At 44.0% G+C, this 1,096,633-nt stretch overlaps 2 protein-coding genes across 3 annotated transcripts; both read right to left on the bottom strand.

The window, feature by feature from the left end:
* Window positions 1-104,607: 104,607 nt before the first annotated feature.
* UCN3 (urocortin 3) lies at window positions 104,608-136,815 on the bottom strand. Of its 2 annotated transcripts, XM_073650748.1 has the most exons (3): window positions 136,675-136,815; window positions 135,999-136,211; window positions 104,608-105,515 (listed from the first exon to the last, which is right to left on the bottom strand). In XM_073650748.1, the coding sequence occupies exon 3, from the start codon at window positions 105,498-105,500 to the stop codon at window positions 105,036-105,038; it is 465 nt and encodes a 154-aa protein (XP_073506849.1). In that variant the 5' UTR covers window positions 105,501-105,515; window positions 135,999-136,211; window positions 136,675-136,815; the 3' UTR covers window positions 104,608-105,035. The 2 variants fall into 2 exon arrangements, with proteins under 2 accessions (XP_073506849.1, XP_073506850.1); XM_073650749.1 differs by lacking the exon at window positions 136,675-136,815 and having other exon boundaries at window positions 135,999-136,231.
* Window positions 136,816-347,087: 210,272 nt separating this feature from the next.
* On the bottom strand, window positions 347,088-1,052,134 carry LOC141167259 (uncharacterized). Its single transcript, XM_073654695.1, has 99 exons — window positions 1,052,056-1,052,134; window positions 1,043,722-1,043,905; window positions 1,041,952-1,042,111; window positions 1,040,296-1,040,389; window positions 1,039,692-1,039,865; window positions 1,031,703-1,031,863; window positions 1,021,074-1,021,203; window positions 1,018,426-1,018,542; window positions 1,014,077-1,014,232; window positions 1,013,784-1,013,900; window positions 1,010,834-1,010,980; window positions 1,010,596-1,010,715; window positions 1,006,662-1,006,820; window positions 985,830-985,952; window positions 984,289-984,432; window positions 982,948-983,079; window positions 981,771-981,917; window positions 981,294-981,413; window positions 978,714-978,860; window positions 977,116-977,289; window positions 964,625-964,764; window positions 948,929-949,052; window positions 945,140-945,283; window positions 806,203-806,390; window positions 803,751-803,828; window positions 794,829-794,846; window positions 794,640-794,666; window positions 792,039-792,110; window positions 782,639-782,719; window positions 781,888-781,914; window positions 780,274-780,318; window positions 779,689-779,757; window positions 779,460-779,555; window positions 776,436-776,462; window positions 775,760-775,813; window positions 773,608-773,679; window positions 773,063-773,122; window positions 769,196-769,231; window positions 765,861-765,905; window positions 765,730-765,765; window positions 765,553-765,597; window positions 764,677-764,712; window positions 760,073-760,108; window positions 757,945-757,977; window positions 756,816-756,887; window positions 748,907-748,966; window positions 747,387-747,422; window positions 741,381-741,455; window positions 717,229-717,264; window positions 716,934-716,978; window positions 716,334-716,405; window positions 716,167-716,202; window positions 716,019-716,045; window positions 715,879-715,920; window positions 715,691-715,771; window positions 714,947-714,985; window positions 712,968-713,006; window positions 696,979-697,050; window positions 696,346-696,378; window positions 692,113-692,196; window positions 691,673-691,702; window positions 687,493-687,528; window positions 683,644-683,778; window positions 682,675-682,788; window positions 675,756-676,001; window positions 673,666-673,923; window positions 670,841-671,047; window positions 669,335-669,376; window positions 648,832-648,867; window positions 648,699-648,752; window positions 648,133-648,177; window positions 647,291-647,335; window positions 643,482-643,517; window positions 642,512-642,571; window positions 633,657-633,782; window positions 633,026-633,097; window positions 630,701-630,736; window positions 620,205-620,264; window positions 576,680-576,724; window positions 555,150-555,185; window positions 537,731-537,766; window positions 537,401-537,457; window positions 534,476-534,547; window positions 517,267-517,338; window positions 516,399-516,434; window positions 497,361-497,441; window positions 491,085-491,138; window positions 483,532-483,585; window positions 480,219-480,281; window positions 477,336-477,398; window positions 458,266-458,382; window positions 419,749-419,826; window positions 416,252-416,305; window positions 403,478-403,526; window positions 387,555-387,644; window positions 370,047-370,082; window positions 360,279-360,470; window positions 359,072-359,143; window positions 347,088-347,263 (listed from the first exon to the last, which is right to left on the bottom strand). The coding sequence occupies exons 1-99, from the start codon at window positions 1,052,132-1,052,134 to the stop codon at window positions 347,088-347,090; spliced, it is 8,394 nt and encodes a 2,797-aa protein (XP_073510796.1).
* Between the last annotated feature and the right edge of the window lie 44,499 nt (window positions 1,052,135-1,096,633).

Genomic DNA, 1,096,633 nt, shown 5'->3' with positions numbered 1-1,096,633 from the left:
TTCAGTTCTTCAATACAAAAAGTGAAACTCATATATAGAGTCATTACAAACAGAATGATTTATTTCAAGTGATTATTTCTGTTAATGTTGACGATTATGGCTTACAGCCAATGAAAACACAAAAGTCATTATCTCAGTAAATTAGAATACTTTATAACACCAGCTTGAAAAATGTTTTTTAACCCCTTTAAAGCCCAAGACGTACTAATACGTATCTGCGCCCTGGGCTTTAAGAGCCTGATACGTATTAGTACGCCCTGTTGATTTTGCTCGCACACAGGCTGTGCAGGCGTGAACGCCGCCGGGTGTCAGCTGATTGTCACAGTTGACACCCGGTGCTATGTGCAGGGAGTGGTCTCGCACCGCTCCCGGCACATTAATCCCCGCAATGCTGCGATCAAAGTCGATCGCAGCATTGTGGTGGCAAGGGGAGGTGATCGGGATACTCACCTCTCCTGCCGACGTCCAGCGATGTCTGCTGCGGCTTCCCGGATGTTGTCATGACAACATGCGGGTCACCAGACAGCAGGAAGATATTTTGGTCATGTGCAGTGCATGACCAGAGTATCTTCTGCATCTGCAGCACTGACAGCCTGTAGTACAGGGATGGTGCTGCATTCCTGTGCTATACAGGCGATCAGAATGAAAAAAGTGAAAGTCCCATAGTGGGACAAGGAATAAAAGTAAAAAAAAGTGTTTAAAAATGAAAAAAAAAAAAAAAAAAAATTATAAAAATATAAAAAAAAAAAAGATCCACCAAAAATAAAATATAATGTACCCATCAATAAATATTATTATGAAAAAAACAAAACAATAAAAGTACACATATTTGGTATCGCCGCGTCCAGAACTACCTGACCTATAAAACTTCCCACTAGTTAACCCCGTTAGTGAACACGGTAAAAAAAATAAGCAAAAAACAATGCTTTATCATCATACCGCCAAACAAAAAATGGAATAACACGTGATCAAAAAGACGAATAAAAATAAAAATGGTACTGATGAAAACGTCATCTTGTCCCGCAAAAAAACAAGCCGCCATACAGCTCCATCAGCTGAAAAATAAAAAAGTTATAGCTCTCAGAATAAAGCGATGCAAAAAAATATTTTTTTCTATAAAATAGTTTTTATTGTGTAAAAGCGCCAAAACATAGAAAAACGATATAAATGTGGTATCACTGTAAACGTACTGACCCGAAGAATAAAGCTACTTTATCAATTTTACCACACGTGGAGCAGCATAAAAAATGAAAAAAAAAAACAACAATTCATGAATTGTTGTTTTTTGTTTATTCTGCCTCCCAAAAATCGGAATAGAAAGCGATTAAAAAATGTCACATGCCTGAAAATGGCACCAATAAAAACGTCAACTCATCCCACAAAAAACAAGCCGTCACATGACTCTGTCGGCCAAAATATGGAGAAATTATAGCTATCAAAATATGGTGATGCAAAAACTAGATTTTACAAAAAAATGCGTCTTTTAGTGTGTGACAGCTGTCAATCATAAAAACCCGATATGATTCTTCTATCGCTGTAATCGCACCGACCCGAAGAATAAAGTCGTCTAATCACTTATACCGCACGAGGAACGGCGTAAAAAATAAACTCTAGGGTTAGGGTTGTGCTAGGGTTATGGTTGGGGTTAGGGTTAGGGTTGGGCTAGGGTTAGGGTTGGGTTAGGGTTAGGGTTTGGTTAGGGTTGGGCTAGGGTTAGGTTTGGGCTAGGGTTGGGGTTAGGGTTAGGGTTGGGATTTTTTTCAAAAGTAAAAAAAAAAAGATGATATGGTGACTAATGTTGAGAGCAAGTGCTCACTACTTGAGTTTGCATCAGGTGCTCGGGTATGCACTGAGTATCGCGGGTGCTCAAGTGACATGCTCGAGTCTCCGCCCCATATGCTTCGCAGCCCAAAAAACTTTGCGGGGATTGCCTGCCATGCATGAGCGATCCCCGCATGTTTTTTTAGGGGTATGTAATAACCGTGTAACATGGGGTGCGGGAACTCGCATGTCACTCGAGCACCCTTGATACATGGTGCATACCTGAGTACCCGATGCAAACTCAAGTAGCGAGCACTTGTGCTCAAGACTAATAACTTATTCAATATGATGACCTAATGTTATCAAATTCTGTGTCGTACCTCTGGGTTCAAAATGTTCACTATACCTCTTGATAAAATCCTTGAGGGGTGTAGTTTCCAAAATGGGGTCACTTGTGGGGGGTTTCCACTATTTAGGCACATCAGGGGCTCTCCAAATGCAACATGGCGTCCGCTCTCGAATCCAGCCAATTTTGCGTTCAAAAAGTCACACAGTGCTCCTTCCCTTCTGAACTTTGCTGTGCGCCTAAACACTGTATTTTCCCCATATATGGGGTATTGGTGTACTCAGGAGAAATTGCACAAAAGTTTTTGGGGTCCACTTTCTCCTCTTACCCTTGTGAAAATAAAAAAAATGGGGCTAAAACATAATTTTTGTGGAAAAAGTATGATTTTTTTATTTTCACGGCTCCATATTATAAACTTCTGTAAAGCACTTGGGGGTTCAGGGTGCTCACCACACATCTAGATAAGTTTCCTGAGGGGTCTAGTTTCCAAAATGGTGTCACTTGTGGGGGGTTTCCACTGTTTAGGCACATCAGGGGCACATCCGCTAATTATTCAAGCAAATTTTACATTAAAAAAGTCAAATAGTGCTCCTTCCCTTCCGACCCTGCCATGTGCCCAAGCAGTGGTTTTCCCCCACATGTGGGGTATCTGCTTACTCAGGAGAAATTGCACAACAAACTGCATGGTGCAATTTCTCCTGTTACCCTTATGAAAATGCAAAATTAGGGGCTGAAAAACATTTTTGTGGGAAAAATGTGAAAATTTTATTTTTACGGCTCAATGTTATAAACTTCTGTGAAGCCCCTGGGGGTTCAAGTTGCTCACCACACATCTAGATAAGTTCCCTGAGGGGTCTAGTTTCCAAAATGGTGTCACTTGTGGGGGTTTCCTCTGTTTAGGCACACCAGGGGCTCTCCAAATGCAACATGGCGCCGCTAAATATTCAAGCAAATTTTACGATCAAAAAGTCAAATGGCGCTCCTTCCCTTCGGAACCCTGCCGTGCGCCCAAACAGTGGTTTTCCCCCACATATGGGGTATCTGCTTACTCAGGAGAAATTGCACAACAAACTGCATGGTGCAATTTCTCCTGTTACCCTTATGAAAATGCAAAATTAGGGGCTGAAAAACATTTTTGTGGGAAAAATGTGAAAATTTTATTTTTACGGCTCAATGTAATAGACTTCTGTGAAGCACCTGGGGGTTCAAGGTGCTCACACACATCTAGGTAAGTTCCCTGGGGGGCCTAGTTTCCAAAATGGTGTCACTTGTGGGGGTTTCCACTGTTTAGGCACATCAGGGGCTCTCCAAATGCAACATGGCGCCGCTAATTATTCGAGCAAATTTTACAATCAAAAAGTCAAATGGCGCTCCTTCCCTTCAGAACCCTGCCGTGTGCCCAAACAGTGGTTTTCCCCCACATATGGGGTATCTGCTTACTCAGGAGAAATTGCACAACAAACTGAATGGTGCAATTTCTCCTGTTACCCTTATATAAATGCAAAATTTGGGGCTGAAAAACATTTTTGTGGGAAAAATGTGAAAATTTTATTTTTACGGCGCAATGTCATATACTTCTGTGAAGCACCTGGGGGTTCAAGGTGCTTACCACACATCTAGATAAGTTCCCTGAGGGGTATAGTTTCCAAGATGGTGTCACTTGTGGGGGGTTTCCACTGTTTAGGCACATCAGGGGTTCCCCAAACGCAACATGGCGTCCGCTAATTATTCAAGCAAATTTTATATTCAAAAAGTCAAATGGCGCTCCTTCCCTTCCGAACCCTGCCGTGCGCAGTGGAAATTACAAAAACAAATTGTGGGGTCTATTTTTTCCTGTTACCCCTATGAAAATAAAAAAAATTGGGTCTAAAGTAACATTTTTGTGAAAAAAGCTAAATGTTAATTTTTTTCTTCCACATTCCAAAAATTCCTGTGAAGCACCTGAAGGGTTAATAAAGTTCTTAAATGTGGTTTTGAGCACCTTGAGGGGTCAGTTTTTAGAATGGTGTCACTCTGGGGTATTTTCTGTCATAAAGACCCCTCAAAGTGACTTCAAATGTGATGTGGTCCCTAAAAAAATGGTTTTGTAAATTTTGTTAGAAAAATGAGAAATCGCTGGTCAACTTTTAACCCTTATAGCTCCCTAATAAAAAAAAAATTGGTTCCAAAATTGTGCTGATGTAAAGTAGTCATGTGGGAAATGTTATTTATTAACTATTTTGTGTGACATGTCTCTGATTTAAGGGCATAAAGATTCAAATTTTGAAAATTGCAACATTTTCAACATTTTCGCCAAATTTCCATTTTTTTCACAAATAAACGCAAGTGATATCGAAGAAATTTTACCACAATCATAAAGAAAAATATGTCATGAAAAAACTATCTCAGAATCAGGGGGATCTGTTGAAGCATTCCAGAGTAATTACTTCATAAAGTGACAGTGGTCAGAATTGTAAAAATTGGCCTGGTCATTAACGTGCAAACCACCTTGGGTTGTAAAGGGGTTAAAATCCAAAATTTTGGCCTACTGAAATGTATGTTCAGTAAGTGCACTCAATACTTGGTCGGGGCTCCTTTTGCATCAATTACTGCATCAATGTGGCTTGGCATGGAGGCGATCAGCCTGTGGCACTGCTGAGGTGTTATGGAAGCCCAGGTTGCTTTGATAGCAGCCTTCAGCTCGTCTGCATTGTTTGGTCTGGTGTCTCTCATCTTCCTCTTGACAATACCCCATAGATTCTCTATGGGGTTAAGGTCAGACGAGTTTGCTGGCCAATCAGTGACACTGTTGTTTTTAAACCAGGTATTGGTACTTTTGGCAGTGTGGACAGGTGCCAAGTGCTGCTGGAGAGTGAAATTTCCATCTCCAAAAAGCTTGTCGGCAGAGGGAAGCATGAAGTGCTCTAAAATTTCCTGGTAAACAGCTGCACTGACTTTGGTTTTGATAAAACACAGTGGACCTACACCAGCAGATGACATGGCTCCCCAAACCATTACCGATTGTGGAAACTTCACACTAGACCTCAAGCAGCTTGGATTGTGTACCTCTCCACTCTTCCTCCAGACTCTGGGACCTTGATTTCCAAATGAAAATTGGAACTCTGGGACCTTGTGAAGTGTGTCAATGACTGCCTTCTGGACATCTGTCAAGTCAGCAGTCTTCCCCATGATAGTGGAGCCTACTGAAACAGACTAAGAGACCTTTTTAAATGCTTAGGAAGCTTTTCCATGTGTTTTTTGTTAATTATTTTCACTTTTTGTATTGAAGAACTGAAATAAATTATCTTTTTGATAATATTCTAATTTAGTGAGATGCACCTGTAACATAGTGCTTAGAAGTAGACCAGAAAGAATGGACCGGTCACTTCTTTTAGCCGCTTCACAGCTTTCAAAGCTGTGAAAGGAAAAATAAAGGAGCTTATTCACAGTAAGTTGCTTTGGTATTGTAGTACATATGTTCATTCTTTTTGGTGATTTTTTTGTGGTTTTTCAGGCTGATTCCAGGCAGCATTTGTCTGAAAAAGATGCCGTGTGCGCATGTGCTTTTGCTGAAAACACTCAGATTTACCTCTGACCCGGTTGCTGGTGGGAGTCCTGGAGTACCATAGCTATATCATCTCTCCCAACCATTCCGAATCCAGCATATGACAGTCCCGAGTTTGGGAAGCTGTCACGGGAGGTCTGGGATTTGTCCCGACTTTATTTATATTTCTGTACTCAGGACAGAGATACAGCTGAATATAAGGGTGGGGCAGACAGCTCCTTAGGAAAAATTTGAAGATCCTGCAAGGACCTTTGGATCTGGTGCCTAGCAGTGGAGGAGAGTAAAGAGGAGCAAGACACAGGCAAGGTGTGAGTGTGCATGGGAGGGGTGGACATTCCATTGGTGCACCCTGTGCAGCCACACAGGGGCCCAAGACATAATGGGGCCCACTTTTATCTTCAAAATAGCAAGTATTTTCTGTCACAGATACATAAAAGGGTGTTTTAAGATGAGCTATTGGACTGCAAAAGGCCAATTTACTGTTCTTGCACAGAGACCCTCTTCTGTCTGTGTTAGCCGCTCTGCTGCTTTCCTATTGTCAGAGGTGAGTGTGTGTAGTAGAGCCCAGCGTGAGTATAGTAGAGCCCGGTGTGAGTATAGTAGAGCATAGTGTGTATACAGTAGAGCCCAGTGTGTGTATAGTAGAGCCCGGTCTGAATAGTGGAGCCCAGTGTGTGTATAGTAGAGCCCAATGAGAATAGTGGAGCCTAGTGTGTGTATAGTAGAGCCCTGTGTGTGTATAGTAAAGCCCAGTGTGAGTATAATAGTTCCCAGTGTAAGTATTGTAGAGCCCAGTGTGTGTATAGTAGAGTCCAGTATGTGTATAATAGAGCCTGGTGTGTGTACAGTAGAGCCCAGTGTGAGTATAGTAGAGCCCAGTGTGTGTATAGTAGGGCCCAGTGTGAGTATAGTAGAGCCCAGTGTGTGTATAGTAGAGCCCAGTGTGTGTATAGTAGAGCCCCGTGTGTCTATAGTAGAGCCCAGTGTGTGCACAGTAGAGCCCAGTGTGTCTGTAGTAGAGCCCAGCGTGAGTATAGTAGAGCCCAGTGTTGTATAGTAGAGCCCAATGTGTGTACAGTAGAGCTAGCGTGTGTACAGTAGAGCCCAGTGTGTACAGTAGAGCCCAGTTTGTGTACAGTAGTGCTCAGTGTGAGTATAGTAGAGCCCAGTGTGTACAGTAGAGCCTAGTGTGTGAATAGTAGAGCCCAATGTGTGAATAGTAGAGCCCAGTGTGTGTATAGTAGAGCCCAGTGTGTGTATAGTAGAGCCCAGTGTGAGTATAGTAGAGCCCAGTGTGTGTATAGTAGAGCCCAGTGTGTGTATAGTAGAGCCCAGTTTGAGTATAGTAGAGCCCAGTGTGAGTATAGTAGAGCCCAGTGTGTGAATATTAGAGCCCAGTGTGTGAATAGTAGAACCAGTGTGTGTATAGTAGAGCCCAGTGTGTGTATAGTAGAGCCCAGTGTGTATAGCAGAGCCCAGTGTGTGTATAGTAGAGCCCAGTGTGAGTACAGTAGAGCCCAGTGTGTGTACAATAGAGCCCAGTGTGTGTACAATAGAGCCCAGTATGAGTATAGTAGAGCCCAGTGTGAGTATAGTGGAGGCAATTGTGTGTACAGTAGAGCCCAGTGTGTGTACAGTAGAGCCCAGTGTGAGTATAGTAGAGCCCAGTGTGAGTATAGTAGAGCCCAGTGTGTCTATAGTAGAGCCCAGTGTGTCTATAGTAGACCCCAGTGTGTGTATAGTAGAGTCCAGTGTGTGTATAGTAGAGCCCAGTGTTGTATAGTAGAGCCCAGTGTGCGTATAGTAGAGCCCAGTGTGTGTATAGTAGAGCCCAGTGTGAGTATAGTAGAGCCCATTATGTGTACAGTAGAGCCCAGTGTGAGTATAGTAGAGCCCAGTGTAAGTATAGTAGAGCCCAGTGTGAGTATAGTAGAGTCCAATGTGTCTATAGTAGAGTCCAGTGTGTCTATAGTAGAGCCCAGTGTGAGTATAGTAGAGCCCAGTGTGTGGATAGTAGAGTCCAGTGTGTGGATAGTAGAGCCCAGTGTGTGTATAGTAGAGCTCAGTGTGTGTATAGTGGAGTCCAGTGTGTGTATATTAGAACCCAGTGTGTGGATAGTAGAGCCCAGTGTGAGTATAGTAGAGCCCAGTGTGTGGATAGTAGAGCCCAGTGTAAGTATAGTAGAGCCCAGTGTGAGTATAGTAGAGCCCAGTGTGTCTATAGTAGAGCCCAGTGTGTCTATAGTAGAGCCCAGTGTGAGTATAGTAGAGCCCAGTGTGTGGATAGTAGAGCCCAGTGTGTGGATAGTAGAGCCCAGTGTGAGTATAGTAGAGTCCAGTGTGTGGATAGTAGAGCCCAGTGTGAGTATAGTAGAGCCCAGTGTGTGTATAGTAGAGCTCAGTGTGTGAATAGCAGAGCCCAGTGTGTGTATAGTTGAGCCCAGTGTGAGTACAGTAGAGCCCAGTGTGTGTATAGTAGAGTCCAGTGTGTGTACAGTAGAACCCAGTGTGTGTATAGTAGAGTCCAGTGTGTGAATAGTAGAGCCCAGTTTGAGTATAGTAGAGCCCAGTGTGAGTATAGTAGAGCCCAGTGTGAGTATAGTAGAGCCCAGTGTGTGAATATTAGAGCCCAGTGTGTGAATAGTAGAACCCAGTGTGAGTATAGTAGAGTCCAGTGTGAGTACAGTAGAGCCCAGTGTGAGTACAATAGAGCCCAGTGTGTGTATAGTAGAGCCCAGTGTGTGTACAGTAGAACCCAGTGTGTGTATAGTAGAGTCCAGTGTGTGAATAGTAGAGCCCAGTTTGAGTATATTAGAGCCCAGTGTGAGTATAGTAGAGCCCAGTGTGTGTACAATAGAGCCCAGTATGAGTATAGTAGAGCCCAGTGTGAGTATAGTAGAGCCCAGTGTGAGTATAGGAGAGTCCAGTGTGTCTGTAGTAGAGCCCAGTGTGTCTATAGTAGAGCCCAGTGTGAGTATAGTAGAGCCCAGTGTGTGTATAGTAGAGCCCAGTGTGTGTATAGTAGAGCCCAGTGTGTATAGCAGAGCCCAGTTTGTGTATAGTAGAGCCCAGTGTGAGTATAGTAGAGCCCAGTGTGTGTACAATAGAGCCCAGTGTGTGTACAATAGAGCCCAGTATGAGTATAGTAGAGCCCAGTGTGAGTATAGTAGAGCCCAGTGTGAGTATAGTGGAGCCAATTGTGTGTACAGTAGAGCCCAGTGTGTGTACAGTAGAGCCCAGTGTGAGTATAGTAGAGCCCAGTGTGTCTATAGTAGAGCCCAGTGTGTCTATAGTAGACCCCAGTGTGTGTATAGTAGAGTTCAGTGTGTGTATAGTAAAGCCCAGTGTTGTATAGTAGAGCCTAGTGTTGTATAGTAGAGCCCTGTGTGCGTATAGTAGAGCCCAGTGTGTGTATAGTAGAGCCCAGTGTGAGTATAGTAGAGCCCATTATGTGTACAGTAGAGCCCAGTGTGAGTATAGTAGAGCCCAGTGTAAGTATAGTAGAGCCCAGTGTGAGTATAGTAGAGTCCAGTGTGTTTGTAGTAGAGCCCAGTGTGTCTATAGTAGAGCCCAGTGTGAGTATAGTAGAGCCCATTGTGTGGATAGTAGAGCCCAGTGTGTGGATAGTAGAGCCCAGTGTGTGGATAGTAGAGCCCAGTGTGTGTATAGTAGAGTCCAGTGTGTGTATAGTAGAGCCCGGTGTGTGGATAGTAGAGCCTAGTGTGAGTATAGTAGAGCCCAGTGTGTGGATAGTAGAGCCCAGTGTAAGTATAGTAGAGCCCAGTGTGAGTATAGTAGAGCCCAGTGTGTCTATAGTAGAGCCCAGTGTGAGTATAGTAGAGCCCAGTGTGTGGATAGTAGAGCCCAGTGTGTGGATAGTAGAGCCCAGTGTGAGTATAGTAGAGCCCAGTGTGTGGATAGTAGAGCCCAGTGTAAGTATAGTAGAGCCCAGTGTGTGGATAGTAGAGCCCAGTGTGAGTATAGTAGAGCCCAGTGTGTGGATAGTAGAGCCCAGTGTGTGGATAGTAGAGCCCAGTGTGTGGATAGTAGAGCCCAGTGTGTTTGTGTGTATATACCAGAAATAAACAGCTGAATAGAGGGAAAGACTGGACGAGATAAGGGTACGGGTTTAGGCCTCATTCAGATGTCAGTGATTTTTCTCGTACTTAAAAACACGGACCGTTATTCATCAGTGTTTTGGATCCAAGCTTCAGCATTGTTCGTCAGTGTAAGTTTTACCATCAGGGTTTCATCAGTGATTTTCACTAATGAAAAAAATAGATAAACTGCAAAGCTATCCATTGCAATGTTAGTCAAAGACAAAGTATGGAATGTACACCGATGCCATCTGGGTGTTCGCTTTGATTTTCTCAGACCCATAGACTTTTAGATCAAAAATTAACATGTTTCCGTGATATTTTGTGAACCACTCAGTCCGCAAAAAAAAATGGACATGTGAACAGCCCAATTGACTACAATGGGTACGAGTTCTAGCCGTGAAAGAACAATATGTGACTCACAGAAGTTTGAATGAGGCCTTAAAGTAAAAAAATGCAGTATTTGTCCCTCTTTCTTACTTTTCACAGTTGGGAGCAATGGCTGTATCTTCCTATTTCTCTTGCTTTATAAAACTCAACACGAAGAAAACTAATTTTCACCATCTGACTCGTCCTTAAACCAGGACTATCACCATTAATAGCTCCACACTTTCCTCAAAATCACAATTCTAGTCTTAGGGTAACTTTTCACTCCCTCATGTCTTCCAAATGTCACATTTAAACCCTTAGCACCTACTATTTCCTCTACACCAAAAATAATTCTCTAGTCTCCTCAATCCAACAAAACTGCTATAGCTTGTCCTCATCATCTCCAACATAGTCTACTGCAACATCATTCTCTGGCCTTTTATGGAATACGCTTATTCCCTTTCAATTTACCCTCAAATTTGCTGCCTGGTTATTTCACCACTCCTCTCATTACTCTTCTGCCATCGCCTCTTCCATTTACTTTTTAGATTGGTTACCACTGCTCAGATAAGTTCTAAAGATTGACAGTGACTTATAAGTAGTGATGAGTGAGCATGCTCGTTACTTGAGTTTTACGAGCATGCTTGGGTGTTTTTCCTAGTTTCTTTGGTGTGCTCGAATGTTATGTTTGAGCCACTGTGTGTGTACGATTTGCGACTGTTTGACAGCTTTAATACATGTGAGGAATGCCTAACAAACAGGCATTCCTCACATATATTAAAGCTGTCAAACAGTCGCAAATCATGCACACACAGTGGCTCAAACATAACATTCGAGCATGCTGAAGAAACTCGGAAACCACCCGAGCATGCTCGGAAATCTCGAGTAATGTGCATGATCGCTCATCACTACTTATAACCCATCTACTCTATACATCCCTGACCTAATCTCCCAATTACTTGTCTGCTCCTCATACAACTGTCTCAAAGATTTCAACTGTGCATCCCACACAGTCTTGAATTTGCTTCCCCTACATCAGATTGTACCTTGAAAAGTAGACTTATAACTATGGCTGCCACTAGGAATTTCGGGGCCCCATAATGGTAAAATTTTGGGGCCCCCTTGAGACTCCACCCAGGCTCCACCCCAACTCCGCAGCCAGACATAGCCCCCTCACAGGGCCAGACATAGCCCCCTCACAGGGCCAGACCTAGCCCCCTCATAGGGCTAGGGCCAGAAATAGCCCCCTCACAGGGCCACACCCCCACCAACAGCCTCCCCCAGTTCTCATACACCACCTGCTGCTGCTGCCGTGGCCTCCTCACTGACACAGGTACTGACACACACAGACATTGACACACAGTCTACCTACCTGCCGCTGCTGAAGTCTACCTGCCCGTCCCGGGTCCCAATGCACATGTGGCATGCTGGTGCTGTGCTCCAAAATGAAAGTAAACGCGCAGCTTGTCACATGACCGGCATCAGGACCATGATGCACCCATCGTCGATTTAAAGGTATAGCGCTCATTTCCGGCCGCCGGGTGCATTAAGGTCTCAACTGTTGCCGCTGACTCCCTGAGGCCCGGTGTGTAAAGGCAAAGAGAGAGGGGGCCGGGCTTGCCAGCGCGGGCCCCCCCTTTTTCCTTCTTTTCACTGGGCCCCATACAGTAGTAAGGGCAGTAATGCACTGATGGCAGCCCTGCTTATAACCCACCTCTTTAGATAAGCCTAAAACCTGCAATTAACCCACTGCCAATACGCTACGTCTTCTATTCTTACCTACTGTATCTTTCCTCCTTCCTTTGTAGAACTTGTGGCCGGCTCCTCTTTCTTTCTGTGCCACTTTGTCACTCATTTAGTCTTGTCTATTGAGCTTGTTCTTCATGTTTGTTTTGTACTAATGTTATTTGGCTATAATTATGTACTGAAACCTTGTTTATATCTTTCATACGTATAGCGTCCTGGAATTAAGGGCATAATTAAAATAATACAATATAATGGTACTTGTTAAATGGAAGAAAAACTATTGAAAATCTCATGGTACAATCATTAAATAAATGACATTATAGCTTAAGGTGACAGATGCCACTGTTAGGCATTCCTTACGGCCTCCATGGAATGTATCCAGTCATGGCCAAAAGTGTTGGCAACCTTGAAATTATTCCAAACAATGAAGTATTTCTCCTAGAAATTATTGCAATTACACATGTGTTGATATACACATGTTTATTTCCTTTGTGTTTCCTCAAAAAAAACTGAGGAAAAAAAGGAAAATTTAACATAATTTCACACAACATCCCAAAAATTGGCCAGACAAAATTGTTTGCCCTCTCAACCTAATATTTTGTTGCACATCCTTTGGAATAAATAACTGCAATCAATCACTTCCTATAACCATCAACCAGCTTCTTACACCTCTCAACTGGAATTTTGGACCACTTTTCTTTTGCAAGCTGCTCCCAGCTGCAATTTTAAGTTCAATGGGATTTAGATCCGGACTCATGCTGGTCACTTCAGAACTCTCTAACGGTTTGTTTCCATCCATTTCTGGGTGCTTCTTGAAGTATATTTGGGGTCATTGTCCTGCTGGAAGACTCGTGACCTAGGATGCAAACCCAGCTTTCAGACACTGTGCACTTCATTGCGACCCAAAATTCTTTGGTAATCTTCAGATTTCATGATGCTTTGCACACAGTCAAGGCACCCAGTGCCAGAGGCAGCAGAACAACCCCAAAACATCTTTGAACCTCCACCATATTGACTGTAGGTACAGTGTTCTTTTCTTTGTAGGCCTCATTCCATTTTCAGTAAATGCTGGAAAGGTGTCAACAATTTTATCTGGCCCATTTTTGGTGTTTTGTGTTAAATTTTGTCCAATTTACCTTTTTTTCTCTGCTTTTTTTGTGTTACTCCAATGCACACAAAGGAAGTAAACATGTGTATAACAAAACATGTATAATTGCAATAATTTTCTGGGAAAAAGACTTCATTTTCTGGAACAGTTTCAAAGGTGCCAGCACTTTCCGCCATGACTGTATGTCTTGAGCTTTTCCTGGCATCTATTTTAAATGACAAAAAAAAACAATGTGAACAAGGCGTAAAGTATAAGATGTTTAGTTTCTTTAAAAAAAATAATAAAAAGAGAGTAGGTCGGCACTACTAATATTTGCAATTAACTGAATGGAGTAGTATATTGAGATGGTATCATTATTTTAGTTCCGAGTCAGTTATGTCAAAGCCACATGTGGTGCTCAGCAGAAAACATGCAATAGAAATAGGAGCGGGATGAAGAGCTTGGTGTGGCGCCCCTGAGGGTTCAGTCGCCACAGAGATACTGCACCTCACCCCGAGGTGTGGTGTCTCCCTTCTCTCAGGTAGGATGGGAGTGCTGCACGGAACCCCAACCACCTACATCCAACACAACACTGCTCCAGGCCAGCAGGAGGGGCAAGACGCAATGTAGTTTTCTGCTGAGCCCTGTCCCTGGCTGGAGCAGGGGGGGAACCCAAAGGTAGGGGGAACCAATAGTGGGTGTGGGTGGAGGAAACAGATACACGGAGCACATATGTAGTAAGTATATAATAGGAAGCCATATTAGGTCTAGGGGGAGTTCTAGTGAGGGCTGTTCAGAGGAACAGTCCGGGAGCAGAGGCTCAGTCAGAGCTCTGCTTCACAAGTTAGGGCCCAGGATAGAGGCCCCGGAGGAGAGCAGGGAGCAGGCTCCATTCTACATAAAGGATCCCAGGGGGTACAGCGCGTGCAGGACGGCACCTGTACGCCCCGCTCCTGCCAGGTGTCAGGAAGGATCGGTTGCTACACTCAAAACCCCAGGGGGTCAGGTTGGTCCCGGATCCGACGTACAGGAAGGACTTCAGCATACCCGAGCGGGAATGAGAGTGGGCAGCGTAGGACAACGGTGAGAAGGACCAAATGTGAAAAAGGTCAAGATAGGGAAAGTGGGGTTCCGCCAGGCATTCCTAACTTTGCTTGAGAAAGGATTGAACCCCTGTCCGGTGAACGCAGCGCTACGAGGGAGGCCTTCACCTGCAAAGTGCATTTGTGAATTGCCTAAGAACTGTAAGTAAAACCTTGGACAACTGCATCGAACAGCCATTTGTCTTTTTCTTCACCGACATCACTGATCCTCACCGCACTACACCGCCCAGCACACCATCCCACCATCTGTCTATCTACACTGCCCTGAGGCCCGCTCCACCTGTGGGGAGCTGTACCATCTTTAGCTGCCTTGTCACCTGCCTCAGAGGACTGCTGCAGCGCTGGTGACCTTCACCAGACACCACAGGTGGTGTCATGAATTTCTCTGAACTTTATTAGTAATCGCTACCCCTTTTGTGCACTGTCCGCCCTTGGCCCGCCACCGTGATATATATACTGTCCCCAAACAGTAAGGCCCCCGGGGGCGTGACATTGGCAGCCGTCACTCTTTTTGTGATATAATATAGGAATAACTTTTTAGCCATGGGTGAGTTCCACAGTTTTTCTTTGCTCCTATTTAAAAGCAAAACAATGGAAATAAAGGTAAATCCTCCAATACTATTTCACACCATTCACTTGTCAACATCATTGTGTGAGTTGTTATGACTACGGAGATACCACATGTATGTTTTTTTACAACATTTATTTAATAAATCTATACATGTACATTTTTTTAATTCCTATAATTATAGCAATATTTGTTGCCTTTATTTTCCATTCCTAAGTTCCCCTTTTAGTTTGCAGACTTTACAAACACCTAGTGCCTACTCATTGAGTAACCTATTGTACATACAGTTGTGCTCAAAAGTTTACATACCCCGCAGAATTTTTCCTTTCTTGGCCTTGTTTCAGAGAATATGAATGATAAAAAAAACAACTTTTTCTCCACTCATGGTTATTGGTTGGGTTATTGGTTCACTTTGTTCTGCTGTAGCCGATGACAGGTCAACTTGGCCTTGTGTTTTGGATCATTGTCATGTTAGAACGTCCAAGTACGTCCCATGCGCAGCTTCCGGCTGATGAGTGCAAATTTGCCTGCAGTATTTGCTGATAACGTCCTGCATTCATCTTTCCTTCAACTTTTACCAAGTTTCCTTTGCTTTGTAGCTCACACATCCCCAAAACATCAGCGATCCACCTCCGTGCTTTACTGTAGGAATGGTGATTCTTTCATCATAGGCCTTGCTGACCTCTCTCCAAATGTAACGTTTATGGTTGTGGCCAAAAAGTTACATTTTAGTCTCATCACTCCACATTACCTTGTTCCAGAAGTTTTGTTCTGTGCTGTTTGCGTATTGTAGGCAAGATACTTTGTGGCATTCGCGCAGTAATGGCTTTTTCTGGCGACTCGACCATGTAGCCCATTTTTCTTCAAGTACCTCCTTATTGTGCATCTTGAAACAGCCACACCGCTAGTTTTCAGAGAATTCTGAATTTCAGCTGATGTTATTTGTGGATTTTTCTTTGCATCCCGAACAATTTTCCTGGCAGTTGTGGTCGAAACTTTCGTTGGTCTATCTGACCGTGGTTTGGTTTTTACAGAGCCCCTGATTTTCCATTTGTTAATCACAGTTTGAATGCTGCTGACTGGCATTATCAATTCCTTGTATATTGTGTTGTATCCCTTTCCTGAGTAATACAGTTCAACTACCTTTTCTAGTAGATCCGTTGACAATTCTTTTGCTTTCCCCATGACTCACAATCCAGAAACATCAGTGGCTGGATGAAAGGTGCAAGAGTCTGTTTGGATCCCAGAAACTCACTTAGCTTTTATGCACACACACTGATTACAAGCAAGCAGGATGTTACCTTTAGTAGCCATTCAAACCCATTTGTATCAAATTCTGTTCATGTTATCAGGCCAAAATCACCAGGGTATGTGAATTTTTGATCAGGGTCATTTGGATGTTTTTGGTTATCATTTAGATTTAAAAATAGAAAACATAGTAGTCTGACAATAAATGGCTTGACCCAACCAATAACCATGAGTGGAGAAAAAGTATTTTTGTCAGCATTCATATTCTCCGAAACAAGGCCAAGAAAGGAAAAATTCTGCCAGGGTATGTAAACTTTTGAGCACAACTGTATTAAAGGGGATGTCCAGGTTTGAGAGCAAAGTGTGCAGATGTGCTGTATGTAGAATTCATAATTGACACAACTGAATGAAGCAGACCACCAGATGGTGCTCTGATTCCTTAATGTATTATCTTTCTGTTTCCCTTTCTATTGAAATCTTTGAACACTTAAAACCATAAAGTGTTAGATGTACTGTATTTTCAGAGCAAAGTTAAATAAAAAACTCTTATAAATTAGTAATAAAAGAATGTATTTATGTAAAGCAATTACAGCTAATGATTGTCTTCATTATTGCACATTGACTAGGTAAAGCTGTAAGTCATCTGCACGTACAATGAACAACTAAATAACTTTACATTATGGCAAATTTTTCAAATACAAGGTTGTGATGGATGGTCTTAAAATATCATTCACTGTCATCATTACTTGGATTTGTTGTAATATTTTGTCTCTTTGTCCTTAAATTTAATGTATAGCATTGGTATTCACTTTATTTATATTTTTTGCTGATTGGGGTTCCTATCTTTTGTTTTCAATTTTCTATGAATATATAGTGAAAAGTGTTTTTGTCCTTTAAGAGCACATATGTCACCTATCTGTATCTACTAATAGCACTTTTTTTTTTCCTCTGAATTATATATTATGTTTAAAGAAACACTCCTCCCATCAAAATTTTTATACTCTTAATATATTGCAGTCATCATACTATATAGCACTGTGCACTTACAATTGCTCATTTTACCTTTCTACCTAGCTAATTCTTCTCTTTTCCATTAGGTCTATGACATCACATGTCCAAAATCAGACTGATTGAATCCTTCTAAGCTCTATGTAGACACAGGAGGTCAGTTTTCCCTGTATGACTCATAAGTCACTGCAAAAGTCCCTGGCAGTGGGGGAGGAGCGGAGCAGCTGGGTCATGAGTTGAAGAGGGGAATGATAAATTCGGGACAAGAGACATCCTGTTTCTACATAGAGCAGAGAAAAGAGAATTTGCTGGGTAGAAGGGCGAAATGAGCAATTGTAAAGGTACAGTGCCATATAATATAAAGGGGGTTTTCAGAATATCAAAGTTATGTTTAAATGAACATTGACTAGTTACTTATTAATGTATTCCTATTTGCTCACCTGTCCTGATCCTTTGGTCAGCACCCCTCTTGTTCCATGTCAGACTTAGGGCAGTGTTTTCTATGTCTGCACTTCCTCATAGGAGTGAGTGAAGGGGGCTGGCTAACAGCATACTTTAGAAGCTAAGTTGGTGCCGTTCTCTGTTTATGGATGAGAGATAAGGGCCGGCTTGGCTTTTGAAAATTACCACTCAGCAGCCACATTCTCTCCATGCTTTCATCAACTACAGACACAAGAAATGCTGCCGTTTGTTCAATATAAAACTGAAAGCATAGCATCAGGGGCACTGCACAGTGGACCAGGGCATTAAAGCTAATAGAAAGGTATTTAATGTACTATTTAATGTTCATTTAATGTTCATTTAGACTTAACTGGAGCCTTTCACCCAAACATGCCAATTAAATATTTATATAGGGGAAATAGGACCTATAAAATGATACCATAAATATACAGTTTAAATTAATATTTGTTGAAAAAGTTACTTTTATTTGAAAAAGCATTTCCATCTATATATTTTTTAATTATATGTTTGTACAGTTTATATGCATGTAATGTAGTGTGAGTGTGTTAATATACTCACATACTGCCGCTCTCTCCAGGAAAGAGGAAGACGATCATCACATCAAACACCCATCTTATGCACACCAGTTCCTTCAGTTAGGTGTAGCCAGCAGGAGGCCCTAGTAGACCGTGAACATGCTACTATGGCCCTATTTCCCCATAGATCCCTCCCTGAGAAGGGCAGTCCACATCTGACTCTGAAAGTGAATAGCCCTGGAATAATATTGGGAGGCACACTATATTATTCCAGGGCTATTCACTTTCAGGGTCAGATGTGGACTGCCCTTCTCAGGGAGGGATCTATGGGGAAATAGGGCCATAGTAGCATGTTCACGGTCTACTAGGGCCTCCTGCTGGCTACACCTAACTGAAAGAACTGGTATGCATAAGTTGGGTGTTTGATGTGATGATCGTCTTCCTCTTTCCTTGGATGCAGGCATCTGGGTGAGATCATTCCAAAGCTTTTTCTCGTATATACTGTAAAATGGCTGCCGGACTGGTACTTGAGGTGAGTTATGTATCATCGAGGTTGGTAGCTTCGGTGATGTAAACCCAGGAAAGCATGCTCCAGCACGTATATTGCTGAGAGGGTTAATAGGGCGTATCAGGGCCGGTTTTACGCTCACATATCCCCACCCCGGGGTGTGGTTTTGTAAATAAAATGGAGACCAAGTGTCTCATTCAGTGTCTGTGAGTGGAGGTGTGGAGACCTCCTGTGTGTTTTTCTGAAGGACACTGACCTGAACCCGCCATATTGTATGGACTGTTTATTTTCTGTTTTCGCGCTGTGCTAGAAAAGGCTTTCTTTTTGGTTGCTTATGCTGAGCTGTTTATGAAGTCTGAATAAACCTGCCTGAACATTTTTATTAAACGGCTACCTGTGCCTACTTTAACCGCAGCTGAATGAGTACCAAACCCTACAATACTTTAATGTGTTGTGTCTCTTGTATTCGGCAGCTCTGTGTCCCGATCTTCAGTCTTCTATCAGGTAGTTTATTGTGTAGGACATATACTATTTTAGTGCCCTGCCCCCATCACAGAGATTGGCCCCCATAACACTTGCAATGTAACTTGGGACAGGAGCTGACATTATTATACCACAATAGGTGGAGATATATGTGGTCTGCCATCTGTAAATGGCACCCCCCACAATTCCTGGTTCCACTTGTGGAACATTGAGGGTAGTAATGATCACTCCCATCATTGTAACTGTGTAAAAAAAGGTCAAGACAAAAAAACCTCACATGACACTTTTATCCTCTTTCTTTTTATGCTTTATTGGAATAGCAATAAGCAACATTGTAATAAAAACATTACTGGCCCCTTAAGAAATTAAACTATGATCGCAATGACTCTCTGGTCAGGCCTCATAGAGACCACTGAACTGGCTGTGGTCATTGAGGACCGGCTGAGAGCCACTGAACCCAAAGATCCAGAGGAAGGCGAAGAAACCCCCCGGAGAGTTCTGCCTCAGGGGGGGGAAAAATTCCTTCCTGACCCCAGTTGTGGCGATCGGATATTTCCCTGGATCTCGTGTGTCCTGCTGCATATTGCTGTATATCTGCATTAATTATAAGCTCGAGAGAGCCGACCCTGGGAAGGAAAAGACAAATACACCCTGCTCAAGAGCAGCTTACAATCTAATATACAATATACAGGCTGCTCCTGAGGGCATGCAGAATAATGTACACCCTGTCCTATGAGCTTACAATCTAATATACAGTATACAGACTGCTCCTGAGGGCATGCAGAATAATGCACACCCTGTCCTAGGAGCTTACAATCTAATATACAGTATACAGACTACTTCTGAGGGCATGCAGAATAATGCACACCCTGTCCTAGGAGCTTACAATCTAATATACAGTATACAGACTGCTCCTGAGGTCATGCAGAATAATGCACACCCTGTCCTAGGAGCTTACAATCTAATATACAGTATACAGACTGCTCCTGAGGGCATGCAGAATAATGTACACCCTGTCCTGGGAGCTTAAAATCTAATATACAGTATACAGACTACTCCTGAGGGCATGCAGAATAATGCACACCCTGTCCTAGGAGCTTACAATCTAATATACAGTATACAGACTGCTACTGAGGGCATGCAGAATAGTGTACACCCTGTCCTAGGAGCTTACAATCTAATATACAATATACAGGCTGCTCCTGAGGGCATGCAGAATATTGCACACCCTGTCCTAGGAGCTTACAATCTAATATACAATATATAGGCTGCTCCTGAGGGCATGCATAATAATGTACACCCTGTCCTAGGAGCTTACAATCTAATATACAGTATACAGACTGCTCCTGAGGGCATGCAGAATAATGTACACCCGGTCCTGGGAGCTTAAAATCTAATATACAGTATACAGACTACTCCTGAGGGCATGCTGTTTAATGCACACCCTGTCCTAGGAGTTTACAATCTAAAATACAATATATAGGCTGCTCCTGAGAGCATACATAATAATGTACACCCTGTCCTAGGAGCTTACTATCTAATATATAAAATACAGGCTGCTCCTGAGGGCATGCAGAATAATGCACACCCTGTCCTAGGAGCTTACAATCTAATATACAATATACAGACTGCTCCTGAGGGCATGCAGAATAATGCACACCCTGTCCTAGGAGCTTACAATCTAATATAAAGTATACAGGCTGCTCCTGAGGGCATGCAGAATAATGCACACTCTGCTTCTAGGAGCTTACAATCTAATATACAGTATACAGACTGCTCCTGAGGGCCTGCAGAATAATGTACACCCTGTCCTAGGAGCTTACAATCTAATATAAAGTATACAGGCTGCTCCTGAGGGCATGCAGAATAATGCACACTCTGCTTCTAGGAGCTTACAATCTAATATACAATATACAGACTGCTCCTGAGGGCCTGCAGAATAATGTACACCCTGTCCTAGGAGCTTACAATCTAATATAAAGTATACAGGCTGCTCCTGAGGGCATGCAGAATAATGCACACTCTGCTTCTAGGAGCTTACAATCTAATATACAATATACAGGCTGCTCCTGAGGGCATGCGGAATAATGTACATGCTGCTTCTAGGAGCTTACAGTCTAATATACAATATAGAGGCTGCTCCTGAGGGATTGCAGAATAATGCACATCCTGTCCTAGGATTTTGCAATCTAATCTAATATATATAATCGTCTTATCCCGTCTGTCTGTCTGTCCAGGAAATCCCGCGTCGCTGATTGGTCCGGCCGCGGCCAATCAGCGATGCGGGATTTCAGAAAAAGATGGCGGCCGTTAGCGGCTCATCTGCCGGACGGAGGTCAGCGGCGATGCAGCATAAGTACCCCGACCTGCGGCGCCGCTGACCCCCATGCGGCTACCGTCGGGAGATCAGCGGCTTGGGACGCTGATCTCCCGACGGCAAGTGTGAAGGGAGGGACGGCGCCGCTGCCCGGTCCTCAGCAATACGGTTCGCTGATTGGCCGCGACCAATCAGCGAGATCGGCCCCAAGTTTAAACACTGCTCTGCACAGAGGTCATCTCCCGACTCCTAGCAGCATAAGTACCCCGACCTGCGGTGCCGCTGACCCCCATGCGGGTACCGTCGGGAGATCAGCGGCTTGGGACGCTGATCTCCCGACGGCAAGTGTGAAGGGAGGGACGGCGCCGCTGCCCGGTCCTCAGCAATACGGTTCGCTGATTGGCCGCGACCAATCAGCGAGATCGGCCCCAAGTTTAAACACTGCTCTGCACAGAGGTCATCTCCCGACTCCTAGCAGCATAAGTACCCCGACCTGCGGCGCCGCTGACTCCCATGTGGCTACCGTCGGGAGATCAGCGGCTTGGCCCGCTGATCTCCCGACGGCTAGTGTGAAAGGAGGACCGGAGAGCGGCGCCGCCGGTCGGGATACTTCTGCTGCGAGCAGCCGGTCATCTCCAGCAGCGCCGCTCTCCGGTCCTCACTAATACAATTCGCTGATTGGTCGCGGCCGCGACCAATCAGCGATATTGGCGCCAAATTGAAACACCGCTGTGCTGATTGGTCGCTGCCGCCGGCCACGACCAATCAGCGATATTGGCGCCAAATTTAAAAACTGCTGTGCTGATTGGTCGCGCTCACCGGCCGCGACCAATCAGCGATATTGGCGCTAAATTTAAACACCGCTGTGTTGATTGGCGCCAAATTTAAACAGGCTCTCCGTCCCTCACTAACACCGTTCGCTGATTGGTCGCGGCCACTGGCGCCAAATTGAAACACCGCTGTGCTGATTGGTCGCTGCCGCCGGCCACGACCAATCAGCGATATTGGCGCCAAATTTAAACACCGCTCTGCGATTACGCCCGGTGTACCTCATACATATTCTAGAAAACCCGATGCGTTTGAATCGGGCCACCATTTAGTATACAATATACAGGCTGCTCCTGAGGGCATGTAGAATAATGCACACCCTTCTTTTAGGAGCTTACAATCTAATATACAATATACAGACTGCTCTTGAGGCAATGCAGAATAATGCACACCCTGTCTTAGGAGCTTACAATCTAATATACAATATACAGGCTGCTCCTGAGAGCATGCAGAATAATGTACACCCTGTCCTAGGAGCTTACAATCTAATATACAATATACATGCTGCTCCTCAGGGCATACAGAATAATGTACACCCTGTCCTAGGAGCTTGCAATCTAATATACAATATACAGGCTGCTCCTGAGGGCATGCAGAATAATGTACACCCTGTCCTGGGAGCTTACAAAATATACAGTATACAGGCTACTCCTGAGGGCATGCAGAATAATGTACACCCTGTCATAGGAGCTTACAATCTAATATATAATATACAGGCTGCTCCTGAGAGCATACATAATAATGTACACCCTGTCCTAGGAGCTTACTATCTAATATATAATATACAGGCTGCTCCTGAGGGCATGCAGAATAATGCACACCCTGTCCTAGGAGCTTACAATCTAATATACAGTATACAGGCTGCTCCTGAGGGCATGCAGAATAATGTACACCCTGCTTCTAGGAGCTTACAGTCTAATATACAATATACAGACTGCTCCTGAGGGCATGCAGAATAATGTACACCCTGTCCTAGGAGCTTACAATCTAATATACAATATAGAGACTACTCCTGAGGGCATGCAGAATAATGTACACCCTGTCCTAGGAGCTTACAATCTAATATACAGTATACCTGAGAGCATGCAGAATAGTGCACACCCTGTCCTAGGAGCTTACAATCTAATATACAATATACAGACTTCTCCTGAGGGCATGCAGAATAATGCACACCCTGCTTCTAGGAGCTTACAATCTAATATACAATATACATGCTGCTCCTTAGGGCATACAGAATAATGTACACCCTGCGCTAGGAGCTTGTGTCACCCTGGCCTGGATGCCACAAATATAATAAAGCTGTGTCTAAGAGCAAGGGGGAGGTTCTCTGGTCAGGGGAACATTAGCATGCAATACCTCCTGTCTCAGGCCAGTAGGGGGAGCAGGCTGCCCCTATAAAAGCTGGAACTGGGGGCAGGGTTAGAGAGAACTGGACGACCTGTCTCTGGATTGAGAGGTGTCCCAGAGCAGTGAGGGACAGTTGTATTGCACCCTAAGAGGACATGTGGTAGTAGGAGAGCCACAAGCCAGGGACAAGAGGTGAAGTGCGCCTGTCCTGGCAGACAAAGAACCCAATTTACCAGACTTTGGCGTCTGAGGCTGTGAGGACTCCACGTCCTACAGCAGATAACCAGTCCGCAGGGGACTGTATGTTCCTTGGCCTACGAAGCCACACCAGAAGGGACCAGCAAAGCCGTACCAGGCCGGGAATAGAAAGGGACCCAAGTTGGAGGCCATACGGGCGAGAAGACACGGTGAGCTCGGGAACATGGGCTGTTACCCTATAAGGAGGAAATAGCTAGAAGGAGCGCAGAGAGCACGGTAGGCCTACACCCTCACCCTGACCAGGGCCAATTTCCCGTTTGCTCTCAGACGTCCAGGGCCCCCTCCTAGCCGGGCCTGTTTGTGGGTCAGTTCACCTGTTCTAGTAAAGGCCCTGGACTTCAACCTGTTGTCTGTGTGCTCCTTGCTCCTCCAGCACTAAAGGCGCTGGGACGCCCTACACCATTACCCCCATCTTCTACTATACTGCCCTGGGGCCGCACTCCTCCCGTGGGGAGTTATACAGTCTCAGCTGCACACACTATCAGCCCCAGCGGTCTGCACTGCAGCAGCGGTTAACCCTGACCGCAATCCATGGGTGGCGTAGTCGGACATCACTTAAAACTTATAAAGGGACTACCACTGGTCTGACCACCCTGAGCCACGGACCGGGTCGCCACTACTACCCCCGTCGTCTCCCTATTGCCCGGTTCCGGGTGCCCCACGGCCCAGGGGGCGAGTCAGTTTTGGCGTAGTCGGCAGGATAGTAACCAACCCGCCACAAATGGGTATTGCGTGCCTGAAAAAGACTGTACACGTACCTGAGGAGGAGGTTTCCCGCCGTCCGGAGCCGTTTCCCACCATTTTCAGCCGTCTCCCGCCATCTTCTGTCGGTTCCCGCCATCTTCAGCCGTTTTCTCGCCATCGGACGCCATCTTCAGGACGCCGCGCAGGAAGAAGAGGGGCGTGGACGTCCAAACCGCGCGAGACCCGAAGCTCCGCCCCACGCACCGACGCTGCGCAAGGTCCTGGAAGGGAGAGAGAGCGACGCTGACGTCACCAGGACGCGACGCAAGGTCCTCGTCCGGAGCAGCACCAGCAGAGCCGCGGCCTACAGAAGAGGATCGTCGGAAGGTAGGCCACTCTTAACTAGGGGGGAGAAAGATGTCAGACACGGAGGCGCCCACTACCACCAGCGCAGCTGCAGCAGCGGTGATGCCATTTTCCCTGCCTTACATCCCTGGAGCGGCCTGGCTGCCTAAGTATTCAGGGGAGTCCCATGCCCTAACTGACTTTAAGGAAAGGCTGTACAGTTTATTCCAAGTTTACCCCCTGACAGAGGAACAGAAGATTAGCATACTGACAGGGCAGTTAACTGGCGCAGCCCAGCGGGAGGCAAAGTCATGGCCCGCTGAGGAGAAAAGAACTGTGAAGGGTATTCTGGCCCGGCTGCGGGGTACCTTTGACACACGTACCTCCGCTGAAATTAAAATGAGGTTCTATGGATGTAAGCAGCGGACACAGGACAGCATCAGAGACTATGCCCTAAATTTGCAGGAAGCCTTGAGGGCCATCCAACAAACTGACCCTGGCAGTGTGCAAGATACGGATAAGCTACTAACGGAACAGTTTATAGAAGGCCTGTTGTCTAGCGCCCACAGGACCCAGCTGCGCCTCATGTCCTTTCAGAACCCTGGTCTGACCTTTGCCCAATTCAAGGACAGGGCCATAAGGGTGCTCCGTGAACCCGCAACCAGTGGCGCTATAAACCCCCGGCGCCCTGCTCTCACCTACCACCAGGAGGCAGGGTCCTCCCCTATGGACTCTGTGGGGGCTGACGCACAGGCCCTGAACCAAGCCCTGTCGAAAGATCTGCACCACTAAGTCCAGGAGCTGACCAGGAGCGTCGCGGCATTGACCAGGACCGTCCAGGCGTTACAAGTGGACCCGTCAAGACCCATCGAGCTGGCTTCAAGTCCGGAGGATGTCCCGTGGCGTCGACAGAGGAGGATCCCATCGTTCCGAGGGAGGCCCACAGACCGCTACGCAGAGGATGGACAGCCCATTTGCCGTCGATGCAACCAGCCTGGACACATTTCCAGGTACTGTAATTTAAAAGGGTCCAACCTGGGGCAGAGGGCCAACCCCCAGGCATAAGGTCACCAGGCCCTTATAATTGGCGTGATAAGTACGTTGGGGGGCGCCCGGTTTTACCCGTGGTGCTGGACGGTATCCCCATGAGCACCTTGCTGGATACTGGTTCGCAAGTGACCACTATCCCTTATGTACTTTTTAAGCAGTATTGGACTGATGCTGATATAACGCGGTATCCAGACAGTAACTTGAGCATCATCGCCAGTAATGGCTTGCCCGTGCCGCAGATGGGGTTCAAGGAGATGACCATTAAAATTGGTAAAGTTGAACTACCGGCACAGGGAGTGATTATTGTGGACATTGACCGTCGTGAAAGTCACCCTAAAATAACTGTGGGTACTAACGTGATTGAAAATTGTCTTTCAGAGGTAATTGTAATTCTACAACAGGTGGCGGTGAATGCTAGTTCCAGCCAACAGAGAGTCCTCAACAAAGAGATAAAAGCCCTGATGAGACGGCAGCAGGTAGAACTGTCTGGTGGTGAGATCGGTAGCGTAAGACTGAGTGACCCATTCCCCATTTCCATGCCTCCCAAAAGTGAAATGATGATCTGGTGTCGGACTGTAATCGGGTTGAGAGGTAGAGACTACCAAGCCATGGTAGAACCCGTGTACTCGGACAGCAGGCCCACCATTTTGACAGCCCGGGTGGTGGTTGATATCCGTCATGGGAGGGTGCCCGTTCGCATTCTCAACATTGGGGAGAGAGAGGTACACTTACCCAGGCACGCTACACTTGCCAAACTGTTTGTTGTCGAACACAAAGCTATCAGGGCCGTGGAGCCTTTGCCTCCATCTCCACAGGCGGAGGGTAATGGCTCCCAGAAACAAAAGGAGGACTGGTGCCAGAAACTCCATGTGGGTGCTGACTCCACTCCACTGCACCAAAAACAAGGAGTCTACCGGGTGGTACAGGAGTACGAGAGAGTCTTTAGTAAGCACCCGCTGGACTTCGGCAGAGTAAAAGGGATAGAACACCACATCCCCACAGGGAGCCACCCACCAATAAAAGAGAGACACAGGCCTGTACCCCCTGCACATTATCAGAACGCCAAGGGTATGCTGCGGGAAATGAAAGAAGCTGGGGTCATTAGAGATAGCTGTAGCCCCTGGGCAGCCCCTCTGGTTCTGGTAAAAAGTAAGACGGCACCATGAGAATGTGCGTGGACTATAGACAAATCAACCGTATCACCCACAAAGACGCATATCCGCTGCCTAGAATAGAGGAGTCTTTAGCCGCACTAAAATCAGCTAACTTCTTTTCTACTTTGGACCTTACTAGCGGGTACTGGCAGGTTCCTGTGGCCGAGGCTGACAAGGAGAAGACCGCCTTCACCACCCCGATGGGACTGAGCGAGTTCAACTGTATGCCCTTCGGGCTCTGCAACGCACCAGGGACCTTCCAGAGGCTGATGGAATGCTGTCTAGGGCACCGAAACTTCGAGACGGTCCTCCTTTACCTGGACGACGTGATCGTTTATTCGAAGACTTACGAGGACCATCTAAAGCACCTGTCCGAGGTGTTCGAAGCCCTGGCAGGCTATGGCCTGAAGGTGAAACCATCAAAGTGTCACCTGTTGAAACCGAAGGTCCAGTACCTAGGGTTCGTGGTAAGTGCGGAAGGAGTAGCCCCCGACCCTGACAAGGTCACGGCAATCAAGAGCTGGCCAAGCCCTTCGAACATCAAGGAAGTGAGGCAATTCCTCGGGTTGGTAGGCTGCTACCGAAGGTTCATCCCCGGGTTCACTAAGATGGCAGCTCCTATGCAGGACCTCCTGATAGGAAAGTCTACGTCCAGAAGCCAAAAGCCACCCTTCAAGTGGGATAAACCGGAAGAGGAGTCCTTCCGCCAGTTGAAGATGGCCCTCTCAGGGGATGAGATCCTGGCCTACCCTGATTATGGCCAGCCTTTTATTCTCCACACAGACGGCAGTAATGTGGGACTGGGAGCCGTACTGTCACAAAACCAACAGGGCAGAGAAAGGGTGATCGCGTACGCCAGCCAGAAGCTGAGGCCCACCGAGAGGAACCCGGAGAACTACAGCTCCTTCAAGCTAGAATTCTTGGCGGTGGTGTGGGCCATAACGGAACGCTTCAAGCATTACCTGGCCTCCGCAAAGTTCACTGTGTATACGGATAACAACCCGTTAACACACCTAGACAGTGCAAGACTTGGTGCCCTGGAACAGCGGTGGATGGCCCGTCTCTCCAATTATGACTTCGTGATCAAGTACCGGGCAGGCAAAACCAATGCCAACGCTGATGCCCTATCGAGAATGCCTCACTTACCTGAAGGGGACGAAGACCCAGAAGAGCTTGAGGAGGTAGAACTCCCCGCGTTTCACCGGTACGGAGCCGCTCAATACTCCCACCGCGTGAAGGAGGAAGATTTAACAACCGTTATGATCAATCCCCTACCTCACCACAGCTGGGCCGAGACCCAAGATAGTGACCCTGCCATCCGCCTGGTGAAAGATCTGCTGACCCGGGAAGACGCCCGCTTAGATCCGGATGCCCCAGAGGAAGCCAAGCCGCTATGGAAAGAGAAGAGCAAGCTGTTCCTCTATGAAGGCAAGCTGTGCAGATGACTTGTCAACCACCGGACACACGAGCTGACCTGGCAAGTCGTGGTCCCAAGGCGGGATGCAGCTATGGTCCTGGGGGCTTACCATGACAGAGCGGGGCACTTCGGTTGGAAGAAACTGGAGTTCCTGCTAAGAGGACGGTTCTTTTAGGTCGGCATGAGAGGGGCTGCAGAGAAGTGGTGCCAGGACTGTGGCCCTTGTAACTTAAGGAGAAAAGACTGCACCAGCCAGAAGACACCCTTGAAGCCCATCGTCACCCAGCAGCCTCTTGAGCTGGTAGCTCTGGACCACGTCAAATTGGCTCCAAGCCGGTCAGGGTACATCTACGCCCTGACAATCGTGGACCACTATTCCCATTTTCTAGTGGTGGTCCCGGTAAAAGACTTGACAGCCCAAACGGCGGCCAGAGCCTTCCAGCAATACTTCTGCCGTCCACACGGGTATCCGGAACAGATCCTGACGGACCAGGGTCCAGCGTTCGAAGCTGAAATCTTCCAAGAATTCTGCAACCTCTATGCCTGTAAGAAGATTCGGACAATGCCTTACCACCCACAAACCAACGGGATGTGTGAGAAAATGAACAATATAGTCATTGATCTCCTGAAGAGGTTGCCCCTGGAGGAACGCAGCCTGTGGCCAGAAAAACTGCCGGATCTAATAGACTTATACAACCATATCCCGGTGAATGCTACAAACTGCACCCCGGCTTACCTGATGCGAGCTAGACCAGGTAAGGTGCCCGTAGACCTGGAGATGGGAGTCCTAACACCTGAGGACACCTCCCCGGATGCGGACTGGGATACGGAAAGGCAACTGCAGTACAAGAAGGTACAGGAGAGTGTAGAGAAGAGCCTGGCCCAGGTGAGAGAGAGGCAAGAAAAACTCTTCAACTAACACGCCCCTGCTGGTCCCCTAGAACCTGGTGAGCAGGTCCTGAAGCGAAAGAGAAGGCTTCACAAGTTGGACGACCAGTGGGAAAGGGAACCCTACACCGTACTGCAGTCTGATCACGACAACCCGAAGGTGTGCGTGATCACCAAGGATGGAGGAGAAACCACTAGTACCATCTCCAGAGACCACCTAAAAAGGTGCCCCGAGCAACTCCGTAGTGCAGAAGAGGATCAAAGTGACCTTGAACCCGCAGAGGACAAGGAAGAAATGATCAGCACCGTTCTCGGAGAGTTCCCTCAGTCCTGGACTCGAATAAACAATGCCATAGTGGTACCCGTCCTGCATTTCCTGCAACCGGCTCAGCAACAACCTACACCAGAGCCGGAAGGTGAAGAAGAGCAAGCAGTTCCAGAGGCAGAAGAGCCTGTACCAGCAGCCCAGGAGAATCAACCCTCTGTTGACAGTGAGCCTGCCATGCCTGCGGTAAGCCAAAAGACCCAAAGACAGCTGCCTGCCCTGCCTGTAAGTCCAGCTGGTAGCTGTACCCCTAACGCTAGTAGAGAAAGCCAGGTCGGTCCACCACCAGACAGTGGATTAAGGAGGTCAACCAGGAGCACAAAGGGGCAGATACCCGCTCGCTGGAGAATATAGGGTGCACTAAAATTGTAAATAACCCTGTTGCCAAGTGTTGAAATGTTTGCAAAGTTACATGCAAGATTGGTAATTCTGTGTATCAGTTTCTTACAATTACCGTACGGACTCAAAGGTTATGGACTTTTAATAACTGGGACTTTGTATGGACTGCGTTCGGAGCCTAACCAAGGAATGAACTAAGACTGTGAAGGACTTGGGGTAGGACAGACCCCCACCTGGTTAAGGCTCCCCGTTGTGTTGGTGATATGGACACCCGGTCACAGACCACACTGTGACCTTAAGAACTCAATCTGTGCGTCACTTTCCTGATAATGTTTTATGGTCATGCATATTGTCTTTGTTTATTGTTTAGTCCCGGAGTACAAAATTTTACTAGGGGGGAATGTGTCACCCTGGCCTGGATGCCACAAATATAATAAAGCTGTGTCTGAGAGCAAGGGGGAGGTTCTCTGGTCAGGGTAACATTAGCATGCAATACCTCCTGTCTCAGGCCAGTAGGGGGAGCAGGCTGCCCCTATAAAAGCTGGAACTGGGGGCAGGGTTAGAGAGAACTGGACGACCTGTCTCTGGATTGAGAGGTGTCCCAGAGCAGTGAGGGACAGTTGTATTGCACCCTAAGAGGACGTGTGGCAGTGGGAGAGCCACAAGCGAGGGACAAGAGGTGAAGTGCGCCTGTCCTGGCAGACAAAGAACCTAATTTATCAGACTTTGGCGTCTGAGGCTGTGAGGACTCAACGTCCTACAGCAGATAACCAGTCCGCAGGGGACTGTATGTTCCTTGGCCTAAGAAGCCCGGAGGTTCCGCCAAACCAGAAGGGACCAGCAAAGCCGTACCAGGCCGGGAATAGAAAGGGACCCAAGTTGCAGGCCATACGGGCGAGAAGACACGGTGAGCTCGGGAACGTGGGCTGTTACCCTATAAGGAGGAAATAGCCAGAAGGAGCGCAGAGAGCACGGTAGGCCTACACCCTCACCCTGACCAGGGCCAATTTCCCGTTTGCTCTCAGACGTCCAGGCCCCCCTCCTAGCCGGGCCTGTTTGTGGGTCAGTTCACCTGTTCTAGTAAAGACCCTGAACTTCAACCTGTTGTCTGTGTGCTCCTTGCTCCTCCAGCACTAACGGCGCTGGGACGCCCTACACCATCACCCCCATCTTCTACTATACTGCCCTGGGGCCGCACTCCTCCCGTGGGGAGTTATACAGTCTCAGCTGCACACACTATCAGCCCCAGCGGTCTGCACAGCAGCGGCGGTTAACCCTGACCGCAATCCACGGGTGGCGTAGTCGGACATCACTTAAAGCTTATAAAGGGACTACCACTGGTCTGACCACCCTGAGCCACGGACCGGGTCGCCACTACTACTCCCGTCGTCTCCCTATTGCCCGGTTCCGGGTGCCCCACGGCCCAGGGGGCGAGTCAAGCTTACAATCTAATATACAATATACAGGCTGCTCCTGAGGGGATGCAGAATAATGTACACCCTGTCCTAGGAGCTTACAATCTAATATACAGTATACAGGCTGCTCCTGAGGGCATGCAGAATAATGTACACCCTGTCCTAGAAGCTTACAATCTAATATATAATATACAGGCTGCTCCTGAGACCATACATAATAATGTACACCCTGTCCTAGGAGCTTACTAACTAATATATTGTTATGCACACGCCCGGACTGACTGGCGTGTGCGGGTGTTGTGGTTCCACTGGACCATGGACCGGAGAGTGCCTGGAGGGGCGTGACTAAGTATCTGGCCGATCCGACCAAGGTGGCACGACGGCATACGACGCCAGTGCACCAGGGAGAAACCGGGCAGAGGGACCAGGTGCTACTCCAGGTCAAACTCCGGACACGGGGGTTGACCCACACTGGGATTACTGGAACAGGCAGGTTAGGCTGGCACAGACTGGTGGATGTAAGCAAACACGGCAGGTATGCAGATGGGTGGATACAGGCGAGTATGCAGGCAGGGAGGTACTGGCCGAAAGGACGGGCTGGAGCACAGAAAGGTTAAGACCCAGTACAGACTGGGTCACAGAACCGCAGATGCGGTAGACAACCACAGCAGAGAGGGAATGCCCGAAGCGGTGGGCAAGAACAGAGCAGGACGGGGCTGCAGGAGCAGCGAGCACAAGCAGGGCAGGACAGGACTGCCGGAGCAGCGGGCAGAAGCAGGGCAGGACAGGACTGCCGGAGCAGCGGGCAGAAGCAGGGCAGGACAGGACTGCCGGAGCAGTGAGCAAAAGGGTCAGAGCGGAGCAAGGCTGCGGAGCAGTGAGCAAGGAGTCAGAGCAGGCTAGAACCGCCGGAGCGGTAAGCAAAGGAGTCAGAGCAGACTAGAACCGCCGGAGCGGTAAGCAAAGGAGTCAGAGCAGACTAGAACCGCCGGAGCGGTGAGCAAAGTAGTCAGAGCAGGCTAGAACCGCCGGAGCGGTAAGCAAAGGAGTCAGAGCAGGCTAGAACCGCCGGAGCGGTAAGCAAAGGAGTCAGAGCAGACTAGAACCGCCGGAGCGGTGAGCAAAGGAGTCAGAGCAGACTAGAACCGCCGGAGCGGTGAGCAAAGGAGTCAGAGCAGACTAGAACCGCCGGAGCGGTGAGCAAAGGAGTCAGAGCAGACTAGAACCGCCGGAGCGGTGAGCAAAGGAGTCAGAGCAGACTAGAACCGCCGGAGCGGTGAGCAAAGGAGTCAGAGCAGACTAGAACCGCCGGAGCGGTGAGCAAAGGAGTCAGAGCAGACTAGAACCGCCGGAGCGGTGAGCAAAGGAGTCAGAGCAGACTAGAACCGCCGGAGCGGTGAGCAAAGGAGTCAGAGCAGACTAGAACCGCCGGAGCGGTGAGCAAAGGAGTCAGAGCAGACTAGAACCGCCGGAGCGGTGAGCAAAGGAGTCAGAGCAGGCTAGAACCGCCGGAGCAGTGAGCAAAGGAGTCAGAGCAGGCAAGGCTGAGTAGGGGGGACAGGGCTCTGTTCACACGGAACAGACAGGAAGGGAAAGGCAGAGCCAGACACCCACAGGGTACTTGCAGAGAAGTAGCGAGTGGACCACAAACTCACAAACGGGAGTACAGAGACAACAAGCAGGAGTTAGGTACGAGTTCAGACTCTGCAGAAAAAGGAAGGGAACGGACATAGAGGCAAAACAGGTAAAGGATAAGAGAGAGTTCAGACTGGAACTGAGTGTACGGAGGAGACCGACACTGCAGCGGAATACAGGAGCGGGTCTGGGAATACGGCCCCCAGAGAGGCAGGACGAACAGGCAAGGAGCGTGTTCAGACAGGACAGACAAGATACAGGAGCGGGTCTAGGTAATCGGCCCCTAGAAGGCAGGAGGAACAGGCTAGGAGCGTGTTCAGACAGGTCAGACAAGATACAGGAACGGGTCTAGGTAATCGGCCCCTAGAAGGCGGGAGGAACAGGCTAGGAGCGTGTTCAGACAGGCCTGGAAATACAGCCTCCAGGATAGGCAGACAAGAGAACACAGAACGGGACCTGGCACCTTCAGAGTGCAAGCACACACTGAATGAAACACTATGCTCAGGCAGGGATAGATGGGAGCAGCTGAGCTATATACCAGGTGACAGACAGCAATAGGCTGCGGACGCACAAGGGGTGTGACCCACAGCAGGTACAAAAAGCAGGAAGTGATCGGGCGCCGCCCTTAAGCAGCAGAAACAGACACAAACAGACAGCATGGAGGGAAGCCAGAGAGACATTCTGGACTGGAGATCAGGTGCGCGCTCTTGCACAGTGGGAGATGGACCACCATGCAAGGACGCCGCCAGGTATGTTACATATATAATATACAGGCTGCTCCTGAGGGCATGCAGAATAATGCACACCCTGTCCTAGGAGCTTACAATCTAATATACAGTATACAGGCTGCTCCTGAGGGCATGCAGAATAATGTACACCTTGTCCTAGGAGCTTACAATCTAATGTACAGTATACCTGAGAGCATGCAGAATAATGCACACCCTGTCCTAGGAGCTTACAATCTAATATACAATATACAGTCTGCTCCTGAGGGCATGCAGAATAATGTACACCGTGTCCTAGGAGCTACAATCTAATATACAATATACAGGCTGCTCCTGAGGGCATGCAGAATAATGTACACCCTGTCCTGGGAGCTTACAATCTAATATATAATATACAAACTGCTCCTGAGGGCATGCAGAATAATGTACACCCTGTCCTGGGAGCTTACAATCTAATATATAATATACAGACTGCTCCTGAGGGCATGCAAAATAATGTACACCCTGTCCTGGGAGCTTACAATCTAATATATAATATACAGACTGCTCCTGAGGGCATGCAGAATAATGTACACCCTGTCCTGGGAGCTTACAATCTAATATGTAATATACAGGCTGCTCCTGAGGGCATGCAGAATAATGCACACCCTGTCCTAGGAGCTTACAATCTAATATATAATATACATGCTGCTCCTGAGGGCATACGGAATAATGTACACCCTGCTTCTAGGAACTTATAATCTATTATATAATATACAGGCTGCTCCTGAGGGCATGCATAATAATACACACCCTGTTTATAGGAGCTTACAATCTAATATACAGCATACAGACTGCTCCTGAGGGTATGCAGAATAATGCACACCCTTCTCCTAGGAGCTTACAATCTAATATACAGTATACTGGCTGCTCCTGAGGGCATGCAGAATAATGCACACCCTGTCCTAGGAGCTTACAATCTAATATAGAATATACAGGCTGCTCCTGAGGGTATGCAAAATAATGCACACCGTTCTCCTAGGAGCTTACAATCTAATATACAGTATACCTGAGAGCATGCAGAATAATTCACACCGTTTCTAGGAGCTTACAGTCTAATGTACAATATACACATTGCTGAGAGTTTACAGACAAATATACACCCTGGGAGCTTACAATCTAATATGTAATATACAGGCTGCTCCTGAGGGCATGCAGAATAATGCACACCGTGTCCTAGGAGCTTACAATCTAATATATAATATACATGCTGCTCCTGAGGGCATACGGAATAATGTACACCCTGCTTCTAGGAGCTTACAATCTATTATATAATATTCAGGCTGCTCCTGAGGGCATGCAGAATAATACACACCCTGTTTATAGGAGCTTACAATCTAATATACAGCATACAGACTGCTCCTGAGGGTATGCAGAATAATGCACACACTTCTCATAGGAGCTTACAATCTAATATGTAATATACAGGCTGCTCCTGAGGGCATGCAGAATAATGCACACCCTTCTCCTAGGAGCTTACAATCTAATATACAGTTTACTGGCTGCTCCTGAGGGCATGCGGAATAATGCACACCCTGTCCTAGGAGTTTACAATCTAATATAGAATATACAGGCTGCTCCTGAGGGTATGCAGAATAATGCACACCCTGTCCTAGGAACTTACACTCTAATATACAATATACAGGCTGCTCCTGAGGGCATGCAGAATAATGCACACCCTGTCCTAGGAGCTTACAATCTAATATAGAATATACAGGCTGCTCCTGAGGGCATGCAGAATAATGTACACCCTGTCCTAGGAGTTTACAATCTAATATAGAATATACAGGCTGCTCCTTAGGGTATGCAGAATAATGCACACCCTGTCCTTGGAGCTTACAATCTAATATACAGTATACCTGAGAGCATGCAGAATAATTCACACCGTTTCTAGGAGCTTACAGTCTAATGTACAATATACACATTGCTGAGAGTTTACAGACAAATATACACCCTGCTAGGAGCTTACAATCTAATATGCGATATCCGAATGTAGCTTACCGGGGGGTGGCTGCGGTGGAGCGCGATCACAGGAGGCAGTGTCTCTGCTTCAGGAGGCCGGTGTTGGCGGGCCCTGGGGTCTCATAAGATGTCGGCGCCGGTGAGTGGAGTCCCTTTTCCCATTGATTACCCTGCAGTGGGCTTTGGGAAAATGGACGCTGGAGGTGGCGCATGCATCTCCTGAAATCTCAATCTGCTCATGCGCCACCTCCAGCAGCCATTTTCCCAAAGCCCACTGCAGGGCAATCAATAGGAAACGGAACTCTGCTCACCGACGGCAACATCTTATGAGAGCCGAGGACCCGTAGCATCGCGCCACTCCTGCCGCCGCCGGGCCCCCTGAAGCAGCGGTCCTGCCTCCTGTGACTCCGCTCCACCGCCGCTGACCCCTGGTAACCTACCGTTAAACGGACTATAAGAGGCACCACCATTTTATTTAAAAAAAAATATTTTCCACCCCAAAATTTGGGGTGCGTCTTATGGTCCAGTGCGTCTTATAGTCCGTAAAATATGGTAATGGCAATGCAAGTCTATGGGTCTGTGAAATAATTGGACCACACTTTGATTACATCTGAGTGTGGTACGATTTTCACCGACCAACAGAAGGGAGAAGGTGAGAAACCTTTTGTTTCTCCTCTCCAAGAAAAACTGATGCCACTCTGATCAAAGTCTGATCAGAGTCTGTAACTCTATTACGCTAGTTGCCGTTGCTTCAGTTCTGATCATGATTTCCTGTGGTTCCAGTTCTGGTCCTCCTGCATGATATCTTGTGGTTCCAGTTCTGGTCCTCCTGCTGCCATCAAGCTACTACGTTCTCTGTTGTTTCTGCTCTGCCATCCTGCTGCGCCACCGTCATCTGTCCGTGCTTCATTACAGCTGCTCATCTGAACTAGATGAGACATAACACCTATCATTACAAAAAAGAGGATTAAATGACAGGTCCTATTTAAGGAATCATTCTGATACACAAGAGAGAACAAGTCTCTCAGAGATGTTTGCCGAGATTTTTTTTGGGTAAATGGTGCAGTTTTAAACTTCACCACAAACACCCACAGCTACACAATGTGTGAATAGGGCCCTAGTGTTAAGTGAACACTTAACACTAGGGCCTTAGTGTTAAGTGACCCTTAGGAAAAAGCCGGTATACCGGCGAAACGCGCGTCAGGGAATTTATCTGAGCTGCATGATAGTGTAGGGGGGAATGAGAATCTACCCTAGGAATATGCATAATATGGCAGCATTATAATAAGGGAGAACTGTGTCAGCACCCTTAGCTGTAGCGGATCATATAGAGTATAGCCGCAGTGTTCGGCTGTTTGAGTCGGACACATCAAACACGTGTGCAGCTACGAGACAGCGGACTGCTCAACACTGCAGCGATCAGCTGTTTGTGCTGGGCATGCCGGCACGTGCGTGCAGGGAATGAGACAGGGGACAATATATTATTCCTCACTCTGGCGATCAATTGTACAGCTGGACAGGCTGAATCACAGTGTGATCGTTAACCTCTGACATGTGAGGAGCCGCTCGGTGCAGCGGACGGCCCCTCAGTGTAACAGAGGAGACAATCGCTTGTCAGTGTGATCTCCTCCTGCTAATGATTTTGAACAGTGCCGGCTCATTAATAGCAGCCTAAATACACGTACTGTGCAATTGTGTGATTGAACAGAAGGCGAGTGCTGATTTCTGACATCTCCCACTGTTAATATTTAAAACAATTGGATTCAAGCGAGCCTATACATATATACATATATATGTCTGTCAGGTGGTGAATAGTAATGCCCTATGGCAGATTGATACATGTACATTTTGCTATCATAGCAACTATATGTGTCTTTAGTTGTTCCACCTGACATTCATATTCAGGCTATTCCAATATATGGGGTTAACATATATATATAACCTCGGTCCTACATTAGAGGGACTTGACTGAAGTGTCCCATAATTTGCCCTACACTACATCCAGCCAGATCTATTAGTGGGTACCACTTTTTCAACTAGTAAGTGGTTACCTTATATGCATCTATAGATGCATGAGTAATTTCACATTTATAGGATTTTAACTAATTAATAAAGTTTATGTATTTTAATTTTCTTATATCCACACTTTTCCAACTTTCCCCTTTCCCTATCTCATATTAAGTGAACAGCTGCCTACCTGGACTTGTCTTCCTCAAGCTGCTGCCTCTGGGACACAAGGTGGTTCAGGATTAGATCTTTATACATTCTGTACCAATTGTGATGTCATGTGATATCTATGATGTCATGTACCCTGTGATGTTATGTGCCCTATGATGTCATAATAACTGCCACTGCTGTGTTATGTATCAAGTTTCCAACATCAAGGAAGAATTGAATTAATAAAACAAAATCACAGGCTGCAAATAACCACCAGCTTCATTTTTAATTGAGTCATGACGCACGTTATAACCTAAACATTTCCACCCTTTTATTCTAATCCGCATCAGCTACTGCTCTGCGAATAAAAAGAAAACCCAGGACGCCATACTGCAATTCCTCAGCTTGATAAACCGTCAGTTCCAGGTCACCCTTGGGCCAACAGGACCAAGAGAGCGAACAATAGAGAACTGGAGCAGGCTGCAATTACATTTATGTTATGAAAACGCTGTGCATTGACAACATTAATGGCAAAGATACCCAAAATGCAACCAAATGGAGTTGTCTCAATTGACCCACCCCTTTCTATATGCTTTTATTAGAGCACATGGGTGTCAAAGAGGGCAAAACCAGCCGATGAGTGTCAAAGAGGGCAAAACCAGCCGATTGCTGAGGGTCTTCAAGACCTCTGACAGATGATCAGTTGATTGACCAGCAAGTCCTCATTTAGGGAAGGGTTTGCCCTGATTGGTAACCCCTCTTAGGCCGGGCTCACACTGCCTTACTAAAGCACGCAAATGTGCAGATTTTCCTTAGAATCTGGTCAATAACATTTTTTGTAAATCACAGAATCATTATAACAATCACAGCACAGGACACATGATCCAGTGCTTTTTGCTGAGATTTTCAGGTTAATGATGCAGTTCTGAATCCCACTACTAACCCCCATCTATACAATGTATGAGTGACGTCATAAGTGAACAGTTCCCTACCGGGACTTGTTCCCTTCAAGCTGTCAGGCTCTAATGAAACAAGATGGCTCAGGTGTTACACTTTATACATTCTATACCAATTGTGATGTCACATGATGTCAGTGATGTTTATGTGCTTTGTGATGTCATCAAAACTGCCTGTTTAACCCCTTCCAACCCAATGACATACTTTGATTTTGTGAACAGGTTATTTGGATGCAACGGCGCAGACAAATAAAGAACAATGGTAATCATCCAAAACTATTTATTTTTCTACCACTGAAAGGAAATCTAACTATAGGGACATATATATATATATATATATATATATATATATATATATATACAGTACAGACCGAAAGTTTGGACACACCTTCTCATTTAAAGATTTTTCTGTATTTTCATGACTATGAAAATTGTACATTCACACTGAAGGCATCAAAACTATGAATCAACACATGTGGAATTATATACTTAACAAAAAAGTGTGAAACAACTGAAAATATGTCTTATATTCTAGGTTCTTCAAAGTAGCCACCTTTTGCTTTGATGACTGCTTTGCACACTCTTGGCATTCTCTTGATGAGCTTCAAGAGGTAGTCACCGGAAATGGTTTTCATATCACAGGTGTCCCCTGTGAGGTTTAATAAGTGGGATTTCTTGCCTTATAAATGGGGTTGGAACCATCAGTTGTTTTGTGCAGAAGTCAGGAGGATACACAGCTGATAGTCCTACTGAATAAACTGTTAGAATTTGTATTATGGCAAGAAAAAAGCAGCTAAGTAAAGAAAAACGAGTGGCCATCACTACTTTAAGAAATGAAGGTCAGTCAGTCCGAAAAATTGGGCAAACTTTGAAAGTGTCCCCAAGTGCAGTTGTAAAAACCATCAAGCGCTACAAAGAAACTGGCTCACATGAGGACCGCCCCAGGAAAGGAAGACCAAGAGTCACCTCTGCTTCTGAGGATAAGTTTAGGACAGGCAACAAGCAGAAGAGACTTGTTTAGGCTAAAGAACACAAGGAATGGACATTAGACCAGTGGAAATCTGTGCTTTGGTCTGATGAGTCCAAATTTGAGATATTTGGTTCCAATCACCGTGTCTTTGTGCAACGCAGAAAAGGTGAACCGATGGACTCTACATGCCTGGATCCCACCGTGAAGCATGGAGGAGGAGGTGTGATAGTATGGGGGTGCTTTGCTGGTGACACTGTTGGGGATTTATTCAAAATTGAAGGCATACTGAACCAGCATGGCTACCACAGCATCTTGCAGCGGCATGCTATTCCATCCGGTTTGCGTTGGACCATTATTTATTTTTCCACAGGACAATGACCCCAAACACACCTCCAGACTGTGTAAGGGCTATTTGACCAAGAAGGAGAGTGATGGGGTGCTACGCCAGATGACCTGGCCTCCACAGTCACCAGGCCTGAACCCAATCAAGATGGTTTGGGGTGAGCTGGACCGCAGAGTGAAGGCAAAAGGGCCAACAAGTGCTAATCATCTCTGGGAACTCCTTCAAAATTGTTGGAAGACCATTTCCGGTGACTACCTCTTGAAGCTCATCAAGAAAATGCCAAGAGTGCGCAAAGCAGTCAGCAAAGCAAAAGGTGGCTACTTTGAAGAACCTAGAATATAAGACATATTTTCAGTTGTTTCACACTTTTTCGTTAAGTATATAATTCCACATGTGTTAATTCATAGTTTTGATGCCTTCAGTGTAAATGTACAATTTTTATGGTCATGAAAATACAGAAAAATCTTTAAATGAGAAGGTGTGTCCAAACTTTTGGTCTGTACTGTATATATATATATATTTATATGTATGTATATATATATATATATATAATGTAGATAGGGTCAGACTGGCCCACCGGGGGACCGGAGGATGCTCCAGTAGGCCCACTGTCAGCTTTCTATAGACTACAGCTACAGGCACAGCGGTGATAAAATGCTGGCTAATCGGAGCAGTGCTACGTTCAGTACACTTGAACTGCAGAAGATAGAGATTCACCGATGGCAGCACCACTCTCCCTGATTGTTCCAGGTGCGGTATCGCAGTGATCAGGATCAAGCAGGATTGATAAGTGTTCTGTCAGTACGCGAAATACTGACAGAACACTTACCTGTCGAACAGGCAATCCCTGCATGTGTCAAAGTTGTCTAATAGCTGTGAAACTTGCAGCTACGGCGACAGTATAAGAAATGCTGAGCACGCCAAAATACTCGGCGAGCACCCAAGCGTGATCGCCCGAAAGGTTTAAGAATTTATACTCGTTCATCACTACACAGTGGCACTAGCACTTGACATGCTGCAAGCACAGTAGCTCACACGTGTTAGTGCTATTGATTACTATTCACTGCTCCTCCTGGCATTAGACATCTCGGCAGATTGCGTGGGTCACTGAATCTGTTCTGCTGAAGTGCAGACAGCAGCTCGTACTTACCAGAACGCTGATCAATAATGCTGGATCCTTGTCACTGTGATACCGCATCTGGAACAACCAGGGAGAGCCAAGCCTCCCCTATATTACCCCTGACTGAGCCTCCCCTATACCACCCCTGACTTATCCTCCCCTGTATCTTCCCTGAGTGAGCCTCCCCTGTATCACCCCTGACTGACTGAGCCTCCACTGTTTCACCCCGAACTGAGCCTCCCCTGTATCACCCCTGACTGAGCCTCCCCTGTATCACCCCTGACTGAGCCTCCTCTGTACCACTTCTGAATGAGACCCCTGTATCACCGCTGACTGAGCACCCCCTGTATCACCCCTGACTGAGCCTCCTCTCTATCACCCCTGACTGAGCCTCCCCTGTATCACCCCTGACTAAGCCTCCCCTGTATCACCCCTGACTGAGCCTCCCCTATATCACCCCTGACCAAGCCTCCCCTGTATCACCCCTGACTGAGCCTTCCCTGTATCACCCCTGACTGAGCACCCCCTGTATCACCCCTCACTGAGCCTCCTCTGTATCAACCCTGACTGAGCCTCCCCTGTATCTCCGCTGACTGAGCCTCCCCTGTATCACCCCTGACTGAACTTCCTCTGTATCACCCCTGACTGAACCCCCCCCCATATCATCCCTGACTGAAATCCCCCTGTATCACCTCTGACGGAGCCTCCCCTGTATCACACTAGACTGATATAATATCCCCATTTTGGTATAATGTAACCCATCCTGGTATATTATCCCCAATTCTGGTATATTGTTCCCATCCTAATATAGTGTCCCCAGCCTGGTATATTATCCCCCATCCTAGTATAATGTCCGCCATCCTGATATAATGTCACCCATCCTGATATAATGTCACCCATCCTGATATAATGTCACCCATCCTGATATAATGTCCCCATCCCGATATAATGTCCACCATCCTGATATAATGTCCCCATCTTGATATAATGTCCGCCTTCCTGGTATAATGTCTGCCTTCCTGGTATAATGTCTGCCATTCTGATATAATGTCCCCCATCCTGATAAAATGTCCGCCATCCTGATATAATGTCCCCCATCCTGGTATAATGTCAGTCATCCTGGTATAATGTCCCCCATCCTGGTATAATGTCCGTCATCCTGATATAATGTCCGCCATCCTGGTATAATGTTCCCTCAGCCAGGAGTTGACTTCTGCGGGCCGCCAAGAACAGCGCATGACATCACTGCTATGTGCAACCCGTCATTGGCAAGCCGACATCTGTTGCCAGCCTCTTATTGGCCAGCAGCGTGTATTGCAGTGCAGGGAGCCGGCGGGTCTCTGCATCACAATACATTTCAGTAAAATGTGCGTCAGAGGATGCACATCCAGGAGAAATTGGTGTCAGCGTGGTTCTGGTCCCGGTTGCACCCTCTATGACCGCGATCATTACGCCCCTGCTTATTTTGTATGTTTTAACATAGCAGTAACATTATTGCAGTATATAGTGTAAATAATGATCTCATATGAATCCAGCCTAATGCTGGACTCCATAGGAGTATGAAGATGGGGGCACACGGCTGTATGGTAACCATACAGGCACATGCCCGCTGTTTGTTGTGTGTGCCGTGGGCTCCATTCCTGAGCCAACTCCACACATGCAGATCTTGCTGTGGACGTACTGGTACTGTATGTTTAGCTGTGCCAAGGGATTAATATTTTGAATTGATTTTATGTACTGTATGTGCATGGGAAGAGGAGCGCCCTTATCCCGGCACTGGCTGTCTTAAAAAAGGCATGGAACAAATGCATTTATTTCAGAACCTTTCTTTACATGCATAAAAAGTTACAATTTGTACAAATTTATATAACTATGCAACATTTGACACACTGGACCGTCAATTCTTTTTTTTAACATTGAGAAGTGTGCTACCATGCTTAAAATGTTGTGCTTAAATAATTTGCACCAAATTTATCATTAGGGACGAAATTTCATAAATATGGAATATTGGAGTTGAAGCGAGTACACAAGATTTGGCTCAAATTACGTCATTTTTGATAAATGTGAATCATTGTGTTTTTATGTTAAACCACAATATTAGCACGTTTTACCTCACAATTGGTGGGCTTGTATTATTTCTATGTAGCTACATAGTGGGCCCCAGGAATGATTTTCTCTGGTGGGCCCAAGCACACTAGTCCGACGCTGAATGTAATTGTATATTACAGTATGTACATGTGACTACTGTCACTATATGTAGGACACCAACACCATTACATTTATTTATGTGAACTGCACCACTGTCAGTCTCACTACTTTTTATTTATATATGTGTTGACCATGTACAAAGGTTAAGTTGTTTGTCTTTTTGTCTATAGGTATTGGTAATATTGATTGATTTTACTACATATTTATTAAAAGTTATATTTTAATATTCTCACTATTGTGCAAGGTTGGTATATATTGTGAGTTGGGAGTTATCTGCGATATTTGGGCACTTCCCTTCCAAATCCGATTTTTTGCTTGCTCTCAGATTAGGTGGTGAAAAAAAATCTTGTGATAAATTCCCTTTAAAGCCAGTCAGAAACCTCAACGGTGAAATGGCTGATGGATGGATCGTCTTCACTTGTTGCCCGGGAGTAGAGGGATTTGAATGGTAGGTAATGCTTCATTCTTTATTTTTCAACTATCTCCTCTTCATTATTTTGAAGAGTCTTGGGAAACCCCTTTAACTTGTTCTTTATTTTTGCAGTACATTAGTTCTGTGCATTCTTCAGTGTTTCACTTGTATTATTTGTAACACTTGTCAGGCAACTGTAAGAAAATATTGTAGCTCTTCTGGCATTGTAGTATTATATAGTAATTCAGCAATCACTTCTTAGATTCATGATTGTGAACATATTGGTGTCATGGAAACGTGGCAAAAATAGGTAAGTTATCTCCCTTTTTCACCTGTGGAATCTGTCTTCCCACTCATAAGTCACGTAACACATATTCATTTTAATTTCTGTAATGTACATGTAGTCACAGTATGGTATATACATGTATTTATTACTTAGCCCCCCTTAGTTTAATCATCAATGGATGAATCAACAAGCATACCTTATTAATGGTCAGTAGTATGGCGGAAACTTGAGTTATATTTATATATAACATTAAAAGTAAAGCTGCTGAATGAGGTGAACATTGATTTTTTTTCCAATTGTAGAAATGACAACTATTACTATATGATGGGTATCACATATTTATAGAACAATCAGTCTCATATCTAAAGTATATGAATTAACGATGGTTTACACATAAAGTAAAAACCCCTAGGAAGATGGAGTTTTGGATCATATTCTCGAGTTTAATAGTTTTCATCTTTCCAATGTATAGGGGATAATTTCCTGATCGTTGGGGCTCCGACCACTGGGACCACCAATCCTGAGAAATGGGGATATGAAAATCCCGGTGTGAATGGAGAGGTGCTCTGTTCATTCTATTCTATTCAGCGCTGCCCTCAGCTGGTTTTCGTCTCTGTAATCAAAATGAGTGGAGCGGCAGTGTGTGTGATTGATCTCTACGCCATTCACACTGGGATCTTCAGAGCCCTAATGCTCGGGATCGGTTGGAGTCCCAGTGATCAAATCCCCAGTGAAGAGAAATTATCCCATAAACTGTGGACTGGGGATGACTTTCAAACTTGAGAATACCCCTTTAACTTAACGGAACAGGATCCAATGCTACTGATCCCACAGGGCAACAGCATAATCATGACTGCTGCCAACTTTCTAACATGCGAGCAATTTCACGTCACCGTGATCAGACTGATCTATTTAATTTTTAGACAGTTGCTGCAGTAACACTTATAGGACTTACTAGAGATCTTATATGTATGTTCTACCAATATATGCTGGCAATATACAAAGGTACCAATTCATGGAAGGAGTGGCTGTGTAGTATTATAATGCACACCGATAGAGTTTGCTTAGGGCGCCAGTCACACAGATATGTGTGATGCACAGTGTCTGGCTTGCAGCCTATTGATGACGCCCATACTATTAGATCAGGCGGGCTGCCCAGCACTATAATACGTGCACCCACACAGGACAGACGCCCCAATTCACCCAGCCAACACTAAAGAGACCTGGGTGCATCCTGCATAACGATGTGCAAAAAAGATGAAAAATGATGTATAAGATAAATACACCACATGAGGTATTAGTCGATATTTTGGCCAAAATAGGTAAGCTCGCAATCCAACGTCAAGGGTCCTCATACTTGCGAGTCCTAACACTAAACAATTAAAACGGTTAACATTAGACATCATTTCAAAAAGCATCAGAGTAAAAGATAATACCTTACCAACACACCAGGCCAGATTAACAATGCACTGCAGGATGCAGCAAGCCTCCGTGATAAAGGCGGGGGCAGCACATGTGCACAATACTGATGCAAACAGCATCTGTCCTGTGTGGGTGCACGTATTATAGTGCTGGGCAGCCCGCCTGATCTAATAGTATGGGCGTCATCAATAGGCTGCAAGCCAGACACTGTGCATCCCACATATCTGTGTGACTGGCGCCCTAAGCAAACTCTATCGGTGTGCAGTATACAAAGGTAGTGCTATAGGAAGAGGAGGATAAGCTACTGACAGTTACATCTTAAATTAATCATACCTGTTGTTTTTCTTTTCCTCAACAGTAGATGTCAGGGCATTATTTGGCTGTCACCTTATGCACTAGATTCTGTCAACATATTTTTTCTTTATATGGTTATGGGTAAAGTTGGGGGTCTTCTGTCTGGTAATCAAATGCCGTCACAACACTGCCTTTTCACTGCCTAAAAGAACGTGCCACTTTCCATTATAACGTCAAAAGATGGTGATTCTTCATTCGGGGATCGTGATCCTAGGGCTGCCTCTGCTTAAAGAGATGTTCTCAAGTTTAAAAGTTATCCCTTATTCAAGAGAGAGGGGATAACTATCAGATCGCTGGAGGTTTGACTACCGTGGCCCCCATCGAACCTGAGAACTGGAGCTCTGAAGAGCCTTGGCTAAATGGAGCAGAGGTTGATCATGAGCACTACCGCTCCATTCATTCTTAATGGAAGTGCTCTTCTGATCTTTGGTGCTCCTTTGGATAGGAGCTGGATGGTTTAGATTCTGCCGTTTGTACTTGCACTTTACCCCTTTTGTGTGCTTGTCACTATTTATAAATAAACTTTGATATATCTTCTTAAACTCAGAGGCTTCTTTATCATTGTTTGTTTTGTGTTTTACCAGTCAGATTAAAGAAGATTTTCGAGGACGGATCAGACTTATGCTGGAGGAACTGTGCTCAAAAAGCACAATAAATATTGCATACTGTAACGGGTCTGGGAGGCGGAACCTCTGAGCAACTATACAAGGGGGCGGTCCTTGAAGGAAGCGGGTGGCTCCCAGGGAAGATGGGCAGGTAGTCACGGCAAGTGACAGGGACAGTCTCTGGGTAGAAGGGCAGGTAGTCTCGGCAAGTGACAGGGACAGTCTCTGGGTAGAAGGGCAGGTAGTCACGGCAAGGGACAGGGACAGTCTCTGAGTAGAAGGACGGGTACTCACGGCAAGTGACAGGGACAGTCTCTGGGTAGAAGGACAGCAGGCAGGTGGCTGGTGAGCGCTCCCAGGTGAGCGGGCGAGAGTCTTTGGACAGGCAGGTGGTCACGGCAAGTGACGGCAGAGCCTCCAGGTAGGCTAGCAGGCAGGTAGCAGGTGAGCGCTCCCAGGTGAGCGGGCAAGAGTCTCTGGACGGGCAGGTGGTCACGGTAATGGACGGCAGAGTCTCCAGGTAGGCTAGCAGACAGGTAGCAGGTGAGCGCTCCCAGGTGAGCAGGCAAGAGTCTCTGGACAGGCAGGTGGTCACGGCAAGTGACGGCAGAGCCTCCAGATAGGCTAGCAGACAGGTAGCAGGTGAGCGCTCCCAGGTGAGCAGGCAAGAGTCTCTGGACAGGCAGGTGGTCACGGCAAGTGACGGCGGAGCCTCCAGGTAGGCTAGCAGACAGGTAGCAGGTGAGCGCTCCCAGGTGAGCAGGCAAGAGTCTCTGGACAGGCAGGTGGTCTCGGCAAGTGACGGCGGAGCCTCCAGGTAGGCTAGCAGACAGGTAGCAGGTGAGCGCTCCCAGGTGAGCGGGCAAGCTGGTCCATAGACAGACTGACAGGTGTCGGAAGGCAGACCGTCGGACCGCAGGCTTGCAAGCAGGTAAACGGATATCAGGCAGGTATCAAGCAGGAATCTGGCAGGTGACTGGCAGGTAACTGGCAGGAATCTGGCAGGTGACTGGCAGGTAACTGGTAACGGGACCTGAGGGCTGAAGCAGAGTGAAGGCTTTGCAACAACATTGCCCGGGCACCTCCATTTTGGAGGAGGTGCCTTATATATGGCGAGGTCCTCCGGTCATTGGCCGGGGACTCCTTAGGACGGCGCGCGCGGCCCCTTTAAGAGAGGGGGAGCGAGCGCGCGCGCGCCCTAAGCACAGTGGCCGGGAAGCAGCGTGCGCTGCCAGCAGAGCGGGAGGAGGACGCCGGGCACGGAGTGGAGAGGTGAGGGGAACAGCGTCCCTGCCTAGCAGGAGGCAGGGACGCCGACGCTACAGTACCCCCCCTTTAGGCCCCCCTTTTTTAGGCCAGACAGAAATTTATCAAGGATGAGAGGGGCATGGATGTTTTCCCGGGGCTCCCATGTTCTCTCCTCAGGACCAAACCCCTTCCAATCTACCAGAAAAAAGGTTTTTCCTCTTACCCTTTTGGTGGCCAGAATGTTCTCTACCTCAAACTTGTTTTCAGCGGAAACCGGAGCAGGAGGCGTACCTGTAGACTTGGAAAAAGAGTTAAGTACCACGGGTTTGAGGAGAGATACATGGAAGGAGTTAGGGATCCGCAAGTTGGCCGGAAGTTTCAATTTATAGGCCACTGGGTTGATTTGTTTGATAGCTTCTAGTGGGCCGATGAACCGAGGCCCTAACTTGTAGGAAGGAATCTTGAGCCGGACATACTTGGACGAGAGCCAGACTTTATCTCCAGGACGGAATTGTGGAGGATCCAGGCGTTTTTTGTCAGCGTGTTTTTTCATCCGCTCGGACGACTGAAGGAGTGCGGATCGGGTACTCTCCCAAATGGAGGAAAATTTGCTAACGAGAGATTCCGCAGCCGGATTGTCCACCGAGGTGGAGATGGGAAATGGGATCCGAGGATGCTGACCGAAGACTACAAAAAACGGGGATCTGGAGGAAGATTCGCTCTCGTGATTATTGTAAGAGAATTCGGCCCATGGCAGGAGATCCACCCAGTCTGAATGGTGGGCATTAACAAAGTGCCGGAGGTAACTGGTCAGGATCTGATTGATCCGCTCCACTTGACCATTGGACTGTGGGTGGTATGCGGAGGAGAAGTTCAGGGTGACGTCTAGCAGCTTACATGTGGCTCTCCAGAAGCGTGAGGTGAACTGAACCCCACGATCCGACACGATGTGGAGGGGCAGGCTATAGAGACGGAAGATGTGGCGGATAAAGTCTTTAGCCAGCTCGGGTGCAGACGGGAGGCCTGGCAGGGGAAAGAAATGAGCCATTTTGGAAAAGCGGTCAGCGACCACCCAAATGACCGTACAACCGGCAGAGACAGGGAGATCTGTTATGAAGTCCATAGCTATATGCTGCCAGGGGGCAGCAGGTACTGGAAGAGGAAGGAGGCGACCGGCTGGCAGGTGTCTCGGAACCTTGTTGCGGGCGCAGGACACACAGGCAGAAACAAAGTCTATTACGTCCTTGTGCAGGGTAGGCCACCAGTAGTGCCGGGTGATAAGCTGGAGGGTCTTTTTCTGACCGGCATGGCCAGCAAGCTTAGACGAGTGACCCCAGTGTAGGATCTTCTCCCGATCAGGTACCGTTACGAACGTCTTACCGGGAGGGAGACTATTTAGACTCACGGGGGCCACCTGCATTACTCTGGCGGGATCGATGATGTGTTTAGGTTCCTCCTCAAGATCAGACACCAGGAAGGATCGGGACAAGGCGTCATCTTTGATGTTTTTGTCAGCCGGGCGAAAATGAAGAACAAAATCAAAGCGAGCAAAAAACAAGGACCACCGGGCTTGGCGCGGGTTAAGTCTCTGGGCACTCTGGAGGTAAGCCAAGTTCTTGTGGTCCGTGTAAATTATTACCGGGTGAAGAGCCCCCTCGAGCAGGTAACGCCACTCCTCCAATGCCAGCTTAATGGCCAATAATTCTCGGTCTCCTATAGAATAGTTGCGCTCGGAAGAGGAGAAGAGTTTGGAGAAGAAGCCGCAAGTTACCATTCTCCCGGAAGACGATTTTTGGGTAAGTACCGCTCCGGCTCCAGAGGAGGAGGCGTCAACTTCCAGGAAGAATTGCTTGTTGCCGTCCGGGCGATGCAGCACCGGGGCGGAAGAGAAAGCCTGTTTTAAGGAAAGAAAGGCTTCCTCAGCGTCGGGCTGCCATTCTCTGGGATTAGTGCCCTTACGGGTGAGCGCAGAGATTGGGGCAGTCCGGGAAGAGAAGTGCGGTATGAAGAGGCGGTAGTAGTTGGCGAAGCCCAGGAACCGCTGAATAGCCTTCAACCCCTCTGGTCGAGGCCACTTCTCGATGGCAGACAGTTTCTCAGGATCCATTCGTAGGCCGGTCTGAGAAATTATGTAGCCCAAAAACGGAAGCGAGGTCTGCTCAAAGAGGCACTTCTCATATTTAGCGTAGAGGTGGTTCTGCCTGAGCCTGAGCAGAACCTGACGAACATCCCTCCGGTGTGTGGGGAGATCCGGAGGGAAGACCAAGATGTCGTCCAGGTACACCACTACGCAGGAGTAGAGAAGGTCCCGGAAGATGTCATTGACCAACTCTTGAAAGACGGCGGGAGCGTTACAGAGACCGAAGGGCATTACCAGGTATTCATAGTGGCTGTCCCGGGTGTTGAATGCCGTCTTCCATTCATCCCCCTGACGGATACGGACCAGGTTATACGCCCCACGGAGGTCCAGCTTGGTGAAGATTCTAGCCCCCCTCAGATGGTCAAATAATTCCGGAATGAGCGGAAGGGGGTATTTATTCTTCACCGTGATCTGGTTAAGGCCTCTATAGTCTATACAGGGACGGAGTGAGCAATCCTTCTTTTTGACGAAGAAGAAGCCTGCTCCCGCCGGGGAAGTAGATTTCCGGATGAATCCCCGGGCCAGATTCTCCACAATATATTCTGACATGGATCGGGTCTCAGCAGCGGACAAAGGGTAAATGCGCCCACGGGGAGGAGTAGCGCCGGGCATCAGGTCGATTGGGCAGTCGTATGGTCTATGAGGGGGTAATGTCTCTGCCTCCTTTTTATTAAAGACGTCCGCATACGACCAATAAGGAGCCGGAAGACCAGGTAGATTGGCTGGAGTAGGAGAAGGACGGACAGGATGGACGGGAACTAAACAAGTCTTATGGCAGTCCTGTCCCCAGCGAAGGACTTCTCCGGTCTGCCAATCAAGCACGGGTGCATGTTTCTGAAGCCAAGGTAGGCCTAGCAATAGGGCGTGAGAGAGTCCAGGCAGAACATGAAAGAAGATGCTCTCAGAGTGCAGCATTCCCACCTGCAGGGTTATGGATTCGGTGATGAGTTGGATGGGATGTGGTAAGAGGCCCCCATCCACGGCAGCGACAGATAAGGGTACAGCTAGAGGTTTGGTGGGAATGCGGTATTTCTCTACCAGAGACTGAGAAATGAGATTTCCGGCAGCTCCAGAGTCAAGTTGGGCTAGTTCAAAATAACGGTTCTCCCCGCAGATGATAGAGACCGACAGCAAAAGAGATGGAGAGGGTTTACTCTTGTCTAGGACGACCTCTCTGAGCGATCCTAGACACAGGTGTTTCCCGACCTCTCCGGGCAGGAACGGATCCGGTGCTCCTTACTGCCACAGTAGAAGCAGCTCCCCTCGGCACGGCGTAACTCTTGACGGGTTTTGACCATCTTGGTCTGGTCGACCTGCATAGGCTCGGGTGAGTGCGCCTGGGTAGTAGCGGGAGAAGTGACAGGTTTCTGAAAGGTAGAGGCTAGACGTGGAAACCTCCTCTCACGGGTGACCTCTTTGGCGCGTTCCTGGAACCGGATGTCAATCCGGGTGGCAAGAGTTATTAAGTCGTCGAGAGTGGTAGGTATGTCCCGACCGGCGAGTTCATCTTTAATACGGCCGGACAGACCCTCCCAAAAGACAGACACCAGGGCGTCGTTATCCCAGGCCAGCTCCGAAGCAAGGGTACGGAACCGTATGGCATATTGGCCCACGGTGAGATTTCCTTGATGGAGGCGTAGCAGAGATGATGTGGATGAGGTCTTCCGTCCGGGTTCGTCGAAGACTTTCCGGAAAGCCGTGAGAAAGGCTGGCAGGTTGGACACCAGGGGGTCTCCTCTCTCCCATAGAGGATTTAGCCAAGCCAGTGCCTCCCCCGTGAGATGGGACATGATGAAGGCTACTTTGGCCCGGTCGGAGAAAAACTGGTGGGACAGGAGTTCAAAGTGCAGGGTGCACTGGTTTATGAAGCCCCGAGCTTGAGCGAGGTCGCCTCTGAAGCGTGGAGGTGCAGAAAGCCGGGGTCCGGGGCAGGATGCCATGGTATTGGTGGGCAGCGGCGCTGCCGGGCTGCGAGTCATGACACTAGCGGTGGTTGCTGGTGGAGCAGTCAGAGTGTCCAGGCGAGAGTTGACATTCCGCAGATGACTCAGGATGGACTCCTGTTGGGACCTCTGACGGGACAGTTCATGACATAGGTCCGAGAGCGAGGGAGCTTGGGTGCCACCGGGTTCCATGGCCCGAGCAAACTGTAACGGGTCTGGGAGGCGGAACCTCTGAGCAACTATACAAGGGGGCGGTCCTTGTAAGGAAGCGGGTGGCTCCCAGGGAAGACGGGCAGGTAGTCACGGCAAGTGACAGGGATAGTCTCTGGGTAGAAGGGCAGGTAGTCACGGCAAGGGACAGGGACAGTCTCTGAGTAGAAGGACGGGTACTCACGGCAAGTGACAGGGACAGTCTCTGGGTAGAAGGACAGCAGGCAGGTGGCTGGTGAGCGCTCCCAGGTGAGTGGGCGAGAGTCTTTGGACAGGCAGGTGGTCACGGCAAGTGACGGCAGAGCCTCCAGGTAGGCTAGCAGGCAGGTAGCAGGTGAGCGCTCCCAGGTGAGCGGGCAAGAGTCTCTGGACGGGCAGGTGGTCACGGTAAGGGACGGCAGAGCCTCCAGGTAGGCTAGCAGACAGGTAGCAGGTGAGCGCTCCCAGGTGAGCAGGCAAGAGTCTCTGGACAGGCAGGTGGTCACGGCAAATGACGGCAGAGCCTCCAGGTAGGCTAGCAGACAGGTAGCAGGTGAGCGCTCCCAGGTGAGCAGGCAAGAGTCTCTGGACAGGCAGGTGGTCACGGCAAGTGACGGCAGAGCCTCCAGGTAGGCTAGCAGACAGGTAGCAGGTGAGCGCTCCCAGGTGAGCAGGCAAGAGTCTCTGGACAGGCAGGTGGTCACGGCAAGTGACGGCAGAGCCTCCAGGTAGGCTAGCAGACAGGTAGCAGGTGAGCGCTCCCAGGTGAGCGGGCAGGCTGGTCCATAGACAGACTGACAGGTGTCGGAAGGCAGACCGTCGGACCGCAGGCTTGCAAGCAGATAAACGGATATCAGGCAGGTATCAAGCAGGAATCTGGCAGGTGACTGGCAGGTAACTGGCAGGAATCTGGCAGGTGACTGGCAGGTAACTGGTAACGGGACCTGAGGGCTGAAGCAGAGTGAAGGGTTTGCAACAACATTGCTCGGGCACCTCCATTTTGGAGGAGGTGCCTTATATATGGTGAGGTCCTCCGGCCATTGGGACTCCTTAGGACGGCGCGCGCGGCCCCTTTAAGAGAGGGGGAGCGCGCGCGCCCTAAGCACAGTGGCCGGGAAGCAGCGTGCGCTGCCAGCAGAGCGGGAGGAGGACGCCGGGCACGGAGTGGAGAGGTGAGGGGAACAGCGTCCCTGCCTAGCAGGAGGCAGGGACGCCGACGCTACACATATTTTATGGCCCTGTCCTAAAATAATTGACCTGTGGAAAGAAGTAGCTAATATATTGAGCTATATCAACAACTCTGTAGTTGAAATCTCTCCTCAACTAGTTTTGTTCTCGCTTGATTCAAATCAACTCCCCCCCAAAATTAAACATCTTGCAATTCACCTATTTGCTGTAACAAAAATACTTATAGCATCTAAGTGGAAATCAATAGATGTTCCTTCCATTCCAGAAATAATGAAAAGAATGTCTACCCATAATTCTTTTGAACATTCTTACGCTCTAAGAAATAATTCTTTAAAAAAATACTTTTCCTCATGGTCACCTTGGAACCTATTTCTTTCCTCAAGTCGGAATGCCCCCTTTTAGAGAAAAAGATTTATTATATACCAAAAAGTACGAGTACAATCACATATTTAACTAAGCAAATTGAAAAGTGTTTTGTTATAAATATTGTTTCAGTAAGGATGATCTTTTCCCCTGTCCCGACTCTCCATGTTTATCTGATCCAACCTTCCCCTTGGCCCTTTTCTTTCCTTACCCTTCCCCTCTACCTTTCCTAACTTTTCTTCCACATCCTTTTCCTCTTGCACCTACCCTTTTTTCTCTCTTGATTCTTCTTTGGATAGAACTTCTTACTTGTTTAGTTGAACTAGTTTTAGATCATTCTGTTATGTTTTATCACTTACTTTATTGACTATAATCCCCTCCCTAAAAATTGTTAAAAAATCCCCCAAATAAAAAGAATATTATTGAAAATATAACATATAGACCAACAAAGGAAAAAGGGGGATGGAAGGTATCTCAAAAAGTATATATACAGTATTTTATTGAAATATATTAAAATACAAAGGTTAGCATATATTGCAAGGTCTCTATGAAAAAGAGACGGGGACAGGCAAACATCAAGAGTAAAAAATTCTACCATGAGATTAAACTATATAGACTGATGACAATATGTGCTCAAAAGTTTACATACCCCGGCAGAATTTTTCTTTCCTTGGCCTTGTTTCGGACAATATGAATGATAGCAAAAAAACTTTTTCTCCACTCATGATTATTGGTTGGGTGAAGCCATTTATTGTCAAACTATTGTATTTTCTCTTTTTAAATCTTAATGACAACCAAAAAAGTCAAAATGACCCTGATCAAAATTTCACATACCCTGGTGATTTTGGCCTGAAAACATGCACAGAATTTGACGCAAATGGGTTTGAATGGCTACTAAAGGTAACATCCTCACCTGTGACCTGTTTGCTTGTAATCAGTGTGTGTGCATAAAAGCTGAGTGAGTTTATGGGATCCAGACAGACTCTTGCATCTTTCATCCAGCCACTGATGTTTCTGGATTGTGAGTCATGGGGAAAACAAAAGAATTGTCAACGGATCTACTGGAAAAGGTAGTTGAACTGTATAACACAGGAAAGGGATACAAAAAAATATCCAAGGAATTGATAATGCCAGTCAGCAGCGTGCAAGCTGCTGTCATTAACAACTGGAAAATCAGGGTCTCTGTAAAAACCAAACTACGGTCAGGTAGACCAACAAAGATTTCGGCCACAACTGCCAGGAAAATTGTTTGGGATGCAAAGAAAAACCCACAAATAACATCAGCTGAAATTCAGGACTCTCTGAAAACTAGCGGTGTGGCTGTTTCAAGAAGCACAATAAGGAGGCATTTAAAGAAAAATGGGCTCCATGGTCGAGTCGCCAGAAGAAAGCCATACTTGCTCAAATGCCACAAAGTATCTTGCCTACAATACGCCAAACAACACAGAGACAAGCCTTAAAACTTCTGGTACAAGGTAATTTGGAGTGATGAGACCAAAATGTAACTTTTTGGCCACAACCATAAACGTTACATTTGGAGAGAGGTCAGCAAAGCCTATGATGAAAGAAACACCATTCCTACAGTAAAGCACGGTAGTGGATCGCTGATGTTTTGGGAATGTGTGAGCTACAAAGGCACAGGAAACTTGGTAAAAGTTAAAGAAAAGATGAATGCAGCACGTTATCAGCAAATACTGCAAGCAAATTTGCACTCATCTGCCCAGAAGCTGCACATGGGACGTACTTGGGCATTCAAACATGTGTAAGGCAGCACTAGTCATCATAATGGGGGATACTCGCTGCACCGGGTAAATTAGGCACACGTGCAATGTCCTTCCGGTATTTTCTCAATACAGCAGTTTATTATCTTATCATAAACCGCATATCACACAGTCCTTCTTAGTATATCACCGGCATGTTTACACACTTCACATCCGGCAGTCTCTCAAGTAGCAGACAGGCCCAATTGGTCCAAGTTACAGCCTTCAGCAAGGTAACACTATAGCAATGTCTATATAAGTGTCCATATAACAAGGTGTATTACCTTTGCCGGGTTTAGTTGCTGCAGTCCATTTAATCCGCCACCACTGTGGCTTTAAGGCTTTCCCAGGTGGGGGTCTCTAGCCGTCGTTCCCTCAAAGGCCACTGACATCCACACAGGATCCAGGCTCTGCCTTTCAGGACTCTTACTCAAGCCTCTGCCTTCCAAGGCCACTAGCATCCACACAGGATCCAGGCTCTGCCTTTCAGGCTCCAGGCTTCACGGTATCACGGTGTCCCACACACACTGGGAACAGGCCTCACGCCCAACACACCGAACGCACCTATCTCCCATCAAGCAGGGTTTATATATGCATCCCGTGCACACACACACATACTGACAGGACCTTGCTGATGTCACAGTCATGTGATCAGACAGACATTCTGTGCGTGCAGGACCTTTGCTATGTCACAGTCATGTGACCAGTCACCTGAGGGGGAAGGTACATGGTCAGGTAAAACACATCCTGGACCATTACCGTAATGCCAGCAAGTTGCTGCATTACACATGACAACGATCCAAAACACAAGGCCAAATCGACCTGTCATTGGCTACAGCAGAAAAAAGTGAAGGTTCCATCCACAACTATCACAAAAGATTTCAAGCTGTCATTGATGTTAGAGGAGGCAATACACGGTATTAAGAACTGAGGTATGTGAACTTTTGATCAGGGTCATTTGGATGTTTTTGGTTGTCATTAAGATTTAAAAAGAGAAAACACAGTAGTTTGACAATAAAAGGCTTCACCCAACCAATAACCATGAGTAGTGAAAAAGTATTTTGTTATCATTCATATTCTCTGAAACATGGCTAAGAAAGGAAAAATTCTGCCGGGGTAAGTAAACTTTTGAGCACAACTGTATATGACCACAATAAATTAAGCGAAGGTAAAAAGTCATAATAGAAGAATAGTTGAATATATAAAACAGTAATAAGATAAAATTTATGGAAACATAGAGTAGGTGAAATAACTATTGAGCATGTCACCAATATTCTAAGTAAATATACTTCTAAAGGTGCTATTGACATGAAATTTTCACAAGATGTCGGTAACAACTCATCCAATCCACACAGGCAAAGAAATCAAACCATAGATGTCCATAGATTAAGTTGTGTGTAATAATGAGAAATGAAGCTGGGAAAAAGTATTGAACACATGAAGAGAGTTACAAAAAGCCATGGAAAGTCATGACACCAGCTGAAATCTATCAGTAATTAGAAAGCAATCCTGCCACTTAGTGAAAAATAACATCAGCTGGTTCAACTGATGGCCTATAAAAAGGTGTCTCATTACCAAGGTGCCACACAAGAAACATCTCATGATGGGTAAAACCAGTGAGTTACTTCAATACCTTCACAGCCGTATTGTTGTAAAACATACTAATGACATTGAGAGAACAATTTCTAAACTACTGAAGATACCAGTGAGCACTGTTGGGGCCATAATCCGAAAGTGGAAAGAGCATCATTGCAAAATAAACCGGCCACGATCAGGTGCTCCCCGCAAGATTTCATACAGAGGCTTGAAAAGAATTATCAGGAGAGTTGTCCAAGGACCACCTGTGGAGAGCTACAGAAACACTTGAAATCAGCAGGTACAATTGTTTCAAAGAAATAATTAATAAGTAATGCACTCAGCCTCCATGGCCTGTATGCACGCTCACCAACAGGGCCGCCATCAGGACATTACTGCCCTTACTGTTGTATGGGGAATGGTGAACAGCAGTAAAGAGCGGGGGCCCGGATCTTGTGCTTCTGCTCACTGGGCCCCGGGGTACATCTCAGCGCAGCGAGCTTTAGCCTTGGACCTCTCATGGTCGAACGACCGTGCAGCTCCAAGGTAGTCCCTACGCCTCTTTTAGCCCATTCTTCCACACAAACTGTCTTCAAATCCTGAAGTTTCCATGGGCTCCTTCTATGAACTATTAGCTTTAATACCTTCCATAAATTCTCTATTGGATTCATGTCAGGTGATTGGCTGGGCCATTCTGGCAGCTTTATTTTCTTTCTATAAAACCAATTGAGAGGGGTGAGAAAAATGACACCCAGGAATTTCTGGTAGCCTATGTGAATATGGCATCTATTAGATGTTGGCGCATCCGGTAGGTTTTTACCAGGTGAAGCCGCTTTAGAAAAAAAGTTGGCAGTCGTTTTCCTGAAGTCGTTTTGCCGGTGGCTTTCATACTATGCTATTAAACATAGAGTGCGGGCTGCTTCTTAGCGGAAGCCACCGAGGAATAAGCTTTTCATGTTTCCGTATCCTGAAGCAGTTAAAATAAGTGATATAAGACGGAAGATGTGCATAGCAAGGCCGGTATGACATTGCTGGGCACTATGTTCATTTTATGGAGCACTTTTTCAGGCTAATTTTGTGCATAATCCACCTGAAAAAGACACCTTGCATATATGACTTTAGGTGGGAACATAAAGAGGAGAAGTGTAGAAGATGGAAGAGAGCTGTCTGAGAACTGCAACCTTACCCAAAAATGAGATTTATGACATTACTTCATGGTGCTTCTCGAGAGAGTTCTCTTGGGTAGTGCTAGCCACTAGTTATCGCTTTTACTAAGAAAAATGTTGTTGTATTTAGCAAGCAACCGTACAATGCAATGCAGCAGAAAAAATAAACGTACAAACAGGCCTTGGAAGTATTCAACTGTTTTTTATTTTATTACAATGGATGAAATAACTTCAGGCAAACAAGTGGCAGTGCTATATCACAGCAGATATGACAGCTATATTGCGGCTGTCAAAATTACTCAGCTGCCATTTGCAATGCTAAGGCTTCTCATAAAAGACAACAGGTGTTTACACAATTAAGCACCGATGTTTCGCCTCCAGCTCAGTTCCTTCATTAAAATTCAGGCCCTCGATTAAGCCCACTGCTAAAGTTTAATTCACAAATCTGTCACCTTTGACAGCGGGTGGGAAAGAGGGAACGTGGGGTTATTTCTGCTAGACAGGTGGTTAGGATAATTACACCGTCTTCCCTTGTGGAGTTTCAGCCCAAGTGACGACATCAATACATTCAGCATTTAGTCTGCTCCAAGTCATTCATCTTCTTTTATTTGTATCACTGACATTTTACTCCATTTCTATAGTACATTTACAAATAGATTCTCATTTTATTTTGCTTATTGTTTGACTCGCAATATGTATCCGTTACTTTTTCATTTACTATTTTTTAGGCATTTATTGCTAAGATGCAATACACATTTTATGCATTAGTGCTAGTCCATACTGTGAGATGACATATCCTTGTTTTATCATTATTATTTTATTTTTTTTTAGTAATTTGTGCTGTTTGGTATTAACTCCTTCACCCCAGGCCATTCTCCTTTTTTGTTTTTTCCTCCCCTTCTTCTAAGAGCCATAACTTTTTTATTTTTCTGTAAATATAGCCGTATGAGGGCTTGTTTTTTTGCAGGACGAGTTGAACTTTTGAATGACACAATACATTTTATGATTTGATGCACTGTAAAGTGGGGAAAAAAAACCAACTGTGTTGAAATTGCAAAAAAAGTGCAATTCCACAATTATTTTTTTATTTTTTTTACTTACCATGCTCACTATATGGTAAAACTGACCTGGCAATATGATTCTCCAGGTCAGTACGAGTACGCAGATACCAAACAGGCATATATTTTTTTTTATTTAAGTGGTGAAAAAAAATTGGAAATTTGTATAAAAATGTTTTTTTGCTTTTGTTGCCATCTTTTGAGACCAGTAGTGTTTTCATTTTTCGGGATCTGGTGCTGGGTGAGGGCTTATTTTTTGCGCCCTGAGCTGATGTTTTTACCGATACCATTTTGGGGTAGATGTGATGTTTTGATCACCTGTCATTGCATTTTATTGCAATATTGCAGTGGCAAAAAGACCCTTAATTCTAGTGTTTCGATTTTTTTTCATTACGTCAGTTATCAATCGGATTAATTTATTTTATATTTTGATAGATCGGACATTTCTGAATGCAGCAATGTTTTTAATTGTTTTATTTTCAATGGGGCAAAGGGGGTGTGATTTGAACGTTTGTGTTTTTTTTTTTCACATTTCTGAGGCTAAGTGCCCACGATGCAGAAATGCTGCAGATTTTTTCCGCAATTCCCTGGCAGGAAAAACGCATGCGGATTTTACATGCATTTTTCCTGCCAGGTAGAAGCGTTTGTCAAGCGTTTTCACATGCATTTCTGCATGCGGGTTATCAAGCGCTTTTCCAAGCGATTTTAGCATCACTTGGAAAGTGCTTGACAACTTGGTCACACTATATAAATCCATGCAACCGGCATGGATTTATATTGTGTGACCAAGTTAACAGTTAAAAAAAGAATAAAAATGGTAAAGAATAAACATTATACTTACCTTCAGATGGCCCCCGGTCTCCTGTACGATGCGTCCGGTCTCTTGTATGACTCGCGGTGGTCTAAAAGGACCTTCCATGACGTCACTTAGTCATGTGACAGGTCACGCGACCGCCGATGTCAGCGGTCGCGTGACCTGTCACATGACTAAATGACATCATGGAAGGTCCTTTTAGACCATCGCGAGCCGCCGGGCAGTCAGGACGCACCACAGAGGAGACCGGGGGCCATCGGAAGGTAAGTATAATGTTTATTTATTTTTTTTATTTATTTATTTTTTTACAGGTACTATGGTACCCGGGTCTGGATGAGAGTCTCCTCTTCTCCAGACCCGGGTACCATCCGCACATTGAATCGCTTAATATCCGCATGTGCAGATGTAGTCATGTGGATATTAAGCGATTCAATGCAAGTCAATGGCGGCAATTACGCTGCGTGTCCACAAAAATAATGGACATGCTGCGTATTTTTCCGCAATGATAATCCGCAGCGGAAATTTCTGGAGCATGTGCACAGCACATGTGGATTATCATTGGGGACCATGGGGCACGTATTGCCAAGCGTTTTTTAAGCGTTTTCACTGTGGAAATTCCGCTTCAAAAAACGCTTGAAAAACGCATAGTGGGCACGCAGCCTAAAACCTTTTTTTAACAACTTTACAGCCTGTGGCGTATTAGTACGCACCAGGCTGTAACCCCCTGTTCAGCGCGGGCTCCGGCTCTAAGCCCACGCTGAACCGGGCACATGTCAGCTGATTATTACAGCTGACATGTGCCCGCAACAGCTGCCGGTGGAATCGTGATCCACCCGCGGCTGTTAACATGTTAAATGCCGCTGTCAATCTCTGACAGCGGCATTTAACATCGCCGCGCCGGAAGCGCGTCACTTACCCCGCCCATCGGCGCCATTTTTTTTTTTTTAGCAAACTTTGGAATTTTTTTTCACTACTTAAATAAAAAAGAACCTATACATGTTTGGTGTCTACAAACTCGTAATGACCTGGAGAATAAGAATGGCAGGTCAGTTTTAGCATTAAGTGAATGTGGGAAAAAAAAATAAAAAAAAACATCTGTGATATTGCACAATTTTTGCAATTTAACCGCACTTGGATTTTTTTTCCCGTTTTCTCGTACACGATATGGTAAAACCAGTAATGTAACGCTATGGCTCTGGGAACAAGGGGAGCAACCAATGAAAATGCAAAAACGGAAAATCCCAGGGTTGCGAAGGGGTTAAACTTTTTACTGAATTTAATTGTCCCCTTGGGGGACTTGAAGCTGTGATTGTCTGATTCCTTGTGTTATACAGAGCAGGGCTTCAGCACTGCTATGCATAGCAGAAATTCACGATCTCCTATGAACAGTAGGATCGTTATGACAGGCATGCGGGTCATCAGCAGACCCCCAGCTGTTATGACAACCCATCGGCACTCCGCGATCATAGCAAGGAGGCGCCGATGGGAGCATAGAATGACAAGCGCCGCTATCGGTGCGTGTTACATGCCGCTGTCAGAGATTGACAGCGGGATTTAACAGGTTAACAGCCGCAGGCAGAGCACCGCTCCACCCATGGCTATTAAAGGCAAATGATGGCTGATTAAGGGCGCAGAGAGACGGACGTATTTCTCATGCGAGGATCGCATCACAGTCTGTCTGCAGCCTAAATCAGCAGTCATGTGTGGGGAAAGATGCGGGCTCAGCGTCTGAGCCCACATCAAAGGCAGGGACCCGACATGACGTAAATATTCGTCATATGTTGTGAAGGGGTTAAAAAGTTGCACATTCCACAAAACACTATATGAACACATAAACTTCAATGGCAGCTAAATAATTGGATTAGTTTAAAAAAAATAGTGTACTCTACAAGTTTTTAGTGAGTTTTTGACCCTGGGTATTTTCGCTGCGTCAAAATGCAGTGTCTCATGGTTCCAGCAAAGTGTATTGAATTTATAGAAATCTCATACCCGCTGTGCTTTTTTTCTACTAAGCGTATACTGACCTGCAGTGCGTGGTTGAAATCTGCCACATGCCAGTTTCCCTTGCGGGTACGCTGAGATTTTTTTAAATTCCTATAGAATTGCATTAGATGCGGAAAATCCACAGGTGCGGAAACGCACTAAAAACGCATGTAATTCGAACATGAAGTTTTGTAAAAGCCAAGTACCAGGAAGTATCAAAAATAAATCAGGTTTATTTTAAACATGTCAACAAGAGACAAAACCGCAGCATCAAAAACATGATAAAAATGAATTAAAAAATGTAAGTAATCTAATTTACTAAGTGGATGCAGGAATGCTGCAAAAAGGCTACATTCCCACAATGAGCTTTTGGTGAGATTTTGAAGTTGCAGATTTTCTGCAGCATTTCTGCACCTATTAAGTAAATTAGGTTACTTGTGTTTTTTCATTGAGTTTTTATTGGGTTTTTATCGCGTTATCACTTTTGTTAGACAGAACAATTTAATCATTTTAAAATGACTTGTTTTCTAGGCTAGTCTTTATTGTTTGAGTTGACCAATAAAGAGAAGTTATAGTTTGGTGCTTTACTGTAATATTCACAATGCTCATTTAAAAAGATACATTTTTGCTTGAAAGTTTGTGAACCCTTCAGAATTTTCCATATTTCTGCATAAATGGGCAGCACGGTGGTGCAGTGATTAGCACTGTAGTCTTGCACTGCTGGGGTCCTGGGTTCAAATCCCACCAAGGACAACATCTGCAAGGAGTTTGTATGTTCTCCCCATCTTTGCGTGGGTTTCCTCCCACACTCCAAAGACATACTGATAGGGAATGTAGATTTTGAGCCCCAATGGGGACAGTGCCAATAATGTCTGTGAAGCGCTGTGGAATTAATGGTGCTATATAGGTGAGTAAAATTAATTAATAAATAAATTTAAACTAAAATTATATCATATTTTCACATACCGTAGCTGCTAAAAGTGGATAAAGTGAACCAAATCTAACAAATAAGGCAAAAACATTATCACTTTTTTATCCCCTTGACTACTGCCGATACATCTTTATATGGCTCTCATTAAAAGGGTTATCCAGGACTTGGGGTCTTTTTTCCTATGGGAATAAGATCTTACAAGCAGGTAGTTGCTATCTATCTGCTTGTTCTACCCAGCTGCTGGCTCAAAAGTGGTCACGGACCGTTTCTGCTGGCTATTCTCCTGTTCCTGCTATGTCATGTCGACAGTGTAGCTTCTTCTCTTCCACTCTGCTCTGTCGATGAGATTTCACTGACAATGTGATGTGATGCTTTTTGACAGCTGGCTCTCCGCTGCCTAATTGCAAAGAGCCAATTGTCAATTAGCATGACGTTGGCAGTAACGCCCCATTGGCAGAGTAGAGAGGAGAAAGAGCTGTTCTGTTGATGTGAGATGAAAAGGAGCAAGAGAGTCATTGCTCTGAGCCGGTAGAGATTATCCCCAGACAGAACAGGCAAATAGTTAATAACTACCTGCCTGTAAAATTCTTGGCCCCATAGGGTAAAAATAGCTAAAGGCCCTTTAAGGGAGTCTTAATCTTCAGAGCCTTTTTTTTGGTGCTGAGGTTTAAGTGAATATTGTTTCCCAACCGGCCAAAATGCAGTGGGTCTGAGATGTGTATGATATCTGACTCCCTGCTTCATTGGCCATGATTGATTTTATCCCCTTTACCAGCCTTTTAATTCACTAGATGCCGCTGAAAAAAATAACAGTAGCATCTAGGTGGTTAACAGAGGGAGAGAGCTCTCTCTTTAGCCCTATTGGGACCCATTATTGCAAACGCTTGCAAATCCCAAAGGTTGATGTGGCACCCAAGGCCAAGTACTGGCCTGATTGTATGGTGTCCCTTTAGGCCAACCATAACCGGTGTCTAAGAGGCTGTGTCAGTGTAAGGCCCCTGCAAACGAGCATATAAGAGATCATCTGAGTTTTCTCAAATTTTTATCCAATTTTTATCCGTGTGTCCCTTCTTTACATCCATGTAAAAAAAAGCATGGAAAAATAGCAAAATATTTTAGCAACTTGCAAACAAAAGTAAACAAAAGACATGCAAATTATTGGTATTATTGCACATGGAAGAACCTGAACTTTAAAACTATCACATTATTTATCCTACTGTGAACACCGACAAAAAAACACCCAAAATGTAGCTTTATCATCCAACTGACATACAAAAAATGTAATAAAAACAATTACGAAGTCATATGTAAAAAAAAAATTGGTATCACTGAAAATATCAACTTGTCCTGCAAAAACAAGCTGTAATATGTAGACAGAAACAAGATACAGCTGTTAGGTATGGAAATGCAGAAACAGAATACATGTATTTTGCACAAGAAGGTTTATATTTCGCACTATTGGGCACTAAGCTGGCATACTTGCGATTTGCACTCTGCAACATCCACTCTGCAACATCCACTGCATACTTATTTTTGGAAACCACCTATGTGGCCCAAATTATTACTGCACATGTAGGTCAATTCATCGAGGGGGTCTGCTTTCCAAAATGTAGTCACTTTTGGTGACCTTCTGGCACCTTAGGGGCTCTGGAAATAGCATCCACAAACTATTCCAGTTCGGGAGAAATTGTGTAACAAATCGTGGTGTAAATTTTCTCTTATTACCCCTCGTGAAAATGAAAAATTTGCAGCTAATATAACATTTTAGTGGTAAAAATGGGCTCTGAAAATAAAAAATACCTATACATTTTTCATTTTCACAAAGAGAAATAGTAGAAAATGGACCTCACCATTTGCAGTTTACATTCACATAGCCCATATGTGATTGTACACTACTGCTTGAGCACAAGACAGCGCTCGGAAGGAATGGGTGTTATAGACTGCAGATTTTGATTCAATAGATTGTGGGTGCCATGTGCAAAGCCTCAGAGGTGTCAGAATAGCATAAAAAATATAAAAACAAGTGACTCCATTTTGGAAACTTTTCAAGGGATTCATCTAGGGTTGTAGTGAGTATTTTGCACCCACAGGTGCCTCACAGAATTTTATAAGATTTGGCCATTAAAATAAAAAAATACAATCCAAGGGTGCAGTTGAAACCAGAAGTTTACATACACTATATAAAAAAACACATATGCATGTTTTTCCTCAATATCTGAAATCAGAATAAACCTTTCCTGTTTTAGGTCAATTAGGATTACCATCATTTTTAATATTTGCCAAATGCCAGAATAATGAGAGAGAGAGATTGTTTTAAGGCATTTTCATTACTTACTGCAAAGTCAAAAGTTTACATAAACTAAGATTACTATGCCTTTAAACAATTCTGGACGCCCATATGATGATGTCATGTGTTTGGAAGCTTCTAGTTTTTTTGGCAAAATCTGAGTTTGGCACAACTGATACACACTGCTTCTTTGTGTAGCTTCATGGGAAAGTCTAAAGATATCAGCCAAGATATCAGGAAGAGAATTGTGGACTTGCAGAAGTCTGGCTCATGCTTGGGTACAATTTCAAGATACGTGGAGGTGCCTTGTTCATCTGTACAAATAATTATATGCAAGTACAAACAAGATGGGAATGTCTAGCCATAATACCACTCAGGAAGGAGACAGGTTCTGTGTCCCACAGATGAACGTGCTTTGGTCCGACATGTGCATATCAACCCAAGGACAAAAGCAAAAGACCTTATGAGGATGATGGCGGAAGCTGGTAAGATTGTGTCAATATCCACAGTGAAACGAGTACTGTATCAACATGGGCTGAAAGGCCACTCTGCCAGGAAGAAGCTATTACTCCAAAAGAAACATAAAGTAGTGAGATTAATGTTTGCAAATGCACACAGGAACAAAGACTTTAACCCTTCGTCAGGAGCCCCACCCCCCAATACATTCCTGGAGAGCAGATATAACTGTGCTGGCTTCTCAGATACATTGTTTCCGAACACATCACACTATATAAGGTTGGTATTTTATGTTTTTAGTCATCACAATTGTTAATTTAGCTTGTTTTATGAATGGATAGTGCAAAGTTTGTGGATATTTCATAGAAATAAGTAAGGTTTTATTACAAATGAAAGTGTGCTTCTCAGGCACATTGTTCCCTAACACATATTCTCTCTCTTGCTTCAGATTATCTGCTGAAATAGAGAGGAAAATGTATGATTTGTCAAAATCCCTTCATGTTGATGAAGTGAAGATGCTGATAGATGATGATACAGACCTCACACTGCATGCGGATTTAGGAGAAGAAAGTGAGATTGATTCTCATGATGAGGGTATGTGAAATTGATTCTGAAACAGAGCAAGATGGTGAGAGTGATGAGGATGAAGAAGATACAGAAGCATATTATATGGGAATAGATAAAAAAAACTAAATGGAGCAATAAGCCACCCATGCAAACTAAACGTAGGGAACCTCAAAACATTCTCACTCACCTTCCTACAGTTCATTTTTGGAGACATGTCCTGTGGTCTCATGAAACTAAAATTGAACTTTTTGGGCATAATGACCATCGTTTTGTTTGGAGGAAAAAGGTATAAGTTTGGAAGCCTAAGAACACCATCCCAACAGTGAAACATTGAGGTGGCAGCATCATGTTGTGGGGTTGTTTTGCTGCAGGAGGGACTGGTGCACTTCACAAAATAGATTGCATCATGAGAAAAGAAGATTATGTTACAATACTGACGCAACATCTCAAGACATCAGCCAGGAAGTTAAAGCTTGGGTGGAAATGGGTCTTCCAAATGGACAGTGACCCGAAGCATACTGCCAAAATGGCAACAAAGTGGCTTAAGGATAAGAAAGTCAATAATAATCTTTATTTTTATATAGCGCTAGCATATTCCACAGCGCTTTACAGACATAATCAGCACTGTCCCCATTGGGGCTCACAATCTAAATTCCCTATCAGTATGTCTTTGGAATGTGGGAGTAGACCAGAGGAAACCCACTCAAACACAGGGAGAACATACAAACTCCTTGCAGATATTGTCCTTGGGGGGTTTTGAACCCAGGACCCCAGTGCTGCAAAGCAAAAGTGCTAATCACTGAACCACCGTTGCTGCCCATGAGTCAATGTTTTGGAGTAGCCATCACAAAGCCCTGATCTCAATCCTATTGAAAATTTATGGGCAAAGCTGAAAAGGTGTGCATACATGTATGTGTGTGTGATGGATGTATACGCATGTATGGGCATATACACACGTGTGCTGTGTGTATATAAATGTGTATACATATGTTTATATGACTTCAATATAGGCCATTGTGTTCATTTAAACAGTCTGAAATCATCTTGTGTGAATGCAACCTAAATGTTTTAGTGTGATAGTGCAGTATGTTAGCATTTGGGACCGCACTTTTATCTTTTGCCCAGGACCCCACTTTGTCTAAAACCGGTCCTGGGGTTGTGGGCGGGGTTATTCAGAGCTCAGCATTCTGTCTACTCCTACATACTGTCACGCAAGGTGTGGGAAAGACTGGGGAAGAGGGAAAGGAAGCCCAGACTCTAGGGAAAGGGGGGAGTGGAGACCTCCTAGGTTGATCTAGTGTCACCCTGCTCCACTAACGTCCCTATATTGGTTCTTCACCAATCTGCACACGCATACCTCGTCCTGTCTTTCCCTGGCGTTTGACCCTGGCTGGGAAGGAAGGGGATGAGTTTTAGACGACTCCAGAGAACTGCGCACACCAGAGAGGAAGAAGTACTGCTCTTGCTCAAGCCTTCACAAGGAGTAATGAATATCTCCGGCACCTCCCTCTGGCACACAGCAGGTATTGATACACCCAGGCCAGGGTGTTAATTAGCCAGAGGAAGGTAGCCGCTGGGTCCTAGAGACAGCCTCTAAGAAGGTGTCTGTAATGCCAAACATAGAGATCTCCTGCAACCAACTGCAGGATGGCTGTCTGTCACTTCTGATACACCCATGACACATACTCAACAGAAAAAACAGGGATTCTATCCAAATTACACCAAGCAGTCCAGTAAGTGATACATCGCTCAAAAGGGGCTATTTGCCTCCACATCTTGCTGTTTGCAGATTACACAGCAAAAACCTGCTGACAATTTCTCTTTAAAAGACCATTGGAATCCTTCAGAAATGATGCTTCCCACTTCTCATCTGATGTTTTAGTGCTTCCTGTTTTCACCTTTGGAACATACTTGAGCATCAATTTCTAAATAAGTGCATGGGCTATTTTTTTTAGATGCCGAATTTGCAGAGTTTTTTCTTTACTGGCTTCACATTCATTGGAGTCATAGGTAATTTTCTCAAAATAACTGATTTTGCAGGAATAATCTTCTAAATATAATTCATTGACTACACCTAAACAGTATTGATAGAGGAAACAGCATAGTCCTTGTATGATACAAAATCATATTCTATATTTAACATTATTATATTCTATAGTAAGTCAGTAAATGGTTATGGGCATAGAATCCATTCTTGATTATACTTTAATTCAGTAAGGCAACAAGTGTAATTTATTTTCTGTAGCAGTGTCAATGTCATTAACCCAAAGGTCCTTTGGGTTTACAGCATCATTGTGCAGCCATGGGATAACTGTGGATATTAATTATGTATAATAGCACGTAGTAATGTTACGTATATATTTCTCTGGTCAATAGAGAGGTCGTTGATGTCCGCCACCTCACCCATCACTTAATAGTTATTAACACAAAAATGTAATAATCGCTTAATCTCTTCTAGATGATAAAGTCATCAAAGTAAGTAAATGTTTCCAAATAAAAAGACATTCCGAAGCCATGTTGCTTATATAACCTATATATACATTTTGTATATATTTATTTAATATTTTAATTGTTTTAAAGGTATCATCTTGGAAGCTTTATGTACTAAGCTTCCATACATCATGATCATCCAGATCTATTTGGAGAACAGTTCTGTCCTAGACCCCTATTGATTATACTTTTATGATACGTCTAGTTCCATAGGAGTTCATAGTGTGAATCCTTTTTAATTCTCTGGAAATGAAAAGGAAAACAAGACTTTACCCAAATACTTTTGTATTTAGCAGTTTAAATTGTACTGTTGTAGCTCACTGTAAGGGCTCATACCCCACTGCGATAAAAATGGACAAGTGCAATCTGATAAAAAATCGGTTTGTACTCTGACTAATGTTGTTCTGAGTCCATGCTCATCTGCGATTTTTTTTTTCAGCTCAGATCGGACTGAGAAAAAAATCGCAGTGCACAGAACTCTGGGATCCATGGACTCCAACTATCAAAATAGAAATGACGCATCCTGGACATATATATGTAGGCTATTATTCCCTCACTATGTCGACAGTGCCCCGGATGTCCAAATGGGGATGAGTAAGTAATTGTTTTTTTATCGGCCGACCATGACAGCACCACGAGAGAGGGGATCCGCCCACCAAGGACAGGAAACCTACAGGCTTAAAAGGGGCGGCCCTCTCTCTCACCTCAGTTTGAATTACAGAGCATTGAGAGGACCACCAGGTTAGTAGACTAAATCAAAAGACAGAGCTCTTTTGTTCAATAAATCCCAGAGAAAATTCCCTGGCATTGGACGCCCTCCAAGTAACTTGGGATTTCAACCTGACCTATGCCTTTTTCCCATTGAATCTTCTTCCCATGGTCCTAAGAAAGATCAGAGAGGATAAGGTGAGGGTTCTTCTGGTCACACCCTTTTGGCCCAGGGGGCCCTGGTTCTCATGCCTGAGGAACATGTCCATCTCCGATTCTTGGGTCCTGCCCGAGATTCCGGATTTCCTCGTCCAGGGTCCAGTAGTCCATCCTCAAGATCCTGGCCTCCACTTGATGGTGTGGAACTTGAGAGGTCACTGTTAGAACGTAAAGGGTTCTCTTGGGACCTAGTAGCTACACTAATGCATAGTAGAAAACCTATCACTACTAGAATTTACGCTAGAACTTGGAAGAAATTTTTGTCTTATTCCAGTTCTACAGTTGGTGAGGGGGTACCAATTGGTAAAATTTTAGAGTTTTTACAGGGCCTTGAGTTGGGGTTGGCGACAAGTACCCTAAAAGTCCAAGTCTCTGCCTTGGGTGCCCTATATAACTGTGACTTAGCGGGCAATTACTGGGTTTCTCGCTTTATCAAAGCCGTGTTTAGATCCAGGCCTGTCATCAAAAGCAAATTAGTACCCTGGGATCTATATTTAGTTCTAAAGGCACTAACTGCCTTGCCCTTTGAACCAATAGATTTAGCAACCCTAAAGTCCATCTCCCTTAAAACAGCTCTTCTAATAGCTCTAGCATCAGTTAGGAGGGTCAGTGATATCCAGGCTCTGTCTCCGGCTTCACCTTTCACTCAGATCCTGGACGATAGAATAATTCTTAGACCTGACCCAGTGTGTCTCCCTAAAGTAGCTTCCGTTTTCCATAGACTCCAAGAAATAATCCTACCCTCTTTCTGTCCTAATCCGAGTAACCAAAAAGAGGCAGAATTTCATACGATAGATGTCAGGAGATGTGTGATTAGGTACCTCTCGGTCACCCAGGCTTTCAGGAAAGATAGTTCTTTGTTATCTCCTACCAAGGGGTTAGAAAGGGGCTTAAGGTTGCTAAGTCCACCATAGCTAGGTGGATCAGGGAGGCTATTACTCTAGCTTATGCTTCCAGCGGTGAGGAAGCGCCACAGGGGTTGAAGGCTCACTCTACCCGGGCAGTGGCGACCTCGTGGGCGGAGAAGATGGGTGTCTCGATGGAAGACATATGTAAGGCTGCTACCTGGTCTTCTCCGTCTACTTTCTATAGGCACTATAGACTGGATTTGGGTGTTTCATCTGACCTCACATTTGGGAGAAGGGTACTCCAGACTGTGGTCCCTCCCTAGACTTCTTCATCTTTGCAATTCTCTCGTGGTGCTGTAATGGTCGACCGATAAAGTCATAAGTTACTTACCGGTAATGGGATTTTTCGGAGACAATGACAGCACCCTTATATTCCCTTCCTTCCCATTGTGGGAGCACCCCTTATTTATTAATTAGAGATTTCACACTTAGTTGGTGTTGTATAAAATATTGTTTTTATGGTTGTGTTAGAACCCTCCTGTTAGTTTTTTTCTATTTTGTGGTCACGTGACCTGTTGCCTATTTATTCCAGCTCCACCCTTCTGTCTTTGCTGGACTTCAGTGTTACTTTGACTCTTAATCTAGCCAGGTGCTTTGTACCTATCTCTATAGTTTGCTTGGTCCTTGGACCTCTAAGTATTTTTGTCTGTTTGTCTTTTTGCTCCGCTACAACTTCTGCTAGGAGGTGTCCAATTTTGTCCCAGTCCTTAGTACTTTTAGGGACCCCTCCCTTATATCTATAGGTCTGCGTTCAGACTAGCTGAGGACGAAGGCGGGTCTGTTCACAAGGAACAGGTTGCCCGCTGCATCGTAGGGAATCAGCTTAGTCCTATTGTAGGGACAGTTTTCCTATCTTTCCTTAGTTCTTGTAGCAGATCATAACAGGTTGTTTGCTATGTCTACTTACCTGGTGGTCCTCTCAATGCTCTGTAATCCAAACTGAAGCGAGAGAGAGGGCCGCCCCTTTAAAGCCTGTAGGTTTCCTGTCCTTGGTGTGCGGATCCCCTCTCTCGTGGTGCTGTCATGGTCTCTGAAAAATCCCGTTACCGGTAAGTAACTTATGACTTTTTTTTTAATATGAAAGTACTGTTTCATTATTGACATGTGATGTTATGCAGTGCTCTTGTAAAAAAAATACATTTTTTGTTAACTATTAAGTTGCCTCATTTACATTTTAAATTGTGGCCTTCTGTATAAGTTATAAACATTGAAAAATGTAAATGTAAACTTTTGCAGTGAATGATGTAACCCGAAGATGGAGAAGCTGTCGAGATCAATACAGGAGGGAGCGGCAACAGCAAGAGAAAAGTGGTGCTGGAGCCACCAAAAAAAGGCCCTATCTGTATGACCAGATTACATTTTTTGGCACCTGTCATAAATGTAAGACCGTACGTTTTTATTTTGCAAAATCTTTTATTTACATAGTCCAAAATGTAAAACAATTAGTAATAATTTCTTACCATTTTTAAAATTTACATGTACAACTGAAACCAACTTACGGGAGCGGGAGACAACATCTGAGGCTGAGGCTGGCCCATTTCAAGTGGTGGTACCTGGGCCATCTGCGGAGGAGGTTCCTGCACCGACGCCACAACAACAGGTTTACACGGAACAAGAAGGGCAGCCCAATATTGGCCTTAGATATTTCCCCACAGGCATCAGCAATACCACAGCGACTCAGAAGAAGCAGGGAGGCCCAAAATCTACCAACCAGAAGATAGATTGATAGTCACGTAATGGACTATATTTCCCAAACAATCTGTGATGATAGTGCGGAGGCATTTTGCCGTAGTTTAGCACAACATCTTCGTCAAATCCCCTCTGAATATAGGCATCCAGCAACATGTCTGCTCAGGGGCAATCCACTTCTGCAACAGGCTATCCTCCTTCCACCCTCCATCATACAGACTCAGGTCATCCTCCCTCCACCCTCCATTATATAAACTCAGGCCATCATCATATCAGTGGCCCAGCACCACACTTATGCCAGCATCTTACCATTACCCATCCACCATCAACAGGACCTCTTGTAGTAGGTAATCAACAAACTTCCTCCAGACAAACTACACACACAGGAACTCCTGCAGCATGTGGAACAGCAGGAACACATTTTGCCCAGCATTACTATTATGGGCCTCACTCAAACTAACCACAGTTTTCTCGCCAAGGTGGCATCATGGCCCTCCCCAGCAACCGTACAATATTGGTCATCTCAGCCAAAGATCCTCCTGGACAACTCACAGGCAAACATTTTGCCATATCAACCAACCCCTCAGTCAGGGCTGGCGTTAGGGCCAGGCAGTCTAGGCATCTGCCTAGGGACCCCACTCCTCCAGGGGCCCCCAGCCAGTGGCACACCACGCAGCCGCTATGGGGCCCGTGAGTCTCCCCCCCAGTATCGTGCATTCAACTGTATCTGCATCATAAATGTCGATACAGTTGAAAGCAATGATGGAGAAGAGAGCGTCACATGACACTCCCTCTCCCATCATTCCCCCTCTGCCTCTGACACAGCTGGCGCCATGACGTCACGTCATCGCGCCACGCTGTGCCGGCAGTAAAGCTGCTGAGACGCACTGCAGAGCACAGAGCAGTAGGGGAATGAAAAGAGGTAAGTATTGTATTTATTTGTTTTTTATATGTGGTGGCCATAAAACTACTGGACTGTGGGGGCTGCATTATACTCTGGGGTGGGCTGCATTTTACTGTATGGGGTGGCTGCATTATACTCTGAGGGGGGCTGCATTATACTCGGAGGGGGGCTGCATTACACTCTGAGGGGGAGCTGAATTATACTGTATAGGGGGGCAGCATTTTACTGTATGGGGGGCTGCATTATACTCTATGGGGAGCTGCATTATACTCTATGAGGGGGGCTGCATTATATTTTATAGGGTGGTTGCATTATATTTTATGGGGTGCCTGCATTATACTCTATGGGGGGCTGCATTATACTCTCTTGGGGGGCTGCCTTATACTCTATGAGGGGAGCTGCATTATACTCTATGAGATCGGCTGCATTATACTCTATGGGAGGTGTAAGGCGGCGGGGTTCACACCGTGCAGTAACTGAGGCAGTGACCCAAGCAAGTCCAACATATGCTGCTTTTATTCAGCAACTCACGGTTAAACAGAAAGTCCTCCATTTCGCAGCCGGGTTAACATAAGTCTATAATAACGGTTGCCGTGGGCAACGGCCGCGCCGGGCCGCTCAGAGCCTGACGGGTGCAGAGCCTTCCCAAGCATAGGTTCAACTACACACAGGCCCACCAGGCTTTACTGCTATGTTCCTAGCAGGTCCCAACACTGAACAACACATCCTTAATGCGGGGTTTTTAAAGGACCTGTGGCAAGAGCCACTGGAAAACCCGGGTTGTAGGGAGTAGGGCGCTCCACTGCCTTCCTGTAGCCTCCAACAAAAAATGAAGGCCCTGCTGGGTTTTACTTAATCTGCCTTAACCAGATAGCCTGACCAGTTCAATGCTTACCTTCATCCCTGCATTGCAGCCTCAGGAGTGTCTGTGACTGCAATGCACTCCAATGGATTTAATAGGTCTCTGTACACATTCTGGGAATATATAGCGTACCTCGTATACAATCCCAGTCACTGCCTCACAGGGGCTGCATTATACTCTTTGGGGGGCTGCATTATACTCTATGGGAGGCTTCATTATATTCTATGGGAGGTTGCATTATACTCTATTGAGGACTATGGGGTCCATTATACTATATGGGGGCTGCACTATACTCTATCAAGGACTATGGGGAGTGCATTATGCTATATGTACTACACCGCGTGCAGAATTATTAGGCAAATGCGTATTTTGATCACTTTGATAATTTTTATACATGTTGTCCTACTCCAAGCTGCATAGGCTTGAGAGCCAACTACCAATTAAGTAAATCTGGTGATGTGCATCTCTGTAATGAAGAGGGGTGTTGACTAATGACATAAACACCTTATATAAGGTGTGCTTAATTATTAGGAAACTTCCTTTCCTTTGGCAAAATGGGTCAGAAGAGAGATTTGACGGGCTCTGAAAAGTCCAAAATTGTGAGATGTCTTGCAGAGGGATGCAGCAGTCTTGACATTTCCAAACTTTTGAAGCGTGATCACCGAACAATCAAGCGTTTCATGGCAAATAGCCAACAGGGTCACAAGAAGCCTGTTGGCCAAAAAAGGCGCAAAATAACTGTCCATGAATTGAGGAAAATCAAACGTGAAGCTGCCAAGATGCCATTCGCCACCAGTTTTGCCATATTTCAGAGCTGCAACATTTCTGGAGTATCAAAAAGCACAAGGTGTACGATACTCAGGGACATGGCCAAGGTAAGGAAGGCTGAAAAATGACCACCTTTGAACAAGAAACATAAGATAAAACGTCAAGAATGAGTCAAGAAATATCTTAAGACTGATTTTTCAAAGGTTTTATGGACTGGTGAAATGAGAGTGACTCTTGATGGGCCAGAGGCTGGATCAGTAAAGGGCAGAGAGCTCCACTCAGACTCAGACGCCAGCAAGGTGGAGGTGGGGTACTGGTATGGGCTGGTATCATCAAAGATGAACTTGTGGGACCTTTTTGGGTTGAGGATGGAGTGAAGATCAACTCCCCGACCTACTGCCATTTTCTGGAAGACAACTTCTTCAAGCAGTGGTACAGGAAGAAGTTGGTACCGTTCAAGAAAAACATGATTTTCATGAAGGACAATGCTCCATCACATGCATCCAACTACTCCACAGCGTGGCTGGTCAGTAAAGATCTAAAAGAAGAAAAAATAATGACATGGCCCCCTTGTTCACCTGATCTGAACCCCATAGAGAACCTGTGGTCCATCATAAAATGTGAGATCTACAGGGAGGGAAAACAGTACACCTCTCGGAACAGTGTCTGGGAGGCTGTGGTGGCTGCTGCACGCAATGTTGATCGAAAACAGATCAAGCAACTGACAGAATCTATGGATGGAGGCTGTTTAGTGTCATCATAAAGAAAGGTGGCTATATTGATCACTAATTTTTTTGTTTTTTGTTTTTGCATGTCAGAAATGTTTATTTCTAAATTTTGTGCACTGATATTGGTTTACCTGGTGAAAATAAACAAGTGAGATGGGATTATATTTGGTTTTTATTAAGCTGCCTAATAATTCTGCACAGTAATAGTTACCTGCACAAACAGATATCCTCCTAAGATAGCCAAATCTAAAAAAAAAACACTCCAACTTCCAAAAATATTAAGCTTGGATATTTATGCGTCTTTTCAGTTGATTGAGAACATTGTTGGTGATCAATAATAAAAATAATCCTCTAAAATACAACTTGCCTAATAATTCTGCACACAGTATATATGAGACCTGCATCATACTGTATTGAGGACTATGGGGAATGCATTATACTATATTGAGGACTATGGGGAGTGCATTATACTATAGGGAGGATATGGACTGTGCATTATTGTTACACGCACGCGGCTAGGTTCAGATATGGCGAGACGGGTTTCATGAATTCTTTGGAATCCTGGGGGAACCGTTACTCAGGGCAACCATAGGCTGCAGCTTCTCTCAGGCCAACAGTGGAATTTAATCTGAAGCACGGCCAGTGCAATTCAGGGATATTACAACAACAATTTTCATCACAGTACAGTCTGAGTTTCTTGAGCAACCGGCTCCAGTAACAATACAGTAGTTTCTTCAATGCAAAAAAAGGAGCATGGACCGCACCTCCAAAAATCATACATTTGATCTAATGCCTCTCAGCAAAAATATATATAACTGAACATGAGGTTCTTAGTTTAACAATCTGATCAGATTGTATGAAGCCCACTGCCACGTCACGGCAAACCTCGTAGTGGGTCCTAACATTTCCTACCTGAACGGGAGCGGAGCTGTGCGCCAACCACTACCACAGCGACAATGCACCAGCAGAGCGGGCGGCCTGGTGCCTCACAGCACCCATGCTGCAAGACCGAGTCCCCATGACTCCAGGCCACGCTGCCCCACAAGCACAAAACCACAGCAGCAATGGCCGACTGGCTTGTCAACTGGTTAGGTCCTGAATCAGCGGAGCGCATCAAGACAATAAGGGCAGTTCATGTGGACTATTCAGATGCAGGTCTTATTGCAGCATGGAAGAGACTGGAGCAAACCTACGGCAGCTCAGAAGCCATAGAGTCTGCCTTTTTTAAGAAACTGCAAGCCTTCCCAAAAATAACTAACAAGGACAATCGAAAACTACAAGACCTGAGTGACCTGTTAAAGGAAATAGAATTGGCAAAATTAGACCCACGTCTTTCAGGACTGAGCTACCTTGATACTGCTCATGGCGTGACTCCAGTAGTTCTCAAGTTGCCAAAGGGCATGCAGGATAAATGGGCAGACCACGGCTCACGGTATAAAGGACAGCATAATGTGTCTTTTCCTCCCTTTTCCTATTTTTCCAGGTTCGTCAGTGATCATGCTCGGAAGAAGAATGATCCCAGCTTTGACTTCACTGAACCTACTCCACCAGCTTTATCATCATCATCATCTACAAGGTATGATAACAATATCACCAAACGTAGAGAGTTAAGAAGCACAGTATCCGTGAGAAAGACTGACGTTCCACTTACTGCACCCTCTTTTACCAAAACAAACGCTGTTGCTCCTAAAGCTATGGACAGTAACCGTATGTGCCCTATTCACAAAAGACCTCACCCACTTAAGGAATGCCGTGGATTCAGGGCAAAGACTTTGCAGGAACGCAGAGATACTCTCAAGGAGCTAGGGATATGTTACAAGTGTTGTGCCTCCTCAGACCACCTTGCTAAGGACTGTAAGGCTGTCATTAAGTGCACCGAATGCAGTAGTGACAAACACATTACATCTATGCATTCCACACCAGCTCCACACAATTCACAACCTTCTGCAGCAACCAATCCTGCTCAAAAGCATGTCGGGGAGCCACAAGTTCCTGACCCAGCTGCAACTGCTGTTTCCTCCTCATGTATGGAAGTATGTGGAGAAGGGACTGCTCCTAAATGCTGTGCTAAAGTATGTCTGGTCAAGGTCTATACAGAAGGACAACCCGACAAGGCCTCCAAAATGTATGCCATAATAGATGAGCAAAGTAACAGGTCTCTAGCAAAGCCAAAACTCTTTGAGATCTTCAATATAAAAGGACAAACGGCTCCATACACCCTCAACACCTGTTCTGGTCGTATTGAGACTTCTGGCAGGAGAGCCTCTGGGTACATTATCTCTTCAATCAAGGGGAACGTGCACATACCCTTGCCAACCTTAATTGAATGTGACCAGATACCTGATAACAAGGAAGAAATTCCCACTCCGGAAGCCACGCTTCATCATCCCCACTTGAGGCACCTAACTAACGAAATTCCTCCTCTGGACATGAATGCTGATATTCTAATCCTACTGGGGAGAGACATTCTAAGGGTCCACAAGGTGCGCCAACAATGCAATGGCCCAGATGATGCTCCATACACCCAAAGACTTGATCTAGGCTGGGTAATCGTGGGCAATGTATGTCTGGATAAGAGTCACAAGACATCCGAAGTCAACTCCTTTAAAACGTATGTACTTCTAAATGGTCGCACAACTCACTTCAAACCATGCTCTCATCACTACGAAGTGAAAGAAAGGTTCTCTGACTTCATCCAAGAGCCTGACATCATTCCCACTCCCTATGGTGACGACTTAGGGAGAACAGTGTTTCGCACAACACAAGATGACCACAAGGTCGCCTAATCCATAGAAGACAAGGAATTTATTAAAATAATGGACAGTGGATTCTTCAAGAACGAATATGACCGTTGGGTCGCTCCCTTACCTTTCAAGGGTACAAGGGCCATGCTTCCTAACAACCGAGAACAGGCCTTATCAAGGTTCACCTCACTGCAGAGAACATTGAGAAATAAGCCTGAAATGAAGGACCATTTTGTAGCCTTTATGGAGAAGATATTTCGCAATGACCATGCTGAGCCAGCTCCACCCCTGCAAGCCAATGAAAAATGCTGGTATCTACCTTCCTTTGGAGTATACCATCCAAGAAAGCCTAAACAAATCAGAGTGGTGTTCGATTCAAGCGCCAAACATGATGGTGTATCTCTGAACGATGTTCTCCTCACTGGTCCCAACCTGTCTAATAACTTGGTGGGAGTGCTCATGAGATTCAGAAAAGAGCCAGTCGCCATTACTGCTGACATTGAACAAATGTTCCATTGTTTCATTGTGCGACAAGATCACAGAAATTATCTCCGCTTTCTATGGCACCGAGACAACGACACCAGCAAGGAAATGGTTGAATACCGCATGAAGGTGCACGTGTTCGGAAACAGCCCTTCTGCAGTTGCTACATACGGCCTAAGTAGGACTGCCTCTGATGGTGAAGCAGAATTCGGGAAGGATGCCCAACAGTTCGTTGAAAAGGACTTCTACGTGGACGACGGTCTCAAATCCCTGCCCACAGCGGAAGAAGCCATAGATCTGCTCAAACGGACACAAGGTATGCTTTCTAAAGCTCATTTAAGATTGCATAAAATTGCCTCCAACAGTGCTGTTGTCATGAAGGCTTTTCACTCTGATGATTATACTTCAGAATTCAGAGACTTGAATCTAGGTTCAGACAACCCACCAGTACAGAGAAGTCTGGGCTTGAGATGGAACTTGCTAAAGGACTCCTTCAGCTTTCAGGTTAGTGGTACAGAAAAACCATTTACTAAGCGTGGGGTTCTGTCAGTGGTAAACAGTCTATACGATCCACTCGGGTTTGTTGCACCCCTGACTATACAACGCAAGCTTCTGTTAAGGCAACTCTCAGAGTCTATTAAGGACTGGGATGCACCACTCCCTGCTGACAAACAACTAAAGTGGAAGTCATGGAGGGAATCTCTTTGTGCCTTAGATAAAATCCACATACCACGTTGTTATACTCCAGCATCTCTTGCTACGAGTCAAAGGAAAGAGATCCATATATTCTCCGACGCCTCTACTGAAGCTATTGCAGCTGTTGCTTATTTGAAGGTTATAGACTCTAACAATGAAGCCCACGTTGGATTTCTATTTGGAAAGGCTAAATTGGCTCCTAAACCTGAACACACCATACCCAGACTTGAGCTCTGTGGAGCTGTACTAGCCATCGAGATTGCAGACTTCATACAGAGTGAACTAGCTATTCACGTGGATGACACAAGATTCTACACAGACAGCAAGGTTGTTCTGGGCTACATATACAACCAGACAAAACGCTTCTATGTCTATGTCAGTAACCGCGTTGAAAGGATCAGGAAATCCTCTAAACCTGAGCAATGGGAGTATGTTCCATCCCATCTTAACCCTGCTGACCTTGCTACTAGGCCAGTGTCTGTTGGTGCCTTCGCAAACTCTTCTTGGTTAACAGGACCGGAGTTCCTTTGCGGCCAGTGTGAAGAGACTGCTGTTGAAGACAGCTTCAGTCTTCAGGATCCAGACGTTGACCCAGAGATCCGTCCTGATGTCAGCACCCCCATTGCCAAAGAGAAGGTTGGCTTGGGCTGACTGCAATTTGAACACTTCTCCAGATGAACAAGGCTTGTTTGCGCTAGCACATCTGGAACTTGAACTTGGAACTTTCAAGAAACTTTTGGACTACTAAAGACACTCATCTGATTGCAACCAGGAACTGTAACCACTGGATTGCAATTGGGTTGGAGACAGTTTGGCCTAGTGCGGCTTCTCCAATCCAAAGATGGTCATCCTTTGGATTGCTTCAGGAACTGTTATAGACATTCGTCTACTTCGTTTGTTATATGTTATTGTTGCATTGCATGCATTGTTTGTCTTTCAAGTTGAGGTATCCCTCAGTACTTCAGGAAAACACCTCCACCTCAAGACTGTTAATATAGTGAAATCCAGGGATTTCAGACGGGGAGTGTGCTGTCCAGCTCTTTGTTTGAAAAGACTTTCAGCCATTTTGGGCATTACCTAATGTTATATGATTATTGTATTGTTGTACTTTGCTGCCATCTACTGGCCGTTGTTATAATACTGTATGTTATAACATGTATTATTTCTGTGTTTACCCACGAAACCTTTCGGTCTGTAACTCCTCCTATCTCCTTCTCCTCACTTCCTTCTTCTTCATTGCATACATCTTGACTACACATGCTGCAGGACTGGAGAAAGGATTCTATTGTTACCACTTTACCTGGCGCTTCTAATACCTACAATTCCTACCCTTTCCTCTTCCTTCACCTTCCCTCATCTCACCTCATCAAGAACTGTAAATAAATCTGTTGAATTCATCACTGCATCATCATTCCGGATTACTACGTGCAGTTTATGAGGAACAGGAGCGCAGGTCAGTGAGTTGACGTTATATGCCATTGCTTATACAGAGATCCGTGTCACATCCCTCAGACACATCTCGCCACATCGGTGGCAGAATAAAATGACTGAAAGTCTTATTAACTGTGGTTATGTCAGAGTGTTTCAGTAGTAATGGCAGAGTTTGGAGTTGATACATAATTTTAGAAGTACTTATCATCTTAACGAGATGCGCCCTACCCAAAAAAGACAAGGGCAAATCTCGCCACTACTTCAACTGATCAGTAATTTTTTTGATGAGGGGGGGATAATTTAATGTATATAAAGAAGATGGCAACCTGCCTATTTTTATGCCCAAATAGGTGATATGGGATGTAGTTATATTAATGTCATAGAAAGATTTTCTTGGGTAGAGTTTCATACCCCTTTCAGTTAATGGTAGCAATTCACATTTTTTAGTGTTTATTTTGAATCCAGAATATGAGCCAAACTTTTTAAGTAGATCCAGCACCAGAGGTAAATGTAAGAAGGGACAGGAACAAAATGATGTCGTCTGCAAAAAAAGCCACCTGAACTGATTTTTTGTTAAATTGGATGCCTGAAAAAGTTTTAGGGTCTGACAAAATACGGACCAAGGGTTCTAGAGCCAGATTAAAAAGTAAGGGGGATAGAGGACATCCTTGTCTCGTTCCCTTTTCAAGAGGGAAGGGAGAGGATAAAAAACCCGGGGTATACACCTGGGCTTTAGGAGACATGTATAAATTACGAATATCATTAAAAAAGGGTAATTAGGAAAATAGCCCAAATGTCAGAAAATGGGTGTAGGTGGGGGAACAAAATCCCCCGAAACACCCTCCTATACCGACTCAAAAAAAAACATTTTAACAGGAGAAAAACATAGTCATCATGGTTTAGAAAAGAATACATATTTTATTGAAACATTCATTTAAAAATAAAACCCAAAACAAAGTGAAAAGCAAGGTAGACAATGAAATATCCGATCTGGCCGAGCGAGGCCTGCTTGAGTGCTAGATACTTAGTCAAGTTCATATAAATTTGCAAATAAAGAAAAACAAAAAAACAAAATACCATAAAGATGAGAAACACTGCACCCATAATTCCTGACAAATGAGGGAAAAGTTATAAAAATATAGGTAATAAGCCTATAATTTAAGAAAATACATGATAATGTCAGGATTAACAGGCTATTATTAAACTGGCCATGTGGTGGTGCACTATGTAGTGCACTGATAAAAAGCAGTCAGACAGAGCTTGTTAAATAAGGTGCAGCGTGCATGTTTTCAATTAGTATAAAGTTTTGCAAATGGCAGAACATTTAGACAGAACATTTAAACAGATTCCCACAAAAAGAGAGAGGAAAATACCCTCTATTTCCTTATTAGCTTAGTAGCAGGGGAGATGTGTCATTAGGAATTAACATGAATGAAATGGTACTCTTACCAGGGGCTGCAGGCTGTGGGTCGGCTAGTCGGATAAGGGTCTCAAATACGTCCCCCAATATGCGTTTCGCGGCAGCTGGGGCCGCTTCCTCAAGGGGCAGTGATATTAATGGGGATAGAGGACCTTTTAACTTGTTTGCGCCTGTCACGTGAGCGCTCATCTTTATGGTATTTTGTTTTTCTTTATTTGCAAATTTATATGAACTTGACTAAGTATCTAGCAGTCAAGCAGGCCTCGCTCGGCCAGATCGGATATTTAATTGTCTACCTTGCTTTTCACTTTGTTTTGGGTTTTATTTTTAAATGAATGTTTCAATAAAATATGTATTCTTTTCTAAACCATGATGACTCTGTTTTTCTCCTGTTAAAAAAAATAATTAAAAAAGGGGCCTGACAATGACATTTTAGTCAAAACCATGTATGACCAATCCCAATTTATATTATCAAAGGCTTTTTCGGCGTCAAGGGAGATAATTGCTGTGGATCCCTTTAGATCAGGAGTAGAGTGGATTTTATCGAGCGCCAATAATACTTTCCTAATATTTAGCGTGGCTGAGCGACCTTTAACAAAGCCTGCTTGTGCATGGGATATAAGGTGGGGTAAAATGGAGGCCAGTCTATCAGCCATTATTTTGGATAAAAGCTTAATATCGATATTACAACGCGATATTAAATATTAAATCGGTCTGTATGAATTGAGGGATAATGGACCTTTGTCTGGCTTTAGTAACAATTTGACATAAGCCATATTTGCGGAAGGGAAAATGGGATTGCCACTAATTATTTTGTTGAAGATCGGTACTAATAACGGGGACACCTCTTCCGTTAGGGATTTAAAGAAGTCAGAAGTGTATCCATCAGATCCAGGGGCTTTGTTTGGTTTCAAATTTTTAATTGTAGTGGTAATCTCCTCCAATGAAATAGGTTTATTTAATATAGATTTATGTTCCTCCGAAAAAAAAGGTAATTTGACCCTATCCAAGAGTGTATTAGAGAGGGGCATGGTTTGTTTTGTTTTTTTATATAGGTCCTTATAAAATGAGCCTAAAATCTCATTAATTGATTTAGGGTCCGTGTGAATAACCCCATTATTATTTCTTAATTGAAAAATTCCCTGTGGCTTTCTCAAACCTTTAGCTAAATTGGCCATCATCCTCCCTGATTTGTTACCAAACCTATAAAAGAATGCTTCTGTTTGAGATAAATGGAATTTTTCTCTCATATCTGCATATTGATTGAATTCAGATTGTTTTTGGGACCAATGTGTTTTATTATGAGGGGAAGGATCAAGAAGAAACGTAGTGTAGGCTTGTTTCAGTTCAGAGGACAGTTCACTATATTTTTTCATAACCCTTTTCCTGTGAGAAAAAGTATATGCCAAAATCTTTCCTCTAAGTACCGCCTTGGCCGATTCCCATAATAATGTGGGGTTATCTTGGTGTGCCGAATTGTCAGATAAGAATTCGTTCCACCATAACTTGAGAGAGGAAATAAATGAGTCGTCTTTGTAAAAGTAATCTGGAAATCTCCACAAGAAGTCTGGGCCCCGAGGGAAATCCTTTGATAGTTCCAACCTCACTGGAGCATGATCAGAAATAACAATATCATCAATTTGCACCGTTACCAATTTAGCCAACAGAGGAGAGGATACAAAAAAGTAGTCAATACGAGACCAAGAGTCTTTGGCGTGTGAGAAGTGCGTATATTCTCTATTACTGGGGTTCAAAAACCTCCATGAATCAATTAATTGGCAATTAGACAAAAAAGGTGCTAGTGCTTTGTCATGCGAGGTAACCGATTGCGGAGTACCAGTAGTGTTTTTCCTATCCTCATGAACTGAAACCACCGAGTTAAAGTCTCCACCTATTATTTTGTTAGGGTTGGAGTCAAAAAGGAGTTTAGTCTCCAATTGTTTAAAGAAAGGTTTGTTGCCTATATTAGGCGCATATACATTGTAGATAGAGAAGGTTCCACAAGACGTAGATAATATTAATTGAATCAACCTCCCCTCTCCATCCTGCTGCTGACTTATGACCTGGTGTATAAACTGCTTATTAATAAGGATTAAGACTCCAGCCTTTCTATCTACGGACGGTGAACCATAGATACCCCCAACCCATAATTTTTTCATCCGGGGGAAATCTGCTTCAGGCAAATGCGTTTCTTGTGGCAGGGCTATGTCAGGTTTTAAGCTTTTTAAATGTCTAAGGACTTTCATCCGTTTTTGGGGAGAGCGTAAACCCTTAACATTGCAAGATACAATATACATATTCAAAGACTGTAAAGATAGACATGTTTGGTGAACAACTTATAAAATAATGATGACATGTAGTTAGATTACATACTAACAAGCAAAGCTCGAGCATGTGAAACAAAATCAAAAAACAATATACAAAAATTTTAAAGAACTGACCTAGCAAGAGCGTAACCATTTTTAACTGCTCGCTAGGGAAAAGACTATCTCCTTGGCTTCACTTCTGCCCGACCATGTGTGTAATATAACAGATTACGTTTAAATTTAAATTTAGATTCAAATTCAAACCTAACTCCCCCCTTAATTGAGGTAATTTATCAAAATTTTTTCAAAACAATTGCCTCCATAAAAGACTTTCACTCCAGGGCTATCAGGCGTATAAAAAGAGAAACTCCTTAAGTCAGCGATTGTTATAGTTCTGGTCTCTTTTGTCTCCTTGTTTTGTGGGTCTCCTAGGGGACCGTGAACTAGAGGGAGTTTTCGCCTGGAGGGTCTGTTCAGGACTAGCCCCAGGATCTAGGAGACTGTTGACAAAAGAGTCTGCCTTATCAGGTGAGATAAATTCCCGGAACGAGCCATCAGTGTCTTTCAGGTGTAGAGTAGCCGGGTAGCGCAGTTGAAAGCGGATTTTTTCTTTGTGCAGTCTGGTGCATAAAGCGCTGAAGGACTTCCTCTTCCTGGTTACTTCAATTGAGTAGTCTTCGAAAAGCAAGATTTTATGGCCTTGAATGATCAATGGGTGGTTTAATTGTTTGTAAGCTCGGATAATGTCAGCTTTATCATTGAAATCCAAAAATTTCATAATGACTTGTCTTGGCCTGGTAGTATTGTGGGCTCCAGAAACAGAGGGTGGAGGACCAATCCTGTGGACCCTTTCTACCTTTTTACCTTCAGATAATTTTAGGGCTTTTGGAACTTCGTTCTCACATAAGGGCTTCAGAGTGTTCTGATGATATGATTCAGGTAGACCCACCAAACGCAGGTTGCTTCTGCGAGAGCGGTTCTCAAGGTCATCTATACGGTCTCTTAGAATTGAGTTTTCATGAACCATAGCCATTATTTTGGAGTGGTCCTCATTTGAATCATCTTCAATGTTTGATACTCGTGATTCTAGCTCAGTGAGCTGTTCGGCTTGTTCTTCCTGTCTGGCCTGAAGATCCATCAGGGCAGTATTTAGTGTGGATTGGATTATGATTTTGATTTCAGGAAGTAGCCTAGCAGTGACCTCAGCCGCTAGTTCCGAAGGGTCCATTGTGATTCCCCTTTTCTTAAAGTAGAATTGCGGGGTGTTTTTTGGGGGTTGACGTAGATCCCCTCCGTCTTCAAGATGGACGTGCTGTTCCTCTTGGTCCGGGGTAGGAGTCATATTATGAAGATTGGAGAAGTCAGAATGATTGGAAGAGGAAGATTGTTTTTGACCGCTACGGAGAAGGTAGCGGTCCATATAGGCCAAAGAAATTTTTCGAAGACGACCTTCAGCTGTGTGAAAATTGCAAAAAATTTCTGAGCTGCGGGGTCAAAAATTAGGAGTTTGGAGGTGATGTACAGGGTGGGAGAACATAAGCAGGTAAACAGAGATCACATGGTCGGCGCCTGAACCGGAAGACTCACAGAATCATGGCCTGTAGATAGTGGTTACTTCATGATAACGAATGGAGTGAACAACAGAGCCGGTTGTCTAATGTCCAGTAATAATAAACTGCGTATATGAGGTCAAGTCAGATTGTTAGATGACCAAGGAGAGTTGGGCGGTATAATAGGAATAGTGAGTGAACTGAGACTGCAGAATTTCTGTGGGCCTCAAGATGGCGTTTGAAGCAAATGATAAAGAAAATGGTTGTTTTAATACAAATGTCCACTGGATGGAGTTTTGAAATAATTAGCAATGGAGGACGGACACTTGGGGGGTAACCAGCTTCTATAGAATAAAGATACTCTGTTTGGGCCAAATTCAAAATGCCAGAGAAGCCTCAAGAGTTCCGTTTCACTGACACCCTGATACTGCTGACCTCCAAAAAGATGGAAGGTGGGGGGGGGCCAGGATGCCTCTCAGTCCCAGCCCCAGCCTTTCTCCACTTCACCTTCACCCACGTCGGGCATACAAAGATCCCAGGACCAGCGGCCACCACACACGGCACCATATACCAGCTAAGGGAAAGTCCCGACGTCCCGCTCCGCAGTACTTCACGGAGGACACGGCGCACTCCACACAGGCCGCCCCGATGTCTCCGGACCCCCAAGGAGGACGAGGGCTGGGTAAGTTTTCCCTCCGCAGGTGACTTGGGGGTGCCGCTTCGAAGCACTTACCCCTGGCTAGCGGAGAGTCCTGTCAGGGGAGTGCAGTAGGAGTGGAGGCAGGCTCCAGCGGTGGGTCTCCATGAGTCCAAGATGGCGGGCGCACAGAGGCCAGGACTCTGTCTTCTGCCCGAAGCTCCGGTATCCCACGCCGGAGAGCGCCGGTGGGACCCGGGCGAACTCTCCCGCAGGCTCCGAAAGACCGGCAGACCGAAAGAAAGACCAAAAGGAGCCTGAAATTCACTTTAGGATAAGGCTCAGCGGGAGCTCCTCCAAGACACTTCCTGCTCCCTTGTTGCTGTGGTTTTGTGCTTGTGGGGCAGCGTGGCCTGGAGTCATGGGGACTCGGTCTTGCAGCATGGGTGCTGTGAGGCACCAGGCCGCCCGCCCTGCTGGTGCATTGTCGCAGTGGCGATGGTTGGTGCACGGCTCTGCTCCCGTTCAGGTAGGAAATGTTAGGACACACTACGAGGTTTGCCATGACGTGGCAGTGGGCTTCATACAGTCTGATCAGAATGTTAAACTAAGAACCTCATGTTCAGTTATAAATATTTTTGCCGAGAGGCATTAGATCAAATGTATGATTTTTGGAGGTGCGGTCCATGCTCCTTTTTTACAGTAGTTTCTTCACATGCACAGTATTACAGTCTCTTCACTAGCATAATTCAGCATAGATTAGACCTCTTAGCGGCACACTTCTATGCATACAGAACCACAAGCTTTTCCTTCACAAGGACTCAATAGTACACAGCATTCTTTATCCTGCATGGAGATGGAGGGGGGGGAGAGTTTGATGAGGGAGATGATCCCTGTGACACAATTCCTTCCAGTCCTTATCTTCCTGCCCGATACTACTCTGCACTGTTAGTTCAGGGAGTTTATCTGACCTGTGTTTAGTTTCTCTCCTGATCTGAATCCTGTTCAGTTGCCTTCTGTCAGATCCAGAAAACACAACACCTTTCTCTTTGGCTTCAGCCAGACTACAATAATTAGTTCCCCACAATCCCCCTGGGGCTCTGCTAAAACACTCCCTGTCTCCTGTGACTGTGTTAACCGCTCTAATTGCTGGATTCTTCTGAAGCACAACACTTCCTGTCTCCTGTGCTTGTGTTACTTGGAACTGTTGCTGGATGCTTTGAAGCAACAGCACTACTTCGGCATCTCACATTATACTATATGGATGTCTATAGGGTGTGCATTATACTGTAGAGGACTATGGGATGTGCATTATACTATATGGAGGTCTATGGGGAGTGGATTATACTATATGGAGGAGTATAAGGATTGTATTATACTATATGCAGGGCTTTGGAAGTGTATTATATTATATGGAGGGATAGGGGCACATTATACTATATGGAGGGCTATGGGGCACATTATTCTCTATGGAGGACTATGGGGTTTGCATTATACAATATGGAGGACTATGGGGCATATTATACAATATGGAGGACTATGGGGTGCGTCATACTATGTGGAGGACTATGAGGTGTATTTTATTAAACAAGCAAAATTCTGCCTATTCATCGAGTGATTGGATTGTTTATGCCTGGAACAAAAATCATTTTTCTCAGCAACACATTACTGGTGAAAACTGCAGATATGCTGATAACATGATATATATGGGGACATATTGATCTCCTAGTGATCGTTCTGTCCCCATCATTCTTCCTCAGCCGGTGTAAAGAGGCCGTGAAACAAGAGCCGAACAACTTCAATATTGTCGATCACGCTCATTTAGCGGCCTGAACTCAGCGCATGTAAATGCAACCAAAATGTTTCTATGTGGTGCAATATGTTAGCATTTGGGGCCCCACTTTAAACTTTTGTCCAGGGCCCCACTTTGTCTAAAACCGTCCCTGCCCTCGGCAAACCAGCCAACCGCAGTCCTTCTCCAGTCCACCCTCCTCCTCCACATCACCTCATTCAGTGTTCCAGTTGTAAATGTTTTATGGTTATTTGTAAATCATTTGTCAAATTTGGACATTTAAAAATGTGCAGAAATTACAGCTTCATTTCAGTTCTTATTTTGTGAGGAATAAAAAATTTTTTTTTGGTTTGAAACAAAAAGAGCGTCACATTTATTAATGAATGATGTCTGCATTGTGCACACAAAAGTAAGATTAAAGGTTACACATATTTTGATTATTAGAAGAGCCATAACCAACAAAAATCATAGTGTAAACATCATAACAAAACATTTTCTTGCCAGGGTGTGGATCCCTCAGGTGTCAAAAGAGTAATCCCTGCGTCTGGGCAAAGCCTGTGCAATTGGACCAGATTTGTTATTATTAGGCAATCCTCCTTCAGCATCCACAGACACAGGTGAATCAAAGATATCCTCTCTTGCTGACAACTTTATCTTCCAAAAGGTAGGGGAGAAAACAAGGGGATCTGCTACTTTGGATCTAATCCTTATAAACAGGGAGGAAATGGTTGAGGAGGTAAAGGTGGCTGGGACCCTAGGAGGCAGCGATCATGCTATTATAGAATTTTGGATAACTAGAGGAGGAAGACATGTGAAGACTCAAACTTCAAGGTTAGATTTTAGAAAGGCAGATTTTAAGACACTCAGAAAGAGAATAGGAGGGATCCAATGGCTGGATGTCCTTAAGGACAAAAATGTCCAGGAAGGATGGGAAATTTTTAAAAATGAGATTCTCAAAGCACAATCGTTAACAATCCCGAAAAGTAGGAAGAATGGGAAGCATTTAAGGAAACCAGGATGGATGAACACAGAACTTAAGCACATGCTAAAAAGAAAGAAAGAAATGTTTATTAAATGGAAAGAGGGAGGCATATCTAAAGAAGATTATAATGCAGTCTGCAGATCCTGTAGGGCACGTATCAGGTTAGCTAAAGCTGACAATGAATTAAGGCTTGCAAGAGATGTCAAAAGCAATAAAAAAGGAATAGGGGGTATGTCAGAAGTAAAAGAAAAGTCAAAGATGCTATAGGATTTTTACAGGATGAAAATGGAGAAATGGTAAGAGAGGATGTTGAGAAGGCCGAACTTTTTAATTCCTATTTTGCATCTGTTTTCTCTCAGAAAGAAAATGTAACATCAACTGATCTTCACTGTCCTTTTAAAGGAATAGAGGAATCCAAGTTATCTGTAAACAGAAAGATTGTGAGGGAATATTTAGCTAACATAAATGAGTTCAAGTCTCCAGGTCCAGATGAATTACACCCCAGAGTACTGAAGGAGATCGTAGAAGAAATTTTAGAACCACTCTCCATAATCTTTGAAAATTCTTGGAGAACAGGAGAAGTCCCAGAAGACTGGAGAAGAGCAAATGTTGTTCCTATCTTCAAAAAGGGGAAGAAGGTGGACCCAGGGAACTATAGGCCGGTGAGTCTGACTTCTATACCAGGAAAGATCTTTGAACAAATTATTAAACAACATGTATGTAAGTACATGGATAAGAATGAAGTGATTAACCAGAGTCAGCATGGGTTTGTAACTAACAAGTCATGTCAGACTAACTTAATTTCCTTCTATGACAGAATCACTGACTGGGTGGATCAGGGAAATGCTGTAGATATAGTATATCTTGACTTCAGCAAAGCATTTGACAAAGTATCTCACACCATCCTTATTGAAAAAATGACCAAGTATGCAATGGACCAGGCAACTGTTAGGTGGATTCATAACTGGCTTAGTGATCGGACTCAAAGGGTGGTTGTAAATGGCTTCACATCCAGCTGGATGAATGTCTCAAGTGGGGTACCACAGGGCTCCGTCCTGGGACCTGTATTGTTCAACATCTTTATCAATGATTTAGATGAAGGAATTGAGGGTAAACTGATTAAATTTGCTGATGACACAAAGCTAGGAGGGATAGCTAATACTAGAGAAGAGAGAGAGAGGATTCAAAAAGACCTAAATAAACTGGAGCAGTGGGCAGCAACCAACAGAATGGTTTTTAACAGGGAAAAATGCAAAGTACTACATCTGGGCAATAAAAATGAAAAAAGCATATACAGAATGGGAGGAATAGAGCTAAGCAACAGTACATGTGAAAAAGACTTAGGTATACTAATAGATCATAGACTGAACATGAGTCAACAGTGTGATGCAGCAGCAAAAAAGGCAAATACAATTCTGGGATGTATTAACAGAAGCATACAGTCTAGATCACGTGAAGTCATTATCGGTCTTTACTCCTCTTTGGTCAGACCTCATCTGGAATACTGTGTACAGTTTTGGGCACCACATTTTAAAAAAGACATAGACAAACTGGAGCAAGTTCAGAGAAGAGCGACCAGAATGGTGACTGGTCTGCAAACCATGTCCTATGAGGAACGGTTGCAGGATTTGGGAATGTTTAGCTTGCAAAAAAGAAGACTGAGAGGAGACTTAATAGCTGTCTACAAGTATGTCAAGGGCTGTCACATTGTAGAAGGATCATCTTTATTCTCATTTGCACAAGGAAAGACTAGAAGCAATGGGATGAAACTAAATGGGAGGAGACACAGATTAGATATTAGAAAAAACTTTTTGACAGTTAGGGTGATTAATGAGTGGAACAGGCTGCCACGAGAGGTGGTGAGTTCCCCTTCAATGGACGTCTTCAAACAGAGGCTGGACAGACATCTGTCTGAGATGATCTAGTGAATCCTGCTTTGAGCAGGGGGTTGGACCAGATGACCCAGGAGGTCCCTTCCAACTCTACAATTCTATGATTCTATGATTCTATGATTCTATATGGGTAAAATTGTACAGTATTACACAGGCCTTAAAGGGGTTTTCCCACGAACAAAAATTCATTTTATTCACTAGATCTTAGAATCTAAGTAAGGTCCATAATAGGAAACTATTACAAAATATTCCTGTGCTAAGATAATCTCATAAATGTGCCCCTGCTGTGTACTGTGTAATGGCTGTGTCTGACCGAGCAGGAACATACAGTGTCCATTTTAGGACATGATCAGATATCAAAATCAAACATCAGAATGATGTCAGTTTGAGGCTAAATACCCTATCTGAGAGCTGATTCTGACAAGTGATTTTGACGAGTGATTTTGACGAGTGATTCTGACGAGTGATTCTGACGAGTGATTTTGACGAGTGATTCTGACGAGTGATTCTGACGAGTGATTCTGACGAATGATTCTGGCGAATGATTTTGACAAATGATTTTGACGAGTGATTCTGATGAATGATTCTGACGAATGATTCTGACGAGTGATTCCGACGAGTGATTTTGACGAGTGATTCTGATGAGTGATTCTGACGAGTGATTTTGATAAGTGATTCCGATGAGTGATTCCGACGAGTGATTTTGATGAGTGATTCTGACGAGTGATTTTGACAAGTGATTTTGACAAGAGATTCTGACGAATGATTCTGACAAATGATTTTGAGGAGTGATTCTGATGAGTGATTCTGATGAGTGATTTTGACGAGTGATTTTGACAAGTGATTTTGACGAGTGATTTTGACGAGTGATTTTGACAAGTGATTCTGACAAGTGATTCTGACGAGTGATTCTGATGAATGATTTTGACGAGTGATTCTGACGAATGATTCTGACGAGTGATTCTGACGAGTGATTTTGACATGTGATTCTGACGAGTGATTCTAACGAGTGATTTTGACAAGTGATTCTGACGAGTGATTCTGACGAATGATTCTGACTAATGATTCTGACGAATGATTTTGACAAATGATTTTGACGAGTGATTCTGATGAATGATTCTGACGAATGATTCTGATGAGTGATTTTGACAAGTGATTCCGACGAGTGATTTTAACGAGTGATTCTGACGAGTGATTTTGACAAGTGATTCCGATGAGTGATTTTGACGAGTGATTTTGACGAGTGATTCTGATGAATGATTCTGACAAATGATTTTGAGGAGTGATTCTGACGAGTGATTCTGACGAGTGATTTTGACGAGTGATTCTGACTAGTGATTCTGACGAGTGATTTTGACGAGTGATTTTGACGAGTGATTCCGACGAGTGATTTTGACGAGTGATTCCGACGAGTGATTCCGACGAGTGATTCTGACGAGTGATTTTGACGAGTGATTCTGACGAGTGATTTTGACGAGTGATTCTGACGAATGATTCTGATGAGTGATTTTGACAAGTGATTCCGACGAGTGATTTTGACGAGTGATTCTGATGAGTGATTTTGACAAGTGATTCCGACGAGTGATTTTGACGAGTGATTCTGACGAATGATTCTGACGAATGATTCTGACAAATGATTTTGAGGAGTGATTCTGACGAGTGATTCTGACGAGTGATTTTGACGAGTGATTTTGACGAGTGATTCTGACAAGTGATTCTGACGAGTGATTCTGACGAGTGACTTTTACAACTGTAATAATAATAATAAAAAAAAAAGTAACTGTTTGCTGATGGGACTTGAACCCAAAATTATGTGTCCCAAAGCCAGTGCACTAACCACTAAACTATTAACTTAGTTGTAAAACCCTTGGAGTTCTATTTGGTTATATGATTTTCAGTGCAAACTTGTCTACAACTCATTGGGACATATGCACAGACTGCAAGCAAGCCAAATTCAAATGATGTTTGATTCTGATGTGTGAGTCTGATGTGTGACTTTCTTCAAACATCTGAATCATAATGACTTTTAGTCACCCTGAGTATTTTCATGGTTGATCTCATAAGACAAGAAAAGCTACTAGTTGCTATTACTTCATTAGATAGCGCAATGGTAAGGTATCAGTCTCTCAAACAATATCAGAGCTCAAATCCCAATAGGAAGAAGAATGTTTTTTTTTTAATTCTAATTATGACTGTTTAGCACACAAACTACAGGGGTGTTTTACTTTTAATATCTGACACTCTGATTGTCATACTGATGTGTTAAGAGTTTCAGACACACTGTATATTTGCATGGTAAATTACATAGCCAAAGTAAATTGGGAGTTTGCAGCCAGTACTTGGGTGGATGGAAATAAAAATTTACAATAAAGACATTTTATCATTAGACCCCTTTAAGAAATTATGCAAATATAAAGTCACTTGGAAATAGATATGTAGTAAATTATTGCCTCCCAATTTACTTTGGCTATGTAATTTACTGTGCAAATAGACAGCGTGTCTGAAACTCATAACACATCAGGAAGACAATCAGAGTGTCAGATATTAAAAGTAAAACACCCCTGTAGTTTTTGTGCTAAACAGTCATAATTAAAAAAAAAATCTTATTCCTATCAGGTTTTGAACTCTGACACTAGTTTTAGAGACTAATACCTTACCATTGCACTATCCAGTCAAATGATAGTAGATGGCAGCTTTTCTTGTCTTATGAAATCAACCATGAATCTACTCAGGGTGACTAAAAGTTATTATGATTCTGATGTTTGAAGAAAGTCACACATCAGACTCACACATCAAAATCACACATCTTTTGAATTTGACTTTCTTGCAGTCTGTGCATAAGTCCCAATGAGTTTTAGACAAGTTTGCACTGAAAATCATATAACCAAATAGAACGCCAAGGCTTTTACAACTAAGTTAATAGCTTAGTGGTTAGTGCACTGGCTTTAGGACACAGAATTTTGGATTCAAGTCCCATCAGCGAACATTTACTCTTTTTTTTTAATTATTATTATTACAGTTGTAAAAGTCACTCGTCAAAATCACTCGTCAGAATCACTCGTCAAACTCACTCGTCAGAATCACTCGTCAAAATCACTCGTCAAAATCACTCATGAGAATCACTTGTCAGAATCACTCATCAAAATCACTCGTCAGAATCACTCGTCAAAATCATTCATCAGAATCATTCGTCAGAATCACTCGTCAGAATCATTAGTCAAAATCATTCGTCAGAATCACTCGTCAGAATCACTCGTCAAAATCATTCGTCAGAATCACTCATCAGAATCACTCGTCAGAATCATTCGTCAAAATCACTCGTCAGAATCACTCGTCAGAATCACTTGTCAAAATCAATTGTCAGAATCAGTTCTCAGACAGGGTATTTAGCCTCAATCTGACATCATTCTGATATTTTATTTTGATATCTGATCATGTCCTAAAATGGACACTGTAGGAACATGGTCTGATCATACCATACAGGGGAGGAGGAAAAAAAGTATTCAGACATTACTGCAAGGGATCGCAGCTGATTCTTTCTTCTTCTGATTCTTCTTCTGATCATACCACATCTCCTGGGCTGAGGAGGAAGCAAAAGACTACTATTACAAATTGGTAGTTGCTGTCAACTAACGCTAACAGCACTACAGAAAAGAATTGTTTATAATTGTAGTATTGGTACCCTGAGTTCGGTGGCTTCTTGATCCCGGATGTGTTTGCCATCCAATGCACCCAAACAATTAGGAAACTGACACCTAATATACATCCCCCTTGAGATGCACCCCCAGTCTTCAGGGGTAGGCTCCGGCATCACTTTCTCATGTAGATGAGTCCATATTTGTGAACAGGTATGCTTGACTACATTAGAAATTTTTGTTCTTCCGAGGAGTTAAAGTAAATGGAGGGCAGCATTCGACTCACCCGTGGAAAGGAACCTAATAAACAATGTAGAAAAAGTACACATTAAGGCAAAGTTTACAATGTTCAAAATCATTAACATTACAAAAAGCCAGTAGAATGTTTTTTTCTTGGAGAAATTAGGGATAGCAAGCAAACATCTGCTATTTCAAACATTTGAGCAAAGATATGTTAACTATAAAAATAAAAAAAACAACAACACTATTTTTACAGGTTCAGAGACAATGTAAAAGCATAATGAAGGAGGCTGTTTTTTTAGTATTGTGTAAGGGAACTATATGGTTAGGCCTTCTGAAATAAACACTTTAGAGTCCACAACTGACTGCCTACAATTGTGATTTAACATTATAAATTTTAGAAAAAAATATAATTTAAAAACACAAAGATAAAAACAAAAAAAAATGTTACCTCAGTGTAAGCAGCAGGCGTTCTTCGGAAGAAATACATCGGCAGAAGCAGGTATTTTGAAAAGTCAATCCTGGCTGAAGCTTCTCCAGTAGAAGATCAAACGTACGCAACAACATTTGTGAGTATGCCATGAAATTTGTCCAGACACCTCCGTAGATGGCCATAAAACCGTGCAAAATGACTTCTTGCAGGGCGTTGGGTGAGGAGTGGATGCACCCATATCTTTGACATCTCCTCTGAGCTACAGCGATGGAATAGCCAATCCCATACTCATGGGTTAACATTCAGTGAAAAAGGAGCTACTCTATAGTATCCAAAGACAAGTTTCTAGACGCCATTGGTCCAGGTTGTTGTTGGCAACACAAGCAAAAAAAATATATTCTGTGAGGTATATACTATAGAATATATGGATGTGCTCAGCATCGCACATGTTGAAAAAGGGGTTTATATAGGGCTAGCAACCTAACATGCCCTACAATAACATGCTGATTTGTAATTCAAAAATTATGTGAAAAATGCATTGCATACAGATTACATACGCATGTAATGCCGATGTCATACAAATGCTCTGTTGAAAAAATTGTGTTATGAGTATGAGCCCTAATACCTATTATCACCTTTAACCCCTTTACCTCCCAAGGCTGTTTTTTCACCTTCATGACCAGGTCAAAATTTACAATTCTGAACAGTGTCACTTTATGTGGTAATAACTCTGAAACGCTTCAATGGATTCTACTGATTCTGAAATTGTTTTTTCGTGACATATTGTACTTCATAATATTTTATTTTTATTTGTGAAACAAAACCATTTTTTTAGGGATCACATCACATTTGAAGTGACTTCAAGGGGTCTATATGAGTAAAAATACCCAAAAGTGACATCATTCTAAAAATTGCACCTCAAGGTGTTCAAAACCACATTCAAGAAGTTTATTAACCCTTCAGGTGCTTCACTGGAATTAATGGAATGTGGAAGAAAAATATAAACATTTACTTTTTTTTCACAAAAATTTTACTTTTGACCCAATTTTTTTTTAGTTTTGCAAGGGTAATACAAGGGTAATAGGAAAAAATGGACTCCAAAGTTTGTTGTGCAATTTCTCCTGAGCATGCCAATACCCCATATGTGGAGGAAAACCACTGTTTAAGCACATGGCATAGCTCAGAAGGGAAGGAGCTCCATTTGACTTTTTGAATGTAAAATTTGCTGGAATAATTAGAGGACGCCATGTTACGTTTGGAGAGCCCCTGATGTGCCTAAACAGTAGAAATTGCCCACAAGTGACCGCATTTTAGAAACTAGACTCCTCAGGCAACTTATCTAGATATGTGGTGAGCACCTTGAACCCCCAGGTGCTTTACAGAAGTTTATAACGTTAAGCCATGAAAATAAAGAAATCACATTTTTCCACAAAAATGTTTTTTAGCCCCCAAATTTTGCATTTTTGCAAGGGTAACAGGAGAAATTGCACCATACAATTTGTTGTGCATTTTCTCCTGAGTATTCAGATACCCCATATGTGGGCGAAAACTACTGTTTGGGCGCACGGCATTGCTCAGAAATAAAGGAGCGCCATTTGACTTTTTGAATGCAAAATTTGCTGGAACAATTAGCGGACGCCATGTTACGTTTGAAGAGCCCCTGATGTGCCTTAACAGTGGAAATCCCGCACAAATGACACCATTTTGGAAACTAGACCCCTCAGGGAACTTATCTAAATGTGTGGTAAGCACCTTGAACCCCCAGCTGCTTCACAGAAGTTTATAATATTGAGCTGTGAAAATAAAAAAAATCACATTTTTCCCACAAAAATGTATTTTAGCCCCAAATTTTGCATTTTAATAAGGGTTATATACATTTTTGTGTGCTTCTTGAAGTATATTTGGGATAATTGTCCTGCTGGAAGACCCATGACCTAGGATGCAAACCCAGCTTTCTGACACTCAGCACTACATTGTTACCCAAAATCCTTTAGTAATCTTCAGATTTCATGATACCTTGCACACAGTCAAGGCACCCAGTGCCTGAGGCAGAAAAACATCCCCAAAACATATTTGAACCTCCACCATATTAGACTGCAGGTACTGTGTTTTTTCTTTGTAGGCCTCATTCCATTTTCAGTAAACAGTAGAATGATGTGCTTTACCAAAAAGCTTTATCTTGGTCTCAACTCTCCACAAGATGCTTTCCCAGAAGGAGTTTGGCTTACGTGCATTTTGGCTAACTACAGTCTAGCTTTTTTATGTCTCTGTGTCAGTAGTGCGGTCCTGCTGGGTCTCCTGCCATAGCGTTTCATCTCATGCAAATGTTGACGGATAGTTCGCGCTGACAATAATGCACCCTGAGCCTGTAGGACAGCTTAAATTTCTTTGGAGCTTGATTGGGGCTGTTTATGCACCATCCCCACTATCCTGCGTTGCAACCTTTCATCAGTTTTACTTTGCCATGTAAGTGTAGGTAGATTAGCTACAGTGCCATGGGTTGTAAACTTCTTGATTATGTCGCGCAGAGTGGACAAAGGAACATCATCTCTGCAGATTGACTTGTAACCTTAAGATTGTTGATATTGTTCAACAATTTTGGTTCTCAAGTCCTCACACAGTTCTCTTCTCCTCGTTCTGTTCTCCTTGCTTAGTGTGGCACACGCAGACAAACAATGCAAGATTGAGTCAACTTTTCCCCTTTGTATCTGGTTTCAGGTGAGAATTTCATATTGCTCACACCTGTTACTTGCCACAGGTGAGTTTGAACGAGCATCATATGCTTGAAATAAAGTTGTTTACCGACAATTTTGCAAATGTGCCAACAATTTTGTCTGGCCCATTTTTGGGGTTTTGTGTAAAATTATGTCTAATTTGTCTTTTTCTCTGTTTTTGTGTTGTTCCAATACAAACAAAGGAAATAAACATGTGCATAACAAAACATGTGTAATTGCAATCATTTTCGGGAACAATTTCAAGGGTACCAACACTTTCGGCCATGACTGTATATACACAATTAGGTTTTTTTCTTTTAAGAAGTACTATTCAACGTTTCTGTTAATAGTTAACATGGCAGTATAGACATATCTTTCTCTTGAGGACTAGGATTTATTTTATTACTTGCAAAAACTAAAAAAAATACAAAAACATAAAAATGTTCTTGTTTTGAAATGATTTAATAGCCAGAAAGTGCAATACTGTTCTAAAGAAAAAATGACCTCCAAAACTACATAAACCACACATCAAATTTTCAGTCTGAAAATAATGCTGTAGATTTCAGAAAGTAGAAGAAAAAAAGGATTTTATTTAAATGCCTACAACAAAGGAAAGGCTTTGGATTGTTAACAAGGAAGGTTGACTACAACATGATCTAATTGAGGGCAGACTTATAGAAAGAAGAACATGTAATTTGCAAAAATGTATCTGTAGCTAAAAATAATGTAGAGACTAGCAAAATGTTTCATATTTCGTAAACGGAATTCCCAAATCTTTTGGAGCTGCCAAAGAAAATAAAATATATATATAGAAGTACATATCTAAATCTATAAATCTATAAATGCATCTTCTACTTTAAATTAAAGGGATAGTAAATGTTACCAAAGAGCTCTATGACAATATTAATACCTTTCTGAATCACATAATTACTGCACATAAGGTATGAAAGTATAGCGACCACTTGAGCTGTACCCGTGCCACTAGTAGCAGGTATCAGTGTAAAACAGTGTTGTTACATGTAAGACTACTATTTTCCTAACTATTTAAAGAGAATAATTAACCATGTTATTTATGTGGATATAAAAAGGTGCTCCCTTATTTAACTCCTTCAGCCCTGAGACTCGTTCACTTTCCTGACCAAGCCAAATTTTGCAATTCTGACTAGTGTCAATTTATGAGATAATAACTCTGGAACGCGTCCCAGTGACTCTGAGAATGTTTTTTCATGACACATTGTTCTTCATGATAGTGGTAAATTTTGGTCGATATGATTTGTGTTTATTTATGAAAATATTGAAAATTTGACAAAAACTGTGAAAATTTCGCAATTTTCAATCTTTGAATCTTTATGCCCTTAAACCAAATAGTTATACCTCACAAAATAAATAAATAACATTTACCACATGTCTACTTTACATCAGCATCACTTTTGAAACATAATTTTTTTCTTTGTTAGGAAGTTAGAAGGGTTAAAAAATAATCAGCAATTTTTCATTTTTCCAACAAAATTTATAAAAATATTTTTTTTTTAGGAACCACATCACATTTGAAGTGACTTTTAGAGGTCCATGTGACAGAAAATACCCTAAAGTGACACCATTCTAAAAACTGCACCCTTCAATGTGCTCAAAACCACATTCAAGAAGTTTCTTTACTCTTTACGAGCTTCACAGGAATTAAAGCAATGTGGAAGGAAAAAAATTAAAATTGTACTTTTTCCCCCAAAAATGTTGTTGTTGCACAAAAGTTTTCATTTTCATAAAGGTAACATGAGAAAGGAGACCAAACAATTTGTTGCGCAATTTATCCTGAGTACGCCAATACCTCATACAGTATATGGTTTGTTTGCGCGCACGGCGGGGCTTGGAAGAGAAGGAGAACCATTTGACTTTTGGAGTGCAAAAGTCACTGGAATAGATAACAGACGCCATGTCACATTTAAAGAATGCCTTACGTGCCTAAACAGTGGAAAGCACCCACAAGTGACCCATTTTGGAAACTACACACCTGAAGGAACTTATCTACAGTTATGATGAGCACCTTGAACCCAGAGGTGCTTCACAGAATTTTATAACATTGAGCCGTGCAAATTAAAAAATAAATTTTTTTCCACAAAAAGGTGTATTTAGCACCAAATTTTTAATTTTCACAAAGGTAACAGGAGAAAATGGACCATACAATATGTTGTGCAACTTCTCCTGAGTACACAGATATCCCATAGGTTGGGGAAAACTACTGTCTGGGTGCACGGTAGGGCTCAAAAGGGAATGAGCCCCATTTGACTTTTGGAGCACAAAATTGACTAGAATAGATAGTGGATACCATGTCATGTTTGCTGAGCCACTGATGTATCTAAGTAGTGGAAACCCCCCACAAGGGTCCTTATTTTGGAAACAATACCCCTCAGGCAATTCACAGATTTGTATAACATTGGTCTGAGTAAATGGAAAGTTTTTTTCACTAAAATGTTGCTTTGGCCCCAAGTTTTTAATTTTCAAAACGGATAATATGAGAAAACAAACAGTACAATTTGTTACTCTATTGCTCCCGATTACACCAATACCCCATATGTGGTTGAAAACTACTTTTGAGGCACAGTGTAAAGCCCAGAAGGGAAGAATTCAGGTTTTGCTGGAATGGCTTGAGGGTGCCATGTCACATTGGCAGAGCCCCTGAGATGCCAGAACAGTGAAACTCCCCCCATAAGTGACCCCGTTTTACAAACTACACCTCTCAATGAATTAATCTAAGGGTGCAGTAATCATATTGACACTACAGGTGGGTCACAAAATTTTATACCATTGGGCGATGAAGAAAGAATAATTACATTTTTACCACAAAAATGTTGTTTTAGCCACAGGTTTTACATTTTCACACAGGCAAATGGGTAAAAATGGCTGTACAGTACTGCCTAGCCATACGATGAGATTCGGGAGGGAAGGAGCGCTATTTGACTTTTGGAGAAGAAATGATTGTAGAATAGTTTGCAGACTCCATTTACAAAGAGCCCCTTCCCCAAGAAACTTAATTTCAGAAAGTACACCCCTCTAGGAATTTATCTACAGGTGTAGTGACGATTTTCACTCCACAGGTGTTTTCCATAAACAGCAGCAGTGATGTCGCCGAGTGAAAATTGCAAATTTTGGAACTCTTTTTATTTTAATTCTTCCCAAATGTAATCCCCATTGTTCTCCACCAGTAAATGGAAAATATAGGCCCCGTTGACAACATGTTTAGGGTCCCTGTCTGAAGAGTCTAGAAAAAGGATCCAAATATGTCCTATTTATTACTATACATTTTTATTGGCCAAACATACAGTACAGACCAAAAGTTTGTACACACTTTCTCATTTAAAGATTTTTCTGTATTTTCATGACTATGAAAATTGCACTTTCACACTGAAGGCATCAAAACTATGAATTAACACATGTGGAATTATATACTTAACAAAAAAGTGTGAAACAACTGAAAATATGTCTTATATTCTAGGTTCTTCAAAGTAGCCACCTTTTGCTTTGATGACTGCTTTGCACACTCTTGGTATTCTCTTGATGAGCTTCAAGAGGTAGTCACCGGAAATGGTCTTCCAACAATCTTGAAGGAGTTCCCAGAGATGCTTAGCACTTGTTGGCCCTTTTGCCTTCACTCTGCAGTCCAGCTCACCCCAAACCATCTCGATTGGGTTCAGGTCTGGTGACTGTGGAGGCCAGGTCATCTGGCGTAGCACCCCATCACTCTCCTTCTTGGTCAAATAGCCCTTACAGTCTAGAGGTGTGTTTGGGGTCATTGTCCTGTTGAAAAATAAATGATGGTCCAACTAAACGCAAACCGGATGGAATAGCATGCCACTGCAAGATGCTGTGGTAGCCATGCTGGTTCAGTATGCCTTCAATTTTGAATAAATCCCCAACAGTGTCACCAGCAAAGCACCATCACACCTCCTCCTCCATGCTTCACGGTGGGAACCAGGCATGTAGAGTCCATCCGTTCACCTTTTCTGCGTCGCACAAAGACACGGTGGTTGCAACTAAAGATCTCAAATTTGTATTCATCAGACCAAAGCACAGATTTCCACTGGTCTAATGTCCATTCCTTGTGTTCTTTAGCCCAAACAAGTCTCTTCTGCTTGTTGCCTGTCCTTAGCAGTGGTTTCCTAGCAGCTATTTTACCATGAAGATTATTACCAAACATATAGAAGGATTGCAAACCCAAATCATGATCTCATATTTTGTGTACTGCCATCTAGGGCAAAAATCCAAGCAAAGAAGCAACGAATTCTAAATCTAAAAATTGCTCAGACAAGATAAGTTTATATTGTGCAATGAAGTCATTAAATTTTATTGAATAATCAAAACACCCAAAACAAAAACCCACAAATCATAATACACGACATATACATATGTATACGTAAACACAGAACAGTTTAAAAAGCAACAAGGTGTATGCAGCATAAGATATAAATAGTATGCAGGACACAGGTGAGGAACATCAAGTCAGTGATCTTAATCAAAAGTACATAGCACTGAGCCACTTCAATAGATTCAAAAAGCACAGCAGTAAAATTATGTCACTATAAAGTGCAGATGCAAATTTAGAAGAAAAAAAAAAAAATAGTTAGAAGTGACTCAATGCCTTAAATGTCACTATAAAGTGCAAATGCAAATTCAGGATATAAATAATTTAAAGTGACTCAGTGCTTAAAGTGACCTGATGTTCCTCACCTGTGTCCTGCATACTATTTATATCTTATGCTGCATACACCTTGTTGCTTTTTAAACTGTTCTGTGTTTATGTATACATATGTATATGTCGTGTATTATGATTTGTGTTTTTTTTTTTTGGGTGTTTTGATTACTCAATAAAATGTAATGACTTCATCAATATAAACTTATCTTGTCTGAGCAATTTTTAGATTTAGAATTTTACCATGAAGGCCTGCTGCACAAAGTCTCCTCTTAACAGTTGTTGTAGAGATGTGTCTGCTGCTAGACCTCTGTGTGGCATTGACCTGGTCTCTAATCTGAGCTGCTGTTAACCTGCGATTTCTGAGGCTGGTGACTCGAATAAACTTATCCTCAGAAGCAGAGGTGACTTTTGGTCTTCCTTTCCTGGGGCGATCCTCATGTGAGCCAGTTTCTTTGTTGCGCTTGATGGTTTTTGCAACTGCACTTGGGGACACTTTCAAAGTTTGCCCAATTTTTCACACTGACTGACCTTCATTTCTTAAAGTAATGATGGCCATTCAGTTTTCTTTACTTAGCTGCTTTTTTCTTGCCATAATACAAATTCTAATAGTCTATTCAGTAGGACTATCAGCTGTGTATCCACCTGACTTCTGCACAACACAAATGATGGTCCCAACCCCATTTATAAGGCAAGAAATCCCACTTATTAAACCTGACATGGCACACCTGTGAAGTGAAGACCATTTCCGGTGACTACCTCTTGAAGCTCATCAAGAGAATGCCAAGAGTGTGCAAAGCAGTCATCAAAGCAAAAGGTGGCTACTTTGAAGAACCTAGAATATAAGACATATCTTCAGTTGTTTCACACTTTTTTGTTAAGTATATAATTCCACATGTGTTAATTCATAGTTTTGATGCCTTCAGTGTGAATGTACAATTTTCATAGTCATGAAAATACAGAAAAATCTTTAAATGAGAAGGTGTGTCCAAACTTTTGGTCTGTACTGTATACTATGCCAAAATAGTGTCCTTTGGACGTACATTTAACAAGTGAAAGGGATTGTCCAATAGGAAAAGTATCTATTTATTGTACAATGTATTTCAAATGTGAAATACTGAGTTAACTTATATACTTTATCAAATCTGTACACTAGTTACCATCACATAAGGAGAGGGAAGAAGTTCTGGTCACCTAGGGGAGGGGGGCAAAAGGTCCCTCTGGCCTATAAGAGATCAATACTATTAAAGACTCATGATAGTGGGGTGCCTGTTGAAAATTTTGTATTGGGCCCCACAAGCTTCAAGTTCCACCTCTGTCGGCAGTGAAGACTCCATCACAATGGCATGAAATAGGACAATCTGCACATATTAAACTCATTGGACAATCCCTTTAACAATTGGACACTGTTCCTTGATACTTTTCTTCCTAGACAGTATGAAAAGTATAGTATACTACACTGTTCAGAACAGCAAAAGTACATATGTGAAACATGTACAGCAGCAGTTTTTTCTAAATATATTTATTTTATATCAATGGCTTGAGTTGATCAGACACATAAAAAGAAAAACATAACATTTTCTGAAACTTGTTTTAATAAAAAAAAACTTCACAGTGGGAGATGCAAACATATTTTTTTTAATAATTTTCAATTTGTGCATTAAAATCTCAATGTAAAGGAACAGAAACGACAAAGTAAATAGCAAACAAAAGGAAAAAAAAAGATATAACAAAATCTATAGGACACCAATAAAGCCAAAATACAGAACTTTCAGAGAGTTGGGAAAAGATAGAGAAAATATAACAAAATAGAACAAAAGTTTTTTATTAATGAATTATAAAAGAGGGCAAGGAGGGTGACATATCACCCCTTGGGCATAGACATGTAGGAATTAAATGCAGCTTTTGAGGACTCATAATATAGCAATGTACTGTACAAAGAGAAGTTCCAAGGTTCGGCCATGTGTGGGACAGGAGATTTCATGACACAAGTTCTGTGCTAGTTTATCTACCTCCATTTGTGAGCCACGCACGGCCTAGCCATCCTTACTTTCGCCTACCAATTTGAGCCATCAGTTGGGCATTTGCTGCAGCCTTTGCCCTCATGTTTTTAGCCTTTGCAATGTCGAATAGGATGTTCATTAGATTAGTAGGTACATCCAATGAAAGAGTGAATTTGGTCCGACGGTCACTTTTTGCCTTGTTTTGATACACTTTGCCCTTCACCTGGGCCTGTGACAGATATCTATACCGTGCAGCTGGAAATGTCCTCTTTTCTTTCTCATCCTCTTCTTCCTCCTCTTCTTCCTGGGATAATAGGTTATCACTTGGTCCAAAGTCATAGCCCCTTTTGCTAAGAACTGAATTGTCTTCTAAACTTCTTCTTTTGGCCTCCTCAAGGGCTTCTTTGAGACAGCTGAAAATTGACTCTGTTTTGTAAAAGTTGTAGTGAAGACTTGACCGGGCCATGCACAGTATGAGCAGTAGCAGGAGTAGCCTTGTGTGTGGCATACTTCCACCATGCACCTAGGAAAGAAAAAACATATTTTTTATTGCATGACTCATGCAAAAGCAGAAGTATATATTTATCTCTAAATACAATATATCAGTATAACTGTATGTTACGTAGTATGCCATTCAAAAGCAAAACGAGAAACCTGCATTGAATTCTTTGATTCATGAGAAAATAAGAAAATTGGGTGCAATATTGGTTTATTGACCAATTTGAGGATACACCACACATACTTTTAAAGTGTACACATCATTACAAAGAAAATAAAACTTGTAATTCTGCCTTGTTATCAGACATAAGAATTTTTTTTTTTTTGCTATGCCTGAGGAGCAGAAAAAAGGAATTCAGTACTCTAATTAGCCACAGGTTGATGGGAATCTTATAGTCCTGCTGCGCATTGCGAATCTGTATCCGCTGTGAGAGACCGGTTACAGATCCGCATTGCACAGCGGAACAAAGATTCCTGGCATTCACATGTTCCTCTTCCAATGTGGTTAATTCTGTGCACTATATGTCCTATTTGGGGTCTCTGTGTTGGACAGGACAGAAACTGAGAGCAAGGATGAGATCTTATTGCCACATGGTTACAGACAAAAAAAAAAACCCATCAACCTTTGACTAAACATTCCTGTGGTCCAGGCACAACATAAACAATAAGAAAGTTGTTATATTAATAGGCAATTTCAAATCACAAAAACATTGAAGGGTCTGTGAACAAAAATTAATGGCAATCTTTGATACCCTCCATACAGGACTAAATCTATCACATGGATTTATGACTTACTACAAAATCTGAGAAATCTGCTCCAGAGACAGTGAGGGCATCCGGTCTGGGACAATAAAACTTTCACACCACTTATCTAAGCTAATGAAGGATTCATTCTCTGAGCTCAGTTTGTTTTTTTAAATGTCCATTTATTATATCACGTCTCTGCTCTTTTTGTGTATATATTCGTGTTTCTTCAGATACTTTTTTATACCATACCTGATGAAGAGACCTAAATAGCCTTGAAAGCTTGCTTTGGAACGTCACTTATTTTAGTTAGCCATTAAAATGTATCATAACTATAAGATTATTATTTTGATTCTCCCACTGAGAACAATCAATCTTTTTTCAACTGGCTAACCCAGTACCAAAACCATTTTTTTCTTTTAACCTTCATGTAATCCCACACACAGTGGGGTAGCTACTGGGGAAGAAAAGTTGGCAGTTGTTCCAGTTGTCGGATGGGTCCACCAGGAGAGACCACTACTCTTAATTGTATCGGAGTTAAACTCTACAGTAGTCCAAGGAACCATGGCCTTTCTTCACTACCGTTTTTTTGTTCTGTAAGCCTGTGGTCTACAGAATTGCAGGGCAATGCACTGGATGTGTCCAGGAGTGGAGCGACGTGATTACACGATTGTGCGAGAACTCTGATGTCTTCTGCATACCCCAGTATGATGATGTCACTGCGTTTGTCCATCCACATATTGCAGCTGACTTTTATTTTAATAGTACTTACAGTATAAGGGGACTGTGCTAGCTTCTTACAGTGTGAGGACTACTGGGGGACATCATACAGTGTTCAGTGGGTCTTTAGGACATTACACTGTGTATAGGGGCTTTTGGACATTATACTGTATACAGGGCAGTATTTGCGGGCATTATACTATGTATAGAGGGCTTTATACTGTATATAGGTGGGCTTTTGGGGCCATCATACAGTGTGGGGGGCATTTTACTGTTTATAGGGGATCTTTGGGTGCATTATACTGTGCATAGTGGATTTGGGAGCTATCATACTGTGTATGGGGAGCTGTAGGGACATCATACTGTGTATTGGGATTTGTGGGGATCATCATATTGTGTATAGGGTAGCTGTGGGGTTATCATACTGTGTATAGGGGAGCAATGGGATCATCATTGTATATAAGTGAGAAGTGGGTTCCATTGTAATGTATGTAGGGAGCAGTAGGGACATCATACTGTATATAGTGAGCTGTGAGTATATCATACTGTATATAGTGGAGCTGTGGGGGCCATCACACTGTGTATCGGGGAGCAGTGTGGACATAATTCTGTATATAGGGAGCTGTTAGGACATCATACTGTCATGGAGATAACGCGACATAGAGGGGATAGAAGATCGCGGTGTCTGGTTTCACAAAGTCCTGCAGATAAGGGTTGATTTAGGAGCTTAGTAAGGCACGAGGCCCCGGCGTCTCCACCTTCAGGAGTAATTTGGGGGACAGAGATAGACTAGGGCGCCCCTAGTTCTAGGGACCTGGTTAGCACTCAACACCATCGTGACACATACTGTATAAGATCTAAGACTTGCCTAGGGACAGGTGCAGAGCTCCGGCACCGGAACTGCCAGGGTCCTGCCCAGTGTTGCCAGTGGACGAGATTAAGAGTGCACGGGGGACTTCCTGGACAGTGCTGGGAGACAGAGGAGAGGGACGGAAGAGAGGAAGTCAGGTGTCTGGGCTCGCTCAAAAGTGACAGTTGGTTGTGGAGACCAGACCGACAGTTGGGGAGAAACGGTCTGTCCTGCCGACAACGAGAGAGAGATGTGCTGCCCTGTCCTCGGTGAAATACAGACGTGCTGACGGACGAACGGGTGACACAGCTTGCCGCAAAACAAGGGGCGTGCGGTCTGTATCGGGCCTACAGAAAGTGATCGTTCAGTTACCTGCATCACCACAGTTTTCCAGACATCTGACGGTGACCTACGGGTGAGGACGCACCCGGGATTAGTGATCCTAACGCAGTTTGTTGTACGCCGGAGGAGCTTGCTACGGCTCTTAAAGGAGTCGTGACCGCTGTCATGTGGTCAAAAGGACTGGGGACCCAGTGGGTGAGACCCGAGACCGCCCACTGCCGCCAGAAGCCGGACACCCTCCGGAGTGAGTGTCTGAAGACGGACGTACAGTACAGACCAAAAGTTTGGACACACCTTCTCACTTAAAGATTTTTCTGTATTTTCTTGACTATGAAAATTGTACATTCACACTTAAGGCATTAAAACTATGAATTAACACATGTGGAATTATATACTTAACAAAAAGTGTGAAACAACTGAAAATATGTCTTATATTCTAGGTTCTTCAAAGTAGCCACCTTTTGCTTTGATGACTGCTTTGCACACTCTTGGCATTCTCTTGATGAGCTTCAAGAGGTAGTCACCGGAAATGGTCTTCCAATAATCTTGAAGGAGTTCCCAGAGATGCTTAGCACTTGTTGGCCCTTTTGCCTTCACTCTGCGGTCCAGCTCACCCCAAACCATCTCAATTGGGTTCAGGTCTGGTGACTGTGGAGGCCAGGTCATTTGGGGTAGCACCCCATCACTCTCCTTCTTGGTCAAATAGCCCTTACACAGCATGGAGGTGTGCTTGGGGTCATTGTCCTGTTGAAAAATAAATGATGGTCCAACTAAACACAAACCGGATGGAATAGCATGCCGCTGCAAGATGCTGTGGTAGCCATGCTGGTTCAGTATGCCTTCAATTTTAAATAAATCCCCAACAGTGTTACCAGCAAAGCACCCCCACACCAGCACACCTCCTCCTCCATGCTTCAGGGTGGGAACCAGGCATGTAGATTCCATCCGTTCACCTTTTCTGCGTCACACAAAGACACGGTGGTTGGAACCAAAGATCTCAAATTTGGACTCATCAGACCAAAGCACAGATTTCCACTGGTCTAATGTCCATTCCTTGTGTTCTTTAGCCCAAACAAGTCTCTTCTGCTCGTTGCCTGTCCTTAGCAGTGGGTTCCTAGCAGCTATTTTACCATGAAGGCCTGCTGCACAAAGTCTCCTCTTAACAGTTGTTGAAGAGATGTGTCTGCTGCTAGAACTCTGTGTGGCATTGACCTGGTCTCTAATCTGAGCTGCTGTTAACCTGCGATTTCTGAGGCTGGTAACTCAGATAAACTTATCCTCAGAAGCAGAGGTGACTCTTGGTCTTCCTTTCCTGGGGCGGTCCTCATGTGAGCCAGTTTCTTTGAAGCACTTGATGTTTTTTACAACTGCATTTGGGGACACTTTCAAAGTTTGCCCAATTTTTCGGACTGACTGACCTTCATTTCTTAAAGTAATGATGGCCACTCGTTTTTCTTTACTTAGCTGCTTTTTTCTTGCCATAATACAAATTCTAACAGTCTATTCAGTAGGACTATCAGCTGTGTATCCACCAGACTTCTGCAAAACACAACTGATGGTCCCAACCCCATTTATAAGGCAAGAAATCCCACTTATTAAACCTGACAGGGCACACCTGTGAAGTGAAAACTATTTCCGGTGACTACCTCTTGAAGCTCATCAAGAGAATGCCAAGAGTGTGCAAAGCAGTCATCCAAGCAAAAGGTGGCTACTTTGAAGAACCTAGAGTATAAGACATATTTTCAGTTGTTTCACACTTTTTTGTTAAGTATATAATTCCACATGTGTTAATTCATAGTTTTGATGCCTTCAGTGTGAAAGTACAATTTTCATAGTCATGAAAATACAGAGAAATCTTTAAATGAGAAGGTGTGTCCAAACTTTTGGTCTGTACTGTAGTTATCGCTAAGGGACAGATAAGTGCAAGCCTTCAGTAATCTACCGTCTCTTATTCAGCCTGAACTTTTGGGACTGCGCCATATTGTTCATCCTTTCCGTGTTATACTTAAACCACAATCGTTTATTGTCTGATTTTACTGTTTTATTGTTGTGTTACTTAAATTTACACTCCCTGCGTGGAGAAACCAAATCTTGAATTAAACCTCTGCCATACTCTCTGCGTGCTGTGTGCGGCATCCTAGCCTTTTAACATTTGGCGTAGTCGTCAGGATGTCGACCCCAGACGCAGTTGCAGGCATGGCAGACCAGGCCAGCGTGAGAGCCCCTACAGCTGGCCTACCCCTGGGCGCCATGTTGAATAATCTCCCAAAGTTTACCGGAGACAACATGATGCTCTGGGATTGGGTAGAATGAGTTAAGAGCATGTTACGGATGTACCCAATGACCCCAGATATGCCAGCAGAGATAGTTTTGCTGGCTTTAGAAGGAGAAGCTTGACAGTCAGTAATGTTTCATTCCCCCACTGACCGAAATACGGTGGAAAAGGTGGTACGGATCCTAGAAGAAATGCATGGGGACCCTACTAATGTGGCAGAGTTAAGGATGCGACTGTTCCAACAGGTACAGAGGGAGGGAGAGACTGTGACCCAATATGTCAACGCCCTACAGAGTGTGTACACTTACATTACTAGGAAAATGAACCTAGAAGACGTGGGAGTGGGGCCCCTGGACCTAGTACTTAGGGACCAGTTCGTAGCCAGCCTCTGAGATGCGCAGCTGAGACAGGCCTTGCGAGAGCGCTTGCGCACTAACCCGCGTATGACATTTCTGGAGGCAGGGGCAGAGGCCCGCGTGAGGGAACAGGAGATGGGGGTAGTGACCCTGGCAGGGATGGTCCGGGGCAATGCAGTGCCCCCGTCGCCCACGGCCGAACCAGAATGGGCCCGAGAGATGCGGCGGGAGATCCAAGAAATGCGATAAGAGTGGTACAATATTTGAGTGGCTCAATCAGTGAGAGCCGGAACAGTTGACCCGAGACCCCCGGGCGAAGTAAAGGACGAGCCCAGACCCCGGGTTGGAACAGAGCCCAATCGGGTGGCCCGATGACCCCCTGCAGACAGGGGACCAACGTGTTGGAATTGTGGGGGCATGGGGCATTATGCCAGGAGTAGTGCCAGTCGAGGAAGGCCTCTGTCCCGACAGCCGTTAAACTGACAGGCTCCGGGTGTGAGGGACGAAACCCGGAGCGGAAGAAGTCAGTGAGTCCCAAAGACTTAATATCCATGAGCCCGACAGTGTGGGCCGAGCTTGGCGGACAGGCGGTTCACTGCTTGATCGACACGGGATCTCAAGTGACCAACACCATGGGAGAAACTTATTTCCGTCAGCGGTACCCAGAGATGGCACGAAATGAAGGGGGTCACTTGATAAAGCTGACAGCCACTAACCAACTGCCCATTCCGGTCACAGGAGTAGTGTGGTTACGCATCCGGGTGTGCGGACAAGATGTGGGAAGAAAAGGAGTCGTCCTGACAGGCGGAGATGCCGGCCCAGGACCACCAGTGACCCTCGGTATGAACGTGCTGAAGGAAATCGGGCAGATCCTGATTAGGGAACCACGAGAGCTCACGCTAGGGCGCTGGAACTCTAGAGCCCCTCAAAGGAAGGCCCTCCAGCAGCTGATCAGGGTTGCCCAGGCGCAAGAGACCTCGAGTGGGGAAAAAGTTCTGGGAAAGGTGATAATACCCGCCTCCAACACCCTCATCTTACCACCAGGACAGACAGTCCTCACTTTGCCTGTCCGAGCCTGCTCCCCACTAGAAGGGGTAGAGATTCAGATTGAGTCAACCACCGTGGACAAGGTGCCTCCGGGTCTATTGGTAGCGCGGACCTTGGCTACCATCCATAAGGGAAACGTGGTGGTACGATACGCGAACCTGAATCCGAGTGAGCTCATTCTTCCCGCCAGGACTGAAATGGCCCAGATCCTGGGGATGCCAGAACAGCTGGAACCGCCAGATGCGATACAATTGGCAGCTGTAAAGGGGGATCCCTGGACCCTGGCGATCACCGTATGATCGGGGTCTCCTCGACCTCAGACTAAGGACGGTCGAAGGATCCTAGAACAGAAGCATGCTGATTTGACAAGGCTCACGACGGAACAGGTGTACAAGGTAGAAGAGATGCTGGGACGGTACCAGCACGTCTTTGCCCGACATGAGGACGACTTTGGATGTACTGATGCCTTCACCCATGAGATCCCTACGGGAAATGCTGCTCCGGTACGGGAACGGTATATACAGATACCCCCGCAAATGTACCAGGAGGTAAAGGAAATGCTGGCCCATATGATACAGAACGGGGTGATTCGGGAAAGCCAGATCCCGTGGGCGGCTCCAATCGTCCTGGTCAGGAAGAAGGATGGAGCCCTACGATTCTGTGTGGACTACAGGCGGCTAAATGCTTGCACCGTAAGAGACTCGTACCCTTTACCCAGGATCGAGGAGTCTCTATCTGCCCTAGGCAAGGCAAAATACTTCTCCTCCCTGGATCTGGCCAGCGGATACTGGCAAGTGCCAGTGGCTGAACACGACCACGCCAAGACAGCATTCGTGCTGCCCATGGGACTCTTCGAGTTTAATCGGATGCCTTTTGGCCTAACCAACGCTCCCGGGACCTTTCAACGCTTGATGGAGAGATGTTTAGGCGATCTGAACTTTGAGGCCACACTGATCTAACTCGATGACATCATCGTCTATGCGTCTACCTTCCAGGAACATCTACGACGACTGAAGCAAGTCTTGAGTCGCCTTCAAAATCACGGCCTGAAGGTGAAGCCACAGAAATGTCATATATTCCGCGAGCAGGTTGAGTACCTCGGGCACACGGTGTCCGGTGAACGAGTCAGGCCCACTCGGGAGAAAGTGGCCGCCGTGCAAGAGTGGCCCACCCTGAAGACTGTAAAGGATGTGCGGGCCTTCCTAGGACTCGCAGGGTATTACCGCAGATTCGTGAAAAATTTCACACGCATCACTAATCCGCTACTGGAGCTCCTTCAAGGGATACCTGCGGGCTCGAAAAATCGAACAGTGAAATGGGGAAGAGAACAGGAGGAGGCCTTCAGGGCCTTGAAGATGGCCCTGACGGAAGCTCCCATACTGGCCTACGCGAACTTTTCTCAGCCCTTCGTTCTTCACACCGATGGAAGTCTCCTTGGTCTAGGGGCCGTGCTGTCGCAGGAGCAGGAGGGGAGAGCGCGAGTGATAGCATATGCGAGTCGCTCCCTCCGAGACTCGGAGAAGAACCCAGACAATTACAGCTCCTTTAAACTGGAATTGTTGGCCCTAGTGTGGGCAATGACAGAAAAGTTCATGGAGTACTTGTCGGGGTCTGAAATGTTGGTGAAGACAGACAACAACCCGTTCGCTCATCTGGAGAACGCGAAGTTGGGAGCCCTGGAACAACGATTGGTGGCTCGCATGACTCGGTACCGGTATAAGATCACCTACCAGCCTAGGGCTGAAAACACGCATGCTGATGCCCTCTCCAGGGTGACCCATGAGCACCCCGACCATGACCAAGACGAAGAACTGGAGGCCGAAGAGGCACCCAGCTTCCGGAGGGTTGGCAGCCCGTTGTCCGCTACGCAGAAACAGATCGGGGAAGTGAAAGAAGGACACGTGTTGGGGCGGCCCAGGGACGAGTGGGTACGGATAATGCAAATGGATGGAGAGATTGCGTGGTTGCGACAATGGGTGGTTTTGAAATAAGTCCCTAACCACGAAGAAAGGGGGACCTTGATGCCAGAGGGGCTGAAGATGCTGCTGCAGTGGGAGAGACTGAGCCTGCAGGACAGCATGTTGTACAGACGGGTCCAGTTGGTACGGGAGTTCGGCCTCACTTGGCCAGTAGTGGTTCCAGAGAGTGTGATCGGGACACTGGCCAAGGAAGCACACGAGCGGGGCACACACTTTGGACCCGAAAAGACCTTCCAGTGGCTGCAGAGACTGGTGTACCAATCCCAGCTAAGAGTTGCAGTGGAGAACGTCTGCCAGAAGTGCTGGAGTTGTGAGTTGGTGAAAACACCAGAGCAGCGGGGCCCCGTCCAGACCATTGTGACGGCTGCGCCCTTAGAGGTGTTGATGAGCACCATCGGGCCGGCGCATCTCGGGTATGGACATTGCCTGACCAACGGGCCGGCGCATCTCGGGTATGGACATTGCCTGGTCATGACCGACCACTTCACGAAATTCGTGGTGGTAACTCCGACCAGGGATCAGACAGCTGAATCTGCTGCCCAGGCTTTCTGTCGGGACTTCATCAGGGTCTATGGCTGTCCGAAGAGAATTCACTCCGATCAAGGAGCTTGTTTCCAAGGATGGGTGATGGAGGAGCTGCACCGGCTATACAAGATTGAGAAGTCTAGGACCACCCTTTACCATCCGCAAGGGAATGGGTCCTGTGAACGCTTCAACAGAACTTTGATCCAGATGCTTCGAACCTTGGAAGAAGATCGGAAGGTACACTGGCCAGAGTTTTTTGTGGCCGAGCTGGTGTGGGTCTATAATAACCGGGTACATAGTGCCACAGGGTTCACCCCCTACACCCTACTGTTCGGACAAAAGGGTAGGGAGATCACCAAGCTCGAACTAGATCCCGTGGAGGACTGGCCCCGGACGGGCCCATCTATCTAGGTCCGGGAGCATCGGCACCGGTTGCAGACTCTTCGGAGGTTGGTGCAGCAGAAGTTTAAGGAACATAGGCACCATGAAACGCCACCTCTTCGGGGGACAGCCCTTAAGTCGGGAGAATGGGTGTTGGTTCGGGACAAGAGACCCCGAGGCAAGCTGAGTAGACGGTGGGAGTTGACCCCATATCAAGTGAAACGGAGAGTTAGTCCTGAGGTGTATGAGGTTCAGCCTGAGGGGGAAGAAGCGGCTCCAACTAGAATCGTTCATCGAAGCATGTTACGGCGCTGTTTGTCTAGCGATGAGGAAAAGAAGGAGGAACTCAGCACAAGGACGAGAGATCCCACATCCAGTGCGCCCATCTACGATGATGAGGGGGAAGGGACGATAGTGGCTGTGATCCCCAGTCTTACATCGCCCACAGATTCCCACATGAGAGAGGAGGGCCCACCGCTCCGTCAGGCTGGGCCGGGAGAAGTTGGGAACCCCAGCGACTCTCAAGTACCCTGCGCTCTAAAAAAACAATCTCAGAATCACCGAGATCTGTAAAAACATCCGAACGATCCACGGCTGGTGTGCCGCCTATTTGCTACAATCAGGATCAGTTCATCTGGCAACGTATCATCCAAGAGGTCAGAGAGTGTGAGCGCCTGGTGAAAAAACTGTCGCCCGTGGAATGGCGAGCTCAAAGGGAGCAGGAGTGTAAGAAGGAAGACTTGCCTAGGGACAGGTGCGGAGCTCCAGCGCCGGAACTGCCAGGGACATGATTAAGAGTGCACGGGGGACTTCCTGGACAGTGCTGGGGGACAGAGGAGAGGGACGGAAGAGAGGAAGTCAGGTGTCTGGGCTCGCACGAAAGTGACAGTTGGTTGTGGAGAGCAGACCGGCAGTTGGGGAGAAACGGTCTGTCCTGCCGACAATGAGAGAGAGACGTGCTGCCCTGTCCTCGGTGAAATAGAGACGTGCTGACCTGTCTGCGGTGACGGACGAACGGGTGATACAGCTTGCTGCAAAACAAGGGGCGTGCAGTCTGTACCGGGCCTACAGAAAGTGATCATTCAGTTACCTGCATCAGAAGTTTTCCAGACATCTGACGGTAACCTACACGTGAGGACGCACCCGGGATTAGTGATCCTAACGCAGTTTGCTGTATGCCGGAATAGCTTGCTACGGCTCTTAAAGGAGTCGTGACCGCTGTCATGTGGTCAAAAGGACTGGGGCCCAGTGGGTGAGACCCAAGACGGCCCACTGCCGCCAGAAGATGGACACCCTCCGGAGTGAGTGTCTGAAGATGGACGTAGTTATCGCTAAAGGACTGATAAGTGCAAGCCTTCAGTAATCTACCTTCTCTTATTCAGTCTGAACTTTTGGGACTGTTCCGTATTGTTCATCCTTTCCGTGTTATAGTTAAATCACAATCGTTTATTGTCCGATTTTACTGTTTTATTGTTGTGTTACTTAAATTTACACTCCCTGCGTGGAGAAACCAAATCTGGAATTAAACCTCTGCCATACTCTCTGCGTGCTGTGTGCGACATCCGAGCCTTTTAATATCCCCACTGCGCACATTAATCTCCCAGCAGTGGGGTTCAGGAAAATGGCCACCGATGTTGGTGCTTGAACAGATTTAGACCTTGGCTCAATGACAAGCCGAGATCTCAATCTTCGCATGCGCTGCCTCCAGCAGCCATTTTCCTGAAGCCCACTGCCGGGAGGTAAATGTGCAGAGCGGGGACTTTGCTTTTGCCTCTCACAGCCGACATTTTCCTTAAGCCCACCGCCGGGAGATCAATGGCTCCTGCCTTGCACCACCTGGACACTCCCTCCTCCCAGCCCAGGACCCGCAGCATTGCCCCACTCCTGCCGCTGCCAGCTTCCTGCAGCGGTGATCCTGACTCCTGTGACCCCGCTCCACCGCCGCCGCAGCCCCTTCCCGGTAAGCTAAATACAGACTATAAGAAGAACCCCCATTTTCTCATTAAATTTTTTTCCCTATTTTCCTCCTCTAAATTTGGGGTGCGTCTTATGGCCCGCTGCATCCTATAGTCTGAAAAATACGGTAATATAAAGCATGCTTATTTGGTTTTATTGAATCATATAATACTGGGGAAGGCAAATTTGCCAGTCTTTTATTATCACAACTATTATTACAACATTTAAACCATTTTATATTTAGCCATTTCTAATTAGCAAAGTTACCCAGCAGTCCTCTAACAAGAGTTTAGACAGTCAAACCTTTAACAGATGTCGGTGTCTGGTAATGAACAAGTATTCAATCGTAATATTTAATCTTCACTCGTAAAAGGGAATCTAAATTACCATTCATGCAATAAATAAATGTTACAGATTTAGAATAATTACAGTTATGTAACAGCTTACATTTTTGGAATTCATTGTTTTTCTATAACAATAAGGATCTTAATAAAGCAGGATTCTTCTATGTAATGATAATACAGGGTGGGTCATGAAACAATGGACCCATTTCTCTTGTGTGGTTTGGTCAGAATGAAGCTTTCCAGGCTTCATATATAGGAGCCATATTACAGTAAAACTGTCTTTGTTGCCTATAGAAACTAATTAGAGCTCAACTTTAATTTAACCAAAGCAGTATAAGACATGAATGAGGCACATTGCATCCTTCTATGCAAGTCAAGTGTTATCTTTGTGGAGGGCAGTAGTGGGAGTGGGAGCCAAAACCAGATGAGGAACAATCAGAGAAAAGGTATAATAGAAACAAGTCACCAATTCTGCATTTATCACCCACTCTTGGTTTTGGCTCCCACTCCTGAGAAAAAATACTGACCGAATACTGATAGTGGGGCTGTGGCCTTAGATTCAATAAGGAGTTGCAATAATGAAGCACTATATACCACATTCATAGAAACACAGGACTGTTTTGATGGTCAATTTCCAGACTTTCCTATTCCAGCAAGCAGCAATATACATACAGTAGTTTGGTGTGGAAATACTGTAAAACAGGATCCACAGGCAATGTAAAAATACAGTAAAAAATAAAAATACATCTATGTGTTACAACATCCACCTTTGTTACATACATTTGGGAAAATAAATATTTGATACACTGCCGATTTTGCAAGTTTTCCCACTTACAAGGTCTGTAATTTTTATCGTAGGTATACTTCAACTGTGAGAGACATAATCTAAAAATAAAAATCAGAATATCACATTGTATGATTTTTACATAATTCATTTGCATTTTTTTGCATGAAATAAGTATTTGATTCAATAGTAAGACAGAACTTAATATTTGGTACAGAAACCTTTGTTTGCAGTTACAGAGGTCAGACGTTTCATGTAGTTCTTGACCAAGTTTGCACACACAGGGATTTTGGTCCACTTCTCCATACAGATCTTCTCCAGATCTTTCAGGTTTCAGGGCTGTTGCTGGACAGCATTGAGTTTCAGCTCCTTCCAAATATTTTCTATTGGGTTCAGGTCTGGAGACTGGCTAGGCCACTCCAGGACCTTGAAATGCTTCTTACTGAGCCACTCCTTAGTTGCCCTGGCTGCATGTTTCGGGTCCTTGTCATGCTGGAAGACCCAGCCACGGCCCATCTTCAATGCTCTTACTGAGGGAAGGAGATTGTTGGCCAAAATCTTGAGATACATGACCCCATCCATCTACCCTTTAATACGGTGCAGTCGTTCTGTCCCCTTTGCAGAAAAGCACCCCCAAAGTATGATGTTTCCCCCATCATGCTTCACAGTTGGGACAATGTTCTTGGGGTTGTACTCATCCTTCTTCCTACAAACATGGCAAGTGGAGTTGATACCAACTATCTAATCTGACCACATGACCTTTTCCAAAGCCTCCTCTGGATCATTCAGATGGTCAATGGTGAACTTCAAACGGGCCTTGACATGTGCTGGGGTGAACAGGGGGACCTTGCATGCCCTGCAGGATTTTAATCCATGACGGTGTAGTGTGTTACTAATAGTAATGTTTGAGACTGTAGTCCCAGCTCTTTTCAGGTCATTGACCAGGTCCTCCCATGTAGTTCTGGGCTGATTCCTGACCTTTCTCAGAATCATGCTTACCCCACGAGGCGAGATCTCGCATGGAGTCCCAGACCGAGGAAGATTGACAGTCATCTTGTGTTTCTTACATTTTCTAATAATTGTGCCAACAGTTTTTGCCAAGCTGCTTGTCTATTGTCCTGTAGCCCATCCCAGCTTTGTGCAGATCTACAATTTTGTCCCTGGTGTCCTTAGACAGCTCTTTGGTATTGGCCATGGTGGAGAGGTTGGAGTGTGCTTGAGTGTGTGGATAGGTGTCTTTTATACAGGTAACGAGTTCAAACAAGTGCAGGGCAGGAGGGCTTCTTAAAGAAAAACTAACAGGTCTGTGAGAGCCAGAATTTTTGCTGGTTGGTAGGTGATCAAATATTTATTTTATGCAATAAAATGCAATTGAATTATTTAAAAATTATAAAATGTGACTTTCTGGATCGTTTTTAAGATTCTGTCTCACAGTTGAAGTGTACCTACGATAAAAATTACAGACCTCTCCATTTTATGTAGGTGGGGAAACTTGCAAAATCAGCAGTGTATCAAATACTTATTTTCCCCATTGCACATCCAGAAGAGGATTAGGAGAGGCCCCGATGATATCTAAATGAAAATTGCCTCAGCAGGAAAAGTTAGTAGAACAGAATGTTAACATATACTGAAATCACTTCACCTGGCCTAATACTGAATGGATGTTGTGTAAAGTTAAAGGAGTGGGATAAACAGAAGTGTGTGGGATAATGAAACTAGCTACTAGATAAGAATGTAGACCACCATTTGGACCTGTTGCAAACCATCCATCATGTATGATGAAGAATGGTTCCCTATTAACCGTGTGTGGTAATTCATAAAATAATTGTTACTGAAGCACAGAATATTTTCACGAGCTGCACCAGCAGCCACTGCATGGTCCAAAAAGTGTCGGCACCAAACTCTGCACTAAAAATCTTCACTGGTTATTGCATCTCTGCTGCATTTTTTCAGGCCTTTTCCCCCTTATTTGATACATTTTTGGTGCAGATGCGAAGCCGAGTTTTTAATGTGTTGTGTTCTAGTACAGAAAAGCTTTGATTCTTCACTTTGTTAAGCAACTGCAGTTTTTTACATACCTTTTTTTAGGCTCCACATAAAATCCTCCAGAGAAAAAAGCACCAAAACAAAAACTTCTTTAGATGTACAGATGCATAGTTTTCATGACATCACATCCACTTTGCTTGGAAGGGTAAATAATCCAAGAATCCAAGGCACCGGGTAGTATCCTTCAAAAAAGTTTAACTGGCACTAGTATACACAGAAAAAAGGGCCATGCAACTTTCGGCCACACAGGGGCTTTTTCAAACCAAAAACAAGGAGTACATGTGCTTGGAAGGGTAAACACAGCGGAATTTCTGTGCAAAAAAAGCAGCAGAAAATATGCAGCATTTATACTACATGTGAACACGGTCTACGTTTTCCAAGCAAAGTGGATGTGATTTTATGATGTCTCCGCATTTAAAGTCGCTGCTGAACTGTGCGGTTTTGGTGCTGTTTTTCTCTATAGGCTTCTATGTGGAGCTTGAAAACAACGCAAGGAAGAAAAACACTTGCATTTTTAAGCGCAGAATCAAAGCTTTTCTGTATTATTAAAAAAAAGCTTTAACAACGTGGCTTCACATCTTCACCAAAAAATGCATCAAATAAGGGGGAAAACGCATAATAGATTTGCAGAAAACATGCAATAATCAGAGAAGATTGTTATTGCGTCTGGTGGTGAAGACACCAGCAGAAAACGTGCAGAAAAAAAAGCAGTAGAAAAAACACAGCATTTACGCTTAGTGTGAACATTGCCTCAGCGTTACATTTTTATTGCATTTTTATGGGTTTAATAGAGAAAAAAATATCTATTTTTTTATGCCATTTACCGATCACCGTAAATAATCTGATTGCTGTGTTGTGCAGGGCATTACGATTACAGGGACACCAAACATGTCCATGTTAATTGCTGATTTGTGATGTTTACTATTTTTTTTTAAAGTGCATTAAAAATTACATTATTGTAATTGACGCGCCCCCTGGGCCGTGGCGTACTCGGTGCTGGGCCGGTCGGTGCAGGGGATGTCACAGTGGCAGTGACCCGGTTCGTGACCCAGGGCGGTCAATAAAAAGGGGAATTCTAGTTTTTATAGTTTAATGTTCGTGACGCCACCTGTGGTATGCGGCTAGATGGAGCCGCCGCTGCGGTGCAGATCCTCTGGAGCTGATGGTGATGCAGCAGAGTTGGTTCAGCTCTCCACAGGTAGACAAACCTATGAGTATGACACATAGTCCAATATACATATCAAATATTTATTTTATTAAAATAGAAATACATCACAATACAATATCAAATAGAGGAAAAAAATGCCCAGATATAATGGACATCCGGGGGTGGGCAGGCAAAATTACAGAGGACACTAGTAACAAGTGGACAACCACAGAATCCACCAGTCATACATATTCAAATTAAAGTGCATGCAATAAAGTGCATAGTGCGATAAATATGAACCCAAGTGGGTGTAAATATGCACTATGCACTTTATTGCATGCACTTTAATTTGAATATGTATGACTGGTGGATTCTGTGGTTATCCACTTGTTACTAGTGTCCTCTGTAATTTTGCCTGCCCACCCCTGGATGTCCATTATATCTGGGCATTTTTTTCCCTCTATTTGATATTGTATTGTGATGTATTTCTATTTTAATAAAATAAATATTTGATATGTATATTGGACTATGTGTCATATTCATAGGTTTGCATAGATTGGAGGACACCTAGTCAGTCTTGATTTTTTCAATTTTTGGATTAATCTCCACAGGTAGAGCTAAGCTCCAGGGCGGTGCAGTGATGTTATAGATGAGATAGATGTTGCTGTACAGTGTAGTGCAGGTGATGGCGCAGATAATAATTCTAGGACACAGTAGGGTGCAGTCTTCAGATTTACTCACAGTTGTTGAATTCCAGGCTACCAGTACCAGAGTAACCTCCCACATCGTCCTGTGTTCACCAAGGAAAGGGTTCAGCAATCTCTCAAGTATCTCAGGAGTACTTAAACATGACCCCGTTCTATGTGCCTTCCTCGGTCGTCTTCCTGCGCTGGCTCTCACCCTCCTGCCCTGCGCATCACAATCAGGGTCCCAAGCCGGTAGCCTCGGATCTTGTCGGGCGACCTGCAGTCCCCTGGACCCTCTGTGGCCACCTTTTCGGCGATGTAATTGTGGTGGTTAGCAGCTTCACCTTGCAAGTACAGTAGCCTCCGGTTGTCTAGCTGAGCCTGGTTGTTCTCCACTAGTTTAGGGGCCGGTCCCATCTGCGGCCTGATCCCTCCACATCCGTGTAGATTCGGGTGCACTGGTGGCTTCCTGCACTCCCCGTGCCCCTGGGATCCCCTCTGTCTCTGGAGCCTTCCCTCTGCTCCCGTCCTCTCTCACTCTCTCTCCTGGGCCTCTCAGACTAGGCCCCACTCCTCTCTCTCTCCTCTCAACTCCTGCTCCAAGCACTGGAGCCTGGAGCCTGGACCTCCTCCACTGCTCTCCTGAGCAGGACTGGCTGCTTCTAGATGGTTCCCTGCTTTCTTATACTACTTCTGCCTGTGCTCCCCTGATCTTCTTCCTCTACCCACACTCACTACATGGTTCCACCCTCCAGCTAGGGACCAGGGACTGTGCTCTCCCTTAGGAGAAATCTCGCCCTTCCCTCTGAAGTGGAGTGTAATGGATGCAAGTGTGTGGCTCCCGGGCAGTACTCCATCCTTACCTGAGAGTGGGATACCACACCTCTGGATGAGATGCAGTACCTCTGTGGCGACTGAACCCGCAGGGGCGCTACATAATTGTTTTTCATTGTTTTTAGTAATGTTATAGTAAGAAAAAATGTCTCACTCTAGAATGCAGGGACATAATAATACACTGCTGTGTACAATGTATTAGTATAATCTGCCTGTGGAGTCAGAGCATACAATATAGATAAAGTACACAAAATTCTCCCAGTGACATCCCCACTGATACTATATTGCCTGGTACATTGGATTCCACATTCTAGGACTCTACATATCAATGGTATACCCTATTGTTTATCTTTGTGTGCTTCAAGGATGGGGCATTTATTGGCATTATATGTGCCTTGCTTGAACTAGCACCTTTGTTTGTAGGACTATAAGTTTGTTCTTTGCACTTTATAGATAGGGCGGTTATTGGCACTATTATATGCCTTGCTTGGAAATATTTCTTATAGCACTCTGCGGTCAGGGACTATGTGCCTGTCTTGATTTAATAATCCTTATATTTATGTTTCCTGCACACTATGGTTATCTATGTTTATACATATCTCTACTAATTTTTATTATTTGAGCAATAACATTGTCTGGGATTATTTAGCTACTATACTGCACCTTTATATCCTAGTGGTTTTTCTTACAGGCTTCAATACATTGTGGGGATATTTTGCTTTTTTAATTGTTTTTCTTGAAATATAGTGTTTTGTAAAATTATATACATTTTATAATACAGGTATGCTTGTCAATAGGAAATCTCTTTTTGTCTTTGATAAATCACCAGAACCTGTGGCTCAATTGTTTTAGCTCTTACCTGTAATGTTGAAAGTTGTGAGTTTGAATACCGGGGAGACTCACAAAAAAGAAAAAATTACATTTTTGTAATTGCTTAGCATTATTTTTAGTAGTTTTATAGAAACATAAATTCTGACTTTTTCTTCACCTCTAGTATGCAGGGTACATTGAAATGCACTGTTATATACATTGTATCTCTATGTACATGTATAATCTGCTTCTTGATTCACTTCCTGCAATGTAGGTCAAGATTACCAAATTCTCCTATTATGAGCATTGGCTCATAACTAGAGCTCCTGTCTCCGAACATGGAATCACAAGTGAAAACGTAAATTTTATAATTGAATTTATGTCAGTGCAGAGAGATGCAGCCCTCCCCCAGAGGAGGAGCAACAGAGTGATGACAACGTCGGAGAGAGGTGAGTACTAGAAGTCGGGACAAAGCCCTGGCATGACGGGACAGTCCTGCTGAATCCGGGACGGTTGGGAGCTATGGTTAAAGGGAATCTGTCAGCAGTTTTTTGCTATGTAATCTGACAGCAGCATAGTGTAGGGCAAGAGAGCCTGATAACATTGATGTATCACTTAGTTTACTGGGTGCAGCAGTTGTTACAGAATCATTTTTTTCTGCTGCAGATTTAGCAGAGCTTGGAATGTTGAACTGTGTATAACTCTGCCCCACCACAGCTTTCTCTGTGAAATGTATATCGACAGAGAGCTGCTAATCCAAGTAATAGGGGCATGGTTGGACAGCAATCATGAGGCAGCTAGTCAGATAGTGATAATCTCCTGCTGATTAAGCACTGAATTTATTGAAACAGCCCAGTAAGTGACACATCTCTGGAATCAGGGCCTCAGCTCCTATATCAGACTGCTCTCAGAACACATAGCAAAAACCTCTTGACAGATTCCCTTTAAGAAAAATGAAAGATTAACATTTTGCAAGTGTTTTTTTTACAGTTCTGAAGCCTCACTTGCAATCTTTCTTCCCTTCGGCACCTAATATGTCTTCCCTCAGCATAATTCTCAATACCATCCTTATCATTTAGATTGAAGAAATAAAGAATATTCTTCACATAGGATTTTTTGTATTTATTTGCAAAATTTCTTATAGGATCAACAAAACAAACATCTCCAATGCTACACAACCAAAATATAATATTATATGAGATGATGAAACAAGTAACATTGGCAAAGCTAAAAAGGGAAATAGTGAAAATGAATGACTTGTACACAGGCCTGTATTTGCCACTAGGCACCGGAGGTGATTTTAGAGTGATGATGACGTTGGCCGCATCATCCATTTGAAGCAGTAAAGGAGGATGATGATAGTAAGAAGAGAGGAGGCGCTGGATTAAGAAGACCAGAGATGCCCAGCGGACCAGACTGTGCTGTCTGTAGGTATAATAAAAGTATTAGTCCAATGTTTGAGCAATATTTATAATATATATTCAGTGTGTGAGTGTCAGATGTGATCTATGTCTAGTTTGCGAGTTCCCTGTGTGGTATACATCCAGTTTGTGAGTGCCATGTGCAATATATTGTATGTTGAGTATATCTATATACAGTTGAAACCAGAAGTTTACATAAACTATATAAAAAGACACATATGCATGTTTTTCTCAATATCTGACATGAAATCAGGATAAACTTCTCCCGTTTTAGGTCAATTAGGATTACCATAATTTTTAATATTTGAGAAAATGGCAGAATAATGAGAGAGAAAAAGTGTTTAAGGCATTTTTATTACTTACTGCAGAGTCAAAAGTTTACATACACTAAGATTACTATGCCTTTAAACAATTCTGGACTGCCCATATAATGATGTCATGTGTTTGTAAGCTTGTTATAGGTTTTTTGGAAACATCTGAGTTAATTAGAGACACACCTGTGGATGTATTTTAATGCACACCTGAAACACACTGCTTCTTTGTGTAGCATCATGGGAAAATCTAAAGAAATCAACCAAGATATCAGAAAGAGAATTGTGGACTTGCACAAGTCTGGCTCATCCTTGTGTACAATTTCAAGATTCCTGAAGGTGCCTCGTTCATCTGTACAAACAATTATATGCAAGTACAAACAAGATGGGAATATCCAGCCATCATACCGCTCAGGAAGGATACGGGTTCTGTGTCCCACAGATGAACGTGCTTTGGTCCGACATGTGCATATCAACCGAGGGACAAAAGCAAAAGACATTGTGAAGATGATGGCGGAAGCTGGTAAGATTGTGTCAATTTCCACCGTGAAACGAGTACCGTATCAACATGGTCTGAAAGGGCACTCTGCCAGGAAGCCATTACTCCAAAAGAAACATAAAAAAGCCAGATTAATGTTTGCACACAGGAACAGGACCTTAATTTTTGAAGACATGTCCTGTGGTCTGATGAAACTAAAATTTAACTTTTTGGGCATAATGACCATAGTTACGTTTGGAGGAAAAAGGGAGAAGCTTGGAAGCCGAAGAACACCATCCCAACTGTGAAACACGGGGGTGGCAGCATCATGTTGTGGAGTTGTTTTGCTGTAGGAGGGACTGGTGCACTTCACAAAATAGATGGCACCATGAGAAAAGAAGATTATGTGGCAATACTGAAGCAACATCTCAAGACATCAGCCAGAAAGTTAAAGCTTGGGTGGAAATGGGTCTTCCAAATGGAGAGTGACCCAAAGCATGCTGCCAAAATGGTAACAAAGTGACTTAAGGATAACAAAGTCAATGTTTTGGAGTGGCCATCACAAAGCCCTGATCTCAGTCCTATTGAAAATTTATGGGCAAAGCTGAAAAGGCAGGTGTGAGCAAGGCGACCTACAAACCTGGCTGAGTTGCATCAGTTTTGTCAGGAGGAATAGGCCCAAATTCCAACCAACTATTCTGAGAAGCTTGTGGAAGGATATCCCAAACATTTGACTGAAGTTATTCAGTTTAAGGGCAATGGTACCAAATACTAATGAAATGTATGTAAACTTTTGACTTTGCAGTAAGTAATAAAAATTCCTTAAAACTTTCTCTCTCTCTCATTATTCTGGCATTTGGCAAATATTAAAAATTATGGTACTCCTAATTGACCTTAAATGGGAAAAGTTTATTCTGATTTCATGTCAGATATTAAGAAAAACATGCTTATGTGTCTTTTTATATAGTGTATGTAAACGTCTGGTTTCAACTGTATATGTATACAGTATATACAACCCCTGGCAAAAATTATGGAATCACCGGGCTCGGAGGATGCTCATTCAGTTGTTTAATGTTGTTGATCACAGACATGGCACAAAACTAAAGTCATTTCAAATGGCAACTTTAGGGCTTTAAGAAACACTAAAAGAAATCAAGATTAAAAATGTGGTACTCAGTAAGGGTAATTTTTTTCAGACCAAGCAGAGGGAAAAAATTATGTAATCATTCAATTCTGAGGAAAAAATTAGGGAATCACCCTGTAAATTTTCATTTCCAAAACTAACACCTGCAACAAATTAGATCTGCTCGTTAGTCTGCATTCTAAAAAGGAGTGATCACACCTTGGAGAGCTGTTGCACCAAGTGGACTGACATGAATCATGGCTCCAACACGAGAGATGTCAATTGAAACAAAGGAGAAGATTATCAAACTCTTAATGTTGCAAAAGATGTTGGTTGTTCACAGTCAGCTGTGTCTAAAATCTGGACCAAATGCAAACAACATGAGAAGGTTGTTAAAGGCAAACATACTGGTAGACCAAGGAAGACACCAGAGTGTCAAGACCGGAAACTTAAAGCAATATGTCTCCAAAACAGGAAATGCACAACAAAACAAATAAGGAACGAATGGGAGGAAACTGGAGTCAATGTCTGTGACCGAACTGTAAGAAACCGCCTAAAGGAAATGGGATTTACATACAGAAAAGCTAAACATAAGCCACAATTAACACCTAAACAGAAAAAAACAAGGTTACAATGGGCTAAGGAAAAGCAATCATTGACTGTAGATGACTGGATGAAAGTCATATTCAGTGATGAATCGCGAATCTGCATTGGGCAAGGTGATGATGCTGGAACTTTTGTTTGGTGCCGTTCCAATGAGATTTATAAAGATGACTGCATGAAGAGAACATGCAAATTTCCACAGTCATTGATTATATGGGGCAGCATGTCAGGTAAAGGCACTGGGGAGATGGCTGTCATTACATCTTCAATAAATGCCCAAGTTTACATTGATATTTTGGACAGTTTTCTTATCCCATCAATTGAAAGGATGTTTAGGGATGATGACATCATTTTTCAAGATGATAATGCATCCTGCCATAGAGCAAAAACTGTGAAAACATTCCTTGAAAGAAGACACATAAGGGCAATGTCATGGCCTGCAAATAGTCCGGATCTCAATCCAATTGAAAATCTTTGGTGGAAGTTGAAGAAAATGGTCCATGACAAAGCTCCAACCTGCAAATCTGATCTGGCAACAGCAATCAGAGAAAGTTGGAGCCAGATTGATCAAGAGTACTGTTTGTCACTCATTAAGTCCATGCCTCAGAGACTGCAAGCTGTTATTAAAGCCAGAAGTGGTGCAACAAAATACTAGTGATGTATTGGAGTGTTCTTTTGTGTGTTTGTTTTTCATGATTCCATAATTTTTTCCTCAGAATTGAGTGATTCCATAATTTTTTCTCTCTGCTTGGTCTGAAAAAAATTACCCTTACTGAGTACCACATTTTTAATCTTGATTTCTTTTAGTGTTTCTTAAAGCCCTAAAGTTGCCATTTGAATGAACATCCTCCGAGCCCGGTTATTCCATAATTTTTGCCAGGGGTTGTATATACACTGACAAGCAAAAGGGCAACAATATTTTAAACTTTTTTGACTTTCAGGCTCCATATCTCACCATCCACTACTGCTTCAAACGTGAGACTACCATCATATTATAGACAATCATCTTGGCTATCTCATACATAAATTTGACCTGCAACTATTTAGCAATTGATTAGTTATGCAGATTCTTGTCATGTCACTGCATGTTACTGTTGACTTTCAACACTACCTGAATCCATCTGTGTCTTCTGTAGTTAAGATTCAAGCATGTCTCTGCCGAGGTCTCTTCTACGTGTTCCCAAATATGGTGCATACTGGTCGACTCACTTGGGTATGTATACAGCTTATTCTTCAACTCTACCCACAAGTGTGCGATTGGGTTGAGGTCTGGTGACTGTGGGGGTCAATCCAGCACCTCTACATCTTTGTCATTAAACCATTTCTTTCCCAATCTCATCGTATGCGTTATGTTGTTGCCCTGATGGAACAGTATGTCGTCCTTTTCATACCCATAGTACTCGAGTGTACAATGTAACTCGTATTGTAGGCTACTCACATATAGCTCAGTATTGAGACCACCTTTTGATTTTGTCCCTGGGTTGATATGTACATGTCGAAGTGTGCGATTGGGTTGAGGTCTGGTGACTGTGGGGGTCAATCCAGCACCTCTACATCTTGTCATTAAACCATTTCTTTACCAATATCATCGTATGCTTTGTGTTGTTGCCCTGATGGAATAGTTGAGCCGACGATTCTTATGACGATATTAAAGTCGAGGCTTCTTCACATTTTTTTGAGCCACCATTCCAGACTTGTGTATTGTGCGTAGCACGGTGCTTGCATGGACGTCTCACTATTATGAAGTATACGAGCCACCTCCACTGCCGTGTTTGTCGCACCAGAACTGATAGACCTTGTGATGAGCTGACATGTTGACTCCGATATTTTGCCTGGACGCCAACCTTTTGTCTTTTGAATGGATGGAAGGACTTCTTTTCATATTCTTCCTACTGTCATGGTACTCACATGATGCAGTTTGGCAATTTTCTTGGCATAGAGACCGCTATTGATGAGCTGGATGGTGCTAGTTCTCTTTTCTTGGAAAATCTTCTTCATGGCTATGCCTCGATTTGAACCAATAATGTTTTGCTTGGGTATCAACCTAATAACTCACTGAGCTATTAGGGAATGTGAGCCTAGGTTGTAATTTGTAGTATACAGGAAGAAAAAGATTTTTCCATCTCCAGGAGCAAAACAGTAACAGTGCAGTAACCTGACAAGAATCTGCATAACTAATCATATGCTAAATAGTTGCAGGTCAAATTTATGCATGAGATAGCCAAGATGATTGTGCCTAAAATGATGGTAGGTCGAAAGCAGTAGTGGATGGTGAGATATGGAGCCTGAAAGTCAAAAGTTCATAACATTGTTACCATTTTATTCGTCAGTGTGTATATAACATATAAACAATGCGTATATTCTATGTGATAACTCGGTATAATATTGTAATATTACTGTACTATTAAAGTATTGCTGTGTAATTATTCCCTGCACTCTATGGGGGCTTATGTCTAATGGATCAATCCTTAGTGGTCTCCCAGCATGTGAGTTTATTTTGAAAATGGTCCTTATCATTTTTTAGAATGTGCGCTTGGAAGCCAACCATAGCATCCATAATGGGTTGATGTAGAGCACAATTGTTGCTGTAACTTTAAAACTTATTTTTCCTATGGGTGTTAGATGTTTTCTAGTATGAAGTGTGCCGGTCTCCGCCAAGAGTTGATTAGAATACCCATTCACTTGTACAGGAATTCTGACCACCTCTCCATGAAAGCAGCGCCTACCAGGGCCACGTACTGAATATAGATGCTGGTCCCATTGGTAACATCTATTATAAATTTATGGTGTATTCTGTTCATATGCCATAAGTTTACAAGATTGGAATACCTCTTATTTGTGTAGCATCATGGGAAAGTCTAAAGAAATCAGCCAAAATATCAGGAAAAGAATTGTGGACTTGCACAAGTTTGGCTCATCCTTGGGTACAATTTCAGGATACCTGAAGGTGCCTCGTTCATCTGTACAAACAGGCAAGTTCAAGTAAATGTACAAGACAGGAATATCTTTTTACAGGCAAGTTAAGATATGGTGGGTTTGATGTGAATTTAAAGTGTAGATTCCACATCCACACTACATATTCACATGAGTTTATACATGTGAGTGGGATCAATTCAATACACAAAAAAAAATGTGTGTAGAGTGGTATACAGTCATGAACAAAAGTGTTGGCACCCTTGAAATTGTTCCAGAAAATGAAGTATTTCTCCCAGATAATTATTGCAATTACACATGTTTTTCTATACACATGTTTATTTCCTTTGTGTGTGTTGGAACAACAAAAAAAAAACAGAGAAAAAAGGCAAATTGAACATAATTTCATACAAAACCCCAAAAATGGGACAGACAAAATTGTTGCCACCCTCAACTAAATATTTGATTGAACACCCTTTGGAATAAATAACTGCAATCAATCGCTTCCTATAACCATCAACAACCTTCCTACACCTCTCAACTGGAATTTTGGACCACTCTTCTTTTGCAAACTGCTTCAGGTCTCTCTTATTTGAAGGGTGCCTTCTCCCAACAACAATTTTAAGATCTGTCCACAGGTGTTTAATGTGATTTAGATCTGGACCCATTGCTGGCCACTTCAGAACTCTTCAGCACTTTGCTTCCATCCATTTCTGGCAGCTTCTTGAAGTATGTTTGGGATCATTGTCCTGCTAGAAGACCTAGGATGCAAACCCTGCTTTTTGACACTGGGCACTACATTGTGACCCAAAATCCTTTGGTAATCTTCAGATTTCATGATGCCTTGCACACAGTCTAGGCATCCAGTGCCAGAGGCAGCAAAATATTCCCCAAACATCTTTGAACCTCCACCATATTTGACTGTATGTATTATGTTCTTTTCTTTGTAGGCCTCATTCTGTTTTTGGCAAACAGGAGAATTATGTGCTTTACTAAAAAGCTCTATCTTGGTCTCATCTGTCCAGCAGATGCTTTCCCAGAAGGATTTTGACTTACTCACGTACCTTTTGGGAAACCGCAGTCTAGCTGTTTTATGTCTTTGTGTCAGCAGTGGGGTCCTCCTGGGTCTCCTGCCATATCGTTTCATTTCATTCAAATGTCGATGGACTGTTCGCACTGACACTGATGCACCCTGAGCCTGCAGAACAGCTTGAATTCCTTTGGCACTTTATTGGGGCTGCTTATCCACCATCTGGACTATTCTGAGTTGCAGCCTTTCATTAATTTTTCTCTGCCATCCACGTTCAGGGAGATTAACTACAGTGCCATGGGTTGTAAACTTCTTGTTTATGTTGAGCACCGTGGACAAAGGAACATCAAGATCTTTGGAGATGGATTTGTAACCTTGAGATTGTTAAAATTATTCAACAATTTTGGTTCTCGAGTCCACAGTCAGTTCTCTTCTCTTCTTTCTGTTCTCCTTGCTTAGTGTGGCACACATAGACAAACAATGCAAAGATTGAGTCAACTTCTCCCCTTTTTAACTGGTTTCAGGTGTGATTTTCATATTGCCCACATTGCATCACATGCTTGAAACAAAGTTGTTTACCCACAATTTTGGAAAGGTGCCAACAATTTTGTCTGGCCCATTTTTGGAGTTTTGTGTGAAATTATGTCCAATTAGCCTTTTTTTCTGTTTTTTTTGTGTTGTTCCAATACACACAAAGGAAATAAACATGTGCATAACAAAACATGTGCAATTGCAATAATTTCTGGGAGAAATACTTCATTTTCTGGAACAATTTCAAGGGTGCCAACACTTTTGGCCATGACTGTATATACACAGTCATGTTTTTTTTTAGTTTTTTTTCTTTTAAGAAGTAAATTTACTTCTCAATGTTTCTGTTAATAGTTAGTTAACATGGCAGCATAGACATATATTTCTCTTGAGGACTAGGATTTATGACTGTATGTATATAATGGGCGGGGGGGGGCACCAAAAGCAATTTTGCACAGCATACCATTCAGCCTAAGGTCGACTTTGTATGAGGCTGGTGTGACTGCAGACTTGTCACATTGTGCGCTGTGTATAGTTCCCAGTATGACCTCAAGCCACCAGAAAATCAAAGGGTACAAATAAGCAATATGTTTATGGAAATTCATAAATTCCCATTCAGTGTCATTGCATAGTTGACAAAACCATTTGCTGGAGTAGTTAATATCTAATGGAACATATGTAGGACATTATCATTTCTTATTTAAAATTACAGTAACTTACAAGTGCAATATTACACCATGTCATATGATTGACTTCTTTTGTTTTAAACAGGTAATGTTTGAGCATTAATACTTCTACTGATACGTGTCATGTCCTTATAGAAAAAGATCTTGACCATTCTTCTTACACAAATGACTTAACCCTAGATTCTTTATTTGTGACTAGGGTTCCTAAACAAGTCAGATATTTATTACAATTATTTTTATGTTTTAATGAGCAATTCCATGATTTTTCACCTTTTTGACCTTTTCTCACCGTTCTTCACTACTGAGCAATCTGTGGATTTATTTACAAATTACAAAGATTGGTTTTTATTAGTTGTGCAAAATCCAAGTCACAAGGAAAAACTACATTAGATTGTGATATTTATTAAGATGTTTTAATAACATGGTGGAGATTTATTAATACTGTATTTTGGCTAAAAACAATGCTAGATCAGACAGCGCTGTTTGCCACCATTTTTTTTAAATAAGAAAAGTGATGGAGATTCTTAGTAAATGAGTCACGCTACAAGTAAAAGTGAAATCCCACCTACTTTTTCCCGCACAATCATGTGCGTCAGCATGAACGTCATGCTTATCAATTTATTTATTCTTGACCTCATTGTATCTATTGAATGATTCCCTGAGGGGGGATAGAAAGAAACGCACACATTTTTGTTTCTTGCAAGTCCTATCACACTTATGATGAGCAGTTAGGGTTCACTATGGGGCGGGAAGTCACCGAGTAAACCTACCTGGCCACTAATTCACCTAAAAAGAATCATATTAATGTTCTGCTTCACCTTGTATGTATACATTGAAATCCCAATAACTCTGGGCTTATGAGTCCAGTGGCCAGTCTTACACAATGATTGACACTCATCCCTTTGTGTGCATTAAAGGTAACTGTCATTTACTGTAGGGCCACCCTAATTAAAGAGATACATATATTTATATATATAGATATATATTCATACATACATATATCACACTGTTTAGCTCCTCCAGCTTTATAGCATTCTGCTGGCACGTTGGGCATCTCCTGTCTGTAGGGGAATTTTTGCAAAATGCAAATATTCAATAACTACTGTACTTTAGCATTTCAGTTTGTAGTCATTTAAAACTCCTTTTATCAACACATCATTTCTAGACACTTTTCAAAACTATCTACTTACACCTAAAAGTGTCTAAAACACATATAAATCTGTGCATGGCATGTCCACCGGTGTTTTGCCACATTCTGAGCCACAGTTCTGGCGCGTTTTTCTTACTTAATCTCTCCTAATGTGTTTAGGCAGTAATTATTTTAACTTTGTGTAAGAAAATCTCGCTTATATAATTCACCAGGCTTTGAAGACAACATTCCACAAAAAATGAACGAGTTTCATAACATGACGTTATATCCTTTTCTATGCATAACCTAATTGCACGGCTTAGTCTTACCCAACTTTAGTGACGATTTTATAAATCACACTTTGATATCAGTTTTCCTTGAATTTAGCACTTTTCTCTGACAAGACAGAAAACATTTTACACATTTCTGTGATAATGATGCCATCCCCTCAGCAGACATAAAAGGGTTTACTGCAAGTGATGAAAACCCTAAGCAGCTATCTGTTATTATAATTTGTAGAAATATTTGTGGTGGTTCTCTACAAGGCGGTAATAGATACACTGTATCACTTACACATGAGGATGGGCAGAAAGGATGCAAGTGAATGCTACAGTAAGAGCTTACACTTTATAGGGAGGGAGGAACGTTACCTCATTAGCACATTTACATAGTCATAAGGATGGCTTCCAATAGCCGGGATTACAATTAGCCTTAATTTAGGGAATGTAAATTACATGTACACAAATGCTGTGACATAATTGCAAAATATAGAACTATAAAGCACTGGATCTCAACATGAATAGGAAGGGACATTGACAGCCTTTAGTGTGAAATGTCAGCTTGTTAGTCAGGAACTGGCTTCATATTATATAGTTTTACTTTTCCTGCACAACTACAATGTCTATTGGATGCAGGCACTTATGACTCACATGGTGCGATAGATATTACATTACTGGTGCCGCACATGTTCCCTGAAATAACTGTATAACTCTGTCTATCTATCATCTATCTATCTGTCTATCTTATCTATCATATATCTATCTATTATCTGTCTATCTATCTACCTACAGTGTCTATCTATTATCTATCTATTTATCTATCAATCATATATCTATCTATTATCTATCTATCATCTATCTATATATTATCTATCTTTCTATATGTCTATCATATATCTATCTATTATCTATCTATCTATCTATCAATCTATCATCTATATATATATCTATCTTATCTATCATCAAACTATCTATTTATCTATCTATCTATCTATCTATCTATCTATCATATATCTATCTATCTGTCTATCTACCTTATCTATCATCTATCATATGTCTATCTATCTTATCTATCATATGTCTATCTATTTATCAATTATCTGTCTATCTATCTATCTATCAACTATCTATCATATATCTAGCTATCTATCTAACTATCTATCATCTATCTTATCTATCATATATCTATCTATAATCTGTCTATCATCTATCTATCATCTATCTATCTATTTATATCTATCTTATTCATCATTTATCTATCTGTATCTGTTTGTTTAGCTACCTATTATCTATCTATCATCTATCTATCAATCACATTTATCCTATCTGTACTTTTGTGTTTTACGCATATTTTTAATAGATTTGTTGATGGTTTAGATAAGATATTCTACATGTTAGATAACTGCTACAAACATTGTTGGAACATATGTAGAAACCAGGAAGAATATTCATTTGTAGTATGCAACATAATTTTCATAATATTACATGTAAATTTATGATGCTCCAATAGGATGTCAGCTATTTTTGATGAAAAATGTATTTAATAATATTTCCTCTAATGTAGGAGTCTGTAAATCTGCAGATGAATACATATGATTGGGATAACAGATAAAGAGCATGAGTACCTGAGTCTCAAGTTGCTTTAATTTTCTATAAATCATTGCTCCTAGGAATAGAAAAACACTGTTGTGTCTTTTGGAACACATCTCTCCTCGGTTTCTAACAATGTCTTATCAGCAATAACTAATAAATTAGCAGATATTGTATTTAACAGATTTCTCTTTACTGTGAATAGATGATAGATCAATCGATAAATATTGTTTACGCAATTAAATTCTAACTTTGGCCGATTGACTTCCTGAAACGTAACAAGCCTCTTTTTTAACATTTCTATTATTTCCTAACTTTTTCATTCAAAAAGAGAAAAAGAATAAATAACCCAAGTACAAATCTAAGAGGATAGCGTCATTCTTAGAGATGCTGGACACATCAACACCCCTATTCTTAAATGTCCAACATTACAAAGAAGTTATTAGCAACATTATTCCACTTTTGATAAAGAGGATCAAGTCATGTGAAAAGCCACAGTAGGTCTGTGAGAGATGGATGTAGTCTGTGGAGAATAGCATTATCCCCCCATGCTTGACTTTTAGGTAAGGTGTCAGTAGCAGTGTGTGCTTACCTGAATGTGGCAGTGCTGATGAGTGACGCTCTCTTCTCTCTGCCTCTCAGGATAAAGAAATCATCAGGAAGCTTGCCTCTGACTTGAAAGTCTGCTCCCCCTCTCTCTCTCTCTCGTCCCCCTCCTCACTCTTATGGAAGGGGCTCTGATATTTTCTCTATGGAAACGCTCCCCTCTCCTGTGTGGAAAACGATCGCAGTGTCTTGCGATAATCTGCAGACAAAGACAAGTTGTTAGACATTGAGATAGCCTTCAGATAGTTGTAAGGTTTGTCAGAGTGGACATGACGCATGTGACGTCCGTTACAACAAAATCTCAAATCTATAGCTAATGAAAATATTATGTATAATAGAAAAAGTCCAAACATAAATTACAAATTTGCGGTGCTATTTTGGAGAAGAATACTAGAGATAAAGTTTAAAAAGTCACTATATATTTGCCAGATAATATATCATTTCTCAAATTAGTTGTGAAAATAAAAAGACATTCTGAATATAATAATACATTCTTGCATTCACTTTTATAATTTTATTAATCCAGTTTCTAGCCTTACATATAACTGATAGTTTAGCACGGCTCGCCTTTAGATTTAAAGGGGATTTTCTCATTCAGAAATCTGTCTTTCATATTCATAGGCTTGTGGCAGCTATAAAAATACAAACCGAGTATTACTTACCCTTCCTTGGGAATAGCACCGGCTCTTTGCTACCCCAGTCTTTGTTGTTTGGCTGCAGCGCTTATATCACATAAACACCGCTGCAGCCAAGCAGTGAAGTCTGTGCCTCTGTACATGGCATGAACCACTGAGCTCACTGTTTGGCTGCAGCGCTACTGACATATGCAGGAAGTGCACGGATGAAAAAGCAAGTTGATGGTGTGTTCCATTAATTCTAATACAACTTTTTAGTAACTTGTCCTAACGTAGTTCTGATACTCAATACATATGTTTCTTAGATGTTATCAGTCTAGATATTAATCTGTGAACTAAGCACAGCAGCACCAACCAATGTATTAATAGTTCTATATATTTATTGTGGCCTGACGCAGTGGTATATCATTTAGCCATTCTCACACAACCTCTAGCCTGTACCTTGAGGTTATTTAAAGAGGTGGTCCGACATGCAAAGTAATTTTCATCCTAAATCCATATCTATTTAATTCCGTAATTTAAACTAATTTTTAATATACTTGAATTTAAAATTCCCTATCCTTCCCTAACAACACTAACTTCATTTATTTTATTTTTTCTACTACTTCAGTTTTTGATGACACTTCGTTTCAGAATCCCAGTGCATGGTGGGATACTTAAACGAACGATCATCAAAGGTACCACAGCCCGTGCCCCCTCCCTGAAGTGACGTGTCATCAGTGACGCTCATTTCAGGGGCTGGGCTAGTCCCTGCACAGTGTGCAATGTGTGATGTGCACAATGGCAGTGAGCTCCCTGTTGCTGGCTCAGATCAGCAGTAATGAGCCGGCACCAGAGCTCACTGTTAATGTGTGTTCTAAGACTACCCGGTGTGCTGAGACCAGCGCCGCCCTGGCGATTCACCGGTCATCAATATCCATGTTAATTTAGGGATGTATGGAATGTCATCAGTGCTCGCCACAGTTCCCCTAGCTTCAGTTACAGTAACTAGTATCTATCACAGTGCCTTTAGTATCAGCTACAGAGTTTCCAGTAAGAGCCACAGGGCTCCGACTACTCATCACTGTGCTCCAGTCACAGTCATTTTGTTTTTCCACCCCAGTAAAGGAAACAATTCAAGAAAATATAGCTTGTACCTTATGATAATCTGTACTGAAGTATGTTTTTCTGGATAACGTGCCCTGTTGTAAATCCTTTCTCCTGAAAATGGAGTCTTGTGCCCATGAGAATGAGAGGCAAGGTAGGGAGTCTCACTTGCTTAGGTTGACATAGCCTTTTGGCAATAACCTATCAATAAACCAATAGTCCAATGTGTTAGTCAGCCTGGTACATTGTGGTTGTGCGAATGCGAAAATTGCTGAGCAAAGTATAACAGCAATGGTTTGAGGTTGTTGTATGGCAGGGTAATAACAAAAACAGGTGAAATAGCCATAAGGCAGAGAGAGTGCTGAATGAATTGAATCTCCGGTGCTGCCCATCTGCACTGACACTGCAGGAGCCTAGCCCACACACAGTGTCAGTGCAGGTGTGCTCTCACCCCTCCCTTGTCTGCATCAGTCACTCACTACTGTGTGTTCCTGTATGCAGTGATCATGCAATACAGTAGGAGAGGGGGATGAAAGCATACGTGTACTGACCCTGTGTGTGCACGCCCAGGGGTGGATTAAGAGCAGCAAGGGCTCCAGGCAAAGTTTAGAGGGCGTGGATCCCCCTGGAACCCGATGTATCACCTGACATGTCACATGATCCCATTTGATAGGTCATGTGAGTAACACACAGGTGCTCTGGTGAATATACAGTACAGACCAAAAGTTTGGACGCACCTTCTCATTTAAAGATTTTTCTGTATTTTCATGACTATGAAAATTGTACATTCACACTGAAGGCATCAAAACTATGAATTAACACATGTGGAATTATATACTTAACAAAAAAGTGTGAAACAACTAAAAATATGTCTTATATTCTAGGTTCTTCAAAGTAGCCACCTTTTGCTTTGATGACTGCTTTGCACACTCTTGGCATTCTCTTGATGAGCTTCAAGAGGTAGTCACCGGAAATAGTCTTCCAACAATCTTGAAGGAGTTCCCAGAGATGCTTAGCACTTGTTGGCCCTTTTGCCTTCACTCTGCGATCCAGCTCACCCCAAACCATCTCGATTGGGTTCAGGTCTGGTGACTGTGGAGGCCAGGTCATCTGGCGTAGCACCCCATCACTCTCCTTCTTGGCCAAATAGCCCTTACACAGGGCTGATGCCTTCAGTGTGAATGTACAATTTTCATAGTCACGAAAATACAGAAAAATCTTTAAATGAGAAGGTGTGTCCAAACTTTTGGTCTGTACTGTATGTAGATGGAAAACGTCAGAGATAGCGGCGCGCTATACATAATAGAGCAAGGGTGGGGGATTCATTTTCCCAAGGGGCTACATGAGAGACCGTGACCATTGTAGAGGCCGGACCAATAGGCTGATATTAATTTTGCTCAATATTAATATTAACATATTATATTAACAATGATTTTTTTTTAAAAAAGAGCAGAAATGAGGGGAGACAGGGACTAGTTTTTCCCTTCACAATTCCCTTCCTGACAGCGGAGGTTGGCACCCTGAGCTGAAACCGTATGGCGCCCCCACTCCTCGTCGACTGCCGCTATGTAGCCCTACCACTACTCTAACTGACCAGGCCTCCTCAATAGCTAATCAGATAATGTGTAATGAACATACATAAATATATAGAATATAGATGCTAGTGGGCTGAGGGAAATAGCATCAATATTTTTCAACAATCTGACCAGAAAAAAACCCTGACAAAGTCCAAGAAGAAACTTATATGATGTCCTTGCCAAACAAAGAATAACCCTTCAGATCATAAATGACAGGTCAACTGGCAGAGCAATTAACACTGCAAAACATCCATATACCTCATAGTCATGTTTGTATACACATGGACTACCCTATACATAGACCCTATATGGCCTGTACAGTTGTGTACTGAATGGCATCTTCTTCCGTTGTGTTTTCCCCCTCTTTTAGACAAGCACGGTTTCATTAGGGAATTCATTCAGGGCAAGAAAAGGAGACCGTAAGCCATGAGGATGCAATGAGGATAACAACTCACAGGCCCAGGCAATATGAGCCCCCACACAGCCGCCGTACATACAGCATGAATCCACACACAGCCCCTAATATACAGTATGAGCCACCACATAGCTTACAGCCTGTAAGCACGCCCTGGAACATTGACTGACAGCTCCCAGTGCCGGTAATCATTGCACAGCCAGCTGTATGACTGAAAACCAGTGGTTCTTGGGATGAATAAAATCCATTTTTTTCATGAGCTGCACTTTCAGTACAGCTATCAGGCACCTTTCTAACACGATTAGCCTGCAGATTATCCCTGCATCTGCAGGTTAGTAGCGTTATCCGACATGGCAGGTTCCATTTAAAGGGGTTTTCCTCTACTCAGACAACCCCATCTCAATCCGTATGTTTTGATCTTGTAAAATAACAACACTTATACTCACTGCCGGTGCCATACTAGCGGCACCGTTGGTAAAGCACCAGCGGTGAGTATAAATGTTGTTATTTTACAACGGGGAAACATATGGATTAAGATGGGGTTGTCCGAGTAGTGGAAAACCCCCGTTAACAACAGCCGGAGGAGCTCAGTTCCACCCACGGCTGCGAGAGACAGATCCTGGCTGTAACCGCGCCCCGGCACTGACAGCCCGCTCAGCAGTGGCGTACCGCCAATGGCGGCAGACCACGCCACTGCTATGGGGCCCGTGGCCGGAGGGGGCCCGTGAGGGCCCCAAGCAGCCTGGGAACGAGAAGGATAGGTGAGTAAGAGGTTGCGGCGGCAGAGGAGCGGGTTGCGGCAGTGCAGGAGCGGGGCACACGCTGTAGCCGCTGCTGCAGCTATCACGTGTCCCCGCTGCTAAAGGGACATGAATATTCCTTCTTCTCCACTCCCATGGGCGTGGAGAAGACGGAATATTCATTCTCTTTAGTAGCGGCACGGAGGAGCACTGAGCCCCGGCTCCTGCTGTCAGTGCAGAGGAGTGAATGTGCCGGCAGCGCTCACCTCGGCTTCTGAGAGCGCGCGCTGCTCAGATGCCGACATGAGGTGCTGCAGACAGGACGCAGCGCTGGAGCAGAGGTGAGGAAGGAAGGTGAGTATAAGTGTTTCTTGTTTTATGTGTGCAGTGATTGGGGGGGGATGTGGAAGCCACACATACCAGGAATGGGGGATTGAGGAGGCCACACATACCAGGAATGGGGGATTGAGGAGGCCACACATACCAGGATTTGGGGATTGAGGAGGCCACACATACCAGGAATGGGGGATTGAGGAGGCCACACATACCAGGATTTGGGGATTGAGGAAGTCACACATACCAGGATTTGGGGATTGAGGAGGCCACACATACCAGGATTTGGGGATTGAGGAGGCCACACATACCAGGATTTGGAGATTGAGGAGGCCACACATACCAGGATTGGGGGATTGAGGAGGCCACACATGCCAGGATTTGGGGATTGAGGAGGCCACACATACCAGGATTGGGGGATTGAGGAGGCCACACATACCAGGATTGGGGGATTGAGGAGGCCACACATACCAGGATTGGGGGATTGAGGAGGCCACACATGCCAGGGATTGTGGGATTGAGGAGGCCACACGTACCAGGATTGGAGGATTGAGGAGGCCACACGTACCAGGATTGGGGGATCGAGGAGGCCACACATACCAGGGATTGAGGGATTGAGGGGGCCACACATACCAGGGATTGTGAGGGCCACACATACTAGGGATTGTGGGATTGTGGGGGCCACACATACCAGGGATTGGGGGATTGAAGAGGCTACACATACCAGGGATTGTGGGATTGAGGGGGCCACACATACGAGGATGGGGAAATTTGCCAGTAGCTGCTGCATTTCCCACCCTAGGCTTATACTCAAGTCAATAGGTCTTCCCATTTTTATGTGGTAAAATTAGGGGCCTCGGCTTATATTCGGGTCGGCTTATTTAAAATATACGGTATTTTAAAATCAGTGAGTACGTGGTGCCCATAATACTGCAGGACTGTGACGTGCATTATACTATATGGGGGCTGCATTTTACCCTATGGGGTGTGTAATATACTGTATGGAGGACTATGGGGAGTGCATTATATTCTATGGAGTACCATGGAAAATTCATTATACTATATGGAGGATTATGGGGAGCGCATTATACTATATGGAGGTTTATGGGGGGAGCATTATACTATATGGAGGATTATGGGGGCGCATTATACTATATGGAAGATTATTGGTGGTGCATTATACTATATGGAAGGCTATGTGGGCCATTATAATATTTTGAGGGCTATGTGGGGGGCCATTATACTGTATGAAAGCAATTATACAGTGTGAAGGTTTGTGTGGGGTCATTATACTGTTTGGAGGGCTGTGTGGGGGCCATTATACTGTTTGGAGGGCTGTGTGGGGGCCATGAGAGTGTATGGAGGGCTCTGTGGGGTTCACAGTTGGGGGATTATACTGTGTTAGGGTCACCATACTTTGCCGTGGGAGTTGAAGTGGGGTACAATAGGGTCATTATACTGTGCATGTGGAGGAATGCACCATAGGGGTATCATACTGTTTGGGGGGCACTTTTGTTGGCATCATACTTTATGGGGGCAATGAAGGAGGAATCTATGACTTCAGAAGGAGGTAAATTACCATGTAAAGGCTGGAAAGTTATGAGGTCTACTCTTCTGTGACACAGACAAATATTTATTTTTTGTAGGGGGGGGGGGCCCAATTAGAGCTTCTGCTATGGGGCCCCATGACTTCTATGTACGCCCCTGCCGCTCAGCATTAGAACCGGCTTTAAGTCAGTGCAGGAGCATAGTTACAGCTGCCGTTCACTATGCACTGAGCGGTTACTGAAGCCGCCCAGCAGCACCTCTATGACTGAAAGCCCCTGAGGCTGCCGCGAGGATGAAAGTTCATTTCCTGCTTGCAGCGGGGCTCTAAGTGCGATGGCAGCACGACTTCAGGATGCTATTAATCTGCAGATTAATCCTAAATATGTGTATATTTTACTCAGGTTCCCTTTAAAGGGCTTGTCTGGTTTCTTAACATTAGTCTGCAGTCACTATGTGACTGCAGACCGGGAAATAGTGACAGTAGTTTAAATGCGTAGAAGCAGAATTTGCAGTGGCGCTCTGTATCTAAGGGCAAGGGGCCTTTTATTGTTGGGTAAAAATGTGGAGGATGGGAGAAGTTTGAAACTACATGGGGCAAATGAATGCCCCTGCACGCTATGTGCCTTGGAAATTTTGCTTGCATAATGTTAAATGCCACTGCCCACTATATGCCCCTCAACCGTGGTAATTTTGCTTGCATAATGTCAAATGCCACTGCCCACTATATGCCCCTTCACCTTGGTAATTTTGCTTGCATGATGTCAAATGCCCCTGCATACTTTGTACCCCTCCACCTTGGAAATTTTGCTTGTATCATGTATTTATATCATACATATAAATACATGATGCAAGCAAAATTACCAAGGTGGAAGGGTACACAGTGTGCATGGGCATTTGATATTATGCAAGTAAAATTTGCAAGGCATATAGTGTGCAGGGGCATTTGCCCCATGTAGTTTCAGTATACTCCCATCCCCCACATTATATACACATTTTAAAAATAAAAATAATGGCCCCCCTGCACTTTCATACAGAAAGTGCTGCCTACTACCACTGCCTGTCTGCCACCTTCTACATACTTTAAATAGTGGCAGACCCAGTGGAGGCAGCAGCTACTAATGTGCAAAGCGAGGACTTGAGGAGGGAGACCAGGCAGGCAGGAGTGGCAGCTTGTGCCCTCAGTCTTCAAGCGCAGGAGCCGGCAAAGCCACCATTACAAACTGAAGCTCCTCTTCGGTTGGCATGGCTTCAAAAGATGCACCCGCGCTCTGTATGCTGGGTATGTCCTGCCAGACGTCATGCGGCAGGGCGGGCCCAGCATCATTTCAATGACCTGCGGCCGCGGCGGTTACACGCAGATTAGAATGGAGGCAATTTGTTTTCAGACCATGGCCCCTCCGGAGCCCCTGGCCCCGTACTGCAGCCCAGATTGCCCTCTTTATAATCCACCTATGTGCATGCCCAACTCCTGTCGGTGTTAATGTGCATGCACAGGGCTGGAGATTCAATTCAGGCAGTGTTCACTCTAGGTAACTGAGCGCTGTCAATCAAGCTAAGGGGAGGTATGCGGCATGTTAATTGAGGTGATGGAACAGTGCACTGAGCCCATGGCCATACCTATGATGATGCACCCAATTTATATATGAAGTAAAATTGTTTTTCTGTCCAACTAAAGAAGTAAAATCTATACTGCAGGTATGAGTTTTATAACGTCTATGTCCCCTACTATACACTGTAAGTCGTTTAAATGGCGTTATTGGGGTGACAGACTCCCTTTAATTAGAAAAAAAGCAATCGTGTTGCACATCTAACTCGCCATGTACATACTGTATCTTGAAAAATGTTCCTGCCAGTATTCACTTTTCTGACACGCTCTGCTTATTTATTTCCAAGGGCTGCATTAGTGAGGTGTATGAGTCATTTTAGCATCATGCTGAAAGTTCATTTTCCAGCACTATTGTTGACAACCCGTCGACAGGGAAGGACGTAGGGGGCTCTGAACCCTGTAACATGTTTACAATATGTCAATACACCAGGATCACAACATTGCTGCTGCATTCATGTGATCAATGATAAAAGAACAGAACAGAGAAACATTTTTATGAAATTCAATTACATAATTACAATTATTCTACATGGGAGATAGTGGGCTGTTTAAGCAGTAAAGGCTGATCCCAGAATGCCCCTTTGAGGTCAAACCAGGTCAGAAATGGAACTTCAATCAAAGTGTCTTGGGGCACATTACCCCAAACTATGTAAGGAGCAATCACCGACTGTTGCCTAACCTAGTATCTAAATATCCCCATCATTTCATGTGCTGACATCACTAGTGACAATTCTGTCAATTCTAGTGACAATTCTTGGAATTATGGGATTCGCTGGATTGGAGGAATCACGGACAGTCAATTTTGTTTCAAGGAGAAGTTGAAAAATTAAAATGAATGTTAAAGATGGTAAGTGAAATAAGAGATGCTGTTGCAAATTCCATTTTATTCTTTACCAGGTACAACACCGGTGTATGAGTTCCTTTCCTTTTGAGAACCAGAATAATGATTTGCTGCCAGTCAACAGTATTCATTCGTAGAAGAATACCTAAAATTATTTATTACATATATTTTCCACCCTTACCTTTCCCTTTATTACCTTAGCCTCACCAACAAAATTTACTCTAATTATAATCTCAGGACTATCTAATGCCCCAAAGTAGAGGTACAAATGATGAGCCTAAAATGTTCTAAGTACTACTGCTCACAATACAGCACTGTCAGCAGACTATGATACGCATATTATGGTAGCATTATTCCCATGAACAATTGTAATAATAATAATAATTTTTATTTTTATAGTGCCAACATATTCCGCAGCACTTTACAAATTTTAGGGGGGACTTATACAGACAATACAGAATAAGCATATCTCATATTGAAAGGAGTGAGGGCCCTGCTCGCAAGCTTACAGTCGATGAGGAAATGGGGGAGACACAAAAGGTAAAATGTACATATATTGTATAATGCAGCCTTGATATACTAAATAGGATAAATAATAATACATGGACTGGTCGCCATATGAATGGATTAAATTAATGACGTAGTGACACTTGAGTCAGCTTTTTAGACTTTGTGTTGTCACTGATGGACATAATAAGGTGATTTGGAATCACAAGTGTGTTAGCATGCTCCAAGTAGATGACCACTTGTTTTGCACTAGCTCAAAGCTGTCATCTGATTGTATGTAAGCGGTGCCTATAATGTGCCTACTACAAAGAATTATCCATAATATAAGCTTGTCACATATCCGTTTCCATAAAAGTGCCCACATAGTAATAACTGATACCACAATACTTGTAATAATTCCTCAGCCATTGTGCATAGATTGCCCCTATAATGCAACACATTTCTCTTCCCCGGAAGTGCACTGCTTTGTACTTGAGATCAGCATTGGAGAAGATAAGTCAGCCAGAAGGATAACTGCAGCTTTGCAGTTTTTTTTAACTTAAACCTTAGAACAGGAAAAAGAAGTGATAAGCTCCAAGGGTTGCGTCTGATGCTGATCTGAATTTCTGGTGCTGATGGTCCTAGAATGGCTGCACCATACTCCACATATCTATATAAGTTGTTGTGTCCTCCACACAACTAGACCAAGTGAGCATTTTTTGGGGTGAGGGGGATTCTCCAGATACTGAAATATTACTAAACCTTGGTTTTAATATTTTTTTTTACTCCTTACTGAGCCATATTGTGGCCATCTTGAGTAGATGATACGCAAAGAACATAAGCAGGTTATCTCAACAGTATGGTGAGCAGTTGATTTAATTGTCATTTGTTTTTTTTTGTCAACTTTAACCCCATAACGGCCAGTAATGGGGATAACCAGTCATGGCCGGGTGCTAGTTCGCGCATCATGACGGGTTATCCTCGTCATGACTTTGAACTGTCACTGCATGTAAATACGCAGTGACAATTCAGTACAGCTGAGCGGCAGGGGAAGCGGTGCAGGGACCCATGCCGGTGGTCCCTGCACCCAGATCGCTGTGGTTGGTCAATCTGACTGACCGATCTCAGCATGATCGCGCAGGAGAAGCTGAAATATCAGCGTCTCCTGCCTGATCAGTTTCGGAGCCAGGAGCGGAGGCAGTGCCGCCCCTGGCTGTTAACCCCCTGAATGCTGCAATTGAGTGCGATCGCAGAGTACAGGAGGCAGATCGGCGCCCCCGCGACATCATCGCGGGGGCCCGATTGTTGCCATGGTGGCCTGGGGTCGTCATGACGACCCCTAGGTCACCAATCTATGGAAAGCTTCTGAGATCATGCTCACAGCATGGTCTCAGGAGCTTTCACTATAGGTATAATGTACTGCAATGCTAGTGCATTGCAATACATTATACCTGTGGAAAGAGGGAAAAAAGTGAAAGTCCCATAGAAGGACTAAGTAAAAAAGTTTAAAAAAAATTGTAAAAATCTAAAAAAAAAGTTTAAAAATAATAAAATATATTACAGTAATAAATACACATTTTTATGTAAAAAAAAAAAAAAGTACACATATTTTAGTATCGCTGCATCCGGAACGACACGATCTATAAATATGTCACACTAGTTAACCCCTTCAGTGAAAAAAAACCCAAAACAAACAAACTTGGGAAACTATGCCTTTTCAACATACCGCTAGAAAAAAGTGAAATAAAACATGATAAAAAAGACAAATATAAATAAAAATGGTACAGCTGAAAATGTCATCTTGTCCCGCAAAAAACAAGCTGCCTTACAGCTCCGTCAGCGGGAAAATGAAAAGTTATAGCTCTCAGAATAAAGCGATGCAAAGATAATTATTTTTGCTATAAAAGTTTTTATTATGTAAAAGTGGAAAAACATAAAAAAATTACATAAATAAGGTATCGCTATAATCATACTGACCCGAAGAATAATGCTGCCTTATCAATTTTACCACACGCAGAACGGCATAAAAAGAATTTAAAAAAAACAATTCTTGAATTGTTGTTTTTTGTTTATTCTGCTTCCCAAAAATCGGAATAGAAAGCGATCAAAAAATGTCACGTGCCCGAAAATGTATCATTAAAAACGTCAATTTGTCCAGCAAAAATCAAGCCCTTACATGACTCTGTCGGCCGAAATATGGAAAAATTATAGCTCTCAAAATATGACGATGCAAAAATTTGTTTTAGCAAAGAAAAACTTTTTTTTAGTGTGTAACAGCTGTCAATCATAAAAACCCACTATAAATCTGGTATCGCTGTAATCGCACCGACCCGAAGAATAAAGTAGCCTAATCACTTATTCAGCACGAGGAACAGCATAAAAGATAAATAAAACCAATTCTTCATCTGCTGTTGATTTGTTCATTCTGCCTCCCTAAGATCACAGTATGGCTGTGCTCAGCGCTGAGGGTTTCGTGTAAGTCTCTGAAATACGTGATTCAGATGGAACCCCCGGCGGAAGATTCCCTGTAATGAAGCAGATGGAGACACTGTGGACGCCGTCTGACCTATGATCTGGCGGTGTCCTTCTTTTTAGGTGTAGATAAAAGCGCGGTCAGCCACAGTTTTGTGAACCTATGAAAAGGACAACGCTGAACAAAGGCCAGACGAAGTACAGAGTAACTCTGCTGCCTGATCTGATTATAGTGAATGGATCCCTTGGGAGTTTCATCTGAATCACGTCATTTGGAGATTTAGATGCCATCCGAGCCCTGCCATGCGCCCAAACAATGATTTTCCCTTACAAATGGGGTATTGGCGTACTCAGGAGAAATTGCACAACAAATTTTGAGGTCCATTTTCTCCTGTTACCCTTGTGAAAATAAAAAATTTGGAACTGAGAGATAAATTTTGTGGAAAAAAATTGATTCTTTATTTTCACAGCTCTACGTTATAAACTTCTGTGAAGCATCTGGGGGTTCAAGGTGTTCACCACACATCTAGATATGTTCCTTGAGGGGTCTAGTTTCCAAAATGGGATCACTTGTGGTATATTTCCACTGTTCAGGCACATCAGGGGCACTCCAAACGCAACATGGCGTCCACTCTCGATTCCAGCCAATTTTGCGTTCAAAAAGTCAAACAGTGCTCCTTCCCTTCCGAGCCCTGCTGTGCGCCCAAACAATGGTATTCCTCAGGAGAAATTGCACAACAAATTTGGCTGTCCATTTTCTCCTGATACCCTCATTAAAATATAAAAAAAAATGGGTCTAAAGTTAAATTTTTGTGAAAAAAAGTTAAATTGTGAAATTTTCAAAATTTTTGCCAAATTTCCAATTTTTTTTCACAAATAAAGGCAAGTCTCATCGAAAAACTTTTACCACTATCATGAATTACAATATGTCATGAAAAAAACAATCTCAGAATCAGCGGGATCTGTTGAAGCGTTCCAGAGTTATTACCTCATAAAGTGACAGTGGTCAAATTTAAAAAATGAGGCCTGGCCATTAACCTACAAAGTGGTTCAGTCCTTAAGGGGTTAACTGTGCAGTATTAAGGACAGGATCTACAATCAGTATGGTTTTATTTATTTTTCTTTTTAACTTTTCAGAACTATGGTGTGTTTTACAGAAAAATACTGATTTATACAACCGAATATATTACCTTGTAGTGAAAAGATCTAGACTTAATCACAGGAAAACAGTTTTCAGTCATTCAAAAGGGTTCCAGTTGCTTCCAGTCAGCTGAGCAAAAGATGAATAACTCCATGGCTGAATGGCTATTTAAACATATGAGCGTCATAAAATAAATATTTCAATCAATAACTAACCTTTAAGAGTTGGCAGCAGAAAAGGACTGGGTTCTGCCCAGATTTACCCGAGCCTGTATAATCAGAGCAGATGTTAATTTGTGTATATAGTATAAAGCTGCTGACCCACAAAGAGCGGGTTTGCAAATTATAGTTAAGCATATTAGGGGAAATAGATAAGTGTTGGAGCCCCCTGCTCTAGTATCCAGAGTGGAGGGCAAAGAGTGGTGGCTCTCACGCTGGAGAACCTGTCTATACACACATTATATGACTTGAAGAGAACTATCTGGCCACTTTCCGTAATGATAATATCTGATTTCAGATCCCATAGAATCAGTTCATTGTTGGCGGGTTGCTTAAGCCCTTAACTGACATCTGCAGTACATTTACGATGCAAGCTGAGCGGAGTGGGCTCACGGGCTGAGCTCGCCCTGTACCTGGCAGATAATGGCTATGTGTCACAGCCAGAATCTGCCTCTAACAGTCGCTGTCAATCTCAATATCTAACTGTTAAAGTGTTAAATGCCGCTGTCATGGGGGCCGTTCTATATGTCCAATGGCATCACCATGATGCGATCTCGGTGCGCTGATGGGTTGCTATGGCAGTTGGTGGTCTCCTGAAGACCTCCCTGTCTGCCATCACAAAAGTTCCATTGAAATTCAGCGAGTGTGATTTTTACTATATTCAGCAATACTGTGGTATTGCTGTATATAGTAGAAACAATTGGATGATCGCAAGTTCAATTCCCCTTAATAAATTCAGTAAAAAGTAAAAAAAGTTTGAAAAAATATGAAAAAAATAAAAAAAAACATAAAAGTTTAACCCTAGAACGCATGACCATAAAAATCTACATTTTCACATACCTGGGGCCTTTTAGGCCCGTGTGCAAATAACATGGAATAACTCAAACAAAAATGACAAACAACTATATACCTGAGGAATACCTAGAGTTTCAAAATTCTAACTAAAGTAATCTTGCAGAAAATAGAAAACCATTAACAGGGCGGGCCTGCGAGGCCCCAGGTATGCATTCTAGGGTTAAATCACCTCATTCTTTACTATTAAAAATTAAGATATTAAAAAAATAAACCAAATACACATATATGGTATCACCTCATCCAGAAAAGTCAGATCTATCAAAATATAAAATTAATTAGGCCAAAAATTCAAAACACCAAAATTCCATTTTTATTTGTTTCCGCAATGCCACAAAAATGTAGTAAGAAGAGATGAAAGCATCATACTTACCTCAAAATAGTATCAATAAAAATGTTGTTTCGCCCTTCAAAAAACAGGACCTCACTCAACTCCATAAACGAAAAAATTAAAAAGTTACGAGTCTTGGAAAATGGCGTTTGTTTTATGTTTGCTGCAGTTCCACCACTATATGGATTTTGAAACTGCATGGAGTTTCCCCAAGTCCTTATTGCACTGGACACAGAGGTCCATGGGGACCCAGTGTTCAAAATACACATACTTTTCATTTTTAATCCATGGACAACAGGTGAATGCAGCAGTTATCTGGTGTTGTGCCGCCAGCACAAGATTGTAAGATGAAAGTCAACGACTCATTTGTTTTGTCATCTTATATTCTTTAGAAGGTATCACACCAGGAGGCACGTCTTTTACTTTTTTTCCCATCCAGCAATCTGGATGGATACTGTTGTTTCTTAAAGCGAATCTGTCAGCAGGTTTTTGCTATGTAATCTGAGGACAGCATGAGGTAGGGGTTAAAACACAGATTTCAGGGATGTGTCACATGTCAAGCTGTGTGCTGTTGTTTACTTAGACTGAAGGTTTAATCATCTGATGATTAACATTGCTGTGACTAGTTGGCACGTGCTTACAAGTCCAACTCCACCCCTTTATGTGATAAGCAGCTCAATGTCTATAACTATGTACATAGAGAGCATGGTGTGGGCAGAGTTAGCTTCCTCAGCTCTGCTATATTGCTAAATATAAAAACTCTGAGTCAGAACGGCTGCACCTAGTAAACTATGTGATACATCACTGGATTCAGGGTCTCTTCGCCTACATCATGCTGCTTTCAGATGAGGTAGCAAAAACCTTCTGACAGATTCACTTTGAGGTACCATCACATACCAAGGATATTTAAAATCAAAGCTAAGGATGTGATGTATATTTCCATCAGTACAATCCTGGAAGCCAGGAGATTCATGAACTTTTTTTATTGCAGCAATGTTTTATGTAGATGTCTCTAGTCAAGCCAATGCTACTTTTTTTTTATATAGTGATACAATTGATGGATATCATTGCGTAACTTTCATTTTTTTGTTTATTTTATTATGAATGTTCTCCTTTAATCATGATGGCCAATTATTGTCCTTATGGCTTAGGAATAAGTGAATCATAATGATAACTAACTGGTGTAAACTGGGCTTTAGCCTTTTTAAAAGACCATTCCAGCTTATCACAGTGGTAACTTGCATGCCTCCTCAACTCTGCCCTACTCACCGTGGTCAACGTGCGACTTCTCCTCCTGTCAGTCTGTCTTGTTGAGTTTGCCTTTTGTAGCACTTAGTTTCCACTTGGCTTTAGAGTGGGTGTGGCCGTTCTCTGCAGGAATTTGACCCTGTTGTGTCCCGCAGAGATTAGGTTCCCTTGCCTATCCCGTGCCAGCAGGGTCTATTTTAGGCAGCTCCTCCCACCACTCTTTGCCCTAATGTTGGTCCCTAGCCTGCTAGCATCCTGTTTATGCATAGCTCCTTATTCCGTCTCCCATTATCGACCAGGCCTGTTTACCTGTTTTATTTGACTTCTCCATCCCTGACCCCGACTTTGTACTGTGAGCCCATGCTGCCTGGCCCGACCTCGGACCATCTGACTATGCTTCTGTCTCACCCTCCTGTACCTCGTACTAGTGCTACTGACCCTTCGGTCGGCTGCTGCAGTCCCAGGGACTGCCCTGGAGTGGTACCTGGTGTCTACCGGCAGCCCAGCCTATCAGAGGCCCTAGTGAAGACCCGGTAGATACTTAGTCCCGCCCCACCTGGGTAAGCCCGGCCCGTGGTGCAGTGGGTTCACACTCACCAGCGTTACACAGTTACTCTTGATTTTGCCAACTGATGATAGTGGATATATATACGTGTTTCATTGCTAGTCATTGAACTTTCTCTATCATTTTGCTTTGAGAGGATTTATTTACGGAAAGTCCATCAGAAAATCTCTACTTTTCTAAAAACTGGAGAGATCTTAGTAGGATTAGGCATGGCCAAGTGCCACCCAATGAATCCGCTATAAATTACACCAGAACGTGGTAAAAATTATAGCATAAATTCTATTAAAATTCAGATTCTTGCACACGGCAGCTGGAAAGATGCGTCATGTTTATTAAAGGGTATGCGCCTTTTATTCAATTTGGTGCATATTACACAAGATGAATTTTCTTGTATGACTGAAGACTGAAATGGCGGTTTAAGTGTTACATAAGAATTTCTCTACAAATATATGAGCTAAAAGTCTGCTGATTCTATCAGTTTTAGACCTCATTCACACGTCCTTGTCTCCAGTACAGTTTTCACACATACTGGAGACACTTACACACTTAGACCCCATGGGTCAGTGCACACATCAGTGTTTTTCCAAGGACCGTGTGTCCATGGGCAAAACACGATGACATGTCCGATTTTTACATGCAGCACGGGCTGCAAAACATCCCACACATGTGCACAGTGATGACACAGGGATGGCATCCATGTGTGATCAGTATCATATGTACTGGCGCCTGGAAATCAGCCGTAGCTGCAGGCAGCTCTCATCATTGTCCCCTGCTTGCGCTGTTCCATCTGACCCACATTTCTTCATCAGTGTGATCAGGGGCTTGAGGCGACTGCACACACTGAGGAGCAGGGGAGAATGACTCGCGGGCCCTTGAACTGCACTGAGCTCACTGAGCGGTGTAATGTCACTCAGTGAGATCAGCGCAGTTCAGGGCCCTGCTCACTGCAGTGAGTCATTCTGCCTTGTTCCTCAGCGTGTGCAGTCGCCTCAATCCACTGCACACGCTGATGAAGAAATGCCGGTTAGATGGATTACAGCATGGGACACTTATTTAATCTTAGGACAGGTGAGTTTAAGGATTTTTTATTTTATTTTTACACTTGGACACAGCGGGAGCAGAATAGTACTTTCAGCATTGTCCCTTTCTCGCGCTGAATGCCGCGCAAGCAGGGGACAATGATGAGACCTGCCTGCAGCACCCGGCACTTGGGAACAGTGCCAACTGTATCACTGATTCCCAGGTGCTGGTACATGTGATTCTGATGCGGCACACGGGCGGCACACGGTTGCTGCATGTATTCCACACAGAGACACATGGACACAGATATATCCAGTACTGTTTTGTCCAGGACCTGTGAAAGAGTAAATGATAAGTTTAGCAGTCTTGGAAGAAAAAAAGTGTGTTGAAATGGCAATGTATATTTGTAATATTGTTATATTAGATTGGTTTCCATTTTTAGATTGCAAAGCTCTAGAAGGAAAGTTACAGAAACAAGCCATCACATCCATCCGTCTGTTAGATGCATTTCTGGCGATTTCTAATGTTTTTTTTCCCCATTATGAAAATCATAATGGTTTACTTATGATGACAATGTCACATGGTCATTCACAGCATTACAGCATCTTGTCCAAACATCACATAAGTACTGGAGAAGTTTACTAGCAAATCTTGTAATATTCCATATGTAAAACTGACTTCATTCCTACATGATCAGTCATGTTACCTAAAGCTGCCCTTTTATCCACCCACTCACTGCTTGTTAGTTTTATAGTTACAGAGTTATTTGTATCACTGGTGAAAAACAAAGCTTTCTTAAACTCTGTGTAGTTTTGAGAAAAAGGAATTGATTAAATAAATTAAAAATTGCACCATACTCTGAATTTAATTCCTGATGTTACAAACCATTAACTGGAGCAAAGTTTCAATCCACTGCCCTAGTTCTGTATCTCGATAAGTCAAAGTGGTTAGTGTGTAACGTGATGGAACCATTTGCACATTTCAAAGGGGTCAAGTGGTAACTTCTAACTAGAGAAAAATGGCAGCAGCAGGGTTGCCACTTGACTTTTTAGTTTTTCTGGACAGCTTATCAAAAAATAACGGACAGGCAATATTTTTTACGGACACATTTAAAAATCATAATAAATGATTATGAAGATAAATGATACATACCTACAGCCCATAATTCTAATATGAATACATTAGCTGAATTCACTGTGAAATGTAAAATGATGATTACAGTCATAAAAGTCTGTATAAGTTTCTTCGGCTTCAAAAAAAATTACGTACAGAGCAAAAAAGTGCCCTATTTTTAGACTTTCCTGAAATTTCTGACCGGTTGGCAACCCTGGCCCGCAGTAAATAGAGGCAACGGGAAGACTTTACTTACAAGTGACACTGAAGCCGAATAGTTATCAAGCACAATGCTTGACCACACAAACAGGTTCCATTAACAAAACATACCCAATGTGGATGATGGACAGGGTTGCTAACAAGATTATTATTTTTTTTTTGGATGGCTTATCAAAAAATCACAGACAGACAATATTTTTTATAGACACATTGGAAAACCATAATAAATCATTATGATTAAAAGTGATCCATGTCTACAGCCCATAATTCTGATAAGAAGAAATCAGCTTCATTCACTGTAAACTGTAAAATGATGATAATTACAGTCAAAATCTATATATATAATCGTCTTATCCCGTCTGTCTGTCTGTCTGTCTGTCCAGGAAATCCCGCGTTGCTCATTGGTCCGGCAGCGGCCAATCAGCGCCGCGGGATTTCTGAAAAAAGAAGGCGGCCGTTAGCGGCTCATCTGCGGGACGGAGCTCAGCGGCGTTGCAGCCGGGAGATGAGCGCCGCGAGGCGCTCATCTCCCGGCCGGCAACAGCAGAAGGAACCCGACCACCGGACCCATCTGCGGGATGGAGATGCTGCCGGGAGATGAGCGGCGCGAGGCGCTCATCTCCCGGCCGGTAGCAGCGGATGGACCGCCGGCGCCGCTGACCTCCATGCGGAAGGGAGGACCGGGGAGCGGCGCTGCGGGTCGGGATACTTCTGCTGCGAGCGCCCGCTCATGTCCCGGTTTCTCGCAGCGGAAGTACCCGCACAGGCAGCGCCGCTCCCCGGTCCTCACAAAGACGATTCGATGATTGGTCGCGGTCTTCGGACCCGACCAATCACTGATCTTAGCGCAAAAGTTAAACACCGCTGTGCTGATTGGTCGCCGACGCTGCCCGTGACCAATCACCGATTTGGGCGCCACATTTAAATATCGGCCGCGACCACTCAGCACAGCGGTGTTTAAATCTGGAGCCAAGATCGGTGATTGGTCGCGGCCGATATTTAAATTTGCCGCCCAAATCGGTGATCAAACAATCAGCACAGTAGTGGTTAACTTTAGCCGCAAGATCAGTGATTGGTCGCGGGCCAAGACCGCGACCAATCACCGATTTGTGCAGCACATTTAAATAGCGGCCGCGACCAATTGGATGTCAGCGCCGCTCCCCGGTCCTCCCTTCACGCCCTTCCCGCATGGATGTCAGCGGCGCTCCCCGGTCCTCCCTTCACGCCCTAGCCGCATGGATGTCAGCGCCGCTGCCTGTGCGGATACTTCCGCTGCGAGAACCCGGGACATGAGCGGGCGCTCGCAGCAGAAGTATCCCGACCCGCAGCGCTGCTCCCCGGTCCTCCCTTCACACCCTAGCCGCTGATGTCCCCATAGTATCCGCATGGTGTTACAATGATCCGGACATTTGTGTTAAAAATCGCTGATTGGTCGCTGGCGGTGCCCACGACCTATCGGCCGCGACCAATCAGCACAGCGGTGTTTAAATGTGGAGCCAAGATCGGTGATTGGTCGTGGCCGATATTTAAATTTGGCACCCAAATCAGTGATTGGTCGCGGGCACCGCCAGCGACCAATCAGCGATTTTTAACACAAATGTCCGGATCTTTGTAACACCATGCGGATACTATGGGGACATCAGCGGCTAGGGTGTGAAGGGAGGACCGGGGAGCGGCGCTGCGGGTCGGGATACTTCTGCTCCGAGCGCTCGCTCATGTCCCGGGTTCTCGCAGCGGAAGTATCCGCACAGGCAGCGCCGCTGACATCCATGCGGCTAGGGCGTGAAGGGAGGACCGGGGAGCGGCGCTGACATCCAATTGGTCGCGGCCGTAATTTAAATGTGCCGCACAAATCGGTGATTGGTTGCGGTCTTGGCCCGCGACCAATCACTGATATTGCGGCTAAAGTTAACCACTACTGTGCTGATTGTTCGCGGACGCTGCCCGCGACCAATCACCGATTTGGGCGGCAAATTTAAATATCGGCCGCGACCAATCACCGATCTTGGCTCCAGATTTAAACACCGCTGTGCTGATTGGTCGCGGCCGATATTTAAATTTGGCGCCCAAATCGGTGATTGGTCGCGGGCAGCGCCAGCGACCAATCAGCGATTTTTAACACAAATGTCCGGATCTTTGTAACAGCATGCGGATACTGTGGGGACATCAGCGGCCATGGTGTGAAGGGAGGACCGGGGAGCGGCGCTGCGGGTCGGGATACTTCTGCTGCGAGCAGTCGCTCATCTCCCGGCTTCTCTGAGTGGAAGTATCCGCACAGGCAGCGGCGCTCCCCGGTCCTCACTAATACGATTCCGCTCCCCGCTCCTCACCAATACGATTCGCTGATTGGTCGCGTGCGGAGAGCGCGACCAATCACCGATCTTGGCTCCACATTTAAACACCGCTGTACTGATTGGTCGCGCCCGGTATTTAAATGTGGCGCCAAAATCGGTGATTGGTCGCGGGCAGCGGCCGCGACCAATCTGCAGAGCGGTGTTTAACTTTAGCGCCAAGATCACTGAGTGGTCGCGCTCTCCGCACGCGACCAATCAGCGAATCGTATTGGTGAGGAGCGGGGAGCGGAAGTATCCCGACCCGCAGCGCCGCTCCCCGGTCCTCCCTTCACACCCTGGCCGCTGATGTCTCCACAGTATCCGCATGGTGTTACAAAGATCCGGACATTTGTGTTAAAAATCGCTGATTGGTCGCTGGCGCTGCCCGCGACCAATCACCGATTTGGGCGCCAAATTTAAATATCGGCCGCGACCAATCAGCACAGCGGTGTTTAAATCTGGAGCCAAGATCGGTGATTGGTCGCGGCAGATATTTAAATTTGGCGCCCAAATCGGTGATTGGTCGCTGGCAGCGCCAGCGACCAATCAGCGATTTTTAACACAAATGTCCGGACCTTTGTAACACAATGCGGATACTGTGGGGACATCAGCGGCTAGGGTGTGAAGGGAGGACCGGGGAGCGGCGCTGCCTGTGCGGATACTTCTGCTGCGAGAACCAGGGACATGAGCAGGCGCTCACAGCAGAAGTATCCCGACACGCAACGCGGCTCCCCGGTCCTCCCTTCACACCCTAGCCGCTGATGTCCCCATAGTATCCGCATGGTGTTACAAAGGTCCGGACATTTGTGTTAAAAATCGCTAATTGGTCGCGGGCGCTGCCCGCGACCAATCAACGATTTGGGCGCCAAATTTAAATATCGGCCGCGACCAATCACTGATCTTGGCTCCACATTTCAACACCGCTGTACTGATTGGTCGCGGACGCTATTTAAATGTGGCGCCAAAATCGGTGATTGGTGGCGCCCAGCGTCGGCGACCAATCAGCACAGCGGTGTTTAAATGTGGAGCCAAGATCCGTGATTGGTCGCCGCCGATATTTAAATGTGGCGCCCAAATCGGTGATTGGTCGTGGGCAACGCCAGCGACCAATCAGCGATTTTTAACACAAATGTCCGGATCTTTGTAACACCATGCCGATACTGTGGGGACATCAGCGGCTAGGGTGTGAAGGAAGGACTGGGGAGCGGGGCTGCGGGTCCGGATACTTCTGCTGCGAGCGCCCGGTCATGTCCCGGCTTCTCGGAGCGGAAGTATCCGCACAGGCAGCACCGCTGACATCCATGCGGAAGGGAGGACTGGGGAGCGGCGCTGTCATCCATGCGGCTAGCGTGTGTAGGGAGGACCGGGGAGCGGCGCTGTGGGTCCGGATGCTTCTGCTGCAAGCGCCCACTCATGTCCCGGCTTCTCAGAGCGGAAGTAGCCGCACAGGCAGCCGCTCCCCGGTCCTCACCAATACGATACGCTGATTGGTCGCGCCCTCCTGACGCGACCAATCAGAGATTTGAACGCTGAATTCAAACACACTGTCCGCTGCTTAGGAACACGGCGCGCGACATTTAAAACCTGCTTCCATGATTGGTCGCGGACGCCGCCCCCGACCAATCACAGATTTCCGCGCCAAATTTAAACACGCTCTCCGGCCAATTACCGCAACATTTCAAATATCTACGCCACGTTCGGGAGATAGCACGGCTAACTCCGCCCATGTGGTCATGTGACTCACAAAATGCTCATAACGTACTGAGCTGGTTTTCTCTGTCACACTGTGCGAGGGACTTCAGTCAGACTGTGCGAAGGACTTCTGTCACACTGTGCGAGGGACTTCTGTCACACTGTGCGAGGGACTTCAGTCACACTGTGCGAGGGACTTCTGTCACACTGTGCGAGGGACTTCAGTCACACTGTGCGAGGGACTTCTGTCACACTGTGCGAGGGACTTCTGTCACACTGTGCGAGGGACTTCAGTCACACTGTGCGAGGGACTTCACTCACACTGTGCGAGGGACTTCAGTCACACTGTGCGAGGGACTTCAGTCACACTGTGCGAGGGACTTCTGTCACACTGTGCGAGGGACTTCTGTCACACTGTGCGAGGGACTACTGTCACACTGTGCGAGGGACTTCTGTCAGGTTTACTGAACACGTTCTGCCAGTGACAGCACGCTGAAGAGATACTTCTTTACGCTTCCTGTTTTATAATGGGTCGTAAGCGAAAATACGCCACGGAGGAAGACAGAAAAGCAGCAGAAGCAGCAAGAAAACGACAATGTCGAGAGCAACAGACACCACAACATACTGCCGCCAGACAAGCCCAGGATGCGGAAGCTCACAAAAAACCCCGGGAACAGGAGACACCGCAACACACTGCCGCCAAACAAGCCCAGGATGCGGAAACTCACCAAAAACGCCGGGAACAGGAGACACCGCAACACACTGCCGCCAGACAAGCCCAGGATGCGGAAGCTCAACAAAAACGCCGGGAACAGGAGACACCGCAACAAACTGCCGCAAGACAAGCCCAGGATGCAGAAGCTCAACAAAAACGCCGGGAACAGGAGACACCGCAACACACTGCCGCCAGACAAGCCCAGGATGCCGAATCTCACAAAAAATGCCGGGAACAGGAGACACCGCAACACACTGCCGCCAGACAAGCCCAGGATGCCGAATCTCAACAAAAACGCCGGGAACAGGAGACACCGCAACACACTGCCGCAAGACAAGCCCAGGATGCGGAAGCTCAAAAAAAACGCCGGGAACAGGAGACACCGCAACACACTGCCAGCAGACAAGCCCAGGATGCGGAATCTCACAGACAACGTCGGAAACAGGAGACAACACAACACAGTGTCGCCAGACAAGCCCAGAATGCGGAATCTCACAGACAACGTCGGAAACAGGAGACACCACAAGACACTGCCGCCAGACAAGCACAGGATGCGGAATCTCACAGACAACGTCGGGAACGGGAAACACCGCAACACACTGCGGCTAGACACGAACACGATGCAGAATCCCATAGACAATGTCGTCTGAATGAATCTCCAGAATCCAGGACAAACCGAGAACAACACGATCAACAAATTTATCAAAAAAGAATGCTCTACCAACTAAGGCAAACCCAGCAGAACATTCAACAACTTGCACGTTACGTAACAGACAATGAAACTATCATTATTCAACACTACTGTGGGAAGATGAATGTAGTTTGTTCAAAATGCGAATCTATGAATTTTATCGAGGAAAAACCATCTGACAATCAGTTTACTCAATGCTGCCAAAAAGGAAAAGTGATGCTACCTAGATGTCACTACTCAGATCTGTTTGAGCAGTTGATGAAAGGAACGCATGAACACAGTAGAAATTTTATGGAAAATATCAGAAGTATCAACAGTTCTCATGCGTTTGCTTCATTTGGTGCCAACATTGCACCGCCCCCTGCATTCGGACCGTATTGTTTTAAAATTCATGGCCAGATCTACCACCGTACTGGAACACTTCACCCAGAACTAGGACAACCACCAACATTTGCACAATTATACATCTTTGATCCAAATGAGGCTACAGAACAAAGGATGAACCGAAAAGAAAATGAAAAGTGTAATGCAGAACTGATGAACCTAATTGCCGTACATTTACAAACAATCAGCCCATTTGCTGCCGCATATCGCATGCTAAAAGATGTTGAAGCTGAGGAGGAACAGAGAGCTATACAAAATGGGACGGAAATGCCTTCTATTATCATGGCCATTAAACAAGAACGTCAACAAGATCCCCGATGTTACAACAAACCACGTGTAAGTGAGGTCGCAGATGTTTTTCAAAACGATGATGGAGAGCCTCCTTTTCAAAGAGATATATTTGTCCATCTTAAGCCAGACAAAAACAACCCTTTCGTTCCTAAAACACAACGGATTAGCATTTTGCACAGCAACCTTGATGCTCTTCTGTATCCGCTATTCTTTCCAAGCGGTGATCAAGGGTGGCATGAAAACCTACACCAGCAAAGAACTTCAAGAAGAATTACACAACTACAGTACTACAGTTTTCTTCTGTCTGTGCGAAAATACTTCAATCCTATTTTAAACGGTGAGAAACTGACACAATAGTACCTAGTAGACGCATACGTTAAAATTGAAGCAAATCGGCTCAATTTCATACGAAGAAATCAAAAACAACTTAAAGTTGAAGACTACTGCGTTCTTCAAGAACATTTGCAAAAACAATCCATTCAAAAAGGAATTCCAATTGGAAAAACAGTAATTCTTCCGTCGTCCTTTGAAGGTAGCCCTATCAAGATGCAATGGCAATAGTAACAAAGTATGGAAGACCTGACATTTTTTTAACAATGACCTGTAATCCTAAATGGCCGGAAATTACAGAAAATCTACAACCCTGGCAGCAAGTTGAACACAGGCCAGACTTAGTTGCACGCGTATTTCGACTAAAACTCAGCAGCCTTTTTGAAGACATCAAAAAAGGCCTTTTTGGAACAGTCGTAGCAATGGTACACGTCATAGAGTTTCAGAAACGAGGTCTCCCACATGCGCATATACTAATTATTTTAGATGCGGATTCCAAGTTTCGCACGGAGGATGAAATTGACAACATAGTGTGGGCTGAAATTCCTAACCAAGAAAAGTATCCTGAATTGTATAATATTGTAATCTGTAATATGGTTCATGGCCCATGCGGTGTAGCAAATCCAAAAAGTCCATGCATGGAAAACGGAAAGTGTACAAAAGGGTTTCCAAAGCAGTTGAAACAGCACACTGTTAAAGATTTGGACGGCTACCCATCCTACCGGAGACAACTGATTGATAACATTGTACACAACAAAAAGATTATAAATAACTCATGGATAGTTCCATACAACCCGTACTTATTAAAACGCTACAACTGTCACATCAACGTTGAAATCTGCGCTTCAATAAAAAGTGTTAAATATCTTTTCAAGTACATCTACAAGGGGCATGACAAAGCTAACGTCGAAATCCAACAAAAAACAGTCAATCACGATGAATCATCACGGTTTGTTGACTCAAGATATGTCAGTGCTCCAGAAGCTGCTTGGAGAATATTTGCATTTCCAATGCATTCACAGTCCCATGCCATTATACGTTTAGCTATTCATTTACCAAATCAACAGCAGCTTTATTTCTTTGAAAATGCTCAAGTCGAAGATGTCTCCAAAAATTTAAGCACAACGTCAACATTAATGGAATGGTTTTTGCTGAACCAACGTGACGAAAACGCAAGGCAGTATTTGTATCGAGAGATTCCAGAGCATTACGTTTGGAATAAAACTTGGAAGCCAAGACAAGGAGGATTTAGCAGAATCAAGAAAGATATTGCCTTTGGCTGTTACTACTGCATGTCAAAGGAGCTAGAAGTTACGAAGATTTGAAAACAGTTAATGGAGTATTGCACGATACATTTAAAGCTGCAGCTTTGGCTTTAGGACTTCTATTGGATGATACTATGTGGACACTTACTTTAGAAGACGCAGTTACTCTACATATGCCTAAGAAACTTCGTGAATTGTTTGCCTACATTTGTGTCTTTGGACCGCCTACAAATCCGGCTCAACTTTGGACAAATTTCAAAGAACATATAATTGAAGATTACTGCTTACGTCTTCACAACAAAAGTGGAAATTGTCACAATTGCGAATCTTATGCCATGCAAGATGTCCAAAATATCCTACTACTGCATGGAAAAACGTTTTCAGACTTTAATTTGCCACAGCCTGCAAGTCAAGTTGCACAAATTCAAGAGTATGACGAAGCTTATGAATTATTGTTGGCAACAGAGAAGAAAAACTCCTTAAATCAAGAACAACGGATTGCATATGACACTATTGTGAGTGCTGTAGAAAACCAAGCCGATCCAACGCCAAAATGTTTCTTTATTGATGGTCCTGGAGGCAGCGATAAAACATACCTCTATGAAGTTTTAATGCATCACGTTAGAGGGTTAGGAAAAGTCGTATTGCCATCGGCTACAACAGGTATTGCAGCAAACCTTTTACGAGGAGGTCGCACTATGCATTCACTCTTTGGGATACCAGTTCCGGTCAATGAAATCTCCGTTTCCAGAATCAAACAAGACACATTTGCAGGAAAACAGTTGAACAGTGCAAATCTTTTGATACTTGATGAGTGCACCATGGCGCCCAAATATGCTTTGAGCTTAATTGACAGACTTCTGCGTGAAGTTATGACTACAAATATTGCTGAAAAAAATGAAATTCCTTTTGGAGGTAAAGTTTTTGTCCTTGGCGGAGATTTTAGGCAATGCCTTCCAGTTGTACCGAATGGAACAAGAACAAATATTATCGAGTCAACCTTAAAAATGTCAGACCTTTGGAAAGAGTTTAATAAACTACAACTAATTAACAACATGCGATCTTCTGACCCAGGGTACAGCAACTGGCTTCTTAAACTTGGTAATGGTGAACTGAGCAATGAATATAACCTTGGAGAAGACATTATTGAAATACCAGAAGACATGGTGTGCACTGACTGCATCGTAAGTGATGTTTTTGGACACCGCGTTGAAATAGATGTAAACGACCAAAGCAGTGTTGTGAGGGCCTCTTCCTATGCAATTCTCTGTCCCAAGAACGATGACGTAGCTCTGCTAAATTCCCGTGTGATGGATAGAATGCCTGGAGAGTATAAATTATACAAAAGTGATGATTCGGTGGATGTCGACAATGAAGATGAACGAGAGCATTATCCAGTTGAATTTTTAAATAGTGTTATGCCATCAGGAATGCCATCCCACAGACTACAACTTAAAGTTGGAGCAATCGTAATGTTGCTTCGGAATCTAAATACAAGAAATGGTCTATGTAATGGAACTCGCCTTATTGTTACTGGACTCCATTCCCACATAATTCAAGCAACAGTGATCACTGGATCTGCAAAAGGAGAGGAAGTGTTCATTCCACACATTGATTTATGTCCTTCAGACACCGGTCTTCCATTTAGGCTTCGACGTCGACAGTTTCCAGTAAAACCAGCATTTGCCATGACAATAAACAAGTCACAAGGTCAAACTCTACAACGTGTTGGCATATATCTACCGGAGCCCGTTTTTGGACATGGACAACTCTATGTTGCATTTTCAAGAGTTAAAATGAGATCCAATGTCAAGGTGCAATTTTGGATACCCATTTACAAGGAAAGTTGCTTCCAAATAGTCCAAAAGTATTCACCAAAAATGTCGTGTACAAAAATATTTTAGGTTGATATTGTTAATAAATAAATTCTAGGGTCGTACTTCTTTTGTCCGATGATTTATTGTAAAATATTGTTACATATTCATGGAATTGTTTATATATTTTGATCATCTGTTTAATAATTTTGTTCAGTTGTATTAAGTTTTATAACCAATAATAGTTAATAAAGTATTATTCTGTGTATTCATTGTATTATTGTTAAATCTTCATAGCGGCATCTGCAGCATGTTCTACTAAAGTGAATGCAGATTTGTGCCTCTCCACGCACTTAGTCCCGGCGTGGAAAGCAGCGAATCTACAGACAGCAGCTAATCACAGCAGTATCTGAGAGCGCGTGCTGTGCCTCACATCCTGCGAGGAGCTGCTGAAAACAGGACAGACAGCGCTAGAGCAGAGAAAGGAAACAAGGGGAGGATTAGGGTTTAGTTTTTGAACTGTGCTGTAGAGATAGGGGAATGAGTAGGTCATACAAAACCAGGATAAGGGGGCCATACAAGCTAAAATGAGGAAGGCGTACAATCCAAAATAAGTCAGCCATACAAACCAGGATTAGAGGAATGAGGCAGCCATACAAACCACATTGACAGACCGCGCTGTGGATGCTGGATGTGACACGATGACGGATAACCCCGGCCACAGCCCGTCATTCACTGTTGTGCGCGGAACAGCAGACCACTGGCTGCAGCCGCAAATAGTTGTGATGTAAACGGAAGCAAGATCCGGCTGCAGGCGGGAGAATTACGTGCTGGTTGTGCGTCGTCAGCGATGTTGTCACAAGCAGGATTGACAACATGACGTAATGACAAAATTCATTAGGGGCACTGAGGGGATACATTGTGAAGTTAATTAAAAGTAGGGCACAGCCCATTTAAACACTGCTTCACTGCTTAGTGGCGCCCAGTCAGCCGCATGCATATTCTAGATTACCCGATGCATTAGAATCGGGCCACCATCTAGTAATCTAAATAAGTTTCTTTAGCTTAAAAAACAATCATAGACCTAATCTGGGTGCCCTTTGAGTCGGTGGGAGCGACTAAGGATAAAGTAATCAAGTGCATTAACATGAGAGGCAATATGCCTATCCCCGGTGCCCTTGAGTCGGTGGGAGCGGCTAAGGGTAAATGTCATCAAACAATTGACAATGTAGTGGCGGGATTATTAATAATGCCTTAGTGTAGTTTTTCTGCTATAGGTTTATTTCAATTACTATGTCCAAATATTCTGAAAGTTATTTAATAGTCAGTTATTAATGTTGATGTTATATGTATATAGCTTTTAAGTGCTCTCTTTTTATAATATTTTTCTCTTTATACTCATCACTTTTCGGTTAGTAGTAAGTGGGTTTAAGAAATTATTGCGGCAAAGCTACTGTACATAATATTGCTTTCTAGAACCAAACACTGTGAATTGGTGAATTATTAGAACTGGCTACAATTCATGCAGTATTATAGTTTTTTTAGGCTTGACAGATGTCATTATACAGGTATTCACACTGTGGCTACCTCCTTTATTATGGTTTACTTTCCACATTCCCCATTACAGGATTTTTAGCGACTGTTATTTCGCTTTAGTTACCGTACTACCTATCCATAGCATGTAGGGCTGGCTGATGGCTTTATTAGGCATGTGTGTGCTGCCCCTTTATGTCTGTCTGTCCTGGTGCTGTATGTCAGACAGCTGGGGATATCACAATACTGGTGAATCACAATGTACTAGCACTCCACCTGACTCCTTCTGTGATTGTTTTAATCCTGTGATTTAAATAAAGCTGTGGCAACCAAAACAATGTGTTTAGTATATTTATTCCAGTGTCTAGGTTTACTGTAGTTATGGCTGTTTTAAGATGGAGTGGGGGTTCGTCCCATATCCAAAAGTCATGTCACCCTGTGCAACAATCACAATCTCTCAAATACAGGCGTCATAAGATGTTAGGCAGCGAGACATCTCGTTTGGCACCTACAGAGAGCATTTATTCTCAATTTTCCAAGCTTAATTCAATCTACTGGACACCCTTCCTATCTCACGTCTCTAAAAAAAAACAAAAAAAAAACACAAAACCCCACAACTAAATTGCTTAAAAAATGTATGGAATTTCTGTAACAGTTTTCTGGCTATGACCTACGTTTTGAATTTATAAGAAAATTGTCTCTTCACAGAGGAAGTGGACTAGAACTCTAGTGCCATCTACAGGAAGTAGCAATCCTAAAAGTCAATAGTGACCCTTAACGAGCCTTATCACATGACTTAGGATAAATGCCAATACCAGACACTCAATTTGCAGACACTGTGCTTTGGGGTACTGCCCCTCGTCAGTGCAAAGTGTGAGTTCTGGTTTGGCTGGATGAGAGGCGTCAGACCGGTCTGAAGAGACAATTTGCATATTTCCCAGAGGAGCATTAAAAGTCTCCTCACCTGACATACTTGACATACTTAACATGTCACTCTCTGCAAGGAGAAATATTACCCCTAGATACCGGTCTGACGCCTCTCATCCAGATTTATTTCTTCTCTCACAGTCGTTCTCCAGCAGCTCCAGTACATGAGCTTGCAGTACAGAGCCTCTTACAGTTGAGACAAAGTTCTTGGGACTCTGTTTCTTCAATCTGCAGCCTGTCCTGACTTGTGACTAGGATGGGCTGACGTTTCAATTGCGTAACTGGCACTATTTTACCACATTCTGAGAGAACCCCTTTGAGACGTAAAACAAACAAAAAAAGTGTCATATATTTTCATGAAATGGCTTAGAATACAGTGGCCAAGAAAGCAAGAAAGGCCTCTGCCAATTTCCTCTAGATATTAATGGGGTTGTTCAGGATCAGAAATAAGCTTGTAAATGTTTCACCATTGTTGGAATTTACGTGTAGTGAATATTCTTGAAGTGTTTCCTCTTGGTGCCCTGGAACCTGCTGTAATGTGAATTCATGGGTCCAACCTTGGGATTTGAAGGTCTGAGCCTCTGTCCTAAAGAGTTTTCTGTATAAAGAGATACTGGCTTCCTGCATTCCAAAAATTATTTTCTTGCCCTGTAGCTATCCTTCACCTCTATATAAACTTTGGGCCAAAATGTTTTAATGAACTTGGTAATTTTTTTTTTAGCAAACTGACATTCTTGTGAATTTAGTCCTTACGATGTTAGTCATGAGACTGAAAGTTTGCCCTATGAATATGACAGCTCTACTTGCTGCTTTAAGCAATTCTACTACTGAGGAGAGAAGTTTTTATGTTAATTTCATTACTTACGTCTTGCTCTGCTTACTTTATTTTTGATATTTTACTCACTTATATAGTGTCGTTAATTTCCACAGCACTTTGCAGACATCATCATTACTGTCCCCTCTTGGGGCTCACAATTTAAATTCCCTATACTATAATCTCATTTTTATACAGAGTTTTTCTTAATGTTTGTTAGGTGCTTTTGTTAGACATTGAGCAACCAATAACTGACAGTAGTTCTGGTTCAATAAGTCTGTGGATATTTCGAATCTCTACGTAACATGATATGATCAGATTGTCCTCCTAAATTAAAGTACTACAAAACCCAAGCTATGCAAAATCCTTAAAAGAGTTATCCGGGACGATTTGATTTTTTAACTACGGGTCTAAAAACTAACAGGCATGTAGTTGCTAAATAATTGCCCATTCTGATCGCCACCGATCTCTGCAGACTGTTCCTGACAGTGATTCTTTGGCTTTCGTTGATGTCATGTCAACAGAGCAATGACTTCTCTTCCGCTCTGCTTTGTTGACAGGGCGTGACTGCTGATGTCTTGCTGATTGACAGTTGGCTCACTCTACCTAACTGTGGTAGCCCACTGTCAATCAGCATGATGTTGGCAGTCACGCCCCTTCGACAGAGTAACCAGGAAGAGCTGCTCTTTTGACGTGAAACAGCAGAATCTCCATCAGGAGTGTTACGTGACTGCTTTTAGCCAGTACCAGGCAGAACAGGCAGGTAGTTAACAGTTACCTACTTGTTAGTTATTTGGCCCATAGTAAAAAAATAAACTAGTCCTTGATAACCCCTTTAAAGGGATTGTCCCTTACTTTAGTAGTTAAATTTAATGACCCAGGGGGTTTAAGAAATTAAAAATCTATACTCACCTCCCAGCCCGATTCTGCTAGTTTGTACTCTGAACTCTGTCTCCCACTGATCTCCTGGCATAAGGCTATGTGCCCACGATGCAGAAATGCTCCAGATTTTTCCTGAGCATTTCTGAATCTCCCTGGCAGAAAAAGTGCATGCGGATTTTACATGCGTTTTTGCTGCCAGGGACAAGCGGAAGTGAAGCATTTTTGCATGCATTTCCGCATGTGGGTTGTCAAGCGCTTTCCAAGCGATTTTAGCATCACTTGGAAAGTGCTTGACAACTTGGTCACACTATATAAATCCATGCTACCGGCATGGATTTATATAGTGTGACCGTAAAAGATTGGTAAAAAATAAAAATTATACTTACCTTCTGATGGCCCCCGGTGCCCTTAGCGATCCGTCTTGGCTTGCCGGCAGCTCGCGGTGGACTAAAAGGACCTGCCATGACATCCTTTAGTTCATGTGACGGGGTCATGGCATGGCAGGTCCTTTTTAGACCATCGCGAGCTGCCGGAAAGCCAGGACACATCGCTATGGAGACCGGGGGCCATCAGAAGGTAAGTATAATGTATATTTTTTATTTTATTCTTTTTTTTACAGGTACTATGGTACCTGGGTCCGGAGGAGAGTCTCCTCTTCTCCAAACCCAGGTACCATCCGCACATTGAACTGCATGGTATCCGCATCTGCAGATGCAGTGATGCGGATTGCAGGGGCGGACACAGACTGTAGTGGGCCCCTGTGCAAGAAATTTTTTGGGCCCCCCCCCCCCTGCGCTTCATAAGGCAACAAAGTTATCTAAACATAACCCCCCCCATGTGCATCTCTCGCCCCCCCATGTGCAGCTCTCATCCCCCCCATGTGCAGCTCTCATCCCCCCCATGTGCAGCTCTCATCCCCCCCCATGTGCAGCTCTCATCCCCCCCGTGCATCTCCCATCCCCCCCATGTGCATCTCTCATCCCCCCCATGTGCAGCTCTCATCCCCCCCCCATGTGCAGCTCTCATCCCCCCCGTGCATCTCCCATCCCCCCCATGTGCATCTCTCATCCCCCCCATGTGCATCTCTCAACCCCCCCATGTGCATCTCTCATCCCCCCCCATGTGCATCTCTCATCCCCCCCACTCCTAGTTAACTACTTGTATTTAAAACAAATAAAACTTGTTATACTTACCCCCATGCGATCCCTGCAGAATCCTGGCGCTCGTCCACGTCGCGGCCACCAGACGGTGCCACATGCATAGCCATCAGCTTTTGTTTTGGCCAAAAGATTTTTAAAGCCGCCACCACGATAAGGTAGACTCTTCTGGCAGGGCCCTACTCTAACCTATTAAAATTTTCTTAAAATATCCAATACTCTTTTTAGATATATTTTTATTTAGTTTTCTTTAAGGGAATGTGTCATATACATTTTTTTTTAAAAATGACCAATAATACCACATACAGGGAATACTGCCACACCATGACCAGACCACATATTACCACAACATAGTGACCGAATAATACCACACAGAAGGGGGAAAAACTGCCACACCATGACCAGACCACATATTACCACCACATTACTAATATTACCACCACATTACTAATATTACCATAAGTGTCATTATGCACGGGAGCTCTATACATGGTATGTATAATGTAAGTGTCCAGGTAATCTAGTGATCACCAGTGACATTATACACAGGAGCTCTGTATATAGTGTCAGTGTACAGGTAATACAGTGATCACCAGTGACATTATACACAGGAGCCCGGTACATAGTATATAGTGTAAGTGTACATGTAATACACTGACTCACTGGTGACGTCTCTAGGTGAAGTCCTTCAGCTACGCTTTTCTCCTTCATCCAGCACAGACCGCCATTACGTCTTCCAGCCAGGACTCGTCTCTGCATAAAATAACACAGTTATCTAGAGCACATTCCCCAACTTCTACATTACGCAGCTGAATACAGACGTGTATCCACCATCAATATATGGTTAGTTATTATACAACCTACCATTCCAAATATAAATTGTAATCCACCACGGTGCCCCCATTAACTGTAAATAGGCACTTAATATATAATTTAATTAGAACCTCTACTCTTTCCGCCAATTTGTTACCAGTTACACTCCTGCATCCGCAACGCCCCCTACTCTATACTTCCTGCTCCCCGCATTCATTATTTACATGCACCCCCTGCCCCAATTCATTATATCATGTCCTGCTCTCCCCACCCCATCATCATTTATCATTTACTGTCCCCCACCCCACATTCATTATGTGCAGCTCATTATCCCCCTACTCCCAATTCCCCCATGTGCAGCTCATTTTCTCCCAATTCCCCCATGTGCAGCTCTCACCCCCCCATGTGCACATCTCTCACCCCCCTCCCCCACATGTGCCCCTCTCTCATCCCCCTCCCCCACATGTGCACCTCTCTCATCCCCCTCCCCCACATGTGCACCTCTCTCATCCCCCTCCCCCACATGTGCACCTCTCTCATCCCCCTCCCCCACATGTGCACCTCTCTCATCCCCCTCCCCCACATGTGCACCTCTCATCCCCCCTCCCCCACATGTGCACCTCTCTCATTCCCCCTCCCCCACATGTGCACCTCTCTCATCCCCCTCCCCCACATGTGCACCTCTCTCATCCCCCTCCCCCACATGTGCACCTCTCTCATCCCCCTCCCCCACATGTGCACCTCTCTCATCCCCCTCCCCCACATGTGCACCTCTCTCATCCCCCTCCCCCACATGTGCACCTCTCTCATCCCCCTCCCCCACATGTGCACCTCTCTCATCCCCCTCCCCCACATGTGCACCTCTCTCATCCCCCTCCCCCACATGTGCACCTCTCTCATCCCCCTCCCCCACATGTGCACCTCTCTCATTCCCCTCCCTCACATGTGCCCCTCTCTCATCCCCCCCCATGTGCACATCTCTCATCCCCCTCCCCCACATGTGCACATCTCTCATCCCCCTCCCCCACATGTGCACCTCTCTCATTCCCCTCCCCCACATGTGCACACCTCTCATCCCCCTCCCCCACATGTGCACCTCTCATCCCCCTCCCCCACATGTGCACCTCTCTCATTCCCCTCCCCCACATGTGCACCTCCCATTCCCCCCACTCCTAGTAAATTGTATTTAAAAAAAAAAAAAAAACTTGTTATACTTACCCCCATGCGATCCCTGCAGAATCCTGGCGCTCGTCCAAATCGATGACACCAGGTTCTCCTGACTTCCGGTCATGTGACGGTGCCGTCACATGACCGGAAGTCAGGGGAATCATGAAAGCGCTGCCGCAGCAGCGCAGCGCTGAGATGTTCCGGCCCCGGCGCTTAGCATGGGGCCGGGGGCCCCATGAGGAGAGAGACGCACAAGAGGGGGGCCCCCAAGGGGGCCCCTACCGGCTGGGCCCCATACTGGAGTCAGGGCAGTCATGCCCTGATGGCGGCCCTGCTGGAGGCTGAAGGGGCCCCCTCTCCCTCGGGGCCCCCGTTCAATGAACCGGCTGCACGGGCGGTAGTTCCGCCCCTGGCGGATTGCATGCGGTCCAATGCAAGTCAATAATGGCGAAAACGCAGCGATTAAGCAAAGTAATTGATAGTGCTGCGGATTTTTCCGTAATGATAATCCGCAGCGGAAATTTCCGCAGCATGTGCACAGCACATGCAGATTATCATTGGGGAACATGGCTGACCTTCAACCAAGCGTTTTTTAAGCGTTTCTGCAGCGGAATTGCCACTGCAGAAACGCTTAAAAAATGCATAGTGGGCATACAGCCTAATAGTCCAGCAGGGGGCATCATGTGACTGTGTAAAGTGCCCCAGTGAGGTAGTCGTGGGCGAGCTGTAGCCCATGCTCTCTTTGGCACCCTACAGACAAAGTGTGTCCTCCCTCTGGTGTGCTGAGGTGTATGTGGTGTTTTCCACTTACTTCTGACCAGCCAGTCTCTTCTGACTTCAGGAATTCCTCTTCTGGAACCAGGGCAGCAATGACTTCAGAGGACACAAAGTTCATAACAATAACCGGAACTTTACTTAGTAACTGGCAGTATTTCCAATATTTACAGGCAGGTATAAAGGATAAGGCCCAACGGGTTGTCTTCTTTCCTACAGGTATATTTAGGTGAAGCATCTCTGTTGCTTTGTTCTCTAGCCCTAGAGGAATCTTCCTCACCAAGACAGTATATCCGGATCCTAGTTCTCCCCACGTCCTAGACTTGAGTCCTTACTTCTTCTGCAAGTCTGCAGACAGAATGATCTAGGGAGATCCTCGACGACCCTCTCGAGGTAGCAATAAAAAGAGGGTGGTGGCACTGGTAGGTCTGCCTAAAACACCTGCTGCAAGCAATACAACCAACCACAGATTGTCAAATTATAAAATAGGAGGTAAAATCATGGTACTTGCGCTGGATGTATAAGGCGTAGGATAAAAGGCGTAAAATATATATATAAGTGACAACAATAGTTTAAAACAGATTCGTAATTTTATTAAAGGGATGTTCACAATATTAGGTAAGGGAGGGGGATTTTAATCATAAAACACAATTTGTTAAAATTGAATATAAATCCGCAGTGGGAAGGATAAGCGTGGAGATGACTGCGGAATGGCAGTAGTAGAATGGCATGTACTAGAAAGGTGTGTATGATCCCAGGTGTATCCTGCGGAAAGAGGAGAGGATGAAAGTTAGATGATGGGTGATTGTCCCTAATTGAATGAATAGAAATGTGTTTACCTGGTGTGAAAGGAGTAGAATTTTCAAAGATGACTGGGGTGGAAGGAGGAATGGCGTGAGCCTGGGGTCAGAAACGGATATATATAGTTGAGGGATAATAGATGAAGAAAATATATCAGAATACAACAGTGAATGCTGTGATTACCTGGAAGAAGAGGCTTTATTCTGAATGGTGTTGATAACCATACGGTAATAATAGGGTGATCGTAACGGCAAGTCCTGGTTTAGTTCAAAGTTACTCTAAGAGGAGAGATAAGGCTACAGTTATAGAACCATCAGAGGAGGGGGAAAAAAAGGACGGTAATAGGTACTAAGATTCTACCTGTGTTTTTGTATCCTGTTATTTTCACAGCATGGAAAAAAATGTGTTACTGATAACACTAAGAGAACATAGAGGCTTGACCTGAATGGGTTTTAGATGAACCCAGTGCCTTTTGTAGAAATGCTTGATCCTCTCTGTTTGTGTGAGACGATAAGTCGGTGTCCTCAAAGGGAGTTAGGGATCAAATAGGCTGTCGGTGAGTAGATAACACAGAATGAAAATGATAAGTCTTTTCCCAGCGATTTTGGCTGCGTGAGGTAGGCTTGTCAGAATATTGTACAGTCTATAAAGCGCAGCAGGAGTAAGGCAGGGAGCAGTTCCCAGTTGACTTACGTGTCCGGCGTGCGCGTCTTTATGTGGCTGTTGATTGCCGATCCTCACATCCTGTAGATCGCCGTGTAATGCGGTCTATTGTTGCAGCACTCCAAAGGTTGGTGAGCGATGGCGTGGCGGGTAAGGAGAGGGAGGGAAGCAGGGTCCCGGCTGGTGACTAGCTGCTCCCTCTGTAGCTCTCCGGACGTTAGTGTGCACATTACACTGCGGTTTACAGGATGTGAGGATCGCTGATCAACAGCCACATAAAGACGCGCACGCCGGACATGTAAGTCAACTGGAAACTGCTCCCTGCCTTACACCAGCTGCGCCTCATAGACTGCCCACCTCACGCAGCCAAAATCGCTGGGAAAAGACTTATCATTTTCATTCTGTGTTATCTACTCACCGACAGCCTAATTATTTGATCCCTAACTCCCTTTGGGGACACCAACTTATCGTCTCACACAAAGAGAGAGGATCAAGCATTTCTACAAAAGGCACTGGGTTCATCTAAAACCCATTCAGGTCAAGCCTCTATGTTCTCTTAGTGTTATCAGTAACACATTTTTTTCCATGCTATGAAAATAACAGGATACAAAAACACAGGTAGAATCTTAGTACCTATTACCGTCCTTTTTTTCCCCCTCCTCTGATGGTTCTATAACTGTAGCCTTATCTCTCCTCTTAGAGTAACTTCGAACTAAACCAGGACTTGCCGTTACGATCACCCTATTATTACCCTATGGTTATCAACACCATTCAGAATAAAGCCTCTTCTTCCAGGTAATCACAGCATTCACTGTTGTATTCTGATATATTTTCTTCATCTATTATCCCTCAACTATATATATCCGTTTCTGTCCTCAGGCTCGTGCCATTCCTCCTTCCACCCCAGTCATCTTTGAAAATTCTACTCCTTTCACACCAGGTAAACACATTTCTGTTCATTCAATTAGGGACAATCACCCATCATCTAACTTTCATCCTCTCCTCTTCCCTCAGGATACACCTGGGATCATACACACCTTTCTAGTACATGCCATTCTACTACTGCCACTCCGCAGTCATCTCCACGCTTGTCCTTCCCACTGCGGATTTATATTCAATTGTAACAAATTGTGTTTTATGATTAAAATCCCCCTCCCTTACCTAATATTGTGAACATCCCTTTAATAAAATTACGAATCTGTTTTAAATTATTGTTGACTCTCTCGAGGTACCTAGGCCAGCTAAAGGGACTCTTGTGGAGGGATTATTGTGTCTGATGATCCACTGTCCGGGATACTAGGCCCACGTCTACCCTAGCAGACAGAATAGAGCTGTCAGCTTTCTGAAGTACTGCACACTACTGACTGAGCTCACTTCCTGCACTAGACGCTAGCACTGAGTTTCCCCTCCCTCTACTGGGCCGCCTGTCACAGTTAACCCCACCTGGTCTAAACTGCAGCCCCAGAGGGTTCTAACTTTGGGAACATGCTTTTAACCCCTTTTCAGTGTCAGCGAACTATCTACTTCACCACTACTATAACTGCTACATTATTTACATTTTGTCCAAACATAAAGGGAAATGTTTCTGTTTGGATGAATTGTAAAGGCTATAGCTTATGAAATATAAAGACTACAGGGTATGTAGGGTCTGTGCATAACCAGGCAAGTTTAACTTTTAAAGTAGGGGACAAACCTTTTAATGTCAGAGGAATTTGACTCTTACCATCTGGGAAAAAAAGATTTAGGAGGAGCCAGTGGGAAGATATAATTAATATTGTGAGTGAGCCCCTTTTGAGGCAGGTTCTTACTCTAATGCTGATTGTGGAGAGACAATTCTTTCTCCACTGGTCTACTACTGCTACTTTTTAAGAAGATTTTGCACAGAAGAGGAGGAAGATTCATCCTTGGTGCATTTGTAGTCGATAGGTGGTAAATTGATCAGCAAGACTGACTCCACAAGAGAGCAACCATCCTCATCAATAACAGAAAACTTCTAAAGCAATTCCAGCCCTTGGTGCTAGATTAACCTACTTGAAGGGGTTTTTCCCAAGAACAAAATTCATTTTAATAAATAGATCTTGGAATAATAATAATTTCCACAATTGGATGTGTTTAAAAAAATGTCCCTGTGCTGAGATAATCTTATAAAAGTGCCCCTGCTATGTACTGTGTAATGGCTGTGTCTGACCATGCAGGAACATGGCACATCTCCTGGGCAGGGGAGGACGCAAAAAAGTGTACAGACATTACATCATGGGATCGCAAATAATTCTTTCTTTGAGGTAAAACATTTTTTAAGAACAGGCAGGGAAATGTTTTTCCTTACAGAAAGCAGCAGCTGTGATCCCCTGCTGTAATGTCTGTATACTCTTTTACTTCCTCCCCTGCCCAGGAGCTGTGGTATGATCAGACCATGTTCCTGTACGGTCAGACACGGCCATTACACAGTACACAGCAGGGGCACATTTATAAGATTATCTCAGCACAGGAACATTTTATTTAACACATCCAATTGTGGAAATTATTATTCCAAGATCTATTGATTAAAATAAACTTTAAAATGAACTTTGTTCGTGGGAAAATCCCATTAACTGCTGGTGATACAGAATAGCAGTCGCGTGATGTCTTTGGAAGGCAGCTCATGATAGGTGGCTGCCACTGAAAGACAAATATGATTTTTAATACATTAAATGTATTATACTTTTAGATAGCTGTCGGCCTATGTACAGGTTATCGAATTTCTATGGCCACCTTTGTCTACTATCATATCAATTTGTGATCTACCCACATTTTTAGATACTATATTATTTTTTTTCTGAAATTCTCCTTTAAAGTCCAATAATTTAGGCTAGCAACATGAATAATGGTGATACCAGGAAACTGCGCTGTCATAGTCACTAGAAGGTTTTATGATATGAATTAAGCTCCACTGAACTAACAATTACCTTTTATTGTACTTATATTAGCTATCTTATCTCACTTGATGTGATGTTGGTGAAGTTTTCCGGTCTGAAGCAAGTGGATAGCTGCCAAAATAATTAAGAGCTCGGATTTGACGACAAATCTAACTGATATGCTTCTCTTACTGACATCTGAGCATAGATTTCATATCAATGTATATTCTGTAAATTTTAAACATGTTTCACATCATCTATAATTTCACATTACTTTTAGGATAGTGGTGTATCAGATTTCTCAGAATACACACTAGTAAATATTCCATATACAGAAAAATAATCAAAAAAATATTTGTGCGGTTTTGATATAAGAAGACCATTAAGGCTGTGTGCCCACGATCAGTAATACTAGCATTCTGGACGCAGCATATTTGTTGCGTCCAAAACGCTGTGTTGTACAGTACAAGCACAGTGAATGGGATTCCTAGAAATCCCATGCCCATTGTGCTTCTTTTTTACGCTGCGTAAACTCCGCACCACAGCATGTCAGTTCCTCTTGTGGAACGCACAGGCTTCTGTATGGAATTTCCCCATAGATTTGCATTAGATGCGGAAAATCTGCAGTTAAAAAAAGCACATGCGTTGTAATTGCATTTACTCAGTTGTTTTTAGCCTGGTATAACCTAATTAATAAATAAACAATTTAAAAAAATGACGTGGGGTCACCTACATTTTTGATAACCAGCCAAGGTAAAGCAGACAGCTGCGGGATTATATTATCAGGCTGGGAAGGTCCCTGGTTATTGGGCCCTTCCCAGCCTAAAAATACAAGCCCGCAGCTGCCCCAGAATTGGTGCATTACATGAGATGTGCGAATTCTGGTGCTTTGCCTGGCTCTTCCCCATTGCCCTGGTGCGGTGGCAATCGGGGTAATGGTAGTTGGGGTTGATGACAGCTGTGATTTGTCAAAAATAACAGTTGCCATCAAGCCCTGGGGTTAGAAGAAGTGGCGAGGTATCTATCAGACACCCCATTACTAACCCGGTAATAAAAAATAAAAACACACACAAAATAAAATACTTTATTTGAATAAAGACTCCCCCACACTAACCCTCGTTCACCAATTTATTGAAAAAATAAAAAAATCCCATGTAGGTCCATTGTAATCCACTGAATCTTGTTTAGTCCAGAAATGGATACTTGAAAAACATAAAAAGAGAGAAATAAAAACAAGAGACAGTCCCTCGTTCACAAATTTATTACCAAAAATGTACCCACGAAGCTCTGACATAGTCCACGTTTCCCGAATCTTGCTCTGGCGACTGTGAATAGCATTAAAGTGACCTTCCCAGCCTGGCAATATAAGCCCAGAGCTGTCTGCTTTACCTTGGCTGGTTATCAAAAATAGGGAGGATCCCACTTCATTTTTTCCATTTATTTATTAGGTTAATACATTGCAAGATGGCCGCCGGACATGTTCTTGAGGGGAGATATGTATTGTTGAGGTTGCTAGTTTCAGTGATGTAAAACCAGGAAAGCATACTCCAGCACACATAGTGCTGAGAAGGTTAATCAGGGCCGTTTTTTACAAGCAATCATAAGAGACAGGAGGGATTGGCTGCTCACATATCCCCACCACAGGGCGTGTGTATAAAATGGAGACCGAGGGTCTCATTCAGTGTCTGTGGCTGGAGGTGTGGAGACCTCCAGCGTGTCTGTGCTACAGGACACGGACTGTGATTGGGCGAGCCCGCAGTATTGTATGGACTGGTTATTTTCCTGTTTTGTTACTTTGTGCTGGACAAGGCTGTCTTTTGTTTACCTTGCAAGTGCGGCTTATGAGGCCTGAATAAACCTGCCTTGGACTTTTTTAAGAAACTGACTCCCGTGCCTACCTCAAAAGCAGCTGAGTGAGTACCAAACCCTACAACATTATTGAGTTACTGCCCACAGCCAGGGTCGGGTCGAGGGGTAGGCTGGGTAGGCACATGCTTAGGGTGCTGCCTCCTGCCTCCCCGAGGGTGGTGCACTGTGCAGAATGCCTGCGTCTGCACAGCGCTTTCACCCAGCCGCAGACATTCAGCACAGTGATGACCAGGGCGCGAGCACACACAGCAGCAGTGTCAGTCACTGATACCGCTCACCACTCATTGTCCTGCGCCCTGACCGTCACCCTTTCACTGTACTCAATTGTATTTGCGTATGTCAGTTGTGAATACAATTGCTGTGAGCGCCGCAAGGGACAGGAGCAGAGAAGCTGTAATCAGCTTCCTGCCCTGCCGGGAACTCCAGCAAAATGCAAGCCATTTCCGGCCTGTACCCTGTTGGAGAGGGTGCATACAGGGGACGTTGGATGAAGCGATACAGTGACATCATCGTACCATCCAGAGTCCACTGCTCCACTTCATAGAAGAGGTGACGGTGGCTGTGCTGGATGGGAGCCAGTTTTAGGTGAGTATAAGCCTTTACAAGAGGGGTTGTGGGGATATTATACTGGGGGATGCTGGCTGTGGGGATATTATACTGGGGGGATGCTGGCTGTGGGGATATTATACTGGGGGATGCTGGCTGTGGGGATATTATACTGGAGGATAATGGCTGTGGGGATATTATACTGGGGGGCTGCTGGCTATGGGGATATTATATGGAGGGATGATGACTGTGGGGATATTATACTGGGGGATGCTGGCTGTGGGGATATTATACTGGGGGATGCTAGCTGTGGGGATATTATACTGGGGGATGCTGGCTGTGGGGATATTATACTGGAGGATGCTGGCTGTGGGGATATTATACGGGGGGCTGCTGGCTGTGGGGATATTATACTGGGGGGCTGCTGACTGTGGGGATATTATACTGGGGGGCTGCTGACTGTGGGAAATATTATACTGGGGGGCTGATGGCTGTGGGGATATTATACTGGGGGATGCTGGCGCTGGGGATATTATACTGGAGGATGCTGGCTGTGGAAATATTATACTGAAGGATGCTGGCTGTGGAAATATTATACTGAAGGATGCTGGCTGTGGGGATATTATACCAGGGGGATGATGGCTGTGGGGTACATATTTTACTTGGGTCTGGCTGTGGGTACATACTGGGGACATATCACACTATGGGGTACATATTATATTAGTGGGCTGACTGTGGGGTACATTATACTTGGGGCATATCACACTATTGGGTAAATATTATACTGGGGGGCTGACTGTGGGGTACATTATACGGTTGGCCTATCACACTATGGGGTACATATTATACTGGGGGGCTGGCTGTCGGGTACAAACTGGGGACCTATCACACTATGGGGTACATATACTGGGGGACTGACGGGGGCCTATCACACCTTGGTGTACATATTATACTGGGGTCTGGCTGTCGGGTACATAATTGGAGACTATCAAACTATGGGGTACACATTATACTGGGGGCTGGTTGTGGATTACATTATATGGGGGGCCTATCACACTATGGGGTACATATACTGGGGGGCTGGCTGTAGGGTACATTATATGGTGGGCCTATCACACTATGGGTTACATATTATACTGAGGGGCTGGTTGTGGAGTACATTATACGGGGGCCTATCACACTATAGGGTACATATTATACTGGGGGCAGGGTGTGAGGTATATTATATAGGGGCCTATCACACAGTGGGGTACATATATTGGGGCTGACTGTGGGGTGCATTATATGGGGGGTCTATCACACTATGTGATAAATATTATACTGGTGGGCTGGCTGTGGGGTACATTATACTGGGGGCATATCACAATATTGGGTAAATATTGTACTGGGGGACTGACTGTGGGGTACATTATATGGGGGGCCTATCACACTATGGGGTACATATACTGGCGGGCTGGCTGTCGGGTACATATTGGGGGCCTATCACTAGAGATGAGTGAACATGTTTGGCAAACGTTCGTTTTTTTTCAAATTCGGCACGAACATTGCACATTCGGATTCGTGTTTGGGTTCCTGAGCCTTTTGCGCAAAAATCGGCCCGAACATAAACATCCCTGCTTTCCCACGCTATTATCTGCGTGACAACACAGGAAACAGGGGCTGTGAACAGTGGTAACATCTCTATCCCCGTTCACAGCGCTGTGGGACCATGCTGTCATGCTGTCAGCTGTGACAGTGACCTGCGGTTAAAATCTTACAGCGGGTCATAGTTGCCGGCTGATGGGACTACTACCCCCATCATCCGAAGCCTGCTGTCACTGTGCCAAGCAGCGCAAGCGCCAATGATGGGAGGAGTAATCGCTCATCAGCCGGTGCTTGTGCAGTCAAAGTGAAAGTTAAAAAAAAGGTTAAAATGAATAAACAATTATTTAAATAAAAATTCTAGACACATTATACTCACACCTAATCCCCGATGCCCTCATCTCCTGTAATAAAGAAAAAATAATAAACTACCATAATCCCCACCTGTCCGCTGTAGTGCATATAATAGCAAGTGTCCCACACAGATCTGACTGATAGCACAGCCACATCCGGAGATGTGACTGTGCTATCTGGTAGCCGGCGATACAATGACATGAGCGCGATTGCTCCTGCAGTGTATCGCGCTGAGCTACGTGAGAGAGGTCACACAAATTCATCAGCTGATCAGCTCATGTGACCTCACTTACTGCACTATGGCTGCGTGAGAAAATTCCCATGCAGCAGTGCTGCTGTGAGGTCACGGGAGCTCTCAGCTGATTGAACTTCAGTAACCTCACTCACTGCAGCTCAGCGCTATACACTGACACAGGAGTGATGACACATATGTGACTGTCCTACAAATGATCGCCGTCGGACACTCAGGATTATGTCATCATGGTGGACAGGTGAGAGATATGATTGTTTTTTATTTTTGGTTTCTTACAGGAGACGAGGGCTTTGGGGATTAGGCGTCAGGTGAGTATACAGTGTTTTTTATTTTTAAATAAATTATTAAAACTGTGTAGACTTTTATTTAAAATAAAAGACTTTATTCTGGCCGTGTGTTTATTTCAAAACCTTGACTATGGGGTTAGTAATGGGGGCGTCTTATAGACGCCTCTCCATTAATAACCTGGGCTTCATGTCAGCCGCCAATACAAAGAAAGACAAAAAGAGATAGGAGCGCAATATGAGGACACCTGAGATTAAATGAAAAGTAATTGGGGGCCAAAAGGCCACTCACCCCGAAGGTTGCGCACTCTTGCACAACTGCGGTGAAAGCCTGAATGCCGTGTTGTCTGGCTGGAGATGCAAAGGAGCCAAGCCGGTTGATGTGCCTCTCTCCAAACACTTCCTGGTTTTTCACGTGAGTTGTCATGTGATGCACGTCCTAGACGACGTGCAGGCAGGTCTTTGCAACAGCGGTGAATGGAAATATCACTTAGCTCATCCAAAATAGCAAGTGATATTAAACAAAACCCAAAGCAGCTCCATCAGTGGTCCCAAAGGGACAAACAGTAGAAAGAGATGCGAATATGCCAGTGATCTTAAGCGCTAGGGTGATGGATGGGGATAAAAAAATGCTGAATAAGAAAGGGGTAAATCGTCAATTGAGACCTTTAATTAGAAATCCTTGTATAATCCACAACGCGTTTCGACAGCACGCAGGCCGTCTTCATCAGGTGATGAAGACGGCCTGCGTGCTGTCGAAACGTGTTGTGGATTATACAAGGATTTCTAATAAAAGGTCTCAATTGACGATTTACCCCTGTCTTATTCAGCGTTTTTTTATCCCCATCCATCACCCTAGCGCTTAAGATCACTGGCATATTCGCATCTCTTTCTAGCCGCCAATACAAGGCTGACATGAACTCCAACCCTATTACCCCACTTGCCACCGCACCAGGGAAAGTGGAAAGAGCGGAGGCTAAGCGCCGGATTTGGCGCATCTTACGGATACGCCATTTCTGGGGCCACTGAGGGCTGATATTATTAGCCTTGGAGGAGGCCAAGATCCATGGCCCCTTCCCTGGCTATTAATATCAGCTTACAGCTGTCTGTTTAGCCTTTGCTGGTTAGATTTTATAGGGGGACCCTACGTTAATATTTTTCTCGGGTCCCTCTGTAATGTAGCCAGTAAAGGCTAAGCAAAGAGCTGTGGGCTGTTATTAATAGCCAGGGAACATTTTTGGCTAATAGCCCCTTCCCCGGCTAGTAATATCAGCCCCCAGCAGTCGGCTTTTCCTCTGCTGGTTATGAATATAACGAGGGAGTCTGTAGCGTCGGCGTCCCTGCCTCCTGCTAGGCAGGGACGCTGTTCCCCTCACCTCTCCGCTCCGTGCCCGGCGTCCTCCTCCCGCTCTGCTGGCAGCGCGCGCTGCTTCCCGGCCACTGTGCTTAGGGTGCGCGCACGCTCCCCCTCTCTTAAAGGGGCTGCGCGCGCCGTCCTAAGGAGTCCCCGGCCAATGGCCGGAGGACCTCACCATATATAAGGCACCTCCTCCAAAATGGAGGTGCCCGAGCAATGTTGTTGCATAGCCTATCACTCTGCTTCAGCCCTCAGGTCCCGTTACCAGATACCTGCCAGTTACCTGCCAGTTACCTGCCAGATTCCTGCTAGATACCTGCCTGATACTTGTCTATCTACTTGCATTCCTGCGGTCCGACAGTCTGCCTACCAGCCCTGCCAGTCTGTCTATGGATCTGATTGCCCGCTCACCTGGGAGCGCTCATCTACTACCTGCCTGCTAGCCTACCTGGAGGCTCTGCCGTCACGTGCTGTGACCACCTGCCTGTCCAGAAACTCTTACCCGCTCACCTGGGAGCGCTCATCTGCTACCTGCCTGCTAGCCTACCTGGAGGCTCTGCCGTCACGTGCTGTGACCACCTGCCTGTCCAGAGCCTCTTACCTGCTCACCTGGGAGCGTCCGCCTGCTACCTGCCTGCTAGCCTACCTGGAGGCTCTGCCGTCACGTGCTGTGACCACCTGCCTGTCCAGAGACTCTTACCCGCTCACCTGGGAGCGTCCGCCTGCTACCTGCCTGCTAGCCTACCTGGAGGCTCTGCCGTCACCTGCTGTGACCACCTGCCTGTCCAGAGACTCTTGCCCGCTCACCTGGGAGCGTCTACCTGCTACCTGCCTGCTAGCCTACCTGGAGGCTTAGCCATCACTTGCTGTGACCACCTGCCCTTCTACCCAGAGACTGTCCCCGTCACTTGCCGTGACCTCTTGCCCTTCTACCCAGAGACTGTCCCCGTCACTTGCCGTGACCTCCTGCCCTTCTACCCAGAGACTGTCCCCGTCACTTGCCGTGACCTCCTGCCCTTCTACCCAGAGACTGTCCCAGTCACTTGCCGTGACCTCCTGCCCTTCTACCCAGAGACTGTCTCCGTCACTTACCGTGACTACCTGCCCGCCTACCCTGGGAGCCACCCGCTTCCTTACAAGGACTGCCCCTTTGTATCGTTGCTCAGAGGTTCCACCTCCCAGACCCGTTACAGTTTGCTCGGGCCATGGAACCCGGTGGCACCCAAGCTCCCTCGCTCTCGGACCTATGTCATGAACTGTCCCGTCAGAAGTCCCAACAGGAGTCCATCCTGAGTCATCTGCGGAATGTCAACTCTCGCCTGGACACTATGACTGCTCCACCAGCAACCACCGCTAGTGTCATGACTCACAGCCCAGCAGCGCCGCTGCCCACCAATACCATGGCATCCTGCCCCGGACCCCGGCTTTCTGCACCTCCTCGCTTCGGAGGGGACCCCGCTCAAGCTCGGGGCTTCATAAACCAGTGCACCCTGCACTTTGAACTCCTGTCCCACCAGTTTATCTCCGACCTGGCCAAAGTAGCCTTCATCATGTCCCATCTCACGGGGGAGGCACTGGCTTGGCTAAATCCTCTATGGGAGAGAGGAGACCCCCTGGTGTCCAACCTGCCAGCCTTTCTCACGGCTTTCCGGAAAGTCTTCGATGAACCCGGACGGAAGACCTCATCCGCATCATCTCTGCTACGCCTCCATCAAGGAAATCTCACCGTGGGCCAATACGCCATACGGTTCCGTACCCTTGCTTCGGAGCTGGCCTGGGATAACGACGCCCTGGTGTCTGTCTTTTGGGAGGGTCTGTCCGGCCGTATTAAAGATGAACTCGCCGGTCGGGACATTCCTACCACTCTCGACGACTTAATAACTCTTGCCACCCGGATTGACATCCGGTTCCAGGAACATGCCAAAGAGGTCACCCGTGAGAGGAGGTTTCCACGTTTAGCCCCTACCTTTCAGAAATCCGTCACTTCTCCCGCTACTCCCCAGGCGCACTCACCCGAGCCTATGCAGGTTGACCAGACCAAGATGGTCAAGACCCGTCAAGAGTTACGCCGAGCCGAGGGGAGCTGCTTCTACTGTGGCAGTAAGGAGCACCGGATCCGTTCCTGCCCGGAGAGGTCGGGAAACGCCTGTGTCTAGGATCGCTCAGAGAGGTCGTCCTAGACAAGAGTAAAACCTCTCCATCTCTGTTGCTGTCGGTCTCTATCATCTGCGGGGAGAACCGTTATTTTGAACTAGCCCAACTTGACTCTGGAGCTGCCGGAAATCTCATTTCTCAGTCCCTGGTAGAGAAATACCGCATTCCCACCAAACCTCTGGCTGTACCCTTATCTGTTGCTGCCGTGGATGGGGGCCTCTTACCACATCCCATCCAACTCATCACCGAATCCATAACCCTGCAGGTGGGAATGTTGCACTCTGAGAGCATCTTCTTTCATGTTTTGCCTGGACTCTCTCACGCCCTATTGCTAGGCCTACCTTGGCTTCAGAAACATGCACCCGTGCTTGATTGGCAGACCGGAGAAGTCCTTCGCTGGGGACAGGACTGCCATAAGACTTGTTTAGTTCCCGTCCATCCTGTCCGTCCTTCTCCTACCCCAGCCAATCTACCTGGTCTTCCGGTTCCCTATTGGTCTTATGCGGACGTCTTTAATAAAAAGGAGGCAGAGACATTACCCCCTCATAGACCATACGACTGCCCAATCGACCTGATGCCCGGCGCTACTCCTCCCCGTGGGCGTATTTACCCTTTGTCCGCTGCTGAGACCCGGTCCATGTCTGAATATATTGAGGAGAATCTGGCCCGGGGATTTATCCGGAAATCGACCTCCCCGGCGGGAGCAGGCTTCTTCTTCGTCAAAAAGAAGGACGGCTCACTCCGTCCCTGTATAGACTATAGAGGCCTTAACCAGATCACGGTGAAGAATAAATACCCCCTTCCGCTCATTCCGGAATTATTTGACCGTCTGAGGGGGGCTAGAATCTTCACCAAGCTGGACCTCCGTGGGGCGTATAACCTGGTCCGTATCCGTCAGGGGGATGAATGGAAGACGGCATTCAACACCCGGGACGGCCACTATGAATATCTGGTAATGCCCTTCAGTCTCTGTAACGCTCCTGCCGTCTTTCAAGAGTTGGTCAATGACATCTTCCGGGACCTTCTCTACTCCTGCGTAGTGGTGTACCTGGACGACATCTTGGTCTTCTCTCCGGATCTTCTCACTCACCGGAGGGATGTTCATCAGGTCCTGCTCAGGCTCAGGCAGAACCACCTCTACGCTAAATATGAGAAGTGCCTCTTTGAGCAGACCTTGCTTCCGTTCTTGGGCTACATAATCTCTCAGACCGGCCTACGAATGGATCTTGAGAAACTGTCTGCCATCCAGAAGTGGCCCCGACCAGAGGGGTTGAAGGCTATTCAGCGGTTCCTGGGCTTCGCCAACTACTACCGCCTCTTCATACCGCACTTCTCTTCCCGGACTGCTCCAATCTCTGCGCTCACCCGTAAGGGCACTAATCCCAGAGAATGGCCGCCCGAAGCAGAGGAAGCCTTTCTTTCCTTAAAACAGGCTTTCTCTTCCGCCCCGGTGCTGCATCGTCCGGACAGCAACAAACAATTCTTCCTGGAAGTGGACGCCTCCTCCTCTGGAGCCGGAGCGGTACTTACCCAAAAGTCGTCTTCCGGAAGAATGGTAACTTGCGGCTTCTTCTCCAAACTCTTCTCCCCTTCTGAGCGCAATTATTCTATAGGAGACCGAGAGTTATTGGCCATTAAGCTGGCACTGGAGGAGTGGCGTTACCTGCTCGAGGGGGCTCTTCACCCGGTAATTATTTACACGGACCACAAGAACTTGGCTTACCTCCAGAGCGCCCAGAGACTTAACCCGCGCCAAGCCCGGTGGTCCTTGTTTTTTGCCCGCTTTGATTTCGTTCTTCATTTTCGCCCGGCAGACAAAAACATCAAAGCTGACGCCTTGTCCCGATCCTTCCTGGTGTCTGATCTAGAGGAGGAGCCTAAGCACATCATTGATCCCGCCAGAGTAATGCAGGTGGCCCCCGTGAATCTAAATCGTCTCCCTCCCAGTAAGACGTTCGTAACAGTACCTGATCGGAAGAAGATCCTACACTGGGGTCACTCGTCTAAGCTAGCTGGCCACGCCGGTCAGAAAAAGACCCTCCAGCTTATTACCCGGCATTACTGGTGGCCTACTCTGCACAAGGACGTAATAGACTTTGTTTCAGCCTGTGTGTCCTGCGCCCGTAACAAGGTTCCGAGACATCTGCCAGCCGGTCGCCTCCTTCCTCTTCCAGTACCTGCTGCCCTGTGGCAGCATATAGCTATGGACTTTATAACGGAACTCCCTGTCTCTGCCGGTTGTACGGTCATTTGGGTGGTCGCTGACCGCTTTTCCAAGATGGCTCACTTCATTCCCCTGCCGGGCCTCCCGTCTGCACCCGAGCTGGCTAAAGACTTTATCCGCCACATCTTCCGTCTCCATGGCCTGCCCCTCCACATCGTGTCGGATCGTGGGGTTCAGTTCACCTCACGCTTCTGGAGAGCCACATGTAAGCTGCTGGACGTCACCCTGGACTTCTCCTCCGCTTACCACCCACAGTCCAATGGTCAAGTGGAGCGAATCAATCAGATCCTGACCAGTTACCTCCGGCACTTCGTTAATGCCCACCATTCGGACTGGGTGGATCTCCTACCATGGGCCGAGTTCTCTTACAATAATCACGAGAGCGAATCTTCCTCCAAATCCCCGTTTTTTGTAGTCTTCGGTCAGCATCCTCGGATCCCATTTCCCGTCTCCACCTCGGTGGACAATCCGGCTGCGGAATCTCTCGTTAGCGAATTCTCCTCCATTTGGGAGAGTACCCGATCCGCACTCCTTCAGTCGTCCGAGCGGATGAAAAGACACGCTGACAAAAAACGCCTGGATCCTCCACAATTCCGTCCTGGAGATAAAGTCTGGCTCTCGTCCAAGTATATCCGGCTCAAGATTCCTTCCTACAAGTTAGGGCCTCGGTTCATCGGCCCACTGGAAGTTATCAAACAAATCAACCCAGTGGCCTATAAATTGAAACTCCCGGCCAACTTGCGAATCCCTAACTCCTTCCATGTATCTCTCCTCAAACCCGTGGTACTTAACTCTTTTTCCAAGTCTACAGGTACGCCTCCTGCTCCGGTTTCCGCTGAAAACGAGTTTGAGGTAGAGAACATTCTGGCCACCAAAAGGGTAAGAGGAAAGACCTTTTTTCTAGTGGATTGGAAGGGGTTTGGTCCTGAGGAGAGAACGTGGGAGCCCCGGGAGAACATCCATGCCCCTCTCATCCTTGATAAATTTCTGTCTGGCCTAAAAAAGGGGGGGCCTAAAGGGGGGGGTACTGTAGCGTCGGCGTCCCTGCCTCCTGCTAGGCAGGGACGCTATTCCCCTCACCTCTCCGCTCCGTGCCCGGCGTCCTCCTCCCGCTCTGCTGGCAGCGCGCGCTGCTTCCCGGCCACTGTGCTTAGGGCGCGCGCGCTCCCCCTCTCTTAAAGGGGCCGCGCGCGCCGTCCTAAGGAGTCCCCGGCCAATGGCCGGAGGACCTCACCATATATAAGGCACCTCCTCCAAAATGGAGGTGCCCGAGCAATGTTGTTGCAAAGCCTTCACTCTGCTTCAGCCCTCAGGTCCCGTTACCAGTTACCTGCCAGTCACCTGCCAGATTCCTGCCAGTTACCTGCCAGTCACCTGCCAGATTCCTGCTTGATACCTGCCTGATATCCGTTTATCTGCTTGCAAGCCTGCGGTCCGACGGTCTGCCTTCCGACACCTGTCTGTCTGTCACTCTGCTTCAGCCCTCAGGTCCCGTTACCAGATACCTGCCAGTTACCTGCCAGTTACCTGCCAGATTCCTGCTAGATACCTGCCTGATACTTGTCTATCTACTTGCATTCCTGCGGTCCCACAGTCTGCCTACCTGCCCTGCCAGTCTGTCTATGGATCTGATTGCCCGCTCACCTGGGAACGCTCATCTGCTACCTGCCTGCTAGCCTACCTGGAGGCTCTGCCGTCACGTGCTGTGACCACCTGCCTGTCCAGAGACTCTTACCCGCTCACCTTGGAGCGCTCATCTGCTACCTGCCTGCTAGCCTACCTGGAGGCTCTGCCGTCACGTGCTGTGACCACCTGCCTGTCCAGAGACTCTTACCCGCTCACCTGGGAGCGTCCGCCTGCTACCTGCCTGCTAGCCTACCTGGAGGCTCTGCCGTCACGTGCTGTGACCACCTGCCTGTCCAGAGACTCTTACCCGCTCACCTGGGAGCGTCCACCTGCTACCTGCCTGCTAGCCTACCTGGAGGCTCTGCCGTCACCTGCTGTGACCACCTGCCTGTCCAGAGACTCTTGCCCGCTCACCTGGGAGCGTCCACCTGCTACCTGCCTGCTAGCCTACCTGGAGGCTTAGCCATCACTTGCTGTGACCACCTGCCCTTCTACCCAGAGACTGTCCCCGTCACTTGCCGTGACCTCCTGCCCTTCTACCCAGAGACTGTCCCCGTCACTTGCCGTGACCTCCTGCCCTTCTACCCAGAGACTGTCCCCGTCACTTGCCGTGACCTCCTGCCCTTCTACCCAGAGACTGTCCCCGTCACTTGCCGTGACCTCCTGCCCTTCTACCCAGAGACTGTCCCCGTCACTTGCCGTGACTACCTGCCCGCCTACCCTGGGAGCCACCCGCTTCCTTACAAGGACTGCCCCTTTGTATCGTTGCTCAGAGGTTCCACCTCCCAGATCCGTTACAGAGTCCTTGGCATTTTTTAAATTTAATTCTTCATTTTATTTCATTTCTAAGAAATCCCATGCCCATTGTGCTTGTTTTTGACGCTGTGTAAACTCAACCCGCAGCATGTCTATTTCTGCAGATTTTTACCGATTGAAATATAAACTCACCCGCAGCATGTAAATTTCTGCAGAATTTGACCAATTGAAATGTCATTACATGCGGTGGATCTGCATATACTGACAAAACAGGTGCGGCATTAGAATGCAGCGTTTTGGACGCAGTGAAAATACACACCCCGGGTCCGATGGTAATCCAAGGGTTAAAGCGATGTCCCATGTTTCTTTTTTCAAATATCTTTATTTAGCTCCAAAACGCATTCATTGTTGTAAAAAAATGCCACAAAAAACGTATGCAAAAATGCACCAATAATGCATTTTTTCTGAAGCAAAGTGAATGAGAAACGTGAAGTGTCGCGCACATGTTGAGTATTTTTTGACTTGCAGATTTGGTGCAGAATATAATCATCAGCATGTCAATTCTCTGTGCGTTTTTGCCTGCATTTTTTCAGTGCATTCAGTGGGGGTAAAAGATAGGCAAAATGCACCAAAAAATGAAAATAGAAAATAATCTTCAGCATGTCAATTCTCTGTGATTTTGCCTGCGTTTTTCACCCATTGAATGCACTGAAAAAAAAAGTAAATAAATAAAATGCAGCAAAATCACGCCAAAAACTGCAGGCAATAAAATGCAGCAAAATCACGACAAAAACCGCAGGCAATAAAGCACAGCAAAATTGCTTCAAAATTGTGGCAAAAACGCATCAATATCGTGACAAAATCGCAGCAAAAACGCAGGCAATAAAATGCAGCAAAATCACTGCAACAAAACCGCAGCGAAAACGCAGACAAAAAATGCAGCAAAATCACAGAAAAACGCATGCAATAAAATGCAGCAAAATCACGGCAAAAATGCAGGCAATAAAATGCAGTAAAATCGTGATTTTGCCTCGACTTTAATGATTTTTATTGCCTGTGTTTTTGCCTTGATTTTGCCTGCGTTTTTGCTGTGATTTTGATGCGTTTTATTGTCTGTGTTTTTTGCACAGAGAATCACGGTAAAAATGCAGGCAATAAAGCGCAGCAAAATCGCGACTAAAAACTGCAGGCAATAAAATGCAGCAAAATCACGGCAAAAGCGTAGGGAATAAAACGCATCAAAATCATGGCAAAATCGCTGCAAAAACACATGCAATAAAAAGCAGCAAAATTGCAGGCAATAAAACGCAGTAAAATCACGACAAAAAACACAGGCATCAAAATCGCGGCAAAAACACAGGCAATAAAATGCATCAAATTTATAGCAAAATTGAGGCAAAAATGCAGGCAATAAAACGCAGCAAAATTGAGGCAAAAAACGCAGCAAAATCATGATTTTGCCACGATTTTGCTGCGTTTTAGCCTTGATTTTGCCTGCAATTTTGCTGCAATTTATTGCCGCGTTTTAATGTATGTACTTTGGCCACGATTTTGCAGCGTTTTTTGTTGAGATTTTGCATGCTTTTTTTCAGTACATTCAATGGGTGAAACACGCAGGCAAAAACGCATAGAGAACTGACATGCTGAAGATTATTTTCAAATTTACGTTTTTGGTGCGGTTTTCACCCATTGAATGCACTGCAAAAATGCAGACAAAAACGTGTCAAAAACGCACAGAGAATTGACATGATGATGATTATATTCTGCACCAAATCTGCAAGTCAAAAAAGACTTAACGTGTGCATGACACTTCATGATTCTCATTCACTTTACTGCAGAAAAAATGCATTTTTTGCATGTGTTTTTTACATGTTCTTTTTTTACAGCAATGAATGCTTTTTGGAGCTAAATAAAGATATTTGAAAAAAGAAGCGTGGGACATCGCTTTAACCCTTGGATTACCGTCGGATCCGGGGTGAGTATTTTCGCTGCATCCAAAACGCTGCGTTCTAATGCCGCACTTGTTTTGTCAGTATATGCGGATCCACCGAATGTAATGACATTTTCGGTCAAAATCTGCAGCGGAGACTTTGGTCTCCGGTAGAGAAATAGACATGCTGCGGGTGAGTTTACACAACATCAAAAACAAGCACAGTGGGCATGGGATTTCTTATAAATGAAATAAAATCTAACCAGCAAAGGCTAAACAGACAGCTGTGAGCTGATATTAATAGCCAGGGAAGGGGCCATGGATCCTGGGATCCTCCAAGGCTAATAATATGAGCCCTCAGCGGTCCCAGAAATGGCGCTTCTGACGCGCCCCCTGGGCCATATTCTTTTGGGGGGGGAATATCCGGAGCCGGATCAGATGGGAGTTGTAGTCTTCCGAGTGGCTGTGACCCGGTCCGTGCCCAGGGTGTCAAACTCAGTTGTATGTGGCAGTCATACAGATGTTATAAGTTCTTTATTGTCGACTACGCCACCCGTTGTGTTGCGGTCACTGTGGCCGCCGCTGCAGCAGGGTCCGCTGAGGCTGGTGGTGTAGGTGCAGCTTTGGTGATATAACCCCCAACGGGTGGGGTATAGCCTCAGGGGGATCAGGTGCAGAGGATGGGAGTTGTGGTGATGCAGTGTAGACGGCAATCAGAGACAGAGTCGGGTTATGCAGTTTAGGATGTTTTACTCACTGCTGATGTTCTGGTCACTCCAGCTTCGAGTGACCTCCCGAGCCGTGCTGCGTCCACCAGGTTCTGGATCCAGCCAACTCCCAAATAAGTCCGGAGCGTGACCCTGAGCTCTCCTTCAGTCCTTTCTCTGGCCGTCCCCACTATTGATCCACCCAGGTCCAGCTCCCTCGGGCCTTCTGTTGGGACACCCTTGGCCTTGGGTTCCCTGACCCTCCTCGTGGTATGCCTTCGTGGTGGATGTGGTGGGTGACCGTGGCAAACGCTGCCCACGGTCTCCGGTCTCTGGCTGGGGAGTGTTTTTACCCCCACCAGCTTGGGTTCCGGTACCCTGTGCCGACTCTTCACCCGGGGATTTAAGTTGGGTTCTTGGAGTCCTTTTCTTCTGGTTCCCCCTCTGGGTCTCTCTCTCTCCTCTCTCACTCTGGGTCTCTCTTCTCCTCTGCTCCTGACTTTCTCTCTGCAACTGACCCTGTTCTTAGTTGGTGCCCACCTTATATACACCCTCTATGTGTGAGCTCAGGTGACCAGCACCCAATGAGCTCCTATCTTTACCCAGGCTGCTCCCTCTATCTGCCCCTACACTACTTGGGATGTACCACCCCCCTCCCACTCCAGCCAGGAACAGACTCGGTCGTACCTGCACATTTCTAAGTGGGAGTACCGTCGGTCTGCTCCTCGGAAATGGGATGTGTGTAGTGCATGCAGCCTACTGAGCTCAGGTCCACACTCCATCCTTACCTGGGAGTGGAATATCACACCTCTGGGTTGAGGTGCAATACCCCTGTAGCAGCCGAATCCTCAGGGTGCTACATTCCCCCCTGGTAAATCACAGCACGTCCTCGGGCTGTAAGACAAAACACCAAAACATACAAATTTTTTTTTTTTTCATAAACATATAAAACATATAAAACATTATATAAGTTAGCAGCATCAATAAAACTTTTTATAATAAACATTCTCGTCGTCTCTTGTTCCTCCTCCGGTCACTGTGCAACTGTTGACCGGGCAAAGTGCGACAGTCTTTCTAGAAAAATGGTTTTCCTATAAAACCGGTAGGAGGCGCTTTAGGACGCGCAACTATTTACAGGGATATGGCCGCTCTCAGTCCTCGGCCAGTTAAGGAGGGAAAGGGAATGGCTGCTCACAGTCCTCAGCCTGTGGGATTAAGGGTAAACGGGTAAACAGTTCACTCAGCTGGTCCCAACGGGGACTATATTTGCAGTAACAGTTTCTTTATACCCCGATCGGGTAACTATTTACAGCACCTTCTCCGCTGTACTCAACAACGTCTTCCTCCTGCTCTTTCTTTGGGGATCTCAGCTTCAGACCCGTCCGGATCCTCTTGTTCTTCCTCCTCACACCGCAGCTCTTCCTCCGTCAGGCGATGCACATGGAGGGCGTAGGGACCTTTGGCACACTTGTGCCGGGTGAAGGTGACCTCGTCCCCGATATAAAGGTCACGACCTCTGTGCCCCTCCGGCAGATGGGACTCCACATCTCTGCGCGTGACAAAGACGTCGCCGGGGGTGTTGTGGTCTCTGATGAAGCCCCACCCATGCTGCATGTTGAACTTAATTACAGTCCCGGTGGTGCGGGGACTGTGCGCTGCACGGGGGTCCCTCCTGGTTCGGCTCTTCTGCTCGGCGCTCCTTACTTGAGCCTGTTGTTCCCGGACCCGCCTCTCTCTCCGCTCCCTCGCAAACTCCTCGAGCTGCTGTCGGCAGCACTCAGCACGCTCCGCTGCAGCTGCCCTGGTTTCTTGAGTGAACCCCATTAGGTCTTCTCCGGTGGGGTCCCACTCAAATTGGGTCTCTTCAAGCGGGGGCGAGATCCTTATCACGGGCTTCGGAGCCGGAATCAGGGGTGCACACATGGCCCCAACTCTCCTCTGGTGCTCCAGTTCATAATATCTCTGGGGCCAGATGAAAGGCTGCCCGTCCGGCCACGTGTGCTGGGCAAACAAGTCCTCTCCCAGACGCGGCACCCTTGGTTTTACGGGTGCGGGCGCGGTGGTGGTGGCGCCCGGGTTGCCCAGGCCTTGCGGCCAGGCCTGGGGCACCTGGAAGGTGAAGGGCACCGTTAGGACGGCGGCGCCCTGGGCTACCTGGCCTTGCGGCCAGGCCGGAGGCTCCGCGGAGGTAGGGGGCGCTGTTGGTGATGCGACGCCCGGGAATTCTAGGCCCTGCGACCAGGCTGGTGTTACTTCCTGTTTTGCCACGCTCGGGGTCGGTGCGCATGGCGTCACAGGGGTCGCGGCGGCGGCTTCCGGTTGGGGCCTAGTCTGCGTCGGTGACATGGCGTTTTCGGGCACAGCAGGGGGACTTTCGGGCTCTGCGACGGGGAGCTGGGGCAGGTAAGCGGTGTCCTGGTTTGGGGTATAGACGTCCCCTTTACCTGCCTCCATGCGTTCGGCTCCCTCCTCGGCGCCGTCTCCGGCCTTGGGTCCTCCCGCGCCATCCTCAGAGGCGGTCTGTCTCCTCATCTTGGCTGGCGTGCTCCGGGTCTTGGTTTGCTGGGCCATCTCTCGGCTCCACTCCGCCAATGTCTCTCGCTGTACCCGGGCCATCCTCCGTGCGAGGCCCTCCAGGGCAGTCTGTGCACACTCCCGGTCTCGGGGGAGCTGTGCGAGGACCTCCACTAAGCCTAGTGGGGTCGTGGTTTCCAGCAGGCTCCTGACCAACGGGTCGGTGCTGCTCTGCTCTTCTTCCAGCAGGCTCCTGGCCAGCGGGCCGGTGCTGCTCTGCTCTCTGGACATCTCCGGGTGAGCTTCTCTGCTCCTCCTCTCCAGGCTTCTTGCCTCCGGGTGCGCTCGCTCCAGACTGCTCCAAGCGACACCCATCTTTGCTCTCTCCTTTCGTCTCCTCCCACTTCGAGGGCGGTCCCGGGGCCACTTGGTGATTGTCAGCTCCAGGGGCTGTTCTTTCGCGCTGACAGACACCTCTAACATCACAGTCTCTGTTGGTGGGGGCGGTTTCCATTTTTGGCGCCATTTTCGGTCCTGGCCCACGATGGGAGGTGGCCTCTCGCCACCCTCTGGCACGCCCATAATGGCGTCCGCTCTTCCAAGGCGGGAAACCTTTGGAAATGGCGGGAATCGTCTCCCAGTGGCGGGAAACTCTGCAGATGGCGGGAAAACGCTGTTAATGGCGGACAACCGGCGGGAATCGACTGGTGATGGGGTCCGATGGCGGGGACCCTCCGGAACCGGCAGGAGACTTCTTTTTGAGGTAAACTCGCACTTTTCTTCAGGCACGCAGTACCCGGTTGTTGTGGGCACGTAATCCTGCCGACTACGCCAAAGTTGACGCGCCCCCTGGGCCATATTCTTTTGGGGGGGGAATATCCGGAGCCGGATCAGATGGGAGTTGTAGTCTTCCGAGTGGCTGTGACCCGGTCCGTGCCCAGGGTGTCAAACTCAGTTGTATGTGGCAGTCATACAGATGTTATAAGTTCTTTATTGTCGACTACGCCACCCGTTGTGTTGCGGTCACTGTGGCCGCCGCTGCAGCAGGGTCCGCTGAGGCTGGTGGTGTAGGTGCAGCTTTGGTGATATAACCCCCAACGGGTGGGGTATAGCCTCAGGGGGATCAGGTGCAGAGGATGGGAGTTGTGGTGATGCAGTGTAGACGGCAATCAGAGACAGAGTCGGGTTATGCAGTTTAGGATGTTTTACTCACTGCTGATGTTCTGGTCACTCCAGCTTCGAGTGACCTCCCGAGCCGTGCTGCGTCCACCAGGTTCTGGATCCAGCCAACTCCCAAATAAGTCCGGAGCGTGACCCTGAGCTCTCCTTCAGTCCTTTCTCTGGCCGTCCCCACTATTGATCCACCCAGGTCCAGCTCCCTCGGGCCTTCTGTTGGGACACCCTTGGCCTTGGGTTCCCTGACCCTCCTCGTGGTATGCCTTCGTGGTGGATGTGGTGGGTGACCGTGGCAAACGCTGCCCACGGTCTCCGGTCTCTGGCTGGGGAGTGTTTTTACCCCCACCAGCTTGGGTTCCGGTACCCTGTGCCGACTCTTCACCCGGGGATTTAAGTTGGGTTCTTGGAGTCCTTTTCTTCTGGTTCCCCCTCTGGGTCTCTCTCTCTCCTCTCTCACTCTGGGTCTCTCTTCTCCTCTGCTCCTGACTTTCTCTCTGCAACTGACCCTGTTCTTAGTTGGTGCCCACCTTATATACACCCTCTATGTGTGAGCTCAGGTGACCAGCACCCAATGAGCTCCTATCTTTACCCAGGCTGCTCCCCCTATCTGCCCCTACACTACTTGGGATGTACCACCCCCCTCCCACTCCAGCCAGGAACAGACTCGGTCGTACCTGCACATTTCTAAGTGGGAGTACCGTCGGTCTGCTCCTCGGAAATGGGATGCGTGTAGTGCATGCAGCCTACCGAGCTCAGGTCCACACTCCATCCTTACCCGGGAGTGGAATATCACACCTCTGGGTTGAGGTGCAATACCCCTGTAGCAGCCGAATCCTCAGGGTGCTACACTTCCATAAGATGCGCCATATATGGTGCTTAGTCTCCGCTCTTTCCACTTTCCCTGTTGCGGTGGAAAGTGGGGTAATAGGGTTGGGGTTCATGTCAATCTTGTATTGGTGGCTGACATGAAGCACAGTTTTTAATGGATAGGCATCGATAAGACGCTTCTATTACTAACTCCATAGTCAAGGTTTTGAAATAAACACACGGCCAGAATAAAGTCTTTTATTTTAAATCCACACAGTTTTAATACTTTATATAAAAATAAAAAACACTGTATATTCACCTAACGCCTAATTCCCAAAGCCCTCATTTCCTGTAAGAAACCATTTATAAAAAACAATCATATCCCTCACCTGTCCGCCGTGATGACATAATCCCGAGTGTGAATGTGCACATTCATTCTACTTAAGTGCTGAAGGTTTTACTTATTTTAGATATACTATTTTTCCTTCTGGTCACTGGAATTTAATCAGAGTGCGGACTCCTTGTTCTAATTCTACATGATCCCGAGTGTCCCACGGCGATCATTTGTAGGACAGTCACATCAGCAGTCACTGATGTGACTGCTTTACAAGACAGTCGGCTATACACTGACAGGAGTGTAATCACTCCTGTGTCAGTGTACAGTATTGAGCTGCAGTGAGTGAGGTCACTGGAGTCCAATCAGCTGAGAGTTCCGGTGACCTCACTAACGGGAGCACTGCTGCATAGAAGTTTTTACTTTCACTTTGACTGCGCAAGTGCCGGCTGACGAGAGATTACTCCTCCCATGATTGATGCTTGCGCTACTTGTTTACAGTGACAGTAGGCACCAGATAATAGGGGTAGTAGTCCCATCAACCGGTGCCTATGACCCACGGTAAGCTTTTTATCGCGGGTCACTGTCACAGCTGCAGGATCACACCGACAGCATGATCCTCCAGTGCTGTGACCGGCGATAGCAATGTTACCGCCGAACACAGCCCCTGTTTCCCGTGCTGTCATGCAGATGACAGCGCGGGAAACCACTGATGTTCGGGGCCCCGTTCGGGTTTGTGTTCAGGATCAGGTGTCCGAACACAAACTTTTGTTGATGTTCAGGTTTAGTCGACGAACCCGAACATCAAAAGCTTTGCTCATCTGTACCTATCACACTATGGGGTACATATCTTCGGTGGAGCTGACTGTGGGGTACATTATACAGGGGGGCTATCACAATATTGGGTGCATATTATACTGGGGCGCTGGCTGTCGGGTACATACTGGGGGCCTATCACACTATGGGGTACATATTATACTGGGGGCTGGTTGTGGAGTGCATTATATGGGGGGTCTATCACACTATGGGGTACATACACTGGGGGGCTGCCTGTGGGGTACATTATACGGGGGCCTATCACACTATGGGTTACATAATATACTAGGGGGCTGGTTGTGGAGCACGTTATACGGGTGGGCCTATCACACTATGGGTTACATATTATACTGGGGGATGGCTCTGGGGGATATTATACCTGGGCTGTGGGGGCAGCATACCGTATATTGGGGGCCTGTTGTAGATATCATACTGTATGGGCGGCTGTGGTGGCCATCATACCATGTAGGGGGACAGTGTGAGGAAGGGGTACAGTTTGGAGAGGACAATGTTGTAAGCAGTATGAGGTCATAGTGTGAAGAGTGGGCACAGAATGAATATGGAGGGGGACAGTGTTATGGGTCCGGGTGGTGGAACCTCTGTGCTTCAGTGCAAGGAGGGACCAGAGGGGTGTGACTAAGTGCCTACTCGGCTCGACCAGGGTCACATGGCGGCTTAGTCGACTCCGTGAACCAGGGAGGGACCAGGCAGGTAGACCAGGTGCCACTCTGGGACCGACCTTGTGTGAGAGCAGGTGACTCCCATGGGTCAGATGGCAGGAACTGACAGGTACAGCGGAAGAGCACGGCAGGAAGGCTGACGGGTGGTCCGGGTGGATAAGCAGGCTGGTTCGACAGATAGCCAGACGGGTGCTCCGGATAGACAAGCAGACGGGCACGACAGGTAACAGGCAGGTGCTCCAGGTAGGCAAACTGGCGGGCACAGCAGGTTACAGGCCGGGGACTCTATAGGGAGGCCCTTTAAGAGGGAGGGAGCGCGTGTGCGCGCGCCCCAAGCACAGTGCCCGGGAATCTGCGCGCGGTGCACGTCACAGCAGCACGGGAGCGAGAGGACGCCGGACCTGGATCGCGGTAGTGAGGGGAACGGCGTCTCTGCCTGGCAGGAGGCAGAGACGCCGATGCTACAGACAGCATGAAATGGGGGCACAGTATGGATAGAGGTTAGCATGATGGGGGACAGTGTGGTGATATAGAGAGTGTAAGGGATATAGAGAGTGTAAAGAAAACAGTGGAGTGGGGACAGCAATTGTATAGGCTGTGGGTCATAGGGGCAAATGTGTGCCAGTTCCTGTATATCTGATAATGGCAGACAGTGGGGTGGGTAAAGATCATTAAGGTGGACAGTGTGGAGAGCATAGCTCAAAAGGGAAGAGAGAGTGGAGGCCATACACCATTGAAGGTTTATTTAGGGCAGAGGGCATTTTAATAACACTCCTATTTTTAAGGGCACCCTGTGGGGATGTACAGCAGAAGACCGGAGAAGAGAGAAGTCTGCAGAAACAAGATGTGGATGTGAAAAGTCACCATGAAGTCTTGACAAGATGGAGACCAAAAGAAAGAACAACTCCAGTGAGAGAATAAGTCACCTATAAGGTACCTGGATGTAAATATTTGTGAGTCATCCTGTCTGCGTCTCGTCAGTACTGTGGTTCCATTATTTTCCGCAGTCTGATAATGATTGATAACAGCAACTCCACCTGGCTTCCCAAGTTATGTCTTTACTAAAGAGATGTCAATTTTGTGCTATTGTATGACATACTATTTGATATATATTATGAATGCTGTTGTGTACCTTAGCAATGTACTATTCCTAGGTAGTATTTTGTCTCATGAGCTAGATAAGGTGAAGGAGACCAGCGCACCTTCATAGTTACATACATTGTGTTCACAATTATTAGTCAGTTTGTATTTTTGATGATTCATTTTATTATTGAACAACTACAGTGCTGTCGATCAAACCTAAATGTTAATAAATCTGAATATTTAAGAAAGTTAAAGTGAGGTTTCCTCTTTCTTAGGAGAATATCTACGTATGTGTGCATAATTATTGCGCAATCTCTCTCCTGGAACTCCGAACGCTAGCACGGACTTCCAGAAGGTGTCCGGTACAGTTCGGGTTCGCTCATCTCTAGTCATAAGCTCTCCATCCATGGAGTCTGTCAATTTCTTCACCTGTTGAAGATCAACTTTTTGGGCAGCACCAACCGCAGCCTCCCAGACACTGTTAAAAGCGGTGTACTGTTTTCCTTCACCGTAAATCTCCCTGATAAGAAGGGCCCACAAGTGCTTTTTTCTTTGTATATTTTGCATTCTGTGCAAACCTGTGTGTGGCCTCCCTTCCTAGAGCTGGATAACACATTTAAAAAGCTTCCCTTGTCTGGTGTTCCTAGTTTGGGACCGGGGCCTCAGTCTGCCCTTATTCACACAGAGGTCAACTTTGACATACGGTAAGGTTTTTAATATTAGACAGAGAAGGTTCTATCCTGAACGGATTCGCCTTGTCGCTGGTGCGATAGCTTTCATACTATTTTTGATCAATACTGAGCTATCTCTCCCTCCCACCATCCCCAGTCTGCACTCCTATTATCACAGTTCCAAATGCCAGAAACTGGGTAAAATCTAAGTGACTAGAAAACTGCGTATTATATATGGATATACAACCATGTGTCCAGTTTTTTTAGAACTTGTTTTGATAACAACACAAATAGTTCTAATTAATAAAAAAAACAACTAGAGTGTAAAGAAAGCTGTCTGGCCAGTGTGTAGAGATGTCCTCTGAGGAGTAAGTGGAGGTCTTTCGAGAACTCTTTGCTCTCTAAATACCATCATGTCTTTGACAGCGTCATGCATTTCAGATGGTGTTTTAATTGCTTCTTTTCTTCATATCTAGTAATTAATGCTTTCACAATAAGCATTATTTTTAACCCACACAACAGCTAAGTGTTTGTAGTACTGAATTTATAGACAGATTATAGAAAGTAGTATACTACTTAAGGAATACCTGCGCTTTCAGGTGACTTTTTAGAATAAGCTTTCTTGGGCCATGTTCACATGTTCAGTATTTGGTCAGTATTTTACATCAGTATTTGTAAGCCAAAACCAGGAGTAAGTGAAAAATTCAGAAGTGTTGACGTGTTTCTATTATACTTTTCCTCTGATTGTCCCACTCCTGATTTTGGCATACAAATACTGATGTAAAATACTGACCGAATACTGAATGTGCGAATGTGGCCTTATATTTACATGAGGAATGATTCTATTTCTGGCCATTATATGCCTTGTATCTTGCACTTTTATCAGTTCTTCCTATGTGTATTAGAAGCCTCCACATTCTCTCTTTGTGAAACCTATCCATTTCTCCCTCCCCTCTCGATAGACCTTTATAGGGACTGCAGACTGATTTCCTGACTGATTTAGGCTATGTTCACACATAGCATTTTTGCTGCGTTTTTTTTCTGCAGCCAAAACCTGTGCTCCTCTCAGGAAAAATGCTGCGTTCAAAATGGCCGTTTTTGTCACCTTTTTCTACAACGTTTTTTGTGTGCGGATTACAGTGGGGAAAAAAGTATTTAGTCAGCCACCAATTGTGCAAGTTCTCCAACTTAAAAAGATGAGAGTGGCCTGTAATTGACATCATAGGTAGACCTCAACTATGAGATACAAAATAAGGAAACAAATCCTGAAAATCACATTGTCTGATTTGGAAAGAATTTTTTTTCAAATTTTGGTGGAAAATAAGTATTTGGTCAATTACAAACAAGCAAGATTTCTGGCTCTCAAAGACCTGTAAGTTCTTCTTTAAGAGGCTCCTCTGTCCCCCACTCATTACCTGTAGTACTGGCATCTGTTTGAACTTGTTATCAGTATAAAAGACACCTGTCCGCCACCTCAAACAGTCACACTCCAAACTCCACTATGGTGAAGACCAAAGAGCTGTCGAAAGAAACCAGAAACAAAACTGCATCCCTGCACCAGGCTGGGAAGACTGAATCTGCAATAGGCAAGCAGCTAGGTGTGAAGAAGTCAACTGTGGGAGCAATAATTAGAAAATGGAAGACATACAAGACCACTAATAATCTCCCTCGATCTGGGGCTCCACACAAGATCTCACCCCGTGGGGTCAAAATGATCTCAAGAGCGGTGAGCAAAAATCCCAGAACCACAAGGGGGGACCTAGTGAAGGACCTGCAGAGAGCTGGGACCAACGTTACACAGGCTACCATCAGTAACACACTACGCCGCCAGGGACTAAGATCCTGCAGTGCCAGATGTGTCCCCTTGCTTAAGCCATTACATGTCCGGGCCCATCTGAAGTTTGCTAGAGAGCATTTGGATGATCCAGAAGAGTATTGGGAGCATGGCATGGTCAGATAAAACCAAAGTAGAACTGTTTGGTAGAAACACAACTCGGCGTGTTTGGAGGAGAAAGAATGCTGAGTTGCATTCAAAGAACTTGGTTGCAACTGAGTTGCCTCAGCTTTGGGGCTGTTTCTCTGCCAAGGGACCAGGACGACTGATCCGTGTACATGAAAGAATGAATGGGGCCATGTATCATGAGATTTTGAGTGCAAACCTCCTTCCATCAGCCCATCAGCAAGGGCATTGAAGATGAAATGTGGCTGGGTCTTTCAGCATGAAAATGATCCCAAGCACCCCGCCAGGGCAACGAAGGAGTGGCTTCATAAGAAGCATTTCAAGGTCCTGGAGTGGCCTGTTCAGATCTAAACCCTATAGAAAACCTTTGGAGGGAGTTGAAAGTCCGTGTTGCCCAGCGACAGCCCCAAAACATCACTGCTCTAGAGGAGATCTGCATGGAGGAATGGGCCAACATACCAGCAACAGTGTGTGCCAACCTTGTGAAGACTAATAGAAAACGTTTGACCTCTGTCATTGCCCACAAGGATATATAACAAAGTATTGAGATGAACTTTTGTAATTGACCAAATACTTATTTTCCACCAAAATTAGAATTCTTTTTTTCCCAAATCAGACAATGTGATTTTCAGGATTTGTTTTCTCATTTTGTATCTCATAGTTGAGGTCTATATGATGTCAATTAAAGGCCTCTCTCATCTTTTTTAAGTGGGAGAACTTGCACAATTGGTGGCTGACTAAACACTTTGTTCCCCACTGTACATGTGTAGTTTGTCTACAGTACATGTGCAATAAAGTTACTTTTCCTCACCAAAAACATTTAAAAAATGTTGTGAAAATTTTATTGTGTTTTTTGCAGCATTTTTCACTTTCTGTGCTGCAAAAATCCTTAAAAAATTGACATGCTGCAAATTTCAAAAGTGATGCAGTTCTCAAATTCAGTGAGGGAAACAAAACAAGCGTGTGTGTAAGAGTGGTGGACTGTACTGCTGTGTTCCTACCCCTGAAGACACTAATTGCGTCATGTATATACTGTCATGCGTTTTATAAGTATAATGTGTTATGTGAAATGTGAACTGTGTACTGCGATTTTAGTGTATATTGTGAAAAGACTGTGATATGGTAGTGTACAGCATAGGGTAAGATATAGATGAGGACTAGGACATAAGATAAGGACAATAGGCTTAATACATAGTGTTATAGGATGGTAACTGTAGTTAGTTGAAGGTATAAGATAAGGTACAGTTAATGTTTGGGACTAGCGCACAATTGGATGGGTAAATGCTAGAATAAGGCAGACTACCTCCTGATAGTTGATCAAATAGGGAAGCATAGTAACAAGGTCAAGTTCAAGGGCAGTTGGTTGCTAGGGTCAGCACGTACTAATCGTTCAAGGCAGTGGGAGGCCATACTAGAATCCTGTGCGGACATTCTGGTAATGTCTGAAGCTCAAGGCCCGGCATAGGGGCCAAAGGGTGCATTGTGTCTTCTGGCGCACAGGGAAAGATAGACACGGAACCATGTGAAAGGAAGGTATCAAATCCCTGGGTGCACTGCGGAACTGGACACAAAATCCCTGGGGCTGACAAAGACAGTGGGCATAGGGATAGTCCAGGAGGAATGGATTGTAGGGCTGAAGGTGTGTTGTGCTAAGGAAGTAAGGAACAAGAAGTGTTATGCCATATCCTACATGTTACAATCTGATGAACTTGAACTGTCCAGTAAACTTCTGTTTGTTAAAATGAACTTGGTGTCCCCTGAGTTGTGTGTAGTGACTCCTGAAGATGAAGGCCTGGAGATAGTGGAGGCCTGCTGCCTACAAGTGAGTGTGATGCACCCCACACATGATGTCAGAAAGGACAGGAAAGGTGTCAATTAAATCCGCGCTCCTCCACACATGGATAAGGAATCAAAAGTTCAATTAAAGTTCATCTTTTATTTAAGGCTAAAAAACTAAGCGTTTTGTGTCACCCCAGGCCTGGATGCTACAAACTTGTAAGGCTGTGTCTGAGAGCAGGAGGGAGGTTCTCTGGTCATGGACCATTTGCATGCAGCACCTCCTGTCCCAGGCCTGTAGGGGGAGCAGGCTGCCCCTATAAAAACTGGTACTGAGGGCAGGGTTAGAGAGACCAGGACCCACTTCTGAAGTATCCAGAAGGGTTCCCAGAAGCAGAGGGACAGGTCAGCCGCAGCTGAGGAGTCCAGGAGGCATAGGAGGAACACCAAGCCAGGGACAGAGGCGACGAGAGCCGGTCCTGGCAGAGAGGAAACTGCATACCGGACACTGGGGTCCGAGGCTGTCAGGATTGCAAGTCCTGCAGCAGATCATCAACCCGCAAGGGATTTCAGGTCCCTTGGCCAAGAAGCCTGGAGGTTCCGCCACACAGAGGGACCGGTACTGCACGGAGAAGCTACAGGTACCTAAGGCCCGAGTCGCAAGCCATACAGGCGTAGTACACGGCAAGCTCAGGGACGTGGGCTATCATACCACTAAAGGGGGAGATAGTCAGCAAGGGCAGAGAGAGAACGGTAGGCCTACCCACTCACCCTGACCAGCGGAGCTCGCCTGAATGCCCTCAGACACCCAGGTCCATTCCTACCCTGTACTCCTGTTGGGTCTATGATAAGATCAGTAAAAGACCCTGGACTGCATTATTGGACTCTGTGTGGTTACTGCTGTGCCTGCACCATCACCCCCAGCATCCTATTACACTGCCCTGAGGCTACACTCCTCCCGTGGGGAGTTGTACTATTCCCTGCTGCATCACCAACACCAGCCTCAGCGGTCTGCCTTGCAGCGGCGGTCCTCCCTGACCGCAATCCACGGGTGGCGTAGTCGGACATTACCTACAGCACATCATAGACTACCATTGGTCTGACCACCCTGAGCCACGGGACCGGGTCGCCACTACTACTCCCAGCATTGCCCTGAAGTCCGGTCTCGAGTGCCCCACAGCCCAGGGGGCGAGTCAGCTTCGTGGACATCCACTGATTGACTATATACCTGAGGAAGTGGACAGGACGTCCACGAAACGCTTAGTTTTTTAGCCTTCAATAAAAGATGAACTTTAATTGAACTTTTGATTCCTTATCCATGTGTGGAGGAGTGTGGATTTAATTGGCACCATTCCTATCCTTTCTGGCTTTCTGTTGTTTATCTCTCTGTGGATTGAGTGTTGCATACATCCCTCCATTATACCTACCAGATGTGTTGTGCATTTCATAACTCAAAAAGGTGAGCAATCCTCTTTCTGTTTTCGTACTACTTAATCTGGTAACAGTGCTATTTGAGCTCCTTTTTTTATTTATTTTTTTATTTATTTTTACCCCACACATGATAGCACATTGGGAGTGGGACACGATTTTCCTGTAAAGTGCCGGGGCGATGTGAAGCAACAGCTCTGTCATGGCTACCGCTTTGATCACTTTACATGTGCATGAGATTTCAGAAATGTCATAGCTTTTGCTGGTACTGTAAAAAGCAGCTTTTAATTTGCATGAAATAATGCTGCAAAAACACTGCATGTGAGATTTTCAGAGTGATTGATCAGTGCAGGAGACAAAAAATGGCTGATAAGTGGCGAAAGAAGCATATTAGCATATTTCTCAGATGTGATGTATTACAAAGTTTGTTATCTTCACTTGTACTATTGTATTGATTTTTTATATAAAAAAAAAAAACGGTGTAGTTGCTATTTAAAGGGGTTTTCCAATGAACAAAAGTTGATTTTAATCAATAAATCTTGGAATAATAATAATTTCCATAATTGGATGTATTTAAATAAAATGTTCCTGTTCTGACATATTCTTATAAATGTGCCCCTGCTGTGTCCTGTGTAATGGCTGTGTCTGTCCTGGGCAGGGGAAGAAGCAAAAGATATTACAGACATTACTGCAGGGGATCATCTTTTTGTGAGGTAAAACATTTCCCTGCCTGGTTTTAAACAGTGTTTTACTTCAAAGAAAGAATCAACTGTGATCCCGTGTTGTAATGTCTGTATACTCTTTTGCTTCCTCCCCTACCCAGGAGATGTGGTATGATCAGACCATGTTCCTGTAGGGTCAGACACAGCCATTACACAGTACACAGCAGGGGCACATTTATAAGATTATCTCAGCACAGGAACATTTTACTTAAACACATCCAATTGTGGAAGTTATTATTATTCCAAAATCGATTGATTAAAATGAACTTGTTTTTCATGGGAAAACCCCTTTAAGTGTTATAGTTTGTGGTAGGTTTCTCTAATAATAATACAATTTGTCCTTATTTTGCTTAGAATAGGTATACAAAGAGAATGGCATAAATATAGAATTTATACCATAGCTTTTGGATGAAAGTATAATCTTCAGACTAAAAAAATATATTTATTAACATTCTTGAACTGATCTTTGAAATTTGATTAACCCCTTAACCCGTTGCTGCACCATGACGATATATCCGTCATATACTGCAACTGTCCCCATGTGCAAGTGGCTTGGGGATCAATCAGAACGATCCCCATGTGGCGATTGCTGTGATTGGTTTGTCAATTTTGTCAGTATTGTGTAAGTAGGGCTTCAGCTGTACATTTTCCCAGCGCAGCTGCGATCTCCTCACTCCTGTTAGGCCACGTGCACACATTGAGTATTTGGTGAGTTTTTACCTCAGTATTTGTAAGCCAAAATCAGGAGTTGAACAATGAGAGGAAACGTATAATGGAAGCACGTCACCACTTCTGTATTTATCACCCACTCCTGGTTTTGGCTTACAAATACTGAAGTAAAAAACTCACCAAATACTCAATGTGTGCACATGACCTAAGGCCATGGCCCCACTATCGGTAATTGGTCAGTATTTGGTCAGTATTCGGTCAGTATTTTTTCTCAGGAGTGGGAGCCAAGACCAGGTGAGGAACAATCAGAGAAAAGGTAGAATAGAAACAAGTCACCAATTCTGCATTTATCACCCACTTCTGGTTTTGTCTCCCGTTCCTGAGAAAAAATACTGACCGAATACTGACCAAACACTGATAGTGGGGCTGTGGCCTTAGAGAGAGTACTGGAGATTGGAGCTGTGCTGGAGCAATCATCAGTCACTCTATTCAATTACCCCAGTTATCACACACCATTTCCCACCTTCATCATGCCTTCCAACTCCCTTGTGTGTAAAACTTTTTATTTTTTGTAAAAATAATAATTTATTGCTGCGAATACCACATGCTGTTATGGTAAATAAAATCTGTGGCACCCTGTGGATAAGGCAGATGTTTAAACATTTTGGGTCCTCCTTTAAATATAGGGCTGATAAAGAAAGCTGTCAGGTTCTGTGCACATTTTATACGACATCCCTATGTACAGTAGATAAGGCCAAAGAAGCATTTTAATATAACATTCCACGGCCTGTATTTTGTAACTAATTGAAATTGCCCACAATACAGTGACCCCAACCATGATCAGCTTTATAAATTAGGCCCCTTATGAACAAATTTAATGATAAATTTTAACAAGCATACACCGTGAAAAAACATCTCTGTGAATGAGTCTCTCTTTCTTGGACACACCTTCTCATTTAAAGATTTTTCTGTATTTTCATGACTTTGAAAATTGTACATTCACACTGAAGGCATCAAAACTATGAATTAACACATGTGGCATTATATACTAAACAAAAAAGTGTGAAACAACTGAAAATATGTCTTATATTCTAGGTTCTTCAAAGTAGCCACCTTTTGCTTTGATGACTGCTTTGCACACTCTTGGCATTCTCTTGATGAGCTTCAAGAGGTAGTCACCGGAAATGGCTTTCACTTCACAGGTGTGCCATGTCAGGTTTAATAAGTGGGATTTCTTGCCTTATAAATGGGGTTGGGACCATCAGTTGTGTTGTGCAGAAGTCTGGTGGATACACAGCTGATAGTCCTACTGAATAGACTGTTAGAATTTGTATTATGGCAAGAAAAAAGCAGCTAAGTAAAGAAAAACGAGTGACCATCATTACTTTAAGAAATGAAGGTCAGTCAGTCCGAAAAATTGGGCAAACTATTATTAAGTGTAATAATAATAATATTAGCAAATACCTCCAATTAGAAATGTAGTATAGTTTTTGTGATTTGCTATGTCTCTTTCCTCATGTGCAGGCATTGCAAGACCTTAGGCATCCATGGTTACAACCACTGATACAGTGACAGTTAGCTAGTTGCTAGTGGTTGTAACCATGGATACCTAAGGTCTTGCAATGCCTGCACATGAGGAAAGAGACATAGGGAATCACAAAAACTATGCTACATTTCTATTTGAAAATATTTGCTAATATTATTATTATTATTATTACACCTACTACACATTGGGATAGGATCTTGGAGATGGGAATAGCCCTTTAAGTGTCTCTTTGAGCAACAGGCTCCAGTAACAACAGTACAATCTCCTTCACAGCACAGTAGTACACAGTCTACTATCCAGTAGCACAGTACAGCACAGTTTTAATGCATACACAACCACAGGCTTTTCCCTTCCAAGGACTCAATAGTACACAGCATTCTTTATCCTGCATTGAGATGGAGGGGGGGGGGTTGATGAGGGAGATGATCCCTATGACAAGATTCCTTCCAGTCCTTATCTTTCTGCCCGATAATACTCCACACTGTTAGCTCAGGAAGTCTATGTGATCTGTGTTTAGCTTTCCTCCTGACCTGAATTCTGTTCCGTTGCCTTCTGTAAGATACAGATCCTACACAACCTTTCTCTTCGGCTCTAGCCAGACAGTAAACAAGTTCCCCACAATCCCCCTGGGGCTCTACTAAAACACTCCCTGTCTCCTGTGACTTTGTTAACCCCTCTAGTTGCTGCATGCTTCTGGAGCACAACTCTTCCTATCTCCTGTGCTAGTGTTACTTCTAATAGTTGCTGGATACTTCTGAAGCAACAGCACTACTTATGCATGTCATAATTGGTTAATTATTATACAAGCATAACCATGTTTAGGTGCCTGTCTGAGGAAAAGACAGTGGCCTGTGGCATCATTTGCCCCAAAACGGTCTGCCAAAGTCCTTGATAAAATATCAATTGAAAACTGGGAAAGTCAAGGGGCAATTGTAATGGAAACTTGCTGGTTGCAAAATTTTAGGATGTCCTTATAATAAAATGAATTTAGCTGGACAGCGGCTGCTGCCAATAGATGCAAGAATAGTTAAAAAAAAGAAAAGAAAACACCAATGTAATTTGATTTATTTAATTTTTTTTACCTCTTTCACATGCCTTTTGTTATTTACTTTCTTTATATTATCCAATATAGCTTTGTGTTCCATTGTATTATTGCTCACTTGTAAATTGGAATAAAACTAACCCAACAAAAAAAAAAGTTCTCACAATTTCCCTAGATAAGTGCTGGAAGGAAGAAAAAAAAAAAAAAGTAAATTCACCATTTTGGGGTAGATCCGATGTTTTGATCGCCCGTTATTGCATTTTATTGCAATGTTGTGGCGACCAAAAAAACGTAATTCTGGTCTTATGATTTCTTTCCTCGTTACGCCGTTTACCAATCGGATTAATTCTTTTATATTGATAGATCGGGCGATTCTGAATGCGGCGATACCAAATGTGTATTTTTGATTTTTTTTTTTTATTGTTTTATTTTGAATGGGGCAAAGGGGGGGGGGGTGATTTGAACTTTTATATATTTTTTATTTTTTTAATATTTTTTAAAACATATTTTTCACTTTTCACTTGCTTCAATGGTTTCCATGATCTCCTGTATTACACATAGCAGGGCTTCAATCCTGTTATGTGTAACAAAAGTGCTCATCTGATATGAACGCCGACTTCTGGGTGGCACTAATAGCAGATCAGCTATGACAGACCCCGGGGGTCTCCTGCAGACCCCGGGTTGTCATGCCAACCCATCGACGACTCAAGATCATGTGAGGGGCGCTCTGATGGGCGGGTCTTATGATGTGCTTCTGGGGCGGCCATGTTAAATGCTGCTGTGGGAGTTTGACAGTGGCATTTAACACGTTAAAACGTTAACGGCCGTGGATGGATCGCAATTCCACCCGTGGCTGTTAGAGGCACATGACAGCTGATCATATCAGATGAGGGCTCAGCACCTAAGAGGGGGAGGCAATCCAAGGTTGTAAAGGGGTTTAATATAGAGGTTGATGGACTGTGATAATAGATGAGTTAAAAGTGGTGGCTTTAGTTTATATTGTAAAAACCTGTTAACAGATTCCCTATAGGAGTCATTTTGTTTACATTTATTTCATCATTTGCATATCATTAACATTTCTAACAATCCTGAGATTTTTAGAATTTCACCACTTTTCCTTCTCGTTCTTGAAATTTCAGTGTTGCCTAGTGTATAATCTGAGACTTCAAATATTATTGGAGATAACAGCTCCAACCATATCGCTGATTACTTTTGTGGATGATTATTATCAGTATGATTACCTATGCTTAACCTGTAAATGACAAAAAAAAATAATCTGACATCAATTCTATTCATTGTAGGAGCTGCGTGTAGCTCTAAATGTGTATGCATGTGGCCAGGGGTGGATTAAGAGTAGCAAGGGCCCTGGGCAGTTTAGAGGGCGCCCCCCCCCCCACACACACACACCTGATGTATCACGTGACATGTCACATGATCTCCTGTGATAGATCATGTGATAGTTCACGTGAAATTAATTTGGCACAATATTAATTATAATAATTTTTTTTAGGCTGTGTGCCCACTATGCGTTTTTTAAGCGTTTCCGCAGATGCAATTCCGCTGCAGAAACGCTTACAAAATGCTTGGTAGAAGGTCTGCTGTGCACATGCTGCGGAAATTTCCACTGCGGATTATCATTGTGGAAAAATCCGCAGCACTACCAATTATTTTGCGGAAGCGCTGCGTTTTCGCGGCCATTGACTTGCATTGCAACGCATGGAATCCACATCACTGTATATGTAGATGTGGAATCCATGCGTTTCAATGTGCGGATGGTACCCAGGTTTGGAGAAGAGGAGACTCTCCACCGGACCCGGGTACCATAGAACCTGTAAAAAAAGAATAAAATAAAAAATAAATATTATACTTACCTTCTGATGGCCCCCGGTGTCTTTATCCGATGCGTCCTGGCTTGCCGGCAGCTCGCGATGGTCTGAAAAGGACCTGCCGTGACGTCATTTAGTCATGTGACGGGTCACGCGACCGCTGACGTTGGCAGGCCATCAGAAGGTAATTATATTTTTATTTTTTATTTTTTACCATTCTTTTACGGTCACACTATATAAATCCATGCTGGTTGTATGGATTTATATAGTGTGACCAAGTTGTCAAGCACTTTCCAAGTGATGCTAAAATCGCTTGGAAAGCGCTTGTCAACCCGCATGCGGAAATGCATGTGAAGAACGCTTCACTTCCGCTTGTCCCTGGCAGGAAAAACTCATGTAAAATCCGCATGTACAATCCGCATGCATTTTTTCTGCCAGGGAGATGCAGAAACGCTCAAAAAAAATCCGGAGCATTTCTGCATCGTGGGCACATAGCTTTACATTAATTGTATGACTCAATATTGAGCACACGTAGCCATCTATACACAGCAGGAGGCTGCACGGTGCCATCTATACACAGCAGGGGGCCGCACGGTGCCATCCATGCACAGCAGGGGGCCGCACGTAGCCATCTATACACAGCAGGCAGCAGGGGGCCGCAAGTAGCCATCTATACACAGCAGGAGGCCGCACGTAGCCATCTATACACAGCAGGAGGCCGCACGTAGCCATCTATACACAGCAGGAGGTTGCACGTAGCCATGTATACACAATAGGAGGCCGCACGTAGCCATCTATACACAGCAGGGGGCCGCATGGCGCCATCTACACACAGCAGGGGGCCGCATGGCGCCATCTACACACAGCAGGGGGCCGCACGGCGCCATCTATACACAGCAGGGGGCCGCACGGTGCCATCTATACACAGCGGGAGGCCGAACGTAGCCATCTATACACAGCGGGAGACCGCACGTAGCCATCTATACACAGCGGGAGGCCGCACGTAGCCATCTATACACAGCGGGAGGCCGCATGTAGCCATCTATACACAGCGGGAGGCCGCACGGCACCATCTATACACAGCGGGAGGCCGCACGGCGCCATCTATACACAGCAGGAGGCCGCACGTAGCCATCTATACACAGCGGGAGGCCGAACGTAGCTATCTATACACAGCGGGAGGCCGTACGTAGCCATCTATACACAGCGGGAGGCCACACGTAGCCATCTATACACAGCGGGAGGCCGCACGTAGCCATCTAAACACAGCGGGAGGCCGCACGTAGCCATCTATACACAGCGGGAGGCCGCACGTAGCCATCTATACACAGCGGGAGGCCGCACGGCGCCATCTATACACAGCGGGAGGCCGCACGGCGCCATCTATACACAGCGGGAGGCCGCACGGCACCATCTATACACAGCAGGAGGCCGCACGTAGCCATCTATACACAGCAGGGGGCCGCACGGCGCCATCTATACACAGCAGGAGGCCGATGCAGCATTGCAGGCCGGGCATGCACTGCGTGACATCACAGCTAGGAGACACGGCTGCGCACAGGGCCGTGTCTCCTAGCAGTGACGCGGCCGGGCCAGCACAGGGAAGTTAACTGCTGCAGTGCTGGCTCGGCCGAAGAAGAAGTAGCGGCCGGGGGCCCCCCCGCCACTGTCTGCCGGTATGTGCCGCGGCGCCGCACATATAATGAGGGCAATCTGGCCATAGACACCCCGGAGCCCCGGGCCCCCTGGAGGCTCGGGGCCCCGGTCGGTAGCCCAGATTGACCTCATTATAATTCGCCTATGCATGTGGCTTCATACTATAGAAGAGTAGAAAAAATATCTCAGAATTCTGATTCAGTAAGCTAGAATTCTCAAATACGACAGTAGGAATTCTGAGATGCCAGGTCATATTTCTGACCTAAGTCAATCAGGTAACTGTGAGAAAAAAAGACATCTCCAAAAGTTTTTGGTAATCCCTGCATGTGTCACAGCTGTCTAACAGCCACGACACATGCAGCTGCGGTGGCTGAAACAGAGATGCCGAGCAGGCTGAAACTACTTGGTGAGTACCCGAGCATGCTCGTTTAAAGGGTTAAATGAGCACGCTCGATCATCACTAGTAGCTATTCATGAACTTTGTAGTAGAAGAGCTGGATGTGTGGTTAGCGCACAGAAACTGCTGAGCTGAGTAGATAATGAAGCAGCAGGTTATAGCAGAGCCAAGGGAAAGTGTGTCTAGAGTTCTGATAGCATGTGGTAACAGCATGCACATGCTACCTCATACTCATGTGGTGCACAGCTGCCTGGGTATGCCTTAAAAGTCCTGGGATTGTGACATCAGAGGTATTCACTGGGTTAGCATAGTAAATTGATGCACACTAGCAAAGAGGGAGCCAGATGTAGGTGAAGAAAGAAGCCACGCTTGGCATTGGAGCTGGACCAGGCAAGTAACAAAGTAGTGAGTGTTTAGAAGTGGCAATATAGTAGCAATGTGCATGCTTGGCCACTAATCCTTTAATTATTTTGGGGATTACTGCAGAAAGCTGAGCACTGTAGTCTTCTATCTTCAGCAGTCCCATTCAGCAATAGAGCATGTGCACTGCCACTACATTCAGACAGGAGACAAAAGTGGCAATTGGTGCGACTCTAATCAGTTAGACATCAACCCCACCAACAACATGTCTCTGTTTATCCACTTTCATAGAAATACTGCTAATTTGCCATAATATAACATATAGTATATGATGTAATTAGTAATATTTTCTATTTAAAGGAGTTATCCCGGATTTTCAATATATCTCAAACAGAACTAAATGGTATAAAATAAAATTAAAAGCAAAAATCGAAACAAAACTCACCTGTTTATTTTCCGGCCACTTCACCTCCACTGATTCGTGGCAATGATGTGCTATGCATTCTCACTATCACTGAGCCAATAACTGGCTCAGTGGTCTCTTGCTATACATATAGAAATTCACCTTTGAAAGCAGATGTGACATGATTATGCTGTCCTACAGTATTTAATGGCCGCATAGTATGGGGACAAACTAGTACTCTCTCCAATTAGGTCAATTCACACAAAAATTTGATTTAAGAGTTCACTGTATTGATGAGGTTAGTGTCCTCTGTGCCTTTCTGCCTCCATGCTGTTCTTACAAGAAACTAGCATGCTGTTATGTATCCGCATTATCTTCTTCCTCCGGTTCTATTAGCCAAATATGCCATTTAGGCTAATATTAAACAGATCACCATATTCCGGTGATCAATCACTTTAAGGCCACGGCCCCACTATCAGTATTTGGTTAGTATTTGGTCAGTATTTTTTCTCAGGAGTGGAAGACAAAACCAGGAGTGGATGATAAATGCAGAATTGGTGACTTATTTCTTTCATACTTTTTCTCTGATTGTTCCTCACCTGGTTTTGGTTCCAACTCCTGAGAAAAATTACTGACCAAATACTGAACAAATACTGATAGTGGGGCCGTGGCCTAATGCTTAATAAAATTACTCCGCACTTGCCCATCATATGTGGGCAGAACTGTTAACAGAACAAATGTTTTCTAATGTTTTCTTTTTTTTATTCTGCTTTTATTTTCCAGTTTGCTTTTGTTCTTGATTTGCAGACAAGAAGATCCAAAGATGCTAAGCAACAATTAACAAAGCAAGTTGTTCTCAGTAACCCTGTGTTTAATTCAGCCAGGGAAAATAACAATTCTGTATATCTATTTGACCTTGATATCAAGTTTCTGTGTCTCTAAATGCAATTAATGAAATTTTAAATCTTAGTATAGATCTTTTGAATAATACTTGCCCTCACATAACTTTTTTGAGGAGCTTCAGCTGTTAAAGAGAATGAATGGTTATCCATACCCATTTAAAATAGTGTAATTTTAAAAGAGAAACTGCAGTTGCTTTTAATGGCTACATTGTGGCGTACATTCTGTACAAATGTAGTATATAAATTGTATTAATTTTTAATAGAATTGATGGAAAAATAACAGTGAAGCTCTTTTCACACTGCATTTGAGTGATTCCATCTGAATTTCCCCCGAAACAGGATTCAAGTGAACCCCAATGGGGCAATAACACAGAGTTTAAATTACTACCTGGATCTTAGGGCTCTTTAAGATGTCAGTTTTTCTTGTAAGAGTTCTATCCATGGTTCTCATGGATAGGACTTGTAACTATTATTGTCTATAGTGCTGTTCTTACACACATAGACAAAATTATTGGTACCCTTCTGTTAAAGTAAGAAAAACCCACAATGGTCACTGAAATAACTTTAAACTGACAAAACTAATTTTCAGAAAGCTCATTCACTTTTCTGGGACAGTAAAAAGCTGCATTTTTCGCGGCAAAAACACATGGAAGAAACATAGAAAAAATGCTGAAAAAAAACTAAAAATGAATGAACATAGTCTATCAACTAATGAAAACCAGACATTGTTTTTAAATTGTGGTTCAACAGGAAAAAAAAACAAAATAGTGAAATTGGCCTGGACAAAAATGACTGCAAATGATTTCTGGCAAAAAATGGAAGCTGGCACGTTTAGGCGGTCTGCGCTGCGGGAATGAAGAGCCTTGGGATTCCAAAATGGTTTTTATTAATGCCAACTAGTGTTGAGCGAGCACTAAAATGCTCGGGTGCTCAAAGCTCGGGCCGAGCTCACCGTGATACTCGGGTTCTCGACCCGAGCAACGAGCCCAATGTTAGTCTATGGGAGACCCGAGCATTTTTGCGGCGGCACCCCCGGCAGTCTGTAGAAAGCCTAAAAAGTGCCCAAAACGATAGTGACAGTGCTCAAATGACATGGAACAGCATGGGGATCGCCCCCGGAAGCATTTCTGACCCCCAGGTCACTGCTGTCAACAACGTGGTCAGAAGTATTAACCCACTTTTACGGGCTCACAATAAAACGTTCAAAAACGAAACTGAAACTGCTTTCCTGTGAAATATGTTAAGGAACATCCTTTCCAGGGTAAAGACTTGTGTATAAGGTAAAATAAATAGCCAAAAACAAAAATACTCCTCCACACCTTGGGCTATGTTCACAAGTAGCATTTTTTATGCGATTTTGCACTTTTGTATTGCTTTCAACCGTGACAAATGCATTCACCTGGAAATGTAATTTTAACATTTTACAACCTTATCTGGCCATGTGCTGTGTGACACATGCATACAGTGCTGAAAAGACATGGGAGCAGCATGAGGAAGACCCCTGGAAGCATCTCTGACACCCAGGTCACTGCCTAAAAGTGTGCCCATCATAAGTGATCCTTGCCACATCAGAAGATGCAGACTTGCAACTATCCCCGTTCAAGTCCTTGTCCCAGGGCAGTGTTCAATTGTACCTCCCCCATTCCTTGCAATGCAAGCGCAAGTATGCAGCCTGCCACCCACCCACCCCCAGGCAGCAATACCATACTGCTTGCTTGCTTGCACTTGAAATTGGGCCTTTTAGGCATGTGGAGGCGGAATCTGGCCACCACGTCATGGCTGCGTCGGCGGCCTGGTATCCATACTCAGTCCCCAGCCGCCCAGCGGCCTGGTGTCCACGCTTGGTCCCCAGCCGCCCGGGGGCGGCTGCGTGTCCATAAACGGTCCCCAGCCGCCCCTATTTGTCCCGGTGCACCTTATACACAAGCGCGCATACCAAAACATGTGCCCTCCCCAGTGCATTTAGTGGGAAGGACAGCCTAACCACAAACACGTGAACAAGTGAATGTGGCCAGGGTTGGTCCATCTCACTGACGCCTTCACACTGGGTTAATATTGTGGAAGCCGGGACACAGTTGGACACTGGGATGCAACATGTCCTCCAGACATAGAGGATTGCGGGTCCTGGATCAATCAGGCTTCAACACAAAGTTCAGAAGGTAGACAGCGGCAGTGGTCGGCCTCCTACACAACGAGTAAATTATTCATGATCATGAGGCCATCCATCTCCTTACCTTTCTGTTCTTTGGAATGCAAGCGCATGTATGTAGTATCGACTAGGCCTGAGGTGGTCAGCGTTTTGGCGCATATCCTACATCCTCCGAGGATTACTGGATGTTTTCCTGCTACTATCCCAGTTCTATGACACTCGTTAAAACAAAGCTTTAGGTGATGAATGATGGATGAGGTGGTGGCAAAGGAGAAAGAGCAGGAGGAACAGGGACCATTCACATCAATATCAGGCCAGTCAACCACACATGTCTTGTAGGATATGTTTCTGTACCAAAAGGAGCAGTTCGGCTACACAGTTATAGGGCATACTTGAGTGCAATGCCTACCAAAAATTTCGAGTCACTCCAATGCCCCTTGGAAGTGACATGGAGGTCAGAGGGCCTTAACTAAACCGTTTTTTCCATTTATAGCAACTGGGTCTCCTGTACACTGTTGGAAGGCTTTCCAAAAATTATGAGGAACTGCAATGCCCCTTGAAACAGACGTGGATTACAGCGTACTAAAAACCTTCTACCCATTATTGGGGAGTGGGTCTCCCTTAGTGTTTGCCTATGCATTGAAAAGCAAAAGCTGACTAAAATTAGGAGGAAATGCAATGCCCGTTGGAAGAGTCGTGGAGGTTAGAGGTAATTAAAAACAACATTTCAATGCCCCTTGGAAGAGCTGTGGAGTTCTGAGTGGTTTAACAAGACGGTTTTAATGCCCCTTGGAAGAGACGTGGAGTTCAGAGTGGTTTAACAAGATGGTTTTAATGCCCCTTGGAGGAGACGTGGAGTTCAGAGTGGTTTAACAAGACGGTTTTAATGCCCCTTGGAAGAGAAATGGAGCACAGAGTGGTTTAACAAGACGGTTTTAATGCCCCTTGGAGGAGAAGTGGAGTTCAGAGTGGTTTAACAAGACGGTTTTCATGCCCCTTGGAAGAGACGTGGAGGTCACAGTAGCTTAACAAGACGGTTTTAATGCCCCTTGGAAGATATGTGGAGTTCAGAGTGGTTTAACAAGACGGTTTTAATGCCCCTTGGAAGAGAAGTGGAGTTCAGAGAGGTTTAACAAGACGGTTTTAATGCCCCTTGGAAGAGACGTGGAGGTCATAGTGTTTTAACAAGATGGTTTTAATGCCTCTTGGAAGAGACGTGGAGGTCACAGTAGCTTAACAAGATGGTTTTAATGCCCCTTGGAGAGACGTGGAGGTCACAGTAGCTTAACAAGACGGTTTTAATGCCCCTTGGAAGAGACGTGGAGGTCATAGTAGCTTAACAAGATGGTTTTAATGCCCCTTGGAAGAGACGTGGAGTTCATAGTGGTTTAACAAGACGGTTTTAATGCCTATTGGAGGAGACGTGGAGTTCAGAGTGGTTTAACAAGACGGTTTTAATGCCCCTTGGAAGAGACGTGGAGGTCACAGTAGCTTAACAAGACGGTTTTAATGCCCCTTACAAGAGCCATGCAGTACAGCATATTAAAAACATTATTCCCATTATTGGGGAGTGGGTCTCCCATAGTCTTTGCCTATGCCTTCCAAGCAAAAGCTGCCAAAAATTAGGACGGAGGAACTTGCAATGCCCCTTACAAGAGCCATGCAGTACAGCATATTAAAAACATTATTCTCATTATTGAGGAGTGGGTCTCCCATAGTCTTTGCCTATGTCTTCCAAGTGAATGCTGCCAAAAATTAGGACGGAGGAACTTGCAATGCTGGCAACATGGACCACGGTCACCCTGGTGGTATAGTGGTGGTGGCGTCTGAGGATAAGGAGAAGAGCAAAAAACAGCCGAAATGAGGAAGCGTATACCCATGTTTGGGTGTGAAGCGGTGCATGGGAATACACCTCCCAAAATAACACAGTGGATTTGACTTTATGTTAATCTGCTGTCATTTGGTGGTGATGAGAAATCTGGCCCAATCCAGCCCTTGTTCATTTTGATAAGGGTCAGCTTGTCAGCATTGTCAGTTGACAGGCGAGTGCGCTTATCAGTTATAATTCCCCCAGCGGCACTAAAACCACGCTCCGATAACATGCTAGCGGCAGGGCAGGCCAGGACCTCCAAGGCGTACAGAGCGAGTTCATTCCAGGTGTCCAGCTTGGATACCCAATAATTAAAAGGTATCCAAGCTGGACGGTAAGGTACTCCCTCACCATCTTTTGAAACTTTCCACTCCTTGTGAGAGTACCCCGCGCCTCAGGGCCTGTAAGCTGGGCGGGTCTCAGAAAACTGTCCCAGAACGTTGACAGTGTTCCCCTGCCTCTACTGGATTGGAGTTGCGTCTCTCTCGCCTGTACGCCTTGGTTGGGCAACAAACTGTGACCTCTGCCGCTAGTGTGTTCAGATGGGAATTTTTTTAACAGTTCTGCAGCAAGGGCCTTCTGGTACTGCCCCATTTTTGTAGACCTCTCCCCCTCAGGAATAAGAAAGTGAAAGTTCTCCCTGTAACGGGGGACTAAAAGTGTCACCAACCAGTAATGACTGTCACCCAACATTTTGACAACGCGAGGGTCACGGTTAAGGCAGCGTAACATAAAGTCAGCCATGCGTGCCAGACTGGTAACGGGCAAGACTTCCATGTCCTCACCAAGATGACGACTGACCATGCTCTCCTCCTCCTCCTCCCCCCTGTCCTCAGGCCACCCACGCTGAACCGACGGTATGACAATTGTACAGGTACTACCGTCTACAGCGCATGATACCAGGTCCTGTTCTTCCTCCTCCTCCTCTCCCTCATTGTCCCTCAATGCACGTTGGGATGAGATGTGGCTGGGCTGTGTGTAATCGCCCGCTACGGCTTCTTGATCCATCTCATCATACTCTGGCTGCAATGCCTCCTCTTTAATTCTCTGCAGAGAGCGTTGCAAAAGACAGACAAGTGGGATGCTGACGCTAATGATGGCGTCATCGCCACTCACCATCTTGGTGGACTCCTCAAAGTTTGTCAGGATGGTACATATGTCAGACATCCAGGTCCACTCCTGAGGTCTTATGTGTGGAGTCTGACCTGAATATTGACGGCCTTGTTGCAGCTGGTACTTCACAACTGCTCTCTTCTGCTCACAAATCCTTTGCAACATGAGGAGGGTAGAGTTCCAACGTGTTGGGACATCACACACCAGTCAGTGTGCCGGAAGCTGCAAACGCTGCTGCAACACAGCAAGGGCGGCGGAAGCTGTAGTCGACTTCCGAAAATGAGCTGACAGGCGGCGTACTTTGACGAGCAGATCTGGCAACTCGGGGTACGATATAAGGAACCGCTGAACCACGAGGTTAATCACATGAGCCAGGCATGGTACGTGTGTGATCTCGTCTCGCCTCAGAGCCGCCACCATGGTACGGCCATTGTCACACACGATCATGCCTGGGTGTAGGTACAGCGGTCTCAGCCACAGATCTGCCTGCTCTTTCACAGCTGTCCACAACTCACAAGCAGTGTGAGGTTTATCACCTAAGCTTATGAGTTTCAGCACAGCCTGTTGCCGCTTGGCTGGGGCAGTACTGCAGTGCTTCCAGCTTGTAACTGATGTGGTGATATCTGAAATGGAGGCTGAACATGAGGAGGAGAAGGAGGATGATGCGCAGGAGCTGTACACTGTGGGGGCAACTCTAACTGACATAGGGCCCGCAATCCTCGGTGTGGGGAGGATGTGTTCCGTCCCAAGGTCCGACTGGGTCCCGGCTTCCACTATATTTACCCAGTGTGCCGTCAGGGAGATGTACCGTCCTGGCCACAAGCATTTGTCCACGTGTCTGTTGTCAGGTGGACTCTCCCAGTAACTGCGTTGTTGAGGGCACGGCAGATGTTTTGGGACACGTGCTTGTGTAGTGCTGGGATGGCACACCGGGCAAAATAGTGTCGGCAGGAGACCGAGTACCGAGGGACGGCCACCGCCATAAGGTTGCGGAAGGATTCCGTCTCCACCAGCCTAAAAGGCAGCATTTCCAACACAAGCAATCGTAAAATGTGCGAATTTAGGACTGTGGCCTGTGGGGCGTTGGCTGCGAATTTGCGCTTTCGTTCAAAGGTCTGGGATATGGACAATTGAACGCTGCGGTGGACGTGGACGTGGACGTTGATGCTGTTTCTTGAGAAACTGCCATAATAAGTGAAGACTGAGAGGAGTGGGCATCTTTGTATGCAGTATGGACAGGGGATTGCCTTGCACGCACAACAGGGGGTTCTCTTACATGCACAACAGCGGAAGAAGCAGTGGTGACACCCGCTGACACTGGTCGTGGACCCTGGGGTTTTCCCCACAAAGTCGGGTGCTTTGGTGCATGTGCCTGATCATGCTGGTGGTGGTCAGGCTGGTAGTTTTGTCACCCCTGCTGATGCTGGCCTGGCAAGTGGTACAAATGGCCTTTTTGGGGTTATCAGCAAAGTCTTTAAAAAAATTCCAGACTCTGGAAGACCTACCGGTTGTACTGGCAACGTCCCTCGTGTTGGTGTTACAGGGAACGGTTGCCCACCTTCTGTGTGCGGCCACCACACTGCTTCTTCCTGCCTGTTGGGGTACTCTGCCTCCCTCCCCCTGTGTGCTGCTGGCCTCGCTCTGCGTGTCCTCCTGCCACGTTGGGTCAGTTACTAGATCATCCACCACCTCCTCCTCTTCCACTTGTGCACCACGGTCCTCCTCCTCACTTCGTGGCAATTGTGTCTCGTCATCGTCCACCTCTTGTGACAAATTGCCAGCGTCACCTTCCTGTGGCCGTGGCTGTTCAAATATTTGGCCATCGCTACATGGAATCTCCTCTTCCACCACTTCAAGCGGAGCAGGCGAGGGGCCCAAATATGGAAATGGACCAGTGAACAGCTCTTCAGAGTGTCCAACTGTGGGATCAGTTGCTGTCTGACGACACTCGGCATGGTGGGAGGAAGGAGCATCAGGGTGAGGAGGAGTATGCAGTCGAGACTCACGGCTACTAACACTTGACCGTGTGGAAGACAGACCGGAGGTGGTGGTGCCCATGTGAGTGGAAGTATCATCTGCTATCCAATTAATAACCTGTTCACACTGATCAGTTCGCAATAGTGGTGCTGTTGTGTGCTTCCCTAGTAATTCGGTCAAAAACTGGGAGTGAGAAGATGTGGCTGTTGGTTGTGGCACAATATCACCTTTGCCACGGCCCGTCCTCTGCACGCACCATCACCTGAACGTCCAGTTCCACGTCCCTTGCCACGCGCCTTGCCTATTGTAAATGAAGTAAAATAGCTTACACTCGCACTATCAATGGCAAAAGGGTAATAAAAAGGAGATTAGAACTGTGGAAGAGGAAAACCACAGTTCTAGTTATTGGGCCTACACCAGAATCTTTTAAACAGATATATTTGTGTCTGAACAGTCAGCGAGACACTCAAAATATTTTTTTTTATTGAAAAAAGGCAAAAAAGTGGATAATAATTAGATTTGAACCATGGAAGAGGAAAACCACAGTTCTAGTTATCTGGCCTACACCAGACTCTTTTAAACAGATATATTTGTGTCTGAACAGTCAGCGAGACACTCAAAATGTTTTTTTTATGCAAAAAGGTGGATTACACCCACATTTGAACCGTGGAAGGGGAAAACCACAGTTCTAGTTATCTGGCCTACACCAGAATCTTTTAAACAGATATATTTGTGTCTGAACAGTCAGCAAGACACTCAAAATGTTGTTTTTTTATTGAAAAAAGGCAAAAAAGTGGATAATACAGAGATTTGAACCGTGGAACTGCAAAACCACAGTTCTAGTTATCTGGCCTAGACCAGACTCTTTTAAACAGATATATTTGTGTCTGAACAGTGAGCGAGACACTCAAAATGTTTTTTTTTTATGCAAAAAGGTGGATTACATCCTAATTTGAACCGTGGAAGAGTAAAACCACAGTTCTAGTTATCTGGCCTACACCAGAATCTTTTAAACAGATATATTTGTGTCTGAACACTCACAGACACACTCAATTTTTTTTTGGGGGGGGGGAATACCAAAAGGTTAATAAGACGGGTATTTGTACAGTCTGACTGAGGAGAAAAAAAAAAAAGAGGATTTAGATGAAAAAAAAAAGGATTTTTCCTGGCCCCTGAGACTTGGGGCTAAGTCTAGCAATTTGAAAAGCAGCACACAGGACTGTAATGCAGTGTTTGTTGGTATAACCACTGCGTCTCCTATACAGCCTGCCTACCTGCCTGATATCTGGGATGGATATTAGTCCTGAGAAGGACTGTGTGCTTGATTTTGCAGGCTTTAGAGACCCTACACTACCTATTTTGCAGTATAAAACTCTCCCTAGCTCAGCAGCACTCTCCCTACACTGTCTGATCCGGAGCGACTGTGTCCAAGATGGCGGCGCCCGGTTTTAAATACTCAAGGTGACGCTGTGCGGCCAGCCAATCACTGTAATGCCCACAACCAACATGGCTGCGGCATTACAGTGACTGGCTGGCAATTCCTGCATGTTCATTGGCTCTGTAAAGAGCGCCAAACATGCAGGGCGGAGACCCGAGCTCCCGCCCGAGTAACCGCCGAACATCCCGAGTAGTGAGATGCTCGGGCGAGTACCGAGCAGTGTCGAGCATGCTCGGTCAACACTAATGCCAACGCATTTCTGCACTGGACCGGTGCCTTCCTCAAGATACAAAAACCAAATGAGCAGGGTACAACAACTGAAGGCTTTAAATGGGAGAAAATGGCTCCAAAAAGCATAAGGAACACCCGTAAAGGGAGGGGAGGAAGCGAGGAAAAAGGAAAACAAAGGAAGAGAAAAAAAAAGGGTTCTGACAGAGACGGTAAAGTGGTTAATAAAGTAGAGAAAAAATAAAAAGGGAAGGAGAGGGATGCAGGGAATAAGGTTAAAACTTGATTGTGCAGATTGATATGTAAGATATAGAAAAAAAAGTGATAAATAGATATGAATTGTGAAAGAAGATAAATATAAAGAATTATTAAAACATGCAAGAAAGTGAGACAAGCAAGATTAGATCTTGTCTCACAGTGGGATAGATTTAACCAAAGTCAAGAGATTTAGGTGTGTGGCTACATGAAAATCCAGTGTGAAACTGAGAAGAGAAAAGGAAAAGAGAAACAAACAAAAAAAACAACCCCAAAAAAACAACTCGGCTTGTGTTCAGAGAAAGTGCTCCCGAGATTCAGAATGGGGTTATAGTGAAGACTGTATGCAAAAATAAAATTAGTGCAAATGTAGTGAAAGTAAAAGTACAGGAAGATATAATAGTGAAAATTGTTTCAAAGCAGCTCAATATCAGAAAGGCATACAGAAGTAGTGTATAAAATAACAATATAAGATATATAAAAATAAGGCCATTCTTTATTTCTGTGATAGGTTGTGTACCCTCATAAAACCAAAGAGAATCTGCACTGGTATGCATAATGAAAATAAAAATTACAATTAGAGTATAAAATATGATAATAAAATTAAAATATTATGTGTAAAAAGATATAAATACGTAAAAAAGCTCTAGTAAAAATAATCCATAGACTTGCCAACCTCATATAAAAACTTCTGTGATCTCATTAAGTCCATGAGGCTTTAAGGTATTTAACCTATAGATCCAATAAATTTCCTTCTTTTTGAGGCTTTCCATCTGGTTAGGGATTTCAGGGGGAATAAACTCAACTGGAACAATAGAAATACATGCAGTGTCTTTTTCCATGTTTATTGACACAATGTCTGGAGAGACCATGATACATAAAGCCTTTGGCTATGTTAGCTCTGTGTGGATTGAGCATTTAATGTAAAGTTTGCTTTGTCCTACCAACGTACTGCAGCCCACATTTACACTCAATAAAGTAGATAATGAATTGAGTCTGACAGGTCATATACAGTAGGTACGGAAAGTATTCAGACCCCTTTAAATTTTTCACTCTTTGATTCATTGCAGCCATTTGGTAAATTCTAAAAAGTTTTTTTTTTTCTCATTAAAGTACACTCTGCACGCCATCTTGACTGAAAAAAAAAAGAAATGTAGAAATTTTTGGAAATTTATTAAAAAAGAAAAACTGAAATATCGCATGGTCATAAGTATTCAGACCCTTTGCTTAGTATTGAGTAGAAGCACCCTTTTGAGCTAGTACAGCCATGAGTCTTCTTGGGAATAATGCAACAAGTTTTTCACACCTGGATTTGGGGATCCGCTGCCATTCTTCCCTGCAGATCCTCTCCAGTTCCGTCAGGTTGGATGGTGAATGTTGGTGGACAGCGATTTTCAGGTCTCTCCAGAGATGCTCAATTGGGTTTAGGTCAGGGCTCTGTCTGGGCCAGTCAAGAATGGTCACAGAGTTGTTCTGAAGCCACTCCTTTGTTATTTTATCTGTGTGCTTAGGGTCATTGTCTTGTTGGAAGGTGAACCTTCGGCCAAGTCTGAGGTCCAGAGCACTCTGGAAGAGGTTTTCATCCAGGATATCTCTGTACTTGGCTGCATTCATGTTTCCTTCAATTGCAACCAGTTGTCCTGTCCCTGCAGATAAAAAAACACCCCCATAGCACCTGCCACCACCATGTTTCACTGTTGGGATTGTATTGGGCAGGTGATGAGCAGTGCCTGGTTTTCTCCACACATACCGCTTACAATTATTACCAAAAAGTTCTATCTTCGTCTCATCAGACCAGAGAATCTTATTTCTCATAGTCTGGGAGTCCTTCATGGGTTTTTGAGCAAACTCTATGCGGGCTGTCATATGTCTTGCACTGAGGAGAGGCTTCCGTTGGACAACTCTGCCATAAAGTCCCGACTGGTGGAGGGCAGCAGTTATAGTTGACTTTGTGGAACTTTCTCCCATCTCCCTACTACATCTCTGGAGCTAAGCGACAGTGATCTTGGGGTTCTTCTTTATCTTTCTCAGCAAGGCTCTTCTCCCACGATTGCTCAGTTTGGCTGGATGGCCAGGTCTAGGCAGACTTCTGGTGGTCCCAAACTTCTTCCATTTAAGGATTATGGAGGCCACTGTGCTCTTAGGATCCTTGAGTAATGCAGAAATTCTTTTGTAACCTTGGCCAGATCCGTGCCTTGCCACAATTCTGTCTCTGAGCTCCCTGGACAGTTGCTTTGAGCTCATGATACTCATTTAGTCTGACATGCACTGTGAGCTGTGAGGTCTTGTATAGACAGGTGTGTGCCTTTCCAAATCAAGTCCTATCAGTTTAATTAAACACAGCTGGACTCCAATGAAGGAGTAGAACCATCTCAAGGAGGATCACAAGGAATTAGACAGCATGTGACTTAAATATGAGTGTCTGAGCAAAGGGTCTGAATACTTATGACCATGTGATATTTAAATTTTTCTTTTTTAATAGATTTGCAAAAATTTATACATTTCTGTTTTTTTTCAGTCAAGATGGGGTGCAGAGTGTACTTTAATGAGAAAAAAAATGAACTTTTTAGAATTTACCAAATGACTGCAATAAAACAAAGAGTGAAATGGGTCTGAATACTTTCCGTACCCACTGTAAGTTTTTAAAGGGAAGGTTTCTCTTGTTTTACTTGACCTGAAAAATTGTGTATTGTGCAAAATGCATTTACAACACAGACATTTTTTTGCTCTACATTTAAAGCTGCCAGGGGGCTGCATGTTCAAGGTCTGCTGTGTCAAAGTACTTCCAAAGGTCTTCAGGCGACTTGGAGCTATTAGGTTTCTCAAAGTGGGATAAGGGGGCCGAGTATAGGGTCTTTTTGTAAAATGTGCCAATGCTTTTGTAGCACTTTCCTTAGGGGGAAATGAGCTGAATTGAAAGTAGTTATTAAATTACTTGCCAACTCATTTGTTTCCCTTTTTATTGTCCTGGGATCTGGGCTACAAACATTGTTGCTATGTGAGCCCCCTTGTCCTTTGATTAAGCTTTTAGGGTAGCATTCGTTAGTAAATCGCTCCCTAAGAGTATCAGTTTGTTGATCAAAGTTACATAAATTGCTGCAATTTGCGCCTAATATGCCGATATTAGTTGTAAGGAATGTTTGTTAGCCATTTCTTGTAGTGACTATAGAGAAATGAATGTAACCATTCATATCTACTTCCTTAAAATATGTTTTGGTGATGATGGAGTTCTCCTGATGGGAGATGTTTAAATCCAAAAAAAGGAATGGAATCCTTACCAATAGTCAGGGTGAATGAAATGCCCCAATTATTTGAGTTTAATACCTCTATAAAGTGGAAAACGTCGTTGGAGTTGCCAGCTAGGGCACCCCTAGCATTAGGGACAGGTTAGGAGCCCCTTTCCCCACAATACCCGACAACAGAGTCGTGACAATGTTCCTATTCCTGAAATTCTGTGCCCTTTTTTCGTCACACATACATGATCATTGTGGACAGAGTTCTATTTTAACCTGATCAGTCCACAGGACTTATTTCCAAAATGCATCAGGCTTATTTAGATGTTCTTTTGCATACTTCTGACACTGAATTTTATGATGAGAAAGACGCAGGAGAGGTTTTCATCTGATGACTCTTTCATTAAGGCCATATTTGTGCAGGTGTTTCAGAACAGTTGAACAATGTACCTGTAACATACCTGGCGGCGTCCTTGCATGGTGGTCCATCTCCCACTGTGCAAGAGAGCGCACTTGATCTCCTGTCCAGAGTGTCTCTCTGGCTTCCCTCCATGCTGTCTGTTTGTGTCTGTCTCTGCTGCTTAAGGGCGGCGCCCGATCACTTCCTGCTTTTTGTACCTGCTGTGGGTCACACCCCTTGTGCGTCCTCAGCCTATTGCTGTCTTACACTTGGTATATAGCTCAGCAGCTCCCTTCTATCCCTGCCTGAGCATAGTGTTTTCCTTCAGTGTGTGTTTGCACTCTGAAGGTGCCAGGTCCCGTCTTTGTTTCCTTGTCTGCCTTTCCTGGAGGCTGTATTTCCAGGCCTGTCTGAACTTAGTCCTTTCTGTGTATCTTGTCTGTCCTGTCTGAACACGCTCCTTGCCTGTTCGTCCCGCCTCTCTGGGGGCAGTATTCCCAGACCCGCTCCTGTATCCCGCTGCAGTGTCGGTCTCCTCCGTACACTCAGTTCCAGTCTGAACTCTCTCCTATCCTTTACCTGTTTTTCCTCTATGTCCGTTCCCTTCCTTTTTCTGCAGAGTCTGAACTCGTACCTAACTCCTGCCTGTTGTCTCTGTACTCCCGTTTGAGAGTTTGTGGTCCACTCGCTACTTCACTGCAAGTACCCTGTTGGTGTCTGGCTCTGTCTTTCCCTTCCTGTCTGTTCCGTGTGAACAGAGTCCTGTCCTGCCCTGTTTCTGCCCGCTGCTCCGGCAGTCCTGTCCTGCCCTGCTTCTGCCCGCTGCTCCGGCAGTCCTGTCCTGCCCTGCTTCTGCCCGCTGCTCCGGCAGTCCTGTCCTGCCCTGCTTCTGCCCGCTGCTCCGGCAGTCCTGTCCTGCCCTGCTTCTGCCCGCTGCTCCGGCAGTCCTGTCCTGCCCTGCCTGTACCCTTCTGCCTGTATTGTTCCTGAGTCCCGGTGTGTACTGGGTCCTATCCCGCCTGTGTTCCTACCTGCTAGTGCCTCCCTGTCTGCACTCTTGCTGTGCTTGCCTATACCCCCCTGCCTGCTTACCCGCCTGCCTGCATACCAGTCGTGCCTGCCTATACCCACCAGTCAGTGTGCCAGCCTACCAGTCTGTTCCTGTATTCCCCTGTGTGGGTCAACAGCCGTGTCCGGGGTCTGTCCTGGAGTAGCACCTGGTCCCTCTGCTCGGTTCCTCCTTGGTGCACTGGCGTCGTATGCCGTCGTGCGACCCTGGTCGGATCGGGTGAATACCTAGTTACGCCCCTCCAGGCATTCACTCTCCGGCACGGTCCAGTGGAATCACTACCAATCACACGCACACGCCGCTTAGCCCGGGCGTGTGCATAACAGCATGCTCAGGCCATGGTTCCCGTTGAGCGCCACGGCCTTCGCTCTTTGAGAAGTTTTTCCAGCGAATACATGCATTAAAATAAATAAATAAATTTTTTTTCCCCCCTTTAGCTGAGTTCCAGGCGAATTACGCACCCGTCCAGATGGATCTATCAGCCCTCGTTCCTGCGGATCCGCCACGTTACTATGGGGATCCAAGACAGTGTCGTGCATTTGTGGAGCAATGCATGCTACACTTTAAGGCCTACCCTCTCTATTTTCCTTCCGATTGGGCTAAAGTGGCCTTTATGAAATGGGTCACCCCCCTATGGGAAGCATGGGATCCTGTCATCCTTGACCTGCAGGCCTTCCTGGTGGCCTTTCGTATGGTCTTCGAGGACCCTAACTCTGAAGCCCCTGCTGAAGCTTCACTTCCCAATATCCCGGAGCAGCCCCGACGGGTAATGTGTGTGGGTAGCGCAATAGTCCTCCAGCCCAATGAGACTACTGCCCACCCAGAATCCTCACAGGGTGACTACGCTTTCCGGAATACTTCTCTCAACCTCAAGAGGCAGTCCAGACGTGCTAGACTTAGAGGCAAGCCGTCACGCCAGGGTCTGTCCTCCCTGAGACCTCCTGACCCCAACCTTGAAGTCCCTACTGAAGCTTCACTTCCCAATATCCCGGAGAAACCCCAATGGGTAATGTGCGTGGGTAGTGCACCAGTTCTCCTGGCCGAAGAGACTTCTGCCCATCCAGACTCCACACAGGAGAACTTCCTGCACCCGGCATCAGATGCTTCTCTCTCTTTAACCGGTGTGCATGTCCAAGGATGCTCCAAAGCTGTGGTTACCTCAGAGTCTGTGCACCTCTACTACCTGGCGGAGGATCCCCTGTTGCCTCCTGAACCCTCCGGGATACCACTCGATGACAAATGGAGAGAGACTTCTCTACACCCGGTACACAATACTTTGTCCGCTTCGTCCTGTGAGCCTGACAATGGGTACCCCAAAGTGGTAGTTACCTCCGAGTCTCTACACCCCTCCGACCAGGCGGAGGATCTCCAGTTGTCTCCTGAACCCTTCGGGGTGCTACCTGGTAGCGAAAGGACAGAGACTCTCCTATACTCTGTACCTGATACCTCGCTCGCTTCGTCCAGTGAGTCCAACCTAGTGTACTCCGAAGCTGAGGTTACTCCTGAGTCTCTACACCCCTCCGACCAGGCGGAGGACCTCCAGTTGTGTTCAGAATCCTTCGGGGTGCCACCTGGTGGTGAATGGACAGAGACTTTCCTATACTCTGTACCTGATACCTCGCTCGCTTCGTCCAGTGAGTCCAACCTAGTGTACTCCGAAGCAGAGGTTACTCCTGAGTCTCTACACCCCTCCGACCAGGCGGAGGACCTCCAGTTGTGTTCAGAATCCTTCGGGGTGCCACCTGGTGGTGAATGGACAGAGACTTTCCTATATCCTGTACCTGATACCTCGCTCGCTTTGTCCAGTGAGTCCGACCTAGTGTACTCCGAAGCAGAGGTTACTCCCGAGTCTCTACACCCCTCCGACCAGGCGGAGGACCTCCAGTTGTGTTCAGAACCCTTCGGGGTGCCACCTGGTGGTGAATGGACAGAGACTTTCCTATACTCGGTACCCGATACCTCGCCTGCTTCCTCCAGTGAGTCTGACCTAGTGTACTCTGAAGCAGTTGTTTTCTCTGAGCCTCTGCACTCTTCTGACCCGGCGGAGGACCTCCAGTTGTTTCCTGAATCCTCCGGGATACCACCAGATAACAAAGAGACAGTGACTTTTCCTCATTATGTACCTGATAACCCGTCTATTTTTTCCTGTGAGCTTGACAAGATGTACCTCGAAGCAGAGATTACCCTCAAGTCTCTGTCCCCCTCCAACCCAGAGAACGACTGGTCCTCGAATTCCCTGCGGAAGATTCTGGCAGGCCTGAAGAAGAGGGGGCGTAAGGGGGGAGGTACTGTAACATACCTGGCGGCGTCCTTGCATGGTGGTCCATCTCCCACTGTGCAAGAGAGCGCACTTGATCTCCTGTCCAGAGTGTCTCTCTGGCTTCCCTCCATGCTGTCTGTTTGTGTCTGTCTCTGCTGCTTAAGGGCGGCGCCCGATCACTTCCTGCTTTTTGTACCTGCTGTGGGTCACACCCCTTGTGCGTCCTCAGCCTATTGCTGTCTTACACTTGGTATATAGCTCAGCAGCTCCCTTCTATCCCTGCCTGAGCATAGTGTTTTCCTTCAGTGTGTGTTTGCACTCTGAAGGTGCCAGGTCCCGTCTTTGTTTCCTTGTCTGCCTTTCCTGGAGGCTGTATTTCCAGGCCTGTCTGAACTTAGTCCTTTCTGTGTATCTTGTCTGTCCTGTCTGAACACGCTCCTTGCCTGTTCGTCCCGCCTCTCTGGGGGCAGTATTCCCAGACCCGCTCCTGTATCCCGCTGCAGTGTCGGTCTCCTCCGTACACTCAGTTCCAGTCTGAACTCTCTCCTATCCTTTACCTGTTTTTCCTCTATGTCCGTTCCCTTCCTTTTTCTGCAGAGTCTGAACTCGTACCTAACTCCTGCCTGTTGTCTCTGTACTCCCGTTTGAGAGTTTGTGGTCCACTCGCTACTTCACTGCAAGTACCCTGTTGGTGTCTGGCTCTGTCTTTCCCTTCCTGTCTGTTCCGTGTGAACAGAGTCCTGTCCTGCCCTGTTTCTGCCCGCTGCTCCGGCAGTCCTGTCCTGCCCTGCTTCTGCCCGCTGCTCCGGCAGTCCTGTCCTGCCCTGCTTCTGCCCGCTGCTCCGGCAGTCCTGTCCTGCCCTGCTTCTGCCCGCTGCTCCGGCAGTCCTGTCCTGCCCTGCTTCTGCCCGCTGCTCCGGCAGTCCTGTCCTGCCCTGCCTGTACCCTTCTGCCTGTATTGTTCCTGAGTCCCGGTGTGTACTGGGTCCTATCCCGCCTGTGTTCCTACCTGCTAGTGCCTCCCTGTCTGCACTCTTGCTGTGCTTGCCTATACCCCCCTGCCTGCTTACCCGCCTGCCTGCATACCAGTCGTGCCTGCCTATACCCACCAGTCAGTGTGCCAGCCTACCAGTCTGTTCCTGTATTCCCCTGTGTGGGTCAACAGCCGTGTCCGGGGTCTGTCCTGGAGTAGCACCTGGTCCCTCTGCTCGGTTCCTCCTTGGTGCACTGGCGTCGTATGCCGTCGTGCGACCCTGGTCGGATCGGGTGAATACCTAGTTACGCCCCTCCAGGCATTCACTCTCCGGCACGGTCCAGTGGAATCACTACCAATCACACGCACACGCCGCTTAGCCCGGGCGTGTGCATAACAGTACCACAACTCCAGAATCTGCTAAATATTTCTGAAGGTCTTTTGCAGTCAAGCAGGGGTTCTGATTTGCCTCTCTAGCAGTTCTTCAAGCAGCTCTCACTGAAATTTTGCTTGGTCTTCCAGACCTTATCTTGACTTCCACTGTTCCTGTTAATTGCCATTTCTTAATTACATTTTGAACTGAGGAAAGGGCAACTTGAAAACGCTTTGCTATCTTCTTATAGCCTTCTGCTGCCTTGCTAGCCTCCACCATTTTCATTTTCAGAGTGCTAAGCAGCTTTTTAGATGAACCCATGGCTGCTGTTTTTGGCACAAAGTTAGAGGAGGCTGAGTTTTTATAAAGCTGGGAAATTTGCATCAGCTGGCCTTTCCTAACGATGATAATGAAAAAGCCATAAACCTTGGTCAAAGTTCTCTGAGCACACAAATCTCCAAGGGTGCCCAAACTTTTGCATCAGCCCATTTTCCCTTTGTCATTTTTAAAACGTATAAAATGACATATACAGCATATATACACTACCGTTCAAAAGTTTGGGGTCACCCAGACAATTTTGTGTTTTCCATAAAAACTCATACTTTTATTTATCAAATGAGTTGCAAAATGATTAGAAAATATAGTCCTGACATTGACAAGGTTAGAAATAATGATTTTTATTAGAAAGAATAATTTTCTCCTTCAAACTTTACTTTCGTCAAACAATGCTCCCTTTGAAGCAATTAGAGCATTGCAGACCTTTGGCATTCTAGCTGTTAATTTGCTGAGGTAATCTTGAGAAATGTCACCCCATGCTTCCTGAAATCCCTCCCACAAGTTGGATTGGCTTGATGGGCAATTTTTGCGTACCATACGGTCAAGCTGCTCCCACAACAGCTCAATGGGGTTGAGATCTGGTGACTGAGCTGGCCACTCCATTACAGATATAATACCAGCTGCCTGCTTCTTCCCTAAATAGTTCATGCATAATTTGGAGGTGTGCTTTGGGTCATTGTCCTGTTGTTGGATGAAATTGGCTCCAATCAAGCGCTGTCCACAGGTTATGGCATGGCGTTGCAAAATGGAGTGATAGCCTTCCTTATTCAAAATCCCATTTACCTTGTACAAATCTCCCACTTTACCAGCACCAAAGCAACCCCAGACCATCACATTACCTCCACCATGCTTGACAGATGACGTCAGGCACTCTTCCAGCATCTTTTGAGTTGTTCTGCGTCTCACAAATGTTCTTCTGTGTAATCCAAACATCTCAAACTTTGATTCGTCTGTCCATAAAACTTTTTTCCAATCTTACTCTGTCCAATGTCTGTGTTCTTTTGCCCATATTAATCTTTTCCTTTTATTAGCCAGTCTCAGATATGGCTTTTTCTTTGCCACTTTGCCGTGAAGGCCAGCATCCCAGAGTCACCTCTTTACTGTAGACGTCGACACAGGCGTTTTGCGTGTACTATTTAATTTAGCTGCCAGTTGAGGAGCTGTGAGGCGTCGATTTCTCAAACTAGAGACTCTAAAGGCCCCGTCACACTAAGCGATATCGCTAGCGAGATCGCTGCTGTGTCACGGTTTTGGTGACTCACCAGCGACCTCACCAGCGATGTCGCTATGTGTGACACTTTGCAGCGATCAGGCCCCTGCTGTGAGGTCGCTGATCGTTGCAAAGTGTCCTGGACCATTTTTTGGTCGTTGGCCTCCTGCTGGCCAGCACACATCGCTGTGTGTGACCAGCGGGACCAACGATCTGGCTGGTAACCATGGTAAATATCGGGTTACTAGGGGCACGCGCGCACTTAGTAACCCGCTGTTTACCATAGATACCATTCTGCTACGGTGCGCGGAGGCTCCAGCGCACCGTAGCAGAGTGGTATCCATGGTAAACAGCGGGTTACTAGGGGCACACGCGCACTTAGTAACCCGATGTTTACCATAGTTACCAGCCTGCTCCTGCTTAAGCAGCAGGCTGGGAACGGGAGCAGGACATCGTGGAACGATTCTTTCCACGATATCGCTGCTCCCCTCATCGCTGGTGAGCCTGCCTGTTTGACAGCTCACCAGCGATGTATTAGCGATGCAGCAACGATCCCTGACAGGTCGTATCGTTGTCGGGATCGCTGCTGCATCGCTTAGTGTGACGGGGCCTTAATGTACTTGTCTTGTTGCTCAGTTGTCCAGCAAGGCCTCCCACTTCTCTTTCTACTCTGGTTAGAGTCTTTGTGCTCTCCTCTGAAGGGAGTAGTACACACCGTTGTAGGAAATCTTCAGTTTCTTCGCAATTTCTCGCATGGAATAGCCTTCATTTCTAAGAACAAGAATAGGCTGTCGAGTTTCACATGAAAGTTCTCTTTTTCTGGCCATTTTGAGAGTTTCATAGAACAAACAAATGTAATGCTCCAGATTCTCAACTAGCTCAATGGAAGGTCAACTTTATAGCTTCTCAAATCAGCCAAACCATTTTCAGCTGGGCTAACATACTTGTGCAAGGGTTTTCTAGGGTTTTCTAAACATCCATTAGCCTTCTTACACAGTTAGCAAACACAATGTACCATTAAAACACTGGAGTGGTGGTTGTTGGAAATGGGCCTCTATACACCTATGTAGATATTGCAATAAAAACAAGACTTTTGCAGCTAGAATAGTCATTTACTACATTAACAATGTATAGAGTGTATTTCTGATTCATTTAATGTTAGCTTCATTGAAAAAAAATGTGCTTTTCTTTCAAAAATAGTGAAATTTCTAAATGACCCCAAACTTTTGAACGGTAGTATATATATGTATATACACTGCTCAAAAAAATAAAGGGAACACTCAAATAACACATCCTAGATCTGAGTGAAGGAAATATTCTCATTGAATACTTTGTTCTGTACAAAGCTGAATGTGCTGACAACAAAATCACACAAAAATCATCAATGGAAATCAAATTTATTAACCAATGGAGGCCTGGATTTGGAGTCACCCCAAAATTAAATTGGAAAAACACACCACAGGCTGATCCAACTTTGATGTAATGTCTTTAAAACAAGTCAAAATGAGGCTCAGTATTGTGTGTGGCCTCCACGTGCCTGTATGACCCCCCTACAATGCCTGGGCATGCTCCTGATGAGGTTGCGGATGGTCTCCTGTGGGATCTCCTCCCAGACCTGGACTAAAGCATCCGCCAACTCCTGGACAGTCTGTGGTGCAATGTGACGTTGGTGGATGGAGCGAGACATGATGTCCCAAATGTGCTCAATTGGATTCAGGTCTGGAGAACGGGCGGGCCAGTCTGTAGCTTCAATGCCTTCATCTTGCAGGAACTGCTGACACACTCCAGCCACATGAGGTCTGGCATTGTCCTGCATTAAGAGGAACCCAGGGCCAACCGCACCAGCATATGGTGTCACAAGGGGTCTGAGGATCTCATCTCGGTACCTAATTGCAGTCAGGCTACCTCTGGCGAGCACATGGAGGGCTGTGCGGCCCTCCAAAGAAATGCCACCCCACACTATTATGGACCCACTGCCAAACGGTCATGCTGAAGGATGTTGCAGGCAGCAGATCGCTCTCCACGGCGTCTCCAGACTCTGTCACGTCTGTCACATGTGCTCAGTGCGAACCTGCTTTCATCTGTGAAGAGCACTGGACGCCAGTGGCGACTTTGCCAATCCTGGTGTTCTGTGGCAAATGCCAAGCGTCCTGCACGGTTTTGGGCTGTGAGCACAACCCCATCTGTGGACATCGGGCCCTCATACCACCCTCATGGAGTCGGTTTCTAACCATTTGTGCAGACACATGCACATTTGTGGCCTGCTTGAGGTCATTTTGCAGGGCTCTGGCAGTGCTCCTCCTGTTCCTCCTTGCACAAAGGTGGAGGTAGCAGTCCTGCTGCTGGGTTGTTGCCCTCCTACGGCCCCCTCCACGTCTCCTGGTGTACTGGCCTGTCTCCTGGTAGCGCCTCCAGCCTCTGGACACTACGCTGACAGACACAGCAAACCTTCTTGCCACAGCTCGCATTGATGTGCCATCTTGGATGAGCTGCACTACGTGAGCAACTTCTGTGGGTTGTAGAGTCCGTCTCATGCTACCACGAGTGTGAAAGCACAACCAACATTCAAAAGTGACCAAAACATCAGCCAGAAAGCATTGGTACTGAGATGTGCTCTGTGGTCCCCACCTGCAGAACCACTCCTTTATTGAGTGTGTCTTGATAATTGCCAATTAGTGTTGCTTCCTAAGTGGACAGTTTGATTTCACAGAAGTTTGATTTACTTGGAGTTATATTCTGTTGTTCAAGTGTTCCCTTTATTTTTTTGAGCAGTGTATATATATATACACAGAAACCCAGTATATACAGTTAGGTCCATATATATTTGGACAGAGACAACATTTTTCTAATTTTGGTTCTTGACATTACCTCAATGAATTTTAAACAAAACAATTCAGATGCAGTTGAAGTTCAGACTTTCAGCTTTCATTTGAGGGTATCCACATTAAAATTGGATGCAGGGTTTAGGAGTTGCAGCTCCTTAACATGTGCCACCCTGTTTTTATAGGGACCAAAAGTAATTTGACAATTGACTCCAAGGCTATTTCATGAACAGGTGTGGGCAATCCCTTCGTTATGTCATTCTCAATTAAGCAGATAAAAGGCCTGGAGTTGATTTGCGGTGTGGTGCTTGCATTTGGAAGGTTTTGCTGTGAAGTAAACATGCGGTCAAAGGAGCTCTCCATGCAGATGAAACAAGCCATTCTTAAGCTGCAAAAACAGAAAAAACCCATGCGAGAAATTGCTACAATATTAGGAGTGGCAAAATCTACAGTTTGGTACATCCTGAGAAAGAAAGAAAGCACTGGTGAACTCATCAATGCAAAAAGACCTGGGCGCCCACGGAAGACAACAGTGGTGGATGATCGCAGAATAATCTCCATGGTGAAGAGAAACTCCCTCACAACAGCCAACCAAGTGACCACCACTCTCCAGGAGGTAGGCGTATCAATATCCAAATCTACCATAAAGAGAAGACTGCATGAAAGTAACTACAGAGGGTTCACTGCACGGTGCAAGCCACTCATAAGCATCAAGAATAAAAAGGCTAGACTGGACTTTGCTAAAAAACATCTAAAAAAGCCAGCACAGTGTCTGGAAGAACATTCTTTGGACAGATGAAACCAAGATCAACCTCTACCAGAATGATGGAAAGAGAAAAGTATGGTGAAGGCGTGGTACAGCTCATGATCCAAAGCATACCACATCATCTGTAAAACACGGCGGAGGCAGTGTGATGGCTCGGTCATGCATGGCTGCCAGTGGCACTGGGTCACTAGTGTTTATTGATGATGTGACACAGGACAGAAGCAGCCGAATTAATTCTGATGTATTCAGAGCCATACTGTGTGCTCAGATCCAGCCAAATGCAGCCAAACTGATTGGTCGTCGTTTCATACTACAGATGGACAATGACACAAAACATAAAGCCAAAGCAACCCAGGAGTTTATTAAAGCAAAGAAGTGGAATATTCTTGAATGGCTAAGTCAGTCACCTGATCTCAACCCAATTGAGCATGCATTTCACCTGTTAAAGACTAAACTTCAGACAGAAAGGCCCACAAACAAACAGCAACTGAAAACCACCACAGTGAAGGCCTGGCAGAGCATCAAAAAGGAGGAAACACAGCGTCTGGTGATGTCCATGAGTTCAAGACTTCAGGCAGTCATTGCCAACAAAGGGTTTTCAACCAAGTACGAGAAATGAATATTTTATTTACAATTATTTAATCTGTCCAATTACTTCTGGTCCCTTTAAAAACAGGGTGGCACATGTTAAGGAGCTGAAACTCCTAAACCCTTCATCCAATTTTAATGTGGATACCCTCAAATGAAAGCTGAAAGTCTGAACTTCAACTGCAACTGAATTGTTTTGTTTAAAATTCATTGTGGTAATGTCGAGAACCAAAATTAGAAAAATGTTGTCTCTGTCCAAATATATATGGACCTAACTGTAAGTTTTCCCCAAGCCAGCAGTGAGGCACACAGAGTTCATCGCAGCTCTACACTTCCAACCTCCGGCACGTCAATTTGTCAACGGCAAAATATTAGCAGCAACAGTAAGTGGCGGGAAGCAATTTCTGTCAGTCCTTTCACACATTTTTTAGACCAGCTCGTTCACCTGCACAACAGAGTACAAGTCTGACACGTGGTGAATGACTAGAGATTATGGTGCACTCCTGATGAGACTCCATCTGCTGGGTTGGGTGTAGTGGAAGAGATTTTGGTCTCCATTATACTACTACTACTCTAGTGAAATTGATGCCACTTTGGTGGTTTTAGGCCCTAATTTATTAAAATGTGAACACTGCTGATTGGGTCTCCATCTACTGGGTTGGCTGTAGGGGAAGAGGTATCGTTCCTAATTCTACAATTTCTACTGCAGTGAAATTGATGCCACTTTGCTGGTGTCTGCCACTAATTTTTGGAAATGTGGGGAATCCTGATAGAGTCTCCATCTATTGGGTTGGCTGTAGTGGAAGCGGTGTTGGTCCCCACTGTACTACTTCTACTCTAGTGAAATGGATGCCACTTTGGTGGTTTTAGGCCCTAATTTATTAAAATGTGAACACTCCTAATTGGGTCTCCATTTACTGGGTTGGCTGTAGTGGAAGAGGTGTCTGTCCCCATTATACTACTTCTAATCTACTGAAATTTATGCCACTTCAGTGGTGTCAGGCCCTAATTTTTTTAATGTGAACACTCCTGATTGGGTCTCCATTTGCTGGGTTGGCTGTAGGGGAAGAGGTTTTGGTCTCCATTATAATAGTTATACTCTAGTGAAATTATTTTTTTGGTGCAGATATTGTTTTCAACACAGGGATACACAAACAAGATAAACTCAAAATTGGTTTTCAATTTACAACCATCAGCCGCCCCATCAAATGCATCTGCTGCTTCTTCCTCCTCCTCTGTTACTGTGCCAAGTACTGTCACACAGGTCTTCCACCCCAGGACATCCGGTTGTATACCTGCCCCAGTCAGGCTGAGTGAGAGCCCGTCAGCTTTAACCGAAGCAGACATGCCTGGTGTGTTTTTTTCACCGAGCATACCACACGTTTCTCAGTCCACCGTAACATCTCCGCCTGCATCTCACTCACGGTCCAGCATCTAGTCTGTTTCACCGTACTCCGTCCTCTCTCAGCACTGCAGCCAGTTCTCGGTCCCACAGTTGTGGTCACGTACAATATTGTTTCCTCCTACACATGACAAAGTTAAGAGGTTGAACTTCACCATCTCCAATCTGTTGGCCACGGAAATGGTGGTCTTAAGCCCTAATTTTTTTAAATGTGAACACTCCTGATTGGGTCTCCATCTATTGGGTTAGCTGTAGTGGAAGAGGTTTCTGTCTCCATTAAGCTACTTCTACTCTGGTGAAATTGATGCCACTTTGCTGGTGTCTGCCACAAATTTTTGGAAATGTGGGGAATCCTGATAGAGTCTCTATATATTGGGTTGGCTGTAGTGGAAGCGATGTTGGTCCCCATTATACTACTTATACTCTAGTGAAATTGATGCCACTTTGGTGATTTTAGGCCCTCATTTTTTTAAATGTGAACACTCCTGATTGGGTCTCCATCTGTTGGGTTGCCTGTAGTGGAAGAGGTTTCTGTCTCGATTAAGCTACTTCTACTCTGGTGAAATTGATGTCACTTTGTTGGTGTCTGCTACAAATTTTTGGAAATGTGGAGAATCCTGATTGGGTCTCTGTGAAGATATTCAAGGTAGTCCCCTGTCGATAACTGTGCACTGCCAGGCGGGTTTTACAGAGCTCTACATATGCAAATCCAACACCACTGCAGCTCAAGCAGAGGGGAGGGAGCTGAGCGACACAGTGAGTGACAAAAGCCCCCACCGGCAGCAGCTGTGAAGCTGCTGCAGGCAGTCCCTTGCCCCAAACCATGTGTTCTTGGTGTAAAATGCGATGATTCAACAGAGAGTTATGGGAAGACGATACGTCCCAGCGATAAATCAACCACATTCTTGGAAACCTGAGGGAATGGGGTATGTCACCCTAGCTTTAAACACAGTCCAGCATGCCCGGATGGACACCTGGGATCACCCCCCAATCCGGCGTTCAGCATATCAGGTCTCCCTGAAAGTACAGCAGCACATGTGCCAGGAGGTTGACGAGATGCTGAAGCTGGGGGTAATCCAACCCTTCAGCAGTGCTTGGCCCTCGCCTGTGGTCCTCGTGCCAAAGAAGGACTGGACAAACTGGTTCTGTGTGGACTACAGGGGGATCAACGCTGTCATGGTCACCGATGCATAGCCAATGCCGCGCATCGAAGACCTGCTCAATCAGTTGGCTGGGGCCAAGTACCTGACCATCATGGATCTGAGCCAGGGATATTGGCACATTCCCCTGACCCCCAAGGCACGGGAATGCTCTTCCTTTATCACCCCTGTGTACGAGTCCACGGTGATACCATTCGGCATGATGAATACCCCTGTCACTTTTCAGAGGATGCTCAAGGCACTCGAAGGGTACACGGCCGCATACCTGGATGACATTGCCATCTTCAGTCCCACCTGGGAGGATCACCTGGAGCATCTGGTGCAGGTGCTCAGGCGGATCCAACTGGCAGGTTTGACCATTAAGCCGGAAAAGTGCCAGCTGGGTATGAGTGAGGCCCACTACCTGGGACACCTACCCCCAGGACCAAGAAACAGGTGATGTCCATCCTGGGCACCAACGGGTACTATAGGAGGTTCGTCCCTCACTATAGTAGCTTGGCGAAGCCCCTGACAGACGTCACCAAGAAGAAGCTGCCCTCCGCGGTCGATTGGACAAACGGCTGTGAGACGGCCTTCCGGGCACTGAAGACCGCCCTTTCTAGCTTCACGGTACTACAGACAGCCGACTTCACACGACCGATGGTAGTACAGACCGAGTAAAGTGACCTTGGCCTTGGTGCTGTGCTCAGCCAGGTCGACACTACGAGCTAGGAACACCCCGTTTTATACCAGAGCCAGAAGCTCCTGCTAAGGGAGGTGGCCTATTCCACGATGGATAAGGAATGTCTGGCAATTGTGTGGGCCCTGCAGCATCTGCAGCAATACTTGCACGGGCGCCAATTCACAGTGTAAACAGACCACAACCCCCTCAGCTGGTTACACAAAGTATCCGGGTCGAATGGGAGGCTGATACGGTTGAGCCTCGCGCTCTAGCAGTATTGCTTCGCCATTCGACACAAAAAGGGCCGCGAACATTGCAATGCAGATGGCTTATCCTGACAAGGGGAAGTTGCGGATAGGTGCGCGGGGGAACACCGAGTAGTGCTGCCCCCTAGCGCCCTCTAAAGGGGGGGAGGTGTGAAGAGATTAAAGGTAATCGCCTGTTGATCACTGTGCACTGCCAGGTGGGTTTTAGAGATCTCTACATATGCAAATCTGACACCACTGCAGCTCAAGCAGAGGGGAGGGGGCTGAAAAACAAAGTGAGTGACAAAAGCACCCACCGGCAGCAGCTGTGAAGCTGCTGCAGGCAGGCCCTTCCCCCAAACCTTTGTGTAAAATACGATGATTCAACAGCGAGTTATGGGAAGACGATATGTCCCAGCGATAAATCAACCAGATTTTTGGGAACCTGAGGAAACGGGGAACGTCACCCTAAGTTTAAACATAGTCCAGTGTGCACGGATGGGGAGATACCCAGCACAGCCTTGCAGGGGCCCATAGGACCCCTCTGTTTGGTATCCTCACGTAGCAGGGGCCCGGCTGGATCAGATGACACCAGAACCAGCTCCCTAGGGTCATCCAGTAAGGAAGTATAGCACGTTTTAGTTTTTAGAGTTGTAGCTGAGAGAGACCAGGGGGAGGAGATTTGAGTCCAGCTAGGAGGCAGGAGTGGGTGGGACCCAGAGGGTTTAACATTTCCAGCAGTCCTGGCTCCATTGTCTTTTTCCTGGGGGGGTCGTGACATCAAGTCATGTGGGAAAAGTCCTGCAACAACAAAGAAAAGGCCCACATACCTCCCATGTGGCAGCCCTTCCCCCGAAAGCCAGATCGTCCATCTAACCGGTAATTGACTCGTAATAACTAGTGTTGAGCCACCCTCGTAGTGTTCGGGTTCGGTTCGGTTCGTCGAACACCGGGATGTTCGAGGAACTGTTCGTCGAACTGTTCGTCGAACACCTTAGAACACCGTCGAACACCGTTAAAACCAATGGCAGGCAAACAAAAACACATAGAAACACATAGAAAACACCTTCAAAGGTGTCCAAAAGCTGACAAACTGCTCAGAAGATGCTTTCTTTAAAAAAGCCGGCCGGCAATTCAGCAGCGGCATACACAGGTACCCGACAATTTAGACAAGAAGGAATAGAGCCTCACACATAGATTAGATAGATAGAAACATGTCAGTCACATATATATGAAGTACAGTGACAGTGTTGCTTACTGTACTTGTCATTTAGTGTAAAGGATTTATTAAAAAATATAATAGTGTTTTCATGCACTGTCTCTTTAAGAAAGCCGGCCGGCAATTCAGCATCTGTACCCGACAATTTATAACAGACAGAATAGAGCTTCACACATAGATTAGATAGATAGAAACATGTCAGTCACATATATATGAAGTACAGTGACAGTGTTGCTTACTGTACTTGTCATTTAGTGTAAAGGATTTATTAAAAAAAATAATAGTGTTTTCATGCACTGTCTCTTTAAAAAAGCCGGCCGGCAATTCAGCATCTGTACCCGACAATTTATAATAGACAGAATAGAGCTTCACACATAGATTAGATAGATAGAAACATGTCAGTCACATATATATGAAGTACAGTGATAGTGTTGGTTACTGTACTTGTCATTTAGTATTAAAATAAAGGATTTATTATTAAAAAAAATTGGCGTGGGGTTCCCCTTAATTTTAGTCTCTAGCGGAGGTTAAGCAGACAGCTGGGGCAGATGTTTGAAGCCTGGGAAGGGGGTAATACCCACGGAGCTTCCCAGGCTACTGTAACGGGTCTGGGAGGCGGAACCTCTGGGCTACAATACAAGGGGGCGGTCCTTGTAAGGGAGCGGGTGGCGACCAGGCAGGTAGTCACAGGAGGTGACCAGGACAGTCTCTGGGTGTACGGGCAGGAGGACACGGCAAGTGATCGGGGCAGTCTCTGGATAAAGGGTAGGTACGACCTGTGATGGCTGAACCTCCAGGTAGGCTAGCAAGGCAGATGAAGAATGTGTGCTCCCAGGTGAGCAAGCGAGAGTCTCTGGAATAGCAGGTGGTCACAGCACGTGACGGCGGAGCCTCCAGGTAGGCAAGCAGGCAGGTAACGGAGAAGCGCTCCCAGGTGAGCGGGCAAGAGTCTCAGGAATAGCTGGTGGTCACAGCACGTGACAGCGGAGCCTCCGGGCAGGCAAGCAGGCAGGTAGCGGAGAAGCGCTCCCAGGTGAGCGGGCAAGAGTCTGGAGTAGCTGGTGGTCACAGCACGTGACAGCGGAGCCTCCGGGCAGGCAAGCAGGCAGGTAGCGGAGAAGCGCTCCCAGGTGAGCGGGCAAGAGTCTGGAGTAGCTGGTGGTCACAGCACGTGACAGCGGAGCCTCCGGGCTGGCAAGCAGGCAGGTAACGGAGAAGTGCTCCCAGGTGAGCGGGCAAGCTGGTCCATAGACAGACTGACCGGAGTTGTAAGGCAGACCGTCGGACCTCAGGAAAGCAGGCAGGTAGCTGAGGTGCGCTCCCAGGTGAGCGGGCAGGCTGGTCCTTAGACAGACTGACAGGAGTAGTAAGGCAGACCGTCGGACCTCAGACTAGCAGACAGGTAGCAAGTAATCAGGCAGGAATCTGACAGGTAACTGGCAGGTGACTGGCAACGGGACCTGAGGGCTGAAGCACAGGTGAGACACAGGTGCAAACAACATTGCTCGGGCACCTCCATTTTGGAGGAGGTGCCTTATATATGATGAAGTCCTCCGGCCATTGGCCGGGGACTCCTTAGGACGGCGCGCGCGGCCCCTTTAAGAGGAGGGGAGCGCGCGCGCGCGCGCCCTAAGCACAGGGGCCGGGAAGGAGCGCGCGCTGAGAGCAGAGCGGGAGGAGGACGCCGGGAAGGAGCGCGCGCTGACAGCAGAGCGGGAGAGGGACGCCGGGCACGGGGCAGAGCGGTGAGGGGAGCAGCGTCCCTGCCTAGCAGAGGGCAGGGACGCCGGCACTACAGTACCCCCCCCTTTAGGCCCCCCCTTTTTTAGGCCAGACAGAAATTTAGCTAGGATGAGAGGGGCATGGATGTTCTCCCGGGGCTCCCACGTTCTCTCCTCAGGACCAAACCCCTTCCAATCTACCAGAAAAAAGGTCTTTCCTCTTACCCTTTTGGTGGCAAGAATGTTCTCTACCTCAAACTCGTCCTCAGCAGAAACCGGAGCAGGAGGCGTACCTGTAGACTTGGAAAAAGAGTTAAGTACCACAGGTTTGAGGAGAGATACATGGAAGGAGTTAGGGATCCGTAAGTTGGCCGGGAGTTTCAATTTATAGGCCACCGGGTTGATCTGACTGGTGACCTCCAGAGGTCCGATGAACCGAGGCCCTAACTTGTAAGAGGGTATCTTGAGTCGAACATATTTAGATGAGAGCCAGACCTTATCTCCTGGACGAAATTGAGGAGGATCCAGGCGTTTTTTGTCAGCGTGTCTTTTCATCCGCTCGGACGACTGAAGGAGTGCGGATCGGGTACTCTCCCAAATGGAGGAAAATTTGCTAACGAGAGATTCCGCAGCCGGGTTGTCCACCGAGGTGGAGACAGGAAAAGGAATCCGAGGATGCTGACCAAAGACTACAAAAAACGGGGATTTGGAGGAGGATTCGCTCTCGTGATTATTGTAAGAGAACTCGGCCCATGGTAGGAGATCCACCCAGTCAGAATGGTGGGCATTAACGAAGTGCCGGAGGTAACTGGTCAGGTTCTGATTGATCCGCTCCACTTGACCATTGGACTGTGGGTGGTAAGCGGAAGAGAAGTCCAGGGTGACGTCTAGTAGTTTACAAGTGGCTCTCCAGAAGCGTGAGGTGAACTGTACCCCACGATCCGACACGATGTAGAGGGGCAGGCCATGAAGACGGAAGATGTGACGAATAAAGTCTCTAGCTAGCTCGGGTGCAGACGGGAGGCCTGGCAGGGGAACGAAATGAGCCATCTTGGAGAAGCGGTCAGCGACCACCCAAATGACCGTACAACCGGCAGAGAGTGGGAGGTCAGTTATGAAGTCCATTGCAATATGCTGCCAGGGGGCAGCAGGTACTGGGAGCGGAAGGAGGCGACCGACTGGCAGATGTCTCGGAACCTTGTTGCGGGCGCAGGACACACAGGCAGAAACAAAGTCTTTTACATCCTTGTGCAGGGTAGGCCACCAGTAGTGCCGGGAAATAAGCTGGAGGGTCTTCTTCTGACCAGCGTGGCCAGCCAGTTTAGATGAGTGACCCCAGTGAAGGATCTTCTCCCGATCAGGTACTGATATGAACGTCTTTCCGGGAGGGAGACGATTTAGACTCACGGGAGCCACCTGCATTACTCTGGCGGGATCGATGATGTGTTTCGGATCTTCCTCGAGATCAGATACCAGAAAGGATCGAGACAAGGCGTCCGCCTTGACGTTTTTGTCAGCCGGGCGAAAATGAAGGGCAAAATCAAAACGAGCAAAAAACAAGGACCACCGGGCTTGGCGCGGGTTAAGTCTCTGGGCATGCTGGAGGTAAGCCAAGTTCTTGTGGTCAGTGTAAATTATTACCGGGTGAAGAGCCCCCTCAAGCAGGTAACGCCACTCCTCCAATGCCAGTTTGATGGCCAATAACTCTCGATCTCCAATGGAATAATTGCGCTCTGAGGAGGAGAAGAGTTTAGAGAAGAAGCCGCAAGTTACCATCCTCCCGGAAGAAGATTTTTGAGTAAGTACCGCTCCAGCTCCAGAGGAGGAGGCGTCCACTTCCAGGAAGAACTGCTTGTTGCCGTCCGGGCGATGCAGCACCGGGGCGGAAGAGAAGGCCTGTTTTAAGGAAAGAAAGGCTTCTTCTGCTTCGGGCGGCCATTCTTTGGGATTAGTACCCTTACGGGTGAGCGCGGAAATTGGGGCAGTCCGGGAAGAGAAGTGTGGTATGAAGAGGCGGTAGTAGTTGGCGAAGCCCAGGAACCGCTGAATGGCCTTCAACCCCTCCGGTCGGGGCCATTTCTCGATGGCAGACAGTTTCTCTGGATCCATTCGTAGGCCGGTCTGAGAAATAATGTAGCCCAAAAACGGAAGCGAGGTCTGCTCAAAGAGGCACTTCTCGTATTTAGCGAAGAGGTGATTCTGCCTGAGCCTGAGCAGGACCTGACGAACGTCCCTCCGGTGAGTCTGGAGATCCGGAGAGAAGACCAAGATGTCGTCCAGGTACACCACTACGCAGGAGTAGAGAAGGTCCCGGAAGATGTCATTGACCAACTCTTGAAAGACGGCAGGAGCGTTACAGAGACCAAAGGACATTACCAGGTATTCATAGTGGCCGTCCCGGGTGTTGAATGCCGTCTTCCATTCATCCCCTTGACGGATACGAACCAGGTTGTACGCCCCACGGAGGTCTAGTTTGGTGAAGATTCTAGCCCCCCTCAGACGATCAAATAATTCTGGAATGAGCGGAAGGGGGTACTTATTCTTCACCGTGATCTGGTTTAGGCCTCTATAGTCTATACAGGGACGGAGAGAGCCGTCCTTCTTTTTGACGAAAAAGAAGCCTACTGTTATGTTCTGCTACCAAAGCTAAGGAAAGAGAGGAGATCTGTCCCTACTATAGGACTCAGCTGAATCCCTACGATGTAACAGGGAACCTGATCCTGCGATCAGACCTGCTAAAGTCCTAATCTAGTCTGTACGGAGACCTATAGATGTGGGGAGGGAATCCCTACAAGTACTAAGGACTGGGAGGAATATGGGACACCTCCTAACAGAAATAGTAGCAGACAGACGAACAAACAAAATAGATAGAACATAGAGGTCCGTAGACCAAGCAAACTAACAGAGTTAGATACAGAGCACAGGCTAGCTAGAAAGTAGATATACAATGAAGTCCAGCAAAGCCAGAAGGGCGGAGCAGGACTAAATAGGCCAACAAGGTCATGTGACCAGCAAAGGAAAAAAAACCTAACAGCAAGGTTCTAACAGTACCCCCCCTTCTAAGAGGATCCTCCGGATCCCCTAGGACCAGGCTTATCAGGAAATCTCCTGTGAAACGCTCTGATAAGTCTGGACGCGGAAACATCATCTGACCTCACCCAAGAGTTATCCTTGGGTCCGAAACCTTTCCAAGCCACAAGATACTGCAAACTACCTCTATACCGTCTAGAGTCAAGGATGCGAGAAATTTCATATTCCCCGTCCTCCACCACCGGAGGAACAGAGGCAGAGGCGTCACCATCCGACACAACAGCTTTTTTTAACAGAGAGACATGAAAGACCGGATTAATTCTCCAGGAGGTAGGAACCTCCAACCTAACAGCAGATTGGTTGACAACCTGAAGCACCTTAAAGGGCCCTACAAACTTGGGACCCAATTTCTTAGAAGGAATCCTCAACCGCAGATTCCTAGAGGACAACCAAACCATGTCACCAACAGCGAACAAAACCTCCTGTCGTTTCCTATCAAAGTAGTCTTTAGATTTTCTGTTGGCCTCCTGAAGATTACCACGCACATCCGTCCAAACTCTTTCCAAATCACCGGAAAAATTCTCCTCCTCAGGCACGGCAGATCCCAACTTGGAGAACGACCCAAACGACGGATGTCTCCCAGAACAACAAAAAAAAGGCGAACAACCAGCAGAAGAAGATGTATGATTGTTCAGAGCAAATTCGGCAAGTGGCAGAAACTCAGACCACCCCTCTTGATTGTCTGCCACAAAACAACGCAAGAACTGCTCAACATCCTGGTTTTTCCTTTCTGTCTGGCCATTAGATTCAGGATGATATCCAGACGAAAACGACAAATGAATTCCCAACCTGTCACAAAAGGCACGCCAAAAACGAGCCACGAACTGAGGACCCCTATCAGAAACAATGTCAGTAGGAACGCCATGAAGTCTGACAATTTCCTTGACAAAGGCCTTAGCGAGAGTTTTAGCGCTGGGCAGTTTGACGAAGGGAACCAAGTGACACATCTTGCTAAAACGGTCCACGACCACCCAGATGACAGTAAAACCCTCAGAGGGGGGAAGGTCAGTTATAAAGTCCATAGCCAAATGTGTCCAAGGAGCACTGGGGACCTCCAAAGGACAAAGCAACCCCGCAGCAGGAGTATGTGAGGACTTAGATCTAGCACATATAGTACATTGGCGCACCCACTTAATGACTTCCTTCTGCCATCCAGGCCACCAAAAACTGCGACCCACCAGTCTCTTGGTCTCAGAGATTCCGGGATGACCTGCCAACCGAGATTCGTGACACTCAACAAACAAATCTCTCCTAAAGGTCCCAGGCACAAACAACCTCCCATGAGGAGTGTTAGATGGGGCATTCTCCTGAGCTTTAAGAATCTCATCTTCCAAAACGGAGTCTAAAGCAGCTATCACAACACCTTCTTGTAAAATGTTTTCCTCTTTCTCAGCACCGACTATGGGAGAAAAACTGCGAGACAAGGCATCCGCCTTAACATTCTTAGTACCAGGGATGTAAGTAACGGAGAAATTAAACCGCGAGAAAAACAGTGCCCACCTAGCCTGACGGGCATTCAGGCGCTTGGCAGCATCAAGATATATCAGATTTTTATGATCCGTAAGAACCTGAACGGGAAATTCCGCACCTTCCAAGAAGTGGCGCCAGTGTTCAAATGCGAGTTTAATAGCCAATAATTCCCGATTACCAATATCGTAATTCAATTCAGTCTCCGAAAATTTTTTTGAAAAAAAGGCACAGGGATGTAATCCATCCCTGTTATCCTGAGACAATACTGCGCCAACCCCCACAGAGGAAGCATCAACCTCAACCAAAAACGGCCTAGTAACATCAGGCTGCATAAGGATGGGAGCAGAGGTGAACCTCTCCTTGAGATACACAAAAGCTTCAATGGCCTCAGAAGACCACTGAACCGCATCAGCACCTTTCCTGGTGAGATCAGTCAGAGGTTTGACAATACTAGAAAAATTTTTTATGAACTTTCTATAGTAATTGGCGAAACCCAAAAACCTCTGTATCGATTTCAAACCAATAGGCCTAGGCCATTCCTGCACAGCCTGAACCTTAACCGGATCCATCTCAAAACCTTTGCTGGAGATAATGTAGCCCAAAAAACTAATTCTCTGTACAGCGAACTCACATTTCTCCAGCTTAGCAAAAAGCGAATTGTCCATTAATAACTGTAATACCTCACGCACGCTCCTCCAATGAGACTCCAGATCTGGCGAATAAATCAAAATGTCATCCAAATACACAACCACATTTTTACCGATCAAAGGTCTAAGGATGTCATTAATCAGATTCTGAAAAAATGCAGGAGCATTAGTAAGACCAAAAGGCATAACCAGATTCTCAAAATGACCCACAGGAGTGTTAAAAGCAGTCTTCCATTCATCACCCTCCTTCATGCGCAACAGATTGTATGCCCCCTTAAGGTCAATTTTAGAGAACCACTTGGCCCCCAATAACTGGTTAAACAGATCAGGAATCAATGGCAGTGGGTAAGGATTGCGTACCGTAATTTTGTTAATCTCACGAAAATCCAGACAAGGACGTAAACCGCCGTCCTTTTTTTTTACAAAAAAAAATCCAACCGCCACAGGAGACTTAGAGGGCCTAATGTGACCGGCGGCCAAGCTTGTCTGTATGTATTCCTCCAAAGCCTTCCTCTCAGGAATAGTAAGGTTAAATAAACGACTCTTAGGAAGAGTCGCTCCAGGGACAAATTCAATAGAACAATCATAGTCTCTATGGGGAGGCAAAACCTGCGATTCTTTCTCAGAAAAAACTCTCCAAAAATCCTGAATAGGAACAGGCAATTCTCCCCTATCCAAAGCTGCAATACGCCCGTTACAACACTTGTCATAACATTTATGGCTCCAGGATTTAATTTCACTGGTAGACCAATCCAGTACAGGATTGTGAAATTTTAACCAGGGCAAACCCAATATTACTGGAGAAGGCAAGTTATTCAACACTACCAAATCCAATTTCTCATGGTGAACACCATTAATAGTGAGAGGAAATTCACTGACCTTGAGAGTAATATTCTTCAAAGGGGAGCCATCCACAGAAACCACAGCAATGGGGGATGATAAAGGTTCAGGTTTTAAATTGAGTTTTTCCACGAATCCCCCATCAATTACATTCAGTGTAGACCCGCAATCAACAAACACCCGAAATTCCATCAATTTTTTCTGAGCAATCGTGGAAGCAGCTAAAAATACACCCTTGGAATTTAAACAGGCAATACGGGCGTGACTGACCATTTTTTTTTCTTTCTTCATACGAAGCTCACAGCCTTTAATCAAATGACCAGATTTTCCGCAATAGAAACACAAGCCTTCCGAAAAACGACGGTCTTTTTCTTGAGAGCGAGGTGCCACCGATCCAATCTCCATCGGTTCACCACTGTTAATACACACATTATCATAACCAGAAACTGACATAGCAGAGGATTTGCTCTCATTAACCCTAGCACGCAGTCTTCTATCCACCCGTATAGCTAATTGCATAGCCTGTTGCAAATCCTCAGGTGTAGGATAAGCAATTAGCAGGTCTTTAACCCTTTCACTGAGCCCAGCAAGAAATAGACTTTTCAGAGCAGAATCGTTCCACCCTGTTTGAGTGGACCAACGACGAAAATGTGTACAATATTTTTCCACAATACCCGATCCTTGTTTTAAACGTCTCAACTCAGTCTCAGCTGATGCGACACGGTCAGGATCATCATATAATAGTCCCAAAGCAGAAAAAAAACTATCCACTGATCTGAAGCATGAATCACTAGGTTGCAAAGAAAAGGCCCACTCCTGAGGCTCTTTGCGCAAAAGTGACATTATGAACCCTACGCGCTGGGATTCATCCCCAGAGGACTTAGGTCTCAAACGAAAATACAATAAGCAAGCATTTTTAAATGAAAAAAATTCTCGGTGTTCACCAAAAAATAAATTCGGCAAACATACCTTAGGCTCCAAGAAATGTGCTCCAGGACAGTTACTCACGTGCTGACGGAGCTCGGCCACCTCCAGAGAGAGTCCCTGCAGGCGATGAGCCAAATCCTGAACCGACACCATGATGGAACAGAAAAATCTTTCCTTAGAGAATTTGCTGGCTGGACTTACTGTTATGTTCTGCTACCAAAGCTAAGGAAAGAGAGGAGATCTGTCCCTACTATAGGACTCAGCTGAATCCCTACGATGTAACAGGGAACCTGATCCTGCGATCAGACCTGCTAAAGTCCTAATCTAGTCTGTACGGAGACCTATAGATGTGGGGAGGGAATCCCTACAAGTACTAAGGACTGGGAGGAATATGGGACACCTCCTAACAGAAATAGTAGCAGACAGACGAACAAACAAAATAGATAGAACATAGAGGTCCGTAGACCAAGCAAACTAACAGAGTTAGATACAGAGCACAGGCTAGCTAGAAAGTAGATATACAATGAAGTCCAGCAAAGCCAGAAGGGCGGAGCAGGACTAAATAGGCCAACAAGGTCATGTGACCAGCAAAGGAAAAAAAACCTAACAGCAAGGTTCTAACACCTGCTCCCGCCGGGGAGGTAGATTTCCGGATGAATCCCCTGGCCAGATTCTCCTCAATATATTCGGACATCGACCGGGTCTCAGCAGCGGATAAAGGATAAATACGCCCACGGGGAGGAGTAGTACCGGGTAACAGGTCGATGGGACAGTCGTATGGTCTATGAGGGGGTAATGTCTCTGCCTCCTTTTTATTAAAGACATCAGCATAAGACCAATAAGGAATTGGAAGTCCAGGTAGATTAGCTGGGGTAGGAGAGGGACGGACGGGATGGACGGGAACCAGGCAGGTCTTATGACAGTCTTGTCCCCAGCGAAGGACTTCTCCGGTTTGCCAGTCAAGCACGGGTGCATGTCTCTGGAGCCAAGGCAGACCTAGCAAGAGGGCGTGAGAGAGTCCAGGCAGAACATGAAAGGAGATACTTTCAGAATGCAGCATTCCCACCTGCAGAGTAATGGATTCGGTGATGAGTTGGATGGGGCGTGGTAAGAGCCCCCCATCCACGGCAGCCACAGACAAGGGTACAGCCAGAGGTTTGGTGGGGATGCGGTATTTCTCTACCAGGGACTGTGAAATAAGATTCCCGGCCGCTCCAGAGTCCAGTTGGGCTAGTTCGAAATAACGGTTCTCCCCGTAGACGATTGAAGCTGACAACAGCAGGGATGGAGAGGATTTATTCTTGTCTAGGTGGACCTCTCTGAGCGAACCTAGACACAGGCGTTTCCCGACCTCTCCGGGCAGGTACGGATCCGGTGCTCCTTGCTGCCACAGTAGAAGCAGGTCCCCTCGGCACGGCGTAAGTCCTGACGGGTCTTGACCATCTTGGTCTGGTCGACCTGCATAGGCTCAGGAGGGTGTACCTGGTTAGAGACAGAAGGAGTGACGGGTTTCTGAAAAGTAGGAGCTAGACGTGGTAACCTCCTCTCACGGGTGACCTCTCTGGCACGCTCCTGGAACCGTAGGTCAATCCGGGTGGCAAGAGTTATTAAGTCATCGAGAGTGGTAGGAATGTCCCGACCGGCAAGTTCATCTTTAATACGGCCGGACAGACCCTCCCAGAAGACGGAAACCAGAGCGTCGTTATCCCAGGCCAGCTCCGAGGCAAGGGTACGGAACCGTATGGCATATTGGCCCACGGTGAGACTCTCCTGACGGAGGCGTAGCAACGATGATGCAGATGAGGTCTTCCGTCCGGGTTCGTCGAAGACTTTCCGGAAAGCCGTGAGAAAAGCAGGCAAGTTGGACACCAGGGGGTCTCCTCTCTCCCATAGAGGATTTAGCCAGGCCAGGGCCTCCCCGGTGAGATGGGACATGATGAAGGCAATTTTGGCCCGGTCGGAGTTAAACTGGTGGGACAAAAGTTCAAAGTGCAGGGTGCACTGATTTAAGAAGCCCCGAGCCTGGACGGAGTCGCCTCCGAAGCGAGGAGGTGCAGAAAGCCGGGGTCCGGGGTAGGATACCATGGTATTAGTGGGCAGCGGAGCTGCCGGATTGCAAGATATGGCACTGGCGGAGGTTGTTGGTGGATCAGACAGAGTGTTCAGGCGAGTATTGACATTCCGCAGGTGACCCAGGATGGACTCCTGTTGGGACCTCTGACGGGACAGTTCAAGACAGAGGTCCGAGAGCGAGGGAGCTTGGGTGCCACCGGGTTCCATGGCCCGAGCAAACTGTAACGGGTCTGGGAGGCGGAACCTCTGGGCTACAATACAAGGGGGCGGTCCTTGTAAGGGAGCGGGTGGCGACCAGGCAGGTAGTCACAGGAGGTGACCAGGACAGTCTCTGGGTGTACGGGCAGGAGGACACGGCAAGTGATCGGGGCAGTCTCTGGATAAAGGGTAGGTACGACCTGTGATGGCTGAACCTCCAGGTAGGCTAGCAAGGCAGATGAAGAATGTGTGCTCCCAGGTGAGCAAGCGAGAGTCTCTGGAATAGCAGGTGGTCACAGCACGTGACGGCGGAGCCTCCAGGTAGGCAAGCAGGCAGGTAACGGAGAAGCGCTCCCAGGTGAGCGGGCAAGAGTCTCAGGAATAGCTGGTGGTCACAGCACGTGACAGCGGAGCCTCCGGGCAGGCAAGCAGGCAGGTAGCGGAGAAGCGCTCCCAGGTGAGCGGGCAAGAGTCTGGAGTAGCTGGTGGTCACAGCACGTGACAGCGGAGCCTCCGGGCAGGCAAGCAGGCAGGTAGCGGAGAAGCGCTCCCAGGTGAGTGGGCAAGAGTCTGGAGTAGCTGGTGGTCACAGCACGTGACAGCGGAGCCTCCGGGCTGGCAAGCAGGCAGGTAACGGAGAAGTGCTCCCAGGTGAGCGGGCAAGCTGGTCCATAGACAGACTGACCGGAGTTGTAAGGCAGACCGTCGGACCTCAGGAAAGCAGGCAGGTAGCTGAGGTGCGCTCCCAGGTGAGCGGGCAGGCTGGTCCTTAGACAGACTGACAGGAGTAGTAAGGCAGACCGTCGGACCTCAGACTAGCAGACAGGTAGCAAGTAATCAGGCAGGAATCTGACAGGTAACTGGCAGGTGACTGGCAACGGGACCTGAGGGCTGAAGCACAGGTGAGACACAGGTGCAAACAACATTGCTCGGGCACCTCCATTTTGGAGGAGGTGCCTTATATATGATGAAGTCCTCCGGCCATTGGCTGGGGACTCCTTAGGACGGCGCGCGCGGCCCCTTTAAGAGGAGGGGAGCGCGCGTGCGCGCGCCCTAAGCACGGGGGCCGGGAAGGAGCGCGCGCTGAGAGCAGAGCGGGAGAGGGACGCCGGGCACGGGGCAGAGCGGTGAGGGGAGCAGCGTCCCTGCCTAGCAGAGGGCAGGGACGCCGACACTACAGCTACTAATATCAGCCCCCAGCTGAATACATAGCCTTTACTAGCTATTAAAATGGGGGACCCCCCCAAAAAAATGACGTGGGGTCCCCCCTAATTTAATAGCTAGCAAAGGCTAGGCAGACAGCTGGGGGCTGATATTAATAGCCCAGGAAGGGAGCCATGAATATTGGCCCCCTCCCAGGCTAGAAACACCAGCCGTCAGCCACCCCAGAAATGGCGCATTCATAGGATGCGCCAATTCTGGCACTTAGCCTCGCTCTTCCACGCTGCCCTGGTGCGGTGGCAGTGGGGTAATAGGGCTGGGGTTGATGTCAGCTTATAATGCCAGCTGACATCAAGCCCAGGTTAGTAATGGAGAGGCGTCTATAAGACACCCCCATTACTAACCCCATAGTCAAAGTTAAAAGAAAACACAAACACCCAGAATAAAGTCCTTTAATTGAAATAAAGACACAATCCTTTATTGTTCTAAATTAAACCATACTTACCATCACGCCCATTCCAGCTGAAGCCAACGATCTCCTGCAATAAAAGAAAAATAATAAAGCAACATCATCCTTACCTTTCCATGGTTCCCACGACAGCTTCAGCTCTGCTACATCGAGATGACAGGCTGGACCGCAGCAGAACGCTGCCATCCAGCCTGTCATCCCGCAGACACTGAGAAGCGCAGGCATGCTTGCGCTCCTCAGTGTCTGGCTGTGACGGCATAAAGATGAGACGAGTTCATGTCCAATGAACTCGGCGCACCTCATGCACGTCACTGACAGCGTGGGAGAATTCTCCTGCACTCAGCACTTCAGCGTGAGAATTCTCCCACGCTGTCAGTGAAGTGCATGAGGTGAGCTCATTCATGTCCAATGAACTAATCTATTACGATCTCCTCCTTCTTTTGGTAATCTGACATGTTCTAGCCCTGCAAAACGTAACACGTTCAGGTCAGCGTTATGATATTCAGAAATGTGCTGTGTTAATCTGGGGGAACCCTTTTTGACATAATAGAATTATAACATTCCCTAAAACGAATAAATAATGGTCTGATAGTTTTACCAATGTAAAAAAACTGTCAGGGACATGTAATTATGTAGACAACATAATTCATTCTACAAGAAATAAAATCTTTAACTGTGTGTGTCAAAGGTCCTATTCTGAAGGATTTATCAATTCTATGAAATTTACAAAAGGAGCAATGCCCACATTTAAAATTCCCCTTAGGAGTACCACCTTCTAAATGGGGAATCCTGATTGGGTCTCCATCTATTGGGTTGGCTGTAGTGGAAGCGGTGTCAGTCCCTATTATAGTACTTAAACTCTAGTGAAATTGATGCCACTTTGGTGGTTTTAGGCCCTTATTTATTAAAATGTGAACACTCCTGATTGGGTCTCCATCTCTTGGGTTGGTTGTAGTAGAAGAGGTTTTCTCCATTAAACTACTTCTACTCTGGTGAAATTAATGCCACTTTGCTGGTGTCTGCCACAATTTTTTTGGAAATGTGGAGAATCCTGATTGGGTCTCCATCTATTGGGTTTGGCTATAGTGGAAGAGTTATCGGTCACCATTATACTAGTTCTACTCTAAATGAAATTAATTCTTTGGTGCAGATATTTTTGTCACAGGGGTACCCAAGATATAATAGAAATTGGTTTTCTTAGTACCGTGGTATATAAAGCAGGCTATATTTCATCTTTTAATTTTTCGGTGCTGATATTGTTCTCCATACAGGGGTATACATTAGTAATGAGAGAGCACTAAATGTGCTCAACTTAGTGCTTCAGCGGTTTCTCAAAATCTACCCATATCTGCCAGAGCTGCTTGTGAAAGTACAATGCGTGTGTGCCCATTTCAGAAAGTCAGCTATAACTTCCACCACCCTGGCAGTGCTTCAGCAGCATTTGCAGCTTCCAGCTTACCAACTGTTGTCCGATGTCACCACATGTTGGAAATCAACGTTGCAGATGTTGGGAAGGATTTGTGAGCAGCAGAGGGCAGTTGTTGAATACCAGCTTCAACACACCCATCGGCATTCAGGTCAGCCTCAGCACGTAAGAACTGATGAGTGGGCATGGATGTCTGACATCTGTGCAATCGTCCAAAACTTTGAGGACTCCACCAAGATGGTGAGCGGCGATGATGCCATAATTAGCGTCACCATCTCGCTTCTCTGTCTACTGAAATGCTTGGTGGTCACAGTTAAAGAGGAGGCATTGCAGGAGGAGCAAGGAACTATGCAGCCCAGCCTCATCTCAGCGTGGATTGGGTGATAATGAGGAGGATGAGGATGAGGAGGAGAACATGGACAGTTGTCCTCTAGGGGATGACAGGGAAGTCTTGGCTGTCTTGTAAGTGTTGATACCCCTCTTTCAGTCTGTGGGAAAGCTGTATGAGTTTCGCTTAATGACCTTCAGTGGCCTAAACTGTGGCTTTGCTTATGCACATTATTTCTGAAAATGCATTGCAGATCAGGCCATTGTCCAACTCTGTAGTGATTAAATTCAAGGCGTAAAGAAACATCTTTGCCTGTGACTAAGCACCCCCGTGAAGTGAGAGCTGATGTTGGACGTGCTGGCATTGCTTATGCAACAAGCTGCATTAGAGGACTTCCTGGGAGAAATGACAAACGGAGTAGATACAGTTTCCCTCTATGCCAGTCATTTTACCGAGCTAAAGAATATGGCTGTTTTGGAATACAACTCTCACCGAGAAGCAGTGTCAGACTGAAGAACATTGGGCCCACCAGAGGATTTGACTCTAAGGGACCACCTTTCTCCCCTGCTAAAGAGCCCCATAGCAGCTGCAAGGTTTGCGCTATGAACTCTCCTGAAAGAGAAGCCAGGGCCCACCGGAGGATTCTCAGATTCTCTAGTGGGTCCGTCCAACCCTGCCGAGAAACATCCCTGGCTAAGAAAAGTGTGTGGGAAGGTTCCCGGACACTCTATGGCTGCTTTTTTGCTGTGGCCTGGCTCCAGCAATCCATAAGATTGCAATCTACAAGATCCCTTCACTGGCTCCCAATTATTGCCCAGCATATCCAGTTCAAGCTACTAACACTGACGTACAAAGCCATCCATAACCTTTCTTCTTCGTACATCTCTGAACTAATCTCCCGATATATTCCCTTACGTAATCTCCGGTCCTCCCAAGACCTCCTTCTTTCCACACTTATTTGTTCCTCACCCAATCACCTTCAGTACTTCTACCAAATATCTCCCATCCTCTGGAATTCTGTGCGTCAACACGTCCGATTAGCCGCCACATTCGGATCCTTCAGACACAACCTGAAAACCCATCTCATCAAGACAGCCTACAGCCTGCCATTGCCTCGCTGCCATCTCACCTCAACACCACCGGAGCTAATGCAACTCCACAACCAACTGTCTGCTTCCCCACCATCCTGTAGAATGTAAGGCCATAAGTGCATGGTTTATAAGACTTAAGATGCAATATGGCACCTTGGCAAAGTCCAGTTATGTTCTCCCTCTGATATCTAACAATAACAAACAGGTCATGGTGGAGAAACTTGCACCTACTGCCAATCAGTGTCTTCAGCTCCTTTGTGAGAAACTAATGTTTGCTCAGCCAGTCTACCAAATAAAAATCCTCAGGCACGGAAATTGTGGATGGCTTTGCATCTGGTACTGGGTGCTAATACCAAACCATGGCGTGCCATTCACTGGAAATTCCTGGCTGATTGGAGACAAGCTCATTCCCACAGAAAAGTACCAGCAAGCTAAGGAGATGGTGGCTTCTCTCATCATGAAAGAGTTTGCTCGTTGTCTAGTAGCCTTGCTTTTATACTAAAGATCCTGCTCATTTTTATAGTTTTAAGTGAGCACGCAGAGACCATGGTTTCTGCAGTAGTGCATCCAGGCCGGTATAGTGATGGAGAAATTGCTGCACCATCAGGTTGAGGATGCAAGCCATGCAAGGCACGTGTCTGAGGTTGCCGCCACCAGGTTTGCATCATTATCGCACACGGCCTTCCCTTGCTCCAGGTTCAGTGGAGACTGCCATTGCTCAAACTCGGCCTGCAGAGCTGTCCACAACTATACAGCTGCATGACTGCGATATCCAAGGCATATTAATTTTAACACTTCTTGACTGCGGTGAGACCTGACTGCAAAATACGAAGGTGGGGGGGATTCTCTGCACTGTTGGAACATGTGTCTCAGTAAGGCAGAGGTTGAGGGTGCAGGTGGAGGCCCTAGAGGAGGTGGAAGATGCAGAAGCACTGGAAGAAGTGTTAGGTACAGAGGTTTGTCCCACAAGCCTTGAGGATTCTAACACTTGTTGTCTAGTGACACCTTGGTGTCTAGTGGTTTAGTTCTCCATCCCCTGGTGTGTAGTGGTTTAGTTCTCCAACCCTAGCTGTTTAGTGGGTTAATTTTCAAACCCCTGTTGTCTTATTAGTTTAGTTCTCCAACCCCTATTTTCTATTAGTTTAGTTCTCCATGTTCTGGTGTGTATTTGTTTCATTTTTCAACCTTAGCTGTTTAGTAGTTTAGTTCTCCAACCCTGTTGTATATTAGTTTAGTTCTCCATGTTCAGGTGTGTATTTATTTATTTCTCCAACCCATGCATGCCCACCCCCAGGGGTTAACATCTCTCGGACCCTACTTTATCCAGGCCTGGATCAACTGAAAAAAATTTTGGGCATACCTACACATGTTTTCCCCCTCTTGAGTCTGTGAAGCTATGGATCAGACCTCTGATGCCCCGGAATAGAATGTGTGAACATCTCTGCAGAACTGTGCTTCCCCCTATGTGTCGGTGTCCCCTAAGGTTTAGTTGTAGGATCTAGGCTTTTCTCCATTTACATCTTCAGCATGGGACAGCTCATGGTCTCACGGCTTTCAGTATCACCTCTATGCTGATGACACACAGATCTACCTCTCTGGACCTGATATCACTTCCTTACTAACCAGAATCCCACAATGTGTGCCCTGTATTTTATCTTTCTTCTCTGCTAGATTTGTAAAAATTAACATGGATAAAACAGAATGCATCATCTTTCTACCATCTCACTCACCCCCCCCAACTGACCTATCCATCAAAGTGAATGGCTTCCCACTATCCTCAGTCCCGCAAGCTTGACTCTGATCTGTCCTTCAAACGTCAGATCCAAGCCCTTTCCACTTGCTGCTGACTCCAACTCCAAAGTATCTTGGGGATCCGCACATTCCTCAACCATGAATCTAGAAAAACACCAGTGCACGCCCTCATCATCTCCTGCCTCGACTACTACAAGCTCCTGCTTTCCCTTCTACCATTCTCGCACCTCTCCAATCTATCCTAAACTGTGCTGGCCGATTAATCCACCTGTCACCCCGCTGTTCCCAGGCTTCTCTCCTCTGTCAATCCCTGCTCTCGCTACCTGTTGCCCAGAGACTCCAGTTGAAAAGCCTAACTTTGGCATACCAAGCCATCGAAATCCTGTCTCCTCCATACAAGATATCCTTCTCTACTTCCCTCTTATCTCTTCTTGTCACAATCGCATACAAAATTTGTCCCATGCATCTCTGCTACTGTGTAACTCTGTACCTCAAAACATCAGACTCTCACCTACCGTGCAAACCTTGAAAAGGAAGCTGAAGACCCACTTCTTGTCACAAGCATACAATCTGCGGTAAACCTCTCCCCAGCATACCGCTGCATGACTAGCTGTACCCTGACCTACTTTATCCTCACCCATCCCTTGTAGATTGTTTGTGCGCCCTCACGGACAGGGTCCTCTCTCCTCTTGTACCAGTCGGTGACCCCTTTTGACATGTAAATGCCACAGAATAAATGTGGCTGTAATAGTAATAATAATTATAGTACTTGTACTCTGTCAATTGATGGTATTTTCCAGGTGTCTACCGCTAATTTGATGTGTTTTGGCAGCTTTTGGGTCCATTTGAAGGTGTTATGTATGCGTTTTTTTTGGTCCCTCATTGAATCTTATGGCGTTCGGTAATGTTCGGCGAACATTCGACGAATAAATCGGTGAATATTGCAAATTCGGCGATCGTAATCCGAATCGAATACTGAAACATTCGCTCATTTCTAATAATGAACTAAGAGATTATATATAGTGAACTAAAAAAATTACATGGGAAACCCAAAAAGGACCTTGCTTCTAAACAGTATATACAGTAGATTGCACATGTTGCTATAATGCCAGTCCCTGTGAATATATCAAATGAGGGAGTTGCTAATAATCAATAACAAATATATTCATGGTGATGTGAACCTGAGCCATCCACAGTAAAACCACTATGGGAGGTGATTACTCGTACCTTAGTGGGCAATGATAATCCTTGCAGGTTGAAAAAATATCTGTCTCTTACCCTAAAGGTCCTGGTTAGGAGAATATGTATCCAAAGAAGTGGCACACCCTCATTGTGATAATGCGTGTCCTAGTGACCAGGGGAGAAATATAGTGTGAAGGAAGACAAGTCGCCTGTACTGCTCAAGTGAACTATCAAAGCGTTATCTTATTCTTACCCTTAAGTTCCCGGGATTCAAATAACGTGTTTTCAGTATCGACAGATGGTGACCAGCGTCGCTCTCTCAGCTGGAATCAATGTGCCCAGGCCCAGCCATGGGGAGTTAAATAGTGGCAGTCGTGTATCACTTCCTGTCTTGCTGAGACCCGGAAGTTACGTTGTATTGATCAGCCTAGGCTTGGTGGCGGAGCACCCGGAGTCACGTGATCGGAATACTCCGGTCACATGACATGAGAGCATACAGGTCAGACGTCAGTGGGGCAGATAATCCACATGAAGGGGCAAGGTAAAAAGTGTTGCGTGTGCATGTGTGCCCCATAGTGCAGTATTAATTCATTTGGAGCAAGGATGTGTCCCAAGGGGGACATAGTTAAGGAGACCCATATTTAATATGGAAAACAAGGAAAAATATCAATGAAAAATAGCAAAGGCATAAACATACAGCAGATATAAAAAACACTAAACAGGTACCACTTGGCAGACGGGAGGTTGGTCGGGGGGCAATAGGATCACACAATTGAAGCTTCACGCCTATTGGATCCATTACCTACAAACCTTAGGTGTATATTCTGAGGAATGTCGTATAGACCGAAACGTCAATTTATGCTATACACTATTCTTTATTTCAATAAAATAAGACTTGTTTGAGTGCCGGATTCCATATTATTTTGGGCATTTTCTTTGCCTGACGATTCTCCAGTGTTTTCCTCTGACATTTTTTTTCTCTGCTCTGGGGCTCATTTATGATGACCCAGATAAAGTTGTGATTGCTGAATCAATGATCCATTGGTTTGTTCAGGGAAATAATAAAGTGGAGGACTACTGCTCTCAGTTCAGACATTGGGCAGTGGAGACCTCTTGGAATGACCCCCCTCTCCTCAGTCAATTCTGTCAGGGTCTCTCCAGTAAAATACGTGATATGATGGTCTATAGTCCGTCTCCGTTGTCCCTGGATGAGGCCATGTCTATGGCGGTGTGCCTGGACCTATGTTTTAGGATTAAGGACATATTTGAGACTGTTTTTGTGATTACTCCCTTTTATCCTATTGAGGCAAGTGAACCCATGCAAATTGAGGACAACAGAGAGTCTAAGGAGGGAGTTGTACGTGAAGCACCTGCTCATTTGTTTATACTGCAGGCAAACTGTTCATGTAATGATTGTGTTTCAAATACAACAATAGATTTCTTAAAGGTAAAAAGGATATAAAAGAAAAAGCATTAAGAATTAAGGACACTGATCCTAACAGTTTGAAGTTATATCTCGTGCATACTACTGGTTGTTTTTACAAGTATCTTTGGTTACCAAATCTGGAGTTATAGTTACCTCTGCATTTGTTGACTCAGATTCCGCCTTAGGTCTCATTTATAGTGATTTTGCTATCGAGTATGGGCACACATTGCTATCCTATTCAAGTATCTGCAATTTATAATTCTCCCCTTCCCCAAAGTCATGTTGCTTCTAAGGTTGAGAATGTGTGCATGAGAGTGAGACTGTTACACACAGAATCTATGTCTTTCATGGTCTTTCATTCATTACCAGCTAAAGTAGTGTTGAGTATGCCCTGGTTAGTGAAACACAATCCTTCCATCAACTGAGAGAGTCGCGAGGTTAAGTCTTGAGGAAATTTTTGTTTTTCCAATTGTTTGTCTTAATCCCTGGTATCTATGAGATCTCTTACTCCAGATTTTATTTAGGATTTTGAAGATGTTTTTTCTGAGACTGAATGTGAAGTTCTTCTCCCCATAGGTCATATGATTGTACTATCGAATTTTTCCCAGGGGCGATATTGCCTAAATCTCATCTGCTTAATCTCTCTCCTCTGTAGAGAGATAAAGAGATGCCTTGAAAGAGTACATTCAAAAGAGTCTCTCCAAGGGTCACATAAGGCCTTCCGTCTCACCAGTCGCCATGGGATTTTTCTTTGTTAAGAAAAAAGATGGAGTTTTGCGTCCTTGTTTGGATTTTAGAGAGAGAGATTAATAAGATTACTGTATGTAACCCATACCCATTAGCTCTTATTTCTGATCTGTTTAATCAACTAGCGAGGGCCAAGTAGTTTTCTAAGCTGGATCTGAGAGGGGCATATAACTTTATATGTGTTCGCCAAGGTGATGAGGGAAGACTGCCTTCAATACTCCCGAGGGTCACTTTGAGAATTTGGTGTTGCCATTCGGTTTGACCAATGTTCCTGCTGTATTTCAGAACTTCATAAATAATATTTTCCCTTCTTTGGTGGGTAGATTTGTGGTGATATACTTGGATAATATTTTGATCTACCGAGGTTCTCGTGAGGAGCATCGGGAGCATGTTTGACTGGTACTTCAGGTTCTTTGTGACAATCATTTATTTGCCAAACTAGAGAAATGTCAGTTTGAGGTGCAGCAGATTCAGTTTTTGGGTCATTTGGTTTCTGCTGGAGGGTTTCAGATTGATCCTGTTAAGGCACAGGCCATTCTTGATTTGGTGCAACCTACTAATCTTAAAGCTTTACAGGGTTTCTTAGGTTTCACTAATTATTATCATAAGGTCATTAAAAACTTCTCAGTCATAGTCAAACCTCTTACTGATATCACTAAGAAAAGTGCTGACTTTACCTGTTGGTCTTCTGAGGCTGTTGATGGATTTTGCTGCTCTCAAAGTAGGCTTTTAGCCCTACTACCCAGGAGCAGCTCTCTTAGACCTACTGCCCTGGGACAACTCTCTTAGACCTACTGCTCAGGGACAACTCTATTAGCCCTATTACCTATTAGTTTTTTTTCTGTTGAATCACAATTCAAAAGCAATATTTGATTGACATTAGTATATATTCAATTAATTTAGGTTAGAAATTACTTTTGTCAGTTTCAAGTTATTTCAGTGACCATTGTGGGTTTTTCTTACCTTAACAGTAGGGAACCAACAATTTTGTCTATTTGTGTATGTCTGTGTATTATTATAGACTGAGTGGTTCACACAAAATCACAGAGTCATGTTTGACTTTGATCCGATTCTCAGATCAGAATTGCAAATGGAAGTCTAAGGGTACATTGAAAAATCGGTCAGCACTGGAATGCCATTCGTTTTGCTGTCTGTTTTCCATGGAATTTTTGATAGGAGAAGGTTGAGAAGTGATGGGAAAAAAATTATAAAACGCTAACGTTAAAGACAGACACACAGACCAAACCGATGAAACTCTGATAAAAAAGCACTGATGAAACTCAGATCTTTATTTGCATACTATAAAAATCACTGACTTCTGAATGAGCCCTAACTCTGCCACTGTTTATTGGATTTTGTTATTACAAAGTTCAACATCCAGTATGAATGACCCATTTAAGAATGTGATAAATAGACGCAGCTTATTTTTCTACCACCAATGCAGCTTAATGAGAAATTGTTTTTTGCTGCACAAGTTGTAATTTTCATTGTTACTATTGGTCTAACCTCAAAGATGCTGCTATTGGTATTGACCTCAGCATCTACATTATATACAGCTGACAGCTGCTGCTGATGGCATGGCACAGCTCCTGTACCTGCGCCATCCATCTCTGTGCCAAATTATGGCATTATGTGCTAACTATATAGGACTAGTGCTGCACTTGGTGTCATGTTGGTAGAGGCAAACACTTTGTAAACAGCCAACTAGATTATCTTTGTGGATTTGACTTCTCTAAGCCTTGGTCGTCATTAGTGTTGAGCGAGTATGTTCTGTTCTGAGTATGCTCGGGCGAGCTCCGAGTATTTATAGCTGCTCGGTGATAAGGTTGATTAACCCCTGTGTGCATAATTTGCAACTGTTTGACAGCTTTATTACATGTGAGGAATGTGTAAGAAATAGACATTCCTTACATGTACTAAATCTGTCAAACAGTCGCAAATCATGCACACGGGAGCAATTCAACCATATCACCGAGCAGCTGTAAATACTTGGAGCTCGGCCCGAGCATACTCGGCGAAAGGGTTAATAGAACATACTCGCTCAACACTAGTCGTCATCTTTCACCCTTATTTAACCATGTACAGAAAATGTTGTATTTACTGGCTAATTTTATGTAATAAATCGACCATGTAATAAATTGCATGAGATCTGCAAGAACTACTATTTGAGAGCAGAACCCCCTCTATATTTTCAATATGCCTTAATAGGGCATTTTAAAAGTTCCTTTAAAGGTGTATTCTCAAGCCTGAAACTTATACCCTATTCTTTATTCATAGAACTAATGCCTTATGTGTTTTATTATAGTGACATGATTTATTTAGTTAGGATGTTTAAATTGTTAGAAATCATAAAATCTTCAAAAGCATGAGAGAGTTTTTCTAATAGATCATTATAAATTAAATTATAATACTGTAAGCAAAGTATTATGGATGTTTTAAATGTAAGAATCCTATAACAGTCCAACTTAACATCTTCTTGTTCTTTACTGACATCTTGTGGCCTTTAACCTTAAATTAATATACACGACAACTATACATTTTGTAAACTATAGCAGCATTCTGATTTTCCTGTCTTCACGTTTGTGAAATTTTAAAAATGTAAAAATTGTGGAAGCTCTGTAATCAGCAACACTAATAAAATACTGGGGATCCCCAATATACACTACAATTATAATATTTGTGTGTAGATACTGAAGATGCCTTCTTCAGAGGTGGTTCTTGCTGTGGGCAAAATTCCTTCTGGCTAAAGTTTCCATAAGGGATTTTCCTTTACTTCTAAAAAGCGCAAAAATTGTCTCTTCATGTAAAAAATACATTTTTTGGGGGAATATTTATGTAAAAATTGATTCACGATCCTCTCATATATTTATCTTTGACCAAGTGGGTTCTCCTTGCCTAGAAAACTCGCCTCTGAGGGGGCCAATAACCTTTGCATCAAGCAATACATTATATAATTATAAATCCCTCCATTCTTGACAACAGAGAGGAAATTTAAGTGAATTTCCCCACAATCAAAGTACATTTTATTTATTAGAACTTTGAATAAAAAAAATGTTCCTGTGCTGAGATAATCTTATAAATGTGCCCCTGCTGTGTACTGTGTAATGCCTGTGTCTGACCGTACAGAAACATGGTTTGATCATACCACAGCTCCTGGGCAGGGGAGGAAGCAAGAGTATACAGACATTACAGCAGGGGATCACTGCTGATTCTTTTTGTGAGGTTAAACATTTCCCTGCCTGTTTTTGAGCAATGTTTTACTTCAAAGAAATAATCAGCTGTGATCCTGTGCTATAATGTCCATATACTCTTTTGCTTCCTCCCCTGCCCAGGAGATGTGGTATGATCAGACCATGTTCCTGCACGGTCAGACACAGCCATTACACAGTACACAGCAGGGGCACATTTATAAGATTATCTCAGCACAAGAACATTTTTTTAAACACATCCAATTATGGAACTTATTTTTATTCAAAGATCTATTGATTAAAATATTGATTAAAATTAACCCCTTTAATAAGAGGGAAATTGAAAGTTGCTTGTTTTCACTAGCACTTAGCACTTTGCAATGTTAACCACTAACCATGTAATAAGATGAGACAACCCCTTTAAAGGGGTTCACCACTTTGGACAGTGTCTTTTTATTAAATGAGTCCCTTCAGCAATAAATTTATCATATAGTGCCACATTTCTTGGACCACTTACCTTCAGCTATAAGCAGTGGAGGAACCTGAACACAAATGTTCAGTTTCCTATACAATCTCAAGAGGTCACAGTTATCTTAATTGGGAGAGAGGAAAAAAACTGTTATCCAGATAGCCATGTTGGGCTTATATCAGGGAGTTAATAAAACCTGATAAAATTGTATCTGGCTTTCCCATGAAATCTATACTGTAAAAATCATAATTTTTATGGGCATTTAAGACATATAAGATAGTTTTGTTGTTTAGGCCGTTAAGGCCTCCATACACTTATGACAAAGGTGAGGCAATGAAAAAGCATTGTGTGTGGAAGCAGCCCTACAATGTCAATGACGCTGCTCATTACCCCCACACACCAAAAAAAAAAAACTACAGCTCCAGGCTCCTAGCTATGCTTTATTATACATTGTCCTCTGTGACTATCATCTAGTCCATTTCCCTAAACCTAAATAGTAACAAAATAGAATAGAAAAATGGAACTGGTACATACAATAGTCTCAGTAGGCAAATTTATTTTTTCAACAGCCATACACCCAGGGCACGTGCCTTAGGTGCTGTGTGCTAATCATGCTACTGATGTATTAATTATAGTAATCAGTGCAATGCTTGTAGGAGGCAAAAAGGACTGGATAAATAATATATGGCCTATAAGGTCAAGCCTTTGATTGAACACAAATGTTTGTAAATGCAAACTAATAGGAACTAACCTTAACTTACACCCACAAGTGGTATCAAATAGACTGGGTCGTATCAGGGCTCTTGAAAAAGTGCTGCTGTGAGCTAGGATGTTGACATGAGCATTTGAAGGAAAATTGTGAATGGAGTGCTCAGCTGTCAGGCTTTTTTGTTTAGAATTTTAGGGCAATGAAGATGACAAAATCTGTTTAGTGCTTCCTTACGGTAACATCTGCCAATAATCTCCCAAATAGAGGTTATTTGTACTAAGCAGTACAATTCCAATAAACAGCCCTTACCAGACATTAGGCCAAACAAACTAACTGGAAATAAAGTAAATGGAATAAGGGTAAATGTTACTTTTGAGTTGTTTATTTTTTTTCTTTTAGAAAACCCTCTCTATTTGAAAATAGATTTATTTTTCACAATCTCTAAGTATATTTCTGGCAGTCTATTAACAAAAACAGGAAATACTGTTCTGTATCTCATAAAGGGATCAACCTCTGCATATTTTTATCCTTTTTAGAACTTTTGTTTCATCAAAGTTTTTACATATTTGGGAAGAAAAAAAAATTATATATTTGGGAAGATAAAATAAAGATAAAAATATTATATAGAGTATTGTGCCAAAGTTTTAGGCGGGTGTGGAACAAAATGCTGCAGCGTAAGAATGGTTTCAGCAATAGAAGTATTAACTTCTTTACTCTTTACCCTCCCCAGCCTGTTTTCACTTTCGTGACCAGGCCAATTTTTTCAATTCTGACCAGTGTCAATTTATGAGGTAATAACTCTGGAACACTTCAAAATATCCCAGTGATTCTGAAACTGTTGTTTTGTGACATGTTGTACTTCATATTAGTTGTGAAACATATTAGTTAGTAGGTTTACGGAAAGTATTCAGACCCCTTTAAATTTTTCACTATTTGTTTCATTGCAGCCATTTGGTAAATTCTAAAAAGTTCATTTTTTTCTCATTAAAGTACACTCTGCACCCCATCTTGACTGAAAAAAAAACAGAAATGTAGAAATTTTTGCAAATTTATTAACCCCTTTACCCACGAGGGTGGTTTGCACGTTAATGACCAGGCCAATTTTTACAATTTTGACCACTGTCACTTTATGAGGTAATTACTCTGAAACGCTTCAACGGATCCCCCTGATTCTGAGACTGTTTTTTCGTGACATATTGTACTTCATGGTAGTTGTAAAATTTCTTCGATATTACTTGTGTTTATTTGTGAAAAAATCGGAAATTTGGCGAAAATTTTGAAAATTTTGCAATTGTCAAAATTTGAATTTTTATGCCCTTAAATCAGAGAGGTATGTTACGCAAAATAGTTAATAAATAACATTTCCCACATGTCTACTTTACATCAGCACAATTTTTATTAGGGAGCTATAAGGGTTAAAACTTGATCAGCGATTTCTCATTTTTACAACAAAATTTACAAAACCATTGTTATAGAGACCACATCACATTTGCCGTGACTTTGAGGGGCCTTTATGACAGAAAATACCCAAAAGTGACACCATTCTATAAACTGCACCCTTCAAGGTGCTCAAAATCACATTCAAGAACTTTATTAACCCTTCAGGTGCTTCACAGGAATTTTTGGAATGTGGAAGAAAAAAATGAACATTTAACTTTTTTCAAAAAAAATGTTAATTTAGACCCAAATTTTTTTATTTTTGCAGAGGTAACCGGAAAAAATGGACCCCAAAATTTGTTGTGCAGTTCCTCCTGAGCATGCCGATACCCTATATGCGGGAAAAACCACTGTTTGGGTGCACTTTTTGAATGTAAAATTTGCTTGAATAATTAGCGGACGCCATGTTGCTTTTGGAGAGCCCCTTATGTGCCCAAACAGTGGAAACCCCCAACAAGTGACACCATTTTGGAAACTAGACCCCTCAGGGAACTTATCTAGATGTGTGGTGAGCACCCTGAACCCCCAGGTGCTTCACAGGAGTTTAGAACATTGAGCCGTAAAAATAAAATTTTCACATTTTTCCCACAAAAATGTTTTTCAGCCCCCAATTTTGCATTTTCATAAGGGTAACAGGAGAAATTGCACCATGCAATTTGTTGTGCAATTCCTCATGAGCACGCCGATACCCCATATGTGGGGGAAAACCACTGTTTGGGCGCACGGCAGGGTTCGGAAGGGAAGGAGCGCCATTTGACTTTTTGAATGTAAAATTTGCTTGAATAATTAGCGGACGCCATGTTGCTTTTGGAGAGCCCCTAATGTGGCTAAACAGTGGAAATCCCCCACAAGTGACCCCATTTTGGAAACTAGCCCCCTCAAGGATTTTATCAAGGGGTATAGTGAACATTTTGAACCCAGAGGTACAACACAGAATTTGAAAACATTAGGTCATCATATTGAATAAGTTGTCATTAGTCTTGAGCGCAAGTGCTCGCTACTTGAGTTTGCATCGGGTACCAGGTATGCAGCATGTATCGCGGGTGCTCAAGTGACATTCTCGAGTCCCCGCCCGCATGTTTCACGGTTATTAGACACCCAAAAAAAAACAATATGCAGGGATCGCTCGTCCATGGCAGGCAATCCCCGCAAGGTTTTTTTGGCTGTATAACAGCTGCAAAACATATGGGGAGGAGACTCGAGCATGTCATGCAGCATCCGCGATACTCGGTGCATACCCGAGCACCCGATGCAAACTCAAGTAGCGAGCACTTGCGCTCAACACTATTCACCATATCAACCCTAACCGTAACACAACCCTAACCCTAGAGTTTATTTTTTATGCTGTTCCTCGTGCGGTATAAGTGATTAGACCGCTTTATTCTTCGGGTCGGTGCGATTACAGAGATACCAGATTCATATCGGGTTTTTATGATTGACAGCTGTCACACACTAAAAGACCCTTTTTTTTGCAAAGACTAGTTTTTGCATCCCCATATTTTGAGAGCTATAATTTTTCCGTATTTCGGCCGACAGAGTCATGTTTTTTGCGGGACAAGTTGACATTTTTATTGGTACCATTTTTGGGCACGTGACATTTTTTGATCGCTTTCTATTCCGATTTTTGGGAGGGATAATAAACAAAAACAAACAATTCCGGAATTGTTTTTTTTTTTTTTTTATACTGTTCCGCGTGTGGTAAAATTGATAAGGCAGCATTATCCTTCAGGTCAGTACGTTTACAGCGGTACTACATTTATATTTTTTTTATGCTTTGGCGCTTTTACACAATAAAAACTATTTTATAGAAAAAATATTTTTTTGTATCGCTTTATTCTGAGAGCTATAACTTTTTAAATTTTTCGGCTGATGGAGCTGTATGGTAGCTTGTTTTTTGTGGGACAAGATTATGTTTTCAGCGGTACCATTTTTTTTTGCATTCATCTTTTTGATCGCGTTTTATTGCATTTTTTGTTTGGCGGTATGATAAAGCATGTTTTTTTGCTTTTTTTTTTTACCGTGTTCACTAAAGGGGTTAACTAGTGCGACAGTTTTATAGGACAGGTAGTTCCGGACGCGGCGATACCATATATGGGTACTTTTATTGTTTTTTTTCCCCACAATAATATTTAATTATGGGTACAATATATTTTTATTTTTTTGGATTATTTTTTTCATTTTTTTTTATATTTTTAATTATTTTTTTTTTTTCACATTCTGATTCTTTTTTTTACTTTTACACCTTGTCTCACTATGGGACTTTCACATTTTATTTTCAGATCGACTGTATAGCATAGAGAGCAGCAGCAGCTTCCTGTGCTATACAGGCTGTCACTGCTGCACAGGGAAAAGCATGACCAAAGCATCTTCCTGCTGTCTGGTGACCTGGATGTTGTCATGACGACATCGGGTCATCATGGCAACATCCGGGAGCAGCGGCAGACAGTGTTGGACGCCGGTAGGAGAGATGAGTATCTGCGATCACCTCCCCTTGCCAGCGCAATGCTGCAATCAACTTCGATCGCAGCATTATGGGGGTTAATGTGCAGGGAGCGGTGCAGTACCGCTCCCTGCACATAGTACCGGGTGTCAGCTGTGACAATCAGCTGACACTCGGTGGCGATCGCCCCACACTGCTTGTGTGCGGGTGCGATCGCCATATGACCTAATAGTACGTCATTGGTCCAATCGGCCCAGGTCACCATAACATACTATTAGGTCACACGTCAGAAAGGGGTTAAAAAAGAAAAACTGAAATATCACATGGTCATAAGTATTCAGACTCTTTGTTCAGTATTGAGTAGAAGCACCCTTTGAGCTAGTACAGCTATGAGTCTTCTTGGGAATGATGCAACAAGTTTTTCACACCAGGATTTGGGGATCCTCTGCCATTCTTCCTTGCAGATCCTCTCCAGTTCCGTCAGGTTGGATTGTGAACTATGTGGACAGCCATTTTCAGGTCTCTCCAGAGATGCTCAATCGGGTTTAAGTCAGGGCTTTGGCTGGGCCAGTCAAGAATGGTCACAGAGTTGTTCTGAAGCCACTCCTTTGTTATTTTAGCTGTGTTGTCTTGTTGGAAGGTGAACCTTCATCCAAGTCTGAGGTCCAGAGCACTCTGGAAGAGGTTTTCATCCAGGATATATCTGTACTTGGCCGCATTCATGTTTCCTTCAATTGCAACTGACAAGCCCAGGGGATGGGGATGACTCGGTTACCCGGGCCTTTAGCCTTAAGGAGGTCGCGGTGGTCGGCTCCCGGGCCCGTACTCTGGGGTCACTCTTTAAAAAGGCATTGATAGATGTTAAGTTTTATTAAAAAGTTTGTGACGCCACCTATGGTTTCTGATGATATTCACCAGCACTGCGCAGTCCACTGAGGCCGGTGATAAGGCAGCTAGATGGTATGGCTCCCCACAGGTGGAGCTAGGCCTCAGGGCAGGGTACGGACGGGGTATGCAGGACGGAGAGACTCAGCCGGGTCAGAGCAAGAACAGGGACGGACACAAAAGTCACTTCAGTACCTTTTACTGATGGAAATTCAGGCACTCTCCAGAGCACTGTAGGGTGAAGGGTGTATGTCCGGATCCTCCCCAATGAGCAGGTTTTGGGCCTCCTGGTTCTTGCTGCTGCGTAATAAGTTTCTGACCTGCCTGGAGCTAGGCCTAACTTTGTCTCTGTCCTGCGCTGGCTGACCTTGTGGTAGGGCTTTCTCTTGGAGTGCACGCTCCCGACCTACGGGGCCTATGTGTCTCCTGGCTCTGGTACGTATCAGCACTTTAGCGATCCTGGGACCTGTAGTTCTCCAGGGATTCCGGTTTATCTTACTGGGTCGTGGAGATCCCGGCAAGCTTCGGACCCGGTGTCCGGTAACTGCTTCTTCGGGGTGAGCTAGTTAAGCTCCTCTGCCCCCTATGAACTAACTCTCTCTACTCTTTCGCCTTCGGCCTACTCGGACCATCAATAGGCTACTCACACTAACGGCAGTTTGCCGCGCTTCACCGATCTTATGGCGCCGGCACACCTAAAGCTCACCTCTCTGAGCTACACGGAGTCTTGATCTGGAAGCTCCACTGCAGGATAGCAATTGCAGGAGCTGGAACAGACTTTTGTCCTCTGAGGTAACTCCTCTCAGACTGCACTGGACTCACTGCTAAACCAGACTGAACTCTGACTCCAACTGACTGACTGCTGCCTGGCTCCACCTTTCCTTTTATATCTCCCTAACGGGCTCCCTCTGCTGGTCTGAGGTTGAAGGTGGAGATGTGTGAATGGTTATGGGGGCCTCTTGTGGAGGAATCCTTCAATACACCCTTCTAGGATCTGTGATACCAAGCACAGCTGGGCTTCACATTTCCCCCTAGTTAAACTCAGCCCTCCGGGCTGAAGTACATTTTGTAACAACAGTAACAATACGAAATATAAGCAATACTAAAACGATAAGGACTATCTTCCCTTTATGGGAGGCACGAATCTTAAACGTTGCATAACAATAACAAATACAGAGTGTCCTCAGAATCCAAGTCTCTGGTGGTGAGGTTCCCAGAAAGGATGTTCATCTCACAAGGTAGAGTACTTTGGAGGTTTTGAGGGACCAGTCCTAAACCCTCTACGTAGGCCCTGGGGTGGCTGCAGGGCATGAAGATCCCGAATCGGACCTCCACACGTGCCACTCCAGACAGGTTTTGCTTCTGAGGTCACCTAAAGGGCACTCCAGGGAGCGCAATTATATACAATAAAGAGTTTTTGGGCTGGACACAGTCCTCAGCCACGCAGTCCTTTGATAAATAAAAAAGTAAATAGGCAAAGTGTCCATATCACTTAAACTGTTCAAAAATAAGCAAAACTCAAAATAATGTACATATGCATGGAAAATACACAATTATGCAGTACATTACAATTTAATATACAAAACCCCAGGGGTAACTATCTACACTTTCAGCAATTTTGATCATCTACTGTGTGTACCTAGCAGGAGGTTTACCTCTTGTGCTGCGTACTGATCTGCGTAGTGCTGTGGTTGGTGGAGTGTCAGTGTCTGTATCCTCAGTTACTCTACCAGTTCTACGTGTAACCATGTTGTAAAACTGCCTTTACCTCTCTCTTGGACTGGCAAGTCTACCATTGACTGGGCCTTCTTGCTCTGCTCCCGCCGGGGATCCTTCATCCGGGGATACTTCTTGAGCTGGCTCTTCTGCAGCACTTACAGATACAACTTGCTGTGGAGGGTTTTCTAGCTGTTCATAGAATTGGAGTACTGGAATGATTACTGCACCTCCTATCTGAGGCCAATCAGCTGGGAAGTCTCCAAGGTCAGTGTGTATCACTGCTTCTTTAGGTTCTTGCTGAGTTGTGAGAGACACTTCTTCCTGAGTCTTTAGTAGATGTGGACACAATTTTAGATGGTCCCTGGACACTGTAGCAGATGTTCTTCCTCCATCACGACTAATTATGCAGGTCTTTTTGTTGTTAAACCTTGATGGTAACACAGTGTAGGGGTCTTTTTCCCACTGGTCGTCGAATTTGTGGTTGCGCCTTTTCCTTTTTAGTACTGTTTCACCAGGTGTGAAAGGTTCTGCTGGTGCGTTTTTGTTGTAGTGCATTTCCTGCTTTTCCCTCACCCGAGTAAGACTGTCCTTGACACAAGCTTGTACTCTTCTGTACTGCTCTTGTCTGGTCTTGTCCCAGTCCTCAGTGGTCAAATCAGCTTCAGGTTCAACAACACCAAGCTCCAGATCCATGGGCAGCTTTCCTGGTCTTGCCCGCATGAGATATGCCGGATTGCAATTGGTGGAACTGACTGGTATATAATTGTACAGATCCACAAGGTCTGGTAGTAGGTCTGGCCACTGGTTTCTCTCCTCAAGTTGTATGGTCTTTAGCAGGTCGTTGATGATGTTGTTCATCTTTTCGCAGAGACCGTTTGTGGGTGGTAAGGTGTAGTTCTTATCTTTTTACACCCGTAGAGATGGCAGAACTCCTTGAACAATTCAGCCTCAAAGGCCGGGCCTTGGTCAGTCAATACTTGCTCAGGATATCCATGGGGTCTGCAGAAGTACGCTTGGAACATCTTTGCTGCTGTCTCTGCTGTCAGGTCTTTGACAGGGGCGACCACCAGGAAACGTGAGAAATGATCCACCATAGTCAGAGCATAGGAGTACCCTGACCTGCTGGGTGACAACTTGACATGGTCCAGGGCCACGATCTCCAGGGGTCGAGTCATCTTGATGGGTTGCAGGGGTGCCTTCTGGCTGCTGAAGTCTTTCCTTCTTAGGCCGCAGGGTCCACAGTCCCGGCACCACCTTTCAATGGAGCTGCGCATTCCTACCCAGTAGAATCGACACTTCAGCAGGGTCTCTAGCTTTTTCCAGCCAAAGTGCCCCGCCTGATCGTGGTAAGCTTCCAATACCATCTGGATGTCAGTCTTAGGGACTACTATCTGTCATACCATCTCATGGGTTTTTGGATTGATGTACCTCCGACACAGCTTCTCACGGTAAATAAACAGACGACTTCTCTCGTTCCACAGCTGCTTTGCTTGCAGAGACGCATCTTTCTCCAGGGAGGCACCTTCTTAGGTTATCAGCTGTTTGATGCGGCTGACAACCGGGTCGCTATCCTGGGTCTCTTTCCAGCTATGGTGAGGCAGGGGGTTTAACGTCTTTCCACGCTGCTTCCTGGAGGCTCGTTGCTCATGGATCATCCCACTCCGGTGAAAGGCAGGTAGCTCTATCTCTTCCAGGTCATCCACTTCTTCTTCTGTGTCTGACTGGTGAGGCATCCTAGACAGGGCATTGGCGTTGGCGTTCTTGCGGCCCGCCCGGTATTTGATTGTAAATTGGTAGTTTGACAGCCGAGCCATCCATCGTTGTTCCAGTGCCCCCAACTTAGCTGTTTCAAGATGGGTCAATGGGTTGTTATCAGTAAAGGCAGTGAACTTGCTGGAAGCCAGATAGTGCTTGAATCTTTCAGTGATGGCCCAGACTAAGGCCAGGAACTCCAACTTGAAGCTGCTATAGTTCTCTGGGTTCCTCTCAGTCGGACGGAGCTTCCTGCTTGCGTATGCGATGACTTTCTCTTGCCCATTCTGCTTCTGACTTAAGACAGCGCCCAGGCCTTCATTGCTGGCATCCGTATACAGCAAGAACGGTTGGCTGTAGTCAGGGTAGGCTAGGATCTCATCACCTGTCAGGATCTCCTTCATCTCCTGAAACGACTCTGCTTGCTCCTTACCCCAGTGGAATGGGGGGTTTTTGCCTTTGGGGGACTGCCCTACCAGGAGGTCTTGCAGAGGAGCTGCTTTCTTTGTGTAGTCCTTTACGAACCTCCGGTAGTATCCTACTAGTCCCAAGAACTGACGCACCTCCTTGAGGTTCTTCGGCTCCGGCCACTTCTGGATGGCTGTGACTTTCTCCGGGTCTGGTGCTACCCCTTCCGGACTGACAATGTGCCCCAGGTACTGTACCTTCCTCTTGAGCAGGTGGCACTTTGAGGGCTTCAGCTTAATCCCGTACCGGGACAGTGACTCAAATACCTCTGCCAGATGTTTCAGGTGGTCCTCGTACGTTCTGGAGTACACAATTACATCATCCAGGTAAAGTAACACAGTCTCGAAGTTGCGGTGTCCCAGGCAGCACTCCATCAATCTCTGGAACGTTCCGGAGGCATTGCAGAGTCCAAACGGCATGCTGTTGAACTCGCAGAGTCCCATTGGGGTGGTGAAGGCCGTCTTCTCCCGATCCTCCTCAGCCACAGCTACTTGCCAGTATCCACTAGTGAGGTCAAGGGTAGAAAAGTAATTTGCAGACTTCAAGGCAGCTAGGGACTCCTCTATGCGTGGTAAAGGGTATGCATCTTTTATGTGTAATGCGATTTACTTGACGGTAATCTACACACATTCTCATGCTCCCGTCCTTTTTCCTAACCAGCACTAGGGGAGCCGCCCAGGGACTACAACTATTCCTTATCACTCCCGCCTTCCTCATGTCATGCAGCATTTCTTTTGCCTTCTGGTAGTGAGCTGGGGGTATAGGCCTATAATGTTCTTTGATTGGGGAATGGCTGCCTGTGGGGATATGATGTTGAACCCCCTTAATCCTCCTGAAGTCTAGTGGATGTTTACTGAACACCTGCGAGTATTCTTGTACCACTCAGTGTACACCCTGTTTTTGATGGGCAGGAGTAGTGTCCGTCCCAACATGGAGCTGTTGACACCAATCCTCCACCTGGGTTGCAGGGTCATTATCCTCTACTTCATCTGGTGAGGTTAAGGACTCCGCCTCATGGATGCAGTTATTATTGACAGCATGTAATTTGGCAACAGTGGCATAACGTGGCAGTTTGACCTCATCTTCCCCTAGGTTAAGAAGACGGACAGGCACCCTCCCATTGCGTCCATCTACCACTCCCCTGGCGGTTAAGAGCGTGGGTCTATGTTCGGAGCAAAGGGGTTCTATTACCGCCTGATAGCTCTGTCCTCTAAGACCTATGGCAGCTCTACACCAGATGAACATTTCACTCATTGGGGGGATGACAATGGGTATGGGGTCTGTTACCCTCACGTTACCGATTTCACCGTCTGTTAGCCTTACTTGCTGTTGATACATCAGGACGCGGATCTCCTGTAGCGCCCTCCTCTGTCCTGGTTTGGCAGTGTCAGCTATCTGTTGGAGTAAGAACACAACCTCTCCCAAACAGTTACCAACAATGTTAGTGCCAAGTACCATATATGGGTTGCTGTCATCAGGGTTAGTCTCCACTACAATTAGTTCCTGGTCCTTCAGCTCCACTCTCCCCACCTTTACAGTCACATTCTTAACCTCGAGTAGGTTAAGGGGGAGTCCATTTGAAGCATATACAGACAAATTTGGAGCTGGCGGACGTAGATCGTCCATGGACCAGAACCTCTTGTAGAGGACTTCAGGCATGATGGTTACCTGAGATCCTGTGTCCAGCAGGGCATGCGTTGGGATCCCGTCCAGTACAATGGACAGGAAAGGTGTTCCTCCGACGAACCTGTTGTACCAGTCTGATGGGCCTGGTGAGTCTACTCCTGGGTGTCGGCCCTCGGACCCAGGGTTTTCTCGTTTAAAGGACACTTATGGGCGAGGTGTCTGGTCTTGTGGCAGCGGTAGCAGGTTGGTTCCCTCAGTGGGCGGCGCTGGTCACTGGTCCTTGGCGAGGGTGGTGTTGGCCTCCTCCTCCTCCGCATCCAGGGGACATCCTCAGGGCTAGCAGGATCTTCCCTCCTTCCTCGGGCTCCGTCCGCAGCTGCAGAGCACTCAGCACGGTGGTCAGAATTTTGCTCAACTGACGCATTTCAGAGCGCAAACTGTCCAGTTCTTTAGGGGACGTTGCTGGAACCTTAGCTTCAGCAGCCACTGGGGAAAAGGTGGGTGTAGCAGGCACTGGAGTAGCCCCACCCTGGTATCGTTGGATGGCATTTGTTTCCAGGGGCTGCAGTCCTTTTATAGCCATGTCCTTAAGATTGTCAAAGGTGGCATCCGGATGATCCAGGGACCACCAACGCACAGTCCTGCCCTCCTCTGGAGACCTCAGTCCCCGGACAAACTGTTCCTTCAGCATTTTGTTCTCATTCTCAACGCTGGTTGGACTAACCTGGTTCAGAGCCCGCAGGGCCCTTTGGAGACGCCAGGCGTAGTCCCGAACATTGTCCTCTGGTTGTTGGGAGCAGCTGTAGAACCTCATCCGGAGGTCCGCCTCAGTAAGGTCCTCAAAGACAGTCTGTAGTTTTTGGAATATTGCAGACACTGACTCCTGGTCTGCAGCTGACCATGTTTCCACTTCCCGTTCCGCAGCACCGGTCAGTTGTCCCAATACAACGGCAGCTCTTTGTTTGCCGGTCATAGAGTACATGTCCAAAATACCACATATCTTCCGCTTGAATCCAGACAGGGTATCTGGTTTGCCGTTGTACTGGGGGAGCCACTTTGCTCCAGGAATGTACGGTAAAGTCATAGGAATCACAGGTGTTACAGGCGCTGCCGGTGGAGCGGCGGCTTCGGCCTGCTCATCATTGGGTGCGGGCTGAACTTCAGGGACGTTGACCGGTAGATCGGCGTTCTGCTGTTCGACGGACATCTTAGCGCCCCCCTAGTTAACCGTGGCCTACCTTCTGTTTTTTCTTCCGGTACGCCGCAGCTCCGCAGGTGACGGTTATCTTCAGGACCTTGCGTCGCTTGCGTCCTACGTCAGAGCGTTCAGCGACGCTCCGTACAGGACCTGGCGCTTCCTGCTTTGACGTCGAGGCGTGGGGCGTGTCCGGGACTTCGCGCTCTTTTGCAGGTACGCCCCTTATTTTCCCGCGGTTACGCCCTTCTTCTCGCTCAGCGGCCCAACAATGGTGGCAACCTTCACCACAACTTTACGTACACAGTTCAGAATAAAGGCGCACAGTACCCGGTGGCAAGGGGCAAAACACGGCGTTGTTGCAGCGGGCATGCAATCCTGTTCGTGACGCCAGGAGAGAGATGACAAGCCCAGGGGATGGGAATGACTCAGTTACCCGGGCCTTTAGCCTTAAGGAGGTCGTGGTGGTCGGCTCCCGGGCCCGTACTCTGGGGTCACTCTTTAAAAAGGCGTTGATAGATGTTAAGTTTTATTAAAAAGTTTGTGACGCCACCTATGGTTTCTGATGATATTCACCAGCGCCGCGCAGTCCACTGAGGCCGGTGATAAGGCAGCTACATGGTATGGCTCCCCACAGGTGGAGCTAGGCCTCAGGGCAGGGTACGGAGAGGGTATGCAGGACGGAGAGACTCAGCCCGGTCAGAGCAAGAACAGGGATGGACACAAAAGTCACTTCAGTACCTTTTACTGATGGAAATTCAGGCACTCCCCGGAGCACTGTAGGGTGAAGGATGTATGTCCGGATCCTCCCCAATGAGCAGGTTTTGGGCCTCCTGGTTCTTGCTGCTGCATAATAAGTTTCTGACCTGCCTGGAGCTAGGCCTAACTTTGTCTCTGTCCTGCGCTGGCTGACCTTGTGGTAGGGCTTTCTCTTGGAGTGCACGCTCCCGACCTACGGGGCCTATGTGTCTCCTGGCTCTGGTACGTGTCAGCACTTTAGCGATCCTGGGACCTGTAGTTCTCCAGGGATTCCGGTTTATCTTACTGGGTCGTGGAGATTCCGGCAAGCTTCGGACCCGGTGTCCAGTAACTGCTTCTTCAGGGTGAGCTAGTTAAGCTCCTCTGCCCCCTATGAACTAACTCTCTCTACTCTTTCGCCTTCGGCCTACTCGTACCCTCAATAGGCTACTCACACTAACGGCAGCTTGCCGCGCTTCACCGATCTTATGGCGCCGACACACCTAAAGCTCACCTCTCTGAGCTACACGGAGTCTTGATCTGGAAGCTCCACTGCAGGATAGCAATTGCAGGAGCTGGAACAGACTTTTGTCCTCTGAGATAACTCCTCTCAGACTGCACTGGACTCACTGCTAAACCAGACTGAACTCTGACTCCAACTGACTGACTGCTGCCTGGCTCCACCTTTCCTTTTATATCTCCCTAACGGGCTCCCTCTGCTTGTCTGAGGTGGAAGGTGGAGATGTGTGAATGGTTATGGGGGCCTCTTGTGGAGGAATCCTTCAATACACCCTTCTAGGATCTGTGATACCAAGCACAGCTGGGCTTCACACAACCAGTCGCCCTGTCCCTGCAGCTGAAAAACACCCCCATAGCATGATTTTGCCACCACCATGTTTCACTATTGGGATTGTATTGGGCAGGTGATGAGCAGTGCCTGGTTTTCTCCACACATACAGCTTAGAACTATCACCAAAAAGTTCTATCTTCGTCTCAGACCAGAGAATCTTATTTCTCATAGTCTGGGAGTCTTTCATGTGTTTTTTTTCAGCAAACTCTATGCGGGCTTTCATATGTCTTGCATTGAGGAGAGGTTCCCATCAGGCCACTCTCCAATAAAGGCCCGACTGGTGGAGGGCTGCAGTGATAGTTGACTTTGTAGAACTCTCTCCCATCTCCCTACTGCATCTCTGTTTTGTGCCTTGCCACAATTCTGTCTCTGAGCTCCTTGGGCAGTTCCTTTGAGCTCATGATTCTCATTTGGTCTGACATGCACTATGAGCTGTGCCTTTCCAAATCAATTCCTATCAGTTTAATTAAACACAGCTGGACTCCAATGAAAGAGTAGAACCATCTCAAGGAGGATCACAAGGAAACGGACAGCATGTGACTTAAATATGAGTGTCTAAGCAAAGGGTCTGAATACTTATGACCATGTGATATTTCAGTTTTTCTTTTTTAATAAATTTGCAAAAATTTCTACACTTGTGTTTTTTTTCAGTCAAGATGGGGTGCAGAGTGTACTTTAATGAGAAAAAAAGAACTTTTTAGAATTTACCAAATGGCTGCAATGAAACAAAGAGTGAAAAATTTAAATGGGTCTGAATACTTTCCGTACCCACTGTATAATAAATAACATTTACCGCATGTCTACTTCACATCAGCATGATTTTTGAAAAAAAATTTTTTTTACTTAGGTTGTAATAAGGGTTAAAATATTAGCAGCAATATCTTATTCTTCCATTAAAATTTGCAAAGCGTTTTTTTAGGGACCACATCCCTTTTGAAGTGACTTTCAGGGCCCTATGTGACAGCAAATACCCAAAAGTGACATCATTTTAAATACTACACCCTTCTAAAAACCACATTAAGAAGTTTATTAACCCTTTAGGGGCTTCGCCAGAATTAAAGCAATATGGAAGGAAAAAATGAAAATTTTACTTTTTACCACCAAAATATTGATTTAGCCCCAAATTTAGCATTTTCAAAAGGATAACAGGAGAAAAGCATACAATTTGTTGTGCAGTGTCTCATGAGTACGTCAATACCCTATATGTGGTGGACCTTTCAACTTTTGGAGCGCAAATTTGACAAGAATTGATAGTGGATGCTATGTCATGTTTTCAGAGCTCCTGATGTGCCTAAACAGTGGAAACTCCCCACAAATGACCCCATTTTAGAAACTCCAAGCCTCAATAAACTTATCTAAAAGTGTGGTGTACACCTTGAACCTGCAGGTGTTTCACGGAATTTTATAACATTGAGCCATGAAAATGGAAAAAATATATTTTTCTCACAAAAATGTTATTTCAGCCCCAAATTTTTACATTTCACAAGGATAACAGGAGAAAATGGACCATACAATTTGTTGTGCAATTTCTCCTGAGTTTGCTGATACCCCATATATGGTGGAAAGCTACTGTTTAGGAATACAGCAGGGCTTTGAAGGGAAGGAGCACCATTTGACTTTCGGATCTCAAAATTGGCTGGAATAGAGAGCGCATGTCATTTTGTGTTTGCTGAGCGCCTGATATGCCTAAACAATTGAAATCCCCACATGTGACCCCATTTTGGACACTACACCCCTCAAGGAACTTATCTAGAGGTGTGGTGAGCACATTGAACCTGCAGGTGCTTCACAGAATTTCATAATGTTGAGCCATGAAAATAAAAAAATAAATTTTTCCCGCAAAAATGTTTCTTTAGCCCCAGTTTTTTCCTTTTTACAAAGGTAGCAGGAGAAAATTGACCCCAAAATATGTTGTGAGATTTCTCTTGAGGTAACTAATACCCTATATGTAGTGGAAAACTTCTGTTTGGGCACACGGAAGGGCTCGGAAGGGAAGGAGCGCCGTTTGAATTCTGGAGCACAATTTTGTCTGGAATAGATAGTGAATGGCATGTCACATTTTAAGAGCCGCTGATATGTCAAAACAGAACAAACCCCCACAAGTGACCCCATTTTAGAAACTACACCTCATGAGGAATTCATCTAGGGGTGTAGTGAGCATTTTTAACCCTCAGGTGATTCACAGAATTCTATAACATTGGGCTGGGTCAATGTAAAATTAAAATTTTTCCCATAAAAATGTTGCTTTAGCCTCAAGTTTTTAATTTTCTAAAGGGATAATAGGAGAAAATAGACTGTACAATTTCAATTTTTTTATGCAATTTCTCCCGAGTACACCAATACCCTATATGTGGTCAAAAACTACTTTTGAGGCACAGTGCAAAGCTCAGAATGGGAGAAGCGCAATGCTGGAGTTCAAATTTTGCTGGAATGGTTTAAGCATGTCATGTCACATTGGCAGAGACCCTGAGACGCCAAAACAGCAAAATCCCCCATAAGTGATCCCATTTTACAAACTACACCTTTCATTGAATTCATCTAGGGGTGCAGTGAGCATGTTCACACCACATGTGCCTCACAGAATTTTATATCATTGGGCAGGGAAGAAAGAATAATTACATTTTTACCACTAAAATGTTATTTTAGTCCCAAGTTTTTTAATTTTTATAAAGGCTAATACGAAAAAATGGACCTCAGAGTTTGTTGTGCATTTTCTCCTGAGAGCGCCAATACCCTAAATATAATTGGGAACTACCTTTCAAGCACACTGGAAAGCTCAGAAGGGAAGGAGCGCCATATTGTAGTCCAGATTTGGCTGCTATGATTTGCCAGTGTCATGACCCACTGGAAGAGCCCCTGATGTGCCAGAACAACAGAATCCCCTCATAAGTGACTCCATTTTACAAACTACACCTCTCAATAAATTCATCTAAGGGTGCAGTGATCATATTGACACCACAGGTGGGTCACAGAAATTTATACCATTGGGCAGTGAAGAAAAAAGTATTATATTTTTACCATAAACATTTAGTTTTAGCCCTATATTTTATATTTTCACATAGGAGAATGGTTAAAACAGGCAACAAAATGTGTCACACAATTTCTGCTAAACATGGCAATACCCCATATATGGCTGTATAGTACTGCTTAGCCACACAACGAGACTCGGGAGGGACGGAGCGCTATTTGACTCTTGGAGAACAAATTATCGTTGAATAGTTTGTGAACTCCATATACAGAGCCCCTAAGTGCCAAAAGAGCAGAATCCCCTCTCAAGTGACTTTATTTTGGAAATTATATCTATCTGGGAATTTATCTAAAGGTATAGTGATGATTTTGACTCCATGTGTGTTTTCTCCATGTGACCAGAAACAAGCAGTAGTGGATGTTGCTGAGTGAAAATTGCAAATTTGCCATTGTAGTGCCCGTACATTGCAGGGCCCAGTGTGTTGTAGTGCCCAGTATATTTTAGTGCCCAGCTCATGCTTCTGGAGACATGGACCCCGTAAATTAGGCGGGCTCTCATTGCTACAGAAATGCCCAACATGTGGAAGGGAGAGGGGCTTTGGATTTGGCAGTGCAGAATTCGCTGGATTTCTTTTGGGGGGTGAGGAGCCTTAGTGCTTTTCCAGACCCTTTATGCTACAGCAACGTGAAAGCCCTCTATATTTCCAATGATACATGACAGACTCGAGTGGGGACTTGCTTTTTTTGTGGACTGAGTTGAAGCTGTTGTTGGGAGCATTTTACATAACATTTTGGATCGCTCTACACTGAAAACTTACATTGGGGTTTCCATCTAAATCTTTGAATGACATGATTCAGATGAAAACCCTGAGGGATACATTCACTATAGTGAGGCAGCAGAGTTTTGTCTGGCCTCTGTTCAGAGGGGGCCTTCTTTTCAGAGGTGCACAAAACTGTGGTCAACCGCACTTTTATGCATGCCTAAAAAGACAGATATCGTCGAGTCATAGGACAGACAGAGTCCACAGTGTCTCCATCTGCCTCATTATACTGTATGTTTGTTTTTTTATGTTTGGCTGCTGTCACACACTTAAAAATGCTTTTTATTGCAAGAAATAGCCATATTTTGAGAGCTATAATTTTTCTATATATATGCCGACATAGACATGTGACGAGTTGACGTTTTTATTGGTACTATTTCCGGGCACATAACATTTTTTGATCGCTTTCTGTTCCGATTTTGGGAGGCAGAATGAACAAAATCCAGCAATATAGACATATATTTTTTTATGCTGTTCATCATCTGGTAAAAGTGAAAAGACAACTTTATTCTTTGGATCAGTACAATTACAGCGATTTCACATTTATATAATTTTTTTATGTTTTGCCACTTTTACACGATAAAAACTATTTTACAGAAAAAATAATTATTTTTGCATTGCTATATTCTGAGAGCTATAACTTTTTTATTTCTCTGCTGATAGAACTGGATTGCCGTTTGTTTTTTGTGGGACAAGATGGCGTTTTCAGCGATACCATTTTTATTTTCATTTGACTTTTTGATCACGTTTTATTCCACTTTTTATTCGGCAGCATGATGAAAAAGCATATTTTTTTCCCACGTTTTTTATTTCACTTTTTTTACGGTGTTCACTGAAGGGATAAACTAGTGACAGTTTTATAGGTCGGATCGTTCAGGATGCGGCGATATCAAATATGTATACTTTTTTTCTTTCCACATAAGTATATGTATCTATTGGTATAATTTTTTTGTTTTTTTTATTTTGTGATTTTAAAAAAAAATAAAAATTTTTAGAATTTTTGTTTTACATTTTTTTTTTTTTTTTACTTTTTTATCTAGTCCCTCTATAAGACTTTAACTTTTTTTTACTCTAATTGCTGGCATACCGGTGCATTGCAATGCAATATACCAGTCAGTGCTGCACTGATAGAAGCCTCTTAGACCATGCTCTGGGCATGGTCTAACAGGCTTGCCATACCTGGCTGACCTGGAGGTCAGAGATGAGCGAACATGTTCGGAAAAAGTTCGGTTTTTTCAAATTTGGCATGAATGTTGCACATTTGAATTATAAGCAAAAGTCAAGCACGAACCCAAAGATCCCTGGTTTTCCACACTGTCATCTGCGTGATAGCGTGGGAAACAGGGACTGTGATCTACGGTAACATAGTTACCGCCGGTCACAGCACTACGGGATCACGCTGTCAGATATCAGCGTGGTCCCTCCGGCTGTTACTGTGACCCGCGGTATAAAGTATACCATGAGTCACAGGCACAGGCTGATGGGACTACTCATATCAGCTGGCTCTCTCACTGTTAATAGCGAGCGCAAGCACTGCTGAAGAGAAGAGTAGTCTCTCATCAGCCGGCGCTTGTGTAGTGAAAGTAAAAAAAAGTTAAAATTAATAAATAATTATTTAAATAAAAATAAAAAACACATTATACTGACCTACACCTAATTGCCGATGTCCTTGCCCCCTGTAAAAAAGAAAAAAGAAAAAAAAACATACTCACCTTAACGCCTATTCCGCGATGCCCATGTCACCTGTAATAAATAAAAAATAATAAACCACCATAATCCTTACCTATCCGCCATAGCCCACGTAATCCAGATTTTTCCATGGTGATCGCATCATTGATAGAACAGCCATATCCGGAGATGTGACTGCTCTATCTGGCAGCCGGCGATACACTAAAAGGAGCGTTATCGCTTCTACAGTGTATCGCGATGAGCTGCCATGAGAGAGGTCACACGAGTTCATCAGCTAATGAACTCCTGTGACCTCACTTACGGCACCAGTGCTGCGTGAGAAAATTCTCACGCAGCGCTGGGGCCTTAAGTGAGGTTACAGGAGTTCATTAGCTGATGAACTCAAGTGACATCTCTCCCCGCAGCTCAGTCTATACACTGCAGGAGCGATGACGCTCCTATCAATGTATCGTGGGTTGCTGGATAGAAAGATCACTGATCAGTCCATAATGAAGGTGTATAGTACTTAATTAGACTCACAGATAATACACATAAAACTTAGAGTTTAATAGTATCAATTAAAAATATCAAAGACAAAAAATCCCTCTAAAAAAACAAACAAAAGGTGAATGGGGGGGACGGATACTCTACAGTGGCCACTGGTCTATCGCTACCTATCAGCAGAGGTTGGCACCATGTTGAACGCAAAGGGCGCCCCAGCTCCTCGATGGCTCTCCCCAAAAGGACCCTGTTTGTCCCTAATCAGATGGAAGGTGATGGGAATTTCATACAGAGGTGAGGGGGCAGATGAAAAGTGTCAAACAGTCGATTCTGGACACTGCAACCAACACACCACTGTACCTGCAGCGTACAGATATGGTGAAAAATTATATCCAGGGTATTCTGTATGATATCCTGAGAACACTCCTAGCTCTTATATAGTCTATATTAGACAATAGTCCTACAGCTTACAGCACATAGTTGTTGTGCATGTAGTTAATACCCATAAACGGACCACAAGAAAGCCAGTATGACGAAGAGGATAAGATGCGGGAAATAACAGTTCATCATATGATATCATAACGGTTTAGTCCAGACATAATCAGCGTGTAACACAATATATGAGTCTATTATGTTGTAAACATCAAGCATGACCCACAATATGACAGGTTGTCCAAAGTAATTGCATATAATAGCATTAATGCATTACACCAAGCATGTTACAGATATAAATAGAACAGAAATGTAATAGTTAATAAAACTACACACCAGAAAAAGAAAAAACGTGCTAAGCTGAAACACAGTATCGCTCGACACGTTTCTCCTGCAAATCAGCTCATCAAGAGCCACATACCATATAAATTCCAAAGATGCAAGATGAATAATCCAAAGAAAATTTAGCTTATGTTGATTATGATGACATTCTTAATAAGGTGCCTTGTGCATGCTCCTTCGCAGTATAACGGTGGCATTATTAATAAGGTGCTTTGTGCATCCCCTGGATCAATTGTCCAAATAGTAGTGTAGTTATAGACAAAGGCAATAGAAAGCACTAGCCCCCACCCAGACAGTAGAAAGCACTAGTCCCCACCCAGTAGCATGTACATACTGGATATGGCAGTCACATCAATGACTGCTGATGTGACTGTTCTATTAATGATCCGATCACCATGGGACAATCTGGATTATTTCATCACGTCGGACAGGTGAATATTGTGTTGCTTTATTATTTTATTTTTGTTACAGGAGACATGGGCTTCAGTGGATTAGCCGTTAGGTAAGTATAATTGTTTTTGGTTAATTAAGAATCTTAAATAAAGGACTGTGTCATTTCAAATAAATTACTTTACTATGGGTGTTTGGTGTTTTTTCTTACAATTTTACTACGCGGTTAGTAATGGGGTTGTGTAACATACCTGGTGGCAGGCCTGCATAGTGCACCATCTCTCACTATGCAAGATCGCAAACTTGATCATTGGTCCAGTCTGCTAGCCTGGCTTCTTTCCATGCTGTCTGTTTGTCTCTGTTCTGACTGCTTAGGGCGGCGGCCCGGTAACTTCCTGATTATTGTAGCTGCTTGGGCACACCCCTAATGCGTCCTCAGCCTATTGCTGTCAGTCACTGGATATTTAAACCAGCTTCACTTGGAAGCTGATGCCTGAGCAACTTTAACATTCAGTGTGCTTCTAGACTCTAAATGTGCCAGGTCCCGTTCTCTTTTTCCCTGCCTTCCTGGAGGCTGCATTTCCAGGCCTGTCTGAACACGCTCCTAGCCTGTTCGTTGCTGCCTCTGGGGGCCGTATACCCAGGCTCGATCCTGTATTTCGCTGCAGCAACAGTTCCTGTCTGAGCTGTCTCCTAACCTGCTACTTGTTTTGTCTCTATGTCCGTTTCCTCCCTTTTTCTGCAGTGTCAGAACCAGCGCTTGGCTATACCTAGGCTCGTTCCTGTATTCTGTTGCAGTAACAGTTCCTGTCTGAACTGTCTCCTAACCTGTTACTTGTTTTGTCTCTATGTCCGTTTCTTCCCTTTTGCTGCAGTGTCTGAACCAGCACTTGGCTTTACCTAGGCTCGTTCCTGTATTTCGTTGCAGTAACAGTTCCTGTCTGAACTGTCTCCTAACCTGTTACTTGTTTTGTCTCTATGTCCGTTTCCTCCTTTTTGCTGCAGTGTCTGAACCAGCACTTGGCTTTACCTAGGCTCGTTCCTGTATTTCATTGCAGTACAGTTCTTGTTTGAACTGTCTCCTGGCCGCTTACCTGTTTTGTCACTGTGTCCGTTTCCTCTCTTTTTCTGCAGAGTCTGAACCTGCACCTAACTCCTACTCGTTGTCGCTGTACTTCTGTTTGTGAGTTTGGAGTCCACTCGCTACTTCTTTGCAAGTACCTTGTGTGTATCTGGTTCTACTTTTCCCTTCCAGTCTGTTCTGTGTGAACAGAGCCCTGTCCCCTCTGCTCTGTCTTTGCTCACCGCTTTGGTGGTTTATCACTGTTCTGCCTTACTTACCGCTCTTGCAGTTTCTGCCCGCTCTGCTCAGCCTTGTCCACCGCACTTGCGGTTTCGCCCTGCTCAGCCTTGTCCACCGCACTTGCGGTTTCGCACTGCTCAGCCTTGTCCACCGCACTTGCGGTTTCGCTCTGCTCAGCCCTGTCCACCGCACTTGCGGTTTCGCTCTGCTCAGCCCTGTCCACCGCACTTGCGGTTTCGCTCTGCTCAGCCCTGTCCACCGCACTTGCGGTTTCGCTCTGCTCTGCCTTGTCCACCGCATCTGCTGTTTCGCTCTGCTCAGCCTTGTCCACCGCACTTGCAGTTTCGCTCTGCTCTGCCAGGTCCACCGCATCTGCGGTTTCGCTCTGCTTTGCCTTGTCCACCGCATCTGCGGTTTCGCTCTGCTCTGCCTTGTCCACCGCATCTGCGGTTTCGCTCTGCTCAGCCTTGTCCACCGCACTTGCGGTTTTGCTCTGCTCAGCCTTGTCCGCCGCACTTGCGGTTACGCTCTGCTCTGCCTTGTCCACTGCACTTGCGGTTTCGCTCAGCCCTGTCCACCGCATCTGCAGTTTCGCTCTGCTCAGCCCTGTCCACCGCACTTGCGGTTTCGCTCTGCTCAGCCCTGTCCACCGCATCTGCTGTTTCACTCTGCTCAGCCTTGTCCACCGCACTTTCGGTTTTGCTCTGCTCAGCCTTGTCCGCCGCACTTGCGGTTACGCTCTGCTCTGCCTTGTCCACCGCACTTGCGGTTTCGCTCAGCCCTGTCCACCGCATCTGCGGTTTCACTCTGCTCAGCCCTGTCCACCGCACCTGCGGTTTCGCTTTACTCTGCTTGATTACCGCATCTGCGGCTCTGAACCCGTCTCCTAGTCTGTACTGGACCCTACCCAGCCGGTGCTCTAACCTGCCTGTTCCTGTATTCCCCAGTGTGGGTCAACAGCCGTGTCCGGGGTCTGACCAGGAGTCGCACCTGGTCCCTCTGCTCGGTTCCTCCCTGGTGCACAGGCGTCGTATGCCGTCGTGCGACCTTGGTCGGATCGGGTAGATACTTAGTTACGCCCCTCCAGGCACTCTCCGGTTCACGGTCCAGTGGGATCACTAAAAACGCACACGCCAGTCAGTCTGGGCGTGTGCATAACAGTTTGCTCAGGCCATGGTTCCCGTTGAGCCCCACGGCCCTTCGCTCTTAGAGACATTTTGAATCCGTGTCCAGCAAATACGTGCATTAAAAAATAAATAAATATATATATATTTTTTTTCTCTAGCTATGGCCCAGGCGAATTACGCACCAGTCTAAATGGAGCTATCGGCACTCTATCCTGCGGATCCGCTACGGTACTATGGGGATCCAAAACAAAGCCGTGCATTTGTGGAGCAATGCATGCTGCATTTCAAGTTCTACCCTCTCTATTTTCCTACCGATTGGTCTAAAGTGGCATTTATGTTATCCTACCTAGCGGGTGATGCCTTGAAATGGGTCACCCTCCTATGGGAAGCATGGGATCCTATCGTCCTTGACCTGCAGGCCTTCCTGGTGGCTTTTCTAATGGTCTTCGACGACCCTAATCTTGGGGACTCTGCTGAAGCTGTCCTTCCCAGTGTCCCGGAGCAGCCCCGATGGGTAATGTGTGTGGGTAGCTCACCAGTTCTCCAGCCCGAAGAGACTGTTGCCCACCCAGAATCCACACAGGATGACTACGCTCCGCAGAATACTTCTCTTCCCAACCTCAAGAGGCAGTCCATACGTGCAAGGCGTAGAGGCAAACCATCACGCCAGGTTCTGTCCTCCCAAAGACCTCTTGTTCCCCAGTCTGCAGAAGCAGCTACCCGCACTGAATCCATGAAGGTTGACCATGTTTGGCAGGCAAAGCAGAGGCCGGAACTCGGTCGCAAAATTGGATTGCAGTCCCGCTGCGGTTGTTTGGGTCCCCCTGACGGTCTTTGTCCAGTGAAGGTTGGAGAATTCCAAGACATTAGGTCTGTAGGAGAGGCTGCCCTGGGCATTGGTGTTTCCTCTCCACAGATGACCATGACTGTCTCCGTGGCAAGTGAAAGCCTCGGATTAACTGGAAGTTTCGGGCTTAAAGCCTTGAAGAGTCTGTGTCTGATTCCTGTCCGAAAACTCCAGAAGCCGGTTTGGGCATTGTCTGCAGAAGGACGAACCCTACTCAGAAACAGTCAAAAGATGTCTGTACAAATTAAGCTCCAGATTGGAGCATTAAACTTGAAGAAGCTTTCCTTTCTGGTGCTGACTGGTTTACCCACAAGTAGTCCAGAGCCGAGAGATCTAGTGCCCGCTCAGGTCTGGAGACCTTGCATGGTGTATCGTGGGGGATTGTTAAGGTACAAGGGGTGTTCAGTCCCCATATCTTCAGGACAGTCAGCAACGTTTTCTTCTTCTTCACCAGATCTGCTAGTCGCTGACTCGCTGTGTGCTGAAGTCTCCGAAGGAAGAGTAGCGGAGGCAATGCCCCCACATAGTCTCGACGATTGTACCAATGATCTGGTTTCAGGTACCGTCCCGCCTCACAGACATGTCATCTCTGAAACCAGTTTGAGGATGGTCCCAAAGCATGGACCCTCCATCTTTAATAAATCTGGCCTTGTGTCCATCAAGGCGGTGGATACCCCCAAGTCTCTGCACCCCTCCAACCAGGCGGAGGACCTCCAGTTGCCTCCTGAATCCTCCGGGGTGCTACCTGATAACAAATGGAGAGAGACTTTCCTACACCCTGTACCTGATACCTCGCTCACTTCGTCTAGTGAGCGTAACCAAGTGTACCCCGAAGCAGTGGTTACCCCCGAGTCTCTGCACCCCTTCAACCAGGCGGAGGACCTCCAGTTGTCTCCTGAACCTTCCGGGGTGCTACCTGATAACAAATGGACAGAGACTTTCCTACACCCTGTATCTGATACCTTGCTCACTTCGTCCAGTGAGCTTGACCAAGTGTACCCCGAAGCAGTGGTTACCCCCGAGTCTCGGCAACCCTTCAACCAGGCGGAGGACCTCCAGTTGTCTCCTGAACCCTCCGGGGTGCTACCTGATAACAAATGGACAGAGACTTTCTTACACCCTGTACCTGGTACTTCACCCATTTCATCCGTTGCTGAGGATGGCTTGATGGGAGGAAGCATCCTAGTTACCAAAATGATGAGACCAGTTTCGTTTCCTCTAGTGTACAGAAGAGGCAATCCTCTTGAAGAGAAGGACTGGCCTCCCAAGTCTCTGCGGAACACTATTGCAGGCTTGAAAAAGAGGGGGCGTAAGGGCGGGGGGTACTGTAACATACCTGGTGGCAGGCTTGCATAGTGCACCATTTCTCACTATGCAAGATCGCAAACTTGATCATTGGTACAGTCTGCTAGCCTGGCTTCTTTCCATGCTGTCTGTTTGTCTCTGTTCTGACTGCTTAGGGCGGCGGCCCGGTTACTTCCTGATTCTTGTAGATGCTTGGGCACACCCCTAATGCGTCCTCAGCCTATTGCTGTTAGTCACTGGATATTTAAACCAGCTTCACTTGGAAGCTGAAGCCTGAGCAACTTTAACATTCAGTGTGCTTCTAGACTCTGAATGCGCCAGGTCCCGTTCTGTTTTTCCCTGCTTGTCTGCCTTCCTGGAGGCTGTATTTCCAGGCCTGTCTGAACACGCTCCTAGCCTGTTCGTTGCTGCCTCTGGGGGCCTTATACGCAGGCTCGTTCCTGTATTTTGCTGCAGTAATAGTTCCTGTCTGAACTGTCTCCTAAACTGTTACTTGTTTTGTCTCTATGTCCGTTTCCTCCCTTTTTCTGCAGTGTCTGAACCTGCACTTGGCTATACCTAGGCTCGTTCCTGTATTCTGTTGCAGTAACAGTTCCAGTCTGAACTGTCTCCTAACCTGTTACTTGTTTTGTCTCTATGTCCGTTTCTTCCCTTTTGCTGCAGTGTCTGAACCAGCACTTGGCTATACCTAGGCTCGTTCCTGTATTCTGTTGCAGTAACAGTTCCAGTCTGAACTGTCTCCTAACCTGTTACTTGTTTTGTCTCTATGTCCGTTTCTTCCCTTTTGCTGCAGTGTCTGAACCAGCACTTGGCTTTACCTAGGCTCGTTCCTGTATTTCATTGCAGTAACAGTTCCTGTCTGAACTGTCTCCTAACCTGTTACTTGTTTTGTCTCTATGTCCGTTTCCTCCTTTTTGCTGCAGTGTCTGAACCAGCACTTGACTTTACCTAGGCTTGTTCCTGTATTTCGTTGCAGTACAGTTCTTGTTTGAACTGTCTCCTGGCCTCTTACCTGTTTTGTCTCTGTGTCCCTTTCCTCTCTTTTTCTGCAGAGTCTGAACCTGCACCTAACTCCTACTCGTTGTCGCTGTACTTCTGTTTGTGAGTTTGGAGTCCACTCGCTACTTCTTTGCAAGTACCTTGTGTGTATCTGGTTCTGCTTTTCCCTTCCAGTCTGTTCCGTGTGAACAGAGCCCTGTCCCCTCTGCTCTGTCTTTGCTCACCGCTTTGGCGGTTTATCTCTGTTCTGCCTTACTTACCGCTCTTGCGGTTTCTGCCCGCCCTGCTCAGCCTTGTCCACCGCACTTGTGGTTTCTGCCCGCTCTGCTCAGCCTTGTCCACCACACTTGCGGTTTCGCCCTGCTCAGCCTTGTCCACCGCACTTGCGGTTTCACTCTGCTCAGCCCTGTCCACCGCACTTGCGGTTTCGCTCTGCTCAGCCTTGTCCACCGCACTTACGGTTTCGCTCTGCTCAGCCTTGTCCACCGCACTTGCGGTTTCGCTCTGCTCAGCCCTGTCCACTGCACTTGCGGTTTCGCTCTGCTCAGCCCTGTCCACCGCACTTGCGGTTTCGCTCTGCTCAGCCCTGTCCACTGCACTTGCGGTTTCGCTCTGCTCAGCCCTGTCCACCGCACTTGCGGTTTTGCTCTGCTCAGCCTTGTTCGCCTTGTTCACCCGCATCTGCGGTTTCGCTCTGCTCTGCCTTGTCCACCGCACTTGCGGTTTCGCACTGCTCTGTCTTATCCACCGCACTTGCGGTTTCGCACTGCTCTGTCTTATGCACCGCACTTGCGGTTTCGCACTGCTATGTCTTATCCACCGCATCTGTGGTTTCGCTCTGCTCTGCCTTGTCCACCGCATCTGCAGTTTCGCTCTGCTGTGCCTTGTCCACCGCACTTGCGGTTTCGCTCTGCTCTGCCTTGTCCACTGCACTTGCGGTTTCGCTCTGCTCAGCCCTGTCCACCGCACTTGCGGTTTTGTTCTGCTCAGCCTTGTTCACCCGCATCTGCGGTTTCTCTCTGCTCTGCCTTGTCCACCGCACTTGCGGTTTCGCTCTGCTCAGCCCTGTCCACCGCACTTGCGGTTTCGCTCTGCTCAGCCCTGTCCACTGCACTTGCGGTTTCGCTCTGCTCAGCCCTGTCCACCGCACTTGCGGTTTTGCTCTGCTCAGCCTTGTTCACCCGCATCTGCGGTTTCGCTCTGCTCTGCCTTGTCCACCGCACTTGCGGTTTCGCACTGCTCTGTCTTATCCACCGCACTTGCGGTTTCGCACTGCTCTGTCTTATGCACCGCACTTGCGGTTTCGCACTGCTATGTCTTATCCACCGCATCTGTGGTTTCGCTCTGCTCTGCCTTGTCCACCGCATCTGCAGTTTCGCTCTGCTGTGCCTTGTCCACCGCACTTGCGGTTTCGCTCTGCCTTGTCCACTGCACTTGCGGTTTCGCTCTGCTCAGCCCTGTCCACCGCACTTGCGGTTTTGTTCTGCTCAGCCTTGTTCACCCGCATCTGCGGTTTCTCTCTGCTCTGCCTTGTCCACCGCACTTGCGGTTTCGCTCTGCTCTGCCTTGTCCACCGCATCTGCGATTGCGCTCTGCTCAGCCTTGTCCACCGCACTTGCGATTTCGCTCTGCTCAGCCCTGTCTACCGCACTTGCGGTTTCGCTCTGCTCAGCCCTGTCCACCGCACTTGCGGTTTCGCTCTGCTCAGCCCTGTCCACTGCACTTGCGGTTTCGCTCTGTTCAGCCCTGTCCACCGCACTTGCGGTTTTGCTCTGCTCAGCCTTGTTCACCCGCATCTGCGGCTTCGCTCTGCTCTGCCTTGTCCACTGCTCTTGCGGTTTCGCACTGCTCTGTCTTATCCACCGCATCTGTGGTTTCGCTCTGATCTGCCTTGTCTACCGCATCTGCGGTTTCGCTCTGCTCTGCCTTGTCCACCGCATCTGCGGTTTCGCTCTGCTCAGCCTTGTCCACCGCACTTGCGGTTTCGCTCTGCTCTGCCTTGTCCACCGCACTTGCGGTTTTGCTCTGCTCAGCCTTGTCCACCCGCATCTGCGGTTTCGCTCTGCTCTGCCTTGTCCACCGCATTTGCGGTTTCGCTCTGCTCAGCCCTGTCCACCGCACTTGCGGTTTTGCTCTGCTCAGCCTTGTCCACCCGCATCTGCGGTTTCGCTCTGCTCTGCCTTGTCCACCGCATTTGCGGTTTCGCTCTGCTCAGCCTTGTCCACCGCACTTGCGGTTTCGCACTGCTATGTCTTATCCACCGCATCTGTGGTTTCGCTCTGCTCTGCCTTGTCCACCGCACTTGCAGTTTCACTCAGCCCTGTCCACTGCACTTGCGGTTTCGCTCTGCTCAGCCCTGTCCACCGCACTTGCGGTTTCACTCAGCCCTGTCCACTGCACTTGCGGTTTCGCTCTGCTCAGCCCTGTCCACCGCACTTGCGGTTTTGCTCTGCTCAGCCTTGTCCACCCACATCTGTGGTTTCGCTCTGCTCTGCCTTGTCCACCGCACTTGCGGTTTCGCACTGCTATGTCTTATCCACCGCACTTGCGGTTTCGCTCTGCTCTGCCTTGTCCACCGCACTTGCGGTTTCACTCAGCCCTGTCCACTGCACTTGCGGTTTCGCTCTGCTCAGCCCTGTCCACCGCACTTGTGGTTTTGCTCTGCTCAGCCTTGTCCACCCGCATCTGCGGTTTCGCTCTGCTCTGCCTTGTCCACCGCACTTGCGGTTTCGCACTGCTATGTCTTATCCACTGCATCTGTGGTTTTGCTCTGCTCTGCCTTGTCCACCGCACTTGCAGTTTCACTCAGCCCTGTCCACTGCACTTGCGGTTTCGCTCTGCTCAGCCCTGTCCACCGCACTTGCGGTTTTGCTCTGCTCAGCCTTGTCCACCTGCATCTGCTGTTTCGCTCTGCTTTGCCTTGTCCACCGCATCTGCGGTTTCGCTCTGCTCAGCCTTGTCCACCGCACTTGCGGTTTCGCTCTGCTCTGCCTTGTCCACCACATCTGTGGTTTCGCTCTGTTCTGCTTTGTCCACCGCATCTGCGGTTTCGCTCTGCTCTGCCTTGTCCACCGCATCTGCGATTTTGCTCTGCTCAGCCTTGTCCACCGCACTTGCGATTTCGCTCTGCTCAGCCTTGTCCACCACACTTGCGGTTTCGCTCTGCTCTGCCTTGTCCACCGCACTTGCGGTTTCGCTCAGCCCTGTCCACCGCCTCTGCGGTTTCGCTCTGCTCAGCCCTGTCCACCACACTTGCGGTTTCGCTCTGCTCAGCCCTGTCCACCGTACCTGTGGTTTCGCTTTACTCTGCTTGATTACCGCATCTGCGGCTCTGAACCCGTCTCCTAGTCTGTACTGGACCCTACCCAGCCTGTGCTCTAACCTGCCTGTTCCTGTATTCCCCGGTGTGGGTCAACAGCCGTGTCCGGGGTCTGACCTGGAGTCGCACCTGGTCCCTCTGCTCGGTTCCTCCCTGGTGCACAGGCGTCGTATGCCATCGTGCGACCTTGGTCGGATCGGGTAGATCCTTAGTTACGCCCCTCCAGGCACTCTCCGGTTCATGGTCCAGTGGGATCACTAAACACGCACACGCCAGTCAGTCCGGGCGTGTGCATAACAGGTTGTCTGATAGATACCTCTCCATTACTAAACTGGGCTTCATGTCAGCTGCCAGTACAAGGCTGACATGAACCCCAACCCTATTACCCCACTTGCCACCGCACCAGAGCAAGTGGTAAGAGTGAAGGCTAAGCGCCAGAATTTGCACATCTTATGGATGCACCATTTCTGGGGCAGCTGAGTGCTCAGAGGGGGCCAGGATCCATGGCCCCTTCCCTGGCTATTAATATCAACCTGCAGCTTTCTGCCTATCCTTTGCTAGTTAGAATTTATAGGGGGACCGTACTTAAATTTTTTTCTAGAGTCCCCCTCTAATCTAGCCAGTAAAGGCTAACCAAACAGTATGTTTCCCGAATCCAAGATGGCCACCGCTATCTTTTTTTGATCAATGCGCATGTGCAGATGTTCATGCGAACTCTGCAATATTATGATTAGCCAGACCTTTGTGACACGCATGGCCATGCGCAGTTGCGTAATTCCAGACGCTGGGTAACGGCGGTGCATGTTAAAACTTATTTGATATAACTAATATATGGGTGAGGAGATAGCAATATATGGGAGGAGTGCACGATCAGCCAAAACGCACTCCACTATGGCCAAGATACTAAAGACAATACAGTCTAGATCATATGTTTTTATTGTCTTTAGTATCTTGGCCATAGTGGAGTGCTGCTGCGTTTTCTTTATATATATATCATGCAGTTTCTGCAGCTGGCACATGTTCACACTTAGGATGTGCTGATCAGTTTTCTTCTTGCATGTTACTATAGGAGGTGGAAACTGCCTTCTGGATGAACGTGCACTCCTCCCATTTCACTAGCAAGTGACGTATATTCTATTCTACCAGCCCATTTAAATCTCAGGTCTAGCTCAAAAGAGACATGCTTTGTCCATGTAGGCTTACAGTACTAGGAGAGGCATGTAGGCAGAGTAGTACCCATCAGACGGGAGGTCACCTTGGAGCGGTTGATGGGCACACATGAATTGGCCAATTTATGCGCTAAGAACCTTCGTTTTTTAAAGTAAGTATAGCTTACTGAGTATTAATACAGTCTAGATCATATGTTTTTATTGTCTTTAGTATCTTGGCCATAGTGGAGTGCTGCTGCATTTTCTCTATCTATCTATCTATCTATCTATCTATCTATCTATCTATCTATCTATCTATCTATCTATCTATCTATCTATCCACATATACAGATATATCTGTCTATCTAGCTATCACATATCTATTAGTGATGAGCGAGCATGCTCACAACTGCCTGGTACTCGCCCAAGCACCTCACTGCTCGAGATACTCGGTGAGTACTTCCAGGATGCTCGGGCGGGAGCTCGGGTCCCCGCCCCGCATGTTTGGTGCTCTTTAGACAGCGAATAAACATGCGAGGATTGCCTGCCATTGTCACAGGTATGTAAGATGTAACCAGGACTTTCAGGGCCCCATACTGGCAAAATTTTCGAGCCCCCTTTAGACTCCGCCCAGGCTCCACCCCAGCTCTGCCTCCATACCTTGAACCTTCTATACTCCCACTGCCCGCTCTTGGAAAAACTCCACTTCGGCATCACGTCCTCACCAATCACATATTACCAGTTCCCAGTGAACACTAGATCACACACATAGCCATCAGCTTTTGCTTTGGCCAAAAGATTTTTAAAGCCGCTACCACAACAAGGTAGACTCTTCTGGCTGGGCCCTACTATACTCTAACCTATTAAAAAATTCTTAAAATATCCAATACTCTTTAGGTATATCTTTATTTATTTTTCTTTAAGGGAATATGTCATATACACTTTTTTAAATGACCAATAATACTACATACAAGGTACAAATACCACCACACCATGACCACATCACATATTACCACCACATAGTGACCGAATAATACCACATGCAAGGATCAAATACCACCACACCATGACCAGACCACATATTACCACCACATAGTGACCGAATAATACCACATACGAGGGACAAAAACTGCCACACCATGACCAGACCACATATTGCAACCACATTGTCACCGAATAATACCACATACAAGGAACAAATACTGCCACACCATGACTGGACCACATATTACCATCACATAGTGACCGACTACTGCAATACTGATCATTAATAAAAAAAAACACAATATTAATATTACCATAACTGCCATTATACATAGGAGCTCTGTACATGGTATGCAGTGTATAAAATAAGTGTACAGGTAATATAGTGATCACCAGTGACATTATACACAGGAGCTCTGTATTGTTATGATCTGCAACAAGTACTAAGGAAAGATAGGGGAAAGCTGTCCCTACAGTAAGACTAAGCTGAATCCCTATGATGTAGCGGGCTGACTATTCCTAGCGAACAGACCCGCCTTAGTCCTCGGCTAGTCTGAACGAAGACCTATAGCATAACGGGAGGGGTCCCTAAAAGATCTAAGGGCTGGGACAAAAATGGGACACCTCCTAAACAGAGAAGTTGTTGCATAACACAAAAAGACAAACTGACAAAAAGGTACTAGAGGTCCCAGAAGGACCAAGCGAATTGACAGAGAAAGGCACCGAAGCACCTGGCTAGAGAAATAGTCAAACACTTAAGTCCAGCACAGCCAAAAGGGCGGAGCTGGAATATAAAGGCAGATGGTCACGTGACCGCAAAACACAAGATGGAAAAAACAACAAGGAGGGTTCTAACAGTACCCCCTCATTTATGAGGATACTCCCGATCCTCCAGGCCCAGGCCTATCTGGAAACCTCTTGTGGAAAGCTTTAACAAGCCTAGGAGCAGAGACATCATCCGTCCTTACCCAGGAGTTGTCTTCGGGACCGAAACCCTTCCAGGAGACAAGATACTGTAATCTCCCTCTATTCCATCTAGAATTCAAGATATGAGAAATTTCATATTCGCCGTCTTCCACCACAGGAGGAACTGTGACAGTGGCGTCCCTATCAGATACATCAGCCTTTTTCAACAAGGAAACATGAAGTACAGGATTAATCTTCCAGGAAGTAGGGACATCCAACCTAACAGCACACGGGTTAACAACCTGAAGCACTTTAAATGGACCCACAAACTTAGGACCCAGTTTTTTAGAGGGAATCCTCAACCGCAGGTTCTTTGAGGACAACCAAACCATGTCACCCACAGTAAACAAAACCTCCTTACGTTTCCTGTCAAAATACTTCTGGGACTTCTTGTTAGCCTCTTGAAGGTTGCAACGTACATTAGTCCAAACTCTCTCCAAATCACCGGAAAAATTCTCCTCCTCCGGGACTGCCGACCCCAATTTGGAGAACGAACCAAAAGACGGATGTCTCCCAGTACAACAAAAAAAGGAGAACACCCAGCAGAGGAGGATGTATGATTGTTAAGAGCAAATTCTACGAGAGGCAGAAACTCAGACCACACCTCTTGATTGTCCGCCACAAAACAACGCAAAAACTGTTCAACATCTTGGTTCTTTCTTTCAGTCTGTCCATTAGACTCAGGATGATAACCAGAGAAAAATGACAAATGGACTCCCAACCTGTCACAAAAAGCACGCCAAAAGCAAGCCACAAACTGAGGTCCTCTATCAGAAACAATATCGTGGGAACACCATGGAGCTTGACAATCTTCTTAACAAACGCCTTAGCGAGTGTCTTGGCGCGGGGCAACTTAATGAATGGAACCAAATGACACATCTTACTAAAACGGTCCACGACCACCCAGATGACAGTAAAACCCTCGGACACAGGAAGATCAGTAATAAAATCCATTGTGAGATGCGTCCAAGGCGCACTAGGAACCTCCAGAGGGCAAAGTAACCACGCAGCAGGAGTATGTGAAGCCTTTGACCTGGCACACACAGTACATTGACGCACCCACTTGATGACTTCCTTCTGCCATCCAGGCCACCAAAAACTGTGACTGATAAGTCTCTTAGTCTCCGAAATTCCTGGATGACCTGCCAACCGAGACTCATGACACTCCACAAACAAATCTCTCCTAAAGGCTCTAGGCACGAACAACCTCCCATGGGGAGTATTAGATGGAGCATCATCTTGAGCTTTCAGAATCCCATTCTCCAAAATGGAGTCCAATGCCATCACCACGACTCCTTTCTGTAAAATGCTCTCCTCCTCCTTGGCACCAACCGTAGGAGAGAAGCTGCGAGATAAAACATCGGCTTTAACATTCTTATTACCAGGGATATAGGTAACAGAAAAATGAAACCGAGAAAAAAAAAGTGCCCACCTACCTTGACGGGCATTCAAGAGATTGGCAGCATCCAGATAGATCAAATTCTTATGATCTGTGAAAACCTGAATAGGAAATCTAGCACCTTCCAAAAAATGACGCCAATGTTCAAACGCTAGTTTAATAGCCAGCAACTCCCGATTATCAACATCATAATTCAGTTCGGTTTCCGAAAATTTTTTCGAAAAGAAAGCACAAGGATGCACTCCATCCTTGTTCTCCTGAGATAAAACTGCTCCAACCCCCACCGATGAAGCATCGACCTCGACCAAAAAAGGCTTGGTCTCATCAGGCTGCATAAAGATAGGGGCAGAACTGAACTTCTCTTTGAGATACTCAAACGCTTCAATGGCCTCAGTAGTCCACTGGACCGTATTTCGCACCTTTCCTGGTGAGATCGGTCAGAGGCTTAACAATTATAGAAAAATTCTTAATGAATTTCCTGTAATTGGCAAAACCCAAAAATCTCTGTATAGATTTCAAACCAATAGGCCTAGGCCATTCCTGCACAGCCTGAACCTTCACCGGGTCCATCTCAAAGCCCTCGCTGGAGACAATGTAGCCCAAAAAACTTATTTTCTGCACAGCGAACTCACATTTCTCCAGCTTAGCAAAGAGTCAATTATCACTCAATAACTGCAAAACTTCACGTACACTCTGCCAATGGGACTCTAAATCTGGTGAATAAATCAAAATGTCATCCAAATACACAACCACATTCTTACCAATCAAAGGTCTCAGGATGTCATTAATAAGGGTCTGAAAAAATGCAGGTGCATTGGTAAGTTCAAAAGGCATCACCAGATTCTCAAAATGACCTACCGGAGTGTTAAAAGCAGTTTTCTATTCATCACCCTCCTTCACTCGTAACAAATTGTATGCCTCCCGGAGATCAATTTTAGAGAACCACTTGGCCCCCACCAACTTGTTAAACAAGTCAGGAATTAACGGCAATGGGTAGGAATTGCGTACGATAATGTTATTAATTTGACGAAAATCCAGACATGGACGTAAACCCCTGTTCTTTTTTTTAACAAAGAAAAATCCAACTGCCACAGGCGACTTAGAAGGTCTAATGTGACCAGCAGCCAGGCTAGTCTGTATGTACTCCTCCAAGCCCTTTCTTTCAGGAATAGTCAGATTAAACAAGCGACTCTTGGGAAGGGTAGCTCCAGGAACAAACTCAATGCACAATCATAATCCCTATGAGGAGGTAAAACTTGCGACTCCTCCTCGGAAAAAACAATCCAAAAATCTTGAATAGGTATAGGCAATTCCCCTTTTTCACAGCCGCAATGCGACCATTACAACAATTATCATAGCACTTCGGACTCCAAGACTTAATCACATTAGAAGACCAGTCCAGCAAAGGATTGTGCAGTTTTAACCAAGGCAAACCTAAAACAACCGGAGAGGGTAAATTATCTAATATAACCAAGTCCAAAATTTCTTGGTGAACTCCATTGATAGTGAGGGGAAATGCAGCAACCTTGTGAGTAATACATTTCAAAGGAGTATTATCAATTGCAATCACAAAAATAGGTGATGACAAAGGTTTGGATTTCAATTTAAGGTTTTCCAAAAACCCTTTATCAATCACATTAAGTGTTGAACCACAATCCACAAATACCTGAAATTCAATCAAATTTTCCTGCAAAGTAGTACTCCCAGAAAGAAATACTCCTGTAGAGCATAAACAAGCTATACGGGCGTAACTGACTTTTTTTTGTTCTTTACTTAAACGAAGCTCACAATACTTAATCAAATGGTCAGCTTTACCACAATAAAGACACAATCCCTCAGCGAACCTCCGGTCTCTTTCCTGAGAGCGGAGTGACATCGCCCCAACCTCCATCAGTTCTCCGGCATCAGAGCAGATTTTCTGGGGACTAGGACCTGACATTACAGGAGTCTTTACCTCATTCACCCTGGACCCCAGTCTCCTGTCCACATGAACAGCTAAGTGCATGGCATCCTGCAGAGTCTCAGGTGCGGGGAATGCAATTAGCAGATCCTTAACCCTTTCACTCAGACCAGCAAGAAATAAACATTTCAGTGCAGGATCATTCCATTTGACTTCTGAAGCCCATCTCCTGAAGTGTGTGCAATAATTTTCAACATCACCTGACCCCTGATTCAAATGCCTGAGTTCTGCCTCAGCAGATGAGATTCTATCAGAATCGTCATATAATAGCCCCATAGCAGAAAAAAATTCTTCTACAGACCTTAAACACAGATCATTAGGTTGGAGAGAAAAGGCCCACCCCTGTGGTTCATTGCGCAAAAGTGATATAATAAAACCAATGCGCTGTGATTCATTCCCAGAGGACCTTAGTCTCAAACGAAAATATAACAAACAAGCATTTTTAAAGGAAAAAAAATCTTGCTGTTTACCATAAAAAATATCAGGCAGTCCTACCTTGGGTTCAACAAATTGCGCTCCAGAACAGCTACTCACGTGTTGCTGTAGCTTGGCCACCTCCAGAGATAATCCCTGCAAGCGTTGAGCCAAATCCTGGACGGAAACCATACTGATCCCCGAATTTCTTTCCTTTTAGTTTTTTGGGCTGGACTTACTTTTATGATCTGCAACAAGTACTAAGGAAAGATAGGGGAAAGCTGTCCCTACAGTAAGACTAAGCTGAATCCCTACGATGTAGCGGGCTGACTGGTCCTAGCGAACAGACCCGCCTTAGTCCTCGGCTAGTCTGAACGAAGACCTATAGCATAAGGGGAGGGGTCCCTAAAAGATCTAAGGACTGGGACAAAAATGGGACACCTCCTAAACAGAAAAGTTGTTGCAGAACACAAAAAGACAAACTGACAAAAAGGTACTAGAGGTCCCAGAAGGACCAAGCGAACTGACAGAGAAAGGCACCGAAGCACCTGGCTAGAGAAACAGTCAAACACTGAAGTCCAGCACAGCCAAAAGGGCGGAGCTGGAATATAAAGGCAGATGGTCACGTGACCGCAAAACACAAGATGGAAAAAACAAACAGGAGGGTTCTAACATGTATATAGTGTACAGGTAATACACTGATCACCAGTGACATTATACACAGGAGGTCTGTACATAGTATATAATGTATAGTGTCAGTGTACAGATGACACACTGACTCACCGGTGACATCTCTAGGTGAAGTCCTTCATCTTCGCTTTTCTCCTTCATCCAGCACAGACTGCCATCACTTCTTCCAGCCAGGACTCGTCTCTGCATAAAATAACAGTTATCTAGAGCACATCCCCCAACATCTACATTACACAGCTGAATACAGATGTGCACCCACCATTAATATATAATTAGTTATTATACAACCCACCATTCCAAATATAAATTGTAAACCACCCCTGCACCCCCCACTAACTGTAAATAGCCACTTCCCCACCTATTAAATATATAAATTAATTAGAACCTGTACTCTTTCCCCAATTTATTACCAGTCACACTCCTGCATCCTCAACACCCCCTACTTTTACTTCCTGCTCCCCCGATTCATTATATTTACATGTACCCTCTGCCCCAATTCAATATGTCATGTCCGTGCTCTGCACACCCCCACCCTCTATTCATCATCATTTACTCTCTCCCACTCCCAATTCATTTGTTCTCCCCCCAACTTCCGATTCATCATGTGCTCTCCCCACCCCCAGATCATCATGTGTTCTCCCCACCCCCTACTCCCAGTTCATCATTTGCTCTGTCCACCCCTCACTCCCAGATCATCATTTGCTCTCCCCACCCTCCACTCCCAATTTTCCATGTGCTCTTCCAAACCTCCACTCCTAATTCTCCATATGCTCTTCCCACCCTCCATGTGCTCATCCCTCCACTCCCAATCCTCCATGTGCTCCCACTCCCACACTCCCAATTCTCCATATGCTCTTCCAAACCTCCACTCCCAATTCTCCATGTGCTCATCCCCCCACTCTGCATCTGGCTGCAGAAGGTCACTGTGTTTAGCATTGCAGATTCATTCTTAATCCTTCTGACCTTTGGACCCAGCGGCAACCTCCCTCCTGCTCTGATTGACACATCCTGGTCTGGGTGTTTATAAACTTTCAGTCTGCTTCAGGGAATCGCCGGTGATATTCTCGTTTTCCCTTTTGAAGGCTTGGAGCTATAGCAGTTGGCTAGCTTCCTCTCTGGTGCCCTTGTAGGACGTTTGGTGTTATCTCTCTGGTGTCTGCTCAAGCTAAGTTCCCCCCCTTTGTTTGTCTTTATTGTTGTCTTTAGTTTATAGTGGAGACTGACCTGTATTCACTCCTCCATCCCTATCTGCAGCTCTAGGGATATACAAGGCTTAGGTTTCCTGCTCGGTGATTGGTGTGGAACCAATATGTGTGACATTATCACAGGCCGTGCATATATATATAAAAAAACTGACATGTGTTTTTTTTTTTTTTTGTGTGTGTGTGTGTTTTTTTTTTGTGTGTTTTTTTTTCTTGGTTCATGGATCCCATTGCTGAGCTGTCAGAGCAGCTACACAGGCTGTCTCTGGAGGTGACTGACCTCTGCTATGAGGTTCAGCAGCTGCAACAGCGGCTGCAGGTCCCTAATATTGGGGTTGCTGCAGGTAAGCCTGTCCAGCTTGAACCCAAGGTTGCCCTCCCAGACAGGTTTTCAGGAGGTAGGGACAAGATTTTTGTGTTCAAAGAAGCTTGCAAACTGTATTTAAAACTTGGTTCTTACTCCTCCAGAGATGAGGAGCAATGAGTGGGAATTGTGATCTCTCTGCTGCAAGGAGATCCTCAATCTTGGGCTTTCTCTTTGCCTCAGGGTTCGGTTTGTCTCCAGTCTGTGGAGGGGTTTTTCGGGGCTCTAGACCTTATTTATGATGACCCTGACCAAGTCTCCTTGGCTGAGTCCATGTTGCGTCACCTTCATCAGGAGAATCAGTCAGTGGAGACCTACAGCTCCGAATTCCGCAGATAGGCAACTGATACAAAATGGAATGACCCAGCTCTTAGCAGCCAATTTTGTCAGGGCCTTAGTGAAAAGTTGAAAGATGCTTTAGCAGTGTATGAAACCCCAGAGTTCTCAGAGGCTGCCATGTCGTTGGCTATACATGTTGATAGATGCCTTTGGGATAGGTGGGTGAGACCACCTTCTCCGGAGCCTTCTTTTCGGGGTAATGCTTCTTTGCTGGGGGTGGGGCAGACTGGCGGTGAACCAGTATGGGGGGAGGTGGAAGAACCATGCAGTAAGGGGGTGCCTCTGCATCGTACATTTCCCCAGAGATCCGCAAAAAGAAGGGCATGTGTTTTTTTTGTGGAAAAAGGGACATTTATTGGGGCCTGTCCTTTGATTCCTAAGCAAAAGGAAACTCGATTAACCCTTGGTAGTCTGGAGTTGGATAAGCAAGGGGTGCATTTATCGTCAACCTGCAGTTCCCGGTTTGTCCTGACAGCAAAGGTGGTACTAGAGAACAAAAACGAGAAAAAATGTCCTTGTTTGTTAACAGTGGAGCTGGAATCAGCATGGTTGATGCTGAGTTTGTGAGAACTCATGGTCTTGCTTGCTGTACTTTAGCTAAGCCCATTCGCCATCGACTCAGTGCCACTTGCACAGAGAGCTCTGACTCAGATTGTACATGGTGTAAAACTGAGGGTGGGGTCGGTCCATTGTGAGATAATTCATTGCTGTCCTGGACGGTCTTCCCACTCCAATTGTTTTGGGTCTACCCTGTTTGGTGAAACATAATCCGTTGGTGGATTGGCAATCCTGGGAGATCATTGAGTGAGGAGATTACTGCCATGACAACTGTTTAAGTATTTCCCTTTCTACAGTCATTACAGAGACCTTACCTGCATTTTTGACTGGTTTTGAGGACGTTTTTTCTGAGAGGAAGTGTTAGGATTTGCCTCCTCATCATGTATATGACTGTCCTACTAACCTGACCCCTGGAGCTAAACTACCAAAATCCAGACTGTATAATCTTTCTGGCCCTCAGTGACAAGCCATGAAGGATTTCATTGCAGAGAGTCTGTAGAAGGGACATATCAGACACTCATCTTCGCCCGTGGCAGCAGGGTTCTTCTTTGTGAAGAAAAAAGATGGCGGTCAACATCCCTGTTTAGATTTCCAAGAAATAAATCAAATTACTATCCGGGATCCATACACCCTTCCTCTGATTCTAGATTTGTTCAGCTAGGTTGTGGGAGCTAAGGTGTTCTCCAAGTTGGATTTAAGGGGAGCCTACAATCTGGTTAGAAGCAGAGAGGGGGATGAATGGAAAACAGCATTCAATAACCCTGAAGGGAATTTCGAGAGTCTGGTTATGCCTTTCGGTCTGACCAATTAACTTGTGGTGTTCCAGCATTTCATTAATTATATTTTGCATCATTTGGTGGGCAGGTTTGTGGTGGTTTATCTTTTGATATTTTGGTTTACTCACCTGATTTTGAGACACATCGGGGGCATGTTAGACAGGTGCTTCAGATATTAAGGGATAACAAACTATACCAAACTAGAAAAGTGTGTTTTTGCCATCCAGTAGGTGCAGTTTTTGGGGTACCTGTTGTCATCTTCAGGTTTTTGGATGGATCCGGAGAAGATCTGTGCTGTCCTTGATTGGGACCTGAAGGCTATACAACGTTTTCTGGACTTTACTAATATTTTCCGGAAATTCATCCAAAATTATTCAGTAATTGTGAAACCCCTCACTGACATGACAAGGGAGGGGTCTGATTTTTCCAAATGGTCAGATGCCGCCCTTCAGGCTTTTTCCTCCCTAAAGAGCTGTTTTACCACAGTACCTATACTCAGTCAACCCAATGTTTCCCAATCCTTTATTGTGGAAGATGATGCGTCGGAGGTGGGGGTTGGGGCTGTGTTGTCTCAGGGTCCATCCCCTGGTAAATGGCGTCCATGAGCTTTCTTTTCTAAGAAACTATCTTCGCCTGAGAGAAATTATGATGTGGGTAATAGGTAGCTTTTGGCAATTAAATTGGAGTTCGAAGAATGGCGACATTGGTTGGAAGGGGCTGTCCATCCTATTACTGTTATCACTGACCATAAGAACCTGTCATATCTTCAATTGGCTAAACGTCTCAACCCTAGGCAAGCTAGATGGTCCCTGTTTTTTACTAGGTTCAATTTTGTTGTCACTGTCTGTCCACGGGTCAAAAATGTCAAGGCTGATGCTTTGTCCCAGAGCTTCCCTGGTGGTGGTGACCATGAGAACCCTGCCCCGATTTTACAGAAGGGGGTAGTCTTTTCAGCATTGTACCCTGAACTGGAGGGAGAGGTGTTGGAGTCTCAGAGGGACGCCCCTGCCTCCTGCCCTTCAGGAAAGTTATTTGTACCATCAAAAGTAATTAAGGAACATCACAACTCTGTGCTTGCTGGTCATTCAGGTGGTAAGGCAACTGCAGACCTCCTTTCTCGTCGTTTTTGGTGGCTGGGGTTGCATCGGGATGTGGTTGAACACGCATCTGCTTGTAGTATTTGCACACGTTCTAAAGTATTGCATACCCATCTGACTGGTACTAATCTTCCGCTATCTATTCCTTGCCGGCCATGGACACAGTTGTCCATGGATTTTATTACTGACCTACTGGTATCTGCAAGCAAAACTGTGGTTGTAGATAGGTTCAGTAAAATGGTTCACTATGTCACATTACTGGCACTTCCGAATGCCAAGACTCTTGCTCAGGTGTTCATAAATGAGATCGTGAAGCTTCATGGGGTTCCCTCCGATGTGGTGTCAGATGGGGGGACCCAGTTTGTTTCCAAGTTTTGGAAAGCGTTCTGTTCTCAACTGGGGGTGCAGCTGTTCTTTTCCTCTGCCTTCCATTCTTAGTCGAATGGACAGATCGAGCGTGTTAATCAGAATTTGGAGGCTTACCTCAGGTGTTTTGTCTCCGAAAATCAGGAGGATTGGGCATCCTACTTACCGCTGGCAGAATTTGCTATTAATAATCATGGTCAAGAATCTACCGGCAGGTCACCATTCTTTGGTGCATACGGTTACCATCCACAGTTTGGTATTTTTAGTGAGGAAGGGGCTTTGGGAGTTCCTGAGGAGGAACGTTTTGCTTTGCCGCTCTCCTCGGTGTGGCGGGGGGTTCTGAGTAATTTGAAGATCATTGGAGACAGGTACAAATGTATGGCTGACAGGAAACACTGGCCAGGTCCGGACCTGAATGTGAATGACTTTGTGAGGTTGTCTACCAGGAATATCAAGTTTAAGGTTCCTTCTTGGAAGCTGGGACCTAGGTTTATTGGTCCCTATAAAATAACTGCCATCATTAACCCAGCAGCGTTTCGTCTTGAGCTACCTCAGACCCTTAAGACCCACAATATCTTTCACAGGTCTTTCCCCAAGAAATATGTGGAGCTTCTTGAGTCCTCACCCCTACTGCGGCCCCCAATTATGGTTGATGGTAATCTGGAGTTTCAGATTTCGAGGATTGTAGATTCTCGTTCTCTACAATACTTGGTGCACTGGAAGGGTTATGGTCCAGAGAAAAGGATGTGGGTTTCAGCATCAGAGGTGAATGCCCCCAGGCTGGTTCGTTCATTCCACACCTCTTACCCTGAGAAACCTGGTCCTGAGTGTCCGGAGGCCACTTGTAGAAGGCGGGGTACTGTCACGGGCGTTTCAGATGTAGCAGACTGTTGCTCTACATCTGGCTGCCGAAGGTCACTGCGTTTGGCATTGCAGATGCTTTCTTAATCCTTCTGACTTTTGGACCCAGCGGCAATCTCCCTCCTGCTCTGATTGACACACCCTGGTCTAGGTGTTTATAAACTCTGTCTGCTTCAGGGAGTCGCCGGTGATATTCTCATTTTCCCTTTTGAAGGCTTGGAGCTATAGCAGTCGGCTAGCTTCCTCTCTGGTGCCCTTGGAGGACGTTTGGCGTTATCTCTCTGGTTTCTGCTCAAGCTAAGTCCCCCTCCCATTTGTTTGTCTCCCTTGTTGTCTTTAGTTTATGGTGGGGACTGACCAGTGTTCACTACCCCCTCCCTATCTAGGGCCTAGCTCTAGGAATATACAGGGCTTAGGTTTCCTGCTTAGTGATTGATGTGGAACCAATATAGGGATGGTAGGGTAGGCAGGGTGTTATTAGATCTGCCTAGGGGTCTCCACTACCCTTTTCCTTAGTGTCTGGACTTCCTTCCCCTCATCCCTTCATGTTGCACTTAGTCTTTCCCACACTGTGCGTGCCAGCCACTCACTGTAATGTCGTAGCCATGTTGGTGGTGGAATTGCAGTGATTAGCTGGCCGCATAGCGTCATTGGGTCTATATAAGACCCGGGACCCTATGCTCGTCACAGTCTACCCTTCAGACAGGCAGAGTAGGGAGAGCTGCAGTTGAGTGAGGGAGAGAATTGTCGGTTTATTAGTTAGGTATAGGTATTCGACAGCAAGATATATATCCATCTGAACTAACAGTCCTTCTAATAAGGACTAATCCAGCTGCATATATTAATCCCGGTGATAGCAGGAGTTGGGCAGGCAGAGGTTGTGGACAGTGTATACAGCAAAATAGGGTCCACTGCACGTTCTGTCTGCTGCTGCTGTTACAGATATCCATAGCCCTAGATATCAGGGCTAATATTCTTTTGTTGTTAATCCTGATTATTTGCCTAAAAAGCAATATAATACACCATTTTAATTGCTCCATTTGCTTATTAGCAGAATACAGCCAGATTTGGTTGATTTTATTCGCTTGCTGTATTGTGGAAGCAGAGAAACTTGTCCATCATCAGATGTGATCCGATATTACTGCCTTAATAATCCTGACATTTTGTGGATCATGCCAAATATTATACTCTATTTAAAGTCTGCCAGCTGTGTGTTGTTCAACACTTGGTCGCTGACCAATAGCATATAACAAGGTCACTGCCTAAAATTGTGGCCATCACACGTGATCCCAAATTAATGCGGTAATAATACAGACATTTTGTGGAGCGTGCCAAATATTATACTCCATTTCAAGTCTGTCAGCTGTGTGTTGTTGAACCTATACACACTTGGTCTCTGACTAATACCACACTACAAGGCCACTACCTAAAACCGTGTGCAACACATGTGATCCCATGTTACTGCGGTATTAATACAGACATTTTGTGGAGCGTGCCAAATATTATACTCCATTTAAAATGGGCAAGGAGAGTGGCAAGAGACTTCCCCAGTGGACGTGATGGTGATGGTGCATGCAGAGGCCGAGGCCATGGGCAAGATGAAACTGTACCTGCTGAGGGAGCACAACAAACACCCACATCATGTCGAACCACCTTCCTGTCCCAATTTATAGGGGGCCGCGGCACACCACTCTTGAAGCCAGAAAGTAAAATCGTGAGAGGGAGCATGACAACAATATCTCCCACCTGGGACCCCTAGGGGCAAAGATATCCTGAAAGTTGGGGATCTCATAATCTTCTACAGACCTAGCACATCCCATGACCAGCCACCCATATGAGCTCACCAAGGGGAGGTATGTGGGCATAACTTTGATCTAATAAATATCAGAGTTTGGATTTTTGCCATTTGTCAGTTGTGGAAGACACAGTGCTCTGTGTTTCTGTCCGTTGCTCTAAGGAGTGCTTTCCTCCACTAAGCTTTGAGTCATTTCCGTGACACAGGTGTAGTACTTTTTTCTTTTGTTATCTCTTTTAATGCATGTAATTGTATATACCGTATTGTTTTTTTCCCATTTTGCAACATCTTTATTTATTTTTTTTATAAACAATGCCTACTTTTTCTGGATTAAAAATATAAAATGTAATAGCTCCGTTCCTCTTGCTCTGTAAACCGCACACCTGAAGCCAAGTAGTTTTTCGTGGGTTATTGGGAAGCTTGGCGGTGACCGTACTGGAGTATATATATTCCATGAGTTGGAATCGAAGGTGTGTATAGTTTATGTGCACTGTGAGCTCCCCAATATCCAACAGTCGTGGCCTCGTCTATCAATCGTCAGCCAATTTCATAATTAGGAGATAGTTATAAAACAGTGAACATTACAGATAGCGTGTGACAGCACAGCAGTGAAGAACGGTTACTATCTGTTTACCCATAGCCATATCGATCATTCTGACATTATTTAGGCAATATTTTTGATAAAGAGGTTGAAATTAGTTGGATCTAGTCCTAGGAGACACATCTTTTTGTCGCAATTGGAGTGCAAACAATTTGCTGGAAATCAAATTTTTGGGAAAAATTCTGTGAACCTGTTAGATTAAAATTACAAAAGATTTCCTAATCTCTAGCAATCATCAAATATATGATAATTTCAATTTGATAATTTATTGGTTAGAAAAAGATAACCAATAAATAAAAAAGGAACATCCCATACAATGGCCCATGTTCCTTTCCTTCAAGGCCCATTATGGTAAACTAGAGTTCTCTTTTAGGGCAAATACCCAAGTGACAGATTTTTTGCTCAAATTTCTATGATTGTCCATTAATCTGAATGAAATGACATAAATTCATCTGTCCCCAAAGAACCCCATTCATATAAAAAATATTTTCAGTCACAGAAATTTCTGCAACAAATCTGAAGCATGGGAATGTCCCTTCCAAATGTTTGTGCTACTAAAATCATGTTTGACTAAACTACCTTGATATTATATTGACGAATTGCGTGGGTATGATTAAAAATGAATTTGCCCACAGCTCTGAAAGGTCATAAACCCATAATATTTCCTCATTTTAATTAGAACTACATATGAGAATATTTTAAATTAAGACATTGGTTATTCATGCACTTGCAAAGGACAATAGGTCAAGGAATTCTAAAGGAAGCCCTACACAAGTTGAATGCTCTTTGCTAACCATACTCAAAAGGCCATGAACAAGTCAAGAGTGTATAAATCTTAAAGGAATTCTTTTCCTGATCTATTTCTTCAGCAATTTCTGCTGATGTAAGATCTTTGACAAATTAGGTGCTCAAGTCTAGTAGTGTGACCTTGAGGTCTACAATTAATCTGATTATTGTGAATGAATAAAAAATAATAATTGTTTAGAGAAAGACATATTAAACAAACATGATATGAAATTGCAGTGTTTATATTAGTTCTGTGAAGTTAAAGGGGTTGTCCACCTTTGGGGACAATTTATTTTTCAATTAAATTAATTTATTTGTGGCTAAAAATAATTTTTGCAATTTGGTTTCATTAACAATTTTGCACCGTTTGACTTTTACATGCTCTTTGTTTCCTGTACTTTCAACTTTCATGCAGCCTGTGATCATAAATCAACTGCGACAAGCTCAGGAAAAGACAGATAGAAGAGTTACATACTCCCGATTCTCAGTTAACTCATTTTGCAGCTAGCAATAGACAATGGTAAAAGTCAGACACTGTAAAATTTTTAATGAATCCTGATTACAAAAAATATTTCTAGCCCTAAATAAATGTTTAAAAGTAAAACCTAAAAACATGTCCTTGAAGGTGAACAACTTCTTTAACCCCTTCACAACATATAACTTATATTTATTCCACGCTCCCATCGGAGCACCCGTGACATGATGGTGGGGCGCCTATGGGTTGTCATGACAGGCAGGGGTCTGCTGATGAGCTCCATGCCTGTGATTATGATCTTCCTGTGAATGCCTGCCTGTAGCTGGTGTTCATATGTGATTTCTGCTGAAGCACTGCTATGTATAGCTCAAGTAATAGGGCGATCGCACCTATAAGAAAAAATACCCACGAAAGTTCAAATCACTCCCCCCCCCCTTTTGCCCCATAGAAAATAAAAATAAATAAAAAATACAAATATTTGCTATCGCTGGGTTCAGAAATATCCAATCTATAAAAATATAAAATAAATGAATCCGATCGGCAAACGGCGTAACGAGGAAAAAAATCAAAATGCCAGAATTAAGTTTTATTGGCCGCCGCCATATTGCAATAAAATGTAATAAGAGGTGTTAAGAACATTTTATCTACCCCAAAATAGTATCAGTAAAAAGATCAGCTAAGGTCACAAAAAAAAGCCCTCACGCAGCCACGTATCCCAAAAAATGAAACGCTACGGAACACATGAACGGCCCAAGCAGCCCAGTCTCCTAGCAGCCCAGCAGGCATCTGCCTGATTGGTCAGATTGCCAGGCCGGGCCTGGTGTCATTCAAAAGTACAACTCTTCCAGCAAAAAACAAGCCCTCATATGGCTATATTGACGGGAAAATAAAAAAGTTATGGCTCTTGGAGAAAAGGGAGGAAAAAACAAAAACGAAAAAACGGAAAATGGCCCCGCGGTGAAGGAGTTAAATTATTAACAGGCATGAAAGCATATGCCATAGACAGGTGTATATAGTGAGAATATAACATCACTTTTATATATACAGTATAATTTATATATCCTATACTGCTAGTTGTTTAACCCAGGACCACAAGGATACATGCAAGAAAGGTAATTATAATAATAGCAAAACTACTTTAGTTCTGTAGCTAGTTTACTAAATATAGCAAACCAAAATGCTATGTCTAGATAAACAAAGGAAATACACATTGAAAAGTAGAAGTGTGAAAAATAACTATGGGAGCCTAGGAGACGGAGAAGAATGCTCTTTCTCATAGGGTATAGGCCATCTTTGCTGCTATTTAGAAAAACTACCCACAAAAATAATTTTGTGTACAGTGCTACAATATAATCGTTTTTCTATATAATTGGAAGTACACTTTAATAAATTATCAAGATGCAAATTACAAATTCAGCCCTGTTCTTTCTGCACTTCTTACAAGTGATTCATTACATGCAATAAAATACAACTGTCCTCATGACTTCACCCTTTGGGGTTTCCTTCAATCCTTCAATCCTAAATAAATTGGCATCCTTTGAGAACACAATACACACCTGCTCATGTCTTTCGGTCCATCCAATCCAGTGCTATTCCTGCATCTAGCAAGGATGACCAAATCACTGACTATTGTAAGAAAGAAGTCCTCACTGAGAGCTGAAAGATCCGAGAAGATATTGTAGACAATTCTTGTTGAAGCAGAAGCTGAGGTTCATACAGAGAAGCGCAACAAAGCAGTTACAGAAGGCAGTGAGCTGAAGCACGTAGACATGCACGTACCCGACAAGTGATCCAGTGGTGGTCTGGCGCTGGTCTGGCCTCACTATGACATGAGGGCTTTTTATACATAGTTTAGACAAAGAAAGCTACATACTCCGGCAAAGGGCCTATATCTGATAACCTCATACTGTGGACAAAAACATGTATTTTAGAACAAAGTATACAATGACACAACATAAAATTACATTAATTTCCATGTATCTTTTAGCTAATGTCATTACTCACATCACTGCTTTTAGCCTACTCACATGACTCTTCACATATTGACAACTGTATTGTTCTGGTTCCTTTATCACAAATACACTACTTACCATCATATACTATCACTTGTTTACTATCACAGTGCCCAGCAGCTGTTCTAATTAGCTTTCATGGACTTAATCCATACCTACTAATGGCATTGATGTAATTTTGTACCTTCATTCTGGAGAGAGCTCCAAAACTTGCATCTCATTAGCTGCCAAGTACGTTGATTGTCCAAGATGACTGCTGGCCACAAACGGCTGTTCAGCATATTATTGTTCACCATTATCCTACCTATAGCACTGCTAGGGGGAACCCAAAGTACACGTTTGCTAGATCTTTTGAACCCATGTTCAGATATAGGTGCCATCTAGAGATAAGCGGGTCTTATGAAATTTGAATTTGCTGAATTGTTCTCCCGGAAGTAAGCTGCTAGGAGATATATCTGTTGGCGGCTTCCTCATAGAGAACACAGGCGCTTGGCTGAACGAGCGCTCCAGTGTATGCCAGAGACTGCCAAGGTGGATGTTGACCGTGACATGTACAGTGGCATGTAAAAGTATGTGCACCCCTGCTCAAAATTACTGTTATTGTGAACAGTTAAGCAAGTTGAAGAGGAAATGATCTCTAGAGGGGCTAAAGTTAAAGATGACACATTTCCTTTGTATTTTAGGCAAAAAAAAAAAAAATAGTCATTTTTTACATTTTAAAAATTACAAAAAGGAAAATGGGTCGATGCAAAAGTTTGGGCACCCTTGGAGATTTGTGTGCTTAGATAACTTTGACAAAGGTTTCAGACCCTAATTAGCTTGTTGGGGTTATGGCTTGTTCACTATCATCGTTAGGAAAGGCCAAGTGATGTAAATATCGCAGCTTTATAAAAACCCAGCCTCCTCTAACCTTGTGCCAAAAAACAGCAGCCATGGGTTCTTCTAAGCAGCTGCCTAGCACAAATAATGAAAATAGAACACCCGTATTAATTTCACTACTTTTCTTATTAGCCACATCTCTACAGTCCACCTCTTTTTTTGTCTATACTCCTCCCCCTTTTAAACTTGAGAGTATTGGATGACCCAAAGGTGACATGTCATGTTGAATGTGACAGGAGGGTACATTGAAGAGGAAAGAAAATAAGAAAAAAATTGGAGGGGAGAGAAAGGAAGAATGTGGGGGAGAACCAAATCAAAGTTAACTCTTTGCTTCTGTAACATATCTCTCTGAATTCACATTAGGAAGATTGTTGCAAAATTAAGTGTTTTGGCCAAAATATCAACTATTATCTATGTTATCATCTTTACAGGATGCAGTTTGGCCTTGTTATGATGAGAGGATGAGGTACCAGTTTTTTGTGGGACATTTAAAAGATGTTAAAGCACCACTCTAGCATTTTTTATTGCAATGCTGGAATGGTGCTAAGGTCCCTGACCAAGGTCTTATACTTGCACGCCGCCTTCACCTACTAACAGTGCCACACCGGTCGCTCTCCAGTAAGTTGTGACCTGCCGGATCACTCCAGCATTTGCTGGAGAGAGCTGGAGGTTACTTTTAAATGTACGTCTGTGACAGCCTCGTTATGACTCTCATAGACTTACGTTGAGCGCTTACAACCGTTCCTTCTGACTTCCAGTCAGTCAGAAGTTGCGGTCACAACATGGCGTCATGGGACCGACATCGGCAGGTTAATATAAGACTAGGGCCGGGGACCTTAGATTAGAAGCACCACTCCAGTGCTGAAAAAAATAAAAACATGAGTGGTGCTTTAAATAGCCCACCTGATTAAATAGCACGAGTGTCACTAATAGTGTTGAGCCACCCCCGTAGTGTTCGAGTTCGGTTCGGTTCGTCGAACACCCGTGTGTTCGCTGAACTGTTCGTCGAACTGTTCGTCGAACACCTTCGAACACCGTTAAAACCAATGGCAGGCAAACAAAAACACATAGAAACACATAGAAAACACATAGAAAACACCTTCAAAGGTGTCCAAAAGCTGACAAACTGCTCAGAAGACATAACTAACACATGGAAAAGTGACAAGTACATATAGTCATGCGAAAATAAAAGAGGTGGAGGAGTAAAAGGAGGGGGAGACACAGATATAGGCATGTCATGCCCTTCTAAAATCCAAAAAGTGAGAAGCCGACATGGCCAGTCCGCTCCTGCCCGTGCCACCTCCGTGTCGCCGGGTTTGTGCCAGAGCCGCGGTGAACCCTGATGGCCAGCCCCCCTCTCCCAATACTGGTGCCTGTCCGCTGGTGGGTCGAGCGAGCCCCCCTGTGGTGGAGGCAGCTCTAAGCTTTTTAATTTAAATTGTCTCTCTAATTTGAATGAATACACTTTAAATCCATTTACAAGGATCTATTGGAGGGCAAGTCTCATGCCAACAGCCGCGTAATTCCAGCTCCAGTAGCGTCCACTAAAGCTGCTGCAGTTAAAAAGCTTTTATAAGGATCGAGCTCGGCTGTCCACCGCAAGGCATCCTACTGCCAGTCCCAGCCCCTATGCCTTGGGGTGCCTCCTGATGCTCTTCACTGAGTATCCCATGGTCCCGAAGCATTTCCTTTGAAAAAATTAAGTGTCTAAACTACAGGTGGTGTAGCTTGCTTAACAGCCGGGATAATCCGCTGACTAGCAGACACTGCTACTAGGCACAAAGTATTTCCTGGGCTAGATGCAGTTAAAAATTTGTAATTAGATACTCTCGTTGGATGCTGAGAAAGCATTCCATAGAGTCTCCTGGCACGCCATATATGATTCTCTTAAAAAGCTTGGGGTAGGGGTCTAGGGGACCCTTTTATAGCCAAAATCACGGCCCTGTATCACAATACGTCACCTAGGCTGAAGATGAATGGAACTGTAGCACCCTGAGGGCTCGGTTGCTACAGAGGTATTGCACCTCACCCAGAGGTGTGATATCTCACTCTCAGGTAAGGATGGAGTGTGGATCAGGACCCGACACCTGCATGCATTACACCACATTGCCGTGGGGCAGGGTGACCAATATGCCTCTGAGATGGGCACGACAGTCCCTGTCCCTGGCTGGAGTGGGGGGAGGGAACACTGAGGAAGGGGAACCCTGTAGTGCAGGAGCAGGGAGGAAGCAGTTCCTGGGTGCATTGAGAAGGGAGTATAAAAGGTGGGCACCATCTTAGTTCAGTGCAGAGAAGTCTGAGCAGAAGTGGCAGGGAGCAGGGGCTCTGCATGAGCTCTGCTCCGGAGGCGGGCCTAGTAACAGAGGCCCAGGCCTGCAAGAGGGAGAAGGAAGGAAGAGGAGCGGAGAAGGCTCCAGGAACGAGGAATGAAGGGATCATAGGGGTGCGGACGGGCGAGTCGCCACCGCACGCCCGAATCCACCTGCGTGGAGGGGTCAGGCCAAAGGGGGAGACCGGTCCCCAAAACTAGTGGAGGCAGGAAACGACCCTCAGCTAGAAACCGGAAGCTGTGACATTTTATGTGGCGCAGCCCCTCGCTACACCCGCTAGGAAGGCACCACATAGGGTCAGGGAAACTGGCGCCAAGTTTACCAAGAGGAGGCCCGAGGCAGCCGGACAGAAGGGTTGGTAACAAAGGCCAGACAAAGGACACACAAAGGGGGTCCTGTGAAGCGCTCCAAAGTTATCTGGGAGTTGTCTGAGCCCCTCACCTGGTGAGCACAGTACGACGTGGGCAGCCGTTACCTGCAGACGTGGTCTGGATAATAAGAACTGTGAGTAAAGGCCCTGGACTGCATCACTGACTCCGTGTCGTTACTGCTGCTGCCCTGCACCATCACCCCCATCCTCCGCATACACTGCCCTGAGGCTATACTCCTCCCGTGGGGAGTTATGCTACGCTCTGCTGCACCCACAACACCAGCCTCAGCGGTCTGCCCTGCAGCGGCGGTTCACTCTGACCGCAATCCACGGGTGGCGTAGTCGGACATTTAAACATCAAAACCACATAAATAGTTCCGCCACTGGTTTGACCACCCTGAGCCACGGAACCGGGTCGCCGCCACGAAGACTACAACCACCAGCATCCACCAAAAAGGGTCCGGCTCCGGGTGTCCCAAGGCCCAGGGGGTGCATCAGAACATTTTCATCACCTTTCACAATCACCAATGGGACAAGGCAGGGATGTCCTCTGTCCCCTCTCTTATACATCCTAGTGACGGAGCACCTGCTCTCATCAATTTGCCATAACCCCAATATTAGGTGGATTGAGGTGGGAGGCACCGAGTACAAGTGCTCTCTATTTGCTGATGATGTCCTAGTATATATCACTCAATCACATATATCCATCCATGCTGTTATGGCTGAAATAGATCACTTTGTTACATGGTCAAATTTTAAAATCAATGCAGCGAAGTCTGAGGCCCTTGATGTCTCCCTCCCCAAATCCATATAGGATTCCATCCAGTCCAACTTTCCCTTTGCCTGGCCCTCACAGGGTATCAAATACTTAGGAATTCCTATTCATAGAGACCTCTCCCATCTATGTTATCTTAATTTTGGGCCCTTTATTGAACAACTCCATACAGACCACGGTTGGCAAGTTAGAACTGTAAGATTCACTACGTGAACCACTGGTGTTTTGTGGAAAAGCACATGTACACTGCGTTCCAAATTATTATGCAAAAAGTGTTTAGGAGTGATAAGGGAAGAATTTGTTTTTTTATCAGTTAAACTCATTGATGGTGATGTGTGTCAGGGCTCTTTATATCACTGTAAGCAATTGCAGACACCTGTGCTAATTAGTTTGGCAGGTGTGTCCAATGAAAGGCAAGACTACTTAAGAAGGTTGTCTGACATTATTAAGCAGCCTACATTTTCTGCCAAAATGGGAAAGAAAAAGGATGTGTCGGCTGCTGAGAAGCAACAAATTGTGGAGTGTTTAGGTCAAGGCATGACTACAATCAACATTGTGCGATGATCAGGATGAAGTGTCTTGGCAATCAAGAAGTATGTAGCTGATTCACAGTACACACGTGTGCGTGCTGATAAGGGCAAATTGAGGACTCTTTCCTACAGGCAATTACGTCAGGTTGAAAGAGCAGCGGCAAAAAAGCCTTGTCATAGCAGCAGACAAGTTTTTGAAGCTGCTTGTGCCTCCAACGTCCCCCGAACAACAAGATGCAGGGTCCTTCAGAGGTTTGCAGCTGTGCATACGCCATCCTGTCGACCTCCTCTATCCACTTCACACAAGCAGAAACGGCTCCAGTGGGCCAAACATTACATGAAGACTGATTTCAAAACTGTTTTGTTCACGGATGAGTGCCGTGCAGCGCTCGATGGTCCAGATGGATGGAGTGGAGGATGGCTGGTTGATGGACACCCCACGCAAACACGGCTACAGCGCAAACAAGGAGGAGGTGGAGTAATGTTTTGGGCTGGAATCATGGGGAGAGAGATTGTCGGCCCCTTTAGGATCCCTGAAGGCGCTAAAGATGAACTCCATAATGTATGTGGATTTTCTCAAACAGCACTTCCTGCCATGGTTCAAGAAGAAGAACCGTGTATTTCACAGCAAGATCATTTTTCTGCATGATAATGCACCATCTCATGCTGCACATAAAACATCTGCATCTCTGGCTGATATGGGCATAAAAGGGGACAAACTTATGGTGTGACCCCCATGCTCCCCTGACCTGTACCCCATTCAGAACCTTTGGAGCATCATTAAAAGGAGTGTCTATGATGGCGGGAGGCAGTTCACATCTAAGCAACAGCTCTGGGAGGGTATTCTGTCCTCATGCAAAACAATTGAAGCAGAAACCATCCAAAACCTGACAAATTCAATGGACGAGAGAGTTCAGAAGCTCCTTTCGAACAAGGGGTCCTATGTGAAAATGTAACATCACCTAGAATAAAGTTTTGAGTTGAAAACTGTTTGATTTCAGTTTCTAACAACCTGCTAATGCTTATAATTTCAAAAATGACCATTTTTTTGGTCTTTATTAAAATGAAAAGGTTGATCGAAAAGTTTGGGGGATCTAAGAGTGTGGCAACCCAGTAGTCATGATTACTTCGAATTCTGACAATATGAGGGTCATGCTGCAGGTAGTGCAGCAAGAAGGCACTTATGTGTCTTGCGCATCTCGGAGCCCCAAAATTATTTTCCGGGCTAGATGCAGCTAAAAATTATTATTAATTTTAAATCTGGTGAAGCTTTAGTATAGATGGCCTAATAGGATCAGTGCTGCACACTGCTACAAAGCCCAAATTATTTTCCAGTCAAGATACAGATAAACATGATTAGTAATTTTAAATCTGGTGGAGCTTATTATAGATGGCCTAATAGAATCAGTGCTGCACACTGCTACAAAGCCCAAATTATTTTCCAGCCAAGATACAGATAAACATGATTAGTAATTTGAAAGCTTAAAACGGTTGGTAGGGTGATTTTAACCAATCATCAAGCTTTTACTCTCCCCAGGATGACACAGGGGTAGAAAAGTCGTTTCGGATCCATGATTTGTTCATCTTTATGAACGTGAGTCTGTCTACATTATCAGTGGAGAGCCGCGTGCGCTTATCTGTCAGCACACCACCAGCAGCGCTGAACACACGTTCAGACAGAACGCTGGCTGCGGGGCATGACAAGATCTCCAAGGCGTAAGTGGCTAGCTCCGGCCATTTATCCAGATTGGAAGCCCAAAAAGAGCAAGGGTCCAGTGACACCATACCATCGTCTCTAGGCGTTGACTATGTGTCAGACTTCTTGTCTCCTGTGGCCTTGCAAAGGATGGGCTAAAAAAGTGGTGAAATGATTCCGCAAAATTGATGTTACCAGCAGATACTGTGGTTCTGTTACGGTTTGAGTGCTGAACACTTGACGGTCCCACGGTTGGCAAGTTGGAACTGTGAGATTCACTACGTGCACCACTGGTATTTTGTGGAAAAGCACATGTAAGATTCTGCAACAGTCTCTGCTGATACTCCTGCATGCGTGCATCCCTTTCTATGGCAGGAATAATTTCTGCAAATTTACTTTTGTACCGGGGATCTAACAGTGTGGCAACCCAGTAGTCAGGATTATTTCTAATTCTCACAATTCGAGGGTCATGTTGCAGGTAGTGCAGCAAGAAGGCACTTATGTGTGTTGCGCATCCAGGAGCACCAAGTCCCTGTTGTGTTGGTGGCGAGGTAACAATCATGCTTCCTTCCTCTGTCCTCTCCCCCCAACCTCGCACAACAGAAATGTGATCAAGGTCTCCCTCATCTGATGAGTCTTCCATCAGTTCGTCCTCCACTTCTTCCTGGGCTCCTGCACCTTCCTCACTAGTTTGGCTGCTACCATGCGCCCTGGTAAAACCATCTCCCCCACCCTCACATGCCTGCCGCCTTGGTGCTGCCGACCGTCTGGACCTTGCAGATGTTAGCCCTTCCGCATACAACTCCTCCTCCTCTACTTCCTCCACCTCCTCTTGTGCCACCACCTGACTCCGAATTCTGTTTAACATGTGCTCCAGCATGTAAATCACCGGAATAGTCATGCTGATAATGGCATCGTCAGCACTAAACATCTTCGTTGCCATTTCAAAACTGTGCAGAAGGGTGCATAGGTCCCTGATCTGAGACCACTCCTCCAGCGTGATTTGCCCCACCTCTGAATCTCGTTGGCCCAGGCTATACGTCAGAACGTATTGCACCAGGGCTTGTCGGTGCTGCCACAGTCGCTGCAACATGTGCAGAGTTGAATTCCACCGGGTAGGCACATCGCATTTTAGCCGGTGAAGTGGCAGGCCCAACGACTTCTGTAGAGATGTAAGTCGCTGAGCTGCGGGATGCGAACGGCGGAAGTGAGCACACAGCGACCGTGCCCTCTGCAGAAGGCCATCTAGTCTGGGATAGTGGGCTAAAAATTGCTGGACAACCAGGTTCAACACGTGAGCCATACAAGGCACGTGTGTGACATTGCCCCGGCGAAGGGCCGCACCCAGGTTTGCAGCATTGTCGCACACGGCCTTCCCTGGTTTCAGGTCCAGTGGAGACAACCATTCATGAAATTGGTTCTCCAGAGCTGACCACAACTCCTCAGCTGTGTGACTCACATTTCCCAGACATTTCAATGTAAAAACCGCCTGATGACGTTGAGCCCTACTGCCAGCATAGTAAGGAGGTGTGCAGGATCCCTTCTGCGCAGTTAGAAAGCTTGTGGCATGACCAGACAGGCTTTGGGTGCAGGTGGAAGACCGAGAGGAGGTTGAGGAGGCAGAAGCAGTGGAGGAACTTTGACATAAAGAGGATTGACGCACAACTCGTGGGGACGGCAAGACTTGGACAGCAGCCCCTTGTCCTGCTGTCACCATAGTTACCCAGTGCCCAGTCAGCGACATGTAACGCCCCTGTCCATGCCTACTCGTCCAAGTGTCTGTGGTGAAATGCACCCTGTCACACACAGAGTTTCTCAAAGAAGCGGTGATGTTGTGTGCGACATGCTGGTGGAGCGCAGGCACACCTTTCTTTGAGAAGTAGTGCCGACTGGGCATCTGGTACTGGGGCACTGCGACGGACATAAGGTCTCGAAAATCCTCTGTGTCCACCAGGCGGAAAGGCAGCATTTCTGTAGCCAAGAGCTTGCAGATGGTGAAATTCAACCTCTTAGCTTTCTCATGGCTAGGAGGAAATGGTCTTTTACTTGTCCACATCTGAGGGACCGAGGGCTGGCTATTGTGATTAGACGGGGTTGATAAGGGTGTCCCCGGCAAACTGCCGGTCTGTGAAGAAGATGCAGGCGGACATGTTAGGTTGCCTTGATCCAAAGGTGGTGCTATCGATGTCGGACAGCGCTCAACACCAGCTGTTGTTACCACCTCCAAAGAAAATGATGCCCTGCCAATCACGCTGGCTGTTGCGGGTAAAGAGGTGGCAGGTCTGCGCCCCAAAACAGGTGTGACTGCTGTCCCCCCAGTCACAGAGGATGAAGAGGCCGCGGATGCACAAGATATGGCAGACGGTGGTTGGCCCGGCCGGCTAGGCCGCATTGTAGCACACTGAGCTTCCCACTGCAACTTATGCTTCATGTCCATGTGCCGGTTCATGCATGAAGTACTCAAACTATGTATTTTTTGGCCTCTAGTTAGCTTTTGCTGACAAATGTTACAGATAACACGAGTTGGGTCATCTTTATCGATCTGAAAAAATGCCCAGGCTATGCAAGGCTTAGCACCCATGCGACCTGAAGAGCCACCACGACTTGTGGTGAGAGGCAGAGTTGTGTTTGAGGATGCAGTTGTTGACGTGCTTCCAGTACTACGTCTCTGTCCAGGAAGGCGCAACCTGACCTCGTCGTCACTAGCATCTTCCTCCACCTCCTCTGCTGACCTCATCTCTTGGCTGACTGTGGGTTGACAGTAAGAGGATCTCCAACCTCATCATCATCACCCTGTGCGTTATCACACCCGTCGTCCTCAGAGCCAACCTGTTCCTGCCCTGACAAAAAACTAAAGTTGTCGCTCCAATCAGGTATTTGAGTCTTATCATCGTCTTCCTCATTGTCTCCACCAACAGGAGTTACAGTTTGGGAATGAGGGTCTACATTATGGTCAGAACCTTCTGCGTCTGGTCCTGGATCCGACTCATAAAGATTCTGGGCATCAGTGCAGATCATTTCCATCGTCTGGATTCACAGAAGCGCTGGAGTCGACCTCTGATTCCCAGGCTATAGTATGAGTAAACAGCTCTGCAGACTCAACCATCTGTTCTACCTCATACTCAGACGGGCAGCTGGAGATTTGGGAGCTGTGAGGAAGCAAGTGCGATTGGGGTGACACCTTTGAGGACTGGAGTATTTGTGATGTTGAAGTTGATGTGGAGGAGAGCCCACTTAAAGGAGCACTTGATATCCGTTGAAGCACCTGCTGTTTTTGTGCCTCATCTGGAATTTGTAGCGATTGGCGTGGCCGTAAGAAAGGGATCTTATCACATTGTCCGCTAAAAGAAGTAGACATTTTAGTTTGGCTGGAAGATGGTCTTTCTTCTGCAGATGTTACTGTTGCTTTAACACCTACCCCACGGACACAACCTTTTTTCCCCTTCCCAACACGCATATTCCCCTTTCCACCAGCAGCAGGCCTTTTTCCACTCATTTTGGTGGTTAACTAATTCACAACTCTGGAGTTGTTTGCACAAAAAAACAATGGATGGGAACCGAGCAGAGCTGAGTGGCCAAACTGTGGTATTAGGCCAAAACTATTGGCTGGGTTAGATGCAGAAAAAAATTATATTCAATTTGCAACCTGATGGAGGACTGTATAGATGGATTAATAGAACAAGTCCCACACACAGCTAGAAGCCCAATATTTTTTCAGAGGTAGATGCAGAAAAAAATATATTCAGTTTGCAACCTGATGGAGGTCTGTATAGATGGATTAATAGAACAAGTCCCACACACAGCTAGAAGCCCAATATTTTTTCAGAGGTAGATGCAGAAAAAAATATATTCAGTTTGCAACCTGATGGAGGTCTGTATAGATGGATTAATAGAACCAGTCCCACACACAGCTAGAAGCCCAATATTTTTTCAGAGGTAGATGCAGAAAAAAATATATTCAGTTTGCAACCTGATGGAGGTCTGTATAGATGGATTAATAGAACAAGTCCCACACACAGCTAGAAGCCCAATATTTTTTCAGAGGTAGATGCAGAAAAAAATATATTCAGTTTGCAACCTGATGGAGGTCAGTATAGATGGACTAATACAACAAGTCCCACACACAGCTAGAAGCCCAATATTTTTTCAGAGGTAGATGCAGAAAAAAAATATATTCAGTTTTCAACCTGATGGAGGTCTGTATAGATGGATTAATAGAACAAGTCCCACACACAGCTAGAAGCCCAATATTTTTTCAGAGGTAGATGCAGAAAAAAATATATTCAGTTTGCAACCTGATGGAGGTCTGTATAGATGGATTAATAGAACAAGTCCCACACACAGCTAGAAGCCCAATATTTTTTCAGAGGTAGATGCAGAAAAAAATATATTCAGTTTGCAACCTGATGGAGGTCTGTATAGATGGATTAATACAACAAGTCCCACACACAGCTAGAAGCCCAATATTTTTTCAGAGGTAGATGCAGAAAAAAATATATTCAGTTTGCAACCTGATGGAGGTCTGTATAGATGGATTAATAGAACAAGTCCCACACACAGCTAGAAGCCCAATATTTTTTCAGAGCTAGATGCAGAAAAAAATTATATTCAATTTGCAACCTGATGGAGGTCAGTATAGATGGACTAATAGAATGATGCTATGCCCAAAAGATTTTACTTCACTAGGTACAGTAAAAAAATTGGTATTCTATACACAGGTGGTATATCTTGCAACACAGATAGGCTACTCCACTGACTAACACACTCTGCAATAGGCCAAAAAGGATTAGCTTTGCTAGATTCAGCCAAATGCTGTGAAAAAAACTTGCACAGCACTGGCACAGACCTGCCTGGCAAAAACTGATAGGAACTGATGTAACCTAGTCCTGAAAAGGACTCCAATTACAATTAGTCTTTACTCCCACAATCTATCTATTTAAGAGCACAGACCTGCCTGATAAAAGTCATAGGAAATGCTGTAACCTAGTCCTTAAAAGGACTGCAATCACAACTATTCCCTACTCCCAAGCTATCTGTAGATTTGTGCGAAAATTGGCTTGAAATTAACAAGGTATAGCGCACACAGCAACAGCGGTGCCGTCTAACACGCAGCTGCAGTAATGAGAAAATGGTGGCGACGGGGAAAATGGCTTGGTCTTATAGGGCAAGGACATGTGACATACACTGCCAATGACACATGCCCTTGCTTGTGTGAAAAAAAGCACTTCGCTCCGTGTGTGCGCTGCTGATAGGCTGACAGATTGCACCTCCCCACTGTAAATGCGGGAAAGAGAAAAAAAAATGGAGATCTTCATTGTTCCTGCAGAGATCCATCCCCTGCCCCTCCCCCCACCCCGCTGTACACTCAAACTGCGTATTAACATTAATTTTCATCATTACTGAGAAAAAATCCAGTTATGATTTTGGTGTGTAGCACCCTGAGGACTCGGCTGCTACAGGGGTATTGCACCTCAAGCCAGAGGTGTGGTATTCCACTCCTGGGTAAGGATGGAGTGTGGAACTGAGCTCAGTAGGCTGCATACACTACACACATCCCATTTCCGGGGGACAGATCGACGGTACTCCCACCAGTTTATGTGCAGGTACGATAGTGTCTGTCCCTGGCTGGAGTGGGAGGGGGGTGGAACATCCCAGTAGTGTAGGGGCAGATAGGGGGAGCAGTCTGGGTAATGCTAGGAGCTCATTGGGTGCTGGTCACCTGAGCTCACACATAGAGGGAGTATATAAGGCGGGAACCATCTTAGATCAGGGTCAGACAGGCAGACAGCTACTAGTCAGTCTGTTGTAGAGGGTCAAGCAGTCCTGAAAGAGAGAGAGAGGAGTCAGAAGGACCCAGAGGGGAAGAAGAGGGAACCCCAAGAGCCCAAATACAAGCAACAGGGTGAAGGGTTGGCACAAGGGTACCGGATCCCAAGCTGGTGGAGGGCACTAATCCTCAGCCAGAGACCGGAGGTTGTGGGCAGGATCTGCCACGACCCCCCACTAAATCCACCTGAAAGGCAGACCAAGCATAGGGTCAGGGAACCCAGAAGAGGTGTACCCACCAAGAGACCCGAGGGAGCCGGACATAGGTGGATCCCTGGTGGGGAAGGCCAGAGAAAAGGAACGTCAGAGAGGGAGCTCAGGATCACGCTCCAGAATTACCTGGGGGTTGACCGAGTCCAGGACCTGGTGGACGCAGCACGGCTCGGGCGGTCACTCAAGGCCGGAGTGACCAGAACAACAGCAGTAAGTAAACACCCTGAACTGCACAGCCCGACTCTGAGTCTTAATACCATCCTCACTGCACCACCACAACCACCACCCTCTACAACTGACCCCCTGAGGCTATACCCCTCCCGTTGGGGGTTATACCACCAGAAGCTGCACACACACCACCAGCCTCAGCGGACCCTGCTGCAGCGGCGGCCGTATTGACCGCAAATCAACGGGTGGCGTAGTCGACACTAAAGAACATCCAGCAACATCTGTAGGACTGCCACACACTGAGCTTGACACCCTGGGCACGGACCGGATCACCGCCACTCGGAGACTACAACCCCCATCTGATTCGGCTCCGGGTATCCCCCAAACAACACTGGCCCAGGGGGCGCGTCAACTTTGGCGTAGTCGGCAGGATTACGTGCCCGCAACAACCGGGTACTGCGTGCCTGAAGAAAAGTTCACCGTTACCTCAAAAAGAAGTCTCCCGCCGGTTCCGGAGGGTCCCCACCAACGGACCCCATCACAGGTCGTTTCCCGCCGGTTGTCCGCCATTTGCAGCTTTTTCCCGCCATCCATGGAGTTTCCCGCCACTGGGAGACGATTCCCGCCATTTCCAAAGATTTCCCGCCTTGGAAGAGCGGACGCCATTATGGGCGTGCCAGAGGGTGGCAAGAGGCCACCTCCCATCGTGGGCCAGGTCGAAGAATGGCGCCAAAAGCGGAAACTGCGCCCACCAACAGAGACTGTGATGCTGGAAGTGTCCATCAGCGTGAGAGAACTGCCCCTGGAACTGACAATCACAAAGTTGCCCCGGGACCACCTTCAATGTGGGCGGAGACTGAACAAAAGAACGAAGATGGGTGCAGCCTGGAGGAGTCTGGAGAGAGCGCACCCGGAGACAAGAAGTCTGGAGAGGAGTCCAGAGAAAGCGTACCCGGAGATGGAGGGAGAGACAGGCAGCACCGACCCAGTGGTCAGGAGCCTGCTGCAAGCAACAACCCCACTAGGCTTAGTGGAGATCCTAGCACAGCTCCCCCAAGACCGGGAGTGTGCACAGACCGCGCTGGAGGGCCTCGCACGGAGGATGGCCCAGGTGCAGCAAGACACGCTGGCGGAGTGGAGCCGTGAGATGGCCCAGCAGACCGGAACCCGTCAGCGGAGCACGCCACCCGAGACGAGGAGACAGACCGCCTCTGAGGATGGTGCAGGAGGAGTGAAGGCCGGAGACGGCGCCGAGAAGGGAGCTGGACAACTGGAGGCAGGTAAAGGGGACGTCCCTACCCCGAGCCGAGAAACCGTGTACCTGTCCAGGCTCCCCGTCGCAGAGCCCGAAATTCCCCCTGCCATGCCCGTCGCTGCATCGTCACCGTGCCGGACTAGGCCTCAAGCAGAAGCCGCGGCCGCGACCCCTGTGACATCATACGCCTCGACCCTGAGCGCGGCGAAACAGGAAATACCATCGGCCTGGTCGCAAGGTCTAGTACCTCCGGGCGCCGCAGTTCCAACAGCGCCCCCTACCTCCGCGGAGCCACCGGCCTGGTCGCAGGGCCGAGTACCCCCGGGCGCCGCCGTCCTTACGGTGCCCTTTACCTTTAGGGTGCCCCAAGCCTGGTCGCAAGGCCTGGTCAACCCGGGCGCCGCTACCATCAACGCGCCCTCAACATCTCGAGTGCCGCACCTGGGCGAAGATCTATTTGCCCAGCACACGTGCCCGGATGGGCAGCCCTTTGTATGGCCCCAGGAGTACTACCAACTGGAACTCCAAAGAGCAAGGCCCCTGTGCGAGCCCCTGATTCCGGCTCCGAAGCCCGTCAGGAGAACCCCGCTCCCGCTAGAAGAAGCACAATTCGAGTGGGACCCCACCGGAGGAGACCTCATGGGGTTCACTCAAGAAACGCGGGCAGCTGCAGCAGAGCGAGTGGAGTGCTGCCGCCAGCAGTTGGCAGCCTTTGAGCAAGAGCGGAAAGAGAGGCGGATCCGAGAGCAGCGGCTGCAGGAACAGAGCGCAGGGCAGAAGAGCCGGACCAGGAGGAACCCCCGTGCAGCTCATGGTCCCCGTACCACCGGGACTGTGATTAAATTCAACCTGCAGCATGGGTGGGGCTTCATAAGAGACCATCATACCCCCGGCGACGTCTTTGTAACCCGCAGAGACGTAGAAAGCCATCTGCCGGAGGGACACAGAGGTCGTGACCTGTACGTAGGGGACGAGGTCACGTTCACCCGGCACAAGTGTGCCAAAGGACCCTACGCCCTCCATGTGCATCGCCTGACGGAGGAGGAGCTGCGGTGTGAGGAGGAGCAAGAGGACCCGGACGGGTCTGAAGATAAAGAAGGAGCAGGAGGACGCCGTCGTTAAAGTACGGTAAAGAGACTGTAAATAGTTACCTGTCGGGGTACAGTGAACTGTTGCTGCTTTAAATATGTCCCCGTTGGGACAAGTGTAAACTGTTAACCTGTGTGTCCCTTAATCCCACTGACCAAGGACTGAGAGCGGTCATTCCTTCCTTATACCTGGCCGAGGACTGAGAGCGGCCATAACTTCCCTTGTATATAGTTGCGCTTTCTAAGGCGCCCCCTACCGGTTTTATAGGAAACTGTTTTTTTTTACTTGAAGAGACTGTCGCACTTTACCCGGTCACAAGTTGCACCGTGGCCGGAGGAACAAGAATGTTATTTATGAAAAAGTTTATGCTGATAATATATGATGTTTTATATGTTTATGTTTTATGAAAAAAAATTGTATGTTTTGGATGTTTATTCTCTTACAGCCCGAGGACGTGCTGTGATTTACCAGGGGGGAATGTAGCACCCTGAGGACTCGGCTGCTACAGGGGTATTGCACCTCAAGCCAGAGGTGTGGTATTCCACTCCCGGGTAAGGATGGAGTGTGGAACTGAGCTCAGTAGGCTGCATACACTACACACATCCCATTTCCGGGGGACAGATCGACGGTACTCCCACCAGTTTATGTGCAGGTACGATAGTGTCTGTCCCTGGCTGGAGTGGGAGGGGGGTGGAACATCCCAGTAGTGTAGGGGCAGATAGGGGGAGCAGTCTGGGTAATGCTAGGAGCTCATTGGGTGCTGGTCACCTGAGCTCACACATAGAGGGAGTATATAAGGCGGGAACCATCTTAGATCAGGGTCAGACAGGCAGACAGCTACTAGTCAGTCTGTTGTAGAGGGTCAAGCAGTCCTGAAAGAGAGAGAGAGGAGTCAGAAGGACCCAGAGGGGAAGAAGAGGGAACCCCAAGAGCCCAAATACAAGCAACAGGGTGAAGGGTTGGCACAAGGGTACCGGATCCCAAGCTGGTGGAGGGCACTAATCCTCAGCCAGAGACCGGAGGTTGTGGGCAGGATCTGCCACGACCCCCCACTAAATCCACCTGAAAGGCAGACCAAGCATAGGGTCAGGGAACCCAGAAGAGGTGTACCCACCAAGAGACCCGAGGGAGCCGGACATAGGTGGATCCCTGGTGGGGAAGGCCAGAGAAAAGGAACGTCAGAGAGGGAGCTCAGGATCACGCTCCAGAATTACCTGGGGGTTGACCGAGTCCAGGACCTGGTGGACGCAGCACGGCTCGGGCGGTCACTCAAGGCCGGAGTGACCAGAACAACAGCAGTAAGTAAACACCCTGAACTGCACAGCCCGACTCTGAGTCTTAATACCATCCTCACTGCACCACCACAACCACCACCCTCTACAACTGACCCCCTGAGGCTATACCCCTCCCGTTGGGGGTTATACCACCAGAAGCTGCACACACACCACCAGCCTCAGCGGACCCTGCTGCAGCGGCGGCCGTATTGACCGCAAATCAACGGGTGGCGTAGTCGACACTAAAGAACATCCAGCAACATCTGTAGGACTGCCACACACTGAGCTTGACACCCTGGGCACGGACCGGGTCACCGCCACTCGGAGACTACAACCCCCATCTGATCCGGCTCCGGGTATCCCCCAAACAACACTGGCCCAGGGGGCGCGTCAGGTGCACGAACAGTTATCGAACATAACCTCGAACAGCCGAATTTTTCTCAAATTGTTCGTGTTCGCCGAATGGCTCGAACACCGCCCAAAACAGCTCGAATTTGAGATTGGCGAACAGTTCGAGTAGAACAACGCTCATCTCTAGTCACTAACAGGCTGTAATCTTTAATGGTGCAATATAAAAGTCTGCGTGGAAGTAAATTACGAAGTTGTCACCCCCTCCTAAGTGTTTTGTAAATCAAACTTATAATAATAGTAAAATTACTATATCTGTAGCTAATTTACTAAAAATAGCATACCAAATGCCTTGTCTTGAGAGACACAGTAAATAACACAATGAAGAGTAAAAGTGTGAAAACCAGTAAAAAGGGCAATTTAAATATTTTAATAATAAAACTTGTGCCTCTTTTCTGAACTAATTTATTTTGTCATGATTTCTGCTTAAAAATCAAACCCGATTTGCAGGTATAAGAGTTCCAAGCCATAGTAATTTAATTGATTTTACAAAGGGAACCTGTCACATTAAACATACAGTCTGGTCTGCCAGCAGATTGTCAAAGAATAATTCAACTTTTATTTAATTTTTTTAACTTTTATTTTTTTACTTTTTTTAAAACTTTATTAATGAATTTGTCGTCATTTTTTTTTAAAAAAAATTACATGTAAGTAGCTTCCAAAAACCTGCTTTTCCCCAGTCTATTTACCTGCCTTTAGCTACACTGATAGTGTACTCATTTGGAGTACAGATGATGGCAGTGAACGGGTGTGTCTCACTAGCTTTGTGGATAAGCTGCTGCAGGAGATTAATTTAAGGCTTCGCTCACATCAGTGTTAAAACTTGGCAAGTGCAATGTAAGAAAACCTTGCATTGCACTCGCTACAATGTTATTCATTGAGACAGTGCTTATCTGTGAGTTTTTCCTCACCTGGAATTGCGGTGATGAAAAATACGCAGCATGCTACATATGGCCACGTAAAACGGCTGAAACTCACCAATGAAAGTCAATAGGTGCGAGAAAAAAATCGCAGGGCAGACGATCCATGCGTGTGCCGTGCGATTTTTACGCACCCATCTCATAGGAAACCCGACATTTCTTCAGATGAGTACAGTATAATCACAGCAGAACACATCAAAATAGAATAAATACAATAGACTAGCTAGAAATGACATAGAAAATTATTGTATGTAAAAGCTGATGTTAAAAACGCATTGCGTACGGCTTGCACACGCATGTCATACAGATGAAAGGTGAGAAAAAAACACTCCCTTCCATAGCACTGGCATGGCATATGGATGCTAGGTGAGACTAGGTGAGAAAAAAAAACGCATTACACTCTCCTGACACTCCAGTTTTTTTGGCTGAGAATCTCAGCTTTTTATACGCTGATATGAGTGTACCCTAATAAGCAGAATAGTCAGAGGAAAAGACAGATGCCGACTATTTCACTTCCAGCATCAGTACTCCAAATGATTACGTTCTAATCTTATTGTAGCTAAAGGCAGGTAAATATACATGGGGAAGGCCAGTGGTTTGGAAGCCACTTACGTGCATTTCTTTACAAGAATGAAGACAAATTCCCTAATAAAGTAATTTGCAAAGTTTCATAAGGTTCCATGCTGAACAAAATAAAAATAAATAAATAAAAAAAATTCAAGATTAGTTACTCTTTAAAGGGATCCTGTCATGTAAAACAATGCTATTAACCTGCAGATATGGGATTAATATGCAGGAGTTAAACTGCAGGTTAATCGATTTCTGACACTGTGCAGCACCTGCACTGAGAGACCTGCTCCGGGAGGAAATTAACTTTGTTGCACCTGGCTGGTTTGCTCTTTCAGTGATTAGGGTGCAGTCCCCACTCAGTGCATCGAGAATGGTGGCTGTAATGGTGTTCCTCACACCGACTGACAGCCAGCCCTAATGCTGAAGAGTCAACTCCCAACACACGCCCCCTGACAAAGAAGGGCGAAACGTGCGCTAGGGCGACAGGTACACGCAGAGTACCAGCCATAAATGTTAGTTAGCATGGGCTACATGGCCTTAGAACATTGCAGATTAAGCCTACATCCTTAGAAAAAGTGTGTCACCCTGGCCTGGATGCCACAAATGTATAATAAAGCTGTGTCTGAGAGCAAGGGGGAGGTTCTCTGGTCAGGGACCATTAGCATGCAGCACCTCCTGTCCCAGCCCAGTAGGGGGAGCAGGCTGCCCCTTTAAAAGCTGGAACTGGGGGTAGGGTTAGGGGAACTGGACAACCTGTCTCTGAAGAAAGAGGTGTCCCAGAGCAGGGACAGACAGTTGTGTTGCAGCCTAAGAGGCCGTGTGGCAGTAGGAGAGCCACGAGCCAGGGGCAAGAGGCGAAGCAAGCCTGTCCTGGCAGATAGAGAAACTAATCTACCAGACTTTGGTGTCTGAGGCTGTGAGGATTCCAAGTCCTACAGCAGATAACCAGTCCGCAGGGGATTGTATGTTCCTTGGCCTAAGAAGCCCGGAGGTTCCGCCACAGCAGAAGGGACCAGCAAAGCCGTACCACCCCGGGAGAAGAAAGGGACCCAAGTTGCAAGCCATACGGGCGAGAAGACACGGCGAGCTCAGGAACGTGGGCTATTACACCATGAGGAGGGAAATAGCCAGAAAGAGCGCAGAGAGCACGGTAGGCCTACACCCTCACCCTGATCAGGGCCAGCTTCCACTTGTTCTCAGACATCCAGGCCCCCTCCTAGCCGGGACTGTTTTTGGGTCGTCTCACCTGTTCTAATAAAGACCCTGAACTGTTTAAGAGGCCTCTGTTTCCTGGCTATTGCGGTCGGAATCATCCCCTCCATCATCCATTATATACTGCCCTGGGGCCATACTCCTCCCGTGGGGAGTTTTACTATTCAGTGCTGCACATTTACATCTGCCCCAGCGGTCTGCACTGCAGCGGCGGTTAGCCCTGACCGCATTCCATGGGTGGCGTAGTCGGACATTGCAAAACATATAGAAGACTGCCACTGGTCTGACCACCCTGAGCCACGGACCGGTTGCCACTACTACCCCCATTATTGCCCTGTTGCTCGGCTCCGAGTGCCCCACGGCCCAGGGGGCGAGTCAGCTTTGATGTAGTCGGCAGGATTGTGACCAACCCGCCACAAACGGGTATTGCGTGTCTGAAAAAGACTGTACACGTACCTTAAAAAGAGGTTTCCCGCCATCCGGAGCCGTTTCCCGCCATTTTCAGCCGTCTCCCGCCATCTTCAGCCGTTTTCCCGCCATCGGACGCCACGCAGGAAGAAGAGGGGCGTGGATGTCCAAACCGCGCGAGACCTGAAGCTCCGCCCTATGCACCGACGCTGCGCAAGGTCCTGGAAGGGAGAGAGAGCGACGCTGACGTCACCAGGACGCGACGCAAGGTCCTCGTCCAGAGCAGCACCAGCGGAGCCGCGGCCTACAGAAGAGGATCGTCGGAAGGTAGGCCACGCTTAGCTAGGGGGGAGGAAGATGTCGAATGCGGAGGCGCCCACTACCACCAGGGCAGCTGCAGCAGCGGTGATGCCATTCTCCCTGCCTTACCTCCCTGGAGCGGCCTGGCTGCCCAAGTATTCAGGGGAGCCCCATGCACTAACTGACTTTAAGGAAAGGCTGTACAGTTTATTCCAAGTTTACCCCCTGACAGAGGAACAGAAGATCAGCATACTGACAGGGCAGTTAACTGGCGCAGCCCAGCGGGAGGTAAAGTCATGGCCCGCTGAGGAGAAAAGGTCTGTAAAGGACATTCTGGCCCGGCTGCGGGGTACCTTTGATACACGTACCTCCGCTGAAATTAAAATGCGGTTCTACGGATGTAAGCAGCGGGCGCAGGACAGCATCAGAGACTATGCTCTAAATTTGCAGGAAGCTTTGAGAGCCATCAAACAAGCTGACCCTGGCAGCGTGCAGGATACAGATAAGCTATTAACAGAACAGTTCATAGAGGGTCTGCTGTCTAGCGCCCACAAGACCCAGCTGCGCCTCATGTTCTTTCAGAACCCTGATCTGACCTTTGCCCAATTTAAGGACAGGGCCATAAGGGTGCTCCATGAACCCGCAACCAGTGGCGCTATAAACCCCCGGCGCCCTGCTCTCACTTACCACCAGGAGGCGGCGCACTCCTCTATGGACTCTGTGGGGGCCGATGCACAGGCCCTGAACCAAGCCCCATCGAAAGATCTGCACCACCAAGTCCAGGAGCTGACCAGGAGCGTTGCGGCGTTGACCAGGACCATCCAGGCGTTACAAGTGGACCCGTCAAGACCCATCGAGTTGGCTTCAAGTCCGGAGGATGTCCCGTGGCGTCGACAGAGGAGGACCCTGTCGTTCCGAGGGAGGCCCACAGACCGCTACGCGGAGGATGGACAGCCCATTTGCCGTCGATGCAACCAGCCCGGACATGTTTCCAGGTAATGTAATTTAAATGGGTCCAACCTGGGGCAGAGGGCCAACCCCCAGGCATAAGATCACCAGGCCCTTACAATTGGCGTAATAAGTACGTTGGGGGGCGCCTGGTTTTACCCGTGGTGCTGGACGGTATCACCATGAGCGCCTTGCTGGATACCGGGTCGCAAGTAACTACTATCCCTTTTGTACTTTTTAAGCAGTATTGGACTGACGCTGATATAACACGGTATCCAGACAATGACTTGAGCATCATCGCCAGTAATGGCTTGCCCGTGCTGCAGATGGGGTTCAAGGAGATGACCATTAAGATTGGTAAAGTTGAACTGCCGGCACAGGGAGTGATTATTGTGGACATTGACCGTCGTGAAAGTCACCCTAAAATAACTGTGGGTACTAACGTGATTGAAAATTGTCTTTCAGAGGTAATTGTAATTCTACAACAGGTGGCGGTGAATCCTTGTTCCAGCCAACAGAGAGTCCTCAACAAAGAGATAAAAGCCCTGATGAGACGGCAGCAGGTAGAACTGTCTGGTGGTGAGATCGGTAGCGTAAGAATGAGTGACCCATTCCCCATTTCCATGCCTCCCTAAAGTGAAAAGATGATCTGGTGTTGGACTGCAATCGGGTTGAGAGGTAGATACTACCAAACCATGGTAGAACCCGTGTACTCAGACAGCAGGCCCACCATTTTGACAGGGGTGGTTGATGTCCGTCATGGGAGGGTGCCCGTTCGCATTCTCAACATTGGGGAGAGGGAGGTACATTTACCCAGGTACGCTACACTTGCCAAACTGTTTGCTGTCGAACATAAAGCTATCAGGGCCATGGAGCCTTTGCCTCCATCTCCACAGGTAGGGGGTAATAGCCCCCAGAAACAAAAGGAGGACTGGTGCCAGAAACTCCATGTGGGTGCTGATTCCACTCCCCTGCATCAAAAGCAAGGAGTCTACCGGGTGGTTCAGGAGTACGAGAGAATTTTTAGTAAGCACCCGCTAGACTTCGGCCGAGTAAAGGGAGTGGAACACCACATCCCCACGGGGAGCCACCCACCAATAAAAGAGAGGCACAGACCTGTACCCCCTGCACATTATCAGAACGCAAAGGGCATGCTAAGAGAAATGAAAGAAGCTGGGATCATTAGAGATAGCTGTAGCCCCTGGGCAGCTCCCTTGGTTCTGGTAAAAAACAAAGACGGTACCATTAGAATGTGCGTGGACTATAGACAAATCAACCGTATCACCCATAAAGACGCGTATCCGTTACCTAGGATAGAGGAGTCCTTGGCCGCCCTAAAATCAGCTAACTTCTTCTCTACTTTGGACCTTACTAGCGGGCACTGGCAGGTTCCTGTGGCAGGAGGCTGACAAGGAGAAGACCGCCTTCACCACCCGGATGGGACTGAGCGAGTTCAACTGTATGCTCTTCGGGCTCTGCAATGCACCAGGGACCTTCCAGAGGCTGATGGAATGCTGTCTAGGGCACCGAAACTTCGAGACGGTCCTACTTCACCTGGACGACGTGATCGTCTATTCGAAGACCTACGAGGACCATCTAAAACACCTGGCAGAGGTGTTCGAAGCCCTGGCAGGCTATGGCCTGAAGGTGAAACCATCAAAGTGTCACCTGTTGAAACCGAACGTCCAGTACCTAGGGCACATGGTGAGTGCAGAAGGAGTAGACCCCGACAAAGTGACAGCCATCAAGAGCTGGCCAAGCCCCTCTAACATCAAAGAAGTGAGGCAATTCCTTGGGTTGGTAGGCTACTACCGAAGGTTCATCCCCGGGTTCACTAAGATGGCAGCCCCTATGCAGGACCTCCTGATAGGACAGTCTAAGTCCAGAAGCGAAAAGCCACCCTTCAAGTGGGACAAGCCGGAAGAGGAGTCCTTCCGCCAGTTGAAGATAGCCCTCACAGGGGATGAGATCCTAGCCTACCCCGATTACAGCCAGCCTTTTATCCTCCACACGGATGCCAGTAATGTGGGGCTGGGAGCTGTACTATCACAAAACCAACAGGGCAGAGAAAGGGTGATCGTGTACGCCAGCCGGAAGCTGAGACCCACCGAGAGAAACCCGGAGAATTACAGCTCTTTCAAGCTAGAATTCTTGGCAGTGGTGTGGGCAGTAACAGAGCGTTTCAAGCATTACCTGGCCTCTGCGAAGTTCACTGTGTACACGGACAACAATCCGTTAACGCATCTGGACAATGCTAGACTTGGTGCCCTAGAGCAGCGGTGGATGGCCCGGCTAGAAAATTATGACTTCACCATCAAGTACCGGGCAGGCCGAGCCAATGCTAATGAAGATGCCCTATCAAGAATGCCCCACTTGCCTGATGAGGGAGAAGACCCAGAAGAGCTGGAGGAGGTAGAACTCCCTGCGTTTCACCGGTATGGAGCCACTCAATACTCCCACCGCGTGAAGGAGGAAGACTTAACAACCGTCGTGATCAATCCCCTACCTCACCACAGCTGGGCCGAGACCCAAGATAGTGACCCTGCAATCTGCATGGTGAAAGACCTGTTGACCCGAGAAGACGCCCGTCTAGATCCGGATGTTCCAGAGGAAGCCAAGCAGCTATGGAAAGAGAAGAGCAGGCTGTTCCTCTATGAAGGTAAGCTGTGCATAAGACTCGTCAACCACCGGACGCACGAGCTGACCTGGCAAGTCGTGGTCCCAAGGCGAGATGCAGCTATGGTCCTGGAGGCTTGCCATGACAGAGCGGGGCACTTCGGCTGGAAGAAACTGGAGTTCCTGATAAGAGGCCGGTTCTTCTGGATCGGCATGAGAGGGGCTGTAGAGAAGTGGTGCAGAGACTGTGGCCCTTGTAATCTAAGGAGGAAGGACCGCACCAGCCAGAAGACACCCTTGAGGCCCATCGTCACCCAGCAGCCTCTTGAGCTGGTAGCTCTGGACCACGTCAAATTGGCTCCAAGCCGGTCAGGATACGTTTATGCCCTGACAATCGTGGACCACTATTCCCGATTTGTAGTGGTGGTCCCTGTAAAAGACTTGACAGCTCAAACGGCGGCCAGAGCCTTCCAGCAATACTTCTGCCGCCCACACGGGTATCCGGAACAAGTCCTGACAGACCAGGGTCCAGCGTTCGAGGCTGAAATCTTCCAAGAGTTCTGCAACCTCTATGGCTGTAAGAAGATTCGGACAACGCCTTACCACCCACAAACCAACGGGATGTGTGAGAAAATGAACAATATAGTCATTGATCTCCTGAAGACGTTGCCCCTGGAGGAACGCAGCCTGTGGCCAGAAAAACTTCCGGACCTGATAGACTTATACAACCATATCCCGGTGAATGCTACAAACTGCACCCCGGCTTACCTGATGCGAGCCAGACCAGGTTAGCTGCCCATAGATCTGGAGATGGGAGTCCTAACACCCGAGGACACCTCCCCAGATGCGGACTGGGATACGGAAAGGCGACTGCAGTACACGAAGGTACAGGAGAGTGTGGAGAGGAGCCTGGCCCAGGTGAGAGAAAGGCAAGAGAGACTCTTCAACCAACACGCCCCTGCTGGTCCCCTAGAACCTGGTGAGCAGGTCCTGAAGCGAAACAGAAGGCTACACAAGCTGGACGACCAGTGGGAAAGGGAACCCTACGCAGTACTGCAGTCTGATCACGACAACCCGAAGGTGTGCGTGATCACCAAGGATGGAGGAGAAACCACTAGTACCGTCTCCAGAGACCACCTAAAAAGCTGCCCCGAGCAACTGCGGAATGCAGAAGAGGATCAAAGTGACCTTGAACCCGCAGAGGACAAGGAAGAAATGATCAGCACCGTTCTTGGGGAGTTCCCGCAGTCCTGGACTCGAATAAACGATGCCATAGTGGTACCCGTCCTGCTTTTCCTGCAACCAACTCAGCAGCAACCTACACCAGAGCGGGAAGGTGGAGAGGAACAAGCAGTTCCAGAGGCAGAAGAGCCTGTACCAGCAGCCCAGGAGAATCAACCCTCTGCTGACAGTGAGCCTGCCATGCCTGCGGTAAGCCAGAGGACGCGCAGACAGCTGCCTGCCCTGCCTGTCTAGCCAGTGATTGCACCCCGAGCGCTAGTGAGAAAAGACAGGTTAGACCACCACCAGACAGTGGGTTACGTAGGTCAACCCGGAGCACTAAGGGGCAAATACCAGCTCGCTGGAGAGTGTAGAGTGTAATAACAAATGTAAATAGCCTGCAAAATGTTGAATTGTTTAAAATGTAATCACATGACCAGTAACTACGCGTTTTCTCAGTTTCTTTCAGTTAATACATGGACTAACAGGTTATGAACTGTGAGTAACCGAGACTTTCCTGTAAATACGTTTGGAGCTAACCAACGGAAGGAACAAGGACTGTCAAGGACTCGGGGCAAGGACAGACCCCCACCTGGTTAAGGCTCCCGTTGTATTGGTGAAATGGACACCCGGTCACAGACCACACTGTGACCTTAAGAACTCAGCCTGTGCGTCGTTTGTCTTTACTTGCCTTGTAATGTTTTAATGGTCATGCATAAGTATTCTTCTAGTAAGCTTAGTCCCGGAGTACTAAGTTTTACTAGGGGGGAATGTGTCACCCTGGCCTGGATGCCACAAATGTATAATAAAGCTGTGTCTGAGAGCAAGGGGGAGGTTCTCTGGTCAGGGACCATTAGCATGCAGCACCTCCTGTCCCAGGCCAGTAGGGGGAGCAGGCTGCCCCTATAAAAGCTGGAACTGGGGGCAGGGTTAGGGGAACTGGACAACCTGTCTCTGAAGAAAGAGGTGTCCCAGAGCAGGGACAGACAGTTGTGTTGCAGCCTAAGAGGCCGTGTGGCAGTAGGAGAGCCACGAGCCAGGGGCAAGAGGCGAAGCAAGCCTGTCCTGGCAGATAGAGAAACTAATCTACCAGACTTTGGTGTCTGAGGCTGTGAGGATTCCAAGTCCTACAGCAGATAACCAGTCCGCAGGGGATTGTATGTTCCTTGGCCTAAGAAGCCCGGAGGTTCCGCCACAGCAGAAGGGACCAGCAAAGCCGTACCAGGCCGGGAGTAGAAAGGGACCCAAGTTGAAAGCCATACGGGCGAGAAGACACGGCGAGCTCAGGAACGTGGGCTATTACACCACGAGGAGGGAAATAGCCAGAAAGAGCGCAGAGAGCACGGTAGGCCTACACCCTCACCCTGATCAGGGCCAGCTTCCACTTGTTCTCAGACTTCCAGGCCCCCTCCTAGTCGGGACTGTTTTTGGGTCGTCTCACCTGTTCTAATAAAGACCCTGAACTGTTTAAGAGGCCTCCGTTTCCTGGCTATTGCGGTCGGAATCATCCCCTCCATCATCCATTATATACTGCCCTGGGGCCATACTCCTCCCGTGGGGAGTTGTACTATTCAGTGCTGCACATTTACATCTGCCCCAGCGGTCTGCACTGCAGCGGCGGTTAGCCCTGACCGCATTCCATGGGTGGCGTAGTCGGACATTGCAAAACATATAGAAGACTGCAACTGGTCTGACCACCCTGAGCCACGGACCGGTTGCCACTACTACCCCCATTATTGCCCTGTTGCTCGGCTCCGAGTGCCCCACGGCCCAGGGGGCGAGTCAAAAGTACACTTTAAATTTTTTTATCATAAATTAACAGTACAATAAATCAACATATTTGGTGTCACCATGTCCATAAAAGCCCAGTCTATGCAAATATAAAATTAAAATACCTGTGTCATAAACGCCATAAAGAATTGAAATATCAGATTTGCCGCTTTTCTGTCACCAGACATCCATGAATGGACAGGTAAAAGAGCTAAAGGTTTTAAAAAAATGGCAACAGAAACCAAATATTTTTTTCTGAAAAATATCCATTTTTTTTCACCACTTAATCATACTGGCCTAGAAAATCATGTTCCAGGTTATCTTTATTGCATAATGAACACTGCAAAATTGGAACCCAAAAAACAATGTCACAATTGCCTTAAATTTTTAACATATTCCACTACATTGAAAGGTAAAATAAATGGCATCGTTCAAAACTGCAACTCCTCTTGCAAAAAAAAAAAGTCCTCATAGGGCTATGTTGACAGAAAAATTGAAAAAATATGACGTATGACGTACAGTTACATCATACGCCGGCTCCCTGACAGAAACTGAGCCCACATCTTTGCTGGCAGATTATGGCTTTATTATTCAGACATTTTCGGCCTCTAACAGCCGCACATGGATGATCAGTTTCAAGTCCCCTAAGGGGACTAACAATTGTGATAAAGAAAAAAAAAAGATTTGAAAAAAATATAAAAGTTCTAATCACCTTCTTTTGCCTACATTAAAAATTAAATAAATAGCCATATGCGGTATTGCTACTTCCCTAAAAGTTAATCTATCAAAATATAAAATGAATTAACCTCATTGGTAAATGGCTTAATGAGAAAAAAAATCAAAATGCCAGAATTTTGGGGTTTTTTAGCCCGGAAATGCAAAAAAAATGCAATAAGAGATGATCAAAACATCATATCTACCCCAAAATGTTATCAGTAAAAACATACTATATAGGAAAAATACACTAAAGTGTGGTACAAGGTGAGTTTACGTTACAAACCTCCTAATCTTCTACGTATTATGCTACATGCAAAGTACCAAAACAATATAACGAATGATTATGAAATGTATGGGCGACAATGCACATCTTGAGCCATTTTGATTAAAAATTAATTTAATTTATAATCAACACAAATGTGCACATATAATATGTATGCAAGTGTAAGGAGATGGACATATTGCCCTGTTACCCCTTGAAGACATCAGTGCTGTGTATAATTTAAAGTGTAGTATGTATAATGTCATGCGTTATTGAGATGGTGATGTGGTATACATGTATTGTAATGTTTTGCACTATACTGTGAGGAAGCTGAGTTCTGCCCAGCAAGAGACAGTGAGTAGGGTAAGATACAGTTAAGTGTTGGGACTAGCCCATAGTGGGGGGGGGGGCTAAGGCCTATGGTCAGAAACAGTTTCCTTCTAGAAGCTCAGACAGGTCCTATCTTGCAGCTAAAGCAGACGTTTGGTCTGAGTGCTCAGCAAGGCCACATGCAGTTGGCGTTCTGTGGCAAGAGAGAAAAGAGACCGGACAGAGATAGCGTGATCCTGAAGAACAGACTGAGACAGAGAGAGAGTTACAGAGACACAGAGAGAAGGACAGTGCCAGCTCAGATGACTGACCAGAGAGCAGAGTGACCAAGTGAGAAGGGTCCGGAGAAGGTACACCTAGCAGCATGGCCCCCGAGTAGCTTACAGCTCTTAAAGATAATGGGCCAGGACGGAATAGAACATGAGACAAAGTGAGTACCACGGGTGGGAGTTCCCTAAGCATCAGAGAGCTTGAAACTGAATCTGGCCATATTGGTAAACAATCTCCTCTACGAGGAGAATTAGACACGGCACCATGGAAAAGGGAAATTACTTTCATGGACTGTTTTGTAGTGTCGAGCTGGGGTGTGGTGATGTTGTGAGAAACCGTGAATACAGAGGACAAATAAAAAGAATAAAGAGTAAGGAACTGAAACAGATTGGAAAATGCTCCAAATTGTGACGGAAACGTGCATAAGGTTGTGTACCCGCTATCTCCTGTATATATTCCCTACCAAGTTCCCGTTCAGTAAAAAGTTTATTTTTGACTGGTGGTCTCCCTCAGTGAACTGTCCATCACCTGGTCCTGGCAAACCAGTGTCATCGGTTAAAGTGTAGCGCCCTCACAGCAAAAGTTCACACACTCAGGCACGACACCCACATTAATGTAACGTGTCATGGCGTACGAGATGAATACCTCGCCCATGGCTACTGCCTCACACCATGTTACACAAGAACCTGGTGAGATGATGAATAGAAGCTGCCATAGTGCTCATTTTGTTTTTTTCCTTTCTTCAAACTGTGAAATGGCCACAGTGTGAATATGCTGTTACCAATTACACGTATACCAACCTGTGCTCCGGCTCGTTACTTTGGTTTTGCTGTAGTTTCTTGTACTTTGTACAAACAGGGGTGTTGCCCCCTCTTTCTGAGCTAGGCGTTTCCTCTATGTAGCTTTCCATGGGCAGGTGTCTAAACAGTCGCTCTCCTGTCCTGCTCTGCCCTTATCTACACTGAGGTCAGCTGACACAAGGTAAGCTTTAATACTAGAGACAGGATAGGTCCATCCCAATTGGGTACTCCCTGTCGTGGTGGGATGGCTTTTACCCTTTTTTTTTATCAAAATAGTGTTAACTAAGTACTCTATGTTATTTATATGTACTATTTACTTATTTACTTACTACAGGGTATATGCTCATTTTGTTTTTTTGGGGGGTTTTGTCTGTGAAATGGGAAATGACTACAGTGTGAACATGCTCTTACACATTGCACATATACCAACTTGTGCTTCGGCTCGTTTCTTTAGTTTTACATATAAGATGTATGCAAGACCCTTGTGAGATAATGGACAGAAGCTGCCATAGTGTATAGCTCTGATTAAGGTACATAAAAGGTTACGTAAAAGTGTTATGACACCTTCAGATGATCAATATCAGTTGTTTACTTAGATAACTAGTTACTTGCATTAATTGAAAGATAAGTTTATTTTAATGAATAAAGAAAGATGGCAACAGAATCACAAAATAAAATGAAAACTTTTACTGTCTTTGCTTTTTATTATAAATCCACTGTGCTATTTTTGTCTTTAATCAATGTGTTTCCTTGTCCCTTTATTTCTTTGTAAAAATATAATTTACATCATTATTACAATTTCAAAACAAAAGAAATAACGTAAATGCAAATAAAAAATGACAAAATAAAACAATTCCTAATTACTATTTGTGTGACGTACAAAGCAGTAACCTGCAATAGACATGTCTTTGATATGCTTACGCTGGACCTTATCATACTACCCAGTAATACTGTGTTACTTTGAAATTTTGGATTCTTCTGACTTCAAATCCCTTCCCACATACAGAGCCTGCACTGATCGGGTTTAGTCAGGATGAAGTCTTCAAATGCATGAAAATGCATCATCTGCTAATACGTGTGATGTATGATCAACCAGGAACATTATCACCTCCCCAGGGACAGTTCTGAAAGTCAAAAACATATACCATACATTAGATTACTGCTCAAGTTGTCAGTTTAACTCTTGACATCTAGGCAGGGAATATCCTGTTAGAAACACTTGATTTTGTCACATGTTTACCGCATCATTTAGATGTATGCTGTAGTACTGTTTAAATATTATATTCTATATGCAGGACTCGGTGTCTTAGTGCATACAGGTCTTGAAGACACATTAAACAAGAAGCTATAGGATCCATTTCATGGAGTATTCTTATCACTGTAATCTGTGGTGCAGATGGTCTGTACAGAGGATTACACGGACATGACACGTAGTGAAATCAGTGCTGACAAGGTTCATAAGATGACATCTACTGTCTTGTCGCCTTTGCTGGTGATTATAAAAGGATGTTCTGATGATTTGAAAAATTGGAACAACATTAAAGATGGTTATTCCATATTCCTGTTCCACTAAATTTACATTTTTCATTTTTTTAGTGCCGGATAAAGAAGAGCAAGAAATACAGAAAGTGGAAACAGAGTTTTAGAAGGGTTTTTAAAGAAGTGCTTTCTGCTCTGCAATAAAGCCACCATGTCTGAATGTGAGCTAATGGCTGCATCATAGTATCAATGTACACTGTTTTTAACATAGTCTAACATCATATAAATAATATACAGTATAAGGGCACAGTCAAAAGGTCGTATAACAAAGATGACAATCACATTTCAATGCTCGGACTGGCCGGCGGCTCTCCTGATTGGAGCGTGACAGCATGTATTTATATGCAGCTGTCAGGAGAGCTGCTGGCCAGTCCGAGCACTGCGATGCGATCGTCATCTGTATTATACGGACGTCTGACTGTGCCCTAAAATTATGTGCACACTTTTCGTTTTTGTCACTTTTTTGTCGCTTTCTTTTTCCCCTGCACAGTTTTGTCACAAAACCATAAAGATTTCCTAGTACCAGCAAAGTGAATGAGATTCCTGAAGTGTCATGCAGACGTTGCTTATTTTTTCCTTGCAGATTTGCAGCAGATTTAAATCTGCAGTGTGTCATTTCTTGCAGCTGTTTTTTCTGCAGGTTTCAGCCATAATAATGAGCAGGGAAAAATCTGCAACAAAAATGCTTGCAAAAAATGTGACAGAATGCAACAAAAACTCAGAAGAACTTGCGTATTTTAGGCAGCGTTTTTCTTTCCAACACATCAGAAGTTACAGCAGAATTTTAATGTTTATTGTTCTTCATTTAAAAGAGCAAAAATAATAAAAAACCAATTACATTGTATGTTACATTGACTATGACTAGTAAAGTCTAAAATATTATATCATGACAGACTACTGTCAACTTTCACACAGAATTTTTCTTATTCTTTACATTTTCTGCTGCCTTTTCTTACAGCAGTTTGAGCATATTTTATTATTTGAGAGATTACAAAAATTCTAACCTGCTTTTGCTTTACACTTCCGTTCACACTTCTCTTTACTTTTAAAACGATTATGGTTTCCTCCACAACCACCATAAACAAATGGACGGCACTCATCAACCTTCAAATGGTAGTACCAAAGCAAAATATATTGTGAACAAAATCCTTCATCCATAGGTTGCAAACAAGGACCTGCAATGAAAGACATTTTAGCTTAGAAAGTCACTGGCTTACATGAAATTTTCTTAAACCTAAAATAATTTTTATCAGAGTAATTAATTTCAAGGCAAAGCCTAATTTTGATCCAAATACACCAAAAACAAATCATTTTTCTTTACTTTGCACATTGGATGTACTCCATTCTCATTCTGTGTAATGAAAAACAACTGAAAATAGTTTATTCATTAAATTTGCCCATCTGTTTTTTTTCATATTTTGGAGATATTTTTAGCATAGTGGAATTTTGGCCTATATGGTGCGATAAGGAAAATAATCCATAATTTGCCAAAAAGTTATATTATTTATATGCCAGCTATATACAAAGCATTATAAAATCCTGTTTCGTTTCAGATAAAAGAAACCAAGGCTAAGCCTGCAGATATCCTCAGAATGTTCTGTAAGATGCTGTTCTACAGATAAGATGTACTCATAGAAACAAGTCTTTTCGGACATAATTATTATTGAAAACGAATAATTGTTCATGTTTTGCTTATGCATTGTTTAATCAACATTCTTTGGCTTCGGCATGTGCAGAAACTCAAAAGCTGTGAGTCCGAATTTGGATTTAAATACTGCACCCTTTTGCAATGGGTCTGATCCCTCTCTCATATTCATAGGGATCCCGTATACATATATCTTTTTTTCTTTATCCTTATCTATCCTTTTTAATTGTATCTTTTATTCTAAATAATTCTGCTTTTCATTCAAATCACCTGTGAAGACCGTATTTTTTTTAGGAAATACAGATTTTCCAAGTCAGGTGGCATTGTTCACACTGTGACAAAGTCACTAGCAAAGTACTGGAGGGGAGATGTGTAGCACTGAGGTTGTTAGCTCCAGTAATATAAACATAAAAAAAGTGTTCCAGCACACGAAGTATAGAAAGGGGTTAATTAGCCATCTTTAGTGCTAGCGTGATTAAACACCTGTAGAGAAGGAGGAGGTCAGAGGATGAATTCCCAGCCTTTTGGTGCATTTGGTATGGGGAGGGCCTGATGGTACAAGTTCTGGAGCTGTGGCGCTCATGTTAAGGAGAGCTAAACCTTGGGCTGTGTTTTTTTCCTGAAGCGGGCGGTTTCCCTTAGCAACAAAGGACTGTGCCATACGTTATGTTTTTTTTTTCCTGTTAGGCTGGGAAGACCGTGTTTGTTTTTGCTAACGTTGCCCTGGTTTTATGCAGTACTTTTAATAAAACCAGTGGAAGATTTAAAGAAACACTGTTCCTGTGTCTACCTCTATGTGCAGCAGAGTAGCCGTTCTATCACAAGACATATAACCCTCATTGATAGATTTAAACATATTTTTAGCTGTTACAACAGTTTTGTGCTCTTATTAACCCCTTTCCTAAAATTGATTTGTTCTTAGTGATCCAGACCCCATAAGTCTGGCCAAATGACACAATTTGTGGCAGATATAAGAATTGTCATAATTCAGGATTTGCAGCACTAAATAATTAATATTCAAAAAGTTTTATTTAATTTAGCCTTCATGTGATTCATCATGTGATTATTTTGTAAATTTGTATTTGATGACTATTTATTTTAATAGTCCTACCGGCATTCCCGCATTGTTTGTGAGTAAGTACACTTAAGTTGTCCGCTACTTTTTGATTGATGACCTATCCTTAGGAAAGGTCATCAATGTCTGTTTGGCTGGGGTCCGACACCCAGCACCCCCGTCGATCAACTGTTACTGGTGGTGGTGGCGACTGCCTGCCGAACGTATTCACTTGTGGAGCTGGCCGCCTTCTGGTAGTGGCCGAATCTTGGTATTGCACATCTGCCTCCTATTCAAAAGCTCTAAAAAACCTCTATGAAAATTGATCATAATGCACAAGAATGTAAAAACAACTTGCGGTGCATATGTTCTATCTTTTGTCACTTCATTTAACCATTTCAGGCTTCAAATGCCAGAAAGTGGTTAAAAAAGTAGCATGATCATTCGGCTTGGAAGCCACTCCCTATTTAAAAGTTTACATTACAAAAAAAGACATTGACAGCAGTGCTGTCACAAAGATATAAAAATAGAACTCCAGCAAAGACACTACAGGAATAACACCAACACCGTTTTCCTGAAATGTCTCCACCTCGGAAATCGTGGTGGGTGTGTTGTCTTCTAAAAGACGTTGTGTGCTGTGAGACAGTGAGGAGAATCATATGCGAGGGCAGTTATGCATGCCCCAGAATGTGTTTAGAAGCACACTGAACCGTTGGAGTGCATTGTAATCATAGCCATGGCTGTGGTTACCATGCAAAATTTAAGTAAGTGTGGACTGGGTCAAGTTATTTGACCAAGTCAGTTTAGGAAAACCTGTCTTGGGCTTTTATTTTTGGCAAGATCTGTAGGATGGTAGTGGGACGATTCTCTCCCTCCAATTCGGGTCTTACAAGTGGACCATGGCCACGGTTTTCATTTAAACCTGCAGTTAAGGTTTGAGTGTGTCAGTTTGTGTTTGGACTACACATTCAGCAGAGCTGAATCTAACACAGACCAGAGCCAGCGACAAGGGCAAACACGATAGCACCCGAGAACCTTACGGGGTGCAAGTGCTAGCTGCACTGACTTTATTTACATGTTCCTGGCTGCGATCTGGAGGTGAGCAATTTAATCTGTGCAGTATTTGAACAATAGATGACGTTTTACTTAACTTGCCTGGGTCATTGTCTCACTAAATTCACTGGTGGAAACGCCTCTGCCTTATATAAGGTGGAGAATCCGGGCTGCGTGAATTGAGACATACCCCGAAGAAAACTGCAGGCTGGTGATCAAAATACCACATGCAAATATAAGAATAACATTCTTTATTGAAAAATATATAGATTAAAAATTCATTTGATAATCACAAGATTTAAAAATTCAAGAGGAAAAGGACGAATCAGAAAATTATGGGCACACATGGACCAGGATAATTTCCAAAATTATCCTGGTCCATGTCTGCCCATAATTTTCTGATTCATCCTTTTCCTCTTGAATTTTTATATCTTGTGATTATCAAATTAATTTTTAATCTATATATTTTTCAATAAAGCTGTTATTCTTATATTTGCATGTGGTATTTGGATTTATTCCAAGTTTAGGTTGCATGATTGGGGATCCACTGCATATTTTTGTCCATACTTACTAAATGGGGAGATATAATGCAGTTATCTCTAGCCAATATGTACTGTATATGTCTTTGGAATAGTGTTTTGTATAGGCTGGTGATCAAGCCTGCAAAATTACAAATCAGGCACGTGGACAATATGGAGGAACTACTAAAGCAGTTGGTCCTCACCCAGCAGAAGCTGCAGTTTCGGCAGCAACATCAGGAGCAGCACCCAACAGCAGCAGCAACAGCAGTATCAGCAGCAACAGCAGATGAACGAACTGATTCTGCAACAGATTGTGGCCCTGCGATAGATGCCCCCACTGCCAACCCCGGTTCACCCTGAGACCCATGACAAAGTCAGTTCAGCACTGAGAAAGATGTATCCCGAGAATGATATGGAAGCTTTCCTCACCGTGTTTGAATGTACAGCGGAGTGGGAGAGCTTGCCAATTTTCTAATGGGCTGAAATAGTGGCCCCATTCCTGATAGGAGACACCCAGAAGGTGTACTTTGACCTAGGTGGGACAAGGGGATCTGGATAACCTAGATCAGGTGGTTAGCCTGATTGAGAACTATGTGGCGACCCAGGACTTCATATGGGACAAAATCCGCCACGAAATAATAGATGTCACAGGTGTGTCGGAGGGGACAGACAGTCGCCCTGCTGTTGCCTGTAGGAGATCTCCACGTTTGGCATACGAGATTGTCTTTAGGACCCAGCTACTACCTCCCTCTCGCTGGGTGTATATATACCTGGTCTCTCTAGGTGGGTGTCGCCGGTTATACTCATTCCTTCTTGGAGCTTGGCTGAAGTAGCATCATGTCCTCTTTGGAGTCTTGAGGCCGTGTGCCCTTTTGGAGTTTCTTCTAAAGCTAAGTTGTAATTCCCCTATGTTGTCTTCCCCTTTTGTCTTTAAAGTGCTAGCGGAGGATGACTAGTGCTCATCTCCTTCCACCCCCAGTCGTAGCCATATGCCAGGGATAGCAGAGCGAGGCACGTGATCGGCGACAGCTTTAGTAAGGGATCAGTTGCAGAGCTTGCAGAGCAGTTCCGCTGTCTGTGTCTGTGAGGTTCAGCAGCGGTTACAGGCCGCCAGTGTGGGGGTCTCTGCAGGTAGGCCTGTCCAGCCTGAACCCAAGGTTGCCATCCCGGACAGGTTTTCAGGAGGTAGGGACAAGTTTTTTGTGTTTAAGGAGGCATGCAAATTGTACTTCAAACTTCGTCCTTACTCCTCTGGTAATGAGGAGCAACGGGTTGGTATTGTGATCTCTCTACTGCAGGGCGATCCTCAGTCATGGGTGTTACCGCAGAATTTGGTTTGTCTCCAATCTTTGGAGGGGTTTTTTGGAGCTCTTGCCCTCATCTATGATAACCCTGACCGAGTCGTCTTGGCTGAGTCTAAGCTATGTCGCCTTCAGCAGGGGATTCGGTCAGTGGAAACATTCAGTTCGAAATTCTGTAGATGGGCAAAAGATTCCAAATGGAATGACTCAACCCTTAAAAGTCAATTTTGTGAGGGGCTAACAGAAAGGTTGAAAGATGCCTTGGCTGTATATGATACCCCTCAGTCCTTGGAGGCTGCCATGTCTTTGGCCATATGTCTGGATAGGCGCCCTCGGGATAGACAGGTGCGACCTCCTTCTCCGGGGCCTTCTTGTTGGGGTTGTGTACCTTTGCCAAGGAAGCGGTCTGGGGGTGAACCAGTACTGGGGGAAGTGGAGGAACCTATGCAGTTAGGGGGTGTCTCAACATCATACATCTCCCCGGAGATTCGCAAGAAAAAAGGATAAGTTTTTTTTTTGTGGGAAAAAAGGACACTTTGTTGGGACCTGTCCTTCAATTCCTATACAAAAAGAGACTCGATTAACTCTCGGTAGTCTGGAGTTGAATAAACAAGGGTGCATTTGTGGCCAAATTACAGTTCCCGCTTTGTCATGGCTGCAGAGGTGGTGCTAGAGAGTAAAATCGAAGAAATGTCTGTGTTTGTTGACAGTGGAGCCGGAGTCAGCATGGTTGATGCTGAGTTTGTGAAAACTCATGGTCTCGCTTGCTGTGCTTTAGCTGAACCTATTTCCATCTTTGCCGTTGACTCGGCGCTACTTGCACAGAAAGCATTTACTCAGATTGTACATAATGTGAAACTGAGGGTGGGCCAGTTCATTGTGAAATCATTCCTTGCTATGTTTTGGAGAATCTCCCTACTCCGATTGTTTTAGGTGTCCCCTGGCTTGTTAAACATAATGAATTGGTGGATTGGCAAGCCGAGGAGATTATTGAATGGGGAGATTACTGCTATGAGAACTGTCTGAATGTTTCCATTGCTGCTGTCTCTGCGGAGATACTGCCTGCTTTTCTGTCTGGTTTTGAGGACATTTTTTCTGAGAAGGGGTGTCAGGATTTGCCTCCTCATCGTGCTTATGACTGTCGTATTAACCTGACCCCAGGAGCTAAATTACCCAAGTCCAGACAGTATAATCTTTCTGGCCCTGAGAGACAAGCCATGAAGGATTTCATTGCGGAAAGTCTGGAGAAGGGACATATCAGACCTTCATCTTCGCCCGTGGCGGCAGGGTTCTTCTTTGTGAAGAAAAAAGATGGCGGTCTACATCCCTGTTTAGATTTCCAGGAATTAAATCAAATTACCATACGTGATCCATACCCTCTTCCTCTGATTCCTGATTTGTTCAGCCAGGTTGTGGAAGCTAAGGATTTCTCCAAGTTGGATTTAAGGGGAGCCTAAAATCTGGTTAGAATCAGAGAAGGGGATGAATGAAAGACAGCGTTCAATACCCTGGAAGGTCATTTCGAGAGTCTGGTTATGCCTTTTGGCTTGACCAATGCACCTGCAGTATTCCAGCATTTCAGAAATGATATTTTTCATCATTTGGTGGGGAGGTTTGTGGTGGTCTATCTGGATGATATTTTGGTTTATTCACCTGATTTTGAGACCAATTAGGGGCATGTTAAGCAGGTGATCCAGATATTAAGGGATAACAAACTCTATGCCAAACTAGAGAAATGTGTTTTCGCTGTTCAGGAGATGCAGTTTTTGGGGTACTTGTTGTCATCTTCAGGTTTTCGGATGGATTCAGAGAAGATCCGTGCAGTCCTTGACTGGGAACGTCCCGAGAACCTGAAAGCCCTACAACCTTTTCTGGGCTTTACTAATTTTTACAGGAAATTCATCCAAAATTACTCTGTTGTAGTGAAACCTCTTACTGACATGACTAAGAAGGGGTCTGATTTTTCAAAATGGTCGGATGCTTCCCTCCAGGCTTTTACTTCCTTAAGGAATCATTTTGCCACTGCACCTATACTCAGTCAACCCGATGTTTCTCAACCCTTTATTGTGGAGGTCGATGCTTCGGATGTCGGGGTTGGGGCTGTGTTGTCTCAGGGTTCATCCCCTGGTAAATGCGCCTTCTTTTCTAAAAAATTGTCTTCAGCTGAGAGAAATTATGACGTGGGTAATAGGGAACTTTTGGCGATCAAATTGGCGTTCAAGGAATGGCGACGCTGGTTGGAGGGGGCTGTCCATCCTATTACTGTTATTACTGACCATAAGAACCTGTAATATTTCCAGTCAGCTAAACGTCTCAACCCTAGACAAGCCAGATGGTCCCTGTTTTTTACTAGGTTCAATTTTGTTGTCACTTTTCGTCCAGGGGTCAAAAACGTCAAGGCTGATGCTTTGTCCCGGAGCTTCTCTGGTGGTGGTGACCATGAGAACCCTTACCCGATATTACAGAAAGGGGTAGTTTTTTTGGCTCTTTTTCCTGACCTGGAGGGTGAGGTGCTGGAGGCTCAGGGGGACGCTCCTGCCTCCTGCTCTTCAGGAAAATTATTGGTACCACCTGATCTGCACCGTGAAGTAATCAAGCAACATCTTAACTCTGTGCTTGCTGGACATCCAGGTGGTAAGGCAACCGCGGACCTCCTCTCTCGTCATTTTTGGTGGCCGGGGTTGCATCGGGATGTAATTGAACACGTAGCTGCTTGTAGTATTTGTGCGCGTTCAAAGGTTTCGCACACCAGTCCGCCTGGTACTCTTCTTCTGCTACCTATCCCTAGCAGGCGATGGACACACTTGTCCATAGATTTTATTACTGACCTAGCGGTTTCTGCAGGCAAAACGGTGGTTTTGGTAGTAGTAGATAGATTCAGTAAAATGGTTCACTTCGGCGCTTTACCTGCACTTCCCAATGCTAAGATACTTGCTCAGGTGTTCATAAAATGAGATTGTGAAGCTTCACGGGGTTCCCTCCGATGTGGTGTCTGATCGGGGGACCCAGTTTGTTTCCAAGTCCTGGAAGGCATTCTGTTCTCGACTGGGGGTGCAGCTGTCCTTTTCCTCTGCCTTCCACCCTCAGTCGAATGGTCAGACCGAGCGGGTCAATCGGAACTTGGAGACATACCTCAGGTGTTTTGTCTCTGAAAATCAGGAGGATTGGGCATCCTACTTACCGCTGGCAGAATTGCCATCAATAGTCATCGTCAAGAATCCACTGGCCAGTCACCGTTCTTCGGTGCATATGGTTATCATCCACAGTTTGATACCTTCAGTGGGGGTGGAGCTTAAGGAGTTCCTGAAGAGGAACGGTTTGCTTTGTCGCTCTCCTCGGTATGACAGGGTGTTCTGTGTAATTTAAAGACCATGGGTGATAGGTATAAACGTACGGATGACAAAAACGCTTGCCAGGTCCGGACCTGAATGTGAATGACTTTGTGTGGTTGTCTATCAAGAATATAAGATTGAAAGTTCCTTCTTGGAAGCTGGGACCTAGGTTTATTGGTCCCTACAAAATAACTGCCGTCATTAACCCAGAAGCATTTCGTCTTGAACTTCCTTGGGCCCTTAAGGTCCATAATGTGTTGCACAGGTCCCTACTCAAAAGGTACTCAGAACCTCTTGAGCCCTCACCTCTACCACTGCCCCCAGTAATGGTTGATGGTAACCTGGAGTTCAAGATTTCGAGGATTGTAGATTCTCGTCTCCAACATCGTTCTCTACAATACTTGGTGTACTGGAACGGCTATGGTCCAGAGGAGAGGATGTGGGTTTCAGCATCAGAGGTGAACGCTCCCAGATTGATTCACTCTTTTCACACCTCTTTTCCTGAGAAACCCGGTCCTGAGTGTCCGGAGGCCACTCATAGAGGGGGGGTACTGTGACGGGTGTGTCGGAGGTGACAGACAGTCGCCCTGCAGTGGCATGTAGGAGATCTCCACATTTGGCATTGCAGACAGCTTCCTAGATAGGAGGTTGTCTTTAGGACCCAGCAACTACCTCCCTCTGGCCTTGGTGTATATATACCTGGTCTCTCTAGGTGGGCATCGCTGGTTATACTCATTCCTTCTTGGAGCTTGGCTGAAGTAGCATCACATCCTCTTTGGAGTCTTGAGGCCGTGTGCCCTTTTGGAGTTTCTTCTAAAGCTAAGTTGTAATTCCCCTGTGTTGTCTTCCCCTTTTGTCTTTAAAGTGCTAGCGGAGGTTGACTAGTGCTCATCTACTTCCACCCACAGTTGTAGCCTTACGCCAGGGCTAGTAGGGTGAGGCTCGTGATCAGCGACAGGGACGATAGGGGAAGACAGGGTGACGCTAGTCCAGTTTAGGAGGGCACCACTTCCCCTTTCCCTAGTGTCTGGGCTCCCTTTACCTTTCCCTCCTGTATTGCATTCACACCTGGCGTGACAATAGATCAGCTAGTAGTGCCCCAAACATACAGCGGGGAGGTACTTGAGATAGTCCACAAACACGTATTGTGAGGTCATCTGGGAGTATTCTGCAGCCGTTCTTTTGGCCCGGGGTTTATACAGAGGTTCAAAGGTTTTGGGAATCGCCCCGTGGTGTCAGCTGACCGCACCCACAGCAAACTTCCGTCCACTGGTTCCTCTGCTTGTTATAAGGGTACTTTCTGAGCAGATTCCTATGGATCTGGTAGGGCCAATAGAGAAATCAGCCCACGGCCACCAACACATATTGGTCGTAGTGGATTATGACACTCGTTATCTGGAGGCGATTTCTCTTCATCATACCTCAGCGAAACTGCCCGGGAGCTGTTTGTCATGTTCTGCCGCCTTTCGGATCAGGGTACTCCTTTTATGTCCAAGATCACTAAAGAATTGTGTAAGCTGCTCCAGATCAAACAGTTGCACACATCAGTCTACCACCCACAGACAGATGGTCTAGTAGAAAAATCTAATAAGATCTTAAAATCTATGTTAAAAAAAGTGGTAGCTAAAGATGGGAAGGACTGGGATATGTTGTTGCCGTATCTAATGTTCGCAATCCAGGAGGTATCGCAGTCTCCCAAAGAATTCTCTCCATTCAAACTATTAGATGGTTGACATCCCAGGGGCCTGCTGGACATTGCCAAAGAGACATGGGAACAGGAGCCCGTCCCTCATAAGTGTTATAGAGCACGTTGCGAGTAGGCACCATAACGCCTATCGTAAAGTCATATCTCTTGAATGCCCAAGCAGCTCAGAGCTGAGGTTACAATACAAAAGCCACAGATAGGTCCTTTAAACTTTCAAGGGACAGAGTGTTGGTTTTGACACCCACCACAGAAAGTAAGTTCTTAGCCACGTGGCAAGGCCCATATGAAGTCCGGGAAAAAAATGGGGAGGTGAACTACAGGGTGTATCAGCCCGGGAAGAGGAAAACCAAGCAAATTTACTATGTCAATCTATTAAAGGCATGGAAAAACCGGGAATGTATGGTTACAGAGGTGACTCCAGTCCCTCTGACACAGGCCCATGAAGAGGCTGCGAGTGAGGTAAAGATTAGCGAAAGTCTCTCGAAACAGCAGCGAAGAGAGGCTCAGAAATTAGGGCAGTAGAATACAGACTTATTCTCAGAACTGCCCGGTCGGACATATGGGATCCGGCATAACATTGTCACCGAGCCTCAGATAAGGGTGTGTATGAAACTGTACCGCGTACCAGAGGCAAGCCATCTCGGAAGAGGTAAAGAAGATGCTCCAGTTAGGAGTCATTGAGGAGTCGAAGTGAGTGGGCTAGTCCGATTGTACTGATTTAGAAGCCGGATGGATTGTTATGGTTCTGTAACGATTTTCGGAAATTGAATAAGGTGTCAAAATTTGACCATTATGCAATGCCCCAGGTGGATGAGCTGATTGAGAGACTAGGACAGGGACAGTACTTCACGACACTTGATCTAAAAAAGAGTTAATGGCAGGTGCCTCAGAGAGTTGGCCAAAGAAAACTGCCTTTGTTACCCCAGTGGGTCTCTATCACTATGTCATCATTCCTTTTGAGTTATATGGGGCCCTGCCACATTTCAGAAGCTGATGGACATAGTGTTAGAGCCCCATCAGAAATATGCGTCTGTGTGCTTAGATGATATCATCATCTATAGTAACGACTGGCATACCCACTTGTTTCAGGTGGAAATGGTAGGGGATTCTCTCAGAGCCGCGGGCTTGACGTTGAATCCAAAAAATGTGCTATAGGTCTTAAGGAAGCCCGGTATTTTGGGTACGTGATTGGCTCTGGGATTATCAAACCCCAAATAAATAAAATTGAAGCCATTCAGAACTGGCCCCAGCCTCTTACTACCAAACCAGTGAGAGCGTTCCTCGATATCATTGGATATTATAGATGGTTTATATCTAATTTTGCTGGGAGATCGGTACCACTGACCAAGCTCTTAAAGGGACAGAAATCTGTCGTGGTCCGGTGGAATCCTCAGTTGGAGGACGTTTTTCAGTCCATGAAGTTGGCACTGTGCGGAGAGCCCATCCTTATCAATCTCAACTTTAGGAATGGGTTTATCATGCAAACAGACGCCTCTGAGGTAGGGCTAGGAGCGGTTCTGTTGCAAGAGGTGAACGGAGAAGAAAATCTGGTTACCTACTTGAGCAGGAAACTTACTCTGGCAGAGAAAAATGATAGCATGGTAGAGAAGGAGTGCTTGGCCATTAAGTGGGCCTTGGAGTCCCTATTTATTGGGGCGACAGTTCTGGCTGGTGATTTGAACCCAGGACCCCAACGCTGCACAGCAACAGTGCTAACCACTGAGCCTCCACTTAGTATGCATGTTAACTAAGAGACTTTAGAGGAGCTCTGGCTTCAAAAGCTCTTGGAAAACTCATCCAAGACCCTATGTGTTAGCCTTTTGGTATAAAAGAAATGTATTCCCACAATACATGCAAGAAGTATGTATCAATTTGAGAGTTGGTTATAAGTTGCAAATGCTTTTATGAGATCTGCATATTTGTTTATTGCTATGTGTATGATAAACTAATCATAGTGAAATCTGATTAACCCTTATGACACAGAACAATAAATAACAAGCCATATGAAATGATGCTCCAACCTTCTTTTAATGTTGTTGTTTGCTTCCTATACTATAAATTTACTGTCTTATTCTAATTTTACTTACTGTATGAACAGTATCAGTCACTTGTCATTTCCCTGCTTATTTTCTGCTGCATTATTACCTAGTATCTAAATAAGGATGCACTTCATCTGCCTACAATGATTTCATGCCCATTAGACTTATAAACACCTAGTCAACATAAAGGGAATAAATATAACTCGCAATAATGTTTGATACAGTATGCGCTACAACATAATTCATTTTATCTGCTGCAAACATCATGGAACCTATCATTCTTGGGGAATATTTTATTACTATATTATTAAAGGTCTGTCAATTACTGGTTACCTTCAGACATTATTCCAGAATGACGTTTCCTTCTTACGTCTTCTTCATTAATTCCTTCTGTGGATGTAAAAACTATAATCGGAAGAATTCAGTGAGTTAAATGCCCATTTAGCATTGATTATCACTTAAAGAGACTATGTCACCAGGATTTTGCTATGTAATCTAAAGGCAGCATGAGGTAGGAGCTTATACACTGATTTCAGCAATGTGTAACTTACTAGGCTGTGTGCTGTTTAATACAAACAGTGTTTTATCAGCAGGAGATTATCACTTCTGGACTAGCTACCTGCATGCCTCCTGGTCCAACCTCGTCACGAGCAATGATTAGCAGCTTACTGTAAATAAACAATGTTCATAGAAAGCTGCTAATCAGTGGTGTGGGTATGGTTAGCTTTGTGAGCACAGCTACATCTACAGCAGAGAAAACACTGATTGTATCACAACTGCTCCACCCAGTAAACTAAGTGACACATCTCTGGAATCCGGGTCTCTTTCCCTACATTATGCTGCTCTCACATGAGGTAGCAGAAACCTGGTGACTGATTCCCTTTAAAAGGTTCTGAAAAGGGAATTAAAATAAGCCATAGCATGAATAAGGCTACGTTCCAACAATGAGTTTTTGGTGAGTTTTTGACGTTGCAGATTTTCTGCACCATTTCTGCATCCACTAAATAAAAATAGGTAACTTGAATCTTTTTTAAAATACGCAGCGTAAAAAACTCACCAAAAACTTATCGTGGCAACGTAGCCTAAGACTTGAAAGAATCAACTATTCTGATTAATTAATGGCTTTACTTAGAGAAAACATTATTATTATAATCATTAGTTTTGGCTTGACTTGTAAGTCAGCAGTTGTTGCTGTTTTTCCACACTAAAGTATATGGGTACAAATGCTATGCAAAAGACTGAGATTATATGAGATGCATTATAAAACATGCACATTTTACTACAAATTGTAAATAGAATTTCCTACATTTTCTAAATACCAGTGTTAGGGCTTGTTCACATGTTGGTATTTGGTCAATATTTTGTATCAGTGTTTGTATGCTAAAACCAGGAGTGCAACTTACAGAAAAAAACTATAATTGAAAGATTGACACATGTTTTGGAGACACTCCTGGTTTTGGCATACAATACTGATGAAATACTGATAAAAAATACTGATGTGTAAATAAAGCCATAGTGGGATACTGTAGCTATAAAGTACCTTCTTGGATCTGCTGTGTTGTGGTGCTCGGAGAATGTGTTGTGATCAGTGTTTCATTCCAATAGGGAGCTTGTGTTTTATTTTCAGCCACAATATCTTCAGGAGACTCAGTCACTTTGTCATCTAATTTATCATGGCCTTCATATCCTTCATCTGGGTGTGAAGACTTAATGATCAGTTGGAACTCCTTGCCTGTGGAGACATTAAGCCCACAGTATTAGTTATTCATTACATGCATTTCTAGGTACAAACTTTAGAATGAAGATATACAGTAGACTAAGAAGAAATAGATTAAAATGAAAAAAATAATATATCTATATATATATATATATATATATATATATATATATATATATATATATATATATGCAAGAAGATTTACATATATATGTATAGCGGAAAATAAATAAAAGTAGTAAAATAAGAAAAGCATTATTAAATGAAGTTGTGAAATATGCACATCTCCATGTAGGGCAGCATTCCCTAAGAATAAGCATACCTATAGTTAGTTCCAAATTCCTTGAGCTACTTTTTAAGGAAACAATCTGTGATGTAATATGTAAATTAGATGTTCAGGGCACCATGAGTGATCAGAAGCACCATCCCCCAGTCAATACCGTACTAAATCTCCTCCCCTATTTAATTGATTGACAGTGCTAGCTCCAACGTCGTCAACCAGAGAAGCAGGGGAGAAGCAGTCAATGTTGTGTCATATTATAATTCCTTACCCAGGGGTCGTACACAGCCATTACATTTTAATGTAGTGATAAATGATAATTTAAATGTTATGTTTAACAAAAAAAAAAAATGGGTATCCTATGTTTTGTTGTAAATGTAAAAGTTTTTTTTAATAGTGATTCTTGGATGATTTTAAATTGTATTCATAATGTGATGGCTGCTGATACGTAGATAGCTTTAGACATCACTGTTGATACTTAAGTTAATGAACCTCATTTCCACACTGATTAAGGCAGAGAGATAAGTGTAATTTTCCCTAGGAATTGTATAAGACCACAGTTATTTCCAGAGCTTAAAATTATCATTTAAAATCTCACTGTGACAAGGTACAGAAATGTAGATATCCATAAGTAATGTCGACTATCATGTGTTCTTGAAAGTAGTGAAATTCTGCTTTTACACGCAATGGATTTATCTCTCTGTTCACACATAATGTTAAATTGCAAGTTTTTAATCTGTGTCAGTGACATCAGTTGGAATTTTACAATTCCTGCTCACAAGTCTGTGCTATCTGTGAATGGATTTTGATGCATATGAAAAGGTTAATAACTGTTTCTGTACATATACTGTACTGGGTAAGTTGGGGATGTATCTGTACATTTAGTACTTCTTGGTAATATTCACTGGTATGTTTGGAAGAATTAAGGGACAGCTGAAATTGGGAATTTATGCAGAGCTGAGCTAGAATGTTGCAATTTTTTTAACAATTCATACTTTCACCAAAATCAGTGACTGTCTGTGCTTGTAATGCCACCCCGACATGTTTTTTAAAAAATAGGTGCAGCCAAATGGACACCTGCAGCCAAATGGATTACCTATAAGTTACCGTAACCCTAAAATTGGCTTTAATAATAGTGGAAAACTATGACAGCTCATAGCTGGTGTAGATTTCACAATGTGGTGCCCAGACAGTCTAAGATGCAGCAAATTTATTAGGTGTGTGCTTTTATTAATTTGTCAAATTTAACTCCAGCACTCTTTTGCTTAGGATTGGCATAAGAAACACTGACCTTAAAGGGAATCTGTTACCAGGTTTTTGCTGCCCCATCTGAGAGCAGCATGATGTACAGTGGCATGTAAAAGTTTGGGCCCCCTGGTTAAAATTACGGCTATTGCGAACAGTTAAGCAAATTGAAGATGAAATGATATCTAAAAGGCCTAAAGTTAAAGATAACACGTTTCCTTTGTATTTTAGGCAAAAATAAAGCTATATTTTCATCTTTTACATTTTAAAAATTACAAAAAGGAAAATTGGCCGATGCAAAAGTTTGGCCACCCTTGGAGATTTGTGTAATCAGATAACTTTGACAAAGGTTTCAGACCTCTAACCTTTTGCCAAAAACAGCAGCCATGGGTTCTTCTAAGCAGCTGCTTAGCACTCTGAAAATTAAAATGGTGAAGGCCCACAAAGCAAGAGAAGGTTATAAGAAGATAGTGCTTTTCTATCAAGTTGCCCTTTCCTCAGTTCGAAATGTAATTAAGAAATGGCAGTTTACAGGAACAGTGGAGGTCAAGATAAGGTCTGGAAGACCAAGCAAAATTTCAGTAAGAGATGCTCGTAGGATTGCTAGAGAGGCAAATCAGAACCCCCGCTTGACTGCAAAAGACCTTCAGATAGCTTTAGCAGACTCTGGAGTTGTGGTACATTGTTCTACTGTTCACCTGCACAAATATGGCCTTCACAGAAGATTCATTAGAAGAAAACCTCTCATGCGTATTCACTAAAAATTTAGAGTCAGAAGTATGCAAAAGAACGTCTAAACTGTTATGCACACGCCCGGACTGACTGGCGTGTGCGGGTGTTGTGGTTCCACTGGACCATGGACCGGAGAGTGCCTGGAGGGGCGTGACTAAGTATCTGGCCGATCCGACCAAGGTGGCACGACGGCATACGACGCCAGTGCACCAGGGAGAAACCGGGCAGAGGGACCAGGTGCTACTCCAGGTCAAACTCCGGACACGGGGGTTGACCCACACTGGGATTACTGGAACAGGCAGGTTAGGCTGGCACAGACTGGTGGATGTAAGCAAACATGGCAGGTATGCAGATGGGTGGATACAGGCGAGTATGCAGGCAGGGAGGTACTGGCCGAAAGGACGGGCTGGAGCACAGAAAGGTTAAGACCCAGTACAGACTGGGTCACAGAACCGCAGATACGGTAGACAACCACAGCAGAGAGGGAACGCCCGAAGCGGTGGGCAAGAACAGAGCAGGACGGGGCTGCAGGAGCAGCGAGCACAAGCAGGGCAGGACAGGACTGCCGGAGCAGCGGGCAGAAGCAGGGCAGGACAGGACTGCCGGAGCAGTGGGCAGAAGCAGGGCAGGACAGGACTGCCGGAGCAGCGGGCAGAAGCAGGGCAGGACAGGACTGCCGGAGCAGCGGGCAGAAGCAGGGCAGGACAGGACTGCCGGAGCAGTGAGCAAAAGGGTCAGAACGGAGCAAGGCTGCCGGAGCAGTGAGCAAAAGGGTCAGAGCGGAGCAAGGCTGCCGGAGCAGTGAGCAAGGAGTCAGAGCAGGACGGACAGGGCTCTGTTCACACGGAACAGACAGGAAGGGAAAGGCAGAGCCAGATACCCACAGGGTATTTGCAGTGAAGTAGCAAGTGGACCACAAACTCACAAACGGGAGTACAGAGACAACAAGCAGGAGTTAGGTACGAGTACAGACTCTGCAGAAAAAGGAAAGGAACGGACATAGAGGCAAAACAGGTAAAGGATAGGAGAGAGTTCAGACTGGAACTGAGTGTACGGAAGAGACCGACACTGCAGCGGGATACAGGAGCGGGTCTGGGAATACGGCCCCCAGAGAGGCGGGACGAACAGGCAAGGAGCGTGTTCAGACAGGACAGACAAGATACAGGAATGGATCTAGGTAATCGGCCCCTAGAAGGCGGGAGGAACAGGCTCGGAGCGTGTTCAGACAGGCCTGGAAATACAGCCTCCAGGAAAGGCAGCAGGCAAGAGTACACAGACAGGACTCAGTTCAGACACGGGAACTGATACCGCAAGGCAGGAGACATAGACAGGACTCAGTTCAGACACGGGAACTGATACTGCAAGACAGGAGAAATAGACAGGACTCAGTTCAGACAGGAACAGATACCGCAAGGCAGGGACACAAACAGGACTCTGTTCAGACGGGAACAGATACCGCAAGGCAGAGACACAAACAGGACTCTGTTCAGACGGGAACAGATACCGCAAGGCAGAGACAGGCAGATCTAGGAATACGGCCCCTAGAAGGCGAAAGAACAGGCAAGAAGCGTGTTCACAAGAACAGACCACAGTTCAGACACAGAACTGGAAAACAGGATAGGACCTGGCATGTCAGAGACAAAAAGCCGACTGACAGGACACAATGCTCAGGCGCCATCTTGAGGAAGAAGGTGGTATAAATACCCAAAGATGGACAGCAATAGGCTGAAGGTGCAACAGGGGCGTGTCCGCAGCAGGTACAAGAAACAGGAAGTTCAGCGGGCGTCGCCCTATGCAGCCAAAACAGACAAACAGACAGCAAGGAGGGAAGCCAGAGAGACATTCTGGACTGGAGATCAAGTGCGCGCTCTTGCACAGTGGGAGATGGACCACCATGCAAGGACGCCGCCAGGTATGTTACAGTACCCCCCCCCTTACGCCCCCTCTTCTTCAGGCCTGCCAGAATCTTCCGCAGGGAATTTGAGGACCAGTCGTTCACTTCAAGGAGATCACTTCCACTGTCCACAGGAAAAATTGATTCCATCTGGTTAGCTAGGATGCTACCTCCTATCCAGCCATCCTTAGCAACAGACGAAACGGGTGGAGTACCAGGAACAGCACACAAGGAAGTCTCTCTCCACATATTTTCAGGTGGCACCCCAGAGGGTACAGGAGACAACTGGAAGTCCTTCACCGGGTTGGAGGGGGACAGAGACTTGGGGGTAATCTCTGCTTCGAGGTACATCTTGTCAAGCTCACAGGAAGAAATAGACGGGTTATCAGGTACGTAATGAGGAAAAGTCACTGTCTCTTTGTTATCTGGTGGTACCCCGGAGAATTCAGGAAACAACTGGAGGTCCTCCGCCGGGTCAGAAGAGTGCAGAGGCTCAGAGAAAACATCTGCTTCAGAGTACACTAGGTCGGACTCACTGGAGGAAGCAGGCGAGGTATCGGGTACCGAGTATAGGAAAGTCTCTGTCCATTCACCACCAGGTGGCACCCCGAAGGGTTCTGGAGACAACTGGAGGTCCTCCGCCTGGTCAGAGGGGTGTAGAGACTCAAGGGTAACCTCTGCTTCAGAGTACACAAGGTCGGACTCACTGGACGAAGCAAGCGAGGTATCAGATCCAGGATATAGGAAAGTCTCTGTCCATTCACCACCAGGTGGCACCCCGAAGGGTTCTGGAGACAACTGGAGGTCCTCCGCCTGGTCGGAGGGGTGTAGAGACTCGGGGGTAACTACCACTTTGGGGTACCGATTGTCAGGCTCACAGGATGAAGCGGACAAAGTATCGAGTACCGAGTGTAGAGAAGTCTCTCTCCATTTGTCATCGAGTGGTATCCCGGAGGATTCAGGAGGCAACAGGGGGTCCTCCGCCAGGTAGTAGAGGTGCACAGACTCAAAGGTAACCACAGCTTTGGAGCATCCTTGGACATGCACACCGGTTAAAGTGGGTGAAGCATCTGATGCCGGGTGCAGGAAGTTCTCCTGTGTGGAGTCTGGATGGGCAGAAGTCTCTTCAGGCAGGAGAACCGGAGCACTACCCACGCACATTACCCGTTGGGGCTTCTCCGGGATACAGGGAGATGAAGCTTCAGTAGGGACTTCAAGGTTGGGGTCAGGAGGTCTCAGGGAGAACAGACCCTGGCGTGACGGCTTGCCTCTACGTCTAGCACGTCTGGACTGCCTCTTGAGGTTGGGAGAAGTATTCCGGAAAGCGTAGTCACCCTGTGAGGATTCTGGGTGGGCAGTAGTCTCATTGGGCTGGAGGACTATTGCGCTACCCACACACATTACCCATCGGGGCTGCTCCGGGATATTGGGAGGTGAAGCTTCAGCAGGAGCCTCCGGGTTAGGATCATCGAAGACCATTAGAAAGGCCACCAGGAAGGCCATTAGGTCCAGGAGGATCGGATCCTGTGTTTCATATAGGGGGTTGATCCATTCCAAGGCATCACCCGTCAGGTAAGACATAATGAATGCCACCTTAACCCGATCGGTGGGAAAACATAGAGGGTAGAACTTGAAGTGTAGCATGCATTGCTCCACAAATGCACGACTTTGTCTTGGATCCCCATAGTAACGTGGCGGATCTGCAGGAACGAGAGCAGATAGATACATCTGGACGGGTGCGTAATTCGCCTGGAATTCAGCTGAGAAAAAAAAAAATTTTTTTATTTATTTATTTATTTTTAATGCATGTATTCGCTGGAAAACTTCTCAGAGAGCGAAGGCCGTGGGGCTCAACGGGAACCATGGCCTGAGCATGCTGTTATGCACACGCCCGGACTGACTGGCGTGTGCGGGTGTTGTGGTTCCACTGGACCATGGACCGGAGAGTGCCTGGAGGGGCGTGACTAAGTATCTGGCCGATCCGACCAAGGTGGCACGACGGCATACGACGCCAGTGCACCAGGGAGAAACCGGGCAGAGGGACCAGGTGCTACTCCAGGTCAAACTCCGGACACGGGGGTTGACCCACACTGGGATTACTGGAACAGGCAGGTTAGGCTGGCACAGACTGGTGGATGTAAGCAAACACGGCAGGTATGCAGATGGGTGGATACAGGCGAGTATGCAGGCAGGGAGGTACTGGCCGAAAGGACGGGCTGGAGCACAGAAAGGTTAAGACCCAGTACAGACTGGGTCACAGAACCGCAGATGCGGTAGACAACCACAGCAGAGAGTGAAGGCCCGAAGCGGTGGGCAAGAACAGAGCAGGACGGGGCTGCAGGAGCAGCGAGCACAAGCAGGGCAGGACAGGACTGCCGGAGCAGCGGGCAGAAGCAGGGCAGGACAGGACTGCCGGAGCAGCGGGCAGAAGCAGGGCAGGACAGGACTGCCGGAGCAGCGGGCAGAAGCAGGGCAGGACAGGACTGCCGGAGCAGCGGGCAGAAGCAGGGCAGGACAGGACTGCCGGAGCAGCGGGCAGAAGCAGGGCAGGACAGGACTGCCGGAGCAGCGGGCAGAAGCAGGGCAGGACAGGACTGCCGGAGCAGTGAGCAAAAGGGTCAGAGCGGAGCAAGGCTGCCGGAGCAGTGAGCAAAAGGGTCAGAGCGGAGCAAGGCTGCCGGAGCAGTGAGCAAGGAGTCAGAGCAGGACGGACAGGGCTCTGTTCACACGGAACAGACAGGAAGGGAAAGGCAGAGCCAGATACCCACAGGGTATTTGCAGTGAAGTAGCAAGTGGACCACAAACTCACAAACGGGAGTACAGAGACAACAAGCAGGAGTTAGGTATGAGTACAGACTCTGCAGAAAATGGAAAGGAACGGACATAGAGGCAAAACAGGTAAAGGATAGGAGAGAGTTCAGACTGGAACTGAGTTTACGGAAGAGACCGACACTGCAGCGGGATACAGGAGCGGGTCTGGGAATACGGCCCCCAGAGAGGCGGGACAAACAGGCAAGGAGCGTGTTCAGACAGGACAGACAAGATACAGGAACGGATCTAGGTAATCGGCCCCTAGAAGGCGGGAGGAACAGGCTCGGAGCGTGTTCAGACAGGCCTGGAAATACAGCCTCCAGGAAAGGCAGCAGGCAAGAGTACACAGACAGGACTCAGTTCAGACACAGGAACTGATACCGCAAGGCAGGAGACATAGACAGGACTCAGTTCAGACACGGGAACTGATACTGCAAGACAGGAGAAATAGACAGGACTCAGTTCAGACAGGAACAGATACCGCAAGGCAGGGACACAAACAGGACTCTGTTCAGACGGGAACAGATACCGCAAGGCACAGACAGGCAGATCTAGGAATACGGCCCCTAGAAGGCGAAAGAACAGGCAAGAAGCGTGTTTACAAGAACAGACCACAGTTCAGACACAGAACTGGAAAACAGGATAGGACCTGGCATGTCAGAGACAAAAAGCCGACTGACAGGACACAATGCTCAGGCGCCATCTTGAGGAAGAAGGTGGTATAAATACCCAAAGATGGACAGCAATAGGCTGAAGGTGCAACAGGGGCGTGTCCGCAGCAGGTACAAGAAACAGGAAGTTCAGCAGGCGTCGCCCTATGCAGCCAAAACAGACAAACAGACAGCAAGGAGGGAAGCCAGAGAGACATTCTGGATTGGAGATCAAGTGCGCGCTCTTGCACAGTGGGAGATGGACCACCATGCAAGGACGCCGCCAGGTATGTTACATAAACAAGCCTGAAGCATTTTGGAAAAAAGCCCTGTGGACAGATGAAGTTAAAATAGATCTCTTTGGCCATAATGATCAAAGGTATGTGCGCAGATAAAAGGGCACAGAATTTCAGGAAAAGAACATCTCGCCAACCATTAAGCATGGGTGTGGGTTAATCATGCTTTGGGGTTGTGTTGCAGCCAATGACACAGGGAACATTTCACGGGTAGAGGGAAGAATGGATTCAATGAAATTTCAGAAAATTCTTGATGCAGACATAACACCATTTATAAAAAAGCTGAAGTTGAAAAGAGGATGGCTTCTACAAATGGATAATGATCCTAAACACAAGATAAAGTCCACAATATACTACCTCAAAAGTCGCAAGCTGAAGGTTTTACAATGGCCCTCACAGTCCACTGATCTGAACATCGATCAAAATCTGTGGCTAGACCTCAAAATAGCAGTAATTTGTAATTTTTAAAATATAAAAGATTAAAATATATATTTTTTTTGCCTAAAATACAAAGGAAATGTGTCATCTTTAACTTTTGGCCTTTTAGAGATCATTTCATCTTCAACTTACTTAAAGAAGTTGTCCACAACTTTTTAAGATTGCCCCAATGTATTAACCCTGTGATTATAAGACTTTTTGTAATTACTTTTGGTAGTCTTTATTGCCTGTGAGCGGCCATATCCTCGGCCGCTCACAGGCATCATGTGACCCCCCTCTGATGTCTCGTCAGTGAGGCGTGACAGCAGTGATGCGGTCCCCACGGTGGATGCTGGGCTGTGGGCGGGGGGGACAGCACTGATGTCACACCCGGTTGCAGCAGAACTTGACGTGACATCAGCGGATGTCAGAGCCGGATGCAGCCGGGGGTCAAGTGATGCCTGTGAGCGGCCAAGAATAGTGCCGCTCATAGGCAATAAAGACTACCAAAGGTAATTACAAAAAGTCTTATAATCACCGGGTTAATACATTGGGGGAATCTTAAAAAGTAGTGGACAACTCCTTTAACTGTTGACAATAGCAGTAATTTTGACCAGGGGTGCCCAAACTTTTACATGCCACTGTAGGGGTAGAGACCCTGATTCCAGTGATGTGTTATTAACTGAGCTGCTTGCTGTCATTTTGATAAATCACTGTTTTTCTTCTGCAGATCTAGCAGTTCTCTGACTAAACCGTCCGCGCCACTGATTGACAGCTTTCAGCCCATGTACAGTGTACACAGAGAGCTGTCAATTAATGATTGGGGCAGGGTTATACAGAGCTCATGAATATGGAGGACTACCAAGCAGCAGGTTTACTAGTCCTATAGTGATAATCTCCTTCTGATAAATCAGTGATTTTATCAAAACTACACTAAGAAACCCAGTAAGTGACACATGGCTGGAATCAGGGTCTCTGTCTCTACATTACGCTGCCATCAGATTAGGTGGCAAAAACTTGGTGACAGATTCCCTTTAAGTAAATCTTCCCAGCTGTAAACACAAAATGGTAGAATATTTTAAAAGACTCTTTGGAAAATAACTTCATTTTTCTATTTTAGATGCATTGGACAAGTAACAAAGAAATTGAATGTAACTTTGTTATCATAAAGTGCACATTTGCATTACATCTAGGCCCTCCAGTGAGTTGAGAACTAAAACACAAGACATGCAGTTATTGGAGACTTGTGTAACTGTTAGAACTCACCACTTTGAGCTTGGTCACTTATTCTGTTTTGTGCTGCTGTGGTATGATGTGGATTGAAATGTAAAAATAAAACAAAAAGTAAAAGGGTAATGGTTCACATATTTAAATGCTGCAGTTTATCCTTTTTACCTAAAGCGTGTGTTATACAGCACTGGCAGCTTTTAAATATTAGTTATTCGGGGAGGTGAGGCTGGCATTGCTTACAGCCATGAACAACATAGAGTAGTAAAGCACAGTTGTGATGCTTAATGGCAATGTTAGTGCTAACTTTTGCCGTGGAACATTTCATCTGTCAGTCCAACACTATATAGAACTAAAATAAAGTAAACTATAAGTAGTACCTTCTATAAAAACAAATATAGCATGTCTCGTTTATAGGAGCAAATAGACGTACTATTAGTTGCGTCAAACGTTTTATTGCAGAGGAGATACATTGTCACATTCTCAAAAAGCCAATCATAGCAACTAAGTGATAGGCCGTTTTTGCGTTTTCGTTTTTTTCTCCCCTTCTTCCCAGAGCCATAACTTTTTTATTTTTCGGTCAATATGGCCGTGTGAGGGCTTATTTTTTGCGGGACAAGTTGTACTTTTGAACGACATCACTGGTTTTACCATATCTTGTACTGGAAAACGGGAAAAAAAATTTCAAGTGCGGTGAAATTGCAAACAAAGTGCAATTCCACAGTTTTTTTTTTTTTTTTTTTATCACGTTCATTGAATGCTACAACTGACCTGCCATTATTATTCTCCAGGTCATTACGAGTTCATAGACACCAAACATGTATAGGTTCTTTTTTATTTAAGTGGTGAAAAAAAATCCAAAGTTTGCTAAAAAAAAAAAAATATGGCGCCATTTTCTGAGACCCGTAGAGTCTCCATTTTTCGGGATCTGGGGCTGGGTGAGGGCTTATTTTTTGCATGCCGAGCTGACGTTTTTATTGATACCATTTTGGGGTTGATCTGATGTTTAAATCTCCCGTTATTGCACTGTATTGCAATGTTGTGGTGACCAAAAAAACATAATTCTGGAGTTTTGAATTTGTTTTCCGTTACGCCGTTTATAGATAGGATTAATTCTTTTCTATATTGATAGATCAGGCGATTCTGAAAGCGACGATACCAAATATGTGTAATCACAGGGAAAAAAAGTAGAAAAAGCCTCACCGTGTATACCAAATACAAGGCAGCTCCCACTTCGGGATGCCCGAATCCTACTCCGTTGACCTCTGAATGAATGAGGTGAATGTACAAAAAATGAACAAAGGATCCGTGTGGTTTGGAAGCAATAAAAAATTACATTTTATTCCATTCCATATGTTTATGTGTTTTTTTTTAATTGTTTTATTTTGAATGGGGCGAAAGGGGGGTGATTTAAACTTTTTTTTTTTTTATATTTTTAAAAACATTTTTTTTACTTTTTGCTTGTTTCAATAGTCTCCTTGAGAGACTAGAAGCTTCACTTGTCTGATCTTCTGTATTACACACAGGAGATGATCAGATCGCCTGTGTGTAGCATATTCGCTCACTTACTATGAGCGCCGTCCGCTGGGCGGTGCTCCTAGCAATTCGGCAGTGACAACCACAGGGGTCTCCTGCAGACCCCGGGTTGTCATGCCAACACATCGACGACCTGTGATCAAGTGACGGAATCGCCAATGGGCGGGGCCAATGACGTGCTTCCCGGAAGCGCGAGTTAAATGCTGCTGTCAGAGATTGGCAGTGGCATTTATCTGGTTAACTGCCACGGGTGGATCGCGATTCCACCCGCAGCTGTTGCGGTCACATGTCAGCTGTATAGATCAGCTGACATGTGTCCGGAAAGGTGCGGGCTACGGTGTTGAGGGGGGATATGACACACGTCATAAGGGGGCAGAAACAATTCTAAACATATATCTAAAAGGGATTAAAGGTTTAAAGTAAAATCTAAATGTGGTAGCAGATGATTGTGATAGAGGATCACCACCTATACGGGAATAGTATAATCATTCGGGATACAGAAAAGTGCACTATCACTTCCAGACCCTCAACTATGAGGAGAAAGAGGATTCAGTGATGGCTGTTCAATAATTTGTACCTAATGAAGCCATCATAGAATTTACTGGACCCAATGAAGATTGCTACCTGGGCTGCTTGTGCCATCTGCATTGATGTGCCAAACAAAACAAGCTAGCAGCCAAGATAGGAGAGATTGGTAAGGCAATAACATAGGGTAAAGCAAATGAGCAAAAAGCACAAAAAACAAGCATATATACAAATAATATTACTAAATAGTAAAGATGAATTGCATATTAATACATGAAAATGGTAAGCATGCATAGACAAGCCATTAGTCACATACAGTATAAATTGAAAAAATATGAATTATCACAGTTCCTACTAGTAATATACAAATGTATTTTAAATGAAACTAAATGCACAATAACAACATATGTAATATATAGTGAAACATTGCAGCTTTTCCTTTACTGTTAGAAAATAATATATACGTTTGACCCGTGGCAAAAATGTAACAAGTCAGAAACTGATACATTCCTATGTTTTATATTAAAAAATTCCAACAAATAAGGATTATTACAAAGAAAACATTTCATTCATTTTTCAAATCTTTAAAAAGGCACTATTCGATGCTTTACATACGGCGTGGAGAAATTATGGTTGCTATGGTAGTCAGAAACATATTGGTGTCAGAATCCTAAGTGCCTCAGTCAGGCTGGAAGAGACTGAACCAACGCGGGCTTAAAACTAAATAAAGATTAAGGCATAACTTTATCAGAATGGAGCAGGCAGCCGATGACGTCTGCCTAAGAAATCTGTCTGATCCCATGTAGTGGCTGGGCCAAAAATGAATGGAGAAATGAATGGCTGCTGCAATGGCTTCAGCTGTTCTCACACAACTGGCTGCCTGCAATATGTTTTCAGGACATAATGAACAGGCTTTTTTCATAGTCAACATCTCTATTTTTACCTGAAAACTGCATTTCCTTTACTCACCTGTGCATGCTGGAAGGAAGAAGGAAAGGGAAAGTCAGTGACATAGTGAACAGGAAAACATTTTCTAAACATGTGAAAACTTACATATTACTGCATGTAGACTGATATTGCTTTGTGACCAGATATATTAAATACAATGTTTACATACTACTGTAATTAGCATAACTGGCGCATTCAGTAAGTGAAAAAATGAAATAGAATCAGTATAGAATGTGTGTCGTGGTCTAAGATTTTTTTTTTACTTATATTAAATAGAGTTGTCTACTATGCTAATCTTTCTAACATAAAAAGATACACCAACATACATTAGGCTGGGAAAACCAACGTTTATCTCCCTTGGGTAATGAGAGTATTACAGTTACATTTGATATAAATGGCAGGAGCTTTTCCTGTTGTATCCACTAAATTCTGGCTCTAAACTTTATGTGTTACACTAGCATTGCTATGCTTTTGTAGCACCCTGAGGATTCGGCTGCTACAGGGGTATTGCACCTCACTCCAGAGGTGTGGTATTCCACTCCCGGGTAAGGATGGAGTGTGGAACTGAGCTCAGTAGGCTGCATGCACTACATACATCCCATTTCCGGGGGACAGATCGACGGTACTCCCACCAGTATATGTGCAGGTACAACAGCGTCTGTCCCTGGCTGGAGTGGGAGGGGGGTGGAACATCCCAGTAGTGTAGGGGCAGATAGGGGGAGTAGTCTGGGTAAATGTAGGAGCTCATTGGGTGCTGGTCACCTGAACTCACACATAGAGGGAGTATATAAGGTGGGCACCATCTTAGGACAGAGTCAGTCAGTCAGAGAGTCAGCAGTAACTCCAGGAGAGGAGAAGGAAGAGGGACCCAGAGGAGCAGGACGAGAGGGGACCCCAAGATCCCAGAATAAGGACAAAAGGGTGAAGGGTCGGCAAAAGGGTACCGGATCCCAAGCTGGCGGAGGCCAAAGCAAACCTTAGCAGGAACCGGAGGTCGTGGGCAAGATTTGCCACGACCCTCACCAAATCCACCAGAATGGCACACCGAGCATAGGGTCAGGGAAGCCAGAGAAGGTTCAACCACCAAGAGACCCGAGGGAGCCGGACATAGGTGGATCCCTGGTGGGAACGGCCAGAGAGAGAGAGAGAAGAAGGGAGCTCAGGACCATACTCAGGAATTGCCCGGGAGTTGACCGAGTCCCGCACTTGGTGGACGCAGCACGGCTTGGGTGGTCACTGCTGTACAGAGTGACCAGAGCAACACCAGTGAGTAAAAACCCTGAAACTGCATTTAATGCCTCTGAGTCTCCTTGCTGCACCTTCACAACCACCATCCTCCACGTCTGACCCCCTGAGGCTATACCCCTCCCGTTGGGGGTTATACTACCACAGCTGCACACACACCACCAGCCTCAGCGGACCATCCTGCAGCGGCGGCCTTTTGACCGCAAATCAACGGGTGGCGTAGTCGACACTAAGAACATCTGCAAGGACTGCCGCACACTGAGTTTGACACCCTGGGCACGGACCGGGTCACAGCCACTCGGAGACTACAACCCCCATCTGATCCGGCTCCGGGTATCCCTAACAACATGGCCCAGGGGGCGCGTCAACTTTGGCGTAGTCGGCAGGATCACGTGCCCGCAACCACCGGGTACTGCGTGCCTGAAGAAAAGTTCACATTTACCTCAAAAAGAAGTCTCCCGCCAATTCCGGAGGGTCCCCGCCATCGGACGCCATCTCGGATTGTTTCCCGCCATTTTGAGAAGATTTCCCGCCTTGGAAGAGCAGACGCCATTATGGGCGTGCCAGAGGGTGGCAAGAGGCCACCTCCCATCGTGGGCCAGGTCAAGGAATGGCGCCAAAAGTGGAAACCGCCCCCATTAACAGAGACTGTGATGATAGAAGTGTCCATCAGCGTGAGGGAACTGCCCCTGGAACTGACAATCACAAAGTTGCCCCGGGACCACCCTCAATGTGGGCGGATACAAAACAAAAGAGAGAAGATGGGAGCAGCCTGGAGGAGTCTGGAGGAGCCGTACCCGGAGATGGAGGGAGAGTCAGGCAGCACCGACCCAGTGGTCAGGAGCCTGTTGCAAGCGACAACCCCAGAAGGCCTGGTGGAGATCCTGGCGCAGCTCCCCAGAGATCGGGAGCATGCACGGACCGCACTGGAGGGCTTGGCTCAGAGGATGGCCCGAGTGCAGCGAGACGTACTGGCCGCATGGAGCAGAGAGATGGCCCAGCAGGCTGGAACCCGCCAGCGAAGCACGCCACCCGAGACGAGGAGTCAGACCGCCTCTGAGGATGGCGCAGGAGGAATCAAGGCCGGAGACGACGCCGAGGAAGGAGCTAAAGAAACGGAGGCAGGTAAAGGGGACGCTACTACCCCGAGCCGAGGAACCGCGTGCCTGCCCCAGCTTCCCGTCGCAGAGCCCGAAATTCCCTCTGCCGTGCCCGTCGTTGCACCGTCACCGCTCCCGACTAGGCCTCAAACAGAAGCCGCGGCCGCGCTCCCCGTGACGTCACGCGCCTCAAATCAGAGTGCGACCAAACAGGAAGCGCCACCGGCCTGGTCGCAAGGCCGAGTGCCCCCGGGCGCCGCAGTACCAACAGCGCCCTCTACCTCCACTGAGCCACCGGCCTGGTCGCTGGGCCAGGTAACCCCGGGCGCCGCCGTCTTCACGGTGCCCTTTACATTCAGGGTGCCCCAGGCCTGGTCGCAAGGCCTGGTGAACCCGGGCGCCGCCACCACAACAGCGCCCTCAACGTCCACAGCGCCACACCTGGGTGAAGACCTATTTGCCCAGCACACATGCCCGGATGGGCAGCCCTTTGTGTGGCCACCGGAGTATTACCATCCCCGACTCCGGAAGGAAAGACCCCTGGATGAGCCCCTGATCCCGGCTCCGGCGCCCGCCAAGATCACCCCACTCTCGTTGGAGGAAGCGCAGTTTGCGTGGGACCCCACCGGAGAAGACCTCATCGGGTTCACCGAGGAGACCCGGGCAGCCGCAGCCCAGCGTGCGGAGTGCTGCCAGCAACAATTGGAGGTTTTTGCTAGAGAGCGACGAGAGAGGTGGGTCCGCGAGGAGCGGCTCCAAGTGAAGAGCGCCGAGCAGAAGAGCCGAGCCCGCAGAAACCCCCGTGCTGCCCACGGTCCCCGTGCCAGCGGAACTGTAATAAAATTCCAGTTGGAGCACGGGTGGGGTTTCATCCGGGACCACAAGACCCCCGGCGACGTCTTTGTCACCCGCAGAGACGTTGAAAGTCATCTGCCGGAGGGACACAGAGGTCGTGACCTATACCTGGGTGATGAGGTCACCTTCACCCGGCATCAGTGCGCCAAGGGCCCGTATGCCCTGCACGTGCATAGACTTACTGAGAAGGAGCTACGGGGTGAGGAGGATCAAGAGGACCCGGACGGGTCTAAAGATTACCCTCAGCCAAGAGCACACCGCCACTGATGAACTGTAAATAGAATATGTAAATAGTTACCCGTGTGGGTACAAAAACTGTTGCTACCAAAGTGTAGTCCCCGTCGGGACCAGCAAGTGAATACCCGTGTGTCCCTATCCCTTAACAGGCTGAGGACTGTGAACAGCCATTCCTTTTCCCCACTGGCCGAGGACTGAGAGCGGCCATACCTTCCCTTGTATATAGTTGCGCTTTCTAAGGCGCCCCCTACCGGTTTTATAGGAAACTGTGTTTTTTCTACAGGAGACTGTTGCACTTTACCCGGTCACAAGTTGCACCGTGGCCGGAGGAACAAGAATGTTTAATATGAAAAGTTTTATATGAAAAGTTTTATGATATATATAGTGTTTTATATGTTTAAGATGTTTTGAAAAAAAATTGTATGTTTTTGGATGTTTGTATTCTTTTACAGCCCGAGGACGTGCTGTGATTTACCAGGGGGGAATGTAGCACCCTGAGGATTCGGCTGCTACAGGGGTATTGCACCTCACTCCAGAGGTGTGGTATTCCACTCCCGGGTAAGGATGGAGTGTGGAACTGAGCTCAGTAGGCTGCATGCACTACATACATCCCATTTCCGGGGGACAGATCGACGGTACTCCCACCAGTATATGTGCAGGTACGACAGCGTCTGTCCCTGGCTGGAGTGGGAGGGGGGTGGAACATCCCAGTAGTGTAGGGGCAGATAGGGGGAGTAGTCTGGGTAAATGTAGGAGCTCATTGGGTGCTGGTCACCTGAGCTCACACATAGAGGGAGTATATAAGGTGGGCACCATCTTAGGACAGAGTCAGTCAGTCAGAGAGTCAGCAGTAACTCCAGGAGAGGAGAAGGAAGAGGGACCCAGAGGAGCAGGACAAGAGGGGACCCCAAGATCCCAGAATAAGGACAAAAGGGTGAAGGGTCGGCAAAAGGGTACCGGATCCCAAGCTGGCGGAGGCCAAAGCAAACCTTAGCCAGGAACCGGAGGTCGTGGGCAAGATTTGCCACGACCCTCACCAAATCCACCAGAATGGCACACCGAGCATAGGGTCAGGGAAGCCAGAGAAGGTTCAACCACCAAGAGACCCGAGGGAGCCGGACATAGGTGGATCCCTGGTGGGAACGGCCAGAGAGAGAGAGAGAAGAAGGGAGCTCAGGACCATACTCAGGAATTGCCCGGGAGTTGACCGAGTCCCGCACCTGGTGGACGCAGCACGGCTTGGGTGGTCACTGCTGTACAGAGTGACCCGAGCAACACCAGTGAGTAAAAACCCTGAAACTGCATTTAATGCCTCTGAGTCTCCTTGCTGCACCTTCACAACCACCATCCTCCACGTCTGACCCCCTGAGGCTATACCCCTCCCGTTGGGGGTTATACTACCACAGCTGCACACACACCACCAGCCTCAGCGGACCATCCTGCAGCGGCGGCCTTTTGACCGCAAATCAACGGGTGGCGTAGTCGACACTAAGAACATCTGCAAGGACTGCCGCACACTGAGTTTGACACCCTGGGCACGGACCGGGTCACAGCCACTCGGAGACTACAACCCCCATCTGATCCGGCTCCGGGTATCCCTAACAACATGGCCCAGGGGGCGCGTCACTTTCCTCAATGCCCTCAATTAGATGACTACTCTTGAATGTCTGACATCTACTAGAAGATAAAACATCTTATGTTAATACAATAACATTTGACATCCCAGCACCATGTCTTAATATGGTAACAGCAGTAAGCTAGTTAGTGATGATACTAATGGGGACAGTTCATGAACAAGTGGAAACCTAACTTTTACTCAGTCTAATCAGCAGTTGCAAAATGTATCATCACTGCACTATGACCCAGATTTCCCAGTTTCAGCAGCTATTTCAGAATGTATCACTGCACTATGACCCAGAATTCCCAGTTTCAGCAGCTATTTCAGAATGTATCACTGCACTATGACTCAGATTTCCCAGCTTCAGCAGTAGTCTCAGAATGTATCATCACTAGTGTTGAGCATTCCGATACTGAAATATCGGGTATCGGCCGATATTCGCGGTATCGGAATTCCGATACTTAATTCCGATACTTTTAGAATATCGAATACCGGAATCGGAAGTTCCCATAATGCCTGCGCTCTGCAGTGTCTCTGAAGGATGACAAGCTGGATGGCAGCGCTCAGCTGCAATCCAGCCTGTCATCAGAATGCCATCCCAGCGTGAGAGAATTCTCCTGATTGTTTAAAAGCCGGCGGGCGGTAAAAAGCCGCCGGCTTTTAAACAATCACACAGCCCCATACTGCTTCCCCGCAGCCTCCCACCCCGATCCTCTGCTCCCCTCACCACCTCCCATCCCGATCGTAAGTTAGGACCGGGCGGGGAGCACAGCACCAAGGAGCGGGGAGCGAAAGACCCGGGCGGGGAAGCCGGCAGTGAAAAGACTTCACCGCCGGCTTTCCCGTTCTGTGCTGCGCTTTCCCGCCGGTTATTTCAAATGAACAGCTGAGGTATCAGGTGATGCCGATCAGCTGTTCATTTGAAGTAGCCGTGGTGCCCTCGCAGGGTTCATGGAGTTCATGCTTGACTGCATTGCATGAACTCACATGAATTTTCCCACGGTCGCACAGGTCAGCCTCACCTCCCAGACCCGTCATGATTAGTGTGTGTGGGTGTCTGTGCGATGTGTGCGGGTGTGCGCAGTGTCTGTGCGATGTCTGCGGGTGTGTGCGGGTGTGCGCTGTGTCTGTGCGATGTCTGCGTGCAGGCAAACATAGGCCGATGTGACACTACTACTCCCATCGGCCTATGTCTGTCCCCCGTCCACTCGTGCCAGCAGGATCAGCTTGATGGGAGCAGTAGTTCCCATCAGCCTGATCCCGCTATTTAAACTGCCCCATGGTCCCCAATAAATTTTAAATACATGTCATTGGTGGCCAGTGGTTACCTACAATAAATTAGTTTATACATTACCTGTCCCCGCCGATCGCCACCTAAAATAAAGTAAAAAACAAAAAACTACACCTATACTCACCTAGACATCTAATTCCCCGAAGCCATCGATCTCCTGTAATAAAATATAAAATAATAAACCACAACCTTATCCTTACCCCTCCGTAGTAGTCCACGAGTGTCCCACGAAGATCTCCAGTTTAGAGCAGCCACATAGGATGTGACCGCTCTGAACTGCTGCCGCCGCTAGAATGATGGGGCCGTAAAGCAGCCCCGTCACTGCATAAGCGGGTTCGCCGGAGTTCAGGCAGCGCTGCTCCGGTTAGCTGCTTTACGGCCCCGCTGTACCGTGAGAAGTTCCCACGGTACAGCAGTGCCGTAAAGGAGGTCTCCGGAGCTGCGCTGACTGAATGCACTCCGGTGACCTCAGTCAGGGGCTCCCGCTGCCGGGAGCGGACGAGTTCCCGGCAGTGTGAGCTTACAGCAGCCATGACAGCTGTCTCATCTGCAGATGTGACAGCTGTGCATGGGAGATCAGCGCAGGAACGTGGATAGGTAACTATTTTTTTTTTTGTAAACTAAGAATTAAATAAAATGGTGTGTTTTATTTCAAATAAATAATTTTTTTCTGGGTGTAGTGTGTGTTTTTTATTTTTAACACTTTGTAGGTTAGTAATGGGGCTGTCTTATAGACGCCCATCATTACTAACCTGGCCTTCATGGCAGCTGGCGCTGACATGAACCCCACCACTATTACCCCCTGCCACCGCACCAGGGTAGCGTGGAAGAGCGAGGCTAAGTGCCAGAATTGGCGCACCCTATGGATGCGCCATTTCTGGGGCGGCTGACCGCTGGTGTTTCTAGCCAGGGAGGGGGCCAATATTCATGGCACCCTTCCTGGGCTATTAATATCAGCCCCCAGCTGTCTGCCTAGCCTTTGCTAGCTATTAAATTAGGGGGGACCCCACGTCATTTTTTGGCGGGGTCCCCCATTTTAATAGCTAGTAAAGGCTAGGTATTCCGCTGGGGGCTGATATTAGTAGCCTGGGAAGCTCCGTGGGTATTACCCCCTTCCCAGGCTTCAAACATCTGCCCCAGCTGTCTGCTTAACCTCCGCTAGAGCCTAAAATTACGGGGAACCCTACGCCAATTTTTTTTTAAATAAATCCTTTATTTTAACACTAAATGACAAGTACAGTAATCAACACTGTCACTGTACTTCATATATATGTGACTGACATGTTTCTATCTATATAATCTTTGTGTGATTCTCTATTCCTTCTATTCTAAATTGTCGGGTACCGCTGCTGAATTGCCGGCTGGCTTTTTTAAAGAGACGGTGCATGAAAACACTATTTTTTTTTTTTTATAAATCCTTTACACTAAATGACAAGTACAGTAATCAACACTGTCACTGTACTTCATATATATGTGACTGACATGTTTCTATCTATCTAATCTATGTGTGATTCTCTATTCCTTCTATTCTAAATTGTCGGGTACAGATGCTGAATTGCCGGCCGGCTTTTTTAAAGAGACGATGCATGAAAACACTATTATTTTTTTTAATAAATCCTTTACACTAAATGACAAGTACAGTAAGCAACACTGTCACTGTACTTCATATATATGTGACTGACATGTTTCTATCTATCTAATCTATGTGTGAAGCTCTATTCTTTCTGTTGTAAATTGTCGGGTACCGGTGTATGCCGCTGATGAATTGCCGGCTTTTCGCGTAATACATTCTACATTATTCTTAGTTGTTTTACTTCATGTAGAATTAACCTACAAGGAAAGAAAGGGTTTATTTTCATTCCGATATTTGTGTCCCATTGACTTGCATTGGTTTCCGGTATCGGAATCGGCGATATCCGATACTTTTTGGGAATCGGTCCGATCCAATCCGATACGATATTTCCTGATATCGGAAGGTATCGCTCAACACTAATCATCACTGCACTATGACCCAGATTTCCCAGTTTCAGCAGCTATTTCAGAATGTATCACTGCACTATGACCCAGATTTCCCAGTTTCAGCAGCTATTTCAGAATGTATCACTGCACTATGACCCAGAATTCCCAGCTTCAGCAGCAGTCTCAGAATGTATCATCACTGCACTATGACCCAGATTTCCCAGTTTCCGCAGCAGTCTCAGAATGTATCATCACTGCACTATGACACAGATTTCCCAGTTTCAGCAGCAGTCTCAGAATGTATCATCACTGCACTATGACCCAGATTTCCCAGTTTCAGCAGCTATTTCAGAATGTATCACAGCACTATGACCCAGAATTCCCAGCTTCAGCAGCAGTCTCAGAATGTATCATCACTGCACTATGACCCAGATTTCCCAGTTTCAGCAGCTATTTCAGAATGTATCACTGCACTATGACCCAGAGTTCCCAGTTTCAGCAGGTGTCTCAGAATGTATCACCACTGCACTATGACCCAGAATTCCCAGTTTCAGCAGCTGTCTCAGAATGTACAGCAATCGGGTTTTCCCAGTGGCAGTGGCTGTGTCAGAATATATCATCTATGAGTTGTAACTCAGCTTTCCAAATGTCTGCTACAGGCTTAAAGTGTATCATCATTAAGCTGTAACCTAGCTTTCCCACTGACTGCATTGTGAAAGCTTTGATTGATCAGAGCATCCAGCTCTAGGAGTATGGCATATTCTGACAAGTGTGATTGGAAGGGAGTCAGGGAGGATTTGTTAGGGTAATTTTCTGAACAAAAACCAGGAAACAGTGATACTAAATATCTTGGGATAATGTCAATCTAAATTAAGAATCATAACAAAATCAATCACTAAGAATTCTCATTACAAAAGTAATCACAAAATATTAGTTAATACACATGTACTGACTACTCTGCCACAACCAACCATGCCAATAGTAAAAAAAAGCAAAAAGGGGTAATAAAAATAGTTAATCAAGTACCTACTGACTCAACCAGATGTCATCAAACAGTATGGTCCCCAGGTGGATTTGTAGATAAATTCAAGAGTAATGCACAGATAGCAGCAATACAGCGACAGAAACATAGATTCATAGTTTTTAAGGTTGAAGTTAGACAAGTCTATCGATTTCAATTTATAACCTAACATGTTGATACAGTGGAAGGAAAATACCCCATGAGGCAGATTCTCATTGCTCCAATTAGGGGAACAATTCCTTCCTTACTCCACATATCTCAATCAGACTAGTACTTGTTATGCCCTAGTAGGACCCTAGGTTCTGTTACATTTTTATTCATTAATCTCAGATGTGTTTCTGTTGGTGGCAATGTCACATTTACCTGTCACATACAATGTAGCCAATACTACTTGGCTATTTTAAATGGCGCATTTTGTTACACGCACACTGCTGGGTTCAGATAGGGGTGAGACAGGTTACTTGAATTCTTTGGAATCCTGGGGGAACCGTTACTCAGGGCGACCATAGACCATGTGCTGCAGCTTCTCTCAGGCACATAGGGGTATTGACCCTCAGGCACAGACACGTAGGTTGTTTCACTTGCTGACCAGACACACTTGACAAGAGTCCTCATAAACGGTAGAACAGTAGCATTTACTTAGAAGCCGCATAACCAGTGCAAGTTAAGTCTTATGAGCAACAGGCTCCAGTGACAAACAGTACAGTTTCCTTAGCAGCACAGCAGTTCACAGTCTTCCCAGTAGTACAGGACAGCACAGTTCTTATGCAAAGGCACATTAATGAACACAGCATTCTTTACAGCACAGTGAGATGGAGGGGGGAGGGTTTCCTGAGGGAGATGATCCCTGTGACACCATTTCTTCCAGTCCTTATCTTTCTGCCTGACAATACTCTGCACTGCTAGTTCAGGAACTCTACCTGACCTGTGCTTAGCTTCACTCCTGACTTGAATCCTTTTCACTTGCATGGGCGTTTCTGTGAGATACAGAACACACACACCACCTTTCTGTTCGGCTCCAGCCAGACAGTAAACAAGTTCCTCACAATCCCCTTGAGGCTCTGCTAAAACACTCCCCTTCTCCTGTGACTGTGTTAACCCCTCTAGTTGCTGGATGCTTCTGGAGCACAACACTTCCTGTCTCCTGTGCTTGTCTTAGTTCTAATAGTTGCTGAATGCTTTTAGAGCAACAGCACTACTTCTGCGTGTCACAATTTGCTGTTTGCTACCATGACTTACAATTGTTTGCTTATTTTTTTTGGACTCTAATGCTCTGTTGAAGGTGGTTTAGTCACCAATGAAAACTCATCCGGGAAGAATGAAAAAAAGATGTCACAGAATCCAAGGTCTTAGTAGGGCATAACAGGGTAAGATAATTTATGTTGCTTTGGTTGCTGCTACTATTGGCGGATACTCTTGGATTTTCCCATGACTCCACCAGTGGATCATAATCTTTGGAGACATCTGAATGAGTAAGAAGGTACTTTGATTATCTATTTTTACTCCATTGTGCTTTTGTTAGCATTGGCATTACTCAAGGTTTGTTGTGCCAGGATAATAGTAGGTACAAGCGCATTACCTAATCTTCTGTAATAATGTTTTGTAAAAAGACCTTTTTTATCCAAATTCAATAAATTAAAATTTGACTGGTGTGTCCCTTTGATCCCTTCTTGTTGCTGTCATGTTTGTTTTCATGCTTTAGTGTTTTCATACCGGCCATCCAAAACTCATAACTTTTTTAATCTATCTGTCAACATAACCATATGAGGGCTTCATTAGGCCCACAGCCCACGCTGCATATGCAGTTGCCTCAGTTCTATACTCTCCTTCCGATAGGTACGGTACATGTCTGGCTGGAGTTGTCTGGAGAAGTTGCCTCACTGCAAGAAGCCTTTTACATATGGACATTATAGAAAGGTTCTTTTGCTTTAGAACTGTCGGTATTATCCACAGTGAAAAGCCATCAAGTATCTGCAGCCGCTTTCTGGTGAGCCTGGCCTGACTATGTATTACAGGGTTGGCCATTCAATTTAATAGCTAGAATAAAGTACAAATTTTCTCTGATGTAACAGCTGCATGGAAAATGTATAAGGCTGTGTGCCCACTATGCGTTTTTCAAGCGTTTTTGATGCGGAATTTCCGCAGCGTAAACGCTTACAAAACGCTTGGTAATCCGTGCCCCATGATCCCCAATGAAAATCTGCATGTTCTGTGCCCATGCTGCGGAATTTTCCGGAGCAGATTTTCCTTGCGGAAAAATCCGCAGCATGTCCATTATTTGTGCGTTTCTGCATGCGGATTTGAGGTCCCAATGCATTTGAAAAACGCAAATCAAATCCGCATGTAAAAACGCTGCAAAAACGCGTCAAAAACTCGAGTAAAATCGGCAAGCGTTTTTTACTGCCAAGAACATGCAGAAACGCTGCAGAAATTTTCTGCTTCATTTCTGCATCGTGGGCACATAGCCTAACTGGCCACAATTTCCCCAATGAAAACAGATGTTTATGAGAGGGTTCTAAAGCTAATCGTGTGACAATAATCTGATCATAGTGTCTGCTTCAAATGATAGTCCAGGTTTGTCATGTAAGTCTGCAGTCACTCTGTTTGACTGCAGACTAGTGAAACCTCATAGCGCACGCAGTACACGCTGTGAGGATTCTTCAGTGCCGGCGGTGAGAGCAGGTCGTCATGTGTCCGCAAGTATGCAACATGCACGTCCTTGCTCAAATCACTTGTATTGAGTGAGCCCTAGTCGAAATCTGGCCGGAAGAATGCATATTGCCTACTTGCAGTCAGAGGACCGCCCGTATCGGAGAAAACTCACAGCATGCGCTGTCATGATTTACAACTAAACGTGACAGCTTCATAGAAATATATGAAGCTGTACAGATGTCTAAATGTGCCCTCTGGGAAGGCACTCGCTCTCTATACTCAACAATATAAAGCAAATGTTGCCGGCAGCAGAGCCAGCGCAAGAACGATAGCAAAGATGCCAGCAAAACCGCCTCTGGAAAACTATCACCGGTGGAATACTTGGCAGCTGCGCCAGCTTCTAAATATATGTACATGCCCAAAGGGTGTGTTCACAATGAGTCTCTTTGCTGTGTTTTTAGAGCACAAACTTAGCAGAAACTTCAAATTTTCAAGGAGAATTTTGGTGAGTTTCTGCTCAGTTTACCATCCAAAAACTCATCAAAAATCTCATAAAAATCTTCAGTATAAACATTCCCAAACTCTCCAATCAAAACTCATGGTTTTTGAATGCCTTGTGTGTCTAGAGAGCAGGAAGCTACTCAGCATAAGCCACCAGAAGAATGAGCATGTAGCTTCTTTTAACTACTTCAGGTTTTCTGCACACTATCGCGGGTAAAAAACATGACAAAAGACAGAACATGTACAAGCAATGTCATTTTGACATTGCTGTGCACTATGTCCATTTTATGAGGCACTTTTTGCGGTGCCTTTTCCCAGAATCCGCTTGAAAAAGATGTCATTCACATAGCCTTCTCTGTACCAAAAACTCCCAGGAATTCAGGCTGATGGTATGTGCATACAACGTTTTTAATATGACAGTGGGCTAGCTAGAGTTTTCTATGATAAGAAATCTTTTGTCCTGAAGAAGCTACGCTGGTGGATTTGAAGTAGTTTTCATGGCGGCTCCTCTTCTGGTGTCTTTTTCCATTATCTAAGTGCACATGGAGTTTTGCTGAGTTTTTGAGAGGAAGCTGAAAATTTTGAGGACTTTTGCATTTTTGAGAAGGATTTGAAAAGTTTCCTCTCAGTTTCTGCTCCAAGGTCCCCTCAAAAACCTTTAGTGCACATAGCAAGTCCCCAAAATCCTCCTCAAAAACTGCTTCGAAAACTGTTGGAAAACTCTTGGGCTTTGTGCACACAAACTTTTTTTGGACCAGAAATCCAACAGAAACTCAAAGATTGTGAGGAGATTTTGAGAGTTTAAACCGAGTTTCTGCTTCAAAAAACTCCTCAAAACACAAAGAGCTTTACAATCCATTTCCATGGGAAATCCAGTTTACTTTTCACATGCAGAGTTTTTGAAGTTTTTTTTTTTCCTGAAGAAAGTTTGAAATTGCCTGATGGGGAAAAAAGAAAGTACATGCCACTCCTTTGAAGCAGAACCTGAAGGAAATCAGTCTAACTTAGGCATTGACCAGTCTAAAGGCATCAAAAACTTTTTAGAAAAAAAGCTTAGCAAAACTTTTTCAAAACAGGTTAAGGAAATGGTTCAGGAAATAAAAACTCCTCCAAAACCCTGAGCAAAAAAAGGAGAGATTCCTGAAGTGGTTTCTGCTTGAAAACTTTTGAAAAAAACTCAGTGTGAACATACTCTAAGAGTTTATAGGATACCACAGCCACCTAAGAAACCAGCAAAATGCTGAGAGACAGTAACTTGAGTATATCATCACTCATATCCCTCTTTAAAGATTCATTAACAAATAGGCCCCGATTCATAAAGACTTGCATTTTTTTGTATGTCAGTCTTAATGAAGAGTGTGCTGAAGTAAGATGTTTTTAAATTCATTAAGAGGCGTGCCCTATATAAAAACTACCCTCACAATTTTAAAGGGAACTTGTCAGTCCCTTTTTGATGCACTGTCTAAGGGTCAGCATAAAGCAGAGACAGATTAAATGGAAAAAACTGATTTAAGTCCGTGTTTAGACTGTCATATTTCACAGTCTACACATGGATCGCAATGCCCGCATTGACGGCGAATCTCCTGTCCCAAACATACAGCCTCATATGTGTCAATGAGTCGGTGAGTTCTAGTCAGGTGAACTGCTTTTGAAAAAGTGGCATTTATATTGTTTATCACAACACCTTACACTTCATAGTGTAGTCTGCAGTAACTATTTGCATTTTCAATATTATACAGTGGCTATGAATATGTGGATATGGTCAATAACTCTAACAAAGGGCCAGTGGTCAAAACAAAAATAAACAACCTTTTTTCAATTGCTATTTCAGCTATTAGACTTCATTTAATAATCTGCTTTGGATAGAAGAGCAGCAAACATTGGAATCACATCCAACACATATTGTCCTTATCTGTATCAGTACCATTACTGATCAACTATAAATTGGTTTCTATGTAGCATATTAGTTAGTAGAAATCTGATTATAGTAACTCATGGTAACTGACTACTTTAAATTGGTCATATTTCAGGGTATTATAATACTTATTAAAAGCAGCACCTGAGGTATCCATGGAGATGGCTATATTAAATGCATTGTCTCGTAAAATAATCCTAAACAGTTTAATAGCTGTAGTTATAGCTATTTTAGCTATAAGCAAAGAAAAAAAGATGAACGTAGTACATGAACATAGTGCATTGGAAAAGTGCACATACAGTGCATTGTGAAAGTATTTGGCCCCCTTGAACTTTTCTACCTTTTGCCACATTTGTGGCTTCAAACATAAAGATATAAAATTCTAAATTTTTGGGGGAAGAATCAACAACAAGTGGGACACAATCGTGAAGTGGAAACAAAATTTATTGGATATTTTAAACTTTTTTAACAAATTCAAAACTGAAAAGTGGGACGTGCAATATTATTCGGCCCCTTTACTTTCAGTGCAGCAAACTCACTCCAGAAGTTCAGTGAGGATCCCTGAATGATCCCAATGTTGTCCTAAATGACTGGTAATGATAAAAATAATCGACCTGTGTGTAATCAAGTCTCTGTATAAATGCACCTGCTCTGTGATAGTCTCAGGGTTCTGTTTCAAGTGCAGAGAGCATCATGAAGACCAAGGCAGGTCCGAGATACTGTTGTGGCAAAGTTTAAAGTTGGATTTGGATACAAAAAGATTTCCCAAGTTTTAAACATCTGTACAAGCGATCATATTGAAATGGAAGGAGTATCAGACCACTGCAAATCTACCAAGACCCGGCAGTCCCTCTAAACTTTCATCTCGAACAAGGAGAAGACTGATCAGAGATGCAGCCAAAAGGCCCATGATCACTCTGCATGAACTGCAGAGATCTACAGCTGAGGTGGGAGAGTCTGTCCATAGAACAACAATCAGTCATACACTGCACAAATCTGGCCTTTATGGAAGAGTGGCAAGAAGAAAGCCATTTCTCAAAGATATCCATAAAAAGTCTCGTTTGAAGTTTGCCACAAGCCACCTGGGACACACACCAAACATGTGGAATAAGGTGCTCTGGTCAGATGAAACCAAAATCGAACTTTTTGGCCACAATTAGAGATGAGCGTTGTTCTACTCGAACTGTTCGCCAATCTCAAATTCGAGCTGTTTTGGGCGGTGTTCGAGCCGGTCGGCGAACACGAACAATTTGAGAAAAATTCGGCTGTTCGAGGTTATGTTCGATAACTGTTCGTGCACCAAAATCATAACTGGATTTTTTCTCAGTAATGATGAAAATTAATGTTAATACGCAGTTTGAGTGTACAGCGGGGCGGGGGGAGGGGCAGGGGATGGATCTCTGCAGGAACAATGAAGATCTCCATTTTTTTTTCTCTTTCCCGCATTTGCAGTGGGGAGGTGCAATCTGTCAGCCTATCAGCAGCGCACACACGGAGCGAAGTGCTTTTTTTCACACAAGCAAGGGCATGTGTGATTGGCAGTGTATGTCACATGTCCTTGCCCTATAAGACCAAGCCATTTTCCCCGTCGCCACCATTTTCTCACTGCTGCAGCTGCGTGTTAGACGGCACCGCTGTTGCTGTGTGCGCTATACCTTGTTAATTTCAAGCCAATTTTCGCACAAATATACAGATAGCTTGGGAGTAGGGAATAGTTGTGATTGCAGTCCTTTTAAGGACTAGGTTACAGCATTTCCTACGACTTTTATCAAGCAGGCCTGTGCTCTTAAATAGATAGATTGTGGGAGTAAAGACTAATTGTAATTGGAGTCCTTTTCAGGACTAGGTTACATCAGTTCCTATCAGTTTTTGCCAGGCAGGTCTGTACCAGTGCTGTGCAAGTTTTTTTCACAGCATTTGGCTGAATCTAGCAAAGCTAATCCTTTTTGGCCTATTGCAGAGTGTGTTAGTCAGTGGAGTAGCCTATCTGTGTTGCAAGATATACCACCTGTGTATAGAATACCAATTTTTTACTGCACCTAGTGAAGTAAAATCTTTTGGGCATAGCATCATTCTATTAGTCCATCTATACTGACCTCCATCAGGTTGCAAACTGAATATAATTTTTTTCTACATCTAGCTCTGAAAAAATATTTGGGCTTCTAGCAGTGTGTGGGACTTGGTCTATTAGTCCATCTATACTGACCTCCATCAGGTTGCAAATTAAAAATAATTTTTTTCTTCATTTAGCTCTGAAAAAATATTTGGGCTTCTAGCAGTGTGTGGGACTTGTTCTATTAGTCCTTCTATACTGACCTCCAGCAGGTTGCAAATTGAATATAATTTTTTTCTGCATCTAGCTCTGAAAAAATATTTGGGCTTCTAGCGGTGTGTGGGACTTGGTCTATTAGTCCATCTATACTGACCTCCATCAGGTTGCAAATTAAAAATAATTTTTTTCTGCATCTAGCTCTGAAAAAATATTTGGGCTTCTAGCAGTGTGTGGGACTTGGTCTATTAGTCCATCTATACTGACCTCCATCAGGTTGCAAATTAAAAATAATTTTTTTCTTCATTTATCTCTGAAAAAATATTTGGGCTTCTAGCAGCGTGTGGGACTTGTTCTATTAGTCCATCTATACTGACCTCCATCAGGTTGCAAATTAAAAATAATTTTTTTCTGCATCTAGCTCTGAAAAAATATTTGGGCTTCTAGCAGTGTGTGGGACTTGGTCTATTAGTCCATCTATACTGACCTCCATCAGGTTGCAAATTAAAAATAATTTTTTTCTGCATCTAGCTCTGAAAAAATATTTGGGCTTCTAGCAGTGTGTGGGACTTGGTCTATTAGTCCATCTATACTGACCTCCATCAGGTTGCAAATTGAATAAAAAAAATTTCTGCATCTAGCTCTGAAAAAATATTTGGGCTTCTAGCGGTGTGTGGGACTTGGTCTATTAGTCCATCTATACTGACCTCCATCAGGTTGCAAATTAAAAATAATTTTTTTCTGCATCTAGCTCTGAAAAAATATTTGGGCTTCTAGCAGTGTGTGGGACTTGGTCTATTAGTCCATCTATACTGACCTCCATCAGGTTGCAAATTAAAAATAATTTTTTTCTTCATTTAGCTCTGAAAAAATATTTGGGCTTCTAGCAGTGTGTGGGACTTGTTCTATTAGTCCTTCTATACTGACCTCCAGCAGGTTGCAAATTGAATATAATTTTTTTCTGCATCTAGCTCTGAAAAAATATTTGGGCTTCTAGCGGTGTGTGGGACTTGGTCTATTAGTCCATCTATACTGACCTCCATCAGGTTGCAAATTAAAAATAATTTTTTTCTGCATCTAGCTCTGAAAAAATATTTGGGCTTCTAGCAGTGTGTGGGACTTGGTCTATTAGTCCATCTATACTGACCTCCATCAGGTTGCAAATTAAAAATAATTTTTTTCTTCATTTATCTCTGAAAAAATATTTGGGCTTCTAGCAGCGTGTGGGACTTGTTCTATTAGTCCATCTATACTGACCTCCATCAGGTTGCAAATTAAAAATAATTTTTTTCTGCATCTAGCTCTGAAAAAATATTTGGGCTTCTAGCAGTGTGTGGGACTTGGTCTATTAGTCCATCTATACTGACCTCCATCAGGTTGCAAATTAAAAATAATTTTTTTCTTCATTTAGCTCTGAAAAAATATTTGGGCTTCTAGCAGTGTGTGGGACTTGTTCTATTAGTCCTTCTATACTGACCTCCAGCAGGTTGCAAATTGAATATAATTTTTTTCTGCATCTAGCTCTGAAAAAATATTTGGGCTTCTAGCGGTGTGTGGGACTTGGTCTATTAGTCCATCTATACTGACCTCCATCAGGTTGCAAATTAAAAATAATTTTTTTCTGCATCTAGCTCTGAAAAAATATTTGGGCTTCTAGCAGTGTGTGGGACTTGGTCTATTAGTCCATCTATACTGACCTCCATCAGGTTGCAAATTGAATAAAAAAAATTTCTGCATCTAGCTCTGAAAAAATATTTGGGCTTCTAGCGGTGTGTGGGACTTGGTCTATTAGTCCATCTATACTGACCTCCATCAGGTTGCAAATTAAAAATAATTTTTTTCTGCATCTAACCCAGCCAATAGTTTTGGCCTAATACCACAGTTTGGCCACTCAGCTCTGCTCGGTTACCATCCATTGTTTTTTTGTGCAAACAACTCCAGAGTTGTGAATTAGTTAACCACCAAAATGAGTGGAAAAAGGCCTGCTGCTGGTGGAAAGGGGAATAGGCGTGTTGGGAAGGGGAAAAAAGGTTGTGTCCGTGGGGTAGGTGCAGAAGAAAGACCATCTTCCAGCCAAACTAAAATGTCTACTTCTTTTAGCGGACAATGTGATAAGATCCCTTTCTTACGGCCACGCCAATCGCTACAAATTCCAGATGAGGCACAAAAACAGCAGGTGCTTCAACGGATATCAAGTGCTCCTTTAAGTGGGCTCTCCTCCACATCAACTTCAACATCACAAATACTCCAGTCCTCAAAGGTGTCACCCAAATCGCACTTGCTTCCTCACAGCTCCCAAATCTCCAGCTGCCCGTCTGAGTATGAGGTAGAACAGATGGTTGAGTCTGCAGACCTGTTTACTCATACTATAGCCTGGGAATCAGAGGTCGACTCCAGCGCTTCTGTGAATCCAGACGAGGAAATGATCTGCACTGATGCCCAGAATCTTTATGAGTCGGATCCAGGACCAGACGCAGAAGGTTCTGACCATAATGTAGACCCTCATTCCCAAACTGTAACTCCTGTTGGTGGAGACAATGAGGAAGACGATGATAAGACTCAAATACCTGATTGGAGCGACAACTTTAGTTTTTTGTCAGGGCAGGAACAGGTTGGCTCTGAGGACGACGGGTGTGATAACGCACAGGGTGATGATGATGAGGTCAGAGATCCCACTTACTGTCAACCCACAGTCAGCCAAGAGATGAGGTCAGCAGAGGAGGTGGAGGAAGATGCTAGTGACGACGAGGTCAGGTTGCGCCTTCCTGGACAGAGACGTAGTACTGGAAGCACGTCAACAACTGCATCCTCAAACACAACTCTGCCTCTCACCACAAGTCGTGGTGGCTCTTCAGGTCGCATGGGTGCTAAGCCTTGCATAGCCTGGGCATTTTTTCAGATCGATAAAGATGACCCAACTCGTGTTATCTGTAACATTTGTCAGCAAAAGCTAAGTAGAGGCCAAAAAATACATAGTTTGAGTACTTCATGCATGAACCGGCACATGGACATGAAGCATAAGTTGCAGTGGGAAGCTCAGTGTGCTACAATGCGGCCTAGCCGGCCGGGCCAACCACCGTCTGCCATATCTTGTGCATCCGCGGCCTCTTCATCCTCTGTGACTGGGGGGACAGCAGTCACACCTGTTTTGGGGCGCAGACCTGCCACCTCTTTACCCGCAACAGCCAGCGTGATTGGCAGGTCATCATTTTCTTTGGAGGTGGTAACACCAGCTGGTCTTGAGCGCTGTCCGACATCGATAGCACCACCTTTGGATCAAGGCAACCTAACATGTCCGCCTGCATCTTCCTCACAGACCGGCAGTTTGCCGGGGACACCCTTATCAACCCCGTCTAAGCACAATAGCCAGCCCTCGGTCCCTCAGATGTGGACAAGTAAAAGACCATTTCCTCCTAGCCATGAGAAAGCTAAGAGGTTGAATTTCACCATCTGCAAGCTCTTGGCTACAGAAATGCTGCCTTTCCGCCTGGTGGACACAGAGGATTTTCGAGACCTTATGTCCGTCGCAGTGCCCCAGTACCAGATGCCCAGTCGGCACTACTTCTCAAAGAAAGGTGTGCCTGCGCTCCACCAGCATGTCGCACACAACATCACCGCTTCTTTGAGAAACTCTGTGTGTGACAGGGTGCATTTCACCACAGACACTTGGACGAGTAGGCATGGACAGGGGCGTTACATGTCGCTGACTGGGCACTGGGTAACTATGGTGACAGCAGGACAAGGGGCTGCTGTCCAAGTCTTGCCGTCCCCACGAGTTGTGCGTCAATCCTCTTTATGTCAAAGTTCCTCCACTGCTTCTGCCTCCTCAACCTCCTCTCGGTCTTCCACCTGCACCCAAAGCCTGTCTGGTCATGCCACAAGCTTTCTAACTGCGCAGAAGGGATCCTGCACACCTCCTTACTATGCTGGCAGTAGGGCTCAACGTCATCAGGCGAGTTTTACATTGAAATGTCTGGGAAATGTGAGTCACACAGCTGAGGAGTTGTGGTCAGCTCTGGAGAACCAATTTCATGAATGGTTGTCTCCACTGGATCTGAAACCAGGGAAGGCCGTGTGCGACAATGCTGCAAACCTGGGTGCGGCCCTTCGCCGGGGCAATGTCACACACGTGCCTTGTATGGCTCACGTGTTGAACCTGGTTGTCCAGCAATTTTTAGCCCACTATCCCAGACTAGATGGCCTTCTGCAGAGGGCACGGTCGCTGTGTGCTCACTTCCGCCGTTCGCATCCCGCAGCTCAGCGACTTACATCTCTACAGAAGTCGTTGGGCCTGCCACTTCACCGGCTAAAATGCGATGTGCCTACCCGGTGGAATTCAACTCTGCACATGTTGCAGCGACTGTGGCAGCACCGACAAGCCCTGGTGCAATACGTTCTGACGTATAGCCTGGGCCAACGAGATTCAGAGGTGGGGCAAATCACGCTGGAGGAGTGGTCTCAGATCAGGGACCTATGCACCCTTCTGCACAGTTTTGAAATGGCGACGAAGATGTTTAGTGCTGACGATGCCATTATCAGCATGACTATTCCGGTGATTTACATGCTGGAGCACATGTTAAACAGAATTCGGAGTCAGGTGGTGGCACAAGAGGAGGTGGAGGAAGTAGAGGAGGAGGAGTTGTATGCGGAAGGGCTAACATCTGCAAGGTCCAGACGGTCGGCAGCACCAAGGCGGCAGGCATGTGAGGGTGGGGGAGATGATTTTACCAGGGCGCATGGTAGCAGCCAAACTAGTGAGGAAGGTGCAGGAGCCCAGGAAGAAGTGGAGGACGAACTGATGGAAGACTCATCAGATGAGGGAGACCTTGATCACATTTCTGTTGTGCGAGGTTGGGGGGAGAGGACAGAGGAAGGAAGCATGATTGTTACCTCGCCACCAACACAACAGGGACTTGGTGCTCCTGGATGCGCAACACACATGAGTGCCTTCTTGCTGCACTACCTGCAACATGACCCTCGAATTGTGAGAATTAGAAATAATCCTGACTACTGGGTTGCCACACTGTTAGATCCTCGGTACAAAAGTAAATTTGCAGAAATTATTCCTGCCATAGAAAGGGATGCACGCATGCAGGAGTATCAGCAGAGACTGTTGCAGAATCTTACATGTGCTTTTCCACAAAATACCAGTGGTGCACGTAGTGAATCTCACAGTTCCAACTTGCCAACCGTGGGACCGTCAAGTGTTCAGCACTCAAACCGTAACAGAACCACAGTATCTGCTGGTAACATCAATTTTGCAGAATCATTTCACCACTTTTTTAGCCCATCCTTTGCAAGGCCACAGGAGACAAGAAGTCTGACACATAGTCAACGCCTAGAGACGATGGTACAGGAGTATCTCCAAGTAAACATTGAAGCCACGACTGTGTCACTGGACCCTTGCTCTTTTTGGGCTTCCAATCTGGATAAATGGCCGGAGCTAGCCACTTACGCCTTGGAGATCTTGTCATGCCCCGCAGCCAGCGTTCTGTCTGAACGTGTGTTCAGCGCTGCTGGTGGTGTGCTGACAGATAAGCGCACGCGGCTCTCCACTGATAATGTAGACAGACTCACGTTCATAAAGATGAACAAATCATGGATCCGAAACGACTTTTCTACCCCTGTGTCATCCTGGGGAGAGTAAAAGCTTGATGATTGGTTAAAATCACCCTACCAACCGTTTTAAGCTTTCAAATTACTAATCATGTTTATCTGTATCTTGACTGGAAAATAATTTGGGCTTTGTAGCAGTGTGCAGCACTGATCCTATTAGGCCATCTATAATAAGCTTCACCAGATTTAAAATTAAAAATAATTTTTAGCTGCATCTAGCCCGGAAAATAATTTTGGGGCTCCGAGATGCGCAAGACACATAAGTGCCTTCTTGCTGCACTACCTGCAGCATGACCCTCATATTGTCAGAATTCGAAGTAATCATGACTACTGGGTTGCCACACTCTTAGATCCCCCAAACTTTTCGATCAACCTTTTCATTTTAATAAAGACCAAAAAAATGGTCATTTTTGAAATTATAAGCATTAGCAGGTTGTTAGAAACTGAAATCAAACAGTTTTCAACTCAAAACTTTATTCTAGGTGATGTTACATTTTCACATAGGACCCCTTGTTCGAAAGGAGCTTCTGAACTCCCTCGTCCATTGAATTTGTCAGGTTTTGGATGGTTTCTGCTTCAATTGTTTTGCATAAGGACAGAATACCCTCCCAGAGCTGTTGCTTAGATGTGAACTGCCTCCCACCATCATAGACACTCCTTTTAATGATGCTCCAAAGGTTCTGAATGGGGTAGAGGTCAGGGGAGCATGGGGGTCACACCATAAGTTTGTCCCCTTTTATGCCCATATCAGCCAGAGATGCAGATGTTTTATGTGCAGCATGAGATGGTGCATTATCATGCAGAAAAATGATCTTGCTGTGAAATACACGGTTCTTCTTCTTGAACCATGGCAGGAAGTGCTGTTTGAGAAAATCCACATACATTATGGAGTTCATCTTTAGCGCCTTCAGGGATCCTAAAGGGGCCGACAATCTCTCTCCCCATGATTCCAGCCCAAAACATTACTCCACCTCCTCCTTATTGGCGCTGTAGCCGTGTTTGCGTGGGGTGTCCATCAACCAGCCATCCTCCACTCCATTCATCTGGACCATCGAGCGCTGCACGGCACTCATCCGTGAACAAAACAGTTTTGAAATCAGTCTTCATGTAATGTTTGGCCCACTGGAGCCGTTTCTGCTTGTGTGAAGTGGATAGAGGAGGTCGACAGGATGGCGTATGCACAGCTGCAAACCTCTGAAGGACCCTGCATCTTGTTGGTCGGGGGACGTTGGAGGCACAAGCAGCTTCAAAAACTTGTCTGCTGCTATGACAAGGCTTTTTTGCCGCTGCTCTTTCAACCTGACGTAATTGCCTGTAGGAAAGAGTCCTCAATTTGCCCTTATCAGCACGCACACGTGTGTACTGTGAATCAGCTACATACTTCTTGATTGCCAAGACACTTCATCCTGATCATCGCACAATGTTGATTGTAGTCATGCCTTGACCTAAACACTCCACAATTTGTTGCTTCTCAGCAGCCGACACATCCTTTTTCTTTCCCATTTTGGCAGAAAATGTAGGCTGCTTAATAATGTGAGAGAGCCTTCTTAAGTAGTCTTGCCTTTCATTGGACACACCTGCCAAACTAATTAGCACAGGTGTCTGCAATTGCTTACAGTGATATAAAGAGCCCTGACACACATCACCATCAATGAGTTTAACTGACAAACAAACAAATTCTTCCCTTATCACTCCTAAACACTTTTTGCATAATAATTTGGAACGCGGTGTACATGTGCTTTTCCACAAAACACCAGTGGTTCACGTAGTGAATCTTACAGTTCTAACTTGCCAACCGTGGTCTGTATGGAATTGTTCAATAAAGGGCCCAAAATTAAGATAACATAGATGGGAGAGGTCTCTATGAATAGGAATTCCTAAGTATTTGATACCCTGTGAGGGCCAGGCAAAGGGAAAGTTGGACTGGATGGAATCCTATATGGATTTAGGGAGGGAGACATCGAGGGCCTCAGACTTCGCTGCATTGATTTTAAAATTTTACCATGTAACAAAGTGATCTATTTCAGCCATAACAGCAGGGATGGATATATGTGATTGAGTGATATATACTAGGACATCATCAGCAAATAGAGAGCACTTGTACTCGGTGCCTCCCACCTCAATCCAACTAATATTGGGGTTATGGCGAATTGATGAGAGCAGGTGCTCCGTCACTAGGATGTATAAGAGAGGGGACAGAGGACATCCCTGCCTTGTCCCATTGGTGATTGTGAAAGGTGATGAAAATGTTCTGACGCACCCCCTGGGCCTTGGGACACCCGGAGCCGGACCCTTTTTGGTGGATGCTGGTGGTTGTAGTCTTCGTGGCGGCGATCCGGTTCCGTGGCTCAGGGTGGTCAAACCAGTGGCGGAACTATTTATGTGGTTTTGATGTTTAAATGTCCGACTACGCCACCCATGGATTGCGGTCAGAGTGAACCGCCGCTACAGGGCAGACCGCTAAGGCTGGTGTTGTGGGTGCAGCAGAGCGTAGCATAACTCCCCACGGGAGGAGTATAGCCTCAGGGCAGTGTATGCGGAGGATGGGGGTGATGGTGCAGGGCAGCAGCAGTAACGACACGGAGTCAGTGATGCAGTTCAGGGCCTTTACTCACAGTTCTTATTATCCAGACCACGTCTGCAGGTAACGGCTGCCCACGTCGTACTGTGCTCACCAGGTGAGGGGCTCAGACAACTCCTAGATAACTTTGGAGCGCTTCACAGGACCCCCTTTGTGTGTCCTTTGTCTGGCCTTTCTTACCAACACTTCTGTCCGGCTGCCTCGGGCCTCCTCTTGGTAAACTTGGCGCCAGTTTCCCTGACCCTATGTGGTGCCTTCCTAGCGGGTGGAGCAAGGGGCTGCGCCACATAAAATGTCAGAGCCTCCGGTTTCTAGCTGAGGGTCGTTTCCTGCCTCCACTAGTTCGGGGACCGGTCTCCCCCTTTGGCCTGACCCCTCCACGCAGGTGGATTCGGGCGTGCGGTGGCGACTCGCCCGTCCGCACCCCTGGGATCCCTTCATTCCTCGTTCCTGGAGCCTTCTCCGCTCCTCTTCCTTCCTTCTCCCTCTTGCAGGCCTGGGCCTCTGTTACTAGGCCCGCCTCCGGAGCAGAGCTCATGCAGAGCCCCTGCTCCCTGCCACTTCTGCTCAGACTTCTCTGCACTGAACTAAGATGGTGCCCACCTTTTATACTCCCTTCTCAATGCACCCAGGAACTGCTTCCTCCCTGCTCCTGCACTGCAGGGTTCCCCTTCCTCAGTGTTCCCTCCCCCCACTCCAGCCAGGGACAGGGACTGTCGTGCCCATCTCAGGGGCATATTGGTCGCCCTGCCCCACGGCAATGTGGTGTAATGCATGCAGGTGTCGGGTCCTGATCCACACTCCATCCTTATCTGAGAGTGAGATATCACACCTCTGGGTGAGGTGCAATACGTCTGTAGCAACCGAGCCCTCGGTGCTACAGTTCCATTTATCTTCAGCCTAGGTGACGTATTGTGATACAGGGCCGTGATTTTGGCTATAAAAGGGTCCCCTAGACCCCTACCCCAAGCTTTTTAAGAGAATCATATATGGCGTGCCAGGAGACTCTATGGAATGCTTTCTCAGCATCCAACGAGAGTATCTACTTACAAATTTTTAACTGCATCTAGCCCAGGAAATACTTTGTGCCTAGTAGCAGTGTCTGCTAGTCAGCGGATTATCCCGGCTGTTAAGCAAGCTACACCACCTGTAGTTTGGACACTTAATTTTTTCAAAGGAAGTGCTTGGGGACCACGGGATACTCAGTGAAGAGCATCAGGAGGCACCCCAAGGCATAGGGGCTGGGACTGGCACTAGGATGCCTTGCGGTGGACAGCCGAGCTCGATCCTTATAAAAGCTTTTTAACTGCAGCAGCTTTAGTGGACGCTACTGGAGCTGGAATTACGCGGCTGCTGGCATGAGACTTGCCCTCCAATAGATCCTTGTAAATGGATTTAAAGTGTATTCATTCAAATTAGAGGGACAATTTAAATTAAAAAGCTTAGAGCTGCCTCCACCACAGGGGGGCTCTCTCGACCCACCAGCGGACAGGCACCAGTATTGGGAGAGGGGGGCTGGCCGTCAGGGTTCACCGCGGCTCTGGCACAAACCCGGCGACACGGAGGTGGCACGGGCAGGAGCGGACTGGCCGTCTCGGCTTCTCACTTTTTGGATTTTAGAAGGGCATGACATGCCTATATCTGTGTCTCCAACTCCTTTTACTCCTCCACCTCTTTTCTTTTCGCATGACTATATGTACTTGTCACTTTTCCATGTGTTAGTTGTGTCTTCTGAGCAGTTTGTCAGCTTTTGGACACCTTTGAAGGTGTTTTCTATGTGTTTCTATGTGTTTTTGTTTGCCTGCCATTGGTTTTAACGGTGTTCGAAGGTGTTCGACGAACAGTTCGACGAACAGTTCGGCGAACACACGGGTGTTCGACGAACCGAACCGAACTCGAACACTACGGGGGTGGCTCAACACTAGCCACAATGCAAAACGATATGTTTGGTGTAAAAGCAACACAGCTCATCACCCTCAAAACACCATCCCCACTGTCAAACATGGTGGTGGCAGCATCATGGTTTGGGCCTGCTTTTATTCAGCAGGGACAGGGAAGATGGTTAAAATTGATGGGAAGATGGACGGAGCCAAATACAGGACCATTCTGGAAGAAAACCTGTTGGAGTCTGCAAAAGACCTGAGACTGGGACGGAGATTTATCTTCCAACAAGACAATGATCCCAAACATAAAACAAAATCTACAATGGAATGGTTAAAAAATAAACGTATCCAGGTGTTAGAATGGCCAAGTCAAAGTCCAGACCTGAATCCAATCGAGAATCTGTGGAAAGAGCTGAAAACTGCTGTTCACAAATGCCCTCCATCCAACCTGAATGATCTCGAGCTGTTTTGCAAGGAAGAATGGGCAAGAATTTCCGCCTCTCGATGTGCAAAATTGATAGAGACATACCCCAAGCGACTTGCAGCTGTAATCGCAGCAAAAGGTGGCGCTACAAAGTATTAACTCAAGGGGGCCGAATAATATTGCACGCCCCACTTTTCAGTTTTTAATTTGTTAAAAAAGTTTAAAATATCCAATAAATTTCGTTCCACTTCACGATTGTGTCCCACTTGTTGATTCTTCCCCAAAAAATTAGAATTTTAAATCTTTATGTTTGAAGCCAGAAATGTGGCAAAAGGTAGAAAAGTTCAAGGGGGCCAAATACTTTCACAATGCACTGTATACCATGTATGCATGAAAAAAGATAATTTCAGTGATGACCAATTTTAAAATACACATAAACAAATTCCAATTTTAATACTTTTACACAATATTAATAAGAGCCATAACTTTTTCTATCAATGTAGCAGGCTTGTTTTTTTGTGCCCCGATCTATATTTCTAATAGCACTATTATGGGGTATATATATAATATATATTAAAGAGTTTGTCCACTTACTTTTCATAATAAAAGTGACAGTTTGGTGTAACCCCTTTTACGACCTGTGATGTACATTTTTGTCAGAGGCCAGTGAGGTTAGTTACTGAGCCTGATTCTTAAGCAGTAGATGCCACCTGTTTTACATAGCTAGCATCTGTCTCCAACAGCAGCGGCTATAAACAAGTTCTGATTGCTGCTGTTTACCATCTAGATGCTGCTGTCAATCATTGACAGCACCATTTAAATGGCTTGTTCTCTACCATTGCTTCCTCCCCATCCTGCAACGCGATCTTGGGGATTTGATGAATTACTATGGCAACAAGGGACCTACTGAGGGTCCCCATGTCTGCCATCTTAGTTCTCCTGTGAAGCACAACAATATATATTACAATACTGCATCTGGCCAGCTTCTGTTCCCCTGCACTTGGGAGAGATCACATTACGGACCAGTGGCATGACTATGCCATTAGTCTGAACTGGGAGTGGGAGCTGTTCGCTTCTGAAGATTCTTTATGAGACTACCCCTTTAAAGTGTTTAAAATATGAAATAATATGGTTTATGAACACATTGATGCAATTAGAAAAGAAAATAAATCTCTTTTATGCCATCTGGAACCATGGAATACCCATACCATCATTTAGTAAGAAAAGAACTCTCACTTGGTCTCACTGACTCTGAAGCAACTTTAAATCACCATAAACTGTATACCCCCAATTGACTGTTAAAAGTCTACATAATCAATATTATGCAATATTATGTCGTCCAATATATATATATATATATATATATATATATATATATATATATATATATATATATATATATATATATTCTTATTTTGTATTCCTTCTCTATGCACTTTTTTTTTATCTTAACTTTCGTCCCCTTGCATGGGGAATGTTGAGATTGATACACTGCAGTTTTTTCTGATGATCACTTTCTTGTTATATAATAAATAATAAGACTTTTTAAACTAAAAACAGTAAATAATAAATACTTACCTACCAACCCACTTCTATTCCTTCATAGTGCAGCTCAGGTTCACCTTCAGTCTCCTTGCTTTCTCTACTGGTGAGGAAGGGCATGTGACTGGTCCAGCCAATCAGTTGCTACATTGGTCAGCGAATTACCATTGTGGCCAATGATTGGTTTCAGCAGTTCCTAGTCAATATAACCAAAATTGGATGTATGGAGCCATCAAATTAGGCAGGACACATAGGGCACCTTTTTACAACAAAGGGCAATTACAGCAGACTTAAAGTGTATCAACTGATATCTACTACGTTCTCTTATCTGCACCAATCTATCACAGCTGATTGTGCCAGGAAAGTGACCAGTAATGACTGGTGGCTCAGAGCAAGTGTGTACAGTTATTGTGTCCAATGGACACATTGTGTAGCAGGATTATATTCACTGGACGCACACTGTGTGGCGGTTTTTCACTCAGAATCTTTGCCAAAAGTGTATAAAATCAAGAATATAACCATGCAGTCTATCTTTACAGACATTTGTCATAACGTGGAGGTTTAGAGTTATAAACTTTTTCTGTAATTAACGTTAGCAAAAACCTGTGTCCCTTGAGTTTCATGGCATGGGTTTCCATAGGCGAGTAGCTACATGCAAGCCTCACATTGTTAAGTACAATGCCAGTAGAGTGCTGTAAAGCATGCCACTACTGGACTCTAGAGCACTGGAGCCTGTTCTGTGGAGTGACAAATGTAGTCATGCGGATCTTATGCGATTTAATGCGTGGATGGTACCCGGGTCTGGAGAAGAGGAGACTCTCATCCAACCCAGGTACCATCGTACCTAAAAGAATTATAAAGTTAAATATAATCATACTCACCTCTCCGGCGCCCCCGGTCTCGTCCCGATGTTCTCCCGGCGACAATGCGCTCTCCTCGCCTCCCAGCGGTGATCTGCAAGGACCTTCGGTGACGTCATTTAGTCAGCTGATGGTCACGCGACCATCACCTGGCCACTGACGTCATGGAAGGTCCTTTTACTTTACTGGTACCCACCACGGAGCCAGCAGCGACGCCGGGAGCAGACCGAGGCCGCTGGAAAGGTGAGTATGAGGTTATTTTTTATTTTTTACGTTCTAATTCTTTTTTTTAACATTATGTTGGTCACAAAATATAAATCCATGCCGGTTGCATGGATATATATTGTGTGACCAACTTTCAAGCACAAGAATCAAAATCGACAATGTTAGTCTATGGGTCCATTAAAAGTCAGACAGCATTCGGAAGGTAGAGAAACTTTATTTTACCTCATCCAAGAAAAACTGATGACCCTTGGCACAAGACTGAGATGAAACTCGGATGACACTCTCATGAGAATCTGATCAAACTCTGAACAAAATTATTACTAGGAATGTTTTTCTCGTACGAGAAAAATATGGACGTCTGAATTAGCCTGAAGGCTGACTAAGACGTTCATGTTTCACAGTCTGTATATGGATCATAATCCTGGACTGGCCAAAAGTCTTCTAACCCAAACTAGCAGCCTTATATGCTGTCTGAATTAAGCCTGCTTCTTTCAAATAGATAGTTGTATGTTTTCAACTTCCCTTTACTGTAAAGTGCATTGAAATATGTTAGTGCTATATGAGGATTAGCAATAGTTTTGAGACATTTGTGTTTCAAATTGTTTCAATGCAGCAAACAAAAACTCTGCTGTGAAACAAATGGAAATTGATTTCTACTGCAACTCACCACACTTTCCAATCAGTTCCATTCTGACTAAGTCTTTCACATCTTCCTCCTGTAAAAACAGTGTTACATAGAGAAAAGACAACAGTTAAAAATTTTTCTCCATAGCAATACATTATGTTATAATTTTATTCTAGGGATACCACTAAACACAACCTCCTTCAGTCTCTCTTGCTTATACAGAATACTATGGGCATAGCCAAACAGTGGAAAGAAGAAAATCAGAAAAAAGCAAACTTACCTTCCATACCAGGTGAGCTCCACTGCTCCAAGAGCCATGTCCCCCAGGGATCTTGTGACATTATTTATGCCATGTGAGCACTGCAGCCCATGGGCTCACTCACACGAGCGAATAAATCGAAAGCATGCAATCCGATAAAAAATCAGATAGTGTTACTCTATGGGGTAGCTCACATCCGCGATTATTTTCTCATACCGATTCGGCATGCAAGAATCGAATCACACGCACCCATACAAGTCTGTGTGTGCATGTGAAACATCACACTGCACTTGGATGTAACCTGAGTGCAGTGCAATTTCCACGTACGCTGGCAATGGGGGAGATGGAGAAATTAATTTCTCCATCTCCTCTGCACCTGTGCTCTGATTCTCTCATATGGGAATATCAGAGCACTTACACTCGGCTCACACTCGCAGCAGAGCTGGAGCAGAGTGTCCTTAGCATATCGCATCCGATGCTCTCGCACTGCATGCTATACACTAGTGTGACTCCATCCTATCAGTGACTTCTGATGGACTGCAGCCATTACAGTTCTATCAGAAGGAACTGTTCCATCTGGTGGAAGTGGCCACTGATGGGCTGCAGCGCTCCTGTGACATATACAATCAATTGCCAGTGACAACAGCACATGGAGAGAAGGAGCAGCACTGGTCTGAGAGGTAAGATGCTATTTTGTTCTTTTATTCAGCAGAATGAGCGCATTTAAATGGGGTGCTCCAGTAGTGGACAACTGGTTCAATATTTTCAGTTATCAGGAAATAGTTCACATAAAGGACTGTCAATACTGTCTAAATGCAAACACTAAAGATACTTCAAAGACAATAAAATGCGACCAGTCAAAAGAAATTATGGCAAATAACGTAGGTTTCTGTGATGAACTATATTCTGAGGCTAAGTGCCCACGATGCAGAAATGCTGCATATTTTTTACGCTTCTCCCTGGCAGGAAAAACACATGCGTTTTTCCCGCCAGGTAGAAGTGTTTGTCAAGCGTTTTTGCATGCATTTCTGCATGCGGGCTATCAAGTGCTTTTCCAAGCGATTTTAGCATCACTTGGAAAGTGCTTGACAACTTGTTCACACTATATAAATCCATGCAACCGGCATGGATTTATAGTAGTGTGACTAAGTTAGTTAAAAAAAAAAACGAAGAATGGTAAAAAAAAAAAAAAGATTATACTTACCTTCCGATGTCCTCCCGGTGTTTTCTCTGCTGCGTCCGGTGTCTTGGGCGGCTCGCGGTGGTGTGAAGGACCTGCGGTGACGTCATTGAGTCATGTGACAGGTCACATGACTCAATGACGTCATGGCAGGTCCTTCACAACACCGCGACCCATACAGCAGACCAGACGGAGGGGAGAAAACACCGGGAGGACATCGGAAGGTAAGTATAATCTTTATTTTTTATTTTAAATTCTATTTTTTACAGTTTCTATGGTACCCAGGTCTGGATGAGAGTCTCCTCTCCTCCAGACCTGGGTACCATCCGCACATTGAACCGTGTGATATGCGCTTGTGCAGATGCAGTGATGCGGATGTCATGCGGTCCAATGCAAGTCAATGGCGGCGATTACGCTGCGTGTCCGCAAAATTAATGGACATGCTGCGGATTTTTCTGCAATGATAATCCGCAGCGGAAATCTCCGCATCATGGGCACAGCACATGCGGATTATCATTGGGGACCATGGGGCACGTATTACCATAGTGGGCACACAGCCTAAGGCCCTGCCTGATTCATCATGTTCCTTGCGCCTGTTTTTTGTCTAGTTTTGTATGTTTTGCGCCTTTTTTTGTTTGCACCCAATTCATTATTCAAATTGCACCTTTTTAAGTCAATTTTAGATGGACTTGCCTGTTTGTTTGTTTTTCTCTTTGTGGATGGAGTGTAGCAATTTCAGATGTTTTTGCCTGATTTATCAATTGCAACTTTTTAAGAAGTTACAAATTTAGTGCAACTTCACTCCAGTCCTTCACTGGTGTATTTTTTAGTCCACCTGTATTTTGATGCAATTTTTGCAACTTTTAGCTCCACTGTGCCAAAAGTCGCAAAAACTGTTCAATATAGGAAGAAAGATAAGTATTGACTTTGCACCCAATTAATGAATCGCGTGCGCCATTTTGATGAATTTGGTGCAAAAAATGGCAACTAATACCACCAAACAAAAAAGGAAAATGACTTAAAAAAACCCACAATTGATGATAGTCTTCAGTATTTTAGATCAGATCTATAATGAAAAGTGTTCCTGCAATAAATGTATGAAATCCATACTGCACAATATGAATCATAGAATGGTTCAAACTGCAGAGAGATGACAGGGTTAATAAAAGTCTGAAAGCTAACTAACTGTTATTCCACAGAAAAGAAATTTCATGACCCCAGATTCATTCCCAATAATGTATTATGCAATCAGAAACCTCAATTAGGCAGATCAAATAGTGACATCTTATCCACAAACTGTCTTTGACAAGCCAAAACATAAAAAGAAATAAAAAAACACAATGTTGTGAGTTGACAATACTGAATATTTTTTCTTATCTTCGCTGCTTGATGACAGCCATTTGTGGCCAAAACGTCACTTTTTATATGCCTGATTAATGTTTCTGATTGCAAGATAAATTATTTTGAAGCAAATCTGGTACCTTGTTATTTTCTTAATATGTATTATGCTAGTTGATTCATTGTAACATTTCTGCATCAAAAAAGTGCCTCTTTGCAGGAAAAATTGCTGCATTAAAAAACACTTGTTTTTATTGCGTTTTTTCCCCAGTCATTACAATGGATAAAAAACATTGCAAAAATACTGAATAAATTGACATGCTTCAGATTTGAAACTGAATTAAATCTGCAAGGAAAAAATAAGAAACATGTACATAAGATTTCAGAAATCTCATCCACTTTGCTGGTACGGTAAAATGCTGCATTTTTCACAGCAAGAAAATGCAGGAAAAAATGAGGGAAAATATGGCAAAAACGCGTCTGTGTACATGCCCTTAAAGATTGTCGTTTAAATCCTTATTTCAGAAATCAATGACACGTGAAAATAAGCAACTTTGTGATATATCTCATCAAAGAAATCCTCTTTTTTCTCCACCAGGACTGATGATTTAGTTTCAAAATTCTCAATTCACAGATGAAATCTTTATTTAGTGAAGGACAGATTGTAAGGCTATGTTCACATGTAGTGATGAGCGAGAACTAAAATGCCCAGGTACTCGTTGTTCGAGTAGAGCAAATTGGAATGCTCGAGTGCTTGGTCCGAGTTACAAACCCAATGTAAGTCTATGGAAAACTTGAGCATTTTTCCGGCAGTTCCCCCCGGCGGTCTGCAGAGGGCCTAAAATTTGCCCAAATCAATGGGAACAGTGCTCAAATGACATGGGAACAGCATGGGGAAGACCCCTGGAAACATTTCTGACTCCCATGTCACTGCTAGAAAAAAGAGAGGGGTCGCTCACTGGTCTATTCGGGTGCTCTGAAGAAAAGAGTAATCTCAATTGCAAAAAGAACTTCGGCACTCCATACATGAAAATATAAGAAATATTGTATCTAGACTAATGTCACTTTGAAAAATGAAGGTTTTTTGCGCATAATTTGGCCAATTTATGTGTGCCCATCAACCACGACAAGGTCACCTTCGTATGATGGGAAACTACGCTACGCTACCACTGGATATGGATATGGTACAGCCCATACATTGTAGGTTAAAAGCCCAAGCATAGACATATTGTCCATACAGGCTTACAGCCCAAGAGTGGCATATCCAGTGGTAGCGTAGCGTAGTTTCCCATCATACGAAGGTGACCTTGTCGTGGTTGATGGGCACACATAAATTGGCCAAATTATGCGCAAAAAACCTTCATTTTTCAAAGTGACATTAGTCTAGATACAATATTTCTTATATTTTCATGTATGGAGTGCCGAAGTTCTTTTTGCAATTGAGATTACTCTTTTCTTCAGAGCACCCGAATAGACCAGTGAGCGACCCCTCTCTTTTTTCTATTAATCATTTTTGGGATCCCGCTCCTGGAGCATTGCAGCAGGTACGTGTTCACACTATTAGAAGTTTGACAGCCTTTTTTCTGACCATGTGTCCCTCCCATTCAGTCACAGGTGGTTTTAACTAGCTCTACCAGCCCATACATTGTAGGTTAAAAGCCCAAGCATAGACATATTGTCCATACAGGCTTACAGTCCAAGAGTGGCATATCCAGTGGTAGCGTAGCGTAGTTTCCCATCATACGAAGGTGACCTTGTCGTGGTTGATGGGCACACATAAATTGGCCAAATTATGCGCAAAAAAACTTCATTTTTCAAAGTGACATTAGTCTAGATACAATATTTCTTATATTTTCATGTATGGAGTGCCGAAGTTCTTTTTGCAATTGAGATTACTCTTTTCTTCAGAGCACCCGAATAGACCAGTGAGCGACCCCTCTCTTTTTTCTATTAATCATTTTTGGGATCCCACTCCTGGAGCATTGCAGCAGGTACGTGTTCACACTATTAGAAGTTTGACAGCCTTTTTTCTGACCATGTGTCCCTCCTATTCAGTCACAGGTGGTTTTAACTAGCTCTACCAGCCCATACATTGTAGGTTAAAAGCCCAAGCATAGACATATTGTCCATACAGGCTTACAGCCCAAGAATGGCATATCCAGTGGTAGCGTAGCGTAGTTTCCCATCATACGAAGGTGACCTTGTCGTGGTTGATGGGCACACATAAATTGGCCAAATTATGCGCAAAAAACCTTCATTTTTCAAAGTGACATTAGTCTAGATACAATATTTCTTATATTTTCATGTATGGAGTGCCGAAGTTCTTTTTGCAATTGAGATTACTCTTTGCTTCAGAGCACCCGAATAGACCAGTGAGCGACCCCTCTCTTTTTTTCTATTAATCATTTTTGGGATCCCGCTCCTGGAGCATTGCAGCAGGTACGTGTTCACACTATTAGAAGTTTGACAGCCTTTTTTCTGACCATGTGTCCCTCCCATTCAGTCACAGGTGGTTTTAACTAGCTCTACCAGCCCATACATTGTAGGTTAAAAGCCCAAGCATAGACATATTGTCCATACAGGCTTACAGCCCAAGAGTGGCATATCCAATGGTAGGGTAGCGTAGTTTCCCATCATACGAAGGTGACCTTGTCGTGGTTGATGGGCACACATAAATTGGCCAAATTATGCGCAAAAAACCTTCATTTTTCAAAGTGACATTAGTCTAGATACAATATTTCTTATATTTTCATGTATGGAGTGCCGAAGTTCTTTTTGCAATTCCCATGTCACTGCTGTCAACAACGTTGTCAGAGGTATTATGCCACTTTTACGGACTCACAATAAAACATACAAAAGCGAAACCAAAATGGATTTTCCTGTGAAACATGTTAAGGAACATCCTTTCCAGGGTAATGACTTCTATATAAGGCAAAATAAATAACCAAAAACAAAAATGCTCCTCCACACCTTGGCCTATGGTCACACGTAGCGTTTTTGATGCGTTTTTGCACTTTTGTATTGCTTTCAACCAAGACAAATGCATTCACCGGGAAATGTCATTTTAACATTTTATAACCTTATCTGGCCATGTGGTTTGTGACACATCATCAGACACATCCTGTTTCATTTATGATGGAGGGACTCTGAAAGTCACAAAGACTATTTTTATAGGGCCATCAGGCGGCCCTTACTATTCTTAAAGGGCCAATAGTCGGCTATGCTTTGTTGTTCCCATTATTAACGAGTAGGTCTCCTATACTGTTATTGCGTATGCAGTGACTTCAAGGGCTGCCAAAAATTTGGACACAACCCAATACCCCTTTGAAGAGACTTAGAGGAGGGTCTCAGTAAAAAAAATGTTCCCATTATAAAGAAGCGGGTCTCCTATAGTGGTAATGCCCATGCTATGACTTGAAGTGCTGCCAAAATTTGGGAAAAAACCCACTAACAATTTAAAGACACATAGAGCTGGGCCACAGTAACAACATGTTCCCATTAGAAAGGAGAGGGTCTGCTATTCAGTTATAGTGTATGCAGTGAGTGCAACGGCTGCCAAAATTTAAGAAAAAACCCTACTGACAATTTAAAGACACATAGAGGTGGGCCTCAGTAATGACATATTCCCATTAGAAAGGAGAGGGTCTCCCATACTGTTTACCTATGCAGTGACTGCAATGGCTGTCAAAAATTTGGAGGCAGCCCAATGCCCCTTGCAAGAGACGTAGAGGTCAGAGGGCCTCCTGAAAACAATGTTCCCATTATTAGAAAGTGGGTCTCCCATACTGTTTGTATATGCAGTGAAGCAACAGCTGCCAAAAATATGGAGGAACTCTGATGTCCCTTGCAAGAGACGTAGATATGTTGATATGGTACATATGGTGGTGGAGAATGAGGATGCGGAGAGGAGGAGGACAAGAGCAAATAGACAAAATCAGGAAACATATACCCATGTCTGAGTGTGATTGGGAATAGAGTTAGACCTCCCCAAAAAAAAGACACTGTATTTGAGTTTGTTACACTGCTATCATTCGGTGGTGTTGAGAAGTCTGGCCCAATCCAGCCCTTGTTCATTTTTATAAGAGTCAGTCTGTCAGCATTTTCAGTTGACAGGCGGACGCACCGATCGATTATAATTCCACCGGCGGCACTAAAAACCTGACAAAACGCTAGCGGCAGGGCAGGCCAGGACCTCCAAGGCGTAGAGAGCCAGTTCATGCCATGTGTCCAGCTTGGATACCCAATATTTATAAGGCACAAAGGAATCACGGAGGATGTTGGTACGTTTGGCAAGGTACTCCCTCAGCATCTTCCGCAACTTTTCCCTCCTTGTGAGAGTACCCCGCGTGTCAGGGCTTGTGAGATGGGAGGGTCTAAGAAAACTGTCCCAGAACTTTGACGGTGTTCCTCTGCCTCTGCTGGATTGCATTTGTGTCTCTCTCGCCTGTACTCCTTGGTTGTCCAACGAACTGTGACCTCTGCCACCAGCGTTTTCAGATGGGAATTTTTTTAATAATTCCGCAACAAGGGCCTTCTCGTACTGCACCATTTTATTAGGCCTGTCCTGCAAGGGAATAAGAGACAGAAAGTTCTCCTTGGAGCATGGGTCTAGAAGTGTCACCAACCAATAATGACTGTCACCCAAAATTTGGACAACACGAGGGTCACAGGAAAGGCAGCGTAACATATAATCAGCCATGTGTGCCAGACTGCTAACAGGCAAGACTTCCATGTCCTCACCAAGAGGACGACTGACCATGCTCTCCTCCTCATCTTACTCCTCTTCATCCTCCACTCCCAGTCCTCAGACCATCCATGCTGAACAGACGATATGACAGTTGTGCAGGTAGTACTGTCTATAGCGCAGGAAACTAGCTCTTGTTCTTCCTCCTCCTCCTCTTCCTCATTGTCACCCAATCCACATCGGGATGAGATGAGGCTGGGCTGTGTGGAATCACCCTGTATGGTTCCTTGCTCCATCTCATTGTGCTCCGCCTGCAATGCATCCTCTTTAATTGTGAGCAGAGAGCGTTTCAGAAGACAGAGAAGCAGTATGGTGATGCTAATTATGGCGTCATCACCACTCACCATCTTGGTGGAGTCCTCAAAGTTTTGGAGGATGGTACATATGTCTAACATCCATGTCCACTCCTGAGGTATTATGTGTGGAGTCTGACCTGAATACCGATGGCCTTGTTGATGCTGGTAGTCAACAACTGCCCTATTCTGCTCCCAAATCCTTCCCAACATCTGCTATGTCCCCACGCATTGGAACTCTATATTGCAGATCAGTCGGTGAGCTGGAAGCTGCAAACGCAGAAAAAGGACGTCAAAGCCAGCGGAAGCTGTAGCTGACTTTCTACAATGGGCACACAGGCGGCGTACTTTGACAAGCAGATCCGACAGCTCCGGGTAGGTTTTGAGAAACCGCGGAACCACGAGGTTAAGCACATGGGCCAGGCATGATATGTGTGTGAGCTCGCCTCAGAGCCGCCACCAGGTTCCGGTCATTGTCACACACGACCATGCCTGGCTGCAGGGTCAGCGGTGTCAGCCACAGATCTGCCTGCTCTTTCAGAGCTGTCCACAACTCTTCAGCGTTATGCGGTTTGTCATGTAAGCATATTAGCTTCAGCACAGCCTGTTGCCGCTTGGTCGAGGTAGTGCTGCAGTGTTTCCAGCTTGCGACTGATGTGGTGATTTCGGAGATGGAGGCTGAAAAGGAGGAGGAGAAAGTGGAGGTGCAGGAGCTGTAGAATGTGGGGGCAACCCTGATTGACTCAGGGCCAGCAATCCTCGGCGTCGGGAGGATGTGTTCCGTCCCAAAGTCCGACTGGGTCCCGGCTTCCTCTATATTAACCCAGTGTGCCATCAGTGAGATGTACCGTCCCGGCCCACAAGCACTTGTCCATGTGTCCGTAGCTAGGTGGACTTTCCCAGTAACTGCGTTGTTGAGGGCACATCTAATGTTGTGGGACATGTGCTAGTGTAATGCGGGGACGGCACAACGGGAGAAATAGTGGCGGCTGGGGACAAAGTACCGACTGATGGCTGCTGCCATCAGGTTGCGGAAAGCTTCCGTCTCCACGAGCTTAAAAGCCAACATTTCGAGAGCAAGCATTCGCGAAATGTGTGAATTTAGTAGTGTGGCCTGTGGGGCGTTGGCTGCGTATTTGTGCTTGCATTCCAAAGACTGGGGTAGGGACAACTGAACACTGCGCTGGGACAAGGATGTGGACATGCTTTCTGATGGTGCTAGTTGAGAGTGTTCAACGGCAGGTGCAGGGCGGGAGGTATATTGGCATGCGCCGTGAACAGGGGATTGGCGTGTATGCACAACAGCGGAACAAGCAGTGGTGTCACCCGCAGATACTGTTGCTGGACCCTGGGGCTCGGCCCACTTAGTCAGGTGCTTTGCTGCCATGCGCCTGATCATGCTGGTGGTGGTCAGGCTGGTAGTTTTGCTACCCCTGCTGATGCTGGCCTGGCAGGTGGTGCAAATGGCCATTTTGGGGTTATCTGCAGAGTCTTTAAAAAAATAACCAGACTCAGGAAGACCTAACAGTTGAACTGGCAACTTCCGTCGTGTCGGCGTTACGAGGAACACTTTCCCACCTTGTGTCTGTGGCCACCACACTGCTTCTTCCTGCCTGTTGTGGTGCTACGCCTCCCCCCTCTCCTGAGTGCTGCTGTCCTCGCTCTGTATGTCCCCCTGCCAGGTTGGGTCAGTTACTATATCATCCACCACCTTGTCTTCCACCGCCGCACCCTGGTCCTCCTCCTGACTTTCTGGCAATTGTGTCTCATCATCATCATCATCATCCACCTCTTGCAACAGTAATTTCACTTTCCCACCGTCGCCTTCCTGTGACCATGGCTGCTCCAATATTTGGGCATCGCTACATGCGTTCTCCTCTTGACTTGCTTGAAGCTGGACAGTCGAGTGGCCCGAATCTACAAATGGAAAAGTGAACAGCTCTTCTGAGTGTCCAAGTGTGGGATCAGTTGACTCTGGGAACTCAGCATGGTGGGAGGAAGGAGAATCATGGTGAAGAATAGGCAGTCCAGACGCACGGCTACTGAGACTGGAAGCATTATCTGCTATCCAACCAACAACCTTTTGACATTGCTCTGTGTTCAATAGTGGTGTTCTGCGGTCCTCTAGTAATTGGGACAGGAAGGTTGAGAGACAAGATGTGGGTGTTTGTTGTAGCACAATTTCAGCTTGCCCATGGCCATGTCCTCGGCCTCTGCATGCACCATCACCATCACATCCTCTTCCCCGTCCCTTGCCACGCACCTTGGCAATTTTTAATGGAGGACAATATTTTCCATGTTTGTGGAAGAAATGGCTGATTTTGGAACACTCTTATAGGTGTTATGTCTGACAGAGAATCACGGTTTTAAATAGCAGGCCTGTAATTTGCTAATACTATCCTTCACAGACATCTAGTGTGAATAGCTTGACCGACACACTGCAACGGAAGGAAAATGGAAGAAATGGCTGATTTTGGAACACTCTCATAGGTGTTATGTCTGACAAAGAACCATGGTTTTAAATAGCAGGCCTGTAATTTGCTAATACTATCCTTCACAGACAACTAGTGTGAATAGCTTGACCGACACACTGCAACGGAATGAAAATGGAAGAAATGGCTGATTCTGGAACACTCTTATAGGTGTTATGTCTGACAAAGAACCACGGTTTTAAATAGCAGGCCTGTAATTTACTAATACTATTCTACACAGAGACCTAGTGTGAATAGCTTGATAGACGCACTGCAACAGAATGGAAAAGGAGGCCAATATTTTCCACGTTCAGTTTAAATTTATGGATTTTTATCGCTGAAATATGGAACAGATCTGGCTTTATTCTGCAGTGAGAACAAGCAAATGGAGCAGAAAAATGGTGTACTCTGGATTGCTTTTTAAGCAAATGACCAGGATTAAGATAAAAAAAAATTTCCCTGGCCCCTGATATCGGGGGCTATGTCTACAAATATATGTAATTATTACAGCAGCAGCAGACAGGATGTTCAATGGATCCTCTTGTGCTGTATCATACATTGCAGTCTGCCACATACACTGCCTGCCTAGCACTAATTATATGCAGCTGGATTAGTCCTCAGAAGGACTGTTAGTTCAGATGGATATATATATATATATACAGTACAGACCAAAAGTTTGGACACACCTTCTCATTTAAAGATTTTTCTGTATTTTCATGACTATGAAAATTGTACATTCACACTGAAGGCATCAAAACTATGAATTAACACATGTGGAATTATATACTTAACAAAAAAGTGTGAAACAACTGAAAATATGTCTTATATTCTAGGTTCTTCAAAGTAGCCACCTTTTGCTTTAATGACTGCTTTGTACACTCTTGGCATTCTCTTGATGAGCCTCAAGAGGTAGTCACCGGAAATGGTTTTCACTTCACAGGTGTGCCCTGTCAGGTTTAATAAGTGGGATTTCTTGCCTTATAAATGGGGTCTATACTGTATATATATGTTGTGGAATACCTATACTAACAGGACGTTCAATGGACCCTTTTGTGCTGTATCATGCACTGCAGGTTGCCACATACACTGCCTGCCTGCCTAACTCCTGCTGTCACCACTGAATATATGCAGCAGGATTAGTCCTCAGAAGAACTGTTAGTTCAGATGGATATATACTGTATATATGTTGAGGAATACCTATACTAACTATAAAGAAGCAAATCTCTCCCTGACACAGCGGCACCTTTCCCTACTCTGCCTGATTCCGGGGTACACTGTGACGAGCATAGCGGCGTCAGGTCTTATATAGACCTGGTGATGCTGTGCTGCCAGCCGATCACTGTAATGCCCACAACCAACATGGCTATGGCATTACAGTGTGTGGCAGGCAATCCCTGCATGTTCATTGGCTCTCTAAAGAGCGCCAAACATGTAGGGAGGGGACCTGAGTTCCCACCCGAGCAACCCGGAAATACTCGCCGAGCTCATCGAGCACAGTGATGCTTGGGTGAGTACCGAGCAGTGGCGAGAGCATTCGCTCATCACTATTCACATGTCCAGTAATGATCCATTAGAACAGATCCAGCAGAAATCCGTTAGGAAAAAATTTGTGCTGACACAACTTTTTAGTCCGTTATTCACTAACTGATCTCTGCTGGATACGCTTTTTTTTTACGGAAAATACTTTTTCTTGCCGGATCCGTGAGAAATAGACGTGAAGGAATGCCGCATCCGTTGCCCATTGGCTCGAATGTTAAAAAAAACTGATCTGGCAGAGATCTGTTAGTGAATAACGGGCTAAAAAGTACAACTATTTTCCTAACGGATTTCTGCTGGATCCGTTTTATCAGATCATTACTGGATATGTGAATATAGCCTTACATTACTGAGATGTAATATGGCAGTTACTACTGATAAGATTCTATGCAGACGGGGGGGGGGGGGGGATCAGGAGCTAGAGACAGAGCTCCTCCTTCCCCCCCCCCCTTACTCTATACAGAATCTTATCAGTAACAACTGCCATTTCCTATCTCAGTAATGTAACAATGTCTTCACTGAATACAGATTTTAACCATAAAATGAGAATTTTGAAAATGAAAGAACAGTCTTGGTGGAGAAAGAAGCAGATTTCTCTAATAAGATATATTACAAAGTTTCTTATTTTTATGTGCATTATTCATTATTGCAATAACAAAACAATGGTTACAATTTAAGTCACCTCTATTCCCAACAGGGGTGAACACAAACAAGACTAGTATATGTGCCCTTTTCTGTACAATAGTTTATCATAAAGCATCCCTTTGGGTTTCTGTGACAGAAGTCACATGCTGCTTTGGATGTGGAAATGTCTCCCCTTACCTCCTAGAAATTTGTGCGACTGCACAGGTTTCAACAATGTCCGCCCCTAATTCCCAATGATAATTTGCAAATAATCCCATTTTAGTAAATATAATGGCTGCAATCTTCATTCTTGTAGCACAGCAATGTAGCTGAATTGACTTTTACATGTTGAAAGGAATTATATCACTTACAGAAAGTCCAGGGTCTCCCTTGTCACCCTTAAAACCTTCAGATCCATCTTCTCCCTGGAAGTAAAGTTGAGCGTATATAAACAATAATACAGTAACACCAATAAATCTTTCCATACAAAAAGGCCTAAAAAGCAACATGATAGCAGTATACCTACATGAAAACATGCTAAAGTCTGTAGATACTAAAAGTATATATTTTAAGTTACCATAAAACTAGAGGTCCACGCGTAAAGAATGAAGTAAAGATGACACAGCTCAAAATATGAAGTAATGCCTTATAAATAAGGAGTAAACCCGGTTTCACACGTCTGACCATGCTCAGATCAGAAGCCCCGGTCCGAACACTGGTCTGCTGTTCTAAGCTAACTGCCTCATACAGTATATGTCTATAAGGCAGTTCGCTAAGGTCAGGAGATCAGGCAGTCGGGCTGGGTAATCCGATCTGGGCACAATCCGTGTTTCTTGGATGTATGAAACCGACCATAGGAACTCCACTTCTGTGGGTGTGGTGGGTCTCTTGGTACCTCTTTGGCACGTCTGATGTTTTTTTTACTTATATTTAATAAAATGTATACTTTTCCTTGGCATAGTCTTTTGTATGTTTTCTTCTTGCATTGTTATACTATTTAAAAGTAAAATAATAACATTGCATTGTTATAATTTTCTGGAAGGGTATGTGTACATGTTCAGTATTTGCTGCGAACATTTCTGCTGCAAATACCGAAGTGCTGGCAACAAAAATGCAGCATAGCAGACATGCCTTTTTGATCATTTTTTCTGCGATTTTTATACATTTTCTTGTATGCGTTTTTGTTGCATTTTTCTCCCTATTCATTAAAATAGGTGAAAAACGCTGAAAGAATTGACATGCTGCAGATTTGAAACTGCTTCAACCTGCAAGGAAAAAATAAGCAACATGTGCATGAGTTTTTGGGAATCTCATTGACTTTGCTGGTACTAGGTAATCCATCAGTTTTTGTGACAAAACTGCATGGAAAAAAGCGTGAAAAAAACGCAGCAAATACTTAACGTGTGCACATACCCTAACAGCTACAGTCTAGTTAGTATTTATTTAATATGCTGAATTACCTTACAGTGTCATGCAAAAGTTTGTGATCTCTAAAAGACCTAAAGTTAAATATGGCACATTTCCTTTATATTTTAGGGAAAAAAAATAGTCATTTTTTACATTTTAAAAATTCCAAAAAGGAAAATAGGCCGATGCAAAAGTTTAAAAATATCACTGCTTGAAAACGCTTTTTGTAGCCAGCCAAGAGTCTTTCAATTCTTCAACTTTCTTAACCCCTTAATGACCTTGGAATTTTCCATTTTTGCGTTTTCATTTTTTGCTCCCCTTCTTCCCAGATCCATAGCCTTTTTATTTTTCTGTCAATATGGCCGTGTGAGGGCTTATTTTTTTGTGGAACGAGTTGTACTTTTGAACGACATCACTGGTTTTACCATATCATGTACTGGAAAACAGGAAAAAAATTCCAAGTGCGGTGAAATTGCAAAAAAAATGCAATTCCACAGTTGTTTTTTTGTTTTTTACCACGTTCACTGAATGCTAAAATTAACCTGCCATTATTATTCTCCAGGTCATTACGAGTTTGTAGACACCAAACTTGTATAGTTTCTTTTTTATTTATGCGGTAAAAAAAAATTCCAAAGTTTGCTTAAAAAAAAAAATAAAGCGTCATTTTCCAAGACCCGTAGCGTCTCTATTTTTCGGGATCTGGGGCTGGGTGATGGCTTATTTTTTGTGTGTCGAGCTGACGTTTTTATTAATACTATTTTGGAGTAGATCCAATGTTTTCATCGCCTGTTATTGCATTTTATTGCAATGTTGCGATGACCAAAAAAACGGATTTCTGATATTTCAAATTTTTTTCTCGTTACGCCGTTTACCAAGCGGATTAATTATTTTTTTATATTGCTAGGTCAGGCGATTCTGAACGTGGCGATACCAAATATGTGTATGTGGTTTTTTTTTATTATTTTATTTTGAATTGGGTGAAATAAAAACTTTTATATATATATATTTTTTTATATTTTTAAAAACATTTCTTTTTACACTTTCTGCTTGCTTCAATAGTCTCCATAGGAGACTAGAAGCAGCAGTTGTCAGATTGCCTCTGCTGCATATAAGCGATGAGCAGATCGCTTGTATGCAGCAGAAATGCTCACTTGCTATGAGTGCCGACCACTGGGTGGTGCTCGTAGCAATCGAGACATGACAACCACAGGGGTCTGCTGCTTTCATGTGACGGGGTCACCGATGGGCGGGGTTAACGCCGCACTTCCGGCGCGGCGATGTTAAATGCCGCTGTCAGAGATTGACAGCAACATTTAACTGGTTAACAGGTGCGGGTGGATTGCGATTCCATCCACGGCTGTTGCAGGCACATGTCAGCTGTATAAATCAACTGACATGTGCCCGGTTCAGTGCGGGCTCAGCCTCGGAGCCCGTGCTGAACCAGGGGTGATGACCTGTGGCATATTAATACGCCGCAGGTCAGAAAGGGGTTTCTTAACTGTTGACAATAACAATTTTGACCAGGGGTGCCCAAACTTTTACATGGCACTGTATAACAATGTTAAAGGTGTTATTTCACATACTGAAAACATATAAATATTTTGAAGGAATGTACATTATTATTTTAACCATGTAATTTCTGCCAGCTTGCTGTACCAGCAATCATCCACTCTGTGGATATAACCCAGGTGACCTTGCATAAGTGGGGATCACTGTATAGGGAAAAAGGGTGAAGTCCAGGGTTCCTATGGTGACTTGCAAAATTTCCAAAGTGTTTAGGGACATACTTATTAACAGATTTATTGTTTTTTATGTAATGAAATTAATCTGCTAATATAATTTATTTTTTCCAAACTGCGTGAATCCACCTATTTAAGAACCCCTTTTGTTGTCCTTTTGCTCTCGTTCTGACACTAGCAAAGAGCCTCCTTCCTCTCTGTGTGAGTGACATGCTATAAGGGGGCTGGTTTAGTTTATTAGCTAAGCCAACTGTCCTCTATATGTTTATTCTCTCCCTGTTGAAAACACATGAACTTTCAGTTCGAATGAGTGCTCATGTGTTTTAGCAGTAAGGAGAGACAGCTGTTTAGCTGACCATTATCTCAGAATAAATGAGGGGACTACATCATAAGTATCATGGTTCTCTAGCTGTAAGGTTGAGCAAAGCATTGAATATGCTTGCAAAAACTTTGCTATTGAGGCAACATCACAGGAGGTTGTAATGGATGGTTAATTTTTTTTTACATGTGCACATCCATACAGTAAGTATTACTATGAGTATATAGCCTTTAGTGTACTGCTCCATAATAAATACCTAGCACCTGTCCTCACAGCCGTGACCCCAGGGATCGAGAATAGAACGACAGGTGTATTACAAATATTTAGATATCTGAATAGGCTTCTGTCCAGAAGTTATTGCAAACATTATCAAAAATATACAAATCATTTACACTTCCCTCACCGTTTCACCCTTTACTCCTGGTATTCCTAGATCCGCTCTTGGACAAGGCAAAGATTTTCCTCTTTTTCCTTTTTCACCCTGGTTAAAAAAAGTGCAATTTCAATTATTAGACAGTTCAAGTAAAATGTTTACTTCATTATAGAAAAGAATACTACATAGCTGCCTGTTACAGATAACTTAAAGGGAATGTGTCATCAGAAAATGACCTACTCTTTAAAACAGTTTATTATGTTAAATATACTTTTTAAAAATGTTTGGCTATATTTTATTTTCTTTTGACCTGTATTAGAAAAATGACATCTTGCCTTTTTCACACTCGTGACTTTGGGTTATTCTAGACTTCTACTTTCTGTTCTTTCAGGGAATCCAAAAGTGCATTAGCAGCAAATAGACTAACTCCCCCCTATCTTTTGAAATGAAGCATCTAATGATCATGTGCAAAAGACGTTGTGAAGGGAGAGGAGCAGGTATATTGTGACTTGAAGATTCTGTGCTATCAGCTGTGTATAGCGCTGTTACCTGTCATTGTAATGCTGCCTGTGTTGATAATGAGACCTCTTAAGTCTTCTCTAAAAAATAGGAAGTAGGAGTCTCAAATAGCTCCAGTATCCATTGTGAAAATTGTAAGATTTTTAACTTATTTTTAAAACAGATTGTGATATATATATACATTTTCCAATAGGTTTTTTTATACTCTTAACACAAAAATCTAATTTAAACAGTAAGTGACTTTCTGATGTTACATTCCCTTTAAATGGGAACAGTACTTTCAACAAATCAATAAACATAAGTCAGCATAAGTTAATAATGCAAGAAGATAAAAAGCTTTGTAATATTATTTATTTATTATTATTATTATTTATTATTATAGCGCCATTTATTCCATGGCGCTTTACATGTGATAGGGATATACATAACAAAAGCATTTACATAATCTTAACAAAACGAGTCAGCGACTGGTACAGGAGGAGCGAGGACCCTGCCCGCGAGGGCTCACAGTCTACAAGGGATGGGTCAGGATATAGTAGGTGAGGGTAGAGCTGGTCGTGCAGTGGTGTTTACTGCAGGTTGTAGGCTTGTCGGAAGAGGTGGGTCTTCAGGTTCCTTTTGAAGGTTTCCACGGTCGGCGAGAGTCTGATATGTTGGGGTAGAGAGTTCCAGAGTAGGGGGGAAGCACGGGAGAAATCTTGTATACGATTGTGGGAGGAGGAGATAAGAGGGGAGTAGAGAAGGAGATCTTGTGAGGATCGGAGGTTGCGTGCAGGTAAGTACCGGGAGACTAGGTCACAGATGTATGGGGGAGACAGGTTGTGGATGGCTTTGTATGCCATGGTTAGAGTTTTGAACTGAATTCTCTGGGTGATGGGGAGCCAGTGAAGGGATTAACAGAGAGGAGAGGCCGGGGAATAGCGGGGGGACAGGTGGATTAGTCGAGCAGCAGAGTTTAGGATAGATTGGAGAGGTGCAAGAGTATTGGAAGGGAGGCCACGGAGCAGGAGGTTGCAGTAGTCGAGGCGGGATATGATGAGGGCATGCACTAGTGTTTTTGCAGAGTCTTTGCTGAGGAATGCACGGATCCGGGAGATGTTTTTGAGTTGGAGTCGGAAGGAGGTGGAAAGGGCTTGGATATGTGGCTTGAAGGAGAGATCAGAGTCCAGGGTTACCCCAAGGCAGCGAGCTTGTGGGACTGGGGAGAGTGAACAGCCATTGACGTTGATGGATAGGTCGGATGGGGGATGTGAATGAGAGGGTGGAAAGATGATGAACTCTGTTTTATCCATGTTGAGTTTTAGAAATCTGTCGGAGAAGAAGGATGAGATGGCGGACAGACATTGTGGGATTCTGGTTAGTAGGGAGGAGATATCGGGTCCAGAGAGGTAGATCTGTGTGTCGTCAGCATAGAGGTGATACTGAAAGCCGTGAGACTCTATGAGCTGTCCCAGGCCGAAGGTGTAGATGGAGAAGAGCAGAGGTCCTAGAACTGAACCTTGGGGAACACCGACAGATAGGGGGCGAGATGAGGAGGTGGTGCGTGAGTGGGAGACGCTGAATGTCCTGTCTGTTAAGTATGAGGAGATCCAAGATAGAGCCAAGTCCGTGATGCCAAGAGATGAGAGAATCTGGAGTAAGAGGGAATGGTCCACTGTGTCAAAGGCAGATGACAGGTCCAGAAGGAGGAGGATAGAGTAGTGTTGCTTGGATTTGGCATTTAGTAGGTCGTTGGTGACTTTGGTCAGGGCAGTTTCAGTCGAGTGATGCGGTCGGAAGCCAGATTGTAGACGGTCGAAGAGGGAGCAGGAGGAGAGGTGGGAGGACAGTTCAAGGTGGACATGTTGTTCTAGAAGTTTTGAGGCAAAGGGGAGGAGTGATATGGGGCGTTAGCTGGTCAGAGAGGAAGGGTCAAGGGAGGGCTTTTTGAGGATGGGTGTGATTGCGGCATGTTTGAAATATGAGGGGAAGACTCCGGTTGTTAGTGATAGATTGAAGAGGTGGGTTAGGGTTGGGATGAGGACTGTGGTGAGGTTAGTGATGAGGTGGGATGGGATTGGGTCAAGTTCGCAGGTGGTGAGGTGTGATTTGGAGAGTAAAGAGGAGACTTGACCTTCTGTAATGGTGGAGAAGTGGGGTTTGGAGGAGGAGGGTTGAGTAGATATGAGGAGGGGTTGTGTGGACTTTAGGCCAAAGTTTTGTCTGATGGTGTCAATCTTCTGTTTGAAGAATGAGGCAAAGTCGTCGGCTGAGATGAGAGAAGAGGGAGGAGGTGCTGGGGGACGAAGGAGAGAGTTGAAAGTGTTAAATAGCTGTTTAGGGTTGTGAGATAGGGAGGATATGAGAGATGAGAAGTAGGTTTGTTTTGCTGTAGTGAGTGCGGACTTGAAATTAGTGAGGGATTGCTTGAATGCGATGAAGTGCTCGATGGAGTGAGACCTTTTCCATCTCCGCTCCGCAACCCTGGAGGCCCGGCGCAGTTCTTTGGTAAGTTTAGTGTGCCAGGGTTGCCTGTTGAATGTGCGAGGTGTGGTGTGTGTGAGAGGGGCGATCGAGTCTAGAGCTGAAGCTATTGTGGTGTTATATGAAGCAGCAGCAACGTCTGCATCGTGCAAGGAATTTATGTCTGTGAGAGGAAGGAGGGATTCAGAGAGTCAGTGTAGGTCAAGGTGTTTGAGATTTCTGCGAGGGTGTGTGAGTTTGTGGAGTGGGGATTGTGCACCCGGAGAGGAGAGGGTAGAGAATGTGAGGAGGTTATGGTCAGAGAGAGGGAGTGGTGAGTTAGAGAGGTTAGATAGGGAACAGAGGCGGGTGAAGATGAGGTCCAGTGTGTGGCCATCTTTGTGGGTGGGTGTGGAAGACCATTGAGTGAGTCCAAAGGAGGAAGTGAGGGATAGGAGCTTAGAGACAGACGAGTGGGGAGTGTCAATGGGGATGTTGAAGTCATCCATTATGATAGTGGGGATGTCAGTGGAAAGGAAGTGAAGCAGCCAGGTAGTGAAATGGTCTAAGAAGGTGGTGGCTTGCCCTGGGGGTCGGTAAACGACGGCCAGTTGGAGGTTGGAGGGGGAATAGATGCGCACACAGTGCACCTCAAAAGAGGGGAGTGTAACGGAGGGTGGCAGTGGGATTTTGGTGAAAGCGCAGAGTTCTGATAGGAGGAAACCTACGCCTCCACCATGTTTGCCATTGGGGCGGGGGGTGTGGGAAAGGTGGAATCCGCCATATGAAAGGGCAGCTGGGGAGGCTGTGTCAGAGGGGGTGAGCCAGGTTTCGGTGATGGCGAGGAAGGAGAGTTTGTTTGTAATGAAAAGATCGTGGATGAAGGAAAGTTTGTTGCAGACAGAGCGAGCGTTCCATAGAGCTCCTGTTAGTATAGCTGAGGAGGTGGGTATTAGTTGGATGGGTATGAGGTTAGAAGGGTTGCGACAGTTTGAGGAAGGTCGTGGATAGGAGGTAGAAGTGACTGTGGGGATATGGCGAGGAGGACCAGGATTTGGAGAGATATCTCCAGCAGTGAGGAGTAATATATGTTCTTTCTCCATTTATGAGCCTCTCCCCCGCTTTCTCCAGTACTCAACATCTACTCTGAAAAACAGCTATTTGCTGGCAGTCCATCTTGCTTTGACACAGTGAATTGTCAGCATACTGAAGTCTATGTAGAGGTGAAAGTGAAGGAGGGGAGAGGAGCACAGAGGGGATCAGAGTGAGGCTTATCCCACGTTCACAGCTACACTAATCACCACTGCTGTATAATTGCTTCTCTGCTACCAATTGGAAATATTGCAGGAATCCCTTTCTGTGTGTTTAGTTTAGTTAATATGAGACGTCAATGCATCTAGTCTCAACCCACTAGCTCAGAGTCAATTGCAAATTAAAGACAACCATAAGGTAAAAGCCCCCTAAAAATACCTTTCAATAGTAAATTCTAAATTCTTTTTAGAATTTACTATTAAAGGTATTTTTAGGGAGCTTTTACCTTATGGTTGTCTTTGTCTATTTGGCCCCTTTTTTGATATTTTGTCTAGGTGTCTAATCAATTGCAAATTAGATATTGAGCCTGCAGAGGGGAAAGCTGTTGAAAAAGCAGGATACAAGTCATATAATGGTCAAAACAAATTTTATTCCTCATGAACACATGACAGTTTATTCTGAAAAGTCTCTTGAATGTACAGGGTGGGCCATTTACATGGATACACTTAAATTAAATGGGAATGGTTGGTGATATCAACTTCCTGTTTGTGGCACATTAGTATATGAGAGGGGGAAAACTTTTCTAGATGGATGGTGACCATGGTGGCCATTTTGAAGTCAGCCATTTTGTATCCAACTTTATTTTTTTCAATGGGAAGAGGGTCATGTGACACATCAAACTTATTGAGAATTTCATAAGAAAAACAATGGTGTTCTTGGTTTTAACGTAACTTTATTCTTTCATGAGTTTTTTACAAGTTTATGACCACTTATAAAATGTGCTCAAAGTGCTGGCCATTGTGTTGGATTGTCAATGCAACCCTCTTCTCCCACTCTAGACACACTGATAGTTGGTTGAAGTATGCATTTTTTTTCAACAGAAAAAAATGGAATAAACAGCTCCTAGACACCCCAAAGATAACAAAACTTTGAGCAAATTAAAGTGTAACCTATCCAGACTGTTTTTCAATTGATTACAGATGCCAACGGAATCCATAAACTGTGCAACCAAGTAAAAAATATAGCTATAATTGAACAGTTTGGCGAAGCAGAAAGCATGCAAACCTGCCTTGCCAGTCACTCTAGTAAGCCACCAGATACATTAGGTGAAGGCTAATGCAGCACAGCATTATGTTGCCTGCATGGAGCTGGTTGAATTAGGGCCACAAATGTTGGCACAAAGGGAATATTGTTAATAGGGCACTATTAGAGTGGGGCACTGTACATTTGTGGAGATGTAGAGGAGACTGTTTATTTGTGGTAGTACTATTCGTGGGGCATTATAACTTTGTGGGGGAACAAACAGTCATTTTTCGTACCAAAATCTGTGCGAGAAAATTAATGTGAACATGCCCTATAGCTTTCAGAATGCATGATGTTTTGCATGTTCTTAGAAAAAACAAGGTAAGCAACTTTATGACCAATTTCCTTTATCAATAATTATATCCATTTTTCATGCTTCATATGGTAATTAGTGATTATTTACATCAATATTTAAAGGAAGAATCTAGCAATAGTTTTATTAATTTTGAATTATAATTAGTGATTTCAGAGTAACTCTCATTTTAAAGCTGCTCATCAGCCTTAAATACGGTATATTAATAGAGGTTTATAATAGATGTGCAGCTGCTTTATAGTCTCTTTTGTGATTAAAATGAAATTATACAGCCGATGATTAATTCATATTTTATTTGTGGCTCCCGTTTTTTAATTTGAAATATTAATATAACTGTAAATTGAGATTGAGTTGTTGGTTTAAAAGTTTTATTTCAAACTAATTAGGTGGGCGGCTTTTGCTATAAGTGGGTTTTACATTTTAAAAAATATTATAATAATGATGCTAAAATAACTTTTTTTAGGGTATGTGCACATGGCATCTCTTTTAGGTGGATTCAGCCTGAAAAAAGTGCTGCAAAAGCACCCCATAAAAATAAAAATTATGCACAGCAATGTCAAAACAACATTGCTGTGTACATGTTCCATCTTATATCACCTCTTTTAACCCCTTTATCCCCGAAGGCTGTTTGCACCTTAATGACCAGACCAATTTTTACAATTATGACCAGTGTCACTTTATGTGGTAATAACTCTGGAATGTTTCAACGGATCCCACTGATTCTGAAAAAGTTTTTTGTGACATATTGTACTTCATGATAGTGGTAAAATTTCTTCATATGACTAGCGTTTATTTGTGAAAAAAAAACTGAAGTTTGGTGAAAATTTAGAAAATTTTCCAATTTCAAACTTTGAATTCTTATACCCTTAAATCAGAGAGATATGTCACACAAATTAGTTGATAAATAACATTTCCCACATGTCTACTTTACATCAGCACAATTTTTGAAACAAAAATTTTTTGTTAGGAAGTTATAAGGGTTGACCGGCGATTTTTTTTCATTTTTCTAACAAAATTTACAAAACCATTTTTTTAGGGACTACATCACATCAGTGACTTTGAGGGGTCTATATGACAGAAAATACCCAAAAGTGACACCATTCGAAAAACTGCACCCCTTAAGGTGCTCAAAACCACATTCAAGAAGTTTATTAACACCCAGGTGCTTCACAAGAATTTTTGAAATGTGGAAGAAAAAAAATGAACAATTCATTTTTTTTTATTTTCGCATGGGTACAAGGAAAAAACGGACTCCAAAATTTGTAGTGCAATTTCTCCTGAGCATGTCGATTCCCCATATATGGGGGAAAACCACTGTTTGGGCTCACAGCACTGCTCAGAAGGGAAGGAGTGCCTTTTGACTTGTACTAAAGGGGTAGTTTGTGATTGGTTCATGTGACCAACTGTGTGTATACAAGGCTGTTCGTCTTAGCACAGCACAGGTGTTGCTAGAAAACTGTAACTGAAAGGACTTCAAATACAGAGCTACCTAGTGAGGCCGCTGAGCGTGCAGAGGAGGCGGATAAGTACATAGTTAAATGCAATATCATAGTTTAACACTAAAGCATAGTTTGGTGTTTTCCTTACTAGCCTTCTATTAGTTTTTCTGCTTTTACCTGCATTGTTTAAGCCCATTTAATATGTGCTCCATGGACAGTGCTACCAGGTATGCGTTTTGTGAGATGTATGCATGCCTTGAACAGCCGTTTGAAGGTGAATATGTCTGCACTCGATGTCAGGGAGTTACATGTTTGGAAGCCCAGGTACTGGATAAAAATGTGCAGCTAGCAACACTCAGGAGCATTGCAAACCTGGAGAGGAGTTTGAAACTCATTGAGCTTGCACTGGCTGGGGCCAGTGATATGGAGGAGGGTGGAGGTGGGGAAGATCAGGACAAAGAAGTATGTAGCTGGGTAAATGTTACAAGAAGGGGTAGGGAGAAAAGAGCCAGAGAGTCTAGTACTGATCTGGCACAACCTAGTAAATATGCCTGTTTGGCTGATATTAGAATTGCAAGCCCAGGATTAGGATCACTACAACAGGACGTTTCTCCTAGCAAGGAAGCCCAGAAAGACGACTGCTGTAGGAAGGAGGGAAATAGGAGTGCAGCAAAGGCAAAACATATGTTGGTGGTAGGGGACTCTATAATTAGGAGGACAGACAGGGTTATTGAGACCGTGAATGCTGAACAGTGTATTGTCTGCCAGGTGCTCGGGTTCGGCATATTGCGAATCGGACTGACAGATTGTTGGGTGGGGCTGGGGAAAACCCGGCGGTCATGGTCCACAGGGAGGTGGAAAGTCCTTAAAAATGATTACAGGGAACTAGGAGAAAAGCTGAAGGCCAGGACCTCCAAGGTGGTGTTTTCAGAAATACTGCTGGTGCCACGAGCATCACTAGAAAGACAGCGGGAGCTTAGGGAGATAGATAAGTGGCTAAGAAATTGGTGTAGGAAGGAAGGGTTTTGGTTCAGGGAGAACTGGGCCGACTTTGCTGTCGGCTACAGGCTCTACGGTAGGGACGGGCTGCATCTAAATAGGGAGGATGCAGCTATGCTGGGGGAAAAAATGGTCAGATGGATGGAGGAGCTTTTAAACTAGGATCTGGGGGGAGGGAGGGCAGTCGTGCTAATAAGGGGATAGATAGAGTAGACAGAGAGAGTGAGACAGTAGGGGTTAATGAGGATCTGGGGGGGCTTGGATATGCAAGGAAAGTAGGGAGCTGAGTAGGAGTAACAAATGAGCTAATAGTATTAAATGTCTGTTTGCAAATGCAAGCAGTCTCGCAAACAAAATGAATGAACTGAAGCCATGACTAGGTGACAAACATGGAGGGATACACTACATTTAGAAAGGACAGGAAATACAAAAAATGTGGAGGAGTGTGTATTTTTGCAAGATCCAACTTAAAACCTGTGCTTAATGATGACATTGGGGGAAGCTGCGACAATGTAGAGTCCTGAGGACTCTGAGGAAGCCACGCAGGCAAAACGCACGATGGGCGTCCTTTTCCCTCCTGGTCCCCTCACATTGCCCAGCACCATGTCGCAAGGTATATACCACTCCATCAATGCTATTTATAGCTTGTCAGCATGATCAGTTTATGGGAGGGTAATCTTTGACAGGTATGCTATATACTGTATACTCATATATCAGTCTAGCCAGCACTGCATGATTAACAATGGGATCAATGACGCTATAGGGTTTATTGTCCTAACATCTTGATCAGTATGTGTATTGATTCAGCCATTTTTAACTAATTTTCTAACATTTATTATTTAGGGTTATTAAACCAATGAATTCGGGTATATGGATTAATACACCTAGAGATTCCAGTTACATACATGGTCCATAACTTGTATTGCAGGTTTCATTATTAGTCTCTGGTTTTATTTAAAACCAGAGTCTGAGTATTCCAATATATAGGCATATACGGGCAATTTTTCTGTGAGGGTTTCCATGAGGGTTTTGGTCTTCTTTCCCAGGTACCCTTTACATCTTTTGTGGTCCCTAGTTGTATTACTCATCACTTGCCACTAAATTTGTGACACTATGCATTGTTGTATTTCTTTGTGAATTTTTTTTGCATAATAAACTTCTATTTTTCATTAATTATTCTTCTCCCCTCTTTTCTCTATGGGAGTTAGGCAATCATATCTGTGTATATAAGGTCTACATGGGCATAAGATCTCCCATTTTTTAGGTATATATAGACATTGTAGAGTCAGTCTGGGTAAATGTACATGGGATGGCAATAACAGAAAACTTTTTATTGGACTATGTTACAAGCTTCCTAATATAGCTGAACTGGTAGAGGATGAAATGCTGCAACAAATTAAAAAAGCAGGAAATAATAATAGGGTCCTTATTATGGGGGATTTTAACTATCCAGATATTCAATGGGACATAGAATCTTCCAGTTGTGCTAAAAGTTGCAAGTTCTTATCCACAATTCAGGACAATTACCTCTCTCAGCTGGTAGATGAACCAATCAGGGGAGGTAATCTGCTGGATCTGGTTCTGTCAAATAGACCAGATACAATTTCAGATCTACAGGTCCGGGATCATTTGGGAAGCAGCGACCATAATATGGTAAGTTTCAATGTAATATTCAATAAAACATTTCAAAAAGGAAATGCAAAAACCTGGAACTTTAGGAAAGCTGATTTAAAAAAATTAAGGGAAGAGCTTAATCGTTTAGACTTGGACCATGTCATGGTAACTGGGGATACCAAACGTACATGGAGCAGGTTTAAGCAAATACTAATCAGACAAAAACAAAGGGCATTCAAAATCATGAAGGCCAGGAATACATAAATAGCATTTCAGGAGTATCCACACCTAAATAAGAAATGTAAAAAAAAAATCAAGCTAGCAAAGAAATAAAGCTAGCAGAGAAACAAATTGCCAACGACATTAAAATAAATCCCCAAAATTTTTATAAATACATCAATGCCAAAAAACAAACAAACAGATGGTATTGGCCCTTAAAAGACGATAATAACAAGATACTATAGAGGACAAAAAAAGGCTGAGATATTAAACAGGCACTTTTCTTCCATGTTCACCAACAAACAGTCTGTTCCAGTGATCTTTCAACAGGGCAAAAATCAAAATTCAGTACTAATATATCTAGTTTAACATAAGAAGAAGTATGCCTGCGTCTAAGCAAATTAAGCATTGGCAAATCACCAGGCCCAGATGCTATTCATCCACGGATACTGAGGGAATTGAGCTCAGTAACTGACAGACCGCTGAATCTCATTTTCTTAGACTCTTGTAACTGGGGTAGTGCCACAGGATTGGAGGATAGCTGATGTGGTACCAATGTTTATGAAAGATAAGAAAGTGGATCCAGGTAACTACCGTCCAGTAAGTCTGACATCAGTAGTGTGCAAAGTTTTTGAGGGCATCAAAAGAGATGACCTTTAGAGTTTTATGGCAGAGAATAATATAATAAATGATAATCAGCACAGATTCATGAAAAACAAATCGTGTCTAACCCACATGTTGGGGTTCTATGAGGAGGTAAGTGCAAATCTGGATGTTGGTAATGTGGCTGATGTGATTTATCTGGACTTTGCAAAGGCATTTGATACTGTACCACATAACAGCCTTATACTGAAGCTACAGAGCGTTCTCGCCGCAAGGGTTTACAATACACTCTCGCTCAGGGTAGGACTGGGGCACCTGGTTAACATGGCCGCCGGTGCTCCACACTGTAATGGCCCGGAGGGTCAGGAGGGCCCTTGCAGTGCGGCAATCTGGCCTGCTTCTCGGACCCCCAGGTTCCGGGGGGCACATGGCCAGATTGCCCTCATCCTGTGCGGCGGGCAGGGAGCGATCCCTCCAGCTCTGCTGCCGACAGGAGGAAAATGGCAGCGGAGCTGCAGGGATCTGTCCTCACCTCTGTTTCCTGCCCGGTGCTTCCTCCCTCACACAGGCTCGTACTGCTTGATGACTTCATTATGTAGCGCGGGCCTGTGTCAGGGAGAAAGATGTCGGGCTGGAAGCAGAGGATGGTGCTGCGGGGGAGCACGCTGAGAGGTAATTATTTTTTTTTTTTGAGGGAGAGCAATGATGATTGAGAAGGTGGGGGGAGATATAACATGGTGGGGGAAGATATGGCATGGCAGTGGGGGAGGTGGGGGGAGATATGACATGGTGGGGGAAGATATGGCATGGCAATGGGGGAGGTGGGGGGAGATATGACATGGTGGGGGATATATGGCATGGCAATGGGGGAGGTGGGGGGAGATATGACATGGCATTAGTGATAGAGGAGTTGGGGGAGATATGGCAATGATGATAGAGCATGTGGGGGGAGATATGACAATGATGATGGAGCAGGTGGGGGGAGATATGGCAATAATGATGGAGCAGGTGGGGGGAGATATGGCAATGATGACGGAGCAGGTGGGGGGAGATATGGCAATGATGGAGGTGGTGGGGGGAGATATGGCAATGATGATGGAGGTGGTGGGGGGAGATATGGCAATGATGGAGAAGGTGGGGGGAGATATGACATTGTTGGAGAAGGTGGGGGAGAGCAATGATTGGGATGGGAGGGAGCAATGATGGAAGAGGTGGGGGAGAGCAATTCTGGAGGTAGGGGAGAGAAATGATGGGGAATTATTTAGACGTTATATGCTGTTAATATCTGGTCTGGTCATGACGTGGTGGTATTTCTCCCTTGTATGTAGTATTATTCGGTCACTATGGGGTAGTAATATCTGGTCTGGTCAAGGTGTGGTGGTATTTCTCCCTTGTATGTAGTATTATTCGGTCACTATGTGGTGGTAATATGTGGTCTGGTCATGGTGTAGTGGTATATCTCCCTTGTATGTGGTATTATTCGGTCACTATGTGGTGGTAATATGTGGTCTGGTCGTGGTATGGTGGTATTTCTCCCTTGTATGCAGTATTATTCGGTCACTATGTGGTGGTAGTATGTAGCGCAGTCATGGTGTGGCCGTATTTCTCCCTTGTATGTGGTACTATTTGTGTTGGTACAGTGCATTGTGTTGTGTATGGCGGTCATTTGTTCTCTCTGATATTAATTAGGAGAAGATTCTTTATTTCTATTAGTGATTAAATACTTGGAACAAGATGCACTTACAGGGGTTGTCCGATGAAAACAAGTAATCACCTCTCCACAGGATAAGTGATAAGTTATTAATTAGTGGGGGTCTGACTGCTGGGACCCGCAATGATTGGTAGAATGTGGATCTTTTATCCCCATTAGACTGGAGCTCATGTGCGACTTGACCACTGATCCATTCATTCCCTCAGTGGCTGTTCTTGTTTTTTTTCTGGAAACCCTAAAGAGAATGAATGGAGCTGCGGTCAGACGTCCCACCTGCCGCTGCATTTTAAAATGGGGATAAGTGTCCTGACAGGAATAAAACTTCCACATTCTTCTGATCGGTGAGGTTTTCAATGTTCAGACCCAAACGAACAGTAAGTTATCACCTATCCTGTGGAGCCCTTGGATCGGTGATAACGTGTTTTAACCAAAGAACCCCTTTACTGCAAACTACCGTAATTGTACATTCCAGTTATAGTGGTGCACAGCAGATGTGAAGGAGCCACCTGTGATTTACAGCAGTCGCTCCACTATAACGGGGATATCGGCTATCAGGTATTTGCATATAGCTGTAGGGTGGGCCCTGAGGATCAATTCCTCCTGTAGGCCCCAGACACCCCAGGCCGACACTGCTCTCGCTCAACACTAGTAGCAAACAAAGACTAGTCATAAATGGTATATTCTTTAAATGGGTTATAGTCAGCAGTGTGGTGCCGCAGGGATTTGTGCTAGGACCAATTCTTTTTAACCTCTTTATTGTCGACCTTGGGGATGGGAATTGAAAGTAAAGTGTCATTCTTTGCTCACGACACCAAACTATGCAGGATATTAAAATCTGATCTTGACATTACGATATTGAAGAACGATCTGGATAAGATTACTGAATGGGAAAAGACTTGGCTGATGATGTTTAATGTAGATAAATCTAGAGTAATGCACCTAGGAAGTAGTAATCCTATTGCTGCATACACATTAAATGGGAGTATACTTGGGACTACAGAAAAGGAGAAGTGCTTGGGTATTCTGATTACAAGTAAGCTGATCAGCAGTACTCAATGTCAAGCAGAAGCCCAAAAGCAAACAAGATTTTAGGGTTTATAAAAAGAGAAAAAAAATCCCGCTTTTCCAACATACTGTTGCCCCTTTATAAATCACTGGTGAGGCCACATCTGGAACATGGGATCGAGTTTTGGGCTGTACATTTTAAAAAGGATATTCAGAAGTTAGTCAGTTCAAAGGTGGGCAACTAGATTATTAGAAGGATAGAAGGCCTCTCAAATGATGAGAGGTTGAAAAAGTTGAGCTTGTTTAGCTTAGAAAAATGACACCTCAGAGGGGATCTCATTTACATGTATAAATATATGTGAGGTCAGTACAAAGGACTAGCACATGACTTATTCCTTCCAAAGACCATACTAAGGACCAGGGGGCGCTCATTACGGGTGGAAGAAAGGTGATTCCGGCATCTAATCAGGAAAGGGTTCTTTACAGTCAGATCAGTCAGACTGTGGAATGCACGACCACAAGAGGTAGTGATGGCAGATACGATAACAGCGTTCAAAAAAGGGCTTGATGATTTCCTCGATACACATAACATTGTGGGTTACAGTTAAATTAGACAAAATGTTACACCTATAGTAATACATTTAGTACAGTAAAAGTAATTACATAACTAGTATCATAATTAGGTGTGATCCAGGGTTCTAGGACTGATCGCCTTTTCTCGGAGTCAAGAAGGAATTTTTCCCCGTGACGCGAGGTGTCCTGGGGTTTTTGCCTTTTTCTGGATCAACAGTGTAGGCATAGGGTAGTATTAGTAGTGATAAGAAAGTTAAAATAATACTGTAATAAGATAGCAGGCTGTTAATAACAGTAATGATTTAAAATAGTTAAATTTCTAATAATAAAAACAACGGCAGTGGTACAATAAGTAGTGTAATATTAAATATGTATAACTAGTAATAACATAATTAGATTTGATTCAGGGTTCTTGGACTTATCGCCCGTTCTCGGGGTCAAAAAGGAAATTTTCCCCTGAATGTGTCCATGAGTTTTTGCCTTCTTCCGGATCAACAGGTTTAGGCATAGGGATTTTAGTAATATCATTATTAGAATCACAAGAGTAATACAAAATATAAAACTAATTAAAAAAAATTAATTATAAACAGGTACATTTTTAATTGTAATAGTGCAGCAATAATAAAAATGGTAATAATACATTTGTGAGGCCTAGTCCCAGTCAGTTAGTAAGTTAGTGTGGTGTTAGTGTAAGGGGTACAATTGGGAGAGGAAGGTTGAACTTGATGGACCTAGGTCTTTATTCAACCTACGTTACTATGTTACTAAGATCACTGCTATACTTCCTAACTGTCAGTTCTGCACTGACACTAGTTAGTTAGATCATACACTGCACATGATCTAACTAACTTACTAGTGCCTGGTGACACTGATGACGACATCGGGTCACCATGGCAACGATCGGGACCCCGCGATAATGTCGTGGGGTCTCCGATCCAAGAGCAGAGGTGCTTCTGTCCCTTTGCTCGCTCGATAAATGCTGAGACCGCAGCAATCGCAGCATTTATGGGGTTAAAGTGCAGGGAGCAGTACGAGCAGTATCAGCTGACACCCAGCGGCGATCGCGCGTGTACAGCCTCTGTGCACACAAAATTGCCTGGACGTATCTATACGTCCCATGTTGGTAAGTACCAAGTCACAGGGACGTATGGATACGTCCCATGTCAGAAAGCGGTTAACTGCATCAGGGTTCAGAAACCCTTAAAGTGGTTTTCCCATGAAAGTTCATTTTAATCAATAGATCTTGGAATAATAATAACTTCCACAATTGGATGTATTTAAATAAAATGTTCCTGTGCTGAGATAATCTTATAAATGTTCCCCTTTGTAATGGCCGTGTCTGACTGTGAAGGAACATGGTCTGATCATACCACAGCTCCAGGGAAGGTGAGGACGCAAAAGAATGTATATACAGATATTACTGCAGGGGATCACAGCTGATTCTTTTTGTGAGGTAAAACATTTCCCTGCCTGTTTTTAAACAATTTTTACTTGAAAGAAAGAATCAACTGCATTCCCCTGCTTGAAATGTCCATATATTCTTATGCTTCCTCCCCTCCCTAGGAGATGTGGAATGATCAGACCATGTTCCTGCACGGTCAGACACAGCCATTACACAGTACACAGCAGGGGCACAATTATAAGATTATCTCAGCACAGGAACATTTTATTTAAATACATTAAATTGTGGAACTTATTATTATTCCAAGATCTATTGATTAAAATTAACCTTTGTTTGTGGAAAAACCCCTTTAACCCCTTAACAACATCTGACATACTAATAGGCGTCTGTGCCCTGGGACTTAAGAGCCAGACCCGTATTAGTACGTCATGGCGATCGCGCGCGCATACAGGCTGTGCGGGCGCGATCGCTGCCGGGTGTCAGCTGATTGTCACAGCTGACACCCGATACTATGTGCAGGGAGCGGTCCTGCACCGCTCCCAGCACATTAACCCCCACGATGCTGCGATCGAAGTCGATCGCAGCATTGCGGGGGCAAGGGGAGGTGATCGCAGATACTCACCTCCTCTTCCGGCTTCCAGCGCTGTCTGCAAAGGCTTCCCGGGTGTTGCTATGACAACCCGATGTCGTCATGACAACATCCGGGTCACCAGACAGCAGGAAGATTGTTTGGACATGCGCAGTGCATCTCCAAACAATCTTCTCCCTGTCCAGCGCTGACAGCCTGCATGGCACAGGGATGGTGCTGCATTCCTGTGCCATGCAGGCGATCAGAGAAAAAAAAGTGAAAGTCCCAGAGTGGGACAAAGTAATAAAGTATATAAGCTTCCAGAAAGTGAAAAAAAATAAATAAATAAAAAATTGCAAAAATATTTAAAAAAAATAAAAAAAATAATCCACCAAAAATAAAAATATAATGTACCCATCAATAAATATTATTATAAAAAAAACCAAAAAAAACAATAAAAGTACACATATTTGGTATCGCCGCGTCCGGAACAACCTGACCTATAAAACTGTCCCACTAGTTAACCCCTTCAGTGAACACGGTAAAAAAAAAAAAAAAACGAAGCAAAAAACAATGCTTTATCACCATACCGCCAAACAAAAAATGGAATAACACGCGATCAAAAAGACAAATATAAATAAAAATGATACCGCTGAAAACGTCATCTCCTCCTGCAAAAAACAAGCCGCCATACAGCTCCATCATCCAAAAAATAAAAAAGTTATAGCTCTCAGAATAAAGCGATGCTAAAAAATATTTTTTTCTATAAAATTGCTTTTATTATGTAAAAGTGCAAAACATATAAAAACGATATAAATGTGGTACCGCTGTAAACGTACTGAGCCGAAGAATAAAGCTACCTTATCAATTTTACCACACGTGGAACAGAATAAAAAAAAACAAAAAAAACAATTCCTGAATTGTTGGTTTTTGTTTATTCTGCCTCCCAAAAATCAGAATAGAAAGCGATCAAAAAATGTCACGTGCCTGAAAATGGCACCAATAACAACGTCAAGTCATCCCGCAAAAAACGAGCCGTCACATGACTGTCTGCCAAAATCTGGAAAAATTATAGCTCTCAAAATATGGCGATGCAAAAACTAGATTTTACAAAAAATGCGTCTTTTAGTGTGTGACAGCTGTCAGTCATAAAAACCCCATATTATTCTGGTATTGCTGTAATCACACCGGCCCGAAGAATAAAGTCGTCTAATCACTTATACCGCACAAGGAACGGCGTAAAAAATAAACTCTTGGGTTAGGATTGGACTAGGGTTAGGGCTGGGTTTGGGGCTAGGGTTGTGCTAGGGTTAGGGTTGTGCTACGGTTAGGGTTGTGCTACGGTTAGGGTTGTGCTAGGGTTAGGGCTGGGGTTGGGGTTAGGGTTGGGGTTAGGGTTGTGATGGGGTTGGGATTTTTTTCAAAAGTAAGAAAAAAAGATGACGATATGGCGACTAGTGTTGAGCGCAAGTGCTCGCTACTTGAGTTTGCATCGGGTGCTCTAGTATGCATTGAGTATCGTGGGTATTTGAGTGACATGCTCGAGTCTCTGCCCCATATGCTTCGTGGCCAAAAAAACTTTACGGGGATTGCCTGCCATGCACGAGCGATCCCCGCATGTTTTTTTTTGGGTGTCTAATAACCGTGAAACATGCGGAGCAGGGACTCGAGCATGTCACTCGAGCACACGCTGTACATGGTGCATACCTGAGTACCCGATGCAAACTCAAGTAGCGAGCACTTGCGCTCAAGACAAATGACAACTTATTCAATATGATGACCTAATGTAAACAAATTCTGTGTCGTACCTCTGGGTTCAAAATGTTCACTATACACCTTAATAAAATCCTTGGGGGTAGAGTTTCCAAAATGGGGTCACTTGTGGGGGAGCTCCACTGTTTAGGCACATCACGGGCTCTCCAAACGCGACATGGTGTCCGCTAACAAATTGAATGGAAAATCGGCTCAAATTGTTAGCGGACACCATGTTGCGTTTGGAGAGCCCCTGTGTGCCCAAACATTGGAGCTCCCCCACAAGTGACCCCATTTTGGAAACTAGACCCCCCAAGGCACCTATCTAGATGCATAGTGAGCACTTGGAACCCCCAGGTGCTTCACAAATTGATTCATAAAAATGAAAAAGTGTTTTTTTTTCACTTTTTCATTTTTATGAATCAATTTGTGAAGCACCTGGGGGTTCCAAGTGCTCACTATGCATCTAGATAGGTGCCTTGGGGGGTCTAGTTTCCAAAATGGGGTCACTTGTGGGGGAGCTCCAATGTTTGGGCACACAGGGGCTCTCCAAACGCAACATGGTGTCCGCTATAAATTTGAGCCGACAATTTGTTAGCGGACACCATGTTGCATTTGAAGAGTCCCTGTGTGCCCAAACATTGGAGCTCCCCCACAAGTGACCCCATTTTGGAAACTAGACCCCCCAAGGCACCTATCTAGATGCATAGTGAGCACTTGGAACCCCAGGTGCTTCACAAATTGATTCATAAAAATGAAAAAGTGTTTTTTTTTTCACTTTTTCATTTTTACGAATCAATTTGTGAAGCACCTGGGGGTTCCAAGTGCTCACTATGCATCTAGATAGGTGCCTTGGGGGGTCTAGTTTCCAAAATGGGGTCACTTGTGGGGGAGCTCCAAAGTTTGGGCACACAGGGGCTCTCCAAACGCAACATGGTGTCCGCTAACAATTTGAGCCAATTTTCCATTCAATTTGTTAGCGGATACCATGTTGCATTTGGAGAGCCCCTGTGTGCCCAAACATTGGAGCTCCCCCACAAGTGACCCCATTTTGGAAACTAGACCCCCCAAGGCACCTATCTAGATGCATAGTGAGCACTTGGAACCCGAGGTGCTTCACAAATTGATTCGTAAAAATGAAAAAATGAAAAAAAAAACACTTTTTCATTTTTACGAATCAATTTGTGAAGCACCTAGGGGGTTCCAAGTGCTCACTATGCATCTAGATAGGTGCCTTGGGGGGTCTAGTTTCCAAAATGGGGTCACTTGTGGGGGAGCTCCAATGTTTGGGCACACAGGGGCTTTCCAAACGCAACATGGTGTCCGCTAACAATGTGAGCCGACAATTTGTTAGTGGATATCATGTTGCATTTGGAGAGTCCCTGTGTGCCCAAACATTGGAGCTCCCCCACAAGTGACCCCATTTTGGAAACTAGACCCCCCAAGGCACCTATCTAGATGCATAGTGAGCGCTTGGAACCCCCAGGTGCTTCGCAAATTGATTCATAAAAATGAAAAAGTGTTTTTTTTTTCACTTTTTCATTTTTACGAATCAATTTGTGAAGCACCTGGGGGTTCCAAGTGCTCACTATGCATCTAGATAGGTGCCTTGGGGGGTCTAGTTTCCAAAATGGGGTCACTTGTGGGGGAGCTCCAATGTTTGGGCACACAGGGGCTCTCCAAACGCAACATGGTGTCCGCTAACAATTTGAGCCGATTTTCCATTCAATTTGTTAGCGGATACCATGTTGCATTTGGAGAGTCCCTGTGTGCCCAAACATTGGAGCTCCCCCACAAGTGACCCCATTTTGGAAACTATACCCCCCAAGGCACCTATCTAGATGCATAGTGAGCACTTGGAACCCTCAAATTTGTTGTGCAATTTCTCACAATTTTCTTTTGAGGCAAAGTGCAAAGTTCAGAAGAGAAGAAGCGCTATATTGGAGTTCAGATTTTGCTGGACTGGTGTGAGGGTGTCATGTCACATTGGTGGAGCCCCTGGGGTGCCAGAACAGCAGAACCCTGCCAGAAATTACTTCATTTTACAAAAAACACCCTCCAATGAGTTCATCTAGGGGTGCAGTGATCATATTGACAGCATATGTGCCTCACAGAATTTTATATCATTGGGGGTGAAGAAAGAATAATTACATTTTTACCACTAAAATGTTGTTTTAGCCTCAAGTTTTTAATTTTTCTAAGGGCTAGTAGGAAAAAAGGACCTCGGTTTGTTGTAAAAATTTCTCCTGAGTGTTCCAATACCCTACATGTAATCAGGAAATACTTTTCAGGCACAATGCAAAGCTCAGAAGGGAAGGAGCGTCATATTATAGTGCAGATTTTACTGGTATAATTTGCTGGTGCCATGACCCAATGGTAGAGCCACTGAGGTGCCAGAACAGCAGAACCCACCCCATAAGTGACCCCATTTTACAAACTAAACCTCTCAATGAATTCATCTAAGGGTGCAGTGATCATACTGACACCACAGGTTTGTCATAGAACCTTATACCATTGGGCTGTGAAGAAAAAATAATTACATTATTACCATAAAAATTTTGTTTTAACCCCAGGTTTTACATTTCCACATGGGGAAATTGGTAAAAATGGCACCAAAATTTGTCACACAATTTCTGCTGAATGTAGAATTACACCATACAGTATGTGGCTGTACAGTACTGCTTTCATACGGAGAAAACTCAGGCGGGATGGAGCGCTATTTGCCTCCTGGAGTGCAAATTTTCCTAGAATAGCTTGCAGACTCTGTATATAGAGCCCCTAAGTGCTAGAAGAGCAGAATCCCTCCTCAAGTGACCCCATTTTGGAAATTATACCCCTTTGGGAATTTATCTACAGGTGTAGTGATGATTTTTGACTCCATGGGTGTTTTCCACAAACAAGTAGCAGTGGATGTTGCTGATGGAAAATTGCAAACTGCCGTTGTGGTGACCAGTACATTGTAGTGACCAGTATGTTGTAGTGCGCAGCTCATGCTTCTGGAGACAAGCACCCATAAATTAGGCAGGCTCTCATTGCTACAGAAATGCCAAACATGTGGATGCTAAATGTGGTTTAGGCACACTGGGGCTCAGAAGGGAGTGGGGCATTTGGATTTGAGAGTGAAGAATTTGCTGAATTTCTTTTTGGGGGCAAGGAGGCATTTTGCTTTTCCAGAGCCTTTGTGCTACCAGTAACGTGGAAACCCCCTACATTTCTGTTAACAGATGACGGGCCCAAGTGGGAACTTGCTTTTATGTAGATTGATTTGAAGCTTGTTTTGGGAGCATTTTACATAACATTTGGGATCACATTTATCCTGTGCACTACGCTGAGCACTTCCATCAGGGTTTCCATCTAAATCTCCGAGAGACGTGATTCAGATAAAACCCCTGAGACATCCATTCACTATAATGAGGCAGCAGAATTACTCTGGACTCCACCTGGCCTCTGTTCAGCATTGCTCTTCTTTTCAGAAGTGCACAAAACTGTGGCGGACTGTGCTTTAATGCACGCCTAAAAAGACGGACACTGCCAGATCAAAAGCCAGACTGCATCCACAGTATTTCCATTAGCCTCATTATAAAGAATCTTCCACCAGGGGTCCCATCTGAATCATGTATTTCAGAGATTTACACGGAAACCCCGATGTAAGTGCTCAGCGTAAAGCACAGGATAAATGTGAGCCGAGTCTTAGTGCGATCTTTGGGAGGCAGAATGAACAAATCAACAGCAAGGGAGAATTGGTTTTGTTTATTTTTTACGACGTTCCTCGTGTAGTATAAGTGATTAGACTGGTTTAGCTGCTGTCACACACTAAAATTTTTACATCGTCATATTTTGATAGCAATAATTTTTCCATATTTCGGCTGACAGAGTCATCTTAGGGCTTGTTTTTTGCGGGACAAGTTGTCGTTTTTATTGGTACCATTTTTGGGCACATGACATTTTTTTATCGCTTTCTATTCCGATTTTTGGGAGGCAAAAAGAACAAAAACCAGCAATTCAGGAATTGGTTTTTGGCTATTTCATGCCGTTTTGCATGTGATAAAATTAATAAGACTTTATTCTTCGGTTCAGTACAATTACAGCGATACCACATTTATATAATTTTTTTAATGGTTTGGGAGCTTTTACACAATAAAAGCTATTTTATAGAAAAAATAATTATTTTTGCATCACTTTATTCTTAGAGCTATAACTTGTTGAAATTTCTGCTGATGGAGCTATATGGCAGCTCGTTCTTTTGCGGGACAAGATGACATTTTCAGTTATACCCTTTTTATTTACAGGTGTATAAAGAAAAAAAAGGAAAATTTCAGCCTACCATACATATGCCATAAGGGTCCACTGGTGCACGGAAATCCTTGGTAGCAAATCCAGGGATGAGAAGCAGTAAGAAGTAGATTAGAAAAGATCTGGCAGTGCATGATCTAACTAACGTGTGTCTGCAGCGCTGGCAATGCTCCTGTATTACTATGCTTTATAACTGCGATCAGACTGTAAAAAGTGAAAGTCCCATATTGGTACTAAGTAAAAAAAACAAGTTAAAAAAAGTTGTAAAAATATAATTTTTTTTAAAAATCACAAAATAATAAAAAAATGTATATATATTGTACTGATTAATAAATATTTCTATGAAAAAAAAAACAGTAAAAGTATGTGTTTAGTATCGCCGCTTCCGGAACGACCCGACCTATAAAACTGTCCCACTGGTTAACCCCTTCAGTGAACACTGTAAAAAAACAAACAAAAAAAAAACGAGGCAAAGAGCGATGCTTTATCATCATACCGCCTAACAAAAAGTGGAATAAAACACGATCAAAAAGACGAATGTAAATAAAAGGGTAAGAAGTAGATTAGAAAAACTCCCGCACCTTCTCCATATCCATCACAAGAGATGTAAAGTTAAAACGTCCATTTTATTAGTTCCATTAGAAAAGCGCCATATGTAAGGCAGACCTTACGCATTTCGAACCAAACTGTGGTTCTTAATCATAGGTTACATTGCTGTAGTTAAAAGACATATACACTGCTCAAAAAAATAAAGGGAACACTCAAATAACACATCCTAGATCTGAATGAATGAAATATTCTCATTGAATACTTTGTTCTGTACAAAGTTGAATGTGCTGACAACAAAATCACACAAAAATCATCAATGGAAATCAAATTTATTAACCAATGTAGGCCTGAATTTGGAGTCACCCCAAAATTAAAGTGGAAAAACACACTACAGGCTGATCCAACTTTGATGTAATGTCCTTAAAACAAGTCAAAATGAGGCTCAGTATTGTGTGTGGCCTCCACGTGACTGTATGACCTCGCTACAATGCCTGGGCATGCTCCTGATGAGGTTGCGGATGGTCTCCTGTGGGATCTCCTCCCAGACCTGGACTAAAGCATCCGCCAACTCCTGGACAGTCTGTGGTGCAACGTGACGTTGGTGGATGGAGTGAGACATGATGTCTCAGATGTGCTCAATCGGATTCAGGTCTGGGGAACTGGCGGGCCAGTCCATAGCTTCAATGCCTTCATCTTGCAGGAACTGCTGACACACTCCAGCCACATAAGGTCTGCCATTGTCCTGCATTAGGAGGAACCCAGGTCCAACCACACCTGCATATGGTCTCAGAAGGGGGCTGAGGATCTCATCTCGGTACCTAATGGCAGGCAGGCTTCCTCTGGCGAGCACATGGAGGGCTGTGCGGCCCTCCAAAGAAATGCCACCCCACACCAATATTGACCCACTGCCAAACCGGTCATGCTGAGGGATGTTGCAGGCAGCAGATCGCTCTCCACGGTGACTCAGTCACGTCTGTCACATGTGCTCAGTGTGAACCTGCTTTCATTTGTGGCGACTTTGCCAATCCTGGTGTTCTGTGGCAAATGCCAAGCATCCTGCACGGTGTTGGGCTGTGAGTACAACCCCCATCTGTGGACGTCGGGCCCTGATACCACACTCATGGAGTCGGTTTCTAACCGTTAGTGCAGACACATGCACATTTGTGGCCTGCTGGAGGTCATTTTGCAGGGCTCTGGCAGTGTTCCTCCTGTTCCTCCTTGCACAAAAGTGGAGGTAGCGGTCCTGCTGCTGGGTTATTGCCATCCTACGGCCCCCTCCACGTCTCATGGTGTACTGGTCTGTCTCTTGGTAGCGCCTCCAGCCTCTGGACACTACGCTGACAGACACAGCAAACCTTCTTGCCACAGCTCGCATTGATGTGCCATCCTGCATGAGCTGCACTACCTGAGCAACCTCTGTGGGTTGTAGAGTCCGTCTCATGCTACCACGAGTGTGAAAGCAACTTCAAAAGTGACCAAAAAATCAGCCAGAAAGCATTGGTACTGAGATGTGGTCTGTGGTCCCCACCTGCAGAACCACTCTTTTATTGAGGGTGTCTTGATAATTGCCAATAATTTCCATCTATTGTCTATTCCATTTGCACAACAGCATGTGAAATTGATTGTCAATCAGTGTTGCTTTCTAAGTGGACAGTTTGATTTCACAGAAGTTTGATTTACTTGGAGTTATATTCTGTTGTTTAAGTGTTCCCTTTATTTTTGTGAGCAGTGTATATAGATATGGACTGAAAACAAAAGAGAAAATAGAAAATAGGGATCGTTGCTGCGTCACTATGTGATCGCTGGTGAGCTGTCAAACAGGCAGTCTCACCAGCGATCAGGGGAGCAGCGACATCGTGGAAAGAATCTTTCCACGATGTCCTGCTCCTGGTTACCAGCCTGCTGAAGCAGGAGCAGGCTGGTAACCATGATAAACAGCGCGTTACTAGGGGCACACGCGCACCTAGTAACCCGTTGTTTATCATGGTTACCACTCTGCTACGGTGAGCGGGAGGTTACCGCTCACCGTAGCAGAGTGGTAACCATGATAAACAGTGGGTTACTAGGTGCGCGTGTGCCCCTAGTAACGCGCTGTTTATCATGGTTACCAGCCTGATCGCTGGTCCCGCTGGTCACACACAGCGATGTGTGCTGACCAGCGGGAGGGCAAAGACCAAAAAATGGTCCAGGACATTTTGCAGCGATCAGCGACCTCACAGCAGGGGCCTGATCGCTGCAAAGTGTCACACATAGCGACATCGCTGGTGAGGTCGCTGTTGCGTCACCAAAACCGTGACTCAGCAGCGATCTCGCTAGCGATCTCGCTATGTGAGACGGGGGCTTAAGAGAAGCTTGCCTCTATCTCCTCCAGGTATTTGTCTTTGCACCTTATCTATACCAATAACCTTAAGGCTATGTGCCCACGATGCAGAAATGCTCCGGATTTTTTCCTGAGCGTTTCTGCATCTCCCTGGCAGAAAAAACGCATGCGGATTGTACATGCGTTTTTCCTGCCAGGGACATGCGCATGTGAAACGTTCTTCACATGCATTTCCGCATGCGGGTTGACAAGCGCTTTCAAGGCGATTTTAGCATCACTTGGAAAGTGCTTGACAACTTGGTCACACTATATAAATCCATGCAAATGGCATGGATTTATATAGTGTGTCCGAAAGAATGTTAAAAAATAAAAAATAAATATCATACTTACCTTCTGATGGCCCCCGGAGTCTTTATTCGATGAGTCTCGGCTTGCCGGCAGCTCGCGGTACACTGAAGGACCTGCCGACCTCAGCAGTCGCGTGACCCGTCACTTGACTAAATGACGTCAGCGCAGGTACTTGAGTCCACCACGATCTGCCGGCAAGCCAAGACAAGCACACCGGGGGCTATCAGAAGGTAAGTATAATATTTATTTTTTATTTTATTCTTTTTTTTACAGGTTCTATGGTACCCGGGTCCGGAGGAGAGTCTCCTCTTCTCCAGACCCATGTACCATCCGCACATTGAAATGCATGGGATGCGCATGTACAGATGCAGTGATGGGTAATCCATGCGTTCCAATGCAAGTCAATGGAGGCGAAAACGCAGCGCTTCCGCAAAATAATTGGTAGTGCTGCATTTTTTTCCGCAATGATAATCCGCAGCGGAAATTTCCGCAGCATGTGCACAGCACATGCGGATTATCATTGGGGAACATGGCAAACCTTCTATCAGGCGTTTCTTAAGCATTTCTACAGCAGAATTGCCGCTGCGGAAACGCTTAAAAAATGCATCATGGACACATAGCCTAAGTGAGGAAAGATCACTGCAGTGAAAATCAGCAAAATGTTTGCTGAGCCCTGACATGGAGTGACTCACTGCATTAGGATTCGGAGTCGCTCCAGTAACATGCTCTGCGATGCGTCTTTTGAGCATGCGGCTAGTGCAACCCACATAAAAATTTTTGCAAGATGTGCACAGTGCTTGATAAATGACATATGTACTAGAGCAGGGTTCCCCAACTCCAGTCCTCAAGGCCCACCAACAGGTCATGTTTTCAGGATTTCCTTAGTATTGCACAGGTGATAATTCCATCACCTGCACAGGCAATAATTACATCACCTGTGTAACTAAGGAAATCCTGAAAACATGACCTGTTGGTGGGCCTTGAGGACTGGAGTTGGGGAACACTGTACTAGAGCAATTAATAAAGTGCTTGATATTATATATTTTGCCTGCACTGTCAGTAAATGTCTGGGTCTTAAACATAAATTTGCAGATGTTACACTTGGTGCCTCCACATTTATAGGATCCATTAATATGAAGCCATGGGTCTGACCTTGGGCTTTGGTGGACAAAAAACTTGGAGTTAATAAATTTCCTATATTGGAGGATTTTTTAGCAACAAAATTAATGCCTTCCTTAAGGATGCTCTGAAGTGCTTTGTCCTGATGTAATATACAAGCATATTTCCGAATTAAATCTGTGATAGCCTGATAGTCTGTACTATAAGCTGTGGAGAAAGTAACTTATTGTCTATTTCTCTTACATACTGTGTTATTCTCCAGTAAAGATGTTTGTGTTTTGTGAAAGGCTATATTACGGGCTCTACAGAGATGTGTATTTGAATAACCTCTATGTTTAAACCTCCTCTTCAATATGTCACATTCATGAAAATAGCTCTCATCTGTAGAGCATAGACGTCTGGCTCTAATGTGTTCACCTAGTGGTAAATTTTTCATAGTATGTGTTGGATGACAGCTATTTGCCATCAACGTCACATTGTCACTGGTTGGTTTTCTGTACAGACATGTGTGGATGCAATTATTGCTGCTGTCTCCAGTTAAATATACATCCAAAAAGGCGGTCTCATTTTGACAGATGTTAATGGTAAATTGTAAATTAAATGTATTGTCATTTAAAAACTGTAGAAATGTGGATAGCATATAAAGTGCCTCATCATCAGGGGTACGTAAGATCATGATGACATCATCTATGTATCTGGCGTACCTCCTGATGTAAGGCAAAAAAGGATTGTCAAGAGTGTGAATATGAAATAATTCCCACCAAGCTACATATAAATTAGCTAATGATGGGGAAAAAGACGCACCCATGGGGCAACCACAGGTCTGCAGAAAAAAATCTCCATTAAAGTAAAAAAAATTGTTTTCAAGTAAGAATTGTATCAAATTTAGTATAAACTCATTTAATTCTTTTGTATAGAGATTGGTGTTGTTAAGGTGATAGGAGATAGATTGTAATGAGAGATGGTGTGGAATGCTAGTGTATAATGACACAATATCTGTGGTAACCCATCTATCATTACATTCCCACTCAAAAGATTTCACAGCAGATAATAAATGCTTGCTATCCCTGATATATCCTGTAGTGGCCAAAACTATAGGCTGTAGAAGTTGATCAATCCATGCTGCAGTTCTTTCAGTAAGTGAAACAATTCCAGCCACAATGGGACGGAATGGGGGTGGAAATATTTCTTTGTGTAGTTTAGGAAGGGCGTTCAGTATTGGGCACAGTGGTGACTCAGTTAATTCATACAATTTTTGATTAATAAGTCCCTTTTGCAAGCCTCCTCTTAGGATAAAATCCAATTTTCCTTTTACGTGATTAGTTGGATCTTCTGCTAGTTTACTAACGGTTTTTACATCCAATAGCATGGAGTTAATATCTCTGATGTATAATGCCTTATCAAGGATTACAAGAGAACCACCTTTGTCAGACGCTCTAATGATAATATTGTCATTGTTTTTTAACAATTTCAGTGCTTGTCGTTCTTTGGTGGTCAGATTATCCATTGTGACTGATTCACTATCCAGTAAATTCTCTTTCAATTATATTTTGAAAACTGTCCATCCCAGGTGTTCTAGAGGTTAATGGATAGAATAGTGGATTTGGAAACAATGTTGTGAATGAGTCATTTGGTATATCTGTTACAAAATCTGCATCCAAAGATTCCAAAGGTTTTACTGATATTTGTTCAAGTAAATTCCTAGAAAGGTCAATGGGAGGTGCTGTGGGGAAAGATTGATCCACAATGTGTTGTTCTTTATCCCTGTTCTCTGCAAAGAAATGTCTCTTGACTGTCAAAGATCTTAAAAATCTGTTGACATCCTTGATAGTTTCAAATAGATTTGCTCTAGTTGTAGGAATAAATTTACTTCCTTTGCTTAATAACCGTAATTGAGACAAAGAAATAATGTTTGCAGAGAGGTTAACTACAACAATCTCCTCATTGTTGATTTTCATTTTAATTTTCTGGCTGGATACCTCCGATTTTTTGCGGATTTGTGTTTCCTTCCCCCTCTATGAAGCCCCCATTTTTGACAGGTTTCTTTTGGAAATATCATGATTTTCAGCAGGAGACTGATCGGGTGATGATAAGGAGTAATCTGTAAATTCTGTTGTATCCAAATCAGCCTGTGGAAATCCAACCTGTTTTTTCTTATTTGGAGTTTTCAGTCTTTTTAAGGATTGACTTCGGTTTGTGCAATTTCCAGGTATAAACCTGGTTAGACTCATAATCTGCACAATCACGAGCAATTTTTTTTCTCTTCACATCAGTGATAGTTTCCTCCACAGAATCAATATGTTTGGAAAGTTTTTCATTCCATTCTTTAAAATTTGTTGAATTCACATGTTCTTAAAGTGACTCCTGTAATGTGGTGATTTGTTCTTCCAATTTACTCAGCTTTTTGTTTTCTTCCTTGATAATAAATTTCATTAGTTTAGATGAAGATTGTGACAGAATGCTGTTCCATTCAGCAGTAAATTCCTCTCCATAATTAAAATTTGCAATTTTCTTTAGGCATAACCCTCTAGGGATCATATCATTATCTAAGTACCGCTGCAAAGTTATGGAGTCCCACCATGTTTTTAATCTTTGTGTCATGACTTGTTCAAGCTCTTTAAACACAGTATTCACATTGGGATAGTAAGACTGTGGTTTGTTGCTGCTGAAAACATCATTAACCTTTCCCATTCTGACTTCATTAGCCACGAGACGAAAACATGATGGAGTGTCCATCTTAAATAGCCACAAGAGGGAGAACATCAAAAAGACTCATGATATGGCGTACCCCTGATGATGAGGCACTTTATATGCTATCCACGTTTCTACAGTTTTTAAATGACATTACATTTAATTTACAATTTACAGTGCTGGCCAAAAGTATTGGCACCCCTGCAATTCTGTCAGATAATACTCAATTTCTTCCTGAAAATGATTGCAATCGCAAATTCTTTGGTGTTATTCTCTTCATTTAATTTGTCTTCAATGAAAAAAACACAAAAAGAATTGTCCTAAAGCCAAATTGGATATAATTCCACACCAAACCTAAAAAAGGGGGTGGACAAAAGTATTGGCACCCTTTTGAAAAATCATGTGATGCTTCTCTAATTCGTGTAATTAACAGCACCTTTAACTTACCTGTGGCACCTAACAGGTGTTGGCAATAACTAAATCACACTTGGAGAAAAAAAAGAAGACCAAAGAACTGTCTGAGGACTTGAGAAACCAAATTGTGAGGAAGCATGAGCAATCTCAAGGCTACAAGTCCATCTCCAAAGACCTGAATGTTCCTGTGTCTTCCGTGCGCAGTGTCATCAAGAAGTTTAAAGCTCATGGCACTGTGGCTAACCTCCCTAGATGTGGACGGAAAAGAAAAATTGACGAGAGGTTTCAACGCAAGATTGTGCGGATGGTGGATAAAGAACCTCGACTAACATCCAAACAAGTTCAAGCTGCCCTGCAGTCCGAGGGTACAACAGTGTCAACCCGTACTATCCGTCGTCGTCTGAATGAAAAGGGACTGTATGGTAGGATACCCAGGAAGACCCCACATCTTACCCCGAGACATAAAAAAGCCAGGCTGGAGTTTGCCAAAACTTACCTGAGAAAGCCTAAAACGTTTTGGAAGAATGTTCTCTGGTCAGATGCGACAAAAGTAGAGCTTTTTGGGAAAAAGCATCAACATAGAGTGTACAGGAAAAAAAAAGAGGCATTCAAAGAAAAGAACACGGTCCTTACAGTCAAACATGGCGGAGGTTCCCTGATGTTTTGGGGTTGCTTTGCTGCCTCTGGCGCTGGACTGCTTGACCGTGTGCATGGCATTATGAAGTCTGAAGACTACCAACAAATTTTGCAGCATAATGTAGGGCCCAGTGTGAGAAAGCTGGGTCTCCCTCAGAGGTCATGGGTCTTCCAGCAGGACAATGACCCAAAACACACTTCCAAAAGCACTATAAAATGGTTTGAGAGAAAGCACTGGAGACTTCTAAGGTGGCCAGCAATGAGTCCAGACCTGAATCCCATAGAACACCTATGGAGAGATCTCAAAATGGCAGTTTGGAGAAGGCACCCTTCAAATATCAGGGACCTGGAGCAGTTTACCAAAGAAGAATGGTCTACAATTCCAGCAGAGCATTGTAAGAAACTCGTTGATGGTTACCGGAAGCGGTTGTTCAACCAAGTATTAGGCTGAGGGTGCCAATACTTTTGTCCGGCCCTTTTTTGGAGTTTTGTGTGAAATGATCAATGATTTGATTTTTGCTTCATTCTCTTTTGTGTTTTTTCTTTGCAAGCAAATTAAATGAAGAGAATAATACCAAAGAATTTGTGATTGCAATCATTTTCAGGAAGAAACTGAGTATTATCTGACAGAATTGCAGGGGTGCCAATACTTTTGGCCAGCACTGTACTATTAACATCTGTCAAAATGAGACCGCCTTTTTGGATGTATATTTAACTGGAGACAGCAGCAATAATTGCATCAATACATGTCTGTACAGAAAACCAACCAGTGGCAATGCGACGTTGATGGTAAATAGCTGTCATCCAACACATACTATGAAAAACTTACCACTAGGTGAACACATTAGAGCCAGACGTCTATGCTCTACGGATGAGAGCTATTTTCATGAATGTGACATATTGAAGCGCAGGTTTATAAGGCTACTCAAATACACATATTTGTAGAGCTCTTAATATAGCCTTTCACAAAACACAAACATCTCTACTGGAGAAAAAGGCTGAGTGCCCACTATGCGTTTTTGAAGCGTTTCCGCAGCGGCAATTCCGCTGCAGAAACGCTTAAAAAACGCTTGGTAGAAGGTCTGCCATGTTCCCCAATGATAATCCGCATGTGCTGTGCACATGCTGCAGAAATTTCCTCTGCGGATTATCCTTGCAGAAAAATACGCAGCACCACCAATTATTTTGCGGAAGCGCAGCGTTTTCGCCGCCATTGACTTGCATTGGAACGCATGTCATCCGCATCACTGAATCTGTACATGCGGAATCCATGCGTTTCAATGTGCGGATGGTACCCAGGTTTGAAGAAGAGGAGACTCTCCCCCGGACCCGGGTACCATAGTACCTGTAAAAAAAAGAATAATAAAATAAAAAATATACATTATACTTACCTTCTGATGGCCCCCGGTGTCCTTATCCGATGCGTCCTTGCTTGCCGGCAGTTCGCAGTGGACTCAAGGACCTGCGCTGACGTCATTTAGTCATGTGACGGGTCACGCAACCGCTGACGTCGGCAGGTCCTTTAGTCCAGGGTTCCCCAACTCCAGTCCTCAAGGCCCACCAACAGGTCATGTTTTCAGGATTTCCTTAGTATTGCACAGGTGATGGAATTATTGCCTGTGCAGGTGATGCAATTATCACCTGTGTAATACTAAGGAAATCCTGAAAACATGACCTGTTGGTGGGCCTTGAGGACTGGAGTTGGGGAACCCTGCTTTAGTCTACCATGAGCTGCCGGCAAGCCAGGACGCATCGGATAAAGACACCAGGGGCCATCGGAAGGTAAGTATAATATTTATATTTTATTTTTTACCATTCTTTCGGTCACACTATATAAATCCATGCCGGTTGCAAGGAAGCAAGGAAGAGATCTAAATTTATAAGGGACACTGAGGACTACCAGTCCAATAGAGTCTATCGATGGCGAGACAACTACTCTACTGGGAGAAATCCCTATTATCACAACAAATCTTCCTTAGACGCCTCTACATCTGGCTCGGAAGTAGACAGACGGGATCATCATTCTTCTTCTGTTCCTTTTTAAGGCCTACAAAGGAGACAACCAAGAAGAAAACGAGGCGGGGCGGGCAACATAAGAAATATGGACTACAACCGAATAACCGGATCTCAAGCACCCTCTTGGTGGTAAATATATAATCTAACACCCTTAGCATCCCTCAATTATCAGTATTACAATGGGGTTTGTCCTTTTGCCCAGTGAATAAATACAAAACATTCCAATTGGATATGGAATTGCAGGGATTTTATCGCTCTTTGCGTTTAAAAACACATTTCTCCAAGCCCGGGGTCATTAATGATAGACGCCAATTAGACACGAAAGCATTAATTACTGCAGAAGACTTGGGGTTACTCATGCATTAGAGACATTTATCGGTTTTATTGACAAGGCATTCCAAAAACTTCGGTCAGATAGCGAGAGAGGTAAGCTACATTATCAACAGAACCTGTCGCCACTACATTATCAACAGAACCTGAGGGAGCTAAGAGACAATAAATCGTTAATAATAAAGCCAGCCGACAAGGGGGGAGCCATTGTCGTGATGAATAAAACTGATTACACTAGGGAGATAAAACGCCAACTAGGAGATATTACTACATACCGACCATTACCTAATGACCCCACCCCTCATCTTAGTTTACTTATTCAGACCACAGTACAAAGGTACCTCATAGCGGGTGTTATAGACATTAAAACAAGTGAATTTTTAATTAAGAAACATCCAATCATCCCTGTTTTCTATGCCTTGCCTAAGATACATAAGAGCCTTGAACAACCACCTGGGAGGTCCATAGTAGCTTCAACTGATTCTCTATTGTCACCTCTTTCTATCTTCCTGGAGAAAATCCTCACACCTTTGACCCAACGTAGTCCATCCTATCTTTTAGATACAGGAGCATTTCTTACAGCTCTGAAGGATGTTGGACAAGTTCCTTCCAATGCCATCTTAGTATCATTTGATGTTAAAAACCTGTATACTTCTATACCTCATGATCGAGGTATCCACACGGTCCGACAACAACTGACACATTCACAAACAGATCCCAGAATCACGGACCTTTGCATGGATCTTTTAACATTAGTACTCACAAAAAACTTTTTCCTTTTCCAGGATACCTACTACCTTCAGGTAAAAGGGACCACCATGTGATCGAATGTAGCCCCCCTTATGCAAATTGCTACATGGCAGCCTTTGAGAATGAGATCATCTATTCCCATCCACTATTCCAGAGATATTCAATCATTTGGAAAAGATTCATCGATGACATTTTTTGCATATGGGGGGGCACAAGAGATTCTCTCATTTTCCAACCTGAATTCAGCATGGCCCTGCCTTAGTTTCACCATGACCGACGATACCCATCGAGTAAGCTTTCTTGACACAATGGTGATTAAAGATGAACATGGTGTCCTATCCACAGATTTGTTCTCGAAACCGACTGATCGCAATAGTCTGTTACATTTCACCAGTAATCACCCGAGGGCCATGAAATGCTCCATTCCCCAAGTCGCTACTCAAAAGGGTCAGTAGAATAGTTACCAGTGAGTGGTTAAGACAAATAAGAACTAGTGAAATGAAAGAGAAATTTCTAGAAAGGGGATATCCCCCGGCCATTCTTGATCAACAAGACCTATATGGGGCCCAGGGTACACTCTCTCTCCATATTTAGCCCTACTACATTATTGGAATAACCCAGAGAATCCTGACAAAAAATCAAAAGGCCCCCCCCAAAACTGCTTCATACTCTACTTTTCCTGGCAAAAAAACAGTTACTCAAACATTGGCTAGATCCTATCATTCCCCCTATAGCAGAGCTAATAATCCAAATGAAACATTTTATGGGAGTAGAACAATTAGATGCCCTTAGTAACAAAGAACAACAAGCTGGCAAATTTCTATCAAAATGGAAACAATTTATTATAACATGCTGCTCTCTGACTGAAAAGAATAAAATTGTCCAACCATTTACTTCTACAGAATGGTATATTCTGGAGGATCTAAACAACAGCCTAGGACTCTTACGCGTTAACTAAAGAAGGGGAGATAATCAACACAATTTACCGATATTTACTTAATTCCCTCAATTGAAGATGACTGTAACTTGCTAATACTTAATTTTTATATTTTTGTTTAGTTGTCTATTTGTTAGGCCAGCTAACCGGAACTTATTGATTATTCATTGTGCCTGATCTATGTACAGGCTCCTTACTATGTGCATCCTGGCTATGTTTTATATGTCTTTCTATGTTTTTGCTTTTCTGAAAAAACAAATAAACATGATGTTTGAAAAAAAAAAAACAACAATTAGAGCCCCGAGTCGAACGTATCTCTACCAAGGACTGCGTTCCATTTGTACATACGTTCCATCCCTATGCATATATACTCCATAAGGCCATTCGCAGACATTGGAACATACTGGGGACCGATTACCCCTACATTCCTGCATTTCAAGCTCCATTTTTACCCTGTTTTAAACGACCAGCGAATCTGAGAGATTCCCTCGTACGGGCCGACATTGGTAGTGCTAAACTAGGACCCCAACAGAGGTTCTTGCAGAATCCTAAAATGGGAACATTTCCATGCCTCCAGTATAGGCAATGTAATAACGTACTGAGAGGCGATCTTGTCCACCATCCACAGTCAGGCAAGAAATATCAAATTAAAAACTACTTTACTTGCGACACACCCTTCGTGGTATACTTGATTAAATGCCCATGCGGCTTAATTTATGTAGGTGAGACTACCCAGCCCATCAGGGACAGAATATCAAAACATAAGTCCACTATACGATGCAAGAATTTATTATTACCTATTCCATTACACTTCAGTACAGCAGGACACCATGTCTCCCAACTAAAGTTTCAGGTTTTAGAACAGGTACCCACACCACGGAGAGGCGGTGATCACATACGTCTCTTAAAACGGCGCGAGGCATACTGGATACACGAACTCCAGTCCCTCGCTACCAAGGGTCTGAACAGAGACTACGACTTATCTTTTATTTAGGATAAGATTTCCTCTCATCAACTTCCTCATAGGTTGGAACAATAAGGGGTCTAATTCTCCTATTTTCCCATTTTCTCATCGTGATATTGCCTTTTTATCTGATTCTGATATTGGAAGAAACGGTGTTCTGACCATTTTGAAACTTTCTTAAACCTTACTGATGTGATTGGTTTTTATCACTCGTGCAGCATGTTTTGCATTACAGATGGCGTATAATTCTGTTTCTATGAACTGTGGGACACTCACTATGGACTCATCACACTGCCACCGCATAGAAAACCCACCCCACAGCCCTTGGAATGCACATCTCTGGACACAGAGCGCGCACTTCCGGGACTATGGAACGCAAGCACGCAGTTACACCATAGGAACCCGCCCCCCACAGCATGTGGAGCGCACGCTTCGGGTATCAGAGCGCGCACTTCCTGCGAATGAAACGCACACTCACATCTCCGATGACTTTCTGGTACAGAGGTGAGCAGGCGCCGCACATCACGTCATGTGACGTTACGGCTGGAGTCCCGCCCACTCACATCGCACTGGATCCCAAGTAAGCTTGCCTCCGCCTTTTTGGTGAGGCCACCACCTCCTAAAACAAGGGCGCCACCCTCACCTACCAAGAACCACGCAGGATTGGCTCACAAATTGACCAAGTCCCGCCCCTCTAGGCATTTAAACTGTGCAGGGGGATAACGGACACTGGGACAACACTGAACCAGTGGTGGTTACAGCGTTCAAGCACCAGGACCCCTGCACACGGCATCACAGGTATATGCTTTTTGGCACAACTTTCCTGAGTCGTAGTCTCTATACCACAACCCTTATCTGATCCGGTCACTCACATATATCCATAGGTCAGTGATGTAAATTACCAGAGGCACATCACCCGTTCCCTCTCTGTACACTCAAGTCCGAGCAGTCTGGTATGCCTCTCTATGTAGCCAATATACAGGTTGTTCCTCTGAAATACATACAAGATGTTTACATGTGACATTTGTTTCCAGATGTAATAGATTTCATTTACTTTGGTGTTTGATTCTATCATGGTTTTGTTTTATTTTGTAGACTACACTGATGAAGGCCGTATGTTTAGGCCGAAACGTTTGTTTTTGTTTTGATCCATTTGGATCTTGATTTTGGACTGCATTAAACTCCACAGAAATTCATATTTTGAGTGCCGAGGTTATTTCATAAGTATTCGGTTTTGGACCCTACTCGTGCACCTATCCAGTAGTGCGTCGGTTTCCCTTTAAATATTTATCAAGCACTGTGCACATCTTGCAAAAAATTTGATGTGGGTTGCACTAGCTGCATGCTTAAAAGACGCATCGCTGAGCATGTTGCTGGAGCGACTCTGAATCCTAATGCAGTGAGTCACTCCATGTCAGGGCTCAGCAAACATTTTGCTGATTTTCACTGAGGTGATCTTTCCTCACTTAAGGTTATTGGTATAGATAAGGTGCAAATACAGATACCTGGAGGAGATAGAGGAAGCTTCTCTTAGCCAGAGAAGCTCATGGATTCTTAAACTTAAGGCTATGTGCCCACGATGCAGAAATGCTCCGGATTTTTCCTGAGCGTTTCTGCATCTCCCTTGCAGAAAAAAAACACATTGCAGATTTTACATGTGTTTTTCCTGCCAGGGACAAGTGTAAGTGAAGAGATTTTAGCATCACTTGGAAAAGTGCTTGACAACTTGGTCACACTATATAAATCCATGCAACCGGCATGGATTTATATAGTGTGACCAAATTAATAGTTAAAAAGAATGGTAAAAAAGAAAAAATAAACATTATACTCACTTTCCGATGGCCCCCGGTCTCCTCCGGTGCGTCCGGTGTGTTGGGCGGCTCGCGGTGGTCTACAGGGACCTTCCATGATGTCATTTAGTCATGTGACAAGTCACATGACTACATGATGTCATGGAAGGTCCTTTAAGACCATCGCGAGCTGCCGGGGAGCCAGGACGCATCGCTAAGGAGACCGGGGGCCATCAGAAGGTGAATATAATGTATATTTTTTTTTTACAGGTACTATGGTACCCGGGTCTGGAGGAGAGTCATGCGGATTATCATTGGGGAGCATGGCAGACCTTCTACCAAGCGTTTTTTAACCCTAGAACGCATGACCATAAAAATCTACTTTTTCACATACCTGGGGCCTTTTAGGCCCGTGTGCAAATAACATGGAATAACTCAAACAAAAATGACAAACAACTATATACCTGAGGAATACCTAGAGTTTCAAAATTCTAACTAAAGTAATCTTGCAGAAAATAGAAAACCATTAACAGGGCGGGCCTGCGAGGCCCCAGGTATGCGTTCTAGGGTTAAGCATTTCTGCTGCGAAATTGCCACTGCGGAAACGGTTAAAAAACGCATAGTGGGCACACAGCCTAACTCTCGCATTCCCAATGGTCTCAATTTTCGCAATGATCTAATGTACATTTTTTGATACTTTTTTCTAATTGTGTACATAATTTGCCAGCATACCATGCACATAAGTTTAATTTATGCATATTACTGAGCAATTATCCTCAGGAGGTTTTTCATTCACTAATGAACTTCTTGTTCTTTATTGGTCTCCACCCTATTTTCTCTTTTGTTTTCAGTCCATATGTATATATATGTCTTTTAACTACAGCAATGTAACCAATGATTAAGAACCCCTGTTTGGTTCGAAACGCGTAAGGTTTGCCTTACTTATGGCGCTTTTTTAATGGAATTAATAAAATGGACGTTTTAACTTTACATCTCTTGTGATGGATATGGAGAAGGTGCTGGAGTTTTTCTAATCTACTTCTTAGCCTTTTTATTTACATTTGTCTTTTTGATCGCATTTTATTCCATTTTTTGTTAGGCGGTATGATGATAAGGCATCGTTCTTTGCCTCGTTTTTTTTTTTTACAGTGTTCACTGAAGGGGTTAACCAGTGGAACAGTTTTATAGGTCGGGTCGTTCCGGACGCGGTGATACCAAACGCATACTTTTACTGTTTTTTTTTCATAGAAATATTTGTTAACCAGTACAATGAATATACATTTTTTTATTATTTTGTAATTTTTAGAAAAAATATATTTTTACATCTTTTTTTAACTTATTTTTTTTACTTAGTCCCAATATGGGACTTTCACTTTTTACAGTCTTATCGCAGTTATAAAGCAGGGTAACACAGGAGCATTGCTATGCTTCATAACATGTCAGCGCTGCAGACACAAGTTAGTTAGATCATGCACTGCCATGATCTAACTAACTTGCTAGTGCCTGGTGATCTGGATGTCGTCTTGATGACATCCGGTCACTATGGCAATGATCTGGCCCCTGCGATGACTTCGCGAGGTTGGTGATCGGAGGTCACCGGGGGCTCCCTCCCTCTGCCTGTGTTCTAAATGCTGCGATCGATATCATTCGCAGCATTTAGGGGGTTAAAGTGCCAGGAGTGGTGCGGGCACTGCTCCTGGCACTGAGAGCCGGGTGTCAGCTGTGAAAATCGCTGAACACCCGGTGGCGATCATGTGCACACATAATTCACCATGACGTATCCATACGTCTACGTCCATGATTGGTAAGTACTTACCGATCTGGCCACGTCCAAGGTCGTGAAGGGGTTAAAAATGTAATTCAGTGAAAATTTTTTAGACCATTAGAATTATCCTACCTTTAATCCTGCATCTCCTCTTGGTCCTGTAGGTCCTTGTGGCCCAAGAGCACCAATCTGTCCAGGGTGCCCAATGGGTCCCCTGAAGCCGCTTAGTCCAGGAGATCCTTTACTGCCCTAAAAAATCATGGTATTTGTTTTATATTTGTAAGTTAATATGTAATAAACCAACAATTATTTCCATATATATTTTCTCACAGTTCAACCCAAAGGCCTGTGCACATGTTGCGTTTTTGGTGCATTTTTTCTGCGCAGTTTTGTCACAAAACCTGAAGGATTTCCGAGTGCCAACAAAGTGAATGAGATTCCTGAAGTCTCATGCACGCGTTGCTTATTTATTTATTTGCAGATTTAAATCTTCAGCATGTAAATTCTTTCAGTGTTTTTGCTGTAGATTTCACACATATTGGGAAAAAATCTAGAACAAAAACCCATGAAAAAAAAGTGTCAAAAAGGTATCAAAAACTAGGCAAAAAACGAGCTTATTGTACTTTGCGATTTTCCTGCCAAGAGATGCAAAAATGGTGCAGAAATACTTAACGTGTGCACATACCCTTAACCCCTTAGTGACAGAGCCAGTTCTGACCTTTATGCCAAAGCCAAATTTTTGAAATCTGACCAGTATCACTTCCTGTGGTAATAATAATAATCTTTTTATTTATATAGTGCCAACATATTCTGCAGTGCTTTACAATTCAGACAATTTACAGACTTTAGTGGCACTGTCCCCATTGGGTCTCACAATCTAGATTCCCTATCAGTATGTCTTTGGAGTGTAGGAGGAAACTGGAGAACCCAGAAGAAACCCACACAAACACAGGGAGAACATACAAACTCCTTGCAGATGTTGTCCTTGGTGGGATTTGAACCCAGGACCTCAGCATTGTAAGGATGCAGAGCTATCCACTGAGCCACCGTGCTGTAATAACTCTGGAATGCTTCAACATATCCCAGTGCTTCTGAGAATGTTTTTTGTGACACATATTTTATTTAGGTCGATATGTTGCGTTTATTTGTGAAAATATCAGAATTTTGGCAAAAATGTGAAAAAAATTAGCAATCTTTATATCCTTAAACCAGTTAGTCATGCTGGATAAAATAATTAATAATTAACATTTCCCATATGTCTAATTTACATATGTCTCATTTTTCAAACGCCATTTTATTTTGTTAGGATGTTAGAAGGGTTAAAAGGTTAGCAGCAAGTTTGCATTTTTTCAAGAAATTTATAAAACCTGTTTCTTTAGGGACCTTTATAGATTTACATGGACTTTGAGGGGTCTATATATTGGAAACTCCCCAAAAGTGATACCATTTTAAAAACCCCACCCCTCCAATACATCAAAACTGGTGTCAGGAAATCTTTTAACCCTTCATGTGCTACACAGGAATTAATGCGAAGTGGAATGAAAAAAAAAATCCACTTTTACAAGGGATAGCACAAAACATGGTCACCACAATTTTTTACCTAGTTTCTTCTGAGCATGCTGATATCCTACATGTGGTCAGAAACCTCTGGTTGGACAAATGGCAGGGCTCCCAAGGGAAGGAGCACCATATGAATTTTGGAACAAAAATTTGGCTGAAAAAGATTGCCGGCATCATTTCGCATTTGAAGGACCCTTAAGGTGCCTAAACAGCAGAAAACACCCAAAGTTAACCCCGTTTTGGAAACTACACCCCTCAAGGATTTTGTCCAGTGGTATAGTGAGCATTTTAAACCCACAGGGCCTGCACAGAATTTGATAACATTAGATTGTCATATTGAATTTTTTTTTTTTTTGTACCAAAATTAGGTCCAAAATTTTTAAGTTTTGCAAGAGGCAAAATTAAAAAGTAGACCCCAGAGTTTGTTACGCACTTTCTCCTGAGCACGGCTATACCCCATATGTAGTCAAAAAGTTCTGTTTGGACACATGGCAGAACTCGGAAGGGAAGAGGCGACATTTGGTATTTGGAGTGTAAATTTGGCTGGAAAAGATTGCAGACACCATGTCTCATCGGCAGAGCCCCTAAGGTACCAAATCATCAGAAACCCCCACAAGTGACCCCATTTTGGAAACTAGACCCATCAACAAATTTATCTAGGGGTGTTTTGAGCTTGTAGAACCCATAAGTGCTTCACAGAACTTTTTAAAATGTGGATTTAAAATTATGTTTTTTTCCACTAAAATGTTGTTTTAGCCCCAAATTTGTAATTTTCATAATGGATAATAGGAAAAAACAGATCCTATAATTTGGAACAGATTGTAAATGCAATGTTGCATTTGCAGAGTCCCTGATGTGCCAAAGCAGGCAGCAGAAACACCCTCACAATTGAGCCCATTTTGGAAACTGGACCCCTCAAGGAATTCATTTAGGGGTGTACTGAGCATTTTTAACCTACAGGCGATTCACAAAACCTTATCATATTTAGATGTGAAAACAAAAAATTTTTTTTTTTCCACTGAAATTCTGTTTTAGCAGGAGAAAATGGATCCCATCATTTGTTTTGCAATTGTACTGATACCCCATATGTGGTCAAAAACTAATGTTTGGGCATATGGCAAAACTAAGAAAGCATAGAGCATTATTTATGTTTTTGGAATGCAAATTTGGACACCGGGTTGTACTTGCAGAGTCCCTGAGGTGCCAAAAAAGCAGAAACACCCACAAGTGACCCCATTTCTGCTAAAATGTTACTTTAGCTTCAACGTTTTAATTCACACAAGGGTTAATAGGATAAAATGGGCAGGACAATTTGTTATGCAATTTTTACAAACGTAGCAATATCCCATATGTGGTTGTACACTAGTGTTTGAGGACACAGCAGGGATTGGATATGAAGGAGCACTACTTGGCTTTTAGAACACAGATTCCATTGGAATAGATTGTGGGCCCCATTAGCCGAGTCCCTGAGGGGCCAGATTATCAAAAAAAAACATATTGGAAAATTCACTGCTTAACGAATTCATCTGGAGGTGTAGTGAGTATTTTGAACCCACAGGTGCCTCACAGAATTTTATACCATTGGGATGTGGAACATTTTAATGGTAAAATTTAAATTTTTTCATTTGCTACAAATTTGTCAGTTATACAACGGTTAAAAGGTGAAACTGGACCCCACAATTTATTGCGCAATTTCTCCTGAACACAGTGATGCCCCATATGTTGTCAGAAACTACTGTTTGGCCACACGTCATGGCTGAGGGGAAAGAGCATTATTTAGCTTTAAGGAGCACAAATTTTGCTTGAATATTTTGCATGTGACATTTGCGGAACCCCTAAGGTGACAGAACAGCAGAAAAACCCTAAAAGTGACCCCAATGTAGAAATTGCACCTCTCAATGAAGTAATCTACAACTGCAATGACTATTCTGTAACATCCATGCCAGGCTTTTTTTCTGGAGAATTGTAAATATGCCATTTTAGTGCTCATACATTGTGCCCAGCTTGAGCCCTAGGAGACACGCACCCCACAAATTGTTAATTGAGCTCCCCCCATTACAATAATGTCAAACATGTTGTCATTTACTGCTGTTGAGGAACAGTGAGGCTCAGAAGGAGGGGGACATTTAGATTTGGGAGTGCAGATTTGACTGGATTTTATTTGGTGGTGTGGGAGCCATGATGCTTTTCCAGAGTCTAAAAATGCTTCTTTATAAAAAATAGTTTTTTTGTCACCATATTTTGAAAGCTGTAACTTTTATATTTTTTGCCTAACAGTGCTGTGTTAGGGCTTATTTTTTGTGCAACAAATTGGAGGTTGTTTCATACCATTTTGGGGTATATGACATTTTTTGATCGCTTTTTAGTCAGAATTTTCAGACAGAATGAACAAAAACCAGCAGTTCAGTTATTGTTTTTGCATATTTTTTTTGCGCGGTTCACGTATGGTAAAAGTGATACGACCATTTTATTCTTCAGGTCAGTACTATTACAGTGATACCAGATTTACATAGTTTTTTATGCTTTGCTACTTTTACACACTAAAATCTATAGTTTACAAAAATTAGTTTGTTTTTGCATCACCATATTCTGAGAACTGTAACTTTAATATTTTTTCACAGAATGAACAAATTAGAGCTTGTTTTTTTGCAGGACAATTTTGCTTTTTCATTTACACCATTTTTTCATATGATGTTTTGATCGCTTTTCATTACATTTTTTGGGTCAGTACGATGAAAAAGCTTCATTTTTGTTGTTTCTTTTTATTATATTTTTTTTGACAGTGTTCGCTGTATGGAATACATAACGTGAATGCTTTAGATCTGATAATTTCAGATGTGACGATACCAATTATGTGTACGTTTTTTTGTTTATCTTTTCGTTTAAAACAAAAGCTGCATTTTTGTTGGTGAATCGGCTTTTTCATAATTTTTGTGCACTTTTTTGTGTATTTGTTACTATTTTACTTCACTTTTTTTTTTACTTTTTCACTTAGTCCCACTGTGAGTCTTGTGCTCATGTACCACATCAATTTTTTAACCTGTGATGTATTTTTCCATAATGGTTTGTGTGCGGGGTGTATAGAGTGAGCTCAGGAGCTGAGCCTGCTTTCTACCAGGCAGTCACAGTGTTTCATAGCTAGCATCTATCTCTAACAGCAGCAACTGGAGCTAGCTCTGACCAATACTCTTTAACGATTTAAATGCTGCTATCAATCACTGACAGCGACATATAAATTGATGGCAGCCTGTGTGCAAAAAACATGTTAAATTGGTGCCCAAAAAAACAAGCCCTAACACAGGTTCATCAATATAAAAATAAAAAATTTGGTGTCAGAAAATGGCCACACAAGCTATATTTTTTTTACAGAGTTCAGAATTTTTTATAACCACTAAAATATTAAAAAAGTTTAGTATTGCCATAAGAGTATTGGAGAATCATATTTCCATGTCAACTTTACAGCACAATGAATGTGGGAAAAGCAAAACCCAGAAAACTATAATAAAATTGTTATTTTTTTTCACTGTTTAACCCCTTTGGATTATTTTTCTATTTTTCAGAACATTATATGGGAAATGAATGGTGTTGTTTAAAACTAGTTCCTGCAAAAAACAAGCCCTTCCACAGCTATGTTGGCAGAAAATAAAAAAAGTTATGTTTCTTCAACAACAAAAAATTGAAAAATCACTACGTCTTTAAAGGGTTAAGCAAATAAAAAGATTCAAATAATAAATCAGAAAGTTCATTGTGTGGTGCAATGCATATAAAGAGAACTTAGCCCAAATACTAAATCAAAATGAGCAACTTGAAGTGAGATAGTTGAACATTTTAATTTCACACTATTTTACAATTGAATCACTCTCCAGGCATAAGCTTTTCTCGACTTTACATATAACAGTTGGCTAGATGGATAACTATAGAATGGAGTCCTCAATCTATTAGAAGCTAAATATATGCATCAAACTGTAAAGGATGTGGTATCATTAGGGAGAAAATATTAAACTCATACACATTAATGTGACACCCCAGGGGTCTGGTTGCCACAGTGATAGAGATATTACGTCTGAGAGCAGGTGGGAGGTCTCTTGGTCAGGGATCCTATGCATGCCACACCTCCTGCCCAGTCCTGGGAGGGGAAGAACTTCCCCTATATAAACCTAGGGCTGAGGCAGGGTTAGTGAGTAGAGAAGAAGTAGAGAAGAGAAGCAGCATAGGAAGAAACAACAGGAGCTCTGTGGGAGCAGTGCTACAAGGAGTCAGGGGCTGGCAGCTGCAGAGCTCGCCCTGACTGAGAAGTTATCACCGGACCCGGAGTCCGAGGCTGTGGGGACTAACTCCTATCCAGCAGCAGAAACCGACCGGCAGGGGATTGCAGGTCCTCTGGCCCAGAAACCCGAAGGCACGGTCACACGCGTGGGACCAGCACCGCCGTCGTGGAGCGAAAGCTACTAGAAGGCCCCGAGTCACCGGCCATACGGGTGAGCACCACACGGTACACTCAGGGACGTGGGCTACTTATACCCGCCTCTAGCAAGGTAGCCAGAAGAGTATCGTTAGTTTGGGAGGCCTACAACTCCGCCTGGCCAGGGGAGATCCCATCTGCTCAAGGACTGACCAGGCCCCAATCGCTAGCCAGTACTCCGGGAGGGTCTATCTTTGTCACCAGTAAAGACCCTGAACTACACCGTACCGTCTCCGAGTGGTTCCTGCTACCCCCATCATCCACGTCGGCTGCCCTGAGGCCATACCCCTCCCGTTGGGGGTTATACTATCACGCTGCACAATCCTACCACCGGCCTCAGCGGTCTGCCCTGCAGCAGCAGCTCCTCAGCTGTACTCAACGGGTGGCGTAGTCGTCCAACATCTACCGCTAATACAGCGCCACTTAGTCTGACTCCCTGGGCACGGACCGGATCACCGCCACGAGACTACAACCCTCAAGAGATCCGGCTCCGGGTAAGCTCCCGCGTGCGCAACGCAGCGCGACACAGGCCCAGGGGCGCGTCAACTTTTGGCGTAGTCGGCAGGATCTCGTGCCCGCAACCACCGGTTACTGCGTGCCTGAAAAAGACTGTTCAAACTTACCTGTGGTGAAGATTCCCGCCATCCGGCGCCATCTTCCGCTTCCTTCCCGCCATCGGTGGAGTTTTCCCGCCATCCGGCGCCATCTTCAGCCTTCTTCCCGCCACACGTGGAGTTTTCCCGCCATTGGACGCCATCTTGAGGACGCCGCGCGGGAAGAAGAGGGGCGTGGACTCCGAAAGCGCGCGAGAACTGAAGCCCCGCCTCACGTCCGGACGTTGCGTAAGGTCCTGGAAGGAGCCCAGCAGACGCCGACGTCACAAGAGCGCGACGGAAGGTCCTCAACCCTGACGATCCACTGCGGAGCCGCGGCCTACGGAAGAGGATCATCGCAAGGTAGGCCACGGTCCACTAGGGGGGAGAAGGATGTCGGATACGGAGGAGAGCTTCACCGCTTCAACCCCCGCCAGCGCCACCGCTGTTGCGGTCATGCCTTTCACCATGCCCTATATCCCGGGGGCAGCCTGGCTACCCCAGTACTCAGGGGAGTCACATACTCTGCATGACTTTAGAGAAAAGCTGGATAGCCTCTTCCAGGTGTACCCCCTCACAGAGGAGCAAAAAGTGAGCATCCTGGTGGCCCAATTAACCGGGGCAGCCCAAAGGGAGGTAAAGTCCTGGCCACCTGGGGGGAGGACTGTCGCAGGGATACTAACCCGGCTGAGGGACACCTTTGATACCCGCACCTCAGCCGAGATCAAGCTTAGATTCTACGGGTGCAAACAGCGGGCACATGAGAGTATAAGGGACTATGCCCTGAACCTACAAGAGACCCTGAGAGCCATTAAGCAGACCGACCCTGACGGCGTGGGAGACGAGGACAGGCTGTTGACTGAACAATTTATAGAGGGTTTATATTGCAATGCCCACCGAACCCAGTTGCGGGCAATGGCCTTACAGGACCCTCATCTGGGATTTGCACAGTTCAAGGACAGAGCCATCCGGGTGCTTCGAGAACCGGCACCAGGTGGCGTTGTGACCCACAGACGCCCCACTACCACTTACCACCAGGAGGCGGCGCCCTTGTCGGCAGGGCCTGTGGGAGCTGATGCGCAGGCTTTGAACAATGACCCGGCTCCAGACCTGCACCATCAGGTCCAAGAGCTAGCTAAAAGCGTTGCTGCGCTAACCCGAACTGTGCAGTCTTTACAGGTTTCCACTCCAGGGAAGATCCAGCTGGCATCCGGACCGGAGGACATCCCGTGGCGTCGACCAAGGAGGACCCCACCGGCCAGAGGAAGACCCAGCGACCGATACAACGAGGACGGACGACCCATCTGCCGCCGCTGCAATCAACCCGGACATATGGCAAGGTACTGTCCTTTAAACTGGCACAACCTGGGGTAGAGGGCCAACCCCCAGGAAAAAGATCACCAGGTCCATCGAACTGGCGCGACAAATATGTGGGAGGACGTCCAGTCTTACCCGTGGTACTGGATGGCATTCCTATGAGTGCCCTACTGGACACCGGGTCACAGGTCACCACCATCCCGTACGTGCTCTTCAAGCAGTACTGGAATGACTCGGATATCACCCGCTACCCTGACGACGACTTGAGTATCATCGCCAGCAATGGTCAGCCTGTGCCACAGATTGGATTTAAAGAGGTGACCATTAAAATCGGTAGAGTCGAACTGGCAGCACAGGGACTGATCATTGTAGACATTGACAAACACGAGAGTCACCCAAAGATAACTCTAGGAACTAATGTAATTGAAAATTGTCTTGCAGAGGTGATTTTCCTTTTACAGCAGGTTGCCAAGAACGCCAGCTCCGGCCAGCAGCGAGTGCTCCAGAAAGAGATCCGGGCACTGATGCGACGGCAACAGCTAGAACTCTCCGGTGGTGAGATTGGTAGCGTGCGAATGTGTGACCCTTTCCCTATTGCCATGCCCCCGAAAAGTGAAATGATGATTTGGTGCCGGGCAGCTAATGGTCTGAGAGGTAGAGATTACCAGGCAATGGTAGAACCAGTTTACTCAGACAGTAGGCCCACCATTTTGACAGCACGGGGGGTGGTCAATGTACGCCATGGGAGGGTGCCCGTTCGCATAATAAATATCGGGAAGAGGGAAGTGTACCTGCCCCGGTATGCCACGCTAGCCAAATTGTATACCATCAATCAAGATTCCATACAGTCCGTAGAACCCTTGCCTCCATCTTCCCCGGAGGAAGGTAACGGCTCTCAGAAAACAATGGAGGACTGGTGTCAGCAACTACATTTGGGTACTGACTCCACTCCCTCACACCAGAAACAGGGAGTCTATCGGGTGGTTCAAGAGTACGAGAGAGTGTTTAGTAAACACCCGTTAGACTTCGGGCGAGTCAAGGGGGTAGAACACCACATCCCCACGGGAGACCATCCTCCCATAAAAGAGAGGTATCGACCCGTACCCCCTGCACACTACCAACACGCCAAGGGGATGCTTAGAGACATGAAGGAGGCTGGGGTGATCAGGGATAGCTGTAGCCCCTGGGCAGCTCCACTAGTCTTAGTCAAAAAGAAAGACAACACCATGAGGATGTGTGTAGATTACCGGAAAATCAACCGTATCACACACAAGGATGCGTACCCCTTACCAAGGATAGAGGAGTCTTTGGCTGCTTTAAGATCTGCTAACTTCTTCTCTACCTTGGATCTCACTAGTGGGTACTGGCAGGTTCCTGTAGCAGAGGCGGACCGGGAGAAGACCGCATTCACCACCCCGATGGGACTTAGCGAGTTTACCTGCATGCCGTTTGGACTCTGCAACGCACCAGGAACCTTCCAACGATTAATGGAGTGCTGTCTGGGCCACAGAAACTTCGAGACGGTCTTGTTGTACCTGGACGATGTCATCGTATATTCCAAGACGTATGAGGACCACCTGAAACACCTGGCGGAAGTGTTCGAGGCTCTGGCAAGCTACGGCCTAAAGGTGAAACCCTCCAAGTGTCACCTCCTGAAACCAAAGGTGCAGTACCTGGGACACGTGGTGAGCGCTGATGGAGTGGCTCCCGACCCTGATAAGATCACCGCAATTAAGGAATGTCCAAGTCCCTCCAGTGTAAAGGAAGTGCGGCAGTTCCTCGGGTTGGTAGGCTATTACCGCAGATTCATCCCCGGTTTCACCAAAAAGGCAGCTCCTATGCAGGACCTCCTGATAGGCCAGTCCCGGAAGGCCAAGAACCAGAAGCCACCCTTCAGATGGGAGAAGTTAGAAGAAGAGTCCTTCCGCCAGCTGAAGATGGCCCTCACGGGGGATGAAATCCTGGCGTACCCTGATTACAGCCAGCCCTTTATCCTCTACACCGACGCAAGTAACATCGGGCTAGGAGCCGTGCTGTCCCAGATCCAGCAGGGGAAAGAACGAGTAATCGCTTACGCCAGCCGAAAACTGCGACCCACCGAGAGAAACCCTGAGAATTACAGCTCATTTAAGCTAGAGTTCCTGGCAGTGGTGTGGGCAGTCACCGAACGCTTTAAGCACTACCTCGCTTCTTCCCGGTTCACCGTGTACACGGATAACAACCCGTTGACACACCTGGACACGGCAAGACTCGGTGCCCTAGAGCAGAGATGGATGGCCCGTCTGTCCAACTACGAATTCACAATCAAATACCGGGCAGGACGCTCCAATACCAACGCGGACGCCCTGTCCAGGATGCCAAACCTACCGGACGTAGGAGAAGATCCAGAGGGACTGGAAGAAGTTGAACTCCCCGCGTTCCACCGTCATGGGACTATCCAGTATTCCCATCGGGTAAGGAGTAAGCAAGCCGCTACGTTTAACCCCTTGCCTCACTACAACTGGGAGGAAACGCAAGACAGTGACCCTGCCGTCCGACTGGTGAAGGAGATGCTGACTCGGCCAGAGGCTCGCCTTGACCCAGACGCTCCGGAGGAAGCCAAGCAACTGTGGGCTGAGAAAAGTCGACTGTTCCTTTACAAGAGGAAGTTGTGCCGCAGAATGGTTAACTCCCGGACGCATGAACTAATCTGGCAAGTAGTGGTGCCACGGAGAGACGCAGCCATGGTGATGGAGGCATACCACGACGGGGCTGGACACTTCGGATGGAAGAAGCTGGAGTTCCTGCTGCGCGGGCGGTTCCATGAGGGGAACCATCGAGAGGTGGTGCAGAGACTGTGGCCCGTGCAACCTAAGAAGGAAGGACCGTGCCAGCCAGAAGACTCCCCTGCAGTCCATCGTCACCCGGCAGCCGTTGGAACTGGTAGCCTTGGATCATGTAAAACTGACCCCAATCAGAAGTGGCTACGTTTACGCACTAACCATCGTGGATCACTACTCCCGGTTCTTGGTTGTCGTCCCCGTCAAGGACTTAACAGCTCGAACAGCAGCTAGAGCCTTCCAGCAGCACTTCTGCCGTCCACACGGGTACCCGGACCAAGTGCTGACGGAACAGGGACCTGCCTTTGAAGCGGAGGTCTTCCAGGAATTCTGCAATCTGTATGGCTGCCGGAAGATAAGGACGACACCCTATCATCCGCAAACTAATGGACTTTGTGAGAAAATGAACCAGGTGGTAATGGATCTTCTGAAAACGTTGCCCCTGGAAGAACGCAGTCTGTGGCCTGAGAAGCTGCCCGATCTGGTGGACCTATACAACCACATCCCGGTAGGTTCCACCAACTGTACCCCGGCTTACCTGATGAGGGCAAGGCCTGGTAAGCTACCTGTTGACCTGGAGATGGGAGTCCTGACACCCGAGGACACTTCACCAGAAGCAGACTGGGACACAGAGAGGCAGCAGCAGTACCGGAAAGTACAGGAGAGCGTGGAGCGAAGTCTCTGTCAAGCTAGGGAAAGACAAGAGAAAACTTACAACCAGTATGCTCCCGCTGTTCCCCTGGTACCCGGAGAGCAGGTCTTGAAGAGGAAAAGGTGGCTCCACAAGTTGGACGACCAGTGGGAGAAGGACCCGTACATCGTACTGCCCTCAAGCCACGACAACCCAAAGGTCTGTACCATCAGTAAAGACGGAGGGGAAACCACAACCATTGTATCCCGGGATCACCTGAAGAAGTGTCCCGAACAGCTACGGAACCCTGAAGAGGAACAAGAAGACCCTCGACCCGTAGAGGAAAGGGAAGACATGGTTAGTACTGTGCTCGGAGACTTCCCTCGGTCTTGGACTCAAGTCAATGGCGCAGTTGTGGTACCCGTACTCACCTTCCTCCAACCAGCATCCCAAGCACCTACGGAGCAACAGGTAGAGCTGGAAGAACAGCCGGTCCAGGAGGCAGAAGACTCCACACAAGCAGAACAGGAGGATCAACCCTCTGCTTATAGTGAGCCTGCCGTACCCCTAGTGAGCCAAAGAGCCGGTAGACAGCTGCCCAGTTTACCCTTGACAGCTCCTACACCCTGTAGTTCAGGGCTAGACAGTCAGCTCCGTAGGTCCACTAGGGCCACTAGAGGCCAGTCACCCGCACGTTGGAGGATTTGAAATGTATAAATTGTTTTATTTGTGGTTACCTGTTTTTCTTGTTGCTTGTAAATAATTATGTGTTTCTAGTTATTTTTAGGAGTCCTTGGTGGATTTACCGGGAATCCTTGTACAATTAGTTGGAGCGTAACCCAGGATGGACTAAAAGACTGATAAGGACTCGGGGCAGGACAGACCCCTACCTGGTTACGTCTCCCTGTTTTGGTGAAATGGACACCTTTGTTTTCTTCAAAACTGCACCCGGTTGCGGACACGCCGTAACCATCTTTATGTGTTTTTCTTATTGTATTATTATTGTTTATACCTTGTTATGTTTTTCTAAAAATATGTTTAGTCCCGGAGTACTAAATTTCACTAGGGGGGAATGTGACACCCCAGGGGTCTGGTTGCCACAGTGATAGAGATATTACGTCTGAGAGCAGGTGGGAGGTCTCTTGGTCAGGGATCCTATGCATGCCACACCTCCTGCCCAGTCCTGGGAGGGGAAGAACTTCCCCTATATAAACCTAGGGCTGAGGCAGGGTTAGTGAGTAGAGAAGAAGTAGAGAAGAGAAGCAGCATAGGAAGAAACAACAGGAGCTCTGTGGGAGCAGTGCTACAAGGAGTCAGGGGCTGGCAGCTGCAGAGCTCGCCCTGACTGAGAAGTTATCACCGGACCCGGAGTCCGAGGCTGTGGGGACTAACTCCTATCCAGCAGCAGAAACCGACCGGCAGGGGATTGCAGGTCCTCTGGCCCAGAAACCCGAAGGCACGGTCACACGCGTGGGACCAGCACCGCCGTCGTGGAGCGAAAGCTACTAGAAGGCCCCGAGTCACCGGCCATACGGGTGAGCACCACACGGTACACTCAGGGACGTGGGCTACTTATACCCGCCTCTAGCAAGGTAGCCAGAAGAGTATCGTTAGTTTGGGAGGCCTACAACTCCGCCTGGCCAGGGGAGATCCCATCTGCTCAAGGACTGACCAGGCCCCAATCGCTAGCCAGTACTCCGGGAGGGTCTATCTTTGTCACCAGTAAAGACCCTGAACTACACCGTACCGTCTCCGAGTGGTTCCTGCTACCCCCATCATCCACGTCGGCTGCCCTGAGGCCATACCCCTCCCGTTGGGGGTTATACTATCACGCTGCACAATCCTACCACCGGCCTCAGCGGTCTGCCCTGCAGCAGCAGCTCCTCAGCTGTACTCAACGGGTGGCGTAGTCGTCCAACATCTACCGCTAATACAGCGCCACTTAGTCTGACTCCCTGGGCACGGACAGGATCACCGCCACGAGACTACAACCCTCAAGAGATCCGGCTCCGGGTAAGCTCCCGCGTGCGCAACGCAGCGCGACACAGGCCCAGGGGCGCGTCATTAACACAATGGGGCAGAACAGTGGCTCAGTGGCTATCACTGCAGCCTTGCAGTGCTGGGGTCCTGGGTTCAAATCCCACCAAGGACAATATCTGCAAGGAGTTTGTATGTATCTGCAAGGAGTTTGTATGCTCTCCCCGTGTTTGCGTGGGTTTCCTCCAGGTACAATGGCTTCCTCCCACACTCCAAATATACTGCTCCAAAAAATAAAGGGAACACTCAAATAACCCATCCTAGACCTGAATGAATGAAATATTCTCATTGAATACTTTGTTCTGTACAAAGCTGAATGTGCTGACAACAAAATCACACAAAAATCATCAATGGAAATCAAATTTATTAACCAATGGAGGCCTGGATTTGGAATCACCCCCAAAATTAAAGTGGAAAAACATACTACAGGCTAATCCAACTTTGATGTAATGTCCTTAAAACAAGTCAAAAGGAGGCTCAGTATTGTGTGTGGCCTCCACGTGCCTGTATGACCTCCCTACCACACCTGGGCATGCTCCTGATGAGGTTGCAGGTGGGATCTCCTCCCAGACCTGGACTAAAGCATCCACCAACTCCTGGACAGTCTGCGGTGTAATGTGACATTGATGGATGGAGTGAGACATGATATCCCAGATGTGCTCAATCGGATTCAGGTCTGGGGAACGGGTGGGCCTGTCCATAGCTTCAATGCCTTCATCTTGCAGGAACTGCTGACACACTCCAGCCACATGAGGTCTGGCATTGTCCTGCATTAGGAGGAACCCAGGGCCAACCGCACCAGCATATGGTCTCACAAGGGATCTGAGGATCTCATCTTGGTACCTAATGGCAGTCAGGCTACCTCTGGCGAGCACATTGAGAGCTGTGCGGTCCTCCAAAGAAATTCCACCCCACACTATTACTGACCCACTACCAAACCGGTCATGCTGAAGGATGTTGCAGGCAGCAGATTACTCTCCACAGCATCTCCAGACTCTGTCACGTCAGTCACATGTGCTCACTCAGTGTGAACCTGCTTTCATCTGGGAAGAGCACTGGGCGCCAGTGGCGGCTTTGCCAATCCTGGTGTTCTGTGGCAAATGCCAAGCATCCTGCACGGCATTGGGCTGTGAGCACAACCCCCATCTGTGGACGTCAGGCCCTCATACCACCCTCATGGAGTCGGTTTCTAACTGTTTGTGCAGACACATGCACATTTGTGGCCTGCTGGAGGTCATTTTGCAGGGCTCTGGCAGTGCTCCTCCTGTTCCTCCTTGCACAAAGGCGGAGGTAGCGGTCCTGTTGCTGGGTTGTTGCCCTACTACGGCCCCTTCCACATCTCCTGATGTACTGGCCTGTCTCCTGGTAGTGGCTCCAGCCTCTGGACACTACGCTGACAGACACAGCAAACCTTATTGCCACAGCTCGCATTGATGTGCCATCCTGGAGAAGATCTCACAGGAGACCATCCACAACCTCATCAGGAGCATGCCCAGGCATTTTAGGGAGGTCATACAGGCACGTGGAGGCCACACACAATACTGAGCCTCATTTTGACTTGTTTTAAGGACATTACATCAAAGTTGGATAAGCCTGTAGTGTGTTTTTCCACTTTAATTTTGGGGGTGACTCCAAATCCAGGCCTCCATTGGCTAATAAATTTGATTTCCATTAATGATTTTTGTGTGATTTTGTTGTCAGCACATTCAACTTTGTACAGAACAAAGTATTCAATGAGAATATTTCATTCATTCAGATCTAGGATGTGTTATTTGAGTGTTCCCTTTATTTTTTTGAGCAGTGTATATACTGATAGTTAATTTAGATTGTGAGGCCCAGTGATGATGTCTGTAAAGCGCTGTGGAATTAATGGCGCTATATAACTGAGTAAAGTAAATAAATAAGATACAGAGAGAAAAGGGCCCCTGTGCATGAACAATATATGGGCCCTTTGCAGTCCAATAGTTCATCAAAATGTACAATTACACCTGCTTTGCAAGTGGAGGTGGCCTCATTACCCCTTGGGTCCCTGTGTGGCACAGGGTGCACTAATGATATGTTCATAAGAATAATTAAAACATGCTACAATGTAATTCTTTGTAAATTGTTGAATACTTTACTTACCTTAAAGGAAACCTGTCAGCAGGATTTTGCTAAGTAAATTACAGGCATTGTCATGTTGGGGCTGCTGCACTGATTAAAATGATACCTGTGGTGAAGAAATCCATCTTGTGTAATCAGTGTTTGCAGTTTTGAGTTAATGATATTCCCGTGCTTCGGGGTGGGACTGTATGCAGGGTCTTATCCTAGTGCTCTAGGTCAGATCAGCAAGAAAAGACCTGCCCACAGGCCCGCCCCGAAGCACAAGTATGTTCCTCATCATAGAGACAGCCAGTCAGAGAGAGACAGCCAGAGAGAGCCAGCTAGCCAGAGAGAGATAGACAAAGAGAGAAACAGACATAGAGATTGTTACGCTCGCGCCCGGACTGACTGGCGTGAGCGTGATTAGTGATCCCACTGTACCATGAACCGAGGAGTGCCTGGAGGGGCGTAACTAAGTATCAACCCGATCTGACCAAGGTCGCACGGCGGCTTAGTCGACTCCTTGGACCAAGGAGGAACCGAGCAGAGGGACCAGGTGCGACTCCAGGTCAGACCCCGGTCACAGTTGTTGACTCACACTGGGGAATGCAGGAACAGGCAGGTTAGACTGGCATACAGGCAGGAGAGTATTGGCAAGTACTGCTGGTATGCAGACAGGTGGGTACTGGCAAGTACGGCTATATGCAGACAGGTGGGCACTGGCAAGCACGGCTGGTATGCAAACAGGTGGGCACTGGCAAGCACGGTGTTATGTTCTGCTACCAAAGCTAAGGAAAGAGAGGAGATCTGTCCCTACTATAAGACTCAGCTGAATCCCTACGATGTAACAGGGAACCTGATCCTGCGATCAGACCTGCTAAAGTCCTAATCTAGTCTGTACGGAGACCTATAGATGTGAGGAGGGAATCCCTACAAGTACTAAGGACTGGGAGGAATATGGGACACCTCCTAACAGAAATAGTAGCAGACAAACGAACAAACAAAATAGATAGAACATAGAGGTCCGTAGACCAAGCAAACTAACAGAGTTAGATACAGAGCACAGGCTAGCTAGAAAGTAGATATACAATGAAGTCCAGCAAAGCCAGAAGGGCGGAGCAGGATTAAATAGGCCAACAAGGTCATGTGACCAGCAAAGGAAAAAAAACCTAACAGCAAGGTTCTAACACACGGCTGGTATGCAGACAGGTGGGCACTGGCAAGCACGGCTGGAGTGCAGACAGGGAGATACTGGCAAGCACAGCTGGAGTGCAGACAGGGAGGTACTAGCAGGTTGGAGCGCAGGCTGGATAGGGTCCAGTACAGACTGGGAGTCAGGTACAGAGCCGCAGATGCGGTAGACAATCAGAGTAAAGCGAAACCGCCGGAGCGGAGGACAAGGCAGAGCAGAGAGGAACTGCTGGTGCAGTGAGCAAGCAGAGCGGAGCGAAAACCGCAGGTGCGGTGGGCAAGGCAGAGCAGAGCGGAACCGCCGGAGCGGTGGACAAGGCAGAGCAGAGCGGAACCGCCGGAGCGGTGGGCAAGGCAGAGCAGAGAGAAGCCGCCAGAGCGGTGGGCAAGGCAGAGCAGAGAGAAGCCACCGGAGCGGTGGGCAAGTCAGAGCAGAGAGAAACCGCTGGTGCGGTGAGCAAGGCAGAGCAGAGAGAAGCCGCTGTAGCAGTGGGCAAGTCAGAGCAGAGAGAAGCCGCCGGAGCGGTGAGTAAGGCAGAGCAGAGGGAAGCCGCCGGAGCGGTGGGCAAATCAGAGCAGAGAGAAACCGCCGGAGCGGTGGGTAAGGCAGAGCAGAGGGAAGCCGCTGAAGCGGTGGGCAAGTCAGTGCAGAGAGAAACCGCCGGAGCGGTGGGCAAGACAGAGCGGAGCGCAAGACAGAGCGGAGCAAAACTGCAGGTGTGGTGAACAAGGCAGAGCAGAACAGGGCTGAAGGTGCAGGCAGAGAGGACAGGGCTCTGTTCACATGGAACAGACTGGAAAATACAGGAAGATGGCTAGAACACAGGAGGTAGATATGGAGGAAGGGAAAAGGGACAAGCAGAACCAGATACACACAAGGTACTTACTATGAAGTAGCGAGTGGACACAAAACTCACAAACAGAAGTACAGAGACAACGAGTTGGAGTTAGGTGCAGGTTCAGATACTGCAGGAAAAGGGAAGGTACAGACATAGAGGCAAACAGGTAACAGGCTAGGAAACAGTTCAGACAGGAACTGCTATTGCAATGAGATACAAGAACGAGCCTGGGTATACTGCCCCCAGAGTGGCGGAAACAGACTAGAAGTCACAGGTAACAGGCCTGGGTATACAGCCCCCAGAGTGGCGGAAACAGACTAGAAGTCAGAGATAACAGGTCTGGGTATGCAGCCCCCAGAGTGGTGGAAACAGACTAGAAACAGGACAGGACCTGGCAATTCAGTAGCCAAGACTAACTGAGTGAAGGTGTTGCTCAGGCACCTCCTTCTGGGTGGAGGGGGTTTAAATATCCAGTGACTCACAGCAATAGGCTGGGGACACATTAGGAGTGCGCCCACAGCAGCTATAAGAATCAGGAAGTAACCGGGCCACTGCCCTAAGCAATCAGACAAGAGACATGCACACAGCATGAACTGGAGCATGGTTTGCAGGCTGGACTGACAGGTAAGATTGCGGTCTTGCATAGTGGGAGGTGGTGCACTATGCAAGCACGCCGCCTGGGATGTTACAGAGAGAGACTCTGGCTGGCTGTCTCTCTATCTGTCTGTCTCTCTCTGGCTGTCTCTCTTCCTCTCTGGCCCTCTCTATGGCTGGCTGTCTCTCTATGGCTGGCTGTCTCTCTATGGCTGGCTGTCTCTCTGATTTGGCTGTCTCTCTCTGGCTGTCTCTATGAAGAGGAACATACTTGTGCTTGTGTGCAGGTCTTATCTTCATGTGCAGGTCTTATCTTCGTGATCTGGCCTAGAGCACCAAGGAAAGACCCTGCCAACAGTCCAGCCCTGGAGTACAGACATATCATTAACTCAAAACTGCAAACACTGATTAGACAAGAACCACAAGATGCAAGATGGATTTCTTCACCTCAGGTATCATTTCAATCAGTGCAACAGCCCCAACATGACAATGCCTGTTGTTTACTTAGCAAAATCCTGCTGACAGGTTCCTTTTAATATACTTTATATTTATTTATATTTGAATTACTTCTCTAATTTTGACAATTGCAGACTGTTTATAAATGTTCGTATTTAGTTATTTGTAATGTTAATATTTATCGTCTGTAACATCTTTTTGATGCCAGTTTGCTATTTTTGCAGCTTGTCTGTTTTTAACACTGATGTGTATAATTAAGCAGCAGGAAGTTTACTGGATAATCCAATTAGAGGCTTAGAGCATATGTGCTATGACTAAATTGTTTCCAAACTGCATAAACAGTACATTTTCTGCCTTGATATGCTGTTAAAATATTATTGACTAGTATGGGAATAGCTTATTCAATTAATAGATGTGACTTATTCATTACCAAACTTAGCCATCAATATTTCGCCACATAACAGTATGAAAAAGTTTGAGAAAGGAACAGGAACAAGGTTAGATTAGAAAGGTATAAGAGATGTGTACTGTTGTGCCTTTTTTTAGTTAACAGCAAATATTAATCTAGCATTCAATGTGTTAAAAATAATGCATATTCCTAAATGCATAAATTATTCTCACCTTATCTCCCTTATCTCCAACAATACCTGGTGGTCCATCAATTCCCTTCTCCCCGGTATCCCCCTAAAAGCAAGGAAAAAAACTTACTACCTCTATATTCCTCTGGATGAGGCCATATGTTTTAACTGGGAGACAGGCAAAAGATGATAAAAAATCTACACATAACAGAGTACCACAAAACCAACGGCTGTGATTTTTGACTGCATATTGGCAGCACATGAAGTCGCTATTTGAGGTCCCAGCATAACTCTTCACCCATGCCAGAGCACAGACAATTGATATTAGGAATTAAAAACTATTCAACATGAGAACTTTCAAAGATCAGGGTGCAAAAACACATGTTGCAGCTGAAACCTGTGCCAGCGTGGACACAGTTTACAAATGACAGCAAATAAAAGCCATTTTATTGTTGAAGGACGAGCCTTTAGGCTATGTGCCCACGTTGCATTTATGAAGCAGAAAATTTCTGCTGCATAAATGCAAGTCCTCTCCCGGAAAAACGCATGCGGAATTCCGCACGCGTTTATCGCGCATTTTTCGCGCGTTTATCACGCGTTTTCCACATGCGGAATTGCCTTGCGTTTTTTATGCATTGAACAAAGGCAATTCTGCTTGCGGAAACGCAAAATTAAATGACATGCTGCGGATTTTTGAACGCAGCATAAACGCTGCGGAAAAATCCGCAGCATGTGCATAGAACTTGCGGAATCCCATTGGGGACCATGGGGTGCGTGTTACCAAGCGTTTTACAAGCGTTTCCGCTGCGGAAATTCCGCATCAAAAACGCTTGAAAAATGCTACGTGGGCACACAGCCTTATGTGGCAAAAGTTTTGTTCACTGTGTCGCTGTTACCAAAATGCCTTTAGCTGCTGTCATTTGCAAACTGTGGAAACTGTATGTCCACAGGGTTTTCAGCCACACCATGGCCACAACTTGGAAGATGATACAACTGCAATGTGTGAACACAGCCTTTATATAGGTTGTTTATTATTATTTATTGCAGTTTTCACAGGTGAATCAAATGGACGTGAAACAAACCTGTTTGGAAACCAGATGGATCCAATGATTTACCAAAGGAGTGAAACTGGATAACCAGTACTTGGGAATTAATTTCTGAGCACAAAGTATTGCTTTTAAAAGTTATTAGAACAGGGCTGCAACCTATTATGCATAAGCGAATAGAAAGTTTAAAAACCCTTTTAATATAGGACAAAACCTTATTCCAATATGAACACAATTTTGGACATCTCCATGTAAGGTGGATCCAGTTGGCATTTGAGGCCATATATATTGTACAAACCAAATTAGCTAGTTTCATTAATTTAATTAAAAAACATGCTGAATAATATAATTTATTTTTAAACATAAAATGGGATGCTTTATTCCATGTATTTGGTAATATTGAAATTAGAAATATAATCCCAAGGTAGTGACAAATTCAATTCTGTGGTCATTTAACCCGATCTTTAATTACAAAAATCCTTACTGAATCCTAACATCAAGATCTTACAAAGCTTTATAAGATCTTGATGTTCAGGTTCAAGAAGGATTTTTTGTAATAAAAGATCACTTTGTAATCAACCCCTTGGCAACAAATTTATTTCTTATAGTTTCTAAACCACCCCCCATCCCATACACACAATTTATATAGAACCTGTAATTCAATACTGCAATTTGTAACTTTTTTTTTGCAAATACCAAAAAAAAATTGTTTTTATGCCAAACCGATTTTGTAAAACTTCAAAAGCTAGTAACTTCCAACAAACATTTGTATTGCGCTATTCTCACAGTGGACTCAAACTGCATACCCTTTTTCTGCAAATCTGTAGGAATTTTTCTTCACCTTCATCTTCCAAAAAATTCTCTCCCTTCACCTTGTCAATTTCCTGAAATTGTTTATTATCCCAAACTTGGATGATTTCCAAGAGTCTGATTTCACAAGTCCTTTGAAATTTAAACCAAATTGTGTAATTGTCTTTAGTTCTGTGAATTTCTAGTGACTAAAGCTCCTCTTTCCAAATGTTTCAACAGACAGTCGAGATTACTTTCTCTAATGTCAGGCAGGTTCAGACAGACATATTTCATGGCCCCTTATGGATCACAAAGCCTGGACTGCCAACTTCATAAACATATTTAAGGCTCTAAGTTTGAGTTGGGTGACGCAGTCAGTCTAGGCACTGCAGTCCATATATAGACCGTAAAATACGCCCATCTGAACTTGGCTTAAAGGGGTTATCCTTGACTTTTTATTTTTTTTACTGCCTGCCGTTAATATCTGCCGGCTCACACTGATCACAGACTGCTCTTATTGGTAATTCTCCGCCTTCTGGTGATGTCACTTTGACAGAGTAGTTGCTTCTTTTACAGGCTGCTCTGTTGATGGGGCGTGACTGCTGATGTCATGCTGATTGATAACAGTCTCCCCTCTGCCCAACTGCAGCAAGCCAGCTGTCAATCAGTATGACACTGGCAGGCACATCCAGTCGACAGATCAGCCCAGAAGAGGAAGAGCTCCTATTGACGTGAAGTAATAGAATTACCAGCAGAAGTGATCCATAAATGCTCCGAGCTGGAGCCGGGTAGAACAGGCAGGTAGTTAGCAACTACCTCCCTGTTAGTTCTTAAGTCCATAGTAAAAAATAAAAAAGTCCTGGAAAATCCCTTTAAGATCTTCAACGGTTTCTAAATTCCCAATTAAACTAGCCCATTCTCCAATATTCTTAAACTGGGCTGCAAAGATTTTTCTTTATTGACAATGAGCAGTGTAAAGTGTAGAGACTGATGTTCATGTTATGGTCTGTTTGTTAAATTATATTATATTATAGTTCTATTAAACTTGCTACATTTATGCTAGTAACAAACAAAATGAAAGGATTACGAACCTTTGGCCCTGAAGGACCCAGAGAGCCTGATAAACCAGGGTTTCCTTGTATTCCAGTTTCACCCTGGTATATAAATATTTTTTTGTCAGAATAAAGGGAATATAGACAAACTGGTATTTTTTTATAGCATAATTGCAGAAAAAAAAATCTAAATAAATCTAAATAATTATACAGCATCATAATTATTTGCATAGCAGAACTGACAATTAACTTTAAAATAGAAGCTATTTAGGTCATGAAATAAAATGAATTTTACTTGAAAAGTCAAATGCAAATGATTGTTTGAATTATAGAAATAAAAAACTAAAAATGATGACGTTTATTGGCTAAAAAAAACTAACTTTTAAACGTATCTTGGATGTGCTGGTGTGTGACTTTAATTGGTACTGTTACAGTCACGCACCAGTAACTCTCATTTACTGCTAAGGCCTTTTCTTAAACATTCCCTCATTTCTTCATGTATGTAGACATAAATCTGAAGTTTGGTTCATTTTTATCTTGACCTTCGCCTGGTTTCAGAAAGCTTGTCAGAATGTTCTTGCTAATCCCATTACATTTTCTTTTTTTGGAAATTTACTTTTAAATCTTGTAGACATAAGGGTATCATCAGGGTATGACATAAACTCTAATTTAACATTCGCAAAATGTTTTGAGTGTATAAGCTGAACCATCATTCAATTGCTCCATGTCCATGCTAGCACATGTAAAATAAGCATTGTGCAAAAGTTTTAGGCAAGTGTGTAAAAATGCTGCATAGTAACGTCTTTAAAAATAGAAGAGTTAATAGTTTATTTTTAATAATTAAAATGTAAAGTGAAAAGTGAAATCTTTATCAAGATGAAAAGAGAAATCTAAATCAATTCAATATTTAATGTGACCACCATTTGCCTTCAAAGCAGCATCAGTTCATGTAGGTACACTTGTACAAAGCCAGTGATTTTGTAGGATTATAATCAGGTGTATGTGTAACTAACTATGCCAAACAGGTGATAATGATCATCATTTTCATATGGAGGTTAAAATACAGTCAATAAATTAAACAGGAACAGCTGTGTAAGAGGGTGGGGAACAGTCAAACTCTACTACAAAGGTGAGGAATACAGTTTTATTTCACAGGTCATACACCATGGCAAGACTGAGCACAGCAACAAGCAAAAGGCAGTTATAATGCATCAGCAAGGTCTGCCTCAGTAAAAGACTGCAAATCAGACTGGGGTTTCAAGATGTGATGTACAATCTCTTTTGAAGAAACATCAAGAACTGAGAAACATGGAGAACCGTAAATGTAGTGGTAGGCTAAGTGGTGCAGCAGATGAAAGATATATACTTGTCATCCAATTCTGGAGATACTCAGCAGTGCCATCAGCTCAGAATTGGTAATGTTTGGAAATGTGTGGTCAGAAGTGGTCTTATTGGAAGAATTGCAGCCCAAAAACCATACTTTCAACATGAACACAAGTCCAAGCAACTCAACTATGCACAAAAACCTAGGAACTGGGGTTCAGAAAAATAGTAGCCTGTGGTCTGGACTGATGAGTCAAAATTTTAATTGGTATCCACAATACTGAGAAATTCAAGCAGATACTTGTCCATCATGTAATACTATCATGGAGATATCGGATTGGCTGCAATTTTTTTTCTCTAGCCGAATAACAACCCCAAACATACAGCCAATGTCATTTAAGTGAATCAGTAAGCAAGAAACACCCAATATGAGCGTGTAGTTCTTTCAAAGACTTGTCCAGAGATACCTTCAAAATGATAGTCCATTTCTCAATTAGAGAGAAATCAGCTGTCAATTAATATGAATTTCAGGCTGAAGAGCAATTGTAGATCTGAAGCATGTGTCATTTCAGCTCTATTACCCACCCAGTGCAGCCTCTTCCTACTTGATTGATGGCTCTTTTGCCTGAAGTCATACAGCATAGAAACTGTCAGTAAAGCAAAAGGAGGCTGCACTTGGGGGAATAGAGCTGGAGTGACAGAGGCTTCAAATCTCCAATAGCTCTTCAGCACCATTTGCATATCAATTCAAACGCAGTAATGGAGGAATAGACTGACCATGTAAAGGTATTGCTGGACTTGTCTTTGAAAAAGCTACATGCGCATATAAATAGTTTGGGGGTTGAAATCTTGTTGACAGATTCCCTTTAAGAACTATTTTCAGCGTAAAGAAGAACAAGGAATCCTGGAAGTGATTATATGGCCCCACAGAGCCCTGAACTCAACATTGAATCTGTCTGGGAATACATAAAGGCAGACACATTTCTGCAAGCCTACATCCACAGAATATCTGTGGTTACTAGTTCTCCACAATGTTTGGGACAAACTCCCTGCCAAGTTCCTGTAAAAAAATATGCGCAAGTGTGCCTGGCAAAGGGGGGTTCAAAGAAAATATTGATATGATTTAGATTTATCTTTTGTTTATTCATTTTACATTTTGTTACTTGATAAAAATAAATGATTAATATTTTCATTAATACTACATTTTGACGACACCTGCCTAAAACCTCTCTGCTGTATGTCTTTAAAAAATCATGCATAAATAATATTTGTATTATAAAAAATGATGGCATCATGCTATAATATTCCATAACTTCATGATCGGTGAGTGGCAGACTTCTAGAACTTCCAGTGTTTTTGAGAATGAAAGAGATGTTAAACTATTATATTACTGCATCCACTTTTAATGGGGTTGTCCAGCTTAAGGACAAGTCTGCATTCACTAGTGTAGGTTTTTCCCGCAGTTAAATCCATTTATTAGCAAGTTCACCATTTTGCAGAGTAAAAACAGCAAAGAAGACATGTGCTAGTCCTATGCTAGCACTGTATCCCCCTTCATTCTCAGGATGGGTTGGGGTTCCAGGGCATATTCTAGGACTTTGTAAATTGTATGTTTCACAAAAAAAGGCAACAGACTTGAAATTGTGCCCATAATGACATGCTTTGTGTGTGTACTGCATTATTGTAATTAATTATTAGGTTCATCAAAGCAGGAGATAAGCTGCCCATAGTTGAATAGCTTGTAAGCTTTTTCCTGACCTGATCAGAGCTCATGAACACTGGAGTTGTTATATTTTAGCTGTTTGAGAATATTATATGATGTGTCTACCATAAACAATTCATTCATCCAAGATTTAACTTGACATCAGTTACATTTTATTTTGCCACTGTTTGAAAATATGGTATTTTGGTGTGAATTCTGTGCAACAAAAAATGTTCTCAACCTCTGTGTTATAGGCAAGTTCATGCTGTACATAAGAAATTTACACCAGTAGACAACCTGTTTGTCTAGCACACATAACATACTTACTTTAGCACCTATTAGTCCAGGTTCTCCTGTCTTGCCTGGATAACCCAACATTCCCTAAAAAAATAGCTCAGATTAAACAAAAACATCTTCACTTAATTCCTAATTTTTAATGTGAATGTCCACCATTGAACATAATTATTACTTTTTTTAATCAAGATCACATAATATTTTTTTCAGAAACAAAGCTCCAAACCTCCAGCATAACACCTAACAAAAAATTCTGTCCAATTGAACTTGCCTCAGTGGGGAACTTTGAAGCTTATTACATACTATTTATGAATGAACCATGTGCAATCATTTATATAAAGGGCAGTAGAGTAGCTATGAGGGGGAAGGGTGTGGTCGCCCATGGCCATTCACTCAGAGGGGCCCTCTTGAGCTACCACCACTCTGAACAGTTAAACTCTACGGTGGAGCTGGGAGACATGGTCTCCCTGCACTACCGCTGTATGTTCTGTAGACCACAGGTCGATTTAAGTCTGCCGTCTACAGAAAAGCAGGGAGACGCATGGACAAGGCAGGGGGTGGGGTGGGGGAAGGACGGTGTGATGATATCATCATGCCGAGACTCTGCGGTCCACTCATGCTTTGGTCCTGTCTGCCGACAGACTCCTCAGGATCCATGGTTAGGTGAGTACAAAAAATGTTTCTTTTGATTTTATTTTAAAAGCACTCATGGGGCGCTACTGGGGGTCATCCATACAGTGTGGGGGAACTACTCAACTACTGGGGGCCATACACACAGTATGGGTGAACTACTGGACTTCTGGGGGCCATTCATACACTGTGGGAGGAATACTAGGGGCCATCAATACAGCGTGGGGGAAATACTAGGGACCATCTATACAGTATGGGGAGAATACCGGGGGCCATCATACTGTGTGGGGGGAATACTGCAGGCCATCAGACACTGTGGGGACTACTGGGGGCTAACAAACAGTGTGAGGGATTACGTGGGGGCCATACATATAATGTTGGAGGGAATACTGGGGGCCATCATACAGTGTGGGGGAAATACTGGGGACCAACCATACAGTGTGGGAGGAATACTGTCGGACATCATACAGTGTGTGGGGAAACTGAAGGCCATCATACATTGTGGGGGGACTACTAGCGGGACAACATACAGTGTGGCAGACAACTTGGGGCCATCTATATAGTGTGGGGGCATACTGGTGGCCATAATACAGTGAAAGGGGAATACTGGAGGCCATCATACAGTGTGGATGGAATACTGGGGGCCATCATACAGTGTGGGGGGTACTGAGGGCCATCATACAATAGGGGGACTACTGTGGGCCATCCATACACTGTGATGGGAATACTGGGGGCCATCATACAGTGTGGGAGAAATACTGCAGACCATCATACAGTGTGGGGGGACTACTGCGGGCCATCCATACAATGTTGGGTGACTACTCGAGGTCATCATACAGTGTGGAGGGGAAACTGGGGGCCATCATATAGTGTGGGGGGAAAACTGGGTCATCCATACAGTATGGGGGGACTACTGGGGACTATCCTACAGTGTGGGGGGAATAATGGGAGCCATCATACAGTGTGGGGGGTACTGAGGTCCATCATACAATACTGAGGGTTTTCATACAGTGAGGGTGCTACTGGGAGCTGTAATACTGTGAGAGGGTGCTACTGTTGGGCCCATCATGCTGTGTATAGGGAGCTGTGGGTCCAACATGCTGTGTATGTGGGAGCTATGGGGGGCATCATGCTGTGTAAAGGGGAACTATATATGGGGGACTGGGACATTATTAAATGTTAAGTGGACACTTAAGAAGCATAATTGTTATAGGGGTACTCAGGGTATTATGACTGTTGAATGGGCACACTGAAGGCATTATTACTTTCTAGGGGCAAAATGTAGGCACTGTTTTCTAGGGCATTTGCACAGGGCATTAATATTTTCTAGGGTACAATTTTACTATCTAAAGGGCACAAAGGAGGCATTATTACCATGTAAGGGGCACAGTGGTGGGCATTACTATGTAGGGTACCAAGAGGATCAGTAATAGGTACACATATGGCAGAAGAGACTCAGCATTGGGGTATCAGCAGGATGAGGATGGTCATCTTCTGAGGTTCCCCTATACATATGATTAGCTGTGCCACTGTAGTTGTACACACAGTTACCTGTTTAGGGGCACACTCAGTTGTTTCATTCACATCCCCCTCAGTTAATCCCATAGTTACACATCTGATACAGGGGTTTTCTATTACCATTTTTGCTGTGTAGAAAATGCTGTGATTTCTTTACTTCCATTATTATTAAGCCCTCACAAACATAATTTTTACTTTGGTGTCTTTTCATGTCATACCCAGGGTCCCCTGGCAAACACCCCTTTTCATGTCACATTTGCTGTGTGTAGGAACTATAATTCATCTAATGGCTAACGTCTTAGCATGTTCCATTAATACCCAGTATCCCTCTCTACAACTTAGCAAACTTTACTTTTCTGCCTACAAGTGCTGGAGACTTATTAGAATAAAGCAACAATTGGCATAAAAAAATGATTGAATCCAAGGGTAGCAAGTACACTCACTATAATCATGTAACCTGTTGCAGCACTAAGAAAAAGAAGGCATTTTAAAACAGTAAAAAAAATGTAAAGTTTCCACCTTTTTTAAGTACTTGAAGCGTAGATTGATCATGTGCATTACTGCTCCAGTCATTCTAAAGGATGTTTAAGACTAACTGTGAGCAGTGCTTGGCAATCTCCAGCATTCTTATTAAAAGTTGTTTAAATGGCAGTGCACGTGATCGACCACCACTCCACTCACATAGGGCTCGTCAGACCTTCGGTTCTCAAGATGGCTGGGGGTCCCAGTGGTCAGACCTCCAGCGATCGGAAAAGTTGTACCCTATCTAAGGCTGCGTTCACACATATTTCCCTGCGTTTTTTTACGCTGCGTATTTTCCTGCTTTTTTTTACCTGCGTTTTTTTAAGCAGGTACAAAAAGCACCTCCATTCACACACTGCGTAAAAAAGCGCAGCAAAAAACGCAGTGTGAAAATGAAGGGTGACATGTGTAATGTCACACTTCATTTCAGTGTGACATGTGTACTGTCTGTGTCTATGTGTCCTGTGTGTCTATGTGTCGTGTGTGTGTCCCTAGCAGTGTATGTACAGACTATGGATACTCACCTACCCGATGGATGAGAGACCCATCTGCTCCGTCCCGCGCTTGCAGCATCTGCCGTGAAGCATCTGCCGTGAAGCGATCAGCTGACTGTCAGCTGACCGGCTTGTAATCAGCTGACCGGAAGCCGGTTACAAGCCGGTTAGCTAACAGCTGATCGCTTCACCGGCAGATGCTGGAAGCGCGGGATTGGAGCGGACCGGACGCCTCTCCCCTGACATCGGGTAGGTGAGTATCCATCCTGCGCCTCCGTAAAAAAGCTGCTGTGTAATTCCATCGCTTATAATGGGCACAATAGAGAGAAAGCGCAGGACGCAGCTGCGTAAAGAATTGACATGCCAATTCTTTACGCAGCTGCGCTTTCCCGCTGCGTAAAATTACACAGTGTCTGAACGGCAAAGTGAATTTCCCATTCACTTTGCTGGCAGACACAAAGCACATTGCGTATTTTCAAAAAGCGCGCGCAAAAAAGCGTGCGAAAATACGCAATGTGTGAACGCAGCCTTATATGGCATAACTTTGAAACCTGTGAATACCCCTTTAAGCATGACACTGACATAAATACTTGCATATGGCAAAATGAAAATCCACTGTCCAAGGTCTGTGAACAAGAATTCCTTTTTTGTGGTCATAATCTCTTTGTTACATAGAGCTTCATTACTTTCTGTAAGACATATAATGATTTTATGCATTGCACCTTTTTACACAATGGCCACAATTTCATGCCATTAGTATATTCTAGCACATCTTGTAAAAAGAGTATTCAAAAAAGTAACAGAACAGTAAAACTGAACATTAGAACATCCTGTCATATTTCTTTATTACACCTCACAAATATAAATAGCTTCTTCACACAATTCATGCTTTTATTCATAAAAATCCATCACATCTCTACAAACATTTCCACTAAAACATTCACTCATCCGCTGAGTATCATCATTAGACATATTAGCATTACTCACTCATGTGTATAATTGAAATACAACTCTGTCAGGTCGAATAAGTTCAGCAGCATTTATATGAGGAGGTGGATGAAGTGTAGGAATGAAAAGATTCTGAAACTAAGCTTATCATGTCTTACTAGAGATGAGCGAATCATATCTGATTTATTTTAAGTTGTACTTCTTCAAATTCGCAGGTACCTGTGAATTTAAACACTCTACAATTGGATTTGCAGGGATTGGAACATTTTTTAAAAATTACCGGCGCCATTTCGCACATTGATAAAAATTCAGAAAGCGGGTTTTGTGACATCAAGCGCGGCTGGGCTGGCTACCCCATAATTCCCTGCAACTATCACATCACATGGTCTAGCACAGCCAAATAGATGGGCTATCACAGGGAATACAAAAGTTAAGGCTGTCCAATCAGTGACATTTTAGGCTTTTACAAAGTATGGAGAGAGATCAAGGCGCACAGCTCAGTCATTCCACACAGGGATAGGAAAAGGCCTAATCTCATTGTGGTGTACTACTGCAGTGTTAAATCACATTGAAAATGGGAATTGTAGTCTCGGTCTGTAATCCAAAGACTAAAGTGATATAAGGAGGTTCTGTACCTGTATAGTCAGTGTGACTGTGAATTGATTAATCTATGACATACTGCATTAATAGCACCTTAATAAAAGCCTTTTTATGCTTCACACACTACAACAAGGAAAGGCATTTTAATACTACTTTGTCATAATTTTGCTATTAAACCAAAATCCTGAAACCAAGGCTTGTGTGTCACAAAAAGATTTCTTCCTGCATTGTGAGATGGGCAAACCTTATTTTTTTAAAAGAAAAATCTCTATAATCCAGATTGTTGTAATAGACCAATATTAGGCCCATACATGCCACCCGAAAACTGCTGTCAGTTGTCATCCGTTTTCCCTTTGCCAGATAGGTTGAGGTCACTTGGACATTACTAATTCTGTGTTTGCATTAGAGAGATAAAACAGAGTTCAATACAATGCTGAGAAACATCAGAGTGTTATACACATACAGTACAGACCAAAAGTTTGGACACACCATCTCATTTAAAGATTCTTCTGTATTTTCATGACTATGAAAAGTGTACTTTCACGCTGAAGGCATCAAAACTATAAATTAACACATGTGGAATTATATACTTAACAAAAAAGTGTGAAACAACTTGAAAATATGTCTTATATTCTAGGTTCTTCAAAGTAGTCACCTTTTGCTTTGATGACTGCTTTAAACACTCTTAGCATTCTCTTGATGAGCTTCAAGAGGTAGTCACCGGAAATGGTCTTCCAACAATCTTGAAGGAGTTCCCAGAGATGCTTAGCACTTGTTGGCCCTTTTGCCTTCACTCTGCGGTCCAGCTCACCCCAAACCATCTCGATTGGGTTCAGGTCTGGTGACTGTGGAGGCCAGGTCATCTGGCGTAGCACCCCATCACTCTCCCTCTTGGTCAAATAGCCCTTACACAGCCTGGAGGTGTGTTTGGGGTCATTGTCCTGTTGAAATATAAATGATGGTCCAACTAAACGCAAACCGGATGGAATAGCATGCCGCTGCAAGATGCTGTGATAGCCATGCTGGTTCAGTATGCCTTCAATTTTGAATAAATCCCCAACAGTGTCACCAGCAAAGCACCCCCACACCATCACACCTCCTCCTCCATGCTTCACAGTGGGAACCAGGCATGTAGAGTCCATCCGTTCACCTTTTCTGCGTCACACAAAGACACGGTGGTTGGAACCAAAGATCTCAAATTTGGACTCATCAGACCAAAGCACAGATTTCCACTGGTCTAATGTCCATTCCTTGTGTTCTTTAGCCCAAACTTGTCTCTTCTGCTTGTTGCCTGTTTTTAGCAGTGGTTTCCTAGCAGCTATTTTACCATGAAGGCCTGCTGCACAAAGTCTCCTCTTAACAGTTGTTGTAGAGATGTGTCTGCTGCTAGAACTCTGTGTGGCATTGACCTGGTCTCTAATCTGAGCTGCTGTTAACCTGCGATTTCTGAGGCTGGTGACTTGGATAAACTTATCCTCAGAAGCAGAGGTGACTCTTGGTCTTCCTTTCCTGGGGCGGTCCTCATGTGAGCCAGTTTCTTTGTAGCATTTGATGGCTTTTGCAACTGCACTTGGGGACACTTTCAAAGTTTGCCCAATTTTTCGGACTGACTGACCTTCATTTCTTAAAGTAATGATGGCCACTCGTTTTTCTTTACTTATCTGCTTTTTCTTGCCATAATACAAATTCTAACAGTCTATTCAGTAGGACTAGCAGCTGTGTATCCACCTGACTTCTGCACAACACAACTGATGGTGCCAACCCCATTTATAAGGCAAGAAATCCCATTTATTAAACCTGACAGGGCACACCTGTGAAGTGAAAACCATTTCCGGTGACTACCTCTTGAAGCTCATCAAGAGAATGCCAAGAGTGTGCAAAGCAATCATCAAAGCAAGAGGTGGCTACTTTGAAGAACCTAAAATATAAGACATATTTTCAGTTGTTTCACACTTTTTTGTTAAGTATATAATTCCACATGTGTTAATTCATAGTTTTGATGCCTTCAGTATGAATGTACAATTTTCAAAGTCATGAAAATACAGAAAAATCTTTAAATGAGAAGGTGTGTCCAAACTTTTGGTCTGTACAGTATTTTCTAGGCATGTAGAGGCTTTTTAGTATTGTGATTCATGACAAATTTATTTGCTGTGAATCAAATTTGGTGAAGCTGGCGATTTCAAATTTCAAATGATGGGCTCATCTCTATTTCTTCCATTTGATGAACAATATATTCTTTCAATAATACATGAATAAATCATACAAATATTTACTACAATAGTAACTTCAGATAGCAAATTAAATTATAACTTCGATGGCAGTTTTGCTGGATCCATAATGCAAATAGCCCTGGAACAACATTCACAAAATGTCTAACTGTTCCTAATAACACTATAAGTCTTCTTAAAAAATTATGAAATCATTTATGCCTATTCTATTGTCTCTATCAGTCGTCATCCTATTTTAATGATTTTGGACACTTTTTATCACATTAATGCTTTCTTTCTGTTGGATGCTGCACAATATAGTAATAAATAATAATAATATATTTCATTCTTTTGAGACAATAAAGTCCATTCTCCTATGGAGCACCAGTGGTGTCTTTCACCATTCTGAAGAAAAGCTTTTGGATCACATTACTCTTCTAATTTTTTTACTAGGAGAGAACGAGAGCTAGTCCTTTGCTATGCAAGAGCAAAAATATTTGTATTTTTTAGTTTCTTGGAATTGAACCTTACCACCAGGGGTATCCTTTACTTGCCAAATACTGCATTTTATAAATTACAACACAGTTGGATTTGCTTGTGCCTTCCAAATTTTTCAAAACCATAAAATAATTTATTTTTGCATTTTTGGTGTTCTCACAGAATATACCTTGAATCCTTTTGATCCAATGTCTCCTGGTAATCCAGAATTACCTTTTTCACCCTATGTAAAACAGACAGAAATAAAACATAGCCAACATTTTAATTAATGTGATGTCTACCCAGGTAATACTGTATGTATTAGTCTTGCATGTGCATCGTGTGATGCTTGCACAACGTGATGTTCTTGGTCTTACCGATCAACAATTTTCTAGATAAAAAATGCTTTATATAAAAATATTAACATATAAAAAATTCTTAGAGATAACTGCTATGACACAGGGCACCAACTGATTGATAGCTAATCATACTGACAGAACTTTCCAGAGGCCTTACACATTGTCTTAGAACTATATAAAACCATTTATTTCTTACCATTTGAGTAACTGGTTTATTATACTATTTTTGTTCTGTTTTATTCTAAAAATAAAATTATACTAAATTTCCAAACAAACAATCCTACAGCACTTATTTGTGGTCTGGAAAAAATGTTTGCTGTAATCACAGCATATGTGTAATAAGCAAGGAAGCAAGATGCATGACAGAACATATCAGATCTGGAAGATAAACATCTAGAGAGATAATTAGCTGGAGAAGCGAACCAAAAATCTTAAAATTAGAACTCCCTGGATATTCATGTAACGTCTTTCACATTTAACCCACACATTTGGATGAATCAGATACTAACCCATCATGGTATGGAAATCAACATGCCTGATAACATTTTAACCCCATGAATTTAGGTTCTAATAAAGCACAAGAACATTCACTTTCTACTGCGAACCAAAATGCAATACAAAAACAAAAAGAAGGAACTAAGGTCTCAATTTATCATGACTGGTGTCGTATACATCACACAACCGCTGGAGTGCGTGGAGCGCTGATATCTTACTCCTCCACACTCCAGGATACAACTACAAATTTGAAAAAGACCAGGATGGGTCGAAATGTCAAGCTTCTAGAACTACCTGTCACTTTCCTGTCCCCTTACCCAGCACCATGGTGAACTATTGTGTTAAATAAACCAGCATCAAACTGAAATCCTTTGTGTGATTGTGGTTGATTTTCCACAAGTCTTAATAAATTAGGCGCATCTTACTCCAGCACAGTCCTCATTAGCAGTGTTTTCCTCCTGACAAATTTGGTGCAACTTTCAGCTGTCATGTGCCACCACAAGAAATGTACTCCAGTCGGAGTTCTAGGCGAAGTCCGAAGAGAGCGAGAGCCCCTTATCACTTACTATGACCATTTTACAACACCAAAGTTTGGTTCCCCATTGACTTCTATGAGCTTCGGGTTCTGGTTAAAGTTCGGGTAGAGTTCTGGTACGCAAACCAAACTTTGGACTAAAGTTTGATTGAACCCAACAAACCTGAACTTCCATGGGTCCGCTCATTCCTACACAGGAGCTGTGTTTGCTCATCACTTACTCGTGCTAACTGTAGTATACAGGGTGGGCCATTTATATGGATACACCTAAATTAAATGGGAATGGTTGGTGATATCAACTTCCTGTTTGTGGCACATTAGTATACGGGAGGGGGAAAACTTTTCCAGATGGGTGGTGACCATGGTGGCCATTTTGAAGTCAGCCATTTTGTATCCAACTTTATTTTTTTCAATGGGAAGAGGGTCATGTGACACATCAAACTTATTGAGAATTTCATAAGAAAAGCAATGGTGTGCTTGGTTTTAACATAACATTATTCTTTCATTATTCTTAGGTGTATCCATATAAATGGCCCACCCTGTAGAGCCAGCACACTGTTTTAACAAACAGGAATTGACACTATTCCTGGCCGTTGAATCCCTTAGATCCTGCAATCAATGGTGACAGCAGCATCTAAATCGTTAGATGAAGGAGGCTTCCTCTATCATCTCATGTTGCCCTGTGACAAGATGAATGAGTCATGATGGGTTGCAATGGCAGCCTGTTGCAAATTACTGACTGAGGTATTTTCATTTTGCAAACACTGTGCAACATAAAAAATATGTCTAAATTTGGTACTGCCAGGGTCATACATTTTTTTATTGCATTCTGAACTCCCTAAAACAAAACTGAAATTTGTTTCTGTGATTTGTCCCCTCTAATTCTCCACCCCCAATTCCAAAAAAATGGTGTCATTAAAAAACGGACTGCAAAAAAAAGTGAAAAAACATAAACAATGTGTTATTAAAGACCAAACTAGGTTGTTTCCTTCAAGGGTTATGTTTGTGTTATGAAGTTGTCATAGATATAATATGTGAAAGTAAGTAACTTTGCAATTAACATCATGTATCTAGATTGCACCGTTCAGATTGTGTACGCTTGTTGCTTAGGGGACTGACCACCAAGAGTGTTGCCAGCATGCACAGTACAAACATTATTTCATTGCAGAGAAACTTGCCAGGATCATGCAAGAGCCCGCCTGCTCTCACTAGCATCTCTATGGAATACCAAGGAGCAATACTGCTCTGCTGAATTCCCCCATGTCAGCTGCAGTGAGAGCAGTCAGTAAAAGTCTCCTTCCTCCTCACAGGTATCTGTCACCAGGATTTATGACTTACCTAAAAATCTGAGGAATCTGCTCCAGAGACAGTGAGGGCATCAGGTCTCTGATCTTACATGGCTAGGGGGACAATAAAACTTTCAAACCATTAACCCCTTTACCCCCCAGGGTGGTTTGCACGTTAATGACCAGGCCAATTTTTACTATTTTGACTACTGTCACTTTACGAGGTAAGAACTCTGGAACGCTTCAACGGATCCCCCTGATTCTGAGAACGTTTTTTTGTGACATATTGTACTTTGTGATAGTGGTAAAATATCTTCAATATCACTTGTGTTTATTTGTGAAAAAAAATGGAAATTTGGCAAAAATTTAGAAAATTTCGCTATTTTCAAACTTTGAATTTCCATGCCCTTAAATCAGAGAGATATCTCACACAAAATAGTTAATAAATAAGATTTTCTACATGTCTACTTTACATCAGAACAATTTTGGAACAAAAATTTTTTTTGTTATGAAGCTATAAGGGTTAAAAGCTGACCAGCGATTTCTCATTTTTACAACAAAATTTACAAAACAATTTTTTTAGGGACCACATCACATTTGAAGTGACTTTGAGGGGCCTTAATGGCAGAAAATATCCAAAAGTGACACCATTCTAAAAACTCCTCCCCTCAAGGTGCTCAAAACCACATTCAAGAAGTTTATTAACCCTTCAGGTGCTTCACAGGAATTTTTGGAATGTGGAAGAAAAAAATTAACATTTATTTCTTTTCACAAAAATTTTACTTTAGACCCTAATTTTTTTATTTTTTCAAGGGTATCATTAAAAAATGAACCCCCAAATTTGTTGAGCAATTCCTCCTGAGCATGTTGATACCCCATATGTGGGGGAAAACCACTGTTTGGGCACACGGCAGGGTTCGGAAGGGAAGGAGCGCCATTTGACTTTTTGAATTTAAAATTTGCTTAAATAATTAGTGGATGCCATGTTGCATTTGGGGAGCCCCTGATGTGCTTAAATAATGGAAACCCCCCACAAGTGACCCCATTTTGGAAACCAGAACCCTCAGGGAACTTATCTAGATGTGTTATGAACACCCTGAACCCTCAGGTGCTTCACAGATGTTTATAACATTGAGCGTTAAAAATAAAATTTTCACATTTTTCCAACAAAAATGTTTTTCAGCCTCCAATTTTCCATTTTCATAAGGATAACAGGAGGAATTGCACCATGCAAATTGTTGTGCAATTTCTCTTGAGTAAGCAGATACCTCATATGTGGGGGAAAACCACTGTTTGGGTGCACGGCAGGGTTCAGAAGGGAAGGAGAGCCATTTGACTTTTTGAATGTAAAATTTGCTTGAATAATTAGCGGACGCCATGTTGCATTTGGAGAGCCCCTGATGTGCCTAAACAGTGGAAACCCCCCACAAGTGACTCCATTTTGGAAACTACACCCCTCAAGGATTTTATCAGGTGGTATAGTGAACATTTTGAACCCAGAGGTACGACACAGAATTTGATATCATTAGGTTATCATATTGAATAAGTTGTCATTAGTCTTGAGTGCAAGTGCTTGCTACTTGATTTTGAATAGGGTACTCAGGTATGCACCAAGTATCGCGGGTGCTCAAGTGACATGCTCAAGTCCGCATGTTTCACGGTTATTAGACACCCAAAAAAAAACATGCGGGGATCGCTCGTGCATGGCAGGCAATCCCAGCAAGTTTTTTTGGCTGTTTAACAGCTGCAAAACATATGGGGCGGAGACTCGAGCATGTCACTTGAGCACCCGCTATACTCGGTGCATACCCGAGCACCCGATGCAAACTCAAGTAGTGAGCACTTTCGCTCAACACTAGTCGCCATATCATCGTAATTTTTTTTTTGTTTACTTCTGAAAAAATCCCAACCCCAACACAACCCTAACCCCAACCCTAATACAACCCCAACCCTAATACAACCACAACCCCAACCCTAATACAACCCCAACCCTAACCCTAGCCCAACCCTAACCCTAGCCCAACCATAACCCTAACGCTAGCACAACCCTAGCCCAACCTTAACCCTAACCCTAGCACAACCCTAACCCTAGGACAATCCTAACCCTAGCACAACCGTAACCCTAGAATTTTTTTACGCCATTATACGTGGTATAAGTGATTAGACGACTTTATTCTTCGGGTCGGTGCAATTACAGCGATAACAGATTTTTATTGGGTTTTTATGATTGACAGCTGTCACACTAAAAAACCCTTTTTTTTTGCAAAGACTAGTTTTTGCATCGCCATATTTTGAGAGCTATAATTTTTCCATATTTCGGCTGACAGTCATGTGACGGCTTGTTTTTTGCGGGACAAGTTGACATTTTTATTGGTAGCATTTTCAGGCGCGTGACATTTTTTGATCGCTTTCTATTCTGATTTTTTGGAGGCAGAATAAACAAAAACCAACAATTCAGGAATTGCTTTTTTTTTTTTTTTTTTATGTCGTTCTGCGTGTGCTAAAATTGGGTTAACTAGTGGGACAGTTTTATAGGTCAGGTCGTTCCGGACGCGGCGATACCAAATATGTGTAATTTTATTGGTTAATTTTTTGTTTTCATAAGATTATTTATTTATGAGTACAATATATATATATATATATATATATATATATATATATATATATACATATATAATCATTTCTTTCATTATTTTTTTTAATTTTTTTATAAATTTTTTTTTTTTTTTTTCACTTTCTGACATTTTTCTTACTTTTACACATTGTCCCACTATGGGACTTTCACTTTTTACATTCTGATCGGCTGTATAGCACAGGAATGCAGTAGCATCCCTGTGCTATACAACCTGTCAGAGCTGCACAGGGAGAAGCTACTTTGGTCGCGCACTACGCAGGACCAAAGTAACTTCTTGCCTCCTGGTGACCTGGATGTTGTCATGATAACATCGGGTCACCATGACAACATCCGGGACCAGCATTTCGGGGGTTAATGTGCAGGGAGCGGTGCGGGACCGCTCAATACACATAGCATCGGGTGTCAGCTGTAACAATCAGCTGACACCCGGGGGCAATCGCGCCCGCACAGCCTGTGTGCGGGCGAAATTGCTGAGGCGTACTAATATGTATCAGGCTCTTAAGTCCCAGGGCACAGATACATATTAGTACGCCTTGGTCCGGAAAGGGGTTAATCTAAGCTAATGAGGGACTCACTCTCTGATTGGCAGATTGATTATTTTTTTAAATGTCTATTTATTATGTCATGTCTCTGCTCTTTTTGTCTATATATTTGTGTTTCTTCGGATACTTTGCTATACCATGCCTGATGAAGAGACCTAAGTAGTCTCAAAAGCTTGCTTTGTAACATCACTTCATTTTATTTTTGTTAGCCATTAAAAGGTATAACTACAAGATTATTATTTTGTTTCTCCCACTGAATACGCAAATTGTCTCTTCAGAGAGGAAGAGGACTAGATCTCTAGTGTCACTTATTGGAAGTAGCAATCCTAAAAGTCAATATCAACCCTTTAACGAGTCTTGCCACATGACAGGATAAAAGCCAAACAAGAATCTCAATTTGCAGATACTGTACTCCGAGGTACTGCCCCTCATCAATGCAAAGTGTAAGATCTGGTTTGGCTGTATGCGAGAGGCGTATGACTGGGATCCAAGGGGTAGCGTGTCTCCTTGCGGAGATTGACATGTCAAGCCTGGCATGCCAAGGCCCCTTTAAGGGACGATCAATCTCTAAATATTTCTAAACATATTTTGTAAAAAAATGTAAGAAATTTTACCGGTTCTCCTTTTTGTCCCTGTAGACCTCTGTCACCTTTGGATCCTTTGTGTCCATTCCTCCCATCAAGTCCTGCTGTGCCCTGGAAATAAGAAGTTATTCAGCGTAACATAACATGTGGGTTTTTGAAATTTAATGGAGCTTCACAGTAGTGTGGGACTTTATGGAGAATAGGACTTGAAGCAGTTCTCAGAAGTCATTGCCGTTTTTGTTACACAGTGATGTTACACAGTGGTGTTAGAAGGATTGTGAACCCTCTGAAATGCCTTACAATGCTGAATACATTTAAAATTAAATTAGTCCCAAAAAATACAAGTAAGCGGTAGACACCAAACACTAACATCAGTGGGAAAATAAGATCTGCCAAGGCTAGGAGGAAAAAGCAGCGGTGATGCTCAGCAAATAGAAATATACAAAGCGTAACAATAAGAGAGAAAAACTTACAGGACTCACCAAGCGCATAACAAAAACTTCCTTTATTTCTAAAAAAAAGTGCATATCACGGGAGAGTTACATGGTGTGTGACTGGGTAACAGCCATTTCTCATTAACTTACGTTTCGTTTGACCCTTATTTTGGAAATAAAGGAGGTTTTTATGCAGCTTGGTGAGTGCCATAAGTTCTTTTCTTTTATTATTACAATTTAATTAAATCTTAAGTATGACCAATAAAACAAAAAAAAATAGATATTTGTATATATTTGTTAATAAATAATCCAACATTAATTACTGAATCTTTTGCTGAAAAGTATGTGTCCTTATGCTTTTAGTAACTGTTGTGGTCCTGTGAGTGCCAATTACTGTAGTGAAATATTTAGGTGTAATTCTGAGTTTAGCAAGATCTAGGCATTTCAGTCTGTAAACTAAGGTAAAATCCCCAATTAGAGCTTTTCAGGACAGGTTGCCTTGGTTATCGTCCTCTGTATGTGGATAATTGACAAGGGTGATTTGAAAAAGACAATGAGGGTGGGCCCTAGGGTGTCTGTATTTAACCCGTTGCAACTGTTAGGGTCCTCAGATCTATAACAAAAAAAGCCCCATATTAACATTGTGATCACGTGCAAAGAGTTTGCCTTGAGCGCTGCAGTTTGGAGCAAATCACTGGAGGTGTCCACAGGAAACTCAGAGAACACTTGTATGCATACATGCCTGCATAGTATTTAATGCTGATTTCCTGCCAGCTACTTTTATATATTTTTATGTCATTTACACAAAGTGCCTAATTCATGGCTCTTAACATATCATTCAGATATTATTTAGCTGCAATCAGTTTCCTATTGTTGATCCAAACATCTAGTTTGGTAATGAATGCGATGCTTGCAAAGAGGGAGAACAACTAAAGCGCTTTTCTTTTTAATTAAAGGATAAATTATCAATATGACATTGGTGGGATTCTGGCACCTCCACCCACCAATCAGCTGATTTCTGCTTTGGCTGGATGTGAGAGTAATGTGGCACGGGGCGGTACCAGTGGGCGAGGTATTGCTCTTTTACACCCCAGCATGTTACATGAAAGTGGGGGTCCTGGCTGGGTGTGTGAACTTGTACTATTGGGGGCGCTCTGCCCTTGCAGGCCGCATGTCACCGATATGACTTTGGTTCGCCAGGACCAGATGTTTTACAATTCAATGAGGAAGACCACCAGTCAAAAATAAACGTTTTACTGAACGATAAGTTGGCGGGGATTGTATACAGTAGATAGTGGGTACACATATTGACAAACATTTCCTTCACAACACAGAGCATTTTCCACACAGTTTCAATCTCTTCCTCTTCTCTCATTACTTATCCTCTATTTTCACTGTTTCTCACTACTTCACCACCATCCAGCTCAGTACTACAGTCCGGTTAGTAAGAGTCCTACTTTCAATCCGCAGTTTCGCATCTTCTTTCCTCTCAAGGGAACTATGTTGCCAGTACGACCGGTACTTATCTTTTCTGTCAGTGATGCCTTGGAACTCCCGCCCTGGGCACTCTCTTTGTCTTACATACTCTGTCCTGCTCTGGCCCATTAGCTGTCGGAGTTATAAACTCTAGACTATACTGCTAGGCATCCTTCCCCTGGACCCGTCTCTGAGCGAACACTCTGACTTTCAGTCACTTCTCTCTATCACTTGTTATGGTCTCCTCTCACATTGGGGACACCCAAGTCATGCGGCACTGATCATTTAAGCCCTATATCTACTTTCTACGCACACTGGGCCCTATCTGATGTTCTAACGGGAAACGGTCTCTGTCCCTTTACCTTAGTCCCTCCCAATCTGGGCCAGTCCCAATCTTTAACTCTAACTTTCCCTACCGTTGAGTAACACACATTACCAACATCATTAACGTATACCACAATTCACATTACACAATATAATATTACACTTGTTCTTCAAGGGGAAACATGGGCAATATGTTTATCTCCTTACATAAGCAATGTATGGAGTGGAACACCGCAGCTCTGCACAGTGTCCACTACTGAATTTAGTATTCTTTTCTCTACATTGCTTACATTCATCTGCTACTGGAGCAGATATTATCTGTTCCATGGGGGTGCCTGGTTTTGTAACGCCACTGCTCTCATAAAGATAATCTAGCATAAGAATAGGTCATCAAGATGTGAGTCAGGAATTCCATAAATTAATAGGGGTATCTATTCTTCCTGTGCATCTGCATATGAGAATATTGATGAAAGCTAGGTAGGTTAGTTTCTCTCTACAAAATGCTTCACTTTTAATATCTGATTTTTTGTTGCACTAAGTTATTATGCCCTTTTGCCTGATTCTAGTTTTTCCAACCTCAATCTAATTAATGGATTTTATAGAGTAACCATTGTTTTAATTTTTATTTAATAAATCAATATTACACATGGAAATAAGGAACTTTGTAATATATCTTATCAGAGTAATTGACTTATTTCACACCTGGATTGTTCCTTCATTCTTAATTTATGGGTAAAAATTCTATTAAGCGATAAGAGATGGCAGTTAGTACTTCTAAAATTCTATGGAGGAAGGAGGGAGAAGGAGGAGTTAGAGGCAGACACAGACATGCTGCAAGTTCTCATGAAATGACACTAACAGTTTGCCATAGAATCTTATGAGCACCAACTGTTATTTCCAATCTCAGCAATAGGAAAATCTGTATTTATTGAAAACTTCACCCATGAACTGAGTATTTTGAGAATGAATGACCAGTTCAGGAGGAGAAAGTAGCAGATTTCTCTTATAATATTGTTATGACTGCCAAAGCACATTCACACGGTTAACGTACAAACCAGGAAGACAAATACCTTAACCTGACAGGTCCCTGTTCAGACTAGGAAAAAACCCTTCTCTGACCCTGGTCTGTCCCTGCCGGGAATTGGATGTTTCGCCCCCAGCAGTTCGTCCCCAGCAGTTCGTCCCCAGCAGTTCGCCCCCAGGTACATTTCGCCCCCGCACATTTCGTCCCCAGCATTTGGCCCCCAGGATGTTTTACCCCCGCACATTTCATCCCCGCACGTATCACCCCCAGTTCGCCCCCGGATGTTTCGCCCCCAGCAGTTTGCCCCCGGATGTTTCGCCACCAGCAGTTAGCCCCTGGATGTTTGTACCCTGTTTTGCCCCCAGAATTTTGTGTTTGGACGTTTCGCCAGTTTGTCCTTGTGGTTCATAAATTCCCGTCCCTCATCAATCCACATTTCACCAAAGTACTGTTCAGAGTGCTGCACTTTTATGACATGTTAAATCAACTGTTTCCATCAGAGCATTTTGCTCAAAAAATGTAGTGTGAATGAGGCCTGATGTATGTGAGGAATGTAAAAAAAATAAACGGATTCAAAAAATGTAGTGTGAATGAGGCCTGATTTATGTGGGGAATGTAAACCACTCTAAAATCTAAACATTTTGTGAACTTTTACCTGACCCAGCACTGACCTGCTTTTTTGCAAGTTTTGTTGCAGATGTAACAATTTGCATGTCAGGTGTCCTGCAAGTTGCATTAGACTAGCTTTTATTCCATCTTTACATCAGAATATAGCAGTGTCTAAAATCTCTACAAAGAGAGGTTTACGAGCACAAAAAAAATCAGTCAGCTTTCACAGCAATTCACTGTCTACAAGTATGAATTCTGTTCTATCCAAACGTGGGAAGAAGAAGTTGGTCTACGAGAATCACATTTACGTATCTTCCAAACGAACGTCTGACGATGTCCATTCCATCTGGGTGTGTGAAACGGTCGACTTGCAACGGACGTGATTGGACCAATGAAGCATCTGGTGAAGTGGTGAAAGTAACCAATCCCCACAACCACGCAGCACAAGCATCAAGACCTGAAGCAATCCGACTTGTCAATGAGGCGGTCACCAGGGCAAGGACAACACAGGAGACACCACAACAGATTCTCACAGAAGTAATTTCAGGAGCCCATTCTAATGTTGTAGCACTTCTACCAAGGAAAGCATCACTGAAGAGAACAATACGATTATCAAGGCAACTGGGCAAAATATTCCAAGGTTGCCCCAAACCCTTGATCAACTATTTATTCCCCAGGAGTTCCAGGAGATCAATATTGATGGTATCCAGCAGCAGTTCCTTCTGCATGACTCTGGTAAGCATTTAACATTTCCATTATGCAGAATTATTGCAAAGTTTATGTTGCACAAATGTGAAAAATTCTATATTACAAAGTGCTGATATAGAATACTATGTGATTTTTTTGCCTTAAAGGGAAACTTTGAGGATAGTATAATGTAGGGTGAGGCCTACTGATTCCAACTATGCCTCACTTGTTTAGTTGCAGTCTGATTCTCTGCTCAGCTTCAAAGTAGAAGTCCTGCCTTTGAGATACAGTGGTCTGCCATATTCATAAGCAGAGTGGTAACCTTGTCCACCAACCATGATTTGCAGGTATCCAGCCATTGTCAATCACAGCCACAGGACAAGGTTGTCGCATCAAACTCGCATCACTAGATATCAATTTTAGTGTAGAATTTTCTGCTATAAAATAGCTGCAGATTGTCTGCTGCAACTACTTAGTGCATGTGAATGTACCTTAAGGATTCATTAACATGTCTCCTAACCTCTGTGGATTATCCACAACTGTAGATATACAGCTATTCTGGTGTAGATAATTCTACACCAAAATCTCCATTTAGCTCTATGGATTTAGGTGCAGGTTTTAGTGCCAAATTTTAGCCCCTTGTCTGAATGGCTGGAATCTTCGAAACGTCCGGGGGCGAAAAGTCCGGGGGCAAAACGTGCGGGGGCAAAACGTGCGGGGGCGAAACGTGCGGGGGCGAATCTTCCAGGGGGCGAAATGATAGGGGCGAAATGTGCAGGGGCGAAATGTACCTGGGGCGAACTGATGGGGGCGAACTGCTGGGGGCGAAACTTCCTATAACCGTCCCTGCCTGACCACAGAGGTTGGCACCCTAAGATAACATAATGGTGCCCCCACTCGACGGCGGCTTACCCTGAATGTCCTCAGCAGCTCCTAGGATCACTAGAATAGCAGTTCCCTAAGGAGAAAAGGAATCACACACAAAGCTACTGCAACCAACACAAACTGCATCAAAGTGAATGAATCCAACAAAGTTTATCGCTAGTAGGGGAAGGTATTTAAAGCGGCACCCAAAAGGTGATAGGACAGACAAACAGAGTAAATGAAAAATGCCTGTTACCCAAAACTGACAGAAACAAAGATAACAGAACTAAAACACTAAAATAAAAAGTGAATCTGTTGTGGCTCAGCGGAAAGAGATGCCGACCACAGAACACAGAATCAAGGGTTCAAATTCAGAAGCATGACAAAGATATATTACAAATATTCTTATTGTCTCCTGTGCTATTGAGTTATGAAAAATGAATTAAAACGATTGTTACTCTTTAACTGCGCAACCTATAAAATGCAAAATAACATCAATTTCAGAATATGCATTATCAAACGTACCAATAAATTACAATGCCATAAGGGATTCTTTTATATCAATATTTGTCAGTAAATCAAGGAAATTAAACTCTTAGTAATCTGAAAGTTAACTTGAGAAAACTTGTTTTTTCCTTCTACGTGGATGTTCAATGTGTAATGGAATTGCGGTAACTAAGCATATTATGACAAAATACCTATTACATAAATCTGGGGGAGACGGTTCATGATTCTGTGAGATGATGAATAAGAGGCACTTCTTGAAGCTGGTTTAAATGAATTCTCAGAGGAAAAAGAATATGTGATTATACAAAAGGGAGGAATATTGATAATCCATTACCACTTTCCCAGCAATTTATAACTGAATAGCTGCATTATTTACAAAACTCCTTAGCTAAGAAACTACTCAAATCTACAAGCATTTAGAAAATCAAGAATTTACCTAGAAATCAACAAATGGCTTAAGACACATTTAACCCTATGTCAGGCAAAGATGTGCGTACACTCAAATATGGTATATATAGTGATTAATTTAAAAAAATAGTCTTCACAAGAATGCTAATTCTTAATAACATTATGAAAATTCTGGGCGTGAAAAGATTCATAAATGATGTCACTAAAGATCAAGACCTGAAAAATCTTCATTTCTTCAATACTTCAAAATAACCTATAACATCCTGATCTTTATGTTGGGAAGCACTGCAACTTCTGATTAATAATTGTACATCATGAAGGAATGTGATCTATATTCAAAGAATAAAATCATTTACACTCATATTATTCTTTATTTTTACTGTAAGGTATAAAAATATTTACAAGCAGTGGTACGTTAGGCTACTCATTCCTGTAAGGACCTTACCTCAATATATTATTTCCTTACCGAACAAGTGCACTTAAAGAATTAAAAGGAGTCTGTTAGCACAAAATGACTGTTCAAACCAAGCACAGTACCTTGAAGGGAAGTTAGCCCTAATAAAAATCTTGCCTTTGGGGCTGAGTTATTGCATCTGCATCTTATTTTTGTCTAGTTTTTGGTGTCTTGCGCAGCTTATTCATTTGCACCTTGCTCTTCTTTTAATTTGCACCTTGTTAAAGTCTTTTTATGTGTTTGCTTGTGTTTTTTTTGGTGGGGATTTCTAATTCATCAATTGTTTTAGACTCATTCATCAATTGAGACTATTTAAAAAGTTACAAAAATTTTGAGCAAATGTACCATACTCCTTCCATTTCTGGATAATAGATTGAACAGTGCTCCGTGAGATGTTCCGATCTTGGATTGTGTTTTTATAACCTAACCCTGCTTTACTCTTCTCCAAACTTTATCCCTGACCTGTCTGGTGTGTTCCTTGGTTTTCATGATGCTGTTTGATCCCTAATGTTCTCAAACAAACCTCTGAGGCCTTCACAGAACAGCTGTAGTTATACTGTGAATATACTGTATTACACACAGGTGGACTCAATTTACTAATTATGTGACTTCTAAAGGCAATTGGTCACTCAGGATTTTATTTAGGGGTATCAGACTACATGGGGGTTGAAAACAAATACACATCACAATTTTCAGATTTATAATTTAAAAATATTTAGAAAAACATGTATCATTTCTTTTAAACTTCACAAGTACTTGCTACTTTGTGTTTGCATTTCACATAAAATCCCCATAAAATACATGTAAGTTTGTGGGTGTAATGTGAAAAAATGTGAACGTTCACAGGGTATGAATACGTTTCTAAGAGACTATATATGTATATATATATATATATATATATATATATATATATATATATATATTGTAATGCAGCGGCTTGCTGCATTGCCAAAATGTCTGAGGAGGTGTGTTCTGGCTGACCACGTACCTCCCCTTCAGGTGACTGATCACATGACTGTGACATCATCACAGTTCCTGTGCGCACGGAGGATATATATATCCTGTTGGTTTTGAAACAGGGGGAGGCAAGAGACATGATCCCTGTGTCTGGGACACCATTAGCCCTGGTAGGCACGAGGCCTGGAGGCCCCACCTGGTGAGCCTTAAACCACAGCTTTGGCAGAACAGAGCTGATGGAAGAAGGTAAAAATGGTGTTTGATATGGACATTGATGTTGTTACCTTGCTGAAGACTGTATCTGAAGCCAAGCGGGCACAGCTGCCACTGAAAAGGCTCTAGGATATTACATGTGTAACATTCTTGCGAGCCACTGAGATGGACTATGTTATAAGCAGTTTATGATGGTGGAACCTCTGTGCTGCGGTGCAAGGAGGGACCAGAGGGGCGTAACTAGGTATCAACTCGGACCGACCAAGGTCGTACGGCGGCTCAATCGACTCCGTGACCAGGGAGGGACCGAGCAGAGGGACCAGGTGCTACTCTGGGGACCGACTTTGTATGAGAGCAGGTGACTCCCACGGGTCAGAAGGCAGGGACTGACCGGTACAGCAGATGAGCACGGCAGGCAGGCTGACGGGTGATCCAGGTAGATGGACAGGCAGGCACGGCTGGTAACAAGCAGGAGCTTCCAGGTAGGCTGGCTAGTAGGCACGGCAGGTAACAGGAAGAAGCCTCCAGGTAGGCTGGCTAGTAGGTACGGCAAGTAACAGGCAGGAGCTTCCAGGTAAGCAGGCGGGTTGGACCCATAGACAGACTGGCGGAGACTGGACCGAGGCAGACTGTCGGGCCGGAGAGTAGACAAGCTGGCGGACAGGACTGGTAGTCAGGCTGGTGGGCAGGACTGGTAGTCAGGCTGGCGGGCAGGACTGGTAGTCAGGCTGGTGGGCAGGACTGGTAGTCAGGCTGGCGGACAGGACTGGTAGTCAGGCTGGCAGGCAGGCAGGACTTGTAGTCAGGCTTAGCAGCGGGACCTGAGGGCTGAAGCAGAGTTTAACACACATAGCTACAACCTTGCAAGGCACCTCCATATTGGAGGAGGTGCCTTTTATGGGGGAAGTCCTCCGGCCATTGGCCGGGGACTTTTTAGGACGGTGCACGGCCCCTTTAAGAGGGAGGGAGCACGCGTGCGCCCTAAGCACAGAGTCGGGGAAGCTGCGTGCACCAGCAGCAGCTGCAGGGAGGCCGGAAGACGCCGGAGCAGGACCGCGGTGGTAAGGGGGACGGCGTCTCTGCCGGGCAGGAGGCAGAGACGCCGATGCTACATTCCGATTACCGGAAAGCGTTGCATTAATTGACCCGGTGAACTGAGTGCCCCTCAACTTGATCAATAGCGCTACCTCACAATTGGTTAGAGAATGCGGGCAACTGCAGCCTGGTTGCAAGGGGTAACGGCACATGACGACGAACGTGGATGCAAGCATCTGGCTGTGGCTCGGCGGGGCCACGAAGATTAAAACATCTGGCTGTAACTTGGCATGGTTACGAAAATTGTTGTCGCACTCAAACCTGGTTTGCTGTGGCTCGGCGGGGCCACGAAGATTAAAGCATCTGGCGGTAACTCGGCGGGGTTACAAAAATTGTCATCGTACTCAAACCTGGTTTGCTGTGGCTTGGTGGGGCCATGAAAATTTTTTCGGGGAGAGCGGTGTGAGCAGCGTACCGTGATTGGCTATGAATGGAGCAGTATCCCCAGATGGAATGGAGAAGGTGTTAGATGACCGGCTGCAAACGCTCTTCAGCAAAATAGAGTGTCCTGAAGAAATGCAGGAGCTGATAAAGATGGCTGTGAAGGGAGCAGCAAATGAGACTGAAGCTATTGAGCGATTAAAGTGCCTGTCAAAAGCGCAGCAGCAGGTGTTTGAGAAACAACAGCAGGTATTTAAGAAATGACAACAGGACATGATACAGGAATGGCAGGAGCTGTTGGCCCCTTACAGAAAGGTGGCAGCGGTCCATTCCTTGAGTTCTCCTGTGGCACCGGTACTATTCCAGAGTGCTCAGGGAGGTAGTAAGAGATATTGTGAACTGGGTCCTAAGACTATTGCGTTTTTTTTTTTTTTTTAAAGTACCCCCTACAGGTGTGGTTGTCCAAAAGGGGGCAGAGTCTCAAAAGGGGGTGGAGCATACAAAACCAGAATAGGTTACTGGTCGTGTGTTGGTACCACCTAAAAATGACAATTCGACTGTTGATAACTGGGTAGCTCCAGTAGAAGGGGTTAACATCAAAGTGTGAGGTGACTTGTTGGTCCACAACACCATGGGGAGTGACACCGACCCCATAGCTGACGGTGACACTACGAAAGTAGAAAGAGAGTTCAGTTAGGAGGAGTTAAACGAGGTGAGAAAGTCCCCCTCTCGTTGTCGAAGGCGCAAGGGACACAAAAAAGTTGCTCCTGTAGCCTTTGCTGAAAGGGTAAATAAAGAAAATGCAATGCTGTGTGCCTTTATTCCGAGTGTGGATCCTCCTTCAGACAACAAAGAAGACCAGGAGGAAGAGTTGGATGCAGTTCTGCAGATTCGGTACAAGTAGGATGATCTACTGAGACAGAAGGATCAGGAACTGACAGCCCTAAAGGGGGCGCTGAAAGAGGAGGTGGTCAATCATGACCAAGAGCTGGAGCCTGTCAGGCAGCAGTATCAGAGTGACGTGCAGCAACTAAGGAAAAAAATGGAGAACGTGTCCCAGGACCAGCTGAATCTGGAGTCCGAACAGCAGAAAATAAACCAGGTTGTGAAGAACTTGAAGCGAGAACTGGAGGAAAGCAGTGAGGAAATCAATCAATGGAAGGAAATGTTCCTGAAAAGTAAAGAGAACATCCGCAAAACCAAGGAGGAGGTTTTGCAGTTGAAGCTTGAGAAAGAGGAGTCTGAAGATGAGCTGAATGAGATGAAAAATGATTTCTCCCTGGTGCAGTCAGAGCTGAACCAAGTGAAGAAAGGCTATGTGGATGCGGAGGAAGCAGAGGTCACAAGAAAGGAAGTGCAGAGATTTCAGAAGCAGGTGAAGCAGCTGATGCAGGAGAAGCAAAGGCTGGACGAGGGACTACACCAGCGGGATAGGGAGCTATCTGCCTTAAAAGGGGCGCTGAAGGACGAAGTTTCTGGACGCGATCAAGACCTAGAACAACTGCGTGAACAGTTCAACCGGGAGCTGCGTGAATCCAAGAACGAGTATGATGAACACAATAGGGACCTGCAACAAACCAAGAGGGACTATGAGGATCTCCTCAAGGTTAAGAAAAAAATAGAGGATGATAAGGCGGATGCAGAGCACATGCGCCAAGTAATTGAGACCACTCTGCAGGACACCCGTGATGAGAATGATGATCTCCGCAGAAAGATCCTAAGACTGGAAGCTCAGGCAAAGGAGCTGAAGACGTTCTTTGATGATCTCCAGAGGGCAGAGACGTGCCTTAAGGATAGAATCGGCAGGATGGAGGATTCTGTCGGAGAAGCCACAGACCAGGGTCAGGAGTTTGCCACTGGAGAAGGGAGGTATGAAGCAAATACCTCCTCGAATAATGCGAGCTTGGATGATTCGGTGGATGTAAGAGCAGAGATCAAGGAGCTCAAGGAGACGCTACAAGCCCATTTGAAGCAAGAGAAGCTTGAGAGACTGGCTGTCGAGAGCCGAGTGGGCGCATTGGAGTCAGAGAGGCGAGTAGCTGAGCTAGAGGAAGAAGTTTACGAGCTCAAAGGTCGCCTGGTAAAGTACCAATCAGTCAACGAGGTCACCTTGGAGAAGGAAAAGGGCAAACAAGTTGCGCTTAATCCTCTATACCATGAGAAGGTGGACCTGAAGAGAGCTGAGGAAGTGTGAAAAGAAGGTCAGTATGGGATGGAAAATGTCAAGAGGAGAATTCTTGAGTTCATAGCTGTGAGTCCGCTCAGGGGAAGCATACAGGGTGAAGAATCAGAAAGTCAGTTGTCCCTGAAACCTGAGCCAGATGATCATTTGGAGACCACTGGTGAGACAGAAACTTCTCGGTACAAGTGCTTCTTAGATGTACCCGAAGATTTGAGAGAAGAATGCACCAGAGAGTCAGTGCATGAAGAGTTTAATAAGGCCGTGGGAGCCTGTAAGGTGTACTTGACCTCAAAAGCTAAACAGCTGGTGGTCCTGTCCACAACCGAAGTCACAGTGAAGAGGGTGGCTGTCCTAAGTGACATGCACTGGCGATGTGTTCGCATGAAGCGGATTGTCCGGTTGAAGACGGAACAAGCCATTAGACAACTGGAGCTTATGAGAAAAGCTCAAAGTCTACGGGAAGAAGTCATCTGGGTGCCTCATGCTCTGGTAAGACAGCTCATTGGGAGAAATGGCCAAGCTATGCAAATGATGGTAAAGAAGTCTGGTGTGATGAAAGTAAGCAGTCCACGTGATCATCAGGACTGGATACCGGATTAAGATGGCATGGTGTCATTCTCTGCTGTAAGAACGGAGAGGTAGAACAGTTGAATCTTGCCAGACTGCGAATGGAAAGACAGCGTCGCCTGAGCAGCAGAAGATGGCAGCCATCTATAAATTGTGAGACCAGACAGAGAAAGGGCCCTCCAAATAATAGAACGGCTACAGCAGAGGTTAGAGACCTTTCAAGATGTCCTGAGGATAGTGGGCGTGGGTTTAGAGGTAGTGAGTCCTCCAGTAACTCAGGTCTGAGAGGCCCATACAAACGACCCAATAGAGTACAGGACAGTACGGAGTTGGATCTGACCTTAGATACAAGGGCAAGTGAGTCGCACTGCTGTATTGACCGCTGGGAGCGAGGGAGGTCTGACAAGGTAACGACTCGGAAATATGACTTGACGAAGTTAGTGACAATGACAGATGGTAGGTCCCTAAGGAATGGACTAATGTTGATGACTAATGTTCCAGTACATGGTCTCTATGTGAACCGTGGGTTATAATGTGATTGTGTATATCATGCGTTCAATACCATGGGCTTGAAAAAGAGGAGGAGGATATGTAATGCAGCGGCTTGCTGCATTGCCAAAATGTCTGAGGGGGTGTGTTCTGGCTGACCACGTACCTCCCCTTCAGGTGACTGATCACATAACTGTGACATCATCACAGCTCGTCTGCATTGTTGGGTCTGGTGTCTCTCATCTTCCTCTTGACAATTCCCATAGATTTTCTATGGGGTTAAGGTCAGGCGAGTTTGCTGGCCAATCAAGCACAGTGATACTGTTGTTTTTAAACCAGGTATTGGTACTTTTGGCAGTGTGGACAGATGCCAAGTCCTGCTGGAGAATGAAATTTCCATCTCCAGAAAGCTTGTCGGCAGAGGGAAGCATGAAGTGCTCTAAAATTTCCTGGTAGTTTGCTGCGCTGACTTTTGGTATTGATAAAACACAGTCAACCTACACTAGCAGATGACATGGCTCCCCAAACCATCACTGATTGTGGAAACTTCATACTAGACCTCAAGCAGCTTCACTCTTCCTCCAGACTCTGGGACCTTAATTTCCAAATGAAAATTGGAACTCTGGGACCACGTGGAGTGTGTCAATGACTGCCTTCTGGACATCTGTCAAGTCAGCAGTCTTCCACATGATTGTGGAGCCTACTGAAACAGACTAAGGGACCTTTAGGAATCCTTTGCAGGTGCTTTTTGTTAATTAATCTAATTTACTGAGATAATGACTTTTGTGTTTCCATTGGCTGTAAGACATAATCATCAATATTAGCAGAAATGAACACTTGAAATAGATCACTCTGTTTGTTGTTTGTAATGACTCTATAATATATGAGTTTCACTTTTTGTACTGAAGAACTGAAATAAATTAACTTTTTGATGATATTCTATTTTAGTCAGATGCACCTGTGTATATGTATATATATATATATATATATGTATACACACAGTACAGACCAAAAGTTTGGACACACCTTCTCATTTAAAGATTTTTCTGTATTTTCATGACTATGAAAATTGTACATTCACACTGAAGGCATCAAAACTATGAATTAACACATGTGGAATTATATACTTAACAAAAAAGTGTGAAACAACTGAAAATATGTCTTATATTGTAGGTTCTTCAAAGTAGCCACCTTTTGCTTTGATGACTGCTTTGCACACTCTTGGCATTCTCTTGATGAGCTTCAAGAGGTAGTCACCGGAAATGGTCTTCCAACAATCTTGAAGGAGTTCCCAGAGATGCTTAGCACTTGTTAGCCCTTTTGCCTTCACTCTGCGGTCCAGCTCACCCCAAACCATCTCGATTGGGTTCAGGTCTGGTGACTGTGGAGGCCAGGTCATCTGGCGTAGCACCCCATCACTCTCCTTCTTGGTCAAATAGCCCTTACACAGCCTGGAGGTGTGTTTGGGGTCATTGTCCTGTTGAAAAATAAATGATGGTCCAACTAAACGCAAACGGGATGGAATAGCAAGCCGCTGCAAGATGCTGTGGTAGCCATGCTGGTTCAGTATGCCTTCAATTTTGAATAAATCCCCAACAGTGTCACCAGCAAAGCACCCCCACACCATCACACCTCCTCCTCCATGCTTCACGGTGGGAACCTGGCATGTAGAGTCTATCCGTTCACCTTTTCTGCGTCGCACAAAGACACGGTGGTTGGAACCAAAGATCTCAAATTTGGACTCATCAGACCAAAGCACAGATTTCCACTGGTCTAATGTCCATTCCTTGTGTTCTTTAGCCCAAACAAGTCTCTTCTGCTTGTTGCCTGTCCCCAGCAGTGGTTTCCTAGCAGCTATTTTACCATGAAGGCCTGCTGCACAAAGTCTCCTCTTAACAGTTGTTGAAGAGATGTGTCTGCTGTTAGAACTCTGTGTGGCATTGACCTGGTCTCTAATCTGAGCTGCTGTTAACCTGCGATTTCTGAGGCTGGTGACTCGGATAAACTTATCCTCAGCAGCAGAGGTGACTCTTGGTCTTCCTTTCCTGGGGCGGTCCTCATGTGAGCCAGTTTCTTTGTAGCGCTTGTTGGTTTTTGCAACTGCACTTGGGGACACTTTCAAAGTTTTCCCAATTTTTCGGACTGACTGACCTTCATTTCTTAAAGTAATGATGGCCACTCGTTTTTCTTTACTTATCTGCTTTTTTCTTGCCATAATACAAATTCTAACAGTCTATTCGGTAGTACTATCAGCTGTGTATCCACCAGACTTCTGCACAACACAACTGATGGTCCCAACCCCATTTATAAGGCAAGAAATCACACTTATTAAACCTGACAGGGCACACCTGTGAAGTGAAAACCATTTCCGGTGACTACCTCTTGAAGCTCATCAAGAGAATCCCAAGAGTGTGCAAAGCAGTCATCAAAGCAAAAGGTGGCTACTTTGAAGAACCTAGAATATAAGACATATTTTCAGTTGCTTCACACTTTTTTGTTAAGTATATAATTCCACATGTGTTAATTCATAGTTTTGATGCCTTCAGTGTGACTGTACAATTTTCATAGTCATGAAAATACAGAAAAATCTTTAAATGAGAAGGTGTGTCCAAACTTTTGGTCTGTACTGTAATATATATATATATATATATATATATATTTACCTCTCTCTCTCTCTTTCTCTCTGTATATATAGTATATAAAAAGGAGTTACAGTGCTGGCACCCCTGCAATTCTGTCAGATAATACTCAGTTTCTTCCAGAAAATGATTGCAATCTCAAATTCTTTGGTATTATTATCTTCATTTAATTTGTCTTCAATGAAAAAACACAAAAAGTATTGTCCTAAAGCCAAATTGGATATAATTCCACACCAAACCTAAAAAAGGGGGTGGACAAAATTATTGGCACTGTTTGAAAAATCATGTGATGCTTCTCTAATTCGTGTAATTAACAGCACCTGTAACTTACCTGTGGCACCTAACAGGTGTTGGCAATAACTAAATCACACTTGCAGCCAGTTAACATGGATTAAAGTTGACTCAACCTCTGTCCTGTGTCCTTGTGTGTACCACATTGAGCATGGAGAAAAGAAAGAAGACCAAAGAACTGTCTGAGGACATGAGAAACCAAATTGTGAGGAAACATGAGCAATCTCAAGGCTACAGGTCCATCTCCAAAGACCTGAATGTTCCTGTGTCTTCCGTGCGCAGCATCATCAAGAAGTTTAAAGCCCATGGCACTGTGGCTAACCTCCCTAGATGTGGACGGAAAAGAAAAATTGACGAGAGATTTCAACGCAAGATTGTGCGGATGGTGGATAAAGAACCTCGACTAACATCCAAACAAGTTCAAGCTGCCCTGCAGTCCGAGGGTACAACAGTGTCAACCCGTACTATCCGTCGGCATCTGAATGAAAAGGGACTGTATGGTAGGATACCCAGGAAGACCCCACTTCTTACCCTGAGACATAAAAAAGCCAGGTTGGAGTTTGCCAAAACTTACCTGAGAAAGCCTAAAACGTTTTGGAAGAATGTTCTCTGGTCAAATGAGACAAAAGTAGAAACTGAGTATTATCTGACAGAATTGCAGGGGTGCCAATACTTTTGGCCACCACTGTATACGCAATGTTCATAGATAATATTGGCAAGTTTGCCAATAGTTTAAGCTGGTCCATATGTTGCTATGTTGCTTTTCTGACTGTAATCTACATTGTACAAAATATGAAGGAGCCTAGAATGAAAAAAGTTATAGTTGGCAAGCAAATTTCTCATGACAATTCTACTGTTATTTTCTTTACCTGCATGGAACACACACACATTTTAATACATGTCACAAGAATTCAGAAATAGCTCCAGCTATTTGTAGAATGTGGGTGCTATTGTAATGTATTTTGATTGAGTATCTCCACTGAGATTTAAGGAAGCAAAGTAAAGGACATTAAAAGCTGCTAAAAGCATTATAGAAGGGCTATTACATCAGCACTTATGTTATTTTTTTAACATAAGTGCTGATGATGTAAGAAAAAAATCATATACAGTACATGCAGGTATAAAAATCACAGTTGGAAATTCTTTATTAAGCACAAAACCAGAATTAGAAGTTTTTATTTATTTTTTTAGTCCTTGACTCAACTTGTTCTTTTAACAGAGGAGCAAGTTATTAACTTAGCCCTGAGACGCAGCTACAACAGGTGCATGGGTTGCAGTCGCATTTGGGTCCTGGAGCCTAAGAGGCCCAAACGGTCACTTTGGCCCATATTAGAAGACCAATACTATTACTATCCCATGATAGTTAGATAGTTAGGGGCCCTGTTGAAGATTTTACATTGAGGTCTACATGCTTTATTTTACGCCACTTCCTGGCCCATATTATTACAATTTTCTTTTACTTTTCCTCATGCAACCTCTAACTGGCTCTTTACAGAATATTCATTCTTCTATCTTTGCTATCAGTTGTAGAAATCATTATCTGGTCTAGGCAACTATGAGACCTACAGTATAATGTCTCACATAGGCAGGTATGCCAAATAATATCATTGAGGTCCAAAATGTAGGCAGGATGCTGGACAGTGGCAAAAAAAGGTTGGGCAATGTGAGTTTGCTCACATAAAGAGAGGGGCAGAGATGAATGGTTGGCAATATTGTGGAGTTTCATTGGACAGCCTTAGAAGATACTGGACAATGTTATAGTCTGGGCACATCCTATCCATTATTTTTATCAAAAACCTGATAGGAATAATAAAGGCACAGGACATAATGATATTTTTTATCCATTTATCCTTGTGCATAAAAAAATGTTTTCATGGAAAAAATGTTTTTGCATCTCCACATTCTTAGCACCATTAGTTTTTCACGTTTCTTTTACTGTGGGTTTATGAGGGTTTGTTTTCTGTGGGTTAAATGGGGCAATTTTTGGGGTAATAAATGTGATTAATTAGCTGTTATTCATTAATTTTAAAGTGAAAAAAACAAAAGATACACAATTTTCTTTTAGAATTGTTATTCCATTCACTGTAATGAATAGCCAACATTTAAACTTAGACACATCTCCACTGTATAGATTTTGGGATAAAATTGTTTGTTCTGTTTCACTTCAAACCTTTTATATTTTATTTATTCATTTATTTTTTTAATTTTTGTTTAAATATAATACTTCACTAATGCATCACTTCTTATCATATATATATTAGCAAACAGGCCTTTGGCAGACAAATAGCCCTTTATTAATCCTCCAGCTGGCACCGTATGCCAATTGGGAGACTCCTCACTCTGTCTAACTGCTTAGATGTTGTGGTTGCTATTAATCGAGGCATCTAAGGGGACAGTTGGGATCAGAATGACCTCAAATTTCAGACAGTGCAGTGAGCTGAGTGAGTTGTATGTTACTACTGACATGACACCAAGTGCTGATGATGCAGATTAGCTCCTAAGCCCGAGCCATCACTGTACTGAACATTTATGGTGCCTCATATTAAGTAACAGTGCCTTAAATCGTACAGGGCCATAATGGGTTAAGATCTCTGCTTGTTGTCATTCATTTTAAATTATTTATTTCCATTGGGTAAAATTTTGATCCGGTCATATGATCAAGATAGGAGATCACTACAAGCATCTTTGATAGATGTACTGTAACTAATGGGCCGTCCGCTTGTATGATCCACATGTGACTAGAACCGATTTCATCCACTGGAATTAAAGAAGGGTTCTGTTGACTTACAGAAAATGGAGATCTTGAAAAATCAATAGAATTGATACACAAAGTATATTGGAAAATATTGAGAAAAAGAGTTGGGGTTGTCCAGCTCGATCCAAATGGGTTAAAATTAACACTTTATTTCAAACATTTAAAATTCATAGAAGAGTGGGGGAATGATCACTAACACATTTCAATTGTATGTGATCTTAGTCATGATTAAATACCAATACCGTATTTCATCATGATTAAGAACGCATATAGCATTTGAAACGCATTGATGATCAGTATCAATTTACCACTCTTCTATGAATTTTAAAAGTTTGAAATAAAGTGTTAATTTGTGTTACCCATTTGGATCAAACTGGACAACCCCAACTCTTTTTTTCAATTGATCTCCACCTTACTACAGCTTCTGCTTCAGGCTCTCCAAAATCTAAAGTTGAAAATATACTGTAGGTGAGCTGGTGATTTCCTTTTTCACCTTTATATTGCAAAATATACAATGAATAACTTTTTATTTGCTAAAAATGTAATATGTATTTAATCCTTTCAATAACATATGTCCATAGAGTGAATAATTATGCCTTCGCTACATGTTATTATTAGCACTACAATACCTGCAGCCTTCAAACAGGACAAAATAAATGTTTCTGCCTGTAGCAATTGAAATATGTCTAAACAAACCAGCCTGAGCACTTACTGCATCTCCGGGAAGCCCAAGTTCGCCAGGTTCACCCTTTTATGAGAAAAAAGAAAAATAAAATAAGCTAAAAAATCTGCCTGTAAATAATATTATTTAGATTTATTCAGTCTATAGTTCATTTATTCCCAAACAGATTCCATTAGGAGAACTGTCAAATTATTATTATCTATAGAGCTGGGACCTGAAAACCACAATTTGAAAGTCTATTGAAAAACATGGGGTACACTGGAGGGTTGTATATCTAAAAGGGGTTGTCTAGGGAATTTAAAATATTGCTGAAATGACCCAGATTGCCTAAAAAAATAAATAAATCAATACTTACCCCCGCTGATCTCTCGTAGGCCCTGTTCCAGTGCTCAACATGTCTCCCTGGTCTGTGATTCCTAGTCCTGCCCTTAATAGACCAGAATTATCTGGAGATGCCCGCTCAGCCAATCAATGATTATTTTATTATGTTAGACAGTCTGGGGCATAACCACATTAAATAAAATTTCCTCAATGACCCCTTTAAACTGACAGATCATTGCATTTCTGCTTTTGTAATATGGTCTTTTTGGTGATGAAAGTATGTTAGGAAATTCATGTAAAACCAATTTTGTAACATTGGCAGTCTACAGCTCCATTTATATTGTATATTACAACACATAATATATTCTAATATTTTTGTATTTCAGGATGACTTGTAAAGGGATGCATTCATAAGAATGTTGGAACGAGGTTTGGTGTATGGAATAATATTTTACTAGAATCCAAATATGCAAACTCATACAGCGAGTTAGGTTTGAAATATGATTAAAAACTTTAAAATTGAATTTGTGCTCCTATAAGTATGCTTATATCAGTAAATGTGTAATAATTTTACTACCTTCTGTCCCACAGGCCCCCTTGCACCAAACATTCCCACAGATCCTTTAAAGCCAGCATCTCCCTTTGCACCCTGTAAAAATAATTGATACAGTTAATTAATTTAGCACAAGAATTTATACTAAAAAAAAACATTTTGGGAGTAACAAACAACTAAATATGTAAAGCTGTGCTTTTCAAAGAATGGTAAAAAATAAGTAATTGAGACTGCTATATCCATTTTCATAAAAAATGTGTAAATGCTCATTTTTAGAAATGTTTTCCACTAAAAAATGGACTTACAAATAGAGATGAGCGTTGTTCGACTCGAACTGTTCGCCAATCTCAAATTCGAGCTGTTTTGGGCGGTGTTCGAGCCGTTCGGCGAACACGAACGATTTGAGAAAAATTCGGCTGTTCGAGGTTATGTTCGATAACTGTTCGTGCACCAAAATCATAACTGGATTTTTTCTCAGTAATGATGAAAATTAATGTTAATACGCAGTTTGAGTGTACAGCGGGGTGGGGGGAGGGGCAGGGGATGGATCTCTGCAGGAATAATGAAGATCTCCATTTTTTTTTCTCTTTCCCGCATTTGCAGTGGGGAGGTGCAATCTGTCAGCCTATCAGCAGCGCACACAAGGAGCGAAGTGCTTTTTTTCACACAAGCAAGGGCATGTGTCATTGGCAGTGTATGTCACATGTCCTTGCCCTATAAGACCAAGCCATTTTCCCCGTCGCCACCATTTTCTCACTGCTGCAGCTGCGTGTTAGACGGCACCGCTGTTGCTGTGTGCGCTATACCTTGTTAATTTCAAGCCAATTTTCGCACAAATCTACAGATAGCTTGGGAGTAGGGAATAGTTATGATTGCAGTCCTTTTAAGGACTAGGTTACAGCATTTCCTATGACTCTTATCAGGCAGGTCTGTGCTCTTAAATAGATAGATTGTGGGAGTAAAGACTAATTGTAATTGCAGTCCTTTTCAGGACTAGGTTACATCAGTTCCTATCAGTTTTTGCCAGGCAGGTCTGTGCCAGTGCTGTGCAAGTTTTTTTCACAGCATTTGGCTGAATCTAGCAAAGCTAATCCTTTATGGCCTATTGCAGAGTGTGTTAGTCAGTGGAGTAGCCTATCTGTGTTGCAAGATATACCACCTGTGTATAGAATACCAATTTTTTTACTGCACCTAGTGAAGTAAAATCTTTTGGGCATAGCATCATTCTATTAGTCCATCTATACTGACCTCCATCAGGTTGCAAATTGAATATAATTTTTTTCTGCATCTAGCTCTGAAAAAATATTTGGGCTTCTAGCAGTGTGTGGGACTTGTTCTATTAGTCCATCTATACTGACCTCCATCAGGTTGCAAACTGAATATAATTTTTTTCTGCATCTAGCTCTGAAAAAATATTTGGCCTTCTAGCAGTGTGTGGGACTTTCTCTATTAGTCCATCTATACTGACCTCCATCAGGTTGCAAATTAAAAATAATTTTTATCTGCATCTACCTCTGAAAAAATATTTGGGCTTCTAGCTGTGTGTGGGACTTGTTCTATTAGTCCATCTATACTGACCTCCATCAGGTTGCAAACTGAATATAATTTTTTTCTGCATCTAGCTCTGAAAAAATATTTGGCCTTCTAGCAGTGTGTGGGACTTTCTCTATTAGTCCATCTATACTGACCTCCATCAGGTTGCAAACTGAATATATTTTTTTCTGCATCTACCTCTGAAAAAATATTTGGGCTTCTAGCTGTGTGTAGGACTTGTTCTATTAGTTCATCTATACTGACCTCCATCAGGTTGCAAACTGAATACAATTTTTTTCTGCATCTACCTCTGAAAAAATATTTGGGCTTCTAGCTGTGTGTGGGACTTGTTCTATTAGTCCATCTATACTGACCTCCATCAGGTTGCAAATTGAATATAATTTTTTTCTGCATCTAACCCAGCCAATAGTTTTGGCCTAATGTAACATACCTGGCGGCGTCCTTGCATGGTGGTCCATCTCCCACTGTGCAAGAGCGTGCACTTGATCTCCAGTCCAGAATGTCTCTCTGGCTTCCCTCCTTGCTGTCTGTTTGTCTGTTTTGGCTGCATGGGGCGACGCCCGCTGAACTTCCTGTTTCTTGTACCTTCTGCGGACACGCCCCTGTTGCACCGTCAGCCTATTGCTGTCCATCTTTGGGTATTTATACCACCTTCTTCCTCAAGATGGCGCCTGAGCATTGTGTCCTGTCAGTCGGCTTTTTGTCTCTGACATGCCAGGTCCTATCCTGTTTTCCTGCCTGTTTTCCAGTTCTGTGTCTGAACTGTGGTCTGTTCTTGTGAACACGCTTCTTGCCTGTTCTTTCGCCTTCTAGGGGCCGTATTCCTAGATCTGCCTGTCTGTGCCTTGTGGTATCTGTTCCCGTCTGAACAGAGTCCTGTTTGTGTCCCTGCCTTGCGGTATCTGTTCCTGTCTGAACTGAGTCCTGTCTATTTCTCCTGTCTTGCAGTATCTGTTCCCGTGTCTGAACTGAGTCCTGTCTATGTCTCCTGCCTTGCGGTATCAGTTCCCGTGTCTGAACTGAGTCCTGTCTGTGTACTCTTGCCTGCTGCCTTTCCTGGAGGCTGTATTTCCAGGCCTGTCTGAACACGCTCCTAGCCTGTTCCTCCCGCCTTCTAGGGGCCGATTACCTAGATCCGTTCCTGTATCTTGTCTGTCCTGTCTGAACACGCTCCTTGCCTGTTCGTCCCGCCTCTCTGGGGGCCGTATTCCCAGACCCGCTCCTGTATCCCGCTGCAGTGTCGGTCTCTTCCGTACACTCAGTTCCAGTCTGAACTCTCTCCTATCCTTTACCTGTTTTGCCTCTATGTCCGTTCCTTTCCTTTTTCTGCAGAGTCTGAACTCGTACCTAACTCCTGCTTGTTGTCTCTGTACTCCCGTTTGTGAGTTTGTGGTCCCCTCGCTACTTCACTGCAAGTACCCTGTGGGTATCTGGCTCTGCCTTTCCCTTCCTGTCTGTTCCGTGTGAACAGAGCCCTGTCCGTCCTGCTCTGACTCCTTGCTCACTGCTCCGGCAGCCTTGCTCCGCTCTTACCCTTTTGCTCACTGCTCCGGCAGTCCTGTCCTGCCCTGCTTCTGCCCGCTACTCCGGCAGTCCTGTCCTGCCCTGCTTCTGCCCGCTGCTCCGGCAGTCCTGTCCTGCCCTGCTTCTGCCCGCTGCTCCGGCAGTCCTGTCCTGCCCTGCTTCTGCCCGCTGCTCCGGCAGTCCTGTCCTGCCCTGCTTCTGCCCGCTGCTCCGGCAGTCCTGTCCTGCCCTGCTTCTGCCCGCTGCTCCGGCAGTCCTGTCCTGCCCTGCTTCTGCCCGCTGCTCCGGCAGTCCTGTCCTGCCCTGCTTCTGCCCGCTGCTCCGGCAGTCCTGTCCTGCCCTGCTTCTGCCCGCTGCTCCGGCAGTCCTGTCCTGCCCTGCTTCTGCCCGCTGCTCCGGCAGTCCTGTCCTGCCCTGCTTCTGCCCGCTGCTCCGGCAGTCCTGTCCTGCCCTGCTTCTGCCCGCTGCTCCGGCAGTCCTGTCCTGCCCTGCTTGTGCTCGCTGCTCCTGCAGTCCTGTCCTGCCCTGCTTGTGCTCGCTGCTCCTGCAGCCCCGTCCTGCTCTGTTCTTGCCCACCGCTTTGGGCGTTCCCTCTCTGCTGTGGTTGTCTACCGCATCTGCGGTTCTGTGACCCAGTCTGTACTGGGTCTTAACCTTTCTGTGCTCCAGCCCGTCCTTTCGACCAGTACCTCCCTGCCTGCATACTCGCCTGTATCCACCCCTCTGCATACCTGCCGTGTTTGCTTACATCCACCAGTCTGTGCCAGCCTAACCTGCCTGTTCCAGTAATTCCAGTGTGGGTCAACCCCCGTGTCCGGAGTTTGACCTGGAGTAGCACCTGGTCCCTCTGCCCGGTTTCTCCCTGGTGCACTGGCGTCGTATGCCGTCGTGCCACCTTGGTCGGATCGGCCAGATACTTAGTCACGCCCCTCCAGGCACTCTCCGGTCCATGGTCCAGTGGAACCACAACACCCGCACACGCCAGTCAGTCCGGGCGTGTGCATAACAGCATGCTCAGGCCATGGTTCCCGTTGAGCCCCACGGCCTTCGCTCTCTGAGAAGTTTCCCAGCGAATACATGCATTAAAAATAAATAAAATTTATTTTTTTTTTCTCAGCTGAGTTCCAGGCGAATTACGCACCCGTCCAGATGGATCTATCTGCTCTCGTTCCTGCGGATCCGCCACGTTACTATGGGGATCCAAGACAAAGTCGTGCATTTGTGGAGCAATGCATGCTACACTTCAAGTTCTACCCTCTATGTTTTCCCACCGATCGGGTTAAGGTGGCATTCATTATGTCTTACCTGGCGGGTGATGCCTTGGAATGGATCAACCCCCTATATGAAACACAGGATCCGATCCTCCTGGACCTAATGGCCTTCCTGGTGGCCTTTCTAATGGTCTTCGATGATCCTAACCCGGAGGCTCCTGCTGAAGCTTCACCTCCCAATATCCCGGAGCAGCCCCGATGGGTAATGTGTGTGGGTAGCGCAATAGTCCTCCAGCCCAATGAGACTACTGCCCACCCAGAATCCTCACAGGGTGACTACGCTTTCCGGAATACTTCTCCCAACCTCAAGAGGCAGTCCAGACGTGCTAGACGTAGAGGCAAGCCGTCACGCCAGGGTCTGTCCTCCCTGAGACCTCCTGACCCCAACCTTGAAGTCCCTACTGAAGCTTCATCTCCCTGTATCCCGGAGAAGCCCCAACAGGTAATGTGCGTGGGTAGTGCTCCGGTTCTCCTGCCCGAAGAGACTTCTGCCCATCCAGACTCCACACAGGAGAACTTCCTGCACCCGGCATCAGATGCTTCACCCACTTTAACCGGTGTGCATGTCCAAGGATGCTCCAAAGCTGTGTTTACCTCTGAGTCTGTGCACCTCTACTACCTGGTGGAGGACCCCCTGTTGCCTCCTGAATCCTCCGGGATACCACTCGATGACAAATGGAGAGAGACTTCTCTACACTCGGTACTCGATACTTTGTTCGCTTCGTCCTGTGAGCCTGACAATCGGTACCCCAAAGTGGTAGTTACCCCCGAGTCTCTACACCCCTCCGACCAGGCGGAGGACCTCCAGTTGTCTCCAGAACCCTTCGGGGTGCTACCTGGTAGCGAAAGGACAGAGACTCTCCTATACTCTGTACCTGATACCTCGCTCGCTTCGTCCAGTGAGTCCAACCTAGTGTACTCCGAAGCAGAGGTTACTCCCGAGCCTCTACACCCCTCCGACCAGGCGGAGGACCTCCAGTTGTCTCCAGAACCCTTCGGGGTGCTACCTGGTAGCGAAAGGACAGAGACTCTCCTTTACTCTGTACCTGATGCCTCGCTCGCTTCGTCCAGTGAGTCCAACCTAGTGTACTCCGAAGCAGAGGTTACTCCCGAGTCTCTACACCCCTCCGACCAGGCGGAGGACCTCCAGTTGTCTCTAGAACCCTTCGGGGTGCCACCTGGTGGTGAATGGACAGAGACTTTCCTATATCCTGGATCTGATACCTCGCTTGCTTCGTCCAGTGAGTCCGATCTTGTGTACTCTGAAGCAGAGGTTACCCTTGAGTCTCTACACCCCTCTGACCAGGCGGAGGACCTCCAGTTGTCTCCAGAACCCTTCGGGGTGCCACCTGGTGGTGAATGGACAGAGACTTTCCTATACTCGGTACCCGATACCTCGCCTGCTTCCTCCAGTGAGTCCGACCTAGTGTACTCTGAAGCAGATGTTTTCTCTGAGCCTCTGCACTCTTCTGACCCGGCGGAGGACCTCCAGTTGTTTCCTGAATTCTCCGGGGTACCACCAGATAACAAAGAGACAGTGACTTTTCCTCATTATGTACCTGATAACCCGTCTATTTCTTCCTGTGAGTTTGACAAGATGTACCTCGAAGCAGAGATTACCCCCAAGTCTCTGTCCCCCTCCAACCCGGTGAAGGACTTCCAGTTGTCTCCTGTACCCTCTGGGGTGCCACCTGAAAATATGTGGAGAGAGACTTCCTTGTGTGCTGTTCCTGGTACTCCACCCGTTTCGTCTGTTGCTGAGGATGGCTGGATAGGAGGTAGCATCCTAGCTAACCAGATGAGATCAATTTTTCCTGTGGACAGTGGAAGTGATCTCCTTGAAGTGAACGACTGGTCCTCGAATTCCCTGCGGAAGATTCTGGCAGGCCTGAAGAAGAGGGGGCGTAAGGGGGGGGGGTACTGTAAGATACCTGGCGGCGTCCTTGCATGGTGGTCCATCTCCCACTGTGCAAGAGAGTGCACTTGATCTCCAGTCCAGAATGTCTCTCTGGCTTCCCTCCTTGCTGTCTGTTTGTCTGTTTTGGCTGCATGGGGCGACGCCCGCTGAACTTCCTGTTTCTTGTACCTTCTGCGGACACGCCCCTGTTGCACCGTCAGCCTATTGCTGTCCATCTTTGGGTATTTATACCACCTTCTTCCTCAAGATGGCGCCTGAGCATTGTGTCCTGTCAGTCGGCTTTTTGTCTCTGACATGCCAGGTCCTATCCTGTTTTCCTGCCTGTTTTCCAGTTCTGTGTCTGAACTGTGGTCTGTTCTTGTGAACACGCTTCTTGCCTGTTCTTTCGCCTTCTAGGGGCCGTATTCCTAGATCTGCCTGTCTGTGCCTTGTGGTATCTGTTCCCGTCTGAACAGAGTCCTGTTTGTGTCCCTGCCTTGCGGTATCTGTTCCTGTCTGAACTGAGTCCTGTCTATTTCTCCTGTCTTGCAGTATCTGTTCCCGTGTCTGAACTGAGTCCTGTCTATGTCTCCTGCCTTGCGGTATCAGTTCCCGTGTCTGAACTGAGTCCTGTCTGTGTACTCTTGCCTGCTGCCTTTCCTGGAGGCTGTATTTCCAGGCCTGTCTGAACACGCTCCTAGCCTGTTCCTCCCGCCTTCTAGGGGCCGATTACCTAGATCCGTTCCTGTATCTTGTCTGTCCTGTCTGAACACGCTCCTTGCCTGTTCGTCCCGCCTCTCTGGGGGCCGTATTCCCAGACCCGCTCCTGTATCCCGCTGCAGTGTCGGTCTCTTCCGTACACTCAGTTCCAGTCTGAACTCTCTCCTATCCTTTACCTGTTTTGCCTCTATGTCCGTTCCTTTCCTTTTTCTGCAGAGTCTGAACTCGTACCTAACTCCTGCTTGTTGTCTCTGTACTCCCGTTTGTGAGTTTGTGGTCCCCTCGCTACTTCACTGCAAGTACCCTGTGGGTATCTGGCTCTGCCTTTCCCTTCCTGTCTGTTCCGTGTGAACAGAGCCCTGTCCGTCCTGCTCTGACTCCTTGCTCACTGCTCCGGCAGCCTTGCTCCGCTCTTACCCTTTTGCTCACTGCTCCGGCAGTCCTGTCCTGCCCTGCTTCTGCCCGCTGCTCCGGCAGTCCTGTCCTGCCCTGCTTCTGCCCGCTGCTCCGGCAGTCCTGTCCTGCCCTGCTTCTGCCCGCTGCTCCGGCAGTCCTGTCCTGCCCTGCTTCTGCCCGCTGCTCCGGCAGTCCTGTCCTGCCCTGCTTCTGCCCGCTGCTCCGGCAGTCCTGTCCTGCCCTGCTTCTGCCCGCTGCTCCGGCAGTCCTGTCCTGCCCTGCTTCTGCCCGCTGCTCCGGCAGTCCTGTCCTGCCCTGCTTCTGCCCGCTGCTCCGGCAGTCCTGTCCTGCCCTGCTTCTGCCCGCTGCTCCGGCAGTCCTGTCCTGCCCTGCTTGTGCTCGCTGCTCCTGCAGGCCTGTCCTGCCCTGCTTGTGCTCGCTGCTCCTGCAGCCCCGTCCTGCTCTGTTCTTGCCCACCGCTTTGGGCGTTCCCTCTCTGCTGTGGTTGTCTACCGCATCTGCGGTTCTGTGACCCAGTCTGTACTGGGTCTTAACCTTTCTGTGCTCCAGCCCGTCCTTTCGGCCAGTACCTCCCTGCCTGCATACTCGCCTGTATCCACCCCTCTGCATACCTGCCGTGTTTGCTTACATCCACCAGTCTGTGCCAGCCTAACCTGCCTGTTCCAGTAATTCCAGTGTGGGTCAACCCCCGTGTCCGGAGTTTGACCTGGAGTAGCACCTGGTCCCTCTGCCCGGTTTCTCCCTGGTGCACTGGCGTCGTATGCCGTCGTGCCACCTTGGTCGGATCGGCCAGATACTTAGTCACGCCCCTCCAGGCACTCTCCGGTCCATGGTCCAGTGGAACCACAACACCCGCACACGCCAGTCAGTCCGGGCGTGTGCATAACACCTAATACCACAGTTTGGCCACTTAGCTCTGCTCGGTTCCCATCCATTGTTTTTTTGTGCAAACAACTCCAGAGTTGTGAATTAGTTAACCACCAAAATGAGTGGAAAAAGGCCTGCTGCTGGTGGAAAGGGGAATAGGCGTGTTGGGAAGGGGAAAAAAGGTTGTGTCCGTAGGGTAGGTGTTAAAGCAACAGTAACATCTGCAGAAGAAAGACCATCTTCCAGCCAAACTAAAATGTCTACTTCTTTTAGCGGACAATGTGATAAGATCCCTTTCTTACGGCCACGCCAATCGCTACAAATTCCAGATGAGGCACAAAAACAGCAGGTGCTTCAACGGATATCAAGTGCTCCTTTAAGTGGGCTCTCCTCCACATCAACTTCAACATCACAAATACTCCAGTCCTCAAAGGTGTCACCCCAATCGCACTTGCTTCCTCACAGCTCCCAAATCTCCAGCTGCCCGTCTGAGTATGAGGTAGAACAGATGGTTGAGTCTGCAGAGCTGTTTACTCATACTATAGCCTGGGAATCAGAGGTCGACTCCAGTGCTTCTGTGAATCCAGACGAGGAAATGATCTGCACTGATGCCCAGAATCTTTATGAGTCGGATCCAGGACCAGACGCAGAAGGTTCTGACCATAATGTAGACCCTCATTCCCAAACTGTAACTCCTGTTGGTGGAGACAATGAGGAAGACGATGATGAGACTCAAATACCTGATTGGAGCGACAACTTTAGTTTTTTGTCAGGGCAGTAACAGGTTGGCTCTGAGGACGACGGGTGTGATAACGCACAGGGTGATGATGATGAGGTTGGAGATCCCACTTACTGTCAACCCACAGTCAGCCAAGAGATGAGGTCAGCAGAGGAGGTGGAGGAAGATGCTAGTGACGACGAGGTCAGGTTGCGCCTTCCTGGACAGAGACGTAGTACTGGAAGCACGTCAACAACTGCATCCTCAAACACAACTCTGCCTCTCACCACAAGTCGTGGTGGCTCTTCAGGTCGCATGGGTGCTAAGCCTTGCATAGCCTGGGCATTTTTTCAGATCGATAAAGATGACCCAACTCGTGTTATCTGTAACATTTGTCAGCAAAAGCTAAGTAGAGGCCAAAAAATACATAGTTTGAGTACTTCATGCATGAACCGGCTCATGGACATGAAGCATAAGTTGCAGTGGGAAGCTCAGTGTGCTACAATGTGGCCTAGCCGGCCGGGCCAACCACCGTCTGCCATATCTTGTGCATCCGCAGCCTCTTCATCCTCTGTGACTGGGGGGACAGCAGTCACACCTGTTTTGGGGCGCAGACCTGCCACCTCTTTACCGGCAACAGCCAGCGTGATTGGCAGGTCATCATTTTCTTTGGAGGTGGTAACACCAGCTGGTGTTGAGCGCTGTCCGACATCGATAGCACCACCTTTGGATCAAGGCAACCTAACATGTCCGCCTGCATCTTCCTCACAGACCGGCAGTTTGCCGGGGACACCCTTATCAACCCCGTCTAAGCACAATAGCCAGCCCTCGGTCCCTCAGATGTGGACAAGTAAAAGACCATTTCCTCCTAGCCATGAGAAAGCTAAGAGGTTGAATTTCACCATCTGCAAGCTCTTGGCTACAGAAATGCTGCCTTTCCGCCTGGTGGACACAGAGGATTTTCGAGACCTTATGTCCCTCGCAGTGCCCCAGTACCAGATGCCCAGTCGGCACTACTTCTCAAAGAAAGGTGTGCCTGCGCTCCACCAGCATGTCGCACACAACATCACCGCTTCTTTGAGAAACTCTGTGTGTGACAGGGTGCATTTCACCACAGACACTTGGACGAGTAGGCATGGACAGGGGCGTTACATGTCGCTGACTGGGCACTGGGTAACTATGGTGACAGCAGGACAAGGGGCTGCTGTCCAAGTCTTGCCGTCCCCACGAGTTGTGCGTTAATCCTCTTTATGTCAAAGTTCCTCCACTGCTTCTGCCTCCTCAACCTCCTCTCGGTCTTCCACCTGCACCCAAAGCCTGTCTGGTCATGCCACAAGCTTTCTAACTGCGCAGAAGGGATCATGCACACCTCCTTACTATGCTGGCAGTAGGGCTCAACGTCATCAGGTGGTTTTTACTTTGACATGTCTGGGAAATGTGAGTCACACAGCTGAGGAGTTGTGGTCAGCTCTGGAGAACCAATTTCATGAATGGTTGTCTCCACTGGACCTGAAACCAGGGAAGGCCATGTGCGACAATGCTGCAAACCTGGGTGCGGCCCTTCGCCGGGGCAATGTCACACACGTGCCTTGTATGGCTCACGTGTTGAACCTGGTTGTCCAGCAATTTTTAGCCCACTATCCCAGACTAGATGGCCTTCTGCAGAGGGCACGGTCGCTGTGTGCTCACTTCCGCCGTTCGCATCCCGCAGCTCAGCGACTTACATCTCTACAGAAGTCGTTGGGCCTGCCACTTCACCGGCTAAAATGCGATGTGCCCACCCGGTGGAATTCAACTCTGCACATGTTGCAGCGACTGTGGCAGCACCGACAAGCCCTGGTGCAATACGTTCTGACGTATAGCCTGGGCCAACGAGATCCAGAGGTGGGGCAAATCACGCTGGAGGAGTGGTCTCAGATCAGGGACCTATGCACCCTTCTGCACAGTTTTGAAATGGCGACGAAGATGTTTAGTGCTGACGATGCCATTATCAGCATGACTATTCTGGTGATTTACATGCTGGAGCACATGTTAAACAGAATTCGGAGTCAGGTGGTGGCACAAGAGGAGGTGGAGGAAGTAGAGGAGGAGGAGTTGTATGCGGAAGGGCTAACATCTGCAAGGTCCAGACGGTCGGCAGCACCAAGGCGGCAGGCATGTGAGGGTGGGGGAGATGGTTTTACCAGGGCGCATGGTAGCAGCCAAACTAGTGAGGAAGGTGCAGGAGCCCAGGAAGAAGTGGAGGACGAACTGATGGAAGACTCATCAGATGAGGGAGACCTTGATCACATTTCTGTTGTGCGAGGTTGGGGGGAGAGGACAGAGGAAGGAAGCATGATTGTTACCTCGCCACCAACTCAACAGGGACTTGGTGCTCCTGGATGCGCAACGCACATGAGTGCCTTCTTGCTGCACTACCTGCAACATGACCCTCGAATTGTGAGAATTAGAAATAATCCTGACTACTGGGTTGCCACACTGTTAGATCCCCCGTACAAAAGTAAATTTGCAGAAATTATTCCTGCCATAGAAAGGGATGCACGCATGCAGGAGTATCAGCAGAGACTGTTGCAGAATCTTACATGTGCTTTTCCACAAAACACCAGTGGTGCACGTAGTGAATCTCACAGTTCCAACTTGCCAACCGTGGGACCGTCAAGTGTTCAGCATTCAAACCGTAACAGAACCACAGTATCTGCTGGTAACATCAATTTTGCGGAATCATTTCACCACTTTTTTAGCCCATCCTTTGCAAGGCCACAGGAGACAAGAAGTCTGACACATAGTCAACGCCTAGAGACGATGGTACAGGAGTATCTCCAAGTAAACATTGAAGCCATGACTGTGTCACTGGACCCTTGCTCTTTTTGGGCTTCCAATCTGGATAAATGGCCGGAGCTAGCCACTTACGCCTTGGAGATCTTGTCATGCCCCGCAGCCAGCGTTCTGTCTGAACGTGTGTTCAGCGCTGCTGGTGGTGTGCTGACAAATAAGCGCACGCGGCTCTCCACTGATAATGTAGACAGACTCACGTTCATAAAGATGAACAAATCATGGATCCGAAACGACTTTTCTACCCCTGTGTCATCCTGGGGAGAGTAAAAGCTTGATGATTGGTTAAAATCACCCTACCAACCGTTTTAAGCTTTCAAATTACTAATCATGTTTATTTGTATCTTGGCTGGAAAATAATTTGGGCTTTGTAGCAGTGTGCAGCACTGATTCTATTAGGCCATCTATAATAAGCTCCACCAGATTTAAAATTACTAATCATGTTTATCTGTATCTTGACTGGAAAATAATTTGGGCTTTGTAGCAGTGTGCAGCACTGATCCTATTAGGCCATCTATACTAAGCTCCACCAGATTTAAAATTAATAATAATTTTTAGCTGCATCTAGCCCGGAAAATAATTTTGGGGCTCCGAGATGCGCAAGACACATAAGTGCCTTCTTGCTGCACTACCTGCAACATGACCCTCATATTGTCAGAATTCGAAGTAATCATGACTACTGGGTTGCCACACTCTTAGATCACCCAAACTTTTTGATCAACCTTTTCATTTTAATAAAGACCAAAAAAATGGTCATTTTTGAAATTATAAGCATTTGCAGGTTATTAGAAACTGAAATCAAACAGTTTTCAACTCAAAACTTTATTCTAGGTGATGTTACATTTTCACATAGGACCCCTTGTTCGAAAGGAGCTTCTGAACTCTCTCGTCCATTGAATTTGTCAGGTTTTGGATGGTTTCTGCTTCAATTGTTTTGCATGAGGACAGAATACCCTCCCAGAGCTGTTGCTTAGATGTGAACTGCCTCCCACCATCATAGACACTCCTTTTGATGATGCTCCAGAGGTTCTGAATGGGGTAGAGGTCAGGGGAGCATGGGGGTCACACCATAAGTTTGTCCCCTTTTATGCCCATATCAGCCAGAGATGCAGATGTTTTATGTGCAGCATGAGATGGTGCATTATCATGCAAAAAAATGATCTTGCTGTGAAATACACGGTTCTTCTTCTTGAACCATGGCAGGAAGTGCTGTTTGAGAAAATCCACATACATTATGGAGTTCATCTTTAGCGCCTTCAGGGATCCTAAAGGGGCCGACAATCTCTCTCCCCATGATTCCAGCCCAAAACATTACTCCACCTCCTCCTTGTTGGCGCTGTAGCCGTGTTTGCGTGGGGTGTCCATCAACCAGCCATCCTCCACTCCATCCATCTGGACCATCGAGCGCTGCACGGCACTCATCCGTGAACAAAACAGTTTTGAAATCAGTCTTCATGTAATGTTTGGCCCACTGGAGCCGTTTCTGCTTGTGTGAAGTGGATAGAGGAGGTCGACAGGATGGCGTATGCACAGCTGCAAACCTCTGAAGGACCCTGCATCTTGTTGTTCGGGGGACGTTGGAGGCACCAGCAGCTTCAAAAACTTGTCTGCTGCTATGACAAGGCTTTTTTGCTGCTGCTCTTTTAACCTGACGTAATTGCCTGTAGGAAAGAGTCGCCCTTATCAGCACGCACACGTGTGTACTGTGAATCAGCTACATACTTCTTGATTGCCAAGACACTTCATCCTGATCATCGCACAATGTTGATTGTAGTCATGCCTTGACCTAAACACTCCACAATTTGTTGCTTCTCAGCAGCCGACACATCCTTTTTCTTTCCCATTTTGGCAGAAAATGTAGGCTGCTTAATAATGTGAGACAGCCTTCTTAAGTAGTCTTGCCTTTCATTGGACACACCTGCCAAACTAATTAGCACAGGTGTCTGCAATTGCTTACAGTGATATAAAGAGCCCTGACACACATCACCATCAATGAGTTTAACTGACAAACAAACAAATTCTTCCCTTATCACTCCTAAACAGTTTTTGCATAATAATTTGGAACACAGTGTACATGTGCTTTTCCACAAAACACCAGTGGTTCACGTAGTGAATCTTACAGTTCTAACTTGCCAACCGTGGTCTGTATGGAGTTGTTCAATAAAGGGCCCAAAATTAAGATAACATAGATGGGAGAGGTCTCTATGAATAGGAATTCCTAAATATTTGATACCCTGTGAGGGCCAGGCAAAGGGAAAGTTGGACTGGATGGAATCCTATATGGATTTGGGGAGGGAGACATCGAGGGCCTCAGACTTCGCTGCATTGATTTTAAAATTTGACCATGTAACAAAGTGATCTATTTCAGCCATAACAGCATGGATGGATATATGTGATTGAGTGATATATACTAGGACATCATCAGCAAATAGAGAGCACTTGTACTCGGTGCTTCCCACCTCAATCCACCTAATATTGGGGTTATGGCGAATTGATGAGAGCAGGTGCTCCGTCACTAGGATGTATAAGAGAGGGGACAGAGGACATCCCTGCCTTGTCCCATTGGTGATTGTGAAAGGTGATGAAAATGTTCTGATGCACCCCCTGGGCCTTGGGACACCCGGAGCCGGACCCTTTTTGGTGGATGCTGGTGGTTGTAGTCTTCGTGGCGGCGACCCGGTTCCGTGGCTCAGGGTGGTCAAACCAGTGGCGGAACTATTTATGTGGTTTTGATGTTTAAATGTCCGACTATGCCACCCGTGGATTGCGGTCAGAGTGAACCGCCGCTGCAGGGCAGACCGCTGAGGCTAGTGTTGTGGGTGCAGCAGAGCGTAGTATAACTCCCCATGGGAGGAGTATAGCCTCAGGGCAGTGTATGCGGAGGATGGGGGTGATGGTGCAGGGCAGCAGCAGTAACGACACGGAGTCAGTGATGCAGTCCAGGGCCTTTACTCACAGTTCTTATTATCCAGACCACGTCTGCAGGTAACGGCTGCCCATGTCGTACTGTGCTCACCAGGTGAGGGGCTCAGACAACTCCCAGATAACTTTGGAGCGCTTCACAGGACCCCCTTTGTGTGTCCTTTGTCTGGCCTTTCTTACCAACCCTTCTGTCCGGCTGCCTCGGGCCTCCTCTTGGTAAACTTGGCGCCAGTTTCCCTGACCCTATGTGGTGCCTTCCTAGCGGGTGTAGCGAGGGGCTGCGCCACATAAAACGTCACAGCCTCCGGTTTCTAGCTGAGGGTCGTTTCCTGCCTCCACTAGTTACGGGGACCGGTCTCCCCCTTTGGCCTGACTCCTCCACGCAGGTGGATTCGGGCGTGCGGTGGCGACTCGCCCGTCCGCACCCCTGGGATCCCTTCATTCCTCGTTCCTGGAGCCTTCTCCGCTCCTCTTCCTTCCTTCTCCCTCTTCCAGGCCTGGGCCTCTGTTACTAGGCCCGCCTCCGGAGCAGAGCTCATGCAGAGCCCCTGCTCCCTGCCACTTCTGCTCAGACTTCTCTGCACTGAACTAAGATGGTGCCCACCTTTTATACTCCCTTCTCAATGCACCCAGGAACTGCTTCCTCCCTGCTCCTGCACTACAGGGTTCCCCTTCCTCAGTGTTCCCTCCCCCCACTCCAGCCAGGGACAGGGAATGTCGTGCCCATCTCAGAGACATATTGGTCACCCTGCCCCACGGCAATGTGGTGTAATGCATGCAGGTGTCGGGTCCTGATCCACACTCCATCCTTACCTGAGAGTGAGATATCACACCTCTGGGTGAGGTGCAATACCTCTGTAGCAACCGAGCCCTCAGGGTGCTACAGTTCCATTTATCTTCAGCCTAGGTGACGTATTGTGATACAGGGCCGTGATTTTGGCTATAAAAGGGTCCCCTAGACCCCTACCCCAAGCTTTTTAAGAGAATCATATATGGCGTGCCAGGAGACTCTGTGGAATGCTTTCTCAGCATCCAACGAGAGTATCTAATTACAAATTTTTAACTGCATCTAGCCCAGGAAATACTTTGTGCCTAGTAGCAGTGTCTGCTAGTCAGCGGATTATCCCGGCTGTTAAGCAAGCTACACCACCTGTAGTTTGGACACTTAATTTTTTCAAAGGAAATGCTTCGGGACCACGGGATACTCAGTGAAGAGCATCAGGAGGCACCCCAAGGCATAGGGGCTGGGACTGGCAGTAGGATGCCTTGCGGTGGACAGCCGAGCTCGATCCTTATAAAAGCTTTTTAACTGCAGCAGCTTTAGTGGACGCTACTGGAGCTGGAATTTCGCGGCTGCTGGCATGAGACTTGCCCTCCAATAGATCCTTGTAAATGGATTTAAAGTGTATTCATTCAAATTAGAGAGACAATTTAAATTAAAAAGCTTAGAGCTGCCTCCACCACAGGGGGGCTCGCTCGACCCACCAGCGGACAGGCACCAGTATTGGGAGAGGGGGGCTGGCCGTCAGGGTTCACCGCGGCTCTGGCACAAACCCGGCGGCACGGAGGTGGCACGGGCAGGAGCGGACTGAACGTGTCGGCTTCTCACTTTTTGGATTTTAGAAGGGCATGACATGCCTATATCTGTGTCTCCCCCTCCTTTTACTCCTCCACCTCTTTTCTTTTCGCATGACTATATGTACTTGTCACTTTTCCATGTGTTAGTTGTGTCTTCTGAGCAGTTTGTCAGCTTTTGGACACCTTTGAAGGTGTTTTCTATGTGTTTCTATGTGTTTTTGTTTGCCTGCCATTGGTTTTAACGGTGTTCGAAGGTGTTCGACGAACAGTTCGACGAACAGTTCGGCGAACACACGGGTGTTCGACGAACCGAACCGAACTCGAACACTACGGGGGTGGCTCAACACTACTTACAAATAAAACATATTGCACTTCAGCATTATGCTGGTGGCATACGATTGCATATAGTAGGTCTGTGACTTGTTATGGGTACTAGATCACTGAACATGGGTCTTCGATCAATTAACCTTGATTGACATATTTGGAGTCAGGAAACACTTTTCCCCTAATATAAAGAAATGTTATTGAGCCTCATAAAGATTTTTACCTTTCTCTACACTAGTGTTGAGCGGCGATTTTGTTTGGCATTTCAAATTCGTGTTTGTGTCGCAAATCAGGGATGTTCATGGGTGGAGCCGATTTTTTGGCGCGAACCAGTCGGAACCCCGAACACGAATTTGAAATGCCGAACAAATTCGCTCAACACTACTCTGCACTAAAGTAAGTTGAACAAAGTTGATTTATGTATTTTTCAACCTTAATTACATTATTCAAATGATGAAGATGAACATAGTGGCTGAATGAAGTGTGAATATAGCCTTACTTAGAAATCTAATATAAGAGAGTTTATACGCTAATCAGACCCTGGTCAGGAAAGTAATATCAGAATATACTGCAGAACATATAACATCTATGTAAATAGGTCAGATATACTTTTTCTCCTAGTGGTCCATCTTCTCCTTTTTCACCCTTATCTCCATCAAAACCCGGGTTTCCCCTGAGACCCTATAAAAGAGAAGTGTGTATATAGCCTTATTGCTTTTCTTATTTCATAAATATTGTAAAGACAATTAATGTTAATTTAAAGAAGTTGTCCACTACTTTATATGAACCCCCTAATGTATCCCCCTGAGGCCCAGAAGTGTTTTTGTAAATACCTTGCGGTACCTTTTCTGCCTCTGAGTGGCACTATCGCTGGCCGCTCAGAGGCATCACGTGACCCGTCACTGATGTCATGTCAAGTGAGGTTTGGCATCAGTGATGAACTCCCCGCGGTGGACGCTGGGCTGTGGGCAGGGTTACCCCAAACATCACACCCAGCATCCACCGCGCATTGTTCCAGTGAATGAGGAGAGGGAGAGGGCACGGTGGATGCCGGGTGTGACGCGTGGGGTAACCCCACCCACAACCCAGCAGCCACCGGTGGAATGCGGAAGAGGGACCCCCAGCTGCAGCCTGGACTTGACGTGACGTCAGCTGATGTCAGAGCCGGCTGCAGCCGAGGGTCACGTGATGCCTGTGAGCGGCCAGTGATAGCGCCGCTCACAGGCAGAAAAGGCACCGCAAGGTATTTAGAGAAACACTTATGGGCCCTGGTGGAATACATTGGGGGAGCATATAAAGTAGTGGGCAACCCCTTTAACATTTACAGGCTATGTCTACATTTGCATTCATTTTTTTATTTTCATAATGTATCTAGATCGAAAGAGAAAGCAACTCTGTCTGCAATATACAAAACTTTTTCTACCCTTTGGTGTCTTGCAGAGACATATGCAGCTCCGTTGTAACAAAGTACATCCAAGCTTCCATCTATTCTCTACTTCTTAGTAAGATTCGTTAAGAAGATATACATATAGTATATGAAATTAAATGGTTCAGACAACATGGTTTGATTGTAGTTTGTGTTAGGCCTCATTCAGACATCAGATTTTTCTCGTACGTGAAAAAAAGAACTGATTTTCATCAATGTTCTTGATCAGATTGTCAGTGTGTCCTTTGTTACCATCACTAATTTTTTCTTATGCCAAGAAAACAAAACAAAAATCTGCAAAGCTTCTCCTACCCATTATAATGTTAAAAAAAGATGGGTCATTTTAATCCGTTACTCAGATCAAACATGGACATGTTGCGATTATTTAGTTTTTTGTGAAAAAAAAAAAAAATGTACATATGATCAGTCCCATAGACTACAATGGGTACATGATCTGTGAAAAACACGGATCAATCTCATACGTGAAAAAGTGATGTCTGAGTGAGGTCTTAATGTGAAGACAAAAAGGACTGCAATGGAGCTGTATACAGACAACAATTCAGAACATTTTTAATCAAGAATAGCTAGACAAGTTGATCATTAACCCCTTCACCTCCGGGCCATTTTCCTTTTTTTTTTGGTTTTCATTTATTCCTCCCCTTCTTCCCAGAGCCATAACTTTTTTATTTTTTCCGTCAATATGGCCGTGTGAGGGCTTGTTTTTGGCTGGACAAGTTGGACATTTGAATGGCACAATTTATTTTACCATATCATGTACTGGTAAATAGGAAAAAAATTCCAAATGTGGTGAAATTGCAAAAAAAGTGAAATTTCACAATTGTTTTTGGGATTTTTTATTTACCATATTCACTATATGGTAAAACTGACCTGCCAATATGATTCTCATCATATGATTCAAAACATCATCATGATTCACAGAAACATGTATAGTTTATTTATCATTTCAGTGGTGAAGTTTTTTTTTGAAATATGTACGAAAAAAGTTTTTGTTTTTGTCGCCATTTTCCGAAACCCCTAAAGTTTTGATGCTGAGTGATGGCTTATTTCTTGCAAGCAGAGCTGATATTTTTACTGATATCATGTGGGTGTAGATACAATGTTTTGATCGCCTTTTATTGCATTTTATTGCAATGTTGCAGTGCTAAAAAAAATGTATTCTGCTGTTTTGATTTCTTACTCATTACGCTGTTTACCGATCAGATTAATTTATTTTATATTTTGATAGATTGGACATTTTTGAACGCGGCGATAACAAATATGTATTTTTTTTATTGTTTTATTTTCAATGGGGCAAAAGGGGGATGTTTTAAACTTTTGTACTTTTTTTATTTTTTTCATATTTTTAGAAACTTTTTTTTTCACTTTTTACTTTATTTAATAGTCCGCTTAGGAGACTTAAAACGGTGATCTTCTGACTGCCTGTGCTACCCATAGCAGTGCTGAAGCACTGATATGTATAGCAGAAATGACGATCTCCTATAAACGCTGTTTACGAGCGGATTATCATAATGACAGGCATAGGGGTCTTCAGCAGACCCTCGGCTGTCATGACAACCCATTTGCGCCCCGTGATCATGGCCATTCCGATGGGAGCATTGAATGACATGCAACCTGCAGTGCGTGTTAAATGCCACTGTCAGAGATTGGCAGCAGGATTTAACAGGTTAACAGCCTCAGGCGGAGCACGAGGATAGCAGTGACGGGGACCTTCAGAAGGACCCTGGCATAGTAGATCATTGGCAAGCCACGATGTTATCTTATCGCAAGCGCCCATCACAACCATGTAAATGCCACTGATACATTGACAGCAAGATTTAAATGGTTAAACAACAGTGATCTGAGCTAGCTTTGATCACTACTGTTAGAGATAGATGCTGGCTGTATAACATATACTGTGTATGTACCTTGTGTACAATTTCCTGAACTGACCGAATTATTATGGAAAAGGCATACAGGGTTAAAAACAATCACCAAACCCTTCTGTCAAAGGTGGAAAAATTGATCTTTGCAATGGGCTTCCTTCTCCTTACTTTGGGACTCTAATGTAAAGCATTATTAATTAAGTAAACCAGAGAAAAATGTTTTACCGCTTCTCCTTTGTTGCCTTTATGTCCAGGAGTTCCAGATAAAACCATGGGGTCACCCTGTATAAGAGAATAAAGCTAGCATATTTTAAGTAATAATAATGCAGAGGTGTAAACTCCCCATTCAATTCTTGCTTGCGGTGCCCAGCTATAAAGTAAAGCGTATAGTGTACATAATATATTGTGCTGTCCCCATTATACCACTGCTCATTTATTCACTTTCTTCATTAGTCACGACGAAGTCATCTTGGCAGATCCCTAGAAGTCACTCATGATAAGTAGCTTAGATAGTCAACTAATGAATCGATATTTCCATTCAGCTTTATACTTTACCTTATCTCCTTTAAAACCAGACAATCCTTTGTCCCCCTAAATATAGAAAAATAGTTGGTTTTTACTTTGTTATTTATTTTTTTAAAAAGCGACGCAAATCCAGCTAATTTCACATGTAACTTTGTACCATTTATATATTTACAACCAGAATAAAGTCAGCCAGACTTGACATTTGACGGCTTGCAGTCAAATTTCTCAGATGGGGTAGCTAGTTGACATACAAGATCATGATATATGGCAGTGCAGAAAAACTTTAAACTCCTTATTACCTTGGCCACAAACCCATTGTATTAAATCTTGGGGAACTCTTAAATTAGTGCACTTTACTGTATTCAGAAAAGCATTGCAGAATATACAAAACATGGTTAAATATACAGTCATGCCAGAGAGTGTTGGCAACCTTGAAATTGTTACAGAAAATGAAGTATTTCTCCCAGAAAATAATTGCAACTACACATGTTTTGTTATACACATGTTTATTTGCTTGGTGTGTATTGGAACAACACAAAAAAAAATGAGAAAAAAAGGGAAATTGGACATAATTTTACACTAAACGCCAAAAATGGGCCAACCAAAATTGTTGGCACCTTTCCAAAATTGTGGGTAAACAACTTTGTTTAAAGCATATGATGCTCATGGATAAGCAACCCCAATCAAGTTCCAAAGAAATTCAAGCTGCCGTGCAGGCTAAGAGTGCGTCAGTGTCAGCGCGTACTATCCGTCGACATTTGAAAGAAATGAAACGCTATGGCAGGAGACCCAGGAGGACCCCACTGCTGATATAGAGACATAACAAAGCTAGAATGCAGTTTGCCAAAATGTATTTGAGTAAGCCAAAATCCTTCTGGGAAAGTGTCTTGTGGACAGATGAGACCAAGATAGAGATTTTTTGTTTTTTTGTAAAGCACATCATTTTATTGTTTTCCGAAAACGGAATGAGGCCTACAAAGAAAGGAACACAGTACCTACAGTCAAATATGGTGGAGGTTCAAAGATGTTTTGGGTTGTTGTACTGCCTCTAGCACTGGGTGCCTTGACTGTGTGAAAGGCATCATCAGATTACCAAAGAATTTTGGGTGGCAATGTAGTGCCCAGTGTCAGAAAGCTGGGTTTGCATCCTAGGTTATGGGTCTTCCAGCAGGACACTGACCCCAAACATACTTCAAGAAGCACCCAGAAATGGATGGAAACAAAACACTGGAGAGTTCTGAAGAGGCCTGCAATGAGTCCAGATCTGAATCCCATTTAAAATTGCTGTTGGGAGAACGCACCCTTCAAATATGAGAGACATGGAGCAATTTGCAAAAGAAGAGTGGTCCAAAATTCCAGTTGAGAGGTGTAAGAAGCTTGTGTATGGTTTGCCTAATCATCGCCAGTAAAGATAAGAGGAAACCGCCATTAAGTTGTGGACTGATTATTGCTGCGCCATCAAACCCTGCACTACAACGCCCAGCATAACCCATAACATTTACACTGCCTTGGAGCTAAGCTATACCTGTGTAGAGCCACACCATCCCTGCTGCAGTAACATCAGCTCCAGAGGACCTGCTCCGCAGCGGCGGCTCCCCTAGCCGCATACCACAGGTGGCGTCACAAACTTTATACAATCACTATAAATCCTCTATCAATAACCCCTTTTTATTGACCGCCCTGGGTCACGGACCGGGTCACCGCCACTGTGACATCCCCCAGCGTTTACCGGCCCGGTACCGGGTACCCCACGGCCCTGGAGGCGCGTCATATGTAACCCTTTATCTTTGTGTAAGGAGATGGACAAAAGAAAGATTTCCATAGTTAATGTATAACCGGATGTCTGCAAGTCAGCAATGCCATCTACTGGCCAAAGATTGTAGGACAAGGAAAAGTGGAAAGGATTGCATCAGCAGGAACTGCATAATGAAGTGCCTGATTCCTGAGGGGAAAAGATTGGAGAAGACACCAGGTCATGTGACAGCTATGACCCAGTTATTAATTATAAAAGGCCCAGTAGGGCAGTAAAGGGGAGGAGTCAGCGCCTGAATCTGTAGCAGGACGGACGCATGGTGCCATGAGATCGGCGTATGGCCGCCATATAGAGTGACCAGACCTGAGTGAAGAATTGAGAACCAGAATCAGGGGTGAGTGATCAGAGCCTGGTAGCTAGAACCAGAGACGAGAGACCAGAGCTAAGAGATCCAAGCTGAGGGAACAGAGCTGAGAGAGATGACCAGGCCGTTGAAGAGGGATGTTCGTGTTAGCTGTGACTTCTGGTGTAGACGTATTGTGCAGAGGGGACCGGGACCGTGCATCAGGGGATGAGAGTGGCCAGCATAATGGGTGTGCAAAGTGACTTATCGATAAGGGGTTCATGGCATGGTATCGTAGGCCTCTGTTAGGGCCTGTATTACAGCTCATATTGTCTAGAGAGTGGCAGAGAGACAGCGATAACGGGCCTGATAGTCACAGTGACACACCTCAGATTAAGGTATTAGGACCAAGACATCCCTGGCGATAAAATTTGTTAATTTGTAATTATAGAACAATAGTATGTGATTAGGGTTGTGTTGATATATGTATATCTGGATTGCTGCATTCTATTATACAATAACTTACGGTCCTTACCTCAATTTGCATTATCCTTCATATTGTGCCGTAGGCAGGCCCCACTTATATTTTGTTATTCAAATAACTATTTGTTGGTTAAGGTACCACTGTGGCCCTATCCTCTGTGCTGTTGCATCCGCATACCTGCTTACATTTGATCAATGAATTATATGTTTGCTCCTATTGTATGGTATGGGTGCGTAACTCTGTGTTGTATCTGGTATACTATATGCCACATTAAATTTGGTCTATACCTAGGGCAATAAAGGGACATATAGGGATAGCCCTCGGTGAGCGGGGGCACCATTACAGTTGACCCTAGGGTGCCAACCTCCGCTGCAAAGGGATCTACCCAGGGATGTACAGGGACTGTTAGACCACTTTTTTCTGTCATAATTTTTGTGGGTCAAGGATCTGATTCTGTGGAACTGTGAATCCATCTATAAATCTGTGATATACAGTATGTTGCAATAGAGAAAAATTAAAAATCCATAAGACCTCTCTAGGGAGGGGATATGTCCCCCTCACATTGAACATATGGGAAGAAAGAACAAACACTTTAACCATCATTGAAGTAGAACTCCACATTGAACATAAGGGATTAATTACAACTGGAAAGAGATAAACTACTTATAACTAGAAAGTGAGAGAAAGCTAACATTTCAACTTCCATTGAAGTAGGGACCTCCTGCAGTGACCAGGTAATCACAGCAGAGAAATGCTTTGAGGAAAAGAAAGAAAATCTGGGATTTATTTAATCAGAGGTGAGGAAGCACGCTTCTCAGGCATAAGCTTCCTGTGATCAAAGCCAGGATCGCAGACCTTTTGGAGCCAGTAGTCAATGATGAATATTGGGGTTGTGCATCAATCCAATATTTATGAGAGATATATTTTCGGCGTCATAGTGATGGGACGGACATAACGCATTCACTCACATCACCGTAAGGCCATTCTAACCCCTCCAACTTAATATCGGTCCAATGGATGGTGCTATCCATATCATATTTAATTTCTATATATAGGTAAAATCGTGATAAGAAACATGACGACAATATTTGTCGCCTGGGGCCTCCAGGGGTGAAGATATGCTGTAAGTTGGGGGATCTCATAATATTCTAAAGGGTCTAGCACATCCCACAACCAGCCCCCACATGAGCTCATCAAGGGGAGGTATGTGGCATAGCCTTGAGCTAATAAAAATAAAAGTTTGGGTCTCTGTCTTTGTTCATTCTGGAAGACATACACTGACAAGCAAAAGGGTAACAATGTTTTGAACTTTTGACTTTCAGGCTCCATATCTCACTATCCACTACTGCTTTGAATGTGAGACTACCAACATTTTATAGACATCATCTTGGCTATCTCATACATAAATTTGACTTGCAACAATTTAGCATATGATTAGTTATGCAGATTCTTGTCATGTCAGTGCATTGTTACTGTCTTTTTCTTCCTGCATACTACAAATTACAACCTGTTTTCACATTCCCTAATAGTTCAGTGTGTTATTAGGTTGATTCCCAAGCAAAAGGTCACTGGTTCGAATCGAGGAGCAGCCATAAAGAAGATTTAGGCAAAAGTAGCTCTTGCAAAGACAAGTCCAAACATACCTTTAGCTAGACAATCCATTCCTCCGTTACTGAGAAATCTTCAATTGAATTTATATGCAAATTAGGCTGAAGTGCTTTGGACTATGGAAGCACTTCTCAAGACTCTATTACTCCAGCTCTAATCCACATCCAGCTCTACCTTCTCCCGCTTAAGTTACAACCTCTATGCTGTGAACATCAGGTAAAAGAACGGTCAGTCAAGAAGGAGTAGGCAGCATTGGGCAGAGAATAGAGCTGGAGTGACAGAGGCTTGAGAAGTGCTTCCCTGGTCCAAGGAACTTCAGCTTAATTTGCATATCGATTCAAAAGCAGATTTCTCAATAATGGAGAAACAGACTGTTTAGCTAAAGATATAGCTGGACTTGTCTTTACTAGAGCTACAGGTGCATAAAAATAGTTTTGGAGTGCTGTAATCCTTCTGATAGATTCCCTTTAAGGAAAAATGGCTTATAGAACGGCTAATAGAAATAAGAGACTCTATTTAACACAACTTCTATGAAAAAATATTGAAATTTAACAATTATCCTACCTGAATGTTAAATGATCTTTAAGTAAAGTCAAGGTCGCGGGATTTGTGGATTTATGGTAACAAAACAATGTTTGAATTTAAGTTGGCAAATGCTCTTTTAGGATTATGTAGTCGTTTTCCTTTCCATTTTTGATCAGTTAATGTGTACAGTACTTTTTTAAACCAGATACAAATTCAGTTATTTTGTGTGAAGTAATGAGACGATTCTCAATCCTTTGAAAACTTTAATCAAGCACAAGAAACTATTGAAAATCTGTGCTGAGCCTAACAAGAGCAACAAAAACGTAAAGGCTTAATGGGGATTTCCATATCAGTTTAAAATAAATAAAACAATATCTTGGCTCCAGAATTTTTATTAAAGGGACAAACTTGAATGATAAAAAAAAGCCTAACGGTCAATTTAACAGACTGCTAGTAATTGGTATTCATTTTCACACTATTCTATTGTCTTCAATTATCCACAGTTATATCTTACTCTATCTTCCCCCTGAGTTGAGATGGGGTATAGCTAGGCTACATAGCACTTGCTGTAGATACGTTGTTTTAGCTGAAGAGCAACCAGTAGTAAAGTAAAGGGCACTATTTGCAACTTTTTGGGTGACTCTTGGGAGACAGAGAAATTGGTGAAGCTTGCTGCAGATGCAGTGTGTATCCTAGTAACAAATTGTGCACAATTGAGTTTTGCTGGAAAAAAATAATGGACACCTTTAGACTTGACGACAACATATTTTATTTATTTCACTCACTTAAATAGCGCCATTAATTCCACAGCGCTTTACAGACATTATCAGCACTGTCCCCACAATCTAGATTCCCTATCAGTATGTCTTTGGAGTGTGGAGAAAACACACGGAGAACATACAGACTCCTTGCAGATGTTGTCCTTGGTGGGATTTGAACCCAGGACCCCAGCGCTGCAAGGCTGCAGTGCTAATCACTGAGGCACCGTGTCAACTTGTCCTTGTTGTCTCACTCGGTTTCCATAATATTGAGCATTTATTGTTTAAATGTTTAGGGTATAGAATAAAAGTTCTTGATTTTTAAAAGCTATTTAATATAAAGACTATTCAGTTGCAAAATAATAATGATGATGATAATAATAATAATAATAATAATAATAATAATAAATGACAGAGATATGTATGTTAGATGATTAAAGAGGTTTTCCAAGACTTTGATAATGATAGCCTATTCTAAGGATAAATCATCATACTCCGATTGGTGAGAGTCTAATTACCAGGTCCCCTGCTGGTTGAAGGAGCCATTGTGGACTGAGATATGCAAATCTGTAATACACTACCTCTACAAAATGTATGCTGCTGTTTCTGATAAACAATGAAGGTAACATGGTGCACAACGAACCCTTCAACCAGCTAATGGGTAGTTGTGCTTAAGTTTACCCCCCTCCGGGTATGTGCTGATGACATTATTTTTCGGGAGACAGAACTTGCAGAATTTTTCAAGAGGAAGACACTTCAGGAAATACCGACATTATTGTCCTTAAGTGTCTTTTTCGTTTTTTATTAAGGGGGTTTACAATTTTTGCGACCACCAACATTTTTTTTAGCATTTTTTCCACATTTTTGTGGCATCTTTTCCCTGACATTTTTTTTAACTCCATGCAAGAATAATGAAACTGGCAGCAGATTTTCAAGGAAAAATGCTCTCAAAATGTTCAAAAATATGCCCTATCGTCTTTGAGCCTCCTCATCGCTGTTATAAAAAGTTTAGAATGTCTTCAGAGAGGAAAATGCCTGAAGAATCGTCAGGTCACTTCTTTTAACTACTTGGAGTCTTTGGAAACCTTATGCAGTCACAAAACTATCAAAAGCCCGAACTTATGAACAGAAAATCTTTTTTACATAGAAATGCACATGTTCATTCTTTTGATTGTTAAGTCAGTACTTTTTCAGGCATTTTTCTGAGCAGAATCCACCTGAAAAAGTCTTCTTGTGCACATACCCTGAAAGTTCTTGAAAATCCCTTTCATAGCACCAATATACAAAAATATTTGTAGGGGGCAGGCAAATATTCTGCAGTTTATATGGTTAATATAGAAAATGATCTTTTTTTCCTCCATGTTGTGGTCAGCATAAATGCACAATTTTTTTTGCAGAAAATTGATCTAAATACTACATGGACAACAGTGTCTATATCGTGTAGGGCGGCGGTGTTCACACCGTGCAGTAACTGAGGCAGTGACCCAAACAAGTCCAACATAAACAGCTTTTATTCAGCAACTCACGGGTAAACAGAAAGTCCTCCGGTTCGCAGCCGGGTTAACATGAGTCCATAAACAACGGTTGCCGGGGGCAATGGCCGCACCAGGCCGCTCAGAGCCTGACAGGTGCAGAGTCTTCCCAGGCGTGGGTTCAGCCACACTCAATCCTGTTGAGCTTTCCTGCTATCCTCCTAGCAGGTTCCAACATAGCACACCACTAATCCTTAGTGCAGGGATTTTAAAGGACCTGTGGCAAGAGCCACTGGAAACCCGGGTTGGAGGGAGGAGGCCGCCCCACTGCCTCCTGTGACCTCCTCCAAGAAATGAAGGCCCTGCTGGGTTTTACTTAATCTGCCTTAGCCAGGTAGTCTCACCTTCATTCTTTCATTGCAGCCGCAGCTGTGTCTGTGACTGCAATGCACTGCAATGGATTTAATAGGTCTCTGTACACATTCTGGGGGATATATAACATCCCTCGTATACGATCCCGGTCACTGCCTCACATATCCCCCCCCTCTGTTCAAACTTGTGGGGTTGAACATTTGCCACCATACAGGGTGCCCGGGACAGGGCATCCGCGTTTGCTTGCAACTTCCCAGGGCGATGTTCTACAGAGAAACTGAAATTTTGCAGTGACAGGAACCACCTGGTGACTCACGCATTCCTCTCCTTGGCATTCCTCATCCATACCAAGGGTGAGTGGTCCATCACCAAACGGAGCTGACGCTCGAGTAAATAATAACGTAGTGATTCCAAGGCCCACTTAATAGCTAAACACTCCTTCTCTACCACGCTATAGTTTTTCTCTGCCGGGACAAGTTTTCTACTCAAGTAGGTGACCGGGTGCTCTTCACCATTCACTTTTTGTGACAATACCGCCCCTAGGCCTACCTCTGAGGCATCTGTCTGTACAATGAAGGTTTCCTTGAAGTTGCGGCTGATGAGGACCGGCTGTCCACACAGAGCCAACTTCATGGACTGAAAAGCTTCTTCTGCCGGAGGGCTCCACCGAACCATTACCGATTTTTTTCCTTTCAAGAGATTGGTCAGGGCCGCCGTTCGCCCAGCAAAATTAGGTATGAACCAGCGGTAATACCCAAGGATGCCAAGGAACGCCCTCACCTGTTTTGTATTTGACGATTTAGGCCAGTTTTTTTATGGCCTCAACTTTATTGATTTTGGGGCTTGATAGCTCCTCGGCCTATCACATACCCCAAATATCGGGCTTCCTCTCGCCCTATCGCACATTTTTTTGGGTTTGCCATTAACCCCGTGGCTCTGAGAGAATCCAGCACTGCTTGTACCTGTGATAGGTGCGTATGCCAGTCGGTGCTAAAGATGATAATATCATCTAGATACGCGAACACGTACTCCTGATGAGGCTTGAGCACTATGTCCATCAACCTCTGGAATGTAGCCGGGGCCCCATGTAACCCGAAAGGTAAGACCACATAGTGGTATAGACCCTCCGGAGTTACGAAGGCGGTCTTTTCCTTCGCCGAATCTGTGAGAGGTACCTGCCAGTAACCCTTGGTGAGATCGAGCGTGGTAAAGTACTGGGCCTGCCCCAGTCTCTCAATCAGCTCGTCCACCCTGGGCATTGGATAAAGGTCAAACTTTGACACTTCATTCAATTTCCGGAAATCGTTACAGAAGCGTAACGATCCATCTGGTTTCGGAATCAGTATGATGGGGCTAGCCCACTCGCTCCGTGATTCCTCTATGAAGCCTAACTGAAGCATTTGTTTTACCTCAGCCGTGATGGCTTGCCTCCGGGCTTCGGGTACCTGGTACGGTCTTATTCGCACCCTTACCCCAGGTTCGGTGACAATGTCATGTTGGATAACCATAGTCCTACCCGGTAGCTCTGAGAACACGTCGGTATTGTGCTGCACCAGCGAGCGAGCCTCCCGTCGTTGCTGTTTAATGAGGGCATCACTTATCCTGACCTCCCCCTCGGACGCTTCCCTGGCTGAAGGTAGAGAACTCTCTGGTGATATGCCCGGAGTGACGTCTGTAACTAAACACTCTCGATCTTTCCAAGGCTTTAGCAGGTTTACATGGTAAAGCTGCTCAGGTTTCCTCCTTCTGGGCTGATACACCCGGTAATTTACCTCCCCCACTTTTTTTCGAATCTCATATGGCCCTTGCCACTTGGTCATGAGCTTACTCTCGGCTGTGGGTACCAGTACTAACAACCGATTGCCCTTGTTAAAAGTCCTGACTCTGGCTCTTTTATTATATGTGCACCTCTGGGCTGCCTGGGCATCTAACAGATGCTCTTTCACGATGGGCATGAACGCCGCGATCCGGTCCTGCATACTAGCCACGTGTTCAATTATACTCCCATGTGGAGTCGGCTCTTGTTCCCATGTCTCTTTGGCTACGTCCAACAGACCCCTAGTGTGTCTGCCATACAATAACTCAAAGGGAGATAACCCTGTGGAAGTCTGGGGTACCTCACGGACGGCGAACATCAAATAGGGTAGCAACATGTCCCAATCCCTTCCGTTCCTTAGAAACCACCTTTTTTAACATGGACTTGAGGGTTTTATTGAACCGTTCTACTAGCCCGTCGGTTTGAGGGTGGTACACCGAGGTGCGCAATTGTTTAATTTTTAGCAATTTGCACAGTTCCCTTGTCACTTTGGACATAAAAGGGGTCCCCTGATCTGTCAGGATCTCCTTAGGTAGCCCAAGGCGACAGAACAGGGCAAACCGCTCCCGTGCAATCAGTTTTGCCGAGGTGTGGTAGTATAGCCTCCGGGTACCGGGTGGCATAGTCAACGACCACCAGTATATGTTGGTGGCCATGGGCAGATTTTACAATGGGCCCTACCAAATCCATGGCAATCTCTTCAAAAGGTACCTCTATCACTGGCAGGGGTACCAATGGGCTACGGAAACTTGCGGTGGGTGAGGTCAACTGACATTCGGGGCAGGATTCGCAGTACCTTTTGACCTCTGCGTAAACCCCAGGCCAAAAGAACCGCTGCAAGATATGTTCTTGCGTTTTTTTTACCGCTAAGTGTCCACCCAGCAAGTGTGTGTGTGCCAAATCCAGAACCACCCGACGGCACGACTGAGGTACTACCAACTGTTCCACGACCTCGTCCCTGATCTTATCTATCCTATAGAGCAACTCACCGTTGACTACCATGCGTGGAAATACAGTATCTGCATTGGGCTGTTGGGCTACGCCGTTTACCTCTACCACCCTTTCCCGTGCCTGAGCCACGGTGGGATCATGTAGCTGAGCCGTCCAAAACGTGTCCCGGGACACTTCCAGCTCTTGGATCGATGGGGTCTCCTCGACCTCACCTGCCAGCACCTCTAAGGGAAACCTATCAGGGTCACACTTTGTCCCTAGGTTGGACACCCCTACGGCAGGTTCGTCGGGTACAGCGTCTGTAATACATTTTACCGGGGGAGAGTGGATTTTGTTTTCCCACAGAGTCCAGAACAGGGGCAAGTCTCTTCCCAACACAGTCCCATAGGGAAGAGTTTTTACCACTCCCACCACATGTTTTATGTCTCCACATGGCGTGGACAAAACTACCTCCGCAGTTGGGTACTCTCAGAGGTCCCCATGGATACACACAACCCCGACTGGCTGTCCACTGGGGTTGTCTCCTGCCACCAGCGACCCATGATGTACCAGAGTCACGAGGCTCCCTGAGTCCAGGAGGGCCTCCGTGGGGTACCCATTAAACAGTACCTGGCATAGTTGGAGTTCACTGTCCCGGGGTCGGCGCTCGCTGTGCAGATGGTCTGGGCATACATTGAGACCCGGCGGCTATATCCGCAGTCCATGGGTTCCGTAGTCAGGGAACAATTAGCAACCACATGTCCCGGCCCCTGACACCACCAGCACCTAAGGGTGGAGGTACTGTTAGGATTTATGACAGTTTGGGAGGGAATCGGTCTCCTGCCACTCTCACTCCGAGGTTCCCCTTCAGCATGGGTACGGTGCAGACTGTCCCCAGCAGAGGGACGCGACCCCTTTCCCAACTCCTGGGTTGGCAGGGATCGGCATGACAGCCGCGAGGGGGCAGAGTCCCGGATAAAGTCCTGAGTGGCCGAGAAACGCTCGATCAGGCTGACCACCTGGTCAAGTGTGCCGGGGTCCCCTTGGTCCACCCAACGTTGGACAGCGGCTGGCAGAGTCCTCACCAGCCGGTCAACCACCACCCTCTCCACCATCTGGGCTGGAGAAAAGTCTCAGGCTGGAGCCACCTCTTTACCAGCTGCAGGAGGTCATAAACCTGAGACCGGGCAGGTCGAGTCTCCACATAGGCCCACGAAAACACCCGCTGAGCCCTCACGTATGTATTGACCCCCAGCCGGGCAAGGATCTCACCTTTGAGCCTCTGGTAGTCCTGGGGGTCCTCTCGACTTAGGTCGAAGTAGGCTTTTTGGGCATCGCTGAAAAGAAACGGAGCCACCACTTCTGCCCACTGTCCGGCTGGTAGGTTTTCCCGCTCTGCTTTGCGCTCATAGATGGTCAGGAAGGCTTCCATGTCGTCCTCCGGTCCCATCTTCCTCAACACTGAGCGAACCTTGTCCCGGGCCTCTCGACATTCCACGGCTGGTGCCGTCGGATTCTCTCGCAGGGCCGCCATCTGTTGCAGCAACAGTTCGTTTGTTTTTTGCTGCTGCTGCATGGCGAGTCGCAGATGCTTTAACAGCTCCTCCATTTTTTCCACGGGGTGGAACTGAAAGGTGGCAGGCTAGATTGTGGTCATGCAGCTGCCGGTGGGGTATGCCTCAGTCACAATGCCCGCATTCTCCACCAAGCTGTAGGGCGGCGGTGTTCACACTGTGCAGTAACTGAGGCAGTGACCCAAACAAGTCCAACATAAACAGCTTTCATTCAGCAACTCACGGGTAAACAGAAAGTCCTCCGGTTCGCAGCCGGGTTAACATGAGTCCATAAACAACGGTTGGGGGGGGCAACGGCCGCACCAGGCCGCTCAGAGCCTGACAGGTGCAGAGTCTTCCCAGGCGTGGGTTCAGCCACACTCAATCCTGTTGAGCTTTCCTGCTATCCTCCTAGCAGGTTCCAACATAGCACACCACTAATCCTTAGTGCAGGGATTTTAAAGGACCTGTGGCAAGAGCCACTGGAAACCCGGGTTGGAGGGAGGAGGCCGCCCCACTGCCTCCTGTGACCTCCTCCAAGAAATGAAGGCCCTGCCGGGTTTCACTTAATCTGCCTTAGCCAGGTAGTCTGACCAGGTCATTGCTCACCTTCATTCCTTCATTGCAGCCGCAGCTGTGTCTGTGACTGCAATGCACTCCAATGGATTTAATAGGTCTCTGTACACATTCTGGGGGATATATAACGTCCCTCGTATACGATCCCAGTCACTACCTCACAATCGGCACACCATGGAAAGTTGGGCGTCACACCTATCATACAATTGTAATGAAACTGAAAACATACTGCCCTAGTAAAGCACCAATTTTTTCTAACCATTCACCGGAACACAAAGTCACCTAAAAGTCAAGCTATGGAAGGAATTTATTATTGTATTGCATACACCAAAATATTTTCTAATCTTCTAGGGGGTAATTTTTCCATCTAGAGGGCACAAAGGAAGCATTATATTTTATAAGTGGCCCAGTAGTGGGCATTACTATGTGGGGCAGAAAAGGATGAGGAGTTTGTGCAGGTTGGGAATAGATGGAGACGGTGCTGAAAATGTGAGAGTCAAATGTGTCTCTGTTGTAATCTCTGCAGACGAGTCGTGGCTGGAGAAGTTGTCATGTTGGTCTGGGTCAGATGGAAAAGACTGGAAAAGTGAATAACTCCACCAGAAAGAATGTCAGCTGTAAGTCACTATCTGTAACTGTACTGTAATCTCTCACATCTTCTGCCGGACTGATATCTACCATTATATGGTCACCATATGGCAGTAATTTCAGTATTGGTCTTTGTACACAGATTTGTTTTCAGTAACAGCGCGGTCATCTGCTGAGGTTCCCCTGTAGCCAAAATTAGGGTACCCCATCATAGTTGTAATCACAGTGGTTACCTGGTTAGGGGCCCACTCTGATTACAGTACATTTGTAATACAGCTGTAGGCCATGCCTCTTTTTTAGAAAATTGATGTAGTCAGTGCAAAAAGCTAAAAAGTCACAAGCTTTTCTTGTAAATACCACTTGTGCCATATTGTGATTTTTTTTAATCCATAAAACTGGCACAGCGTAATGATTCGTGATGAGCGAGCATGCTCGCCACAGCTCGGGTCCCCATCCTGCATGTTTGGCGCTATTTAGAGCATCAATCATGCAGGGATTGTCTGCCACTCACTGAAATGTCACAGCCATGGTGGTTGTGGCATTACAGTGATTGCCCAAATCGATGGGAAAAGTGCTAACAGTGAAACATGAAAAGCCGGCAATTCATGAGCGGTATACACCAGTACCCGACAATTTAGAACAGAAAGAATAGAGCATCACACATAGATTAGATAGATAGAAACATGTCAGTCACATATATAATAAGTACAGTGACAGTGTTGGTTACTGTACTTGTTATTTAGTGTTAAAATAAAGGATTTATTAAAAAAAAAAATAATAGTGTTTTCATGCACCCGCCTCTTTAAAAAAGCCGGCCGGCAATTCATCAGCGGCATACATCGGTACCCGACAATTTAGAACAGAAAGAATAGAGCATCCAGCTTGTCATCCTTCAGAGACACTGCGGAGCACAGGGATTGACAGCGTTCTGCTACCATCCAGCCTGCCATCTCAATGCCATCCCAGCGTGGGAGAATTCTCCTGCTCAAGCGGTGACATCATTTGCTGGCACCGCATGCACAGGAGAATTCTTCCACGCTGTCAGTGATGTGCATGAGTTGAGCTGAGTTCATTGGCCATGAACTTGGCTCATCTGGATGCCATCATAGCCAGACACTCAGGAGCTTCATTGAGGAGCTTCTCAGTGTCTGCGGCATGGCAAGCTGGATGGCAGCGTTCTGCTGCGATCCAGCCTGTCATGTCAATGTAGCAGAGCTGAAGCCGTCCTGGGAACCATGGAAAGGTAAGGATGAGGTTGGTTTATTATTTTACTTTTATTGCAGGAGATCGTTTTCTTCATCTGGAATGGGCGTGACGGTAAGTAGAGTTTTATTTAGAACATTAAAGAATTGTGTCTTTATTTCAATTAAAAGACTTTATTCTGGGTGTTTGTGTTTTTTTAACTTTCACTATGGGGTTAGTAATGGGGGTGTCTTATAGACGCCTCTCCATTACTAACCTGGGCTTGATGTCAGCTGGCATTATAAGCTGACATCAACCCCAACCCTATTACCCCACTGCCACCGCTACAGGGCAGTGGGAAGAGCGAGGCTAAATGCCAGAATTGGCGCATCCTATGGATGCGCCACTTCTGCAGCGGCTGATGGCTGGTGTTTCTAGCCTGGGAGGGGGCCAATATTTATGGCACCCTTCCTGGGCTATTAATATCAGCCCCCAGCTGTCCGCCTAGCCTTTGCTAGCTATTAAAATAGGGGGGACCCCAGCTGGGGGCTGATATTAGTAGCCTGGGAATCTCCGTGGGTATTACCCCCTTCCCAGGCTTCAAACATCTGCCCCAGCCATCTGCTTAACCTCTGCTAGAGACTAAAATTACGGGGAACCCCACGCCAATTTTTTTTTTAATAAATCCTTTATTTTAACACTAAATGACAAGTACAGTAACGAACACTGTCACTGTACTTATTATATACAGTACAGACCAAAAGTTTGGACACACCTTCTCATTTAAAGATTTTTCTGTATTTTCATGACTATGAAAATTGTACATTCACACTGAAGGCATCAAACCTATGAATTAACACATGTGGAATTATATACTTAACAAAAAAGTGTGAAACAACTGAAAATATGTCTTATATTCTAGGTTCTTCAAAGTAGCCTCCTTTTGCTTTGATGACTGCTTTGCACACTCTTGGCATTCTCTTGATGAGCTTCAAGAGGTAGTCACCGGAAATGGTCTTCCAACAATCTTGAAGGAGTTCCCAGAGATGCTTAGCACTTGTTGGCCCTTTTGCCTTCACTCTGCGGTCCAGTTCACCCCAAACCATCTCGATTGGGTTCAGGTCTGGTGACTGTGGAGGTCAGGTCACCCCATCACTCTCCTTCTTGGTCAAATAGCCCTTACACAGCCTGGAGGTGTGTTTGGGGTCATTGTCCTGTTGAAAAATAAATGATGGTCCAACTAAACGCAAACCGAATGGAATAGCATGCCGCTGCAAGATGCTGTGGTAGCCATGCTGGTTCTGTATGCCTTCAATTTTGAATAAATCCCCAACAGTGTCACCAGCAAAGCACCCCCACACCATCACACCTCCTCCTCCATGCTTCACGGTGGGAACCAGGCATGTAGAGTCCATCCGTTCACCTTTTCTGCGTCGCACAAAGACACGGTGGTTGGAACCAAAGATCTCAAATTTGGACTCATCAGACCAAAGCACAGATTTCCACTGGTCTAATATCCATTCCTTGTGTTCTTTAGCCCAAACAAGTCTCTTCTACTTGTTGCCTGTCCTTAGCAGTGGTTTCCTAGCAGCTATTTTACCATGAAGGCCTGCTGCACAAATTCTCCTCTTAACAGTTGTTGTAGAGATGTGTCTGCTGCTAGAACTCTGTGTGGCATTGACCTGGTCTCTAATCTGAGCTGCTGTTAACCTGTGATTTCTGAGGCTGGTGACTCAGATAAACTTATCCTCAGAAGCAGAGGTGACTCTTGGTCTTCCTTTCCTGGGGCGGTCCTCATGTGTGCCAGTTTCTTTGTAGCGCTTGATGGCTTTTGCAACTGCACCTGGGGACACTTTCAAAGTTAGCCCAATTTTTCGAACTGACTGACTTTCATTTCTTAAAGTAATGATGGCCACTCGTTTTTCTTTACTTAGCTGCTTTTTTCTAGCCATAATACAAATTCTAACAGTCTATTCAGTAGGACTATCAGTTGTGTATCCACCTGACTTCTGCACAACACAACTGATGGTCCCAACCCCATTTATAAGGCAAGAAATCCCACTTATTAAACCTGACAGGGCACACCAGTGAAGTGAAGACCATTTCCGGTGACTACCTCTTGAAGCTCATCAAGAGAATGCCAAGAGTGTGCAAAGCAGTCATCAAAGCAAAAGGTGGCTACTTTGAAGAACCTAGATTATAAGACATATTTTCATTTCTTTCACACTTTTTTGTTAAGTATATAATTCCACATGTGTTAATTCATAGTTTTGATGCCTTCAGTGTGAATGTACAATTTTCAAAGTCATGAAAATACAGAAAAATCTTTAAATGAGAAGGTGTGTCCAAACTTTTGGTCTGTACTGTATGTGACTGACATGTTTCTATCTATCTAATCTATGTGTGATGCTCTATTCTTTCTGTTCTAAATTGTCGGGTACCGGTGTATGCTGCTGATGAATTGCCGGCTGGCTTTTTTAAAGAGACTGGTGCATGAAAATCGGAGAGCACTAGTGTGTTCCAAGTGCCCTGCTATGTTTTTCATGCACCCTCCTATATACCCTGCCTGCCTGTCTGCCTATATATTCTGCCTGCCTGACGTTTAATTGAGCACTGTTCCCATTGATTTGTAAATTTTTGACCTTCTGTAGACCGCCGGGGGGGGCGCCAGCAAAATGCTTGAGTTTCCCATAGACTTATATTGGGCTCGTTGCTTGGGTCGAGCACCCGAGTATTCCAATGTGCTCGACCCGAGCTTTGAGTACCCGAACATTTTAGTGCTCGCTCATCACTAGTAATGATAAATTGCCGCCATAGTGTATTAAATCAGTTTCACCAAGAAAGGATGACAATAAACTATATGCAAGACCAAGAGGTGGAAATAAGTTTATGATGTAATTGTCTTATATGAAGTTTGGTTAGCAATGTCGATATTATTGTGAATTTGCTGAAAGAGATCAATTGGATCTTTAAAAAGAAAGGAAAAAGTAATTCACCAGCTGGGTTGCTAAGGAGCGGTCATGCAAGGACATTTTCCCGCTGCTCCTATAATAAGCGTGCCAGCACTGTTATTTTGGGAACATCGGTATCTGACATGAGAATGACCACAGCCAATCACATGCAATAACAAAACAAGAAAACTTTAGGTATAAATGTCTATGCTTGGTCAAATAAATAATTTTTCTTCTATGTTAGTAAACTAGAAACCAATAAGACAAGTATTATATGCATGGTTCTTATTAGTGTAACGGACGTTAATTATAAATGCTGGAGCCCATATTTCTGTATTTCCTAAACCAAGCCATATTATTGCTCTGATTAAACAATGTGCAATTTGTAGTGTTACTATCATTTATTTTCACATAGAAAATATTTAGAACTATATTTAGCTAAATTGTGAATCTCCTCCACTGCTCTAAAATCCCAGTCCATGTGTTCTGGAACCAATGCAAACTGGTACTGATCCACTGATCATGAGCATATACTTACTCTTTCACCTTTCACTCCTGGAAGTCCCTTTGTGCCCTGTCAAAAAAACCAACAGTTTTACAATCTGCATACAATCATGCATAACCAATTTTTCGAAACTTCTCTACACCTTACCATTTGGTTTTGGAATTAAAGTATCTGGACAAAAATTAATAAACTAAGAGTTTAAGAGAAAAAAAAAGTGATCTGCTGTGCTCTATTGTTCCTCCTGGACCATTGGGCAATGGTGGATATACAGCTATGGTGCTCAGTTTTCTAAAGGAACTGAAATACATGCATTAGCAAATCCATGGCACTCACCAATCTCTTTTTAATTAATAAAAGTCCTCTTTATTTTGTGCACATACAGCGGTGGGATAACAAACATCACAGATACTCTACGATTCGCATTCCTAGAGAAGGCACCACATGGAGAGAAACTAGGCTCTCTGTGTTGTTTGCTAACCCACCGTTGTTTGTGCAAGAAATTAAGAGGACTTTATGGATTAGAAGCAGAATGGTAATGGTGAGTGCCATGGGTTATATTCTACTGCTGGAAGAGAAAAAACAAAGACTGCAGTCATAAATTCATAATGTTGAATATGAAACAGTTAAAAAGGTATTCTATGGTACATAAATGATTACCTAGTCACTGAATAAATAATCATTGCTATGGAACCCCAGCCAATTACAATTAATGTGGATCCCTTCAGTGGGGTCCACAGTGATCATACAGTACAGACCAAAAGTTTGGACACACCTTCTCATTTAAAGATTTTTCTGTATTTTCATGACTATGAAAATTGTACATTCACACTGAAGGCATCAAAACTATGAATTAACACATGTGGAATTATATACTTAACAAAAAAGTGTGAAACAACTGAAAATATGTCTTATATTCTAGGTTCTTCAAAGTAGCCACCTTTTGCTTTGATGACTGCTTTGCACACTCTTGGCATTCTCTTGATGAGCTTCAAGAGGTAGTCACCGGAAATGGTCTTCCAACAATCTTGAAGGAGTTCCCAGAGATGCTTAGCACTTGTTGGCCCTTTTGCCTTCACTCTGCGGTCCAGCTCACCCCAAACCATCTCGATTGGGTTCAGGTCTGGTGACTGTGGAGGCCAGGTCATCTGGCGTAGCGCCCCATCACTCTCCCTCTTGGTCAAATAGCCCTTACACAGCCTGGAGGTGTGTTTGGGGTCATTGTCCTGTTGAAAAATAAATGATGGTCCAAATATACGCAAACCGGATGGAATAGCATGCCGCTGCAAGATGCTGTGGTAGCCATGCTGGTTCTGTATGCCTTAAATTTTGAATAAATCCCAACAGTGTCACCAGCAAAGCACCCCCACACCATCACACCTGCTCCTCCATGCTTCACGGTGGGAACCAGGCATGTAGAGTCCATCCGTTCACCTTTTCTGCGTCGCACAAAGACACAGTGGTTGGAACCAAAGATCTCAAATTTTGACTCATCAGACCAAAGCACAGATTTCCACTGGTCTAATGTCCATTCCTTGTGTTCTTTAGCCCAAACAAGTCTCTTCTGCTTGTTGCCTGTCCTTAGCAGTGGTTTCCTAGCAGCTATTTTACCATGAAGGCCTGCTGCACAAAGTCTCCTCTTAACAGTTGTTGTAGAGATGTGTCTGCTGCTAGAACTCTGTGTGGCATTGACTTTTTCCAGTGACTACCTCTTGAAGCTCATCAAGAGAATGCCAAGAGTTTGCAAAGCAGTCATCAAAGCAAAAGGTGGCTACTTTGAAGAACCTAGTATTTAAGACATATTTTCAGTTATTTCACACTTTTTTGCTAAGTGTTTAATTCCACATGTGTTAATTCATAGTTTTGATGCCTTTAGTGTGAATGTACAATTTTCATAGTCATGAAAATACAGAAAAATCTTTAAATGAGAAGGTGTGTCCAAACTTTTGGGTCTGTACTGTACATTATGACCTATCCATTATTTTAGAAAACTGGAATACCCCTTTTAAAGGACCATCTGAGAGTGAGGGTTCCCATCATCTAAAATCCAAATCATAAATCAGCTATACAGTATACACAGTGCTGCTCACCATTATTGGCACCCCTTCATTTTTTTCATAGACTGTCCAATATCTTCAGAAATAAATGGAAATGTACCAAAGTTATATCTTCAGGATTTTTTAATTAGTTGTCCAAAGTAATAAAACAAAAAAAACATTGTTTTCCATGTTGCAATTTCAAAGAGGAAACAGAATAAACAGCATGTGCAGCAATAAAGGCACCCCTAATTAATACTTGGTTGCACACCCTTTGGCATTGCTGACAGCCTCCAAAGTTCTTGTAGCCATCTTTAAGCTTCTTGCACTTCCCAGATGGAATTTTCTCCCACTCTTCCTTTGCAGTTTGTTCAAGCTCTCGATTGTTTGCAGGGTTCTTTTTTCCAATGGCAGATTTCAGCTCACCCCAAAGATTTTCAATGGGATTGAGGCCATTTTAAAACAGTCCGCTTTTTATTTTTCAACCATTCCTGTGTACTTTTGGATGTGTGCTTTGGGTCATTGTCTTGCTGGAGGATCCATGATCTTCAGCTCAAACCAAGTTTTCTTACACTGGGTAGGACATTTCGCTCTAAAATCTCTTGATAATTCTCTGACTTCATGATTCCTGTGATACAGTAAAGGCCTCCAGTACCAGATGAAGCAAAGCAACCCCACAGCATTATGGATCCTCCACCATGCTTAACTGTTGGTAAGGTGTAACTGTTGCTTAGCATTGCCAAAAAGCTCTATTTTTGTTTCATCTGTCCACAGAAAATTTTCCCAGAAGGATTGTGGTTTGTCAAGGTACTCTTTGGCAAAGATCAGTCGTTCCTTTTTATGTCTTTTCTTCAGCAATGGCCTTCACCCATAAAGCTCTGCTTAGTTTAGTGTGCGGCATATGGTACTTGTTGAAACTATGACTCCAGACTGTTCCAGGTTGGCCTTCAGGTCTTTGGATGTTTGACGTGGTGTTTTTTCCACCATTCGCACCAACCTTCGAAGACATCCTTTGTCAATTTTCCTCTTTCCCCCACATCCAGGGAGGTTCTTGACGGTTCCATGCTTGGCAAACTTCTTAATAACCAATGCAAAAGAAAAATGAGAAGCGGCATTCACCATTCCTGTAAAATCATATATTTTTTATTTTATGGCGTGAATAAAAACGTAGAAGCAGGGAGAGCGAGGAAGGAGAGCGGACAACAGCCGTTTCGCGCTTGTGCTTGCGCTTCTGCGGCTGCTGTCCGCTCTCCCTCCCCACTCTCCCTGCTTGACACTCTTTTATTCACGTCATGAAATAAAGGATACATGATTTTACAGGAATGGTGAGTGCCGCTTCTCATTTTTCTTCTGCATTGGTTATTGGATTGTTTTTTGAAGCTGAGCACCATATGTACCTGTTTTGCTGGCAGTTTGTCAAATACAGGTGGATCTGATTACTGCTATAGGGGTGGTGCAGGCATTCTACATATTAAATTTCTTAATTACATTGTACACTGTTTAAACTGGGATACCAAGGTCTTTGGTGATGGCCTTATACCCTTTGGAAGTCTTGTGTGCTAATAATAGTAGTTCTGATGTCCTCAGACAGCTCCTTTGTATTCATGGTTGTGACAAAGGAACAGGGCCTACCATGTGGCTTTTTAAAACACTGAAGTCATCATTTATTGGCTGACTCATGTCACATGGGCACCGACAATTAATCACAGGTGAATCTCTTTTGTGATTTCCACAGGGAAGTCAAATGTGTTTCCATACTAAATTAATGTAAAGCAGGGGTCTCAAATATGTGGCCCGAGGGCAGCATGTGGCCCCTGAGGCTGCTTCATGCGGCCCACAGGCATCGGAGCTCCCATGATGATCATGCCAAAATTGGGGAATTTACTACAAGATGGGAACCAGGATGTGGACAGTTCGACAAGATGCTGACCAGGATGGGGACATTACTGCAAGATGGGAAGATGGGAACCAGGATGGGCACATTACTGTAAAAGGGAACATTAGTACAAGAAGGGGACCAGGATGGGAATATTACTACAAGATGGGCACATTACTATAAGATGTTGGTCAAAATTATTATATGGTGCTAATTTTAAGAGAAAATTACTGTTTGTTGCCAATTAGAGGGCACAGAAAAGAAATAAAAATTGTAAAAATTTAAAAAAAATGTGCATGTTTGTTATCTTCACACTCATAATGACCTAAGCTATAAAACGGTTCCATTACCCATAAGATGAATGCCATTTAAAAGAATAAAATAAAAAACAAGCCAAAAATGTTCAAAACAATTATCAATAGGTATATAGAAAAAATAATATGGCATCACTAAAGATGTCATCTTGTCCTGCAAAGAATGTGGCCCTTCACTTTTACTTTTTCTATGTGCGGCCCATATACCCAGCTGAGTTTGAGACCCCAATGTAAAGGGTGCCAATACCAGTGACACAGCAAGCTTTAGGTTTTTTTATTTTCTCTCCCATTGTTTTTTATTTTAAATTATTGTTTATCATTTGCTCTTTTGTATTTAACAGGAGTGCTCTATACAAAAAACTGTTTTACTTGATTCATTTTTTCAAGAGATATTCCACATTATGCGTTTAAACTTCATGGGTGCCAATGATGATGAGCAGACCTGAATATATATATAAAAACATATATATATATATATATATATATATATATATATATGTATATATATATATATATATATATATATATATATACAGTGCCTACAAGTAGTATTCAACCCCCTGCAGATTTAGCTGGTTTGATAAGATGCAAATAAGTTAGAGCCTTCAAACTGCAAACGAGAGTAGGTTTTATGAACAGAAGCATAAATCTTACAAACCAAAAAGTTATGTTGCTCAGTTGAATTTTATTAAATTTTAAACATAAAAGTGTGGGTCAATTATTATACAACCCCTATGTTTAATATTTTGTGGAATAACCCTTGTTTGCAATTACAGCTAATAATCGTCTTTTATAAGACCTGATCAGGCCGGCACAGGTCTGTGGAGTTATCTTGGCCCACTCCTCCATGCAGATCTTCTCCAAGTTATCTAGGTTCTTTGGGTGTCTCATGTGGACTTTATTCTTGAGCTCCTTCCACAAGTTTTCAATTGGGTTAAGGTCAGGAGACTGACTAGGCCACTCCAACACCTTGACTTTTTCCCTCTTGAACCAGGCCTTGGTTTTCTTGGCTGTGTGCTTTGGGTCGTTGTCTTGTTGGAAGATGAAATTACGACCCATCTTAAGATCCTTGATGGAGGAGCGGAGGTTCTTGGCCAAAATCTCCAGGTAGGCCGTGCTATCCATCTTCCCATGGATGCGGACCAGATGGCCAGGCCCCTTGGCAGAGAAACATCCCCACAGCATGATGCTGCCACCACCATGCTTGACTGTAGGGATGGTATTCTTGGGGTCGTATGCAGTGCCATCCAGTCTTCAAACGTCACGTGTGTGGTTGGCACCAAAGATCTCGATCTTGGTCTCATCAGACCATAGAACCTTGAACCAGTCTGTCTCAGAGTCCTCCAAGTGATCATGAGCAAACTGTAGACGAGCCTTGACATGACGCTTTGAAAGTAAAGGTACCTTACGGGCTCGTCTGGAACGGAGACCATTGCGGTGGAGTACGTTACTTATGGTATTGACTGAAACCAATGTCCCCACTGCCATGAGATCTTCCCGGAGCTCCTTCCTTGTTGTCCTTGGGTTAGCCTTGACTCTTCGGACAAGCCTGGCCTCGGCACGGGAGGACACATTCAAAGGCTGTCCTGGCCGTGGAAGGCTAACAGTAGTTCCATAAGCCTTCCACTTACGGATGATGCTCCCAACAGTGGAGACAGGTAGGCCCAACTCCTTGGAAAGGGTTTTGTACCCCTTGCCAGCCTTGTGACCCTCCACGATCTTGTCTCTGATGGCCTTGGAATTCTCCTTTGTCTTTCCCATGTTGACCATGTCTGAGTGCTGTTCACAAGTTTGGGGAGGGTCTTAAGTAGTCAGAAAAGGCTGGCAAAAGAGATCTTTAATCCACACATGTGAAGCTCATTATTCTTGGTGCCTGAACTACTTCTTAATACTTTTGGGGGACCAAACAGAATTCTTGTGGTTTGAGGGGTTGAATAATAAATGACACTCTGAATTAACTTTTAACGTTTTTAAAAAAAAAAAAAAAAAAAAAAATTTGCTGCAGTGCATTTCCCACTTCCAGGCTGATCTACAGTACAAATGTCACAATGCCAAGTTAATTCCGCATGTGTCAACCAGCTAAATCTGCAGGGGGTTGAATACTACTTGTAGGCACTGTATATATATATATATATATATATATATATATATATATATATATATATATATATATATATATATATATATATGTGTACACTGCTCAAAAAAATAAAGGGAACACTCAAATAACACATCCTAGATCTGAATGAATGAAATATTCTCATTGAATACTTTGTTCTGTACGAAGTTCAATGTGCTGACAACAAAATCACACAAAAATCATCAATGGAAATCAAATTTATTAACCAATGGAGGCCTGGATTTGGAATCACCCCCAAAATTAAAGTGGAAAAACACACTACTGGCTGATCCAACTTTGATGTAATGTCAGTAAAACAAGTCAAAATGAGGCTCAGTATTGTGTGTGGCCTCCACGTGCCTGTATGACCTCCCTACAATGCCTGGGCATGCTCCTGATGAGGTTGCGGATGGTCTCCTGTGGGATCTCCTCCCAGACCTGGACTAAAGCATCTGCCAACTCCAGGACAGTCTGTGGTGCAACGTGACGTTGGTGGATGGAGCGAGACATGATGTCCCAGATGTGCTCAATCGGATTCAGGTCTGGGGATCGGGCGGGCCAGTCCATAGCTTCAATGCCTTCATCTTGCAGGAACTGCTGGCACACTCCAGCCACATAAGGTCTGGCATTGTCCTGCATTAGGAGGAACCCAGGGCCAACCGCACCAGCATATGGTCTCACAAGGGGTCTGAGGATCTCATCTCGGTACCTAATGGCAGTCAGGCTACCTTTGGCGAGCACATGGAGGGCTGTGCGGCCCTCCAAAGAAATGCGACCCCACACTATTACTGACCCACTGCCAAACCGGTCATGCTGAAGGATGTTGCAGGCAGCAGATTGCTCTCCACGGCGTCTCCAGACTCTGTCACGTCTGTCACATGTGCTCAGTGTGAACCTGCTTTTATTTGTGAAGAGCACAGGGCGCCAGTGGCGACTTTGCCAATCCTGGAGTTCTGTGGCAAATGCCAAGCATCCTGCACGGTGTTGGGCTGTGAGCACAACCCCCATCTGTGGACGTCGGGCCCTCATACAACCCTCATGGAGTCGGTTTCTAACCGTTTGTGCAGACACATGCACATTTGTGGCCTGCTGGAGGTCATTTTGCAGGGCTCTGGCAGTGCTCCTCCTATTCCTCCTTGCACAAAGGCGGAGGTAGCGGTCCTGCTGCTGGGTTGTTTCCCTCCTACGGCCCCCTCCTCGTCTCCTGGTGTACTGGCCTGTCTCCTGGTAGCGCCTCCAGCCTCTAGACACTAAGCTGACAGACACAGCAAACCTTCTTGCCACAGCTCGCATTGATGTGCCATCCTGGATGAGCTGCACTACCTGAGCAACTTCTGTGGGTTGTAGAGTCCATTTCATGCTACCACGAGTGTGAAAGCACAACCAACATTCAAAAGTGACCAAAACATCAGCCAGAAAGCATTGGTACTGAGATGTGGTCTGTGGTCCCCATCTGCAGAACCACTCCTTTATTGAGTGTGTCTTGATAATTGCCAATAATTTCCATCTATTGTCTATTCCATTTGCACAACAGCATGTGAAATTGATTGTCAATCAGTGTTGCTTCCTAAGTGGACAGTTTGATTTCACAGAAGTTTGATTTATATATACACTGCTCAAAAAAATAAAGGGAACACTTGAACAACAGAATATAACTCCAAGTAAATCAAACTTCTGTGAAATCAAACTGTCCACTTAGGAAGCAACACTGATTGACAATCAATTTCACATGCTATTGTGCAAATGGAATAGACAATAGATGGAAATTATTGGCAATTATCAAGACACACTCAATAAAGGAGTGGTTCCGCAGGTTTGCTGTGTCTGTCAGTGTCCTGCAAGGAAGAACAGGAGGAGCACTGCCAGAGAACCGCAAAATGACCTCCAGTAGGCCACAAATGTGCATGTGTCTGCACAAACGGTTAGAAACCGACTCCATGAGGGTGGTATGGGGGCCCGACGTCCACAGATGCGGGTTGTGCTCACAGCCCAACACCGTGCAGGAAGCTTGGCATTTGCCACAGAACACCAGGATTGACAAAGTCGCCACTGGCGTCCTGTGCTCTTCACAGATGAAAGCAGGTTCACACTGAGCACATGTGACAGACGTGACAGAGTCTGGAGACCACGTGGAGAGCGATCTGCTGCCTGCAACATCCTTCAGCATGACCGGTTTGGAAGTGGGTCAGTAATGGTGTGGGGTGGAATTTCTTTGGAGGGCCGCACAGCCCTCCATGTGCTCGCCAGAGGTAGCCTGACTGCTATTAGGTACCGACATGAGATCCTCAGACCGCTTGTGAGACCATATGCTGGTGCGGTTGGCCCTGGGTTCCTCCTAATGCAGGACAATGCCAGACCTCATGTGGCTGGAGTGTGTCAGCAGTTCCTGCAAGATGAAGGCATTGAATCTATGGACTGACCGGCCTGTTCCCCAGACCTGAATCCGATTGAGCACATCTGGGACATCATGTCTCGCTCCATCCACCAACGTCACGTTGCACCACAGACTGTCCAGGAGTTGGCGGATGCTTTAGTCCAGGTCTGGGAGGAGATCCCACAGGAGACCATCCGCAACCTCATCAGGAGCATGCCCAGGCATTGTTGGGAGGTCATACAGGCACATGGAGGCCACACACAATACTGAGCCTCATTTTGACTTGTTTTAAGGACATTACATCAAAGTTGGATCAGCCTGTAGTGTGTTTTTCCACTTTAATTGTGGGGGTGACTCCAAATCCAGGCCTCCATTGGTTAATAAGTTTGATTTCCATTGATGATTTTTGTGTGATTTTGTTGTCAGCACATTGAACTTTGTACAGAACAAAGTATTCAATGAGAATATTTCATTCATTCAGATCTAGGATGGGTTATTTGAGTGTTCCCTTTATTTTTTGGAGCAGTGTATATGTGACACCCCAGGGGTCTGGTTGTCACAGTGATAGAGATATTACGTCTGAGAGCAGGTGGGAGGTCCTTTGGTCAGGGATCCTGTGCATGCCACACCTCCTGCCCAGCCTTGGGAGGGGAAGAACTTCCCCTGTATAAACCCGGGGCTGAGGCAGGGTTAGTGAGTCCAGGAAGAGTAGAGACAAGAGCAGCATAGGAAGCAGCAGAGTCACAAGGAGTCAGGGGCTGGCAGCTAAAGAGCTCGCCCTGACTAAGAAGATTCTTTACCGGACCCGGAGTCCGAGGCTGTGGGGACTAACTTCTACCCAGCAGCAGAATCCGTCAGGCAGGGGATTTCAGGTCCCCTGGCCCAGAAGCCCGAAGGCCCGGTCGCACGCGTGGGACCAGCACCGCCATCGTGGAGCGGAAGCCATTAGAAGGCCCCGAGTCACCGGCCATACGGGTGAGCACCACACGGTACACTCAGGGACGTGGGCTACTTACATCAGCTTCTAGCAAGGTAGCCAGAAGAGTACAGTCAGCTTGGGAGGCCTACAACTACGCCTGGCCAGGGGAGATCCCATCTGCTCAAGGACTGACCAGGCCCCGTTCGCTAGCAAGTACTCCGGGAGGGTCTATCGTTGTTACCAGTAAAGACCCTGAACGCTACCATACCGTCTCTGAGTGGTTCCTGCTACCCCCATCATCCACGTCGGCTGCCCTGAGGCCATACCCCTCCCGTTGGGGGTTATACTATCACGCTGCACCATCCTTCCACCGGCCTCAGCGGTCTGCCCTGCAGCAGCAGCCCCCTGGCTGCATTCAACGGGTGGCGTAGTCATCAACCATTTTCTACCGCTAACAGACTGCCGTCCAGTTTGACTCCCTGGGCACGGACCGGGTCACCGCCACGAGACTACAACCCTAAACAGATCCGGCTCCGGGTAAGCTCCCGCGTGCGCAACGCAGCGCGACACAGGCCCAGGGGCGCGTCAACTTTGGCGTAGTCGGCAGGATCACGTGCCCGCAACCACCGGGTACTGCGTGCCTGAAAAGCAAAGACTGTTCAAACTTACCAGTGGTGAAGATTCCCGCCATCGGTGAAGATTCCCGCCATCCGGCGCCATCTTCAGCCTTCTTCCCGCCATCGGTGAAGTTTCCCGCCATCCGGCGCCATCTTCAGCCTTCTTCCCGCCATCCGTGGAGTTTTCCCGCCATTGGACGCCATCTTGAGGACGCCGCGCGGGAAGAAGAGGGGCGTGGACTCCGAAAGCGCGCGAGAACTGAAGCCCCGCCTCACGTCCGGACGTTGCGTAAGGTCCTGGAAGGAGCCCAGCAGACGCCGACGTCACAGGAGCGCGACGGAAGGTCCTCAACCCTGACGATCCACTGCGGAGCCGCGGCCTACGGAACAGGATCATCGCAAGGTAGGCCACGGTCCACTAGGGGGGAGGAAGATGTCGGATACGGAGGAGAGCTCCACTGCCTCAACCCCCGCCAGCGCTACCGCTGTTGCAGTTATGCCCTTCACCATGCCCTATATCCCGGGAGCAGCTTGGCTACCCCAGTACTCAGGGGAGTCACATACCCTGCATGACTTTAGAGAAAAGCTGGATAGCCTCTTCCAGGTGTACCCCCTCACAGAAGAGCAAAAAGTGAGCATCCTGGTGGCCCAACTAACTGGGGCAGCCAAAAGGGAAGTAAAATCCTGGCCACCTGGGAGGAAGACTGTCGCAGGGATACTAACCCGGCTGAAGGACACCTTTGATACCCGCACCTCAGCCGAGATTAAACTTAGATTCTACGGGTGCAAGCAGCGAGCGCATGAGAGTATAAGGGACTATGCACTCAACCTACAAGAGGCCCTGAGGGCCATTAAGCAGACCGACCCTAATGGAGTGGGAAACGAGGACAGGCTGTTGACCGAACAATTTATAGAGGGTTTATATTGCAATGCCCACCGCACCCAGTTGCGGGCAATGGCCTTACAGGACCCTCATCTAGAATTTGCACAGTTCAAGGACAGAGCCATCCGGGTGCTCCGAGAACCGGCACCAGGTGGCGTTGTGACCCACAGACGCCCCACTACCACTTACTACCAGGAGGCGGCGCCCTTGTCAGCAGGGCCTGTGGGAGCTGATGCGCAGGCTTTGGACAATGACCCGGCTCCAGACCTACACCATCAGGTCCAAGAGCTAGCTAAAAGCGTTGCTGCGCTAACCCGAACTGTGCAGTCTTTACAGGTTTCCACTCCAGGGAAGATCCAGCTGGCATCCGGACCGGAGGACATCCCGTGGCGTCGACCAAGGAGGACCCCACCGGCCAGAGGAAGACCCAGTGACCGATACAGCGAGGACGGATGACCCATCTGCCGCCGCTGCAATCAACCCGGACATATGGAAAGGTACTGTTCTTTAAACGGGCACAACCTGGGGTAGAGGGCCAACCCCCAGGAAAAAGATCACCAGGCCCATCGAACTGGCGCGACAGATATGTGGGAGGACGTCCAGTCTTGCCTGTGGTACTGGATGGCATTCCCATGAGTGCCCTACTGGACACCGGGTCACAGGTCACCACCATCCCGTACGTGCTCTTCAAGCAGTACTGGAATGACTCGGATATTACCCGCTACCCTGACGACGACTTGAGTATCATCGCCAGCAATGGTCAGCCCGTGCCACAGATTGGATTTAAAGAGGTGACCATCAAAATTGGTAGAGTCGAACTGGCCGCACAGGGACTGATCATTGTAGATATTGACAAACATGAGAGTCACCCAAAAATAACTCTAGGAACTAATGTAATTGAAAATTGTCTTGCAGAGGTGATTTTCCTTTTACAGCAGGTTGCCAAGAATGCCAGCTCCGGCGAGCAGCGGGTGCTCCAGAAAGAGATCCGGGCACTGATGCAACGGCAACAAGTGGAACTCTCCGGCGGTGAGATTGGTAGCGTAAGAATGTGTGACCCTTTTCCTATTGCCATGCCCCCAAAAAGTGAAATGATGATTTGGTGCCGGGCAGCTATTGGTCTGAGAGGTAGAGATTACCAGGCAATGGTAGAACCAGTTTACTCAGACAGTAGGCCCACCATTTTGACAGCACGGGGGGTGGTCAATGTACGCCATGGGAGGGTGCCCGTTCGCATAATAAATATCGGGGAGAGGGAAGTGTACCTGCCCCGGTATGCCACGCTAGCCAAATTATATACCACTAATCAAAATTCTATACAATCTGTGGAACCCTTGCCTCCATCTCACCCGGAGGAAGGTAACGGCTCTAAGAAAGACATGGAGGACTGGTGTCAGCAACTACATCTGGGTACTGACTCCACTCCCTCACACCAGAAACAAGGAGTCTATCGGGTGGTTCAAGAGTATGAGAGAGTGTTTAGTAAACACCCGTTAGACTTCGGGCGAGTCAAGGGGGTAGAACACCGCATCCCCACGGGAGATCATCCTCCCATAAAAGAGAGGTATCGACCCGTACCCCCTGCACATTACCAACACGCCAAGGGGATGCTTAGAGACATGAAGGAGGCTGGGGTAATCCGGGATAGCTGTAGCCCCTGGGCAGCCCCACTAGTTTTAGTCAAAAAGAAAGACAACACCATGAGGATGTGTGTAGATTACCGGAAAATCAACCGTATCACACACAAGGATGCGTACCCCTTACCAAGGATAGAGGAGTCATTGGCTGCTTTAAGATCTGCTAACTTCTTCTCTACCTTGGATCTCACTAGCGGGTACTGGCAGGTTCCTGTAGCAGAGGCGGACCGGGAGAAGACCGCATTCACCACCCCGATGGGACTTAGCGAGTTCACCTGCATGCCGTTCGGACTCTGCAACGCCCCAGGAACCTTCCAACGATTAATGGAGTGCTGTCTGGGCCACAGAAACTTCGAGACGGTCCTGTTGTACCTGGACGATGTCATCGTATACTCCAAAACTTATGAGGACCACCTGAAACACCTGGCGGAGGTGTTCGAAGCTCTGGCGAGTTACGGCCTAAAGGTGAAACCCTCCAAGTGTCACCTCCTGAAACCAAAGGTGCAATACCTGGGACACGTGGTGAGCGCTGACGGAGTGGCTCCCGACCCCGATAAGATCACCGCAATTAAGGGATGGCCAAGCCCCTCCAGCGTAAAAGAAGTGCGGCAGTTCCTAGGGTTGGTAGGCTACTACCGAAGGTTTATTCCCGGTTTCACCAAAAAGGCAGCACCTATGCAGGACCTCCTGATAGGCCAGTCCCGGAAGGCCAAGAACCAGAAGCCGCCCTTCAAATGGGAAAAGCTAGAAGAAGAGTCCTTCCGCCAGCTGAAGATGGCCCTCACGGGGGATGAAATCTTGGCGTACCCGGACTATAGCCAGCCCTTCATCCTCTACACCGACGCCAGTAACATCGGGCTAGGAGCCGTACTGTCCCAGATTCAGCAGGGGAGAGAACGAGTAATCTCCTATGCCAGCCGAAAACTGCGACCCACCGAAAGGAACCCCGAAAATTACAGCTCATTTAAGCTAGAGTTCCTGGCCGTGGTATGGGCAGTCACCGAGCGCTTTAGGCATTACCTCGCTTCTTCCCGGTTCACCGTATACACGGATAACAACCCGCTGACACACCTGGACACGGCAAGACTCGGTGCCCTGGAGCAGAGGTGGATGGCCCGTTTGTCCAACTACGAGTTCACAATTAAATACCGGGCAGGGCGCTCCAATACCAACGCGGACGCCCTGTCCAGGATGCCCAACCTGCCGGACGGAGGAGAAGATCCGGAGGGACTGGAAGAAGTTGAACTCCCTGCGTTCCACCGTCATGGGACTATCCAGTATTCCCACCGGGTAAGGAGTAAGCAGGCTGCTACGTTGAACCCCTTACCTCACTACAACTGGGCGGAAACGCAAGACAGCGACCCTGCCGTCCGACTGGTGAAGGAGATGCTGACTCGCCCGGAGGCTAGCCTGGAATCAGACGCTCCAGAGGAAGCCAAACAACTATGGGCAGAGAAGAGTCGACTGTTCCTTTACAAGGGGAAGTTGTGCCGCAGAATGGTTAACTCCAGGACGCATGAACTACTCTGGCAAGTAGTGGTGCCACGAAGAGACGCAGCCATGGTGATGGAGGCATACCACGACGGAGCTGGACACTTCGGGTGGAAAAAGCTGGAGTTCCTGCTGCGCGAGCGGTTCCACTGGGTAGGCATGAGGGGAACCATCGAGAAGTGGTGCAGAGACTGTGGCCCGTGCAATTTGAGAAGGAAGGACCGGGCCAGCCAGAAGACTCCCCTGCAGTCCATCGTCACCCGGCAACCGTTGGAACTGGTAGCCTTGGATCATGTAAAACTGACCCCCAGCAGAAGTGGCTACGTCTACGCGTTAACCATCGTGGATCATTACTCCCGGTTTCTGGTTGTCGTCCCCGTCAAGGACTTAACGGCTCGAACAGCAGCTAGAGCCTTCCAGCAGCACTTTTGCCGTCCACACGGGTACCCGGACCAAGTGCTGACGGACCAGGGACCTGCCTTTGAAGCGGAGGTCTTCCAGGAATTCTGCAATCTGTATGGCTGCCGGAAGATAAGGACGACACCCTACCATCCGCAAACTAATGGACTTTGTGAGAAAATGAACCAGGTGGTAATGGATCTTCTAAAAACGTTGCCCCTGGAAGAACGCAGTCTGTGGCCTGAGAAGTTGCCCGATCTGGTGGACCTATACAACCACATCCCGGTAGGTTCCACCAACTGTACCCCGGCTTACCTAATGAGGGCAAGACCTGGTAAGTTACCTGTTGACCTGGAAATGGGAGTCCTGACGCCCGAGGACACTTCACCAGAAACAGACTGGGACACAGAGAGGCAGCAGCAGTACCGGAAAGTACAGGAGAGCGTGGAGCGAAGTCTCTGTCAGGCTAGGGAAAGACAAGAGAAGACTTACAACCAGTATGATCCCGCTGTTCCCCTGGTACCCGGAGAGCAGGTCTTGAAGAGGAAGAGACGGCTCCACAAGTTGGACGACCAGTGGGAGAAGGACCCGTACACCGTACTGCCCTCAAGCCACGAGAACCCGAAGGTCTGTACCATCAGTAAAGACGGAGGGGAAACCACAGCCATTGTATCCCGGGACCACCTGAAGAAGTGCCCCGAACAACTGAGGAACCCTGAGGAGGAACAGGAAGACCATCGACCCGTGGAAGAAAGGGAAGATATGGTTAGTACCGTGCTCGGGGACTTCCCTCGGTCTTGGACTCAAGTCAATGGTGCAGTTGTGGTACCCGTACTCACCTTCCTCCAACCATCATCCCAAGAACCTACGGAGCAACGGGTAGAGCTGGAAGAGCAGCCGGTCCAGGAGGCAGAAGACTCCACCCAAGCGGAACAGGAGAATCCACCCTCTGCTTATAGTGAGCCTGCCGTACCCCTAGTGAGACAAAGAGCCGGTAGACAGCTGCCCAGTTTACCCTTGACAGCTCCTACACCCTGTAGTTCAGGGCCAGACAGTCAGCTCCGTAGGTCCACTAGGGCCACTAGAGGCCAGTTACCCGCACGTTGGAGGATCTAAATGTTTAAGTTGTTTTACAATGTTTACCTGTTTATTGTTGCTTGTGTGTAATTTTGTGTTTCTAGTTGTTTTTAGGAGTCTTCGGTGGATTTACCGGGAATCCTTTGTATATAGTTGGAGCGTAACCCAGGATGGACTAGAGACTGTTAAGGACTCGGGGTAGGACAGACCCCTACCTGGTTACGTCTCCCTGTGTTGGTGAAATGGACACCTTTGCTTTTCTTCAAAGACTGCACCCGGTTGCGGACATCCGTGACCATCTTATTGTGTTTCCTTATTGTATTTTATTGTTCTTTGATATACCTTGTTATATTTTTCTAAAAAGTGTTTAGTCCCGGAGTACTAAATTTCACTAGGGGGGAGTGTGACACCCCAGGGGTCTGGTTGTCACAGTGATAGAGATATTACGTCTGAGAGCAGGTGGGAGGTCCTTTGGTCAGGGATCCTGTGCATGCCACACCTCCTGCCCAGCCTTGGGAGGGGAAGAACTTCCCCTGTATAAACCCGGGGCTGAGGCAGGGTTAGTGAGTCCAGGAAGAGTAGAGACAAGAGCAGCATAGGAAGCAGCAGAGTCACAAGGAGTCAGGGGCTGGCAGCTAAAGAGCTCGCCCTGACTAAGAAGATTCTTTACCGGACCCGGAGTCCGAGGCTGTGGGGACTAACTTCTACCCAGCAGCAGAATCCGTCAGGCAGGGGATTTCAGGTCCCCTGGCCCAGAAGCCCGAAGGCCCGGTCGCACGCGTGGGACCAGCACCGCCATCGTGGAGCGGAAGCCATTAGAAGGCCCCGAGTCACCGGCCATACGGGTGAGCACCACACGGTACACTCAGGGACGTGGGCTACTTACATCAGCTTCTAGCAAGGTAGCCAGAAGAGTACAGTCAGCTTGGGAGGCCTACAACTACGCCTGGCCAGGGGAGATCCCATCTGCTCAAGGACTGACCAGGCCCCGTTCGCTAGCAAGTACTCCGGGAGGGTCTATCGTTGTTACCAGTAAAGACCCTGAACGCTACCATACCGTCTCTGAGTGGTTCCTGCTACCCCCATCATCCACGTCGGCTGCCCTGAGGCCATACCCCTCCCGTTGGGGGTTATACTATCACGCTGCACCATCCTTCCACCGGCCTCAGCGGTCTGCCCTGCAGCAGCAGCCCCCTGGCTGCATTCAACGGGTGGCGTAGTCATCAACCATTTTCTACCGCTAACAGACTGCCGTCCAGTTTGACTCCCTGGGCACGGACCGGGTCACCGCCACGAGACTACAACCCTAAACAGATCCGGCTCCGGGTAAGCTCCCGCGTGCGCAACGCAGCGCGACACAGGCCCAGGGGCGCGTCATATATATATATCATTCCTGGCAGGGACTGAAAAATGGCAAGTGCAAGCATTTTAGTACGTGGACAACCCATTGGCGTCAATGTACAATGCTTCCAATTTACAGCTGGAGTGTCAAAGATTGCTGGTCCCTTGCATATTCTTGCAACCAAAATTTAACTGTGCAACATTTTTAGAGCATTCACAGAATATTCACTTTTGAACCAAAAAAACACCCTTGACAATGTAAGTCTGTTTTCAGGCAACCGCGATATGGGTGCCAAGATGGTATGTTACGGGGAAATATCTGGAATTCCAGTGTTTATAGGAACCAGAGCTAATAGCTAGTGCACCATATACTTGTATAGTGCTAAAACTCATGTTCTGATGAACAGCAGGAAGTATTGCTTCTCTAACATAGATGGTAAAAAAGCACCTGTATAACATTCGTCTGTAAACGGCCTAATATTCCATTTTACTTATTTACTTTAATACAATTTTTTAAAGCAAAAACCAAGTGAATATTTGTAAATGCAATATTCATGCAAAGAAAATAATGTAAGTTTGCTGGCAGATGTCTTTCAAGCTGTGTGTGATAGCAAGGGTTATACGATCATTAATTCATATTAGTGTTCAGCGTGCTTACAGCTGGAAAAACTCAAGTGTCAAAGGGTTAATTAGATGACAAATATCTAAACATGAATTGGACAAAAAGAGTTTCTGTGAAGCAAGAAATAAGTTGTTATGGAAACTGCAAACATTTAGAGCGTGAGATGGACGAGCAGGAGGAGAAGGATCTGTAATTGTTCTAACATTGTGACATGTTATTCTAATGAGACTGGGCATTAATAAAAAATATCTGCAAATGAGATTAAGGTTCACAGTCATGGATTGGAAATGTCCAATGTGCAGGTAAGGTAGCACACATTATTTGTTGCCTCATGCTGACTTGCTGTGGCTGACCATGGTATGTGCTTGTAAAGAATGACACCCTGAAAAGTACATCAAACTGCCAAAAGAAAGTGTCCTTTATCCACACACCAATCTACACTGGCTTGTCTTCCTGCATTTCCTAAAAGGAAGGAATGTTGTGAACTGCTGGAATTCTGTAGCTGTACAGTCCCATATCTGCAGTGAAGTCATAGGTGGACATATATTGATACAAATCTTGCAATCTGACATATTCAGGGTTCACATCATATTTGAATATGCCCACCATGCATTTCAATCAAAGCTTGTATACTGTTGTATTAACAGGCACCCAAGACGTTAATGCAAAGGCACTGTTCACATTCAATTATTGCCATATGTTTAGCATGTGCGGTGGGGAAAAAAAGTATTTAGTCAGCCACCAATTGTGCAAGTTCTCCCATTTAAAAAGATCAGAGAGGTCTGTAATTGACATCATAGGTAGACCTCAACTATGAGAGACAAAATGAGAAAACAAATCCTGAAAATCACATTGTCTCATTTGGAAAGAAATTTTTTTCAATTTTTTGTGGAAAATAAGTATTTGGTCAATTACAAAAGTTCATCTCAATACTTTGTTATACATGTATATCCTTTGTTGGCAATGACAGAGGTCAAACGTTTTCTGTAAGTCTTCACAAGGTTGGCACACACTGTTGCTGGTATGTTGGCCCATTCCTCCATGCAGATCTCCTCTAGAGCAGTGATGTTTTGGGGCTGTCGCTGGGCAACACAGACTTTCAACTCCTTCCAAAGGTTTTCTATAGGGTTCAGATCTGGAGATTGGCTAGGCCACTCCAGGACCTTCGTTGCCCTGGCGGTGTGCTTGGAATTATTGTCATGCTGAAAGACCCAGCCACATTTCATCTTCAATGCCCTTGCTAATGGAAGGAGGTTTGCACTCAAAATCTCACGATACATGGCCCCATTCATTCTTTCATGTACACGGATCAGTCGCCCTGGTCCCTTGGCAGAGAAACAGCACCAAAGCATGATGCTGTCACCCCCATGCTTCACAGTAGGTATGGTGTTCTTTGGATGCAACTCATCATTCTTTCTCCTCCAAACACGACGAGTTGTGTTTCTACCAAACAGTTCTACTTTGGTTTCATCTGACCATATGACATTCTCCCAATACTCTTCTGGATCATCCAAATGCTCTCTAGCGAACTTCAGATAGGCCCGGACATGTAATGGCTTAAGCAGGGTGACACGTCTGGCACTGCAGCATCTGAGTACCTTGCGGCGTAGTGTGTTACTGATGGTAACCTGTGTAACGTTGGTCACAGCTCTCTGCAGGTCATTCACTAGGTCCCCTTGTGTGGTTCTGGGATTTTTGCTCACCGTTCTTGAGATCATTTTGACCCCACGGGGTGAGATCTTGTGTGGAGCCCCAGATCGAGGGAGATTATCAGTGGTCTTGTATGTCTTCCATTTTCTAATTATTGCTCCCACAGTTGATTTCTTCACACCAATTTGCTTGCCTATTGCAGATTCAGTCTTCCCAGCCTGGTGCAGCGCTACAATTTTGTTTCTGGTGTCCTTCGACAGCTCTTTGGTCTTCACCATAGTGGAGTTTGGAGTGTGACTGATTGAGGTTGCGGACAGGTGTATTTTATACTGATAACAAGTTCAAACAGGTGCCAGTACTACAGGTAATGAGTGGAGGACAGAGGAGCCTCTTAAAGAAGAAGTTACAGGTCTGTGAGAGCCAGAAATCTTGCTTGTTTGTAATTGACCAAATACTTATTTTCCACCAAAATTTGAAAAAAAAATTATTTCCAAATCAGACAATGTGATTTTCAGGATTTGTTTTATCATTTTGTCTCTCATAGTTGAGGTCTACCTATGATGTCAATTACAGGCCTCTCTCATCTTTTTAAGTGGGAGAACTTGCACAATTGGTGGCTGACTAAACACTTTTTTTCCCCACTGTATGTCAGATAAATTTTCAATATATTCACAAATATGGTTTTCTGTAAGCAAGGATGCATTAATAGGATTAATATTTACAATGTTGACCCTTGTTTTTCAAGAGTTTGGCAATTTTCCCTGGCTTCCTGGATATCAGCTTCTGGGCCAATTCATGACTGATGTCAACACATTCTTGCCTAATCATTGACTGCAGGTTTACAATGGGATTAAGATCTAGGGAGTTTCCTGGACATGGACTTGAAATTTCAATGTTTTGTTCATGTAAGCACTCAGTTATAACTTTTGCCTTGTGACATGGAGCTCCATCATCCGGAAAAAAAATTGTCCATCACCTAATTGCTCATGGATCATTGGGAAAAGTTGCTCTTGGAGGATGTTTAGATACCATTCTTTATTCATGGTAGTGTTCATAGCTAAAATTGTGAGAGAGCCCACTCCCTTTTATGAAAAGCAATCGTACACATCAATTGTCTCAGTATGCTTTACTGTTGGCATGACACAGGACTCATGGTAGTGCTCATGTTTTCTTTTTCAGGCAGTCATTCTTCCAAATGTCCCAAATAGACTGACGGGGACGCCATCAATGAAAATAACATTACACCAATTCTCTGCAGTGTAATCCCTGTACTGCACAATATCAGTCTGCTCTTGATGTTTATCTTTGAGAAAAATGGATTCTTTGTTGTCTTTCTTGGGGCATGAAGATGCACTTCTAGCTTCTCAGCCTCACACTTTAATTCCGGTCTAGTGCCACTCTCCCCTGGTTGATTAACAGATCGTTTGCTCTGGTACATGGCCACTGACCTGTTAATCATCCAGGGAAGGATGCTGCTAGGTAGGAAATAAAGCACGAGGCTGAGAAGCTAGAAGTGCATCACCACCTCCAGTGCACTTCCAGCCACAACTTCAAAATGTGATTTCTCTCAGCTGGCGCACAGCTTTGGGGTCATAAAGGGAACATATAATTTATCTTTTAAGGGCTACACAGTCATATAAATGGTTTGGAGGGGATTAAAATTTTTGACAGCTTCAAGCAGCATGGAGAGACTCTCTTAAAACATGATTTTTAATGAATGGTATAAATTGGGGATATTCCCAGGTAGAGGAACACATACAAAAAAAAGTTATCTGTACTAATATTGTAAGAAGCTAAAGAACCTATGCCCCATGCGCATGCAAGGTGCACTGTAGCATCTTCCATATAATTTATCATAGAATTATATGTTACTCACCAATATTGGTTCTTGAGCTATTTACAATATTATTATAGGTAACCTCCTTTTTTTGTATGTGTTCCTCTCTCTTGAAATATCCCTATTTTATACTATTCATTAAAAGTTGTGTTTTAAGAGTCTCTCCATGCTGCTTAAACTATATATTATGAGATTAGATCATGACAGCACTAGTTGGAATCTATTAGCAATCTACTTTTGACAGGTTCCCTTTAAACTCTGGTGTGTTTTATAGCATTAACATAGCTTTCTGGGTTTAGGCAGTTCTTAAAATTAGTATAAAAATGTTTACTGTATTGCCACTGCTTCTAAGAAGTACACCCGAAACAAGTTACCATTATGCCTCCAGACCCCGATATTCCTGGAATTCCGTTTTCTCCCTGGCAATAAAAAAAATGATAAATTGAGAATCTGCGGTCTTTATAGTTATAGCACTTGGTCACAATTCATCTAGTAAACAGTCTGTGGCTCTGTAGCTGGGTCATTGGTTATACTGGCATACCACCTTCCAGTATACACCAGTATGTAATTATAGCAGTATGCCACTCTGCTGTCAGTAGTATTACCGCTGTATATTACACTGTAACAAATGTTTTGCCTTTTCATATATATACATATTATATATATTTAATATTAGTTTTAAGTAACAAAACTGACAATACATTTATTGAATAGTACTGGGTGGCTAGTATATTTTTATGAACTTTTGAGCATAGCTTATAAGTGCAATTATAGGGAAAATTCTATACTATTTTAAATACTGTGCTTGTAAAAGGTGCATATCTGGCTCCATCTAGTGGTATAACACATGATGCTGGCAAATGTGTGAGAAATGTTTGTTTTTACACAAATTAACCTTAAGTATAATACTTAATATCTATTCAAGCTGAGAGTGGCAGTCATTTCTACTGGATGTGAAAGAGCCATGATAAATTATAACTGTTAGATATTAACCCCTTAACCCCCGAGGGTGGTTTGCACGTTAATGACCAGGCCAATTTTTACAATTCTGACCAGTGTCACTTTATGAGGTAATTACTCTGGAACGCTTCATCGGATCCCCCTGATTCTGAGAATTTTTTTTTGTGACATATTGTACTTCATGATTGTGGTAAAATTTCTTCGATATCACTTGCGTTTATTTGTGAAAAAAACGGAAATTTGGCGAAAATTTAGAAAATTTAGCAATTTTCAAACTTTGAATTTTTATGCCCTTAAATCAGAGAGATATGTCACACAAAATAGTTAATAAATAACATTTCCCACATGTCTACTTTACATTAGCACAATTTTGGAACCAAAATTTTTTTTGTTAGGGAGCTAAAAGGGTTAAAAGTTGACCAGCGATTTCTCATTTTTCCAACAAAATTTACAAAACCATTTTTTTAGGGACCACATCACATTTGAAGTCACTTTGAGGGGTCTTTATGACAGAAAATACCCAAAAGTGACACCATTCTAAAAACTGCACCCCTCAAGGTGCTCAAAACCACATTCAAGAACTTTATTAACCCTTCAGGTGCTTCACAGGAATTTTTGGAATGTGGAAGAAAAAATTGAACATTTAACTTTTTTCACAAAAATGTTACTTTAGACCCAATTTTTTTTTATTTTCACAGGGGTAACAAGAAAAAATGGACCCCAAAATTTGTTGTGCAATTTCCCCTGGGCACGCAGATACCCCATATGTGGGGAAAAAACACTGTTTGGGCGCACAGCAGGGCTCGGAAGGGAAGGAGCGCCATTTGACTTTTTGGTTGTAAAATTTGCTTGAATAATTAGCGGACGCCATGTTGAGTTTGGAGAGCCCCTGATGTGCCTAAACTTTGGAGCTCCCCCACAAGTGTTTTTTTTTTCACTTTTTCATTTTAACGAATCAATTTGTGAAGCACCTAGGGGTTCCAAGTGCTCACTATGCATCTAGATAGGTGCCTTGGGGGGTCTAGTTTCCAAAATGGGGTCACTTGTGGGGGAGCTCCAATGTTTGGGCACACAGGGACTCTCTAAATGCAACATGGTATCCGCTAACAAACTGAATGGAAAATCGGCTCAAATTGTTAGCGGACACCATGTTGCCCAACATTGGAGCTCCCCCACAAGTGACCCCATTTTGGAAACTAGACCCCCCAAGGCACCTATCTAGATGCATAGTGAGCACTTGGAACCCCCAGGTGCTTCACAAATTGATTCGTAAAAATGAAAAAGTGAAAAAAAAAACACTTTTTCATTTTTACGAATCAATTTGTGAAGCACCTGGCAGCTTTATTCTTCGGGTCAGTACGTTTACAGCGGTACCACATTTATATAGTTTTTCTATGTTTTGCACTTTTACATAATAAAAGCAATTTTATAGAAAAAATTATTTTTTAGCATAGCTTTATTCTGAGAGCTATAACTTTTTTATTTTTCGGCTGATGGAGCTGTATGGCGGCTTGTTTTTTGCGGGACGAGATGACGTTTTCAGCGGTACCATTTTTATTTATATTCATCTTTTTGATCGCGTGTTATTCCATTTTTTGTTTGGCGGTATGATGATAAAGTATTGTTTTTTGCTTCGTTTTTTATTTTTATTTTTTACCGTGTTCACTGAAGGGGTTAACTAGTGGGACAGTTTTATAGGTCAGGTTGTTTCGGATGCGGCGATACCAAATATGTGTACTTTTATTGTTTTTTTATAATAATATTTATTGATGGGTACATTATATTTTTATTTTTGGTGGATTATTTTTTTTATTTTTTTTTAAATATTTTACAATTTTTTTAATTTTTTTTTCCACTTTCTGACAGTTTTTACACTTTTATACTCTGTCCCACTTTGGGACTTTCACTTTTTTTATTCTGATCGCCTGCATGGCACAGGCATGCAGCACCATCCCTGTGCCATGCAGGCTGTCAGCTCTGGACAGGGAGAAGATAGTTTGGAGATGCACTGCGCATGTCTAAACAATCTTCCTGTTGTCTGGTGACCCGGATGTTGTCATGACGACATCGGGTCATCATGGCAACATCCTGGAAGCCACGGCAGACAGCTCTGGAGGACGGAAGAGGAGGTGAGTATCTGCGATCACCTCCCCTTGCCACCGCAATGCTGCGATCGACTTCGATCGCAGCATTGCGGGGGTTAATGTGCTGGGAGCAGTGCGGGACCGCTCCCTGCACATAGTACCGGGTGGCAGCTGTGACAATCAGCTGACACCCGGCGGCAATCGCGCCCGCACAGCCTGTGTGCGCGCGCGATCGCGATGATGTACTAATACGGGTCTGGCTCTTAAGTCCCAGGGCACAGACGCGTATTAGTACGTCTAATGTTGTTAAGGGGTTAAAATACTGAAATGTCAGATTTGGTTATAAACTTTAACTGGAGAATATTAATTTACAACTCATTATATGTCATTACTAGTGATGAGCGAGCATGCTCGCTACTGCTCGGTGCTTGCCCGAGCATCTCACTTCTCGAGATGCCCCGTCTCATGCTGCACATAACACATCTGCATCTCTGGCTGCTATGGGCATAAAAGGGGACAAACTTATGGTGTGGCACCCATGCTCCCCTGACCTCAACCCCATTGAGAACCTCTGGAGAATCATCAAAAGGAGTGTCTATGATGGCGGGAGGCAGTTCACATCTAAGCAACAGCTCTGGGAGGGCATTCTGTCCTCATGCAAAACAATTAAAGCAGAAACCATCCAAAACCTGACAAATTCAATGGACGAGAGAGTTCAGAAGCTCCTTTCGAACAAGGGGTCCTATGTGCAAATGTTACATCACCTAGAATAAAGTTTTGAGTTGAAAACTGTTTGATTTCAGTTTGTAATAACCTGCTAATGCTTATAATTTCAAAAATGACCATTTTTTTGTTCTTTATTAAAATGAAAAGGTTGAAAACTCTGCTGTGCATAATAATTTGGAACATGCATTTTGAGTGCAGTTTGAGTTTTTTATTTTTTTTTAAATATTCTGTTATCATAGGCAGTTTGTACAAAAACCTTTCAATTGTACTCTAATAGTTATTGGACTGGAAAATTACAATGACTGCAATTCACATAGGTAATTTGGGAAAATTTGAGAAAATATTATTTGCATAATAATTTGGAACACAGTGTATATAGGCAGGCAGGCAGTGTATATAGCAGACTGCAGTGCATATAGCACAAGAGGCTCCATTCCAATTCTGCCTTCTGCTGCTGTTAGATATTTCTATACAAAGGCCCAGGTCTCAGGGGTCAGGAATACTTTTCTTTGGATCTTAATCCTCAGTATTTGCTTAAAAAGCAATCCAGAGAACACTGTTTTTCTGCGCCATTTGCTTGTTGGCACTGCAGAATACAGCCAGGTCCTTTCCATATTACAGCGCTAGAAATCCAGCTATTTAAAAGTCTGTTTTCTCTGTCACACAAATCACATATACATTGTCAGAAAATACCGCCATTTCTGGCCTCCATTAAAAATTTCTTTCAGTGTGTCAGTGAAGCAAATCACAGCAGTTTGCTGTTCAAACTACTTACCTACAGGCCAGGTATTTAAAACTCTGTTTTCTCCGTCATACGTGTTATGATCTGCAACATGTATTAAGGAAAGATAAGGGAAAACTGTCCCTACAGTAAAACTAAGCTGAATCCCTACGATGTAGCGGGCTGCCTGTTCCTAGCGAACAGACCCGCCTTAGTCCTCGGCTAGTCTGAACGAAGACCTATAGCATAAAGGGAGGGGTCCCTAAAAGAACTAAGGACTGGGACAAAAAAAGGGACACCTCCTAAACAGAGAAGTTGTTGCAGAGCACAAAAAGACAAACAGACAAAAAAGTACTAGAGGTCCCAAAAGGACCAAACGAACTGACAGAGAAAGGCACAGAAGCACCTGGCTAGAGAAACAGTCAAACACTGAAGTCCAGCACAGCCAAAAGGGCGGAGCTGGAATAGAAAGGCAGATGGTCACGTGAGCGCAAAACACAAGATGGAAAAAACTAACAGGAGGGTTCTAACAATACCCCCTCTTTTAAGAGGATCCTCTGGATCCTCCAGGCCCAGGCCTATCCGGAAACCTCTTGTGGAAAGCTTTAACAAGCCTAGGAGCAGAGAAATCATCCGTCCTTACCAAGGAGTTATCTTCGGGACCGAAATCCTTCCAGGGGACAAGATACTGTAATCTCCCTCTATGCCATCTAGAATTCAAGATACGAGAAATTTCATATTCGCCGTCTTCCACCACAGGAGGAACTGTGACAGTGGCATCCCTATCTGATACATCAGCCTTTTTCAACAAGGAAACATGAAACACAGAATTAATCTTCCAGGAAGTAGGGACATCCAACCTAACAGCAGACAGGTTAACAACCTGAAGCACTTTAAATGGACCCACAAACTTAGGACCCAGTTTTTTATAGGGAATCCTCAACCGCAGGTTCTTTGAGGACCACCAAACCATGTCACCCACAGTAAACAAAACCTCCTTACGTTTCCTGTCAAAATACTTCTTGGACTTCTTGTTAGCCTCTTGAAGGTTGCAACGTACATTAGTCCAAACTCTCTCCAAATCATCGGAAAAATTCTCCTCCTCCGGCACCGCCGACCCCAATTTGGAGAACGAACCAAATGACGGATGTCTCCCAGTACAACAAAAAAAAGGAGAACACCCAGCAGAGGAGGATATATGATTGTTAAGAGCAAATTCTGCGAGAGGCAGAAACTCAGACCACACCTCTTGATTGTCCGCCACAAAACAACGCAAAAACTGTTCAACATCCTGGTTCTTTCTTTCAGTCTGTCCATTAGACTCAGGATGATACCCAGACGAAAATGACAAATGGACTCCCAACCTCCCAAAAGCAAGCCACAAACTGAGGTCCTCTATCAGAAACAATATCCGTGGGAACGCCATGGAGCTTGACAATCTCCTTAACAAACGCCTTAGCGAGTGTCTTGGCGCAGGGCAACTTAATAAATGGAACCAAATGACACATCTTAAAAATACGGTCCACGACCACCCAGATGACATAAAACCCTCAGACACAGGAAGATCAGTAATAAAATCCATTGTGAGATGCGTCCAAGGCGCACTAGGAACCTCCAGAGGGCAAAGCAACCCCGCAGCAGGAGTATGTGAAGCCTTTGACCTAGCACACACAGTACATTGATGCACCCACTTGATGACTTCCTTCTGCCATCCAGGCCACCAAAAACTGCGACTGATAAGTCTCTTAGTCTCCGAAATTCCTGGATGACCTGCCAACCGAGACTCATGACACTCCACAAACAAATCTCTCCTAAAGGCTCTAGGCACGAACAACCTCCCATGGGGAGTGTTAGATGGAGCATCATCTTGAGCTTTCAGAATCCCATTCTCCAAAATGGAGTCCAATGCCGCCACCACAACTCCTTTCTGTAAAATGCTCTCCTCTTCCTCGGCACCGACCGTAGGAGAGAAGCTGCGAGATAAAGCATTGGCTTTAACATTCTTAGTACCAGGGATATAGATAACAGAGAAATGAAACCGAGAAAAAAAAAGTGCCCACCTAGCTTGACGGGCATTCAAGCGCTTGGCAGCATCCAGATAGATCAAATTCTTATGAGCTGTGAAAACCTGAATAGGAAATCTAGCGCCTTCCAAAAAATGACGCCAATGTTCAAACACAAGTTTAATAGCCAGCAATTCCCGATTTCCAACATCAGAATTCAGTTCGGTTTCCGAATTTTTTTTCGAAAAGAAGGCACAAGGATGTACTCCATCCTTGTTCTCCTGAGATAAAACTGCTCCGACCCCACCGATGAAGCATCGACCTCGACCAAAAAAGGCTTGGTCTCATCAGGCTGCATAAGGATAGGGGCAGAACTGTACCTCTCTTTAAGATACTCAAACGCTTCAATGGCCTCAGTAGTCCACTTGACCGTATTCGCACCTTTCCTGGTGAGATCGGTTAGAGGCTTAACAATTACAGAAACATTCTTAATCAATTTCCTGTAATAATTGGCAAAACCCCAAAATCGCTGTATAGATTTCAAACCAATAGGCCTAGGCCATTCCTGCACAGCCTGAACCTTCACTGGGTCCATCTCAAAGCCCTTGCTGGAGACAATGTAGCCCAAAAAACAAATTTTCTGCACAGCGAACTCACATTTCTCCAGCTTAGCAAAGAGTGAATTATCACTCAATAACTGCAAAACTTCACGTACACTCTGCCAATGGGACTCTAGATCTGGTGAATAAATCAAAATGTCATCCAAATACACAACCACATTCTTACCAATCAAAGGTCTCAGGATGTCATTAATAAGGTTCTGAAAAAATGCAGGTGCATTGGTAAGACCAAAAGGCATCACCAGATTCTCAAAATGACCTACCGGAGTGTTAAAAGCAGTTTTCCATTCATCACCCTCCTTCACTCGTAACAAATTGTATGCCCCCCCGGAGATCAATATTAGAGAACCACTTGGCCCCCACCAACTGGTTAAACAAGTCAGGGAAATGGGTAGGAATTGTGTACGGTAATCTTATTAATTTCACGAAAATCCAGACATGAACATAAACCCCCGTCCTTTTTTATAACAAAGAAAAATCCAACTGCCACAGGCGACTTAGAAGGTCTAATGTGACCAGCAGCCAGGCTAGTTTGTATGTACTCCTCCAAGGCCTTTCTTTCAGGGATAGTCAGATTAAACAAGCGACTCTTGAGAAGAGTAGCTCCAGGAACAAACTCAATGGCGCAATCATTATCCCTATGAGGAGGTAAAACTTGCGACTCCTCCTCTGAAAAAATCCTCCAAAAATCTTGAATAGGTACAGGTAATTCCCCTTTTTCCACAGCCGCAATGCGACCATTACAACATTTATCATAGCACTTCGGACTCCAAGACTTAATCACATTAGTAGACCAGTCCAGCAAAGGATTGTGCAGTTTTAACCAAGGCAATCCTAGAACGACCGGAGAGGGTAAATTATCTAATACAACCAAGTCCAAAATTTCTTGGTGAACTCCATTGAAAGTGAGGGGAAATGCAGCAACCTTGTGAGTAATACATTTCAAGGGAGTGTTATCAATTGCAATCACAGAAATAGGTGATGACAAAGGTTTGGATTTCAATTTAAGGTTTTCCAAAAACCCTTTATCAATCACATTAAGTGTTGAACCACAATCCACAAATACCTGAAATTCAATCAAATTTTCCTGCAAAGTAGTACTCCCAGAAAGAAATACTCCTGCAGAGCGTAAACAAGCTATACGGGCGTAACTGACCTTTTTTTTTCTATACTTAAGCAAAGTTCACAATACTTAATCAAATGGTTAGCTTTACCACAATAAAGACACAATCCCTCAGCGAACTTAACCTACAGGCCAGGTATTTAAAACTCTATTTTCTCCGTCACACGGATCACATATATGTTGTCAGAAATAGTGTTGAGCCACCCCCGTAGTGTTCGAGTTCGGTTCAGTTCGTCGAACACCCGTGTGTTCGCCGAACTGTTCGTCGAACTGTTCGTCGAACACCTTCGAACACCGTTAAAACCAATGGCAGGCAAACAAAAACACATAGAAACACATAGAAAACACCTTCAAAGGTGTCCAAAAGCTGACAAACTGCTCAGAAGACACAACTAACACATGGAAAAGTGACAAGTACATATAGTCATGCGAAAAGAAAAGAGGTGGAGGAGTAAAAGGAGGGGGAGACACAGATATAGGCATGTCATGCCCTTCTAAAATCCAAAAAGTGAGAAGCCGACACGTTCAGTCTGCTCCTGCCCGTGCCACCTCCGTGTCGCCGGGTTTGTGCCAGAGCCGCGGTGAACCCTGACGGCCAGCCCCCCTCTCCCAATACTGGTGCCTGTCCGCTGGTGGGTCGAGCGAGCCCCCCTGTGGTGGAGGCAGCTCTAAGCTTTTTAATTTAAATTGTCTCTCTAATTTGAATGAATACACTTTAAATCCATTTACAAGGATCTATTGGAGGGCAAGTCTCATGCCAGCAGCCGCGTAATTCCAGCTCCAGTAGCATCCACTAAAGCTGCTGCAGTTAAAAAGCTTTTATAAGGATCGAGCTCGGCTGTCCACCGCAAGGCATCCTACTGCCAGTCCCAGCCCCTATGCCTTGGGGTGCCTCCTGATGCTGTTCACTGAGTATCCCGTGGTCCCGAAGCATTTCCTTTGAAAAAATTAAGTGTCCAAACTACAGGTGGTGTAGCTTGCTTAACAGCCGGGATAATCCGCTGACTAGCAGACACTGCTACTAGGCACAAAGTATTTCCTGGGCTAGATGCAGTTAAAAATTTGTAATTAGATACTCTCGTTGGATGCTGAGAAAGCATTCCATAGAGTCTCCTGGCACACCATATATGATTCTCAAAAAGCTTGGGGTAGGGGTCTAGGGGACCCTTTTATAGCCAAAATCACGGCCCTGTATCACAATACGTCACCTAGGCTGAAGATAAATGGAACTGTAGCACCCTGAGGGCTCGGTTGCTACAGAGGTATTGCACCTCACCCAGAGGTGTGATATCTCACTCTCAGGTAAGGATGGAGTGTGGATCAGGACCCGACACCTGCATGCATTACACCACATTGCTGTGGGGCAGGGCGACCAATATGCCTCTGAGATGGGCACGACAGTCCCTGTCCCTGGCTGGAGTGGGGGGAGGGAACACTGAGGAAGGGGAACCCTGTAGTGCAGGAGCACGGAGGAAGCAGTTACTGGGTGCATTGAGAAGGGAGTATAAAAGGTGGGCACCATCTTAGTTCAGTGCAGAGAAGTCTGAGCAGAAGTGGCAGGGAGCAGGGGCTCTGCATGAGCTCTGCTCCGGAGGCGGGCCTAGTAACAGAGGCCCAGGCCTGGAAGAGGGAGAAGGAAGGAAGAGGAGCGGAGAAGGCTCCAGGAACGAGGAATGAAGGGATCCCAGGGGTGCGGACGGGCGAGTCGCCACCGCACGCCCGAATCCACCTGCGTGGAGGGGTCAGGCCAAAGGGGGAGACCGGTCCCCGAAACTAGTGGAGGCAGGAAACGACCCTCAGCTAGAAACCGGAGGCTGTGACATTTTATGTGGCGCAGCCCCTCGCTACACCCGCTAGGAAGGCACCACATAGGGTCAGGGAAACTGGCGCCAAGTTTACCAAGAGGAGGCCCGAGGCAGCCGGACAGAAGGGTTGGTAAGAAAGGCCAGACAAAGGACACACAAAGGGGGTCCTGTGAAGCGCTCCAAAGTTATCTGGGAGTTGTCTGAGCCCCTCACCTGGTGAGCACAGTACGACGTGGGCAGCCGTTACCTGCAGACGTGGTCTGGATAATAAGAACTGTGAGTAAAGGCCCTGGACTGCATCACTGACTCCGTGTCATTACTGCTGCTGCCCTGCACCATCACCCCCATCCTCCGCATACACTGCCCTGAGGCTATACTCCTCCCGTGGGGAGTTATGCTACGCTCTGCTGCACCCACAACACCAGCCTCAGCGGTCTGCCCTGCAGCGGCGGTTCACTCTGACTGCAATCCACGGGTGGCGTAGTCGGACATTTAAACATCAAAACCACATAAATAGTTCCGCCACTGGTTTGACCACCCTGAGCCACGGAACCGGGTCGCCGCCACGAAGACTACAACCACCAGCATCCACCAAAAAGGGTCCGGCTCCGGGTGTCCCAAGGCCCAGGGGGTGCATCAGAACATTTTCATCACCTTTCACAATCACCAATGGGACAAGGCAGGGATGTCCTCTGTCCCCTCTCTTATACATCCTAGTGACGGAGCACCTGCTCTCATCAATTCGCCATAACCCCAATATTAGGTGGATTGAGGTGGGAGGCACCGAGTACAAGTGCTCTCTATTTGCTGATGATGTCCTAGTATATATCACTCAATCACATATATCCATCCATGCTGTTATCGCTGAAATAGATCACTTTGTTACATGGTCAAATTTTAAAATCAATGCAGCGAAGTCTGAGGCCCTCGATGTCTCCCTCCCCAAATCCATATAGGATTCCATCCAGTCCAACTTTCCCTTTGCCTGGCCCTCACAGGGTATCAAATATTTAGGAATTCCTATTCATAGAGACCTCTCCCATCTATGTTATCTTAATTTTGGGCCCTTTATTGAACAACTCCATACAGACCACGGTTGGCAAGTTAGAACTGTAAGATTCACTACGTGAACCACTGGTGTTTTGTGGAAAAGCACATGTACACTGTGTTCCAAATTATTATGCAAAAAGTGTTTAGGAGTGATAAGGGAAGAATTTGTTTGTCAGTTAAACTCATTGATGGTGATGTGTGTCAGGGCTCTTTATATCACTGTAAGCAATTGAAGACACCTGTGCTAATTAGTTTGGCAGGTGTGTCCAATGAAAGGCAAGACTACTTAAGAAGGCTGTCTCACATTATTAAGCAGCCTACATTTTCTGCCAAAATGGGAAAGAAAAAGGATGTGTCGGCTGCTGAGAAGCAACAAATTGTGGAGTGTTTAGGTCAAGGCATGACTACAATCAACATTGTGCGATGATCAGGATGAAGTGTCTTGGCAATCAAGAAGTATGTAGCTGATTCACAGTACACACGTGTGCGTGCTGATAAGGGCAAATTGAGGACTCTTTCCTACAGGCAATTACGTCAGGTTAAAAGAGGAGCGGCAAAAAAGCCTTGTCATAGCAGCAGACAAGTTTTTGAAGCTGCTGGTGCCTCCAACGTCCCCCGAACAACAAGATGCAGGGTCCTTCAGAGGTTTGCAGCTGTGCATACGCCATCCTGTCGACCTCCTCTATCCACTTCACACAAGCAGAAACGGCTCCAGTGGGCCAAACATTACATGAAGACTGATTTCAAAACTGTTTTGTTCACGGATGAGTGCCGTGCAGCGCTCGATGGTCCAGATGGATGGAGTGTAGGATGGCTGGTTGATGGACACCCCACGCAAACACGGCTACAGCGCCAACAAGGAGGAGGTGGAGTAATGTTTTGGGCCGGAATCATGGGGAGAGAGATTGTCGGCCCCTTTAGGATCCCTGAAGGCGCTAAAGATGAACTCCATAATGTATGTGGATTTTCTCAAACAGCACTTCCTGCCATGGTTCAAGAAGAAGAACCGTGTATTTCACAGCAAGATCATTTTTTTGCATGATAATGCACCATCTCATGCTGCACATAAAACATCTGCATCTCTGGCTGATATGGGCATAAAAGGGGACAAACTTATGGTGTGACCCCCATGCTCCCCTGACCTCTACCCCATTCAGAACCTCTGGAGCATCATCAAAAGGAGTGTCTATGATGGCGGGAGGCAGTTCACATCTAAGCAACAGCTCTGGGAGGGTATTCTGTCCTCATGCAAAACAAATGAAGCAGAAACCATCCAAAACCTGACAAATTCAATGGACGAGAGAGTTCAGAAGCTCCTTTCGAACAAGGGGTCCTATGTGAAAATGTAACATAACCTAGAATAAAGTTTTGAGTTAAAAACTGTTTGATTTCAGTTTCTAATAACCTGCTAATGCTTATAATTTCAAAAATGACCATTTTTTTGGTCTTTATTAAAATGAAAAGGTTGATCGAAAAGTTTGGGGGATCTAAGAGTGTGGCAACCCAGTAGTCATGATTACTTCGAATTCTGACAATATGAGGGTCATGTTGCAGGTAGTGCAGCAAGAAGGCACTTATGTGTCTTGCGCATCTCGGAGCCCCAAAATTATTTTCCGGGCTAGATGCAGCTAAAAAATATTATTAATTTTAAATCTGGTGGAGCTTAGTATAGATGGCCTAATAGGATCAGTGCTGCACACTGCTACAAAGCCCAAATTATTTTCCAGTCAAGATACAGATAAACATGATTAGTAATTTTAAATCTGGTGGAGCTTATTATAGATGGCCTAATAGAATCAGTGCTGCACACTGCTACAAAGCCCAAATTATTTTCCAGCCAAGATACAGATAAACATGATTAGTAATTTGAAAGCTTAAAACGGTTGGTAGGGTGATTTTAACCAATCATCAAGCTTTTACTCTCCCCAGGATGACACAGGGGTAGAAAAGTCGTTTCGGATCCATGATTTGTTCATCTTTATGAACGTGAGTCTGTCTACATTATCAGTGGAGAGCCGCGTGCGCTTATCTGTCAGCACACCACCAGCAGCGCTGAACACACGTTCAGACAGAACGCTGGCTGCGGGGCATGACAAGATCTCCAAGGCGTAAGTGGCTAGCTCCGGCCATTTATCCAGATTGGAAGCCGAAAAAGAGCAAGGGTCCAGTGACACAGTCATGGCTTCAATGTTTACTTGGAGATACTCCTGTACCATCGTCTCTAGGCGTTGACTATGTGTCAGACTTCTTGTCTCCTGTGGCCTTGCAAAGGATGGGCTAAAAAAGTGGTGAAATGATTCCGCAAAATTGATGTTACCAGCAGATACTGTGGTTCTGTTACGGTTTGAGTGCTGAACACTTGACGGTCCCACGGTTGGCAAGTTGGAACTGTGAGATTCACTACGTGCACCACTGGTATTTTGTGGAAAAGCACATGTAAGATTCTGCAACAGTCTCTGCTGATACTCCTGCATGCGTGCATCCCTTTCTATGGCAGGAATAATTTCTGCAAATTTACTTTTGTACCGGGGATCTAACAGTGTGGCAACCCAGTAGTCAGGATTATTTCTAATTCTCACAATTCGAGGGTCATGTTGCAGGTAGTGCAGCAAGAAGGCACTCATGTGTGTTGCGCATCCAGGAGCACCAAGTCCCTGTTGTGTTGGTGGCGAGGTAACAATCATGCTTCCTTCCTCTGTCCTCTCCCCCCAACCTCGCACAACAGAAATGTGATCAAGGTCTCCCTCATCTGATGAGTCTTCCATCAGTTCGTCCTCCACTTCTTCCTGGGCTCCTGCACCTTCCTCACTAGTTTGGCTGCTACCATGCGCCCTGGTAAAACCATCTCCCCCACCCTCACATGCCTGCCGCCTTGGTGCTGCCGACCGTCTGGACCTTGCAGATGTTAGCCCTTCCGCATACAACTCCTCCTCCTCTACTTCCTCCACCTCCTCTTGTGCCACCACCTGACTCCGAATTCTGTTTAACATGTGCTCCAGCATGTAAATCACCGGAATAGTCATGCTGATAATGGCATCGTCAGCACTAAACATCTTCGTCGCCATTTCAAAACTGTGCAGAAGGGTGCATAGGTCCCTGATCTGAGACCACTCCTCCAGCATGATTTGCCCCACCTCTGGATCTCGTTGGCCCAGGCTATATGTCAGAACGTATTGCACCAGGGCTTGTCGGTGCGAACGTATTGCACCAGGGCTTGTCGGTGCTGCCACAGTCGCTGCAACATGTGCAGAGTTGAATTCCACCGGGTAGGCACATCGCATTTTAGCCGGTGAAGTGGCAGGCCCAACGACTTCTGTGAAGATGTAAGTTGCTGAGCTGCGGGATGCGAACGGCGGAAGTGAGCACACAGCGACCGTGCCCTCTGCAGAAGGCCATCTAGTCTGGGATAGTGGGCTAAAAATTGCTGGACAACCAGGTTCAACACGTGAGCCATACAAGGCACGTGTGTGACATTGCCCCGGCGAAGGGCCGCACCCAGGTTTGCAGCATTGTCGCACACGGCCTTCCCTGGTTTCAGGTCCAGTGGAGACAACCATTCATGAAATTGGTTCTCCAGAGCTGACCACAACTCCTCAGCTGTGTGACTCACATTTCCCAGACATTTCAAAGTAAAAACTGCCTGATGACGTTGAGCCCTAATGCCAGCATAGTAAGGAGGTGTGCAGGATCCCTTCTGAGCAGTTAGAAAGCTTGTGGCATGACCAGACAGGCTTTGGGTGCAGGTGGAAGACCGAGAGGAGGTTGAGGAGGCAGAAGCAGTGGAGGAACTTTGACATAAAGAGGATTGACGCACAACTCGTGGGGACGGCAAGACTTGGACAGCAGCCCCTTGTCCTGCTGTCACCATAGTTACCCAGTGCCCAGTCAGTGACATGTAACGCCCCTGTCCATGCCTACTCGTCCAAGTGTCTGTGGTGAAATGCACCCTGTCACACACAGAGTTTCTCAAAGAAGCGGTGATGTTGTGTGCGACATGCTGGTGGAGCGCAGGCACACCTTTCTTTGAGAAGTAGTGCCGACTGGGCATCTGGTACTGGGGCACTGGGACGGACATAAGGTCTCGAAAATCCTCTGTGTCCACCAGGCGGAAAGGCAGCATTTCTGCAGCCAAGAGCTTGCAGATGGTGAAATTCAACCTCTTAGCTTTCTCATGGCTAGGAGGAAATGGTCTTTTACTTGTCCACATCTGAGGGACCGAGGGCTGGCTATTGTGCTTAGACGGGGTTGATAAGGGTGTCCCCGGCAAACTGCCGGTCTGTGAGGAAGATGCAGGCGGACATGTTAGGTTGCCTTGATCCAAAGGTGGTGCTATCGATGTCGGACAGCGCTCAACACCAGCTGGTGTTACCACCTCCAAAGAAAATGATGACCTGCCAATCACGCTGGCTGTTGCGGGTAAAGAGGTGGCAGGTCTGCGCCCCAAAACAGGTGTGACTGCTGTCCCCCGAGTCACAGAGGATGAAGAGGCCGCGGATGCACAAGATATGGCAGACGGTGGTTGGCCCGGCCGGCTATGCAAGGCTTAGCACCCATGCGACCTGAAGAGCCACCACGACTTGTGGTGAGAGGCAGAGTTGTGTTTGAGGATGCAGTTGTTGACGTGCTTCCAGTACTATGTCTCTGTCCAGGAAGGCGCAACCTGACCTCGTCGTCACTAGCATCTTCCTCCACCTCCTCTGCTGACCTCATCTCTTGGCTGACTGTGGGTTGACAGTAAGTGGGATCTCCAACCTCATCATCATCACCCTGTGCGTTATCACACCCGTCGTCCTCAGAGCCAACCTGTTCCTGCCCTGACAAAAAACTAAAGTTGTCGCTCCAATCAGGTATTTGAGTCTCATCATCGTCTTCCTCATTGTCTCCACCAACAGGAGTTACAGTTTGGGAATGAGGGTCTACATTATGGTCAGAACCTTCTGCGTCTGGTCCTGGATCCGACTCATAAAGATTCTGGGCATCAGTGCAGATCATTTCCTCGTCAGGATTCACAGAAGCGCTGGAGTCGACCTCTGATTCCCAGGCTATAGTATGAGTAAACAGCTCTGCAGACTCAACCATCTGTTCTACCTCATACTCAGACGGGCAGCTGGAGATTTGGGAGCTGTGAGGAAGCAAGTGCGATTGGGTTGACACCTTTGAGGACTGGAGTATTTGTGATGTTGAAGTTGATGTGGAGGAGAGCCCACTTAAAGGAGCACTTGATATCCGTTGAAGCACCTGCTGTTTTTGTGCCTCATCTGGAATTTGTAGCGATTGGCGTGGCCGTAAGAAAGGGATCTTATCACATTGTCCGCTAAAAGAAGTAGACATTTTAGTTTGGCTGGAAGATGGTCTTTCTTCTGCAGATGTTACTGTTGCTTTAACACCTACCCCACGGACACAACCTTTTTTCCCCTTCCCAACACGCCTATTCCCCTTTCCACCAGCAGCAGGCCTTTTTCCACTCATTTTGGTGGTTAACTAATTCACAACTCTGGAGTTGTTTGCACAAAAAAACAATGGATGGGAACCGAGCAGAGCTGAGTGGCCAAACTGTGGTATTAGGCCAAAAGTATTGGCTGGGTTAGATGCAGAAAAAATGATATTCAATTTGCAACCTGATGGAGGTCAGTATAGATGAACTAATAGAACAAGTCCCACACACAGCTAGAAGCCCAAATATTTTTTCAGAGGTAGATGCAGAAAAAAATTGTATTCAGTTTGCAACCTGATGGAGGTCAGTATAGATGGACTAATAGAAGAAGTCCTACACACAGCTAGAAGCCCAAATATTTTTTCAGAGGTAGATGCAGAAAAAAAATATATTCAGTTTGCAACCTGATGGAGGTCAGTATAGATGGACTAATAGAGAAAGTCCCACACACTGCTAGAAGGCCAAATATTTTTTCAGAGCTAGATGCAGACAAAAAATTATTTTTAATTTGCAACCTGATGGAGGTCAGTATAGATGGACTAATAGAGAAAGTCCCACACACAGCTAGAAGCCCAATATTTTTTCAGAGGTAGATGCAGAAAAAATATACATTCAGTTTGCAACCTGATGGAGGTCAGTATAGATGGACTAATAGAGAAAGTCCCACACACTGCTAGAAGGCCAAATATTTTTTCAGAGCTAGATGCAGACAAAAAATTATTTTGAATTTGCAACCTGATGGAGGTCCGTATAGATGGACTAATAGAGAAAGTCCCACACACTGCTAGAAGGCCAAATATTTTTTCAGAGCTAGATGCAGACAAAAAATTATTTTTAATTTGCAACCTGATGGAGGTCAGTATAGATGGACTAATAGAGAAATTCCCACACACTGCTAGAAGGCCAAATATTTTTTCAGAGCTAGATGCAGAAAAAAATTACATTCAGTTTGCAACCTGATGGAGGTCAGTATAGATGGACTAATAGAACAAGTCCCACACACAGCTAGAAGGCCAAATATTTTTTCAGAGGTAGATGCAGATAAAAATTATTTTTAATTTGCAGCCTGATGGAGGTCAGTATAGATGGACTAATAGAGAAAGTCCCACACACTGCTAGAAGGCAAAATATTTTTTCAGAGCTAGATGCAGATAAAAAATTATTTTGAACTTGGAACCTGATGTAGGTCAGTATAGATGGACTAATAGAGAAAGTCCCACACACTGCTAGAAGGCCAAATATTTTTTCAGAGCTAGATGCAGACAAAAAATTATTTTTAATTTGCAACCTGATGGAGGTCAGTATAGATGGACTAATAGAGAATGTCCCACACACTGCTAGAAGGCCAAATATTTTTTCAGAGCTAGATGCAGAAAAAAATTATATTCAGTTTGCAACCTGATGGAGGTCAGTATTGATGGACTAATAGAACAAGTCCCACACACAGCTAGAAGCCCAAATATTTTTTCAGAGGTAGATGCAGATAAAAATTATTTTTAATTTGCAACCTGATGGAGGTCAGTATAGATGGACTAATAGAGAAAGTCCCACACACTGCTAGAAGGCCAAATATTTTTTCAGAGCTAGATGCAGACAAAAAACTATTTTGAATTTGCAGCATGATGGAGGTCAGTATAGATGGACTAATAGAACAAGTCCCACACACTGCTAGAAGGCCAAATATTTTTTCAGAGCTAGATGCAGAAAAAAATTATATTCAGTTTGCAACCTGATGGAGGTCAGTATAGATGGACTAATAGAACAAGTCCCACACACTGCTAGAAGCCCAAATATTTTTTCAGAGCTAGATGCAGAAAAAAATTATATTCAATTTGCAACCTGATGGAGGTCAGTATAGATGGACTAATAGAATGATGATAGATTTTACTTCACTAGGTGCAGTAAAAAAATTGGTATTCTATACACAGGTGGTATATCTTGCAACACAGATAGGCTACTCCACTGACTAACACACTCTGCAATAGGCCAAAAAGGATTAGCTTTGCTAGATTCAGCCAAATGCTGTGAAAAAAACTTGCACAGCACTGGCACAGACCTGCCTGGCAAAAACTGATAGGAACTGATGTAACCTAGTCCTGAAAAGGACTGCAATTACAATTAGTCTTTACTCCCACAATCTATCTATTTAAGAGCACAGACCTGCCTGATAAAAGTCGTAGGAAATGCTGTAACCTAGTCCTTAAAAGGACTGCAATCACAACTATTCCCTACTCCCAAGCTATCTGTAGATTTGTGCGAAAATTGGCTTGAAATTAGCAAGGTATAGCGCACACAGCAACAGCGGTGCCGTCTAACACGCAGCTGCAGCAGTGAGAAAATGGTGGCGACGGGGAAAATGGCTTGGTCTTATAGGGCAAGGACATGTGACATACACTGCCAATGACACATGCCCTTGCTTGTGTGAAAAAAAGCACTTCGCTCCGTGTGTGCACTGCTGATAGGCTGACAGATTGCACCTCCCCACTGTAAATGCGGGAAAGAGAAAAAAAAATGGAGATCTTCATTATTCCTGCAGAGATCCATCCCCTGCCCCTCCCCCCACCCTGCTGTACACTCAAACTGCGTATTAACATTAATTTTCATCATTACTGAGAAAAAATCCAGTTATGATTTTGGTGCACGAACAGTTATCGAACATAACCTCGAACAGCCGAATTTTTCTCAAATCGTTCGTGTTCGCCGAACGGCTCGAACACCGCCCAAAACAGCTCGAATTTGAGATTGGCGAACAGTTCGAGTCGAACAACGCTCATCTCTAGTCAGAAAATACTGCCATTTCTGGTCTCCATTAAAAATTTCCTTTAGTGTGTCAGTGAAGCAATTCAAACCAGTTTGCTGTTAAAACTACTTACCTACAGGCCAGGTATTTAAAACTCTGTTTTCTCCGTCACACGGATCACATATAAGTTCGCTCCAAACTCAGTCATTTGTAGTGAGCGTGGAAGATACTGTCCTCCATTTAAAATGGGCAAGGCACGTGGCAAGGGACGGGGAACTGGACGTGATGGTAATGATGCATGCAGAGGCCGAGGACAAGGCCGTGGGCAAGCTGAAATTGTGCCACAACTAACACTCACATCTTCTCGCCTGACCTTCCTGTCCCAATTTCTAGGGGACCGCAGCACACCACTATTGAACCCAGAGCAGTGTCAAAAGGTTGTTGGTTGGATAGCAGATAATGCTTCCAGTCACTTAGCCACTAGTGTTGAGCCACCCCCGTAGTGTTCGAGTTCGGTTCGGTTCGTCGAACACCCGTGTGTTCGCCGAACTGTTCGTCGAACTGTTCGTCGAACACCTTCGAACACCGTTAAAACCAATGGCAGGCAAACAAAAACACATAGAAACACATAGAAAACACCTTCAAAGGTGTCCAAAAGCTGACAAACTGCTCAGAAGACACAACTAACACATGGAAAAGTGACAAGTACATATAGTCATGCGAAAAGAAAAGAGGTGGAGGAGTAAAAGGAGGGGGAGACACAGATATAGGCATGTCATGCCCTTCTAAAATCCAAAAAGTGAGAAGCCGACACGGCCAGTCCGTTCCTGCCTGTGCCACCTCTGTGTCGCCGGGTTTGTGCCAGAGCCGCTGTGGACCCTGACGGCCAGCCCCCCTATCCCAATACTGGTGCCTGTCCGCCGGTGGGTCGAGGCCCCCCACGGTGGGGGGGGAGTAACATCTGCAGAAGAAAGACCATCTTCCAGCCAAACTAAGATGTCGACTTCTTTTCGTGGACAATGTGATACGATCCCATTCTTACGGACACGCCCATCGCTACAAATTCTAAATGAGGCACAAAAACAGCAGGTGCTTCAACGGATATCAAGTGCTCCTTCAAGTGGGCTCTCCATCACCTCAATTTCAACATCACAAATACTCCAGTCCTCAGAGGTGTCACCCCAATCGCACTTGCTTCCTCACAGCTCCCAAGTCTCCAGCTGCCCGTCTGAGTATGGGGTAACACAGATGGCTGAGTCTGCCCAGCTGTTTACTCATACTATAGCCTGGGAAACGGAGGTCTGCTCCAGAGCTTCTGTTAATCCAGATGAGGAAATGATCTGATCCGATGCCCAGAATCTTTATAAGTTGGATCCAGGACCAGATGAAGAAGGTTCTGAGCATAATGTAGACCCTTGTTCCCAAACTGTAACTCCTGTTGGTGGAGACAATGATGAAGACGATGATGAGACTCAAATACCTGATTGGAGCGACAACTTGACTTTTCGGTCAGGGCAGGAAGAGGTTGGCTCTGAGGGCGACGGGTGTGATAACACACAGGGTGATGATGACGAGGTTGGAGATCCCACTTACTGTCAACCCACAGTCAGACAGTCGATGAGGTCAGCAGAGGAGGTGGAGGAGAATGTGACTAGCCCTGGGGATGGGGATGACTCGGTACCCGGGCATTTGCCTGGCCTTGGGGATGTCGCGGTGGTCGGCTCCCTGGCCCGTACCCTGGGGTCTCTCTTTAAAAGGGTGGATAATTGTTAATTTTATAAGAGTTCATGACGCCACCTGTGGTATCTGGTGACAAGCACCAGCGCTGCAGCAGTCCACTGAGGCCGGTGATAAGGCAGCTCGATGGTATAGCTCCCCACAGGTGGAGCTAGGTCTCAGGGCAGCGTATGCAGGGGGAATGCAGGACAGGCGAGACCCAGCTGGGTCAGAGCAAAAACGGGAACGGACACGGTAGTCACTTCAGTAGCTTTTACTGGTGGAAATTCAGGCACATCCCGGAGCACTGTAGGGTGAAGGGTGCATATCAGGATCCTCCCCAATGAGCGGGTGTAGGGCCTCCTGTTTCTTGCCTCTGCGTAGTAAGTTTCTGATCTGCCTGGAGCTAGGCCTAACTTTGTCTCTGTCCTGCGCTGGCTGACCTTGTGGTAGGGCCTTCTCTTGGAGTTCACGCTCCCAGTATGCGGGGCCTAAGCGTCTCCTGGCTCTGTTACATATCAGCACCTTACCGATCCTGGGACTTGTAGTTCTCCAGGGATTCCGGTTATGCCTTACTGGGTCATAGAGATACCGGTAAGCTCGGATCCTGTGTCCGGTAAATGCTTCGGGGTGAGCTGGTTAAGCTCCTCTGCCCCTTATGTACTAACTCGCCACTCGCCTTCGGCCTACTCGGGCCCTCACTAGGCTATACACACTAACGGCAGCTTGCCGCACTTCACTGATCTTACGGCACCGGCACACCTTAAGCTCTATCTGGGCTCCCTGAATCTAGCAAGCAGGAGCCTCGTGCTCCACTGCTGAACTATTAACTGCGTTCTCTAGAATAGACTGAGCTCCACTGCAGACTGACCTCTCTTAGGCTTCTCTACTGCAGGAACTCTTCAGAGGAACTGAACTGCCTAGCTCCACCTTCCCTATTTATATCCCTAACGGGCTCCCTCTGCTGGTCTGAGGTGAAAGGTGGAGATGTGTGAATGTTTATGGGGGCCTCTTGTGGAGGATTCCATCAATGCACTCTTGTAGGATCTGTGATACCAAGCGCAGCGGGGCATCACAGATGCTATTGACGACGAGGTTAGGTTGCGCCTTCCTGAACAGAGACGGAGTACTGGAAGCACGTCAACAACTGCATCCTCAACCACAACTCTGCCTCTGACCACAAGTCGTAGTGGCTCTTCAGGTCACATGGGCTCTAAGCCTTGCATAGCCTGGGCATTTATTCAGATCGATAAGGATGACCCAACTCGTGTTATCTGTAATATTTGTCAGCAAAAGCTAAGTAGAGGCCAAAAAATACATAGTTTGAGTACTTCATGCATGTACCGTCACATGGATATGAAGCATAAGTTGCAGTGGGAAGCTCGCTGTGCTACAATGCGGCCTAGCCGGCTGGGCCAACCACCGTCTGCCCCATCTTGTGCATCCGCAGCCTCTTCATCCTCTGTGACTGGGGGGACAGCAGTCACACATGTTTTTGGACGCAGACCTGCCACCTCTTTACCCGCAACAGCCAGTGTGATTGGCAGGTCGTCAGTTCATTGGGAAGTGGAAACATCTGCTAGTGTTGAGCGCTCTCCGACATCGAGAGCACCACCTTTGGATCAAGGCAACCTAACATGTCCGCCTGCATCTTCCTCACAGACCGGCAGTTGCCGGGGACACCCTACTCAACACCGTCTAAGCACAACAGCCAGCCCTCGGTACCTCAGATGTGGAAAAGTAAAAGACCATTTCCTCCTAGCCATGAGAAAGCTAAGAGGTTGAATTTCACCATCTGCAAGCTGTTGGCTACAGAAATGCTGCCTTTCCACCGGGAGGACACAGAGGATTTTCAAGACCTTATGTCCGTCACAGTGCCCCAGTACCAGATGCCCAGTCTGCACTACTTCTCAAAGAAAGGTGTGCCTGCGCTCCACTAGCATGTCGCACACAACATCACCGCTTCTTTGAGAAACTCTGTGTGTGACAGGGTGCACTTCACCACAGACACTTGGACGAGAAGGCATGGACAGGGGCGTTACATGTCGCTGACTGGGCACTGGGTAACTATGGTGACAGCAGGACAAGGGGCTGCTGTCCAAGTCTTACCGTCCCCACGAGTTGTGTGTTAATCCTCTTTATCTCGAACTTCCTCCACTGCTTCTGCCTCCTCAACCTCCTCTCGGTCCTCCACCTGCACCCAAAGCCTGTCTGGTAATGCCACCTGCTTTCTAACTGCGCAGAAGGAATCCTGCACACCTCCTTACTATGCTGGCAGCAGGGCTCAACGCATCAGTGTTTACTTTGAAATGTCTGGGAAATGTGAGTCACACAGCTGAGGAGTTTTGGTCAGCTCTGGAGACCCAGTTTCATGAAAGGTTGTCTCCACTGGACCTGCAACCAGGGAAGGCCATGTGCGACAATGCTGCAAACCTGGGTGCGGCACTTCGCCGGGGCAATGTCACACACGTGCCTTGTATGGGTCACGTGTTGAACCTGGTTGTCCAGCAATTTTTAGCCCACTATCCCGGACTAGATGGCCTTCTGCAGAGTGCATGGTCGCTGTGTGCTCACTTCTGCCGTTCGCATCCCGCAGTTCAACGACTTACATCTCTACAGAAGTCGTTGGGCCTGCCAGTTCACCGGCTGAAATGCGATGTGCCGACACGGTGGAATTCAACTCTGCACATGTTGCAGCGACTGTGGCAGCACCGACAAGCCCTGGTGCAATACGTTCTGACGTATAGCCTGGGCCAATGAGATCCAGAGGTGGGGCAAATCACGCTGGAGGAGTGGTCTCAGATCAGGGACCTATGCACCCTTCTGCACAGTCTTGAAATGGCGACGAAGATGTTTAGTGCTGACGATGCCATTATCAGCATGACTATTACGGTGATTAACATGCTGGAGCACATGTTAAACAGAATTCGGAGTCAGGTGGTGGGACAAGAGGAGGTGGAGGAAGTAGAGGAGGAGTCGTATGCGGAAGGGATAACATCTCCAAGGTCCAGACGGTTGGCAGCACCAAGGCGGCAGGCATGGGAGGGTGGGGTAGAGGGATTAACCAGGGCGCATGGTAGCAGCCAAACTGTTGAGGAAGGTGCAGGAGCCGAGGAAGAAGTGGAGGAAGAACTGGCAATGGGCATGGAAGACTCATCAGATGAGGGAGACCTTGATCACATTTCTGTTGTGCGAGGTTGGAGGGAGAGGGCAGAGGAAGGAAGCATGATTCTTACCTCGCTACCAACACAACAAGGACTTGGTCCTTCTGGATGCGCAAGACACATGAGTGCCTTCTTGCTGCACTACCTGCAACATGACCCCCGGATTGTCAGAATTCGAAGTAATCCCGACTACTGGGTTGCCACACTCTTAGATCCCCGGTACATAAGTATATTTGCCGAAATAATTCCTGCCATAAAAAGGTATTGACGAATGCAGGAGTATCTGTTGCAGAATCTTACATGTGCTTTTCCACAAAACACCAGTGGTGCACGTAGTGAATCTCACAGTTCTAACTTGCCAACGGTGGGACTGTCGAGTCTTCATCACTCAAACAGTAACAGTAACACAGTATCTGCTGGTAACAGCAATTTTGCGGAATCATTTCACCACTTTTTTAGCCCATCCTTTGCAAGGCCACAGGAGACAAGAAGTCTGACACATAGTCAATGCCTAGAGAGGATGGTACAGGAGAATCTCCAAGTGAACATCGAAGCCATGACTGTGTCACTGGACCCTTGCTCATTTTGGTATTCCAATCTTGAAAAATCGCCGGAGCTCGCCACTCACGCCTTGGAGATCTTGTCATGCCATGCAGCCAGCGTTCTCTCTGAACGTGTGTTCAGCGCTGCTGGTGGTGTGCTGACAGATAAGCGCACGCGGCTGTCCACTGAGAATGTAAACAGACTCACGTTCATAAAGATGATCAAATCATGGATTCGCAAGGACATTTCTACCCCTGTGTCATCCTTGGGAGACTAAAAGCTTGGGGATTTGGTAAAATCACCTCACCAACCGTTTTAAGCAACAGTGGGGCAATTGATGCCACTTAACCCTAGAACGCATGACCATAAAAATCTACACTTTCACATACCTGGGGCCCTTTAGGCCCGTGTGCAAATAACATGGAATAACTCAAACTCAAATGACAAACAACTATATACATGAAGAATACCTAGAGTTTCAAAATTCTAACTAAAGCAATCTTGCAGAAAATAGAAAACAATTAACTGGGCGGGCCTGCAAGGCCACAGGTATGCGTTCTAGGGTTAAGTGGTGTCTGTGCCACAATTTTGGGAGTCCCCTTGCTGTGTCTTACGTGACGTTGGCATCGTCAATTCCAGGTGGGTTGGGTCGCACCCCCCCTTTTAACTGTAAGAAACTACATACACTATGGCTTGGGGTAACACAGATGGTTGAGTCTGAAGAGCTGTTTACTCAGAAGTCTGCTCCAAATCTTCAGTGTCTGCTAGTCAGCGTAGAATTTTTAACTGCATCTAGCCTAGGCAATACTTTGGGCGTAGTAGCCCAGCTGCGAAGCAAGCTGCACCGCCTGTGTATCTAATAAGAATTTTTAAATTAATCTAGCCTAGGCAGACTGTGGGGACCCCCAACCAAACCCAGATGCTCAGCCCCCCTACCGCCCCCCTTTCATGGACAACCCAATAATGTAACTCTTACAACTGGATGGGTGAGGATCGGTCACAGCTTTATTAACTCTTTATACTCATTCCATTAGAAAGGCATTTTATTTCTAAAATAATTCAGCTTGTTGCAGCATGCCCTGGGTCCCCACTCCGGCAAGTTGGCCAACAAGTGTAACTCTCCAACATGTCCTTTCTATTTCCAGGCCACGGAGGATCCAGCGTACTCGTATGCAGGACTCTGACCCCCACCCATCACTCTTAACGCTTGTTCCACTCCGTCCTGGAGTCCTGACAGGAATATGTCCAGTCCAATATCTATTAAGTGAACACCGTCGGGCCGTATGAGGCCTGCTTTATCTCCTTCCAGTTGTCGGTGTCGTATCACTACACCGCCTCTGTCTCTTCTAAATTTTGCCATCCGAATATTTATTACCCGCCTTGTCCATTCGATGGCCGTGATGTCTCGCGCACCTTGCCATACCGCTATCGGCACAATCTCTGACCATACTATAGCTAATTTTGTGAAAAATTCTCTGAAGCGCTCAGTGTCTAGTTTCATTATTGCCATTAGTTATGCGCTCTTGTGATGACCTAGGTTGTTTCCCCCGGCCTGTATAACTAAGATGACCGGACCTCTTGCCTCTCTCCCTACCTTGATTACCTCCATTAGTACCTGTGGCCATAGCAGGCCTCTAATACCTCTCCAGTTGAAATATGTGTTATGAAACTCTAATTTCCTCCCGCCTGGGCGGACTTTCGCCCTTTTTTGTGCCCAATATATATACGAGTGGCCTATCACTCACACTGTTGGCTTAGCGTCACCTGTAAAAGAAACAAACCACGTTAGGATAACAAGTCCGGTCTTATGTATCTCGCCAAACACGTGGATCGCCATCTCCCTATCCTCTGAACTTCCGTTTCTGACAGTCCTGCTCTTGCTGCTTCCGTGGCCGCACCTATGCGGAATGAGTGTGTCCCGTAATCTTTGGGGTGGTTCCCTGCCGATGTTATGCATTTATTAAATATAGCTTGGAACAGGTATCTTGATAATGGCGTTCCATCAATGTGTGATACGAAGAAATTACTTTGTGATATGATGGTTAGATATGTTTTTACTATTGTTACCCGACTCAGTGTACCGTTTGTGGGTTGTAGAAGTACCCAAGTACCCCTGCCCGCTGGAACCGTTTTCGATTGGTGTATGCGTACACGTATTGCATTATTGGCTATGACTACTTCCTGGTGTAATAAGCGTCCACTGGTGGTAATTTTAGATTGAGGGACTAATTCGCTTATACATAGCGCCCCGAAGAAGGCGATCACAAATGCAGTAGACATTAGTGTTGCTTCAAATTGTGAGTGTCATGTTAATGGTGTTAGGGATAAGATGTGAGAAATCAGTTTTAGTGACACGGGACGGGACGTTTACATTCCTGACTTGGCTGACCCCTTTTCCACCCTTTTATGGATTGTCTGATGATGAATCTTTGTCACATCTCCCCAATTCAGTAGTTGGAAGTGAAATGCTACTCCGGTCAGACACCGCTTCGCTGACGCCCCTGATATGCCCCTCATCATTAGCTGGTGGAGAAATTCTATGGTGACTTGTGATCTGGCTTGTTCACATTGGTCAACCCGTCTGCCTGCTACTAGTCGTGGACACTCTTCCCATGCCTTACCGTATGCTTGCCACGTTGACGGGGCAACTGACGCTCTGATTAATGGCATCAACTATTCGCCACTAGATCCCATAGGGAGGGTGGGCAACTGTTGCCCGATGGGTGGGCGTTGTGGAAGAGCTCTGTGAAAATCTGCCAATTGAAATGTTATAAAGCGTTAGCAGCAGCTTTATACCCCTCAGCATAGTGGCTAGCGCGGACCCATACATTGTGTTTTAGGCACAGGAATACTAGCCTGCGTAGTAGGCCTAGCACTGGGAGAGACGATGATGCCATCTTATTAATGCAGTGCGCTAGGCTGGTGTTTTGTGTTATGAAGCGTATATTTTTGTTAGCCAGGCGCGCGCCCCATATTTCTATTGCTACCACTATTGGGAAAAATTATTTTCAAGGGCTAGATGCAGCTAATAATTATTATTAATTTCAAAGCTGGTGGAGCTTGGTATAGATGGCCTAATACAATGAGTCCCACACACTGCTAGAAGCCCAAATATTTTTTCAGAGGTAGATGCAGATAAAAATTATTTTTAATTTGCAACCTGATGGAGGTCAGTATAGATGGACTAATAGAGAAAGTCCCACACACTGCTAGAAGGCCAAATATTTTTTCAGAGCTAGATGCAGATAAAAATTATATTCAATTTGCAAACTGATGGAGGTCAGTATAGATGGACTAATAGAGAAAGTCCCACACACTGCTAGAAGGCCAAATATTTTTTCAGAGCTATATGCAGATAAAAATTATATTCAATTTGCAACCTGATGGAGGTCAGTATAGATGGATTAATAGAACAAGTCCCACACACAGCTAGAAGCCCAAATATTTTTTCAGAGGTACTGTAGATGCAGATAAAAATTATTTTTAATTTGCAACCTGATGGAGGTCAGTATAGATGGACTAATACAACAAGTCCCACACACAGCTAGAAGCCCAATATTTTTTCAGAGCTAGATGCAGACAAAAAATTATTTTGAATTTGCAACCTGATGGAGGTCAGTATAGATGGACTAATAGAGAAAGTCCCACACACTGCTAGAAGGCCCAATATTTTTTCAGAGGTAGATGCAGAAAAAAATATATTCAGTTTGCAACCTGATGGAGGTCAGTATAGATGGACTAATACAACAAGTCCCACACACAGCTAGAAGCCCAATATTTTTTCAGAGGTAGATGCAGAAAAAAATATATTCAGTTTGCAACCTGATGGAGGTCTGTATAGATGGATTAATAGAAAAAGTCCCACACACAGCTAGAAGCCCAATATTTTTTCAGAGGTAGATGCAGAAAAAAATATATTCAGTTTGCAACCTGATGGAGGTCAGTATAGATGGACTAATACAACAAGTCCCACACACAGCTAGAAGCCCAATATTTTTTCAGAGCTAGATGCAGACAAAAAATTATTTTGAATTTGCAACCTGATGGAGGTCAGTATAGATGGACTAATAGAGAAAGTCCCACACACTGCTAGAAGGCCACATATTTTTTCAGAGGTAGATGCAGAAAAAAATATATTCAGTTTGCAACCTGATGGAGGTCTGTATAGATGGATTAATAGAACAAGTCCCACACACAGATAGAAGCCCAATATTTTTTCAGAGGTAGATGCAGAAAAAAATATATTCAGTTTGCAACCTGATGGAGGTCTGTATAGATGGATTAATAGAACAAGTCCCACACACAGCTAGAAGCCCAAATATTTTTTCAGAGGTAGATGCAGATAAAAATTATTTTTAATTTGCAACCTGATGGAGGTCAGTATAGATGGACTAATAGAGAAAGTCCCACACACTGCTAGAAGGCCAAATAATTTTTCAGAGCTAGATGCAGATAAAAATTATATTCAATTTGCAACCTGATGGAGGTCAGTATAGATGGACTAATAGAACAAGTCCCACACACAGCTAGAAGCCCAAATATTTTTTCAGAGGTAGATGCAGATAAAAATTATTTTTAATTTGCAACCTGATGGAGGTCAGTATAGATGGACTAATAGAGAAAGTCCCACACACTGCTAGAAGGCCAAATATTTTTTCAGAGCTAGATGCAGATAAAAATTATATTCAATTTGCAACCTGATGGAGGTCAGTATAGATGGATTAATAGAACAAGTCCCACACACAGCTAGAAGCCCAAATATTTTTTCAGAGGTACTGTAGATGCAGATAAAAATTATTTTTAATTTGCAACCTGATGGAGGTCAGTATAGATGGACTAATACAACAAGTCCCACACACAGCTAGAAGCCCAATATTTTTTCAGAGCTAGATGCAGACAAAAAATTATTTTGAATTTGCAACCTGATGGAGGTCAGTATAGATGGACTAATAGAGAAAGTCCCACACACTGCTAGAAGGCCCAATATTTTTTCAGAGGTAGATGCAGAAAAAAATATATTCAGTTTGCAACCTGATGGAGGTCAGTATAGATGGACTAATACAACAAGTCCCACACACAGCTAGAAGCCCAATATTTTTTCAGAGGTAGATGCAGAAAAAAATATATTCAGTTTGCAACCTGATGGAGGTCTGTATAGATGGATTAATAGAACAAGTCCCACACACAGCTAGAAGCCCAATATTTTTTCAGAGGTAGATGCAGAAAAAAATATATTCAGTTTGCAACCTGATGGAGGTCAGTATAGATGGACTAATACAACAAGTCCCACACACAGCTAGAAGCCCAATATTTTTTCAGAGCTAGATGCAGACAAAAAATTATTTTGAATTTGCAACCTGATGGAGGTCAGTATAGATGGACTAATAGAGAAAGTCCCACACACTGCTAGAAGGCCACATATTTTTTCAGAGGTAGATGCAGAAAAAAATATATTCAGTTTGCAACCTGATGGAGGTCTGTATAGATGGATTAATAGAACAAGTCCCACACACAGCTAGAAGCCCAATATTTTTTCAGAGGTAGATGCAGAAAAAAATATATTCAGTTTGCAACCTGATGGAGGTCTGTATAGATGGATTAATAGAACAAGTCCCACACACAGCTAGAAGCCCAAATATTTTTTCAGAGGTAGATGCAGATAAAAATTATTTTTAATTTGCAACCTGATGGAGGTCAGTATAGATGGACTAATAGAGAAAGTCCCACACACTGCTAGAAGGCCAAATATTTTTTCAGAGCTAGATGCAGATAAAAATTATATTCAATTTGCAACCTGATGGAGGTCAGTATAGATGGACTAATAGAACAAGTCCCACACACAGCTAGAAGCCCAAATATTTTTTCAGAGGTACTGTAGATGCAGATAAAAATTATTTTTAATTTGCAACCTGATGGAGGTCAGTATAGATGGACTAATACAACAAGTCCCACACACAGCTAGAAGCCCAATATTTTTTCAGAGCTAGATGCAGACAAAAAATTAATTTGAATTTGCAACCTGATGGAGGTCAGTATAGATGGACTAATAGAGAAAGTCCCACACACTGCTAGAAGGCCAAATATTTTTTCAGAGCTAGATGCAGAAAAAAATTATATTCAGTTTGCAACCTGATGGAGGTCAGTATAGATGGACTAATAGAGAAAGTCCCACACACTGCTAGAAGGCCACATATTTTTTCAGAGGTAGATGCAGAAAAAAATATATTCAGTTTGCAACCTGATGGAGGTCTGTATAGATGGATTAATAGAACAAGTCCCACACACAGCTAGAAGCCCAATATTTTTTCAGAGGTAGATGCAGAAAAAAATATATTCAGTTTGCAACCTGATGGAGGTCAGTATAGATGGACTAATAGAACAACTCCCACACACAGCTAGAAGCCCAATATTTTTTCAGAGGTAGATGCAGAAAAAAATATATTCAGTTTGCAACCTGATGGAGGTCTGTATAGATGGATTAATAGAACAAGTCCCACACACAGCTAGAAGCCCAAATATTTTTTCAGAGGTAGATGCAGATAAAAATTATTTTTAATTTGCAACCTGATGGAGGTCAGTATAGATGGACTAATAGAGAAAGTCCCACACACTGCTAGAAGGCCAAATATTTTTTCAGAGCTAGATGCAGATAAAAATTATATTCAATTTGCAACCTGATGGAGGTCAGTATAGATGGACTAATAGAACAAGTCCCACACACAGCTAGAAGCCCAAATATTTTTTCAGAGATACTGTAGATGCAGATAAAAATTATTTTTAATTTGCAACCTGATGGAGGTCAGTATAGATGGACTAATACAACAAGTCCCACACACAGCTAGAAGCCCAATATTTTTTCAGAGGTAGATGCAGAAAAAAATATATTCAGTTTGCAACCTGATGGAGGTCTGTATAGATGGATTAATAGAACAATCCCACACACAGCTAGAAGTCCAATATTTTTTCAGAGGTAGATGCAGAAAAAAATATATTCAGTTTGCAACCTGATGGAGGTCAGTATAGATGGACTAATACAACAAGTCCCACACACAGCTAGAAGCCCAATATTTTTTCAGAGCTAGATGCAGAAAAAAATTATATTCAATTTGCAACCTGATGGAGGTCAGTATAGATGGACTAATAGAATGATGCTATGCCCAAAATATTTTACTTCACTAGGTGCAGTAAAAAAATTGGTATTCTATACACAGGTGGTATATCTTGCAACACAGATAGGCTACTCCACTGACTAACACACTCTGCAATAGGTCAAAAAGGATTAGCTTTGCTAGATTCAGCCAAATGCTGTGAAAAAAACTTGCACAGCACTGGCACAGACCTGCCTGGCAAAAACTGATAGGAACTGATGTAACCTAGTCCTGAAAAGGACTCCAATTACAATTAGTCTTTACTCCCACAACCTATCTATTTAAGAGCACAGACCTGCCTGATAAAAGTCATAGGAAATGCTGTAACCTAGTCCTTAAAAGGACTGCAATCACAACTATTCCCTACTCCCAAGCTATCTGTAGATTTGTGCGAAAATTGGCTTGAAATTAACAAGGTATAGCGCACACAGCAACAGCGGTGCCGTCTAACACGCAGCTGCAGCAGTGAGAAAATGGTGGCGACGGGGAAAATGGCTTGGTCTTATAGGGCAAGGACATGTGACATACACTGCCAATGACACATGCCCTTGCTTGTGTGAAAAAAAGCACTTCGCTCCGTGTGTGCGCTGCTGATAGGCTGACAGATTGCACCTCCCCACTGTAAATGCGGGAAAGAGAAAAAAAAATGGAGATCTTCATTGTTCCTGCAGAGATCCATCCCCTGCCCCTCCCCCCACCCCGCTGTACACTCAAACTGCGTATTAACATTAATTTTCATCATTACTGAGAAAAAATCCAGTTATGATTTTGGTGCAAGAACAGTTATCGAACATAACCTCGAACAGCCGAATTTTTCTCAAATTGTTTGTGTTCGCCGAACGGCTCGAACACCGCCCAAAACAGCTCGAATTTGAGATTGGCGAACAGTTTGAGTAGAACAACGCTCATCTCTATTAGCCACCACCACCAACCTGTCTTCCACACGGTCAAGTCTCAGTAGCCGTGAGTCTGGACCGCATATTGCTCACCCTGATCCTCCTTCCTCCCACCATGCCGAGTACCCAGAGACAACTGATCCCACACTTGGACACTCTGAAGAGCTGTTCACTTTTCCATTTATAGATTCGGGCCTCTCGCCCGGTGCACTTGAAGCGGGGCAAGAGGAGATTGCGTGTAGCGATGCCCAAATATTTGAGCAGCCACGGTCACACGAAGGCGACGGTGGGAAAGTGTCACAAGAGGTGGACGATGATGTGGAAGTGTAAGACGAGGTGGTGGATGATATAGTAACTGACCCAACCTGGCAGGAGGACATGCAGAGCGAGGACAGCAGCAAACAGGGGGAGGGAGGCAGAGCACCCCAACAGGCAGGAAGATGCAGTGTGGTGGCCGCAGACAGAAGGCAGGCAACCGTTCCCCGTAACACCAACACGAAGGAAGTTTCCAGTACAACTGTTAGGTCTTCCCAAGTCTGGTTGTTTTTTAAAGACTCTGCTGATAACCCCAAAAAGGCCATTTGCACCACCTGCCAGACCAGCATCAGCAGGGGTGGCAAAACGACCAGCCTGACCACCACCAGCATGATCAGGCACATGGCAGCAAAGCACCCGACTTTGTGGGCCGAACCCCAGGGTCCAGGAACGGTGTCTGCAGGTGGCACCATTGCTTCTTCCGCTGTTGTGCATGCAAGCCAATCCCCTGTCCATGGTGCATGCGAAGATGCCTCCTGCCCTGCACCTGTCATTGCACACTCTCAAGTAGCAGCATCAGGAAGCACGTCCATGTCCTTGTCCCAGCGCAGTGTTCATTTGTCCATACCCCAGTCCTTGGAACGCAAGCACAAATATGCAGCCAACGCCCCACAGGCCACACTACTAAATTCTCACATTTCACGACTGCTTTTGCTCGAAATGTTGCCTTTTAGGCTCGTGTAGACGGAAGCATTCCGCAACCTGATGGCGGCGAGGCGAGCTCACACACGTACCATGCCTGGCCCAAGTGCTTAACCTCGTGGTTCAGCAGTATCTCAAATCCTACCCAGAGCTGCCGGATCTGCTTGTTAAAGTACGCTGCCTGTGTGCCCATTTTAGAAAGTCAGCTACAGCTTCCGCCGCCCTTGCAGTGTTTCAGCAGCATTTGCGGCTTCCGGCTCACAGACTGGTGTGTGATGTCGCCACGCGTTGGAACGCTACACTGCAGATGTTGGGAAGGATTTGTGAGCAGAAGAAGGCAGTTGTTGAGTACCAGCATCAACAAGGCCGTCGGTATTCAGTTCAGACTCTACACATAAGACCTCAGAAGTGGACATGGATGTCAGACATATGTACCATCCTCCAAAACTTTGAGGAATGCGTCACCATCGGGCTTCTCTGTCATCTGAAACGCTCTCTGCTCACAATCAAAGAGGATGCATTGCAGGCGGAGCATGATGAGATGGAGCAAGGAACCATACAGGGTGACTACACACAGCCAAGCCTCATCTCATCCCAACGTGGATTGGGTGACAATGAGGAAGAGGAGGAGGAAGGACAGGAGCTAGTTTCATGCAATATAGATGGTACTACCTGCACAGCGGTCATACCATCTGTTCAGCGTGGATGGCCAGAGGACAGAGAGAAGGAGGTGGAGGAGGAGGAGGAGAGCATGGTCAGTCATCCTCTTGGTGAGGACACGGAAGTCTTGCCTGTTAGTAGTCTGGCACGCATAGCTGAGTTTATGTTACACTGCCTTTCTCATGACCCTCACATTCTCAAAATTTTGGGTGACAGTCATTACTGGTTGGTGCCACTTCTAGACTCACGCTACAAGGAGAACTTTATATCTCTTATTCCTGAGGCGGACAGGTCTACAAAAATGGGACTGTACCAGAAGGCCCTTGTTGCGGAACTATTAAAAAAATTCCCATTTTTTTTCCCATGCCTTAGAGGTCCTGGCCTGCCCTGCCGCCAGCGTTTTATCAGAGCGGGATTTTTAGTGACGCTGGTGGAATTATAAGTGATAAGCGCATCCGCCTGTCAACTGAAAATGCTGACAGGCTGACTCTTATAAAAATGAACAAGGGCTTGGTTGGGCCAGACTTCTCAACACCACCGAATGATAGCAGCGTAACATAAACTCAAATCCAGTGTCTTTTCTTGGGAGGTGTATTCCCATGCACCTTTTCACACCCACACATGGGTATATGCTTCCTGATTTTGGCTATTTGCTCTTGTCCTCCTCCTTCTCCCCATCTTCCACCACCATATCACCAGGGTGACTGTGGTCCGTGATGCAACACCCACATAATTTTTTTAAAGGGTGTTTATGATGCCCGTAAATTTTTTTTTTTATACGGTATGTTCATGTATACCCACCAGGGGTAAATGTTTGTCAGCCCATACACTTAGTGCATGGGCATTACAAGTATAGGAGGCCCGCTCTTTTCTAATGGGAACATTTTTGAAGTGGCTCCAAATTTTTGGCAGCCCTTGCATTCACTGCATAGGCCACACTATGGGAGACTCTTTTCTAATGGGAATTTGTGGTTACTGTGGCCCTGCTCTATGTGTCTTTACATTTTTAGTGGGGTTTTTCCTAAAATTGGTCAGCCGTTGGACTCACTGCATACCCTATAACTGTATAGCAGACTCTCTCCTTTCTAATGGGAACATGTCGTACCTTGTTACCGTGGCCCTGCTCTATGTGACTTTAACCCCTTTACAGCCCATGATGTATTAATACGCGTCAGTGCCCTGGGCTTTAAGAGCCTGACCCGTATTAGTACGTCATCGCGATCGTGCGCGCACACAGGCTGTGCGGGCGCGATCGCCGCTGGGTGTCAGCTGATTGTCACAGCTGACACCCGGTACTATGTGCAGGGAGCGGTCACGCACCGCTCCCAGCACATTAACCCCCGCAATGCTGCGATCGAAGTCGATCGCAGCATTGCGGTGGCAAGGGGAGGTGATCGCAATACTCACCTCCTCTTCCGGCCTCCAGCACTGTCTGCCGCGGCTTCCCGGGTGTTGCCATGACGACCCGATGTCGTCATGACAACATCCGGGTCACCAGACAGCAGGAAGATTGTTTGGACATGCGCAGTGCATCTCCAAACTATCTTCTCCCTGTCCAGCGCTGACTGCCTGCATGGCACAGGGGTGGTGCTGCATTCCTGTGCCATGCAGGCGATCAGAATAAAAAAAGTGAAAGTCCCACAGTGGGACAAAGTAAAAAAGTAAAAAAACTCCCAGAAAGTGAAAAAAAATGTAACAAAAAATTGAAAAAATATAAAAAAAAAAAATTCAAAAAATAATTCACTAAAAATAAAAATATAATGTACCCATCAATAAAAATTATTAAGAAAAAAAACAAACAAACAATAAAAGTACACATATTTGTTATCGCTGCGTCCGTAACGACCTGGCCTATAAAACTGTTCCGCTAGTTAACCCCTTCAGTGAACACGGTAAAAAAAAACAATGCTTTATCATCATACTGCCAAACAAAAAATGGAATAACACGCGATCAAAAAGACGAATATAAATAGAAATGGTATCGCTGAAAACGTCATCTCGTCCCGCAAAAAACAGGCTGCCATACCGCTCCATCATCCGAAAAATCAAAACGTTATAGCTCTCAGAATAAAGCGATGCAAAAAAATAATTTTTTCTATAAAATAGCTTTTATTGTGTAAAAGCGCCAAAACATAAAAAACGATATAAATGTGGTACCACTGTAAACATACTGACCCGAAGAATAAAGCTACCTTATCAATTTTACTACACCCGGAGCAGAATAAAAAAATGTAAAAAAACACAATTCCTGAATTGTTGGTTTTTGTTTATTCTGCCTCCCAAAAGCTGGAATAGAAAGCGATCAAAAAATGTCACATGCCTGAAAATGGCACCAATAAAAACATCAACTCATCCCACAAAAAGCAAGCTGTTACATGACTGTCGGCCAAAATATGGCGATGCAAAAACTAGATTTTACAAAATATGTGTCTTTTAGTGTCTGACAGCTGTCAATCATAAAAACCCAATATGATTCTGGTATCGCTGTAATCGCACCGACCCGAAGAATAAAGTAATCTCATCACTTATACCGCACGAGGATACCTAAGGTCCTGTGATGCCTGCACATGAGGAAAGAGACATAGTGAATCAAACTATACTACACTTCTAATTGGAGGTATTTGCTAATATTATTATTATTACACCCACTACATATTGGGATAGGATCTTGGAGATGGGAATACCCCTTTAATGCTTAATTGACAAACCGCCCAGCGCTGCAGAGTTGTTGAAAGCTGTAACACAGTAACCTGATCTGTGGCTCTCACCACTGAACATACAGCCAGGCATGGTCGTGTGTGACAATGGGCGGAACCTGGTGACGGAGAAATGACAGCCGGAGTAGATACGGTTTCCCTCTATGCCAGTACTTTCACCGAGTTAAATACAACTCTCAGCAAAAAAAGCTGTGGACTGGCTCCATACCGTCCCTGGCCACATTCACTTGTCCACATGTTTATGGGTAGGCGGTCCTTCCCAGTAAGTGCACTGGGGAGGGCACGGGTAATGTTGTGGGACCCGTGCTTGTGGAAGGCGGAGACGACAGCGGGAGAAATAGTGGAGGCTGGGGACCGAGTATGGACAGAAGTGTGTCTCCCATACTGTTTGCCTATGCAGTGAAGCAACGGTTGCCAAAAATTTGGAGGAACTCCAATGCCCCTTGCAAGAGACAGAGGTCGGAGGGCCTCCTGAAAACAATGTTCCCATTATTAGGAAGTGTGTCTCCCATACTGTTTGCCTATGCAGTGAAGCAACGGCTGCCAAAAAATTGGAGAAAGTCCAATGTCCCTTGCAAGAGACTTAGATATGTTGATATGGTACATATGGAGGTGATATGGTGGTGGAGGATGAGGATGCGGAGAAGGAGGAGGACAAGAGCAAATAGGCAAAATCAGGAAGCGTATACCCATGTCTGGGTGTGAAGACAGAGGTGCGTGGGAAGAGAGTTAGAACTCCCAAAAAAAGACACTGTATTTGAGTTTATGATACGCTGCTAACATTCGGTGGTGTTGAGAAGTCTGGCCCAATCCAACCCTTGTTCATTTTTATAAGAGTCAGCCTGTCAGCATTTTCAGTTGACAGGCGGATGTGCCTATCGGTTATAATTCCGCCAGCGGCACTAAAAACCCGCTCTGACAAAATGCTAGCGGCAGGACAGGCGAGGACCTCTAAGGCATAGGAAGCCAGTTCATGTCACGCGTCCAATTTGGATACCCAATAATTATAAGGCACAGAGGAATCACGGAGGATGTTGGTACGGTCAGCAAGGTACTCCCTCACCATCTTCGGAAACGTTTCCTTCCTTGGGAGAATACCCCGCGCCTCAGGGCCTGTGCAATGGGAGGGTCTGAGAAAACTCTCCCAGAACTTTGACAGTGTTCCCCTGCCTCTGCTGGATTTATGTCTCTTTTGCCTGTGCTCCTTGGTTGTCCAACGAACTGTGACCTCTGCCGCCAGCGTTTTCAGATGGGAATTTTTTAAATAATTCCGCAACAAGGGCCTTCTCGTACTGCCCCATTTTATTAGGCCTCTCCTGCAAAGGAATAAGAGACAGAAAGTTCTCCTTGTAGCGTGAGTCTAGGAGTGTCACCAACCAAAATTTGGACAATGCGAGGGTCACGAGAAAGGCAGCGTAGCATAAACTCAGCCAAGTGTGCCAGACGGCAAAGAGGCAAGACTTCCGTGTCCTCACCAAGAGGACAACTGACCATGCTCTCCTCCTCATCCTCCTCCTCCCTGTCCTCAGGCCATCCACGCAGAACAGACGGTATGACAGTTGTGCAGATAGTATCTATAGCGCAGGAAACTAGCTCCTGTTCTTCTTCCTCACTATCACCCAATCCATGTTGAGATGAGATGAGGTTGGGCTGTGTGGAATCACCCTGTATGGTTCCTTGCTCCATCTTATCATACTCCGCCTGCAATGCATCCTCTTTAATTGTGAGCAGAGAGCTTTCAGAAGACAGAGAAGCGGGATGGTGACGCTAATCATGGCGTCATCGCCGCTCACCATCTTGGTGGAGTCCTCAAAGTTTTGGAGGATGGTACATACAGTACAGACCGAACGTTTGGACACACCTTCTCATTTAAAGATTGTTCTGTATTTTCATGACTATGAAAATTGTACATTCACACTGAAGGCATCAAAACTATGAATTAACACATGTGGAATTATATACTTAACAAAAAAGTGTGAAACAACTGAAAATATGTCTTATATTCTAGGTTCTTCAAAGTAGCCACCTTTCGCTTTGATGACTGCTTTGCACACTCTTGGCATTCTCTTGATGAGCTTCAAGAGTTAGTCACCGGAAATGGTCTTCCAACAATCTTGAAGGAGTTCCCAGAGATGCTTAGCACTTGTTGGCCCTTTTGCCTTCACTCCGCGGTCCAGCTCACCCCAAACCATCTCAATTGGGTTCAGGTCTGGTGACTGTGGAAGCCAGGTCATCTGGCGTAGCACCCCATCACTCTTCATCTTGGTCAAATAGCCCTTACACAGCATGGAGGTGTGTTTGGGGTCATTGTCCTGTTGAAAAATAAATGATGGTCCAACTAAACGCAAACCGGATGGAATAGCATACCGCTGCAAGATGCTGTGGTAGCCATGCTGGTTAAGTATGCCTTCAATTTTGAATAAATCCCCAACAGTGTCACCAGTAAAGCACCCCCACACCATCACACCTCCTCCTCCATGCTTTACAGTGGGAACCAGACATGTAGAGTCCATCCGTTCACCTTTTCTGCGTCGCACAAAGACACGGTGGTTAGAACCAAAGATCTCAAATTTGGACTCATCAGACCAAAGCACAGATTTCCACTGGTCTAATGTCCATTCCTTGTGTTCTTTAGCCCAAACAAGTCTCTTCTGCTTGTTGCCTGTCCTTAGCAGTGGTTTCCTAGCAGCTATTTTACCATGAAGGCCTGCTGCACAAAGTCTCCTCTTAACAGTTGTTGTAGAAATGTGTCTGCTGCTAGAACTCTGTGTGGCATTGACCTGGTCTCTAATCTGAGCTGCTGTTAACCTGCGATTTCTGAGGCTGGTGACTTGGATAAACTTATCCTCAGAAGCAGAGGTGACTCTTGGTCTTCCTTTCCTGGGGCGGTCCTCATGTGAGCCAGTTTCTTTGTAGCGCTTGATGGTTTTTGCAACTGCACTTGGGGACACTTTCAAAGTTTGCCCAATTTTTCGGACTCACTCGTTTTTCTTTACTTAGCTGCTTTTTTCTTGCCATAATACAAATTCTAACAGTCTATTCAGTAGGACTATCAGCTGTGTATCCACCTGACTTCTGCACAACACAACTGATGGTCCCAACCACATTTATAAGGCAAGTAATCCCACTTATTAAACCTGACAGGGCACACCTGTGAAGAGTGTGCAAAGCAGTCATCAAAGCAAAAGGTGGCTACTTTGAAGAACCTAGAATATAAGACATATTTTCAGTTGTTTCACACTTTTTTGTGAATATAATTCCACATGTGTTAATTCATAGTTTTGATGCCTTCAGTGTGAATGTACAATTTTCAAAGTCATGAAAATACAGAAAAATATTTAAATGAGAAGGTGTGTCCAAACTTTTGGTCTGCATTGTATGTCTGACATCCATGTCCACTCCTGAGGTCTTATATGTGGAGTCTGACCTGAATACCGGCGGCCTGGTTGATGCTGGCCCTTTTCTGCTCACAAATCCTTCCCAACATCTGCAATGTAGAGTTCCAACGTGTGGGGACATCGCAGATCAGTCGGTGAGCTGGAAGCTGCAAACGCTGCTGAAGCACGGCACAAGTGGTGGAAGCTGTAGCTGACTTTCTAAAATGGGCACACAGGCGGCAAACTTTGACAAGCAGATCCGACAGATCTAGGTAGGTTTTGAAAAACCGCTGAACCACAAGGTTACGCACATCGGCCAGGCATGGTGCGTGTGTGAGCTCACCTTGCCTCAGAGCCGCCACCAGGTTCCGGCCATTGTCACACACGACCATGCTTGGCTGTAGGTTCAGCGGTGTCAGCCACAGATCTGTCTGCTGTTTTAGAGCTGTCCATAACTCTTCAGCATTGTGCAGTTTGTCACCTAAGCATATTAGCTTCAGCACAACCTGTAGCCGCTTGGCCGAGGCAGTGCTGCAGTGCTTCCAGCTTGCGACAGATGTGGTCATTTTGGAGATGGAGGCTGAAGAGGAGGAAGAGGAGGAGGAGGAGGAGCTGTAGAATGTGGGGGTAACCCTGATTGACCCGGGGCCCGCAATCCTCGGCGTCAGGAGGATGTGCTCCGTCCCAAGGTCTGACTGGGTCCCGGCTTCCACTATATTAACCCAGTGTGCCGTCAGCGAGATGTACCGTCCCTGCCCACAAGCACTTGTCCACGTGTCTGTGGTTAGGTGGACTTTCCCAGTAACTGTGTTGTTGAGGGCACGTCTAATGTTGTGGGACACATGTTCATGTAACGAGGGGACGCACACCAGGAGAAATAGTGGCGGCTGGGGACCGAGTACCGAGGGACAGCCGCCGCCATCAGGCTGCGGAAAGCTTCCGTCTCCACTAGCCTAAAAGGCAACATTTTGAGCGCAATCATTCGCAAAATGTGTGAATTTAGTAGTGTGGCCTGTGGGGCGTTGGCTGCTTATTTGCCCTTGAGTTCCAAGGACTGGGGTAGGAACAACTGAACGCTGCGCTGGGACAGGGACAAGGACAAGGACGTGGACGTGCTTACTGATGGTGCTAGTTGAGAGTGTGCAATGACAGGTGCAGGGCGGGAGGCATCTCGGCATGCACCATGGACAGGGGATTGGCGTGCACGCAGAACAGCGGAAAAAGCAGTGGTGTCACCCGCAGACACTGCTGCTGGACCCTGGGTTCGGCCCACTTAGTCGGGTACTTTGCTGCCATGTGCCTGATCATGCTGGTGGTGGTCAGGCTGCTAGTTTTGCTACCTCTGCTGATGCTGGCCTGGCAGGTGATGCAAATGGCCTTTTTGGGGTTATCTGCAGAGTCTTTAAAAAATTACCAGTCTCGGGAAGACCTAACCGTTGTACTGGCAACGTACATCGTGTCGGAGTTACGAGGAACGCTTTCACTCTGCATCTTCCTGCCTATTGTGGTGCTACACCTCCCTCCCCCTGTGTGCTGCTGTCCTCGCTCTGTATGTCCCCCTGCCAGGTTGGGTCAGTTACTATATCATCCACCACCTCGTCTTCCACTTCCGCACCGTGGTCCTCCTCCTCATTTTCTGCCAATTGTGTCTCATCATCATCCACCTTGCGACACTAATTGCACTTTCCCACCATCGCCTTCGTGTGACCGTGGCTGCTCCAATATTTGGGCATCGTTAAACGCGTTCTCCTCTTGACTCGCTTGAAGCTGGCCGGGAGAGAGGCCCGAACCTACAAATGGAAAAGTGAACAGCTCTTCTGAGTGTCCAAGTGTGGGATCAGTTGTCTCCGGGCACTTGGCATGGTGGGAGGAAGGAGGATCAGGGTGAGGAATATGCGGTCCAGACTCATGGCTACTGAGACTTGACCGTGTGGAAGACAGGATGGTGGTGGTGGTGGCTAAGTGACTGGAAGCATTATGTGCTATCCAACCAATAACCTTTTGACACTGCTCTGTGTTCAATAGTGGTGTTCTGCGGTCCCCTGGTAATTGGGACAGAAGGGTTGAGCGACAAGATGTGGGTGTTTATTGTGGCACAATTTCAGCTTGCCCACGGCCACGTCCTCGGCCTCTGCATGCACCATTACCATCACTTCCACTTCCCCGTCCCTTGCCACGCACCTTGACCATTTTTAATGGAGGACAATATTTTCCACGTTCACGAAAAATGGCTGATTTTGGAACGCAGTTATATGTGATACGTCTGACAGAGCACCACAATTTTAAATAGCAGGCCTGTAATTTGCTAATACTATTCTTCACAGACATCTAGTGTGAATAGCTTGACCGACACACTGCAACGAAAAGAAAATGGAAGAAATGGCTGATTTTTGAACAGTCTTATAGGTGATATGTCTGACAGAGAACCATGGTTTTAAATAATAGGCCTGTAATTTACTAATATTATTCTACACAGAGACCTAGTGTGAATAGCTTCACAGACACAATGCAACAGAATGGAAAAGGAGGCCAATATTTTCCACATTCAGTTAAAGTTTCTGGATTTTATCGCTGAAATATGAAAAAGATCTGGCTTTATTCTGCAGTGAGAACAAGCAAGTGGAGCAGAAAAATGGTGTACTCTGGCTTGCTTTTTAAGCAAATAACCAGAATTAAGATAAAAAAAAAATTGCTTTCTATGTCTAGAAATATCTGTAATTATTACAGCAGCAGACAGGACGTTCAATGGACCCTCTTGTGCTGTATCATACACTGTAGTCTGCCACATACACTGCCTGCCTTCCTAGCACTGATTATATGCAGCTAGATTAGTCCTCAGAAGGACTGTTAGTTCAGATGGATATATACTGTATATATATATATATGTTGTGGAATACCTATACTAACTGGACGTTCAATGGACCCTCTTGTGCTGTATCATGCACTGCAGTCTGCCACATACACAACCTGCCTGCCTAACTCCTGCTATCACCACTGAATATATGCAGCTGGATTAGTCCTCAGAAAGACTGTTAGTTCAGATGGATATAGATATACGTTGTGGAATACCTATACTAACTATAAACAAGCAAATCTCTCCCTGACTTAGCAGCAGCTCTCCCTACTCTGCCTGATTCCGGGGTAGACTGTGACAAGCATGGCGGCGCCCGGTCTTATATACACCTGATGATGCTGTGCCGCCAGCCAATCACTGTAATGCCCACAACCAACATGGCTATGGCATTACAGTGCATGGCAGGCAATCCCTGCATGTTCATTGGCTCTTTAAAGAGCGCCAAACATGCAGGGAGGGGACCAGAGTTCCTGCCCGAGCAACCCGGAAATATTCGCCGAGCACCGAGCTTGTCGAGCATAGTGATGCTCGGACGAGTACCGAGCAGTGGCGAGCACGTTCGCTCATCACTAATTATTATGTAATGAAACCAATGACTTACTCTTATACCAGGTAAACCACGTGGACCTCTAGGACCAGGCTCACCAATAACTCCTTCACCCTGTAAAAAAATACACAAATACGATTCAATACAGACTGTACTTTGCTTTACCCAGTTGTATCTTACCTGACGTCAAACCTAATGATTCATGACTTGTGTTCATATGATATACGTAAAGGATGCAGCCATATCTCAATGGTTTTTTTTTTGCAAGACTTAATTTTAGAGCCCAGTAGGAACAAGACTTTGGTGACGTATTGGATGAAACTTGGATTAGTATTAAAGGGAATCTGTCAGCAGGTTCTTGCTATGTAATCTGAGTACAGCATGATGTAGGTGTTAAAACACTGAATTTAACGATGTGTTGCATGTCCGGCTGTGTGGTGTTGTTTACTTGGACGGACGGATTAATCATTTGGTGATTATCATTGGTCGGGCACAACAACTCATGAGCCCTAGTTAGACTCCGCCCCCTTCTGTGGTAAGCACCTCACTGTCTATGGCTATGTGCATGAGAGCCTGGTGTGGGTGGGGTTAGCTTTCTCAGCTCTGCTGCATTGGATGCACCCCCTGGGCCGTGGGGTACTCGGCAGCCAGGCCGGTCGATGCTGGGGGATGACACAGTGGCGGTGACCCGGTCCGTGACCCAGGGCGGTCAATAAAAGGGGTTTTAAAGAAAAGGGAATAGAGTTTCTATATATAATGTTCGTGACGCCACCTGTGGTAGGCGGCTATATGGAGCCGCCGCTGCGGTGAAGATCCTCTGGAGCTGATGGTGACGCAGCAGAGTTGGTTCAGCTCTCCACAGGCAGAGCTTAGCTCCAGGGCAGGAAATGGTGATGTTATAGATGTTGCTGTGCAGTGTAGTGCAGGGGATGGTGCAGATAATGACCAGTCCACAACTTAATGGCGGTTTCCTCTTATCTTTACTTGCGGTGGTTAGGCAGCCGGGGCACAGGTACTAGCTGGTAGTAGAGGTCCGGGCGGCCTGGAAGCAAGTTGGGAATCCACCTCGCCAGGTGAATTTAGAGGCCTTCCCTTTTGCGCTAATCTCTTTGGCCTGCTGCTTATAGCTGTGCTGTGGCCCTCGTCCCTGAGTAAAACGTCTTTGTGCTCACCCGTATGGCAGACAGCTCGGGCCTTCCTGGAGTGTCGTTCCCATGTGTCAGTGCTGGGCCCTATGTGCTGCTAAGCCTCCGGGGGTCTGATGGCATCACCTCTTGTGAGGGAGGCATTGCCACTGTGGCAACCGGACCCCTAGGGTGCCACATTCCCCCCTAGTTAAATTCACAAAATCTCAAAAAGCAAAAATCACAAAAAACAACAAAAATTGAAAGCAGTCATTGCGCCACAATCTGGATAATTGAAATTTGGCTGGTGGGAACCGCATCAACCCACTTTCTGTATTGTCCGTGGGCGTGGCTTCAGGGCACTCTGTCATTGGGCCTGGTCTTCGGCCACACCTGCGGTTTATTTTCAAGGCCATTTACCAACTATTTTCAATATTGTCCTGACCACACCTAGTCCTGGGGTCCGATTGTCCATAAATTTAACAACTATATATATCCAAGATTATTTAACGGTTATAACTATATATAACAAACACTTTAGTTCCTCCAGCGGGCAGGGAGCTGACCTTTAGTACTCCGGGTCGATCTACGTAGTACATTTGTTGTCACTGACCTACCCTTGTCCTTAGTGTCTACCCCTGGTGTGGTAGGCTCTGTGTGAACTACACTACGGGTAGTCTGATGTAACACTGGTAGGCTGGGTAATCTCCTAGAGAAATTCTTTGACTCATCCTGTATACGACAGGTTCACTGCTAGCAGAGGGTAGATTCTCCTGATCTGCTGCTGATGAAGCATCTGTCACTGGTGCCGACTGGTCTTCCAGATGTTCTGGAGCCTCTGCAGCTTCCAGTGAGGCCACTTGGAGAAAGGTCAGGACCGGTACCACAATTGCTCTGTTCACCTGCGTCCAAGACCGGGGAAATGCTCCAAAGACTGTCTGGACCGTTTCCTCCACTTTTTCTGTGGGCTGAGGACTGTCTTGGTCTTCTTCTTTGTGTTGCAACTGTTCAGAGCATATCTTCAGGTGGTCTCTTGAGACTGCTGCTGAAGTTTCTCCTCCATCTTTACTGATGAGGCACTCCTTGGTGTTATCGTAATTCGATGGTAGGACGGTGTATGGCTCAACCTCCTACTGGTCATCTAATTTATGGACTCATCTCTTCCTCTTAAGTACTTGTTCTCCAGGTGACAAGGAAACTGCAGGTGCGTGCTGATTGTAAGTTTTCTCCTGCCTTTGTCTCACCTGGGACAAACTTCTTTCCACACATTCTTGCACCTTGCGGTATTGTTTCTGCCACTCTGTATCTCAATCTGCATCTGGTGATGTCGTCTCTGATGTTAAGACTCCCATGTCTAAGTCAATGGGTAACTTGACAGGTCTTGCTCTCATCAGGTAAACGGGTGTACAGTTGGTGGAGTTCACCGGGATGTGGTTATATAGGTTCACCAAATCTGGTAACTTCTCTGGCCACAGGCTACGTTCTTCAAGGGGCAATGCCTTCAACAGGTCTATTACCACCTGGTTCATCTTCTCACACAACCCGTTGGTCTGGGGATGATACAGCGTCATCCTGATTTTCTTGCAGCCATACAAGTTACAGAATTCCTGGAACACCTCTGCTTTAAAGGCTGGACCTTGGTCGGTAAGCACTCGTTCAGGGTAACCGTGCGGACGACAAAAGTGTTGTTGAAACGCTTTGGCTGCCGTCTGAGCCGTCTGATCTTTCACTGGCACTACTACCAAGAACCTGGAGTAGTGGTCTACTATGATGAAAACGTAGACATAGCCTGAGCGGCTTGGGGCTAGCTTCGCATGGTCCAAGGCTACCAGTTCAAGCGGTTGTTTGGTGATTATGGGCTGCAGGGGAGCCCTCTGGCTGTCACGGTCTTTCTGTCTCAGGTTCATGGACTACATTCTCGACACCATCTCTCGATTGCTTTCCTCATGCCAACCCAGTAGAATTGCTCATGTAGCAGGACTTCCAACTTCTTCCACCCGAAGTGTCCTGCTCCATCGTGGTACGCTTCTAAGACCATTGGCGCATCCCGCCTTGGGACTACCACGTGCCAGACCAGTTCGTGTGTCCAGGAGTTGATACTTCTTCGACACAGCTTTCCCTCGTAGATGAACAGCTTGCCCTTCTCCTTCCACAACTGTTGGGTTTCCTGTGGAGCATCTGGATCAGGGTGCAAGTCAGCTTGTGTCAGTAACTCATTTACCAGGCAGACAGCCGGGTCGCTATCCTGCATCTCTGTCCATCCATGGTGGGGCAATGGGTTGAACGTGGCTTCTCTGTTGGCAGAGCGCTTGTCCCTCACACAGTGGGAGCACTGGGTCACCCCGTGAAGATGGAAAGCGGGTAGCTCTACCTCCTCCAGCTCTTCCGGGTCTTCTCCCACATCTGGCAAGTTGGGCTTCCTGGACAGCGCATCAGCATTTGTGTTTTTATGCCCCGTCCGATACTTGATGGTAAACTCGTAGTTAGACAGTCGGGCCATCCATCGTTGCTCTAGGGCACCAAGCTTCGCAGTCTCCAGGTGCGTCAGTGGATTGTTGTCCGTCAAACTGTAAATCTGGAGGAGGCGAGGTAGTGTTTGAAGCGCTCTGTTACAGTCCAGACTATGGCTAAAAACTCCAACTTGAAGGAACTATAGTTGGCGGGGTTCCTTTCCGTGGGCCAGAGCTTCCTACTGCCGTAGGCAATCACTCTCTCTCAGCCCTGCTGTACCTGGGACAGCACTGGCATCCATATGAAGTATAAAGGGTTGGCCATAGTCAGGGTAGGCCAGGACTTCGTCCCCAGTAAGAGCCATTTTCAACCGAGTGAAAACTTCATCTTCTGGTTTACCCCATTTGAACGGAGGTTTCGGGTTCTTGGCCTTCTTGGACTGGCCCACTAAGAGGTCCTGCATGGGTGCCACTATCTTGGTGAAACCCTTGATAAATCTCCTGTAGTAGCCTACCAGCCCGAGGAACTGCCGCACTTCCTTGATAGTGGAGGGTCTTGGCCAGTCTTTGATCACGGTGTTTTTTACAGGGTCTGGTGCTACACCTTCGGCGCTTACCACATGGCCTAGGTACTGCACCTTGAGCTTTAACAGGTGGCACTTGGACTGCTTTACTTTCAGGCCATAACCAGATAGGGCTTCGAACACCTCGGCCAGGTGCTTCAGGTGGTCTTCATATGTCTTTGAGTAGACGATTACGTCGTCTAGGTACAGCAGGACGGTTTCGAAGTTTTTGTGTCCTAGGCAACACTCCATTAACCACCAGGTTCCTGGGTCGTTGCAGAGCCGGAATGGCATGAAGTTGAACTCGCTGAGGCCCATTGGTGTTGTAGACGCGGTCTTTTCTCTGTCCGCCTCTGCCACAGGAACCTGCCAGTACGCACTGGTGAGATCCAAAGTGGAGAAATAGTTAGCTGATCTCAATGCTGCTAATGATTCCTCAATTCTGGGTAATGGGTAGGCGTCCTTATGTGTAATGCGGTTAATCTGCCTGTAATCAACACACATCCTCATTGTGCCATCCTTCTTTCTAACGAGAACTAATGAAGCTGCCCAGGGGCTACAACTATCTCTGATCACCCCAGCCTCCTTCATCTCCCATAACATTCCTTTGGCACATTGACAGTGAGCTGGGGGTACAGGCCGGTACCTCTCCTTAATGGGCGGATGATCTCCTGTGGGGATATGATGTTGGACCCCTTTTACCTGCCCAAAGTCTAGTGGGTGTTTGCTAAAGACTTGCGCATATTCTTGGACCACCCGGTATACTCCATGCTTTTGGTGCAAAGTCAGTACCCACTTGTAGCTTCTGACACCAATCCTCCATCTGCCCCTTGGAGCCATTATCCTCCGCTGGTTTGGACAGAGGCAAGGGTTCCACTGCCTTTATTGCGTTGTTACTGACAGTGAACAGCTTAGCAAGGGTAGCATACCGGGGTAAATGGACCTCTTTCTCTCCACAATTCAGAATGCGTATCGGTACTCTCCCCTTGCGGACATCGACTACCCCCCTGGCTGTCAAGATGGTGGGCCTACTATCAGAGTACACAGATTCTACCAGGGCCTGATAATCTTGACCCCTGAGACCTATTGCTGCCCGACACCATATTAACATTTCACTCCTAGGCGGCATTGCAATGGGGAATGGATCACTCAATCTGACACTGCAAACCTCTCCACCAGACAGCTCTACCTGTTGTCTCTCCATCAGGGCTTTGATCTCCTTCTGCAGAACTCGCTGCTGACTGGAACTGGCAGACTCTGCGACCTGTTGCAACAAAACAATCATTTCTCCAAGACAATTTTCTATCACATTGGTGCCTAAGGTTATCATAGGATGACTTTCTCGGCGATCAATATCAACAATAATCATTCCTTGTGATGGCAATTCTACTCGGCCAACTTTTATGGTCAACTTTTTATACCCCACCTGAGGCAAGGGCTGACCATTGCTGGCATAGATGTTAAGATGTTCATCTGGACTGCGGGTAATGTCTGAGTCAGTCCAGTATCGTTTCTAAAGGATGCATTGCATCGTTGTCACCTGGGAACCCGTGTCCAGCAACGCGTTCATCGGGATGCCATCAAGCACGACAGGTAGGACCGGTCGTCCTCCCACGTACTTGTCTCACCAGCTTTGTGGGCCTGGTCGTCTTACTCCTGGGAGTTGGCCCTCTGCCCCAGGGGTTGCTCGTTTTACTGACTTTTTGCTCCTCAGACAGGGGGTACACTTTAAACAAACTGCGCAGTCACTCCTCAAAGTCGCTCAGGGTGTGTGACTCCCCTGAGTACTGGGGCAGCCACGCCGCCCCTGGTATATATGGCATGGATAGCGTCATTACAGTGGCGGCGGTCTCACCCGCGGCTGAATCTTCTCCCAGGTTGGGCATCTTCCTCACCCCTAGTAAACCTAAGCCAGGTCCTGGGTGTCTGCTGACGTACCAGTATGCTGCTCTGCAGGCGGGAGGGATTGCTTACCCGGCTGTTCCGGATCAGGGCCTCTTGCTTCTCCTCGGCGGACGGCAAATGACGTGATCACACAGTTCAGTAAAGTCTATGGCACACAGGACCCGGTTATACCGGGCTTCGTGAATCCTGTTTGTGATGCCAAGTATGACGCGCCCCCTGGGCGTACTCAGTAGCAGGGACGGTCGATGCTGGGGGATGTCACAGTGGCGGTGACCCGGTCCGTGACCCAGGGCGGTCAATAAAAGGGGTTTTAAAGAAAAGGGAATAGAGTTTCTATATATAATGTTCGTGACGCCACCTGTGGTATGCGACTATATGGAGCCGCCACTGCAGTGCAGATCCTCTGGAGCTGATGGTGACACAGCAGAATTGGTTCAGCTCTCCACAGGCAGAGCTTAGCTCCAGGGCAGGAAATGGTGATGTTATAGATGTTGCTGTGCAGTGTAGTGCAGGGGATGGTGCAGCTAATGACCAGTCCACAACTTAATGGCGGTTTCCTCTTATCTTTACTTGCGGTGGTTAGGCAGCCGGGGCACAGGTACTAGCTGGTAGTAGAGGTCCGGGCGGCCTGGAAGCAAGTTGGGAATCCACCTCGCCAGGTGAAGTTGGAGGCCTTCCGTTTTGCGCTAATCTGTTTGGCCCTGCTGCTTATAGCTGTGCTGTGGCCCTCGTCCCTGAGTAAAACGTCTTTGTGCTCACCCATATGGCAGACAGCTCGGGCCTTCCTGGAGTGTCGCTCCCACGTGGCGGTGCTAGGCCCTATGTGCTGCTAAGCCTCCGGGCGTCTGATGGGGCCAGGAGACCTGCAGTCTCCTCCCCTCCGGTTTCTGCTGCTGGGCCTTCAGTGCCCCACAACCTTGGACTCCAGTGTCCGGTTCTTCTACGCTCCTCTCTGGGGTGAGCTGCCGTGCAGCTCCACTCCCCAGGTCTTTCCTCGTCGCTGTCCTGTATTCAACTCCTCTCCCTAACTCTTACTAACCCCGCCTCCAGATTCCAGTTGTCAAGGGGAGGAGCTCCCCTTGCTGGTCTGGAGCCAGGAAAGTGTTGCATGCTAATATACCTGACTAGGGGACCCCTGCTTGCTTCCAGGCATGGCATCACCTCTTGTGAGGGAGGCAATGCCACTGTGGCAACCGGACCCTTGGGGTGCCACACATTGCTAAATCTAAAAGCTCTGATTGTGTCAGAATGACTGCACCCAGTAATCTAATTGATACATTGCCGGATTCATCTTCTCTTTGCTTACATCATGGTGCTCTCAGATAAGGTAGAAAGAACTGCTGACAGATTCACTTTAAAAAAAGCTGTAAATTATTCTTTATTGAATTATATTAGAAATACAGACAGCATCGTTCACTTCTCTTTATGTTTAAGATTAGTTATTTGGGCTTATAAAAATGTCTAAAATGTGATATAGAAAATGTTGATCTTTTTCATATGCATTGGCCAAAGTTTCGTTTTCTTAGGTCTGAGACTGTATGTTATGTATGTGCAAGATATGACCAACTTTTTATACTATCTTCCTTTCTCTCTTTGGAGAATTTTGTGATAATTCATTAAAGGATTTGTCCAGAATAGGGACAAAAGTCTGCAGGTACTCTATGTGACTGCAGACTGCTGAATCGTGACAATGTGTAATGCACACACTGTTATAATTTCCCTGTATTGTATGGGAGGGTGGTTGTGTGATTGTATTTATGCAAATTGCTCAGTTGGGGTCAGTTGCAGAGTAGCTTTTGGCTTCCCTCAATTTGCTTTTTTATAAGTCACTTTTACTTTTTGTCCAGTAGTATTCAATGAGCCACATTTTTCAAAATGACATACAGTACAGACCAAAAGTTTGGAAACACCTTCTCATTTAAAGATTTTTCTGTATTTTCATGACTTTGAAAATTGTACATTCACACTGAAGGCATCAAAACTATGAATTAACACATGTGGAATTATATACTTAACAAAAAAGTGTGAAACAACTGAAAATATGTCTTATATTCTAGATTCTTCAGAGTAGCCACCTTTTGCTTTGATGACTGCTTTGCACTCTCTTGGCATTCTCTTGATGAGCTTCAAGAGGTAGTCACCGGAAATGGTCTTCCAACAATCTTGAAGGAGTTCCCAGAGAAGTTTAGCACTTGTTGGCCCTTTTACCTTCACTCTGCGGTCCAGCTCACCGCAAACCATCTCAATTGGGTTCAGGTCTGGTGACTGTGGAGGCCAGGTCATCTGGCCTGGCACCCCATCATTCTCCTCCGTGGTCAAATAGCCCTTACACAGCCTGGAGGTGTGTTTGGGGTCATTGTCCTGTTGAAAAATAAATGATGGTCCAACTAAACGCAAACCGGATGGAATAGCATGCCGGTGCAAGATGCTGTGGTAGCCATGCTTGTTCAGTATGCCTTCAATTTTGAATAAATCCCCAACAGTGTCACCAGCAAAGCACCCCCACACCATCACACCTCCTCCTCCATGCTTCACGGTGGGAACCAGGCATGTAGAGTCCACCCGTTCACCATTTCTGCGTCGCACAAAGACATGGTGGTTGGAACCAAAGATCTCAAATTTGGACTCATCAGACCAAAGGAAAGATTTCCACTGGTCTAATGTCCATTCATTGTGTTCTTTAGCCCAAACAAGTCTCTTCTGCTTGTTGCCTGTCCTTAGCAGTGGTTTCCTAGCAGCTATTTTACCATGAAGGCCTGCTGCACAAAGTCTCCTCTTAACAGTTGTTGTAGAAATGTGTCTGCTGCTAGAACTCTGTGTGGCATTGACCTGGTCTTTAATCTGAGCTGCTGTTAACCTACGATTTCTGAGGCTGGTGACTCAGATAAACTTATCCTCGGAAGCAGAGGTGACTCTTGGTCTTCCTTTCCTGGGGCGGTCCTCATGTGAGCCAGTTTCTTTGTATAGCTTGATGGTTTTTGCAACTGCACTTGGGGACACATTCAAAGTTTGCCCAATTTTTCGGACTGACTGACCTTCATTTCTTAAAGTAATGATGGCCACTCGTTTTTCTTTACTTAGCTGCTTTTTTCTAGCCATAATACAAATTTTAACAGTCTATTCAGTAAGACTATCAGCTGTGTATCCACCTGACTTCTGCACAACACAACTGATGGTCCTAACCCCATTTATAAGGCAAGACATCCCACTTATTAAACCTGACAGGGCACACCTGTGAAGTGAAAACCATTTCCGGTGACTACCTCTTGAAGCTCATCAAGAGAATGCCAATAGTGTGCAAAGCAGTCATCAAAGCGAAAGGTGGCTACTTTGAAGAACCTAGAATATAAGACATATTTTCAGTTGCTTCACACTTTTTTGTTAAGTATATAATTCCACATGTGTTAATTCATAGTTTTGATGCCTTCAGTGTGAATGTACAATTTTCAAAGTCATGAAAATACAGAAAAATCTTTAAATGAGAAGGTGTGTCCAAACTTTTGGTCTGTACTGTACATAGTTAATAAATGTTTTAAAAAATTTGAAATGGTCATGATTTTTGCCTTTAATCTTTTTTGTAACTTTTTAGTCAAAAAGTTGCATGTTTTGCAGACTAGTGCAAAAATTTACACAAACACTTCGGGAGAACATAAATTCACTGCAGGGGAAACTGGAGTACATGTGCAATAAATTTAGCCACTTTTCAAAATGTTGCAAATGATGAATCAGATGAAAGCATTTGAAATTCTTAAACTCCACCCACAATGGCGAACAAATTAACACATATATATTAGACTTTAATAAAGGTGCACATGGAACGCTGAATATGGCACAAACAAAAAATGTGCAAAATACTAAAAACTCGATGAAAAAAAATGCAGACGCAATAATAAATCTAACCCTATGTCTCCCATTATTATATAAAAGGACTTGTTAACACTTCCTGTAACATTTAAAGTTTCATGGTAAAATGTATCAATGGTTTAGTGCCCGTTAAAAAATCTCTTATTTTGCATGCGTATTTGTGAATTTTTTTTATTTAACACTGCTCTCGTCACAGATTTGTAAAACATTATGTAACACTGAACATTTTGATGAAATAATGCGGCAAAAAGCCTTCTTCTAAGAGCCAAAACTTTTTTATTTTTCCATTCCCATAGTCATATGAGGGCTTGGCGGAACGAGTTATACTTTTGAATAATATCATTCATTTTTTCATGTGATGCGTGTTAAATGCCGCTGTCAGAGATTGACAGCGGCATTTAGTAGGTTAACTGCAGCTCCACTCGCAGCTGTTAAAGGCACATGATGGCTGATTAAATCAGCCATCATCTGCCGGGAAAGATGCAGGCTCGGCGTGCGAGCTCGCATCAAAGGCAGACACATGACTTTTGATGCACATGTACCTCAAAGATCATGAAGGGGTTACAAATTCTTATCATGACAACTCTCCCAAGACTATTTTTTACCATTATATTATATTATATTATATAAATGGACATACTGACCTTTTCACCCTTTGTGCCAGGAGCTCCTTGTTTTCCCTGAAAATGAGAATTATTTGGCAGGTTTTAGGATACACAAGCCTTGCTAATGATACTGCTTGCTAGGTTATCACTACATTACTGTCATTTTAAGGCCGTTGAACACGATTTTCTTTTTTTTTCATTAAAAGGGTATGTTATTTTCAGTGTGTTGGACTCATTTTTGGTACGTGTGTCAGTTTTTATAATCACTGCTGCATCAATTTTTATATTAAAAAAAAAATCTTAACTTCTCTTCCCCATTAAACTTAAAATGCGGATAGCACATGGATGTTTTTTTCACAGAGCAATTGACTTGCATTGGCAAGTTAAAGGAGTTATCTGAGCCTTTTTTTATATGGGGCTAAGAATGAACCAGCAGGTAGTTGCTAACTACCTTCCTGTTCTTCCGTGTGACATCTGCCTGGCTCAGGCTGCGATTCTCTGGCTTCGGCCACGGCCCCACTATCAGTATTTGGTCAGTATTTGGTCAGTATTTTTTCTCAGGAGTGGGCGCCAAAACCAGGTGAGGAACAATCAGAGAAAAGGTATAATAGAAACAAGTCACCAATTCTGCATTACTCACCCACTCCTGGTTTTGTCTCCCACTCCTGAGAAAAAATACTGACCGAATACTGACCAAATACTGATAGTGGGGCTGTGGCCTTCCTTTGACATCATGTCAACAGAGCAGCTCTTTCTCTTGTGGGGAGCCAGCAATCAATTAGCATGACATCGGCAGTGACATTCTGTCGACAGAGCAGAGCAGAAGAGAAGGAACTGCTCTGCTGATGTTATGTCACCGGAACCCTCGGCAGGAGCCATCGTGACTGCTCTGAACCAGAATAGATTGTTGCAAAGAAGAATAGGCAGGTCATTACTAACTAACTACCGGTAAGTTCTTAGCCCCATCGCAAAAAAACACCCTAAGTCCCAGAAAACAATTTTAAATCCACAACAGGAATCAAAGTAGAATATGTATCTGTCTTTTTTCTTTATGCCTGTGATCTATCCACAAAAATAAAAGGCCTTAGTTTGCATTAATACTGGGCTCGTTTCCTCTGGCTCTGTGTTTAGGACTGTTGCCGGTGTTAGGTCATCTCCATAGTTCTCGCTTTGCATGAAGTTACCCCAGATTCCTCCCAAAGATATGCTGATAGAGAATCTAGATTGTGAGCCCCACTAGGTACAAAGAGGAACGTCCAAAGAAAAATCTGCTTAATGTGTCAATGCTTTTGAAATACAATAATAATCTTTCATTTATATAGCACCAACATATTCCACAGTGCTCTACAATTCAGGCAATTTACAATCATTATGGGCACAGACCCCATTGGAGCTTACAATCTACATTCCCTATCAGTATGTCTTTGGAGTGTGGGAGGAAACCCATGCAAGCACGGGGAGAACATACAAACTCTTTCCAGATGTTGTCCTTGGTGGGATTTGAACCCAGGACCCCAGCACTACAAGGCTGCAGTGCTAACCACTGAGCCACCATGCTGCCCACACAATGTGTATTTGTGAAAAAATACTTGCCCCATAATGTGGTCAACTGACCTATTTTCTAAATATAAATGGAATAACACAGTGATATGTTTTGTGCAATTTGAAGATTGCATTAGACCGTACCTAATAATTGTCCCTAAGACGGCATTGCAACCCATCGCACACCATTCTGCCATGCCTCCAAGATTGTTGTACGACAGTAAGTCACAGACAAGTCACGCAAATATTTTTGTAGATAAACTAGAGTGGTCAGCAATCCTATAGAATCAGATGCATGAGCTCCATGGGTATAATGCAAACATAGATGCAGAAATGTTTTTGGTCATGCGACTTATTTTGGGAAATACTGTCACAGAGTCACTGTGCAGCCATAAAAGTACCAGTGATTATTATTCTTGTGTTGTCATTAAATGATCGACCCTACATTAGATTAAAAATATATTTATTTACTTCTGCGTTTGGTTCAATGACAGCCAGACATACAGCTGGTGTAAAAACAGGTTAACTCACATGGCTACACAGGGCAGTTCTTTACCTATTGCTTTGGGTCTAGTGGAGGTCCAGCAACTAATGCCAATATGGCTGGAAGATGTAAGGTGCAACTGCTTCATTAGTTCTATTTTATTTCAAGCAAATGTTATGATCAGCAACAAAGAGTACCGTAATGTGAGTACTGAAAAGACGCTTACAACCTAGAGATGACAGCTGCAAACTGCATCACAGCAGACAAGTTCTAAAACCAAAGGTTGTGTCTTCAGATAATGTCAGACAGATTAAGACATGAAGTATTGAGATTTGTACCTCTTTTCCCACAGGTCCAGGGACACCTGGGGGTCCACTGTTGCCATTTTTACCCCTTTTTCCTCTTTCTCCCTGTAGAAAAACAGCTCATCCTATTATTACCATCATTTTTAATATGTTTGTCATGTATTTTGCTGCTGTACAACAGATGTGGAAAAGCTAAGAAGATAAATAATGATTCCAGTAAAAGATTGAGGAACATATTAACATTATATAAGAGCTGCCCGTTACATGGAGCCTCCATAGCAGGATTTGCTACTGAAGCTACTAACGGTTTTCGGGTTCTCCTGACAATAATATATATCTCACTATGTTGCACATGTTAAAGGGAATCTGTCACCAGGTTTTTTCTGCCCCATCTGAGAGCAGCATGATTTATGGGCAGAGATCCTAATTCCAGTGTACAGAGAAAGCTGCCAATCAATGGTGGGGTGGGGTTGTACCGAGCTTATGATTATGGAAAACTACATTGCAGCTGGTTTACTAGTCCTCTAATGATAATTCCTGCTAATAAAACTGTGGTTTTATCAAAACTACGGAAAGCAGCCCAGTAAGTGACACATCGCTGGAGTCAGGGTCTCTGTCTCTACATTATATTGCTTTCAGATTACATGCTATCATGAATACCTACTGGAGGACCGGGTGGACCACGTAATCCTGCTTCTCCTCTTTCACCCACAGATCCTGAAATACCCGGGTTTCCTTGGATGCCTTGGATTCCTTGTACTCCTGCGAGTCCTTGCTCTCCTGGCTCACCCTGTGAAAAGAATAAAGTTTATGTACTTCCTGGCACATATAAGTATAATGAGGCTGAACTCGCATGTTCTGCCATAGTGTCGCCGTGCAGTGGAGACACACATGCCCAAACTTCATACATTTTACAACAAAGTCCCACAGATTTGTTGCATTTTGCTGTATACTGCATGGAATTTTGCCATATGGCCAAAATTATTACAGTCATTGCACAGTTTCATTAAATAACACATTCATATTTTCTACATTTTTTAGCGCTTCATCAATGAATAGATTGCCACTTGCTAAAGTCATTGTCTAAAAGTGGCAAAGTATAATTTAATAGAATACAGTACAAAACTGCGAGCATGCATTAAATCACAAAAGAAAGAAGTGCACATCCAAGTAATATGCAAAGTATGAGAATCTTCATTAAATGCAGTTATAGAGACCAATTAGGAACCTATTGAAGGGAATTTGTAAGCAGGTTTTTGCTATACATTCTGAGACCCTGGTGTAGGGGCAGAGACCCTGATTCCAGCAATGTGTCACTTACTGGGCTGCTTTATGTAATTTTCACACAATCACAGTTTTCTCTGCTGCAGATGTAGCAGTGCTCTGAATTCTGAGCCCTACACTGAGCCCTCTTGATTGACTGACAGCCTCTATGATGTGTGACTTCAGGCAAAGGAGCCATCAGTTAAGCAGGAGGAGGAGGTACTTGGCGGGGAATAGAGCTGGAGTGACAGGGGTTTCAGATCTACAGCCTCTTTTGGATATCAATTCAAATGCAGATTTTTCAGTAATGAAAGAACGGACTGGCCATATAAAGGTATTATTAAACGTGTCTTTGAAAGAAGTATATGTACATATACACGTGGTCAAAATTGTTGGTAACCCTCGTTTAATGAAAGAAAAACCCACAATGGTCACAGAAATAACTTGAATCTGACAAAAGTAATAATAAATTAAAAATCTATAAAAATGAACAAATGAAAGTCAGCCATTGCTTTTCAACCCTGCTTCCACAGAATTTTAAAAATAATTAAACTCATGAAATAGGCCTGGACAGAAATGATGGTACCCCTGTGACAAAGGGGACATGTTAAGTCAAGTTGTGTCCACTAATTGGCATCACAGGTGTCTACAATCTTGTAATCAGTCAGTGGGCCTCTATATAGGGCTACAGATGCTCATTGTGCTGTTTGGTGACATGGTATGGACCAGAGGAAGCAAAGGAAAGAGTTGTCTCAGGAGATTAGAAAGAAAATTATAGACAAGCATGTTAAAGGTAAAGGTTATAAGACCATCTCCAAGCAGCTTGATGTTCCTATGACTACAGTTGCACATATTATTCAGAAATTTAAGATCCATGGGACTGTAGCCAACCTCCTTGGACGTGGCCGCAGGAGGAAAATTGATGACAAATCAAAGAGACGGATAATACAAAATCTAACAAAAGAGCCCAGGATAACTTCTAAAGAGAATAAAGGTGAACTTCAAGCTCAAGGAACATCAGTGTCAGATCGCACCAAATGTCGTTGTTTGATCCAAAGTGGACTTCATGGGAGACGAATAATGAGAACACCATTGTTGAAGAAAAATCATAAAAAAGCCAGACTGGAATGTGCCAAACTACATGTTGACAAGCCACAAAGCTTCTGGGAGAATGTCCTATGGACAAATGAGACAAAAATGGAAGTTTTTGGCAAGGCACATCAACTCTATGCTCACAGATGGAAAAATGAAGCATATGAAGAAAAGAACACTGTCCCTACTGTGAAACATGGAGGAGGCTCTGTTATGTTCTGGGGCTGCTTTGCTGCATCTGGCACAGGGTGTCTTGAATCTGTACAGGGTACAATGAAATCTCAAGACTATCAAGGGATTCTAGAGTGAAATGTGCTGCCCGGTGTCAGAAAGCTTGGTCTCAGTCACAGGTCATGGGTCTTGCAACAGGATAATGACTCAAAACACACAGCTAAAAACACCCAAGAATGGCCAAGAGGAAAACATTGGACTATTCTGAAGTGGCCTTCTATGAGCCCTGACCTAAATCCTATTGAGCATCTTTGGAAAGAGCTGAAACATGCCGTCTGGAAAAGGCAACCTTCAAATGTGGCACCCCAGGGGTCTGGTTTCCACAGTAACAGCAATGTTATGTCTGAGAGCAGGTGGGAGGTCTCTTGGTCAGGGATCCTGTGCATGCCACACCTCCTGCCCAGTCCTGGGAGGGGAAGAACTTCCCCTATATAAACCTAGGGCTGAGGCAGGGTTAGTGAGTAGAGAAGAAGTAGAGACAGAGAAGAGAAGCAGATCTAGGAAAAGAACATCAGGAGCTCTGTGGGAGCAGTGCTATAAGGAGTCAGGGCTGGCAGCTGCAGAGCTCGCCCTGACTGAGAAGCTATCACCGGACCCGGAGTCCGAGGCTGTGGGGACTAATCTTTACCCAGCAGCAGAAACCGCCCGGCAGGGGATTTCAGGTCCTCTGGCCAAGAAACCCGAAGGCACGGTCACACGCGTGGGACCAGCACCGCCGTCGTGGAGCGGATGCCACTAGAAGGCCCCGAGTCACCGGCCATACGGGTGAGCACCACACGGTACACTCAGGGACGTGGGCTACTTATACCCGCCTCTAGCAAGGTAGCCAGAAGAGTACAGTCAGTTTGGGAGGCCTACAACTCCGCCTGGCCAGGGGAGATCCCATCTGCTCAAGGACTGACCAGGCCCCGATCGCTAGCCAGTACTCCGGGAGGGTCTATCTTTATCACCAGTAAAGACCCTGAATTACACCGCATCGTCTCTGAGTGATTCCTGCTACCCCCATCATCCACGTCGGCTGCCCTGAGGCCATACCCCTCCCGTTGGGGGTGATACTATCACGCTGCACAATCCTACCACCGGCCTCAGCGGTCTGCCCTGCAGCGGCAGCTCCTTCGCTGCATTCAACGGGTGGCGTAGTCGTCCAACATCTACCGCTAATACATCGCCGCTCAGTTTGACTCCCTGGGCACGGACCGGGTCACCGCCACAAGACTACAACCCTCAACAGATCCGGCTCCGAGTAAGCTCCCGATGCGACGGCAACAGATAGAACTCTCCGGTGGTGAGATTGGTAGCGTAAGAATGTGTGACCCTTTTCCTATTGCCATGCCCCCAAAAAGTGAAATGATGATTTGGTGCCGGGCAGCTATTGGTCTGAGAGGTAGAGATTACCAGGCAATGGTAGAACCAGTTTACTCAGACAGTAGGCCCACCATTTTGACAGCACGGGGGGTGGTCAATGTACGCCATGGGAGGGTGCCCGTTCGCATAATAAATATCGGGAAGAGGGAAGTGTACCTGCCCCGGTATGCCACGCTAGCCAAATTGTATACCATCAATCAAAATTCCATACAGTCCGTAGAACCCTTGCCTCCATCTTCCCCGGAGGAAAGTAACGGCTCTAAGGAAACAATGGAGGACTGGTGTCAGCAACTACATTTGGGTACTGACTCCACTCCCTCACACCAGAGACAGGGAGTCTATCGGGTGGTTCAAGAGTACGAGAGAGTGTTTAGTAAACACCCGTTAGACTTCGGGCGAGTCAAGGGGGTAGAACACCACATCCCCACGGGAGACCATCTTCCCATAAAAGAGAGGTATCGACCCGTACCCCCTGCACACTACCAACACGCCAAGGGGATGCTTAGGGACATGAAGGAGGCTGGGGTGATCAGGGATAGCTGTAGCCCCTGGGCAGCTCCACTAGTCTTAGTCAAAAAGAAAGACAACACCATGAGGATGTGTGTAGATTACCGGAAAATCAACCGTATCACACACAAGGATGCGTACCCCTTACCAAGGATAGAGGAGTCTTTGGCTGCTTTAAGATCTGCTAACTTCTTCTCTACCTTGGATCTCACTAGCGGGTACTGGCAGGTTCCTGTAGCAGAGGCAGACCGGGAGAAGACCGCATTCACCACCCCGATGGGACTTAGCGAGTTTACCTGCATGCCGTTCGGACTCTGTAACGCACCGGGAACCTTCCAACGATTAATGGAGTGCTGTCTGGGCCACAGAAACTTCGAGACGGTCCTGTTGTACCTGGACGATGTCATCGTATATTCCAAGACTTATGAGGACCACCTGAAACACCTGGCGGAAGTGTTCGAAGCTCTGGCAAGCTACGGCTTAAAGGTAAAACCCTCCAAGTGTCACCTCTTGAAACCAAAGGTGCAGTACCTGGGACACGTGGTGAGCGCTGACGGAGTGGCTCCCGACCCTGATAATATCAATTAAGGAATGGCCAAGTCCCTCCAGTGTAAAGGAAGTGTGGCAGTTCCTCGGGTTGGTAGGTTATTACCGCAGATTCATCCCCGGTTTCACCAAAAAGGCAGCTCCTATGCAGGACCTCCTGATAGGCCAGTCCCGGAAGGCCAAGAACCAGAAGCCGCCCTTCAAATGGGAGAAGTTAGAAGAAGAGTCCTTCCGCCAGCTGAAGATGGCCCTCACGGGGGATGAAATCCTGGCGTACCCTGATTACAGCCAGCCCTTTATCCTCTACACCGACGCAAGTAACATCGGGCTAGGAGCCGTACTGTCCCAGATCCAGCAGGGGAAAGAACGAGTAATCGCTTACGCTAGCCGAAAACTGCGATCCACCGAAAGAAACCCTGAGAATTACAGCTCATTTAAGCTAGAGTTCCTGGCAGTGGTGTGGGCAGTCACCGAACGCTTTAAGCACTACCTCGCTTCTTCCCGGTTCACCGTGTACACGGATAACAACCCGTTGACACACCTGGACACGGCAAGACTCGGTGCCCTAGAGCAGAGATGGATGGCCCGTCTGTCCAACTACGAGTTCACAATCAAATACCGGGCAGGACGCTCCAATACCAACGCGGACGCCCTGTCCAGGATGCCAAACCTACCGGACGTAGGAGAAGATCCAGAGGGACTGGAAGAAGTCGAACTCCCCGCGTTCCACCGTCATGGGACTATCCAGTATTCCCATCGGGTAAGGAGTAAGCAAGCCGCTACGTTTAACCCCTTGCCTCACTACAACTGGGAGGAAACGCAAGACAGTGACCCTGCCGTCCGGCTGGTGAAGGAGATGCTGACTCGGCCAGAGGCTCGCCTTGACCCAGACGCTCCGGAGGAAGCCAAGCAACTGTGGGCTGAGAAGAGTCGACTGTTCCTTTACAAGGGGAAGTTGTGCCGCAGAATGGTTAACTCCCGGACGCATGAACTAATCTGGCAAGTAGTGGTGCCACGGAGAGACGCAGCCATGGTGATAGAAGCATACCACGACGGGGCTGGACACTTCGGATGGAAGAAGCTGGAGTTCCTGCTGCGTGGGCGGTTCCACTGGGTAGGCATGAGGGGAACCATCGAGAGGTGGTGCAGAGACTGTGGCCCGTGCAACCTAAGAAGGAAGGACCGCGCCAGCCAGAAGACTCCCCTGCAGTCCATCGTCACCCGGCAGCCGTTGGAACTGGTAGCCTTGGATCATGTAAAACTGACCCCAAGCAGAAGTGGCTACGTCTACGCGTTAACCATTGTGGATCATTACTCCCGGTTCTTGGTTGTCGTCCCCGTTAAGGACTTAACGGCTCAAACAGCAGCTAGAGCCTTCCAGCAGCACTTCTGCCGCCCACACGGGTACCCGGACCAAGTGCTGACGGACCAGGGACCTGCCTTTGAAGCGGAGGTCTTCCAGGAATTCTGCAATCTGTATGGCTGCCGGAAGATAAGGACGACACCCTATCATCCGCAAACTAATGGACTTTGTGAGAAAATGAACCAGGTGGTAATGGATCTCCTGAAAACGTTGCCCCTGGAAGAACGCAGTCTGTGGCCTGAGAAGCTGCCCGATCTGGTGGACCTATACAACCACATCCCGGTAGGTTCCACCAACTGTACCCCGGCTTACCTAATGAGGTCGAGACCTGGTAAGTTACCTGTTGACCTGGAAATGGGAGTCCTGACACCCGAGGACACTTCACCAGAGGCAGACTGGGACACAGAGAGGCAGCAGCAGTACCGGAAAGTACAGGAGAGCGTGGAGCGAAGTCTCTGTCAGGCTAGGGAGAGACAAGAGAAAACTTACAACCAGTATGCTCCCGCTGTTCCCCAGGTCTTGAAGAGGAAAAGACGGCTCCACAAGTTGGACGACCAGTGGGAGAAGGACCCGTACACCGTACTGCCCTCAAGCCACGAGAACCCGAAAGTCTGTACCATCAGTAAAGACGGAGGGGAGACCATAGCCATTGTATCCCGGGATCACCTGAAGAAGTGTCCTGAACAGCTACGGAACCCTGAAGAGGAACAAGAAGACCATCGACCCGTAGAGGAAAGGGAAGATATGGTTAGTACTGTGCTCGGAGACTTCCCTCGGTCCTGGACTCAAGTCAATGGTGCAGTTGTGGTACCCGTCCTCACGTTCCTCCAACCAGCATCCCAAGTGCCTACGGAGCAACAGGTAGAGCTGGAAGAGCAGCCGGTCCAGGAGGCAGAAGACTCCACACAAGCAGAACAGGAGGATCAACCCTCTGCTTATAGTGAGCCTGCCGTACCCCTAGTGAGCCAAAGAGCCGGTAGACAGCTGCCCAGTTTACCCTTGACAGCTCCTACACCCTGTAGTTCAGGGCTAGACAGTCAGCTCCGTAGGTCCACTAGGGCCACTAGAGGCCAGTTACCCGCACGTTGGAGGATTTGAAGTGTATAAATTGTTTTATTTGTGGTTACCTGTTTTTCTTGTTGCTTGTGTATAATTATGTGTTTCTAGTTATTTATAGGAGTCCTTGGTGGATTTACCGGGAATCCTTGTACATGGTTGGAGCGTAACCTAGGAATGGACTAAAGACTGTTAAGGACTCGGGGCAGGACAGACCCCTACCTGGTTACGTCTCCCTGTTTTGGTGAAATGGACACCTTGCTTTTCTTCAAAAACTGCACCCGGTTGCGGACACGCCGTGACCATCTTTATATGTTTTTCTTATTGTACTATTATTGTTTATACCTTGTTATGTTTAAAAATATGTTTAGTCCCGGAGTACTAAATTTCACTAGGGGGGAATGTGGCACCCCAGGGGTCTGGTTTCCACAGTAACAGCAATGTTATGTCTGAGAGCAGGTGGGAGGTCTCTTGGTCAGGGATCCTGTGCATGCCACACCTCCTGCCCAGTCCTGGGAGGGGAAGAACTTCCCCTATATAAACCTAGGGCTGAGGCAGGGTTAGTGAGTAGAGAAGAAGTAGAGACAGAGAAGAGAAGCAGATCTAGGAAAAGAACATCAGGAGCTCTGTGGGAGCAGTGCTATAAGGAGTCAGGGCTGGCAGCTGCAAAGCTCGCCCTGACTGAGAAGCTATCACCGGACCCGGAGTCCGAGGCTGTGGGGACTAATCTTTACCCAGCAGCAGAAACCGCCCGGCAGGGGATTTCAGGTCCTCTGGCCAAGAAACCCCAAGGCACGGTCACACGCGTGGGACCAGCACCGCCGTCGTGGAGCGGACGCCACTAGAAGGCCCCGAGTCACCGGCCATACGGGTGAGCACCACACGGTACACTCAGGGACGTGGGCTACTTATACCCGCCTCTAGCAAGGTAGCCAGAAGAGTACAGTCAGTTTGGGAGGCCTACAACTCCGCCTGGCCAGGGGAGATCCCATCTGCTCAAGGACTGACCAGGTCCCGATCGCTAGCCAGTACTCCGGGAGGGTCTATCTTTATCACCAGTAAAGACCCTGAATTACACCGCATCGTCTCTGAGTGATTCCTGCTACCCCCATTATCCACGTCGGCTGCCCTGAGGCCATACCCCTCCCGTTGGGGGTGATACTATCACGCTGCACAATCCTACCACCGGCCTCAGCGGTCTGCCCTGCAGCGGCAGCTCCTTCGCTGCATTCAACGGGTGGCGTAGTCGTCCAACATCTACCGCTAATACATCGCCGCTCAGTTTGACTCCCTGGGCACGGACCGGGTCACCGCCACGAGACTACAACCCTCAACAGATCCGGCTCCGAGTAAGCTCCCGTGCGCGCGATGCCGCGCGTCGAAGGCCCAGGGGTGCGTCACAAACACGAGACAACTGGAGCAGTTTGCTCATGAGGAGTTGGCCAAAATACCTGTCGAGAGGTGCAGAAGTCTCATTGACAGTTACAGGAATCGTTTGATTGCAGTGATTGCCTCAAAACGTTGTTCAACAAAATATTAAGTTAAGAGTACCATCATTTCTGTCCAGGCCTATTTCATGAGTTTAATTTTTTTTTAAATTCTGTGGAAGCAGGGTTGAAAAGCAATGGCTGACCTTCATTTGTTAATTTTCATAGATTTTTAATTTATTGTTACTTTTGTCAGATTCAAGCTATTTCTGTGACCATTGTGGGTTTTTCTTTCATTAAACGAGGGGTACCAACAATTTTGACCACGTGTGTATAAATAGTTTACGGTGTGAAATTCTGCTGACAGATTCCCTTTAAAATGACCCTCCAGTTTTACATTGAAATTAGCAGTGGCTGTGAAATTCTTAGCGTATGTATCGGTTGCCCTCCTTGTGAAGCTTTGCAGCCTGCATGACCATTGCTGGCCAATCTAAAATTAGGAAAATCATTAATAATCTTGGTATCACAAAGCTTAAAAAACAGGTTTTGATGGAAAGGATTGCTCTAAACCACCAACTTGCTATAGTATTTTGGCATTAAAATTACAGCGACTAGTCAACTTAAATTCCCACTTTTGGCTTCTCTAAGTGAATCAGTTTGCAGCTTTACCTTAGTACCAGGAGGTCCGGCCTGACCCACTGGGCCTCTATGACCAACTCCTGGTTCTCCCTAAAATAAAAAATACAGTAATATTATTAAGAAAATATGCAGTGGTGTTTGTGGCATCCTTTTTCATTGAAAAGACCCATGATAACAAACTCTGACTAATAAATGCTTTCATACATTTACTCCATTGTGAACCATGTCACACAGCGATTGGTAAGAAGCCATTTTACATATGGTAAATTGGGTGCAACTTGTTAGACATGTTAAAACCTTTTCTCTTCCTTATGCCAAAAGATGGTTGATAATCTCTATACAGTATATGTATTTTGGGAATAAATCGATAATTGATTCGAAGCAGATTAACTCCCCTAAACCAAACCCCCTCTTTCTAGACATTTATTGAAACTATTGAGGTATAAGAAGTGTTTTGAACATATAATAAAGTGGAACACGCTGTTTTCTATACTTTTTTGCACAATGGCTGCCAGAATTCTTGCACATTTTGCCTAATACTCTTCCCACATGCTGCATGCTATCTGTAATAGTTTTGAGAAACAACTAAAATCCAGATTTTTACTTACATCACATTGTCAATTCTGACCTAGTGTTCCTAAGACCACTTTATGATGGAACATACAGTGATGAAAACAAAGTAGATACAGATATAGAGATAAAACAAAGGTCGTTTCCAGCACAAAAGACTGGATAAAAAAAAAAGTTTATTGAATCAACTTAAAAGGTGTTAAGGTTTTTAACTTTTAATGGACTTTTAACTTGATTCAATAAACATATATTTTTTATCCAGTCGATTGTGCCAGAAACTACCTTTGTTTTTACCCTCGGTCAGCTGCAATCACCAGCAGGTACGGCACCCACTTGTTTCTAATCACAGCAACGGATTCTTCCATATTATCAGCGTTAACAGCTCTAAACCTCCCCCTCTCCCCAATTCCTTGATACAGATATGTTTTACCTTTTGTCCCTTTTCACCAATATCTCCTTTTTCTCCCTAAAAATGAGAGTTTGACATCTGGTCACATCTGGCTACTTTTGCATTATTAGTAAGCACTATTATAGCTATAAGACATTTTGACGTACAATTTTTCCTTAATTAAAGAAGTTGGGGAAGGGCTCCTACTGCCCCCACAAGGTTTGCTTATTCCCCCAGGACTCTGGGAGTTCGCCCCTTTTTGGAGTTCTAACTCTCTTATATTAACATTATTATTTCACAGATTAAAATTACATTTTGACATAGCACCGCAAACAGAATTACTGTACATAATAGTTAATCAAAAGCTTTCTCCAGTGAAAACAATTTTTCATTTATCCACAGATGGGCGGAAAGGTTAATTTTTATCTCTGATGACGCAGTTTTATCCCTATTAGATTGGAGTGATAGTGCGCATGTTTGATCGCTGCTTCCTGCATTGTCTATGGGGTTTCTGGAAAAAGCAGAGTGTAGCACTTGGCAGCCCAATAGGGAATTAATGGAGCGTGTGCACTGCAACTTCATGCTAACAAGGATAAAAATGCCCCTTTCTGCCGATCGGTGCATGAATAGGCAATAATTTGTTTTCTCTGGGCACCCCTTATAAGGCAAACGAATGAAAGGAAAGATTTAAATTCTTAGAAGCAATGCAGCTTAAAGAGTTTTCCTTTAATATACAGTATAACATTATTGTTGTTTCCTAAACAGCTGAGTTGGTGCAAAACGATTTTCAGGACCCAGTACAGTCTATGTGAGTAATCTGTGGCCACTGTATGAAAGACCTGAGAACCACTGGCCTGGGCCAAACTATAACTTTTATAAGTGATAAGAAACTACCGAGTTTCTTAAAGGGGGACATCCAATAATAAAAAATATAAATCGCGCCAGACCATATCTAGGGCAATAATTTACTGTTTGGATATTTCATCCATTGGGAAACATAAGGAGTTATGGTCTTATTGGTATACCTATTTTTTTTTGTCTAACTGTTAGTCCATTTTTTCACTTTGGTGTTTTTTTTGTCTTTTTTATGTGTTTTGAATTTTAATAAGTAAAAGTTATATTTTAACCCTATCGGCTACATACATCTGACAATATTATTGGGGTTCCACACTTCTTAGATAAAACAGCCTGGTCCAAACAATACCCGGGTTTAATCTGGACAGGGGTTAATTTGACCTGTTACACTGGGTCATGCAAATCGATTCACACCAACACCCGACCGCCCACTGTAGATAAACGTCCGCGCTGCCTGGGCTCTGTGCAGCGTGGACGTTTAAAAACGGTGGGTGGTCCCGCAGCGCTCAGGACCCCCAGGGTCCTGCAAGCGCTGTGGGTGCGGTGCAGAGCAATAGCTCTGACAGGGAACATCATCGGGACCTGATTGGATCAGGTCCCAGTGATGTTAACCCTTTGCTGTCTTCTATATGCCGCGATCTATAGTGATCGCGGCATATAGAAGACAGCAGGAGGAGAGGGGGTCGTCCACTTACCTCTCCGACGGCCCCCTTATACCTTCCAGGACCTGACGTTGCTATGGCAGCTGGAGGTCACATGATCGCCTCCAGATCTGCCATATATGGTGTCCTGCCTGGCTCAGCCTGCAGCTGAAGCCAGGCAGGAGACTGACTTTGAAACAGTCAGCGAAGATCTCATGTAATGTAATATATGTCTATTACATTACATGAGATCAGTGATCAGAAAAATAAAAATTAATGTCCCATACAGGGACTAAGTAAAAATGTAAAAAAAAAGTAAAAAAAATGTTTTGAAACAGTTAAAAAAAAAATTACAAAATAAATAAAAATAAATAAATAAAATATTAAACCGATAAATCCGTATATTTATGCAAAAATAAAAAAAGTACACATATTTGGTATCGCCGTGTCCGAAACAACCCTAGCTATAAAACTGTCACACTAATTAACTGTTTCTGTGCACACCGTAATAAAAATAAATAAAAAACGGAGCAAAAAACTATGCTTTTTCCTCATATCGCCAAACAAAAAGTGGAAAAAAATGCGATTAAAAAGCAAAATGGAAATAAAAATGGTACCGCTGAAAACGTCATCTTGTTCTGCAAAAAACAAGCCACCATACAGCTCCATCAGCCGAAAAATAAAAAAGTTATAGTGCTCAGAATAAAGCGATGCAAAAAAAATATTTTTTGTATAGCATTGTTTTATTGTGTAAAAGCTACAAAACATAAAAAAAATACTGTAAGTGTAGTATCGCTGTAAATGTACTGACCCAAAGAATAACGATACCTGATCACTTTTACCACAGGCAGAACGGCATAAAAAAAAAACTCAAAAAACAATTCCTGAATTGTTAGTTTTTGTTAATTTTGCCTCCCAAAAAACGGAATAGAAAGTGATCAAAAAATGTTACGTACCCAAAAATGGTACCAATAAAAATGTCAACTCGTCCCGCAAAAAACAAGCCATCACATGACTCTGTCGGCCGAAATATGGGAAAATTATAGCTCTCAAAATATGGCAATGCAAAAACTAGATTTTGCAAAAAAAAGCGTCTTTTAGTGTGTGACAGCTGTCAGTCATAAAAACCCGATATAAATCTGGTATCTCTGTAATCGCACCGACCCGAAGAATAAGGTCGTCTAATCACTCATACTGCACGAGGAACGGCGTAAAAAATAAATAAAACCAATTCTTCACCTGCTACTGATTTGTTTATTATGTCTCCCAATGTGCTCACCACACAGCTAGATAAGTTCCCTAAGGGGTCTAGTTTCCAAAATGGTGTCACTTGTGGGGGGTTTCCACTGTTTAGGCACATCAGGGGCTCCCCAAATGCAACATGGCGTCCGCTAATTATTCAAGCAAATTTTACATTCAAAAAGTCTAATGGCGCTCCTTCCTTTCCGAACCCTGCAGTGCGCCCAAACAGTGGTCTTCCCTCACATATGGGGTATCAGCGCGCTCAAGAGAAATTGCACAAAAAATTTTGGGGTCCAATTTTTCCTGTTACCCCTGCAAAAATAAAAAAAATTGGGTCTAAATTAACATTTTTGTGAAAAAAGTTAAATGTTAATTTTTTTCTTCCACATTCCAAAAATTCCTGTGAAGCATCTGAAGGGTTAATAAAGTTCTTGAATGTGGTTTTGAGCACCTTGAGGGGTGCAGTTTTTAGAATGGTGTCACTTTTGGGTATTTTCTGTCATAAAGACCCCTCAAAGTGACTTCAAATATGATGTGGTCCCTAAAAAAATGTTTTTGTAAATTTTGTTGTAAAAATGAGAAATCGCTGGTCAACTTTTAACCCTTGTAGCTCCCTAACAAAAAAAAATTTTGGTTCCAAAATTGTGCTGATGTAAAGTAGACATGTGGAAAATGTTATTTATTAACTATTTTGTGTGAAATATCTCTCTAATTTAAGGGCATGAAAATTAAAAATTTGAAAATTGCAAAATTTTCAAAATTTTCACCAAATTTCTGATTTTTTCACAAATAAACGCAAGTCATATCGAAGAAATTTTACCACTATCATGAAGTACAATATGTCACGAAAAAACAATCTCAGAATCAGCGGGATCCGTTGAAGCGTTCCAGAGTAATTACTTCATAAAGTGACAGTGGTCAGAATTGAAAAATTTGGCCCGGTCACGAAGGCAAAAACAGGTTCTGGCGCGAAGTGGTTAAACAATGAATTTGCTCATAAATATTGAGCATAAATCAATGTCTTTATTAACTTTCTTTTTTATGATTTAATAAATAGTAAATTATACTGTATCTTTTTAAACAATTAATTGAGGAGAAATTGCAAAAACGTACCTTCTGCCCAGGAATGCCAGGATCTCCAGAATCCCCTGATTCACCCTGGGTGACAAATGCAAATAATGTGAAACATTACAGCAGGAAATTTAGAATGCTTTTCTTAAATGTATTTAGTTATTTCACAGCATTTAATCCACTAATATTTATTCAGTTTATTTTTTTACATGCACAGAAAAATCAAGCATTATTAAGTCTATAGTGAGCACAGTAGCTTAGTGGTAAATATAATTTCCTTAAAGCATTGGGCATTTCCTTGTAGCATTTAAGCTGGCAACCTGTCAACACTGATACTGCCCCTAACTGGACGGTAACAAGTATATTTTAGATGTCACTCTTTGAAATGTCCCTAGCAGCGTTAAAGAAAAAAAATAGGTTCAAAATGTAGCATGTACTACCCTTAAAGAGTCATAAGTCAGGTGCTCCTAATCTTCCAAAAAAGTCATGCAGCCAGTCACAAGTTCATCTTGATTTGATTGACATCCTATAGACCAGGATATGTCTTTACATGCCAGTTCTAGTGGCATCCAGCACATGCACAGTAAAGCAAAATGTATTGATCTTGGCTTCAGCTGCATATACACTAGATGCCACTTGCGCTGACTTGTAATGTATCCTAGCCTGGGGGATTTCAATAAAGCCACAACTGCATGAATCCCATGATTCTACACATTTAACTTTATTCTTTTTTTTAATGAGATTTCAAATAGTGACATTTTTAGAAACCTATTACCATTCTGTATTACACTATGGCGGCGGTTTAGAGGTTGTATATATTTGTTGACAACTTCCCTTATAATAAGCAGAATAGGACTTCGGCAGGTTAGGGAATTAAAAATTACCTTCTGATTTCTGTCTCGATGAGGTCCTGAACGTCTCTTTCCCTCCTATTGTAGTAAATAGTTTAACAAATTAAGGTAAATACAGACTATATTCTAATGATTTAGATATTTACGCTTTTAGTTTAAAAAAGATATTATTAACATTCAAATATTCTTATTTAGGTTCTGGCAAATGATGATTAGCAAATTAGTCTATTGTACATCTTGGATACAAAAAGAAAACTTAAAGAAGCACTCCCAACAATTTTTCCCTTATCCTGTCTATCTATCTATGTAATTGCTATCTTCCCCAATTTCCAGCAGTGCTCTGGTCCTCTTGGAGCAGTTCTGAGTCTCCATATTCTTACATTGAGAAATGAGCACCGCCCTACGCAGCGGTCCCTGTGTGAGCTGGCAAAGAAGAAGAGCGCTCACGTCACGTGACTTAGAAGTGGTCCAGAGTGGCACTGGAAATCAGGGAAGATGGTTATCAGTAAGTATATTACCATACCTACACTGCATGGCATATTTAGTTACAAATTATGAGGAAAACAATGTTGGGAGGATTCTATAAGCACAAGACCAACCTTTTCTTTCTTGGAAGGAGTGATCATCTCGCCTTCTTCTTCTGAATGTTCACTCTACCAGAAATATGAAACATTAACTATTGTTTATTTCTTTGAGAACCACTGCTCCAGTTGTAGTTGGCACATTACATACCTTTTTTCTTCTCCATCCTTGGGGACCTGGGTATGACTTTTAAAACAAAAGAGTAAATGGTACCACAAGTAAAATATATTAAAGTTACCCCCAAAAAAACAGTATAAAAAAAACAGTTCCACTATAATTTGTGTCATTTTTTAATTAGTCTTAAAAAAAAGAATTATGCATTATGGCTGCAAACTTTTGCATTAACAAAAAAAAAATCGAAACATTGTATGCCTCACAATTATCTCTTGTTCTTCAGATACCATCCTTCTGGTTCGACTTTTCCCGAGGGCTTCTGTTCCACTGGCTCTATCATTCTGCTTTAAGATAATTAATTTTAGATATATATTTGATCAAAAGAAGTGTTTTATATTGGTAAATTATAATCACATGTAATATAAACAGCCTAAGAATTGCTGTCTGAATGCAAAAAATCTTTACCTTTTTTATATATTTTTTGTGGTATTGTCAGTATTCAAGTTTCATTTATGACAGCAAGCAATGATTGACTTATTTTTACTTCACTAAATAGCAGAACTCTATTCTCTAAATAATCCTATGAATGGATGCTGCTAAAGCGAGTTACCAAGACAAAAGAAAATAATGACAATACAGATGTATGGGGTAATAGAGGGCAAACTGGCACTAAGGAGACACTACTGTTTCAGTAGTATGGAAGTAAGAATATTAACAGACTTGCTGATGAAGGCATTTTAACTTAGGCACCCAGTATACACATGACACAGGACATCTCAGGAGTGATCTCTAGGAAATTTAATATAAGATTTGATTTCCTTTTTCATCTACTTCAAGTCAAGAATCACTGATATCTCAAACTTTTCACAACTGAGCAGTTGAAGTAGAAAAGCAAAATGGGAAAGACTGAGAGATTTTTTGCATTTCTTCAATTGAGAATTTTTTAGTTATATAATTAAGGATTATTTCTTTATTCTATTTTCCTCACTTATATAGCACCATTAATTTCACAACACTTTACATACATTATCATCGCTGTCCCCATTGGGGCTCACAATCTAGGTTCCCTATCAGTATGTCTTTGGAGTGTGTGAGGAAACTGGAAAACCTGGAGGAAACCCACGCAAACACGGGGAGAACATACAAACTCCTTGCATTTGTTGTCTTTGGTGGGATTTGAACCCAGGACCCCAGCGCTGCAAGGCAGCAGTGCTAACCACTGAGCAACCGTGCTACCCAACATGTGGGGATGGCCTGACTAACATGGGCAATGGGCAATCCCCACATGTTTTGTGGTTGTCTAACAAGCCGCAAATTAAAAAAGAGAATTGCGGAACACATTTATAATATCAATAATGATAATATCACATATTCAGGAGCAGTTTGACATTTTTTTAGAAAAATATGAGGGTAATTTGGATAGCTTCAGGATTTTTGGTTTGGAGAAAGTGACTAAGCCAAATCGAGGTGGTAGCTAGCAGTAAAAGCTTTTCATGAGAGAAGCTTTTTGGATTATTTCCCTGGATACAAAGTACTGTAACCAAAAGGTTTGAATTACAGAAATGAGACAATGTATATACAGTTGAAACCAGAAGTTTACATACACTATATAAAAAGACACATCTGCATGTTTTTCTCAATATCTGACATGAAATCAAAATAAACATTTCCGATTTTAGGTCAATTAGGATTACCATCATTTTTAATATTTGCCAAATGCCAGAATAATGAGAGAGAGAGAATGTTTTAAGGCATTTTTATTACTTACTGAAAAGTCAAACTTGGCCTAACTGGCAATATCCAAAAGTGTAATTCATTCATGCTAGCTAAAACTTATTAGAAAAAAGAAGGGCTGAAGTTGGGACTCAATGTCTGTTATTTGCAGAATTGTGTGGTTAACAAAAAAAGTAGAGTTTACGGCCTGTTTGATCCTCAAGGGTATGTGCATCATTAATTAAACAGTGGAGTCGCCGGCGTTTTCTTTCACAAAGCCACGTCAGGAAAAAGTTTACTTTTTTTTTTCCTGAAGCAACTGCAACAGCAGTTTAGCAGTCGTTTTCATACCATCGGCATCTTAGTTCTATATCTTCCAATATAGAAAGCGGGCAGGTTCCAAATGAAGCCGCTCAAAGAATGAACATGTTAAATCTTTTAACCACTTCATGGTTTAATTGTGATGTGGTTGAAAGAACTAACGAAAGACTGAACATGTGCCCAGCAATGTCTTTTTGAATAATGTTCATTCTTTTGTGGTGGTTTTTCGACACCTGAAAAAGACGACGTGTGCACATACCCTAAAAGTTCTAAGGCTTTCAGGTGTTTTTTTTCAATCACCCTCTCTTTGTATAGGTGGTGATCAGAACAGTAATAGTGCAAAAGTATCACTTTCTAGGTAAATGAGGGCGAAGGCAAATATATAAATCATAGTAATAAGAAAAGCAAGATGAATAACACACTGGCTCACAAACACTCTGCAGGCCTTTGGATTCACATCTCAATTGGTTGCAATGGATTCTTAAACTTAAAAATATTAGGCTATATTGTAATTTTTTTTTATTGAGGAAAATAATCTAATACCTAATTTAGTGGCTAAAACATGTGAGCCTTTTGGATTAGCAGATAATTTGAAGGTGTAATTCAGGTATTTTCTGTCTGGTGGTTTCAAGCAATGGGATAACAATCAGGTGTGAGTGGGGGACCTGTTTTATTTAAGAAACAGGGATTTAGCAAAGTCTGATTATCACAACCCATACTGAGTATGAAAGATGCATAACATAGAATTTGTCAGTGGTGAGCGCCGATTCCTGCTTTCATATCATTGAAGAAATGTTCTCTTTATCTGTTTTTATGACTTGTGTAATAATCTGATGTAGTTTTAGGTCAACTGTATGCAAAAATTTGGACAATTCAGAAGGTTTCACAAACTTTCAAGCACCACTATAGATTAAATTATATAGTGGCAGGTAAAAGTTTGGGCACCTCTGGCCAAAATTACTGTTATTGTGAACAGTTAAGCAAGTTGAAGATACATGATTGCTCATCGGTTGTTTAGGCTTTAAAATAAGGTGATACACATGAGATTTGTTCTCCTGTTTATGCCATCATGCACACGTTAATGAGCTTTTGTTAGCAATAATGAGTTCAACTGTAAAATCTTTATGAGATCTAATTTTATGAAGGTTAATCCATTACTTTATATGCTTCAGAATAATCAGGTTTATGGGGGATGACACACTTGTTAATTGATTTCCCATCTGGTCGCACACACAGAAGCCTTGTTTCTCCAGCATTGATGTCAGTGTATGTGTGCCATCTGTAATATACCATTGCTGTCTGATCTTATCGTCGAGTTAAGAAGGTAAACAACTTCAAAATACACAATAACCCCAGAAGATTGAAATCACCAACCTGCCGCTCACATAGCATTACAATCCCCAAATGTCTTAACATTTACCATTCAGCAAAGGATGCAAAGTCCTTGAGAAACAGTTTCATGCTAATACACTTGTACCTGCTCCTACTTAACATTATTGGTTGCAATAATAAAGTGTTTTCATTTCATCGTCACTGTCCTTTACGTAAAGGTAACTGCTATCTTTGCTTCCCTTAAGTACAAGTAAGCTTTAGTATTCATAGACTGTTCTGCCAATAAGTTAAATATGTAGAAAAAGGTTTATATATAATATAACAACGGTATGTGCTACACAATTTTTTATGCCAATTAAAGAAAAAAGACCAGCACATTATGTCCTATATATTTGCAGAGTGGTCAATTAAGTAAACAATGAATGCATCTGGTCATAAACTTGTATCCTTGTCATTAACTTTTAACTTGTATCTTCTATTTGTGTATTCAGCTTTACAAGAACAGTGTTCATAATGACTGTGATCTCAACAAACCCAATTACAATTCAATCTTTCAAAATAATGTAGCACCCTGAGGATTCGGCTGCTACAGGAGTATTGCACCTCAACCCAGAGGTGTGATATTCCACTCCCGGGCAAGGATGGAGAGTGGAACTGAGCTCGGTAGGCTGCATGCACTACACACATCCCATTTCCGGGGAACAGACCGACGGTACTCCCACTTAGAAATGTGCAGGTACGACCGAGTCTGTTCCTGGCTGGAGTGGGAGGGGGGTGGTACATCCCAAGTAGTGTAGGGGCAGATAGGGGGAGCAGCCTGGGTAAAGATAGGAGCTCATTGGGTGCTGGTCACCTGAGCTCACACATAGAGGGTGTATATAAGGTGGGCACCAACTAAGAACAGGGTCAGATGCAGAGAACAAGTCAGTTGGAGACAGCAAGACAGCTGCAGAGGAGCAGACAGCAAGCAGAGAGGAAGTCAGCCTGCAGCAAGAGAGAGACCCTGAGTGAGAGAGGAGCAGAGAAGGAGTACCCAGAGGGGAGAACAGAGAGGACCCAAGAACCCAAATTAAAGCACCGGGTGAGGAGTCGGCACAGGGTACCGGATCCCAAGCTGGTGGGGGCAGAAAACACACCCCAGCCAGAGACCGGAGACCGTGGGCAGCGTTTGTCACGGTCACCCATCACATCCACCCCGAAGGCACACCACATGAAGGGTCAGGGAACCCAAGGCCAAGGGTGTCCCAACAGAAGGCCCGAGGGAGCTGGACCTAGGTGGATCACTGGTGGGGACGGCCAGAGAACGGGACAGAAAGAGAGCTCAGGGCCACGCTCCGGACTTGTTTGGGGGTTGGCTGGATCCAGGACCTGGTGGACGCAGCACGGCTCGGGTGGTCACTAGCAGCTGGAGTGACCAGTACAACATCTGCAGTAAGTAAACACCCTTAACTGCACAACCCGACTCTGTCTTCATTGCCGTCTGCACTGCACCACCACAACCCCCATCCTCTGCACCTGTCCCCCCTGAGGCTATACCCCTCCCGTTGGGGGTTATTTCATCAAGCTGCGCACCCACCATCAGCCTCAGCGGACCCTGCTGCAGCGGCGGCCACAGTGACCGCAACACAACGGGTGGCGTAGTCGACATTAAGAACTTAATAACATCTGTAGGACTGCCACATACACTGAGCTTGACGCCCTGGGCACGGGGCCGGGTCACAGCCGCTCGGAGACTACAACCCCCCATCTGATCCGGTGCCGGGTATTCCCCTCAAAAAGGAATATGTCCCAGGGGGCGCGTCAATAACACCTCTTTTAGAAGACCCTTATCCCCCCTTATCTAGACCAGATTCCATGCTAAAAATATTCTTTAAGGAATACTGGCTTCGTTTTTGAGAAGACCACCAGTCTATAAGACCAATTTTAATAGAGTTTTCACTGTAAATATGTTTACACGGCATGCAACTGTTAAAGATAAGATTCTAAAATCTACTAAAAAACATTATATGAAACTGATGTATACTAAATATCTATACTTATATTCTGTTATATGTTCTGAATCTTGTTTTGCATATATCTGTTATATTGGATATCATTTGTCATATATACCCTCACTTTAATATATATTATGAAAACCTTGATATATATATCAGATATCTGTACTTGTGTGTCACTATATAAATATCCTGAAAGGATTAGTTGGAACTGGTTATAGAAGTGGACTTTCAAATTGTTTACAAGAAGGAGACAAGACAAAGGATTCAACATGACACCTCCCAAGAGAATATCCTGAGGAATGAGGAGAATATCTGGGGAGGAAACATTTAACCCCATAGGACAAGATAATGAGACTTATCTATACTATGGGCCAGAGACTACTGTGATTGCTCAATTACCTCAGGGCGACACCCTATTGGGACCTTCCTTTAAACTGAACATATATATGTTATGCTGGAATAATAAACACATCCTTCCTGCGCCATTTCTTTTCAAGAGAAGTTCAGTATCTGACTCTGTCTGTCCGATATCAAAGCTTCACGTATACACTTGAATAAGTTAATTTGCCAAGGGATAAGCAAAGGGTTGGGGTCCTTTGAGCCTCACTTCCACACAGCGTTAAAGTGGTGGCTAATCTTTGCCAAAGTCAGTAATTATATTTGGCATATGTACAGTGTAAGAAAGCAGGAAGTAAGGTCCTGGATGGCAGATATGTGTCAACAAGGTGGTTGACCTCAGTAATGTAAAGTCTGTACCAGTAACACTAGGTTATTTAGAGGGTTTTAATTCGACTGGATTTTGGGTCTGGAATTTAGGGGCGACCAAAAGAGCCCGGGCAGGAAAAGTCATTCTCATACTCCAGCCTGGTTCTTACAGGCCTAATAACAGCAGCTGGGTTAGCTCAGCAGAGTGGAGTTGTGGAGTTTGGGCTGGAGCTGAACAGAGGTGTGCTTATTTGGTGAACATTTTTGAAACCACTTGAGCTGCTGCTGCCTGGAATACCGAGATTGTGAGGCTGCTACTAGTGTTGCGCCAATGTGCTAGGATAAGGAGTTATACGAGCACGCTTGAGCTCTAACCGAGTATCTTCGGCGTGCTTGCAAAACAAGTTTGCGTTGCCGTGGCTGCATATCTTGCGGCTGTTTCACAGCCGCGAGACATTCAGGGATTGCCTGACAAACAGGCAATCCCTGCATGTGTTGCGGCTGTCAAACAGCCACGAGACATGCAGCCGCAACGACGTGAACATATTTAGCGAGCACGCCGAAGATACTCAGTTAGGACTCGAGCATGCTCAGATAACGCCTTATCCGAGCACTCTCGTGCAACACTAGCTGCTACATTTACTTTGTTTAATTGTGCCTGAAGAAAGGACTGTTTATGTTATACAATTGTACTGGAGAAAAACAGTTTTCATTCTGCAGATGTAAAGTTTATATGGATAATAAACTTTATGCTGTTTTGAGCTAAAAATCTTGTTCTGGTGCATATCCAAGAGGCTACAAGAGAGCTGAAACCCTACAATGGCTAAATTAACTTCTCTGTTTTAATATGCTCCTTAAAAAATAACGACTTTAAGTAGATTGTAAAGTTTCCTATTAAAAGATTATGGTTCATGACATTGCAAATACAAACTGTCATGTCAATTCTGACAGGACAGTGGTCAAATAAATGTCTGTTTCCAATGTTAACCTATTAAACATAATACATGCCCTCACTACACATAATACACGACACCTATTACACATAATATGTTGTAATATGTGTAAAAGTATCATATATTACTAGAAATGAGCAAATCTAACAAGATACTACTTGGGCTCAAATACAGCCAGTAGATTTGATTAATATCATCAAATACATTTTTCACCTCTCACCAAATGGAAGTAAAAGATCCTTCCCCACTAGCAGCAGCGGTTTCCCTAATCCCATCCCTCCCATACTTGGACACATGTGATAAAACAGATGGGAGGGAGAGTGTAAATGGGAATTACTAGTCTCCTTTATTACCTTCCGTGCTGTTAAGGTGTAGGTTGTATATTTTGGTTGGCAGAAGGACCTATAGATTGTGGTCATTTGATCATGATGTCATTATAGATTCTTCCGTTTTATCCACAGAGGCTGAAAATTATCAATGCATTTTGTACTTTCGGTTTGCAGGCTGCCTCGTAAACCAGGGTCGGACTGGGACACCGGGACACTGGCAAATTCTCCGGTGGGCCCGGGTCCTCAGCGGGCCCCCGAGCAGGATGCACGGGGGGCCCCTGGTTAACATGGCCACTGGTGCTCCACACTGCAAGGGCCCGGAGGGTCAGGAGGGCCCTTGCAGTGCGGCTGATAAGGGCAATCTGGCCTGCTTCTCGGACCCCAAGGCTCCAGGGGGCCCATGGCCAGATTGCCCTCATCCTGTGCGGTGGGAAGGGAGTGAACCCTCCAGCTCCGCTGCCGACAGGAGGAAAATGGCAGAGGAGTGGAGTGATCCGTCCTCTGCTTCCTGCCCGGCGCTTCCTCCCTGACACGGGCTCGCGCTGCTTGATGACATCATCATGCAGCGCGAGCCTGGGTCAGGGAGAAAGATGCCGGGCAGGAAGCAGAGGATGATGCTGCAGGGGAGCGGGTTGAGAGGTAAGTGTTTTTTTAAAAAAACTAATACACTGGACTGAAGATGGGGGAAATGGGGACAGCAATGGTGATGGAGGAGGTGGGGGGAGATGAGGGAGAGCGATGGTGATGGTGGGGGGAGATGAAGGAGAGCAATGGTGATGGTGGGGGGAGATGAGGGAGACCAATAATGATGGAGGAGGCGGGTGGAGATGAGGGAGGGCAATGGTGATGAAGGAGGCGTGGGGGAGAAGAGGGAGAGCAATGGTGATGGAAGAGGTGGGGGGAGTTGAGAGAGTGCAATGGTGATGGAGGAAGTGGAGGGAGATGAGGGAGAGAGGTAATGTTCGGGATGGGAGGGACAAATGATGGAGGAGGTGGGGGGAGAGCAATGATGGAAATGGGGGAGAGCAATGATGGAGGTGGGGGAGAGAAATGATGGGGAATTATTTGGACGTTATATGCTGTTAATATCTGGTCTGGTCACGGTGTGGTGGTATTTCTCCCTCTCTTATATGTGGTATTATTCAGTCACTATGTGTTGGTAATATGTGGTCTAGTCATGGTGTGGTGGTATTTCTCCTTTGTATGTGGTATTATTCAGTCACTATGTGGTGGTAATATGTGGTCTGGTCATGGTGTGGTGGTATGTCTCCCATGTATGTGGTATTATTCAGTCACTATGTGACTGTAATATATGGTCTGGTCATGGTGTGGTGGTATTTCTCCCTTGTATGTAGTATTATTCAGTCACTATGTGGTGATAATATGTGGTCTGGTCATAGTGTGGTGGTATTTCTCCCTTGTATGTAATGTTATTCAGTCACTATGTGGGGGTAATATGTGGTCTGGTCATGGTGTAGCAGTATTTCTTCCTTGTATGTGGTACTATTGGTGTTGATATAGTGGATTGGATTGTGTTGTGTATGGCGGTCATTTGTTCTCTATGATATTAATTAGGAGAAGATTCTTTATTTCCATTAGTGATTAAATACTTGGAACAAGATGCACTTACAGGGGTTCTCCGGAAAAAACAAGTAATCGCCTCTCCACAGGATAAGTAATAAGTTATTGATTGGTGGGGGTGTGAATGCTGGGACCTGCACCGATTGGTAGAATGTGGAGCTTTTATCCCCATTTAACTGGAGCTCATGTGCGACTTGACCACTGATCCATTCATTCCCTCAGTGGCTGTTCTTGTGTTTTTTCTGGAAGCCCCAAAGAGAATGAATAGAGATGTGGTCAAACGTCGCACCTGCTGCTGCATTTTAAAATGGGGAGGTGTCCTGTCAGGGATAAAACTTCCCCATTCTTCCGATAGGTGCGTTTTCTAATGTTCGGACCCAAACGATCAATAAGTTATCACTGATCCTGTGGATCCCATGGATCGGTGATAACTTGTTTTAACCAAAGAACCCCTTTTATGCAAACTACCGTAATTGTACATGCCAGTTATAGCGGTGCACAGTAGATGTGCAGGAGCCGCCTGTGATTTACAGTCGACGCTCCACTATAACGGCGATATCGGCTAACAGTTATTTGCATATTGCTGTAGGGTGGGCCCCGGCGATCAATTCCTCCTGTGGGCCCCAGACACCCCAGTCCGACACTGCTCATAACCTATTGGCCTCCTCAGCCAGCAGCGCTATGCAGGTGCTTCACCCCATCTTTTGATTTTGACTTCTGAGCTGACAGAAGATTGAGCAGGAGCACAAAGCGAGAGGAGAAGTCGCCCCCACCACAGTCTGCCAACTGGCGCTTTGTGCAACCGCACATAGCTATGAGCCAGCTATTCATATCATTATTGGGGCCTGTTGTTGCTGTGTTTTGAGCATGCACCAAGCATTTCATGGTCAGTTCTTTTTAGCTAGGAGGGAATAGTGTTAAAAAATACTTAAAGGGGTTGTCCAGTCAAAACCGATAAGTCTGCATTCACTCTGTGTGACTGCAGACTTATGAATCCCCCCCAGCACATGCACTGGGATTCGCCAGGTTTAGACCTGGTAACAAAGGCTATGTATGAGTTATACATACACCCCGGCTAGTGGGCACAGCCTCAATCCATACACTTGTATAGAGCCCAGGCCACTCCCTGTCTAGTGACGCGGCCGGCCAGTGGATGTGGCCGACTAGAAGACGCAGTCTCGCTCCATACCGGTGTATGGAGAGCAAGGCCATGCCCATGGGCCAGGGGTATGTATAAATCATACATACCCTCTGTTACCAGGTCTGAAACCGGCGAATTCACGCAGGGCATAGTGTGTGCGCTGGGGAGTATTCATAAGTCTGCAGTCACACAGAGTGACTGCAGACTTATCAGTTTTGACCGGGCAACCCCTATAAAAGAATGAAAAAAAAACATTTAGCAAAGGGTGTGTGCCACAAACTACAGATTTTTTGCACTCCAATATTATTAGTCAAATTGTCAAATTTGAGGTCTGTATACACCACACCAATATTGCAGCCTGTTTCCACTGCAGTTTTTTTGGCTTATTTCTGACATTTTTTGTTGAATTTTTTTTGGAAAGGGGGGAATTGTGTTAAAAAAATACAAAAGAGAATTTTAAATACAGACATTTAACAGTGTGTCTGCCTCACAATGTGTTTGTGTCACAAGTTACTGATTTTTTTGCATAACTGTTCTATTATTCAAATTTGTTTTCCATACACACCAGACTTGGATAAATTGGGAGCGGAGGAAGTGAAGAAAATGAATGAAATGCCTGCCTAGCTGTGTTGTTAATAGAAGTAGTGGAACTTTCAGCTGTAGTGGTAGAGGCACTGTCAATCAAAGGGGTAGTGGTATGCTAAGTAAGGGCAAATCTAGTGGTGGGGATCAGGAAGGGGTCCAGAAGCTCTGGACATTTATTTCACTGAGACAACTGTCAGCTGAATCAGTTATGATGATGATTATCATGATTATGTGATGGAGGATGATTGCATGGTGGACAGGACCTGGGAACCAGACTGCGGTTGACGAGGAGGTGAAGTCATCAGAGCAGAAGGGTGGTGGCACCAGTGGCAATAAAGAGCGGAGCCACCGCTCTGGCAAAATGTCTTCCAGAGGCAGATCTGCTTTTTTCTGCATTCAGCTCAGGATGCTGCAACTGCTGTTAACTAGGAACTACGACTAAGAACTACGGTTCTACATCAGCACATAAAGCGGCATCACCTGTTCACGTGGGAAAAGCAAACTGGCTAGCAATATGATAAGGCTTAAGCTGTCCCCTTCCTTTCTTCATTGTCTACTGCTTTCTGTACTCCTCCTCCTCTTCCTCCAATGAATTGTCAGTTATCCATATTTGTGGCCAAGAAACATCAATATATGTCCAATTGTCAGATTGAGTGGAAATTCAACACCCACATGTCCAATTTCACCAATGTCACTGCAGTACTTTGTGGATTCTGTTTTTTGTGAAATGATGGCATGCACTGAGCCTCAATGAAGGATACCTAGTCACCATTATTCATTAAAGAAAGTCATTCTTGCTCTGTAATGTGGCAGAGGCTATGAGACTCTCTATGGAATGGTCACTACGCTGCAAGGTGCACTCCACTGGTAACAGCAGCAATTACAACCAGGGACAGCATATGTTTTCCATGGTTCACTGAGTCAATATTTTGAATGGCGGTGATGGAATACCGTAAGCAGACCATGTGGTGACCGCTAACACCTGCACACTAGGCTTATGCACGTCCTTCACCTCCTCCATACGCTCTTCAAAGGACATTTCCCCATCCCCAACAGTAAAAAGTAGAACAATGTATCAAATGTCACATTGTATGGTTCCTCGTCAACTACAACTGGAAAACTTAGCAATTGAGAATGCCAAAAACATTGTGGCTGCAATGCATTTGAGAAAACTAAAACATGCATTGCTCACTAAAAGGTACACATCCTCAATTTGATTATGCAATATTTTTCAAACAAATATACGTGGTGTAAAGCTGGCTTCCCTGCATGGTTCTTTCCCCTCTGCCCGACAGGGATGCTGACATGCTCACCACCATGGCCGCTCTGCTGTTCCCCCTGCTTCGGATTCTGCCGCAGCTCCCAAGCCTCCCAGGCCTCTGAGCCTGTGTAGGTCTCCCGGCAACACGTAGGGTGCGGGCGCACATTTACCCCTTCTTATGGGGGCAGTGTGAGCACTCCGTAAAGTGTCCCGAGCCTATAGCTGGGAGACATCATGTATCATTAATCTTGCAGTTGCTACTTAGTTGTTAAGTCCCAGTTCCTGAATCCGTCCTATCTAAACCAGCCGTCCTGTCTGAACCAGTACCTGTGATCATGAATCCCTCCTGTCTAAACTAGCCATCCTATCTGAACCAGTGCTTGTGATCCTGAATCCGTCGTGTCTAAATAAGCCGTCCAGTTTGAACCTGCACCAGTACCCTTTCCGCCATTGTTCCTGTCCCTGTCCTGCCAGACATTCCAACTCCGTACCTTCACTCCTGACCCTTGGGCAAGCCTAACCTCACCATCAGAGACTCTAGTGAAAACCAGGCAGACGCTTAGTTACGCCCCTCCAGGATAAGCCCAGCCCATGGTGCAGCGGGTGCACACACACCAGCGTGACACCTGGTAAACAAGATGATTCTCATTGCCAGGAAAGTGTGTGGGAACTTCAGCCATTTTTACATGGTGAAGAACAGCCTCTAGGATTTACAGCAACATGGCAAAATGAGTCCCACCTGATTTGCAACATTGCAGTGCAATAGAATTCATATGTTGGAGCGTCTGTATGAGCAATGTTAGGTGGTGGTGACTGAGTATATCATGCCGAAGAGAAAGTAGAGTTTGCAATTTTGGATCTGAGAGAGTAATCAAAACCTGATTCTGGGTTATCCATAGCTATAACATGGGAGATACAGAAAGCAACATTCAAAGTTGATAGGGCAGTGACACCCTGTGTCAGATTGGGGTGCCAAGGGCCCACCAGTAACATTGACTCTGGGGACCCAATGTTCAGATACAGTCAAATATTACAATACCCTCATTCACTTATTTACCAATGCTTCTATATAATAATAATAATAATAATAATAATAAACTGTGTAGTTTGTAAAAGGGAACATATCACCTTGAAAATGCAGTCCAACTTTAAACCAAAAGCATTTATGTGAGTCCAATAGTGCATGGACATAGGATACTTATTTAACATAATTTTGATAAAAAAATGTAAAACCCATCCCACCATGTCAAGGTGACCCTATTCGGTAGGGTCCTAACCTCTAGTATTAAAACCTTAATATATGTCAAACGATGTAAATGTGAATGGCGGTCGAGCAGGATCGAAGCCCCGACTAATGGACACCTAGCCATGGGGAACTATATAAACGTAATGTCCAACTCAAAGAAAAGAACGACCACACCCTTATTTGCACAGAGTGCAAATACATGATACAAAAACCTAAAGAGATGAACTGGAATAATAAGTTGGTATGCAAGCAACGTGTAGGCGAATGTTCACACTGGCCACTCGCCCCTTATTCATATTTACGTCATTTGACATATGGTAAGGTTTTAATACTAGATGTTAGGACCATCCCAAAAAGGTTCACCTTGATGTGGTGGGATAACTTTTAGGTTTTTTTTATCAACATTATGCTACCTAAGTTAACTCATTTTGTTTTTATGGTAGGTTTTGTCGGTTTAGTGGCCAGTGTGAACATGCGCCTACACTTGCATGCACAACAACTTATATTCCAGTTCATCTCTTTAGGTTTTTTTCATGTTTTTGCACTCTGTACAAATAAGGGCATGGCCTCTCTTTTCCTTAAGCTGGGTTCATGGCCAGGAAACTTCCCAGATTTCAATCCCATTGAGAATCTGTAATAAACTGTCAAAAAGCGGGTGGACAAACAAAAATATAAAAATTGTGATAAACTCCAAGCACGGATTAAGCATGACTGGGTTGATATCAGTCCAAATTTGGTCCAGAAGCTGCTATCCAGCAAGTCAGGGCCAATTACAGAAGTTTTGAAAAATAAAGGTCAACACTGTAAATACTGAGTCTTTGCATAAACTTCAAGTATTTGTCAATAAAAGTGTAAAAACGTATGAAATACTTGTAATTGTACTTCAGTAGCCATAGAACCATCTGACGAAAAGATTAGGTTCCATAACCCATAATTTTTTTTATGTATAGGGTGGTTGACAAAGCATGGAGTTCCTTGTGGTCTTGTAATATGGAGGTTTAGGCTCTCTATGTGCTCCCCAATGGTGCCTAATACAGCATCCTATGGAGCATGTCACAACTTCTTTTTTTGTTGAAGGTATATGGTGGCTGAGTGGCACCCATGGAAGTCTATAGTAGGGTGCCCTACTATTAATCTATCTTCTTTTATTTGTCAATAAAAGTGTAAAAACCTATGAAATATTTGTAATTCTACTTCAGTAGCCATAGAACCATCTGACGAAAATATCTAAAACCACTGAAGCTCTGTCACCACTGAACCACTGTCAGACTCAAAACTTTTGACCACGACTGTACATTCGTTATATTTTTTAGTTGAATAATCTTGTTTTCTAGAAAGAATGAACTTCTAAAGTAGGTGAAAGTTACTTTTACCGGTAGTCCTAAACAGCTGTACAGTCTTATCTACCACTGACTAGATGATAATGTCTCTTTACATTTTGCATTTTCTGGGAGTAAAACGTTGACTCATTCTTACACTAGAGAAAACAATGAAGCTTGCTACAAGTAACTTTAAAATTAGTTTTATAAACAATGCATTGTGCAAAATATGGTGTTAACATGAACTTGGAGTAAGTGGAGAAATAGTTAATCCATAAGCTGCAGGTTGACGCAACCATTTATATCTTCATGAATGCAATAGGAAATGCTCGCTGCCCAAGGAGTGCACTCAGAAATGACGAGTTTAGGAGTGTAAGTAGGTATTAAATATAATTTTGTTTTCATGGTCATAGTTTACCCAGAATCCAATCATTGAAGCTTATTTACACCTTTTAAGGTAAACAACACAGATTTGGTCAATAGCTTAGATGCAACATCTTTTCTTCAGTCACTGAACTTGAAATCCAAAGAGAAATGTCATACAACAGTCCCACTGTATCAGCAGAAGCCTTCCCAAATGTGCATCAAATGATTTGCATCACGTAGATGACTGCCCGTGGTATCCTAGTTCACAGAGCTAGCATCAGTCTCAAGGCTTTATAGCTTGTAGAAAGGCTGTGGGCTGTTCATGTAAAGGGAAATAGTTCCTTCTTGTGTTTTGGATTGCTGAATAGTTTTAAGATTGATCCTGTGTGATTTAAACAAATATGTCATGTTAAAAAGCTTGAAGCATCCATGACTGATGCAATTGGTTAACAGCGATTGCTTGCAGCAAGCAGAAGCGTTTAGGCTTTGTTAGAAACGGCAATGACTGATTGCTGGCCGGCAGATCATATAAAAGTTATTTATAGATGAATGAATTAGTTAAGTTGTTTTTTTTGTAGAAAACCCAGTTTTTAATACTCTATTAGAGCATTTGAGCTAACAGTGGAAGATCTCTCATTAAAGGGAATCTGTCAGGTGATTTTTGCATGTCATGCTGATAGTATCCTGAAATAGGGCTTGGCAGCCCTTTCAGAATATGTAACTTTCATTGCTGTATGTTGCCCCATTGTCTTGGTGTAAGCCCCTGAAAATTCATAGTCGCGCTCCGGAAAGTCAAGCATGTAAATCTGATATGAATATTCACCCATAGCCCCTTCCATAATCCCGCCCACACCTCTGCGCCGACATCAGTGATTGGGTGCAGTCAGACTACCGTATTACTCGCCCAAGTCGTTGAACTGGCCATCTGCTCTCCTGACCCGCGTGGCAGCATGTAATTCTATGGAGCTGTCACTCTCAGTACAGGAGAGCAGACAGCCAGTTCGAGGTTTGGGATGCGATCAAAGGGTGAATAATATGGCAGTCTGCCTGCATCCAATCACTGATGTCAGTCAGAGGGGTGGGCAGGATTGTGGGCAGGTGTAGGGGTGAATATTAATTTTGGTTTTACATATGCTTCATTAGTTACGATCACTGACATCGGCGCAGAGGGAAGGATGGGATTATGGATGGGGAAAGGGGTAAATATTAATTTTGGATTTACATACGCTTGACTAGCCGGTGCGTGACTATGAATTTTCCAGGGTTTATAGCAAGACAATGGGGCAATGTACAGCAATAAAATTTAAAGGTTTACCTAAGATGAATTTCAGGATACTATTAGTTTGGTAAACAAAAATCACCTGACCGATTCTCGTTAAGGATCTTCATAAATTTTCCAGTGAGCAAAACAGCTAAGATGGATACTTTTCTTAAGCACCCTGCACATACATGCATTACATGAAAAACCCGTTGATTTTACTGATGTTGATGACAATTCTAAAGCAGATTCTGCTCTAAAATTCACTTAAAAAAGCTTAGGGTTGTCCACTACTAGATATCCCTATCTTAAAGGTGTTGTCCGGGACTTTAACATTGATGGTCCATCCTTAGGATAGGTCAACAATGTCTGATCTTTGGGTTTGCGACACCCGGCACCCCCGTCTATCAACTGTTCCCGGTGTTGGCAGTGGCCAGAACTGCTCAGTTACAGAACTGCAAAGCTCCATTTACTGTATAGTGGCCGCGGCTAAGTACTGTATATCTGCCCCCTAGTCAATAGGGGCTGGATGTACAGTACCCGGCCATGGTCACTATTCCAATGACGAAACTGCACTGTGCAGCTCCATAACTGAGCAGTTCCAGCTGCCATCGACACAGGGAACAGCTGATTATCGGTGTTCCAAGGTGTTGCACCCCCACTGATCAGACATTGATGACCTATCCTAAGTATAGGCCATCAAATTTAAAGTCCCAGACAACTCCTTTAATCAGCAACTCAATTAAAATAAAAACAGTGTATACTCACATTCGCTATTTTGACAATATTGTTCCCAGTGAATGACGTAACTTGATGCAAGTTGCAGCCAATGAGTGGCCCCTCTTTGACTGCAGCTCATCAATATCCCATTAGGGCAGATGTCTACTCTGATGGAATAGCAAAGGCTGTGGCTGACGAGTGGCCGCTCATAGGCTGCAGCGTGCACGTGACACAACAAGCTACAGGTGCATCTCACTAAATTAGAATATCATCAAAAAGTTAAATTATTTCAGTTCTTCAAAAGAAAAAGTGAAACTCATATATTATATAGAGTCATTACAAACAGAGTGATCTATTTCAAGTGTTTATTTCTGTTAATGTTGATGATTATGGCTTACAGCCAATGAAAACACAAAAGTCATTATCTCAGTAAATTATAATAATTAACAAAAAACACCTGCAAAGGCTTCCTAAGCGTTTAAAAAGGTCCCTTAGTCTGTTTCTGTAGGCTCCACAATCACTTTTTGTATTTATGAACTGAAATAAATTAACTTTTTGATGATATTCTAATTTAGTGAAATGCACCTGTATGTACTTATCAGGACCAGCGACGTCAACATGGCTGAAATGGCGCAGATGCAGGAGGTGAGCATGCACTGTTTTTAATTTAACTGAGGTCCTGAATGACTAAGATGGAAGTTTTAAGTAGTGGACAATCCTTTTAAAATACGCTTTCTATAAAGACTGATGTAATGCACATGGTACTGTGTTTTTCCTCATTTTTTTTAAGCAATGAAAAAAGCAAAATATCAATTGTATGAAAAAAAAGCTCCAAATTTGGCCAATTAGAAGTGGAAAAAAACATTCTCATACACAAAAATGAGTGGCAAAAATAGCATAAAAAGCTTTAAAAATCCTCATAAAAAATCCAAATGAACCCAGCCTAATGCTTCATTTTTACTGCTGTTGCTGCAGTAGAATTAAAATTAGGTTCACAATAGTGTTAAAAAAAAAAAAAAAAAAAATTCTTCTGGCAATCAGTCGCTGCTGGTGGGTTGAAGTGGTCTTGTCCCCCACTAGAAGAGGAAGCAAAAATATTGGACACAGATCCAGTATGAGGGTATCTGAACTTATTAATTTTAATTTTAAACTACCATGGGCCAGGTTTTAATATAAAAATGAGAGTAGTGGACATTCCAAAATACAGTTGATACCTTGGTGCAATGGGTGACATCGGAGCTAATCCTGATCCTGCCCACATAACACCTTAGAGGCTGCAGTCACTAGCAATTGCAGTATCTAAGCGTTACAGAAAGATGGAGTTCCCTATGTCCTCCATTCACTGCTCCCACAACATGACCATGTGTTGCTATGTATGTCAGGGGCCTCACAATGGACCCCAGATCTGCCATGTACAGATGGCAAGTTATATTAGTCCTAGTCCTGTAAGAACAGTGAGACTATGGAACTCTCTGCCGCATGATGTTGTAATTAGTGATTCACTGTTAAAATTTAAGAAGGGCCTGGATGCCTTTCTTGAAAAGTATAATATTACAGGTTATATATACTAGATTCCTTGATAGGGCGTTGATCCAGGGAACTAGTCTGATTGTCGTATGGAGTCGGGAAGGAATTTTTTTCCCCAATGTGGAGCTTAGTGTTGCCACATGGGTTTTTTTTTGCCTTCCTCTGGATCAACAAGTTAGGCTATGGGTTGAACTAGATGGACTTAGTCTTCCTTCAACCTTAAAAACTATGTTACTATGTTACTAGTCAAAGATATATTACATGGTAAAACTAAAATATTGCAGTGTATTTTATATAATCAGAGAATCACAAATTCAAGTTCCCTACTGTGACTAAAGAAAGTTAATAAAACTTTTTAAAAATCCCAAAGTTTTTTACTATTGGAAAAAATTTGGAGATGTTAAAGATATATTCTATACTACCCTACTCATTATCACCATGTTATATTAAAAAGGAAATTGTCAGGAAGGTTTTAATTGTTTTTCATTGTAATTAATAATTGTAAGTAAGATTTTGTTCAGGAGCAGAAAAACTGCAGAGATCGATGTGTGCCTTCTGTTCCAATGTTATCAAAAATTATTTACATATTATATTGGCTTTTCTTTCAATATTTCTGAGTTCACCTTAAGGCCGATCTCTTGAAGGTAGGAAAAAACACCAAGGTTTTTCAACTTGTACATGTGTAGAACATTTCCATTATGCACATATGAAGGATTAGATTAAGCAGGTTGCTTGTTAATAAGCGCAGCTAAGCTTCGAGAAGAAATAGCACAGTGAAAAGCTAGTTATGTCCATGACATATGCCACAAAGCTTACCCACATGTAAAGCTGAGTATCCCATGCATAACATAAGGTGTATAAGCAGACATTGCGTGCCAGTCAGCAGGGATAAGTAAGAGCATGTAACACAATGTGCAGCAATATTAGATGATATATTAACAACAAATAATGTAACAAACTTCATTGTCTTCCTGTTATAGAATATGTAGAAAACACCATACTTTAACATACTGCTGTGCTGCACTCCATGAAAAAATACATCTAAAACATCAGCATGGTTATACATATGGTACAATGTAGGTGATCTATGTGCTTCTATGGGACTCCTGAGGAAGAGAAAGGGCCCATTCAATGTTGGTCTCATCCCCATTTTAATAGATGATGAGAACGTGCACAGGTATGTGGTGCAATGTTAGGAAATAGAATCAAAATGTACATAAAAGAGGGATGGGGCACCAATCCCTAATGTTGCTGGTTATGAATATGGCGCTGCAGAACTTAAATCGAACCTAACTTATTCTTTGCTATGGGGCTCTGTATTCTCTATGTACACCATTGATAGTAAACCAGGGTACATAATCAATGTTTTTTTATTTTACAGGTCTGGCTTCATAATCAACAATGGCAGCCTAGGTAATTCTTCTAATGATGTCTTTTAATTGTAAAAACCATCCCCCATCTTAAAGAGAACATGTCAGGTCAGATAACACTATTAACTTGCAGATATAGGGTAAATCTGCTGAGTATTAGTCTTATGAAAGTGCCCTGCAACTTTATTGAAAGTGCGGCACCATGGAGAAAATTAACTTTATTCCTCCATGGAGCCACCGACTTTCAGTCACGCAGGCGCCGGCGCGGCTTCACTCATCACTCACTATACTGTGATCGGCAGATGTAAGCATGCTCCTGCACGTTGACTGACAGCTGGCTCTGCACTGATGCACTGCTGAGTGCGCTGTCAGTCAAAGTGCTGGGGCATGCTTATAGTCATTGATCACAGTATGATAAGCCATGACTTAATTCACGCCGGTATAACTGAAAGCTGGCAGCTCTGGGAGGAGTAATATTAATTTTCTCCCGCGTAGCACATTTTCAGTACAGAAGCCCGGTATCTTCATAATGCTATTAACCTGCATTTAACCCTATATCTACAGGTAAATAGCATTATCAGGTTGTCTTTAAAGGGGGGAAATAGTGCTGTACCATTCAGGACCTCACCACAATGTACATAGCTGTGCCAGTTCCAGTGTGGCACAACCCCTTCAATCAGCTTATTGGTTAAGGTTCTGCAAGTCAGAACCCAACTTGTCTGATATTGATGATCATTGCTAAGGATAAGCCACCCCAGCAATATTAAAGTCTAGAATAATCAAGGTTTACATTTTATTAAATATTAGGCCAGTACCTCATCTTCTGGAGATTCTGCTGATTTTTCAGTGGTTCCCTCCTGTAAATAAAAATAAAGAATAGAAAAAAATAATTTTGCGTTACCCTTTTAATTATTTATTTTCTTGCTACTTTTCATTTTTTTCTTTATTTCCTTAAAAGCTGTATTGCTGAAATATATAGTGGGTTTTCTATGCCATATACACAAACCATAAAATTATTCATGACATATTTTTTTATAAAAATTGTAAATGAATATAAAGAAAATTGAAATAAATTTCATAAAGCCAAGTAACTTATTTAAGATGAATCTGTCAGCAGGTTTTTGTTGTGTAATATGAGAGCAGTATGATGTAGGGGCTGAGAGACTAATTCTAGTGATGTATCACTTACTGGACTGCTTGGCGTAATTTGGATAGATTCTGTGTTTTCTCTGTTGGAGATGTAGCAATGGTTATAATGCTGAGCTGCACACACCATTGACTGGCAGCTTCCTGTGTACGCTGTACATTGTCAGCAAGCGGCCAATCAGTGGTGAGAGCGGGGTTACACAGATGAGCCTGAGCCTGCACGTGAGACCTAGTCAGGCAGTGATAATTTCCTGCTGATAAAACACTGATTATATTAAAACTACAGCATACAGCCTTATAAGTGACACAACGCTGGAATCAGGGTCTTCGCCCCTATATTATCCTTCTTCAGATTAAATAGCAAAACCTGCGGACAGATTCTCTTTTAATAATTTTCTCCTGTTATTAATTATTAAACAAAAAGTTCTATAAAAAATATTTCCAGAACTGTTTTAATAGAAATCTCCATTGTGCAAGACCATGTATAAAAACATTACAGGGGGATTTTATTAACAAGATGTTATAGCCTGGATAGATGATAATTTTTAGATCGGTGGGGTCCACTGATCACTAGTATGGGGTACTTTTGTCCTTATATTCTTTATAGGACTGCCAGAGATAGACGGGTGCAGTGCTTCACTTTTCTCCCATAGTGCAATAAAGAATGGATAAGTGATAACGTCTCGTTACTAGACTAGGTTTTCACAGTGCAGTTTGGCACATTTCACAAAGTCAAAACCAGGAGTAGATCCTAAAGAGAGGAAAAGTATATACTGACCCAGTTACACACACTGCGTCTTGGAAAAACACCTGTACAAGATGCTTCAAGCTGTAGGAATTTTTGCATGCATTTAAAATTGTAAAAAAGGAACAAAATGAGCCCTAAAGAAAAGACTTACCGTACTCTAAAAGCTTTTGTCCTCGCATATATACATTTGGCTGTTACAGTATTAATCTTATAAAATCACACTGAGAACACGTCTGCCGTGTGATACGGTCTTAAACTTTCTAAAATAAATGCTGTTTTCTGTATCATTAATCTACCTGTAGGTTGCAGATAAATGTGCTGTGAAACAAATTAATAATACAGAATTCCAGATAGGGAGTCGGAATACGTATTTAGGTCATTCCATTAGTTATATTTTGAAGCAAGATATTGGTTCAAGCTTTCTTACCATATTCGCAGTTGTGGATCTTTCATTGTCCTCAATAACCCAGCTTTGCTGTGTACTTGCCAGTTTACTGTCTCTATGGATATCCTCCTCTGAAAACCTCTCTAATAATGAATAATTTGCAGTTATTTCTTGCTCATCAATAAATTCTGTGGACATATTTACAACTTGGTTACTTTTCTTTTTGTCTTTCTTTCCTTGTCTTGTTGCCTAAAACGATCATCAGAGGAAAATTTGTTACTTTGTTATATGAAGTAGTATTTTTAAAAACTAAGCATACAACATACTTATGAGGAAATACATTAAACTAATATCACTTTTTGAACCACACACAGTACTAACCCATCAAGTCACCAAGATTGGAATTCAAAGAGGTTCTGTGATGAGGTTGCCCATATAAACTGCATGCATTATTAATTAGATCTCTTAGACATGATGATCTTTGTGTACTTACTTTGATATCAATGGCAGAATTGCTGTACAATCATTTTTTGAAAGTCTTCTCATATGAGCTCTTTGACTCCACTGACTGAAAGCATTCCTAAGTCTGGAGTATTCATGAGTAAAAATAACCTCCGTTCTAAAAAACCTATCCACATTGACAGCTCTTGTGCCTCTGCCCTGCTGCTACTGAACTCTTACTCTGCTCAGTACAAGCTGCGGCTTGTTTGTTAGGCTATGTAGGCAGAGTGGGTTTTGCTCATAAATACACTGACAGTCTCTAGCTGGACTTATAAAATACTGATTTTAATATTAGGTTGGAAAACTTTAAAATGTATCACACAGACTTACATGGATGTAACAATGTATCCTGTTTGTAATGTGTAATCTGGTGACAAGCAATAATGCATGTTTCGAAATATCAATGACTGGTTTTTAACATCTTTGACAAACTAAAAAGTGGTTCTGGTAACTTACTAAAAATTATCTTTAGAGAGATTTTTAATTCTATTGTGTACAGCTTGTTGCCTAGGTTACCAGCCACATTGGCCACTGCTGCAGTCTGTCAGTGGTGACTAGTCTCCGAGGCAAGGAGCGCAGAGTTTACAAGCTCTTTGCTGTAGCGCATAACTGTGGAAAAAAATAAATTGACAAAATTTTCAAAACTAACATTTTGATTAGAATGGTGCTTTATTAGGCATAGCCCTGCATCGCATCCATGACTGGCATGACACTACCCACTCAGAGGGAGAGACAAAAATGACTAAACACATCTATGCAGACACTTAAAGTCCCCTCAGCACTGGATCACACCACTGGATCACACCACCCTTCAGACACATTGATCTAAGCAAAATTTTCAAAACTGAATATGAGGTTCTTGGATAACATTTTGATTACAATGTATAAGCCGTAGGTTGCTGCTCTATTAGGCGCAGCAGTGATCAGCGGCCATCATTGCTGTGACACTAGGCAGGAAAAGGGAGAGACAAAGGTGTGCCACAGTGTAATGCTAGTGATGCACTACTCTGCCAAAGATCACACACCATGTGGTGTGCGGGTATTACCTCTTCACTACGGCAGGAATAAAATTAAAAGAAAATGTAGTTTGTGACGCCAAAGTGCACTGTATTAACTTCTGTTTCCTTGTGTGATGATATGTAGTGCTCCTGATAGTCCAGAAAAACAGAGAGGCCAATAGGCTATTGATAAACTTTACTTCTTGAATACAAATACGGGTAAATCCAGACAGACGGTTAAGCACAGTTCCAATTCCAATGCAGCAAGCACAGTTAATTTCCAATATGGTAATGCAGCTGCATAAATGGTGCAGTGATTCCGGAGTCCCAGCTTCTGCTTGTCTGCACAGTCCTTATCACACAGCTGATTGCAGCTGATGCTGTGGTCTCTGATAAACACAGGAGCTCTGGGCTTCCACCTGCTCCTTCAGCTTCCAGGCAAGGACAGCACACTTCACACTAATGTCTCTATCTCTCTCCTTCTCCCTGAGTACTAAGCTAAGGACCTTGGTCAAGTGGTATAACCATGTGATCTATTTGACATATATGGAAAGCAGGACTAATTCATTAACTCTTAATCTCCTGAGAGCAGAATATAATAAGTACATCACTTTATGCATATTTAAACCATTTCTGTGTACTAAACCATCATGTACATTATCTGCAAAGGGAATATGAACATTGTGCAAACATTATGAGGTAGCTGTTAGCTCTGCTACATCTTAAAGGTACATACACATACAACTTTGGGGCATTACAACAAAACCTATGCAGACAGATAAAGCCCCCTCAGTTCTGGATCACACCACCCAACAGACACAGCACAACGGCAGCAATGGTTGCCACACAGCACCAACACCAAGTGAACTGATCTAAAAAATTCACCTTTTATGTGGTCTCAGGCAACAAACATACAAAAATAGGTGGGATCCTCTTTGCAGTCTCGTTTTGCTATAGAGTTTGTAATCACTGCTCTGAGTCTGGATGGATGGGGCCAGCGTCAGTGTCACCGTTCTCCCCTGATGTTGCAGAAGCACAGTTGTCACTGCTTTAAGCATAGGAGAGTGCACAGTCTGGGCCAGCAGGCAGCAATGCCGCCGGTCTAACTTGTTAATCAATTGAGAGTGGACCGCCCTTCAGTAAGCAGGAAGCCAGAAGGCAGAGCAGTGATGCTCTCTTGAAACTAAATGTTGAGTTAACCCTTTTAAGTGAGTGTTACACATTACATGCTGATTTCTTATTTTATGATGCTTCTAAGACTCTTACTTTCTCAGGCATACGGACATACTAATACAACACATTTATGTTAGAATGCAGAGCTATATACTATATATTATTGTCACGGATTTTTAACTTCTTAGATTTTACCTTCAAAGGAACTTTTGTCTGAGTCTCTACCATTGTCCCATGGTCATAAGAAATCTCATGGCTGATATCGTCCTCTTTTACAATATGTAATATGTTCATCTCTGCTGCGGTTGATATTGGGGTAGTGGTAGGTTGCAGAATGCTCCTGTTTATTTCCTGGTCATTTCCTGTACTCTGCTCAGGCTGCGAGCTTCGCAGTCTTCCATCAGTGATGGTTTTTTCCAGACGGCTCTTTTTCTTATTCTCTTTTCTAGACTCCTAAAAATATAATATAATCAGATAATTTTAAGTGATTATTTATTTGCTATTTATTTTTCTTTGTTGAGACAGTGTCAACATATTCCATAGCTATGTACAGAATTTTTCAACATTAAGAGCCCTTGTTATTAATGTTGAAAAATTCTGTACATTGCTATGGGATGTGGTGACATTGTATAAGCAAAGCAAAATAAATAGCAAATAAATAATCAGTTAATGATCTAACAAGGACACAAATACGGGCTAATCTCATAGGAAGCCAACTATCCAATCAATATGTTTTTTGGATTATGGGAAGAAACTGAAGTATGCAAAAAAAACATGGAAACAGAGAGAACATACAACCTGCAGGCTGAAGTTGCTCTTGAGGGAATCCAAGAACCAGGAATGCAAAAGTGCTAACCACTAGGTCACTATTCTGTCCAATGCCTAAAGTTCCCCATTCACTTTAAACAGCTGTCGGCCGAGCCATCGTTTGACCAATTGGTAGCTATAATGCCCTACTATCTCATACACCGCAGTGCTTGTACTTCCTGATTGATTGCTCTCTATGAGAGACCCGCTATCAGACATCTCTGGCGGTGGCTTTTTTAAAGCAAACTTGTCAGCAGGATGTAGCCCAATAAACTAAAGGCATGGCTATAATGGCACTGGGCTGCTCATTAATATGATGCCTGATGTGAAGGGATCCGCTCAATGGCTGCTGAATACTCACCCTATGAAGTTTTCAGAATATGACGTCTTGTGTGCTTCGGGCAGAACGTGGGGGCAGGGTCTTCTTCTCGTTCTCTGCTCCCCCCTCCCCACCAGCCTCCAATGTTTCTTGTGCAGGTCACAGATTATTCAGTGACCTGCCTCCTTTTTAAAATTATGCACCACCGCCGCCATCATTGTGTGGGCGGTGCGTGCGCAGTGGGAGCTGGCGTCCTGTGTGCAGGACCTCAATAAAATGGCGCCTGAGCCAAGATCTTGATCTGCGCATATGCCGCCTCCAGCACCATTTTAATGAAGTCCCGCACACATGACGCCGGCTCCCACTGCGCATGCGCCACCCACACAATGGTGGCAATGGCATGGAATTTTAAAAAGGAGGCAGGTTACTGAATAATCAATGACCTGCACAAGGAACAGAGGAGGGTGGTGGTGGGGGGGGGTGGCGGAGAACGAGAAGATAACCCTGTCCCCACGTCGTGCCTTGAAGCACACAAGACGTCATTTTCTGAAAACTTCATAAGGTGAATATTCAGCAGCCACTGAGCGGATTCCTTCAGATCAGGTATCATATTAATCAGCATCACAGCGCCATTATAGCAATGCCTTTAGTTTATAGGGCTTAATCCTGCAGACAAGTTCGCTTTAAAAGAACAAAAGGATGGGCAGTCTGAAATCAGATATGCTAGATCATTATCTCCCTGACATCATCTGTCGGGACAAACTTGAGGGCCCCCATACACATTAGATTTTTGGCAAAACCCATCAATATTGGTGGTTTTAGACAATGTTAGTCTAATGTGTATAGGGGCTTAAAGCATTGAAGATAATCTGCTATCAGACACTAGTACATTTCCCATAATTTCTGATCAGGCTACCAATAAGTGATGCATGGTGTATTCAAAAGAGTATGGTTCTGTTTTGTTTGGGACCCTGTGTTAAATAGAAAAGATAAGTTCTAGTGATCATTTATTTCCATTTATCCCTTAATTCTATATCATTTCAACATCTTAATGTAGTAAATGCTTTAGCCTTGTTTATACTTCTTCTTAAATAAGGTTCAAGGCTAATTTTGTAACACAATTGTGCTTCATAATAGAAAGAAATACACAAAAGTTTACCTTGTCCTGCTTTCTACTTGGTCGTTCTGATTGCGCAGCGGCTTGGGTTATGATGAATGGACTATCTTCAGCTGCAGTAGTAGTTATCGGCGTAGGTAATGATATGTTTTCGTCTATATTTATCTGAAGTGCATGTTCTTCTGTATTTTCCTCTTGCTCCTCTGTGACCACATTTGTAATAACGCCGACAGGTTCAGAATCAGTTTTTTTCTTCTTCTTTTGCTCTTTTTTGCCATCATATGTCTCCTAAATTCAAAGGGCGTTTAATAAAGTATAATTTTAAAGGGAACCTGTCACCAGAGAAACACTATTGACCTGCAGATATGGGGTTAATCTGCAGGTTAAAATCGTTATTAACCTACCCGACGCCCAAACGTAGCCAAACGCTACAGGGAGAAAGTGAACTTTATTCCCCCGGCAGAATTTGGGTTTCAGACATGAGGGCTTAAGATTGTTTCAATAAAGATTTACACTTTTTTCCCTCTGTACCACTCCTGGTATCTTTTGTAGGTTTTTTGTTCTTTTCAGGAGTGCCTGTATATTATATGGTCAATTATAGGCATTCATGAATCATCCACTGGCTGAATGATCTTGGCCAGGTATGCATGACTCTGAAGTGCTGCGGCGTTTCTGAGCAAAACATACTTTAAAAGCCACCAGGTTCCAAGACCATGCTGTAAATTAGTCGGCTTCCCCCGCTTGCTGCCCTGGATTCACAGGTTTCTGCCTATATTTTCAGTGCCTCAGTTTTCAGTTATTTTTCTAGTATACAAAAATTGGTCTGGGCTTCGTCAGTGTTTTTTTATCAGAGTGTCATCCGAGTTTGGTCAGTGTTAGTTTTTACCATCAGAGTTTGGTTAGCATTTCATCAGTTTTTCTCTGCTGGAAAAAAATCTGATGAAGGTTTCTCAAGCTTCTCATATCAAACAGTCCATGAAAAATAAACAGAACAAGCATGACATCCAAATGCGGTCCGATTTTTTACGAACCCATAGACTTGCATTGGTAGGTTTGATCCAACAGTCAGATCAAAATCATACATGTCTCCGTGATTATATGCAGACCACACAGTCCACAAGAATACACGGACATGTGAACAGCTCCATAGTGTAGTATTAGTACAAGTTCTATCCCCGAAAGCCCACCCTTAGGCTATTTGTGCACGTTCAAGATTTGAATGCAGAAAATTCTTTAAGATTTCTGCATCTCTTGGCAGGAAAAACGCTGCAGAAAAAATGTGCGGTTTCCACGTTTTGACGCATTTTTTATGCGTTTTTTGTACATCAATGAATGATTTTTGGAGCTAAATAAAGATATTTGAAAAAAAGAAACGTGGGACATCGCTTTAACTCTTGGATTACTGTCAGACCTGGGGTGAGTATATTGGTTAATTTAAATGATTAAAGAATGTGTCTTTTGTATTTCAAATAAAGTGTTTTACTCTGTGTGTGTTTATTTAACTCTTTACTTTAATTAGGTTTAGTAATGAAAGGGTTTGATTGACACCTTGTCATCAATAAACAAAAGGGCTAGGTGTCAGCTAATCCCATACACCCAATCTCATTAGCGTTCCCATTCATGTAATTTCTGGGGCAGCTGAGAGCTGCTATTTTTAGCCTAGGAAGGTGCCATTAGGCAAACATGTTCCCGGGCTATTAATAACAGCTCACAGCTATTTCGTTAGCCTCTATGTCCCAATGATCAGTAACCAGGAGTGCTTTGGACGCAGCATATTTTCGCTGGTTCAGTGAACATATGCGTATTTACCTGCATTCAATAGAACGCAGCGTTTTGGACTCAGAAAAAATATGCTGCGTCCAAAGCGCTGCTACGTCCGGATCGTGGGCACATAGCCTAAAATTAAGAAAAATGGCGTGGGCTCCCACGTCATTTTCATAACCAGTAGAGGGAAAGCCGACCACTGGGAGTTGATATTAGTAGCCGGGGAAGGGGCCATTAGCCAAAAATGTTCCCTGGCTATTAATAACCACCCACAGCTGTTTGCTTAGCCTTTACAGGCTAGATTACAGGGGGCCCCAGAAAAAAATTGATGTAGAGTCCCCCCTATAAAATGTAACCAGAAAAGGCTAAACAGACAGCTGCAGGCTGATATTAATAGCCAAGGAAGAGGCCATGGACACTAGCCCCCTCCGTGGCTAATAATATCAGCTCTCAGCAGTCCCAGGAATGGCGCATCCATAAGATGCGCTAAATCTGGCACTTAGCCTCCGTTCTTCCCGCTGCCGTGTAGAGGTGGCGAGTGGGGAAATAAGATTGGGGTTCATGTCAGCCTTGCATTGGCGGCTGACATGAAGCCCAGGTTAGTAATGGAGGGCGTCTATAAGACGCCCCATTACTAACCCCGTAGTAAGGTTTTTGACGCTTTTTCAATAAAGACACGGCCAGAATAAAGTATTTTATTAAAATGAAATTACACACGGTTGTAATAATTTACTTAGGAATAAAAAAAACAGCATACTCACCTAACGCCTAATCCCCGAATCCCTCGTCTCCTGTAAAAATAAAAAACAACCATATCCCTCACCTGTCCACCGTCATGACGTAATCCCAGTGTCCCACGGTGATCCGGGTCACTTCTACAGCAGCCACATCAATCACTGATGTGACTGCAGTAAAAGACAGCACTATACACTAACAGGAGTGTAATCACTCCTGTCAGTGTACATCACTGCGCTGCTGGGGTTGAGTTCACCTGAGTTCATCAGCTGAAGATCAACTGATAAGCCCTGGTAGCCTCATTTACTCCATCAGTGTTGAAGTGGGAAAATTCTGATGAACTCAGGTGAACTCAGTCCCGGGCCTGGCAGCGCAGCAATATACACTGCCGGGAGCAATAGCACTCCCGTCAGTGTATTGCCTACTGCCGGGTGATCGGGTCGCTGGGGGATATAGGGAGGATGTCGGATAGGTGAGAAAAAAAGGAGTTTTTTAATTTAATAGAGGTTTTTACTTTTTTTTTTTTAAACACCGCGCACAGACGCCAGCTGGGGAGACTAGTTCTCCCCTCAGCCGTGCCTGATAACAGCGGGAGCGGCGGTTGGATAATCGGAGGAATAGTCATCTTCCCCGGCCGGGTACCATTCTTTGTGCGGTTTTGCAGCGTTTTTGCTGACTTTTTGACTCATTGGCATGAATTGAGTCAGTCAAATATGCAGCAAATATCCGCAGCAAATCCACAAATATATTTATACTTGCAATGTTGCTGCGGATTTGACTGACTCAATTCAAGTCTATGGGTGAAAACCGCTGCAGACATGCACAAAGAATGGACATGCTGCATATTTAAACGTAATGACAATCCTGTCAGGAAAATTCCTGATCATATGCACAGCACATTAGGATTGTCATTGCATTAGCTGGCACACGGATTACCTAGCGTTTTTGGTGCATTACCAAGCGGAAAAACGCAGCGAAAACGCATAAAAAACACACAGTGTGCACATAGCCTTAGTGCTCATTCAGACCCCATTCTTTCTCATACCAGTTCTATCCGTATTTTGCACAAACAGAACTTGTACCTATTATAGTCTATGGAGCATCCATGTATTTTTGTGGACTGAGTGGTCAACACAAAATCGCAAAGACATATCCAATTTTGATCTGAGTACCGGATCAAACTGTTTAATGCAAGTCCATGAGTCCGTGAAAATATCAGACAGCACTTGGATGCTACCTGTCCATTTTTCACAGGCTGTTTGATATGAGGAGCTTCAGAAACCTCCATTATTTAATTTTTTCAATTGAGAAAAACTGATGAAACTTTGATGGAAAAAACTTACACTCTGATCAAACGCTGATAAAAAGCACTAATGAAACACGTATTGTTTTTGCGTACGAGAAAAATCCCTGATGTCTGAATGAGCCCTAACAATAACAACGTGTCAAAGAGCAAATAGAGGGACCTCCTCGAAAAATATTATTGGGAGTGGTAAGACAGAAATTAAACTTGATGAACGCAGCAGTAAACACTATTTTTGGATAGAAGTCAACAAAGCTTATAAGAGAAGGACATCTTGAAAGCATGGAGAGGAATCTCTGTTGTTTTAGAGGTGTGGGAGCTAGTGCATCACAGGGAATTTGGTGAAAATTGATCGCAGGATGAATGCCGCATCGTATCAGAAAATTTGGTGAGTTTTTGATGTTTTTCTGCAGCATTTCTACACCTCTTATGTAAAATAGGCTACTTGCACTTTTGTATTGCATTTTGGAGTGCTTTTTTTACATGCATTTTTATCATGATTTTTTAATGCTGCAGTCTTTGGCTCCCTTTGGTATGTATTTTTTTTAATTAGAACAATTTTGTTTATGATACTTCCTAGATTTTTGGCTTTGACAAAACACTATTGATACAATCATGTAAAGAATACATGCATTTTTTCAGTGGAAGTGCGTATGCATTTTTTATTTTGCGGATTTTCCCCATCTAATTGATTTCTAACTCAGCAAGGTAAATTGACATGTTGCGAATTTCAAAAATGCGCAGTAGGTCAGTTTACACAGCATAAAAAAGCACAGTGGGCAGGAGATTTCAATAAAAGACATCCACTTTGCTGGAACATACAGTTGTGTTCAAAAGTTTACATACCCCGGCAGAATTTTTCCTTTCTTGGCCTTGTTTCAGAGAATATGAATAATAACAAAAAAACGTTTTCTCCACTCATGGTTATTGGTTGGGTGAAGCCATTTATTGTCAAACTACTGTGTTTTCTCTTTTTAAATCTTAATGACAACCAAAAACATCCAAATGACCATGATCAAAAGTTCACATACCCTGGTGATTTTGGCCTGATAACATGCACAGAATTTGACACAAATGGGTTTGACTGGCTAATAAAGGTAACATCCTCACCTGTGACCTGTTTGCTTGTAATCAGTGTGTGTGCATAAAAGCTGAGTGAGTTTCTGGGATCCAGACAGACTCTTGCATCTTTCATCCAGCCACTGACATTTCTGGAGTGTCAGTCATGGGGAAAGCAAAAGAATTGTCAATGGATCTATGGGAAAAGGTAGTTGAACTGTATAACACAGGAAAGGGATACAAAAAAATATCCAAGGAATTGATAATGCCAGTCAGCAGCGTTCAAACTGTGATTAACAAATGGAAAATCAGGGGCTCTGTAAAAACCAAACCAGGGCTTGGTACACCAACAAAAATTTCGGCCACAACTGCCAGGAAAATTGTTTGGGATGCAAAGAAAAACCCACAAATAACATCAGCTGAAATTCAGGACTCTCTGAAAACTAGCGGTGTGGCAGTTTCAAGATGCACAATAAGGAGGCACTTGAAGAAAAATGGGCTGCATGGTCGAGTCGCCAGAAGAAAGCCATTACTGCGCAAACGTCACAAAGTTTCTCGCCTACAATACGCCAAACAGCACAGAGACAAGCCTCAAAACCTCTGGAACAAGGTAATTTGGAGTGATGAGACCAAAATTGAACTTTTTGGCCACAACCATAAACGTTACATTTGGAGAGAGGTCAAGTAGGCCTATGATGAAAGGAACACCATTCCTACAGTGAAGCACGGAGGTGGATCGCTAATATTTTGGGGATATATGAGCTACAAAGGCACAGGAAACTTGGTAAAAGTTGAAGAAAGGATGAATGCAGCACATTATCAGCAAATACTGGAGGCAAATTTGCACTCATCAGCCCCGAAGATACGCATAGGACGTACTTGGACGTTCCAATATGACAACGATCCAAAACACAAAGCCAAGTCGACTTGTCATTGGCTACAGCAGAACAAAGTGAAGGTTCTGGAGTGACCATCTCAGTCTCTTGACCTCAATATCATTGAGCCACTCTGGGGAGATCTCAAGCGCACAGTTCATGCTAGACAGCCCAGGAATTTACAGACACTGGAAGCTTTTTGCCAAGAAGAATGGGCAGCTTTGCCATCTGAGAAAATAAATAACCTCATCCACAACTACCACAAAAGACTTAAAGCTGTCATTGATGTTAGAGGAGGCAATACACGGTATTAAGAACTGGGGTATGTGAACTTTTAATCAGGGTCATTTGGATGGTTTTGGTTGTCATTAAGATTTATAAGAGAAAACACAGTAGTTTGACAATAAATGGCTTCACCCAACCAATAGCCATGAGTGGAGAAAACGTTTTTTTGTTATCATTCATATTCTCTGAAACAAAGTCAAGAAAGGAAAAATTCTGCCGGGGTATGTAAACTTTTGAGCACAACTGTATGTGGGTGAAAAGTCACCATGAAGTATATAAGACCTGTATGGCAGCCAAAGGAGCACCCCTGATGCACGTTTCGTGTATTGCTTCCTCCGAGACTTTTCTCCATACTTTGCATTATTTGTCACTTGTTTTAGGGATGATTTGATTACCCCACTGAGTGTGCTATCACTACACCCTGGCTAATTTATTTTGCAAACAGCTGCTGCAAGGGTATTTATGTTTTATCTTGTTCTTATACCCAGAAAATGTTTTACTTTTACAGGAGTAAAACATTATCAGTGGCTAATTTCTTATTGCCCATATATATACTATTTGGCAGAGATTTGCCCTAGGGATATTGTTTTCTTTCCCTATCAGTCTCCACTGGTTCTCTTTTGGGTATTATTATATTCCACCATATATTCATTATTATAATAATTGCTCTGTGTGGAACTTGTCTTTTTTGCATATATTAAGATATTCAGTGACCAGTATTGCTGTTTTATGTGACCTATTGTTATGGTTTTGCCTATGTCTGACACTCTCCTTTTAAAAAGTTTTTTTATGTGTTTGTGATTTATTTAATAAAGATTCCTTGTGATTTTTATTTATGGCTCATATTCCCGTATGTTTATTTTTTTCAGCAGAACATCACTATTTTGTTATATTAAACATACCATTGCTACATTTCTAGCCAGACCAAGTACTTTGCTACTTCAGACTTTACCTGTTTTAGTATCTCACCGCCTTCAACCGTGAATGTGTTTTCCAGAACTGTACTTAAATTTAAATCCTCAGTTTCATTTGAAAGTTCATGTTTGGAAGTACCCTGCATGTGATACAGCAAAGTCAAGGTGTGAGATGGCAGTAGATTTTGCCATTGGTGGGCACACTTTGGATTTATACAACACACAATTATCGCATATCACATTGGTTTTTGCTAAAAAATAATAATGATTTTTGGTTTCAGATTGTACTACTTTTTTGCTAATTTGTTATATTTCTCATAGTTGTTTTCTATGTCGATATTGTTTACTATTACTTTCACTATAATTTATTATTATTTAATATTAACAGTAGTGATGAGCGAGTATGTTCTATTAACCCTTTCGCCGAGTATGCTCGGACGAGCACCGAGTATTTACAGCGTGCTCGGTGATATGTTTGAATCGCTCCTTTGTGTATGATTTGCGACTGTTTGACAGCTTTAATATATGTGAGGAATGTGTAAGAAGCAGACATTCCTCACATGTATCAATGCTGTCAAAAAGTCGCAAATCATGCACACGGGAGTGATTCAAACACATCACAGAGCACGCTGTAAATACTCGGTGCTCGCCCGAGCATACTCGGACAGAACATACTCGCTCATCACTAATTGACAGTTAATTATCATTCTTAAAAGGATAATTCAGGATTTAAATAAAAACATGGCTGCCTTAAAAAAAAATATATAAAAAAAACAGCTCCACATCTATCCATAAGTTTTACGTGGTATAGGTATAACAACATACCACTATTTTTGGAAGAAAGCAGCAATGATTTTTTGATCCTGGATAACCCATTTAATGTATATTTTTCCACAGAGGTTTGTCATAGTTTTCCATGGTAGCATTTTACATTTTTATCTTTATTATTTTTTTGCCTCAATCATATGTCTTTGGTATAAATGTATTTAACTTACAAAATTGTCTACTGTATATTTTAAATTCTGTTTCTTCTTTGCAGTCCGATCCTTCTTAGAGATTGAGAAATGCTGAAAAAAATCTGTAACTCCATTTTGTACGAGATGATCAGTTAATTCCTTCAAGAGACTTAACTAAAACAGAATAATACATTGATTTCATTTGGAATGTAGAAGGAATAATAGAAGTAAATAATCTAGCAGACAACATCTACTACTTTATCTTGGGTTTATGCACTTCAGATAGCTGTCAACCGAACAAGCTTTGGACCATAGCTATCTCTCACGACTCCCCAATACACGTAAACGCTCAGTTTGGCAATATTGTATAAAACCAATATACTATCACTGCAAAGGTTTTCTATCAACTTCTAAATGATATGTATTTGAGAAATTACTTTTAATATGATCACTTCATGAGGCTTCCTCTGAGTTAAATAGATTTTTTGTGGAATAGAAAATAATGAAATAAAATGTTGTTATAAATGATTTCCTAAATATGTTTAATTGGCAAATCATATTTGTTTTGTCTTGGGAGGTAATCACTATAGTACATTAAAATGGAAGCTATCTTATTACACTTATAGAAAACTGTGCTAGAATGTTAATAGGGCAATTGCATGTGAGCATGTCCACTATGCGTCTCGGTGCACCTGCCGCTCACCGGCGGAAACTGACAGACCCGCAGCATGTCAATTTCTCTTGCGGGTCCGCATGTGGACTTTCCCCATAGACTAACATCTATGAGGAAAGACTGCATTTAAAAAAAAAATTTCGGCCATTCATTTGCATAAATGAGGGCAGAAACCGCGTGGCCGCTCTGCAGCGTCGGGGCCGCAGGTGGCTCCGGATCGTGGGAACATACCCTAAGGCTGGGTGCCCACGTAGCGTTTTTCAAGCGTTTATGATGCGGAATTTCTGCAGCGTAAACGCTTGTTAAATGCTAGGTAATCCGCACCCCATGGTCCCCAAGGGGATTCCGCATGTTCTATGCACATGCTGCGGATTTTTCCGCAGCGTTTATGCTGCGAACAAAAATCCGCAGCATGTCATTTAATTTTGCGGAAGCGCAGCGGAACTTCCGCCATTGACTTGCATTGAAACGCATAGAAACCGCGACTGTACATTGGTACAAGCGGCTTCTATGCATCTCTATGTGCGGATGGTACCCAGTTCTGGAGGAGAGGAGACTCTCCTCCAGACCTGGGTACCATTGTACCTGTAAAAAAAGAATAAAATAACAAATAAAGTTTATATTCATCTGTCCGGCGGCTTCTCTCTGAATGCCGGCATGGCTTGAGGACCTGCGGTGACGTCACAGTCATGTGACCGCAGGCCCATCACCGCTCTGTCTCGCGATATGCCGGCAGCCGGGAACCAGACAGGAACGAGCGCTGCAGCCACGCCGGGGCCTCGGGGGTGAGTATAGCTTTATTTGTTTTCATTTTTACGGTTCACACTGCTGTTTGCATGGATTTATATAGTGTGACCTAGTTGTCAAGCACTTTCCAAGTGATGCTAATCACCTGGAAAAGCGCTTGTCAATCTGCATGCGGAAACGCATGTGGATCCGCATGTATTCTGCAGGAAAAACGCATGTACAATCTGCATGCGTTATTTCTGCCAGGGAGATGCAGAAATGCTGCAGAAATTTTCTGCTTCATTTCTGCATCGTGGGCACATAGCCTAAGTGGTACATTTTATCTTCAGGTCACAGCAGTAGAGCTTTTTGCTGCACATGCTCACAGGCACCTGTCCTATTAACCAATTACCCGTCCTAGCCCTCCCCTTCTTCCAAGAGTCATAACTTTTTTTATTTTGTTTTGTGCACATAGCATATGAGGGCTTGTGTTTGGCAGGATGAGTTGTACTTTTGTATGACACCATTCATTTTACCACATAGTGTACTAGAAAACTGGAGAAAAATTCCAAGTGCGGTATAATTGCGAGAAAAAAACCCCTACAATTCTGACAAAGTTTTGGGGAATTGATTTTACGGCATACATTGTGTAGTAAAAAAGGCCTGGCAATATGATTCTCCTCATCAGTATGATTATGACGATACCAAACTTGCAGGGTGAGACAACATTTTTACTGATACCATTTTGGGATAAATTGCTGCATACAGCAACAATCACAGTCTCCTTTTAACCCCTTCATGACGGGAGCATTTTCCGTTTTTGTGTTTTCGTTTTTTGTTTTGCTCTCCTTGTTCCCAGAGCCATAACTTTTTTATTTTTAGGTCAACATGGCCGCGTGAGGGCTTATTTTTTGCGGGACTAGTTGTACTTGTGAACGACATCACTAGTTTTACCATATCATGTACTGGAAAACGGTAAAAAAAATCCAAGTGCTGTAAAAGTGCAAAAAAAGTGCAATTCCAGTTTTTTTTTTTTTTACCACGTTCACTGAATGCTAAAACTGACCTGCCATTATTATTCTCCAGGTCATTACGAGTTCGTAGATACCAAAAATGTATAGGTTCTTTTTTACATAAGTGGTGAAAAAAAATCCAAGGTTTGCTAAAAAAAAAATGGCGCCATTTTCCGAGACCCGTAGCGTCTCCATTTTTCGGGATCTGGGGCCGAGTGAGGGCTTATTTTTTGCATGCCGAGCTGAGGTTTTTATTGATACCATTTTGGGGTAGATCCAATGTTTTGATCACCCGTTATTGCATTTTATTGCAATGTTGCGGCGACAAAAAAACGTAATTCTGGCGTTTATAATTTTTTTCTCGTAATGTCATTTACCGATTGGATTAACTATTTTTTTTATATTGATAGATCGGGTGTTTCTGAACACGGCGATACCAAATATGTGTATATGGGTTTTTTTTGTTTTATTTTAAATGGGGCGAAAGGGGGGTGATTTAAACTTTTATATTATTTTTATTTTTGCTTGCTTCAATAGTCTCCATGAGAGACTAGTAGCAGCACTTGCCTGTTCGGCTCTGCTACATACAGGCAATGAGCAGATTGCTGAGCCGGGGGTTATGACGTGGTTTGTACTATTACGTACGAAGTCATAAAGGAGTTAAGCCCAGCCACAAGCTGAGTTTCATGAGAGCTCCATAATAACAAGCACATAGGTCTTAACCAGACCCGCGGTTGTCATAGTAACCCATCAGCACTCTGTGATCATATTACAGGAACACCGATGGGCGCATAGCATGACGCAAACCAATGCTGGAGCGCTTTTAATACTTTTAATAGAAACAGCCATTATCTGCCGGATATGAGCCCTTTCCATACACCTGCTGCTGACTTGCGCCGTACATGTACGGCGGATGTCGGTAAGGGATTAATATTTTAGGAAAGATTTCTGTCAAGAAGGTGATGTCCCATTTAATGCACCATAGTAGTTCTCTCCGTACATCAAACAAATGTAATTTGCTAACTAAAAGTATTTATGAATGACATAATAAATGTAATACTCTTTGCACAATGTATCAAAAATAATTACAGCAGATCAGTGACTATTCGACAAGTTAGCAATACCACTAGTAAATTTGTAGCAATAGTAATCATTCGACTTATAGTAACACCAGGTTTTTGCTATATCATTTGAGAGCAGCATGATGTAGGGACAGAGACCCTAATTCCAGTAATGTATCACTTACTTGTCTGCTGCTGTAGTTTTGCTAAAATCTATTTTATTGCTGCTGCAGATCTAGCAGTTCTCTGAATGCTGAGCTTTGTATAACCTCGCCCACACCACTGATTGGCAGCTCTTTGTTTACACTGTGCATAGGCAGAAAGCTGCTAATCAGTTGTGGCGGCAAGGTTGCACAGAGCAGGAGGACTACATGGCACGAGACAACAAGTTCTCTTAAAAAATATCTATACTTGCCTTAATACCATATGAGTCTAACAACAATTCCAAATCCTAAGAAAAAAAGAAGGTAAAAGCTATTAAAAACTTGGGCATTTTCTAAAACAAAGGCAATACCTGTAAGTGACTTGCACATGTTCTGACTGCAAATCTATTAATACATGATTGACATGATAGAAAAACTATCTAATTTCTTCTCTTGCCATTTAGTGCTCATTCACACGAGTGTATAATTGGTCCACGGGGTATCCGTGTGGAGCTCGGACCACGCACGCACACATAGAGCCGAAAGCAACATTATAGTCAGTGTGCCAAAATAATGGCCTATTCTATCTACACAGTCCATTGGTTCACATGGAAAAAATCACAGAATGCACTGCTTTGATCTGTTTTAGGGACCAGAATAATGCATGCAATGAAAGGCAGCGCCAACACTGGATTCCAATACGGCCATCTCAACCCAACCTTATAGGGATTGAAATAATTGTGGTAATTGTAATACAGCACATCAGCAGATTTTCATAGTTAAAAGCCATAACATGTCAAATATTGAAAAATGGATATAGGAGAGAAAAACATGGATATTTCCACACTGCTGATGAGTAGATTGAAGATCCAATAGTCAGGTATTTGGTTAAATGCGTTTTTAATCTACTTGTTTCGAGGTACACACACTTCTTCAGGATATCTGGTTATATACTGAAGAAAAAGTGTGTGTGCTTCGGAACGCATAGATTAAAAACTACATTTATATAAATTCCTGACTATTGGATCTACAATCTACTCATCAGCAGCACGGAAATATCCACGTTTTTCCCTCCCAATATCCATTGCATCGGTCGGATGATCTGTGGATCTGAAGCAGCTGGAGTTTTTCATACCCATACATTGTTGTGTGAACACAACTCCATCAGGCTAGCTAACCTATCTATTAAAGGGAACCTGTCACGTCCTAGCTACCCTCTACACTGCCCCCATAGCGTTGCTAGCGATACAATGTGCATCACTAACAAGCTTTTGTCATTAAAATTGGTGCAGCTATAATGATTTTATAACCTTTAATATACTTAGATCCCACCTGCTCGTTCAGTCATAGGGGCGTGCTTGTCATATTCAGTCATGGGTGGGCGCAGCATTCACTCACTGCTGGCGCCACCCATGTATTTGAATATTGCTTCTGGCGAGCGCTATTATTGTGGGGCGTAGGCGCATTTGTCCATGTCAGGCCGCTGGTCCCGCGCCTGCGCAGTGAGGCTGCGTGATTACCAGCTTCATTGTGTACATGCTAAGTTCCCCGCGCGTATGTAGTGAAGCTGGTAACCACACAGCCTCACTGCGCACGTGCGGGAACATAGCGTCATAGCGCATGCGCAGGGAAGTTGCGAACTACACAGCTTCACTGCGCAAGCGTGCGCAGTGAAGCTGGTAGTCACACAGCCTCAATGCGCAGGTGCGGTACCAGCGGCCTGACATGGACAAATGCGCATGTGCCCCATAATAATAGCACTCGCCGGAAGCAATATTCAAATACATGGGCGGTGCCAGCAGAGGGTAGCTAGGATGTGACAGGTTCCCTTTAAATTTGTTTTATTCCAGGTAAGACCCTATTGCATTTTTTCTGCTCTCTAGTTCCTACATATACCGTATATGTATTGAAAAATATAAGTGCCCATCTTTTAACATTCTGATAAAGTCTTTGGAATACATATCATCCTTACAAAGAGCTATTCAAATATTTATTACAAGTGTTTTTACATATATATTTTTTTAAATATGTGAATGTGAATTTCACAACCCAAAAATTACATAATGTAAAACTCTAAAATTATCAGCAAAAAATAAGTCTTTAACATTGAGAGAGGTTTTTATCAACACTGCAGATACAGAGAATGAAGGGGCGCTAGAATACTGCTGCAGCTCTTACAAAGTTTTTCCCAGCACAGCAGTGCTACTGGCCAGTAGTAGTTCCTCTTTCACTACATTTTGGGGATGAATTGGGCATTCACCAATTAGAAAATGTTGGCATATCGTAGAAATCTGCCAGCACTTTTTGAAGGGAATTTATCGTAGCAAAAATGTAAAACAATTTAAAAAATATATAGTATCGATGTTTTAATTTTTTTTTTCAAAAAATGTAATATTTTTTAATGAATTAACATATGAAAAACGATTAAAAAGGTATTCATGCTTTCAACTTTTAAACACTACGGACAGCAGTTGCTCACGTTTGGCAAGAAAACCAATTGTAGTGCTAGCTCCCATTATAACTGCAGTAAATGTGGTCGGGATCTGCTGTCGTGTTTGATGTCACTCCACTTACCCTTGGATGTTTGCAAAATGATTTTAGGAAGTGTTGGCATTATTGAATCTTTCTTGTATGAAAAGAAAATACAGTGGTGTGAAAAAGTGATCGCCCCCATCCTGACTTCTTATTCTTTTGCATATTTGTCACTCTTAATGTTTCAGATAACAAAACAAATTTAAATATTAGGCAAAGATAACACAATTAAACACAAATGCAGCTTTTAAATGAAGATCTTTATTATCAAGGGAAAAAGAAATCCAAACCATAACTGGTGGGGCCACCCTTAGCATCAATAACTGCAATCAAGCGTTTGCGATAACTGGCAATGAGTCTTTTACAATGCTCTGGAGGAATTTTGGCCCACTCATCTTTGCAAAAATTGTTGTAATTCATCCATATAGGAGTGTTTCCGAGCATGAACCGCCATTTTTAGGTCATGCCACAGCATCTCAATCAGATTAAGGTTAGGACTTTGACTAGGCCACTCCAAAGTCTTAATTTTGTTTTTCTTAAGCCATTCAGAGGTGGACTTGCTGGTGTGTTTTGGATCATTGTCCTGCTGCATAACCCAAGTGCGCTTCAGCTTGAGGTCACGAACAGATGGCTGGACATTCTCCTTCAGGATTTTTGGTAGATAGCAGAGTTCATGGTTCCATTTACCACAGCAAGTCTTCCAGGTCCTGAAGCAACAAAATAGTCCCAGACCATCACACTCCCACCACCATATTTTACTGTTGGTATGATGTTCCTTTTCTGAAATGCTGTGTAACTTTTACGCCAGATGTAATGGGAAATACACCTTCCAAAGAGTTCAACTTTTGTCTCATCAATCCACAGAATATGCTCCCAAAAGTCTTGGCGATCATCATGATGATTTCTGGCAAAACTGAGACGAGCCTTAATGTTCTTTTTGCTCAGCTGTGGTTTTCATCTTGGAACTCTGCCATGCATGCCATTTTTGCCCAGTCTCTTTCTTATGGTGGAGTCATGAACACTGATCTTAACTGAGGCAAGTGAAGCTTGCAGTTCTTTGGATGTTGTTGTGAGGTCTTTTGTGACTTCTTGGATGAGTCGTTGCTGTGATCTTGGAGTCATTTTGGTTGGCTGGCAACTCCTGGGAAGGTTCACCACTGTTCCATGTTTTCGCCATTTGTGAATAATGGCTCTCACTGTGATTCGCTGGATTCGCAAAACTTTAGAAATGGCTTTATAACCTTTTCCAGTCTGACAGATCTCAATTACTTTGTTTTTCATTTGTTCCTGAATTTCTTTGGGTCGCATCATGATGTCTAGCTTTTGAGGATCTTTTGGCCTACTTCACTTTGTCTGGCAGTTCCTATTTAAGTGATTTCTGATTGAGAACAGGTGTGGCAGTGATCAGGCCTGTGTGCAACAAGGGAAATTGAACTCAGCTTCCCAAATATGTGATAAACCACATTTAATTTATGTTTTAGGGGGGGGGGGGGGGCAATCACTTTTTCACACAGGACCCTGTAGGTTTGGATTTATTTATTTTTCACTTAATAATAAAGACCTTAATCTACAATTTAAAAACTGCATTTTGTGTTTACTTGTGTTATCTTTGTCTAATATTTAAATTTGTCTTGGGATGTGAAACATTTAAGTATGACAAACATGCAAAAGAATAAGAAATCAGGAAGGGGCAAACACTTTTTTACACCATTGCAAATCTTCTTTTTACTACTTTACGGAGTAATTTAGGGTCTCATGATAGCATTTTCTGCCCATGTTTTGGCAAAGTTTTCTTTTTTCCTTTTGTATCCAATATATCAAGTATGCCCCTCTTATTTATGTATTTCAACTTCTAAATATAATATATGTTTGAAACAAACAAGTTGATGGCATGAATGCAAGGTTTATCTCATCCCTTACCTTCATTTCAATATTTTTCCCAGGAACACCCTTAATACAAAAAGAGAAACATAAATTCATGTGAATATCACAAGCTAAATTACATTTACTTATCTGAATGTTATGAATTGGGAAGATGATCATATATTTAGATTTACATTTTGCAGCTATCTTTATTTTATTGTGTTGATGAAACAACCATATCTCTTTAAATGAGATCAGACTGCATAAGCATTTTAACAAGGTAACTTATTTCTACAATGGTTTCCATAACAATATGGTTTGAAATCAACCAACCCAATTAATTTCTCTCTGATTTAGTGCGTAAAACAATGTAAAATAAAAAAAAAGCTTTGGTCCAAGCAGAGCTACATTTCTCAGCTATACAAATTCTTTTTACAACAGTATTCTTATATTACAACAGTTGAATTAACTACAAAATATAAAGTATGTGTCCATACCTGTGGTCCTGGTGGCCCAGGGGGACCCATTGGTCCCATATCGCCACGATCACCCTTTGCCCCTGTAGCAGTAGATATTACAGTCTGTAGAAATATGTGGGTTAGAATTATTCTGTTGTCAAACATAAATATACAAAACAATTTTTTTTAAAGATTATTTAAGTGATTCAATAAACACAGCAAAGTCATGAAAAATAACAAAATCTATAATATAACCGTGGATGCGTACCTCTGTCTGAAGCCTCGATAGACTGCGCATGTGACGCGCCCCTGGGCCTGTGTCGCGCTGCGTTGCGCATGCGGGAGCTTACCCGGAGCCGGATCTCTTGAGGGTTGTAGTCTCGTGGCGGTGATCCGGTCCGTGCCCAGGGAGTCAGACTAAGTGGCGCTGTATTAGCGGTAGATGTTGGACGACTACGCCACCCGTTGAGTACAGCTAAGGAGCTGCTGCTGCAGGGCAGACCGCTGAGGCCGGTGGTAGGATTGTGCAGCGTGATAGTATAACCCCCAACGGGAGGGGTATGGCCTCAGGGCAGCCGACGTGGATGATGGGGGTAGCAGGAACCACTCAGAGACGGTACGGTGTAGTTCAGGGTCTTTACTGGTGACAACGATAGACCCTCCCGGAGTACTGGCTAGCGATTGGGGCCTGGTCAGTCCTTGAGCAGATGGGATCTCCCCTGGCCAGGCGGAGTTGTAGGCCTCCCAAACTAACGATACTCTTCTGGCTACCTTGCTAGAAGCGGGTATAAGTAGCCCACGTCCCTGAGTGTACCGTGTGGTGCTCACCCGTATGGCCGGTGACTCGGGGCCTTCTAGTAGCTTCCGCTCCACGACGGCGGTGCTGGTCCCACGCGTGTGACTGTGCCTTCGGGTTTCTGGGCCAGAGGACCTGCAATCCCCTGCCGGTCGGTTTCTGCTGCTGGATAGGAGTTAGTCCCCACAGCCTCGGACTCCGGGTCCGGTGATAACTTCTCAGTCAGGGCGAGCTCTGCAGCTGCCAGCCCCTGACTCCTTGTAACACTGCTCCCACAGAGCTCCTGTTGTTTCTTCCCATAGCTGCTTCTCTTCTCTGTCTCTACTTCTGGCATGGCCCAGGAGCTGGGCCCAGCCGGAGCCACAGCTCCCTGTCAGCCCTCCTGGCTGAACTCTCCCTCTGAACTCTCTAACCCTGCCTCAGCCCCAGGTTTATATAGGGGAAGTTCTTCCCCTCCCAGGACTGGGCAGGAGGTGTGGCATGCATAGGATTCCTGACCAAGAGACCTCCCACCTGCTCTCAGACATAACATTGCTGTTACTGTGGAAACCAGACCCCTGGGGTGCCACACATGCGTGACGCGCAGTCTGGCTCCAGACAGAAGCAGGCATCCAGCCATTACAGGTAAGAGGAGGTGTATGGCGCCGGAGATCGCGGTATGCGTAGGCACTGAACGCATACCGCGATCTCCGGCGCCATACTTGCATACTTACCTGACCGGGAGGAGCATTGCCGCGGCGCTTCTCTTCGCTGGAGACCGGGGCAGGAGTGAGGCGTCGGATCGGCGCGTGCGCATAGCGCTATCTGGCTCTATTTTACTGAAGACACATTTACAGTGTGTCTTCAGCAAAATGGCGCCGGACAGCGCGGTGCTCCGGCGCTGCATTCCTCCCCTGGCCTCCGGCAGAACAGGACGCAGCAGCGCTGGAGTACAGAGAAGAAAGGTGAGTATAACTGTTTATTTTTTTAGTATGTGTGTACAGTGTGAAAGGAATGAAGGGGCCACATATACCAGGATTGTGGGGTGAGGGGTACCACACATACCAGGATTGGGGAGTGAGGGGTACCACGCGTACCAGGATTGGGGGGTGAGGGGTACCACGCATACCAGGATTGGGGGGTGAGGGGTACCACACATACCAGAATTGGGGTGTAAGAAGTACCACGCATACCAGGATTGGGGGGTGAGGGGTACCACGCATACCAGGATTGGGGGGTGAGGGGTACCACGCATACCAGGATTGGGGGGTGAGGAGTACCACGCATACCAGGATTGGGGGGTGAGGGGTACCACGCATACCAGGATTGGGGGTGAGGGGTACCACGCATACCAGGATCGGGGGGTGAGGGGTACCACACATACCAGGATTGGGGGGTGAGGGGTACCACACATACCAGGATTGGGGGGTGAGGGGTACCACACATACCAGGATTGGGAGGTGAGGGGACCATGCATATCAGGATTGGGGGGTGAGGGGTGCCACGCATACCGGGATTGGGGGTGAGGGGTGCCACGCATACCGGGATTGGGGATGAGGGGTGCCACGCATACCGGGATTAGGGATGAGGGTGCCACGCATACCGGGATTGGGGGTGAGGGGTGCCACGCATACTGGGATTGGGGATGAGGGGTGCCACGCATACCGGGATTGGGGATGAGGGGTGCCACGCATATCATGATTGGGGATAAGTGCTGACACACATACCGGGATTGGAGATGAGGAGTGCCACGCATACCGGGATTGGGAATGAGGGGTGCCACGCATACCGGGATTGGGGATGAGGGGTGCCACGCATACCGGGATTGGGGACGAGGGGTGCCACGCATACCGAGATTGGGGACAAGGTATGCCACGCATACCGGGATTGGGGACGAGGGGTGCCAAGCATATCGGGATTGGGGATGAGGGGTGCCACGCATACCGATATTGGGGATGAGGGGTGCCAGCATACCGGGATTGGGGACGAGGGGTGCCACACATACCGGGATTGGGGATGAGGGGTGCCACGCATACCGGGATTGGGGATGAGGGGTGCCACGCATACTGGGATTGGGGATGAGGGGTGCCACGCATACCGGGATTGGGGATGAGGGGTGCCACGCATACCGGGATTGGGGATGAGGGGTGCCATGCATACCGGGATTGGGGATGAGGGGTGCCACGCATACCGGGATTGAGGATGATGGGTGCCACGCCTACCGGGATTGGGGATGAGGGATGGGGTGCCATGCATACCAGGATGAGGGATACCATACATACCAGGACAGGGATGAGGGATGGGGTACCATGCATACCAGGATTGGGGATGAGGGGTGCCATGCATACAAGGATTGGGAATGAGGGGTGCCACGCATATCAGGATTGGGGATGAGGGGTGCCACGCATACCGGGAGTGGGGATGAGGGGTGCCATGCATACAGCGATTGGGGATGAGGGGTGCCATGCATACCAGGATTGGGAATGAGGGGTGCCACGCGTATCAAGATTGTGGATGATGGGTGCCACGCATACCGGTATTGGGGATGAGGGGTGCCATGCATAATGGGATTGGGGGTGAGGGGTACCATGCATACCGGGATTGGAGATGAGGGATGGGGTGCCATGCATACCAGGATGAGGGATACCATACACTCCAGGATAGGGATGAGGGGTGCCACACATACCAGGATTGGGGGTGAGGGGTGCTATGCATACCAGGATTGGGGGTGAGAGGTGCCACGCATACCAGGATTGGGGGTGAAGGGTGCCATGCATACCAGGATAGGGGGTGAGGGGTGCCATGCATACCAGGATAGGATGGTGGAGACAGGATGGGGGCAGCACAAATACAAGGAGGGGGGCAGCACATACCAGCATGGGAGACCATATACCAATAAAAATGCTCGCCACCCGGGCGTAGAACGGGTTCAATAGCTAGTAAATAATAAACTGTTATCTCTGCATAGATCATGCAAAAAGAATAGGATTTATTTCTTTATTGACTTAAATGAAGATCAAATTCCATACTTATTGATAGAAAACTATACTAGCCTGTTTTCAGAGAGAAGAGAGGAGAAACCATCTGCCGGCTGTCAGACAGCTGGGACAGCGGCTTATCTCCTGGAGAACAAAGGGGTGGAGCATTTGAATTCAAACTACCCAACCCTTATCTCCCCTAACATCATGTGTAGGAGTTAGGAGGCGCAGATACCTATTATATGGTTGTCTGATTCTTGCTGATACTGGCGGGTTTGGAGGACTTTAATTTAATCTATAGTAGGACATTTACTAATAACATATTCCACCGAAATCAATTAGGATATTGAAAAAAAAAACCATCATTGAGCAATTTTCTGTATAAAAAGAAAGATTGTCCTGCCTACAAAAAAGGATCCATTACAAACCTGACCCATCACTGATCTTATAAAAAATGGAACCAATGAGGTCAGTTGTGTTGTATTTATTTTTAGTAGCTCCTTTTCCAGAAATACTTACTTCTCCTGGCTCTCCTTTATCTCCAGGTTCTCCCTGCAATTCATAGAATCCATGTTTAAATATCTAAATAATTAACAAATCGTATACACAGACACACAATGTAAATATTAGTAATAATTTATTGTAACTGTTATGACAACAATGATTTATTATATATTCTTCATATTCCTAATGAAAGCACATTATATGAATACATGAGTGTTAATCTGGAATTAAGAAAAACAGTTTTGTGTTTGTGTCGAAAATCTAAAACTTTTTTTGAGGTCCTGTGTCTTCGAATCTAATGGTTAAGTTTGTTGCCGTAAGTTTGCAGGAATCTTTTTTTCCATTCTGTGACAGAGCGTACAGGTTTTACCATGTATGCAGCACTAGTTTACATTTCCCCTTAAAATCTACAGATACGTCAGATCTAAAGTAAGTAATAAATATAATTTGGAGGTGGTATAATTTACTGCAAGAAAACAATTAGCGTTACACCTTTCTTTTCTATAGACATTTGACTAGGTTACAAAAAATATTAACATTTTCAGATACAAATGTTGCAAAATTCTATCATTTCTATTGTCACCCCAACTGTGGATTGCAGTTCATGTGAAAAATATAATATCAAATATGAAGAAACTATTTCCTTACCGTTTGTCCAGGTGTTCCATGGATTCCATCTTTGCCATCTATGCCATTTTTTCCAGGGGAGCCTGGACTTCCCTATGACAACAACAAGCCAGCTATAAAATCCAGTTGAAAAATATATGACAAATACAATGCACAGCAAAAATAAGTACATAGATACAGAAAAAATATTTCAGTTTCTTCATGGTCTAAATTACAATTCATGGATGTATGACAAAATGATTATTCAACATAGAAGACTATCAGCCAGGGTGTGTAGAGAGGATAGCGTCTTTCAACAAGGACTTTACCACTGCTGCACTTTACACTATGGACCATGCTCTTCTCACTATGAAAATAGGTACATGGATGCAGCATCAAAGAGGACACGGACTTAATGATTATAAAAGAACAGGTTATTATTTATTAACTATTTACACAATTAGTAAGTTAAGGTAAAATACAGGAAAATTACAATTTTGCAGTGCTAACAGTTCAGACAACATAGCGCTATCCCTGCGCTCTCTCGGTCCTGTGGCTACAGTCTGGCCTTGGTCCTGGCCATGGTATTCTGGACTTTGCATAAGAAAACAACAAATCTGGCGCTACTTCATTCAGGAGTGAGACATTGATTACCTAGTTGTCGACTAACTGTCCCTGAAACACATAGACACTGACACTGAGACTCACTAAACTTTGCGCTACTCAATTAACCCTCTGCTGGGCAACTCGCTAAAGGATATGCACTAAATACAGCTTAAACATCAACATTCACATAAGGTATATACAATACAAATGTATACACAAATATCTGTATAAATGTACATTAACTGGTGGTAATAAAGATGTTCAGATGACCTGCCAGTCGACAGCTTGCAGGTTGAATCCGTATGGACTTCCATCAGCCAGCTCCCACTCCTGGTAGTGGTCGTCACCCCAGGCCCAAACAGGAATTCACCAACTATGCACTTCCGCTAGGCCTCAAGTCTAGACCCGTTCTCACACAGCAAGCCACAGACAGTTCTTTTTGCAACAGACCTTCTCTCATAATCTTCAGTCTCCAGGGAGATAAACTCATGCTCCCCGCTTCTCACGCGATCGGACCTCTGCTCATCCAATTGCGCCTCTGCTTGTCCAGTCGGGCCACTGCTTACATGAGTGAACCTCGGCTTATACAATCAAGCCTCTGCTCATGTGATCAAACCTCTGCTCACCGTATCAGGCTACTGCTCATGCGATCGAACCTCTGCTCGTCCAATTGGGCCTCTGCTCATGTGATCAAAACTTTGCCATCTTTTATCTTCACCTCAGTAAACAGTACTTCCTTTCCTCTGGAAAGACTCTTCACCCCTCAATTAATTCACATCCGTTGCTTGCATTCTTCAACACGTCCCCTTAATGCTTGGCTGTAAGCCGGTGCAGTTTTCTTCTCCACAGGTGGTGACTTGGTACAGGTTCAAGCAAAGACTGACTGTCTCTTCTGACCTCTTTGTCTTTTGTATTTTTCTCCTGCATGACAGCAGGTCACATGTCTCTTGTGCACCCAGCCTCCACCCAGCCCTCCAAACAGTATACTAGCCCCACACTGTATAATAGCCCGCACTAGCCCTGCAAACAGTATAATGGTCCCCACACAAACTTTCACACTGTGTAATTGCTTGCATACAGTATAATGAACCAACATAACCTTCCACAGAGTAAAATGCACTCCCTATGGTCCTCCACAGAGTATAACAGAGTATAATGCATTCCCCATGGTCCTCCACAGAGTATAATGCATTCCTCATAGTCTTCCACAGAGCATAGTGCACTCCCCATGGTCCTCCATAAAGTATAATGCACTCCCCATGGTCCTTCACAGAGTATAATGCACTACCTATGGTCTTCCACAGAGTATAATGCACTCTCCAAGGTCCTCCACACAGTATAATGCATTCCCCATGATCCTCCACACAGTATAATACATTTCTCATGGTTCTCCACACAGTATAATACACTCCCCATGGTCTTCACCACAGTATAATACACTCCCCATGGCCCCCACATAGTATAATACACTCCTCATGGTCCTCCACACAGTATAATGAACTCCCCGTGCTCCTCCACACAGTATAATACACCCCCATGGTCCTCCACACAGTATAATACACTCCCTCTGGTCCTCCGCACAGTATAATACACTCCCCATGGTCTGCCACACAGTATAATACACTCCCCATGGTCTTCCCTAGAGTATAATACACTCCCATGCTTGTCCACACAGTATAATACACTCCCTATAGTCCTCCACACAGTATAATACACTCCCCATGGTGCTCCATACAGCATAATACACTCCCCATAGTCCTCCACACATCATAATACAGTCCACATAGTCCTCCACACAATATAATACACTCCCCATGGTCCACTGCACAGTATAATACATCTCCATGGTCTTCCACACAGTATTATGCACTCCACATAGTCCTTCACACAGTATAATACACTCCCCATAGTCCTCCACACAGTATAATACACTCCCAATGGTCCTCCACACAGTATAATACATTCCCATAGTCCTCCACACAGTGTAATACACTCCCCATGGTCATCAACACAGTATAATACACTCCCCATAGTCCTCCACACAGTATAATACACTCCCCATAGTCCTCCACACAGTATAATACACTCCTCATAGTCCTCCACACAGTATAATACACTCCCCATGGTGCTCCACACAGTATAATACACTCCTCATAGTCCTCCACACAGTATAACACACTCCCCATAGTCATCCACACAGTATAATACACTCCCCATGGTCCTCCACACAGTATAATACACTCCCCATGGTCTTCCACACAGTATAATACACTCCCCATGTTCCTCCACACAGTATAATACACTCCCCATGGTCTTCCACACAGTATAACAAACTCCCCATAGTCCTCCACGCAGTATAATGCACTCACCATGGTCCTCCACACAGTACAACACACTCCACACAGTCCTCCACACTGTATAATACACTCCCCATAGTCCTCCAAACAGTATAATACACTCCCCATGGTCCTCCACACAGTATAATACACTCCCCATGGTCCTCTACACAGTATAATACTCTCCTCGTTGTCCTCCACACAGTATAATACACTCCCCATGGTCCTCCACACGGTATAATGCACTCCCAATTGTCATCCACACAGTATAATACACTCCCCATAGTCCTCCATACAGTATAATACACTCCCCATGGTCCTACACACAGTATAATACACTCTCCATAGTCCTCTACACAGTATAATACACTCCCCATAGTCCTCCACACAGTAAAATGAAGCCCCCATAGGGTAAAATGCAGCGCGCATAGGGTGTAATGCAGCCCCCATAGAGTATAATGCAGCCCCCATAGGGTATAATGCAGCCCCCAGTGCTCCAGTATTATGGCCACCATGTACTCACTTATTTTAAAAATAAATAAATGCAATACTCACAGCTCCTCATTCCCCCTGCTGCTTCAGTCTCTGCAGTGCATCTCCTCACCTCAGCAGCACCACTGTCTGTCACAGCATGGCGCGATGAAGTGACATCATCACTAGTGTTGAGCGAACATGCTCGACACTGCTCGGTACTCGCCCGAGCATCACGCTACTCGGGATGTTCGGCGAGCACCGAGCATTTCCGGGTTACTCGGACGGGAGCTTGCCAGCCAGTCACTGTAATGCTGCAGCCATGTTGGTTGTGGGCATTACAGTGATTGGCTGGCCGCACAGCGTCACCTCGAGTATTTAAAACAGGGCGCCACCATCTTGGACACAGTCGCTCCGGATTAGACAGTGTAGGGACAGCGCTGCTGATTTAGGGAGAGATATAAACTGCGAAATAGTTAGTGTAGGGTCTGTAAAGGCTGCCAGAACAAACAAACAGTCCTTTTCAGGACTAATATCCATCCCAGATACCAGGCAGGCAGGCGGTATAGGAGACACAGTGGTTATACCAGCAAACGCTGCATTACAGTCCTGTGTGCTCCTGTTGCTGAAATTGCTGGACTTAGCACCAGGTGTCGGGGGCCAGGAAAAATCCTTTTTTTTCATCTAAATCCTCCTTTTTTTTTCCTCCTTCACATTGTACAAATACCCGTCTTATTAACCTTTCGGTGTGTCCTCCCCCCCCCCCAAAAAAAGCGTGTCTCTGATTTTTCAGACACAAATATAACTGTTGAAAATAGTCTGGTGTAGGCTAGAGAAACAGAAGTGTTGTTTTGCACTTCCACGGTTCAAACCTCTGTATTATGCATTTTGGGCCATTTGTATCTAAAAAAAAAACAGTTTGAGTGTGTCGCTCACTGTTCAGACGCAAATATCTCTATTTAAAAAAGTGTGTATACCCCAGTAAACAATAACTGTGGTTTTGCCATCCCACGGTAAAAAATCTCTATTATTCAGGTTTTGGTAGTTTTTTCCGTAAAGAAAAACAGTAGTGTCTCCTGACTGTTGTGACACAAAAATATATCTGTTGAAAATAGTCTTGTGTAGGCCCGACATCCCAGTGTGGTTTTGCAGTTCCACGGGTCAAATCGCTGTATTATCCAGTTTTGGGCCTTTGGTATCTAAAAAAAAAAAGCAGTTTGAGTGTGTCGCTCACTGTTCAGCCGCAAATATCTCTATTTAAAAAAGTGTGGTATACCCCAGTAAACAATAACTGTGGTTTTGCCATCCCATGGTAAAAAATCTCTATTATTCAGCTTTTGGTAGTTTTTTCCGTAAAGAAAAACAGTAGTGTCTCCTGACTGTTGTGACACAAAAATATATCTGTTGAAAATAGTCTTGTGTAGGCCCCACATCCCAGTGTGGTTTCGCAGTTCCACAGGTCAAATCACTGTACTATTCTGTTTTGGGCCTTTGGTATCTAAAAAAAAAGCAGTTTGAGTGTGTCGCTCACTGTTCAGCCGCAAATATCTCTATTTAAAAAAGTGTGGTATACCCCAGTAAACAATAACTGTGGTTTTGCCATCCCACGGTAAAAAATCTCTATTATTCAGCTTTTGGTAGTTTTTTTCCGTAAAGAAAAACAGTAGTGTCTCCTGACTGTTGTGACATAAAAATATATCTGTTGAAAATAGTCTTGTGTAGGCCCGACATCCCAGTGTGGTTTCGCAGTTCCACGGGTCAAATCGCTGTACTATCCAGTTTTGGGCCTTTGGTATCTAAAAAAAAAGCAGTTTGAGTGTGTCGCTCACTGTTCAGCCGCAAATATCTCTATTTAAAAAAGTGTGGTATACCCCAGTAAACAATAACTGTGGTTTTGCCATCCCATGGTAAAAAAATCTCTATTATTCAGCTTTTGGTAGTTTTTTCCGTAAAGAAAAACAGTAGTGTCTCCAGACTGTTGTGACACAAAAATATATCTGTTGAAAATAGTCTTGTGTAGGCCCGACATCCCAGTGTGGTTTCGCAGTTCCACGGGTCAAATCGCTGTACTATCCAGTTTTGGGCCTTTGGTATCTAAAAAAAAAAGCAGTTTGAGTGCGTCGCTCACTGTTCAGCCGCAAATATCTCTATTTAAAAAAGTGTGGTATACCCCAGTAAACAATAACTGTGGTTTTGCCATCCCACGGTAAAAAATCTCAATTATTCAGCTTTTGGTAGTTTTTTCCGTAAAGAAAAACAGTAGTGTCTCCTGACTGTTGTGACACAAAAATATATCTATTGAAAATAGTCTTGTGTAGGCCCGACATCCCAGTGTGGTTTCGCAGTTCCACGGGTCAAATCGCTGTACTATCCAGTTTTGGGCCTTTGGTATCTAAAAAAAAAAGCAGTTTGAGTGTGTCGCTCACTGTTCAGCCGCAAATATCTCTATTTAAAAAAGTGTGGTATACCCCAGTAAACAATAACTGTGGCTTTCCTCTTCCACGGTAAAAAATCTCAATTATTCAGCTTTTGGTAGTTTTTTCCGTAAAGAAAAACAGTAGTGTCTCCTGACTGTTGTGACACAAAAATATATCTATTGAAAATAGTCTTGTGTAGGCCCGACATCCCAGTGTGGTTTCGCAGTTCCACGGGTCAAATCGCTGTACTATCCAGTTTTGGGCCTTTGGTATCTAAAAAAAAAAGCAGTTTGAGTGTGTCGCTCACTGTTCAGCCGCAAATATCTCTATTTAAAAAAGTGTGGTATACCCCAGTAAACAATAACTGTGGCTTTCCTCTTCCACGGTTCTAATCTACTCTTTATTACCCTTTTTCCATTGATAGTGCAAGTGTAAGCTATTTTACTTCATTTACAATGGGCAAGGCGCGTGGCAAGGGACGTGGAAGTGGTGGTTCATGCAGAGGGCGGGGCCGTGGCCAAGGTGAAAATGTGCCACAACCAACAGCCACATCTTCTCGCTCCCACTTCTTGGCTGAATTACTAGGGAAGCACAGAACAACACCAGTATTGAGAACTGATCAGTGTGAACAGGTTATTAATTGGATAGCAGATAATACTTCCAGTTACCTGGGCACCACTACCTCCGGTCTGTCTTCCACACGGTCAACTCTTAGTAGCCGTGAGTCTCGACCGCATACTCCTCCTCACCCTGATGCTCCTTCCTCCCACCATGCCGAGTGTCGTCAGACAGCAAGTGATCCCACACTTGGACACTCTGAAGAGCTGTTCACTGGTCCAATTCCATATTTGGGCCCCTCGCCTGATACGCTTAAAGTGGTGGAAGAGGAGATCCCATGTTGCGATGCCCAAATATTTGAACAGCCACGGCCACAGGAAGTCGACGTTGGCAATCTGTCACAAGAGGTGGACGATGACGAGACACAATTGCCAGGAAGTGAGGAGGAGGATCGTGGTGCGCAAGTGGAAGAGGAGGAGGTGGTGGATGATCTAGTAACTGACCCAACGTGGAAGGAGGACATGCAGAGAGAGGCCAGCAGCACACAGGGGGAGGGAGGCAGAGTACCCCAACAGGCAGGAAGAAGCAGTGTGGTGGCCGCAGACAGAAGGCAGGCAACCGTTCCCCGTAACACCAACACGAGGGATGTTGCCAGTACAAGCGGTAGGTCTTCCAGAGTCTGGAATTTTTTTAAAGACTCTGCTGATAACCCCAAAAGGCCATATGTTCCACCTGCCATGCCAGCATCAGCAGGGGTGACAAAACTACCAGCCTGACCACCACCAGCATGATCAGGCACATGGCAGCAAAGCACCCGACTTTGTGGGGCGAAACCCAGGGTCCACGACCAGTGTCAGCGGGTGTCACCACTGCTTCTTCCACTGTTGTGCGTGCAATAGAACCCCCTGTTGTGTGTGCAAGGCAATCCCCTGTCCATACTGCATGCAAAGATGCCCCCTCCTCTCAGTCTTCACTTGTTATGGCAGTTTCTCAAGAAACAGCATCAACGTCCACGTCCACGTCCCACCGCAGTGTTCAATTGTCCATATCCCAGACCTTTGAACGAAAGTGGAAATTCGCAGCTAACGCCCCACAGACCACAGTCCTAAATTCACACATTTCACGACTGCTTGCATTGGAAATCCTGCCTTTTAGGCTGGTGGAGACGGAATCCTTCCGCAATCTTATGGCGGTGGCCGTCCCTCGGTACTCGGTCCCCAGCCGACACTATTTTGCCCGGTGTGCCATCCCCGCACTACACAAGCACGAGTCCCAAAGCATCTGTCGTGCCCTCAACAACGCAGTTACTGGGAGAGTCCACCTGACAACGGACACGAGGACAAGTGCTTGTGGCCAGGGACGGTACATCTCTCTGACGGCACACTGGGTAAACATAGTGGAAGCCGCGACCCAGTCGGACCTTGGGACAGAACACATCCTCCCCACACCGAGGATTGCGGGCCCTATGTCAGTCAGAGTTGCCCCCACAGTGTACAGCTCCTGTGCATCCTCCTCCTCCTCCTCCTCCTCATGTTCAGCCTCCATCTCAGATATCACCACATCAGTTACAAGCTGGAAGCATTGCAGTACTGCCTCCGCCAAGCGGCATCAGGCTGTGCTGAAACTCATAAGCTTTGGTGATAAACCTCACACTGCTTGTGAGTTGTGGACAGCTGTGAAAGAGCAGGCAGATCTGTGGCTGAGACCGCTGAACCTACATCCCGGCACGGTCGTGTGTGACAATGGCCGTAACCTGGTGGCGGCTCTGAGGCGAGGTGAGATCACACACGTACCATGCCTGGCTCATGTGCTTAACCTCGTGGTTCAGCGGTTTCTTAAATCGTACCCCGAGTTGCCAGATCTGCTCGTGAAAGTACGCCGCCTGTCAGCTCATTTTCGCAAGTCGGTTACAGCTTCCGCCGCCCTTGCTGTGTTGCAGCAGCGTTTGCAGCTTCCGGCACACCGACTGGTGTGTGATGTCCCCACACGTTAAAACTCTACCCTCCACATGTTGCAAAGGATTTGTGAGCAGAAGAGAGCAGTTGTGGAGTACCAGCTGCAACAAGGCCGTCGATATTCAGGTCAGACTCCACACATAAGACCTCAGGAGTGGACCTGGATGTCTGACATATGTACCATCCTGACAAACTTTGAGGAGGCCACCAAGATGGTGAGTGGCGATGACGCCATCATTAGTGTCAGCATCCCACTTGTCTGTCTTTTGCAACGCTCTCTGCAGAGAATTAAAGAGGAGGCATTGCAGCCAGAGTATGATGAGATGGATCAAGAAGCCGTAGCGGGCGATTACACACAGCCCAGCCTCATCTCATCCCAACGTGCATTGGGGGACAATGAGGGAGAGGAGGAGGAGGAGGAGGAGGAGGAAGAACAGGAGCTGCTATCATGCGTTGTAGACGGTAGTACCTGTACAAGTGTCATACCGTCGGTTCAGCATGGGTGGCCTGAGGACAGGGGGGAGGAGGAAGAGGAGGAGGAGGAGAGCATGGTCAGTCGTCATATTGGTGAGGACACGGAAATCTTGCCCATTACCAGTCTGGCACGCATGGCTGACTTTATGTTACGCTGCCTTAACTGTGACCCTCGCGTTGTCAAAATGTTGGGTGACAGTCATTACAGGTTGTTGACACTTGCAGACCCCCACTACAAGGAGAACTTTCACTCTCTTATTCCTGAGGTGGAGAGATCTACAAAAATGGGGCAATACCAGAAGGCCCTTGCTGCAGAACTCTTAAAAAAATTCCCATCTGAACACGCTAGCGGCAGAGGTCACAGTTCGTTGCCCAACCAAGGCATACAGGCGAGAGAGATGCAACTCCAATCCAGCAGAGGCAGGGGAACACTCAACGTTCTGGGACAGTTTTCTGACACCCGCCCAGCTTACAGGCCCTGAGGCGCGGGGTAGTCTCACAAGGAGTGGAAAGTTTTCAAAAGATGGTGAGGGAGTACCAGCGTCCTCCGTGATTCCTCTGTGCCTTTTAATTATTGGGTATCCAAGCTGGACGATTGGAATGAACTCACTCTTTACGCCTTGGAGGTCCTGGCCTGCCCTGCCGCTAGCGTGTTATCGGAGCGTGTTGTTAGTGCCGCTGGGGGAATTATAACTGATAAGCGCACTCGCCTGTCAACTGACAATGCTGACAAGCTGACCCTTATCAAAATGAACAAGGGCTGGATTGGGCCAGTCTTCTCATCACCACCAAATGACAGCAGAGTAACATAAAGTCAAATCCACTGTGTTATTTCGGGAGGTGTATTCACATGCACCGCTTCACACCCACACATGGGTATACGCTTCCTCGTTTCGGCTGTTTAATCTTCTTCTCCTTATCCTCAGCCTCCACCACCACTATACCACCAGGGTGCCAGCATTGCAAGTTCCTCCGTCCTTATTTTTGGCAGCTTTTGCTTGCAAGGCATAAGCAAATACTATGGGACTATGGGACACCCACTCCCCAATAATGGGACTTATGTTTGTAATATGCTGTACTGCATGGCTCTTGTAAGGGGCATTGCAAGTTGCTCCGTCCTTATTTTTGGCAGCTTTTGCTGGGAAAGCATAAGCAAATACCATGGGACACCCACTCCCCAATAATGGGACTTATGTTTGTAATATGCTGTACTGCATGGCTCTTGTAAGGGGCATTGCAAGTTGCTCCGTCCTAATTTTTGGCAGCTTTTGCTGGGAAAGCATAAGCAAATACTATGGGACACCCACTCCCCAATAATGGGACTTATGTTTGTAATATGCTGTACTGCATGGCTCTTGTAAGGGGCATTGCAAGTTGCTCCGTCCTAATTTTTGGCAGCTTTTGCTTGGAAAGCATAAGCAAATACCATGGGACACCCACTCCCCAATAATGGGACTTATGTTTGTAATATGCTGTACTGCATGTAACGCGCCCCCTGGGCCTTGTGTACACGTGTGTGGGATACCCGGTGCCGGGTCTCTGGGGTCTGTAGTCTCCGTGGCGGTGACCCGGTCCCGTGGCTCAGGCTGGTCAAACCAGTGGCAGTCTTTCTTAGGTTTTGAGGTTAATTGTCCGACTGAGCCACCCGTGGATTGCGGTCAGGGAGTACCACCGCTGCGAGGCAGACCGCTGAGGCTGGTGTTGTGTGCGCAGCATAGAATGGGATAACTCCCCTCGGGAGGAGTATAGCCTCAGGGCAGTGAGTGTGGATGATGGGGGTGATGGTGCACGAGCGCAGCAGGAATGACTCAGAGTCTTTGCAGTGCAGTTCAGGGTCTTTACTGATGATTATAAGGTAGACCCTCCCGGGAGTACTGGCTAGCATAAGAGGCCTGGTCAGTCTGTGAGCAAGCAGGAGTTCCCCTGGCCAGGTGGAGTTGTAGGCCTCCCCGTCTGTCTGCACTCTTCCTGGCTACCTTGCTGTAAGCGGGAAGAAGTAGCCCACATCCCTGAGTGTACCGTGTAGTGCTCACCCGTATGGGTGGTGACTTGGGGCCTTCTGTTAGCCTCTGCTCCACGACGGCGGTGCTGGTCCCTTGCTTGTGCATGAGCCTCCGGGCTTCTATGGCCAGAGGACCTGAAATCCCCTGCCGGCTGGTTTCTGCTGCTGGATATATAAGTCCTCACAGCTTCGGACTCCTGTGTCCGGTTCCTATTGTCTTCTGCCAGGGCGAGCTCTGCTCAGCTTCCAGCCCCTGGTCTTTAGCTCCTAGCTCCTACAGAGCTCCTTGCTGTTACTTTCCCTTGCTCTCACTCTGACTCTGACTGTTCTCTGACTCACTCAACCCCGCCCCAGATCCAGTTTATAAGGGCAGAATTCTCCCCTCCCAGGATTGGGGCAGGAGGATTTTGCATGTTTAAGGGATCCTGACCAGGAAACCTCCCACTTGCTCTCCGACGTAATATCTCTATTACTGTGGTGACCAGACCCCTGGGGTGCCACACATGGCTCTTGTAAGGGGCATTGCAGTTCCTCATAATTTTTGGAAAGCCTTCCATTCACTGCTTAGGCCAACAGTGCACGGGAGACCCAGTTGCTATAAATGTAAAAAAAGGTTTAGTTAACGCCCTCTGACCTTCATGTCATTTCCAAGGGGCATTGGAGTGGCTCGAAATTTTTGGTAGGCATTGCACTCACTGTATGCCCTATAACTGTGTAGCCGAACCGCTCCTTTTGTTACAGAAACATATCCTACAAGACATATCTGGTTGACTGGCCTGATATTGATGTGAATGGTCCCTGTTCCTCCTGCTCTTTCTCCTTTGCCACTACCTCATCCATCATTTATCACCTGAAGCTTTGTTTTAACGGGAGTCATAGAACTTGGATAGTAGCAGGAAAACATCCAGCAATCCTCGGAGGAGGTAGGATATGCGCCAAAACGCTGACCACCTCAGGCCTAGCCGCTACTACATTCATGCGCTTGCATTACAACAAAACAAAGCAGATGCTAACTTCTATCATCCTCATCATGCTCCTCACCTTGGCACTCTCAACTCCCCTGATGGAGAAGCCAGGGCCCACCGGAGGAGTCTGATAGTCCGGTGGGCTCGGCCACTGCTGCCCTAAAGCAGGCCAGGCTAAGAAAAGTGTGGGAAAGGTTACCGGGACAAATAGGGGTGGCTGGGGACCGAGTATGGACACCCTGCCACCCCCTGGAGGCTGGGGAGCAAGCGGGGACACCCGGCCACCAGGCGGCTGGGGACTGAGTATGGATACCAGGCCGCCGACACAGCCATGGCGTGGTGGCCAGATTCCGCCTCCACATGCCTAAAAGGCCCAATTTAAAGTGCAAGCAAGCAAGCAGTATGGTATTGCAGCCTGGGGGTGGGTGGGTGGCAGGCTGCATACTTGCGCTTGCATTGCAAGGAATGGGAGAGGTACAATTGAACACTGCCCTGGGACAAGGACTTGAATGGGGATAGTTGCAAGTCTGCAATGACAGGTGCAAGGTGGGAGGCATCTTCGCATGTACCATGAACAGGGGTTTGGCATGCAGACACTACAGCGGAATAGGCTCTCCTTCCCACTAAATGCACTGGGGAGGGCACAGGTAATGTTTTGGTATACGCGCTTAATCTTATGTATAAGGCACACCAGGACAAATAGGGGCGGCTGGGGACTGAGTATGGATACCTCGCTGCCGAAGCAGCCATGAGGTAGTGGCCAGCTTCGGCCTCCTCCAAACTAAAAGGCCCCATTTCAAGTGCAAGCTAGCAGTATGGAATTGCAGTCTGGGGGTGGGTGGGTGGCAGGCTGCACACTTACACTTGCATTAAAAGAAAACATAGCAGATGCTAACTTCTGTCATCATCATCATGCTCCTCACCTTGGCACTCTCAACTCCACCGATGGAGAAGTCAGGGCCCACCGGAGGAGTCTGGTTCTCTGGTGGGCTCGTCCAATGCTGCCTAAAGCAGGCCGGGCTAAGAAAAGTGTGGGGGGATGTTCCAAGGAGAAATAGGGGCGGCTGGGGACCGTTTATGGACACCCGGCTTCCCCCAGGCGGCTGGGGACCGTGTGTGGACACCCGGCCGCGGGGCGGCTGGGGACCGAGTATGGACACCCGGCCGCCGGGCGGCTGGGGACTGAGTATGGATTCCAGGCCGCCAACACAGCCATGACGTGGTGGCCAGATTCCGCCTCCACATGCCTAAAAGGCCCAATTTCAAGTTCAAGCAAGCAAGCAGTATGGTATTGCAGCCTGGGGGTGGGTGGGTGGCAGGCTGCATACTTGAGCTTGTATTGCAAGGAATGGGGGAGGTACAATTGAACACTGCCCTGGGACTAGAACTTGCATGGGGATAGTTGCAAGTCTGCATCTCCTGATGCGGTAAGGATCACTTATGATGGGCACACTTTTAGACAGTGACCTGGGAGTCAGAGATGCTTCCAGGGGTCTTCCCCATGCTGTTCCCTTGTCTTTTCAGCACTTTATGCATGTGTCACACAGCACATGGCCAGATTAGGTTGTAAAATGTTAAAATGACATTTCACGGTGAATGCATTTGTCATAGTTGAAAGCAATACAAAAGTGCAAAAACGCATAAAAAATGCTACTTGTGAACATAGCCGAAGGTGTGGAGGAGTATTTTTGTTTTTGGTCATTTATTTTAACTTATACACAAGTCTTTACCCTGGAAAGGATGTTCCTTAACATATTTCACAGGAAAAAAGTTTCACTTTCGTTTTTGAACGTTTTATTGTGAGCCTGTAAAAGTGGCTTAATACCTCTGACCACGTTGTTGACAGCAGTGACCTGGGAGTCAGAAATGCTTCCTGGGGCGATCCCCATGCTGTCTCCATGTCATTTGAGCACTGTCACTATCGTTTTGGGCACTTGTTAGGCTTTTAAAAGACTGCCGGGGGTGCCACCGCAAAAATGCTCGAGTCTCCCATAGACTAACATTGGGCTCGTTGCTCGGGTCGAGCACCCGAGTATCACGGCGAGCTCGGCCCGAGCTTCAAGCACCCAAGCATTTTAGTGCTCGCTCAACACTAGTCATCACGCCCACTGAGTCAGACGCAGAAGAGGAATGATGGGAGAGGGAGTGTCACATGACGCTCCCTCCTCCATCATTGCTTTCAACGGTTTCGGCATCTGCAGATACAGTTGAATGTGGGGTGGGGGGCTGCGCTGGCTGGTTCACGGGCCCCATAGCAGTCGCGTGGCCTGCCGCTATTGGCGGTATGCCATTGCATTGAAGCACTCCATTGCTTGGCTAGCCAGTAAGGGCCTTAAAGATGAAAATATAATGATATCTCATTCTTCACCTGACCTAAACCCTATTGAGAATTTGTGGACCCTTTAGTTGCATAATAATTCTACACACATAGATACTAACTTATGAAAGACAAAATCTCAATTTTACCTTTTTAAATATTTAGATTTCAGGGCTAATTACCTTTTGGATTGACTGACAGTGATGCGCCCCCTGGGCTGTGGGGTACTCGGTGCCGGGCCGCTCGGTGCCGGGCCGCTTCTTGCAAGGGGAGATGTCACAGTGGCGGTGACCCGGTCCGTGACCCAGGGCAGTCAATGAAGGGGGATTTATAGTTTTTATGTTTAATGTTCGTGACGCCACCTGGGATATGCGGCTATATGGAGCCGCTGCTGCAGAGCAGGTCTTCTGGAGCTGTTGGTAATGCAGCAGAGTTGGTTCAGCTCTCCACAGGTAGAGCTAAGCTCCAGGGCGATGCTGTGATGGTTAATGATAAGATAGCTGTTGTTGTGCAGTGTAGTGCAGGGTTGGTGATGGCGCAGCAATAATTCACAGAGACAGTGGGGTGCAGTCTTCAAGGTTTACTCATGATTATTACGTTGCTCCTGTTACAACGGCCAATTATCACCACCCGTGGCGTTCTGCGTTCACCGAGAGAGGGGTTCAGCAATCCCTCAGGTAATTCAAGAGCACTTAACGGAACCCCGTTCTGTGTGCCTTTCTCGGTCGTCTTCCTGCGCTGGCTCTCACCCTCCTGGCCTGCGCCTCACAACCAGTGACCCAAGCCGGTAACCTCAGATCTTGGGGGGCAACCTGGATTTCCCTGGATCCTGTGCGGCTACCTTTTTGGCAATTAATTGCGGCTGTGGCAACTACACCCTGAAAATGTAGAAGCCTCCGGTTTCTAGCTGAATGTTGTAATTCCCACTAGTTAGGGGCCGGTCCCCTTTGCGGCCTGATCCCTCCATGTCCTGGTAGATTCGGGCGTACGGGTGGCCTCCAGCACTTCCCATCCCCCTAGGATCCCCTCTTTCTTTCTGGAGCCTTCCTCCCTGCTCCTCTCTTCTCTTCAGTCTGACCTCCTGGGCCTCTCTCACTCAGGCCCGCTCCTCCCGATCAGAGCTCCTGCAGAGCTCCTGCTCCTTTCACTGTCCTCCTCTGACTGAACACTTTCTAGATGGTTCCATCCCTTTTTATACTAAACCTGAAGTGCTCCCCTGTGCTTCTTCCTCCACCCACACCCACTACATGGTTCTGCCGTCCAACTAGGGACCAGGGACTGTACTCGCCCTGCCCTCTGAAGTGGAGTGTAATGTATGCAAGTGGTTGGGTCCCGGGCAGTACTCCATCCTTACCTGAGAGTGAGATACCACACCTCTGGGTGAGATGCAGTACCTCTGTGGTGACTGAACCCTCAGGGGCGCCACAACAGCACTGTAGTTGTTCAATAATAAATATAATCATCAAAAATATAAATTGCCTAATAATCGTGCACACAGTGTATTAGGGGGATTGAAATGCTCAGTTAAAAATGAGTGGTGGCGGACTTTAACTATCTCTAATCTCAATGACTGGATGGAGTATTTCAGAGCACCGTTCTCAAGTTAGGATAGCCCTTTTAACTAGCACCAGGAAAATGTGTTCTCATGCTATACTTTTTAACTTTATGAAAGGTGTCCTCATTTTTGTAATATGATATTTTATCATAATTCCTTGTTTAGCATTGGTATGCATTAGTAACTGAAAAGTAGGGTGTTAGCATAGTAAGTCAAATAGTTATCTCAAAAATGTTTTATTTAAAAAGAGAACTTGTTGATATTTTTCACCAAGGGTGTACTCATTTATGTTGTGTATGGAATAGCATACAATATTACATATTATTTATACTGTATAAAATTAAATGTTCAGTTGTATGGCTTCATCATTATTACCTTTTCCCCTTTTACTCCTTGTTCTTGAACAGATTCTAGCTGTAAATATAAACTAGTATTAGAACAAGTTGATTGTGATCCCAGCAGGAGTATTTGATTATATAATTGTATAAGTGTAAACAGTTGTTCTTGCTACATGTTGCAACTATAAAACAATGGTACAATACTTCACTAGTGTTTGGGTTCAAGATGGTGTGATACTAGATGGGCTGCACCATCATAAGATTGTAAAGGCGTGTATGATTGAGAACCATGTACATATATAATTTAGCATTTTTAAAACAAGAAACCTTTCTGCTGCTCATATTGCTTCATTCATTTAATGTGGCAGTTTTTGAAAAACTGATCAGCAGTAAACTCGTTTGAAGAATTGGTGTTGTGTGTGCCACCTGTTGACAACATGAAACATGCCTTGTGTGGCACACGGTGCAGTTACTGAAGAACATCAGGATGCCCTCGTAATTTTATATACTCATTTTCCACCATTTCAAGAGATTTTTATGAGCAAGTAGCTCTATGCTTTTTATTTATTGTTTGTTCATTTCTTTGTATTGCTGGTTTGTTACTGATTATCACTTAATTGACCATAATAATTATGGTAGCAGAGGATGTATCCAGGGTCAGGGGGCTGTACCCACATTTCTCAGGCTTCCATTGTGCAACCCTGAATTTGCAAATGGTGATGAGACTTTTCAGTTTCGTCACCATTTACTACTGGCCCAATGAAAAAAAATGTCAGCAGATGCAAGTGCTGCTAGCTGGCAATGAAGAGCAGCTCTACGTGCGGGTATACTTGCCACTCAGTGAGGATGGCTTTAAGTTGGATATAATCATGTGGCAAGAGGGAGATCTCTTAATGTAAGTATACTGCAGGGGAGGGGGAGTGAGGGAAAGCCTTTAATGTGAACATATAGCCAGTATGCAGGGAGGGATGGGGGGATTCTGTATTCAATTGATCACTGGATGTCACTATTTGGGAGGGGGCTGTGGTAGGGAATATACTGGGGAGAAGCCTCTGGATCTGATAATGCGTTGGGGCGCTGATTATATTATATTGGGTGGGTCAGTCTTGATGTTTTAAAGATAACATAGGGAGGAGAGCAGGGCTTTGAAAGATCTGTGCACATTATACGGGGGAGGAGAATCTCTGTAATGTACTGAAAAATGATGCCAGTTGGGCTTGGGCTGAGTTGTAAGTGATGGCACTGGCCTGAGCTGTGCAGGGCAGCAGAAGTAACACTCCAAATATTTTTTTTTATCATATATACAGTCCATGTATGGAAATATTTACCCATTGCTGCCTTCTTCCCTATATTAATACATGCACTGTGCACATAATAACTATGGCTCAGGAGGTAAATAAAAACAATTACTGCAGTGCTACTTTGAAGAAACATAATAAACACTTATAAAGTGCACTATTCTTATGAAGGGATCATGGTGTTTTAGGGTATATTGCAGGATGGGCTCCAGTACCAACTCATCTTCGGGGTCCTTATTATTCTACTTACACCACTAAAACCCCAATATTTTCCAGTAATGATTTTCATGCTCCATTGGAAATTCCGTGCTAACTTGGCATGACCCCCCCACAAGGTCCTAAGTAATAGAAGTTCCTAAGATTCCAAGGTACAAGAGATAGTTGTGATAAAACATAGCTTTTAATCCATCCTTAAAAACGCATGGTGAAAATAAAAAAATGAGGTAGACAATGCAACGTTTCGGCCCTAACAGACCTTTTTCAAGCCTTAAATGCAATAAATATCACAGCCATGAAGCTACATTTTATCCCAACTATCTCTGGAGCCTTGGAAGCTTAGGAACTAAAACTCCAATGTTCCTACAATGTGACCCGCAAAGTATACTTAATTACAATATATTTATTGATCTAATGAAAGTTCAAACTTGATGGACCTACGTCTTTATTCAACCTACGATACTACTGTATGTAAATGAGGGAACTCTAAATTGCAACTCACCAAAGCATTGCCTGGAGGTCCTGGGCGTCCTTCTGGACCCTTCCATGTGAAACAGTTAGTTATTCATACAATATATCTAGCTCATATAATACTAATTCAAACTCCTTAACAAAAAAATACTTAATTTACCCAAAATGATTCTTTTCACTGACAAATATGATGAATACTAAAATGCAACTGTCAGGACCACTAGTCTGTACTTATGCTAGCTCTGCTGGTCTCTATTCTTGCTATTAACTAGGAAGATAGGTGGTTTCATGTATCATCACATGAGTTCCAATGTAGAGAAACAAGATTGCTGATACTAATGACATACTAATCTATGTTCAGTACACTCTTTAAAAAAAGGGAAAAAAAATACACCAGCCTTTTGCTCCAACAGCAATAAGAACCTTTTATGTCATCATAAAACTGTTTACTATAGACATAAATTATATTTTCTTATCAGTCATATAATAAATGACAGTTGATAAAAACTGCTCATTTCACACCTAAAGTTTATGACACATTAAAATTATTTAAATCGATTTAGCCAGATACATCTATCTGCTCTATGTATCTGTCCTTCCAGGCCATAACAATGCGGCTTCTATGTAACCATTTGTTTGATTGCATATCCACCTTGTACCATTTTATTGCTATTTTTGTAAAATTAAATACATTTAAAAATATGTATATTTAAATGAAATCACCCTGCATATGCAAGGACAGCAGTAATGAAGACCATAATCATTTGATGCTTACTCTTGGGCCTGGTGATCCAGAATCTCCTTTATCACCTTTCAAGCCTGTATTCCCTAGAGAACCTACTTCTCCTCTATCTCCCTAAAACAGATAAAAGTAAATTTAAAAGAAAGTTTCAATATTTCTGCTTCTATTGACCAAAACAGGAATAAGATAAGACATAATGTGATACAACTTAGAAACCTTGCCTTCTCTCCTTTGACAGGTAATGTTTTATCCACTGTAGTGACCTGAAGATAAAAGTATTGATGTAATGTCACACAATGATTGCCATTTTAACACAACTTACATAGTATATAAACATGTATTAACAAATAAAAATTCTTACTGTACTTCCAGGTGGTCCTGGCTGCCCCTGTGGAGAATAAATTACTTATTAAAATGATTGGAGCAATATACTCCTCTGTTCCTTATGTTACCATAATTTCACTGAGAAATTTAGAAATGATTTTAAATTAATGCATTTACTAACTTACGGCATCTCCTTTGTTTCCTTTTTTGCCATCAATACCCTATTAAGAGATAATAAAAATACAATAACCTATTCATGGTTTTGACTGTAATATACTTTTTTTTCTAGAAAATATAGTCCTCATATCAGGCGTACACATATGAATGCCTGAAACAATGCAGTCATGCTTACATCTTTTCCGGGTGTTCCCAGTTCTCCTTTTAGTCCAGAATCACCTATACGGCCTGGGAGTCCTGTGGTGCCCTAAAAATATATTTCAGAATACCATATAAGAGAAACTGAGCCTGTATACCTTCCTTTATACAAACCAAATAAAGATATTTTTATGATGTTGGTATATGTAAACGGTAAAACGAATTGCAAAAGTACCTTTTAAAATCTCATACAGGAAAAATATATATCTTTGTACCGTGTTAGCCAGTACATACAAACATATTAAGATTTAAGAGTCCTCAGTGGTTGATATCTTTTAATGGCTAACTGAAAAGATGGTAACAAATTGAAAGCTTATGAGACTACGCAGGTCTCTTCATCAGGCATAGAATCATAGAATCATACAATTCTCTGCCTAATGAAGAGACCTGAGTAGTGAAAGCTTACAATTTGTTACCATCTTTTAAGTTAGCTATTAAAAGGTATCAACCTCTGAGGACTCTTAAATCTTATCTGAGAATTCTTATTTAAAAATATTAGTTCCAAACAACCTGTTGGCAAATCACATTTCAGTGTGACATTAGTCTTTTTTAATACAGAAGAGTGGAAAAGGCTTACCCTCTGTCCTTTCTCTCCTGGTTCACCTTTCATCCCAGCATCTCCCTAGAAAATATAATAAGACAACCACAAATGAATATCTAGATCTGACTTTTGGAGTTTTAATTGGTAATGTTCACACCATTATTTGTTTTTCGATTCATTTCCTAGAGTAAATATTAAAACGTAAAAGTAATACAATAATCTTGCGAAACTTACTACTGAGTAATGTACAGTCACAAGTCAACTAAAATCTACAGTTTACAATTACATGTAAAATGGTGCCTGGTGGTATTCCTTATTAAATATACATTACCTTTATACCTGGATCTCCCATTAAACCTTGTTCACCCTAAAGAAAAAAGATTGATTTTGATTAAAACTAGTTTTGTTTGTGTGATAATGATGAGACTATTTATTTAGGCAAACAATTCATTCACTGTCTTGAAATGAATCCAATAAAATAAAGAACTAATTTCTACATCTTATCACTAGAGATGAGCGGTGTTCGACTAGAACTGTTCGCCAATCTCAAATTCGAGCTGTTTTGGGCGGTGTTCGAGTTGTTCGACGAACCCGAACGATTTGCAAAAAATTCGGCTGTTCGAGGTTATGTTCGATAACTGTTCGTGCACCAAAAGCGTGTCCTGCATGTCTGGCGCTATTTAGAGCACCAATCATGCAGGGATTGTCTGCCACTCACTGTAATGCCACAGCCATGGTGGTTGTGGCATTACAGTGATTGCCCAAATCGATGGGAACAGTGCCAACAGTAAAACATGAAAAGCCGGCAATTCAGCAGCGGCATACACCTGTACCCGACAATTTAGAACCGAAAGAATAGAGCTTCACACATAGATTAGATAGATATAAACATGTCAGCCACATATATACGAAGTACAGTGAAAGTGCTGCTTACTGTACTTGTCATTTAGCGTAAAGGATTTATCAAAAAAAATAATAGTGTTTTCGTGCACCGTCTCTTTAAAAAAGCCGGCCGGCAATTCAGCAGCGGTACCCGACAATTTATAACAGACAGAATAGAGCTTCACACATAGATTAGATAGATAGAAACATGTCAGCCACATATATACGAAGTACAGTGACAGTGTTGCTTACTGTACTTGTCATTTAGCGTAAAGGATTTATCAAAAAAAATAATAGTGTTTTCATGCACCGTCTCTTTAAAAAAGCCGGCCGGCAATTCAGCAGCGGTACCCGACAATTTATAAAAGACAGAATAGAGCTTCACACATAGATTAGATAGATAGAAACATGTCAGTCACATATATATGAAGTACAGTGATAGTGTTGGTTACTGTACTTGTCATTTAGTATTAAAATAAAGGATTTATTATTAAAAAAATTGGCGTGGGGTTCCCCTTAATTTTAGGCTCTAGCGGAGGTTAAGCAGACGGCTGGGGCAGATGTTTGAAGCCTGGGAAGGGGGTAATACCCACGGAGCTTCCCAGGCTACTAATATCAGCCCCCAGCTGAATACATAGCCTTTACTAGCTATTAAAATGGGGGACCCCCCCAAAAAAATGACGTGGGGTCCCCCCTAATTTAATAGCTAGCAAAGGCTAGGCAGACAGCTGGGGGCTGATATTAATAGCCCAGGAAGGGAGCCATGAATATTGGCCCCCTCCCAGGCTAGAAACACCAGCCGTCAGCCGCCCCAGAAATGGCGCATTCATAGGATGCGCCAATTCTGGCACTTAGCCTCGCTCTTCCACGCTGCCCTGGTGCGGTGGCAGGGGGTAATAGGGTTGGGGTTGATGTCAGCTTATAATGCCAGCTGACATCAAGCCCAGGTTAGTAATGGAGAGGCGTCTATAAGACACCCCCATTACTAACCCCATAGTCAAAGTTAAAAAAAACACAAACACCCAGAATAAAGTCCTTTAATTGAAATAAAGACACAATCCTTTATTGTTCTAAATTAAACCATACTTACCGTCACGCCCATTCCAGCTGAAGCCAACGATCTCCTGCAATAAAAGAAAAATAATAAAGCAACCTCATCCTTACCTTTCCATGGTTCCCACGACAGCTTCAGCTCTGCTACATCGAGATGACAGGCTGGACCGCAGCAGAACGCTGCCATCCAGCCTCTCATCCCGCAGACACTGAGAAGCGCAGGCTTGCTTGCGCTGCTCAGCGTCTCTCTGTGACGACATCCAGATGAGCCGAGTTCATGTCCAATGAACTCGGCTCACCTCATGCACGTCACTGACAGCGTGGGAAAATTCTCACGCTGAAGCGGTGAGTGCAGGAGAATTCTCCCACGCTGTCAGTGACGTGCATAAGGTGAGCTCATGTCCAATGAACTCAGCTCACCTCCTGCACGTCACTGACAGCGTGGGAGAATTCTCCTGCACTCAGCGCTTCAGCGTGAGAATTCTCCCACGCTGAAGCGCTGAGTGCAGGAGAATTTTCCCACGCTGTCAGTGACGTGCATAAGGTGAGCTCATGTCCAATGAACTCAGCTCACCTCCTGCACGTCACTGACAGCGTGGGAGTATTCTCCTGCACTCAGCGCTTCAGTGTGAGAATTCTCCCACGCTGAAGCGCTGAGTGCAGGAGAATTTTCCCACGCTGTCAGTGACGTGCATGAGGTGAGCCGAGTTCATTGGACATTAACTCGGCTCATCTGGATGCCCTCACAGAGAGACACTGTGGAGCGCAAGCAAGCCTGTGCTTCTCAGTGTCTGCGGGATGACAGGCTGGATGGCAGCGTTCTGCTGCGGTCCAGCCTGTCATCTCGATGTAGCAGAGCTGAAGCTGTCATGGGAACCATGGAAAGGTAAGGATGATGTTCATAGAAGCGCCATCTTCTGGCGCTGTACCCAACTCATCCAGGGCCCTGGTGCGGTGGCTCACTGGGTAATAAAGGGGTTAGGGCCAGCTTGGTATTATCAGCTGGCCCCAAGCCCAAAATTCATGGGGTCACGCCAGTATTAGACATGACCGCCATGAATTTCTAGTAAAGTATTTAAAAAAAACACAACACCCAGAATAAAGTCCTTTAATTGAAATAAAGACACAATTCTTTATTGTTCTAAATTAAACCATACTTACCATCACACCCATTCCAGCTGAAGCCAACGATCTCCTGCAATAAAAGAAAAATAATAAACCAACCTCATCCTTACCTTTCCATGGTTCCCACGACAGCTTCAGCTCTGCTACATCGAGATGACTGGCTGGACCGCAGCAGAACGCTGCCATCCAGTCTGTCATCCCGCAGACACTGAGAAGCGCAGGCATGCTTGCGCTCCTCACTGTCTCGCTGTGACGGCATCCAGATGAGCCGAGGTCATGTCCAATGAACTCGGCTCACCTCATGCACGTCACTGACAGCGTGGGAAAATTCTCACGCTGAAGTGCTGAGTGCAGGAGAATTCTCCCACGCTGTCAGTGATGTGCATGAGGTGAGCTCATGTCCAATGAACTCAACTCACCTCCTGCACGTCACTGACAGCGTGGGAAAATTCTCCTGCAATCAGCGCTTCAGCGTGAGAATTTTCCCACGCTGTCAGTGACGTGCATGAGGTGAGCCGAGTTCATTGGACATGAACTCGGCTCATCTGGATGTCGTCACAGAGAGACGCTGAGCAGCGCAAGCAAGCCTGCGCTTCTCAGTGTCTGCGGGATGACAGGCTGGATGGCAGCGTTCTGCTGCGGTCCAGCCTGTCATCTCGATGTAGCAGAGCTGAAGCTGTCGTGGGAACCATGGAAAGGTAAGGATGAGGTTGCTTTATTATTTTTCTTTTATTGCAGGAGATCGTTGGCTTCAACTGGAATGGGCGTGATGGTAAGTATGGTTTAATTTAGAACAATAAAGGATTGTGTCTTTATTTCAATTAAAGGACTTTATTCTGGGTGTTTGTGTTTTTTTTAACTTTGACTATGGGGTTAGTAATGGGGGTGTCTTATAGACGCCTCTCCATTACTAACCTGGGCTTGATGTCAGCTGGCATTATAAGCTGACATCAACCCCAACCCTATTACCCCCTGCCACCGCACCAGGGCAGCGTGGAAGAGCGAGGCTAAGTGCCAGAATTGGCGCATCCTATGAATGCGCCATTTCTGGGGCGGCTGACGGCTGGTGTTTCTAGCCTGGGAGGGGGCCAATATTCATGGCTCCCTTCCTGGGCTATTAATATCAGCCCCCAGCTGTCTGCCTAGCCTTTGCTAGCTATTAAATTAGGGGGGACCCCACGTCATTTTTTTTGGGGGGTCCCCCATTTTAATAGCTAGTAAAGGCTATGTATTCAGCTGGGGGCTGATATTAGTAGCCTGGGAAGCTCCGTGGGTATTACCCCCTTCCCAGGCTTCAAACATCTGCCCCAGCCGTCTGCTTAACCTCCGCTAGAGCCTAAAATTAAGGGGAACCCCACGCCAATTTTTTTAATAATAAATCCTTTATTTTAATACTAAATGACAAGTACAGTAACCAACACTATCACTGTACTTCATATATATGTGACTGACATGTTTCTATCTATCTAATCTATGTGTGATGCTCTATCTTTCTGTTCTAAATTGTCGGGTACCGCTGCTGAATTGCCGGCCGGCTTTTTTAAAGAGACAGTGCATGAAAACACTATTATTTTTTTAAATAAATCCTTTACACTAAATGACAAGTACAGTAAGCAACACTATCACTGTACTTATTATATATGTGACTGACATGTTTCTATCTATCTAATCTATGTGTGAAGCTCTATTCTTTCTGTTCTAAATTGTCGGGTACAGATGCTGAATTGCCGGCCGGCTTTTTTAAAGAGACGGTGCATGAAAACACTAATATTTTTTTTAATAAATCCTTTACACTAAATGACAAGTGCAGTAACCAACACTGTCACTGTGCTTCTTATATGTGTGACTGACATGTTTCTATCTATCTAATCTATGTGTGATGCTCTATTCCTTCTTGTCTAAATTGTCGGGTACCGGTGTATGCCGCTGCTGAATTTGCCGGCCGGCTTTTTTAAAGAGAGTGTCTTCTGAGCAGTTTGTCAGCTTTTGGACACCTTTGCAGGTGTTTTCTATGTGTTTCTATGTGTTTTTGTTTGCCTGCCATTGGTTTTAATGGTGTTCGACGGTGTTCTAAGGTGTTCGACGAACAGTTCGACGAACAGTTCCTCGAACATCCCGGTGTTCGACGAACCGAACCGAACCCGAACACTACGGGGGTGGCTCAACACTACTTATCACTTCCAACTTTGTCAACTTCATGCTATTTTTTATATCACAGATCCTTTAAAGGTTTCTCTCAACATTTTGTTTCAGGTGTGCACCTCTCCGCAGCTTTTTGGCTTCATGCTTGGACCAGCGGCATCATTTGATCATGCTTTGCCTCTGTAGGATCAGAGGAACAAAAGCCATCTAGCCCACTTCAGAGAAGTGATTAAAACTTCATTTGAAAGAGCTTGTAGACACAGCACTCCCATGCCTGGAAAACTGGCCACCTTTGATAGTTTGCAGGGAAGTATTCTAGACAGTGAGCAGCAAACATTAAAATTAAAAAAATATCACTATATTTTTAAGGAAAGAGAAATTTAAAGTTGCAAAGTTACTTGTTTTTACCCAAAGAACTTGAGGATAACCTTTTAAAGTAAAAGGTAAGTTTTGTATAAGCTATACAGCACCTTCTTATTTAAAAGAAACTTTGTTTTGCTTAGCTCTTATTCTTAATTTTTTTGTCTTGCTCTGACATGAAGTTAAAAATACCAAAAACACTTACTACCAACCAAATCCCTCTGATCCTCATATGCACTTCTTTTTTTAACTGTTTTGAATTGATTTGCGGTAACACGTTTACTATATAACTCTGTACGTAGATTTTTACCTGTGTAGTTATTGTAAATTACATAATGGTTTAAAGAAACATCGCTGTTAAAAATATCTATATTCAGATGATATTGCAGCTGTGTGTAAATAAGAAGCTTTTCTATAGCAAAAATATGCAAGAAAAAGTGAATAATTAACATAATGAACCATAAGCGTCTCTCTCTGACCATCCAATGAATTGGAAAGTATGTCATGCATGTAGGTCCAATATAAAATGGGGCCTACAACCATCTCAAGTATGTGTTTGTAGATAGATAGATACAGTAGATAGCAATGCCAAGTAGGCTAGGGTTAAATTCTAGCTCTGCAGGCTTTGCTTAAGATATAGTAGATAGCAATGCCAAGTAGGCTAGGGCTAAATTCTAGCTCTGCAGGCTTAGCTTAAGTGCAGCTGGTTAGCTCTGCCTATAAACAGGCTATGTGTTCTTCTAAGACAATCAGCTCAGGGAAGCTGACCAGGCTGGATGTGTATTGATTCTGAAAAAGAGAGACAGGCCAGAATCCCTCTCTGAGAAGAGACTGCACAGGCCATGTGCAGAGAATCACAACCATCAGTAGTTGCTATGGACGATAGCTGTTTGGTTTGACTGAGCTGGGCCTAGCTCAGCCATGTATGAGTAGCCAGGCTCTGTTCTATTTAGTTATCACCTAGACAAGGCTACTGATTTATGTTAATGTTTTTGTTTTGGTGGTGTGCAATTTGTGGAAAGCAATAAAACTGCCCATATTTGGACCAAAACCACATTGCCTGTGTGAACGTTACCTAATGCCTACCAACCTCTGAGAGTGAAACCCTACAATAGATACATAGATAGCTAGACAGATAGATAGCCAGATACAGGGAAGACGTCAGCACCCGGCCAGGTCGGCACTGTGCCTTCAGTTTTTCTTGTGTGTTGCCCTGGCCGTGTCATTACTAACAGATCCAGATGCACAGCGCACTGCATGTGGCTATGTCTGGTAAAGTGATGCCCATCAAACAGCGCCAGCGGCCATGCACAGCTGCTGGGGGAGCGGCCCGGGCCCCGATGGCGAGTTGGCCCCCCTAATGGTCTAGGGCCATGTCTGTGAAAGTGATGGCCATCAAACACGTGCCGGCGGCCCTGCACAGCCACATACCAGAGGAGCTGGACGGGAGACTGGACAGGAGCAGGTGAGTGAAGCTTTTTTCCTGCTTCCCCATATTAAAAATATTTCTAATGTGTCTGTGTGTGTGTGCATATGTACAGTTATATGGAAAAGTTTGGGCACCCCTATTAATCTTAAGCTTAATGTTTTATAAAAATTGGTGTTTTTGCAACAGCTATTTCAGTTTGATATATGTAATAACTGTTGGACACAGTAATGTTTCTGCCTTGAAATGAGGTTTATTGTACTAACAGAAAATGTGCAATCTGCATTCAAACAAAATTTGACAGGTGCATAAGTATGGGCACCTCACCAGATAAGTGACATTAATATTTAGTAGATCCTCCTTTTGCAAAAATAACAGCCTCTAGTCGCTTCCTGTAGCTTTTAATGATTTCCTGGATCCTGGATGAAGGTATTTTTGACCATTCCTCTTTACAAAACAATTCCAGTTCAGTTAAGTTTGATGGTCGCCGAGCATGGACAGCCCTCTTCAAATGATCCCACAGATGTTCAATGATATTCAGGTCTGGGGACTGGGATGGCCATTCCAGAACATTGTAATTGTTCCTCTGCATGAATGCCTGAGTAGATTTGGAGCGGTGTTTTGGATCATTGTCTTGCTGAAAGATCCATCCCCTGTGTAACTTCAACTTTGTCACTGATTCTTGAACATTATTGTCAAGAATCTGCTGATACTGAGTGGAATCCATGCGTCCCTCAACTTTAACAAGATTCCCGGTGCCGGCATTGGCCACACAGCCCCAAAGCATGATGGAACCTCCACCAAATTTTACTGTGGGTAGCAAGTGTTTTTCTTGGAATGCTGTGTTTTTTTGCCGCCATGCATAACGCCTTTTTGTATGACCAAACAACTCAATCTTGGTTTCATCAGTCCACAGGACCTTCTTCCAAAAAGAAATTGGCTTCTCCAAATGTACTTTTGCATACCTCAGCCGACTCTGTTTGTGGCGTGCTTGCAGAAACGGCTTCTTTCGCATCACTCTCCCATACAGCTTCTCCTTGTGCAAAGTGCGTTGTATAGTTGACCGATGCACAGTGACACCATCTGCAGCAAGTTGATGCTGCAGCTCTCTGGAGGTGGTCTGAGGATTGTCCTTGACTGATCTCACCATTCTTCTTCTCTGCCTTTCTGATGTTTTTCTTGGCCTGCCACTTCTGGCCTTAACAAGAACTGTCCCTGTGTTCTTCCATTTCCTTACTATGTTCCTCACAGTGGAAACTGACAGGTTAAATCTCTGAGACAGCCTTTTTGTATCCTTCCCCTGAACAACTACAGTGGTGGCCAAAAGTATTGGCACCCCTGTAATTCTGTCAGATAATACTCAGTTTCTTCCTGAAAATGATTGCAATCACAAATTCTTTGGTATTATTATCTTCATTTAATTTGTCTTCAATGAAAAAACACAAAAAGAATTGTCCTAAAGCCAAATTGAATACAATTCCACACCAAACCTAAAAAAGGGGGTGGACAAAAATATTGGCACCCTTTGAAAAATCATGTGATGCTTCTCTAATTTGTGTAATTAACAGCACCTGTAACTTACCTGTGGCACCTAACAGGTGTTGGCAATAACTAAATCACACTTGCAGCCAGTTAACATGGATTAAAGTTGACTCAACCTCTGTCCTGTGTCCTTGTGTGTACCACATTGAGCATGGAGAAAAGAAAGAAGACCAAAGAACTGTCTGAGGACTTGATAAACCAAATTGTGAGGAAGCATGAGCAATCTCAAGGCTACAAGTCCATCTCCAAAGACCTGAATGTTCCTGTGTCTTCCATGCGCAGTGTCATCAAGAAGTTTAAAGCCCATGGCACTGTGGCTAACCTCCCTAGATGTGGACGGAAAAGAAAAATTGACTAGAGATTTCAACGCAAGATTGTGCGGATGGTGGATAAAGAACCTCAACTAACATCCAAACAAGTTCAAGCTGTCCTGCAGTCCGAGGGTACAACAGTGTCAACCCGTACTATCCGTCGGCGTCTGAATGAAAAGGGACTGTATGGTAGGATACCCAGGAAGACCCCACTTCTTACCCCGAGACATAAAAAGCCAGGCTGGAGTTTGCCAAAACTTACCTGAGAAAGCCTAAAACGTTTTGGAAGAATGTTCTCTGGTCAGATGAGACAAAAGTAGAGCTTTTTGGCAAAAAGCATCAACATAGAGTGTACAGGAAAAAAAAAGAGGCATTCAAAGAAAAGAACACGGTCCCTACAATCAAACATGGCGGAGGTTCCCTGATGTTTTGGGGTTGCTTTGCTGCCTCTGGCACTGGACTGCTTGACCGTGTGCATGGCATTATGAAGTCTGAAGACTACCAACAAATCTTGCAGCACAATGTAGGGCCCAGTGTGAGAAAGATGGGTCTCCCTCAGAGGTCATGAGTCTTCCAGCAGGACAATGACCCAAAACACACTTCAAAAAGCACTATAAAATGGTTTGAGAGAAAGCACTGGAGACTTCTAAGGTGGCCAGCAATGAGTCCAGACCTGAATCCCATAGAACACCTGTGGAGAGATCTCAAAATGGCAGTTTGGAGAAGGCACCCTTCAAATATCAGGGACCTGGAGCAGTTTGCCGAAGAAGAATGGACTACAATTCCAGCAGAGCATTGTAAGAAACTCATTGATGGTTACCGGAAGCGGTTGTTCGCAGTTATTTTGGCTAAAGGTTGTGCAACCAAGTATTAGGCTGAGGGTGCCAATACTTTTGTCTGGCCCATTTTTGGAGTTTTTGAGTGAAATGATCAATGATTTGATTTTTGCTTCATTCTCTTTTGTGTTTTTTCCTTGCAAGCAAATTAAATGAAGATAATAATACCAAAGAATTTGTGATTGCAATCATTTTCAGGAAGAAACTGAGTATTATCTGACAGAATTGCAGGGGTGCCAATACTTTTGGCCACCACTGTATGTTGAATAATCTTTGTTTTCAGATCATTTGACAGTTGTTTTGAGGAGCCCATGATGCCACTCTTCAGAGGAGATTCAAACAGGAGAACAACTTGCAAGTGGCCACTTTAAGTAGCTTTTCTCATGATTGCATACACCTGGCTATGAAGTTCAAAGCTCAATGAGTTTACAAAACCAAAAAAAGTGCTTTAGTAAGTCAGTAAAAAGTAGGTAGGAGTATTTAAAACAAGAAAATGATAAGGGTGCCCATACTTATGCACCTGTCAAATTTTGTTTGAATGCAGATTGCACATTTTCTGTTAGTACAATAAACCTCATTTCAAGGCAGAAACATTACTGTGTCCAACAGTTATTACATATATCAAACTGAAATAGCTGTTGCAAAAACACCAATTTTTATAAAACATTAAGCTTAAGATTAATAGGGGTGCCCAAACTTTTCCATATAACTGTATGATGTGAACATCTGTGTATGTTAGTGGGTATAACTGTGTATGTATATTTATGTCTGTTTTATATGTGTATTTATGAATTTTTCTTAAAATAAGTATGTATGTCTGTATGTTTCCGTATCTGTGTATATGTTTGTGTATGTGCATGTCTGTGTATTGTATGTGTGCATATCTGTTTACCGTGTGCATGTATGTGTGCATGTCTGCGTGTGTGTGCATGTCTGCGTACCGTGTATACATGTCTGCGTACTGTATGTGTGTGCATGTCTGCGTACTATGTGTGTGTACGTCTGAATACTGTGCGTGTGTGCATGTCTGCGTAATGTGCGCGTGTGCATGTCTGCATACTGTGTATGTGCATGTCTGTGTACTCTGTGTGTGCACATGTCTGCATACTGTGTGCGCATATCTGTGTACGGTGTGTGTGTACGCATCTCTGCGTAGTGTGTGTGTGCATGTCTACATATTGTGTGTGTGCATGTCTGCATACTGTATGTGTGCATGTCTACGTACTGTGTGTGTGCACATGTAGCACCCTGAGGATTCGGCTGCTACAGGGGTATTGCACCTCAACCCAGAGGTGTGATATTCCACTCCCGGGTAAGGATGGAGTGTGGATCTGAGCTCGGTAGGCTGCATGCACTACACACATCCCATTTCCGAGGAGCAGACCGACGGTACTCCCACTTAGAAATGTGCAGGTACGACCGAGTCTGTTCCTGGCTGGAGTGGGAGGGGGGTGGAACATCCCAAGTAGTGTAGGGGCAGATAGGGGGAGCAGCCTGGGTAAAGATAGGAGCTCATTGGGTGCTGGTCACCTGAGCTCACACATAGAGGGTGTATATAAGGTGGGCACCATCAGAGAACAGGGTCAGTCAGTCTTTGCAGAGCAGTCAGTCTGTCAGAGTAAGAGGAAGAGGAGCAGAGCAGCCCCAGAGAGAGAGAGGAGAAAGCAAGAAAGACCCAGAGGGGGAAACAGAAAAGGAACTCTGAGAACCCAAAGTCCATCAGCGGGTGAAGAGTTGGCATCAGGGTACCGGAACCCAAGCTGGTGGGGGCAAAAACACACCCCAGCCAGAGACCGGAGGCCGTGGGCAGCGTCTGCCACGGCCACCCACCACATCCACCACGAAGGCATACCACGTGGAGGGTCAGGGAACCCAAGGCCAAGGGTGTCCCAACAGAAGGCCCGAGGGAGCTGGACCTGGGTGGATCACTAGTGGGGACGGCCAGAGAAAGGACAGAAGGAGAGCTCAGGGTCACGCTCCGGACTTGCTTGGGGGTTGGCTGGATCCAGGACCTGGTGGATGCAGCACGGCTCGGGTGGTCACTTGAAGCTAGAGTGACCGGAACATCAGCAGTGAGTAAATACCCTAAACTGCATAACCCGACTCTGTCTTCCTTTAACACCTATGCTGCACCACCACAACCCCCATCCTCTGCACCTGACCCCCTGAGGCTATACCCCACCCGTTGGGGGTTATACCATCACAAGCTGCACCTACACCATCAGCCTCAGCGGACCCTGCTGCAGCGGCGGCCATAGTGACCGCAATACAACGGGTGGCGTAGTCGACAATAAAGAACTTAATAACATCTGTAGGACTGCCACATACAACTGAGTTTGACACCCTGGGCACGGACCGGGTCACAGCCACTCGGAAGACTACAACTCCCATCTGATCCGGCTCCGGATATTCCCCCTAAAAGAATATGGCCCAGGGGGCGCGTCACACACATGTCTGTGTACTGTGTGTGTGCGTGCATGTCTGCCTACTGTGTGTGTGTGCATGTCTGCCTACTGTGTGTGCGCACATGTCTGCGTACTGTGTGTGTGCATGTCTGCATACTGTATATGTGTGCATGTCTGCATATGTGAATGATGAGGAGGCAGGCTGGGCCCTGTTTTGTATACCTATATTTCTCCGCCGTATCTGTGCATCATGAATTGTGCTATGTGTTAAAGGGGCCACTGAGACTCTTTCACCAGGGGCCCATGAAAATCTGAGGCCGGCCCTGGCCAGACAGATAGATAGATAGATCGATAGATAGATACAGTTGAAACCAGAAGTTTACATACACTATATAAAAAGACACATATGCATGTTCTCTCAATATCTGCCATGAAATAGGATTACCATAATTTTTAATATTTGCCAAATTCCAGAATAATGAGAGAAAGAGAATGTTTTAAGGCATTTTTTTACTTACTGCAAAGTCAAAAGTTTACATACACTAAGATTACTATTCCTTTAAAATTCTTGACTGCCTATATGATGATGTTATGTGTTTGGAAGCTTCTGATAGTTTTTTAGGCAACATCTGAGTTAATTACAGAAACACCTGTGGATGTATTTTAATGCACACCTGAAACACACTGCTTCTTTGTGCATCATCATGGGAAAATCTAAAGAAATCAGCCAAGATATCAGGAAGAGAATTGTGGACTTATACAAGTCTGGCTCACCCTTGGGTACAATTTCAAGATATCTGAAGGTGCCTCGTTCATCTGTACAAACAATTATATGCAAGTACAAACAAGATGGGAATGTCCAGCCATCATACCGCTCAGGAAGGAGACAGCTTCTGTGCCCCAGAGATGAACGTGCTTTGGTCGGACATGTGTATATCAACCCACGGACAAAAGCAAAAGACTTTGTGAAGATGATGGCGGAAACTGGTAAGATTGTGCCAATATCCACAGTGAAACGAGTACTTTATCAACATGGGCTGAAAGGCAAATCTGCCAAGAAGAAGCCATTACTCAAAAATAAATATAAAAAAGCCAGATTAATGTTTGTGTAGCGGCCCTGCGGGTTCAGTCGCCACAGAGGTACTGCATCTCATCCAGAGGTCTGGTGCCCCACTCTCAGGTAAGGAGGGAGTACTGCCCGGGACCCACCCACCTGCATCTAACACTACACCATTCCAGACCAGAATGTTGGGCAAGATGCATGCGTACAGTGCTGAGCCCTGTCCCTGGTTGGAAGTGGGGGGAACCGAGTGAGGGGGAACCATGTAGTGGGTGTGGGTGGAGGAAGTAGCACAGTGGAGCACCTTTAGAAGGAGTATAAAAAGGAAACCATCTTGTAGGAGATAGTTCAGTCTGAGAGGGAGAGAAAGAGAGTTGGGAGCAGGAGCTCTGGAGGAGCTCTGCTCAGGAGGAGAGGAGGAAGGAGTGGGACTAGTCTGGGAGGCCCAGGAGAACAGACTGAGAAAGAGGACTGGAGCAGAGGGAAGGCTCCAGGAGGAACAGATGGGATCCCAGGGGCACGGTGAGTGCGGAAGCCACCTGTGTGCCCAAATCTACAAGGGCGTGGAGGGATCAGGCCGCAGAGGGGACCGGCCCCTAACTAGTGGAGAACAACAAGGCTCAGCTGGAAAACTGGAGGCTACTGTACTTTCAGGGTGCAGCTGCCCATTACCGCAATTGTATCACCGAAAAGGTGGCTGCATAGGATTCAGGGGACTGCATGTCTCCCAACAATATCCGAGGCTACTGGCTTGGGACACTGATTGTGAGGCACAGGGCAGGAGGGTGAGAGCCAGCTCAGAAAGACGACCGAGGAAGGCACACAGAACGGGGTCCCATTTAAGTACTCCTGAAATACTTGAGAGCTCCTGAACCCCTTCCTTGGTGAACGCAGGACGACGTGGGAGGTTACACACTGGCGATGGTAACCTGGAGTCTTGAACAACTGTGAGTAAACCTTGAAGACTGCACCCCACTGTGTCCTAGAATTATTGCTGCGCCATCACCAGCCCTGCACTTCACAGCACTAGCAACATCTACCTCATAACACCACTATATCCTGCCCTGGAGCTAAGCTCTGCCTGTGGAGAGCTGAACCAACTCTGCTGCGTCACCATCAGCTCCAGAGGATCTGCACCACAGCGGCAGCCCCATATAGCCGCATACCACAGGTGGCGTCACGAACATTATATATAAAAACTTTATTCCTTTTACTTTATTCCCCTTTTATTGACCACCCTGGGTCACAGACCGGGTCACTGCCACCATGACATCCCCCAGCACCGACCGGCGCGGCTACTGAGTATCCCATGGCCCAGGGGGCGTGTCATTTGCAAATGCACACATGAAAATAGACCTTAATTTTTGGAGAAGAAAAATTGTAGACAATCAGCTCACCTATTCACAGATGCAGGTGTGCACGGATCCAAGTTCCAAAGGGAATAGTCCATATAACAGAGGCGGTTGATCCAGTACTTCCAATAAAACGTATATTTTTATTCAGAAAATTTCATCCATAAAAGATATATAATTCCATAAGAAATCCACAAAAACATATGGAAAAGTGTGTCATCTGAGGAAATAGTCCCAAGGGAGATACATTCAGGGTATTGGTTGACACGTTTCGAAGTGATACTTCTTATTCATAACCTCCTATGAATTAGAAGTATCACTTCGAAACGCGTCAACCAATACCCTGAATGTATCTCCCTTGGGACTATTTCCTCAGATGACACACTTTTCCATATGTTTTTGTGGAGCTCTTATGGAATTATATATCTTGTATGGATGAAATTTTCTGAATAAAAATATACGTTTTACTGGAAGTGCTGGATCAACCGCCTCTGTTAATTTTTGGAGACGTGTTCTGTGGTCTGAGTAAACTAAAATTGAACTTTTTGGGCATAATGACCATCGTTATGTTTGGAGGAAAAATGAAGAAGCTTGTAAGCCTAAGAACACCATCCCAACTGTGAAACACTGGGGTGGCAGCATCATGTTATGGGTTTTTTTTACTGCAGGAGGGACTGGTGCACTTCACAAAATAGATGGCATCATGAGAAAAGAAGATTATGAGGCAATACTGAAGAAACATCTCAAGACATCAGCCAGGAAGTTAAAGCTTGGGCGGAAATGGGTCTTCCAAATGAACAATGACCCGAAGCATACTGTCAAAATGGTAACAAAGTGGCTTAAGGATAACAAAGTCAATGTTTGGAGTGGCCATCAAAAAGCCCTGATCTCAATCCTATTGAACATTTATGGGCAAAGCTGAAAGGCACGTGCGAGCAAGGAGACCTACAAAGCTGGATCAGTTGTACCTGTTTTGTCAGGAGGATTGGGCCCCAATTCCAACCAACTATTGTGAGAAGCTTGTGGAAGCAGTAAGTAATAAAAATGCCTTAAAACATTCTCTCTCTCTCATTATTCTGGCATTTGGCAAATTTTAAAAATTATGGTAATCCTAATTGACCTAAAACGGGAAAGGTTTATTCTGATTTCATGTCAGATATTGAGAAAAACAGGCATATGTGTCATTTTATATAGTGTATGTAAACTTCTGATTTCAACTGTAGATAGATAGATACAAACATTTTAGGCAGTTGTGGAAAAATGCTGCAAAGTGAGAATGCTATAAAAAATCGACGTGTTAATAGTTTATTTTAGGCTGCATGTTATTCACAACCTCTTTACTTCTCGTAATCTCTCCTTCCTGGACATCACTGAAACATGGCTGACACCCTCCGACCAGGGGCGTACATAGAAATCATGGGGCCCCATAGCAAAAGTCCAAATTGGGCCTCCCTTCCCCATAAAAAAAAATCTGCAAAGTAAGTGGAATCACAATGTATAGGCACAGTCACAAAAGGGCATATCTTTCTACTTTTGAAGACAGGGAAATGGACATGTCTTGTGGCATGTACATGGTAAATGTGCCCATACTAAAGCCTTTTAGTGTTCTCAACCCTTTTATTGCCCTATAGATTTAAATACCCCCAAAAATGAGTCCAACAAACTGTATGATAACCCCTACAGTAAATTCCCCTACTGTAATCCCCACATGCACAGTATGATGACTCCATAGTTCCCCCAGCAAAGTATGATGTCCCCACAACCACCCACGCAATATGATAGCTTTGACAGCACCTCAACACAGTATGATGGCCCACACACACCCACAAAGTATGAAGGCCCTCACAAACCCCCCCCCACAGGAACCCCACCCACACACAGTATGATGGTCCCCACAAAGTGTGATGATCCCCACAGACTCACATTGTATGAGGGCCCTCACACAGTTTGATGGCCCCACAGGCCCTCCACAGGACCACCAAACAATATGATGAAGGTACCCACAGTATGATGGTCAGCACATTTCCCCCACACACAGGAATAGGCAGCACAGTGGCTCAGTGGTTAGCACTTTGCAGCGCTGGGGTCCTGGGTTCAATCCCACCAAGGACAACATCTGCAAGGAGTTTGTATGTTCTCCCCGGGTTTGCGCGGTTTTCCTCCGCATTCTCCGGTTTCCTCCCACACTCCAAAGACTTACTGATAGGGAATTTAGATTGTGAACCCTGATGGGGACAGTGCCCATAATGTCTATAAATTGTCTGAATTGTAAAGCACTGTGGAATTAATGGAGCTATATAAGTGAGTAAAATAAATACAGTATATACCGTATTTTGCGGATTATAAGATGCACCCCAAATTTTGGGGTTCAAAATAGGAAAAAAATTTTTTTTTAAATAAAATGGTGTGACTTATAATCCTTTTTACCTGGGGCAGTGGTAGTGGAGCGGGGGTCACAGGAGCCAGGGTCAAACATACCGGAGATTGGCGGCTTAGGTGGCTGCGGCAGGAGACTGGCGATGCTGCGGGCCCCGTCCTCAGAAGAAATGTCAGTGATTCAAGGCAGTGGTGGTGCAGGCAGGAGCTGGGCAAGTTCAGCAGGGCAATCAGTAAAATGGCCGCCGGAGCATGCACAGATCGAGATCTCGGGAGACGAGATCTCGTCTCTAGAGATCTCAATCTGTGCATGCTCCGGCGGCCATTTTACAGAAGCACAGTGCAGGGCTATGTCAGGGCTATGTACGGAATAGGGAACCTCCCCTCCGCTCACCACCAGCTTCTGAGGACGGGGCCGCAGCATCGCCCCGCTGAACTCACCCAGCTCCCGCCGCCTCCACCACCTTGAATCACTGACATTTCATCTGAGGACGGTGCCGCAACATCGCCCCGCTACCCCCGCAGCCGCCAACCTCCTGTGTCTGGGACCCCAATCCAACGCCGCCCCCCAGGGAAAATACCATACCTTCTCATTATAAGACGCACCCCTTTTTTCCTCCCAAATTTGGGGAGAAAAAAGTGCTTCTTATAATCCGAAAAATACGACAAGTGAGTAAAATAAAATAAGCAAATATTGGCCCCCACAGTAGTCCCCACCACAATATGATTGTCGCCACAAGCTCCCAACACCACATGATGACCCCCTTTCAGTAGTCCCCATCACAGTAAAAGGTCCCACAGACTCTTAAAAGTCCTGACTAGGAGAGCATGACCTGCCGTGCAGATAAATGTGTGTAAAGCAGTAATTTATACAGTTTATTAATTTTCAGCTGTAATCCCCTCTGGTCCCAGAAGTTCCTCCTCAAGCCTTTTGGTGACTGACACAGAACAGTGTGATAGTAGCTCAGTGTGAAGGAGGCTTCCTGACTCTTTCTGCATAATCACAGCCCTCCTCCCTAGAAACCTGTAAATAGTTAGTAGATTTCTATTTACGACCCCCCACTCCTACTGCCTTAACACCCGCACATCCAACAAATAGCATGTACTTGGAAACTCATTTGACTGAGACGTTTCACACAGAGAGCACGGCGCTGCCCTGCTAACCTGCAGTGAGTGTCAGCTGAGTCTCTGCATCCAGGACGGCTCCCTCTGTCTCTTTCCAGGCTCCAATAATCACACGCTCTGGCTGCTCAGCTCCTCTCTGTTGTGCACGCAGCGCAGTGATCTGGAGGGGCGTGTCTATGAACAGAGCACTCGTCTCCGGGCCCCCTGAACGCTGGGGTCCCATAGCAGTGGCGTGGTCTGCCTCTATGGGCGGCACGCCACTGGCTCCGACACTGCCTCCCCTGCTGCGCTGTCTTACTGTGGCTTGCACTTCACCCACACTCCTCGCCCTGGAAACAGGCATGGTCGAGGAGTGGGTCTTCTCCTTTCTACCAACTGCACCTTTAACCCAATCCCACCTATACCCTCCCTTATTCTCCCTTCTTTTGAAGTCCACTCTGTCCGCATCTCCTCTCCCTCCAACCTCCAAGCGGCTGTCATATACAGACCTCCGGGCCCGGTCACTCCCTTTATTGACCAATTCTCCACCTGGCTTCTTCACTTTCTCTCTGCTGACATTCCCACCATCATTATGGGCGACTTCAACATCCCCATTGACACCCACCAGTCAGCAGCCTCCAAAGTCCTGTCACTTACTTCATCTTTTGGACTCACTCAGTGGTCCTCCCCAGCCACCCACACAGACGGACATACACTGGACCTTATCTTCACCCGACTCTGCTCCCTATCTAACCTCTCAATCTCACCCCTCCCCCTATCTGACCACCATTTACTAACTTTCTCATCCCTGTCCTCCTCACCTGTCATCCATGTCCAGTAACTAGCACACCCCCGCAGAAACATTGCACATCTACACACTCAGTCTCTGTGATTCTATTCTACCACTGATGAATCAATAGACAACCCTGGCACAATAACCTCACTAAAATGCTTCAGCAAGTGTCCAGGGTTGCAGAGCGGCGTTGGAAGAAAACACATACTCAAGGTGACTTCACTGCATTCAAACCTGCAACACTTGCATTCAAATCAGCCCTCACCTCCGTTAAGCAGGTCTACTTCACAACCCTCATATCTTCCTTATCCTACAACCCCAAACAACTATTCAACACTTTTAACTCTCTCCTCCGCCCTCCACTGCCCCCTCCGACCTCCCTCATCACTGCTGAAGACTTTGCCACACACTTCAAAAACAAGAGTGACCAAATAAGACAAGCCTTCATTGTCCGACAGCCACAACTCCTTTGTTTTCCAGACCATTGCCCTTCCTCTATAACCTCTATCTCCAACATCACTGAAGAAGAGCTTACTCGCCTCCTCTCCAAATCACACCTCACCACTTGTGCACTTAACCCCATCCCACCTCCTCCCCATCCTCATCCCCACACTCATCCCATCCCTAACCCATTTCTTCAACCTATCACTAACTTCTGGTACCTTTCCCTCAGCTTTCAAAGATGCCACAATCACGTCTATCCTCAAAAAGCCATCCCTCGACCCAACCGCTTTGTCCATCTATCGCCCCATATCACTGCTCCCATTCGCCTCCAAACTTCTTGAGCAACATGTTCAACCTGAACTCTCCTCTCATCTCTCATCTAACTATCTCTTTGACAACCAACAATCTGGCTTCTGTCCCTACCATTCCACCGAAGCTGTCTTTACCAAAATTACTAATGACTTACTTACAGCCAAAGCTAACAGACAATTCTCCATACTCTTCCTTCTAGACCTGTCCTCTGCCCTTGACACAGTTGATCACTGCCTCCTACTACAGATCCTCTCTTCTTTGGTGTCAAAGACCTTGCCCTATCCTGGATGTCCTCATACCTTTCCAACCACACATTTAGCGTCTCCCACTTCCACACTACCTCCTCATCTTGCCCTCTCTCTGTTGGAGTCCCTCAAGGCTCCATCCTAGGACCCGTACTCTTCTCCATCTATTCCCTTGGCCTAGGTCAGCTCATAAAGTCCCATAGTTTCCAGTACCAACTGTATGCCGATAACACTCAGATCTACCTCTCTGGCCCAGACGTCACCTCTCTGCTGTCCAGAATCCCAGCATGTCTATCAGACATATCCTCCTTCTTCTCCTTTTGCTTCCTCAAACTCAATGTGGACAAATCTGAATTTATCATCTTTCCTCCATCTCGTATATCTTCCCCATCTGATCTATCTATCTCAATAAATGACATCACTCTTTCCCCTGTACCACAAATCTGCTGCCTCGGCGTAACCCCTGACTCTGCACTGTCCTTCAAACCACACATCCAAGCCCTCGCCACCTCCTGTCGCCTCCAGCTCAAAAATATTTCCAGAATCCGTCCTTTTATCAACCCTCAATCTACTAAACTGCTTATGCATGCCCTCATCATCTCCCGCCCGCCTTGACTACTGTAACATCCTCCTCTGTGGCCTACCTGCTAACACTCTCGCACCTCTCCAGTCTGTCCTTAACTCTGCTGCCCTCCTAGTACATCTCTCTCCTCGCTACTCCTCTGCTACCTCCCTTTGCAAATCTCTTCACTGGCTCCCAATTGCCCAGCGTATCCAGTTCAAACTACTAACACTGACCTACAAAGCCATCCATAACCTTTCTCCTCCTTACATCTCTGAACTAATCTCACAATATATTCCCTCACGTAATCTCCTGTCCTCCCAAGACCATCTCCTCTCCTCCACATATTCGTTCTCACCCAATCACCTCCAAGACTTCTCCTGTATATCCACCATCGTCTGGAATTCTGTGCCTCAACACGTCCGATTATTTGCCACATTCAGATCCTTCAGACGGAACCTGAAAACCCATCTGTTCAAGCAAGCTTACAACCTGCAATGACCACGCTGCCGCATCACCACCACAAGAGCTGCTGCAACCCCCCAACCTACTGTCTCCCTCCCCATCCTGTAGAATGTAACCCACAAGGGCAGGGTCCTCTTCCCTCTGTACCAGTCTATCATTGTTAGTCATTTACTGTAAGTGATATCTGTATTTTGTAAGCAATCCCTTATTATGTACAGCACCATGGAATCAATGGTGCTATATAAATAAATAATAATTTTTATCAATTAACAAAATGCTAAGTGAAAGAACAAATCTAAATCAAATAAATATTTATTGTTATCAATATTTGCCTTCAAAACAATATCAAAGTCTCAATTCTTCTAGGTACACTTGCACACAGTTTTAGAAGTAACTTGGCAGGAAGATTGTTCCAAACATCTTGGAGAAATCACCACAGGTAATATTCCTCTGTCTTTTCATGTATTCACAGACAGACTTGATGGTGCTGAGTTCAGAGTGGGCCATCACATCACTTCTTTGTTCTTCTTTACTATGAAGATAGTTCTTAATGACATTGGTTGTATGTTTGGGGTCGTTGTTCAGCTACAGGATTAATCTAGAGCCTGTGGGATGCCTCCCCAATGATATTACAGGATGAATTAGTATCTGCCTGTATTTCTCTGTATTGAGAACACATAGAAATGGGTAATGCTGGGGACTTCAGATGCAGTGGTCTGCCAAGTAAACTTAGAGTAGTAGAAAAAAAGACATATCATGCTTACTTCCCTTCAAAATCTGTAGATGTCCAACAGTGCCATCAGCTCAGAAGTTGCTAGTGGGATCCAGCTACACTAATATACTGTTCAAAAAAGTCTAGCCAGAAGCGGTCTTCATGGAAAAATTGCATCTAAATATGCTTTGATATGAAAACAAGGCCCAGTGACTCAGCTATGATTGTAACAGAAGACAGTTTGTTGACCAAAGAGTTGAAGGACTGTACAATAATGAGTGTCTGCAGGCAACAGTAAACCATGGTGGAGGTTCCTTGCAAATATGAAACTGCATTTCAGCAAATTAAGTTGTGGATTTAGTCAAAAATATTCATGGTGTCCTCAATGCTGAGAAATATAGGCAGATACTTATCCAGATTGCTATATCATAAGGGAAGCATCTAATTGGTTCCAAATTAAGTCTGCAGCAGGACAGCGACCCCAAACATGCTGACAATGGTATTAAGAACTGTTTTCAACATAAAGAAGAACAAGGAGTCCAGAAGTGATGATATGGCCCCCACAGAGACCAGATCTCAACATGATCGAGTCTGTGTGAGATTACATGAAGAGAAAGAAGCCTATGCATAAGCCTACATCCACAGAAGATCTTCAGTTAGTTCAGTGGTGGACATAGACTGAAGAGGGCACATGTGCCAGAACAGCATATGAGCCATTTGCAGTCCAATAATGTGTCTGTGATAGATGGTGTTTGTTGGTTTGGGGTGAAAGTGGGCAGATGCACAGGTTGCACCAATGGTATATCCACACCTGAGTTAATTCTCCAAGATGTTTGGAACAACCAAGGTGCTTCAAACACTGTGAAAGTGTACCTAGAAGAAAATGATGTTTTAATGTTGCTTTGAGGATCAAAGGGTGGTCAGAGTAAATATTAATTTTATTTGGATTTCTCTTTTTTTCATTCTTGCTTATTAATTCATGAAAATAAACTATAAACACTGTTAGCACAGAACTGTATATATTGATAGTGCAACACTAAGAAGGAAAAGTTGTGGAATTATGGAACTCAAAAGGATCAATTAACGTGTTAAAGGGAACCTGTTATGTGAAAAAACACAATTATCCTACACATATGGGGTTATTCTGTAGGTTAATGGCATTGTGAACCTCCAACACTGACTGACAGCAGCTTAGCATTAGGGATGCCTGTCAGGCAGTGCCAGGTGCGTGGTTACAGCCTCCGCTCTCTATACATTTAGATGTTACTTAATCCACACTGGAACCACCCCCACTGAATGCCTAACGCTGCCGTGAGGAATAAAGTTCATTTTGCTAGGTAAATAGCGTTTTTTTCACGTGACCGGTCCCCATTAATGGTGAAAATTCTGAAAATAAATGGAAACAAAAGTTTTCAAAGCATCTCGATGTATTCAGTATCGTGTATAAACACAGAGTGTAAAAATACGTGCACTTACACACTTTTGTATGCTATTAATGAGGTTATCATCAAAATCAGCTGTAGCAGCTCATTTTGCAATTGCAGACCAATGATGTCCCAGATGTTGACAATGGGTGACAAGTTCGGAGATGCTGCAGGCCATAGTAGCATCTTTAGGCCACACAGGCTGCTCTCAATAGCACAAGCAACATGTGAACTCCCCTAGTGCTGAAAAAAGGCTCCTGGGACACATTGGAGAAATGGCCGTACTACAGGTTTCATGAGTAAATCAATGTAACGAGCTGTTAGTGTACCTAGAATGAAGACTAGAAGGGCCTGGCTACTGTACATTAAGTCACTCCACAGCATAATCCAAAGAGTATGAATGTTGTGACTTATCCAAATCAATCTCTGGAAAACATTACATCCAAGAAAAAAGAGGGACTCATCACTGAAGAAGCCAGATCTCCATTCCAGCCTTCATTGCAATCTTGCTCTGCACCATGATAGCCTTTGAGAATAGTGGCATGAGGTGAATGGAACACCTATAGCTGGACGTCTCATAACCCGATCTTGTGCAAACGTGTTCTGATGGTTTGTATAGAGACTTTGATGTTTTAGGCTTGGTATGTTATTTCCAATTTCACTTGCAGTACAGAATGAATCAATCACTCATGGAATGGCCATGTCTCCAAAGAGTCAGTTTTTCAATACCAGGCTGCATATTGCTCGTGCTACTATGAGCCACCCAATTTGCCTAAATGACTGCAGACTTGTGAACCATCTCATCGTACACACTACACGCTGTGAGGATTCTCCAGTGCTGGGAGTGGGCAATCAAGTAACCACAAGAATGCTATTTGCACACCATTGTAGTACACCATTGTAGTTCAGAGTCCTCCTGATGGTGAACTCATGAACATTAAAACTAGCTCATGTGAAGGGGGCCTTTAGTTGCTTAGAGGTTACCTTGGGTGTGCTCATAGACTATTATACACCTTGCTCTTGGATTGATCTTTGTTAAAGAGCACTCCTGTAGAGGGTAATGATGGCCTTGAATTTCCTTCATTTTTACACAATCTGTCTGACTGGATTAATGGAGTCAAAATTATTTAGAGATAGTTTTGTAACCTTTTCCAGCCTCAAAAGCATCAACAACTCTTCTTTCTTAGAAATCATCTTTGGTAGTGCCATAATACACATACATAAACAAAGAATTTGATAGGTCTCTGTTCTTTAATAAAAATATAGGTCGCTCACTCACACATGATTGTCATCCCATTGATTGAAAACAACAAACTCTAATTTCACCTTCAAATCATTTGCTAATTTTAAATGTTCACATACTTTCCTCATTAAAAAAAAAAATCTAATATTTAGGACTTATTTTTTTTATTTGGTTCAATTTATTTACTTTTAGAACTTGTGCATAGTTTTCAAGCATCACTGTATACTGCATGTGTAATAAAAGTATTGCGGAAATGTAGTTTTTAAACATTTAAGAATGTTCTGTAAGGTCTCTACCATTTCTACTTACATCTTTACCTCTTATTCCAGGCATAGTCCAAGAAGTTCCAGGTTCACCCTTTTGACCTTTGCCACCATCGTCTCCCTATTAAGAACAATGCTGTCATTAAAATCAAATTCATTTCACAGATTTGAGCCTTTACTAATAGAAACAATGAAAATAGTGTTTTATGAGGGAATCTTAAAAAAGAAATCCACAATATGATTGTGACAGACGATAGAGCCTATGGTGCCTTTTATCAATTTGTCCAAACTCTTCTAGGCTTCTTATATTAATGTTGCTTTTTAAGGGTGCAATTTATTTAATTTGCAACAGGAAATACCTATTTAGCCTTCATTTGTTATTTTAGGATGTCATTCTCTCATAAATTACTATGGGGAGGAAATGATTGGCAGCTCATGATGCAGCACATCTGTGCAGAGCAAGCTGACAATCCAAGTGCTGGGATGCACTAATAGCCCCCAATCACAGTATACTGAGCGGTGAATGAAGCCGCTCCAAGCACGCCTCTAAGAGTGAAAGCAGGTGGCTCCAGGGAAGAATAAAGTTCATCTCCTCCCAATAGCCGCGCTTTCAGTATTGCAGCCAGGCAGCGTTGGATTGCTATTAACCTGCAGCATAACCCTGTATCTACAGGTTAATAGCATGTGGGGACATGACAGGTTGCCTTTACAGGTTTAAACTGTGTTGATCTAAGCTATATCTGATCATTTCCAATTTTGTTGGATTACACACATTGTTCCACACTAAGGACAATTTTATAACATGCAAAATAAACTATGAATGTGGATATGAAGAGCGGGGACTAGTGCTAGTGCTTTAAGAGAACTCACTGTAATCACATTGCAAATTTGAGCACAAAGATTAGTTTTCTACTATATATCTACAATTTGTTCATCTGACAGAAAATGACTTTTCCTACTGTAATCAGTGGAAATATTGATAATTTCATTTTTCCACATAGATTGCAACTCTTAAAGGCAAGACCCTCTCTCCTCTGCTACCAGCCTGTCACTTGGTAATTCAAGTTTATTTCCTTGTCTTTATTGTTTATTCAAGTTTTTTTGTTTAAATCCCACTCTATTTCATATGTACAACCCCCTGGAAGTCAATGTTGCAATAAAAAAATTATTAATAAAGGGGAAGTGGCTTGTTAGAACTCTGTGAAGAAATGTTGTCCTGAGCTCCTCCAGCACCTCCTCCTCCTGAGATACTCAGAACATAATCTGCTGGCACCTGGGTTTACAATATGTTTAAAATTGGCAAAAAGGGAAGATGTAAGTCTGCCATCAGATGTGCTTCCCTACAAGGTGACATTAAAGCATTTTTCAACCGCCAACAACATCTCCAAGAGCAATCCATGTCATCACCGCAGGTCTAGGGGAAAATATGGTGTCTCAGTCCCTCTGTCTTTCACATCTAGGGGACATCAGCAAGCCCCGTCTATATCCACCCATAAAGATGGACATACCTTAGGCATCATCTTAACCCCTCTCTCTTCTCTATCTAACTTCATGACCTCACCTCTCCCCTTATTAGACTATCATCTACTTAACAATACCTACAAATAGCACCCCCCCCACCACAGAAACCTCTCACCTCTTCTAGACATTCACACACTCTCTGACTCTCTGCTACCACTACCCATATCTTCACTCCATGATGCAGACAGAGCCACCGTTTTCTACAATGATGCATTCATATCAGTTATTGACTGGGTTGCCCTCTTGTACATAGCAGAAGGTGACAAATCTATAGACAATTCTGGCACACCAACCTCACAAAAAAAGCTGCAGCAAGCATTCAGGGCTGCAGAGCAACGCTAAAAGAAAACGCACTGGAATACTTTACTACTGTCAAACAAGAAATTTTCAAACTTAAGTCAGCCCTCAACTGTGCTAAGTAGGACTAACTCACAAGTTTCATATCTTTTCTATCCCATATTCCCAAAAAACTTTTTCAATACTTTTAATTCCCTACTCCATTCACTGTTTCTCCCTCCAACCTACCTCATTTCTAAAGAAGGTTTTGCCTCATACTTCAAAAACAAGATCAACCACATCAGACAACGCTTTAATGTTCAACCACCGCAACCACTGTATCTATAATAGACCAATGCCTTTCTCCAATAACGTTCTTTCCCACCATCACTGAAGAAAAACTTGCTCATTCTCTCTCCAAGTCACATCTCACCACTTGTTACTGCCCAATCTATTTCTTAAATATATAAAACAATATATGACAAACTCATAATAAACAGTGTCAGGGAACAACTGGGAGATCCCACAGATATATCCCCCCTGTTGCCTGATGTTCAAGAACCAGCACTCAGCCGCCTCCAATTATCAAGACAATTACGCAATTGGCTAATGATTGATGGTTGAGGCCATGGCTGCTTTCATTACTAGGTCGGATATTAGGGAGCTCACAGTTATAATATATACACATCCAATTTCAACGCACGGAATATATAAAGATATATATACTCTGGTACAGTCACCGCCAAGCTTCCCAATAACCTACAAAAAACTAGCTGTCACATCAATCGTTTATACAGGCTGATTGGACACCCGACAAGTAGCGTATGGCTTCAGGGTTGCGGTTTACAGAGCAAGAGAAATGGAGCAATTAAATTTTAGATATCTAATCAGGAAAAGTAGGCATGTTTATAAAAAAATATACAAAGATGTTACAAAATGGGAACAAAACAATACGGTACATACAATCACATAGAATAAAAAGGATAACAAAAGAAAAAGTTCTAAACCTATGTCACAGAAATGGCTCAGAACTTACCAAAGGGAAGCACTCCTTAGACCAACTCCTTAGAGCAATGGACAGAACCACAGAGTACTGTATCTTCCAGAACTCACAAATGACAAAAACCCAAACTTTGATTATTATTGGATCAAGGATACGCCCACATACCTTCTCTTGGTGAGCAAATATGGGGGGCTGGTTGTGGCATGTGCTAGGCCTTTAGAAAATTATGAGATACCCCAACTTTCAGGATATCTTCACCCCTGGAGGACCCAGGCAGGAGCTATTGTTGTCATGTTTCCTATCACGATTTTTCCTTTCGATAGAAATGAAACATGGCGTGGATAGCATCATCCATCTGACTGATATTAAGTTGGAGGTGTTCGGCCAGCCTTACAGTGAAGTGAGTGAATGTGTTATGTTCGTTACTTTGCCATGACGCCAAAAATATATCTCCCATAAATATTGGATCTTTGCAAACCCCAATATTCATCACTGACCACTGGCTACAGAGTGTCTGAGATAATTCCTTTGAACAGAGGAAGCACCTGTATTTCTCCGCCTCTGAGTATATGAATCCTAGACTTGGTGACTGGCTCTCAGCAGATCCCTTGTTGTAATTACCTGTTCATGGTGGGAGGTCACACTTTAATGGAGGTTGAAGTATCAGCTCTTTCTCATTTCCCCATTTATAATTAATCCCATATGTTCAATGTGAGGGTGTCCCATCTCCTGAGATGTCTTTATGGATTTTACAATTTTTCTCTACTGCACCTCCCCCTTAGAAGTGTAATGAGAGACTGATTTACAGATCATCTCCAAAGCCCACAACCTCCCTAGATCTCACAATACCCTTTCCTTCTTGGACTCGGAGATGGGCTACTCTGTGAGGTCACTCAGCGCCTCAAGACTGGCATCTATGGGTAGTGCAGTCTGAAACTCCTGGCTAGAGGTAGTCGGAAACTATGTTAAGGCCCCAACTTCACAGGAACCCTCTTGGACCTGCTCTGTGTCATAAACTGGTTCAGTTATCCTGCAGAATGATGAGGGTCCAGAAGACAGCCCTGCTGGTGACAGAGGCTATGTAGGCTGTCTCCCCGGGGGATAACAAAACTTTCCCATCAGCCTGACAGGCTGTTAGTAATCCTTTCTCCTCACCTTGACAGACTGGGGATACTTCTCTGCCACCATACTGACAGGCTGTGGGTACCACCTTCTCATCACCCTGACAGGCTGTGGGTAACACTTTCCACCACGACCTATCTCCAATGCTCTTACTGAGGGAAGGAGGTTGTTGGCCAAAATCTCGCAATACATGACCCCATCCATCTACCCTTCAGTACGGTGCAGTCATCTTGTCCCCTTTGCAGAAAAGCACCCCCAAAGTATAATGTTTCCCCCACCATGCTTCACAGTTGGGACAATGTTCTTAGGGTTGTACTCATCCTTCTTCTTCCTCCAAATACGGCGAGTTGAATTAATGCCAAAGAGCTCAATTTTTGTCTCATCTGACCACAGCACCTTCTCCTAATAAGTCACAGAATCATCCAAGTGTTCATTGGCAAACTTCAGATGGGCCTGCACATGTGCCTTCTTGAGCAGGGGGACCTTGCAGGCACTGCAGGATTTTAAACCTTTAAGGTGTAATGTGTTACCAATAGTTTTCTTGGTGACTGAGGTCCCAGTTGCCTTGAGATCATTAACAAGTTCCCCCCGTGTAGTTTTAGGCTGATGTCTCACCTTCCTCATGATCAAGGATACCCCATGAGTTGAGATTTTGCATGGTGCCCCAGATCGATGTCGATTGAAAGTCATTTTGTATTTCTTCCATTTTCTCACGCTGGATGAAAGGAGACAGTTGTCTCCTTCTCACCCAGCATCTTACTTCTGGCTTTGTAGCCCATTCCAGCTTTGTGCAGATCTATGATCGTGTCCCTGACATCCTTAGAAAGCTCTTTGGTCTTGCCCATGTTGTAGAGGTTAGAGTCTGACTGATTAATTGAGTCTGTGGACAGGAGTCTTTTATACAGGTGACTATGTAAGACCGCTGTCTTTAATGCAGATAACGAGTTGATAAGGAGCGTCTAACTTGTCTGTAGGAGCCAGAACTCATAATGGTTTGTAGGGGATCAAATACTTATTTCTCACTGCAAAATGCAAAATAAATTATCTAATTTATACAATGTGATCTTCCTGATTTTTGGGGGGATATTCTATCTCTCAATGTTAAAATTAACCTACCCTTAAAATTATAGACTGTTCATGTCTTTGTCAGTGGGCAAACTTACAAAAACAGCAAGGGATCAAATACCTATTTACTTCACTGTATCTTTGGCACATTTCCAATTATTTCTGAAGATATTGTGCAGTCTATGAAAAAATGAAGGGGTGCCAATAATGGTGAGCAGCACTGTACCTGTTCTCACTCCAGAGAATCATTTCTATTAACTGGTGCCCAGAACTGAACTGCTTATTCCAGATGAGGTTTTACATTAACGCTTTGTACCTTTGAGTACCACTCCCCTTCCCAATCCAGCAGCATCTTGAGTTTCCAAGGGTTCAAAATCATCCCCCCTATGATCCTCCTGCCCTCAATGGTTTACTTAATCCCCTTACCCTCCACCCCCTTGTATTTCTCTTCCTTTTCTCTCACTATTTCTCTTTCCTTTGAACTGTCTCTCTTTCTCTCTCTCTCTCAAATCGCATTTGGACACTTCTTCTAGAATGATTTTGTACCTCTAAACATGTATTTTGAACCAGCCTCTTTTCGTTATTAGTCCTTTTGAGCTAGGTTGTTTGTATTCTTGTATTATTATTCTCATTCTGTACTATTATGCATTGCCATGTGAAGGCATTTTTGCTAAGTTTGTCTTTTTATATTTTTATGTAAAAATAAAAAAACATTGAATTTTGAGAAAAATTATTAATTTAATACTAGCCTGACACCACAAGAAACAATGTTAACTAATGGAGCAAGCCATTTTCATTTGTCAACATTTTAACTGTTTTTCTATGATCTTTTTGAGAGGTCCATCCCATAAGAAGTACATTTTTATCTGCAATTTTGGATGGTCATCTGAAAGAGGTCTCACTATATGATAAACGACCAGAAGAGACTATACTCTATGCTTATTACTCACGTTTGATTTTGACTGTAAACATGCTTTTTGTAACAACATTCATCAAAAAATTTACAATGGCTGAACACAAACCATTCCAATTACCCTAATTAATTCAATAATTCAATATACTTACTTTAGGACCAGGTTTTCCAGATAATCCAATGTTACCCTAAAATAAAAATAAAATCATAAACCAATTGTGGCTTCAAGCAATAATTATTATTACCAACACAATTCTTATTAACCTCATTGAGAATGCTCAGATACCATAAAACACAACTTATTAATGCTTCACATAATAGACATGAGTTTACCTAAATAAATAACAAATATAAATAAATAACAACATAAGTTGTCATGATGTCCAGGTGAGAAACAATATAGAAATGTCCAAATAATGACAAAATGACCAAATAATCAATTAGAATTTAGATTAATAATCAAAGTTAAAGGGGTTGTCTGGTCTAAATTGATAAGTCTCCAGTCACTCTGTGTGACTGTAGACTTCAGAATCCCACCAGTGTGCACTGTGTGCTGCCAGGATTCGCCTGTTTCAGAGTCGGGACCGGCGGGTGCATATACGTTATGCATACTCTGTCTAGTAGGGAGCGAGGCCGCACCCGTCTAGTGACGTGCCCGTCCAGTGCAGACATCTAGTGGGTGCGGCCTCACTCAATACAAGTGTATGGAGCGAGGACACGCCCACTAGACCGGCTCTGGCAAGGAATATGCATAGCGCATATGTACCCGCTCAGAAGCAGACGAATCCTCACAGAGCACAGTGCCTGCGCTGGAGGGATTCAGAAGTCTGCAGTCACACAGAGTGACTGTAGACTTATCAATTTAGATTGGACAACCCCTTTAAGTAACACAATTTTTCCCCTGCATTTTAACTCTTGCACTATACAGTTTAATATGTTAACTTTATATTAGACATCATATATCCAAATAAGCAGATTTCAATAACAGACCTGTGGCCATTTTTTAGGCCATCGGGATCCAGACCTTAATTGTATGGACACAGGAGCCAAGCCAAGGCATTTCAATAACCAAAGGATGAATGTTGTTGTTATATGCATTTTTGGTATTTTTTCTTTTGTGACAATTTGTACATGTTGTTCTTATGGCTTTTTGGTTGTACTATGGAAAAGCCTATTGAAATCGATAATTGATAACAGCTCTGTTGACTGCGTTAAGTTCTGCTGCACACACAGTATATAGAGCCTTCTACTAGATACTAAATTTAGATAGCATATTAAAACAGGTAGTGCATAAAAGCAGTTTCTTTGTGTAATTGTGTGTAATGTCTTCTGGTGTCCTTATAATGGTAATTAGAGCACAGTATGACCACAAATACACAGTGAATAGAAGCTTATTAAGTCAAATAAGAAATCATTTCTACTTTAGCATTTCCCACATGAAAGTTGATTCAGAAGAGATTTACAAGTGACTTTGGGGGTAAACGTCACTTAAGAAATTACAAAATGTTATCAGATTTTCAGACAAAAGAAGAGTCAGGATGGAAACTTACTGTAACTAGAACATTCTCACAGCTCTAGCATTTGGCGTAAGATACATTATCAAAACCAGTAGACTAATGTGCACGATTACTTGTTCAAAACATATAAGAAACAGAATGATAACTTTACTTACTCTCTCCCCTGGGTCTCCCTTTAATCCGGGCTGACCAGGAATTCCATACCCTGGTTCTCCCTAAAAAAAGACATTTAATTTTACTTTTCATGCATTTAGTGTACACTAATTGTTCTTACTTTAACCTCTTCCTGATGGGGCTATTTTCCGTTTTCATTTTATCCTTCTCTTCTTCCAAGAGCCATAACTTTTTTATTTTTCCATTCACATAACAGTTTGAGGGCTTGCTTTTTTGCAGGACGAGTAGTAATTTTGAGTGACACCATTAATTTTATCATGTGATGTACTGGAAAGTGGGAAAAAAATTCCAAGTGCGTTGAAATTGCAAAAAAAAGTTCAATTCCACAGTTGATGTTTTGTTTTTTATTTACTATGTTTACTGTACGGTAAAACTGACCTATCAATATGATTCTCCAGGTCAGTACGAGTACGCAGATACCAAACATGTATATATTTTTTCATTTAAGTGATGAAAAAAAAATTGGAAATATGTAAAAAAGAAAATGTAGCTTTTGTCGCCAATTTCCAAGACCCGTAACATTTACAGTTTTTGGAATATAGGGCTGTGTGGGGGATTATTTTTTGCACCTTGAGCTGACAATTTTAGTAATACAATTTTGGAGTACATATACAATGTTTTAATCGCCTTTTATTGCATTTTATTACAATGTTGCGGTAGCCAAAAAAACCCGCAATTCTGGTGTTTTTCGATTTTTCTTCTCATTGCACTATTCACCGATTGGATTAATTTAATTTATTTTATATTTTGATATATCAAACTTTTCTGAATGCAGCGATACCAAATTTATATATTTTAAACATTTTTTAACTGTTTTATTTTTAATGTGGCAAAAGAGGGGTGATTTGAACTTTTGTGATTTTTTTTCATATTTTTAAAAACTTTTTTCACTTTTTATTATATTTTTTAGTCCCCTTGGGGGACTTGAAGCTGCAATCCACTGATCGTTTGTGTTATACATAACAATGCATCAGCATTGCTGTGTATAGTGAAAATCACGATCTCCTATGAATGCCAGCTACAGGCTGGCTTTCACAGAAGTATTGTAATGACAGGCACAGGGGTCTTCAACAGACCCCCAGCTGTCATGAGAACCCATTGACATCACGGGCGCGCCGATGGGCACATGGAATAATAAGTCCCCTTGCCAGGACATGTTAAATGCTGTTATCAGAGATTAACAGTCGGATTTAACAGGTTAATAGCCACAAGCAAAGCTCCGCTCCACCCGCGGCTGTTAAATAAATAATTCAGCCATCATCTGCAGGGAAAGAAGCGGGAGTCGGCATATGACCGGTGCAACATATGTCGGTAAGGGGTTAACTTAAAGTTATTACTATAACAGCTTTGCTGTGTTGGAATTACACGAGTGGTTACAAATCAGGTATCTACTATATAATTGGCTTATCCCGTCTGTCTGTCCGTCCAGGAAATCCCGCGTCGGCGATTGGTCCGGCCGTGGCCAATCAGCGACGTGGGATTTCAAAACAAGATGGCGGCCGTTAGCGGCTCATCTGCTGCACGGTCATCTCCCGGCTGCTCGCAGCATAAGTTCCCCGACCGGCGGCCTAGGCGGCGCGACGCTCCCAGGTCCTCCCTTCACACTTGTCGTCGGGAGATCAGCGGCCCTAGCCGCTGACCTCCCGACGGTAGCCGCATGGAGGTCAGCAGCGATGCAGCCGGGAGATGTACCCAGGCAGCGCCGCTCCCCGGTCCTCACTAACACGATTCGCGACCAATCAGCGATATTGGCGCCAAATTTAAACACCGCTCTGCTGATTGGTCGCAGCCGCCCTGCCATGTCCAATCAGCGATATTGGTGCGAAATTTAAAACACCGCTTCTCTGATTGGTCACGGCCAGCAGGCCGCGACCAATCAGTGACTGGCGCAGCCCAGCTGCGAATTGGCGCCGGATTTGAAACACGCAGGCCACCGCTGGGAGATCAGCGGCGACGCAGCCGGGAGATGACCGGTGCTAGCTGGTCATCTCCCGGCTGCTCACAGCAGAAGTACTCCGACCGGCGGCCTCGCTCCCCGGTCCTCCCTTCACACTTGCCATTGGGTGGGGCCCCGGGGGGATACATTGGGGGGTTAATTTAAAGTAGTGCACAACCCATTTAAAAACTGCTTCGCTGATTAGTCGCGCCCGGTCGGCCGTATACATATTCTAAAATACCTGATGCATTAGAATCTGTAACATACCTGGCGGCGTCCTTGCATAGTGGTCCATTTCCCACTGTGCAGGAGCGCGCACTTGATCTCCTGTCCAGAATGTCTCTCTGGCTTCCCTCCATGCTGTCTGTTTGTGTCTGTCTCTGCTGCTTAAGGGCGGCGCCCGATCACTTCCTGCTTTTTGTACCTGCTGTGGGTCACACCCCTTGTGCGTCCTCAGCCTATTGCTGTCTGACACTTGGTATATAGCTCAGCAGCTCTCTTCTATCCCTGCCTGAGCATAGTGTTTTCCTTCAGTGTGTGCTTGCACTCTGAAGGTGCCAGGTCCCGTCTTTGTTTCCTTGTCTGCCTTTCCTGGAGGCTGTATTTCCAGGCCTGTCTGAACTGAGTCCTGTATGTCTCCTGCTTTTTGTATCAGTTCCCGTGTCTGAACTGAGTCCTGTATTTCTCCTGCTTTGCGGTATCAGCTCCCGTGTCTGAACTGTGTCCTGTATGTCTCCTGCTTTGCGGTATTAGTTCCCGTGTCTGAACTAAGTCCTGTATGTCTCCTGCTTTGCGGTATTAGTTCCCGTGTCTGAACTAAGTCCTGTATGTCTCCTGCTTTGCGGTATTAGTTCCCGTGTCTGAACTAAGTCCTGTATGTCTCCTGCTTTGCGGTATTAGTTCCCGTGTCTGAACTGAGTCCTTTCTGTGTATCTTGTCTGTCCTGTCTGAACACGCTCCTAGCCTGTTCCTCCCGCCTTCTAGGAGCCGATTACCTAGACCCGCTCCTGTATCTTGTCTGTCCTGTCTGAACACGCTCCTTGCCTGTTCGTCCCGCCTCTCTGGGGGCAGTATTCCCAGACCCGCTCCTGTATCCCGCTGCAGTGTCGGTCTCCTCCGTACACTCAGTTCCAGTCTGAACTCTCTCCTATCCTTTACCTGTTTTGCCTCTATGTCCGTTCCCTTCCTTTTTCTGCAGAGTCTGAACTCGTACCTAACTCCTGCTTGTTGTCTCTGCAAGTACTGTGTGAGTATCTGGCTCTGTCTTTCCCTTCCTGTCTGTTCCGTGTGAACAGAGTCCTGTCCTGCCCTGCTTCTGCCCGCTGCTCCGGCAGTCCTGTCCTGCCCTGCTTCTGCCCGCTGCTCCGGCAGTCCTGTCCTGCCCTGCTTCTGCCCGCTGCTCCGGCAGTCCTGTCCTGCCCTGCTTCTGCCCGCTGCTCCGGCAGTCCTGTCCTGCCCTGCTTCTGCCCGCTGCTCCGGCAGTCCTGTCCTGCCCTGCCTGTACCCCTCTGCCTGTAATGTTCCTGAGTCCCAGTGTGTACTGGGCCCTATCCCGCCTGTGTTCCTACCTGCTAGTGCCTCCCTGTCTGCACTCTAGCTGTGCTTGCCTTTACCCCCCTGCCTGCATACCCGCCTGCCTGCATACCAGTCGTGCCTGCCTATACCCACCAGTCTGTGTGCCAGCCTACCAGCCTGTTCCTGTATTCCCCTGTGTGGGTCAACAGCCGTGTCCGGGGTCTGTCCTGGAGTAGCACCTGGTCCCTCTGCTCGGTTCCTCCTTGGTGCACTGGCGTCGTATGCCGTCGTGCGACCCTGGTCGGATCGGGTGAATACTTAGTCACGCCCCTTCAGGCATTCACTCTCCGGCACGGTCCAGTGGAATCACTACCAATCACACGCACACGCCGCTTAGCCCGGGCGTGTGCATAACAGCATGCTCAGGCCATGGTTCCCGTTGAGCCCCACGGCCTTCGCCCTCTGAGAAGTTTTCCAGCGAATATATGCATTAAAATAAATAAATAAATTTTTTTTTTTCTCTTAGCTGAGTTCCAGGCGAAATTACGCACCGTCCAGATGGATCTATCAGCTCTCGTTCCTGCGGATCCGCCACGTTACTATGGGGATCCAAGACAGTGTCGTGCATTTGTGGAGCAATGCATGCTACACTTTAAGGCCTACCCTCTCTATTTTCCTTCCGATTGGGCTAAAGTGGCCTTTATTATGTCTTACCTGGCGGGTGATGCCTTGGAATGGATCAACCCCCTATATGAAACACAGGATCCGATCCTCCGGGACCTAATGGCCTTCCTGGTGGCCTTTCTAATGGTCTTCGATGATCCTAACCCGGAGGCTCCTGCTGAAGCTTCACCTCCCAATATCCCGGAGCAGCCCCGATGGGTAATGTGTGTGGGTAGCGCAATAGTCCTCCAGCCCAATGAGACTACTGCCCACCCAGAATCCTCACAGGGTGACTACGCTTTCCGGAATACTTCTCTCAACCTCAAGAGGCAGTCCAGACGTGCTAGACTTAGAGGCAAGCCGTCACGCCAGGGTCTGTCCTCCCTGAGACCTCCTGACCCCAACCTTGAAGTCCCTACTGAAGCTTCACCTCCCTGTATCCCGGAGAAACCCCAATGGGTAATGTGCGTGGGTAGTGCACCAGTTCTCCTGCCCGAAGAGACTTCTGCCCATCCAGACTCCACACAGGAGAACTTCCTGCACCCGGCATCAGATGCTTCTCTCTCTTTAACCGGTGTGCATGTCCAAGGATGCTCCAAAGCTGTGGTTACCTCTGAGTCTGTGCACCTCTACTACCTGGCGGAGGATCCCCTGTTGCCTCCTGAATCCTCCGGGATACCACTCGATGACAAATGGAGAGAGACTTCTCTACACCCGGTACTCAATACTTTGTCCGCTTCGTCCTGTGAGCCTGACAATGGGTACCCCAAAGTGGTAGTTACCTCCGAGTCTCTACACCCCTCCGACCAGGCGGAGGATCTCCAGTTGTCTCCTGAACCCTTCGGGGTGCTACCTGGTAGCGAAAGGACAGAGACTCTCCTATACTCTGTACCTGATACCTCGCTCGCTTCGTCCAGTGAGTCCAACTTAGTATACTCCGAAGCAGAGGTTACTCCTGAGTCTCTACACCCCTCCGACCAGGCGGAGGACCTCCAGTTGTGTTCAGAATCCTTCGGGGTGCCACCTGGTGGTGAATGGACAGAGACTTTCCTATATCCTGGATCTGATACCTCGCTTGCTTCGTCCAGTGAGTCCGACCTAGTGTACTCTGAAGCAGAGGTTACCCGTGAGTCTCTACACCCCTCTGACCAGGCGGAGGACCGCCAGCTGTCTCCAGAACCCTTCGGGGTGCCACCTGGTGGTGAATGGACAGAGACTTTCCTATACTCGGTACCCGATACCTCGCCTGCTTCCTCCAGTGAGTCCAACCTAGTGTACTCCGAAGCAGAGGTTACTCCCGAGTCTCTACACCCCTCCGACCAGGCGGAGGACCTCCAGTTGTGTTCAGAACCCTTCGGGGTGCCACCTGGTGGTGAATGGACAGAGACTTTCCTATACTCGGTACCCGATACCTCGCCTGCTTCCTCCAGTGAGTCCGACCTAGTGTACTCTGAAGCAGTTGTTTTCTCTGAGCCTCTGCACTCTTCTGACCCGGCGGAGGACCTCCAGTTGTTTCCTGAATCCTCCGGGGTACCACCAGATAACAAAGAGACAGTGACTTTTCCTCATTATGTACCTGATAACCCGTCTATTTTTTCCTGTGAGCTTGACAAGATGTACCTCGAAGCAGAGATTACCCTCAAGTCTCTGTCCCCCTCCAACCCAGTGAACGACTGGTCCTCGAATTCCCTGCGGAAGATTCTGGCAGGCCTGAAGAAGAGGGGGCGTAAGGGGGGAGGTACTGTAACATACCTGGCGGCGTCCTTGCATAGTGGTCCATTTCCCACTGTGCAGGAGCGCGCACTTGATCTCCTGTCCAGAATGTCTCTCTGGCTTCCCTCCATGCTGTCTGTTTGTGTCTGTCTCTGCTGCTTAAGGGCGGCGCCCGATCACTTCCTGCTTTTTGTACCTGCTGTGGGTCACACACCTTGTGCGTCCTCAGCCTATTGCTGTCTGACACTTGGTATATAGCTCAGCAGCTCTCTTCTATCCCTGCCTGAGCATAGTGTTTTCCTTCAGTGTGTGCTTGCACTCTGAAGGTGCCAGGTCCCGTCTTTGTTTCCTTGTCTGCCTTTCCTGGAGGCTGTATTTCCAGGCCTGTCTGAACTGAGTCCTGTATGTCTCCTGCTTTTTGTATCAGTTCCCGTGTCTGAACTGAGTCCTGTATTTCTCCTGCTTTGCGGTATCAGCTCCCGTGTCTGAACTGTGTCCTGTATGTCTCCTGCTTTGCGGTATTAGTTCCCGTGTCTGAACTAAGTCCTGTATGTCTCCTGCTTTGCGGTATTAGTTCCCGTGTCTGAACTAAGTCCTGTATGTCTCCTGCTTTGCGGTATTAGTTCCCGTGTCTGAACTAAGTCCTGTATGTCTCCTGCTTTGCGGTATTAGTTCCCGTGTCTGAACTGAGTCCTTTCTGTGTATCTTGTCTGTCCTGTCTGAACACGCTCCTAGCCTGTTCCTCCCGCCTTCTAGGAGCCGATTACCTAGACCCGCTCCTGTATCTTGTCTGTCCTGTCTGAACACGCTCCTTGCCTGTTCGTCCCGCCTCTCTGGGGGCAGTATTCCCAGACCCGCTCCTGTATCCCGCTGCAGTGTCGGTCTCCTCCGTACACTCAGTTCCAGTCTGAACTCTCTCCTATCCTTTACCTGTTTTGCCTCTATGTCCGTTCCCTTCCTTTTTCTGCAGAGTCTGAACTCGTACCTAACTCCTGCTTGTTGTCTCTGCAAGTACTGTGTGAGTATCTGGCTCTGTCTTTCCCTTCCTGTCTGTTCCGTGTGAACAGAGTCCTGTCCTGCCCTGCTTCTGCCCGCTGCTCCGGCAGTCCTGTCCTGCCCTGCTTCTGCCCGCTGCTCCGGCAGTCCTCTCCTGCCCTGCTTCTGCCCGCTGCTCCGGCAGTCCTGTCCTGCCCTGCTTCTGCCCGCTGCTCCGGCAGTCCTGTCCTGCCCTGCTTCTGCCCGCTGCTCCGGCAGTCCTGTCCTGCCCTGCCTGTACCCCTCTGCCTGTAATGTTCCTGAGTCCCAGTGTGTACTGGGCCCTATCCCGCCTGTGTTCCTACCTGCTAGTGCCTCCCTGTCTGCACTCTAGCTGTGCTTGCCTTTACCCCCCTGCCTGCATACCCGCCTGCCTGCATACCAGTCGTGCCTGCCTATACCCACCAGTCTGTGTGCCAGCCTACCAGCCTGTTCCTGTATTCCCCTGTGTGGGTCAACAGCCGTGTCCGGGGTCTGTCCTGGAGTAGCACCTGGTCCCTCTGCTCGGTTCCTCCTTGGTGCACTGGCGTCGTATGCCGTCGTGCGACCCTGGTCGGATCGGGTGAATACTTAGTCACGCCCCTTCAGGCATTCACTCTCCGGCACGGTCCAGTGGAATCACTACCAATCACACGCACACGCCGCTTAGCCCGGGCGTGTGCATAACAGAATCTAGTTTATTGATATTTAGCTGACTGCCATTAATGCATATAGTGGGTAAACTCCAAACTCCTGACCCAATTCTTCTGTTGGAATTGCATTTAAATAGGCTTGTGTTGCAATTTTCATTAGAAACAGCAATGATTAAAAAACAAAAGAAAATGTTTATTAAATACTTAGGGACCACCACACATTTCAATATACATCACCATGACTTCTGATGTTATTTTTTTTCTGTGCTTGAATTTTATAGCGCACGGAACCACCTTAGCATAGCATAGAATGATACAATCTGATTTACAATTTTTTTTTTCCAGACTCTTCCTATTTTCAGATAATGATTGTTTTGGATTTAATGAGGTTTATACCTTCACTCCTTTGTCTCCTTGATCTCCTTTGATTCCTTTAGGACCTGTCGGACCAATGGGTCCAATATCACCCTAATAAATATAATAATATATAATATTATTAATAATTCTAAACTCAGAATAAAAATATGTTCTTGGTTTTGCACCACAAAAATATGATATATTAATAATATATATGTAGGCATTACACAGTGTTCCAAATTATTATGCAAATGCTATTTTTCTCAGATTTTCTTAAATGGTCTATGTAAATGAGTCAGGGACGGCACTTCAAACCTTCAGCAGAGTCAGTCTGCACCACACATGACCAACTTTACATCAGAATTCACTCTCCTCCTCTGCCTGGATCCTGCTGAAGCTTTGAAGTGCCATCCTTTCACATGACAAGCACTGTGATATGCGTTCTAAATATCTGTAGAACTTGCCAGCTGAAGGCACAGCACTCTAAAGCGTCAGCAGGATCCAGGCAGGCACCAATAATATGTCTACTCTGTTCATCCGATTCCAGTTACGGATCGGAAGTAGCAGTGGCAGAATCACAACAGAGGACTACATGACCCACACAAAGCTGAACTCACAGAAGCAGCACAGGTAATACAAGTATATAAGAAAACTGATTGCTAGGAAGAGTTAGAACATATGAAAGGGGGTTAAATTAGTAATGGAAAACCACTTTAAGTAGTTTTCCTTTAATAAGGCTCAATTGGCAAACTAATTATCACATGTGTTTGAGATTGATTTCAGTGATCCAAAGAGCTTTGAGATACAATACCATCCATGAGTTTATTTGAAAAACAAAAAATTACATCTTTATGACATTTAAATCTAATTTGCATAATAATTTGGAATGTGGTGTATATTACAGAAGGATCAGGGGAAGTTTGGAACTTGGGTTGCTAAATGCAAATGAAGTTTAATATAGATAATTGTAAGGTTATGCACTTGGCAGGAAAAAACATGTCCAATTATATGTTAAATATTGGTGGTATTGGTGGACAGTAAACTTCATTTTCAAGTCCACTGTGTGGCAGCTGCTGCCAAGACAAATATCTGTGTTTTTGGAAAACCTTATCAGCTGTAAAAGTAAATGTTGTACAAGATGTTATGTCTTAAGTTTATTTATACCTACCCTGGAACCTTTCTTACCAGTTGGGCCAACTACCTGCAGAGTACAACATAAACATATTAAATGAAAAAAAACATCAAAATTGCTGATTGTCTTATTTCTGTATCTGTATCAGAGAGTCACCATTTCAAGGTCACACAAATCCAACAATTTTAAATCTTCCATAGGTTAACAATAGCCTCGATTTACAGTTCTGTGATTTCCTAAAATAAGTTGTTATTTTTTAAAAAGTAACCATATTTTCCAATAAAATTATACTGTAAGTGTAGATAAAATAAAACTTTGTAATAGATATTATTACAGAAAAATGCTTCTTTTTCCTCTTGGACCAGTTATTCACTTTCAAATCACTAGTAAAATCTGTCTTCAGTGAGACAGAAAAGAAGGATTTTCAGCTTAACAAGGAACATGATGAATGTTGCTGCTCATAAAAGTTTATGGAAAGGAGAGGAGGGATGAGCTAGATACAAACATGTTGCTGCAAATTCAGGTGAAAGATTGATTACATGTTAAAAGTAAATTCTTTTATTCATAAAATAATTAACCTTTAGTCAAGTTAAATTAAAGAGAAACTATACTTTCAAGCAACTTTTTAGAATAAATTGTCCTTTATCAGTATATAAGGAATAACATGTTTTCTGACTATTATATGCCTTGTATCCCTGCACTTTTACTAGTCTTCCCCTCTACAGGAATTCTCTCTTAATTTGCAATTCATACTGGTGTGACAATCCAGGCTGCTATGATCTCTGACCTACACAGTATTGCACACAGACATTAATTCCTGTTCTTCATTCCTTTTTTAGCACATAGAGACAAGCAGCAGCATGGAGGAAATCTTACAGTATTATTGATCCAGGACTAAAGTGAAGTAAAAAATACTTGTTAAAAAGCTTAGCACAATCTGTCTGTGTCTCTCTCTGAATATTTCCTTACTCTGCTCCTCTATCCTCTTCTCCTCTCACCATTCCATAGAGTATAATGGGCTGTGACACATGACACAAGGAGCTGGCAGTCCATATTGACTTTTTTTAAGGTGGTTTTGATCTGCTTTTTAGAGTGAATGATGAGTTTACAATGCAATGAGGAAAGAAAGAAGTGTTTGGTAAGTGGGGAAAGATACAGATTTCTCAAATCAGATACATTAAAAAGTTTCTTATATTTGTCTCTACTATTGATTAATGCAAAGTTTCTTAAAAGTCCAGTTACAATTTAATCTTTGTATGGTGTAGAAATAGGAAAGTGCTATTTGGTATACTCTCTGTATGTGGCAAATGCACCGTGATTCAACTATAACTATTATTAAATTTTTGACAGCACCTATTTTAGGAAAATGTCTTGGTGCTAAGCCAATCTTTCTGTCAATGGCTATGGACTCCTTTGATATGGGAAAATATTTTTTACATAAGTTAGTGGTTATGTTTAGTTGATAAAATTGCTTCAGGTAGCAATCTACATTCCTTCATTTATTTTCAGAACTTCTGATACACAATTTGCAGCCTGATTCAAATTTTAGATTTTTTCTCTTGTAGGAATGTCTCTCCCAGTAATATAGGTTGGATATCTAGTCTGTGTGTATCCTATGTGCTGAAGTTTCAAGTAGCTAATACATCCTGCAGGTATTTACTCCACATGTGTTTTATCTCCTTTTCTAAAGTGTGTTTTCTCTGCCCTCCCTGAGATACTTTCTTCCTACTCCATACTTTGTAGATCTGTGTATAACCCACTCCATGCTGCTATACTGCTACACTAAAAGAATGGAGGGCGATAGCAGAGAGGGCCATCAGAACTAGGAGAATGAGCTTTGATTAATTTGTAACATTTTTGCAAAACAAAGCACCTAGATAAAGCACTTACGGACACTCTATGGCAGCAAAATTGTAGAAAACCTTTAATGACAATTATTTAGATACTCGCTTAACTTTGCATTTAGGAAGTTAATAAACAAAAAGACATTGTGTGAAGCTGTACAAAGCCTTTAGCTGATGTTTCAATCTATCTAAAAAATATATATACAGTATAACCATATAATCAAATACTGTACATACTAATAAATGTACATAGTTATTGTTATTTTGTATTTTTGTGATAAACTGTAAATCAGGTGTAAACAAAATAAAAAGTATGTTACCCCCATAGCTGGAGCGCCTGGAAAACCTTGGACTCCCTATAAAATATAATGATAATTAAACAAGGTTTCTAATTTCTGATCAAATATTCCCCAGAAGTCAACCATTAAAATTCCGTTTTAACTACACAAAGATAGTTGTCATTCAAACTTCACAAGACATGAATCTTTAAGTTTACTAAATAATATAAGTAAAGTAGTTCATACACATTAGAACAAATACAGATGAAGCAACTGATTTAGGTGGAATTGGTTGACTATCTAATGTATATGAGAGACTTCGGAACAATCAAGCTTGTAGGATTTAACTTGCCTACTCATTTATATCCATTGTAGATTACCCCCACTAACTGTGCATGTTTGTTATTGAGCCAGGTGAAATAGCTGTCAGCCAACAGCCATCTCATATATCTATGTAGATAGATAGATAGATAGATAGATAGATAGATAGATAGATAGATAGATAGATAGATTTAACCCCTTAAGGACCAGCTAATTTTGGGTGGCTTTGGCACTTTTGTTTTTTCCTTCCCTTTATCCAAGAGCCATAACTTTGTTATCTTGACATTTTTATTAATATCATTTTGGGGTATAAATGAGGTAAGGATCACTTTTTATTACATTTTTTGGAGGAACTGGAGTTACCAAAAAACATCAATTCTTGAGTTTTAATTCTTTTTTCCACTTCCAGATTCAATATACGGGAAGAACATAATTATACTTTATTAGGTTAAGCAATTGAACATGCAAAAATATCAAATTTGTTCATTTCTTTTCATTTTTTACATTTTGATATTTACAGTGCCTTTTGAAAGTATTTGGCCCCCTTGAACTTTTCTACCTTTTGCCGTATTTCTGGCTTCAAACATAAAGATTTAAAATTATAATTTTTTTAGGAAGCATCAACAACAAGTGGGACACAATTGTGAAGTGGAACAAAATTTATTGGATATTTTAAACTTTTTAACAAATTAAAAACTGAAAAGTGGGGAGTGCAATATTATTCAGCCCCCTTGAGTTAATACTTTGTAGCGCCACCTTTTGCTACGATTACAGCTGCAAGTCGCTTGGGGTATGTCTCTATCAGTTTTGCACATCGAGAGGCTGAAATTCTTGCCCATTTTTCCTTGCAAAACAGCTCGAGCTCATTGAGGTTGAATGGAGGGCGTTTGTGAACAGCAGTTTTCAGCTCTTTCCACAGATTCTCGATTGGATTCAGGTCTGGACTTTAACTTTGCCATTCTAACACCTGGATACGTTTATTTTTGAACCATTCCATTGTAGATTTTGCTTTAAGTTTGGGATCATTTTCTAGTTGGAAGATAAATCTCCATCCCAGTCTCAGGTCTTTTGCAGACTCCAACAGGTTTTCTTCCAGAATGGTCCTGTATTTGGCTCCGTCCATCTTCCCATCAATTTTAACCATCTTCCCTGTCACTGCGGAAGAAAAGCAGGCCCAAACCATGATGCTGCCACCACCATGTTTGACAGTGGGGATGGTGTTTTGAGGGTGATGAGCTGTGTTGCTTTTACGCCAAACATATTGTTTTGCATTGTGGCCAAAAAGTTCGATTTTGGTTTCATCTGACCAGTCACCTTATTTCACATATTTGGTGTGTCTCCCAGGTGGCTTGTGGCAAACTTCAAACAAGACTTTTTATGGATATCTTTGAGAAATGGCTTTCTTCTTGCCACTCTTCCATAAAGGCCAGATTTGTGCAGTGTACGACTGATTGTTGTCCTATGGACAGACTCTCCCACCTCAGCTGTAGATCTCTGCAATTCATCCAGAGTGATCATGGGCCTTTTGGCTGCATCTCTGATCAGTCTTCTCCTTGTTCGAGATGAAAGTTTAGAGGGACGGCCAGGTCTTGGTAGATTTGCAGTGGTCTGATACTCCTTCCATTTCAATATGATCGCTTGCACAGTGCTCCTTGAGATGTTTAAAACTTGGGAAATCTTTTCGTATCCAAATCCAGCTTTAAACTTCGCCACAACAGTATCTCGGACCTGCCTGGTGTGTTCCTTGGTCTTCATGATGCTCTCTGCACTTGAAACAGAACCCTGAGACTATCACAGAGCGGGTGCATTTATATAGAGACTTGATTACACACAGGTGGATTCTATTTATCATTACCAGTCATTTAGGACAACATTGGATCATTCAGAGATCCTCACTGAACTTCTGGAGTGAGTTTGCTGCACTGAAAGTAAAGGGGCCGAATAATATTGCACGCCCCACTTTTCAGTTTTGAATTTGTTAAAAAAGTTTAAAATATCCAATAAATTTCATTCCAATTCACGATTGTGTCCCACTTGTTGTTGATTCTTCCCAAAAAAATTAGAATTTTATATCTTTACGTTTGAAGCCAGAAATGTGGCAAAAGGTAGAAAAGTTCAAGGGGGCCAAATACTTTCACAATGCACTGTATGTTTGGGGCTAAGGGGATTATTTACATTTTTATATTTAGGGAGATTATTCATATATTTTTTTTTTTTTTAAATCCATTTTAATTAGGCTCCTTAAGGGATTTAGACCTGAGATCTCTTGAGCGCTTATATAGTGCACTTTAATACTTCAGTAAAACAGATGATCTCCTATGAAGCCCAGCCAGGTGCTTCATAGAAAGATTTCACATGGCAGACATTGGGACCTCAGAAGTCCGCTGGCTGCCATAACAGTCAATCGGCACCCTGTGACATCGTTGCGCAGGTTGCTGGTGGCCATCAAAAGTGGTAATGTCATGCTTGACAGTGGCATTTAAGAAATTAAACTGATGCAAACAGAGCAATATAATACAGCTGGTACCCACACTGCATGAAGGAGGCCCAGCTCTTAAGACCTTTCCATATAGTGATAGAGCCCATCCAGCATACAAGTATGGCAGTCATCACTAAGGAGTTAAAGAAGCTTTAAGCAATTAGAAAATATGGCTGCTTTCTACCAGAAACAAAGCCTATAGCACACATGTCAAACTCTGGCCTACGGGCCAAATCTGGCCTGCAGGGTGAGTGTATTTGACCTGCGATGCCCCCCGTCCAGCATCGCACTTTCAACGGAATCCTGGATGCCGATACAGTTGAAAACAATGATGAAAGACAGAGCCATCAGCTGTTGCTCCCTCTGTCATCATGCTGCATCTGACATCTCAGTGCAGCGTGCGCAATGACGTCACTACAACGCGCCCGCTGTGTCAAGGAGTGCAGAGGTTGAGAGCGCTTGCTGCCGAGATCGGAGCAGCGGGGAACCAGGGAGAGGTGAGTATTTTTTTTTAATGTGGACCCATTATACTGCATGGAGGACTATGTGGGGCTATTATACTGTATGGAAGGTAATGCAGGGCCTATTACACTGAATGAAGAATGAAGGACTGTGTGGGGCCCATTATACTGTATGGGGGACTATGTGGGGCTATTATACAGTATGGAAGGCAATGCAGGGCCCATTATACTGTATAGAAGACTATGTGGGCCTATTATACTGTATGGAGTACTATGTGGAGCCATTTTGCTGTATGGAAGGCAATGCGGGGCCCATTATACTGTATGGAAGGCTATGCGGAGCCATTTTACTGTATGGAAGGCAATGCAGGGCATATTATACTGTATGGAGGACTATGTGAGGTCCATTATACTGTATGGAGGACTATGTGGGGCCATTATACTGTATGGAAGGCAATGCAGAACCCATTATACTGTATGAAGGACTATGTGCCGCTATTATACTATAAGGAGAACTACGTGAGGCCCATTATACTGTATGGAGGACTATGTGAGGCCCATTATACTGTATGGAGGGCTGTGTGGGGATCATAGTTGGGAAATTGTACTGTGATGGGGTCATCATACTTTTCTGAGGGGTGGAGTACATCATACGGTCATCATACAGTGTGTGTGGAAGGTTCTGTGGAGCAATTCACTGTGGGGGTATCTTACTGTGTTTGGCATCATACTTTATTATCTTTATTTATTAACTTTATACATATTTAAATTAGGCCATAGGGCCATATGCTTTTAGTGGTCTTACATAATATATTAATCCAGTATTCCCCATTTGTGATTAAGTGTTTATTTTATTCTAAGATCTATTAATTAAAATGTACTTTGTTTGTGGGACAGCCCCTTTTAGTTTATTTCCATATGAAAAGGTTTATCGTTATATTTGATGATAAGGAAAAGCTTCCTCAATTGTAGACATTTTTTTTAATAAATGTCAAGTTTGGTCCGCGACTTTGCCCAAGTTTTTAATTTTGCCCCTCTGTGTATAATAGTTTGATATCCCTGATCTACAGACTATGTCTGATATTCCATCTTATTCATATAACTTTGAATATGGCTGAGCTGCAATGCCACACATCCCGTGGACAAGGAATGAAAGCAGTCTTGATTTTTTTTATCTCATACATTGTTATAAATTAGAGGGGAAAAAAATACTCAAATATAGGAGAGAAATAACAAATGTGAAGAACACCTCTGTATCTTACTGAATTGTCTATGTTCCTGCATGCCTTGTTACCAGTCCTAAATTCACATTCATTAAAATTATGTACCTTTGCTATGGGAATAATTCAGTTGCACTGATCTTTAATATAAAAGTTTCTAATTACCTGGTCTCCTTTTTGACCTGTAGGCCCTGGAAGTCCCTAATAAAAAAATAATGAAAGAATAGGTTTAAATCTGAAAAAATCATAGATGGTGTTTTTGTCATGTAATCCTAAGGACTAATGCACAAAGACTTATACGGCTCAGTTTTCTATTGAGCTGTAATTAGGCTGCCATAGGGATTCATGAGGCTTCAACGGTACCGCTGTGTGTCTATGATTTTAAACATAATAAGCCAGCGAAAATATATCTGCCATGCTCCATTTCTGTACAGTGATAGAAGCATTGTTTCTATAGAGGAATTCCTTTGTATGGAGTTCTAAGGAACCTGGCAGTGAATAAAGGCCATGTCTCTGTACTATAGAACCGCACAGCTCCTTGTCTCTGTATACGAACTATTAATTAGATGTTGTATCAACATTTTTTTGCAGATTTTAGACTCACAAACCGCAGATAGACATTATCAAAAATGTGTACTAGGTTTAGAAACACTAGCAATATAATTAGTAATGAGTCTATATATTATTATTATCCTTTTAGGTCAGTATAATAAGTAGTTTTGTCCTACTAATGTGAAAATTGAGGCAGCATAATAAAATTTTTCAATTTCTCACGTTAATTGTAACCTCATATGTGTAAAGAAGTTTTGATTTTTCTTTGTACTTTTCAATACAATAAAACATAATTAAGAACCACAGTATGTAAAACGTCAAACAAAGAAGTCCAATATATCCTAAAAGCTATTATATGAAAAATATTTTCCTAAGAAAAAAACATTTTTGTGTTGTAGAAAATAACATTTGCTAATAGTAAATGCAAAAAGATATAATCAGACTTATTCATATAGACTTAATCAATTCACCCATTAATATTTAACTTACTGCTCTCCCAGCAGGTCCAATAGGTCCAATATCACCCCGCTCTCCCTGCAAATAAAAATTTCTTCCTTATTACAACTTGTCATTATTATTATTACAAGATATTAAAATTAAAATAAAGAATGTTTTAGACTTTATGAGTGACAAACTTAGCAGATCGTGAAGACATCTTGTACTTACTTTTTCCCCCTTCTCGCCATCTTGACCTTTCTTTCCCTAAAGAAAAAAAAATAATGTGATTATATATTTGTTGGCTCTTTTCCATATAGAATCCTATTAGATTGTGTCTACTTTTTATTTTAATTTCTCACCCTTAAACCAGCAACTCCATCAATTCCTTGTAAACCTTGGTCACCCTAAAAGTAAGACGAGAAGAATCAATATTTATTTTTATTGATACCATTTTCTTTTTCAGTTATGAAAACTCATGCCCCCAGAATTAAACCTCAGAATTACATGTATGGAATTAATAAGTAAAGAGTAACTGTAATTTTAATTTTTATTTCATAAATCAATAGTACACGTGAAAATAAGCAAATTTGTAATATATCTTATCAGAAAAATCTGCTTCTTTCTCCTCTTTGACTGAACAATCATTCTCAAAACTCACAATTCACGGGTAAAATCTGTATTCAGTGAAGACACACTTTCCCATTACTGAGATAAGAGATGAAAATTACTTTTGATAATAGTTTACGTGGAGGGGAGGGAGAAGGAGGCCGGAGCTAGAGACAGAGCTGCTCCATTCTTTTCCCTTGTCAGATCTACATAGAATATTATCGGTAGCATCTTTCATCTCCTCCTATCTCAGTAATGTAGCAGTCTTCACTGAATACAGATTTTTTTTTTTTACATTTTATTCAACAATTTTATAAACAAATATAAGTCATAACAGACCATCCAGATTACAGCATATAATTAGTTAACTTATAACATTCATTATTGAATAAGGCACATATTATTAATTAAAGAAAAACAAAAACAGATGACCATGTGTCCTTTTGTTATATGAACACAGTTTCTTCTAAATAGATTAGTCCAAAAGGATATAAAAGAGTAATAAAATTCAGGTTTAACCTAAACTTTAAACCTACAACATTAACATTTATTTAAACTTTAACTGCGCTTCCAGGAATACCTCCATATTAACATCATATCTTATCATGGTATACATGAGTATATATCCATATACTGTTTCCCCCTGGTTCCTAAGTAAGTAGCACCTTATCATATCTATATGTTAAATTTAGAAGTTTCCTATCACTTGTTCCCTCATCCACTGGAAGAGATTGTAAGAAATGAAGAGTTACAAAAATCCCAAATTCTGGCAACCTCTATTTTGATAGACCGATTTTTCCTATGGAATTGTTGAATTCACCAATGCAATCCAGGATCGTAAAGTTGACTGTGGGTTACCCATCCAATGCATTCCCAATAGCTTCCTGGCCAGAAACAAAGTTTGTCGTAAAAAAACTTAATATAATGATTCTATATGTCTTCTTTTAACACCCCAAATAGACAGATCAATGAATCGCATGGAATTGGAATAGATATTAGAGAGGATAATAGAGTAGTCACCTCATGCCAAAAGTATGAGACAATTGGGCAGGCCCAAATCATGTGTATGAAGAAATTTGCATCCGAAGTATGACACCGTAAACATTCCGAAGTAGGGGAATAGCTTGAGAGGAGTCAGATATGACTGATGAATAATATAGAGTTGAATCATTTTGTTATTAGTGGAGGGAGAGACGAGAGTAGAGGATTCCCGAATCCCCTCCCATTCCTCTTCCTGAATTTTTTTTATTAAAAGTCTCCATCTACCTTTCACTGTTGTGGGTTTAGATCCACACCTGTTGATAGCAAACACATATATAGATTGGATATAAGACCTTTGTGGACCCTGAGATTTAAGAATGCCTATCAGGGGAAATGATGATATGGACAGGTCAGCATGATTGGGCAGGTGGGACTGAAGAGCCACCCTAAGTTGGAGATACCTAAAAAATTGGGATCTTGGAATCTGGTACCTAAGCTGCACCTGTTCAAATGACATTAGTACCTTTCCTTCATAAATGTCTTTCAGCAAGCGAACATTGCAAGCTTTCCAGAAGAGGGTAGACGGGTGTTTCATCAGTGTCAAAAAATATCTATTCTCCCATATCTGCATTTTAGCTATTACATTAGACTGTCCCTACATTGAGCGTGCTAGTCTAAGTAAGGGTAACAATTTAGGGGTGATGGACTTATTTAGTTGCAAGAAACCCAGCAAACAATCAGTTCCAGTTATTTGAGCCAGAGGATTTTCTGAATTTGGTAAGTGCGAATCTGGCATCCAGCTACAGAGTGCCTTAAGTTGACCCGCCAAATATTACAGAAAAAAATCTGGAAGTGCCACCCCTCCCATATCTTTTGGTCTCTGAAGTGTGGTTAATTTGAGCTTAGGACTTAATACAGATTTTACTAAAGGCATTGAGAATTTTGAAACTGAATGATCATTCAATGAGGAGAAAGAAGCAGATTTCTCCAATAAGAATTATTACAAAGTTGCTAATTTTAACCTGCATTTTTGATTTATGAAATAAAGATTAAATGATGATTACTCTTTATGTTTTTCCAGAAATATTTATATAATCATTTAAAGGGAACTTGTCAGGATCCCCAAACCTGCCAAGCTGACATTATGATGTTATATTGGCTTATCTGTGCCTTTCAAAATAGTGCTTCATGCCTCAAACAAATGTTTCTATATTGTAAAAAACAACTTTTATGCACTGTTATATGCAAATAAGCCATGACTATTGAGGATGGGCTTCCACCCAGACTATTCCTGCCTCAGGCCGCCTAATCACACCCAATCTATTCTATATACCGCATTGGCATGTTAGTCTCTATAGACTCCATCTAGTATTGCATCTCAGGCATATTAATTTGAAAGTAGCTGAGATACAATACCATATACATCTTGTCGACAAAAGTGATGAAAGCAGTCATGTTTTTTAATTTTAGAAGTTGGGAGTATAGGAAAGAAATAACAAATGCCTGCCTGCATCCTGCCTGAAAATGCAAAACGAAGCCGGCATGGAGAACCTGTGGTCTGTGACCGCTAGACGGGAGCTCTGAGAACCGTCTCTTACCTGGCGGCTCTTCTTTAGATTAGCCAGCCTGGAGCAACCTCTCATGTGCATCACACCGCAATGATGACATCACGCCAGGCTGAATACCGGAATCGAAAGGAAAGTCATGGATGCTGTCAGGTAAGAGGCGGTTCTCACGGCTCCTATCCAGCAGTCACAGACCTCTGTTGAGGTCAATGGACCAGGTTGCTCGAATTAATTTGCACCAACACTAATCCCTTTAGTTCCCATGAAAAAATAATCAGTTCAGTCCTAATCTGTCAAAACACTTTTTGAGTTCTTAAAAAAAAGATCAAGAAAAAAGACTAAAAATGCGATGCAAACTCTTGACATTTTAACCTACAGTTGTAAAATCAGTTTAGGTCAGTGGCACCAAAATAAATATCTGTATATCTAAACATATTCTGAAAGTTACTAGAGCTGGCTCTAGCTGTATTAAGCGTAATGAAGAATTCAGATAAATGTTATTGATAACTGATATAATCTATTTTTCAAGCATATGAACATACCTTTTTTCCAGAAGGTCCAGCAGTGCCCATAGATCCCTGGCAATAAGAACAGAATATGTGACCATAAAATAACACTTTACAAGATGAATTGTGTTATCTGATTTTTACTGTCTATGTATCAAGCAACATTTCCAACAGAAACTGATTTTACAAGACAAAAAGTAAAAGTCGTTTACTAAAGAAGAAGTAAAGTCCCTATAGACAGCAAGCAGCACCAGTCCTCACTTTCCTACTTGAATTACATTTTCAGCAAGTTGTGCTATTACTAGTGATGAGCGAGCATGCTCACCACTGCTCGGTACTCGCCCGAGCATCTCAGTACTCGAGATGCTCGGAGCTCGCCGAGTACTTGCGCGATGATCGGGCGGGAGCTCGGGTCCCCGTCCTGCATGTTTGGCGCTGTTTAGAGCGCCAATCATGCAGGGATTGTCTGCCACTCACTGTAATGTCACAGCCATGGTGGTTGTGGCATTACAGTGATTGCCCAAATCGATGGGAACAGTGCTCACAGTGAAACATGAAAAGCCGGCAATTCATCAGCGGTATACACCGGTACCCGACAATTTAGAACATAAAGAATAGAGCATCACACATAGATTAGATAGATAGAAACATGTCAGTCACATATATAATAAGTACAGTGATGGTGTTGATTACTGTACTTGTCATTTAGTGTTAAAATAAAGGATTTATTAAAAAAAAAATTGGCGTGGGGTTCCCCGTAATTTTAGTCTCTAGCGAAGGTTAAGCAGACGGCTGGGGCAGATGTTTGAAGCCTGGGAAGGGGGTAATACCCACGGAGCTTCCCAGGCTACGAATATCAGCCCCCAGCTGAATACCTAGCCTTTACCAGCTATTAAAATGGGGGACCCCCCAAAAAAATGACGTGGGGTCCCCCCTATTTTAATAGCTAGCAAAGTCTAGGCAGACAGCTGGGGGCTGATATTAATAGACCAGGAAGGGTGCCATGAATATTGGCCCCCTCCCAGGCTAGAAACACCAGCCGTCAGCCGCCCCAGAAATGGCGCATCCATAGGATGCGCCAATTCTGGCACTTAGCCTCGCTCTTCCCACTGCCCTGTAGTGGTGGCAGTGGTGTAATAGGGTTGGGGTTGATGTCAGCTTATAATGCCAGCTGACATCAAGCCCAGGTTAGTAGTGGAGAGGCGTCTATAAGACACCCCCATTACTAACCCCATAGTCAAAGTTAAAAAAAAACACAAACACCCAGAATAAAGTCCTTTAATTGAAATAAACACACAATTCTTTAATGTTCTAAACTAAACCATACTTACCATCACGCCCATTACAGCTGAAGCCAACGATCTCCTGCAATAAAAATAAAATAATAAACCAACCTCATCCTTACCTTTCCATGGTTCCCAGGACGGCTCCAGCTCTGCTACATTCACATGACAGGCTGGATCGCAGCCGAAAGCTGCCATCCAGCTTGCCATGCCGCAGACACTGAGAAGCGCAGGCATGCTTGCGCTCATCAGTGTCTGGCTGTGACGCCATCCAGATGAGCCGAGTTCATGTCCAATGAACTCAACTCACCTCATGCACGTCACTGACAGCGTGGGAGAATTCGCCTGCGCTCAGCGCTTGAGCAGGAGACTTCTCCCACGCTGGGATGGCATTGAGATGACAGGCTGGATCGCAGCTGAGTGCTGCCATCCAGTATGCCATCCTTCATAGACACTGCAGAGCGCAGGCATGCTTGTGCTCTGCAGTGTCTCTGAAGGATGACAAGCTGGATGGCAGCGCTCAGCTGCGATCCAGCCTGTCATCTCAATGCCATCCCAGCATTGGAGAATTCTCCTGCTGAAGCGCTGAGAGCAGGCGAATGCGCATCCTATGGATGCGCCATTTCTGGGGCTGCTGACGGCTGGTGTTTCTAGCCTGAGAGGGGGCCAATATTCATGGCACCCTTCCTGGTCTATTAATATCAGCCCCCAGCTGTCTGCCTAGACTTTGCTAGCTGTTAAAATAGGGGGGACCCCATGTCATTTTTTTGGGGGTCCCCCATTTTAATAGCTAGTAAAGGCTAGGTATTCAGCTGGGGGCCGATATTAGTAGCCTGGGAAGCTCCATGGGTATTACCCCCTTCCCAGGCTTCAAACATCTGCCCCAGCCGTCTGCTTAACCTCCGCTAGAGACTAAAATTACGGGGAACCCCACACCAATTTTTTTTTTAATAAATCCTTTATTTTAACACTAAATGACAAGTACAGTAATCAACACTATCACTGTACTTATTATATATGTGACTGACATGTTTCTATCTATCTAATCTATGTGTGATGCGCTATTCTTTCTGTTCTAAATTGTCTGGTACCGGTGTATGCTGCTGATGAATTGCCGGCCGGCTTTTTTAAAGAGACAAAAACACTATTATTTTTTTTTTAATAAATCCTTTATTTTAACACTAAATAACAAGTACAGTAACCAACACTGTCACTGTACTTATTATATATGTGACTGACATGTTTCTATCTAATCTATGTGTGATGCTCTATTCTTTCCGTTCTAAATTGTCGGGTACCGGTGAATGCCGCTGATGAATTGCCGGCCGGCTTTTTTAAAGAGACGGGTGCATGAAAATCGGAGGGCACTAGTGTGTTCCAAGTGCCCTGCTATGTTTTTCATGCACCCTCCTATATACCCTGCCTGTCTGCCTATATATTCTGCCTGCCTGACGTTTAATTGAGCACCGTTCCCATCGATTTGGGCAATTTTTGACCTTCTGCAGACCGCCGGGGGGACCACCAGAAAAATGCTCGAGTTCCCCATAGACTTACATTGGGCTCGTTGCTCGGGTCGAGCACCTGAGTATTCCAATGTGCTCGACCCGAGCTTCGAGCACCCGAGCATTTTAGTGCTAGCTCATCACTAGTTATTACTATTGTATATTTAAAGGGAATCTGTCACCAGTTTTTGCCACCTAACCTAAGAGCAGAATAATGTAGAGTCAAGGACCATGATTCTAGTGGTGTCACATATTGGGCTGCTTACAATAGATTTAATTAAATCTCTGTTTTATCAACAAAAGATTATCATGAGAGGACTAGTAAATCTGCAGCCAGGTAGTCTTCCATATTCATGAACTCTGTATAACCCCTCTCTCACCACTTATTGGAAGCTTTCTGCCTATGCACAGTTTGCATCGAAAGCTGTCAATCAGTGGTGTGGGAGGGGTTATATTGGGCTCAGCATTCAGAGAACGGGTATATCGGCAGCAGGTAAAACAATGACTTCATCAAAACTGCAGCAAGCAGCCCAATTAGTGATACTTGTATGGAATCAGGGTGTCTGCCTCTACAACATGCTGCTCTGAGATGGGGTAGCAAAAAACAGTTGTCAGATTCCCTTCAATTTCTTTGTGCTTTATGACCTATATATGATCTATATATCCATCACAAGCTTTGATTAACTTGTGCTCCGTGACAATTCAATAGGTCACGTTGATCACACGGGTTCTCCCATTGTACCCGCAGGAGCCCAGTTGTTACATGAGGTCCCTGCTGAAACTGCAATGATCAGCAAGAATAACAATCTCTATGGTTTAACCCTTTAGATCCCATAGCCAAAAGTGACCAAGGCATTTAAATGGTTATTTAGAGGGAAGAGTCTCCCTTTGTCAGCTCATTGGTCTTGCATCCCAATTATGTTATTACTAACATACAAGTAATACAGTGGCAGCCAGCAGCCACATAATCACCTCTGTAGTTGCCATCTTAGTGCTCCTATTAGACTCTGCCAGAGAGTAGTCAGACATCATAGTTTTAGATATAACAAAACAATTAGCCTAGACATTTTTTTGTGAGCAGATAAGTCACAACACAAAACATTCAAAAGAATACTCACCTTTTCTCCTAGCATTCCCTTTAAACCAGGTATTCCAGGAAAGCCAATACCTGCTTCTCCCTACAGAAAAAAAACATAATGAAAACTGATGCAAGAACAGTGAAATCTAATTTCATATTTTTATTCTCATAGTTATATGTTCAAAATGAAAATTCTACACATTAAAACAAACCTGAAATAAGATAATTTTGAAGTATGGGAATCAGGGCTATACTAAATAAAAGTGGAAACGTTTCTTTCTAACTCAGAAAGATTATTTATTTTCACAGTTTTTGGGTCTGTTCACACTTGTGTTTACTTAGTCTTTTGGGTTGCCATCAAGAGTTTCACAAGAACAGTCTACAGCACTAAATTTGACAAAAAGTAACAGAAACTTGGCAATTCATAAGTTTTTGCTGGAATTTCCCAATGTCATTTTTAACAAAGATTTTGCAAAGCTCCGTTTTTAACAAATTTATGACACTAGTGTGTACAGAGTCTTAAATGTTTATAAAACTGATCTTGCTCTATTACCAACCTTCCTTTATTTCTTATGTATTCTTTACCTTTTCTCCTTTTACTCCTTGAAGTCCTGGGAGACCATCGAGTCCTATGGGACCTGGTAACCCAGCTCTGCCCTGAATTACAAATATTAAAGAGTTATTTTCTTGTTTAAAGATAGGTAGAGCAATTAAGCATGTTTGGAATGTTATTTTTCACTGACTCCATTATTCTCCTAACTCTGCTTTTTATGTTTATTGGTCATTGCCAAGGGTAAAAGTCACTTCTGCCAGCAGTGGCCAAATATGGGCAGTGCTCACAAGCTCTTTCCAATTGAGCTTCTTAGCACTGCACTGAGAACAGTCACAGGGGTGTACTGTAAGCTTTTATCCTGGCCAGCTTCAGTTCCACTCCGCTATCCCACATATAGTAACATTGACAGCATACAGTTTGAGCCAGCAGCCCAATGACACTGCTGGACAAAATTGTAGCAGCAGCGCCTGACCCCCAGAAACCAAGAAGTCAGGAGGCTGGTGAGTGGTGCGCGCCTGAAACAAAAAGACACGACCAACCTTTTAATGTAGAAACCAACATTAACATTACTGAAACAGACATAATTGCAACAGCATCTAACTTTTCTTTAGCATTTATGGCTGCGTTCTTTATCCACATAATGTGAGAATATAGGGACAAATACATTAAAATATTGCACATAGTCCATGTGAGGGCTTGTTTTTGCGGGAGGTGTTGGGCTTTTGAATGACATTGATTTTACCACATAGTGTGCTGGAAAACAGGAAAAAAATTCCAAGTGCGGTGAAATTGCAAAAAAAAAAGTGCAATTTCACAAATGTTTTTTGAGGTTTTTTTTATATCATATTCACTAAATGCTAAAACTCACCTGCCATTATAATTCTCCAGCTCATTATGAGTTCACAGATACCAAAATTGTATAGGATCTTTTTTATTTAAGTGGTGAAAAAAAATACAAAGTTTGTAAGAGAAAAAAAATCGTGCCATTTTCCGAGACCCACAGCGCCTCCATTTTTCAGGATCTGGGGCTGGGTTAGAGCTTATTTTTTGCATGACGAGCTGATGTTTTTATTGAAACCATTTTGGGTACATACGTTGTTTTGATCGCCTGTAATTGCATTTTATTGAAATGTTGAGGTGACAAAAAGATCTTAATTCTGGCATTTCAATTTTTTACCGATCGGATTAATGTAGTTTATATTTTGTTAGATCGAGCGTTTCTGATTGCAGCGGTACCAAATATGTGTATTTTTTTAACTGTTTTATTTTGAATGGGGTAAAAGGGAGCTGATTTGAACTTTTATATATTTTTTTATATATATATATATTTTTTTACTTTTTTTTCTACGTTTTACCTGCTTCAATAGTCCTATCAGAAGACTTGAAGCTGCAATCATCCGATCGCTTGTGCTACACATAGCAGGGCTGCTATCCTATGATATGATATGATAGGAGATATGCAATGACAAGCACTGGGGTCTTCTGCAAATCCCCAGCTGTCATGCCAACCCATTGCCATCCCGTGATCATGTGACAGGGTCTCCGATGGGCCGGGTTTGTGACGTGCTTCCGGTGCACTCGTGTTAAATGCCACTGTCAGTGATTGACAGCGGCATTTAACATGTTAACAGCCGCGGGTGGATCGCAATTCCATCAGCGGCAGTTAGGGGCACATGACCAAATCATGATCAGCGTCGGGCTCAGCACTGGAGCCCGCATCAGAGTGAGAGACATGACCTAAGATGTACCTGTACACCATAGGCTGTGAAGAGGTTAATAGCCACAGGGGACCATGCCGCACGGGAGACTAGTCAGACAGGTGGGTACCCAGCTTCTCTCCGCCCGCTGCTCTTGAGTGATACAGTAGGTCTCTGTACAAGTCAGTCTACTTTGAGGTCTCAACAGCACTGTCACGCAGCAGACATCCACTTTCATATGTCATATGTGTTTAAAATTACACTGTCTAAAATGTACACAGTTTGATTAAATCTGCCTCAATATGTTTTAAAGAGTTGATGGTAAAAAATTGAGCTTCAGGTAGCCCATAATAATTTGCTAATAAAAATGCAACAAATATTCTATGAAAACAATATATTGGCAAAAAGACATAATATACATACATAAAACATCACAAAAGAAAGATAAAGAATATAAATAAAGGATAATAACTCGTGGTTAACTCACAATGTCTCCTGCATCTCCTTTGTCTCCTTTTAATCCAGGTTTTCCCCGAGCACCCTATATAAATTTGGTTAACTACATTAGTGTTGCACCATAATATTTCTTTAGATAAATATGTTTTATATCAGAATAAAAGAGGTTTCTGTTCAAGTTTTGAAAAAATTAGGGCCAAAGCAGGTAAAAATTTGAAGGAAATAAGCATGACTTACAATTCCTTGCTGGAGCAGCTTCGATTCAACAGGTAAATAATGCTTATGGCATTATTTTACATCTTTGCCCAATTTTCTCTGAACTGGGCTAACCTCTTAGAGCGAAAACTACTTAAGTGTTGCAGTTGTTGTAGTTACATTGCCACAACAAAAAGGAAAGGCAAGCATAACTGATCTCTCACTGACAACTATATACATAATTAAAAGTACAGAAGAAAAACAAAACTATTATGGTAATTTTATCACTTTGTAATGTGTTTGTAAAGGTAAGAATTGACAAATATATTTTTTTAACATTGATTTCTCATTTTAGGTATGAGAAGGTTTTGTTTATATAATTTCTGGCAATAAATTATTGTTTTTATGACGTCTGCAGAACAGTTGATGGGAGAATAATAAACAGAAAATATGGAATTTAAAAAACCAAAAAGCATAACAAAAAATCTATCACTCAAAACAAATATTCTCACCTGGTTTCCTGTTTCACCAGGTTCACCCTGTAAAAAAAGATCATTTAATAATAACTAATAAAATAGCATATTTTATGTTCATACTTTTGAGAAGGGGTGTCGTGAATCTTCTTTAAATGATGAAAAGATCAGTCACAATGTGAAAACACCTGTTTCTATTATCACTGAAGCTGGATTTATGATTCTAGGTACAAGCAGAAGGGGCACATATGCAGCAGAATATGCTATGTATTATGTTAGTTGTGGCATGTATAGGTTTTAAAGAAATCTCATGCTTACAGTGGGTACGGAAAGAATTCAGACCCCTTTAAATTTTTCACTCTTTGTGTCATTGCAGCCATTTGGTAAATTCTAAAAAGTTCATTTTCATGTTTTCTTTCAGTAAAGTACACTCTGCACCCCATCTTCAGTGAAAAAAAAACAGAAATGTAGAAATGTTTGCAAATTTATTAAAAAAGAAAAACTGAAATATCACATGATCATAAGTATTCAGACCCTTTGCTCAGTATTGAGTAGAAGCACCCTTTTGAGCTAGTACAGCCATGAGTCTTCTTGGGAATGATGCAACAAGTTTTTCACACCTAGATTTGAGGATCCTCTGCCATGCTTCCTTGTAGATCCTCTCCAGTTCTGTCAGGTTGGATGGTGAACGTTGGTGGACTGACATTTTCAGGTCTCTCCAGAGATGCTCAATTGGGTTTAGGTCAGGGCTCTGGCTGGTCCCGTCAAGAATGGTCACAGAGTTGTTCTGAAGCCACTCCTTTGTTATTTTAGCTGTGTGCTTAGGGTCATTGTCTTGTTGAAATGTGAACCTTCGGCCAAGTCTGAGGTCCAGAGCACTCTGGAAGAGGTTTTCATCCAGGATATCTCTGTACTTGGCCACATTCATGTTTCCTTCAATTGCAACCAGTCGTCCTGTCCCTGTAGCTGAAAAACACCCCCATAGCATGATGCTGCCACCACCATGTTTCACTGTTGGGATTGTATTGGGTAGGTGATGAGCAGTGCCTCGTTTTGTCCACACATACTGCTTAGAATTATCACCATAAAGTTCTATCTTCGTCTCATCAGACCAGAGAATCTTATTTCTCATAGTCTGGGAGTCCTTCATGTGCTTTTGAGCAAACTCTATGCAGGCTATCATATGTCTTGCACTGAGGAGAGGCTTCCTTTGGGCCACTCTGCCATAAAGGCCCGACTGGTGGAGGGCTGCAGTGATAGTTGACTTTGTGGAACTTTCTCCCATCTCCCTACTGCATCTCTGGAGCTCAACCACAGTGATCTTGGGGTTGTTCTTTACCTCTCTACCCAAGGCTCTTCTCCCATGATTGCTCAGTTTGGCTGGACGGCCAGGTCTATGAAGACTTCTGGTGGTCCCAAACTTCTTCCATTTAAGGATTATGGAGGCCAATGTGCTCTTAGGAACCTTGAGTAATGCAGAAATTCTTTTCTAACCTTGGCCAGATCTGTGCCTTGCCACAATTCTGTCTCTGAACTCCTTGGGCAGTTCCTTTGTGCTCATGATTCTCAATTGGTCTGACATGCACTGTGACCTGTGAGGTCTTATATAGATAGGTGTGTGCCTTTCCAAATCAAGTCTTATCAGTTTAATTAAACACAGCTGGACTCCAATGAAGGAGTAGAACCAACTCAAGGAGGTTCACAAGGAAATGGACAGCATGTGACTTAAATATGAGTGTCTGAGCAAAGGGTCTGAATACTTATGACCATGTGATATTTCATTTTTTCTTTTTTAACACATTTGCAAAAATGTCTACATTTCTGTTTTTTTTTCAGTCAAGATTCAGTCAGAGTGCACTTTAATGAGAAAAAAAATTAACTTTTTAGAATTTACCAAATGGCTGCAATGAAACAAAGAGTGAAAAATGTAAAGGGGTCTGAATACTTTCCGTACCTACTGTACATTGCAGACAATTTTTGCCAAAGCAGGCACAGTTCACTATTCTTCCTGAAGTGTGAGACCTTTCAGAAATTTGTTGTTGATCATTAACACATATGTGGCACCCCAGGGGTCTGGTTTCCACAGTAACGGCAGTGTTATGTCTGAGAGCAGGTGGGAGGTCTCTTGGTCAGGGATCCTGTGCATGCCACACCTCCTGCCCAGTCCTGGGAGGGGAAGAACTTCCCCTATATAAACCTAGGGCTGAGGCAGGGTTAGTGAGTAGAGAAGAAGTAGAGACAGAGAAAAGAAGCAAATATAGGAACAGAACATCAGGAGCTCTGTGGGAGCAGTGTTACAAGGAGTCAGGGGCTGGCAGCTGCAGAGCTCGCCCTGACTGAGAAGATTTCTTACCGGACCCGGAGTCCGAGGCTGTGGGGACTAACTCCTACCCAGCAGCAGAATCCGTCAGGCAGGGGATTCCAGCTCCTCTGGCCAAGAAACCCGAAGGCACGGTCACACGCATGGGACCAGCACCGCCGTCGTGGAGCGGAAGCTACTAGAAGGCCCCGAGTCACCGGCCATACGGGTGAGCACCACACGGCACACTCAGGGACGTGGGCTACTTTTACCCGCCTCTAGCAAGGTAGCCAGAAGAGTACAGTTAGTTTGGGAGGCCTACAACTCCGCCTGGCCAGGGGAGATCCCATCTGCTCAAGGACTGACCAGGCCCCAATCGCTAGCCAGTACTCCGGGAGGGTCTATCTTTGTCACCAGTAAAGACCCTGAACTACACCGCATCGTCTCTGAGTGGTTCCTGCTACCCCCATCATCCACGTCGGCTGCCCTGAGGCCATACCCCTCCCGTTGGGGGTTATACCATCCACGCTGCACCATCCTTCCACCGGCCTCAGCGGTCTGCCCTGCAGCGGCAGCTCCATAGCTGCATTCAACGGGTGGCGTAGTTGTCCATCATCTACCGCTGATACAGCGCCACTTAGTCTGACTCCCTGGGCACGGACCGGATCACCGCCACGAGACTACAACCCTCAAGAGATCCGGCTCCGGGTAAGCTCCCGCGTGCGCAACGCAGCGCGACACAGGCCCAGGGGCGCGTCACATACCTTGATAGAAAGTCCTGGGGGTCCCTGTGGCCCAGGGAATCCTGGAACACCAGGAGGTCCTGGATGTCCAGGGGAACCCGGATGACCCTTGGAACCCTGTAAATATAATGAGTGAAAGTATAAAATCAAAGTATGTCTGCTACATAAAAAAAAGAAAAAGGACAAATTAAATATATGAATATATGAAAATATATTAGTCAAGATTAAAGTAAAGGACACATATACTTACAGGGGATCCAGGAATGCCACCATGCCCAGCCATTCCATCAAGCCCTCCCAGCACATAGCCAGGTTCCCCCTATGACAAGAGATCATATCGAGAAAAAAAATTAAGAATATTTACAATAATAACATCAAATAATATATGATCTAACACCGACTGATTTTATGATATTATAAAACATGTTAGTTTAATTACACTCAGTTTATAGAAGTATTCCAAAGGATATGCCATAAAAGCCAAAAAAGTGCTGGTCCCATCTTTAGACCCTCACCTGTCTGGAGAATAGAGGTCTATTGACACCCACAATTCCCAGTCTTTGTATTCTCTTTATCCTTCAATATATATGACATACATGCCAAATATTTGAAGGTCCCACCTTTGAGACCCTCACTTATCTGGAGGTGGAGAACAGAGCTCTAATGAGACCCACAATTACTAGTCTCAGTCTTTGCATTTCCCATAAACTTCGAGTGAGATGACCACACTTGTGCATAGCCTTGCCGCAGAAGTCTATAGGGGTTACAGAAAAAACTGAAATGGGAAAAGGTGGGAATAAATTATTTTTATTGTAGGATGTAGAGGAAAACTTACTCTGTCTCCTTTTGGTCCAGGTTGTCCTGGGTAACCTTGAGGCCCCTAAAATGAATAAAATGTAGCATAATGAATTTGCTGAAAAGGAAAATAGGAGAATATGCTTGTTACCAAATGTATTATGAGTCAAAAGCTAATTTTGCGAATTGCTTGGATATGTTTAAGTTGTTAGGGTGAAACCAGACAGTATGGCTGAACACACGCAGCACTCTCGGGCCACTCGCACACGATTTACTGCCAAAATCACACAACTGCCAGTGCAGGTTGGTATGGTTCAGCACTGCCTGTTCATTTACAATGACTTGCCTCACCCTTAGGGCTCATTCAGATGTCCTCTTTTTTGCGAATGAGAAAAAAATTAATCATTTTTCATCAGTGTGAGGGATCCAATTTTCATCTCCTTTTGGGCCATGTGTCTGTTTTTACCATTAGTATTGTATTTGTTTTTATTGTATGCAAAAAATTTCAAAGCTTTTCCTATTCAATAAACAGTAAAAAAAATAGACAGGGCTTGGACAAAACACAGACAGCATCCTACTGCTGTTAATTTTTTTCACATACATATTGACTTGGCGAATTATATCGGTGACTTGGATCCAAAACAGGTCTCCGTTGTTTTGTAAACAGTTGGTCCATAAAAAATTACACGGACATGTGACCAGCCTATAAACTATAGTGTGTATGCATTCTATCCGGGAAAATTACAGATAGAACACATACAAAAAAATTGGCAGAATGAATGAGGCCTGGGACTGGAATATTAGTTCAAGAACATCTGATCCTCACTGATGACTGACTGCACAAAAATCAAACCTGACAGGTCCATTTTTACAATACCTGTTTGTGGTGTTTGTGTTTGGATGGTTTGTGTATAGACTTCTTTACATTGCTAAAATATCATAGCAGATTGGAATCTAATGGCTATATCTAACTCAAACATATATATTCAGTATAGTTTCAAGCCAATAACCCAATAGAGGCAATATAAGTCAATAGGGTAAGTCCTCAAAACCCACTGCAAATGCAAATCTACAAAAGTCTAAATATTTACCCATATGGCTACAAAATAATATATTTTCATCATCACAGATAAGTCTTAGTTCGATTCTTCAAAATACACAAGCTCTCACCACCCCTGTACAACAGGGAAGAGGCTAAGGCAGTTACTCAGGGTCTTGACTTTATTTTCCTACTTTCTATATCTAGCTCTTTTTGCCGATCTGTCAACCATCAGATTCAAATCCGCAAATATAGCAATGCATTGGTTAGTCCACACTCCGCAAATGCATAACAGGGTTTATCAATTTGTATTCTAATTGAATATCAGTAATATTTTATTTTTTTATTTTTTAAATATTGCCACATAATTTACCTTTCTTCAAATAGTAAGAATATATGTTTTTCATATACTGTATATCATATGAGCTTCAGTGAGTCTTCTGTGTTTTATATTTATTTCAATGTGAACCTTAGTTACTGCTTGATTTTTTCCAGAAACAGCTCAGCTATCGTTCGTGGGCTGTGTCTGGTATTGCAACTCAATCCCAATCACTAGAATGGTGCTGAGTTTTTGGGGAAAGTAATCATAGCCTTTAATTCTACTTATATACTTACAGTGTCTCCCTGGAAGCCTTTGTGACCCTAAAAAAACAGACAAAGTTATATAATATTAGGTTAATGTTCAATCATATAATATTTTGTTTACATTGAACATAAATATAAATTTAAAAGGCAGATAGATTAAATCAGTATTCCAGGAAAAAATACACCAATCCTCGGGTCGGATAATAACTACTAGATTTTTGGGGGTCTGACCGCTGAAAATCTTACTGTTCACCAACAGTCAGATCCCACCCAATGTAGAAGTTATCAGTTATCATGTGGATAAGTGCAAACTTTTTACCAGAATACTTCTATAGTATAAAATTATTCTACTTAGATTTGTGATAATACCTTTTATCCTAATGGGGTTTTGATGACCGCACAATGATTAAAAATGTCATCACATTCTGATCATTGGGTCTGTCCGCCGGGACCCCCACCTATCCTGTCAAAATGCATGGGTCGTAGTGCTAGTTTACTTGTAGAGAACTGTGTTATCTCCCTACAAAGAGGGTAGTTGAAAATATCACTGTGCAGGACAAATAGACAAGGACACCTTGGTCACTTCAATCTCAAGATTGATGGGACTACCCACCAGTAAGACCTCTATTGCTTATCCTATGAATGTAGCATAACAGTACAAGATAGGGAACTATCTTTTAAAGGAGTTATCTTGTGAAACCAACCTCTTTCTTTTTGCGCTATTTGCAAAGTCATAAACACACATACTTGAATGTACAGACTTAGATTAAAATGTATTCACCATAAGACCTGGTGGACCTGGAGGGCCTGTTCGACCAGGACGTCCTGGAAGGCCGGGGACACCATCTTGGCCAGGTAGACCCTAGAAAAATTGATGATGATAATTATTATTATGATTATTTGTTAAAAAAGGACATTATTATAATAAAATGTTACATATATAACAAACATGTTCAAAAATCATTTATAAAATCTATTTAAAAAAATGAGTACATTTATAGGGAAGCAAGTTAGAAAGAAAACAAGTGCAAGTCTTAAATTATACCTCTATGAAAACTCATATGCTACTATATTTTTTATATGCATTGCACACATTTCTATTTCTATTTTATTATTTTTTGTTAGTATAATCTTTATGAGTGTGCATTTACAACACATTTGTCTCAAATAAGAGATATATAATTTTTCACACACTTTTGCACATATGAATTAATACTGTATATCTATTATTTTTCTCAATTATACACATATACCTTGCATTTGATTTCATGACACATTGTATTCCAATTTATTTTACTTATATATATTCTATTATTTATATATCATTATAAATCTCTTGTGCATAATAATATATTTCACAATTCACTCCACATTTTTATTAATATTATTTTAATTCTATTTTATTGTCACTATATTTTTCTAATGCCTATTACCTCAACATTACTATCTATTTTTCTCATATATACCCATATGTATGTATTGCCCACTTCCAGTTACAGTTTTTGAACATATATTATCATCTTTTAACCTCATTTCATCTTTTTATACTCAGCAGTAGACATGTCTAGATGTATATATATTTATATATATTCATACCTACACTTGAAACTAGAAGTTTATATACACTATATAAAAAGACACATATGCATGTTTTTCCTCAATATCTGACATGAAATCAGAATAAACCTTTCCCATTTTAGGTCAATTAGGATTACCATCACTTTTAATATTTGCCAACTGCCAGAATAATGAGAGAGAGAGAATGTTTTAAAGCATTTTACTGCAGTCAAAAGTTTACATACACTAAGGTTACTATGCTTGTAAACAATTCTGGACTGCGCATATAATGATGTCATGTGTTTGAAGCTTCTGATAGGTTTTTTAGCAACATCTGAGTTAATTAGAGACACACCTGTGGATGTATTTTAATGCACCCCTGAAACACACTGCTTCTTTGTGTAGCATCATGGGAAAGTCTAAAGAAATCAGCCAAGATATCAGGAAGAGAATTGTGGACTTGCACAAGTCTGGCTCATCCTCAGGTACAATTTCAAGATACCTGAAGGTGCCTCGTTCATCTGTACAAACAATTATATGCAAGTACAAACAAGATGGGAACATTCAGCCATCATACCGTTCAGGAAGGAGACGAGTTCTGTGTCCCAGAGATGAACGTGCTTTGGTCTGACATGTGCATATCAACTGAAGGACAAAAGCGAAAGACCTTGTGGAGATGATGGTGGAAGCTGGTAAGATTGTGTCAATAACCACAGTGAAACGAGTACTGCATCAACATGGGCTGAAAGGCCACTCTGCCAGGAAGAAGCCATTACTCCAAAAGAAACATAAACAAGCCAGATTAATGTTTGCAAATGCACTCAGGAACAAAGACCTTAATTTTTGGAATCAGGTCCTGTGGTCTGATGAAACTAAAATTGAACTTTTTGGGCATAATGACCATGGTTACATTTGGAGGAAAAAGGGAGACTCTTGGAAGCCTAAAAACACCATCCCAACTGTGAAACACGGGGGTGGCAGCATCATGTTGTGGGGTTGTTTTGTTGCAGAAGCGGCTGGTGCACTTCACAAAATAGATGGCATCATGAGAAAAGAAGATTATGTGGCAATACTGAAGCAACATCTCAAGACATCAGCCGGGAAGTTAAAGCTTGGGAGGAAATGGGTCTTCCAAATGGACAATGAACCACAGCATACTGCCAAAATGGTAACAAAGTGGCTTAAGGATAGCAATGTTTTGGAGTGGCCATCACAAAGACCTGATCTGAATCCTATTAAACATTTATGGACAAAGCTAAAAAGGCAGCTTTAGCAAGGTGACCTACAAGCCTGGATCAGTTACACCAGTTTTGTCAGGAGGAATGGGCCCATATTCCGACCAACTATTGTGAGAAGCTTGTGGAAGGATATCCCAACCGTTTGACCCAAGTCATTCAGTTTAAGGGCAATGGTACCAAATACTAAACTTTTGCCTTTGTAGTAATAAAAATGCCTTAAAACATTCCCTCTCTCATTATTTTGCCATTTTGAAAATATTAAAAATTATGGTAATCCAAATTGACCTAACACGGGAAATGTTTATTCTGATTTCATGTCAGATATTGAGAAAAACTTGCATATGTGTCTTTTTACATAGTGTATGTAAACTTCTGGCTTCAACTGTACGTTTCTATATGGTTAGATTACTATTTTCTTTGTATCGTATCCCACTTATACAGGATCTTACACACGTGACCGATGACATCACCGGTTCCAATGGCAACTGGCCGGGTGCAACACACGCACGCATTGCGTTCCGAGTGTCCCCGCCTCCGGCTCCTTACATGATCACGTTGGGTGGTGGTGTGGCAACACCTGGCAACCTCTTATGTTAGTCTGCGTCAAGCCACATCTATGCCTTTTTTCATTGGCTGACTTCCCCTTTTTAGACTTCCCTATTTGTGGATGACGCCACCCCTGACGAAGGCAGATGTCGAAACGCGTGTCGGGGTAAACACATCCTTGTGACAAGTCTCCACTGACCCTCTCACAGGGAGAGTACAAATGACTCATATTGTGCCATGTACATGAGTGACTGGTACTATTCTATTATACTCTTTGTTTCATAGGCATCCATGCACTTTTGCTCTTTATTGACTATATAGGATGCCTGCAGATACCTATATATACCTGCACTTCACTAGATCTATCTAACTCAGGTCAATTATACTTTCTGGCAACTATGTGTTTTATAGGCACCCATGGACTATTGCACATTATTGATTCTATAGGATGCCTGCAAATACATACATACACCTTAATTTCACTAGATATATTTAACTTAGGTCAATGTCAACCATAACTGGTCATCTTGACCTACAGTGGGTACGGAAAGTATTCAGACCCCTTTAAATTTTTCACTCTTTGTTTCATTGCAGCCATTTGGTAAATTCTAAAAAGTTCATTTTTTCTCATTAAAGTACACTCTGCATCCCATCTTCAGTGAAAAAAAACAGAAATGTAGAAATGTTTGAAAATTTATTAAAAAAGAAAAACTGAAATATCACATGGTCATAAGTATTCAGACCCTTTGCTCAGTATTGAGTAGAAGCACCCTTTTGAGCTAGTACAGCCATGAGTCTTCTTGGGAATGATGCAACAAGTTTTTCACACCTTGATTTGGAGATCCTCTGCCATTCTTCCTTGCAGATCCTCTCCAGTTCTGTCAGGTTGGATGGTGAACGTTGGTGGACTGCCATTTTCAGGTCTCTCCAGAGATGCTCAATTGGGTTTAGGTCAGGGCTCTGGCTGGTCCCGTCAAGAATGGTCACAGAGTTGTTCTGAAGCCACTCCTTTGTTATTTTAGCTGTGTGCTTAGGGTCATTGCCTTGTTGGAAGGTGAAGCTTTGGCCAAGTCTGAGGTCCAGAGCACTCTGGAAGAGGTTTTCATCCAGGATATCTCTGTACTTGGCCACATTCATGTTTCCTTCAATTGCAACCAGTCGTCCTGTCCCTGCACCCCCATAGCATGATGCCGCCACCACCATGTTTCGCTGTTGGGATTGTATTGGGTAGGTGATGAGCAGTGCCTGGTTTTCTACACACATGCAGCTTAGAATTATCACCAAAAAGTTCTATCTTCGTCTCATCAGACCAGAGAATCTTATTTCTCATAGTCCGGGAGTCCTTCATGTGCTTTTGAGCAAACTCTATGCGGCTTTCATATGTCTTGCACTGAGGAGAGGCTTCCGTTGGGCCACTCTGCCATAAAGGCCCAACTGGTGGAGGCCTGCAGTGATAGTTGACTTTGTGGAACTTTCTCCCATCTCCCTACTGCATATCTGGAGCTCAGCCACAGTGATCTTGGGGTTGTTCTTTACCTCTCTCACCAAGGCTCTTCTCCCACGATTGCTCAGTTTGGCTGGACAGCCAGGTCTAGAAACACTTCTGGTGGTCCCAAACGTCTTCCATTTAAGGATTATGAAGGCCACTGTGCCCTTAGGAACCTTGAGTAATGCAGAAATTCTTTTATAACCTTGGCCAGATCTGTGCCTTGCCACAATTCTGTCTCTGAGCTCCTTGGGCCTTTGAGCTCATGATTCTCATTTGGTCTGACATGCACTGTGAGCTGTGAGGTCTTATATAGACAGGTGTATGCCTTTCCAAATCAAGTCCTATCAGTTTAATTAAACACAGCTGGACTCCAATGAAGGAGTAGAACCATCTCAAGGAGGATCACAATGAAATGGACAGCATGTGTGTAACATCCCTGGCGGCGTGCTGGCATGGCTTACTATCTCCCACCATGCAAGACCGCCAACTTACCTACCAGTCCAGGCTGCACACTATGCTCCCTTTCTTGCTGTGTGCATGTCTCTTGTCTGCTGGCTTAGGGCGGCTGTGCTGTTACTTCCTGATTCTTAAAGTTACCGTGTGCCCTGTCCTAATGCGTCCCCAGCCTATTGCTGTGTCACTGGATAATTAAACCCCCTCCACCCAGTAGGAGGTGCCTGAGCAACACATTATTTCAGTGTGTTCTGTGCAACTGAGTTGCCAGGTCCTGTCCTTTATCTTGTCTGTTTCTGCCACCCAGGGGGCTGAGTACCCAGGCCCGTTACCTGTATCTGTGACTTCTAGTTTATTTCCGCCACCCTGGGGGCTGAATGCCCAGGATCGTTCCTGTATCTCATTCCCTTGTCAGTTCCTGTCTGAACAAGTACCTTGTGTTTATCTGGTCTGCTTGTCCAGTTTCCCTGCCTCTGTATCTACCTCCTGTGTTCTAGCTATCTTCCTGTGTTTCCCTGCCTGTTCCATGTGAACAGAGCCCTGTCCAGTCTGTCTGCACCTGCGTCTTTGCTCTGCTCCGCTTCGCTTGCCCTCCACACCTGCGGCTTTGCTTTGCTCTGCTCTGCCCCGCTCCGCTTGCCCTCCTCACCTGCGGCTTTGCTCTGCTCTGCCCCGCTCCGCTTACCCTCCGCACCTGCGGCTTTGCTCTGCTCTGTCCCGCTCCACTTGCTCTCCGCACCTGCGGCTCTGTTCCTTTATCCTTTACTGGTCCCTATGAAGCCTGTTTACCTACCTGCCAGTACCCACCTGTCTGCATACCAGCCGTGCCAGCCAGTACCCGCCTGTCTGCATACCAGCCATGCCTGCCAGTACCCGCCTGTCTGCATACCAGCCGTGCCTGCCAGTACCCGCCTGTCTGCATACCAGCCAAACCTGCCCGTTCCTGCATTCCCCAGTGTGGGTCAACAGCTGTGACCGGGGTCTGACCTGGAGTAGCACCCGGGCCACCTCCCAAGTCCCTCCTCAGACCACGGAGTCGATTAAGCCGCCGTGCGTCCGTGGTCGGATCTGGCGAGGCCCCTAGTCACGCCCCTCCAGGCACTCCTCGGATCATGGCCCAGTGGGACCACTAACCACACTCACGCCAGTCAGTCCGGACGTGAGCGTAACAATGTGACTTAAATATGAGTGTCTGACCAAAGGGTCTGAATACTTATGACCATGTGATATTTCAGTTTTTCTTTTTTAATAAATTTGCAAAAATTTCTACATTTCTGTTTTTTTTCAGTCAAGATGGGGTGCAGAGTGTACTTTAATGAGAGAAAAATGAACATTTTAGAATTTGCCAAACGGCTGCAATGAAACAAAGAGTGAAAAATTTAAAGGGGTCTGAATACTTTCCATACCCACTGTATTTACAGTATATATACGAATGCTTATATTTTTTAGATGTTTTGTAGCTATCTAATGATTCTTGCTATATATTTGTATAGATATATATTTACTTATATATATTGATTTATCTCTCGGAACAGCGCCTGCTTTCCATCTGGTTGTTTCTCCCACCCTGTTAATATAATTCTTGATCAATAAAGTTTGTATTTCATTTCTCACATTTACCATTGACACCTTTTGTCGGTTTCTCTTCTTGTTTGAATTTTCGTGATTTCTCCGATAGGCCATGATTTAGTCTGAAGCACACATGTACTTGTAGTAGGAAACGTTTCCTCATATTTGGTTTGGTAACAGTCACTTTATACATTACCTGTATGTGTATTATTTCTTACTTTTTGAGTTTTTTCCTTAACTTTACTATATTTACTATAGGCTCCCAAAGATGAGAACGATATAAGGATAAACTAGTTGTGCACCATTTATAATGTTGTCCTCTGTGATTTCATAATCTTTGCAAAAAGTGATATTCCTGTACTATAAAACAGAGGGGACCTCTCCCTTTTAATCAGATGATACATATGTCTTGGTGTCTGTATACCACTACTATTAGAGCTGCCTGAGGAGTGTTATGCTAGTGTAGCTACTCACTCAGGATAATTGGTAAAGCTAAATACTGCAAATGACCATGCCAGTTCCTGTACAGACTAGAGATCTGACCCCACAGTCCCTAGTGTTTCCTGCATGAGCTGAGATAGCCCTAACCACAGAATCAAAGATGGCAACTTGGACTTACGCTGCCTAAAAGGCCATCAAGCGCTTCAAGTTCCTCATTAAGAACCAGAGGGCAGGAAAGAGTGTGAATTACTTAGAAAAGGGAAAGTGTGCTAAAAAAGGAAGATCCCAGAGTGAGTAAAATAAACCACGAAATACAAAATAAAACATAAAGTACATACTGTTAGAGACTATGTCGCCTACTTCCTAAAAAGAAACAGAAGATAGGTGCAGAGCAAAGAACAGAAACAGCAAAAAGATAAACCCTAGCTGGAAATTCACTAATTGGCTTTAAACTAAAGCAGAATGGCTGAACATTCAAATGAGAATATCATGAGCAGGAAATGCCAGCAGGTAGACAGAAAATAAAGCTGCACCCGAAAGGTGATAGGGCAGAAAAATGAAAACACCTGTGTTATGCTAAACAGACTGCAGCCAGAATAGCAGAACCCAAACACCCAGAAAATGGTGTGTTTTCTGTGGTTCAGCAAACAGAGAGGCCAACCACAAATCACAGGTTCAAGGGTTTGAACCCAGGAGAATTACAAGGAGGAATAGAGGCTTTAAATGTGAACACATTTGTTTCACAAAGAGCACCAGTAATTGCAGAGGGAGCAAGGACCTGTGAGAGGGGTACTTAGTTGTAAGTTTCCAGACACAGCACAGTGTGAACTCCTATCTACATGAGCAGTGGGTGTGCGGGTCATACATCACTGAATTATTTACTTATAGGACAATTGCTTGCTACAAGATACATTTTCATCTTTTATAACTAATCTTACTATTTGTTTTTATTTGTAGCATTATAGTATTTCTCTTCTTAAAAGGGTATTCCCATCTCCAATGTAGCATCGGCGTCTCTGCCCCCTGCCAGGCAGAGACGCCGTCCTCTCACCGCCGCGCTCCTTGCCTAGCGTCCTCCAGCGCTCCTCTTCCTGCTTCTGCTGCCGGCGCGCGCAGCTTCCCGAGCACTGTGCCTCCCTCTTAAAGGGGCCACGCGCGTCGCCCTAAGGAGTCCCCGGCCAATTGCCGGAGGTCCTTCCATATATAAGGCACCTCCTCCAAAATGGAGGTGCCCGAGCAATAGTTGATGCACATTGTACTTACCTCTGCTTCAGCTCTCAGGTCCCACTGCTAGCCTGACTACTAGTCCTGCCTGCCAGCCTGACTATCAGTCCAGTCCGCCAGTCTGTCTATGGGCTTTGCCCACCTGCTTACCTGTAAGCACCTGCCTGTTACCTGTCAGCCTACCTGGAGGCTCCTGCCCGTCACTTGCCGTGACCACCTGTCTGCCTACTTGAAGGCTCCCGCCTGTCACTTGCCGAGACCACCTGACAGCCTACCTAGAGGCTCCCGCCTGTCACTTGCCGTGACCACCTGACAGCCTACCTAGAGGCTCCTGCCTGTCACTTGCCGTGACCACCTGTCAGCCTACCTGGAGGTTCCTGCCCATCACTTGCCGTGACCACCTGACAGCCTACCTAGAGGCTTCCGCCTGTCACTTGCCGTGACCACCTGACAGCCTACCTAGAGGCTCCTGCCTGTCACTTGCCGTGACCACCTGTCAACCTACCTGGAGGCTCCCACCTGTCACTTGCCGTGACCACCTGACAGCCTACCTAGAGGCTCCCGCCTGTCTCCTGGTGTCTCTGCCAGTTCATCTACCCGGATCTCTCGTCAGCCTGCCTGCTGTGCCCATCTGCAGTATCGGTCAATCTCAGCCATCTGACCCATGGGAGTCACCTGCTCCCTTATAAGGTCGTCCCCAGAGTAGCACCTGGTCCCTCTGCTCGGTCCCTCCCTGGTCACGGAGTCGTTAGCCGCCGTACGACCTAGGTCGGTCCGAGTTGATACTTAGTTACGCCCCTCTGGGTCCCTCCTTGCACCGCAGCACAGAGTTTCCACCACCCGGACCCGTAACATCCAAGATCCTATCCCAATATGTTGTAGGTGTAATAATAAATATATTAGTAAATACCTCCAATTAAAAATGCAGCATGGTTCTTATGATTAGCTATGTTGCTTATCGCATGTGCAGGGCATTGTAGTAGCTTAGCTATACATGGTTACAGCCACTAACAACTAACTAACTGTCACTATGTGAGTGGCCTTAACCATAGATACCTAAGCTACTGCAGTGCCTTGCACATGGGTTAAACAACATATGTAATCAGAAGAACTATACTACATTTCTAATTGGAGATATTTGCTAATATTATTATTACACCTACTACATATTGGGATAGGATCTTAGAGATGGATATACCCCTTTAAGTGTAGTATATTTGAAGGTCCAGTTTGCAAGACATCACTATATTATTTCCTTTTTTTAACCACAGAGTGATACTCTCTTCAGTCCAATGCCAGGTTTTGAGGCTTGAGAGGCTTGACAGGACAAGTGTTGACAAGAATAAGTGCAGCTGACTGTATCCTTTGGCGACTGACATTCGTGGGCATGTTACATCTACTCATCAGATTTTCCATGCATATACACCAAACAAAATCTACAGACGTGTTGTGAAAAATAACACTAGTTGTAGAAAATGTGGAACACCACTAAATGATTAACTAAACATCATGTTCTGAAACATTTACTCTGAACTCTTGAAAACATGAAAGAAAAATATATACTCGTCGCCATGATTCATTTTAAATGTGGATGGATATAGCACATTATTTAATAAGCATGAATATATTAGTTTGAACATATAAATTCAGGAATATCATAATACCCTTTCTCCTTTCTCTCCTTTAGAGTTCATGTTGAAGAGGTCAAATCCCCCAGGCTGTAAACCTGTGAAAGTCTGTAGACACAGAGAAAGCATGATTTCATCAAACAGGTAGAAGCACAATGTAATGTATATTTCTAATATTCAATCAGTAAAAATAAAGAACATACACACTTATTCAATATTTTATGTATGATTTTAAATCTGAAGTGATGAAAACAGTGAAGTTCTCCTTTTAAACGTCCACTACAATTTTAACAAACATTACATAAATCAATAGTAAAAGCAAATATAAGAAACTATCTCATATACAGTACAGACCAAAAGTTTGGACACACCTTCTCATTTAAAGATTTTTCTGTATTTTCAAGACTATGAAAATTGTACATTCACACTGAAGGCATCAAAGCTATGAATTAACACATGTGGAATTATATACTTAACAAAAAAGTGTGAAACAACTGAAAATATGTCTTATATTCTAGGTTCTTCAAAGTAGCCACCTTTTGCTTTGATGACTGCTTTGCACACTCTTGGCATTCTCTTGATGAGCTTCAAGAGGTAGTCACTGGAAATGGTCTTCCAACAATCTTGAAGGAGTTCCCACAGATGCTTAGCACTTGTTGGCCCTTTTGCCTTCACTCTGCGGTCCAGCTCACCCCAAACCACCTCGATTGGGTTCAGGTCTGGTGACTGTGGAGGCCAGGTCATCTGGCGTAGCACCCCATCAGTCTCCTTCTTGGTCAAATAGCCCTTACACAGCCTGGAGGTGTGTTTGGGGTCATTGTCCTGTTGAAAAATAAATGATGGTCCAACTAAACGTAAAATGGATGGAATAGCATGCCGCTGCAAGATGCTGTGGTAGCCATGCTGGTTCAGTATGCCTTCAATTTTGAATAAATCCCCAACAGTGTCACCAGCAAAGCACCCCCACACCATCACACCTCCTCCTTCATGCTTCACGGTGGGAACCAGGCATATAGAGTCCATCCGTTCACCTTTTCTGCGTCGCACAAAGACACGGTGGTTGGAACCAAAGATCTCAAATTTGGACTCATCAGACCAAAGCACAGATTTCCATGGTCTAATGTCCATTCCTTGTGTTCTTTAGCCCAAACAAGTCTCTTCTGCTTGTTGCCTGTCCTTAGCAGTGGTTTCTTAGCAGCTATTTTACCATGAAGGCCTGCTGCACAAAGTCTCCTCTTAACAGTTGTTGCAGAGATGTGTCTGCTGCTAGAGCTCTGTGTGGCATTGACCTGGTCTCTAATCTGAGCTGCTGTTAACCTGTGATTTCTGAGGCTGGTGACTTGGATAAACTTATCCTCAGAAGCAGAGGTGACTCTTGGTCTTCCTTTCCTGGGGCGGTCCTCATGTGAGCCAGTTTCTTTGTAGCGCTTGATGGTTTTTGCAACTACACTTGGGGACACTTTCAAAGTTTGCCCAATTTTTCGGACTGACTGACCTTCATTTCTTAATGTAATGATGGCCACTCGTTTTTCTTTACTTAGCTGCTTTTTCTTGCCATAATACAAATTCTAACAGTCTATTCAGTAGGACTATCAGCTGTGTATCCACCTGACTTCTGCACAACACAACTGATGGTCCCAACCCAATTTATAAGGCACGTAATCCCACTTATTAAACCTGACAGGGCACACCTGTGAAGTGAAAACCATTTCCGGTGACTACCTCTTGAAGCTCATCAAGAGAATGCCAAGAGTGTGCAAATCAGTCATCAGAGCAAAAGGTGGCTACTTTGAAGAACCTAGAATATAAGACATATTTTCAGTTGTTTCACACTTTTTTGTTAAGTATATAATTCCACATGTGTTAATTCATAGCTTTGATGCCTTCAGTGTGAATGTACAATTTTCAAAGTCATGAAAATACAGAAAAATCTTTAAATGAGAAGGTGTGTCCAAACTTTTGGTCTGTACTGTATGTGTTTTAAAAAAATATTGGCTTCTTTCTCCACTTTTGAGGCACATTTTCTCCTGCCCCATACCTCCAGAACTCAACATACACACTGTACAACTGCTCAAATCCATCTTGGTCAAAGGAAAATGTACTGCCAGCTCACGGGTATCAAATTACAGAACCTACTAAACTTTATAGAAAAAAGAGGGTGGTGAGGAATGAGCAGCATGCAGCACAGTGAGAGATCAGGCAGACAAAGGCAGAACATGCTGCAGTTTCTAGCAAATGTTTAATCTCTCTTGGGTGTTTGAGTCACAACCACACAGCTCAGTACTGCTGTAAAATGTTCTTAATGATACTGCTGCTGCTTCTGTCTATGTGCTACAGAGAAAGAACAGTGGGAATTAATCTCCATGTGTAATGTGTAAGGGAGACATCATAGCAGCTAGTTTCTACACATCAGCTCAGAAATTTAGAGAAGGAGCGTGCAGAGTAGATTACTGGTGAAAAATGCAGGATAAAATGGCCATGAACAATGCTATTCCTCATGAAATGTAAACAAAATACAGCTTTTTCTGTAAAATTACCAGAAATGAAAGATACGATTTAAGTTGAAACTGAAGTAAATTATTATAAAAGTGAGGACTTGCACATTAAATTAAATATATCATACTGTTACAAACTTACATTTTGTCCTGCAGGACCTTTTTCACCCTGTAAGAAAAAAATAAAACAATATTATCATCAAATATATCTAAGATGAAATCTATATTTGTGAATTATCTATTGGCTTTAAATGAAGAATGTGATTAGAGTAGAAATACCTAACATTTTAAGAGTAAATAGTGGAAATGCTAAAATCCAAGGACAACTTACCCTTTCTCCCTTTTGTCCCTGTAGAGTAAAATAAAATTGTATTAAATATTTATATTTAATGTTAAAACTCATTTTCTAAATTACACAAAAGGAAGTTAGAGACTTGCTTGCTTTTATGCTGCATACTCTTATGCAGGATATTAAACTAAACTAAAAGTGATTGCTAACTTTTCATCACCATTTCAAGCATATTGTTAGACTTGCTTGTAATACAGGTGCATCTCACTAAATTAGAATATCATCAAAAAGTTAATTTATTTCAGTTCTTCAATACAAAAAGTGAAACTCATATTATATAGAGTCATTACAAACAGTGATCTATCTCAAGTGTTTATTTCTGTTAATGTTGATGATTATGGCTTAGAGCCAATGAAAACACAAAAGTCATTATCTCAGTAAATTAGAATACTTTATAACACCAGCTTGAAAAATTATTTTAAAATCCAAAATGTTTTTCTACTGAAATGTATGTTCAGTAAATGCACTCAATACTTGGTCGGGTCTCCTTTTGCATCAATTACTGCATCAATGCGGCGTGGCATGAAGGCAATCAAGCATGTTTATGAATAATGTTATAGTAGCTAATGGCTGTCTAAAGCCTTTTTAACATCCCAATGTTTTTGGGCAGTGTTTGGGCAAGCCTTTGCAAACCAAAACTGGGAGCGGCACCAAAACACAGAATAGGTTTGAATTTTTCTATCATAGTTTTTCTCTCTAGATTTCACTCCTGATTATGTCTTACTAATACTGATGCAAAATAATTACAGTTTATGATGTGTGATTAAGGCTTAATATGTATAAACACTCTTTAACCCCATAAAACTACAGACATTTTTACAGTTGTATTTTTTTAATTCCAGCCTTTTCAAAAGTTATTAATGATAAGGGGATGGGTTGACAAAGGTATGAAATCTCTCTTATTGTTTAACTTTATTGTTTAACTCCTTCACCCCCAAGCCTGTTTCCACCTTCCTGACCAGGCCAAATTTTACAATTCTCACCAGTGTCACTTTATAAGGTAACAACTCTGGAATGTTTCAATGTACCCTAGTGATTCAGAAACAGTTTTTTCGTGACACATTGTACTTTATGGTAATGGCAAATTTAGGTCGATATTTTTTTGCATTTATTTGTTAAAATATCGGAATTTTGGCAAAAATGTAGAAAATTTAGCAATTTTCAAACTTAGAATTTTTATGACCCTAAACCAAATATTTATATCACACAAAATAGTTAATAAATAACATTTACTGCATGTCTACTTTACATCAACATCATTTTTGAAATTTAATATCTTTTTTGTTAGGAAGTTAGAAGGGTTAAATGTTTATCAAAAATTTCTCATTTATCCAACACAATGTACAAAACCAACTTTTGTAGGGACCATATCACATTTGAAGTGACATTGAGGGGCCTACATGACAGAAAATATTAAAAAAAAAATTAAAAACTGAGCCCAAAACCACATTCAATACGTTTATTAACCTTTCAGGTGCTTCACAGGAGTTAAATCAACGTGGAAGAAAAAAATTAAAATTTTTCTTTTTTCCACAAGAATGTTGCTTTAACCCCAAATTTACCATTTTCACAAGGGTAACAGGAGAAATTGGACCATACCATTTGTTGTGCAATTTCTCCTGAGTACATCGATACCCCATATGCAGTGGAAAACTACTGTTTGGGTGCATGGCAGGACTGGGAAGGGAATTCATCTAGGAGTGCAGTGAGCATGTTGACACCACATGTGCCTCACAGAATTTACCACTAAAATGTTGTTTTAGCCCCAAATTTGTAATTTTTATAAAGGCTAATAGGAAAAAATGAACCTCACAGTTTGTTGCGTAATTTCTCCTGAGTACGCCAATACCCTACATGTAATCTGGAAATACTTTTCAGGCACAGTGCAAAGCTCAGAAGAGAAGGAGCGCCATACTATACTGCAGATTTTATGGTTATGGTTTGTGGGTGCCATGACCCACTGGAAGAGCCCCTGAGGTGTCAGAACAGCAGAACCCCCTCATAAGTGACCCCATTTTATAAACTATACCTCTCAATGAATTTACCTAATAATGCAGTGATCATATTGACACAACAAGTGTGTTACAGAATTTTATACCATTGGGCAGTGAAGGAAAAATAAATATAAATAAATATACATTTTTACCTCAAAAATTTTGTTTTAGCCCTATGTGAAGACCTGGGGTCTTCCGTGGGCATAATACTACTCACACAACAAAGGGTGAGGGTAAAGCAGTGTGGCAATATTTTATTGAACCACTAAACAGACAATAAACACATAGAACAGTCCCAGCAAATATCCAAGATGGTGCAAAACTACACAGTCTCACCCTTCTGTTGGCCCGCCGGGGATAGAACTGCGACTTTGGGACTTTCAGGGCCAACTACCTCAACCAGTGGCCCTCTGATTTTGGCAGACCCCCACAGAGAGGAGGTAGCGATAAGCTTAGGAAGCTGACAGTCCATCGAGGTACAAGGCCAGGAGACCCAAGGGTCCCACCTTGGGCTCTCCAAACAACTCCATGGGTTCCAGATGACCTCATTGTCCCAATCTGGCTTTCTTTGAGTGTCTCCATGGGTTCCAGGTGCCCAGATGGTCCCAACCTGGCAAACCCAAACAACATATCCATGGGGCCTCATTGTCCCAACCTGGCTTCCCCAAATGTATCCATGGGTTCTCTGATGGTCAATGGAGCAGATCTGTATCCTTCCAGCCAGGGCCATATACCCTTAGGCTGGCATCCTATAGAATCCAAATCTGTGTCCCTCTGGATCGAGCCATGTTACCAAGCTACTGTCCTGAAGAGTCTTTCTGAATCTCTCATTCTCCTTGCAGCAGGATAGAAAAACCTTTTTATATTTATATATGTGGCTAGGGTCATCATTCACAGGTCTGGAGGAAAGGTGCAGGGCTCAGGTCTCATTGTTTGAGCATTTATCAATTTACATAGTTGGTATCCCCCTGCTCTGTAAATCAATAACTAGCTGGCTTAGTACAATATGTAATTAGCATATTAACAAACACTATTGTTCTACCCTGAGTCACTGTCCTTCTTGACCAGCCAAAGAAACACATACATTCAAAAGTCAACACAAACACAATAGTGTATTTCTCTTGGCCTAACAAATCTAGACATCTAGCTAATTAAGATTAGAAGCTATGTCCTCACATTGCTCCCCCATCTTAATTAGACAGACATGATAGGATCCAAATCATCCTTCTCCACTTATTGGGGATAGTCTTTAAGCACAGACACAAATGTAAGAGGTCTCACCTTCATGAGAACAAAACTTTGCATCATCCAGTTTCCTCAGAGCATATTCTATGTCTTCCTTGCTTATAAACTCCACACATAATTGACGAGAACTAACTGGTATCCATTGCGTCCACACATGCTGTCCTCAGCATCCTGTGGTTCCTGAGTTAAATCCAATGAGTGTTGGTGGCCTGGTATTCAATCTGTTGAAGCTGGCACAGCTCCTGTAGTTGTCGTTTCTTGTTGCAGCTGTATATCCCCTCCGGTCTCCTTCCCAAGGCTGGGCTGGTGGGGTTGGACATGGTAGCATCCGAAACCTGCTGTGTATGCCTCACCTATGGTCTGCTGGGTCTGTCTATATGCCTCCCTGGTTGTGGAACCCTTTGGATGGTGTGTGCTAACACCAGTCCCCTTGCAGCTCCCCCAGATCTGCTGGGCTGAGTAGCATCCCACCACTGCCACCAAAATATGAAGACCCGGGGTCTTCTGTGGGCATAATACTACTCACTAGTGTTGAGATTTCCGATACTGAAATATCGGGTATCGATCGATATTTGCGGTATCGGAGTTCCGATACTGAGTTCCGATACTTTTAGAATATCGAATACCGGAATCGGAAGTTCCCAAAATGCCTGCGCTCTGCAGTGTCTCTGAAGGATGACAAGCTGGATGGCAGCTCTCAGCTTACTGTAAACTTGTCATTTAGTGTAAAAGATTTATTAAAAAAAATAATAGTGTTTTCATGCACCGTCTCTTTAAAAAAGCCGGCCTGCAATTCAGCAGCGGCTTACACCGGTACCCGACAATTTACAACAGAAAGAATAGAGAATCACACATAGATTAGATAGATAGAAACATGTCAGTCACATATATATGAAGTACAGTGACAGTGTTGCTTACTATACTTGTCATTTAGTGTAAAGGATTTATTTAAAAATTTTTTAGTGTTTTCATGCACCGTCTCTTTAAAAAAGCCGGCCGGCAATTCAGTAGCGGTACCCGACAATTTACAACAGAAAGAATAGAGCATCACACATAGATTAGATGGATAGAAACATGTCAGTCACATATATATGAAGTACAGTGATAGTCTTGATTACTGTACTTGTCATTTAGTGTTAAAATAAAGGATTTATTTAAAAAAAAATTGGCGTGGGGTTCGCCCTAATTTTAGTCTCTAGCGGAGGTTAAGCAGATGGCTGGGGCAGATGTTTGAAGCCTGGGAAGGGGGTAATACCCACAGAGCTTCCCAGGCTACTAATATCAGCCCCCAGCTGAATACCTAGCCTTTACTAGCTATTAAAATGGGGGACCCCCCCAAAAAATGACGTGGGGTCCCCCTATTTTAATAGCTAGCAAAGGCTAGGCAGACAGCTGGGGGCTGATATTAGTAGCCTGGGAAGCTCCGTGGGTATTACCCCCTTCCCAGGCTGATATTAATAGCCCAGGAAGGGTGCCATGAATATTGGCCCCCTCCCAGGCTAGAAACACCAGCCGTCAGCCGCCCCAGAAATGGCGCATCCATAGGATGCCATCTGGATGCCATCACAGCCAGACACTGAGGAGCGCAAGCAAGCCTGCGCTTCTCAGTGTCTGCGGCATGGCAAGCTGGATGGCAGCTTTCTGCTGCGGTCCAGCCTGTCATCTCAATGTAGCAGAGCTGGAGCTGTCCTGGGAACCATCGAAAGGTAAGGATGAGGTTACTTTATTATTTTTCTTTTATTGCAGGAGATCGTTGGCTTCAGCTGGAATGGGCATGATGGTAAGTATGGTTTAATTTAATTTAGAACAATAAAGAATTGTGTGTTTATTTCAATTAAAGGACTTTATTCTGGGTGTTTGTGTTTTTTTTTTACTTTGACTATGGGGTTAGTAATGGGGGTGTCTTATAGACGCCTCTCCATTACTAACCTGGGCTTGATGTCAGCTGGCATTATAAGCTGACATCAACCCCAACCCTATTACCCCACTGCCATCGCTACAGGGCAGTGGGAAGAGCGAGGCTAAGTGCCAGAATTGGCGCATCCTATGGATGCCCCATTTCTGGGACTGCTGACGGCTGGTGTTTCTAGCCTGGGAGGGGGCCAATATTCATGGCACCCTTCCTGGGCTATTAATATCAGCCCCCAGCTGTCTGCCTAGCCTTTGCTAGCTATTAAAATAGGGGGGACCCCACGTCATTTTTTTGGGGGGTCCCCCATTTTAATAGCTAGTAAAGGCTAGGTATTCAGCTGGGGGCTGATATTAGTAGCCTGGGAAGCTCCATGGGTATTACCCCCTTCCCAGGCTTCAAACATCTGCCCCAGCCGTCTGCTTAACCTCCGCTAGAGACTAAAATTACGGGGAACCCCACGCCAATTTTTTTTTAAATAAATCCTTTATTTTAACACTAAATGAAAAGTACAGTAACCAACACTGTCACTGTACTTCTTATACATGGGACTGACATGTTTCTATCTATCTAATCTATGTGTGATGCTCTATCTTTCTGTTCTAAATTGTCGGGTACCACTGCTGAATTGCCGGCCGGCTTTTTTAAAGAGACGGTGCATGAAAACACTATTATTTTTTTAAATAAATCCTTTACACTAAATGACAAGTACAGTAACCAACACTGTCACTGTACTTCATATATATGTGACTGACATGTTTCTATCTATCTAATCTATGTGTGATGCTCTATTCTTTCTATTCTAAATTGTCGGGTACCGCTGCTGAATTGCCGGCCGCCTTTTTTAAAGAGACGGTGCATGAAAACACTGTTATTTTTTAAATAAATCCTTTACACTAAATGACAAGTACAGTAAGCAACACTGTCCCTGTACTTCTTATATATGTGGCTGACATGTTTCTATCTATCTAATCTATGTGTGAAGCTCTATTCTTTCTGTTCTAAATTGTCGGGTACCGGTGTATGCCGCTGATGAATTGCCGGCTTTTCAAGTTTCACTGTGAGCACTGTTCCCATCGATTTGGACAACCACCTCCCCCAATACATTCTACGTTATTGTTAGTTGTTTTCCTTCATGTAGAATTAACCTACAAGGAAAGAAAGGGTTTATTTTCATTCTGATATTTGTGTCCCATTGACTTGCATTGGTTTCCGGTATCGGAATCGGCGATATCCGATACTTTTTGAGTATCGGCCCGATCCAATCTGATCCGATATTTCCTGATATCGGAAGGTATCGCTCAACACTACTACTCACGCAACACAGTGTGAGGGTAAAACAGTGTGACAATACTTTACTGAACCACCAAACATACAATAAACACATAGAATAGTCCCAGCAAATACCCAAGATGGTACAAAATTACACAGTCTCACCCTTCCGCTGGCCCGCTGGGGATAGAACAACTGCGACTTTGGGACTTCCAGGGCTAACTACCTCAACCAGTGGCCCCCAGCTCTTGGCGGGCCCCCACAGAGAGGAGGTAGCGGCAAGCTTAGGAAGCTGACAGTCCATCGAGGTACAAGGCCAGGAGACCCAAGGGTCCGACCCTGGGCTCTCCAAACAACTCCATGGGTTCCAGGTGAACTTATTGTCCCAACCTGGCTTTCTCTGAGTGTCTCCATGGGTTCCATGTGGCCAGATGGACCCAACCTGGCAACCCCAAACAACATATCCATGTGGCCAGGTGACCTCATTGTCCCAACCTGGTTTCCCCAAATGTATCCATGGGTTCTCTGATGGTCAATGGAGCAGATCTGTATCCTTCCAGCCTAGGCCATATACCCATAGGCTGGCATCCTGTAGAATCCAAATCTGTGTCCCTCTGGATCGAGCCATGTTACCAAGCTACTGTCCTGAAGAGTCTTTCTGAATCTCTCATTCTCCTTGCAGCAGGATAGAAAAACCTTTTTATATTTATATATGTGGCTAGGGTCATCATTCACAGGTCTTGGGGAAAGGTGCAGGGCTCAGGTCTCATTGTTTGAGCATTTAATCAATTTACATAGTTGATATCCCCCTGCTCTGTAAATCAATAGCTAGCTGGCTTAGTACAATATGTAATTAGCATATTAACAAACACTATTGTTCTACCCTGAGTCACTGTCCTTCTTGACCAGCCAAAGAAACACATACATTCAAAAGTTAACACAAACACAATAGTGTATTTCTCTTGGCCTAAGAAATCTAGACCTCAAGCTAATTAAAATTAGAAGCCGTATCGTCACACCCCAGATTTTACTTTTCCACATGGGAAAATAGGTAAAAATGTTACCAAAATGTCACACAATTTCTGTTGAACAGTTTGCGGACTCCATATACAGAGCCTCTAAGTACTAGAAGTGCAGAATCCCCCCTCAAGTGACCCTATTTTGTAAATTATACCCTTTTGGAAATTTATCTACTGGTGTAGTGACGATTTACTCCATGGGTGTTTTCCAGAAACAAGCAGCAGTGGATGTTGCTTATTTCTTCTGGAGACATGCACCTGTAAATTAAGCGGGCTCTCATCGCTACAGAAATGCCAAATATGTGGACATCAAATGTGGTTTAAACACACTGGGGTTCATAAGGGAGAAGGCATGAGGATTTGGGAGGGCAGGATTTGCTGAATTTGTTTTGGGGGGAGCTATTTCACTCTTCCAGAGCCTTTGTGTTACCAGTAACATTGAAGCCCCTTATATTTTCATTAACAGATGACAGACGTGAGTGGGGGTTTGCTTTTTTTGTGGATTGAGTTGAAGGTTTTATTGGAAACATTTTACATTTTGGATCACATTTATCCTGTGCTCTACGCTGAGCACTTACATCAGGATTTCCATCTATATCTCCAAATGACGAATGAAACCCCCGATGAATCCTATCACTATAATGAGGCAACATAGTCACTCTGGACTCCATCTGGCCTCAGTTCAGCGGTGTCCTTTTCAGAAGTGCACAAAACTGTGGCCTGACCACGCTTTTATACCCACTTAAAAAGACAGACATCGCCGGATCACTGGCCAGACAGCATCCAGAATGTCTCCATCGGCCTCATTATAGGGAATTTTCCGTCGAGGTTCTGTCTGAATCAAGTATTTCAGAGATTTACATGGAGACACCGGTGTAAAAGCCCATCGTAAAGCACAAGATAAATGTGAGCTAAGCTTTACTTTGATTTTTTGGAGGAAGAAAGAACAAATCAACAGCAAGTCAAGAATCTGTTCTATTTGTTTTTTACTCAGTTTTTCATGCGGTATATGTGACTAGATGGTTTTTTTCTTTGGATTGGTGAGATTACAGCAATACCAGATTTATATAGCTATTTATGTTTGGCTGCTGTCACAAAAGACGCTTAGTGATTTAAGTGTGTGACCCTTAGTGACTGATATCGATCACTGTATTTAGGGGATTAAACAGCCGGGCAGGCAGGCACCGCTCCTGTCCATCACAGCCGGGGCTCGGCTATCACGTAAGCCGAGCTCCCAGGAGAGATCGTTTGGGCACAGTTCCTGCGTCATGCACGATCGCCATGACATCATCGGTTGGGAAACCGTATCCGACCATGACGCATGTTTAATGTCGTGAAAGGGTTAATCACATAAGTAATGAGGTCACAATGGTAGCACTAAGCAGTAATATAACTAATAAGGTTTAAAGAACACAATGTGAATTTACTGGAAATGTGGGTGGCAACAGTGGTGAAAAACAATTACTTTTGTACATGTTGATGTGCACGGTCCTTCTGGCTGCTCGGGAGGTTTCTCTTCATTTTCTGACTCTGTCTTTATAGACTAAAAAAACAATCAAACAGTTACAGTGTCTTGAGATAATGACTTAAATCAGCAACACAATAAGAACAACATTTCATTTAATATAACACACATACTGTTTTGATTTCAGGCAATAAAATTCAGTTAGGCGGGGACTACAAGGGGTCTTTGGCGATGACACATGTGATATGGGCAGCGATATGTAGCTCCTAGATCACAATGTAATGGTAGTGAATGTGATTATGCAAGATGCTGGAAACACAACTAGCAGGTCTAAAAAAGTCTGAATTATTTTGACTTTTTGCGACTTGCTTGTTGCAGTCACGGCAACTTGCAATCCCATTCATTAACATCACACTGCAAAGTAGCATCCATTTAGCACGTCCTTTGGCAGCATGCTGTCATTTTTTGATATAACAGTCTTAAAGCTGAAGAGTTAAAAATAAACTTACAAAGTTGAGTTACACTATTATTTTCTCATTGTAAAATAATGTTCAGTGTAATAATGTGGCTAATGCAGTATGTGAGAAAATATTGTAATATTTTATTGTAGAGATGACTGAATCTTTTGAAATTCAAATTCACTAAGTTCAACAATTTTCCCCCCAAAATTTGATTTGCCGCAAACTGCAATACTGCAAAGCCTCCATTTGCCCTGAAAAGATGTTTGTAACTCTCTGGACTCTCTCTGAACTAAATCCAACCACTTTCAAGCTCTTTAACACAAACACAGCCTTAATAATGTGAAAGTGATACTACACATTGATTTGGGTGGTAACCAAGTAGTAACCAACAGCCCATTCATTATACATTGCACTGACAGAATTTTCATGTTTTTAATTTTTTTAAAAAATGTGCATAAAGTATCCATTTTAGTTATTTGTGAGGCAGACAGGCCATTCTGTGCAGAATACTGACTCACACTATATGGAGGGGAAGTGTAGAGCCATTATACTGTGTGTGGGTGTGCTGTGGGGGTATCATACTATGTTTGGAGGAAGTGGGGGTATTATACTGCGTGGGGAGCTGTGAGGGCATCATACTATGTGTTGGGAGTTGTAGAGGCCATCACCACTGTGCATGGAGAAGTTGTGGAGGTCATTATACTGTTTAGGAAATATGTGGGGGCATCATACTCAGTATGGGAGACTGTGGGGACATCATACTGTGTGTGGGGTCTTGTGGGTGCTATCATACCATGTGGGGAGATGTGAGGGCATCGTACTGTGTACCAGCAGGCTGTGGGGGCTATCATTTTGTCTTGGGAAGCTTTTGGGGCATCCTTTTGTGTTTGGGGGGCTAGGGACATAATACTGTTGAACGCTTCCATACTCTGTGTGGGGGCAGTAGCATTATCATGAAATATGGGACACTGTTGGAGCATTGTATTGTTTGTAGAGCAATGGGAGCATAATATTGTATGTGGAGGTATTGTACTGTGTGGGGGAGGCTGTGGGGACATCATCCTGTGTGGGGGGTTGTTGATAAAGGTACATCAATACTGCTCTTAAATACTTAGGGCTGGATAACAAGAGCAGTATGATTTACTGCTTTTTACTTAAACTTAATAAAAGCAGTAAATGATATTATATTAGCTGTTACAAGTAAGAATACAGGTTACAATAAGTCCTTTTGTAGCATGTATTAACACTATCAGCTAGTCAATATACTTTATTCTGCTTACTATTAAGCAACACCAATTAATATAAAATAATAATAAAATTGTTAATAAAAATTATGTTCAGCATGTTAGATCGGCCCTCCACAACAGTCACAGTCTCTTATGTGGCCCCTTGGGAAAGTTGATTACCCAGCCTTGGTCTAAATCATGATTTTTTCTATGCAAAAACTGTTTGCAATTTTGGACTGATCAAAACTTCACCAAAACTACAATGTGTGGCCTTATGCTAAGGTATCATTAATATTGTAGCCATTATTAATCAATTATTAATAATCTGAACCTGTTCAGGTAATGCCAGAAACGCAGCTGTAATGTGATGACGCAGAGGATTAGGTCAAAAACACACGTGCAGTTCAGTGCATGCAGCTTTTGCATAAACAAACAGGAATACATAGGGCATTTATTAACTGCATGTTGCTTAGCAAGGTCATTATTACCACAGGTGTTCCACATTAATTACACTGACCTTATTCAATTTGGGTCAAGCAATCAAATAATGCTCTGTCTAAGCCATGATCAATTATGCAAAAACTGAATGCAGTCAACTGTACACTGTATCATGTCATCACAAATATGATGTTTGGCTTTACCCTACATAGCAAAACTAAGTATGTAACCAGCTAACTGATCAATACAAGTCCCAACAATGTATAAAGCATTATCAAAAACAATATAAATCAATAATGATGACAATATCTTACGAAATAATTTTACCTCCGCATGCTGCATTTTTATTGGCTTTTCACTCTCAAAGCATATTGTTTCTATCAGCTCCTGTACAATTGTTGGAAAGTCGTCAAAGGAGCTGACAAAAAAGATGTCCTCCAAGTTACGGTTCATCATAATAGACCGTAGCTCATCCATATCTGCTGCTCCTACCCCAACAGCTATCATTCGGATTCCTAGTAAAAGAAAAAAAATAGGGGTTTCCATTTTGCACAAGGCTACTGAATTACAAGGTTTCCGATGACATTTAAATAATAACAGTGTCCTTCTGTTGGGAGACTTCCCATAATAATCTCTGCCCAACATAGCGATTTTCCATTTTTTGCCTTTTTATTTTTAATTTTTTTCCTCCCTTTCTTCCAGCCATAACTTTTTTATTGTGGAGGCCGTTATACTGTACATAGGGAGCTGTGGGTACCTCATACTCTATATAGGTAACTGACATGGACATACTTTATATAGGGGGATTTGTGGGTCATCATACTGTGAACAAGGATCTCTGGTTGCCAAAGACTGTATATAGGGAACTGTGGAAAACAATTAAGTTGCACCCTGAATTGCTAAGAATTCTTAGCAATTCAGGGGTCAACTTAATTGTTTTCTATAGTTTATTTTTTTTAGTTGGCTGCTCAAAAAGTGTATAGCGGGCCATCTTACTGTATATAGGTGTTACGTCTGTCAGAGATCACAAACTTAAAAAGACTACCTCAGACAGACTTGGCACAAACCACTTCATCAGTCAGATTCCAGAGAAACCCTGACCTTCACCCTTTAACTCCTGTACAGGAATCTGGTCTTACAACAGGGTCCAGTGGATTGCTGCCACGGAAGGGTTGCTACCCGGAAGAGTGCACCACTGGCAGGAAAGGTCGCCAAGCCAAGAAGTCACGTCAAGGACAAAATCAGGAGACAAGAGGGTAGTCAAAATTCAAGCCAGAGTCAGAACACGGGAGATACAAATCAGTATGCAGGATGTACACACGTGGTCAAAATTGTTGATACCCCTCGTTTAATGAAAGAAAAACCCACAATCGTCACAGAAATAACTTAAATCAGACAAAAGTAATAATGAATTAAAAGTCTATGAAATTGAACAAATGAAAGTCAGGCATTGCTTTTCAACCCTGCTTCCACAGAATTTAAAAAAAAATTAAACTCATGAAATAGGCCTGGACAGAAATGATGGTACCCCTGAAATTAATGTGACAAAAGGGACATGTTAAATCAAGTTGTGTCCACTAATTAGCATCACAGGTGTCTACAATCTTGCAATCAGTCAGTGGGCCTGTATATAGATACTCACTGTGCTACAGATACTCACTGTGCTGTTTGGTGATATGGTGTGTACCACACTCAGCATGGACCAGAGGAATCAAAGGAAAGAGTTGTCTCAGGAGATTAGAAAGAAAATTATTGACAAGCATGTTAAAGGTAAAGGTTATAAGACCATCTCCAAGCAGCTTGATGTTCCTGTGACTACAGTTGCACATATTATTCAGAAATTTAAGATCCATGGGACTGTAGCCAACCTCCCTGGATGTGGCCGCAGGTGGAAAATTGATGACAAATCAAAGAGACGGATAATACGAATGGTAACAAAAGAGCCCAGGATAACTTCTAAAGAGATTAAAGGTGAACTTCAAGCTCAAGGAACATCAGTGTCAGATCGCACCATCCGACGTTGTTTGATCCAAAGTGGACTTCATGGGAGACGACCAAGGAGAACACCATTGTTGAAAAAAACATAAAAAAGCCAGACTGGAATTTGCCAAACCCAAACTACATGTTGACAAGCCACAAAGCTTCTGGGATAATGTCCTATGGACAGATGAGAAAAAATGGAAGTTTTTGGCAAGGCACATCAGCTCTATGTTCACAGACAGAAAAATGAAGCATATCAAGAAAAGAACACTGTCCCTACTGTGAAACATGAAGGAGGCTCTGTTATGTTCTGGGGCTGCTTTGCTGCATCTGGCACATGGTGTCTTGAATCTGTGCAGATTACAATGAAATCTCAAGACTATCAAGGGATTCTAGAGAGAAATGTGCTGCCCAGTGTCAAAAAGCATTGTCTCAGTCGTAGGTCATAGGTCTTACAACAGGATAATGACCCCATACACACAGCTAAAAACACCCAAGAATGTCTAAGAGGAAAACATTGGACTATTCTGAAGTGGCCTTCTATGAGCCCTGACCTAAATCCTATTGAGGATCTTTGGAAAGAGCTGAAACATGCCGTCTGGAAAAGGCAACCTTCAAACACGAGACAACTGGAGCAGTTTGCTCATGAGGAGTGGGCCAAAATACCTGTCGAGAGGTGCAGAAGTCTCATTGACAGTTACAGGAATCGGTTGATTGCAGTGATTGCCTCAAAAGGTTGTTCAACAAAATATTAAGTTAAGAGTACCATAATTTCTGTCCAGGCCTATTTCAGAAGTTTAATTTTTTTTACATTTCTGTGGAAGCAGGGTTGAAAAGCAATGGCTGACTTTCATTTGTTCATTTTCATAGATTTTTAATTTATTATTACTTTTGTCAGATTCAAGTTATTTCTGTGACCATTGTGGGTTTTTCTTTCATTAAACGAGGGGTACCAACAATTTTTACCATGTGTGTAAGTCAGAGAGCTTAGTACTAGTTAAACAAACTAATAGTTGGCAGCTAGAGACTATCTGCTGGAATTTATATAGAAGGGAGACACTCCAATGGCTCCCAGCAGAAAGTCAATTACCTACCAGATCACTTATGCAAAACACAAGAGAATGGGAAAGGGGCAACTATAGTAGCCTGAGCAATGTAACACCTAAACACCCACACACTGCTGGCGTCCAGGAGTAATCATGGAGTTAGTGTGGCGCTACCTAGCGAACATGGCAGGAGTTACAGCAGTGTGTTCAGACACGAATGTGACAATAGAGAGCTGTGGGGGCCATTACACTGTGTATAAGGAAATATGGGGAGCTGTAGGCACACCATACTATATATAGGAAACTGACATGGATGTCATATTTTATATAAATGCCTTTGGGGGTCATCATACTGTGCATAAGGACCTGTGGTGTCTCAAGACTGTAAATAGGGAACTGTGGCGTCCTCAAAAAGTGTATAGTGGGCCATCTAACTGTGTATAGGGAGCTGTGAGGGCGGCTATACTGTGCATAAAGAGATATGTGGGGCATCATACTGTATATTGGAGTTTGTGAGGACATAATACTGTATATAGTGAGCTGTGGGGGTCCCATACTGTATATAGGGACATGTGGGGGCCCCATACTGTATAGTGGGAGATTTGTGGACATCATAGTGTGTATGGGGCTGCTGTTAAGTAGAGATGAGCGTTGTTCGACTCGAACTGTTCGCCAATCTCAAATTCGAGATGTTTTGGGCGGAGTTCGAGCTGTTCGGCGAACACGAACGATTTGAGAAAAATTCGGCTGTTCGAGGTTATGTTCGATAACTGTTCGTGCACCAAAATCATAACTGGATTTTTTCTCAGTAATGATGAAAATTAATGTTAATATGCAGTTTGAGTGTACAGCGGGGTGGGTGGAGGGGCAGGGGATGGATCTCTGCAGGAATAATGAAGATCTCCATTTTTTTTTCTCTTTCCCGCATTTACAGTGGGGAGGTGCAATCTGTCAGCCTATCAGCAGCGCACACACGGAGCGAAGTGCTTTTTTTCACACAAGCAAGGGCATGTGTCATTGGCAGTGTATGTCACATGTCCTTGCCCTATAAGACCCAGCCATTTTCCCCGTCGCCACCATTTTCTCACTGCTGCAGCTGCGTGTTAGACGGCACCGCTGTTGCTGTGTGCGCTATACCTTGTTAATTTCAAGCCAATTTTCGCACAAATCTACAGATAGCTTGGGAGTAGGGAATAGTTGTGATTGCAGTCCTTTTAAGGACTAGGTTACAGCATTTCCTACGACTTTTATCAGGCTGGTCTGTGCTCTTAAATAGATAGGCTGGGAGTAAAGACTAATTGTAATTGCAGTCCTTTTCAGGACTAAGTTACATCAGTTCCTATCAGTTTTTGCCAGGCAGGTCTGTGTCAGTGCTGTGCAAGTTTTTTTCACAGCATTTGGCTGAATCTAGCAAAGCTAATCCTTTTTGGCCTATTGCAGAGTGTGTTAGTCAGTGGAGTAGCCTATCTGTGTTGCAAGATACACAACCTGTGTATAGAATACCAATTTTTTTACTGCACCTAGTGAAGTAAAACCTTTTGGGCATAGCATCATTCTATTAGTCCATCTATACTGACCTCCATAAGGTTGCAAATTGAATATAATTTTTTTCTGTATCTAGCTCTGAAAAAATATTTGTCCTTCTAGCAGTGTGTGGGACTTGTTCTACTAGTCCATCTATACTGACCTCCATCAGGTTGCAAATTAAAAATATTTTTTTGTCTGCATATAGCTCTGAAAAAATATTTGGCCTTCTAGCAGTGTGTGAGACTTGGTCTATTAGTCCATCTATACTGACCTCCATCAGGTTGCAAATTAAAAATATTTTTTTGTCTGCATCTAGCTCTGAAAAAATATTTGGCCTTCTAGCAGTGTGTGGGACTTGTTCTATTAGTCCATCTATACTGACCTCCATCAGGTTGCAAATGAAAAATAATTTTTATCTGCATCTAGCTCTGAAAAAATATTTGGCCTTCTAGCAGTGTGTGGACTTGTTCTATTAGTCCATCTATACTGACCTCCATCAGGTTGCAAATTAAAAATAATTTTTTGTCTGCATCTAGCTCTGAAAAAATATTTGGCCTTCTCGCAGTGTGTGGGACTTGTTCTATTAGTCCATCTATACTGACCTCCATCAGGTTGCAAATTGAATATAATTTTTTTCTGCATCTAGCTCTGAAAAAATATTTGTCCTTCTAGCAGTGTGTGGCACTTGTTCTACTAGTCCATCTATACTGACCTCCATCAGGTTGCAAATTAAAAATAATTTTTATTTGCATCTAGCTCTGAAAAAATATTTGGCCTTCTCGCAGTGTGTGGGACTTGTTCTATTAGTCCATCTATACTGACCTCCATCAGGTTGCAAATTAAAAATAATTTTTATCTGCATCTAGCTCTGAAAAAATATTTGTCCTTCTAGAAGTGTGTGGGACTTGTTCTACTAGTCCATCTATACTGACCTCCATCAGGTTGCAAATTAAAAATAATTTTTATCTGCATCTAGCTCTGAAAAAATATTTGTCCTTCTAGCAGTGTGTGGGACTTGTTCTACTAGTCCATCTATACTGACCTCCATCAGGTTGCAAATTAAAAATAATTTTTATCTGCATCTAGCTCTGAAAAAATATTTGTCCTTCTAGCAGTGTGTGGGACTTGTTCTACTAGTCCATCTATACTGACCTCCATCAGGTTGCAGATTAAAAATATTTTTTATCTGCATCTAGCTCTGAAAAAATATTTGGCCTTCTCGCAGTGTGTGGGACTTGTTCTATTAGGCCATCTATACTGACCTCCATCAGGTTGTAAATTAAAAATAATTTTTATCTGCATCTAGCTCTGAAAAAATATTTGTCCTTCTAGAAGTGTGTGGGACTTCTTCTACTAGTCCATCTATACTGTCCTCCATCAGGTTGCAAATTAAAAATAATTTTTATCTGCATCTAGCTCTGAAAAAATATTTGTCCTTCTAGCAGTGTGTGGGACTTGTTCTACTAGTCCATCTATACTGACCTCCATCAGGTTGCAAATTAAAAATAATTTTTATCTGCATCTAGCTCTGAAAAAATATTTGTCCTTCAAGCAGTGTGTGGGACTTGTTCTACTAGTCCATCTATACTGACCTCCATCAGGTTGCAAATTAAAAATAATTTTTTGTCTGCATCTAGCTCTGAAAAAATATTTGGTCTTCTAGCAGTGTGTGGGACTTGTTCTATTAGTCCATCTATACTGACCTCCATCAGGTTGCAAATTGAATATAATTTTTTTCTGCATCTAGCTCTGAAAAAATATTTGTCCTTCTAGCAGTGTGTGGGACTTGTTCTATTAGTCCATCTATACTGAACTCCATCAGGTTGCAAATTAAAAATAATTTTTATCTGCATCTAGCTCTGAAAAAATATTTGGCCTTCTAGCAGTGTGTGGGACTTGTTCTACTAGTCCATCTATACTGACCTCCATCAGGTTGCAAATTCAAAATAATTTTTATCTGCATCTAGCTCTGAAAAAATATTTTTCCTTCTAGCAGTGTGTGGGACTTGTTCTACTAGTCCATCTATACTGACCTCCATCAGGATGCAAACTGAATATAATTTTTTTCTGCATCTACCTCTGAAAAAATATTTGGGCTTCTAGCAGTGTGTGGGACTTGTTTTATTAGTCCATCTATACTGACCTCCATCAGGTTGCAAATTGAATATAATTTTTTTCTGCATCTAGCTCTGAAAAAATATTTGTCCTTCTAGCAGTGTGTGGGACTTGTTCTACTAGTCCATCTATACTGACCTCCATCAGGTTGCAAATTAAAAATAATTTTTATCTGCATCTAGCTCTGAAAAAATATTTGTCCTTCTAGCAGTGTGTGGGATTTGATCTACTAGTCCATCTATACTGACCTCCATCAGGTTGCAAATTAAAAATAATTTTTATCTGCATCTAGCTCTGAAAAAATATTTGTCCTTCTAGCAGTGTGTGGGACTTGTTCTACTAGTCCATTTATACTGACCTCCATCAGGTTGCAAATGAAAAATAATTTTTTGTCTACATCTAGCACTGAAAAAATATTTGGCCTTCTAGCAGTGTGTGGGACTTGTTCTATTAGTCCATCTATACTGACCTCCATCAGGTTGCAAATTGAATATAATTTTTTTCTGCATCTAGCTCTGAAAAAATATTTGTCCTTCTAGCAGTGTGTGGGACTTGTTCTACTAGTCCATCTATACTGACCTCCATCAGGTTGCAAATTCAAAATAATTTTTCGTCTGCATCTAGCTCTGAAAAAATATTTGGCCTTCTAGCAGTGTGTGGGACTTGTTCTATTAGTCCATCTATACTGACCTAGATCAGGTTGCAAACTGAATATAATTTTTTTCTGCATCTGCCTCTGAAAAAATATTTGGGCTTCTAGCAGTGTGTGAGACTTGTTTAATTAGTCCATCTATACTGACCTCCATCAGGTTGCAAATTAAAAATAATTTTTATCTGCATCTAGCTCTGAAAAAATATTTGGCCTTCTATCAGTGTGTCGGACTTGTTCTATTAGTCCATCTATACTAACCTCCATCAGGTTGCAAATTAAAAATAATTTTTTGTCTGCATCTAGCTCTGAAAAAATATTTGGCCTTCTAGCAGTGTGTGGGACTTGTTCTATTAGTCCATCTATACTGACCTCCATCAGGTTGCAAATTGAATATAATTTTTTTCTGCATCTAGCTCTGAAAAAATATTTGTCCTTCTAGCAGTGTGTGGGACTTGTTCTACTAGTCCATCTATACTGACCTCCATCAGGTTGCAAATTCAAAATAATTTTTTTTCTGCATCTAGCTCTGAAAAAATATTTGTCCTTCTAGCAGTGTGTGGGACTTGTTCTACTAGTCCATCTATACTGACCTCCATCAGATTGCAAATTAAAAATAATTTTTAACTGCATCTAGCTCTGAAAAAATATTTGTCCTTCTAGCAGTGTGTGGGACGTGTTCTACTAGTCCATCTATACTGACCTCCATCAAGTTGCAAACTGAATATAATTTTTTTCTGCATCTACCTCTGAAAAAATATTTTGGCTTCTAGCAGTGTGTGGGACTTGTTTTATTAGTCCATCTATACTGACCTCCATCAGGTTGCAAATTAAAAATAATTTTTTATCTGCATCTAGCTCTGAAAAAATATTTGGCCTTCTAGCAGTGTGTGGGACTTGTTCTATTAGTCCATCTATACTGACCTCCATCAGGTTGCAAACTGAATATAATTTTTTTCTGCATTTACCTCTGAAAAAATATTTGGGCTTCTAGCAGTGTGTGGGACTTGTTCTATTAGTCCATCTATACTGACCTCCATCAGGTTGCAAATTAAAAATAATTTTTTGTCTGCATCTAGCTCTGAAAAAATATTTGGCCTTCTAGGAGTGTGTGGGACTTGTTCTACTAGTCCATCTATACTGACCTCCATCAGGTTGCAAACTGAATATAATTTTTTTCTGCATCTAGCTCTGAAAAAATATTTGTCCTTCTAGCAGTGTGTGGGACTTGTTCTACTAGTCCATCTATACTGACCTCCATCAGGTTGCAAATTCAAAATAATTTTTTTTCTGCATCTAGCTCTGAAAAAATATTTGTCCTTCTAGCAGTGTGTGTGACTTGTTCTACTAGTCCATCTATACTGACCTCCATCAGGTTGCAAATTAAAATAATTTTTATCTGCATCTAGCTCTGAAAAAATATTTGTCCTTCTAGCAGTGTGTGGGACGTGTTCTACTAGTCCATCTATACTGACCTCCATCAGGTTGCAAACTGAATATAATTTTTTTCTGCATCTACGTCTGAAAAAATATTTTGCCTTCTAGCAGTGTGTGGGACTTCTTTTATTAGTCCATCTATACTGACCTCCATCAGGTTGCAAATTAAAAATAATTTTTATCTGCATCTAGCTCTGAAAAAATATTTGGCCTTCTAGCAGTGTGTGGGACTTGTTCTATTAGTCCATCTATACTGACCTCCATCAGGTTGCAAACTGAATATAATTTTTTTCTGCATCTACATCTGAAAAAATATTTGGGCTTCTAGCAGTGTGTGGGATTTGTTCTATTAGTCCATCTATACTGACCTCCATCAGGTTGCAAATTAAAAATAATTTTTTGTCTGCATCTAGCTCTGAAAAAATATTTGGCCTCTAGCAGTGTGTGGGACTTATTCTATTAGTCCATCTATACTGACCTCCATCAGGTTGCAAATTGAATATAATTTTTTTCTGCATCTAGCTCTGAAAAAATATTTGTCCTTCTAGCAGTGTGTGGGACTTGTTCTACTAGTCCATCTATACTGACCTCCATCAGGTTGCAAATTAAAAATAATTTTTATCTGCATCTAGCTCTGAAAAAATATTTGTCCTTCTAGCAGTGTGTGGGACTTGTTCTACTAGTCCATCTATACTGACCTCCATCAGGTTGGAAATTAAAAATAATTTTTATCTGCATCTAGCTCTGAAAAAATATTTGTCCTTCTAGGAGTGTGTGGGACTTGTTCTACTAGTCCATCTATACTGACCTCCATCAGGTTGCAAACTGAATATAATTTTTTTCTGCATCTACCTCTGAAAAAATATTTGGGCTTCTAGCAGTTTGTGGGACTTGTTCTACTAGTCCATCTATACTGACCTCCTTCAGGTTGCAAATTAAAAATAATTTTTATCTGCATCTAGCTCTGAAAAAATATTTGTCCTTCTAGCAGTGTGTGGGACTTGTTCTACTAGTCCATCTATACTGACCTCCATCAGGTTGCAAATTAAAAATAATTTTTATCTGCATCTAGCTCTGAAAAAATATTTGTCCTTCTAGCAGTGTGTGGGACTTGTTCTACTAGTCCATTTATACTGACCTCCATCAGGTTGCAAATGAAAAATATTTTTTTGTCTGCATCTAGCTCTGAAAAAATATTTGGCCTTCTAGCAGTGTGTGGGACTTGTTCTATTAGTCCATCTAAACTGACCTCCATCAGGTTGCAAATTGAATATAATTTTTTTCTACATCTAGCTCTGAAAAAATATTTGTCCTTCTAGCAGTGTGTGGGACTTGTTCTACTAGTCCATCTATACTGACCTCCATCAGGTTGCAAATTCAAAATAATTTTTCGTCTGCATCTAGCTCTGAAAAAATATTTTGCCTTCTAGCAGTGTGTGGGACTTGTTCTACTAGTCCATCTATACTGACCTCCATCAGGTTGCAAATTCAAAATAATTTTTCGCCTGCATCTAGCTCTGAAAAAATATTTGGCCTTCTAGCAGTGTGTGGGACTTGTTCTATTAGTCCATCTATACTGACCTCCATCAGGTTGCAAACTGAATATAATTTTTTTCTGCATCTACCTCTGAAAAAATATTTGGGCTTCTAGCAGTGTGTGGGACTTGTTTTATTAGTCCATCTATACTGACATCCATCAGGTTGCAAATTAAAAATAATTTTTATCTGCATCTAGCTCTGAAAAAATATTTGGCCTTCTAGCAGTGTGTCGGACTTGTTCTATTAGTCCATCTATACTGACCTCTATCAGGTTGCAAATTAAAAATAATTTTTTGTCTGCATCTAGCTCTGAAAAAATATTTGGCCTTCTAGCAGTGTGTGGGACTTGTTCTATTAGTCCATCTATACTGACCTCCATCAGGTTGCAAATTGAATATAATTTTTTTCTGCATCTAGCTCTGAAAAAATATTTGTCCTTCTAGCAGTGTGTGGGACTTGTTCTACTAGTCCATCTATACTGACCTCCATCAGGTTGCAAATTCAAAATAATTTTTTTTCTGCATCTAGCTCTGAAAAAATATTTGGCCTTCTAGCAGTGAGTGGGACTTGTTCTACTAGTCCATCTATACTGACCTCCATCAGGTTGCAAATTAAAAATAATTTTTATCTGCATCTAGCTCTGAAAAAATATTTGTCCTTCTAGCAGTCTGTGGGACTTGTTCTACTAGTCCATCTATACTGACCTCCATCAGGTTGCAAATTAAAAATAATTTTTATCTGCATCTAGCTCTGAAAAAATATTTGTCCTTCTAGCAGTGTGTGGAACTTGTTCTACTAGTCCATCTATACTGACCTCCATCAGGTTGCAAATTAAAAATAATTTTTATCTGCATCTAGCTCTGAAAAAATATTTGTCCTTCTAGCAGTGTGTGGGACTTGTTCTACTAGTCCATTTATACTGACCTCCATCAGGTTGCAAATGAAAAATAATTTTTTGTCTGCATCTAGCTCTGAAAAAATATTTGGCCTTCTAGCAGTGTGTGGGACTTGTTCTATTAGTCCATCTATACTGACCTCCATCAGGTTGCAAATTGAATATAATTTTTTTCTGCATCTAGCTCTGAAAAAATATTTGTCCTTCTAGCAGTGTGTGGGACTTGTTCTACTAGTCCATCTATACTGACCTCCATCAGGTTGCAAATTCAAAATAATTTTTCGTCTGCATCTAGCTCTGAAAAAATATTTGGCCTTCTAGCAGTGTGTGGGACTTGTTCTACTAGTCCATCTATACTGACCTCCATCAGGTTGCAAATTCAAAATAGTTTTTCGTCTGCATCTAGCTCTGAAAAAATATTTGGCCTTCTAGCAGTGTGTGGGACTTGTTCTATTAGTCCATCTATACTGACCTCCATCAGGTTGCAAACTGAATATAATTTTTTTCTGCATCTACCTCTGAAAAAATATTTGGGCTTCTAGCAGTGTGTGGGACTTGTTTTATTAGTCCATCTATACTGACCTCCATCAGGTTGCAAATGAAAAATAATTTTTATCTGCATCTAGCTCTGAAAAAATATTTGGCCTTCTAGTAGTGTGTCGGACTTGTTATATTAGTCCATCTATACTGACCTCCATCAGGTTGCAAATTAAAAATAATTTTTTGTCTGCATCTAGCTCTGAAAAAATATTTGGCCTTCTAGCAGTGTGTGGGACTTGTTCTACTAGTCCATCTATACTGACCTCCATCAGGTTGCAAATTCAAAATAATTTTTTTTCTGCATCTAGCTCTGAAAAAATATTTGTCCTTCTAGCAGTGTGTGGGACTTGTTCTACTAGTCCATCTATACTGACCTCCATCAGGTTGCAAATTAAAAATAATTTTTATCTGCATCTAGCTCTGAAAAAATATTTGTCCTTCTAGCAGTGTATGGGACGTGTTCTACTAGTCCATCTATACTGACCTCCATCAGGTTGCAAACTGAATATAATTTTTTTCTGCATCTACCTCTGAAAAAATATTTCGGCTTCTAGCAGTGTGTGGGACTTGTTTTATTAGTCCATCTATACTGACCTCCATCAGGTTGCAAATTCAAAATAATTTTTATCTGCATCTAGCTCTGAAAAAATATTTGGACTTCTAGCAGTGTGTGGGACTTGTTCTATTAGTCCATCTATACTGACCTCCATCAGGTTGCAAACTGAATATAATTTTTTTCTGCATCTACCTCTGAAAAAATATTTGGGCTTCTAGCAGTGTGTGGGACTTGTTCTATTAGTCCATCTATACTGACCTCCATCAGGTTGCAAATTAAAAATAATTTTTTGCCTGCGTCTAGCTCTGAAAAAATATTTGGCCTTCTAGCAGTGCGTGGGACTTGTTCTATTAGTCCATCTATACTGACCTCCATCAGGTTGCAAATTGAATATAATTTTGTTCTGCATCTAGCTCTGAAAAAATATTTGTCCTTCTAGCAGTGTGTGGGACTTGTTCTACTAGTCCATCTATACTGACCTCCATCAGGTTGCAAATTAAAAATAATTTTTATCTGCATCTAGCTCTGAAAAAATATTTGTCCTTCTAGCAGTGTGTGGGACTTGTTCTACTAGTCCATCTATACTGACCTCCATCAGGTTGCAAATTAAAAATATTTTTTATCTGCATCTAGCTCTGAAAAAGTATTTGTCCTTCTAGGAGTTTGTGGGGCTTGTTCTACTTGTCCATCTATACTGACCTCCATCAGGTTGCAAACTGAATATAATTTTTTTCTGCATCTAGCTCTGAAAAAATATTTGTCCTTCTAGCAGTGTGTGGGACTTGTTCTACTAGTCCAACTATACTGACCTCCATCAGGTTGCAAATTCAAAATAATTTTTTTTCTGCATCTAGCTCTGAAAAAATATTTGTCCTTTTAGCAGTGTGTGGGACTTGTTCTACTAGTCCATCTATACTGACCTCCATCAGGTTGCAAATTAAAAATAATTTTTATCTGCATCTAGCTCTGAAAAAATATTTGTCCTTCTAGGAATGTGTGGGACTTGTTCTACTAGTCCATCTATACTGACCTCCATCAGGTTGAAAACTGAATATAATTTTTTTCTGCATCTACCTCTGAAAAAATATTTGGGCTTCTAGCAGTGTGTGGGACTTGTTTTATTAGTCGATCTATACTGACCTCCATCAGGTTGCAAATTAAAAATAATTTTTTGTCTGCATCTAGCTCTGAAAAAATATTTGGCCTTCTAGCAGTGTGTGAGACTTGTTCTATTAGTCCATCTATACTGACCTCCATCAGGTTGCAAATTGAATATAATTTTTTTCTGCATCTAGCTCTGAAAAAATATTTGTCCTTCTAGCAGTGTGTGGGACTTGTTCTACTAGTCCATCTATACTGACCTCCATCAGGTTGCAAATTAAAAATAATTTTTATCTGCATCTAGCTCTGAAAAAATATTTGTCCTTCTAGCAGTGGGTGGGACTTGTTCTACTAGTCCATCTATACTGACCTCCATCAGGCTGCAAATTAAAAATAATTTTTATCTGCATCTAGCTCTGAAAAAATATTTGTCCTTCTAGGAGTGTGTGGGACTTGTTCTACTAGTCCATCTATACTGACCTCCATCAGGTTGCAAATTAAAAATAATTTTTATTTGCATCTAGCTCTGAAAAAATATTTGTCCTTCTAGCAGTGTGTGGGACTTGTTCTACTAGTCCATCTATACTGACCTCCATCAGGTTGCAAATTGAATATATTTTTTATCTGCATCTAGCTCTGAAAAAATATTTGGCCTTCTAGCAGTGTGTGGGACTTGTTCTATTAGTCCATCTATACTGACCTCCATCAGGTTGCAAATTGAATATAATTTTTTTCTGCATCTAGCTCTGAAAAAATATTTGTCCTTCTAGCAGTGTGTGGGACTTGTTCTACTAGTCCATCTATACTGACCTCCATCAGGTTGTAAATTCAAAATATTTTTTTTTCTGCATCTAGCTCTGAAAAAATATTTGGGCTTCTAGCAGTGTGTGGGACTTGTTCTACTAGTCCATCTATACTGACCTCCATCAGGTTGGAAATTAAAATTAATTTTTATCTGCATCTAGCTCTGAAAAAATATTTGTCCTTCTAGGAGTGTGTGGGACTTGTTCTACTAGTCCATCTATACTGACCTCCATCAGGTTGCAAACTGAATATAATTTTTTTCTGCATCTACCTCTGAAAAAATATTTGGGCTTCTAGCAGTGTGTGGGACTTGTTCTACTAGTCCATCTATACTGACCTCCTTCAGGTTGCAAATTAAAAATAATTTTTCTCTGCATCTAGCTCTGAAAAAATATTTGTCCTTCTAGCAGTGTGTGGGACTTGTTCTACTAGTCCATCTATACTGACCTCCATCAGGTTGCAAATTAAAAATAATTTTTATCTGCATCTAGCTCTGAAAAAATATTTGTCCTTCTAGCAGTGTGTGGGACTTGTTCTACTAGTCCATTTATACTGACCTCCATCAGGTTGCAAATGAAAAATAATTTTTTGTCTGCATCTAGCTCTGAAAAAATATTTGGCCTTCTAGCAGTGTGTGGGACTTGTTCTATTAGTCCATCTAAACTGACCTCCATCAGGTTGCAAATTGAATATAATTTTTTTCTACATCTAGCTCTGAAAAAATATTTGTCCTTCTAGCAGTGTGTGGGACTTGTTCTACTAGTCCATCTATACTGACCTCCATCAGGTTGCAAATTCAAAATAATTTTTCGTCTGCATCTAGCTCTGAAAAAATATTTTGCCTTCTAGCAGTGTGTGGGACTTGTTCTACTAGTCCATCTATACTGACCTCCATCAGGTTGCAAATTCAAAATAATTTTTCGCCTGCATCTAGCTCTGAAAAAATATTTGGCCTTCTAGCAGTGTGTGGGACTTGTTCTATTAGTCCATCTATACTGACCTCCATCAGGTTGCAAACTGAATATAATTTTTTTCTGCATCTACCTCTGAAAAAATATTTGGGCTTCTAGCAGTGTGTGGGACTTGTTTTATTAGTCCATCTATACTGACATCCATCAGGTTGCAAATTAAAAATAATTTTTATCTGCATCTAGCTCTGAAAAAATATTTGGCCTTCTAGCAGTGTGTCGGACTTGTTCTATTAGTCCATCTATACTGACCTCTATCAGGTTGCAAATTAAAAATAATTTTTTGTCTGCATCTAGCTCTGAAAAAATATTTGGCCTTCTAGCAGTGTGTGGGACTTGTTCTATTAGTCCATCTATACTGACCTCCATCAGGTTGCAAATTGAATATAATTTTTTTCTGCATCTAGCTCTGAAAAAATATTTGTCCTTCTAGCAGTGTGTGGGACTTGTTCTACTAGTCCATCTATACTGACCTCCATCAGGTTGCAAATTCAAAATAATTTTTTTTCTGCATCTAGCTCTGAAAAAATATTTGGCCTTCTAGCAGTGAGTGGGACTTGTTCTACTAGTCCATCTATACTGACCTCCATCAGGTTGCAAATTAAAAATAATTTTTATCTGCATCTAGCTCTGAAAAAATATTTGTCCTTCTAGCAGTCTGTGGGACTTGTTCTACTAGTCCATCTATACTGACCTCCATCAGGTTGCAAATTAAAAATAATTTTTATCTGCATCTAGCTCTGAAAAAATATTTGTCCTTCTAGCAGTGTGTGGAACTTGTTCTACTAGTCCATCTATACTGACCTCCATCAGGTTGCAAATTAAAAATAATTTTTATCTGCATCTAGCTCTGAAAAAATATTTGTCCTTCTAGCAGTGTGTGGGACTTGTTCTACTAGTCCATTTATACTGACCTCCATCAGGTTGCAAATGAAAAATAATTTTTTGTCTGCATCTAGCTCTGAAAAAATATTTGGCCTTCTAGCAGTGTGTGGGACTTGTTCTATTAGTCCATCTATACTGACCTCCATCAGGTTGCAAATTGAATATAATTTTTTTCTGCATCTAGCTCTGAAAAAATATTTGTCCTTCTAGCAGTGTGTGGGACTTGTTCTACTAGTCCATCTATACTGACCTCCATCAGGTTGCAAATTCAAAATAATTTTTCGTCTGCATCTAGCTCTGAAAAAATATTTGGCCTTCTAGCAGTGTGTGGGACTTGTTCTACTAGTCCATCTATACTGACCTCCATCAGGTTGCAAATTCAAAATAGTTTTTCGTCTGCATCTAGCTCTGAAAAAATATTTGGCCTTCTAGCAGTGTGTGGGACTTGTTCTATTAGTCCATCTATACTGACCTCCATCAGGTTGCAAACTGAATATAATTTTTTTCTGCATCTACCTCTGAAAAAATATTTCGGCTTCTAGCAGTGTGTGGGACTTGTTTTATTAGTCCATCTATACTGACCTCCATCAGGTTGCAAATTAAAAATAATTTTTATCTGCATCTAGCTCTGAAAAAATATTTGGACTTCTAGCAGTGTGTGGGACTTGTTCTATTAGTCCATCTATACTGACCTCCATCAGGTTGCAAACTGAATATAATTTTTTTCTGCATCTACCTCTGAAAAAATATTTGGGCTTCTAGCAGTGTGTGGGACTTGTTCTATTAGTCCATCTATACTGACCTCCATCAGGTTGCAAATTAAAAATAATTTTTTGCCTGCGTCTAGCTCTGAAAAAATATTTGGCCTTCTAGCAGTGCGTGGGACTTGTTCTATTAGTCCATCTATACTGACCTCCATCAGGTTGCAAATTGAATATAATTTTGTTCTGCATCTAGCTCTGAAAAAATATTTGTCCTTCTAGCAGTGTGTGGGACTTGTTCTACTAGTCCATCTATACTGACCTCCATCAGGTTGCAAATTAAAAATAATTTTTATCTGCATCTAGCTCTGAAAAAATATTTGTCCTTCTAGCAGTGTGTGGGACTTGTTCTACTAGTCCATCTATACTGACCTCCATCAGGTTGCAAATTAAAAATATTTTTCATCTGCATCTAGCTCTGAAAAAGTATTTGTCCTTCTAGGAGTTTGTGGGGCTTGTTCTACTTGTCCATCTATACTGACCTCCATCAGGTTGCAAACTGAATATAATTTTTTTCTGCATCTAGCTCTGAAAAAATATTTGTCCTTCTAGCAGTGTGTGGGACTTGTTCTACTAGTCCATCTATACTGACCTCCATCAGGTTGCAAATTCAAAATAATTTTTTTTCTGCATCTAGCTCTGAAAAAATATTTGTCCTTTTAGCAGTGTGTGGGACTTGTTCTACTAGTCCATCTATACTGACCTCCATCAGGTTGCAAATTAAAAATAATTTTTATCTGCATCTAGCTCTGAAAAAATATTTGTCCTTCTAGGAATGTGTGGGACTTGTTCTACTAGTCCATCTATACTGACCTCCATCAGGTTGAAAACTGAATATAATTTTTTTCTGCATCTACCTCTGAAAAAATATTTGGGCTTCTAGCAGTGTGTGGGACTTGTTTTATTAGTCGATCTATACTGACCTCCATCAGGTTGCAAATTAAAAATAATTTTTTGTCTGCATCTAGCTCTGAAAAAATATTTGTCCTTCTAGCAGTGTGTGGGACTTGTTCTACTAGTCCATCTATACTGACCTCCATCAGGTTGCAAATTAAAAATAATTTTTATCTGCATCTAGCTCTGAAAAAATATTTGTCCTTCTAGCAGTGGGTGGGACTTGTTCTACTAGTCTATCTATACTGACCTCCATCAGGCTGCAAATTAAAAATAATTTTTATCTGCATCTAGCTCTGAAAAAATATTTGTCCTTCTAGGAGTGTGTGGGACTTGTTCTACTAGTCCATCTATACTGACCTCCATCAGGTTGCAAATTAAAAATAATTTTTATTTGCATCTAGCTCTGAAAAAATATTTGTCCTTCTAGCAGTGTGTGGGACTTGTTCTACTAGTCCATCTATACTGACCTCCATCAGGTTGCAAATTGAATATAATTTTTATCTGCATCTAGCTCTGAAAAAATATTTGGCCTTCTAGCAGTGTGTGGGACTTGTTCTATTAGTCCATCTATACTGACCTCCATCAGGTTGCAAATTGAATATAATTTTTTTCTGCATCTAGCTCTGAAAAAATATTTGTCCTTCTAGCAGTGTGTGGGACTTGTTCTACTAGTCCATCTATACTGACCTCCATCAGGTTGTAAATTCAAAATATTTTTTTTTCTGCATCTAGCTCTGAAAAAATATTTGGGCTTCTAGCAGTGTGTGGGACTTGTTCTACTAGTCCATCTATACTGACCTCCATCAGGTTGGAAATTAAAAATAATTTTTATCTGCATCTAGCTCTGAAAAAATATTTGTCCTTCTAGGAGTGTGTGGGACTTGTTCTACTAGTCCATCTATACTGACCTCCATCAGGTTGCAAACTGAATATAATTTTTTTCTGCATCTACCTCTGAAAAAATATTTGGGCTTCTAGCAGTGTGTGGGACTTGTTCTACTAGTCCATCTATACTGACCTCCTTCAGGTTGCAAATTAAAAATAATTTTTCTCTGCATCTAGCTCTGAAAAAATATTTGTCCTTCTAGCAGTGTGTGGGACTTGTTCTACTAGTCCATCTATACTGACCTCCATCAGGTTGCAAATTAAAAATAATTTTTATCTGCATCTAGCTCTGAAAAAATATTTGTCCTTCTAGCAGTGTGTGGGACTTGTTCTACTAGTCCATTTATACTGACCTCCATCAGGTTGCAAATGAAAAATAATTTTTTGTCTGCATCTAGCTCTGAAAAAATATTTGGCCTTCTAGCAGTGTGTGGGACTTGTTCTATTAGTCCATCTAAACTGACCTCCATCAGGTTGCAAATTGAATATAATTTTTTTCTACATCTAGCTCTGAAAAAATATTTGTCCTTCTAGCAGTGTGTGGGACTTGTTCTACTAGTCCATCTATACTGACCTCCATCAGGTTGCAAATTCAAAATAATTTTTCGTCTGCATCTAGCTCTGAAAAAATATTTTGCCTTCTAGCAGTGTGTGGGACTTGTTCTACTAGTCCATCTATACTGACCTCCATCAGGTTGCAAATTCAAAATAATTTTTCGCCTGCATCTAGCTCTGAAAAAATATTTGGCCTTCTAGCAGTGTGTGGGACTTGTTCTATTAGTCCATCTATACTGACCTCCATCAGGTTGCAAACTGAATATAATTTTTTTCTGCATCTACCTCTGAAAAAATATTTGGGCTTCTAGCAGTGTGTGGGACTTGTTTTATTAGTCCATCTATACTGACATCCATCAGGTTGCAAATTAAAAATAATTTTTATCTGCATCTAGCTCTGAAAAAATATTTGGCCTTCTAGCAGTGTGTCGGACTTGTTCTATTAGTCCATCTATACTGACCTCTATCAGGTTGCAAATTAAAAATAATTTTTTGTCTGCATCTAGCTCTGAAAAAATATTTGGCCTTCTAGCAGTGTGTGGGACTTGTTCTATTAGTCCATCTATACTGACCTCCATCAGGTTGCAAATTGAATATAATTTTTTTCTGCATCTAGCTCTGAAAAAATATTTGTCCTTCTAGCAGTGTGTGGGACTTGTTCTACTAGTCCATCTATACTGACCTCCATCAGGTTGCAAATTCAAAATAATTTTTTTTCTGCATCTAGCTCTGAAAAAATATTTGGCCTTCTAGCAGTGTGTGGGACTTGTTCTACTAGTCCATCTATACTGACCTCCATCAGGTTGCAAATTAAAAATAATTTTTATCTGCATCTAGCTCTGAAAAAATATTTGTCCTTCTAGCAGTCTGTGGGACTTGTTCTACTAGTCCATCTATACTGACCTCCATCAGGTTGCAAATTAAAAATAATTTTTATCTGCATCTAGCTCTGAAAAAATATTTGTCCTTCTAGCAGTGTGTGGGACTTGTTCTACTAGTCCATCTATACTGACCTCCATCAGGTTGCAAATTAAAAATAATTTTTATCTGCATCTAGCTCTGAAAAAATATTTGTCCTTCTAGCAGTGTTTGGGACTTGTTCTACTAGTCCATTTATACTGACCTCCATCAGGTTGCAAATGAAAAATAATTTTTTGTCTGCATCTAGCTCTGAAAAAATATTTGGCCTTCTAGCAGTGTGTGGGACTTGTTCTATTAGTCCATCTATACTGACCTCCATCAGGTTGCAAATTGAATATAATTTTTTTCTGCATCTAGCTCTGAAAAAATATTTGTCCTTCTAGCAGTGTGTGGGACTTGTTCTACTAGTCCATCTATACTGACCTCCATCAGGTTGCAAATTAAAAATAATTTTTATCTGCATCTAGCTCTGAAAAAATATTTGTCCTTCTAACAGTGGGTGGGACTTGTTCTACTAGTCCATCTATACTGACCTCCATCAGGCTGCAAATTAAAAATTATTTTTATCTGCATCTAGCTCTGAAAAAATATTTGTCCTTCTAGGAGTGTGTGGGACTTGTTCTACTAGTCCATCTATACTGACCTCCATCAGGTTGCAAATTAAAAATAATTTTTATTTGCATCTAGCTCTGAAAATATATTTGTCCTTCTAGCAGTGTGTGGGACTTGTTCTACTAGTCCATCTATACTGACCTCCATCAGGTTGCAAATTGAATATATTTTTTATCTGCATCTAGCTCTGAAAAAATATTTGGCCTTCTAGCAGTGTGTGGGACTTGTTCTATTAGTCCATCTATACTGACCTCCATCAGGTTGCAAATTGAATATAATTTTTTTCTGCATCTAGCTCTGAAAAAATATTTGTCCTTCTAGCAGTGTGTGGGACTTGTTCTACTAGTCCATCTATACTGACCTCCATCAGGTTGTAAATTCAAAATATTTTTTTTTCTGCATCTAGCTCTGAAAAAATATTTGGGCTTCTAGCAGTGTGTGGGACTTGTTCTACTAGTCCATCTATACTGACCTCCATCAGGTTGGAAATTAAAAATAATTTTTATCTGCATCTAGCTCTGAAAAAATATTTGTCCTTCTAGGAGTGTGTGGGACTTGTTCTACTAGTCCATCTATATTGACCTCCATCAGGTTGCAAACTGAATATAATTTTTTTCTGCATCTACCTCTGAAAAAATATTTGGGCTTCTAGCAGTGTGTGGGACTTGTTCTACTAGTCCATCTATACTGACCTCCTTCAGGTTGCCAATTAAAAATAATTTTTCTCTGCATCTAGCTCTGAAAAAATATTTGTCCTTCTAGCAGTGTGTGGGACTTGTTCTACTAGTCCATCTATACTGACCTCCATCAGGTTGCAAATTAAAAATAATTTTTATCTGCATCTAGCTCTGAAAAAATATTTGTCCTTCTAGCAGTGTGTGGGACTTGTTCTACTAGTCCATTTATACTGACCTCCATCAGGTTGCAAATGAAAAATAATTTTTTGTCTGCATCTAGCTCTGAAAAAATATTTGGCCTTCTAGCAGTGTGTGGGACTTGTTCTATTAGTCCATCTAAACTGACCTCCATCAGGTTGCAAATTGAATATAATTTTTTTCTACATCTAGCTCTGAAAAAATATTTGTCCTTCTAGCAGTGTGTGGGACTTGTTCTACTAGTCCATCTATACTGACCTCCATCAGGTTGCAAATTCAAAATAATTTTTCGTCTGCATCTAGCTCTGAAAAAATACTTTGCCTTCTAGCAGTGTGTGGGACTTGTTCTACTAGTCCATCTATACTGACCTCCATCAGGTTGCAAATTGAATATAATTTTTTTCTGCATCTAGCTCTGAAAAAATATTTGTCCTTCTAGCAGTGTGTGGGACTTGTTCTACTAGTCCATCTATACTGACCTCCATCAGGTTGTAAATTCAAAATATTTTTTTTTCTGCATCTAGCTCTGAAAAAATATTTGGGCTTCTAGCAGTGTGTGGGACTTGTTCTACTAGTCCATCTATACTGACCTCCATCAGGTTGGAAATTAAAAATAATTTTTATCTGCATCTAGCTCTGAAAAAATATTTGTCCTTCTAGGAGTGTGTGGGACTTGTTCTACTAGTCCATCTATATTGACCTCCATCAGGTTGCAAACTGAATATAATTTTTTTCTGCATCTACCTCTGAAAAAATATTTGGGCTTCTAGCAGTGTGTGGGACTTGTTCTACTAGTCCATCTATACTGACCTCCTTCAGGTTGCCAATTAAAAATAATTTTTCTCTGCATCTAGCTCTGAAAAAATATTTGTCCTTCTAGCAGTGTGTGGGACTTGTTCTACTAGTCCATCTATACTGACCTCCATCAGGTTGCAAATTAAAAATAATTTTTATCTGCATCTAGCTCTGAAAAAATATTTGTCCTTCTAGCAGTGTGTGGGACTTGTTCTACTAGTCCATTTATACTGACCTCCATCAGGTTGCAAATGAAAAATAATTTTTTGTCTGCATCTAGCTCTGAAAAAATATTTGGCCTTCTAGCAGTGTGTGGGACTTGTTCTATTAGTCCATCTAAACTGACCTCCATCAGGTTGCAAATTGAATATAATTTTTTTCTACATCTAGCTCTGAAAAAATATTTGTCCTTCTAGCAGTGTGTGGGACTTGTTCTACTAGTCCATCTATACTGACCTCCATCAGGTTGCAAATTCAAAATAATTTTTCGTCTGCATCTAGCTCTGAAAAAATACTTTGCCTTCTAGCAGTGTGTGGGACTTGTTCTACTAGTCCATCTATACTGACCTCCATCAGGTTGCAAATTCAAAATAATTTTTCGCCTGCATCTAGCTCTGAAAAAATATTTGGCCTTCTAGCAGTGTGTGGGACTTGTTCTATTAGTCCATCTATACTGACCTCCATCAGGTTGCAAACTGAATATAATTTTTTTCTGCATCTACCTCTGAAAAAATATTTGGGCTTCTAGCAGTGTGTGGGACTTGTTTTATTAGTCCATCTATACTGACATCCATCAGGTTGCAAATTAAAAATAATTTTTATCTGCATCTAGCTCTGAAAAAATATTTGGCCTTCTAGCAGTGTGTCGGACTTGTTCTATTAGTCCATCTATACTGACCTCCATCAGGTTGCAAATTCAAAATAATTTTTTTTCTGCATCTAGCTCTGAAAAAATATTTGGCCTTCTAGCAGTGTGTGGGACTTGTTCTACTAGTCCATCTATACTGACCTCCATCAGGTTGCAAATTAAAAATAATTTTTATCTGCATCTAGCTCTGAAAAAATATTTGTCCTTCTAGCAGTCTGTGGGACTTGTTCTACTAGTCCATCTATACTGACCTCCATCAGGTTGCAAATTAAAAATAATTTTTATCTGCATCTAGCTCTGAAAAAATATTTGTCCTTCTAGCAGTGTGTGGGACTTGTTCTACTAGTCCATCTATACTGACCTCCATCAGGTTGCAAATTAAAAATAATTTTTATCTGCATCTAGCTCTGAAAAAATATTTGTCCTTCTAGCAGTGTTTGGGACTTGTTCTACTAGTCCATTTATACTGACCTCCATCAGGTTGCAAATGAAAAATAATTTTTTGTCTGCATCTAGCTCTGAAAAAATATTTGGCCTTCTAGCAGTTTGTGGGACTTGTTCTATTAGTCCATCTATACTGACCTCCATCAGGTTGCAAATTGAATATAATTTTTTTCTGCATCTAGCTCTGAAAAAATATTTGTCCTTCTAGCAGTGTGTGGGACTTGTTCTACTAGTCCATCTATACTGACCTCCATCAGGTTGCAAATTAAAAATAATTTTTATCTGCATCTAGCTCTGAAAAAATATTTGTCCTTCTAGCAGTGGGTGGGACTTGTTCTACTAGTCCATCTATACTGACCTCCATCAGGCTGCAAATTAAAAATAATTTTTATCTGCATCTAGCTCTGAAAAAATATTTGTCCTTCTAGGAGTGTGTGGGACTTGTTCTACTAGTCCATCTATACTGACCTCCATCAGGTTGCAAATTAAAAATAATTTTTATCTGCATCTAGCTCTGAAAAAATATTTGTCCTTCTAGCAGTGTGTGGGACTTGTTCTACTAGTCCATTTATACTGACCTCCATCAGGTTGCAAATGAAAAATAATTTTTTGTCTGCATCTAGCTCTGAAAAAATATTTGGCCTTCTAGCAGTGTGTGGGACTTGTTCTATTAGTCCATCTAAACTGACCTCCATCAGGTTGCAAATTGAATATAATTTTTTTCTACATCTAGCTCTGAAAAAATATTTGTCCTTCTAGCAGTGTGTGGGACTTGTTCTACTAGTCCATCTATACTGACCTCCATCAGGTTGCAAATTCAAAATAATTTTTCGTCTGCATCTAGCTCTGAAAAAATATTTTGCCTTCTAGCAGTGTGTGGGACTTGTTCTACTAGTCCATCTATACTGACCTCCATCAGGTTGCAAATTCAAAATAATTTTTCGCCTGCATCTAGCTCTGAAAAAATATTTGGCCTTCTAGCAGTGTGTGGGACTTGTTCTATTAGTCCATCTATACTGACCTCCATCAGGTTGCAAACTGAATATAATTTTTTTCTGCATCTACCTCTGAAAAAATATTTGGGCTTCTAGCAGTGTGTGGGACTTGTTTTATTAGTCCATCTATACTGACATCTATCAGGTTGCAAATTAAAAATAATTTTTATCTGCATCTAGCTCTGAAAAAATATTTGGCCTTCTAGCAGTGTGTCGGACTTGTTCTATTAGTCCATCTATACTGACCTCTATCAGGTTGCAAATTAAAAATAATTTTTTGTCTGCATCTAGCTCTGAAAAAATATTTGGCCTTCTAGCAGTGTGTGGGACTTGTTCTATTAGTCCATCTATACTGACCTCCATCAGGTTGCAAATTGAATATAATTTTTTTCTGCATCTAGCTCTGAAAAAATATTTGTCCTTCTAGCAGTGTGTGGGACTTGTTCTACTAGTCCATCTATACTGACCTCCATCAGGTTGCAAATTCAAAATAATTTTTTTTCTGCATCTAGCTCTGAAAAAATATTTGGCCTTCTAGCAGTGTGTGGGACTTGTTCTACTAGTCCATCTATACTGACCTCCATCAGGTTGCAAATTAAAAATAATTTTTATCTGCATCTAGCTCTGAAAAAATATTTGTCCTTCTAGCAGTCTGTGGGACTTGTTCTACTAGTCCATCTATACTGACCTCCATCAGGTTGCAAATTAAAAATAATTTTTATCTGCATCTAGCTCTGAAAAAATATTTGTCCTTCTAGCAGTGTGTGGGACTTGTTCTACTAGTCCATCTATACTGACCTCCATCAGGTTGCAAATTAAAAATAATTTTTATCTGCATCTAGCTCTGAAAAAATATTTGTCCTTCTAGCAGTGTTTGGGACTTGTTCTACTAGTCCATTTATACTGACCTCCATCAGGTTGCAAATGAAAAATAATTTTTTGTCTGCATCTAGCTCTGAAAAAATATTTGGCCTTCTAGCAGTTTGTGGGACTTGTTCTATTAGTCCATCTATACTGACCTCCATCAGGTTGCAAATTGAATATAATTTTTTTCTGCATCTAGCTCTGAAAAAATATTTGTCCTTCTAGCAGTGTGTGGGACTTGTTCTACTAGTCCATCTATACTGACCTCCATCAGGTTGCAAATTAAAAATAATTTTTATCTGCATCTAGCTCTGAAAAAATATTTGTCCTTCTAGCAGTGGGTGGGACTTGTTCTACTAGTCCATCTATACTGACCTCCATCAGGCTGCAAATTAAAAATAATTTTTATCTGCATCTAGCTCTGAAAAAATATTTGTCCTTCTAGGAGTGTGTGGGACTTGTTCTACTAGTCCATCTATACTGACCTCCATCAGGTTGCAAATTAAAAATAATTTTTATTTGCATCTAGCTCTGAAAAAATATTTGTCCTTCTAGCAGTGTGTGGGACTTGTTCTACTAGTCCATCTATACTGACCTCCATCAGGTTGCAAATTGAATATATTTTTTATCTGCATCTAGCTCTGAAAAAATATTTGGCCTTCTAGCAGTGTGTGGGACTTGTTCTATTAGTCCATCTATACTGACCTCCATCAGGTTGCAAATTGAATATAATTTTTTTCTGCATCTAGCTCTGAAAAAATATTTGTCCTTCTAGCAGTGTGTGGGACTTGTTCTACTAGTCCATCTATACTGACCTCCATCAGGTTGTAAATTCAAAATATTTTTTTTTCTGCATCTAGCTCTGAAAAAATATTTGGGCTTCTAGCAGTGTGTGGGACTTGTTCTACTAGTCCATCTATACTGACCTCCATCAGGTTGGAAATTAAAAATAATTTTTATCTGCATCTAGCTCTGAAAAAATATTTGTCCTTCTAGGAGTGTGTGGGACTTGTTCTACTAGTCCATCTATACTGACCTCCATCAGGTTGCAAACTGAATATAATTTTTTTCTGCATCTACCTCTGAAAAAATATTTGGGCTTCTAGCAGTGTGTGGGACTTGTTCTACTAGTCCATCTATACTGACCTCCTTCAGGTTGCAAATTAAAAATAATTTTTCTCTGCATCTAGCTCTGAAAAAATATTTGTCCTTCTAGCAGTGTGTGGGACTTGTTCTACTAGTCCATCTATACTGACCTCCATCAGGTTGCAAATTAAAAATAATTTTTATCTGCATCTAGCTCTGAAAAAATATTTGTCCTTCTAGCAGTGTGTGGGACTTGTTCTACTAGTCCATTTATACTGACCTCCATCAGGTTGCAAAAGAAAAATAATTTTTTGTCTGCATCTAGCTCTGAAAAAATATTTGGCCTTCTAGCAGTGTGTGGGACTTGTTCTATTAGTCCATCTAAACTGACCTCCATCAGGTTGCAAATTGAATATAATTTTTCGTCTGCATCTAGCTCTGAAAAAATATTTTGCCTTCTAGCAGTGTGTGGGACTTGTTCTACTAGTCCATCTATACTGACCTCCATCAGGTTGCAAATTCAAAATAATTTTTCGCCTGCATCTAGCTCTGAAAAAATATTTGGCCTTCTAGCAGTGTGTGGGACTTGTTCTATTAGTCCATCTATACTGACCTCCATCAGGTTGCAAACTGAATATAATTTTTTTCTGCATCTACCTCTGAAAAAATATTTGGGCTTCTAGCAGTGTGTGGGACTTGTTTTATTAGTCCATCTATACTGACATCCATCAGGTTGCAAATTAAAAATAATTTTTATCTGCATCTAGCTCTGAAAAAATATTTGGCCTTCTAGCAGTGTGTCGGACTTGTTCTATTAGTCCATCTATACTGACCTCTATCAGGTTGCAAATTAAAAAAAATTTTTTGTCTGCATCTAGCTCTGAAAAAATATTTGGCCTTCTAGCAGTGTGTGGGACTTGTTCTATTAGTCCATCTATACTGACCTCCATCAGGTTGCAAATTGAATATAATTTTTTTCTGCATCTAGCTCTGAAAAAATATTTGTCCTTCTAGCAGTGTGTGGGACTTGTTCTACTAGTCCATCTATACTGACCTCCATCAGGTTGCAAATTCAAAATAATTTTTTTTCTGCATCTAGCTCTGAAAAAATATTTGGCCTTCTAGCAGTGTGTGGGACTTGTTCTACTAGTCCATCTATACTGACCTCCATCAGGTTGCAAATTAAAAATAATTTTTATCTGCATCTAGCTCTGAAAAAATATTTGTCCTTCTAGCAGTCTGTGGGACTTGTTCTACTAGTCCATCTATAATGACCTCCATCAGGTTGCAAATTAAAAATAATTTTTATCTGCATCTAGCTCTAAAAAAATATTTGTCCTTCTAGCAGTGTGTGGGACTTGTTCTACTAGTCCATCTATACTGACCTCCATCAGGTTGCAAATTAAAAATAATTTTTATCTGCATCTAGCTCTGAAAAAACATTTGTCCTTCTAGCAGTGTTTGGGACTTGTTCTACTAGTCCATTTATACTGACCTCCATCAGGTTGCAAATGAAAAATAATTTTTTGTCTGCATCTAGCTCTGAAAAAATATTTGTCCTTCTAGCAGTGTGTGGGACGTGTTCTACTAGTCCATCTATACTGACCTCCATCAGGTTGCAAACTGAATATAATTTTTTTCTGCATCTACCTCTGAAAAAATATTTCGGCTTCTAGCAGTGTGTGGGACTTGTTTTATTAGTCCATCTATACTGACCTCCATCAGGTTGCAAATTAAAAATAATTTTTATCTGCATCTAGCTCTGAAAAAATATTTGGCCTTCTAGCAGTGTGTGGGACTTGTTCTATTAGTCCATCTATACTGACCTCCATCAGGTTGCAAACTGAATATAATTTTTTTCTGCATCTACCTCTGAAAAAATATTTGGGCTTCTAGCAGTGTGTGGGACTTGTTTTATTAGTCCATCTATACTGACCTCCATCAGGTTGCAAATGAAAAATAATTTTTATCTGCATCTAGCTCTGAAAAAATATTTGGCCTTCTAGTAGTGTGTCGGACTTGTTATATTAGTCCATCTATACTGACCTCCATCAGGTTGCAAATTAAAAATAATTTTTTGTCTGCATCTAGCTCTGAAAAAATATTTGGCCTTCTGGCAGTGTGTGGGACTTGTTCTACTAGTCCATCTATACTGACCTCCATCAGGTTGCAAATTCAAAATAATTTTTTTTCTGCATCTAGCTCTGAAAAAATATTTGTCCTTCTAGCAGTGTGTGGGACTTGTTCTACTAGTCCATCTATACTGACCTCCATCAGGTTGCAAATTAAAAATAATTTTTATCTGCATCTAGCTCTGAAAAAATATTTGTCCTTCTAGCAGTGTGTGGGACGTGTTCTACTAGTCCATCTATACTGACCTCCATCAGGTTGCAAACTGAATATAATTTTTTTCTGCATCTACCTCTGAAAAAATATTTCGGCTTCTAGCAGTGTGTGGGACTTGTTTTATTAGTCCATCTATACTGACCTCCATCAGGTTGCAAATTAAAAATAATTTTTATCTGCATCTAGCTCTGAAAAAATATTTGGCCTTCTAGCAGTGTGTGGGACTTGTTCTATTAGTCCATCTATACTGACCTCCATCAGGTTGCAAACTGAATATAATTTTTTTCTGCATCTACCTCTGAAAAAATATTTGGGCTTCTAGCAGTGTGTGGGACTTGTTCTATTAGTCCATCTATACTGACCTCCATCAGGTTGCAAATTAAAAATAATTTTTATCTGCATCTAGCTCTGAAAAAATATTTGGCCTTCTAGCAGTGTGTGGGACTTGTTCTATTAGTCCATCTATACTGACCTCCATCAGGTTGCAAACTGAATATAATTTTTTTCTGCATCTACCTCTGAAAAAATATTTGGGCTTCTAGCAGTGTGTGGGACTTGTTCTATTAGTCCATCTATACTGACCTCCATCAGGTTGCAAATTAAAAATAATTTTTTGCCTGCGTCTAGCTCTGAAAAAATATTTGGCCTTCTAGCAGTGCGTGGGACTTGTTCTATTAGTCCATCTATACTGACCTCCATCAGGTTGCAAATTGAATATAATTTTGTTCTGCATCTAGCTCTGAAAAAATATTTGTCCTTCTAGCAGTGTGTGGGACTTGTTCTACTAGTCCATCTATACTGACCTCCATCAGGTTGCAAATTAAAAATAATTTTTATCTGCATCTAGCTCTGAAAAAATATTTGTCCTTCTAGCAGTGTGTGGGACTTGTTCTACTAGTCCATCTATACTGACCTCCATCAGGTTGCAAATTAAAAATAATTTTTATCTGCATCTAGCTCTGAAAAAGTATTTGTCCTTCTAGGAGTGTGTGGGGCTTGTTCTACTTGTCCATCTATACTGACCTCCATCAGGTTGCAAACTGAATATAATTTTTTTCTGCATCTAGCTCTGAAAAAATATTTGTCCTTCTAGCAGTGTGTGGGACTTGTTCTACTAGTCCATCTATACTGACCTCCATCAGGTTGCAAATTCAAAATAATTTTTTTTCTGCATCTAGCTCTGAAAAAATATTTGTCCTTCTAGCAGTGTGTGGGACTTGTTCTACTAGTCCATCTATACTGACCTCCATCAGGTTGCAAATTAAAAATAATTTTTATCTGCATCTAGCTCTGAAAAAATATTTGTCCTTCTAGGAGTGTGTGGGACTTGTTCTACTAGTCCATCTATATTGACCTCCATCAGGTTGAAAACTGAATATAATTTTTTTCTGCATCTACCTCTGAAAAAATATTTGGGCTTCTAGCAGTGTGTGGGACTTGTTTTATTAGTCCATCTATACTGACCTCCATCAGGTTGCAAATTAAAAATAATTTTTTGTCTGCATCTAGCTCTGAAAAAATATTTGGCCTTCTAGCAGTGTGTGAGACTTGTTCTATTAGTCCATCTATACTGACCTCCATCAGGTTGCAAATTGAATATAATTTTTTTCTGCATCTAGCTCTGAAAAAATATTTGTCCTTCTAGCAGTGTGTGGGACTTGTTCTACTAGTCCATCTATACTGACCTCCATCAGGTTGCAAATTAAAAATAATTTTTATCTGCATCTAGCTCTGAAAAAATATTTGTCCTTCTAGCAGTGGGTGGGACTTGTTCTACTAGTCCATCTATACTGACCTCCATCAGGCTGCAAATTAAAAATAATTTTTATCTGCATCTAGCTCTGAAAAAATATTTGTCCTTCTAGGAGTGTGTGGGACTTGTTCTACTAGTCCATCTATACTGACCTCCATCAGGCTGCAAATTAAAAATAATTTTTATCTGCATCTAGCTCTGAAAAAATATTTGTCCTTCTAGCGGTGGGTGGGACTTGTTCTACTAGTCCATCTATACTGACCTCCATCAGGCTGCAAATTAAAAATAATTTTTATCTGCATCTAGCTCTGAAAAAATATTTGTCCTTCTAGGAGTGTGTGGGACTTGTTCTACTAGTCCATCTATACTGACCTCCATCAGGTTGCAAATTAAAAATAATTTTTTTCTGCATCTAGCTCTGAAAAAATATTTGTCCTTCTAGCAGTGTGTGGGACTTGTTCTACTAGTCCATCTATACTGACCTCCATCAGGTTGTAAATTCAAAATAATTTTTTTTCTGCATCTAGCTCTGAAAAAATATTTGGGCTTCTAGCAGTGTGTGGGACTTGTTCTATTAGTCCATCTATACTGACCTCCATCAGGTTGCAAATTAAAAATATTTTTTTGTCTGCATCTAGCTCTGAAAAAATATTTGGCCTTCTAGCAGTGTGTGAGACTTGGTCTATTAGTCCATCTATACTGAGCTCCATCAGGTTGCAAATTAAAAATATTTTTTGCCTGCATCTAGCTCTGAAAAAATATCTGGCCTTCTAGCAGTGTGTGGGACTTGTTCTATTAGTCCATCTATACTGACCTCCATCAGTGTTGCAAATGAAAAATAATTTTTATCTGCATTTATCTCTGAAAAAATATTTGGGCTTCTAGCAGTGTGTGGGACTTGTTCTATTAGTCCATCTATACTGACCTCCATCAGGTTGCAAATTAAAAATAATTTTTATCTGCATCTAGCTCTGAAAAAATATTTGGCCTTCTAGCAGTATGTGGGACTTGTTCTATTAGTCCATCTATACTGACCTCCATCAGGTTGCAAATTAAAAATAATTTTTTTCTGCATCTAGCTCTGAAAAAATATTTGTCCTTCTAGCAGTGTGTGGGACTTGTTCTACTAGTCCATCTATACTGACCTCCATCAGGTTGCAAATTAAAAATAATTTTTATCTGCATCTAGCTCTGAAAAAATATTTGTCCTTCTAGCAGTGTGTGGGACGTGTTCTACTAGTCCATCTATACTGACCTCCATCAGGTTGCAAACTGAATATAATTTTTTTCTGCATCTACCTCTGAAAAAATATTTCGGCTTCTAGCAGTGTGTGGGACTTGTTTTATTAGTCCATCTATACTGACCTCCATCAGGTTGCAAATTAAAAATAATTTTTATCTGCATCTAGCTCTGAAAAAATATTTGGCCTTCTAGCAGTGTGTGGGACTTGTTCTATTAGTCCATCTATACTGACCTCCATCAGGTTGCAAACTGAATATAATTTTTTTCTGCATCTACCTCTGAAAAAATATTTGGGCTTCTAGCAGTGTGTGGGACTTGTTCTATTAGTCCATCTATACTGACCTCCATCAGGTTGCAAATTAAAAATAATTTTTTGCCTGCGTCTAGCTCTGAAAAAATATTTGGCCTTCTAGCAGTGCGTGGGACTTGTTCTATTAGTCCATCTATACTGACCTCCATCAGGTTGCAAATTGAATATAATTTTGTTCTGCATCTAGCTCTGAAAAAATATTTGTCCTTCTAGCAGTGTGTGGGACTTGTTCTACTAGTCCATCTATACTGACCTCCATCAGGTTGCAAATTAAAAATAATTTTTATCTGCATCTAGCTCTGAAAAAATATTTGTCCTTCTAGCAGTGTGTGGGACTTGTTCTACTAGTCCATCTATACTGACCTCCATCAGGTTGCAAATTAAAAATAATTTTTATCTGCATCTAGCTCTGAAAAAGTATTTGTCCTTCTAGGAGTGTGTGGGGCTTGTTCTACTTGTCCATCTATACTGACCTCCATCAGGTTGCAAACTGAATATAATTTTTTTCTGCATCTAGCTCTGAAAAAATATTTGTCCTTCTAGCAGTGTGTGGGACTTGTTCTACTAGTCCATCTATACTGACCTCCATCAGGTTGCAAAATCAAAATAATTTTTTTTCTGCATCTAGCTCTGAAAAAATATTTGTCCTTCTAGCAGTGTGTGGGACTTGTTCTACTAGTCCATCTATACTGACCTCCATCAGGTTGCAAAGTAAAAATAATTTTTATCTGCATCTAGCTCTGAAAAAATATTTGTCCTTCTAGGAGTGTGTGGGACTTGTTCTACTAGTCCATCTATACTGACCTCCATCAGGTTGAAAACTGAATATAATTTTTTTCTGCATCTACCTCTGAAAAAATATTTCGGCTTCTAGCAGTGTGTGGGACTTGTTTTATTAGTCCATCTATACTGACCTCCATCAGGTTGCAAATTAAAAATAATTTTTTGTCTGCATCTAGCTCTGAAAAAATATTTGGCCTTCTAGCAGTGTGTGAGACTTGTTCTATTAGTCCATCTATACTGACCTCCATCAGGTTGCAAATTGAATATAATTTTTTTCTGCATCTAGCTCTGAAAAAATATTTGTCCTTCTAGCAGTGTGTGGGACTTGTTCTACTAGTCCATCTATACTGACCTCCATCAGGTTGCAAATTAAAAATAATTTTTATCTGCATCTAGCTCTGAAAAAATATTTGTCCTTCTAGCAGTGGGTGGGACTTGTTCTACTAGTCCATCTATACTGACCTCCATCAGGCTGCAAATTAAAAATAATTTTTATCTGCATCTAGCTCTGAAAAAATATTTGTCCTTCTAGGAGTGTGTGGGACTTGTTCTACTAGTCCATCTATACTGACCTCCATCAGGCTGCAAATTAAAAATAATTTTTATCTGCATCTAGCTCTGAAAAAATATTTGTCCTTCTAGCAGTGGGTGGGACTTGTTCTACTAGTCCATCTATACTGACCTCCATCAGGCTGCAAATTAAAAATAATTTTTATCTGCATCTAGCTCTGAAAAAATATTTGTCCTTCTAGGAGTGTGTGGGACTTGTTCTACTAGTTCATCTATACTGACCTCCATCAGGTTGCAAATTAAAAATAATTTTTTTCTGCATCTAGCTCTGAAAAAATATTTGTCCTTCTAGCAGTGTGTGGGACTTGTTCTATTAGTCCATCTATACTGACCTCCATCAGGTTGCAAATTCAAAATAATTTTTATTTGCATCTAGCTCTGAAAAAATATTTGTCCTTCTAGCAGTGTGTGGGACTTGTTCTACTAGTCCATCTATACTGACCTCCATCAGGTTGCAAATTGAATATATTTTTTATCTGCATCTAGCTCTGAAAAAATATTTGGCCTTCTAGCAGTGTGTGGGACTTGTTCTATTAGTCCATCTATACTGACCTCCATCAGGTTGCAAATTGAATATAATTTTTTTCTGCATCTAGCTCTGAAAAAATATTTGTCCTTCTAGCAGTGTGTGGGACTTGTTCTACTAGTCCATCTATACTGACCTCCATCAGGTTGTAAATTCAAAATAATTTTTTTTCTGCATCTAGCTCTGAAAAAATATTTGGGCTTCTAGCAGTGTGTGGGACTTGTTCTATTAGTCCATCTATACTGACCTCCATCAGGTTGCAAATTAAAAATATTTTTTTGTCTGCATCTAGCTCTGAAAAAATATTTGGCCTTCTAGCAGTGTGTGAGACTTGGTCTATTAGTCCATCTATACTGACCTCCATCAGGTTGCAAATTAAAAATATTTTTTGTCTGCATCTAGCTCTGAAAAAATATCTGGCCTTCTAGCAGTGTGTGGGACTTGTTCTATTAGTCCATCTATACTGACCTCCATCAGTGTTGCAAATGAAAAATAATTTTTATCTGCATTTAGCTCTGAAAAAATATTTGGGCTTCTAGCAGTGTGTGGGACTTGTTCTATTAGTCCATCTATACTGACCTCCATCAGGTTGCAAATTAAAAATAATTTTTATCTGCATCTAGCTCTGAAAAAATATTTGGCCTTCTAGCAGTGTGTGGGACTTGTTCTATTAGTCCATCTATACTGACCTCCATCAGGTTGCAAATTAAAAATAATTTTTTGTCTGCATCTAGCTCTGAAAAAATATTTGGCCTTCTAGCAGTGTGTGGGACTTGTTCTATTAGTCCATCTATACTGACCTCCATCAGGTTGCAAATTGAATATAATTTTTTTCTGCATCTAGCTCTGAAAAAATATTTGTCCTTCTAGCAGTGTGTGGGACTTGTTCTAATAGTCCATCTATACTGAACTCCATCAGGTTGCAAATTAAAAATAATTTTTATCTGCATCTAGCTCTGAAAAAATATTTGGCCTTCTAGCAGTGTGTGGGACATGTTCTACTAGTCCATCTATACTGACCTCCATCAGGTTGCAAATTAAAAATAATTTTTATCTGCATCTAGCTCTGAAAAAATATTTGTCTTTCTAGCCGTGTGTGGGACTTGTTTTACTAGTCCATCTATACTGACCTCCATCAGGTTGCAAACTGAATATAATTTTTTTCTGCATCTACCTCTGAAAAAATATTTGGGCTTCTAGCAGTGTGTGGGACTTGTTTTATTAGTCCATCTATACTGACCTCCATCAGGTTGCAAATTAAAAATAATTTTTATCTGCATCTAGCTCTGAAAAAACATTTGTCCTTCTAGCAGTGTGTGGGACTTGTTCTATTAGTCCATCTATACTGACCTCCATCAGGTTGCAAATTGAATATAATTTTTTTCTGCATCTAGCTCTGAAAAAATATTTGTCCTTCTAGCAGTGTGTGGGACTTGTTCTATTAGTCCATCTATACTGACCTCCATCAGGGTTGCAAATGAAAAATAATTTTTATCTGCATTTAGCTCTGAAAAAATATTTGGGCTTCTAGCAGTGTGTGGGACTTGTTCTATTAGTCCATCTATACTGACCTCCATCAGGTTGCAAATTAAAAATAATTTTTATCTGCATCTAGCTCTGAAAAAATATTTGGCCTTCTAGCAGTGTGTGGGACTTGTTCTATTAGTCCATCTATACTGACCTCCATCAGGTAGCAAATTAAAAATTATTTTTTGTCTGCATCTAGCTCTGAAAAAATATTTGGCCTTCTAGCAGTGTGTGGGACTTGTTCTATTAGTCCATCTATACTGACCTCCATCAGGTTGCAAATTGAATATAATTTTTTTCTGCATCTAGCTCTGAAAAAATATTTGTCCTTCTAGCAGTGTGTGGGACTTGTTCTACTAGTCCATCTATACTGAACTCCATCAGGTTGCAAATTAAAAATAATTTTTATCTGCATCTAGCTCTGAAAAAATATTTGGCCTTCTAGCAGTGTGTGGGACTTGTTCTACTAGTCCATCTATACTGACCTCCATCAGGTTTCAAATTAAAAATAATTTTAATCTGCATCTAGCTCTGAAAAAATATTTCTCCTTCTAGCCGTGTGTGGGACTTGTTCTACTAGTCCATCTATACTGACCTCCATCAGGTTGCAAACTGAATATAATTTTTTTCTGCATCTAGCTCTGAAAAAATATTTGTCCTTCTAGCAGTGTGTGGGACTTGTTCTACTAGTCCATCTATACTGACCTCCATCAGGTTGCAAATTCAAAATAATTTTTCGTCTGCATCTAGCTCTGAAAAAATATTTGTCCTTCTAGCAGTGTGTGGGACTTGTTCTATTAGTCCATCTATACTGACCTCCATCAGGTTGCAAACTGAATATAATTTTTTTCTGCATCTACCTCTGAAAAAATATTTGGGCTTCTAGCAGTGTGTGGGACTTGTTTTATTAGTCCATCTATACTGACCTCCATCAGGTTGCAAATTAAAAATAATTTTTATCTGCATCTAGCTCTGAAAAAATATTTGGCCTTCTAGCAGTGGGTGGGACTTGTTCTACTAGTCCATCTATACTGACCTCCATCACCCTGCAAATTAAAAATAATTTTTATCTGCATCTAGCTCTGAAAAAATATTTGTCCTTCTAGGAGTGTGTGGGACTTGTTCTACTAGTCCATCTATACTGACCTCCATCAGGTTGCAAATTAAAAATAATTTTTATTTGCATCTAGCTCTGAAAAAATATTTGTCCTTCTAGCAGTGTGTGGGACTTGTTCTACTAGTCCATCTATACTGACCTCCATCAGGTTGCAAATTGAATATATTTCTTATCTGCATCTAGCTCTGAAAAAATATTTGGCCTTCTAGCATTGTGTGGGACTTGTTCTATTAGTCCATCTTTACTGACCTCCATCAGGTTGCAAATTGAATATAATTTTTTTCTGCATCTAGCTCTGAAAAAATATTTGTCCTTCTAGCAGTGTGTGGGACTTGTTATACTAGTCCATCTATACTGACCTCCATCAGGTTGTAAGTTCAAAATAATTTTTTTTCTGCATCTAGCTCTGAAAAAATATTTGGGCTTCTAGCAGTGTGTGGGACTTGTTCTATTAGTCCATCTATACTGACCTCCATCAGGTTGCAAATTAAAAATATTTTTTTGTTTGCATCTAGCTCTGAAAAAATATTTGGCCTTCTAGCAGTGTGTGAGACTTGGTCTATTAGTCCATCTATACTGACCTCCATCAGGTTGCAAATTAAAAATATTTTTTGTCTGCATCTAGCTCTGAAAAAATATTTGGCCTTCTAGCAGTGTGTGGGACTTGTTCTATTAGTCCATCTATACTGACCTCCATCAGTGTTGCAAATGAAAAATAATTTTTATCTGCATTTAGCTCTGAAAAAATATTTGGGCTTCTAGCAGTGTGTGGGACTTGTTCTATTAGTCCATCTATACTGACCTCCATCAGGTTGCAAATTAAAAATAATTTTTATCTGCATCTAGCTCTGAAAAAATATTTGGCCTTCTAGCAGTGTGTGGGACTTGTTCTATTAGTCCATCTATACTGACCTCCATCAGGTTGCAAATTAAAAATAATTTTTTGTCTGCATCTAGCTCTGAAAAAATATTTGGCCTTCTAGCAGTGTGTGGGACTTGTTCTATTAGTCCATCTATACTGACCTCCATCAGGTTGCAAATTGAATATAATTTTTTTCTGCATCTAGCTCTGAAAAAATATTTGTCCTTCTAGCAGTGTGTGGGACTTGTTCTACTAGTCCATCTATACTGACCTCCATCAGGTTGCAAATTAAAAATAATTTTTATCTGCATCTAGCTCTGAAAAAATATTTGTCCTTCTAGCAGTGTGTGGGACTTGTTCTACTAGTCCATCTATACTGACCTCCATCAGGTTGCAAATTAAAAATAATTTTTATTTGCATCTAGCTCTGAAAAAATATTTTTCCTTCTAGCAGTGTGTGGGACTTGTTCTACTAGTCCATTTATACTGACCTCCATCAGGTTGCAAATGAAAAATAATTTTTTGTCTGCATCTAGCTCTGAAAAAATATTTGGCCTTCTAGCAGTGTGTGGGACTTGTTCTATTAGTCCATCTATACTGACCTCCATCAGGTTGCAAATTGAATATAATTTTTTTCTGCATCTAGCTCTGAAAAAATATTTGTCCTTCTAGCAGTGTGTGGGACTTGTTCTACTAGTCCATCTATACTGACCTCCATCAGGTTGCAAATTCAAAATAATTTTTCGTCTGCATCTAGCTCTGAAAAAATATTTGTCCTTCTAGCAGTGTGTGGGACTTGTTCTATTAGTCCATCTATACTGACCTCCATCAGGTTGCAAACTGAATATAATTTTTTTCTGCATCTACCTCTGAAAAAATATTTGGGCTTCTAGCAGTGTGTGGGACTTGTTCTATTAGTCCATCTATACTGACCTCCATCAGGTTGCAAATTAAAAATAATTTTTATCTGCATCTAGCTCTGAAAAAATATTTGGCCTTCTAGCAGTGTGTGGGACTTGTTCTATTAGTCCATCTATACTGACCTCCATCAGGTTGCAAATTAAAAATAATTTTTTGTCTGCATCTAGCTCTGAAAAAATATTTGGCCTTCTAGCAGTGTGTGGGACTTGTTCTATTAGTCCATCTATACTGACCTCCATCAGGTTGCAAATTGAATATAATTTTTTTCTGCATCTAGCTCTGAAAAAATATTTGTCCTTCTAGCAGTGTGTGGGACTTGTTCTACTAGTCCATCTATACTGACCTCCATCAGGTTGCAAATTAAAAATAATTTTTATCTGCATCTAGCTCTGAAAAAATATTTGTCCTTCTAGCAGTGTGTGGGACTTGTTCTACTAGTCCATCTATACTGACCTCCATCAGGTTGCAAATTAAAAATAATTTTTATTTGCATCTAGCTCTGAAAAAATATTTTTCCTTCTAGCAGTGTGTGGGACTTGTTCTACTAGTCCATTTATACTGACCTCCATCAGGTTGCAAATGAAAAATAATTTTTTGTCTGCATCTAGCTCTGAAAAAATATTTGGCCTTCTAGCAGTGTGTGGGACTTGTTCTATTAGTCCATCTATACTGACCTCCATCAGGTTGCAAATTGAATATAATTTTTTTCTGCATCTAGCTCTGAAAAAATATTTGTCCTTCTAGCAGTGTGTGGGACTTGTTCTACTAGTCCATCTATACTGACCTCCATCAGGTTGCAAATTCAAAATAATTTTTCGTCTGCATCTAGCTCTGAAAAAATATTTGTCCTTCTAGCAGTGTGTGGGACTTGTTCTATTAGTCCATCTATACTGACCTCCATCAGGTTGCAAACTGAATATAATTTTTTTCTGCATCTACCTCTGAAAAAATATTTGGGCTTCTAGCAGTGTGTGGGACTTGTTCTATTAGTCCATCTATACTGACCTCCATCAGGTTGCAAATTAAAAATAATTTTTATCTGTATCTAGCTCTGAAAAAATATTTGGCCTTCTAGCAGTGTGTGGGACTTGTTCTATTAGTCCATCTATACTGACCTCCATCAGGTTGCAAATTAAAAATAATTTTTTGTCTGCATCTAGCTCTGAAAAAATATTTGGCCTTCTAGCAGTGTGTGGGACTTGTTCTATTAGTCCATCTATACTGACCTCCATCAGGTTGCAAATTGAATATAATTTTTTTCTGCATCTAGCTCTGAAAAAATATTTGTCCTTCTAGCAGTGTGTGGGACTTGTTCTACTAGTCCATCTATACTGACCTCCATCAGGTTGCAAATTCAAAATAATTTTTATCTGCATCTAGCTCTGAAAAAATATTTGTCCTTCTAGCAGTGTGTGGGACTTGTTCTACTAGTCCATCTATACTGACCTCCATCAGGTTGCAAATTAAAAATAATTTTTATTTGCATCTAGCTCTGAAAAAATATTTTTCCTTCTAGCAGTGTGTGGGACTTGTTCTACTAGTCCATTTATACTGACCTCCATCAGGTTGCAAATGAAAAATAATTTTTTGTCTGCATCTAGCTCTGAAAAAATATTTGGCCTTCTAGCAGTGTGTGGGACTTGTTCTATTAGTCCATCTATACTGACCTCCATCAGGTTGCAAATTGAATATAATTTTTTTCTGCATCTAGCTCTGAAAAAATATTTGTCCTTCTAGCAGTGTGTGGGACTTGTTCTACTAGTCCATCTATACTGACCTCCATCAGGTTGCAAATTCAAAATAATTTTTCGTCTGCATCTAGCTCTGAAAAAATATTTGTCCTTCTAGCAGTGTGTGGGACTTGTTCTATTAGTCCATCTATACTGACCTCCATCAGGTTGCAAACTGAATATAATTTTTTTCTGCATCTACCTCTGAAAAAATATTTGGGCTTCTAGCAGTGTGTGGGACTTGTTTTATTAGTCCATCTATACTGACCTCCATCAGGTTGCAAATTAAAAATAATTTTTATCTGCATCTAGCTCTGAAAAAATATTTGGCCTTCTAGCAGTGTGTCGGACTTGTTCTATTAGTCCATCTATACTGACCTCCATCAGGTTGCAAATTCAAAATAATTTTTTTTCTGCATCTAGCTCTGAAAAAATATTTGTCCTTCTAGCAGTATGTGGGAGTTGTTCTACTAGTCCATCTATACTGACCTCCATCAGGTTTCAAACTGAATATAATTTTTTTCTGCATCTACCTCTGAAAAAATATTTCGGCTTCTAGCAGTGTGTGGGACTTGTTCTACTAGTCCATCTATACTGACCTCCATCAGGTTGCAAACTGAATATAATTTTTTTCTGCATCTAGCTCTGAAAAAATATTTGTCCTTCTAGCAGTGTGTGGGACTTGTTCTACTAGTACATCTATACTGACCTCCATCAGGTTGCAAATTAAAAATAATTTTTATCTGCATCTAGCTCTGAAAAAATATTTGTCCTTCTAGCAGTGTGTGGGACGTGTTCTACTAGTCCATCTATACTGACCTCCATCAGGTTGCAAACTGAATATAATTTTTTTCTGCATCTACCTCTGAAAAAATATTTGGGCTTCTAGCAGTGTGTGGGACTTGTTTTATTAGTCCATCTATACTGACCTCCATCAGGTTGCAAATTAAAAATAATTTTTATCTGCATCTAGCTCTGCAAAAATATTTGGCCTTCTAGCAGTCTGTGGGACTTGTTCTATTAGTCCATCTATACTCACCTCCATCAGGTTGCAAACTGAATATAATTTTTTTCTGCATCTACCTCTGAAAAAATATTTGGGCTTCTAGCAGTGTGTGGGACTTGTTCTATTAGTCCATCTTTACTGACCTCCATCAGGTTGCAAATTAAAAATAATTTTTTGTCTGCATCTAGCTCTGAAAAAATGTTTGGCCTTCTAGCAGTGTGTGGGACTTGTTCTATTAGTCCATCTATACTGACCTCCATCAGGTTGCAAATTGAATATAATTTTTTTCTGCATCTAGCTCTGAAAAAATATTTGTCCTTCTAGCAGTGTGTGGGACTTGTTCTACTAGTCCATCTATACTGACCTCCATCAGGTTCCAAATTAAAAATAATTTTTATCTGCATCTAGCTCTGAAAAAATATTTGTCCTTCTAGCAGTGTGTGGGACTTGTTCTACTAGTCTATCTATACTGACCTCCATCAGGTTGCAAATTCAAAATAATTTTTTTTCTGCATCTAGCTCTGAAAAAATATTTGTCCTTCTAGCAGTGTGTGGGACTTGTTCTACTAGTCCATCTATACTGACCTCCATCAGGTTGCAAATTAAAAATACTTTTTATCTGCATCTAGCTCTGAAAAAATATTTGTCCTTCTAGCAGTGTGTGGGACGTGTTCTACTAGTCCATCTATACTGACCTCCATCAGGTTGCAAACTGAATATAACTTTTTTCTGCATTTACCTCTGAAAAAATATTTGGGCTTCTAGCAGTGTGTGGGACTTGTTTTATTAGTCCATCTATACTGACCTCCATCAGGTTGCAAATTAAAAATAATTTTTATCTGCATCTAGCTCTGAAAAAATATTTGGCCTTCTAGCAGTTTGTGGGACTTGTTCTATTAGTCCATCTATACTGACCTCCATCAGGTTGCAAATTGAATATAATTTTTGGTCTGCATCTAGCTCTGAAAAAATATTTGTCCTTCTAGCAGTGTGTGGGACTTGTTCTACTAGTCCATCTATACTGACCTCCATCAGGTTGCAAACTGAATATAATTTTTTTCTGCATCTACCTCTGAAAAAAATATTTGGGCTTCTAGCAGTGTGTGGGACTTGTTTTATTAGTCCATCTATATTGACCTCCATCAGGTTGCAAATTAAAAATAATTTTTATCTGCATCTAGCTCTGAAAAAATATTTGGCCTTCTAGCACTGTGTGGGACTTGTTCAATTAGTCCATCTATACTGACCTCCATCAGGTTGCAAATTGAATATAATTTTTTTCTGCATCTAGCTCTGAAAAAATATTTGTCCTTCTAGCAGTGTGTGGGACTTCATCTATTAGTCCATCTATACTGACCTCCATCAGGTTGCAAATTAAAAATAATTTTTATCTGCATATAGCTCTGAAAAAATATTTGTCCTTCTAGCAGTGTGTGGGACTTGTTCTACTAGTCCATCTATACTGACCTCCATCAGGTTGCAAATTAAATATAATTTTTTCCTGCATCTAGCTCTGAAAAAATATTTGGCCTTCTAGCAGTGTGTGGGACTTGTTCTATTAGTCCATCTATACTGACCTCCATCAGGTTGCAAACTGAATATAATTTTTTTCTGCATCTACCTCTGAAAAAATATTTGGGCTTCTAGCAGTGTGTGGGACTTGTTTTATTAGTCCATCTATACTGACCTTCATTAGGTTGCAAATTAAAAATAATTTGTATCTGCATCTAGCTCTGAAAAAATATTTGGCCTTCTAGCAGTGTGTGGGACTTGTTCTATTAGTCCATCTATACTGACCTCCATCAGGTTGCAAATTAAAAATAATTTTTTTTCTGCATCTAGCTCTGAAAAAATATTTGGGCTTCTAGCAGTGTGTGGGACTTGTTTTATTAGTCCATCTATACTGACCTCCATCAGGTTGCAAATTAAAAATAATTTTTATCTGCATCTAGCTCTGCAAAAATATTTGGCCTTGTAGCAGTCTGTGGGACTTGTTCTATTAGTCCATCTATACTCACCTCCATCAGGTTGCAAACTGAATATAATTTTTTTCTGCATCTACCTCTGAAAAAATATTTGGGCTTCTAGCAGTGTGTGGGACTTGTTCTATTAGTCCATCTTTACTGACCTCCATCAGGTTGCAAATTAAAAATAATTTTTATCTGCATCTAGCTCTGAAAAAATATTTGTCCTTCTAGCAGTGTGTGGGACGTGTTCTACTAGTCCATCTATACTGACCTCCATCAGGTTGCAAACTGAATATAATTTTTTTCTGCATCTACCTCTGAAAAAATATTTGGGCTTCTAGCAGTGTGTGGGACTTGTTCTACTAGTCCATCTATACTGACCTCCATCAGGTTGCAAACTGAATATAATTTTTTTCTGCATCTACCTCTGAAAAAATATTTGTCCTTCTAGCAGTGTGTGGGACTTGTTCTACTAGTCCATCTATACTGACCTCCATCAGGTTGCAAATTAAAAATACTTTTTATCTGCATCTAGCTCTGAAAAAATATTTGTCCTTCTAGCAGTGTGTGGGACGTGTTCTACTAGTCCATCTATACTGACCTCCATCAGGTTGCAAACTGAATATAACTTTTTTCTGCATTTACCTCTGAAAAAATATTTGGGCTTCTAGCAGTGTGTGGGACTTGTTTTATTAGTCCATCTATACTGACCTCCATCAGGTTGCAAATTAAAAATAATTTTTATCTGCATCTAGCTCTGAAAAAATATTTGGCCTTCTAGCAGTTTGTGGGACTTGTTCTATTAGTCCATCTATACTAACCTCCATCAGGTTGCAAATTGAATATAATTTTTGGTCTGCATCTAGCTCTGAAAAAATATTTGTCCTTCTAGCAGTGTGTGGGACTTGTTCTACTAGTCCATCTATACTGACCTCCATCAGGTTGCAAACTGAATATAATTTTTTTCTGCATCTACCTCTGAAAAAAATATTTGGGCTTCTAGCAGTGTGTGGGACTTGTTTTATTAGTCCATCTATACTGACCTCCATCAGGTTGCAAATTAAAAATAATTTTTATCTGCATCTAGCTCTGAAAAAATATTTGGCCTTCTAGCACTGTGTGGGACTTGTTCTATTAGTCCATCTATACTGACCTCCATCAGGTTGCAAATTGAATATAATTTTTTTCTGCATCTAGCACTGAAAAAATATTTGTCCTTCTAGCAGTGTGTGGGACTTCATCTATTAGTCCATCTATACTGACCTCCATCAGGTTGCAAATTAAAAATAATTTTTATCTGCATCTAGCTCTGAAAAAATATTTGTCCTTCTAGCAGTGTGTGGGACTTGTTCTACTAGTCCATCTATACTGACCTCCATCAGGTTGCAAATTAAATATAATTTTTTCCTGCATCTAGCTCTGAAAAAATATTTGGCCTTCTAGCAGTGTGTGGGACTTGTTCTATTAGTCCATCTATACTGACCTCCATCAGGTTGCAAACTGAATATAATTTTTTTCTGCATCTACCTCTGAAAAAATATTTGGGCTTCTAGCAGTGTGTGGGACTTGTTTTATTAGTCCATCTATACTGACCTTCATTAGGTTGCAAATTAAAAATAATTTGTATCTGCATCTAGCTCTGAAAAAATATTTGGCCTTCTAGCAGTGTGTGGGACTTGTTCTATTAGTCCATCTATACTGACCTCCATCAGGTTGCAAATTAAAAATAATTTTTTGTCTGCATCTAGCTCTGAAAAAATATTTGGCCTTCTAGCAGTGTGTGGGACTTGTTCTATTAGTCCATCTATGCTGACCTCCATCAGGTTGCAAATTAAAAATAATTTTTTGTCTGCATCTAGCTCTGAAAAAATATTTGGCCTTCTAGCAGTGTGTGGGACATGTTCTATTAGTCCATCTATACTGACCTCCATCAGGTTGCAAATTGAATATAATTTTTTTCTGCATCTAGCTCTGAAAAAATATTTGTCCTTCTAGCAGTGTGTGGGACTTGTTCTACTAGTCCATCTACACTGACCTCCATCAGGTTGCAAATTCAAAATAATTTTTTTTCTGCATCTAGCTCTGAAAAAATATTTGTCCTTCTAGCAGTGTGTGGGACTTGTTCTACTAGCCCATCTATACTGACCTCCATCAGGTTGCAAATTAAAAATAATTTTTATCTGCATCTAGCTCTGAAAAAATATTTGTCCTTCTAGCAGTGTGTGGGACGTGTTCTACTAGTCCATCTATACTGACCTCCATCAGGTTGCAAACTGAATATAATTTTTTTCTGCATCTACCTCTGAAAAAATATTTGGGCTTCTAGCAGTGTGTGGGACTTGTTTTATTAGTCCATCTATACTGACCTCCATCAGGTTGCAAATTGAATATAATTTTTGGTCTGCATCCAGCTCTGAAAAAATATTTGTCCTTCTAGCAGTGTGTGGGACTTGTTCTACTAGTCCATCTATATTGACCTCCATCAGGTTGCAAACTGAATATCATTTTTTTCTGCATCTAGCTCTGAAAAAATATTTGTCCTTCTAGCAGTGTGTGGGACTTGGTCTATTAGTCCATCTATACTGACCTCCATCAGGTTGCAAATTAAAAATAATTTTTATCTGCATCTAGCTCTGAAAAAATATTTGTCCTTCTAGCAGTGTGTGGGACTTGTTCTACTAGTCCATCTATACTGACCTCCATCAGGTTGCAAATTAAAAATAATTTTTATCTGCATCTAGCTCTGAAAAAATATTTGTCCTTCTAGCAGTGTGTGGGACTTGTTCTACTAGTCCATCTATACTGACCTCCATCAGGTTGCAAATTAAAAATAATTTTTTTCTGCATCTAGCTCTGAAAAAATATTTGTCCTTCAAGCAGTGTGTGGGACTTGTTCTACTAGTCCATCTATACTGACCTCCATCAGGTTGCAAATTAAAAATATTTTTTTGTCTGCATCTAGCTCTGAAAAAATATTTGGCCTTCTAGCAGAGTGTGGGACTTGTTCTATTAGTCCATCTATACTGACCTCCATCAGGTTGCAAATGAAAAATAATTTTTATCTGCATCTAGCTCTGAAAAAATATTTGGGCTTCTAGCAGTGTGTGGGACTTGTTCTATTAGTCCATCTATACTGACCTCCATCAGGTTGCAAATTAAAAATAATTTTTTGTCTGCATCTAGCTCTGAAAAAATATTTGGCCTTCTAGCAGTGTGTGGGACTTGTTCTATTAGTCCATCTATACTGACCTCCATCAGGTTGCAAATTGAATATAATTTTTTTCTGCATCTAGCTCTGAAAAAATATTTGTCCTTCTAGCAGTGTCTGGGACTTGTTCTACTAGTCCATCTATACTGACCTCCATCAGGTTGCAAATTAAAAATAATTTTTATCTGCATCTAGCTCTGAAAAAATATTTGTCCTTCTAGCAGTGTGTTGGACTTGTTCTTCTAGTCCATCTATACTGACCTCCATCAGGTTGCAAACTGAATATAATTTTTTTCTGCATCTAGCTCTGAAAAAATATTTGGGCTTCTAGCAGTGTGTGGGACTTGTTCTATTACTCCATCTATACTGACCTCCATCAGGTTGCAAATTAAAAATAATTTTTTGTCTGCATCTAGCTCTGAAAAAATATTTGGCCTACTAGCAGTGTGTGGGACTTGTTCTATTAGTCCATCTATACTGACCTCCATCAGGTTGCAAATTGAATATAATTTTTGGTCTGCATCTAGCTCTGAAAAAATATTTGTCCTTCTAGCAGTGTGTGGGACTTCTTTTATTAGTCCATCTATACTGACCTCCATCAGGTTGCAAACTGAATATAATTTTTTTCTGCATCTACCTCTGAAAAAATATTTGTCCTTCTAGCAGTGTGTGGGACTTGTTCTACTAGTCCATCTATACTGACCTCCATCAGGTTGCAAATTAAAAATACTTTTTATCTGCATCTAGCTCTGAAAAAATATTTGTCCTTCTAGCAGTGTGTGGGACGTGTTCTACTAGTCCATCTATACTGACCTCCATCAGGTTGCAAACTGAATATAACTTTTTTCTGCATTTACCTCTGAAAAAATATTTGGGCTTCTAGCAGTGTGTGGGACTTGTTTTATTAGTCCATCTATACTGACCTCCATCAGGTTGCAAATTAAAAATAATTTTTATCTGCATCTAGCTCTGAAAAAATATTTGGCCTTCTAGCAGTTTGTGGGACTTGTTCTATTAGTCCATCTATACTGACCTCCATCAGGTTGCAAATTGAATATAATTTTTGGTCTGCATCTAGCTCTGAAAAAATATTTGTCCTTCTAGCAGTGTGTGGGACTTGTTCTACTAGTCCATCTATACTGACCTCCATCAGGTTGCAAACTGAATATAATTTTTTTCTGCATCTACCTCTGAAAAAAATATTTGGGCTTCTAGCAGTGTGTGGGACTTGTTTTATTAGTCCATCTATACTGACCTCCATCAGGTTGCAAATTAAAAATAATTTTTATCTGCATCTAGCTCTGAAAAAATATTTGGCCTTCTAGCACTGTGTGGGACTTGTTCTATTAGTCCATCTATACTGACCTCCATCAGGTTGCAAATTGAATATAATTTTTTTCTGCATCTAGCACTGAAAAAATATTTGTCCTTCTAGCAGTGTGTGGGACTTCATCTATTAGTCCATCTATACTGACCTCCATCAGGTTGCAAATTAAAAATAATTTTTATCTGCATCTAGCTCTGAAAAAATATTTGTCCTTCTAGCAGTGTGTGGGACTTGTTCTACTAGTCCATCTATACTGACCTCCATCAGGTTGCAAATTAAATATAATTTTTTCCTGCATCTAGCTCTGAAAAAATATTTGGCCTTCTAGCAGTGTGTGGGACTTGTTCTATTAGTCCATCTATACTGACCTCCATCAGGTTGCAAACTGTATATAATTTTTTTCTGCATCTACCTCTGAAAAAATATTTGGGCTTCTAGCAGTGTGTGGGACTTGTTTTATTAGTCCATCTATACTGACCTTCATTAGGTTGCAAATTAAAAATAATTTGTATCTGCATCTAGCTCTGAAAAAATATTTGGCCTTCTAGCAGTGTGTGGGACTTGTTCTATTAGTCCATCTATACTGACCTCCATCAGGTTGCAAATTAAAAATAATTTTTTGTCTGCATCTAGCTCTGAAAAAATATTTGGCCTTCTAGCAGTGTGTGGGACTTGTTCTATTAGTCCATCTATACTGACCTCCATCAGGTTGCAAATTAAAAATAATTTTTTGTCTGCATCTAGCTCTGAAAAAATATTTGGCCTTCTAGCAGTGTGTGGGACATGTTCTATTAGTCCATCTATACTGACCTCCATCAGGTTGCAAATTGAATATAATTTTTTTCTGCATCTAGCTCTGAAAAAATATTTGTCCTTCTAGCAGTGTGTGGGACTTGTTCTACTAGTCCATCTACACTGACCTCCATCAGGTTGCAAATTCAAAATAATTTTTTTTCTGCATCTAGCTCTGAAAAAATATTTGTCCTTCTAGCAGTGTGTGGGACTTGTTCTACTAGCCCATCTATACTGACCTCCATCAGGTTGCAAATTAAAAATAATTTTTATCTGCATCTAGCTCTGAAAAAATATTTGTCCTTCTAGCAGTGTGTGGGACGTGTTCTACTAGTCCATCTATACTGACCTCCATCAGGTTGCAAACTGAATATAATTTTTTTCTGCATCTACCTCTGAAAAAATATTTGGGCTTCTAGCAGTGTGTGGGACTTGTTTTATTAGTCCATCTATACTGACCTCCATCAGGTTGCAAATTGAATATAATTTTTGGTCTGCATCCAGCTCTGAAAAAATATTTGTCCTTCTAGCAGTGTGTGGGACTTGTTCTACTAGTCCATCTATATTGACCTCCATCAGGTTGCAAACTGAATATCATTTTTTTCTGCATCTAGCTCTGAAAAAATATTTGTCCTTCTAGCAGTGTGTGGGACTTGGTCTATTAGTCCATCTATACTGACCTCCATCAGGTTGCAAATTAAAAATAATTTTTATCTGCATCTAGCTCTGAAAAAATATTTGTCCTTCTAGCAGTGTGTGGGACTTGTTCTACTAGTCCATCTATACTGACCTCCATCAGGTTGCAAATTAAAAATAATTTTTATCTGCATCTAGCTCTGAAAAAATATTTGTCCTTCTAGCAGTGTGTGGGACTTGTTCTACTAGTCCATCTATACTGACCTCCATCAGGTTGCAAATTAAAAATAATTTTTTTCTGCATCTAGCTCTGAAAAAATATTTGTCCTTCAAGCAGTGTGTGGGACTTGTTCTACTAGTCCATCTATACTGACCTCCATCAGGTTGCAAATTAAAAATATTTTTTTGTCTGCATCTAGCTCTGAAAAAATATTTGGCCTTCTAGCAGAGTGTGGGACTTGTTCTATTAGTCCATCTATACTGACCTCCATCAGGTTGCAAATGAAAAATAATTTTTATCTGCATCTAGCTCTGAAAAAATATTTGGGCTTCTAGCAGTGTGTGGGACTTGTTCTATTAGTCCATCTATACTGACCTCCATCAGGTTGCAAATTAAAAATAATTTTTTGTCTGCATCTAGCTCTGAAAAAATATTTGGCCTTCTAGCAGTGTGTGGGACTTGTTCTATTAGTCCATCTATACTGACCTCCATCAGGTTGCAAATTGAATATAATTTTTTTCTGCATCTAGCTCTGAAAAAATATTTGTCCTTCTAGCAGTGTCTGGGACTTGTTCTACTAGTCCATCTATACTGACCTCCATCAGGTTGCAAATTAAAAATAATTTTTATCTGCATCTAGCTCTGAAAAAATATTTGTCCTTCTATCAGTGTGTGGGACTTGTTCTACTAGTCCATCTATACTGACCTCCATCAGGTTGCAAATTAAAAATAATTTTTATCTGCATCTAGCTCTGAAAAAATATTTGTCCTTCTAGCAGTGTGTTGGACTTGTTCTTCTAGTCCATCTATACTGACCTCCATCAGGTTGCAAACTGAATATAATTTTTTTCTGCATCTAGCTCTGAAAAAATATTTGGGCTTCTAGCAGTGTGTGGGACTTGTTCTATTACTCCATCTATACTGACCTCCATCAGGTTGCAAATTAAAAATAATTTTTTGTCTGCATCTAGCTCTGAAAAAATATTTGGCCTACTAGCAGTGTGTGGGACTTGTTCTATTAGTCCATCTATACTGACCTCCATCAGGTTGCAAATTGAATATAATTTTTGGTCTGCATCTAGCTCTGAAAAAATATTTGTCCTTCTAGCAGTGTGTGGGACTTCTTTTATTAGTCCATCTATACTGACCTCCATCAGGTTGAAATTAAAAATAATTTTTATCTGCATCTAGCTCTGAAAAAATATTTGGCCTTCTAGCAGTGTGTGGGACTTGTTCTACTAGTCCATCTATACTGACCTCCATCAGGTTGCAAATTCAAAATAATTTTTCGTCTGCATCTAGCTCTGAAAAAATATTTGGCCTTCTAGCAGTGTGTGGGACTTGTTCTATTAGTCCATCTATACTGACCTCCATCAGGTTGCAAACTGAATATAATTTTTTTCTGCATCTACCTCTGAAAAAATATTTGGGCTTCTAGCAGTGTGTGGGACTTGTTTTATTAGTCCATCTATACTGACCTCCATCAGGTTGCAAATTAAAAATAATTTTTATCTGCATCTAGCTCTGAAAAAATATTTGGCCTTCTAGCAGTGTGTGGGACTTGTTCTATTAGTCCATCTATACTGACCTCCATCAGGTTGCAAATTAAAAATAATTTTTTGTCTGCATCTAGCTCTGAAAAAATATTTGGCCTTCTAGCAGTGTGTGGGACTTGTTCTATTAGTCCATCTATACTGACCTCTATCAGGTTGCAAATTGAATATAATTTTTTTCTGCATCTAGCTCTGAAAAACTATTTGTCCTTCTAGCAGTGTGTGGGACTTGTTCTACTAGTCCATTTATACTGACCTCCATCAGGTTGCAAATTCAAAATAATTTTTCGTCTGCATCTAGCTCTGGAAAAATATTTGGCCTTCTAGCAGTGTGTGGGACTTGTTCTATTAGTCCATCTATACTGACCTCCATCAGGTTGCAAACTGAATATAATTTTTTTCTGCATCTACCTCTGAAAAAATATTTGGGCTTCTAGCAGTGTGTGTGACTAGTTTTATTAGTCCATCTATACTGACCTTCATTAGGTTGCAAATTAAAAATAATTTGTATCTGCATCTAGCTCTGAAAAAATATTTGGCCTTCTAGCAGTGTGTCGGACTTGTTCTATTAGTCCATCTATACTGACCTCCATCAGGTTGCAAATTAAAAATAATTTTTTGTCTGCATCTAGCTCTGAAAAAATATTTGGCCTTCTAGCAGTGTGTGGGACATGTTCTATTAGTCCATCTATACTGACCTCCATCAGGTTGCAAATTGAATATCATTTTTTTCTGCATCTAGCTCTGAAAAAATATTTGTCCTTCTAGCAGTGTGTGGGACTTGTTCTACTAGTCCATCTATACTGACCTCCATCAGGTTGCAAACTGAATATAATTTTTTTCTGCATCTACCTCTGAAAAAATATTTGGGCTTCTAGCAGTGTGTGGGACTTGTTTTATTAGTCCATCTATACTGACCTCCATCAGGTTGCAAATTAAAAATAATTTTTATCTGCATCTAGCTCTGAAAAAATATTTTTTCCTTCTAGCAGTGTGTGGGACTTGTTCTATCAGTCAATCTATACTGACCTCCATCAGGTTGCAAAGTGAATATAATTTTTTTCTGCATCTACCTCTGAAAAAATATTTGGGCTTCTAGCAGTGTGTGGGAATTGTTCTATTAGTCAATCTATACTGACCTCCACCAGGTTGCAAATTCAAAATAATTTTTATCTGCATCTAGCTCTGAAAAAATATTTGGCCTTCTAGCACTGTGTGGGACTTGTTCTATTAGTCCATCTATGCTGACCTCCATCAGGTTGCAAATTGAATATAATTTTTTTCTGCATCTAGCTCTGAAAAAATATTTGTCCTTCTAGCAGTGTGTGGGACTTGGTCTATTAGTCCATCTATACTGACCTCCATCAGGTTGCAAATTAAAAATAATTTTTATCTGCATCTAGCTCTGAAAAAATATTTGTCCTTCTAGCAGTGTGTGGGACTTGTTCTATTAGTCCATCTATACTGACCTCCATCAGGTTGCAAATTAAAAATAATTTTTTGTCTGCATCTAGCTCTGAAAAAATATTTGGCCTTCTAGCAGTGTGTGGGACTTGTTCTATTAGTCGATCTATACTGACCTCCATCAGGTTGCAAATTGAATATAATTTTTTCCTGCATCTAGCTCTGAAAAAGTATTTGTCCTTCTAGCAGTGTGTGGGACTTGTTCTACTAGTCCATCTATACTCACCTCCATCAGGTTGCAAATTCAAAATAATTTTTCGTCTGCATCTAGCTCTGAAAAAATATTTGGCCTTCTAGCAGTGTGTGGGACTTGTTCTATTAGTCCATCTATACTGACCTCCATCAGGTTGCAAACTGAATATAATTTTTTTCTGCATCTACCTCTGAAAAAATATTTGGGCTTCTAGCAGTGTGTGGGACTTGTTTTATTAGTCCATCTATACTGACCTCCATCAGGTTGCAAATTAAAAATAATTTTTATCTGCATCTAGCTCTGAAAAAATATTTGGCCTTCTAGCAGTGTGTGGGACTTGTTCTATTAGTCCATCTATACTGACCTCCATCAGGTTGCAAATTAAAAATAATTTTTTGTCTGCATCTAGCTCTGAAAAAATATTTGGCCTTCTAGCAGTGTGTGGGACTTGTTCTATTAGTCCATCTATACTGACCTCCATCAGGTTGCAAATTGAATATAATTTTTTTCTGCATCTAGCTCTGAAAAAATATTTGTCCTTCTAGCAGTGTGTGGGACTTGTTCTACTAGTCCATCTATACTGACCTCCATCAGGTTGCAAATTCAAAATAATTTTTCGTCTGCATCTAGCTCTGAAAAAATATTTGGCCTTCTAGCAGTGTGTGGGACTTGTTCTATTAGTCCATCTATACTGACCTCCATCAGGTTGCAAACTGAATATAATTTTTTTCTGCATCTACCTCTGAAAAAATATTTGGGCTTCTAGCAGTGTGTGGGACTTGTTTTATTAGTCCTTCTATACTGACCCTCATTAGGTTGCAAATTAAAAATAATTTGTATCTGCATCTAGCTCTGAAAAAATATTTGGCCTTCTAGCAGTGTGTCGGACTTGTTCTATTAGTCCATCTATACTGACCTCCATCAGGTTGCAAATTAAAAATAATTTTTTGTCTGCATCTAGCTCTGAAAAAATATTTGGCATTCTAGCAGTGTGTGGGACTTGTTCTATTAGTCCATCTATACTGACCTCCATCAGGTTGCAAATTGAATATCATTTTTTTCTGCATCTAGCTCTGAAAAAATATTTGTCCTTCTAGCAGTGTGTGGGACTTGTTCTACTAGTCCATCTATACTGACCTCCATCAGGTTGCAAACTGAATATAATTTTTTTCTGCATCTAGCTCTGAAAAAATATTTGTCCTTCTAGCAATGTGTGGGACTTGGTCTATTAGTCCATCTATACTGACCTCCATCAGGTTGCAAAATTAAAATTAATTTTTATCTGCATCTAGCTCTGAAAAAATATTTGTCCTTCTAGCAGTGTGTTGCACTTGTTCTACTAGTCCATCTATACTGACCTCCATCAGGTTGCAAATTAAAAATAATTTTTTTCTGCATCTAGCTCTGAAAAAATATTTGGCCTTCTAGCAGTGTGTGGGACTTGTTCTATTAGTCCATCTATACTGACCTCCATCAGGTTGCAAATTGAATATAATTTTTTCCTGCATCTAGCTCTGAAAAAGTATTTGTCCTTCTAGCAGTGTGTGGGACTTGTTCTACTAGTCCATCTATACTGACCTCCATCAGGTTGCAAATTCAAAATAATTTTTCGTCTGCATCTAGCTCTGAAAAAATATTTGGCCTTCTAGCAGTGTGTGGGACTTGTTCTATTAGTCCATCTATACTGACCTCCATCAGGTTGCAAACTGAATATAATTTTTTTCTGCATCTACCTCTGAAAAAATATTTGGGCTTCTAGCAGTGTGTGGGAATTGTTTTATTAGTCCATCTATAATGACCTCCATCAGGTTGCAAATTAAAAATAATTTGTATCTGCATCTAGCTCTGAAAAAATATTTGGCCTTCTAGCAGTGTTTCGGACTTGTTCTATTAGTCCATCTATACTGACCTCCATCAGGTTGCAAATTAAAAATATTTTTTTGTCTGCATCTAGCTCTGAAAAAATATTTGGCCTTCTAGCAGTGTGTGGGACATGTTCTATTAGTCCATCTATACTGACCTCCATCAGGTTGCAAATTGAATATAATTTTTTTCTGCATGTAGCTCTAAAAAAAAATATTTGTCCTTCTAGCAGTGTGTGGGACTTGTTCTACTAGTCCATCTACACTGACCTCCATCAGGTTGCAAATTCAAAATAATTTTTTTTCTGCATCTAGCTCTGAAAAAATATTTGTCCTTCTAGCAGTGTGTGGGACTTGTTCTACTAGCCCATCTATACTGACCTCCATCAGGTTGCAAATTAAAAATAATTTTTATCTGCATCTAGCTCTGAAAAAATATTTGTCCTTCTAGCAGTGTGTGGGACGTGTTCTACTAGTCCATCTATACTGACCTCCATCAGGTTGCAAACTGAATATAATTTTTTTCTGCATCTACCTCTGAAAAAATATTTGGGCTTCTAGCAGTGTGTGGGACTTGTTTTATTAGTCCATCTATACTGACCTCCATCAGGTTGCAAATTAAAAATAATTTTTATCTGCATCTAGCGCTGAAAAAATATTTGGCCTTCTAGCAGTGTGTGGGACTTGTTCTATTAGTCCATCTATACTGACCTCCATCAGGTTGCAAACTGAATATAATTTTTTTCTGCATCTACCTCTGAAAAAATATTTGGGCTTCTAGCAGTGTGTGGGACTTGTTCTATTAGTCCATCTATACTGACCTCCATCAGATTGCAAATTAAAAATATTTTTTTGTCTGCATCTAGCTCTGAAAAATATTTGGCCTTCTAGCAGTGTGTGGGACTAGTTCTATTAGTCCATCTATACTGACCTCCATCAGGTTGCAAATTGAATATAATATTTTTCTGCATCTAGCTTTGAAAAAATATTTGTCCATCTAGAAGTGTGTGGGACTTGTTCTACTAGTCCATCTATACTGACCTCCATAAGGTTGCAAATTAAAAATAATTTTTATCTGCATCTAGCTCTGAAAAAATATTTGTCCTTCTAGCAGTGTGTGGGACTTGTTCTACTAGTCCATCTATACTGACCTCCATCAGGTTGCAAATTAAAAATAATTTTTATCTGCATCTAGCTCTGAAAAAATATTTGTCCTTCTAGCAGTGTGTGGGACTTGTTCTACTAGTCCATCTATACTGACCTCCATCAGGTTGCAAACTGAATATAATTTTTTTCTGCATCTACCTCTGAAAAAATATTTGGGCTTCTAGCAGTGTGTGGGACTTGTTTTATTAGTCCATCTATACTGACCTCCATCAGGTTGCAAATTGAATATAATTTTTTTCTGCATCTAGCTCTGAAAAAATATTTGTCTTTCTAGCAGTGGGTGGGACTTGTTCTACTAGTCCATCTATACTGACCTCCATCAGGTTGCAAATTAAAAATAATTGTTATCTGCATCTACCTCTGAAAAAATATTTGTCCTTCTAGCAGTGTGTGGGACTTGTTCTACTAGTCCATCTATACTGACCTCCATCAGGTTGCAAATTAAAAATAATTTTTTTGTGCATCTAGCTCTGATAAAATATTTCTCCTTCAAGCAGTGTGTGGGACTTGTTCTACTAGTCCATCTATACTGACCTCCATCAGGTTGCAAATTAAAAATATTTTTTTGTCTGCATCTAGCTCTGAAAAAATATTTGGCCTTCTAGCAGTGTGTGGGACTTGTTCTATTAGTCCATCTATACTGACCTCCATCAGGTTGCAAATGAAAAATAATTTTTATCTGCATCTAGCTCTGAAAAAATATTTGGGCTTCTAGCAGTGTGTGGGACTTGTTCTATTAGTCCATCTATACTGACCTCCATCAGGTTGCAAATTAAAAATAATTTTTTGTCTGCATCTAGCTCTGAAAAAATATTTGGCCTTCTAGCAGTCTGTGGGACTTGTTCTATTAGTCCATCTATACTGACCTCCATCAGGATGCAAATTGAATATAATTTTTTTCTGCATCTAGCTCTGAAAAAATATTTGTCCTTCTAGCAGTGTCTGGGACTTGTTCTACTAGTCCATCTATACTGACCTCCATCAGGTTGCAAATTAAAAATAATTTTTATCTGCATCTAGCTCTGAAAAAATATTTGTCCTTCTATCAGTGTGTGGGACTTGTTCTACTAGTCCATCTATACTGACCTCCATCAGGTTGCAAATTAAAAATAATTTTCATCTGCATCTAGCTCTGAAAAAATATTTGTCCTTCTAGCAGTGTGTGGGACTTGTTCTTCTAGTCCATCTATACTGACCTCCATCAGGTTGCAAACTGAATATAATTTTTTTCTGCATCTAGCTCTGAAAAAATATTTGGGCTTCTAGCAGTGTGTGGGACTTGTTCTATTAGTCCATCTATACTGACCTCCATCAGGTTGCAAATTAAAAATAATTTTTTGTCTGCATCTAGCTCTGAAAAAATATTTGGTCTTCTAGCAGTGTGTGGGACTTGTTCTATTAGTCCATCTATACTGACCTCCATCAGGTTGCAAATTGAATATAATTTTTGGTCTGCATCTAGCTCTGAAAAAATATTTGTCCTTCTAGCAGTGTGTGGGACTTGTTCTACTAGTCCATCTATACTGACCTCCATCAGGTTGCAAACTGAATATAATTTTTTTCTGCATCTACCTCTGAAAAAATATTTGGGCTTCTTTCTAGCAGTGTGTGGGACTTGTTTTATTAGTCCATCTATACTGACCTCCATCAGGTTGCAAATTAAAAATAATTTTTATCTGCATCTAGCTCTGAAAAAATATTTGGCCTTCTAGCAGTGTGTGGGACTTGTTCTACTAGTCCATCTATACTGACCTCCATCAGGTTGCAAATTCAAAATAATTTTTCGTCTACATCTAGCTCTGAAAAAATAATTGGCCTTCTAGCAGTGTGTGGGACTTGTTCTATTAGTCCATCTATACTGACCTCCATCAGGTTGCAAACTGAATATAATTTTTTTCTGCATCTACCTCTGAAAAAATATTTGGGCTTCTAGCAGTGTGTGGGACTTGTTTTATTAGTCCATCTATACTGACCTCCATCAGGTTGCAAATTAAAAATAATTTTTTTCTGCATCTAGCTCTGAAAAAATATTTGTCTTTCAAGCAGTGTGTGGGACTTGTTCTACTAGTCCATCTATACTGACCTCCATCAGGTTGCAAATTAAAAATATTTTTTTGTCTGCATCTAGCTCTGAAAAAATATTTGGCCTTCTAGCAGTGTGTGGGACTTGATCTATTAGTCCATCTATACTGACCTTCATCAGGTTGCAAATGAAAAATAATTTTTATCTGCATCTAGCTCTGAAAAAATATTTGGGCTTCTAGCAGTGTGTGGGACTTGTTCTATTAGTCCATCTATACTGACCTCCATCAGGTTGCAAATTAAAAATAATTTTTATCTGCATCTAGCTCTGAAAAAATATTTGGCCTTCTAGCAGTGTGTGGGACTTGTTCTATTAGTCCATCTATACTGACCTCCATCAGGTTGCAAATTAAAAATAATTTTTTGTCTGCATCTAGCTCTGAAAAAATATTTGGCCTTCTAGCAGTGTGTGGGACTTGTTCTATTAGTCCATCTATACTGACCTCCATCAGGTTGCAAATTGAATATAATTTTTTTCTGCATCTAGCTCTGAAAAAATATTTGTCCTTCTAGCAGTGTGTGGGACTTGTTCTACTAGTCCATCTATACTGACCTCCATCAGGTTGCAAATTAAAAATAATTTTTATCTGCATCTAGCTCTGAAAAAATATTTGTCCTTCTAGCAGTGTGTGGGACTTGTTCTACTAGTCCATCTATACTGACCTCCATCAGGTTGCAAATTAAAAATAATTTTTATCTGCATCTAGCTCTGAAAAAATATTTGTCCTTCTAGCAGTGTGTGGGACTTGTTCTACTAGTATATCTATACTGACCTCCATCAGGTTGCAAACTGAATATAATTTTTTTCTGCATCTACCTCTGAAAAAATATTTGGGCTTCTAGCAGTGTGTGGGACTTGTTTTATTAGTCCATCTATACTGACCTCCATCAGGTTGCAAATTAAAAATAATTTTTATCTGCATCTAGCTCTGAAAAAATATTTGGCCTTCTAGCATTGTGTGGGACTTGTTCTATTAGTCCATCTATACTGACCTCCATCAGGTTGCAAACTGAATATAATTTTTTTCTGTATCTACCTCTGAAAAAATATTTGGGATCCTAGCAGTGTGTGGGACTTGTTCTATTAGTCCATCTATACTGACCTCCATCAGGTTGCAAATTGAATATAATTTTTGGTCTGCATCTAGCTCTGAAAAAATATTTGTCCTTCTAGCAGTGTGTGGGACGTGTTCTACTAGTCCATCTATACTGACCTCCATCAGGTTGCAAACTGAATATAATTTTTTTCTGCATCTACCTCTGAAAAAATATTTGGGCTTCTAGCAGTGTGTGGGACTTGTTTTATTAGTCCATCTATACTGACCTCCATCAGGTTTCAAATTAAAAATAATTTTTATCTGCATCTAGCTCTGAAAAAATATTTGGCCTTCTAGCATTGTGTGGGACTTGTTCTATTAGTCCATCTATACTGAAGTCCATCAGGTTGCAAACTGAATATAATTTTTTTCTGCATCTACCTCTGAAAAAATATTTGGGCTTCTAGCAGTGTGTGGGACTTGTTCTATTAGTCCATCTATACTGACCTCCATCAGGTTGCAAATTGAATATAATTTTTTTCTGCATCTAGCTCTGAAAAAATATTTGTCCTTCTAGCAGTGTGTGGGACTTGTTCTATTAGTCCATCTATACTGACCTCCATCAGGTTGCAAATTAAAAATAATTTTCATCTGCATCTAGCTCTGAAAAAATATCTGTCCTTCTAGCAGTGTGTGGGACTTGTTCTACTAGTCCATCTATACTGACCTCCATCAGGTTGCAAATTAAAAATAATTTTTTTCTGCATCTAGCTCTGAAAAAATATTTGTCCTTCAAGCAGTGTGTGGGACTTGTTCTACTAGTCCATCTATACTGACCTCCATCAGGTTGCAAATTAAAAATAATTTTCATCTGCATCTAGCTCTGAAAAAATATTTGTCCTTCTAGCAGTGTGTGGGACTTGTTCTACTAGTCCATCTATACTGACCTCCATCAGGTTGCAAATTAAAAATAATTTTTATCTGCATCTAGCTCTGAAAAAATATTTGTCCTTCTAGCAGTGTGTGGGACTTGTTCTACTAGTATATCTATACTGACCTCCATCAGGTTGCAAACTGAATATAATTTTTTTCTGCATCTACCTCTGAAAAAATATTTGGGCTTCTAGCAGTGTGTGGGACTTGTTTTATTAGTCCATCTATACTGACCTCCATCAGGTTGCAAATTAAAAATAATTTTTATCTGCATCTAGCTCTGAAAAAATATTTGGCCTTCTAGCATTGTGTGGGACTTGTTCTATTAGTCCATCTATACTGACCTCCATCAGGTTGCAAACTGAATATAATTTTTTTCTGTATCTACCTCTGAAAAAATATTTGGGATCCTAGCAGTGTGTGGGACTTGTTCTATTAGTCCTTCTATACTGACCTCCATCAGGTTGCAAATTGAATATAATTTTTGGTCTGCATCTAGCTCTGAAAAAATATTTGTCCTTCTAGCAGTGTGTGGGACGTGTTCTACTAGTCCATCTATACTGACCTCCATCAGGTTGCAAACTGAATATAATTTTTTTCTGCATCTACCTCTGAAAAAATATTTGGGCTTCTAGCAGTGTGTGGGACTTGTTTTATTAGTCCATGTATACTGACCTCCATCAGGTTTCAAATTAAAAATAATTTTTATCTGCATCTAGCTCTGAAAAAATATTTGGCCTTCTAGCATTGTGTGGGACTTGTTCTATTAGTCCATCTATACTGAAGTCCATCAGGTTGCAAACTGAATATAATTTTTTTCTGCATCTACCTCTGAAAAAATATTTGGGCTTCTAGCAGTGTGTGGGACTTGTTCTATTAGTCCATCTATACTGACCTCCATCAGGTTGCAAATTGAATATAATTTTTTTCTGCATCTAGCTCTGAAAAAATATTTGTCCTTCTAGCAGTGTGTGGGACTTGTTCTATTAGTCCATCTATACTGACCTCCATCAGGTTGCAAATTAAAAATAATTTTCATCTGCATCTAGCTCTGAAAAAATATCTGTCCTTCTAGCAGTGTGTGGGACTTGTTCTACTAGTCCATCTATACTGACCTCCATCAGGTTGCAAATTAAAAATAATTTTTTTCTGCATCTAGCTCTGAAAAAATATTTGTCCTTCAAGCAGTGTGTGGGACTTGTTCTACTAGTCCATCTATACTGACCTCCATCAGGTTGCAAATTAAAAATATTTTTTTGTCTGCATCTAGCTCTGAAAAAATATTTGGCCTTCTAGCAGTGTGTGGGACTTGTTCTATTAGTCCATCTATACTGACCTTCATCAGGTTGCAATTGAAAAATAATTTTTATCTGCATCTAGCTCTGAAAAAATATTTGGGCTTCTAGCAGTGTGTGGGACTTGTTCTATTAGTCCATCTATACTGACCTCCATCAGGTTGCAAATTAAAAATAATTTTTATCTGCATCTAGCTCTGAAAAAATATTTGGCCTTCTAGCAGTGTGTGGGACTTGTTCTATTAGTCCATCTATACTGACCTCCATCAGGTTGCAAATTAAAAATAATTTTTTGTCTGCATCTAGCTCTGAAAAAATATTTGGCATCCTAGCAGTGTGTGGGACTTGTTCTATTAGTCCATCTATACTGACCTCCATCAGGTTGCAAATGGAATATAATTTTTTTCTGCATCTAGCTCTGAAAAAATATTTGTCCTTCTAGCAGTGTGTGGGAATTGTTCTACTAGTCCATCTATACTGACCTCCATCAGGTTGCAAATTAAAATAATTTTTATCTGCATCTAGCTCTGAAAAAATATTTGTCCTTCTAGCAGTGTGTGGGACTTGTTCTACTAGTCCATCTATACTGACCTCCATCAGGTTGCAAATTAAAAATAATTTTTATCTGCATCTAGCTCTGAAAAAATATTTGTCCTTCTAGCAGTGTGTGGGACTTGTTCTACTAGTCCATCTATACTGACTTCCATCAGGTTGCAAACTGAATATAATTTTTTTCTGCATCTACCTCTGAAAAAATATTTGGGCTTCTAGCAGTGTGTGGGACTTGTTTTATTAGTCCATCTATACTGACCTCCATCAGGTTGCAAATTAAAAATAATTTTTATCTGCATCTAGCTCTGAAAAAATATTTGGCCTTCTAGCATTGTGTGGGACTTGTTCTATTAGTCCATCTATACTGACCTCCATCAGGTTGCAAACTGAATATAATTTTTTTCTGCATCTACCTCTGAAAAAATATTTGGGCTTCTAGCAGTGTGTGGGACTTGTTCTATTAGTCCATCTATACTGACCTCCATCAGGTTGCAAATTGAATATAATTTTTTTCTGCATCTAGCTCTGAAAAAATATTTGTCCTTCTAGCAGTGTGTGGGACTTGTTCTATTAGTCCATCTATACTGACCTCCATCAGGTTGCAAATTAAAAATAATTTTCATCTGCATCTAGCTCTGAAAAAATATCTGTCCTTCTAGCAGTGTGTGGGACTTGTTCTACTAGTCCATCTATACTGACCTCCATCAGGTTGCAAATTAAAAATAATTTTTTTCTGCATCTAGCTCTGAAAAAATATTTGTCCTTCAAGCAGTGTGTGGGACTTGTTCTACTAGTCCATCTATACTGACCTCCATCAAGTTGCAAATTAAAAATATTTTTTTGTCTGCATCTAGCTCTGAAAAAATATTTGGCCTTCTAGCAGTGTGTGGGACTTGTTCTATTAGTCCATCTATACTGACCTTCATCAGGTTGCAAATGAAAAATAATTTTTATCTGCATCTAGCTCTGAAAAAATATTTGGGCTTCTAGCAGTGTGTGGGACTTGTTCTATTAGTCCATCTATACTGACCTCCATCAGGTTGCAAATTAAAAATAATTTTTATCTGCATCTAGCTCTGAAAAAATATTTGGCCTTCTAGCAGTGTGTGGGACTTGTTCTATTAGTCCATCTATACTGACCTCCATCAGGTTGCAAATTAAAAATAATTTTTTGTCTGCATCTAGCTCTGAAAAAATATTTGGCCTTCTAGCAGTGTGTGGGACTTGTTCTATTAGTCCATCTATACTGACCTCCATCAGGTTGCAAATTGAATATAATTTTTTTCTGCATCTAGCTCTGAAAAAATATTTGTCCTTCTAGCAGTGTGTGGGACTTGTTCTACTAGTCCATCTATACTGACCTCCATCAGGTTGCAAATTAAAATAATTTTTATCTGCATCTAGCTCTGAAAAAATATTTGTCCTTCTAGCAGTGTGTGGGACTTGTTCTACTAGTCCATCTATACTGACCTCCATCAGGTTGCAAATTAAAAATAATTTTTATCTGCATCTAGCTCTGAAAAAATATTTGTCCTTCTAGCAGTGTGTGGGACTTGTTCTACTAGTCCATCTATACTGACCTCCATCAGGTTGCAAACTGAATATAATTTTTTTCTGCATCTACCTCTGAAAAAATATTTGGGCTTCTAGCAGTGTGTGGGACTTGTTTTATTAGTCCATCTATACTGACCTCCATCAGGTTGCAAATTAAAAATAATTTTTATCTGCATCTAGCTCTGAAAAAATATTTGGCCTTCTAGCATTGTGTGGGACTTGTTCTATTAGTCCATCTATACTGACCTCCATCAGGTTGCAAACTGAATATAATTTTTTTCTGCATCTACCTCTGAAAAAATATTTGGGATCCTAGCAGTGTGTGGGACTTGTTCTATTAGTCCATCTTTACTGACCTCCATCAGGTTGCAAATTGAATATAATTTTTTTCTGCATCTAGCTCTGAAAAAATATTTGTCCTTCTAGCAGTGTGTGGGACTTGTTCTATTAGTCCATCTATACTGACCTCCATCAGGTTGCAAATTAAAAATAATTTTCATCTGCATCTAGCTCTGAAAAAATATCTGTCCTTCTAACAGTGTGTGGGACTTGTTCTACTAGTCCATCTATACTGACCTCCATCAGGTTGCAAATTAAAAATAATTTTTTTCTGCATCTAGCTCTGAAAAAATATTTGTCCTTCAAGCAGTGTGTGGGACTTGTTCTACTAGTCCATCTATACTGACCTCCATCAGGTTGCAAATTAAAAATATTTTTTTGTCTGCATCTAGCTCTGAAAAAATATTTGGCCTTCTAGCAGTGTGTGGGACTTGTTCTATTAGTCCATCTATACTGACCTTCATCAGGTTGCAAATGAAAAATAATTTTTATCTGCATCTAGCTCTGAAAAAATATTTGGGCTTCTAGCAGTGTGTGGGACTTGTTCTATTAGTCCATCTATACTGACCTCCATCAGGTTGTAAATTAAAAATAATTTTTATCTGCATCTAGCTCTGAAAAAATATTTGGCCTTCTAGCAGTGTGTGGGACTTGTTCTATTAGTCCATCTATACTGACCTCCATCAGGTTGCAAATTAAAAATAATTTTTTGTCTGCATCTAGCTCTGAAAAAATATTTGGCCTTCTAGCAGTGTGTGGGACTTGTTCTATTAGTCCATCTATACTGACCTCCATCAGGTTGCAAATTGAATATAATTTTTTTCTGCATCTAGCTCTGAAAAAATATTTGTCCTTCTAGCAGTGTGTGGGACTTGTTCTACTAGTCCATCTATACTGACCTCCATCAGGTTGCAAATTAAAAATATTTTTTATCTGCATCTAGCTCTGAAAAAATATTTGGCCTTCTAGCATTGTGTGGGACTTGTTCTATTAGTCCATCTATACTGACCTCCATCAGGTTGCAAACTGAATATAATTTTTTTCTGCATCTACCTCTGAAAAAATATTTGGGATCCTAGCAGTGTGTGGGACTTGTTCTATTAGTCCATCTATACTGACCTCCATCAGGTTGCAAATTGAATATAATTTTTTTCTGCATCTAGCTCTGAAAAAATATTTGTCCTTCTAGCAGTGTGTGGGACTTGTTCTATTAGTCCATCTATACTGACATCCATCAGGTTGCAAATTAAAAATAATTTTCATCTGCATCTAGCTCTGAAAAAATATCTGTCCTTCTAGCAGTGTGTGGGACTTGTTCTACTAGTCCATCTATACAGACCTCCACCAGGTTGCAAATTAAAAATAATTTTTTTCTGCATCTAGCTCTGAAAAAATATTTGTCCTTCAAGCAGTGTGTGGGACTTGTTCTACTAGTCCATCTATACTGACCTCCATCAGGTTGCAAATTAAAAATATTTTTTTGTCTGCATCTAGCTCTGAAAAAATATTTGGCCTTCTAGCAGTGTGTGGGACTTGTTCTATTAGTCCATCTATACTGACCTTCATCAGGTTGCAAATGAAAAATAATTTTTATCTGCATCTAGCTCTGAAAAAATATTTGGGCTTCTAGCAGTGTGTGGGACTTGTTCTATTAGTCCATCTATACTGACCTCCATCAGGTTGCAAATTAAAAATAATTTTTATCTGCATCTAGCTCTGAAAAAATATTTGGCCTTCTAGCAGTGTGTGGGACTTGTTCTATTAGTCCATCTATACTGACCTCCATAAGGTTGCAAATTAAAAATAATTTTTTGTCTGCATCTAGCTCTGAAAAAATATTTGGCCTTCTAGCAGTGTGTGGGACTTGTTCTATTAGTCCATCTATACTGACCTCCATCAGGTTGCAAATTGAATATAATTTTTTTCTGCATCTAGCTCTGAAAAAATATTTGTACTTCTAGCAGTGTGTGGGACTTGTTCTACTAGTCCATCTATACTGACCTCCATCAGGTTGCAAATTAAAAATAATTTTTATCTGCATCTAGCTCTGAAAAAATATTTGTCCTTCTAGCAGTGTGTGGGACTTGTTCTACTAGTCCATCTATACTGACCTCCATCAGGTTGCAAATTAAAAATAATTTTTATCTGCATCTAGCTCTGAAAAAATATTTGTCCTTCTAGCAGTGTGTGGGACTTGTTCTACTAGTCCATCTATACTGACCTCCATCAGGTTGCAAACTGAATATAATTTTTTTCTGCATCTACCTCTGAAAAAATATTTGGGCTTCTAGCAGTGTGTGGGACTTGTTTTATTAGTCCATCTATACTGACCTCCATCAGGTTGCAAATTAAAAATAATTTTTATCTGCATCTAGCTCTGAAAAAATATTTGGCCTTCTAGCAGTGTGTGGGACTTGTTCTATTAGTCCATCTATACTGACCTCCATCAGGTTGCAAATTGAATATAATTTTTTTCTGCATCTAGCTCTGAAAAAATATTTGTCCTTCTAGCAGTGTTTGGGACTTGTTCTACTAGTCCATCTATACTGACCTCCATCAGGTTGCAAATTAAAAATAATTTTTATCTGCATCTAGCTCTGAAAAAATATTTGTCCTTCTAGCAGTGTGTGGGACTTGTTCTACTACTCCATCTATACTGACCTCCATCAGGTTGCAAATTAAAAATAATTTTTATCTGCATCTAGATCTGAAAAAATATTTGTCCTTCTAGCAGTGTGTGGGACTTTTTCTACTAGTCCATCTATACTGACCTCCATCAGGTTGCAAATTCAAAATAATTTTTTGTCTGCATCTAGCTCTGAAAAAATATTTGGCCTTCTAGCAGTGTGTGGGACTTGTTCTACTAGTCCATCTATACTGACCTCCATCAGGTAGCAAACTGAATATAATTTTTTTCTGCATCAACCTCTGAAAAAATATTTGGGCTTCTAGCAGTGTGCGGGACTTGTTTTATTAGTCCATCTATACTGACCTCCATCAGGTTGCAAATTAAAAATAATTTTTCTCTGAATCTAGCTCTGAAAAAATATTTGGCCTTCTAGCAGTGTGTGGGACTTGTTCTATTAATCCATCTATACTGACCTCCATCAGGTTGCAAATTAAAAATAAATTTTTATCTGCATCTAGCTCTGAAAAAATATTTTGCCTTCTAGCAGTGTGTGGGACTTGTTCTATTAGTCCATCTATACTGACCTCCATCAGGTTGCAAATTAAAAATATTTTTTATCTGCATCTAGCTCTGAAAAAATATTTGGCCTTCTAGCAGTGTGTGGGACTTGTTCTATTAGTCCATCTATACTGACCTTCATCAGTTTGCAATTGAAAAATAATTTTTATCTGCATCTAGCTCTGAAAAAATATTTGGGCTTCTAGCAGTGTGTGGGACTTGTTCTATTAGTCCATCTATACTGACCTCCATCAGGTTGCAAATTAAAAATAATTTTTATCTGCATTTAGCTCTGAAAAAATATTTGGCCTTCTAGCAGTGTGTGGGACTTGTTCTATTAGTCCATCTATACTGACCTCCATCAGGTTGCAAATTAAAAATAATTTTTTGTCTGCATCTAGCTCTGAAAAAATATTTGGCCTCCTAGCAGTGTGTGGGACTTGTTCTATTAGTCCATCTATACTGACCTCCATCAGGTTGCAAATTGAATATAATTTTTTTCTGCATCTAGCTCTGAAAAAATATTTGTCCTTCTAGCAGTGTGTGGGACTTGTTCTACTAGTCCATCTATACTGACCTCCATCAGGTTGCAAATTAAAATAATTTTTATCTGCATCTAGCTCTGAAAAAATATTTGTCCTTCTAGCAGTGTGTGGGACTTGTTCTACTAGTCCATCTATACTGACCTCCATCAGGTTGCAAATTAAAAATAATTTTTATCTGCATCTAGCTCTGAAAAAATATTTGTCCTTCTAGCAGTGTGTGGGACTTGTTCTACTAGTCCATCTATACTGACCTCCATCAGGTTGCAAACTGAATATAATTTTTTTCTGCATCTACCTCTGAAAAAATATTTGGGCTTCTAGCAGTGTGTGGGACTTGTTTTATTAGTCCATCTATACTGACCTCCATCAGGTTGCAAATTAAAACTAATTTTTATCTGCATCTAGCTCTGAAAAAATATTTGGCCTTCTAGCATTGTGTGGGACTTGTTCTATTAGTCCATCTATACTGACCTCCATCAGGTTGCAAACTGAATATAATTTTTTTCTGCATCTACCTCTGAAAAAATATTTGGGATCCTAGCAGTGTGTGGGACTTGTTCTATTAGTCCATCTTTACTGACCTCCATCAGGTTGCAAATTGAATATAATTTTTTTCTGCATCTAGCTCTGAAAAAATATTTGTCCTTCTAGCAGTGTGTGGGACTTGTTCTATTAGTCCATCTATACTGACCTCCATCAGGTTGCAAATTAAAAATAATTTTCATCTGCATCTAGCTCTGAAAAAATATCTGTCCTTCTAGCAGTGTGTGGGACTTGTTCTACTAGTCCATCTATACTGACCTCCATCAGGTTGCAAATTAAAAATAATTTTTTTCTGCATCTAGCTCTGAAAAAATATTTGTCCTTCAAGCAGTGTGTGGGACTTGTTCTACTAGTCCATCTATACTGACCTCCCTCAGGTTGCAAATTAAAAATATTTTTTTGTCTGCATCTAGCTCTGAAAAAATATTTGGCCTTCTAGCAGTGTGTGGGACTTGTTCTATTAGTCCATCTATACTGACCTTCATCAGGTTGCAAATGAAAAATAATTTTTATCTGCATCTAGCTCTGAAAAAATATTTGGGCTTCTAGCAGTGTGTGGGACTTGTTCTATTAGTCCATCTATACTGACCTCCATCAGGTTGTAAATTAAAAATAATTTTTATCTGCATCTAGCTCTGAAAAAATATTTGGCCTTCTAGCAGTGTGTGGGACTTGTTCTATTAGTCCATCTATACTGACCTCCATCAGGTTGCAAATTAAAAATAATTTTTTGTCTGCATCTAGCTCTGAAAAAATATTTGGCCTTCTAGCAGTGTGTGGGACTTGTTCTATTAGTCCATCTATACTGACCTCCATCAGGTTGCAAATTGAATATAATTTTTTTCTGCATCTAGCTCTGAAAAAATATTTGTCCTTCTAGCAGTGTGTGGGACTTGTTCTACTAGTCCATCTATACTGACCTCCATCAGGTTGCAAATTAAAAATATTTTTTATCTGCATCTAGCTTTGAAAAAATATTTGGCCTTCTAGCATTGTTTGGGACTTGTTCTATTAGTCCATCTATACTGACCTCCATCAGGTTGCAAACTGAATATAATTTTTTTCTGCATCTACCTCTGAAAAAATATTTGGGATCCTAGCAGTGTGTGGGACTTGTTCTATTAGTCCATCTATACTGACCTCCATCAGGTTGCAAATTGAATATAATTTTTTTCTGCATCTAGCTCTGAAAAAATATTTGTCCTTCTAGCAGTGTGTGGGACTTGTTCTATTAGTCCATCTTTACTGACCTCCATCAGGTTGCAAATTAAAAATAATTTTCATCTGCATCTAGCTCTGAAAAAATATCTGTCCTTCTAGCAGTGTGTGGGACTTGTTCTACTAGTCCATCTATACAGACCTCCATCAGGTTGCAAATTAAAAATAATTTTTTTCTGCATCTAGCTCTGAAAAAATATTTGTCCTTCAAGCAGTGTGTGGGACTTGTTCTACTAGTCCATCTATACTGACCTCCATCAGGTTGCAAATTAAAAATATTTTTTTGTCTGCATCTAGCTCTGAAAAAATATTTGGCCTTCTAGCAGTGTGTGGGACTTGTTCTATTAGTCCATCTATACTGACCTTCATCAGGTTGCAAATGAAAAATAATTTTTATCTGCATCTAGCTCTGAAAAAATATTTGTCCTTCTAGCAGTGTGTGGGACTTGTTCTATTAGTCCATCTATACTGACCTCCATCAGGTTGCAAATTAAAAATAATTTTTATCTGCATCTAGCTCTGAAAAAATATTTGTCCTTCTAGCAGTGTGTGGGACTTGTTCTACTAGTCCATCTATACTGACCTCCATCAGGTTGCAAATTAAAAATAATTTTTATCTGCATCTAGCTCTGAAAAAATATTTGTCCTTCTAGCAGTGTGTGGGACTTGTTCTACTAGTCCATCTATACTGACCTCCATCAGGTTGCAAACTGAATATAATTTTTTTCTGCATCTACCTCTGAAAAAATATTTGGGCTTCTAGCAGTGTGTGGGACTTGTTTTATTAGTCCATCTATACTGACCTCCATCAGGTTGCAAATTAAAAATAATTTTTATCTGCATCTAGCTCTGAAAAAATATTTGGCCTTCTAGCAGTGTGTGGGACTTGTTCTATTAGTCCATCTATACTGACCTACATCAGGTTGCAAATTGAATATAATTTTTTTCTGCATCTAGCTCTGAAAAAATATTTGTCCTTCTAGCAGTGTGTGGGACTTGTTCTACTAGTCCATCTATACTGACCTCCATCAGGTTGCAAATTAAAAATAATTTTTATCTGCATCTAGCTCTGAAAAAATATTTGTCCTTCTAGCAGTGTGTGGGACTTGTTCTACTAGTCCATCTATACTGACCTCCATCAGGTTGCAACTTAAAAATAATTTTTATCTGCATCTAGATCTGAAAAAATATTTGTCCTTCTAGCAGTGTGTGGGACTTTTTCTACTAGTACATCTATACTGACCTCCATCAGGTTGCAAATTCAAAATAATTTTTTGTCTGCATCTAGCTCTGAAAAAATGTTTGGCCTTCTAGCAGTGTGTGGGACTTGTTCTACTAGTCCATCTATACTGACCTCCATCAGGTAGCAAACTGAATATAATTTTTTTCTGCATCAACCTCTGAAAAAATATTTGGGCTTCTAGCAGTGTGTGGGACTTGTTTTATTCGTCCATCTATACTGACCTCCATCAGGTTGCAAATTAAAAATAATTTTTATCTGAATCTAGCTCTGAAAAAATATTTGGCCTTCTAGCAGTGTGTGGGACTTGTTCTATTAATCCATCTATACTGACCTCCATCAGGTTGCAAATTAAAAATAAATTTTTGTCTGCATCTAGCTCTGAAAAAATATTTTGCCTTCTAGCAGTGTGTGGGACTTGTTCTATTAGTCCATCTATACTGACCTCCATCAGGTTGCAAATTAAAAATAATTTTTTTCTGCATCTAGCTCTGAAAAAATATTTGTCCTTCTAGCAGTGTGTGGGACTTGTTCTACTAGTCCATCTATACTGACCTCCATCAGGTTGCAAATTCAAAATAATTTTTTTTCTGCATCTAGCTCTGAAAAAATATTTGTCCTTCAAGCAGTGTGTGGGACTTGTTCTACTAGTCCATCTATACTGACCTCCATCAGGTTGCAAATTAAAAATAATTTTTATCTGCATCTAGGTCTGAAAAAATATTTGTCCTTCTAGCAGTGTGTGGGACTTGCTCTACTAGTCCATCTATACTGACCTCCATCAGGTTGCAAACTCAATATAATTTTTTTCTGCATCTACCTCTGAAAAAATATTTGGGCTTCTAGCAGTGTGTGGGACTTGTTTTATTAGTCCATCTATACTGACCTCCATCAGGTTGCAAATTAAAAATAATTTTTATCTGCATCTAGCTCTGAAAAAATATTTGGCCTTCTAGCAGTGTGTGGGAATTGTTCTATTAGTCCATCTATACTGACCTCCATCAGGTTGCAAACTGAATATAATTTTTTTCTGCATCTACCTCTGAAAAAATATTTGGGCTTCTAGCAGTGTGTGGGACTTGTTCTATTAGTCCATCTATACTGACCTCCATCAGGTTTCAGATTAAAAATATTTTTTTGTCTGCATCTAGCTCTGAAAAAATATTTGGCCTTCTAGCAGTGTGTGGGACTTGGTCTATTAGTCCATCTATACTGACCTCCATCAGGTTGCAAATTGAATATAATTTTTTTCTGCATCTAGCTCTGAAAAAATATTTGTCCTTCTAGCAGTGTGTGGGACTTGTTCTACTAGTCCATCTATACTGACCTCCATCAGGTTGCAAATTCAAAATAATTTTTTGTCTGCATCTAGCTCTGAAAAAATATTTGGCCTTCTAGCAGTGTGTGGGACGTGTTCTATTAGTCCATCTATACTGACCTCCATCAGGTTGCAAACTGAATATAATTTTTTTCTGCATCTAGCTCTGAAAAAATATTTGTCCTTCTAGCATTGTATGGGACTTGTTCTACTAGTCCATCTATACTGACCTCCATCAGGTTGCAAATTAAAAATAATTTTTATCTGCATCTAGCTCTGAAAAAATATTTGTCCTTCTAGCAGTGTGTGGGACTTATTCTACTAGTCCATCTATAATGACCTCCATCAGGTTGCAAATTAAAAATAATTTTTATCTGCATCTAGATCTGAAAAAATATTTGTCCTTCTAGCAGTGTGTGGGACTTGTTCTACTAGTCCATCTATACTGACCTCCATCAGGTTGCAAATTCAAAATAATTTTTTGTCTGCATCTAGCTCTGAAAAAATATTTATCCTTCTAGCAGTGTGTGGGACTTGTTCTACTAGTCCATCTATACTAACCTCCATCAGGTAGCAAACTGAATATAATTTTTTTCTGCATCAACCTCTGAAAAAATATTTGGGCTTCTAGCAGTGTGTGGGACTTGTTTTATTAGTCCATCTATACTGACCTCCATCAGGTTGCAAATTAAAAATAATTTTTATCTGCATCTAGCTCTGAAAAAATATTTTGCCTTCTAGCAGTGTGTGGGACTTGTTCTATTAGTCCATCTATACTGACCTCCATCAGGTTGCAAATTAAAAATAATTTTTTTCTGCATCTAGCTCTGAAAAAATATTTGTCCTTCTAGCAGTGTGTGGGACTTGTTCTACTAGTCCATCTATACTGACCTCCATCAGGTTGCAAATTAAAAATAATTTTTATCTGCATCTAGCTCTGAAAAAATATTTGTCCTTCTAGCAGTGTGTGGGACTTGTTCTACTAGTCCATCTATACTGACCTCAATCAGGTTGCAAACTCAATACAATTTTTTTCTGCATCTACCTCTGAAAAAATATTTGGGCTTCTAGCAGTGTGTGGGACTTGTTTTATTAGTCCATCTATACTGACCTCCATCAGGTTGCAAATTAAAAATAATTTTTATCTGCATCTAGCTCTGAAAAAATATTTGGCCTTCTAGCAGTGTGTGGGACTTGTTCCATTAGTCCATCTATACTGACCTCCATCAGGTTGCAAACTAAATATAATTTTTTTCTGCATCTACCTCTGAAAAAATATTTGGGCTTCTAGCAGTGTGTGGGACTTGTTCTATTAGTCCATCTATACTGACCTCCATCAGGTTGCAGATTAAAAATATTTTTTTGTCTGCATCTAGCTCTGAAAAAATATTTGGCCTTCTAGCAGTGTGTGGGACTTGGTCTATTAGTCCATCTATACTGACCTCCATCAGGTTGCAAATTGAATATAATTTTTTTCTGCATCTAGCTCTGAAAAAATATTTGTCCTTCTAGCAGTGTGTGGGACTTGTTCTACTAGTCCATCTATACTGACCTCCATCAGGTTGCAAATTCAAAATAATTTTTTGTCTGCATCTAGCTCTGAAAAAATATTTGGCCTTCTAGCAGTGTGTGGGACGTGTTCTATTAGTCCATCTATACTGACCTCCATCAGGTTGCAAACTGAATATATTTTTTTTCTGCATCTACCTCTGAAAAAATATTTGGTCTTCTAGCTGTGTGTGGGACTTGTTCTATTAGTCCATCTATACTGACCTCCATCAGGTTGCAAATTGAATATAATTTTTTTCTGTATCTAATCCAGCCAATAGTTTTGGCCTAATACCACAGTTTGGCCACTCAGCTCTGCTCGGTTCCCATCCATTATTTTTTTGTGCAAACAACTCCAGAGTTGTGAATTAGTTAACCACCAAAATGAGTGGAAAAAGGCCTGCTGCTGGTGGAAAGGGGAATAGGCGTGTTGGGAAGGGGAAAAAAGGTTGTGACCGTGGGGTAGGTGTTAAAGCAACAGTAACATCTGCAGAAGAAAGACCATCTTCCAGCCAAACTAAAATGTCTACTTCTTTTAGCGGACAATGTGATAAGATCCCTTTCTTACGGCCACGCCAATCGCTACAAATTCCAGATGAGGCACAAAAACAGCAGGTGCTTCAACGGATATCAAGTGTTCCTTTAAGTGGGCTCTCCTCCACATCAACTTCAACATCACAAATACTCCAGTCCTCAAAGGTGTCACCCCAATCGCACTTGCTTCCTCACAGCTCCCAAATCTCCAGCTGCCCGTCTGAGTATGAGGTAGAACAGATGGTTGAGTCTGCAGAGCTGTTTACTCATACTATAGCCTGGGAATCAGAGGTCGGCTCCAGTGCTTCTGTGAATCCAGACGAGGAAATGATCTCCACTGATGCCCAGAATCTTTATGAGTCGGATCCAGGACCAGACGCTGAAGGTTCTGACCATAATGTAGACCCTCATTCCCAAACTGTAACTCCTGTTGGTGGAGACAATGAGGAAGACGATGATGAGACTCAAGTACCTGATTGGAGCGACAACTTTAGTTTTTGTCAGGGCAGGAACAGGTTGGCTCTGAGGACGACGGGTGTGATAACGCACAGGGTGATGATGATGAGGTTGGAGATCCCACTTACTGTCAACCCACAGTCAGCCAAGAGATGAGGTCAGCAGAGGAGGTGGAGGAGAATGCTAGTGACGACGAGGTCAGGTTGCGCCTTCCTGGACAGAAACGTAGTACTGGAAGCACGTCAACAACTGCATCCTCAAACACAACTCTGCCTCTCACCACAAGTCGTGGTGGATCTTCAGGTCGCATGGGTGCTAAGCCTTGCATAGCCTGGGCATTTTTTCAGATCGATAAAGATGACCCAACTCGTGTTATCTGTAACATTTGTCAGCAAAAGCTAAGTAGAGGCCAAAAAATACATAGTTTGAGTACTTCATGCATGAACCGGCACATGGACATGAAGCATAAGTTGCAGTGGGAAGCTCACTGTGCTCCAATGCGGCCTAGCCGGCCGGGCCAACCACCGTCTGCCGTATCTTGTGCATCCGCGGCCTCTTCATCCTCTGTGACTGGGGGGACAGCAGTCACACCTGTTTTGGGGCGCAGACCTGCCACCTCTTTACCCGCAACAGCCAGCGTGATTGGCAGGTCATCATTTTCTTTCAGCTGGTGTTGAGCGCTGTACGACATCGATAGCACCACCTTTGGATCAAGGCAACCTAACATGTCCGCCTGCATCTTCCTCACAGACCGGCAGTTTGCCGGGGACACCCTTATCAACCCCGTCTAAGCACAATAGCCAGCCCTCGGTCCCTCAGATGTGGACAAGTAAAAGACCATTTCCTCCTAGCCATGAGAAAGCTAAGAGGTTGAATTTCACCATCTGCAAGCTCTTGGCTACAGAAATGCTGCCTTTCCGCCTGGTGGACACAGAGGATTTTCGAGACCTTATGTCCATCGCAGTGCCCCAGTACCAGATGCCCAGTCGGCACTACTTCTCAAAGAAAGGTGTGCCTGCGCTCCACCAGCATGTCGCACACAACATCACCGCTTCTTTGAGAAACTCTGTGTGTGACAGGGTGCATTTCACCACAGACACTTGGACGAGTAGGCATGGACAGGGGCGTTACATGTCACTGACTGGGCACTGGGTAACTATGGTGACAGCAGGACAAGGGGCTGCTGTCCAAGTCTTGCCGTCCCCACGAGTTGTGCGTCAATCCTCTTTATCTCAAAGTTCCTCCACTGCTTCTGCCTCCTCAACCTCCTCTCGGTCCTCCACCTGCACCCAAAGCCTGTCTGGTCATGCCACAATCTTTCTAACTGCGCAGAAGGGATCCTGCACACCTCCTTACTATGCTGGCAGTAGGGCTCAACGTCATCAGGCGGTTTTTACTTTGAAATGTCTGGGAAATGTGAGTCACACAGCTGAGGAGTTGTGGTCAGCTCTGGAGAACCAATTTCATGAATGGTTGTCTCCACTGGACCTGAAACCAGGGAAGGCCGTGTGCAACAATGCTGCAAACCTGGGTGCGGCCCTTCGCCGGGGCAATGTCACACACATGCCTTGTATGGCTCACGTGTTGAACCTGGTTGTCCAGCAATTTTTAGCCCACTATCCCGTACTAGATGGCCTTCTGCAGAGGGCACGGTCGCTGTGTGCTCACTTCCGCCGTTCGCATCCCGCAGCTCAGCGACTTACATCTCTACAGAAGTCGCTGGGCCTGCCACTTCACCAGCTAAAATGCGATGTGCCTACCCGGTGGAATTCAACTCTGCACATGTTGCAGCGACTGTGGCAGCACCGACAAGCCCTGGTGCAATACGTTCTGATGTATAGCCTGGGCCAACGAGATCTAGAGGTGGGGAAAATCACGCTGGAGGAGTGGTCTCAGATCAGGGATCTATGCACCCTTCTGCACAGTTTTGAAATGGCGACGAAGATGTTTACTGCTGATGATGCCATTATCAGCATGACTATTCCGGTGATTTACATGCTGGAGCACATGTTAAACAGAATTTGGAGTCAGGTGGTGGCACAAGAGGAGGTGGAGGAAGTAGAGGAGGAGGAGTTGTATGCGGAAGGGCTAACATCTGCAAGGTCCAGACGGTCGGCAGCACCAAGGCGGCAGGCATGTGAGGGTGGGGGAGATGGTTTTACTAGGGCGCATGGTAGCAGCCAAACTAGTGAGGAAGGTGCAGGAGCCCAGGAAGAAGTGGAGGACGAACTGATGGAAGACTCATCAGATGAGGGAGACCTTGATCACATTTCTGTTGTGCGAGGTTGGGGGGAGAGGACAGAGGAAGGAAGCATGATTGTTACCTCGCCACCAACACAACAGGGACTTGGTGCTCCTGGATGCGCAACACACATGAGTGCCTTCTTGCTGCACTACCTGCAACATGACCCTCGAATTGTGAGAATTAGAAATAATCCTGACTACTGGGTTGCCACACTGTTAGATCCCCGGTACAAAAGTAAATTTGCAGAAATTATTCCTGCCATAGAAAGGGATGCACGCATGCAGGAGTATCAGCAGAGACTGTTGCAGAATCTTACATGTGCTTTTCCACAAAACACCAGTGGTGCACGTACTGAATCTCACAGTTCCAACTTGCCAACCGTGGGACCGTCAAGTGTTCAGCACTCAAACAGTAACAGAAACACAGTATCTGCTGGTAACATCAATTTTGCAGAATCATTTCACCACTTTTTTAGCCCATCCTTTGCAAGGCCACAGGAGACAAGAAGTCTGACACATAGTCAACGCCTAGAGACGATGGTACAGGAGTATCTCCAAGTAAACATTGAAGCCATGACTGTGTCACTGGACCCTTGCTCTTTTTGGGCTTCCAATCTGGATAAATGGCCGGAGCTAGCCACTTACGCCTTGGAGATCTTGTCATGCCCCGCAGCCAGCGTTCTGTCTGAACGTGTGTTCAGCGCTGCTGGTGGTGTGCTGACAGATAAGCGCACGCGGCTCTCCACTGATAATGTAGACAGACTCACGTTTATAAAGATGAACAAATCATGGATCCGAAACGACTTTTCTACCCCTGTGTCATCCTGGGGAGAGTAAAAGCTTGATGATTGGTTAAAATCACCTCACCAACCATTTTAAGCTTTCAAATTACTAATCATGTTTATCTGTATCTTGGCTGGAAAATTATTTGGCCTTTGTAGCAGTGTGCAGTACTGATTCTATTAGACCATCTATACTAAGCTCCACCAGATTTAAAATTACTAATCATGTTTATCTGTATCTTGGCTGGAAAATAATTTGGGCTTTGTAGCAGTGTGCAGTACTGATTCTATTAGGCCATCTATACTAAGCTCCACCAGATTTAAAATTAATAATAATTTTTAGCTGCATCTAGCCCGGAAAATAATTTTGGGGCTCCGAGATGTGCAAGACACATAAGTGCCTTCTTGCTGCACTACCTGCAACATGACCCTCAGAATTCGAAGTAATCCTGACTACTGGGTTGCCACACTCTTAGATCCCCCACACTCTTCGATCAACCTTTTCATTTTAATAAAGACCAAAAAAATGGTCATTTTTGAAATTATAAGCATTAGCAGGTTATTAGAAACTGAAATCAAACAGTTTTCAACTCAAAACTTTATTCTAGGTGATGTTACATTTGCACATAGGACCCCTTGTTCGAAAGGAGCTTCTGAACTCTCTCGTCCATTGAATTTGTCAGGTTTTGGATGGTTTCTGCTTCAATTGTTTTGCATGAGGACAGAATACCCTCCCAGAGCTGTTGCTTAGATGTGAACTGCCTCCCGCCATCATAGACACTCCTTTTGATGATGCTCCAGAGGTTCTGAATGGGGTACAGGTCAGGGGAGCATGGGGGTCACACCATAAGTTTGTCCCCTTTTATGCCCATATCAGCCAGAGATGCAGATGTGTTATGTGCAGCATGAGACGGTGCATTATCATGCATAAAAATGATCTTGCTGTGGAATACACGGTTCTTCTTCTTGAACCATGGCAGGAAGTGCTGCTTGAGAAATTCCACATACATTATGGAGTTCATCTTTACCCCTTCAGGGATCCTAAAGGGGCCGACAATCTCTCTCCCCATGATTCCAGCCCAAAACATTACTCCACCTCCTCCTTGTTGGTGCTGTAGCCGTGTTTGCGTGGGGTGTCCATCAACCAGCCATCCTCCACTCCATCCATCTGGACCATCGAGCGTTGCACGGCACTCATCCGTGAACAAAACAGTTTTGAAATCAGTCTTCATGTAATGTTTGGCCCACTGGAGCCATTTCTGCTTGTGTGAAGTGGATAGAGGAGGTCGACAGGATGGCGTATGCACTGCTGCAAACCTCTGAAGGACCCTGCATCTTGTTGTTCGGGGGACGTTGGAGGCAACAGCAGCTTCAAAAACTTGTCTGCTGCTATGACAAGGCTTTTTTGCCGCTGCTCTTTTAACCTGACGTAATTGCCTGTAGGAAAGAGTCCTCAATTTGCCCTTATCAGCACACACACGTGTGTACTGTGAATCAGCTACATACTTCTTGATTGCCAAGAAACTTCATCCTGATCATCGCACAATGTTGATTGTAGTCATGCCTTGACCTAAACACTCCACAATTTGTTGCTTCTCAGCAGCCGACACATCCTTTTTCTTTCCCATTTTGGCAGAAAATGTAGGCTGCTTAATAATCTGGGACAGCCTTCTTAAGTAGTCTAGCCTTTCATTGGACACACCTGCCAAACTAATTAGCACAGGTGTCTGCAATTGCTTACAGTGATATAAAGAGCCCTGACACACATCACCATCAATGAGTTTAACTGACAAACAAACAAATTCTTCCCTTATCACTCCTAAACACTTTTTGCATAATAATTTGGAACACAGTGTACATGTGCTTTTCCACAAAACCCCAGTGGTTCACGTAGTGAATCTTACAGTTCTAACTTGCCAACCGTGGTCTGTATGGAGTTGTTCAATAAAGGGCCCAAAATTAAGATAACATAGATGGGAGAGGTCTCTATGAATAGGAATTCCTAAGTATTTGATACCCTGTGAGGGCCAGGCAAAGGGAAAGTTGGACTGGATGGAATCATGTATGGATTTGGGGAGGGAGACATCGAGGGCCTCAGACTTCGCTGCATTGATTTTAAAATTTGACCATGTAACAAAGTGATCTATTTCAGCCATAACAGCAGGGATGGATATATGTGATTGAGTGATATATACTAGGACATCATCAGCAAATAGAGAGCACTTGTACTCGGTGCCTCCCATCTCAATCCACCTAATATTGGGGTTATGGCGAATTGATGAGAGCAGGTGCCCCGTCACTAGGATGTATAAGAGAGGGGACAGAGGACATCCCTGCCTTGTCCCATTGGTGATTATGAAAGGTGATGAAAATGTTCTGACGCGCCCCCTGGGCCTTGGGACACCCGGAGCCGGACCCTATTTGGTGGATGCTGGTGGTTGTAGTCTCCGTGGCGGCGACCCGGTTCCGTGGCTCAGGGCGGTCAAACCAGTGGCGGAACTATTTATGTGGTTTTGATGTTTAAATGTCCGACTACGCCACCCGTGGATTGCGGTCAGAGAGAACCGCGGCTGCAGGGCAGACCGCTGAGGCTGGTGTTGTGGGTGCAGCAGAGCGTAGCATAACTCCCCACGGGAGGAGTATAGCCTCAGGGCAGAGTATGCGGAGGATGGGGGTGATGGTGCAGGGCAGCAGCAGTAACGACACGGAGTCAGTGATGCAGTCCAGGGCCTTTACTCACAGTTCTTATTATCCAGACCACGTCTGCAGGTAACGGCTGCCCACGTCGTACTGTGCTCACCAGGTGAGGGGCTCAGACAACTCCCAGATAACTTTGGAGCGCTTCACAGGACCCCCTTTGTGTGTCCTTTGTCTGGCCTTTCTTACCAACCCTTCTGTCCGGCTGCCTTGGGCCTCCTCTTGGTAAACTTGGCGCCAGTTTCCCTGACCCTATGTGGTGCCTTCCTAGCGGGTGTAGCGAGGGGCTGCGCCACATAAAATGTCAGAGCCTCCGGTTTCTAGCTGAGGGTCGTTTCCCGCCTCCACTAGTTTCGGGGACCGGTCTCCTCCTTTGGCCTGACCCCTCCACGCAGGTGGATTCGGGCGTGCGGTGGCGACTCGCCCGTCCGCACCCCTGGGATCCCTTCGTTCCTCGTTTCTGGAGCCTTCTCCGCTCCTCTTCCTTCCTTCTCCCTCTTCCAGGCCTGGGCCTCTGTTACTAGGCCCGCCTCCGGAGCAGAGCTCATGCAGAGCCCCTGCTCCCTGTCACTTCTGCTCAGACTTCTCTGCACTGAACTAAGATGGTGCCCACCTTTTATACTCCCTTCTCAATGCACCCAGGAACTGCTTCCTCCCTGCTCCTGCACTACAGGGTTCCCCTTCCTCAGTGTTCCCTCCCCCCACTCCAGCCAGGAACAGGGACTGTCGTGCCCATCTCAGGGGCATATTGGTCGCCCTGCCCCATGGCAATGTGGTGTAATGCATGCAGGTGTCGGGTCCTGATCCACACTCCATCCTTACTTGAGAGTGAGATATCACACCTCTGGGTGAGGTGCAATACCTCTGTAGCAACCGAGCCCTCAGGGTGCTACAGTTCCATTTATCTTCAGCCTAGGTGACGTATTGCGATACAGGGCCGTGATTTTGGCTATAAAAGGGTCCCCTAGATCCCTACCCCAAACTTTTTAAGAGAATAATATATGGCGTGCCAGGAGACTCTATGGAATGCTTTCTCAGCATCCAACGAGAGTATCTAATTACAAATTTTTAACTGCATCTAGCCCAGGAAATACTTTGTGCCTAGTAGCAGTGTCTGCTAGTCAGCGGATTATCCCGGCTGTTAAGCAAGCTACACCACCTGTAGTTTGGACACTTAATTTTTTCAAAGGAAATGCTTCGGGACCACGGGATACTCAATGAAGAGCATCAGGAGGCACCCCAAGGCATAGGGGCTGGGACTGGCAGTAGGATGCCTTGCGGTGGACAGCCGAGCTCGATCCTTATAAAAGCTTTTTAACTGCAGCAGCTTTAGTGGACGCTACTGGAGCTGGAATTACGCGGCTGCTGGCATGAGACTTGCCCTCCAATAGATCCTTGTAAATGGATTTAAAGTGTATTCATTCAAATTAGAGAGACAATTTAAATTAAAAAAGCTTAGAGCTGCCTCCACCACAGGGGGGCTCGCTCGACCCACCAGCAGACAGGCACCAGTATTGGGAGAGGGGGGCTGGCCGTCAGGGTTCACCGCGGCTCTGGCACAAACCCGGCGACACGGAGGTGGCACGAGCAGGAGCGGACTGGCCGTGTCGGCTTCTCACTTTTTGGATTTTAGAAGGGCATGACATGCCTATATCTGTGTCTCCCCCTCCTTTTACTCCTCCACCTCTTTTCTTTTCGCATGACTATATGTACTTGTCACTTTTCCATGTGTTAGTTATGTCTTCTGAGCAGTTTGTCAGCTTTTGGACACCTTTGAAGGTGTTTTCTATGTGTTTCTATGTGTTTTTGTTTGCCTGCCATTGGTTTTAACGGTGTTCGAAGGTGTTCGACGAACAGTTCGACGAACAGTTCGGCGAACACACGGGTGTTCGACGAACCGAACCGAACTCGAACACTACGGGGGTGGCTCAACACTACTGTTAAGGCCATCCTACTGTGTAAAGGCAGCTATGAGAGTCCCATACTATATATAGGGAACTGGCATGGATATCATATCATATTTAGGAGGGCTGTAGGAGTTATGTTATCATACTGTCTATAGTGAACTGGGCCCTATGCTATATACAGGGAGCTGTGGCAGCCTCAAAATGTGTATAGGGGGTCATATTACTGTGTATAGGCAGATTTGGTGATACTGTTTATTGGAAGATATGTTGAACATCATACTGTATATAGGCAGCTGTGAGAGCATCCTTTTTATAGGAGAGCTGTGGGGGCCATGAAACTGTGCATAGGGAAGCTGTGTAACAATCATACTGTGTATAAGCCACTATGAGGGCCCCATACTGTATACAGGGAATTGTCATGGATATGCTACTGTATGTATGGGGCTGTTGTTTTTCTATTTTATCTCTGCAGATCTACCAGTTCTGTGAATGCTGTGCTCTGTCTAGCCTTGCTTGCATCACTGATTTGCAGCTTTATGAGTACACTGCTCATAGGCATAAAACTGCCAATCAGAAGTGGGGACGGGGTTATACATAGCTCATGAATATCTAGAACTACATGGCAGCAGATTTACTAGTCTTTTTACTGATAATCTCTTACTAATAAATTACTGTTTAATCAAAACTACAGCAAGCAGCCTGAAAAGTGACACACTGCTGTAATCAGGGTCTTTGCCAACAATGCTCTCAGAGGATGTAGCAAAAACCTGGTGATGGAATCTCTTTACACAGATCAACTAACTTTAAATAAAAACTAATTATAAAAAATAAGTATAAAAGATGGCTCTCTTAACTGTGCAAATATCGTGCTGCCTGCGACTCCGCTACTTGTATAGTGTGGCAACTGATAATGAGCAACCACCTACGCACATAGTGTAGATACATTAGACTAACGATGTAGTGTGCTGCAAATGCAGTTTACAGAATAATATATCTGTACATAAAAGTCTCTTGTTATATATCATAATGTAAACATTTAATAGCACTTTAAACATTTAGAAGAAAATGGAAAGTGGAAAATAACAAAACAGATAGTATAATTTTACAGATGAAGTTGCTATAATTATGTGATCAAATACGCTTAATGTACCAGTTTGAGTAGTCAAAAGAAAAATATATCAAAACATTTCACATTTTTAAATATGTGCTGTGCATTGATGTCATCCACAAATTACTATAGGTTGTAATAACTCCCTTTTAGGTGGATAAAAAATGAATAAAGTTATGTTACAATTTTGTTATATTTTTTCATGAAATAATAGAAAATTGGTGCAAATGTTCTGTAATATGATTCTCATTTCACACAGCTAGTAAGATAGCTAACATAGTAAGAAGTTTAAAGGGAATCTGTCAACCCCTGGGCGATATCAGACCTCTACTATGGTCATACAGGTTATAGAAAAGTAAATCTATACATACCTGTATGGCCCATAGTAGAGGTTTGATTGCAGAGAAAAGTGTTTTTATAAACTCCATTTTGCACAAGCTTGGCGTCCCCCGCACGCCAAGAAATCACCACCTATCTGTTTATTATTCCCCGAAATCCGAGCCTATATGCTTAGTTACCATACACCCCTCCCTCCCCTGCACGTCACAGGGTCCTGTGATGTGCACTGTGCTCCCTGACTTCCCGGGCATGCACAAAGCGCCACTCACATAGAGCACGCTTTGCTTCATCCAGGTCCTGTCTCTCCATGCACTGCACTGCAGGAATCAATTGCGCAGGTGCCGGGAAGTGACAGTGACTCTCCGGTGTCTGCGCAATATAACCCTACGGCGCAGTGCATGGCGAGACGGGGCCGGGTGAAGCAAAGCACGCTCTATGTGAGTGGAGCTTTGTGCATGCCCAGGAAGTCAGGGAGCACAATGCACATCACAGGACCCTGTGACGTGCAGGGGAGGGGGGGAGGATATGGTAACTAAGCATATAGGTGGGGATTTCGGGAATAATAAACAGATAGGAGGGGATTTCTTGGCGTTCGGGTGACACCAAGCTTGTGCATAACGGAGTTTATAAAAACACTTTTCTCTGCAATCAAACCTCTACTATGGGCCATACAGGTATCATTTACTTTTCTATCACCTGTATGCCCATAGTAGAGGTCTGATATCTCCCAGGGGGTGACAGATTCCCTTTAATTAAATGCCCCATGAATACATTTCCATTCCAAGTATGCTATAGGCAATACATTACGTGGAAATACTCTACCTAAAATAGAATAGATGTGGGTGCATTGTTCAGTTTCTTCAAGTTTTGGCCAGATGGAGAAAGGTTACAAAGAATGTCTCTCTCTAGAGGTCTAATCTTCTCCTGCATTACACAGATAAACCATTGATTTCAATGGGCACTGTGGAATGCTTACCTTCCCCTATGTTAGTGCTACTGCAAGGAAATTAAATGGAACTGTCATGTCCCCAAAAGCTATTAACCTGCAGATGTGGTGTCAACCTGCAGGTTAATAACGTATTAAAGCTGTGCAGCACTGGAAGCCCAGCTCCCGGTAGGAAAGGAACTTTATTCCTCCCAGCAGCCTACAGTTTTCAGTCATAGAGGCTCACCCGGCACAGCTTCATTCACCACTACCTAGTGAGCGGCGGCTGTGACCACACCCTGGCACTGGCTGTCGGCCGCCTCTGTACAGATGCACTGCTGAGTCGACTGTCAGTGCAACTGTAAAACCAAATAAGATTTCAGCTTATCTCTATTTAAAAATCCTCTCTGCTCTCAAAAATCAGAGGATTTTTTAATTTTATTGGTTACTGTTCCTTGCCTAGGTTAGCCACCACTGCTGCAGTGAATCCCTAGACAAGGGTAGCACTTTCAAACTCATTCCTATAGATCTTGCAAAAGCATTGCTCTGAAGCTGGCAGGATTGTTTGAGCCAGTAATTTCCTCTTGGGCATTACTAATTTCCTCTTGGGCATGTAGAGACTGGGATAGTATCTTTAGTAATAGGAGCACGGATAGAAAATGGGACATTTTCAAAACAGTCCTACATAGTCACTGTAGAAGGTACATACCTTATGGGAATAAAAGGGCTAGGAATAGGAGGAAGCCAATGTGGCTAAATAAGGAAGTCAAGAGGGCAATGAAAAACAAAAAAAGGGCTTTCGGTAAACTTAAACAAGAAGGCAGCGAGGAAGCTCTAATATCTTATAGGGAAAAAAACAAAATCTGTAAGAAACAAATAAGAATAGCAAAAGAGGAGACAGAGAGACTAATTGCCAAGGAAAGTAAAACGAATCCCAAACTGTTCTTTAACTATATAAACAGTAAAAGGATTAAAACTGATGGCGTTGGCCCATTGAAAAATAACCTGGGTAAAATCATAGAAGGCGATGAGGGTAAAGCAAACCTACTCAATAGCTTCTTCTCCACTGTTTTCACAAAAGAAAACAATTTATCGGAGGAAATGCAGAGTGATAAAGTAAATCCTCCGCTAAATATCACCCACCTAACCCAGGGGGAAGTTCAGAAACACCTAAATAATATCAAAATAGACAAGTCACCAGGCCCAGATGACATACACCCCCGGGCACTAAAAGAATTAAGTAATGTGATAGACAGGCCGCTGTATCTTATATTCAAGCACTCTTTATGGACAGGGACTGTCCCACTAGACTGGCGCCAAGCAAATGTGGTACCAATATTCAAAAAGGGGTCTAAAAGTGACCCTGGGAACTATAGACCAGTCAGCTTAACGTCTGTTGTGGGTAAATTGTTTGAAGGATTTCTTAGAGATGCTATTGTAGAATATCTTAATGATAATAACTGTCTAACTCCATATCAACATGGATTCATGAGGGATCGCTCCTGCCAAACAAACCTGATCGCCTTCTACGAGGAGGTGAGCTCATAGCTGGACCGGGGAGAGTCAGTGGATGTTGTATACCTTGACTTCTCCAAAGAGTTTGATACCGTGCCACACAAAAGGTTGGTATATAAAATGAGAATGCTTGGTCTGGGGGATAATGTGTGCAAGTGGGTAAATAGCTGGCTGAGTGATAGAAAGCAGAGGGTGGTTATCAATGGAGTAAGCTCAGGGTGTGTCAGGGTTACTAGCGGGGTGCCTCAAGGGTCTGTCTTGGGCCCTATATTATTTAATATATTTATTAATGATCTAGTGCATAGTAAAATAGCAATATTTGCAGATGATACTAAACTTTGTAAAGTAGTTAATACAGATGAGGACAGGGCACAGCTACAGGAGGATTTAGATAAATTGGGGAGTTGGGCCAAAAAATGGCAAATGGGGTTCAATGCCGATAAATGTAAGGTCATGCACATGGGAAAGAAAAACAGCAGTCACCCATACATATTAAATGGGAAACCGTTGGGGAAATCTGACATGGAGAAGGACCTGGGCGTCTTGGTTAATAGCAAATTAAATTGGAGTGCCCAGTGTCAGGCAGCAGCTGCGAAGGCAAATAGAGTCATGGCATACATCAGAAGAGGAATAGGGGCATATGATGAGAACATTGTTCTTCCTCTGTATAAAGCGCTGGTAAGGCCGCACTTAGAATATTGTGCACAGTTCTGGGCTCCGGTGCTCAGGAAAGACATATTGGAGCTAGAGAGGGTACAAAGGAGGGCGACTAAGGTAATAAAGGGAATGGAGGGACTAGAATACCCAGAGAGGTTGTCAAAATTAGGCCTATTTACATTGGAAAAGAGAAGGCTTAGGGGAGACCTCATAAACATGTATAAATACATCAGGGGGCAGTACAGAGATCTCTCCCATGACCTGTTTATACCAAGGATGGTGACTAAGACGAGGGGGCACACTATGCGTCTGGAGGAAAGGAGGTTCCTGCACCAGCATAGAAGGGGATTCTTTACGGTCAGAGCCGTGAGACTCTGGAACTCTCTGGGAGAGGAAGTGGTGATGTCCAACTCACTTAAAGAGTTCAAGAGAGGCCTGGACGCCTTTCTTGAGAACAATAAAATTACATCTTATGCTTAGTTAATTAATCCAGGGATTTAATCTTACTGCCAGATTGGTGTCGGGAAGTGAATTTTTCCTCAATGATGTAAATTGGCCTATACCTCATGGTTTTTTGTTGCCTTCCCCTGGATCAACGCTGCGGAATAGCTGCAGTGCACAAGAAATAGGCTGAACTGGATGGACGCTTGTCTTTTTTCGGCCTTATAAACTATGTAACTATGTAACTATGTAATCTTCAGTGCCCTTGTGTTCCTCCAATTGCATGGGAGAGCGCACAGTTTGGGCCAGCAGCCCAGCAATTCTCCTTTTCCGAACTGTCAATCATCAGAAGCTCCTGAATAGAGATGAGCGTTGTTCTACTCGAACTGTTCGCCAATCTCAAATTCGAGCTGTTTTGGGCGGTGTTCAAGCCGTTCGGCGAACACGAACGATTTGAGAAAAATTCGGCTGTTCGAGGTTATGTTCGATAACTGTTCGTGCACCAAAATCATAACTGGATTTTTTCTCAGTAATGATGAAAATTAATGTTAATACGCAGTTTGAGTGTACAGCGGGGTGGGGGGAGGGGGGAGGGGCAGGGGATGGATCTCTGCAGGAATAATGAAGATCTCCATTTTTTTTTCTCTTTCCCGCATTTGCAGTGGGGAGGTGCAGTCTGTCAGCCTATCAGCAGCGCACACACGGAGCGAACTGCTGTTTTTCACACAAGCAAGGGCATGTGTCATTGGCAGTGTATGTCACATGTCCTTGCCCTATAAGACCAAGCCATTTTCCCCGTCGCCACCATTTTCTCACTGCTGCAGCTGCGTGTTAGACGGCACCGCTGTTGCTGTGTGCGCTATACCTTGTTAATTTCAAGCCAATTTTCGCACAAATCTACAGATAGCTTGGGAGTAGGGAATAGTTGTGATTGCAGTCCTTTTAAGGACTAGGTTACAGCATTTCCTACGACTTTTATCAGGCAGGTCTGTGCTCTTAAATAGATAGATTGTGGGAGTAAAGACTAATTGTAATTGCAGTCCTTTTCAGGACTAGGTTACATCAGTTCCTATCAGTTTTTGCCAGGCAGGTCTGTGCCAGTGCTCTGCAAGTTTTTTTCACAGCATTTGGCTGAATCTAGCAAAGCTAATCCTTTTTGGCCTATTGCAGAGTGTGTTAGTCAGTGGAGTAGCCTATCTGTGTTGCAAGATATACCACCTGTGTATAGAATACCAATTTATTTACTGCACCTAGTGAAGTAAAATCTTTTGGGCATAGCATCATTCTATTAGTCCATCTATACTGACCTCCATCAGGTTGCAAATTGAATATAATTTTTTTCTGCATCTAGCTCTGAAAAAATATTTGGGCTTCTAGCAGTGTGTGGGACTTGTTCTATTAGGCCATCTATACTGACCTCCATCAGGTTGCAAACTGAATATAATTTTTTTCTGCATCTAGCTCTGAAAAAATATTTGGCCTTCTAGCAGTGTGTGGGATGTTCTCTATTAGTCCATCTATACTGACCTCCATCAGGTTGCAAATTAAAAATAATTTTTATCTGCATCTACCTCTGAAAAAATATTTGGGCTTCTAGCTGTGTGTGGGACTTGTTCTATTAGTCCATCTATACTGACCTCCATCAGGTTGCAAACTGAATATAATTTTTTTCTGCATCTAGCTCTGAAAAAATATTTGGCCTTCTAGCAGTGTGTGGGACTTTCTCTATTAGTCCATCTATACTGACCTCCATCAGGTTGCAAACTGAATATATTTTTTTTCTGCATCTAGCTCTGAAAAAATATTGGGCTTCTAGCTGTGTGTGGGACTTGTTCTATTAATCCATCTATACAGACCTCCATCAGGTTGCAAACTGAATATTTTTTTTTTCTGCATCTACCTCTGAAAAAATATTGGGCTTCTAGCTGTGTGTGGGACTTGTTCTATTAATCCATCTATACAGACCTCCATCAGGTTGCAAACTGAATATAATTTTTTTCTGCATCTAGCTCTGAAAAAATATTGGGCTTCTAGCTGTGTGTGGGACTTGTTGTATTAGTCCATCTATACTGACCTCCATCAGGTTGCAAACTGAATATAATTTTTTTCTGCATCTAGCTCTGAAAAAATATTTGGCCTTCTAGCAGTGTGTGGGACTTTCTCTATTAGTCCATCTATACTGACCTCCATCAGGTTGCAAACTGAATATATTTTTTTTCTGCATCTACCTCTGAAAAAATATTGCGCTTCTAGCTGTGTGTGGGACTTGTTCTATTAATCCATCTATACAGACCTCCATCAGGTTGCAAACTGAATATATTTTTTTTCTGCATCTACCTCTGAAAAAATATTGGGCTTCTAGCTGTGTGTGGGACTTGTTCTATTAATGCATCTATACAGACCTCCATCAGGTTGCAAACTGAATATAATATTTTTCTGCATCTAGCTCTGAAAAAATAGTTGGCCTTCTAGCAGTGTGTGGGACTTTCTCTATTAGTCCATCTATACTGACCTCCATCAGGTTGCAAATTAAAAATAATTTTTATCTGCATCTACCTCTGAAAAAATATTTGGGCTTCTAGCTGTGTGTGGGACTTGTTCTATTAGTCCATCTATACTGACCTCCATCAGGTTGCAAACTGAATATAAATTTTTTCTGCATCTAGCTCTGAAAAAATATTTGGCCTTCTAGTAGTGTGTGGGACTTTCTCTATTAGTCCATCTATACTGACCTCCATCAGGTTGCAAATTAAAAATAATTTTTATCTGCATCTAGCTCTGAAAAAATATTTGGCCTTCTAGCAGTGTGTGGGACTTTCTCTATTAGTCCATCTATACTGACCTCCATCAGGTTGCAAATTAAAAATAATTTTTATCTGCATCTACCTCTGAAAAAATATTTGGGCTTCTAGCTGTGTGTGGGACTTGTTCTATTAGTCCATCTATACTGACCTCCATCAGGTTGCAAATTTAAAATAATTTTTATCTGCATCTAGCTCTGAAAAAATATTTGGCCTTCTAGCAGTGTGTGGGACTTTCTCTATTAGTCCATCTATACTGACCTCCATCAGGTTGCAAATTAAAAATAATTTTTATCTGCATCTACCTCTGAAAAAATATTTGGGCTTCTAGCTGTGTGTGGGACTTGTTCTATTAGTCCATCTATACTGACCTCCATCAGGTTGCAAACTGAAAATAATTTTTTTCTGCATCTAGCTCTGAGAAAATATTTGGCCTTCTAGTAGTGTGTGGGACTTTCTCTATTAGTCCATCTATACTGACCTCCATCAGGTTGCAAATTAAAAATAATTTTTATCTGCATCTAGCTCTGAAAAAATATTTGGCCTTCTAGCAGTGTGTGGGACTTTCTCTATTAGTCCATCTATACTGACCTCCATCAGGTTGCAAATTAAAAATAATTTTTATCTGCATCTACCTCTGAAAAAATATTTGGGCTTCTAGCTGTGTGTGGGACTTGTTCTATTAGTCCATCTATACTGACCTCCATCAGGTTGCAAACTGAATATAATTTTTTTCTGCATCTAGCTCTGAAAAAATATTTGGCCTTCTAGCAGTGTGTGGGACTTTCTCTATTAGTCCATCTATACTGACCTCCATCAGGTTGCAAATTAAAAATAATTTTTATCTGCATCTAGCTCTGAAAAAATATTTGGCCTTCTAGCAGTGTGTGGGACTTTCTCTATTAGTCCATCTATACTGACCTCCATCAGGTTGCAAATTAAAAATAATTTTTATCTGCATCTAGCTCTGAAAAAATATTTGGCCTTCTAGCAGTGTGTGGGACTTTCTGTATTAGTCCATCTATACTGACCTCCATCAGGTTGCAAATTAAAAATAATTTTTATCTGCATCTACCTCTGAAAAAATATTTGGGCTTCTAGCCGTGTGTGGGACTTGTTCTATTAGTCCATGTATACTGACCTCCATCAGGTTGCAAACTGAATATAATTTTTTTCTGCATCTAGCTCTGAAAAAATATTTGGCCTTCTAGCAGTGTGTGGGACTTTCTCTATTAGTCCATCTATACTGACCTCCATCAGGTTGCAAATTAAAAATAATTTTTTTTCTGCATCTAGCTCTGAAAAAATATTGGGCTTCTAGCTGTGTGTTGGACTTGTTCTATTAATCCATCTATACAGACCTCCATCACGTTGCAAACTGAATATAATTTTTTTCTGCATCTACCTCTGAAAAAATATTTGGGCTTCTAGCTGTGTGTGGGACTTGTTCTATTAGTCCATCTATACTGACCTCCATCAGGTTGCAAACTGAATATAATTTTTTTCTGCATCTAGCTCTGAAAAAATATTTGGGCTTCTAGCTGTGTGTGGTACTTGTTCTATTAGTCCATCTATACTGACCTCCATCAGGTTGCAAATCGAATATAATTTTTTTCTCCATCTAACCCAGCCAATAGTTTTGGCCTAATACCACAGTTTTGCCACTCAGCTCTGCTCGGTTCCCATCCATTGTTTTTTTGTGCAAACAACTCCAGAGTTGTGAATTAGTTAACCACCAAAATGAGTGGAAAAAGGCCTGCTGCTGGTGGAAAGGGGAATAGGCGTGTTGGGAAGGGGAAAAAAGGTTGTGTCCGTGGGGTAGGTGTTAAAGCAACAGTAACATCTGCAGAAGAAAGACCATCTTCCAGCCAAACTAAAATGTCTACTTCTTTTAGCGGACAATGTGATAAGATCCCTTTCTTACGGCCACGCCAATCGCTACAAATTCCAGATGAGGCACAAAACCAGCAGGTGCTTCAACGGATATCAAGTGCTCCTTTAAGTGGGCTCTCCTCCACATCAACTTCAACATCACAAATACTCCAGTCCTCAAAGGTGTCACCCCAATCGCACTTGCTTCCTCACAGCTCCCAAATCTCCAGCTGCCCGTCTGAGTATGAGGTAGAACAGATGGTTGAGTCTGCAGAGCTGTTTACTCATACTATAGCCTGGGAATCAGAGGTCGACTCCAGCGCTTCTGTGAATCCAGACGAGGAAATGATCTGCACTGATGCCCAGAATCTTTATGAGTCGGATCCAGGACCAGACGCAGAAGGTTCTGACCATAATGTAGACCCTCATTCCCAAACTGTAACTCCTGTTGGTGGAGACAATGAGGAAGACGATGATGAGACTCAAATACCTGATTGGAGCGACAACTTTAGTTTTTTGTCAGGGCAGGAACAGGTTAGCTCTGAGGACGACGGGTGTGATAACGCACAGGGTGATGATGATGAGGTTGGAGATCCCACTTACTGTCAACCCACAGTCAGTCAAGAGATGAGGTCAGCAGAGGAGGTGGAGGAAGATGCTAGTGACGACGAGGTCAGGTTGCGCCTTCCTGGACAGAGACGTAGTACTGGAAGCACGTCAACAACTGCATCCTCAAACACAACTCTGCCTCTCACCACAAGTCGTGGTGGCTCTTCAGGTCGCATGGGTGCTAAGCCTTGCATAGCCTGGGCATTTTTTCAGATCGATAAAGATGACCCAACTCGTGTTATCTGTAACATTTGTCAGCAAAAGCTAAGTAGAGGCCAAAAAATACATAGTTTGAGCACTTCATGCATGAACCGGCACATGGACATGAAGCATAGGTTGCAGTGGGAAGCTCAGTGTGCTACAATGCGGCCTAGCCGGCCGGGCCAACCACCGTCTGCCATATCTTGTGCATCTGCGGCCTCTTCATCCTCTGTGACTGGGGGGACAGCAGTCACACCTGTTTTGGGGCGCAGACCTGCCACCTCTTTACCCGCAACAGCCAGCGTGATTGGCAGGTCATCATTTTCTTTGGAGGTTGTAACACCAGCTGGTGTTGAGCGCTGTCCGACATCGATAGCACCACCTTTGGATCAAGGCAACCTAACATGTCCGCCTGCATCTTCCTCACAGACCGGCAGTTTGCCGGGGACACCCTTATCAACCCCGTCTAAGCACAATAGCCAGCCCTCGGTCCCTCAGATGTGGACAAGTAAAAGACCATTTCCTCCTAGCCATGAGAAAGCTAAGAGGTCGAATTTCACCATCTGCAAGCTCTTGGCTACAGAAATGCTGCCTTTCCGCCTGGTGGACACAGAGGATTTTCGAGACCTTATGTCCGTCGCAGTGCCCCAGTACCAGATGCCCAGTCGGCACTACTTCTCAAAGAAAGGTGTGCCTGCGCTCCACCAGCATGTCGCACACAACATCACCGCTTCTTTGAGAAACTCTGTGTGTGACAGGGTGCATTTCACCACTGACACTTGGACGAGTAGGCATGGACAGGGGCGTTACATGTCGCTGACTGGGCACTGGGTAACTATGGTGACAGCAGGACAAGGGGCTGCTGTCCAAGTCTTGCCGTCCCCACGAGTTGTGCGTCAATCCTCTTTATGTCAAAGTTCCTCCACTGCTTCTGCCTCCTCAACCTCCTCTCGGTCTTCCACCTGCACCCTAAGCCTGTCTGGTCATGCCACAAGCTTTCTAACTGCGCAGAAGGGATCCTGCACACCTCCTTACTATGCTGGCAGTAGGGCTCAACGTCATCAGGCGGTTTTTACTTTGAAATGTCTGGGAAATGTGAGTCACACAGCTGAGGAGTTGTGGTCAGCTGGTGGGGAAAATCGCGCTGGAGGAGTGGTCTCAGATCAGGGACCTATGCACCCTTCTGCACAGTTTTGAAATGGCGACGAAGATGTTTAGTGCTGACGATGCCATTATCAGCATGACTATTCCGGTGATTTACATGCTGGAGCACATGTTAAACAGAATTCGGAGTCAGGTGGTGGCACAAGAGGAGGTGGAGGAAGTAGAGGAGGAGGAGTTGTATGCGGAAGAGCTAACATCTGCAAGGTCCAGACGGTCGGCAGCACAAAGGCGGCAGGCATGTGAGGGTGGGGGAGATGGTTTTACCAGGGCGCATGGTAGCAGCCAAACTAGTGAGGAAGGTGCAGGAGCCCAGGAAGAAGTGGAGGACGAACTGATGGAAGACTCATCAGATGAGGGAGACCTTGATCACATTTCTGTTGTGCGAGGTTGGGCGGAGAGGACAGAGGAAGGAAGCATGATTGTTACCTCGCCACCAACACAACAGGGACTTGGTGCTCCTGGATGCGCAACACACATGAGTGCCTTCTTGCTGCACTACCTGCAACATGACCCTCGAATTGTGAGAATTAGAAATAATCCTGACTACTGGGTTGCCACACTGTTAGATCCCCGGTACAAAAGTAAATTTGCAGAAATTATTCCTGCCATAGAAAGGGATGCACGCATGCAGGAGTATCAGCAGAGACTGTTGCAGAATCTTACATGTGCTTTTCCACAAAACACCAGTGGTGCACGTAGTGAATCTCACAGTTCCAACTTGCCAACCGTGGCACCGTCAAGTGTTCAGCACTCAAACCGTAACAGAACCACAGTATCTGCTGGTAACATCAATTTTGCGGAATCATTTCACCACTTTTTTAGCCCATCCTTTGCAAGGCCACAGGAGACAAGAAGTCTGACACATAGTCAACGCCTAGAGACGATGGTACAGGAGTATCTCCAAGTAAACATTGAAGCCATGACTGGGTCACTGGACCCTTGCTCTTTTTGGGCTTCCAATCTGGATAAATGGCCGGAGCTAGCCACTTACGCCTTGGAGATCTTGTCATGCCCCGCAGCCAGCGTTCTGTCTGAACGTGTGTTCAGCGCTGCTGGTGGTGTGCTGACAGATAAGCGCACGCGGCTCTCCACTGATAATGTAGACAGACTCACGTTCATAAAGATGAACAAATCATGGATCCGAAACAACTTTTCTACCCCTGTGTCATCCTGGGGAGAGTAAAAGCTTGATGATTGGTTAAAATCACCCTACCAACCGTTTTAAGCTTTCAAATTACTAATCATGTTTATCTGTATCTTGGCTGGAAAATAATTTGGGCTTTGTAGCAGTGTGCAGCACTGATTCTGTTAGGCCATCTATAATAAGCTCCACCAGATTTAAAATTACTAATCATGTTTATCTGTATCTTGGCTGGAAAATAATTTGGGCTTTGTAGCAGTGTGCAGCACTGATCCTATTAGGCCATCTATACTAAGCTCCACCAGATTTAAAATTAATAATAATTTTTAGCTGCATCTAGCCCGGAAAATAATTTTGGGGCTCCGAGATGCGCAAGACACATAAGTGCCTTCTTGCTGCACTACCTGCAACATGACCCTCATATTGTCAGAATTCGAAGTAATCATGACTACTGGGTTGCCACACTCTTAGATCCCCCAAACTTTTCGGTCAACCTTTTCATTTTAATAAAGACCAAAAAAATGGTCATTTTTGAAATTATAAGCATTAGCAGGTTATTAGAAACTGAAATCAAACAGTTTTCAACTCAAAACTTTATTCTAGGTGATGTTACATTTTCACATAGGACCCCTTGTTCGAAAGGAGCTTCTGAACTCTCTCGTCCATTGAATTTGTCAGGTTTTGGATGGTTTCTGCTTCAATTGTTTTGCATGAGGACAGAATACCCTCCCAGAGGTGTTGCTTAGATGTGAACTGCCTCCCGCCATCATAGACACTCCTTTTGATGATGCTCCAGAGGTTCTGAATGGGGTAGAGGTCAGGGGAGCATGGGGGTCACACCATAAGTTTGTCCCCTTTTATGCCCATATCAGCCAGAGATGCAGATGTTTTATGTGCAGCATGAGATGGTGCATTATCATGCAAAAAAATGATCTTGCTGTGAAATACACGGTTCTTCTTCTTGAACCATGGCAGGAAGTGCTGTTTGAGAAAATCCACATACATTATGGAGTTCATCTTTAGCGCCTTCAGGGATCCTAAAGGGGCCGACAATCTCTCTCCCCATGATTCCAGCCCAAAACATTACTCCACCTCCTCCTTGTTGGCGCTGTAGCCGTGTTTGCGTGGGGTGTCCATCAACCAGCCATCCTCCACTCCATTCATCTGGACCATCGAGCGCTGCACGGCACTCATCCATGAACAAAACAGTTTTGAAATCAGTCTTCATGTAATGTTTAGCCCACTGGAGCCGTTTCTGCTTGTGTGAAGTGGATAGAGGAGGTCGACAGGATGGCGTATGCACAGCTGCAAACCTCTGAAGGACCCTGCATCTTGTTGTTCGGGGGACGTTGGAGGCACCAGCAGCTTCAAAAACTTGTCTGCTGCTATGACAAGGCTTTTTTGCCGCTACTCTTTTAACCTGACGTAATTGCCTGTAGGAAAGAGTCCTCAATTTGCCCTTATCAGCACGCACACGTGTGTACTGTGAATCAGCTACATACTTCTTGATTGCCAAGACACTTCATCCTGATCATCGCACAATGTTGATTGTAGTCATGCCTTGACCTAAACACTCCACAATTTGTTGCTTCTCAGCAGCCGACACATCCTTTTTCTTTCCCATTTTGGCAGAAAATGTAGGCTGCTTAATAATGTGAGACAGCCTTCTTAAGTAGTCTTGCCTTTCATTGGACACACCTGCCAAACTAATTAGCACAGGTGTCTGCAATTGCTTACAGTGATATAAAGAGCCCTGACACACATCACCATCAATGAGTTTAACTGACAAACAAACAAATTCTTCCCTTATCACTCCTAAACACTTTTTGCATAATAATTTGGAACACAGTGTACATGTGCTTTTCCACAAAACACCAGTGGTTCACGTAGTGAATCTTACAGTTCTAACTTGCCAACCGTGGTCTGTATGGAGTTGTTCAATAAAGGGCCCAAAATTAAGATAACATAGATGGGAGAGGTCTCTATGAATAGGAATTCCTAAGTATTTGATACCCTGTGAGGGCCAGGCAAAGGGAAAGTTGGACTGGATGGAATCCTATATGGATTTGGGGAGGTAGACATCGAGGGCCTCAGACTTCGCTGCATTGATTTTAAAATTTGACCATGTAACAAAGTGATCTATTTCAGCCATAACAGCATGGATGGATATATGTGATTGAGTGATATATACTAGGACATCATCAGCAAATAGAGAGCACTTGTACTCGGTGCCTCCCACCTCAATCCAATTAATATTGGGGTTATGGCGAACTGATGAGAGCAGGTGCTCCGTCACTAGGATGTATAAGAGAGGTGACAGAGGACATCCCTGCCTTGTCCCATTGGTGATTGTGAAAGGTGATGAAAATGTTCTGATGCACCCCCTGGGCATTGGGACACCCGGAGCCGGACCCTTTTTGGTGGATGCTGGTGGTTGTAGTCTTCGTGGCGGCGACCCGGTTCCGTGGCTCAGGGTGGTCAAACCAGTGGCGGAACTATTTATGTGGTTTTGATGTTTAAATGTCCGACTACGCCACCCGTGGATTGCGGTCAGAGTGAACCGCCGCTGCAGGACAGACCGCTGAGGCTGGTGTTGTGGGTGCAGCAGAGCGTAGCATAACTCCCCACGGGAGGAGTATAGCCTCAGGGCAGTGTATGCGGAGGATGGGGGTGATGGTCCAGGGCAGCAGCAGTAACGACACGGAGTCAGTGATGCAGTCCAGAGCCTTTACTCACAGTTCTTATTATCCAGACCACGTCTGCAGGTAACGGCTGCCCACGTCGTACTGTGCACACCAGGTGAGGGGCTCAGACAACTCCCAGATAACTTTGGAGCGCTTCACAGGACCCCCTTTGTGTGTCCTTTGTTTGGCCTTTCTTACCAACCCTTCTGTCCGGCTGCCTCGGGCCTCCTCTTGGTAAACTTGGCGCCAGTTTCCCTGACCCTATGTGGTGCCTTCCTAGCGGGTGTAGCGAGGGGCTGCGCCACATAAAATGTCAGAGCCTCCGGTTTCTAGCTGAGGGTCGTTTCCTGCCTCCACTAGTTTCGGGGACCGGTCTCCCCCTTTGACCTGACCCCTCCACGCAGGTGGATTCGGGCGTGCGGTGGCGACTCGCCCGTCCGCACCCCTGGGATCCCTTCATTCCTCGTTCCTGGAGCCTTCTCCGCTCCTCTTCCTTCCTTCTCCGTCTTCCAGGCCTGGGCCTCTGTTACTAGGCCCGCCTCCGGAGAAGAGCTCATGCAGAGCCCCTGCTCCCTGCCACTTCTGCTCAGACTTTTATACTCCCTTCTCAATGCACCCAGGAACTGCTTCTTCCCTGCTCCTGCACTACAGGGTTCCCCTTCCTCAGTGTTCCCTCCCCCCACTCCAGCCAGGGACAGGGACTGCGTGCCCATCTCAGAGGCATATTGGTCGCCCTGCCCCACGGCAATGTGGTGTAATGCATGCAGGTGTCGGGTCCTGATCCACACTCCATCCTTACCTGAGAGTGAGATATCACACCTCTGGGTGAGGTGCAATACCTCTGTAGCAACCGAGCCCTCAGGGTGCTACAGTTCCATTTATCTTCAACCTAGGTGACGTATTGTGATACAGGGCCGTGATTTTGGCTATAAAAGGGTCCCCTTGAGCAGTTTGTCAGCTTTTGGACAGCTTTGAAGGTGTTTTCTATGTGTTTCTATGTGTTTTTGTTTGCCTGCCATTGGTTTTAACGGTGTTCGAAGGTGTTCGACGAACAGTTCGACGAACACACGGGTGTTCGACGAACCGAACCGAACTCGAACACTACGGGGGCGGCTCAACACTACAGGCAAACAAAAACACATAGAAACACATAGAAAACACCTTCAAAGGTGTCCAAAAGCTGACAAACTGCTCAGAAGACACAACTAACACTTGGAAAAGTGACAAGTACATATAGTCATGCGAAAAGAAAAGAGGTGGAGGAGTAAAAGGAGGGGGAGACACAAATATAGGCATGTCATGCCCTTCTAAAATCCAAAAAGTGAGAAGCCGACACGTTCAGTCCGCTCCTGCCCGTGCCACCTCCGTGTCGCCGGGTTTGTGCCAGAGCCACGGTGAACCCTGACGGCCAGCCCCCCTCTCCCAATACTGGTGCCTGTCCGCTGGTGGGTCGAGCGAGCCCCCCTGTGGTGGAGGCAGCTCTAAGCTTTTTAATTTAAATTGTCTCTCTAATTTGAATGAATACACTTTAAATCCATTTACAAGGATCTATTGGAGGGCAAGTCTCATGCCAGCAGCCGCGTAATTCCAGCTCCAGTAGCGTCCACTAAAGCTGCTGCAGTTAAAAAGCTTTTATAAGGATAGAGCTCGGCTGTCCACCGCAAGGCATCCTACTGCCAGTCCCAGCCCCTATGCCTTGGGGTGCCTCCTGATGCTCTTCACTGAGTATCCCGTGGTCCCGAAGCATTTCCTTTGAAAAAATTAAGTGTCCAAACTACAGGTGGTGTAGCTTGCTTAACAGCCGGGATAATCCGCTGACTAGCAGACACTGCTACTAGGCACAAAGTATTTCCTGGGCTAGATGCAGTTAAAAATTTGTAATTAGATACTCTCGTTGGATGCTGAGAAAGCATTCCATAGAGTCTCCTGGCACGTCATATATGATTCTCTTAAAAAGCTTGGGGTAGGGGTCTAGGGGACCCTTTTATAGCCAAAATCACGGCCCTGTATCACAATACGTCACCTAGGCTGAAGATAAATGGAACTGTAGCACCCTGAGGGCTCGGTTGCTACAGAGGTATTGCACCTCACCCAGAGGTGTGATATCTCACTCTCAGGTAAGGATGGAGTGTGGATCAGGACCCGACACCTGCATGCATTACACCACATTGCCGTGGGGCAGGGCGACCAATATGCCTCTGAGATGGGCACGACAGTCCCTGTCCCTGGCTGGAGTGGGGGGAGGGAACACTGAGGAAGGGGAACCCTGTAGTGCAGGAGCAGGGAGGAAGCAGTTCCTGGGTGCATTGAGAAGGGAGTATAAAAGGTGGGCACCATCTTAGTTCAGTGCAGAGAAGTCTGAGCAGAAGTGGCAGGGAGCAGGGGCTCTGCATGAGCTCTGCTCCGGAGGTGGGCCTAGTAACAGAGGCCCAGGCCTGGAAGAGGGAGAAGGAAGGAAGAGGAGCGGAGAAGGCTCCAGGAACGAGGAATGAAGGGATCCCAGGGGTGCGGACGGGCGAGTCGCCACCGCACGCCCGAATCCACCTGCGTGGAGGGGTCAGGCCAAAGGGGGAGACCGGTCCCCGAAACTAGTGGAGGCAGGAAACGACCCTCAGCTAGAAACCGGAGGCTCTGACATTTTATGTGGCGCAGCCCCTCGCTACACCCGCTAGGAAGGCACCACATAGGGTCAGGGAAACTGGCGCCAAGTTTACCAAGAGGAGGCCCGAGGCAGCCGGACAGAAGGGTTGGTAAGAAAGGCCAGACAAAGGACACACAAAGGGGGTCCTGTGAAGTGCTCCAAAGTTATCTGGGAGTTGTCTGAGCCCCTCACCTGGTGAGCACAGTACGACGTGGGCAGCCATTACCTGCAGACGTGGTCTGGATAATAAGAACTGTGAGTAAAGGCCCTGGACTGCATCACTGACTCCGTGTCGTTACTGCTGCTGCCCTGCACCATCACCCCCATCCTCCGCATACACTGCCCTGAGGCTATGCTCCTCCCATGGGGAGTTATGCTACGCTCTGCTGCACCCACAACACCATCCTCAGCGGTCTGCCCTGCAGCGGCGGTTCACTCTGACCGCAATCCACGGGTGGCGTAGTCGGACATTTAAACATCAAAACCACATAAATAGTTCTGCCACTGGTTTGACCACCCTGAGCCACGGAACCGGGTCGCCGCCACGAAGACTACAACCACCAGCATCCACCAAAAAGGGTCCGGCTCCAGGTGTCCCAAGGCCCAGGGGGTGCATCAGAACATTTTCATCACCTTTCACAATCACCAATGGGACAAGGCAGGGATGTCCTCTGTCCCCTCTCTTATACATCCTAGTGACGGAGCACCTGCTCTCATCAATTCGCCATAACCCCAATATTAGGTGGATTGAGGTGGGAGGCACCGAGTACAAGTGCTCTCTATTTGCTGATGATGTCCTAGTATATATCACTCAATCACATATATCCATCCATGCTGTTATGGCTGAAATAGATCACTTTGTTACATGGTCAAATTTTAAAATCAATGCAGCGAAGTCTGAGGCCCTCGATGTCTCCCTCCCCAAATCCATATAGGATTCCATCCAGTCCAACTTTCCCTTTGCCTGGCCCTCACAGGGTATCAAATACTTAGGAATTCCTATTCATAGAGACCTCTCCCATCTATGTTATCTTAATTTTGGGCCCTTTATTGAACAACTCCATACAGACCACGGTTGGCAAGTTAGAACTGTAAGATTCACTACGTGAACCACTGGTGTTTTGTGGAAAAGCACATGTACACTGTGTTCCAAATTATTATGCAAAAAGTGTTTAGGAGTGATAAGGGAAGAATTTGTTTGTTTGTCAGTTAAACTCATTGATGGTGATGTGTGTCAGGGCTCTTTATATCACTGTAAGCAATTGCAGACACCTGTGCTAATTAGTTTGGCAGGTGTGTCCAATGAAAGGCAAGACTACTTAACCCCTTCAGGACCCAGCCTATTTTGACCCTAAAGACCTTGGCATTTTTGTCAATTCTGACCAGTGTCCCTTTACGAAGTAAAAACTCTGGAACACTTCAACGGATCCTAGCGATTCTGAGATTGTTTTTTCGTGACATATTGGGCTTCATGTTAATATTAAATTTAGGTCGATAATATTTGCGTTTATTTGTGAAAAAATCAGAAATATGGGAAAAAATTTGAAAATTTTGCAATTTTCAAATTTTGAATTTTTATTCTACTAAACTAGAGAGTGATGTGACACAAAATAGTTAATAAATAACATTTCCCGCATGTCTACTTTACATCAGCACAATTTTGGAAAAAAAAAAATTTTGGTAGGAAGTTTGAAGGGTTCAAAGTTCATCAGCAATTTATCTTTTTTCCAGCAAAATTTACAAAACCATTTTTTTAGTGAACACATGACATTTGAAGTCCCTTTGAGGGGTCTGTATGACAGAAAACACCCAAAAGTGACACCATTCCAAAAACTGCACCCCTCAAGCTACTCAAAACTACATTCAAGAAGATTATTAACCCTTCAGGTGCATCTCAGGAACTAAAGCCACATGGAAGAAAAAAATGAACATTTTTATTTTTCTAACAAAAATTTTCTTTTAGCCTAAATTTTTTAATTTTCTCATGGGTAACAGGATAAAATACATCCTAAAATTTGTTGGTCAATTTCTCCTGAGTACATTGATACCTCATATGTGGTCATAATCCACTGTTTGGGCACACGGCAGGGCTCAGAAGGGAAGGAGCGCCATTTTACTTTTTGAATGGAAAATTAGCTCCAAAAGTCAAATTGCGCTCCTTCTCTTCTGAGCCCTGCCATGCGCCCAAACAGTGGTTTATGACCACATATGAGGTATCAGTGTACTCAGGAGAAATTGACCAACACATTTTAGGATGCATTTTATCCTGTTACCCATGTGAAAATTAAAAAATTTAGTCTAAAAGAAAATTTTTGTGAAAAAAAAAGTACTTTTTTGTTTTCACAGATCATTTTGTGAAGCACCTGGGGGTTCCAAGTGCTCACTATGCATCTAGATAGGTGCCTTGGGGGGTCTAGTTTCCAAAATGGTGTCACTTGTGGGGGAGCTCCACTTTTTAGGCACATTAGGGGCTGTCCAAACGCAACATGGTGTCCGCTAACAATTTGAGCCGATTTTCCATTCAATTTGTTTGTGGACACCATGTCGCGTTTGGAGAGCCGCTGTGTGCCCAAACATTGGAGCTCACCTACAAGTGACCCTATAACTAGACCCCCCAAGGCACCTATCTAGATGCATAGTGAGCACTTGGAACCCCCAGATCCTTCACAAATTAATCCGTAAAAATCAAAGAAGTGTTTTTTTCTCCACTTTTTCATTTTTATGAATCAATTTGTGAAGCACCTGGGGGTTCCAAGTGCTCACTATGCATCTAGATAGGTGCCTTGGGGGGTCTAGTTTCCAAAATGGGGTCACTTGTGGGGGAGCTCCAATGTTTGGGCACACAGCGGCTCTTCAAAAGCAACATGGTGTCCGCTAACAAATTGTCGACTCAAATTGTTAGAAGACATCATGTTGCGTTTGGAGAGCCGCTGTGTGCCCAAACATTGGAGCTCCCCCACAAGTGACCCCATTTTGGAAACTATACCCCCCAAGCCACCTACCTAGATGCATAGTGAGCACTTGGAACCCCCAGGTCCTTCACAAATTAATCCGTAAAAATAAAAAAGTGTTTTTTTTCCACTTTTTCATTTTTATGAATCAATTTGTGAAGCACCTGGGGGTTCCAAGTGCTCACTATGCATCTAGATAGGTGCCTTGGGGGGTCTAGTTTCCAAAATGGGGTCACTTGTGGGGGAGCTCCAATGTCTGGGCACACAGCGGCTCTCCAAATGCAACATGGTGTCCGCTAACAAATTGTCGGCTCAAATTGTTAGAAGACACCATGTTGCATTTGGAGAGCCGCTGTGTGCCCAAACATTGGAGCTTCCCCACAAGTGACCCCATTTTGGAAACTAGACCCCCCAAGGCACCTATCTAGATGCATAGTGAGCACTTGGGACCCCCAGGTCCTTAGCAAATTAATCCGTAAAAATAAAAAAGTGTTTTTTTTTCCACTTTTTCATTTTTATCAATCAATTTGTGAAGCACCTGGGGGTTCCAAGTGCTCACTATGCATCTATATAGGTGCCTTGGGGGGTCTAGTTTCCAAAATGGGGTCACTTATTGGGGAGCTCCAATGTTTGGGCACACAGGGACTCTCCAAACGCAACATGGTTCCAATTTGCTAGCGGACACCATTGTGTAGTGCATGTCAGGTTGGTGTGCGGTGTGGTATATTGTAGTGCATACACCACACACACACACACAATCTCATATACACTACAACACACACACCAACCTGACATAGCCTCCTCAGCTGAGTACGCCCTAGACTGGGATGAGCGGGACGGGAGGGACATTTTGTGTGCTTTGTGCGTGTGTTAAAAAAAAAAAAATAAATCAAAACTTTATTATAGTGTGAGTGTACGTGTGTGTGCTTGGTGTAACCTTCTGCAGTCACGTGTGGGGGCGGTCAGGCGTAGGGGCCGGTCAGGCGTAGGGGGCAGTCAGGAGTAGGGGGCAGTCAGGAGTAGGGGGCAGTCAGGAGTAGGGGGCAGTCAGACGTAGGGGGCGGTCAGACGTATTGGGCGGTCAGGCATAGGAGGGGGCTGAGGAGATGGAGGAGCCAGCAGCAGCAGCAAGGGGGGTGATCACTGGGGCCTGCCGGCAGCAGCAAGGGGGGGTAGGAGGCCGTCAGCATCGGGGGGTGATTACTGGGGCAGAAAGGGGAGCAGGAGCCGGCAGGAGCAGGGGGGTGATTACTGGGGCAGAAAGGGGAGCAGGAGCCGGCAGGAGCAGGGGGATGATTACTGGGGCAGAAAGGGGAGCAGGAGCCGGCAGGAGCAGGGGGGTGATTACTGGGGCAGAAAGGGGAGCAGGAGCCGGCAGGAGCAGGGGGGTGATTACTGGGGCAGAAAGGGGAGCAGGAGCCGGCAGGAGCAGGGGGGTGATTACTGGGGCAGAAAGGGGAGTAGGAGCCGGCAGGAGCAGGGGGGGTGATTACTGGGGCAGAAAGGGGAGCAGGAGCCAGCAGGAGCAGGGGGGTGATTACTGGGGCAGAAAGGGGAGCAGGAGCCGGCAGGAGCAGGGGGGTGATTACTGGGGCAGAAAGGGGAGCAGGAGCCGGCAGGAGCAGGGGGGTGATTACTGGGGCAGAAAGGGGAGCAGGAGCCGGCAGGAGCAGGGGGGTGATTACTGGGGCAGAAAGGGGAGCAGGAGCCGGCAGGAGCAGGGGGGTGATTACTGGGGCAGAAAGGGGAGCAGGAGCCGGCAGGAGCAGGGGGGTGATTACTGGGGCAGAAAGGGGAGCAGGAGCCGGCAGGAGCAGGGGGGTGATTACTGGGGCAGAAAGGGGAGCAGGAGCCGGTAGGAGCAGGGGGGTGATTACTGGGGCAGAAAGGGGAGCAGGAGCCGGCAGGAGCAGGGGGGTGATTACTGGGGCAGAAAGGGGAGCAGGAGCCGGCAGGAGCAGGGGGGTGATTACTGGGGCAGAAAGGGGAGCAGGAGCCGGCAGGAGCAGGGGGGTGATCACTGGGCTTGCGGGGGGGGGGGATGATCACTGGGATGGGGGGGTGAACACTGGGGGAGGGGGTGATTATTGGGAGGTGGGGGGTGATATCACTGGGACTGGGGGATGGTGGGTTTGATCACAGGAGCAGGGAATTTACACTGAGCCTGCTGCTGCTGTGATCACAGTCCACCGGCTGTCAGAAGGAGAGCAGCAGCCGGTGGATGAAGACGTAGCAGAGGGAGCGGAGGTCGGGGTGCAGGTATGAAAGTGGAGGGGGGGTGGAGAGGGGGCGGGGGTGGAGGGGGGGGTCGGGGGGAGTGGGGGCAATACTACCTGCTGATCAGCGGCGGCGGCAGACGCGATCCACAGGGTCCACAGCAGGGGGTCCACAGCAGGGGGTCAACAGCAGGGGGTCTGCAGCAGGGGGTCCACAGCAGGGGGTCCGCAGCAGACGATCCAGGGTTGGGAAGGTGCTGGGAGGTTTCAGCCATCCCTCCATATCTGATTGGGGCTAGTATCCATGTGACGCTAACCCCCCAATCAGATCTGGGGGGAGGGGGGGACAGAGATGACACTCCTCCCAGCCAATGGCTGATGCTGTAAGCATCAGGCCATGCCCAGATTTAAATATTACACCAATTTTCATTGGTGAAATATTTAATTCATACCGATTGGCAGATTCACTAAAAGTGAAAATGAAACAGCCAATCGGAGGGGTCCCAGGCACGAGGGGGTTAATCCACCCCCCGGGGGGTCGACTTCAGGATGTCCAGTTGCAGTAGCAACTGTGACACCTGAGCGACCCCGCTCGCAGGCGCTGCAGGGGCCCTTTCCCTCCATGTCACAGACGGTGTGACACGGGTCGGGAACGAACTGTTTTCCATGTCACAAACGGTGTGACACGGGTCGGGAAGGGGTTAAGAAGGCTGTCTCACATTATTAAGCAGCCTACATTTTCTGCCAAAATGGGAAAGAAAAAGGATGTGTCGGCTGCTGAGAAGCAACAAATTGTGGAGTGTTTAGGTCAAGGCATGACTACAATCAACATTGTGCGATGATCAGGATGAAGTGTCTTGGCAATCAAGAAGTATGTAGCTGATTCACAGTACACACATGTGCGTGCTGATAAGGGCAAATTGAGGACTCTTTCCTACAGGCAATTACGTCAGGTTAAAAGAGCAGCGGCAAAAAAGCCTTGTCATAGCAGCAGACAAGTTTTTGAAGCTGCTGGTGCCTCCAACGTCCCCTGAACAACAAGATGCAGGGTCCTTCAGAGGTTTGCAGCTGTGCATACGCCATCCTGTCGACCTCCTCTATCCACTTCACACAAGCAGAAACGGCTCCAGTGGGCTAAACATTACAAGAAGACTGATTTCAAAACTGTTTTGTTCACGGATGAGTGCCGTGCAGCGCTCGATGGTCCAGATGGATGGAGTGGAGGATGGCTGGTTGATGGACACCCCACACAAACACGGCTACAGCGCCAACAAGGAGGAGGTGGAGTAATGTTTTGGGCTGGAATCATGGGGAGAGAGATTGTCGGCCCCTTTAGGATCCCTGAAGGCGCTAAAGATGAACTCCATAATGTATGTGGATTTTCTCAAACAGCACTTCCTGCCATGGTTCAAGAAGAAGAACCGTGTATTTCACAGCAAGATCATTTTTTGCATGATAATGCACCATCTCATGCTGCACATAAAACATCTGCATCTCTGGCTGATATGGGCATAAAAGGGGACAAACTTATGGTGTGACCCCCATGCTCCCCTGACCTCTACCCCATTCAGAACCTCTGGAGCATCATCAAAAGGAGTGTCTATGATGGTGGGAGGCAGTTCACATCTAAGCAACCCCTCTGGGAGGGTATTCTGTCCTCATGCAAAACAATTGAAGCAGAAACCATCCAAAACCTGACAAATTCAATGGACGAGAGAGTTCAGAAGCTCCTTTCGAACAAGGGGTCCTATGTGAAAATGTAACATCACCTAGAATAAAGTTTTGAGTTGAAAACTGTTTGATTTCAGTTTCTAATAACCTGCTAATGCTTATAATTTCAAAAATGACCATTTTTTTTGGTCTTTATTAAAACGAAAAGGTTGATCGAAAAGTTTGGGGGATCTAAGAGTGTGGCAACAAAGTAGTCATGATTACTTCGAATTCTGACAATATGAGGGTCATGTTGCAGGTAGTGCAGCAAGAAGGCACTTATGTGTCTTGCGCATCTCGGAGCCCCAAAATTATTTTCCGGGCTAGATGCAGCTAAAAATTATTATTAATTTTAAATCTGGTGGAGCTTAGTATAGATGGCCTAATAGGATCAGTGCTGCACACTGCTACAAAGCCCAAATTATTTTCCAGCCAAGATACAGATAAACATGATTAGTAATTTTAAATCTGGTGGAGCTTATTATAGATGGCCTAATAGAATCAGTGCTGCACACTGCTACAAAGCCCAAATTATTTTCCAGCCAAGATACAGATAAACATGATTAGTAATTTGAAAGCTTAAAACGGTTGGTAGGGTGATTTTAACCAATCATCAAGCTTTTACTCTCCCCAGGATGACACAGGGGTAGAAAAGTCGTTTCGGATCCATGATTTGTTCATCTTTATGAACGTGAGTCTGTCTACATTATCAGTGGAGAGCCGCGTGCGCTTATCTGTCAGCACACCACCAGCAGCGCTGAACACACGTTCAGACAGAACGCTGGCTGCGGGGCATGACAAGATCTCCAAGGCGTAAGTGGCTAGCTCCGGCCATTTATCCAGATTGGAAGCCCAAAAAGAGCAAGGGTCCAGTGACCCAGTCATGGCTTCAATGTTTACTTGGAGATACTCCTGTACCATCGTCTCTAGGCGTTGACTATGTGTCAGACTTCTTGTCTCCTGTGGCCTTGCAAAGGATGGGCTAAAAAAGTGGTGAAATGATTCCGCAAAATTGATGTTACCAGCAGATACTGTGGTTCTGTTACGGTTTGAGTGCTGAACACTTGACGGTCCCACGGTTGGCAAGTTGGAACTGTGAGATTCACTACGTGCACCACTGGTGTTTTGTGGAAAAGCACATGTAAGATTCTGCAACAGTCTCTGCTGATACTCCTGCATGCGTGCATCCCTTTCTATGGCAGGAATAATTTCGGCAAATTTACTTTTGTACCGGGGATCTAACAGTGTGGCAACCCAGTAGTCAGGATTATTTCTAATTCTCACAATTAGAGGGTCATGTTGCAGGTAGTGCAGCAAGAAGGCACTCATGTGTGTTGCGCATCCAGGAGCACCAAGTCCCTGTTGTGTTGGTGGCGAGGTAACAATCATGCTTCCTTCCTCTGTCCTCTCCCCCCAACCTTGCACAACAGAAATGTGATCAAGGTCTCCCTCATCTGATGAGTCTTCCATCAGTTCGTCCTCCACTTCTTCCTGGGCTCCTGCACCTTCCTCACTAGTTTGGCTGCTATCATGCGCCCTGGTATAACCATCTCCCCCACTCTCACATGCCTGCCGCCTTGGTGCTGCCGACCGTCTGGACCTTGCAGATGTTAGCCCTTCCGCATACAACTCCTCCTCCTCTACTTCCTCCACCTCCTCTTGTGCCACCACCTGACTCCGAATTCTGTTTAACATGTGCTCCAGCATGTAAATCACCGGAATAGTCATGCTGATAATGGCATCGTCAGCACTAAACATCTTCATCGCCATTTCAAAACTGTGCAGAAGGGTGCATAGGTCCCTGATCTGAGACCACTCCTCCAGCGCGATTTGCCCCACCTCTGGATCTCGTTGGCCCAGGCTATACGTCAGAACGTATTGCACCAGGGCTTGTCGGTGCTGCCACAGTCGCTGCAACATGTGCAGAGTTGAATTCCACCGGGTAGGCACATCGCATTTTAGCCGGTGAAGTGGCAGGCCCAACGACTTCTGTAGAGATGTAAGTCGCTGAGCTGCGGGATGCGAACGGCGGAAGTGAGCACACAGCGACCGTGCCCTCTGCAGAAGGCCATCTAGTCTGGGATAGTGGGCTAAAAATTGCTGGACAACCAGGTTCAACACGTGAGCCATACAAGGCACGTGTGTGACATTGCCCCGGCGAAGGGCCGCACCCAGGTTTGCAGCATTGTCGCACACGGCCTTCCCTGGTTTCAGGTCCAGTGGAGACAACCATTCATGAAATTGGTTCTCCAGAGCTGACCACAACTCCTCAGCTGTGTGACTCACATTTCCCAGACATTTCAAAGTAAAAACCGCCTGATGACGTTGAGCCCTACTGCCAGCATAGTAAGGAGGTGTGCAGGATCCCTTCTGCGCAGTTAGAAAGCTTGTGGCATGACCAGACAAGCTTTGGGTGCAGGTGGAAGACCGAGAGGAGGTTGAGGAGGCAGAAGCAGTGGAGGAACTTTGACATAAAGAGGATTGACGCACAACTCGTGGGGACGGCAAGACTTGGACAGCAGCCCCTTGTCCTGCTGTCACCATAGTTACCCAGTGCCCAGTCAGCGACATGTAACGCCCCTGTCCATGCCTACTCGTCCAAGTGTCTGTGGTGAAATGCACCCTGTCACACACAGAGTTTCTCAAAGAAGCGGTGATGTTGTGTGCGACATGCTGGTGGAGCGCAGGCACACCTTTCTTTGAGAAGTAGTGCCGACTGGGCATCTGGTACTGGGGCACTGCGACGGACATAAGGTCTCGAAAATCCTCTGTGTCCACCAGGCGGAAAGGCAGCATTTCTGTAGCCAAGAGCTTGCAGATGGTGAAATTCAACCTCTTAGCTTTCTCATGGCTAGGAGGAAATGGTCTTTTACTTGTCCACATCTGAGGGACCGAGGGCTGGCTATTGTGCTTAGACGGGGTTGATAAGGGAGTCACCGGCAGACTGCCGGTCTGTGAGGAAGATGCAGGCGGACATGTTAGGTTGCCTTGATCCAAAGGTGGTGCTATCGATGTGGGACAGCACTAAACACCAGCTGTTGTTACCACCTCCAAAGAAAATGATGACCTGCCAATCACGCTGGCTGTTGCGGGTAAAGAGGTGGCAGGTCTGCGCCCCAAAACAGGTGTGACTGCTGTCCCCCCAGTCACAGGGGATGAAGAGGCCGCGGATGCACAAGATATGGCAGACGGTGGTTGGCCCGGCCGGCTAGGCCGCATTGTAGCACACTGAGCTTTCCACTGCAACTTATGCTTCATGTCCATGTGCCGGTTCATGCATGAAGTACTCAAACTATGTATTTTTTGGCCTCTACTTTGCTTTTGCTGACAAATGTTACAGATAACACGAGTTGGGTCATCTTTATCGATCTGAAAAAATGCCCAGGCTATGCAAGGCTTAGCACCCATGCGACCTGAAGAGCCACCACGACTTGTGGTGAGAGGCAGAGTTGTGTTTGAGGATGCAGTTGTTGACGTGCTTCCAGTACTACGTCTCTGTCCAGGAAGGCGCAACCTGACCTCGTCGTCACTAGCATCTTCCTCCACCTCCTCTGCTGACCTCATCTCTTGGCTGACTGTGGGTTGACAGTAAGTGGGATCGCCAACCTCATCATCATCACCCTGTGCGTTATCACACCCGTCGTCCTCAGAGCCAACCTGTTCCTGCCCTGACAAAAAACTAAAGTTGTCGCTCCAATCAGGTATTTGAGTCTCATCATCGTCTTCCTCATTGTCTCCACCAACAGGATTTACAATTTGGGAATGAGGGTCTACATTATGGTCAGAACCTTCTGCGTCTGGTCCTGGATCCGACTCATAAAGATTCTGGGCATCAGTGCAGATCATTTCCTCGTCTGGATTCACAGAAGCGCTGGAGTCGACCTCTGATTCCCAGGCTATAGTATGAGTAAACAGCTCTGCAGACTCAACCATCTGTTCTACCTCATACTCAGACGGGCAGCTGGAGATTTGGGAGCTGTGAGGAAGCAAGTGCGATTGGGGTGACACCTTTGAGGACTGGAGTATTTGTGATGTTGAAGTTGATGTGGAGGAGAGCCCACTTAAAGGAGCACTTGATATCCGTTGAAGCACCTGCTGTTTTTGTGCCTCATCTGGAATTTGTAGCGATTGGCGTGGCCGTAAGAAAGGGATCTTATCACATTGTCCGCTAAAAGAAGGAGACATTTTAGTTTGGCTGGAAGATGGTCTTTCTTCTGCAGATGTTACTGTTGCTTTAACACCTACCCCACGGACACAACCTTTTTTCCCCTTCCCAACACGCCTATTCCCCTTTCCACCAGCAGCAGGCCTTTTTCCACTCATTTTGGTGGTTAACTAATTCACAACTCTGGAGTTGTTTGCACAAAAAAACAATGGATGGGAACCAAGCAGAGCTGAGTGGCCAAACTGTGGTATTAGGCCAAAACTATTGGCTGGGTTAGATGGAGAAAAAAATTATATTCGATTTGCAACCTGATGGAGGTCAGTATAGATGGACTAATAGAACAAGTCCCACACACAGCTAGAAGCCCAAATATTTTTTCAGAGGTAGATGCAGAAAAGAAATATATTCAGTTTGCAACCTGATGGAGGTCACTATAGATGGACTAATAGAGAAAGTCCCACACACTGCTAGAAGGCCAAATATTTTTTCAGAGCTAGATGCAGACAAAAAATTATTTTGAATTTGCAACCTGATGGAGGTCAGTATAGGTGGACTAATAGAACAAGTCCCACACACTGCTAGAAGGCCAAATATTTTTTCAGAGCTAGATGCAGAAAAAAATTATATTCAGTTTGCAACCTGATGGAGGTCAGTATAGATGGACTAATAGAACAAGTCCCACACACAGCTAGAAGCCCAAATATTTTTTCAGAGGTAGATGCAGAAAAAAATTATATTCAGTTTGCAACCTGATGGAGGTCTGTATAGATGGATTAATAGAACAAGTCCCACACACAGCTAGAAGCCCAATATTTTTTCAGAGGTAGATGCAGAAAAAAAATTATTTTTAATTTGCAACCTGATGGAGGTCAGTATAGATGGACTAATACAGAAAGTCCCACACACTGCTAGAAGGCCAAATATTTTTTCAGAGCTAGATGCAGAAAAAAATCATATTCAGTTTGCAACCTGATGGAGGTCAGTATAGATGGACTAATAGAACAAGTCCCACACACAGCTAGAAGCCCAAATATTTTTTCAGAGGTAGATGCAGATAAAAATTATTTTTAATTTGCAACCTGATGGAGGTCAGTATAGATGGACTAATAGAGAAAGTCCCACACACTGCTAGAAGGCCAAATATTTTTTCAGAGCTAGATGCAGATAAAAAATATTTTTAATTTGCAACCTGATGGAGGTCAGTATAGATGGACTAATAGAACAAGTCCCACACACTGCTAGAAGGCCAAATATTTTTTCAGAGCTAGATGCAGAAAAAAATTATATTCAGCTTGCAACCTGATGGAGGTCAGTATAGATGGACTAATAGAACAAGTCCCACACACAGCTAGAAGCCCAAATATTTTTTCAGAGGTAGATGCAGAAAAAAATTCTATTCAGTTTGCAACCTGATGGAGGTCTGTATAGATCGATTAATAGAACAAGTCCCACACACAGCTAGAAGCCCCATATTTTTTCAGAGGTAGCTGCAGAAAAAAAATTATTTTTAATTTGCAACCTGATGGAGGTCAGTATAGATGGACTAATAGAGAAAGTCCCACACACTGCTAGAAGGCCAAATATTTTTTCAGAGCTAGATGCAGAAAAAAATTATATTCAGTTTGCAACCTGATGGAGGTCAGTATAGATGGACTAATAGAACAAGTCCCACACACAGCTAGAAGCCCAAATATTTTTTCAGAGGTAGATGCAGATAAAAATTATTTTTAATTTGCAACCTGATGGAGGTCAGTATAGATGGACTAATAGAGAAAGTCCCACACACTGCTAGAAGGCCAAATATTTTTTCAGAGCTAGATGCAGATAAAAATTATTTTTAATTTGCAACCTGATGGAGGTCAGTATAGATGGACTAATAGAGAAATTCCCACACACTGCTAGAAGGCCAAATATTTTTTCAGAGCTAGATGCAGATAAAAATTATTTTTAATTTGCAACCTGATGGAGGTCAGTATAGATGGACTAATAGAGAAAGTCCCACACACTGCTAGAAGGCCAAATATTTTTTCAGAGCTAGATGCAGAAAAAAATTATATTCAGTTTGCAACCTGATGGAGGTCAGTATAGATGGACTAATAGAACAAGTCCCACACACAGCTAGAAGCCCAAATATTTTTTCAGAGGTAGATGCAGATAAAAATTATTTTTAATTTGCAACCTGATGGAGGTCAGTATAGATGGACTAATAGAGAAAGTCCCACACACTGCTAGAAGGCCAAATATTTTTTCAGAGCTAGATGCAGATAAAAATTATTTTTAATTTGCAACCTGATGGAGGTCAGTATAGATGGACTAATAGAGAAAGTCCCACACACTACTAGAAGGCCAAATATTTTTTCAGAGCTAGATGCAGAAAAAAATTATATTCAGTTTGCAACCTGATGGAGGTCAGTATATATGGACTAATAGAACAAGTCCCACACACAGCTAGAAGCCCAAATATTTTTTCAGAGGTAGATGCAGATAAAAATTATTTTTAATTTGCAACCTGATGGAGGTCAGTATAGATGGACTAATAGAGAAAGTCCCCCACACTGCTAGAAGGCCAAATATTTTTTCAGAGCTAGATGCAGATAAAAATTATTTTTAATTTGCAACCTGATGGAGGTCAGTATAGATGGACTAATAGAGAAAGTCCCACACACTGCTAGAAGGCCAACTATTTTTTCAGAGCTAGATGCAGAAAAAAATTATATTCAGTTTGCAACCTGATGGAGGTCTGTATAGATGGATTAATAGAACAAGTCCCACACACAGCTAGAAGCCCAATATTTTTTCAGAGGTAGATGCAGAAAAAAAATATATTCAGTTTGCAACCTGATGGAGGTCTGTATAGATGGATTAATAGAACAAGTCCCACACACAGCTAGAAGCCCAATATTTTTTCAAAGGTAGATGCAGAAAAAAAATATATTCAGTTTGCAACCTGATGGAGGTCAGTATAGATGGACTAATAGAGAAAGTCCCACATACTGCTAGAAGGCCAAATATTTTTTCAGAGCTAGATGCAGAAAAAAATTATATTCAGTTTGCAACCTGATGGAGGTCAGTATAGATGGACTAATACAACAAGTCCCACACACAGCTAGAAGCCCAATATTCTTTCAGAGCTAGATGCAGAAAAATATTATATTCAGTTTGCAACCTGATGGAGGTCTGTATAGATGGATTAATAGAACAAGTCCCACACACAGCTAGAAGCCCAATATTTTTTCAGAGGTAGATGCAGAAAAAAAATATATTCAGTTTGCAACCTGATGGAGGTCTGTATAGATGGATTAATAGAACAAGTCCCACACACAGCTTGAAGCCCAATATTTTTTCAGAGGTAGATGCAGAAAAAATATATATTCAGTTTGCAACCTGATGGAGGTCAGTATAGATGGACTAATAGAGAAGGTCCCACACACTGCTAGAAGGCCAAATATTTTTTCAGAGCTAGATGCAGAAAAAAATTATATTCAGTTTGCAACCTGATGGAGGTCAGTATAGATGGACTAATAGAACAAGTCCCACACACTGCTAGAAGCCCAGATATTTTTTCAGAGCTAGATGCAGAAAAAAATTATATTCAATTTGCAACCTGATGGAGGTCAGTATAGATGGACTAATAGAATGATGCTATGCCCAAAAGATTTTACTTCACTAGGTGCAGTAAAAAAAATTGGTATTCTATACACAGGTGGTATATCTTGCAACACAGATAGGCTACTCCACTGACTAACACACTCTGCAATAGGCCAAAAAGGATTAGCTTTGCTAGATTCAGCCAAATGCTGTGAAAAAAACTTGCACAGCACTGGCACAGACCTGCCTGGCAAAAAGTGATAGGAACTGATGTAACCTAGTCCTGAAAAGGACTCCAATTACAATTAGTCTTTACTCCCACAATCTATCTATTTAAGAGCACAGACCTGCCTGATAAAAGTCGTAGGAAATGCTGTAACCTAGTCCTTAAAAGGACTGCAATCACAACTATTCCCTACTCCCAAGCTATCTGTAGATTTGTGCGAAAATTGGCTTGAAATTAACAAGGTATAGCGCACACAGCAACAGCGGTGCCGTCTAACACACAGCTGCAGCAGTGAGAAAATGGTGGCGACGGGGAAAATGGCTGGGTCTTATAGGGCAAGGACATGTGACATACACAGCCAATGACACATGCCCTTGCTTGTGTGGAAAACAGCAGTTCGCTCCGTGTGTGCGCTGCTGATAGGCTGACAGACTGCACCTCCCCACTGCAAATGCGGGAAAGAGAAAAAAAAATGGAGATCTTCATTATTCCTGCAGAGATCCATCCCCTGCCCCTCCCCCCACCCCGCTGTACACTCAAACTGCGTATTAACATTAATTTTCATCATTACTGAGAAAAAATCCAGTTATGATTTTGGTGCACGAACAGTTATCGAACATAACCTCGAACAGCCGAATTTTTCTCAAATCGTTCGTGTTCGCCGAACGGCTCGAACACCGCCCAAAACAGCTCGAATTTGAGATTGGCGAACAGTTCGAGTAGAACAACGCTCATCTCTATTTGCCTGCCATTGGTTTTAACGGTGTTCGAAGGTGTTCGACGAACAGTTCGACGAACAGTTCGGCGAACACACGGGTGTTCGACGAACCGAACCGCACTCGAGCACTACGGGGGTGGCTCAACACTACTCCTGAACACAAAAGATGTGACAACTCCTTTAATGCAAAATCCTGTTGTGTGAAAATGGTCTTCTTTTCAGATTTTGTCACAAATTAGAGCTAATAACTGGGGTTACACAGCAACTAAGTTTCCTAATTTCATTGTTCTGCTCCCAAGGTATCCCTGACATGCCAGCCACAAAAGGCGCTAGAGCGAGCATGCTCGCTACTGCTCGGTGCTCGCCCGAGCATCTCACTGCTCGAGATGCTTGGCGCTCGCCGAGTATTTCCGGGTTGCTCAGGCGGGAACTCGGGTCCCCTCCCTGCATGTTTTGCGCTCTTTAGAGAGCCAATGAACATGCAGAGATTGCCTGCCATGCACTGTAATGCCGTAGCCATGTTGGTTGTGGGCATTACAGTGATTGGCTGGCCGCACAGCGTCATCAGGTCAATATCAGACCTGGCGCCGCCATGCTCGTCACAGTCACTCCGGATCAGACAGTGTAGGGAGAGCTGCTGCTGTGTCAGGGAGAGGTTTGATCATGTATTAGGTAGTGTAGGGAGAAAAACCGTACATTACACATATCCTTCTTAAGAAACAGTCCTTCTGAGGACTAATCCATCTGCAGAGATATCAGGCAGGCAGGGTGTATAGGCAGGTGGTGTATATAGCAGACTGCAGTGCATATAGCACAAGAGGCTCCATTCCAATTCTGCCTTCTGCTGCTGTTAGATATTTCTATACAACGGCCCAGGTCTCAGGGACCAGGAATACTTTTCTTTGGATCTTAATCCTCATTATTTTCTTAAAAAGCAATCCAGAGAACACCGTTTTTCTGTGCCATTTGCTGGTTTTGGGAGAGGTGCTGCTGCGTCAGGGACAGATTTGCTTGTGTATTAGGTAGTGTAGGGAGAAAAACCGTACATTACACATATCCATCTTAACAAACAGTCCTTCTGAGGACTAATCTATCTGCAGATATATCAGGCAGGCAGGGTGTATAGGCAGGCAGTGTATATAGCAGACTGCAGTGCATATAGCACAAGAGGCTCCATTCCAATTCTGCCTTCTGCTGCTGTTAGATATTTCTATACAAAGGCCCAGGTCTCAGGGGCCAGGAATACTTTTCTTTGGATCTTAATCCTCATTATTTGCTTAAAAAGCAATCCAGAGAACACCATTTTTCTGCGCCATTTGCTTGTTGGCACTGCAGAATACAGCCTGGTCCTTTCCCTTTTAGAGCGCTAGAAATTCAGCTATTTAAAACTGCGTTTTCTCCATCAAACGGAACACATATACGTTGTCAGAAAATACTGTCATTTCTGGCCTCCATTAAAAATTTCCTTTAGTGTGTCATTCAAGCAATTCACACCAGTTTGCTGTTCAAACTACTTACCTACAGGCCAGGTATTTAAAACTCTGTTTTCTCTATCACACGGATCACATATAAGCTCGCTCCAAACTCAGTCATTTGTAGTGAGCATGGAAGATACTGTCCTCCATTTTAAATGGGCAAGGCACGTGGCAAAGGATGGGGAACTGGACGTGATGGTAATGGTGCATGCAGAGGCCGAGGACAAGGCCGTGGGCAAGCCAAAATTGTGCCACAACAAACACCCACATCTTCTCGCCTGACCTTCATGTCCCAATTTCTAGGGTACCGCAGCACACCAATATTGAACCCAGAGCAGTGTCAAAAGGTTGTTGGTTGGATAGCGGAAAATGCTTCCAGTCACTTATCCACCACCACCACCACCCTGTCTTCCACACGGTCAAGTCTCAGTAGCCGTGAGTCTGGACCACATATTCCTCACCCTGATCCTCCTTCCTCCCACCATGCCGAGTGCCCAGAGACAACTGATCCCACACTTGGACACTCTGAAGAGCTGTTCACTTTTCCATTTATAGATTCGGGCCTCTCGCCCAGTCCACTTGAAGCGGGGCAAGAGGAGATCGCATGTAGCGATGCCCAAATATTTGAGCAGCCACAGTCACAAGAAGGCGACGGTGGCAAAGTGTCACAAGAGGTGGACGATGATGAGACACAATTGCCAGAAAGTCAGGAGGAGGACCAGGGTGCAGAAGTGGAAGACGAGGTGGTGGATGATATAGTAACTGACCCAACCTGGCAGGAGGACATGCAGAGCGAGGACAGCAGCACACAGGGAGAGGGAGGCAGAGCACCCCAACAGGCAGGAAGAAGCAGTGTGCTGGCCTCAGACAGAAGGCAGGCAACCATTCCCCATAACACCAACACGAAGGAAGTTGCCAGTACAACTGTTAGGTCTTCCCGAGTCTGGTTGTTTTTTAAAGACTCTGCCGATAACCCCAAAAAGGCCATTTGCACCACCTGCCAGGCCAGCATCAGCAGGGGTGGCAAAAAGACTAGCCTGACCACCACCAGCATGATCAGGCACATGGCAGCAAAGCACCCGACTTTGTGGGCCGAACCCCAATGTCCAGAAACAGTGTCTGCGGGTGGCACCATTGCTTCTTCCGCTGTTGTGCATGCAAGCCAATCCCCTGTTCATGGTGCATTCGAAGACGCCTCCTGCCCTGCACCTGTCGTTGCACACTCTCAAGTAGCAGCATCAGGAAGCATGTCCATGTCCTTGTCCCAGCGCAGCGTTCAGTTGTCCATACCCCAGTCCTTGGAACGCAAGCGCAAATATGCAGGCAACGCCCCACAGGCCACACTACTAAATTCTCACGTTTCACGACTGCTTTTGCTCGAAATGTTGCCTTTTAGGTTCGTGGAGACGGAAGTATTCCGCAACCTGATGGCAGCGGCCGTCCCTCGGTACTCGGTCCCCAGCTGCCACTATTTCTCCTGGTGTGCCGTCCCCGCATTACACAAACACGTGTCCTAAAACATTAGCCGTGCTCTCAACAACGCAGTTACCGGTAAAGTCCACCTAACCACGGACACGTGGACAAGTGCTTGTGGGCAGGGATGGTACATCTCGCTGACGGCACACTGGGTTAATATAGTGGAAGCCGGGACACAGTCGGACCTTGGGATGGAACACGTTCTCCCGACGCCAAGGATTGCGGGCCCTAGGTCAATCAGGATTGCCCCCACGGTCTACAGCTCCTGCACCTCATCCTCCTCAGCCTCCGCCTTCTTTTCAGCCTCCATCTCCGAAATGACCACATCAGTCACAAGCTGGAAGCACTGCAGCACTGCCTAAGCCAAGCAGCAACAGGCTGTGCTGAAGCTAATATGCTTAGCTGAAAAACCGCACAATGCTGAAGAGACAGCTCTGAAAGAGCAGGCAGATCTGTGGCTCACTCCGCTGAACCTACAGCCAGGCATGGTCGTGTGTGACAATGGCCGGAACCTGGTGGCGGCTCTGAGGTGAGGCGAGCTCACACTCGTACCATGCCTGGCACATGTTCTTAACCTCGTGGTTCAGCGGTTTCTCAAATTCTACACGAAGCTGCCGGATCTGCTTGTTAAAGTACGCCGCCTGTGTGCCCATTTTAGAAAGTCAGCTACAGCTTCCACCGCCCTTGCAGTGTTTCAGCAGAGTTTGCAGCTTCCGGCTCACAGACTGGTGTGTGATGACCCCACGCGTTGGAACTCTACACTTCAGATGTTGGGAAGGATTTGTGAGCAGAAGAGGACAGTTGTTGAGTACCAGCATCAACAGGGCCGTCAGTATTCAGTTCAGACTCCACACATAAGACCTCAGGAGTGGACATGGATGTCAGACATATGTACCATCCTCCAAAACTTTGAGGACTCCACCAAGATGGTGAGCGGCGATGACGCCATAATTAGCGTCACCATCCCGCTTCTCTGTCTTCTGAAACACTCTCTGCTCACAATCAAAGAGGATGCATTGCAGGTGGAGCACAATGAGATGGAGCAAGGAACCATACAGGGTGATTACACACAGCCAAGCCTCATCTCATCCCAACGAGGATTGGGTGACAATGAGGAAGAGGATGAGGAGGAAGGACAGGAGCTAGTTTCATGCACTATAGACGGTACTACCTGCATAGCTGTCATACCATCTGTTCAGTGTGGATGGCCAGAGGACAGAGAGGAGAAGGAGGAGGACAGCATGGTCAGTCATCCTCTTGGTGAGGACACGGAAGTCTTGCCTGTTAGTAGTCTGGCACGCATGGCTGAGTTTATGTTACGCTGCTTTCCCATGACCCTCGCTTTCTCAAAATTTTGGGTGACAGTCATTACTGGTTGGTGACACTTCTAGACTCACGCTACAAGGAGAACTTTATATCTCTTATTCCTGAGGCGGACAGGTCTACAAAAATGGGGCAGTACCAGAAGGCCCTTGTTGCAGAACTATTAAAAAAATTCCCCTCTGAAAACGCTGGCGTCACAGGGCACACTTCGTTGGACAACCAAGGAGTACAGGCAAGAGAGACACAACTTCAATCCAGCAGAGGCAGGGGAACACTGTCAAAGTTCTAGGAGAGTTTTCTCAGACTCTCCCATCGCACAAGCCCTGAGGCGCGGGGTACTCTCACAAGGAGTGCAAAGTTTGGGAAGGTGCTGAGGGAGTACTTTGCCGACCGTACCAACGTCCTCCGTGATTCCTCTGTGCCTTATAATTATTGGGCATCCAAGCTGGACACGTGGAATGAATTGGCTCTCTATACCTTGGAGGTCCTGGCCTGCCCTGTCGCCAGCGTTTTATCAGAGCGGGTTTTTAGTGACGCTGGTGGAATTATAACTGATCAGCGCATCCGCCTGTCAACTGAAAATGCTGACAGGCTGACTCTTATAAAAATGAACAAGGGCTGGATTGGGCCAGACTTCTCAACACCACCGAATGATAGCAGCGTAGCATAAACTCAAATCCAGTGTCTTTTCTTGGGAGGTGTATTCCCATGCACCTTTTCACACTCACACATGGGTATACGCTTCCTGATTTTGTCGATTTGCTCTTGTCCTCCTCCTTCTCCTCATCCTCCACCACCATATCACCAGGGTGATCGTGGTCCGTGATGCAACACCCACATAATTTTTTTAAAGGGTGTTTATGATGCCCGTGAAAATTTTTTTTTATACAGTATATTCATGTATACCCCCAAGGGGTAAATGTTTGTCAGCCCATACACTTAGTGCATGGGCATTACAATCATAGGAGGCCCGCTCCTTTCTAATGGGAACATTTTTTTATGAGGCCCTCCTCCACATCTCTTCCAAGGGGCATTGAAGTGCCTCCAAATTTTTGGCAGCCCTTGCCTTCACTGCATAGGCCAACACTATGGGAGACTCTCTCCTTTCTAATGGGAATTTGTCGTTACTGTTGCCCTGCTCTGTGTGTCTTTAAATTCTTAGTGGGGTTTTTCCTAAAATTGGTCAGCCATTGGACTCACTGCATACCCTATAACTGTATAGCAGACCCTCTCCTTTCTAATGGGAACATGTCGTACCTTGTTACTGTGGCCCTGCTCTGTGTGTCTTTAAATTCTTAGTGGGGTTTTTCCTAAAATTGGTCAGACGTTGGACTCACTGCATACCCTATAACTGTATAGCAGACCCTCTCCTTTCTAATGGGAACATGACGTACCTTGTTACTGTGGCCCTGCTCCGTGTGTCTTTAAATTCTTAGTGGGTTTTTCCTAAAATTGGTCAGCCGGTGGACTCACTGCATACCCTATAACTGTATAGCAGACCCTCTCCTTTCTAATGGGAACATGTCGTACCTTGTTACTGTGGCCCTGCTCTATGTGTCTTTAAATTCTTAGTGGGGTTTTTCCCAAATTTTTCCAGCCCTTGCAGTCACAGCATGGACATTACCTTACCACTATAGGAGACCCGCTCCTTTATAATGGGAACATTTTTTTTACTGAGACCCTCCTCTATGTCTCTTCAAAGGGGTATTGGGTTGGGTCCAAATTTTTGGCAGCCCTTGCAGTCACTGGATACGCAATAACAGTATAGGAGACCCACTTGTTAATAATGGGAACAACAAAGCATAGCCGGCTGATGGCTCTCTAACAATAGCTATGGCCGACTGCAGACCTTTTAAGAATAGAAAGGGCAGTCTGATGTCCCTATAAAAATAGGCTTTATGACTTTCAGAGTCCCTCCATCATAAATAAAAAAGGATGTGTCTGATGATGTGTCACACACCACATTGCCAGATAAGGTTGTAAAATGTTAAAATGACATTTCCCGGTGAATGCATTTGTCTTAAAAAATAACGTAAAAAAAACAAAACAATAGGATCTTTCTTTAGTATAAAAAACAGAGTCACCAATTTAACCTCAATGTAATCACATTGTTCAGCTCATGCACCTCCTCCTCCATCTCCGAAGTGATCACATCAGTCACAAGCTGACAGCGCTGCAGCACTGCCTTGGCCAAGCGGCAACAGGCTGTGCTGAAGATAACATGCTTAATGCTTAATTGACAAACCGCCCAGCGCTGCAGAGTTGTTGAAAGCTGTAACACAGCAGCCTGATCTGTGGCTCTCACCGCTGAACATACAGCCAGGCATGGTCGTGTGTGACAATGGGCGGAACCTGGTGATGGAGAAATGACAGCCAGGGTTGATACGGTTTCCCCTCTATGCCAGCCCTTTCACCGAGCTAAAGAATATGGCTGTGGTGAAATACAACTCCCACTGAGAAGCTGTTTCAGATTGAAAAACATTGTGCCCACCAAAGGATTTGATTCTGAGTAGTGTTGAGCCACCCCCGTAGTGTTCGAGTTCGGTTCGGTTCGTCGAACACCCGTGTGTTCGCCGAACTGTTCGTCGAACTGTTCGTCGAACACCTTCGAACACCGTTAAAACCAATGGCAGGCAAACAAAAACACATAGAAACACATAGAAAACACCTTCAAAGGTGTCCAAAAGCTGACAAACTGCTCAGAAGACACAACTAACACATGGAAAAGTGACAAGTACATATAGTCATGCAAAAAGAAAAGAGGTGGAGGAGTAAAAGGAGGGGGAGACACAGATATAGGCATGTCATACCCTTCTAAAATCCAAAAAGTGAGAAGCCGACACGTTCAGTCCGCTCCTGCCCGTGCCACCTCCGCGTCGCCGGGTTTGTGCCAGAGCAGCGGTGAACCCTGACTGCCAGCCCCCCTCTCCCAATACTGGTGCCTGTCCGCTGGTGGGTCGAGCGAGCCCCCCTAAGCTTTTTAATTTAAATTGTCTCTCTAATTTGAATGAATACACTTTAAATCCATTTACAAGGATCTATTGGAGGGCAAGTCTCATGCCAGCAGCCGCGTAATTCCAGCTCCAGTAGCGTCCACTAAAGCTGCTGCAGTTAAAAAGCTTTTATAAGGATCGAGCTCGGCTGTCCACCGCAAGGCATCCTACTGCCAGTCCCAGCCCCTATGCCTTGGGGTGCCTCCTGATGCTCTTCACTGAGTATCCCGTGGTCCCGAAGCATTTCCTTTGAAAAAATTAAGTGTCCAAACTACAGGTGGTGTAGCTTGCTTAACAGCCGGGATGATCCGCTGACTAGCAGACACTGCTACTAGGCACAAAGTATTTCCTGGGCTAGATGCAGTTAAAAATTTGTAATTAGATACTCTCGTTGGATGCTGAGAAAGCATTCCATAGAGTCTCCTGGCACACCATATATGATTCTCTTAAAAAGCTTGGGGTAGGGGTCTAGGGGACCCTTTTATAGCCAAAATCACGGCCCTGTATCGCAATACGTCACCTAGGCTGAAGATAAATGGAACTGTAGCACCCTGAGGGCTCGGTTGCTACAGAGGTATTGCACCTCACCCAGAGGTGTGATATCTCACTCTCAGGTAAGGATGTAGTTTGGATCAGGACCCGACACCTGCATGCATTACACCACATTGCCGTGGGGCAGGGCGACCAATATGCCCCTGAGATGGGCACGACAGTCCCTGTCCCTGGCTGGAGTGGGGGGAGGGAACACTGAGGAAGGGGAACCCTGTAGTGCAGGAGCAGGGAGGAAGCAGTTCCTGGGTGCATTGAGAAGGGAGTATAAAAGGTGGGCACCATCTTAGTTCAGTGCAGAGAAGTCTGAGCAGAAGTGGCAGGGAGCAGGGGCTCTGCATGAGCTCTGCTCCGGAGGCGGGCCTAGTAACAGAGGCCCAGGCCTGGAAGAGGGAGAAGGAAGGAAGAGGAGCGGAGAAGGCTCCAGGAACGAGGAACGAAGGGATCCCAGGGGTGCGGACGGGCGAGTCGCCACCGCACGCCCGAGTCCACCTGCGTGGAGGGGTCAGGCCAAAGGAGGAGACCGGTCCCCGAAACTAGTGGAGGTAGGAAACGACCCTCAGCTAGAAACAGGAGGCTGTGACATTTTATGTGGCGCAGCCCCTCGCTACACCCGCTCGGAAGGCACCACATAGGGTCAGGGAAACTGGCGCCAAGTTTACCAAGAGGAGGCCCGAGGCAGCCGGACAGAAGGGTTGGTAAGAAAGGCCAGACAAAGGACACAAAAAGGGGGTCCTGTGAAGCGCTCCAAAGTTATCTGGGAGTTGTCTGAGCCCCTCACCTGGTGAGCACAGTACGACGTGGGCAGCCGTTACCTGCAGACGTGGTCTGGATAATAAGAACTGTGAGTAAAGGCCCTGGACTGCATCACTGACTCCGTGTCGTTACTGCTGCTGCCCTGCACCATCACCCCCATCCTCCGCATACACTGCCCTGAGGCTATACTCCTCCCGTGGGGAGTTATGCTATGCTCTGCTGCACCCACAACACCAGCCTCAGCGGTCTGCCCTGGAGCGGCGGCTCACTCTGACCGCAATCCACGGGTGGCGTAGTCGGACATTTAAACATCAAAACCACATAAATAGTTCCGCCACTGGTTTGACCGCCCTGAGCCACGGAACCGGGTCGCCGCCACGGAGACTACAACCACCAGCATCCACCAAAAAGGGTCCGGCTCCGGGTGTCCCAAGGCCCAGGGGGCGCGTCAGAACATTTTCATCACCTTTCACAATCACCAATGGGACAAGGCAGGGATGTTCTCTGTCCCCTCTCTTATACATCCTAGTGACGGAGCACCTGCTCTCATCAATTCGCCATAACCCCAATATTAGGTGGATTGAGGTGGGAGGCACCGAGTACAAGAGTACAAGAGGCACGAGTGCTCTCTATTTGCTGATGATGTCCTAGTATATATCACTCAATCACATATATCCATCCATGCTGTTATGGCTGAAATAGATCACTTTGTTACATGGTCAAATTTTAAAATCAATGCAGCGAAGTCTGAGGCCCTCGATGTCTACCTCCCCAAATCCATATAGGATTCCATCCAGTCCAACTTTCCCTTTGCCTGGCCCTCACAGGGTATCAAATACTTAGGAATTCCTATTCATAGAGACCTCTCCCATCTATGTTATCTTAATTTTGGGCCCTTTATTGAACAACTCCATACAGACCACGGTTGGCAAGTTAGAACTGTAAGATTCACTACGTGAACCACTGGTGTTTTGTGGAAAAGCACATGTACACTGTGTTCCAAATTATTATGCAAAAAGTGTTTAGGAGTGATAAGGGAAGAATTTGTTTGTTTGTCAGTTAAACTCAATGATGGTGATGTGTGTCAGGGCTCTTTATATCACTGTAAGCAATTGCAGACACCTGTGCTAATTAGTTTGGCAGGTGTGTCCAATGAAAGGCAAGACTACTTAAGAAGGCTGTCTCACATTATTAAGCAGCCTACATTTTCTGCCAAAATGGGAAAGAAAAAGGATGTGTCGGCTGCTGAGAAGCAACAAATTGTGGAGTGTTTAGGTCAAGGCATGACTACAATCAACATTGTGCGATGATCAGGATGAAGTGTCTTGGCAATCAAGAAGTATGTAGCTGATTCACAGTACACACGTGTGCGTGCTGATAAGGGCAAATTGAGGACTCTTTCCTACAGGCAATTACGTCAGGTTGAAAGAGCAGCGGCAAAAAAGCCTTGTCATAGCAGCAGACAAGTTTTTGAAGCTGCTGGTGCCTCCAACATCCCCCGAACAACAAGATGCAGGGTCCTTCAGAGGTTTGCAGCTGTGCATACGCCATCCTGTCGACCTCCTCTATCCACTTCACACAAGCAGAAACGGCTCCAGTGGGCCAAACATTACATGAAGACTGATTTCAAAACTGTTTTGTTCACGGATGAGTGCCGTGCAGCGCTCGATGGTCCAGATGGATGGAGTGGAGGATGGCTGGTTGATGGACACCCCACGCAAACACGGCTACAGCGCCAACAAGGAGGAGGTGGAGTAATGTTTTGGGCTGGAATCATGGGGAGAGAGATTGTCGGCCCCTTTAGGATCCCTGAAGGCGCTAAAGATGAACTCCATAATGTATGTGGATTTTCTCAAACAGCACGTCCTGCCATGGTTCAAGAAGAAGAACCGTGTATTTCACAGCAAGATCATTTTTTTGCATGATAATGCACCATCTCATGCTGCACATAAAACATCTGCATCTCTGGCTGATATGGGCATAAAAGGGGACAAACTTATGGTGTGACCCCCATGCTCCCCTGACCTCTACCCCATTCAGAACCTTTGGAGCATCATTAAAAGGAGTGTCTATGATGGCGGGAGGCAGTTCACATCTAAGCAACAGCTCTGGGAGGGTATTCTGTCCTCATGCAAAACAATTGAAGCGGAAACCATCCAAAACCTGACAAATTCAATGGACGAGAGAGTTCAGAAGCTCCTTTCAAACAAGGGGTCCTATGTGAAAATGTAACATCACCTAGAATAAAGTTTTGAGTTGAAAACTGTTTGATTTCAGTTTCTAACAACCTGCTAATGCTTATAATTTCAAAAATGACCATTTTTTTGGTCTTTATTAAAATGAAAAGGTTGATCGAAAAGTTTGGGGGATCTAAGAGTGTGGCAACCCAGTAGTCATGATTACTTCGAATTCTGACAATATGAGGGTCATGCTGCAGGTAGTGCAGCAAGAAGGCACTTATGTGTCTTGCGCATCTCGGAGCCCCAAAATTATTTTCCGGGCTAGATGCAGCTAAAAATTATTATTAATTTTAAATCTGGTGAAGCTTATTATAGATGGCCTAATAGAATCAGTGCTGCACACTGCTACAAAGCCCAAATTATTTTCCAGCCAAGATACAGATAAACATGATTAGTAATTTGAAAGCTTAAAACGGTTGGAAGGGTGATTTTAACCAATCATCAAGCTTTTACTCTCCCCAGGATGACACAGGGGTAGAAAAGTCATTTCGGATCCATGATTTGTTCATCTTTATGAACGTGAGTCTGTCTACATTATCAGTGGAGAGCCGCGTGCGCTTATCTGTCAGCACACCACCAGCAGCGCTGAACACACGTTCAGACAGAACGCTGGCTGCGGGGCATGACAAGATCTCCAAGGCGTAAGTGGCTAGCTCCGGCCATTTATTCAGATTGGAAGCCCAAAAAGAGCAAGGGTCCAGTGACACAGTCATGGCTTCAATGTTTACTTGGAGATACTCCTGTACCATCGTCTCTAGGCGTTGACTATGTGTCAGACTTCTTGTCTCCTGTGGCCTTGCAAAGGATGGGCTAAAAAAGTGGTGAAATGATTCCGCAAAATTGATGTTACCAGCAGATACTGTGGTTCTGTTACGGTTTGAGTGCTGAACACTTGACGGTCCCACGGTTGGCAAGTTGGAACTGTGAGATTCACTACGTGCACCACTGGTATTTTGTGGAAAAGCACATGTAAGATTCTGCAACAGTCTCTGCTGATACTCCTGCATGCGTGCATCCCTTTCTATGGCAGGAATAATTTCTGCAAATTTACTTTTGTACCGGGGATCTAACAGTGTGGCAACCCAGTAGTCAGGATTATTTCTAATTCTCACAATTCGAGGGTCATGTTGCAGGTAGTGCAGCAAGAAGGCACTCATGTGTGTTGCGCATCCAGGAGCACCAAGTCCCTGTTGTGTTGGTGGCGAGGTAACAATCATGCTTCCTTCCTCTGTCCTCTCCCCCCAACCTCGCACAACAGAAATGTGATCAAGGTCTCACTCATCTGATGAGTCTTCCATCAGTTCGTCCTCCACTTCTTCCTGGGCTCCTGCACCTTCCTCACTAGTTTGGCTGCTACCATGCGCCCTGGTAAAACCATCTCCCCCACCCTCACATGCCTGCCGCCTTGGTGCTGCCGACCGTCTGGACCTTGCAGATTTTAGCCCTTCCGCATACAACTCCTCCTCCTCTACTTCCTCCACCTCCTCTTGTGCCACCACCTGACTCCGAATTCTGTTTAACATGTGCTCCAGCATGTAAATCACCGGAATAGTCATGCTGATAATGGCATCGTCAGCACTAAACATCTTCGTCGCCATTTCAAAACTGTGCAGAAGGGTGCATAGGTCCCTGATCTGAGACCACTCCTCCAGCGTGATTTGCCCCACCTCTGGATCTCGTTGACCCAGGCTATACGTCAGAACGTATTGCACCAGGGCTTGTCGGTGCTGCCACAGTCGCTGCAACATGTGCAGAGTTGAATTCCACCGGGTAGGCACATCGCATTTTAGCCGGTGAAGTGGCAGGCCCAACGACTTCTGTAGAGATGTAATTCGCTGAGCTGCGGGATGCGAACGGCGGAAGTGAGCACACAGCGACCGTGCCCTCTGTAGAAGGCCATCTAGTCTGGGATAGTGGGCTAAAAATTGCTGGACAACCAGGTTCAACACGTGAGCCGTACAAGGCACGTGTGTGACATTGCCCCGGCGAAGGGCCGCACCCAGGTTTGCAGCATTGTCGCACACGGCCTTCCCTGGTTTCAGGTCCAGTGGAGACAACCATTCATGAAATTGGTTCTCCAGAGCTGACCACAACTCCTCAGCTGTGTGACTCACATTTCCCAGACATTTCAATGTAAAAACCGCCTGATGACGTTGAGCCCTACTGCCAGCATAGTAAGGAGGTGTGCAGGATCCCTTCTGCGCAGTTAGAAAGCTTGTGGCGTGACCAGACAGGCTTTGGGTGCAGGTGGAAGACCGAGAGGAGGTTGAGGAGGCAGAAGCAGTGGAGGAACTTTGACATAAAGAGGATTGACGCACAACTCGTGGGGACGGCAAGACTTGGACAGCAGCCCCTTGTCCTGCTGTCACCATAGTTACCCAGTGCCCAGTCAGCGACATGTAACGCCCCTGTCCATGCCTACTCGTCCAAGTGTCTGTGGTGAAATGCACCCTGTCACACACAGAGTTTCTCAAAGAAGCGGTGATGTTGTGTGCGACATGCTGGTGGAGCGCAGGCACACCTTTCTTTGAGAAGTAGTGCCGACTGGGCATCTGGTACTGGGGCACTGCGACGGACATAAGGTCTCGAAAATCCTCTGTGTCCACCAGGCGGAAAGGCAGCATTTCTGTAGCCAAGAGCTTGCAGATGGTGAAATTCAACCTCTTAGCTTTCTCATGGCTAGGAGGAAATGGTCTTTTACTTGTCCACATCTGAGGGACCGAGGGCTGGCTATTGTGCTTAGACGGGGTTGATAAGGGTGTCCCCGGCAAACTGCCGGTCTGTGAGGAAGATGCAGGCGGACATGTTAGATTGCCTTGATCCAAAGGTGGTGCTATCGATGTCGGACAGCGCTCAACACCAGCTGGTGTTACCACCTCCAAAGAAAATGATGACCTGCCAATCACGCTGGCTGTTGCGGGTAAAGAGGTGGCAGGTCTGCGCCCCAAAACAGGTGTGACTGCTGTCCCCCCAGTCACAGAGGATGAAGAGGCCGCGGATGCACAAGATATGGCAGACGGTGGTTGGCCCGGCCGGCTAGGCCACATTGTAGCACACTGAGCTTCCCACTGCAACTTATGCTTCATGTCCATGTGCCGGTTCATGCATGAAGTACTCAAACTATGTATTTTTTGGCCTCTACTTAGCTTTTGCTGACAAATGTTACAGATAACACGAGTTGGGTCATCTTTATCGATCTGAAAAAATGCCCAGGCTATGCAAGGCTTAGCACCCATGCGACCTGAAGAGCCACCACGACTTGTGGTGAGAGGCAGAGATGTGTTTGAGGATGCAGTTGTTGACGTGCTTCGAGTACTACGTCTCTGTCCAGGAAGGCGCAACCTGACCTCGTCGTCACTAGCATCTTCCTCCACCTCCTCTGCTGACCTCATCTCTTGACTGACTGTGGGTTGACAGTAAGTGGGATCTCCAACCTCATCATCATCACCCTGTGCGTTATCACACCCGTCGTCCTCAGAGCCAACCTGTTCCTGCCCTGACAAAAAACTAAAGTTGTCGCTCCAATCAGGTATTTGAGTCTTATCATCGTCTTCCTCATTGTCTCCACCAACAGGAGTAACAGTTTGGGAATGAGGGTCTACATTATGGTCAGAACCTTCTGCGTCTGGTCCTGGATCCGACTCATAAAGATTCTGGGCATCAGTGCAGATCATTTCCTCGTCTGGATTCACAGAAGCGCTGGAGTCGACCTCTGATTCCCAGGCTATAGTATGAGTAAACAGCTCTGCAGACTCAACCATCTGTTCTACCTCATACTCAGACGGGCAGCTGGAGATTTGGGAGCTGTGAGGAAGCAAGTGCGATTGGGGTGACACCTTTGAGGACTGGAGTATTTGTGATGTTGAAGTTGATGTGGAGGAGAGCCCACTTAAAGGAGCACTTGATATCCGTTGAAGCACCTGCTGTTTTTGTGCCTCATCTGGAATTTGTAGCGATTGGCGTGGCCGTAAGAAAGGGATCTTATCACATTGTCCGCTAAAAGAAGTAGACATTTTAGTTTGGCTGGAAGATGGTCTTTCTTCTGCAGATGTTACTGTTGCTTTAACACCTACCCCACGGACACAACCTTTTTTCCCCTTCCCAACACGCCTATTCCCCTTTCCACCAGCAGCAGGCCTTTTTCCACTCATTTTGGTGGTTAACTAATTCACAACTCTGGAGTTGTTTGCACAAAAAAACAATGGATGGGAACCAAGCAGAGCTGAGTGTCCAAACTGTGGTATTAGGCTAAAACTATTGGCTGGGTTAGATGCAGAAAAAAATTATATTCAATTTGCAACCTGATGGAGGTCAGTATGTATGGACTAATAGAACAAGTCCCACACACAGCTAGAAGCCCAAATATTTTTTCAGAGGTAGATGCAGAAAAATTTTTTATTCAGTTTGCAACCTGATGGAGGTCTGTATAGATGGATTAATAGAACAAGTCCCACACACAGCTACAAGCCCAATATTTTTTCAGAGGTAGATGCAGAAAAAATATATATTCAGTTTGCAACCTGATGAAGGTCAGTATAGATGGACTAATAGAGAAAGTCCCACACACTGCTAGAAGGCCAAATATTTTTTCAGAGCTAGATGCAGACAAAAAATTATTTTGAATTTGCAACCTGATGGAGGTCAGTATAGGTGGACTAATAGAACAAGTCCCACACACTGCTAGAAGGCCAAATATTTTTTCAGAGCTAGATGCAGAAAAAAAATATATTCAGTTTGCAACCTGATGGAGGTCTGTATAGATGGATTAATAGAACAAGTCCCACACACAGCTAGAAGCCCAAATATTTTTTCAGAGGTAGATGCAGTTAAAAATTATTTTTAATTTGCAACCTGATGGAGGTCAGTATAGATGGACTAATAGAGCAAGTCCCACACACTGCTAGAAGGCCAAATATTTTTTCAGAGCTAGATGCAGATAAAAATTATTTTTAATTTGCAACCTGATGGAGGTCAGTATAGATGGACTAATAGAGAAAGTCCCACACACTGCTAGAAGGCCAAATATTTTTTCAGAGCTAGATGCAGATAAAAATTATATTCAATTTGCAACCTGATGGAGGTCAGTATAGATGGACTAATAGAACAAGTCCCACACACAGCTAGAAGCCCAAATATTTTTTCAGAGGTACTGTAGATGCAGATAAAAATTATTTTTAATTTGCAACCTGATGGAGGTCAGTATAGATGGACTAATACAACAAGTCCCACACACAGCTAGAAGCCCAATACTTTTTCAGAGGTAGATGCTGAAAAAAATATATTCAGTTTGCAACCTGATGGAGGTCAGTATAGATGGAGTAATAGAACAAGTCCCACACACAGCTAGAAGCCCAAATATTTTTTCAGAGGTAGATGCAGATAAAAATTATTTTTAATTTGCAACCTGATGGAGGTCAGTATAGATGGACTAATAGAGAAAGTCCCACACATTGCTAGAAGGCCAAATATTTTTTCAGAGCTAGATGCAGATAAAAATTATATTCAATTTGCAACCTGATGGAGGTCAGTATAGATGGACTAATAGAGAAAGTCCCACACACTGCTAGAAGGCCAAATATTTTTTCAGAGCTAGATGCAGATAAAAATTATATTCAATTTGCAACCTGATGGAGGTCAGTATAGATGGACTAATAGAACAAGTCCCACACACAGCTAGAAGCCCAAATATTTTTTCAGAGGTACTGTAGATGCAGATAAAAATTATTTTTAATTTGCAACCTGATGGAGGTCAGTATAGATGGACTAATAGAGAAAGTCCCACACACTGCTAGAAGGCCAAATATTTTTTCAGAGCTAGATGCAGAAAAAAATTATATTCAGTTTGCAACCTGATGGAGGTCAGTATAGATGGACTAATAGAGAAAGTCCCACACACTGCTAGAAGGCCACATATTTTTTCAGAGGTAGATGCAGAAAAAAATATATTCAGTTTGCAACCTGATGGAGGTCTGTATAGATGGATTAATAGAACAAGTCCCACACACAGCTAGAAGCCCAATATTTTTTCAGAGGTAGATGCAGAAAAAAATATATTCAGTTTGCAACCTGATGGAGGTCAGTATAGATGGACTAATACAACAAGTCCCACACACAGCTAGAAGCCCAATATTTTTTCAGAGGTAGATGCAGAAAAAAATATATTCAGTTTGCAACCTGATGGAGGTCTGTATAGATGGATTAATAGAACAAGTCCCACACACAGCTAGAAGCCCAATATTTTTTCAGAGGTAGATGCAGAAAAAAATATATTCAGTTTGCCACCTGATGGAGGTCAGTATAGATGGACAAATACAACAAGTCCCACACACAGCTAGAAGCCCAATATTTTTTCAGAGGTAGATGCAGAAAAAAATATATTCAGTTTGCAACCTGATGGAGGTCTGTATAGATGGATTAATAGAACAAGTCCCACACACAGCTAGAAGCCCAATATTTTTTCAGAGGTAGATGCAGAAAAAATATATTCAGTTTGCAACCTGATGGAGGTCAGTATAGATGGAGTAATAGAACAAGTCCCACACACAGCTAGAAGCCCAAATATTTTTTCAGAGGTAGATGCAGAAAAAAATTATTTTTAATTTGCAACCTGATGGAGGTCAGTATAGATGGACTAATAGAGAAAGTCCCACACACTGCTAGAAGGCCAAATATTTTTTCAGAGCTAGATGCAGATAAAAATTATATTCAATTTGCAACCTGATGGAGGTCAGTATAGATGGACTAATAGAGAAAGTTCCACACACTGCTAGAAGGCCAAATATTTTTTCAGAGCTAGATGCAGATAAAAATTATATTCAATTTGCAACCTGATGGAGGTCAGTATAGATGGACTAATAGAACAAGTCCCACACACAGCTAGAAGCCCAAATTTTTTTCAGAGGTACTGTAGATGCAGATAAAAATTATTTTTAATTTGCAACCTGATGGAGGTCAGTATAGATGGACTAATAGAGAAAGTCCCACACACTGCTAGAAGGCCAAATATTTTTTCCGAGCTAGATGCAGATAAAAATTATATTCAATTTGCAACCTGATGGAGGTCAGTATAGATGGACTAATAGAGAAAGTCCCACACACTGCTAGAAGGCCAAATATTTTTTCAGAGCTAGATGCAGATAAAAATTATATTCAATTTGCAACCTGATGGAGGTCAGTATAGATGGACTAATAGAACAAGTCCCACACACAGCTAGAAGCCCAAATATTTTTTCAGAGGTACTGTAGATGCAGATAAAAATTATTTTTAATTTGCAACCTGATGGAGGTCAGTATAGATGGACTAATAGAGAAAGTCCCACACACTGCTAGAAGGCCAAATATTTTTTCAGAGGTAGATGCAGAAAAAAATTATATTCAGTTTGCAACCTGATGGAGGTCAGTATAGATGGACTAATAGAGAAAGTCCCACACACTGCTAGAAGGCCACATATTTTTTCAGAGGTAGATGCAGAAAAAAATATATTCAGTTTGCAACCTGATGGAGGTCTGTATAGATGGATTAATAGAACAAGTCCCACACACAGCTAGAAGCCCAATATTTTTTCAGAGGTAGATGCAGAAAAAAATATATTCAGTTTGCAACCTGATGGAGGTCAGTATAGATGGACTAATACAACAAGTCCCACACACAGCTAGAAGCCCAATATTTTTTCAGAGGTAGATGCAGAAAAAAATATATTCAGTTTGCAACCTGATGGAGGTCTGTATAGATGGATTAATAGAACAAGTCCCACACACAGCTAGAAGCCCAATATTTTTTCAGAGGTAGATGCAGAAAAAAATATATTCAGTTTGCAACCTGATGGAGGTCAGTATAGATGGACTAATACAACAAGTCCCACACACAGCTAAAAGCCCAATATTTTTTCAGAGGTAGATGCAGAAAAAAATATATTCAGTTTGCAACCTGATGGAGGTCTGTATAGATGGATTAATAGAACAAGTCCCACACACAGCTAGAAGCCCAATATTTTTTCAGAGGTAGATGCAGAAAAAAATATATTCAGTTTGCAACCTGATGGAGGTCAGTATAGATGGACTAATACAACAAGTCCCACACACAGCTAGAAGCCCAATATTTTTTCAGAGCTAGATGCAGAAAAAAATTACATTCAATTTGCAACCTGATGGAGGTCAGTATAGATGGACTAATAGAATGATGCTATGCCCAAAAGATTTAACTTCACTAGGTGCAGTAAAAAAATTGGTATTCTATACACAGGTGGTATATCTTGCAACACAGATAGGCTACTCCACTGACTAACACACTCTGCAATAGGCCAAAAAGGATTAGCTTTGCTAGATTCAGCCAAATGCTGTGAAAAAAACTTGCACAGCACTGGCACAGACCTGCCTGGCAAAAACTGATAGGAACTGATGTAACCTAGTCCTGAAAAGGACTCCAATTACAATTAGTCTTTACTCCCACAATCTATCTATTTAAGAGCACAGACCTGCCTGATAAAAGTCGTAGGAAATGCTGTAACCTAGTCCTTAAAAGGACTGCAATCACAACTATTTCCTACTCCCAAGCTATCTGTAGATTTGTGCGAAAATTGGCTTGAAATTAACAAGGTATAGCGCACACAGCAACAGCGGTGCCGTCTAACACACAGCTGCAGCAGTGAGAAAATGGTGGCGACGGGGAAAATGGCTGGGTCTTATAGGGCAAGGACATGTGACATACACAGCCAATGACACATGCCCTTGCTTGTGTGAAAAACAGCAGTTCGCTCCGTGTGTGCGCTGCTGATAGGCTGACAGACTGCACCTCCCCACTGCAAATGCGGGAAAGAGAAAAAAAATGGAGATCTTCATTATTCCTGCAGAGATCCATCCCCTGCCCCTCCCCCCACCCCGCTGTACACTCAAACTGCGTATTAACATTAATTTTCATCATTACTGAGAAAAAATCCAGTTATGATTTTGGTGCACGAACAGTTATCGAACATAACCTCGAACAGCCGAATTTTTCTCAAATTGTTCGTGTTCGCCGAACGGCTCGAACACCGCCCAAAACAGCTCGAATTTGAGATTGGCGAACAGTTCGAGTAGAACAACGCTCATCTCTAATTCTGAGGGCTAACCTTTCTCACCCGTTCAAGAGTCCCATAGCAGATGCAAAGTTAGCACTATCATGAACTCTCCTGAGGTAGAAGCCAAGGCACACCAGAGGATTCTCTGGTGGGACCGTCCAACCCTGCTGTGAAGCAGTCCTGGCTAAGAAAAGTGTGTGGGAAGGTTCCCGGACACTCTATGGCTGCTTTTTTACTGAGGAGGAAACACACTCAAACACGGGGAGAACATACAAAGTCCTTGCAGATGTTGTCCTTGCTGGGATTTGAATCCAGGATCCCAGCGCTGCAAGGCTTCAGTGCTAACCACTGATCCAATGTGCTGCCGTTCGTTCACCCTCTAATATCTAACAGGCTGGAGAAACTTGCACCTACTGCCACTCTATCTTCAGCTCCTTTGTGAGAAAATGTATTTGGGCAGCCACTCAGTCTGCCAAATAAAATTCCTGAGAAGGAAATTGGGGATGGCTTCGCTACTGGTACTGGGGGCAGTGCTAATACCATGGCGTCGTACCATAGTTTGCTGGAAATATTCCAGGCTGGTAGGAGGCAAGCAAATTCCCACAGAAAAGTACCAGCAGTAATGTTCAGGCCACATTTCAAGTGCAAGCAGCTTTAGAGGACTTCCTGGGAGAAATGACACGCAGGGTACATATGGTTTCTCTCTATGCCAGTCCTTTCACCGAGCTAAATACAACTCTTAGCAAAAAAAGTTGTGGACTGGCTCCGTACCGTCCCTGGCCACATTCACCTGTCCACGTGTTTGTGGTTAGGCGGTCCTTCCCAGTAAGTGCACTGGGGAGGGCACTGGTAATGTTGTGGGACCCGTGCTTGAGGAAGGCGGAGGCAATACTGGGAAATATAGTGGCGGCTGGGGACCGAGTATGGACACCCGGCCGCCGCCGGCATGAGGTTGTGAAAAGCTTCCGCCTCCACGAGCTTAAAAGGCCATATTTCAAGTGCAAAGAGCTGCCCAGAAATCTGGCAGTTTAGTGTTGCGGCCTGTTTTGGGTGGCTGGCTGCATACTTGCACTTGCATTCCAAGTAACAAAAAACTAAGCAGATGGTGGCCTCTATCATCATCATGGCCTCACTTCGGCACTATGAACTCTCCTGAAGGAAAAGCCAGGGCCCACCGGAGAAGTCTCCGGCTCTCTGGTGAGCCCGTCCAACCCTGCCGGAAAGCAGCCCTGGCTAAGAAAAGTGTGGGGGAAGGTTCCCGGACACTCTATGGCTGCTTTTTTAATGTGGATCGGCCATGCTTATGCATGTTATTTCTCAAACCGCATTACAGATCAGGCCATTGTCCAACTCTGTATTCAAGAAATTAAATGCGCAAAGAAAGATGTGTGTGTGTGTCAAAGCACCACCGAGAAGTGCGAGTTGAGGTTGGACGGGCTTCCATTGCTTCTGCAACAAGCTCAATTACAGGACTTCCTGGGAGAAATGACACGCAGGGTACATATGGTTTCCCTCTATGCCAGTCCTTTCACCGAGCTAAATACAACTCTTAGCGAAAAAAGTTGTGGACTGGCTCCGTACCATCCCTGGCCACATTCACCTGTCCACATGTTTGTGGTTAGGCGGTCCTTCCCAGTAAGTGCACTGGGGAGGGCATGGGTAATGTTGTGGGACCCGTGCTTGTGGAAGGCGGTGGAGATACCGGGAAATATAGTGGCGCTGGAGACCGAGTATGGACACCCGGCCGCCGCCGGCATGAGGTTGTGAAAAGCTTCCGCCTTCACAAGCTTAAAAGGCCATATTTCAAGTGCAAAGAGCTGCCCAGAAATCTGGCAGTTTAGTGTTGCGGCCTGTGGGTGGGTGGGTGGCTGGCTGCATTCTTGCACTTGCATTCCAAGTAACAGAAAACTAAGCAGATGGTGGCCTCCATCATCATCATGGCCTCACCTCGGCACTATGAACTCTCCTGTAGGAGAAGCCAGGGCCCGCCAGAGAAGTCTCCGGTTCTCTGGTGGGCCCGTCCAACCCTGCCGAAAAGCAGCCCTGGCTAAGAAAAGTGTGGGGGAAGGTTCCCGGACACTCTATGGCTGCTTTTTTAATGTGGATCGGCCATGCTTATGCATGTTATTTCTCAAACCGCATTACAGATCAGGCCATTGTCCAACTCTGTATTCAAGAAATTAAATGCGCAAAAAAAGATGTGTGTGTGTGTCAAAGCTCCACCGACAAGTGCGAGTTGATGTTGGACGGGCTGCCATTGCTTATGCAACAAGCTCAATTACAGAACTTCCTGGGAGAAATGACACGCAGGGTAGATACGGTTTCCCTCTATGCCAGTCCTTTCACCGAGCTAAATACAACTCTTAGCGAAAAAAGTTGTGGACTGGCTCCGTACCGTCCCTGGCCAAATTCACCTGTCCACATGTTTGTGGTTAGGCGGTCCTTCCCATTAAGTGCACTGGGGAGGACACGGGTAATGTTGTGGGACCCGTGCTTGTGGAAGGCGGAGGCGATACCGAGAAATATAGCGGTGGCTGGGGACCGAGTATGGACACTCGGCAGCCGCCGGCATGAGGTTGTGAAAAGTTTCCGCCTCCAAGAGCCTAAAAGGCCACATTTCAAGTGCAAGCAGCTGTCAAAAATTTGGCAGTATAGTATTGCAGCCTGTGGGTGGGTGGGTAGCTGCCTGCATACTTGCGCTTGCATTCCAAGGAATGGGGTAGGGACAATTGAATGCTGCAGTGGGACAAGAACGTGGACTGTGATTGTTGCAAGTCTACAACGACAGGTGCATGGCGGGAGGCATCTTCGCATGCGCCAAGGATCACTTATGATGGGCACACTTTTAAGCAGTGACCTGGGAGTCAGAGATGCTTCCAGAGGTCTTCCCCATGCTATTCCCATGTCTTTTCAGCACTGTATGCATGTGTCTGATGATGTGTCACACACCACATGGCCAGATAAGGTTGTAAAATGTTAAAATTACATTTCCTGGTGAATGCATTTGTCTTGGTTGAAAGCAATTCAAAAGTGCAAAAACGCATCAAAAACGCTAAGTGTGAACATAGCCCAAGTTGTGGAGGAGTATTTTTGTTTTTGGCTATTTATTTTGCCTTATATACAAGTCATTACTCTGGAAAGGATGTTCCTTAACATATTTCCCAGGAAAATCCATTTTGGTTTCGTTTTTGTATGTTTTATTGTGAGTCCGTAAAAGTGGCGTAATGCTCTGACAACGTTGCTGACAGCAGTGATCTGGGAGTCAGAAATGCTTCCAGGGGTCTTCCCCATGATGTTCCCATGTCATTTGAGCACTGTTCTCATCGATTTGGGCAATTTTTAGGCCCTCTGCAGACTGCCGGGGGGAGCCGCCTGAAAAATGCTCGAGTTTCCCATACACTTACATTGAGCTCGCTGCTCGGGTCGAGCATCCGAGTATTCCAATTTGCTTGACCCGAGCAATGAGTACCCGAGCATTTTAGCGCTTGCTCATCACTAGCTAACAGGACATATTGATTAAAATGAGGTTTGTCTTGTTTCTGGTTTATGTAGCCAAATCTGTGAGAGGCTCCTAATGGAAACTCCAAAGCAGATGTAAAAACATGAGCATCACAATAATAATGTTGTGGTGTACAGTAGTGTTGAGCGAGTATGTTCTGTTCCGAGTATACTCGGGCCAAGCACCGAGTATTTAAGCTGCTCGGTGATCTGTTTGAATCGCTCCCGTATGCATGATTTGCAACTGTTTGACAGCTTTATTACATGTGAGGAATGTGTAAGAAACAGACATTCCTCACATGTAATAAAACTGTCAAACAGTCGCAAATCATGCACACAGGAGCAATTCAAACAGATCACCGAGCAGCTGTAAATACTCGGAACTCGGCCCGAGCATATTCGGCGAAAGGGTTAATAGAACATACTCGCTCAACACTAGTGTACAGACTTAAAAACAATAGAAACTTTCATTATGTTTGATAAATCAAATAAAATGTATATTTCGAGACAGTAAATTATAAAATGGCATTACCTAAGACATGGGCCACTCTCGAAGGCTGAATAACATTATCCTGTGATCGTCCATCAGTCACCAATAATATCAAATGAGGAGATGAAGGCCTCATTCCTTTAGACACTTGAAACATCTCCTTTAGAACATGTCCAATGCCTCGACCTTAACAGGATACATAGATAATTATGTTACATTTTAAAGTGCTTATAAGGTATTCGGCTACAACTTTATTTCTAAAAGTGGCAGATGAGCTTTAAGGCTGAGTTCACACGATGCATATTTCATGCGTTTCCGCGGCGTTTTTGCAGTTGCGTAAACGCCGCGGAAACGCATGAAAAACGCATGGTAGAAGGGAAGCAATGTTCCCCAATGGAAATCCGCATGTGCTGTGCCCATGATGCGGATTTTTCCGCAGCGTTAACGCTGCGGTCAAAAATCCGCAGCATGTCAATTAATTTTGCGGAAACGCGGCGATTTCGCCGCCATTGACTTGCATTAGAACGCGCCAATTCCGCAAGACAGCATTTGTACTTGCGTTATTGGCGCGTTCTAATATGCGGATGGTACCCGGGTGTGGAGGAGAGGAGAGTCTCATCCACACCCAGGTACCATTAAAAAAGCTGTAAAAAAAGAATAAAATAAAAAATAAATGTATTCTTACCTTCTGTCGGCCCGCGCAGCGCTCCCGCTTGGTTCCCGGCACTTGCAGTGAGTTGTAGGACCTGCGGTGACGTCAGAGTCATGTGACGGGTCACGTGACGCTGACGTCGGCAGGTCTTTCAATTCAAAGTTGCCGGCAGCCGGGAACTTTGTAAAGCAGGACAGCGCGGGCCATCAGAGGTAAGTATATACACTCTCTCGGGTCACACTATATAAATCCATGCTGTTTGCATGGATTTATATAGTGTGACCTAGTTGTCAAGCACTTTCCAGGTGATGCTAAAATCGCCTGGAAAGCGCTTGTCAATCTGCATGCGGAAACGCATGTCAATCTGCATGTGGATCCGCATGTATTCTGCAGGAAAAACGCATGCACAATCTGCATGCGTTTTTTCTGCCAGGGAGATGCAGAAATGATGCAGAAATTTTCTGCTTCATTTCTGCATCGTGTGCACATACCCTAAGTCTGAATCCTTGCATCTAAAATGTATCAGTATGAACCATTTTTGTTGGTGCAAACAAGTGAGGTCTCTGATGACTTGTTAAAAAAATCAGAAGAATAAAATATTTGGCTGCTGTAGGCCGCACTGCTGTCTTTACTGAACAGTGGTAAAAATGTTCTTTATGTAGATCTTACAAATGAATGAAAGGGGTATTCTCATCTCCAAGATGATATCCCAATATGTAGCAAGTGTACTAATATTAATATTGTAATATTGTAAAATTGTAAAGTGCTGCAGAATATGTTGGCGCTATGAAAATTAAAATTATTATTATTATTATATTAGCAAATAGCTCCAAAAGGAAATGTAGCTATGTCGCTTACCCCATATGCAGGGCATTGCAGTAGCTTAGATATCCATGGTTACAACCACTAACAACTAACTAACTCATATAAGTGGTCATAACCATTGGTATATAATCGACTGCAATGCCCTGCACATGGAGTAAGCGACATAGCTAATCAGAACAACTATACTACATTTCTAATTGAGAAAGCAAAAAAGGGTGTGGGAGCTTTATTCCCCAGATTTTTTTATTTTTTTTCCCTCTTCATGTGTTTCCAATGTCTTGATTATTGCTGGTTTGGATTTCACCATTGGTTCGTATGTTCTTGTTTGTGATTGGTTCTTTCAAACTATCATATTTTTCGGACCATAAGATGCACTTTTTTCCCCCCACATTTGGGAGGAAAATGGGGGATGTGTCTTATGTTCCAAATACAGGCTTGCCGGGGAGTTGCTGTGGTGGTGGAGCGGGATAGCAAGGAAGCAGGGTCCCTCCGTCTGTAAGCCGACGGCTGCAGAAGCTGTGCGATGCTGTGGGCCCAGTATCGGCGGTCAGGCAAAGCTTTCCCGGCGGCCGTATGCGCAGACTGGGATTTTGACCCAGCCGAAATCTCAACTGCGCATGCGCTGCCACAGGCGACCATCTTCCTGAAGCCGTGGGCCTTAGGGAATGGCAGCCGAAATCCCATTCTGCGCATGTGCTGGCTCAGGTGGCCATTTTCCTGTACACCACGGCTTCTGGAAGATGGCTGCCAGAAAATTAATGCACTGCGCTCTGCTTCACCAACGACACCAAGCCCAAAGCATCTCACTGCTCCTTCCGCCGTTTGGTTCCTGAGGGAGGGACCCTGCTCCACCACCACCGCAACCCCCTGCTGCTGGGGCACCGCCTTCTCCCACCCAGGGCCCTCTGCAATGCTACACTTCTGCTGGCTTCCTGAGGGACCCTGCCTCCTTTGACCCCTGCTCCACCACGCCCGAGGTAAGAGACTTATTCGGACTGTAACACGGACCCCCATCTTAAAAATATTTTTTCCCATTTTCCAGCTCAAAATTTGAGGTGCATCTTATGGTCTTGTGCGTCTTATAGTCCGAAAACTACAATATTTAATGTGTGCAAATGTGATTTTTTTTATTATGCTATGATTAAGAGAGGTTTACTGTTCGAAAAGCGTGAGTTTTTTATCCCCCTGTATGTTCTTTTGTCATTTTTTAATGGATCTACAATAAAATAACTTTTTTATATTAGCTACGGATGGATGTGTGGAATTTCCTTTTCTCCTGCATACTATATTTCTAATTGGAGGTATTTGCTAATATTATTATTACACCTACTACATATTCAATCAGAGGAAGGTATGTATCCAGCTTCAGGAGTTCCATAAAATCCAAAAACTTTATTATAGCAATTTAAAGGCAGACGCGTTTCAGATCGGGTGGTCCTTAATCATTGAAATGATTAAGGACCACCTGGTCTGAAACGCGTCTGCCTTGAGTAGACCCCTCTTGTGGGTGTGACATTATGCCTTGTGCTTATATGCATTTTAAATTGTTATAATAAAGTTTTGGGATTTTATTGAACTCCTGCAACTGGATACATACCTTCCTCTGATTGATTAGTTATCCTGCGGCTCAGCTGGCTTTCCACGCTCTGGGACTTCCAAGGGTGAGCTGACTTTTTACTTGTTTCTTTTTACCTACTACATATTGGAATAGGATCTGGGAGATGGAAATACCGCTTTAACTACCATTGTGTAAGTCCTAGATAGACTACACAGAGTGAGACATGAAAGCCTTAAAAGTAACTTGTCATCAGCTTCATGCTGCCCGGACCATGGGCATCATGAATCAGACACTGGTTGGCCGATTGCAGTCAGGTATGTTTTCTATGAAACATTGTGGGTTTTAGAGTAAACATAAAAGCCAGCTGGGACAATGTGTCAAGGCTAACTAGTTCAAGCCAGGTTCCTTGTAGCTTCTCCCCACCCTGCTCCAGTTGACTGAAAGATCTGTCCCCATGTGTATAAATAGTGAGAGATCAGTCAATGTGATCAGGGTGGAGAGAATCCGGCTGGGGACCTGATTCAGACTAGTTGGCTGAAACATATAGTCCCCAACCGGCTTTCAAAGTATGTTTACTTTGAAATGCCACAGCGTTTCAGAGTAAAACTTACCTTTCTACATGTGCGCATTCAGTGCCTAATTCATGCTACCCATATTTCGGTAGCATGAATCTGAAGATTTCTTTAAAAATGTGATAGGTGTCAGAAAAGAGAAAACTGTCATCAATAGATTAATAAATAAGTCCAAATGTTATTTCATAACAGAAGATTTGCTGCATTGTCCACAGAGTAACTACCTGTGTTGGTGTTGCCCCCCAAATATTGCATGTTTCGAATGGCCTTCAAAGCAGAATTCCTCTCCTTGTGTTGATCCAAATGAAATTCAGTTCTTGGTTCTTCACTGTATCGAACAACAGCAATCTAATAAACAATTACTTGTCAGCACTATGCATTAAAGCATATTCCGTATATTCATGGTTAAATACAATTATATATTGTGTATAGAAATAGCTTGGGGGGTGAAATCCTGCTGACAGATTCCCTTTAGTTAAAAAAATTATGCATTATTCTTTTTACATGAACTCCAATAGGTTCAGTTCAGTAGAATCATTACAAAATGAAACATAATTTTAATAATTACAAATGCTTTCAAGAAAACTACTGTTTTCAGCTAATGTAACGTCACTTGCTACGGTGCACCCGTGAGCAAAAAAGAAATCCAAGCGATCCTACACATTTCAGAGGTATCGCCCTCCTTCATTACCTGACGCACCAGGAAGCAAGCAGTTTTCTTGGAAGTGTTTGTACCAGCGCTGCCGGCCGGAGTGCTGGAAATACTGCGCTACGAATCCCCTGACCTGACCCGTCCCAGATTTCTCAGCGAAGGATTACCTGAAGCATCATAGCACAGATCCTGCAACTTGATGGACTCTTTTACACATCAATGACTCAAGAATCCACCTATTCAGCGGTTTGAAACACAGCCCTAGTGTGTCTCATCCTAATCATTAGGTATATAAATATACAGTCATGGCCAAAAGTATTGAGAATGAGACAAATAGTAATTTTTCCAAAGTTTACTGCTTCATTTTTTGTAATGGCAATTTGCATATACTCCTGAATGTCAAAGAGTGATCAGCTTAACAGCGATTACTGTACTTGCAAAGTCAATATTTGCCCAGAAAATGAACTTTAACCCCCAAAACACATTTCAACATCATTCCAGTCCTGCCTTAAAAGGAGCAGCTAACATCGTTTTAGTGATTGATCCATTAACACAGGTGTGGGTGTTGATGAGGACAGGGCTGGCGATCAATCAGTCATGATTAAGTAAGAATGACATCACTGGACACTTTAAAAGGAGGCTGGTTCTTGGTATCATTGTTTCTCTTCAGTTAACCATGGTTATCTCTAAAGAAACACGTGCAGCCATCATTGCACTGCACAAAAATGGCCTAACAGGGAAGAGTATCGCAGCTACAAAGATTGCACCTCAGTCAACAATCTATCGCATCATCAAGAACTTCAAGGAGAGAGCTTCCATTGTTGTCAAAAAGGCTCCAGGGCGCCCAAGAAAGACCAGCAAGCGCCAGGACCGTATCTTAAAACTGTTTCAGCTGCGGGATCGGACTACCAGCAGTGCCGAGCTTGCTCAGGAATGGCAGCAGGCTGGTGTGAGTGCTTCTGCACGCACTGTGAGGCGGAGACTCTTTGAGCAAGGGCTGGTTTCAAGGAGGGCAGCAAAGAAGCCACTTCTCTCCAGAAAAAACATCAGGGACCGACTGATATTCAGCAAAAGGTACAGGGAGTGGACTGCTGAGGACTGGGGCAAAGTCATTTTCTCTGATGAATCCCCTTTTCGATTGTTTGGGACATCTGGAAAACAGCTTATTCGGAGAAGAAGAGGTGAGCGCTACCACCAGTCTTGTCTCATGCCAACTGTAAAGCATCCTGAAACCATTCATGTGTGGGGTAGCTTCTCAGCCAAGGGAATCGGCTCACTCACAGTCTTGCCTAAAAACACAGCCATGAATAAAGAATGGTACCAGAATGTCCTCCAAGAGCAACTTCTCCCAACCGTCCAAGAGCAGCTTGGCGCCCAACAATGCCTTTTCCAGCATGATGGAGCACCTTGCCATAAAGCAAAGGTGATAACTAAATGGCTCATGGAACAAAACATAGAGATTTTGGGTCCATGGCCTGGAAACTCCCCAGATCTTAATCCCATTGAGAACTTGTGGTCAATCATCAAGAGACGGGTGGACAAACAAAAACCAACAAATTCTGGCAAAATGCAAGCATTGATTATGCAAGAATGGACTGCTATCAGTCAGGATTTGGTTTCAAAAGTTGATTGAGAGCATGCCAGGGAGAATTACAGAGGTCTTGAAGAAGAAGGGGCAACACTGCAAATATTGACTTGCTGCATTAACTCATTCTAACTGTCAATATAACCTATTGGTACTCATAATATGATTGCAATTATATTTCTGTATGTGATATAAACATCAGACAAACACTAATAAAAACCAGAGGCCAGCAGATCATGTGAAAATATAATTTTGGTGTCATTCTCAAAACTTTTGGCCATGACTGTATATATGCATCTAATTTTTTTTCCTCCTAATAAAATACATTTAAGTATGTGTGTGGAAAATTTCACGAGGTATGAATACTTTTTCAAGGCACTGTAAGTAATCAATAAAGCTCAGCTTGACATATTGCAGATGCTGTCAGCCCTAGAAAGAACGAGATATACACCAATCATCCATAACGTTAAAACCATTAAATATTGTTTAGTTCTCCTTTGTGACACTAAAACACATCTGACTGATGAGCCTTGAACTACATAAAACTTTTGAAGTAGTCCTATGGTATCTGCCACCAAGACGTTAGCATGTAGATATTTTAAGTCTTTTAGGTTTTGATTTGGGGTCTACATGGATTAGACTTGAATTTAGAGGTTATTCAATACCTTGGACTTTCCTGTAACCATTCCTGAACAAACCAGACCACCACGATTGCCCATGGTCCAATTCTGATACTTAGGTGCCCAATCTATGTGCTTTCAGAAGTAGCCAGATGTCAATGAGGGAACTCTGATAGCTCTGAGGCTATGCAGCTTCATACACAGCAAGATATGATGCACTGTTTTTTTCTGACATTTTTTCATCATATCCAGCATTACCATTTGCAGCAACCTGTGTTATAGTAATTTTCTGTGGACTTGGACTATCCTTTAGTTCCCAAACATTTCGATGAGTTCCAAGCATTTATGATCTTGATGCCATTCACCAATTTTCTTTTGTTGGACTATGTTTTGAAACTACTTATCGCAACTTACCAGGAATACTCAACAAGACCTGCCATTTTGGAGATGTTCTGATTATGTCATATAACCATCACAATTTGTCTGTTATCAAAGTCATTCAGATGCTTAAGCTTGCCCATTTTTCATACTTACCGTAAATGCCTATTATATGCCCACTCTATGCCAGGTGTCAACGTAACAAGATATTCAGTGTTGTTCACTAGACCTTTTAGTGTTTTTAATGCTTTCACTGATCACTGTATATGGGTAAGTATTTTTAGAAGTTATGATTTTTGTAAAATATGCATTTTTGTGATTTTCAATGAAAATATAGAAAATTCTACAAATTACTTATTTTATTTATAGAGGACCTTTCACCAGTTTTAGCTTGTTAAACTTTCCACATCATGGAATAGTGGCTGTAGAGCTGAATAAAATGTCTTTTAAGTTTAGATAATAATTTATGATAAGTCCAAGGGACTTGTACTTTTTCCCCTGCATGACGTTAACCAATCATAGGCAGGGAACATCATGTAGGGGAGAAAAGAAAACACCTCCAAAAGGTTGGAAGAACATAGTTACTCTGTGAGACCAAATGATAGACAGCACTGTTCTCTGCACCTACTGTGTAGAGTACAGCAGAGCTGAGAGTAATAACAAACATCTTCAGCTTAAGGCAGTCAGTGTAGGGGAGGAGAAAAGCTGACAGCACTGTGAGAAGACAGTTGCAGCTGGAGAGGTGTTTGTAATTATACACAGCTTAGCCCTACTCACCCTCCGACCAGACTGACTGCCATGTGATAATAACAGGAGGTGTTTATAAACAAACTCCGCTCTGCTGTATTCCCCCTCCCCATACACTGTCTCCTGTGCAATTAAAGCTTCAAAAAGTGTTTGTAATCACACTCAGCTCTGCTGTACTCTAAACTGTCAATTCAGAAATCAAGTCTGAGTGTTATGATCTGCAACATGTACTAAGGAAAGAAAGGGAAAGCTGTCCCTACTGTAAGACTAAGCTGAATCCCTACGATGTAGTGGGCTGCCTGTTCCTAGCGAATAGACCCGCCTTAGTCCTCGGCTAGTCTGAACGAAGACCTATAGCATAAGGGGAGGGGTCCCTAAAAGAACTAAGGACTGGAACAAAAATGGGACACCTCCTAAACAGAGAAGTTGTTGCAGAACACAAAAAGACAAATAGACAAAAAGGTACTAGAGGTCCCAGAAGGACCAAGCAAACTGACAGAGATAGGCACCGGAGCACCTGGCTAGAAAAACAGTCAACAACACTGAAGTACAGCACAGCCAGGAGAGCGGAGCTGGAATATAAAGGCAGATGGTCACGTGACCGCAAAACACAAGATGGAAAAAAAACAAACAGGAGGGTTCTAACAGTACCCCCTCTTTTATGAGGATCCTCCAGATCCTCTGGGCCCAGGCCTATCCGGAAACCTCTTGTGGAAAGCTTTAACAAGTCTAGGAGCAGAGACATCATTTGTCCTTGCCCAGGAGTTATCTTGCCACAGGAGAAACTGTGACAGTGGCATCCCTATCTGATACATCAGCCTTTTTCAACAAGGAAACATGAAACACAGGATTAATCTTCCAGGAAGTAGGGACATCCAACCTAACAGCAGACGGGTTAACAACCTGAAGCACTAAAAAACTGGGCCCTAAGTTTGTGGGTCCATTTAAAGAGGGAATCCTCAACCGCAGGTTCTTTGAGGACAACCAAACCATGTCACCCACAGTAAACAAAACCTCCTTACGTTTCCTGTCAAAATACTTCTTGGACTTCTAGTTAGCCTCTTGAAGGTTGCAACATACATTAGTCCAAACTCTCTCCAAATCACCGTAAAAATTCTCCTCCTCCGGCACCGCCGACCCCAATTTGGAGAACGAACCAAAAGACGGATGTCTCCCAGTACAACAAAAAAAAGGAGAACACCCAGCAGAGGAGGATGTATGATTGTTAAGAGCAAATTCTGCGAGAGGCAGAAACTCAGACCACACCTCTTGATTGTCCGCCACAAAACAACGCAAAAACTGTTCAACATCCTGGTTCTTTCTTTCAGTCTGTCCATTAGACTCAGGATGATACCCAGACGAAAATGACAAATGGACTCCCAACCTGTCACAAAAAGCACGCCAAAAGCGAGCCACAAACTGAGGTCCTCTATCAGAAACAATATCCGTGGGAATGCCATGAAGCTTGACAATCTGCTTAACAAACGCCTTAGTGAGTGTCTTGGCGCAGGGCAACTTAATGAATGAAATCAAATGACACATCTTGCTAAAACGGTCCACGACCACCCAGATGACAGTAAAACCCTTGGACACAGGAAGATCAGTAATAAAATCCATTGAGAGATGCGTCCAAGGCGCACTAGGAACCTCCAGAGGGCAAAGTAACCCCACAGCAGGAGTATGTGAAGCCTTTGACCTAGCACACACTGTACATTGACGCACCCACTTGATGACTTCTTTCTGCCATCCAGGCCACCAAAAACTGAGACTGATAAGTCTCTTAGTCTCAGAAATTCCTGGATGACCTGCCAACCGAGACTCATGACACTCCACAAACAAATCTCTCCTAAAGGTTCTAGGCACGAACAACCTCCCATGGGGAATGTTAGATGGGGCATCATCTTGAGCTTTCAGAATCCCATTCTCCAAAACGGAGTCCAATGCCGCTACCACAACTCCTTTCTATAAAATGCTCTCCTCCTCCTCGGCACCGATCGTAAGAGAGAAGCTGTGAGATAAAGCATCGGCTTTAACATTCTTAGTACCAGGGATATAGGTAACAGAAAAATGAAACTGAGAAAAAAAAAGTGCCCACCTAGCTTGACGGGCATTCAAGCGCTTGGCAGCATACAGATAGATCAAATTCTTATGATCTGTGAAAACCTGAATAGGAAATCTAGCGCCTTCCAAAAAATGACGCCAATGTTCAAACACGAGTTTTATAGCCAGCAACTCCCGATTTCCAACATCATAATTCAGTTCGGTTTCCGAAAATGTTTTCGAAAAGAAGGCACAAGGATGTACTCCATCCCTGTTCTCCTGAGACAAAACTGCTCCGACCCCCACCGATGAAGCATCGACCTCGACCAAAAAAGGCTTGGTCTCATCAGGCTGCATAAGGATAGGGGCAGAACTGAACCTCTCTTTGAGATACTTAAACGCTTCAATGGCCTCAGTAGTCCACTGGACCGTATTCGCATCTTTCCTGGTGAGATCGGTTAGAGGCTTACCAATTACAGAAAAATTCTTAATGAATTTCCTGTAATAATTGGCAAAACCCAAAAATCTCAGTATAGATTTCAAACCAATAGGCCTAGGCCATTCCTGCACAGCCTGAACCTTCACAGGGTCCATCTCAAAGCCCTCGCTGGAGACTATGTAGCCCAAAAAAATAATTTTCTGCACAGCGAACTCACATTTCTCCAGCTTAGCAAAGAGTGAATTATCACTCAATAACTGCAAAACTTCACGTACACCCTGCCAATGGGACTCTAGATCTGGTGAATAAATCAAAATGTCATCCAAATACACAACCTTTTTTTTACCAATCAAAGGTCTCAGGATGTCATTAATAAGGTTCTGAAAAAATGCAGGTGCACTGGTAAGACGAAAAGGCATCACCAGATTCTCAAAATTACCTACTGGAGTGTTAAAAGCAGTTTTCCATTCATCACCCTCCTTCACTCGTAACAAATTGTATGCCCCCCGGAGATCAATTTTAGAGAACTATTTGGCCCCCACTAACTAGTTAAACAAGTCAGGAATTAACGGCAATGGGTAGGAATTGCGTACGGTAATCTTATTAATTTCACCAAAATCCAGACATGGACATAAACCCCCGTCCTTTTTTTTTAACAAAGAAAAATCCAACTGCCACAGGCGACTTAGAAGGTCTAATGTGACCAGCAGCCAGGCTAGTCTGTATGTACTCCTCCAAGGCCTTTCTTTCAGGGATAGTCAAATTAAACAAGCGACTCTTGGGAAGAGTAGCTCCCGGAACAAACTCAATGGCGCACTCATAATCCCTATGAGGAGGTAAAACTTGCAACTCCTCCTCCGAAAAAAAAAACAAAAATCTTGAATAGGTACCGGTAATTCCCCTTTTTCCACAGCCGCAATGCAACCATTACAACATTTATCATAGCACTTTGGACTCCAAGACTTAATCACATTAGTTGACCAGTCCAGTAAAGGATTGTGCAGTTTTAACCAAGGCAAACCTAGAACGACCGGAGATGGTAAATTATCCAATACAACCAAGTCCAAAATTTCTTGGTGAACTCCATTGATAGTGAGGGGAAATGCAGCAACCTTGTGAGTAATACATTTCAAGGGAGTGTTATCAATTGCAATCACTGAAATAGGTGATGACAAAGGTTTGGATTTCAATCTAAGTTTTTCCAAAAACCCTTTATCAATCACATTAAGTGTTGAACCACAATCCAAAAATACCTGAAATTCAATCAAATTTTCCTGCAAAGTAGTACACCCAGAAAGAAATACTCCTGCAGAGCGTAACAAGCAATACGGGCGTACCTGACCTCTTTTTTTTTTTCTTTACTTAAACGAAGCTCACAATACTTAATCAAATGGTCAGCTTTACCACAATAAAGACACAAGCCCTCAGCGTACCTCCGGTCTCTTTCCTGAGAGCGGAGTGACATCGCCCTAACCTCCATCGGTCCTCCGCCATCTGAGCAGATTTTCTGGGGACTAGGACCTGACATTACAGGAGTCTTTACCTCATTCAGCCTGGACCTCAGCCTCCTGTCCACACGAACAGCTAATTGCATGGCATCCTGCAGAGTTTCAGGTGCGGGGAATGCAATTAGCAAATCCTTAACCCTTTCACTCAGTCCAGCAAGAAATAAACATTTCAGAGCAGGATCATTCCATTTGACTTCTGAAGCCCATCTTCTGAACTGTGTGCAATAATTTTCAACATCACCTGACCCCTGATTCAAATGCCTGAGTCTTGCCTCAGCAGATGAAATTCGATCAGAATCGTCATATAACAGCCCCATAGCAGAAAAAAATTCTTCTACCGACCTTAAGCATGAATCATTAGGTTGGAGAGAAAAGGCCCACCCCTGTGGTTCATTGCGCAAAAGTGACATAATAAAACCAATGCGCTGTGATTCATTCCCAGAAGACCTTGGTCTCAAACGAAAATATAACAAACAAGCATTTTTAAAGGAAAAAAAATCTTGCTGTCTACCATAAAAAACATCAGGCAGTCCTACCTTGGGTTCCACAAAATGCGCTCCAGAACTGCTACTCACGTGATGCTGGAGCTCGGCCACCTCCAGAGACAATCCCTGCAAGCGTTAAGCCAAATCGTGGACGGAAACCATACTGATCCCCGAATTTATTTCCTTTTAGTTTTTTGGGCTGGACTTACTGTTATGATCTGCAACATGTACTAAGGAAAGAAGGGGAAAGCTGTCCCTACAGTAAAACTAAGCTGAATCCCTACGATGTAGTGGGCTGCCTGTTCCTAGCGAACAGACCCGCCTTAGTCTGAACGAAGACCTATAGCATAAGGGGAGGGGTCCCTAAAAGAACTAAGGACTGGAACAAAAATGGGACACCTCCTAAACAGAGAAGTTGTTGAAGAACACAAAAAGACAAACAGACAAAAAGGTACTAGAGGTCCCAGAAGGACCAAGCAAACAGACAGACATAGGCACCGAAGTACCTGGCTAGAAAACCAGTCAACAACACTGAAGTCCAGCACAGCCAGAAGGGCGGAGCTGGAATATAAAGGCAGGTGGTCACGTGACCGCAAAACACAAGATGGAAAAAACAAACAGGAGGGTTCTAACACTGAGAGCAGGGCTGTTTGTCATTACATGTCTCACAGGAGTAGGGAGTAACCATCCTCAGAATCTCTCCAAATACTCTGTTAGAATTATCATAAATTATAACCTAAGCTTCCCAAGGTGATATCTCAGAAATGGAGATGAGAAACTAAAAAGTCTAAAAAAAAATGTTTTATTAAGCTCTGTAGCCACTATTAAATGATATGGACAGTTTAAAATACTTAAACTGGTGAAAGGTCCTATAAAAACAGGTTTTCAAACCTGGGGTTATTCAGTTTGGAAAAGCAAAGGCTTATGGGCAATTTTATTACAATGTACAAATATATGAAGTGTAGCATCGGCGTCTCTGCCCCCTGCCAGGTAGAGACGCCGTCCCTCTCACCACCACGCTCCCTGCCCGGCGTCCTCCAGAGCTCCTCTTCCTGCTTCTGCTGCCGGCGCGCGCAGCTTCCCGGGCACTGTGCTTAGGGCGCGCGCGCTCCCTCTTAAAGGGGCCGCACACGCCGCCCTAAGAAGTCCCCGGCCAATTGCACGAGGTCCTCCCATATATAAGGCACCTCCTCCAAAATGGAGGTGCCTGAGCAATAGTTGATGCACAGTGTTCTAACCTCTGCTTCAGCCCTCAGGTCCTGCTGCTAGCCTGACTACTAGTCCTGCCCGCCAGCCTGACTATCAGTCCAGTCCACCAGCCTGACTACTCTCCAGCCCGACAGTCTGTCTTCCATTCAGTCCGCCAGTCTGTCTATGGGCCTCACCCGTCTGCTTACCTGGAAGCACCTGCCTGTTACCTGTCAGCCTACCTGGAGGCTCCTGCCCGTCACTTGCCATGACCACCTGACAGCCTACCTAGAGGCTCCCGCCTGTTGCCTGCTGTCTATGCCAGTTCATCTACCCGGACCTCTCGTCATCCTGCCCGCTGTGCCCATCTGCAGTATTGGTCAGTCTCAGCCATCTGACCCGTGAGAGTCACCTGCTCCCTTACAAGGTCGTCCCCAGAGTAGCACCTGGTCCCTCTGCTCGGTCCCTCCTTGGTCACGGAGTCGTTAGCCGCCGTACAACCTGGGTCGGTCCGAGTTGATACTTAGTTACGTCCCTCTGGGTCCCTCCTTGCACCGCAGCGCAGAGGTTCCACCACCCGGATCCGTAACAGTTTGCTCGGGCCATGGAACCCGGTGGCTCCCAAGCTCCATAGCTCTCTGACCTGTACCAGGAGGTTTCTTGTCAGAGATCCCAACAGGAAACCATCCTGAACTTCCTGCGGAGTGTCAACTCCCGCCTGGACACACTGACTGTTCCTCCTGTGTCCGCCTCGGGTCGTGCGACTCCCGCCCCGGCAGCGCCGCTGCCCACCAATACCACGGCATCCAACCCAGGCCCCCGGCTTTCTGCACCTCCTCGTTTTGGAGGCGACCCAGCTCTAGCTCGGGGCTTCATAAACCAGTGCACCCTGCACTTTGAACTTTTGGCACATCAGTTTCCCTCCGACCGGGCCAAGGTGGCGTTCATCATGTCTCACCTCACTGGTGAAGCACTGCCATGGCTAAATCCCCTGTGGGAGAGAGGGGATCCCCTGGTGTCCGATCTATCGTCTTTCCTAGCTGCTTTCCGGAAAGTCTTCGATGAACCAGGACGAAAATCCTCTACTGCCTCCTCTCTGCTTCGTATCCGCCAAGGGAGTCTCACCGTGGGCCAATATGCCATACGGTTCCGTACCCTCGCTTCTGAGCTTGCCTAGGACAACGAGGTCCTGGTGTCCATCTTCTGGGAGGGCCTTTCCGGTCGGATTAAGGATGAGTTAGCCGGCCGGGACATTCCTACCACCCTGGATGACCTGGTGTCGCTAGCTACCAGGATCGACATCCCTTTCCTGGAAAGTACTAAGGAGACTACCCGGGAGCGAAGATTTCCTCGTCTTGCTCCTACTTTCCAGAGACCTGTCTCTCAATTAGCAACTCCCCGGGCACGCTCGCCCGAACCTATGCAGGTCTACCAGACCAAGATGGTCCAATCTTGCCAAGAGTCATGCCGAGCCGAGGGGAGCTGTTTCTACTGTGGCAGTAAGGAGCACTTCATCTGTTCCTGCCCGGTGAAGCCGGGAAACGCCAGTACCTAGGACCGCTCGGAGAGGTCATCCTAGGCAAAAGTAAACCCTCTCCTTCCCTGACTTTGTCTGTCTCCATCTCCTGGGGAGAGAACCGCTACTTTGAAATTGCACACCTGGATTCCGAAGCTGCTGGCAACCTCATTTCCCAGTCCCTGGTAGAGAAATATCACATTCCCACCAAACTTCTGACTGAATCATTGGCAGTCGCCTCCGTGGATGGAAGACTCCTTCCGGTGACCATCCTGCTCGTCACAGAACCTATAACCCTGCAGGTGGGAATGCTGCACTCTGAGAGGATCTCCTTCCATGTGCTTTCCGGTCTCTCTCACTCCCTATTGCTAGGTCTACCCTGGCTTCAGAGACATGAACCCGTGATGAACTGGCAATCCGGTGAAGTTCTCCGTTGGGGGCAGGATTGCCATAAGACCTGCCTGGTACCGGACCGCCCGGTTCGTCCGCCCCTCACCCCGGATAATCTACCCAGTTTACCGGCACCTTACTGGTCCTATTCAGACGTCTTTGACAAAAAGGAAGCAGAGACACTGCCACCTCATAGGCCATATGATTGCCCGATCTACCTGGTACCCGGTGCCACTCCACCCCGTGGGCGTATTTACCAGTTGTCGTAGGCCAAAACCCGGGCCATGTCGGAATACATTAAGGAGAATCTGGCTAGGAGATTCATCCGGAAATCTACCTCCCCGGCTGGAGCCGGATTCTTCTTCGTCAAGAAGAAGGATGGTTCACTACGCCCCTGTATAGACTATCGAGGACTTAACCAAATCACGGTCAAAAACAAATACCCCCTGCCACTCATCTCCGAGTTGTTTGACCGTCTTAAGGGCGCTAGGATCTTTTCCAAGCTGAATCTACGTGGGGTGTATAACTTGGTCCGGATCCGTCAAGGATACGAGTGGAAAACGGCATTCAATACCCGGGACGGTCACTATGAATACCGTGCTATGCACTTTGGTCTCTGCAATGCTCCCGCCGTCTTCCAAGAATTAGTCAATGACATCTTCTGTGACCTTCTATATTCCTGCGTGGTGGTGTACCTGGACGACATCTTGGTCTTCTCTCCGGACCTTCCCACACACCGGAGGGATGTTCGTCAGGTCCTGCTTAAGCTCAGGCAGAATCACCTCTATGCCAAATTTGAGAAGTGCCTCTTCGAGCAGACCTCCCTTCCGTTCCTGGGTTATATTATCTCCCAGACAGGTCTACGAATGGACCCCAAGAAGCTCTCTGCCGTCTTAAAATGGCCCCGTCCGGAGGGGTTGAAGGCGATTCAGCGATTCCTGGCTTCGCCAACTACTACCGTCTCTTCATCCCGCACTTCTCTTCTCGGACTGCTCCCATCTCTGCGCTCACCCGTAAGTGAGCAAATCCCAAGGTATGGCCGCCCGAAGCTGAGGAGGCCTTCCTTTCCTTAAAGCAAGCCTTCTCCTCTGCCCTTGTGCTGCACCGTCCGGACTTCAACAAACAGTTCTTCCTGGAGGTTGATGCTTCCTCCTCCGGAGCCGGAGCGGTGCTCACCCAAAAATCTCCGTCCGGGTGAATGGTAACCTGCGGCTTCTTCTCCAAACTCTTCTCCTCGTCTGAGCGCAACTACTCCATAGGAGACCGAGAACTGCTAGCCATCAAATTGACGCTGGGGGAGTAGCGTTACCTGCTTGAAGGGGCTCCATACCCAGTGATCATCTATACTGATCACAAAAACCTTGCATATCTCCAGAATGCCCAAAGATTCAATCCGCGTCAGGCCCGGTGGTCTTTGTTCTTCGCTCGCTTCGACTTTATCCTACATTTCCGCCCGGCGGACAAGAATGTTAAAGCTGAGGCCTTGTCCCAATCCTTCCTGTCCTCCGATCTAGAAGAGGAGCCTACGCACATCATCGACCCCTCTATAGTGATGAGTATGGCCCCCTTAGATCTGACTCATCTCCCACCCGGTAAGATGTTTGTAGCAGTTCCAGATCGGGAGAAGATTCTTCACTGGGGTCATTCATCTAAACTTCCGGCCATGCCGGTCAGAAGAAAACTTTCCTGCTCATTTCCGGCATTACTGGTGGCCCACCCTGCGCAAGGATGTGGTAGACTTCGTCTCGGCCTGTTCGTCTCGTGCCCGCAACAAAGTTCCCAGACATCTTCCAGCCAGTCACCTCCTGCCTCTTCAAGTACCTGCTGCCTCTTGGCAACACATTGCTATGGACTTTATTATTGATCTCCCTGTTTCTGCCGGCTGTACAGTCATTTGGGTGGTCGCCGACCACTTTTCTAAAATGGCCCACTTCATCCCTCTGCCTGGTCTCCCGTCTGCATCAGAGCTGGCTAAGGACTTCTTCCTTCACATTTTCCGTCTCCATGGCCTACCCCTCCACATTGTGTCGGATCGAGGGGTTCAGTTCACCTCACGCTTCTGAAGAGCTACGTGTAAGCTGCTGGATTTCACCCTGGATTTCTCCTCCACTTACCATCCACAGTCCAATGGCCAAGTGGAGCGTATCAACCAGATCCTTACCAGCTACCTCTGGCACTTTGTTAATGCTCACCATACCGATTGGGTGGACCTCCTACCATGGGCCAAATTCTCCTACAACAACCATGAGAGCGAATCTACTTCAAAGTCCCCGTTCTTTGTAGTCTATGGTCAACATCCCCGGATTCCGTTTCCCGTCTCCGCTTCTGTGGACAACCCTACTGCGGAGTCTATAGTCAGCGAATTTTCCACCATTTGGGAGAATACTAGGTCCGCACTTCTTCAGTCCTCCGAGCGGATGAAGAGATATGCTGACAAGAGATGTCTGGTTCGGCCTCAATTATGTACGGGAGACAAGGTTTGGCCCTCCTCCAAACATGTTCGGCTCAAAATACCCTCCTACAAGTTGGGTCCTCGGTTCATCGGTCCATTTGAAGTCCTCAAACAAATCAACCCAGTGGCCTACAAGCTAAAACTCCCGGCCACCTTGCGGATTCCCAACTCCTTCCACGTATCTCTCCTCAAACCAGTTGTGTTTAATTCTTTTTCCAACAATCCAGGTACTCCCCCTGCTCCGGTTTTCGCTGAGGACGTCTATGAGGTAGAGAACATTCTGGCCACCAAGAGGGTAAGAGGGAAAACCTGGTGGATTGGAAGTGGTTTGGCCCAGAGGAGAGAACTTGGGAACCCAGGGAGAATATTCATGCCCCGCTTCTTCTTGAAAAATTTCTTTCTGGCCTAAAAAAGAGGGGGCGTAAAGGGGGGGGTACTGTAGCATCGGCGTTTCTGCCCCCTCTCACCGCCACGCTCCCTGCCCAGCGTCCTCCAGCGCTCCTCTACATGCTTCTGCTGCCGGCGTGCGCAGCTTCCCGGGCACTGTGCTTAGGGCGCGCGCGTGCTCCCTCCCTCTTAAAGGGGCCGCGCACACCGCCCTAAGGAGTCCCCGGCCAATTGCCGGAGGTCCTCCCATATATAAGGCACCTCCTCCAAAATGGAGGTGCCCGAGCAATAGTTGATGCACAGTGTTCTAACCTCTGCTTCAGCTCTCAGGTCCCGCTGCTAGCCTGACTACTAGTCCTGCCTGCCAGGCTGACTATCTGTCCAGTCCGCCAGCCTGACTAGTCTCCAGCCCGACAGTCTGTCTTCCATTCAGTCCGCCAGTCTGTCTATGGGCCTCATCCGCCTGCTTACCTGGAAGCACCTGCCTGTTACCTGTCAGCCTACCTGGAGGCTCCTGTCCATCACTTGCCGTGACCACCTGTCTGCCTACCTGGAGGATCCTGCCCGTCACTTGCCGTGACCACCTGTCAGCCTACCCGGAGGCTCCTTCCCGTCACTTGCCGTGACCACCTGAGAGCCTACCTAGAGGCTCCCGCCTGTCGCCTGCTGTCTCTGCCAGTTCATCTACCCGGACCTCTCGTCATCCTGCCCGCTGTGCCCATCTGCAGTATCGGTCAGTCTCAGCCATCTGACCCGTGGGAGTCACCTGCTCCCTTACAAGGTCATCCCCAGAGTAGCACCTGGTCCCTCTGCTCGGTCCCTCCCTGGTCACGGAGTCGTTAGCCGCCGTACGACCTGGGTCGGTCCGAGTTGATACTTAGTTACACCCCTCTGGGTCCCTCCTTGCACCGCAGCACAGAGGTTCCACCACCCAGATCCATAACATGAAGGAACAGTACAGAGATCTTTCTAATGATCTTTTTTATACATAAGCCACATGCAATGATGATAAAGGGTTATCCCTCACACCTAGAGGAAAGAAGGTTTAATCATCATCACAAACATCACATCATTACAGACACTGATTCTTTACTGTAAGAACAGTGAGATTGTGGAACTCAAGAATTGCTTGAATATATATATATGTATATATGTAAAATAATGCAGGTTATGAGTACTATATTTTGGAGATTGCATATTAATCTAGGAAACTAGTCAGTCTGATTGCAGAATGTGGAGTAGGGAAGAAATGTTTCACCTAATGTGGGCAATTAGCATCTTACCCATGGGGGTTTTGCCTTCAACTGGTCAATATGTTAGGATATACTGTATGTTGAACTCGATCAACTAATATCTACTTTCAACCTTACAAAATATGACACTATGAAACTATATTTTAGGGTAATGCTGGTAATTTTTTACAATCCCCCATTAATATGTTCATATTCACTTCATCAATACATTTTTTGTAATCCTTAACAAAATGCAAAACTACTTGGTAGCACTGATAAGAGCACATAACATTGATCCTACCTGTGTACCTTGGGGTCCAATTTTGGGAAAATATGATACAATTCTATAAAGAAAATCTTTGACCTTGTTGAAATTACCAGAACCAATGCTAGAAGACTCATCCACAAGAAATACTATATCCGCTTTTAAGCTCGCACAGACTAGTGAAGAAACAAATGAATATAGTAATTAGGTGATAAATAAAAATGTAACAGGTGTTATAGCAGAGGCACTGAAATAAATGTTGCTCTTTTAGAGGCAGCCATTTTATCTGATATTTCATATCTATTCATGTTATAATTACTAAATAAAAAATATAAAGTACATTTAAATATGCTCATATTGCTCAGTTTAAGTACAACCCCAATTGCCAAAATGTTGGGAAGTTGGGTAAAATGGAAAGAAAATGAGAATGCAATGATGTGGAAATCTCTTATAGCCATGTTTTATTTACAACAGAACATAGAACACAGATCAGAAGGTGAAAGTTAGACATCTTTTCATTTCATTTGAAAAAGAGAACTCATGTAAAAATTAATGACAACAACACATTTCCAAAAAGAAAGTGGTACTAATGAAAAATAGGTGGAATATCAATTTTCAACTACGTCACATGACTGTATATTAGTAAAAAAATTAAGTCTAAAAGTTGTAGAACAATTTCAGAAAAATATTCCTCAATGTAAAATTGCAAAGACTTTGATTATTCCACCATCTGCAGCACATAATATCATCAAAAGATTCAGAGATTCTGGAGAAATCCAAGTGCACAAGAGACAAGACTGATGGTCAGTACTGAATGATCCTGATCTATGGGCCATCAAACAGCACTGCAATGAAGACGATTCGATCAAGCAAATTACTGCATGGGCTCAGGAATAAGTCCAGAAATAATTTTCTGTGAACAATATTCGCTGTGCAATTCACAAATGCAAGTTAAGCTCTATCATGCAAAAAAGAAGCCACATATCAACAAAGTCCAAGAAATGCTGTCATCTTCTCTGAGCCAAACTCATTTAAAATAGAAGAGAGTTCTGTTGTCAGATGAATCAAAATGTAAAATTCTTTATGGAATCCACATACGCAGTGTGTTGCGGATTCAAGAGTAGAGAGACCATCCAGCTTATTTTCTGCTCACAGTCCAAAAGCCTGCATCTCTGATGGTATGGGGTTGCATTAGTGCCTATGGCATGGACAGCTTACATATCTTGAAAGGCACAATCAATGCTGAGCATTATATAGAGGTTTCAGAACAACATATGCTTCCATCCAGATAGCATCTATTTCAAGGAATGCCTTGGATACTTCAGCAAGACAATGCTAAACCATATACTGCTTCCATCACAACCGCATGGTTTCACAGAAGAAGAGTTGGGGTGATGGACTGGCCAATCATAACACTAATAGAAAACATTTGGCGCATTATGAAATGAAACATCTGGCATAAGATCCAGATTCTTGAACACATAGAATCCTATATCAGACAATAATGGTGTAAACATTCCTCTCCCAAAACTCCAGTAAGTGGTCTCCTCACTTCCCAGATGTTTACAGACTGTTGTAATAAGAAGAAGGGATGCTATATAATGGTAGACATGCCCCAGGTCCATCTTTTTTGTGATGTCCTGCTGCAATCAATTTCAAAATAAGTTAATTTTTTCAAGTGAAATGGAAAAATGTCTTTCATAGTGATGAGCAAGTGTATTCGTTACTATTCGCTATTTGCACGGATAGTACGGTATTCGGGTTACTCGTTATATTGCGAGTATTTGTGTACTCGCCTCACTATATTCGGATGCCCGCCCTGCAGTTTTGGCGCCTTCTTTGCAGCCACTAAACATGCTCGGCTTCTTAACCGATCACAGTAATGCCGCAGACATCTTGGTTGTGGTATTACTGTGATTGGCTGGCTGCCCAGCGTCATAGGGTCTATTTAAGCCCTGCCGTCGCCATTTTGTGCACATTGTGTCCGGAGCCTGCGTTCTATAAGCATAGGGAGAGATCGCTGAGCTGCTAGGGAGAGCGTTTAGGCCTCTAGATAAAACAAAAGCCCTTTTAAGGGCTACCTGCAGTGTATACTAGATCAGTGTAGAGTAGGGAGGGAGAGATACTCGAGCAGGGACAGTTTAACCCTCCGTCACATACAATATCGGTTCTAACGAGTTCACATACAATGTGACTGTCAGGCGCAGGCTAGAAAAATACCTATAATATCTAATGTTTGCAATTTCAGTGCTCTAAAAGTGATCAGTGACCTTCATAGGGATGTAATAAAAGAGACTACACATAATCAGGTGCAAAAAAAGCCATTTACTTAACATAAAACTAATAACTCTGAAATACAAACATTTCAAAACTCCCGCCAAATAGTCCCCAGTTCGACTCTGTCAAAAAACTCTACAAAGAAAATTTATGGAAACAAACTTAATTTTAAGGTACCTTAAGTACTATTAAACACATATTCAATCAGAATTAGATCCTGAAGTTTCCCCAGAAAAATTACACTTGCAGAGCAAAGAGCAAGAATTACACATCATTTTTGCATGTGTCAGGCAGATTGCATTATGACATTTCTGACATTCATAATTAGAAAGCCTTCTGATTCCGCTTTCCGTGGTGCAGGTGGTGCATCTCCTTCTTTTGGGAGGTGGTGCAGGTGGTGAATTTTCACTATCATCTTCTGGGCGGAATCTTTTGAGCTGAACTTGAAGGCGAGAGGGGATACCGATTGTTTTCATACTTCTCCTGCGTAGCTCTCCAACCACTAGTTCATGGGCCAATGTTTTCAGATAGAATCGTCTACGGAGTGGTTCAAGCTTGTTTTCAAGGTAAATGACTTGTAAATTTATACCACCCAAATTCAACATAGCAAAAAATATGACCATTGGCCAGCGTTTGGTGTTTCTGCTGACGTTGAAAGTTGAGCACATCTGATCAGCTGTATCAACACCCCCTTTGGTTGCATTATAAAATGTAATTATCTCCGGGTTTTTTTGTGCCTCAGTCCCAGGATCGATGGCATCATCATCATGAAGTGTTGATAGAAGAAGTACAATTTTTTTTGCTTGTGGTACATAGGAAACCAAAACCTTTCCATTATGGAATGCAAACATACTGCTGTACTGTTGTCTCCCTTTCACACTTACAAACTGTGTAGGCAATTCTTTTTTATTTTTTCTTACAGTTCCGACATATGAAAGCTTCTGCATTTTCAGATAATCAATCAGATCACAATTTGAAAACCAATTGTCAGCTGTTATAATGCGACCCGATCCAAATAAGGGCTCAGCCAGTCTTTTTACAACATCACTGGGTTTGTTGCTGACACAGTAAGGACCTTATGGTTGTTTTCCTGCATAAACATCCAGGTTGTAAGTGTAGGTCTTACTGGCATCAACAAGGGCATACATTTTTATTCCATATTTGTTAGACTTTGATGGAATATATTGACGAAAGGCACATTTACCACGAAAACCAGGGAGCATTTCGTCAATAGTGAGATTCTCCCCAGGGCAATAGCTTTTTTTACAGTTTTCAACAAATTTTTGGAATATATCACGAATTGGAGCAAGTCGGTCATGTGTTTTACGTTCGGTTCGGGTAGTTCTGTCATCAAACCGAAGGCAACGAATTAGAAGCTTGAATCAGTTATGGACATAACAAGGCCAAATTTTTCAACTCCATCCCCATCTTTACTCCAAAGTTCCTCCAAACTTTGTCTATTTGCCCTATAAGCTCCTGCAAGGTATAATAATCCAAAAAAAGCACGCAGTTCTATTTCATCTGTGGCCTTGATGGTTCTGTTGCAGATGAACTTGTCCTTTATAATGTCTATATATTGGTTGGTATATGTGACAATAGAGTCCAGAATGTCATCTGTGAATAAACTATTCCAGCATTCAACTGCAGTTTTTGCATTACTTGCAGTTCCTATAACTGCAGGAAGGTGAGTAATAATGTTTTGAGGTTCCCTACGTTTTTTCTGGAGTGGCTTCTTGTTACATTGTTTTTTTTATCTTTTCCCATATAATAAGATTTTACATCTTCATCCTCAACACTGTCACCATCTTGCTCTGTTTCAGAATCCACTTCACATACTTCCACCTCATCATGAGAATCAATCTCACTTTCCTCTCCTAAATCCTCATTCAGTGTGGGGTCTGCATCATCTAACAGCATGTTTGTTACTTCCTCAACATCAAGGTTTTTTGATAAATTGTACATTTTCCTCTCCATTTCAGCAGATAATCTGAAGCAAGAGAAGGAATATGTGTTAGGGAACTACTGTATATGCCTGAGCAGCACACTTTCTTTTTTAATCTGCCTTATTTCTATGAAATATCCTCACACTTTGTGCTATACATTCATAAAACAAGCTAAATAAACAATTGTGATGAATAAAAACATAAAATACCAACCTTATTGAGTGTGACATGTTCACATACAATGAGCCTGAGAGATTAGCGCAGTTATATCTGTCCTCCTGAAGCTCTGCAATCCAACTGTGGTATGAGGTTTCACAGAGCTGCTAGAGACAGGAGACTACCTGGAGGGAGGGGATTTCCTCACAATCTGGTGAGGAAGGAGAAATGAAAGTAAAAGAGATGTGCCTGTCAGGCCTATTGTATGTGACGGAGGGTTAAAGGAGGCACTCACTAGCTCCATAATACCACCAAAAAATAGCTCTTTTCAGAGCTGAAGACACACAACAAAGTTAGAGTACAGGGAGGGAGAGATTGTGTATTAGGTAGGGAGAGGTTAAAGTGTTCTTCCAATGTCCATCTTAAAACAGCTCTTGTAAGAGGCAAAGCAATATTTTTCCAGCACACAGAGTAGTAGGATTTTGTGCTGCCTTTCTTTTTAAAAGCACCGGTTTATTTTCCCTGCTGTTTTAGGGGTCAGAGACTGACTTCTGCTGTCCACATTAGTCCACTTAAACAGGCGGTTAGTGCCTAACGCAAAGCAGTAGTTCGAACATTTCCTACTGCCTGCTACCAAGCACGCACTAGGCCATTTTACCCACTATTTTGGAAGCCACCATCCCAAGGGCCTCCAATCACAAATAGTAGTTAGGCTGGAGTAGGCATACTGTCCTGGTTTGTCCACAGCACAATGTGCATACAGCTTGCAAAAATTAGCCCTATGGGCACAGTCATGGTTGACGCAAGAAGCCACCATCCCAAGGGCCTCCAACCACAAATAGTAGTTAGGCTGGAGTAGGAATACTGTCCTGGTTTGTCCACTGTACAATGTCCATAGGGTTTGTAAAAATTAGCCCTATGTGCTGAGTCATGGTTGACGCAGTAAGCCACCAACCCAAGGGCCTCCAACCACAAATAGTAGTTAGGCTGGAGTAGGAATACTGTCCTGGTTTGTCCACTGCATAATGTGCATAGGGTTTGTAAAAATTAGCCCTATGTGCTGAGTCATGGTTGACGCAGTAAGCCACCAACCCAAGGGCCTCCAACCACAAATAGTAGTTAGGCTGGAGTAGGAATACTGTCCTGGTTTGTCCACTGCATAATGTGCATAGGGTTTGTAAAAATTAGCCCTATGGGCTGAGACATGGTTGACACAGGAAGCCACCATACCAAGGACCTCCAATCACAAATAGTAGCTAGGCTGGAGTAGGAATATTTTCCTGGTTTGTCCACTGCGCAATGTGCATAGGGTTTGTAAAAATTAGCCCTATGGGCTGAGTCATGGTTGACGAAGGAAGGAAACGGGTTTTTATGGGAAGGGGGTGACGTTAACAACAGTTGGATGAATCTGCATTTTTGGTGAATTTTGGTTGGCTTGCTGTCATCTGGAGGGATTACAAACTGTGGAGATATCCAGCCCTTGTTGAATTTAATCAGAGTAAGTCTGTCTGCATTTTCCGTGGAGAGGCGTGTGCGCCTGTCAGTGATGATTGCCCCTGCGGAACTGAAAACGCGCTCTGACACCACACAGGCAAGCACCTCCAAGGCATATAAGGAGAGGTCAGGCCAAGTGTTCAGCTTAGACACCCAATAATTAAAGCGAACTGAAGCGTCAGAAAGGATGCACGTATGGTCACTTAAGTACTCCTTGACGATGTTCTGCAACTTATCCCTCCTTGGCATTGTTACAGGCACAGATGGCACTTGCTGTTGTGCTGGTTTATTGAAAATTGCCCAATTTGTGCACATTTTCCCCTGACCTCTGTTGGAGCTCGTGTTTGTGTCTCTCCCCATTATCCATTGATGTTGAAAAGAGCTGTTACCTCTGCCACCAGCATTGTGTGAGGGTGATGTTTTCAGCAACGACCCTCTTGAATGATTCCATTGTAAAACTCTTTGGTGACTCCAAAAGGAGAGAAGGAAATTTCTCCTTGCACCGTGGATTGAGAAAGGTGGCCAACCAGTAGAGGTCGCTCTTGTCACCTGCACCTAAAAACATCTCCAGCATCCGACTTTTTCTCATCTTTGAAACTGCTAAAACTCTTACTGTCGCTCTTATTCACTGTCATCTGGACTACTGTAACTCTCTTCTGATCGGTCTCCCTCTTACCAAACTTTCATCCCTCCAATCCATCCTGAATGCGGCAGCCAGGGTCATATTTCTGTCTAGCCGCTTCACCAATGCCTCCATCTTGTGCCCAGATCAACGGATGCCTAGCCCCCACGTCTTCAAGCATGCTTTAAAAACCCACCTCTTTAAACAAGCCTACCATCTCAACTACTCAGTAAACTAACTTTCCCCTGTTCCCTCCTTCTAAATATTATTCAGAATCTGCGCCCTACTATTCATCTGTCTCCACACCCTCAATGCACACGATAACTGCACTCAAAACTTGATTATTGCACTTAAGCATACTGGCTGATGACTGGATCATGCAGCTTTATATGAAAATCCCTACTTATTATAATTGCCAGACCTGAAATAACAAGTACTTTTCACCTATTGTGTCCACCCATTTCCTTGTAGAATGTAAGCTTGAGAGCAGGGACCTCACTCCTAATGTGACTGTTTAAACTGTCTTACCTTGTACTGAATGTATTGTATGTACATGTCCCCGCCTAATTGTAAAGTGCTGCGGAATATGTTGGCGCTATATAAATAAAAATTATTATTATTGTTGGATAAAATGTGTATCACGCGAGGGTCTTGCCACAGACACTTACACATGAACTGTGCCATGTGGGCCAAGATGCAAAAAGGCAAATGTTCTGTGTCCCCAACAGTAGAAACAGTACCCATCCTCTGCTCACGCTGACTCGCCTCCTCCTCCTCCACCTCCTCCTCTGCAGCCCGTCCAGGCTGGACAGACATGAAGCTTGGGTTGGGTGTCCCCTCTGTAGCATTACGAGTACCCTCAGTAGCATAAAAAAACAAGTCCTCTCACTCCACATCCTCCTCATCTTTCTCCTCATCATCCAATGTTGCCTCAAAATATTGGCTGGGCTGGGTAGTATCATCCATTGGGAAATCTGGCTCCATACCAACATGCTGGGCACGCAAAGCTTCCTCTTTGAGATTATGCAATGATTGTTTCAAGAGACACAGCAGCGGGATGATTATGCTGATAATAGCCTGATCACCGCTCACAAGGTGGGTGCAGTTCTCAAGAACCTTACAAATGTCAGCGATCCACACCCACTCGACAGTTGTTATTTGTGGTGGCTGACTCTCAGTCTGACGGGCATGTTGAAGCTGGTATTCAGCTACTGCCCTCTGCTGTTCACTAATCCTTGCTAACATATGATAGGTTGAGTTCCACCGCGTGGGCAGGTCGCTAATGAGTCGGTAACTTGGCAAATTCAATCGCTTTTGCAGTGCTGTAAGAGCAGCAAAAGCAGTAGCGGAATGACGGAAATGAGCGCTAATACGGCGCACCTTCTCAAGTAGGTACGGCAAGTCAAGGTAAGTTTTCAGAAACTTCTGAACAACTAGGTTCAGCATGTGAGTCATGCATGGCACGTGTACCAGCTTGCCAACCTTTAAAGCCGCCACCAGGTTACGCCCATTATCGCAGACGACCAGACAGGGTTGGAGGTGCAGTGGGGAGAGCCACTGATCGATCTGTTGTTTTAAAGCTTGCCACAGCTCTGCTGCAGTGTGTGCTTTCTGACCTAAACAGATCAACTTCAGCAAAGCATGTTGCCGCTTTGCCGATGCGCTGCTGCACAGGTTCCAGCTTAGCAGTTGTTGCGGAGGGTAATTCAGCAGAGGATGAGGAGCAGGAGCAGTGGAGAGAGGAAGAGGAATATGAAGAGGCGGAAACCCTGAGAGAAGTTGGACCCGCTACTCTTGACGTTGGTAGGATGTGTGATGTTCCAGTTTGCGCCTTTGTCCCACCCTCCACCAGGTTCACCCAGTGTGCCATGGCAGAAATGTATCATCCCTGTCCACAACAACTTGTCCTGGTGTCTGTTGTTAGGTGGACCTTCCGGGTTACGACATTGGTGAGAGCACGGTTCAGATTGTTTAACACGTGCTTGTGTAACGCAGGGACGGCACACCGGGCAAAATAGTGGCGGCTGGGAACACTGTATCATGGGGAAGCCAGAGCCAAGAGATCACGGAAGACTGTGTTCCCACAAGCCTAAATGGCAACATCTCCACCGCTAACAATTTAGCAATGTGCGAGTTTTGTATTTGTGCCTGTGGGTATGTACGCTTTCTTTCCAAGCTTTCAGGCACGGACAATTGGACACTTCGCTGGGACAAGGAAGTGGATGTGGTTTATGTTTGTTGTGTGAGAAAACACAGCTTGTGGGCAGAAGGTATAAGCGCCTGCTTCCTGAACAACAGATTCTGATGGACATAGCCAGGCGACATGGCATTGGTTTGACCCACAGATGCAGATCTGGTACCCTGGTGTTCCGCCCACCTACTGGAGTGCTTGGCTGCCATGTAGTTTCGCATACTAGTGGTGTTCAGGCTGCCTTTGCCCTGGCCTCTGCTCAACTTGGTATGGCAGAGGCTACATACTACAATGTTTTTCTCTGAAGGACTTTCAAAAAAAAATTCCACACAGCAGTTGAACGCCCCCTTGCCCTGACTTGAGGCACAGCAGGGGTGCTCTTGGGAACAGTTGACCCAGTTCTCACTCTGGGCAAACCACGACCCCTTGCTGCCTGTGTTGGTGCTACATATCCATCTTCCTCTGTGTTGCTATCATGGCTATGGGTGTCAACGGTCCAGGTCGGATCAGTGGACTCATCATTGACCACCTCGTCTTCCATCTCGTCCTCCTTCCCAGTTGACATCATAGGCTGACCTGATGGCAACTGTGTCTCATCATCATCAGCCTCCACCTCTGGAGACAGTAAATGACGTTCCTCCAAGTGGCTTTCTTCTGGCCGTAGGTCCTCAAATACTTGAGCATCAACGCACGCCACCTCCTCTTGTCCCTCTTCAAGCCTGCATGGTGATAGGCCAGAGCGAACCAAAGGATACATACCAAAAAGAGCCTTGGAGTGGCCAAGCTAGGGGTCATATGTCTCCTGTGACTGATAATGGCAGGAGGAAGGTGAACCAGCTTCAGGATTGGATGGGCCAGCCTTCTGTGTATCCACAGTAGACTGTGTGGTCATGGAAGATTTGTTGGTGCTTGATAATTGCGTAGAGGCCTTGTCTGCTATCCAAGACAGAATCTGCTCTCGCTCTTCTGGCTTCCACACACGTTTACGTTCCAGACCGGGGAAATTTTTCCAGGAACATAGTAGATGCATCAAGCTTCTTCTGACCTGACACAGACTGAGTGCCTTCTCACGCACCATAGACAACACCACATTCACGTCCACATCCCTTAACAACAGGCTTTTTTGGCATTTTGGGTTTTGTTGACAGATTTTCAGATGTTGATGGCACAAGCCAAGCTATCTGTCACAGCCAAAATAGTGAGTCAACCATGACTCAGCCTATAAGGCTAATGTTTACAAACCCTATGCATATTGTGCAGTGGACAAACCAGGACAGTATTCCTACTCCAGCCTAACTACTATTTGTGATTGGAGGCCCTTGGGATGGTGGCTTCCTGTGTCAACCATTACTCAGCCCATAGGGCTAATTTTTACAAACCCTATGCACATTGTGCAGTGGAGAAATCTGGAATGTATAGTGGTCCTACCAAACTAATATTTGTCATTGGAGGCCCTTGTCACAGGTTGTGCCACATTGTGACTGAGATAGGGGATACATATTCAATCAATAGAAATGTACTGTCATTCACCCTATTTGGCAAAAAACATGCCTCGCTTGTGCCACATTGTGACTGAGATAGGGGATACATATTCAATACAAATTTACACTGACTGTTGATGACCGACTGAAAACTTGAATTGAGGGCCACAACTACTACAGTACTACATCGTAGATGATGTTTGTCAAGGAAGGCCCTTGTCATGGAATCTTCCTGTACCTATGACACAGCCCCCAGAAGTAATTTTTGGAAATACAATGCACATTCTGCACTGGACCAAGTAGTACAGTATCAATAACTCTTCTCTTGCTATATAATCTGGGGAATTTTGACAATCAAAATCTCTGAGCCATTTGGAGAAGCTTCTCCAACCCATCCTGGAGGGGGGGCACCATATACCCTTTGTCCATTGACTTGCACAAGTGATATATTTAAGCTCGTCATCCAGTTGACTAGTGCAGCATTATTTTTCCGGTTTACAGAGTTCAGCCATACCTGAGGATCGCAGGAGGCACTCACTGCTACCTTTTAGTACTTCATGTCTCTTGGCCTTTTTCTCTGTAGTCTCTGTCCTTACATGAGTTAAATAATAGAGTGAGGGCCATACAATATGAATAAGTGAGGGCACTCTCAAATGTACACAAGAAGCACCTCTTAAATTTCTACAGGAGGGCACTTCAAAATGTATGTTACAGGGCCACACGAGGGCTCTCACAAAACTCAGCTTTCCTGCCTACTGCAGGCCTTCTGAACATTTGAATTTAGGCCTGCAGTATCACATGGTGGTGGAGGAGGAGGAGGAAGGTCAAGCCCAACGCTACAATGGACACATTGTAAACTGCAATGGAATATGTATTCCACTATCTGAGTGTCAATGATGGAGGGACCGCCCAAATATCTAAGTAACAGCTGTCCCTCCAAAACGCATGTTACAGAGCCACCTGGGCAGCACGGTGGCTCAGTGGTTAGCACTGCAGCCTTGCAGCATTGGGGTCCTGGGTTCAAATCCCACCAAGGACAACATCTGCAAGGAGTTTGTATGTTCTCCCTGTGTTTGTGTGGGTTTCCTCTGGTTTCCTCCCACACTAAAAGACATACTGATAGGGAATCTAGATTGTGAGCCCCAAATGGGGACAGAGCCCAAAATGTCTGTAAATTGTCTGAATTGTAAAGCACCACTGAATATGTTGGTTCTATATAAATAAAAAAAGATTAAAGATCAAGAAGATTATGCAGGAAAAACTGTTTCTTTACCTTTTAGGCTAGTTAAATGCAATTTAGGTTAGGTTTGGTAGTTGTTCTTGTGTGTCTGTAAAAGTGGCGTAATACTGTGACAAACTTATTCCCAGAAACCATATGTGAGTCAGAAATGCATGCAGGCACATTCTCCAGGCTCTTCCCATTCTGTTTCATCACTTTCCCATCCATTTTAGCCTTTTCCTCAGGCCCCCAGACGTTTTTGTATGGTCCAGCAGAAAATTACTCGCATTTCCCATTGACTTACATTGTACTCGCTATTTGGAACGAATACACGATTATTACAAAGTACTCGTTATGAGTACAGCGATTACGAATATTACGGTACTCGCTCATCACTAGTCTTTCAACCTCGGATATGTGCTCTATGTTCTGTTGTGAATAAAAATCTAGCTATAAGTAGAGATGAGTGAATATATTTGAGTGGAATTTAAGTCTACTCGAATATTTAAAAAGTCCTCTCCTTCTTCCAAGAGCCATAACTTTGATTTTTCCATTGACATAGCCATTTTTTGTGGGACAAGTTGTAGTTCTAAATGACACCATTTATTTTACCATATAATGTACTGAAAAATGGGACAAAAGTACAATGAAATAGCAAAAAAAACCTTGAAACTGTGATTGTTTGATTGCTTCTTGTATATTCTGTACTAACACGCTATTGCAGTATATAGCTAAAATGACAGTCTCCTATAATGCCCAGCCAGTGGCTGGGCTTCATAGGAGTGCCAACATTACAGCCTTCAGGATGCCCCCCATCTGCCATGACATCCCATCAGCACCCCGTGACCTTGTCTCAAGGAAAGGCGAAAGGCACCCGAAATGGCGGGACCCTGAGACTCTTGTGCCTTAAATGCTGATGTCAGAGATTGACTGTGGCGTTTAAGGGGTTAACAGCAGTGATCAGTGCTTAGCTTAGCTCTGATCGCTGCTACCACAGGAAGATGCTGGCTGTCTAATACAGGCAGCATTTTCTGGCTATAGTGCAAGATTATTATAAGTGAATATCGAAAAGGAGTCAAAAAATGGGAACAATAGAAAATTATGTTGATAAACACTTCTGAATCTTAAATTCATATCTATTTACCGGGCTCAGAAACAAATGCTGAAGTTCCTCTAGCAGCGGCACTGGTGAATTTGGACATTTGTGATAATGTCGTTGGTGGAAGACGCTCAACAGGTCGTGTTGTGGTTGTCTTTTCAATAAGTGTTGTTAGCCTAGGTCCGTGAACTGTGGGGACAGGTCTTTTAACTGGTCCATCTGAAAGAAAAAATTGTAAATAAATCAGTACAAAATGTGATATTACAGTTCCATGTTTTTTAAGCCATAGCTCTAAAGAAAGAATAGTTTTGCATTGGACTACTTCTTTATATTCTAATTAACCCCTTTACAGACATTTGACGTAGATATATGGTACAAGTCGGTAGCGGGCTGAGCTTATCCCATACTTGGCAGGTAATGGCTATTACATACAGTCAGAACCTGTCTTTAACAGCTGCTTGTGGAGCAGAGCTGCACCCATGACTGTTAACCTGTTATATGCCGCTGTCAATCTCTGACAGCAGCATTAACAGTGCAGCGGCATTCGGATGCGTCATTTTATGCGTCCATCTGTACAACCATAACACGATCGCGGGGCACTGATGGATTTCTATGACAGATGGGTGTCTGTTGAAGACCTCTGAACGTGTCATCATGGAGCTTCTTTGCAATCAAGACTGTGATTTTTGCTATCATCAGCACTACAGTAGCATTGCTGTACAAAGGACAAGCAATCAGAAAATTGCAGGTTAATCCCCTAAGGGGACTAATAAATACAATAAAAAGCAAAAAAAAATGATTAAAAATAAAAAGAAACATAAAAGTTTGAATCACCACCTTTTCCCCCATTAAAAATAAAGGTAATAAAAATACATTTAAAAAATACACATATTGTATCACAGCATCCAGAAAAGTCCAGTCTATCACAATATAAAAATAATTAACCCAATCAGTAAACACCATAAAAAAAATTAAAAACCTCAAAATTGCTGTTTTTTTGGTTGCCGCAATACCGCAAAAAAATGCTGTAGGAAACTACCAAAATGACTCATCCATCCCAAAATGGTATCAATGAAAACACTTTCTCCCCAGCAAAAAATGAGACCTCACACAGCTACATCCACAAAAAAATATGTGCGTCTAATTGTATTTTCTTTCTCAATTTCACTGCACTTGGAATTTTTGTCTTATTTTCCAGTACACTATGTGGTAAAATGAATGGTACAACTCAAAAGTACAACTCGTTCCGCAAAAGAACAAGCTTCTACAGGTCTACCGGGACCCGTAGAAGCACCGGAAGGTTTGCGAAACGGCTGCAGTCCATTTCATCTCTCCCCCGCATGTCTCCATTGTTACCCTGCATACCACGACGATGTCCCACCTAAAGGAATAAAGGACCAATAGATTGAAGATTCGGTAAGTGCTGCCTTTCTTTGTTCTTTATTTGAATTTGTTTGTACTTGGCTTGTTGCACCACCAAAAGAATCTAAGAGCACGTTTACTGAGACAACACATTTCTGCGAGTTGCATATGGTGTGGTGCTGAAATAGTTCTCTAACCCAGAACGTATACAACAAATAAGCTGTAATGTATAATTGATTCCACTTCCCCCTAAAATTACATATATAGCTAAAAATTCTCACATATAGATTGGGTTATAGTTTTCCCTGGTCCTTCCATTTCCCCAAATAATGGCTTTATTGCAAAAACATAGGTTTTTCCATACTGTAATCCAGTGAGCCTGAATGATCGGTATGATGCTGACAATTGTTCCATAGAGGCATCTGACTCTGAAGATATATAAAAGAATTATATTATTTCTCTTGGTCACAAACCATCCTCAATACAGCAAATAGATAACTAAAGATTTATGTCTGATCAGAACATTACACCAAAAGTGTGCATTTTTAAGGAATATTCAAAACTACATTTATTAGTGTTTTTGTCAGTAACTTTTCTGTTATGAAACTGATATAAAACAATCTATTGCCCATTAATCTCAATAAGAAAAATAACAACAACACAATATGACAGATCCTGTGAAAACAGTAAAGCTGTATTCCTAATATACAGACAGTGTAAAATGCCCAAATTTATCACGTCGGCTCATGCTGGTAGGCAAATTTGGTGGATGTTTACACACTTTCATCTAATTTTATCCCACCTCATGGTAAATTTACGTTTGAAGCACAATTTTGGCTTATAGAACATAATAACTGGTCATCCAGGTACTCTCTTCACTGCAAGCATACCAAAAAAATCAGAACAAGCTGAAGTCCAATAAAGCAGTCCAACACGCTTCTTAACATAAAAATAAAATTCAACTTAATGATCTTTAGAACAGAATCCACGTCATCCAGAATCCTCCCTTCTTGTCGCACTTGCAGTATTGGTATATTTCATCCCATGGTGTTATTTTCAGTCCTGTTGAGACCAATGATCACTGCCAACAATTCTGTCACAAGCTTCTCTTAAAGATCAATCAGACATAGAGCCAACTACTACCTGATCCTGGGTTTAGCCGGTCGGCTTCTTCCTGGGGCAAGCTTAATAAAAAAACACATAAAGATATATTCTATCCAACAGTGCCATTTTTATGCCATCTTCTATCCTACACTTTGTTTTGCCTGTCGGATTCTTCCAGTTGCAAGCTTCCTGTGGCCAATCTTGGACTTCGCCTGCCAGCTTTCCCCAGGAAGAAGCTGAAAGGCGAAACCCTGGGTTGGGTTAAAGCTGGCGTACTTGATAATTTTATGTATTTTTAACTCTTCTATTTTTGTGTGAGTACAATAAAAACAGAGTTTGAAGTAAACTGTCTGACAGTGTTGCTTTATGTCCATTTGTTCGTTAAGGGAAATCCATGACTGGACTGTTGGAATATACTGATATTGGATGTGTGACAAAGAGGGAGGATCCTGGATTATGTTTATTCTGCTCTAAAGATTGTAGATGCAGTATATTATTTGCACATATTAAGCCAGTGCTGTTTTTTTCTTAGAAACTGTCTTTGCATGGTGCGGTGTAAATAGTGGTTAAAACACTTAATAAATGTGGTGCACATCATGTGCAGGAGAATTATGGTGCAGAGGCTGATTCAAACTGATATTTGGGGATAACTTATGCATACTGACATGTGGCAAAAGTTTTGATCACTAGGGCATTGGTTATTGAGAACAATCTATGATAACTGAAATGATGTGGCGCTAGCGCTATACTTAGCAATGTTGGCATTTTTCAACTTTAATCAGAAAGCCATCCTAAGTGGAGATTAGATAACTCTATTCCACTTATCTAGCTTCTTGCTGGAAAATGTAGACATGAGCTAAGAGGTCTTACTTGTGTCCCAAATTCTAGAGATTCCTAGTATTTACCGTAGAACCCCTGGTGGTATAAACTAAGCTATATGTTTCTAAAATATGTTAAAGGTTTAAAAAAACTCACAGTGGTAATTTTCTTTAGATAAAAGAATTACAGAAAAACACATGACCCATATAACTAAAGTACCTTTAGAAAAGTGGCACATCTTAAACATCACTTCATATTTAAACATTTTCATTATATACATTTTTTTAAAATGTTTCTCAAAAACAGGGACAATTATTATTGACCACATCGTAACTATGTGAATGAGATCTAAGGCTTAGTTCACACTATTTTTGCTGTATATATTATAATGTATATCTTAGTGTCACGATGAATAACATAGTAGTTTAAACTATGTTATAAAACCAAAAAAGGTGTTTTGATATAAACGTTTGAGGTCTAAGGGGTAAAGTTTCTCCTTGTGGAGAGTGACATTTCGAACAAATGTCAAAATACATTAATAATATGGCAAATGAAACCCTTCATTATGTCATAGTATATGGATGGACGTTTGTGTTATATGTGTTTCTGGTGTACTGAACAAAAGTGGTATGATGGAAGACTAGACTGATGAAAAGTATATAATCATGTAAAAAAATCCTCAAAAATATGAATTTAAAGTGTTGTCGTATTTAGGAAGATATCACCTATCCACAAGATAAGTGATAACTTGCTTAAAGCTGGGGGTCCCACCACTGGACCTTACTAATCCGAAGAACAGAGCACTCTAGAGCCCAGTTTGAATTGAACAATGTCAGTGAATGCATACTATTTGTTCTTTATGGGGCTGACGGAGATATGCAAGCGCTATATTAATTTACATAAGTACCTCTATGACTGAAAGTATAATTAAGCCTTACCTGAAGTTAACCTCCATGTTAAAAGATATGACGATGCCCCAATGACTCCAGACCAACTCAGTAAAACACTATCTGCCACTGTTTCTTTTATTTCGAAGATGTCCACTTTTGGTAAGTCTACTACATAACAATGTAAAGATCAAAACATTTCAGACACATTTGAAAGAAAAAGGAAAGATGTACTGTTACTAAAATATATGTATGTCCTTTTTGTTTACTATATGTTTAAAGTTTCTTTATTTCCTTACTTCTGATCATTTCTATAAAAAGTTCCAGGATTCTTAAATTACCTATGAAAGAACATGTTTTCCCCAAATCATGGTCTGGGATCTATTACCACCTTTAGCAAAATAGTGACCAAAGCAAAGGATGCATTGCAAACATGATTGATATGTGTATGCTTGGACTTGATATATTTGCATGTACCGATTATTTTATAAATCTTACCAATAGACAATTACCCTCTTGACTACTCACACGTTTTTGCTGTAAGAAGGACAGGACTTCCCTCTCGGTTTCCAACAATGGATGACACATAGATATTGTAAGTAGCACTTTCCTTCAAGTCAGGTAGCGAAAAAAATGAGGAGTCTGCAGAAACAATCTTTGAGTTTCTAGCACCACCTAGTGATATAAAATAAATGTTAGCCGATTTCCTCTACTGCCTCAAAATATTAGTTGTATTAAAAGATTTTAAAAATAATAAAAATAGGTCCTAAATTATATAATAATTGTCCATCTCTAATGCCTGCTGAAAGTCAATAACTTTATCTTATCAAAACTAAAAAACATTTTGCGAAGACTGGAAATACTTTTACACTTGTTTTTCTTATATTTTGTGACTTCTTTAAGTTTTGGTATTGTTTTTAAAATTATTGCATTTTTAAGCAGTTTAACAAATACACATACAAATTTCACATCTACTGCCAGAAAAATGCGGTTTAACCTATATAACCTATATAGCTAACTATAATGATTAGCTACATTGGGCAAAATTATCAAAATTGTCTAACTTTTAGACAGTGCAAACTTGGAATAAATGGTCTTAAAATGCGTTAAATTTATCAAAATGGTTCATGTTGGTTGATAAATCTAATTTTAAAACTGCCTGGTATAAGGGTGCATTTATAGGGCGTGATGCCAGAGTTAATGACCGCCGATTGACAATGATCAGTAATAGATTGATCAATGTGCATATGCTGTCATTGTTCTCAGTAGCGCAGGTGCTGTTTACCAGGGCAATGTACTGCAAAGAACGGTTACCTTTTGGGCAAACCAAAAAATCATTTCACACGACGGGCAAGTATTTTTCTCGGTGAATATCAGCCTGATTACATTTTATTCCTGATTCTGACCTCTTGGTACTGACAAGCTTTTCTGACGATACTCAGCCAGCCCGCTCCAACAGCTCCATGTACTCAACCCAGGGATCCCTAGATAGTGGTTAAAGGATGAAGTAAAGGGTTCCCCTAGGACCTGTTAGAGTGGCTTGTGCAAAACCTGTCATTGGAAACCCTTTTAAGATCTGTGAGACTTTCACTGACAGTGCTCCCTTACACCTACAATTAAATTACATTAGTAGAAATACTTTTGTTGTAGTATTTGAATTGTACTTGTAAACCACTATTTTTGTATATTAATAAAAAGATCTTACCATCAAATGGCACCCAAGAAATTTTGTAGTGAGTTATTCCAGGTGTTTTCTTCCAGGATAGTTTGAGCGTGTTGACTCCAGTATCAATAATCTGTAAATCTTTAATAGGAAGAAGCTGAACAGGATTGGAATCTGGAAAAATAAAAAATATTAAATTCACAAAAACTGACTCCATTCAGTAATTTAAGTTTACACAGTTTAAAAAGGTAGAAAGGGAGTGGGAAGATATCCATCCTTAGGGCAGTCATTATCGTGAACAATGGGAGATGTCCAGCTGGTAAATGTTTTGCCCTCGTGAAATGATTGACTCCTTTTTGAAATGGGTTGACTCTGATGAGATGACCCCTTTGAAGGGGTTATCCGGCCTTAGGGCACACTCGATGGTACTGCAAACTCGTGAATTCTCACATCACGCACACTGCGTGCTGTGAGGATCCTCTGGTGGCGGCGCACGGTGCATAACCACAAGTATACTATTTGAATACAAGCGGTCATGTGCCGACCAGAAGTATGCAAATCACATACTTACAGTCACATGACTACCTGCTCCCAGTGCAGGCACAGGCAATGCATAAGATGTGAGGTGAGGATTTACAAGTGTGCAGTCACATATAATAATAATCTTTCTATTTATATAGCACAAACATATTCTGCAGCGCTTTACAATTCAGACAATTTACAGACATTATTGGCACTGTCCCCATCGGGGCTCACAATGTACATTCCATATCAGTATGTCTTTGGAGTGTGGGATGAAACCGGAGAACTGGGAGGAAACCCATGCAAACACGGGGAGAACATACAAACTCCTTGCAGATGTTGTCCTCGGTGGGATTTGAACCCAGGACCCCAGCGCTGCAAGGCTGCAGTGCTAACAACTGAGCCACCGTGCTGCCTGTTAGTGACTGCAGACTTGTATCCTAAAACCAAACAAAACCTTTAATATCTGCGTCTTTGCAAAGGGCTACATTTGCTACTGTACTGCAAAGAGCAAACTTTGCAGGCATAGAACTGATAGTGCAATGTTGCTACCCATTACATTAAATCCCATTGACCAAGTAAATACACAGTCATAGAAGATCATTCACATTCCTCACAGCTCTGTTGATCGGCCCATGCCGTAGAAGAGTAGAAAATAAGAATATTTGTAATTATTTATCGTATTATTGACTCAGGGTCAAGTTCCAAATGTTATTATGTCATGTCTCTAGAGGATACTGTAGATTAGTCCCTTTAAAAATTAAAAGTAAAATAATAATACAATTTTGAAAATTATCATGAGTCGGGCCTGGCCTTCAAACAAGAGATACTGAATAGCTTTTTAGTATACCTGGGGCTTACCTGTGCTCTGAATAAGAGTGGCTGGTGGACCTTCAGTGTTGGTATAAACTGCTTGAACATTCACAATGTACCTGGTGTTGGGCTGCAAATTTGTAATATGGTATGACCGGATATTGGGAGCCAGATACTGACTTGTAGGTGTGTCTATTGTAACAATAGAGATGCATTACTTGGACATATTTTGAATAAATCAATTGTGTATCCTATATACAAAGCATCATTTCCATCATAGTAAACCAGAATATGAAATCGAATTACAAATGCTATTTTATTAATCACAATGATAGCATATATTAATTATAGTCGTCGCTCACTGTGTACTGAGCGATGACTGTAGCTGCTCCGGTACGTCTCAATGACTGAAAGCTGGTGGATCCCGGAAGGAATAAACTTAATTTCTCCCGCTATTTGAGCTTTCAGTAAGGTGGCGAGATACCATTGCAATCCTCCTCCCCCCATATCTGTAGGTTAATAACGTTTAGGGACAATGACAGGTTACTTTTAAAATATTTTCAATATCTTTAAACATATTAAAGGAGTTGTCCAGTATGTTAGATTACCCCCCCCCCCCCAATGTATCCCCCCGGGGCCCCTAAGGATTTTTGTAATTAGCTTAAGTTGCAGATATTACCTGTGAGCGGTGCTATCCTCGGCCACTCACAGGCATCACGTGGGGTCTCCGCAGTGGCTGCCAGGTTGTGGGTAGGGTTACCCCCGCGTCACACCCAGTATCCACCGCGCGCTTTCCCAATGAATGGGGAGAGGCAGAGCGCGCGGTGGATGTCGGGTGTGACGCGGGGGGGTAACCCCACCCACAGCCTGGCATCCACCGTGGAACCAGGAAGAAAAAGACCCCCGACTGCTGCCAGCACTTGTCGTGATGTCAGTGGATGTCAGAGCGGGCTGCAGTCGGGGGTCACATGATGCCTGTGAGCGGCCAGTGATAGCGCCGCTCAAAAGCAGTATCTGCACCGTAAACTAATTACAAAAATCCTTAGGCGCCCGGGGTGATACATTTGGGGGGGTAATCTAAAGTACTGGACAACCCCTTTAAAGCAAACGAACCATCAGGCCTCTTTCACATAAGCATATTAGTCACCACTTTTCATCTGCTTTCATCGGATTGTAATACAAAGCTAATATAAACTAATGGGGCTGTTCACATGGATGTTTTTCCAGATCGCTTTTTTAAAAAGCACAACATGCTATTTTATTCCATTTTATGGGTAGAATACCCCCATTAAAGTCTAAGGAGGTGCTGAAAATGTGGCTGAGTCAATATTCTAGCAGTATTTGATCAGTTTTTGCATTCGTATTTGCTATTTATTGCTATTATTTTTTATTGGGAGAAAATGGATCTGGAATTTGTTTTTACCCAACAAAAAAACATGGCATTGAATGAAAATACTTACACAAAAACTGATGACATACGAAGCATCCAGTTTAATTAAACATTTGTATTGCGGATCTGTATTACAGAAATCTAATATACACTTGTGAAAATGCACACATATTATACACATGCATTAAAGCAAATTAACCTGATGTTGCAGGGTTCCAGGACACTTTATATTCAGTGGCTCCAGTTGTGGAACTCCAAGCAAGAGAGATGGAAGTGCTGGTGTATCCAGTCACCTTGAAGTTAGACACATATCCGAGAGGTGCTGCAGAATACCAAAGTTGGATGCTATAAATACTCAGCATGGTGCACTGGGCCACACATGTTGTTATACTTTCTTGCCCATTATCATAAGACAATTTTTACAGTTAAAGTAAATAGTTGATACAACATCTCACACAGAAATGTGATTGCCATGGAAATGGAAGTGAACTGCCCTTATTGGAAGGATGATATCGGATATACAACCCCTGGCAAAAATTATGGAATCACCGGGGTCTCTAGTGCTGGAGACATGATTCATGTCAGTCCACTTGGTGCAACAGCTCTCCCAGGTGTGATCACTCCTTTTAGATGCAGACTAATGAGCAGATCTAATTTGATGCAGGTGTTAGTTTTGGAAATGAAAATTTACAGGGTGATTCCATAATTTTTTCCTCAGAATCGAGTGATTCCATAATTTTTTCCCTCTGCTTGGTCTGAAAAAATTACCCTTACTGAGTACCACATTTTTTTTCTTGATTTCTTTTAGTGTTTCTTAACGCCCTAAAGTTGCCATTTGAAATGACTTTAGTTTTGTGCCATGTCTGTGATCTGCTTTTTTTCAACAACATTAAACAACTGAATGAACATCCTCCGAGCCCGGTGATTCCATAATATTTGCCAGGGGTTGTAGTAAGATAGTTTATTGTCAACGCGTTTCAGAGTCACACTGGCTCCTTCCTCAGGACAACCATGAATAACTATAGTTAGAGTTATGCTTGGTTGTCCTGAGGAAGGAGTCTGATATATTTAGCTTTTTTATTTTCTCTTTTACTATGTGCATTACTTTAAGAGGAGTGATTTAGCGTTTTATACACAATAGAGTCCACATGGTCCAGATAGTTAAGTAGTTAATCACACTACTTAGCAGGCAGTTGAGGAACTAGTTTTGTGGGTGGAGTTTGGGGTACAAAACAATAGCAACCAGAGTTACTTCAGAGTCCAGTCAGAGAGCAGCACAGCAACATGGAGTGGATTTACTCTCCCCGTTCCAGCAGGCTGTATGGTGAAGACTAGTCAGGGAAAGTGTGGTAAGCACCTAAGACTTCTACTACTGGAGGAATACCTTGGTCTCCAAGAGTACACCGTCTTATTGCAAGTGTGCCGTGGATGCAGGAGGAGTACTCAACCTGAAGTAAGTCAACCATAGAACAGATGGGAATGCTAGCTGACCACACACAATGAAAACTGGTGGTACCAGGACATGTAGGTCAGCTAGGGGTCACAATCATAGAGGGGTGGAAGAACATACCATATTGTCAGAACTGGACACCAGCCTTAGGCACTGGAGAGACTGGCTGCGATGCACTCCTCTTATGCACTTGGTCTCAATATCTGCTACCATTGATTGTCTGTATTTTGTAACCTGTTGTCACCAAGCGTGCACCACCATCTATTGCTGCTGATAACTTGTACCATCATTTTCTGTTATCACCTGCTACTATTTTAGTAAAGTTTTACAAATGTTTCACCACTATATCGTGCCTGTTGACTCTCCTGTCTCCTTCCACCACACCAACATCATGAGGAACGCCACTGAACACCATAAATGTGAGGGGACAGCGCTGACCACATTAACCCCCACACACCAGCAGCCATATTCCTATTTAACAGCACCGGTGCACCAGGCACCTTGCATGGCCGCGGTCGAGACACAGGGGTCTCCCATGGGCATAATACTAATCAGACAACACAGGGTGAGGGTAAAACAATGTGGCAATACTTTATTGAACCACTAAACAGATAATAAACATATAGAACAGTCCCAGCAAATTCCCAAGATTGTGTAAAATTACACAGTCTCATCCTTCCGCTGGCCTGCTGGGAATAGAGCAGCTGCAACTTTGGGACTTCCAGGGCCAATTACTTCAACCAGTGGCACCCCGTTTTGGGTGGACACCCACAGAGAGGAGGTAGCGGCAAGCTTAGGAAACTGACAGTCCATTTAGATACGTGGCCAGGAGACCCGAGGGTCCCAACCTGGCTTCTCCGAACATATCCATGGAACTAGGTGACCGGTGGGTCCCAACCTGGCTTTGTCCAAGTGTATCCATGAGTTCCAGGTGGCCGGTAGGTTCCAACCTGGCGAATCCAAATTTCTCCATGGGACCAGGTGGCCTGATTGTCCCAACCTGGTTTTCCCCAAATCCATGGGTTCTGTAATAGTCAATGGAGCAGATCTGTATCTCTCAAGCCTAGGCCGTGGTCCCTAAGGCTGGCATCCTGTAGAATCCGAATCTGTGTCCTTCTGTATGAACCCAAGTGTCCTAACTGCTGTTCTGAAGAGTTACTCTCAATCTACCACCTCTCTTGGCTGTGTTTTTGTAAAGGTCTTCCTCATCATTCAAAGGGCAGGGGGGAAGGTGGCAGGGGCTCATGTCTTATTGTTTTAGCATTTAATCAATTTGCATAGTTTGTATTCCATTGCTCTGCAGATCAACAAACTAGCTGGCCTGGTTCAATATGTAATTAGCATATTAGCAAACATCATTGTTCCATGACCCTGAGTAGCTGTGCTCCAGAGATAACAGACAATAAGTTGCAGTAAATATCAACTCAAGTGTCAACATTTAGGCTTATCCAAATAACAATCTGTCCTTCTTGACCAACCAAAGAAAAACACACAAATTCAAAAGTCAGCATAAAAATAATAGTGCATTTCTCCTGGCCTACTGAATTTAGACATCTGGATAATTAAGATTAAATGCTGTGTTGTCACAGCCACCACCTCCATGTGACAACAAAAAGGATCAGACCCATGCTCAGGGTACCAGGTTCACTGCGCTCTGCGTGTCACAACAGGATTCAGTACTCTGCACTTGAGTCAGTGGCAGTCCAATATTAGCCACTTTGTGCACTCAGAAGAACATGTACATCACAGGGATGGCTCAGGCCCAGGAGTTGCACCTATGCCATCAACAGTGGGAGTGAGATGCATTATAAAGCTGAGTTTTTGCTGGACATGTACCAAAGCCCATCATCCTGCCAAAGGTGGGTATAAAAAATTACCTGTCAGTATAACAATGACAGGTTGATATAATACAATGGAACATATCATTTTAAGTCCCCTTGTAGGATTAAAAAATATTATAAATAGTTGATTTTAGTGTAAGAAAAATATTTGGCATCACTGCATCTGTAAGAATAAGAACCCTAATACTACATTACTTATCCCACTCACTTAACGCAATAAAAATATATATAATCATGGCAGAATTGCTGGTTTTGTTCATCCTGCCTCAGAGAAAAAAATAAGATGTGATCAAAAGTTGTACTGTATATACCCCAACATAAGTTTTCTTCTCAAAGACAAGCCCAAACGCAGCTGTTTCTATGAGAAAATAAAAGTTATAGATTTCAAAATATGACAGCAAAAGCTAAATAAAGTGATTTCTTTGTGTAATTTAAGAATTAAAATGATATAAATGTGGTCTTGTCATAATCATATTAATCCGCAGAGTAAAGTTAACATGTCAACTATACTGAATGATGAACGGTGTTTATAAAAATATAATCCAAAATTTATGGGGGTTTTTTAATCACACTGTCTATCATAAAAGTGTAATACAGCCACAGTGAGTTAATAAAATATAATTATTCAGTTATATGCATCCTAAAATTGTGTCCTTGACATAAACATCTCATCCTGCAAAATAGAAGCTCTTATATTACTACATCGAAGGTAAAATAAAAAAAAGGTTATGACTAGTGTTGATCGAGCACTAAAATGCATTTTTGCGGTGGCACCCCCGGCAGTCTTTTAAAAGCCTAACAAGTCCCCAAAACGATAGTGACAGTGCTCAAATGACATGGGGACAGCATGGGGATCGCCCCAGGAAGCATTTCTGACCCCCAGGTCACTGCTGTCAACAACGTGGTCAGAGGTATTAAGCCACTTTTACGAGCTCACAATAAAACGTTCAAAAACGAAACTGAAACTTTTTTCCTGTGAAATATGTTAAGGAATTTCTTTTCCAGGGTAAAGACTTGTGTATAAGGTAAAATAAATAACCAAAAACAAAAATACTCCTCCGCACCTTGGGCTATGTTCACAAGTAGCATTTTTTATGCGTTTTTGCACTTTTGTATTGCTTTCAAATGTGATAAATGCATACACCGGGAAATTTCATTTTAACATTTTACAACCTTATCTGGCCATGTGCTGTGTGACACATGCATAAAGTGCTGAAAAGACATGGGTACAGCACGGGGAAGATCCCTGGAAGCATCTCTGACACCCAGGTCACTGTCTAAAAGTGTGCCCATCAGAAGTGATCTTTGCCGCATCCGAAGATGCAGACTTGCAACTATCCCCGTGCAAGTTCTTGTCCCAGGGCACTGTTCAATTGTACCTGGCCCATTCCTTGCAATAGAAGCGCAAGTATGCAGCCTGCCACCCACCCACCCCCAGGCTGCAATACTATACTGCTTGCTTGCTTGCACTTGAAATTGGGCCTTTAAGGCATGTGGAGGCGGAATCTGGCCACCATGTCATGGCTGCGTTGGCGGCCTGGAATCCATACTCAGTCCCCAGCCGCCCGGCGGCCGGGTGTCCATGCTCGGTGCCCAGCCGCCCCGTGGCCGGGTGTCCACACACGGTTCCCAGCCGCCTGGGGGCAGCCGGGTGTCCCTAAACGGTCCCCAGCCGCCCCTATTTCTCCTTGGAACATCTCCCCACACACTTTTCTTAGCCCGGCCTGCTTTAGGGCAGCATTGGACGAGCCCACCAGAGAACCAGACTCCTCCGGTGGGCCCTGGCTTCTCCATCAGGGGAGTTGAGAGTGCCAAGGTGAGGAGCATGATGATGATGACAGAAGTTAGCATCTGCTTTGTTTTCTTTTAATGCAAGTGTAAGTGTGCAGCCTGCCACCCACCCACCCCCAGACTGCAATGCCATAATGCTAGCTTGCACTTGAAATGGGGCCTTTTAGTTTGGAGGAGGCCGAAGCTGGCCACTACCTCATGGCTGCTTCGGCAGCGAGGTATCCATACTCAGTCCCCAGCCGCCCCTATTTGTCCTGGTGTGCCTTATACATAAGATTAAGCGCGTATACCAAAACATTACCTGTGCCCTCCCCAGTGCATTTAGTGGGAAGGAGAGCCTATTCCGCTGTAGTGTGTGCATGCCAAACCCCTGTTCATGGTACATGCGAAGATGCCTCCCACCCTGCACCTGTCGTTGCAGACTTGCAACTATCCCTGTTCAAGTCCTTGTCCCAGGGCAGTGTTCAATTGAACCTCTCCCATTCCTTGCAATGCAAGCGCAAGTATGCAGCCTGCCACCCACCCACCCCCAGGCTGCAATACTATACTGCTGAAGCAGAGTAGTGAACAGTGCAACAACATTGCTCGGGCACCTCCATTTTGAAGGAGGTGCCTTATATATGGAGGGATCCTCCGGCCATTGGCCGGGGACTCCTTAGGGCGACGCGCGCGGCCCCTTTAAGAGAGGGGGAGCGCGCGCGCGCCCTAAGCACAGTGACCGGGGGAGAGTGGGCGCAGCTTGCACTTTAAATTGGGCCTTTTAGGCATGTGGAGGCGGAATCTGGCCACCACGCCATGGCTGCGTCGGCGGCCTGGTATCCATACTCAGTCCCCAGCCGCCCGGTGGCCGGATGTCCCCGCTTGCTCCCCAGCCTCCAGGGGGCGGCCGGGTGTCCATACTCGGTCCCCAGCCATCCCTATTTGTCCCGGTAACCTTTCCCACACTTTTCTTAGCCTGGCCTGCTTTAAGGCAGCATTGGCCAAGCCCACCAGACAACCAGACTCCTCCGGTGGGCCCTGGCTTCTCCATCAGGGGAGTTGAGAGTGCCAAGGTGAGGAGCATGATGAGGTTGATAGAAGTTAACATCTGCTTTGTTTTGTTGGAATGCAAGCGCATGTATGTAGTAGCGGCTAGGCCTGAGGTGGTCAGCGTTTTGGCGCATATCCTACCTCCTCCGAGGATTGCTGGATGTTTTCCTGCTACTATCCAAGTTCTATGACTCCCGTTAAAACAAAGCTTCAGGTGATAAATGATGGATGAGGTAGTGGCAAAGGAGAAAGAGCAGGAGGAACAGGGACCATTCACATCTGTAACGGGTCTGGGAGGCGGAACCTCTGAGCAACTTATACAAGGGGGTGGTCCTTGTAAGGAAGCGGGTGGCGACCAGGGAAGACAGGCAGGCAGTCACAGCAGGTGACCAGGACAGTCTCTGGGTAAATGGGCAGGAGGTCACGGCAAGTGACCGGGACAGTCTCTGGGTAAACGGGCAGGAGGTCACAGCAAGTGACCGGGACAGTCTCTGGGTAAACGGGCAGGTACGACCTGTGACGGCTGAGCCTCCAGGTAGGCTAGCAGGCAGATGGCAGATGAGTGCTCCCAGGTGAGCAGGCGAGAGTCTCAGGATAAGCAGGTGGTCACAGCATGTGACGGCGGAGCCTCCAGGTAGGCTAACAGGCAGGTAGCAGATGAGCGCTCCCAGGTGAGCGGGCAAGAGTCTCTGGACTGGCAGGTGGTCACGGCACGTGACGGCGGAGCCTCCAGGTAGGCTAACAGGCAGGTAGCAGATGAGTGCTCCCAGGTGAGCGGGCAAGAGTCTCTGGACTGGCAGGTGGTCACAGCACGTGACGGCGGAGCCTACAGGTAGGCTAACAGGCAGGTAGCAGATGAGCGCTCCCAGGTGAGCGGGCAAGTTGGTCCATAGACAGACTGACAGGTGGCGGAAGGCAGACCGTCAGACCTCAGGCTAGCAAGCAGGAAAGCGGATGACAGGCAGGAATCAGGCAGCAAACTGGCAGGCAACTGGCAGGCAACTGGCAGGCAACTGGCAGGTAACAGGCAGGTAACAGGCAACGGGACCTGAGGGCTGAAGCAGAGTAGTGAACAGTGCAACAACATTGCTCGGGCACCTCCATTTTGAAGGAGGTGCCTTATATATGGAGGGATCCTCCGGCCATTGGCCGGGGACTCCTTAGGGCGACGCGCGCGGCCCCTTTAAGAGAGGGGGAGCGCGCGCGCACCCTAAGCACAGTGACCGGGGGAGAGCGGGCGCTGGAAGCAGAGCGGGAGGAAGCCGCCGGGCACGGAGCAGAGAGGTGAGGGGAACAGCGTCCCTGCCTAGCAGGAGGCGGGGACGCCGACGCTACAGTACCCCCCCCTTTAGGCCCCCCCTTTTTTAGGCCAGACAGAAATTTAGCAAGGATGAGAGGGGCATGGATGTTCTCCCGGGGCTCCCATGTTCTCTCCTCAGGACCAAACCCCTTCCAATCCACTAGAAAAAAGGTCTTTCCTTTTACCCTTTTGGTGGCCAGAATGTTCTCTACCTCAAACTCGTCTTCAGCAGAAACCGGAGCAGGAGGCGTACCTGTAGACTTGGAAAAGGAGTTAAGTACCACGGGTTTGAGAAGAGATACATGGAAGGAGTTAGGGATCCGTAAGTTGGCCGGGAGTTTCAATTTATAGGCCACCGGGTTGATCTGTTTGATAACCTCCAGTGGGCCGATGAACCGAGGCCCTAACTTATAGGAAGGAATCTTGAGCCGGACATATTTGGATGAGAGCCAGACTTTATCTCCGGGACGAAATTGTGGGGAATCCAGGCGTTTTTTGTCGGCGTGTCTCTTCATCCGCTCGGACGACTGAAGGAGTGCGGATCGGGTACTCTCCCAAATGGAGGAAAATTTGCTAACGAGAGATTCCGCGGCCGGGTTGTCCACAGAGGTGGAGACAGGAAAAGGGATCCGAGGATGCTGACCGAAGACTACAAAAAACGGGGATTTAGAAGAAGATTCGCTCTCGTGATTGTTGTAAGAGAACTCGGCCCATGGTAGGAGATCCACCCAGTCTGAATGGTGGGCATTAACGAAGTGCCGGAGGTAACTGGTCAAATTCTGATTGATCCGCTCCACTTGACCATTGGACTGTGGGTGGTAAGCGGAGGAGAAGTCCAGGGTGACGTCGAGCAGTTTACATGTGGCTCTCCAGAAGCGTGAGGTGAACTGAACCCCACGATCCGACACGATGTGGAGAGGCAGACCATGGAGACGGAAGATGTGGCGGATAAAGTCTTTAGCTAGCTCGGGAGCAGACGGGAGGCCTGGCAGGGGAATAAAATGAGCCATTTTGGAAAAGCGGTCCGCGAACACCCAAATGACCGTACAACCGGCAGAGACGGGGAGATCTGTTATGAAGTCCATAGCTATATGTTGCCACGGGGCAGCAGGCACAGGCAGAGGAAGAAGGCGGCCGGCAGGCATGTGTCTCGGAACTTTGTTGCGGGCGCAGGACACACAGGCAGAAACAAAGTCAATTACATCCTTGTGCAGGGTAGGCCACCAGTAGTGCCGGGTAATAAGCTGGAGGGTCTTTTTCTGACCGGCGTGCCCAGCTAGCTTAGACGAGTGACCCCAGTGTAGAATCTTCTCCCGATCGGACTCCGTTACGAACGTCTTACCGGGAGGGAGACGATATAGGCCCACGGGGGCTACCTGCATTACTCTGGCGGGATCGATGATGTGTTTAGGCTCCTCCTCAAGATCAGACACCAGAAAGGATCGGGACAGGGCGTCAGCTTTGATGTTTTTGTCAGCCGGACGAAAATGAAGAATGAAATCAAAGCGGGCAAAAAACAAAGACCACCGGGCTTGGCGAGGGTTAAGTCTCTGGGCGCTCTGGAGATATGCCAAGTTCTTGTGGTCAGTGTAAATTATTACCGGGTGGAGAGCCCCCTCGAGCAGGTAACGCCACTCCTCCAGTGCCATCTTAATGGCCAACAATTCTCGGTCTCCTATAGAATAATTGCGCTCAGAAGAGGAGAAAAGTTTGGAGAAAAAGCCGCAGGTTACCTTTCTTCCGGAAGAAGATTTTTGGGTAAGTACCGCCCTAGCTCCGGAGGAGGAGGCGTCAACTTCTAGGAAGAATTGTTTGTTGCCGTCCGGACGATGCAGCACCGAGGCGGAGAGGAAGGCCTGTTTTAAGGAAAGAAATGCCTCCTCTGCTTCGGGCGGCCATTCTCTGGGGTTCGTACCTTTACGGGTGAGAGCAGAGATAGGGGCGGTCCGGGAAGAGAAGTGCGGTATGAACAGGCGGTAATAGTTGGCGAAGCCCAGGAACCGCTGAATAGCCTTCAACCCCTCTGGTCGGGGCCACTTCTGGATGGCAGACAGTTTCTCAGGATCCATTTGTAGACCTGTCTGAGAGATTATGTAGCCCAGAAATGGAAGAGAGGTCTGCTCAAAGATGCACTTCTCATATTTAGCGTAGACGTGGTTCTGCCTGAGCCTGAGCAGGACCTGACGAACGTCCCTCCGGTGAGTAGGAAGATCCGGAGAGAAGACCAAGATATCGTCCAGGTACACCACCACGCAGGAGTAGAGAAGATCACGGAAGATGTCATTGACCAACTCTTGAAAGACGGCAGGAGCGTTACAGAGACCGAAGGGCATCACAAGGTACTCATAGTGGCCGTCCCGGGTATTGAATGCCGTCTTCCACTCATCCCCCTGACGGATACGGACCAGGTTATACGCCCCACGGAGATCCAGTTTGGTGAAGATTCTAGCCCCCCTCAGACGGTCAAATAATTCAGGAATAAGCGGAAGGGGGTATTTATTCTTCACAGTAATCTGGTTTAGGCCTCTATAGTCTATACATGGACGGAGTGAGCCGTCCTTCTTTTTGACAAAGAAGAAACCTGCTCCCGCCGGGGAGGTAGATTTCCGGATAAATCCCCGGGCCAGGTTCTCCTCAATATATTCAGACATGGACCGGGTTTCAGCAGCGGACAAAGGGTAGATTCGCCCACGGGGAGGAGTAGAGCCGGGCATCAGGTCGATTGGGCAGTCGTATGGTCTATGAGGAGGTAAAGTCTCTGCCTCTTTTTTATTGAAGACATCCGCATAAGACCAATAGGGAACCGGAAGACCGGGCAGATTGGCTGGGGTAGGAGAAGGACGGGCAGGACGAACGGGAACTAGACAAGTCTTATGGCAGTCCTGTCCCCAGCGAAGGACCTCTCCGGTCTGCCAGTCAAGCACGGGTGCATGTTTCTGGAGCCAAGGCAGGCCAAGCAATAGTGCGTGAGAGAGTCCAGGCAGAACATGAAAGGAGATGCTCTCAGAATGCAGCATTCCCACCTGTAGAGTCAGAGATTCGGTGATGAGTTGGATGGGATGTGGTAAGAGACCCCCATCCACGGCGGCGACAGATAAAGGTACGGCCAGAGGTTTGGTGGGATTGTGGTATTTTTCTACCAGGGATTGAGAGATGAGATTTCCAGCAGCTCCAGAGTCAAGTTGAGCCAGTTCAAAATAGCGGTTCTCTCCGCAGAAGATAGAAACAGACAGCATCAGGGATGGAGAGGGTTTACTTTTGTCTAGGGCGACCTCTCTGAGCGATCCTAGACACAGGCGTTTCCCGACCTCTCAGGGCAGGAACGGATCCGGTGCTCCTTACTGCCACAGTAGAAACAGCTCCCCTCGGCACGACGTAAGTCTTGACGGGTCTTGACCATCTTGGTCTGGTCGACCTGCATAGGCTCAGGTGAGTGTGCCTGGGGAGTAACAGAGGGAGTGACGGGTCTCTGGAATGTAGGGACTAGACGTGGAATCCTCCTCTCACGGGTGACCTCCCTAGCGCGCTCCTGGAACCGGATGTTAATCCGGGTGGCAAGTGTAATCAAGTCGTCGAGAGTGGTAGGAATGTCCCGACCGGCGAGTTCATCTTTAATACGGCCGGACAGACCCTCCCAGAAGACGGACACCAAGGCGTCGTTATCCTAGGCCAGCTCCGAAGCAAGGGTACGGAACCGTATGGCATATTGGCCCACGGTGAGACTCCCTTGACGGAGGCGTAGCAGAGATGAGGCGGATGAGGTCTTCCGTCCGGGTTCGTCGAAGACCTTCCGGAAAGCCGTGAGAAAGGCTGGCAGGTCGGACACCAGAGGGTCTCCTCTCTCCCATAGAGGATTTAGCCAAGCCAGTGCCTCTCCCGTGAGATGGGACATGATGAAGACTACTTTGGCCCGGTCAGAATTAAACTGGTGGGACTGGTGTTCAAAGTGCAGGGTGCACTGGTTAATGAAGCCCCGAGCTTGAGCGGAGTCGTCTCCGAAGCGAGGAGGTGCAGAAAGCCGGATTCCAGAGCAGGATACTATGGTATTGGTGGGCAGCGGAGCGAGTCATGACACTAGCGGTGGTTGCTGGTGGGGCAGTCAAAGTGTCCAGGAAAGAGTTGACATTCCGCAGGTGACCCAGGATGGACTCCTGTTGGGACCTCTGTCGGGACAGTTCATGACAAAGGTCCGAGAGCGAGGGAGCTTGGGTGCCACCGGGTTCCATGGCCCGAGCAAACTGTAACGGGTCTGGGAGGCGGAACCTCTGAGCAACTTATACAAGGGGGTGGTCCTTGTAAGGAAGCGGGTGGCGACCAGGGAAGACAGGCAGGCAGTCACAGCAGGTGACCAGGACAGTCTCTGGGTAAACGGGCAGGAGGTCACGGCAAGTGACCGGGACAGTCTCTGGGTAAACGGGCAGGAGGTCACGGCAAGTGACCGGGGCAGTCTCTGGGTAAACGGGCAGGAGGTCACAGCAAGTGACCGGGACAGTCTCTGGGTAAACGGGCAGGTACGACCTGTGACGGCTGAGCCTCCAGGTAGGCTAGCAGGCAGATGGCAGATGAGTGCTCCCAGGTGAGCAGGCGAGAGTCTCAGGATAAGCAGGTGGTCACAGCATGTGACGGCGGAGCCTCCAGGTAGGCTAACAGGCAGGTAGCAGATGAGCGCTCCCAGGTGAGCGGGCAAGAGTTTCTGGACTGGCAGGTGGTCACGGCACGTGACGGCGGAGCCTCCAGGTAGGCTAACAGGCAGGTAGCAGATGAGCGCTCCCAGGTGAGCGGGCAAGAGTCTCTGGACTGGCAGGTGGTCACAGCACGTGACGGCAGAGCCTCCAGGTAGGCTAACAGGCAGGTAACAGATGAGCGCTCCCAGGTGAGCGGGCAAGCTGGTCCATAGACAGACTGACAGGTGGCGGAAGGCAGACCGTCGGACCTCAGGCTAGCAAGCAGGAAAGCGGATGACAGGCAGGAATCAGGCAGCAAACTGGCAGGCAACTGGCAGGCAACTGGCAGGCAACTGGCAGGTAACAGGCAGGTAACAGGCAACGGGACCTGAGGGCTGAAGCAGAGTAGTGAACAGTGCAACAACATTGCTCGGGCACCTCCATTTTGGAGGAGGTGCCTTATATATGGAGGGATCCTCTGGCCATTGGCCGGGGACTCCTTAGGGCGACGCGCGCGGCCCCTTTAAGAGAGGGGGAGCACGCGCGCGCCCTAAGCACAGTGACCGGGGGAGAGCGGGCGCTGCAAGCAGAGCGGGAGGAAGCCGCCGGGCACGGAGCAGAGAGGTGAGAGGAACAGCGTCCCTGCCTAGCAGGAGGCGGGGACGCCGACGCTACAACATCTATATCAGGCCAGTCAACCAGATGTCTTGTAGGATATGTTTCTGTAACAAAAGGAGCGGTTCGGCTACACAGTTATAGGGCATACAGTGAGTGCAATGCCTACCAAAAATTTCGAGGCACTCCAATGCCCCTTGGAAATGACATGGAGGTCAGAGGGCCTTAACTAAACCTTTTTTTCCATTTATAGCAACTGGGTCTCCTGTGCACTGTTGGCCTAAGCAGTGAATGGAAGGCTTTCCAAAAATTATGAGGAACTGCAATGCCCCTTACAAGAGCCATGCAGTACAGCATATTACAAACATAAGTTCCATTATTGGGAAGTGGGTCTCCCATAGGATTTGCTTATGCCTTCCAAGCAAAAGCTTCCAAAAATTAGGACGGAGCAACTTGCAATGCCCCTTACAAGAGCCATGCAGTACAGCATATTACAAACATAAGTCCCATTATTGGGGAGTGGGTCTCCCATAGGATTTGCTTATGCCTTCCAAGTAAAGGCTTCCAAAAATTAGGACGGAGCAACTTGCAATGCCCCTTACAAGAGCCATGCAGTACAGCATATTACAAACATAAGTCCCATTATTGGGGAGTGGGTGTCCCATAGTATTTGCTTATGCCTTCCAAGCAAAAGCTTCCAAAAATTAGGACGGAGCAACTTGCAATGCCTCTTACAAGAGCCATGCAGTACAGCATATTACAAACATAAGTCCCATTATTGGGGAGTGGGTTTCCCATAGGGTTTGCTTATGCCTTCCAAGCAAAAGCTTCCAAAAATTAGGACGGAGCAACTTGCAATGCCCCTTACAAGAACCATGCAGTACAGCATATTACAAACATAAGTCCCATTATTGGGGAGTGGGTCTCCCATAGTATTTGCTTATGCCTTCCAAGCAAAAGCTTCCAAAAATTAGGACAGAGCAACTTGCAATGCCCCTTACAAGAGCCATGCAGTACAGCATATTACAAACATAAGTCCCATTATTGGGGAGTGGGTCTCCCATAGCATTTGCTTATGCCTTCCAAGCAAAAGCTTCCAAAAATTAGGACGGAGCAACTTGCAATGCCCCTTACAAGAGCCATGCAGTACAGCATATTACAAACATAAGTCCCATTATTGGGGAGTGGGTCCCCCATAGTATTTGCTTATGCCTTCCAAGCAAAAGCTTCCAAAAATTAGGACGGAGCAACTTGCAATGCCCCTTACAAGAGCCATGCAGTACAGCATATTACAAACATAAGTCCCATTATTGGGGAGTGGGTCTCCCATAGGGTTTGCTTATGCCTTCCAAGCGAAAGCTTCCAAAAATTAGGACGGAGCAACTTGCAATGCCCCTTACAAGAGCCATGCAGTACAGCATATTACAAACATAAGTCCCATTATTGGGGAGTGGGTCTCCCATAGTATTTGCTTATGCCTTCCAAGCAAAAGCTTCCAAAAATTAGGACGGAGCAACTTGCAATGCCCCTTACAAGAACCATGCAGTACAGCATATTACAAACATAAGTCCCATTATTGGGGAGTGGGTCTCCCATAGGATTTGCTTATGCCTTCCAAGCAAAAGCTTCCAAAAATTAGGACGGAGCAACTTGCAATGCCCCTTACAAGAGCCATGCAGTACAGCATATTACAAACATAAGTCCCATTATTCGGGAGTGGGTCTCCCATAGGATTTGCTTATGCCTTCCAAGCAAAAGCTTCCAAAAATTAGGATGGAGCAACTTGCAATGCCCCTTACAAGAGCCATGCAGTACAGCATATTACAAACATAAGTCCCATTATTGGGGAGTGGGTCTCCCACAGTCTTTGCTTATGCCTTCCAAGCAAAAGCTGACAAAAATAAGGATGGAGGAACTTGCGAAGCTGGCACCCTGGTGGTATAGTGGTGGTGGAGGCTGAGGATAAGGAGAAGAACATAAAACAGCCGAAATGAGGAAGCGTATACCCATGTGTGGGTGTGAAGCGGTGCATGTGAATACACCTCCCGAAATAACACAGTGGATTTGACTTTATGTTACTCTGCTGTCATTTGGTGGTGATGAGAAGTCTGGCCCAATCCAGCCCTTGTTCATTTTGATAAGGGTCAGCTTATCAGCATTGTCAGTTGACAGGCGAGTGCGCTTATCAGTTATAATTCCCCCAGCGGCACTAAAAACACGCTCTGATAACACGCTAGCGGCAGGGCAGGCCAGGACCTCCAAGGCGTACAGAGCGAGTTCATTCCAAGTGTCCAGCTTGGATACCCAATAATTAAAAGGCACAGAGGAATCACGGAGGACGCTGGTACGGTCGGCAAGGTACTCCCTCACCATCTTTTGAAACTTTCCACTCCTTGTGAGACTACCCCTCGCCTCAGGGCCTGTAAGCTGGGCGGGTGTCAGAAATCTGTCCCAGAACGTTGACAGTGTTCCCCTGCCTCTGCTGGATTGGAGTTGCATCTCTCTCGCATGTACGCCTTGGTTGGGCAACGAACTGTGACCTCTGCCGCTAGCGTGTTCAGATGGGAATTTTTTTAAGAGTTCTGCAGCAAGGGCCTTCTGGTACTGCCCCATTTTTGTAGACCTCTCCACCTCAGGAATAAGAGAGTGAAAGTTCTCCTTGTAGCGGGGGTCTAAAAGTGTCACCAACCAGTAATGACTGTCACCCAACATTTTGACAACGCGAGGGTCACGGTTAAGGCAGCGTAACATAAAGTCAGCCATGCGTGCCAGACTGGTAACGGGCAAGATTTCCGTGTCCTCACCAAGATGACGACTGACCATGGTCTCCTCCTCCTGTAGTGCGGGGATGGCACACCGGGCAAAATAGTGTCGGCTGGGGACCGAGTACCGAGGGACGGCCACCGCCATAAGATTGCGGAAGGATTCCGTCTCCACCAGCCTAAAAGGCAGCATTTCCAACGCAAGCAGTCGTGAAATGTGCGTATTTAGGACTGTGGCCTGTGGGGCGTTAGCTGCGAATTTCCGCTTTCGTTCAAAGGTCTGGGAAATGGACAATTGAATGCTGCAGTGGGACGTGGACGTGGACGTTGAAGCTGTTTCTAGAGAAACTGCCATAACAAGTGAAGACTGAGAGGAGGGGGCATCTTTACATGCAGTATGGACAGGGGATTGCCTTGCACACACAACAGGGGGTTCTATTGCATGCACAACAGTGGAAGAAGCAGTGGTGACACCCGCTGACACTGGTCGTGGACCCTGGGTTTCGCCCCACAAAGTCGGGTGCTTTGCTGCCATGTGCCTGATCATGCTGGTGGTGGTCAGGCTGGTAGTTTTGTCACTCCTGCTGATGCTGGCATGGCAGGTGGAACATATGGCTTTTTTAGGGTTATCAACAGAGTCTTTAAAAAAATTCCAGACTCTGGAAGACCTACCGCTTGTACTGGCAACGTCCCTCGTGTTGGTGTTACGGGGAACGGTTGCCCGCCTTCTGTCTGCAGGCCACCACACTGCTTCTTCCTGCCTGTTGGGGTACTCTGCCTCCCTCCCCCTGTGTGCTGCTGGCCTCACTCTGCATGTCCTCCTGCCACATTGGGTCAGTTACTAGATCATCCACCTCCTCCTCTTCCACTTGCGCACCACGATGCTCCTCCACACTTCCTGGCAATTGTGTCTCATCATCGTCCACCTCTTGTGACAAATTGCCAGCGTCGACTTCCTGTGGCCGTGGCTGTTCAAATATTTGGGCATCGCTACATGGGATCTCCTCTTCCACCACTTCAAGCGTATCAGGCGAGGGGCACAAATATGGAAATGGACCAGTGAACAGCTCTTCAGAGTGTCCAAGTGTGGGATCAATTGCTGTCTGACGACACTCGGCATGGTGGGAGGAAGGAGCATCAGGGTGAGGAGGAGTATGCGGTCGAGACTCACGGCTACTAAGAGTTGACCGTGTGGAAGACAGACCGGAGGTGGTGGTGCCCAGGTAACTGGAAGTATTATCTGCTATCCAATTAATAACCTGTTCACACTGATCAGTTCTCAATACTGGTGTTGTTCTGTGCTTGCCTAGTAATTCGGTCAAGAAGTGGGAGCGAGAAGATGTGGCTGTTGGTTGTGGCACATTTTCACCTTGGCCACGGCCCCGTCCTCTGCACGAACCATCACCAGAACGTCCACTTCCACGTCCCTTGCCACGCGCCTTGCCCATTGTAAAGGAAGTAAAATAGATTACACTTGCACTATCAATGGAAAAAGGGTAATAAAAAGTAGATTAGAACCGTGGAAGAGGAAAACCACAGTTCTATTTCTCTGGCCTACACCCGACTCTTTTAAACAATCTGAACAATCAGGGAGAAACTATTATTGTTTTTCTTTACGTAAAAAATAGCAAAACCTGAATAATAGAGATTTTTTCCAGTGGGATGGCAAAACCACAGTTATTGTTTACTGGGGTATACCAGACTTTTTTAAATATATAGATTTGCGGCTGAACAGTCAGCGACACACTCAAACTGTTTTTTTTTTAGATACCAAAGGCCCAAAGCTGGATAGTACAGAGATTTGACCCGGGGAACTGCAAAACCACACGGGGATTTGTCGAGCCTACACCAGACTATTTTCAACAGATATATTTTTGTGTCACAACAGTCAATAGACACTACTGTTTTTCTTTACGGAAAATATACCAAAACCTGAATAATAGAGATTTTTTACCGTGGGATGGCAAAACCACAGTTATTGTTTACTGGGGTATACCAGACATTTTTAAATATATAGATTTGCGGCTGAACAGTGAGCGACACACTCAAACTGTGTTTTTTTAGATACCAAAGGCCCAAAACTGGATAGTGCAGAGATTTGACCCGCGGAACTGCAAAACCACACTGGGATTTGTCGGGCCTACACCAGACTATTTTCAACAGATATATTTTTGTGTCACAACAGTCAGGAGACACTACTGTTTTTCTTTACGGAAAATATACCAAAACCTGAATAATAGAGATTTTTTACCGTGGGATGGCAAAACCACAGTTATTGTTTACTGGGGTATACCAGACTTTTTTAAATATATAGATTTGCGTCTGAACAGTGAGCGACACACTCAAACTGTTTTTTTTTAGATACCAAAGGCCCAAAACTGGATAGTACAGAGATTTGACCCGTGGAACTGCAAAACCACACTGGGATTTGTCGAGCCTACACCAGACTATTTTCAACAGATATATTTTTGTGTCACAACAGTCAGGAGACGCTACTGTTTTTCTTTACGGAAAATATACCAAAACCTGAGTAATAGAGATTTTTTACCATGGGATGGCAAAACCACAGTTATTGTTTACTGGGGTATACCAGACTTTTTTAAATATATAGATTTGCAGCTGAACAGTGAGCGACACACTCAAACTGTGTTTTTTTAGATACCAAAGCCCAAAACTGGATAGTACAGAGATTTGACCCGGGGAACTGCAAAACCACACTGGGATTTGTCGGGCCTACACCAGACTATTTTCAACAGATATATTTTTGTGTCACAACAGTCAGGAGACACTACTGTTTTTCTTTACGGAAAATATATCAAAACCTGAATAATAGAGATTTTTTACCGTGGGATGGCAAAACCACAGTTATTGTTTACTGGGGTATACCAGACTTTTTTAAATATATAGATTTGCGGCTGAACAGTGAGCGACACACTCAAACTGTTTTTTTTAAGATACCAAAGGCCCAAAACTGGATAGTACAGAGATTTGACCCGTGGAACTGCAAAACCACACTGGGATTTGTCGAGCCTACACCAGACTATTTTCAACAGATATATTTTTGTGTCACAACAGTCAGGAGACACTACTGTTTTTCTTTACGGAAAATATACCAAAACCTGAATAATAGAGATTTTTTACCGTGGGATGGCAAAACCACAGTTATTGTTTACTGCGGTATACCAGACTTTTTTAAATATATAGATTTGCGGCTGAACAGTGAGCGACACACTCAAACTGTCTTTTTTTAGATACCAAAGGCCCAAAACTGGATAGTACAGAGATTTGACCCGTGGAACTGCAAAACCACACTGGGATTTGTCGGGCCTACACCAGACTATTTTCAACAGATATATTTTTGTGTCACAACAGTCAGGAGACACTACTGTTTTTCTTTACGGAAAATATACCAAAACCTGAATAATAGAGATTTTTTACCGTGGGATAGCAAAACCACAGTTATTGTTTACTGGGGTATACCAGACTTTTTTAAATATATAGATTTGCGGCTGAACAGTGAGCGACACACTCAAACTGTTTTTTTTTTTAGATACCAAAGGCCCAAAACTGGATAGTACAGAGATTTGACCAGTGGAACTGCAAAACCACACTGGGATTTGTTGAGCCTGCACCAGACTATTTTCAACAGATATATTTTTGTGTCACAACAGTCAGGAGACACTACTGTTTTTCTTTACTGAAAATATACCAAAACCTGAATAATAGAGATCTTTTACCGTGGGATGGCAAAACCACAGTTATTGTTTACTGGGGTATACCAGACTTTTTTAAATAGATTTATTTGCGGCTGAACAGTGAGCGACACACTCAAACTGTTTTTTTTTTAGATACAAATGGCCCAAAAGTGGATAATACAGAGGTTTGAACCGTGGAAGTGCAAAACAACACTTCTGTTTCTCTAGCCTACACCTGACTATTTTCAACAGATATATTTATGTCTGAAAAATCAGAGACACGCTTTTTTTTGGGGGGGGGGACACCAAAAGGTTAATAAGATGGGTATTTGTACAGTGTGAAGGAGGAAAAAAAAAAGAGGATTTAGATGGTAGAAAGAAGGATTTTTCCTGTCCCCTGAGACCTGGAGCTAAGTCCAGCAATTTCAGCAACAGGAGCAGCACACAGGACTGTAATGCAGTGTTTGCTGGTATAACCACTGTGTCTCCTATGCAGCCTGCCTGCCTGATATCTGGGATGGATATTAGTCCTGAGAAGGACTGTTTGTTTGATCTGGCAGCCTTTACAGACCCTACACTAACTATTTCGCAGTTTATATCTCTCCCTAAATCAGCAGCGCTGTCCCTACACTGTCTGATCGGGAGCGACTGTGTCCAAGATGGCGGCTCCTGGTTTTAAATACTCGAAGTGATGCTGTGCGGCCAGCCAATCACTGTAATGCCCACAACCAACATGGCTGCGGCATTACAATGACTGGCTGGCAATCCCTGCATGTTCATTTGGCTCTGTAAAGAGCGCCAAGCATGCAGGGCGGAGACCCGAGCTCCCGCCCGTGTAACCTGGAAATGCTCGGTGCTCGCCGAACATCCCAAGTAGCGTGATGCTCGGGCGAGTACCGAGCAGTGTCGAGCATGTTCGCTCAACACTAGTTATGACTCTTAAAGATGTTGTGATAAAAAAAAAAAAAAGCTCCCTCTTAAACGTCAAAAATTCTCTTAAATAGGAGCAGAGCTGCAGTACTCACAGTACATGAATGTGTATATATACCCACTGCTTACAGCTGCTAACGGTTTATGGGTAGGTGTGCTGGGTGTCGCCGTTTTGATTTAAAGGTGATATCCAGGACTTTAAGAAAAAGGTGCCCAAGCACTAACAGGCATGTAGTTGCTAACAGAGGCGACATCCTGCTTATTGTACCCCGCGCCAGTCATTGACCGGTCCTGCTGGAGATTCAGTTACTCCCTGTCAAGATTCAGTTACTCCCTGTCAAGAGAGCAGCAGTTTCTCTTCCTGTTGAGAGGGCGGGACTACTGGTATCATGATGATTGGCAGCTGGTTTCCCCCAATTAGACAGCCGGTAGGCGGCTGTAAATCTGAATGACACCAGTAGTCCCGCTCTGTCAACAGGAAAATAAACTGTCTTTTTGTTGACGTGATGTCAGCGGAAGTCTGTGATGGCTCTGTGCCAGCGGAGAACAGCGCCGGGCACAGCAGGCAGGTACCAAATACCTGCCTGTTAGTGCTTAGGCCCAATTTTATTTTTTTAAGTCCCGGATATCCCCTTTAAGCATTGCTGAAATTAGGCATTATCCAATCAAAAGACTGCAAAAAAAAAAAACTCTTCAGGAAAAAATGAAAGATAGGTCATCAATCTCTTGTGACTGGACAACCCCTTTAAGCAATATTAAAATATAAAATGCTGTACACATAGCTATATGTCGAATAAGTAGATTTCTCATTATGGCTCTGTTTATAATTGAGTCATGACAGTTTTAGATAATAATAATAATGTACATAGCCCAAATTCAAAGAATAATGACTACAATATACACACTCATAAATTATTATATTAAGCTGCTCCAAAATGATTTTTCAATACTTACAGGTTCGGACAGTTGTAGAGATTCCTGGTCCCACCGCAGAGCCAAAAAGCACATATAAAGAGATGACATATTCTGTGTTGTGCACTAGGTTTTTTAGCTCAAAGGAAGTAAGTGTGCTATTTAGTGCAAGTTGCCGAGGGCGATCTCTGCCAATAAATTCTTAGAAGTTGAAGGAAAAGTTAAAAAAAAACATTCAGTATATTTATACATAAACACAGTTTTTGAAAACTATATGAATGTATAAAAGGATTCTATTTCTAATAATGGAATTTATGAATAAACATTTACAAGAACGGCAAAGAGCAGCTCAAGTGCATTGGGCATTTTCAGTTCAGTGTGTGCCTTATCCGTAAAGTGCTCGCTTAAAAAGGAACTTAAAGGTATGTTCATAAAGGGTGAAATTGCTGTTGAAAATTTCAGCAGAAATTAATTCAGAAATCACGTGGACACCCGCTGTTGATAATATGCATTAAATACTGCAGATTTTGGTCCAGATTGTTCTGTGGATTTGTTGCTGAAGATAGGAAAAAATACTTACATCATCACAAGAAGCTGGGAATACCGAGAGAGGCAGAGGACTAGGCAGATGAGCCACGGAAGCACCAAGCGAGGTTAGTACAGTGGGGTTTTTTTTAACTTTCCACAGTATTTTTGTTTTTTTGAGAGTTGCAGATTTTGCTGTGTATTTAACTTTGCTCCTTGCAATTTTTTAGGAGTTGCAAATTTTGCTGTGATCTCAAAAAAAATGGTGTTTCTTGCAGATTTTGACTTCCCCATTAAATTCTGTTGTGAAATTGTGCAGCATGAGTTGACATGCTGAGTTTTCAAATCTGCTCTGAATGACAATTTCGAAATCATGTAAACTAGATTTGAGAAAATCTCATCACACTGTAGCTATTGTAAAACAATTAAGATTTTCTTCCCAGAAGATTCAGGTATATAATCCAAAGAGCACATGTGCCTCGAGCGAACATACCCTAAAGAAGGACACCGAGTTTCCTTGATACATTTTTTGGGGCAGACAAACTAAAAAATAGCCTGAAAAAATTCTAAAAAACCTATGAAAGACTTTTCCTGTTCATTTCTATTAGAAACTACTTTTCTGTTCATTTGTTCAATCTTTTGAGAGTTTTTTTCCCTCTTCAGATTTTGAAAAATGACTGTTGGAAAATAAAAGATAAATAAATAAATAATTTAAAAAAAATGTGCGTCCCTTCTTTGAAGCAGCTCATGATGGACCCACTCCTAACTAGGCACAATCCTGTGACATGGGCCTCGCCTGTTATATCGTTTTCCGCCTTAGATGTTGTATAACCAATTTTGGCCCTTTGGGCTATTTTTGTTTTTAATATTTATCTGGTATTTTCAATATTTGCTTTTTACCTTTTAATCACTATTTTTCTTTCTTTTTCCTCTTGGCTCCTTTTTTCGTTGGTCCATATATAGCATGAGAATGGAACCACATCCTATTTTATGCGCTGATCAACATCACTGGATTTAATGAGACCGGCCCTGCGTACTGTATACATGGACATCTCTACACATTTGATGTTATACTGTCGTGACTTGTATTATCGTCCATTTAGTCTTATATATATAATGCATTGCAGGACTAATGATTGCTTGACCCTTTGTTATTTTTTTGGATGCCGGCCTCTGCTATTGGCCATTATGTTGCTAGGTGACACACGATGCGGTGCGCATGCGCTCTGGGCACGCTGCTCTCGGCCCGGGCATGGCCGTCTTTCTCCTGGCCGCGCACTTCCGGTGCACATACCATGCGTTTCCGGCGTGCGCGTTACCAGGTGATGGATTCAGCCCGCACCGACAGTTTCCGGTGCCTAGCGCATGCGCCGACGAGCATCGGTCACCTATTCACTTCCGGTCACGTGACTAGTATCGCGGTCACGTGACCGTGTGAAAAGACTTTAAAAAGGTCCCTGTCCTTTACAAGCTTATGCCTCTTGAGAAAGCCCATAGCATCGGGGCGAAACGCGCGTCGAGGCTCCCTTTTGGTCACTTGGTGCCTTGAGTTTATCCTGTTCCTGGTCTACCTGTCACCTTTCTTCTGCTGGCCCTCCCTTATTAGTGACTGGTAAGCGGTATTTGAATTCTTCTCGACATTTGATGCATACCTGCACACTTGTGCGGATACTCTTTACTTATGGTATATTCTATATGCTCTCTGCTTACCACTTCCCCTTTTTTTGGGGGGGGGGTTTGCCACATATACTCTCTACATATGTTACCATGTACTGTATTTTGTAATCTGTTATTTACTTTGTGTCGCCACTGTTGTGGCTTTTTTACTATCTTGTATCTAATAAAGCTATACTGGTTTTATGCCTATATAAACTCTGTTTCTCCTGTTATATTCATATTTAATATTGAGTAGGCTTGTGGCCATTAGAAGCTATGTATTTTCTAGCTGTCTTCCCGCCACGACTCTAAAAGATGAAGGCCGTTTTGTGTATAACAATCCAATCAAGAGGCTGAAAAAAAATTCTTCAAGAAAAAAACTTTTCCAAAAACACTTCAAAACCGCTTCAGGAAATGAAAAACTCCTAAAAAAAAACTGAGCAGACATAATGTTTTTTAACTTTGCATTGCATACCCAGTACAAAGCTATTTTTACTACAAGAAGTACTGTTACTCCTTTTTCCAATCTTCTACTACAAGAAGTTTCATGTAATGACTAAGCGAAACAATGTTATTTGTTTTTCCCAAAGGACCGGACATTTGTACTGGCAAAAAAGAAATATAGATAAAGCAACACAACTGGTATCACCTGACTTTATAGACAACACAGACAATTCAATATATTTTAATATTACAATCTCTCCAGCTCCTTCATTGTGCTTATCAGTGAGGGTGTTAAGGATCATATGTTTGAAAACACAGAAACCCTGCTTAGGTTTATCACTAAATTTCAAAAGTAGTTACCATGTGATACAGAAGTAACTTGTAAGTAATTTATTATTATTCAATGAAACTAGCACCAGTACATGTGTGGATTTGGTACTGGTGGTGTATAATGTGTTAACATGTTTTTGTGCCATTTTCATTGCTGATCGACCCAGATCTTGCTCCCTGTATCCCTGGTAAATGTAAGGGGAAGTTGTCTTAAAGGGATTGGCCAGTGGAAAAAAGTTATCATCTATCCAGAAGATAGGCAACAACGTGCTGATAGGTGGGTGTCCAACTGCTGGTACACGCAATGAATGGCAGAGCAAGTAACTTTTATCTCCATTACAAAATGGAGTGGCAGGTAGGATGCCCAAACCCTGCTCCATTCATTCTCTATGGGGATACCAGAAAAAGCCCCACAGGGAAAGAATGGAGCAGTGGTTGAGCATGTGCACTGATGCTCCATTCTACCAAGATAAAAGTTCCTCGTTCTGCCGATCAGTGCAGTTTCCAGCAGTTGGACCCTCAAGAAAACAACAAGTTATCACCTATCCTGTGGTTTGGTGGCAACTTGTTTTCACTGGACAACTCTTTAAATGAAACATCCCTTTTAAGACTATAGGCACACCAAAATAATTTTTTAGCTTCATAACTGAAAAGTAATGCGAAGTTTTGCCATTAATTTTTCTGCAAATTTTTCTTTGCATTGCACAACTCCTTGCCTAACTACTAGGCAGTACTTATATAGAAAAGATGTTAAGGAGAACCTGACATCTGATACGTGCTGCCCAATCCATACGCGCTTGTTGGAAGAGACATGTTAGTCACTGTCAGCAGGCAGGGAGAAGTCGCCAGGGACCCACCTGTCCAACTAGTTTGGCGCGTGGCTCGATACCCGTCTGTTATTAAATGCTGCATCTTTTTAGAGTGATACATATCTGGCTGAGATTGCACAGCCAGGATCTGATACATGTTGACCGAGGATCAGGCAACATGTATCAGATAACAGGTTCACTTTAAGACTTACCTGGAGTTGGGCCCCAAGCCAGTCTGTATCCTGTAGCACCCTGTACTGCATTCCATGATATCACTGCTGTACTTATCGACACTGCACTCGCTTTCAGACTTTGAACAGAGCTTGATGCCACTAAAAACATTATGGTCAGCAAAAGAATATAATCAATTTGTAATTACAACTAAATGAGGACTCATAGCTCCATAATTTAACATAGTACCATAACTGTTCAGATAAAACCGATACTCACAGGTTATAGCTTTAGCAGTAACTACAGGGCCTTCTATGTCTACAAAGATCGGATTGATAGTTACTGTATATTCAGTGTCAGCATGCAGTCCTTGAATCATGTACTGAGTGTAGCTGTCTGCCAGGTTCACATTTTGATCAAATCCTTCTACGAGATAAAAATACATTTATATTTTTGTTATAAAGTTTGCTTCTGCCAAGTAAACTTATTGCTATATAAAATCTGCATGGACATCAAGCAGCTCAATAATTGTAACAGAACATATAATTGTAGTAAAGTCAACCTTCTCAAAATCCTAATTTCCATAATTAGCAGGATGCCCCTGTTTTCTAGGTTTTAGCTCCGAATTTCCCAACCAAGCTTTCAGGCATTCCCTGGAACACAGCAAGAGCGAGGCCATTCAGTTTTACAGAAGGGAAGGCAAACTGATTTGGGGCTGGTAAAAGGTGCTTGGCACAACAGTCAACACATCTTTGCCAAATTAGATAAAGAGAATAAGGGACATATACTGTGGTGCATGTAGACTGCTATTGCAATTTTTATTTTTTTGCTAAGCCAGTACCATAAGCTCACAACCTCCTTTATGCACACCAACACAGAAATATTGTTTCATTAGTGCTCCCACACAGTATTCTTTTCCCCTACAATAAGATTCCGCCACAGTGCCCACCACACATAGTATCAAGTCCTCACAGTGCATTTCCCCACACACAGTATGATATCACCCAAAACTGCCATCACACAGTAAGATGCCCACCACTGATCAGCCCCACAGTATGAATCCTGCACAGATCCCCCACCGCATTATGATGCCCCCCACAGTATGAGGTTACCCACAGTGTACACAGAACCACAAGAAGCAAGCACAAGCGGGCATCTCAGATATATAAGTGGGAGGGAACAAAAACTTGCATCAAAAGCAAATTAGATAAAATATGTGCTGTGCGTGATCAGTCTTTTTAGCACATAAATTGCATATGAATTGAAAATACTCTTGTTTCAATGAGTCCTAACAAGAATTTAAGAAACCTTTACAGGGAGCCTGTCAGGTGAATCAGGCTGCCCAAACTGTGGGCAACATGAAGCATATCCTGACTGCACAATTGCAGCCAGGTATATCATTCTCTGAAATGCTCTGGCAAATAATCGATAACGTGTGCATACAATGGATATAAAAAGTCTACCCCACCTTCCCCGTTAAGATGCCAGGCTTTTGTCGTGTAAATATAAAATCATACCAAAAAGAATAATTTCAGAACTATTTCCACCTTTAATGTCACCCATTATTTGTACAAATCCATTTTAAAACAAACTAAAATCATTTTGAGGGAAAAATAAAAATAACAAAACTAAAGTATCAACAACCTCTCAAAATTGTGCATGTGATTGTGTTCAACATTAGCCAATCACATTTAAACTCATGTTAAATTGTAGTCAGTACACTGCTGCCATCATTTAAAGTGATTCTGATTAACCCCATATAAAGTTTAACTGCTCTGGAAAGATTTTCCTGACATTTTCTTAAGTTGCATTTTATACCAAAACCCAAGGCTCATAAACAGCTTACAACAAAGCAAGGGATCTCATCATTGAACGTTATCAGTCAGGAGCAGGTTGCAAAAAAAGGCATTAGATATACCATGGAACACTGTGAAGACAGTCCACAAGAAGTGGCTAAAATTTGGCACAACAATGACATTACCTTGAACTTTTGACCCTCAAAAATTGCTGATAAGATAAGAATAAAATTGGTCCGGGAGGCTGTCAAGAGGCCTAGAGCAACATTACAGGAGCTGCAGGAATTTCCTGCAAATACTGGTTGTGTACTGCCTGTGGCAATAATCTCCCATATTCTTCATATGTCTGGCCTGTGGGGTAGGATGGCAAGATGGAAGCCTCTTCTTACAAAGAAAAATATCCAAGCCTGGCTATGTTTTGCCAATACCTACATCAAGTCTGCTAAATGAATGTGGGAAAACGAGCTATGGTTTGATGGAACCATGGTTCAACTTTTTTTGCCATAATTCCAAATGGTATGTTTGGCGCAAAAGCATCACTATGCTTCATCAAGAGAATAACATACCCACAATGACACATGGTGGAGACAGCATTATGCTTTGAGGCTGTTTTTTGGCAGCTAGAACTGGAACTTTAGTTAACATGTAGAGAATTATTAACAGTTCTAAATATCAATCAATTTTGCAACAAAACCTTCAGGTCTTTGCTAAAAAGCTAAAGATGAAGACTAATTTCACCTTTCGGCACAACAATGACCCCAAGCATACTTCCAAATCAACAAAAGAATGGCTTTGCCAGAAGAGGATTGCAATTTTGCTGTCATAAATTCAAATGGTATGTCAACAAAATATTAGCTCAAGGGTGTGCATATTTATGCAACCACATTATTTTAGTTTTTTATTTTTATTTTTACAACCAGAAAGATTTCAGCTTATTTTTCAATTGAATTATACAGATTATGGATGATAAAGGTGGCAAAAGTTCTGAAATGAATATTGTTGGTATGATTTTTTATATGACAAAAATCTTCTATTTTAACAGAGGTGTGTAGACTTTTTATATCCACTTTACATAACATGACAGGATACATTTGAGATGAGGAAGCTGGTGCATTTGGGCAGCATGGCCAGCCCGATGCTGCATCTCAGCTAGAATATAATCCCTCAAACAATAGAAAACTGTTCAGGAAGGATGTGTTAAAATACAATATGTCCTCCATTTCGGGGCCTATCAAGCTAGATTGTTGCAGGATTCTCTCAAAATCAGCACAATATATAAATGAATAACCATATTCATAGCTTGTAGCGCATAGCACTGCTATATTTGTGAGTTTTCCAATAGCTACATACTAAATATATATGTAAGGCAACTGTTTTGCTATCATTACTAAGCAATTAAAATACAAAAAAAGATTGCTACAATGTGTTAGTACCTGTAGATGACCAAGTAAGTCGGTAGCCTGTGGCTCCTCGAACTGAAGTCCAGTGTGCTCGAATAGTTCCAGTTGTGATATTCTGCAGTGTTAAACTTTTGACAGGAAGCAACTTCACTATAATAATGTAATTAAAAGAAAACCATAAACACTGTGCTTTGTAAACCCAAAACTGGACTGCTGTATTGTAAAAAAGTGTAATTGATTTTAATTATAAAGTTCATAAGTGAAAAAATGTGTCTTGAGATTTGGATAATAAAAAAACAATAAAGCAAGCTATATTGTATGCTTACATGTACGGCCCACTGCTGACACAGGTTGGCTAGGTCCTTCAGGATAGACGGCGTATATACTGACAGTGTATTCTTTCTCTTCCTCTAAGTTATCAATAGTATGTGATGAGACATCACCATTTAATATTTGCTCATAGGTAAATCCGGGTCTGTTGGCTAAAAAGTAGAATGATAATTGCATAGAAGGGAAGTACTAATCCTTGTTAATTCAGTCTTAAGCCTCATGTACAGAAATCATCATAAAATTATTTATTCTTTAAATCAGGTTCTTATGTTATAAATGTGTTTTTAAAAGTTTAAAAATGTTTTTTCAGTTTTCCATATTTTTATGAAAAAAAATTATGAAATGTAGCAATTTTCACATTACACTGTGTTCCAAATTATTATGCAAATAATATTTTCTCAGATTTTCCCAAATTACCTATATGAATTGCAGTCATTGTAATTTTCCAGTCAAATAACTATTAGAGTACAATTGAAAGGTTTTGGTACAAACTGCCTATGATAACAGTATATTTTTTAAAAAATAAAACACTCAAACTGCACTCAAAATGCATGTTCCAAATTATTATGCACAGCAGAGTTTTCAACCTTTTCATTTTAATAAAGAACAAAAAAATGGTCATTTTTGAAATTATAAGCATTAGCAGGTTATTACAAACTGAAATCAAACAGTTTTCAACTCAAAACTTTATTCTAGGTGACGTAACATTTGCACATAGGACCCCTTGTTCGAAAGGAGCTTCTGAACTCTCTCATTCATTGAATTTGTCAGGTTTTGGATGGTTTCTGCTTCAATTGTTTTGCATGAGGACAGAATACCCTCCCAGAGCTGTTGCTTAGATGTGAACTGCCTCCCGCCATCATAGACACTCCTTTTGATGATGCTCCAGAGGTTCTCAATGGGGTTGAGGTCAGGGGAGCATGGATGCCACACCATAAGTTTGTCCCCTTTTATGCCCACAGCAGCCAGAGATGCAGATGTGTTATGTGCAGCATGAGACGGGGCATTATCATGCATGAAATGATCTCGATGGTCCAGATGGATGGAGTGGAGGATGGCTGGTTGATGGACACCCCATGCAAACACGGCTTCGGCGCTAACAAGGAGGAGGTGGAGTAATGTTTTGGGCTGGAATCATGGGGAGAGAGATTGTCGGCCCTTTTAGGATCCCTGAAGGGGTAAAGATGAACTCCATAATGTATGTTGAGTTTCTCAAACAGCACTTCCTGCCATGGTTCAAGAAGAAGAACCGTGCATTCCGCAGCAAGATCATTTTCATGCATGATAATGCCCCGTCTCATGCTGCACATAACACATCTGCATCTCTGGCTGCTGTGGGCATAAAAGGGGACAAACTTATGGTGTGGCATCCATGCTCCCCTGACCTCAACCCCATTGAGAACCTCTGGAGCATCATCAAAAGGAGTGTCTATGATGGCGGGAGGCAGTTCACATCTAAGCAACAGCTCTGGGAGGGTATTCTGTCCTCATGCAAAACAATTGAAGCAGAAACCATCCAAAACCTGACAAATTCAATGAATGAGAGAGTTCAGAAGCTCCTTTCGAACAAGGGGTCCTATGTGCAAATGTTACATCACCTAGAATAAAGTTTTGAGTTGAAATCTGTTTGATTTCAGTTTGTAATAACCTGCTAATGCTTATAATTTCAAAAATGACCATTTTTTTGTTCTTTATTAAAATGAAAAGGTTGAAAACTCTGCTGTGCATAATAATTTGGAACATGCATTTTGAGTGCAGTTTGAGTGTTTTATTTTTTTAAAAATATACTGTTATCATAGGCAGTTTGTACCAAAAACTTTCAATTGTACTCTAATAGTTATTTGACTGGAAAATTACAATGACTGCAATTCATATAGGTAATTTGGGAAAATCTGAGAAAATATTATTTGTATAATAATTTGGAACATAGTGTAGTCAATAAGTCTAATACTAATATAGCAGAACAAGGCACTTCTGTAGAAACTGGTGCGCAAGTATAGTCCCAACTCTTGATGCCTTGATGAGCTAATATTGAAGAACTTGGTACTCAGAAGATGTGATTCAAAATATTTTATTTATCTAGATGCAATCTACAGTCAATACATAACTTTTCGGTCAGGTCGCTGACCTTCCTCAGATGCACAGATTGCTTTTAGAGATAACTATAAAAATATTAAGATTTGAGAGTCCTCAGTGGTTGATACCTTTTAATGGCTAACTGAAAAGATGGTAACAAATTGCAAGATTTCGAGACTACTCAGGCCTCTTCAGGCATAGAAAAACACAAAATCTGAAGAGTCAAATATTTTTGCACAACAGGACAGAGAAATAATGCAATAGCTGAGACAAGTGACATGAAGCAGAACTATCATTATGGGAGAGGGATAAACAGTTGCGGCTGTAAATATTGGACCAGTTCATAGATCTATTAATCTATAGAACTATACAGTTCTATATCAACTAAGGAATGTCCTCCTCAGACCATGTGGGGACATCACAATCAAGGACTAGAACTCAATCACAGGACAATAAAACTTTCACACTCCTTATCTATGAACTGGTCCAATATTTATGGCCACAAGTGTTTTTCCCTCTCCCATAATGATAGTTCTGCTTCACATCACTTGTCTCAGCTATTGCATTATTTCTGTGTCCTGTTGTGCATAAATATATGACTCTTCAGATTTTGTGTTATTCTATGCCTGATGAAGAGACCTGAGTAGTCTGGAAAGCTTGCAAGTTGTTACCATCTTTTCAGTTAGCCATTTAAAGGTATTAACCACTGAGGACTCTCAAATCTTATTATTTTTCTACCTACTGGCTAACACGGTACAAAAATATATATTTTTCCTGTAGAGAGAAATATATGAATTCTAAGTAAGAACAGCGCCTATTGTGTAGCAGAACACCGCTCACAGTGTGGAGCCCACGCATAGCCATATACAGTAGATAACACAGGATCCACCATTCACAATGATAATTACAGTTCTGTCTTCCCTCCCTTCACAATGACAATAGCCCGGATCAGAACATGCTTCAATTCTCCTATACAAGTCAATGAGTGAGGGTTAGACTATTGCTATGTCCTGAAGTGAACATATGCGCCTAATATCAGGCCTATTGTGAAAATTGCAAGTTTTCAATTTTTTTTAAATATACACTGTGTACCAATTATTAGGCAGCTTAGTATTTTGACCATATCATTATTTTTCTACTGAATTTCCAACTTCAAGCTGTATAAACTTGAATGCTCATTGGATGAAGCAGATCAGGTGATGTGTATTTGTGTAATGAGGGAGGATGAGGCCTAATGATTAGGGTTGATCGAGTATGTTCTGTCCGAGTCTGCTCGGGCCGAGCTCCGAGTATTTATAGCTGCTCGGTGATATGGTTGAATCGCTCCCGTGTGCATGATTTGCAACTGTTTGACAGCTTTATTACATGTGAGGAATGTGTAAGAAATAGACATTCCTCACATGTAATAAAACTGTCAAACAGTCGCAAATCATGCACACGGAGCGATTCAACCATATCACCGAGCAGCTATAAATACTCGGTGCTCGCCCGAGCATACTCGGCGAAAGGGTTAATAAAACATAATCGCTCAACACTACTAATGATACATCACCCTTTTCCAATGTGTGCAGAATTTTTAGCCAGCTGGTTTCCCTCAGGCAAAATGGGCCAAAAAAGAGATTTAACTGACTCTGAAAAGTCAAAAATTATTACACGTCTCACACTCTTAAAATGACTAAGATATTGGAGCATATTCACATAACCATCAAAGGCTTTGTTACTAGCAGTCATCAGGGTCACAAAAACATGATGAGAAAAAAAGATTAACCTCCAAAGATTTGAGAAGAATTAAACGTAAAACGAGCCACTTCTATAAACCCTATCTTCACACACATTATCAGACTGGGGCACAAAGGCCCACCAGTGACATTAACTCTGGGGGCCCACTACTCAGCTATACGTAAATATTACATTACCCTCATTCCCAAAATAAACTATGTTTTTATAGAATAGTAGTAGCAGTTTGTTGAATGAATGATGAGATGCCACCTTTGTCTGTACATAATAAATGTAGTGTATTGTGGCAACCACTGCTCATAAAAGGTGTGGAGGGTGGATGAAAAACACCAGCACAGGGGTTTACTGGGGGATTCACCCGTTCCTCTGTGAGCCAGTCTAAGTCTGTTCCCATATGAGTGTCACAAAAAATTAGAACGTGCCTTAGTGATGAAAGCAGTCTCATAGTTTGAGAAGGACTGAGTTACATCAACATGAATAATACATGTTAAGGTATTTTTTATTAAACAAAATATAAAGCTATTTTACTTACATCTTGGAATATAAATTTTGTAACCATCAAGTTTCCCCAAAGGAGGAGTCCAGGCCACCTTTAAGCCAAAAAGTCTTTCTTCTATGATTCGGAAATTAGTTACAGGAGGCACAGGAGCTTTAAATGAGAGACAAGCAGAAATTAATCTTTGCGTATATGTAAATAAAAGAAAATCTTTAAACTTTTTAATCATTAAACCACTTAAATTTAACAATGACAGTTATTCTTCAATATATATATATATAAAGCATTTGCATAAATTGAAGAATAACTGTTGTCATTAAATTTAAGTGGTTTAATGATTAAAAGTTAAAAGTTTTTCTTTTATACAGATGGTTTATATATATCTTACTCAGGGTCTTACATGGATTTCATGGGAGCTGATAGCAAAAGTCCACAGTATGATGGCTTCCTCAGACCCTTCACACCGCATGATGCTGTCACAGCCCCTCATGCAGTATGATGGTCCCCTCAATCTCCCCCCCCACAAAGTATAATTTCCCCACACCTGCCCCCCCACAGTATGATCCCCAACAGCACCCCCACAGTACACAACACAGTATGATGCCCTCAACGTTCACCAAACATATTATGACTCTTAACAATTTTCTAACAATTTTCTCCCACATCTACTAATTACAAAGTAAAAAAATAAAACAAAAACTACTCCCTTAACCCTTTTTCCCTGATGCACTGCTTCAGTCTGTTCAGTTTGTGAACTGAAACTTCAGCACTGTGCAACTGGTGCAATCTGTTGATGACATTGCAACTACTGTGTTAGGACTCACAGACACAGTGGACAGGGACACACAGGCTTATTGGTGGAGCAGATAGATGACATCTCCCAGTTCTACCATTATATTCAACTCTATCTGTATCCTGTGGATGCAGATAGCATTGAAATTGAGCTGCCGGGTAGGGAAGGTAAAGCCGTTTGGCACCGGGCCCCTCTCCAACAGGTCCCATATCAGCTGCATTGTCTGCCACTACATTATCCTGGAACTCACAAATAATTCAGAAAATCTTTTTATTTTAAATCAGGACTAAATCAGTGGAAACCTATTAAATAACTTTACTTTTAATAAAAAAAAATATTAGCCTCCTTCATTTTGGAAGTTTCTTTATTAGCTTGCTTTTCTTCAAATGATAAATGTAATTATTTAGTTTTCTATGTATTTTATCCATTAAATGCTGATATTTTAGAGCTGCAAACAGAAAGATAGATTTATAAAATTAACAAAATAAAACAATTGCATTCTGAGCCCTAGAATGCAATTTAAACTCCTTATACAGTAGGGGACGTTGCCCCTATAAAATTCATACCTGCAGTAGAGATTTTCCTTATTTAATCAGACAGAAAAACAATTATATTTAATATGTAAATGAGGGGCCCTAAATGCAGCCTTGGCATGACCAAGGGTTCAGTGCATTGTTCCGACTGCTAAATCAACACACCATGCATCTCCCCTTAGCTTGATTGATAGTACCCAGCTGCCCAGAGCGAGTGCTGCCTGAAGTGAATCCTAGCCCTGCACATCTGCACTGACACTGCAGGAGCTGAGGACACACAGAGTGTCAGTGAGAGTGCTTTCTTATCCTTCTCTCCTGTATGCAACAACCACTCTCTGCAAACAGGATCACACAGTAGCGAGTGGGTGCTGCAGGCAGGAAAGAGGGGTTACAGCACTTGCCGCACTGACACTGCACGCTTGATAAGCTCTTGCAGTAGAAGTACAAAATCAGGGATTTAACTCAGGCAGCGCTCACTCTAGTCAATCAAGCACTGTAAATCAAATTAAGGGCAGGTGCGCAACATGTTGATTGAGGGGTCAGAAGGGTGCACTGAGCCCTTGGCCCCGCCAATAGTACCCTGAAGAGCTGTCATTTACATAAAATGAAATAAAACCATTTTTCTGTCCAATTAAAAAAAATACATAATGTACTGTAGGTATCAGGCTTAAGTCCCCTATAGGTTTTATAAGTAGTTTAAATTGTGTTCTGAAGATGACAGATTCCCTTTACGTCTTAATACACCATAGGGTGAGTGCACTGGTGGACACAGACAGAAGAGGGCCCCTGTGAAAGAACAATATATGGGCCCTTTGCTGTTCAATAGTTCATCATAATGCACAATTCTACCTGCTTTGGAAGCGGAAATGGGTCCCCTTATCTCTTGGGCCCCTGTGCGGCTGCACAAGTTGCACCAATGATGTGTCCACCCCTGGGTAAGTGCACACATTATGTATTTGCAGCAGAAATTCTACACCAAAAAATTTATCTGTTGGCAGGAAAAATCCTGCATAAAATACGTGTATTTTGATGCATTTTATGCGTTTTTGACACGGTTTTTGCATGCATTATTGCATTAATTTTTTCCCTATTCATTTAATTGGGTGAAAACCTCTGCAAAAACGCTGAAAGAATTGACATGCTGCAGATTTAAATCTGCTTCAAATGTGCAAGTGAAAAATAAACAACATGTGCATGAGATTTCAGAAATCTCATTCATTTTGCTGGTATTGTAAACTGCGGCTTTTTGGTGCATCAGTTTTGGTGCAGAAATTTTTGTTGCAAATACTGAACGTGTGCACATAGCCTTACAGTGTTTGCACCACACATGTACATAAAACCACCCGCTGAGCACATACTTGTCTTCCCTATAACGGTTGCTGACTCTCCAAGGACGTTTGAATATGTGGCGAGGACTGTGAATAAATATTCCGTTGTAGGCTTCAGATCGGTTATCAGCACTGTGTGCTTGTTACTGTCCAACATAATCTAATAAAAAAGCACAGTAAGAGAAACATTTTATCATGTCAGGGGAAAATATTTCATTTCTAAAGGGTTTAATATTGTTAGGAAGTTTTACTGTTCCTTCTGAGCACAAGGTACTTGGCTACTATATATTTAAAGCAGCATTCCCATGAAGTTTTTTAATTACAAATCCTGTGTATATGTAATTGACGAGCCCAGAGGGTATGGGGGGACGACTCGGTACCCGGGCCTTTTGCTTGACCTTGGGGATGTCGTGGTAGTCGGCTCCCGGGCCCGTACCCTGGGGTCACTCTTTTAAAAGGGGGGTTGTTAATTATATGAAAGTTTGTGACGCCACCTGTGGTATCTGGTGAGAATCACCAGCGCTGCGGCAGTCCGCTGAGGCAGGTGATAAGGCAGCTTGATGGTATAGCTCCCCACAGGTGGAGCTAGGCCTCAGGGCAGCGTATGGAGAGAGGGGATGCAGGACAGAAGAGACCCAGCAGGGTCTACGGAAAGACAGGCAACCACACACAGTTCTCTTCAGTACCTTTTACTGATGGAAATTCAGGCACATCCCGGAGCACTGTAGGGTGAAGGGTGCATTTCAGGATTCTCCCCAGGGAGCGGGTATAGGGCCTCCTGTTTCTTGCCTCTGCGTAGTAAGTTCCTGACCTGCCTGAAGCTAGGCCTAACTTTGTCTCTGTCCTGCATTGGCTGACTTTGTGGTAGGGCCTTCTCTTGGAGTGCACGCTCCCAGCTTACGGGGCCTATGGGTCTCCTGGCTCTGTTATGTATCAGCTCTCTGGTGTTCCTGGGACCTGTAATTCTCCAGGGGTTCCGGTTATGTCCTACTGGGTCATAGAGATCCCAGTAAGCTCGGACCCGGTGTCCGGTATATGCTTCGGGGTGAGCTGGTTAAGCTCCTCTGCCCCCACTGCTACTCACTTTCCACTAGCCTTCAGCCACGCTCGGGCCCTCACTAGGCTACTCACACTAACAGCAGCTTGCCGCGCTTCACCGCTCTTACGGCGTTGGCACGCCTTGGGCTCCAACCTGAGCTCCTTGAGTCTGGACTGGGCTTCAGGACCGCTGGAGGCCTAGCTTGCCTCACACAGCAACCCGCATGCTTCTCCGCACACACAGCTTTTCACTCTCTGTGCACTCCAGACTAACTCTGCCTAGTTCCACCTTCCCTATTTATACCCCTAACGGGATCCCTCTGCTAGTCTGAGGTGGAAGGTGGAGATGTGTGAATGTTTATGGGGGCCTCTTGTAGAGGAATCCATTCATGCACCCTTGCAGGATCTGTGGTACCAAGCGCAGCTGGGCGCCACGTTCCCCCCTAGCAAAGCTCAGCACTCCCGGGCTGAAGTAGATTTTGCAAAACAAGTATAACAACTCTTCCCTTTATGGGAGGCACTTTTCTTAAACATTGCATAAAAAAACATTAGAAAACAGTATATACACATTCAATTTGGCAAGCAACCCCAGAATTCAAGTCTCTTGTGGTGAGGTTCCCAGCCAGGATGTCCATCTCACAGGATAGAGTACTTGGTAGCTTGAGGAACCTGTCCCAAACCCTCAACGTAGGCCCAGGGGTGGCTGCAGGGCATGGAGATCCTGAGTTGGACCTCCAGTAGTGCCACTCCAGACAGGCTTTCCTTCTGAGGTCACCTACATGGGCACCCCAGGGAGTGCAATTATATACATGAAGCAGTTTTTGGGATGCACATAGTCCTCAGCCTCGGAGTTCTTAGATAAATAACAAAGGAAGTCATTAGGCAAAGTGTCCATATCACTTGAACTGTTCATCAATAAGGCAAAACACAAAGTAATATACATATGCATGAAAACACACAGAAATACAGTTCAATACCCCAGGGGTAACTATCTACACTTGTCAGAGTTTAGCTATTTCACTCAGTATATCTGACAGGGGGCTGACCTCGCGTGGTATGTGTTGATCTACGTAGGACTGGGATGAATGAAGCACTAGTAGGTGCCCTACCTCCCAATGTGTCAGGACCAGGTGTGTGGAGGGGCTACAAGACTGCATTGACCTCTCTACTGGACTAGCAAGCATACCATGGGCTGGGTCTTCTTGCTCTGCTCCAACCGGGGATCCTTCTTCCGAGGACTCTTCTTGAGCAGACTTTTCTGAAGCGCTTACAGGTTCTTCTTGCTGTGGGTAGAAGGTGAGTACAGGGATGATTACTGCTCCTACTAGTTGGGGCCAATCTGCCGGGATATCTGATAAGTCAGTGTGTACCACTGCTTCTTTAGGCTCCCCCGGTACTGTGAGAGGCACTCCTTCTTGGGGCTTCAGTAGATCTGGACACAACTTTAGATGGTCCCTGGATACTGTCGCGGACGTTCTTCCTCCATCTCTACTGATTAAGCAGGTCTTATTATCAAACCTTGACTTCAACACAGTGTAGGGTTCCTTCTTCCACTGGTCATCAAGTTTGTGGTTTCTTCTCTTCCTTTTCAATACTATTTCACCAGGTGTGAAGGGCTCTGCGGGCGCACTTTTGTTGTAGTGGGCCTCCTGCTTATCCCTCACACGAGAGAGACTGTCCTCGACACAGGCTTGTATCCTTCTGTACTGCTCCTGTCTGGTCGTGTCCCAGTCCTCAGTGGTCACATCCGCTTCTGGTTCCACTACACCAAGCTCCAGGTCCATGGGCAACTTCCCAGGTCTTGCACGCATGAGATATGCCGGAGTACAATTGGTGGAACTCACGGGTATGTGGTTGTACAGATCCACTAGGTCAGGTAGTAGGTCTGGCCACTGATTTCTCTCCTCAAGGTCTTCAGCAGGTCAATGATGATGTTATTCATCTTTTCGCAGAGACCGTTGGTTTGGGGGTGGTACGGTGTAGTCCTGATCTTTTTACACCTGTACAAATGGCAGAACTCTTTAAACAATTCAGCCTCAAAGGCCGGGCCTTGGTCCATCAGCACCTGCTCAGGGTATCCATGGGGTCTGCAGAAACACGCCTGGAAGGTTTTTGCTGCTGTCTCTGCCGTCAGGTCCTTGACGGGGGCGACCACCAGGAATCTATAGTAGTGATCCACCATGGTCAGGGCGTAGGAGTACCCTGACCTGCTGGGTGACAACTTGACATGGTCCAAGGCCACGATCTCCAGGGGCCGAGTCGTCTTGATGGGTTGCAGGGGTGCCTTCTGGCTACTGTAGTCTTTTCTTCTGAGGTCCACAGTCTCGGCACCACCGCTCAATGGAGCAGCGCATTCCTACCCAGTAGAATCGACACTTCAGCAGGGTCTCTAGCTTTTTCCAGCCAAAGTGCCCCGCCTGATCGTGGTAGGCCTCCAACACCATTTGGATGTCTGTCTTCGGGACCACTATCTGCCATACCATCTCATGGGTTTTTGGATTGACGTACCTCCGGCACAGCTTCTCACGGTAAATAAACAGCCGGCTTCTCTCATTCCACAGCTGCTTTGCTTGGAGAGATGCTTCCTTCTCCAGGGAGGAACCTTCTTGGGTTATCAGTTCTTTAATACGGCTGACAACTGGGTCGCTGTCCTGGGTCTCTTTCCAGCTGTGGTGAGGCAGAGGGTTTACCGTCTTCCCATGCTGCCTCCTTGAGGCTCGTTCTTCGTGGATCATCCCATTCCGGTGAAAGGCAGGTAGCTCAATCTCCTCCAGGTCATCCACTTCCTCTTCTGTGTCTGACTGGTGAGGCATCCTGGACAGGGCATCGGCGTTGGCGTTCTTATGGCCCACCCGATATTTAATTGTAAATTGATAGTTTGACAGCCGAGCCATCCATCGTTGCTCCAGTGCTCCTAGCTTGGCTGTTTAAAGATGGGTCAAGGGGTTATTGTCAGTGTAGGCAGTGAACTTGCTGGAGGCTAGGTAGTGCTTGAACCTCTCAGTGATGGCCCAGACCAAGGCCAGGAACTCCAACTTGAAGCTGCTATAGTTCTCTGGGTTCCTCTTGGTCAGGCGGAGCTTCCTGCTTGTGTATGCGATTACCTTCTCTTGGCCATTCTGCTTCTGACAACGCCCAGCCCTTCGTTGCTGGCATCAGTATACAGCAGGAACGGCTGGCTGTAGTCAGGGTAGGCCAGGATCTCGTCGCCCGTCAGGATTTCCTTCATCTCCTGAAATGACTCGGCTTGCTCCTTACCCCAGTGGAATGGGGGGTTTCTGCCTTTGGGGGACTGCCCTAGCAGGAGGTCTTGCAGAGGAGCTGCTTTGTTGGTGTAGTCTTTTACGAACCTCTGGTAGTATCCTACTAGTCCCAAGAACTGACGCACCTCCTTGAGGTTCTTCGGCTCCGGCCACTTCTGGATGGCAGTAACCTTCTCCGGATCTGGTGCTACCCCTTCTGGACTCACAATGTGCCCCAGGTACTGTACCTTTCTCTTGAGCACGTGGCACTTTGAAGGCTTTAGCTTCATCCCGTATCGGGACAGTGACTCAAATACCTCCGCCAGGTGCTTCAAGTGGTCCTCGTACGTCTTGGAATACACTATCACATCATCCAGGTAAAGTAACACAGTCTCAAAGTTGCGGTGTCCCAGGCAGCACTCCATCAATCTCTGGAATGTCCCGGGGGCATTGCAGAGTCCAAACGGCATACTGTTGAACTCACAGAGGCTCATCGGGGTTGTAAAGGCCGTCTTCTCCCGATCCTCCTCAGCCACAGCTACTTGCCAGTACCCACTAGTGAGGTCAAGGGTGGAAAAGTAATTTGCAGACTTTAAGGCAGCCAGAGACTCCTCTATGCGTGGTAAAGGGTATGCATCTTTATGTGTAATGCGATTTACTTGTCGGTAATCTACACACATTCTCATGCTCCCATCCTTCTTCCTGACTAGCACTAGGGGAGCTGCCCAGGGACTACAACTATCCCTTACTACCCCCGCCTTTCTCATGTCGTGCAGCATCTCCTTTGCCTTTTGGTAGTGAGCTGGTGGTATGGGCCTGTACCGTTCTTTGATGGGTGGATGGTCACCTGTGGGGATATGGTGTTGAACCCCCTTAATCCTCCCAAAGTCAAGTGGGTGCTTACTGAACACCTGCGCGTATTCTTGAACCACCCGGTGTACACCCTGTTTCTGATGGGCAGGAGTGGTGTCTGTTCCAACATGGAGCTGTTGACAGCAATCCTCCACCTGGGTTGCAGGGTCATTATCCTCCACTTCGTCTGGTGAGGCTAAGGACTCCGCCTTGTGAATGGAGTTGTTATTTACAGCATGTAATTTGGCAACAGTGGCATAACATGGTAATCGAACCTCATCGTCCCCATAATTAAGAAGACGGACGGGCACCCTCCCATTGCGTACATCCACCACTCCTCTGGCGGTTAAGAGCGTGGGTCTGTGCTCGGAGCAAAGGGGTTCTACTACCGCCTGGTAGTTCTGTCCCCTAAGACCTATGGCTGCTCTACACCAGATAAGCATTTCACTCATTGGGGGGATCACAATGGGCATGGGGTCTGTCACCCGCACACTACCGATTTCACCATCTGTTAACCTTAGTTGCTGTTGGTACATCAGAACTCGGATCTTCTTCTGCAGTGCCCTTCTCTGTCCTGGTCTGGCAGTGTCAGCTATCTATTGGAGCAAGAACACAACTTCTCCCAAACAGTTACCAACAATGTTAGTGCCTAGTACCATATACGGATTGGTATCATCAGGATTAGTCTCTACTACAATTAGTCCCTGGTCCTTCAGCTCCACTCTCCCCACCTTTACTGTCACATTCTTAACCCCGATTAGGTTAAGGGGGAGTCCATTTGAGGCATAAACAGAAAGATTTGGAGCTGGCGGACTTAGGTCGTCCATAGACCAGAACCTTTTGTAGAGGACGTCAGGCATTATGGTTACCTGAGATCCTGTGTCCAGCAGAGCGTGCGTCGGGATGCTGTCCAGCACAATGGACAGGAAAGGTCTTCCTCCTACGAACCTGTTGTACCAGTCTGATGGGCCTGGCTGATTTACTCCTGGGTGTCGGCCCTCGGCCCCAGGGTTTTCTCGTTTAAAGGACAATTCTGGGCGGTGTGACCTGTCTTGCGGCAGCGGTAGCAGGCAGGGTCCCTCTGTGGACGGCGCTGGTCACTGATCCTCGTAGAGGGTGGTGTTGTCCTCCTCCTCCTTCGCATCCAGGGGACATCCTCAGGGCTATCGGCTAACAGGTTTTTCCCTTGTTCCTCAGGTTCCGTCCGCAGCTGCAGGGCACTCAGCACAGTGGTCAGGGTTTTGCTCAACTGACGCACTTCAGAGCGCAGGCTGTCTAGCTCTCTAGGGGACGTTGCTGGAATCTTGGCTTCAGCAGCCACCGGGGAAAAGGTGGGTGTAGCAGGCACTGGGGTGGCTCTACCCTGGTAACATTGGATGGCATTTGTTTCCAGGGACTGCAGTCCTTTTATAGCCATGTCCTTAAGATTGTCAAAGGTGGCATCTGGATGATCCAAGGACCACCAACGTACAGTCCTGCTCTCCTCTGGAGACTTCAGTCCCCGGACAAACTGTTCCTTCAGCATTTTGTTTTCATTTTCGATGCTGGTTGGACTAACCTGTTTCAGAGCCCGCAGGGCCCCTTGTAGATGCCAGGCATAGTCCCGAACATTGTCCTCCGGCTGTTGGGAACAGTTGTAGAACCTCATCCGGAGGTCCGCCTCAGTATGATCCTCAAAAACAGTCTGTAGCTTTTTAAAGTCTGCGGCCGACCATGTTTCCACTTTCCGCTCCACAGCACCAGTCAATTGTCCTAACACAACAGCGGCCCTCTGCTTGCCTGTCATAGAGTACATGTCCAGTATACCACATATCTTTCGTTTGAATCCAGACAGGGTATCTGGTTTGCCGCTGTACTGGGGGAGCCACTTTGCTCCAGGAATGTACGGTAGAGTTATGGGGATGACAGGAGTAACAGGGCCTGCTGGTAGCTCGGCCTGCTCAGCGTCGGGCTCGGGTTGAACATCAGGGCCGTTAACCGGTATTCCGGCGTCGTGCTGTCCCTCGGACATTCTAGCGCTGCCCTAGCGAACCGTGGCCTACCTTCTTTATTTTCCTTCCAGTAGGCTGCAGCTACGCAGGTGAGGTCTTCTTCAGGACCTTGCGTCGCTTGCGTCCTATGTCAGACCGCTCATCACGGCTCCTTCCAGGACCTGGCGCTTCCTGGTTTGACGTCAAGGCGTAGGGCGTGTCCGGGGCTTCGCGCGCTTTTGCGGGTACACCCCTCGGTTTCCCGAGGTTACGCCCTTCTTCTTCCCGCACTACAGCGCGACAATGGCGGCCATCTTCACCACGGTTTAACACACAGTTTTTATTAAAGGCGCACAGTACCCGGTGGCAACGGGCATAACACTCCGTCGTTGCAGCAGGCATGGGATCTTGTTCGTGACGCCAGGAAAGAGATGACGAGCCCAGAGGGTATGGGGGGGACTCGGTACCCGGGCCTTTTGCCTGACCTTGGGGATGTCGCGGTGGTCGGCTCCCGAGCCCGTACCCTGGGGTCACTCTTTTAAAAGGGGGGTTGTTAATTATATGAAAGTTCGTGACGCCACCTGTGGTATCTGGTGAGAATCACCAGCGCTGCGGCAGTCCGCTGAGGCCGGTGATAAGGCAGCTTGATGGTATAGCTCCCCACAGGTGGAGCTAGGCCTCAGGGCAGCGTATGGAGAGAGGGGATGCAGGACAGAAGAGACCCAGCAGGGTCTACGGAAAGACAGGCAACCACACACAGTTCTCTTCAGTACCTTTTACTGATGGAAATTCAGGCACATCCTGGAGCACTGTAGGGTGAAGGGTGCATTTCAGGATTCTCCCCAGGGAGCGGGTATAGGGCCTCCTGTTTCTTGCCTCTGCGTAGTAAGTTCCTGACCTCCCTGAAGCTAGGCCTAACTTTGTCTCTGTCCTGCATTGGCTGACTTTGTGGTAGGGCCTTCTCTTGGAGTGCACGCTCCCAGCTTACGGGGCCTATGGGTCTCCTGGCTCTGTTACGTATCAGCTCTCTGGTGTTCCTGGGACCTGTAATTCTCCAGGGGTTCCGGTTATGTCCTACTGGGTCATAGAGATCCCGGTAGGCTCGGACCCGGTGTCCGGTATATGCTTCGGGGTGAGCTGGTTAAGCTCCTCTGCCCCCACTGCTACTCATTTTCCACTAGCCTTCGGCCACGCTCGGGCCCTCACTAGGCTACTCACACTAACGGCAGCTTGCCGCGCTTCACCGCTCTTACAGCGTCGGCACGCCTTGGGCTCCAACCTGAACTCCTTGAGTCTGGACTGGGCTTCAGGACCGCTGGAGGCCTAGCTTGCCTCACACAGCAACCCGCGTGCTTCTCCGCACACACAGCTTTTCACTCTCTGTGCACTCCAGACTAACTCTGCCTTGCTCCACCTTCCCTATTTATATCCCTAATGGGCTCCCTCTGCTGGTCTGAGGATGATAGGTGGAGATGTGTGAATGTTTATGGGGGCCTCTTGTGGAGGAATCCATTCATGCACCCTTCTAGGATCTGTGGTACCAAGCGCAGCTGGGCGCCACATAATGTAGTGGAGTGTATTAGTATACTCACCTACTGTCGCCTTCTCCGGGATCCAGCACTGTTCTTCTCCTCTTCTGAGTGACATCACCGCTCTTCAAACTCTCCGGGATACACTGCGCTCTGCGTGACCCTGCATTGGCTTTTACTGTGTATGTCTGTAGAGCGTGAGAACGCAGCTCCATGGGCTTTAATTGTAAAAGAGATTTCTGGCTCTCACATAGAGCATAGAAGGAACCATCTAATCTGAAGGGCGGTGACGTCACTGAGAAGAGGAGCAGAACAGAGCTGAACCCTGGAGAAGGTGACGGTAAGGTATGTAACACATACACACTACACTACATTCACATCTACACAGATTTAGTTAAAAAAAATCTTAAAAGTACTTATGTACACAGGGCCATATATTCATATGTATAAAAACTGCTCAGTCTATAGAGAAACGCCAAAATTTTTTATTCCAGGCTGCTTATTTAGAAAATATGGGCCCGATTCATTATTGCATTCATGCTTATTTTTTCTTTCATTTTTGGTGTTTTTCACCTGTTTTTCATTTGTTCCATATTATTCTTTTATTTTGAGTCTTTTTTTAAGTCTATTTTATGTGTTTGCCTGTTTCTTCTTATGTACGTCATTGTAGGCAGGGTTTCTAGATGTTTTCAGCTGATTCATCAACTGCAACTTTTCAAAAAGTGGCAATATATTTACACAAATGTACTTCAGTCTCCCTCTGGGTCACGTATGCCAGAAAAATGTTGCGCAATATTTTGCAACATTTTGTGAAACATGGTACTTTTTGCTCTAAAAAGTTACAAAAAAGGTCAAAAACAAAACTAAAGATAATTTTTTACTTCTTGCAAAGTTCCATTAATGACACTTTGACATAATATGGATTTAGCACAAATATGGATCTAGCACGATAGTCTTATATATGCACTATGATTGGTCAGTATACATAGCAAAATACCGACCAGAAATGTTTTTTTTAAAGAATAACTGTCATTTAAATTTTAATTTCATAAGTCAAAAGTACATATGAAAATAAGCAACTTTGTATTATATCAGAGAAATCTGCTTCTTTAACATCCTGAATTGATCTTACATTCTCAATTCAGGGGTAAAACCTGAATTCAATGAAGACAGCTTTTACCTGTAAATTGAGAGTTCTGAGATTAATAGATCAGAAAGAGAAAAAAAAAGCTAATTTTTTCTGATAAGATATATTACAAAGGTTCTAATTATCACGTATATTATTGATTTATGATAAAAATTAAAACCATGGTCACTCTTTCAGGTCTCATTCATACGTCCTTTTTTTACATTCGCATTCTAATCAATGTTTTCAAGGATACAACACATATCCATTGTAATGTATAGATCTCTTCGCATGTCTGTGCTTTTTACGAATCATCTAAAGGTAAAAAATCATGGTGACATATCCATTTTTGATCCAAGTCAAGTATCATAATTAGCCACATAAGGCTATGGGTCTGTGAAAATTACGGACATCACACGGATGTCATAAACGCTGCAATAAATAGGAAAAGTTTTGCTATTTTTTTTTTTCATATGTGAAAATCACTTATGAAACACTGTTATACGGACATGTGAGCGAGCTCTAAGGGTATGTGCCCACGTAGCGTTTTACAAGCGTATATGCTGAAGAATTTCCGCAGCGTAAACGCTTGTGAAACGCTTGTTAATCCGTCCCCCATGGTCCCCAATGAGAATCCGCAATTTCAATGCCCATGCTGCGGATTTTTCCGCAGCGTTTTTGATGCACTCAAAAATCCGCAGCATGTCCATTGATTTTGCGTTTCCGCAATCGGAATTGCCTTGTTAATGCAATAAAAAACGCAAGGCAATTCCGCATGTCACAAACGCTTCAAAAATGCGCGAAAAACGCTTGCCAAATTCCGCAAGCGTTTTTTCGGGAGAGGACTTGCGGTAAGGATCAGACTTTTGTCAGTCAATCGGGCCGTTTATATCACTGCTTACCTGTCTTTGGTCATATGCATTAAGACGGCCAGAAGATGTCAGAGAATTCAAAACAATTTGGTACCCTGTTAAGTCTCCTGTTGCTGGGCTCCATGTAACACGCATTGAATTGTAATTCTGTTCACTTACTATCAAATCTCGAGGGCCAATAATTTTTTCACCTGAAAATATTAAAGAATATTTTATGAACAAAATATACAAGCATTTATACAATATGCAAACATTTGGGGAAGAGTCACACAGCCGTATAACACAGACGAGGATCGCAACGCAATGCTTGGACTGGTCCTTGACAATTTTTAAAGTGAACTTTCGTTCGTGGGAAAACCCCTTTAATTTAATAAATAAGCAATATTGTTAGCTTTAATTGCTCTGCATAATAGAGTAAAAGCATAACTCTGCTGAAGATCAGGCCAGTATTTACAGCTCATGCTGCTCTAGGCACTAAGATGTAAAACGTCCCCATTATCACACATTTTTGAGCAATTGTAATGATAATTGTTAGTTTTAATCAATGACAAAACTGTTGAATGCTAAATGTAATGGCTGCTCCTGGTGATATTTACACCAGTCATTGCTTCCTAGCACATAGCTAGATCCTGCTGTTCAGTGGTGTTGATTGTGCTCCCTAAGGGCAGGTACAGGTGCCGTAGATTCTCTCATCCAAGAGAATCGAGTCGATTAGGCACATGCAACTCTGATCAAACGCTGATCAGACTTAGATCCGAGTGTGATCATAGTGTAATCTGATTCTCTCAGATGAGGAGAAGATGTAGAAAGAGATAACAACCACCATACAGTAACTGGACAGGGTAACACCGTCATAGTGCGACTGGATAATACCACAATACTGTGACTACTTAATATCATACAGAGACTAGATAACACCACTATACCTTGACTAGATAACACTAGCATTCAGTTATTAAATTCTAATATTATATAGTGACTTAATACCAGCACCATATTGTGACTGAATAATATCGCCATTGTACAGTGATAACACTACTGTACAATGTATGGATAAAGCCACCATAACATGACTGGATAATACCACTATACTGTCAATCAACTGGAGCCTTCCCCTGCATTGTTGCCTCCCTAGGCACTGGTTCTATAGTGCCTAGTGCTTGATACGGCCCTGCAGAATTTGGTACCTCCTGAAATGGTAATTGTTCATGTTCACACTGCACACTTTAGGCACTATTTTGACTTTTTGACCACATCATAGCACTAGGTGAGAACATGTTTCTTTCTATGTAGCCAAATCTGTGCACTTTTTGGCCACTAGCATTATAATAGCAAAGTGTGGCATTAACTGTTCATGGGTACTGTATAACTGTGAGGGCAAGTATAGGAAAACAACAAAATGTAGAATTTGCCCTACTCAAAGAGAATAAGTCAGTGAAGAAAAACTGTTCTGTAGCAATAAAAACAGGATAGTGTGCACGTGTGCATATGTGTGTGCACAATTTTCCATTAATCAGAACTTAGACAACCCCAAAACAGTATGATATACACTGCTCAAAAAAATAAAGGGAACACTCAAATAACACATTCTAGATCTGAATGAATGAAATATTATCATTGAATACTTTGTTCTGTACAAAGCTGAATGTGCTGACAGCAAAATCACACAAAAATCATCAATGGAAATCAAATTTATTAACCAATAGAGGCCTGAATTTGGAGTCACCCCCAAAATTAAAGTGGAAAAACACACTACAGGCTGATCCAACTTTGATGTAATGTCCTTAAAACAAGTCAAAATGAGGCTCAATATTGTGTGTGGCCTCCACGTGCCTGTATGACCTCCCTACAATGCCTGGCCATGCTCCTGATGAGGTTGCGGATGGTCTCCTGTGGGATCTCCTCCCAGACCTGGACTAAAGCATCCGCCAACTCCTCGACAGTCTGTGGTGCAACATGACATTGGTGGATGGAGCGAGACATGATGTGCCAGATGTGCTCAATCAGATTCAGGTCTGGGGAACGGGCGGGCCAGTCCATAGCTTCAATGCCTTCATCTTGCAGGAACTGCTGACACACTCCAGCCACATGAGGTCTGGCATTGTCCTGCATTAGGATGAACCCAGGGCCAACTGCACCAGCATATGGTCTCACAAGGGTTCTGAGGATCTCATCTCGGTACCTAATGGCAGTCAGGCTACCTCTGGCGAGCAAATGGAGGGCTGTGCGGCCCTCCAAAGAAATGCCACCCCACACCATTACTGACCCACTGCCAAACCAATCATGCTGAAGGATGTTGCAGGCAGCAGATCGCTCTCCACGGCGTCTCCAGACTCTGTCACATCCAGTGGCCTACCGCCACGCGACTGCTATGGGACCCGTGAGCCGGGGGGGGCCCCATAGCAGTCCAGGGGTGTACATGCCGCCGCCGGTGCAGCTGCGCCGGGCCCCTTGGTGCAGCTGCTCCCTGCACATGGCGGTCAGTGAGCGATCCCTGGAGCTCTGCCGCTGTCAGGAGGAGAATAGCAGCGGAGCTGGAGGGTTCGTCCTCTGCTTCCTCCCTGACCCAGGCGCGCGCAGCTTGATGACGTCATCATGCAGCATGCGCCAGGGTTAGGAAGGAAGCTTCCAGCAACCAGGAGGATGTTGCTGGGGAGCGAGCTGAGGTAAGTTGTTTTTTTTTTTTTTTTTACTGAAACGCTGGTGAGGGGAGGTGGGGGGAGAGCAATGGTGGGATGGTGGGGCTGGGGAGAGCAATAATGGGGCTGAAGGGGCTGGGGAGAGGAATGATGGGGCTGGGAAGAGCAATAATGGGGCTGATGGGGCTGGGAAGAGCAATAATGGGGCTGATGGGGCTGGGGAGAGGAATGATGGGGCTGGGGAGAGAAATAATGGGGCTGTTGGGCTGGGGAGAACAATATTGGGGCTGATGGGGCTGGTGAGAGGAATGATGGGGCTGGGGAGAGGAATGATGGGGCTGGGAAGAGAAATGATGGGGCTGGAGAGAGAAATAATGGGGTTGTTGGGCTGGAGAGAACAATATCGGGGCTGATGGGGCTGGGGAGAGGAATAATGGGGTTGATGGGACTGGGGAGAGGAATAATGGGATGGTGGGGCTGGGGAGAGCAATGATGGGGCTGGGGAGAGGAATGATGGGGGCTGGGGAAAGCAATGATGGGGATGGTGGGGCTGGGGAGAGCAATGATGGGATGGTGGGGCTGGGGTGAGCAATAATGGGGCTGGGAGAGGAATAATGGAGTTGGTGGGGCTGGGGAGAGGGATGATGGGGCTGGGGAGAACAATGATGGGGCTGATGGGGCTCGGGAGAGCAATGATGGGGCTGGGGAGAGGAATGATGGGGCAGGGAAGAGCAATAATGGGGCTGATAGGGCTGAGGAGAGCAATGATGGGGATGGTGGGGAAGGGGAGAGCAATGACGTATTGCTGGGAGAGAGCAATGACAAGGGTGCTGGGAGAGAGCAATTATGGAGGTTCTGGGACAGAGAAATGATGGGGTTGCTGGGAGAGAGCAATGATGGGGGTGCTGGGAGAGAGCAATGATGGGGGTTCTGGGAGAAAGCAATAATGGGGGTGCTGGGAGAGAGCAATGATGGAGGTGCTGGGACAGGGCAATGATGGGGGGGCTGGGAGAGAGCAATGATGGCGGTGCTGGGACAGAGCAATGATGGGGTTGTAGGGACAGAGCAATGATGGGGGCCTGGGAGAGAGCAATGATGGAGGTGCTGGGACAGAGCAATGATGGGGTGCTGAGAGAGAGCAGTGATGGGGGTGCTGGGAGAGAGCAATGATGGGGGTGCTGGGAGAGAGCAATGATGGGGGTGCTGAGAGAGAGCAATGATGGAGGTGGTGGGAGAGAGCAATGATGGGGGTGCTGGGAGAGAGCAATTATGGGGGTTTCACTTTGCTTGTACTGTGAATTCTTGTATGTTTTCCGTGTGCACATAGCCTTACAGTTAATTGGGGAGAGTCACAGAGACTGAATAATTTATATTATTGGCCGGTGGAGATTATAGTTAATGGGGGCACAGTGCTGCTTATCACTTTATATTTTGATTACTAAGTGGCTAATAGTATATTAATGGGGGGATTACATATCTGTATCTGGAGCGCAGTGCGGGGGAGACACATGTATGCATACAATATGTGACCTTGCTATTTTCTAGGCTGGAGATCATCGTGACAAGACGAGTCGTGGCTGGGAGATGTCGACATGAAGGTCTGACCAGATGGAGAAGAAGCAGCAGAAACCGACTCTGATCATATGACACGTCAGCGGTAAGTGCCTGGATGTAAATATTATTCTGTATCTGCACTGTGTGACTTGGAGTGATAATGTTATCTGTAAAATCCCTTAGGCCACATTCTCACATTTGTGTGAAATGTCCGTGTGCTGCCAGATTTTTTTATAGGATGGTCCACGGACTCGTAGAGTTTTATAGATCCATTCACACATCCATGAAAATCACGGATCTGAGAATGAGATCTAAGAGGGTCAGAGAATGTCCTGTTCTGATCCGATTTTGAGGGTTAGAATAGGACATGCTCAATGCGTCGGTAAAACAGGGCAGCACACCGACACTGCACACAGATGCAGGAATGTAGCCTTATTATGTATAGCACAGTCCCTTAGTACATAGTGTACTCACTTATTATGTATAGCGCCATCCTTAGTTATATAGTTTCCTCTTTTATTATGTATAACACCCTCCCTTATTATGTACCATCCTCTCTAGCTCTAGGGGCTCACAGTTGGGGGATCATACTGTGTTGGGGTCAGCATACTTTGCCCTGGGAGTTGAAGTGTGGTATAGTAGGGTCATTATACTGCGTATGTGGAGGAATTCACCATGGGGGTATCATATTGTGTTTGGGGGGCCCTTTTATTGGCATCACACTTTATGGGGCAATGAAGGAGGGATCTAGGACTTCAGCAGGAGGAAAATTACTATGTAAAAGATGGAAAGTTGTGAGATCTGATCTTTGGTGACCCTGACAATTATTTACATTTTCTTTTGGGGGGGAGCCCAATTAGAGCTTCTACTACGGGGCCCCATGATTCCTATGTACACCCTTGGTCACATCTGTCACATGTGCTCAGTGTGAACCTGCTTTTATCTGTGAAGAGCACAGGGCGCCAGCGGCGACTTTGCCAATCCTGGTGTTCTGTGGCAAATGGCAAGCGTCCTGCACGGTGTTGGGCTGTGAGCACAACCCCCATCTGTGGATGTCAGGCCCTCATACCACTCTCATGGAGTCAGTTTCTAAACCATTTGTGCAGACACATGCACATTTGTGGCCTGATGGAGGTAATTTTACAGGGTTCTGGCAGTGCTCCCCTGTTCCTCCTTGCACAAAGGCAGAGGTAGCGGTCCTGCTGCTGGGTTGTTGCCCTCCTACGGCCCCCTCCACGTCTCCTGGTGTACTGGCCTGTCTCCTGGTAGCGCCTCCAGCCTCTAGACACTACGCTGACAGACACAGCAAACCTTCTTGCCACAGCTCGCATTGATGTGCCATCCTGGATGAGCTGCACTACCAGAGCAACTTCTGTGGGTTGTAGAGTCCGTCTCATGCCACCATGAGTGTAAAAGCACAACCAACATTCAAAAGTGACCAAAACATCAGCCAGAAAGCATTGGTACTGAGATGTGGTCTGTGGTCCCCACCTGCAGAACCACTCCTTATTGAGTGTATCTTAATAATTGCCAATAATTTCCATCTATTGTCTATTCCATTTGCGCAACAGCATGTGAAATTGATTGTCAATCAGTATTGCTTCCTAAGTGGACAGTTTGATTTCACAGAAGTTTGATTTACTTGGAGTTATATTCTGTTGTTTAAGTGTTCCCTTTATTTTTTTGAGCAGTGTATAATAACCGAAGTCCTTCTTTAACCCAATAATAAACAAATCTGTTTGGGTCTTAAGTACGAAGCATTTTTTTAAAATTTTCAGTTGTTGAATTTTAAGAGCCTTTGGGCTGTATGAGGTCTGGTTGTTTCAGGTATGACAGGCGGTATGTTAGTTTAACCCTTTTTAAATACGGCGGCCCGTGGAGGACTTTTATCCGGCCCGCCGGGCTATGGGCGGAGGAGAGGAGAGCGGTGCCATTGCCCGCCCTTCCCCCCGCTTGCTCAGGGACCCGGCAGGCGGATACTCACCTCTCCCCGTGCCTCGGCAGATCCCCTGTCTTCCTGCTCTGCGCTTCCTGTAACGTCTCAGATCAGAGGGCGCGTCACAGGAAGCTCAGAGCTGGACAACCCCGCCGCGACGCTGGAGTCCAGACCAGAGTAGAGCAGCGGCAGCAAGTGAGAAGTGAGGTGAGTATTGGATTTTTTTTTTTTTAATGTATGGAGGCATAGGTCATTATATGGGGGAGGGTGACATCCTACAAGGGGTATCATATGGGGGGCTGACATCCTGCATGGGGTATGATATGGGGGGTGACATCCTGCATGGGACATTATATGGGGGGGAAAGGGACATCCTGCATGGGGCATTATATGGGGGGAAAGGGACATCCTGTATGGGGCATAATATGGGGGGGTGACATGCTGCATGGGGCATTATATGGGGGGGAGGGTGACATGCTGCATGGGGCATTATATGGGGGGGAGGGTGATATGCTGCATGGGGCATTATATGGGGGGGGAGGGTGACATGCTGCATGGGGCATTATATGGGGGGAGGGTGACATGCTGCATGGGGAATTATATGGGGGGGTGACATGCTGCATGGGACATTATATAGGGGGGTGACATGCTGCATGGGGCATTATATGGGGGGGTGACATGCTGCATGGGGCATTATATGGGGGGTGACATGCTGCTTGGGGCATTATATGGGGGGTGACATGCTGCATGGGGCATTATATGGGGGGTGACATGCTGCATGGGGCATTATAAAGACAGGGGAGTGATATCCTGCATGGGGCATTATATGGGGGAGTGATATCCTGCATGGGGCATTATATGGGGGGGTGACATCCTGCATGGGACATTATATGGGGGGATGACATCCTGCATGGGGCATTATATGGGGGGTGACATCCTGCATGGGGCATGATATGGGGGGTGACATCCTGCATGGGGCATTATATGGGGGGGAAAGGGACATCCTGCATGGGGCATTATATGGGAAGGAAAGGGACATCCTGCATGGGGCATTATAAAGACAGGGGAGTGATATCTTGCATGGGGCATTATATGGTGTGAGAAAGGGACATCCTGCATGGGGCATTATATGGTGGGGTGGCATCCAGCATGGGGCATTATAAGGGGGGAACAGCCTGCATATGGCATTATAAGGGGGAAACAGCCTGCCTATTGGGAACATTTACCTGCCCATTGAGGACCTATGCTGCCTATTGGGGACCTATGCTGCCTATTGAGGATATTTACCTGCCTATTGGGGACATTTACCTGCCTATTGGGGATATTTACCTGCCTATTGGGGACATATGCTGCCTATTGGGTACATTTACCTGCCTATTGGGGACCTATGCTGCCTATTGGGTACAGTTACCTACCTATTGAAATACCGGTTGATTTAACTTTACTTGTTCTTCATTTTAAATATTGTATTTGTTCCTGTATTGTTTTTTTTACTTCAAAATAAGATATGTGCAGTGTGCATAGGAATTTGTTCATAGTTTTTTTTAAAAACTATATTCCGGCCCTCCAATGGTCTGAGGGACCGTGAACTGGCCCCCTGTTTAAAAAGTTTGAGGACCCCTGTTCTACACTATTTGATTTAAGCCGAGCGTACTCTGGAGTCTACAAATACACTATTGTCTACAATGTGTCAATCTCCTATTGGTTTTATAGGGTTCTGTTCCAGCTTATTTATCTGATAACCTTTGACAGTACTAAAAAAATACTTTCACATGCCATTAAACTGGCTGTTATAGATCCAAAGAAAAAGTGAGGATATTTAGCTAAAAGGGCAAGGCAAACAGGGATTTGTCCAGTTTACGTTATGAATTAACTACTAATTAGACTCACTTTCCACGATGTGTTTGATCGGCCTTGGAGGCTCTGAGGCAGTGAAACAGATTCTTCTTGCAATCCGGGGCAGCATATCAAAGAGAGACCAATAGTCTCTAACAATAATAACATGTTCTTCAACAGGGTCAGATGCAATTTTCATTAGCTCCCTTTGGTCAGCATCCTTTATACCTAAGTAAAAGGCAGATGAGATGTTAAATGTACCTGTCTCCTCCATTTACATCAGCATTCAATTTTGACATATTCACCCCCTATACTGATAGATACTACATTCATAATAAAATTGTATTTCTATTTGACAAAATATATTTCAGATGTTGATAGTAGTATTATGTAGACATAAAGTAATATTAATTATTGCTGACAGCCTGTCATTCAAGAAAAAGAGCATCTATCATGTACAAAACATTGTATAAATAAAGCATTAGAAATAAAAGGCATTTGATCATATATACAGTATATATATACTGTATATATATATATATATATATATATATATATATATATATATATATATAAAAAAAGATTTGTGATTCTCCTGATGTAGAAGTCATTTGTACTTTGAAACACGTTGAGAATAAAAAAAATAAAATTCACAAACCTATAGCAAATATTGTAACTCCTCTATCCTGTAGTCGTTGGGCTTTCTCTTCTACCAAGTCTCCAGATTTACCATCAGTCAGTAGCAGAACAATCTGTGTAGGGGAATAATTGAATATGAAATAAAAGTTTGTAATATGCCAGATGTTACAACTCAAGATTACTTTGAACTTGATCAATGTCTGAAAGGTCACTGAAGCTATGCCCTGTAACTTCCAAAAACTTCCTGACCTTAGGCTTAAGTTAAGAAGGGATCTAACTAAACCCATAATATTAATGACCTAATGCCTCGGGTTATCCATGGTTGTGGTTTTTCCTCTACTAAACCCCTCTATTGAATTCTTTGTTCACCTGCATCCAGTGCACAAACACATAAGGGCCATATACTTGTTTGCAATGGAAAAAAAGATATATTATCCGATCCTTCTTATTGGGGATAGGAATAGGAAAAGAGTGGGAATGGGAGGGAAAAATTCATATATCACATTTTCTAAATATTATAGAAAAAATTAAGCTGACTCATAGGAGTCCACACTTCTGTAGCATTATTTCAGTAACTTTGGAATTTGTAGTAGTCACTTCCATGTTAAGTGTTTTAAATCCAAGTCTGGTACACATTTATCACCAAGATCAAGAGGAGCAGTATAAATCTGTCTTAGATCTATATTTTAGTGACTATTAGTATCAGTCTTCAGATCTTTGTGAATAAATTTATCTTTGACAACTAAAATTTCTCCAATAGCTAAACTTTCCTTTACCCGGGGCAAAGATTCATCTCCATACTCGTATCTAAAATGTAACTTAAGTTTTTAAATATTTTTAATGGTATGTTATATACTTAAATAAAACAATAAAATCAAGCCGAAGACGCTTTAGGAATCGCTCCATTTTTCTGGAGTTTTGTAAGACAGAAGAATCTTTTTTTAGCCGTTTGTGATCATTACATGCACACTTTTTCAATATTTATTTCTCCTGGGGATTTTGGGGGTTTTTTGCATGTTTTTTTGCCGTCTTTTTTCTAGCATTTTACAGAATTGTTTTTTATTCTTTAAACAATGAAGAATATACTAGTGTTTTTTAAGCAAGAAATCTGACAAACTGCTCAATAAGATGGACGACGGTCTTCTGAGCATCTTTTTAGTCTTCCTAATGTCTTCTGATTTAAAGTATTGAGCATCTTCCTAGCGGAAAATAACAGAAGAATGCATGTAATTTCTTTTAAACGCTTGATGTCTTTGAAAGTCTGGAGTGTTTTAAAAGACGTTCAAAAGCCTGAGCATAAAAACATCTCTTTTAGCATTTTTTCCACCATTTTGTTAGCAAACCATTCAAAACATGGTGGAATTAGACACATTTTGAACATTCCTTTATGATATAGTTGCTTTGTTCTCCTCTCTTCATATACTTCTATGAGCAGCAAGTAACATTCCTCATTGAGACAATAATCCTGGTTTTAGTGTCAAAGTATACTTTTAGCATTTTAGCGGAGAAACATGCTTTTATAAGATATATTACAAAGTTTCTTACATTTGCATGTACTATTATGCTAAGTTTTTGCATCATGCCCCTTAAGTACTTATACTAGTACATTTTTTTCCCCTTATTAAATACATGAAGATTATTCAGAGTAATTTAAACCACCGTTGTCTCTACTTACCTTTGGCACATCTTCTCTTGAAATGGATGGGTTAAATACTCGATCTGCCAGATAGGCAAGGGCTTCTCCTGTCTTTGTATTCCCTCCTTTATATGAAACGCTTTGGAGTGCCAACATCACTTCTTGAATAGTTTCATAATCTGACAATTCAATGCTCATCCTAGGATTATTTAAGTAAGTGGATATCATACAAATTATTACAATTAATCTTTGTCTATTAAGTTTTTTTAATTCAAACCTTCTTTTAGAGATGTATATCAAGTACAAAGTTATATTGTTATATTTTATATGAAAAATATTTTCTTATAACATTTTGCAACAATTTTCTACTATCGCGTGGTGTAACTGTTATGAAACAAGTGAAGATAAACCCATAGGGTAGCATGTTGCATGCACATGAACTGTTATATGTGCATCTATATATGAGTGCAGAAGTGTAATCCCTTCTTGTATTCACTTATATAGGCATAAAGGGCATAACACAGGACTAGGAAAGTAAAATTCAGAAAACTGACAAAGAAGGGAGAGTTAGAGGTAGAAAAAGAGGAGAATATATGTGTATACATCTATATAGGTGGGTAGCTTAAAGGGAATATGTCAGCAAGTTTTTGCTATGTAATCTGGAGACAGCAGGAGATAGAAGCTGAAACACAGAATTCAGGGATGTGTCACTTGTGAAAGTGCATGCTGTTGTTTACTAAGTGTGAAGGATTTATCACTAAGAGATTAACATTGCCTGACTACATTAGACTGGCAACACCCCCTCCTGTGATAAGCAGCTCACTGTCTATGGTAATTGTACATGGAGAGCTGAGTGGGGGCGGGGGCAGCTTTCTCAGCTCTGCTTCATTTTAAATTTAAAAGTTCTGATTGTATCAGAACGGCTGCACCTAGTAAACTAAGTGATACATCGTTGGATTCAGCTTCTCTTTGCCTACATTATGCAGCTCTTAGATGAGGTAGCAAAAACTTGCTTACAGATTCCCTTTAAAGACAGTTTTCCAATAAAGGCTTTCCATTCCAATTTACAGTGAAAAAAGCAGCTCTGGATATGTTAGCAATAAATCAATTACAAATGGATGGGAAATGTCTTCATTTTTCAGCCGTTTTTAACGGATTCCACATGGATTGTGATATGCAAAAACAGCTGGGTACAGGGCATGCACTGAGTTTACCAGAAACATAAGCCTGTTAAAAACAGATGTGTGAAAAGTCACTCTAATGGATCAAAGGTGAATAATTAAAAGAGGACAACAGGGGTTAGAAACACTGATGTGCCCTAAAAGAAGAACATTCATCAGCACAAATAATTAGTGGTCAGTATTTACACCCCAGCACATATTCTTTTGATGGACTGTTAATTCCAGGGATAATAATATACAGGTCAAAACTGACTACTTCCCACAATTACCAATCCTACATTATGATTTCATTCAGAAAAGTACAGTACATTTTACATAAGGAGAGCAGCATATACCACATTCAATTTTGATTTGCAGAAAATGCAAAATACTGTAAGATATTGTTAACAAAATACGGAAAAACTTTCCATTGAACATTATATCATACAACCTCTCATTTAACAGTGAAAACAATGGAAGAATGTATTTTTCAATTTCTCACTACAATTATCTAAATTAAAAAGAAAAGAGATGAATGATACAGAAGGTGAAAAGTGGTCTGTCAGGTAATTGAAGTAAACTGTGATATGAGAAAATTGATGTGAATGACTGTAACCATTGAGTGTGCATTACCAATATGTTGTGTTACCTTGGGGAATCTCCATACACTGCAACTCCAAATCGCATCCCTTCCTTTCCAAGCACATCTGTATTCTGGAATGAGGTTATCATACTTCTAATAAAGTCTTTGACAATTTGAAAGTTGTCTTCTCCTACGCTCCAAGACTCATCTACAAGGAACACAATGTCCGCTGCCTCTGCAGACCTGCAGTCTGTGTGTAATCAAAGCACAGAAGTGTGAGTGGAATACGACATCAGAAAATGACCGATTGTTTAAATCAAGTTTATTTTAAACTTATTTTTTCTATAAGGTGATTTTTTTTCTAAGCTTCTGCATAACTTTATTAAAACAAGACTACAATCTTGCAGTTTCTCTCTGACTATTGGGACTCATAATAAGCTGACACCTCCTGTTTGTTCTATTTTCTGTCATCTTATTATCAGGACCGGCAGATTACATTAAAAGAAATGTCTATATATAACAGAGAAGTGACAATAGGTTATGGTCACATATTGCCACCCTCCCCCCTCTGCACAAGTCATGGAGAGTTCCTAGAACATTCTCCCTTAGATGTCAATGAACATCTCCAGACTATTTTGTCTATGGTCCATTTGACTGATGTAAATAAAGCATATCTCAATACAAGATTCCTGCACAATATAAAAACAAATATCTACAATTAGAAAATAAAAATAAATTAGATATGAAATGGATGAATTAATCTTTAGCATATGTCCATGCATTACACATGGGTTTTTACAATTATTTCTATATTTCTAATACAATTTAAATTTTTGTATTGAATCTGAGCTGTCAAGTAGGGATGAGGGGATATTTTGAAATTCAAATTCGCTGACTGAAATGGTGAATAAATTTGCATGAATTTAAATACTGGAAAGCTTGTAATTGCTTAGAAAATATACATGGGGGAGAAGAGAGAGAGCAGCTGACCATAGGAGCTTACACTTTACAGATAAGAGCAAGAGGACCTTGCTGACCATAGGAGCTTACACTTTACAGACAAGAGCAAGAGGACCTTGCTGACCATAGGAGCTTACACTTTACAGCCAATAATCTGCAAACCCACTCTGCATATCTGACTGCCTTTTCCATATTGTATCTATCTGTCTGCTGGTATGTCGTCTGACCCCATCTTCAAATTTTATCACCTCAATCCTTTGATCTCAATATACAATCGCCTCTATTCTGCCAATTTGCTGAATACATTTAGCCTCTGTCTCCTAATTACTCCCCCCCCGTCCACCCCGTGCTTTGTGACCAGTCTCCCTGTGGCTCCTCCCCTCCTGCACACACCTGACCCACCTCATGTGCTGGTAAGAGCTTCATAAATCTAGAGACCCAAGTCTGGCTAAGACCGTGGTCTGGCTCTGAAGGGTCGCTCTTAAGGGTCTAACAGAAATATGCCAGAAATGGGCCAGAAGTGACCAGAAGGTACGAATAACTATTTACTAATTGTACTTAATGTCTTTTGCTTTCTTACACTTAAACCTTCATTATGCTTACATACGCCCTTCCTGTCTTTGCACCACTAATCCTTACTCTCCTTTGCTATCCCCAAACCCCAGCACCCTCTAACCAAATAATCACCTCTCCTTCCCTCTTACCTCCCCACCTGACCTCATCTGCAGACCTGCTCCTCAACCTCAGATCTATCCTACCAAAGCATAAAACAAGCCGGACACTCTCCTTCTCCCATCTGCTCTCCCTCTCTCTGCTTCTCCTCACTCCTGGCGACATATCTCCCAATCTTGGACCCCCACAGCTTACACCTCCCACCAATTCCCCCTCCTATCACTTCTAACCAACTGCAAACTACTGCAACCTCTCCTATGTAAAACCTGTGCCCCAGACACCCACCCACCTACTCCCTCTCTCTGGAGCACTCTGGAATGCCCGCTCTGTCTGCAACAAGCTCCATTTTGACCACAACCTCTTTACCTCTCGCAATCTCTCCTTCCTGGGCATCACAGAGACATGGTTGAAACTCTACGACACTGCCTCCCCTGTTCCGCTGTGTTACGGTGGCCTCCACTTCACCCACACTCCTCGCCCTGATAACAGTCATGGTGGAGGAGTGGGTCTTCTCCTTTCTACCAACTGCACCTTTAGCCCTATCCCATCTCTACCCTCTCTTATTTTCCCTTCTTTTAAAGTCCACTCTGTCTGCATCTACTCTCCCTTCAACCTCCAAGTGTCTGTCATATACCAACCTCCAGGCCTGGTCACTGCCTTTATTGACCAATTCTCCCCCCGGCTTCTTTACTTTCTCTTTGCTGAGATTCCCACAATCATCATGGGCAATTTCAACATCCCCACTGACACTCGCCAGTCAGCAGCATCCAAACTCCCTTACTGTCACTTTCTTCATCCTTTGGACTTTCTCAGTGGTCCTCCTTAGCCACCCACACAGATGGACACACACTAGACCTCATCTTCGCCTGACTCTGCTCCCTATCTAACCTCACCCCTACCCCTATCTGACCACCATCTGCTCACGTTCTCATCCCTATTCTGCTCACCTGTCAACCATATCCAGCAACTAGCACACCCCTGCAGAAAACTTGCACATCTAGACACTCACACACTCTCTGACTCTATTCTACCACTGACATCCATATCTTCACTCCACAACACAAACAGCGCCACTGCTTTCTACAATGCCATTCTTGCATCAGCTATTGACTCGGTCGCCCCTCTTGTGCATGGCAGAGCGAGACGAGTCAATAGGCAACCCTGGCACAACAACCTCACTAAACAGCTTCAACAAGAGTCCAGGGTTTCGGAGCAGCGTTGGAGGAAAACACATTCGCAAGATGACTTCACTGCATTCAAACAAACAACACATGCATTCAAATCAGCCCTCACCTCTGTTAAACAGGCCTACTTTACAACCCTCATATATTCCCTATCCTACAACCCCAAACACTTTTAACTCTCTCTTCTGCCCTCCACTGCCCCCTCCGACCTCTGTCATCTCTGCTGAGGAGTTTGCTATACACTTCAAAAACAAGATTGACCAAACAAGGAAAGTCTTTACTGTCCAACCACCACAACCCCTTTGTTTTCCAGACCATTGCCCTTCCCCCATAACCTCCCTTCCCAACATCACAGAAGGAGACCTTACTCGTCTCCTCTCCAAATCACACCTCACCACTTGTGCACTCGACCCCATCCCATCCCACCTCCTCCCCAACCTCACCCCCACACTCATCCCATCCCTAACCCATCTCTTCAGCCTATCCCTAACTTCTGGTACCTTCCCCGCTGCCTTCAAACATGCCACAATCACGCCCATCCTCAAAAAGCCATCCCTCGACCCAACCGCTTTGTCCAGCTACCGCCCCATATCACTGCTCCCATTTGCCTCCAAACTCCTTGAGCAACACGTTCACGCTGAACTTTCCTCTCACTTCTCATCTACCTCTCTCTTAAACATCCGGCAATCTGGCTTCCACCCCCACCATTGCACCGAATCTGCCCTTACCAAAATTACTAATGACTTACTTACAGCCAAAGCTAACAGACAATTCTCTGTACTCCTTTTTCTTGACCTGTCCTCTGCCTTCGACACAGTTGACCGCTGTCTCCTACTACAGATCCTCTCTTCCTTTGGTGTCAAAAACCTTGCCCTATCTTGGATCTCCTCATACCTTTCTAACTGCAGATTTAGCGTCTCCCACTCCCACACTACCTCCTCATCCCACCCCCTCTCTGTTGGAATCCCTCAAGGCTCTGTCCTAGGACTCCTACACTTCTCAATCTATACCCTTGGTCTGGGACAGCTCATAAAATCCCATGGCTTCCAGTACCATCTGTATGCTGATGACACCCAGATCTACCTCTCTGGCCCAGATCTCACCTCTCTGCTGTCCAGAATTCCAGCATGTATATACGCCATATCTTCCTTCTTCTCTTCTTGCTTCCTCAAACTCAATGTGGACAAAACTGAACTCATCATCTTTCCCCCATCTCAAATATCTTCCCCATCTGATCTTTCAATCACAATAAATGACATCACACTTTCCCCTGTACCGGCAATCTGCTGCCTTGGAGTAACCCTTGACTCTGTCCTGTCCTTCAATCCCCACATCCAAGCTCTCACCACCACCTGTCGCCTCCAGCTCAAAAACATTTCCAGAATCCACCATTTCCTCAACCCTCAATGTACTAAACTGCTTGTGCATGCGCTCATCATCGCCCGCCTCGACTACTGCAACATCCTCCTCTGTGGCCTACCTGCTAACACTCTCACACCCCTCCAGTCCATCCTTAACTCTGCTGCGTGACTAGTTTATCTCTCGCCTCGCTACTCCTCTGCTACCCCCCCTTTGCAAATCCCTTCACTGGCTCCCAATTGCCCAGCGTATCCAGTTCAAACTACTAACACTGACCTACAAAGCCATCCATAACCTTTCTCCTCCGTACATCTCTGAACTAATCTCCTGATATATTCCCTTACGTAATCTCCGGTCCCCCCAAGACCTCCTTCTCTCCTCTGCACTTATTCGTTCCTCTCCCAATCGCCTCCAAGATTTCTCCCGAATGTCCCCCATCCTATGGAATTCCGTTCCTCAACACGTCCGATTAGCCTCTACATTTGAATCCTGCAGATGGAACTTGAAAACCCATGTCTTCAAACAAGCTTACAGCCTGCCATGACCTTGCTTGCTGCCACCTCAACAACACCGGAGCTACTGCAACACCCCCAACCTACTGTCTCCTTTCCCATTCCTGTAGAATGTAAGCCCGCAAGGGCAGGGTCCTCTTCCCCTGTACCAGTCTGTCATTGTTAGTTTGTTTACTGTAAGTGATTTCTGCATTTGGTATGTGACCCCTTCTTATGTACAGCACCATAGAATCAATGGCGCTATATAAATAAATAATCATAATAATAATAGAGAGCGAGAAACCCACTGACCATCATATTTTACACTTTACAAACCCACTGACCATCATATTTTACACTTTACAAAAGAGAGACTTATTCAGTGACTCTGGGGATGGAAAACAACTCTGCCGTACAAACTGTGCTGCACCGGGAACCACATTGTACAAGGTATGATAGTGCAAAATTATAGCCTCAGTGTTTATAACCGAGTGAACATTACATAACACAAATTTATTAACATGAAAAGACAATTTTATCTATACACTACATATGTTTAAAATGACATTGGTGACATACCCATTTCTGTCCAAACTTGTGCTAGCAAATCCTTGGATATGGACTCCACTGTCTCAATGATACAAATTCTTTCCGTGGGGCTACATCAAGGACAACACACTAAGGACAACGCATTAAGGATAACGCATCACTGGGACAGTAAACTCCATTTCCGAGGATTTTCTGGATTGCATTGGGATAGAACTGTACTACCACCTAGATGTCTGTCATGTCACGAATGGAAATCACTATGAACATTTGTAGTGTATAGATAAAACTTGGATAGATGGTATCTTTTCATGTTAATTAATTTGTGTTATGTTCATTTGGTTATGAACACTGAGGCTATAATTTTGCACCATCCATTTTGGGTATAAGTATACAGGGTACATTTATATCTACACCAATGATAATCCGCATGTGCTGTGCACATGCTGCGGAAATTTCTGCTGCGGATTATCATTGCGGAAAAAAACGCAGCACTACCAATTATTTTGCGGAAGTGCTGCGTTTTCGCCGCCATTGACTTGCATTAGAACGCGCCAATTCTGCAAGACTGCATCTGTACTTGCGTAATTGGCGCGTTCTAATGTGTGGATGGTACAAGGGTGTGGAGGAGAGGAGAGTCTCATCCACACCCAGGTACCATTAAAAAAGCTGTAAAAAAAGAATAAAATATAAAATAAATATATACTTACCTTCCGGCGGCCCGCGCTGCGCTCCTCCTTGCTTCCCGGCACTTCGCAATGGAATGAAGGACCTGCGCTGACGTCAGAGTCATGTGATGGGTCACGCAACGCTGACATCGGCAGGTCCTTCAGTTACCGCTGCCGGCAAGGGAGAACGGAGTGAAGCAGGACTCCGGGGGCCATCAGAAGGTAAGTATACATTTATTTTTTTATTTTTTGACATTCTTTGCGGTCACACTATATAAATCCATGCTGTTTGCATGGATTTATATAGTGTGACCAAGTTGTCAAGCACTTTCCAAGTGATGCTAAAATCGCTTGGAAAGCGCTTGTCAACCCGCATGCGGAAATGCAAGTGAATAACGCTTCACATCTGCATGTCCCTGGCAGGAAAAACGCATGTACAATCCGCATATGTTTTTTTCTGCCAGGGAGATGCAGAAACGCTCAGGAAAAAATCCGGAGCATTTCTGCATCGTGGGCACATAGCCTAAGGGCAGATGCCAAAGAAAGAAGGATTATCCATGTTAGATTTCCACATGCCTCATCTTTTTTCTCTTAAGGGAAATAAGATATGGCCAAGCATGCATGTGTACAGGAGAGTCAGAAGAATTGGTATTGGCTGACAGCGATCCAAGGTATATGGACAGCTAAACCTATGTACTGACTTCATAGAACATATGTAGGTCATATTAACTACCTAATTTTGCTACCTTATCTAAGAACAGCATGATCTGGAGCAGAGACCCTAATTCCAGCGATGTATCATTTACTGGGCTGCTTCATGTAGTTTTCATAAAATCATTGTTTTATCAGTAGGAGATTATCATTAGAGGACTACTTGGACAGCCCCTAGGTAGTCCAACCACGCCCCCTATATACAGAGCTCAGCATTCAGAGAATTGCAGATTGAATAGGTTTTTAATCAAAACTGTAAAAAAAAAAAAAAAAAAAGCATTCCAACATTTGATACATTGCTGAAATAATGGATGCTGCCCCAATATTATCCTGCTGTCATTATGCTGCAAAACCCTAGTGAGAGAGTCCTTTTAAATCTATCTTTACACTGACTACAGCAGCCAAATTCTGCCCAGCAGTTATTTCTCCTGAAACCAATAGATCCAATCCTTCCTTTCCTTGAGATCTGCCATCTAGAAACATCCACACACATCAGGCTCTGTTGACATCTGTGCTATTTATTTTCATACTTTTGTTTCTTTATAGGAATAGAAAAATGAAAATAATAGCTGTGTTCTAGGGAAAATAACGGTATCCATAATGAAGCCTGCCACGCGGAGGTCCAATGCAGATGAAATTGGAGCCTTAGACAGTTGGACACTGCTGCCAACATCAGCAGGCATGGAGGAAATACCGTACACATTATGTGTATAGGCCACCTAAGGATGCGTTCACATGGAGTTTTTAGTGGGAATATCAAAAGTAGTTCTCAAGAGAAATCCACACCAGAAATCCATTTAGATTTCTGCCGATGTTTTCAATTCTGAAACATACTTTGATGCATTTTTTAAAGTTTTTTTTTTTTGCAGCATTTTGACTCTAGTATCAAGTTTGGTATGGATGCTATGAGACATTTACATAAAAGAAATTACGTCACTCCTTTTTTCCCAAGACACAGTTTTTAGAACAGTGACAGAAAAATATTTTGCTGTTCTACAGTAATATTCTTTTCTCATTGAAATCAATATGAAGCATATTTAAAGAGTAGCATTTTTTTCTGTGGATTAGGGAGTAGAATCTGTTCCAGAACCCATGTAAGATTAAACTCCATGAGAACATACTCAGTCTACAAATGCAGTAATTTCAAGTCTTAAAGGGGTATTCCCATCTCCAAGATCCTATCCCAATATGTAGTAGGTGTAGTAATAATAATATTAGCAAATACCTCCAATTAGAAATTAAGTATAGTTCTTCTGATTCGCTATGTCCCACGTACAGGGCATTGCAATAGCTTAGATATCCATGGCTAGGATCACTGACAACTAACTAACTGTCACTATATCAGTGGTTATAACCATGGATACCTAAGGTCCTGCAATGCCTACAGATGAGGAAAGAGACATAGCGAATTAGAAGAACTATACTACATTTCTAATTGGAGGTATTTGCTAATATTATTATTATTACACCTCCTACATATTTGGATAGGATCCCGGAGGTGGGAATACTCCTTTAAGACAACTAAAGTCACTCTGTAGTATAGGAAATTCATTGATTTGATCTTTGCAATTATGAAATGCCAAAGCTCCTTTTTTGCAAAATTATCAACAGGAGCATTACACAAATTACAGAATATTGTTTCCATTCTAGCTCACATGGTCTTAAAAAAAAAAATCTACTCTTCCCATGACTAGAATCACTCCATTCGCAGTCAATCAGCTCTTGATCTTATGTCACACAGCTTACATCATCTATATTTATTACCATCACATGTGCTCTCTGCTTCTAAAATCATCTTGTTTGCCATACCTTCTAACTGAGCCATTGATGTCCATTTCGTCAAAAGAATTGTGAGGATGATAATTCTTAACTGTAGTGATATCATCATAGGATCCAGTTCTTTCATTGATCTTGGTTTTATTTCTTCTTATATTACAAGTTCTAGAGAAAAAAAATTATAGTTGGCTTGTATACAGTCAGTGAGTGTTAAAGTGAACCACTGGTTTGGATATACACAAACTAAAGTTTTACAGAATGACATTTTATACAAGGGTGGCTCAGTGGTTAGCACTGTTGCATTGCAGCGCTGGGGTTCTGCATTCAAATCCCATCAAGGACAACATCTGCAAGGATTTGTATGTTCTTTTTATGTTTGTGTGGCTTTCCTCCGGGTTCTCCGGTTTCCTCCCACACTCTAAACACATACTGATAGGGAATTTGGATTGTGAGCCCCAATAGGGACAGTGATAACAATGTAGGTAAAGCGCTGTGGAATTAATGGTGCTATATAAGGAAATTATAATAAAAAACAGACTAATCTACTTTCATCAACACCATCATCACTTCATCAAGCAAAACAGAAGAAATACAAGTTTGAAAACCTTTACATGAGACTATACTGCAGCATTCTTTAACTTTGAATTGCTAATAAAGTGAGAGAAGAGAAGATAATTCTCGTCTTCTAATGGCCCATTTAGATGAGCCAAACATCCACAAACAAATTTTTGTAGAAACACTTGTTCTCAATTATACAGGCGGGCCATCACCCAGCAAACAAAAAAAAAATGTATTATTCATGTGTGACATCAAGGCCTCAGTTGCCGCTGGGCAGCGTAAGTGCTGCTCAGATAAATCCTAGCCCTGCTGGATTTGTGATCTTTCTGATCTCTGTTTTTGTTTGGTACTTTAGGAGTTAACCTTGATTGATTTTCTGCTGGAGCCATGGGCAGGGTTCCTGGCCATTAAACCCTTAGCAGCCAATCCATGGCTGTCAGTTATAACTTTACCATTAGCCTTGTTACCTGGTTGTGCTGTTCTTCTGTATTTGTGTATCTCCTGTTATTGATCCCGTCTTGTTCTCTGGCTACCTGTGAAGAATATTGGAGATATAATTCCATTTCAATCATTGTAATTTATTTGGCAGGGGATTAAATAACCCCCTTCAGTGTGGAGTTGTAACAGGACAGCTAGCAGCAGCAGGGGGGTTAAGATACTGAGTGACAAATATCACACCTCGAGCCAGCTCAACACAGAACAAAGGGCCTTTTGCCATGTTGTTTTCTTAGAAAGATAGGAATTCCTTATCAAGTTATGGAAATACTATACATCCTAGGCATACCTCGAATAGATTTTTGAAATCCCAAGGACATGATGAATGTCCGCCTGGGTCTCAACCCAGTCTAGCACATAGGGATAGGGAGATACACAGCACAGCCTTTCGGAAACCCTTAGGGCCACTGTGTTTAGTCTCCACGTGTAGCAGGAGCTCGGCTGGATCCGATGACACCAGAACCGCCTCCCTAGGATCGTCCATTCAGGAGTTATAACCCATCTTCGTTTCTGGAGTTTCTAGCTGCTAGAAGCCAGGGGTGCAGATTTGGGTCCAGCCCATGGGGCAGAAGGGGGGTAACCCAGGGGGGTTAAAAAGCTCCTACAGCTCTTGGCCAATTTTTTTTTCTCTGGGAGGCCGCGACAACACATCGTGTGGGAGAAGTCACCCAACAGAGGGAACCACAAGCCTCCCATGTGGCAACCCCTCTCCTGCAAGCCAGGCCTTTCATCTGTCTGGGAACTGACTCTTAATATCCGCATACTTTTGTCCCACTACTATTGTGTTTGCATCTCTGACCACTATGTATGTATTACTCTTATGTATATAGCGTATTGTCTAATGTGCCCTTAAGGTGATTAAAAATATAATTTATCCTTGGACTGCTTTTTTATCTCAATCCATGAATCCACACGTTCATTGTTTGTTTCAACTGATATGCTACTGGGGCACATGATCCGTCTGACGTAATAGCGACGGGAGGCGCAGTATGGATCCCATACATGTGCTGTCAGTGGTGGAATTCTGTGTGATCTCTCTGGTGCCATTCATCACACTACCCTCTCACCCGACAATTCTGCCCTCGTTTTTGGATTTCCTGTTTTTTCACGCTGTTTTCCTGACCTTCCTTTGCTTGTCTGCCCTACTGGACTACAATCCAGCAGCTTTGTCCATTACACAATAGTTCTTCGTGTGCATTGATATATATCTACACATAGAAATCATTGTTATTAGCAGCGCATGACCCCATGTAGACAGGTCATGTGCTGCCGATAACATGAAATTCTATGACAAAGATTGATCATATTAACAATTGTTCTGTGCACGTAGAATGTTCACTGACATGTAAATTGTGATTAATGGTCATTTCATGACCTGGATTGGCGTGTGCAAAAGGGCCATTATACCCATAGTGTAAAAAGTACAAACCAGAGTGCTAGTGCTCACATAACATTCACATTCACAATGGCTACAAAATAGTACTAGCAATTACACTATTCTCATAATAGTGCTTATAAAGCAATGATGGTAGTCACAGTGACACGCAACCAGGGAAAAACATAAGCCCAGATTCATTAAAGGGGTATTCTCAAGTTATCTCTTAAGCAGCTCAGAACTATGCAGTATCCTTATTTTCTGGTTGTTTGGGAGGCGGGTGCTCCTCCTTGAATAACAGTTCTGATCCAAGAGTTTTGTCCTGTTACTACACATTAATGGTCTGTCATCATTTTCCCTGAGCTTCACCATATCACATATAGAAAAAACAGGGCATTTGTACAGACACAAGGCTCATGAAAGTGAGAGCAGTGATAAAGAGAACTGCTCTGGAAACTGACAATGCTGAGTGTTGGAGGGAAAGGGTAAGGTTGTGATTAACCAGGAATGACAAGAGCCTTGTCAGGAGCTGAGAATGAAGGGGTAGTGAGAAACTAACTGCTGTATAGAAATCAATAGGCATAATAAAACTGACTAGAATGTTAGGAGTTAACTCCTCTACAGGAATGTAACTGCTGTGTACACTCAGCTAGGCTTTGGTGGTTGAGCTCCATGAAAACCAGCTGTATACTATGTAGGATATAGCCTCTCACAACATCAGAATAAAAGCACATAGAAAAAGCAAGTCAATTGCAAACTTGCTTATTTTCATGATGTCTAACTAAAGCAATTTAATAACATAAGAATACCAATTTAAGGTGTGTACACCAGAATTCTAATGTAAAATATCTTAATAAGTTGCAATATTTTTGTACAATTTGGAGGTTGTGCATAAATATTGCGATTTTTGAAGTTTGCATACCAGTGCTGACTAACTACGTCAATAAGGACATAGCATGGCTGTAATGGTCTTTGACTGGAGTACATTTCTGCCAGTTAAACTAAGATTAGCATGCACCTTTCAATGAATTAGGCACATCCAGTGAGCTGAGTTCATTAAGACAGGCATGCCCAACGCCAGTCTTAATAAATCAGTCCCATACTCTAGTAGCACTGCGGCATGTAGTAATTACATAATGTAATTCAACTGCTCATACTACTCTGTAGTGTATACATACTTCTGTGACAGGCTATTAATTATTATAATGTATTTTTTGCTAAATACACTACAGTAGATAGTAGTTTGTCACAGTAGCATGTAACATAATGATACAAATGTCAAAAAATGCCCTTAAATCACAATGAGGAAAATATATATCACTATTTCTAGCACCTCTTATTATACCACTATGTCCATCCACAAATATTAGAATTGTACAATAAGACAACTGTCCATGCTACCTCAGCCTGAACACACTAATATTATCATCAATGTTTACAACATGAACAATCAATTTTTTGAAAATGGACTTGTTCTATATGGCATATGACATATTTATAATTACCAATCATTCGGTTACAAAAATTCTGAATTTTTGCAATAGAGACACAATTAACTCATTTTTTTACATACTTTTGGGGTGATCAAGAAAATTATATTGAAATGGAAGAATGGTTCCTATTTTGAAGTTACAGAAGTAGAAAAAGTTAAACAACTATGAAAGAACGGAAAATTGTAGTTTAATTTTGGGGAGTTAAACTACTTCTCTTCCTGTATTTGTTAAAACTTTTCAATTGTTTACTTCAGAATAAGGGATGCGGGTGTGCTGCACTACTAGTGAAGACATTTCAGGATAAGGATGTAAAAGAATCAGTTGCAGTTTATTCTCAACATGTTTCCAGGTAGAACCGACCCTTTCTCAGGAGAACCAAGAGGTCAGTTTGATTTGGCAACACATTTAGAATAAACTGCAATTGATTCTTATACCTATGTATCCTGAAATCAGCTTGTTGATGAACTTCTAACAGTTTAGGAGAAAATGGGCTGCAGATCGTCCCTGTAACAGCATATCCTCAACCCTCCAAGAGTGGAATACAAGAGACAAACAAAAAGACAACATATCTGAAGCATGTACATGAACTTTCTAATGAAAGAAAATCTCATAAAACTCAGCATTTTTTCCTTTTTCCTTCTGTAACTTCTAAACAAGAAACAATCTTGCACTTGCAATGTCATTTTCCTGAACAGCATCCAAACATTATGCAACAGTCAATCATTTCCTTGTTACAAAACCTGTGTTGAACAGTGTAATCTTTGAAGGTAGACTCGAAATGATCCAGTATATTATATCAAAATTTCACTTATTATTGAGGTACAGTGGGTGAAATAAGTATTGAACACGTCACTAATTTTATGTATTTCTAGATGTGCAATTTACATTAAATTTTCAGCAGATGTCGGTAACAACCCATTCAATCCACACAGGCAACGATATCAAACCATAGATGTCCATAAATTAAGTTATGCGTAAGGAAATTGATGAGGTATTTTTTGTTTAAAAAAATTAATACTTACCTCCCAGAACGGCACCACTAGAGTTAGCCTGGTCCACTGGAGGAACTGCGAATTCTCCAGTGGAACCTGGCCTCTCCTTTAGGGGCATCCATAGTGGCAGACCTCAGTGCCACTATGGGGCACCTGAGTCAGGAAATCCCCCCATCCCCGCCAATGCCACCATCTGGATTTCAGCGGTATCTACATCTCTAGGATGCGTAACCAAAAAATAAGTGGGTCTCAGTACATGCTCTTTCAAAGGAATAATTTACCCATTATAGAAGTAGGAATCAGGAGCATATTCAATTAAAAAGAAAATCTTTATTTGCAAAAAATACGTAAAAAAAGGTAATTAAGATTAATAAACAAAATAAGAGAGAGAAGTGAAAACACCCAAGTACCACGTCACATCAGGAAATAAACAAATTAGGGCAGGGAATAATATCATTAACAGTAAATATTTACATTATAAGAGATAGGAGTCTCACATCAATATTATACAAATCCACTATGGATACAGCATGATATCCCAAAAGACAATCGTAGTATGAACAATGGGAGCAAAGTCCAAAAAGGCTAATAAAGTGTGAGAGTGCAATGAAAAAAAACAACCTAAGAGGCAATTGCAAAAGGTGCCAGTATGAACAACATGCTATAAAGAAGTGAGCAACAAAAAATGCAGAGCAATCTATATACAGACTCCATACTTCGTCTGTTTAGATGGCGGAAATCATGATGAAGACATACATATCAATATATAAATGAGAAATCCCAAACCTTAAGTAAGGCAGTAACAAATTAATCAATGGAGGCACATATAGGGAAACCTATCCCATATGCCCTGAATTCAATATGGTCTAGTATACAACCTTAGGTGGTGTGGAGAGCAGCCCCCATGCGCATTCCCCAAGGAAGCTGAAGGCAAAACGCGCATCGGGACCACTCTAAAAAAAAATGTAGTTCTGGAGTTACGATTTCTTTCTTGTTATGTTGTTTACCGATCAGATTAATTTATTTTATATTTTGATAGATCGGACATGTCTAAACTCAACGATACCAAATATGTGAATTTTTTTTATTGTTTTATTTTCAATGGGGCAGAAGGAGGGTGATTTAAACTTGTGTTTTTTATTTTTTACTGTTTTTTACTGTATTTAATAGCCCCTTATGAGACTTGAAGCTGTTTAAATCAGCCGTCATGTGTCGAGAAAGATGCGGGCTCAGCGTATCAATGTGAGGGACACAATATATGATGTTAATATACTTGATATGCCATGAAGGGGTTAAAGGAGCTACAGGAATTTATGTCAAGTTCTGGTTGTGCACTGCATGTTACAACAATCTCCCGTATTCTTCTTATGCCTAGCCTATGGGGTAAAGTGGCAAGATGGAAGCCTTTTCTTACACAGAAAAACATCCAAGTCTGACTATGCTTTGCTAAAACATATATCAAGTCTACCAAAAGCATGTGGGAAAATGTGTTATAGTCTGAAGAAACCAAGTTAGACTTTTTTACCATAATTACAAAAGGTATCTTTGGTGCATAGGTAATACTGCACATCACCAAAAAAACATCATACCCTCAGTGACGCATGGTGGAGACAGCATTATACTTTGGGGCAATACTGTCTGATAAAGGATTAGTATAAGTTATGGTAGCGCTCACCTGAAGTTGTTGTGTGCAGGCACAACAACTATAAAAGCATGGAAAGCCATTGGGGCTACTTGGTGTCTTTTTCAAAATATATAAACCAAGTTTCTTTCAATGCTTTAACATTAGCATTCAGAAAAGAAGGGAGATTAGCTAGTTGTCACATGACTACAAGTGTGCAAATGAAATATCAGCGATCATGTTATGACCAACTAAACTGACAAGCAAAGCCAAATACTAACCTTGGGTATCTTATGGCAATACCGTAAGATGCAGTGCCTAATGAAAATGATCTCTCTTGCGAAAAAAAACATTAATGATAATGCACTGGTTTTGTATTGATGAAAAGTAGCCCCTCTGTTTCAAGTACTCTGATCGGCCCAATGCAATCCAAGCCAGCACTAGGCACCGCACCTCCCCAAGCAGTGTTCCTTTCTTCGCTGGCTGAGGATATATTCTCACTGCTTCTTTTTCCACCAATTTTTGCCCAGAAAAAACAACAGAAAAGCACTGACAAAACTCAAAAAAGAATGAACCTGTTCATCTATGTAAAAAGGCTTACTGTTCATATGTTCAGTCTTTTGATCATCTTTTAAACTTTTAGACTTTCAAAAGACAACAAGCATTTAAAGGAAGTAACGTGCATTGGTCTGGCATTTTCTGCTATGAAGATGCTCAATACTTTACAATAGAAGTCAATGGGAAGCCTAAAATAACATCAGGAAGCATTTTTGAGCATTTTGTCTGCATTTTTGCTTTCAAAAAATACTCTCCTCTTCTTTGCAAAAATGGTCTGGAAAATAAAACAAAAAGAACCATAAAAAGATGCCTAAAATCACAAAAAAAAAAAAAAAGGTGCAAAGCATCTTCTGCTTTAAAAATGTATAAAAATGTTTGATCTTGACCTACTGAAAAAGATGATATCCACAGATAGAATGTGAACACTGCAGCCAATCAGCAGCCACCAATTGTCTGCAGAGGTCACGTAACGCTCACAATATTGATGACAAATTTATACAATTCCTCCCCCAACTGGCTCAATTTTTAAATAAATCAGAAAATGTTTTTAAGGTTTGTTTTTTTGTGTGCTGTCTATTTTTTCTCAGGCTGCACACGGACCCATAGAGATTCATTAATCCATACACATTTTAAAACAGATCTGTGTGTCCTTACGGTGATAGCATGTCCTATTCTCATCCATTTTGCCGATACGACTCATCCATTAAAGTTTATGGGGATCCGTGTAAAACAGATGAAACATGGAAGACATACTTCAGTGATCCATCTGTATTCCATCCATTTCATACAGAAATGAATGCAACAAGAAGGTAATATGGATAACACATGAGGAAAAAAAAGGTTTGTTTCTCATGGATGTAAAAATTTACTTGGATGTTTGAGCTTAGCCCTACAATAAGAAAGATAATGTGTAAGAAGGAAAAGATCTATGGGAAAATACAAAAATTATCCACGGAACATTAATAAATCCTGCTTTTCTGACATATACACTTACAATAAGCTGCCTAGTGCATGGCTTTTGCAATAGCTGTTGCTAGCTTCAAAGTTGCTCCTTGCCCGGAGAAGGCTATCAGATCCTTCTTGAATAACTATTCAAAAATGTATTTATTTATTGGTGGTTGAAATGTGCAAAGTGAAGGGGCTTTTATTAACTATATCCAGTGAAAAGATACAGCTTCAAAGAACAGCGCTGCCTGACTACTGCATAGCTCCTAAGGGCAGACTAAATTACCATCCCAAGTTTGTTATCAGCATTTCCCTTACACAAAGCCTCATTACATTTTACAAAACAATGTACCAAAAATTCTTTATCTGATTTATGGTCTTTTTTTTTAGAATGTGTTTTCCAAACTCCAAGAAAAACTGAAACGTGACAAAACAAGAAGCCAAATTCTACTTACCATCAGCAAAAAAACATTAAAATGAATGGGACAGTAACAGAAATATTTTTCTGTAAAAACAATAGTACATATTGCAAAAAATCATATCTTGGTAAATTACAGCATCTGGTAAAATGATTATATCTGGAGCCTGCAAAGAAATCCACCGGTAGGTAAAGGTATCTTGTGATCATTATCAAAGCAAAAGTGAGAATCGCACATGGCTTAAGGCATCACCTCCTTATTGAGCGTGCCCTTTAAATTTTCCTAATGCTCTTGGAGATGTTAAGTGATGTCCCTGCTCTTTTTCATCCTGTCACTACTAATAGATTCTTGCTCACTTACAAGGTTTTCTGCTTTCTTTAAATAATGCTAGGTTATCTAGCTAGTGACCTCTAGAGTTCTCAATTGAGTTTTCCCTTTGATCATAGTAGATGTAAGAAACGTCTCACTAATTTGCCCAAAGATCTAATGATATTTCTTATACTTCAAATTGCCATCTAGTTTGATGTTATATTTGGGTCACAGATAAATGGTTGGGGATACATAAATTAGTATATAACTTTGTATAATAACGGTTGTGAGCATACCTCACAACTTTTGAAGAACAGAAAGAGGGAGAAATTATGCTGAGCGTGTATCCCACCATGGCAAATTTTGGCCATGCCACTAAACACACCCCAATCCATGCTCATGTACTATTTCTTTCTACCCTGGCAAGAGGAGATGTCAGAGGGGCGGTGGCAATGAGGGACATTGAGCCTGGGACTCCAGGGCATATACCCAAATCTGGGACTGTCCCGCTGTATCCAGGACAGTTGGGACTTGAGATGAGTGGATTGAGTCACGGGACTCTGGTCCGGCGTGCAGATGAGTGGCACCTAGCGACTGGATGGGAGGACGCGAATCTCTTACCTTCCGGTGTACCGATGTGGCTTTTTATTAGAGCAGGTGTGACGTCAACTGTGCGTCATGATCATCTCTAGTTGGGACCTGTGGATTTATTTTTTGTTCATTCATTCACAGTCGTTGCAGCCAGAACGTTCTCTTTATGTAGCTTCACTATACGACATCTGGCTTTTTTGTGTCTGTAAGGCCGTGTTCATTCAAAGTGAAAGTGCATATACTGTGTTTTGTGTTTTATGCAGGTGTCTGCACCAAACTACACAATCTTCTAGCACTTTTGCTGCATTTTTTTTGCATTTTCCTCATCTTTATTTGATGCTTTTTTGATGCAGAAGTGAAGCCGTGTTTCTAATGTGTTTTTTATACTACAGAAAAGTTTTGATTCTGCAATTAAAAAATTAACTGCAGTTTTTTGCAAGCAAAGTGGAGGTGATTTTATGAAAACTCAGCCTTCAGTGCATCTAAAGACACTGCTGAACTGTGCGGTTTTGGTGCTTTTTCTCTCTATAGGTTTCAATGTGAAGCCTGAAAAAAACGCAAGGGGAAAAGAAAAACACTTGCATTTTTAAGCACAGAATCAAAGCTTTTCTGTAGTATTAAAAAGGTATTAAAAAAGCATTAAAAACGCGGCTTCACATCTGCACCAAAAACGCATCAAATATGGGGGAAAATGCATAAAGGAAACAAAGCAAACAAGCAATAATTAGAGAAGATTGTTATTGTGTCGTGTGTTGTGGATTCCTGCAGAAAACGTGCAGAAAAAAACACAGGAGAAAAAATGCTGCATTTACGCTACATGTGAACACAGCCTCAGCGTTACATTTTTATTACTTTTTATGGGTTTAATAGAGAAAAAATAGCAATGATGCCATTTTTTTACGGCAGTTGTCAATTTTCGTAAATAATCTGATTGCTGTGTTTTGCGGGTCGTTACGATAATAGGGACACCAAATATCTCAGCGTTATTTGCTGATTTGCAATGTTTATTACTTTTTTAAAATAGCACATTAAAAATTAAATTACGTTGTTTTTCAGAATGTTTTAGTAATTTTATGGGAAGAGGAGGAGGAGCTACAGAGCAATGATGACATCCGAGAGAGGTGAGTATTAGAAGTTGGAAGAAATCCCTGACATGCCAGGATAGAATCACTGATCCCTTGAATCTGGGACAGTTGAGAGCTTTGGATGTGAGTAACAATAGACTTTGCACTGCACTGCAGAACATGTTGGGGCTATGTAAGCAAGCCCATATTTACCACTACGCACCGGAGATCCAATGCCTAGGGCGGTGGGTTATGGTAAAAAAAATTTAAATCTTCCCTCCCCTTCCCCATACTCTTTAAGAAAGCCAGAGTCTTTGCAGAGGATGAAGGGACAGCATCCCTGTATTCAATTGTATTAGTGTTGGGGTATTCATTTGGAAAAAGTGGCAGTGTGGTGTGGCATCACTATAGAAAAGGGGCAGTATAGCATGGGATCTCTATGGAAAAAGGGGAAGCATGAAGTGGTATCGTTATAGAAAAGGGGCAGTGTGGGGTGGGATCACTATGGAAAAAATGGCAGCCTGGGGTGGGATCACTATGGAAAAAGGGACAGCGTGGGGTGGGATCACTATGTAAAAAAGGGGCAGTGTTGGGTGGGATCACTATAAAAAAATGGGCAATGGCTGGTAGGATCACTATGGAAAAAGGGTCAGCATGGGGTGGGCTTGGTGTGGAAAAAAAGGCAGTATGGGGTGGGCTCGGCATGGACAAGGGACCAGAATAGGGTGAGCTCTGTATGGAAAAGTGGGCAGCGTGAGGTGGGCTCAATATGGAACAGCATGGGGTGAGCTCTGTATGGAAAAGGGGGCAATGTGGGGTGGGCTCAGAATAGAAAAGGGGGCAGCATGGTGTGTGCTCAGTATAGAAAGAGGGTAGCGTAGGTGGTTCAGCATGGAGAAAAAGCAACATGGGCTCAGTATGGAGAAAGATAATGTGAAGGAGACATTTTCAAGAGGGGGCAGCATGGGGTGGGAACAGTGTGGAAATTGTAGTTCATAAGTGAGGAGGGTGTAGTGGGTATAATTCATAAGGAGGGGCGATGTTGTGGTCATAATATATAAAGAAGGATGGTGTGTTGGTGATAGTATATAAGAGGGGACAGTGTGGAGGTCATAGTATATAAGGGGGGACGGTGTGGAGGACTTAGTATATAAGAGTGGATGGTGTAGAGGTCATAGTATATAAGGGGGAACTGTGTGGAGGTCATGGTGTATGAGGGGGGATGGTGTGGTGGTTATGGTACATATGAGGGATAGTGTGGTGGTCATAATATATAAGGAAGGATGGTGTGGTGGCCATAGCATATAAGGGGATGGTGTGGAGGTCATATTATATAAGGGGAGACGATGTGGAGGTCAAAGTATATAAGGGGGGATGGTGTGGAGATCATGGTATAGTACGGGGGACAGTGTAAAATAAGAGGAACAGTGTAGAGCCATTTTTTTGTGCAAAGATCACAGTGCGGGGCAGTTATTTATCTAGGGGCACAGCGTAGGACTTATTTAAGGCACAGAATGGGTGAATATTTTTATTCACGGATCATTATTGTGAAGATCTGAGGTTGTGGGCTGTAATAATTAACTAGGCAAGTCAACAATGCAACTATTTTTATTCCTTACATCTATGGTCTTACAGCAATTTCAGGTAGATGGTCACAATGCAATGTCCCCAATCCACAAGATCCCATCCTGGGGCCAATAGTTCACTGCCCCTGTACCAGGCTATTCCCACTGTCTCCCAATTTTTAGTTGGCCCACAGCTTTTGCATCTCCCATTAGTATAGTCTGTAGTCACAGTCAATGATCCATACCATGACCGTAGCATATGTCTCCCACTCCAGCTGGCAACAACAATCCTTAAGATAGTTCCTCACATCCAGACAACAGATATCACGACCATAGCACTCGTATCAGCTCCAGCCAGCAACCCATCTCCAGTCTCCATAGGCCATCCATACAGGATCACGAGGACCTCACCAACAGATCCTCGCCCCTTGGCATCAATGCACCAACTGCCAACTAAACATGTGGCTTATTTTTCTCCCTCTCCTGGGATCAGCCCTCTGGATGGGCGGAAGTGTTCACACCCTCCCCTTAAACATTTGCTTTTATCTCAAAGAATGAAAAATGTTCCAGAAGCTGAGTCTCCAGCTTCTCTGCATGGTTGTGTATTAGAGATGCCCCCTGCAGAAAGGAACAAAGACATACATGTCCCCACCAGATACAGAACAGAAATGCTAATGTAGGCCTTTTGTATACAAGAGATCCAGCCAGCGCATCTTCCTCTGCTTACTGTCGCTGAATGGAAACATTGAATCCTGAAGCTGAACACTTTCCAGGTGAAATTAGTGCACTTAAACTGACGAGCAAGAAAATTTCTAATAAACACAGTAATAAGATCGACGTACCAGTGCTCCATCCTGGAAAAAGTCAATGGCCAGCTCCTCACAATTATAATGACACTGTTATTTTTAAGGGCACAATGTCAGGATGCATTGCAGAAGACTGAAGAAGTTGGAGATCTGCAGAGATGACCTGTGGCTGTGAAGTCATCATGGCACCAGGATTTGTAAGGTACCTAGAGATTTAAGGGTGGCTAAATGCAGATGGTGGCTAAATACTTTGACTAAATGCGGGTTTTAAACAACCACTGATCTGCTATATTGTCACGGGTGTGAGAGATGTGACAGACAGTCGTCCTGCAGTTGGTTGCAGGAGATCTCTTTGTTTGGCATTACAGACACCTTCTTAGATTTGTCTCACGCTAGGACCCAGCGGCTACCTTCCTCTTGCTAATTAACACCCTGGCCTGGGTGTATAAATACCTTCACTTTGCAATAGGGAGGCGTTGGTGATATTCACATGACCCCTTGTGAAGGCTTGGAGCAAGTGCAGTTCTTACTTCTTCTCTGGTGCTAGGAGGACGTGTGTGCAATCTCTCTGAAGTCGACTCAAGCTAAGCTACTTCCCCCGTGTCTGTCTCCCCTTGCTGTCTTTAGTGTTAGTGGGGACTGACTAGCGCCCATCCCCCCGTTCCCTAGCCAGACCCTAGCTCTAGGGAGAGACAGGGTTTTAGGTTCCTGCTCGGCGATTGGTGAGCAACCAATATAGTGACAGTAGGGAAGGACGGGGTGATATCAGATCAGCTTAGGAGATCTCCACCCTTAGTGTCTGAGCTCCCTTCCCCTCATCCCTTCATGTTGCACTTTGTCTTTCCTACACTGTGCGTGACATACAGTGGGTACGAAAAGTATTCAGACCCCTTTCAATTTTTCACTCTTTTTTTCATTGCAGCCATTTGGTAAATTCTAAAAAGTTCATTTTTTTTTCATTAATGTACACTTTGCACTCCATCTTGACTTAGAAAAACAGAAATGTAGAAATTTTGTGCAAATTTATTAAAAAAGAAAAGCTGAAATATCACATGGTCATAAGTATTCAGACCCTTTGCTCAGTATTGAGTAGAAGCACCTTTTTAAGCTAATACAGCCGTGAGTCTTATTGGGAATGATGCAACAAGTTTTTCACACCTGGATTTGGGGATCCTCTGCCATTCTTCTTTGCAGATCCTCTCCATTTCCATCAGGTTGGATAGTGAACGTTGGTGGACAGCCATTTTCAGGTCTCTCCAGAGATGATAAATTGGGTTTAGGTCAGGGTTCTAGCTGAGCCAGTCAAGAATGGTCACAAAGTTGTTCTGAAGTCACTCCTTTGTTATTATAGCTGTGTGCTTAGGGTCATTGTTTTGTTGGAAGGTGAACCTTCGACCAAGTCTGAGGTCCAGAGCACTCTGGAAAAGGTTTTCTTCCAGGATATCTCCGTACTTGGCCGCATTAATGTTTCCTTCAATTGCAACCAGTCGTCCTGTGCTTGCAGATGAAAAACACCCCCATAGCATGATGCTGCCACCACCATGTTTCACTGTTGGGATTGTATTGGCAGGTGATGAGCAGTGCCTGGTTTTCTCCACACATACCGCTTAGCATTATCACCAAAAAGTTTTATCTTCATCTCATCAGACCAGAGAATCTTATTTCTCATAGTCTGGGAGTCATTCATGTGTTTTTGATCAAACTCTACGCAGGCTTTCATATGTCTTGCACTGAGGAGAGGCTTCCATTGGGCCATTCTGCCATAAAGGCCCAACTAAAGAGGGCTGCAGTGATAGTTGACTATGTGGAACTTTCTCCCATCTCCCTACTGCATCTCTGAAGCTCAGCCACAGTGATCTTGGGGTTCTTCTTTACCTCTCGCACCAAGGCTCTTCTCCCACGATTGATCAATTTGGCTGGACAGCCAGGTCTACGAAAACTTCTAGTGGTCCCAAACTTCTTCCATTTAAGGATTATGGAGGCCACTGTGCTCTTAGGAACCCTGACTAATGCAGAAATTCTTTTGTAACCTTGACCAGATCTGTGCCTTGCCACAATTCTGTCTCTGAACTCCTTGGGCAGTTCCTTTGAGCTCATGATTCTCATTTGGTCTGAAATGCACTGTGAGCTGTGAGGTCTTATATAGACAGGTGTGTGCCTTTCCAAATCAAGTCCTATCAGTTTAATTAAACACAGCTGGACTCCAATAAAGGAGTAGAACCATCTCAAGGAGGATCACAAAGATATGGACAGTATGTGACTTAAATATGAGTGTCTGAGCAAAGGGTCTGAATATTTATGACCATGTGATATTTCAGTTTTTCTTTTTTAATAAATTTGCAAAAATTTCTACATTTCTGTTTTTTTCAGTCAATATGGGGTGCAGAGTGTACATTAATGAGAAAAAAATATGAACTTTTTAGAATTTACCAAATGGCTGCAATGAAACAGAGAGTGAAAAATTTAAAGGGTCTGAATACTTTCCGTAACCACTGTATATCAAGCAGATTGTCAGTGATTTAGCAGCCAGTTTAGATAGTCTGTGACCGTAGTTTCATGTGCACAGTACAATCTTTAACATGATCATCCTGTGCACATAGAATAACATTGTTCACGGCAGCATGTGTTTACAGGACAATGTGCTGCAAAGAAAGATGATACTTAAAGGTCGTCTGTCACCCCCAAATGCCAATTAAACTGCATAAACATTTATTTAGGGAATGAAGCCCATATAAAAATCATACCAGGCATATACAGTTTAACTTAATAATGAAAAATCTTCTTTTATTTTTTTTATGCAAATGAAGGTGTATCTGTGCACCAAGACTTATGCCTTGGTGCACCATTACTCCCCTTTTATTTGCATTTTAAAGCCTGTCCCGTGTGATTATTCCATTGGCAAGAGCGAGAGCTGCCTAAACTAAGTGGGCTATAAGTGTGAGTGTGGCCATGTACACAAAGTGACTGCAAGTGCGTTCTGATGCCTGGTTCCTGCTTGTCTTTGGCCAACGCTCAAGTGGCTTCAATGAGGAGGATGAAGGCTGTTTAAAGAGAACCTGTCAACTGAAAAAACGCTATTAACCTGCAGATATGGGGTTAACTTCACGTTAATAGCGTTGTGAACCTGCCTGGCATCAGCATTTAAACGCACCTTGCCAGGAGGAAATTAACTTTATTCCTACTGGCAGAGTTCAGGTTCCAATCATAAGGGCAGCGCTGACATCATTCAATCACTGCTCTATGCATGGACAGTGACAGCTGTAACCGCGGCCTCGGAACTGACATGTATATTCATGGCACAAGTCGGAAGCAGGTGTATGGAGCAAGCTCACGCAGTGAGCCCACTTCATACCCAGCAGGTGATGGCTGTATATTACAGCCAGGACCAGCCGCTAACAATCGGGAGTAGACCTGTGCTCTGCCCCCATTTGTTAACCTGTTAAATGCCGCTGTCAATTTCTGACAGCGGCGTTTAACATGCTCTGGCGTGAGCGTCATTGTCTCCACCCATCAGCACACCTGTGTTGTGATCGCGGGTCACCGCTGGGTTGTCATGACAGCCGGGGGTCAGATGATGACCCCCGGCTGTCATTACAGAGCTCCTTTGAAACCCTGCCTGTGACCGGGTTTTGCTATTTTGCATTGTAACCCAAGACCAGACCTCAATCAGAGGACAATAAAACTTTCACACTCCTTATCTATGAACTCCTCCAGTATTTACTGCCACAACTGTTTTCACCCATCGCACATTGATAATTCTGCTTCACGTCACTTGTCTTATTTACTGCATTATTTCTGTGTCCTGTTGTGTGTAAATATGTGACTCTTCAGATTTTGTGTTATTCTATGTCCGATGAAGAGACCTGAGTAGTCTCAAAAGCTTGCTACTTGTTACCATCTTTTCAGTTAGCCATTAAAATGTATCAACCACTGAGGACTCTCAAATTTTAATATTTTTCTATCTACTGGCTAACACGTACAAAGATATATTTTTCCTGTTAAAACAACAATGCCAATCATCTCCTTACCACTGTTAAGGTCATACTGGGAGTTGCAGTTACATGCGATACAAGTCTATATGCTGGGGGCTAACCTGACATTGCAAGTGATCACTGTACTAACCTTGAAAGAAAACAGGAGAAGTCAGCTCACCAACGATGAAAACACCTGTGCCACAAGTAGAAACAGTGCATGGAGCCGTCCAGGCAAGGGCTGCAGCAGCAAGTAGAAAAAAGGTAGATTCTTCAGCGAAACGTCCTTAGGTAAGTAATACTTGAAGTTTATTTCATAAAAACATTAAAACCAGAAATGATAGCATATAGCAGACCAGACTACATTTCTCTGTAGTCTGGTCTGCTATGTGCTATCATTCCTGTACTAACCTGGTGATGTATTCATGTACTGACTGTGGTTCTTGTGACATATTCATGCACTGATGGTGGTTCTGGTGATGTAGTCATGTACTGATAGTGGTTCTGGTGATGTATTTATGTGTTGAAAATGGTTCTGGTAATGTAGTCGTGTACTGATGGTGGTTCTAGTGATTTATTAATGTAGATGATGTAATGATTAATTTATTAGACATTAACATTATACGTTATCATTATAGGTTCAGTGTGCTGGACTGATAATACAGCTGTCTTAATTAAGCCGTATTTGTCAACTTAACAAGTTTTTGACAAATGTTCCATATATTACAGACAGCTGTCTGATCATTCAGCTATCTCGTCCAACTCTACCATATACAGATATACAGGACTGCTCACTTTGCCAAGCGATCCTGTGTTCTCCATAAGTGAGCTGCTGCCAGACATCTCTGGAGGCTTATCATTAAAAGAACAAAAGTCCTAAATTGGACATGCCGGATCCTTATCTACCCCGACATCATCAGTCAAGCGATTCCATACCCATTAGACTCTGGGCCGAACCTGTCAATATTGGCGGATTCAGACAACTTTACTCTATTGTATTTTGGACTTCCGTGAATTACATGAGATTTTCAGGCAGAAGATGCTTCAAGACCCTTTGGCTTCTTTTGTGCTAAAGCTACTTTTTGCTTCTTTGCACTCGTTTTTTCTGACATCTTTTGGGGACTGTTTTTTAATTAAATTGTGTTAAATAAACTAGCGAGCAGCTTCCAAGTCCAAGTGGAAATTGCCTGAGGAATGATCGAGTCACTTTGTTCAACCACTTCACATCTTTGGAAATCGGAAGTGGTTAAAAGACTGAACATATGATCAGCAAGTCATTTTTACACCGCAGCGCATATATTCAGTCTTTTTAGAATTTAGCGCTTTTTCAGGTGGGTTACGGAGCGGATCCGCCTGAAAAAGATGTGTGCACGTACCCTTAGTCTGACTTACCAGTAGAGGGCATAACAAATTAAAGCGCTTGGGGCAGCATGAACACCAAATATGGCCCTGTATGTAAGCAACATAAATAAATAATATAGTTTTACCATGTGAGGTTATAGAAACACACAGAAAGCAAGATTTATTCTCATATCTGTATAGTTAGCACTTTAAATAGTCCAACTAAAATACTGGACTGACACAAGTGAAGGCAGGATTGGAAAGTTCCTCCTTCTCCGGTATCACCATGACTTTCACTTTGGGGTTTTGGGAACTAAAATGGGAGAATGAAGAGAATGTGTAATGAAAGTGAATTTAGCTATACATACAGTTATATGAAAAAGTTTGGGCACCCCTATTAATCTTAAGCTTAATGTTTTTTAAAAATTGGTGTTTTTGCAAGAGCTATTTCAGTTTGATATATGTAATAACTGTTGGACACAGTAATGTTTCTGCCTTGAAATGAGGTTTATTGTACTAACAGAAAATGTGCAATCTGCATTCAAACAAAATTTGACAGGTGCATAAGTATGGGCACCTCACCAGAAAAGTGACATTAATATTTAGTAGATCCTCCTTTTGCAAAAATAACAGCCTCTAGTCGCTTCCTGTAGCTTTTAATGAGTTCCTGGATCCTGGATGAAGGTATTTTTGACCATTCCTCTTTACAAAACAATTCCAGTTCAGTTAAGTTTGATGGTCGCCGAGCATGGACAGACTTCTTCAAATGATCCCACAGATGTTCAATGATATTCAGGTCTGGGGACTGGGATGGCCATTCCAGAACATTGTAATTGTTCCTCTGCATGAATGCCTGAGTAGATTTGGAGCGGTGTTTTGGATCATTGTCTTGCTGAAAGATCCATCCCCTGCGTAACTTCAACTTTATCACTGATTCTTGAACATTATTGTCAAGAATCTGCTGATACTGAGTGGAATCCATGCGTCCCTCAACTTTAACAAGATTCCCGGTGCCGGCATTGACCACACAGCCCCAAAGCATGATGGAACCTCCACCAAATTTTACTGTGGGTAGCAAGTGTTTTTCTTGGAATGCTGTGGTTTTTTGCCGCCATGCATAACGCATTTTTGTATGACCAAACAACTCAATCTTGGTTTCATCAGTCCACAGGACCTTCTTCCAAATAGAAATTGGCTTCTCCAAATGTGCTTTTGCATACCTCAGCCGACTCTGTTTGTGGCGTGCTTGCAGAAACGGCTTCTTTCGCATCACTCTCCCATACAGCTTCTCCTTGTGCAAAGTGCGTTGTATAGTTGACCGATGCACAGTGACACCATCTGCAGCAAGTTGATGCTGCAGCTCTCTGGAGGTGGTCTGAGGATTGTCCTTGACTGATCTCACCATTCTTCTCCTCTGCTTTTCTGATGTTTTTCTTGGCCTGCCACTTCTGGCCTTAACAAGAACTGTCCCTGTGTTCTTCCATTTCCTTACTATGTTCCTCACAGTGGAAACTGACAGGTTAAATCTCTGAGACAGCTTTTTGTATCCTTCCCCTGAATAACTATGTTGAATAATCTTTGTTTTCAGATCATTTGACAGTTGTTTTGAGGAGCCCATGATGCCACTCTTCAGAGGAGATTCAAACAGGAGAACAACTTGCAAGTGGCCACTTTACGTAGCTTTTCTCATGATTGCATACACCTGGCTATGAAGTTCCAAGCTCAATGAGGTTACAAAACCAAAAAAAGTGCTTTAGTACGTCAGTAAAAAGTAGGTAGGAGTATTTAAAACAAGAAAATGATAAGGGTGCCCATACTTATGCACCTGTCAAATTTTGTTTGAATGCAGATTGCACATTTTCTGTTAGTACAATAAACCTCATTTCAAGGCAGAAACATTACTGTGTCCAACAGTTATTACATATATCAAACTGAAATAGCTGTTGCAAAAACACCAATTTTTAAAAAACATTAAGCTTAAGATTAATAGGGGTGCCCAAACTTTTTCATATAACTGTACTTCTCCAGTGAGGTTCAAGACAAACTTCTATCATTATTATTACTCCCATCTGACATCTGAGATCTATCCCCAGTGCTATGTTTACTGGCCACAGCAATCTCCCAATAGAGAGCCGCTGTCCTTCCAAGGTCTGTAAAATGTTATGTGGATGAAGGGGGCATTTCTCCATTCAACTCTATGTTAATAAACCATATTGATTAAAAAGATTTAATGATCTATAATCAGAGATCCCAGATGAATGAGGTCCCTAGTACAAATGTCTCATTTTCACCTCCTATAATCAACAGCTGGCGACATGGCATCACTGCTGCAGCCTGTGCATAATCAGTGGATCAGCGGCGAGAGGAAGCACTGGATCCTGGTAGGTGAGTGACAGTTGTGCTCCCTGGGCCTCTGGAGAAATAATCTTTAAAATGGGACAACCCCTTTAGCTTGTAGATCGTGTGGGTAGTATTTTTGTATATATTAACTTCTTAAGCGACAAAGAAATTATTTCTGCTATGTATGAAATCTATATACTAAGCAGAGGTCAGAGGTCCTGTAGATAGTTACAAGTGATGTGTGAAATATAATGCACTAGGTGCAAATAAAAATTATTCTAACAAAATTCTACAACAAACCACCAGCTATTTCTTAATTTTGAACTTTTAAAATATGACAATATCCTGTTAAATTTATGCTAGGTTCACACATATCAATGAAGGCTGTTAAAGAAGCACTCCTCCCATCAAAGTTTTTATCCTTTTAATTTAGTACAATCATCATATTATATAGCACTGTGTACTTACAATTGCTCATTTTGCTTTTCTACTCAGCTAATTCTTCTCTTTTCTCTGCTCAATGTAGAAACAGGAAGTCTCTTTTCTCTGCATGAATCATTCCCCTCTTCAACTCCTAAACCAGCTGCTTCCTTCTCCCTCTTGTCAAGGACTTTTGCAGTGACTTATGACTCATGCAGGAGAAAGAGACTTCCTGTTTATGCATGGCGCTTAGAAGAAATAAGCTAGTCTGTTTTCAATCACATGATGTCATAGATCTCATGGAAAAGAGAAGAATTAACTGGGTAGAAGGGCAAAATAAGCAATTGTAAGTACATAGTGCTATATAATATAATGATTGCAATATATTAGGAGGATAAAAATTTTGATGAGAGGAGTGCTTCTTTAAATGACTTCTGATTAGTTACATACCAGCTAATCGGCCGTAATTTAGTGGTCTGTTTATTTAGACCACAATTAATATGAACAGAATGATTAACACGATCACTCTGTGCACATAGCATAGAGTGGCTTGTAAAAGTATTCACCCCCTTGGCTTTTTACCTATTTTGTTACATTATAACCTGTGTTTAAATATTTTTGTAATCTGATTTATGTGTGATGCATCAGCACTAAATAGCCTATGCTAGTGAAGTGAGAAAAATATAGGCAAAAATAAAATTTATTGGATCAAATAACTAAAAATTGACATATGCATATGTATTCACCCCTTTTCCTATGAAGCTCCCAAACATTTCTGGTGTAAGCAATTACCTTCATAAGTCACATGCTTAGTGAAAGAAAGTCCACTGTGTGCAATCTAAGTGTCACACAGTCTGTCAGTATATACACACATTTTCTGAAAGACCACATGAAGACCAAGGAGATCTCCAAATAAATCAGGGACAAGGTTGTTTAGAAGTACAAGTCAGGGTTGGGTTTTAAAAAAATATTCCAATCTCTGATGATCCCCTGGAGCACCATCAAATCCATTATTATCAAATGGAAAGAGCATGGTACCACAATAAATCTGTCAAGAGGGGGCCGCCCACCAAAACTCTGAGCTCGAGTAAGGAGGGTATTAATCAGAGAGGCAGCACAGAGACCAAATGTAACCATGAAGAAGCTATAGAGTTCCCAAGCAGAGACTGGAGTATCTGTCCATACAACCATAATAATCCGTACACTCCATAGAGGTGGCCTTTATGGAAGAGTGGGCACAAAAAAGCCTTTACTTACACACAAAAATAGTAAGACTCATTTTGAGTTTGCCAAAAGTCATGTGGGAGACTCCTCAAATGTATGGAGGAAAGTACTGTGGTCAGATGAGACCACAATTGAACTTTTTGGCCACCAAGGTAAACGCTATGTCTGGCGCCAAACCAACACAGCTCATCACCCCAAGAACACCATGACCACAGTGAAACATAGTGGAGGCAGCTTCATGCTGTAAGTGTAACATGTTGACATGTCTTTCTAGCAATGAGCTCATATTTCTGACAGTGTAAATTTTTCCTGCAATGACTTAGTCCGGCCATTAGGGGTCAGCAAGAAACAAATAAAGAAAAAGCCCAGGGATCTGTAAAAAAAGCCCGGGAAAGAGAGATCCAGGAAGTCCTGTGAGAAGGCGACATGCGTCTGAATGCTGAGTGACGTTGGAGAGATTGTACAGACTGCAGCCAGACGGTGTGTCCAAGAAGAAGCTGTGCCTTTTGAGTAACTGAGATATGTGACCGGTCACGAACTGTGTAGTCTGTTAGGGAAAGCTAGTTAGTGATTCCAGTAGTGCTGAGAACTGCCTGGTGTATATCACTGCTGATGGACTGATCAGGCTTGATCCAGAGATTGTGAAGGATCTGGTACTCTAAGACTCTGTGCATGTGGATACTACTAAGGAGCCCTGTTGTGAACTACACTTTGAGACTGAGATTGATTCCAATTGCTGCTTACATCTGGATGTGCTGGCGAGCTTGGTGAGAAGGAGAAGCTGATCAAACCCTGTGGCTGGAGATCAGGGTCTAATTAAAGGTTTAGTTTGTTAACTGTTTGTATATGTATTAAGTCTGAGAGATTTCTCTTTGCTCTTGTGAGAAGAGAAACTGTACACTGTATAGGTAACGCGTTGGTTAAATATATATTAGTGTTCTCTAAGGGGAAAACAAGGGTACCCAGATCCCATTGTATTAGTGTGGGAGGGGGGTGTAAGGTTATATTCCTGGGAAGACCGACCTTCCACGTCCGCGGTAACATCCTGGGTAGGCCCTGTACTGAATAAGGGTGGGAGCGGCATAGCCGAGATTGGCACTTGGGCTCTCTCGGGCTGCATAACTTGTATTTTGTGTTAGTGGCTGTTGTGGCCCATATTTTGTAGAATTGTTTAACCCTGTCAATTTTTGTGACCAGTATAAAGAAAGTTATTTGCCACTATACAAGGTCGGAGTCATTCATAGCAGCGCCGTATTCCTCATACACATTCGACCGGCGTTCCGGTCGTTACATAAGGATGTTTTTCGGCAGCAGGGCCAGGGAAAATTGTCCTTGTCGAAGGGAAGATGCAAAATACAGGGATATTCTTAAGCAAAACCTCTTTCGTCTGTCAATGATTTGAGCCCGGGACGGAGGTTCACCTTCCAACAAGACAACGACACAAAGCATACTGCTAAATCAACAATCGAGTGGTTTAAGGGGAAACGTGTAAATATTTTGAAGTGGCCTAGTCAAAGCCCAGACCATAACTTAATTGAGAATCTGTGGTCAGACTTGAAGATTGATGTTCACCAGAGGAAACCGTCTAATTTAAAGGAGCTGGAGCAGTTTTACCTTGAGGAATGGGCAAAAATCCCAGTGGAAAGCTCATAGAGACTTATGCAAAGCGACTTGCAGCTGTAATTGCCAGAAAAGGAGGCTCTACAAAGTACTGACTTTGGAGGGGTGAATAGTTACGCACACTGAAGTTTTCAGTTATTTTGCCCTATTTATTGTTTGCTTCACAATAAAAAGAAAAACAAATGTTCACAGTTGTAGGCATGTTCTTTACATGAACTGATGCAAACCCTAAAAAAAGTGAAATTCCAGATTGTGAGTTAGCAAAACACTAAAAATGCCAAGTTGGGTGAATACTTTACCAAGCCACTGTATCATGTTATAAGCAGCACTTGTCCTGTTTTTTTCCAGGATGATATTCTGCCTAAAACAATGATTTTTAAGCCGGCTTAAGAATCATTGATCTGGCATGTTTAGCCTAGGAACGCCCATTTCCCGATTTTTGATCCATCTGCATGCTGCTTTTATTTATTCTGCATGTTGTTATTTACCATTTTATTTCAACCGCTTTAAAATAACAGGTACATTTAGGAGCAGTATGAAATAACTAACCGACGTGTTTACAAAACAGCACTGTCAATAAATAGGAAATACAATCAAATAATCGGTGGGAAGGAAGAAGGAGTGTGTAACCACTCTGCCACAATTCATAGAATATATGAAAAGCAACTCTTAAATTCTGAAATTCTCATTTTATTAACATCCCACTGTTATCACTTTTTAGATTTATCCTTGAATGCCACTGTTGGCATGTTAATTAAGCTTAAACTAATTTGCGGGAAACACCATATTAAGAGCAAATAGTTCACACCACCCATAGTGGGATACCAGTGGGTGATCTAAATAGAATTTAATGCAATTGCAAGAATGAATATGATTATAAGACGAAAGCTAACAAATTATTTGACCGTTTGAAACAATTAGGATATCCAAACTCCATGTTACAGCAAGCAAAGAACTTGGTTGACAATAAAGGGAGACATTTTACATTTTTTTAAAAAAAAAATAACAAACAAAATCATCCCAATAATAAACCAACGTTAATGTTAGAATTTAGCAACCAGTTTTCTACCATTAACCTCTTACCAACACATAACATATCAGTACGTCTTATGCCTGCTTCCTGACTTTGATGGGGGCTCACACGCCGAGCCCGCATCTATTAATCAGCCATCAAGTGCCTCCAATAGCCTCGAGTGAAGTGGAGCTCCGTCTGTTAACCTGTTAAATCCCACTGACAATCTTTGAAAGCAGCATTTAACTCATGCCGGCAGGGGGGAGTGTCATTCCACCCACCCATCGTCGCACCCGTGATGTGATCGTAGGTCGCCGATGGGTTGTCATGACAGCTGGGGGGTCTGCTGAAGACCCCTGTGCCTGTCATTATGATATTCTTGTGAAAGCCAGCGTTTAGCTGATGTTCATGGGATATCGTAATTTTAGTTATACATAGCAGCACTGAATTAATAAAATTTGGATGTGTAAGAGTTATATCAATGTGGACATGTAAAACATGTAAATTCGTACTTCCAGACAGACATTTGATAACTCGGACAGCATACAAACTTATACCATTAACAAATACAGTCATGAACAAATGTGAAATTGTTCAAGAAAATAAAGTTTTTCACCCAGAAAATTATTGCAATTACACAAGTCAGAGATAACAGTCACAAGCTCTCATTGCAAGTCTATGACAGCCTCGTTCAGGCTCTTATTGACTTACGTTGAGTTGTGACTTCTGGATCACCCAGAAAACACTGGAGCAATCAGGCAGGTCACAGCCTGCAAAAGATCAACCAGAGCAGAGTGGATAAAAGATGAAGATGGCTGCTGCTAAATATAATACTGGGAGAAGGGAACTAAGATTAGTAGCACCAATCCAGCGCTGCAATAAAAAAAAATGCTGGAGTGGTCTTTTAATGCAGGTAAACAGTTCATACTAAATCACTCCAGCAACACCAAATCACTGCAGTCCATAGGAATTGAAAAACATAATAAGCCTGAAAGATGTGGACATTTCAAACACAAAATCAATTATGATTAAACCATTTTAGGAGTGTGTGCATTTACCTTTAGTCACCAGTTCCATACTTCTCCTTCTTCTCACCCAGCTACTACTGGAGGGATTACTTGTTTGTATTTCCTATTTATTCATTTTTTGCGTGTTTATAATATAAACCATTGTAACATATACAGTGCTATGTTCGAAATGTATCGGTTTATGCTTGGTAACACTCATATCTACCTTGGATATTAAAGCTGTCAAAATAAAACGGTGAAGTTTTAATCAGGATTGGCTGAAGTTTTCCATCTATCATGATTGCATTAGGAGTCAAACTGTAGTTCTCTTCGTGCTGGGGATTAACTATCGCTGATTGGGCTGAGCTGCTGGATCTCATGCCTCTGTGTGCTGTTATTTAGTCTGTGATCTAAAAATACACCCAGATCCTTCTTTGTAAGTGACTCCCCTAGTTTTACTCCCTCTAGAATATATGATGCCTGAAAATTATGAGTACCCAAATGCATAACCTTACCTTTCTACACATTGAACCACAACTGCTATGAAATGCTAAATCAGCTTGTAAAAATGTTATATTCGCAGCTTGTTGACATTTGCAAAAATAGAAAAGTTGAATAATAGTGGACCAAATACTGAACCACAGCTACCTCTTTGACCAGACTTTTACCAGCCATGTTGGCTATCAGTTATTATACTACTTTTTATCACATACTCCTGAGAATAGTCTCTTACCATCCTCTTAAGCATTTTTTCTAAAATGGATACTAAACTTATTTGACTGTAGCTATCTAGGGAAGAAATAGTGCACTTTTTGAAAAAAAGACACCACATTAATCTAACCTTAAATAGTTTCTAGTAACTTCTATTACCTAATCATATATTGTAGAGTGAAAATTGCAAGCAAGTAGTTTTAAGCAATGAGACTTTGTTTTAGACTTGCCAAATGTTTTAAAGGGTTTCTCCATGAAGAGAAAAAAAAACTAAAGAAAATGTAATTAAAATTCCTAAATACCTTTAAATAGCAAACCACAGTTGTTTTGTCTAGGGAAGTAATCACTGTAGAACTACAAAATGGTTGCCATCTTGTTACACATTCAGGAACCTGTCCTAGAATGTTAAAAGGACAGGTGCCTGCAATCATGTATAGTAGTATGTTACAAGTCACCCTCCCCCTTATTGTGCAGGAAAATGTGTTCTGAGTGGATATTCTGATCTAGTACTGCTGAAACCAGGACTAAGAAGAGGCTACTCACACTGTTGTCCATACTGCCTTCCTGGTCTATTACTGGAGATACCAGGAATGCTAAGGTAAGAAGAGGCTACTTATTCTGCTGTTTGCCCTGTCTTTCTGATCTAATGCTGGAGATACCAGGGATGCTGAGGTAAAAAGAGGCTGCTCACACTGCTGTCCACCATTTATTTTTATATCTAAGACGAGACATATCAGTGATGCTGAGGAAAGAGAAGGCCACTCACACCGCTGTTCACCCTATTTATCTGATCTAATACAAGAGATACCAGGGGTGTTGAGGTAGGAGGAGGTAGCTCACACTGTTGTGAATCCTGTCTTCCTGATCTAATGCTGTAGATACCAGGTCAGTTGAGGTAAGAGGAGGCGGCTCACACTGCTGTCCATCCTGTCTTCCTGATCTAATGCTGGAAATACCAGGGCAGTTGAGGTAAGAGGAGGCTACTCACACTGCTGTCCATTCTGTCTATCTGACTTACTAATGGAGATACCAAGAATTCTGAGGAAAAAAAGAGGCTGCTCACACTGTTGTCCATACTGCCTTCCTGGTCTAATACTGGAGATACCAGGAATGCTAAGGTAAGAAGAGGCAACTTACTCTGCTGTTTTCCCTGTCTTTCTGATCTAATGCTGGAGATACCAGGGATACTAAGGTAAAAAGAGGCTGCTCACACTGCTGTCCACCATTTATATTTATATCTAAGATGGGACATATCAGTGATGCTGAGGAAAGAGAAGGCCACTCACACTGCTGTCCACCCTATTTATCTGATCTAATACAAGAGATACCAGGGGTGCTGAGGTAAGAGGAGGCTACTCACACTGTTGTCCATACTGCCTTCCTGGTCTAATACTGGAGATACCAGGAATGCTAAGGTAAGAAGAGGCAAATTACTCTGCTGTTTTCCCTGTCTTTCTGATCTAATGCTGGAGATACCAGGGATACTAAGGTAAAAAGAGGCTGCTCACACTGCTGTCCACCATTTATATTTATATCTAAGACGGGACATATCAGTGATGCTGAGGAAAGAGAAGGCCACTCACACTGCTGTCCACCCTATTTATCTGATCTAATACAAGAGATACCAGGGGTGCTGAGGTAAGAGGAGGCGGCTCACACTGTTGTCCATCCTGTCTTCCTGATCTAATGCTGGAGATATCAGGGCAGTTGAGGTAAGAGGAGGTTCCTCACACTTCTGTCCACCCTGTGTTTCTGATATAATACTGGAGATATCAGGACTGCTGAGGTAAGAAGAGGCAACTCACACTGCTGTCCACTCTGTCTGCCTAATCTAATATTGGCGATATCTGGGATGCTGAGGTAAAAAGATGCTGCTCACAGTGCTGTACACCTTTCTGATCTAATACTGGAGATAACAGGGGTGCTGAGGTAAGAGGAAGCTGCTCACACTGCTGTCCATCCTATCTGATCCAATATTTAAGATACCAGGGATGCTGAGGTAAGAAGAGGCTGTGCACATTGCTGTCCACCTTGTCTTTCTGATCTAATACTTGAGAAATCAGGGATGCTGAGGTACGTGGAGGCTTCTCACACTTCTGTCCATCCTGTCTATCTGATATAATACTAGAGATACCAGGGTTGCTGAGGTAAGAAGAGGCTGCACACACTGTTGTCCATACTGTATTTCATAATGCTGAGAGGCTGCTGTGACCTGGCAATAGTCTGACAGTATTTGGTGTAGGTTATCATCAAGTCACTGCAAATGAGCTTCTTACTGCACATGCTCAAAGGCAATTGTCCTATTAATATTCTAGGAGAGGTTTCTTTAGTGTAGTAAGATGGTGGCACTTTAATGTGCTATACTCATTACCTCCCTAGACAAAACAATTGTGATTTGCTAAATAACATTTTTTACAAATATATTTATAATTAATTGTATTTAATTAATTAATTAATTTTCTTGCTATTCCTAAAGATCCCCTTTATGTTCTGAAACAATACAAAAAAAATCAACTGGAAATATTTTACTGCCTAAACTTCTGACATGCAAAAAATGTTTAAATTTTTTCACTAGATAAACTCCAGAGATGCAGTAAAGATCTTTTAAAAGGGATTTTAACATTGATGACCTATCTTGAGAATAGTCATCAATGTGTGACTGGTGGGGTTGGGACAACTGGCAACCCCATCGACCAGCTGTGACCAGTTAACTTCTTTAAGGACTTAGGCTATATTCGTACAGTGCCAGTCAAAATGGGGTACTTTGAGGAATTTAAAGAGTAACCGTTGTATTTAATTTTATTTTGTAAATCGATAGTACACTTGAAAATGAGCAACCTTGTAATATATCTTATCAGATAAATCTGCTTCTTTCTCTGTAAGTACTGATCATTTTCAAAATTCTTAATTCACTAGTAATGTTTGTGTGAAGACAGATTCTTACATTACTGTGACAGAATCTTTTCAGTAGCAACTGTCATCTCTTATTTAGACTGGAGGAGGAGGTAGGAGCACTTCATATAGCTCTCCCCTCTTCCTCCTCTCTACATACAATCTTATCAGTAGCAACTGCTATCTCAGTAATGCAATAATCTGTCTTCACTGAATACAGATTTTACCTGTGAATTGAGAATTTTTAAAATGAATGATCACTCCTGATGGAGAAAGAAACAGATTTCTCTAATAAAATATATTACAAAGTTTCTTATTATTATCACGTGTATTATTGATCTGTGCAATAAAAATTAAAACAACGGTTACTCTTTAAGGTTTAACACATATAACACATATTCTGATTTGGCTCACTCGTGTTGCTTTACTCTTTGTTTCCATACACTTGTGGTTCTACTGCTTTCAGTTTGAAACTACAATGAGCTCATTATGATAAGAAAAAGTAAAATCACTGCATGAACAGATGTGTTCAAACTTTTGACCAGTACTGTACATGTGTTAAAGATAAACTGTACATTATGTCTACTGTCTTAAAAAGGGTTGTCTGTGTGACTGCAGACTTAAGAATCCCCCCAGCGCAGGCACTGTGCGCTGCGGGGATTCACTGGTTTCAGACCCGGTAACATCTTGTATAAAGCGAAGCCACGCCCCGTCTAGTGACGTAGATGGCCAGTGGGCGCGTCCAACTAGAAGGCACAGCCTTGCTCAATACAAGTGTATGGAGAGCAAGGCCGCACACTCTGACCGGGAGTATGTATAACTCCTACATACCCTCTGTTACCGGGTCTGAAACCGGCGAATTCCCGCAGCGCACAGTGCGTGCGCTGGGGGGGGGATTCATAAGTCTGCAGTCACACAGAGTGATTGCAGACTTATCACTTTTGACCGGACAAATTTATGTTGTCAGAACTACAGGCAGCATGAATCAGGGAAAGTCTCCTACAATAGAAATACACATTTTACTCTGAAATTCTCCCGACATTTCAAAGAAAACATTCTTCAGCAAGGAACCCTGGAACAAGGTGGCTAAGATGACTAAACCTCTAGGTGGGCCTCCACCAGCATTTCCCCACCTGGATCTGCTTATCTGACAGGTCTCTCACTATGTATATATGGTAAAAGATTTGTGAATCATGCAAAGCCAGGCAGGGTGAAGCCACTAGGAGCCCACTTTGTTAACTACTGTAGTTTTCTCAGTAACCTCATTCCAGGTTTCCAGCCTAAAGTTTGTTTTCTCTTAAAGAAGCACTCCTCCCATGAAAGTTTTTATCCTCTTAATATATTGCAATCATCATATTATATAGCACTGTGTACTTACAATTGTTCATTTCGCCCTTCTACCCAAATAATTATTCTCTTTTCTTTGCTTCATGTAGAAACAGGAAGTCTCTTGTCCCTGCATTTACCAACCCCCTATTCAACTCCTGACCCAGCTGGCCTCTTCTCCCCCTGCCAGGGACTTTTGCAGTGACTCATGACTGATACGGACAAAATTGACCTCCTGTTTCTACATAGAGCTTAGAAGGATTCAGCTAGTCTGATTTTAATCATGTGATGTCATAGACCTAATGGAAAACAGAAGAATTAACTGGATGAAAGGGCAAAATGAGCAATTGAAAGCACACAGTGCTATATAATGCAATGATTGCAATTTAGAGGATAAAACTTTGATGGGAGTGCTTCTTTAGAAGCCAGAGTATTTCAGGGTGAAACAAACGTATTTGTAATAATGTAGACAGTTCCTGATTCATGCTGTATGTAGTTCAGGAAAAATAGCAGAAATTATGAGTAAATTAAATAGGAATGATCTCACCCATTTTGTAGTTGGATGCCATATGGAGCCACAGTAAAGTATCCAATTTTTACGTATACTTTCTATTCTATAACCAGGAAACTGTAAACGATCTTGTAAATGCCTAATCGCTACTACTGTAGAAAATGGATTGCAAACGGACAGCATATGGATGACAAGTGACAAAAAAATAATCTCACTTTTCGGATGAAACTCTGAACCTTTTTTTTTACGCTCATGTAAATCTACCCTAGAGATAATAGTATAAAATGTGGGTATCATTTAAAGTTAAGTTTTACATAAACTAACATGCTTCGACAATGAGTTTTTGATTGCATGTTGTTTAGCAGGGTCATTATCATTCACAAGAGTTCCAGAATAATTACATTTACCCTATTAAGTTTGAGTCATGCAGTCAAAAGCTATACTGTAGTATATGTTTAAAAACTGCTTGGACTCAACTGCACACATTTTTTTAAACCACATCAACTGCATCTTTCTCATGTGACAACTGCACTATCTGGCAATACCGGGTAAGCCCAGAAAGTGCAGTTCTAATGCAAATGTAATGCAATCAAGCATGTTTACACAGTGGCCCTGATTCATCAAAGCTTTCAAGACAGAATTCTGGGGTAAAAAGATTTGAAAAGTTGCAAAATTTTGGCGCAACTAACATTTTGTGATTTGTCACACCATTTTCATGCAGCTCCTGCAAAGTGGGCAGGAATATGGTACAACAGGGCATGCCGACCCCACTTGCAGCTCTCCTGCTCTCCCTACCTATTCTCTGCCTGCCTCATGTATATGACTGTCAGGTCATTCTTTTTTCAGATCTCTCGCCAGTGGCATCTATACCTGAGGCAGCACATGCACACATCAATACATTGAGTCTAAGGCTGTGTGCCCATGATGTGTTTTTTAAGCATTTCTGCAGCGGCAAAAACGCTGCAGAAACGCTTAAAAAAGGCATGGTAGAAGGCCTGCCATGTTCCCCAATGATAATCCGCATGTGCTGTGCACATGCTTCGGAAATTTCCGCTGCGGATTATCATTGCGGAAAAAAACGCAGCACTACCAATTATTTTGCGGAAGCGCTGCGTTTTCGCTGCCATTGACTTGCACTGGAATGCATGTAATCCGCATCACTGGATCTGTACATGCGGAATCCAAGCGTTTCAATGTGCGGATGGTACCCGGGTGTGGAGGACAGGAGACTCTCCTCCGGACCCGGGTACCGTAGAACCTGTAAAAAAAATAAAAAAATATATATTATACTTACCTTCTGGCGGCCCCCGGTGCGCTCGTCCTCCCTTGCCGGCATATCGCGATGGACTGGAGGACCTGCGCTGACGTCATAGACATGTGACGGGTCACGCGATGCTGATGTCGGCACGTCCTTCAGTGTACCGCGATCAGCCAGGACGGTGAAGCAAGACTCCGGGGGCCATCAGAAGGTAAGTATAGATTTATTTTTTATTTTTAAACATTCTTTCGGTCACAGTATATAAATCCATGCCGGTTGCATGGATTTATATAGTGTGACCAAGTTAACAAGCACTTTCCAAGTGATGCTAAAATCGCTTGGAAAGTGCTTGTCAACCCGCATGCGGAAATGCATGTGAAGAACGCTTCACATCCGCATGTCCCTGGCAGAAAAACGCATGTACAATCCGCATGTACAATCCATATGAGTTTTTTTCTGCCAGGGAGATGCAGAAACGCTCAGGAAAAATCCAGAGCATTTCTGCATCATGGGCACATAGCCTTATGACGTGGTGAGAACCTTACTGTGAATGCACCACTGGAGGCACTGATGCTACTGACAAGGGATCTCGGTGTACAAAGAAGGTCTATGAAAAAATAATGACCTGTTGGTCAGACACAGAGAGCAGGTGGCAGGTGGGGAATAGGGAGGAGGGCTCCAAGAGTTGTCTCAAAAGTTGTCCTGATATGTAATATAAGACCCGATCAATAAATAGTTAGATATACATACTAGGAGCACAATGGCATGCCAAGAGAAAAATAAGTAATTTGATAAGTTAAAGAGGAGATATAGTAATGTACACGATGGCAGCCAAAGTATGGAGGTTTACCCTGATAAATAGTATTTACTAACATATTTGATGCTCTTTTCTCTGTTAAACCCCCCTTCTCCCACCCCAAACTAGCAGCAACAAGTGATTTTAGGATTTTTTCTTTTATGTAAGAAAGACAGCATACATGACAGCACATATTACATCAGTTATGTCAATCACTGGAAATGAAATACCTTACGGTGATCAGGCCTTATTGTCTACATTAGAGGAATGCATTATAGAAATACCTTTTATTACATGTATTTTTCGTGGGGGAGGGGGCTTCTGTTGTTGCATGCTCTACTAGAATTCTTTTCTCATTCTCTTGGAATGTTTTCACTAACACGTCTTTGAACTTTGATAGACTGTTATACTGTATTTTAGTACAGAACTATTCTTAAAAGATGTGTGTCTAAATTACATGGCATGTTTGTCCACTGATTGACAGCAATGAGTAAAAACAAAATTATCAATGGAAAAGCTGTGCTGCTCAGTGACATGTCTAATGCTAGGTTAACAGAAAGACAGGCATCTCGATAAAGGCTTGCCTGCCTGGAAAAATATTATTGTTACCAAATGAAACAGTAGCATGGTCATCTCTGTGAAGGAGATACAGTATGTAAGTTGGCAGGAATAGATGATCTATTAGCATTAGTCTGATTTCACCCATCCATGGTTTGCAGTCCTAGTACAATCGATGATGTATGGACCGGCCACAGTATCCCTACCCAAATTCAACAGATTCATGGGGCTGTCGAGTTCAGGTCAGGCGACCCAGGGCCAGTCCATGCATCGTGGTCAGTACTCAGTGAAATACGGATGTGTGAAACAGGCTTTAGACATGTTGATTCTGTGGAAACAGTGTATAAGAATAGACTCAAAGAGGACCTTTTACCAGTTTTAGCATGTTACATTGACCACATCATGGAATAGTGTCTGCAAAGCTGAATAAAACGTCATTTTATTTTACTTCTCATCTCTGATGCGGAGATATTAGCTTGTAAACTGTATATGCTAATTACCACTATAACCTAGGGAGCATTCTTCTTTTTCCTCCTGTATGACATTGCTCACTCATAAGCAGGAGGGGACATGCAAAGGAGAAAAAACAGAGAAAATCAGACCCAGTTTTCTCTGTGTGATATGGTAAGACTTGTAATTGCACATATTTCCTCCCCAGGTCACACAGATCTCCCTGCAGGCATCTACTGTAATTACAAGCGGGGGAGCCAAGCTGTGTGCCACTACAAACACCTATCTGTATCTATCCTAAGCATCAGAAAATACTGCCCAGATAATTGGCACAGATCCAGAGTGATGTATGTAACACCCTGCAGCTCTCATATCATGGCACTGACAGTGTAGAGGGAGGAGGACTGTGCCGGGATATGAGAGCTGCAGTGTGTCACGTGACTGTTCTATATCTGTACTAGTTATCAGGGTAGTATTACCCAATACCTGGGATAGCTGCAGATAAGTGTTTGTAATGACTCACAGCTCTGCTCTCCTACCTCTTCCAGGCTAGCAATCACAGTAAATGCTGGCAGTGAAATCTGTATGATCTGGGGAGGAAAACAGAACTGTGTGTCATTACATGTCTCACCATATCAAACAGAGAAAATCATTTCTGACCTTTTCTGTTTTTTGCTTTCCTGCATGATGCTACCTGCTTATAACTGGTCATGCCATCAAAGGATAAATTAGCATATAAACTTTACAAGCTAATATCTCCACAACAGAGAAGAGAAATATATTAAAAAAAAACAATTTTATTCAGACATTATTCCATGATGTGGCCTGTTTAACATGATAACATTGGTGAAGGGCTCGCTTTAAATATAAATCGATATCCAAAAGGATTTCTGATCCTCAGTATCAAGGCCACATTATAGTTCCTGCAGAGGAAAATGATGCATTAAACTCCATAACACTTATATACACACTTTGTAGCTCTATGCTGTACACACTGCTCTGTGTTTTACATATTTACTATGGTTAATCAAAGTCTTAGCAGAGACTACTTTGTACTTATACAAGTTATCTAGCTCTATACAAGTGGCTACTTAGCTCCAATACACCAGGAATGGGGGAATCTTAGGCCTCTGATATCATTTGCTTTGTCATTCAGGCACATTCCTGATGGGCCGCAGTGTATGCGCCACTGGACCTTTAAATCATCTCTAAAGTGCATGCATGCAGTGTTCACTTCTTAATGCTGCTGCATACACAGTGCTGAATTACGTTCTAACGCTGGCCAGTGTACAGGGTCCATTTTAGGACATGATCGGATATCAAAATCAAACATCAGAATGATCAGATATCAAAATCAAACATCAGAATGATGTCCGTTTGAGGCTAAATACCCTGTCTGATAAGTGATTCTGACAAGTGATTTTGATGAGTGATCCTGACGAGTGACTTTGACAAGTGACTTTTACAAGTGACTTTTACAACTGTAATAATAACAAAAAAGTAACTGTTCGCTGATGGGACTTGAACCCAAAATACTGTGTCCCAAAGCCAGTGCACCAACCACTGAGCTATAAAATCAGCTGTAACAACCTAGGAGTTCTACTTGGTTATATGATTTTCAGTGCATATTTGTCTAAAACTCATTGGGACGTATGCATAGACTGCAAACAAGCCAAATTCAAATGATGTTTGATTTTGATGTGTGAGTCTGATATGTGACTTTCTTCAAACATCAGAATCACAATGACTTTTAGTCACCCTGAGTATTTTCATGGTTGATCTCATAAGACAAGAAAAGCTATCAGCTAGTATCATTTGACTGGATAGTTTAATGGTAAGGCATCAGCCTCTGAAGTGTCTCCTATGCTATGTATATACAGCAGAGTCTGAGTATCTCTTATGCTATGCATACAACAGTCTGTGTATCCTATGTTATGTTTACATCAGTTACAGTGTATCCTATATGTTATATATAGCAGAGTCTCAGTCAGTATCTGCTATGTGATGTATATATAGTAGTTTCAGTGTCTCCAATGTGGTGTAAATACAGCAATCTAATTTTCTCTTATTTAATATATATACAGCTGTCTCAGTTTCTCCTATGTGATATATACAGCAGTTTTATTGTTTCCCATGCGATGTATAGAGCAGAGTCTCAGTGTCCCCTATGTGATGTACATTCACCATTCTCAATGTATCCTATGTGATGTATACAGCAGAGTCTCGAGGTCTCCTATGTGATGTATATGTGACACCTCTTCTCGGAAGCCCTTTCGTTTACCCTGGGAGATGGGGGGACTTGGTGTCGGATCCTATGGTGGAAAGATGGGGTGCAGCCGTGGCCAGGACCCGACCCGTGCTCAGGGCTGTCACATTAAAAAGGATGGTGTGGGCTTATCCGGGTTGAGTGGCTGATTTACGACTACGTCACCTGTGGCACCTGGTGAAGGCCACCAGCGCCGCTGCAGTCCGCTGAGGCATGGTGGTATGGCGGCCATAGTTATTACTACTCCCCACAGGCGGAGCAAGGCCTCAGGGCAGAGGGACAGGATGGGGGGGTAGTAGTAGTAGTAGAGGAGAACGGATGCCGCGTCACACGGTGTGGCGCAGAATAAACAGTCCGGAGGCCATAGGGGTGAACTTCCAAGACTTTACTCACTTTAGAGTTGGCAGAAGGAAGGCGACTCCCAGCTCCCCGCGGAGTCCTGCGGTCACCAGGGACGGGGGTCCGACAACCTCCGAGTAAGTCCAGCGTTCAATCAGGACCCTACACCAGAGTGTTCCTGAACTACAGACCGAATCCTTTCCTGTCTGTGTGTGTGCAAATAGGCCGGGTCTCCCTCTGAGCTCTTCTCAGAACAAGGGTACGGGTGGCAGCTCCACTCCGTCCGATACCCGTTGGGATCCTCAGGGCCTACCGGGCTTTCCCGACCAGGACATGTAGTAGCAAGGTCGGGTGTCGGGGGCCGGTACCCCTCTTGCAGCCGGACTCCCTCTGAATATATCAGTTGGTGAGGACAGGTGGCGTACGCCGCTCCGTCTGCATCCTCCCCGGGATCCATTTGCTGTGGAGCTACACTCTTAAACTCCGGGCCTTCTTGGTCCTGGTCCTTGACCGGGTCGAGACATTCTTTGTCTACAACCTGCCCCTCGTCCCAAGGCCGGGGTACGAGGGCTGTGTCTCCATCCGATGCAGGCCCACACAGGATCCGCGTTAGGGTGGGAGATCACCGTACCACTCAGCAATTGACAGCATAAAGACAGTCAATGAACGATCAAAGAACAGTCAAAGAACCTAGACCCAAGATGGCTTTTTATTAAATATGAATTTTAAAGTGTCACTAAATTGTGAGTCCTCCACCCTCACCCACTAACTGGTTCCCTTCACTCTTGGTTCCCCAGTCTCCCTGTAACCAGGAGGGTAGCACCTAGTGCATTCTAGCCCCCTCTGGTGGAGAAATGTGGTGTTGGATGCAAAGGTTGGGTCCCGACCATCACACTGTTCTTAACTCAGAGGAGGAACACTACACTCCATTAAAGAAGTGCAGCATCCCTGTGGCGATCGAACCCTCAGGGGCGCCACATATATACAGAAGTCTCCTATGTGATATATGTGATATATACAGCAAAGTCTAAATTTCTTATGTGATGTATACAGCATTCTCAGTGTATCCTAAGTGATATGTATAGTAGACATACCACTGCTTGAGTTCTATGAATGTTACGTGAACAGTGATGAATTTCTCACTGTGAGGAGACATGCACTGAAATATGCATTAGTGTTCAGAACAATTTACTGCTGCGAGCAGTTCTTTTCAAAACTTATAGCAAAGAGTCGACTGATGGACACATACCTGGAAAAGCAGTTTTGAATAGGAACATCATCAATACCGCCTTACATCAAACATCTCACCAGAGATAAGCGGCTCCAGCCATCACATTACTGGTGAGTTAATTAAATGTTTGATTAAATAGAGCAGAATCATTTTTAAGTTGATAATTTTGAATGGGCCGCAAATTATGTTATAAATATCCCCCCAAAAAAACCTTGGCGGAAAGAAGGTTCCTCGCTCCTGCTATACAAGTTTTCTAGCGCTATACAAGTGACTACTTTGTTCCGATTCATGTTATCTAGCTCTATAAAAGTGACTACTTTGTTCATATAAACTTTATGTAACTCTATGCTGTACGCCTACACTGTCGTTCACATATTTAGACTGGTTGATCAAAATTTTAGGAAAGACCACACTGTTCTTAAACTGGGATGTTAATCTGTACTGTTTAAAAACACTGAAATTAGCTGGGTAGCAATAATACACCACTATGTTTTTATTTATTTTGGCCATTTTTCAATTGGATATTGCTATGATAGATCTTCCTGTGTGTTCTGCAATGATTTCTAATTTATAATATTGCTATTGATTGCAGACCAGCATTAGTCAAGCCCATGTCACCCATAAAATTATTTAGTGACTATGAAAGTTAAAAATTTGGCAGCATCCCATACCTGTAACTTTAGAAAACCAATATCAAGTATACAACCCAATTTCACAAGGAAAAATCTTCATTTCACTGTATGAAGTAAAGCTGACATGAAATAAGGTTACTTTATTGTAGACTTGAATGAATAACAATGATCAAACAAGCTACTACATTATAGAATTTGGTAGATCATAATTAGGTAAATTTTTTTCCTAATATGTATCATGTTTTCCACCAAGGTAAATTTAATATTCTATTGATTTTTCATACCAACACCAGAATAATTATGCTTAAAATGGTTTCCCACTTTTGCAGGTACTCGCCATTCTGGAGTTGTTGGGGGTAAGTTTCTATTATTTGATATGTATAAACGCATTGGAGGCCAAGTTTTGTGAAATTGGTAAACGCTTTAATCCTGCTAATATAGTTCAGTATCCCAAATATCTTTCTTCCATTATTCCTGTATCATAGTAGAATGCATGCTGTGGGCCTCCTTGTATCCTCATCTGTATTACTATGAAAGCTAAGTGCTAATTGTTACAGTCAGGTGCATATCAATCACAGTCGAAGATGATGCAGCCACTACTGGGATCTTCAGGCAGACAGAACTATTAAATGTATTAGTGTATTCATGAACCGGATACAGTTACAACCTGGCGAAGCAGGGAGTTCTTGGCTCCCTACTCGGTCACTAGCTCTGGTAAGTCATAGCACTGCGGTCATAGCAGAGCTTGGAAATGCATGGAAGAAGTCAGGCAGCGCAATGATATCACATCATTGTGTGACCTGCTACAGATTTCAGGGAAAACAGGGGAGTTTTCCGCTTGCCTTGGGAGCGGGATAAAGTGAGTTTGATATTTTCGTTTTTTTTAATGAAAAATTGTTGCATAGGAGAGCATACTAGATATATATGTAAAGGCACTAAGGAGAAATTACTTTTGTACAGGGGCATTATTATTATATGGGGTAAAGGGGCATTATTATTATTATTATTATTATTGTATGGGGGCGCAACAAGGGCATTAAAAATCACAAAAGAGAAATAATTATCCTGTGGGGCACAAAATTATTGTTTGAGAGTTGAAATTGAGACATTATTTTTTTACAGAAGCACAAACAGGAACATAGTAATTGTACAGGGAACAAAGCGGGACATTGAATAAGGGATGTGACATCTGCATTGGAGCACAAAGGGGAATTATTACTGTGTGGAGGTATGGAGTGGGCACTATAATTACTGTATGTTGAGATAGACGAGGTATGGTGTTAGCTGTTGGGGGAACAAAACTGGTGTATGACAATATCAATGGAATTATTATTATGACGGGAGTTATTAAGTTAGTTGGGTAAAAACTATGAGCTAAAAATTTCTGTGTATTATGTTCTGCAGAAACAAGATGTGGATGTTATGATGTTGTCATGATATTTTGTACCAGACAGAGAAGAGAGAAAATGACTAACTATAATCACAGAGAACGTCACTGGTGAGTTACTGGATTTATCTGTACATAATGCACATGTATAGTAAACAATATTCCTGTGTACAACTGGTATTTACCACTATATCATGGTAATATTATTGTTAGGATAGCAATTTTTGTTAATGATCAGTATGGTGGTATTAGTTCACTATGTGGTGGTAATATGTGGTCATGGTGTAGCTGTATTATTTTTTCCTTATATTGTTGTATTGTTGATAGCATTGGTGTTAGTATAGTGGGATTTGTTCAGAAACAGTATGGTGGCATTTGTTATTGGAAAGTGAATGTGGCATTCTGGAAAATAAGAATTGAAAAAACAGAGAACATAGAGTTAAAGCTATTGATAAAATAATTACTTTATTTTATTCATAAAAAATTATATTGCATGATTATTCACATAATTGCATATATCAATTATTTTGTGAGGAATAACAGTGTTGAAACCCAATGTTTAAGCTAAGAGAAAGACCTCAATTACATCGGATCAATAAAGGGAATATGTACTAGTACATGTGATTGAGGGAGTTGTGTACGTGAGTCCCTCTTGTCTATGACAGGGTAGGTGTGTGTATTGGGGAGCAGGCTGCCTAATAAATCAAGTCAAACCAAACTAAGTCAAGGGCTATGTACCATAATATTGCCCAGTATCTCCTCCACCCAGACACCTAACCACATATTATAGCACATGCATAACAAGACAAGGAGAGTAAAACATGAATTTGTTTTACTAAGTAGTCCAACTAATAGATTGTGTAAAAAATATCAAACAGTATGAGGAAACTTAGGCAAAGTGTAAGACTGTCTGTCTAGTTTAAGTTTGTACTATATAATTGTTAGGTAGTTTTAGTAAATCTTCCCCATTGTGTGTGCTTTTTAGACACTCCGGCGCCGCACTCCACCCCCTGTGTGCAGCTTGAAAGGGATGAGGGGTACTATGCATACCAGGATTGGTAGGTGAGGAGTACCATACATACCAGGATTGGGGGATTAGGGGTACCATACATACAAGGATTGGGTGGTGAGGGGTACCATGCATACCAGGATTGGGGGGTGAGGGGACCATGCATACCAGGATTGGGGGATGAGGAGTGTCGTGCATACCAGGATAGGGATGATGGGGCCATACATACCAGGATTGGGGATGAGAAAGACATGCATACCAGGACGAGGGATTGGGTACCATACATACCAGGATTGGGGAATGTGCCGTGCATACCAGGATTGCGGGATGAGGGGTGCCATGCATACCAGGATTGGGATGAGGGGTTCCTAGTATATCAAATTTGGGATGATGGGTGCCATGCATACCAGGATGAGAGATGGGGTGCCATGCATACCAGGATTGGGATGAGGGGTGCCATGCATACCAGATTTGAAATGAGGGGTGCCATGCATACCAGGATTGGGGATGGGGGTGCCATGCATACCAGGATTGGGGATGAGGGGTGCCATGCATACCAGGATTGAGGGGTGAGGGGTACCATGCATACCAGGATTGGGGGATGAGGGGTGCCATGCATACCAGGATTGAGGGGTGAGGGGTACCATGCATACCAGGATTGGGGGATGAGGGGTTCCATGCATACCAAGATGAGGGGTACCCTACATACCAGGAAAGGGATGAGGGATGGGGTACCATGCATACCAGGATTGGGTATGAGGGAGCTATGCATACCAGGACGAGGGGCGCCATGCATACCAGGATTGGGATGAGGGGTGCCATGCATACCAGGATTGGGGGTGAGGGGTGCCATGTATACCTGGATTGGGGGTGAGGGGTGCCATGCATACAGGATTGGGGGTGAGGGGTGCCATGCATACCAGGATTGGGGGTGAAGGGTGCAATGCATGCCAGGATAGGGATGAGGCATGCCATGCATACCAGGATAGGGATGAGGGGTGCCATGCATACCAGGATTCGGATGAGGGGCCATGCATACCAAGATAGGGATGAGGGGTACCATGTATACCAGGATAGGGATGAGGTGTACCATGCATACCAGGATGAGGGATAGGACGCCATGCATACCATGATAGGGATGAGGGGTGCCGTGCATACCAGGATGAGGGGTACCATACATACCAGGATAGGGATGAGGGGTGCCATGCATACCAGGATTGGGGATGAGGGGTGCCATGCATACCAGGATAGGGATGAGGGGCACCATGTATACAAGGATTGGGGGTGAGGGGTGCCATGCATACCAGGATTGAGGGGTGAGGGGTACCATGCATACCAGGATTGGGGGATGAGGGCTTCCATGCATACCAAGATGAGGGGTACCATACATACCAGGAATGGGATGAGGGATGGTGTACCATTCATACTAGGATTGGGTATGAGGGAGCTATGCATACCAGGATGAATGGTGCCATGCATGCCAGGATTGGGATGAGGGGTGCCATGCATACCAGGATTTGGGGTGAGGGGTGCCATGTATACCTGGATTTGGGGTGAGGGGTGCCATGCATACAGGATTGGGGGTGAGGGGTGCCATGCATACCAGGATTGGGGGTGAGGCGTGCCATGCATACCAGGATAGGGGTGAGGCGTGCCATGCATACCAGGATAGGGATGAGGCGTGCCATGCATACCAGGATAGGGATGAGGGGTGCCATGCATACCAGGATTGGGGATGAGGGGTGCCATGCATACCAGGATAGGGATGAGGCGTGCCATGCATACCAGGATAGGGATGAGGGGTGCCATGCATACCAGGATTCGGATGAGGGGCCATGCATACCAGGATAGGGATGAGGGGTACTGTGTATACCAGGATAGGCATGAGGGGTACCATGCATACCAGGATGAGGGATAGGGTGCCATGCATTCCATGATAGGGATAAGGGGTGCCATGCATACCAGGATGAGGGGTACCATACATACCAGGATAGGGATGAGGGGTGCCATGTATACCAGGATTGGGGATGAGGGGTGCCATGCTTACCAGGATTGAGGGGTGAGGGGTACTATGCATACCAGGATTGGGGGATGAGGGGTTCCATGCATACCAAGATGAGGGGTACCATACATACCAGGAAAGGGATGAGGGATAGGGTACCATGCATACCAGGATTGGGTATGAGGGAGCTATGCATACCAGGATGAGGGGCACCATGCATGCCAGGATTGGGATGAGGGGGGTCATGCATACCAGGATTGGGGGTGAGGGGTGCCATGTATACCTGGATTGGGGGTGAGGGGTGCCATGCATACAGGATTGGTGGTGAGGGGTGCCATGCATACCAGGATAGGGATGAGGCGTGCCATGCATACCAGGATAGGGATGAGGGGTGCCATGCATACCAGGATTCGGATGAGGGGCCATGTATACCAGGATAGGGATGAGGGGTACCATGTATAACAGGATAGGGATGAGGGGTGCCATGCATACAGGATTGGTGGTGAGGGGTGCCATGCATACCAGGATAGGGATGAGGCGTGCCATGCATACCAGGATAGGGATGAGGGGTGCCATGCATACCAGGATTCGGATGAGGGGCCATGTATACCAGGATAGGGATGAGGGGTACCATGTATACCAGGATAGGGATGAGGGGTGCCATGCATACCATGATAGGGGTGAGGGGTACCATGCATACCAGGATGAGGGGTACCATACATGCCAGGATAGGGATGAGGGGTGCCATGCATACCAGGATTGGGATGAGGGGTGCCATGCATATTGCAATAAAAACAAGATGTGTGCAGCTAGAATAGTCATTTACCACATTAACAATGTATAGAGTGTATTTCTGATTCATTTAATGTTAGCTTCATTGAAAAAAATGTGCTTTTCTTTCAAAAATAATGAAATTTCTAAATGACCCCAAACTTTTGAACGGTAGTGTAGGCTTGTACAAATCTCTTCATGTAATCCCAGACAGACTCAATGATGTTGAGAAGAGGGCTCTGTAGGGGCCATATCATTACTTCCAGGACTCCTCATTCTTCTTTACGCTGAAGACACTTCTTAAAGATATTGGCTGTGTGTTTGATGTTGGGGTTGTTGTCCTGCAGATCAATAAATTTCTAGACAGTCAGATGCCTCAATGATGAATAAGTGTCTGCCTGTATTTTTCAGCATCGAGGAAGCTTGACCAAAACACCAACTCCATTTGCTGAAATGAAGCCCCAAATTTGCAAAGAACCTCCACCATGCTTCACTGTTGCCTGCAGACACTCATTATTGCACAACTCTCTAGCAAAGGATGGTCACACTAAATATTTATTTGATTCAGATTCATCTTTTGTTCATTCACTTTGAATTTTGTTATTTCATAAAAGAGTTGATTTTTTATTTTTATTTTTGAAAGCATTCTTATTTTGCATCATTGTTTCCACACCTGCCAAAAATTATTGAACAGTACTGTATACATACGTTTAGCTCACATCTAGAATTTTATCTAGCTTCTGAAT

Source organism: Phyllobates terribilis, unplaced genomic scaffold, assembly GCF_046119375.1.
Source record: "Phyllobates terribilis strain yellow unplaced genomic scaffold, ASM4611937v1 Scaffold_11__3_contigs__length_659146591, whole genome shotgun sequence".
Lineage (NCBI taxonomy): Eukaryota > Metazoa > Chordata > Amphibia > Anura > Dendrobatidae > Phyllobates > Phyllobates terribilis.
Note: the sequence above shows the minus strand (reverse complement) of the source record. Positions and strands in the feature narration are given on the sequence as shown.

Bases quoted from the DNA above. Each gene is read 5' to 3' on its own strand.
- UCN3 (XM_073650748.1), bottom strand. From the start codon at position 105,500: ATGCCACACACAAGGCTACTCCTGCTACTGCTCATACTGTGCATGGCC.
- LOC141167259 (XM_073654695.1), bottom strand. From the start codon at position 1,052,134: ATGATGATATCACTACAGTTAAGAATTATCATCCTCACAATTCTTTTG. The intron at 780,319-781,887 runs GTAAGTATATAA...TATTCATTTTAG, and splicing joins AAGGCTTCCAGGGAGACACT to GGGCCTCAAGGTTACCCAGG. The intron at 633,783-642,511 runs GTAAAGCTGCAA...TTCTTTTCACAG, and splicing joins CCGGACCTCCTGGTACTAAG to GGTGAGCCAGGAGAGCAAGG.